The sequence below is a fragment of the Triturus cristatus genome, chromosome 5_1 (genome assembly GCF_964204655.1).
Source record: "Triturus cristatus chromosome 5_1, aTriCri1.1, whole genome shotgun sequence".
Lineage (NCBI taxonomy): Eukaryota > Metazoa > Chordata > Amphibia > Caudata > Salamandridae > Triturus > Triturus cristatus.
The window spans coordinates 648204224-649308317 of NC_140587.1; the positions used below are offsets into that span (position 1 = coordinate 648204224).

The 1104094-nt window shown below is 44.5% G+C and overlaps 1 protein-coding gene across 1 annotated transcript; it reads right to left on the minus strand.

Moving 5' to 3' along the window:
• Window positions 1-201441: 201441 nt before the first annotated feature.
• On the minus strand, window positions 201442-915342 carry XKR4 (XK related 4). Its single transcript, XM_085605610.1, has 3 exons — window positions 914618-915342; window positions 504935-505134; window positions 201442-207087 (listed from the first exon to the last, which is right to left on the minus strand). The coding sequence occupies exons 1-3, from the start codon at window positions 915340-915342 to the stop codon at window positions 206141-206143; spliced, it is 1872 nt and encodes a 623-aa protein (XP_085461736.1). The 3' UTR covers window positions 201442-206140.
• Between the last annotated feature and the right edge of the window lie 188752 nt (window positions 915343-1104094).

Here is a 1104094-nt window from a genome sequence, read left to right on the forward strand (position 1 = left end):
GAGTAGAGAGATCTCCATGTAGATGGGTAGGAGGAGTTGCACCTGGTACCTGAATAGGGCTGTGCTTTCACTCCACAATGCTGGCTCCATCTCCCGTGGTGCGTCTGATGTGCCAGCCCTGCACGGTGAAAGGAAAGAAGTAGTCATGTCAACAAAGTGCTCCAGGACTGACCAGAACTGGTTTGAACAAGGCAAAGGCCCCTCTGCCCTCAGAGGACAAAGGATTTTGGGGTACAAGTATTGGTACTCTGATCCCAAGAATTTAGATCACTTTGGGAAACAAGAAAAAACCTCTGCTGAGGAGAGGAACCAGGAAGAAACTGAGGAGAGACGATCCCTGAAACTGGGGATTGGCCTGCAGGGGTTGCCTACTGCCAAAGAGAGGAGAAAGGAACTTTGTGTGTACTTTTGCTCAACTTGTGAAGGATCTCCAATAGCTTGCCTCCTGCTGAAGTCTCAGGGTGAACCGACTTCAACCACCAGCTCCCCAGAGTTCTTTAGAAGTGCCTGCTGCTGTTTTTGGGTCTTCTGAGGGACTGCGTGTCGCAAGTAGCTGGAAGCGCGACTCACGGAAAAGAAGCGTGTAGCCGTCGCAGCCGCTGCCGTCGCATCACTGAACAAGGGTGTCGCCGATGTAGCTGTCGCATTGCACCGCATCATGATAAGCGCCCCGTAACACTGAAGAAGCGTGTCGCCGTCTCAGCCATCGTAGCTGTCGCATTGCACCACATCAAGAGAAGAGTCTTGTATCGAGGAAGAAGCGTGTCGCCGTCGCAGCCGCTGTCGTCGCATCTTGGATGACACCGCTGTAGCTGTTGCATTGCACCGCATCGAGAAAAGTGCCTCGCATCCATTGAGAAGTGTGCCGCCGTCGAAGCTGCCGCCGTCGCATCTCTGAACAAGGGTGTCGCCGCTGTAACTGTCGCATCAAGCGGAAGCATCTCGCATCGCTGGAGAAGTGTCACCGCCAAAGCCGGCTGTTGTCGCATCACTGGACAAGGGTGCTGACGCATCGAGCCGAGATCTCTCGCAACATCGTAGAAGCAGGCCGCATCAGGAAGATTTTCACGTCTTTATTTCTTTGCAACAAACTTTCATCGCATCAACATCATTGCAACACTTTCGTTGCCCTGTGGGTTGCATCTAAAGGTACATTGACTTAAAGTGTCGCATTTAAGAACTAAAGAGAACTAAGCTAAATACAACCATCTTGAAGTAACAGTATTGTGGATGTTTGTCGTTTATGGTCTTGTGGTAAATCTATATAAAGAATACTTATTTTTTATATAAAACTTGTGTGGTGTCCATCTGTAGTGTTGTCACTTGATTACTGTATGTGTTCACAAATGCTTTACTCACTGCCTCTGAGAAAAGGCTGTCTGCTCGTGCCAAGCTACCAAGGGGGTGAGCAGGGGTTATTTTAGGAGTGTAGCCCCTTACCCTGACTAGAGGCAAGGGTCCCTCTTTGTCACAATTGCATACCTGTGCCAACTAGAGAACCCCAAGTCTAAGACAATGGATTGATAGATGTGTGGATGGCTAGGAATGGGAATAAGTGTGAAGGAACTTGTGTGTCTTTGGCGGCCTCATTCTGGTCACATATTGATTATTGGCTTGCCTCCAGTAATGTGGATGCTTGGGAGACCGTTGTATCGTACCTACGAAGAACAATCTCTGTTCACTCCCAGGATTACGTGAGCTCACTATACCAGAATGCCAAGGTTGAGCTTTTACTTGGTGGCTCCCTTGGAGCCTTGAGAAACCAGGCATTTCAAAAGGCTATCCATGCTGCGCTTTTTTTTTTTCTTTTTCATAATGTCGGCAGTGTGGAATCCCTATCAGTGCTTGGGGAAGCCTGCAAGTTGGTGATAAGGGGAGAATGCATAGCTAAGCAGGCTGGCATTTGAAGGGCGCCCGCAGGGAATTGCAATGCTTAGAGGATGAAATATGTGCTCTTGAGAATGAATATTTTACTACTTGGCGCATGAAGGTGTTGGGTACAATACGCAGGAAACTTGATTACTTTGAGGAGGTCGCACTGCCTGAGACACGCTACCTGGGCAGTGAGGTGCAGGCGAGGAGATATTCGGAGGGGGGCAGAGCGAGTAAGGCACTTGCTGGCCTATTACAGAAGCCCTGGGCTAATGAGTATATGGCTGAACTCTCCTGCACTGGTGGGAATGGGTTGGCTATTGGGCAAGTGGCTGTGCAGAAGGTAATGGTGGCGTTTTACACTTCTCTGTATAGTAATTCACAAACTCGAACCCCCCCCCTCCCCCCGATCTCGCAGCATTTTTTTACTTGAATCAGCTGCTATGGCTCGAAGAGTTACACTGCCGCTTTCAAGACATGCTTTTACGGAGTAAGAAGTCATGCAGGTCATTAGAGCACTCCCAGCAGATAAAGCTCTGGGCCAGGACGGCCTGTCGGCTGCATTCTATAAGTAGTATGCTTCCCTTTTGGCCCCTCATCTCCTAAATATGTATAGTGAGTCTTTGGAGAGGGCCGAATTACCCCCATGGCTCAGAGAGGCAATAATTGTCACCATCTTGAAGCCGGATAAGGACCCAACGAGATGTGAGTCGTATAGGCCCTTGTCAGTGATCAATGTGGACTATACAATTCTGGCCGACCAAACTAATCGCATTGTGGGTCATCCCATTGCTTCCCCTTATAATCCGCCTGGACTAATTAGGTTTTGTTCCTGACAGAGCCATCACTCCTAATCTGCAAACTTTTTTTTGTGTGTTTTATTTTTTGCAATCCTCCAGGAGATAAAGCCTTAGATTGAAGTTGCACCAATTTTCCTTGGTGCCCCCAAGACTTTTGATCCTCGAGTGACCGTATCTGTTCGCCTTGTTGGAGCAATAGGGATTTAGCCCCAGGTTTCTCCAACTGATTGGTCTTCTTTACGCAAACCCCAAGGAACGAGTCTGAATCAATGGAGTGGTTTCAAACTCATTTTGAGTCTCTACATAGGGGGAACGCGACTGGAGTGCCCACTTTCCCCTATACTTTTTGCCATCACCATGGAGCCCTTGGCTGCACGCCTAAGACAGCACCATGCATGGCGTCGTCTTGCCTTTATCCGCCGCATTGTGCTAATCTCCATGTATGGTGACGACGTCACCCTATATGTCAAGCATCCTGCCAGAAATTTGAACCCACTGACCAGGAAAATCACTTGCTTTGGGGGGCTTTCTGGAATCTCTATTAATTGGGCCAAGTCGGTGGTGTTTCCGCTTACGGAGGTAACTAAGGAGTTCTCCTCGGAGTTTCCCATCTGCTGGGCAGCAGAGCCAATTACATATTTGGGCATCAAGCTGAGTTAGGATGTAGAGGTTCTATTGCTGTCCAACTATGGACGCTTGATGGAGTGGTTGGAGAGCAGAGTAGCCGCATGGCCATTGCCTAAATGATTATTCTGCTTAGATTTCTTTATTTGTTTTTGTATTTCCTCCTCTCGCTCACAAGTAGCTTTAGGCGGAAAATGAAATTGTGCGTGGTGACTTTGACATGGGCTAGTAAGCCACCCAGAATAGCATAGGAGATCCTTACCCTACCTTTTAGGCATGGTGGTCTGGGCGCACCGGATCTAGATCTATATTACAGCTGCGCACAGGCGCAGTTTGCGTTCCATTGGTTGTGTCCCACACAATTCATGGCGCGTACCGGGTTGGAGTCTGACCATGCAGTGCCTCATCCACTTTATATGGTCTTATACAGATTGCAGACTCGGCTGCGAGCGACTTTTGACACGATTGATTGCACCGTCTGGGCTTAGCATGAACTGCGCTGGCGAGCTCGCTTGGATGTCCTGTTTGCCCCCTCAGTGCCATTGGCCAGACACCCGACCCTTCCCTTCTCCCAGGATACAGGTGCATGTGATCAACCAAGGAGACTTTGGCTTACTACTATGGGAGCAGCGTTTCCCGATGGGTTATTCATATCCCCACAACAGGCCTTGATCGGCTCACATACTACCAGCTCAGGGCTTTTCTGCGCAACCTTTATTCTTCATTTACTGTGGCGCCCCCCACACTGCAGGTGCTTGAGACTTTTATTGGAATCCATCCCCGCGCAAGCTGATTACCAGACTGTATTCTGAGATGCAGCGTACGGGCCCTGTCTAGTTAATACCGCTCGTCCGGATTGGGAGACCTCACGTGGTGAGCCTATCTCCGAAGATAGGTGGAATTTCTGCTGAGCCCAGGCATGAGCGCTATCACCCAATTACAGATTGAGACTGATCTGTTTTAATTTCTGCATGAGTGACTGTACTGGTGGGGGCTTGTGGAGGAGGCGCGTTGTGTCCGATGCTCGGTTCCCTGCACAGAGTAAGCGATATTGGGAGACCCTTATGGATGCATAGATGCGATGACAAAGCTGTGTTTAGAACGAACTCTGCTTATGGCCCTGTTGGGGTATGTTGGGATGTCCCCCCAGAGATCCGCAAGCTTGTTGCACTGCTGTTTCTACTAGGTAAGTGGTGAGTAGAGATATGTTGGAGTCGCCATCCTAGTCCCCATCTGGATGACTCGTTAAAAGACGCTGCGTACTGTCAGAGCCAACTAGTGGCTTATTAGGATTTAATGACTCCTCAATCCCATCCCAGGTATGTCTGGGAACAATTTCAAGCATATATGTGCTCCCATGAGTCATGCTAAAATACTGCAGATTAGATCTGAGATGTGGGGGCAGGATGGCTCTCAAATTACGATTACTGCCTTTGGACTTGAGACTGCTGCCTGACTCTCCCTGGTTGAGATTTGCAGATGTTTCAGTGTTCTCATGTCTGCCTCCTTCCTCTTCTCTTCTTTCTCTTTTGTCTATTCCCGCATTTCACTATTGTTCTTTCTTCTATCTTAGATGTTTTTTGTACTGTACAGCTATCAGTTGCCTATGTAACGTACTTGTATGCAATTCTGTGCCTTGGTTTGTTAACTTGTATGGACCTTGAAGCTTTGGGTTACATAACCAATAAACAGATTACAAAAATATATATTATGCCAATAAGGACTTATGCTGTTTGGCAAAATATTTTTCTCTTTTTTTTTTTTTAACAAAGTCAGTAATAAAACGTCGGGCCACAGCTTTAAAGGTATCCCATAATAATTGGGGAGTTGTATCTGATCATGCTCTAAGTATGAAAAATTAATCAGCAGAGGAAGTGAATGAGCTGGGGCCTGGTCAGAAATAACAATAGGCTCAATAGTGGCAGTAATGAGATTTGTGATAGTGATTTACTGAGAAAAATATGATCTAAACGAGTCAGGGAACCATGTGCGGGGAATAAAAATAGAACTCTTTTACAGTAGGATTACACAGTCTCCATGCGTCTAGTTGGGGATTCTGGGAAATAACAGATTGAAATTGTTTGAGTTATGTGGTTAATAAAGAAAACTTGAGATTTCGGTCTATAAATGTGTCTATAACCTGGTTACAATCGCCACCTAGAATGAAAAATTAATCTGTATATGATAAGCATTTCTTAGTAATATTAGGCCAAAATAAGTAGTCCGGCTGATTCTGACTAAACTTTGAAACCAGTCAGCAATTTAACAATCCGCCATCTGCCTTCAGTGTCTATATCCTGAGTGATAACAGTACATTTACATATTTTATGACATAAAATAATTTTTCCGATTAGATGTCGGAGAGCCAAAAACCTAACCCACCCAGTTAAGCTTAGCTTTACGGCCTCTGCGAGGTGAGATTCTTGTAGGAGGACTAAGTCATGATACTAGAATTGAGGTATAAGTTTACTCAGGAGACCGAGGGGCATGCTGGATTGTAAGAAGTTTGTGCAGGTGTGGTGATCCTACTCAGAAAAGTGAAGAAAAAGGGTTTTTGTTTTCAGCTAAATTTTAGGTTTGCAGGGGATTCTGGGTAAGAAAACGATCCTCGCAAGCCACACGTCCCTGGATTCGACCCCCCCACCACCCCCCATGTGTCTATTTTTCAGACATGTATTGGTTTGGCAGGTTTCCCAAGATGGCCTCCAAGCCTGGGACCAAAAACGCAGGTGACTCCCTTGCAAAACCAGGTTGTTTTGTGATCGATAATTCTGATTCCTCCACAATACATTTTGGGTCCTTCCCTGTCGCGGGTACTTGGCCCACCCACACAAGTGTGGTAGTATTTTTATCAGGAGACCTGGGGGAACGCTGGGTGGTAGGAAATTTGTGCCGGACCGGTGATCTCACAACTTTCTTACATATAAATGTGAGAAAAACATGATTTATATTTTGCTACATTTGAAGTTTGCAGGGGATTCTGGGTATGAAAATTGGGGATTCACTCAAGCAACTCCTTCGTGGACTCCCCTGGGTGTCTAGTTTTCATAATTGTCTGGGTTTGGTAAGTTTCCCCACATGGCTGCCAAGCCAGGGACCATAAACGCAGGTTAACCCCTTGCAAAACCAGATTGTTTTGTGATTGCTGATTTTGATGTCTCTACAATACGTTTTGAGCCGTATCCTGTCTCGGACAATAGGCCTACCCACACAAGTAAAGTACCATTTTTATTGTGAGACTTTGGGGAATTCTGAGTGGAAGGAAATTTGTGACTCCCCTCAAATTCCAAAGCTTTCCAACACAGAAATGTGAGGGCAATGTGTTTTGTTAGAAGAATTTTGAGGTTTGCGTTGGACTCACGATAACAGAACCTGGTGTGAGCCACACCCCATCCTGGATTCCCATAGGTGTCTAGTTTTGAAAAATGTACAAGTTTGCTAGGTTTTCCTAGGTGCCGGCTGAGCTACGGCCCAAAATCCACAGCTAGGCACATTGCAAAAAAGGGTCAGTTTTCCCTAGATTGGATCTCTTTCTAGGTACAGCTGAACTATTACACCTTACGTCTATGGTTGAGATCCTCCCTGCTGCATTGTCAGATCACTCGGCGGTGCAACTGACTCTACATTCCCCCTGCTCACTACCTAGACGTTCGTGGGACACATTACTCTCGCATAAAGAGACGGTCCAACGAATAGAAAAATCTTATTACGGAGTACCTGTCTTTTGACAACACCCCAGATATTGCAACCTCAAAACAGTGACCCGCGGACAGTTTATAGAAATTTCAGCGGCCGACAAACTGCGCTCTGAGAAAAGGGAGCAATTGGCAAGGCAGGTCAGAGAATTGTAGTGCATACATCAACGCACCAGGGCCCCGTGGGTTTGGAGACAGCTGACCACTGCACGTGCTCAGTTGTCCTGTATAGATCTGGATAAAGCCGAATACGCTGCCTTGCGTCTCCAACACAACTACTACACAGGTGGCGGCAAGATCGGGCGCTTACTGGCGGCCCGCCTTAAGGCACGGCAACAGTGCCCTGCGGTCTGCTTGCTTCGGTCCCCGACCTACTCGATTGTCACTGAGAACGCAGCCATTGCAGACGAATTTCGACAATTTTACACAGAGTTGTATACTGATCAACCGATTTAGAAGCGAGTGACGCCTTTTTGAAGGAGGCACACACGTCCTCCCTCACAGCGGCCCAGGCTGATACACGAGAGCAGGACATTTGAATAGAGGACGTCATTTCTACAATCTCCAAGTTAAGCGCAGCTAAGTCTCCAAGCCCCGTTGGGCTTTCCCCCCTATCTTATCAAATATTGTGCACAAAATTTGCCCCTATCTTAACCCAGTTATTCCAAAGTTTCTTATTCTCTGTAGGAATCCCCCCCCCCCCCCCCAAACATGCTCACTGCCACCATCTCCGTTATTCCCAAACCTGATAAGGACAGGCACCTTTGCGGTTTGTACCGCTCCAGCTCGCTCCTTAACATCGATCTTAAATTATTTACTAACATTCTTGCCTCACAGTCAGGGCCTCAACTCCCTTATATTATAGACCTGGATTAAACCGTCTTCATCCCCCAGCGACAATACAAAGAGGGTGTTACACCTAATTGAGAAAGCCTCAAAATCCTAATCATTATATGCTTCTTGGGGTCGATGCAGAGAAAGCTTTCAACAGAGTGTACTGGCCTTTTCTCGAGCAGATGCTGGTCCACTTTGGGATCCCCGAGAGATTCTGCACCTGGGTCCTGAATTGCTACCGCTATCCCTCCGCATCGGTGATGGTAAATGGGCTCCTATCCACACCATTTCCTGTTTGTAGAGGGACCCGTCAAGGTTGCCCGATGTCCCCACTATTGTTGGCTCTAGTAAAGGAGCCATTTGCCCATAAGGTCTGTGATACTGTTGAGATACGAGGAACGGTCATTGGGGGTGAAGAACAGAAAATGAACCTCTACGCGGACCATATTTTGGAGTCCCTGGTTGATCCGCTGGTCTCTCCTCCCGCCTTTCTAGCTGAGATGGAGGCATTCGGTGCCGTGTCCAGTTTTAAAATCAATCTCTCTCCAAGTCACAGGCGCTGAGCCTTTTGCTTCCACGGACACGATCGATATCTTAGCAGTACAATTTCCAGTCGCCTGGGAATGGGACTCTTTACTTTATCTTGGCGTGCGGATAGCACCCTCTCTCCAAAATACCTCCCTCATTAATTATTGCGCCTTGTTTAAGCAAGTCACAGCAGAACTAGGGCAGTGGTCGCATTAGCCGATCTCCTGGCTAGGGAAAATTGCAGCCATGAAAATGACTATACTACCTCAGACACTAAACGTCTTTCAGGAACGCCCTCTAGCTCCCCCAGTGGGAATGATAAACAAACTACAATCCGAATTACACCGCTTCATTTGGGCTGGGAAGAAACCAAGGATGAGGAAAGAGCAGAGCTACCTCCCTACTTCTATGGACGGTCTCAGACTGCCAAATCTTCAACTCTACTACCAAGCCTCACAAATGAGATACCTAGTTGAATGGAATAAGGCAGAGTCTGAGCAGCGGTGGCTCTTCCAGGATAGAGCGGTGGCTTGAATCTCACTATGCAAGATTCCCTTTCTAAAGAAAGCTCACAGACCTGGGAGTCTCTACTGGTCACAGATCACTAAGCCTACTATGGCGGCGTGGGACTGTTGCGGAGTCCATCACGGCCTCACTTCTTTCCCATCTCCCATAGCACACCTATTTGATACCCCTGACTTCACTCCTTGGATGCCCCCGGAGCGTTTCCCAAATGGAGGAACTCCAGTTGTCGCTCGATGGGCCACATGATTGATAGCGACGGGATAATACCTTTCTCACAATTGCAATCCGACTTTAATCTAGGAGAGTCAGAAAGACTACAGTACATGCAGCTCAGACACTGGCTGTCCCACCCAGACAATAGAGCAAATACACAACGGCATCTCACAGCATATGAGAAATGGCTGGTTACAAACACATCTAGCAAAGGCCTGATCTCTACTCTATACTACCTTCTAGTGCAGTGCTCAGCTCATACATATAAAACCAATCAAGTTAGGTGGGAGGGAGAACTAGGAGGACATTACCGCACAAAGAATGGGAAACTATCTACTATAGATCACACAACACAACTCGACACACAGTCCAGACTGAAACGCCGGCGAAAATAATGTTGTACTGGTATCTCACCCCAGAACGATTACACAAGACTACTAATGCCCATATTGCTGGAGGGGTTGCCAGGAGACCAGATCACTTGTCCACCTATTATGGGAATGTCCGCAGATTAGCAACTTTTGGTCACACATTATAGGCTAGGTTGACCAACATTTTGAGACTCCGCTCCCAAGGTTCCCTGCTTATATTTTACTGGGTATGCCTACTCCTCTGACATACCCTTTGAAATCATTGAAAGGCAGGCAGATGGGCATCGCACTGGGGGCTGGAGTTGACGTGTCCCGCTACCTACGGGTACTGCGGCTCTCGAGTGGTTCAACTGACACAACATCAGACGAACATGGACAGTAGACGCTAAAAAACGCCATATGACATAGAAGAGGTATGGGAAAGGGAGGAGGGAGGGGGATGGGTTTGCAGTTTGTTTATGTTTTTTATTTATACTGTTGGGATTTTACAAAGTTGTCTCTGTACGGAATGAGCATTGATCTGTATCCCTGTGCTACATTAATATAAAATACCAATAAAACATTTAAACCATACAAAAGGGTCAGTTTTCAGTGGAAAAACGCGTTGTGTCCATGTTGCTTTTTGGGACGTTTCCTGTCGCAGGCACTAGGCTTACCCTCACCAGCGAGGTACCATTTTTTTGAGAGACTTAGGGGAACAAAGAACAGTAGAACAAGTGTTATTACCAATTGTCTTTCTTTGTATTTCTGCCTTCCAAATGTAGACGGTGAGTAAAGAAGTCATTTTAACAAATGCCCTCTAATTCACATGTTTGTATGGGTACCCACAAATAAAGAGATGTGCCAATAACCACTGCTTCTAAACTCTGTATCTTCACATTTTAGAAGTGCACAGGTTTCCTTGATACCTATTTTTCACTCTTTATATTTTACCCAATGAATTGCTGCATACCCGGTAATCAATGAAAAAACATTGCACGGTGCAGCTCAGTTATTTGTTCATTGGTTCTGGGTACCTTGTGTCCTTGGTGAACCTACAAGCCCTATATATCCCCACAAACAGAAAGGTCTAACGGATGTATTGGTATATTACTTTCAAAAATCTGCCATAGATGGAAGAAGTTATAGGTGAAAATGTAGGCACAGGTGGCTGTTTTTTTCAAGTTAAGTTCCATATTGTTTTATTTTACCTGTTACCTTCTATAGGAAAACCTTGAAGGATCTACGCAAATGACTACTTGTTGAATTCAGGATTTTGTCTTATTTTCAGAAATGTATAGCTTTCCGGGCTCCATTATTGGTATCACACCCATTTCTACCACTAATTGGAAGGAGGTTGAAAGCACAATAAATAGGTTAAATAGGCTATGTCCCAGGAAAATGGCAAAACTGTAGAAAATGTTGGTTTCCTGGCAAAAGTCTGCCTTTTCCTGAAAGCTGGGAAGATGGTGATTTTAGCACCCTTCGTTGATCTCATTTGCAGAGAAATAACCAGACATTTTCTTCTACAGCACTTTTTCCCCCCCCCAAAAAAACTAAACTCCGCGATCGTAATGGGGCCCAAAGTTTGGGGGAAGACCAAGGGGTAGATGGTTTTATTCTCCTCACCGAGCTCCTTGTTGCTTGGGCAATTTTGTTTAAGGCCCTAAGAAGGAGATCATTAAATGAAAAAAATATCTTTTTCCCATGTAGCTAACCTGGAAAGGGCATTAGAAAAATTGGCTTCTGAGACCTAGTGCTGATGTCTAGAGGGTATTTTTTGCTTGCAGTTGTGAACAGGGGAAATTATTCCTGAAAGGGAAAAAGGAACTAAGAAATTATCAGACGAGATCAAAGGTATAGGGCTGCTGCTCTCCAGCACTGTGCAGCTGGAGAAAATCAAGTTTAAAGTATGACCCAACTTATGTGTTGGGCCTTTGACTTTTTGTTTGAAGTTAAATCTACCCTTGTCTCCTTCAGTTGGCAGGACAGTGTGCGGTTACAATCTTCCATATGTACATTAAGGTTACCAAGGCCAGTAAAGTTCGCATATTCTATATAAAATGAGGAGATGGCATTAGATAACATTTATGGAAAGTTGGCTATGTTACCTGGAGGTCGATAAATCAACACCCCCGAAAAAAAGACATTTGTTGTGATTTTAATAACGCTGCACCATCAACCTCCCCTATGTCCTTCAATCTCCCTACTATACAAATATATTGTGAGCAGTAAATTACTGCTACTCCACCATCCACTCAAATTGAGCGGTCAGTGTTTCTAATCAAGTATTTCTCAGTGATAGCTAGGTCAGATGATTTTCGTTGCACCGGATTGGCCTTGGAGGGTGGTGTACTCTGATCTATTTCCCTTATCTTTGTGGCCCCCTCTTCCAGTGACAGCAGACCTAGTCTTGTAGCAGGGAGTGCCAGTCCTACACTTGAACCTCTGGGGCCTCCACCTTAATGCCTGGAGATTGAGCTTTGCAATTTGAGTTCCTTCGATCTGCCTTCAGATGTGGTCGATGGCATACGTCTGCTCTTCCCCCAGCCACTAAATCTAAGCATGCTGAGCTCTGGTCCCATTTAATTATCTGGCATGCTTGGACAAATGTTGATTCCCTTAAGTTGTGTTCAATTGAGTTTTTGTTTGAATCTCTTTTATTGAATTTTAAACAAAGGTAAGGGGTTAACAAAGCAGGACAATATACAGTGCCTTTCTAACAAGAGTACAGTATATAAAACATTGGCCAGCATTATTAGACTACGGAATGGGTAAGGGTAATATACGACATTACTATATGGAGTAGCTAAACAAGTATCCTGCAAACATGGCTAATACGTTGCACATGCATCTCGGCGCATGAATGCCTCTATTGACTGTGCATGTGGGGCCAACTGTAGAGTCCAGGACATACAATACAGGCAAAGGTATAAGTGTTACAAAATCAACAACTAAGGGCGACAATAACCTGAATAAATCTGCCCATACTAAACCTCCCAGCCCTTCCCTGTCCCAATCGATCCCCCATAGTAGTCAGTAGTGCCTGTGCAGTCAACAGTTGACCCAGCAAATCCTTAGTTAAGGTGAGTGGTGGACATCGACGTACCCATCAGTGCCTTGTGTGCTTGTTGTGAACTAAATGCACAGGTTCCTGCATCTGCCTCATCTGTCCTCCCCACCCCACCCACTAGGGCACCATGGAGAGCTGAATTAATGCACGATTCAGTCTGAAAATCATACAGTATGGTGTCCCAGTTGGTAGCTATAGGGATTTAGCGCTTATTAGGGATCATTTCTGCTCTGCGTACACACAAGAGCAACTGCCTCCAGGGGCTGGGGCTTTGGTGATCTCCAGCGTCTCGTGATGGGGCACTTAGCTGTCAACATGCCCAAATTGAGGAAATAGGAGGAGACCTTGTGCCTCTTACCTTTATGAAAAAGGCCCAAGATGCATGCTTCCCATGTGTACGCAATTGTACGCCCTGTGCAGGCGGCTAATTGTGTCATGACACCCCACCAGTAAATAGGTAGGGTTGGACAGACCCACAACATATGAAGGAGGTCAGTGTTGGGCAGGTGGCATTTAGGACAAACAGCACCGGTGCACTGAAAGTAACGCATGATTTTGGTAGGAGTGAGGTAAGCCCTTTGGACAATGTAATAGTGAATTAGGCGGAAGCATGCGTTGCGATGGAATCGGACCAGGCCCTCTAATATGGTAGCCCATTCTTTACTCGTACACGAATGAGTCAGATCTTTCTCCCAGTGGTGCCGCAAAGGTAGAATCAATGCCACAGTGTGGTGGCACAGCGAACCTGTAAACCAGTGTGAGAGGAGCCTGCATGTCCCCTTAACATGTAAGTATTGTATAGTCAGGTGCATTAACTGTTTCTGCAGCACGTCGGCCCATTTGGTGCCTAGAGCCACAAGCAATGAGTTGTACAAAAGAAATTGGCTTGGATGTAGGCCCTCCTCCTCCTCCACTAGTGCGTCGTAAGGCACTAGAGCGCCATCCCGGTATAGGTCACCCAGCCAGCCAGGCAGAGAGTTCCGCTGTTGTGGTGGTGGCGGTGCAGCCTCTAGGTGTGCCGAGAAGAGGTAATGCTGGCGTGCAGGGGATAACTGATCTGGTTAGATAGAAATTTCAGCAAAACCAATGATACGTGGATACTAAGGAGAAGTGGGTCAGGCGGCTTCCGAGGGATGCACAGGTGAAAGAGCCAAAGGATCGCTGGGAGAGTCCAGGCTGGCGAAAGATGACCAATGATGGGAACCGGGGTGTCAGACTGCATAAGAACCTTGCCCATTATTTTGTAGTCAGTAACGCCAAGGGTCGGTAGAAGCCCAGGATGATGAGACCCCTGTCTGGTTTGGGTAAGGAGATGAGGAAAGCCTGTCGCAGGGACTCAGGAAGACAGAAAGCAGATAGGGCCTCCTCGCAGAGAGCATGTCATTGAGGGGCCAATAAAGAAGCATGTGCTTTGTAATACTCAGCCAGCTGGCCGTCAGGACCTGGGGACTCGTCGCCAGGGCCCTTATGGCCTCTTGGATTTCAGTGAGAGCAATGGGTTTGTCAAGTTCCGACCGCTGTTAAGGTGTGCTGGTGGGCAATTGGACCACAGAAAAGAATGTGTCAATCCTGTCCTGGCTAGCGTCTGCATTGGTATAGAAAGTTGTAATGGCATGTTAGTTTGGTATGTATGTCGTGTTAGGTATAGAGGAGGCATTCCGTATAGTAGTACAGCAAAAGGATAGGGTGTCTGGGTTGGTCTTGACATATCAGCCATGCTGGTAGCCGGCCCAGGTGGTCTGAGGAGGCAAGGGTGCGAGAGGAGTGTGCCGCATAGTTAAGGCAGGGCATACGTTCCAGCAGTAAAGTATGTTTGAGGTGCGTTTCTGCTAAGGGGTGGGTGTGATCAGGGTCATGTATCGACCGGGTCTCGTGATGCAGAACTGTAAGCTCAATGCAGGAAATGTTGCTGCCAAGCTGTTTGCGGATATCACATTTCAAACCCAAACAATGCCTTCTGATGGACACCTTGAAGGATACCATTCTGTCAGTCTGTCTGAGGCAGAAATGCCATTAAACTCAAAGTAGTCTGCAATAGCAGTGCCTAGAGAGGTGTGAAATGCTGGGTCTTCCAGCACTGTGGGTTGGAGGCGGCACGTGGGGATGGCAGGTTTACCTGTCTCCCATGCAAGCTGCTGTAATTGGGGGTTGTGGTCCGAGTGTGTATGCCCTAGGTAGAATGTCCACAGGACAGGAGGGAGTAAGTTAGCCGACCCCACGAAGCGATCGATCCTAACGTGTAAGTTGTGCAGGGAAGAATAAAAGGAGTACATGCACATAACCGCATTGCGAGCGTGCCACACGTCTATGAGTTGCCAGTGCTGGAGTCAATCGCTTAGTGCCTGGGCATTGGACATGGCTAGTGTGAGAGGCAGGGGAGGGAAAAAGCGGTCCAGAGTTGTACAAAGGACAGAGTTAAAGTCTCCTCCATTGAGCCAAGGAGTTCTACTCCAGCAGGGCAGGCGACCAGATAGCACATACATGAACAAGGCCTGGTCTGTGTTGGGAGCATATATGGATCACAGCAAGAGGCGGCGAACATCCAAGTGGCCCTGTGTGAACACATATTGGCCTTCAGTATCCACCACAACTTCATCTGCCACAAAAGGAAGTCCCCGGGTTTACCCAGAACAATTCTCCCCTGGCATAAGAGAAATATTCATTGGCGAACACTCGGCCCCCATTGTTTTTAGAGTCTGCCGGCTTTGCCTAGTATAAATAGTGCGATGTTAGTGGATCTATGCTTAAGGTTCAAGTACGCGGCGTGAGAGCATGGGCATGCCCAGCATATTCCAGGTTGTAATGTTAATGTGGGAAGTGTACTATTGCCCTGCAGGGGGCTAGCCCAGTCGGGACTTGGGGTCTTGTTACACGTAGTGATATTAGTGGGTGAGGCCGATTAGAAGGGCTGGGTGCTCCCAGGCAACCAGTCATAAGCGGGGAGGGAAAAAAGAGAATGAAACAGGAAACCACTTAAAGCAGAAGAACAACAGGTATCCGCCCAAACATTGAACTAGCATAGGCCAGCTACTGGCCCTACAATCTGTACGAAAGTAAAGTGGGAGGAGGTGCAGAAGCCAATGATGTACTACCCCACATATGAAGGATATATATATATATATATATATATATACCAAGCACTGTAGTGGGTTGTGGGTCTAAAATGTTTGGGATACACAGAAGTATTGCCTGTTATTTCAATTTTGTCCGCCTTTTCCACCCTCCAGGGGCTAGGAGTAAAAGGATGGGAACTGATGTATGTGTGCTAGGTTGCCACCTATTTGGCTGGATTCCATGACATACCTGCGACAGAGCGTGCAGCTTTTGTGCCTCCTAGCTGTGCAGGAAAGCTGGTAAACTTTCCAGATCCAGTCTGGCAGGATTCAAGAGGTGAGGAATCTCCAGGTACACAGAGTATCTACTCGAAAAATAGTTACTGAAGGTACATAACTTCGTGGATATGTTCAGCGCCATGTCTTACAGGGAGATTCCAGGCAGGAGGGTCTGATGCTCTGAGCCTAAGGCATTATGACATAATTTCCATGTCCTGGATTTCCAAGCCTGTACTGGAATCGTGTGGCTATACTCCATGTCCTCATGTTCCTTATGTGGTGAAGTGGGTTGGAGGTGGGTAATGTCCGGATATGTACACAAGATCCTGTATGTGGATCAGCAGTGAGTGTGTTGTTATATGCTGTCATAAAAGCAATAAAGTCACTAGAGAGGGCTGTCCCCGTTGCTGTTCGCTCTCGCATTGGAGCCGCTGGCTCATTGTATTAGGAAAGACCCTATGATTTGGAGTATAGAGGCTCCAGGTGTCTGGGAGGAGCGTATTTCACTTTATGCGGACTGCATACTTTTATATCTGGCGAGACCGTATTATTCCCATGGCAAGCGTACTTCACATTTTCGAATTGTTTGGGAGCTACTCGGGATACACCATTAATTTGTCAAAATCAGTGGTTTTCCTGTTATCGGGCCCTCCAAGGTGTGGAGACCAAGTCATGATGGAGGGATTTAGGTAGCTTGGCATTCATGTCACCCAAAATTTCCTGAAGAGGAATCTCACACCCCAACTAGACCGGCTCAAAGCGGATGTGCTCCATTTGCGCACCCTGTCGCTGTCCCTCATGGGCAGGGTGGCCTTGTACAAAATGATGGCCTTGCTGCGCCTACTTTACGTTCTCCAGAACACCCCTTAACCAGTCCCCCGATAGTTTGTAGGCGCATGGCCCACAAAGTCAGGACACTGCTGTTGCAGGGAGGTACTCCCAGCATAGAGCTCCACAAACTACAAAAAGGAGTGTATAATGGTTGACTGGCTGTCCCAGATATTAAACTATACTACTGGGCCTCGCAGCTGTTGGTTATAAATGATTGGGTCTACGCAGACATCGAGTCAGCCTATAGAGTAGACAGGGCCGTCATGCCGAGAGGTGATTGCGAGCCACTCCTATCCTCCAGAAGGGCGCGCCCGGAGTGGCTGGCACATACTGAAGGGGTAGTAACGTGCTGGCGCGAGGTGTATAGACTTCTGGGATGGCAGGGGAAGCTGACCAGTCAGACCCTATTGTGGGTGGGGGGGCTCACTGTGAGAGGTAGACTCATTAAGTTGTTTCAGGGGTTGTTAGATGTTAGGTATCGTACACCTGAGGGACGTTTGGAGGGGCGGGGGCCCCCTCCCCTTTCAAGACTTACAACAAGAGTATACCTTGAATCCGGCGCAGAGGTACCCCTACTTGAGGCTGACACACACCCTACAGGGACACATCCGGCTAGGTAATTCTGCCCTCGACCATTCCCTTTGGAAGATAGACTGTTAATAGACCCCATTCCTGAAAAGGCGATCTCCAGGATATATCGCAAATTAATTAATAACATGCCAGACCCCTTGGCGGCCTTGCGCGTGACATGGATTGATGACCTCTCGGGAAAATAGAGGGACGAGGAGTGGCTGGAGGCCATACAGAGCTCCAGAGAAATTGCAATCCGGACAAGATTTTGTCGGGTTAAGCCTAAAATCCTCCATCACTCTTACTATCCCCACACACACCTACATAAATGGGGCAGGGCACAGACAGCGCTATATGTAATGGCATGCCAGAAAGAGGAGACTTTTTCCACATTATATGGGAGTGCCAGAAGGTGGCCCGGTTTTGGCAAAAAGTCACAGACGTAATGTCCAAAGTCTCTGTGGTGACAGTTTCAATGGATGCTAAATGGCTCCTTTTGATGATCAATGGAAATATTGACTGCCTCAGACACGTCGGTCTATGGTTGGTCCTTGCGACTGGTATCGTAAAGAGAAGCATCTCAAGGAAATGGGGGGGGGGCTGAAGAGGCAGTATATAAAAGCAGGGGGTGCACTAAAAATGGGAAAAGATATGGGCACCATGGTGCAGATACAGAATGACTGTGGGGGAAATGTGAATTACACCTGCCACATTGAGGTGAGATGGGGCAGGGATCCGATAAATTATATCAGCAATTTTATTTGGGAATTGTGTTCTGCTGTGATTCCGCACCCTTTTGAACTACGAGAGATGGATCGTCTCAAACCTCCCTCGAGTGCTATCAATGTGATGATGAAACTTAACAATGTACATGCATATGAGATCTTTGTATTGTATGGTCTTCTGAGCAAAGTTAATAAAAAGAGTTAAAAAAAAAAGCATTGAAGTGTTGTTTTAAAAAGAAAGGCTCTATAGAATTTGTCTGTGGTTCCTCTGTGCTGAGTTTTATTTTATGCTTCCTTCATTGCAGTTTGCAACAGCAATCCCTCTCTGCTGCCCAAGTTAACATTCAAGAGGAGGCATTTGGAGGAGGCTAGGAACTCATTGTAATCCCATAAGAGGCATAATCACAAACACGGCCACTGTGAACGCTCTCCAGCTACTCCTGAATATCTATTGCAGGTTCCTCTTGTGCATTTTGTAGGAAAGTGCCCCTTTTTACATGGTTACCCCCCACTTGTTGCCTAACACATGATGCACTTTGACTTGGTGTGCCCGGGGTCCCTGCCAATGGGTTCCAAGGGCACCATGACCAGGAAAGTCCTCAAGGGCCGTAGCACCTATTGATTGTGCCACTCTTAGAGGTCCTGTACCTTAACACCCACATACTGCCATGGCAAACTGCGTGTTTTGGTAGAGAAAAGTGTGTGCCAGGCTTTCAACCCACTGCCTGTGGCCTAGGTAAGCCACCCCTCTAGCATTGTGCACCGGACCACAGATGAGGGTACAGTTGCATGAGCACTGTACTCTTACAGTATCTACGTCTATTCTTAGACATTGTAAGTGCAGTGAAGCCATAAAGAGTATATGGCCTGGGAGTTGGTCATTACGACCTCCACAGCTCCATAATTGCTTCACTGAAAACTGGGAAGTTTGGTAGCAAGTTTCTCTGCACAATAAACCCGCACAGTTGCCAGTGTGGGATTTAATGCCAAATGCACACAGAGGGCATCTTAGAGATTCCCCCTAAAAACTAGCTGCCCTGGTGTGGTTCCTTAATGGCTGCCCGTCATTTGCCACCACCAGACAGGTTTCTGGACCTCTGAGTAGAGAGCCTCTGCTCTATGGGTCCAGAGACAAATCCCATCCAGGTGTCATGCCTCCTCCCCAGGATGGGTTGGGTCCACAAAGGGGAAGCTTCAAAGGCCTGCTACCTCTGTCAGCTGTCCCTGAATTTTGCTGCCCCAGCAACTGTCTCCCACCGGTTCTGACCCCCACTTTGGGTGGGAAAACCGAGGAGGAGAGGTGGGCCCACCTTTGCCAGCCTTGCGCCTCAGGTGGGGGAGGCGAGGTGAAGCACACATCTCAGTCCCCTCCATCTTGTAGATGACGGGGCCCAGCCAATTAGGAAGTGGCTCATGCCCCCTTCCCACTGGAGGATGGCATTATAGGGGGTGTACTCACCCCAAGGAAGGGACCTATTGGACCCGAACTGCACACCCCTATAACGCCCCTAAATTTAGTATTTAGGGGTGACCCTGAACCTTGCCTCCTTAGATTCGAGGAAGAAAGAAGGACCGAAGAGCCGTGCTGACCCAGGATGAAGAGTACACCTACTGCCTTAGCCCCAGCTCTGCCAGCCTGTCCTGACTTCGACCTGCCTACAGTGGAAACTCTGGCATGTCCAGCAGTCCCCCAGAGCCTGGCGGACCTGCTCTGCACTCAAGTTAAAGACTCTGTCTCCTGTGGCTCCACGGTTCTGCACCCGACGCCCATGGTCCGAGTTAGAGTGGACCAACACCACGAGGAGGTCTCCTCAGCGATCCTGACCTGCATCTGGTGGTCCCCGATCTCCCTCAAGCTTCAAGCCGACGCCTGCAGCCTCAACCTGAAGTGTCTCCCGTCCGCGACCAGAGCTGATAAGAAGACCCAATCCCAAAAGACACCCCTGCACCGATGCCCCACAGCCTTGGATGGCCCAACCAACGGTGTCTAGGCATCCCCTAAGAACCCTACTTACCTCTCCAGCTGGTGGTCTCCTCCAGGAAGCCTCCCTGACTGAGCCTGCAACATCTTTTCCTAACAAGAGATCTCCATTGAAATCCACAGAGACCCGACATCTTCTTGGCACTCTGCATCGGGCTGTCCTTGTGCCGCTAGTGTTAATGTTAATGTTAATTTGAATTTGTAAAGCGCTTAATACCATCAGGTCTCTAAGCGCTGCGAACAGAACTACGGAAATACCAGGGGGCGAGAGTATCACGAGTAGGCATTTAAGCCCAGGCTTCCGTGAATAAGAGAGTTTTTAGTTTCCTCCTGAAGGCTAGGAGACCGCTTTCAGAGCGCAATTCGCTTGGCAGTTTATTCCAGATTTGAGGCATGAGAGTGGAAAAGGCTCGGCCCCCTTTCGTGGAGTAATGGAAGTGTGGACATTTTAAAAGGCCCTCCGTGGAAGACCTAAGAGTACGACAGGGGGTGTAGGTTATCAGGCGTTCCTTGATATATTTGGGGGCTTGCCCAAACAGGGCTTTGTGTGTAATGCAGAGGCCTTTGAATTTGGCCCTCTGCTTGATGGGTAGCCAGTGTAGTTGTTGAAGTAAGGGCGAAGCACGATTGTGTCTGGGTAGTTTAAAGATCAGTCTGGCTGCATCGTTCATGATCACCTGTAGTCTGTGCAATAGTGAAGTTGGTAGGCTGATATACAGTGCGTTACCGTAATCGAGCCGAGCCAGGATCAGGGCAGACACAACAGTTCTCATTGATGAGAAGGAGAGGATGGGAGAGAGTCTTCTTAATCGCCTAAGTAAGCTCACGCAGGTCCCGAAGACGGAGGTGATCTGATTTGACAGGGAGAGATTAGCGTTGATTTTAATTCCCAGGCTTTTTACCATAGCGGCTGGAGCGGGGATCGCCCCCAGCTCGTTGGGCCAGAATTGAGAATTCCAAGGGTTGCTGTTATTTGTGATAGCAAGCACCTCCATTTTATCTGGGTTGATCTTGAGTGAGTTAGTGGTCATCCACCTGACCACGAATCTCAAGATGTTTTTTACCCGATCGTGTGCTTGCGTGCTGTTAATTATTTGGACAATAATTTGTGTGTCGTCCGCATAGTTAAAAACTTGGCAGTTCATCGAGGTGAGCTTCTTGATCAGGGGACCTAGGTAGATGTTAAACAGAAGGGGGGATAGAGCCGATCCTTGAGGAACACCACAGGGGATAGACCCCCCTCTCTGACGTCAGGTCCCCCATCTGAATTTTGTGGGTACGGTCTGATAAAAATGATTCAATCCAGTGGAGGATCGACCCTCCAATGCCTATGTCTCTTATTCTGTCCAGGAGTTGTGAGTGATTGACCGTGTCGAACGCTGCCGACAGGTCAAGGAGGACTAGGACACAGGGTTTTTTGTTATCTGCTTTGGTCCTGATTTCATCTAGGACGGACAGCATCACCAGTTCTGTACTGTGATGGGCCCTGAAACCGGCTTGCCTATCCTCAAGCACGCTGTGGGTCTCCATGAATCTGGAGAGGGTTTGGAGAACATATTGCTCCAGTATCTTAGCTAGGAATGGCAACTGAGATATGGGTCTAAAGTTTTTCATGTTGGAGACGTCGGCCCCAGTCTTTTTAAGGAGGGGGATAACTCTGGCTTCTTTTAGTCGAGGTGGAACTTTTCCTGATTCCAACGAGGAGTTCATCAGGGCTAGTATGTCTTCCTCAATTGCTGGGAAGGCCAGTTTAAAAATCTTTGGAGGGCAAGGGTCTGATGGTGAGCCGGATTTAGTTTTATTTACGATACTTCGCAGTGTCGCCAAGGGATTGAAAGCAGGAAATCAGCACAGGTCGTTTTTCTTGTGACTCCACTTCAATGTTGCGGGGGAGCTTAAAGAGGGAGTTATTAATATCTGTCAGAATGTCTTGGACTTTTTCCGAGAAGAAGGATAGGAATTTGTTGCATGATTCCTTACTAGATGGTGCGACTGGTGCCTGCCTATGGCTCAGTTCATTGAGGATGTTAAATGTTTCTTTTTGTTTATTAGAGGCCACCTGGATCCTGTTCTCATCGTGTTTGGCCTTGCAGCTAAGCAAGGTCTTTTTGTAAGCAGCGAGTTTTACCCTATATTCTGCACGAGCTTGTGGTTCATACGCTTTGCGCCAGCGTCTTTCGTAGTGGCGAAGAGTACTTTTCAGGACTCGAAGTTCTTCTGAGAACCAGGGGGAGCCTTTGCCCTTATTTCCTGTTTTTATTCTTCTAGTTGGGGCAAGTATGTTTATGGCAGAAGTAAGTTGATTGCCGATGGAAACTGTCCATTCTTCCAAATCCAGTGTGATTGGCCTCTTGACGGGATTACTCCAGCTTCCAGGTAGGAGGCTGACCGAGGTTATGTTTGATAGAGGGAAGTAGGAGGTTGATAAAGTAGTGGTCAGACCACCCACAGGGTGAGATGTCCATTAAATTCACGGAGGGGAGAGTGGTCCATGCTAGGTCAAGGGTGTGTCCTTTCACGTGGGTGGGGCCTGACACTAGCTGGATAAACCCGAGGGAGGTAAGCATTATCTCAATTTGTTGGGCCAGTGCCCCTCTAGGTGTCTGGTCCCAATGGTAGTTAAAGTCTCCTACTATCAGGATTTGTTGAAAACGTGATCGGAGGGTAGTAATACATTCGGTAAAAAGGTCAACGAAGGAGGGAGGGCAGCTAGGTGGGCGGTAAACAGTCATGATTACTATGTTAGAGGCGCTGTTGCAGACCTTGGTGACTAAAATGTCTGCTGCCTCCAAGTTTTCACCCGACAGCTTCTCGATAGTCAGGTGGTTTTTAAAGATTAGCGCTACCCCGCTTCCCTGCTGTCCTATTATGCCAAACGGCATCATAGCCATCGGGCAGGGATGCGATTAGCGTTGGTCCTGAGTCCTCGTCGAGCCAAGTTTCGGTCAGGGCGAGGATATCGGAGGCGTCTTCTTGTAGGAAGGTGAAGATTTCGGGTGCGTGTTTATGTAGTGATCTTGTGTTGAGTGTTGCGAGTTTCAGTGGGGTACAATGCTTTGAATGGGCGAGGTCCGGATTGTGTGGAGGTGAGGCGCGACTTATCTCCTTCACTTGTGGTCTGAGGATACCTTCTCTCTGGAGGGCGAGCGAAATATCTGGGTGTAGAGGGTGAGAGCCCGCGCCTAGTGTTTATAACTCAATGTCCGAGTATTTGTAAACATGGGCAGCGTTTTTGGTCCCTGGGCCCTTTCGGGCGTGGACGGGCTTGCCTTAGGCGCGCCCTTGGCGCGCCAGCGGCGCGCCCGCTGCGCGCGTCCGCTCCAGCGTGCTGCTTTTGTGCTCCTCGTGACCCCTGGCCCCTCCCCTCCAATCAGCCCTGCTGAGCAGCAGCTGAGGCCCCTAGACTCGTGGGGAAGGCGGGGAGGAGGTGCAGGACCGGTCAGGAGAGCCCTGAGAGCCAAGATTCAAGTGTGTGGCAAGCGTGAGAACAATTAGTTTTAAAAAGCACAACAAAGTAGGTACAGTTTTAAAAGTAGAACCAATTTTTAAAAGCAGGTTAAAAGCGAGTAAAAAGCAATACTGTCACTGCCTGGGCTAGCGCGTTCTGCTATCGATGCGCGTCCGCTCAAGCGTGCCGCTTTTGTGCTCCTCGTGACCCCTGGCCCCTCCCCTCCAATCAGCCCTGCTGAGCAGCAGCTGAGGCCCCTAGACTCGTGGGGAAGGCGGGTAGGAGGTGCAGGACCGGTTAGGAGAGCCCTGAGAGCCAAGATTCAAGTGTGTGGCAAGCGTGAGTACAATTAGTTTTAAAAAGCACAACAAAGTAGGTACAGTTTTAAAAGTAGAACCAATTTTTAAAAGCGAGTAAAAAGCAATACTGTCACTGCCTGGGCTAGCGCGTTCTGCTATAGTGGTGCAGCTCCTGTGCTGATTGTTGGGCCCTTCAGTACTCAACCTAACCCCAGGAGCTTTTCTCTCCCAACTTTGTGGTCTGCTTATAAGTAGCCCCTGACCGAAGGCCCCCTTAGCCCCATTTGCTAAGATTCGGCCCCTGCATTGTGCACCCACCGCCCCAGTGCCGCTGGTGGTGCAATTTGAGTGCCTACTCGGACCTTGGGGATCCTTAGTGCTAACACCCAAAAGCTATACTTGTAAGTTGTGTACTTACCAGTGAACTGTTAACACTCTTTTTCCCATAGGAACCAATGTTACGAGTTTTCTTTCCCTAAAAATGTTGACCTACTGTTATGTATGAGAAGAAAGTAACTATGCTTTAATTTAAGAACTGTCATACTTACCCGTAAGTGACAGTCTAGTGTATGTTATCTCAGCATATGGCCTCAAGTACTCAAAGTAACTGAAAAGTAATCCAAGAGTAATCACAAGTAATCTCACATTATTTTTAACTGTTTTAAAAGTAACACAAAACTGTAAAGGATCCCAATACAATCCACAATTGCATTTATGTGTATAGCCTTACATTTGAAAGTATTTCTTACTTGCCTGTGCTAAGTCCTGCCTGGTTCTACAAAATAAAATATAAGTTTAACTTTTTATACTTACCTAATTGGTCTGGATTCTGACTCTGGGTGTGTGCCATCAGCCTTGATTGAGTGAATACAATAAATGCTTAACACATGCTCCTAATAAGCCTAACTGCTCACCCACACTACCACAAAGAGAGTTGTCAGTACTTGTCTAATTTAGCCTCTGCTATACCTCTGGGGACTCCCTGGACTCTGTGCACACTATACCTTACTTTGGTATAATTTATATACAGAGCCAGCTTCCTGCACATTTGCCCACTAACGCTGCCCCTTTGCATTTTGATCTTGTAGCTTTAAGAGCGCGTATTGAATAGACTGCTATGTGTATTCGAGAAGTGTTTCCTAGTTATTCCTGGGTGGCAGGGCGAGACGGTCCAGTAACCGAGCGGCCCTGCTGAAGATTCCCTCGAGTGGGGCTCACACGCACCGGGTCGGTGCACACCTCGGGGCACGTTGCCAGTGCTCACAGCTGCCCCGCTTGTCAGTGGGCAGCTGCAACGAGGGGGCCATTTTATATTTAGCAGTCCCTGAGTGGGACTTGGGGGCATCTTTCGTTTAGAGTCCCAGAGAGGGGCTCAGGAGACACGCTAGTGCCCAGGTTCATCTTCACAGCTGCCCAGCTGTGGGCAGCTGCAACGTTTAGGTTGTGCCCCTGTGCGCCGGTGCTCACGCTGCGTTGGCAGCCCAGCCCTGACATTTTGGACAAAGGGCGTTTGAGCCCCTGAGAGGCCAAGTTGGCCTGGGGGACAGTTTTCCTGTGTTTTAGGTCTAATATGTTTTATGCCTAATGTGATTGCGATCGCATAGTGTGCTCCTAACTTTTTTTGTTTAAATCTGTTTTTATTGTTTTAAACAAGAACATTCTTTGGCATTTGACATGACCGGTAAGCCGGAATTCTTAAGCATGTGCAGGGGATCACCCCGTACCGGGGCCAGTAACTACTATATCATGATATGTATTCAAACCAAATTGTGATCGCTGCCCACTTCGGAGCCAGCTGCAGTCTCTTGGGCAGTTCCGGTGCAGTCACATAAGAAGTGGCAGTAGTAACCGTGCATCAACCAGGCTCTGTGCCTGTACGCGGATGCCGCCCGCCCCGTTCAGGTATTGAAAACAGGCAAATTACCCACAATCCCCAAAGGTCATACATAACAAGAACTTTAACAATGGCAGCATGAACTTATACATACATACGTGTTACCCCCCGGCCCACCATTAGTTCCCCACCACTCCATCCCGCCCGGGGAGCGCGTGTGTGTGCGTGTGTGCGCCTCAGCCGTGACCATCCCTATGCAAGTGTGGGCGCCGCGGCGCTGGGTGAAAGTAGGCAGGGGCAGGGGGCCTATCATCCCGGCAGTAGAGCAGCCCCCGGTCCGCCCCCACCCACGCCGGCACTGTCGGCCACCTCCTGTGGCCCCGCGCAACCTTCCCCGCCTAAGCGTCTAAGCTCCCCCAGTAACTGCCTCCAGCGGTCCGCCATGGGTTCCCTCCGCAGGCCCAGTGTTTCCTCCCTCCGGATAGCGGTCCCCTCTGCCCCGGCCCATGCCTGAAATGAGGCGCTCCAAGCCTCCACGTGCGGCGGTTCATGCGCTTTCCACCGCTTCGTGATGAGGCGTGCCGCTACTACTAGCCCTAGGTCTAGGAATCGGGACGTCACCTTATCCTTACGTGATCTTTTAAAGTGGTGCAATATGTGTTCAGGGCAGTCGAATGGGATAGTACGACCCACACTCCCCAGCAACAGCCCACTGACCGATCTCCAATAGATGGCCAACCTCGGACAGCTCCACAGCATATGCAAGAAACCCGCCCCCGGTTCTCTGCATCTAGGGCACACTGCGTCAGTGCGGTGGAAGTACCTGTTAATTAACTCTGGCGTGAGGTAAGCTCTGTGCACGATAAATAGCTGAATTTGGCGGAACAGCATGTTTCGGGGTATACGTACTGGACCCTTGAGTATCCTTTCCCACTCCTTGTCCGCCAGCGGTCTCCCCAGGTCCAGGTCCCATTTTGCTCGGAGTCGGTCTAAACTGATGGACGACAGCTCCCTCAGCGAAGCCGCAAACCAGCGGATCAGGTGTCCTCCCCTCCCCATGCAAATATTGCATGGTCAGATGCTGGCTGGGTTCCGCGGCCATATCCCCCCATTTGGCGGTCATGCTCGCTATCAGCGAGCGGTGTGTCAGGAACCCACCGGGCGGGAGCCCGTCCTCCGATACCAGTAAAGCTCTCGCAGTAGCGGCGTCAGGGACTCGCGGTATGCTTTATAGTACTCTGCAGGCAGGCCGTCCGGCCCCTGCGTCTTCCCAGATGCCATTGACTGAATTGCCTCCCCGATTTCCTCTAGGGAGAGAGGCCCGGCGAGCGCCTCATTGTGTGCCTCCGTGACCTCAGGGAGCTGGACGGAGGCCAGAAAGTCCCCAAGAAGATGCCGGGGGCCAGTCCCCTTTGCTTTGTACAGTTGCTTATAGTGGTCAACAAAGGCCGGGTGTATTTCGCGCTGTGTGTAGACTAGCGCTCCATCCTCTCTTCGAATCGCTCCTATAGGGGCGCGTCGGTCCTCCTGCCGTATTAGCCAGGCCAGGAGGCGGCCCGCCCTGTCCGCTCTAGCGTGCGTCCTGGCTGTATGCACAGCGTAATTGTGGCACCGGAGCCTCTCCAGGAGGTCCGCGTGCTTTCCCCGGAGGTCCTCCAGGTTGTGCGAGTGCCTACCCCCTCCTTCTCCCTCTCTCTCGTACCGCAGGAGTTCATCCTCCAGGCTCGTCAGGGAGTCCGAGAGGCCTCTGCATACGTTCCAGTTGGCCCCCTGGCAGTGGCCGCGAATGGTCGCCTTATGGGTATCCCACTCCACCAGTGCGCCACTCGCCGTCCCTTCGTTTGCTTCAAAGTATGCCAGAATGGCCGTACCAAGGGAGGAGCGAAACTCCGGGTCCTCCAGCGCGCTTGGTTGAAGCCGCCAGGTGGGCACCGGCGGCCGTTCCGCCACCCAGCTAATCTGGAACCACAAAGGGTTATGATCGGAGTGCGTTCGGCCCAGATATTCAGAGCGCACGATAAGCGGGAGCAGCGACTGTGAGCCCACCAACCTATCCAGCCGGACGTGCAGGTCGTGTACTGCCGAGTAGTAAGAATATATCCTGTCCCTCGGGTGAAGGGTGCGCCACAGGTCCTGCAGCGCCCAGTGCGCGAGCCATTCCCCCAGTGCCCGAGCGTTGGACTCCACCATCGCAGCACGCAGGGGAGGGAAGGATCTGTCCAACTGGACATCTAGTACCATATTAAAGTCCCCCCCCAACAGCCAGGAGAGCCCTGCATAAGGGTGTAGGAGCTGCGTCAGGCGCCCCAGGAAGGACGGCTGATCCACATTGGGCGCGTATATCGAACCCAGCAACATCTCTTGCCCGTTCAACTTCCCCCGTACCAGTGTGTACCTGCCCTTGCTGTCCACTACCACCTCCTCACACCTGAAAGGGACACCCGCTCGCACCCATATCAATGTGCCTCGCGCATGCGCCGAGTAAGTGGTGCCATATGTGTGCCCTCTCCATCTTCTGGAAAGCCTGCCCAGTTCTAGCTGCGACATATGTGTCTCCTGCAGGAGGGCAATCCCAACAGAGTGGCGTTGTAGGTAGGAGAAGATGGAGTAGCGCTTTGACGGTGTATGCATTCCCGTATATTCCAGGTCACAATGTTAGTGTGCGTCATCGTAAAGTCGGTGAAGCCAGCCTGGCGGGAAGTAGAGTGCTCGCACCCGGGGGCGGGGGGGGGGCGGTGTGGCCCAGGGGAACATATGAATGCGCTGCCGTGCGAACAGTGTAACTTCTGTGAACAGTTTAACAAAAGGGGCGTATTCCCAACGGGGCATCCGTCCAAACTTTAGAGTAGCTAATTAACGATGCGGTGTGTCAGTATAGTGCCTGATGGGGTGCGCGTGGGAGTATCGACAAGTTGGCACCATTCCCCCTCCCCAGTCTCCTCTAGGTGAAGGGAGTGCAGCATCTCATCTAGCATAGAACTGCCGCGCTGTCTGAGCGTGGGGCGCAGCAGCAGGAGCAGGAGCCCCCCGCTGTAACATCCAGCATTGCGCGCCACGAGCAAGCCGCCCCCGCATAGTCGGGCGCCTCCAGCACTAATCCTACGCCCTCTGCAAGATCCTTCAGGACCCCGCCCCTCCCCCCCTTACGCGGCTGCAGGGCAAGTGTGTGATCATGCCTAACATGCATGGTTCCCACCCCAGTGCGGCGCGGTAACATCCCATCACACAATCAAGTCAGCAGTCTGTGGGGTCACCACTGGTAAAGTCAGTTCCTCTGAGATCACCGTGGACGGGGACGAGTCACCACTGGTCCCCGGAGCACTGTGCGCTCCAATCTCTATGCAGTCGCCGCTGTGTGGCGTCCCCAGCGTCGCCACCGCGTCGAGTACCTCCTGCCGCTCCATTCTGATTCTCTCAGGGCTAGGCGCCACCAGCCCCGTCCGCGTCGGCTGTCGAGCTCCCCGCCTCTTGCGCTTCCTGGGCCCTCTCTCCGGGCGGCCGTCAGGGTCTGTGCCCGCGGGTCTCGTCCCCGTCCACTGCCCCGTCTTCTCCAGCCAGTCCCAGACGTCCGCCGGGGAGTCGAAGAAGCGGGTCCCTTCCTTTGCCACCACTCGCAGACGGGCCGGGAACAGCAGAGAGTAGGGCAGCTCCAATTCCCGAAGCTGCCTCTTCACCGCCAAGTAGTTGCTCCTGCGCCGCTGCACGGCCGCGGTGTAGTCCGGGAAGAACATAACGCGACTACTGCCAACTGTCGGGTCCCCAGATTTGCGTGTTTCACTCAGAACCGCATCCCTGTCGCGGTAGTTCAGGAGCCTGAAGAGGAACAGGCGGGGCCGGGCCCCGGGTCTAGGCTGTTGCGCCGGCACCCTGTCCGCTCTTTCCACCACAAAGTGTTGGGACAGCGCCCCCTGTGGCAAGAGATCCTGCAGCCAGCGCTCCACATACTGCTCCGGGTTCCTACCTTCCACGCCCTCTGGAAGTCCCATGACGCTTATATTATTGCGGCGGGAGCGCCCTTCTGCATCATCAATCCGGTCTTCAAGCGCATTAACCCTATCCAGCACATCTTGCAGCGCTGCGCTATGGCTCTGGGTAACTGGCTGGAGCTCCCGAAGTGTCTGGCTCTGTACCGCGACCTTCTCGGCCAGCTTGCGATGGTCCGCATGGAGGAGCGTAAAGTCGGAGGTGACCTTATCGATCCTGGTTTCTAAGGACTCTCTCGTCTGTTCCAGGCTGGCGCTGAGTCTCTCCACCGCCGCAAGCATGACGTCCATTTTGGCCGAGAGGGCCGCCGATTGCGGCTCCGCACCTCCCCCTGGGCGTCCCTGCGCGGTGTCCAGGCCCCCCACACGTGACTGACCCTGCTGCGTTTTGTCACGGAGCCGACCCATCGCGTATTGCTGAGCAGTCGGCATCCACAGGCTGTCTCCTGATGGCGCGGGTGCAGCCGGATGCCGGTACCTCTGCCCCTCTACGGTACGCCTCCCTGCGCGACTACCGGGGTCTCTGTCTCAGTCCCAGGGTGCAAGTGACCGACCCCAGGCAGGCGGGTGGGGAAACAGAAGGAGCCCCCCCCGGCTCGGGCAGGCAGCAGACCCCAAGGGGGAAGGCGTCGGTCCGTGCAGGGGTGGCGTCAACATGGGCTCCCGGATCGTTGTGTCTTGCGTCCCTCCCCAGGTCAGCACACCACTGCCTTTGTCTCCTTGATGTACCAGCCGGTGGGATCTCCTGCGGCCCCCCTCAGCAGCTCTGACTGCGACCAACCAGTCCCTCACCAGCCACACCGGGTATGCCCGACAGGCGCCCGCCGGGAACTCCAGTGTCTCCCCTCAGCAGCGCCGACAGTGCTTAGGCCAGTGCCACCCCAGTGTCGCCGAGTACACCCGACAGGTGCCCGCCGGCCATTTGCTGGGTCCCCGGACACACGAAACGTCACCAAGCCAACACCACGGCCACCGGAGGACTCCCGGGGGGGCCCCACACCCAGCGTGCAGCACCCAGTCGCAGAGAGGGTCTCCTACCTCCCTATCGCCGGGTCTTCACTGCTGACCACAGCGGTAGATGCACCGCTCTCAGGGGCTGCCGCCGTCGCTCCCAAGATGGCGTCCCCCGCGACATGGCGCCCGTCGCCGCTTGCACCAGTCCACAGGCTCCCAGCGGCGAGCGTCCCACAGCAGAGCCTCCGGGCCCTCCAGTCTGCCCAAGCGCACCTCCTCTCCGCCTCTGTGCCCCTAAGTGGCCGCTCCTCTCCGCCTCTCCCGGTGCGCTCCTGCCCCAGGGCGCCGCCGTCCGAGTACCTCTGCTCACATCCCACCGCAAGTGCAATCACAGCTCTCCCAGGCCTCCGCTCTCCCCGCAGCAGCAGCGCAGGCCGCTCCGCAGGCTCCACAGTCTCCAGCAGCTCACGATTCCCCCTGACACCTCAGTGCTCGTCGCTTCCGTGAGGCCCACGCAGTCCTGAGGCCCCCAGCTCTCCTTCCGCTGCTTCCCCAGCAAATGCCTCAACGGCGACGCCGTTCCCCTCAACTCCGGGTGACGAGCCTCACTGTATGCAGGCTGCACAGGCCTTCGGACCTCGCCGCTCCCCCAGGTCGCGGCTCCGCCTCACGCAGCCACCAGTCTCCTCGCAGGCCGCGACAGGCCACCACGGCGCGGCCCAAGTCGCCGCCGCTCCTCAGCGCTCCACCGCAGCTGGGCCCTCCGCCGCACCGCAGCCTCCGGCCGGGAGCCCCCCGACAGCCCCCGCGGTGATCTCACAGAGGCTCGCGGGTCTCTTGGCTCACCGCCCTCCGCTCGCCCGGCTCGTCCTCAGACCGGCTTCCGACATCGCGTCAGCTTCCAGTGGTCAGCTCTGCCGCACGGGCGGCCACACGCGTCCTCTCCTCGCGGGCCCCGCCTGGGAGCGGCTCCCCACAGCTCCCGGACCTCGGAGATCGCCCCTGCCGCTGCCCCACACCTGACCAGCATCCCACAGGCTAGGGCTGCCCCTCCACAGGAGAACTGGCAGGATTTGTCGGGGGTAACGGTCGGAGCCTCAAGTACTGGCGTCCGCCATGTTCGCCGGTTGGCCACGCCCCCCCTGAGGTACCCTAGTGTGCTCCTAACTTTGACCAGTAGTTACTGGTTGTGCGCTACATTTCTGATTTGTTCTACATTTAATGTGCATTGCCTTTATGCTAAGTCTATTTCTAAATGTGCCTATTCGTAGGAGAGGGTTTTTCCTAGTATAGGTTGTGCTAGTGAAGTTCATGGTTCCCTGCGTGATATATGCCTAAGGTGTTTAGGATTGCGTAGGGTGTACTTACCTTTTACCAGTAGTTACTGGTAGTGCTCTACAGTTATAATTTGTGTACAGTTTATGTTTTACATCATTAGTGATTTGCGCTAATTCTGCCAGTGGTCCATGTGGCCCTGTCTTGTGTAAATAGTCCCCTGTAAATTCTGCCAGTGCCAGTTGGCACCGTGTAAATTGTGTGAATATTATCTAATGTGTTTTGGTATAATACAAAGGCTATTTTTATATATAACCTTGTGTGGAGTTTCTTTTGTGGTGGGCCTAGGGTGTTGTTGCTGTGTGCGCGCGCAAACGCTTTACACATTGCCTCCGGGATAAGCCTGACTGCTCGTGCCAAGCTACCAAGGGGGTGAGCAGGCGTTATCTTTGGCGTGTAACTCCCCAGCCCTGACTTAGAGTGGTGGTTTCTGCCTGGCTTTGGCGCAAGCCCTAGCCAACCAGAAATCCCATTTCTAACACTCTTCCTACATATTTGAAATATCTTTGGGAGTTTCAGAATGTCAAGACCTTTTTCATAGACATTGATGTAAATCCTAGTAAGGAAGCTAATGGCAATTATATTAAGAAAGAGATCCTTAAGGAGATGGTGGCACGGCTTCACTTAAATATAGGGTTCACTGCTGCTGCTATCCCTTTCACTTTTGGGGATCCTGGGCAGAACCCTTTTGCAAGATTGCTGCTTCCAGTGTCACTGGATCTCCCTCTTTATAAGGATATTAAGTAGGTTCTCCTTCAGGAATGGAAGGACCCTGAAAGAGTTTTGCTTCTCAATAATTGGCAAAGATCTATCCCTTAGAGTTTGAGCAGGGTTTTCTGGACTCCCTAAAACTAATTTCCCATCCTAGCATAACACTGTGCACCGTTACTGCCGGAGGATTCTACACTCTCGCACTCCACTGATAAGAGGGTGAAATATAATTTAAAATGTGGTCATTCAGCGGCAACCTTTGTTAATAGAGCTCAAAACTATGCAGGATGTGCTGATCAGTTCTTAATGACAGGTTTTCATTCTTTGATTCCAGCTATTGAGGATGGTTCTGACTGTACTGCCCTTTTTAAGATTGAGAAACAGATTACATTGATCTTTGATATCGCTTCAGACTCTCTGTAATACGGAACTGACCACCCCCGGGGATTATAACATGGAGGCCTGTGCAGAGACAAAAGATGGGAAGGTTAGCGTAACAGCATATGCAGTGCGCTCTTCAGAAGACACCGATGACGTCCGGAGAGGAAGAGGGCGGAGCGAGGAACTGGAGACGCGGGAGCAGAAGAACGGAACGCCGGAGGCACCAGGAGTAGCAACCCAGAAGAGTGGAGAAGACCGAGAGCGAGACCCGGATGGTACCTGCACCGGCGTCGGCAAACAGACGTCACACCTGCTGAATGAGAGCCCCGCTGTAACCACTGGTGTCCTAGAAGAGGAAGCCATCGGTACACCCGCAGCCACGACCCAGGAGGTTTGTGGTCCCAGGCAAGTGTCATTCCTCAACCTCTTCGGAGTATTGCAATGGTGGGCGGGAGGCACACGCTAAAGCTGCACAAGAGGAGACTAGCTTCATCGTTGTGGTGAAGGGGATCACAAAGAAACCAAACCTGTGGACAGAGCGTTTTTTTCTCTCTCTCCTATGCGGAGGCGAACCCCCTAACCAGACCAGAGTGTTGATGACCACCCCAGTGAACAATCAGTACAGATTGCTGATGGACGTTTTCAAGCTCAAGGAAAAGAGTGTCCTCCATTATGCTTTCTTCAGCCTTTTGATTTAAGACTGTACAAGACTGCTCCAAGTATACCTATCCAGTTCCCAGTAAAATAAAAAAACAAAAACAAGCCTATATCCTCTTCCTCACGTGTTTTCTTTCCATCTCATCTTTTGGTTCAACCTCATGTGCAAGACGGATGAGGGAATAACAATAAAAAAAGGGGGAAGAAAGGGAGACGGAACGGCTAAACCCACAGTGGTGTCAGAAAGTCGATATTAGTGTCTAGTTTGTCATGGCACAACCCATCTCAATGGAGGCTATGATAGCGCAGCTGGCCGAAGGACAATGTCATCTGCAACTTGTCCTAAAGCAAAGGGCGAAAACAGCACAGGAAGAGAGAGTGGTTTTCCTAACAACCTTGAAAGAACAGGCTTCTTTACTTAGCACCAAACAACAGATACGGGATACCCCTATTCTTCATCTTACGGATGCCATCTCTAAAACCCGAATACTCCCAAACGTACCCAGCTCAGTCCTGCAAAAATTCCAAGAAGCAGATGACCTGGACTATTTCTTTGTAAATTTTGAGAGGGTCGTTTCTACCGCAGCCTGGCCACCAGAACACTGGGGGTCAATATATAGCCCCTCTCTTGTCCGGGGAGTTACAGGTGGCCTATCAGGTGGCTAACCCAGCGGGTATGACATCATACTCCAAGATAAAAAGGGCTATCTTGAAGCTGTTGGGCTGTGATGAAGAACATTACAGCACCAAATTCCGCAAGGAGAGGTGGATTCCAGGGCTTTTTATTACAGAAAAAAGGACCTGGGAAACTGGTGGTTAAAGCCCAACATGTCATCCGTCGATGAAGTCACTGAAAAAGTTGTGTTGGAACAATACTTGGAGGCGCATTACCCTGTACCAACCGTTCCTTGCTGAAACAACACCCTCATCTCGCGGCACAATCAGCCATAGAGCTGGCTTGTGCCTATCACCGTTCCCCTGAGTTTCGTAGCACCTCCCAAAAGTCCGCCGTAACAATGCCCAAAACAGCTCCCTGCCAACTAAATTGTAGTGGAGAGCCATGACCTTCTGGCAACATGAGAGCTATAGGCAGATCTGTGTCTGAAAGTCCAGGCCAAAACATGGGACCTCAGTGCTTTCGTTGCGGCGAATGGGGCATATCTCGAGAAATTGTCCCCACAAAGTGGAGGCAGCAGAACCAGTGGAAGTGGGTTATGCAAAGGGAAGAGTCCTGGTAATGAGGGGGGAGAAAGATCTATATTCGAGAACTGTCTACCTAAATGGCAGACCGGTCGAAGTTCTTCTCGACACAGGGTGTCGTCATTCAGTGGTCTCCCAGGAATTAGTACCAAGAGCCCAAATACAAGACAACAAAATAATATCAGTGTCCTGTGTCCATGGTGACATAAAAGCCTACCCCGTTGCAGAAGTGCTCCTGACTATAGAAGGGGAACCCCAACTACGCAAAATGGGAGCCGTGCCTCGATTACAAGAGAAACTGATAATGGGGACGAATTGCCCCATTTCAGTGACTACCTCACGAATGCGACCAAAGATGTCCAAACGGTAGAGTGATTGGGAGAAGCTCCTTTCTCCAGAGTAGACATAGAAACGCCCACAGTAAAAGTTCCAAAGACGAGAAGGTAAAAAGAAATGAGAAACGAACCTATCAACGTTCATTCCAACCCCCTGTTACCTCTATTCTTTCATCCCCAGGTGCTGACATGATCCCTTTCCGAAGCTTCAGAACCACACAAAAAGACAACAGTACCCTGAAGTATGCATGGGATAGGGAAGAAGAAGAGAACACCGAGCAGGTAGGCCCCTATTTTTGTGTAAAGCGGAGTCTGTTGTATCGGGTCTACCACACTTATAACCAATTGTCTGAACAACTCTTAGTACCTGTAGCCTTTAGGAAACAAGATACGTGTCTCGACCATAGCATGGCTGGCGGAGGTCATTACGGACAGGAGTACACTCCGAAATACGTCCTAAGGTGTTTCTACAAGCCTGGTGTCTACCGTAAAGTGGCTAGATTCTGCTCCTCTTGTCCCAGATGTCAACAAATAAATTCCCCATGTGTAAAAAATGCCCCATCATGACCACTCCCCATTATTGCGATCCCTTTTCAGAGAGTGGTGGATGGATCTTGTGGGGCCCCTCACACCTTCGGCTAGAGGGCATCAATACATATCAGTCATTGTAGACTATGCGACCCGTTACCCTGAATCCATCCCTCTGACGAGCATGACCTCCTTATCCGTTGCCCAGGCCATGATAACTTTTTTTTTTCAGCATATGCTTCCCGCTTGAGATCTTGACAGACCAGGGAACCCCTTTTGTCTCCCAACTGATTAAACAAGTATGTGCTCTTCTTGGGGTACGACAGATACGCACAGCTGTATATCATCCACAGACGGACGGTCTGGTGGAGAGATATAATAGAACCATCAAAACCAACCTAAGAAAGTTAGTAAATGACTCGGGTAAAGACTGGGATGAGAAGCTTCCTTTGGTGTTATTCGCTATCCGGTCCCATGAGCAAAAATCCACAGTTTTTTCTCCCTTCGAACTTGTGTTTGGACGGAAACCCCGGTTATTGCTGGATTTGGCTTTTGAACAGTGGGTAGAGGAAGAAGATGAAGGAAAACCACTGCTGGTCTATAGTGAATCCCTTAGAGACACTTTGTCTTCTTTATGGGAAACTGTGCCTCATAACATGGAGAAGGCAATGGAAAAGCAAAAGAGAGAATACGATAAAGGGGCAAAATTGAGGGAATTTGCCATAGACGAGAAGGTTCTTATTCTTCTACCCAGTACTGATAAAAAAACTCCTTAATATATGGCAAGGACCCTATACCATTCTCAGTAAGGTTACCCCTGTTACCTATAAGGTAGCCGTACCTCATAGAAACCAGAAGGGTCAGATATACCACGTAAATCTGTTCAAGAAGTGGGAGGAACCTCCAACAATGAAGAATCTGATGATAGGCACTATAACCCTCACCCATATTCCTTACCTTCCACCTGAACTACTGGGTGAGTCTTCTCCAGAGGAGGGTAACACAGGCGAAATGTTGACCCTTACTCAAAAACAGCAAGTAAAGTCCCTACTAGAGAAGTATCCCAAAGTCCTCTCCAAGATCCCAGGGCGAACCTCTCTCATAGAACACAATATAATCACGGAAGCGGGGAAACTCATAAGGCTAATGCCCTACCAAATTCCTGCACCTAGAAAGCAAGGCGTAGAAAAGGAAATTAAGGACCCTCTCAGAGCACCTGGTGTTCTCCTGTGGTCCTTATACCCAAACCGGATGTCAGGCTTTGTTTTTGTATCGATTTCTGACAGTCAAACACCATATCTAAATTCGACTCCTACCCTATGCCTAGGGTTGTTTAATTAATAGAAAGAGTAGGGAAAGCCAAAGTGATGTCTACCATTGATCTTACTAAAGGGTCCTGGCAGATCCCCCTTACTCAGGCTGCCCGAGAGAAAACTGCCTTCTCCACACCGTTGGGTCTATATCAGCTCAAAATTCTTCCATTTTGTCTCCATGGCGCACCAGCCACATTCCAAAGACTAATGGACATCATATTAAGACCTCATCAATGATATGCTGCCGCCTATTTAGATGATATTGCAGTGTTCAGCCCTGACTGGACTACCCATTTGGTCCACTTGGAGCAAATTCTGTCCACTCTCGCACAAGCAGGCCTTACCGTTAACCCAAAGAAAACCCTTCTTGCTACAGACCGCATAAATTATATGTTTTTGTTCATTTGAGGGTGGATAATTACAAATTATCCACCCTCAAATGAACAAAGTGGAAGCTATACGCAACATTTCCCTGACCAACCTCAAAGAAAGAAATACGGTCTTTAGTCGGTCTAGTGGGATATGATCGTCAGTTTATTCCCCACTTCTCCGAGCTGGCATGTCCTCTTACCGACCTACTCACTAATCGTCACCCCAGTATCAAAAGCAATTGGTCAGATGCCCAAAACAGCAGTTTCAATAAACTAAAGGAAGCCCAATGCCATAATCCTGTAATTGATTGTCCCGACTTTTCCAAAAACCTTTGTTCTTCAAACCGATGCCTCTGACTATGGGTTAGGAGCGGTACTTTCCTAAACTGATTATGAGGGATACCTATGTCCTATTCTTTACATTAGTCGAAAGCTCTTCCCTAGGGAACGCCATTATGCCACACTAGGAAAAGAATGCCTGGCTATTAAGTGGGCTGTTGAAGCCCTCCAATATTATTTACTGGGACAAATCTTTTTTTGTTGACTGACCACGCTCCACTTACCTGGTTAACTACCAATAAAAAGTCCAACCATAGAATACTACGTTGGTTCCTAGCACTGCAACCTTTTTCCTTCCAGACCTACCATGTTCCTGGACAACTCCAGGGGAATGTAGACTTCCTATCCAGATGTCCGGTATCAGTATGGCCCGAACATCCATACCCAGTGGGTGAGCAGTGTAATATTGCACCAACCACCCCGGGGACTATAACATGGGGGCCGGTTGCAGACACAAAAGAGGGGAAGGTTAGTGTACCAGCATACGCGGTGCGCTCTTCAGAAGACGCCGATGACGTCCAGAGTGGAGGAGGGCGGAACGAGGAACTAGACACGCGGGAGCAGAAGAACAGAACGCAGAGGCACCAGGAGAAGCAACCCAGAAGAGTGGAGAAGACCGAGAGCGAGACCCTGAGGGTACCTGCACCGGTGTCGGTGAACAGACGTCACGCCCGCTGAATGAGAGCACCGCTGTAACTGCTGGTGTCCTAGAAGAGGAAGCCATCGGTACACACGAAGCCACGGCCCAGGAGGGTCATGGTCCCAGGCAAGTATAATTCCTCAACCTCTTCGGAGTATTGCCATGGTGGGCGGGAGGCACACGCTAAAGCTGCACAAGAGGAGACTGGCTTCACGGGTGTGGTGAAGGGGATCACACAGAAACCAAACCTGTGGACAAACCGTTTATAGTTATATCCTTTTCATTTTTTTTTGTTTTCTTTCTTATGAGGAGGCGAACCCACTAACCAGACCAGAGGGTTGACGACCACCCCAGTGAACAATCAGTACAGATTGCTAATGTACGTTTTCAAGCTCAAGGAAAAGAGTGTCCTCCATTATGCTTTCTTCAGCTTTTTGATTTAAGACTGTACAAGACTGCTCCTAGTATACCTATCCAGTTCCCAGTAAAATAAAAAAACAAAAACAAGTCTTTATCCTCTTCCTCACGTGTTTTCTTTCCACCTTATCTTTTGGGTCAACCTCAGGTGCAAGACAGATGAGGGAATAACAATAAAAAAGGGGGAAGAAGGGGAGACAGAACAGCTAAACCCACACTTTCTTAAAGCTTAATGGTCTTTCATCCAAAAAAGTGATAACTCAAGATGGCGACTGAGAGAAACGCTGAAATTTGGAGCACTGCCTGACTGTCTCATCCACTGCTAGTCCTAACCTAATGTGCCCCTGGTGATCCTGACTCTGCCATGATATGAGCTCAGCAATGTCTGGGTTGACAGCAGTACGGCAGGCCCAATAGAGCTGCCTTTCTATTCTCTATGACTGGCCGGGTTGCCTGAGCACATAGACGATGGAGACGCTCACTCCAGCGAACCGCATGCTCTAGCCATGATGTTTGAGTCTGTAGCAGGAGGGTGCGATGGAAGCTCTGGATTGAAATCATGCACAGTTAGCATTGCGATTCTTCCCCTGCTCCTGTTTGGATTCCCTACAGAATATCAGGCAGCTCAGTTATTCAAGCACTGCTACAACCGACAAGGGAGGGATGGAGGTCCCCTCCAATAAGCTTGTGGTATCTGCTAAGTACACACGCATTGTCCAACTCGGACGCAATAACTTCTTGTAAAATTTGCTATCAACTCTGCTGTCACTCACTGATAAAAATTTTTACTTGGATGAACTCTTTGGATACTGTGTTTGTTCACTTATGTGTGCAACTGCTGCCTGACCGTGTGCTCTTGCCAGTGTCTGTGCTGGGCTGAAGTGGGGTAAGTTGATTGTTTCCAGCTATCTGGTATTGCTCCAATAGAAAATATAAGACTCACTGACCAGAGTCAATCTATCAACGTGTAGTAACGAGGTATGATATGTCTTGTGGCATTAAGGCAAATTTAAACTCAAACTACGGATATTTAATTTGCTGGTTAATTTTTTTTTCTGCCCACAATGGTATCCAAGTCGAGCAGGGAGCAGCCAGACAAGTCACTTGAATGTTGTTGGATGGAGGAGAGCCTGCACAGAGAGAGGATCTATCCCGCAAGGAGGTTTGGAGAAACATTTTCTGGGGCCCTCTCTGTTCAACCCTCACTAGTACCACCTTGACAGACCCCAAATCCCCAGCTACTGATCTGCCTCTGTCAGGCCTTAATGCGCACGACCCCTGCGATGCAATTCAGTAGCACTGTTGCTTGTGCCGCTAAAGAAGCGGTAGTCGATAACTTGGAGGGATCCAACTTCATTTCGCCCACCAAAATTAGACCGGATGGGCCCAATACCATGGATCCATTGACACCCCAATACATCTGCCTCTCAAGCTGAGCAATACTTTGCCTAATCCACTTAAATATGCTGAGTGTACTCTGAGGTCACTTAATGCAGCTCTTTCAGTCTCGTACAATGTTCCTTGCACTAATTTATATGTACCATTTATAGAATCTCAGCCAGAGATTTGGCTGAGGCTAAGTTATTCATCATCCAGATCTTACTATGGAACAGCTTCCAATACTTATATTAATCTGAAATCTGAGACTAACTCAGAATCAAAAAGCTTTCCCTCATCACTTGTACCACCAGGCAGATGCTTCAGAGCCTTATGAAATAAATTAAAGGGATTAAGAAAATGCAGGGAGCAAATCACCCAAGATTGGGAACTTAACAATGAATATGGATCAGAGTTTGTCCCCACAACAAGATGTGCTAAACATCATACAATTGTGGACAACTTCCAAGACTATAGGATCAAGGAGAAGGTTTTGGCTGGAGCCTGACAAAAGAGACACCTCACTGCTTGAAAAGGCTTTACTCTCTCTATTTGTCAAGATTTTTGTGGCTTTTGTGTTCTAATCCACAAATTTCGAGCACTTGCAATCCTGATTACACTTAGAGGCATGTGTCTCCAGATAAACTGGCAAGGTCAATATTTTTCTGATCCAAATGAGGCACGTCAATTTATCGCTCAATCGTCTAGTTAATGGATGATCATCCTGTACCGTGGACCTATTATCTCTTGGACTTCGGATAGATCAATAATGGATTTGTAGTGGATGCGGTGTGCTGAGTTCTGGAGTCACAGTCTTGCAGGATACAATCATCCGCATCAAGATCCACCAATTTACAAGACAGATCGGGGAGTTCGAAGTAGAAAGTAGGTTGGGGCGGTACGGAAGGGATCAAATGTAAAATAAAAAAATAAAAGCATAGGCAGGCAGTATGCTAATTTCTTTCATTATGCATTTGAAATATGACTCAGTAGATACCAACATTATTATAGTGACCCTAAATGTTAAAGGACTCAGTATCTGGAAATTGTGTGTTTATAAGAGACTGGAAGTGCCGCCAAGGATAGATCGCTGTATAGACAAATGGGGGCAATTTTGTATATGAGAGCTCTACTAATACTTGTGTTAGGGTACCGTAATTTCATTTTTCCGTACTCCTCAAATCCTGGGGAGCAAAGCAAACCTGGAGTTAAAAGGGCCTTGGTTAATATTAAATGCAATAATGTCATCCTCAATCTGTGTTCTATATATGAGCCCAATATAGATGATCCTGGGACAGCCGATGAAATTCATGATCTACTTGTACCTATTCTGGACTTCTCGTCCTTTTGGAGATTTTAACTGTATCCAATCACAGTTTTTAGATACCAGTATTCCTGCATTGCACGCTAGAATGAATAAAGTAGGACAAGCTATATTGGCCATTATGAATATCCTTGCTGTAGTAGATCCAGTGCTTAATGTGAGCGGTGGGGGCCTCAGACACTCATTTGTGGGGACCGGCACTCATTTATCCTCATCTGACATTTTTCTGAGAGGAAGAGAGGAAAGACATTCAAAGCAGGAAGACGAAGGAGGAGAAAGACAGAGAGCTATCAGAAAGGCAGAAAGCAGGAATGTGCAAGAGAGATAAACGGGCCAGTGTGTCTGGTGGATTAAAATGGCCTACGGTGGATTTAGTGCTAACACACAACTTGGACAGGGGACCTGTTACGAAAAGATCCAGCACCAATCAACAACAATTAATCCAATTAAATAAAAAAATTCTGGATTAACCCGTGTGCGAACTCCTGAATGTGCCCCCTGTAAAGAACCACACCCCTATTTTGACCCTAGAGGAACCATACAAATAAGCTAGATTAGGGCTGCACCACTCCAAAAAAACAAATCATTACATATAATTCTTAATCAAATAATCCTCTGGTTGAAAAATGTTTTTTTTCTTCTTTATTGTTTTGTTCTTTAAAAGCCACAGCCAAGGCGTTTCCTCCTGTTACACAGGACTTCTTCAGGGCATTCACTATTCACAATGGACGAGAGAGGAGGTTGGTAGTAACCATTTGGGATTATCTTCAATAAGCCTGGGCGGTAAATTCCGTTCCCCTCGCGGAATTTGGGTAATTTCGCGTTCCGCGGAGAACGCGGAATTGCCCAAAATTCTGCGTTCCCCGGCTTCGCGGAATTTTTTGCTTGTTCGCGTTCTCAAAATACGTGTTCGCAAGATATTTCCCCCCCGAGCACACAAATAGCATTCGCGAACAGGAAAAAAGCATCGCGAACAAGCAATTCCGCGTGTTCGCAGAATTTCTGCATGCTTGCGGAGATTTTTTACCGTTTCGCTGAGCTTTGCGGAGCGCAACTACGCAAATTCCGCCCACAGACGTCAATCTCATATATTTTAGGAACGTACATCCAAGGTTCAAGTCACTTCATACGTCCATCACAGTTTGAAAGTGGGATGCTAATCATATCTAAGGAAACACGTGGTATGATAATCACGGTATTGAGAGCCAAGTGCAGATAAACATCATTCCCCTGATACTTTCTATGTGAAATGTCAGTGTTCCTTCCATCTAATGTCATAATAAAGGCTTTTTCTAAAGAGCTCATTAAATAGGTTGGATTGTTTTAGTAAACATTAACACTATTTATGGACATATATGGTCTAAAATAATACTAAGCTATGTCCATTTCTTTTGCTTGTTGGTGTAAATTCACGCATTGCACTAGTGGTACTCTAGAAAGTATTAAATCATAGTTAGACTAACAATATCTAAAATGTGCTAGCGTATTTACAAATATAAGCAATATAATACATGTAACTTTGTATGACAATGGAATGTGATGGTAATTTACTTCTTCTGCTGCTGCTGACGGTAAGTGTGCAGACATAATAGTCTTTCGTGTCCATGGATTGTGTGTTTTCCTGCACTAATCTAGAATAAACATTTGTTGTGCAATCGTCTATTTTGGAGCTAGCAAATGATGCTTTTTTAATTGCTCCTCATCTGTTGTGTGTGCAAAAGTGAAAGTTGCATTATAAAACCTAACCTCTATACCAGGTGTGAGATCAAATCCTGTTAGTACTATTTCAATCATTAGCACTGTTATTGCACTGTTATTACAAAAATAGTACTCTTAATATTCTTGCATTTATTTCCAGAGGCAACACATATTTGTCTACAATCAGATTGTTTAAGCAAAGCGTACAGCAATAGCTCAATAGTTAACTCAAAGTTTCTACAGAGAATTGTTTGTGTCAATTTTTCTTTTCTTTTCTTTTTCAACAGCCTTACTTTTCACAAAATCTCTATACAATTCAATTCTTTGTATCGACAACCTTAACTCCACTCCCTGTTCTTCTAAAACGTTATCCATACTCTTCTGCAACCTTGGACCTAGGTAAATCTTCTTAAAACAAAAAAAGGAAATTTATATTTTGTTTCAGTCTTTTAGTTTTTTCAAACAGCTTTAGTCTTTTGAGTCTCTCAGTATTTCCAGAAATCTGTACCAACAGCTCTATCTGATTTTTATTGAAGTGATTTCATGGAGGTTCAAACAGTTCACATTTCACATCACACAATTCAGCACTTGATCCGCATAGTAAGTCCAGTCAGATGCGGAACACCTTCAACAAGACACTGTTGCTCTTTTCTCTCTTCTCAGTCCTCTGTGTCCCTTACACTGCTTGAGGGTCGGTAGTACTCGATCAACTAACATGCTTGCCCTCATTTCATTTGACTTTAGTTCTGTGGCCGTATAATGTGGCAGATGACTCTTCTTGTTTCTGCACTTGTTCCTTCACCTGGTTGCTCTATTTGTACTGACACTGCCTCAATATTCTTTACAATTTGAGGTCTCAGCTCTTCTTCTTCTTCAGAGTTCTCAATGGCACTCTGTGAAATAACAGGCACTTGATTCAGTGATCTTCACCCCTTTCTTCTCTTTGTTGTTGTTGTGACCTTACTGTGACATCAATAGTTGTTCAGCTTGTGGGAATACAGTCACTAGTGCTCTTCTTTCATGCTCAAAGACCACAATGTCTTCATAGGGAGTGTCCACTCCTCTGGTGTGTGACGCATGCACCCAATCTGAAACTCTACCACACTTACCAGCAGTGTTCGTTACCAAAATTACTTGGAAGGGGTCTTTCCATCTTGTTTCCAAACAAGTCTTCCACACGTGCTTCTTGCTCCCGAATTGAGGTCATGGCACTGTTCTCAATGTGGAATGGAATAATCTGTGACAAATGGAATATTTGCATTTGCATTCCATATAAACAAAGGACACAGGTATTTTAGTTATTAATATGTTTGGAAGCCTCATGTCTTTTAATGTTGTATGTATTCTTGATGATTTGCCAGGACCGTATGTCTGCTTGCAGACATTAAACTGTTTAGTCTTCCTTTAGAAATAACAGGTCTGGGGAATCCAAAGCAACACTTCATGTAATATTTCCTTTTTGCTCTGTATCTACGACTACAGTACCTTCCACAATTGTGGGACTAAAATCGCAACACTTGCTGTGTAACCATTTTATTCTGAGACTCTTTTGGAGTCTCACAAGTAAAGTACTGCTATGTAAATGACAAAACCAATGTATCACTGTCCTCTCTGAATTTTGGTGCACCTTTTTCCCACAGTAGCATGTTAATAAGTGAAACGTCCCTCAATTGGTAATTCGGTAATGTGAAGGAATTGGGGTTTTTTGCAGCTAAAGTGAAGTATGGCTTCAATCCTATGAAGTACCTATACACAATTGCTGGATCTGTGGAACACAATTCTCCTGGTTTCTTAAAATTGACATCAGCAATATTTGGATTAGCTTGCCTGGAAACTTGTGGAGATCATCCCAAGCATGCTCTGCCCAGTTGAGAGTTACAAACCAGGTAGGTGCACCTAAATTATGCAACGTGCACTTGAACGCAGCATACTGATGGAACCACATTCAGTTCACTTCTAAACTGAAGATGAAAAAGATATTATTTTCTACTTTTGAACATATTCTTACATTTTCCTAATTTACCAGGAACCATTCTTGATGTTGGTGCTACTAGTATCTCACTAACACCTCCTTTGCGAACATGTGTGTTTCCTACAATTCATTTTATTAAATGCTCAACTTGTTATACCCACTTTCCAATTTATTTGCTCACATTTAACTGAACATTTATCTGCTGTAGATTGAGTTCTTTCTTTATAAGTATCTTGAAAAGCTTTTCTTGTTTTCTGCACTTATTGGAATGTTCTCTGCTACTGTTGTACACCAACAGGAACAATGACAAGATAATAAAAAAAAGAAATATATAATATTTAAATGTGTAAATAAGCAATTATTTAATTGTGTAAATTCACAAGTAAAGAATATAACTTTTTTATTAAAAATACTCACAAAGTTATAGAAGAAAATGCATGTCAAATGGTAATAGTGCGAATAACATTATGTATTACACACATGTGAGACAGACAAACAGCAGTTTATGAAGCAGTAGATACATAAAACACAGAACACCACATTTAATTACTAACACAATTACAATCCAAATGTATTAGATATACAAAGCAGAGGTCATGGCACTGATTTGATGGGGTCAGAGACCCAGTACTTGTACGCAAATGTGCCTTTGAAGTAGGGGAAACTTCAAAGAGTAGTTTTGAAGTGCACCAGTATCCCTTTCAACCCAGTCCTGTCTGCCAGACTGTATGTGTGAGTCACTACCCCCTTCTGCCAAGGAAGACCCATCCGAATGCAAATTAGCTTGCCTGGAAACTTGTGGAGATCATCCCAAGCATGCTCTGCCCAGTTGAGAGTTACAAACCAGGTAGGTGCACCTAAATTATGCAACATGCACTTGAACGCAGCATACTGATGGAACCACATTCAGTTCACTTCTAAACTGAAGATGAAAAAGATATTATTTTCTACTTTTGAACATATTCTTACATTTTCCTAATTTACCTGGAACCATTCTTGATGTTGGTGCTACTAGTATCTCACTAACACCTCCTTTGCGAACATGTGTGTTTCCTACAATTCATTTTATTAAATGCTCAACTTGTTATACCCACTTTCCAATTTATTTGCTTACATTTAACTGAACATTTATCTGCTGTAGATTGAGTTCTTTCTTTATAAGTATCTTGAAAAGCTTTTCTTGTTTTCTGCACTTATTGGAATGTTCTCTGCTACTGTTGTACACCAACAGGAACAATGACAAGATAATAAAAAAAAGAAATATATAATATTTAAATGTGTAAATAAGCAATTATTTAATTGTGTAAATTCACAAGTAAAGAATATAACTTTTTTATTAAAAATACTCACAAAGTTATAGAAGAAAATGCATGTCAAATGGTAATAGTGCGAATAACATTATGTATTACACACATGTGAGACAGACAAACAGCAGTTTATGAAGCAGTAGATACATAAAACACAGAACACCACATTTAATTACTAACACAATTACAATCCAAATGTATTAGATATACAAAGCAGAGGTCATGGCACTGATTTGATGGGGTCAGAGACCCAGTACTTATACGCAAATGTGACTTTGAAGTAGGGGAAACTTCAAAGAGTAGTTTTGAAGTGCACCAGTATCCCTTTCAACCCAGTCCTGTCTGCCAGACTGTATGTGTGAGTCACTACCCCCTTCTGCCAAGGAAGACCCATCCGAATGCAAATGTGTGTGTGTATATATATATATATATATATATATATATATATATATATGTATGTGCTCAGCTACACCTAGCCCTCCTGTGTTTTTGGCTGTCTGGAGTGAATGCACAAACAGTAACTGTCACCCAGCCCACATGTGTATTGGGGACAGGCTGCAGGGCACACAGAGCAGTTAGAGCAAAGAAATGTCCTCTTTATAAAAATGGCATTTCTAAAATAGTAATGTTAGATTCAACCATACCAGTAAAGAAGATTTCTCATTGCCATTCCAAAGATATGAAACATGAAAAAGCTATTTCTTTCTGATCATTAATTAGAGATTAAAGATATTTTAAGGGATTCCCAATGGTATCCTATGGGAGGGGTAGGCCTCACAGCAGTGAAAAATAAATTTAGCAGTTTGTCACTACCAGGACATGTGAAACACAAATGTACATGTCCTATTATTTATTTACACAGACCCTGCCCTAGGGGTTACCTAGGGCCTACCTTATGGATGACTTATGTGTAATAAATGGGTAGTTTAAGGTTTGGCAAGTAGTTTTAAATGCCTAGTCGAAATGGCAGCAAACTGCACACACAGGCCCTGAAATGGCTGGCCTGAGACATGGTTAAGGGGCTACTTATGTGGATGGCACAATCAGTGCTGCAGGCCCACGAGTAGCATTTAATTTACAGGGCCTAGGCACAGAAAGTGCACTTTGGTAGGGACTTATAAGTAAATTAAATATGCCAATTCGGTATGAGCCAATGTTACCATGTTTTAGGGGAGAGAGCACAAGCACATAAGCACTAGTTAGCCGTGGTAAAGTGCACAGAGTTCTAAAGCTATCACAAACGAGTACAGAAAAATGGAGGGAAGCAAGCAAAACATTGGGGGAGGACATCCCTAAGGCTGTCATTTATAACAATTAGCTATCATGTCCCCCCTGCATTCCCAAATGATAAAGAACAGTTTCACAGAGCTCAAGCAGGATGGTGCTCATATTACCCACACTCAGAACTGTTGCTATGTAATCACACAGTACTAACTGACAAGGGAACACACAAGAAAAATAGAGACAGTTACTTAAATCTTGAAGGTGTGAGCGTTTGTGAATGCACTGAGTCTCCCAGAAGACTATTTTTAATGAGGAATTTTTATCATTATTAGGTGTATCTTGTAATATTCTAGATTGCCACCATTGCAGGATATACCAAACATTAATGGTAAGTTCATTTGTTAAAGGTTCTCGCGCTGAACTCGGACCTATAATTTTGGAGCAGTCCATTAATGGCCAGTATAACTTGGATTGGTGAGTTATAAGACTACAACTTACAGTGACATTCTACACTTTTTAAACAACAGGAGATATACTTAATAACTTTGCCTGTAGTGCCTACTATTTTGTTGCTATACAGTACATCCAGTTCAATGGTCTGTGTAGCAATATTATCATTGAACTTTCAGTACTGAAACCACCTTTTCTCATCCTTATTGCTCACCAATGCTCAATAGCACCTTCCTCATACTTACTTTTCTAAGAAATGACCAAAGAAATGGGTGAGTTGAAGATAGCGCACAAAAGCAAAGCTGAGCAACAAGGATAGATACCATTGTAAAATGGAATGGAAGGGTAAGTGGACATAAAAATAGAATGGACATAAGAAGAAAAGAGAGGAAAAAGAAAGTCATACATTTGGCATGAAATAGAATGAGGGGGTATATGGCAAAGAAAAGACACCCAAACAATGCACTTATGTAGGAGACCTTTTGCATCACTTTAGATTTATCACCTTCATAATGCTTTAGTTCTTAACTGTGCCAGATTCACTAAGATAATCACAAGGATTACATGTTATAAGTTGCACTGTAAGAAAATAATATGTAATATCACAGAACACTCTTTAACCACTGCATTCTTTTGATATCTGTTTATAATGCGGATAGAGCGTTGGCACTATAAAATTACTTGGCCTTATCGCTCTAGCTCACTATCGAAGCAACGCCTAATTTTCTCTAATGATTACAGTTTTCCATCCTGTCCAGCACCTTTTTATTTCTTACATTTTTTTTATTAACATCTGCTCAGCAATTAATACAATCAGAAGATAGTTACATCGAATTACAGTGTTTCTTATTCCAAGATCATGGACATGTTTAAATTTACAATAGCAACACAGTCATTTTTCCCCTTCCACTTCCCTTAAAAGCCTCTGTATCTCTGCCTGTCCAGCACCTTTTTAATACCTGCATTTTTGTGAAGGGACTGTAGAAATGGGTAATGTAAATAACGCTTAGGAAAGGAAATAACAGCAGAAAGGATGGGTGTAGAACTGGAAAGTACAGAAAACTCACTTCGGGAACAACAGGAAACAAGAGGGGATCAGCAGATAGAAAGTCACATGTGGATATGACTCCAAATGAGCGGATAACATACATAGGATAGACAAGACAGACAAAACCTGGACCTACAGTCGACAGCACCCATCTCCTTACATTTTACCTGCATTACAATTAGTGATGTATTAACTATGGAAGCCACAGAACACCACATAGCATTTATAATACTATACATAACTATTATGCAGTATCACTCTACACTAATTAACGAGAAGACATGCTTGATAGGCTTACCTATAATGCCTAGGTTCTTGGCACTAGAGAATAGCTTCTGTTGAAGGGTCTGTATAGCAATGGTATATAAGCATTCCGTTTTCACTAATAAAATCCCTTTTTCCCATCCTTATTATTTATGAGTAGTCAGTAGGACCGCCCACATACTTACTTTTAATTAAAACAGAACAAAGAAATCAGTGAGGTGAAGAAAGCGCAAAAAAGCATAACTGAGTAACGAGGATAGAGATAGTAGAAGAATGTAGGTATAATAATTTGACAAAGAAATGTAAAGAAGAGAAGAGAGGAGAGGGAAAATCATACATTCAGTTTAGAAGAGAAGGGGAGGGTGTAAGGCACAGAATATAGGACTGACCAAAAACGCGGACTTACATTTGGCTCCTTTTACCACTGTATAAATGTAGGGCCTTTTTGATGTATCACTTCTTAAGTGTGCAAGATACACTAAAATAATCAGAAACATTCAACATTATAAGTTATACTGTAAGTAAATGATATATACTGTTCCTGCACACTCTTAAATAATGTATCCATTTAATATATTTTTGTACAGCGCAGAATATCTTGGCACTATAAAATAGTTTGTATTGATCATATAAGTCAATATATTATTCAAGGATATACTTTCATATAACCACAGCACTTATTAACTTACACTCTCCTGCAACACTACTGAGCACCATAGTGTTAATTCTTACATTCTACACACAGAAGACAATACTAACAAACCTTTCAACTCTCCAACCTCACTATACTATGTTAATTATTATTATTACACTTAACCACAACCATCCTACTATAAGAATGTAATACGTTTACTACATGTGTGAGAATATAAAGTGCAGCTAATATTTTATGTAGACAACTACTCAAAATAAGCAAACTTTTCATTATAAAACTTCAGTATTTACTCAATAAAGTTCCAGCTTTGTATTAAATTATTTATGAACATTCCCTGTAACACAGTACTTCCACAGTAACATGGTAAAATCCTTCTTTTATGGGGTAGTTTCCTTCCCTGTACCACAGGAGTACTGCGGTACACATTACACTAAAAAACAAATACCTCCCCACCAAAACCCCCCTCTCCAGACTTAGCACCAGCCCCAGATATCTACAGTCAGGAGGTTGAGGACAGGGCATTATCTATTAGCACACCCTTGATGCAATTCGGCACACCGAATGCCCTCAGAGCCACCCTCCTGCACCCAATTCCCTGCTGCATGTATCCAAACCTCCACCTCACGATCGTAGAGTGAGGAGAAGGGGGATGGGTACAGGGACAGCAAGCTAACCACAGAGTGCAGGCCGGCATGGATACGGGGAGCAAGCTGATCACCAGCTTAGTCAGAAGTACCACAATGGACAACAGAGGGCAGGAGGGAGGTGGTAGAAATAGCACAACGGACCAAGGAAGACAGGAGGAAGTGGCCAGAGACATGCATGCTCACAGAGAATGGAGGGCAGAGTGGAGGGTGGAAGGGGGCTCACTGGCCTACATGAGAGGGCTATAAAGTTCCACAAGGCCATAATGAACCAAAACATTTTTTTTTGGGGGGGGGGGGGGGGGTTTGGCCGCACAAGACTAGGGGAGTCAGAGTACCCCAATCCTGGTACCCTTACATGTTTCTTTATTCATTTTTCAGAGCTTGGGGACTGTGTCCCAGAGTCCTGTAATGGTGATCGCAACACATTTCTATATGTTGCTGTTACCAATCACATTGCTCAGTCCTGCAGGACCAAAAAATGTGTTTGTTGTTTTTTCCCCATTTGTCTCCCACTAAAGTCCCACAGCAACAGATATCACACATTTTTAAACCTTTATTTCTCTAAAACGGCTACATAGATGTTCACCAAATCACAAAAAGCAGACTTTCTCAATCAATATCTAGCTTTTTGCTAAATTTGAGAAAGTTCTGTTCAGCCAATTTCTCTGTATCGTTGTTCAATTTTCCCTATGGAAATTGCATGTGGAAAATGAGTGTTTTGGAACTGCACCCCCTTTTTTCTCAGCCCCTGTTTGACAGATAACCCCGAAACTTTCCATGATGGAGTTGAGGTGGGTGAAAGTTTTTGGAACGTTTTGTGAAGATATGTCAGCGCCAAAGTTAATAATAAAAGAAAAAAAGCTTTTCCTATGGAAACTCCTAATGTGGTTACCACCGCTGTCTAATACATAGCAATGTTGCCATCGATGGTGGTCTATCGACATCATAAACTACGAGGCAGAATGCAGAGGGGTTCCTTATAAATGTCACCAGCTCCCAGAAATAGAAGCATAGGATAATATGACACATTACCAATTATGCATCTCTTTTATAATGCATGTTTATTTTGGGGGTAGTTAGCTTGATAAATGTGTACTTTAACCAGTGTTAGGAGTAAAATGTACCCAAATTATGGCTGTATCTTACTATCCAACCAGCACACAGGGCCATTTTCCTTTCTTGCACCAGGGTCCATACCACACTTGCTACTTTATTGGCCAATTGGGTGGCACGCACATTGAGGTGTGCCTGTTAGCCAATGAAATAAAAGTCTGTTTTGCTGACCTAGTCAGACTAATAAGGCGGGATCTTCACTGTCTAGTATATCCAGGGTGACAGTAATTTTGCTTTTCAGTGTACTCTTGTACTTGTAAGATGATTACTTTCTCAAGGAAAGGACTGACCGAAGTGGTGTATAAATGTGGTCAATTTACTTTAGTTGACAGTAAACCACAGAGAATGGTTTTGTGTTAGTGAACACGACCATGGACCCTAACCTGAGTAACCACTTAGGCCCTCTTCGTGGTAAAGTTCCATTTGGGATGTTATTATTACAACCTCTTTGCTGCAGCTCTTGTCCAAGTTGCTTAGTGCGGGTCAGAAAAGTATTTTTTCTTATCAGTATGCTGCACATCCACATATTTAAACAATAGTGGTGGGGACATATTAGTAAACAAAAAATGTATTAGAAATATTTTCTAAAGTATAATGATGCCTTTACTAATTTTGACCATTTGCCCTGACCCATTTATGGAGAAATTTGTAACCATTAAAGCCCACACTCAATCACTTCATGCAGGTTTCAAACAGATATATGCAGGGGTCGAAGAGCTATTGCTGACACAACTGCTTGATATTTGTCCCATAATTGCTGACATATGATTGATAGCAACTTTCTTCTGACCTCATTGGCCAGTAAGCCCAAAAAACGTCGACCAGATCTAATCTATATCACGAATCAATCAACAGCAGAAAACAAAAGGCAGTTTGAAAGATAATTAGCATTTTTAGAGCAGCACACGGCATTCTTTGTCATTAATAATACATGAAAGGCATTAAGTCTGAGATGAGTGCCATCCACATCTACGCCCTTCAGGTTGCATGGGCCCACATGTTTGATTTTATGGAGACATGCCCTCAGCAATTTTCCAGGTCCCTTTGCAACACTGCGGGCATGGGTGCCAGTTCACCAAAATGCTAGGTGTAGCGGAAGTGACATCACATACCCTACACCTTAATGACATTACAGGAAGTGACCCTTGACCCTGATGTTTTTCCAGGAAGTCATGTGACATGTCTTTATTAGTGAATACATCACAAAAATTGACATTGGTGAAGTTCCATTAGAACTGCATGATTAGTATAACAACACAGACAAATGTGTATTTAAGAGACTACCTATATTATGGTACTGACTTGATCTTTGAATGCGTTGGAATGTAATACTTGCCCACAATAGTAGTGAGAAAGGAAAGAAACAAAGCAGACCTCTAAAAAGGGGGTTTCTTCCTCCTAGAATTTTTTTTATAAGAATGTGGTCAAATTGTGTATTTTAAAGCACACGTTTCACATACATTTTCTGAAAAGTCATAGTCTTTGGAAGGGCACTTATTTAGGGGCATTTTTAACAAAAAATCACACCACACAGCCAGTCACCTTGCTGTGCCACGCGATAGGGAAAGGACAAGAATCCGCCGTACTTAACAATATGCGGAGCATTCCTGTAATTTCCTAACGCTGGTGCACAATCTGCTGCCTAGTGCCAACGCAGGCACCCTTGCGTCATTGTGCACGGTTGCCTGCGTTGTAAGCAGAATTGTTTTTGTGTAGGAAGGGACACAATTTCCTGCACAAAATCAATCCCCTGAGGCATTTTCCCCTTTGCAACACACATGGAAAGAGGAAGTAACGACGAGAAATAAAGATATTTCTCCTTGTTACGCCTAACCTGGGGGGGGGGGGGGGGACACAGCATTTTGACGCATTTAAAGGTCTTCCACTGATGGTAAATGCCCCTAAATCCAAGGGCGGATGCATTGGTAGACCCACACTCGACCCATGAAATGCCTCCCTGGGGCAGAGTAACGCAACGATTTGCGCTGTGTTGCGTTACTCTAGATTTTCTAAGCCACCCGAAGCCATGCGGCTCTCTTTAGACCATAACAACGCTGGATTGCCCAGGACTCGCAAGGATGCTTTTCATTATAAATAAACAAGCATTTCTGGGTTTAGTTAGAGAAGCGCTTTGTTGTCATTAGCGAGGTTTCGGCCCAACAGCTTGCTGATATCTCTGCGAAGAGTGTCCACCTTGTGACCAAGATGGGGGCGGGGTGGGCTTGCATTCTTTCCCTTCAGGTAACCATGATTCGATCATCCAGTACGGGGTTTCTTGGCAGAGCACACACACACACCCTAGACACTTAGGTTAGGGACTGCATAGTAGGAGTACATCAGATTTTCTATATTGTTTTAGATACGTTCATATATATATTGCTTTAGCACAATGGTGGAACATTTTATTCTATTCCCTGTCCTGGTACTTCTGCTTCTGTTTATTGATCATTGCAGCACATATGCTCTATGCAAGAATCATGTTGGTTTACTAACACATTGCAAATATCCCTCTGTGTATTCCTTTTAGATTTCTCTGAGAATAAGAGAGCACGAGTGTCTGAGCAAAAGGGTTCTATATCTGTTACCACGATTCCTGAGGGATCAGGGTTCTCATGTCCAGTGGTTGCCAGAACCATCTGCTACCCATCTAGGTTTATGGAACTCATGGTGGCACTGTGAGCTAGCTTGCCTATAGGGGGGTGCATAGAATCATTCTGACGCCAGCCGAATGGTTATGCCGTCCACAAACTTGCAGTTCCTACCATAGGGTGGAAACTACTCAACACTGCTTTTATTTTCAGACAAAAATGTTCTGATTCCTCTGTTCCTCATGCTGCCCATTCCAGCGTGAGCTCAGGGGGCAAAATAACTGTGTCAGGAGCTGCAGGGGGGCCAACCAGAAGTCGCAACTGTGACGTGACCCCTGGCAACCCCTAAATTACGTCCATGCCTGCGGGGTTACGTAGGTGCTTGAAAAACAAGCAGATACCTGAAAAGAGTGACAGTGCTCTCTCCTTTTGGGCACAGAATAAATCATTTACTTTTGATACTTCCTGGAGCCTGCTCTACTCCTGAGATATTTATCATTACTCAGAAAAAGACATGTTCTTCAGATCATCGCCAAGGGAGGTGGAAATGACACTCAGACACCTACACTGACCTTAGCATAAAAATTCTCAGTGTTTCCTTTGGAGAACAAATTCACCTGGCTGACTGGCCAGCAACAAACTTGACACAGTTCAAGGAAGGGCCACCAGCTTAATCTCCAACCCGAGTGGAGTCACTTACACGCGAGTGCTGGAACAAAGTCAAGTGCAAACTTTTGTGCAGTAGCATCTGTCATTAGCTGAGCCACATTTACACATGCTCACTTATTTTATGCAAACTACCAAAAGACTGCTGCTGGTAAAAGTAAACATCAATTGGTAAAGCCAATCAGTTCTACTTTGCCAATGCTTTTTGCTTGCCGCTGTTGGGTTTGCCAACACTTGTTTAATTGAGTTAGCAGTGGCAAACCCAACAGCAGCGGACAGCCTTTTTAGGAGTGTATTTTTATTTTCCAAGTTGGCAACGTGATGCAATGTGGTGTCCATTTTGGAGGTATAAAACGTTAGTCTTTCACTGTTTGGAGATTTGTTAGTCTTCTCGACGCAAATTAGAAGGAGGTCAATAAATTAATTAGCATTACATTGGGTAGTACTAATACCCGTTTTTTCCAGTGCATAGAAACAGCAAAGGTGGGGTATGAAGCCTTATATAAAACAGGTTATATTAACACAATACTTTCTAAAATAAAAAATATTGGCGCATCGCAAGGCCAACATTTCGATTTGACACCTCAATTCACACAAAACATAAAAAATCAACAAATAGCAATCACTCCATGAAATAAAATGGGACTGCAGCACATGCTGGGAATGCAGTCCCACAAGACTATTTATTCGGAAAACAACTAAAGTTTCCCTTCAATGGCTATTCAGCATCGAGTAAATCCAGTAGAAATCCCTGTGCAGCCATCACCAGTAATCTTAAACACAGATAATCATAATTGTTAGGATGAAAATGCCAAGAATTCATCTGCTGTGAAAAAAATGAATTATTTTCATGAAATGTATTTTTTACTAATTGTAGCATCAATTGTACTAAATCTTCCATTATAAAAATATCAAGCTCAAGAAAAAAGGCTATAAACTGCCTGACATAAGCCCTAAGCTTTGCCTGGGGAGCGACAAATCAGTTTTTATGTCTAGGAATTTCTTACAGTGGGTTTTATATCCTGCACTGTAAACGTAATGAGCTGTCAAAGTTTAATGTTTATATCCCTGAAGTTCTTTAATTTAAGTTGTATATTTATTTTACCACTGACCTTCGGTTAAAAGAGGCCTAAAAGTGCTTTATTGTGGAAAGGCATTCTGCAGAAGCTTTTTCATACACTACACGTCAAAGCGCATTAACAATATACAGGGATGGTTCCTAACGCAAGAACATTTTAAATTACTCCCGCACACTTACGCCTATAACTTGCGTGGATTTAAGCGTTTTTGGAGATTCACAAAAATTGGCAGGCCATACACCTGCAACTCAAGAACAAAGATACCTTTCTGGGCATTTGTACTGTGTGATGGGACATTTTATCTTCCGTTTACCCACAAATGGATAATGCATAGGTTTAGGAAAATTGTGCAATTTCACAATTGTATTTTTATTTTCTGCATGGAAAACACTTCTCTATGTGGAGAAATCCCATCCCATAATGCCCCAGAACATATGGGGGCGCTTGAGACACTTTCCCACCTTGCCTGCGTGCACTTACTTCAATCTTTTTTCAAGTAATTTTGGGTGTGCATTCGCAGTGGAGCATGCAAATGGAGCCTTGAGAGACGCGAACACCGGAAGCTCTGTCGCGGAGTGAGTGGCACGATCCAAGTATCGCCGCAGGTAGGGATTGGTGGGGGGGCTTCTTGGGTGTCTAGGCGACATGCTGGAGTGGGTACTCTTTTTGTAAAGTCTGGCAGCATGACGGTCTCCATAGCTGGCGTGGTGTAGTTTAGATCACATGTTGGTAAGACTAGTGGGCTACTGGCGGGTTCGTAGAGCTAGGTCACTATAGAAAGTTCTGGACATAATGTGGTGATAAAGTCCTCGGTGCCCAAGACTGGGAAGATATGATTGCCACTGGGATGTTGGACCACGCATGGATGCCTGAGGGAAGGGTTTGCCTCTGAGACAATCCGGGGATGGGGTGGTGGTCACGGTTCTGGCCTGTTCTCCTCTACAGCTTTTTAAACTGAGGAAGGCAAAGGAGACGCGTGCCTCTCTCAGTGGAGGGGCGGTGGGCCATTGCATGTGGCGGAACACATCACCAAGGAGCACAAGTAGCAGCCGGGGGAAGGGCAGCACTGAAGAAAGTTATTAGTGGGCTGCTGTAATGGATGCAGGCACCAGCTCTTTTAACAAAAAAAATATGTTTTAACTCTTTTTATTGAAAAGAAGGCATGTAACATATGTAAAGCAATAGTAAGCAGATTGTCATTCCTGGTCACATGGTTCTCCAGAGTGTACACATCACAACATGAGGTTGACAACATTCAACGCTCATGGTCATATCCCACCAGTGATAACCTCTCCGACTCTCGGTGGTTCACAAATCTTCCCCCTGTAAACGTTCCACTGCTCCCATATTTACATCCATTTGTTCGGGCACCCCCTGGCTTCATAAATGGATTTTTCCATCACCATGCACCAGTCCATATCATTGGCCCAGTCTACTATCTTCGGTGGGCTCTGAGCCCTCCACAATCGTGCAATATTCCTTTTAGCAACCATAAGTCCCAATGTGACCCATATTTGCTCCCTGGAGTTCAAGTCTGTAGGGTCCCAGATGTTCAACAATGCCAACTTAATGTTACAGTGGATCTGTTGCCCCAGCGCATCCTCCATCTGGCGCACCACCCTTTGCCAATACCTCTGGATCACTGTGCACTGCCAGAGAGTGTGAATGAAGGTGCCCTCTTGCCCACATTGTCGAACACAGGCACTATCCTGAGTGTAACCCATACTAACCAGCAAGGGCCCTGACAAGTAGGATCTATGGAGAAGCTTTAACTGGACCAGTTGGAGCCGAGAGGAGATGGCCACCTCACAAGGGGAGGCCACTGCCACCTGCCACTCCTCATCGTCTAAACTTGCAACATCATGATCCCATTTGTCTCTCAAGCGGGTCAGGGAATCCGCCATATTGTTGATAAGCTTTTTGTAGATAAGGGATATTTTTTTCCGGGTAGATCACCGTCCAGGATCCTGTCTTCAAGTGGGGAGGATTCAGGGAGAGCGCCACCCTTAGGGAGAACCGCGAGCAGGGCATGCCTAATTTGAAGATATCGAAAATATTCGGATTGGGCTAGTTCGTAGTCTTGCTGCAGTCGGGAAAAGGGAACTACCTCACCTGACTTCCATAGATCCCCCACCTTGGAAATGCCTATGAGGGCAGGCACTTTTAACGGCAGCAGATCGGGGCCCTGGGCAGGTAGGAGGGAGAGTGACTTACCCCCACTGGGAAGGTGGCTGTGCGCATAGCAGAATGTCAAGGGCTAGACGCTGGACTCACAATAGTTTCTTCTTCTGACGCGACTGCTACAGCTAATGGTAACTCTTTCCAGTAGCCACAGTGCCATCCAGTGTCTAGAAGGCAGAAAAACACTCAGGTAGTTTAAGAGACAGAAGACTCAAGATGGCGAAGCAGATAGTGAGGTCTTCTAGAAGGGCTTGAAAATTATGCTGGCTGATGTAATATTGTGAGCAGTCTAGCAGTTTGGTGGGCGGAGTCTCGGGGTGAGGGGAAGAGGAGGAGCGACGGAGAGAAGCGGCAGTTAGAGTAGGGACGAGAAACCAGTGAGCAGCTAGGACTAAAGCTCCCAGAAATACACGTCGTGTCTGTCGTTATTGTGGTCGCGACACGACAGCTGGCGACGAAGGTGGGATGAGCAGTCCGCTCTCCCCTGAACCCCGAAGGAACCGTGGTCAGTCCCTGGGCATCACGCAGAGTAAGTCGCCGTCGCGACACGTGAGCCCCTGATGAGACCGCCGTCTGCACCAAAGACCAGCGGTCATTAGTTGCGCTCCGCGATACCCAGATCGCGTGGAGCCCCGTGGTAAGAGCGCGGTCGAGCGCCGAAGGAAGTGATTTCAAAGGGAGCGCCGTTCGCGCCAAAAACAGCAAAACGGGCCCCGAGTGCGCCGAGGGCCGTGTGAGGCTGAGGGACTGAGAGGGAGCGATCGGGAGCCCAACCCCGGTCCTGCCGTGCTGCTCGAGTGTCAGCGACAGCGGGAACAAGAGGAGACTGTGAGCGCGCCATGAAAAGGACCGCTGTCTTGCTGTGAGTGAGCCCCCCCTCAAGCGTGAGGATTAGCGCTTGTGCCTGCCGAAGAACTACCTGGACGGTGAACTACCTGCCTACCTGGACGGTGGTTCTCAGAGGAGGGCTAGTGGAATGGTGATGTCCGTGGACAGTTGGTGAGTGAGCCCTCACTGCAGCCCTGAGGGTGGGGAAAGACGTGAGGGCAGCCAAGCCTCGTGGGAGCCAGTCCGGCAGCCATTTTAGAGTCAGGCAATCTCAAGAGGACATCCCTATAAGGTGAATGGGCGGCCATTTTAGAGTCAGGCACCCGAGAAGCACAAGCAATAATCAGCAAAGCATTGGCAAGTGAATGAGGATCTTGACAAACAAGCACGAGCAAGTGCAAGAAAAAAAAAGAGAGGTGAAGCAGAGTCATCAAGCACAAGCAACAAACAACAAGGAGAACAGCGCCCTGACAAACAAGCACGAGCAAGTGCAGGGACAAATAAAAGGTGAAGCAGAGTCATCAAGCACAAGCAACAAACAACAAGGATAGCAGAGTCGTGACAAACAAGCACAAGCAAGCGCAAGAAGACAATACATAAGAGCGTACAGGAGAAAGAAAGAACACAATGTCAAATCACGGGTCGCCCGTGCGGAATGAGGCCAAACCCATCGTGATGGGTGTATCACATCTGCGCCCCCCAGAACCCCTGGTACTGGTGGTCGGCGGGAGCATGAGCCCAAGATGGGAAGAATGGATTGAGGATTTTGAAGATTATATTAAGGGTTCCAAAGTAACCGAAAATGAAGACCAATTAATTGCATTACGCAATCTCGTAGGAAAAGACATCAGCAAAATCATCAAAGAACTTCCGGCGGCGGACTCGGGGACGTATGCCAAAGTGCGTGAAGCTTTGGACAAGAAGTTTCTGCACAAGAAAAACGTGGACTACGAGAGGTATATGTTCCAATTAGCTCGTCAGGGGAAGGAAGAAATGATGAGCGCATACATAACACGGTTACGCCGTTTGGCACGCCACTGCAATTTCGACGCGTTTTCAACAGAGGATGCCATCCGGCTGCGCATCATTGATGGGTGCCAGTCTGAGACACTCCGGAGGAAGCTGCTGAAGAAGAGTCACAACCTTGACGACATTGAAGAGATGACAAGGGTGCACGATCAGGCGGAGGAACAGGCAAAGAAAATGGAAACAGAACGTGGTGAACGAAGAGAGCAAATTTGCCGGGTGCAAGCCAGCCGCCCTCGCCGATGGTCCAGAGAGCGAGTGCGGTATTCCCGACCACCTTCGCGTCACCGGCACTCCGGACGTCGTCGGCCAGAGTCAGGAAGGCGAGACAAGAAACAGGAGCATCTGAGGAAGTGTTACAGGTGTGGATATGATTTTCCACATACAGGTGCGTGTCCCGCCATGGGCCAACAGTGCCGCAAGTGTGGTAGGAGCAACCATTTTGAAGCAATGTGTGGGGAATATCGTCGAGAGAAAGAGAAAAATCCACCCAGGTCATCTCGAGTGGACACGCGCCGGCACCACGCGAGAGCGGTGCAAGATCGTCCGAAGTCCTCGTCGAGATCATCACACTCCAGCAGAGAATCACAGACATCCAGGTGGTCGAGGAGGTCCCCCTCTAGAGAATCCAGGTCAACATCTTATGAACTCAGTTGAATATGCGAGTATGGTTGCTGACCCGGACCAACTCAAGAATTATTCCCGGCTGGACATCAGCGTAGGAGAGCATGCAACAAAATTTGTGTTGGACAGTGGGGTGTCATTGAATTACATTCCCGTGACAGAGTATAGGAAAATGAATCCTCTCCCACCACTGAGTCCTGCATATGTCCGGGTGTACACCTGGATGTCCAGGAAGCCACTTCCCTGTCTAGGGAAATTCTCAACTACACTGAGGCACGAAACAATGTCGGTACCCGCTGTTATCCACGTCATCGAAGGTCCCGAGGCTGACTGCCTACTCAGTCTGCCGACAGCCGAGCGACTGCGCTTGGTGGAAATCCTCTATCGTGTCAGCAACGTTACAGACATCATCCACAAGTTCCCGAAACTGTTCATGGGACTTGGTAAAATGAACAGGTGTCAGATTCGCCTACACATCAACGACAAAATTCAGCCTGTGGCTCAGCATCCTCGGCGAGTACCGTTCCATCTCCAGCAAGCCATGGAGGATGAACTCCAGGATCTGTTGGCGTCTGACATCATTGAGAGAACGGAAGGTCCCACGCCATGGGTGTCACCGGTGGTCATTGTTCCAAAGAAGGGGACTCCTGGAAAGGTCCGGTTGTGTGTCGACATGCGGCTACCCAACACCGCCATTGAAAGAGAACGACACCCAGGACCCCATCTGAGTGATATGATCGCTGCGTTGAATGGTGCCCGAGTGTTCTCAAAGCTGGACCTCAACAAAGGGTATCACCAGCTGGAGCTCCATGAAAGCTCTCGGTACATCACGACCTTTGCAACGTATCTGGGGCTGTATCGATACAAAAGGCTGAATTTCGGTATTTCTTCGGCCGCCGAAATCTTTCAGGAGGCCATACGCCAGTCCATTCACCACATCCCCAACACGCTGAACTACAGCGATGATATCCTTGTGTATGGGGCCAATGTCCAGGAACACGATACCGCTCTCGACCGAGTGTGTCACGCTCTCCTGGAAGCTAACATAACGCTTAACAAGGGCAAATGTGAATTCCATCAGTCTACGTTAAAATTCTTTGGGCACGATTTCTCGGGAGCTGGAAGGAAGCCCGACCCCGAAAAAGTGTGCGCTCTAAACGACACCAAGAGCCCCCGAGACGTCAGTGACATTCGGTCCTTTTTGGGAATGGCAAGCTATTGCTCAAGATACATCAAGGATTACGCCACCCTCAGTCATCCGCTCAGAACCCTGACCAAACAGGGACAACCTTTTGACTTGACTTCCGAGTGTGAGCAAGCTTTTCAGGAGATTAAACAAGCTGTGGAGACGGCTGGCAGTCTTGCATATTTCAGCCCCAACCGCAAGACGGAAATCACGGTGGATGCGAGCCCAGTGGGCTTAGGGGCCATCCTGGCTCAATACGACAACGACACAGATCAAAGACATATCTTGGCCTATGCCAGCCGAAGCTTATCTGACACTGAAAAGGCATATTCCCAGCACGAAAAAGAGAGCCTTGCAGTGGTATGGGCCTGTGAACATTTTCATGTGTTCATATACGGCAAACACTTCACCATGGTGACCGACCATCAGGCGCTTGTCGCCATCTTCGGAAATCCACGATCCAAAATGCCACCTCGTATAGAACGCTGGGGCCTGCGCCTGCAGGAGTACACCTATACTATTGTTCACAAGCCGGGAAAATCAGCCAACCCAGCTGATTACATGTCGCGACACCCCAGGGCATCCCACACATCTGGACCTTCCGTCGCGGAGGAATACATCCATTTTGTGGTGGACCAAGCTCGACCACCCGCCGTTCCTCTAGAGGCCATACAACAGGCCACCCTGCACGATGTGATGTTACAGAAGGTGATACGCCGAGTGCAGATCAACAGATGGAGGCAGGAAGAGCCCGATGAAGAGAGTGATCCGCAGATGCGCCAAGAAATGCAGGCTTTTAAAAACGTGAGTGAGGAGCTGTCTGTCACCACAGAGGGTTTGCTGCTAAGAGATCAGAGGATTGTCATCCCAAGTCAACTACGGCAAGGTGTCATCAACCTTGCCCATGAAGGCCATCGGGGAGTGGTCGCGACAAAAAGGGCTCTCAGGGAGCGTGTGTGGTTCCCACTTCTTGATCGAATGGTGGAAATCACCCTGCGGGACTGTCCGCAGTGTCAATTAGTAAGCCACGGTGATCCTCCAGCCCCGCTGCAGATGACCCCGCTACCGCAGGGAGTGTGGCATGAACTAGCCATGGACTTTTATGGCCCACTGCAATCAGGCAAATATGTCCTTGTGATAGTGGATGAATACTCCCGGTTTCCCATTGTCCAGTTTGTGCCGTCCACCAGTGCATCCGCCACCATTGCGGTTTTGGATGAAGTATTTGCGGCGTGGGGTGTTCCCAAGGAACTCAAAACGGACAATGGTCCCCCATTCAATGGGCGTGAATTTAGTGACTTTACAAAACTGATGAACGTCCAGCATCGTAAAATAACGCCCCTGTGGCCCCAGGCCAATGGCACCGTTGAGAGATTTATGGCCACGCTCAAAAAGACTTTCCAGCAAGCCACCCTTGACAAAAGAGACCTGCAAACAGCTCTTAATGAAGTGCTTCGTGCGTATAGAACAACGTCACATCCTACTACAGGTCAATGTCCGGCTACGCTCATGCTGGGGCGTCCCATCCGGACACGGATACCTACGTGGGAAGGTGCCTTGCGACCGGTGTCACCAGGTCGCGTTCATCGAGAGGTGGTGGCTGCTGACCTCGCCGGAAAGGCAAATATGAAATCTTATGCGGACAATAGAAGAAGAGCTAGATCCCTCTCCTTTCATGAAGGGGATTGTGTCGTGGTTAAACAAGAACAGAATAAGAAAACGGACTGTCGGTTCAGAGCGGAACCACTCACAATCACTCGCCAAAAAGGCACCATGCTGACTGCTGAGTCGGAGAACAGACGCATCACTCGGAATGTGTCTCACTTTCAAAAATGCAGTCCTGCCATGAGAGAAACACTCGCACAGGGGCCTGCGACCTCCATGACTGAACACAGTGAGAGACCTGATCAGGTTCCCAGAGATCGAGAACGGAACACTTTGGGAAGCAATGGGACTGTGTCTGAAGGTATGTCTCTCCGACCAAGAAGAGACATTCAACGGCCCAGACGTTTAATTGAAGAGATGTAAGCAGATGCAACAAGTTTTGTTAACAAAGGGGGAGATGTAATATTGTGAGCAGTCTAGCAGTTGGGTGGGCGGAGTCTCGGGGTGAGGGGAAGAGGAGGAGCGACGGAGAGAAGCGGCAGTTAGAGTAGGGACGAGAAACCAGTGAGCAGCTAGGAATAAAGCTCCCAGAAATACACATGTCGTGTCTGTCGTTATTGTGGTCGCGACACGACAGCTGAGAACTCCAGGAAAAGAATATTGCCGAAAAAAAGATTGGGACAAAAAGAGAAACAGCTGGGCGACAAGCACAATAAAAAAGACTCTGAAGGAGTTGCGTCATACCTTCCTTCCACTGGCTTCCCCTTTTGTACATTCCAAACAGGAAATGACTACATATTTCATTGTGTCATCCAACTGGATAGGAAAAACTCACAATGTAGCCATCTTGAATGGGTCTGAAAAGAGACTCCTTACCTAACTTCCCATGGAACATACTGGGAGAACAATGCCATGGAGGCTGCCAGGTAATTCCCAGAACATCAAAATAGAGGTTAGTGATGGAGTCTAAGGTCTGGATGGCTTTATCTGCATTTCACTGTGATCCCAAACTAGCAGCTGCTGAGTGTGTGTGTGCTTCAACAGTGTCTTTAAAAAAGCATGTAAAGGCAGCAGCTGCAGGGTGCAAGTTCACTAAGACAGGACCACTAGAAAAATATGTAGAGACAGCTGTGGAAGCAGTGGCCTGAATTGGGCTTGGTGAGACCTGCACAAATGTGTACTATAATTACTGGTGCCTCCAGTCTTAAGGGTGTATGCACTATGGCAGTCCTTGCGAGAGGGCACGACAAAGTGGGATGATGTGGTGCTTGCCTCTGGCTGCAAGGTGATGCAACCACTGCAACAGTTTGTCAGGCCAACTTGGTGCCGGTTAATAAGTAGATATCGTTGGAGCTCCCATGCATATTCAAGATGTGAAGCAGCAGGAAAGAAAAAAGGTGAATGGCACGATAGAGGTTTCTCCAATAGGAGTAACATTGTTCATCAGTTACATTGCCAAGACTTGTAAGGATTGCTGAGGTAGGAAAGGGCTTCATTAGTTCATAGGAGTACTGCCAGGTAATGAAGGAACTGGGAGAGATATTGGGAAGAAATACAAAGCCAGATAGGGGCAAAGGTAGCTTGTGAGGTGATAACAGAGAATAATATGGGATGGGGCAGGCAGAGGGCGGTTAGAAATGGAGAGATGGAGTAAGGGGCAAGGATGAAGAGTGCTTTGGTGTCAGAGGGGCAGGCAAGGGATTGCAGGCAGTTGGGTGGAGAGTTGGTAGAGAGGCTTGACAGAATGGAAACAGGTATAGGAGGAAGAATTTGACAAAGATGGCTTTCTGGGGTTTTCTGGTGAAAACATTATGAATATGCATGAGTTACCGGGGTCAGATAGGTGGGTATGGGTATGAGGATGAGCAGGAGGAGTGTGACTGGGAGATAGGGCTGGGGGAGGTCAGTGGCTGCATGCAGGGTGTACCAAGGCAAAGGAGCTAGGAGAATCGAGTGTGGCTCTGCGACATAGGTCGGAAGACAAGGTATGTCCAGTGCATCTGCCCATAGCTAGCGAAGGACCACATTAGAGCAGGCGGGAGGCTGCTGTGTGGCCACCCTGATGTATAACAATCAGTGAAATGTTACATTTGCAGTAGATGGTGGAGCGGGTGATTGTGAGAGGGATCAGAACAAATGAATTTGTTTAGGAGGTTGGGTATAGCAAGAAAGAGGGGAGCTGAAAACTGTGAGAAAATAAGGAATTAAGACATGAGGATTGACCCGTGAACCAGAAGATAAAGAGGAGGTTAAATCTAAGAAATTGCCATACATGGGATTTCCAGACACTTATGTCAGTCATGTCACAGGCTTCTAAGCACTAACAGGGCTGAGAAGAGATGGCGGAAAATCATTTTTTTTTTTGCGGGTTACCCGTTTGTGTATCCTGGAAGTCTGACGTCGACACCAAATCCGCTCCGACACGAGGGTGAGTGAAGCTAGCCCCTGTCCCGCTGCGGACCACTGCCCCGCTGGTGACCGCCTGTGCCCCACTCCTCCTGAAGGGCGTCCACTGGCAATCCGGCAAGGAAAAAAAACAGGCCCTGTGCAGCTTGCGGGTTCTGCCATGTTACACAAGCTGTGGAGCTGCTGCCCCGCCCTGTCCCGAGATGCCGGGGAGCTATCAGCCTTCCGGACTGTGTCTCCCCTCCCCACAGAGGCGGCCCAGCATGGAGAGGATTGGGTGCAGCTTGCGGGGGGCCCTGGGGCTGCTAAGCTGGGCTGAGCTCTACCTTCCCTTGCCTCAGGGACAGTTAACCAGCAGCAGCACCCACAGTGAGGCGACGGGAGGTGTGCGAGGAAGAAGCTGGCCCAGCCCCACTCTAAAGCGGTGGTTGTCCAAAAGTGGTAGCACAGGATTTCACGACCCCCTGCTTCATGGGAGCATTTTCTCCAGAGGAGACCTGGGAAGAAAGGACTGCGGGGCCTGAGGACTGTGAGAGTCTTGACGCTCTACCAGTAAAGAGTGGAGGGGGGGATCCACAAGATGAAATACCTTCTCACGGCCCCTGGTGAGAACCAGAGCCTGGAAGTCATTGCTGCAGCCTGAGGCCACATCCCTCAGTAGAGTTCTGAGCACTGCCTTAGTGTAAAGCAAGTTCATGGAGGTAGGAGACTTACACTGTCGTTACTGCCAGCTAGCAATTTCAGTCCTCCCCCATATAACGTGGATAAGTTCCCAAAAGCCAGACCCCCGAGATCCCTCAGGGAGTCACAAAAAAAGGTGCTCTGTGGAGCCCAAGATACCCTCCCCAACTGCAGGATGACCAAAAAGAAGCCCCCCAACATGGCCAGAATCTGCCTCTGAGGTGAAAACCTTTTTGACTTCAGACATATCCCGAAATCTTAGAAGTGCACGGAACGTAGCTCGGGCAACCGCCACTCTGAATTCACCTCAAAAGGTTCCAACAGCAGGACTTATTACACACTTTTTACAACAACCCATCCCTAATGGTGGCAAACCTCTTGCAATGACAGCCACACCAGCGTGTGCTACTGGCAGAATTGAGAAGGATCCCCTCTCAGGCAGTCTCACCACCAGCAAAACAGCTGTTGCACACAACCCACGAGTACACACAAGGAGACACAGACCTCAATCCTGCACAAGGTTGGGTAGTCCCCCAGAAAACAAACAAACGATCCCGTGGGCTCCACATACCGTCATCAACTCCCCTGCCCTAGAAAGATGAGAGCAAGTAGTTGCAGCCCAAATACATCATCATCAACAACTTTCCCTGTAGACTTCCACCCAGCTTAGATCCCCTGAGCTACTGACCGCTAGTTCGATCAAGATAGGAGCACCAGAGTTCAAACAAGACATGGTGAATCTCTCAACATTTCTACAAAACTTGGAGACAAAAATATAAAGAACACTGGAGCTTACCCCGAAGCTGTTTAGAACGACTGAAGAAATCAGGCACCCAAAATAGTGATACAACCAGTGACCCTCAACCAATTACAATCATCAAAGCAAATCACACCACCCCAAAAGCACTACTTTGGCAATCCAGCACAACATCTAGTGGCCCTGAGCACCAAGGCGGTTCTTAAAGAGAACAAGCTTTGCAGATACTAAGAAACCTGGTCTTGCACTTGCTCGTGCACAGCAATTATAGACAAATGGGCAACTCTCCCCAAAGTACTAACAGACCTGGTAGCTACAATTAAGGGGACAACTGAAAGCTCTGGGACCAGCAACTTGTCAACTTATTGCAATTTAAGCTCAACAACAAAGCCAGCTGGCTCCCAATTTAACCCGAATACAAATATCAGGCACCAATTTCCCCCTCAGCTCACCGGGGCAAAGCCTCAGCACCAGAACTTCATCTAGAGTAGAGGACACCAAGGACTATTCACTCATTCAGAAACAGCAAGAAGTGCCGCTCTTTATGAAGGCTAAGGTAAAACTAAGGAAACAGCATAAAAAGTCCAAAGCGTCCCAAAACGTTGCATCCTTGCTAACAATTCAGGACCACTCTGCACAAGCTAAAGACGACAAAGTCCAGACCTATCCGAGTTTCGTCGCAAAGCCCGCTGCAAAGAAATTAACAATAAAGGCAAATGAACAAGTGATCAACATTTTTCCCCATACAGAAATCATAACGGGGAAGCTGGACAAGCATAAAAGCCCGGTTCTTGAAATTCAACCAGCTCCTGTACCAATAACAGTGAAGCCTGACTCGACTACTCAACGTTTGGGGAAACTGGCCTAAACACTGGGGCATGTCTTATTTGGGGTTCCACACTCCTGGATACCCTGACATACTGCGAGTCAAATGCTGCACCATCCTCAAGCCCAACCCAAAAGCCAGACACAGAGAGGCAGGATTGGGCTCCAATTCAAGCATTTCTCAGCTGGGACACAGAGCCCTACCTAAGGAGAATTATATAAAAAAACACAGAAGGTAGTTCTAACCCCCAGCATCAAGGGACACTTTGATATCTTAAATAGGGGAAAAATACTTAATGTATTTGAGCACATCCCCACTCTGGCCCATTTACAATCGGACAACCTTGTTTCGGTCAAGTTTCTGAACCTACCAGGGGACACTACGCGAGTCCACTTCGATAGGGCTGAGCTACCATTCACATCAGGCGATAACGACAAACAAACAATCCCTTTTGGCGCAATGGGGGATAGATATCACAGCCCTGCACCAAAGAAATACCCACACATGCTCAAAGCAATCTCGCTAAAGAATGAAGTCTAAACCGTGCTGAGGGGTGCGAATGGCAACCAACAGGGGAATAATTTAACAACAAAGCCCAAGCCCTATAAGGCATACAGAATAATCTGCTCACACGACCAAAGGACAGTATTTCCCAGTGAGCGTGCATCAAACATCGAACCTGGAATCAGGGACTGACTGGACAGCCGCCTCTCACGACAGCACCATTAACATAACAAAGAGCAACAGCCAAAAGAACTCTATCAGGACTTTCTGATCCTACACATAACTGTAAATTACATCCTGGAACGTGGCAGGCCTTTAAAAACTTCTTGGGTTCACTTCTGCAATAGATTACCTTCATAAAAGTAACATTCTCTGCTTACAGGAGACCTGGGCTACTGAAACAACAACCTTCCCAGGATATTACAAGTTCCACACCCCAGATACAAAACGTAACAATTTTGTGTGGCCATCTGGCGGTGTATCCATTTTTATAAATCCCGCTTGCAGAATAGAGACCACTGTAATTCCAACCAACACGACAGTTCTGCAAGCCCTAATCACCAGAGGGCTAAAAAAGCAACAATTACTCAATCTGACTATTGTTAATCAACTGCTATGTCGACCCCTATGTCAACCCCTCCTTCCACCTGAAAAAACAGTCATTAAAATCACTGGTAACAATAATCGAAGAACTTTTAAACAAATATGTTTCATATCTCCCAAATATCGCGAGGGACTTAAACGCCCGCATTCTGGGGAAGTCTCAAAAATACCCCCCGGCTCTTAACAGTGGCAACCCCACGGCAGCGCCTTCTTGACAGTCACAGCTTAGCCTCTGTGCATGCCATGAAAGACGCCCAAGACACACAATGGACCTCACTCCCTTTGTTCAGGAATAAATCTACAATCAACTACATTTTCATCTCTGGTCAGCTGACCCCATATCTCAGTAACTTCAAAGTCGACAACAGGGAAGAAAGTGTCCATAGGGCAACTTTTCAACTAGATGGTATAGCCGTTCCACTACTCCAAACACTAGGGGATCCAACCGGGGAAGAGCACTACAAGGTCCTCAGCAGAATAAAATGGTCTGCAAATCTTGGTATAAAACTAAGCGAGTGGATAACGATCAAAGAGACAACCCCCCTCCCCCCATAGCATTAGGGATAGTCACTCTCCCAGAGCAATATGAGGTTCGTCTAGCAAATCTTCAACAGGCATTAGGGGGTGGATGCGGACCTCCCCCGATGCTGGCCATACACACCCGTCCATCCCCCATACACATCAATCCAAAGGAACTATACACAAGCAAACAGAGTCTTCTAAAGGCCCTGAAGGCAAGAAGGAGAAGATGAAACAAAATCCTCGAAAGTTAAACAATCCCCGCTCCTCGAGCGGCCCACAGAAAGAATGTCTGGCAGCAAAGAACAAAGATGATTGAAGCACAATGGCTAAAAGTCTTCACCCTCCTCAAAGAATGGGGACATATTCAACTTTGGAAGCACATCAACCAACTAAGCAACACTGGCCAGACAAAGGAGAATGGAGTGGCGGACCAAGAGTGGGTAAATTACGTCAAGCAGTTGTAGTCTAACCACCAGAGCACATTATACACTCCTCCCCACCAACCACCCTCTATACCTGACTTGGCCCCCTAAATAACTTGTATCTCAGTGGCCACAGTAATAGACACAATTAAAACAATGAGGAACGATGGAGCACCAGGTCACAACGGGGTCCCAGCTGTGGTATTCAAATCATCACAAGCTTATTGCACAGGACAGCTTACACCACTTTTCAGTTACGCTTATGCCACCTCAATAATTCCACCATCAACTAAACTGGAAAACTACTGGCTCATTGCTTTATTAGATCTTGAAGCAAAAGCATATGCCCAAAAATTAATGGAAGAACTGGAAGCCTGGGCAATAGACAACAGCATTCTCCCCTTTTTCCAAAAGCCCGAAAGCTCCACCGTGGATAACATTCTAGCACTGGGTCACATGTCAAGCCACGCCACACAGCAGATGCACCCACCTTTATTTTGCTGTTTTGTAGACTACAGTGCAGCTTTCGATCGGGTGGACCGAGGTATATTGTTGGAGAAACTAGTCACCTGGGGGATCCCTCAACAGCAACTCAAGGCTATAATTGCACTTTACCAGGGGATGTGGGTTCGAATAAAAACTACTCCAACAACCGCAACAGCAAAAGTGGCAACCAACAACTGCCTCAAACAATGTTCTCACCCCTCTTCTTTTCAACCTCTATACGGCAGATCTAGGCAAAGCTTACACCGAGAATGGGGAAAGTGCGGCTCCAAATCATTCAGTATGCAGATTACCTTGTAATAATGGATCATTCTCGCATTGGATTACAGAGAGCCCTCAATGCACTCTACAGGTACAACCAAAACAACAAACATTTGGTGAACCAGGGGAAGACTAAAATAGCCATCTTTGGCAAATATTCACAAAAGAAAACAGTTCAATGGCAACTCAGCGACTTGCAAATATAATCATGCAGAAGTTATAATTACCTAGGTGTCTGGCTCTCTGATAGGGCCAAACCACGGGCCCATTTAAAACATCCCAGAAGCAAGGGAGCCGGGATCATCCACAGGCTGAAATTACTAAGCCAACAGCTACACAGCCCAACTGCGGACCCCATATTAAAAGTCCTGAGAGCCAAATTAGTCCCCTCCCTCAACTACGGTCACCTAGTTTTCCCCGGAGCACTGAATAAGTATCTCACAAATTTTCAAATCTCCGCTTATAATTTTTATTTTATCCCTTCCCTGGCAGGCCACGAGAGCTAGGGTGAGGTTGGAGCTGGGACTCGCTTGTCCGTATCTTATATGTTCATGGGACCTAATAAAATATTACATCAGTACCTTGCGAGCCCCAGCTCCCTCACTCAAAGCACAAATTAAAACAATCTTTGAAGAGGTAGGCTATCCATGGCAGTCGCAGCTGGCAGTGGCCACAAGCCTCCTCGAAATTGAAGTCTGCAATCTGCATAATCGGGACATCCCGGTAATAGCTAGGGAAAAACAGAAACCTTACAGGTCAAGAAACTCTCATTCAAAAGAGACATTGAAAGTCTACGCCACAGAACTAACGTCACCATATTGGATGCCACCTATATCCTTGAGAAAGCCCAGCCGTACTTTGAGCAAGCATTGACAGCCCAGGCACAAACGAAAATCACCTACATGAGACTTCGCGGACTGCCCATGGCTGATATAAATCCATACTGAGAACGGTGGGATGATTCAGCCACTTGTTGTCTATGCAGTTATAAATGCGAATCCTGATTCCATCTGCTGTGCTGCTGCCCAAAGATGGCAAGTGAACGACGCCGCCTGCTAACCCTGCTATGCAGGACCTATTGCCTTAGACACTGCAGAGAAGCCTCCGATCTGTGCTTCTCCTCCAAAACAACACAGATCCCGGGCCAGGTTAGGGAAATGAATTGATGCAATTCGGGCTGCCCTGCCAAAACAATCAAATCACCAACTTCAACCAGCAAGCCTTAGGCCTCAACGGCAAAGTTGGAAGGAATAGTAAAGCACTATATCAATCTTGCTTCAGTATTTAAAGTCAACGTTTGAAGAGTTTTTGTTATCTTATTTTTTAATGTGTTTTAATATGATACATTGCCAAATCTGATTTTAGGTGTTTACATGTAATGATTTTAAGTAATCGATCATGAATAAAATTACATTACGTTATATACATGGGAATGACTAAGCCACTTGGAGCACATCCGATGACAGTCACCAAAGAAAAGGAAGGAAATGGGAAAAATGCTAAGTTTTTAAACTTGTACATGGGGATGTCAAAAGAAGGGTTCAAGGAAGAACTGTTGCAGTCAAGAAGGTCAAAGATTCTAGTGACTGTTGCTAATTTGGAGGATGGTTTTCCTAGTTCATTCTAGTGTGTATTTTGGAAAGTACCCAAAAAGAAGAGAGTATTGTAAATTCAGAAATGACTGCTCGAAGTGTGGTGTGAAGCATCCAGTCTTTTAGAGAGTCAGTCACCGGGACGCCGTGTTGTTGGTACATGGATATGGGGGCTGGGCTACACGCCCCGGCAGCACTTGCGGCTTCACCCGCCAACATCACCGCAGCTGTTCTGTACCCGGAGGCGCATACTTAACTGGGCTTGGGCTCCTGCTGCGCGGGATGCCATGTTGTTGGTACGTGGATGTGGGGGCTGGACTACATGCCCCGGAAGCACTTGCGGCTTCAGTCGCCAACGTCGCCACAGCTGTTCTGCTGCCGGAGGTGCATACTTAACCGGGCTTGTTGTCCCGCTGCGCGGGACACGCCCGGGTGCATGCCTGGGCTAAGACCGGGCCAAGAGCAGGCCCGTCTGCGCCCGTCAGAGCCCGAAAGATGCTGGGCCATCCCTTTTGGCCCGCAGAGTCGTGACCTGAGGTAGGAATCAGTGAGTCGGAGAGTGCTGGGAGCGGCATCGTGCTGTAAATTGTACAAGACAAGTTTCTCGCCCAACAGCCTCATGAATCCTATCACTGCTACCGAACCAGGTAGGAGGAGGATTATTACTGACCTAGGGCATATTGAGAGGGGGGGCGGTCCCGTCAAGACACTGGTGACCCTGTTGGTGACTTTGTGGTGCTCAGTATTGAGTAATCCTACACGATCCCTGGCGAGTGTATTCCTGCAGCTCGTGGAGGCAACAGGGGGGCAGACTATTGGTCCCACCCTTCAACACGGCTATTTTTGTGCCTGGAGGCGCTATCAAACTGGGGCAGGGTGCCAGCAGTAAGAATGGGGAAACAAGCCTGCAATGACAAAAAGCAAGTCCCCACCCCACCGCTCACTTCATCACTGCCCCCTACTTCTATTGATAAGATGCTACAGAGGGCCATATGTGTGATGGCCACAAAAATTGAACTAACCAAAAGGCAGATATCTCTAACCCCTGACTTACATCTCTCCCCAATGCACTTCCGTCCCCCTCTTCCAGCACACCGGCTACGGTGTGCTGAGCTTCAGCATGCAAAGCTTCAGTCAAGATGAAGAATATGGCCAAAGGGACCTGAGCCGGATTTAGCAACTACAGCCAGGCAAAAGGTAAGGGTGAACAGGCCCCATTGAGAAAAGGCTTGTCCGCCAATTAAATTTGTGCAATACATGTACCAGCAGTTGACAATTAAATTGTGGATGCTTATATCTCATTTGCAGTGGAGGAGGTTCCATGGTCTGGCATCGGAAGCAGATATCTGGAAGCCATTGAGACTGACTAAGTTGTGGCAGATAAAATGAGAGAGTGGGGCAATTGATTGAAATGATTGATTGAAATGTCCTTGGCACCATTGCCCAAGAGGGCATGGTTGGAATTTGTGACTGCTGGTCGTTTGGTGAAGGGTAATTTCAGTGAAGGAGAGATTATGCAGTGGCTTTCAAGGTAAAAATTGACAAATGATCGTTGCCAATAAACATTTCAGATAAGCTGGCTGGCATAGCTTTACTCTGTGGGTAAGAGCCCTTGGCAGAGGAGATGGTCAGGTGGATTGTGGAAGGGAGAGTAAGAAAATTATAGGGACCGCTCTGAGTGTTGCAGCTGAGTATAGTGTCATTGATGCATATTCTTGGCTTTATGCAGAGTTGATTTTAAGGGAAGTGAGGCAACATTGTTTGCTATGATTATGTCCTGGTTGTTTTTGGGACTTTTAGTGTAGCTGAGCCATTGAAATGAAAAAAAGGGCCTTGGACTTTTGAAGGAGGATGGTGGTGTATCTCTGGCCTTATGTGAATTCTTCCATGGAACTCTGTTGAATGTTAGGCTTCAACTATGGTCAGTTCTCTAGAAGCTGTGGTGGATGAGGGGCATTACAATGGGAGATGAACCTGTTACAATCCTTTCCATCTTTTTATTACATGAAATCCTACATTTATTACATGAAATCCTACCTTTATTACACTTGTGATGACCCAATGACTGCATTACATGGTGGTCTGTTACGAATGGAGCGGGGTCAAGACTGATTTGCATTTAGCTGGGTCAAAACTGAGGTGACATGGTGTGCAAAATAACGATGGATTGTGATGCGGCCGGAGTAATTACCAGTGACTGAGATTAATTCAAGCATTCCATCCCTCACTTTTTTGTACACTCTGAAATGAAGTAATGCAGCATGCTGAGAGACATTATAATAGGTATCGTAAGTCAGGAATTTAAATTGCCAGTCCAGGGTGGTACATTAGCTGTTCTCTTTCCAGATAAAAATCACCTTGAAGTGTAACGGAGAAGCTCCAGAAAACGTACAATTGTGTGTCTCATGCCAACGTTGGATGAGTCTGCACAGTTTAATATAGAAATGTTACAGTTAAAAAGGCGGGGAATTATTCAATAGACAAGATGGAGCATCAAAGGTTAAACTTACCAACCATGTAAAACAGTGGTGAAGAAACTTAATGATCTAGAAAACTCAGTTTTACATAAAGCTAGTTTTGATAAAAAACTGAGCCTTTATAAAACTTTAAGGATTATTTTGCACTGTATTTGAATATAGAGCAGTGCCTAGTGAACTGAACAATGGAAAATGTGGTAGACTTCAACACGTAGCTCCAAAGATTTAGTTTTGTGAGGTTTGACCATATAGAGGAACTGAAACAAATAGCTAGGTGCAATGTCTGATTCCTGTTATTGAAAGTTCTGTATGGGTGCAGAGAGTAATTTCCTCTGTGTTTAGCTTATGCTGCCACCATTCATGGAACTTAAGGATTCAGGGCCAGTTTACTTCGAATTTATGGATCACAGTGTGCAGCAAGGCAATTTGCTGAGCTGCATTGCGTGAATGGGATAGAACTGAAAAATTTAGTATCTACTTGTATATAACGCTCTTTACCTCTCTCCCTGCACTGGGGCACTTAACGGTGCCTAGTGCCAATGCAGGCACTCTTGCACCATTGGATACCTTGCTGCACAAAAGCAATCCTTAAACACATATTCCTCTAAATGTGTGCTGCAGAATGAAGCATGCATAGAAAGATCAAATAATGGAGGAAAATAATGATGTTTCTTCTTGTTATGCCTGCTTCAAGGAGGAGTAGTTTTTTTTTATGCATTCCCAATTTAAAAATTTTAATAAATCTGGAAATGCAATAAAATCCATTTGTAGCTGTATGGAAAGAAACATAAGGCGCTGCACTGGTTTACTTTTTATTTACTATTTATTTTTTATTATTTACTAAGCCATGCAAAGAGGCTATAAATCTATATTATTACATTCTATCTTAATTGGACATATAGCTTGTAGGCTTGTAGGCTATTGTGGCCATTATAGTGCCTTTACCGGCCTGTAGCAGCACAGAGCACTCCATTGTATTCAATGGAGTTCTCCACATTCCAATGTTCTAATATAGCCTTATAGCCCACTGTATCCAGCTATACCGGCTATTAAAGGCCCACTCCAGCGTTTGGCCTTTGGCTCGGACCTTTAACAAGGGAGCGGAACTTTAATAGCCGGAATAGCCCAGCTACGAAGGGATATATGGCTATTAGAACATTCTGCCACTAGAGGGCAGAATGTTCCAACAAATAAAACAAAGGCCTCTCGGAGTTCGAGGGGTTTAAATTCCCTCTGGCTCCATGAGGCCTTTGAAAACAACATTGGAATGTTGTGTTGCTGGCCTTTATGGCCCGTAAAAGCATGGAGCACTCCATTGTCTACAACGGAGCTCCCAACATTCCAATGTTCTAATCCCCATTATGTCAGGGCAATAAGCCTCTCACAGAGTGGATACACCTGGGAAGTCATTTTTAATCATATCACTAACCCTCCACCAGCTTTCCCCGATTACTCTGGGGGTTTGGCTTCAAAATTGTAAGAGGAAAATCCATTTAAATAAAACTTCTCCGTACCCCACTTTTCTTGGAACATGCAAACATCACACCCATCTATGTAGGACAACCAATCAGAATCGACCAACTTGGGCTTTATCCCGGCTAAATTCCAGGAGATCAGATTAAAACGAGGCTGTGAATCGTTACCATCCTTAAGTCCTAATGGTTTAAAGGCTTGCGGATTTCCCCCATTACCAAAGAAATTATGTTATGCAGCACAGCAGCTAAAGTTGCTGCCCTACGTTGAGTAAGAAGGTGGAATATGTCATATCTACTAAGATCTGGCACATTCCAGCTCTCTCCCAAGCAGTGGTTTAGAATCAGGTTGCCTATAACTATGCACACATCTTTGCACCATAGTGCAAGGGAGTCTAAGACATGTGCACCATACCTTTTGTACTGGAAGAGACTCATCCAGCACACAATACTATACATATTTTAGAGGTGTGAGAGGTTAGAAACCCCTTTGTCCCCTGAAACATCTTTGGGCTCAGTTTAGACTTTGGTGAATGGTTTAATCTCTGTCACACAAATGGAGTACTTTACACCCTAACACATATCTCATCCTAAAAATTTAGAAATGTCTCTTGACACTATGGACATCTGTGTATATTGTGATTAACTATTGTCATAGCAGTTCCTGTTAATTTTAGTAAAAATTTGGCAGGCAGTACTTTGAGACATGATGGTTAACCGTCAGTATTTTCCAACGTTTCTTGTACTTCAAAGGAGTTTTTTTCTTTTAAAATAATCAAATTGGCCCTCCCAGCCTAGAACCGTTCCCACAGGACATTAGGGTCATTAATGTTTTGTTCCTGTCCCTGACGCCAGACCCGACTCTATCTGCCCTACGTGGACCAAATTTCATCTGGTTATTAAAGGAAGAATTCTGTTTATAGAGCTTTTGGGAGTTTTGTTGATGGAATGCTAATATTCCACACAATTTCAAATGAGGTGGGTGCACCAAAGGTTTCCCAGAGAAGGTACTCTGTTCATTTTACAACAGAGTACCATGTCTGTTAAAATATAAATTACCCTCTTTGTTTTTAATTAGCATACTATCTCCTTATGGGGTAAAATGTTGTACTACCTATTAGAATATTAAAATGCTGGGAGCTCCTTTGAAGACACTGATGTGGCTCAGAGGAATAATGGTGGGTATTAGCCTTTTGCTTTAACAGTCTCATGCTTGCCTTTCTGCTTCTCCCTTTTTAATTTAGAATATTCTACTATTAACAAGTAGAATTTTCTAATAGCCTTACATCTCTTGTGACTAGGGCTATACCAGTAGTTAGACTCATTCCCTTTTAATAGGCACAATCTGCAGGCTCAGGCCAATAACTTGATTCAGAACCTCTAACAACTGGTGTAGCAGGCTACAAGGCTGGGTTAATTTGCTGTAGTAGATTATATTGGTCATTAAACTTCCATTCCCTTGTTAAAGTCCCACACATTTGGCTTGGGGGTATAACTCTGGAGCGGACTTTTAACAGGTACTAAAACGTGCTACAGTAGGTTATAAGGGTGCATTGGAAAGTTCTGCCCTCATGGGTTTGAATGCTCTAATAGCGTTCTAACCATCTGTAGGTGGATATTACAGCCATTTAAGTAACACTCACTGGTTACAGACAGACGTTTACTTTTGGCACAGGTTTATAACACTGGACTGGGCCTTTAATGGTTGGTATAGCTGGTATGACAGGCTAAATATCTATATTATATCATTCTATCTTCATTGCACATATAGCTTGTAGGCTATTGTGGCCATTATAGTGCTGCAACCTTATTATGGACTTCGCTAGGTTGGGCCTGTAAGAGTAGCCTGCACCTTAAATGGGGTCAGTATAATCTGCTACCTCAGCGACTCCAACTCCACTGCCCTTCTGGACAACCTCGCAAACATCGGACTGAAACAGCTCGTCACCACCCCAACCCACAAGACAGGACATGCCCTCGACCCCATATTCGCAGGTGAAAACATCTGTTTCAATCACACCAAGCAGCCCCTCTGGACGGACCACCACTGCGTACACTTCTCTTTCAACACCGCTACCAATTTTAAACCAACTCCTATCCATCGAAGGAACTGGAGCAGGGTCGCTGAGGAGCACCTCTACTCCACCCTCACCTGCTACTCCACCCCCCGCCTCGACTCTGCAGCCAAGGAACTACACCACTGGATCTCCAACTGCGCAGACAAGCTCGTACCCCTCCACACCACTGACAGACAATGCCCCCTGAAGGCCACCTGGTTCACCACCAACCTCCAAGAAGCTAGACGGTACTGCAGACCTCTTGAAAAGCGATGGAGAAACAGCAAAACCATGGAAGACCTGACCACCTACAAGAATGCCATGACAGACTACCACCAATGCATACGATCCACAAAAAAGACCCTAATCCGGAACAAAATCCTCACCAACTCCAGCAACTCAAAGGAACTCTTCAACATCATCCAGCAATTCACCAAGCCCTACAGCGAAGCCACAGACATCACTCCCTCCCAAGACCTCTGCAACAAGCTGGGGTCCTACTTCCACCTGAAAATCAAAGCCCACTATGACAACTTCAGCGAGCACACTCCAGAAACTACTCTTCCCTCCAGCAACAACAGCTGGTCCACCATCACCACCTGGACCCGGTCACCACCGAAGATACCACTACTACCATGAAGAGTACTCACTCAGGAGCCCCGCGGACCCATGCCCTCAGCACATTTTCCACAGGGGCGCTGCCGCCATTGTGCCCCAGCTACAGTGCACCATCAACGCCACTTTTGAATCTGGCACGTTCCCAGATGACTGGAAACACGCAGAAGTCAAGCCCCTCCTCAAGAAACCCTCCGCTCACCCGACGGAACTGAAGAACTACCGACCCATCTCTCTCCTTCCCTTCACAGCCAAAGTCACCAAGAAGATCGTCAACACCCAGCTGACTAACTTCATCGAAGAGAACTGCATACTCACTCCCTCCCAATCCGGATTCCGCAGCAACCACAGTACCGAGACAGCCCTCCTCGCAGACACTGACGACATCCGCACGCTCCTCGACCAAGGCCACACTGCAGCCCTCATCCTACTCGACCTCTCTGCAGCCTTCGACACTGACTCCCACCGCACCCTCGCAGCCAAGACTCCATGACACCAGAATACAGGGAACTGCTCTCGACTGTCTCCACTCCTTCCTCGCCGGCAGAACCCAAAGGATCAAACTCCCGCCTTTCCTCTCCGAACCCACAGAGATCAACTGCGGAGTACCACAAGAATCTTCTCTTAGTCCCACGTTCTTCAACATCTACATGGCCCCCCTCGCCGCCATTGTCAGACAGCATGGACTCAGCATTGTATCCTACGCCGACGACACCCAGCTCATCCTCTTCCTCACGAAGGATCCCAAAACCGCCAGACTCAGCTTGCAAGAACCAATGAAAGACGTTGCAGCTTGGATGAGCAGCACCTGTCTGAAATTCAACTCGGAGAAGACAGAAGTCCTAGTCCTTGGACCCTCCTCCTCCGTGTTGGACAACTCCTGGTGGCCTTCCGCCCTCGGCACCCCATCCACTCCCACGGACCCCATCTGAAACCTCAGCATCATACTCAACTCCTCCCTCACCATGCATGACCTGACAGATCAACGCCATCACCTCCACCTGCTTCTACACCCTCTGCATCCTCCGCAAGACTTTAAAGTGGATCCCCCCGAAGCCAGAAAGACCGTCGCCCATGCACTCATAATGAGTAGACTGAACTACGTAAACGCCCTCTACGCTCGAATCAACAAATCCCTCCTATGCAAACTCCAGACCATCCAGAACACCGCGTCCAGTTGTGCAGTTCTGCTTTGTTCGCCCTAAGTTGGCAGGGTATGCCGAGACTTGGGTCCCGTGCTCACTACGCCACCAGATTCAAGCTATCCTGGCTGATGAGGGGTCTTACCCCGAAACTGGTCCCAGGAATGCTTGTTTCTGGTCCATGGAAGACCTGGCCAGGCAGTTCGGGCTGGACTGTTCCCATGGAGAATAGGGTCAAGACTGATTTGCATATGGCTGGCTCTAAACTGGAGTAGCATGGCGTGCAAAAAAACAATGGATTTAACCCAGATCTGTTACTGGGGGTGAATGTTTGATTAATTCAGCATTCCAACCATCATCTGCTCTTTCTGCCTTTGTCACCCTAAGTGAGAAGGGTATGCCCAGACATGGGTCTCGTGCTCGTTACGCCACCAGATACAAGCTAGCCTGGCTGATGAGGGGTGTTACCCCGAAACCGGTCCCAGAATACTTGTATCTGGTTCAGGGAAGACCTGGCCTGGCAGTTCGGGCTGGACTGTTTCAATGGGGAACAGGGTCAGGACCAATTTGTATATGGCTGGGTCTAAACTGGAATTGTGTGGCAAGCAAAAAAACGATGGCTTTAACCCAGATCTGTGACTGGGGGTGAATATTTGATTAATTCAACATTCCTTCCATAATCTGTTCTTTTTGCATTTCTCGCCCTTAAGTGGGAAGGGTATGCCCAGATGTGGGTCCCCTGCTCACTACGCCACAAGATTCAAGCTAGCCTGGCTGATGAGGGGTGTACCACGAAACCGGTCATAGGATGCTTGTTTCTGGTCCAGGGAAGACCTGGCCTGCAGTTCCGGCTGGACTGTTCCCATGAGGAACAGGGCCAAGACTGATTTGCATATGGCTGGGTCTTAACTGTGGTGGCGAAGTGAGCCAAAGAACGATGATGGATTCAACCCAGATCTGTGACTGGGGGTGAGTGTCTGAAACATTTCAGCACTCCATCCTTCATCTCCTTATGTTTGCTTTGTTCACCCTAAGTTGACAGGGTATGCCCAGACATCGGTCCCTTGCTCCCTTTGCCACTCGATTCAAGCTCGCCTGGCTGATGAGAGGTATCACCCCGAAACCGGTCCGAGGATGCTTATTTCCTTTTCAGGGAAGACCTGGCTTGGCAGTTCCAGCTGGACTGTTTTCATGAGTAACAGGGTCAAGACTGATTTGTATATGGCTGTGTCTGAACTGAGGTGGCGAAGTGAGCTAAAGAACGATGATGGGTTTTAACCCATATCGGTGACTGGGGGTGAGTGTCTGAAAAGTTTCAGCGTTCCGTCCATCATCACCTTGTGTTTGCTTTCCCGGGCCTACCCTAGGGGTGACTTATGTGTATTAAAAAGGAAAGTTTGTCATCACAAAAGGTTTACCTTTCCCGGTAGAAATGGCAGTTTAAAGCTGCACACACGGGCTCTGCATTTGCAGCAATGAGTCATGTTTAAAGTGTTACTTAAGTGTGTGACATAGCTAGTGCTGCAGGCCCAGTATTAGCATTTAATTACCAGGCTCTGGGCACACGTACTTACTTAGACTTACCAATACCAGACTTACCAGTAAATTAATTATGCCAATTGGGTACAAGCCAATGTTACCATGTTTTAGGGAAAGAGCACAAGCACTTTAGCACTGGTTAACAGTGGTAAAGTGTGCAGAGTCCTAAGGGCAGCAAAAATGAAGTCAGCAAGCACAGGAGGTCTGAAGGCAAAAACGTTTTGTGGGAAACTACGCCAAGTATGGCAGGTCTAACAATGGGTTTCCCTGCTTAGGCAGTAGAACTTGGACAATGAGCCGTTTGTCAGTTGTGTGACCCTCTGAACTCAGATGGGCCCCTCTGTCACTACTCTCCTGAGCCACTGGACTGACCCAGGGTGAACTCTCACCTCACCTGTTGACCCCATCTGTGAAGTTCCTAACCTTGCTTTGCTCACAGATGCATCCCAGCAGACAGACAGTACCACTATGGCCAACAAAGTGATGCGGCCCATTCGGCACCTTGAGTCAGACTTCTGTCCCCAACCCATAGAAAACTCTGCGCATAAGGACAGAAACCAACTGAGGCCACTGACAGCTATCTGTGGCAAAAGCGCGACACCAAGCCATCCAGGGTTCTTTGATCTTTTAGGTTTCTCAGAGTAGGGGGCAATATCCCTGGGTGTTAGGCACCTTACTTCCACTCTCCATCCCACCAGTTCATGGTGGTATCCTGAGAATGGCCATTCACTCCAGGGGCTATACCCTGAGGCTGAACAGGTACCTGGAAAGCCAGGACCTCTAGGGGAGAACCACCACCTTCCTCAAGGTTGCCACACTCTGTCTGTGTCATACCTGTTGCAGGTCTCCATCCATATGTCTCTCTGACAGTGCAGGATGCACCTCTAGGTCCAAAATGGCATCACCAGAGACAGTCTTGGTGAGCTCTGTACTCAAAGCTGGCAACAGGTCCTCCCATTGTGGACTGACCCTACCTCCTGCCCCTCCATCTGGGCCTCCATACACACTCTCTCTGTAGGAGTAGCACACACATACACCTGAGGTTTCAGGGTGCCTTGGACACTTGCCCCTCCAAGATCAGCTAACACTGGTGGTAATTCATTACCCAGAATGCAGTAAATGGATTTCTAGGGACTAACTATGGCCCTCCTCTGGGTCACCTTCCCACCTCGTTCCAGGGACACCAGACCCATAAGCCGGAAGAAGTCATGCCTGAGTTACCCTACTCACCTGTCTGGTGTACTACTCTGGGGAAACCAGTCTAATCACCACCATGGTCTGACTGGCACAGATATCCCTTAGGTAAGTGACAAGTATCCCATTATGTGTTACCTGATGGAAGTGGTGACTCCCACCCTTGGGATCACAAGTTTTCCTTTGAAATCCACCTACCAGCTAAGGGACACCAGGGCATGCTCTACCCTCTGCTTCTGGGGGCTGCCTACCTCTGTGGTGCTCCAACCAGTGGATTGTCGCTTGGTATGGACCAGGTCCCCTTGCTTGTGCCCCAACTGAGAGCAAACAAAGTGCTGAGGTTGGACATGAGGCGTCCTGGGCAACCGCCCTCCACAACCTCCCCTCCTATTCTTAGAAGCAGCATGAGACACCACTTTACCCCCACACCATTCTGGGACCTGTCTGGATCACTTGGGACCCAACACCCCCATCACTCTGTTGGAGAGAACCTGAGCCACCCTCCTCAGGATCACTCCCGGGTACCTTCTCAAGGGAAGAGGTGTGGTGCAGCGGCCAGGGTGGCTGACTCCGGAACACGGGGCTCATGGTTCGATCCCGGCACCGGCGGCTGGTTAGCCCAGCACCTTGTGACTCTGGGCAATAGCTCGCTTATTCTTCCCGACGGCCCCCAGCGCCGGGACACCTCTCCGGAGGTAGCTGTGCGCTTTACAAAGGCTGGTATTGCAAACACTCTGGTACTATTCCAGAGGCCTGCCTCTTTTGAAACTCTCTGAGGTCAGCCAGCTTGTGGTCAATTAGGTGGTGGTGTAGCTCTGTAATACAATGAGAAAATTGAGAAACTCATATTAAATGTAATGAAATGATTTTAATTAAGATGCCACCTTTGCCTGTTCAGCCACTCAAAGGTTTGGTCAGGAGTGGTCATTTCCCCAAAATAGTTTGTAGAGTTAGAAGCTACAGTGGGTGCAGAATCAAAGTGATCTGCCCACTTTTGTTTCATACTGTATTTCCTCTGATAATGCCAATTTCCTGACCAGTCATCACTGGGAAAACGTGAAGTAAAATACACACCTCAGAAGGCACCACTCAAAAGGGTTATACAGATGTCTTTAAGGTGTAGAATTCCCACCGAAACACCTTACTTCTTATTTGGATGCTGGATATATTCAATGCCATTATGTAACTCACAGCTTTTTTGCAAACAAGCCCATTCTGCGCAACTTTTTGTGCCCTGTATTTAGTGACAAAAGTCTCTGCAGCCACCCTAAAAGACCTCCATGACCTGGGGGCACATTTACTAAACTTTCACACTATGGAAGGCAGCAAGCAAAGTTGCTGTGCTGTGTTGCATGAAAGAGAGAGGCAACAATGTTCTATATTTACAAAGATATGTGCAGCCTAGCGCCAGAGCAGGCACCCTTGGCTGATAGTGGAATGTTGCCTGTATTACAGGCAGGAGTGTTTTCATGTAGAAATGGACACTTCCTGCATGAAAACTATCCTTAGAAGTTTTTTCCCCTTTCTATGTCTGCTGCATAATGCACCACATGTGGAAAGAGAAACTAACAAAGAGAAATAAAGATTAAAGATTCTTCTCCTCGTTACACCTCACTTGGGAAAAAATAGCATGTTGATGCATTCTGAGGTTGACAAGGTCCATGCTCCACCAATGAAACGCCTCCCAAGTGGAAATGTAATGTAATACAGCACAAGTTGCAGTGTTGCATTATGTTTCTTTACAAAGTCACGCAAGGCCACACAAATCAGGCCTTGCATGGCTTTTTAAACATTACTAAAGCCTTTGCGCTGTCCTTGCATCACCTTGCGTGACACAAGGACAACACAAAGGCTTCATAAATATGGGTGTTGACTTTTACTTCACTCTGCAGCCATATCATAGAAGGATTCTTCACAAAATGGTGACCCTTCCTTACATTTGACTGTAGCCATCATGAATTCCATTTATTTAAAGTTTTGTATAGCACGAACAAGACCTTGAAGGGTATCAGAGCACTTCACAGTAATGGAGGGAGGAACAAAGTAAGGGGACGTTAAGGAGAGGGTAAGGGAGGCTAGCGTGATGAGCTAACAAAATTGTACTTAGATGAGAGCAAAACGTTACATAATAAGGTACGACAGAGAAACATTAAAATTGTTAGGAGAAAAAAAAAAACATTTTGCAAACAGGCAAGCCATGAAACCATTAAGGCAGGAACTTGTTCATTAGGATTGTTCTCACTTCATGTTTGAACGCCGCCGTGTAGGGGATTCTGCGAATTTCAGGTGGGAGAGAATTCCAGATCTTAGGAGCCGTGCCAGAGAAGGCTCTGAGTCGCGTATTCTTTTTTGCGAAAAGTCTGAGGTTTCAGTAGTAAAGAATTTGCACTTCTGGAAGGTCTGCCCCCTCCTGATAATTCCAGTTTTTGAGCCAGGTATCTAGGGGTTTTGAAATGGAGGGGTTTGTGCGTCAAACAAGCAATCTTTAAATGTATTCTTGCTTCGTTGGGTAACCACTTTAGAGATCTTAAGGCTGGGGAAATGATCAGTCTGGCGGTGGCATTCAATGAAGCCCTGAGCGGGGCCAAGGTATATTTGGGGAGGCCACAGCGAGTCGCACTCCCATAGTCTAGCCTCGGTAGGACAAGTGCTTGTACCACCTGCTTGAAGTCCTCTTGAGGGAGGAATGGTTTTAGGTTTCTAAGAATCCTTATTGGGTGATTCGCACCCTTGCACATCTTACTAATATTTTTCTTCATGTTCAAGTGTGAGTCTAGGGTGATTCCAAGAGATTTAGCTGAGTCGATGATAACCGGGGAGCAGTTAAAGGTCGAGAGGTGTTTCATCCAGAATTCAATCTTGAGAGGGGAAATTAGAAGGAATTCAGTTTTGGTGGTGTTCAGCAGGAGATGGTTTTCAGTTAGCCAGTTTTGGATAATCGTCAAGGAGGAGTTGAGTGAGATGAAGTCTTCAGAAGAGTTGATTTCCAGATAAAGTTGTGTGTCATCAGCAGACATATGAAAAAGAATGTTCATGGATGATAGAACGTTTGCTAGTGGTTCCAGGAAAATATTAAAGAGTATAGGAGAAAGGGCAGATCCTTGCGGAACCCCCATGGAAACTGCAGACGGATGGGATATTGTGAAGGAAGGAAGAGAACCATTGCAGAACCAAGCTGGAGAGGCCCATCCTGTGTTCCAGAATAGCTAAGAGCTTGTCGTGATTAACAGTGTCGAATGCAGATGAACGATCGAGGAGGATTAAGAGGCAGGATTAATTATAGTCTAACATGTTTAAAATGTCATCAGTGATGTGAATGAGTGTGGATTCAGTACTATGACCACTCCTAAAGGCAGATTGATATTGATCCAGGAGATTGAAAATCTCGATGTGCGAGCAAAGTTGCGATTGGACGCATTTTTCTAAGAGCTTAGCCGGAGTTGGGATGTTGGAGAAGGGACGGAAGTTGTTGAGATCAGATCTGTCCGCGTCAGTTTTTTTTAGAATGGGTGAGATGGGAGCTGCTTTTAGACATTTGAGGATCTTACCTTGAGATAAAGAGGCATTGACAATGTTAGTCCAGAGGGCTATGAGGGCCTCCTTGATTTTTTTGAAGACAGATGGTGGCAGTGTGTCGCTAAAGTGATTAGAGGGGTTGATGCTAAGAAGGGTTTTGTAGATGTCATTTTCACTAAGGGGCGAGAAGGAGTTCCAAATGGCCCTGTTCTTAGTGCTAGTACTGAGAGGCTTTTGACTCGCAGAGAGGACACGATTAGCCGTACTCTCAAGTGATGTAAGAAAGACCCTTTTAGCTTCAAGGTCAAGACTGATGGATTTCGTTTTCTCCATAAAAAAGATGGCCAGATCAGTGCAGGAAGGAGAATTGACTGGTGAATCGAGATGATTGGAAGCTAGCAATGATTGTTGTTTGACAATTTCCCCAAAAAATATTGGGGTGATTAGAGGCTTGTCTAAGTTGAGTTCTGAAGTAATCGGCCTTATTCGTGTTGATTTTTTTATTGTATGAGCTCCTAACCTATCTGAGGACTTTTAACTGATACTCGGATGGTTTTGATCTCCATAGACGTTCAGCTGCCCTTAAGTTGCGGCGATCAGAGTTCAGGTTGTCGTTGAACCATGGTTTGGAGAATTTGGAGGTGGCATTTAACTGTTGTAGCAGTGCTATTAAGTCCATGATGTCAGAGATAGTAGAGTTGTCGAAGTCCCTGAGATCATGAACATCAGTCAAGTTATCTTGGGGAGACAAGGCATTTTTACAATCGGTAGCCAGACAGCCCGTGTTGATATTCCTGAGGTCCCTTTTCCACTGTTTAATTTTCTTGGGTTGGATCATTTTCAGTATCACCTCCCTATTGATAAGGAAGAACATGCTGTAGTGGTCGGACCAATCGCAAGGAATGATCTCTTCCAATGTGATAGTATTACCTTTTGAAATATTGAGGTCCAGAATTTCTCCTTTGTTTTCTCCATGCCTACTTCACACTTGCTTTAGAGATTAGTGATGATTGGTACAATGGCGATGCGTTCAGCCGGGTGCCCAAAGTCCCCTAGATCTGGCAGCAGAGGTGTCCTTGGTCATGGCGCAAAAACCTGCCTCTACTATGTGTCAAACCAATTCACTCATTAAGCCTGGTAAAAGTGAAGCTGCAACAACCTCAAAAGTCTCTCTATCATATAACAAACTCTGGGGCAGATTTATCATTCTTTCTTGCAGCACAACATAGCTGCATGAAAGGACAGGAATGCACAGTATTTACCATTATATGGCGCATTTCTGTCCTTTCCTAACGCTGGCACACTTTTGAGTGCCTACCACCACTGAAGGCACCCTTGCGTCATGTTGCAAGGGTGCCTACGTTGTAGGCAGGATTGTTTTCCTGAGAGGCATTTTTAGGTCTCGCGCCTAGCGTTGCACTGCGTAGCAGTGCTCGCGCAGCGCGAGACATTTAGTAGGTGTAAAACGTGGATTCAGCACTGACCTAGGAATCGCACACGCTCGTACGTGTGCGATTCTTTTTGTGCTACCCCATTGGCCTTTTCGTGCGCCTTTTTATAAAAGACTGCACGCAATTGGCCAAAGGCGGACGCATTGCTCCGCCCATGGCCTATTGGTGTCTATTACGCGCTTGGTGCGCGTAATAGACACCAAGAGGCCATGTGGTTTCAATTCTCCTGCCCAGACACGGGCGTGATAATTGAAATCACATGCTTGGTTGTGGCGAGCGTGCGCGCACCACTTGTTTAAAAAAAATATCTGTCTCTGCTGATAACACCTGCAAATATTTCATAAAATAATGCTGACTGTGACACCTCTTGTCTGTCATCAACGGTACGCATTATATCCAATATCCACTGCTGCTGCACTCTAATAATACAACGGAGATGGCTTTGGTAATGCACAAACTGTAAAATCAGTCTACGGGTTATATCCGAAAGAGGTGCGACTGCGGGTTGCAAGACCTATCCTATTTTATTTGTGTTTTGTAGTTAATCATGCATATGTACAGCCTTTTCTAGCTCTGATGTACATCATTTTAGCCCTGATGTAAAACTTTGTTTTCTATCCACATGGGTTGCTCTCTACGGCTCCTTTCTCTCTGCCCCTCAGATTTCCCAGTCTGTAAAGTCGGGTGCAGTGCGTACGAGACCACCAGACCACCAGACCACTTATAACTGGTGTAACAGGACTGCAATCATGAATTCGATTCCTGCTCCGTACGAATTGGAATCGGGGGCAACGGGGTTTAACTTATGTGATACAGAACACCCTAAAGGCAGAATGGGCCTGCATGCTTCTCTAAGCGCTATTAATATCGCTCGGACAATGAGCGACTGGCAAATGTCCCCAAGTTTAGGAGGGTGCGTACTGGAGGCCGTCGCTTCTCCGTAAAGGCAGCCACACGCTGGAATTCGCTTCCCCGCAGTTTGCGGTTGGAACCCTGCTACTTGCGTTTTCGCAAGCAGCTCAAAACTCTGCTTTTCCCTAAATAAGTTTTTTCCTCCCCTCTTGACCAATTTCAAGCTCTCACAGCGCGGGGATGCCTCCGGGTCACCAGGCGCTTTACAAATCTTTAAATAAATAAAAATAATAAATAAATATCACACTTCTGAAACTCCTACGAATGCGCAACCTCACACGTGCACTTGGTTTAAGCAGTTCACGACTGCACATGTGCAGCAAGACAATTCCACACAGGCAACGACACACTCACACTCTGCCCATCTGTGCCCAGCTCCAGGGCTTGAGCGCCCAAACCCCACTGGTCTCCGCTGCACGCCTAGGCGCTGCACCTGAAACACAATCCGAGCACAACCCTGGTCACCACATGATAGCAAAACACGGCCCATCTAGGCGCCATGGTGGACACACACTCTTCAACTCACAGCACTCCCACCGTGTAGCTGATACTCCTCCGCAAATGCGCTTTATAAATGCAACCATAAAACAGCTACGAACCCAAGGGGTGCAAAGCCAAGGGTAGCAATGGACGTTGCTGACTCTGCCACAGCAATACCGCCTCTTTACCCATAAGTAGGGCCACTTGAATTATGAGGCATTGAAGGACCACATTATGTGGCAGGATTGACTAAATTATGCGGCAAGAAAACGCAAATATGTAGCATAATGCGGCGCACTTCGTTATAGTATTACCTCTTAATTTTGTGGTTTTTTCCCTCACATTAACACTGGACAAGGGATCAATTTGAGACCCAAAAACAGTAATACGAACAGAAAGGGAGGTGACGAGTCAACCTTTGAAAATGGCCTTTCACTGCACGGCAGCGCGCGCTATTGTGTTTTAGTAACCTCTTATAGGTTTGCGCAAAAATCACTTAATTCCAGCGCCCCGCGCTTAGGCCAGTCCACTCCAATGTGCATTAAACAAAAACCATCTTGCTAAATACCTTACCTTAAAGCGATATGCCGTTTAATCTTTTAGAATAAAGTTCAGGGGTGCGGAGGGGTGGCGGGGGGAGGGGGTGCGGGTGATTTCAGAAAGCAGATCTATGGGGGCAGATGTTTCGTTTCTGAAACTGAAATAGGAGAGGGCTGTGCTTATGGGTCAGATTGAGGGCGATGCGCGAGTAAGGTGCGATACATTACTACACTGTATGGCTTTTGATTGCACCATAAATTAAGTTTTCCTCAGGACTTTAGACCAGCTTGGTCGCTACAGATGTGCTACTAGAAGACAAGCGCTGCTCATCAAGACGTCATCGTGACAGGGGGAGGGGGTCCCTATTTCCACAGATTTTCTCCTAGGATTGTATGAAGATTACTCCAATGGGGCCCGGGGGGCCCGTAAACTTTACTCGCCCGTTAGATCCAGCAGTGGTCTGTGTTTCAATCATATAAATATGTTGTGAAAGCAGCACAGCGCATCTGGGTGTCTGCCTCAGGCTGTAAATCTTTATATCTGTGTTTTAGCACAGTTCATCTAATTCTGCTTTTGAGACGTGTGGACTCTGGTAGGGGAGTCTGATGATGACAAGTTTTGTGCTATGTCTGATGTTATTCCAAAATGGTTTTCATTTATTGTATGCTTTGTTTGTCAGCTGCTGTACACAACCCTGAGGAAACATTGTGACACTTACAGCAAAACAATACGTGGCTTATTTTAGAGCTAATCGAAGACTACTGGAGCGGACACACAAGAAACAAGCATTGAAAATGCAATAGGTCTCGCCTTTAAGTTAAAGCCATTTGCTTTGCTAATGGTATTGTATAGCAAAGCAAATGGCTTTAACTTAATGAAAGCTGAGACCTATTGCATTTTTAATGCTTGTTCTCTTTTATATGTGCTGCAGAATGAGGACGAAAATGAGGAAACATAAAAATATTTCTCCTTGTAACGCCTCACCTAGGGAGGTGTAGTATTTTGACGCATTCCAGGTTCTACCTCTAATGGTAAATTTCGGAATGCACCAAACTCCTTGCGTCTATGCATGAGAACACCCACGTTCCACCCATGGATCACCTCCCTGCTGCAAAGTAACGCAAGGCAGCGAATTGTGCTGCCTTGCATTACTCTAGATTTATCAAGCCATGCAGATAAATCTCACTTAGGTTTTACGTTTGCCCTTTCGCCACCTTGCGTGGCACAAGGGCAACACACAACCTTGATAAATATGGGCCCGATGCCTTTTGAGTATTCTTTGTTAACATCAACAACAACTTGGACCAAGTGCCTTTTTATGTTGGCGCCAAGGGTGATAAATACCTGCTGCCGGGTCCTTTGGTTTAAAGCAACCCTTCTTAATCTTAGGAAATCCTCATAATTTCATTCTGCCTGCTCAAGTCTCTCAGCCCCAGTAATATATTCAGTAGTAATGCACACTATAAGAAACTTATAAGAAAGCATAACATTTTCAAAACACTCTCTTTCTGATGCATTCCATTGGCCAGGGAGGGTACTCTGCCAGGAAGAGAGGCTGCCATCCTCGCCATTTATTTGTAGGTGTTGCAGTATCGTGCTGGACACGTTCTAGTGCCTCAGCATGCACTTGTTTTGCCAGCCACTCCCTCAAGGCTGGACAAACTGGCACCCTACACCCATCCACCACAAGAGTCACGATGGACGTGACCCTGCAAATAAAAGGGCCTGGGTGCATGTGCTTGTGGCCAATTTTAGTACCCTACTAATGGTGTCCGTGTCAGTCCTTTTAGTAGCATGTGGGCCTAGAGCCCACAACATGACAGGTGTCACCGGAAGGCATGTATAGCCAGCCTAAAAAACTGGCAGCGTTCTCCGATTATAATCTCTCTCATTTATATTTTCCGCAACTTTGTATCTGATGTTTGTATGAGGAAAGTTTAGTGCCCTGTTAGAAATTTTGGACTCTCTACTTCTTTTTGTCCTCAGACTGCCCTATGTAATCAGAAGCCCCGTTCCCTCTCCCGCCAGGGGTGGCGCGGGGTGACGCCCAAGCCTTCGGGGGTCCTAATCCTTCATGGGGGCCCCATTGATCCCAAGGCTAATTAATATCGGTGCGATATGGGGGACTCGGTAGCCCTCTTCACATTCTGCAGGTGCCCCCATCCTTTTGTGATATGCCAGTTTTTCCCAACACTGCTAGTTTCTTATTCCAAATGTACATTTGTGTATCTTCACTTTTGGAGGCTTCCTTTGTCTGCCCTCTGGGCATCTTCAGGCAAACATCTTAAGTGAGCTGATGCACAGGCCTTTCTGAGAATCTGTCCAGTCTCACACCCTCCTCATAAAATATTCCAGATTCTGTGAACATTCAGGACTTAAGACGGTAGAATCTCCAGTGGAAGGCTCTGCCTGGAAGCCTGTATGGTTTCCTGGAGAGAGAGTGGTGCGACATAGAAGGTCTCTTATAACATTTCTGAGAAAATAAACTCCTTTCAACTGCATCATTAAAGCTGCATTTGGAAAAAGTGAGTCTTTTACCAGAAACCCTCTCTGTTCAGGAAGTCCAAGCTCTTCGTTCGTGGCGTGGAGAACCCGAGACTGGAACACTTTGATCTCTTACTACAAGATAGGTGGTTCTTTAAAGTCTACATTTCTGCAAGTGTCAAATGTCCTGATGCTAAAGACGAAAAAACTATCCACATCAACAAACATTAACCACCTTCATTCCATGAGCAGGAAGAGAGGAATTGCTGCGGAAAGAACTGTGTCAGTCGGTGCTTAATTTATAAAATAAAAAAATTTAAAATAAGTGTCAGGGCCATCATCAGGAGGCCACTGCGGCTTGCACCTACTGGCACTGCCAATGACAGTATCAACACAACTGATAGTAATCACACACCTACAAGTGTGACAGTTCAGACTATTGAAGGCACTCAAAGCTATAAGAATTGCTTGGGTGGCAAGTATTAATTATTTTTAATGTGTATTGGTTTAAAAAACTATTGCTGTTGTGCTCGTCTCTGTATTAGGCAAACAGCAGCACCATGTGGCAGACTGTAGTAAGTGCCGGTATTGACAATTAAATGCCGGTGCGGAGCACTGGAAATCACCAGTCTCAAATTAAGCACTAGTGCATCTAGGCTTACCATATATTCCTCAGCAATAAATGGGATGCTTCTGAGTAATCGGTTATTGCAATGGGAACATTTTTGCTTGCATTTACTGCGAGTCAGTCTATGAGAACAAGCAAAAAATGTTGCAAGCTTGTGTAGCATGAGAGAATGATATAGCGAGGGAGTCCAAATATTGAGAGGAAGTTCATTTAGAAACTATGTAATATATGGGGGCCTGTATTGTCTTTATAAAAGCCCCTCTCTAATTTCCTTATTACAGGCGACTTGTGATGCACCTAGTCACCTGTAATAAAGAAATTACGTAGCTGCTCAACTGTAATAAATTATTACAATTGAGTTCTGATATCACAGCATCCTACTGACCCTATGGTTTTGCTGGTGGTGTGTAGCTGCCTATATGTTTTAATTCTTATTAAAGTTATAATTTGTGTGTCTATCTCTCATATAATTTCATCCATTTCACCGCCAGACGGTTGTATGATGGTACAATGCATGCCTGAACCATGCGGTCTCAACCATGACCGTGTCTTTATCATGTATGCCTTTACCATGCATGCCTTTACCAAACAATTTTGTGGTAAAGACATGATGGATAAAGGGACATGTACAAACGTGGAGCGGTGCACTCCCAAAATGTATTTTCCAATAAACAAGAATGACCAATTCCTTTACGTAAGGCAATCCTTGATTTCACACGTCATCAGAAAACATGAGCTCCAGCCAACGCGTTTCGTTCAATTGAGATTGAACTTCATCAGACTGGAAGATTATAATATAAATACCATAAATATACACATATACAAAGATTGACACAATGTTATACAGTGATACAACATGAATTCATGGTTCGACAAAGGACATATAAGACATCAGACAAGTACCAGATATCCATTCAATGGAGTGAGCACACTACAAAACCACCTCTACTGGACTAAACATAATCACTAACAAACATACTCTAACACCCATTGTGATGCCCATGTGTTAGTCACTCTATGTTGTGCTCAAGTATATGAGGTGCACTAGGACCTGTATTGAGCACACACTGCATAAAATGTACTGGGCATGAATCTAAGTGAAAAAACACATGTGTGATAGTGTACTGACACGTTCTAAGAGTCTAACATCCAAAGTGCAAGAATTAAACATTAAAAATCCTGAACTAGGTTCGGAATACCGTTAGAATTTAAAAGCGGTGGGATGGAAGGGTAACTAATTGGTAATTCAGTACATCTATAGTGAAAGGGGCCAAAAGGTCTCAGTGTAACCAATAACAAAGGGTGTGTTGAAAGGCTGGGTGAAAGGGACTGTTGCACACTAGAATCAGCATTTCGACAAATACGTACCACAAAGTAGCTGAAAACTAGTGGCGATCCAATATCCTTGTTCCCCCAAATTCTACGTATGTGGTTAAAGCACGGGATGCGTCGGTGTTCTGTGGTATCATCGACGTGGAAACGTAACAGTTAAAATCATAGGACTGCGTCATGTATGGGCCTCCTTGATAAGGACCCGGTTTATAAAATTGAATTAAACAGAAATACCACATAAAAATATAATAACACATGGAATCCATAAGGCAAAGGGCCACAGAGTTATGAATTTGAAGGTGAAGAGAAAGTATGTCGAAGGCATAAGATTTTTTAATTATATTTAAAATGGCCTGGACGGTTGATTTACGATGTTTAGAATGCACAAAATCATGGTAGGAGACAGTACAAATATTTTGCCCATGCGCAACTCCTCATAAGGCATAAGCCGACAACCACATGTGTGATCCGTGGTGTATTAATAATATTTAATATTAGGGAACTGTAACAGAGAACCAAGCGGGAGGAAACCACAACTCGAGACCGTTACACAACCGAAAGGTTTGAACGCCATGTGAGTAAGACGAATATCTTAACACCAAACTGGTATATATCCAGAGGAAAGTGGACTGCCATAAGGGCGAGGTCACATAAGAGTATAACTAGAATGGTACATAATAAGTCCCTGCGATGGCAAAGACATTAAGGTAAGCAATAATAAATTGAATGACTTGACATTCACATGAAAACATGAGGATCTCTGAAACACAAACCAATAACTAAAAGGAGAGACATGTAAGGCATGTCAGGGTGGTGTTTACCCTGAGCACAGTCTGTCGAGAACACTCCTTCCCAGATCCAAGGTCAGAACAGAATACCCGCCCTAGACGCCTCTTATAAGTCATAGGAAACCGCAGGAAAGTGGAAAAGAGGGGATGAATACAGACTGGCCAGGGCGGAGTGTGGCTAGCGGAAACCCTGATGTCTCAGCTGTTCGTCCTGCGTGTTCTACGCGCAGTGGTGTCAGCCTATATGGCTGCCCCCGCAGCACGTATGGTAGTCAAGGCAACCAGGATAAACAATAGCACAGAAAAGAGACTATTCACTTAAAGTCCTGCATTGTGACTTAACCGTGCAAAGTGCATGTTATCGAATAACACCAGCAAGTCCTTATTAAGAAGATTTGGACAGTGTAGAACGCATCAAGCCGAACCAGGAGCAAATAAGTCCAAAATACAAGATTTTGGCAACCACAAAGGATAAGGATGGGAGAGGCATATCACGTACGCAATGGTACTAAGTAAAAGAACCCCAACCATGTAAACTGTGGTATAGGTAATATGTGTATGATTATAAAAACGTGACCCGCAGTTGAGTCCATGCCACGTGGATTCACAATGTTATTTCCTCAAGATCCAAAATCATGATACAGGGCCTCGATGGGAATGGCCTAAAAGTAGAATAAAAAAGAAAGATTGCTGAAGGGCCCTTCGGCGACACGGAAACTCAGAGAGCTAAGGCTAAAGCGAGAAAGCTGTATATCCACATCGCAGGGTGAAAGTAACCTTCACCTCAATTGCAATATCATGCTACAGGACTTAGATGGAATAGGCCCCTGAAGATTATCTACTTACAACTCTAATGCATTACCTCTGTTTAAGGTATATATGTAACAAAAAAACATGACCTGCAGGTGTGTCCATACTGCGTAGTCAGAGAATACCGAACCGGAAATCAGATATCATGATGCAGGGCAGTCAGAGAATACTTAACCCGAAATCAGATATCATGATGCAGGGCCTGGGTGGAATAGGCCTCAAACGACCGTTAGCTGGAAACCATGGTGCAGTACCTCAGTATGTCAGCTTATGTCTGGAAATAATGAAGCTCATTGTCAGTGTTATGTCCTTTGAGGACTGACTGTAGTCTGCAAATCCATTTGGATTCTGTCTGTTGCAAAGTCAGTTCTCTGTCTCCTCCCCAGTTGTTGGACGGAATGTGGTCAGTGCCACTAAAACTAAAAGTGACATCACCTACATGTGCTGTACGATTATGCTCAGTCATGGGGTATCTGTTGTCACTGCTGATTAAAGCCTGATGATGCTCTTGTATTCTCATTTTCAGACCACGCACGGTACTGCCCACGTACACCATGCCACACGGGCATTCTAAAATGTAAACCACATACTGTGTGTTACAATTTATGAAATGCTTGATTCTGTGTACACAATTTGTGTTATAGCAAAATTCTTTGCTTTTGTTCTGGCCAAAGAGACAAATGCTGCAGTTGGTGCACGTGTAAAAACCCTCAGGGGCTGGCGGCAACCAAGTTGTCATAGTTGCTTTCTGGATTGTGATGTAACTGGGACAAAGGGACCTCCTTAATGTGTGTCCGCTTCTGTAAATTAAAGAGGGATTTTCATTAATAAAGGGGCAAAATGTGGGAATATCCAAAAGCAGGTGCCAATGTTTCCAAAAAGCCTTGAAGATTCTATCACTATGTGCTGTGTAATTAGTGAAAAACACTACCTTTTCTCTAGACTGGTCCCTGGCATGTTGTTTGCATGCCTTCCTAGATGTATTGTCCCTTAGTGTGTCAGACCTAGATAGGCTAAGTGCCCTTTGTTCTGCTCTGTCCAAGATTTTATGTTTACTTGAAACGTTGTTTGATGTTGGAGATATTCTCCTTAAAACCATTCTCCTCACTGCAGATACGTCGTGCCCGTACCATTGCGCCATGTGGGATATTGGACATGACGGAATTGGCATGAGCACTGGATGCGTGAAGTACACTGTTACATGCCGTTGACTTCCTAAACAGAGTGCTGTGAACCATCCCTTCTCTAACATAAAACTGGATGTCAAGGAAATCAATACGCTCCTTATGATGCAGCATAGTGAGCTGAACACTAAAGGGGTTATTGTTAAGATATGCCAGATATTCCTTGAACTGCATTTCCAAGCCAGACCAGAGGCAAATAATGTCGTCTAAGTACCTCCCCCAGAAAATGATGTTCTTGGTCCAGTGGGAGTCACATTTGTTCCAGGCATGCTCCCTCTCATACCAGCCCATGAAAAGGCCAGCATACGAAGGAGCGAACCTGGAACCCATTGCAGTCCCCTGCAGCTGGTGGTACCATCTTTCATTATGTTTAAAGAAGTTATTATTGAGGATGAGATCAATCATGTCCATGATCATGTTGTGGTATGAGTAATGGTCTGTCCCCTCTCTGTCCAGGTAGTAGCCGACTGCCAACATTCCAAAGTCTTTCCGGATGCATGTGTATAGTCCTACTACATCCAATGTGACAAATCTTAACTCATTGGACCATGGAAATCCCTCTAATTTTACCAGAATGTCTTTACTGTCTTTCAAGTAGGATGGTAAATTCATGACATGTTTCTGCTGTGATTAATCTACAAATTCAGACAGCCTTTCAGTGGGTGAGCCAACCCCAGAGATAATGGGTCTCCCCGAACAGAACTTGCCTCCCTTGTGCACCTTGGGCAAGATATAAATGCATGGGAATCGTGCATTATGGACATGCAAGTACCTAAACTTGACATCGGTTAACAAACATTGATCCCTCCATTCAGAGAATCTCTTGTTGATGGTGACCTGTAGTTCACCGATGGGATTATGATTGACTGGTTCATAACACTGGTGGTCGCTCAATTGTCGGGAGTTCTCACCCATATAATCCTGTACGTCCATCACCACAACATTGTCACCCTTACCTCCCTCTCTTATTACGATGTTTGTGTCATTTTGTAATCTTTGTAGAGCTTCCCTTTCCCTCCTAGATAAATTGAATAAGTGCAGTGGTGTGTATTTACCAGTGATCTCCAACTTCTGTACCTCATGTGTGATCCTATCACCGAATTTCTCAATGTTAGGATGATAGCCACTATGTGGGACAAACTTAGATTTGCATCTGAAGCCGGTTGCCTGATTACATTTCTCGCTAATATCCAGATCATTCAGGATAGCATGCATGTCAGTCATCTCATCATTCTCAATAGAGAATAATGTTTGTACCTCTCGTATCTCCCCAATCGTTCTGTGCACAAAAGGTGTGTCCAACACATTATCATCAGGCTTAGGTGTTTGCTGCGAAAAGAACTCTTTTATTTTGAGCGCACTTAGGAATGTGTACAAATCAATGTGAACATCCACAAGATCCCCAAACTGTGTGGGACAAAAACCAAGCCCCTTCTTTAAAACATTACATTCATGTTCATCCAATTCTCTGCCTGATAGATTAATAACCTGTAAGTCAAGTTGTACCTTTGGCATTTCAGTTAGACTCGTGGTACCCCACTGTGGTGGGAAGCCCTGTCTGCTTGGGAGTAGTGGTAAGGACTAGTTCTTTTTGGGGCGAAGCAGCATGGAATGACTGTCTGCTCTTCCTCCCTGGCCTCCCACCTCTCCTTGTCTTTTTGTGCCCTTTTTTGGTTGCCTGTTGCCTATGCGCAACCTCTCCAATTCCTTCTGGAAATTGGTGGATAAATGGACATGCATGCTAAAGATCCTACCCCTGCCCTGTAATCTCTCCCTTTTCCCCGTGTCCTGAGCCCTAAAAATGAACCCCATGCTCCAAAAACTACCACAACCCAGCCACCCTGCCCTTAGCCCTTACAATGTCACCTACTTCATCAAAGTACCCTGACAATACCCTGCCGCCCCGAGGCCTAAAACTGCCCCCAGCTCTTAAAACTGTCCTTTTCCCCCACCCCGCCCCGCCCTGAGCCCTAAAAACGACCCTGACCCCAGCCCCCCTGCCTTGAGCCCTAAAACTTCTATCTGCCCTATACACAACCCTAACCCCATCCTGAGCCTTAAAAGCTACCCCCATCTAGACCACGCATTGCCTTAACCACACATATGCGTTTTTAAGGCATATGGGTGGTTAAGGCAAGCGTGGGTCGGCTTGCGGGGAAACGGCACGTGTAACTGAACCCGCATTGCTAAGTCTGTTTCCCCCGCCAGGTGCTGTGTCCCATAAAATGGTAACTGTACCTTGTTGGTGATCACACACGACATGAAAATACTTCCCACTTTAGTTCAAAACCAAAACAACGCCCATCCATCCACACATCCTGCACCGTACTGTTTGCTATCCATGTGGGAACCTGCTTTAGTTCCCCACATAGGAGTACTAAGTGCTATGCAAATGCTACAAAATAACACAATACAACCCATTGATTCTGTTCATGAAATGTGATATAAATGTTTTCTACCATGATAATCCAGAAACGATAGCAACCTTAATTCTATCTCATTGCTACAAATACACAGCATACAATAGTCGCACTCAACCACTCAACAAAGTTATGTAAAATGATTAAAAAACCTGCACTCCATTAATTTCAGGTGGGACGAAGGGGATGCTGCAAGAAAAGATGTAAATCCCTACGTCAACCAAATAATTCCAACAAATTCAAGACCTCAAAGAGCTTGATCCATGCACATTGGCTCATCATTTACATATAACCCAATCTACTTCTGCCAAATACACGTCAGTATCTGGTGGCATGGATTCATCACTGCGATTTAACTTTGGGGCAGAGTTGGGGTTATACAACTAAAATTGTTGTTCTTTGTACTTTTATGGCTCATACTTTGTCTTCAAATTCAAGGACTACAGCACCTATTCCCGCCTCTTCTCCACAGCAATCCCCCCAGTCACCACAAGCACTATTTAATGCTTATGCTCTCTCTGTGAGCTCACTAGAAGACTGCAGGACCTGTTTACTGTCACCATAACAACTGGTGAAAGCAGGTTAATTGTCAGACCATTTCCCAGGCCACTGAAGGGAGGGCTGTCTATACGAGTTTGTGGATTAAAGTACTTTTCCGCTCTGCTTGCGCCTTCCATGTATGAAGTAAGAGTAAAGTTTATGGGGCAGATTTACAAGCCCCTTGCGCCACTTTTGCGTCATTTTTAACATGAGAAAAGTGACGCAAAAGTGGCGCAAGGGACTTGTAAATAAGCCCCTATGTTTTTCAGACGTTTCCACAATCACACCTACACTTTATTTACTTTCTGCAGTCATGGAGATTCAACTCAGACAAATGAGTGTCTGTCGCACCTGCGACAACGAAGGCACAAGCTCCCGCAGCCTGTTTTCTAATTAATTTGAGGATTACACAAAACAAGCCATTATTCTGGGTCCTGCTGAGCTCTCATTTGCAATCTGTTTTAGTTCACTGACGCCTCGCTTCGGTTGAACTCGTCATGAACTGAAGCCGCCAGTAAAACAGAGATGTAGTTTGACATACCCACTGCACAAAATGGCGCCCTTGAGATTGTTGGAGTATCTAAAGCTGAGGATTTCATTGAGCATAGAATGTTTACTCATTTGCCATTTCATGACTATACGACTTAAAGAATGAACCTCATCCTATACTGCACAACTGGGTCATTTGGACACCAGAAGCCAATGTATTGATCTAGCCTGGATTCAGCACGGTGCTGTATTTGAATCGCATTTACCAATGACCAGTCTGTGCATTTCCTCAAGAACATATCATTTAAATAGGCACTATGCAAATGAGTCATGCACAGCATGGCATACATGGCTATCACACTCATAATTATTAGGCGGGTGACAACAGAGCACCTCACTCTGCGCAGCTTCCATAGCGATTCACTCCTAACTCGCTAGGTTTTCGATCTAAGTCCTTTAAAGGAAGCATCTATCAGAGAGTTCTGTTTGCCCAGTCCTGCATCATTAACAGTCACCACCAATAGGCATTCTAGAATATTCCTTTGTTTGATGATGTCAGAATGTGAGATCTATTGTGAAATCATTCACCAAATGGTCCCATTTAAAGAGGTATGCCCAGAAAGGGGTAATGAGTTTGCTGCATCTAGGGCCTAAAGGAGCACTTCTCCGGTGAAGGCCAATAAGATTGAAGCCAATCTAGCGTTGATTGTGATCTCAGGCAAAGAAAACGTTATCTAGAGATTCAGTTTTAACTGCACCTTTAAGGTGGTATCAAGGGTTAACCCCTTGTGTGTCCATGACGAGCTGGACTCATCATGGAGCACAGTCGCGCTGTGCCCATGACGAGTCCCGCTCGTCATGAGGCATTCCCTGGGGAATCCCTCTGGTGCGGGCACCAGAGGGATTCCCTTTAATTAAAAATAGCCTCGGGAGCTGGGGAAGAGCTTCCCCAGCTCCCGAGGCCCCCCCCCCTCCCTTTCACTGTAATGACGATCGGCGCGCACGTCGCGCCAACGTCATTACAGTGAAAGTGAAACTGAAATGAGCCAAGAGGCTCATTTCAGGTTTCACTTTGTACGTGCTCAGGGGGCTATCTCAGCCCCCTGAGCACGTAGAAAGACGGGAGAGGTATCGTTGGAAAGGGGAGAATCTCCCCTTTTCAATGGTACTCCTCCCCAGTGGATCCCTGCTTGGGGATCGCCATAAGGAGGGCGATCCCCAAGCAGGGATCCACCCACTAGACACCAGGGAGGGGGGAGCGGCGCCTTGGGCAAGGGCCTTTGCTCCCCCCCAAATAATTTGGGCATTATTTAGTCTGTTTGCCCCCCTGGGTGGCAGATGGGGGCATTAGCCCCCAATCTGCCCACCCGGGGGGGCAAAAAGCCCACTAGACAGCAGGGAATTTTCAAAAAAATAAAAATAGGGTTGGGGGCTGCCCAAAACGGGCAGGCCCATGCCCCCACCCCAACCCCCAATAATCACAGTCTTTCTGCCCCCCCCGGGGGGCAGATTGGGCATTGGCCCTTAATCTGCCCCTTCGGGGGGGCAGAAAGCCCACTATACACCAGGGATTTGTTTCAGTTTTTTTTTAGGGTGGGGGTTGCCCGAAACGGGCACGCCAATGCCCCCACCCACCCGCCACCACTACAGCCTTTCTGCCTGGGCATTGGCCCCCAATCTGCCCCCCCGGGGAGGGCAAAAAGACCACTAGACACCAGGGAATTGTAAAAAAAACTTGGGCCTCCCACACGAGTGAGGCACCGTTTTTACCGGGAGACCCGGGGGAACGCTGGGTGGTAGGAAATTTGTGTCAGCCCGCTGATGCCACAACTTTCCCACACAAGAATGTGTGAAAAAGGGGATTTTTTCAGCTAAATTTGAGGTTTGCAGGGCATTCTGGGTAAGGAAACGTTGGGGGATCCATGCAAACCATACCTCCCTGGAATCCCCCGGGTTTCTAGTTTTCAGAAATGTGTGGGTTTGGTAGGATCCCCTAGGTGGCCGCCGAGCACCGGGCCAAAAACCCAGGTGACCCCCCTTGCAAAACCAGGTCGTTTTGAGGTAGGCAATTTTCATGTCTCCTCACTACGTTGTGGGCCCTTGCCTGTCGGGGGTACTCGGGCCTCCCACACGAGTGAGGCACCGTTTTTATCGGGAGACCCGGGGGAACGCTGGGTGGTAGGAAATTTGTGTCAGCCCGGTGATGCCACAACTTTCCCACACAAAAATGTGTGAAAAAGGTGATTTTTTCAGCTAAATTTGAGGTTTGCAGGGCATTCTGGGTAAGGAAACGTTGGGGGATCCACGCAAACCATACCTCCCTGGAATCCCCCGGGTGTCTAGTTTTCAGAACTGTGTGGGTTTGGTAGGTTACCTAGGTGGCCGCCGTGCACCGGGTCAAAAACCCAGGTGACCCCCCTTGCAAAACCAGGTCGTTTTGAGGTAGGCAATTTTCATGTCACCTCAATACGTTTTGGGCCCTTGCCTGTCGCGGATACTTGGGCCTCCCACACGAGTGAGGCACCGTTTTTATCAGGAGACATGGGGGAACGCTGGGTGGTAGGAAATTTGTGTCAGCCCGGTGATGCCACAACTTTCCCACACAAAAATCTGTGAAAAAGGTGATTTTTTTCAGCTAAATTTGAGGTTTGCAGGGCAGTCTGGGTAGGGAAACGTTGGGGGATCCACGCAAGCCATACCTCCCTGGAATCCCCCGGGTGTCTAGTTTTCAGACATGTGTGGGTTTGGTAGGTTCCCCTAGGTGGCCGCCGAGCACCGGGCCAAAAACCCAGGTGACCCCCCGTGCAAAACCAGGTCGTTTTGAGGTAGGCAATTTTTATGTCGCCTCACTACGTTGTGGGCCCTTGCCTGTCGTGGGTACTTGGGCCTCCCACACGAGTGAGGCACCATTTTTATCGGGAGACCCGGGGGAAGGCTGGGTGGTAGGAAATTTGTGTCAGCCCACTGATGCCACAACTTTCCCACACAAACATATGTGAAAAAGGTGCATTTTTTGCCTAAATTTGAGGTTTGCAGGGCATTCTGGGTAAGGAAACGTTGGGGGATCCATGCAAGCCATACCTCCCTGGAATCCCCCGGGTGTCTAGTTTGCAGAAATGTGTGGGTTTGGTAAGTTCCTCTAGGTGGCTACCGAGCACCGGGCTAAAAACCCAGGTGAACCCCTTGCAAAACCAGGTCGTTTTGATGTAGGCAATTTTCATGTCGCCTCAATACGTTTTGGGCCCTTGCCTGTCGCGGGTAATTGGGCCTCCCACACGAGTGAGGCACCGTTTTTATCAGGAGACCCGGGGGAACGCTGGGTGGTAGGAAATTTGTGTCAGCCCGGTGATGCCACAACTTTCCCACACAAACATGTGTGAAAAAGGTGATTTTTTCAGCTAAATTTGAGGTTTGCAGGGCATTCTGGGTAAGGAAACATTGGGGGATCCACGCAAGCCATACCTCCATGGAATCCCCCGGGTGTCTAGTTTTCAGAAATGTGTGGGTTTGGTAGGTTTCCCTAGGTGCCGGCAGAGCTAGGGTTCAAGAACGACAGCTAGGCACTTTGCCAAAAAAGGTTCATTTTTCACTGCGAAATTGAGGTGTGTCCACGATGCGTTTTGCGCCGTTTCGTGACGCGGGCACTAGGCCGACCCCCACAAGTGAGGTACCATTTTTATTGGAAGACTTTGGGGAACACGGGGTGGGTGGAAATTTGTGGATCCACGCAGATTCCAGAACTTTGCACCACAGAAATGTGGGGAAAATTTGTCTTTTTGGGCAATTTTTTAGGTTTGCAAGGGATTCTGGGTAGCGGAACCTGGTGGGAGGCAGTCAAGTCACCCCATCCTGGATTCCCCTGGGTGTCTAGTTTTCAGAAATGTATAGGTTTGCTAGGTTTCCCTAGGTGCCGGCAGAGCTATGGTTCAAAAACTAAAGCTAGGCACTTTGCCAAAAAAGGGTCATTTATCACAGCGAAATTGAGGTGTTTCCACATTGCGTTTTGCGCCGTTTCCTGTCGTAGGCACTAGGTCGACCCACACAAGTGAGGTACCATTTTTCTCTGAAGACTTTGGGGAACGCGGGGTGGGTGGAAATTTGTGGATCCACGCAGATTCCAGAACTTTCCACCAGAGAAATGTGGGGAAAATGCGTTTGTTTAGCAATTTTTTAGGTTTGCAAGGGATTCTGGGTAACAGAACCTGGTGGGAGGCAGTCAAGTCACCCCATCCTGGATTCCCCTGGGTGTCTAGTTTTCACAAATGTATAGGTTTGCTAGGTTTCCCTAGGTGCCGGCAGAGCTAGGGTTAAAAAACTACAGCTAGGCACTTTTCTAAAAAAAGGTAATTTTGCATTGTGAAAATGTGGTGTGTTCACATTGGGTTTTGAGCCTTTTCCTGTCGTGGGCACTATGCCTACCCCTACAAGTGAGGTACCATTTTTATCGGGAGACTTAGGGTAATTCAGATTTGTAAAGGAACTGTTATTACCTATTGACTTTCGATGCATTTCTGCCTTCCAAATGAAAGACATTGTGTAAAAAAGAAGTCATTCTAAAAAATGACTGATAATTCTCAGGCTAGTATGAGTATTCCCAAATTCGGAAATGTGCAAATATCTACTGTTTCTAAACTCTATATTTTGTTCCCATTTCAGAAATACATAGGTGTCTTTCATACCGATTTTTCCATGTACACATTTTTACAGAATAATTACTATATACCCGGTACATAATAAAAAACCATTGCAAGTTGCTGCTCAGTTTTTGGCTCTGGGTTCGTCGGGTTCTTGGTGAACCTACAAGTCCTACATATCCCCACAACCAGTAATGTCCTGCGGATGTAACGGTACATTGCTTTCAAAGAGCTGTCATGATTACAAAAAGTTACAGGTGAAAAGGTTGACACAAAAGGCGCTTTTTTTCAACAAATTTTCAATTTATCCGATATTTAACTGTTAGTTTCTATAGAGAAACCTTGATGGATCTACACAAATGACCCCTTGCTGAATTCAGAATTTTGTCTACTTCTCTAAAATGTATAGCTTTCCAGGATCCATTATTGCTTTTGTACCCATTTCTACCATTAACTGGAAGGAGGTCGAAAGCACAAAAAATAGCAAAAATAGGCTATGTCCCAGAAAAATGCCAAAACTGTGTAAAAAATGTTGGGTTTCTGACAAAAGTCTGGTATCCCCTAAAAGCTGGGAAAATGGTGATTTCAGCCCCACACACCCTTTTTTGATAACACTTGCAGGGAAAAACCCAGATGCTTTCATTTGCAGCCCGTTTTTCCCATTTCCCCCCCCAAAAACTAAATTTTGCTGTATTTTGGCTCATTTCTGTGACCCCTCCAGGGGAATCCACAAACCCTGAGTACCTTCAGAATCCCCATGATGTTGGAAGAAAAGGAAGCCAATTTGGCGTGGATACCTTATGTGGTCAAAAAGTTACAGGGGCCTCAGCGCGCACTACCCCAAATAGCCAAAAAAGGGCGTGGCACAGGAGGGGGAAAAGGCCTGGCAGCAAAGGGGTTAAACAACCCAAACAATGGAAAGGAAGGCTACCAACAGGAATTCCCAGGATACCCATCGAGTTTTTCAATAAGTGAACTATAAATTACCAGACTTCTGCGAGATACAGGTTTTACTCCTATTGAAAAAACATTAGCCACACATTGATCGCATCAAAATTCGTATACAATTAATATTGTGCAATTTGTATGCAAATCAGTTGAAGCATACGTTGCAGTTTATGTCAACAACTTCTCCCAGGTCCTACTTTATCTCATGTATATGAGCTAGTCTTTTATTGTCTGGGTTTAAGACACATTACCGCACAAATCATCGATAATTGCTTTTACATATGACTTAATGTGTTGTTAGCAGACAACAATGTTTTCTCAATCTCCTGTTTCCACTTATTATAACTGATCATAGGCCACCTGTTGAGGGTCTTGCATTGCATGCAACAATGTATGGTATGGTTCTGAAGTGATTCCCTCATTCTGATGTTAATATTTCACCGAAGAATCAGATACATTGGACGCCAAATCATCAGGCGGTGGAGGGTTCCAAAGTTTGTGTAGTCCTGACCACAGTTTGTCTGCCTGTGCTTGTGATAGGATTTCGCCATAACAATTATGCCATCTCCTTTCTCGCCTCCTATTGTTGGATGAAGGCACGCATATATCCAGCGATGAACTCACTTCACAATTTGCACAAGCTACAATGGTACCCAGCTAGTGGATCGAAAGATTTAATCATTTATTATATCTGTATTTTTTTACCAGACTTAAAGGAATCGTCTCTTTCCACAGTGAGACCAAAACACGGGTTGCACTTCAATGTCCAGGGACTGGGACCTGGGCCAGCAGAGGTAATCCAGAATGAGAGGCAGAGGTGAGTTTTCAAAGCTTATCCGTAGGAAAGAAGGATTGGGAAGGATCTAATGTACAGGAGGGCATTGTTTCAGAGTGAAATGAAAAGCCCTCTTGCTTCTACCCACGTACTGGAGAGGTGGGCAACATGGGAAAGGTTGTTGGCCAGACAATGTATCAAGTCCAACATAACCAAAGAAAGTAAAAACCTCCTGGTTGTCCATAATGTTGGCTGCTGAAAATTAGATGGGTGGAATAAAACACCATGGCACAGCTGATGCTGTACCACAGATGAACAGATTAAAGCTCACCCTTTCAGAAAATAATGTATATATGGATTTGCATATATGAGGCACTGTGTTACATTTAAACAGCTGTGTTCCAAAATATCACCTGAAAGACTGAACACATCTCCATCCATGACAGTAATGAAGAGTAATGTGTAGGTAGTCTTCTCTACACAGTTTCTAAAAACAACAAAAATATAAATAAGCAATGTGTGGTCTTCCAGCCAGGCAGAGAGGTGGTGGAGCTCCAGAGAGGTTTTAGTCCCATCACAGTCACCTGTTTGGCAGGAAGGCCTGTGCTAATGCGGCTAGAACTGATGTCTAAAGAAAGTCCTGGTGAATAGGTGGTTTAATAAGCATGTGGCATGCAACAGTACTCAAGGTGGCTTATTTTATCATCATATCTTCTGATGCCTTCTGGGCGAGAGACTACACAGTCATTTCAACTGATTTAAGTCACATGTACTGTGATATTATATTCTTTGATGACGTCATTACGATAGTTAGTAATCTTTAAGCTAGAAACAGTCTACTTCTTTTTGCTCACAGAGTGCTAGTGTCTCTCCGCCCGGTTTTTGCAGCTTTTTCTACCTCCGACACTTTCCTGTCAGACTGAGCAGTACCGGAAGCAGGGGTGAGTTCCAGTCCGAGCTCGGAGCAGGAGGGTAAGCAATCATTCAGCGGCTTGGTTTAAGCTGTAGATGATCAGGCAGTTCTAAATTATGCCCTCACCTTCGGCACCAAGTACCACCCGTCCGGTACTTACTTCTTTTGTAGTAATGCCAGCTATCACCCATGTACTACTTGATTTTGCATGAGTAGTAAATGGTGACATTTCAAGCTCTTGAACAGAGACTATATGTATAGTCATGTTTGCTTATTGTTTTTTGATATTCATTGGAATTAAAAAAGGTTCTAAAATCACTGAGCCGTTATTAAGTAAGTATTTGGTAAATCTCCCTATGATAAAGTATAGGATTTTTTTTTTAAGTATTTTAAACTTGAATCAAAATTTGAACTATATTTTTATGCTCAATATTACTGTGAATTAATTTTTTATATTCATTTTCAATATAGAATAACATAAGAAAATGCTACAGCATTAATAACTTAATTAACAAAGTAATTATATAGAATATACTAAATTAAATTAAAAGTATTAAAAGAATTGCAGCAAAAGTAAAAGGGTCTATTTTATATTACAGATTATTAAAAGTGATGTATATTAATAATTATAAATTATTTACTATTTTAATAAAAAGGTTACATTATTTTTTAAATATAAAAATATTTTTTAAATATGTTACATTCAAATAGACATGTTTTATTTATAGATACTTTTTTAAAACATCAAATACATGTATTTATATTCTTAACAAGTTTAAATATTTTAATTTAATTTAACATTATTTCTTATGGGATTTTATTTTAAGTCCCTATCTGCATTATTTTCTATGGGAGAGTGTAACACAGTACCAGTGGTTGGCCATTTGTGGTGATGGAGTTACTCCACCTCTGAGCTGGAGTACATTTAAGACAGTTTTGACTCCTTTTTGGTTATAGTAATTTTAGGAGTACAGTTTGAGAATAGCAATGGGCTTACTGTTTTGTGAATGGGTGTCTGTCCCTCCCTAAACTCATCCTGAAACTGAACGGAGATAAGACAGAGGTGCTCATTCTGGGCAAGCAAAAGCACCTCTGGGGCCCTGCACATTGGCCGGCAGAAATGGGCCCACTACCCCTTCCAGTGACCCAGGTTCACAATCTTGGCTTTGTCTTGGATGAATCGCTCTCCATGCAACATCAAGTGGCTAATGTAGCAGCCACTTGTTTTTCCATCCTGGGTTGACTCCGCAAACTTTTTTGGATGCTCCCGGTTTGGACAAGACGCCAGGTGGTCCAGGCTTTAGTCACCTCTCGCCTGGACTACGGCAATGTGCTCTACCTAGGTGCCACCCAGGAGCTCCAGAGGAGACTTCAGCTTGTACAGAATTCAGCCGCGCGCCTCCTCTGTAAGGTCCCGTGGAGATGTCCAATTTCTCCTTTTCTTAGAGACCTTCATTGGCTCTGCATTACAAACCGTGTTAAATTCAAGGCCCTCTGTTTTCTGCATAAAATCAAGCAAGGTTCGGCTCCAGGTTATCTTAAGGCCCTGGTTCAACCATACTTTCCTTCCCTCCCCCTCAGATCATCAGCTCAGGGCAACTTTTTGATTCCTCGCTTCAAACTGACGAGAATGGGCGGTTGCTCTTTTTCTTGCGCTGCCCCTAGACTGTGGAACTCTCTCCCGGCTACGCTGAAACTTGAACCATCTCTACTGAAATTCCGTAAAGACCTCAAAACCTGGCTTTTCTCTCATTAACAACTGCGATGTGTAATCACTAACTCTATCGGCGCCGGGAGACCCCTTGTGGGTAGCTGTGCGCCCTACAAATTCAACTACAAATACAAATCCTTAGCCTTCCCAAAACCTCTCTCTACTCCTCCCTACCTCTCCCATTTAGTAGTCATTATACCCTGTTTCCAGCCACACACCATGAGCCCTCCCACATGTGCTAGTAGTAAACCTACACCTGTGAGGATCTTCCGTAGAAAATATAGGAGAGGTGGGGGCAGTGGCAGCTGGCATGTAAGGAGGGTAGTGGGGTGGGAGGGAAAATAATAAAATGTATTAATAAATAAATAAATAAATACACTTACCTTCGATCCTGGCGCGACTTTCTCCTCGCTCGAGTCCAGGTAGGCTGCAACACGGGACCAGGAAGCTGCAGTCACAAATCCCAACGCTGCTTTTATGCAGCATGAAAGCAGCGCCACGATTGGAGGGAGCGGGCTCTCTCGCGGCTCCAAAGGGCACTAGAGCCCTATACAGTCTCTAACTCAGCTGTGCAAGACAGCTGAGTCAGAGAGGTTTAAACTGCGCATGTCTGGCTGGCTGTCACACGACGGCTGGTTAAAAAGACATGCACAGTTTAAACCTAAGTGCCCTGCCTATCACTGCTTTCTGCTACTGCCTGACTAGCAGCAACAGAAACCAGAAATCCCTGCCATCCCCCCACACCCACACTCCCACCCCCCGCCATCCCCGTCTTGACGCTCGGCTCAGGACGGGGTTTGGAAAAATAAAATGGTAATAATTTACGTTTATTACCATTTTATTTTTCCATAAATGTGGCCAATTTGGTTAGTGGGGCGATGCTCCTCCACCTTAGCGGAGGAGCTGCCCTTGGTGGATGGCGAGATTTACACTAATAGGTTTGTGAATTGAATTTTGTAGTAAGTAAGAAGTACACTTTTTTTAACTATCTGTTTATTAAGGTTTTAACAACATCTTGGCAGTATATTGTCATATAGAGCACAAGAAAATAATCAAAGCCATAGCTTTAAAGATATTTCATTTACAATAAGTCATGCTACAAGGAGAGAGTCCAGGTTTGCATGTCAGGGGGCACCCAACATGTAAACAAATATTGGTATTTTCTCATTCATTTAGCCAGTGGTAGGGCAATATGTTTCAATTATTCTTCATGATAGTTCATCAGTAATTGAGTTACCATAATACATTTTTGACCAAAGACGACTGGCTAATGCGTAATTTGTCACCCCAAGTGGGACAAGTATGCCCAGATGAGGGTCCCGTGCTCTCCATGCCACTGGAGTCAAGCTAGCCTGGTTGTTGAGGGGTATTACTCTGAAACAAGTCCCAGGATGCTTGTTTCCGGTCCAAGGAGGACCTGACCTGGCGTTTCGGGCTGCACTGTTGCCATGGGGAGCAGGGTCAAGACTGATTTGCATATGGCTGGGTGTAAACTGGAATGGCATGGGGAGCAATAAAAACGGAAGATTTAGGCCCAGAATTCTGTACTGGGGTTAATGTTTGATGTTGTTCAGTATTCTGTCCATAAATTGTTCTTTTTGCATAATGTGTAATATGGCCTAGTCTGTCCCCCGCCACCCCCCATATGTATGCAGTAAGATTACATATTAGCATCACTAGGTGGGGGGTATATGTACATTCGAGGTTTTTATCCACTGTGCACAGTGCTTAATTTGTGCCGGTGCTTTCCGGTGCTTAGCACCGACACCTAATTATCAGGGCCGGGTCTACACGCATTGCTGCATGTAATTGATTTGATTATAATTTACTTCGCTATGGGACTTGGCAGTGGCACAGAGTGTTACTGTTGAACTTGTGCAAAAACAACAGTTGATGGACAGAATGCAGAACAATGTCATACATTCACCCCAGTACAGAGATCTAGGTCTAAATCCATTGTTTTTTTGCTCACCATGCCGTTCCAGTTTGAACCCAGCCATGTGCAAATCAGTCTTGACCCGTGCCTCATGGGAACAGTCCAGCCCGAACTGCCAAGCCAGCTCCTCCCTGGACTGGAAACAAGCATCCTAGGACCTGTGCCACTGGATTCAAGCTAGCCCGGCTGAAGAAGGGTGACATACCCTGAAACCGGTCCCAGGATGCTTGTTTCTGGTCCAGGGAGGGCCTGGCCTGGCCTGGCAGTTCGGTCTGGACTGTTCCCATGAGGCACAGGGTCAAGACTGATTTGCATATGGCTGGGTCCAAACTGGGGTGGCATAGTGGGCAAAAGACCGATGGATTTAACCCAGATCTTTTGACTGGGGGAGAATGTTTGCAATGTCAGCATTCCGTCCATCATTTGTTTGCTGTAACATTTTTCACCCTAAGTGGGATGGGTATGCCCAGATGTGGGTCCCTTGCTCACTGTGCCACTGGATTCAAGCTAGCCTGGCTGAAGAAGGGTGACATACCCTGAAACCGGTCCCAGGATGTTTGTTTCTGGTCCAGGGAGGGCCTTGCCTGGCAGTTCGGTCTATACTGTTCCCATGAGGCACAGGGTCAAAACTGATTTGCATATGGCTGGGTCCAAACTGGGGTGGCGTAGTGGGCAAAAGAATGATGGATTTAACCCAGATCTTTTGACTGGGGGAGAATGTTTGCATTGTCAGCATTCGGTCCATCATTTGTTTGCTTTAACACTGTTGAACTTGTGTTCAACTACTTCTCCTCCACAGACTCCAAAGTACTGTCTTCTGCTGTTCATCGACGTTGTCCGTCTCCCGACCCGAGTTCCGAGTCAGTCTGTCTGACTTCTTCTCTATGATCTCTAAGTTGATATGTTGATGCAGTGGCACTGGCGGCCCAGCGGCCGCGGCCTTAGTTCAGTGTTGCTGGCCGGGCCCAGTGGGCGGGACACTGAGTGGGCTGGATTTTGGTTCTCTACAGGGGTTGGGGCTGTGCGCGGCAGCAGGCGCAGATTTTTTTGAGTTTGTGGATTGCGCACGCATTCGCCTCATTGCCACGCCCCAGCACGGCCGCATCCGGCCACTGAGTCATTGTGGTTCAATGGCCGTTCACTGTCTTCAATTAAGTTTGAGCGCGACCCGGCGGACATTGGCGTTGAGCCTTGAGTAGCAGCCAGTACTGGTAACAGCTGCACCAGGTGAAACAGGGCCGGGCAGGCCTAATCAGTTAAGTTAATAAGCGCAGCAGCCTAAGGCAGTGGACAGAGTCCCGAGTGAGTCAGTCCCACGTACCACTCAATGTACTTGTCCCATCCCACTCCCTGCGAAGTGTGTTGCGGGCACGCCTGTGAGCCTCAGCCTGGCCTGCCCTGGCTGAGCCAAGAGGAAACAGAGATTCATGAATGAATCTCAAATCTCAATATCTGACTATTCTGACTGATATGTTGATGACGTGGCAGCCGTTAGTTCGGTGTTGCCGGCCTGGGCTCAGGCTGGATTTGGTTCTACAAATCTGCGGGGGAGGGGGTCACTCTTAAGCCTAAACTAGAATCCAGAGGAGGCTCAAATTGGTTGCAGATGCTTCTGGAAGCGCACCGCTTGCACTTTCTTGGTGCAGCTGGCGGCATTCTAGGACCTCAAGCCTTTGGTAAAGAATTTCAGTCTCCAGTCTGTCCTAGGCCCACAAGCTGCGGCTGCCCCATAGTCATAAGTCTGGCTCAGGGTAAGTGTTTGCTGGTTCACTTGATGCTCTGCATTTTCTTATTTTTTTTTCATCATGCATTGTTTTCCTGCCTTTCAAATAATGTTAATCATAAAGTAGATTAAAGAATACTTTAGCGATTGTTGCAGGCTTGTCTCACTCTGTTTCGTCTGCCCTGACAAAGTAATTTTGTTTTTTAGCACCAACATGTTTATCGTTTATCATAAAGGCAGTGCTACCCTTTGCAAAGGTGACTCTCCAATCCAAGAACTTTTCATTTTGACGGGTACACGTACACCCAAACGTTTATTCGGGCACATAGATCGTATGGTAACCTGACTTGATATTCTTCCAGGGGTCAGTGAAGTGAAAGCCAAAAATTGCAGAACAGAAAAAGAGGGGAACACATAATCTGATTTTCAAAATGGTGTAATTCCGGTGGCGATAACCTTCCGAAACTCAGGGGTCAAATCGGTGGACATCAGAAGTCTTCACACAAGTGGGTGTGGCATAGAACTTTCTAGCGGTGACTCAGGCTGGGTTGGTAAATCGAGTGAGAGAGAGAGGTGATGGATGATCTATTTTTGGAGACACTGATGTGGATAGATGCGATGATGGAGCTTTATCGTTCAGTCAATTCTGAGGTTTGGAGGAATTACACATAGATTGATTACTGATGGACAAGCATTTGTTGTGGTTTGCTGTCCTACTCATCCACTAAGCTCCTCCTTTCCATTACACTGTTATTAGGAAGGGGGTATAGGTTGTTGATAATTGGAGGGACAGACCGGGGGGGGGGTTGGGTATTGAGTCAACTGACGCTGGACCTTGAAGGGCTTCTCATGGCCGCGTGACTGGTGCGGCGCCTACTCGGTTACCACTCGGAATACTTTGCAGTTTTCTCTCCCAGTGCCGCCTCTTCCATCAAACCCAGTAGCACGTGTCACGGCGCTCCTGATTTTGGACATGTGTGTCGTGTTAGAGGGTATCCAGGCCCTTGGGCAGGTGTGTAGGTGTGAGGTCCTTGAGGTGCTTATATGGAGAACTAGGTTTTCAGCTTCTTGCGGACCTCAAGACGTGAGGAGGTAGCTCTAATGTGTTTAGGCTTGTGGATGGGGCTGGAGCCAATAAAGGAAGTGGGTGGAGCCACTGGAGGTTGTGGCCGGAGCCGGGGAAGTGGGTGTGGCCTCCTAAAAAAAATGTGAGCACCTGCACTTCATATTTTACAAATTAAACACTGACTGTGCACACAAGCAGCAGATATTCCCTGAATAGACCCTATATATGTATTGGTCTGGCAGTTATAGGCTGGGATGCCACAAATGTTTCTGAAAGATCTCTTCATATCACCACACCTGTAAGCCAGTCTTTTATTTGGAGCTGCGGGCATCTCGTCCAAGCACTGGCAACCCCTCTTTTTGCCAAGACAGTCAAGAGAGCGGCTAGTCTTCTAGTGGGACTGGGCACATCTGTGACATAACCCAGCACCATCACCAGCGGTCTGCACTCTACGGAAAGGACGTAATGTCACTGAGTGTGCTTGCGACATCCACCAGGAATCAGTTAACAAGAATGCACAGCACACACGGCAGAAAAAGTCCGCAGGATCAGTGGAGCACCTAGGGTGATTAGATGTCTGGTGGGATCGATCCTGTGTAGCAATGGCTGGGGTGCAGTAAAGTCTATTTGGAAAATTTAAATGCCTGAGTTTGTGTCTATAATTGAAAGCCACCAACATAGTTTGCTTACAGCAAAATGGCCAAATAGTGGGGGAAATCACCTCACCCAGACCGCCCTCCCAGTGTGCTTTGGTGAGACACATAGGGGAGGCATTTGTCTCTTGAACAATTTGTAGAGTTTGGCAATTCACCCTCTAGCAGTCATTAGTGGTAAATTTCTGTTATCGGCTGGTACTCCTCTGGCTTTAGGGGGTGGGCATGCAAGCAGGACATGACAACTTATCGAAGTCAGAAATATGCAAATATTTCCAGGGTGTTGGTCAGGCCTGCAGAACAAAATTGTTCAATTGTTAGAAACCTGCCAATAGGAAATAGTCACCCTATTTTATGCAGTTGTAGTTTACTAAGCGTAGTCTTGATTGACATATCCGTTGATGGGAGCAGTGTAAGGTTAAGAGCCATAGGCATTTCTCTGGAGTACACCCTCTGCCCCCCCCCTTGTTGGATGTGTGCACTTGACTGTTTCTATGCGGTTCACCGGCCTAGGTATCCTAGATGCCAGCAGTGCATAGCGTCCCAACCTCCACCTTGTGTGGCAGAATAAGCAAGTGTGGTGCTGTATAATCAGGCCCAGTGCAGTGCATAGCAAGCTGCGATTGAGCTGCAAGAAAGTATTGCTCAGGTTTGGGCCTGGTAACTCTTCTACCTTCACATGGTTGGGTATGCATGTTCCGTGTAATCCTTGGGTTTTTGCCCCTCCATGCCAACTGTGTTATTCAAATTTTAGCAAATAGGGGCTTCCTAGAGAGGATGGGTATATTGGTAACCAAGCAGAGAAGTTAAGGTAATACTATCATTTTAGCCAGCACTGTTTACCAGCCAAAGACAGGGGGAGGACAATCCGTTGTTCAACCTGCAAAGCTAGCTGGTCAATTACCAGCTCATAGCTACCCTTACTGCACAGTCCCTGTTGATGAATATAGCCAAATATTTCAGCGAATCCTCCCCCCAGTTCAGAGAGAAGTATATCTCCAGTCTGGGGTGCTAGCCATAAGTGTATATAAGAATATTCCCCGAGCCTAACTACATCTCGTACAATGCACCCGAGGTTCTCTCTCGGGGATTAGACAAACAGGAGGATGTTGTCTGCATACAGTGATAAAATAAATCGAATCGCAGGAAGCGCTATGCCTTTCTCCATACACTTCCCCCATATTAGGTTGGCTAGGTAAAGCAAAATCAAATAAATAGGGTTACAGGGGGCACCCCTGTTGAGTGCCCTAAATACCCCGGAAGGGGCAATGAAGTACCCATTAATTCGAACCCTGGCGCTAGGTGAAGATTACAGTATGTCTACAAGGATGGAAACGTAAGTGCGTGAACCCATCATGCGGATTACCCCACCCATAAAAGGCCATTCAGGGAGTCTAACGCGGCGTTAAAAGGCGTTAGTAACGCCTTTTGGGCATCCCAAAAAATGCCCTAGTCGGAATTTCATGATGGATCCTGTGCATTACCTTAAATAATATATGCAGGGTATTTGAAATGGCCCTATAAGAAATATAGGTCCCCTAATCAGGCAAGAACAGTCTCCTATGGCCGGTGCGTCCTATTTGCAATCACTCCTGCAAGAACTTTATTGCCCATGTTCAATGAGTAGAGTGGCCTATATGCTGGGCCACTAGAATTACGTGACAGGGGAGGGTCAAATTATGCAGTCGGGGTGACTAAATTATGCGGCAAGAAAAGACAGTTTTTCTGTATTATTTTTGCTTTTTTACACATGTGCAAAGGTTCCATCTCATTAATAACAGTTTAACACTCAAATACAGCAATAGGCAATTGAAAGGCCACCAGTCGACTTTTGGAAAGGGTCTTGCCATGTGTTGCTGTGATTTTAGTAACTTTGGATCCGTTTGAGTTAGAAACAATTTTTGGGGATTTAATCGGCAATTATGCTTCAGATAATGAATTATGTGGCAAATGCTTAATTATGCTGGAACATGTCCCGGTCTCAGAATCGCATAGTTCAAGTGGCCCTGCCTACAAGAGCTAGTCTCTAGCGTCTTTGCCCAGTTTTAGAATGGTTGTGATGACAGCCTCCCTAGCAGAAGGGGGTAGGGCAACCTGAGCCCGGGATTCCTGGTACCACTCCAGCAATTGTGCTGCCAAAATGTATTTAAAGATTTTAAAGAACTCAACAATAAATCCATCCATGCCTGGGGCTTAATTACCAGTAAAACTCACTAGTGTACATTTAATTTTAGCCACTGATATAGGTTCTACCTTTTACTCTGGCATACCCCCTTTGATCCACGCTAACTCAATATCTACAAGATACTACTCAATTTGCTTCTCTGCAAGTGAAGATTTAGATTTATATGGATCGTTTTAGTACTCCACAAAGCTGCCGCAGAATTTCATCATAACCATAGGCTGTCTCTCCGAGCATAACGAGTGAACTATAGAGTGGGACTTAAGTAACAAGGACAGTGTTCTGCTAGGCCTTTCGTCCTCACTGTAGATTAAGAACCTTGCTCTGTTGCTGAGATAATCCGGGGCATATTTACAAGGGGATTGCACCACCGGAGTGTCACATTTTATGACGGGCCAGTGGCGCAATGCCCTGCTACATATTTACAAATCTGCATTAAGCCACTTTTACGCAGGTATGTGCATGAAAAAGGGGCATGCAAAGGGTGTTGCTGTGGGCGTTTCACCGCAACACACATTGCATTTTGACGCTGCCCCAGATTTACAAGGATGTGTAAATCTGAGGAAGCCCCAAAAACTAACGCTACTGGAAAGTAGACGTTAGATTTTTCCTAAACGATTTATTTCTCCTCGTTTTTGCTCTTTCTGCACATAGAAGGAGCAAATCACATTTAATAATTGTTTATGTGCAGGAAGGTGTCCCTTCCTGCACATAAACAATAATTCCCTGCAATGAAGGCATGCGTGCACCATGGCGCAAGGGTGCCTATGTTGTCGCTAGGCAGCTTTTTTAGCACCGGCTTGAGGGGAAACAACGCTGTGCGCTTTATTTTTGTGAATATGATGCATCCATGTGTTTTGAAATGTCGCGGCGCTGCTAAATTGCTTGCAGCACTGCACCAATTCTTTGTAAATGTGCCCCTCAGTCTGTTGCTCAGCCAACACCTTAAATTTCGGGTGTAGGTCAGTAAGGTCACTAAGAGCATTAGGGTTATATCCAGCGTCTTATTTTGCGTCAGCTTCCCCTGGGGAGTATTCAAGTTTATTTAGCTGAGTATGGATGGACTTGACTACCCCAGCTGCTTACTTTTTGACATGCCTTTTAACGCAAGCCTCAAAATTTACCAAACCATTTAGAAGGCAGGAACAGACTCCACATTTATGTAAAGAAATCATATTATTGCAGGTGTCATGTCAGCATGAAAATACGAGCCCATAGCGCCTCAGAGAGGAAGCACCACAGTCTCGGCTACATCCATGGGCCAGGCAGGTTCACCATACGAAAGACTGGGGAATGGTCCATCACAGTTAGTACCGTGGGTTGACACGATTGTCTATTCACATCGCCCTCTCTAGAAACCAGCCACAGGTCTAGATGGGAGTTGGTGTCGCGGACTAAAGAATACAAATAATAGGATTTAGTGTCAGACTTCAATTCATGCCCTACATCTGCCAACTGTCTGAATCCAGAACATGTTTAACAGCATTAGGGCATCCAGGTCTTCGATGGTTGGAACTGCCCAGGCTGAGGTCTATATCTAAGACCCCACCCAATGCAATGTCATCAGCATGATGTGCCCTGAATGACTTACATTGATATCAAAGAACTCCAGTGAGTCAATGTTAGGGGCATAGATATTTGGAAGTGTGATTGGGCAATCTCGCAGTGTCCCCATTGGTCCAGGAAAGTAGGCTGTTCGTGTCACCATGGGTCTCCTGCAGGAGTGCGACATCAATGTTATGGAGTCCTAGATACATAAGATCTGGCTCTTCTTCTTGGGATTGCGTTGCCAGTATGTTCCATGTCAACATGTTAATGATGCAGGTCACATTATTGACTATGTCTATGTTAACAAACACATGGTGGCTACGAGGTGTCCACACATCTGTAAGAACATCAGCATGAAGGGGTATAGTCAATGGATGAGATACATTCAGGGTTCAAAGGTGCTCACATGGTAAATACACCCTGCCAACCCAGGGTGCAATGATAGTCCTAGAAACAAAATCCTAGGGCTCAGAATTTTGCAATAATTTTTATCAAAGCACTCAAACAATGCAGTCCGCACAATAAAGATGGAGTCCAAGAACATGCAGTATGGATGCACTAATCCAAAGGCCATTTATTAGTGAAATCTTGCCAACAGCTTTCCGATTCTTACAGTGTAGGAACACTGGTGCATAAAAGGATCAATGCCGGTGGAATCATGTGTCCAGGTACTATAACCAGGGCATGTGTAGTGGGAATGTGTGGTCTGGATTTGAATAAAAACATGTTCCCAACCCAACTGACTCTGCTCATGAAGCTCTTCTATCCTTCCACCCACACTGAAACCCACAACATTTAGTGAATGAACTCCTAGAACTACCCATAGTAGAACAAATGGTGACTTGCACAAGGAGAAATGGCCAGTCACCAGGCACCCCGAGTCGCAAACAAGAGACATACATAGCATGCATCTTTCATATAAGAGCTGCAGTGTCAACTTGGGCAGATATATATATATAGAAGGACCATCAACAATCCTTTAATATCAGTGCTTCAATAAGTACAGGCACACGCATCCATTGGGGTTGTACAATATAGCCCCTATATTGGCAGGATCACTAGTTGTCCAGCACTGAAGAACTGTTCGCTATTGCAAGCTAGCATGCAGCATTTCCCTTCTTGGACATAACTGTTTAACCCATCACCTCATTATTACACCTTGCTTCTCCCTCCCAAGCCTCTTCATCAGGGTTGTCTCCACTGTGTGCAGCAGGCCAATGTTTATTGCAGGACTTCTTCAGTCTGCATTAGCGAATTTCATGGGCTCCTCAGGGCAGCCTCCATGAATGCTGACCTGGACTCTTGCACAGTAACAGTAAAAGCGGGGTATACTGACAAAGTAGCTCACCGGTATTCTAGGAGACTCTTTCTTCTAGCAAGTCTTAAGTCTGCATCCCTCTCTTTGTAAATTAGACGTTGTGTGATTATTGGGCACAGAGAGGCAACCAGCGGAAGCCTGAGTCCAAGCCATCTGTGGGCTTTCTCCATGACAAACATCGCTGAGAAGTTGGGTTGCCCAATCATATCACCAAATAGTTTCTCGACAAAGGTCTCTAAGCTTCTGGTCTCCAATGGTCTCCTTCAGGCCAATGATGCAAATATTGTTGCGCCATGAGCGCGATTCTAGGTCTTCATATTTAGCGGAAATGTTGACCATATCGGTAGCCAGGCAAGACAGTTTTCTTAAGGCATTCCATATCATCTCCTAGGCTAGCCTGTCACCATGTTTATCCAGCCTTTATTTCGTTTGGTCTAGCCGGCCCGGTGGATGATACTTTTTCCCACACATCTGCCAAATTTTCCGTAGCTCGATGCCACGGACACTTCTGTGCAGTACCTTACTCCAAGTACTGGGACCCCTTCATCTATAATGATTTTCTCTGACCACCTGCTTCAAAAGGTGATTTTGGTCTGTTTGGAGTCCGTTTTGCCCATGATGCAGTAACCAATAGGGATGCTCCTAACAAGGGGATCAGAGATGAAACCTAAGGTTATCCAGGGTCCAGTGTGTGGCAGCAGCAATGATCTGAAAGCTATTCACGCATATTGTCGCCCCAGACTCAAGGGGGCTGTGGTACCAGTTGCACAGACAGGAGTCAGCCGATCACTACTAACAGGGCAACTGAGAGTCAAGCAGCAACACCAGTCCTTGAAATGTCGCTTTGGGGAAGGTAGGTTGGCTTCGCCTGTCTCCCCCGCTGCCACCCTTGTCGGGGATCTGTCCTACAGTTCAGGCAAGCACCTGGCAGTTCGGCAGGCACAGTACTCCCACCCACCCACCTCACTCACAGTGCTGCAGCTCACCTCTCACGTCTCCTGGTGCTAAACAGTGTGTTTTTACTGGGCATAGGGGGATCCCAGCAGTATAGTGATTCTATGTGGGTTCCGCTTACCCTCAATCCTCTCAAAGTCTTAGTGCCATACGGACAAGCCCAATGTCCCCGTGCCCACTTCCCGGTCTGGCATGCTTCTCCCTTGTCGGCCGCTGTGTCTGTGGGCAGCGGTAGTCAAGGCAGTGCGCAGGGTGAGCCAGACCAAAGGAAGCCAGAGACACAGCGACATTTATAAGTAGTGTCAGGCCATCGGGATAAGTTGTAGAAGGGTAGACCCAGTGGGAGCACTGCTGTCGGAAAACATACTGCCCCCTGACTTATAATTGAGTAGGCAGACCAAGTCTTTGGTGTACAGGGTACACAGTAACATTTGTGACTGAGTAGTCCGTCCGCCAAACTGTAAACCAGGACCATAGTCATTTACCTGGAGGGCTGTAGAGCAAAATCTCCGAACCAGTAATGCTCCTACAAAATATGCAGTGTAACTGAGACTCCTGCATGCACAGATCCTAATCCTTCATGGGCTGCCTTAATCAAATTTTGCAAGTTCGATTGGTTATGTTTCACCGCCTAATTTTGGGATTGTGACTCTAGGAAGCCCATCTTGTCTCAGAAAGTAATTGCCAGGAGGAGGTTTTTTTCACTTGTGTGATGAATGGACTGTTTTTTTTTTTTTGCAAAGACAATTTTTATTGCTTTACACAGTTACAATTACCATCATTAAATAGCATCATGCAAGTGGTCATATCCAACATTTAAGAGCCAAAACAGAATACAAACTAATCCACTGCCATCTTGCATTTCACTGTCCATCAGCAGTGTGATGAATGGACTGTTGAGAGTATTTCTGGGTCTATCTTACTTTGCAACTGGCAGATTTTGGAGCCTAATCAGCAGCAAAAAGTATTTAGTGGGACATCGAGTGCTAAATGTCCACTAGTGGAAGGTGTCTTATGAAGCCCGAAATCTGTGCCCAGAGCTGTTTCACCTATTATTGTTTCCCTTCATGAGCCTTTGTAACCATTAGATTCCCAATGTTTTAAATCTATATTGTACCCTTGAACCCCAAATGAAGCTTAACGGAAATATTAATAATTCCACATTTGAAAAGTGAAACTTATCATCACTATGGGTATCCAGGCGCTGGGAGTGCTGTCGGGATTGAACCGCGAGCCCTGCGATCCGGAGTCAGCCGCTCTTGAGGCTGCGCCACACCTCACCCCGAATCGTAGGAACCAAAGCATTCATTTTTAGGTCTCGCCTGACCCAGATCATGCGCTGGTCTGGCGAGACTTTTTGAGAGGGCTCCAAAAAGTGCTACCAGGCCAGCCTAGATCCACGGTGCATGTGTGCGGGCGCGCGCGCCGCGTTTTTCCGCGATTACTTTCACCTTTGCAGCCGCACGGCCGCTTTGATGTTTGATCCCGATCACTTTCGCGGCCACATGGCCACTTGGCATAGCCAATAGGTCTCGCTTTTGGGACCTTATAAGTATTTAGTTATGCAGCTGTTGCATGGCTAAACACTTATAAGGTCCCAAAGGCGAGACCTTTTGGCTATGCCAATGTTTGTTGAGAAAGCTGAGAGGAAAGCATTTAGTTCTGCTATTGCATAGTTGAATCACCCAAGGGCTTCACATGTATAAGCTTTATTTTAAATTCTGAATTTTGAACACTCTGCACAGCAGGAAAACCTGTGGAGTACCGCTGTTTGGTGCCCACTGCAGTTTGTGCTGATCCATCAGTGTAAAAGGCATCACAATATGAATTTTTGATTCAATCTGTTCCTTGTTTTTTTGTTAAAGTAACATGTATAGGGTCAAGGGGACAACAGATCAGAATCAGAGACATTGCCAATTATGCAACAATTGCACATGTGGTGCAAAAGGAAACAAGATAAGAGTACAGCCTTCCCCGCAGAAAAGGGTCACATGTATCAATGAGCAGGCATGAAACCACAGTCAGAGGTCTAAAGGCACGGACAGCTCGAGACCGAGCCCTTGTGGATTTCTTACTGCGGGGCTGACCACATGTGGCGGTAACATGAGCGGAAGTTCGTCTCTAGATCATTAACAGTGGAATACATCAAAGTAATGAAAAAAGGAGAGAAAAATAAAGAACTAAGTGGAACAGTATTGCAAACCAGCCCAACATTGGTCTCCCTTGCCCCCTCCCATCCCCTAATTTCCCCAAATGAAACAAGAGTATATACGTTTCCCATCAATGAGCCCAGAAGGTGCTAATCAGTATAAGGGTCTGGCATAGCGCCAACATCTCACCAGGCCAATGGGGAGCTGCAGGTTAGGATTCCGTGTCTGTCCCATCTGTTTCTGCCACCAGGTTAATGTGTTCCAAGTCGGAGTTATGGTCATTTCGGCAGTCATGCAGTATAGTGTCCAGTTGGCGGCTATAGGTAGCTTATATAACCCTAAAGTGTCTTCTTTGTGTAGTGCAATACTCTCGGCTTGAGCCCACACTAGCAGCAACTGCTGCCAGGCTACCAGAGGGGAGGTTTTGCCACTACCAGTCCCAAATTTAGGAAGCAGGAAGTGACCTTTTGTCTCTTGACCCTGCGAAAGAAGCCCAAGATGCACGTCTCCCACAGAGGCAAGTATGTACGGCCTCTACAGGCAGTCAGTTCGGTGGTAACGTGCCGCCAGTAAGTTAGGTGTGGACATGCCCATAACATATGGAAACCGGCCTCTAGTAAATAACATCTGGGTCAGTGAGCTTCTGTTCGTTTGAAGTATCTGTTAATTTTAGCATGGGTGAGATAGGCCCGTTGGGTTATGTAGTATTGAATGAGGCCGAAGCGAGCATTCAGAGGTACACAGACCGGACCCTTCCAAAAACAGAAGCCCACTGCTTATCCATACAAGGTCGGGCCAGTTCCTCTTCCCAGTATTGCCTCAGGGGTGTGAGAGGCTCTGCTGTGTGCTGGCGGAGGGAGGCTGCAAACCATCTCGTGAGATGCCAACTCAATCCCATACATGAAGGTACTGCACCATAAGGTGCATGGAAGGTTCCCTCGACCTGTCCCCCCGTCTGCCAGCCAGCGCCGCAAACAACAAGGTATGTAGCAGAAAGTGACCCAGAGGTAGCCCCTTCTTGCCTGTCAATACATCATACGGTACCAGCACACCATCTCAGTAGAAGTCTCCCAGTGTGTGTATATCACTATCAAGCCAAGCGGCGAGTTCTGCAGGTAAGGGGGTGACATCGCCTCTGGGCATTCCCAACAAGGGAAAGCTGGTCCGTACAGGGTAGTGGATCTTGTAAGGTACAGGCTACATCAGTAGCACCCGTATGCAACTCTGAGCAGCAATAACTCTGGCAGCTTTACGTGCGTGCAGGGGTGAAAGAATCGGAGCATCACCGAAAGGGTCCAGGCTGGGAATAAGGTGGAAAAAAGGAGAACTGCACCCCTGCCATTAATTTAGCTGTCCACTGGAGTTGAGATTCAAGATAGTAAAGTTACATATTCGGTACTGGAAGCCAACCTTGTCTGTAGGCAGGGAATAATGTTGCCTGTGCCACCCTACGCCAAGACTTGTTCCAGATGAACTCTTGCAGGATTTCCTCAAAGAACCAGAAGTAGGGAGGTGCGACATATAGGGGCAGATTAGTGAAAAAATAGAGTAGCCGAGGCAGGACCACCATTTTGAGTAAGGCTACATGACCCATAACAGATTGCGGAATTGGGTGCCAGAATGACATCAGGGATCTAAGGGCGATTGTCACCTCGGTAAGATTACCAACCAATAAGTCAGCTGGTTGCTGGTATACTCTGACCCCTAGGTAACTAAACATATTGGGTTGCGACATTACTGGGACCCCACTAAGGGTGAATATGAGATCGGGGTGCCAAGTCGTAATTGATGTGGCTCAGTTCACTTGCAAGCCAAAGTTGGCAGCAAATTCAGTGAGCGTGCCGGCTAGTATAGGGGGTTTCAATCGCACATCTTGGATATAGAGGAAAACGTCACCAGCATACAAAGATATTGTATGGGTTTTGCCTCCCAGTGCAATGCCCCACTCCCTTTCCCCGGACAGCCATGATAAGTGGTTCTATGGCTAAAGACAAAAGTAGTGGGGATAGCGGGCACACCTGGCTGGTTCCCCTGTCTATGTAGATAGGGTCTGGAATATAGGAGCTTGTCATAACTCTGGCCAACGGTGCGGTGTAAAGCAATTTAATCAATTGGGGGAAGCAGCTCCCCAGTACATAGAGAGGTAGGGCGTTAAACAGAAATTCCCTTCCAGCGGTAATAAGCCGGGCTGACATCTACAACCGATGTGTAGAGCAAGGTATAGTGTTGCTTCAGTTTCGCATGTATTTCGTGTTGGGTGTGCAGGGGTGCTTCGTAGATGAGGCCAGCGAAAAATGGGCTGTCTAGGCTGATCCTGGCGTATCAGCAACACCAGAAGTCGGCCTATGTGGTCGGATGTTGCATGAGTGCATGAGGAGTGAGCCACATCATTTATACATTGGAGTCATTCCAATAAAGAATGTGCCTCTACCAGTTTTTGGGCATATGTCTGGTCAGTTACTGAAAGCGTTTCAAGGTGCAGGACAGTGCTCAATGCGTGTGATGTCACCATCTAATTGTTTACCAGTGTTCCTGGTCAGCCCCATGCAGTGTCCCCTGATGGTCACTTTAAAGGTATCCCACTCAATCAGCTTATCGGTTGCAGTGTCATTATTAAACTCAAAGTAGTCCACCGTGGCCACAACCAGGGATACACGGAAGGGTGTGTCCTCGAGTGCTGTGGGTTACAGGCGCCATGTGGGTATGGAAATGTAAGTTATCTCCCCACGTCCGCTGGAATAATTGTGGGTTATGGTCCAAGTGTGTGCGTCCTAAGTAGTCTATTTGTTTGATCGTGTGGAGTAGACTGGCTGACCCAACAAAGTGGTCAAGTCTAACATGTAGGTTGTGTGGTGAGGAGTAGAATGAATATATGAACGTATTAGGGTTGCGGATTCGACATATGTCAGTAAGCTGCCAGGGCAGGAGCCAGTCATTAAATGCCTATTCACTGAAAGGGTCCATAGTGCATGGTAGGGGAGGAAAAGAGCAATCCAGAACTATATCGAGAACAGAATTGAAGTCGTCCCCTAGGAGCCACGGAAGCCCACTCCAACAGGACAGTTTGCCAGATAGGGTATGCAAGAACGAGGTCTGGTCAGTGTTTGGGGCATTTATCGTCCCTGAGAGGAGGCGTCAGCGGCTATCTAAATGACTGTGTATTAACACAAACTAGCCATCCGCTCACTCTATAATGTCATCTGCTGTAAAGGGGACCCCTGTCTTCACCCAGACCAGTACCCCTCTTGCATAAGAGGAGTAGACAGTAGCAAACACATTTCCTCGCCACTGCAGCTGGAGTTTGCAAGCCTCAACCAGTGTCAAGCCTGTCTCTTGCAGGAGCGCAATGTGCCTACATCAGCGTTTGAGGTAAGAGTATATTGCGTAACGGCGAGAGGGCATATGCTTGCCCCTCAGGTTCCATGTAATGATGTCAGTGTGGAAGAGCGATGAAACCCCACATGTGACTATGTCACAAGGGGCAGGGCTCCTCATCGTGCATATTAATGCCTGTGAGTGAGGGTGGAAAGGGGGGCTGGAGATTCCCGGTCAATCAGTTATAACTGGGGAAAGAAGGAAAATCAAAACAGGTAACTTCACTGGAATGAAAGGACAACAGATATCCCCCTTAAACTACCAAACTATCAGAGGCAAATACTGGCCCTACAGGACGGCTAATGGAAGCACAAGGGGGAGATGCAAAAGCCAAGAGGGCAATGCCCCGTCTCGCAGGATGTAGAGGCATCAACTAAGTTGACAAATGTTTACAGAACAACCGTGTACCATGTTACAGGGTCTACCCGCATGTTATGATGGGTAGTGTGCCCTCCAGGGGTTGGGCCAGCGCCAGCTGTAATGTAAGAGAGATTAACGTACACATATGCAATACAATACAAGAATGAGAGAGTTAACAATAAATAAGATTGAATTGTATGAACGACAAACATCAATGAATCATATACTGTCATCCGCAGTCTGGGGAGTGACTGCAGGTGGGGACAACAATTCAGCTTCAGAAGGCCATGCAATGGAGGAGCCATCATCACTAAAGGATTTCATAGAGCTTGCATCAGGGTCTGGACTCTGTAAACGGTACCACATTTTGGACGCCATTTTTAAGGCCTGTCGTCGCTCTATGATTACCTGCTCTAGGTTTGATGCAGAGCCAGGCTGTGTGGAGAGGTGCTCCAGTGTCAGTGCTTTTGATGGCCACCTCTCGCTGTGCCCCTAGGACGTGTCATCGCATGAGGCAGAGAACATGTTGTTGTGAGGCCGGTGGACTCCATCCAATCCCATATCTTTTCAGCAGAGTCAAAGAAGTGCGTGGACCCATCTGCTGTCACATTTAGTTAAGCAGGGAATAAAAGCAAATAGAATTTGTCCAACTCACAGAGACACCACTTGACAGCAAGACAGGAGCTTCTTGACACTGCACAGCCATAGTATAGTCGGGAAAGATCATGACAGAGGCATTGCCCACTTGTATTTCTTGCAGCTTACGCACCTCATATAAGATGGAGTTACAGTCTTTGTAATTAAGCAGACAGAACAAAAAAGGCCTGGATGGTCTCCAGGTGACGGGCGGCAAACCAGCACATGGAGGGCTTGCTTGACAGTGAAAAAGGGGGGATGTTCTGAATCCGGGAGCAGGGCACGGATCCACATCTCAGGGTAAGCCAATGCATCAAGGCCATGCATACCCTCCGGCAGACCAACAAGGCATATATTATTTCTTCTGGATCTGCCCTCTACATCTTCCGCTCTGCATTCCAGTGTGTGAACACAGTCTAGCAAGCTCTGCAAGTGGGACGCCGATTCGTATGTTGTCAGTTGAAGTTCAGCTAACGTGTTTTTAACAACATGTACTTTGTCCACCAGTTTGCGATGGCCTGCATGTAATTAGGTGAAGTCTGCCGTGACCTTATCAATTCTGTTTCAAGCGAAAAGCATGTCTGTTTGAGAGTTGCTCCAATCTTCTCCACCGCCTGTAACACAATATCCAGTTTAGTGCCCAAGGACACATCTGAGTCCTATGGGCCTGCCGCCGCTGATTCTACTCGAAGCCGTTCCATAGCCGATGATTGTCTTCGTGTCGCAGGCTGGGTCCTGGAACGGAGGTGACCCATGGCTAACCAGTGTGCTCCAGAGACTGATGGGGGCCCGGATAAGATGAGTAACATACAGAGGCTCTTCTTCCCAGCCCACCACCCAAGGGCTGGCGGGGCCTTCGGCAGTGTGACGTAGGCTATTCCACAGCGCCGGAGGTAACGCTGGTAGAAGCGCCGTTACTGGAGCCACTGAGAGGCTGGGAGTGTGGGAAAGTCAGTCATAGACCAGTCAAACAAAGTCCACTTTTTATGCACCTCAGCGTGCAATGGAGCACTGCGCAACGAGCTGCCCAGGAAGGCACCGTGGTAGTGTGTTCATCAGTAGAGCGTAAAAAAAGCTGTTGCAGCAGGGGCCCGCTTGCGCACACCTGTTGTGGCAACGGTGCCGCAGCACGAGTCGCCCCGGACACATTGGTGTCAATGCCTGCGATGTGTGTTCTCAGAGTCTTCAACGTGGAACTCACTGTGGCATCCATTCTAGGGCAATGGCATCACCCTCAGGGGCCCACTTGCAGATATCTATTCATTCATCAGGGTGTCGCAGCATGAGCAGTAACGGCGCCGTGAGGATCCCTCAGAGTCTGGTATACAAAAGGAGGGGGCAGATAGAGGTGTCTCCTAGGGCATGTAGAGGTGAGTAGGCCTGGGTAGCAAGTGGTAGAAATGTGCAGCTACAAGGCACCAGGGCGGAGCAAGGAAGGTGGTTAGAGTATTTAATGGAGGGTGCTTTGGGGGCAGATATCAGATCCAGCTTAAGCCGTGACTTCGGTCTCCACTGATGGTCCACAGAAGGCCGCGGCGAAGTCAGTGCAGGTATAATAGGCAGTTAACTACCCTGGAGGCTCTCTCCAGTTTACCATAGCGCAGTAAGAAGGCCTCGTCCTGTCTCGCGCCCTGGGCTGCCTCAAACAGATCCCCCACCAGGTCACAAGCTAGCAGCTAACTGCAGCGTAAACACCGGTGAATCAGACAGTGTAGATCAGTGGCCGTTCTTCGAGGGCCTGGCCGTGGCACGCACAGCCCCGTCACGGTCAGAGCCCAACTTGGCAATGATACCTCATCAAGGCTGCATCATTCGAGGCCATCGGCGCAACAGCCGCATCGCACAGTAGGCTCCCCACACTGTGCAGGTCGTCAGTGGGAGCCCAGGATCTCTCCATGCATCCATGCCCACCCCGGGCCCACCACAATGCCCACTGAGTCTAATGAGGCTGTGGATGGCTTCCAAGTACTTGCGCTCCCGCTTGTGGTAACGGGTGTTTGGTAATAAGGGGAGGCTAATGTCATCTTGAGGCCGCAGCTAGATGCAGCGTAGGGGCAACAAGGTGGGTCAACAGCTCACTCACAGCACCCCAGAAGGTCGTGTACTGCAGCAGGCAGGGCCATCTATCCCGTTGGACCTGTGGGACCACCTCCCCACAGCGCCTGCGCTCACTGCACTCCTGCTCCATGGACACCCCTCCGGCAAGGCACGGCTCTGACCTGGGCTTGTATGTCTCTGCAGGTCATCCTATCTCCGCAGCACCGTTTCCATGCAGCACGGGGCCTCAGCCAGGCCCCAGCGGCACTCCTGTCACCATCCCTAAACGGTCCAGCAGGGACACCTGGCGAATGCAAGGCGACACCGGGAACACGACAGTTCGCATGATGACTGCGGATGAATAGTTGTGTGCAGGATGAACACCGGATAACTGGCCAGTTGCGGAGAGCTGCCCTAGGAAGCGTCCGCCATCTTGGCCCAGTTAGCCATACCGCCAAGGTATCATAATATTCATACACGGCTTTAACAATAATGTCTCGGAATTGTTTGTTGATATAAAAAAAAACCTGTGTTTTCTTTAATGTTCGATCGTACTCAAATTGTACATCTGTATTGGCCTGATTCCCTGCCAACTGTACACGGGCACACAAGCAAAGCACATTATGCTTCCACAGCATGCTTGCATTAGTGGCAGCACCCATAAACGATTTAGGCATCACCACATTTTCTTTTTTACCTTTTATGCGATGTGTGTCTCTTTAATGATTGCTGTTTGAAATGCTGTGAAAAAATCTCTATGGGAGCAAAACACTCTTCTGGTGCAGAATATAAATGTGATTTGTATGCATTTGGCTTATTCAGCCTTGATTGTACATGATATATCTGAATCCTGATTGACTTGCAATTATTTGTATTACTAGGTTATGCTTGTTGCCTCGTGTTTGTAAATGTGCAATCATGTACTTTTGCAAGACTTTGAGGCTTCGAGTCTGTTTTTCTTTCTAGTCTTTCCCTGTAAATGTTAGAGTACTTAACTGGTAAAATGATTTGTCTCTCTACATAATGTGAGAGATATGTTCACTCAAAATTCAGAAATTAGAATAATATTTGCAATTTCTTTAGGCATTTCAAGGGATCCAACATCCCACATTTCTCTAGCAACCCTTGTGCCAATCTCTTTTCTTCACTGAATACCTCATATCCCAGGTAAAATCACATTTAAGAAACATATTTTGGATTTTCTGCTAATCTGCTTATTCTGCTTCTAACCCACTTCAGCAATCTATATGCCCAATTTTGAGTAAAAATTAATTTTGAATATTAATGACTTTTATGATTATTTTAGACGTAACCGATGAACTAGTAACATTGCACTAAGAATGGATTTGTTATGTCATTTAGAAGTTTGTTTTTCATTGTGATTTGGTTGTGACACATTTTATTAATATGAATGCTTTTCTGAAGTTACATGCACACTGCTCCTGCTCATTCTCCCCCGTGTGTGTTCTCTCTCCCCATGGCCTTCACAGAGCAATGGACACTGTCATATCTAGTTATTTTCCTTACAGTGCATGTATTGTGAATGGTTTTTTTTCGTGTTCTGAAAGTAACTAAAGTTCAAGGTCCTTCCGCTGTATTACCTATGTGGCTCAGCAAAGAAACATTGTTGTAAGGGTAATTACTCAAGCTAATATATCATATTGTGTTGTGCATCTTCGGACAGCAACAACGTAGAGCCTGCTGGAGCCTTACCTAGAAGTGGGTTAGTGTTCTGTACTTTAGTTTTACATGTCGGTTTCCAATTTGCCCGAAATGTGTTCTCTTTAGTCAGGCCACTGTGAGACTGCAGATTTTTCTCATTAATTATTCTTAAAATGTATATAAAAATCTATGGTTTTGGCCGTCAGACAGAATCTTTCCCTGTTCCTCTAGAGACTCTCTCCAATTCTCTATTGATTCTACTGTTAGTTTAAATAATTTGTATTAGTTTCATTAAATAGACCTTAGTGCAATAGTGACAGGCATATAAATATACCACAGATCATAAATGATGTACACTACATATACAGTAATATGCTTTAAAAAAGGTACACAGATAATTATAGTAAATAGATTAACATATAGGTTAAAAAGGAGAAATACCCAGATAACTATAATTTGCAGATTAAAAGTGACATCAATATCTCTCATATGACACGCATCCACAAGCATTCAAGCATATTCCAGCTACTGTATGTTTCATACATATCTTAAGTCTACTAAAATTAGCACAATAAAACAATAACATCAATCCTTCCACCCACAGCTACCTCTAATCAAGAAAAGCAATCATAAATAAAGTGTCAAAATATTCCTCATGGACAAGTATATCACAGTAGTACCCATTATCACCCAATTTTTCAGTATTATACTAGATTTCCCTTCTATTACCCGCAAGGACTCAGGGAGCTATTCGATGAATTTGTGTCTGCTTTCGGGGCCAACAAACTATCCTCCAGGTGTTCCCACGCTTTAACCCTTTCAATTTTCCCTTGTTCTCTTTTTATCTCATGAAACAACACAGCACTCTCCAAATTTGCCCATTTAACCATTTCTTTATGCCATCTAGTAAATTGAGGACCATACGCTGATTTCCAGTGCATAGTCAATTCTTGTTTTGCCAAAATCAAACCTAAGTCAGTAAATCTAGTGGTAGTTTTCTTATTTTTAGAACAAGGGTATCCTCCTAGGAGGCAGACCAAGGGTGTACAAGGGATATCTGACACCGGAGGATAAGGCCACTTTAGACCGGGATCTAGAGGTGACAGAGATTGCGGAGTCCATACATCAACGTAAACGGGGGAAAACTCCAGGCCCCAGTGGCCTACCAGCAGATTTTTTCAAATGCATGGAGAGACAACTGGGGTATCTGCTTCTTCGAATATATCACAACAAGCTGGCCACAGGGAATTTCCCAACAGACATCCGAACGGCCCTAATTGCCATAATTCATAAGGTGGGGAAGTAGCCAGAGAATTGTGCCTCTTTCAAAGGCGCTATCCCGCCTATATGAGGTGAGTGACAGGTTGATTAACAGTGACCAGTCTGGGTTTATGCCACACAGAGCTACAAGACACAACATTAGATGCCTTTATGATGTACCTGAAAGAACAAGTGTTGATTTTATCAATAGAGGCCGAAAAGGCATTTGATTCGCTTGGATGGCCTTAGCTGATGGTGGTACTGAGGAAAATGGGATTTGATTTGATGTTTATGGACTGGGTCTGACTGCTTTACATGGCACCTCTGGCTAGGGTGAGTATTAATGGGAAATTATCGTGGGAGATTCAACTAGGAAAGGGAACCAGGCAGGGATGCCCGCCATCTCCCCTAGAGTTTGCGTTGGCAATCGAGCCCCCTAATGGAGTTGGTTGCAAAGGATGCCCTGCTGCGGGGTCTGTGATGGGACTCTGATTGGGAAGATGCGATTTCAATCTATGCTGATGATCTGTTATTGCATTTGGCGGTGAACCCACTGCGGCCCATCCCCCAGTGCTGAAAATCCTTAATATTTTTGCGAGATACTCTGGGAATAATATAAGCTGGCATAAGTTGGTGGCATACTTGCCTATGGGCTGGCGCCCACTGGAGGACTGCGACAGCCCCCTGCAATTATTAATGTCAGGCTTCCAATACTTCCGCATATTTAACACTTTCCTAAATTGTTTGCACACCAAACGGAGGAACATAGCACTGCCAGCGTGATACAGCGGCTCACCCTTCTACAACTCGGCGCACTTCCACCACTTGGCGCACCCGCTTCGCGGGTGCCCCTTCGCCTGTGCTGAGGAGGGGAACATACCTGACGTTTGTGAGGAGCACTGAGGTGGTAAGGAGGAAAAGCGGCATCAGGCGTGTGGCTGCAGCGGGGCTGCGAGCGTGCGGGGACTTCAATTCCCAGAAGTCCCTGCTAGACCGACGGAGAGCTTCCGGTCCGCTCTCCCTGCTGGCCCGCCCCCCGCCCTCCTGAGGCTTCATAACAACATCCTACTCCCGCAGCGCGGGACGCAGCCCGGGCGAAGACGGGGCAAAGACAGGGCCGTTAGAGACCGTTTAAGACCGGACCGGGCCATTCCTCTTGGCTTTTAATTTCTGTGTTACATTAGCTGGCCTTCCTGCACTACTCATATATAATTGTAATATCCCTTCCACACAATGTCCTCGCGCGAAACTAGGAGTAAGGCTACTAAGACCTCCAAAAAGGCTACAGGCACCTTAGATGATTTTATCACCAGGACCAGCCTCTCTATTGATAATGAAATAACTAAACTTCAGCACAAAGTCTCAATAGAACTTGAGTGTGCTAGGAGGCTCTCAACTGAATTTGCACTCAGAAAAAAATCTTCTCTAGGCAGCATTGCAACCTCCAAAACGCCTGAACGCATTACTGGCACAAAACCAATTATAACCTCGGCCGAGGTTTACCCAACAGTAGAAGAAACAACCCCTCCTATTAATCAAGAACCTCCTGGGCCTTCCGTTAGAGCCGAATCTGAAAGCCTATCACCGCTGAATCTTCCAAAGGAGAGTGCTGAGGATATCGCAAATGAGGTGCCCTGTCAGCTACCAGCTGAGACAGAGTCTAATAAAAGCAAGTCACCCGCCAAGGCACCATCAAAGCATAAAAAAAGCGCAAACACCTAACCGCTTTCGCTAGGAAAAAAGCAAAAGTAGCCCTTAGCCATAATATCACGGGGGGAACACCAAGTATGCCTACTGTAACAACTGATAACATTGTACACGATGTAGCCCCAGCAACTGTAGAAAATACTAATGCTAACATAGATGAACAAATCTCTATCGTCATGTCTGATCACTCAGCCAGTGAGGGGCAAAGAGTCTCGTCTGATATGGCAGAACAAGATGGTGGAAGGGAAGAATAGTGTGGGAGACGCTAAAGAGACTACTTAAACCACTAGAAATCAGGCTAACTGGCATTGAGAACCAGCTACTTGAAGTTGAGAAAAGTGTCATCACTTTGTCAAGTTTAAGCCTTAACTGTACTGAAGTGCCTAGAGCCACCCAGCAAGCTCCAGTCCCCGCCCCGGTCTTAACAATAAACACAAATTCATCGAATGTGCAGCAAAAAAAGGAGGGGATAGTAAGAAATACTAATGTTAAACAACCAATTAGCACTAAAGAAAAACCCAATCCAACTCCCTCAACTTCTACAGCTGTAAATATTACTAGTAAACCTTCACAGAAAAATCAGGTACATAGTAATACTTCTCAATTGCCAATTCTTCCCTCTACCCACTCTTCCAACCAGAGCGTATTAGTCCCAAATAAACCCCGATCCAATCCGCCTGCATATTCTCACATTACTTCTGCAAGCAATCAATCCTTGCCTGATAAATCTTTTATAAATACCACTCATAAGTCAAACCATCAGTCTAGCCACATGTACAGTAATTTTAGAGGAGGGTATATAGATCTGCCACCAGACGCTAGTCCATTTGTAGCTGTCCTCACAGGGGTGCCAGAATTGGATAGCCAATATGAAGAAAACTTCCAATCTTTAAAAAACAAAATGATTTTTTGGCTAGACAAATATAAACCCATTCCTAACCAGATGAAAAGTAAGATCCTTATGGTTAGGAGGGTACCATGGGTAGGGCCAACGGCCAAATCAACCACGGGTGACTGTATTGTCATATCCTTTGAAGAACCCCAAAGTGCTGAACTAATATGCAATTGGAAATCGTACGGTGCGAATCCTCCCATTGAAGCTAGACCCCTATCATTCTTTTACCCTTCACCTAGACCCATTCATCATGTCCCCAAGTGGAACCATGTCAACCATTATTATGGCAGTGCTCCCAATTCGGCTAGACATGGTGATTATAATATGTGGTCTGGCATCCCCACCTTCAATAGATTCAGTTGCCTTGACGCTGTCGATTGACTTGCCACTATGCCTGACTGTATCTCTAATTTATATGACACCTTCTGTAGCATGGACAAAGGTAATCCCAAACTAAAAAATGTCCTACAATTGCATGATGATGATCAGATCATTAAGGTTAGGATGCATAGGACCATTTCAAATCCCCAGAAAGTGGAATTATCTTATAAAGCCGGAAATGTATGCTATAGTAAAGCTAAGGGTGGTCCGGATGGGGGATCTAATACTGTAGTGAAAGAAAGAGCCAGGGATGCAGAGAAAGACATGCTAAACCCACAGCTAGGCAGTTTATCTAAACAGTGTGTAGTCAATCCCTCCCCTGACACTCAGAGCCTATCACCTCGCTTACTTATTCTATCGTGGAACATCGCAGGTGTTTGCAAGAACTTAAAAGACCCTGACTGGGCAGACTACATTGACATCTGTGACATTTGTCTGCTACAAGAAACCTGGGCTACAGAAGTTCCACATCGGGTAGGATATAAAACATATGGTATTGAGGCAGTCCAGTCCGACCGAGGAAGACCATCGGGGGGCCTAATAATTTGGCTAAAAATCACCTTGGTCATGCAGGTTGATCTTGTTGATACAGGCTCTCCTGATATTTTGGCCCTAAGGGTTACTCCACCCTGTGGAAACGAATGTTACATCGTTAATGTTTATAACAGACCGATCGGCCACTCCAAGGTTTCACCAACACTTGAAGCCCTGGATCTCCTCTTGAAAAACGTAGTTGGAGACACCCCGGTTATCTTGGGAGGAGACCTAAATTGTAATTACGAACCTGTTCCGGGCATCTCTGATGTGTTCGAAGATGAGGACCAAGCGTATAATATCCCCCAGCTTGATACCACAAAATCTGTTAAATACTCCACATTGGCCAGCCAATTATTAAGACTCACCGCAGATCACGGCCTTAGAGCAGGCAATGGCCGTCTCCCATCGGACTTGCAAAAACAACCAACCTTCTCTAAAGCTAAAAGCAATCTAGATTTTGTACTTGTTTCTCTTAGCATCTGGCATTTTTTGATTGATCTGAAAGTAATAAGTAGGGGGGAAAGCGATCACTATCCTCTGGAACTTTACATCAACATGAATATGGTTAGTGACACCATCACAACATCAACTGAGAATATCCATGTAAGCATGTGTGAGGACGTCCACACAAACAACAACAGACGTGCAGTAAGATGGCCACGTGTTCTGGCGGATGGTAAGGCCTTAGCGTTGGTGTACTCTCTTTTTGAGCAAATGTTTGCACATATAGTTGACCATGCCTTCTTACCTGAACATTTTGATCATTTCGTTGATCTTCACAAAGTCTTCTTTTCAGAACTAAAAACGTATCTATCAAAAATGCCGAGAAAAAAGCAACAAAACATAAGAGTGGCCAATCACGGAAAGTTATGGTATGACCACTCGTGCAGGATTGCTAAAAGAAACTTATTGCTTGCCATTAAAAACAAGGCAAAAGAAGAAGTTAAACTTGCAAGGGTGGAATATAAACGTATACTAAAAACATCCAAAAAACTATGGGAGGAATCAATTTGGGCTGAAATGTTAGCTGCTGCAAAAGTTAATGATAATGTTGGCTTCTGGAGGCTGGTGGCTAATGGGGGGCACGCTGGGAGAGCTGTGAAAGATGTATTCCTGGATGAGATGACCTGGGTAACTCACTTTACAAATCTTTATAAACAATACGATGGCGACAGTAAAGGGAGCTTATGGTGCCCCCCCCCTTATTGAATCCCCCATTATTGAACCCCTCAACTTTACACTGGATGAGACAGTAAGGGCGATCAACGAACTTAAAAACACCAAAGCCCCTGGCCCGGATAAAATACCGGGGGATCTTTACAAACACGAAGTTGACGTCTGGGCCCCATATGTGAACCGCCTGTTTAATGCTCTATCATCAAACTGCAACTTTCCTGATAGTTGGCGTGCAGCGGAGGTTGTGTTAATATTTAAAAAGGGGGATAGACTGATACCCTCTAACTACAGACCCATTAGTCTGATGGACACGCTCCAAAAATTATATGCTAAACACTTGCTATTCAGGATTAATGACTGGCTGGAAGATTCGAACATAATTTCCAAATTTCAAGCTGGTTTTAGGAGTAGGACCAGCACTATTGACCAAATTTTTCGATTTTGTTGTTTGATTTGGAAGTATGTGCACATTAAAAAAGGTCACCTGTATGTTGCCTTCGTTGACCTGAGGGCTGCATTCGATCTTGTCCCACGCAGTCTACTTTGGAAAACTTTAAGAGAAATAGGTCTACCGGGATGCCTCCTAGCCCAAATAGTTGAGCTGCATGCTGAAAACTTTGCAAACATCAGGTGGGGCCCTAATGGTGAGTTGACACGCAATATTCCTATTGAACGCGGGGTTCGCCAGGGATGTGTCCTGGCCCCTCCCTTGTTTTCTCTGTTTATTAATGATGTCCCCGAATATTTGAATGTTTGTGTTAATGATTCGCCGCAGCTCAATGGTGAAAGGGTGCCTGCGTTGCTCTTCGCAGATGACACAATACTTATATCTCAAACAAAAAAGGGCCTCCAGGCACTCCTTAATTCCTTCAGTTGCTATTGCCAGACAAAGGGCTTGGAAATTAATGCTGACAAAACAAAATGCATGTCATTAAATCCCAGTATGCCAGATAGAGGGTTCTTGACCCTGAATAGCCAAAAATTAGGTATTGTGGAAAACTTCTCCTATTTGGGTGTTGTGCTCGATTCCAAACTAAGTTGGAAAGCCCAAATCGAGAAAAGCAAGATAACATATGCCCAAAATGTCAAGCCAATTTTATGTAAAATGAATACTAGCACGAGCAAAAGTGTAACCCCGGTTTTAGAACTTTTTAAATTTAAAATACAATCTGCTGTGCTATATGGAGCAGAGATATGGGGCACATGGGCCAAGAATAGTTTTCAAAATCTGGACAACAAATTCATGCGTGCTTCTGTAAGGGTCCCTAATAGTACACCTCTTTTACCTCTCCAACTTGACCTCAACTTTAGGAGAACAGACCACCTAGCTATCTTAAGACCATTAATATTCTGGGTTAGGCTCTGGTCCACCCCGGAACTGATAGAATATAGAAATGGTCTACATGAATTGATGACTCTTGATTCTTTTAATTCCATCCAATGGCTAGTGCATATTAAAAAATGGTTTACACTCCTGGGCTTATATTCAATGTGGGAGACTCCCGACAAAATGTCCACCTCTTCCAAACTAATAGTTAAGCGAGCTTTTTGGATCCACATGAGCGGAAATTTAGTGGATGGAAGTAGTGTTGGCTCCGCAGTCCAGGTCTTTCTGTCATTTAAGGATGAGTTCCGTTTTGAACCATTCCTGGACGAGATAGAGCCACCCATTGCAAAAACCCTTTACTTAAAGTTCAGATACGGGATACTTATGCTTAATTACAACACCGAAAGATGGGCACAAAAAAGACTGGGAGAATTGAATGTTAAAACGGGGTGTTGCCCTATGTGTTCCAACGTCTGTTCTGAGAATGAGGTTCACATGTATTTTGTTTGTAGCGCCTACATGAATGCTAGAAAGAAATGGCTAAAACCAATGTGCAACCTCTTGGGAACTAGGTCCTGCGCAATAGCTTTTAGGATCATGAAAAGTAACTCAACCCAGTACATTGTATTTAGCATAAGTAAATTCCTATACTCTGCCTACATAACCCGTAAGAAACAAGGACAGGTACTCTGAGTTGGAAAGGTGTATATGTTTACATAACTCTTACATTTTTAATATTTTTATATATTTTTAAAATTGAAATGAAATGAATTGTAAAAGCTATTCTTTCTCCATGTACCATTTTCTTAAATTGCTGCCATGTTTACAGCTTGATTTTCTATGTATGTATGTGACTTTTATGGCCAAATTGGCCGAAATAAAGTAATAATAATAATAATAATAAAGGCACCCAGTGACTTCTATGCTCAGAACCTTGAAGTTTTGTTTGGTCATTACAAAGCAGACGTGGCAAGATAGAGGAAGCTGCCAATATCCTTGATGGGTAGGGCAGAGCTCTACAAAATGATGTTCCTATCAAAATTCCTCTATGTGTTACAAAATACGCCATACAAAATCCCTGATGAATTTTTCCATGCAGGATACTGTTATGAGATGGGGGCACTCCCAGAATAGCACTGTCCACTCTCATGAGAAACCTATATATGAGCTGTATCGCTCTGTCCAATCTTAAATTATACTACTGGGTGGTACAACTGAAGGTAATTAATGTCTGTGCATTTGAGGAGCAGCGGGATCTGGCCTTTATGGCAGAGAGGAGAGCTCTGCCCCAGAGAGGCTATCGAGGGCACTCTACTGTCGTGCCACGGTGTTGAGGTGTCAGACCTCCACGGCCACAGTAATCTAGACATGGAAGAACTCAACCAAAGCAACGGGATGGGAGGGGAAAATTATCCTAGGAATACCACTATGGGACTCAGACGCACTGGTGGATTTGAAACGGCTGGAGGGCTTAGGGCAATGGGATTTAATAGGATTCTTCAAGGTTTTGGACCTGTGGGTGGGAACTGGTATGTTGTCATTTGAGAGCCTCCAAGTGCAATATTAGCTTGCTGATTACCAGAGATTCCATTAATGACAGGTTAGGCATGTCCTTCACAGTCATGTTACACAGCATACTGTGGAAGAAACCCCTTTAGAATACAGACTCTTGGTTGCCCCCCTACACTGCCATGCGGTTTCTATAATTTATGCCACACTGGTCCAGAATTGCTTGCAACCCTTAGACATGTTGAAGGACAAATGAGAACTATACTTGGACACAATTGAGGAGGCAGACTGGGCAGAGTCATGCAGATTAGAGCTGGCTTTCACCTCATACAACTCAAGATATTGCACAGTGCATATTACACAAGAACTAGGCTCCATGCCATGGGCAGACTCCCTAATAACAAGATGCCTAAAAGTATGCAACCAGAGAGGTACCCTGATGCATACCTGTGTGACTGCCTGAGAGTGGGGGTCTTTTAGCAGGCCATACATGGGCATCTGGAGGAGGCAGTGGAAGATATGGTCAAACTATCGACACACAATGTGTGCCTGGGTATTTGAGGGGGAGCAGACACTAAAGAGGTACTCCCTTTAGTTCTGTAATGTTGCACTGATGGTGGCCAGAAGGGATATTATATAGGCATGGGGTAGCGAGAGGCCACCCAGCACGACCCAATGGACACGGAACATGGACTGGAGTATGCTAGAGGCACGGACGGTATATCAATCACGGGGATGCCCAAAGAATTTTCCCAAAATCTGGGGCCCGTGGAAGGAAGCGAGGGAGCAGGGGGACTAACCAGAGGGATACCTGGGGCCAATGCACGGTCACATACCTAGAATCTGTGGAGAGGTCACACAGGTTCACCGGTCGGGTTGACCTCAAACAACACCCAGTAACTGTTAATATCAAGCTACGTGCCTGAATATGATTTTTGCCTTGGGATGCCAAAGTTATACTTGTAATGATTTTAATTGTAATTTTGCTGAATATTGCTATGTTGTGAATAAAATGTTTTTTTGTAAATGGTTGTAGTTATTTGTGTTGCCATTGAGCAAAGGTAAGAAATTGTGATGACACATACTCTAATTGTCTATTTTCCACATTGAGTTGAAATTCATTCGACAAGAACGAGAACACAGCACATGAGTAGCAGCAGGCTGACAAGTTATGAGCAGATGAGAATATCTCTGTTAGGAGGTGTAATTCACTAAATCCAGAAACACTGTTTCCTGTTTCAGACAGAGAGTGTAAAGAGAGTGAAAATGAGGAAACTGACATTGGGCCAGAGCACAATAGTCTTGAGGTGAATGAGTCATGCACAAAACCAAGACCTGATATAAAATAAACTCCTATGAAATGGCTGACCTGACTTTATTTGCTGATTTTTCTTGTTTGAAAGTCCAATGTGGCACACTGAGAGCTGCCTGTGCAGTATGTACTGTTTCTGAGACCTTGGAAGCATCTTCTCTGCCAAATGTAACTACAGTGCAAGTGGCAGAGTTGGTTGTAAAGACGGTCCCCAAATCTTTCCCATTTTTTGGGCATCCCCTAGCTTTATATGTACATTTCCCGGCCCCCAAACACCAAGCTAGATCCTCTTTGATTTTTGATTATTGTTTGATCAAAATAGGAAGAAATCTACTATTGTTTTAAAGAAAGAGTTTGAACTTTTTGTCCTTCTGAGTTTCTAGTTTCACAATAAATGTTTCTGTCTCGTTTTATAGATGAGATGTAGCAGATGCTATATAGGGATAACAATGCTGATAACAATATTAGTAGTTTTAGTTGGACTGTTGGTGTGCTTACTATTTCCAGTGGGAAATGCTTCTCCAACTAATGAATTTACCACTGTTAATAATAAATTAGACAATTACGTTTCAAAACAAAGAGAGAAGCTTAATTGAGGTTTCAATGATAACATTTACACTATAATGATTCATGAGTATGTTCGAGTTATGACGGTGGGGGTTGTTATATTTGTACATTACTTCCTTCCTCTGTCGGTGAAGGGGTTACACAGACACAATTACTGTTGTCATATCCACTATCCTGTAGTGTGTTTGTATCTGTTTTCAATAATGACGATTCTCTTTCTACTTATTTGACTAATGTTAACTTTTCTATTGAAGATCTTTCAATTAAATTAGATAGCCCTAATATTAAGTATGGTAAGTATTTAAACATGATTCCACAAATTAAGCATGATTCTAAAAGGGCCAATGGGGGAATGTATATGGTTTGAATAAAGAAAAATAGTTTATTTGTGAATATAATGAGAGACACATTAAAATTGTTAGTAATTTGAATGTTGGATGAAGGAAAGCTGTGGATGAACACATAAAGAAAGAGGAGGAATTTAGAAGATCGAATTTACATCCTAGGTTGAGAATGGAGCATGAGAGAATGGGTGAGTTAAATTTGATTCGAAGGAGAATTCCAAAAGATTGTAAGGCTGAAACTGTGGTAGACAGTGAGTGTAAAAGAAGCTATGAAGTGAGTGGAGATTATTTGTTGGGTGGAGAACTGATCTTGAGAGGAATTTATTAAGTGTGTGGGAAGAATGCTATTTGAATTTGCTGAGAAATTGGGTTAGGTCATATTATATGGCTTTAGCGTTCTCTAGACTCTATCATTTGAGTGAAAATGATGAAACAATGTACTTAAGAAAAGTGAAAAAGAGCTTTGGTACGGTAGTCTTAGATATTTTAGGTTCTATAATTCCTTTATTAGGTGTTCCAATGAATGTTGTGAAAATTATATATTTGTCTACCTTCGTGGATTAAATGGCAGTGGATATAGCTTGCACAATGAAAATGATGAATGAAGAGATGATTGTGGTTAGAGCTATGGTTATGCTTATGCAGAACAGATTAGCATTAATCTGTTCTGCATAACAGATTAGCATTATCTATTCTTTTGGCAAAGGAATGAAGAGTCTGTAAGGTAACTAAGGCAAAGAGTTGTGTGCATATATTCCAGATAATAGTCAAATTGTACAATCTTACATTACACATTTTTTGTACAGTCTGGCTTGTGGGAAAGTGTAGGATCCTGGTTTAGTAAGCTAGGAAAGGATTTTAGTAAGGCTGGTGAATGATAGGGTGATTTGGGAGGTAATACCTTTAAGATAATACTAACCTCTGTAATAATGATTTGTGCAATTGTTTTGTTTCTTTTGTTGAAACTTTCTGAATATTTGATTAGAAGTTGCAAAGTGGGTTGAAGAATAGAAAAAGGGCAACTGAGATGGAAATGGAAGGTGTAAAGGATTGTGTATACATTGAAATGAAGATGGCAGAGGAGAATTCTCAAAGGCAACTGAAGATGATGATGACGTCTATGAACTAATGGCTGATCAATAAAGTTTTTGTAATGTGTTTAGTGATTTAGTTGTGAATCTTAGGGGTTGTGAACATTTTCTGTGCACCATTTTAAGTTTAAAACAACTTCGAATATTAATGACTTTTATGATTAATTTTAGAAGTAGACAATGAACTAGTAACATAGCACCTGGAATGATTTTGATTTGACATTTAGACGTGTGTTTACTACTGTGTTTACTAATGTGATTTAGTTGTGCCACAATCTTATGTAGTCACTATTTTTTGTTGATTTGGATGCTGTTCTGATGTTCCATGCAAACTGCCCCTGCTAATTCCCTCTCCCGCTGTGTGTCTTCCCTCCCATGATCTTTGCACAGCAAGAAACACCGTGATGTAATTGGTTGTTTTCCTTAGAGTGCATGTATTGTGACTTTTCTTCGTGTTCTGAAAGTAACTAAAGTCAAAGTTCCTTTTGCTGTATTTCCATTGCGGCTCTGCAAAGAAACATTGGTGTATGGGTAATTGTTGAAGCTAATTTATCATATTGTGTTGTGCATCTTCGGACAGCAACAATGTAGAAGCTGCTGGAGCCTTACTTAAAAGTGGGTTAGTGTTATGGGCTTTATCTTTTGTGTCATTTTTTGATTTGCCTGAAAGGGAAGAGGTGTGGTGCAGCGGCCAGGGCGATTGACGACGGACGCTGGGGATCACGGTTTGATCCTCGGCACCGGCAGCAGGTCAGCCCAGCACCATGTGACTCTGGGCAATAGCTCGCTTAATCTTCCCAACAGCCCCCAGCGCCGGGATGCCTACGGGTAGCTGTGCGCTTTACAAATACTGGATTTACATTTACATCTTTAGTCATACCACTGTGAGACTGCAGATTTTGCTCATTAAGTATTCTAACAATGTTCTAAAAAAAAGCAGGTTTGGGGGGTGAGCCAGAGACTTTCCATGTTCCTTAAAGGAATGATTCCTCCAAGGAATGATTCTCTATTGATTTTGCGATTCATTGGGACTTAGAAGTATTCTGATTTCTGTTTATATATACTGCTTTTAACAATAATTCTGTATTGCTTGATGTTGGTCCAAAATACTTATTTTAATACTTTGCTAATTAATGTTGGGCCTGAAGTTGAGGAGGGTGTTCTTTATTGCAAGATCAAGGGTGCTGGAGCAGAACTGCTGAAGATAAACATTTGGGTGTTGTACATGTTGGGGCATCTGAATTTTAGGGTTCAGGGTTCTGCTCCCATAAATGTCCTTAACATAAGAAATCACACTAAGTCAATTTCTAATAATTCAGTTATTCACTTATTCGGGCTGAGAAAATCCCTGGGATAATCTTATATCCTTAAGTAGTCTCATAAACCATATTGTGTCCCCCTGAATGTAAATGAGATTAGGTAATATAATTCAGGAGCTGGCTCTAGATGAAATGTCCATTTGCTATAAATATGAAATTATCATGTTTTGTGTGATGTAACCCCGAGAATTTTGCCCTGTCTGCTTTTCTGGTTTCAGAACACTGTGCATGTTACCCCTGCTAACTAATAGTAAAGGGCCTGTGCTCACCCATTAAACTCGGTTGAATTGCCTTATTCCTAATTGGCAGATTTAACATGCCTACAAGTCCCTACTATATGATGCAGAAAGCGCACCCAGGGCCTGGAAGTTAAATACCATTTTTGGTATGTAACACCTACTGTACACTCCACTACAGTGACAGGGAAAACATGACTTCAGGCCTACCCTGTGTAGCCTGACTACTTAAGTTTTTTTTTAAACAAGTTATATTGGTTTTATTGACTGAGAGTCAAAACATAACAATAATATAACTACTGCTCCCCTTTCTCGTCCCCATCCCTCCCCACCTGTTGCCAAGCACAATTGTAGGGCAACAGTTCAAGTCTTCAATCCCAATGTGGAATTTGACTATCTGTAATAATCCCACCATTTCCCCCAGATCATAATGAATTTCTGTGGACATCCCCGGGCCACATAGACTGGTTCCTCCTGTTTGGCACAGCAATCGATGCCGGGAGGCCATAGCTTCAGGGTTGTTGGGTTTGGTCGGTTCCAGGACAGTGCAATGTCTCTTTTAGCCACCGGGGTTGCCAATCCCACAAGAGTCCTGTCTCCTTGTATTTCCCCAAAATCATCTAGTATCCCCAACAGGGCCAGCTTTGGAGTCAATGCAACTGGAGTACCTAGAACCGCCAATAGAGCGGTAACTATACATGTCCAGTACTGGATAATCGCGTGACACTGCCTAACCTTGTGGTAAATGTCTGCCAGCAGATATTTATTTTTTTTGTAAATTCTTTTTATTAAACATCTTGCACGTTATGACAACAACTTTACATCTTTGCACCATACGAACTGCAGTGTTACATCTTCAATATTGGCATTCCCGTATTTCATGTCCTTCCCTTCTTTCCATTCCTTGTTAGGTAGTCTTACAGTCTGTTCATCCCCATCCCCTTACGTGCGACCCGTCTACTCTGCTGAGTCGCTATCCTCTGAGTCTAGGTCGTCAGACTGAGGGGGTTCACAAAAATTCCCTCGGTACTCATTCCATCCTCACCAGACCTTTTCCCACTTTTTGGGGCACCTCCGATGAATGTATACTGACTTTTCCGCCACCATTGCCATATCCATGTCTTTACACCATTGAGCCAATGTGGGGCAGATACTGGATCCTCACCGTTGGGCAATGTTGCGCTTAGCGATCGTCATGCCCAGCATCACCCAATCTTAAACCATCGCATACAAATCTGTAGGTTCCCATAGATTGAGCAGGCAACACCTCGGGCTTGGAAGTGTCCCAATATGCATGACCTGGGACATTGTACGCATTACCGCAGCCCAGAACCGCACTATCTTAGGGCATATCCAGACGGTGTGGTAAAATGTGCCTATCTCCCCGCACTGCCTGAGACAGAGCGGTGTGTCAGCCCTGTGTATTTTATGTAGAAGCTGTCTAGGGTAATAGGTACGATGCAGGATTTTTAGTTGGACTAGCCTCAATCTCGATGGGATTGCCGCCTCTCTAGGGGAGGCTAGCGCCTCCCTCCAGTCCGCCTCATCAATCTCCCCCAATTCGCGCTCCCATTTCACTTTGAGCGCAACCATAGGGTCCTTTCGGTTATTCTTTTTTTTTTTTAATTTTTTTTATTAGAAACCGTTATTACACAATAAAATACATACAAGAGCCTACAACCACCAAGGCCGGCCGCTATAGAGCCCGAGGGCTTGCAATGCGATGCCACACCTTCAAATGAACCAGAGGCAAAGCTCCCGGCAGTTCGTGAGCACATGTAACAGGCCGTGGCCATAGGCCAGGAGCAATCGGAAAAAACAGTTTCATTTTCTATTAAATACAAAACACACTCAAGGCAATGAGAGTCTGAAATAACAGCGTGCTCTTCCCAGGACGGGGAACAACGTACAGTGTCCAAAGCAGTTCTTGACTGGAAGCGGCAGTGGGGGGCAACGGGAAGACAAAGCATGGAACACACCTCACACAATCCCGTAGAATGCGTGGCTAGGGGGACAAAGCAATATCGACCTCTAATGGCAGAGGCGGGGTGCAGATACGTCCACGATGTAAATTCCATGGACCCCATACCTTAGTCCATTTCCCTGGCTTGCCTCTCGCCACATACACCGTCTTTTCCCTAAACATACACCAGTCCATATTCTCCTTCCATACCTCGATCGTGGGCGGCCTCGGGGAGCCCCACAGCTGTGCAATGTTACGCTTAGCCACCATGTACCCCAAAGTCACCCACTGCGTCTGTGCCGCATTATAATCATTCGGTTCCCAGACATTCAACAAACACCTCCTAGCCTCTGGCAACAGAGCAACGTGCGTGACCTCCTCCATTACGGTGTGGATACCGTTCCAAAATCGCACAACCTCCGAACATTCCCATAAGATATGAAGAAAGGTACCCGGCAGGCCACATCCACGCTTACACAGTCCATCCCTCGAGTAACCCATACGCAGCAAACCGGGCCCCGTGACGTACACTCTATGAAGGATCTTCAGCTGTACGAATCGTAAGCGGGCCGGGATCGCCACCTCTTTCGGGGAGGCCACCGCCGATACCCAGTCCTCATCGTCCAGTTCCAAGCCATCGCCCGTCCATGCCTCCCGCAGACGGAGCAGCAAGTCCGTGCGATCATTAATGAGTTTTTTATAAATCAGAGAAATAGTGCTGTCGGGCACGTAGCCATCCAACACTCTATCCTCCAGTGGGGAGTACTCGGGGATAGCAGCAACGTCCGGAAAAACCGAACACAGCGCATGGTAGACTTGTGCATACCGGAAGTACTCTCTATCATTTAATTTGTATTCAGTTTTAAGCATTTCAAACGTTTTGAAAGACCCCTTCACCCAAAGATCACCCACCTTACATATACCAATCATATCCCATTTCTCAAAACCTTTCGATCTCCACAAACAGCCCAGCCGCCCGGAGGCATACAACGGCGTCTCCCGGGTCAAGCGATCCCTCCACCCCATCGCCGCACTCGCCGCGTGCCACACACATACCGCAACCTGCGTGGGTCCCGTCAACCGCGTATCCGGGGTCACCGAGTACAGCGCCCTATTATAATCCCCACCCGGGAGCAGAAATGTATCCATCTCGAAGGCCGGATTCAAGGCAGGACCGTATATCCCGTGGTTCACCGCCGCCAACTGAGACGCCCAATAGTATCGTTTAATATCGGGGAGGGCGACCCCCCCGTCGTACCAAGGGAGCGTCAACTTGGCGAGAGCGATCCGCGGCCGCCCGTCCCAAAACAGTTGGCGCTGAAGACCCTCCACCTCCCGGAAATAACGGGCTGGCACGACATCCAGAGTATTTTGCAAAGCATACAAAAAGCGAGGTAGCGACATCATTTTAAACAATGCCGCTCATCCGAGCGGCGAGAGCGGAAGTCGCCGCCACCTCGCGACGTCGGCCTTCAATCGCTGGAGGGGAGGGAGAAGGTTTCTCTCATAGCGGACCGCGGGATCCAGAGAGATAAAGATTCCCAAATATTTGAACCCCAGGGTAGCAATCTGGATAGGGCAATCCCGTGGCAGGAGGGGGGCCTCACCCGAGAGGACGTAAACAAACGACTTGGCCCAGTTGATGACCAGGCCAGAGTTGCGACCAAAGGAATTCAGTACGTCCACCAATACAATTAGCGACTGTCGGGGAGAGGTGAGATACAGAAGGATGTCATCCGCGTAAAGGGAAACACGGTCTTCAAACTCCGGCGTCCATCTAATGCCTCGCAGCGACGGCTCCCAACGCAACCAGGCGGCGAGAGGCTCCAAAGAAAGTGCAAAGAGAAGGGGTGATAACGGACATCCCTGCCGCGTACCTCTCCCCAGTGCGAAGGGAGCCGACACCCTACCATTCACCACCACCTGAGCCAGTGGGTCAGCATATAGTAATTTTACCCAACCAATAAACTCGGGCCGAACCCAAATTTCGCCAACACGGCCCAAATATACGGCCACTCCAAAGTGTCGAACGCCATAGTAGCATCTAAAGATGCCAAGATGGCCGGCTCACGTATAAATTCCGCTCTAGCAAGCACGCCGTGCAACCGCCTCAAATTTAGAGCGGTATTCCGATGGGGTATAAAACCGGACTGATCCTGATGAATCAAGTCGCCCACGACCCGAACCAGTCGATTAGCCAATACCTTAGCCAGAATTTTGGGTTCTGCGTTCAACAGCGAAATGGGCCTATAGGAGGCGCAGCGATCTCGCGGCTTCCCCTCTTTGTGTATCACAACTATGTTGGCGAGGCGTTGGTCAGGGGGGAGGAAGCCCGCCGCACGTGCCGCGAAAAACATGTCCCGAAGATACGGCGCTATCTTATCGGGACGCAACTTATATAGTTCGATGGGAAGACCATTAGGACCCACAGCCTTACCCGATGCGATCGAGCGAGTGGCCAGAGCGATCTCATCTGACGACAACTTCGCCTCCATCAATACTGCATCAGCCTCCGATAGGTTTGGCAATGCAATGTCTCTAAGCAACAGATGAGAATCCTCCTCCGAACGCACAGAAACCGGAGAGTATACCCCGCGGAAATAATCCGCGAAGCAGTCAACGATCTCCACCGGGTCAGTCACACGCACTCCATCCATTCTCTCCACAACGGGCACCACCCTGCTCGCTCTCTCCTTCTTATCCAACCAAGCAATCAACTTTCCGGCCTTATCCCCCACATCATACAGTCGTCCTTGCTGCTCTCTACTCATCCCTTTAGCGGCTTCCGTGACTAGCGCTTTATAATCTGATTGTTTGAGGCTGAGAACATGCAATTTCTCATCAGTAACTCCCCGCTCCAAGTCCTCCTCCATTTCAGCTATTTCAGTTTCCAGGCGAACCACCTCTGCTCTCTCGCACCTCTTAGCATGGGAGATAAGGGACAAGGCCTGCCCCCTGATCACCACTTTATAAGCCTCCCATAGGGAGACGGCCGACGACACCGACCCCACGTTATCATTGAAGTAGTGATCAGTGGACTTGACCAGTTCCGCGCGGATCTTAGGGTTACGTAGATACCAGGGGCTAATGGGTGCCACTCTCCCCTCTGCCCCAGGGACAACCTTCAGTTGCAACCATATAGGGGAATGGTCAGAAATACCTCGGGCTAAATGACGCACCTCCCCAATCATCCCAGCTTGGATCGCCGGCATAAGCATGTAATCAAGTCTCGAGAGACTCCCATGGGCCCCCGAGTGAAAGGTATATTGCGCCTGTCCCGGGTGCATCAATCTCCAGCAATCTACAAGTCCCAAAGTGTCCAAAAAGCCACCCAACCAGGCCTGAGCCCTAGGGAGATCCCTGGGGGGGTGACGGTCCTCCAACCCGGAGACAACAGCATTAAAGTCACCCCCCAACACCAGAACCCCCCCAGGGAGTCCCAGGACCAAACGCCCCAAATCAGCAAATGTAGCCGTCTGTAACCCCGGAGGCACATACACAGCCACGAGCGAAACAGTCCTACCCTCCCATCTCCCCACCAGTGCCACATAGCGCCCCCTATCATCGTGAAGCACCTCGTCCACCTCCAATGGGAGAGAGGCCCTAACCAAAATGCCCACTCCCCTAGAGCCAGAAGTGAAACCAGAGTGAGCGGCAAGGCGATAGCCCCTCCTATTTAGGGCATGGAAGGAGTTCCTAATCAAATGTGTCTCCTGCAGGAAAACAATGTCGGGCGAAATCCGTTTCAAAAACTGCAACACAACCCCGCGCTTGATCCTGTCCCCCAGTCCATTCACATTCCACGAAAGGATTCTCAATCCCCTACCCCCCATCCCACTCCCATGCATAATACTCACATCCCGGAAAGCACAACCCGGATAAGTCAGCAAAGAACTTCACATTGCCTTGCGAAACAAACAAACAATCCCCAACAACCCCCCTCCCCCACAATCCCCAAACCACAACTCCCCCCTCCCTGCACCCCTGCTTGAGCCCAAACAGCCCCCCAACTCACAGTGTGCCTGTCGCCCTAACATATATCACAAAAAGAACCCCAGAAGGAGGAAAGGACCCCAATAAGCTCCCCACAACCCCCAGGCATTTGGAGGGCATATTGTGCCAAACTAGGGTCCAGTAGAGCCAAGGTACAAAACGTCACCAGTCCAGTCCATCACCAGGAACCAAGTTCTAGTCCTGCTCCACCAAATCCTGTCCGCTCTCCGCCATCCGACTGTCTCGGTCCTGTCCCCGAGGCAGGGCATCCAACCAGTCTCCAACCGCCTCCGGCCGGTCGAAAAAGTGGGAGCGACCCTGGAACTCAACCCGCAGCCTCGCCGGGAATAACATAGCATATTTCAGCTCCATGTCCCTCAAGCGCCGTTTGACACCCAAAAATCCCAGCCGTTGTTTCTGGACCGCTTGCGTGAAGTCCGGGTAAAAGCTGACATTAGAGTTCTCAAACTTCAGCGGCCCGGCCACCCTCGACGCCTGAAGGATAGCATCCCTATCCCGAAAGTTAAAGAGTCGGGCGATTATAGGCCGCGGGGGGGCACCCACCTTGGGCGCACCACCCGGAATCCTGTGGGCCCGCTCCACCGTAAAGAACTTGCTCAGTCCCTTGGGCGCGAGACGATTGGTCACCAGATCCTCCACAAAAAGATCCGCAGCAGATTCCTCCGATCTTTCCGGCACTCCAATGATACGAACATTGTTCCGTCTAGCCCTGCTTTCGGAGTCCTCAAGCCGACGGTCCGTCAGGTCACTGGCTAGCCGCAACCTACGGACCTCCGTCTGCAGGGCGGCCACGTCCACAGTTAGGCTCGACGCCGCTTGACTCAAGGAGTCGACCCGCTCGTTAGTTTTGGACAGGTCTGCCCTGACCAAATTCACATCGATCAGGACCGCGTCCAGTTTATGAGCCAGGGTATCAAACTGCTGACCCACAGCGGTCTTCATCTCCTCAATGGCGCCCATGACGTCCAGCAGAGTCAATTCTGACGATGGTCCTGAGACCTCCTTAGACCTCTCAGGCGATTTATGCGAGCCACCAGGGGATCCCTTTGCCTGCGCATATCGATCCATGTTATTGACCTGGGTATAGGCACCCCTCCGGGTTGACTTGGGTCTCGACTTGTCTCCGTCTAGTCTCGCCGCCATCGTCCGGAGGCCACCAAGGCTGGCACCCGCCCGCACCAGGAAAAAGGGACCAGGTAGCTAATTCAATTGAACACAGCCGTCGCCGACAGTAAGCCCATGTATAGTCCAAGAGTCAGGCCAGACACTCCGCCGTCCGCGCCCCTCTGAAACACCAAAGTCTCTCAGCCGATATCAGAGAACAAGCTTGAAAACTAAAGTGAAAGTGCGGGGTCCGTGGCAGGTCAAGCCCAGCCAGCCGCTGTTGTTCACTTCGTACCCGGGCACTTCACCAGCTCGAGATCGGGACCAAGGCAAGAGCAGGCCGCAAACTTCGGAGGGGAACCATTCCGGTTCCCAGCGTCCGATCTGAATTTGGAAAACGGGTGGCACCTCAGCGCAAGTTCATCTGCAAAAGCCCGTCAAATAAACCAGGATTAAGTCAGGATAGACGTGGGAGGTTGCGGAGGCCCTCGAGAGCTGTAAGCCTACGCGGCCATCTTGGTTGCGCGCTAGGCTCCTCCCCCCTTTCGGTTATTCACTATTTTCTTATATGTCAGTGAGATCGCTCTCCTATGAAGGTGGTCCGTCAAAAGTCTGTCTTCTAGTGGAGAGGCCTCTTCAGGCCTTGTGCCTTGCGGTAATCAGGCACTGTAACGCATGCCTAACCTGGAGGTATCGGTAAAATTCCGTCTTGGCCATACCATACGTCTCCTGAAGATGAGCAAAGGAGACCACCTCACCCTTTCGCCACAGGTCCCCCACTCTGGAGATGCCAATCAGATCCCAGCCACGGAATCCCTTCGTCCTTCCCAACCTCCCTAGTCTCTTGGTCTCCCATAATGGCATCGCCAGTGTGACAACCCCATCCCAGCCTAGTGTGTGTTGCGCCTCGTACCATATTTGCAGTGTGTGCCGTGTGGGCCCTGTACTATTCCTCTGTACCTTTTTATTATACAGGGCTGCCAGCAGATATTGACAACAAATGCATCTGGAATCAGTTGGAATAGCGGTTTGTCCTAACCGGTGGGAAGTCATGTAGGTTTGGTGGAGGGAGTGTAGCTGGACCAGGCGGAGCTGTGCTGAGATCGCCAGTTCCCTAGGGGCCATGCAGGACTCTCGCCACTCAGTCTCCTCCATTTCGTCCACCCATCCCCCCCATTTCTGTTTTAGTGGGACTATTGTCTCTGGGGCATTGCATACTCGTTATAGGTGGGAAATACCCTCCTACCCAACCCCCATCAACAATCAAGTCTCAAGGGGACTAAACTCAGGCACTTGCTGTAAATGAGTGCCGTAGTGACTCAGGGCATGACGCAGCTGTAAATACTTGTGGAACTAAGTGCAGGAAAGAGAGGTCTGTGAAGGAGTACATAGTAGATCCCCGCCACACATCTCCAAGCACTGTAATTCGGATGGAGTCCCAACGACGAAATCCCTCTAATCTTGCCACCTACTCCAACCAGTGCCCCTCCAAAGGAGAGTCTGTAGTGTCAGAGGTCTGTCCAAGCCTATGAACCTCGCGGCTCCCCTCCATGCCAACAAGACCACACTGGTAATCTCCGGATTGCTAAGAGGGATTGGACGGCCATACAAGTGGTGCATGACCCCATCAAGACTAGGGCTAAAGAGTTCCAGCGGATATGCCTGGTCATCCTAACCACTCGTCAGCCAGTCATTTACGACTAGTGGTTGAGAGGCAATGTAGTACAGATGAATATCCACTGCGTATGCCACCATCATACACCAAATGGCAACACTTGGCCTGGCCAATGCGAGGGGGACGGCCTCTCCAAAGAAGGGATCGAAACAATGCCGCCACTTCGATAAACAATGCATTAGGGAATTGAAGTGGAATGGATTGCATAAAATAAAGAAATGGGGCAAAATCATAATTTTTATCAACACAACCCTACTGAAAACATTAAGTGAGAGGTGTTGCCTTGCTGCCAAACTAGTTCTGATCCCCTTTGAAAGAAGAGTGGGTTTAGCGCATGTGTGAGCTCTGGCAATGTAGAAATATGTACTCAAGATACTTAAAACTGTGTCGACAGATGGGAATGCCAAGCCGCCGGTCGACCGGCGCAATATCCCCCTGCACAGGGACGAGTAACGACTTCCTCCTGTTTACCCAGAGGTCCGAAGCACCCTTTTATAATTTGTTTAACATTATGCAGCTCTCCTCGTACTGCCATGCTCGTGCTGTGGAGGATCTCAAAGGACCATGGGTCACAACTGGCCAGATCTGTAAGGAACAGGAGGATATCGTCTGCATGTAAGGCTGTCCTATCTTTGGTGGCTCCACTCCCTCTCCAGCCCCGCATCTGAGCATCACAATGAATTAAACAAGCCATAGGCTCAATAACAAGGGTGAAAAGGAGTAGAGTCAGGGTACATCCCTGATGTGTTCCACTGCCAATCGAACTTTCGCAGGACAATATGCCATTAACCATGACCTCGGCTTTTAGGTGAGAATAACGTAGTGCCACAATTTCCCGATATTTGCATCCAAAACCCATCCAGCTCAGCATTGATCCAAGATAGTCTCAGTCAACAGTATCAAATGCTTATTTAAAGTCGACAAGCAGCATGGCTGTTGACTCTTTGAATTCTCCTACATGGGCTAGGGCTACCTGCACCCACTGAATACAATGTCTGGTACTGTGGCCAGGTATGAGCGCCACATTGATTTGGGTGGTTTAAAGAGTAGATGACCGACTGAAGCCTGATTGCCAGAAACCTGGCGTATATTTTAACATCCGCATTTATTAAAGAAATGGGCCGATAGGACGCGCAATCTGACGATGACTGATCGGTCTTGGAGATGACAACAGTAGTCTCCATTCAAGTTCTGGAGGGAACGATACCTGTTTCATGGCTTCTATTAAAACCTGAGCAGTTGGGATGGGGTAGGACACGACATCCCATAGTTTAGAGTAGTACTCGAGAAGAAAGCCATCTGGGCTCAGGGTTTTCCCGGTCTACTGAAGTGTTTAACCTGCATTGAGACCTGTCAAAATAACCTTTTTTGACAGAAGAAAAACTTCCTTTTAAATAATAATAAGTCACTCCTATGTAGGTCTTGCAGCCCACTAGGCAGGGTTCAAGGTATTTAAAATAAGGACACATGGAAATTTAAAGAAAACATGTCATTATAGTGACTAGCACCCAAAAGCATATTCACTGTGAGAGGGCTCAGGTGGGCCTATAGGAAATAATGTGCAGCAGGATTAAGTTTTAGTTCTGGGTTGGGACTAATTAGAAATATGATTAAACAGCTCTTTTTAATATTAATTAGAAGCTCAACTTAATGGGGAAGTCAGATTGGAATACATATTATTGAAAAGAAACTTTAGAAAGTTACCTTTTCCCTGCCTGAAGCTCCTGGAGGTTAATCTGCATTAGCTCTCCAGCAGTAGCCCAGTGGGTTATTATCTCTGACGAGATCTGAAAACTGGTCCCAGAGCAGAGGCAATGGCTTGAGCGTGGGGAAATGTTTTTGTTTCCCCTGACAGGAAGACTAGATGGGCTGTAACCAGGAACTTAATTTACTTCAAAGGAGCCTTCCCTGACAGAAGCAACTGTTAGGTGAAACCTGGCAAGACCTCGACTTTTGCCCTCTCCGTCAGGAAGGTACCAAATCCAGTAGGGGGAGAGCTGCCCCCAGAAATGTTTTGAAGCAACGACAGAGGAGGGGACTGCTCATTTCCCTGGCCACACCTCTTAGGGGGCACACAGGCTCTGCACAACTAGAGAAGAATTTACCCTCTCTGTTTCAGACAGGCACTGCTTCAAAAGTGGGTAGGGAAACCCCTGGGTACTTTTAACCTATTGGTTAGAGAGGGACCAAGAGTCACCCCTGCTAACTAACTAGTGCCAGACATAAATGCAGCATCCCAATGCACCCTCCTCAGAACACTTTTGGTCCTGTGTAAGAACAGAAGAGGGCTAGACCTGCTGTTTGTGACCTTAGAGGAGCCGTGAAGGACTGTACCTGCTCTCATTTGTACCCAGGTCAAGAAAATCAAATCCAAAGATCGGTTGTCTGACCTCCAGTGTGCCTACAGGGCTGCCAAAAGCTGCAGGGGGCCTTTTCCCTACAGATCCCAGCTGACAAGTACCAACTGAGCCAGACCTGAACCCTGCCGGTGGCATCTGCTGGAGTCGGTCTTGAACCCCAAATGCTGTTCCTGCAGTCCTCGGACCCGTGGTTGTGTTTAACTGGGCTTCTTGTGCAACCCCTTAAAACCTGGTGCTTAAAATATTTTTGGACTTCCAGATCTCTAGAGGACTGGGACAAACCAGCCCTGCCTATCTGACCAAGTCACAACCTCCCTGGGCTAAGAAATCAGGTTTCGACCACTCAGGGCTTCTCAGCTGCAGCAAATCTGGTTCAGAAGACTCTCAGAAAGAGCGCATCTGGCTTTATGGAACTCAACGTCAAACACAGCTGCACCTGCTGAAGGATTCTAAGCTCCAAAAACAAGACTAAGTTTAAAGGTAAAAATCTTGGCCGAGTGAAGGCACCAAAAGTATCCCACCCAGAAGAGTACTTCCCTGGGTGCCACATATGAATTCTTCCTGCTTAGAGCTTTTTCTGCCACTACCTACGACTTCAGTGGTACTTTGCCCAATGCCTATCCGACTTCATGAAGACCTCCTCGCATATATCCTGCTGCCTTACCCTGCTGAAAGATTTTGACTTCCAGAAAAAAGGCTAGGGGCATGATATATATGTTGGTAGCGAGGGAACTCTCTCACAGTGGCAAAGGAATTCCCTCCCAGCCAACATAATGGTCTGCCCTCCCGATTTAGGCTTGGGCGGACGATAGGTTTGACAATGGTGGAGACTGCTCTTCCATGGTAAAACCCCTCCAACGGTCCAACAGAATAAGGTCTGCCAGAGGTTTGACTGTCTGTCCACCCACTGTATTTAGATGGGTGGACATACAGCTGATTTTCAACGCCCGTCACTGCCAAGCAAAACCTGGTGGTAAGGTGCGTTGAAAAGTGCTCAATGCCTCTCTCCCCATGAAAGTAAACGTCCATGGTGAGGGGAAGGGGCATTGTGTTTTATATTTTCAAAAATAAAATCCAGCTTTTGGGTTTTCTTTTTGAATATAAAATAATAGTTGAAAGTTTGCTGTCTGGCTCTGTCATGCTGACAGAGCCGCCTTTCAAACTTACAATACGTTTCCAGGACCGTCAGGACTGTGATGTGCACAGGGGCAGCAGACATCTCTAAATACAGCGGGCAGAGTAGGCTCACCATGGTGGGAGTAAAGTACTCTGCCAGTGGTGTAACGAAACTTGAGTGGGCCCCCCGTAAACTATATAGAGGTGATCCCCCATGCTCCGAACCCAGTCCAGAGCTCTTAAGCCATAGGCCCACCGCCCATGCACAGTGGAGGGGCCCCATGGAGAGCAGGCCCCCCGCACCATAGGGGCTATTGTTACCCCACTACACTCTGCGCTGGCGACTGTAATTACTCCATGGGCAAATATATACATCAGCTTCTAAGTCCCAAGGTACACCCTCCGACAGAGTCAAACCTGGTTGATGTATGTGACCAGGGCCCCATTGAGGGTGGCCTGAAATTGTGCTCTACACCCTGGTCTACTGCACCCATTGACTACCATGGCGCTTTGCACTTTTGGTGTTATTTTTACTTGAAACTTCTAAAAATTCATGCCTTTTGTTCCTTTTATAGAACTTTTCACATTTTGATGTAATTTTTTTTTGATAATCACATTTATTCGCATTTGGGATAGCAAAACAAACAAATACAGCATAAAAGTACACTTTATATCAAGCCCATCAACGACAGACAGCAGGAGACCTGGCCTAAATGTAAGGCCCTCGGACAAACCATCTTGTGCAAAAACAATATAACAATATGGGAGAAAAAGAAGTACAAAACTCAAAACAATAGATTGAGCCACGTGCCCCAAACCTTCTCAAATATTTCAGGACATCCCCAGGCCTCGAAGAGGGGTTCTTCCTGGGCCGCGTACCAGTCCACTCCCCGCCGCCACTTACGTATGGTAGGGGGTTTGGCTTGTGTCCAAGCTGCTGCAATATTCTGTTAGGCCACCGACATCGTAGTGCCCAAGAAGCATTTATTGGCTCTAGAGCTGTCCAAGCCATCAAATACTCCCAGGGGAAGGCGTAAAGGGTTGTGAGGGACCTGCCACCCCAGACTCTGTGTGAGCTCTGATTCCACACCCAACCAGAAAAGAGCGAGTCCAGGGCACAGCCAGACCATGCGGTAAAAATCATCGGGGACATGGCCACATCATGTACAATCTGGGGAGGGGCGTAATCCTGCTCTGTCTAAGCGCTTGGGGTGCGATATGCCGTGTGAAGGTAATAAAGTTGGATGAGACGTAGCTTAGAGGAGGTCGTCAGGGTTTTGGGAGCCATAAGGGCATCACGCCAGTCTGCTTCCTCTAGGGGGTCCAGCCATCCCTCCCAGCAGGTGCACAACGAGTCTAAGGTAGTAGGGCTATTGTTCACCGGGGAGCGGTAAATCCGCGACACCCCCCCCCTCTACCCAGGTTTCCCATCATGACCTGGGCCTCCAGCGGACTAAACTCAGGGAGTGAGGTGCCTGGTGGAATATGTGTAGTGAGGGTGTGACAGAGCTGCAGGTACTTGTAGAATTGGGTGGCGTGAAGGGAGTGGCGTTGCTGCAGGTCGGAGAAGGCCCTGACGTGGTCTCCCACCCAAATGTCCCCAAGGAGTGAAATCCCGACCCGGTCCCATTGCCGAAAGCCCTGAAGGGCCGATGTCTCACACAGCCATGTGCTGTACCACAGAGGCGTATGTTGGGTAAGCCTCTTGTCCCATCTCGAATAGCGCAGGGCAGAGCGCCAAGCCGTTAGGACCACCCTAGTGATAAGTGGAATAGTTTGCGAAGTGGGTGCACCGTACAAGTAGGGTTGAATTTGTGGGAATTCCATGGTTCTAAGTTCAGTTCGATAAGCCGGGTTGGACCAGCCTCCAGCGAACCAGTCATGGACGACAATGAGTCTAGTGGCCAAGTAGTAGAGGTGAAGGTTGGTCACACCCATGCCACCGTCAAAGGGAGGTATCCGGCAGCGAGTCAACGCCATGTGTGGCCTTCCGCCCCTCCAATAAGAACTTGGTAAGTACCCCATCAAATTCACGGAACCAACTACCTGGGAGGTGAAAGGTGATGTTTTGAAGGATATATAAAAAAACGGAGAAGGATCATCATTTTAAAAAGTGCCCCTCTTCCAAGGGGGTTCAGTGGGAGAGATTGCCAATGCTTAAGGTCGGCTTTGGCTTTCGTGACCAGGGGTGTCAGGTTGAGAGCCCACTCCAGCTCTCGAAGAAGGGCCACCCAGATCCAACGGTATTTAAACGATTGCCTCCGTAGGGGGATGTTGGATTGCCAGTCGAAGCAGGCTCTCGAGGGATGGAGGGGGATCAGAGTGGACTTCGCCGGATTGAGCCGCAGGCCCAAGACATTCTCAAAGACCTGAAGGACCTCCAGGCAGCGTGGGCCGGAGTTCTCCGGGTCGGCCAAGAAAAGGAGGAAGTCATCCGCGTATAGGGCAATTTTGTCAACCTGGTGTGAGTCCCAGGACCACCCTCGGATTTGGGGGTCATTACGTATGAGACAGGCCAGGGGCTCCATCGCCAGCGCGAATAAGAGCGGCGAGAGAGGGCACCCCTGACGGGTGCCTCTTCGGATGGGAAACGCCTCCGAGAAAGCACCGTTAGTCAAGACTCTTGCCGCGGGGTAGGAGTACAGGACATGGATGAGGCGTCTTAAATGGGGGCCAATCCCCATCGTGAGGAGAACGTCCTCCAAGTAACATCAGACAACCATATCAAAGGCCTTCTCAAACTCGATGAGCAACAGGGCCAGGTACAGGGTGAGTAGATGGCGATGGGCTAAGGCAAGGTGGAGGCGCCGTATACAGTGCCAAGTGCCGCGGGCAGGCATGAAGCCACATTGATCCGGGTGGATCAGTTGATGTCACAAGGGACAAAGACATTGAGCCAGGACAGTGGCATAGATCTTCATTTCGGTATTAATGAGAGAAATCGGGCGGTAGTTTGCACAAGAGAGAGAAGGTGGCTGGGTCTTTGGAATGACCACGATAGTAGCCACGTCAGTCTCCGAGGGGAAGGAGCCCATCTCGATCACATGTTGGAAGAGGTCAACCAAGTGGGGGACCAGTAAGTCTCGGTAAGTCACATAGTATTCCTGCGGGAAGCCGTCTGGCCCTGGTGTCTTCCCAGAGTGCAGTAGGGAGATCGCTCCATGTATCTCCTCAGAGTTAATGGGAAGGTCGAGGTCTGTCGATTCGGCCTGAGCAAGGCAGGGGAGCTGGGCCACCGCTCGGTCCAGCAAGTCAACCAAGGAGTCCCCAGGGGGGTGAGCTGAGTAAAGCTGGGCATAGTAGCCTGCGAAGGCTTGGGTAATAGCCCGCGAAGTACAGTGGTGATTACCCACGGCGTCACAGATTTCAGGGATAATTCTGTTGGCTTTGGGGTAGGAGACCAAATTATGAAGCAGCTTTCCATTTTTGTCACCCCACCCGTAGTCACGAGCCACAGAGAAGCGCCATAGCATCTTAGTGGAGTCTAGGGAGATCAGACAAATCTCATCCCGGAGCAGCACGAGTAGTCTAGCGGGATGGGCGTCATCCGTGTCTCCAAGAGTTAACTCTAGCCGTGTGGCCTGAACTTCAAGCTGGGTCAGGCGAGCTGTCTGCGCTGCCCGTTTCATGTGAACCAGACCTCTGGCCACACCACGTAAGGTAGCCTTACCAGCATCCCACAGTGTACCTGGAGATGGGACCGATCCTTTGTTGGCAAGAAAGTAATGCTTCAATTCTACTGCGAGCGCGTCTTTGATCTCCGTGTCATGCAAGAACCACACGTTCAACCGCCAAACTGTACGCACCCCATCAGTGGGCAGGGTAGGGGAGCGTCTGATGTTCACGGGGAGCTTGTTCCAGGTCTTGGCTGCGATGTAGGAGATGGCTGTCCTGCCCGTGCTGCTTCTGCGGATGCAGGGGATCTCCGCCAGGGCGAGGTCGGTGGAGCAGAGGTTCCTCATGGGTACGTGGAAAGCTACTCTCTCGTTAAGGTATTTGGGACCGCTGTCGTGGAGGGATTTGTAGGCGTGGGTGAGGAGCTTGAAAGTGACCCTCTTCTTGACAAGGAGCCAGTGGAGACTTCGTAGGTGTTGGGTCATGTGCTCGTGACGCTGGGTCCCGAGGATAAGTCTGGCTGCGGCGTTCTGGATGGTTTAAAGTTTGTGTAGACGGGTCTTGTTGATTCCGGCATAGAGGGCATTGCCGTAGTCCAGTCTGCTGGTTATGAGCGCGTGGGTGACGGTCCTTCTGCAGTCGGGGAGGATCCATTTGAAGGTCTTGCGGAGGATGCGCAGGCAGTTGAAGCTAGTGGAGGCCACAGCGTTGATCGGTCGGTTCATGGAGAGGGAGGAGTCGAGGATGATGCCAAGGTTTTGTGCGTGGTCCGTAGGGGTGGGTGGGTTCCCAAGGGCGGGCGGCCATCAGGTGTTGTCCCAGGCGGAGGAGCAGGATCCGAGGATGGGAACCTCAGTCTTCTCTGAGTTGAGCTTCAAGCCGCTGTCTTTCATCCATCCTGCCACGTTTTTCATTCCTTCCTGGAAGCAGAGTCTGGTGTCTTCAGGGTTTTTCGTGAGAGAGAGAATGAGCTGGATGTCGTCAATACAATGCTGAGCCAAATCTGCCGTTAGTCTTCAGAAGGGAGACAGAAGGGCAGGCAGGGGTCCGGCTGATGAAGTCGCAGCGGCAGCCCGGGCAGCAGCTAGGCGCAAGACCGGCCGGGGCAGCAGTCACGGGGGGAACAGGCCTCCAGGTAGGCCTCAGAGGTCAGGCACAGGGGCTCGGAAGCGTCAGAGGCATCCAGGACCCTCGGCGGTGGCCACATGAATCCCAGGGCACAGGGGACGGGTCAATCACAGGGGAAGCTGGGGCATCCAGACTTCGCCACCCGATCCAGTGGCCGATGTGTCGCTCAACCGCCCGCGCCTCCAGGAGCACTCCGCCGGCATTGTGGGTAGGGCCGGCGGTGTCAGCAGACCCGGTCAGGGAAGACGATCCGCTCCACAGGACCACAGCAGAGAGGCCGATAATTTGCTACACCAGCAGTTGGGAATTGTGCAGGGAGGACCTGGGCGGATCACCAAGGCCCACGAGTCTTGCTAGGTAGGCCGCAACGCCGGGCACCAGGGCATAGAGAAACCTCAGAGGACCGCCACCGCCATTTTGTGGTAAAGGTGCGTCTGCGCCTAGGACGGCAAAGGCAACTCTGCGGGAAGGTATGATGACATCAGGCACAGCGCAGGTCAAGGCGGAGGCCACAGCAGTAGATGGAATGGTAAGTGGCGAGCTGTTGGCGTTAGATCGTAGGGCGGATGACGGAGGGGTCCAGAGCACTCTTAGAGTGTGACCGCCATCATGACGCGCCAAGCTACGCCCCCATTTTGATGTAGTTTTAATCATTAAATTGCGTTCTATTTTTTAGGTCGGTTTGGAATTTTTATTGCCTGACCTTTTTTACTTTATTATTGCTTTGGAATTGCATGAATACTTTTTCACATTGCCCTTTGTTAAGCCTGTCTTGATCTGTGCCATAGCTACGAGACTTTAAGGGTTTACCCTGGCAAGAGTTGTGATTATTCCTTGAGGGGGGACATTGTCAACCTCACATAATAATCAAATTTCTTATAATATGTCTTTGGTTGTTTTGTACTTTTGTAATGTGAGCTGAACCACATAATCCAGTGCTGTATTCATTTTTTACAGCATGTGTTGTAGATTGTTGGCTCTTCTTGTGATAGTCCAGTACATATCTACTGGGAAAATCGAGGTCCATGGTTGATGGGTAGGAGATGATGATTCCCTGATACTGCAACTTAGCAAAGATTGAATTGGCCTCCGGTTTCATTGGCTTTGTTTTTTGGACTTGTAATTCATACTGTAACAGGGTCACTTGAGGAAATGCATTTTTATCCTAGTCCACTTGATTTTTAAATAGTGCATGAGCAATTTGTAATGCCCATTTCTTGGTGCATTGAGATTTAAGTGGCTGGGGCACTTAAGAAAAGGCTGTTATAATGTGTGAGGGCCAGTGGTCTTCTGTAAGTATTATACTTTAAGAATGACTTAATTGAGTCCAGAAAATCATTGAGATTATTGGCTTATTATCTCCTTCAATTTGAATCTGAATTTTGTAAATTGATTCCAGCATATTCAAATGCCCATCAGGTATTTCTACCCTCCACGCTCAGGAGGAACTTGAGCTTGAGGTGGACTATTGTTATTCCGCTGCACAATGTAGTATGGTTACTACCCATTCCCCACTGTTTAACAGGACCCTCTTCTCTCCTGGAAGCAACTAACTTCTTCTCTTGAAAGTGTGTCTTAGTTCGTTCCTACCACCAGCTGCTCCCTCTTCCCTGCTGTCCCTTGTTAGGTCCTTGGGAAGAGTGTGTCTTTCTACGTATACCCGCATCTTTTCTCCAGGATCATATGAAGAATGAGAATAATGCTCATCAGAAGATTGATATACCTGTGAATCCCTAATTCCTTCCCATCTCTCATGTTATACCCTTCTTGTTCTTCTTTCATTTGATAGAATTACGTTTTCTTTTTCTTAAATCCGCTCTAGATTTTTGTACTCTCCCCTTAGGATTGTTGCTTCTCGTAATCCTTTTCTTTTTTTTTCTTTTCTGCTTTGGATCCTAACTGTATTTTTGTGGCTTTCTACTGAGAGATATTGTTCCTTCTGGTCTTCTGCACTTGCAGCATATTTCTGGCAAATAACCAATAGAGCTGCATCACTATTTCTATTTCGGTACCAATATTACTTGTCAACTTCATACCCAAGTCCACTGCTGGGGATGCATCATGTTCTTGGATTTGCACCAGGCCTTCGGGCAATACAGCTATTGAGACTATTGCATGTGTGGTGATATATAAAGTAGCCAAAACTGCCCCACGCTGACATTGCTGTATATTGAGTACCTTTCCATTGGAAAGTACAAATTCATTATTTGGTGTTTATCAAAGGAGGATACACAGTGTCTAACTCATAAGTCTTTCTAGACACTCAAAATTGAATTTTGTTTTGTTTTGTTGCGCACACACAATTATTGCACTTCTAGTTTGTTGATTAATGGCAGTTGCTTGTGCTTCGGTATCTGAATAGTGGCTGTGACCTCAGCCTGATTTAGATCTCGGCGGACAGGTTACTCTATCACAACGGTGCTGGATATCCCATCCGCCGAAATATAAATCCCATTATATCCTATGGGATTTATATTTCGGCAGACGGGGGATCCATCACAGTTGTGATGGAGTAACCCGTCCGCCGAGATCTAAATCATACCCATACTGTCTTAATTGTCTTTAGATGTTATTTTTATCAGCATTCCTATAGTCTCTATTTGTTAAGTCTATTCCTTTCTGGCTGTGGTCTGAATGGGGCTAATGCAGACTATATCTGCCCTGGTATTGTCTGACAGACGACCTAAGGGTACATTCGGCAACACATGTGGTAATCTCTTTTGGAATAAGGTCACATGTTCAATGTCAGTTAAAGACACTTCAAGAAACACATGCGCATCACAGCGGTTTGGAGGATCTAATATTGCAGATTTTCTAAATTGCCCTGTTGCTTCTACGGACTCTATTTCAATTCTTGAATGAAATATTTCAGTTGTATATCCTGGGTCCACACTGGAGACTAGTGTAATTTTGCCTACTGGTAACGGGATGACAATGGAAAGGAACAGGAATGAATGCTGTCTCCAGCTCTACCTCCTCTGTTTCTCCTGCCTTAGCTTACAATTGTTACTCATGTTTTGGGGAGATCCTTTGTATCTGTTAACAGCATAAACAAACCTCAGTTGTGCAGGGGAGGGGGATGCCTTTCCTGTTACTAAGCAAGATTGTAAAATTCCTCTGGACCCAGACTTCTCAGATTGGGCTAGGGTGTGCAATGTATTTTTCAAGGGGTTCTGGGCCCTACGGAACCAGACTACACATTGGGCACAATGTGTGTTCCCTCCAGTATTATTGGGGGCATGCCCAGTAGGTCCTGTTAGCCTCAAAAGGAAATGTACTCTTGTAGGGGAAAAGTGGAACTGACAGGTGTCTCTCACTCCACCTCAGTGGGTTATATACTCTGTTGCACAGGGACTGTTAGGGGTCAGACATACCTGCCAGAGAATCTCTTACCCGTAGTCAACGATAGAAGCAGTCCCTTCCTGGTAGCCCATAATCAGTATGCACACACATTGGTTGGCATTTTAGATATATACGATCATTTATTTCATATCACTTATCTGTAAATGATGTGAATCTAAATTATCATAATTATTATAAATAACTCAGCAGATAATATGCAAATCAGAGCAAATGTTACCTAGGCCCCTTTCATATTTCATCACACACCCATAGCCTGTTATACTACTCCCTACCCAAAATGTGTGTACATTGTCAGCTGCCTAACTTAAATGAATTTATTTATTAAGCCTTAATCATGCCAAGCCATGTATAATTTCCCTGGATACCTTATGCTGTTGTCGGCTCAGCAGTCAGAATTCAGCCCTGCGGCACCCACCCATAGCAAGCATGTGTCTAATCCCACCCCTGCACTGGTATCTTAAGTACTTGTATCACTAATAATGTCTTATGGAGCAATGAGTAATCACATGTGCTAGGCTCGGGTTCTTGCTTTGCTACATAACTGTGCAAGCAATACCTCTTTTAGACGCTTACGGAAGCCTCGGACACTAATGCTACTCCTTTCTTCTTCATTTCAAGACATCTTCCCCTGGGCAATGGTTACAACACTAACACCTGAGAAATGGAAAGCTTTCCTTCTCTGTCCTGTTAGTTGCAATGGTATCAGAAACATAGAATTTTTAAACATAAAATATAGTGCTCGAGCACTCACTGTTAGCATTACCATTCAATATGTCTGCTTTTCTACTCCCTATTCCTATTGCACACATACCGTTAATATTAAATGCAATCACTGCAGCCAAATTTACATGTAATCAGGCTTGTCTTGCCTATAACATGGCGTATTATTCAATTTAATTCTATTTGTTGGACTTATAATATGATACTTTTCCTCGCATTAATCGATTTCAAAATAAATAGAGCAACATTATACCATATAAAAGAGTCCTCTAATGTTGCCAAAAATGTCATTGCTACTTTGTGTGGCCTAATTTTCTGTGGCTTATTCTTACATGAAAGGTTTTCCTATTACATGGCTTACTATTATATGCATTCTCTTTCCTATTACATGGCTTACTATTACATGAAAGGTCTTGCCTATTACATGGCCTATTACATGGCTTACTATTACAGGAAAGATCTTGCCTATTACATGGCTTACTATTACATGAAAGGTCTTGCCTATTACATGGCTTATTATTACAGGAAATGCCTGCCACACATGACACGAGGACTTGCCCTTCTAACATATCTGCACTCTGACGCAATTGAGCCATGATCCTGGGAAGGTACAGGTGTCAATGCAGCGGTGAAAAAGCTCCTGCAGGACATTTGAACAGTTTGTTCTGGAGAAGATAACGTTCATACACTGTTGTGTTTCACACCGGAAATTGCCCTCTTGATGTGTTTAACAGAAAAGACGTTTTTGAATTCCATTACATACTCGTCTGAAAAATGAATTTCAGAGGCTCCAAGACTTACACTGCTACGCCCACTTTTCTTTTGCTCCGGGATTCAACTGAGATTTCATTCTGGAAGACATGCCGACAGCGATATACAGGTGTGACTTGAAAGATTTTAAACTCCAGGAAGGCTATTTTTCTCAAGGTGCCCCAAGAAAGCATCTCCAAGAATCATTTTGTGCCATTGATCATTGCCACCTGGTTGAGTTCTTTCCGTTTAATATGGAACAATTCCATTTTATTTCTTTCGGTCGAGGTCATGTTCCTTTCTTCATCAGTTGTTTTGTTTTCCTTTTGGGCAAACTCTTGTTGAACCAAGTAATTGTCTCAAGTAAGAACTTTGTGTGCAGCATATTTACAGACATTGAACTTATTCTCTCCTAACACGTAGATCTTTTTCAAAGTGCTCGTCGTGCCCTTTTCTGTCCACTCCCGTCCACTCCCGTCACTAAAAGATTGTCTTGAAAAAAAAATCACACACCCTTTCTTACTGAACAGTTCAAACATGTCTTTGTAGAACTGCTGCAGAAGATTGAAAACAACTGTCAGTGATAAAATCAGTGAATTTTTGTTTTCAGGATGTAACTGACTTTGAAGATATGTGGGTGATAGATCTAAAGTGGGAATTCACTTCACTACTTTGGTCCATGGTTCCATTTTATTTATACTGGGCAATGAAAAGAGGTCCACCTATATATATTACTGCTAATGTACCTGAGGTTGACACATAATCTAATCTTTCGATTTTCCTGGCATGTAAGCACCAGAGGAGAAATCCACTCTGGTGATTCAAAAGACTCTTTAATATTAATCTCTTAATTCTAGGATAACTTCATCCTTGAACACAACAAACACACTTCTCCCCATGTGCACCTTTTTGATGCCTGTGTTCACCCTGTAAGCTACAACAAGCGCCTATTCTGCACTATTGGGGGTCTAAGATCATATCTAACAACCTTTGGTTTGTCCAATGCAGAACCAAAGGTCCTTTTTGTGACACATGGAGATTCGAAAGGCTAGCCAGCTCTTAAACTAGTCTTAAACTGTACAACTCAATACAAAAAGTACCTGTTCGGCCCCCTGTACAGCTTTCAGGGTTGTTATCAGAAGCTTCTACACTTGACCCTACCTGCTGACAAAGGTGCCTCTCCAACCTTTTCATCCACTGCTGTATATGGTGAACCACAACATGCAACATACATGCAACTGCACACCTGTATTGTCATTAAGCACGTAGGATTGGTTTCTCTGTTTGCCATTACAGTTGACATTTAAGATTATGTTATGTTTAGTATTCAGAACACTTCCTTTACCAACTACTTCATCACAACTAAATGGAAAAGCAGGAGTATTTAAATGGTGTTTACTACTCCTGAAGACAGGGGCGTAATGCAAGCTCCTGCAGCGCCTGCGGTGCGGGGGGTGAGGGGGGGACAGCCCTCCAAGGGACCCAACAACCCTTCTAGGGAGCCCCATTCAGCCAAGGCCAATTAATATCTGTGAGATATGGGAGTCTCAGGGGCCCCTCATCACATTCCGCAGGGGCTCCCCATCATTTTGCGTTATGCCACTGCCTGAAGAGGTACTGACACACATCACAAATGGGTAGAGTGCTACTGTACGAACCCGTTATTTCTGAAAGCAAAATGTGGAAGAACATCTTTTTCTTTCTTAGCCCCTAGTATTTGGAATTCTCTCACCCTGTATCTCAGTACTATTCCCAGCGAAGCCCTGGTTAGGGCTCAATTGAAGACCTTCCGGTTCCGGAAATGTAGATTCTGCCCTGACTTCCATGCTCTTTTAGCGCCAAGATGCTTCTTATGAAGCAGCCGTTACGCTCTAGAAGTCTCCATTCATTCATTCATTCATTCATTCATTCATTACTAGTGATATAGATACGGATACGGCTTGCAGTTTGTCATGCTGTTTACAAGTAGTGTTACTCATTTATAGTATTCTACTCATACAAACCTATTGTGCAATTCCCATCTGCGCATGCTATCATGTTATGTACCTCCTCACCACTAGTGACTTGGACCCCACAATTGTCATGCAGTTTGTGATTTAAATGTCCTGCTTTTCATATATAGTTCTTCCAGCAATTATTTATTAGACAGATGTGTAATATCAGAGCAGCGTTCATTGCTGGTTACATGCAGTTACAATGGAAATGTGTGTTTGGGAGAACACTCTTTCATGTGTGTATTTCCTTTGTAGTTCATGCTTAGACGGATGTGCTAGCAGGACAGCGTGTGCAGCCAGCACGCCAGGGCCATGCAGGCGTTCATTATGTAATGTGATTCACAATGTTTCAGAGGATTATTCATTTTTATATGAAGTGATAATGATCGTGAAGAGGTGACATTTGTCCTTTACATGTTTCTTTTATTTGCAGTTGGAGCCATTCCACTTGCATCTGCTGTTAATTACCCAGCCACTGAGATTGATGAATCATGTTGACTTTTATGTTCTGTGTATTAGATGATAAGTGGGTGACAGTTGGGCTGAGTCGTAAATGGTGTATGTTTCTGCTGGCCCTAAATAGGATGTTATTGGTCCCATCCAGTCCCTTTCGTAGGAAAATGATACTGTCCTTGTATTCTTTAAAAAAATATATTTTTATTAGTTTTACAAAGCAAGCAAAAGAACCCAAAATTCGTGGCATTCAATTGACATGTCATTTAACACACGGTAAATATTTAGGACATGTTGCTCTCAATAATCCGTGGCTAAGGCTGAGATGCTTTTCAGGAATGCAGAAATTGCTTTATTGTACCTCATGAGATATATTTATAATACTAGCCAAAACTTTGTACACCAAGAGACTTTCCTCAGACACATCCTGGCGAGACTCTCCTGGCCGCTGCGTTTAATTTAACCAACTTGTTCCTGTTTTGCCAAATGCCTCTTGTCTTTTCATTTCTTTAACATAAATTCATATCTGAGCAACAACAACTCTCTGGGTAATTTTTAGGACTGGGTAAAAATTGCAAATTCACAAATTTTGTGTTGAGCGAAATTCATGAAATTTCTCAAAATTCACAATACATGATTTGTTTTATTTTCGCTTGCAGGAGACTGGTATTCACACAGAAAATGTCTTGTGGAGAGACATTTGTTGTTATGGAAAGGAAAGGGGGACTTGCTGCTCACTGCTTCTCGTTTTTCTGTCTCAAACACCCTGGCGAGAGCATAAGCCCAGGGCCACAAACGATTCCCAGGCAAAAGCACACCCCACAGCAGCCCTTGAGGCTACCATCCACCCTGGTGGGACCACAAGTCCCAGGGTGCAACAGGAACCAACACCATCTCCGCCCCATTGCTACAGCTGCAACAGGTGAGGGGGAGGAGCAACCACTGCTCTACAAAGAGCAGTCTCACACACCGCGGCACGGGATGCGCTGAAAGGAAAGGGGGACTCGCTGCTCACTGCTTCTTGTTTTTCTGGCTCAAACACCCTGGCGGGAGCATAAACCCGGGGCCACGAACGACTCCCAGGCAAAAGCACACCCCACAGCAGCCCTTGGGGCTACTATCCACCCTGATGGGACCACAAGTCCCAGGGTGCAACAGGAACCAACAGCATCTCCGCCCCCATTGCTACAGCTGCAACAGGTGAGGGGGAGGAGCTACCACTGCTCTACAAAGAGCAGCCTCACTCACAGCGGCGCGGAACGTGCGCAGGCCATGCCCGGGCACAGCCCGGGCCAAGGGTGGGCCCGTCCTTGCCAGGAAGAGGCAGGGCAAGGCCATCCCCCTTGGCGTTTAAAATCTAGATGACTCCACCTGATAAGACTCTCTACACGGACCTTTAGACTCTGTTGACGACTTATTCCAGTTCATTATTCTGCTGTTTGGTGGTGACCATTTGATCCTTATTTGTTTGCGGCAATTGGTGGCATCATTTTAACTACAGCAGGAGGATTTTTTTTTCTTTTTTTCTGCCACTTCCCAAAGGAAAAGTTTTTATGTTATATTCTCTATGGGGCATTAGTGAAGTCGTTCTTTTTTCTTTTTTGGGGTGATTACCTCTTTATTGATTCTCACTTTTAATCATCACGGCGTGGCCTTGGGATATGATTTCGCTGATTTGTTTGCGCCCTCCTCCTGTTTTTATCTTTTTATCAAGTTTTGTTTAGAGGGGGAGTAACTGCTCTAGTTTTCAGTGATTTGATCATGGGAAAACATGCTTGTCTTCCTAAGAAACATCCTAAAGTCCCCTTTCCTCCACCTTTACCCCAAACCTCAATAGACAGGATGCTCCAGAGGGCTATAGGTGTGGTAACGACTGAAATTGAGTTGACGGAGCGTCGCCTGTCCTTAACTCCTGATATTTCTTGGACGGTGCCTGAGTCACTTCCCCCCAAGTTATAACATCTGGATCTGCACCTAGCTTAAAGGAAACTATGATAGGACCAATAGAGTCCCTTCCACGCTCACCCCCACCTCAAGCACTTCCATTGAACCTAGCATCTGGTGATGGTGGAATCTCTATTAGGTCATCCAGAAATAGAGGTGGTAAAGCAGGTGATGGGGTGGTGAAGTCAGCAAATGTTGGAAATGATAAGGGTGGTACAACTGCTACAGCACCTAAAAATGGGGGTCGCAAAACATGTCTAGGGGCTTTTGCCAAGAGAAAGAGAACATCTGAGCTTACTCCTAGCAGAGAGGAACCTCCTGCCTCTAGGAGAGCGATTGAACACCCCATTAATCACGTAAAGGCCCTAGATTGACCTATCTGGGTAAGGAAGATGATAGTGGACTTAGATGCACAATTGAGAGTAATTGTTAAGGAGGAGCTGGCCCACCTATTAAACCTTCTGGGTACTGGCCACCTAAGTGATCCCAGTAACCAGGCAACCTGCACTGCTAGTACCGCCTCCGCTATAGGGACAAGGGTTGATTGTAGTTCCCAGACGGACAACGTAAGGCACCCCTTTCCGGGAAATCTAGGTCCTATCGATGCGGCACACACTATTGGGCTAAGGGTTGTTGGTGGAGCTGCGAGTGGGATGGGTGTAATATTCACGATAAAACCACAGGAACACGCATTGGGTTATATCAGAGGTTTATTATTAACACCCCATCCATCAGCTCCATCAGGATAACTGACCACAAGTACAAGCTGAGTTCTAGGTTCTATGTTCTATAGAACCCAGAACTCATGGAACAGGAGAAGGGACATCACACATCTCCCTTCCAATAACAAGATAAATAATAAATCTTTTGAGAAATACAGACACAGTATAATCACTTAAAATGAAAAGCATCATGACAATTAAGTAACATAGTCTTTCATGTGAACAGGTACTGAGGTCTTTCGACCACTACATCTCAGATCATTTTTTAACAAGTCATCTGTATCATTTGACGAATTTTTACATAACATATCTAACTCAGAATTAGACTTTATAATTACAACTCGATTTAAATTCCAAATTTTCCCATTTTCAAGTTTGACAGCATTTCTTAAACACATTACCACCCTCATAGGAGCAGTAAACTTGGACCAGGATAATGCTCCGATTGGAGCCTTAACACGTACCCAATCACCTACCTTTACCTCTACTTGTTTAACTTTTTTCCTCATATCAAAGTGCATTTTATTTTTAAACTGTAGATTCTCCTCTCTTTTCCTCCAAAGACCAATGCTATTGTCTTTCACACCTTTACTCCAAGACATCCAACCAGGACACAATCTCGTGTTTGGAGCCCTCCCTTTAAATAATTCAAAAGGCGATTTACCTGTAGAGGTATGAGGAGTGAAACGATGTGCCAAAATACATTTTTGTAATTCATCTTTCCAATTTAAACAATTAATTCTAGAAAGTTGTATATTTTCTTTTATAACTCTATTAAATCTTTCTACTGTACCATTTCCTTCTGGATGATATACCGAACATCTCTTATGAATGATACCACATGATGAAAGATAATCATTCATTTGACTTGAACAAAACTGGGGACCATTATCCGATAAAAGAGTTTTCGGGAAACCCTCTCTCATAAATACATCTTGTAAAAATGAAATGACACAACTTGAGGTGATCTCTGAAACACATATAACCTCAACCCATCTCGAATAAAGATCAATCAAGACAATTAAATATGGAGTACGATGTTCTCCATTAAGAGGACCAACAATATCAATGGCAATGTCCTCCCAAGGACCATTGGGAAGCCTTCTACAAATCATGGGCACAGTGTGAGGGGTAAGAACCTTATCACTAACTTTGCATTGTAGACATTCTCGAACCTCCCGCTCAACCTCCAAATCCATAGCAGGCCACCAAAAACTAAGCCTCAACCTTTCCTTAGTTTTCACTATACCTAAATGCCCTTGATGTGCCTCTTCCATCAATCTTTTCCTTAAAGAAGAAGGAGGAACCAACTTATTCCCTCTCAACAATATTTCTTTATCTATCGATAACTCATCAGCCACCAAACGCCAAGCTTTTGATAACGAATTATCATTTGAACCTTTAGTTTGAATCATGTTCATAACTCTCACCAATTCACCATCTTTTCTTAATTCCTCTTTCCACTCATTTTCTTTTACAACACCTGAGGTAATTTCACACACACTGACATCTTCTTCTACAAAATCATCATCAATCCATTCCTCACCTACTTCACCAACCAAACGAGACAGACAATCAGCTGAAACATTATCAACTCCAGGAAGATGTTCTACACTGAAATTAAAATCTTGTAAGCCTACAACCCAACGTCTTATACGAGATGAAATTGAATCAAGTCCCTTTTTCATGAAAATTTCCTTTAGTGGTTTGTGGTCTGAACATACTTTGAAACACGTTCCCCATACAAAATTTCTAAACTTATTGAGAGCCCAGAATATAGCCAAAGCTTCTTTTTCAATTACTGAGTAATTTACTTCTGGTCCACGTAAACTCCTTGATGCACATGCAATCAATTCTTCTTTACCATCTCTTGTTTGCTTTAAAATGGCACCCAACCCTTTTGAACTCGCATCCGTCACTACAGTGGTCTCTCCCCCTGGAATGAATGCCTGCAAACTCGGTGCATTTTTTAAATTTTCTTTCAATTCTACAAACTCTCTTTGACACTCTTCCGTCCAAATAAATTCTTTGTTCTTCCCAAGCAATTGTCTCATGTTACTTGACTTACTTGCAAGATTGTTAATAAATTTCCCATAATACTCAATCATTCCCAAAAATGAGACCACTTCTTCTTTTGTCAGAGGAGTTGCTAAATTTATAATTGTTTCTACCAACTCTTTCTTTGGAATTATTCCAGACTCCGTAATGCAATGACCTAAATAATTCACCTGTTGTACTGAAAATTTGCATTTTTCAAATTTTAATGTCAAACCTGCTTTCTCAAGTTTACCAAGTACCATTCTCACATACATATCATGTTCTTTTTGATTTGAACCAAATATCAAAAGATCATCCTGATAACATTTCACGTTTTTTACACCTTTCAATACAGACGCCATGACCCTTTGAAACACCGACGCAGCAGATACAAGACCAAACGGCATTCTCCTATATTTAAAAGCTCCCATAGGAGTGATAAATGCCGTCAAGTCCTGAGAGTCCTGCGTCAGCTCTATTTGATGATAGGCCTGCGTTAGATCTAGAGTAGTAAAAACCTTTGCCCCACCCAAAGTAGACATTATTTCATCTATATTGGGCAACGGAAACTTGTCAACAACTACTTCCTTGTTAAGAGACCTCAAGTCCACACAAAGTCTGATATCGCCATTAGGTTTGTTCACGATAACAACCGGAGCCAACCACTCCGAAGCTTCTACAGGGGAAATTATTCCTTGTTTAAGCAACTTGTCTATTTCTTGTTCCACCTTCTCCTGTAGAGCCAATGGAATTCTTCTTACCTTTGCCACTGATGGTACAGCTCCATTCTTAAGTTTAATGCAATGCTTGTAACCTTTCAAACAACCTAAAATGTCTCTAAACAAATGTGGAAATTCCTGCACGAAGCGATTATCTGTACCTTCAACCTTTTGTATCTGAACTTGTGGTTCTGCATTGGGATTCAACATAACTCCCAATAACCGTTGATGTGGCCAGCCAAGTAAATTATCCCCTACCTTTGAAACCTAAATCTTTCCTACAATCATTTTCTTTTCCATCTCTATGCAAGCATCAAAATATCCCAACATACTAATGGGTTGACCTCCATACCCTCCTGGATTTACATCCATTCTTTTTAACTTGTTTTTAAATTGAAACCATTTGCAGAAAACATCTTTCGAAATTATAGTTAAGTGTGAGCACGAGTCAAATTTCATTTTCATGTCAATACCATCAACTTTTACACTTCCAACAGGATGTTTGTTATCCTCATTACCACTAATCTGACAAATAATTTCCTTTATCTCTTTACTTTGAAATTTCTTCTGTTTAGTTCTGCAAAATTTTATCAAATGTCCTTTCTTGCCACATCCATGACATACAAAATTCAAAGCTGGACATGATTTAGAATTAGCTTTGTGTCCAGACTTCCCACAACGAAAACATTCAAACGTTTCTTTTGTACCTTCCTCTTTAGTTAACTCTTTTGAATCCGCTTTTACATTTTTAATAAGATTTACACTTTCCTGTACTTCTTCTACTACAGATGTAATTTTATTTTTTTCCACTTTTAATTCATTTACACATTTTAACATGTGTTCAACCCTTTTTGCTATAATCACCACTTCTTCCAAGGGTGGCTCATCTTTAAGCCATAATTCTTCCCTTATTTTTTCTTCCCTACACTTCAACACAAATTGATCTCTTATTCTTTCCTCATTTGCCGCTCCGAACTTGCAAGTTGAAGCTAATTTCCTTAACCCAGTTAAAAAATCCTCTATAGTTTCTTCTTTCTTTTGTTCTCTTAAACCAAAATGATATCTTTCCATAATGGTGCTGACTCTGGGCAAATAATGTTTATCTAACTGCAGTATACATATCCCATCCTCGTCGCCAGTGTAATATTCAGGATAAAACCACAGGAACACGCATTGGGTTATATCAGAGGTTTATTATTAACACCCCATCCATCAGCTCCATCAGGATAACTGACCACAAGTACAAGCTGAGTTCTAGGTTCTATGTTCTATAGAACCCAGAACTCATGGAACAGGAGAAGGGACATCACAATGGGGAACTCCAATCCAGATCCAGTTGAGTCCCGAATGGGGCACCCAGAAGATTTAGGTATTCCATCGGCCCATGAGAGGAGGGCTGGAACTGGACCAGAGAGCTCCTCTAATACGAATGAGTTTCTTGATCTTGTTTTGAATAAGGAGTCTCTAACTAGAAGAAGACCTGCCCATTTAGAGTGTGGGGCGGGACGGGATAGGGTGGACTCTGTAGAAGTAGAAGGCAGTGGACAGGGATCACCAATACAACCAACCATTAACCTGGCCCCTGCTTCACTTCCTTATGTTGTCATACTGACTGGTGTACCCGAGCTAAAAAAAGGACAGAAGGAAACCCAGTTTGATCTTAGAAATAAGTGTCTTTTTTGGCTGGTTAGGCACAAGCAGTTTTCCTACAACAGGACAGGAGAAATATTAATGGTCCGTAGAGTGGGTTGGGTGGGCAAGAACCCTGAATCCATGCAAGGGGACTGTATAGTCATCAACTTTAACAACACTTCGACTGTACATACTTTAGTAGCCCAGTGGGCTGGTCCTTTTGCTCTAAATACCGGGATCAAAGCCCTTCCTTTGGACTTTTTTTACTCCCACTGTCAATCTTGGACCCCAAACAACAGGACCCCAGTAAACTGGCCCCAAGTGCATCCAATTGTACACCCTCCCCCTCTTTTATACAACATCCCAGTTGGTAATAGATTTGGGGTACTTGAGGAGGTTGACTGACTCTGGTTGACTGTTCCCTACGCTCTTGGTCATGGTTTCAGGCAGATGGATGGGGAACATGGGGACTGTTCTAGCGGGCAGAAGAGCCAGACCAACAATGGTGGAAGTGGGGAGGAGAAAGTGGTCTCCCAATTAGAAATTTAGCTTGGAGATATAGTCCATCTTGGGAGCCGTGGGCTGGTACTTAATCCACCACCCCCTTATCCTTCTGACTCCTTAACTTTCACTCTTGGAAGGTTTGAAGCCCCAGGGAGTAAACCTGGAACGGACATCTTGGCCCCATCGGCTCCAGTAAACCATAATCTCAATAATAGTAATCCCCAGTGCAGCAACCCAAACTCTGCCCAAAGGTTGAAGGTCCTATCTTGGAACATTGCTGGAATTAAAAACAAGCTTCATTCCCCTGACTGGGAGCAATTTTTGGGTGAATTTGAGGGTTGTATGTTCCAGGAAACCTGAGCAAGGGAAGATGTTGTGAGTATGGGTTTTGCAACTTATAATGTGATGGCCTCCTCAGGGGGAAGAGGTAGGCCCTCTAGGGGATTGTCTACCTGGGTTGCTACCCATTTGAATTGCACTGTTGAACAGCTTGACACTTTGCCCGATGACATTCAGTGCACGGTACTCACGTTTTCCCAGAATAATAGAATTGCTTTTATTAACATCTACTCTCGCCCGGTAAGCATCACCCAGGAATCCCCCACCATAGACGCATTAAACACATTTATAGATGCAGCCCCCCTGAATTTAAAATTGGTTATAGGGGGAAATTTTAACTGCCAATTTGAGCCTCTCGTTGCTTCCACGGATATTTCTTTTAGTGATGAGGATAGCTTGTGGTTAATTCCTGACCCCCAGATCCCCCCTGTTAAGGCGTGGACCCCGCTGGTACTCCAGATTAATGCGGTTCTCCTAGCACACTCTTTGAGAACATGCAATGGTCATACCAAGTCGGATCAGCCAGGGAAGTTAACTTTTAATAGAACAGGACAAACATCCCTTTTGGATTATATTCTAGTGGAGACTAGGCTATGGCAGTGGGTTGTTGACTTTGCTGTCATACCGAGACATGATAGTGACCATCATGCCTTGATGCTGGAGATGGAGCTCCCAGGCCTTTATAATCCCATGGCCTTTGATTCTTTTCCAGCTAATAACTTAAAACTCACTAACAATAGAAGGAGAATTAGATGGGGCACAATGAAGCAGTCTCCGGACAAGGTAGCGGCATTATATTTGTCAATTATCTTGCCACTTTCAGCTCTGGAGGAAACTGTTAGAGCTCCAGTTTCTCCTGAATCCACTGGTAGAATTGAGGCATTGTATGCTGAACTTACTAATAGCCTGACTAATACCTTCAACCCTCTGGTCCATACCAAGTCTAACAAGGGTGCCAAACTAACTTGGTTTGATGACACCTGCCGTAAGGCAACGGGAGGTCTTATAAAAGCCATTAAAAGCCAGGACCGACCCTTAATTAAACAACTGAGGGCCCACTACCGAGCTCGTGTTAAGACAGCAAAAAAGTACTGGAAACAGGATAGATGGGTTGCCATCAGAGCAACATTATCCAACAGTGACATGAAGTTATTCTGGTCCTTAGTGAGTGTAAGTAGCTGCGAGGGGAAGTCAGCCCTAGAGCCTAATATTGCTGGAGTTGCTTGGAAATCTCATTTTCAGGGCTTATACTCTATTGGGGCAGGCCCGGAATTAATTGTTGATCTATCAGATGCAGCTATAGAGATACGTTATGAAGTGGGCTGTGAGATCACATTACAAGAGGTTTTAAATGCAATTGGGAAGCTTCCCCTTGGGAAAGCCCCAGGATTAGATAAGATTCCGGGGAACTTATTTCGAGACGAGCCAAACATTTGGGGACCTTATCTGTGTGTCATTTTTAATGCCATTTTTAGGGGTATGAAGGTGCCGTATTCTTGGCTTGGGGCTGAAATTTTCCCTGTCTACAAGAAGGGTTCTCCCCTCTTGCCGATTAATTATAGACCAATTAGCCTGATAGACGTTACCCAGAAATTATTTGCCAGAATACTCCTTGAACGCCTCCATGTTTGGATGGAGGACAGTGGAATACTGACCACGTATCAGGCCGGTTTTCGGAAAAATATGTCGACCATTGATGAAATCCTTAGACTTCAGTTGTTATATTGTCGGTGTCAGGGGAGGGTGGCAGCCACTATCTGATATTCGTTAATCTGAAATCGGCTTTTGATCTGGTCCCCCATGCCAAAATTTGGGAGCTCCTTGAACAACTAGGAATCCCCCCTTACCTATTGTCTTTGATCATTCGCCTCCACACAGGTAACTTTGCCCAAGTTAGGCATGGGAAGCGTGGGGAATTGATCCCTCGTTTCCCAGTTGATAGAGGTGTAAGACAGGGGTGTGTGTTGGCACCAACCCTGTTTTGCCTCTTTGTTAATGCACTGGTAGCCCAACTTAATGAGGTAGTGGATAACGATGCCCCTAAGTTGGTGCATGGTAAGGTCCCAGCAATGATATTTGCTGATGGCACTTTGCTGTTGTCGAAGTTCCCTATGGGCATACAGCGGATATTAGACAGCTTTGCATTTTTCTGAAAAAACAGGGGGCTGGAGATCAACACAGCCAAAACTAAATTCATGGTATTTAATCCAGCAAAAACACTGTGCCAAAACCCCTCTTTAAACGGCACCCTACTAGAGAGGGTGTCAGTTTTTGATTATCTTGGCATTACGCTGTCTGAATCATTTGCATGGGGACCGCAATTAGCCAAGGCAGGTCTTAGGCTTGCCCAGACGGTGGGGGGACTTATAACACCCTATAGGAACTTCTCTCATGTACCGCCTAGTCCTGTGGTTGAGATTTACCAAGTACAAGTTAGGAGTGCCGTAATGTATAGGGCTGAACTTTGGGGTCATCGTCCCACTGCTGGTTTGTCAAGGATCGAAAACAGATTTATGAGACAGTTGTTGGGCCTACCGTTGAGTTCACCCCTTATACCACTACATCTAGATTTCGGCATTAGATCTATCGCAGATGAGGTTGGGTTAAGGCCACTAATTTTTTGGCGTAGACTGTGGGTGACCCCAGAGTTAGCAGATTACCAGTCAGAGCTAAAGGGGATAATGGGGCTCCCGGGGGTAGCTAATCTACCATGGTTTTCATACATAAAAAATGCATCACCAATAGTTTATGGCTGTTGCTGTAGAATGTTCAGATGTGCTCCATCGACCCCTGGTGTCCACTGGAGCCAGGCACGATGGCACACAAGACTCTGAGAGCATAGAAATGTGCATATTCCATAAGTGGCATTTCTAAGCAAATTATTCCATTATCACCTTTATCAATGGAGAGGGTTTGGCACCACAAATTCATTTTTAGAAAACACCATGAGGTTGGTCCACTGCAATCCACTTTTGCAGCCTGAAGCATTGTCAACCGCTTCCCCATATTAACCTATGGGAAGAGCAAGCCTCATCGGTAGTGAAAACACACACAGGTATTCCTCACTACATGGGCTCACATGCACTATTGGGCACACTTACCTGCAATGGCAGGTCGGACACGTAGTCTCCAGCACCACAGGTGCAAGTGTGCCCACACTAGTCTGCAATGTCGGACTGGACATTGGTTTAACAAGTAGGGGACTTCATGCGCACGCACAGCCTGCGATGGCAGGCTGCACTTGAGATCACGACGACTATAAGTGCGGGTGCGCACACACAGCGGCCTTCACCGACAGGCTGCTCATGAGTTTACTCAGTATTGATGCCAGTTTGCACACACTGGTCTGCTATGACATGCAGGGCACATGGGCTTACCAAGGCCCTAGCACCTTAGGTGCAAGTACGCGCAAACTACCTGGCCCGGCCAGCTGGACACGGGTTGACCCATGATGGATGTGATCGCACACACCCAGCCAGTGATAGCAGACCGGGCACCTCCCTACTAGCACCAGGGGTGCAAGTGGGCAAACTCAGGCCTTCCACAACAGGCCTGACCTGGGTATTAGAATACCGGGGATAGAGGTATGCACTCATCAAACCGCGTTGGCAGACTGGGCACCTATCCAACATGCCACAAGTGCTATGGCGCAACCTCAAGCCGGCGATGGCAGGCTGGACACATATTCGAAACAGCACAAGGGCTGGTGTGCAAACCCAAGCCTGTATGGCAGGCTGGGTGCTCATTTAATATCCCACAGGAGCAAGTACGTCTTCTCAAGTTTGCGTTGGCAGACCAGCCCATGTTCCAAAACACCATGTCAGTGCCTCTCGACCTGTTTAGGAAGGCACACTCACTTCCACGCTGACTCAACAGTGAAGACATGCTCAGAGCCCGGAGAACCCATGGGAGAATCGGCACCACCCCAGGAGTATCCTAATGGGAAGAGCCGAGCTCCAAGGGAGGGGAAGCCCCCCTGTGGGGGTTCCTCTCTACCTGAGCAGGGAATATCCATATGTACCCGCCCAGTCTTCAGCCTACCACACCCCCCTGCGGCCTTCAGGACTTCCCTGGGGGGTGGCCTTCTGGTACGGGATGATCCACTCAGGTTTGGCTGAGGCGTAAGTGATGCCAACCTAGGCAGGGGTGCAACGGCTTCCCACAGGCCTACTCTAATAGGCCCGATACTTGGCTGACAAGCTATTGGGTGGGTGGAAGACTCAGTGCTAAGTTCCGCCTACTAGCCAGTGCCATACCCACCCTGGGTAAGTGGTGCACCTGTTTACGGGGCATGACACCTGAACATATCGCGCACGCAGCCCCCTTCCCAATGAGGGCGAGGTTAGCATGCACACCTTCCCTCTGCAGTACAGTGAGATGGTGCCCGGATTCCTACGGTCATGTGGAGAGAGTCGGCAAAGACTAGGAGGTAAAAACAAAAAGTTTGGGGGTGATTTCCACTAGGAAGGGCCATGTCCAACATTTGGTCCTTGGACAAGATGGGTGAGTCCAAGGTTGCTGAGGATGTCGAGAAGGGCCGTGGAGTTAGACATTTTCAGCTAGAACCAGTCTCTTTCTGGTATTTCACAATGTTTAGGTCTCGCTGAGTCAGCGCGCATGCGCTGCTCGGAGAGACTTTAGTAGGTGAGTTTTCAAAGTGTTGCTGGCTGGCGACAAGCTTGCGTGCACGCGCGAACCGCCGGCCTTCAGCAGCACTTTGAAAACTCACCTACTAAAGTCTCTCCGAGCAGCGCATGCGTGCTGACTCAGCGAGATCTAAAAATACGCATTGCGCCGGTGATGCTTCCGTAAAGCAGGAGCATGTAGTACGCCTGGTAATTTGATGTTGCTTACCCTGACGTGTAGCATTTTGAATTATTTTTTTTTAGGTTTCCATGCACTTGGGATTAAGGTTTCTATCTTTGTTTCCTTAACGTGTGTATAATCACGTTTATTTCCTTTTTTGCATATTGGGTAATATTTTTACACACTTGTGGTTTTCCCCTATTTTTAAATATATGTTTTTGGCTTTCTTTTAAATGGACGCAATGATGTTGGTGCACACTTAGCCAAACGCTCACTTTTTGTGTAGTAACGTAACTTGAAAACGTTTGTCTATGCGGAAGTATTTCTTCCAGCCCTATGAGTTTTGTTTTGCATGTGACCTCACCCGGAAACATATCAGTTCACCGCCGGATGCTTTTTGAATGCTGCAGGTTCGGCGTTGCAGGGTTCTCTAAATAAGGAGAATCATGTTGATATACAGGAGAGTGTCCTAGCTGTTTTGTTTGTTTTTTGTTTTTTCCTCTTTTTTGAGGCTGTGGTGAGAATAAGCAAGGCTAGATTTTAGTAACCTTATTCTTCCTTGTATTGTTTCTTAGTGAGTACTATCATAGAAGTGGCGCGTTTTTTTACTTCCCGAATTACGGTCCTGAAAAGAATTCATAAGGTATTTTTGACCTTGCAGATGTTCCTTGCCTGAGAATTCACTTTGAATGTTGTCACGTTGGTGACCATTGACACTTTCTGTACCTTAGAAATAAGACTGGACCAGGATTCCAGTTCGACGATATGTTCTTTGATGTCAGGAGCGGCCGCTTTTGTAATACTCTCGGCCCCTAGACGTTATTTGTAAGTGAGTGCTGTCTATGGCTATTTTTATTTGCTTATGGTCACAGTTGGTTTACCACATGAGAATTTTCAACAGCATGAGCCATAAGTGGATAACTGGACACACAGCATACGTAATAAGGCAATCACACGTTTTGGTGATGGATTATACGAAGGTTTTAAAATACCCGAGTATTACTTTGTGGGTTTACGGACATGTGCAGATGTTTTTAGCTGATGTTTCACTTTCTTTAGATTTTCACTGACACTAGATGCACACCTCGGTGTAAGTTATGCAGCACAATATCCTTGGGGCAACAACATCATGGCTAAACACTTATAAGGTCCCAAAGGCGAGACCTATTGGCTATGCCAATGCTTGTTTTTTATTCGAAGTAAGGCATTGTGTGAAAAAAATTAAAGGAGATACTAGCAAACCACATTTTCTGCTAAAAGTGTAATTTCATGAAATGTAAAAAAAAATATTTTCACACACCCCTTAGTCAGTTTATTCCATACGATAGTGTAAAATCAGACGTAAAAACTATGCACCCATGCGAATAATGTTGCCTTTCAGGAGGTTTCTGTCTGTTGGTGGTATATACGTCCAAACGTCAGCACTAGCAGTAATGATGCATGCAAATCATATACACGTACTTTTTGCGCATGTTATTCCAATTTTTAAACCCTAATCTGTAACTCGGGTGCGAAGTACACCAATAGCACCTGATGCCAGTGTCTTGGCACTATGATTTTAAAGGACCCCCTGAACTTTGCATCTTTTTTGACTGTCAGGCATAAAAGTTCCTATGCAATGAGGATGATGTGTGCTCGCAAATGGGTATTCTAGAGCAGGGTATGACGTATTAATAATATTGCGCGTTCCTCTGCAACAATTACAAAGGCCCTCTGTTTTGTGATTTTTCGCCTCGCAGCTGAATTTCCACAGCACGATGTTTCAATGATTTAACGATTCGTTAAAGAAAACCCTCAGACCGCAGGTAAAATGGCCACAGTGTACTTTATTAATGATTTTGGTACCTTGTGTTGCAATAAAATAAAAAAAATGTACAAAATCCAAATATATAAAAAATTTCAAGTTTTCCTCGACGTTTTACAAGAAAATCATGTTGGCAAACTAAGGTAAGTTGTCATGAAGCACGACTTCCAATTTCATTTCATCACGAATTGCAACTTACTTAACAGACCAAAATAGCCATGGTACTGCATTACATCAAATACTTCACACACACACACGCACAGGTGTTCTTTACTACAGCACATGTAGCTACCGCCTCACGGGGGCAGCAGAGCCTAGCCAATAAAGACACGCTTCACAATCTGCACTCTAAGGAATGTATACATGGAATATGAATATATATATTTACAGGAAGGAGATTAGATTTATTCTTAGTCACTATATTCTCTGTTTTCCTATATTCATTTCAAATAAAATACCAAATACATTTTTGTACAATGTTTACAAGTAAAACACAAGAACTGCCAAGATAATGATTCCACTGTGCTTGTATTCATTGTAACGGTTACTGGGAAATCGGGTGTGGGCGCTATTATAAACGCAGAAACGGTATTTTTATTTTTCAATTGCACACTCAGTATAAATGCTATAATTTAAAACGGAAAGGAAAAACTATTGATCTGTTGTATGCCGTTCGTGAGTTGCCTGCCTCCGGTTAGACGTTTGCATTTTATTCTTCCGTTGTCTGTGCGATTGCAAAGTAAATAAACTGCTGAAACGGAAAATATTATTAACGTGTTTAAGGCAAATTAAGTGAAATGAAGTAGCTTCCAGGTGCACAGGCGTTATGTTTGCACGGAACGTCGCAACAATCAGACGTCACCAATGCAGAACCAATAAACAACGGGAAGCGCTCTAAAGCGGCGCTCGAGAACTTGCTTACTGATGACCCCGCGCGGCAAGTTCAAAGTTCACGATCAGAGAAAGCGCCACAAAGCAAAACAAACAAAACAAAAATGCAAGCGTGGGGAAACAATATAACATGAAGAGCTGAGGTAGTTCAATGAGAAAATTACGTCGGGTTGATGAACTCATAAAACAACCACAATTGAATTTCGGAGCTGTGAGTTTTGTAAAACTCGAGCCTAGACATGGTTGAAGTTGTTCAGCTGTGCAGAGAAACATTTATTTTTAGCAAGAGTGCAATGAGAACAAATATTGAAAGATCGTGACGTTCGTTACCTTGGCCGAACCAGATCTGCTAGAAACTGGGACAGGGTCTCTCTCCCTCCAGCCAGCCCCATCCGCGTGTTACTGGTTGGATTACAGCCCAGACTAGATAGTGTAAACATGTCAAATTTAGCAGCTTCATGCATTTTTTTGTGGCCGTGTCTGGGTAGTAAATTCAGTCCAGAACCCAGACACTCCCCTTTGCTGTACATGCCATTACTTGCTTGGTGAAGTTGGTTTTGTAAGGGTCTAACACAAGTAATCGTGTTAGACTTCAACACAGATTGGAAAAACATGCATCTTGTAGAGGTAATGTGGTTAACTTCTGGTTAAAAAAACATCTGACCTCTTTAAATCATGGTCTCTATTGGATCCAATCTCGGCATATAGTTTTTGAACTCCATATGTCCTGTGGGGGGAAACTAGACAGGTCTAATCCCATCTGAAGCAAATAAACACACTTTGTAGACACCCCTAGCCACTGCCAAGAAGCAAAATGTGATCTGCTGGATTTTGTTCATAGCAGCTCATTGGTGCTTAAAAAAATCAATATGGCAATGACTGCAAAACATATAACTGGTAAATGGTAATTTCCATCGTCGTGCTTTTGATAATATGTAGACCCTATAGGAAAAACAGTCCTCCCTCTGAACACTTTCTACAAAGTAATCCGCCACTCTAGACCCTCTTTTGAACTATGTGTATTGAAAGCTTGTTCTTAGCCATAAATCCCAGAATGTTTTGGAAAAATCCCAAATCTCCAGATAGTAGATTTACACCTATTATATGCGTAGACTCCTGGCATTTCTAGTTTCACAAAAATTCCCAGGACGGCAGTAGAAGTGCATGCAACCCATACATTTCAATGTGTACTCCTCCTCTCGTAAGCTTTTGTGGACTGAGTGCAGGCCATACAATCTTCTTGACTAAGCTTGGTAGATTTGTGTACTTCTAGACAAATATTTTATTTCTTTTTATCTACAAATGGAAAATATGTTCTGTATGTAAAAAACCTGTTACCTACGCTTTCCTGGAATATGTCTTTCATTTTCTTTTTCATACTGGAAACACATATATTCCTGCCTTTTTCAGAAGCAGGTTTACATGTTTTTATGATGGGAAAAGGTCTCAAAACGTTTGTTACTAGTCAAAATAGTTAAAAAGGCATAGGTTTGTCAATTTCACACCTTCTATATGGCTTTTACATTATGCCCTTATTCCTACACCTACCCCTGAATTTAGTGCATTGGGTAATCCGCTTCATTTGCAGATTATCTGCAGTGCTTGGCTACATCTCTGTGCATAAAGCCTTCAGATCCTCACCTTGTTATTCAGGATCTCAGATTTGCACCTAAGTTTTAAATTAGGCACACAAAAAAGTTTGTAAATAAAGTCCTAAATGTCTACTGGTAAACCAAAGAGCCGTTCTTAAATTACACTGTGATGTTTTGGAACACTGCAAGTGAACTTTAAAGGTCAACTGGGAACACTTCAAAATAATCCACTTTCTACTCAAGTAATAGGAAGCTCTATCTTGCCTCTTAGGCTGGGATTTTAACTTTTCGATGCAAAGGGTGAATCTGATGAGACAAAATGAAGACGTGGCAGAGCCTTTGAAAATGCGGATTTGTGCAATGGGCAGTGCTGTAGATTCCACACGTCAGTGTGGGATAACATAATGGATACCAAAGTCAACCTACTTAACAGGCCAGAATAGCAATGGATCTGCATAGTTTCAAATGGTTAATATGGTCTAACGCTTTTCTTCTGTTGGCGGATAGGTTTGGCTTGTTATTGGATGCTGATACCCCAGGCTGTGGCAGCCAATTTGTCTTTGACTTTCTGAGGTGTAGTTATCCCGGGGCTCCTTTAAGTTATGCACAAATGCCTACACTGATCTCAGTGCGTGCCAATAAAAGGTGTTCCCCATCTCTGTATCGACATTGCTGATCACGACTCACCTGTACGACACAGGCAAATTGAAGAGCGAAGGAGAAAGGCCAGGCATGACACGGGCATGGCGAGGAGCAGAGCAGCTGCAATTGCTGTGACTACCAACCACGGTTGTGCAGTAGAGGCCAGACATGGAAGTGCAACAGTGCATCTGCAAGGAGGCAGGGAAGGAAACAGAGAGGAACGAATGAAGGGGAGTTGATCGGGGGTCTCTCCCAAAAATAGGACAAGGAGAAGTTGTATAGTGACGAAAGGGATGTGAGGGTCACCATTGTCTCCACCGTGCAGTAAAACAACACTTTAACACAGAGAAGCACACCACAGTCAAATCTGCGATGATGCGACCAGTGAGTTGGTGGATTGCACAGTGATGAATTTTATATTGATGACTATTGTATTTAAAAGGTTGAAGTAAGTTAACTGGAGAAACCATGTCAAAGTAGACCTTCAAAGCAAATTTTTGTCTCAGTGTACTCATGTTTACTCGCCAGTCTTACTTTAGTGTAGAAAAGAAAATAATGTTGCTCAGCCTAAGGAAATACATTTGCCATGATACATGTTTTGATAAAAAGAATAATTGTTTTTATTTTTACATCACAATGTGCTCTACACTAATATCTCTAGAAGTGGAGGGATAGTAACAGTCTTCAAATCCAAGTTTGAAACTCTTGACTTTTGTTTCATAAAAAAAAGAAAAATCAAACCAAATTCACTTGTCAATGGACTACTTGTGTATTGTGACCTCCATGGGTAATGATACACATGGTGTTGAACGTGAACATTTTCCATCAATGAATAATTTGCAGAATATAATATTTTTGGGGAAAACATGATGTTACTGTATACTAGCTGATCTATACCACCCTTTATCCAATCTGCATGTCTACAAAAAAAAATAATCCTGGGTGGGTCGATTGAAAAGAAACTTCAAACGTTTGTTGAATCTCATCAGCTGTTACACAGTGCTCAATTAGGTGTTAGACTCTTAGAGAAGGATTTACACCATTTGAATCGCCATTGGAAAGGATCTCTTACCAGCTCTGGTTATTGACATTCAGCAGTCCTGACCCTACTAAAGTTGCAAGTGTATACGATGCACTAGATCATAAAAATGGTGAATCGTTTGGAACCTTGGCTTGCAGTAACAAGTAGAACCCTAGAATGGATCCAGTCGTTCTTCTATGACTATAGATCGTCTATGAACAAGTATCAGATCACTGGAGCTTCATCACTGATCCTTTTCAATGCATTCTTGAAACTGCCAGCTGAGGTTATTTTCATTACCCAAGTCTAACTTCATTTGTACACGGATGTTGTGCAGATTTCCAGTCTTTTGGGGAAAATCAAGAGAAGCAAAAGATTAGCCTCTAGTAACAAAGGAGCACCCTATCTTGGGTGAAAGAGAACCTCACTGGTGTGATGGATACACTTTGCGAAAAGCCCTAAAACCCTATCAAAAAGGTAGATTTAATGACCTCTCATTTCCCTTGTCAAAAATGCAAACTTTCAACTAACGATACTCAAGTGGGTCCTCCCCATCCTTTGTGCCTATCACTGAGTGGACGTACCAGAGCTCTGCATGAGTATCTAGATAGGCATTCTCCATAAAGAAAGCCAAAACCAGGTTGTTAAACCCGAACCTAAAAACAACTTGAGCACATAGCCCACGCTCTAAGATTGTTGTACTGATTTCTGGTGGAGCAGAGAATCAAGTTAAAAACTCACGCTCATTAGACATTGCCTACATGGGATCCTGCCCAGAATATCTGTGGAATCTATGGAAACGTATGCACTGCATCCCCTTCATTCTTTTAAAGTCCAGTGGCACCAGAATGACCCTGAGACAAGATGTTGAACACTGCACACTTGAGGCAAAACCATCACGCTACAGGTTTGCACTATTTGTAATTCGCCGAACCCTGGACTTAGAGAATTGCCACATCTGCCATAATTCAGGGAAAATATACTGCAGCCATCTTACAAGAGGCCTTTCCCTCTTGATCCAAACCCACCGCATCCAATCCCTCGCTCCCCATAGGGAAGACTTCACTGAATTAAGCATCCCATTGAGGCCAACTTATCCTCTAGATTCCATGCACTCCTCTTCTGCCAGTGTGCAAAGTGGTCTGCCATGAGGATGATTGGTGTAAGGTCTGCACTATACAAAACACAAAATAATATAATTTTTCGCACTATAATATATGTAATGTCATGTAATCACTTCATCAGTGTTCACACATGTCTATGAATTAACTATTTTTAAAATATGTTTACTATAAGTCTTTTTTCTTGCTCAAATATATATAAAAGTCAGTACACAGCTAATTTAGGCTATGCACAAACACAAGAGACGCTAAAGATCTTTTTTACCTTATTCACGCCTTCATGCTTCTGACTGCAAACTCGGTTTATAAAAAATCTAAAAATAATGAGCGGTCAGTTAAATGTAAATTGACTGCTTGTCGCCTCTGTCTCAAATATTTGGGCATTTTGTTGTGATGGTTTACAAGCCCTCCATAAGGTGTTAACAAAGGGGATACACTCTCCACTGTTGTTGCCCTTTAGATTGTATTCAAAAGATGCGTTAATATACTTGAACAAACTAGTATGTACTTTTACAAACCTAGCAGTGCAAGGAAATCCTTAGACTATATGTTGTTACAGATTAAGATAATACATGCACCCCTTCACCCTAATTTATCTGCTTTATTCTATTATGTATTTTTCCTTGTATGCGCTACAGTCAGACCATTTAAATCTGATCGAAATTTTATATTTAAATTTTAGAAATCAAATGTCATATCCCAGAAAGGCACACAAATTAAAATAAATTCTGAAACTCTACCTCACTGCAGAAACTCATCTAATATTACATTTGCAATCTTCTGGTGAGTCATTCAATTTTATTGCTAATAATTGATTTGTGTTTTTTTTGGATGCAGAGAGTGGCATGGTTGTCTGCATGCAATGGGCATGGTCTTAGACACCTGTTATATTGTACTACTTTCTTGATGTTGACTTGGTGTGCGTGGGTTTTTTAAACTTATGTCTGCGAATTCTTAAAAAAACAAATTGTGATAAAGATTACTGTTTCATTCTTGAATACTGACAGAGCGAGTGAATGGCAGTAAATACATGAAACCAGGCGATTTTATGCGCTGCAGAGACATGTTAGAGGATGTTTCCTGGAACTGCAATAATAGCGTTTTCGAGTATTCGTTCTAGGAATATTCACAGAAAGGCAATTTTCATATAGCTGGTTAGCTGTAGAACTCATACAATGAAATGATTGTGAATTGATCCTCGGCTACTATAAATTAAATATGCATACGTTGAAGCTATCTGCTGGCTCAGTTATTAGTGCATAACAGTTTAGTGGACAAGTCGTGATGACAAACCAACCTTGACTACAAAATCATAACTCAGTGGGTGGGATAATTCTGACCATTGTTCCAAATGACAGTTATGGCAAGACAAAGAATGTGATATTAGACAAAGGGCTTTCATAAAGGCACAGTGCTAAACTGACTGCAGAAAAACTTTTCCTACACTGTTTTTCAAATTTTGTTATTACTTATTTTAAAAGGAAATGGGGGCCTTGCACTGGAGGTTAAGAAGCTAGGACTAAAGGACTACGTTTTTTCTTTGCAGTGCTCTTTCACAGCCCTTCATATGAGCATCTCTTATGTTGTCACTGATGTTCCTACGGCTACTATTTCAAGCACTATTGGTGATTTAAGGGCTGATTTAGAGTTTGGTAGACGGGTTACTCCATCACAAACATCCGTCCGTTGTGAAAGAAGGGCCGAATGATATAATGCACTTGTAATACAGAGGAAGGTAGATGCGTTACATTTGTAATGGAATATCCCATCCACCCCACTCTAAATCGGATGATTAATTTCTAACGTTACTGAATGCATTACTGATGCCGCTACTGATATACTTCCTGACGTCAATACTGATGTCAATCACGAAATCTGCATTGCTTTACAGTGTATTGTAGTATTAAGTTATGGTTTCTGTGCTGCAGTGATTACGTGTGTATTTACTTCATTTCAGGTATTTATGTGAGCACTATATTCATATATGGTTATTTCTAATTTATGCACATAATGTTTCCAAAGTGCAGTACAAAAATAGCACAAATGCGACAATAGTGATAGTACATAAGATCAGCATAAAAGTAGTTTAGATGGAAAATGAAAAACAGAAAGCGACACAGAATGAATATAGCCTGGAGAAAAGGGCCCTGAAAGGCTTTCTCAAAGAGGAAGAGCTGGGAACAGTTCACAGAGAGAAAAAAGTCAGGAAGAACAAAGTACAGAGATTGAAAAGAACTTGGTAAGGCAAGGAAGTTTTAGCAGCAGTTGGAAGAGGATCAGCGGGAGAGGCTGTAGGTGAGACCTCAGAGAGATTCAGAAGTGAGAGTGACTGTTTAGACTAGCCTGCACATTGCCTACAAAGTCAGAAGGAAGAATAGGAGCAGCTAGGCAAAGAAGTACCAGACAGATCTAACTGCAGAACAGATATACGAATCAAAGTTAAGAAAGGAACAAATGATGTCTCAGGAAAAGAAAACACAAAGAGATCTTTGAGGCTTTGAAAACTTCAGTGCATGTGCAATAGTGTGCTACTCTGTTGCTATATTTTAACTTCTAGTATTCTGTCCTATCGAATATAATATTTAACATGCTCACATGTTTGACAGGAACAGTATCCATTCCTCTTCGTGTTTCAGTTAAAAACATACCTTTTAAGAAAAACAAACATCTATGCCCTTTGTGGAAATGGCTCCTCTCTGAGTCAAATGAAGTTGTATTGTTGCATTTATAGTTGGTACACCTTGGCCCTGGATGATCAGTGCCCTGTTGTTCTGGCCCACTCAGCAAATTTCCACAGAGAGAGAGAGAGAGAGAGAGAGAGAGAGAGAAAGAGAGAGAGAAAGAGAGAGAGAGAGAGAGAGAGAGTTTTTATATAAAACAAAACAAACAGTGGCCCTTATGTACAGGAAGCTTTCTTCTTGTGCATCAGGGGCCGTTGATTGTTCATTCTGCTGGCCCAGGGAGGACCCACAGCAGAACTCTCTCAATAGAGCGGACCACCTGATGTTTCACCAGTGGGGGGCTTGTGGTGGAGGAGCAGCAGCCATTGATTGACTGTTGGAGGTTAGTCTGTTGTTTCCCTGACTCGGGAGGGGCATGGAATCTGCCAATTTCCAGCCATTCTTTTATACGGCCAAAGTGATCCTCTTAGGTACAACTCTCGCCCGCTGCATTTTTATAAAAGCACAATATTAAATGAGGATAAGTACCTGCTTTCTATTTCAAAATGACTTCTACATGTTACCCTGTAGTATTTTTTTTACAACTGGACGGTCACAATAATCATGTGCTGCACTGAGATGCATTTTAGTTATTTTAAATCATGGGATTCACCCATGTGAGTCGGTGCCCCTGGTGAGCAGTCACTATTCAAGTGAGCTTATAGCATATACAGTATTTCTTTTTAGTTGATCTACAGTTGCTGAGAAAGTATTTGGAATGATTAACTACCAAAGTAACATGCTTCACTCTTGACTTCTGTCAGTAAACCATAGAACATCTGAATAGCATTGGTTGCCTATGAAGCATTCTCACTGGAGGATACCCACGTCCATGTACTCGTTCTGTGTGGCCTTCTACGAAAAACACACAGCAACGGTGATTTGTCTAACACTACAGAATGATGGGAGAGTTAGATGTTTAATATCTTGTCACACCTTATTGAGAATATGGGTCTAATTTAGATCTTGGCAGACGGATATCCCCTTCGCCTAAATATGAATCCCATTATATCCTAAGGGATTTATATTTCAGCAAATGGGATATCTGTCACCATTGTGATGGAGTACCCCGTCCGCCGAAATTTAAATCAGGCCCTTTGTGTTCTTGTATCATCTTTGGACCATCTTTTCCTGAATTATATTTTTGAATAACATATATTCTCACAATCATATCTTCTATAACACAACCATCTGTATATCATCTTTACACTACCTATCTTAGACCACAGATTATTTCGACCTAAAGTAGCCTATATCTAATCTTTTAAAGACCAGCTTCTCTTCTGGGGACAATATAAGCTGTAGACAATAGTTTCTGTGAAACATACCTTCTCTAGACCATCTCTACTTCTGTAGACCATATATTTCGTCGTGCATATCTTCTTTAGATAATATCTTCTTCAGACCATATAGTCTCTAGAACATGATATCCTAGAATATATCTCTCTTAGGCCATATATTCTGTAGGCAGTGTTTTATTTACAATATATCTTCTGTAGAATATATCTTTCTCATCTAATAGTAGACCATACCTTCACTACACAATACGTACCTTTAATCGTATCTTCAACAGGCTATGTCTTCTCTAAATAATATCGTCTTTAGAACAAATATTGCTCAATCATTCGAAATTGTCACACTGCATGCATGTAACTTTACGAACTCAGTTAACAAATGACCAAAAAAACCATTTAAAATAAATTACACTACAGACATTTTATTGTTGATTTGCGCTCTGCCTGCTACGAAATTGTAAGTGGGTTGTAATCGGGTAAAAATAAAAAGACTTGTGAATATAATTTGTGATGAGACACTATTTTGTAATTACGCTATAAAATGTATTATTCAGAACATTGTTTATTTGACCTCACAACCAATAATTCCAGTACGATTCAGCTAGGCTTTGGACTAAGCAGTTATGTCGCTATTGATGCTAACCTAACATGCTTGTGATTGTTTCATCAATGGCAGTCCACAGAAGTGCTTTGATCTGAGAAAACCAGGAATATTTCAATTCAGAACCCCAATAAATATATTTCACAATTTTTATGTTGCATACCCTTTCCGATGCTCCTTTTATAACCATTCATTATAGCAGTGATGTGCAGCTAGGTTGTATGAGGATTTCTTTTTTAAGACATATTTTCAGTTCTTTTATTTATTAGAATGTTCCATCTTACCATGTCCTCTAAAACCTCAATTTCGGATATCAGAATGATTTCATTCTTGGAGCTGCCATTGTTTAACACCAAAGTAAAAGTTGGAGTTAAGAGAGTTACAGATAATCAGGGCTTTAAGTGTGCCGGGTCCTGGCGGTGCTCAGAACTGGCAGATCTAAAAACCAGGTGCCGAGACAGGTCTGTATCCTGCCCTCTGTTTTTGCCCTCACCTTCAGTATGAAAAGAGTCTGGCCTTAGAAGCCGTACCACTCAACCCAGGCCTTTGAAGTAAAGTCGAAGACAGCGGCGGCTCCTCCGCAATGGCGGAGGAGCGTCTCCCCACTGCCTGGCTCAGAGCCAGCAATTGCAAAATAAAACGATGTTCTTGCATCGTTTCATTTTGCATTTGCAGGCTCTTAGCCAGCAGTGTTGGGAGGGGCGGGCCTAGGCATGGGAGGGGGAGGAGGAGTGTTACTTGCACTCCACTCCCTAAGTGCGCATATGTGTTTTGGCCTGGCCTCTCAAGCCGACTAAAACACACATGCGCACTTAGGTTTTCAACAGCCCAATTGCATTGAGCAGCCAGGCTGGAGAAACCCCAAAGACTCCCTGGTCTGAGCAGGGCGTCTTTCCTGCCTGGTCAGACCAATCCCCGGGCTGCTCTGCAGGACGGGGATTGGATGGGAGTCTGGGTCCCGGGGGCTGCTGGGACCCAGGAAGAGGAGAGGCGGCGAATGCGATGAAACGCTGGAAGGGGCCAGTGGCAAAAGATACGTTTAAAAAAAAACCAAACAATGTATTTCAGCCCCCCCAGCGCGCGCCCCCACCCGCCCCCACCACCCTTTGTTTATGGCGGCTGCCGCTGATCGGAGAGACCGCTTTGTTATATATACTGTCTCGATTAGCAGAAAATTCTAAGCTATGATCACCTTATAGTGATTTGGTAGTGCAGGCCACGAAATCTGCAGGGGGCACGAGAGGTGGGAGTGGTGGGCAGAACTCAGATTCTAATTGTGACATTTATACAAGGATTAGCTGCTGAAGGATGATAATAAAGCATTAACATCCCCAGCCTCTCACACTCTGCTCTCTTTCTCTGGCTGCTGTGCAGACTGGCTACTCCTTGTCATTGCTGCTCGTCCCTCGAGGAGTTTTTTTAGCAGTTTATACACTGACTGCAAATGAGTCAGTTGTCTAAAAATACACAATATCTTTCACAAAAATGTCTTTTTCAGGCCTAGTGCCGAAACATGTTTCTGTATTGTTGCTTGCGGTTTTCAGTTTATAGTTCTGTGAAAGAAGTGTATAAACTTGTACAGTGCAGCACTGTAGTCCACTCTGTTAGGCCACACCCCTTGTTGCAGAGGCCACGCCTCTTTTGCGTCCCCTACTTTTTCCATCCCACTTGAAGCACTGTAAATAATTCTTTACATCTTGCTTACAGCATAAGATGTATCAGTGGGGTTCAAACTCCTCAAATCTTGATCTTCAAGGCAATGCTGCAGTCTAGCAAGAAACACTGAACTAACGCTGCTGAGCACAGCACAACTAAGGCCTTTGTTCAGCATACACATCTGTGTTGTTGTTGTTTAAGACGACCAAAGGGTGGGAAGTAGCTGCTCACTTGTGGAATGTTACCAACTTTTATTGACCATCTAAGAAAACTTCAATAAAAATAATTATTAAAAAAAAGACATTGTGAATTTTAAAGTAAGGTAGACTTTCAGCACGTATGCGTGTCCACTCTCAACTCAGGAAGGTGCCTAAAACAGGTATAGCTATTTTTAGTGTAGCATGTGCATTGGCACTCGCACCAGGGGCCAGGCGCCCACTGCACGCCCGCACATAGCTGTCTTTTAGTGTTCCACCAGGGAGATAAACAGGCCATTGTTTTAGGGTCCATGCCCCTTTCTATGCTACTAGTCTAAAATGCCCACTCGTTTGCAATCTCATCTAAGTAAGGTGTTCAGAGCCTACACCTTGGTGTCTGCATTTCCTGCTGCTGAAGTTGCGTAGTATAGACATTTAGACTTGATTTGACCTCTAGAAATGTCTGTTGTACATGCATAGGTCCCAGATCGAGTTTATAAATTCGAAATCATAGCAGGAAACTATTTGGATGAATATAATAGCCCCAAAAACCTGTAAGAGTGAAGCGTGTGAAGCCACAATTAGAGGGAACTCAAAAGGATCAAACAGAACCGTCTCAATAATTGTAACAACCCACAAACTGCCTAGATCGCACATAAACATGTTTGAAACCTAAGTGATGTAAATTTGGCTGCCATATCATCCCCTCACATGTGTTAGTGCTTGTTAGGCTGAAGTAAAGGTACTCACCATCATAAAAAAGCGAGCACTGGGCATAATAAAACCTTTTATCAATTGCTTAAGAATGACTTTATGGCCTTCACTCCTTAGGCGGGGTAACCTAGCTAACAGACTGAATCCACCTTCTTCCGTGTGTAATTAAATCAATGTACCCAACTCCTAAAATGCTTCTATGGCATTTCAAGTTTGTGAATTCATTAAGTCGAGAAACTCAACTTGAAGAATGCGCAGATTGCCTACAGTGCAAACAAAACATGAACACAGACAAAAACAACAGCTAGTGATCGATCTGACACATTCAATTCTGTTTCATCAAAACAATCACATTGTTGTTATGCTTGGGGTTTGAGTTCAGCATATATACTTAGCAAACTCACATTTAGGATACCATAGATTTGTATTTTTTGGTTTTTTACAGCTAATGCACCTTTGTGTGCATAATATGTTTGCAGTCAATGTAAAATAAATATGATCTGCTTCTTGCACTCTATGACATGGTGCTTAGTAGATGGAGTGCAGTACAAGGTAGAGGGAGCGGCGATTCGGAATCGTGTAAACTGCCACTCTTTGCCAGCCGTGAATGAAGCTTGGCAAGCAGGGTTTAGGATGGCACTACTTTTTTGGCATTTAGAACTAAACATATTTGCTGCACCGCCTCCAAGTGGTGGCTTTTGGTTCAGATTGTGGGCATTGAGAGGACACTTGTAGCATCTATCGCCACAGAAAAGACAAATTATAGAGTCCATTGAAATGAATTAAGGAACAAAGGTACAATTTCCTAGAGCTTGCTTTTTAACAGTGGAGGCATGCCCACATTATTTTATTTTACTGAAAGTAATACAGTCTTATAATATTTTCTAAAAGTCTTTTATAAGTGTAGTGATTCACTCATTAGCAGCTTTGCATAGAGACTCAGGGAGTCAGACAAAGACGTTGTGCCCTACCAGACACCAAAGGCATTGTGCCCTACCACCACCAATGGCATTGTGCCCTACCACACACCGTAGGCTTTGTGTCCTACCACACACCGTAGGCTTTGTGTCCTGCCACCACCCACAGCTTTGTGCCTTACCGCCAGTGGTTAATTTGTAAAACAATAAGTGACAAGGCCCTTTTAAATTAATAAACAGCTGTTGGGCTCCTATCGACATCTGGCAAACAGCGCCACTATGTGGCAGACTCTCACAATCAGTGGTGCTAAGAATTAGGGGCAGGTTCTGAGCACCGGGAACCACCGGCCCAAATTAAGCACTACCTGGTAGGGCTTTGTGCCCTACCACCATCAAAGGCTTTGTGCCCTACCACCACCGAAGGCTTTGTGCCCTACCACACACCGACGGCTTTGTGCCCTACCACACACCGACGGCTTTGTGCGCTACCACCACCAAAGACTTTGTGTCCTTCCACCACATAAGCTTTGTGCCCTACCACACACCGAAGACTTTAGCCCTACCACACACCGACGGCTTTGTGCCCTACCACTATCAAAGTGATATTTCACAGCGTGCTTTGTCATGCAGCATGGCTCTCCTAACTCTGCTTAAACATTATTACTGCACACAGCTGGTAACTGACATTAAAGTATTGATGCAGAAGGCACTCAGCATTTCCGAGAGGAAGGCATTGATGGCCAATGAGAGGAGCCCTTGCATGCTGTGTTGGTCCCTCTTTTTCTAATTCGCTCCTGAAGCCTTCTGGTGTTCTTATTTATTTATTTATAACATTTATTGAGCGCTGCTGTTACCCGAGGGTGTCCTGGCGCTATGTGAAATCTACCAAAAACTCAGCATCGAAGAGGAGAATTATTCAGTAAACAGCCACGTTTTTAAAGCTTTGCGAAAAGCCGACAGATTGGTCAGTCCTCTAAGGTGTAATGGGAGATTGTTCCAGGCTTCAGCAGGGTGTCTTTCCTATGCAAGATGGAAGAATTTCTGTAGCTGATGACTTAAAGTAAGGGCTCTAAAATGCAGGTTCTCAGACGGGTTAACAATACAAATACGTCCAGATATCGACAGCTGAAGATATTGGTAGACCCACAGCAGAGCTGAAGGGGACTTGTGTGGTCTGAAGTTATTCACCTTGCATTCCACCTCGCTCGACTGTCTCCCTCCCCCCCCCCCCCCCCTCCACACACGGTGACATGAATATGCTTTTCATTTTGCCTAGCTGATTAATGCTAGCCAGCATCTCTTGATTGCAATTTTACAAGTCACTAAATGCATGATTAAAATGTCGGTTGAATTAATAAAATGCAAATCACTATTTGGAAAACCTCACACTCCCCAAATGTACTTTTTGGAGAGGGGAGTGCATGGCAGCTAAAGATAGTTAGCTTTGCGACCAGCATACTCGAGGGTGCGGGACTGCTGCTGAGAAATGCTGTCTGGCGCCATCATCTCAGTGGGCATCGCATTCAGGGGAATTCCAGGCTTTTGAGGTCAAAGAAGCATGCTTCTGAAAATGATTGAAAATGAGCAGCTGTTAAATATTCCTCGTCCCTCAGTGGCTGTCTGCTACGTTTTCCAGTGGACTTTCTGCTATTAGAGCGGGCTTTGTCTAAGGTTGCCTAATTGCCCTAATTAGCACAATTAACTGCTGCATTGTCTTTTTTACACAATTCCGCCCACATTCTGCACTGCCGTCCCACTGAAGGAGTAATTACTGTTCCGTGCAGGCTAATTCATGGGCTGTCGCCTGCTAATTCATGGGATGTTGTGCTTGTTCAAGCTAGGCCTTCCCTTGGGGGTGGCTGGAATCCAAGGGGGGTGGGAGTGGGGAGGCTGTTACACGGATGTCTAGTCCAGTCACCGAACTGCACATACCCAGCAGCCTTGGTGTGACGGCCAGCGCCGAGACGGATGAAGCCTGGTTCTGAACAGTGGCATAACTAAACATAGTTACATGGAAGGGCCCTCCTCCGGACTCACTCAGGAGCTCTCGGGCCAAGGTACTGTGCTGAGGGGATCTCCTGGAGCTAGAGGCTCCCACTGCAGGGGCTGCGGGGTCTTTGTTACGCCACTGGTTCTGAACAGGGGCGTAACATAGGTTCCGCATCCCCCGCAGTGCGGGGGCCCCCTCAGCACTGCACTTCGGCCGGGAGCTCCTGATAGAGTCCGGAGGGGGCCCCTCCACGTACCTTGCAGGGGGGCCCCCTCAATTATCGTTACGCCACTGGTTCTGAACGAAAGAGACACCCTTGCCATCACTTGTCTATTCCTCCTGTAGGAAGGAAACAGTGGGACTTCCTTGAGGTGGCGTGGTTTTAAGGGTGGTTACTAGGTTGAGTTGATGGACTACATGCTATTGGAGAGCAAAGGCTATATACAGAGCTCTTTGGTTGAACCTTCTGTATCCAATCCTTTTGTCGCAGTCTCAGATTCGATCTTGGTGGTTGGCAATAGTTCCAGTATCCAGTGGCATATCACAAAATTATGCCCCCAGAGAACATGACATGGGTTTCCTAAGTCTCCAATATTGAAGACTTTGGGCAGAACGGGGCCCTCCTGAACTTGGGGTTTCTGGTCCCACGGAAGGGTTGGCCATCCCTTCGCTGCATGGCCTGCAGGCAACTGTTTGACGCCCCTGCTAGCATAACGGTTATACATGATGCAACAGTGAAGAAGAAATAAAACTTCCTTTCCCATTAACCCATGAGATGAACGTCCTTGTCTTAACGAACTTACCGAATAGAGTGCTTTATGTCTTGTGCCACCGTATTTCATTCAAGGAAAACCTTTCCAGATATTTTTCTTCTGCTACATGTATGTTACTTTTAGTTTTCTCCTAAAGTTTATAATTAGTTTCCTCCGTATAACCTTACTGGAAACGTTATACCTTTTGCCTACATTTTAACATGGTAAAATCAGATCGTAGAGGTGTTGCCAAGACAGGAAGACTGTCTTGAGAAACATGGGTTTGCAGGCAAAATATAATTTGTACTTCATTATGTTTATTTATACCGAGATTATTAGTTGTCAAGAAATGAAAGGAGTTAAGGAACTTCCTAAAGCTAAACATAACTCTTTTGAAATTACATACTATTTAGCATTATTTCCAGTTGATGTAGCAATGATCAGTTGTTACTGAAAAAATGGTTTGCTATATTAGCTGTATTAACTGTATCAAGTATATGGTTTTGTTTTTTGTTTGGGTTTCTAATGTGAAAGAAGGAGAAGGTTTTTTTCTGTTTGAGTAAATAGCCGAATATTTCTCATGATCACAATCTGCGAACAGCTAACGTGGCGGTGTATAAAAGACCATCAATTATACTGTAGAAATCACATTGGGATCACAGTTGCTTTTTTCTTTTCAGAACACATTTGGTAGTTTATTCCCTTGATTTTGTAATATTGGTTTGATGTTGAGCAATTTGTAGGAATATATGCCATATAAATCTTGACCTTATTCCTGTAGACGATCCAAGACCATTTCGTCAAGGACCCATTTCAAGATGTTGGAAGTAAACAGTCTGAACAAGATATTCAGACTTCAGTCTGAAGATTTGTATTAAACACTAGAGAACGTTTCACGGTTGGTTACAAATGTTCCTTGATTTTGTAAAATCTCAGACTCTGTGTCTTGCTTTAGAAACCCACTTGACTTCATTCAAGAATTATGTTGGAGGTACTTTTGCACTGTTACCATAGCCCCTATTTCAGTTCATATGCCCGTCTGATGTCGAAAAATGGATTGAACAATCCACCTCAAAGAAAAAGAAAGATTATAATGAGTAACAATCTAACATAGACAAAACTGCACCCTTTTAGAGCCTGGTTTTTCAGAGGTAATATAAGTTTTTTTCTTTTAGGTGTTTTGCTTCTGTGTAGAGGAGGCCTTCACAGATGGCTGACAAATAAGATAAATACTAACGATTTGCCCTAGAATTAGGATTTTTCTTCATGTAGTCTACGGAAATCAGGATTTTAATGTGGCTGGGTTTGTTTGAGGATTCTCGGTCTACATTTATTAACATTTTCCACCCAATTTTTGTAATGGGTGCATTATAAGAAAATAAAGATGAGTTTATTGCTCCAGGCTTTAATTACCAAGTTGCACAGAAAATTCCGCAGAATTATTTGTCTGCAGGTTGAAATTGTGAGAGTTTTTTTATATTATATCAAGGCCGCTTGGACGGCCGAAACGCGTCCTGACACAGAGAAAATAAAATAATGCTGAACACAGTTGGTCTACGCTGGTGATTTCCGCGCGCAAGCGGGTGAATATCGCGAGTTGCTGATATATATATATATATATATATATATATATATACATATACATATACATATATATACACACATATATATATATAATGGCTTGGTAACTGCGGAACCTCTGATTGAACCTCTGATAATAAGATATTAAAAAATATTGACAAGACAGGGAGAAGTACATTTTCGTTTCAAAGTAATAGAACAAAGAATCATGAATTTCGGGAAAGTCATAATTGGTACTCCAACATCAAACATTTTGCTTCTCTACTCTGTGTTATGATCCACCACCTTGTTTTTCCTTGTGTATTTGTAGTCACGTGTTCTGGAGTGTGCTTGAAAACTGCTTAGCCTACTATCCATTCACCCTGTTTAGGTTGAAATTCCAAGCATCCTATGTCTGGGACTTAGCTACTTAGCTACAGCAGCATAAATCACTATTATTTCACGAGTTAGTGTTTTATCTATCTGTAAATTAAATCAAGGACTGGAACAGAATATTCAAACCACCTTATAATGGTTGAAACTCTGGTCTTCATGTTTAGCTTGAAATATTTCCATTTTCATTTCATGAGATGACTTTAACGCCAAAAGGTCAGTCCATATTTGGTATAATGCCTCCTCATGCATTTGAATGAATTGGTCCCTATCCTCAAAGCAGTTCTTAGGCATAGACCTGGGTTTGCGGTTGAAACGACTGCACTTTCTCACTTACCCACAAAGGAATACCTAGCAGGCACAAGTGTCTTTACTATAACGTAAATTTGTGACAAAACTGGCTACATCTACACAGTACTATACTCCGTCCAAGGAGTGGGGAGCGGTTTCCCTTGACAGTTTATGAACACTGACAAACCTGCGTGTTTGTGGGTATTCACAAGCTCTTCTCCAACCCTTTCCCTCCCAGGAAATGAAGCAAGGTTTGCTCCGCCAAAGAGCTGGAGTAAATTCCCTTCCATGGTGGGAAGGGTAATGGAACAGCCCCAAGCTTTGTGAGGATCTACGGAAATAGGTTTATCTGCGGGGAAAACTGTTTTCCCTTTAAAGAATGAAAAGGCCCAATTACACAGAATGGGTGCCTTTAATCAAAGTGGAACTGTACACTGGGCATAATTTTTCATTGCCGTAATAACTTGTATGAATGTCGCACTACATTGCCAGTAGTGCATGTTAAAACCAATGACTGGCACAGCTTTCTAGGTGTACTTCTGCCAATATTTTTGAATAACAAATAGTAGTAAACTGATACCCGTTCATAATAGTACTATAAGAACCACTAATTTGCTACTATTTTTTGGGAATCTGGTCCATTGTGTGTATGTTTTGACACCTCTTTGGAGTGTTTCTAAAAACTCTGGATATATTTTCAATGTTTCACCTTATCTTACTTCCAATAAATCCCACATGCTTGGGTAAGAAAGAAGGATGGAAATAGGAGACAACACTTATTTCCGATGATCCTCTATCATCGGTTAGCTGAACGAAATGAAACAATTATTATTTGAGTATATGCCCTCAGCCAAGCTGGTTTCCTACTCTATAACTTTCACTCTTATTACAAAATAATCGAGGTGTCATGCTCCAGAAATAAGGTACTTCTACTCCCACATTCTCTTTTCACTGGTTCTCCCATAGCAAATCTCTGTTATGACATTGTGCTGCTAATATCCATCCACTGGACTTTCTATGGAGATTGCCAGTCATTGGCAGGGGTGCTTGTAGTGTTAAGTGCAATTAGTGGCAAACAGATATTCAACACCAAACGCCATTCATCTACACCACCAAACAAATGCCTATTTGGTCAGTAATCCAAATTCTGTTTAAGCAGAAACACTCTTCTGCCTCAAACAACAGATCTACTATAACCATTACAGAAATGTAAATACATCTGACTTTGTAATCTAAGTTTAACACAAGGAGAGAACTTGGGTTTCAGAATGGTTACTGTTTAGAACATTATTTAGAGCACAGTATTCTCAAATGAATTCAGATATTGTACATTATTAAAATTTGTGAAATAGATTACCAGGTTAACTAGCAGCATATTATAATTAGCTAAACTTTGGGTCCTGGAAAGGTACGTGAAAAAGCCATACCCTTAAATATACCCCAAAATACAAGATAGTTTCAGTTGTGCTCTTTATAGTTAAAATGACATACATTATTTAGCACACAACTCTTTCTTAAAGGTCTCTGGTGTTTTTCTTTAAACTAGATGTGGATAATCAAAATGGAGGATCTTATTTAGACTATAATATGAATTACTAAAAAAGCAAACCTACGTTTTTAAAAATGTTTTGTCTTGTGGCATTCACCTTCAACAGTCATGGCATCAGTAAGAAGTTAGAGTTTCTTATAGTCATTACAACCAGTGTGTTGATTGTAATGGTAAATTGGCAACCAGGCTGGTGCTTCATGTAACAACATTTACTTTTAGAACTGGGAACGTGTGTTCTTTTATCCATTTTATATAAGCTCCATAATGAACTTCTTCAAATAGCAAAAGTAGAGAACATAACTTTTTGGGAATGGCTGCCCCAGAACGTTTGTGAGCCAATTTGCATCCATCAGTGAGGAAATTAAGATTCTTTCAGGTCTAGTTCGAAGGACAAAATGCACCTTCACAGGCTGGCATTATTACAGTATCTTCGCTGTCTATGGACTTTGGCGGTGAGGTTTTACTGACACATACAGCTACATTACCCTTTAATCTGTGCAAGTGAAATTTAAATTTAGTCCTTAGCATCATGCAGTCAGGCTCTGAGCCTATCGATTATGGATAGCAGATCCTGGCTAAAGTTGGTCAAGATGCCAGAGAAGGCATTCGATTGTCTGTGGCAGGGGCATCACGAGCCAGAGACCTAAAGACCTGATTTATAGAGAGTTAGATCTCTGGGTTTCATGTCATTTAGCTTATCTATCTATGGAACGTTTGGAAAATGTTTTATCCAGGACCTAGCGTTGAAATCATAAACTCTTTATTCTATTATAAAAGTGTCCAGGTTGGCTACCACAAAGCAGATACAGAGACACAAGGTTTTTCATGTGAAGTGTATGTTCTCTTCAGTTTGTAAGGTGTTGGCTGTACAGTGAGTTTTAAAGTATTCAGGCAAATGGGATGCTATATAGGATAGGATATCTATAAAAAGTAATACCTTTGTAAACCATATTTTACTGTACAAAAATATTAAAGTGATCCATGAGCTCATTCCACTCTGCATCGGCTTTAAAAAAAATTCGACCTACTCTGAACTTGCACCATTAATGCAAATGAAAGCACCATCAGGAGATACTTTGAACATATACCGGGATTACATTGACTAGATCTAATCAGGTACATATTTAACCCAGAACATTTGCAGCAAAATGACAAATCTTATACACGTGGCTCTTCGTTGCTTCTCAAAGCACTGGGAACAAATGATGGCCAGGATTAAATGATGGTTCTTAATCCACAGACTATGTTGTGTTCATACGGTGCATATACACTATATTGTCTATTGGATGGCTGCGGAGCTTCCGAGACACGAGTGAGCTCCATCTGTACATGTGGACTGACTGCTCGACTACTTGTTCATGTTTCCTGCCCTTCTGTAGGGCTCTTCATGCCACATATTTGACATATCACATAATGTTTGGCACTGGAAATAAATCACACCTTGCACCATCCTCATCGGTCATGTGGGACCATGCATCCCAAGTTCTGCAGTAGATTATATGCGCCTATCCGCAGGTGCAGTACATCTCCCGTTAACTTCTCCGGGTCGCGAAACTATATCCTGGACAATTTCTTTGCTGCTTTTTTTAACCTCTGAATTTCTCATCATGATTATCATTTCATTCAGATCCCTCGATAATGGAGAAATGTTTGCTGATAAATTTAGATGCTGTGGGTGATTTGAGACCTTCTGTTATCTATACGTTTCTTTAAATGAGAATGTACTCACCTGCATAGTAAAGTGTATCTCATGCATTTAATGTGTGCCTCTTCTGACTTGCTGTTTGCTGGGAATGTGTTATGCGAGGACAGTTCAGGCACACCACCACATCCCAACCGAGGCTTATAAGATACCCATTTTCCTAGTGCCTGTCCTACATACACAATAGGCAGACTGAAAAAGAAAAGCTTTTTTGGCTTCAAAGTTTGTTCTTGTAGTTACATTTTACGGTCTGAGCATACAACAGACTTTCGTCCAAAATGGTTTCTGCTTAAAAGAAACCCATATTTCCTATAACAGTAGCATTGCCTTTTGAGGAAAGTATATTTGTGACATACATGTGTACTTACTAGAGCAACTGCCCATGAAAATGCCCATCATCTTTGCGAATATATATATATATATATATATGTGTGTATGTTTCCCTGTGTGAAAAAGATTGACAATTACAAAAACTAAGATTGGTGGCAGTAAGGTAGACTGTTAGGTAGCAGCAGCCACAATGTAGGTTTGCTGTATTTTCTCTATTGCAATTTATATTTCACCTTTGAGGTTTAAAGTGAATGCTGTTCGTGCTGTGAAATGACCTTGAACTGTGGATCAAATGATAATCATGATTAAGATCCAGATCAAACATGTTAGCAAGACTCTATGACCCGTCATGGCTAGGATCGTCTCCACTTCAGATTCCACTCTGAAATGAAGCATAGTTATTGCCACATCCTTTCTGAAAACCTTTATTTCAGACTGGTACTTCGCGTGGCCGAGCCCGGACAGTCCCAATGCTTGAGCGGGTTGCTATTCTTTTATAATGTGGTTTCATATTCTAAGCGCTCCTGAATGAGAGCATCATCTTTATACTGTAGCCGCGGAGGAGCGGGAGAACATTCAAAGGTTAAAATGGCCTTCCGCAGGCTTCTGTCCAACACATGTCTCTCCCAGGCTGGGTACCTATTTCTAAACAGATCAATTTTTATAACCGACTCCTCAATCCGTGGTGGCCGGGATGATGGGGTGGAGGGAGCAGTTGGCCTCACCTGAAAGACCGGCACACAGCCATCCCTTTCAGTAAACTTCTGATCCCGGTCCCCGGCCATACTCCTATTGTTTGACATGGACCTCAAAGTGTTCGAGGCCACCTCTGTTGGCAAAGGGAAGGCGGAGATTGGGTCCTCACTAGCACAGCTTGGTGACTGCCCAAACCTTGGTCCATTGGGATGAAAGAAGGCATAGTACATCAGCATAAAAACAATGCCAGTTAGAAAGCTGCTGAAAACCACGCACAGTGCCGAGATGGCAAATGCATCGGCAATCTGAGGGTTCTTGTATAGATACCAGAGGGCACTCAAGGCAGTGTTCTCCAAAAGGATGACTAAATAGTAGATGAACAGTCGGCACCGTGTCCTTCCTTCTTTGACATTGAACCAGCTAAAGATGTAGATAATTCCAACAACCATGTCGAAAACAATCTCCTCCCACTTGGTGATGCAGAATTCCGTCTCGCAGTGAACAATACAGAAGGTCATGATGCACCAGTGGAGGACGATAAAGACTCCAAAGTAGAGCTGGAAAACTGAGGCAAAGAGAGCAAAGGTGATCACCCTGGCTGCAATAGTGAAGAAATGCCAGCAAAACTGGATAATGACCGCCATGTAACTGATGGGCTTCTTGTCATCTCGGGAGTCGCGGAGAGCTTTCTGGTAAGAGGCCAAAGCCCAGGCCAAGGACACAAGAGAGGCCGCTGCTGTAAGACCTGAAACAAAAGAGAGGGAAACAATAAGGTGCCAGGAAGAATCATACAGGACAGTCAATAACCAATCCTTAGAGCAATGGATTCTGCAAGAATGTATTTAACAACATGAAGAGATACACTAACATTAATTAAATGCCTTCTGACCGTATGGAAAATACTCTCCTACTGTCTCCAGCACATTTTAGGACAATAGTTCCAAATCCATGTTATTAATACTTTCAACAGTTTACTTCCCAGCACATAAAGCCATGTTTCGAATGTTGTGGTTTTAGTTTTCCACCACAAAGTGCACCTGCTCAACTCATTGACTGAATGTACACCTTTAAAGCTCTGAATCCAAATCACACTCACTCTTAGACATATTTCAGAAACCCTTATAACTTTATTTCCATCTCTCTACTGCACCAACCCTGTGATACTTCCATCCTTCACAGAAAACAGAAGTAGAAGAATACGTCTGGGGTCAGTAGTCTCCAGGAAAATGCCACTGTTTCGTGGCCCTGCCCACATTTTTAGACAGGATTTATAACCAGCATAGTTTGCTAAAGTCTGAAAGCCCTGGATAATTTATAGACTGCAATCATTAGTTTTAGCCCAGGCTGGCAGAGGTTTGTGATCATTCAGCACAAATGTATTAGTACAGCCTGATGCTGCTGCTGGGTTCTTCTGATGGGAGTGTTTTAATGATCTTTGGGCCATATAATTTGTTGGAAAGTTATACATTTCATTGAGAGCCTCACTCATGCTTTTGGGAAAAATAACTTGTATTGAAGTTGTAGGCTGCTGGCAGGATTTGTCCTTGAACATAGGGAAACCATGGCATTGCTGGAGAATGGTGGGCAAATGCCCCTGCCCCCCAAGCTTGAAAGGCATACTCCCGGGATCATCAAGGGAATCTCTGTGGATGGTCCAGGGCTCGGTGGTGGTGGCATTATGGCTTGGGTGAAGGCTGAGGCTATGCTGCATTCCAGTACGTTAAAGTGCCATGTCTGCAGCCATAGTTATAGAGACTTAATGCACTCTTCAAACAGAAGTCCAAAATATGAGGCATACCGTTCCACGCAATATGCCAAAGCATGACACTGAGTTTGTTAGAAATGAAATACAATAATAATTAACTAAACAAAAGGAGGTGCAATCTTATTTTCAGGAATGTTAAAATAATAGTTTATATATAATGATTTCAATGAGGAGATTGAGAAGGGAAGAAGAATAGCTTGAGTGTTCTTTTTTTTTTAAAAAAAAACTTTATTGTGCAGAAAACCAGCAGTACAAACATGGGCCTACAACCACCAGGGCCGGCCGCTAGCACATGCATGCCAATTACGTGACGTCACAAAGCAGCGACTGATCCCCAGAGGCGCAGCAGGGAATACAAAAGTTATGCTCGGCAACTCAGAAGTTAGACAGAATACCGATATTTTAAATTTGAAGATAAAAAAAAAAAAACGAACAAAAAAAAACTCAAGGCGAGAAACAGTCTAGACAGTGTCAAGCGCCGACGGGGGGACCCCACCCAGCCAGGTAAAGAAGCAGGAGGTCAATAAAGATGACCGGGGGGGGGAGGGGGAGGCAGCGGGGAAGCCAGAACAATCAGCGTAAAGAGTACAGTATTCAAGGAACCCCAGGATCAGGGGGACAGGGAAATATCAGAAGTGTCTTCAAAAGGGGGTGTACAAATGTCACCTCGGTAGGCGTTCCACTGACCCCAAATTCTACCCCACGCCCCAGGCTTGCCCCGAACCAGATATACCGTCTTCTCCCTGAACATACACCAGTCCATGTTCTCCTTCCACACTGACACGGCGGGAGGCCGCCGGGAGCCCCAAAGCTGCGCAATATCCCTCTTTGCAATCATGTACCCAAGTGCCGCCCACCGGGCCTGGGCAACGTTGTAATCATTCGGCTCCCATACATTCAGCAAACAGCGACGAGCTTGAGTGTTCTTGATGGTTCACTGAGCTCTAGTGACAATATGGCTTTACTGGCCCTGCTCCTGTTGCCACACGCAGAGCCTGTGGTGCAACCACAGGGGACAGTGGGGTCATCTGCCAATATTGGTAGTTTGTTCTAGAGGCTCGGCAGTAGACACATAACAATAACTTTCTGTTGCACTGAGTGGACACTTCACTACAAGCAGTACTTGGACAGATGAACATACCTGGTGTCCAATCAGGCTGAAGTCAACAAGACGATCAATAAAGAGACAAAACTGAAACCCTCCATCGATACGCAGTGATTGACCCTTTTATGTGAATATATCAACTTTGTCAGCAGCCAAACCAGTCTCAAGCCAAATCTATAAATCAGTACCCAAGAACCTGGATGTTTGACTGCATATGTAGTTCATACAAAATATCAAACATGAGAATTAATTACATTTGTTTTCATGTAGTTTCTAAACACTTTCCTTGAACACTAATGGGAGAACTTACTGAAACATGGCCATTCAATAACTAGTTGTGACTAGTAAATAGTGTATGAAGCAACAGCTCCTGTTTGTGTCCTTGCCTGCCGCCTGCGCCCCGTCCTGAGCTGCTGAACTTCAAATTTTCTACTGCAACCCTCCCTTCTCTAATTTATCAAGTGCTGAGCTCAGTTTTGTAACCGCAGATATTTCATCTCCCACCTTTCAGAAGTGAACCTCCATGAAACTCCTTCCACTGCAGAGCCCCCTGCTAGTTTGGCACTATGGCCATTCCTATTCCAAACTTTGAACTGCAGACCATTCACCTGCAGGCTTTTTGATCTTTGTTTCATTGACCAAAGGGTGTATTAAAGCAAAGATATTCATTCAGATTACCTTGTTTTAAGTTTCAGCAGTAAACTGCTACACGGTCTACGGTCAACGTTACATCACATTTTATTTAAAAAACATGTCTGTGATATAATACAACATTGAATCAAATATTAAATTTAAAGCTTGAAAATTAACCTAAATTGCACTTTCAGAGAATAATTTAGTATACAGTGTTTGCCTCAACACCAGTTCATAACAAGTTGTGTACCTACAGAAAAGCCTTCCAAATACCCTGCAAGCTTTTGGTGCCATCATGTTTCTTGTACAAGGTGTGCTAGGGCCAGTTGTAACATTTCAATAATCCAGGACTCTATCCTTCCAGTCGCTGCCCTTGGCCACTTTCTAGACACACCTTGACTATGAATGCTTTCGAACGCATGTCCCCCCTCCCACATTTTCAATACAAGCCTCTCCGTTTATCGATCAGTCGGCTCCGGTCAGCTTCTGTGAGATCTTTAACAAAGCAAGGATGGAGAAGGCACAGAGTGCAACAGTCCTCTCAACGTCAGAGCGGTGCATTCTTCAATGTCATGGTCATCTCCGGTGCTGCGGCATTCCCATACTGCACCACGCGTCATAAGCGACTCAACACCAGCTAACATCATGCAGAAATACCAACAACAAAGACTTCCATAGTGGATGCGTATCTGCAAATGTTCCTTTAGTGCCTAGGCTGTCGTGTGCTAAGGCTGCCGTGTGCTACTCATGCCATGACCAAACTTTGGATCAAATGGTCGGGCTGAGAACCGAATAAAAGTGATTGAAATAAAGGGTGTTTGGGACCAAGCAGGCTCAGCCTCAGGCGCGCAACACCCACTGGACTCACAGGGCTTCAGCCCCCCCCCCCCCCCCCCCCCCCCGTCGTGTGTGGCAGCCCGGGATGAGACAGCTTCCCGGGCAAAAAAGAAGCCGCACCCGAGCACTTCACAGGTCTTTAAAAGACCGTTTGCATGTTAATGAGGCCTTGCTGTTGTTTCACCCCCTCTAAGAGCCCCTGCAGCTCCACTCTGCCTATTGCTTAAAGTTCAGCCCCCCCGAAATTTTTGCTCAGCCCCCCCCCGAAATTTTTGCTCAGCCCCCCCCCGAAATTTGTCTCTAGTTGCGCCTCTGCTCAGCCTGATCCCACAAAAGCCCTTCCAAAGAGTAGCGATTTGACCGATTTCATGTGGGAATGTGTGGAAATGTATGCCCCCGCTCCTGCAAACCGGGAAAGTCTGCTTTAAGGAAGGTTACAAGGGCCAGTTTTTTCATCTCGTTGGACTTTAATGCCCCACATCATCACACACATCTGTAGTTAGACATGTTTACTTTTGTATCATCTGAATTCTTCCTTCTCACTTTCAATACTGCAATTTCCTGGTTTGCCTGGAGCGGTTTTCTTGTCTTATTAGCACTTGAGTAGAATCAGCTGCTACAAAACGCCATCTTGGAAGCAGGACTGGAAGAGAGTTAGCGGTATTTGCTTTCCCCTTCAAGTAAGGCGGCCTGCGTCATTTTAACTCATGTAATGAGCATCTCAGAAAAATGCAGCCGCACGCAGGTTTTTAGGCACGCTACATACTCCTGACAAGGGGCATTTACTTCAAAGCTGACTGGAAAGCTGCCTCCAATCAGGCTCTCTCCTTTTTCCTCTTCAAACTCCACGCGTTGGGGCCTGGTTGGATTTTTTTTGGCGTAGTAAATCATTCTAGATATTCGTGTTTGCGTCCGCAGTAGTCCCAGTTACTAAACCGCAGATTCAATTGTTTTCCCAGAATCTACCTTCATAAATTCGACCCCTCTAACCTTTTCAAGACCTTAAAGAATCTTGGTTTCAACTTCCATGTTAAGTCCCTTTCCCAAACTTTCAAGAGGCGCTGACAATCTCTAAAACGCCTTATGTAGCAGTTTAATGTGCGGATGTATTGACGATTAACATTTCGTGACCATGATTTTGTGACCTGCAGGTCGGGCTGGACTGATTTGCATATGGCTGCGTTCAAACTGGAATGGCATGGCGAGCAAAAAACGATGGATTTAGGCCCAGATTTCTGTACTGGGGTGAATGTATGACATCGTTCTGCATTCTGTCCTTCAACTGTTGTTTTTGCATTTGTCACCCTGAGAGGACGGGTATTCTCAGACGTGAGTCCAGTGCTCTCCATGCCACTGGAATTAAGCTATCCTGGCTGAAGAGGGGTGAACAGCTGCGGTCGGTAGTAGGAGTAACTGCAGGGCGGTGACGTGGGGAGGGGGAGGGGCAGGGTGGGGGGGTAGTAAACTACGGATTACGGAGGTTTACAGGTAAATTAACATATAAATTAATAAAACGAATTTCGTTGCGTGCACTGCATCCCCAAATGCGATGCAGTGCACGCAACGAAATTCGTTTTATTAATGTATATGTTAATTTACCTGTAAACCTACAGTAATCTGTAGTTTACTACCCCCCACCCTGCCCCTCCCCCTCCCCACGTCACCGCCCTGCAGTTACTCCTACTACCGACCGCGGCTGGGGGTGAAACCCTGAAACCGGTCCTAGGATGTTTGGTTCCAGTCCAGGGAGGACCTGGCTTGGCAGTTTGGTCTGGACTGTTCCCATGAGGCACAGGGTCAAGACTGATTTGCATATGGCTGGGCTCAAACTGGAATGGTGAGCAAAAAAACGATGGCTTTGGGTGAATGTATGACATCGTTCTGCATTCTGTCCATCAAGTGTTGGTTTTGGCATAATAAAACTGTAACATTGACAATGCCAACCTTATCATTTAAACATACAGAAAAATATAAATGAATTTATAAAAATCAAAATAAATCTATCATGGAGTTCAAGAAGGGGTGGCGCACACAGGTTCAGACTTTGAACCCAGTCTGAGGGGAGGGACTGCCATGCACTCCAGTACGTCTTGGTGACTTGGGAATGAATAGTAAAGCATGAACACAAAATGTTGTTGGCCATTCGTGATCTTTCTCTGCAAATGGCGGGCTTCATTTTAATCAAGGTCATGAGCTGCCTGGGCCCTTCATTAAAAATCAGCCTGCGTTACCAGATATATTATGTATGCAAAGCAAATTGCATGACAAAGAGATAATGCGTAATTTGTACTCTGCATTAATGTAGGTAAACATATTTATGATTTTCTGTGCCTTATGATTTTGGTGGAAAGGGCAATGTGTTTTGATCATAGCAGCAGGCAGTGGGAGGCACACTTTGGGTCATGGAGACTCTGCGGGCTCAGTTTTCTGTATTCGATGGAAGTGGCGGCATCTAAGTGAGGTGAGGGGGCGCACGCACCAAATATTATAAGATAAATAAAACGTACCTAATGCTACGTCCTCGCTTCGGACCTCTTCTTTGGAGGAACTGGAACCAGATGCTGGAACTCCCTTGCCCAATCCTGGCTCTGCTCACATGCAGCATGTGATCAAAACCCTGATTGGAGAGAGCAGCCTCACTCAGTGCTCCACACAGGAGGCCTGCACTTACTCTCAACCCAGCTGTCTTAAGACAGCTGGGTTGAGAGGTTTAAAGTGCACATGTGTGGCTGGCCGTCACAAGACAGCTGGCCGAAAAGACATGAACACTTTAAACAGCGCATTAGACAGCCCACCCTCCGCCCTGCTGCTGTTAGTCAGCAGCAGGCCCAGCCCCTGTCCTGACTCTCCACTAGGGACGGGGATGAAAAATAAAATGGTAATGAACTTCCATTTAATTTTTTAACTCTGGGGCTTTGAGGGGGATTTTAAGTGTGACAAAGCTTCTCTTCTCCAATGGAGGAGCAGCCCCTGGCCCATGGGGATTCAGAGGAACACAATGGGAGGAGACATATTGTATTGTATTGCAACATTTGTTTAGTGCTTAGTATCCCTATGTGAAGCACTGAATCACTTGCCTACACGGACAGCAAGCTAAACATGTAGGGTGTGTGCTTGAAAAGGTTTTGTCAGCGCTTAATTTGTAAAAGAATTAGTGCAGGTGCCCAATGCTCTTCTCCTGCGATGCTGTTAATAATCAGAGCACCGAATACCAGGCTGCACATTGTGGAATTCAACTCAGGCCTTTAAAATCTCAGTGTATTGACCAGACACTGCGGGCCCTTTATCTCACTCTTGCCAGTCACTGCTTTCTCCCTTTGTGCATGTTATTCTGTTTTTCTCGTCCACCTTCTTTTCCCTTTGTGTGTTTTTCTTTTTCTTGCTAGAGGTCAATATTTGATGTGGAATATTAAGTCCTGGTCACCAAAAATGAATGCTGGTGTGCCACATCTGCAACTACCGGCTACAGTTAAGCACTGGGTGTATTCTTTGATCCTACAAGGGAAGTGTTCCCATGTTATGTGTGATGTAACCTATGTGCGGTTATCGTGGTATAGGAAGCAGAGCTTAGCACTGTGGTGGTTTGAAAAGCGTGAGAGACACGCATACAGCTTATGGTTTAGTAAGCTGACAGATTTGGGCAGCACTGTAGGTCCGTTTATGGTAATTCTTAAGTTCATAGTTTGCTTAGTTGGTTACTGCACTGGGATGTCCCTCAAGATGTTTTGTTTAAAAGTTTATGGTCCTGCAAAGTACATGTATGTATGTATATAGTATTCATATAGCCTGAACCTAGCCAAAAGACAGTGAAGCACTGTACATGGTCAAAAACAAGCATAAGTTAATGAGTAATAGGAGAGGAATCTGGGTTGTGGAATGTGAATCCATTGTGATGCAGTGTTCTTTAAAGAGGTGACTCTTCAACTCTTTCCTAAATTGAAGCAGCATTTGGATGGTTCTGATGGATACTGGGATGTTGTTCCAAATCATAAGTGCTTACATTGAAAATGTTTTTTTACACTTCTTAGTCTGTAGTCTGATGGCGTTCTGGCTGTGTGTGTCTTGAGAACCATCAGGTATGGCGAGCTTGTTTGCATGGGTGGTTGTTGCAATGGCTTGTAAATTATGCAGTTGGTTTTGAAGATGACGCAGACTGGTAAGGAGAGCCAGTGGAGTTCCAACAGGTCAGAGGTCATGTGATCAGAGGTCCTCAGGCCCTGATTGAGACATGTTGCAGTATGTGGCATGCCTCTAAGGGGTGCCACTTTGGAGTCTGGAAGTCCATGGAATATGGCATTACTACCATCCAGATGTGAGAGTACAAGGGCTTGAACAGCAGTTTTGATGTTGCTTTCTGGAAGAAACTGTTTGACTTTCTTCAGAAGAGAGAGGTGATAACCGAACATCTTTGTGTTTTTTGGCAATGTGTTCCTTAAGGGGGAGATTGGTGACCAGGATGACTCAAAGTGACTTGACATTCAGTGAAAGTTAGGGTTCGAAGCACCAATGGTCATGTCACTGAGTCAGGTTTGTACTGTATCTTGTTTGTTATTCTTTACAAATAACAGGAATTCTGTTTTGGTTGGGTTGAGTTTCAGGTAGGCACTGGACATTCAAGTGTTGATGATGTGCACGCAATGTTTGAGGCACTGAAGCCCTAAAGCAGAGGAGACTTTCAAGGAGAGTTGTGTAGCCTCTGCATATTGGGGAACCTTGATGCAGTTATCTGTGAGTAGAGCACCAATCAATCAGCTTCATATAAGGGTTGAAAATGAATGGAGACAGTCTGTAACACTTTGGAACCCAATGGTTATAGGGATCTTTTGTAACTGGAGGTGCCCCAACGAACAAACTGGTGTCAGTTGGAAAGGTAGGAGGAGAACCCGTGCAAGACATTTCCAGTGACTCCCATTCAAGACACCAGGGTGTCTATGATGGTAGGAAGGCCGACTGTGTCAAAGGCACTGAAAGGTCCAGCATTATCAGGAGGGAGGGGACCATCTTCATCTGTGGTCAAGAGGGCATCATCTACGATGTGTAAGTTAGTGTTATCCATGCTGCAGCATGATTTGAAGCCAGACTTGTAGTCTCACAGGAATTGGCTAGCAAATATGTGATCTTGGATTTGAACATAGACTGCTTTTTCAATGATCTTGCCACTGAATGGTAGGTGGGTGATGGGCAGGTAGCTGGCAAGGTCATAAGGGTATAGTGTATGTTTCTTCAAGATTGGGAGGATCTGGCCTGTCTTGAGAGCTTCTGGAAAGATGCCCTGAGTGAGTGAGACATTGATAGTGGTAAGCATGGTTAAGAAAGTGTCCCTGTAGAGAGCTTTGATGAACGATGATGGTAAGACATCATCTTTATGTGAAGTGGCTTTGAGGAAGTTGAGCATATCAGCGAGAATTGGGAGAGGAAAGCTGACCATTGTGGGATTAAACAGGATGGATGGTGTAAGAGATGAAGCAGACTTGATGTTGTTCGGTTGCTGTTGCATCGTCTGTATTTTTTAACTGAAGAAGAGGTTGATGGCATTACACTTTTCTGTAGGTGGGTATGACAGGAGGTTCATACAGTGCTTGATTGTCTAGAACAGTGTTCTGCTTCTATTGGTGGCTTTATTGATTGTGTTAGTATAGTACTTTGCTTTGGCTGATGTGGTGAGCTGTCTTCATGTTGCACAGAGGGACTTCCATAACAAGAAGTCCTCAGGAGTTCTGTTTTTCTTCAATTTTCTTTCCTATCTGAAGGTGGGTCATTTATTGTCAGCAAGGTCTTCAGAGTACCAGGGTGCTTAAGGCTGTGGCTTGCACTGGCTTGTTGTAATTGGGGAGGGAATGTTTGCAAGGCTTTCCAAAAAGTACTGAAGTTGTTTAGAGGGGTGTTGACATTGGATGTGGCGTACATAGGGTGAGAGATGAGTTCAAACATTAGGTTGTCTCTGGAGAAGTCTTTGAAGGAGCTGAAGGTTTGGTCTTCTCTTAGCTGTTGACCTTGGTTTGATGGTATGACACTGAGCAGGGAGATAGGAATGACAAAGTGGTGGGTCCAGTCCACGAATATGGGTGGTTTGCATTTGATTTTTGGTGTTGCTGAGAAGACCAGATTGAGGATGAAGCCTATGGAGTGTGTTGGTTGTGTGGCATGCAGTGCCACATTAAGTGTATCAATGAGGCTGAAGAAGGTGTCTCTTGTTATTATTATTTTTTTAGCTTGAGTTTTCTAGGAGGTTGAAGTAACACAAGAAGGTGGTGTAGGCATGTTGAATGAACAAGGTGGTGAAGAGAACTGAGAATAATTCATCAATGAAGTCCTTCTTCCGCACTGGATGCCTATAGGTGATATGGAAGGTGGCGGTCTAAATTGCACAGAGAGGGAAGTGGCATGTCAGCAGTTGCATGAAGTGAAGTGTTACTTGCTTGCTTAGGGTGCAGGACCAGGAGAGCTTACTGATGATAGTAAAGACTCATTACTTCTTATGTGCATGATCCACATGATGGATGCTGTAACCTTTGGGAAGAAGGACATCTAGGATAAGTGAAGAGGTGGCCCTGGACCATGTGTCTGTGATGAAGAACACTTCAAGCTTGTGATAGGCATTGAGTCTATGATGGCTGGTGTGTGGAGTACTGCACAGCGAGTGCTAGAGAGCATGAGTTTGAATGTGTGTTCTTTAGTTTGAGGGTGTGTGGTAGTTACTGGCATGTGTCTGAGGTTGAGTGTATGTGTTGTGCATTTACTATCTGAGTGTCTGGGTCATTTGCGTTTGGGTGTGATTGTGGAGATTGGCAGTATTGGATGCATGATTTTACCTTACCTCGTAAGTTTCAGTAGAGGAGGAGGGTTCTGGGCCAAGGCCCTACAATGCCCTAACAGGCCCAAACAGATGGGTCCCTGGTCTGTGCCCGTCCTTTGCTGGGGATGCCCTGACGATGAGACACCTTGAAAAGTTGATTGAAGTGAGGAGAAAGGAGGATGTGATGTTACTTCCCTTGCAGATGGATGAAGGGAAATCCAGTGGAAAGGAAATCCAGTGATGTCACTTCCTGTGCAGATGGAAGATGGAAAAATGCAGTGATGTCACTTCCCGTACAGGTAGATGATGGGAAATTAAGTCCTCTTGCTTGTTTTTCTCTTTTAAAGACTGTTTTGGCAGAAAACCAATGATGCCACTTCCTGTGCAGATGAATGGTGGAAAATGCTGTGGTGTCACCTCTTGTGTAGATGCATAGTGGGAAAAATCAATGGATGATGGGAACTGTTGTACTTAAATACCTTTAAAAGTGAACCACCATGGTGACCTGTTTTATTTTGGTATCCTGTGTTATGTAATCGTTCTGCAAATCCTGTTGTCGCCGAGAACGGTTGGGCCGATACTTCGCAGTGGTGCTCCCCATGAGTGGTCGATTCTACAGCGCGAAGGGTCAGGTTGACAGAACTTTGCGTTGGCTGCCAATGTGAGCAACAAGGTTTTGGGTTCGGTTGTGAAGAGCCCAAAACTTCAATTCAGCTCCAATCAGTTGGTTGCGAGCCTGGGATGTCCCTGTGGCTCTGAATAGGAGTCCAGCAGACTAGTCCTTGTAGTCACTCTGGTAGTCATCGGTTCAGGTGCAGGTCTAATCCCTAGTCCATTCCCTATGAATCAGGCAGGGGCCAGCAGGGCAGCCATCCAGCAAGGCAGCAGTCTAGCAAGGCAGTAGTCCAGCACAGCACCAGTCCAGAAGAGTGTTAGTGCTTTCAGCAGCACAGCAGTTTATCTTCCTGGCAGAGTCTCCACAGGTCCAGAACTGTACTGAAGAGTTGGTGCATGAGGCCCAGTATTTATACCTGGTGCCTCCTTTGAAGTGGGAGAAGCTGGTTTCCTGCCTCCTCTGCCCTGGCTCTAGACTAACTACAGGCATTATGCAACCCTTTCTGTGGAGGCAGGACACAGCCTATTTAAATGTAAGTAGGACTGTGCCCAGCTCTGCCCACCCATCCTGCCAGTGATGGCCCATCCAATCACATCTAAGCTCTCTATTATGTGTGGCTGTCTTTGAGGAATACACAAAGCCCAACTGCCAGTTACACTCAGTCATTTGACCCAAAGACAGGCTGCAAACACTAAATGGCTAATGCAGGAAAACGCCACCTTTCTAAAAGTGTAATTTTCAAAATTATAATTTAAAATCCGAGTTTACCATAAGAGAGCATTTTTCATTACAATTCTAAAGATACCAAACATGAACTGCATACCTGACCCATTTGGAAGTTACATCTTATTCATGTTTGGAAGATACGTGTTATTAATGCTGTCCTGTGGGACAGATAGGCCTTGCAGTAGTGGATAACTAATTTAAGAGTTTTTCACTTTAAGGATATATAAAACCTAAAAGCACATGTCCAACTTTTTACATACACTGCACCCTGCCCTCCAGACGGGTCAGGGCCATACCTTAGGGGTGACAAATGAATTAAAAAGCAAGGTTTGAGCCTGGCAAAAGGTTTATTTTGCCAGGTCGAAATGGCAGTTTAAAACTGCGCACACAGGTTACAATGGCAGGCCTGAGTCATGTTTAAAGGGTTACTTTAACATGTAGCCCTTTAAACATGACTTTAAAGGGCATGTACTGCAGTGCTGCAGGCCCACTAGTAGCATTTAATTTACAGACCATGGGTACACATAGTACCACCTTACTAGGGACTTACAAGTAAATTAAATATGCCAATTGGTTATAAGCCAATTCTATCATGTTTTAAGGAGAGAGCACATGCATTTTAGCACTGGGTATCAGTGGTAAAGTGTGCACAGTCCTCAAAGCCCAAAACACATGTTCAGAACCCAGGGGAATGAAAGCAAAACATTTCAGGATGACCCTGTAGATAGGGTCAAGCCCAACAAGAGGGCTCCTCTTTTTAATGAGTTTGTTCTTATGATTTCCTTTGTCCAGAGATGGAGAAGTGACCAATTGTTTGTAGAGTTCCTTCTTTGAGTCAGATAATCATGCCCTCATGAGATGTGGTTCTTTGGACTAGAAGCCCTGGGAAGGTCCTATATCTAGGAAGTGTGTGTGAGTTTTCAGATGGTGGCTTTGTGGGGTATTATGGCAAGGGCCACTGGAATTATGCAATTCTGCCACTGCTGTTTTTTCACATAATTAAAAATATGCCACAGTTGCCACATAATCCATCATCTGCTGAATAATCTGTAGATTTTTACAAAAACATTTTGTTTTTAGCTGCAACGGATCAAATATTACTAAAAACGTGGTGATGTGTGTCTGCTAGTTGGAAGGCACTTCGCAACGGTTAACTCGCCATATATCAGTTGTTTATTTATGTATTTGGTTGTTAAACTGGCACTAATGAGGTGGAATCTTTGCCCAGACAGTATTGTCATGCGTAAAAATTTCAAAATAATGAAGTCATACTATAAAAAATGTGACACATTATGCCTCATAATTTGCCTTTTCGTGCTGCATAATTTAGTTAGGCCTGCCGCATAATTCGGTGCTCCCTTGCAGCATAATTCCAGTAGCCTGATTATGACAGTGGGTTGAAAGACTACAACCGTAAATTCACAAGACATCCCTTGTGAGTAGTAATTTTTTTTAACTTCAAGGCCATGCGGAGGCGTCAGAGCATTAAATAGTGTTTAATATGGGAAGGTCTGTTTATTTCATTTGCTCAATGCATAACCTAATACGTGGGGCCACAAACATGCTATTTAGTGACTAAAAGTTCCGACATTACCAAGAGATCTGAAAAGCTATGTATAGTCCTACGTGATACTTGAATTGTTTTGGGAATTATGGGGGCTGGAGACAATCCTAGAGTGTAATGGATCTGCAATCTCCCCTTTTGAATGTAACTTTTGCTGTGGATATAAGGTGAGGGCCGTTTGTGTACAGTTCTGAGGCATCAAGCGGAAGAAAAACACCTTGTGTTGAGGGGATCAGGCTGGCTATACAGTGGGTACTAAAGTAGTTCGAATGGCTCTGTGACTCAGGAAGTAAACTCTCATTTCCAAAAACGTCCTGGTGACTGTTGCCCTCTTGCAGCCTCCTAAAATAAGGACTAGTCAAAGACAATCTGTAGCAGAGGGTCCCCTCTGCTCTTCAGCAGGGTGGCTCACAGAGGGGGTGTGGCGAAGAGAGCAGTGCACGTGTCCCTCGAACCCACCTGATTCTTTTAAATGGCAGGCACCGATAGCAGGCAAGCTAAAATGTTAAGAGTATTTAGAACATTGAAAAAATATGTTAATGAAAATCTATAACCATGTTTTACAAACTTCCATAAAACCTATTCCGGCAAGTACTATGTCTGCAATATAGATCTTCATGCAGCTTTCGGCCACAGCTACACACACCTGTTGGTTGGCCAAGCCTTTCATCCTTCTGATGTTGATGTTGATTTTGTTGACTCTGATGACATCATAGAGGGAGTTTGATTTATAGTGTATACTTTATTCTTATATACATGTTTATTATTATAATACCTCAAAAAATGCTGTTCTGCTAATTACACTGACAGTGTAATAGAAATACTGGTCTTCTTGAAACACAACTCATAGGAGAGAGAACATTGTCAGTCCTGCAGAATAGCTTCCTACAAAAGGTTTCTATCACCGGTGCTTGTGGGAGGCAGCCATTTTGCACCGGGGGAGGAGCGCTGCCTAGATTTGGCTACAATCTCAGACCCATGTCTAGTCTCCCTTTTGTTGTAAAGCCCCTTCAAAATGTCATCAATGTCCAAGTCCAAGAAGCACTGGAATCCACTTGGCCTTCTGCCATTTTTACTAGCCTTGGCCACGTGATGTTTTGGATATTTTGTAGGATGTAATGAGTGTTGTGGTCCGGTTGTGGCAGGCTTCAACCACAGTTCAAAGTCCTGGGCTGTAGACCCACAGCTGACCTGCCCAGAAGCAGCTTTAAGTTTAGGGAGCATTACAGCCTCTATGCGTGGGGCTCCTAATACAATTGTTTGGTGTATGTTCTATGTTTTCTGGGTTTTTTTTTTAAACATTGACATTAAAAACAATAAACAAAGAATGTTGGACTGGAGGGGATGAATGGCTTGCTTGAAAACGTTTAGCAAATATTGTCACTGAGTAAAACACAACGCTCAGTGACCGTCGATGGGGACCAAATCTAGTAACTCAAGAAAATGCGTTTAATCCCACATTTCAAAGGATGATATTACGCCAACCAACATTTGTCCAAATTAAATATGGTGTTTTCAGTCTTCTAGTGTAAAGAGAATATGCAACTTGTGACTCGGTTTACAGGATACACACAACACAGTGATTATTAATATGCAGCAATTCGGATGAACTGCAGAAATTAATGTAAAGAAGATCACAGTACAGAGCAAAACAGATTTACCACTTTTGAAGACTGTTCTGGCCTGTGCCAGCCGAAATGCACACAAGTTTTAAGCTGCATAACGTAAAGGATGGCAGCCATTTTAAGTTATATCAACTTAATGATGGCAGCTATTGCTTTCTTCTGAGTGGGTCTCTCACCTGCCTCCTGTGCAGCTCAGGCCATGCCATGGCTTCTAAATGACCTGTGTCTGCGCAGTAATGGCTTAAGTCCCCCAGTGGTGATGGAACCGAGGATAATCTTATACTATGGCTTCAGGCTGAGGCCATCAGTGAAGTCTTCCCGGACCTAAATGTTTTTTCATCTGAGTTCAATGACGCTTGTTTTCTTTTCTCTGAGAGGCAAACTGCTCACAAGAGGAATCACCCATATCCAACAGCGAGGTTACCTGCACAAAGGCATACCTTACTTCTGAAAGTCTTTTCAACCACACGATAATAATCTAATATATAATATAAAAAATACATTGTTTATAACAGTGGTTCTCAAACCACGTTACCTGCAGGGGTGGCTTCTCCATTAGGGCAAAGGAGCGTCACCACACTGCTTTCTCGCAGTGGGAGAAAGCCAAAACATAAAATGGTAATAACTTCTAGTTATTCCAATTTTATCTTTGCTTTGCGCATTGCGGGCGGGCGCATATGCGGCGCTGCTCTGCATGTTGAGCAGGGCAGGGGAGGAGTAGTTTGCCCACTCCTGAGTGCGCAAAGACTGGTCGGCTCTCTCGGGCCGCCCAAAACAGTCATGCACACTCTGCCCTTCTCAATGCAGGCTGCATTGCCCACCCCATTACTCCCTGGCTGGGCACCGTCCTGGCCAATCCCAAAACTGCTTGCAGTGTTGTGTTTGGCTTAGGGGAGGGAGCCTGACTGCCTGATTCCTGTTCCTGTCGGATGCAGGAGAGCCGGAGCAGTGAAGACGTGGGACCCTGCGGAAAGGTAGTTTTAAAAAATAAATTGTGACCCCCGCACGACCCCCCTCCCCACGCGACACCCCTCCCCACGCGACACCCCCACCCCACACGACACCCCCACCCCATGCGACACCCCCTCCCCACGTGACACCCCCTCTCCACGCGACACCCCTGCGCCCGCCACCCCCCGCAATTCCCCCTGCGCCCGCCCGTGAGCCATGCCGGCAACTACTGGTTACCTGACCAAAAAGCGGATTCTGTTGCGCTGATGAACAAATCCCAAAAGAGAGCATAAAAACATAGTGTCAAATCTTGGTAAAAAAAGTTGTGAACTGAAGCAAAGCTAACCCCACTTTTACAAAAGAGCCAGATGCAGTATGTGAGAGAAGACAAAATCTCTTCTTTAAAAATTAAGTGATTTTTACATTTGGCAAGAGTGGCTCCTCCATTTGAGCAGAGGCGCGTTACCCCACACGACCCCGAACTGAAGATAAAATTGTAATAACATTTATTAATTACCATTTTTTTTCAGCTACCCATCCTGAACTATGTGTCAGGACCGGGTGTGGACAGCAGCAGCAGGGAGCTATGCTCTTTAAAATGCGCAAGTCTCTTTGGTCAGCCGTCTTGGGACGGCCAGCCACACATGCGCATTTTAAACTGGTCTAACCCAGAGAAAGCGCAGCCATCTCTTAGGAGCGCTGAGGGAGCTTGCTCTATCCAATCCTGGTGCTGCTCTCGTGTTGTAAGACCAGCGCCAGGATTGGGTAGTGCAGTTTCCCGCGTCCAGAGCTTCCAGTAGACACTCGAGGGAGGAGGATGTTGCGCTGCAAGTTACGAAGGTAAGTCTATTTTATTTATATATATTATTTTTGCGCCCCCGCTGCACCATCCTCTGTATATGCCAGCCGCCAATGATATTTGGTGACTAAGCACTGCATTGTATGCTGAGTTCCAGAAAGCACAAATGTGCAGTCAAAATTTACCCTATAACTGTCACCTGCGAAAATCGCTGAAAAGTAGCGCTAGCATTTTTATAACTTTTGACACAGCCACAAACGCTAGTCGGCAACACACTCTCTTCTGCATACTCCACAAACTGACGTAAGAGGCAAGAGAAAACTAATAACACTGTTACTGTGCAGACAATTCGTAGATTTAGCTGCAAAAAACATGCATTTTCCAAACAAGGATGCCAGTGAATCTGAAAGAAAGCGGACCATATTTTGAAAGAAAGTACAGCCGATTTTAGAAAAAAAGAAAATAACTTTGAGGCAGCAAGCAAGGAAGTCTTAAATAAAAGAAGTAAACTGGTAACCCTTCGTTGGACAAGAGACTACTCTAGTGGTCTTGGCCGCCCCACAACCACACCCGACTGACATCCACAGATGTGGAAATGATTGACCTCTAGCGCCTATTAGATCCAACAAAAAGGTATCCCTGTCTCAGGTGCTAAGCCGTGGACGGTTCCCTTGCTTGTAGCTTTTTATGTTCCTACTTTATAGAGAGGAGAAGGAGTTTGGTGCTTAAAGGCTGGTGATTTATTGCTAGAGGAGAGCGGCGGGTTCGGGAGGGGAGATTCAGTTGGGATTCATTTTTGTTCAATCATTTGCACTTTTCTAAAACTGCTAATACAGATTAATTTACAAAAAAGATGTAAACTGGCAGAAAAAAATACAATGGTAATAAGAGGAAGCATACTTGAATGTATTTGAACTTAAAAAGTAAGTAAATGTGTTGTTAACTTAAACCAGCATTGGTAAAGCCGGTAGGTATCGCGTTTGTAAGGTGTTAGCTGATCCTTTTTCCACTGCTTGCTGCTGATGCTAATCAGCATCATCAAATAGAAACAAGCCTTGGCAAAGCCAATAGGTCTTGCCTATGCAAGAGCTATTGGCTTTGACAATGTTGTTTAGCCATATTGTACATCACCGTAGCTGCTGTTTAATATGTCTACTGTTCAGCATGGCTAAACGTTCGTGGCATAGAGGAGAGTGGCGTGGAGTGTTGTAGAGTGCGATGGCGAAGAGTGGAGTAGAGTGTCGTAGAGTTGATTGTCTTGGAGTGTCGTACAGTGGAGCGGCATAGAGTTGTCAGGTGCAGAGTGCATTGACTTAGAGTGTTGCAGAGTGCAGCGGCATAGGATTCAGCGGTGTACAATGAAGCATCATGGAATGCAATGCAGTGTTGCATAGTAGAGTGCAGTGGTATAGAGTAGAGTGGCATATAGTACAGTGGCACGGAGTGCAGTGAAGTGGAGTGCTGGAGAGTGACGTGCCGTAGAGTGGAGTGGTGCTGAGTAGAGTGGCGTAGAGTGCATTGGCATAGATAACAGTAGTGCAGAGTAGAGTGGCATAGAGTGCAGTGTTGCAGAGTAGAGTGGTGTAGTGTGCATTGGCATAGAGGGCAGTGGAGTAGAATGCAGTGGCATTGAATAGAGTGCAGTGGCATAGAGTAGAGTGGGGTAGAGTAGAGTGCAGTGCCATACAGTGGTGTGGTGTAGAGTAGAGTGGACTGGTGTAGACTGCATTGGCGTAGAGAGTTGGAGAGAATAATGGGGCAGAGTGCCCAGGCATAAAAGCGGCGTAGAATGCAGTGGTGTAAATTATAGTGGTGCATAGTTGAGTACAGTGGCGTGGAGTGCAGTGGTGCAGAGTAGAGTGCAGTGGTGAAGAATGCAGTAGCATAGAGGGCAGTGGTGCAGAGTAGCGTAGAGTGATATATAGTGCAGTGGCGTAGAGTGATGCAGGGTAGAGAGGTGTAGAGTGAAGTGGCTTAGTGGTACAGAGAATAGTCGTGTAGAGTGGAATGGTGTAGAGTGGAGTGCTGCAGAGTGCAGTAATGCAGAGTAGAGTAGCAGAGAGTTCAGTGGCGGAGAGTGCCGTGTTGCAGAGTAGAGTGTCATAGACTGCATTGATGTAGAGTGTATAGGTAGACAGGTTACAGTGATGCAGGGTTGAGTGCAGTGGCGTAGAGTGCACTAGTTTAGAGTAGAATGGCGTAGAGTGCAGTGGTGTAGAGTAGATTGTTTCAGAGTAGAGAAAAGTGGTGTAGAGTGTAGTGGTGCAGGATAGATTGAAGTGGAGTGGAGTGGTGCTGTGGCGTAGAGTAGAGTGGCTTAGAGGAGTGGTGTAACATGGTGTAGAGTGCAGTGGCATAGAGTGCAGTTTGCTGAGTGGCACTGAGTGGTGTACAATGGAGTGGCCTTGACTAGAGTGGTGTAGAGTGCAGTGGCGAAGAGTGCAATGGTGTGGCGTAGAGTGCATTGGTATAGAGTAGAGTGGTGCAGATTAGAGAGGCATAGAGTGAAGTGGTGTTGAGTGGAGTGGTGCAGAGCGGAGTAGAGTGCAGTGGCGTAGTGTAAAGTGGAATGGTGCAGAGTAGAGTGCAGTGGTGCTAAGTAGGGTGGCATAGAGTATGCATGGTGTGGTAGCACATAGCCATTGCAGACAACCCATTTGCAATTGAAATGACCATTACATTTGCACAGACATACTGTTTTACTAATAAAACTATACAACAAACGATAATGTGTGGAAATGGCATCACCTAGTGTATTGATTTGGTTTGATCATATTAAAATATTTGTTTCCAATACATTTCAGAATTAACAAAAAATGCCCTTTATTTGTGCTTTGCTAATTCTGATATAGTCTGAAATACTTGCACAGTTCATTTAAATGTTGTGTGATAGAAAAAACGTTTTTCTCTATTCCCGGTATCCAGCAAGCTTATCACATAAATCCTCTCACTTTGAAGTCGGAGAAAGAAAAGTAAACACCAAGCTCTCTCGGAAGACAGAGCCTGACATTTGACCTCTGTGTTTGGATGAACAGCAAATGTGACAAGATAAGAACAAGATTTACAGGCCTGATTACAGAAAGGAGCACTCATGGAATAATACAGGGAGAAGTAGTCTGAAAAGGCTTTTCTCCATGGGAGGGACTAACTGAACCTAGAAAACCTAAAACAAATAAAGGCAGCATATAGAAAACCAGAACATTTGAATTACAAACCATAAAGCCAGTGGTAAGCAACGGGCGGAATGTATTCCCAGGGAAGCTTTCTGAATGACCCCACAATGTATTTAGCAAACCAGCCATCTTTGACCTAAAAATGCATATTTAGTGATGCTAAAAAGCATTTGAAAAAAAAGCCAAAAAGGCTGGCCTCATTGTGATGAAGTAGGCATGTGCATGCACCACTACACATGTCAAGACAATGCTGAAGGCACCTGAAAATGCATTTATGAGTAAGAAGTGGCCTAGTAGCAAATTGCAGCTGCAAACTCTTGAACAGGAAAAAAGAAAATATGAGAAAAAGACTGCACAGACAGTAATATAAAATATAAACCTGGTGACTATTGTGCAACAACTGCCTTAGAAACCAGAAATCTATCTTGTTTTTCTGCTTACTGTTCACCATTGTAAAAGATGAGATGTGGATACATGTCAACATAAAAGCTGCACATTGTATTTGTAGCCACTGATCTTTAACATTGTAAAGTGTCCAGGACCTCTAGGAACACAATGAATGAATGAATGAAAACGCACTTATATAGCGCATGGCTACCCGAGGGCATCCCAGCGCTTAATGTGGCGCCTCAGTCAACAAGCACAGCTCAAGAGTAAAGGAAGGGATTAAGTTGTTTCTTGAAACTAAAGTAGTTAGGTTCCAGGTGAATATGCTCAGGGATTCGGTTCCATAACTTGGCTGCATTGTATGAGAACCGCCGGCCTCCTGTACAAACTCGCTTAATCATGGGCACTATGAGTAAGCGTTTATGGTTAGATCTCAGCATCCTATTAGGCTGATAAAGTTGAACCATGGACTGGATCATTGGGGAGCCTTGTGCAGAGATGGCTTTGTGAACAATGCACATCGCCTTAAAGCTAATTCTGGCCTTAATGGGAAGCCAGTGCAGGCTGGTAAGGGCTGGTTTAGCTGAACTGCATTTAGGGATGTTCATTAATAGGCGGGCAGCACAGTTCTGAACAATTTGTAGTCTGTTGGTAGTTCCCTGGGGTGCTCCTAGATACACTGCATTTGCATAGTCCAGTTGCGAGAGTATCAGCGCTTGGACTAACACCCGTCTAGCATCAAAAGGAAGAAGAGCTAAGATCTTCCTTATCATCCTGATAAGTCCATAATAACTAGCTGCAACTTTACCAGCCTGTTCTTTTAAATCTAGCTTACAGTCAAGCCATATCCCCAGACTCTTAATCTGGTATTATGGTACTGGTGGGGGGCCCAGACAGCTGGGCCAAGATGCATCAATACTGGCAGGGACAGTATGCCCAAGGAGCATAAGTTCTGTTTTGGCTCCGTTCAGTTTCAAAAATGACTTATCCATCCATTCGTAGATCTTTCCCAAGCATGATGTGAGACCAGGCTCAAATTTGTCCTTCTGACTAAGGGATAACACTAATTGGTGTCGTCGGCGTAAGTGACAATCTGGATCCCCCAAGGATACACCAATTCAGCCAAAGAACTCATGTAAATGTTAAACATGGTGGGACCTAATGATGATCCTTGGGGAACTCCACACTGCAAAGGGATCTGCTCTGAGGCAGCTTCACCTTCATAGACGCAGAAGCAGCGATTTTCAAGGAAGGACTGGAGCCAGTTCAACGCAACTCCTGCCACACTCGCCTCCTTAAGTCTTTGAACCATAAGTTGGTGATTGACAGTGTCGAAGGCTGTGCTGAGATCTAACAATATAAGAGCAGCGCAGCCTCCGTCATCCATGATTTTCCTGGCCTCTTCTATCACAACAATAAGGGCAGTTTTGGTGCCCTGTTGGCATATAAAGCCTGTCTGAGAGGGGTGCAGACACTTATTGTTTTCCAAAAATGTTGACAGGACCAAATTGACATATTTTTCAGCTAACTTGCTGATTCCAGGCAGCAAGGAAATGGGCCTATAATTAGCACAATCCTCAGGGTCAAGATTTGTCTTTTTTAAGAGTGCCTTGACCCTAGCCTGTTTCCAAAGAGGGGGCACCACTCCGCTAAGGAGGGAGCAGTTTATCACATCCCGTATGACTGGGGAAACTATTTCGGGAATTAGATTTAGAATAGACGTAGGAGCAGGGTCTGAGGGAGAGCCCGATTTCAATTGTCTGAGGAGTTCCTGCGTAGATGATAAGGAAAGAGGGGACAACTCTTCCAACAAGGTTGGCTGTTTCGCAATAATGCAGTCATTAATGGGGTTAGGATTTTAAAAAGTCTTATAGATCTTTTGGACTTTGGCCGAATGAAGATTGTGTTCCTAGAGGTCCTGGACACAATGACGATTTTTGTTGTGCTATAGGCATTTATTTAGTGCACATGCTGCCACTTATAAGCTTTCAGATATTCCATCCATAAACCAATGTTGTTATTACAATCATAACTATTGCTGTTTGCCTGGTGATGACGTATGTGCAAATGAAATGAGAATGGCATTCGGTTATAAACTGCAGCCATTGCAAAGTTCAGTGTGCAGAACACGTTTAATACAGTGTTCCTCAGACTGGATGGGGCTTACTGGCGGTAAAATGGTAACCAAGCAAGGCAGCACAACATTTTACGAGTTGCTGTTTGACAAAGTCTACCAAATAACACTTCCTAAAGCCTCTCTGTCTCGGTTGCGGCCTCCAGCACTGTGACTGTCTTTGCAAGCAGAATCCGGCTCATGCAAAACAAAAGAATCTACTCGCAATAGCATTGCAAATCATTTTAAGAAACAAGAAGATGTAACACATCTTCCCCCTTACATGACCAAACATGAAAGCCAATAAAGGAACAATTTACTTAGATAAGAGATAACAAGAAACCTTGAATTAGAAGAATTGAATGTCTAGTAGTAAATCACGTAGTCACGCTTCCACTCTAGACACCTTTTCACTCTTTTTTTCCTATCTTGATCTCTAATTACCCTATTTCAACTTAACAGTTTCTTGTTCTGAACACCTATCCAAGCTTCATGAACAGTGAACTAACCTTCTAATATTCCATTAGTGGATGATCTTGTGCTGATAAGAGACCTGCATCCAGGAAGCAAATTCAGACTGACTTTCGAGCCCCTGTCATGGCGAAAGCCTTAAGTAATGGGTACCATGGTAACTGCCAGAGAGGAGGAGAGGAAGTAACAAGGAACGTATAGTTCTTTCAACACCTTGCATGCCTATCTCCGGAGCTAGAGAGGGAAAGAAGTGGGACAGGAGCCCGACGAGGCCCCTGAAAGGGCCCCGCTTGCCCTCTCGCAGAGTTAGAGGTCTGGAAAAACCCAAGCTGAACAACCACCAGAATGTGGAAGAAGAGCATCCAGAGAGGGGTCACCAGCTGCTGCGACTGGGCCCAAGCATCCAGGGCGAGGGACAAAAATCCCACCTGCCATCTTTGCACCAATCCAGCGCCATCTTAGCAATACCGAGACTATGTGTAAGTCACAGACTGTCATGTGGTAGTTAAGAGTGTTTTTTGTTTATTATTGTTGCACTCACGTTAGTAGGCATGGTCAGAGGTTCATGTCTTGTGTTAAAGGAGGAATGTAGCATTTTTTCTTGGCCAACATGTGTATGGTGGCCTGGAAGACGTGCTGTGAAATGGGACGCCTCCACACTCTTATGAGGACCATGAATGGAAATGGAGAGTGTGTATCTGTATCACCTTCCAGTACGCCGCTCAGGCCCGGTCGCGCATCCCTACGTGATCCAACGGGTACTTGGCAGGAATCTTGATAAGAATCTTTCTTCTCTTGATTGTCCCGGCTTGTGTCTCCATTCCTCTCACTTCCTTCAGGAAAAGTACCTTGCCATGCACAAGTAGCTCAAACAGAGAAAAAAGAACTGCACAGGTCTTAGATGTGGAGTGCCTGCCGAGCTGTTGAAGTCCTCTCCATGTCGAGTGCAGGCCTTCATTATTTGGCTGGCTGTCACTCTTAGGGTCTTAAGATGATCAGTGCTGCCTTCTTTAATAGACACCTACTCTGAAATTGATACTGGGCTTGACTTCACCTCAGAGAGCTACTTTGAAGGTACTGGAGAGCTACCAGTAGCTCCCGAGCTGCTCTTTGGAGACCCCTGGTCTACCGAAATCAAGTGGTCCTTTGTGAAGTGGTAGCCATGCTGAAATGGTATTATTTGTCAAGAAGGAGAATATAGAGCAGCATGCTTGTCTGGAGTGGGGCGGTTCTGTGTAATCCCATTGATATTTCAGGGCAGTTGTTTTGGATAGTACAAAGAGATCGAGTGTTTTGCATTATTGTAATACATCAGTCTAGTTACAGATTTAATCAGACAACTTAAGTATGGCGCATAACATAATATATACAAAGAAGATTATATGTCTTCCAAAGCTCATACAGAGAAAACTGAAAATGCGTGGTAATTATGCAGTAAAAGCAGATCAAATATATTTTTGTATAGAAGAGAAATAAAATGGATATACTCTTTCCAGTTCATAATGTCAGATTCAAATATTCCGTCACACTCACAATGCGTGCCGCTGTTCGTATTAGGAGATATGCATATGGTTATACTGGAAAGAGAGTGCTGAAAACCCCCTCCAGAGTGACTAGTCAAGGTATTGCTAGTAATATATGTGCATGTTGGGGTTTGTTCATAGATCCTTACAGTCAAATGGTAGATGATAAAGTGAGAAAGAAATAGGTTACTTCAGGGGGGAGAAGGCAGAAGTGGAAAGTGAGTATCTATGGCCAATGTTGTAAATCCACTACCTTGTTAAGGCCATAATTATCTGTGTCCAGTTCCAGAATCCAAAAGCTCCCAATCTGTCTGAGAGGTGGTCACAATTTCCTCCACAGCTTGTGTGAATGTGATTAGTACCAAAGTCCCACGGGCATTCATGGTATTTGTTGAAGTGTTTTACAGGGGGATTTTACTGTAATTCTTGTGAAAATGACTATAGTGTTCCTATATTCTTGTTTTCAGTGGTAGTACGGTACTGCTTATGTATGCTAGGTAGCAAGGGCAGTGTCTCAAGTATGCCAAGAAAGTGCTGTTACAGTTGAGCCACTGTACAATCCTTTAAACTTTATTTCCATGGTATCTGAACCCTGCATGATTCTGTTCACCCGGTTCACAGATCAAATAATATTAGCACTCATTGAAACCCTCTGGTTTGTGAAATTTTGGATTTGTCTTTTCTCTTTCATCTTTTAACTCCCTGTAACTTAATAGCATTTTGAAATTAGTACTTTCCTGAAATCACATCTGTGGTGTAGTTGATATGGTAGGAGCACACAACCTCACATCCCAACACTTGGTTTACCCCAGTACATCATGGTAAATGCAGTGCGTGATAACACTTAAGTGTTAGTCTTTAGTTTTTCAACCATGTTGATGCCGCCTCCGCTGTCTAACTTTAGATAAGTGTTTCTGGATTCATTCCTTCATTAGTAGAGAGCAAAAAGTCATTATGGGGGTGCTGGAAATGCTTTCCAAAGTTTTCTTAGGTCTCTGTACCACTCACTGGCCGAGGGTGCATCAACACAAGCTCGTCAGCTCAGTTGTTCAAGGGAGCCTTTTCAAACAGGAGGAGGGTGGGAGCACACTGGCTCACATCCCAGCACTCAATTTGCCCGAATGCATCATGGTAAATGCAGTGCATGATAACACTTACTTCTGCAGTAGTATTTATTTTTTTTACTCTTGTTGGTGCAGCCTGTGCTGTGTAACTCCAGGACATTTGTGGTTCTGTGGATCATGCTGCTTGGATTCTTCCAGAGGCCCAATTACAAACCCACCACCATAACAAGATAGGTGTCTACTCGATTACATCGGTTAGTACTGTGGGTTGGTTGAAGTCCCTTCTGACACTGAAGGACGCTTTACACCACCTTTTCTGGTATTCTAGTTCTTTGGTAGACACCACAGAATGTGGTCAGGATTCTCCAGGACTCTACTGCTTCTCGGTGCTTTGTCACTAATTAGAAATTCTCATAGTGTTCCATTTCACAACACCGTACAGTCCTGGTGTGTACTCCAGCCCACCCAACAGGGGGATATTTCAGGGCTTCCAGGCTATACCATCTAGTGTAAGATGCAAATCCTTTCCTTTGTCATATCGGGCAGCTTCAGTTCATCTTGGCATGGCTCCTGCGCTGTCCTTCTGTGCAGTGAATTCCTTATAAAACGGCACCAGAGAAACTCTTCCTGAGTGGCTGGTCTGCTCCCTTCTTCAAAACAGGGTCATGGCAGCCTCTCCTGGCAGCCTGCTAGAACACTCCAGGATTCTGGGCTGTAACTCTGCGGGAGAGATCGCGGCAAGTACCACAACTTGGGACCACAGACTTTTAGTTACGAGTGGTGTGGAGACTTTGGATTATGGAAGAGAAATCTTGGCACACTGGCTATAGTTTTCACACAGAACTTGCAGACAGTGTTTGTGTATTCCAGCAGCCAGCTTGTAGACCAGTTACTTCTCATCTTTATGCTAAAGTTGCAGACTGTGTTTTTTTATATTCCAGCAGCCAGCTCTAAGACTCATTTTGGGCAGTTCCTGCCTTTTAGCTATCCAGTCCTAGTCTTTGCTTTCAGGTATTAACAGGAAGGTGGGGTGGTGTTGGGAGTCTCTTGCCTGGAGAGATCAAAACAAGAAAAAGAGTCAGTTCCACTTGGCCACCCGTTGTGGGGGCAGCATTTATGGTGAATGAGCCAAGAAAAGGCAAGGGAAGCTCTCAAGTTTCTAAGGAGTCCTCTGTCTCCTGTCCTCCACACACAAATGTCTGAGCCACAAAAAGGATCCCTGTAATGTGCTGAAGGACCCCTGCAATTCTAGGTCTCATTCCACCCTCCATCTTAGGTACCTCTTGGATGTAGGAAAACAAAATGGATTCCAGTTTGGCTACAGCCACATGCAACACACATGCTCCACACACATTCTCTACATGCATTTGCACAAGTAAAGTATAGACATGTGTTATCCTTGTCTGACATGGATGGGTGAATCATTTGGTTGCAGAAGACTGGCAGACCGTTTCCTCCTTTAAAAAGCTCCCATTTGCAGTGCAGTAGAGGTCAGTAACTCTGACAGAGACAAAAAAAATCTCTGCCTTGCCAATACAATCTTATGACTGTCACTTCTGTCAGGCCTACACAAACGGTGATAGGAGGAATGCTTGCAAATAGTGGAAATCACTGGCAATCGCTCTGGATAGAATTCCAACTCATTGTCTTTTACTAAATGTGCCACTACAGCTAGAGGATTGCCTTATGCAAACCAGCACTTATTCTGCTCCTCATCTGAACCCAAAGTACCAGGTAAGGCCTTTTCCAGAAGTGAATACAAGCAACCCAAGACCAGTTTTGGTCTTATTGGGTTTAGTCAGTAAGGTATAGCAGGAATCTTGTGGCACCGTGAGCATGGATCCACAGCTGTTCAAATCTTTGACTACATAGGGCATTACATCAAACACCCAAAAGGTAATGGGAGGAATGCTGCCCAGTGTCAGTCTTCAACAGTCCGGTGAGCTGGAAAAAGCTGTGCTCGATAAGGTGTGTGCCTATGGTATGTTCTGCCAGACCACAGAGCCCCGCTGTGGGTCACATTTTGTTTCACATGAATATTTCAGGGCACATGGATGCTTGTCCTGCTTGCTGAGGTGGGGTGTCAACAATCTACAAAGCTTTCCATGACAAATTTAGGTCTGGGGCGCATTCTCTCCAGAGCCATGAAGGGACCTTTTGTCGACACAGCTGAAAGCTTTTATTTTCATATTGGAGGTTTAGTATCAGGTTGCGGATACTAGGGAGCAGACATAATTTTTATGAGAAAGATTGTATTCCCAATCGAGCCACCTTTCAATGGATTTGAGACTGTTATTGTACTGTTTACAAAATTAGCATAACTATTAAATTCAACTATTCTCTTACTTTTCTGTGATACTGGCTGACACACAAGGCTTGAGCTGGAACGCCATCAGGCATCATATTGATAAAGGTTTTCTTTTTGCTTGTGCTTGAAATGGATATCCGATGTTTTTATCTTTTTTCACTTGTGTCATTCTAAAAGACCATAAGTGGATAGATCATGTTTTAAGCAAAACTTAAGAGAAATGGATCCATAGGTACAGCCGACATTAAATCTGTTGTTAGACAGCCGGTGCATTTATATTATAACAGGAGTTACACTTCCCGCCTATTTTTATTGTGATCCATGTAAACCTCAAAGTCCCACCTGAGGACTTTGCTATATACTTCCACTAAGAGAACTACTTTATCAGGGCCGCCATTTCTACTTTGCTTACTGCTCCCACTGCTCCCCTTTTCACTCCTTGTCCTTAGTATCTGGCGTGGTCCGTCTGGCGTGGTCTGTCTTCCTTTTCCTCTGACACACTCCAAAATTAAATAATGAATGTAATAAATCCTGCAGCCCCTCTTCCAACAACTCTGATCCCTACTGTTCTCATATTAAAACTCCTGTTGCTTTTGCCTTGAACATTCAGATTTTATCTCTGAATTATTCAACCTGTCAGTAACAACTGCATGGTGTCTGTTCTGCCAACTGCATTTTTCTCCGTTCAGGCGTTAGCCAAACCTTTTGATTAAATAACAAATATATGGAGAATATATTGATGTAAAAGGGCTTGGAGCCATCTGTCTTTACCCATTGGTCTGTTGGTGTGTCATTCACATTTTGCTTCCGCCTACTACAGCATATAGCATAGGGCAGGGGGTCAGCCCACTTCAGCCACTGGATAACTTCACTTTGAGTATCTACATTTTGCTTTCACAAAGAGCACATCCACACAGAATGTAGTTCTCTTCCATGCCAGTTTTTATTTGTACTTTATTACTTTGGTGTTGCCTTTGTGTTTCGAGCTTGATGAGATAACCGGATGCTTTTACCAGCTCTCTGTGTTAATCAGAGGGCCCATTCCAGCGTTATCAGTTACTATTTCCTGGTGATGATGTTGTAAAGTCCCTTTGGAGTGGAGTTTTTATTATTTATCTGGCTACTGCTATTTCACAACATAATAAAATTATGTGCAATTGAAACTGTTCTTCATGAAGTTGTTAGCTTTTTTTAGTTCTGCAGCAATTAGGTGCATTTCTAATTGCACTCTTCTATGCCATGCTTGTATGTATTTTAACTGAGGACTAGAGTTATATTTGTAAACCAGTTTACTCTGTATGTCATTCTTGCATGGCTTTCTAGATTGCTTTCATTCTATCTATCTATCTATCTATCTATCTATCTATCTATCTATCTATCTATCTATCTATCTATCTATCTATCTATCTATCTATCTATCTATCTATCTATCTATCTATCTATCTATCTATCTATCTATCTATCTATCTATCTATCTATCTATCTATCTATCCTAACCTTTCTATGTATCTTGCATTCCATCTAGGCAAATATCTCTATCCATGCAACCTTGTCTATGAATGGATATCTATCTATCTATCTATCTATCTATCTATCTATCTATCTATCTATCTATCTATCTATCTATCTATCTATCTATCTATCTATCTATCTATCTATCTATCTATCTATCTATCTATCTATCTATCTATCTATCTATCTATCTATCTATCTATCTATCTATCTATCTATCTATCTTCCTAGCTTTGCAAAGCTTTTTATCTATTTGTAATAAAGAATTACAAAAACATTACAAAAAACATTAGTAAAGAGACAGCAGATCAACAGTCTTTTTCTTTTAGGTCTGGTGTTACCCAAGACCTTTTGATTTTACTAAAATTATGTGTGTATCATAGTTAGTTATAGGGCTTTTTAGACAGACTTCATCCATTATCTGTTGTGTCATTCACATTTTCTTCCACCCAGCCGCCATGCATCATGGGGCAGCAAGCCAATCACCTTCAACCATTGACTGACTTCACAGTGAGTTATATTAGGCCGCTCTTTCACAATGAGTACATCCACACGCAGAGTAGTTCTCTTGAGTGCCAGTGACTACTATGGTGTTGTGTTCTTTTTGCGGACCCAAAAATATTTTTGCATTCAACTATTTTTTTTCAATTGCTGAGGGACCAGCAGCTTCCCCCACAAAACATGTTTTGCTAAAACTATGAAAGAACAAAACAAAAATCACCGAACCTAAAAGGCTGACAGCCAGCATTATATCTCATGGCTTTGCCAATGCTTGTTAATCTTGGAATGCCTCCCTTTAAACACACTCATTCTTTATTTGATCACTAACAACTTATTTAACCCACTTCATTCTGGTTTTTGTGTTTTTCACTCCAACATGCCTGCTCTCGACTCGTTCTCTTGCTACAACTGGCTGTTAGCCTCACTCTTTGTCCGAGATCTATTTGCAGCCTTCGACCACTCATTCCTACTCAACACCTGCATTGTGTACACTGGCCTTGAATGCCTCTCCTCAGAAGAAACCCAACATTTATTCTCTATTTCCGAGTGCTTGGTCCCGTCCTCATCTGCTGGTCTGCTAGTGGACATCCTCAAAGGTTCACTCTTCCACCCTACATTTTTCTTGGTCCACGTTTCATCCCTAGGTGATGTACATTATAGAGGTCTGTGTGCAACTTGCCCGTCACTGTTTGCATCCTGACAGGTCCGCTCAGCATTTCTTCCTTCCAAGGTCTATAAAATGAGTACCATTAAGTCAGGGTATTAAAGAAAGAAATTCACTCCTTGAGATGTCTTAATTGCAGTGAATGATATTTGCTTATTTTGAACAGTTTGTGGAATAATTCTTGTAACATGATGCACCTTCATGTCATTTTCTTGGTGTTATTGGGACATATCGGAACTATTTAATGAAATTAAAGTAAGTTTACACACACAAGCAAATACTTGTTTGAGCGAGCACAGAACCTGGCATTGCAGTGTATGCCTGAGCAAAGGTGTCTGAGAGGGACTGCAATTCTGACATCATGAAACACAAAAGAAGGCTGGGAAGCAATGTGCTATGAGCACGGGCGTAGCTTAGTCTGTAAGATTGGGGGTTATCTTCAGATTTCCCAGCAATCATGCTTCGACACCCAAGACCCTGCAACTACATTTGCCACCACCACAAGCGACCACGCCTGACCCTAGCAGATCCTGCTCAACTGGACTCCGCTCGCCACAGACGAAACGCTCAAGACCATGAAGAGCAACACTCAGGAGCCCCATCGGATCCTTGCCCATAACGCATTTTCCATAGAGCAGCTGCCTCTATCGCCCTCCAGCTTCGCCACACCATCAACTGCTCCATCGAAGTACCTTTTTTCTTACCCACCTAGGTGGGAATCCTGCTTTCTTTCCTTGCCTCTCCTTTTGGTTATGTTCTTGGGTTTTTGTTAGCTAAAGATCGTTTCATTGTTTGGCTAAATTGAACTGACGTGGCGGAGTGAAGCCACATGACATGTGTATAAGCAACCTATCTGTGCATGTACTATATGTTCATACTGCATTGCAACCAGGACAAGCTGTTATGTAGAAAGAGTTTTCCCTGTGTATGTAATCTGGGGTATGTTATCTGCTGTTACAGATCTTAAATCGATGTCATCTGGCTCGTCTTATCTTTGCAATATTATGTTGGACACTATCTTGGACTGACTACTGGTTCTATATGACCATATTTATGCTGTTAATTGTACTATTCAATGTAAAAACGTAATAAACAGATCAAAAAAAAAATCAACTGCTAAATCGAAACCGCCACCTTCCGCGATGGCTGGAAACATGCCAGGTTCAACCCACTGCTGAAGAAACCATCCGCTAACCCGACAGACCTCAAGAACTTCAGACCCATCTCCCTCCTCCCCTTCCCAGCCAAGGTCATCGAGATGGTCATTAATGCCCAACTCTCTGATTTATTTGAAGAAAACCACGCCCTGGACATCTCCCAATCCAGTTTCTAAAGCAACCACAGCACCGAGACCGCACTCCTCGCTGCCAAGGACATCTGTTCCCTCCTGTACTGGGGTGAAACCACAGCCCTCATCCTACTGGACCTCTCAGCCACCTTCTACACCGTCTCTCTCCGCACCCTAATCATGAGACTCCACAACGCCGGCATCCACGACAAGGCACTGGACTGGAGCCGCTCCTTCCTCACTGGCCGATCACAGTGAGTCAGACTACCCTGTTTCTCTATGAGCGTACAGAGATCAGCTGCGGAGTACCCTAGGGCTCCTCCGTGAGATCCACCTTCTTCAACTTCTACAAGGCCCCCTCTCAGCCATCGTTAGAAGCCATGAACATTATCTCCAATGCCGACGACACTCAGCTGATCATCCCCCTCACCAACGAACCCACAGCCACCAGAATCAACTTTCACAATGGAGTGAAGGCCAACACTAACTGGATGAAAGACAGCTGCCTCAAGCTCAACTCGAGAAGTTTTGGATGGCTCCACTGGCTCCCAATCAACAAGAGAATCACCTTTAAGCTCCTCACACATGCATACAAGGCTCTCCATGACGTAGGACCAGAATAGCTGAACCACCGCCTCACTTTCCATACACCAGCTAGACAACTCTGCTCCGCCCAACTCGCCCTGGCCTCAGTCCCACGGATCGACAAGACCACAACCGCAGGAAGATCCTTCTGCTACCTCGCCACCAAGACCTGGAACACCCTGCCCCACCACCTCAGGCAATCCATGTCGTTGACCCAATTCAGGAAGGACCTCAAGACCTGACTCTTCGACTGAACCTCCGCACCCATATGGATCAGCAGCCCCCCCAACCCCTCCCCCTCGAGCGCCTTGAGACCCTCACAGGTGAGTAGCCACGCTTTACAAATCCCTGTTTGGCTGGTGCTGACATATCATATTAAAATATATTATAGGAGATGCAGGATATGAGGGGACATAAGAGGAAAGGAAGAGGGAGAGGAGTGCGAATTTTTTGTGACTTTACAACCCAATATTTAGCAAAATAAGCAAACCTTCAAAACAGAGACCAGGGAAAGAGTGCATGTCTGTGTGTGTATGTACAAATCCGAGGTGAAATCCAACATACACCTCACCATACCCGGTGGTGGGGGTGTAACACCTCAAACACCCCCCTGAAGCTACGCCCCTGCCTGTGAGGGCAGACTTCACTTCAACATAAGAACAAAGAGAAAGGGGTGGGTAGCGCCGGGTATGAGATGAAAAGTGGCGCCACCACATCATGACACAATGAGGCGGCTGTGGAACTTTGCATGAGATGGCAGACACCATGACATCAGGAACTAGACTAAGCTCTCTCAGAGCCCCCTCTGTCTACCTCAGGCTACAAGATTTGCCCCACAAACTGCTCAAAGTAAAAGTAAGCAGATATGATACACTGCAATTATGACTTCTCAAGAAACTACTTTCTCTCTTTAATTACCGTTTAGGAAAACGTACTTTATAGCCAGGTTTAACATCTCCCTTTTTTTATACACGGCATACTGCAGTTGCTGAGTCCTTTTACTATTGCAGTATGTATGTCATTTGTGCAAATTAATTAACAACCTCAAAGTGCAATTTTAATATTAATATTTTGTTAGATTATTGGGTGTTCTAATTGGTATAACAAAAATGTCATCGAGTGCTTCCGCATCTGTCGGATTCACTGTCTCTGGAGGTGTAAAAATCTGGACAAACGCTATTTTATTTATTTAACTTCTAATTAGCGTTGTTGCTGAAAAGCCACCTCTCTCGGGTTCCAAGAGGCTGGCAAACACTAATGTAGAAATGAATTATCAAAGAGTGGCAGCAGTGAAACATTTGAAGGGTTTATTGAGAATTTAGGACGAGGAAGTGGGAAAAGAGAGGAAGATAGGCTGCAGAAATCATAATAATTAGAGCACTGTAGGGGCTGATTTAGAGTTTGACGGAGAGGGTACTCCGTCGCAGCTGTGATGGAGTACACTCTATGCCAAACTGAAGTTCCGCCTGCCTGATTTACAGATGGAAGGACCTTAAAGAGGTCAATCATGGAGACTACTTCATCTCTGTCACTGACATACTCCTCCAACGGCCAGATGGGGGTAATGGCCATTGGAGTTTTGCGCATTCAACCGCTGCACGATTTAGATTTGGCGGTCGAATGGGAAGTTTTTACTCTCCCTTACCGCCATGAAAAAGTGGCAGTAAGGTACAGTAAAAACGTTTAAATGATCCCCCCTACCATGGAAGAAAAGTCAGATGGTGTGCAGGTAATTAGATTTTGTTTTTGAAAAAATAAACACATGTTAAATGTGGTACCGTCATTTTTATTGTACCATCCATCAAACTTTTAATACATTGAGAGGGGCTGCTGTGATGGTGGTTCCTGACAATGTTTAGAATTGTCCACAGGGATGGCGGACAATCCTTAATTTGGCAGGCGGAAGACCTTTGGTATGGCCGGAATAAAGTACTCCGCAATACCGAGGGACTTACCTCCATCTGCAAAAACTCTAAATCAACCCCTGATGTAACACACTTTATGATTTGGTCCATCTCTAGGAGCTGACAATAATTACTACCTAACTTAATGGCAGTCTTTTTATAGACCTTGGAAGGAAGGAATGCTGAGTAGTCCAGCCAGGATTCAACCTTTGACCTTTAGGTTGCACACAGAACTCTTCTATGTATGAATGACTCCACTGAGCTATAACACCAGCAGTAACAAAAGCAGGTGGATGACATAATATCACCTAAGAGTGATGGGTACAACAAGAAAAAGATAGGGTGTAGAAACATCGTCAGTTCCCAGAAAGACTCTGATAAACCCCCAAAAATAAGCGGCAAGGGCAACATTGGGGTTTCCAGATGATCATACAATCCTTTGACCAAGCAAATCATACTGCAATGAAAAAGAGAAGTAGCCACTGTAGGAACAGTAAAAGTGAAAATGTTTTAAAGGAAGTTTGAAAGGAAAACAAAAATAAAAAAACAACCTTAGGCCACCAGAAAAAGACCACTGGAGAAAGGAACTGCAAGTCTAAGCAAGCATTAAGGCCATATCATCTATAACTAAATTTTCATTTAGGTGATTATATTACATTACCTCTAAAGAGAATAATTGAAATATTCTAAATACATTGTTAGATCACAACATGACGCTTGGCATTAAATAACTAAGCAATGCTATATTGAAGAGTAAAATTGCGACATTCACTACTTGAATGTACACAGTGAAGTGGTAAATTAATGACAGTACTCCTCACCGTTTATTGTTCTCCAGAGCAGCGTGTATCATTTTCTCATGTCTCTTGGTACCCCTATTTCACATCACCCAACTTAGGCCTGCTCTCTCAATGCACCCCAACATCAAGCACCCACTCAATTTCTAGACAGTTTTTTTTCAGTCCAACAAATACCGAACATGAAACTCACAACAGTAAAGCCACATCAGAGCTGCTTGCAACCACATTACCACCTGCTCTACACTAGGCTACATCAGGGCCAACATAGCCTCAGATTCGTTCACAGCCACTGTTTCCATCTAATAAAGATTACCTTCCATGGATGATCTGTACCTACACCCATAACTAAACTAGTCAAGAAATACTCATTCATCTTGTGACATATCTCCTTAGTCACTAAATCATATGTTTCTCTCCTTCCCAACCACCTTAGTTCTAACAGTTCAGACACAAATGTCATTTGGAGCATTCACTATCATGTATACAATTTCATACTCTCTCTATATCTGCAAGGTCATAGCCTAGTTTTGAAAACATCATCATTCTTCAGTCCCTTCACCAGCTAATTGTTTAGATCATCATCATATTTTAATATCTAGGTCCTCTAGTCTCCTTCTGTTCATATTGGGAAGAATGCCAGGCACATCCATCTCTTTGATACCCCCTCTGTATCACGCCCAAATATTAATCATATTCCTAAACATCATCAGCTGGCCACATGCTGGTTCTTATGATCCTCAGTGTGTTCCCCCAGTTGACCAAACCTCAGGCAGTGTATACTGTCAGGCCATTTCTGAATTTATTTTTCTATTCAATACTGTTTCCAACTCAGATTGAATACTGTACCGCCTTCCCCCAGCCTGGGTACCTGACAATGACTATGAAACACATTGAGCTTAGTATTACACGCCTTTATTCTTCTACGTGTACCTGTAAACCCTACACACAGCTCCATGGAGTCCATCAGGAGCCAAAAGGGGTCAATCATTACTAACTCGCAAGACACTACACCTCCCCCTCTGTTACATGAAAAATTAAAATTGTCACAGATATATATATTATCTACTGGCGGTCGCCAGTAGATAGTTATAGTTAGGACCTATTTTCCATAGGAAATCCGCAACATTCTATTCCCAATAAGTCTTGCGCCGATTGACGAATTGTCCAGCTCCGCTCCGCTCCTACCCCGAAAGTTTTGTGGTGATTTGTCAAGCGGGGGCCGAGAAAAAAGGGGGGTCCCAAAACACGTTTTCCCAATGCAATTTCCCATAGGATCTGTTGTCGCAGCTACAGCCCGAACCGCTGAACGGAATAACACCAAATTTGGCAAAGAGGTAGTCCTCAGTTCAGACTCGTGCCTTTTGCATAAATGGTGTGAATCTGTTCAGTAGTTCCTGAGAAAATTAGGGTAAAAAAGTTAGTGATATCTATGGCCGGGGAGGATCCGCGGACCCTACCCGCACCGTAAGCGCACCCTCCCCGAACCGAGCACGCACCCTCCCGATCGCGTGCTGAATGCTAATTGGCTGTCAAGTGTCTCTCTACATTCGAAACCAGGAACTGTTGGCGGCCATTTTCTGCCTCGGCTGAAGAAGCAAGGGGAATAAGTGTGTAAAACATATAAAGGGGGCAGAGTGGAAATACTCTGACCCTTTAGAGGTGCTTAGGGGGTCCCAGAAGGACCTCCTGGGGCCCCCTTTTTAAAAAAAAAAAAAACGGCTAAATACGCGCACGGTGCGCGCATCCTAACGCATTGGGTGCACGGATTCTCATGCGTTGGGTGCGCGGATCCACGGTAATGTTTTTTGAAAAAAGACAAGAAATCATTGGCAGATTGGGGGAAGGGTTGAAATGTATTTCAGTTGGAAAGGGTTGAAATGTGTGTTTGCTTTTGAGTTTATGTGTTAAGGATTGTGATTTGATGTTTACATGTATATGTGTGGAAAATGAAAGGGAAATTTTCCATTCTTTGTTTTTGCTGAGAGGTGCACAGTGCAGAGATCCTGTAAACGAAAATATGGTGAGTGATTAATATACTTCTTAATCTACAAAAGAACTTGAAAGATGAGTTATTTAATTGTGAGGGGATTTATGTAGACTATTTTGATTTTAATCAGACTAATGTATTTCTCCTGCTAAAGTGTAGGGAGTACTTTTCTTCTCTACAATCTTATTGACAGTGTGTGTGCATGTAGAAACCATTCTGTGATAAGCATTTGTGTTTTTCATGTGTTTGTAGACAGATAACTGTGCGGTTTTTATATTTTGGTAGAATTAGAAACCAGTCATTGTTTATGAATTTGTGAAATGAGTTATGTTATGTTTCTATACTAAAATGTAGTACTACTTCTAGATGAAGAAATGTGTTTTGGTATAGTGCAAGGGATAGTGTTGTTTGTCTAGAATCACACAGTGAATCTGTGTGCATTTGGGAACCACTGTGAGAGAAGCATTTGGTAACATTGTGTATTTGCTGACAGATAACTGTTTTAACTTGTCATGTTGTGAAGTTTTAGTAGCATTAGAAGACAGTTATGGCTTATGATTTGATTAAATGAGTCGGGCTTTGACAGAAAAGTGCAGTCCTGAAATATGTAGATTGTGTGCAGTTCCCTTACCACTTGCACTGTAGTGAATGAGTTTTGGTAAACTCCTAGGGATAGTGGTGCATGTCTAGAATCACAGTGTGAGTTAGTGTGTATTTGGGATCAGTGTGAGAGACGCATTTGGTGACATCATGTATTTGCTTACAGATAACAGTTTTAAAACCTGTCATGTTGTGAAGTTTTAGTAGCATTAGAATCCAGTCTTTGCTTATGCGTTGATTAAATGAGTCATGCTTTGACACTGATGTGCTGTACTTAAATATGTAGATTGTGTTCAGTACCATTAACTCTTCTAGACTAGTGAATGAGTTTTGGTAAACTCCTAGGATAGTGTTGCTTGTCTAAAATCACACTGTGAGTCTGTGTGCATTTGGGTAAGGATTGTGAGAGAAGCATTTGGTAACATCGTGTATTTGCTGACAGATAACTGTTTTAAAACCGGTCATGTTGTCAAGTTTTAGTAGCATTAGAAGCCAGTCTTTGCTTATGCTTTGATTAAATGAGTCAGGCTTTGACACAAAAGTGCAGTCCTGAAATATGAAGATTGTGTGCAGTTCCCTTATCACTTCCACAGTAGTGAATGATTTTTGGTAAACTCCAAGGTATAGTGGTTGTTGTCTTGAATCACACTGTGAGTCTGTGTGCATTTGGGAACCACTGTGAGAGAAGCATTTGATAATATCGTGTATTTGCTGACAGATAACTAATTTAAAACCTGTCATGTTGTCAAGTTTTAGTAGCATTAGAAGCCAGTCATTGCTTATGCGTTGATTAAATGAGTGAGGCATTGACACTAACGTGCAGTCGTGAACAATGTAGATTGTGTGCAGTTCCCTTACCACTTCCACTGTAGTGAATGAGTTTTGGTAATCTGCTAGGGATAGTGTTGTTTGTCTAGAATCACACTGTGAGTCTGTGTGCATTTGGGAACCACTGTGAGAGAAGTGTTTGGTAACATTGTGTATTTGCTGACAGATAACAGTTTTAAAACATGTCATGTTGTCATGTTTTAGTAGCATTAGAAGACAGTTATGGCATATGCTTTCATTATATGAGTCAGGCATTGACAGTAAATTGCAGTTGTGAAATATGTAGATTGTGTGCAGTTCCCTTACCACTTGCAGTGTAGTGAATGAGTTTAGGTAAACTCATAGGGATAGTGGTGCTTGTCTAGAATCACACTGTGAGTTAGTGTGTATTTGGGATCACTGTGAGAGAAGCATTTGGTAACATCATGTATTTGCTGACAGATAACTGTTTTAAAACCTGTCATGTTGTGAAGTTTTAGTAGCATTAGAATCCAGTCTTTGCTTTTGCGTTGATTAAATGAGTCATGCTTTGACACTGATGTGGTGTACTTAAATATGTAGATTGTGTGCAGTACCATTAACTCTTCCAGACTAGTGAATGAGTTTTGGTAAACTCCTAGGATAGTGTTGCTTGTCTTAAAATCACACTGTGAGTCTGTGTGCATTTGGGTAAGGATTGTGAGAGAAGCATTTGGTAACATCGTGTATTTGCTGACAGATAACTGTTTTAAAACCGGTCATGTTGTCAAGTTTTAGTAGCATTAGAAGCCAGTCTTTGCTTATGCTTTGATTATATGAGTCAGGCTTTGACATAAAAGTGCAGTCCTGAAATATGAAGATTGTGTGCAGTTCCCTTACCACTTCCACAGTAGTGAATGATTTTTGGTAAACTCCTAGGTGTAGTGGTTGTTGTCTAGAATCACACTGTGAGTCTGTGTGCATTTGGGAACCACTGTGAGAGAAGCATTTGGTAACATCGTGCAATTGCTGACAGATAACTAATTTAAAACCTCATGTTGTCAAGTTTTAGTAGCATTAGAAGTTAGTCTTTGCTTATGCATTGATAAAATGAGTCAGGGTTTTACACTAAGGTGCAGTACCATGTACTATTCTGTTCACTGTGGCAGAACTGAAAATTTAAAAGTTTTACCTAAGCACTGTCCTAGAAGTAGTCTGATTATTTAGTCAGTTTCTAAGTACCAAATAGATTGCTTCAAATGTCTATGCAGTATGCATGTAGTGTTCTAACATACTATACACTTGTCTTTTACACCTTCAATTCCCTAGTCAGTATCCATACACTTCCAGGAAACATCCTGTCACTTCCTTTGCAGTCCTCTAGAGACCCATTCAACAGCATGTACTAATCCATTCACTGTGCCAAAACCCAAACACTCATAAATTCACCAAGACACTCTCTTTCCAGTACTCTAATGATTCAGTCACTGCCTAAGTATTCATGCACTGAGCCAGGTCTTAGCACATGGACTTCTTCAAACCCCTATCCACTATGCATACAGTCCTCTAACCACCTACACACTTGTCTTTCACACCTTCAATTCCCCAGTCAGTATCCGTTCACTTCCAGCAAACACCCGGTCACTGCCGTTGCACTCCTCTAGTGACCCATTCAGCATCATGTACTAATCCATTCACTGCTCCAAACCCTAATAAATTCACCCAGGCACTCTCCTTGCAGTACTCTAATCATTCAGTCAGTACCCAAGTACTCATCCAGTGACCCAGGCCTTAATATATGGACCGCTTCAAACCCTTATCCACTATGCATGCAGTCCTCTAACCACCTACTCAATTGTCTTTCACACCTTCAATTCCCTAGTCAGCATCCATACACTTCCAGGAAATACCCTGTCACTCCCTTTGCAGTCCTCTAGTGACCCATTCAGCACCATGTACTAATCCATTCACTGTGCTAAAACCCAAACACTTATAAATTCACCAAGATACTATCTTTGCAGTACTCTAATCATTCAGTCAGTGCCTAAGTATTCATACACTGAGCCAGGCCTTAGCACATGGACTGCTTCAAACCCCTATGCACTATGTATGCAGTCTTCTAACCACCTAGACACTTGTCTTTCACACTTTCAATTTCCTAGTCAGTATCCATACAGTCCAGCACTTGTCACTGCCTTTGCACTCCTCTAGTGACCCATTCAGTACCAAGTACTAATCCATTCCCTGTGCGAAAAGCCTAGCACTTATAAATTCACCTAGGCACTCTCCTTGCTGTACTCTAATCATTCAGTCAGTACCCAAGTAGTCATGCAGTGAGCCAGGCCCTAGCACATGGACTGCTTTAAATGCCTATGCAGTATGGATGCAGTCCTCTAATCACCTACACAGTTGTGTTTCACACCTTCTATTCCCTAGTTAGTATTCATACTCTTCTAGCAAACACCCTGTCGCTCACCCAGTGTGTCTCCTTATAGTACTGTAATCATTTAGGCAGTTAGCATGTAGTCTATTAGTGAGGTAGGCTTTAGGGCATGAACTGCTTCAAAGTAGTATGCACTATGCATGTAGTGTTTTAACAATCGTCACACTTGTGGTTCAGGGCTATAGTTTCTTAGTCAGTTTTTATATAAAATGTGTTTGTACAGTAGTGGAATAATATAAATTTGAAAGTTATTAATATACATTTATTTGTGATTCTTTTTTACAGATACAGAACAGGAGTGTTTCTCATCTGTTTGCAATCTTCTCGTGCAAGATTGTTTGGATGTAGGGTCCTTAGGTGTTTCATCATACTTGCTGTGCCGCACGAGTATTTTTTGTTAGGATCCCCTCGTAACAGAACTCTTTGGCAAATCTTGCGAGTGACGAAGGTGGCATTGGTCTTTGTTTGCCCTTTAGGAAAAGTAAAAAATTTCCTCACCACTGAAGAAAAACGTTGTGGGCGTGGTGCCTTCTGCAAAAAGAATTCCTCAGATTCGGTAAATATTTAAAAGTGGCAACATTTACAGTTTTTGTAAGTTAAACTTATAAAATTTTGTTAGCTGTATGCATTTTATATATCTGTGATTTGTTTCTTGTGGTATTTAGTTGAGAATACCATGTTGTTGTTTTTTTTAACAATCTTTCTGATTTTCCAGGTCTGTCGTCGACATCCATGGTCCCCACAGGAGTGTTCCACCTTGTTGTTTTGTATTATTGTTGTTACATTTTGTTTATTAGTTTATTGTTCATATATATGTTAATAAAAAAATAAAGTTTGAAAATAGTTTATCGTTTATATATTTATTATTATAAAAAATAAAGTTTGAAAAAAAAATGAATAACGTTTTTGGTTGTTCTCTTAACTGCTGTGTGACTCTTTCTTGTTCTTATTACTGTTATTTGATGGAGTCCACCATGGTGTTAAATTTTGGGGCACTTATCGCTGGAATACTGGTGATATCTGCAGTTTGCACTAACTTCTGAATAGTGTGTTAGATTTATCTCAACTTTACTTCCGTTAAAGTGCTGATAATGAAATGGAGAGTAGCCGTTCCCGTGCAAAAAGACACGAGGTGCACCTTTCCGATTTATTCTAAATACTAAAATCCTGTATTGAATTGCACTGAGGTATTGACTGCACTTACAGTGTACACACAAAATCTATTAAGAAATCTCATTGTATTTATATTGATTGGGAATAGTGCGTCAGGTGCTGGATCTTGACGAGATACACTGCTCAGTTCGTATATTGTTCTGCACACGAAAAAATCACATCACAACTTTCACACCAATTGCAATGCGAAACAAATTCCGGCGATAAGACACGTTGGCACCAGGGATTTTACACCTGCTTTCTGCTGGTGTTAAGCAGGACAACTACCTGCACCATGAAAGGGAACACAGCCAAGAGCCACACCAGAACACCGTGATGTTGTAGTTGGAATGTAGCAGGACATGCGCAAATAGGCATTACAATGGTGTGCCGTACGAGTGCACGAGATACAACAGCGTACCGTACAAAAGTGTGGGGGCTCGTGGGAGGGAGGAGCAGCCGTTTGGCAACATGACACACAGTCAACTCGACCATGTACCACATGCTGGGCATCTCATCCATGATGACCACGTCGCAGACATCCCACAACACCAACGACTGGCCTTTGTACACATCCTGTATGAATGCAGCGTGGTTTTCACTTCTATGCTCGTTCAGTGGTGTGATGTTGGCGGATTGTGTGACCTGTGCTCCTTGTTGGTGTGTTTCATTTTGGCCATTGTTAGTCTATATGTGTGTTGTACTTAATTGTGCATGTGTGCCATTCTGCCCATCTCCCCCCTCCCCCCACTCCCTGCTTCTTCCTCTTCCTAGTGCTGTTGTGTCTATAATTTTGTTGCTGCACACATAAATACATGTAAAGAATAAATTAGAATAGTTCCTTGATTCTTTTAGGTTTCAAAATTCTCTATTAGTTTCTTTTTAATTTTCCATATGAACCGTTTTTTAAATATTCAACAACACATAGAAGTCAGAAATGCAACGTATTCTATCAACACACTTTCTAGAACATTCTACAACACGTGCAGGTTAAAAGTTCATCAATTTTTTAAAACGTAACGATATTGTTTTGTAACATTTTCTTGAATATTTAACGACACGTGCAGGTTAAAAGTTGACGATTGTTTTAAGTTCGAACAGTGCCCTCCAAATGCAAGTAGCAGGTGTGGTTGAGCTGAGCAAATGTTATCCTATGATATGTACTCCACATTGAAACTGCGTTTTCTTAACCAATCACAAAGATGCTTTTCCACAAAACTAATGTGCACCCTACTTTTAAAAAAGAATGCTTTTCATGATATCTTTAGGGATAAGTTATAGATAGGAATTAGCATTTAAAAAACCTTTGAAATTCACTGAAAAAACCATAGGTTTCATGCACGTTATAGTTAGGAATTGGCATTTAAAAAAACTTTTGAAATTCACTGAATAAACCATAGGTTTCAGGGGCGTTATAGTTAGCTGGACATTTCCCTCGTACAAAACCCTAGAAATTCCCCTGTTATAGTTAGTTCAGCTAACTATAACTCGCGCCCCCGCAATGCACTGCTGATGACGTCACATATTACATCACTCATGACATGGTCAGTGACATCACTGATGACATCACTGATGACATCTCAAATGACCTCACTGATGACATCACTAATAATATGCTCAAACATGATATCCCACCTGCGAGGACGACCTTGAAAGAACAGGCGAACCCTGCACCTTGAAGCAGCATTCTTTAATCTTTAAAACCGGACATCTTAGCGCTCCTTAAAATACATAGCCCTACGCGTTTCGGAGCTCCTGCTCCTTGTTCACGGGCTCTCGCCGATGTCAGTAGGCAGAAGGCGTGGAAAAAGAGTCATTCTTTTCAAATCCTCTAATAGGTTACGCCCCCTGGTGGGCTTCAGTTAATTTCAGCATTCTGGGACTCGTAGTTTTTCCACAGCACTAATTAATATCCTCCAATGGATTCCGCCGTATTGAACACCCATTTTTGCACAAATTAAAGCTCTCCAGTGAGCTACAAGCACTAGACTCCGGGTTGCTTACTTTGTGCCTGTTCTGACCTGCAAACGCAAACACAGACAGTCTGTGTGCAGCAGCCCACTTCTTTCCGTGGTAGTTCAGTCCTCCTGACCGGGACTGGCCGGTTAATATGCTCAAACATGATATCCCACCTGCGAGGACGACCTTGAAAGAATAGGCGAACCCTGCACCTTGAATATATATATATATATATATATATATATATACACACACACACACACAATTAAATCTCTTCAATCGATTATTTTGCTGCTTTAATAGTGTAACCTTATCTGGGAACGGTCACCATCAATGTCCTGTGTCATCTCTGAGGCCCTGCAATGGATCGACCTCCTGATTGTCCTCGACAGTCTGTGGGACTGTGACCTCGTTCTTGGTCTCCATCGGAACCCTTCGATTTCTGGAGACCTCTGGAGTTGTTCTAGTCTGCCATCTGGTAGCTTTGGTGGTGTGCCACTTCAGGTAGTGGACAGCTCATTAAGCAGATCTCCTATGCTTCTTGTGTCTCCTCGCCCAGCACTTATCGAGGCTCTGGTAAGTGCAATGACAATATGCTTTCTTGTTGATTGTTCTGTCACCCAGTGCTTTTATATATATTTTGTTCATATTTGACTACTGCAGTGTTTAGCGCTTCTTATCAGTATCTGTATGTATCCACTTTTGGCAGTAATGCTCTGTATAATATATAACTTTATCTTCTGTGTCAGTGCGGTACCTTTATGTATGGTCTGACCAGCAGGCTCTCGGCCAACGATGTATAGATTTTCTGCAATGCTTTTGTTATCTTCAACTGCTTCACATTGGCTGGAGCTGCACTTTCCCTCCACATGCATTAAGCGTCGCTTACATACTTTGACCACAGCATATGTGGCACGCACAAGCAGTTAGCTTGGACCACGGAAAACTCTCTGGGAGAGTACTGTTGATCTTCGGGTTACTTATCCCCTACCTTGTCACAAGTTGTACCATCTTATCCACATACGGAGCTTAGTATTACATGTCTTTAGTCTTCTGCGTGTAACTGCGAAACACATTCTAAACCAGCCTTATGCTCAAACACTTAGAAAGACTCTACAGAGTTCATCAGGAGCCAAAAGGATTCAGTCATTGCTAACTCTAGAAGACACTATGAATACTAAACTACCTTCCCTCAGCATCTTGTCAACTTCAAAGTGCTGATTATTTAAAGATAAAGAAAGAAAGATTAAACTCATTCCTCAGACTAAGTGTCATAGTAGTAACATTTTAGCATAAGGAAATGGACAGAACATAATGTACAACGCCATCATAAATTTCACTATTCAATTCCTAGCATCCTAAAAAAGAGCAACTGAATATACCATCCCTTTCTACATCCATAACATGGGAAGCAAGTGGTGTGCCAGTCTCACTCAACAAAAGAACACTGCATCCGATTTACAACTCTCCATACAATGTGGCATCAAAGTAGCAAAATGCATTTTCTAACAATTTTCATTCAGTGATACAGATACATGCCTGTGTCTCATCCTTTAGCAAAATATTTGTAGCTCATGTGCTCCTGCCCAACCTACAAGTCAACTTACCCCAAATGAAGATACACAATTATTCCATAATATAGCATATAGACTCTTCATATCTCTGTCCTAAAATAAAACGCTTTGAACCTATCCAACTGCAAATACCAATGCCCACACTAACCCAGATTTTTGTTCCTTACCATTGCTCCCTAGCTCAAAATGCCCTCTTCCTGAACCATACACATATGCCTGTAGCCCCTATCACTGTTACAGTCAACAGCTGCTGCTCTAAAAAACATGTGGTTTCTAAACTAAATGCCCTCTATCTCACATGGTGTTCCCAAGTGCGTAAAAAGACACATCTTAACCTCCTCATAAACCTTTATTTGATCACAATTCACCTAAAAAAATACTAAAACATTTGAATAGCATCCCAATCAACCATCTCAATGCAAACAATATTTTCGACTTTTGTCAACTAGATATCAACTAGTCTATCAGCATAAAGGAAATCATCAGATGACTCAAACTCAATATAGTGCCTATGACTATGGCAATTCTAGTGTTTGCGTAGGAAGAACTGTTTAACAGGCTATTGGGACAGGAAGTTTCTCTGCATTTGAAATGTGTGTGAACCCTGTGCCCCGATTACCCAACTGTTGTGAAGCTGTTGTTTTAACTTTCTGTTTGGTATGCTGGCGTCTTCCTAATCTAGCACGTGCGGGGAGGCCTAGGCCTGTCCCTGGTACAATAGCATGCATGCTAACAGGACTCCTTGTGTGGTGAAAGGCTGAGTAGTAGCATCAATTGGATCATTTTGGATAGCTCCTGGTTTAGCATGTCATATGGGTGGATACCGCGTCCCCAGAGAGTGGAAGTGTGCTAACAGCATTCCTGTGGCTGGAGGGTAGAAACAGTGCCCCCCTTGGAAATGCTGTGAGAGTCTTGTTAGTAGAGTGCTGCTGATTAGTAGTTACTGAGCACTGCCACTTGTTAGACAGTAGAGGTAAGGTGTGGAACTACAATTTATGTTGTGGAAAGTTAGAAATGTTCTAGGCAGGGCCTGTCCTTTTGTCTGTCCTACATGATTGAACAGAACAGAATTCCACAGAAGAATTCTACTTAACTCATAATCGGGGCCTTAATTTGTTCCATTTCATGAAATTCAGATGATTGGTTCACCGTGCAAATTTTCAGGTAGAGAAAATCAGGGCATAGAGCAGGCATTGCAAAACCACTCACTTTCACCTTTCTGAACCTGGGGCTCAGAAACTGTGGAGTAAGCTTTATTTTTCAGCAAGGCTGATGACGTCCAGGGGCAGAGAGCTTACATTTCATTGTGCCCTCACCTTGGATACTTCTGCTTGGAGGCAGCATCATTGTTACCCGCTGTGAGAGTCTCACCTTACACAAAGGCTATGTTTGACAAACAGCGAGAAAATGACATTTCATTTTAAAGCGCGCCGACCCAATCTGGTTATGAGACCCTACAGAGTGGATCCTCATCCCCCATCTGAAAAATGTGTATTAAAGTGGGAACTAATCCACCCCATTTGGTTCTAGTACCAAGTTTTTTATGACTAAGGTAGGGAGTGCTCGGCATAGTACTCGAAGGGCTGCTTTGCAACCAGGGGACTGAGGAAGCAGACCAAGGTCAGTGGAACAAGCTAAAGCTTGTACCCGGTAACTGTTAGGAGTTGTAAGCGAACTGAGCTGTGGGTGCATCTATGCCTTGAGGGTGTTTTGAGTAAACAGCACCTGTGCTGAATGAGTGCCTTGTCTCGTATTATACACTAGGGTTTAAAGATTCTGGGGAACTTTGTTATCGAGGGGAGAGTACCAAATGATATAGCACCTCTGGTAGGTTTACAAACAGGATTACAACCCTGTTATAAATCCTCAAATTGTGCTGTGTTGTATCATATTATGCTGTGTATTAAAGTACTTTCTTTTAATTCATTAGATAAGCACTAGGCTGGACAATATGTTATTGTTTCACTTGGTTTATTATACCACCTCACTTAGACATCTTTGAATGCTCGCTTCGCTACCCGGAGAGTCAAGTGTGCAGAAAGGGTGCACTTGAGCCGGTTTGCAGAGCCTTAGTACAAAGGATCCAGGTCACCAATGGTAAATTAGCTCAACCACCACGGTTAGGGCCCAGCAGCCCCTTTCTGTCATGTGCCACCGCCTCCTCTGAGCAGAGTCTGACACAGGCTTAAGGCTGATGCACTACTTAGGGTTATTTAGACTAACCAGCTTTCACAGTGACACTTGTTTTCTTTATAGATTTGTATTTGACAGGGTCTTCTGTTGATTATTTGTAAGTAAGACCGGTGTAGGTCTGTGTATTGTTGTGCAGAATGTTGCAGTGCCAGTCTGAGTTGAACTGCGTGTGATGTTAGATCTGGTGTTGAGGTGAAGGAGAGTGTGAGAGAGTGGTGAACTGGAGCCCAGATCACTGTCAGGGGTTGAGCATAGGGTAGTGGGAACCACAAGTTTCAGGTTCCAGGGACCGTAAAAGAGGTTCAGTGAACCAAACCCCATTCCTCGGTAAAAGGGTTACTGGATGGAAGGTGGATCCTGATATAATTGGTACTCAGATGAGCTGCCAGACCTCCATGGATGAGCACCTCTAAGGTAACAGAGTCTCCTGTGTTTTGCCTGGGTGTTTCAGAGGACTATCATTAGGGACTGCTGGAATATGATGAATGAGGCACCAATGAGGAAGGATGTACAATGTTCTCTTTTTTCACAGATATAAACCTTACCAGATACAGGAGGTGGGCAGAACTGGGAGCCTATGGCCAAGCACCCGCTAACACCTTCAAAGACAGTAGTCATTGCAGCTCTAGGTAAAATGTTACTTTGGCCAAACAAATGGTTAGATTAATCCTTGAAGTAAATTATTATACTAAATACTCAATTGAGGTTTTCTTTGCATACCATATATTTGGAGTTCCAAACCAATGTTATCGCATACATGGTTAACATGTAGTTTCTCAGTACTAAGAAACAAAACAAAGGTTTATAAGTTGTGTCTAGAAGAGTCTTAATCCTTTACAACTCAATTGTCAGTTATATGTTGAAAACCAAAAAATGTTCTACATCCACAACGTAAAGGTGTGGACAGTAGTATATTAATTAAGAATACCTGTTGAGCAGTAATGTCTTGGCCCGTCTTACACAGAAAGTACTTAGACTAATAGATGGTTTATATTATTAAGCAAAGTCAAGGCAGTAAGAAGATGACAATTGAACGACTGCCCTGGCTATTTTATCTTGTTTATTATTATATATAGTAAACATAGCATAACCTATGCTATTATATGATATAAATAATGTTATGTGTATTGTAGATAGATTTCTCACACAAGCCTTGGAGTGCAGTACCGAGTAGGTACTTCCGCGGGGTGGATCTTTGATGAAAGTGTGACTAAAAGATCACCCCTGTGTCTGCACCCATGAGAAATGCGTAGCCCCCTACAATTGGGTGGGACATACTACGACTGGGATAAGTATATCCATAAGGCGTTATATGTCTTTTGAATGTTGCTCAAATAATTTTTGACTACTTTGATACTTCCAGGGAGGGAAAATATCTTCCATATATTCCTTGAAGAAAGCCGTAGACCCATAGAGCCGTTCATTGGCTGAAACATGTTGGCATTTCTAGGGTCATAGGACCATTGTATCCTGTGCACACCCTGTCTTTTTTCAATGTTAATAACTATCACCACTCCATATTAAAGGGATACCTGGAGTGTGTGGTTGTTTTTTAAATCTTTAACCCCCCTTGCCTTTTCTCACAAGAGCTCCCTGGGAAACGGTTGAGCTCACCAAGGCCTTTAGGAGCCAGGGTGACCTGATGATGAAGCATGACACTACTAGAATGTGTGAGGGTAATTATACAAAGAGGTATTGCTCCCAATAGTGGCAGTAGCAATTAATCACCCCTCAGATTGAGAAACGGACCCATAGCCCTTTAGCGATATGTTTCGGGTTGAATTACTTTTTGATGGTGGATAGATTTCTTACACGTTCCTTCACCCTTTTCTCTTTTCTTTTCCTTCCTTTCCTTTTCTTCATTATAAATAAGGCTCCCAGTTTTCAATTTTTACGTATTTTTGCAGATACATACAGAAAACAATATTTTTTCTATCAGCATTTATTTTAAAAAGTGGATAGATAACGAAAATTCATCTTCCTTAAAGTGACTTTCAGTTGTGTCTTTCGATAATTATAGGCCAACAGCTAACCAGATGGACAACATGGGAAATTAAAAAAAACAGGATGCTTTAAATATTGTCAACATACATTTATGGTATAATCCTAATATTTACCAATGGCTGTATTGTTATGTAATATTTGGCAGCATAAATAGCTAAAACACCACAGATATCAAAGTATGAGTGCCTGTCTATCAGTTAAATAAATATGGAAATGCACAGTATTACAACTTCTTCTCTCCGCAAAACACAAAATAAATATGGATAAATACAGATAAAATGGGCAAAAAATTAAAATGGATAAATACAGACGGAAAAGTAAAAAAAAGAAATTCCATAAAACTGGGAGCCCTATTTATAAATCATAAAATATAAAAAGCGATGTTTATAGGTAAAGAATTATAATGTTGTCATTGGTTTACAGTATATCTTGCATTATTTATGAACTCATTCTTTCTTGTATTTCTCTTATGGCATTATTTTCTCACACAATCTTGTATTTTTCATTTTACGAGGACACTCTGTACTTATGTAACTTATTTTAATGAAGCTTTTTTAAACTGAAAAAAGGCACTCATCTTTCCACTGCACATTTATGGACATGTATTCATTGTGCGTCGTGAGTGACGAACCTGGGACTGATTCTCCTGCAATTTGCTGCATGCGCTAGTTTAAAGCATCATTTATCAGACCGACTTTATATTAAATATGAATCATGTGTCTTTTAAATTAGGTGTGCTGTGAAACGAAAATGTATCACAAGTTAAAACACGCAGAAGCGTTTCAAGGACCAGCTGGATTTACAGAATACTATATAAAAAAACACGTAACACTGAAATGGGTAATGTTACAGGCTAAAGGTAGTCATCATCTATTTCACAGACCCAACCGCCATTTTCACAGTGTGAAGCGTCTTAAACAGCGGCTGAGCCGGGCCGTCCATCATCTTGAGTGGCAGCCAAGGGTGCTTTACCTATTGACTGACGGCCTACATGGAGTTTTCCGCTGCGGCAGAGAGGCTGAATCCAACCGTGGGGAGAGAGGGTGGGAGTGAACCCTGCTCCTCGACGCATTTACACTGTTTGCTTATCTTGAAGACAACAACTTTTGCCTCCTGAAGTGTGAGTGATGAGAAATCAGGGCCCGAGTGTTTGGCACTTGACATGCTTCCACTTACACAGTCTATAGCTTTATTGGCTCCAGAATGCATCTGTTTGCCGACCGTACACACACAAATCACAGTCTTCTGACACTCAGTGTTATCATACACACTGACACAATATGTCATTATCCGAGCCTGGCAATTTACGAGGACATTTTTTGACTCCTATTCAATAAATCACCAATGCTACAGGAGGCCTCAGCCATCCATGACAGACCTTGATGCCTCTAGAGAGACCTGGGCCACCGGAGTGGTGGTACCCAGGGATATCTCAGATTGGGTCCAACTAATGATTCTCTCTGAGGAAATATATTTGGTAGAGATAAAAAAAAAAAGTGAATTTAATTCTCAGGATCATAAAAAGGTTGTTATTTCATGCTAATGTGGTTTCATATATTGCACACAGCAAGTTTCCAGTTGATTTACTTCTGGACTGAGTGGTACATGCAGCGCGCTCAGTGAGATTGGGTCTCAGTAAAGACCTGCTTTGCAGTAAATATATTGGATGGAGAAACAAAAAGTACATTTAATTCTCCGGATGAGCAGAAGTTAGGCTGTGTTTTGCTAAGGCAGTTTTATATATTGCACACAGCAGGTATCTAGTTTGTTTGCGTCTGGACACATGGTTGAAAACTCTGGACCAGAGGTCAATATAGGAGGCTTTGAGGCAGTGTACGTGGCTAATCGGGATGCGTCCTCAAGGGTCTGTTAAAAAATTTAAGCCACAATTATGAGTTAGGATTAAGTATGTGCGGAGATTCTGGGCGGCAGTAATTTCAGTTTCTAACTGGTATCTCTGCATATATTTACTCAGAGTACTAGGTAAACCCCACAGAATGGGGGAACTTTTGAGGTCCATTTGACTGTGGTTTGAATTCCCCACAGAACTGCCAATTCTGTGTGGTTTAATGCTCACATTTAAGACCTTCTCTGGTTAGGTGGTAAATGTGTTGGAGTGGGCGTTTGTGGGGCAGGGAGGTGGGAACGATTAGGGAGGATGAGACGGGATGGGGTGGATGTTTCTCGGCAGGGTGGAGCATGTAATGTCCCACAATGCCTTGTAAGGGAGCAGGGATAACCTGCAGTCCATTACTAAGGTGATTTTGCAGGCCAGATTTTTTGCCTGGCAAAATTGGATCCATTGTTGCAGCACTGGGAAATCCAGATGTAGGAAGAACGGCCCACTCATGACTGAACAGAGCAGAATTCCACAGGGAATTCCACGTTATTCAAAATCAGGGCCTTTGGAGGTTTCATGAAATTCAGATGATTGGTTCAACATGCAAAACGTCAGGTAGAGAAATGTAGGGCTTAGTGCAGCCATCGTAAAACGCCTCAATTTCACCTTTCTGAATCTGGGGCTCAGAAACTGGGATGGGGTAGGCTGCAGCACAACAAATGGGAATGGATACATTGTGCATCTTCTCTCCCTGGCGGGCCAGGGCTTCGCTTGGTGTTGAAGGCTCCTGTACATGGTAGCTTTATTTCTTCCAAATAGAGTTGAGGCTTTTCTAATGTGCCTCATTGGAAGAAGAAGTAGGTAATCTTGCATTCTTTGCTTATCTTCATCTCCGATAACCCACTGGGTCCGGGTGTAAAAAGGTCTATCATGCTCATGTCTGGTAGGTCTACTGAGGCTTCTCATAAATAAGGCAGGATAGAAAACTTTCTTAGCATGGCAGAACTTTCGTCATCTCCTCACACAATCTCTGGGCCCAACAAAGGGTCCCTCGACATGTCTTCCAGCGATTATATGTAAATACAGATTCTCTGGGCTTTTAATGTACATTACATTACAAGAGTACCGCTTGTGGTTTCAATGCCTCTTTTCACAGCTGAAATTAACTATGATTTAATTAAATTTGCCTCGAGTCAGTAGGAGCGAATTTCATAGTGCCCTTCAGTATGACTGCAAACACTTCAATTGTCATGCATATTGCAGCACTCCAGTGATTCACGGACACGGAGATGATTGTGGTGATGTGTATGGTGTTGTGCAGCACTGTTGTACTGATGTGTGTGACTTAAGGTCTGCATATGCAAAAGTCTTTATTGTTGATATTATGTGTCCTATCCCCTCCTCCTCGAGGTATTGCCCATGATCAACTGCTCCTTTGTTAGATTGTAGTGTTAATTTCCTGCCCTGTGGGGCTATAGTTTGCTAATTTAGCTGTATGCTGTTGAACATCCGGTATATTATGGTGTATACATGCCATCATCTAAAATCCTGCCGGGGAGGCGAGAGGGTGCATGTGAATCTGCAGCATTACACACTACAAATAGATGCTTACAGAGTATGTAACATACTCCATTCGTAGCATGTGTTGGCTGCAGATAGAGATGTTCTGCATAAGCGTTAAAGCAGTACTCCTCTTGCGGCACCTTTAGGCTTGTACATTCACACAATAGTGCTTGGTAAATGTGGGTGTGGGTTTGACTATGTTGCAGCTTTGTAAGGGTCTGTTAGTGGGATGTTTTCTAAAAAAGCCATTGCTGCTGCTTTCTTTCCTGCAGAATGTGTCCTCGGTATTGTTAGTAATGTTTGTTTTGCTTTGATGTAGCAAATCTGTATGCATCTTACTATCCATCATGCAATTCCAGCTTTTGAGATTGGGGTTTGAAACCGCAACAAATAATTGTTGTGTTTTTCTCAGTGGTTTTGTCCTTTCTACATAGTACATTAGGGCTCTTTTAATATCTAATCTATGTAAGGACGTTTCTGTGACTGTGTCTGGATTTTGAAAAAAAAAACTGGTGAGTCTAAGGTTTGATTTAGGTGGAAAGGTGATACAACTTTTGGCAGAAACTTTGGGTTTATGCGTAGTAGAACTTTATCTTTAAATACTTGGAAGTAAGGTTCCTCTAAAGCGAGTGCATGTATTTCACTAACTCTGCATAGTGATGGTATTGCAATAAGAAATGCTTCTTTCCATATCAGAAATTGGATTTTGCATTTGTGCATGGGTTCAAAAGGTGTAGAAATTAACCTTGTTAGCATAGTGTTTCAGTTCCATGATGGTACAGGGGGTGTATGTGGTGGAATTACTCTTTTAAGGCCCTCCATAAAAGCCTTTATGACTGGAATACAAGAAATAGATTGATGCTTCCTATTTTGTAGGCAAGCAGGGATGGCTGCTGGATGTAGTCTAATAGATGTATATGCTAAATGTTCTTTTTGCAGTTGTAACAAATAGCATACTAATTGTATTTCTTTTGGTGAAGAAGGGTTTATGTTGTTTGCAGCACAGTAGTGAACAAAGCATTTCCATTTTGCTGCATAACATGACCTTGTGGTTAGTCTTCTGGCTTCTTTGAAAAGGTCCATACATTTTCCAGGTAATTGAAGGTATCCAAATTCTATGACCACAGGAGCCGGGGTGCAAAATTGAGCCATTGTACATTGGGGTGTCTGACTCTGCCCCCATTGTGTGTGAGAAGGTCTAGTATGTTGGGAAGCTTCTCGTGATGTACTAGGGATTACTCCAGTAGGGTTGTGTAACATGTTGGAGCTATACGTATCATTGTTAGTGATGTTTGTCTGAGTTTCCTGACCACATATGGTATGAGTGGGAGAGGTGGAAAGCATACGCAAATGTCCCTGATCAGTTCATCAATAGTGCATTGCCCTTGGATTGCGGGTGTGGTTGCCTGAATGCAAAGTTTTGGCATTTTGCATTTTCTGCTGTGGCGAAAAGAGAGATTGTTGGAGTCCCCCACCTTTGGAAGTATGTTTGTAGGACTTGTGTGTGGACTTCCCACTTGTGTACCTGTTGCTGCATTCTGCGTAGTAGATCCACTAAAGAATTGTCTACTCTTGGTATGTATTGTGCTAGGAGGTGAATTTTGTGTTTGGTGGCTCACTTCCATATCACTTGTACTAGTTGGGATAGGTGCAATGAGTGGGTCTCTCCTTATTTCTGTATGTAATACAATGCAGTCATATTGTCTGTGCGTAGAAGTACATTTTTTAGTGATATGTTGGGTTGAAAAGACTTGAGAGCTAGCAGTATCGCTATCAATTCTAGTGCGTTGATATGAAGTGTCTCTTGTTGTGCTGTCCAGTGACCCTGCACTGTGATGTCTTCCATGTGAGCACCCCAACCCATACGTGATGCATCTGTTGTCGTCACTTGTGGAATCGGGTCCTTGAAAGCTCTCCCCTGTTGTGTGTTTTGTGTTCCACCAATGTGGTGCTTGATGGACCTTGGGTCAAACCAACACTAGATCTTCCATGTTGCCCTCCACTTGTGATCATTCTGTTGCTAAGCACTCTTGAAGGGGTATCATATGTAGTCTGGCATGCAGTTCTATTTCAATGCAAGAAGCGATCATACCCAATAGACGCATCACCATTTTGACTGTTAGGTGACAATGTGGTTGAAAAAGACCCTGGTGGTTCTGGAGACAGAGAACCCTCTGGGGATTGGGTATGCTTTTGCTGTTATTGAATTGAGTATTACTCCGAGGTACGTTTGTATTTGGGGAAGTTGCAGATGGGATTTTGTTGCATTTATTGTGAATTCCAGTTTGTGTAAAAGTTGATTGTAGTTTGGGTGTCATGTAGTCTTTTTTGTTTGCTGGAACTCTTGATCAGCAAATCGTCTAGGTAAGGGAAGACATGTATGTTTTCCCTCCTTAGATGTGCAGTTACTACTGCTAGACATTGGGTAGTACTTTAAACTGATAGTGATATCCACTTACCACAAACCGTAGGTATCGGTGATGGGCCAGATGGATTGGAATATGAAAGAATACATTCTTCAGATCTAATGCAGTAATGATATGAAGTTGCCTTCCTTTAGTAGTTGGTATTACATCCTGTAATGTTACCAGGTGAAAATGGTTGGCTAGGATGCATTGGTTCAGTGAATTTAAGTCTAGGATGGGGCGTAGCATTTCCTCCTTTTTTGGAATTAGGAAATATAGGAAGTATACTCCTTTTCCTTGATTTTTAAGTGGAACTGGTTCTATAACCCATTTTTGTAATAATGCTTTTACTTCTTCTTTTAGCAGATGTAGATGCTGTGGACTGAGGTTGTGTTTTCTTGGTGGGATATTGGGTGGTTGTTTTTTTAGTTCTACACAATATCCCTGCCAGACAATTTCCAAGACCCATTGGCCTGTTGTTATTTTTGGCCACAGCTGATGGAATTGCTGTAGTCTTCCACCTCTGTAGTAGCCTATTCCTGACTGTTGGTGGTATTGCGGCTGCTGTCTTTGGTAGCTTGGGGTCTCCCAGGTGTTATTCTTGGATCGCCCCCTTTGGAAGCGGCGAAAAGGCTGTTTGTGAATAGTGGACTGCAAGGCTCCCATTGACTTAGTGGCTTCTGTGTCCTGTATTTTTATCTAGTTGAGTATCTACTTCAGGACCAAATAAGTGTTCGCCATCAAAAGGTATATTGCGAATGTATTGTTCTACCTCAGGTTGGAACCTGGATATGCGGAGCCATGCATGCCTAAGAAGCATAACTGAAGAGTTGCTTCCTTTGGTGTCTGCACTATCCAGTGCGCATCTTATTGTTGCATTTGAAATTTGATTTCCTCCTACAACAAGGTCTTCCCCTCTTTATTGTATTGTTCTGGAAGATTTTACAACAGATCTTCCATTTCATTCCAGGTGGCCCTATTGTATCTCGACAGGAGGCCTACTGAATTGGCGACGTGCCAATGATTGGGGAGAGAATGTGGCCTAACGGCTAGGGAGGTCGACCTGGAGAACCGGGTTTGAGGCAGGGACGCTCAACATTCTGTGATTCTGGGCAAATCACTAAATCTCCCCATGCCTAACAAAAATGAATGCGTCCGTATGTAATGTAACTGGTGCTCATGTAAAGCGCTCTGATACCTCCTGGTCTAGTTATCGCTATATAATACTCCACAAAAAAAATGTTTTGGCATGGCCAATTACCACCCTTTACCCTGCTGCATCAATTCTCATACTCTCCTTGTCAGGAAGTGGAACTTCCCCTTTGCCTTGTGATGCTGACCTTTTGTGTGCTGTTGTGACCACAAGGGACTCCTCAGTAGAGTGTCCTTTGATGTATATTGGGTCTGAGGGAGAAGACCTGTACTTTATTTCAATCCTTGGGGGTAAGCATCCTTGATTCTACTGAATCTCTAAAAATGTCTTTGGATGCTTTTAGCATTGATCCGATCATTGGTAAATATGGTACAGTCCTCTCTGTTTTAGAAAGTGTTTCCATTAAGAACTCTGTCTCCTTTTCTGTTGTGTGCATTTGTAGCTTTGTATCCCACTATGGTAGAAGGAGATATTTTCAGGTTAGAGCGCCTTACTGGGTATTGGTGGTTCTATGTCGGAGTCTATAAAGACAGCATCATAATCCTCCCATGGATCTGGACTATGTTGTGTATCTATTTGTGAGTCTGAGTAATAACCTTCTTGTTCATGTTCAGTGCTTTTTTCTCCTCCCTCATATTTTTGTGTTGGCGACCTTGCATGTGGGAACCTAGGTTGACTAATGGCCCTGGGGCTTAAGGCCCTATGCTCAGTTGCCACTGGTTTAGGTAGTGGCTGTGTGACATCCAACAGTTGCCCCAGTCTTTTAGTTGGTTCTTTTAATTTTCTTCTAATTACTTTTTGTAAGCCTTCAAAAAACATTTCCCTTCTCTTCAAGTTGAGGTTCTTTTTGTATTGTGTCTGCCATCTTCTCTGGCATCATTGACAATGTCGCTGAGGAAGAAGTCTTTGTTTTTGTTGTTAATATCTGCAAGGTTTTCTTCAGCGTTGAAGAATGTCCCTTGTTTTTTTGTTGGAGTTGCCTTTTGTTTGCAATACTCCGATTCTGATCGATGTTTTGGCTCCGATTGTCTGTCCAATGGCGAGATCTTGTGTTTCTGTTTTGGCGATGTGTGTGTTGAGGTTGATGTCTGGTTTGGCACCAATGGTTCCTTTGTGTTTGTTTCCTCTCTCTCTTTTGGCTTTTTTGCCCGATTGGGATCGAGAATGTTCTCGTTCCTTCTCTGCTTCGAGGCTCGTTCTTGGTGTCGACTAGAGAACGAGGGATGTGGCACGCCGTGGCGTGGAGGGAGATGCTTGTGTAAGAGTTTCTTACTTTGGGGTGGGGCGATAGTACTCACAGCCCTTGGCTTGGTGTTCATTTTTAGCCCCTGAAAGCGGAGTATGCTGCGCATTGTCACTGTCCTGCACGTCCAACTCTGCTTCGTTGCTGTTTATTATTGGAGGCCATGTAGTGGGGGCTGGCGATAATATACCCAAGTTGGACCGGTGCCTTGGCTTCTATCTCACCTTTGCTGTGGGATTAGTTGTGGGAGAATTCTGCCTCAGCTGCCATCTCCATCGTATGGGCTAGGCGTCGATCCCGTCTTCTTCATAGGGTCTTTATGTTTTTAAAGAGGTTGCACGCTGCGCAGTCCCGCTCCTTGTACTCCAGCGACAAAGACAGGTTACAGACCTTGTGGGTATCAGAATATGCATATTTCACCCCACATCAAGGGCACCTCCTGAATAGACCTTCCTTCTTCACATCTATTACCCAGAGACGAACATTCTCGAAAGGTACAGCTGTCCACGAAGTGGAAGTTTGGCTCTTTCACTTTGTTTAATACACAGTTCCAAGGTGTGCTGGAGCCGTGCGTTTGTTCTAGATCTTTGATCGCTGAATTCTTTTCATCCATAGGCAGAATGGGTGTTGAAACTATGGAGCTCTAATGCAGTGCGTCCGAGCCTGATGGCGGAAAAAGACAATGTAATAAAGGAGCCGTTGAACTTGCGTAGTACCTCAAGGATGAGGGGATACAACGCACAACATCGACCATAAAAACTTTCCTTGTGAACAGCAACTTGCAGAGTCTGGGCCCAACATCGGATGCAAGGGATGCCATAGCATGTGTAACTGCAGCCAACACATGGTACGAATATTATGTTCAAGGCCATAGGTCTGATCTGTTAATTATGAAGTGTTATGACAAAGGCTGTAGGCCTGGCTTATTTAATATGAAACGTATTTGTAAAGCCAGTAGGTCTTCAACGGTGGATTGTTATTATACTTTGTTACAGGCTAAAGACAGGTATTTTGTTACATGAAATCCCACAGATTAGCATAGAAGGCAAGGGGTTTGGTGTTGGGTATCTCCAATTGACAAACTGTAGGTTTAGAAGATTTTCAGTGTGATAAACCTGGTTAGGTCCTTTTAAAAGGAGCTGGGTATTATTTTGTCAACTGTAATTTTGTACATTCTTATAATTGTATATAACTGCATGCATGATGATTGCCACCTGGTGCACATGTCGGTTGTCCTATGGTTTTGGTGTCAAATCGGCTGTAATGGCTAATACACCTTATTGGTTAATTTGGAAAAGTTATGTCAAATTACATAGGTTTGATCTGTTTATTATGAAAAGTCATGACAAAGGCAGTAGGCCTGATTTACTGGTTGTGAAAATGTGTGTTAAAGGCAGTAGGCCTTTAGGATGGATTGTTTTTACACTGTTCTAAAGCATGTAGTCCGGTATTTTGTTCCGTGGAATCTTGCAGATTACAGTAGTAGGCAAGTGTGTTGGTGTTAGTGGCCCACTCAAACAAACCGTAGTTCTGGAAGATTGCACTATGATAATCCCTATTAGGCCCACTATGGAGGATATTGTAATTATTTCGACAACTGAAATTTTGTACATCTTTGTAATTTTATTATGATATAGCTGACGGTTGCCTTTTGGGAACGTTTATGCTTACTATACAGTAGGCCTGGGTAAGTTAGGTTGACAAACGAATGAAAAAGGCTACCATCATGTTTGGTTCATTGGGGGGAAAAAATTCAGAAGCCATAGGTCTGTTTATTATGAAAATGTATGACAAAAGCAGTATGCCTGATTTATTTATTATGAAAAGCATATGTTAAAACCACTAGGCTTTTAAGAGTAGATTGTTATTGCACCACATTAAAGCCTGAGACATGTATTTTGTTACCTGAAATCCCACAAATGGCCTTTCTAAGCAGGATTCTGGGGTTGATTACCCCCTTTGCAAAACCCTAGCATTTGCACTGTAATAAATCTTACTAGAATCAATTAGGAAGGCCGGACACTCTTTTTTGCCTGCCAGGTTATCATAATAAATCATTACAAAATACATACATAAATGTAAATTTGTATAACTAAATACATACAGGGTGTCTTTCTCTGCCATTGGTCTCTATGAGTGCCATTCACACTCTGCTTCCATACACGCAGCATACATTATGGAACAAAGGCTCAGCCCACTTCAACCATTGGCTCTTTTCCCCTATCAGGGCTAAATTTGTCTGATCACATGTACACATCTATCTGTGCACTTCAGTTCCACGACAGACTGGTGGGCTAGTCCTAAGCTTTCCATTTTCTCCTTTTGTAGATCCACTTTAATTTCTTATCTTCTTTTTTATTTTCATTTTTAGAAAACACTACAGCTTCCCACACAGTGCCAACAGGCTGCTTGCTTGCTGTTCATTTTCTCAAAATCAAACAGTCATCGTGAAATCGTATCATTACCATTCCAAGATGGCCAACATGTTGGTTCTAAACATTATTGCCATGCTGAAATCTTAAATGAAGGAAACCCTATCTACAATATCATTTCAAGATGGATACACGTTGTAATGTTAAATTGTATTTGCTTTTGCAGATATGACTATTGTGTTTATGTGATAGCATGAGTTCTTGCACATGTTGTTGAGTTTGTTCATGTTTTATTGTGGTTGTGTAAGTGGGTGAATGCTCAAATGAGTCAGTGGTTGGAGGAATGAATGCATGAGTGCAAGGATGAGTGACAAGTTATATGTATGATGATTTATTGAGTGCCTAAACACATTAATGACTAAAGAAGCACTTTCATTTATTATCTTAACCTACTGGCATTGCCAGTGCTTGTCACTCTCCTTTCCCTCTGACAAAAACAGTATTATAAAATATTTATCTGGGTGAGTGAGTTTTTGGTAATGAAGCCTCCACATGAGCCATAATATCAAGTGCAATGTTTGGCACCTAGTCGTGAATCTTTCTACAATGAGAGAAGAAAAAAAACACGTTGAGTTTATTATTTTGAAATTGTCCGCGCTTCAATTTTTATGGATTTCCAGGAGTATTTCTCAAGAGACCTTTGCAAGCGGCAGAAAAACAATTTTGGAAATGAAATAACTACCTAACAACGTAAGTATGCTTCTTCGTGCTGGCAGGATGGCTGGGTGAACTGTGTGCTTGCTGCTGCACCGTGCATTAGTGGCTGGTCACGAGTTGTAATCCTAGGGCCTACTCAGTTGTCTATCCTCCAGGAGGTTGGTAAATTGAGCACCATCAAACCCTTGTCTTTTTACAGTGCTTTAAAACTGCAGAAGCGTGGTATGAGGCGCTACATAAAAACTTTACACACTTCATTCCACACAATGAGTGATCCAGAGCAAATCCATGTGTCTGTCTCTGTGCTTCAGTTCCCTTTTGCTAAAAACCTCTGTGTGCTTATAATCAAGCCAGAGACCACATTGAAGCTTTGGAGACTTCCCGGGTCTGTGCATGAATCAATTAAAAATATGCTTAAAGATATTTAACACGATTCAAACGAAAAGGAACATCGCAATGATTCAATAACCACGATTTTCTGCTTTGTAAGGTTTTATAAAAGTAAGAAATAGGCCTAAAATGTGCAGAAAGGGACTACCCCCGGAGCTGTGTTATAGTTCGTAGCCTGGGGCCACAATAGGCACTTGCACCCGTTGTTTTCCACCACTGAGCCACAACGGGACTACAGAAGGAGTCACAGGTGCCTGTGCAGCCCCTTGTGTAATTTTGATTATGTCCAAGCACAGTCACAAAGGGACATTGCCTCATCTGTTATGCTATGTTATAAGAAACTTCTAAAGCGCTAGTTCACTGGAAGTTTCATGGCGCTGGGAGCACTAGCAGCAAGGCAAGGATGCAGAATAGTCATATGCTTGTCTGAAAAGCCATGTTTTTTGCATATTTCTGAACTGCTCATAAGAGGTTGCTGCTCTTATGTTGGACGAAAATGAGTTTTCCAAACACCGGGAGCCAGCGCAGCGAACCTGGCTCCACCAGCCTCTGCCTATAAAGTTTGGGAGCCTCTAGGAGATTGAGATGTGCGGATCTAAGGTTGCGCCTGGGAGTATAATTCCTTAGTCTAAAGGAAAACAAAAGTAGGGCTTTTACCCTGTCGGATTTTGCAGAATCGTGCATCCTGTTTCAAACAAGGTTCCTTGTACAATTGGAAGTCAGTGCGGTTTCTTTAGTAAGGGTGCAGTGTGGCGGTATCTGGAAGTCAGTGCAGTTTCTTTAGTAAGGGTGTAGTGTGGCGGTATCTGGAAGTCAGTGCGGTTTCTTTAGTAAGGGTGTAGTGTGGTGGTATCTGGAAGTCAGTGCAGTTTCTTTAGTAAGGGTGTAGTGTGGCGGTATCTGGAAGTCAGTGCGGTTTCTTTAGTAAGGGTGTAGTGTGGCGGTATCTGGAAGTCAGTACGGTTTCTTTAGTAAGGGTGTAGTGTGGCGGTATCTGGAAGTCAGTGCGGTTTCTTTAGTAAGGGTGTAGTGTGGCGGTATCTGGAAGTCAGTGCGGTTTCTTTAGTAAGGGTGTAGTGTGGCGGTATCTGGAAGTCAGTGCGGTTTCTTTAGTAAGGGTGTAGTGTGGCGGTATCTGGAAGTCAGTGCAGTTTCTTTAGAAAGGGTGTAGTGTGGCAGTATCTGGAAGTCAGTGCGGTTTCTTTAGTAAGGGTGTAGTGTGGCGGTATCTGGAAGTCAGTGCAGTTTCTTTAGTAAGGGTGTAGTGTGGCGGTATCTGGAAGTCAGTGCGGTTTCTTTAGTAAGGGTGTAGTGTGGCGGTATCTTGGATGTTGATAGACCAATCTAGCTGCATGATTCTGGACCAGCTGCAGTCTTTGGTCTCAGACCCTTTGGGAGGCTCAGGTAAAGGGCATTAGCATAGTCAATGCGGGACATCACAAGTGCGAGTACAATCCGGATGATGGCTTCAGCCGAGAGAAAAAATCAGATTCTTTTGTTATTTTACGGAGCTGAAGGTAAAAGGAGGAATTCACTGCTGCAATCTGGGGTTTCATTGAAAGATCTTCATTAACAACTATGCCGAGGCTCTTGACCACTTTTTAGGAGTAGGACGGGGACCTAACTCCTGAGACCAACAGGAGGGACTCCAACAGTGCAATTGGTTTTTGACAATCATCACCTCGGTTTTATTCAAATTCAACTTTAGTTGGTGACTGTTCACCCAGTCCAGAAATGTAATGTAATGTAATGTAATAGTGTCTTATAAAGCGCACTGCAACTCAACGAGCATCCATGGTGCTCTGGAAGAATATTGTAGAGTCAAGATTATCCACAAAGCTGAATACTAGCTGCATATCATCAGCATAGATGTATATATTTACTGTCTGCCTTCTGCATTGGAATGTGACCCCATGCAATCTAGGAAACCCTTTGTGGCCGGATCCAAGCATAAGTTAAAAAAGCTGTCAGGAGGTACGCTGCTTTTGAATCACATATGAGATGGCACACAGAGCATCTCCCGGGGGCCCCCTATTGTAGAGATGGCATAGCAGTGCCAGGGACCACACAGGCATTTTTTTATTGCAGGTGGGTGCAGACACTCTCTGTGGACAGCACAGTTTTTGAATTAGGCACACTGTCCGGTTTCCGCTGGTCGCACCTCTTGACACCCAGTCTTCTGTTCTTCTTTTCTATTCTCAAGCTTTACAGTCAGGAATCTAGTTTTTCCTGCAGGGTTTTGGTAGTAAAAGCAACTCCTCCCCTTTCCTAAGATGCGGGGCTGGTTCTTCTTGAGAATGCCACAGGCTATCCTTGATGCTCTATCGGGACATCTGTCCCATCTGATGCCTTCTTCTTTACAAAGCTGCACAGTGTTGATATTCTAGAATCCAAAAGTTCTGGAAAGGGCTTTATGTGTTTCTTGCCTATATAATAAACAGGAAGATTGCCTTGCCAGAACCTTTGTCATGGAACAGAGACTGCGTTGGCTCCCAGAGGAATCCCTTCCAGGGCTCTATGAAGGATGGACCCATCGCTTAACAAAGGTCACTTGGACGGGGTGGGGTGAGAGGGAGAACTTTGTGATGGGTAAGAAGATTAAAGAGTGGCTCAAGCAACTAGCACAAGCTAAGGTATATTTCTCTTTAAGAGATTACATTTCAGGTCACATTTTTCACAACATACCCGGTAGGTTTTGGGGTTCTGTTGTGTGGTATCTCCCTCAGAGACACCACGCTGCCTGCTCAAAATGAGAGGCCAGATACCCTCATGCTAAAGACAAGCAGTTTTATTTAATTCATTGCTAGCATTTGGTGCTTGGGTAAACCACTAATTAATATAATGCATAAACATCTCATCTTTCATGCAGAAAATCAAATTGTGCACATGAAAAATGCCACTTGAGGGGTCAGATGAAATTAGCATATTGTTTACCTTGCCAGTGAACCTAAAATGGCGCCTCCAATCACTGATGATCCAAAATAGAACAGAAAGAATCCGATACCAAACCAACAGAAGACACGTAATGTCACCGGCTGCAGTGTCAAGCATGTTGGCCTCACACGTATAATGTTCGCCAGGTAAAAGGTTGTATTTACATTAGTAAATTCTGAATTATGATTCACAGGATTTGGGGATTTTCTAATGAAAAGATCATTTGCTCATGTGCCAAGGTGCACCAACTTGGAAGTTTGTTTAAAGGGCATAATAATAGTATAATGAGTGCGGTGGTGATGCACATTCCTAAAACACCCACAAAGTTGGAACTTTGTGGATATTCCAAAATGTTTTTCATCAACCATACTACTCTGGAAGCACAAGAAAACCGTCTCCTCCCAGGGGAGTGGTTGTGTTTCCAGGATGTGAAAGGAAGGAGACCACTGACATAACGAAAGAAAGTGTTGGGAAAACTGTTCCTTACTGAGGGCAAATGTTTTATCAGTGGAGAAAGAACAGGTTTAATGGAAAAGTTCAAAATGCACTCTAAACCTAGCCTCAAAAGCAGTCGGCGTTCGGAGAGTTAGGAATCTGAGGCTAGGGACCTAAGTCTGGTAATGTAGCAGCGACACAGACGAACAAGCATCACTCAACAGATTACTGTGAACTCCCAAAAACAGAGCAAATGTGGAACATGTCGACATGTTTCCTCACTTAACTGTACTCTTTTTTTTGTGGATTGGGCCCCTTAACTATAACACACGAATAGAAAAGACTAGAGAACATCACTGCCAAAGAACAAGAGCTCCCTGTGTCAGCCAGCTCACAGCCTGTGCTGAAATGCACAACAGCTTGCTTTTGTCGCCCCCTGCAGGAAGTCAGTCTTTGTAGCAGCGCCCATCTTTTACCTGGAAGGACCTCTACCTACAGCAGCTACAACTTCCGGGGCTTCAGAAAACTGTCAATCAACTACCCCTGTAATCCATGCTAACATCTTACATATATTATGCAAATATTCATTACACATAACCCTTGAGTGACCAGAGAGTTTGTAATGCCATGTATGGCATTACAAAGTAGCATATGGTGTAATGAAACATAGGAATACGTTGACGCTTGACATTTTGTAACGTGACAGTGTAAGGGAAATAGCATCACATGACATCGAGAATTAATAAAATGTAACGAATCATGCATGTCCAAAATATAAAATAACCTGACGTAGCATAAAATGTGAAATGGAATGAGAAATATGACTTAACTATATATGTAACATAACACATGATGGTATGACAGAAAAAAACATTACAGAACATAACAGCATAACACAGTATAAGATAATATAACATGACGTGTTATGACCCAAAACATTATATTAAGAAGAAAGCTTTTTGCCAGTTGTTAACGAAACCTTGAAAAGACAGTGATAATTTAATTGTGTTGTTTTGCCTTTATATAGCGCTTACTACCTCTGACGGGGCTTGACGCGCTTTACGCCGGGCAAAACGCTGCCTTGCACCCCACGGTTGGTGGTTAGCCCAGTGTTATGGGTTATGATGTTTATAGCGATAAGGCAGAAGTTTAAGGTAATTATATAAAGACGATTCACCTCAGAGACTTTCACTCCTTTGGGTGTCTCGGAGCCAGTTCGGAAATCTCCCGGAGAGCGCGGTAAATTCTTTAATTGCCTCGCACTTAGTCACAGCTCCGCAGACCAGGAAAAGCTGCAAGGGTGTTTTTATTCGGCCTTTGAAAAACTGAAAAAACTGTATTTCTGGTAAATGCTATTCAAGTGACGTCGTTAGCTTTAATAATACATATATACATGGCCAGAGGTATGCCTGGTGGGTAGCGGCCTCCTCTCTGTGGTACCTGCTGGAGCACATAAGGAGTATTGAGAGATGGCAGTTGTGCCTCCGGTGAGATCCCACGGCTCTCTACGTGGTCGTGTGGTTTCTTTTCCTATGTCCTCTCCTGCCTCTCGGAAGTATCGCGAGATTATGCTGCCAGCTACCTGTGCACCAGATTGAGACCTTCTCAGAGGCTGTCTGCCTAGCTGTTATTGGTATTGTTTTGAATTCTCTCAGCACTGTATTTAAATAACTACCCTTTCTTTCTACCCCTCCCACCCACACGTCCAATTGGGCCTCTGTTCCTTTGAGGCTTGGCCAATGTTTCTTGGAGATTTATTCTAAGCTTGGCCCTGATGGGCCACTGTAAGTGACAAACATTTCCTTCTCTACCTTTCTAGTTTCCCTTTTTCAGGTAAAGTTATGAACTTTCCTCTGTGTTCCTGTGGGTCAGTCATAGCTGAAACCAAGCAAGGAGCCCTGGCCCAAGATCTGCTCTGCACTGGTCTAAAGCTCCCTCTTGCACACAAAATGATCACTTGCAAACACTTGCCCCTTCCACTTGAAATTTTGCATCTTTGAAAAATAGATAAAGTTCTTTTCAGGTCTTCAGAAGACTTTAAATAACTGCATCAGAGAGAGGAAAAACTGCATTTTACCTAGTCTGACTCGAACATCTAGATCCACCCTTCAGAGATGAAAGGCTTAAGGACCAGCCCTTTACCGGTCAGACTGCTGCTGCTGCTAAAACTGTGGCATATTTTGGGATCACATACAGGCTCCTTTTTCATGTCAAGCGGGTGTTCTGGATCCATTTGAGCACCACTGCAACTGAATCCTTCTCGGCTGGAGAAAACTCCCAGCTTTCCATAAGAAACTGTGGCCCCCAGAGAGAAACACCAGGCTGTGTATCCCGGAGGTGGTAGTACAAGAATAATGTCCACTTCAACTAGGAAAGACCCCCCATCATTGATCTTATCTAAATGCAAATCATCTTAGATTAATGTGGAGGTCGATAAAGAACGTCACTGCCTGTGTTGTGTGTTCCGGGAATGGGGCAAGCTGTTGAAGCGGTGCAGCAGTCGTCTGATGAGGGATCAATTCTGGTTTCGAATATTTTTGGTAGTGTTTCCTGAGCCATGGTAGCGGGGGAGTCTCAGATGACAACAGTGACCGAAGGCGAACATGCAGCTGCGGCTCCTCCACTAAGGCGGAGGAGCGTCGCCCCCACAGGAAAAATTAATTGATAATAGCACAATATTATGATCGTTTTATTTTCCCCCTACTGGACCAGTTGCGTTTTGTTTAAGGTGCAGGCGGGGCTGTCAGCCAGCAGGGGGAGGAGTGGTATGTGTACTTAAGTTTGCATGACGGTTAGCCGTCCGTCTTCAGTCGGCCAAACAGTCATGCGCACTTAGCATGTTCTCCACTGACAGTAATACACAGCCTGGGTGGAGAACATGTCCAGGCTCCCACTCCCTGTCTGAGTGCCAAACCACGGCGCTCAGACCAATCACAACGCTGCTATTAGCAACGTCGTGATTGGCTAGGGGGCCTGGGAGCCTGTGTGCTTCCTGTTCCTGCGTTGTCAACAGAAGAAGAATGGAGATAAGGCGACGGCCAGGAAACTGGAATTTTGTTTTAACACCCCTAACCGCCCTACTTAAACTACCCTGTATCAGCCGCCACTGTGAACATGGGGTCTGAGCTGGGGTTTCTGATGAGCTGGGATGAATTGCTCTGCAGCTTCCAATATTCTTTTTAACATATATCCGTCTGCTATAAATACACCCCCAGTGATCACTTTTTACTACATCACGTTTTTGCTTGAAGAAACGTATGTAATGGAAGAAGTAGCTAAGTGAACAATTGTTTTGCTCACATAAACATATGGGCCTGATCCACCCTAGTGATATTCCTAATAGTTGCAATCAGGATTTCTTCTTCATCTGGTACTTAAGCTTACGCTGTAGTCAAGAAGAAAAAAGGTTGGAATATATAGATACTGTAAATACTGTTCACTTCAGATTATAGTATTTCTGTTATGTCTGTAGGGCTACAGACATAATCGAAGGGCTATATTCTGCTTACAGAAGACAGTCCTTATGTTATGAGAGCTGGTGGCAGGAAGGATAAGGCAACAATGTGCTACGAATATGAGAGTGGAGAAGAGGGGGAAGCTGAATGGGGAGGTAAGCTTAAGCCTTGGAGGACTAGTCCTCTCACCCGAGGCATTACAAAAAGTTTAGTTTTGCCTGTAGGAATTTGGCCTCACTCCCAGAGCCTTTAAAGTAATATTAATAAAAAATGGCCCAATGAGCTCAGCCCAATACACTTCCGAAAAGTTCAGGAGTCCTGCATCACATAGAGTGCATTTCTGATACTTTACCTGTATTGTTGTTTGCTTATTCCTTTGTGCAATTGTCCCTGCATGTATGCTTGTACTGCTATCGGTACAGCGCATGTTCACACTATATAAAACTTAAAATAATAATAATAATGATAATGATAATGAGGTCTAATGATAGGATATCTTTTTAGGTTTCGCCTCCAGCGTGCATGAGCTGTAAGCGGAAGCTATTCATAAAACAAAAACTTAAATAGGACTTAGAGCCTGCCTATTACTTACCTTTGCTTACCATTGGTTGGCTCCCACGTCACTCTGGTTTCCTTGCTTCCTATTGGTCGATTCCTCCTCCTCGCCTTTGGCTTCCTCCTGGGCTTCAGTCTTCGTCCCTGCTGTGGAGCATGGACCAAGTTCTGCTTGTCCTTTAACTGGTAACAGGTTCCTTCAGGTACCCTTTTTAAACTTTTCAGCACCCCACCCTGTCGTTCTCTTAAACCTACTCACCCTGCCGCCTTTGCTTCCCATCCTCCTCACTCCTTTTGCTTTTTTTTATTTGCATGTTTATATAGCGCAAACTTGACCAGAAGGTATTGATGCGCTTTACTTGAACATGAGTTACATTACAAAAGGACACATTCGTTTTTATTTTCTAACACAAGGACTCATTTACTTTGTGTTTTTTAGGCACGGGGAGATTAAGTGATTTGTCCAGAATCAAAGGATGTTGAGCTGACACCAAGACTTGAACCTAGTTCCCCAGTTGCTTGCCACTCCCCAACTCCTCTCTGCATGCTGTTTTAAGGAATATTTCACAGTGGCACAGGCTACTGTGCAACATGTCTTAAAATAAATAGAAAGAAAGCGATATGATGAGATCAGTGGCCGCGACATAGCACTTTTTTTGATTTACTTTGAGTCATGTTGCACAGCAGCTCGTGCTGCTGTGCAACATCTTTAAAAACATTAACATAGCCAAATAGCTCCTGTCGAGCTATTAGGCTTTGTTAATGTTTTTAAAGATGATGCACAGCTGCACGGGCTGCTGTGCAGCATGGCTTAAAGTAAACAAAAGGATTGCTATGATGCGCCCAACGCTGGCCACGCCATAACACTTTTGTTTTTAATTTGCTTTGAGCCATGTTGCACATCAGCCCCCGCTGCTGTGCAACATCTTTGAAAAACCTTAACAAAGCCAAACGCCAATAGGTTTTGCATAGGTGAAACCTATTGGCTTTGCTAATGCTGGTTTGTTAAGGGATGCTCTGACATTAGTTAGCAGAAAGGGGTGATTTTTTCCAAGCCAATAGCAGATGATCGTTGCAGGCCATCTCCACATCAGAGACTAGTCAGCTAAATTAAATCTGTATTAAGCAGCACCCACCGGTTTCTGTGCTGTCTTGGGTGATACTGGTTAATACCTGATGATTGTAGCAGAGAGAACACCAACATTAGAGTTGAAAGGACAGTTCACTACTGAAATCTAATTTTTTGAAAAAGGTTTAGTCCAACACATTTAGTTTTTTTTTCAATAAACCAATTTCTCTAGCAAGGTTAACCTGCAATCAGATTACAAAGAATTGTGTGGCTACGCGCAAATAAAAAACAAGCATTGACAAAGCCGGTATGTCTCTCCTTTATGATACAAATTCTTAGCTATTGACTTTGTCAATGCTTGTTTGAAAAACCCAGTTACAATTAATTTTATTAACGTAAGTGAAAAAAACTCAAAATACTGGCGGGAAAGCAAACCCTTTTACCTCAAGGTATCCCGAAACTGAATATTGAATTCAGTATTTTTGATCTTTATAAACAGCTTAATTCTTTTTAAATTTCACACAGAAAGGTCTGAACAGTATTTAAAAAGCCAATTGCATGGGATTCAGCTTAAAAATAACACAGAAGGCTAGTGGATGTACTTAAAAGAATGTTACATATGACTGAAGAAAAGTCCGAATTTAATTGAAAATTCTTGCCATTTACTTTCCAAAAGATTAGGGAGTGGAGCGAATGGACTCTCGTCATTTGGTGCCTGCAGCAACTGATTTATGGACCTTTGGGAGACAAGACATTTTTGTAGACACTCTTCTACATCAAACACAGGCTGACAGAGGGCAGCAGCCTACCCTTTACCCAACCACTATAAACTGTGTCTTTGGGGCCAGATGTACGACGATGTTTTGCAGTCGCGAACGAGAAATCAGCCCGTTTGCGACTGCAAAAAAGGGTCCTGGCATGTAAAAATGCTGTGACTCGCAAAATAGCGTTTGCGGCTCTCGCTATTAGGAAGGGGCATCCCTTCCTAATAGCAAGTCACAATGGAATATACCATTGTTTTGCGACCGCAATTGCGGCCGCAAAATACTCGCAGTTTACCACCTTCTTAGGTGGTAAGCCACTCGCAAACGGGAAGGGGTCCCCAGGGAACCCCTTCCCCTTTGTGAATGGATGCGAAAATATTTTTTTAGAGCAGGACTGCCTGCCCTTAAAAAATTAAACAAACGTTTCATTTTTCTTTTTTAAATGTCCTGTAAGGAAAACAGGCTGCATTTAAAAAAAAAAAACTGCTCTATTTAAAAAGCAGTCACAGACATGGTGGTCTGCTGACCCCAGCAGGCCACCATCCCCAGGAGTGCTAGCCATTCCTAATGGGGTCGCAAATTGCACCTGCCTCATAAATATTAATGAGACATGCAATTTACGACCGCATTAGGAATCGCAAACAGTGTCTGAGACACTATTGTACATTCTAATTTGCGAGTCGCAAATTGCGCGTCGCAAAACGACGCAATTTTTAACTCGCAAATCGGTAGGGTCGTACCTCTGTCCCTTTGTGAGCTATGGACTGGCTTTCATGCAACATGTAGAATACATAAAATAAAAATAAAAATCATCATAAAGTCTGCCCAGTCAAACTTGGTAAAAGCATGCCTGCTGCTATGCTCTTACAGATGAGCTGCTGTGGATGGGAAGCAATGGTGGGAGTGCTGGGGGCAGAAACGTGAGGGGGAATAGAACATGGGAAGATTTGCAAGGACTAAAAGAAAACGATAGGAAAAAATAGTTCCCTATTATAGTCTGTAGAAGGATACAAGTCAACCAGTGAAAAGGATGGTAAATAAACTATGTTCCAAGGGAGAGACAACCACAAGAAAGCCATCAAATAAGAATCAAGCAAATAAGACTGACAAGAAATCCAACAAATGAGAAGCAATGGGCTGACCTTAAGCCCACTTTAAGTATTGGTATTGTACACAAAAGGTCTTTGATAACAAACAGGGAAGAGCTGTCTGTAGGTGAGACCTAACTAGTGCTCTGCTATTTCAACGTAAGTGCCCCCAGTGAGGTGCACGTGGCATGATCTTTTCTTTACATAATGTTTGGGTTGCCATTCTTAGTTTTGTGGTTTTGTGTTGGGAAATTAAAATCTCAACAAATTTGCTTATTTTTTTTATAAAAATGCATCCGAGGACCTTGGCAATTCCTGTCATTGTCGTTTATCTCAAAGTTTGGAGGCACTCTCAATCATTTTAAAAGGCTTGCTAGTCTGCAAAAGGAGAAACTACCTGCTTCTGGAAGCAAAATGTATGCTAAATACAGGGAAGAACACAACTTCACAGTGTAAACAGTGCTGTGGCCTCAACAGAATGTTTTAATCTATTGTATTGAAAAGACTTGCATAGGATATGGTCTAATAATTTGAGCGTTGCTCTGCTGGTGAGAGCCAGATTGTGTCACTGCAAAGAAAGTGTAGAACAGTCTAACAGTACCTTAAAGCCTAACTTACTTGAGCTATTCCCGGGAGGGAATGTTCATTATTTATTTATTTTGTACAGTGCAGTCACCAGAGCAGTATCATGGTGCTAGGAACCAGTAGAAAGAGCTGAAGACAGGACTGCGACTGAAGCGAAAGATACAAGTGGCAGAGGAGAAAGAGCCCTAGATACCAGCTCAGCAGAAAAAGAGGCTCTTCAGCACTTTTCTAAACAGGCAGTGGTTGGTGATGAGGCTAAGAAGAAAGAAGAGATCATTTGAGTGCAAAAGACGCCAGGACACGAACACTCAGCCCTTACCAATGACTGTCTTGAAATACAGGGCATGGTGCAGGACCGGAGAACTGTAGCGCAGGAGCCTCGCCGGAGTACTGGCCGCTAAACGTTCAAAGAGGAAGACTGGCTCAGATCTGTGGTGGGTCTAGCGGACCACGCAGCACCTTGAGCTGTATCGTCTGCATGGCGGATCGCCAGTGCAGGGATTGTCTCACATCAGCAGCATGTTCAAACTTTCAGAAGCCTCAAGTCAGCCTGACTGTCCTGGTTTGGACCCGCTGAAGCACGACCTTTATCTAGCCCAGGTAGATGGCATTTCTATAGTCCAAGCAGGAAAGAATGTAAGCTCTAACCACCTCGATCCTTCTCTGTGTTGGAATGAAAGACTGGATTTTCTGGATGAACTGGATTTGATAGGGAACACCTGGTCCAGATTTCGTTACTTATGACCCCGTAGAGATGTCGCATTAAAGGTAATGACAATGTTTTCTATCTGCCCGGCAGGTGCTGGTTTGAGGCCCAAATGGTCAGGGCACAACTCTAGGCCCTAACATGGGTCTCACCACCAATAATGAGAAACTCTGTCTTGCTCTCTATTCCTTTTCAAGAAAATTGCAGCCATGCACCCGTCAATGGTGGTTAGGCAGTCTCCAGATGACCAGTGGTGGTTGCTAAGGAATGGGGTAGAGGGCAGGAAGGTGGGGGGTGTTGAAAAAAAAATCACGTACCTAGTTACGGCCACAGCCTCTTCTCCGTCCTCTTCTCTTCCTCCTTACTCCTGGAAGCAGGAAGCTCACAGTCTCCCCTAAACCAATCACAGCGCTCCTGTCACAAGCATGACAGCAGCGTTGTGATTGACCCGAGCAGCCTGTTTAGCCGCTCAGGCAGTGCCTGGGAGCCTTGGGACACTTCTCCACCCAGCTGTGCAACACAGCCAGGTGGAGAAATCCTAAGTGCGCATGATGGTTTGGCCGGCCCAAGACGGCTGGCAAAATCGTCATGAGCACTTACTAGGGGTGCCCATACCACTCCTCCTCCTGTGAACCAAGCAAGCCCCACCCACCACAACCTTGCACTGTGCAGAAAAATAAAATGATAATAACAATGTGTTATTATAATTTAACTTTTTTATTTTTTGCACTGCTCTTAGAACAGTGGGTTGACGCTCCTCCGCCTTAGCAGACGAGACGCCACTACAGCTGACTGTTGGAATTTAAGGACGCTGCCGCACAACCAGAGAGTCATCGACTTAATGCAGAGCTCTGAAACAAAAAGAGCAGATCAGCTCTCTCAGAGGTGCCACATAGGGATAGCATCAGAAGGGCAGGATACCAGCCCCATGTGGCATTCCATAGGGCACAGGCTCCACTACTGAATGGGTCGGGGGCACAAAACCACCTGCGTGCAGTCGCTTAAAGAGAACTTATTCCACTTAGCAGCAGTGTTCAAGAACCCTCTGCAGAGACGTCTGACCAGAAATGAATGGCCAACCCAGCAGACAAGACCAACAGCAGCCAACTTTGTATCAAGGTCTTGCTTTCCTCAAATCACATTACCTAAGGGACTCTGAGGGGAAGAATTAATAGTACATGAATCAACAGGTAATTATGTCACTGCTGAAAATGTGGTGTTATAATCTTTGCTTAATGGCTCACTTATGAAAAATCAGCACCCATATTCGATTTTCATGGGCATTTCAGAAAGTGCCCAATCGATCAATATTTCAAAGTGTGTGTCATATGAGTATAACACTGCATAGGGTGCTGCTTATTCAATTCAACTGTGAGAAATAGTCACAGAAAGGAAAGAAAATAGAGCTCCTACTAATCTTACGGGATGTGGTTCCATTGGGAACACTAGCATATACTCCTGGCCATTGGAATTATAAGATTGTGCAGCTGCAGCGTTTTTCTGCATAATTATAGATTTACCACATTTGCCATGTATTCCATAAACTGCTGCATAATCTGTAGATTGTAACCGAAAAAATTGTTTATTGCTCAAACGGTTCAACAGTTGCTAAAGACGCAGCAACACTTGCTGCCGTGCAGTGGAAGGTCCTTTGCAAATATTGACTGGTCACCTTTTGTTTGCTTGTTGCTGTATTTAGGTGTTGTCCTGATGCTAATGACGTGCAACCAATGCCCAGAAAGTGTGAACAAGGTTAAAAATGACAAAATAATGCAGTAACACTGCCCCAAAAATGTGCAGCATAATTTACCTTTCCTTGCTGCATAATTTACTCAGCACTGCCGCATGATTTGACTCTCCGATGCCGCGTAACTCCAGTGGCCCTGCATAAACTCCAGATGCCCAAAAGTAAACAGTGAGTCACAGTTACTGTGGCAGCGCCCAGCATCAACGGGAAAGGACACTTAACAAGCATTGACATAGCCAATAGGTCTCGCCTTTGGGACGTTATAAGTGTTTTGCCAATGGGTTGAAGCTATGTTGTAGAGCAGTACGGCTGCTGTACAGCATGTTGAAAACTTATAGTAAAGTGTTATAAGCATTTTTGTTACCTTATATATAACCAAGTAAACATCATGTACAAATGAACAACCCTATTAAAAAAAGAATTAACATATACAATGTCTTCTAGTTTGTCTGTCCTGATGCTGAGGTGATGCTGTGCAGATGCTCCGGTGATGCTGAGTTATACTGAAATGGTGCTGAGGTGGTGGTGTGCTTGTGCAGAGGTGGTGCTCAGTGATGCATGGAGGTGGTGTTGAGTTGGTGCTGTGCTGGTGTTGCCCTAATGCTCAAGTGGTGCTGCACTGGTGCTGAGGTGGTGCTGTGCCGATGCTGTGATGGGGCTGCAGTAGTGCTGAATTGGTGCTTTGCTGGTGGTGCACTGATGCAGAGGTGGTGCTGTGCTGATATGGAGGTGGTGCTGTGGTGGTGTTGAGTGATGCTGAGGAGATTCTGCGCTGGTGCTTAGGTGGTGCTGAGTGATGCTGTGGTGGTGCTACACTGATGCTGAGGTGGTGATGCACTGGTAGTGAGGTGGTGCAGCACAGGTGCTGTGCTGATGTGGTGCTGTGCTGAGGTGGTGCTGTGCTGGTGCTGAGGTGGTGTTGCGCTGGCGCTCAGGTCATGCTGAGTTAAACTGATGTAGTGCTAAGGTTTTGGTGTGCTTGTGCGGAGGTGGTGCTGCGCTGGTGCTAAGGTGGTGCTGCGCTGGTGCTGGGGTGGTATTGCGCTGGTGCTGAGCTGGTATTGTGCTGTTACTCAGGTCATGCTGAGTTAAACTGACGTAGTGCTAAGGTGGTGGTGTGCTTGTGCGGAGGTGGTGCTCTGCTGGTGCTGAGTGATACTGAGGTGTTGTTCAGTGATGCTGAGATGGTGCTGAGATGGTGCTGAGTGATGCTTTGGTAGTGCTTCGGTAATGCTGTGATGGCTCTCAGGTGGTGCCAAGTGATGCTGAAGAGATGCTAGTGCTTAGTTGGTGCTGAGTGATGCACAGGAGTGGTCTGGCAGTAATCCCCGAAGGACGAGACAAAAGGTAGCAAACAGGCTCAATGAATAGAGACAGGGTGCCAAACAAGCACCTGGCACAGAAGTAATGAGTGGCATACAAGCAGAAAGCCCACACATGGAATTGGTGGAATGGGGAGAATATATCCAAAACAGGCAGGATGGGGAGGGAGATACCTAAAACAGACAGTGGGATGGAGGGTTTTAGCCACAGCAGAGGGTGAGATGGAGGGTTTTAGCCACAGCAGAGGGTGAGATGGAGGGTTTTAGCCACAGCAGTGGGTGGGATGAGGGCTGAAGCCACAGCAGAGGGTAGGGGAGTGGATATAGCACACCTCGTTTGGGGGGGATGGAGATGGCGTCACAGAAAAGTTTGTGATCAGCAATCACTGGACACATTAGCCTGCTAAACACACAAGAATTCAACTGCTGGACAAAGGCAAACATTGAATAACAGCGCGGCCCCCGCAGCGCAGATTAATGAATACTTAAAATAAAAGCGGTGGCGACATTCTGAACCAAAAAACAAATCACAATTAATGAAGCAACAAGGTTTCACTAGAAGGGGAGAAAGAAACAACTTGTAGGTATGAGGGCGGAAGGTTAGAGAATTTTGCAGGCCCCAGCCCCACCAAAATACAATGGCATCAACTAAAACTGAAACAATGAACATTCTGGGAGATAATAACGTGCCTTTTTATGCTCCGCTTGGCGCCCGAGAAGCCCCTGAGCTGGAATGCAGGGAGCTAAGCGTCCCCCTCCCCCCGCCCATGTTTCCGATTAAAGTCAGATGACCTCACGGGGGCCGGGCCTGCTGTGCGGATTATTGCAAACACGCAGGGCAGCATCAATAAATGCAGGAGAGGGGGAGCATTTCCAGTAGATCACACAGTGATAAATGGAGAGATATCAAACGACAAGCTGCCTGCAACAAGTGACGGAGAGCCGGCATCTCATGATCCTGGATATAACCTCACAGTCCCTTCACCTGCACGGCTGACCAATAAACCGATAAGTGAAGGGAAACAAGCAGGCTGCACGACCTGCCTTGCCCACATCAGACTTAAAAAGGGGTTCAAAGTCTCTCACTATCTGGGTGGGCAGGGGAGTGTTTACCTAATCACTGCTGATTGCACGCAGGCATCACACCATACGTCCACCACGAAGCAAGCACAACCCAAGATAGCAGATTACAGACTCTTATAATTCTGTGCAGCACTGTCATTTGGAAACTTTAGTATTTAGAAATGTATGCAGCAGGTCTATTAACGTCACGACCAGTGTTACATGCAGAGCACCAGATATGAAGCAGTCAGCGGGTTCAAAAGGCCACGAGTCTTAAATGCAGCCGGTGGAGAGCTTCTGCCTGTACGTATTTCAAATACAATGCAGCTCGCGACTTGAAAGAGCTTCTTTCTCATGCACTTGGTTTCACATAGCGCCGCAAACACAAATTTGATGCACAGAAGCTATCAACTAATGTTTACAGTTCTAAGCGATCCGTCCGGAGCACACCATGCTTGAACCTACCACGAGCTCCTATGAGAGGGAGTGAGTGGAGGTCAGCGGGCTGTCGTCGCTGCTGATAAATCACTGCTGATTGCATGCAGGCATCACACCACACGTCCACCACGAAGCAAGCACAACCCAAGATAGCAGATGACAGACTCTCTTATAATTCTGTGCAGCACTGTCATTTGGAAACTTTAGTCTTCAGAGATTTATGCAGCAGGTCAATTAACTTCACGACCAGTCTTACATGTAGAGCACCAGATATGAAGCAGTCAGCGGGTTAAAAAGGCCACAAGTCTTAAATGCAGCCGGTGGAGAACTTCTCCCTGTACGTATTTCAAATACAATGCAGCTCGCGACTTGAAAGCGCTTCATTCTCATGCACTTGGTTTCACATAGCACCGCAAACACAACTTTGATGCACAAATGCTATCAACTAAAGTTTACAGTTCAAAGCGATCCATCCGGAGCACACTCTTGAACCTACCTCAAGCTCCTTGGAGAGGGGGTGAGTGGGGGGCAGTGGGCTGTCTTCGCTGCTGATATTTGAGACACAGGGACACAAAGAGGAGTGGTGGAGGTGGGCACACGGAGACAAGGAGGCACTGCAGCTGCCGCCCTGCGCGACACTGCTCGCTTCCGCGGCAAAACGGCATGGGAGTGAACCTTTCAGAAGTGGTGGGACATGCACCCACCTTTAGCCATTTGCAGGCTTTAATTCTGAAAAGTAACAAGCAAAAGCCAATCTAATGCGTGGGACTAGTTAGACCCACACAGAGTAGCTACAAGAAGCCTTGCAGGGCAGCGCATGCATGCTGCGCTAGGCTCGACCTAAAAATGGAACAAAGTGTAGCCAGAACTGAGGAAGATTCACTGGAGCCATTTCAGCAAACTCACAGTCTACTAGAAGTACATCATGTGCTGTTTGGCTTGCAGTAAGTAACATCAAAGGACCTCGAACTCAGATAATTGGCTACTGAACATTTTAGAAATCTTTATAGGAAGCTCAAGGCTATAGGATGTAATTACACAGTGATTAATAACAAGCAGAATTAGTCAAACACTAAATATTTAAAGAAATAAAGGCATACCTACAGTATAAAATCAGTAATTCAAAAGGTGAAATAAGAGGGATTGTAAGGCAGTTCATGGGGGTTGCAAACAGCAACAATGGGACAGCAATAGCTACTCCTAATTACCAATGCCTAAGCACCTTCCAAAGAGTTAGTAGGAAAAGCCACAGAACTTGTTTTATTAATTGCACTTTTCACAATTACACCGGCCTAGAAGCAGCTGTAGACATAACACTGAAAGAGCAAACAAGAAAAACACAGCACTTAGCTTGAGAGCCGTAATTGCTTGAAAATTGGAGGAATCTTCATAATTAAAAATATTTTTTCTAAAGGTCACATTACTTTAATACGAATCCCTCCTTCGATCGCGTTCCAGAATAGTTCACGCTGGTTGCATTACACACCATACCTGCCAAGAGTCCTCCTCTGCTCAGTTCCTAGAATATATGGATGAGCCTTCTCGTACGTCAGTGAATTGACCTAAGTTCACTTTCTTACTGCTAACGAAGGAGCATTAAAAAGAAGAGCTGAATTTTAATTAAAATCTAACTTGCATTTGCAGACCACATCTCAGGGTTGTTGTTGCTTTCAGACTCTGTGCTGTATACTGTTTGAGTGTTACCGACCACATGATTAGTGACTTTGACATGCCATCACCAGTCACAACCAGGGAACCGCACCACTAGTCCAACCTACATACAGCTATGTTACCAAAAGAGGTATATTATATAGTGTCAAATATGCAGTAGGGGCCCGATTCACAAAAGTAATCTGAGATAAAATCCTAACTTTACGACTTTCTGAGGCATTTAGTAGTACTACTAAATGCCTTTTGTGAATACCGAAAGTCGTAAAGTTAGGATTTTTCTCAGTTTAGTAGTAGTAAAGTTAGGAATCCTAACTTTACTACTCGTAAATGCCTTTTGTGCATACCGAAAGTCGTAAAGTTAGGATTTTTCTCAGTTTAGTAGTAGTAAAGTTAGGAATCCTAACTTTACTACTCGTAAATGCCTTTTGTGAATACCGAAAGTCGTAAAGTTAGGATTTTTCTCAGTTTAGAAGTGGTAAACTTAGGAATCCTAACTTTACTACTCCTAAATGCCTTTTGTGAATACCGAAAGTCATAAAGTTATGATTTTGTCTCAGATTACTTTTGTGAATCGGGCCCTAGATCTTTTGGGATTTTGGGATCTGGTCAAATGAGAACATTTTGAAATCAGACTCCCTGCGGTAGGTCCCCATGCCCTCACAGAAACTGATATGTGCTACCTATATCCTTGGCGGGAAATCATTATCAAAATTGGTTATTCATATATATGCAGTACCAAAAGCCTCACACACGTTGCCTCACTACACCTTAACCATCGCACGTCTGCCTAGACATGGTGTACTAGCAAAAACACACCTGAATGCACAGTTTTGGCATTCATGCCATTGGCCATCAGCGCAATGAATCTCTCTAATACCTTTGGACTTCTGAGTTGGTTACATTTGGGCACATATTTCCGGGGTTGAATGTGATGCGATGAATTGGGCTCCAAAACAACCATATCCGAATATAATAATAATTCCATATTTGGAAAGCGCAAACGGGGAGATTAAGTGAGCTATTGTCCAGAGTCACATGATGGTGAGCTGCCTCCGGCACTAGGGATCAAACCGTGAGCCCCGTGCTCTGGAGTCAGCTGCTGCGCCACACCTCTCCTGGCAGGCCTTATAACAGATGTTCAAGGAGGAGACTCTCCTTAAAACTCATTTGTGTTGACTCTGAGCCTCAGCCTACTCCTGTTAATGAAGAAAAGCCCAAAGCCTTCTCATCTGTCATTCCGTCGCTCTTCCAGCACAGCACATCTAGGCTGGTATATGTTTGAGAGGGCAGATTTACTATTCGAAATCCAATCCCAGAAACATAGATGAAAGTGCATATTTTGGCACGGGTCAGATTGAATATGCTAAATTGAATCCAACGAACATTCAATATTTAATTTTTTAAGGGTGGGGGGTAGATTTACTATTCTAACTTCAAACACTGTGGAAAGCACATATATTATCATCAGATTATCATTATTATTTCAACCCATCCAGACTGGGGGAATAGGGGTGTTCAGATTTACTATTCTAACTCCATTGTAGAAAGTGTATATATTGGGAATTTCAGATTAAATATTGGAACTCCAATAGTATTTTTTTTTACATATTTGATATTAATAATACAATTTTCATATTAATTTAATTATATTTTGTCAACCAATATTTACTTTTATTTACACACTTTAGGTTTCTGTGCTATTATATTTCATAAATATTTTTTTATCAAATAAATTGTTATAAGAACCACAAATTAAAAACCTAAATGTATCTAAAATCTGAACCTAATAAATATTTGTTTCATTTTATTTATCTTTTCTATATAATTGATGAGTTAACTTTAATACTGAATCCCGGTATTTATTTTGTGAGTGATTTTCAGATTACTGAGTGACTTTAGAATAGGAGATTGGTTGATCAACTAAGGGGCTGAAGGCGAAGTGCTGCGTAGGTATTCTCAAATGACATGGAGTCAATAGTAATTAGAGTAAATACAGCTGGCATAACCTTAGGAGAGTGTGCATGAAAAGTGTATGATCAGATGTAGAATCAACAAAGATTGACTCTTACGAGTAGTCAATGGTCCAACGATCACACGTTAGTTCAGTGTATTAGTTTGTGATTCAGTGCTCAAAGGGCACTCTTCAAATATACCAAAGGTTCATCTCAAATAATCCAGGGGCTGGCTCTGGAGCCTCAATGTGCCACGGTGATGGTTAAAAGTGTGCCATATCACCAGGATCCTCTTCAAGTGTGCCAAGTGTAGTTCCCAACTCTGACTGTGGGTGATGCTCAAATATGCCATGTTCTGAACTCAACTATGCAAGAACAATGCTCAGATGGCACCAGAGTGTGGCTTATGTTGTCAGAGGGGCTGCTAAAACTGCCTCGTGTAGAGTACCAAGTGCCGAGGTTGCTGCTCAGATGTTCTAAGAGCGATGCTCAAATATATGGTCAAACTTGATCGGATTGCTGCTCAGGAATGACTGGCCTGATGATCAGACATTGCAAGGGTGCTGTTCCAGAGTGACTGGACTGTTGCAAAATAGGCCATGTCTGCCTGAACATATCATGGGAGCTTGACACATATGTAAGTGGGTATACTCATTGTCGCAAGGGCTCTACACAAATATCTTGTGTCTTTCTCAGTTGCAGAAGTTTGTGCTGCTTAATTATGAAAGTCATCCTGTTCAGTTGGCCCAAAGGCCCTGCTTAAATGTGCCTTGGGAGCTGCTGACGGTGCCAGGGATTCTGCTGAAGTAGGCCAAGGGTGCTGCCCAAATATGACACGGGTGACGTGCAGCTAATGAAATGTGCCAGGTTGCTACTGCCTTGTTCTCCCACTGCCTGCTCCTCCATCATGTAGCTGACATTAGAGATACCAGTGACACTGCGCTCTTCTGCCATGTTCATGCTCTGTCTCTTGTTGTGCAGTCTCGCCCTCTGCTGCCTTTCTCACCGAGGTCTCATGGTGGTTGCTTTGCAGGTCTATCGCTTGTTCCACATCAGACACCAGTGAAGATGACTGCTTGTGAGATATTGGGTGGGATCAGGACATGAATGTCTGAACAGAGAGCAGGATTGGTTCTTAAAACCTGCTGGACCGCACCAGATTCTTAGCCTCTGCTCCATTGGCCGACTTTCGGCTTTAATTAAAGTTAAATTGATGGAGGCTAGCCACAGTTAAAATGCATAAGTCAGATATACAGGTGACCCCACCACCAGGCAGACAATCCCTCTTGATCCAAACTGATTCCCAGCTTTGCTGGATACAACAAGGCTTTTTTAATTTCCTGTTTGGGTAAAGCTTGCTTCACGTTCAGAAAAGCTAATCTTCCCCCCAATAATACATGGGCCATATAATTTGGGAAAATGCACAGCGTACTATCTATGGGCCATGATCCCTAGTACTTGCAGGATGTACTCTCGTTCTCTGCAATTTAATATTCAGGCCACCATGGGCTTGAGAGCTGCCCAAGCGGCTGGTGGAAGTCATGTGACTCTGCATCCTGTCTACCATCAAGAGTTGTGTAATTGTCCTTTCACGTATGTTATCTGTCAGCCATTTCCCTCCCCTCCTCATCTTCCGGTGCATCCACCAGATTGATATTATTGCACATGGAGCACCCTTCCACGTCCACAGATCTGTGATGGAGCAATTCTACCTCCACCTTCAGTTCTTCCACTAGCTCCTGCAGACCTCTTACACTATTGTTTCTATTGTCTTCAATATATCCTCAGCATCAGCGCCACCGCTATTGAGTCCCCAGACTTGCCCATCAGGCCCTCCTTGACTCATTTGGGCTTCACCATTGTGTAGCCAAGCACTCCTGCAGCGAGTGTGTTAACCCATTTCAGTAGTGGACCTACAAGACCACACAGCCAAAAGGCAACCCCCCATCAATTGTGTCACAGTGTTGCTTTCCCTGCATCCTAAATGACAGTCAGTTTATTGATCTCTATACTCACCCTTGCATGGCTGTTCACCGGCCAAATACTCTTGCTGGAGGCTTACCTCTTCTGTGTATCACCACCCTTGCCAATCATTGCCTTACTGCCATAGGTGACGGGAGCCACATATGCTTTCCACCTGCCCCACTTATGCCTACACCTTGCTGATCTTCCAGTCTCTTCACATCACTCACTGCCTCGGGGAAAACATAATTTGTTCACCTTACACAACAGACATCTTGGCTCGTTAATATCGTGTAATGCCTCGCATGATCGCCTTATCACTTATTAGTGAGCCCTGACCCGCAGTTCTGGTCGCGGCTCTATGTGTAAGTTTCTGTACCGCAGTCGGCGTGCAGCCAGCCTGAGGGGCCCTCAGGTCCATTAAGCTTCGATGCCGGTGCGTAGAGTACTCGCAGCAATCAAGCTCAATTGGCCCCCCCAAGAATGTTTTCAATCACTCGGTGGTCCGTGTTCTCCAGACCTTAGCTAGGGAGGTTGCTCAAAGATTTGTGACCTTTCCCAGATAATAAATGCAGGATTCCTTTTGTGGCGGGGTGGCCGGGAGAGAGCAGCACAAGAGCATGTCTTGATCCAACGCACACCTGTTCAAGCCACCCTAATTTCTGAGACCCTTGCAGATCCCATTGGCTGCTATGTCTTCTGTTTTGCTTCCAGATTTGACAAACTAGGACATGAAGAATCCGCTTGGTTGCACAATCAATAAGTTGTGTCTTAAATTTTGTATGTGTCTCATTTTTGCAAATTCTTAAGGAACTGAAGAAGTAAAATTTCCAAAAAAGTGGAAGGATTTCTAAACTTTTATGCATGGAATTGTATAAGTTCCTTTCCCAAAGTTAAAATAAGATGTGCATTTGTATTTGATCAATTTACTTATACCAGCCAAGCGTTAAAAGTGAAACCGTGAGTGTATAAACTTTGACTGTACAGTAAGGGCATGTATGTGTGTGTATTCTGTATGTGTGTGTGCGCAGGTATCTGTATACATCTGTGAACGTTTGCCAATAAGTGCAACTTTGCATGCATGCCTGGACAGAGATTTGAGCCCAGCGCCTTCTTCTGAACACTCGCGCTCTCCAAGAGTAAAATTCAATCTTTTGGCAAACATCAATTTATCACATGGTTTATTTATGAAAAATGACTCTCTACCTCATTATTTTTTGAAGCACTGTAATTTAAACATGTGAGAGGCAGTGCTGAGGGCTGCTATGATAATGCAGATAATGATGTGATTAGCAAAGTTCTTTGTGGATATATTTAGACACGTAAGGACCGCAGCGAGCATCCGCGACCCCAAAGATGGCCCACTTCAGAGCAGTTCATTAACTTGAATGGGCTCCTCATCTAGGACAGCTTCCCTTCCATCACCCTTGAGCCACTCCTCTTCAACACATGTAGGACACTTGAAGCAGAGAGCTGTTGCAGCTCTGCTGTCTGTCGTATGAGGCCTTCTCGCTACAACCGGGGCTTGAGGGCTGAGGGGGAAGGACTTCATTCCCTTTACTCTCTCGGCCTCCTGGTGTTCATCTGTGTCTTTTTATTTCTCACACTCTCCACGTGGATTTTGTGTCAGTCGAATCTGAGAGTACAGCACCTGCAAGAAGGGCAGAGTGAAAGCCAACTCTCTATGATACAGACTGGAACAGTTTGTCACTCCTAGGGCTATGTAGGATTTGCCGGGTTACGACAGCAACCCCACAATCTTCCAAGAGAACCCGTGCCTCGAGCCCATCATGATAGCCCCTGTGATTCAAAGAGGGGGACAGAGACCCCCCACAAGTAGGTGCAGTGAGTGACTCTACACACCTGAATGGGGATGTCTGGGGGGTCCATGGGACCTCTTTTTCTACCTTTCAGAGAACGACCTTAATAGCATACTCACTGTACCCCTTATCTTAGTGGCGCACACTCAGTGCACCTTCTGGTGGCCTCTTCATCTCTGTGCCCACGTCTCCATAATACAACACGTGTCCAGTGGCAAAGTGTTTCCCTCATTTGCAAGGAGCCATACCCCCTTAAGACAACACCAGCACTTTATGTGCATAGGGGTATCTATATTACAGGAGGGGCCACACCCACACTGTAATACTGCAGTCCCCCGTTGGGGTGGAGGAATTCTTTTGAGCAGAAAACTCAGACACTTGTGCCCTGTAATATCGCCTATAGAGTTACATACTGCAGCCTTCCAGGCTTCCTCTTCTTCAAGGTCTGTCTATTAGATTCTCAGTTCATACAGGCACATGCATCAACGGTTTTTGCGAGCGCAAACGGTGCGATTCGCAAAAATCAGCCGTTTGCGCTCGCAAATTGCCCTTTAGCGATGCATGAAAGTGTCTGGCAAGCGCAATTTAAGAATTCTATATTTTTTGCGAGTTCCTAAATTTCGATTGCATTTAAGGAATCGCAATTTGTGATTCCTTAAATGCAATCGAAGAAGTACTTTGAAATAGCGATTTCGCTATTTGGGACTGCAAATTACAGTGAAATCAAACTGGTCTGTAATTTGCTAAAACTTTGAAAAATGCAATAAAATGTGTTTTTCAAAGTTTCAGGTTACACACACACATGCCCTTGGGGCATGTGTGTGCGCAACATGGGTGCCCATCACAATTTCAGGGGTACAACAGGGTGTCCTTTTGACACCTTTGCACCCTTGAAATTGCATGCGTAATTTGCGAGTACATATTGGTACTCGCAAATTGTGCATGCAATTTCCTATTCATTCCTATGAATGGGAAGCCATTCCTTAATTGCGACTCGCAATTTGCGACACGCAATTAAGGAATGTTTAGAAATCGCTATTTTAATAGCGATTCTTACATGCATAGGCTTTTGAGAGTCCCTAATTGTGATTCCTTAATAATCGCAATTAAGGACTCGCAAAAGCATTTCTTGATACATGTACCCCTAAGCCTTTTCATCTCATTTCTCTTAAAGCATTTTCAGTAAATGTGATCAAATTTCTCCATTACGACATACAATCGTGTATCTCATTTGCACGAGAATGACTAGACACTTAATGGAAGAGCCTGATGGCTTGCACTTTGGTGCATCTGCGACAGATTAGACTACAAGTAAGAATTGATGCGGATTTTGAAAATGGCTTCCAGGGTGAGTCTAGGGCACAGCGTTAATTAAAGAGTGCTATTCCTGGGGGTGTAGACAAGATGGCTGAACTTGTACCGTCCCATCTTGGAATTTAAATAGCAATAGACGCCATTCATTTTGCTTTAAATACAAGCGATCATGAGCGGCCTTTTAGCTAAGTCTGAATTCTTAGGGGAAATGTGAAAACAGATGGCTATTATGCGTTCCTGTGTCTGCCAGTATGGAACACTGTTACCAAGAGTGGCATGTGGGAGTACTTCAGGGAAATAGGGTCAGAGGAGCTCGGCACATCAGGGTTTACGTTTCAGGAAAAAAAGTCTGCTGCTATAATTCGTGAAGACATTTCTCCTTCTTGGTCCATGCTTTGTTTTATTAATACTACGTAGTTTAAAAAAGAAAAGGTGTTTTCACACAAATCTTTACCCACTCTAATCTTTAGTAACAGTGGAAAACAATGGTAAAAAATCAGGAGGGAGAAAGGAAAAATGTTTAATACATTAAGGCAATGTACACACCAGTCTCTTGTGCTACTCTTGGTTGGGTGTCTAAATGTTTTCTCCTGGAACCCTGACTTTCCAGGTTTGTGGAAAGCTTTCCTCCCTGGAAGCCCTTCTACCATGCTGTTTTGTTGGCCTTCACCTGCCTTTTGTCTGTTGTGAGCTGTGGCATGGGATGGCAATGGGTTCCACGGGCGAAGAACATGCCCAGGGCTTTAACCTGGCAGCTTAACCCCTTCGATGCTCATGACGGAACGGTTCCGTCATGAGCATCGGTTGGGCTGTGCTCATGACGGAACCGTTCCGTCATGAGGACAGCCCCCGGGGGAAGCGCTGGCGCTCCCCCCCTTGTCCCTCGATCTTGGCCCCCTTTACGGGGGTGGCAGCGGAAGAGCTTCCGCTGCCACCCCCGACCCCCCCCGAGCCCCCCCACGCTTTCTGATGACGTCAGCGCGCACAGCGCGCGCCGGCGTCATCAGGAAGCGTTGGACGCGCTGGAATCCATTTCTTCCAGCGCGTCCGAGGGGAGCAGAGGTAGGTGTTTGGCGTCTGGTGGGGGCCGCGGCGGTGAAATCTCTAGTATTGAGGCATCGGGGGAGAGGAAAGAGTATTTCCTCTCCCCCGATCTCTCAATACAGGGCATTCCTGCTCCACGATCGCGCACAGCGTCGCGATCGTGGAGTAGGGATGCCCCACTAGACACCAGGGATTTTGGATTTGGAGTTTGGGAAGCGACCCCTTAGGCAAGGGTCGCTTCCTTGGGGACGAAAATTTGGCAAAGTCTTTTCTGCCCCCCCTGGGGGCAGATCGGCCCGCTTTCTGCGCGTTTCTGCCCCCGGGGGGGGCAGAAAAGCCCACTAGTCACCAGGGATGCTGTTCCTACTATGTAGGAAGCGACCCCTTGGGCAAGGGTCGCTTCCTTGGGGGCAAATTTTGTTGAAGTCTTTTCTGCCCCCCCTGGGGGCAGATCGGTCCGCTTTCTGCGCGTTTCTGCCCCCGGGGGGGGCAGAAAAGCCCACTAGACACCAGGGATGTCTATTTCGTTATGTAGGAAGCGACCCCTTGGGCAAGGGTCGCTTCCTAGGGTGGTAAAGTGATTAGGAGACTTTTCTGCCCCCCCTGGGGGCAGATCGGTCGTCTTTCTGCCCGTTTCTGCCCCCAGGGGGGGCAGAAAAGCCCACTAGACACCAGGGATGTCTTTTTCTTTATGTAGGAAGCGACCCCTTGGGCAAGGGTCGCTTCCTTTGCGGCCTAATTTTTTAGAATACTTTTCTGCCCCCCCCTGGGGGCAGATTGGTCGTCTTTCTGTCCGTTTCTGCTCTTTGGGGGGGGGGCAGAAAAGCCCACTAGACACCAGGGATATAAATATTATTGTAGGAAGCGACCCCTTGGGCAAGGGTCGCTTCCTTGGGCCCCTAAATGTTTTGAAGACTTTTCTGCCCCCTCTGTGGGCAGATCGGTTTTATTTTTTTGCCGTTTCTGCTCCCATTGGAGGCAGAAAAGCCCACTAGACACCAGGGAATTAGTTCAATTAGAAATAGAAGTGACCCCTCGCTTCCAGGGTGCAATTTGTTATATGTATTTGGGTCACCTGCCCCGGGACTGAATAGCCTTTTTTTTCCTGCTGTTTTCTGCCTGACCTGGCACACAAACCGATTGACCATTTGGGTAGTGACATGGCATGTTATAATGTTTATTGTTATATGTTTTGTGATTTCCAATTGTAATGTTTTTTTTGTTTACTTTTTTGTTCTAGGTGAAGGCTTTTCTTCTGTTCACGGTGACATTTTGGTTCTGGTGGTTTTGCTGTTTGTGTAGTTTGGTAAGAGACTGTTTTTTTGTACAATGCAAATGTGTTTGATTTCTCTGCCTGTTTTTTTTTGCAAATGGTGTAATAATAGCAGTATGTTTGGTTTTTGAGTTTCAAAAACTTTTTGCATTGGTGCATGATGTGTATTTTGTTGTCTTGTGAGTAATTTTTTTTTTTTTCTTCTTTCTAGTTTGATATCGTTGGTCTTTGCTGTGTCACTGCAGAGTTTGTTTCTGGTGAGTGTAGCTGTCTCTTTTGATTTTGGATTGTATAGTTTTTGAGTACATTGATCTTATTGATATAAGGTACACATTTCTTTACTTACTTGGTTTGCACATTGTTGGTTGTTGTTGACTTGTTTGTGCAGTCTTCCATCTTAGTAGGTATAATGGCTAGCCGCAGGATGACTGCTCAGCAGGTTGTTGGTTTGCTGTTTGAGTCTTCCTCTGATATTGGGTCAGAGACTGACTCTGCTTCTGAGGGAGAGGGGGCAGGGGACGATTCTGGCAGTGAGTTTTCTCTCCGTATGGGGTCATCGGATGATGAAGATACTCTTAGCGCGGATGAAGTGCCTGTGTTAGAGGAGGAGACTGATGTGCCGATAGTGCGGCAAGAGGCATCTGGGCTGCAGGCTGGGACTGCAAGGCTTCCCGTTGGTGTAGTGCGGCAAGAGACATCTGGGCTGCAGGCTGGGACTGCAAGGCTTCCCGTTGGTGTAGTGCGGCAAGAGGCATCTGGGCTGCAGGCTGGGGCTGCAAGCCTTTCCGTTGGTGTAGTGCGGCAAGAGACATCTGGGCTGCAGGCTGGGGCTGCAAGTCTTCCCGTTGAAAGTGATGACCTCTGGGTTGCCCCTGGCATGGTGCAGCCGGAATTTCCTGAGTTTACTGGTGTTCCAGGGTCTAGAGTGAATACCGAGAACTTTTTGCCTGTAAATTTTTTTCAGTTGTTTATGGACGATGTGTTTTTGGCAGAGATTGTTGAGCAGACTAATTTGTATGCCGAACAGTTTTTGAGGGACAACAGTGCCAGTCTTAAGCCACACTCTAGAGCTACCCGGTGGACTCCCACAAATGTTGAAGAGATGAAGAAGTTCTTGGGTTTAACTTTTTTGATGGGCTTGCTAAGGAAGCCATCATTGGCTTCATATTGGTCTAGCAGTCCCTTGATGGCAACGTCTATTTTTCCTGCAGTCATGAGTCGTGACAGGTATTTGCTTCTGCTTCGGATGATGCACTTTGTAGATAATGGTTTAGCGTTGCCACGAGATCACCCTGATTGTGACCGTCTTTTTAAGATTAGGCCTGTCCTTGATCACTTTGTTGATCGATTTTCTGAGATTTATGCCCCTGGTAGAGAAATTGCAGTGGATGAGTCTTTGGTGTTGTTCAAGGGCCGCTTGGTTTTTAGGCAATACATTCCTAGTAAGAGGGCACGCTATGGAATAAAGCTGTATATGCTGTGTGACAGTAGGACTGGATATGTCTCTAATTTCAGGGTGTACACCGGTAAGGAATCTAGGTTTAACCTCCCTGGTTGTCCGTCCACTTTTGGAGTGACTGAGAAAATTGTTTGGGAACTTGGAAGAGGATTTTTTAACAAAGGCCACCATTTATATGTAGATAACTTCTACACTGGTGTACGGTTGTTCAGGGAATTGGCCAAAGTGGACACTTTTGCTTGTGGCACAGTTCGCTGTAACCGTAAAGGTTTTCCGAAAGAACTTGTTTGTCAAAAGCTTGTGCGGGGACAGTGCAGTGCGTTGCGTTGCCAGGAGCTTCTTGCTGTGAAGTTTACAGACAGGAGAGATGTCTACATGCTGACTTCCATCCATGATGAAAGCACTGCACCTGTGACTGTTTGGGGTCAGGTCGCTGAAGCGCGCAAACCTGTATGTGTTTTAGACTATAATAGGTACATGGGTGGTGTTGACAGAGTAGATCAGAGGTTGGAACCTTACACTGCTCTTCGTAAGGCTTACATTTGGTACAAGAAGTTGGCTATCCATCTTTTCCACTTGGCAATGTTTAATGCTTTTGTTGTGTTCCAGGATTCTTGCCCTGAGTCAAAGATGACTTTTGTTAAGTTTCAGGAGTCTGTAATAGGCAGCCTTGTTGTAGTGGAACAGGCAAGTGTTCCTAGAGTTGGACTGGTGGAGGATGTTGCTAGATTGAAAGAACGCCACTTTCCAGAACACATTCCTCCCACACCCGCAAAAGATTTTCCCAGTAGGAGATGTAGAGTCTGTTGGCGAAGAGGTTTGCGGAAGGAGAGTCGTATGTACTGCCCCGATTGTCCCTCTCATCCTGCACTGTGTCTCTCTGCTTGTTTTAGAGCGTACCACACGCGAAAAAAATTTTGGGAGGATTCTTGAGTGGTAAAGTGAACTGGCTGGTCTGTATTCTTTGGATAATTTGATTCTGTTTCAATGTTGGTGTTAGTGCAATGTATTTAGTTGCTGATTTTCTGTTAGAAGATTTGTATCTATTTGCAATTTGTTTGTGTTTTTATTTTTTTCTAAAAAAATCCAAAATGTGATGGCGGTGTGTGTAGGCTTGCGCTTGGCTGTTGGTGTGTGTGGACTGGCACTTGGTTGGTGGTGTGCGTGGAATGGTGCTTGGCTGACGGTGTGCGTGGACTGGCGGTGTGCATGGACTGGCGGTGTGCGTGGACTGGTGCGTGGCTGGTGGTGTGCGTGGAATGGTGCTTGGCTGGCGGTGTGCGTGGCTGGTGGTGTGCGTGGAATGGTGCTTGGCTGGCGGTGTGCGTGGAATGGTGCTTGGCTGGTGGTGTGCGTGGAATGGTGCTTGGCTGGCGCTGTGCGTGGACTGGTACTTGGCTGGCAGTGTGTGTGGACTGGTGGTGTGTGCGGACTGGTGTTTGGCTGGTGGTGTCCGTGGACTGGAGCTTGGCTGGTGGTGTCCGTGGACTGGAGCTTGTCTGGTGGTGTGTGTGGACTGGAGCTTGGCTGGCGGTGTGCGTGGAATGGTGCTTGTCTGGTGGTGTCCGTGGACTGGAGCTTGGCTGGCGGTGTAGGTGGATTGGCGATTGGCTGCCGGTGTGCCTGGACTGGCGATTGGATGGCGGTGTGCCTGGACTGGCGCTTGGCTAGCGGTGTGCGTGGACTGGCGTTTGGCTAGCGGTGTGTGTCGACCGGTGCTTGGCTGGCTGTGTGCGAGTAGTGACTTTCTGCTGGTCACTACACACACTGCTAGCTGAGTGCCACTCCACGCAATCCTTCTGCCTGTGTAGTTGCTGTGTCTGGATTGTGGGCGTGTGAAAGTGATGGGCCCTTGAATGGCGCTGTGTGCCGGTGTGAGTTTTGTTATGTGATGGGCCCGCGGCTGGCGGTGTGAATGGTTTTGTATGTCTCACACGTATGAAAGGTGTATGAATGGCCTGTAAAGAGGTTGGTGCCTTGTCGTGGCTTTACAGCTCACGAGCTGTGAGTCAATGGTTCAGTTTCTTGCCCTTTCAATTATTACCAGTGCATTTCATTTTTTGTGAAATCACTTGGTAATACAATTTTATCTACTGAACCATCACTCACCCTCGTGCCAAATCCAACCAGTATGTGCGTGTGCTTGCGGGTTAGATGACTGTGCAGTAATATTTGTTTTTTTGAAGCAGGGTGTACCTTGTCCCTTTTTGGTGATTTTTGTACTGTGTTGCTTTTGTACCTGGTGGTGCGAATGGTCTTGTTTGTATCACGTATGAAAGGTGTGTGAATGGCCTGTAAAGCGGTTGGTGCCTTGACGTGGCTTTACAGCTCACGAGCTGCAAGTCATTGGTTTGGTTTTTTGTGAATTTAATTATTGACAGTGCATTTCATATTTGTGAAATCTCTTGTTAATAAAATTTAATACACTGAACCATGACTTGCCCTCGTGCCAAATCCAACCAGTATGTGTGTGTGTTTGAGGAATAGATGGTTGTGCAGGAATCTTTTTTTTTTGTTTCTCTGCCAAGGTACACTTTCCATGTAAGAATAACCCACCAACTGTAGATATTGTCGAAAACCTTTGGGAGTTTATGGTGATGTCTCTCTAGTGATTTGAAAAATATTTTTTATCCCCATTGTCCTGTAAACCTCAAATTGTCTGCCACATTTTCTTTGCAGTATTATTCCTAAATTCTCACGCTGTAGTAACAATAGGTAATCTGGTTATGCAAGGGGGGTTACTTTTGTTTTTTGCCCAGGGATCGGCGGGCATCTAGGGAAACCTTTCCAACCCACGCATTTCTGAAAAGTAGACACTCGGCGGCTTCCAGGGAGGTATGGCTTGCGTGGATCCCCCAACGTTTCCTTACCTAGAATCCCCTGCAAACCTCAATTTTTGCCCAAATAATCACTTTTTTCACACATTTTGGGGTGGGAAAGTAGTGGCATCACCGGGCTCACACAAATTTACCACCACCCAGCGTTCCCCCAGGTCTCCCGGTAAAAATGGTGCCTCACTTGTGTGGGAGGCCCAAGTACCCGCGGCAGGCAAGGGCCCCAAAGGTAGTGAGGACACCTCTAGATGGCCTATCGCCAAACCACCTGGTTTTGCAAGGGGGGTCACTTTGGTTTTTGGCCCGGTGCGCGGCGGCCATCTAGGGAAACCTACCAAACCCAGGCATTTTTGAAAACTAGACACCCGGCGGCTTCCAGGGAGGTATGGCTTGCGTGGATCCCCCAACGTTTCCTTACCCAGAATCCCCTGCAAACCTCAATTTTTGCTCAAAAAATCACTTTTTTCACACATTTTGGGGTGGGAAAGTAGTGGCATCACCGGGCTCACACAAATTTACCACCACCCAGCGTTCCCCCAGGTCTCCCGGTAAAAATGGTGCCTCACTTGTGTGGGAGGCCCAAGTACCCGCGGCAGGCAAGGGCCCCAAAGGTAGTGAGGCCACCTCAAGATGGCCTATCGCCAAACCACCTGGTTTTGCAAGGGGGGTCACTTTGGTTTTTGGCCCGGTGCGCGGCGGCCATCTAGGGAAACCTACCAAACCCAGGCATTTTTGAAAACTAGACACCCGGCGGCTTCCAGGGAGGTATGGCTTGCGTGGATCCCCCAACGTTTCCTTACCCAGAATCCCCTGCAAACCTCAATTTTTGCTCAAAAAATCACTTTTTTCACACATTTTGGGGTGGGAAAGTAGTGGCATCACCGGGCTCACACAAATTTACCACCACCCAGCGTTCCCCCAGGTCTCCCGGTAAAAATGGTGCCTCACTTGTGTGGGAGGCCCAAGTACCCGCGGCAGGCAAGGGCCCCAAAGGTAGTGAGGCCACCTCAAGATGGCCTATCGCCAAACCACCTGGTTTTGCAAGGGGGGTCACTTTGGTTTTTGGCCCGGTGCGCGGCGGCCATCTAGGGAAACCTACCAAACCCAGGCATTTTTGAAAACTAGACACCCGGCGGCTTCCAGGGAGGTATGGCTTTTGTGGATCCCCCAACGTTTCCTTACCCAGAATCCCCTGCAAACCTCAATTTTTGCTCAAAAAATCACTTTTTTCACACATTTTGGGGTGGGAAAGTAGTGGCATCACCGGGCTCACACAAATTTACCACCACCCAGCGTTCCCCCAGGTCTCCCGGTAAAAATGGTGCCTCACTTGTGTGGGAGGCCCAAGTACCCGCGGCAGGCAAGGGCCCCAAAGGTAGTGAGGCCACCTCAAGATGGCCTATCGCCAAACCACCTGGTTTTGCAAGGGGGGTCACTTTGGTTTTTGGCCCGGTGCGCGGCGGCCATCTAGGGAAACCTACCAAACCCAGGCATTTTTGAAAACTAGACACCCGGCGGCTTCCAGGGAGGTATGGCTTGCGTGGATCCCCCAACGTTTCCTTACCCAGAATCCCCTGCAAACCTCAATTTTTGCTCAAAAAATCACTTTTTTCACACATTTTGGGGTGGGAAAGTAGTGGCATCACCGGGCTCACACAAATTTACCACCACCCAGCGTTCCCCCAGGTCTCCCGGTAAAAATGGTGCCTCACTTGTGTGGGAGGCCCAAGTACCCGCGGCAGGCAAGGGCCCCAAAGGTAGTGAGGCCACCTCAAGATGGCCTATTGCCAAACCACCTGGTTTTGCAAGGGGGGTCACTTTGGTTTTTGGCCCGGTGCGCGGCGGCCATCTAGGGAAACCTACCAAACCCAGGCATTTTTGAAAACTAGACACCCGGCGGCTTCCAGGGAGGTATGGCTTGCGTGGATCCCCCAACGTTTCCTTACCCAGAATCCCCTGCAAACCTCAATTTTTGCTCAAAAAATCACTTTTTTCACACATTTTTGGGTGGGAAAGTAGTGGCATCACCGGGCTCACACAAATTTACCACCACCCAGCGTTCCCCCAGGTCTCCCGGTAAAAATGGTGCCTCACTTGTGTGGGAGGCCCAAGTACCCGCGGCAGGCAAGGGCCCCAAAGGTAGTGAGGCCACCTCAAGATGGCCTATCGCCAAACCACCTGGTTTTGCAAGGGGGGTCACTTTGGTTTTTGGCCCGGTGCGCGGCGGCCATCTAGGGAAACCTACCAAACCCAGGCATTTTTGAAAACTAGACACCCGGCGGCTTCCAGGGAGGTATGGCTTGCGTGGATCCCCCAACGTTTCCTTACCCAGAATCCCCTGCAAACCTCAATTTTTGCTCAAAAAATCACTTTTTTCACACATTTTGGGGTGGGAAAGTAGTGGCATCACCGGGCTCACACAAATTTACCACCACCCAGCGTTCCCCCAGGTCTCCCGGTAAAAATGGTGCCTCACTTGTGTGGGAGGCCCAAGTACCCGCGGCAGGCAAGGGCCCCAAAGGTAGTGAGGCCACCTCAAGATGGCCTATTGCCAAACCACCTGGTTTTGCAAGGGGGGTCACTTTGGTTTTTGGCCCGGTGCGCGGCGGCCATCTAGGGAAACCTACCAAACCCAGGCATTTTTGAAAACTAGACACCCGGCGGCTTCCAGGGAGGTATGGCTTGCGTGGATCCCCCAACGTTTCCTTACCCAGAATCCCCTGCAAACCTCAATTTTTGCTCAAAAAATCACTTTTTTCACACATTTTGGGGTGGGAAAGTAGTGGCATCACCGGGCTCACACAAATTTACCACCACCCAGCGTTCCCCCAGGTCTCCCGGTAAAAATGGTGCCTCACTTGTGTGGGAGGCCCAAGTACCCGCGGCAGGCAAGGGCCCCAAAGGTAGTGAGGCCACCTCAAGATGGCCTATCGCCAAACCACCTGGTTTTGCAAGGGGGGTCACTTTGGTTTTTGGCCCGGTGCGCGGCGGCCATCTAGGGAAACCTACCAAACCCAGGCATTTTTGAAAACTAGACACCCGGCGGCTTCCAGGGAGGTATGGCTTGCGTGGATCCCCCAACGTTTCCTTACCCAGAATCCCCTGCAAACCTCAATTTTTGCTCAAAAAATCACTTTTTTCACACATTTTGGGGTGGGAAAGTAGTGGCATCACCGGGCTCACACAAATTTACCACCACCCAGCGTTCCCCCAGGTCTCCCGGTAAAAATGGTGCCTCACTTGTGTGGGAGGCCCAAGTACCCGCGGCAGGCAAGGGCCCCAAACGTAGTGAGGCGACCTTTGGGATAGGCAATGTTGATGTTGCCTCACTACGTTTGGGGCCCTTGCCTGCCGCGGGTACTTGGGCCTCCCACACAAGTGAGGCACCATTTTTACCGGGAGACCTGGGGGAACGCTGGGTGGTGGTAAATTTGTGTGAGCCCGGTGATGCCACTACTTTCCCACCCCAAAATGTGTGAAAAAAGTGATTTTTTGAGCAAAAATTGAGGTTTGCAGGGGATTCTGGGTAAGGAAACGTTGGGGGATCCACGCAAGCCATACCTCCCTGGAAGCCGCCGGGTGTCTAGTTTTCAAAAATGCCTGGGTTTGGTAGGTTTCCCTAGATGGCCGCCGCGCACCGGGCCAAAAACCAAAGTGACCCCCCTTGCAAAACCAGGTGGTTTGGCGATAGGCCATCTTGAGGTGGCCTCACTACCTTTGGGGCCCTTGCCTGCCGCGGGTACTTGGGCCTCCCACACAAGTGAGGCACCATTTTTACCGGGAGACCTGGGGGAACGCTGGGTGGTGGTAAATTTGTGTGAGCCCGGTGATGCCACTACTTTCCCACCCCAAAATGTGTGAAAAAAGTGATTTTTTGAGCAAAAATTGAGGTTTGCAGGGGATTCTGGGTAAGGAAACGTTGGGGGATCCACGCAAGCCATACCTCCCTGGAAGCCGCCGGGTGTCTAGTTTTCAAAAATGCCTGGGTTTGGTAGGTTTCCCTAGATGGCCGCCGCGCACCGGGCCAAAAACCAAAGTGACCCCCCTTGCAAAACCAGGTGGTTTGGCGATAGGCCATCTTGAGGTGGCCTCACTACCTTTGGGGCCCTTGCCTGCTGCGGGTACTTGGGCCTCCCACACAAGTGAGGCACCATTTTTACCGGGAGACCTGGGGGAACGCTGGGTGGTGGTAAATTTGTGTGAGCCCGGTGATGCCACTACTTTCCCACCCCAAAATGTGTGAAAAAAGTGATTTTTTGAGCAAAAATTGAGGTTTGCAGGGGATTCTGGGTAAGGAAACGTTGGGGGATCCACGCAAGCCATACCTCCCTGGAAGCCGCCGGGTGTCTAGTTTTCAAAAATGCCTGGGTTTGGTAGGTTTCCCTAGATGGCCGCTGCGCACCGGGCCAAAAACCAAAGTGACCCCCCTTGCAAAACCAGGTGGTTTGGCGATAGGCCATCTTGAGGTGGCCTCACTACCTTTGGGGCCCTTGCCTGCCGCGGGTACTTGGGCCTCCCACACAAGTGAGGCACCATTTTTACCGGGAGACCTGGGGGAACGCTGGGTGGTGGTAAATTTGTGTGAGCCCGGTGATGCCACTACTTTCCCACCCCAAAATGTGTGAAAAAAGTGATTTTTTGAGCAAAAATTGAGGTTTGCTGGGGATTCTGGGTAAGGAAACGTTGGGGGATCCACGCAAGCCATACCTCCCTGGAAGCCGCCGGGTGTCTAGTTTTCAAAAATGCCTGGGTTTGGTAGGTTTCCCTAGATGGCCGCCGCGCACCGGGCCAAAAACCAAAGTGACCCCCCTTGCAAAACCAGGTGGTTTGGCGATAGGCCATCTTGAGGTGGCCTCACTACCTTTGGGGCCCTTGCCTGCCGCGGGTACTTGGGCCTCCCACACAAGTGAGGCACCATTTTTACTGGGAGACCTGGGGGAACGCTGGGTGGTGGTAAATTTGTGTGAGCCCGGTGATGCCACTACTTTCCCACCCCAAAATGTGTGAAAAAAGTGATTTTTTGAGCAAAAATTGAGGTTTGCAGGGGATTCTGGGTAAGGAAACGTTGGGGGATCCACGCAAGCCATACCTCCCTGGAAGCCGCCGGGTGTCTAGTTTTCAAAAATGCCTGGGTTTGGTAGGTTTCCCTAGATGGCCGCCGCGCACCGGGCCAAAAACCAAAGTGACCCCCCTTGCAAAACCAGGTGGTTTGGCGATAGGCCATCTTGAGGTGGCCTCACTACCTTTGGGGCCCTTGCCTGCCGCGGGTACTTGGGACTCCCACACAAGTGAGGCACCATTTTTACCGGGAGACCTGGGGGAACGCTGGGTGGTGGTAAATTTGTGTGAGCCCGGTGATGCCACTACTTTCCCACCCCAAAATGTGTGAAAAAAGTGATTTTTTGAGCAAAAATTGAGGTTTGCAGGGGATTCTGGGTAAGGAAACGTTGGGGGATCCACGCAAGCCATACCTCCCTGGAAGCCGCCGGGTGTCTAGTTTTCAAAAATGCCTGGGTTTGGTAGGTTTCCCTAGATGGCCGCCGCGCACCGGGCCAAAAACCAAAGTGACCCCCCTTGCAAAACCAGGTGATTTGGCGATAGGCCATCTTGAGGTCGCCTCACTACGTTTGGGGCCCTTGCCTGCCGCGGGTACTTGGGCCTCCCACACAAGTGAGGCACCATTTTTACCGGGAGACCTGGGGGAACGCTGGGTGGTGGTAAATTTGTGTGAGCCCGGTGATGCCACTACTTTCCCACCCCAAAATGTGTGAAAAAAGTGATTTTTTGAGCAAAAATTGAGGTTTGCAGGGGATTCTGGGTAAGGAAACGTTGGGGGATCCACGCAAGCCATACCTCCCTGGAAACCGCCGGGTGTCTAGTTTTCAGAAATGTATAGGTTTGCTAGGTTTCCCTAGGTGCCGGCAGGGCTAGGGTACAAAATCTACAGCTAGTCACTTTGCCAAAAAAAGGGTCATTTTTCACTCCAAAACCATGTTGCGTTTTGCGCCGTTTCCTGTCGCGGGCACTAGGCCGACCCGCACAAGTGAGGTACCATTTTTCTCGTAGGACTTTGGGGAACGCGGGGTGGGTGGAAATTTGTGGATCCACGCAGATTCCAGAACTTTCCATCACAGAAATGTGGGGAAAATGTGTTTTTTTTGTCAATTTTTTACGTTTGCAAGGGATTCTGGGTAACAGACCATGGTGGGAGGCAGTCAAGTCACCCCATCCTGGATTCCCCTGGGTGTCTAGTTTTCAGAAATGTATAGGTTTGCTAGGTTTCCCTAGGTGCCGGCAGGGCTAGGGTACAAAATCTACAGCTAGTCACTTTGCCAAAAAAAGGGTCATTTTTCACTCCAAAACCACGTTGCGTTTTGCGCCGTTTCCTGTCGCGGGCACTAGGCCGACCCGCACAAGTGAGGTACCATTTTTCTCGTAGGACTTTGGGGAACGCGGGGTGGGTGGAAATTTGTGGATCCACGCAGATTCCAGAACTTTCCATCACAGAAATGTGGGGAAAATGTGTTTTTTTTGTCAATTTTTTACGTTTGCAAGGGATTCTGGGTAACAGACCATGGTGGGAGGCAGTCAAGTCACCCCATCCTGGATTCCCCTGGGTGTCTAGTTTTCAGAAATGTATAGGTTTGCTAGGTTTCCCTAGGTGCCGGCAGGGCTAGGGTACAAAATCTACAGCTAGTCACTTTGCCAAAAAAAGGGTCATTTTTCACTCCAAAACCACGTTGCGTTTTGCGCCGTTTCCTGTCGCGGGCACTAGGCCAACCCGCACAAGTGAGGTACCATTTTTCTCGTAGGACTTTGGGGAACGCGGGGTGGGTGGAAATTTGTGGATCCACGCAGATTCCAGAACTTCCCATCACAGAAATGTGGGGAAAATGTGTTTTTTTTGTCAATTTTTTACGTTTGCAAGGGATTCTGGGTAACAGACCATGGTGGGAGGCAGTCAAGTCACCCCATCCTGGATTCCCCTGGGTGTCTAGTTTTCAGAAATGTATAGGTTTGCTAGGTTTCCCTAGGTGCCGGCAGGGCTAGGGTACAAAATCTACAGCTAGTCACTTTGCCAAAAAAAGGGTCATTTTTCACTCCAAAACCATGTTGCGTTTTGCGCCGTTTCCTGTCGCGGGCACTAGGCCGACCCGCACAAGTGAGGTACCATTTTTCTCGTAGGACTTTGGGGAACGCGGGGTGGGTGGAAATTTGTGGATCCACGCAGATTCCAGAACTTTCCATCACAGAAATGTGGGGAAAATGTGTTTTTTTTGTCAATTTTTTACGTTTGCAAGGGATTCTGGGTAACAGACCATGGTGGGAGGCAGTCAAGTCACCCCATCCTGGATTCCCCTGGGTGTCTAGTTTTCAGAAATGTATAGGTTTGCTAGGTTTCCCTAGGTGCCGGCAGGGCTAGGGTACAAAATCTACAGCTAGTCACTTTGCCAAAAAAAGGGTCATTTTTCACTCCAAAACCACGTTGCGTTTTGCGCCGTTTCCTGTCGCGGGCACTAGGCCGACCCGCACAAGTGAGGTACCATTTTTCTCGTAGGACTTTGGGGAACGCGGGGTGGGTGGAAATTTGTGGATCCACGAAGATTCCAGAACTTTCCATCACAGAAATGTGGGGAAAATGTGTTTTTTTTGTCAATTTTTTACGTTTGCAAGGGATTCTGGGTAACAGACCATGGTGGGAGGCAGTCAAGTCACCCCATCCTGGATTCCCCTGGGTGTCTAGTTTTCAGAAATGTATAGGTTTGCTAGGTTTCCCTAGGTGCCGGCAGGGCTAGGGTACAAAATCTACAGCTAGTCACTTTGCCAAAAAAAGGGTCATTTTTCACTCCAAAACCATGTTGCGTTTTGCGCCGTTTCCTGTCGCGGGCACTAGGCCGACCCGCACAAGTGAGGTACCATTTTTCTCGTAGGACTTTGGGGAACGCGGGGTGGGTGGAAATTTGTGGATCCACGCAGATTCTAGAACTTTCCATCACAGAAATGTGGGGAAAATGTGTTTTTTTTGTCAATTTTTTACGTTTGCAAGGGATTCTGGGTAACAGACCATGGTGGGAGGCAGTCAAGTCACCCCATCCTGGATTCCCCTGGGTGTCTAGTTTTCAGAAATGTATAGGTTTGCTAGGTTTCCCTAGGTGCCGGCAGGGCTAGGGTACAAAATCTACAGCTAGTCACTTTGCCAAAAAAAGGGTCATTTTTCACTCCAAAACCACGTTGCGTTTTGCGCCGTTTCCTGTCGCGGGCACTAGGCCGACCCGCACAAGTGAGGTACCATTTTTCTCGTAGGACTTTGGGGAACGCGGGGTGGGTGGAAATTTGTGGATCCACGCAGATTCCAGAACTTTCCATCACAGAAATGTGGGGAAAATGTGTTTTTTTTGTCAATTTTTTACGTTTGCAAGGGATTCTGGGTAACAGACCATGGTGGGAGGCAGTCAAGTCACCCCATCCTGGATTCCCCTGGGTGTCTAGTTTTCAGAAATGTATAGGTTTGCTAGGTTTCCCTAGGTGCCGGCAGGGCTAGGGTACAAAATCTACAGCTAGTCACTTTGCCAAAAAAAGGGTCATTTTTCACTCCAAAACCATGTTGCGTTTTGCGCCGTTTCCTGTCGCGGGCACTAGGCCGACCCGCACAAGTGAGGTACCATTTTTCTCGTAGGACTTTGGGGAACGCGGGGTGGGTGGAAATTTGTGGATCCACGCAGATTCCAGAACTTTCCATCACAGAAATGTGGGGAAAATGTGTTTTTTTTGTCAATTTTTTACGTTTGCAAGGGATTCTGGGTAACAGACCATGGTGGGAGGCAGTCAAGTCACCCCATCCTGGATTCCCCTGGGTGTCTAGTTTTCAGAAATGTATAGGTTTGCTAGGTTTCCCTAGGTGCCGGCAGGGCTAGGGTACAAAATCTACAGCTAGTCACTTTGCCAAAAAAAGGGTCATTTTTCACTCCAAAACCACGTTGCGTTTTGCGCCGTTTCCTGTCGCGGGCACTAGGCCGACCCGCACAAGTGAGGTACCATTTTTCTCGTAGGACTTTGGGGAACGCGGGGTGGGTGGAAATTTGTGGATCCACGCAGATTCCAGAACTTTCCATCACAGAAATGTGGGGAAAATGTGTTTTTTTTGTCAATTTTTTACGTTTGCAAGGGATTCTGGGTAACAGACCATGGTGGGAGGCAGTCAAGTCACCCCATCCTGGATTCCCCTGGGTGTCTAGTTTTCAGAAATGTATAGGTTTGCTAGGTTTCCCTAGGTGCCGGCAGGGCTAGGGTACAAAATCTACAGCTAGTCACTTTGCCAAAAAAAGGGTCATTTTTCACTCCAAAACCACGTTGCGTTTTGCGCCGTTTCCTGTCGCGGGCACTAGGCTGACCCGCACAAGTGAGGTACCATTTTTCTCGTAGGACTTTGGGGAACGCGGGGTGGGTGGAAATTTGTGGATCCACGCAGATTCCAGAACTTTCCATCACAGAAATGTGGGGAAAATGTGTTTTTTTTGTCAATTTTTTACGTTTGCAAGGGATTCTGGGTAACAGACCATGGTGGGAGGCAGTCAAGTCACCCCATCCTGGATTCCCCTGGGTGTCTAGTTTTCAGAAATGTATAGGTTTGCTAGGTTTCCCTAGGTGCCGGCAGGGCTAGGGTACAAAATCTACAGCTAGTCACTTTGCCAAAAAAAGGGTCATTTTTCACTCCAAAACCATGTTGCGTTTTGCGCCGTTTCCTGTCGCGGGCACTAGGCCGACCCGCACAAGTGAGGTACCATTTTTCTCGTAGGACTTTGGGGAACGCGGGGTGGGTGGAAATTTGTGGATCCACGCAGATTCCAGAACTTTCCATCACAGAAATGTGGGGAAAATGTGTTTTTTTTGTCAATTTTTTACGTTTGCAAGGGATTCTGGGTAACAGACCATGGTGGGAGGCAGTCAAGTCACCCCATCCTGGATTCCCCTGGGTGTCTAGTTTTCAGAAATGTATAGGTTTGCTAGGTTTCCCTAGGTGCCGGCAGGGCTAGGGTACAAAATCTACAGCTAGTCACTTTGCCAAAAAAAGGGTCATTTTTCACTCCAAAACCACGTTGCGTTTTGCGCCGTTTCCTGTCGCGGGCACTAGGCCGACCCGCACAAGTGAGGTACCATTTTTCTCGTAGGACTTTGGGGAACGCGGGGTGGGTGGAAATTTGTGGATCCACGCAGATTCCAGAACTTTCCATCACAGAAATGTGGGGAAAATGTGTTTTTTTTGTCAATTTTTTACGTTTGCAAGGGATTCTGGGTAACAGACCATGGTGGGAGGCAGTCAAGTCACCCCATCCTGGATTCCCCTGGGTGTCTAGTTTTCAGAAATGTATAGGTTTGCTAGGTTTCCCTAGGTGCTGGCAGGGCTAGGGTACAAAATCTACAGCTAGTCACTTTGCCAAAAAAAGGGTCATTTTTCACTCCAAAACCACGTTGCGTTTTGCGCCGTTTCCTGTCGCGGGCACTAGGCCGACCCGCACAAGTGAGGTACCATTTTTCTCGTAGGACTTTGGGGAACGCGGGGTGGGTGGAAATTTGTGGATCCACGCAGATTCCAGAACTTTGCATCACAGAAATGTGGGGAAAATGTGGTTTTTTTTTCAATTTTTTACGTTTGCAAGGGATTCTGGGTAACAGACCATGGTGGGAGGCAGTCAAGTCACCCCATCCTGGATTCCCCTGGGTGTCTAGTTTTCAGAAATGTATAGGTTTGCTAGGTTTCCCTAGGTGCCGGCAGGGCTAGGGTACAAAATCTACAGCTAGTCACTTTGCCAAAAAAAGGGTCATTTTTCACTCCAAAACCACGTTGCGTTTTGCGCCGTTTCCTGTCGCGGGCACTAGGCCGACCCGCACAAGTGAGGTACCATTTTTCTCGTAGGACTTTGGGGAACGCGGGGTGGGTGGAAATTTGTGGATCCACGCAGATTCCAGAACTTTGCATCACAGAAATGTGGGGAAAATGTGGTTTTTTTTTCAATTTTTGACGTTTGCAAGGGATTCTGGGTAACAGACCATGGTGGGAGGCAGTCAAGTCACCCCATCCTGGATTCCCCTGGGTGTCTAGTTTTCAAAAATGTATAGGTTTGCTAGGTTTCCCTAGGTGCCGGCAGGGCTAGGGTTCAAAAACTACAGCTAGACTCTTTGCAAAAAAAGTGTAAATTTTCAGTGTGAAAATGTGGTGTGTTCACCTTAGGTTTTGAGCCACTTCCTGTCGTGGGCACTATGCCTACCCACACAAGTGAGGTACCATTTTTCTCGGGAGACTTAGGGTAGTTCAAATTTGTAAAGCAACTGTTATTACCTGTTGATTTTTGATGCATTTCTCCCTTCCAAATGAAAGACATTGTGTAAAAAAAAAGTCATTTTGAAAAATGACCAATAATTGTCATGCAAATATGAGTATTCCCAATTTCGAAAATGTGCAAATATGCACTGTTTCTGAACTCTGTAATTTGTTCCCATTTCAGAAATACATAGGTGACTTTCATACCGATTTTTCCAAGTATACATTTTCCCACAATAATTGCTATATACCCGGACCAAAAAAAAAAAACATTACAAAATGCTGCTCATTTTTCTACTCTGGGTTCGTTGGGCTCTTGATGAACCTACAAGTCCTATATGTCCACACAACCAGGAAGGTCTACCGGATGTAACGGTACATTGCTTTCAAAGAGATGTCATAATTCGAAGAAGTTACAGGTAAAAACGTTGACTCAAGAGGCTGCTTTTTTCAACAAATTTTTAATTTCTCCTATATTTGCCTGTAAATTTCTATAAAGAAACCTTGATGGATCTACGCAAATGACCCCTTGCTGAATTCAGAATTTTGTCTACTTTTCAAAAATGTATAGCTTTCCAGGATCCATTATTGTTTTGTTACCCTTTTCTACCGTTAACTGGAAGGAGGTTGAAAGCACAAAAAATAGCAAAAATAGGGTATGTCCCAGAAAAATGCCAAAACTGTGTAAAACATGTTGGTTTTCTAACAAAAGTCTGTCATTCCCTAAAAGCTGGAGAAATTGTGATTTCAGCCCCACAAACCCTTTTTTGATACCATTTGCAGAGAAAAACCCAGAAGCTTTCATTTGCAGCCCGTTTTTCACATTTTTCACAAAAAAAAAAAAAATTGCTGTATTTTGACTAATTTCTGTGACCCCTCTAGGAGAATCCACAAACCCTGGGTACCTTTAGAATCCCCAAGATGTTGGAAGAAAAGGACGCAAATTTGGCGTGGATACCTAATGTGGTCAAAAAGTTACAGGGGCCTAAGCGCGCACTACCTCAAATAGCCCAAAAAGGGCTTAGCACAGGAGGGGAAAAGGCCTAGCAGCGAAGGGGTTAAGGGTGCAATTTATTGTTATTGTTTTTACAGACAGAATATCGACAACAAACCGCCTTCCAGAAAATAAGTATTGTTTTCCAAACATAATTTACAAAAGTATTGCGCCGGTGGGTGTAGATTTTCTTTTATTCAGTGCAGTCTTTTTGGTGAACAATATTTAGTACACTATAATTTTTACACAGTATTTTTGTCAGACTATATTTAGTCCACACTATTCTGATACCATGATGGTGCTTCACTAATTGTGTGGAGTCTTGCTGTTTATGGCAGCCATGAGCAATGGTAAGTGGGAACCTCATCACCAGAACTTTGGAGCTATTTTATTTTTAGATACTTACAGCACTATGCAAATTCTAGACACTCTTTGGTGTAGCACAGTCCTGTAAGATGATGGAGTCTAGGAACTGTTGCAGTTGTGTATTTCCAATCTTATTGGTACTATAGGAATCAAGTTCAATGGCACCACAGTACCTACTGCCCCCTGGCAGAAGATATGTTTGGTTGTTGTGTTTCTACAGGGTACCATACTTACAGCAGAACCCAGAAACTTGCTTAGTGGTGCATAATAAGCTAGTCATATGCAGAACCACATTGGTCCTAGGCTCAGATCCATTCACATAGTGCTAGTGATGCATAATAAGCTAGTCATATGCAGAACCACATTGGTCCTAGACTCAGATCCATTCACATAGTGCTAGTGATGCATAATAAGCTAGTCATATGCAGAACCACATTGGTCCTAGACTCAGATCCATTCACATAGTGCTTACATACAATTGTATGGCTACATATCAAGACCACTAACTGTGCCTAAGCACTGATAAGGCCATCATAAACATTCTTGGCGCCCCAGGCCAGATGTACTCTAACTTCATTACTCATTTTCTGATAGCCGGAGCCCTTGATACCACCAAGCTATACTGAATTACATGTTAAAGTTTCAGAAATGGGGACCTACATAAAATGCCAAAAACAACACTAGCTGCCATGCAGCTGCGAGTCAAATAGCACCAACAGAACGTTTGAACAAACATTGGTAAAGCATTGTTTTTGTGCTTACTTCTAGTTTTTTTGTCGTAAGATAGAATTTACCTGAAATTATGTTTCTATCCAGTTGTTCCTTTAATTGTAGGGATGCTATAGTAATGTTGACTGATGGAGGTTTGATGCACTAGTGCATTATGTCAAAATAGGATTTAACTCTTGGCAATATTTGATAGATATTCATTATCTTAAATGAATCCCCCTTTATAACTGACATCCTGATGGCAACAGGGAAAATTAGTGCACTGCTTGGAGAATTTTCACCATTCCATCGGGAAAAATGTGGTATTTTTCTCCTGTATTCTTTTCCCCTGACCAGGGCCTCCGTCTCTGCTGAGTAGGTGAAATGTGAGGGGGCAAGACACAGGAGGACTGAGAGGTAAATAGAATGCTGTAGCAAGAGAGGTGAAGTACTGGGAGAATGGAGATAGACATGAGGTTGAGAGAGAGGTAAAGTTGGGAAAGTTTTAAGGCCAAGAGATAAAGGTGAGGTAGGTAGTGAAAAAGAGGAAGAGTAGCAATGGTGGAAAATGCAGCTAACTGTCAACTGTTTTTCTTTAGAACACTTATTTCTGTCCAGTGCTTAATTTGGAGAAAAAAAGTGCTAGGGCCCTCATCTGGAGGCCACTGCATGTTGCGCCACCTATTGCCCCAGGCAGCGCTTCCAATGACTGTACTAACCCAATTGCTAACCATCACACTCCTACAAGAGTGACAATTCAGACTATTCCAGGCCCCCAAGGCTAGTAGAATGCCTTGGGCGACAGGAATCAGTCATTTCTAATGTATATTGAATTAAGAAACAACTGTTCTGCTCATCTCTAAAGTAGACCACTATCGCCACCATGTGGCAGACTGTCATAAGTGGCAATGTTGACAATCAAGTGCTGGTGCTAAGCACCTGAAACCACTGTCTCAAATTAAGCACTGATTTTGTCTACAGTGCCAGTATCATTTTACATCTTGTCATTTAGGTGGTTTATGTTGAAAACTCTCGTTTCTAATCAGATCTTTCAACATAATTAATGGTCGATCCAGCTGTTATTCGGCTCTTTGGCCTTCGGTTCGAGGTGACCCTTTGCGTGACGCAGGATTCAGCTGTTCTTCTATGTAACCATTAATGATTGTGGTATTCTGCAATGATAATGGTGTTTAACAGTTCGAGATCTTGAATTAGGGATTGTAGACACATGGCGTGGAATGCTCCACAGAGGAGAACTGTAATCGTTGATTCATCATAACCTCAAAAGAAGTCAACAAGCAACATCAATTATAAAATAACAACTGCTAAACTACTCAGCACTATAGCAATAAAACAACAAACGAATCAATAGATGTAGAGCACAAATTCAGTACAAATGTTTAAAGGAGCAAGTGAGTTGCAGTAGTGTCACAAGTAGGCCTGAGACATTTGTGGGGCAGTGACAATATATATTGAGGCAGGTGCTGTTTCATGGACAGTAGGCTCAAGGGGATAGCAGGATGGACTATATAACTGTTATGGTTGATGTATTATCACAGAATTGGAGATCATAGACTAGGATCTAAATGACACCTGCAATGACATGTGTGCTACTTCATCACTGGGAATCGTACCTTTCAGTGCAATATGGAATCCTACTCCAAGAAAAGATTCACCCAAGGTGGCAGCATCACAGAGACATCGAGCTAGGAGATAAGAGCGGTGTATGGGGATTGTGCTAATGGTGGCCAGGCTCCTCGGTGGGGCAAAGGTGTATTTCCTGCAGACAAAATGGGTGGTTGCTCTCTTTACACTCAACTTGTGTCCTCTGAGGCACCTTGTCCGTACCATGCATTGTAATGTAAATACCTGTATTTTTGTGAGAGTGCATGCTATAGATGGTCAACAACAAGAGTCAGCCCTCAGGAAAGGAAGCAGGGGGCTGGGAAACCAGGACACTGGATCTAGTAGGGAAGGAATCCAAAGAGGACATTGACTAGTCTCAAATCAGCATCAGATGTCGACTGTTGTCTACATTTCATGTAACTGTCAACATAAGCTCTTTCAGGAAGGGAAATTGTGATAGTTATCAGACTGTTCAAATCCAGTCTTCAGGATACTGGCTTCTTTTACATCACCAAATCTGCTCTCAGTGCTTGACAGAGAAACTGTTGATGATTTATTACTAGCCATGGAATTGGCAATTCTTCTTCTGCATTCATCAGTGCTGTTGGATGTGTGATTGTCTAGCATTGAAAGACTCTTACTGCAGAGGGGTGCCTCCTTACGGAAGGTCTTGTGGTCCCTGCCATAGGTTGTTTACGATGACGATGGCTTCCCAAGGATTGCTGGGTGTGCTGACCACATTGTGGATCCACATTGCTCCATGCTGTGTCTCATACAGTTAGCTCATTGTTTATTTGAGGGTCCTACTGGATCCAATCTACCATCTGAAACTAGGATGCATTCTGTGTTTTGGAATAGCAAGATGTAACAATATTGGCTCTGGTGGCTCCTTTATAAGCGTGTGTGAAAATATTAGACATTACAGACAAGGGCAAAGCAACTCGGTCTGCTGTTGGCTGCTGGCCTTTTACCTTTGTCATTGCTTGCTTAGTTTTGTCATTTGTTTGCGTAAAAAACTGTATTCTTTATTATTGGGAGAGCTGTCACACTCTCACCAATCTAAAATCTAAATAAAAAAATATTGGCCGAAATCAAAATGTTTTTCTGTTAAAAAAACACGCATTACTATAGCAGTCCCTGTCGCTGAAGGGAACTGCTTTCTACTTTGTGTATGGATGTGCTCCTCGTAAAAGAGCAGAATGTGGTTACTCACTTTGAAGTGAGTCAATGACTGAACTACTCTGACCAACTGCTCTATGCTGTATGCTGTTGTGGGTGGAAGAAAAATGTGAAATGTGAAATACACAGCACACCACCAGAGAATGAGAAGGGCTGGCTGGTTTTGGATAGCGCCAGTCTTAAAAAACAATAATTCCAACAATACCCAACGTGAGAGCAGAGAATGTACGACGTTAATCCGCCGCCTTTTGCCCCGCTTGGAATCACAACACGGTCGTTACAATGACCGCGTTGTGATTCCGCATACCATTACTCCGCATGTCGGAACGACGACTTGCGGAGGGGGGGCGCTGGATGTTGGAATAGTATAATTTACTATTCCAACTCCAGTGTGTGCGGACACCAGGGAAGGTGTTCGATTTTAAATCCAACACCAATTTGAAGTAGGTGGTAAAATGCAAATGTTTTGGGAGCGCATTTCAGTCGCAAAAGATTCACACATACCACTGCGAGTCACTATTATGAAGGGAAGCCCTTGACACGATCCTTCCTAATACCGAATCGCTAACCCATTTTGGGATTCAGTAATAGGTTACTGAATCGCAAAATAAGGTTTGGTACATTGAAAAATGCCTTTTTCAGGTCGCAAACAGCCCGATTCTGCAAATTGGGCCATTTGTAACGTGAAAAAAGCTAGGTACAGCTGGCTCCAAGTGCCAAAACTCTGGGGTCCAACCCTTTTGGTCGATACCGCAGCATCTGGACCCCTTTTCTGCCTGAAAGGAACAATGCTTAAATGCCTGGATCTTCCATTATTCATGTTAGTATCAGTTTTCACTTTCTCCGTTTCAATTTTCGTGCTTTGAATAAATAATGTAATTGTTTTAGTAATTTCGGTGGTGGTGTACATTAATTTCAACTGTGCCTTTCTGCTGCAGTGACGCTAGCACACACAATAGAAATTAATGAGCATGTAGACGGGGAAACTATTTTAAAACTACAACAGGAAAACTTGGCAAACTAATTTATATCACAGAAAATAGTTAATTGAAGCATGAACTATTCAATAATGAGAAACAATTTATAGCAAGTGTTTTTAAATAATCTTTTATATCAACACTTACTAAAATGATAGGGGAACTTAACAATTCATGTAAAGTGAAATTTATTATGTGACAAGGCAACATTTTACCGTAGAACTTATTCAATATTAAAAATGATGACTTGAACAGTAAATAATTTTAAACAGGGACAACGGTATGGATTCAGTCACTTTTTTCTACAAAATTATGGTTCAAATCGTTTTATTCAAATGTGCAGGCAATGTATAGCAACACAGAAGCGTTGCAGTGCTCTATATGAACAATTATTAGGAAGAACAGCTCTACTGAGTTGACTTCGTCCCATACTCTCTCTATTTTCCAGATTTCCCAGTCGCACTGCAGCGCCAGCCCGGATAGCTAAGGAACCTTTAGGAGACGGGCATGTGTTTGAGATATTAAGCATCATTGAGTTCTTTGGACCAAATTACATCTAATGTTGTTAACCTGGACTTTAGGAAGTCCATAGACTGAGCGGGTCAGAGAGGTTTATTACCGAGCTCTATTGAACTTCTTGTATCTTTGAGCCTAGATGGGGGCTAAAGGAGGTTCCAGAGGGTAGATCCTTGGGTGTTAAGGGATCTTCTCCTAAGTCACGTGCAGGGCGGTTTGTGGAGGGACAACAGATTTGGGTCGTGTTGAGCAGAGCCAACTTGGACACCAAAATCAAGCCGGGCGCAAATGTTTAAATCAGACCCAGACCGCAGGAAGCTGGAGTTTGAAAGGGGCCACATGGGCATGGTTGAGTTATGGTAGCCCATCCGGCTCTGAAAGCAGCCTTCTGCCTTGCAGGCTACCAGGGACATGACAGAATGGTCATTCCAGCCCATGTATTGAGGATCCTAGCTGCTGGTTCAGAATGTTTGGAGCTGAAGATTGGCCTCACTCCAAAGTTTTTTGGCTTTATTGAATTGTGATGATATTTTGAGTTATGGATCCCATGCAGACATTCTTGCAGTAGTTCAAGTGGTACATTATTACCACTGGGACCAAGAACAAACATTGTCGTGGTGGGATATTTCCCTGTACAACCTGCAAGAAATAGAGGATGTAGTAAGCAAAAGCATTGACATTATCCAAATGAGGGGCCGTATTACAATAAGTGCCCCGGGAGCGCAACAGGCATTTGCGCCCGCTTTGGTGCACAGGGCACTTTGGTATTATAGAAGGGGGCGCAGACTCTTGTGCGTCCCCTCCTATAATACTGATAGCGCTGGCACACATAAAGCGCCAACGCTACCTTCAGAGGGTGTTGCCTCATTTGCATAGGGGCATGCCCTATGCAAATTAGGGAATACCTTTGACTCTGCGCCCGTGCCATATTTTAGAAGCAGGTGCAGAGTCAAAGAAGCCCTCAGAAGGCGCACTGACAGTGTGCCATTAAAATGGTGGCACACTGTCAGTGCGCTCCCTGACAGCCGCCCTCTGCAGGGGTAAAGGGGGTCCCATGGACCCCCCAGACATCCCCTTGCAGGTGGGTGCAGTCACTGACTGCACCCGCCTGCAAGGAGATCTCTATTACCCTGTAAAAGTGCAGGCGGGTGCCGCCTGCACTGTGAAAACACGGAGCAGCTGCTACGTGTTTTCACATGAATGCGCTGCCCTGGGAGCAGAGCGAGTTCGCGGCTGCCCTTGGGGTAGCGCAAACAACATAATAGGGCGCCTTGTGATTGTTTGCGCCCGGCGCACCTTTTAAAAGGTGCGCTGGGCGCAAACAATCACAATGCATAATACTGCCCGAGGTTGGCATTGACGAGAACTCCCAGGTAGTGGACGTTCTATTTTTGGGCAGAAGGATTCACTGGGTTTAGTATGAGGATCTCCTTCTTTGAAGGATTGAAGCACAGGTAGTTCAGTGTTGCATTCAAACCGTTATCTGTCTAGTGGACAGTGCCAGGAGCTCACCTGAAACTGCCTGAGTCCTGGAGGGGAAGAAGGGTTCCATATGTTCCCCATTGACACAGTTCCAGATGCTGTGCCAAGACTGCTTACAAGGGTCATTCTGATGCTTCTAGACTCATGGTGACATTGGGGTAGCGTACAGCAAAGAGTGCAAAGGGCGGCAGCGGGACCTGAAAATTCTACACAGCATGCATTGTGTCAAATTGGGCGGTTTTCTCATAGTGGAAGGAGGAGCATGAGCTGCTGGCAAGGGGTATAAACAAACCTTATAAGTAGCCCATTCCAAGATGGTTGCCTGTCAAATAGAGAATATCTGAGTCTCTCAATCCAAGATGCTGTAGCGACTTTTAATGTGTTCAACGCCTTTTCGTGTTCAAAGCATATAGGAAGGAGGCTTTCTGAGTGTAACATGTTTAGCAGTATATTTTGTTTCCTGATTTTTCATCACGATCTTCACCCCTTGCTACCATTTCTGTCCCTGATTTTTGCTTCAGGCAGATAGGATTGATTTATTTTGGAATCTTGTCTTGGCTCTTTTATACTTCGTGATGTCAGGAGGTGTTTGGTGCCTTGGTGATTTTTCTATTGCAACCTTCGTCTTCAATCAAGAATTACAAGATTGCAAATAAAGTTGTTTTCTCTCTTTTATGGGGTTTCCTCCTAACTGTGAACTCCTAAAGGAGACACATGACACCTTTTGCATATATTATCATGGGCAGCATGGGACTGTGTGGCTACTGGGAGCAGTCACACTATCATCGAGAAATGTAAAAGGATAGTCAACAAACCCTCTCAGCTTCCAGTTGTTGAAATTCAGAAACATCCAGTTCTACATATGGACAAGGCAGTTTGAGTTTGTGAGCTGGTCTTAGCCTCTTACATCCTCTTGTAACTTGATGCAAAGGTGTGTGTCATCCAGACACAATCAATAGAACATGTGCAACTTTCAAGCAGGAGCACTGAAGTGAAGTAGAACATCAGTGGGATCAATAACTTGACTCTAGCAATCCTTGATAGCGGTGTAAGAGGAAAGCAATATGATATCAAGAGAATGTACAGAACAAAGAATGTGGTATCACAATAATCAACACAACGACAAACATCCTTCCAACAAAAACAAGGAGTGAAGCATGGATGCTACCTCAACCTACCTCCATTAAGCCTATGCAAAGGGGCAATATGATACCTGCTGAACACATATGACTTGGTCTGCCTGTCACCAACAGAACAAAGACTACACCCAAACCACAACACACTAGACATTTACTGTCAACATTTTAAACAACACACCAAAAATCCCAAATTATGTTTTTTCAGAACAAGCCTAAAGTAAAACCTAACATATTGTGGTATTAGAAAAATGAGGACAGCATTGACCACACAGGTAAGTATTGAGGATAATTCACTGAAGTCCTGAAGTTCCACCAAGAAAAGGGTATGTAGGCTTTCTATGTCATGAAGGCAAACAGGGAAAGTTTGAAGAATGCTGCCAGAAACACTCTGAATGTGAACATTCAATTGAGTTGTAAAACCAACACTTCTCTATGACAATGTGGACTTGGGTCTAACACAAAACTAGGACTTGCTGGTCTGTAAACAAGTACTACAGCCCCTTGTAACTGCCCTTAACAACACTTACCAGGTAGAAGCAAAAAGACATGCACTACTCAACATACAAAAACGCTCAGCAACGTTCTCCATAGATCTCTAGAAAAGCAAAAACAAACCTTTAGACTTAAAAGCCATGCAAAATTAAAAAACTAACCACAGACTTTCCAGTGGCCAGAGAATATTTCAACATGTGAAAGAGCGCAATTCTCACAAAAACAAGAGTTCCCCGGAAAACACACAACCTGAATTTGCCACTGAAGAAACTGATCAAAGATATAGAACCCTCTGTAACACAGATACAGACATAATATAGCCTTATAGTCCACTGCCGAGGGCTATACCAGTTGTTAAAGGCCCAGAATCCGACCAGCGTGGGCCTATATCGAGGGAGAGAGCCTTTAACGGCAGGCATAGGCCGAGCCTAGAAGGGCTATAAGGCTATTAGAATATTTCACCCAATAAGGGTAGAATGTTCTGAATTAAAAAGGGAGAAACATGAAGACAAACTTTGGAATGTTAGAGTCCAGGTTTTTACCAGACATTTTAAGCCCGGAGCTACTCCATTTTCTTTAATGGAGCTCTCAACATTCCAATGTTATAACTCAACAGCATAGTAGATAGGAGGCACATTCTGGCAATGAGGAACCCCAAAATCGGATAAATGAGGATAATGTCCAGGGTTAGCAATGACAGACAGGACGTCCTGAAAAGCAGGCCGAATGTGGATTTGCTGACAATGCAACCCGGACCTTGAGAAAAACAAAAATACGTGGAAGCCACTACTATCTGCTAATATAAGAGTTCCTATTGATGCTCACTGGCCTTACCAGGATTTAAGATGACCACAGAATACGTGGAAAAAAGCAGCAAAGCACTTGTCAGCTTGTGACTCCATGGCACACTTAAAACAAGCATTGCAAAGCCAATTGTTCTGGCTTGGGCTGCCAACCTTAAGGCTTTGTCAATGGTTATTTTTGTTGGTCATGGTAATTGTAAAACTTTATTGTCAGGCAAGCTGCTGGGCTCTTGTCAATCTAAAAAAAACATTGGTTAAAATCAGTGCATTAAGCTGTGCATATTGCCATGCAAACACTACAGGGGTGGCTCCTCCACTAAGACGGAGGAGCGTCGCCCCACTGCATTTTGAGCAGTGGATAAAAGAAAAATAAAATGATACGCTATGTTAATATAATTTTATTTTTCTGGTTTACAGGCTGGGGCGCGGTGGGGCTTGGCTGTGTCACAGCCAGCAAGGGGAGAAGTGGTGGGCACTTAAGTGGGCATGACTGCTTGGCCGGCCAGCTATGCCCGGCCAAACAGTCAGGCGCACTTTGCATGTTCCCACCAAGCTGTACTGCACAGCCTGGTGAGGAACATGCACAGGCTTCCTGCCAGTCTGAGCGCCAAACCACGGCACTCAGACCAATCACAATGCTGCATTGCAGCGTTGTGATTGGCTGGGGGAGCCTGTTTGTGCTTCCTGGTTCAAGCAGAAACAGAAGAGGACGACGGGAGACAACGCGGCAGTCCAGGTGCAAGCTAAGTCATTTTTTTATCATACCCCTCCTGCCCCTAACCCTGCCCTACCCGTGCTACTTGGTGGCAGCCGCCACTAAATCCCTACCAATGAAAGGAACGACTTTGTGTGTGGACGTGCTTCTTGTTAAAGCGTTACAACAAACAATTGATGGACGGAATGCTGATAATGCAGACATTCTCCCCCAGTCAAGAGATCTGGGTTAAATCCATTGTTCTTTTGCCCACTACACCACCCCAGTTTAGACATGGCCATATGCAAATCAGTCTTGACCCTGTGCCTCATGGGAACAGTCCAGCCCGAACTGCCAAGCCATGTCTTCCCTGGACCGGAATCAAGCATCCTAGGACCGGTTTCTGGCTATCAGCCGTCATCAGCCAGGATAGCTTGACTCCAGTGGCGTAGTGAGCACGGGTCCCACGTCTGGGAATACCCATCCCACTTAGGGCGAAAAGCGTTACAACAAACAATTGATGGAGTGGGGCTCCCACTCCTCAAGGTTGGCAAATGCGGCAGAACCTACACAAATGCAGGGTGGGCTCCCGCCACTAGGAGCACACAATGCGAGATAGGCTCCCGCTACTACGAGCACATGAATGTGGGGTAGGCTCCCGCTGCTAGGAGCACACAATGCGGGGTAGGATCCCGCCGGTCAGCTGTACAAACGCGGGGTGGGCTCCTGCTTCTCAGGCATCAATGAGGGGGAATCCCCACGTCGGGATTTCCGCCAAATAAGTCGCAGCTTGGCGCTGCAGAGCTCCAGCACTCTCCTGGAAAAGTAAATAGAGCGCCAACGAGGCACTATGGCCCCCACAGTTCCAGGGCAAAGGCTGGGCTCAGGCAGGCCAGCTCACAGGGCCCTCTAGCAGGGAGGCAGTCCCTCATGGCGGTTCCTCCTGAGGCCCAGCAGCAGCAAGTCACAAGGAAGCACAAAAAGCAAAACATTTTCATGGGGTCACAGCCCCAATACTTATACACCCTTTTCCTTTGTCTGCCCTTGGCACAGGGCTCGGGGGAACCAGCCTGAACTGGTTCTGGGGGGGTTTGAAGCACTCTGTTTACAGGGCTCCTCTTTCCCATTGTCAGGTGGGGGCTCGGTCATCAGTCCACCACAGGGGGGCGGAGCCAGCATTCACCCAGGCAGGCACAGACCTATTCAGGGTCAGGGGACTACTCCTCCCACTACTCCAAATGCAGATCTCCCATTCAGCCTAGCGCTGACTCATCCTGCCCTCCCTGGAGCCATACACACCTCACCAGCCCCTGCCACTCCAAAGCAAGACAGGCAATCCACATCAGGCAGGCAGACACATAGCACACAGAAATGCCAACTTCTAGAAGTGGCTTTCTAAAATAGTGATAATAAATCTGCGCACACCATTGCGCAGCATTTATTATTACTATTCCAACCATACCAAACTTGACCATGCTGCTCCTCCCATATCAGGAATTACCACTGTAATACTTATCAGGGAATCCCCAATGCATTCCTATGGGAGGGCAGCCCCATAGCAGTTAAAAACCAAAAGGGCAAGCGAGGGCCTACCTTAGGGGTGACTGACATGCAGTAAAAGGGGGGTCACAGACAGGGCACACACTTTAGGTGCCACGTCACAGCGGCAGTAACACTGTGCGCAAAGGCCTTGCAATGTCCTAGAACCCCCAACACCATGTCAGAAAAAAGGCTGGGAGGAAGGCAAAAAGTTCAGGGATGACCCTGCAAAAAAGGTCCAAGTCCAACAAGTACCTATCCTTTTCTGCAATGCTGAAGTATAGTTTGAGTGCCTCTAATGTTTTGATCCCTATCTCATTGAACCAGTCTCAAGCTTGGTGCACCCCTCAACAAACACCTACTCCTGATTGGGTGTGGAGAAGTCTGGCTTGTTTATAATAGAGATGGGCAGCGACAGGATGGTTGTAAGTGACACCTTCAATACTACTTTATATTATGGCTCTGAAATAGCGCTCATACTCAGAGACAAATACAGCCCCCATGACCTACAACCCTTTACGCAAGGGGTGGTTACCAGGAATCACCTGATCAATGTAGCACCATTATTTCTCTGTTTCCATCTTCCTCCATTCCATCGTATATTGCAGTTGTGTAACTGGAAGTATCTTAACCTATAGATCTCTCATAGCTATACAGGAGTCCCTCCTTCAGATGATGATTCTTCCCAGCCCATACATCTAGCAATCTTTGAAATTTCTAACTATATGGGTTTTGGCAGTATATATATATATTTTTTTTTTGCTGAGTTTTATATAGCTTATCAGAGCGCTTTACATAACACCAGTTACGTTACATGAGGACACACATTCATTTTTGGTAGGCACGGGGAGATTAAGGGATTTGCCCAGAATCGCAGGATGTTCAGCGTCATTGCCGAGACTCAAACCCAGTTCCCCAGGTTTGAGGTCGACCGCCCTAGCTGTTAGGCCAACTCCTCTCCCCAGATTTATTTTCCCAGCTCTTCTTCTTCCAAATCATTAAATTTCCCAAAGATGCACCTCTTTCCTGAAATTGCTCAGGAGTTGCCCATGGTTCAGCTCTAGCATTTCCAACAGTGAGGGGTATTTTGGACCCGAGTTATGTGAGCAGTTTATCAGCCTGTTGGAACAGAAAGGCTGTCCTGAGTTATTGTGTTTCTTGTGCTGGGATCATGATATTTGAGATTCGTGATTTTTGGAATTTTACCTTAAATCCTGACTCCCTGCCAAAGTCTTAAAGTCCTTTAGTCAAATGTAACTATGAGCTACTTGGGTCCACTATAGTGGCATCATCTGCATACATTGAGATTTTGAACATACCTTTACCTAACTGGATCACCCTTATCATTTCACTCTTATGAACGTGTTCCACAAAGGGCTTCATCACCAGGGCAAACAAACAGGGCATCCCTGTCTCATTTCCCTTAGAATATCAAAATCATTCAGTGAGCAGCCATTGACTCACTGTGGCTCTTGGTGTTATACCTTGGCAGGGTTCACGTATTAAAGTTAGTGTCAATGCCACAGGTGTCAAAAGTGAGATGTAAAGCACCAGTCCACCTCATGGTATGCTTTTTCAGTGTCAACAGAAATGTTATGCGTATGCTATGAATGTTATCTAGCAAGTGCACAACTACATGTTTTTAGCATTGTCCCCACATTTTCTACTTTGTATAGTCCATACTAATCAAAGTTTATCAGAACTGGTCAAATCGGGCTGAGATGGGTTGATAAGCAGCACACTGAGAGGGATCTTTTCTTAGCTTCCGGGTCGATATCACTAGGGCTTCTCTCATAGTGGCCATAACAATACTAGTTACCTCTAAGGAGTTATATACCTCAGTTAATGACGGAAGCAATATGTGTGCAGAAAGTCTAATAAAACATGACTGTATGTAGGAATGTATTGGTGTTTATGGAGCACAAAACCTCACTAGTAGGGAATGGATCACTTTACATTACATTGGGGCTGGGAGATGATCTTGTGATTGTGTACTTCAAGTGAGGCTTATACAGATACATATCACATTTCTAGTTACAAGGAGATTAAGGGGGTTATTACCAGTATTGCGGTCCTAGACTGCCTTACGTGCGGTGGCTGTCTGACCACTGCCACCCCTGCGGGTCCACCCACCATATTCCTAGTGTGGCAGTCGCACCACCACAGGACCACCACCGCCGCCTCTGGATCCAGGATCCCGCAGCGGTGACGGTGTGTAAAGAGGCAGGAGTATGCTGGCGGTGCCGATGCCGGCATAGTCCGATGCCGGCATATTCTGAGTTGCATTTTCACCGCCCATTTCATGGTGGTGAGCCCACCATGAAAAGGGTGGCACACATGCAAGTAAGAGGCCCTAACAGGGCCCCTGGGTGAATTTTCTGATGGGGGTGGGTGTGGTGCGGGGTACATGTTGTGCCTGCTATATTTGCACCTTTGTTCCTGCACTGTGTGGCATGTGCCACATGGTGCATGCCACACCGTGCAGGAACGTGTAGTAGGCGCTGTCACTGAGGTGGTCTGCTTTTGTTAGGCACTCCTTTTTTTTTTTTTTTAATCTTTATTGAGCTTTTATGACTTATTTTACATAACCCAAGCCCCCCCACCCCCACCCAGCAGGTTACAGGCATTACAGTTGGTTTGTATATATATACATTTAAGAGAAATAAAACAAAAAGAAAATTATAGCATAGCTTCATTTAATCTTAGTTATTCAATACCTTCTATCCATGTTCTTAGTGGATCCCAGATAGCTAGACCTTTCTTTTTCTTGATCAAACCCTTACATCTATAAATTGCGATTTCGAAGCTATAAGTAGCAAGTAGACGTGCCCGCCATTGTTGAAATGAAGGTGGTTGTGGATCTAACCATGCTGATGCTAGACAGATTCTCAGTATTGACATTGAGATAAATATAAATCCCCTTGTTTGAGTTGGTCGGGAATTCCCCTCAACGCCTAAAACTATTTCTGCGGTTGTTATTTCAATATCTTTTTTGATAATTTTTGAGAGAAAGATCGAGATATCCCGTCTAATAGCAGAGAGTTCATTACAGGTAGCAAACATGTGTATTACGTCCGCTTCGATGAGAGCACATCTTGGACATTTCGTCCCCTTTCCATAACTCCATTTTGCTATTTTTTTAGGGGTATAATATAGCTGGAAAAAGGTCTTGTAATATTGTGCTAGTAGTTTAGTTGAAATTAAGATTGATTGCGAAAGTTTAAATGCAGTTTGAATTGAATTGTTGGTTATGTCTAATTTATCCTGCCATATCTGAAAATGTTTCTCGAGATCATCAGGTAAATTGGTGATTAAGTTGTTGTAGATTTCGCCAATTTTAATTACATTATTCTTTATAATCATATCTATAATCTGTATTGTCTGAAAAGCTGAGTTACCACCCCCTTTTTTCAACAGAAAGTCTCTGACTTGCAGATATTTGTAAAAATCTCGATGTTCTAGTAAAAATGTATTCTTTAATACTTCAAAGGTATTAAGCCCAGATATGTTAAAAAATAAACCAAGTTTTGTAATTCCTGACGTAACCCAGCGTTTCATACATGAATCTGTGAAAATAGCGGGGAGATTTTGGTTGCCGTAAATAGTTGTATAGTATGAAAATCTACCGATCCCTAATAATTTGCGTACATTACTCCAAACAGAATAGATTCCTTTAAGGGTTTTGAACTGAACCTTTTTAAAGTGACAGTCGTAGGTCAAACGCCAAAGATGGTCTCCCGTAGCGGCCCCTAAAATAAGTTCTTGTGGGGTTGGAATTCTACCTGCAGAATTTAGAGTGGGATTTGGAATTAGAAGCATTCTGCTGTATTTAAGTGTACTAGCCCACCAGTACACTTTAGAGTTAGGCAAGGCGAGACCGCCTCTATCTTTAGGTAAATTGATAAATTCCATTGCTCTTCACGGTCTACTATATCCCCAGACAAAGCTGGAGAAGATATGATCCATTTCTGTAAAAATATGTCGGTCAAAAATTAAACAGATGCTTCTAAAAAAATATAAGAATTTAGGAAAAAATACAATTTTTAATAAATTACTCCTTCCGAAAATTGTTAAATGTAAATTGTGTAGTCTCCTCAGTGATAAACTTGTTTGTTTCAAAAGTGGTTTCATATTTAAGCGGACTAAATTGTTGAGATTAGCTGTGATATTTACCCCTAAGAAGGTCGCGTTTTCAACAATCCTTTCATCAGCACAATTAATTTTATTATTGATGACTATTTGAGTTTTGTTTTGATTTAATTTATAGCCTGAAATTTCACCGAAGTATTTAGCCTTTATTTCGATTAAATTTATTGCATTAGTAGGATTGGTTGTGGTTAGGGCAATATCATCAGCATAGGCTAATGTTTTGGTGTCTCCATGAGGCGTCCTCACCGGTGTTATTGCTAGGTTTAATTCTAACCTCCGAATGAAAGGGTCTATAAATATAGCAAAAAGCAATGGGGAGCAGGGACAACCCTGCCTCGTTCCTTTAAAATTTTCAGATATGTCCCCGTTAATCGCCACTGCTGCTTCTGGGTTAAGATACATCATACGAATTGCATTGATAAAGTTTTCCCCAATTCCACTCTTTGACATGGCTGTCCATAGATATTGCCAGGAGACCCTATCGAACGCTTTTTCAGCATCAAGTAATATTAATGCCATAGGGTCTCCTGCCACCTCGGTCATGTCAAAGAGTGTAATAACTCTCTGTATGTGATCGATGGTAGATCTGCCAGGAACAAATCCATGTTGCCGAACCGATATAATTTTATGTATAAGTGGGGCAATCCGGCTGGCAAGCATTTTAGAGTAGATTTTGGAATCATTGTTAATTAAGGTAATTGGACGATAAGCCCCTAGTTCGGTTGGATCTTTATTTTTCTTTGGAAATACAACTATTTTCGCTTGTGCCCAGGATCCTGGTGGCTGTCCACCATTAAAGACCTGGGACATCAACATTGTAAGTATCTCTTTTAGCTGTTTGCTAAATCTGATATAAAATTCAGAGGGAATTCCATCAAACCCGCTTGCTTTGCCCGGGGGAAGACTATTAATGGATAGTAATATTTCGATCCATTGCGGAGCCTCAACCAGGCTATCTCTGTCGGGTTGGGAAAGCTGAGTCCATAAAACCGTATCCAGGTAATCATCAATTTTGGATTGATTTTTGCAAGTTTCTGTGTAAAGATCTGAATAGTATCTTTTAAAGCAATCTCTTATTTCTCTGGGATCTTGGGTGAGGCCTTTAATAGGATCGTTAATTTCTTTAATATTGCTATCCGTTTGTTCCTGTCTGGCCCGGATTGCGAGATGATGACCAATGTTTTCCCCCATCTCATACATTTTTTGCTTGTGTTGGGTGGCTTTCCTAGTTGCTTTATTAGAGAATACTTCTACAATTAGATTTTTTGAGATGGCTACATCCCTGATTGCCTCTTCAATATTAATGTTATCCCGGATTGCCGTAATAAGCTCTTCCTCTTTTTCAGCTAATTCATTTTGTAGGTTTTTTAATTTAAATTTTTCTTCCAAGTTATTTTTGATAGAAAATCTCAGAGTTTCTCCTCTGATTCCCGCCTTGAGGGTATCCCAAACGATTTCAAGTGATGCGCTGCCAAGATATTTTCTAGAAATTCGGGGATCCATTTCTCTATAGCTTTACAATATTCTGCATTCAACAAAAGTGCCCTTTCAAAAGTCCACCTATTGTGTTTTGATTCTGTTTTACAGGTGTCAAAACATATGATTAAAGGGTTATGATCGGACAGTACTTTAGGTAATCGATCCATGGAGCTATGTATGGCTATATCGTGTGAAGCAAATATGTAGTCCAACCTTGCAAATTTAAGATGTGGGTTTGAGAAAAAAGTATATCCTGGATTATTTGGGTGCTTCAATTGCCAGCAATCAGATAAACCATGTGTGTGACATAGTTCTTCAAGCGCTCTGAAAACTTTCGGTTTTCGACCTAGATACTTAAATTTATTATACCCCAATGCCCAGTTTAAAGGAAGATTTAAGTTGAAATCGCCGCATATAATCAATGGTAATGGCCAATGGGCCAGTTCGTTAGATAAAAATTCTAAAGGGCCTGGCTCGTCGTCAACGCACCCATATACTGAACAGATGGTTACATTATTACATAATTACATTCGGTGATTGCCCAACGCCCAGATTTGTCTGCGGCTGATTTACCAAATTGGAGACCCCCGCTACGAGCTAAAATTGCAACTCCCCGTGTTTTATTGCTCTGAGTTGTCGCAGTGATCACTTTATATCCAATAGTTTTTAAAACTGCAATTTGCGACCTTTCGATATGAGTTTCCTGGAGACAGACGATGTCTGCCCCGATTGAATTGAGACCTACAGCTGTTCCCTGTCTTTTATTTGGGTCATTTAGGCCACATATATTAATGGTTAAAATTTTAATTTGACTCATTTTGAAGCTTTAAGAATACTAGTTTACCTAACCAAATCATTACGCCTGTAATCCCTCCCTGTCCCGCTTCCCCCCAACCCCCATAAAACAAATGGAAACTGAATGTGTAAGTGTAGAAAAAAAAGCCCGTGGCCCATTCCCCACCCCCGGATCCCACCCCCCAATTCCCCTAAGGGAGGCTACCCGGTTCAGATTGAGCCGGGTTGTGGGCATCATTGCAATCGGGGGGCAGCAGACAGCGGCTGACCTGATTTATTTAACATTCCTGTGTATATATGTGCTCCCCTCCCACTTTGTCATTTATATCATACTTTTATTAACAATCCCCTTATATCTAACTAAGTTCGGATTGGATAGTTTTGAAAAGTTGCAGTTATTTGTTAGGTTTATTTTTAGCTGGAATTGATATTTCTCTTAAATAAGCTTCGGCTTGAATCTCGCTGGTGAAGCTTCTTGTATTACCTTTAAAGATAATCTTTAACCGTGCAGGGTTCTGCAGGTAAACAGTAGCCCCGATGTTTTCAAACGGTGTAAATAATTGTCTCATCCTCCACCTTCTTTCGACCGTAGTGTGGGCAAAGTCTGGTCTGCAAAAGAACGCAAAGTCTTTGAATTCTCTTTTTTTTCTCGGGCGTGCAAGATCAAAAATGGCTTTGCATAGCAGGAAATTTCCGAAGTTAACAAGGAACGCACGAGGGTATTGTGTTGAATTCTGCGTCCGTTTGGGGGCTATCAAAGGAAAGCGATGGGCCCGATGTATTTCCTTGTTAAAGTCCCACATTTGTAACTCCGGGAACGATTCTTTTAATAATGTGATTATGAAGCCCCTTGGATCATGTGCCTCAGAGTTCTCAGGGATCCCAAGAAAGCGTAAGTTATTACATCTGGCTCTATTTTCTTGATCTTCAACCTTCGCCATTAGATCTTTAATTATACCATCTTGTTCTTTCCCAAGCGTTTGCAGATTAGAGACGTCTTTTTCCAGGTTTTCCGTACGTGTTTCCACGGAGGCCATTCTGTCCGAGATCTCTAGACAAGTTTCTCCAACTTTTTGTATTGCACCTTGTAGTTGCTGGATGGCTACGTGATTTTTCTTGTTATCGTGTTTGACCTCTTCGTGAAAGTTCTTAATTGATTTCAGGATATCGCGCAGGGAAAGTTCTGATTGATCTCGGTTGTCGTCGCTTATCTCGGTTTGAGATATCTTAGGTTTTCGCAAGGCCTTCCCCATGGGACTTAGATTGGTATCATAATCTTGTGGTAAGATATTCCTTGCTTTAAAATTTGTTTGTTCGGTGTTACTCCCTTGGTCTGTGGTATCTTCAAGCATTAGTTTAGTTTGTCTCCTTTGTCGCTTTTGTCTTTCCCTTTTTATTTCCCCCTGTTTCTTTTTTATAAGGCTAGCGCTAGCGCTGAAGGGGGTGTTTTGTTTCTTTGTGTCGGGTTCTGGTGTTTCTGGGTCTGACATAATAGAATCGGAGCTTGTCTGTTCCAATTTCCGTTGCTCACTTGAAGTTGAGGTTGAGGCGCCAGTTTCGTAGACTTCAGATTCTGAGCTGGAATCGAGATCGAGCTCTTGTGACACAAAGTGGGGTTTGTTCTGTTTATTCTGCTCATTATTCCGATCGGAGTTTTGAGAGTAGCTGGTATGATCCAAGCCCTGAGTGACCTTGGTGTTAAAACGGTCAGAGCGGTCAGAACGGAGACTAGTTCCGGAGCTTGGTTTTTTAAAAGTTGCGGTGACCGTTGCGATGACTGTTGCTATTGATGAGGTGGTTTCTATTCCCTGTGCCCCGGTTTGTGCGGGTATGGTCTTGTGTTGTTCGTCAGGTCCGTTTGATCCGTTTGGTTCTTGTGTTTCATTTGATTCTATGTGTGCGGTATTCAGCGCTTTGCTCATACAAGACAGATTCTTTGCGCACACACTATTTGCGCCCCTTCCCCCTAGCCCTGTACTGTTAGATTTCAGATCATGACTGGGCTGGAGATGTCCCTGCACAGGGCTAGAAGGTATTTTGGCCACAGTGTTGAAGATGTTTGCTATCCGGGGTTGGGCAGTATCTAGTTGCCCACTACTTCTTGCGGCAGTTTTTAGATTCTTAATTGTCTGCAGTCGTTTCGCTTTTTTTTCTAGCAGATCTCTGCATTCATGATCTCTACTTTCATGATCGTCACCAATCTTATCCATGTCCTTTTCTTTATCCTTGTCCTTGTTTTTGTCTTTGTCTTTGTCTTTCTCTTTTCCTTTCAATTTAACTTTGATTTTGGCCTTATCCTTCTCCATTTCCATATCTTTCTCCTTCTCCCTCCCCATCTTGACCTTCAGCCCTCTGGTTTCTGGTCAGTTATAACCACTGTGAACCTCCAGGGCGGGTTGAGTGGGGGCATCCTTACACACCAATGAATCCACATCGATATTAGTGTCGTTTCCCGAGCCTGGGTCAGTCATTTGCTCCCTCAGCTCCTGGCCCTGCTCCATATTTCTAGGTGGTTTTGTGTATAGGCACTCCTATGAGCCTAATAGACTGCCACCATGACACCATGACATGACTCAACTCGGAATCCAGAAGGCGGGTGCACCACAGGCTTTGCAGTCCTCCTTATAGTGCAGCAGTGGCGGTCCTACAGAAGGACCGTCAAACTCAGAATAAAGCCCTAAGTGATTTGTCCAGAATCAGACACTTTTAAACAAAGTGCTGAGGCTAAGATTCATATCTGGGTCCCCAGGTTCCAAGTCCCTGCTGTAGTCACTAAACCACTTCTCATTCTGTCATCCCATAATAGTTGTAGCACCAACCAGCCCTGGTGCATTCCCTGTCTTCAGTTCCACAATGGCACATCCCACGTCTTCTGCTTCTATGGGTATATTTAGTGAGGTTTCCTGTTCCTTAGAAATTTTCTGAACTTGTCTGTGCTATAGGTATGATTCTGCCCTCCCCCCAACGTGAGAATGTTCTTTCTTGTATGGGGTATTATAAACGGTGGTAAAGGATTTTTTTATAGCTTGATCGCCTGTCCACAATGTTCATTTGTCATCTTTATTCAGTTGACTTTGTCTTTTACCACTGTGACCTTAAGTTTGAATGCCAGCAAGTGACCGGCCTTGTTCCTTCTCACTATAGAACAATTGTTTGTTTCATAACATAGCGTATTCTGCTTTTTCTATCTCTAGAGCTTACACACGGGCTGTAACATTCATCCAAAGTTTCCTCAAACCCCATCCTCTTACGTGCTTTGTGCTAAAACGCTGAATTAGCAAGTGGTTTGCTGCAATCCAATGAGGCTGCAGTATTTACTTCTTATGTGAATGAACGTTGCTATATTCGCCAATCCTAATGGAGAGGGGATTGCTTGATATGATGATATGCAATCTGATGTGACATACCATGCCATCCCACAATGCCACACAACACTATACCATACCGCATCACACCAAGGACCCCGTGGCTCACCTTGTTGATTCAGTAACACACTCAGTTTTCAATATGAAATCAAGTCTGCAGTGCGTGCCCAAAGCTGATAGGATCTGTGCATTATTAACTGCCCTTCTTTGGGGTGTGGTGATTGGTGGACAGCCCAGTTGTTCTTCATTCATGTAAAGTAACAGTTCTACCTTCTGACTGCTGAGTATGAAGTAAAAAGAACTGATATGATGCCCTTTATCTCTATTAATCTGTTGTTCAATCTAATAATCCTAACAGCGAGCTCCGAAAACATAATAGGTATTATTACAAAATGCAGTTTGTAACATATTAAATAAGATATGTTGCAATGTTTTGGTGCTGAGATAGAATTGTTAGCAATATAAAAATGTCGAAAGGCCCGGTTTGCTTTCTCTTCCGGAGCATGTTGTTAATGCTATTTACTACACAGTAATTCATGAACACAAGACGCGCAGATGAAATGGGAGGTAGTTACTGCGCAATCATTAAACTGTTTCCGAAGAGGCAGCCTGCTGTAATTGCTTTTGTACTTATGAGATTTCTTCGGTAATGTCTTTAAATTAAATGTGAGTGGTTAAGAGTAACCCCCACCTACTTTGTGTTGCGCTGGCGCATTTGATTAACATGCGCATAGGATGATGATAGGCAGGCGCGCAACGCCCATTGGGCTCAGAGGGCTTCAGCCCCCCCCCCCAATCGTGTGTGTCAGCCCGGCTGAGACAGCTTCCTGGGCACACACACAGCCTCACCCGAGTACCTCACAGGTCTTTAAAATACCATTTAATGCTAACGAGGCTATGTTGTGTTTTCACCCCTTCTTTAGAGCCACTGCATCTCCACTCTGCATATTGCTGGAAGAATCACCCCCCCCCCTTTACCCCCGAAATTTTTAGTAGCCCCCCGAAATTTGCCTATAGTTGCTCCTCTGATTATAGGGCTTCGGATATTATTTTTCTAACAGAGTATCAACATTTCACCTCATGTGACGGGAAACTGCCAGTAGGTGACATCATGCTGTTATCATGTCAGAAGTGGCCGTATGCTCAAGTCTGGGGATGCCAGACGAGGCGAGATGCAAAGCCGTGGTACTGGGTTTGTAACTGAGCACGGCGGAGTAGAGTAGTACCTGGCGAGTAATCTTGTAGGGAATGTTCAATGCTTTGTTTCCCTTCTCAGTGCTAGAGTTCTTGTGTTTGGAAGGTTAACTGAAGTCATATGTATATGAATAAGACCTGGTGTGATGCACTAGCCCATTTCAGAGCCTCTGGCCCAACTCAGTTTTTCTGGCCGTGGGGAAGACCTTAAGAGTGAGGGATGGAAGAGCAGTCCTACTCCTCCCACCCTCCCTTCTACCACTTCTTCCTCACAACAAGAGAAGAAATTAACTTGGAAGTGAATATTGGAAGGAGAGTGGCTCCACTTTGTGTGTCAGCCCTTATTGTTTTCCACCACTGTGGCTGTGAAAGGACGTCGAACGACACATAGGCGGTTGCTTCTCATACGCAGGCTAGTTTTCTGATGCGCGCTCCACGCGTGGCTTCCCGCTACAATGTTTATATCACCTTGCTGCAAGCTGAAGGGAGTCTCTGACAGTTTCCATGTCTTTCCCTGTAGGTTGCTCCCTTTCACTGTCCTGATGAAGACCCCATGTAACTCAGTTTAAGGGGTCAAAATGTCGACTATTTGGGTTCCACCCAAATCATTTCATTGATTGCTGGAATATTTGAACCAGAATGTATATATCAATGGGTTTTCTAAAAATCATGATGTGTCCTATAGGCAGAGACCTTTTTGTATTTACTGTAAATGTCGTCGATTGGATATGTGTTTGTAAGACTCACCTTTTTGCACTTACAGTGAGCCGTCACTTGAAGCACCTGCATTGATTTGACTATTTTTTGATTATCCATTGGACTTATGTTATGATATTTTAATACAAAGCACCGATCATCATTGATGTTGAATGGATTTATTATGTATTTATGATGTCTTGGACCAATTATATCATGCACTAGCCATGGATTGAACGATTCCTAGGGGAACACTGTTCTATATGAATTTATTACCCTTGTTCCTTGGAGTACTGGGCGCCCCTTTTTTGATGAATTAGGTAACTAAAACCAACATTTCACTTTCATTTGCCTTCAAAATGTGCCAGATGCAGTGAACCCAGTTTATTGCTTGCACCCCAAAACTCATAAGAACTAGAGCTCCACACATGAGGGTCAGGCTTTGGCAGGGATATGTTCATGCAAGAGGGAGACTAAAGGGAATTGCCATGATTTGTAAAATTACAAACAATGTAACAAAAGAAAAGTTCAGCTCCTTATCCCTGCCTGCCAATCAAGGCAAGGGAGGTCTAGAACCCAGGAATAGAAACATAAGGATGTGTAGATGTTAAAAATGTATAGTTAGAGAATGTCTATATATAATCTGGGAGTGATGTCTGCTGCTAATAGAAAAGAAAGAAAGGTACCCTGAACCAGCATGTCAATTTTAGCTGCTTTTGTAATTTCCTAAATACATTGCACCCCGTTTATCCCCAGTGGGCACCAAACTCATAGAAAACATACACGTCTGGTAACACATCTTATCAGGAGTCCCTAGGAGAGCACATATGTGGATCACACCTTGGCAGCGATATGTTCCTACTCAATGAAGCCTTAAGGAAATGAAGCATGTCTTGGAGAAAAGAAAATTGTAAAATATGACAAAAGTAATCATCGACGCATTATCCCAGCCAGACTTTTAGACCTAGGGAAATCTGGCTTGCACCTAGAGATTCCTTATGTAACACTGAATTAGAAAATATATACGTTCTTTACTTTCCATTTAGTCCTAAATCTGATACATCATCATAACAGTTATTCTTCCACAATTTAGGGATCTAGGTTTATATTACATAATTGGTAGTGCAGACTACATTCCCTACGAAAGCTACTTATATTTGGTGTTGCCAGGCTACAGATTTTAGGGCAACATTTCCTTCATTAGGGACAACTGATGTTACTCCATTTGAGAAATGCAATAAATATTGGGCAAATTTATCTACAAAAAATGAAAATATCTCCACATTTCCATTATGATTTCAGGCCTTGATTTAATATTGATAAGGGGTTTACATAAACACATAGGTCAGCACAGGTTGAAAAAACATGGGGCCTTATTTATGAGGCCATGCAACACTTTTACGCCGCCGTTTTGTCACTTTTTGTGACGCACCAGTGGCGTAAAAAATGCACCACATTGCGCCATATTTACAAAATGACGCATCTAAGCAGATGTGTCACTTTGTAAAGCTCTGAGCTACATTATACCTTCGTCAGATATAATGTATGCAGGGTGGGCATTCCCCCGCAAACAGACTCCTAGAAGTGACACAGATTTCACTGTGCCACTTCTAGGACGCTACTGCGTCAACATCTTACGCCTGCCTCACAGCAGGTGTAAGACTGACGCAGGTACTTTCACATTGGGCTTGTCCCATGTGAAAGGACACATTGCTGGAGTTGCGTCTGTTGTCAGACACACCCCAGCAATGTGTCACTTTTGCGCCAACAGATACATCAGTAATACTGGCGTATCTGTCATTCCTTGCAACATGATGCGTCATACAATACATATGATGCATCCATCATGTCTCAAGGAGAGCGCATTGAAAAATGTCACAACGCTGTTTTCACACAGCAATGCAACAGTTTTAATAAATGAGGCCTATAATGTGTATGGGTGCACAAAAACAAAGAGCTGCATGAATTTGAACAACCTAATACTGATTTTGTGATAAAACTCTGGCACAGAGAAGCACAAACACCCCAACAATGAAAGAGTCAAGCCTTAGTCAGCAACATTGGCATGCTTTCTGCTTTTTCAAGTTACAGTTTCTAGTAGTCCCTAGCCAGTGTAGCGCGATTTTTAGCCCGAGAGGTACTGCTGAAACAAAAATCCATTGGATTAATGTCACCAACGAAAACTGAAAGAGACGAAACCACTTGAGGAAATTGACCTCAGTAATATACATGAGGACTGATAGCGTGAAGTCACGTGAGGCAACTAGCAATGAGAAAGTCGACAAAAAAAAAAATTCCATGAGACCAATATCAGTTGTGATACTAGTGAAATTTTCTATGCTGATGTCACACATGAAAACCGACAACAGTAACGTAATATATTAAGTGGCATGAAAAGGAGGACAAGGAAACAGATCAATTGTGTAACACAAGTTAACTACCAGTAGTGCTGTCACACTGGAGAACTGACCAGTGTGAACCAAAGCCACACAGGAAAGTGACAGCACTGCGGTCTTTCTAGGGACAGTACTGAGTGACATCATGTACAAAAACTAAGGGAAGGGAGGATACAGCTGTGATATCCCATGACCAGACTGGAGAAGTTTGAAGGGAAGTGCATTCTTTTTGTAGAAATCAGACATTTTGTGTTTTTAATGACTAGATTTGTAGGAAATATAACGTGCTAGCAACTAACACACAACAATCAATCCACCGCATTATATGCTGAGACCTGCCAAGCATCCCCCACAGAAAGGACAATAGTAAAACAAAACTACAAATATACCATAAATACTGACTGTATCTTGGGTCAGATGGGATGCGCAGTGCCAAAAACAGTCCTGTTCGCTTCTCTAATATGGTTGTGGTTATGCTGGTACTTTAAGATATATGCTGTCAAATTCCTTTCACACCAGCCAAGATACCTGCATAAGCTAGACAGGAGGAGGTAGCAACGGACCAACATTTGATTGTGTACAAGTCTAGTGGGTTGCTGTCTGCATGCACATACAATGAATGCAGCAGGCACTGGTCTGTACCGCACAGCTGCCATCAGCAAACAATAGAAGCAGCGTCGAGGAACTTCAACGCCGCGTCTCAAGTCAGTCACATTGTCTCTGCTGGTTAGAACTCTGACTCTTACTTTTTTTTATTTAGCCCGAGCACGCTGTCGGCTAGTTGCGGAACTGTCATTCTATGACGTGCACGCGTCTCAAGTGTAGCATTGCTAAAATGTAAGTAAAGAATTATTGTCAAAGGCATTCTGGTGAGGTGGCTAGTGTGGGCGGGTGTTGACAGGAGGGTTTTTGGGAATTAAAATTGAAAGCATCGGCAGAAGGGTGGCGTCGAATTGAAAATAGCGACGGGTGCGGGGAGTTGAAAACAACAACGGGAGGATAGGTGGTTGCACTGAAAACAACAATGGGAGAAGGGGAAGGTTTGAAAGCCACCACACCAAAATATAGCTTGAGTCTGCCATAACTTTGCCAGAAATGACGGGTGAGAGGGACTGTGTGCAATGTAACTGGTGCTCATGTAAAGCGGATCGAATTGCCGCTATATAAAGCTGCAAAAAAATTAAAATAAAAGCATTGCCAAAGCTTTTTGTTTCTGGTGAGGTATGAGGGGGAGGTGGAAGGGCTATAAGAAATGAGGTACAATGAAAAAGGTAGTGATGGTATTACAGGAATGCACATCAGTCATAAAAAGTTGGTTACTTCCATTAGTCAATATAATCTTATAGTATTGGTGCCACTCAAGGTATTCAAATAGAGACACCCCACTACCATAGATGTCACAACACAAACAGTTCCTAGTAACTCCCATGTAAAGCCTATACAAACCCCTATACCTCGGCACTCTAAAAATACCTTCTAGTCGTCATGAATTATCATACAATTACAATTGTATATCCAGCTCACAGGAAACAAATCCATACATTTAGATAGTTGCACATTCTTTTTAATATCAAATTTAACGTTACATACAAAGAGTGTGAAACCAATAGCTAGGGTGAAATACAGAATACAACCAATAGTTTCTTGACATATGTTCTATTGTCATTCGTAAATACGTGGAAGTTGAGACCATATGGCCCGCTGTTGAAAATGATGGGAAAAAACAGCCGACAACAAGCAAAAGACCAAAATAGTGATCTTTGGCTGTTACAAGAACAAGGAATTCTTTTCATGGAGCATGGGGCCCAAGACCATCACCACGGCACCGAAATATAACTATTTGGAGGAATGGTTTACAGAGCCCTCCCAATCTTTGGCTCACAGAGGCTTGTTAAATAAGAAATCAACTGCCATTACTTAGACTTAGCCAGCATCAAGAAACTTAACAGCCCTTCTGCTGCTTCAATAATCAAAGTTATACAGGTCTCTCTTCTCCCAGTGCTACAATATGGACACCAGGCTTTCCCCGCTGCCCAGGCAACTCCCAGATCAAGAACTTGGTTAGAACTTGTCCTCATGAATCAGATGCTAACTAAAAGTCTGACACTCTGAAATATTATATACTTACATTGAAAGCATCAGAGAATCCACTCAAGGCCTGTTGCAGAGTTATATTTGAGAGCCCAGGGAGCCCATGGCACAGGCAACTACAGAGGGCAATTACATCCTTCCAAATTGGAGCAACAGCACTTACTTCTCACACCATCTCCTTTCTGACGTGGAAAAAGGTAATCGACAACAGTTACAGTTAGCCTCATTCCAGCTAGATTCCACTTCTCTAAGGTCCTCAGAGATTTTACTCATATTTAGTTAGGAGACCTCAACTATGCCTTATAGGCCCATCAACAGGCAAGTGTGCAGCGACATTATGTATATTGAACTGCTTGGCCATCCTATAGCAGACTTCAAACAAGCATGGGCCAACCCACACAAGGAAGGGGCATGTAGACTATGTAACAATAAGCAGGAATCATGGCTACACTTTCTGTGTTGCTGCCCCGCTCTCAAAGTCGCTAGGAGGGTTGTATTAAAAACAATCTTCCTGACGAAGTGTGCCCACACTTACATGGCGGCATCTTTGATATGTTTTTCCTAATCCGATGCAATGTCCCTATCAAAATGCGGGAAATCCATCAAGGTTCTTAAAGGCCTCCTCTTGTCTGCTACCTTTTAACCACTCTCAAAAACTCCTAGAATGACTACTGCATTAAGATACCCGGAAACATCATATAGTCTGGCTATAAGGGGACCACTCTAATGCAAAATCGTCAAACTTTTACTGCACTGCAGTCCAGTATCCACCACTATTGCATTTTTTTTGCCCCGCTTTTAGTTTCAGACCTTAACTGATTTTATAAATAATATTTCTACTCCCTGGATGTCTTTGTTGCACTACAAACCTTCCAGAAATAATTCTACTGGTGTCAGAATGTTCTCCGCACTCAAATTGAATTTTTGACGGCAACTCTCATAATTGAAGTATGTAAAAAATTATCACAGCTTTTAATAATCAAATAAGACTAAAGTGCATCTAGTCTACTCATTTGAGGAGCTTACGCATTAGCACTTTACAATGTGAACATCTGAACAACTTGGACTTTTATTGATGTGATTTCAGATTCAGAATGTCCTTATTTTTTTAACTGATTAATTTTCCAATTGTAGACGGGCTCATGCACTAGCACTTTATTACGCAAACACTTCAGTAATCAAGACTTTTTTGAAGTGACCTTATTTTAAGACTATTCTTACTCTTTTAACTGATAGTGCACAAACTAAACAGTATTTTCCTATATCATGTAATGTTTTCAGTTAATGAAATTCATAACGAATAAACTTCAACTTTGACCTAATAGATCTTCAATCATTTCGTGCACCTAAATCTGCTTTAAGAATTCAGCGCGTACATTAGGGAAATTAAAAAATAATTTGTTCTTATTATTTATTTTCTCAATATTAAACAATGAGCCTGATTTAAAGTTTGGTGAATGGGTATTCCGCCATAAATGTGACAGATATCTCGTCCTCCTTATTACAAGTGCATTATGCCTGCCAGCGTCAGGCCCAAAATCTCTTGCATGGTACTGTTTTCTGCACACATCTTTTAAAAATTCTAGATCTGGTGACTTCATGTTATGCATGAAATAGTATACGTTCATGCCCTTAGGGTGTAAATGCCTTTTCAAAAAATTTGAATAACCACAAAGTTACTGCTTTGTTGAGGTTCCCCAAGAGCTTCACTTTAAGAGGGGTAGGACTCAGAAAGGAGCCATTACTGCAGGAAGGCAAGTGTAAGCGGGTTTCCGTGACTGGAAAGGTAAACACCCATCTGCCCTGGGAGGCCATAGTAAGGGGGGGTATTCTCCAGAGGGAAAACATCTAACCTGTGCAGAGTAAAACAAACTCAAATTCACCAGAAGTTTAGAGGAACAACTGTTAAGTGGCTCATCTGTTTGAAAAATGCATGATTGAACAGAGATACACAGGGAAATCTGCACTTTGTCTATATTTCCATGCACACGGAAGGACAATTTTGGGAACCCTCTAAACAGAAGGACTATATACAATTCTTATATGTAACTTTATGATTTCTGACGTTTCCTCTGCCTTTCAATTCGCATTCGTGCTGCCACTGTTCTGTCTGTTTGCGTACCCATTACATTACTGTGTTGTGCCTTCGATCAGCAGCCGCACCCTGGATTTCTAACCACCACCTCTTCAAATGATAGTAAAATGGAGTAAAAAGCCTCTAAGCTCTAGATCCTAAACTTTGCAATATCCTAGACCAGTAGTTCTTCACCTGTGGTCCGCGGACTATTAGGCGTCAGCAGCAGCAGCCATTCAGGGGATCAGCAGATCCATATGACTTCTAACAATTATTTTCTGTCAATATTCATAAGCATTTTGAGCTAAATACCTATATGAAGGTGGTTCCTTCTACAAGAATAGTTTCATCAAGCAACAATAGTACTTACTTGAGTCTAAAATATTACATTCCCAATGTATCTTGATATATGTATTAATAAAATCAATAAAGAAATGCTTCAAAAATTCCAAGCCTTTTTAAAACATCTTTGGACAGAAGCTATTTGCTAGCTCTGGACAGAGCATGTGTTAGTGCGCACAGTCACTATTTGCATTCAAACACCTGAACTAGCAATCAGCTTCCGACTAAAACACTTTTGAATTGCTTATGATTTTCTAGAGAATCATACACACCTGCACACTTACAGCGCTTCTCTTCTAACTAGTGCTTAATTTGTAAAAGAATGATTGTCGGGACCCAAAGGTGATTCAGAAGCCTGGCTCTGGTGCAGCTAAACGTTGAGGTTGCCGAACACCAAGGGAATTCCAGTCTTGATGTCACCTCATGCCTCTCTCATCCACCGCCATACACTACCTTCCTGTTTATCTCACACTTCCAGGTTCTATTTTCTCCCTGCTTTCTCCTTCTTCTCCTTTTATCAGCCTTTCTCTCTCTTGTTTCTAGCCATAAACATCTGATGATGAAATATATGTCCTGGTCCCCAAAAATCAACGGCTCATGTTAAACACTGGTTCTAATTGCTCAGTGATCTATGCATGTATACACAGGTAGACTGCCCAAAAGGCCCTTCCAAACTGCATGTTCTCCCACTGGTTTGCATGGGTAGGAACTTACAGACTCCAAGCACCTACAATTCTTGTACTGTAAAGATGCGTGCCTGCTTTTTCCAGCAGACTTAAAATGCAATAGGCCCCTTCCTAGTACGCAGCCTATGCTCTGGCATAATGAGCACCTTGTCTTCTAGCTTCTATGCAATCTCTTTCTCCCCTTTGTCCCCTTTTGACTCGCAGACAGTGCGAGGTCTCCAGGTTTGTCCATATCAAGGTCGACTGCTACCCTGTGTCTGTTCAATGCCAGTGCCAATCCAGTTATGTCTTCTGTCCCACCATTCTTGCGGAGATCCCTGATTTCCCATGATTGCCCTACTGATTTGAGAATATGACCATTGTTAGTTGCTCTCATATTTAAGCATTCAGTTGCAGAGTAAAGTAGATGTGATGAGGTCATATAGTTTGTACTTGTTCTGGTATTTTTTGTATATTAATGTTCAAACTCTAAAAAATTACTTGGGGGTTCCTGGCTTCCAGTTGTGATTCATTTGGGTCCAAGGAAGTCAAAAGGTTAAGAACCACTGTCCTGAATCCCAATCTAACTACCACCAGCTCAGGAAAAGCTTGAAATCTAAGCTCTTCAAATATGACCGCGTTCTGCAATCAAAGAATATGTCAAATTATGCACATTCACACCTGAATGCACTCTTAATAACCAAGCTTTTACCTCTGTTGTGTTGCTTATGTAAAAATGTGTTTCATTTTAGCTATCAGTAATGTCAGCACTCCTAAGTATCCATCAGATGACAATCAGCACTTTAAAAAACAGAATTCAATTAATAACTTTGAAAGTTATTTGTGATTTATTTATATTACAAATAACCACAAATGAGGAAGAGAGGGCAAATACATAATGTCACACACTGCATATCCTCCCTTATTTGTCTAAATAACACCAAAGATACAGAGGCCTGTTCGTTCCGGACCTTACTGTTGTCCTGGAGCATCCAAAGATTTTGGAGAAGGAAACCTCAACTGCTATTGTGGTCTCCGCACCTTTGGTGTTATTTTGTTTACATTACAGACATATACAGACCATGCTTATGCACACAGTCTGTATCTACACAGCAATATCAATCTTGCAAAGTGTCTGAAATGATCAGTGTTAACAGGTGTAAATTAAGCCCTTAACAAGCTTTGTCAACCGGCCTCTAAAGCAGACCAGTAGCAGGCGCGCAACACCCATTGGACTCAAAGGGCTTCAGCCCCCCCCCCCGTGTGTGGCAGCCCAGGATGACACAGCTTCCCTGGCACACACACAGCCGCACCCGAGCACTTCACAGGCCTTTAAAAGACCATTTGCATGTTAATGAGGCCTTGCTGTTGTTTCACCCCTTCTCAGAGCCCCTGCAGCGCCACTCTACCTATTGCTTAAAGATTCAGCCCCCCCCCCGAAATCAGCTCCACTCTGCCTATTGCTTAAACATTCTGCCCCCCCCCCCAAAAAAAAAATCTTAGCCCCCCCCTTGAAATTTGGCTCTAGTTGCACCTCTGACCAGTAGTAAATACTTCTAAGATTTGCAGATGGATTGAATACTTTGATTATCTTAAGAGGTTCCAGTCAGCAATGAGTTGTTTCAGTTAATGCAGCAGTTTGAGGTTCAAAGAAATCCCATGGACTTAGAAAAAAACATAAAGGTAGAAACAGTTCTATTCACTGCTGACACAAACAACCATGTGTGGCTTGATGCGCAGGCTAGCTTTGGGCCCACCTTCATTTGATGCATGTACTGTACAGGTATTCTTAGATTTGCTTTTTGATTTGAAATGACGCTTTCCATATTGTTTGGTCAAGGAAAAACGTATTACTCCATGAGGAGGCCCAGTATCATAGAGACTTAATAGCATAGTCACTAGGCAGGGAATAATCTGTCGTCAGCCTTGCAGGAGAATCAATAACTAGCAGCATGCAAGCATGTTTCAAAGCCTAGACTCAGTTAGAAAGATGGTGCATGTCTGCCAATAGAGAGCTTTTACTTTCACTACCTCATTTAGGGTGACCGCCTCACTCCTACTTATTGCGAACACTGTCTCGAGCCCTCAACATTTGACTTCCACGTCATTGCTTTCAGGTGTGTCAGCCTAGGACTTGAAACAGTGGTGGAAGGACTTAGAGCATGGGTACTCACAAACATTTGCCTAGGGGCCACAAAGTACAGTCTGTGGTGTGACCGAGGGTCGCACCGATGCCAGCAGGGTGGTGGTAGGGGGTCTGGGTGGGTCAGGGATTGTATAAGGAGGTCTAAAAACATGTTAAATAAACGAGCAAGTGTTTATTTGCAGTTTAATAAATGCTTGTCCGTTTATTTGACAGTTTTTTTCTGAATATTAGTGCTCAGCAACTAGTGCTGCTGTTCACCAGGAGGGCCGCATGTAAAGGTCACGAGGGCCACTCTTTGAGGATCACTGACTTAGAGGGAGGTGGCCCTCCTAATCTCCTTCATGCTGATCAAAGTGCCCCCTCAGCCCCACCACAGAACACTCTCTTTCTTCTTACCAGTGGCTTCATAGTTCTTTGATGAACTAAGGATTTTGCCTACATTTTGTTTGGGAGGGTATGGAAGTTTGGCATGTTAAAGCACTTTAGCCAAGAACTGTGACATGCCCTTCAGAATAACTTTAAGCAATTGAAATATTTCCTTTCAATGTGCATCATTCTGTGGCTTTCGGACCCTCCCATTGTCGCCACACTCAATGAATTTCAGATTGAGAACAAAAAGAATACACGTGCACATTGTGGGGCATGGAAAACAGTGCTGTGCACTTCTGCCAGTGTATTTTTAGTAAGTCTGGGTGGTGAACTCAGCTTCGCTCGTGGAGTTTGCGGAGTTTTCTGCACTCCGCGTTAACCGGAGCTTGGGGAGCTCTGAAAAACTTTTTTCCCTCACTCACGTTCATCAACGTCAAGTTGGCGAGCAAGGAAAATCCACCTCCCAGCGAGATTTTTCCTCATTCGCGATCGTCAACATCAAGTTGGCGAGCGCGAGGGTTGAAAATCAACCACCCAGTGGGATTTCTCAACACGGGCTGTCAGATTTCTCATTGTGAGTGGTTGCGTATGCGCGTGACCACTCGTGTTGAGAAAAATCTACTCTAGCGGCAGAAAGGAAGCAGCGCCCGCTTGCACTGTTCATGGTGCAGTTTGCGATGATTTCACAGTGCGAACAAGCACACAGCACTGAAAATCATTGCGAACTGCATTTATCTAAATAAACTCCACCGCTTGGGGAGCTCTGCGTAGCGTGGCGGAGTTTTTTTGCTCCGTGAACTCTGCCCAGACTTAATTTTTAGAGGGGTTTGAGAAAAGTCCAAAAATGAACAAGGACACTGATTGATCCATTTTATCTGTTGCAATGATCATTTATATGTTGATGTATACTTTGTGTTTTTGGCCAGGTCTTAAATATTGTACCAAGAAAATGTTTTAATACTCTGTTTGTTTCCTGATGATCTGTGATTCTTGTGATCCTAGTTCGGTTGGAATCTTTTTTTAAATGAAATCCGAATCAATAACATTGCTTGAGTAATGCTGGTCTGCCTCCACTTCCATTATTACCTATTTGAGCATGTATTACAGAATACCTCTCAAGTCTAAATTTGAAAGCACTCTCTTCGCGTGACTCTGCATCTCCAGATTTAGATGCTTGAGGCTATGTCATTGAGAATAAGGAAGATACTGTTATTCAGCAGACTCCTGTTTCACCACCAACACACCCAGCTTTTGGAGTCCGTCACAATTGGTATTTTTGTATTCGTTGATCATGAATTCTAATGTAAAGAAATGCATAAGTTGCAAAACAGAGCAGACACAAAGAAGGATGGGGAAGAAGGAGCAAGCTTCTTTGAATGATGTCAACGATAAAGGTACACGAGATCCGAGTCAAGCAGCTCATTACCCTTCTAGGATTTACACAAAAATGAAGTTCATCCGAAAAGAATGCTCTGGCGTAATTCTAAGCCTAAATTCTTTATTTCGTTTCTCGGGCCTGTACTATTATACTTATTATACCAGAATATGTCCTGGTTGCAACCTGTGAATGTGACCTTACTATAATAATCCACCATTTTGTGGCTGTGTGTATTTATGTTAAGGAGCTCAACATGGAGCATCTTGGGTCAATCTCCAAGCGACATCCAGCTATTGAGTCTCCTCATTGGAATTTGTATTGCGCAAGTACAGATTGCAGCAACATCTGGTACTGGTTCAGCATCCTTACCTGTCACCTATCTCACTGGATTACACAGGTGACCTGTGCACACGTAATCTGTGTCAACAGTGTGAATTACTGCAAGTAACAAATAAACAACTATCACAGTAGTCCGATTGGCGTTTTCTTTCTTTGTTGTCTAATTGGTGATCAGATGCCCAGCCAACACGTGTTTCGTCAGGGTATGCACCCACGACTTCTTCAGGGCTATTGGACAGATGGCCTGGAAGGAGAAATTCTCTCCGCCGCTTGTACTTCTGTCCCAGCTGTTAGGGTGAGCAAATCCAATGAAGGACATAAAATAATGTTCAGGTGCGTGCTACTCGAGTGCGAAGAAAGCGAGTATGCTTGCGAATCGAAACTTGTGGGAATTATCTCACTCATGCGCTCGCGACCATTGTTAAGAGTGCCCATGATGTCTGGCTTGGGCTCATACTGTACAAATACTGTACAAATATCAACACATAATACAAGCATCTCATTATTTTTATTCCGAAATTAAAGGGTTTTGGTGGCACCAGGTATAAAGTAGTTTGCAGCACGAATGCATATTTAATTTACACCGCACGTTTGTACAGCGGCTGTTTACTATAGAAGTAATTAAAAATGTTTAAATGTGTTTATTCATTTATCAAGACAATACGAAACAAAGAGTGCAGCATAACGTTTTAAAGCGCATGCACATCATTGACGCGGTGGTAAACGCAGACTCAGGGGTGCCCCAAGCTGGAGCAAGGAAACAGGGGAGACAGAATAGAAGTAATTACAGTGCGACTGGATTAGTAGGCAATTGATGTCTAGGTCCCCCAGTAAATTCCTGAAAAACCAGCAAGGCATGCCAAATCCGCGCGCCTGGTAAAATGACTTGTAACTTTGCATTACGGCGCGTGCGGGTCTGGGAATGTCACCGCAATTACCGGGGGCGAATGTACTTTTAGCACATCCATCTCTTGATTACTGTCCTTCAGCGCTGGGGCCATTATGGCAGATTACCTTGTTATCTGACTCAAACACGAGGCAAGCTCCGCCTGAGACTTTAATTATTTCCTCATCAAAGCCACGCGGGTCCCACACGCGTCCGCTCCGAGGGCACCCGAAAGGACGAATGATTTTTGCATCGCGCGCATCAAAAACGGCAGGAAAGCTTTCGGTTCAGCCGATGAATAGCGGCACGCTGGGCGTACTTTTTTGCTCTGGTAAAACGAGATCCCTTTCTTAAAGTAGGTGCCTTTGACAGACAAGCTCTGCCTTTTGAGGTGCGCATACCCACCCCGGTCCAAGAAGGCTTATTACATTCGTGTCAAAGCGCTCACCGAGCCCTGTTGGACTGCAATGTCACGCGACGCTTTCTTTGAGGATTGAAAAGGTCAGAACATCTGCAGAGCGTGTCACGCCTTACCGTGCAGCTGCTCCGTGCTTAATTACCGACCGCGAGACAAAGCGTGGAGTTCGACATGCAGACAGAATTTAACACTATTGGATAATTTGAAGATTCACTGCAGACAGTGGGTGTAGATGAATTCTATTTTGTTAATAAATGCGCAGACGCCCAGAGACAGTTGGAAGTGAGATATCAAAATGAACATATGGGCCCCATTCATTAAGTAAAGTGTAAAAGTACCACGGACTACGTCTAAAAGTACTTTTACATGTGTTTCCAAATTCGCAAAAAATGCATAATAGGACATCTAGAAAGCAACACCCCGGGCCGGCTTTAGTACTGGTGGCGCCCAGTGCGACAATGTTTGTTGGTGCCCCCAATGACCCTCCGCCCCCAATGACCACCTCCACCATGAATTCCATCACTACCACTCTTCACCAGTGCCCCTTCAGTCTCCATAACCCCCTCTCTCTCAGATGCGTTTAATTAGTATGATAGCGCCACTCACACCAGTGTAGGGTGTCAGAGCACTTTACATCACACACACTACACAGAGACAATCAATCATACGTGTGCAAATCAGTGTATAGGAAATGTTACATATGGCAGAGGACTACAAGGTGTAGGAGTCACATCACATGTCATCCATACCGGTAGACAGTATAGTTTAACAGTGCTTGGTCGAGAGAAGCAGAAACTCAGAATTTAAAACTTAACACCCTTGTTGGACTTGGCCCTTCTGGCAGGTTCACCCCTGGACTTTTTGGCTTTTTATTGGTGACTGGGTATGGTGATTGTTTGGTCTCTGCGCACTTTCCCTGTGTCCCAGGGTAAAGTGCGTGCGTGCTCTGAGTGCATGTGGTGAGATAGGCCTGCCCTCCCATAGGAATGCATGGGGAATGTATGTGTCCCTAGTAGTTCCTGATGCGTGGGGTGTGCAGGCCCGAGTTTGGTATGTGCGGACTCGTGGGAGTGAATGCTGCGCGATGATGTGTGCGGCGTGCATGTACCTAGTGTGGAAGTGCCACTTCTAGAAGTGGGCACTTCTGTGTGCAGTGTGTCTGTCGCGTGATTGGCTGGTCGTGTCATGTGACGGGCTAGGGATTCCCCAGTGTCAGGATGAGTCACCCAGTGGTGAATGGGGAGATCAGCAGCTAGATGGGTGGGAGGAGTCCACCTGGGTCCTGAATAGGACAGGGTTTTCCAAACACAATGCTGGCCCCGCCCCCTGTGGTGCGACTGACGACCCTAGCCCTGCCAGTGAATAGAGTGAGGGGCTGAGCACATCAAGGGTGCTCCCCAACCAGCTGCGACTGGTTTTCCCCCTCACCCTGAACCCAGAACAAAGGGTTTGCCTGTATAAAAATGGGGCTGTGTCCCCACAGAAACTGTTCTCTGCCAGGATCTTACCTGAGGGGGGCTGCTGCTGCTGCTGGACCAGAGGACCGCCACTTGGACTACCTCCCTGCCTGGAGGCCCAGTGAGCTGGCTCTGGGTCCAGCCTTGCCCCCCTGCTCTTGAAGGACCATTTGTTGCTGGACTTTATTATCATTCTTAAAGCGCTGGGAGCGCTTTTTGCAGCCCTAAGCGCCTGGGAGCGCTTTTATTCGACTGGTAGCGCTGGGAGCGCTTTCATTGGCTTCATAGCGCTAGGAGCGCTTTATTTTTGGAAGCCGGTGCCCACCCGGCGTTTGCCCTGGCTTTGCCGATTCCGACGTCCACTGGCAGGTGCCCACCCTGCCAGGGACATTGCCGAGCGTGTTAGCGGGTGCCCACCCCGCTTTATTGAAAATTAATATCCCTAGCGGGTGCCCACCCCGCCAGGGACTTTGCCGCGTTTGGATTCTCGCCCCCCTAGCGGGTGCCCACCCCACATTACCGCGATCCAAAAGTCACCGCTGCAGCCCGGCTCCGGACGACAGGAAGTCAGGCAGAGTTCGTGGTGACGTGGGCGGGGCCTCGGCCGGAGGCCGGAAGTCTACGGGAGCCCACCCCGTGCTCCGGCGAGCGAGAGGAGACCGCGAGAGCTGAGCCGACGGAGCCGTGCAGGCTCCGTGTCCGTCCCGTGCCGGCCGCTGCCCAGAAGCCCGACGCGGCCGCGGGAGCATCCTGGAAGCCAGGTGAGGCGTCCGTGGATGTAAGAGTCCCCGTGGGGCTGAGGGGGGGGCCTGTGTGAGCGAGAGCCTGCGAGGCTCCAATGCTGTAGGGGGCAGTTCAGTAGTTTCTTGAGCCCCGAGAGGGCTCCACCGGCAGGTACCGGGGCAGTGCAGGTGTCGGGCGGCCCCGGAAGGCAGCGGGCCGCCCCAACGTGTACTCGAGCCCACGAGGCTCCAACGAAGCAGTGATTGCTCAGAGCGCCCAGAGCGCTCCAACGTTACCGGGGCATTTCTTCAGCGTTTGAGTGGCCCCAGATGGCAGCGGGCCACTCCCACCTTGCCCCACATTAGTTTACAGAGCCACAGAGGCTCTAGGGGGCTTTTGTTGTTGTTTTGAGCCCCGAGGCTCCACGGGAGCGACAAGAGTTGTTTCCCAGGCACAGTGGTGCCCACGTTTGCTTTCTCCAGCTGCCCAGCACTTAGTGGGCAGCTGCATCGTTTAGGTTGGGGCCCTCGGAGCTTTGGACTGCGCCTCCTGCGCAGCCTTGCCCCTGACTTTTCTGGACGCAGGGCGTCCTTGCCCCTTCACGGCCAGTTGGCCCAGGGACTGCCACAGATAGTGGCTAATGTGAGTTTTTGCGCCATTGTACCTTTCCTGCACCTCTGAATGTGGTTATGCGTCATGTGCTTTGCTTTACACCTCTGAATGTTATGCATCATGTGTTTATGTGCTTAGACCCCTACAGGTATTGTGATACTTAGGTGGTTGTTTTCTCCCTAGTACAGGTGGTGCTAGTGAGGTCCTGATTCCCTGCGCAATATTGTCCTAAGGTGGTTAGGGTTGCGTAGGTGGTACTTTCTGGTGACCAGTAGTTACTGGTGGTGTGCTACCTTTGCTATTTTGTACTACAGTATTATTCCTATGTTCTAAAAAGTGCTAATTCCGGACAGTGGTCCATGTGGCCCTGTCCCCTGTATATATAATCCCTTGTAAATTCTGCCCGTGCCTGTTGGCACATTGTAAAGTGTGTGTTTTTATCTAATGTGTTGTGTATAATACAAAGGTTATTTTTATATAATACCTTGTGTGGAGTTTCCTTTGTGGTGGGCCTTGGGTGTTGTTGCTGGGTGCGTGCGCAAACGCTTTACACATCGCCTCAGGGATAAGCCTGTCTGCTCGTGCCAAGCTACCAAGGGGGTGAGCAGGGGTTATCTTTGGCGTGTAACTTCCTTGCCCTGACTAGAGTGGTGGTTTCTGCCTGACTTTGGCGCAAGCCTTAGCCAACCAGAAATCCCATTTCTAACATTGGTGATCAGCGGTGGGATTTGGACTTGCGTTTGCGCTGTACCGCAGCGGCAACTGGCCGCACTACAAAACTCTGCATTTAGATAAATCACATGGTATAGGGATTATTGTTCTAAGTTTGTTTTTAATTGTCATTTCTTTGGAAATGTGTTTTTGTGCACTGTGAGTTAGGTGTCCCTAGCTCGGGAGGGTAGATCATCCCCCTTAGTGCATTGTGTTTCTGGATTCACCAGAGGGTGGGATCCAGTGGTGGCAGCGTAATAGTGTCCAGTACATTTGTCCCCCGTCCTGCGCCCAGAGTTGGTACCTGTGTCACGTGGTGGTCAGGTTGAGGAATCAGGGGTGGTAGAAACTGCCTTACCAGTCCGAGGGGAGGGTTGTGTGTGGATGAAGGGTGTGTGGCACTAGGCAAGTGAGTGTGAGTTCTCTGGGTTAGAGAGCTTGCTGAATGTTTTTGTGAATTGTGTGCTCCTGTGTGAAACTCAGACCCCTAGGTTCCCTGTATAATTGTTACCATAACGTCCGCCAGAATGGAGCCTGCTTGTGATCCCTATGAGCTAGCTTGGCGCCAGAGGCAGGAGTTAGAAAGGTACTGTACAGAGGAAGAGTCAGAAGAGGAGGTAGAGGATGACAATACCTGGACGCCAGTAGAGAGTGAGGACCCCATAGGTAGGGCGTCCCGTGCTGGGTCCAGCGTAGGAGGCAGCGCCTCATCCCTTTCCCTGTCCCCAGAGGAGTGGGAAGATAGGAGGAAAGAAAGGGAGCACCAGCTGGCGTTAGAGAAGCTCAGGTTAGAGCATGCTCAGGCGATGGCGCAGCTGGAGGCCAGGAAGCAACAGCGAGAGACTGAGTGGGTCTTGGCGCGGGAGAGGGTAGAGGAGGCTGAGAGGGCCTCCACCAGAGGCAAAGTAGCTCTGGAGGGTAGACTATCCCCTGCGCGCAGTTTTAATTTTCTGGGCTCCCCAGGGAGGGTTGAGTCCAGTGGTAGTAGCGATGTAGATTCCAGTGTAGGAAATCCCAGTCCCAGTTCCCCCAGTCTGGTACCTGTTCCCCAGGAGGAGGAGTTAAGGTTGAAATTCAGGGGCAGTAGGAAACTGTCTCACCAGACTTGGGAGGAGTTTGTGGATGGATGTGAGGATGCAATGTTTGATTGGATTTCCACAGCAAGTGATTTTGACATACTGTGTAATCTGGTTCTCAAAGAACACCTGCTCAGTTGTTGTGTGCCAGGGTTGCGCCAACACCTGTTGGGGTGTGGATTGTCTGAGCCCCTTGAGCTTGCGGATGAAGCAGAGCGCTGGGAAAGGGCTAGAGGTTCTCTAGAGTCATTAGGGAGTGACTCCAAAAGTAGTGGGTCAGGTATCTTCCAGCCCAGCGTGGTGGAAGAGGCTCAGTGTAGCCCAGCTAGGTCCCAGGATAGCGAGGAGGGTGTAGGGGCTCACTGCCTGGCTCAGTGGAGCAGGAGTGAGAGGGTGACCGAGGGTCCCCTAACGTACGAAACCCTGCCTCAGGACTTGGATGGTTCCATGAGGGAACACCAAGTTGGGGACCTAGGCTGTCCTGTTAGCCCATTTGAGGGAGATCTCCTGGTGAGTAGAGGACCTGGAGCACCTGTAACCAGGGCTCCTGTGGTTCTAGAGTCTGGCAGTACCGCTCCGGTAGGGAGGGTACAGGAGTCCAGTGTGAGGAGTGATTGGGGGATGAGTTTCCCAGTGGAAGAGCCTGTGGGTCAGGGACTACCCAGTTGGGCTAGGATCCCGTGTAGTGACCAGGGTGGCACCACTTCTGTTCTGGGGGATCTCCGCGCACTGTCAGGTGGACAGGGGACGGGAGATCAGCGCCAGACAGACAGTCGCTTGACGTATGTGTCCTTTGATAGCCTCAGGGGGATGGAGTGGAAATCCCCAGAAGTCCTGGAGTGCCAGGCAATTATTCCACCAAAGGTTCTAGGCCGGAGGTTGGGAGGCCAGGTTCAGGATCAGCCTGACCTGACGGGTGGGACGTCTGTAATCAGCGTCCCGACCAGTTCTTCTTCCAGAGGTACCGCCCCAGTTGGTAGGGAGCAGGGTTCTGGAAGGGGGTGCAGAGGGTGGGAGAGCCCACCTCTGCCCCCGGTACAACCTGAGGGGTTAAACCCTGGGTTGGGATGGCGTTCTAGGTGTACCCCTCGCCAGAGGAGGAGGAACCCTAGGAGAAGAGGTAGGGGGAGGAGAGCCTTCCCTGAGACTCCTGGTCCGCCTGAGGGTGTAGACCCTAGGCTGGAGAACCAGTGGCAGTCTAGTCCTGTCTTTCAGAGAGGAAGAGTGGAGAATGGCCGCTATGTGCCAGGGGTTACTACCCCCCACTCTATGGTTAGGCAAAGACCAGTGGCACCTGGGTGGCCTAGGGCCTGGTCTTGGCCGCGGACAGCTTGGGAGTACCCGTGGGGTAGCCCAGTTGGTCCAGACAGTGGTGTTAAAAAGAATTCCATGGGTTCACCGTGGCGTAGAACCGGAGGGTGTCCATGCAGTTGCGGGCCCGCGTCCGTGTTCTATCGCCCCAAGCAGGGAAGTCCATCACGGTGGTGATTGGTCTGCCCTGCGTTTTGGCTGGAAGGGGGTTGTGTTGGACTTGGCCCTTCTGGCAGGTTCACCCCTGGACTTTTTGGCTTTTTATTGGTGACTGGGTATGGTGATTGTTTGGTCTCTGCGCACTTTCCCTGTGTCCCAGGGTAAAGTGCGTGCGTGCTCTGAGTGCATGTGGTGAGATAGGCCTGCCCTCCCATAGGAATGCATGGGGAATGTATGTGTCCCTAGTAGTTCCTGATGCGTGGGGTGTGCAGGCCCGAGTTTGGTATGTGCGGACTCGTGGGAGTGAATGCTGCGCGATGATGTGTGCGGCGTGCATGTACCTAGTGTGGAAGTGCCACTTCTAGAAGTGGGCACTTCTGTGTGCAGTGTGTCTGTCGCGTGATTGGCTGGTCGTGTCATGTGACGGGCTAGGGATTCCCCAGTGTCAGGATGAGTCACCCAGTGGTGAATGGGGAGATCAGCAGCTAGATGGGTGGGAGGAGTCCACCTGGGTCCTGAATAGGACAGGGTTTTCCAAACACAATGCTGGCCCCGCCCCCTGTGGTGCGACTGACGACCCTAGCCCTGCCAGTGAATAGAGTGAGGGGCTGAGCACATCAAGGGTGCTCCCCAACCAGCTGCGACTGGTTTTCCCCCTCACCCTGAACCCAGAACAAAGGGTTTGCCTGTATAAAAATGGGGCTGTGTCCCCACAGAAACTGTTCTCTGCCAGGATCTTACCTGAGGGGGGCTGCTGCTGCTGCTGGACCAGAGGACCGCCACTTGGACTACCTCCCTGCCTGGAGGCCCAGTGAGCTGGCTCTGGGTCCAGCCTTGCCCCCCTGCTCTTGAAGGACCATTTGTTGCTGGACTTTATTATCATTCTTAAAGCGCTGGGAGCGCTTTTTGCAGCCCTAAGCGCCTGGGAGCGCTTTTATTCGACTGGTAGCGCTGGGAGCGCTTTCATTGGCTTCATAGCGCTAGGAGCGCTTTATTTTTGGAAGCCGGTGCCCACCCGGCGTTTGCCCTGGCTTTGCCGATTCCGACGTCCACTGGCAGGTGCCCACCCTGCCAGGGACATTGCCGAGCGTGTTAGCGGGTGCCCACCCCGCTTTATTGAAAATTAATATCCCTAGCGGGTGCCCACCCCGCCAGGGACTTTGCCGCGTTTGGATTCTCGCCCCCCTAGCGGGTGCCCACCCCACATTACCGCGATCCAAAAGTCACCGCTGCAGCCCGGCTCCGGACGACAGGAAGTCAGGCAGAGTTCGTGGTGACGTGGGCGGGGCCTCGGCCGGAGGCCGGAAGTCTACGGGAGCCCACCCCGTGCTCCGGCGAGCGAGAGGAGACCGCGAGAGCTGAGCCGACGGAGCCGTGCAGGCTCCGTGTCCGTCCCGTGCCGGCCGCTGCCCAGAAGCCCGACGCGGCCGCGGGAGCATCCTGGAAGCCAGGTGAGGCGTCCGTGGATGTAAGAGTCCCCGTGGGGCTGAGGGGGGGGCCTGTGTGAGCGAGAGCCTGCGAGGCTCCAATGCTGTAGGGGGCAGTTCAGTAGTTTCTTGAGCCCCGAGAGGGCTCCACCGGCAGGTACCGGGGCAGTGCAGGTGTCGGGCGGCCCCGGAAGGCAGCGGGCCGCCCCAACGTGTACTCGAGCCCACGAGGCTCCAACGAAGCAGTGATTGCTCAGAGCGCCCAGAGCGCTCCAACGTTACCGGGGCATTTCTTCAGCGTTTGAGTGGCCCCAGATGGCAGCGGGCCACTCCCACCTTGCCCCACATTAGTTTACAGAGCCACAGAGGCTCTAGGGGGCTTTTGTTGTTGTTTTGAGCCCCGAGGCTCCACGGGAGCGACAAGAGTTGTTTCCCAGGCACAGTGGTGCCCACGTTTGCTTTCTCCAGCTGCCCAGCACTTAGTGGGCAGCTGCATCGTTTAGGTTGGGGCCCTCGGAGCTTTGGACTGCGCCTCCTGCGCAGCCTTGCCCCTGACTTTTCTGGACGCAGGGCGTCCTTGCCCCTTCACGGCCAGTTGGCCCAGGGACTGCCACAGATAGTGGCTAATGTGAGTTTTTGCGCCATTGTACCTTTCCTGCACCTCTGAATGTGGTTATGCGTCATGTGCTTTGCTTTACACCTCTGAATGTTATGCATCATGTGTTTATGTGCTTAGACCCCTACAGGTATTGTGATACTTAGGTGGTTGTTTTCTCCCTAGTACAGGTGGTGCTAGTGAGGTCCTGATTCCCTGCGCAATATTGTCCTAAGGTGGTTAGGGTTGCGTAGGTGGTACTTTCTGGTGACCAGTAGTTACTGGTGGTGTGCTACCTTTGCTATTTTGTACTACAGTATTATTCCTATGTTCTAAAAAGTGCTAATTCCGGACAGTGGTCCATGTGGCCCTGTCCCCTGTATATATAATCCCTTGTAAATTCTGCCCGTGCCTGTTGGCACATTGTAAAGTGTGTGTTTTTATCTAATGTGTTGTGTATAATACAAAGGTTATTTTTATATAATACCTTGTGTGGAGTTTCCTTTGTGGTGGGCCTTGGGTGTTGTTGCTGGGTGCGTGCGCAAACGCTTTACACATCGCCTCAGGGATAAGCCTGTCTGCTCGTGCCAAGCTACCAAGGGGGTGAGCAGGGGTTATCTTTGGCGTGTAACTTCCTTGCCCTGACTAGAGTGGTGGTTTCTGCCTGACTTTGGCGCAAGCCTTAGCCAACCAGAAATCCCATTTCTAACAACCCTGTTTGGGGGTTCTCTTAAATTATCAGAACTGATTTCTATCCAAATGAACCCTTTTTGCAACATTAGGCTAATGACAGATTGGGGAAAAAAATCATAACGCTCTAAACTATACCTTGCAGTTTGCATGCAGCTCTTTGATGGCATTTAATAGCTCACTGTTCAATGTTAGGATTAAAATGTACAAACTGAAAGTAACAAAAGGATATCTCAGATAAAAGAAGTAACCCACTGACCTATTCAAATTATATGCACTTTTTTCTCTGCAGCAGGCATATTTACATTCTGAGCTACCATTGGAAGAGTCAAAACTTCCACTAGACAAAACTCATCTTGCTCCAGGAAGAACATTAATCATGGAAGTTATCTTGACATTTATATAGTTGCCTTAAAAAGTCTGGAGGCCAGGAACGTGGCAGCAGGTGATTATACAACAATAATATACTTGCAAATAAGGCGCCCCACCCAAGTCAGCCCCCGGTGTGGTGGCACCAGTCGCACCATCCTAGATCCGGCCCTGGCAAAATCTGTAAAGACTGTTCCGCACACAGTTCATTAGAATTTGTCTTTATTCTATCCAACACACTAAGTGCTAAACACAACACCACCCGCAAGGTGAATGCTTCCAAGTGTGTGAATGCTTCAGGTATGTGACATTTTTTAGCAGCCCATTCACCCACCCTAAACCCGTACTACAGCACAGAGGGAAGAGCGGCTGAAAAGGTATTTATTTTCTTATTTGTTTACTCCAGAGGAAGACATTTTTACCCATGGAGGATGCCCTTAGCCTACACCCCACCAACTCTGGGAGTGCCACTTCCCCCTTTCTGTTCTGGAGGGGGAGGGTGCGTTAATCTAGCCCATGGCTAGAGTAAATCTATGACAATTCTCTGGGTGGAAAGGGATAGGAGTTCAGTTTGTTAATGCCTACAAATGTACATGTCAATGGGTGTTGCTACACTTACAGGCCATGCCTTATTCCAGCAGATTTCTCTGCGCTTATGGCAGAAATTCGGCAGCAAACAAGCCTTGGCAACGCCGATAGGTCTTGTCTATGAGAGCTATTGGCTTTGGCAAAGTTTTGTAGCCATGCTGTGCAGCAGCATGGAAGCTTTACAGTGTGGCAAAATCTAATTTCAGAAAATGCTATGACGCAGCCAGGGTGAATGCGGTTTAAAAAAAAATGCTTAGTGTTGGATGCATCATAGTTTTTAAAAATTATTATTTATAGCCATGCTGCACAGCAGTCACGCTGCTATACAGCAAGGTTAAAAATCACTGCCAAAGTCAGAAATGCCCATGGAATACAGTATGAACAAAAGGTAATGGCAGAGACAATAGCCTCAAAGGCGAGACCTGCCGGATTTTCCAATACTTATTAGGTCTCGGTACAACACCCCAGTGATTCTGACCAAATCAGTTAATCTTCCCATGCATGAAAAAGAAACAAAATATGACATTTGGCAAAAGAATTCTATCACATACAGAAAGCAGTTGCACCCATGTCTTCATGAAAATACATTTGAAAGCAGATAACATCTGTTGTCACATTTAAAACAGACAACATCTGTTCTCACACAAACACCTACTTCAAATGAGAAAATGACTTTTTTGGAGAGTGTCTAGTACAGTAAGACAGCTACAAATAGCAAGAGGTTCAACATGGAAAGCAGGGAAGAAGAAAAAATAAAGGTAGAACCTTGTTCACAGCACGATGAGCGGAAAGACAGCAATCAAGTTGAAGCAATCAGTAGTTAGTCCATGCTCCAGCCGAAAGAAGAGGAAGTGAAGCTAGCCTGTGCTGGCCAATTAGAAGGCAGCAAATAAGAGTGACAGTGAAGCCAATTTATGTTAAGTAATATGAGGGCTGCAAGCCCCTTGTATACAGTATCTCTTGCAAGAGAGAGCACATGCTGCGCATGCGCTGTTGCAGACAAGACCTAAAAATTGTACACAGCAGTGAGGAATCTTTTTGACATTGGCATCACAGACAGGCGAACTTATAAGAGGTATACAAAGCCTTTTTAGTTATAATACACATCATAAGAAAACATCAGTCTTATTGGTAACCTGAAGACCTAGTATAAACACGAAAGAATGACAAAAAAATGATAAAGGATGGAAAGACAAAAGCATTGACAAGGTAAAGTAATGGCACTTCCTTCCCACATACCCGCACTCACCACTGTGGCAACTCCTAAAAGATCTCCGCTAGAGAGCCCCTAGGGGCCCGTGAGGGACTGCAGCGCCACCCCCACGAGGAGCAACCTTGCCCGATGATGATGCTATACACTCGAAAGGGTGTGTGAGGGCACTACGTACCAAACTAAGCAGTACCTTCCTCTTTCTTTGCACACTCACCTATCCCAGGAGACTACCCCTCTTCTTGTTACAGCACATAATTATTGGCTGTATCCCCCTCCACCTATAGGAACTGAAACCATCCATTGTGATTTAAAGTAATGGCCTACCAGTCCTGGAACTCAAGTGCACTTCCTTGGAAGTGAATGTACAAATCCAGTTGGGCAAAATGCCACCACTCACAGTGCAGGAGAGCCAGTGACTGAAGGAAGATAAACAATTGCTGCGGAGGGCAGAAGGGAAATGTGAATAACAGATGAACAAACCAATGGATGAAGAGGGCTGGCCAAAAGCCCTTTCATATATATATGTATTTTTCATTTGTAACTTTTTCTTCATTACCTGAGGCTGGTGAGACAGCTGGAGCTGTTTTTGGCCACTCCTTAATTCTTAGCTACCACTTTAAGTCCTGTCTGCCTGTTTTGTTGAAGCAATTGGTTGCCTCCCTCAGCCCCGACACAGGTTTGGGTGTTACCATGTTCTCCAATAAAATCCAAGTTGTCCTCTAAGATTTATCTGCTAGCTCAATAATGGCAGGTGCACATGCTGGGCAAACCTGACTTACACACCAAGATTACATGTTGTTCGTATGCTCGGTTCTGAAGCAGGTTCCACTTCTTGTCTGATATCACACTATGCTCAATCTCACCACCAATATATTAATTGTGCCTCAGAGAGCAGGGTGCATTGCACCTCAGCACTCTCTAAAAGTTTACACAGATGTTCCTACTACCACACAGTGGCAGCCGGCATGGATCGGGGGCGAAATGACGGGGTGAGGGAGTGTATAAAAAAAGAAAGAAAAAAAGGACCTGATTGCGACGTCTCTTCTCCGTAGTCCCTCCGGCTAAAACAGGAAGCAGGAAGCAACAGGCTCCCCATAGCCAATCACAACTCTGCAATGTAGCGTTGTGATTGGTCTGAGCGCTGTGGTTTAGCGCTCAGACAGGCAGTGGGAGCCTGGGCATGTTTTACACCCAGGCTGTAATGCAGCCTGGGTGGAGAGCATGCAAAGTGTGCAATGACTGTTTGGCCGACACGAGACGGCTGGGCAAAACATTCATGCGCACTTGGAGTGGGCAAACCACTCCTCCCCCTGCATGAGCAGCCTAGCCCCACAGACCCCGCCCGCAAAGCTGCCACAGCAGTAACACATAAAATAATAATAACATTGAGGTATTATCATTTTATGTTTCCTTTATTTCACTGCTGCAAAGCAGTGGGGCGAAGCTCCTCCGCCTTGGAGTAGCCACCACTGCTACCACATGCTCTGTCATTGTATCAGCATCTGTGATTTCCATTGCTGAATTTGTTGACATGCAGCTGCACACCAACACAAAGGCCGCGATGTTCCGGCGGGTGCAACTCGTAGCATCTCCTAAACCCAGCTTTGTTCAACACACAATCACTTGACCCTAACAGTACAAATTCCCAATAGGTAACGAAACCAATATATATATTTATACCTACACTAATTGTGAAACAAAGTAGTGTGTATCCCACCCCAAATGATGCAGCTTTTCAATTACATATTTTCATGACAAATATTATGGGTGCAGAACATCTTGCCCTTTATAGTACTCCGAGAGCATGTCTCCTACAACACCAGTCTCTGCTCCTATTGGACAAAAAAGATTGGACAACATATCTAGCTCTCTAAAGAGCATACACAATCCCAAAGGCAAATATGTCAGCAGAAATTAAAATATCGTGTCGGCCAGCAACTTGGGGGTGCATATGTAGCTTGGACATCGATTTTCACCTTGTAGAAAGGAGGCAGTAGCCTCCCTCCCCATGGTTCCACCACCGCCACCTGGTTGTGCTTCGTCCGATGATATAAGAGGTGAAGAGAGTGCCAATTAGATGGTGGTATCCCTGTTTCACTCTCTGATAGTGACCATCCAATCCTCTTTCATGTAAGAATCAGGGGCAATATCACTGCCCAATGTGGCGGGGAGTAACAAAGATGGTGGGCTGCCATGAATGGTAATGGAAACAAAATGCACAGGACTCCTGTTTTTTTAGGGATCGCGTGCGCTAGGGTGCATGTGCAATCACGCAGGAGGAGAATTACGGGGGTATGCACCAGTCTCAATTTATGGTAGGCAAAACAAGTACATCGTCCATGCTATCGACTGTAGCCCCACAATTCTCTGCATCACACTGCACATGTAGTCAAGGGCAGTTGCTTCCACCCAAGGGTAAGCGAGGTCCATACTGCCTGGCTGTGTAGCACGCTGTATTACAAATCGTTAATAATACCGTAGAGTTTATTTCAGTAACACGCCGGGAATGTTCCGTATTTCTCAGAATCCTGCTTGGGTACCTTCCTCTAATTACCACCCTACAGCTTGGTGTCCCCTGTCAATTATATTGCATCAAGGAAGAGTAGTATATTTTAGGATGACAATACAAAGACTTTCTGTCTCTGTACGTTTCTTGTTCGCCCTAGATGAGTCTTGTTAGGTTTAATGGGCCTGATAGCTTTAGTAAGAAAGATTGTTATTTTGAAAAATCAGGGTCATATCTTTAAATCATGTCAGTGTGTAACACATTGACATGAGACAGGCTTGCAAGAAAGCAGACACAATATCATTGATGTACAGTCTTAAGGCACACTACATTCCTAGAATATTAAAGAAGAAAAGGAACATATTCTTCCAAACTGCAAGTCAACGAGTTGAAAAATACAGACCTATCTTTACAGAGTCAAAGAAATAAGATGTTTCTCCCATGGCAAGACACGGTTAATTAGGAGAAGTCCCTGCATGTTGTATGGAATAAAAAAAGAATGCACCTAAAACTTACATTTGAATGCTATGGTTAAAAAAAAAAAAGATGCGCATCCGTGTCAAATTTATGAAGTGTTCAAAGAGACTCTCCCTGCTTTGAAAGTAAAGTTGGTCAGAAAAATTAAACCCTCCAGTGCCCCTCTGATCAAACAAAACTGTTAAATAAAACTTTAATGAGAAAATAAAAAAACATTGCTGTAGATGGATTCGAGCATTTATTTCGATATATTAAAATAGATTGCTAGAAAAACAGAAATATGCCGCAAGAAAGCTGAAGAACACTGCATTATCATTAAGATCTCACAGCTGTAATTTCGAAACTTGACAACTACTTGTTAATCCACGCCTGACATCAAACACTCATACCCGATCACAAATGGGTATTTTCTACATCCGTAACCATGCGTTACATACTTCAAGTTGAAAGAGTAGGGAAAAAGAGGCTGGCATGTTCTTTTTTCTCGTGTCAAGTTTGCAGTAAATGTGCAAAGTAGGTAACTGTTTAGCAAACTGCATTGTAATTCGCAATTTGCACTTTCCCTTTCTCTGCGAGTGTGCATTGCACATTTAAGTCCTTTCTCCGAACTGACTTGACAATTTCTTCACCATGCCCCGGGAATGATGCATGAAGTGATTAAACACAGGGCCCAACGCAGAAAGCCTTCTGCACAGCAAATGAAGTATGCCAGTAACTGCACTGAGAAGGAAAACAACAATTCAAGGTCAAAGACTCAGGAATGCTGGGGTGCTGTCCTCGCAAATAGGTTTTTCTCACAAAGAAATGCAGCCAGTAGGTTGGAATTTGCATTTGGGAACATGTGCTTCTATTCTGGGTTTGTGTTTTTTCCTGGGTGGGTCAACTAGCAAAACTTAATTGGCGCCCGAAGTCTCAGACGTTTGTGGGTATTCTCCAAATCTTTGCAGTAGTTCCCCGCTCTGAAAATTCTCACATATTTATAACTATAAAATGCAGTAGCAAATATACTTTTTGGAGTGGAATGTTATCGTAGGTAACATTAGGGTTGTTTTACTTTATTTTTTTATCATTTAAAAGGCATAGTAAACTTTTGGTTCATTATTTTATTACATGAGATGTAGGCATCGTACATTTGTCAATAGGATCTGTACATTTGTAAATGGCATTGATGTAAAATACATGTATATATAGAAGTAACAATTAATATAGCGGAAAGATCTCTTGTTAGTTTAAATTGTGAAGTCTCATTTTATAATAAGAAACTTGAGTATTATCATTCTTAACTTTATTTACTCAGCAAGAATTGTACCTAGAAACCCCGGAATAAACCATAGTTCTTACTAAAAATGTAAGTCTATTCACATTCCAACACACTCCTTCTACTGCGACTTCATATTATTATTCCACCTCTTTCTTGCTGCTCTTTCCAGGGAAAGTACTTTTTAACTTTTTTTAAAGTTTTTGATTCATGTGTCATTGGGAAGGATCATGAAAAACAGTTCACCTGGTAATAGGGGCATTTAGTTATAAAAAAAACTGACTCCATACTTTATACAGCAATCTGAGGTCAAGGTCAGGGTTTAGATCTGAGTTAGTGATATGGCAGGTTCAGATGGGCCTCGTGTAATGCTCATGAATACCCAGAAAGTTTCAACTTTATGATCCTTCCATGTGTGCATTGTGCTACACCAATGGATTGTCTGCAGTCAGTAATTCCACCTGTGAGCAAATATTCCCCATAGATTCTAAGTTTGTAAACCAGTGGCTTTAAAGTAATGGTCAAACATGCAAATTTGTGAACATGTGTGTGATGGGTACTCTAAGATGCGACAACTGTGCCCTTGGGCCAATCCATATGTAAAGTACCGAGATGCGTTGTAGTGTTTAACAGAATATATGCCTGTACTGTGTATCTGTTGAAGATAACAAATAAAACCTTAAAAGAATGAAAAAAAGTACTGGCCATACATTAGCTTTGGCATACCTGGGTTGAACTTATGTGCAAATACCATTTATGGATTGGGGCTTTCGAGTACTCATCACCTTGCAGAGAGATTGGCCCTGTTGACAAAACGTGTAAACCATTTCCCATGAGCAACAAACTCACTTGAAAGGTTTTGTGAACTGAGACCAATACGTTATCCTCTTGATACTTGGAAGTTGCTAATTCATCTCGTCAGTTTCATCAAAACATAATTCAGGCCAGCTAGTTCTTTGAAATATGTACATCAAAGTGTGTAGGAATTAAAGTGCTTTTACTGAGAGTACCCTTTTTAGGTCGAGCCTAGCACCACACTTGCGATGCTCTGCAAGGCATGCTGTATCCAGTGTATGCTACTTAATGTGCTTTAAAAAAATTCTTTGTTTTCATTGGTTTATAGCTTACATTTGTTCCTCCTTTTTTCTCGATTGGTCACGCCCTGGAGACTACCCCTGTTACATGCATTATTTCACGATGGGCTATATAGGTTAGTGTCGCGCACTACTTGTTTTGTTAATTTCCTGCTCGGCAGAGCACACTCCTTGCAGCCTTGCCGTGAAGCATCCGTGCCTCAGACAAGCTGTTAATTACCAAAAAGCTGTGCTAATGCGTTGAGCTGTGCTAATGCGTTGAAGGTGGAGGGGAGGCTTATATCGCAGCTTACAGCTGATGTTCCTTTCTGTTTGCAAAGCTTCCCTATCCCTAATCTTGTCAACGGTGCCTAGTACGTCGCAGCTGGTGGGACAGGAGAAGCCTCTATTGTCTCTACCCACAGGTTTCGGATGATGTCAACAGCCAGCTGTTGGTTCCTGTCTCTTCAGCCTCCTACAAGTTTCTTCTTGGTTTGTGTCACATGCCTCTATAATGCCATCCCGGGTCCTAGCTTTCCCAGTTCCCCTACTTCTTCTAGTTGGACCTGGATTGCATCGCCTGCCATAGCTGGCTGTTCCCAGTCCTAGCTCCAACGACTGCTCCTTTTGTTATTATACCTTTTTGTGCAGTACTGCTAGCTACTTCTCTGTTCCCATCGGAAATTCCTCATTCTTAGTCCTGTAGGCAGTGCTGCTAGCTGCTCCTCTGGTCCCAGTGATAATTCATCTATCTAAATCCTCTAGACAGTGCTGCTAGCTGCTACTCTGGCTCAGTCTGTACTTTCTCATTCTAAGTCCTCTAAGCAGTGCTGCATGTGTGACTCTGGTCACAGTGGTAATTCCTCATTTTTTGACCTGTAGACAGTGCTGCTAGCTGCCTCTCTGGTACCAGTGGCAATTCCGCATTCTTAGTCCTCTAGATAGTGCCGCAGCTTCTTCTCTGGTCCCAGTGGTAATTCCTCATTCTAAGTCATCTAGACAGTGCTGCAGCTGCTTTTCTGGTCCCAGTGGTAATTCCTCATTCTAAGCCCTCTAGGCAGACACCCCAGGATATAGAGGCATAAATTAGTACATTTAGCGGCGCAAAACATGAATTTAGCGGCACAAAAATTGAAAGTTTGCTGCATTTTAGCGCCAAATAATGTTTGTTTCTTTTGAAAAGCAAAACAAAAATTGACCCCAGCACACCGAATTTTTTCCTTTAAAAAAGATTAAAAAAACAACCCCTCTCTCCCTCTCCACTCATTCTATCTCTAGTTCACTCTTCCTCACCTGCTGACAACTCTGAGTACAAGAAACGGCGCTTACCCTCTTTTTTAACTTCATTGGTTCCCCTGTGAAATGGGTCCAAAAAAGACAAAGGAAAACACATTGCTTAAAATGTTTGTCTTTTTTGGACATGCAGCCCCGGCTCAGATACAAAAAAAAAAGGTAAAAATCACTAGCTAAGGCTTCCATACTCGAGCGCAGTTAGCGCGAGCTGTTCTTTTGAGAGTGATCGACTTCAATGGGATTCGTGATCTTGTTACTGTTGATTCATAAGTTAGTAGTTTGACTTGCAGTAGAACTAGTTTAACGTTTTTGAATCTCAATTCGTGATCATCTCATAAGCTGGAGTGCCCTTCCCCGGGAAGCAGGCAAGCGCACTTCCGCGTTGTAGGAAGCCTTCCCTGAAAAAGGACAGAGGCCAGACTTTCCCTGACAGAGTGATCTCTTGCTGAACCAACAGGTAAGCCCTGTAAGCCCCTTCTAAATCTTGCTCCTCTAAAGCTTTTTTTGCACCAGTAGTACACAGTTTTTATCTTTTATGGGTGGGGGGGCGCGTGTGTTGGTATAGGGGCGGCGCCATGCTTCTGTTCTCTCCATATCTCATAGAAGAGGCCGAGTGGCAGGTTCAACATCGGCAGACCCCAGCGAGTTATAGGCTCCAGAGCAGACAACCACAAAGGGTTCCTGGAGCGATGTCTCGATAAGGAAGCGAGCCTTGCTCAATGCCTTTGCTGACTGCACAGGCTGCGGTTACAGCCAGGTGTGACAGTGTTACATGACAGTATGTGCCCTTTAAATTGTTATACAAAGTTTTTATGCACATATATTAACTGAAACCTTTCGCTGTTGTATCTCAAGTTAGTATTTCTACCCTGAGACTCAGACCATGGCCCAGATTTCGCGACCACTTTTGTAAAAAGCGCAGCCTTTTTACAAAAGCGTTGATTTCATGATTTTTTTGCAAATCGCGAAATCCTGGAGGGTCTGTCTTGGTAGTGCTGCTAGCTGCTTCTCTGGTCCGGTCAGTAATTCCTCATTCTAAGTCCTCTAGACAGTGCTGCAGCTGTGTCTCTGGACGCAGTGGTAATTCCTCATTCTAAGTCCTCTAGGCAGTGCTGCTAGCTGCTTCTCTAGTCCCGACAGTAATTCCTCTTTCTAAGTCTTCCAGACAGTGCTGCTAGCTGCTACTGTGGTCCCATCGAAAATTCCTCATTCTAGATCTTCCAGACACTGATGCTAGCTGCTACTCTGGTCTCATCAGTAATTCCTCATTCTAAGTCTTATAGGCAGCGCTGCAGCTGTGTCTCTGGTCACAGTGGTAATTCCTCATTCTTAGTCATCTAGGCAGTGCTGCTAGCTGCTTCTCTGGTCACACCGGTAATTTCTCAATTTAAGTCCTCTAGGCAGTGCTGTAGCTGTGTCTTTGGTCACAGTAGCAATTCCCCATTCTTAGTCCTCTAGGCAGTGCTTCAGATGTGCCTCTTTTCCCAGTGGTAATTCCTCATTCTTAGTCCTCTAGCTAGTGCTGCTAGCTGCTTCTCTGGTCCCGTCAGTAATTCCTCATTCTAAGTCTTCCAGACAGTGCTGCCGCTGGTGCTCTACTCCCAGTGGTAATTCCTCATTCTAAGTACACAAGACAGTGCTGCTAGCGGCTTCTCTGGTCCCGTCAGTAAGTCCCCCATTCTAAGTCCTATAGGCAGTGCTGCAGCTGTGTCTCTGTTTCCAATGGTAATTCCTCATTATTAGTCCCCTGGACAGTCCTGCAGCTGCTGCTCTGGTCCCGTTGGTAACTCCTCCATTCTAAGTCCTCTAGGCAGTGCTGCAGCTATGTCTCTGTTCCCAGTGGTAATTTCCCCATTGTTAGTCTTGTAGACAGTGCTGCAGCTACGTCTCTGTTCATGCATCCACTACACTCCAAACCAAAACACATAGGTAAAAGAGATTGTCATTTACAACACCAATAGCTCTAACTCTCAAAAATGCGATATCTATTGCATTACAAATGATTGTTAATTTTCTGGCTGACCCTGTACATTTCCCCCAGTGGAATAAACTTCGCTGAAGCATCTGAAGCTGCTCCCCATGTGCATGTGTGCTACCCAGAAAATCACAAGTGCCTGCAGAACATGGATGCCCTCAAAGAGAATCCAGTCCCATAGTTAAGGGTTGCTATTGGCCCATAACTAGGCGATGGGGATATAGGAAGCTTGTGACAGCTAAATGGCGGCCCTTCACTTCCTTAAGAGTGACACACTGCATGTTGTAGAGATGCTGATTCCATGCAACAGGATGAAGCTTATTCCAGGTTCTGTGTCCCAGTAGCAATCCCTCGAGTCTGTACCTCCAGATCCATGTATATGTTTAATCTTTGTCTGATTTTTTAAAAACTGTTAACCACACTCTCTAACACCAATTTCGCTGCCTAGGTGATCTGCTTGGCACCAACTTAGGATATTTCAAATGTGACACTCACATACAAGTGACGATTTGCTGCCTGTTCCCATCAGTGTTGAAACTGAGGAAGAACCAGCAGAGAGACCTTCTGTCTGTGTGACTGAAAACTTGATATTTGAAGCTAGCCCACTTTTTACATAGGTCCTGGCTTCCTGCCAGTGTCCCACTTGGTACTCATACTGTCCCTCTTGAGTCAGTGTCTTACAATTGTCTTGATTTCAGATTGTAACTCTGCAGCACCAGCAGAGAGGAGGGTGATCAGCCAGGCCCGGATCACCTCCTGTTGTCGCCCTACCAAAAAGCAGAACAGAAGCGAGGATAATTTCCTGGACAAAAGATCTACACCAAATACTGTGGAACTGAGACCTATGTAGAGGATACCTTAGTAGAGTACTTGCCTTGGATCTCTAAAGTCCTGCAGACTAGCTGACCTCAACCAAGCAAGACTTGTGTCTACACCTTTAGAGGGTCAAGGACATCCCAAAGAACTGCCCCTACCCCATGACATCTGCCCAGGTGGTCAGCAGTGAGCGTGTGGGCATGTGACAACAGCAGAACCCCTGATGACTTTGTGAAGGTCTGTGTTGGCTCCGGTCACCTTGCCTGTGAATTTACCTATTCAGACACAAACCTCCAGCATCAGAACTGGTTCTGCATAGCATGAAACTCTTCGGCAGTCACCACCATGGTGACTGTATACACATAATAAGAAGAATGTTCTGAAACTTATGAAGAGTAAATCCTACTACACTAAGCAATGCTTTGAAATGACACACTGACATTGTAAAGAATTCCTGTTTTCTACAAAGGGTGTGCCATGTTGATGTTACAGAATACAGCATGCCTCGAGATTTTCACGCTTGATGGCAACAGGGTGGGCCTGATTTTGCACATATAATACTAGCAGCATCTCCAATATATTGTAACTTTTATAGAACTGCTGGGAGGTGCGCACAAAGGAAGTCCACAGTTGCCTGTACTGTGAACCATACCATGATATACTACTGCTTCTGTGTTTAGACTTACTACAGCTCAGGGTGCAATCCTCGCCTGCTTACCCAAGCTGCAGTTGGAGAGTCAGGAGAATGAAGGGTGCACATGCTTATTAGGGGTGCAAACATATCTATGGCCCTGGGACGCCTGGGGTACATCACGCTTCCACAAACGCTGCACACTAACCACTGACTGCCTAAGGACTAGACCTGGGCTGTAAACTCCACTCCGTTTGCGAAATTTGAGGAGCTTTCCGCGCTCCCACTGGCAATTCGGCAAGGGCAGTACTGTAGAAAGACTTTGATGAATATGAAAACTACAACTACATATGGACAGAGCACCTTTTGAAATAAACATCCCAAACTGTGGCTCATTTCTGTCCTAGCTCCTTCCTAATAAGTCAAAGACCAGTCAAACTTCTGAAAGCACACTTATATTCACGGAATAAATGTAAGCTTTTTATTTCCTTCTTCATTTGAATGTGAGAAAGAACTTTGTACAGTCTCAGGATAATCAAACGTTGCTACTTTTCAGTTCATGGGCGGGTGTTTTTCAATTACAGCCTTCAAATATTATCTTCAGTATGTAAGCAACCCTACATGTTTCTGGTTGATACAATAGATGTTAGAGACACCTATAATAATGTTCTCAGTTAACAGCTAGAGACCTGGAGCTCAAGAATTGCAGATATAACTTATTATCTCTCCGTCACTCAGGAGAGTTGCGTGTCTGCTGTTCACCTTATTGGGTTTCAGAAGTCAGGCTTCTTTGTTTCTCCTCGGCAGGATGGTGTGCTGATGTATGAGGGGTGAACCCACTTGCTTTGAGGAAAATGATATTCAAAAGAAAAAGAAAGAATTGCTTGATACCTTTTAAATAAGTATGAGAAGTATAGCATTTACATTGGTTACATCGTGAAACGCATATCAAATAATGTTGCAACGCATATCAAATGACATTGGAACACAGATTAAAGCAAAACAACTACCATTAAATGCTTTGCAACAGACCTTTCTTTTATATCAATTAAAGTTTAAATCAATATTTGCAAGTAATTAGAAGGCTGTCAATACAAGAAATACTGACAAAAGTGACATGCGGTACAGTGACATTAAGTGCTCAGTGATGGTGGTGCAGTGCATATATACAAGGTATATATTATGTACAATTTATTTACACAGGGAACTAGAATGAGGTCAGAACGATGGTAGGCAATAACTCTGGTGAACAGCAAGTTTGCTTATTGATTTGACACACAGGGATTTGATGGATCTGAACCATATATATTCGTCGACGTTTCAACCCTGACAGAGCGTTATTGGAATGTCATGGCGGGTATTCTTCAGGACAAGTGGGAGTGTTGACAGCCCAAAAAGTGGATTACTCACGGAGGCGTCCCTTGCTGGGTGGAAGCCGTCATAGGATCTGCACGTATCAGGTAAGCGCAGGGAGTGAAGATTGCTTCATGAAGTGAAAACCCTAACACGTTGTGGTATTTAATTCCAGAGTGTGGAGGACACAGAGTAAATGAGGTCCATCAGGGGGGCCAGGCAACACTCCTGGATTAAGGCACTCAAGTTCACAGTGCTAGGCTGCAGTCTGCTTCAGCTTTTACGAAGGACAATGACACCAGCCAATTAAAAATATGGGAGGAGAGTGGGCGGGGCTTTCACGGCATTCTCTATTACAGCATGCCTCGCAGAGCGAGCAGTGCATGCGCGCTGCCGCTAAACACAACCTAAAAATAAGTCATTATATCTGGAATAGAAAAAGACAGTAGCCCTGATTTGACAAATGCTGAATGGTAATTTTGGAATGAACAGGAGCCTGGCTTGGATAAGAGGAGGGAGAATTAGGTGAAGAGGGCCTTGAGGAGCAAGGTTTAGACAGGATGTGTGAATGAGAGGCTTAGCAGTCAGAACCCAGCAGCAGAACAATGGCTTCCCAAGCAGTAACAGCCCTGAAAATCTGGATTATTAGTATTGAAGTGAGGCCATCTACAGTTGGCATCCTTCTAGTAAGTGGGGTGCCCCTCAGAACACACACACTGCTTTTTTGGCAGGCCCTGAGCTGGCATCTTGTCCGTCCCGCTTCACATGCACGGGCGTAGCTTAGTCACTAAGATTGGTGGGGGGGGGGGGGGAGTGATCTTTAGATTTTCCAGCAATGATGCAGGCATATCATATTAAAATTTATTAAATGAGATGAGGGCATGAGAGGGCGTAAGAGCCAGTGTAGAGGAAGAGGAGTGTGGATTGTTAGGGGTATTTAAAACACAATATTGTACAAAATAAGCAATATTTTTAAGACCTTCAACACAGAGAGGAGAGAAAAAGAACACATGTGTGTGTCTGTGTGTGCATGTACAAATCCCAGCTGAAATCTGACAGACACCTCACCGAACCCAGCTGAAGGCATGTACCCCCAACGAAATTCTAGATAATACATTTATTGGGGGGTGCAACACCCCCCCCCCCCATCCCCGAAGCTACGCCCCTGCTCACATAGCATTGGTTCAACCTTGATAAGATGAAAATACAGACCAAGGAAATATTTAATATCAGGTGGAGAGAGAATACTTTGCAGTAAATCTCAAATTTCTTTGAAGTTATAAAATCTCTTTGAACCCATGTCTTTGCAGGAAGCGGCTTGATTAGGGAGGAGCATTTATAATGACTTAAGGCTAGAGATAGTGGAATGGCAGGCTAGAATATTGTCGGGTTTTTATTCTTGAGGAAACATGAATAGGCCGCAGCCAAAAATGATGGACCAGCTTTGATGCCTCAAACTGGATGGGAGGTCTCACAATAAATAAGTGGCTCTCAGGGATTGGTCAAGAGCGGAATGGAACCAGAGAGCATTCTGAGATGAGCCCTCATTAAAGACCAGTGCTGTCTGCCAGGGGTGACACTGCTGCCACTTTGATGAGCGCTAATAACCGAGCAGCCCTGGATCACACAAACTGACGACTTTCCGCACAGGCAGCAGGAAAAATAGGGCTGGATGGAATTTTTACTGCCCGCCCAGAGCTTTCCACTTGGGGCTCCCCATCAGCACAGATCAAAAACACCTCGACCGATGAAGGGGAAAGTGCCTCTCTTTCAAAATAGAAGGCCAGTGTGACCTTCTCTATCAGGGTGTATGGGTCCCTGGAAACCTCATCTTGGAGAGCCCTTCTGGCACTACTTGCAGACACTAACACAATTTAGACCAGCAACAATCTGTTGTCATCATGTGCAGTGTGTGATCAGAGCGCTGGCAGCTTAAAGCTGACCCGGCATTCATTGCTGGCTCTGACCGGGGCTGCGGCCTTAGTTACATTGAGATGTCTGCCACCTAGGCTTTTACATCAACCGGAGTTTGCTCAACTGACCTTCTGAACTACATCATTCTGTGGCAGCTCCACACAGCAGTGGCCCTGCCAAGCACCAGGCAGGAGCTACGACCCCTTACACGGAGAGGGCCAGAGACTAGCTCGGGTCTGGTGGCTCCAAGTATTAATGCATTTGAGACAGTCTGCCGCCTGAAGATATAAAGCACACCCCATTCGTATGAAACCTCAAAAAACATGTCTACAGAACAGTTGGAGGGTGTTGGAGGCTGAACCGCATGTCTATTGGTTTACGGTGCTGTGTATGTGAGTACTATCGCTTGGCCACGAGCCTGCCAATGATGTAATACTGTACTTGTCATAACTTGAAAAAATTTATAAAACCAACTTCTCAAAAAGCATGTCAAGAGCAATCAGCAGAAAATCAGATTTAATTTTTTTTCTGTGATAATCTCATCACAAATTAGTATTCACAATTAGTAGCTCTCAACAACCTGCAAGCAAAGCTCTCTTTTGTATGCTTGTTTGTGAGTAAGTTGCAACACTTCTGGGGAGGCTGTTTATGGACCTTGTGAAACATTCCTAGGAGTTTCATGGTGGTGGCAATTAGAATTTGAAGTCCAAGTGACGTACCTTGATCAGTTGTCAAAGTGCTCCCACACAATAACCATCATTTTCCAAAAGATTAAGAATGACAGGCGGATGGCTGTATCAAGGCATATGCCTTTTTTCCTCTATTGAACTGCAAAGTTTTAGCTGCCTTTGTAGTTATTTCTGCCTCTTAGCCTACTCCTCCAATTTATTAACGTTCCCGCCATTTCTCCGTCCGCTCAGAGCTGTATCGAGCCGGCACCGTTTCATGTACGGCTTTATATGGGCTGAAAGGGGTGCTTGGCATGCAGCTGCACGTCAAACGAGCCTAACAAAGCATTTTTTTAGGATTCGTGACTAGGCTCCTGAACCTTTAAAAAATGGTCCAGCTCTTTAAAGAAAAACACCAAAGGGATCCGCCATGTAAAAAGAGGCCGTCCAATTGTGAGCTAAAGATTCCAGCCAGCAGGTCTTCCAAGCTAGGCGGAGGCGGCTTTATCACCAGCTCCAGCAGAATCACAATAGATGGGCGAAAAAATGATCTGTGCAGTTTGCCTAACAGAATCAGCAGAGGATATTCAATGAGGGCTTTACAATGCCGTCCTCTTTTCTGCGACAAGCGCTTTAGTGTCGGTGACTGTGGCTCATTCTCATCTTCGTGTTTCAGTGACTGGATCCTTTGATTTAGGCCCCAAGGGATTAACATTGAACCATCATCTAAAGCAGCTCCAGGGAAAGAGGTCTCACATGTACATCGCCTATTGAGCACTATCTATGGTCTTTCTAACATAGGCATTGACGGTGATGAAGTAACATGTCCATGTGGCATTTGTCCTCTTATTCACCAGTCCAGGTGGGGTCTCACTACCATGCATGCTCCACGCTGCATTACCCTAAATGTTAAATGCTGTTTAAAATCGGATTGCAGCTTGGGCATACTGGGCACAGAAGATCTTTACATCCTGCAGCTAATGGATGAAGGGAGTACGACTGTCATCGCTGCTCCCAACATCAGGGATGCTGAACACGAAGGAGCACATTTTCTTCTTTTGTGGTGATTTGTTGATGAACCTAACAAATTAAGCACTGCTTATTCTTATCCAAACAATCAGAAAAACATTAAATACAGTTGAATACAGGCAAGGCAATTGTAAACAGGATGAAAATAATTGTATCCTGCTTTTGTTTTGGATTCCCTACCTCCCCTCCCTATTTTATTGGGTGTTTTACCAGTTGTATATCAGGATATCGAGCTGACAATATATTTTAACCAGAATATCATGAAATTAAGAATATATAGGTAAGTATAGATGTATTATTCCAATATTCCCATTCTACCAATATACATATATGTTACGTAGTGTCCATGGCCACAGTGTTGTTAGTGAATCAGGGCCCGATTCAAAGAATGAACTTAAGACTAAATCCTAAACTTACTACTTTGTGGTATTCACAGAATGCACTTACTACTTTTGGTATTCACAGACTGCACTTACTACTTTTGGTATTCACAGAATAGATTTACGACTACTAACTTTACGCCCGCACTCGGGCCGGAAACTCCGGCCCGGAGGCAGAGCTTCCGGGCCGGAGGCGGAGATTTAGCCATGGCCGAAATCTCCACCTCCGGCCCAGAAGCCCCGCCTCCGGCCCGGAAGCTCCGCCTCCGGCCCGGAATTTCCGGCCCGAGTGCGGACGTAAAGTTAGTAGTCGTAAATCCATTCTGTGAATACCAAAAGTAGTAAGTGTAGTCTGTGAATACCAAAAGTAGTAAGTGCAGTCTGTGAATACCAAAAGTAGTAAGTGCATTCTGTGAATACCACAAAGTAGTAAGTTTAGGATTTAGTCTTAAGTTCATTCTGTGAATCGGGCCCTTAGAGTTTTAATAGGAAGGGCGTTTATTTTTTTTGCTAATAACTTTGGCGCCGTTAGACGTGGTGCAAGTTATCCTTATATCAGATACATATAACTTGAATTTCAGTGGTTGTTTTTGTTTTTTAAACATTTGTTTTTTCTTATTAGACGACCTATGTATGACTCCACTTAAACTTTGTTTTTTTCAGTGAATTTCTAAATTAGTTTTTTACTCCAAGTTAAGATCTTGCTACCTTACCTACGAATAACCCCTTTTTAACCTTTGTTTTTTTCAGTGAAAAACAAAATATATATACAGATATTATATATTACCTACTGGCGATAGCCAGTAGGTAGTTATAGTTAGGACCACGTTTCCATAGGAAAACCTCAACATTCTATTTTGAATAACTTTGGCGCCGGTCGACGAATCCTCGCAAATTTTTCAAAATAGGTGGGGCGCTACGCTCCGCTCCTACCCTGAAAGTCTCGGGGGGATCCGTCAAGCGGGGGCTGAGATAAAAGGGGGGTCCCAAAACGCGTTTTTCCCATGCATTTTTCCATAGGACCTTTAGAACGAGCTACAGCCCGAACGGCTGAACAGAATTACTCAAAATTTGGCAGAGAGGTAGTCCCTAGGTCAAGGAAGTGCCTTTTGTAGGTTTGGTGTAAATCTGTTCAGTAGATTCTGAGAAAATAGCCTTTAAATCAATATATATATCTGAGCCAGCTTACGGTACGCTTACCGTACGCTTACGGTAAGCGTACGGTGGCGTGCGCGAGCGCGATTCTGATTGGCTCTTAGATCTTAGTAAACATTCGAATCGGCCGAAACCAGGAAGCGGCGGCCGCCATTTTGTCTCTCGCACTGAGAGTGATTTTTAAAATATCAAGCCCAAAAACATGTAAAGGGGCTGTTTTGACAACTCCCTCCCACATAGTCATGTTGAGGGAGTCCCCAAACATCCCCCAAGTGCAAAAACGGTTTTATTTTTTTTTCGGCAATTTCGCGGGGTACGCTTACCGTACGCTTACCGTAAGCGTACGGTAAAAAAATAAAAATAAAAAAAACACTATCCACACTTACCCCACCCCCTGTGCTTTTGGTGGCCGAAGGCCACCAAATGTACAGGGCTTATGTTAAGGGCAAAAAACACTATCCACACTTACCCCACCCCCTGTGCTTTTGGTGGCCGAAGGCCACCAAATGTACAGGGCTTATTATAAGGGAAAAAAACTTAGCATTTAAAAAACCGTACTAATTCACTGAAAAAACCATAGGTTTCACACACGTTATAGTTAGGAATTAGCATTTAAAAAACCTTGCAAATTCACTGAAAAAACCATAGGTTTCACACATGTTATAGTTAGCGGAAATTTTACTGATAAAAAACCAGTGAAATTCCCTCGTTATAGTTAGCGCAGGCAACTATAACTCACGCGACTGCAATCTTCTGCTGATGACATATGTGTCTTTATGAAAAAAAAATATTTGTAATATATGTATAGCTAAAAATGTATGGAAGAAGACATGGGCAAATAAGTGTCTAAATACAGTATTAGCATCAGCAGAGGATTGCGGTCGCGTGAGTTATAGTTGCCTGCGCTAACTATAACGGGGGAATTTCACTGGTTTTTTATCAGTAAAATTTCCGCTAACTATAACATGTGTGAAACCTATGGTTTTTTCAGTGAATATATATATATATACACACATATTTGTTGAGTTAACAATAGTAAATCTGCACTAACCTATATATGCTTATCCTGACAATATTTTGGCAGTCTATATTCTGTTTGCCGTATTTTTGGAGCATCAGATTTAAAACTCAATATTCTGGTATTTTATAATTGTAGCAATCACAATAAGCTATTGTTTCAGTCTCCTTTATATCAGTGCCATATTCCCTTCTGAGGAGCACAAGTGTATTACTTATGTCTAGGCTTGGACCAATACAGATGGAAGAACAGGCCATACATACTTCATGCCAGTTCATATATTGTTCACTGGTGGAGTGCAAACCTACAATTTTACTAACCACGGTGGAGCAGAGCTCTCTGCATCTTCTCTTGATCCATTAATCGTGGCCACAATAAACAGCTACCTGGCAGCGACCTCTCCCATGGACAATATTGGTTAAAGATTATGGGAATTATTCCAAGAAAAAGAGAAACTATAGAAGTTCCTGGCTTATACCTACGATTTTCATAAAGTTCTTCTTTTCTGAGATTTAAAAAGTACTCCAAAGGTCTAATTCTGGGAAAAGTACAGAGGTTTGTGTTTATCTGAAAACAAACCTGTGTATGTTCAGCTGACAGAAAATCCCCTATTTTATACTTCTGTGTCAATTCCAAATATTTCTTAACTTTTTCTTCTATTTTTCTCTACCTGGAAATCCTTTTTCAATTGGAGTGGAGATCCTTTCCTATACATCCCCATGAAATATATGGGTATCTTTCACAACCAGTTTGCACACTTTTCCCAGCATAAGTGTAGGGCCACAAACCATATATGAAAATCCATGGAGAAGACAGTGGCGGCTGCTGCAATACTAAAGTGGGGAGGCTGTTGCAATACTAAAGTGGGGAGGCGGGACGGAGGATTAGGGGGGAACAATAATTTTTAAAAAGTCTGCCTTGATCCGCTTCTCCGGCTCTCCTCCCAGCATGCACTGGGGCACAGGCTCCCCACCTGATCCTGGCGCTGCTCTCATGCTAAAGCTAAAATGAGTGCAGTGCGAGGATTGGTCTGGGCAGCGTGGTTTGCCACTCAGACAGGAGCTTGTGATGTTTCTCCAATCCAGTTGTGCAACACAGCCGGTTTGGGGAAATCTAAGTGTTCATGTCTGTTTGGCCGGCCAAACAGACGTGCACTTACAGTGCGCCTACCACTCCTACCTGCTATGCCCGGCCCTGCCACTCCCTACACTGCTTGTATCGGCTCATTCACTTAGCGGTCATTTTATTTGACAGCTGAGTGACTGACTGGTGGGGTGACGCTCCTCCACCATTACGGAGGAACCGTCCCTGGGGTAAAAGTTATGAATAACCCACAAAGATTCCATGTCCGTTAGTCATCTACTATTCTTCCACTGTGAACATTCTTTTTCCATCCCTTCTGGAAACCTAAAACTGTCAAAATGTCTGGATAGTTCTAAGTGTCAGTATAATGCCTCATTTGGATCCCAATATATTTTGTATCTCATTTCCCCTTACCACATCCCCTTACCACATCTGAACCTTCACTTATTTTCATACAGCTGATGATCCCCCATATTCGAAAAATGACCGCAGACTCTTTTTGTATTTTGAGTGTTAGCTGCATTTTCTTTTATATTTTTTGGAAGGCCCGGCTAGCGGAGGCATCTGATTCCCTGCATGGCTATTTGCAGTGCTTGCTTAATAAGTAAGCCAGATAGAGCAAAGGTTTCTGAGCCAGGCAGACTTTGGCCTCCTTTCTTCTCCCAACACACAAACGGAGATGTGATAACCTAAGCATTGGCAACTCCAGGGGCGGAAATACGCCCTTCTGGAAGATTCCAGTGAATAAAATGCAGGAATCAGTATTTCTACTCTGGTTTCTGCATGTTGTTTTCTCTGGTATTTCACTTGGAGATTTCAGCTGCTGTCAACTTGTAATTCAGTTACTGGCCCCATTGGGATTCCTGGGAGCATCTCTTACGAGGCCATGAATTAGGTAACGGGGGAGGGAATGTGTCGTGGGAGATCCTGACAAGGAGAGGTGGTCTGTACAGTAGAGGGGCCATTTTCTTTTTCTGAAAGCAATGCAACCCTTCAATTCTATCACAGAAAACGTGCAATTGTAGTTTAAGCAGCAGTGGCGGCTCCTTCATGTGGGCGGAGGAGCGTCGCCCTACTGGAGAAAGCAGAAGAAGGGTTCGGTTGGGGGCGGGCGGATGGGCGGGTCGGGGAGGAGTGGCTAGCCCAATGTTGAGGGCATTTACTGTTTGGTCGGCCCCAGGGCCGACCAAACCAGTCATGCTCTCTCTCCCGTTTTCTCCATGTAGGCTGCATGCAGAAAACAGCCTCCCCATGGACGCCTGTGTGGTCGGCGTCCCAAATTACCCCCAATCCCCGAGTGACCCCAGCCGCGAGTCATGCCGGCCGCGACTGTTATGCAGCCTAAAGTTCACCAACTCTGTCCTACGTTAAAGCTTTGCAGAAGAACAAATGCCCGTTTTCGACGTTTCGTGAGCAGCAACAGCGCAGGAGTGGTTCAGCGGTGATTTACTCTACCCACTGCCCATCAAAGCTCATCTCCAAATGCATAAAGAGACTTTAATTCAGTGCCCGTAGCAAGCTAGCTCTTTCGACCCGAATCGTAGGCTTAATTAGAGATTAGAGACTTCGCTTCCATTTATCTGCTCCCTTTGCCCAGTGTGTGCTCATCTTCACAGGCAGCCATTAGCGTGGTCCTGCTATCAGGGTTTGCCGTCTTCACATATTTCAGTGCAATAATCATTTCTCTTCTTTTCTTTGGCTTCCTTTAAATCAGCGGATCTGGGTGGGGAGCACTCCTAATTTTCTGAGACTTAAACCCTGATGCCCTTGGCTCCATCTACTGACCTGACAGCCAAACCAAAATATAGAAAAGGTGCTGTATCCTTGCATAGATTAGAAATGACTCTATTTACCTACAATCACTTGGCTTTCTGTGTGCAAAGGACTTTTCACATATTTGCTTTCAGACCCCATCAGTTTGATGTGTGTGCTTTCAAAACGGCATAGTCTTGTTACAACATAAAAGAGCACCAATTTGTCATTTTTTATAGGTTTCTTGTTTTTCTCTAGCAATTCGTGTCCTAAGTGGCCTTTGACTTAAAGAGGCATGTTGGGACAGACAAAACATCAGCAAAACAATACATCTTAGGTTAAAAAGATCAGGACACAAACATGATTTTTTTAAAAGATGTGCAAAGGGTGCAAGAGTTATGTTTTGGGTAGTAGTGAGGTTTAGGTAAGATATAGATATAGCTCGCAAGTGAAGCTCAACCCAGTACATCATTCAGAAGGTTTATGCATATTAAAGAAGACAGCACTGCTCATCTCAAGAGCGCTAAAGATGCAGCCAGCTAAACCAATGGAAGGGCTTCATGCTAAGTTACAAACACACACTGTAAGGGCTTGCAGGGCCTGAAACATGATTATATGTGAGATTGTATCCACTCTCAATCTAGGAAAGTCCCAAGGAGATCGAGCATCTTGTAGGCCCCACTCTATGTGGGCGAACATTGGGCCAGGAAAGTAGAGGGCCCACAGTAGCCAGTACTGAGTCACTTAAGTGTGGGCCTGCCGGAGCCACAGAAAAAGTGTGTGAGTGGGTGCATGATCAGCTCACTACAAATTCATATTTTGTGTGCATGCCTGTGTGTGTCTGTGTGTTTTGCATTGTGTTTCTCCCTGATAAACAGTGTTGCTCCCTGGAAGCTATGCCTGATGTCAAATACCATTAAAAGTATGTGCTGAGTCCCATCCTACCGAGTCCATCTCACACACAATCCTGTCATTTTCTAGGTTAATAGTGGCCAGGCATAATAATTGGCATCCTTGATCCATTTTGGGTATTTTTGGTGTAGTGCGCCACTGTCATACTGTAAGCATGACAGACCTAATGTTGCCCACTCTTTGACATAATGGAAGCTTCCTCTGGCAGAATAATGGCTATGGCTGAAGTATTCTGAGCATTCAAGCTCTTCTAGTGTCCGGCCCTTGCCCAGTGGTGACTCTGGTATAATGGTGGGACTTATCTGCATACTCTAGGCATCCTTGGTATTATGGTGAGCCAACACAGCATGTGATCATAAAGCCAGGGCATTTGAAGCAAATATGAAGCATTTTTACATGTGAATTTTGATGAAATTGACAAACTAATGTTTGGGAACCACGTAGTTACTAAAAATGGAAATTTGTATTTTGAAGGCAAAAAATGTGTATTTCAGAAAATAAATTTGAAAACAATTAGTTTGCTTGCCCAAAACGGTTGTATTTGATAGAAAAATATGTTATTTTCTCAGAAACTGATATGCTGTTGAAGACAAAACGGTTAAATTTCCAAAACCTACTTAAAGCTGATAGTTGAATGGTATTTAAGTTGAGCTAGGGAGACTAATTGCTCTCATTATATTCCTGGTGCCAGAGGGCACATGCTGCTTCAACTGTTATTTCATTAGTCATGTGGAGGCACTGCATATTGATGACGCTTTTCCTGACTTTTCTGCCGATAAACTTGCCGGAAATGTATGAGCGGTCACTAGTGTGTTGTTAACTGATGTGGTCAATATGGTATAGTGATAAGATTTGTTAGCAGTACATGGATGATTTTCCTTGAGCAGGAGTAGCTCTCATTATAGAAAAGGTTAGAGACTCTCGGCATGGTGTGAGGTACAGGGTTATAGCTAGCTTTAGGTTCAGTGATGAAATTAGGGTTGGCCTAGGTTTAGAATTGAGAAAGAATTTAACATGGATCTGAATGAAGGTCCAGAATGACAATAATAATTAAGATAAGAATTAGGGCTAGAGGGATGAAGTTCTAGAGAAAGTTTGAGTGAAGATGAATGTGGGGATTAAAACTAGGTTGAGGTTAGAGTGAAAAAGGGTAGGAGTAAGGTTTCGGAAATGTAGGTCTGCCCCTCCCTTAAAAAAAATATGTGGTTGGAGATTTTTACAAAACCAAAAAAAGAGAATGCAGGAATTTCTACACCCAAGATGAATCACCTGAAATTATTCTAAAAGTGATTTTGTTTTCACAATAATACATCACATGGAACTCTATTCCGCTTTTCATTCTGTGTTCAGCCCTAACCTAACTCTTGCAACTTTAATCATTTTTGCCTTGGCACTGCTTAAATTTTACACTAAGTTTCCATGTCCAATACATGCATATTCAATGCATGAAGGAAGCATCATGCTCATTCTCAAATTTGAGCAGAATTGCACTTTTCATGGCAGACACAAATACATGTCGCATGAATGGTGCCGGGGAAAGGTTATGTACGTTTCAACAGTGCTGGGCATTTTTTTGCTCCTGAGCAGTGTAATAATTTTGTGGGAAAAAGAGAAAGTAAAAGAGAGGCTGTTACAGTGCAAGATTAAAGGCGAAGGCCAATGCACTTAAAAAAAATAATAAACTCTGCAACACAGGTAGCTCTTTGACACTTTATTCATGATTTTTGTAAGTCCTGGCGAGTTAAAAAAATACCCTTGTAGGTGATTTTTGCCAGACCGTCAAAGTTTTTCTTCAATAAAGAATTTTTAGCCACTATCAAACCTCTCCCTCACTTTCTCGTTAAGCTTCTCTCATGTGTATAAAGCAAGGGGAGGAGGAAATATGTGCACTTAAGTGCGCATGATGGTTTGGCCAGCGTCTTGGGCCGGGCAAACAGTCATGCGCAATTAGCATGTTCTCCACCTGGCTGTATTGCACAGCCTGGGTGGAGAACATGCACAGGCTCCCACTCCCTGTCTGAGCGCCGAACCAGGTCACTCAGACCAATCACAACGCTGCTGTCACGCTGAGAAACCAGCACACGTCTGCAAGCCCTATACACCGCTCTCAATGCTTAACATTGCTTATAAAATTCTTGGTAAAATACTGGCCTCCAGACTTCTTCCCCTTATTCTTTCTTCTCAAGCTTGCATGAACTTCATATATGATTGGACACATTTCTCTGCACCCCAGATGTTCACAACCTAGTATACGATGTAGAATATCTGGCCTTCAGTATATTGGATCACAATCCGATGTTGTTACAACTGAGATGGGAGCACCCCATCCCATGTATCCCTATCTGGCGACTGATGCCTGAGTCACTGGAGGATCCCTTGTGCCGAGAAGTGATAGGGGATCACATTAGGCGATGCTTTGAAAATAAAGTGGCACAGCTTCTTTCCTAGCAGTGTGGGATGCCTTCAAGACTTTGATTAGGGGTCAGTGCACCGCAGAGTCAGTGGGGGTCAGGGGAACATTACTGCAGGAGGTCCTACAAGCGGAACAGGAACTAAGAGCGGTGGAGAACACCAGACCAGGGCGCCCAGAAGCCCAACAGACTCTACTAGATGCTAAAGAGAAAGTAGCTGCCCTTGTGGAAAGGCTCTGCTGCATTGACTATAAACAATGCATGGTGCGAGCTCATGCAGAATGGGATAGGACTGGTTCTCTACTGGCCTGGCTTGCTAATCGTGAAAGATAGACTTGATCATTGTAGAGCTCACTACAGACGAGGCAAGAGGAGATTCATAATCACTTCTTGCAATACTACACGGGCTCTACATGAGTGTCACACGCCAAAGGAGCATTACACGCTTTTCTTGCACCACTACCTCTCACCACCCTCACACAGGATGAAGCAGAGGAACTGGGGAGTGCAATAACTTTTCAGGAGATCAGAGCGGCATAAAGGAGTTAGCACGATGTAAGATACCAGGATCAGATGGACTCCCCAGCAGAGTTCTATGTGACATATGCCAGCGTACTAGCCCCCAAATTAGAGGTGGTCATCAAAACGACTAGGAACATGGGCCGCTAGCCAGACTCCACATGAGAGGCACTGTTAGTGCCTCTATTAAAACTAGAGAAACCAGCACGGTGTATAGAGCAATTCCTAGACACCGCTCTCAATGCTTAACATTGCTTATAAAATTCTTAGTAAAATACTGGCCTCCAGACTTCTTCCCCTTATGCCTCAGTTAGAGCACTCTAACCAGGCAGGATTTATACCTGGCTGGAACACGTCACTGAATGTCCTACATCTCCTAACAATATTAGAGGCCTTTACCTATTACCGTTGAAGGGCGGCAGTGTTCATTGTTGACACAGAAAAGGCGTATGACAGGCTGGAATGGAGGTTAGGATGCACTTGGACAGGGCTTTTTGGCGTGGACCCGACTATTGTACAGACCAGACCAGAGTTCGCAAGGGACATGCCATCTCAGAGTGCTATAGTGTAGGGCGTGGAACCCGACAGGGTTGCCCATTATCGCCAGTGCAGTTCGCTTCGGCAATGGAGCCATTGGCCAGCCTTGCAAGAGAGGGGGACAGGTATCGGGGAATCCAGATTGGCGACCATCATCATTGTATAGAACTGTATGCAGACAACCTCATACTGTTCCTTAGGGACATGGAGGTAGATCTGGAAGGAGTTAGAACCATGCTGGAAGAATTTGGTTCCTTGTCTGGCCTATGGGTGAACTGGCAGAAATCACAGCTATATCCCTTAGGAGCAAATCGCACACCGCCAGAGGGACGGGGGAACTAAGATGGGAACCACGCTGTCTAACCTATCTGTGGGTAAAAATGTTCTGACAGACAAGATCTGCTAGACAGAAATGTGGGACTCGTCATCAGATCCCTACAATCGAGTAATGAGTTCTGGAAAACACTCCCATTATCAGTCGAGGGAAGGGTGGCATAGCTTAAAATGGTGGCACTCCTCCAACTATTGTACTTTTTCACAGTACTTCCAGTGTGGATCCCTAGAGCAATCTTCAGAGATCTAGACTACCTGATGATAACATTCTTATGGGGATCAGGCCGACAAAGACTGGCGCTCTCTAAACTGCAGCGCCCGTGGGGAAACAGAGGCCTGGCAGTGCCGGAGTTGGAGACCTCCTATCTAGCAGCTCACCTCCAGTGGTACACACAATGGCTAGCAGGTAGACAGGCATGAACCAAGTGCTGGGACTGTTTGTCTCTGAGCTCCCTAGATTGACAGGAGCATTGCTGAGAATGGAATAGCCCTGGAAGTGGACACTCGGGAATTTAAAGTCATACAAGGCTGCTGGGTCCACTGCTTACAAAAAACATGTGCATGAGTTCCATACTCCCCGGACCTGCTCCCGACAACTTCCGATCAGAATTTGACCTCCCACAGGGCCACTTCCTACTATACAGTGCGAGTAATAATGGCATTTCGCACTCACTCGAAAACTGGAAGAATTGAGCCACAACACCACAAAACCTGTTAATACATGGCGCTGGTCACCATCAAACCGGTTAGATCTCTATATATGGCCATACGAGAAGACGCATTACAGTCATTAGAAACCCTGAGGACACGGTGGGAGGAAGACTTGGGGATCCCCATACCAGAATAAGACTGGAAAAGCATACTAGAAAGATTACCAAAGGTTTAAAGAAATGCCAGATTCAAATGGATTAATTATTATTATGCACAAAGAGCATACCTGATCTCAGGCCATATCAACAAATACTTTAAAACAACAGAGGTGGCATGCCTGAGATGAAGGAAATAGGAGCGGAACTTAAACACATGTTACAGGACTGCCCTCACCTAGTGGCTCATTGGGAAGAAATCATGAAGTGATAGTGGATCCTATCTCCAGAGAGGTTCCCTGTTCACCCGGGCATTGCATATTAAATTGGTTCCCCCATACCTCCAAAACGGAAGTTCTGAGCAGGTTCCGAGACCTAGCATTCATCCTGGCAAAAAGGGAAATCATGAGGAATTGGAAAGCCTTTAGGGGACCCTGAATTGCCATATGGCATAAGGAGCTCGAGAAATTAGCTGGGCACTCTATTCTACATCAGTCTGCTCCACTCTATGTCACTCTACTCTACAATACTCTACACCACTCAATGCAACACCCTCTACGCAACGCCCTTCTGCTCTATGCTACTCCATGACACAGTATGCCACCTCACTCAACAACACTCTATTCCACTCTGACACTCTACTCCACTCAACATTACTCCACATCCTTCCACTCTGACACTCTACTCCCCCCACAACACTCTACACCACTCCACTCTTTCACTCTGTAACTCCACTCCACTTCACACCACACCACGCCACTCAACTCTACTCTATGCCACTCTATAATCCTCTACGTGCACTCATAACACTCCACTGTACTCTCCTTTACCCCACTAACGTTTAGCTAAACTGAAAAGCAGCCACGCTGGTGTACAATGTGGCTAAAACATATTGGCAAAGCCAATAGCTCTTGAATGGATGAGACCTATTTGCTTTGCCAATGCTTGTTTTTTATATGACCTGTCGGCACATCATGGTTTTGTATGCTTTCCACAGTAAGAACCTTGAGTCTTTGCCTTCATTTTCTTTAAAGCAGAGGATCGTTTCTGCTGGGCTTCATTTAACGAGGGAAATGTCCTGCAGTTCCAGTGCGTCCAGTCTCCACATCTTCTGCGTCTCTGGTACACTGTTCTAGTTACAGTTGCATAGCCGAGTGGCCCAAACAGCAATAAGTCAAGTATTCCACTCATTTAACCTGTCTATGAGGCAGGCACGCAACACCCATTGGGCTCACCGGGCTTCAGCCCCCCCGTCATGTATGTCAGCCTGGCTGAGACAGCCTCGCGGGCTGGCGTCCGTCTAATTGCAGCCGCACCCAAGTACTTCACAGGTCTTTAAAAGACCATTTACTCGTTAATGAGGCTTTTGTTGTGTTTTCACCTCTTCTTACAGCCACTCTGCCTATGGCTGGAAGACTTAGCTCCCCCCGAAATCTTTTTCAGCCCCCCCCCCGAAATTTGGCTCTAGTTGCCCGCCTGCTATGAGGGCATACACACATAGGGCCCCAGCTGCCCGGGACTGTTGCAAAGCATCCTTTGGGATCAATGTGTCTTGTGTGATACTAAGAGGTATGGGTTTGTGGGTGAACAGATCTGCCCCTTTGGACCCTGTTGTGTGTCATGCATGCTCTTCCCACGAACTGACATTCATTCCTCAGGAGGTGGGCTTATGAAAAAGGACCAGGTCTGGTTTGGGTCTGCAGGAATTGGGTGACAACTCCCCATGTAATCTCACCTCGCAGACAATTTGTGTTACACAAGATGATTCTCGTGTGGAGTGAGTTTTCGCTCAGAGTCATCGGCCATGTTTCTGTTGCGGGGTTGCTGGTAAATCTGGAGCTAAACAACAGTCATTGCCATAAACTCCCCCTCCTTTTATTTCCATACTGTGGGTTCGGAACTACCCACCCTCTAATTGCACGACATGCCTGCCTTCCATTAACCTATCAAACAATAAAACAGCATCTTACGTGATATAAATATCATAAAAGAAAAGTTTGTCTTCCTCAGCCGAGAAAGATATTGATCCGCGGGGGGAGGTCATGGAATCCGTTCCCATCTAGTCCGTCTTTTGTAATGTGGAGAGAAAGCTATGGACAGCATCTGGGCAGTACCTGCAGTGGTGTGGACTGGGCCTTGTGGAGTTCCAGAATTTATTTATTTATTTGAGGACTTTTATATAGCGCGACCATGACCGGACAGGGTATCAGAGCGCTGTACAAAATAGTAGACAAGTTATACATGCAGGGAAAATTCAAAAAGCAAGCAGCGAAACTGATACAATAAAACACTGGGCCCAGTAGATTTAGGATCGGGAGGTGCCCACAGGAAAATAGACAAGCTGAGAGGCTTCAGGGCTACTATTAAAAGAATCTTTTCAGCGGAAGAGATTTTACTACTTTTTTGAAAGAGGTATGTCTTCCTCTGGACACCATGCTGTGGCTGTCTTCTACTGTTCTAGGCAGTGATTATGTCAGGCATGGGAAGAGTTCGCGACTTCATGGAGACTCTTTGCTTGATGAACTGCAGATCAGGTAGGCCTTGCTGTCCTTCTGCCATCTGTCCCACGTAGCATCACCTCTTGTGCACCCTGGTAGTGCAGTACCATAATCAAACTCTCTCACTCTGCCTTGGTGGTGGCCACAAGGCCTTTTCAGGATGGAAGGCAAGGAGAGTAGCAGCACACTGCCACCTCCACCCTGCAGTCTTATTTTCTAACACAGACGTTTTTCAACTTCTGAAAGGGTCTCCTGTACCATGGTTGATCACTGCTCTAGGCAATGTGCTTTTTGATGGATGAGGGGTGATGCTCCGAAACCGGACCCAGGATGCTTGTTTCCTGTCCAGGGACGACCTGGCTTGGCAGCTTGGGTTGGACTGTTCCCATGAGGAACAGGGTCAAGACTGATTTGCATGTGGCTGGGTCCAAACTGGGGTGGTGTGTTGAGCAAAAGAACGGTGGATTAAACCCAGATCCTTGTGACTGGGGGGGGAATGTTTGCATTGTCCAGCATTCTGTCCATCAATTGTTTCTTTTGTTTTTTGCTGGCATTTATTAGGCCAGGTTTAAAGTGTCTTTCTTTTTTTTTATTTTTTTTTTATTGTTTCCAAGACGGATTCACAAAGTAAACATACATAAATTGATGTAGCAGAGAGCGGCAAAAAAAAAAATAAAGAAAAAGAGCGGAAAAAAAAGAACAAATCACCCATACTACAATATACCCATATCGTCGGACAAAAAATTCATGAGGGTTCCCCAAATTAGAATACCTAAACGTTTCTTCCTGATTCCTTTTAGGGCATATAAATGCATTTCAATTTCGTACATACGATACAACTTAGCTCTCCAAAATTCAAACGTCGGAGCCTCAGGTGATAACCACTCTGTTGCAATACATAACCGGGCAACAGTCATTGCAAGAAAAAGAAAATAAGAATGTTCTTTTAAAACCTGATGGCTGTATATACTTTGACATCTTCCCAAAATCATCAGTGATGGAGAAATCTTTAACGGACAACCAAGTACCAATGAAATAAATCTTTCAACCTCAGCAGTAAAATGCGCCAGTTTTGTACAATTATAAAAGATATGTACCATGTCTGCTTCTTGTTCTCCACACCGAAAGCATTTACCATCATATTTTTCGCCCCAAGTCGCCATGCGTTTAGGAGTATAGTATAACCTAAAAATAGTTTTATAGACTTGGGCTTTTAAATTAGCTGCCAAACAGATTTTCTTAGCGAGACATAACGATTCCCCTATGTCAATTTGAGGGTCTTCCAATTGTATAGTCCAGTACTGGTTGTATTTTTGCATGTCATCATTTTTATATTCGTTTAAAATCGCATATAATGGACCAATCCTTTTCTGAAGCCGGATTCCCTCAATTAAGTCATTAGGAAGAGCCTCAATATGGTTTTTTAAACAAAAATCGCGGACTTGAAGATATTTAAAAAAAAAACGCCGGTGAGAGCCGGAATTTGTCTGATAATTCTGCATATGTTGCAAATATAGCATTTTTATGATATAAATCCCCAATTCTTGAAATCCCTTTTTTAAGCCATATCTTAGCAATATCATCCCAAAACACCGAGGGGAGTAATTTGTAGGCTTCGAAAGGAGTGTAATAAGTAATTTTACCAAGTTTAATTATTCTCTTGACATTTCTCCACACTTTAAATGCTGATGCAAGTGTCTTAAATCGTGTATGTTTGTAATAGTTGCCCTCTAGTTCTTTTAATAAGCAACCTTTTGCTTGTGCTCCTAAAAGTAAAAAGAAAATAGATGGGCTATCCGCCTCATTCTTTGGAGGTTCCCCTGTCAGTATATATCCCATTTTTTGTAAAAAACAGATATAATAATAAAAAAGAAAATCAGGTATACCACGTCCTCCTCTTTCTTCCGGCAATGTAAGCCATTTCATGGATCTACGCGGTTTACCGGGGGCCCAAACAAATTTCCCACAGATGTTTTGTAAATACTGTATATGTTTAAGTGGAAATTCCAAGGGTATACTACGAAATAAATACAATATTTTGGCTAAAATATTCATCTTGATGATATTCCCCCTTCCGATTATGGATAATTGAAGTCTGCTCCATTTATCTAATGAGTGTTTAATCTGGGCTATACTCGCTTCCCAATTACTATCGACAATTTCTTGCATTTGGGTTTTAATTTGAATGCCTAAATAGGTTACTTCGTTAGTAACCCGACAATCATTAAATTGTATATTCTTTGTACAAAGAATTTGGGTTTTTTCCGCGTTTAATTTGTATCCTGACATACTTCCAAAATCTTTGGCCAATGATTCGATCTCCACTATTGCCTCCCTGGGATCAGTAGTCACTATGGCTATATCATCTGCATATGCAAATACTGTAAATAAAATGTCAGCAACTGGAAAGGGTTTGATGCATAAAGAATTCTGTAGGCTTATGATGAAAGGATGGATATATAAGGCGAACAGTAAAGGGGAGCAAGGGCACCCTTGTCTTGTTCCTCTAGTAATTTTGATTTCCTCTGACTTTAAGCCCATAGCTGAGATTCTGGCAATTGGTGCACTATATAATACCTGAATTGCCTTTAAAAAAGCACTTCCAAAACCCATCCGTTTCATCACCTCCCACAGATAAACCCATTCCACGCGATCAAAAGCTTTCTCAGCATCGAGAAGTATCAGAGCTAAGTCCTTTTTTTTCACATCAGCATAATCAAATAAAGTAATAACTTTATTGATATGAGAGACCGTTCCTCTTTTAGGTATAAAGCCATGCTGATTTATAGTAACTAATGATGATATAACCTTAGATATACGATTAGCTAACATTTTAGAATATAATTTACTGTCACAATTAAGTAAAGATATTGGACGATATGATCCAGGTAATTCAGGAGGTTTCCCTTTTTTACTAAAAACGATTATAGAGGCGTCGTTCCAAGTAACAGGTGCTATTCCCTTTTGTGCCATCCTAAATGTTGCTAACAATACATTCTTTAGTGGTTCAAAGAAGCATTTATAGACCTCCCCCGGAATAAAGTCAGGGCCAGCAGCCTTCCCATTAGGTAACTGCCTTCTCTAGTTCCTCCATAGTAAAGGGGCTATCTAAAATATCAGCTTCAATCTTATTTAGTTGTTTTAACACTGCACAATCAGGGATCTGAGCCGTGGTGGAGTTTGATTGCTGAGTATAAAGTTCCGAATAAAATTGATGAAATACTTCTAGGATCTCCGAGGGGGCTTCACGAACCACCCCGGCTTGATCCTGAACTCTTGAAATCACCCGAGAGGTGGACTTCATTTTTAATCTCAAAGCTAGAGAGCGGCCGATGGCTTCCCCATATTCATAGATATGTCTTCTATTTGTTAAATATTTGCGCGCTATCTCTTCGGCCCATACTCCTGTAATAGTAGCCTTACATTGTGCAATTTCCTCTTCCATAAGCAATATCTGATTTAAGTTATCTTTTTTTGTCAAAGCTGTAGCCAAACCCACTTCAGCGGCCTCTAATCGCTGATAAAACCCTCTCATTTGTGCTCGTATCTTATTTTGATTGTATAATCCAAATTTTGTCGTTTCTCCTCTAAAGCAGGCTTTAAATGTATCCCAGACTATCGGGATATTAGCCGATCCTAGATTAATACTGAAAAATTCTGTCATCCATTCAATTATGTGATTTCTAAATTGTCTATCAAGACAAAGCTTCCTATCAAATGAGAAGTTTTTTACAGTATTCATCTCAGCCAAAATTGAGCAATCAATCATAAGGGGAGAATGATCTGAAGTGACTCTGGGGTAAATCTGTATCTTTGTCAATGTATGAATACTAGAGGATATAAAAAAATAGTCTAGTCTAACTAATTTCTTATGTGGTGCTGAGTAATACGAGTATCCAGGAAGAGAAGGGTATTTTTTGCTCCAGATATCCACTAGGCCATGATCCTTAACTAAGTTGTATAAAGCTTTAAAAACCCGTGGTTTACGTCCCTGATAATGAACTGAGCCTCTCATTAGTTCCGTGGTACTTAAGTTTATATTCAAATCTCCGCATAGGATTAGCGGTGTTCCCCAATTAGCTAACTCTATATTTAGAAACTCAAGGACTTCAGCCTCATCCATATTAGAACCATATATGGAGCATATGGTAAAAATCTTACCCCGCACTATGAACTCTGCAATCACCCATCTACCCCATTTGTCAGCTAATTTACGACCAACTGTACAATATCCAGGTCTCGATAAAATCATAACCCCTCTAGTATTATTGGCTTGTTGGGAAGCTACATTCAACGTATAACCAAGATCAGCTATCAAAAGCCTATTATCCCAAGAAAGATGTGTTTCCTGCAAGCAGAGAATATCAGGTTGAATAAATCGAACTTCTGCAGCTATTTGGCGTCTTTTATTGCTGGAGTTAAGCCCGGATACATTAAACGAGCAGATTTTTATACTACGAGACATTACGGATTCTTCTTAATATCCACAATACAGTATCATTCCGATCAAACTGGGGATTAAACAAACATAAGCTCTTGATACATGTAAATCTTTCCAGACTATCCGCTACTAAACTATCATTTGAAACCGCCAAGGACTTTTTTCCCCTTATTCCCCAACCACCCCCACCACCATCCCCTACCCCACCCCACCCTCTGCTCCTCCCCAACCCCAGTGACCCCTGCCCCTCTCCCTTAATCGAGGCTAAAGGACCCAGTCCTAAGGATGGGAGTGAGTGTCAGCCCCTCTGTTGGCCCCCACAGCTCTACCTGCTCTATTGTGAAAGAGAAAGAAAATCAACTCTGGGGAAACAACCCCCTACCTGCTATGGCCCCCCCGCAATCTTGTCTAATCTAGTCTTGCCCGCCTTTCTTGGCAAGTGCTTAACCACCCAAGACATTACTAAACAATGCTAAACATCACAAAATATGGTTATCTAATACACCAAACACACCACAATAGATCTGGTAAACCCCATACATTCATAAATTATAATCAGGATATAACTAGTACATTTAAGGGTTCTTCAAAGAATGTAAATACTCTTTTGCTAAAGCGACATTGGTGAAAAATCTTGATCTCTCTTTATAAGTCACTTTAAGTTTTGCGGGATTCATAATGTAAGCCTGCGCACCCTCCTTTTGAAATGAATCCACCAATTGTCGCAGTTGCCAACGAATATCCATGGTGTACTTCGAATAGTCAGGTACCGCAAAAAAGGTGTACCCGTCTGCCATAGATTTGCTATTCAATCGAGTTTGTAAGTAAATATCTTCTCTTGCTCGAAAGCTGTTGAAGGCAACAAGGATCGGCCTCGGTCTGGATCTTGTGCTTTGCCCGGGTCGAGACTGAACATTAAAAGGGAATCGGTGGGCCCTTTCAATTTCTCTATCCCAATCCCATTTATTTAAACCAGGGAAAGCCTTCTGAAACAAATCCACCACAAACTTCCGTGGATCTTGCCCTTCATCACCTTCCGAGATCTGCATTATCCTTAGATTATTGCGTCGTGATCGATTTTCCAAATCTGCCATTCGCCAAAGGACATCGTCTCTGTTGCTACCCAGGAGCTCAGTAGTTTTTTTTTGTTTGGACATTTCATCTTCTATATTAGATATACGTGTTTCAACTTCTGTGAATCGTTCACCGAAGTCTGATTGAGCCTTCACGAGCCGCCTGATTGAGCCTTGTAATTTCCGACATGAATTTTGTATCTTCTGGCTATCTAATGCAGTCTTGTCCATGTGGCTCAAAATTGTTTGATAGATTGTAGTAAGAGTGATATCAGCCGTTTGGGCTGCTTGAAAATCGGCAACAGCAAGAATACCAGCCACTGAAGGTGTATCACGGCCTCTTACTGTAATGGGGGTGTCTTCTTCCCCAGGCTCGCCACTGGCATTCACCTCGTCTTCAAAAGACTCACGTTCCCCTTCAAAAGACATCTGACTCATACCTTGTATTACCAAGTCCTCACACGATGATGCTGAATTCTCTGAGACAGAATAGAAATCTCCGGATTCAGCCTCTATTGGCATAGGTCTAACAGGCTCTTCAAGGGGTAAATTATCCGTTACAGTTAAGACTTCAAGAGGGATTAAACAGTTAGATTCTTTCTCTGCAGTTACATTATTGCCCGCACAAAGTGTCTTTCTTGATGCGTGGTTGGCCTTGCCTTCCCCCGTTATCTGAATTTGATCATTTTAGGTTTCTTTTTGCTCCTTAGACTTTTCTCTATTTTCAACATTGCTTTGGAAATGTTCTTTTGTTGTTTCCTTGTTTTTTATAATTGTTGTTCCTGCTTGAACCTAACACGCATTTCTCTGGGAAATTGTCTGCTTCGTGTGCCACAGATACCAAGATTCAGACAGTGTTTCACTGAGAACTGTGTTAAGATCTATTCAGGGTGTGTTTATTAAGTTAGCAAGGTACTGTGACATTAATAACTCATCTCCTGACAGAAAGGTATTAATCACTGCAGCCTGCCAGCTGAAAGTAATCACATGAGATATCCGTCAGCAAACAGAAATGTTATGCTGTGCTGTAGGTAATTTCGCACCCCACTGGAGAATGTCGGCTTCCAACACTGCTCCCCTACTGAGTGCCCGCTATGTTGCAAAGCCGGACCCTGCTGGGCATGGGGATCGCACCTCAAGCCTCTGTGACAGAGCCCCTGCAGTTAGAAAGCAGACCTCTAGTATCGCTCTCATCAGTCACTGAGCGACTCTGAACCCCATCTCTCACCTTTTGGAGATTCGGATCATATAATGCCATTAGGGCCTTTCAAGACCCAGAAGCGTGCCTCTTTGCTCCCTGCTCTGCAGTGCAGTCGCTGTCTCTGATATTGGACCAGCCTTCTGCTGAAACATGGGGTCCTACAGTGTCCACTGGAAAGGGGTCTCTGCGCATCACTGTGCTGTTCCGCCCCCCCTCCATAGGGGCTGCCTCTCACTCTGGTTTTGTTGGTAGCCATCACCTTATTTACAGCACTCCAGTCGGTCACACTGTCTCTTCCACTACTTCTAGTCTTCCACTCACTCCTCTGAAGCTGCTAGCGGTATCTCCGAGCATTCAATGGGACATGAGTCAGTCGGCATGCTAGAATGCCAGGTTACGACCAGGCCGAGTGGTGAGTTGAGGTGAGTTGAGGCGAGAGGCTGCTCTGAAAATCAGTGATTCCTTCAACAGCAGATAGACAGCATCAAGAGACGCAGCATAAAGGGCAGAACATCTTCCCTTTAGTAGTCTTGGCGCTGCCTAGCCCAGGCAGATCAATGATGTGGAATTTTCAGGGCATTCACATTGTCAGAGCAGAGAGCTTGTTCACCCTACAGCCATCTTTGTTGTCATCCAGCCATGACCTCCTCACAAGCAACTAAGTAAGAAGGAATTCAACAGGATTCTACAAGACACTAGTATTGTGCACCTCATTAAGGACAGCCTGCAGCCCTCTGCATACACTGTCTATGGCTTTGCCAGATGGACTTCCAGGTGGTCATTTAGACCAGTGCATTAGAGACCAAAACAACAAATATCCTCTGCAACTGGACAGCAGCACATAGCCTAACAACAAGACTGACATCCAGACTCACTAATGCCTTGCAGATGATCAAAAGAACTTACACATCCATAAGATCAAATTTGTCCATGTGTAGTCACTCAGAAAAGTGCCCATTGCATATTTGCCCAAGTGCAAATGTGTACAGTTTGTGAAGTCTGCGACCTAATACTAAATATAAGGCTGTTTCTAAGCCCACCAGTGTTAACACATTAAAACTGGGGCACTCGAAGACAAACTGAATTAAAAAGCATCAAACAAGCTAATAATATGGGGAGACAGGGTTTAAAACCCGAGTTTCCAAGTTCTTAAGACAACACCTTCACCACTGGACCACAGAAGAGTGTGGAAAATGTACTGTGAGTATTTTTAAATGGTGAGCTTATTTGAGAAATAGTGAAAAATGTATCTGCACTTCTAATAATTTAGTATTCTTGCATTATTAAAATAGCATACATGGTTAACTGTTTAAATTGCATACTGTTGGTGGGAGACTTGCATTATAGCGGAGTTTGTTAATAATAGACACGGCTACTGCAAACAAAAGCAGCAACAAAACCCCAATGCATTTTTATATAAAGGGTTGTCACAGCTCAAGTGTAGTCAAATATTGAAACTTCAGTTGGGAAGCAGATCTGTTCAAAGCACAATGTCTGCCTCAGTGGACATATATATGAGGCTTGTGAGAGCCAGCTGTCTTGGGGCTGATGGACCGAAAGCCGGCTTTGATGCCACTGAGTGCCGGCATTTATACAAAGGTTCAAGGTGTGAGTTACTGACAGAGGGCGGGCTCCCCAGGGGTTGCGCTCACTCCCCTACGAGTAATACACATGAACAACTTGAGTCAAGGCCTGGTCTGCAATAAGAGAACTCATCGAGGGGCTCTTACCTCTTCCCACTCCTTTTAAACGCAAGTGTATGATCTCTAGCTGAGAGCGCAAAAACACTACACCCTTCCCTTTAAAATGGACACTGATGGCATCCAGCTGGAAGGTCACTTGAAGGATGGGCTTCGAAGCACACTACTGGACAGCTATTCATGACAGCTTTTGCTTTATCTGTAAATTGAAGCTGGTGAACTGGGCCTGAGTAGGGCCAACACAAATCACAGGAAAGGTTTCCTTTTCAATGGCGAAACTCCACCAGTGATCATCATTTTCATGATGTTATGCCATGTTATGTTATTTTATTTAATGTTATGTTATGGTACATTAGAGGCGTCTTAACACCCTGCCACACAGGGTATCTTAGGGCTGAAGAGGTAAAGCGCGGAGAGTCTCTGGAGCCAGCAATTAGTGCAATAAAAGTGAAAGTGTAAGCAGTTTCTCTACACCCCTTTTGGACGTTCAGGTGGTGAGACTCTGGCCTGAAAGTACCAGAGAGCAAACTGCAGAGCATGGCCGCCTGGACTCTGAAAGATGGAAGGAACCTTCAGAATTTTAGCGCTGAGAACGTTGAGCCCAATGAAGATTGGAGGCCATACCGGGGAAGGTATTTCTGGAATATTTATCACACCAAATATTGGCCAGTATTTTGGTAGGATCTGTATCCAAGACACACACCAACTTGCATAGTTTTGAGATAAAAAGCCACAGTCGAGTCTACTAAATGCAAGTCTTTGGGTGAGTTTTCAAATTATTGCTTCTCTGCAAATTGTTTCCCCACACACTGCCCTTCACTAAGGTGCCCCCAGTTCCTCAGAGCCCCCTGGTCTGGGCTAGTGGTACTTGATCATACGAAAGCCCTGGGACAGTCTTGTGATCCTCCCAATCATTTCACAGTAATTGAGACTCATTTAGATACTCGGACTCAAAATCTCCTATTGGATAAGTTCTCACTCTAAATCTCAAATCTCCTGGGATTTCCACTCTTCGCGGGGTTTGACCCCCATTGTGGGAATGCAGTCCTGTACAAACTCCTCCAACTGCTGACTGAATTTTCACGATAATGCAGCCTATGTTTCTCTAAGGGTAAGATTAATTTTCAAGGGCCTTTCAGAATCTGTGTCCTCAAACCCTACAGTAAGGACAGTACAACCATGCTACAAAAATCTGTACTTCTAAACAAAGGCATGGGGCAGGGTCGATTCACGGAGCTCACTACACCAATGCTGTCCAACTTGTTTTAGCACCCAAAACAGTCTTGGCGCTAGCCAATACGTGGTAGTACCAATGCCTTAGTGCACGTTTCTCAGGTTTGTCACCGTCTTCCAGGACCACCACAGAGGCCTTCACGACCACGCACTTGCACCCTTGAGTGTCATTATTTCACCATTGTGCTCCAGCAACCAAAGATAATGCCACCACGGTACGTCATTGCCTGTGTGCAACCAAGAGAAACTTCTTCACCATGCTTGGCACCTTGATTATGAAAAAAGATGAACAAACCCAAAAAAACACAATACTATTGATTATAACTCCACTAGCACAGTGAACCTAGGAACCACTGGCACTCTTGAACATCCTGCCGCAGCTCAATGCAGTCACTTGAGTTGATGGACTTAGCCAATTGCTAAGTTGAATTAGCAAATTAAGGAATACATATCTGTGTGCTTAATTCCCAACACATTAATTATGCAGACTGAGATCTGACTTAGCAAATAACATTCTAGGAAACATTGTGTGCAAGTTCTCTTTTGAATGTAGCAATAGTGACCTTTCTTAGTAACTCTTCTCATTGTTACTTCTCCATCATGGCCATTGAGTCAAATGCTCCTTACTTCCACCTTTCCAAATTAAATCAACCCACTCATTTCCCTGTACCACTGGAGGATATGAGTAACAGGTTATTGTGTGATTGTGCTACTCTTGTGCCACTTTGGGGCCAGACCTGACAGGGACATGGTGATAAATGGTTAAGCTCTCTGAGACCAAGTAGAAGAATTACACCACAGTCATGAATATTTTGAAGCCATTCAATAGATGTACTTGATACATTACAGTACATGATGGCTCTGTGTCCAAGAAGAGATGGAGTGAATTAATGTGCAACTGATGTGTGAATGCTAGATATGATCATCTTCTATTTCGTCTAACTGCAAGTAATAACTTCAAAAGACAGAAATGATCTAGGGTCAACATTCACCAAAAGATGTAGTTTTTTGACAATAATGGTTGTGTAAACTACGACTTTGGCGTAGTTCTACAGGTTTTCCTTTCCCACTCACTGGCGACACAAGTGAACTTAGTTTCGTGCACCAGCACTGAATGTGAAAAACAGGTTATTGTAGCCCCGCACAATACAATAGAGTTAATGCTTTTGAGTTATTAACAATCCCCATGAGTGGATCAGGGACACTGTGGTAACAGAAACAAACCTATTTTGTGGTTCACAATATCCCACTCACGCACTGCACTCAAAAAAATAGACAATTTTAAATAAAAGTATCTATTACATTGGGAATAACCTGCTTCTCAGTACGTCTAAAACAACTTACACATGATATCATCAAACAGCATGTTGTAAGCAACGAGAATAAAATGAAAATTTCTAACATATTTAGAATGCCATTTAAAACCTATCACCCTAAAACCTACTTCTATGCGCTGTACTTAGAGAGAGCATGGAAAGCAGAGCAATTTGCAGTCTAGGCTTTCTTAACCCCTTCAGCGCGGCGCGGATTACCGCGCCGTGCTGAAGGTTCGTTGCGCGGGCGGGGCCGTGATGGAGCGGTTCCGTCATCCGCACAGCACGACCGATGCGCATGACGGAACCGCTCCGTCATGCGCATCAAAAGGGTTAAGGAGAAGAGATGTTTAGCATACCTTGTTGACAGCAAGGGCTGTTGTCAGTGGAGGCATGAGGGCAGTTCTCCCTGTGAAGGGCAAACACATGCTGTGGTAGCAGCTTTACTCTGGCACTCAGCTTTATCGGTACTGAGTGAGATGAAGCATCTTCAAAGTGTGCAGGAAGTAGGTGAGAGCATCTTTCGGCAGAATCTCGGGCGATAATCTGGGTTAAGGACCTCTCGCTTAAGTGGTCAAATGGCAGTCCTTCTATACTAAATTTTATCACAGATTGGAATTTCTGACATAAGACACCTGATCCAGACTGATGTTGCATCAGATATTATATCTATGTCATCAGTCGAATGACCTGACGCTTTCACAGTTTTTAGAAAGATAAGGCCAGATGACATCTACGTCAAAAGGCAGAAATGACTATGACACTTCACAGGTCTTAAAAAGATAAGAAGGTCAGACGACATCTGGGTCAAATGGCTGACAATACAAGGATTCTGCATAAGTGGAGAAAGATGCCAAATTTCCATGATCTAAAATGACAACATTTATTGTCTAAAATGGCAACAGGGCCTACCTACCATAAAGTCAGATGAGTAGTACTTTAGGGGCTTTACACCACAGGGCATTGGCCCTTAGAGTGAAAGTCTGATTTAGTGGCATTTAGAATCAGGTGCTTACCATTATCCATCAAAAGATGTTTTTGGGAACTGACTGACGCTAAGAGGAGATTTCATAATCTTGTTGAAGTTCGTAATCTTTTTTGGCATGGTCAGAAAAAAATTAAAACTGTGATGCACACAGATGAAGAGTTTTAGGGGGATGGATACAATTAACAAGAAGAGGGAGGAAGCCCAATTCCTGTGGACAGCCCCAGTTCACCTGTTGTAGTGATTTAGCAAACAGATGCAAAGCAACAGGTTGTCTCTAGTTTGTCAACAGAGATTGACATTGGCTCTGCCTTATTTTGGATGAAAACCAAAATGTAATAACCTTTTAAAAAACAACACTTGAGAAAGCAGGCTTGGGCAATTAAAACATGGCACAAGAAATCAGTTAAAAAAAAAAAGGGGCAGAACTTAAGGAGAGGTGGAATAGAAAGAGGTACTAGGGCAATGCAACGGGTAGATGTCAAAAAGATATCAGCAGTTATAAAGGTACAAAAGTAAAGGTGGCTGCAGAAGTAAAAGGGCATAGAAGTTAGATAAAGGTAGAGTTACTAAGGTATTGGTGGGGTTAAAGGTGCTATGACATAAGCAGGTCTAGGCAAAGGTTCTAGACTAAAGATGGGTTCTATGTAGGGGTACTAGGGTAGAAGTAGGGTAGGGTAAGAGTAAGAGTTAGTAGGGTATAATTAGGCAGGCAGAGTTAGAAGCACTAGGGTATATATGGTTAGCGTTACGTGGAAATATGCAGGACTTGTAGTATTAGGGCACAGGGAAGGCAAAGAGCGAGGTAGTAGAGAAAGTTAGTGAGCCTAGGGTATAGGGAGAGGTAAATTAACTTGTGCATTGTGGGTCAGGTACTAGGGTTTTGGTAGCAGTATTAGGATATATGTAGAGTTTGTTGGGTATTGGCAGGGTTAAGGTAGTTGAGTACACATAGTGGTATAAGTAAGGGGAGAGGTACTAGGACGTGTCCTGCCTTATGTGTGGGGCTGGACACGATGGGGCCGATTCACAGAACTAACTTAAGACAAAATCCTAAACTTACTGCTCTTGGTATTCACAGAAGTTAGGATTTTTTCTTAAGTTTGTCTTAAGACAGACTTAAGACAAACTTAAGACAAAATCCTAACTTAAGTCTGTCTTAAGTCTGCCTTAAGTCTGTCTTTAATTTGTCTTAAGACAAACTTAAGACAAAATCCTAACTTCTGTGAATACCAAAAGTAGTAAGTTTAGGATTTTGTCTTAAGTTAGTTCTGTGAATCAGGCCCTATCTGTTTAAGCCCCAGTGATTCCAGATCTCCTAAGAGTTGAATCACACCTGGGTTGTTGCAGTTTTTGCAATTATAGTCGAAATCACCCAATAGAAGAAACTTTGCAGAGGCCAAGGCATAGGGTGCAATAAAATCTATTACAGCCTGAGTGAACTCCTGTTTCGTGCCTGGAGGGCGGTATAATAGCGCCCCTTTCCAAGTTTCTGTGACAGGCAAAACTATCTTAAAAATGCATATCTCTAACCAGCCAGTGCTAAGTGTGTCAATTAACACATTTGCCTGGTTGCACGACTTTAGATTCTATGTAGTGGCATAGAATTGGATTTTATCTTGTAGAATTCTGGGGCTGTGATGATGTAGGGCTTTGTGTGCATGGCCCAGGAGTTTGAATCTGGCCCTTTGGCGAACAGGCAGTCAATGGAGCTCCTTCATGCATTCTGATGCCGAGCTATACTTGCTTTTGTTGCACACCAACTTGGCGGCCTCATTTTGGATTACCTGCAGACGAGAGAAGAGGTTGTCTGCCATGCCCACTAAGAGTGCATTCCCGTAATCCAGTTTGCTTATGAGCAAGGCCTCTGTGATGGTTTTCCTACATTGCAGGGGGATCCATAAGAAGAGCCTTTTTAGAATTTTTAATGTAGCAAAGCTTTTCCTAAACAGTGCACGGACATGGTCCTGCATGGTTAGAGCATTGTCGATAAGAATGCCCACGTTTTTTGCGACCTGTTTGGGTGCAGGTGCAGATTCTAATAATAGGGGCCACCAAGTTGCATCCCAGATTAGGTGGGCTCCTCCAAAGAGTTGGATCGCTGACTTATCAGCGTTCAATTTCAGACAATGGTCCGACGTCCAAGCCGACATTTCTGAGAGACAGTTATTCGGTTTACTCCTGGTGTCCTCGTGCCTTTCTTCAAAGGCTAAAGGAAGTTGTGTGTCGTCCACATAAGAGCAGATACTGAATCCCCATTTCTTCTGCTGATTTTAGCCTCAAGGCACTGGAAATGATTACAGACAGTCGGGGTGTGATACTAAGAAAGGCAGATTATTCACTGGCTCAGACACTACTGAGGGGGAGGAACACACAAATGAATATTACCTGCAGGAAGCAGCCCCCTCAAGTGATGGAAAATTCTGGCTACAACTCCAAAAGGAGTCATAGGCTGAGGCGCTAACCAACCCCATATGCTTGAATTCCCAAGAAGAATATTTCTTTGCCATAGGGAAAGAAATAAGATAGGGGCTCGAAAATCAGAAAGTAAAATTGGAAACTAGCAGAGGTCCTGGCGTCTGGTGTCTTCCAGGTGCAGACGGGCGCAGACGGGCTTGTCTTTGGCATGCCAGCAGCACTCTCGCTGCACACGACCATGCCCTACGGTTGCCTTTATGCTTGCTGGTACAAATGAGCCCTGAGTCTAGACCGCTAACCTGTCCAAGATGGCAGCAGTCCAGTGGCTCACTGAGAGAAAGAACAGCCCTACACCCAAAACTCTCTCTGAAACAAATGGCACGCAGCCGAAGCGGAACAGAGAGCGGTGAGGGCAAGTAGGAGAAAAATTAAAGGAGGAGCTTGAGCAGAACCTCACTATACACTATCACAAAAATAAGGGAAGGAATGGTTAAGAGGAAACCTTAAAAGCATTAAAAACACGGCCCACCCCCAAAGAACAAACAGATGTTCCCATCCCCGTGTGACACAAGACAGCCAGGTAAGGTATAAACAGTCATAGGTAAGGGAGTAAGTTAAAAACTATACCCTCGAGTAGCACTGCGCGTCCGCGCCCTACGGCTGCATTTATGCTTGCCAGCACAAATGAGCCCTGAGTCTAGACAGCCGAACTGTACAAGATGGCGGCGGTCAAGTGGCTCACTGAGAGAAGGAACAACCCTACACCCAAGACTCTCTCCGCAACAAATGGCACACAGCCGCAGTGGAACAGAGAGCAGTGAGGGCAAGTAGGACAAAAATGAAAGGAGGCGCTTGAGCAGAACCCCACTATACGCTATCACAAAAATAAAGGAAGGAATGGTTAAGAGGAAACCTTAAAAGCATTAATAACACGGCCCACCCGCAAAGAACAAACAGATGTCCCCATCCCCATGTGACACAAGACAGCTAGGTAAGGTATAAACAATTGTAGAGAAGGGAGTAAGTTAAAAACCATACCCTCGCGTAGCACTGCGTGTCCGTGCCCTATGGCTGCCTTTGAGCTTGCCGGCACAAATGAGCCCTGAGTCAAGACCGCTGACCTGTCCAAGATGGCGTGGGTCCAGTGGCTCACTGAGAGAAAGACCAGCCCTACACCCAAAACTCTCTCCGCAACAAACAGTCACAGCCTCACAGAGAGCAGTTAGGGCAAGTAGGACAAAAATGAAATTGTGCTTTTGTGCTGCATGTGAAGCTCTTGTCCGGTACCATATGCCTTTTTTGTGTTTTTTTTTTAAATAAGTAGGATGGGTAAATAAGTTCCAGGCTGCATGCTTCTCTATAAATATGCTTGACGCTTTTTTTACTGAACGATTGGTTGCCTTTCAGGTAGTTTTAATGGACAAGATCGCCAATGAGAACCGTAACATAGACAACACTGAGGGGTTTCTGAGTATTTTTTGTAAATCCATGCAAAATTGGAGTTTGAAATTGGGGTAAACTAGGCATAGTCTGACTTTTTGCTATTGGTGTCAGTGGTATAATTAGGTATCAGGCATAGTCAGACTTTTTGGCATTGGTATAATTGGTATAAATTGGCCACTAGGTACAGATTGACTTTATTATCTCAACTGAGTAGTCATTTCACTGGCCATAACAAAACCTGTCTGTCAAGAGACAGCTGCACTCATCAGTTCCGCTAAAGGCGAGAGGCTTATCTCATGTGATGGTGCTAGTACTGTAGAGGAGAATGAGACATGCTATGGTAATCTTGCAGAAACGTCAGAACACAGTCTATCAAAGGCTTCCTCTTTAATAAGAAATGACACATCTTAGCTCATTGTTGCCTGCTGCACGGTAGCCGCAGGATTAATGATGATATCTCGCAGAAGAGTTCTCTTTTGGAGTACAAATTGAACATCCTTTCTACATGAATTGCAGATAAATGTAATTAAAGAAATAATTATAGTCCTGCAGGGCTGGAGAAAGCCGACATGCAATGATTTTTGCCAGCGTGGTCGTGATGAAGAAACAGAAGCCCGCACCAGCATCTGAGACGGGCAGGACTTGGGTGATCATTATTCGTTGAATGGATGCAAGTGTAGGAATAAACCAGTTGGTGCTCCTATCTCGTTGACTTGAAATGCCCAGCAAAAATAATTAAAGTGACAGGTTCTGTGGACCTGACCGCCTTTACTATTAGAGTTCTATTGAGATAGCATCTACATGGCACAGACCGACTAGAGAAATGGGATGGGAAAAGAGGTTTATGCCTAGATCTCCCTCTTGGCTACAAGATAAGTAGCTCTCTGAAGGGCTTGGATGTGGATTACAAAAATAAATGTTTGAACCATTCCCAAAGTAGACCTCATTATTTCCTCACAGACGTTGTGCTTAGCAAGGCGTTGCAGAGATTTACATGACACGGTCAGCTGTGGTGGCGAGAGTGAGAAGCAATGATTGTCTTCATGGTTCATGCCAGCAAGAGCCACCTGGCAGAGTTCATCACTCCATGGGAATAGTGGTCTACAAAGGACAAACTGCGCTTAAACATCAGCATTCTGGCTGTCCTTCCAATTGGAACATTTTCAGTTGTTTGAGTTTATGCAGCTCCCTGAATACTTTAAACTATATATTGGAAGGTAAGTTGGGCTTCAGCAACTCTCAAATATCTGGCGGAGTAGTCCCTGAAAATAAGACTGAGTATCCAGGGCCGGCCACAGGAAAGTGGAGTTTGCTCTCGTCTTCTCTTGTGTACCCTCAAGACAAAGTGGGGAAGGAGAGAAGAAAGGATATGGAGGCGAGTAGTGGACCATTGGACAGACAGAAAACAGTGGACCAGAGGGCAGAGAAAAAGTAGTGGGCTGATGGGCAGAGACAGAGGAGTGGTCGGAGGGCAAAAACAGTGAGGAGTGGTCCAGTGGAAGGTGAGCTTCAGCAGCCAAACAGAGAGCGAAATGAAGGGAAATAGTAAATTATGTATTTTACGTATGTGATAGCCAGGAGAGATCCTAGTTTTCCTTGCTGCTTTTCTTTACCCTCTTTTTTGTACCTCACTCTCTTTTATGGAAATTTAATTTATTAAGTCAGGCTAACTGTCTAGAGGTTCTTGGGCTCGTCACCGCATTTAAGGATTCACACAGAAAATCATATCTTCTGCACCGCAGACACTGTAATGACATCCATGATCATATTCTGTTACCTATAGTACGTTTAATAAATAAATAATATACAAATAATGAACTTAAAAAATCTATTCAGCCCTGGCTGTGAGCTAAGGTGATTGATGCCCTAAATGCTTCAGGGTTCTCTAAAGGTTGTCTTGCCCTGAGATCATGTACAACATTAATGTCCATCACCTCTGTTTCTTCGCTGATTGTTCCTTGTGATCTAGCCTTATGTTACCTGACTTTCAGATCTGATTAGATTGCCCATGAGGCTCCCTGAAATTGTTTGGGACATTATTCACATGGGCCACTCACTGGGCAGGTAGAGGAGAGCTCTCAAAGACTATGGAACCGAATAAAGTCTATTTGATTTGATTTTACTATGCAACCAGACCATATTCTGGTCATTGTTTCAGAGCAGAACTGATTTCTATCCATATAATCAAAACGCTGTTTTGTAGTTGTACTGCCCAGCAGCCACTGACAGTTTGTAAGGTAGTCTCTCCCCGCCCCCCCCCCCCCACCACAGTTTAACTTTGTTGTCTGTTTGGTGCAGCCCTGCTGGAGTTAGGATCCCAGCTCCCAGTATCTCCCAGTAGGATGTAGCTGCAGGACCCTGTGGCATCTGCTCCTCTTAGCTATTCTGTTATGCTTTTCCTCCTCTTACGTATCGCTACCCACCAAACTCAGGACCATCAGATACAGACTAGCGTAGACTTCCGCTTCTGTGGGATTCCCACACGTTTACATTCTTCTACCCTTCTAAATTAGTTCTGGTACTGAACAGGTGCTTGCTAAAGTTATCCCTTGTGATTTCCTCTCACCCCATCACTTCAACAGATACTCTCAGAACCCATTTATAGAGCTGTTCTCCGTCAGTGTCCACTTTCATCACCTGCACAATACCAGAAAAACATTAATGATCAGATCCCTCAACATTATTGCCAGGTCCCACTACATTAAGAAGAAAACAGTCCTCCATTATCTTAACATTAAGGGCACACCATTGCCCTTCTACTGAAAACACACGTATCAGATTCAGTCGGAATCCCACAAACTGAAAATACATTGGTGGGAGTAGTGATCAATAGTAGTGTTGCCCAGGGTGGAGTTCTAGCGTATGTAGCGGTTTAGTGAAATGTGGTGTGGCCATATTGATTAGAAAATCATGACCTCATAAAATCCTTGAAACATGGCTTGGTTTAGAGAGAGCGCGTTTGTAAACCTGAAAATACTGGATAAGACTCTGGTAATTGTGGTAGCACACACAACCAATGTTCATAAACAGCCCTTTGTGTTTCAGCTGTCTAGAGTGGTGATTACTGAGTTGGGTGCAGACTGAAGCCTAGCCCTTGACCCTGTAGCATACAACTTCAGACCAGCAGACAAGCATATTGGTATGGACAAGGCAAGGCTGCAAGATTTACTAGGGGACAATGGACTAATCGATGAATGGCAACTCTAACACCCGACAGAGACTACACTTTTATAGTCTGTGTACATGCTACGTCCTTGTGTATAGACTACTTCCTGATCCATGGCCCCTAAGTAAAGGACATTATCTCCTGTGATATACTACAAGGCTCGATAAATTATCACACACTGGTACAACTGGGATTTAACATAATCCACATTAGCCCTTACGTTGATGAACGCCACGCCAGCGACCAGCTACAGAATTCACCACAAGAATAATATATTCCAGTCACATATTCTTACATATGCATAAGAGAACCTGGGCTCTGTTTTGATAGCGTGGGGAGGGCCAACTGTCACTGACTCGCGCTCTTAAGTGCACGTAACTTCCCGCAGCGTGGGCCATTCTTGCAGCGGTTCCCTGCCCGCACTCACCACATCTTTGGCTGCTCTTGCTAATGGCTCTGAGGTTGGGCTACGTCCCCCAGTGTGCATCAAGGCCGTGGGCAAGGCCAACTGTCACTGACTCATGGTCTTAAGCGCACGTAACTTCCTGCAGCATGGGCCATTCCTGCAGCGGTTCTTACCAGCACTCACTGCATCTTTGGCTGCTCCTGCGGATGGCGCTGTGGTGGTACTATGTTCCCTGGTCCGCATCAAGGCCGTGGACGGGCCTACTGTCACTGACACATGCTCTTAAATGCACGCAACTTCCTGCAGCTCGCGCCATTCTTGCAGCCGTTCCCTGCCCATACTCACTGCATCTTTGGCTGCTCCTGCTGATGGCGCTGGGGTGGGACTATGTCACCGGCCCTGGGCGGGGCTAACAGTCACTGAGACGAGCTCTTAATTGCATGTATCTTGCCACAGCACGAGCCATTGTTTCAGTGGTTCCCTGCCCACACACATCATATCTATGACTGCTCCTGCTGTAAGCGCTGGGGTGGGATTACATCCTCGAGCGTGCATCAAGAACGTCAGTGGGGCCAACTGCCACTGACTCCCGCTCTTATGTACACATATCTTCCAGCAGTATGGGCCATTCTTGCAGCAGTGTCCTGCCCGCACTCACCTCATTTTTGGATGCACCTGGTGATGGCTCTGGGGTGGGACTATGTCCCCCAGCGTGCATCAAGGCCGTGGCTCGTGCTCTTAAGCGCATGTAACTTCCCACAGCCCGGGACGTGCCCAGGCGAAGACCAGGCCAAGACACGCCCATCATCCCCCCCCTTGAAGAAGCTGGGCCCTGCCTCTTTCGCCTATGTTTTAAGGTATCAAGGTATTTCCCTTTTTTATTCTCTTAGATTTTGGGAGTTTCCTGTGGATTTATTATCGTGAAAGGTAAAGCAACTCCCCCGGCTCCTGCTCCTGGTACAACCTTGCACAGTTTCTTGCAGTGGGTGGTGGGGTTGATTAGTAAGGAAATCGAGCTGGCTGAGAGGCACCTATCCCTGCCATCCCACCTTCCTTACCGCCTCCAGGAGCCATATGATGTCAATGCGGTCAATAAAGGCCCAACACAGACTACGATAGAAAAGAATCAGAATCCTGTACATACTTAAATTTCTTCTGAAACTACTCCTGATACAGAGCATATTGATCATATGGAAGGGCTGCCTCACTAGTCGAGGAGATCTCCAAGTCTGTCCTAACATCTCTTACGGTTGCGTTGAGCCCTATCTAACACATTTAGCCAAAATTGAAGAAAACATGTCTAATCTGAATCTTGTCTTTGCGGATGGGCGGGCGGCTGGTCTTTCGCTTCCCGGACTGGTGGGACCTGTTTCAAACTCAATGCCATTAGGTGGACCACAAGCTCCAGGGGAATCTGCTGAAGCTTCTCCCAGGTGGATCAATCATCCTTTAAGTGGGGCACAGAGTGAACCTATGGAAAAAGATCACAGAGTACAAAGAACCTTAAATGGGAGATGTGGGGCGCAGGAGCAAGCAAATGAACCTCGTGGTCTGTTAAGTAACAGACCTAATTGTCCTCAAGAGTTTTCAAGGCTCCCTGTACTGCAACTACCCCCCCCCAAGCAAGCCCTGGTGTGATGGTGTTGAAAGGTCCCACCCTGCCCCTGCCAAGTCAGAATATGAAGGAGGAGTATGGCCAACTGATTAATAAAGTGGTCCATTGTGTAAAAAGCAGGCTGGAGGGGGGGGGGCATTGCCAGATCATTCACTTCCGTAGAGTTTCATGGATGAGTAACACTCCAAAATCAGACAATAGCGTTTGTTTCATTGTCAACTTTAAAGATAAGGCAGTGACAAACAACATTTTGTCTAGACTTCATTTCTCTGGGCTACCATCTAAGCCAATTGAAGCACTCCCGCTGGGCTGCTTTTACAGATTATAGAGCAGAATAATTCCAGCCCCTATGATTCCCTCCCATCCTCTGACTATGTTCAATGGATTTTCGCCCATTGCACAGTTGGATTGACTTCCTGACCAAACTCCTACGCCTAGTCAATGTTCCTTACCAAATGCTGGCTCCAGGGTGGAGAGCCCCAGCCCTGCTTTAGTAAACGATGGTTGGGGTCTTTTTTACTGGAACATTGTAGGTGCCCACTCAAAGACTCATAATCCCGACTGTTTGACTTTGTGCGCTCAGCAGACATTTTATGTTGGCAAGAAACATGGATGACTGAGCACTTTTATTCAGATGAGTATTACGCCCTCTTCAAGCCAGCCCATGCTTCCCCAGCAGGAAGGGCTAAGGGTGTCCTCGCAACGTTTAAAAGTGTAAATTCCAGCATCTAAGGTCACAAACGTTTTGTCCTCCTCTTCTTTTTGGTACGCTGCCAGCCTTCCCAATTGACTTTGATATCCTGTTGGTACATTTTTATTAGAATAATTTTAATCAGTATTTTGTTGTCACCATAGAGAAATTTGAATATTTGTTGGACTCTTTTCATTTTTTAGCCAAACGTAAGACAGTTTCAATTTGAGTGGGTGACTTCAATATCACAATATGTTGTCATAGTGGGCAAAGGGTATGTGGTTTCATGTACCAAAATAAGGACAATCTCACCCACTTTAAGCATATGGGATGGCTCGAAACACTCTTATTGTAAAGCAGGATCTTATTTTAATGTGTAACATGGTTGACAAAGAGAAAGGCAAACTTGCAACAAGTGTTAGAGGGAGCACCATAGATTTAATCTTTTTGACATCTGATTTGATTTCATGCTTTGATTTCAATATTGTTGCAAAGTGTGCGAGTGATCACAACCCTTTCAACTCCGGTATTTGCGAAGCGCGAACTAATCACCCCTAGGGGTCTCAAGGCACTGGGGGCTATTAGGGATAAAAATTGAGCTATTTCCCAGAGTCACAGGGTGCTGAGCTAAGCTACTGCCAGTGTCAGGGATGGAACCATGAGCCCTCTGCTCCGGAGTCAGCCGCTATGGCCGCTACACCACACCTCTCCACGAAACCCTTTAATTTTATTGTTAAACCATCAGATAAAAAAACTCACATAGAATAAATGTTGACACATAGAGGACTCTATGAAAAAGGGCATTAAATGGCCTGAGGTGGACCCGGAGGCCTTGAGCACCCAGATGTGTCCCAGAATTTGGTTGCTGTCTTAAATTGCCTTTCAGATAATGCAGCGACTCACTCTATCTTAGAGGACTTTGATATCATATGTAGAGCCATCTCAGAAAAATTGACCTCAAATAAACTCACAATTGAGGGGCCACCACATAGATGGTTTAATCCCCCCTGCATGTTGGCACACCAGCAGTTAAAGGCAACATTTGTTTTTAAATCACCCTCGGTCTCTGGATGATGTTAGTGCTGCCAGAAGGCTTTACAAATGCACAGAGGAGGAAAGAAAGAAAGAAAGAAAGAAAGAAAGAAAGAAAGAGAGAGAGAGAAAGAAAGAAAGAAAGAAAGAAAGAAAGAAAGAAAGAAAGAAAGAAAGAAAGAAAGAAAGAAAGAAAGAAAGAAAGAAAGAAAGAAAGAAAGAAAGAAAGAAAGAAAGAAAGATCGATCAGAGTCAAAGCATGGGAGAATATTTCTGTAGTAGTCAGGTTGAGAGACAGAACCTCGTTTTGGGAAATAATTAATCACCCATTTTTTGCAGAGCAAGATGCCCCGAGGATTGAAATATTCATTAGAGCAGATTTATGGGTGGCCCATTTTACAGAGATCTTTCACTCTGGATCTAGCAAATCATCTTCGACCCCTCTAGTAAATGATATTAATTTGCCTGATCCAGGTTATCAGCCCCTCCCATTGGTAATTGAGATTAATGAAGTAGTTAGTGCCATTGGGAAATGCGACTTGAGAAAGTGCCAGGCCCTCATGGTGTCCCTGCAGATATCTTTAAATCCAATGTTGATCTTTGGACACCCTTGCTTACCAACTGTTTTGAAGCGCTGTGATGGACCAAATTCCTGATTGCTGGAGGACAGCTACAATTGTCCCGATTTATAAAAAATAAAAAAAAGGGGGGGTTGGGGGGTAGGCACTTACCATCATGCTACAAACCAATTTCGTTGCTAGATTTTAGCATGAAGATCTTAGGTAGAGTGCTCCTGTCCCACCTGGAATCATGAGCTGTAGAGAATAAGATCTTATCCATTGTGCACTTTGGTTTTAGATCAGGTATCGGGACGATAGACCTGTGTCTAAACCTTGATATGATTGCAGGGAAATATGTAATGCCAAAAAAAGGAACCCTGCACCTGGCGTTTTCAACCTGGTCATTGATTCTAAACTTTGAGCCCTGATGGAAAATATGGCGGTGGAGCCGAAACGCCTTACCCAAGTTAAATGCCTACATCAGGACCTAACTGTCAGGGTTCGATATGGCTCGCAGGGCGAAACTGCCACCGAAATTAGATCTACAAGGGGTGTAAGACAAGGCTGCATCCTAGAGCCTTTTCTTTTTCTCCTTTATAACAACAAGATTTCTAAACATCTATGCAAGGCGGGAAAGCACGCCCCATGAATTAGTGGGCAGTCATCACAATCTTGCTATGTGCAGATAATGCTGTGTTGATTGCCCGCACAGCAAATGGCCTACAGGTCTTATTGGACTCTGTCTCCTTATGCATGGAAAAACTGGATCTAAAATGTAATCTTTCCAAATCATTTATAATGATCCCGTGGGCCCCCCAATACGAGACCAAAATCCTTTGTCATGGGGAAATCAAGCTCTCAAGAGGGTCAAAGTTTCAAATTACCTAGGGATCCCTTTTAGCTCCTCTTTCACATGGAATTCACTTTTAACTGCAAAGGCACAAAAACTTAGTAGGTGTATAGAGGTTATTTTTAGGTCTCGCCTGACCCAGCGCATGCGCTGGTCTGGCGAGACTTATTGAGAGGGCTCCAAAAAGTGCTACCAGGCCAGCCTAGAGCTACGGTGCATGTGCATGGGCGCGCGCGCTGCGCTTGGCCGCAATTACGTTCACTTTTGCGGCCGCACGGCCGCTTTGATGTTTGATCGTGATCGCGATCACTTTCACTTTCACGGCCGCTTTGCATAGCCAATAGGTCTCGCTTTTGGGACCTTATAAGTATTTAGTTATGCAACTGTTGCATGGCTAAACACTTATAAGGTCCCAAAGGCGAGACCTATTGGCTATGCTAATGCTTGTTAGATTTGCCTACAGGTTGGGACAGAAACCCATCAGAGAAATTATTAAATAGTATAAAACTAAATGTATTTCTGTGGAGCGTTATGGAGCTGGTTTGTGGGGGCACACAAAAACGACAATCCTCCAAAGGGTAGAAAACTATTTTATATGGAGGTTACTTGCGGTTCCCTCATGAACGCCACTCTGATTTGCTAGGAGGAATTAGGCCTCCTTTTTTTGGAGTATCACATAAACCTTGCCCCACTTTTGCTGTGGGTTAGAATCTGGAGTAATCCGGAGGCAGCCTTGGTTAGATTCTACATTGCTGATTGTTTATCTCTGAATGGGGTTGCCCAGATTCCTTTGATATGCAATCAAAGGAATGGAACCTGAAGAAATCCTTTGAGATAATAGGCTTGAAAACTTTTCGATAATCCTTAGGTGATAACTTCAAAAAGTAAAATGGAAGTTAAACAACGTTTCCTTAAGAGTTGTTTGGACCAGAGGCCGCGGAGGGCTCAGTTGGTGTCAGGTGTTAGATATGTACCGATATCAACCACAAACAGCCTAGAACCTTATTTATTTTGGATTTTAAACGCCACCCATCGCTGCTATCTCTTTTTATATTTAGTTTGATGCATTCTAAGGTTGCCTTACCTCTACAATGTGTATGGTCACATGATCTACCCACATGTTGCTGTAATAATTCTGTTTAGCAAAGCACTTCTCACTTTATATTGTTTTGTCCTCTATATGCGGAACCTAGACACTCATTTTTGATCCCCATTTTAAGCTGATCAAAACTGAGAGTACACAAGGTAGGCCTCATGTTTTTACAGAATCTTTGCACTAGAGAAACTTGCTATGCAGTGCTGAATTTTATAAGAAGGGCTCTAGCTATTAGCAAAAGGTATGAGGTCCTTGTGGTATGATTTTACCTATTGATCTCGTTATTATGCAGCTTTGCCCTTTTTATGAAATGTGTATCTCTTATATTAGCTGGAAAATGTCACGTATTTATTTATTCATGTGTGTTATGACTTTTATGGATCTTTGCCGACTAAAGTTTGATTGATTGATTGACTGCAAAAACATCATTGGCAGCGGTTATGACTACTTGGAGAGGATTCATGATGCAAGACACTGCCACACAAAGAAACAATCTGAACAGACATGATAAAAAACCCAGTTCAGGAACTGACCGTTTTATGTAGCATAAGTCCCTCCCTGTCTCCAAACATAGATTGGAATCTGCTAAAATGACTCCCAAGTTAATCCTTACACACAAAGTAGAAAAGCAGAAGGGCCACTCATCAAACGAAAATGAAAACACAATGAGCATGGGGAGGTGGCGTGTAGACTCCAACCGGCAAAGCTGCGCCTGTTCCAGTTGTTCTTACCCTTTTCAGTTTAGAAATAAATTGTCAGAAATGTGAGGCGCTGCCAATGTTCTGCAACCACTAAAGCATAGGGTGACCAACTGGCATGAGTGCAAATTCAGGACAGTGAGTGTAAAAATTCAGGACAAAGGGTCAAAATTCAGGACAACAATTCAGGACAGGAGGTCAAAATTCAGGACAAAACTTCGGGACAAAAGGTACGTTTTACAGACACATCAGAGGAGGTCGCGCAATAGTATATAAATAATACCATCTATATCCAAACATATTCATCCATTTGAAAACCTATCCATCATGTATCCTTCCAGCCATCATTTTACTCATCCATCCCTCATCCACACTTTCACTCATCCATCCATCAACCCTTTCACCCTATCCATCCGTACACTTATCCATCCACTCTTCCACCCGCGATCCACTCATCCATCCAGCCATTTACCCATTCACCCATCCAGCCATCCTTTCACTTACTCATCCATCCACCCAGTCACTCATCCTTCCACCCATTCGCCTTTACAGTCATCCATCCATCCTCCCTTTCTCTCTCCATTGACCCTTTCACTTAGCCATCCTTCCTTCCATCCATTAATCCATCCATCCTTCTACTCATCCACTCACTCATCCATCCATTGACCCTATCACTCATCCATCCTTTCACTCATCCATCCACCATTCACTCGCCCATCATCCACCCTTTCACTCATCCATCCATCCTTTTACCCATCCATCTACCCTTCCATCCATCTATTTTCCTTTTCTCTCATCCATCCACTCGCTCATCCATCCATCCTTTCACTCATTATCTATCCATTCACCCTTTCACTAATCCATCCAGCCATCCACCCATCCCTTCACTTACTCACTCCCCCACCCTTTCATATTAATTATGAGCTGAGCCTTTATCTGCAGAGTTGTATACAGAAGAGGCCCATCAAGAATGTCACCCTTGCTGTAGTTCCTAAAGCAAGGGATGGGGTGGGGGTAGAATTCACTGTGCCCCTGCACATAGGCAGTCTGAAAAAGTGGAAGTCATGAGTCATGCATGATGCACAGTGCCATGCCATGATGTGACTGTGACATGGTTTTGTTTCCATGGCTTTAAGCGGAATGAAAAAAGGGGGGTTCTCTCCAAAGGGGGTGTTTGATGTAATTAAGGGCGTGGCTTAAAACACCTAAGCTAAAAATCTGTGCCAAGCATAGTGTGCCGCTGGACTGGCATTTTGCCTCTTCTGTCATTGCATCCAGATATATAACACAACAAGTAACGTTACACCTACAACAAGCCAGAACTATTGGCTTTGTCAATGGTTGTTAGTTGCATAAAATAAAAATGCACCAACCATGGCTTCGTTGAATATAATATTGAAAATGCACTTCTCTAAAATGATGAGACTGAAAGAACTCAAGCTCCTTCTTTTTAACTTGTTTCACCAGCTTCCTTGAATGAGCTGGGTTCTCATGTAGCAGCATTGGCGTTTTTTCACATTCCTTCCATCTGAATGCGCTGCCCGAGACCTTGGCAGGAGGAGGCCGCCGCATGCAGTAACACCCCACACTGGCCCATGGTCATTCTGTATGTGGCAATCAGCCGCAGACAGAATGACAATGGGCGGAGTGGGGCTGCTCTTGTGCTCCCAGGAAGAGTGCGAGGCAGTCCCATTAGGGTGCCGAGGCTTCATGCAGGGAACAGTGCTGTTCCCTGCAATGCCCAAAATTACGGACAAAAGGCGTCCGCAAAAGGGATCCTCTCAGACAATGGACGTGAGGTCCAAATTACGGACGGTCCATGAAATTTACGGACGCTTGGTCACCCTACTGAAGCGAGCCCCTGTGAATAGGATATGACTTGGATCCCCAGTGTACTCAAACACCTGGGCATACTTAAACAGGTCTGGAGAAAATGGTCAAAATGTACTTGGTCCCACTCATCGCTTGCACTGAAAATGACTGTACGATAGTCACACCTTATTTATCTATGTTAGGTAGTATTCAAATGGTGGAAATGACAGTGGTCGCTAGATATAATAAAATCTTTGGAATGTTACCAATACTGATTCATGAATAGTTAATAGCCAAGACTCACTCGAACATAAAACAATACATTTATGGAAGGATGGGAACCAGACAGAAATCATCCAAGCTATGGGTACACCCAATACCCAATGGGTTAAGATTACTATATGTGAAAACGAGTTACTTAGCTCACTATCTCTCAAGTATTGCATTTCTTTCTACAGAAGGGCGAACCACAGTGGGTGAATACTGGGCATGTGATACTTAAGGGATTACCTGCCGGAACCAACTAGTACAGGTTGGACAACCCTCCCACTTCCTCCAAACTGAGTTTAGGCTAGAAAATACCTATTGATGGCAATATTTCCAAATTTCACATTGTTTGAGATGTTGCCTTGGGCTTACACTGTCCGCCTCACCCATTTGCCATCCAAAGATACCTTTAGATATGGAGACACTTCTGTGATGTTGTCTCTGGATTATACTGTGCACTCCTCAATGAAAGTATCCTCTGAACCTACCGATTATTCCTCAAGACTACAATAGAAATTAATACAAAGGATGAGAATATCCCCCCAGGACTGGTCAGCACTGTTATTGGTCAGCCAATGAGGGAAGGCAGCAGTCCCAAGCCTTCTTGGACCTCCGCGGCAGAGCTGCAGGTAAACTGTGATATCTTTTTTTTAATTAATGTTTGGTCTGTGTATGTTTGAATATTTGGTAATGAGTGTTGTAAATGGACATGTGTGTAAATGCATGGGTGTGACTGTGTATGTGTGCGTCCCGTCTGCCTCTCCCTCCTAAAATTACCAGCCGCCACTGCCACCCACCCCTCTTTTGTGGAGTAGTATAAAATTAATTCCACTCACAATAGTTTGTCACATGCCATTGGATTACAGGCCTGCTTTACCGTATTGTTTTGCCCATAGGTGGTGGTGTTTGATTACTCCGTTATTAACATTTTTTTTATTTTTTGATGATTCTCATTATTGAGGCGGCAGCTTTTATTATAACTTGCCCTGCTGTTTATGTGATGTGCGCTTGAATGTTCGATAAGCAAATGTTGCAAAAAAATCAATTCAGCTTCTGGAACACACTGGTTCCGTATACATTTTCATTTCCACAACATGACAAAGTACAACTTCAATTTGCTTTTAGTTCTAAAATATAAAGAAAACCCTAATCAAAACAACTTTGGAGCTTTGCTTTTCAAAACAGATGTTTCGAAATACTGCACATTGTAAAACAGCAAAATGCCTTTTCAATTCAAACCTCATTTGAGATTCATACACAAGAATGCTTATTTATGATTCAGAAATACCCATAATTTCGAACAAAATGCCCTTCTCGTTGCATGAACAATGCGCTGTTACCGAGAACGCGCTAGTTTGGGTTGAAGGTGACCTTGCGTAATCACGGGTGCATTGTTCAGCTGGTCCCCGCTTAAGGACATGCAACAACAAAAAAAGAATCCACATTTATTTAACATGAAGCTGTTTGGGCTGTTCACGCCGCCTCACTTACAGTTTTATCAAACTTAAGCAACACCGTGTAAAATAAATCCCTTGAGGTAATGCAAATAAGCCAAACAATATATTTTTGTCAAAGCATAAACACTTAATCGGGTATGAGTTTACTAATTTCAGAACCATAGTAGAGCATAAATAAAAGGGAGTGTTGTATTAAGCCTGGTGCATCACCCAAAGGAATATCGAATGCAAAATATTGTGATCGACAACCAAAATATTTTACATATATAGGTAAGTATAGTTTATTATTAACAACTGCAGATATATACCTTGATGATATATATATATATATATATTCCCCCGTTATAGTTACTGTAGGCAACTATAACTCACGCGACCGTAATCCTCTGCTGATGCTAATACTGTATTTAGACACTTATTTGCCCATGTCTTCTTCCATTAAATTTTAGCTATACATATATTACAAATATTTTTTTTTCATAAAGACAGATATGTCATCAGCAGAGGATTACGGTCGCGTGAGTTATAGTTGCCTACAGTAACTATAACGGGGGAATTTCATTGGTTTTTTATCAGTAAAATGTCCAGCTAACTATAACATGTGTGAAACCTATGGTTTTTTCAGTGAATTTGCAAGGTTTTTTAAATGCTAATTCCTAACTATAACGTGTGTGAAACCTATGGTTTTTTCAGTGAATTTGTACGGTTTTTTAAATGCTAAGTTACTTTACGCCATTTGTGGCGTGCGCGCCCACTTAACGCAGTTCGTTCCGTGCACGCACGGTGCGCTTCGCGCACCGCGTGCCCACGTTACGCTAGATGGGCCATGAACGCACGATGCGCTTCGCGCACCGTGCGCACATGGAGGACATTTGATGAGCATCGTTGTGACAGGTAAAATATATGTTTTGTTTAGCTCTATTAAGCCATGCACAAAAGGTGCCCTTCGGGCACCTTTGGCACACGGGGTGGGGAGAATGTGGATATTTTTTTTTTATTTTTATTATTTCTTACCGTACGCGTACGGTAAGCGTAATCGGCGAAATTTTCGAAAAAATTAAAATTGCCTTTTTTCACTTGGGGGATCGTTGGGGACTCCCTCGACATGGCTAGGTGCTTGGGAGCTGTGTAAACAGCCCCTTTACATGTTTTTGCACTTGGTTTTTCAACCCCCTGTCAGAGTGCGAGAGAGAAAATGGCGGCCGCCGCTTCCTGGTTTCGACCGATTCGAATGTTTGCTAAGATCTAAGGGCCAATCAGCCTTTATATGTTGATTTAAAGGCTATTTTCTCAGAATCTACTGAACAGATTTACACCAAACCTACAAAAGGCACTTCCTTGACCTGAGGACTACCTCTCTGCCAAATTTCAAGTAATTCTGTTAAGCCGTTCGGGCTGTAGCTGTGTCTAAAGGTCCTATGGAAAAATGCATGGGAAAAACGCGTTTTGGGACCCCCCTTTTATCTCAGCCCCCGCTTGACGAATCCCCCCGAGACTTTCAGGGTAGGAGCGGAGCGTAGCGCCCCACCTATTTTGAAAAATTCGCGAGGATTCGTCAACCGGCGCCAAAGTTATTCAAAATAGAATGTTGCGGATTTCCTATGGAAACGTGGTCCTAACTATAACTACCTACTGGCGACCGCCAGTAGGTAATATATATATATATATATATATATATATATATATATATTTAGTTGGACATTTCGCTCGTACAAAACCAGAGAAATTCGGCCATTATACTTAGTTGAGCAAACTATAACTCGTGCCTGCAATGCACTGCTGATGACGTCACATATTACATCATATTGCTAACTATAACTCGCGCGACCGCCAATCCATCACAAGGATGATGTCATCAGTGATGTCATCAGTGATGTCATGATGGATGTCACTGACCATGTCATGAGTGATGTAATATGTGACGTCATCAGCAGTGGATTGCGGTCACGCGAGTTATAGTTAGCTGAACTAACTATAACGGGGGAATTTCAATGGTTTTTTACGAGTGAAATGTCCAGCTAACTATAACATGTGTGAAACCTATGGTTTTTTCAGTGAATTTGCAAGGTTTTTTAAATGCTAATTCCTAACTATAACGTGTGTGAAACCTATGGTTTTTTAAGTGAATTTGCAAGGTTTTTTAAATGCTAATTTCTAACTATAACGTGTGTGAAACCTATGTTTTTTTTAGTGAATTTGTAAGGTTTTTTAAATGCTAATTCCTAACTATAACGTGTGTGAAACCTATGGTTTTTTAAGTGAATTTGCAAGGTTTTTTAAATGCTAATTTCTAACTATAACGTGTGTGAAACCTATGTTTTTTTTTTGTGAATTTGTAAGGTTTTTTAAATGCTAATTTATGTATGTATTATTATATTTTTTATATATTTATTTTACAATAAACTACCTATGTATATAGTTATAGATTGACTGTTTCCTGTAAAATGGAATGGCACAGCTCTTTATTTTTGAATTTGGATAAAGTTGAACAGCATAGTTAATATCTTAAACTTATAAACAGTTTAAAATGTTTTTTTTTAAGGGTTTTTCACGGTGCGCGCACCCCGCGATTTTTTGAAAAAAATTCACACTTCGGGGTCCTTCAGGGACCCCCTGACAAAGGCTAGGGGGTCAGGAACTCTCTACCCTGTCCCCTTTTCACGTTCTCCACCTTTCTTTTTCACTGTCACACACAAAATGGCGTCCGACACTTCCTGATTCGAATGTTGACTGACATCTAACCACCAATCAGAATTACGCTCGCGGACATTTGGTGCGCGCACGGTGCGCGCATATAGATATTTATGTACTTTTAACTGCAATTAGACCTCATGAAATTTTCAAAACTAATGGGGCGCTCCGTTCAGCTCCTACCCTGAAAGTCTCGGGGTGATTCGTCAAGCAGGGGCTGAGAAAAAAGGGGGGTCCCAAAACACGTTTTTCCCATGCATTTTTCCATAGGACCTTTAGTCGAAGGTACAGCCCGAACGGCTGAACAGAATTACTTGAAATTTGGCAGAGAGGTAGTCCTCAGGTCAGGGAAGTGCCTTTTGCAGGTCTGGTGTCAATCTGTTCAGTAGTTCCTGAGAAAATAGTGCGCGAGCGTAATTCTGATTGGTGGTTACATGTTAATCAACGTTCGAATCGGTCGAAATCAGGAAGTGTCGGCCGCCATTTTGTTTGTTTTCAGTGCGGGAGTGAAAAAGGAAGGTGGCGAACGTGAAAAGGGGGCAGGGTAGAGAGTTCCTGACCCCCTAGCCTTTGTCAGGGGCTCCCTGAAGGACCCCGAAGGCAGAATTCTTTTTTTAAAAATTTTTTTTAAAAAAAATCGGGGGGGTGCGCGCACCGTGCGCGCACAGTGAAAAACCAAAAAAAAGTTAAAAAAAAAATTCATACGTAGTTTACTATAAAACAAATATATAAAAAAAATAATAATACATAAATAAATTAGCATTTAAAAAACCGTACAAATTCACTGAAAAAACCATAGGTTTCACACACGTCATAGTTAGGAATTAGCATTTAAAAGACCTTGCAAATTCACTTAAAAAACCATAGGTTTCACACATGTTATAGTTAGGTGGATATTTCACTCGTAAAAAACCAATGAAATTCCCCCGTTATAGTTAGTTCAGATAACTATAACTCGCGCGACCGCCACTCTATCACAAGGATGATGTCATCAGTGATGTCATGAGTGATGACACTGACCATGTCATGAGTGATGTAATATGTGACATCATGAGCAGTGGATTGCGGGCATGCGAGTTATAGTTATCTGAACTAACTATAACAGGGGAATTTCATTGGTTTTTTACGAGTGAAATATCCACTTAACTATAACATGTGTGAAACCTATGGTTTTTTAAGTGAATATATATATATATATACGCCTAGGTGTATTGAAGAATGAGTGGGTGTATGAGTTTCTGAATTGATGATTTAGTGGGTAAGTGACTGACCGTATAAGTGAGTGATTAAACGTGTCTTAGTGAATGCATGGGTGAATGACTAATCTGTGTAAATGTCTGTATCAGTCTGTCAGTTGGTATGTAAGTAACTGCATGGGATGGTGAGTAGCTACACAAATGTCTACATGGGTTAATGATTGGTTTTCACAGTACATGTATGGGTGCCTGAGTGTCTGTGTGGGTGGGTGGGGAGTGTAACTCTCCACATGGATGTGTGAGTGGGTTATTCAGTGGGTGTATGGGTTCATGAGTGCATCTGCGAAGGGCTGTATGGTTGAGTGAGTGTGCGTATGGCTATGTTGGTGAGTGAATGGATGTCTCAGTGGTATATGTGTGAGTAACTACATATGTGAAAGACAGTATATGTGAGTGTTGGAGTATATAGCTGACTATGTGTGAGAGTGGCTGTATGGATGAGTGTGTGCTTGTGTCAGAGAGTAAGTATGTGTTAGTATCTGTATGAATAAGTGAGGTGGTGTGTGTATAAATGTATTGGTGAGAAAATGGCAGTGTGATTGAGTCTTTGGGTGACTGACTAGGTGTGTGAGTATCTGTGGATGAGTGGCAGTATGTGAGTGTCTGTATGGGTGTATGAGTGCATATATCAGAGGCTGTATTGATGAGTGACTGCATGTATGAGTGACTGTATCAGTGAGTGAGTGGATGTGTGTAGACCTATGAATCAGTGAGTGGGTATGTACCAACTGGCATTGGTGTGTCTATGGTTTCGAGAATGGTAGTCTGTATTTCAGAGTGGGTGTATGAAAGGTTATATTAGGGTGTGAGGAGTTGCATCAGATATTAAGCAGATGATGTCATCAGTGATGTCATTTGAGATGTAATCAGTGATGTCACTGACCATGTTTTGAGTGATGTAATATGTGACGCCATCAGCAGTGCATTGCTGGGCTGCGAGTTATAATTAGCTCAACTAACTATAACGGCCGAATTTCTCTGGTTTTGTACGAGTGAAATGTCCAACTAACTATAACGTCCCTGAAACCTGTGTTTTTTTCTGTGAATTTCTAAGGTTTTTTAAATGCTAATTACTAACTATAACGTCCCTGAAACCTATGGTTTTTTCAGTGAATTTTTAAGGTTTTTTAAATGCTAATTACTGACTATAACGTCCCTGAAACCTATGTTTTTTTCAGTGAATTTCTAAGATATTTTAAAGGCTAATTTATACCTATAACATAGTAGTTGCGTTTGCAGAGAGGTGCAGAAATTGAGCTGGGCCTCAGACCAGTGCTCAGGAATTCCACTGTGTAGGACTTACAGGAGGTATCAGAAGGGGTTATTGACCCCAATGTCCCTCAGGAGTAAAGTGGACTTCATCCCCCAATCCACAGTGTTTGAGGAGGCGCATTTGCAGAGTGGTGGAGAAAGGGGGGCATGGCCTTTGAAGACCTCTTAGCAATACCACTGTGTGGGACTTACTGGATGTAACAGGAGGGGTAGTTGCCCCCAAGACCATCTTTGGGGGCCAACGACACCTCTTAATACCTCCAGTAAGTCCCACACAGCAGCATTAATAAGTTCTCATAGTAGGCCACGCCCCCTTTGCCAACTATTCTGCAAACGCGCCTCCTGGTGCACTCTTGGATGGGGATTAAAGTCCCCTTCAATGCTGGGGGTCCTCAGGGGCCAACTATCCTACCTGACACCTCCAGTAAGCCCCAGATAGTGGGATTGCTGAGAGGTGCATACAGGCCACACCCCCTTTCTTAACCACTCTGCAAACGCACCTCCTGGCTCGCTCTTGGTTGGGGGATGAAGTCCCCTTGCATCCTGAGGGTCCCTGGGGGCCAACTAGCCCTCCTGCTATCTCTGGTAAGCCCCAATCAGCTGGATTGCTGAAAGTGGTCTGAGGCCACGCCAACTTTTTACACCACTCTGCAAACACACCTCCTGGCGCACTGCTGCTCGGGAGATGAAGTCCACTTTAATCCAGAGGTCCTCAGGACACATGTGGACCTCGTGGCCCCACGAGCAGTGTGCCAAGAGGGGCGTTTGCAGAGTGGTGTAAAAAGGAGCGTGCCCTCGTACCACCTTTCAGCAATTCCAGTGTGTGGGGCTTACTGGAGGTACCTGGTAGGCTATTTGGCCCCTAAGGTCCCTTGAGATTCTAGGCGACTTAATCCCTCAACCCAGAACGTGCCAGGAGGTGCGTTTGCAGAGTTGTGAAGGGAGGGGACAGGGTCTCCGACGATATGCCATTTTTTTCCTGGTTTTTTTCTTAGAAGGAGGCTGTGTGCCCCCCCCCCCCTTCCCATAATATTTTGTGGGCCCTGGGGCCCCCCTCCCCCAGTGCCTTTGACACATTTTATGGTTAAAAAAGCAAACGTGTTAGGGGCCGTGCGTCCCCCCTCCTGAGGCCGTTTTTGGCCCAGGGTCCCCATCCCCCTTTGCCTCTTTTTATTAATTTTAAAATTTTATTTTAACAGGAGGGGGCCATGTGGCCCCCTTTCCCGGGGTCACTTTTGGCCCCGGGGACCCCATCCCCCGGGGCCTGGCCTCATGTTGGGGACCAAGGGGAGCCAAAATGCAACCGCAGTCCCAGCAGGCTCCCCGCCTCCTGCGGGAGCCGGCATTGCTTTTGGACAAGGGGAGCTGCTGACATGCAGCTCTCCTTGTCCAAAAGCAATTCTGCTTTCCTTTGTGAAAGTGAGAGCAGGTTTCCTGCTCTCGATTCCGCGAAGCAAAGCAGTGTGTGCCATGGCAGGGTGGGAGCAGCCCTGCCATAGCAAACTACAATGTCCCGGGGGTGGGCACCTCGGGACATTGCTAGAGCCGGCCCAGTGGGGTGGCGGTCCCTAGGGCCATGGAGGGCTCTAGGAGGGGGGCCCGGTGTCCCCCTCCCAACGTGAAAATAGCCCCGGGAGGTGGTGGTCCCTGGGGCCGGGGGTCCGCAACAGACCACCACCTTCAATTTAAAATTGTCCCGGGGAGGTGGTGGTCCCCAGAGCAGTGTGGGGAGGGGCAGGAGCCCCCATCCACACTTTTTTATTTTAATTTTAACTCCAGGGAGGTAGCAATCCCCGGGGCTTGGGAGGCCCGCGAGGCCCCGCTGCCCATTATCAGAAATACCCCAGGGAGGTGACGGTCCCTGGGGCAGCATGGGGGGGCAGGTGTCCCCCATGCAGTTTTTTTTTAAAAAGCCCTGAGGAGGGGGTGGTCCCCACTTATATTAACAACATTGCTCCCGGGACCTGGCCCACCTGGGGGCTTATTAAAACGAAGCGCGAGAGCCCGTGCTTCATTTTTTGTAAAAAGTTTTGGCAGGATTCGCGAATCCCACCGAAAAAAAAAAATCATTTTTTGGGGCCCTAGGGATCCCTGTGGGACCACCTGAGCAGGCCTAGGGGGTCAGGGCGTTTCTACCCTGTCCCCTTTTCTTTTTTATCGTTTTTTTCCTGTTTTCTTGTGTCTTGGTTCAACCAAGTCACAGGATGGCTGCCAACACTTTTAGGTTTGGAGTGTTGGCAGCAAATCAGAATCAAGCTCATGATTGGGCGGGTTCGCAGATCCTCTGTGGCAGCCAGATATCAAAGTGTTTTATTTTTTTAATCTCTCAGGAATTACTGAACGATTTACACCATTTAATAAAAAGGTCACTTTCTAAACCAAGAGCTACCTTTTTGCCAAATTTGGTGTACCTCCGTGCAGGGCTGTAGCCTATTCCAAAATTTCCTATGGAAAGGAACATGGAGAAAACGTGTTTTTTAGGCCCCCTTTTTTCTCGGCCCCTGCTTGATGAATCACCCCGAAACTTTCAAGACAGGAGCTGACCGGAGCGCCCCATTACTTTTGAAAATTTTGTGTAGATTCGTCAAATGGCGCCAAAGATATTGGCAAATCAAAAAACACTTTTCTTATGGAAACTAGGTCGTAACTATAACTACCTACTGGCAACCGCCAGCATATATACATATATATATATATATATATATATATATATATATATATATATATATATATATATATATATATATATTCACTGAAAAAACCATAGGTTTCACACATGTTATAGTTAGCTGGACATTTCACTCATAAAAAACCAATGAAATTCCCCCGTTATAGTTAGTGCAGGCAACTATAACTCACGCGACCGCAATCCTCTGCTGATGACGTCAGATATTACATCACTGTATTTAGACACTTAATTACCCATGTCTTCTTCCATTAATCTTTAGCTATACATATATTACAAATATTTATTTTTCATAAAGACACATATGTCATCAGTGATGTAATATCTGACATCATCAGCAGAGGATTGCGGTCGCGTGAGTTATAGTTGCCTGCACTAACTATAACGGGGGAATTTCATTGGTTTTTTATGAGTGAAATGTCCAGCTAACTATAACATGTGTGAAACCTATGGTTTTTTCAGTGAATTTGCAAGGTTTTTTAAATGCTAATTCCTAACTATAACGTGTGTGAAACCTATGGTTTTTTCAGTGAATTTGGACGGTTTTTTAAATGCAAATTTTTTTTGAGATTTTTGGTAAACCTATGTATAAAATAATATATGTACTATATCCTGCATTATGGAATGGTTAATTTTTTTTTTTATGCATTTTTTTCCGTGCGCGTACGGTAAGCATACGCTACGCACTCCGTACGTCATAAGTACGGTGCGCTTACGTGATACGATGCGCGTACGGTAAGCTGACGCTACGCGCTCCGCACGTCATAAGTACAGCGCGCTTACGTGATACGTACGTGACGTACGCGTACACGCGGAAGCAACGTCGCGGTTACGCAGGGGCGTGTAATGCGCATGCACGAGTGCGTCTTACGTACGCGCTCCGTAAGCATCACGTTCGCGCATGCGTACTTTTTTCCGAGCGCGTACCGTAAGCTTACGGAGCGCGCACGGTAGGTCATGTGATCCACAAAGAACACTTTTCATTGGTTGAAACTACTTTCAGTTCCAGAAACTTCCCACACCACACCCATTCCCCTCATTACTGCTTGAGATCCCCTAGGAGAAGGAGCTGAATTGACATTGAGATACAATGGCAGAACAGCAGACCTCTTCTGAGAGTGAGGCTAGCAGCACCACCATCATCCAGAGAAGGAGGAAACAGAAGAGTTCTTTTGTATGGGAGTATTTTACTTTTCCAGAGGGGGAGAAAAAGGTCAATGCTCCATTGGTCACTTGCACACTTTGAATCCCCTCGCTCTCCCTGAAGGCTTTGTTTTATTTGTTAGAACATTCTGCCCTCTAGTGGCAGAATGTTCTAATAGCCTTATAGCCCTACGTAGCAGGGCTATACCGGCTATTAAAGTCCCGCTGCTTTGTTAAAGTCCCTCGCCTTCGGCTCGGGCCTTTAACGCTACAGCGGGCTATAAGGCTATATTCACTGGCAATGTCCATTATCGGGGAATGTTCTATTCCAAATCACCGTACAATATAATGGCTGTTTTGCAGAGAAATATTTTAGCTCTGGAATACTCACGTATGTCCTAGACAGTTAACCGTATTTGTGTTTATATTACATAGTAGGGAGGAAGATCGAGTAATGGATTGGAGATGCCTGTTTTCTTTGCTTCACATGGGACTTTCCCTTGTTTTTGAATCAGTTTTATGAACATGCGGTTTTAGACTTTAATATTTATATAATTGATAATTGGTGCCATATTAAAGGCTATTTGTCGCTGGACAGATTTTAGGCAAATTGTAATGAGCCCTCACCTTCTGAAAGTAATTTGTCCTCTGTAACAACTGGAGAAAACCAATTCAAGCAATTTCTTTTATGAGGGGTTCCACAGGATGTGTGAGGTTCTGAAATCTCAGATCCCAAATGAGGCCTTAATCTTTACAAGTAATTCCATATGCCATAGTTAGAGGTAGCATTCAGGTTCAATTCAGAAATGATCATTTGTGACACTTTCTACCGCTAGTAATTCATGGGGGGTAATTCTGAACGTGACTTTTTGACTCGGCAAACTGTTCACAGCTCAGGAATCATTTACTGTCATTGATTATCGAACAGAAACACTAAATACTTTTACTAATGCTGTTGGGATTAACTCAGAAATTTTTGTTTTTAGTCTTTTTGTGGCCAGGGTTAGAAGATGACTCCTTGCCAATACCACAGGGACACAACTTTTTCACTTTTGGGCTTTCGTTTCCTTTTACCAATTTTTGTTTTCGGGTTTTGTTTGTCAAACTGGTTCCAGTGAACTGAAATAAAACTGCACTTTGGGGCATATCGTTAGTGCAGCAGGTGCAGTTGCACCAGGGCCAACGGTGTGAGAGGTCCACTGCACTCAGTTATGGTTGTCTTATATTTTACTACCCAATCCACGGGCATTGGTCCTAATTTTCTGTGCAAGCTTTAGGACCTGTGGCATCCTTGTTACACCGCTGGATACTTTTTTAAAGCATGCACTAATATGTTGATTAGACAGGACAGCAAGGACAGAATCGAATCTAGCCGGCCACCCATTCAGATGCAATGGGTGTATCTATTTTGTCAGAATTATAGCCTAGTAGGACTTGCAGGCTTACTTTAGCTGAAACCTGTGTTACGTTTGGTCTAAATGATGTCTTGAGTCCTTTCAGCATATCCATTTCCACTGGGTCAGATGGTACATGAAGCAAATAATCCAAAACCTCTTATTTATACCTATAATTTTGTTGAGAACAGATCAACATAATATCCCCACGAGTTTTCTTGGAATTAGAGCTATCCTACGATCAGCTAGTGTTACACCTTGTGCAATTCCCACATAGCTCGAGAGAGAGGCCATTCTACTGTTACATTACACCAGCAGCTGAAGTCTTTTTATTGTTAAAGCATCCAGTACAGAAAGTTTTTTCTGACCACATCGCCTTCCCCTCTCTGCACAAAACTTTGCCTTTGAGTGGGAACTTTCTCAGGGATGAGGAGGCAGTGAGGTGTGCAACATAGTTTGTTAGTAATGCAGGGTCAGATGAGCTCCACTATGAGGCAGGGTGGATACTGGAGGGTGACGGCGACCTCATACATCCATTCTGCAGACTGCGATGTCTGTTCTGTGGGGTCTGGTGCTCTTCAGGTGAGGCTAGGGGACATCACCTTCTGACGCACTTCCGAAATGAGAAATGTGTTGCTATAATGAGTTGGTCGGATATACATGCACGGAATTTACTAATAATGATTGCTGGGACGTGTTTATCAACTGCCTTAATATAGCCTTATAGCCCGCCGTAGTGGGCTATACTGGCTATTAAAGGCCCGCTGCAGCGTTAAAAGCCCGGGCCGAAGGCGAGGGACTTTAACAAAGCAGCGGGACTTTAATAGCCGGTATAGCCCTGCTACGAAGGGCTATAAGGCTATTAGAACATTCTGCAGAATTTAATACAGATTATTTTTATAGGGTTTACAACCCTGCTATATTCCGAAAACGCTGCGTGAAAATGTACCTTGGCTTAAACGTGTCATTTTTCCCTCCAATATTTATTTTGAATACATCGCTCCTTCCCTTCTACCTTTTTCACACCTTTTGTGTTTATAGACTATGCATGCCTGTTTGCCTTAATCTCTCTTTCTTTGAAACTATACCCCTGCAACCTATCTATTAATTCCAGTAACCATTTGCTTCTCACATAGCCCTTTCTAATGATCAAACCCAAGTTATTAATGTACAACAAAGAAACTGGAGGTAGTGCATGGAGTGGTTTCTTCTCAAGCTCAAGGCAAATCCCAATAACCAACTTTAGGCTCCCAAGTAGCATGCTACTCGCCGTAGAGCATTACAGCGCCTCATCAGGGGTAGTAAGCGCTATATGAAATAGCATATGTTTCACATACTGAATCATGCCTTGGCCTAAGTTGGGGGGGGGGGGGGTCTGTAGAAAAAAACTAGAAGCAAAAACACAGAGATAAAGCAAAGCTTATCAAAGCTAGCATGTGCACTTGACAGTTCCTTGGATCTTATGCCAGAATATTGACAAAAAAATATCATCTGACCTAAAAGTTGTGGCTTAAATATTGTTCACAAAAATATTGCTCCATTATTGTTGCTTTTTTCTATTAAATCCAAAGGGGCGAGATGTGCTAAAAAGAGGTCCACTGTGATGGGAGAGTGCCTGGCATGAGGGACAAAGGAAGGGCCCTGCCCTACACAAGTGTCAGCTAACATTTGCCAGTGACAGGGTAGGCCCCTTTGACGTACGTCCCGAGTGCTATAGGAAAACCCCTCACAGATCTGTCACGCGGGATTTGACACTTTCATGTCAAAAAGGATGCTCACAACACCCCATCCTGCATATTCTGTCAGGTTCAGAGGGGTCATCTCGGCCAATTCTATTACAGACCGGAGGCTTCGGATTATGCTTTCTCTCACTTTACTGCAAACCAACAGCAGCCAATAAAAACATTTTTTATATTTCTCAAAAAAAAGTACATTCCCAGAATGCTTAGCGTAACAACAACAATTACCATAGAGACTAGCCCTATAAATGACTCTTCTCCCATGAGCACTTCTTTCTTTGCTGCTCGCAGCCGAGTTAAGTGCTTACCTTTCATCATTTCTTGATCGCTGTGTATTATGATGCTTAAATACTTTGCATGATTATTTGGTGACCGTTTTTGACTATACAGTATTGTGTGTGGTATTCATCTGTGTGTTCTTGTGGAACAGCTGTCTCCGCAGTAGCGGCCGATACCGCACTTGGTGTGCCTAGCGCTATTGTGCCTGGCGCTCGAACTGTGGCGGGCGTTTTCACTGAGCACGACCCGCCCCCGTCCGAGAGCCTTTTTACCCCTGTGTCACTCTTACCGCTAACTTGTATGGCGGTACATGGTGCCTTCCCTGATACGGGTCCGTAGTTGCTCCGTGAGCCTCGCATAGCCCAATTGGGCTGGATTTGGGCTTCATTTGGGCTACGCGACGCCCAATCTCGTTTCCTCCTCATTTGCGCTTGTTTTTGAATGAAGACCCGAGCGCTGGTTGTCTTTCCTTGGTTCCCGGTACTGACGCCTGCACTAGGCTGCATAATCAGGGAGGCCCAAGCCGCGTGCAGGATTATTATTAACATCGGCTCTTGACGCCCTCTGGTGGGTTGCTTTACACGTGACTACAGCTTTGCTGAGGAGCAGGATGAGTTTAAAGTTTTTTCTTTGCACAAAGGGTTGCTTCCTCTTGACAGATTCTTTGGAATCCTTGCCTTGGCATTATTTTGTCTCTCTCGCATTGTATCATATTGCGATGGTAGACTGGGCCTATTTCGAGGAGGATGAGTATGGGTACTATGAGGAGAGACATGCAGCTCCTCTGGAAGACAACCTTGTTGATGCCTTAGACGCATCTGTGCAGCAGTCCGTTTCCAAAGCGGTTGAGGTGGCAGTCCCTCAGATGGTGAACAAAGCACTGGCAGCCGCCCTGAAACATATCACCGTGCAGCTTGAGAGGTTTGCATAGAGACATGGGATGCTTCATCAGGAGCCGGCGACTACGGTCTCGGGCTCTTCAGGGGCAAATCCAAGGCGGCGAGCTGGCCTCACTCACAGGCCTTGACCAAATGACCTCCGCCTGCTGCAGAGGATCATCTGTATTCTGGGACCCCAGACCCTGTCCTATAGTCTTCTAAGGCAGTCTACAACACCGATACGGATACCGATACGGATTAGACAGGGCACACCGCGTCTCCCAAAAAGGAGAAGGCCAAGAAGGTCTCTATTAATGTCCAACCCGCAACTCCCTTTGATTTCGATCCGCAAGACATTATCCATCCACGGTCCTCAGATTGGGCCCCTCCCCCAGAGGTGGCGGATTATTTGCACCAGAACTGAAGGCGTAGTTTTGATAGGGAAGTTCGCAGCAGGTTGCGGTCCGAATGCCCCCGTCCATACGTCCCCGACAGAGTGGCGGATATGCCAGACATAGATCCAAACATGCTGGCATTTTTAAAGAAATTTGCGAGGGATCCCAAGAAGGGCATCCACTGGGCCTGGCGCGGGTGCCAAAATAAACTCTTGGATACTGCTGGCCCCTTCGCAAAGATTCTGGAGATGGCCTTGGTATCCAAAGTAACCGGTGCGCCTATTGATCCGCATATTCTTGCGGGATGGACACAACGCGCAATCTGTTTCTTAGGAAACGCGAATTGTGCCATCTCCTCCGAACGCAGAAAGTCTCTCCTTATGCGAATGGACAACAACTTGACGGAATTGGTGTCAGCAGAGCCAGGCCTCTTGGCAGCAGGAATGCTATTTGGAGATATGTTCGTCAAGGACGTCTCCAAATACGTGGGGACTTTCACCTCCTTGGATAAGGCCCAAGCTAATATAAAGCGCGTTTTCCAAGCTGGCCTTTTTGGTCGGGCCAGGCGAGGCAGGGGCCACTCACCAGGCCGCCAGTATCACCAGGGCCCTCCCAGAGGTGGTTACGGCCGGTGGAGAGGAGACTTTCAGGATCCCACCAGAGGCGGCACGTTCTACCCTACCAGACGCTTCAGCCGTCATAGATTCCACCGGGGTGGACAGAGGGGGAATTTCCAACCCCAAATTACAGCAGGTAAGACCAATGTCCTTATTACTATATCCTCTGGGGGGTCGGGTTCGACACTTCCTACACAATTGGTCACTCATCACTGAGGATGCATGGGTACTACAGACAGTGCAGGGTTTCCGCATAGATTTCTCTCAAACACCTACACAAAGTGTTTTTCCTCTCCCTCTATTTTTTTCCCAACCAGACAGACTTTTTATAGATCACGAAATAGACGACTTGTTGCAGAAACACTTGGTGGCCTACTGTGACGACAGACCGCTGGGGTTCTGCAGCAACATCTTCCTAATCCAGAAGAGAGGCGGGGGGGTTACAGACTGGTCCTAAATCTGAAGGACTTTAACATTTTTGTCCTGTACAGACATTTCAAATTGGAAGGAATCCATCTGCTGATGGATATTCTGAGACAAGGGGACTGGATGGTCTGCCTAGACCTCAAAGACGCTTACTTGACGGTTCCAATTTTTCCCCCTCACTAGAGGTTCTTGCAGTTCCAATGGCGAGGCAGGCAGCTAGACTATTTGGTCCTGCCTTTCGGTCTTTCCTCGGCTCCTTGGTGTTTCACCAAGTTAATGAAGCCAGTAGTCGCACGTCTCCAGGGACAGGGTATTCGTCTGATAATTTACCTCGACGATATCCTGATAATGGCGCCATCTGTTCTCCTAGCAAACCAACATCTACAGATGACAATGTCACTGCTGTAGAACCTGGGGTTTGTAATAAACAAGACCAAATGTGTACTGGTCCCAGCGCAATCACTGGAGTTCTTAGGTTTTGTCATCAATTCTCAGACGGCCCAACTCCAGTTGCCCAAGCAGAAGCTGAGAGATCTCAAGAGGGAATTGCGGAAGACGCTGGACACACAACTGATGTCTTTACGGGCGATTGTGCGGCTAGTAGGCCTGTTAGCATCATCCATAGAGGCAATATTCCCATGGCTGTTGCATTACCGTGCCCTTAACGTGTCAAGATCCAGCATCTCCAGAAGGGGCTCTCCTATTCAGACCAGGTTCCACTCACGGACGAAGTCCGGGAAGAGATCAAGTGGTGGTTAGTCCATGTAGATGCCTGGAACGGTCGAGCAATCTTTGGATCTCGCCCGGATATAGTCATAGAATCCGACGTCAGCCGGTCGGGTTGGGGTGCCCGTTGCAGGGAGATTACCACGGGGGGCAGATGTCCCTCCAGGAGTTGAGGTTACACATCAATTGTCTTGAGCTCCTGGCGGGATCATTTGCAATTAGCACTCTCTCTCCCAGGAAGGTATCTTGTTGTATACTCTTAGGGATGGACAGCATATCCACAATGAGATACATAAACAAACTGGGGGGCACCAGATACCCGATGCTGGCGGAGATCGCCAAGGACTTTGGCATTAATGCCTTGCACACCAGATAACGGTGACAGCGGAAAACCTTCCAGGTCGAGACAATGCAATAGCGGATTGGAACTCCTGTCATTTGAAAGACTACAGCGATTGGAAACTCCATCCGTCGCTCTTCCAAATGACCAGTTTGGGGTACGTGTCAAATAGATCTATTTGAATCCAGACTGAACCATCAATTGGAATCATTCTTCAGTTGGAGACCAGATCCGCTGGCGAGAGCAATGGATGCCTTCACGCAGGACTGGTCGGAGAACCTCAATTATGCGTTCCCCCCATTTGTTTTGATACCCAGGGTGGCGAACCACATTGTTCTGCAGTCAGCGGAGATTGTGCTGATCACTCCGGTCTGGAGGTCCCATCCTTCGTTTCCAGTCATGCTGGAGCTAACGTGCGATTTCCCTCTCCTTCTGCTGAGTAAATCCTCAAAGCCCCACAGTTCAGCGCCATATAATATTGAGGTACTGATTTTAGAGTTGTAAATCTTAAGGGCGGGGACAATGGGTTTGGTCTGGGAAAGCCTCTGTTCTTTTATCAGTACACCAGCTAATGTGCATGTTTTAAGGCCAGCATATCGATCTGGGGCTTCCAGTTTAGTTTCCTACCTAGTGTTATACCAAGATAGGTAAAAACATCAGTCTGTTCCAAGGGGACATTATTCATATACACTCTCCCGGTTATGGCTTTGGATTTGAGAAGCATCATAAATTTTGTTTTCTCCACATTTACCACTAATTCATGGTCGTGGCAGAACACCTTGAAGCTGGAGAGAGCGGCCTGCAGGCCCTACAAGTCTTATGATATTATCAAGGTGTCGTCCGCGAACATGAGCAGGGGTATCTTCATGCTGGCTAACACTGGAGCATCTGTGGGATGAGTAGAAAAATACTGAACAACCCTGTTTATAAACAAAGAAAACAGGGTTGGGGCTAGAACACACCCCTGGCGAACCCCCTTGGAAACCGGAAACCTCTCAGTAACATTTCCCTGCTTTCGCCAGTGGACCTGTGTGTGCAGTTTTACTAAAATAGCCAACAGTTCCGATGGCATCCCCATGTTCACAAAGGCACTCCACATTTTCGTACGGGGGACTAAGTCAAATGCAGATTTTAGGTCAATAAAAGCTGCATAGATTGCACCCCCTCCAATGATAACCACCCGCCAGTAGATGAGCACAAATCTAAAGACCTGATCTAAGGGGCTTGTGTGTGGTCGAAACCCCGCCTGGAGAGATGTCAGGATATCTGTCTTGTCTATCCAGGCCTGGATTCTGCCAAGAACTAGCCTGGAAACAATCTTCTGGATGGAATCAATAAGGTTGATTGGCTGGTAGTTACCTGGTAGTGAGCGGTCACCCTTTTTATATATAGGTAAGGATTTCGGCACCTGACCACGTGTCGGGAATGGAAGCACCGCTAGCTATAGCATTGGCCAATAACTTTATATAAGATACCCAATGGTCTTTATCGTATACAAACAAATCTGCGGGTCTACAGTCGGGGCCTGGGGCCCTACCTCTCAGAATTGATTTTAGCACTGATTCGACCTCTAAACTGGTGAAGCACAGGGTGGTGGTGGGGATAGGCCATAGGGGTATATCATCACTGCCATTAGTGGCAGTGAACTGAGCCTCATAATGTAAAACCCATTGTTCTGGGGCAACATAATTAATAGGTGTCTGATTTAATTCTCCACTGCCCCATTTAACAAGCTTCCAGAATTGGATCATATTTTTCTCCTTGCTGGCTGAGACCAGGGCTTGCCAGCGGTTCTCATCCCATTCCTTCTTCGCTTGTTGCTGGGGTTTCTTATACCTTACTCTAGCCTTTTTGATATCACCCACTACTTTGGATCTAGTAGCCCTAGATAAAATCTTGTAGGCCTGTCTGCAAAAACTATTATACCAAGAAGCCGCCTTTACACAAACGTTTTTCCTTGGTTTGCTACTTTTAATTAAAAAATGTTTCAGTTGCTTGAACATGTCATTGTGAACCTGGGGGATAATAGAATTAATGTCCTTCTGGGAATCACAGTTAAGAAGGGTAGTGGTCGAACAAGCAACCAGTTCCTTCATTTGTTCCAGAGCACCCACATTTTCAATAACCCTAGCCCATTGAACTCTCCTCATATCATTAGTAAGCATGGTCTCTGCTGTTACGTATTCAACTGCCCTGTTATTTGGATTTAAAAAGCCAGAAGCTTGCAATTGTAAGACCAATGGGTTATGGTCGCTTTCGGTCCTCTCCTGCACCTTCATATCCAAGAGGATGGCCAGAATTCTACACTGAGGAAGATGTAGTCTATGCGGTTGCTACTAAAACCATTATCGAAAGTATGAGCACATTTCCTATCTGACTGCGTCCGCCCATTGACAGCCCTCAACCCGCTTTCCAGACACAGCCCTTTTAACTGTAGTGCAGCCTCTGTCCATTTTTTAACCCCTTCGCCGCGGGGGTGATTCCCCCGCGATGCGGGGGGGGGGGGGGGGGGCGGCGGCGACGGCGCTGTGCTCGTGACGAGTCCAGCTCGTCATGCTGCACAGTGGAGCTGTGTTCATTACGAGCTGGGCTCGTCACGACTCCGCCCACTAATTGATTCTCCCACACAGGCGGGGAATCAATTACGTGTGGGAGTGGCGCGACCGTTATGCCGAACCCAGCTCGTCATGAGCACAGCTCCACTGTGCCTCATGACGAGCTGGGCTTGTCATGAGCATACAACGGGTTAATGGGGCATAGTTCTAATTGCGGAATGTTCCCCTGTGCGTCCTCCTCTGCACTAAGGTTTCCGTCATCATAGTCCAGAGGCTCGAAGCAACAATTAAAGTCGTCTGCGATTATCAAATTACAACTGCCCCTTGAACTTTCCAGATAGCTATCGAGGGCAGTAACCACACTTGATCCCCTGCCACCCGGCTGCCCTCTTGCATAAACATTGATAATCAAAACATCAGGTCCATGCTCCATACTGGTCCGTATGGTCATGATGTCCAAACTATCGATGAATACTTCCTCCACCGAAATGCCCGCTTGCTGTCGGACCCAACAGGTCAACCCGCCTATAGGTCTCCCTCGCTGCCCTCCCAAAGCAGCCTTTGAAAAATGGAATAAGCCAGAGTGGTAAATTTTATCCAATTACCAAGTCTCCTGGAATATCCAGACATCATAACTATCAATATATGTTGACCACTCAGTTGAGGTGGTTTTGGAACATAAACCTGCGATGTTCCAGGAGGCTATAGACATATGTGTTTTTGAGTGCCCTTGGGTTGCATTACTAGTATTTGCTTGGGAGCTAGATACATGATCATTTTCCACAGTTACCAGACTGGGAATACTGGATGAAGTGTGAGATCTTGCGAAAAGTGTGTGGGATTAAATGTTCTCACCCGTCCCAATTTTTCGTTTCAGCTGGGATTGGCGCACACCCCCTGCAATGTCAGAACTATTGGCATATGTAACCTTCCATCCGGCCACAGATTCAGATGTTACAGCAGGGTCAGGAATACGCGGTCCTGAATCAGGCCCTGTCTGGCCCATAGATGCTGATGCTCCGATTAGAGGGGGATTAACTATTGTTCCCAGTCAATCTATGTCCTCTAAAGAAGAGAAGATCTCAAATCGATTGCTGGTGGTAACCGGGAAGTCAAGTTGACTGTGTTCTGGATAACCCCCACATCTCGCTGCACCTGAGGGTGCTGGTTGGTTGATAAAAAAAAAACAGTGGAAAGATGTTTATGTCATCCTCCTTGATGAAACAGTTCCCAGCCCTCTCTAATATGTGCTGTACCAGGCTTGGCAACCTGAAACTTAGGACTACACAGTCACCTGGTAAAGACTTGTGAGATTTCCCAACCCAGGGAACTCTACAGACCATTTTAAATTCGGGAAAAGATGTTCTTTTAAGCCAATCTTATTACCCAGCAAGTGTAGGGCCTTATTTCTTAATGTTGACCAGTGCTCTCATGCATTGGATGGGAGCATTGGAACGTTGGCCAAAACAACTGTATAGGGAGTAGCTTCCGGGGGGAGATAAAGGAAGGTATGATGATTCTGGGCACTAGCAGCATAGAGCTCAAAAGGCCGTCCCCTAAGACTGCTCTTCGTTAGCTGCGAAGTTGATGTCGGCAGCGTTTCACCCTGAGCAACGTTATCGGGTTGAGTGGCCTCCGAAGTTATTGCTGTTGCTATTGATAATAGGGGGCAGCGTGCATTTTCTGGGGGTCTCTTTGGTACTGTTACATTTCCCCTCACCAATTGGGTCGTAGTCCCAGCACCCCTCTGCCCATTAACGTTATCGGGGGGCTACTAAAAATGCCCTGCTCTATTTTATTAAGCCTATCTTCAATCGCGGTCAGCTTCTTGAGTAGGGAATCAATCGGAGCTAGCAATTTCAATTCTATCTGTGAACAAAGCTCATCCACATTAAACGAGGGCGGTAAATGGGCAGCACTAGTAAGGGGGTATGTAGCAGTAGTTGGCTTTTCTTTAGGCTGTTGGCTACCATTATTTCCACTGCCGTTTGTGACTGCCTTACGTTTAGCTACTCTAGTAGGTAGGGGGATTGGCTTCGATGGACCTCGACCTTTCCTTTTTTTTTAAGGCGGTTCACTACCTGCAACCCCAGTAAGCTTCTTGCCCCTAGTAGTGACCATAGACATGTTAGTAGAGCAGTCCGAATTAGATGGAATGGGTGAAGTAACTAGCACTGGTTCCGGTTGTATCGTAGAAGACTGGCTGGGATGCAATGCTATATCATTGGTACAATTTGTCAACAATTGGGAGGGAAGAGCTATAGAGCTGTGGGTGCCAAGGGACGTTTGGGGTTCAAGTGATAACCTGCACTCAGTGATTTGGATCTCATGCATTAGCGCTGATTCTGCCCTAGAGAGAAAAGCATCAAGCGTACCCACAACCCCTACTCCCACCTTCCGTTTACTGATATTGCTAGACCCTAACCTCCAAATAACACACTTCTGTGATTTGTCCGTTGTATACAACAAAGGCTTACTGTTCAGGCGTTAGAGAGGTGGCTCAGCCCAGCCTCTTCCTGTCACTGACGGGCTCGGATGGGCCCGCCCTTGGCCCGGGCTTCGCCCGGGTGTCCGTGATGGCTTGTGAGGCGCCTCCTGGCGCTTCCGGATGACGGGAATGGCCGTGCGCCTCGGGGGGAATGCTGGGATTTGTAGTCCCCTTATGGCGAGAGGGCCGTGGGCAGGAGCACAGGACAGGCGTTGCGGTCCCCCTTGGACCGATCAAGCAGCAGGTAGGTAACTCGTGTGACTGCAGCAAAGAAATGGGACCCGCACCACGGGAGCCCGCAATGGCTTTTGAGGCACCTCCTGGCACTTCAGGATGACGGGAATGGCCGTGCGCCTCGAGGGGAATGCTGGGTTGTGTAGTCCCCTCATGGCGAGAGAGCCGTGGGCAGGAGCATAGGACAGGAGTTGTGGTCCCCCTTGGACCGATCAGGCAGCAGGTAGGTGACTTGTGTGACGGAATACAGCTACAATGACCAACCCTCAAGGTATAAGAGGAATGTACCCGACCTATTAGACCGGTCAGTTGTTCAAGATTGCTGATTGCATTGCAAAAACCTTTTAAGCCTGTTACTTCTGCTACAATTGCCAGGTGGCTCAATTGCAAGAAGGCCTTCTAAGACGCTTACAGGTGGTACCGAATGCCTCAGCCAGGGCGATCCTTCGCTTAAAAACAAGTCCACATGGCACCGCATCTTAAATTCCTTCACTGGCTCCCTATGAGAGAGAGGATACTATTTAAGGCGCTAGTAATATTTTTTAAGGCCCTCCATGGCAGGGGTCCCATCTACCTTAAAAGACGAGTCGACTGGTACATTCCTAAAAGGGCTTTAAGATCAACTTTGGGGGCCTATGTATGTGTCCCCAAGGTGTGGTTAGCACGCAGAGGTGGCAAGTCTTTTAGCCAATTAGGGGCACAGGCTTTGAACAAGCTGCCGTTGCCACTCAGACTTGCCCAGGACCTTTTGAGTTTCAAGAAGATTTAAAAGACTTGGCTTTTTGGCAACCTGTAATCTCTATAATCTCTGCTAAGCAGTCTGTGAATCTGTAGGGCCTGGACACTGCTTCGGGAGTAGCTGTGCGCTCTATAAACTTTGTCATTCATTCATTCATTCATTCATATGTAATGTCAGAGGCAGGCATTGACAGACTTATTTGGAGCGCATTCTGTGAGAGGTGCGATGGCATCAAAATCTTTTATGTTGGGTACCAGTATACATGATATAATGAGAGCAGCGGACTAGTCGTCTAGCTCTACCTTTAAACAATTTTATTATAAACCTGTTGGCGATGTTGCTTCTGTGGATTTAGATAAGCGTTAAACTAGCATAATCCGAACCCTCTGGTCCTGTAATAGAATAAAAAATTTGCTAGCATTCGCGCCAAGAATTTTCAATTCTATTAAGGACATGGAGGTGAGGATTATCCCACCCACATTGCAATTATTATGATAACTGTCATGTTTACCCTCCCTGAGACAAAGTTTATTCCAGAGATTACAAGTCTCACTTCTATTCTAGGGGCTGAGCAGAAGGACAAATTAACATTTGCTTTGGGTGTCGCATCAGATGTATCCTACGGCCTTCGTCAACGAGACCGGCAGTTCGATTTACAACTTTCTTGTTGCTGTTTGAGAAAAAATGGGAGCCTTGTTTGGACAATGGACACTTGAGTTTTTTGGACACTGCTCGTTGGGCAAAGAAAGAGGAAGTGATCATGGGAGAAGAGTCATTTATAGGGCTAGTCTCTATAGTTAGTGTTGTTGTTACGCTAAGCATTCTGGGAATGTACTTTTGTTTTTAGAAATGTAAAAAACGTTTTTATTGGCTGCTGTTGATTTGCAGTAAAGAGAGAGAAAGCATAATACTTACCTCCGTGTCCTTAATAGAATTGAAAATTCTTGGCGCGAATGCTAGCAAATTTTTTATTCAGATCAACCTATTGTTTGCTCCTTGGAGGCATTTTATGCCCATTCACACATATTCAAATGCTCATTACTGGCAGGTGGAAGAGCAAAGTGCAGATTAGACTCTAGGAACTTTACGCAGGGAAAAGGTGACTTTTAAAAAGTTACTGTTCGCTGATACTTAGTACAAATCCAACATCACCATTGATTCAGATTTGTAATAACTTTTAAAACTAACAGTTTCATTATTTTTCTAGCTTGTGCCATTCCAGAGTTACAGTATTAGTATTTTATACTGCATCCCAGTATTTTCCTATCAAACAGCCAGCCTTGCTGCTGCGAAAATAGCTTTTGGTGCCTTTTCACTGTAAGGACGTGTCACAATAAACTTTTACGTGCCCTACCTTTAATGCATCCTGCCTTATGGGCAATAAGGCCTATTTAGGGTGACTTACAGATACTGAAAAGGAAGGTGTAGGCCTGTCAAAATGGGTATTTCGACCGATCAAATTTATAAATAGTGGGTCTGCAGTCCTGTTTGCACTGTCACTGTACCAGATGACACAATGGGTGTTGCAGTCCACTAGTGGCATTTAACTTACAGGCTCTGGGTACACTTTGTACTATATGCTAGGGGCTTAGAGGTAAGTTTAATATGCCAATTAGAAGTATCCTAATTTTACCATGTTGAAAGGAGGAGCACAATCACTTTGTCTCTGGTTAGCAGGAGTAAAGTGCAGAGCTCTGAAGCCAGCCAAAATATAGGGGCGAGCAAAAGGTGAGAAATCCAGGGTAACCATGCAGAAAAGGCAGAATTCCTACAGTTTCTCTTCTATAAAAAAAACATGAAGTGGTGGCAACTTCTGCGATAGTGAAAGGCTCCTGAAATGCTGGACCAGACACACAAGACAGCACAAGATTGGAAAATTGATTCAGGAAGATCATTGGAGAGAAGAATATTGACTAATTTTCATAAAGTATTTAACACAGACCGTGTTTCCTTTGGTCCATATGTATATATCCATTTAAAGGTGACTGGGGCCATTTAGCTATTCCAGTGAATTTTGTGAAGCTTTAGTTTTTTTGATCCTGGAAATCTGATGCAATTTTCATGCATTTCAGGGAGATTCAGGAACAAACTAATCATCAGTAAGATGATCAGTCAGTCAAGTTCTTGTATTCAGTGGTACGTGGACTGCTTCATTTTAGGGGTTCATGGGATGTTGATGTCTTTTTAGAGGTAATACTTTGGAAATATGAATCAATGTAGATTAAGAATTCACCAGAAATGCCTTGTGCGTTTTTATGCCAAATAGCAAACACTATCTATGTTACATGTAATTTCCTGTCGATATGAAAAAAGCAACTTCACCTGTGGATTTCCTGAAAAATTACAAATTGCTACCAAACTGTATATCACAAAAAATGGCATGCTGCATTTTACAAAAGTGGCCACACCTTTTTTTCTAACTGGCTTAATTTATTTGTCCCAATCTGAACCATTTAATGTATGCAACATTTCTGAAATGTAAGCTCCAAATATATGAAAACACTCTTCATAAATAATGGTGGCTAATTGTACACTTTCTTTTTGCAACCAGTCTTTAATAATGCGATACGACCTGCATAGTAATAGATCACATTGCAAAATGTCCAGGTTGTAGAATGACCTGCCTAATGAATATTGAATGGCTATTTGCAGCACTTAGTAGTTGGCTACTAAAACATGGATGGTAGGTTGCAAAGAATAGCACACCACCATCCCTGTGTTAGCTTACCCAAACAGGAAAACATTTTTAGGTCTCGCCTATGCAGCGCGCATGCGCTGCATAGGAGGGGACCTCTTGGAATCGATTCTCTTTTTCACCCAAAACGTGCACGCTTTGCATTGCTTTCAATTGCAACGCGTGCACGTTTGGCGTTTCCCTTGCGGGAGCGAGCAGTGGCGCCATGTGTTAGCAATTATCGTGCTCGCTCCCGCAAGGTAAACGCTGCGTGTCCCTGGTCTTGGCCGCACTACCCCCACCCCTCCCACTTGTCTCGGCCACGCTCGCTTGTTTTCCCATGTTAATGTTGTTGAACTGTGCTGATAAACGGTAATCTGACCTTCCCACTGTTGTATTAATCTGTGAATGTGTGTTGATTTGTCCAATTGCTCTCAATAGCATGCATTATTGGGTGACGTTTATTTCAACGGCCGCGGCGCGCGCAGGGGTGAAATGCGTGACGGTGGTGGTTTTGACGTATATAGTCGCTCTTCACAGACACCTTTGTCTGTAATTACTGTTTTGCGTATGTCTTCTCTTGTACAAACACACCGGGCTCCTTCTTCTAGGAATGCGTTCTCAGCAGCTCATGTATGCTAACAGCCGCAGCAGATGCAGAGGTGAGATGTTTAGATTGTTTTTCAGGCGGGGCAGGGCCAGGTAAACCCCCAGGGCAGTGGTAATTCCTTTATGGGGTGTCTCTTTTGCTTTCAGTTACAATTTACGTTTTTTTTTGTGTGTGACAGCATGTAAGTGCCTGGCCACAGTCTGCACATGAAAGGAGGACATTTGGAAAAGAGGCCCAGCCATGCACCCTCCCCAGGGCCCACCAGCCACAGGGCAAGCGGGGTTGGAATGCAGCTCCAGCAACGACCCCCTGCGTCTCACAAACACAGGCGCAGTACTGGTATCATCAGTGCACGCTTTCACCAGGCACACACACCACCAGCCGTCAGTGCACGCTTCCACCAGGCACACACACCACCAGCAGTCAGTGCAGCAGGCAGGCTCTACTCAGAGTTTCTAGGTAAATATGTGTTTGATGCCTGGGAGGGAGTAGGTCGAGTTTCCTTAAAACATGCAGAGTATGCAGGTGCAGTGCGTGAACTCCTGTGTGAGTGAGTCACGCTGCCTGGGGCTCACTCACTCCACACTTGCAAATTGTGTCTGCACCTGGCATTTTCTAATGTGAAACGTTCTGCGCATGCGCACAGCTAGGCCTCCCCCACCCCCCGGGAATGACTGCTTCCTACAACCAGAATGGAAACAACATTCAGAGCTATGAAAACAAGTTCATTTGATGCAAAGAACTGTTAACAAAAATAATGCCCAGCTATTGTAGATCTGACAACTTAAACAAAACAGCAACAAAAACAAACAAGCATTGGCATAGCCAATAGGTCTCGCCTTTGGGACCTTACAAGTGTTTAGCCATGCAACAGTTGATGTTGTTGCACCAAGGATATTGTGCTACATAACTAAATACTTATAAGGTCCCAAAAGTGAGACCTATTGGCTATGCCAATGATTGTTTAAAGGGGCAAGTGTTCCTTAAATTAACCAGAACCTGTTAACCAGCGACAGCTTTCTCCTTGTGACTCTGTTACCACCTCCTTTGAAGAGTCAGTAACCTTTCGATGGTTTGTAATCACAATTGCGGTTGTAAACCATTGATAAATGCCATTCTGAGTCACAATTAGAAAGAGATGCCCCTTTCTTGCCCCTTTCTAACTGTGATTCAGAATGGGTCAGTAAACTCATTTTGTGGGTTGGAAATGCTTCTTGGACTTGCAAAAGGGGTTTTCTACATAGCAAAATAATATTTTGCAGTCCCAAAACCTGTGATTTTGCGAATAGCAGGATTTGCAACAACAAAATGGCTTTTAACATCGGGGCCTTAGTCCATTTTTGCTACATCTAGATTTTTTGTAACAGTTGTGCTACTAACTTCCCCAGAAATTCAACTTTTTGTTTGAAAAATGTCGTCCCCTGTGCTACTCCTGTTTATGTTGCCATGGGTAACAAAACCAGAAGAATAAGCTATTTAAGATTGTGCAATGATTTGCCTTGGAAAAATCCGAAAATAATTTTATTTAGAAGCTAGGAAAAAGTTATTTTTTATAAATGTCAGCATATAAGAAAATATTTCCTAAATTAAGAAAAGTTTTGAAATAATAATTTAAGAGTGCAAATGTTTTCTTTGGGACAACAATCTTAACTTTATTTTGAAATCATCACAAAATGTAATTTTTAGATGCGTAAATAAAGTTTAAATTGTTGAATAAATGAAAATACATCCTTCGGACCTCATAAAATATGCATGAGGTGTCTCCCTTAACACGAGAGGGGGCAGGACTCCATGAAAATGAGAAGGGGTGGGTCTTCCTGATTTGGAAACATCTTTTTGACTGACACGCTTCACTGCATAGCTCTTTAAAATGAATGCAAATCAAATGTATCAAGTATTCCTGAAATCACCCTGAAACCACTGCAGTGACTCCATCCCTTTTTGTACAAAGATTAGAAATATCAAGCACATGAAATGCTCAGTGTGTTAAATATATATTTTTTAAACTGAGGTACTTAACCTTCTCTGAAATTGATTCAATGAAATCAGTTGATCAGTTCTGAGTTGTCTGCTGCGATAAGTAGCACACTCAGTTGCACAGCACGCAGCAAGCCAGTGCGCATGACTGGACAAAATTTAAACAGCCCTCTGTCTTCCAAAAATAGCAGCAAGCTCACCTGCTTTTCATGAGACAAATGTGACACTCTAGCCAAAACGTGTTGCTGGAATCAAAAGATTAATTTTTCAATCAACTGATCCGATTAGTGACTCACGAGGCAATTCAAACAGTAGGCAATCTATGCTGAATTACAAATTGTATATTGGCGCCTTTCGTGTGCTTTATATTTACGGACAGGGTCAGTTCGGCATCTGGAAGAATTTTGATTTTATGAAAATCTTTCAAGGTGTGTAGTTATGTTATCCTCCTATTCAGTGAAACGTTGTCCATTGTTCCTCCTGTGACCTCCAATGAGGTTTAATGCGTTGTGGGGTGATGTCCTTTATACTGTTGGCAGGTTCAGGCCTGAAATACTGGACCACTTTGTGACGTCTGATACTTTATTTTGAGGTTTGTGCCTTCATGCTATGGACCTTCAATGCTTTTCTTCTGTGTTAATGGAGACTGAGTCTGTGCTCTAGTTTGGTGGCGTTAGGTATGTATCTTTCATCCTCCTCTCCTAGGGACAGATCTCAATGATTAAGTGTCATGGGTTTCTGGCTGTAACAAGAGTGACAGATTTTGTGTTGTTGAGAAATGTAGTCAAGAACTGGAAGGTAACAATCCCCCCCTCCCCACTTCAGAGCAGTGACAAAAATTAAACCCACGCAACATGTACACTGCATGCTAAAACATGTCAGACATTGAGACATGTCAATAGCGATTCTGCGTGTCTGGTGCTGGTGTTCCATGCATTCCGATGTATATGGTGGGAGGCTACCAGGAAAATACTGCTCCCTACTAGGAACAGTTTGGCTCTGTGCAGGACAGGCAAGTCTAATGCCCAAGCCTGCTCCCGTAAAATGTTGCCTGGACTAAACAAGGTGCTGGAGTTGTTCTGAGTCGAGGTGGGCATATGTGATTTGATAAATGTTGATTGCGGGTCTATTTTAAATTTTGCCTCAGATTTGCAGATTCACCCCTGAGTCAGCGGCAACATTTTAAAACAAAAATGCAGCAGGATCCCTGTGTGACCCCATATATACCATATATCGGGTGTCAGGGTATTCCTTCCCTGACCCCTTTTCTTTACTTTTTTGAAGCTGAGTCCCAAGATGGCTGCCAACACTTCCTGATTGAAGTTTTGGCAGCCAATCAAATTTTAGTAGGGTTCGCGAGTCCACTACAAGGACTTGCGTCCCCAGATATCTATATTTTTTAGACTTTAATTTGTCTGAAACTACTGAATGGATTTACACTGAATCACAAAAACCATGCTTTCTGAACCAAAATCTAGCTTTCTGCCAAATTTGGTGTAATTCCGTTCAGCAGTTCGGGCTGTAGTGGTGTTCAAAAAATGAAAAATCCCCACAGAGTTAACAAAGAGAAAACGCATTTTGGGACCCCCCTTTTTATTCGGCCCTCGCTTGATGGATCACCCCGAAACTTTCAACACAGCAGCTGAACCAAAAAGGGAAAGTTTTGTGAAACTTTCGTGGAGATTCGTCAAGCAGGGCCGCGCAAAAATGCCAGATTCCGAGGCAGTGTAGCGTCTTACTGGTAGCGGATCGCAGTATGTAATTTCACAGAATTTTCCCAACAATGCTCAGTAAAGGACACCGACTCAGGGAACAGTTGCGCAATGCAAGTTAGAAAGCAGACTCTTCTTTTTTAAAACAACAGCACCATCTTAACGGAAGTAAGCATCACCTTACCAGAAACAATAAGAAAAGTATGCTTTCTAGGTTTATGAATTTAGCATTATATACAGTCTGTAGAAAATCTATGACATTATGCAAATAAGTTTGGAGGCTGAACTGGATCAGGGGGAGAAGTAAATAAACTCACACTGCACCGCTGTTCCCTGAGTGAACATCCTCTTCAGAATATTGTTTGGAAAAATCTGTGTATGTGTATATATATATATATATATATATTATCTACTGGCGGTCGCCAGTAGATAGTTATAGTTAGGACCATGTTTCCATAGGAAATCTCAAAATTCTATTTTGAATAACTTTGGCGCCGGTTGACGAATCCTCGCGAAATTTTCAAAACTAATGGGGCGCTCCGTTCAGCTCCTACCCTGAAAGTCTCGGGGTGATTCGTCAAGCGGGGGCCGAGAAAAAAGGGGGGTCCCAAAACGCGTTTTCCCCATGCATTTTTCCATAGGACCTTTAGACACAGCTACAGCCCGAACGGCTGAACAGACTTACTTGAAATTTGGCAGAGAGGTAGCCATAAGGTCAAGGAAGTGCCTTTTGCAGGTCTGGTGTAAATCTGTTCAGTATTTCCTGAGAAAATAGCATTTAAAAGCATATCAATATCTATACGCGCGCAGGGTGCGCGCACCTTGCGAGCACCGTGCGAGCACCCTAACAGGCGCAAGCGTAATTCTGATTGGTGGTTACATGTTAGTCAACGTTCGAATCGGTCGAAATCAGGAAGTGTCGGCCGCCATTTTGTTTGTTTTCAGTGCGAGAGTGAAAAAGGAAGGTAGCGAACGTGAAAAGGGGGCAGGGTAGAGAGTTCCTGACCCCCTAGCCTTTGCCTCTGAAGGACCCCGAAGGCAGAATTTTTTTTTTTTTTAAATCGCGGGGGTGCGCGCACCGTGCGCGCACGGTGAAAAACCAAAAAAAAAAATGTTGTTTTTTTTTGTAATCGCGGGGGTGCGCGCACCGTGCGCGCACGGTGAAAACCAAATAAAAAAAAAAAAAATTTAATACGTAGTTTATTGTAAAATAAATATATAAAAAAATAATAATAAATAAATAAATTAGCATTTAAAAAAACGTAAAAATTCACTGAAAAAACCATAGGTTTCACACACGTTATAGTTAGGAATTAGCATTTAAAAAACCTTGCAAATTCACTTAAAAAACCATAGGTTTCACACATGTTATAGTTAGGTGGATATTTCACTCGTACAAAACCAATGAAATTCCCCCGTTATAGTTAGTTCAGATAACTATAACTCGCGCGACCGCCACTCTATCACAAGGATGATGTCATCAGTGATGTCATGAGTGATGCCACTGGCCATGTCATGAGTGATGTAATATGTGACGTCATGAGCAGTGGATTGCGGGGGTGTGAGTTATAGTTATCTGAACTAACTATAACGGGGGAATTTCATTGGTTTTTTACGAGTGAAATATCCACCTAACTATAACATATGTGAAACCTATGGTTTTTAAGTGAATATATATATATATATATATATACACATACACATACACACACACACACACACACTCACACACACACACACATAAGATGCTACACACATGTGCCTACGCTCACACACTGCAGGTGCCCCCACCAATTTATGTGTATCCTCTCCCCCCCTAAAAATACCCTCTAGAGACGCATCTGTGGTGGAGCGATCAGACGCCTAAACAGATTTGGGTAACTGGGGCTATAAGCATTGTAATGTGCATTTTCCACTGTGATGGAAATATGTTTTGCATGATCGACTCTTCCCTCTATCCTGCCTCAGCTGTTTGCAGTGCAGGAAACAACACTGCTACAGGGCCCTTTTGGCAATCCTACAATCCTAAGGGAAGTCACAGTGTAACTATCCTCCTTTTCCTTCCGGCTAATAAAAACTCTTCACTTCAAATCTTTGCCTAGGGAAGCATCATGGCATGGTTTTTCAAACGCAAAGGGTTGTTTGTAAATGACATAAGAGGTAAATCTATTCGAAACCTTGATTATGATCTGTTATCAAACCAGCAATTAGGGCATATCACCTGGAGCCTGTATCAAGCCTACAAGCATCAGATCATTAATTAAGCACAGGTACTCTCAGTTTAAAGGCGTCCTGCACATTAGCCGGAGCAGTCGGACAAAGAAGGTTGTAATCGGTGCTTTCTGAGGTGTGGTAATTATCTGGCAGGGAAGAGCAGCTGCACCGCAAGATCACTGCTGACGCTCCCTTCTCTGGGGCTGCCGAGCAGCTTCCGCCCGCCGCGTGCGGCGCTTTTAGCAGGTGCCTCGCGGGAGGCCCTGGAGTGCACGCGCGTGGCGACTGGTGAACCGTGTAATGAAGCAGAGATGCCACGCGGTTCACTGCTTCCAGGGGAGCCTCCCCAGCCATTTGGACATGGCAAAATTTGACATGCTAAAGCAGATAGACATGCCTTGGTGATACACGCATCCAGGGTTTGTGCTGTAACATGGATGCACCAATATTATCAAATAGGTGGTCTATTAACACTCGAACCTAAATGGTTTCACAGTTTATGTGGCATTACTACTGCTGTTAGGGGCATTAACACCCTGCTCTTGCAAAAATGATGCATCAACAGGAGCACCTATTTTATATATATTGTGTAGGACTTAAGCAAATTTAGAATTCCATCCATATTCGCTGTATTCTCCCTAGCCTTTCTAGTATGAACTGCAGTCGCTGAGCTGTTTTACAAGCTTATTATTTCCCTTTTTGTACTTCTAACAGACAGCTTCTTCCATGGTGACCCAAAGTATTAACCAGTGAAGTGAAGTGAAGAGTAAGCAGGAGGAAAGAAAGAGGCGGCGTCTCAAGAATATGGGTGGATGTGGAGTTAGCTACATGGGGCTTGAAACCTTGTAGGTGTAAAGTTAGATAGGAGGAGGCTTAGGGTATGCATCGACTTGCACACTTAGGAGCCAACACAATTGATGCTTCTGGGTAGGAGTGGGCATACTTTGAAAAAGTTGATCCATTAATGGGTGACTCATAAGTATGCAAGAGCCGTAACGTGACTCATCTCATCAAATTGTGAATGGAAATGTCGTCTTTTTGTTGTTCAATGAAAAGATTCCCAAAAAATATATATGCAAGAGCCAATTGGGCCTCCAAATATTTAGAGGTGCCCCTTAACTCCCCCAAATATTTGAAAAAGCCCCCTCCCTTCCGATTACTTTGTAACCCTCCACTTGGTGTTAATGCAGGGTAGTAGCTCATCTTGCCTTGCACAACACCAAAACCTATATTGACAATGAAAACATAAATGTGCACTTTGCACATGTCTAGACAAATGACACTGTAACTGAGAAGAGTTGATGTACCAGCACCGCAAAAGTTTGCTTGATAAGGTAGAAACAGTAGGATTAATTAAATAGTGATTTTAAGATGTTTAAGTAACTGATTACCATACATTATTAAAAGAGATGTCATGAAAACTAATGATAAAACTTTGAATTTCTATTGGTTTCATTGCAGAGTGTCATAACAAACTCAACATTTGGTGCAATTCATATACGCAAAGAGGTACATGTCTTAATCTTTCAGTATAGGTGCCTAACAATATAAAGATCATTCATTAATCAAAGCAATTTTATTTTAGTTATGTTTAGAAATAGTTTTCCTGTTGCTACTTTTTTAAACTGTGGTAGTGGGCCATGGTTAAAGTTGAACATTTCTGTGTAACCATCACTGACAACCTTATGAAATGCTTACATATGATAAGTGTGATTTATTTTGCTATGGTTGAATATAATTAGGAGTTTTATTTTATTGAACAAGAAATGCTAATCAAAATACGTTTAAGATATATTTTTCTAGTTAAGATGCATTATTTCCTAGCGATGCTCAGTGGAGTTTGAAACGTTTCTTTAATGTTGCTTTATTTGTTCTTGTACATGCGACATTCCTTTGGACAACAAAGCCTTTCTTACACCCCTTTGTGCATGAATAGTGGGAACTTGAACTTTGGACTACATCCGTGGAGAGCAACAAACCAAATAATCTGTTTGTCAACTAACCTGTGAGGAAGGAATGGACAGTCGTTTCACATGATGTGGATGAGAAAATATGCTGACGTATTAATTTGTACCTGAAAAATGGAGGGATAATCACATGACGATCAGACCATTGTGGACCGACCATTGATGTCATAATGACACATATGAACTAGAAAAACTGCATTACTTAGGAGGAGGCAAAGTTTATGCACAAGTCCAAGCGATCCCATTTCACTTTCGTTGCCTTCTGCTTGCCTGCCGGACTTATCTTTTATGCCCTTTGCCTTTTTCCCTTGCTGACGAACTTGCCTGTTGGATGATTTAGAGCAGTTTGGTGAGCGACCAGAATTGAACTTTTGTGATTTATGTTCCATTACCACTTTCCCTTTACCATGGACTTTTTTCACTAGTGAACTTTAACTTTATTCTCTTGCGCATGCTAAGGAAACCTTTGTGAACCAACCTCTGATTGTTTTTTTTAGGGATAGATTATTTCAACTAGCTGTGTGGTTTTATATTTCAAACTTTTAGATTTATGACCGAGCTTCTTACAATGTTACTTAGATGCATTGATTTTGGATCTTTAATACAATAACCAAATTATCTAAAGTTGTCTGAGTCTTATTGCGTCTAATTTTCTTTTCACAGAAACTGTGCTGATTTTAAATGTATAACAGAGATAATTATAGATTATTTTCAGAACATCAGGTTCTTTTGCTCTTGTTCAGTGTAGCCCCAGCAGAGCGCTTGGTTTGTATGATTCTTGTCAGACTAAACCTCTTTAGGAGGTTTGGTGTACCAATAGCAATACATTATTTTTACAGCATGGTTTTGAGAGTAATATATTTGATTCTGATCACTAATTTTTGAGTTGGCTACCGATGAATGGTCCTCATTGGGTTGCCGCCAGTGGACATCCTGATTTCTCACCCCTCACTATGACAGCGAAAGGTCCATCGGAGTAAAAATCCTACCAGTATGGGCTCAGTAGGAGTGGTAAGGTTAGAGTCAAAATTTTATGGCTTCCGCTGCAACAGTGTATTTAATACACCTTTCTATGTTGCAGATGAGGGGAGAACATTCTAGGGTTAAAGATTATTTCCCTCTCCCTCCCGGTGGCTCAACTCACTGCTACCAGTTTCAATCCTGCTGCCCCAATCCAGTAGTTATAAGTACTAGGACTATTTTTTGTAGTCAAGAAAAGAGCCCTTATGTCTGTATTGCTGCAGGCATAATAGAAAGATTATTCTTTGTATTGTAGAAGACACTCCTTTTATTTTGTCCTCGTCATATATATTTGAAGAAGGTACAAGTATTTCTTTCATGTCAATAGAGCAATTATATTTTTTTAATTTTTTTGCAGAGTTTTATATAGCGCGAACTTGACCCGAATCCAATCAGGTATCAGAGCGCTTTACATAGCACCAGTTACGTTACATGAGGACACACATTCATTTTTTGTTAGGCACGGGGAGATTAAGTGATTTGCCCAGAATCAATTTGGGGAGGATTAGAGAAATAATATTGAGCCCTACAGGGATCTTCCCTCACTTGCAAGACAATAAACAGTTTCACAATTTCTCACACTACCTTGTAGGAATCTGTTAAAAATGATTACAAATCCAACAGTGGAAATGTTAAAGAGGTGTAACTACCCTGAACTGTTTGAAATTTTAGGCCTACCTTCTAGGGCCGGTTGGAGGGGTGAAAAGTGTGAGTGAAATGGAACTGAGATTGCTAGCATCTACATTGGCTAGATTATTATATACTGTGTAGTTCGTGTCTATGTAAAGGACAAAATAACATTTATTAATTTGAATGTGCATACTACCTCAATAATAAATTAAACATTGCACGGTGCAAATTATTTTCCTTAGGTGTTTTTCCTCAATTATGTTTTTATTTTCTTTAAAACAGGGTTCACTCCATACTGCCTTTAATTCACTTTCTCATATATCCTACGCTTTTAACCGTCACTCCCTTCCACCCATGACCCGGTCAACAGAGTTAGAAAAGGTATTGCTTCCTTAGGTTCTACCAACACTTTTGGTAGGTTGAGGAATTTGGTGAATTGAATTATGGCAAACAGAAGTATACTGGGTTGGATAGTTGCTGCAGAGGACCTACACGACAAAAATCAATACATTTCTTGTTTATAAATCAAATCGTCTCTTTGATGATTTATGATTCAGTCATCAATAATAAGGAGCCTGATGCTCTTAAACCGTAGATTCAAACTGATGAATAGGTTTGAAGATCGTGGCGTTCTCAATGAGTGGCTGCTACCCAGATGGTATCCTATGCACGTTTTTGTCTTGTACTGTTATTGTCCATTTATGATGTCTGTTTAAAAAGATTAGTGTGCAACAAGAGTGAATGATGGCATGGTGCTGGTTTGCTTGTGGATTGTTTTATATGTGACTCGTATACAAATTTATTACGTCTTTTTTCAATAAAAACTAATTTTGTTTTTTACATTAGATATATCTGTCTTGACCCTCCTTATATTGGAAATTGAGTATTGTTATATATTATGTTTGAGTTGCCCTAGGAACTTGCATTGTGCATTATTTCCCTGCCTAGAGGAACTCTCCATTAGTAGCAGGGGGCCCTATTTATTTACAATGATATATGAAAAATGTTCATGGATTCTAGCTGAATCTGCCATTTGGTTGTGCACCATGATTATCGTAATGGGCCTAATTAAGGCAATCGTTTATCTAACCAGCCACTTTGAGAACTGTTTCCTCTCCATAGCAATTGGTTTATAGTGTGGGTAGCTGGGGGTGGGCTGAAAAAGGAAGGAAATCAGCTAAAACAGGGGTACATTTTAGCACCCTTTTATTTAGTATATTTTTGGTTAATCTCCCTAATGGCCTCAGTCTCCAAAGGTGTTTTGCTCCACAATTCATATGAGCGGAAGCAAGTCTAATCATTTATACAGACTGTTATGTTTGGAGACAGTCCCAGTGCTATCTGACAAGAAAAGTATCACCTTACATAAAGGGTGTAGACAGTGTATCCAGATACCTTCTCTAGAAAATGTCTATTAAAGTGGGACTTAAACCTCCCCACTTGGTTTCAGTTCCAAGTTCTTCATAGACAAAGATGAGAGTGTTCTGCAGAGTACTCAAAGAACTGCTCTGTGACCAGGTCTGGTGTCTGTCTCCAGCCAGTCAGTCCCCCATTGGTAAGGGGACATCACCTGAAGGCTGGAATGTAAGCTGGGAGCAGATGGTCTTTCTAGTGCCTAGAACCCTACCTGCCTGCTTGCTGCGAGGGTGAAGGGATCTGATTGGCCCTGCAGGAGGAGAGACTGTCCAGGAAGTGAAGCCTAACAAGTTACTGGTCGGTAGAACATCCAATGAAAGTGGACTGCCCTAAAGCAAAGCCAGGAGCAACCCCGCTGCACGCGGTCTCCCGGTCTCTCCACAGTTCCCAGTGAGAACTGCAAAATGCCTAACTACTTGTGCAAATCAGTTGAGTCGCCTGCAACTGCCTTGGTGTTTGCATTGCCCCAGTCAGGCCTATAACTTTGTGGTGTAGGCATTGGCCCATTTGGGGCTAAATCTATAGGTTTACATCGTCCCAGTCTGGGCTGAATCTCCCTCTACGATCTCACAGGTGTAGGGCCACAGCTGCTAAACCAACATCTGTACAGTGGTGCAAACACTGTCAATCAGCACTCAACCAATTTGGGCAGCCCTGAACGGACAGATGCAGATGGCACTCCTCAGCAGCTTCCGATTATCTGCATCCGATAACCATAAGCCTCTGCTGCAGTGGGCTCAAGCTGCTATGCTCACTCTTAGCGGAAAGTACTAAAAAAACTGAATTCCTACCTGCTACACCACCAGGGGAACGAACTTGGGCAGAAGAGTGAAGTGATTTAATTTTTAACTTGTGGGGCACTAAAATTAGCACGTGAGCCTTTTTATGCTTCTAACATACATTGCTGGCATCAGTTTCATCTAGGGTTAGCCGAGTGGGAGACAACATCGGAAATAAGGAGTGGAGCATCACAGGTGAGTCGTGACCAGGATCGCTACTGTATTTGCTGGATTGAGTTGTGTAGTACTGACTACTGCTGTGAGATTAAAAGTAATTTGTTTTCTGAAAAGACAGACACTGGGCTGGAAATCAAGGTCGTTGCGTCTGTCGGTTGGTTGTTGAGTTCTGAGCTCATGCGCCCCACAGAACCTCACTGAGAAGTCTGCGACACCCCCTCCTGAGAGAGACAAGTGTGGGAAGGTTGCACGTTGCTCACTTTGCAGAGCCATAATAGAAAGGGCCCCAGGACACCAGTGGCAAATGACCCAAACCACCAGTTTGGGGCCCCATAGGCCATGTCTGCCCTGGGGCCTTCTAAGCAACTCTGACAATACCCTATTTTCAACTGATCCTTGCAGGTATCTATGTTTGAAATGAAGGGCTGATGGGTCTGCACAAGTAAAAAGAACAAGATACACAGGGCAATTCTTTGAAGTCACGTATAATGGCTTATGAGAATAAAGTTGCGCCCGGGGTTATTTTTGGCCCTGGTGTCTAGGGATGCTCATATGAGACACTGCTTGTTATTATGCTGAATACATGCCCCATCACTGCAGAATGGGAATTAAATGCAATTAACCTCAATTAAGCATTTACTGAATAGATTACTTTTGAACTTTTTTTGAACTCTGCTTGAAAACTGGCTTTGAAGGCAAACGTCGTCTAGCAGCGAAGGCATTAAAAAGCGATGGCGAGAGCCGCTGCCCACAGTGTTGATAAAGGGAAGTCACTCACTCTGGATTTTAACTCTGCTATGACCCATATGCTCTTTCAAATGTATGGTACAAGAATTTGGCAGGCTAAATATAATCTGGCACCTATATTGTTATCTAATTATTGTTTGCAAAATTCTGCCCCCTTGAAGTTAATCATTTGAAATCTGCACCTAATGGGACGAGATGTTTGTAAATAACAGTCTGCCATGAAACCATTTAACCGACTGCGCGCTACTGAGAAGCAGCTAAGAATTCAGAATGTGATTTAATATTGCTTAAGCAAACTTCCATCAAACTTTTTTTAAATTTGTTTATTTATAAAGTGATACAGTTTACCAGAAGAGAATCTAGTGTCACATGAAGAAGGTTACTGAACTCTAGAAATATTGAAAAAATGCACCTATATTTAAAAAACACGCCGCTATACCAGCACACCAGCCCTCAGGGACTCCCAGATCCAAGCTGCAAGGCGCGCCAGGAGGCGTGACGTCTTTCCCGCGCCAGAGGCGCAACAAAGCTCCAGCGCGGCTCCCGCAGTGCGGGGTGCGCGGGCTTGCCAGGACAAAGCCCGGGCCAAGGGCGGGCCCGTCCATGCCCGGAGGAGGCTGGGCTGGGCCGGGTCCCTTGGTTTTTTGGATCCGGCTATCAAACTGACCTCAACTGACTTCATTATTCGTCACACAACAAGGGGCAGTTTGACAGGAACTGCTCTGCCTAGGTAAGTTGATCTACTTTTCTACTACTCCTCTACCTGAAATGGCAGCCAAATTGAAACCACTGGGGGGGGGAGTGGGTACCCCAAAAGCATTGATAAATGCCACACTAGACTGTATAGGAAGGTGGAATCTGACTGCATGGTTGCCCCCACTTTTTTCCTGGTATTTTGCTGGTTTTCGACTTAGTTTGGCTGGGATCCTGCTATTCAGGACCCCAGCCTATCTGCTTTCCCCTTTAAATTGATTACCAGTACTTTAGGTACACTCCAGATTGGATTCTGGGGTACCCTTATACGTCCCTAGTATATGGTATACTATGTACCCGGGGCATAGGTACCCCAGAGGCCTACCAGGGGCTGCAGCATGTATTATGCCACCCCTGGGAAGCCTTCCAAAATGACACCACAGGTCTGCTACTGCAGCATGGGTAAGGTGGTGTATGCACCTCTTACTGAGATATAGGTTTACTATATCTCTCCATAGCACTGCACATGTAAACCTATCAGTCACCCCTATGGCAGGCCTTACCAATCCTGAAGGCAGGGTGCTGGGTTTCATGTGAGAGGGTGCCCATGCATGAGCAGAGCCCCTCTGCAGCTTTTGCAACCTTTATTCTGTGGTTGTGTGTGATGCAGCCAAACCATATACTCTTAAGTGCATTATAACCAAATGGTAAATGATAACTTTGGAATGGCTGCATGGAAACATGTCATGTCAAACACCTTTGAATCATACCTCCACACCAGTAACTGGTGTGGGAGTATGATCCCACCCTTCTAGAGGGAGAGACATGACAGCACCGGTATACCCGGCACCAGCTTAACAGACCCTGGCATCACAAAATGGATGCTGCCAGCCACAGACACGAGTCTGCCCTCCTGCTGCTGGACGAAACTCCGGCAGGGGAGACCTGGACAATAGGTTTCCTGTAACAGGGAGATGTCACCACCTCCCAGACAGGCTTTAGTGTATTGGGGCTGGGTGGGTGCACTCCAAGAGTGCTTTGAAGTCTGCACGGGGGGCACATTTGGTGTCCCTGTGCATAGTCCAGCTCAAACCGGTTGCAGGGGCTCCCAGCCCCTGCTCTGGTGCGAAACTGGACAAAGGAAATGGGTGTAGCCACCCCTCTTTCCTCACCCTGCCATAGGTGGGTCCATAGAGTTTGTTCCACCCCTTCCTTGGGTATAAGATAGGAACCCCTGGCTACAGGACTTTAGATTTACCTGGACGAAACTCTGATACATAATCCAGGAACTTCAACGATCTACAAGGTGCTAGATAACTGAAGAGTCTCCCTTAGAGTAAAGGAGTTACTCCCCTGCAAGGCTGGCACCTAAGACGCATCTGACCGGTTTGCATCTCCGAAGCTCCCGCCGGACTCCGAAGATTTTTCAACACAGGAGGTGGGTTCTCAGACTTCCCAGAGGCTGACCCGAGCTCCCAGCAAAGCTGAGACCCGTAGCCCTCGTGGGGACCGTGGAACTGGAACCCCTGGACACCGTACACATTTGCAAGTGCATATGCTTCTCGTCGATCCTTGAGGCTGTGTTTTAGGCTACTTGTAGTCCATACCCCGAGCAGTGCCTCCACCCAAGATTATTGGCCTACACTCACCGAGTGTCCCGTGGGCCGGTATTGTGTGATTTCTCTCGAGGTCCCTTTGCGATCCCTGGTTCGTCGACTGGTGGGTCCCTGTGAAGGCAACCCTAACTTTAATTGGGCTTCTCTGGTTGCCCCAAATGTGCCCTGACTCTCCATTGCTTGGGGAGTCCCCAGGACCTTGCTGGTCCGTACCGGAGCATCTTTTCTCTTCCTGCATGGGTTGCTGTTGCCAAGGCTTGTTGGGTTCAATTCGAGCACCGACACCGCAGCACTCAACATCCTTTGTGGGACAGCTTAAATCCAGCTCCTGGTTGTCGTCGACACCTCCTGGTCCTCGTGGCTGCAGAGTCAAGCTTCACCTCTTCGCAACTGAAACACCCAACATCGGTGGGCATTCGTCTATCGTGCCCCTGGTCACTGGCAAGTGGCCCAGACTCTGTCCCCTCTGCTTTCAGGTCCTTCTGATCTTCGATCCAGGCTTGGATCACACCGGACACTTTTCTTCTTCCCGGCAGCAGCACTTTGCAGCAGATCACCATTGAAATCAACGACAATTCCTGACACCATTTGACACCTATGCACCCGGCTTCCCTGGGTGAGGTAACTTGAGTACTCCGGTGCTCCCATGGGTGTTGGCCCTAGAACCCCCTAAGTCTAAAGGGGTTTGCTCAAAATCCTCTCTTAAGTGTCCTTAACTTCTAAAATTCCAACCGCGACTTTCCTATAGAATAGTATGGGACTCGCGCCTGTGTTTTCACACTGCACGCGTCCCCCGTGGGTCTCCTGTGTCTTGGGTGGTTCCTTGGGGTCCCAGCGATTCTACGTGCTCTAGGCACTGTTCCTAATCAAGTCGTGGTTCTTATACCACTTTCTTAATATATGGTTTGATCCGCCCCTGGGGCCCATTGTATATTGTGCTATTTACTGTCATTTTAGAACTGTATTATTGTGTATCTTGGACTCTGATCTCATAAAGAGATTAGTAGTGAGTGTTTAGAAATAAATACATATATTTTATATTTACCTTTTGTGGTTCTCCTTTCATTTAATATTTCAAGAGGTTATAATCAGGTAAACCAAGCTGCTTTACACTCCTTCAAGACTTAGCCTGAAGGCTGCCCTCCATAGCTACCACTAGGATAGCATTCAATAAAGGTTGTCTTTAAACCTATTCATCAATAAGGGTTGTTTGGACTGGTACAAGGTGCCCACTATAACCAGTGGACAGCATATACCAAGCCAACTTCTCACAGACTGCTTCCTCTTACGGGCCGCTAAGGCTATTGATAAGGAGATACAGGTTGCTGAGCGACGTTTGTCAGTGGAGGGGGTTCAGCTGGCCACAATGCAGAGGGTATCATACATGTTTCCCCCACAAGTGACTCTACATTAATAAATCAAGTATGTACTAGAAGCCCATCAACCACACCCACCGCTCAGTGCCCCTCCCCATACTACTATTCCTGTACATGAAATCCCAGCAAAAAAGAAAAAGAAGGTCAAACACTCGGAATCTCTGAGGGCCATCCATACAGACTAGATCCAAGAGAAAGACTCAAGTCTTGGCCCCAGAAGCCATAGCTGACAATTTGCATAGTCCACTTCCTCTGATTGACTCTAACACTAACTCAGCTTTCCAACACAAAGGATTATCCTCGCAAATTATTACAACACTAATATCATGGATCGAAAGTACTATTGCCAATTTTTGTTTTACCAATCCTGGCTAGAATCGAAAAACTGGAATCAAGTGTGGAACTAATGCATAAAATGGTTGTGGATATATTATCTGGGACAGGGGCAATTACGAAATTACACGAAGAGGGGGTTGATTCTCACTGGGTTACAAATCCTGGTGAGGGGCCCTCTGGTAGAAATGTAGTTGCCCAAACCTGTATCCCACATACAGGAATCACCATGAAGGCTACCAGGGCTGCACCCCTTAAACAGACAGCTACTCCAGCAACAGAGATGAGGGGGCCTACAAATAAGGGGACTCCATTAATCCCCAAATCTTATAAGAATGAAGAGGGCAGAACTCCCAACCCTCCCTCTGCAGCAAGGGATATATTAGATTTGCCATCAGACGCTACCCCTTATGTGGTCATTTTGGCTAACGTTCCACCCACAGAGTCCCCACAGTATAAACCTTGGGAGTCACTAAGGAACAAATCCCTCAACTGGCTTAATCCTAAACTGGGGCTGGGGGGGGGCTGGGGGGCATACTTTTTGCTGACCTTAAAATGGCTGGACGGATAGGCTGGATCAGCAGAGACCCTAAGGCGTTTGCGGGTGACTGTATAGTTCTATCATTTAAATCTCCAAGACTAGTCAATGACATATTATGCAGATTTAAATCCCTACGTTTAAATGAAGAGCAAATTATGGTTCTCCAGCGTGGCTTTTTTTACAAACCCCGATGCAATGTAATAGTCAACCGAATGCATTGACCCCACTTTGCCCACAAACACTAGGCACACAGTGCCATCCACCTCAAATTGTTGGAGCAAACTATGCAAATTTCCCCCCATTTTCTATCCCCACTTCGAATAGATTTGACACCCTTTCTAATCTCGCTGGGGTAGACTGACTAAATGATAACTTATCTACAATCATTCCAATGCGAAGATCTGGCACCCCGTCTTTTGATACAAACTTGCAGCTATGTCCTAGCCCTGGAGATACAACAACCTTGTCACCTTTTGAGCAAACTAAAGAGCTCTCGAGTGACCCCACGCTTCTAGACCCTGCTAATATTAAGACAATTACCTGGAATGTAGCGGGTTGCGCAGTAAGCTTAATCTACCAGAGTGGCTAAAACTAATAAGTACATTTTGTATGGTCTGCTTACAAGAAACATGGGTTATAGATTCTTGGCATCTAAATGGATTTAAAACCTATAACCTGCCGGCTATTCCATCTAGGCATGGTGGAAATAGGGGTAGACTTTGTACGTATGTATCAAATAAATATTCCTCTTTTCCTGTAAAACTTAGGGCTAGTAGTTTCTTTGACCAAATTGTTAGCATTGTTCTTTCGGGACGGCTCATGGTTTGCTTACTAAACTTTTATAACAATGCTTGCGGCTCTGATATTTTGGCCACATTGTCCTCCCTTGAAAGTGACCTGGATGCCATTCACCTACAGGGGGATGGGGAGAAAATAATACTCTGGGTGGGGGATTTCCACCTGAGGTGCATGGTAACTTTGACAGCACTATGGGCAAAAGTGTTATCGACTTCATGCTCTTCCCAAACCGCTACTCATCTTACATAGACAATTTCACCTTACATTATTGTGCCTTAAGTGATCACTACCTCCAGAGCCTTTCGTTAAATCTAGGATTAGTAAATGAGGGGAGGGATTCTTGCCGTACCTGTACCGCGGAGAATTTAGAGCTCACTTGTAACAACGGATATGCACTACGCTGGTCGATGGTTAATCCAATTGTCTTTTTAGAGAACTTAATTCAGAAACATAAAAGCGCCTTTAATGTTTGTCTGGATAACACAAAGGAGGCTATCGATATTACAAAATCCTTCGAACAAATAACTGGCGCCATTAAGGCAGGGTTATTATAACGGCAGAAGGCAGGTTCAGAACACAGGAAGGGATGGTTCGATCATGCATATAGCAAGACCCATAAAAAACTTATAGGAGCACTAAAAAAACACCCTAGAAACACAGAGGAGATTCAGTACTGGAGGCGGGAATATAGGCTCATTTAAAAAAAACGATAGAAAACATTAAAAGAGGATATGTGGGAGAAATTGCACGAGGCTAGCAGTTGTAATGATAGCACGGCATTTTGGGGTGTGGTTAACTCCCCTTTCCTCATGAACTATGATACACCCAAAATTGAGATTGCTGTAACCGAGGAAGAGTGGGTAACACACTTCTCTGCCCTTTATTCGTTTAATGCAACTAGTGCACCTTCTCTTCCGATATCAAGTGACGGGGCTGCCATACAGGTGTCTGCCCCTGCACCTGACTGGGCCGCTCTAAACTTTACTTTGGAAAAAGTTTCCCTTGCTATTAGACCTAGTAGGGGAAACAAAGCTCCTGGGCCAGATGGTGTCGCAATCGATCTATTCAAAGCTAATATCGATCCCTGGGCTTCCCTTCTTACTAATGTTTTTAGATCTTACCAACGTACGGGGCTACCTTTGACTTGGGCAGAGTCTCAAATTGTACCTATATTCAAAAAAGGTGACCGTAACTGCCCATTGCATTACAGACCGGTCTCCTTACTTGACTCATTAGTAAGGTGGTGGGTCGGATAATTTTAGTCAGGTTACAAAGCTGGGCTGACAGCAACAGCAGGATCTCTGACCTACAATACGGATTCTGCCAGGGCATTGGCACTACTGAGCAAGCAATTAACTTGAACTTGAACTGGCAAGTATACAAGCATTAAAGATAGCAATCTGTACACGGTATTAGTTGACTTATCGTCAGCTTTTGACTGCGTTATCCATGAGAAACTGTGGTCAGTGATGAGCTCAATGGGTATCGATGGTGCAATTATTGCTCTCTTAAGACAACTGTACTCGAATAGCCACGCTAGGGTACGGTTTGGCATTAAAGGAGACTTATCCGACCATTCAGAATAGAAAAAGGGGTCCGTCAGGGGTGTGTGCTCGCCCCCTTTTCTACTCAATCTATATATAAACGATCTGGGTAACACTCTGGCTAGTTTGTGTGCGGATATGCCACAAGTAAAACAGTGACCAATTCCGGTGTTACTTTACGCGGACGATGCCGTTCTCATGGCAAGCACTCCTGTATCTCTGCAACGTCTTCTTGACAAATTTACCCTGTTCATGGAAAATCTAGGGCTGCGAATTAACACAAGCAAGACATTTGTTATGAAAATGGGTTGCGGGGACGAAATGCCAGAATATACATTTAGGAAAGGAAATTTTACCCCAAACGCGAACATTTTCCTATCTGGGTATTTTACTTGATAGCGAAGGTACATGGAAAAGTGCAATTGAATCCAGAAGATTGCAATTTTTAAGATCGATTGCGGCACTTCACAATTTTGCTAGAAAATTGGGGAACATAAAACTTAAAGAAATGTTCTCTATCTACTATGCAAAGTGTAGAACTATTGCAATGTATGTCTGGGACATCCGGGGTTATGCTAACGATGAACCATTACAGGCGGTGGAAAATTTGTTTTTTGAAAACCTTTTAGCACTTCCCTCGAGCTGCTCAAACTATGTATGTCACTCGGAGCTGGGGACTAATTACCTAATAGACTTGGTAGGGATTCAACCACTCTTGCTATGGCACAAAATATGGACCTCGGAACATATGGGCTTGAATCGGGCCATAGTCAAGGACTGCTATGACTCCGAAATGGCCCTAAAGATCCCTTGGGTAAAGTTTATTAAGAATTCCTTGACAGATATGGGCCGTTTAGAATTCTACGAGTATCCAGAATCCCTGTTAAACACCTCGAGGAAAGGATTAAAAACAGAGTCTCTAAACCATCTGGCGGATCTGCGATTATGCGTGGAATCGGGCAAAACAACTGTGAAACACAACCAAACGGTCCTGACTACTTTCTCCATGCAACCATACCTTTTTAATGTTCTTAATGCACAACATCGATTTGTTTTAACTCGTTTTAGACTAAACATCTTCCACCGCTTGATAAGTTTCCCAAACCCCAATGACTGGTCAAAAGATTTACAACGTTGCCCATGTGATAATGTATCAAACCAATCAACCATGCACATCACACTTTTTTGTAAATTCTATAAGGATCTGAGAAGTCTTTTTATTGTACCTTTATTGAAATCACTACATTTTAAACAATGCAGGCCGGCCTTTTCATACCTACAATTGCTCCCCAGTCTGTACACATTAGTGGTACTTGCAAGATTTCTTAGGGTGACTCAAGCAAGAAGGAAAACAATAGTAGCAAAGTGTTGATTTATGATTTCTTGGCTGAAATGTGAACTGCACTTTTTCATTCTTGATACCAATGAATTTTGTATGTATTTGTTTTAATAAATTTTAAATGCATGCACTCTTTTATGATTCACTTTGTCTGAATCGAATAAAGATATTTGATTTGATTTGAAAAAACACAGAGGCTGCGTATGAAGACATACCTTGGTCAAAAAGTAAATTCATTTTTATTGGGTATATTACGTGGCTTTGTTTTTATAGCCTCGTCCCTGGATACCCAGGAAGATGTCTTTATTTTTATTTAAGTACCAGATACTGGACGGTATCATTGTAATATATTTTAAGGTCCCATATTCCATTGATTTATGTAGATTTGAGACGTGAGTTACAAACTTAAAATGTATTTTAAAACTTTTTTAATATGTTTTCACATTGCACAGTTTGGAAAAACAGTACAGGTGGTAAAAAATAAATGACTTAAATTCAGCATTTATGCACTTTTTCAGCTGCTGTGAGCCATTTTATGAGGTTTTAAAACAAATAAGGGAGCTGTAAACATGGGAATGCTGTCCACAGGTTACACCGCTTGTCGCAGAAGCTCTACAAAAGGCAAGGCGGGAGAGGAAACGCAAAGGAGGCAGGAGGCACTTTTAATACAGCGGTTCTGCACTTGTAGCACGCCCCACACAGTGGCTGGGACTACAGTAGCTGCAGCGAGCGGACAGGCAACGAAGGCAAGAGTCGGTGATACTTCCAATTATAAGCGAGCTCAATCTATTTGTCTTAATGGAGGACTAAAGACCATTCCTAATGAAAACACTTTCACACATTTCAAAACCATCATCGACACGACATTGTGCAAGAAAACTCCTTCTGTGCAACTCTGTTCAATTTCAAATGTGTTTTTACAAATATTAAACTGTAAATAAAATCAATAGTGAGGCATATGGGCGATCTTTGTTTTTATTCACTCCTTCTAATGCTGTTTACTAATGATACTAATAAACACTTTTTCTATTACCCAACACGGTGGTACATTTTTAATCACACTAAATGAAGTAAATAAAAATGAGGAGGCACATCAGAGATGCAAACCACTGAGTGATGTGGGGGCTGCACACAGATCTCTGCAGTGGGCTTTAACTCACTGAGTTATCTTGCAATAGGTTAAAAGACTGCTGAGCAAAGTTGAGGCTTCAGTTGAGAGCCTGTAACAGAACGGAAAATGATGAAGTGTACATGCAAAATCTGATGTTTGCCCCATGACCAGCCTGCTTAAACGCTAGTGGCTACAGATCCAAAATAAAACAAGCTTGGCAAAGTCAGTAGACCTGGCTGTTTGTCAATGGAAGCATTTGGTAATAGTTGGGTGACTTTGTGTGTGTTTCCCCCCAGCTGTCCTATAAAGTAAATCCCATGATGAAGCAACATTCTATTCTAGAACCACATGGAGGCGCGGAGCACGCGCCTCTGCTGAAAAGCCTGCATTAGCAGAGTTAAGCTGTTCCATTAAGAAGAGTGCTATGAAAACAATTCCGAAGATATAGCTTGCATTTTAAGTGGTGACCTTAAAAGGCATTATTGCACAATAGATACACTTGATAGAAGGCCAGCATTTTTTGAACGTTTAAAAATAGCCATGGGTGAGCACACCTTTATTTTGTGAGCCAAAAAGATTTCAATCAGCAACATGTTCTTATGACTGCAAAGTAAAACAAATGAACACGGAAGAGTGATTAGTGAATGGCACTTTGTCTTCATGACAATTCTCAAGCATCACCGCCCTTTTTCAATTGCACTGTTTTGTTGCATTTATCTAGCATTTCCTACCTTATTGAGAGGTGCGGATTGGCGTTATCGGGAGGGTAGCAAGATACTGCATTGGAACCTCCATGGTTGGAAGAGTGAAGTATTTGATGTGCACTGATGAGGGAAGCCATTTGGTGTTGGGGCAAGAGTAACCAGAGGTACTCTTACCTTGTCTTTGGGTACACTGCTTAACAGTTAGACGGATGAGGATTTGTGAAGCCCGGGTAATTAGCTTGCAACGATGCTTTGCACTGTTCACTAGCACCGTGTTCAGCTGCTAGTGTGACTAAAAAAGCTCAGCATGCGAAGGAAACAAACTAAAATGGATACTGTGCTATTGTAGAGACAAAAAAGCCTAGTAATGATGCCACGCACAAGGCTCAATCATTTGCCTCTCTTTTTAACTTCTATCTCACCCCCTTACCAGACCCAATCAGATCATTCAACCTCACCCTATGGACCTAACTACGTCTAGGCATGACTAGTGCCTCCATGCCATTGATGAATGGATGATGACCAAAAATCTAAAGTTCAATGCCGCAAAATCTGTGATCCGCGATCATGAACTGTGGACAATGGTACAACTGCCAGCCTACAGCATATGGCCCAATAAACTATCATTGACAACATCAAGGTAAATAAGGAAATGGACGAAAAGATTTCGAAACTCCCACATGCTATTGCAATTACAAGGAGGACCTTCTACGCAATACAGCTGTAAGGTGCGTCTTCTTTACCTAGGGGAACGATGGAAACTACAAGCCATTCTCACCCTCATAATATTGGGCTGATCATGGAAACAGCCTGTATCCATGATTCAAAATACCACATCGAGACTACTATTGCACCTTAACTAAATGGAACACATGGCACTGTGTTTCAAGCTACCAATAGACAGACACTGTGCATTTCAGGCACTTTAAATCGTCCACACAGAAACCCAAGGGAAAGGTCCATGGTACTTACAAGTGAAATTCCATCTACAGCCCTAGTGTAGGTCACTACACTCAAGGCTAGCACCTTAACTCATAATTCATGCGTAGATCCTCATTCTTGGCACAGGCAGCAAAACTTTGGACCTCCTTCTTGTCAACCACGATAAGAAATATACAAGATTACTTAAAACTCAGGAAAGATGTTAAACCTGCCTGATCTCAAGTTATTGATCCAGATCAACTGGATCCTCAGACTCAAGCACAGAACAACATTTGGGATGAGTAGAGAACAATCTGTGCACGAAAGACACGTCAGGCCTTTGTTTTACAAACTAGAACATTCTGCTCTCTGGTGGGGGGAATGTTCTAATAGCCTTAGAGTCCTCTGTAGCAGGCCTTTAACAAGGGAGCGGGCCTTTAATGGCCAATAGAGCCTGCTACGGCAGGCTCTAAGACTATATTACAATTTGCTGCTGCAGACTATCCGATATATGACTTTAACGAACAGCAGGAGGGGCAAAAGAAGGAAGAGGGAAGTCGCTGTAGGGCCTAAACTCCCACAGCTCCCACACCCCCTGCCCCCTGCAAAACTCCTCATATTCAGAATAGAGGAAGAGGATGTGCGCTTAAATTATGAATTTGTTGTTATTGTAATTCCACTTTGCAAATATTAACAGATTTTTGTTTCATGGTCATTTGCTACCGATCATTCATTTTAAATAATCGCTATTTTATGTATCTGTCATCGACAATATAATGAGTATTGATTGATTAATTAAAATAAAAACAAACTTTTATAATCAAGTTTACCTAAATGTACGAGGGTGTTTTCAAAAACATAACAAAATATGAAGGGAGCTTTGTTTTTACAGTACTGAAATGCTTTCGGGGCTAAGGGTACACGTTTTCCAGTAAATTATTTTTTGTCAGTCACTCGTTCAATATAAAAACTAGCAAGGTTTGGTTGTTTCAATGTTATTTTGACTTTGTATTTTTACAATGTTTCCATATGCTTTTAATGTGGCTCTTTATACGGTAAATGAATTGTAAATGCTGAGCGAGCATGCCAAAGATATCATCAGGCTAGCAGGTGACAAAATAATGCTGATATAAAAATCAGAAAAAATAACGACAATGAGAAAAACACTCATTACATATATTTGAATGCACAAGAAACTAACAATAATTGTGAAAGAAGCTACTTTGATCATCTAAGAACTGAATCTAGTCTAGAATGCTGTTCTGATGACCTCATGAAGGCATGTTGATAACGTGAAGATGGGCCTCTCGTTCCGCCACACCTTCAGGTGAAACAGCCCGAATGGGCATTATGACAAGTAATAACTGGTGTTAGGCTGTAACTTTCATACAAGCGCCAAGATACCGTTGGTAATTAGGCGCTATACAAGTGACATTTAACATAACATAAATAATGCACTTACTGATGTGTGGTTTACTGTGTTTTCTGATGAAGGATTGGGGGTAATTTATAGTATGTTTATAGTTTTATAATCCGTCTATTATTGTCTATTCATGTTTTAACATAATGAATAACCACTGCTTTCCAGTGGCATAACTATTAATAATGCAGCAGGTGCAGTGGCACCGGGCCAGGGGTGCAAGGTGACACTTCACCCCAATTAGTGCCCGCTTCTCACTACCAAATCATTGGTTGGGGCCAGATTTCCATGACTGCATTAGGGTGCCTGGTGCCCTTGCTTCACACTGCTGCCTTCCCATAAACTGTAAGAGAGCATTATGTCAGAAAGGGCCAATTGCTGCTTCAGTACCTTCCAGTGTAGGTCAAGTGAGGTTGGACAGAGCCCTTGGTTACTCACTCGAAGCAAACACAACTATGTGACAAATTCTCTTTTGTTATAAAAAGTATTTAACTGGAACTTCATCAATAAACAATCATGGGCAGTAGCTTGATTCAGCTGCAAGCGCCTGCCTTGTCATAAATGATTTGTTTCCCTGATAAAGCTGCAAAAGTGATGGGTGCCATGGCAACCTGTTGCCCGGGGCGCCGGAGCTCTCAGAGCTAAACACGCTTCTCCTTTTAGCCGCGTTGGGCGGTGTGTGATCTGCTCCCAGAACTCGCAAAGTGCAGCGTCGAGGGAAAGCCGAAGCCTTAATTAGCCGCGCCAGGAAGGGCCTCAAAGCGTCAGCTCGCGCAGACCTATCGCGAGGTCACGATGTGTGAGGGAAGGTTACCGCATCTGGACGGATAGCAGCCAAGGTGCCTCCCGTGTGACAAAGAGAGCCCCGCGCGCCTCTCTCCTCTGGTCCCTGCGCAAGGGAAGATTGGGACGTAGCTGTCAAAGCGTTACGCGCTGACGGCAGAGGGGACGCGAGGCGCGCTGGCACTGTGGAAGGGGCACTTGACGGCTCCATTCTCGGTTCGACTGATGAGTACCAGCCGGTCCCATTCATTCTTTTCTTTTAAACGATGGCATCTGCAGTACTTAATTTGCAATTAAATAAGTGCCAGGGTTCTCCTCAGGAGACCACTGTAGCTTGCACCACACATTGCCCCTGCCATGCTGCCAGTGATAGTATCAAACACAACTCCTAACCATCACACTCCTACAAAAAGTGACGGCTCGCACAGGTAACGCTGTGGGGCGGGTAGTGGAGTGTGACATACGACGTGAAAGTTGAGAGTAAGGAAATAAATAATTAAAACACTTTTACTTTGCACTCACAGCATCGCCGACTTGGTGATGCTGCGAGCGCAAAGTAAGTGGTTTTATTTATTTATTTCCTTACTCTCGACTTTCCCGTCATATGTCACACTCCACTAACCCCCTGCCCCACAGTGTTACCTGTGCGAGCCGCCACTGCCTACAAGTGTGACGGTTCAGAGTATTCCAGGCCCCCAAAGCTATAAGAATGGCTTGGGCGTCAGGTATTGGTCATTTTTAATGTATATTGAAGTAATAATTGACTATTGTGGTCATCTGAAACAGCACCACCTACTGGCAGACTGTCTAAAAGCGCTGGTGTTGACAATTAAGTGCTGGTGCTGAACACTGGAAACCACAGGCTCAAATTAAGCACTGGCTATAACCCATTGCCATCTTGAAGTCTTTAGATGCTTACGCATTCTAAAGCTTGGTGAAAATGTTGCAGATGTCACTACAACGCCCCCTTCCGCAGTAAGATATTAATTATGCAAATAAAAATTAACTGAATTCCTTTCTGTGAATGCAGAATGCACATTTAGTGTCCTTGAAAAGTAGTGTATAGAGAGAATGGAAAATTGAAGCATTCTGTGACAGTGCAAAAATTCTCACACATAGTGGCCTAATGGAAAAAGATGGGGCCCCTCAGCAGAGTGTAACGAGGGGCCCAGGACTCTCCCGTATGTCACCGATATTCATTGACCTTGGCCTGAATGTCCCACCCTGAATGGGTGGGGCCACCTGCGCCACAGTGATTTGTGTTATGCACCTGCACCACAGTGATTTGTGTTATGCACCTGCACCACAGTGATTTGTGTTATGCACCTGCACCACAGTGATTTGTGTTATGCCCTTGCTTGCACAGGTTCAGTCTGCAACAGTCCTGCTCTGCAGAGTCAGGGTATTTCAGACACACTGCACAATGAATCCTTCATTCCTCTACTGGCATCGCCAGCAAGATATTGTAATTGTATTTATATAGTGCTTACTATCCCTGACGAGGCATCAAAGCGCTTTTCCGCGAGTAGCACGCTACTCCAGAACCCAGAAAAGTATTAGTGGTGGATTAGTATAGTGAAATTTGAGTTCATTTGAGATGTGAACATGTATTAAGCTATCAGCATTTTTAAAGTGCCGGGAATCAGCACAGTTGACATTGTAGCTTTAGTATCCGGGGACCTTTTTATATGGTTTACGGCTCGAAGCAATTTGTTATACGCCTATTTAGTAATAGTTTGTGTAGGTTAATGTGAAAGTAAAATGAGTTTATTCCTGCTCAGTATCTTTGTGATGTTTAAGGTGCACGGATGGGCGCAATGAAACTCTGACATTGTTTGTTGAGCTGGGTGTTGTTGTTACTGACAGGGCCAGACGAGATGAGCGATCACTAGCTCGCTTGCCTGGTTTTCTCCATTGGGTGTGGGTAGAACGAGTCCTTCCACCACCACTGAAAATTGTTCAAAAATGTGTTACAAACGATGCAGTTATGACACAGTTTCTCAAATTAATAAGCTAAGTGCTTTTAGAACTCTGTTGCTGCAGCTGCCCAGTCGCTAAAACAGCCCCAAGCTTGCAGTTGACTGGGGAAATGACAACTTGCTCAAATGGTCACTCTGGCCATGGCCCCTTCCTAGATTAATTTTTTTCTGGACAGAATAACTTGCCAGGAAAATAGCTATAATGCGATGTTGTGAACATGAAGTGAGGTACATTTTAAACTATTTTGATCTAAATTGTTTAAAATGTTTATTGATGTGGTATAGGGGAGCACGATTGTGTTGGCAGCCCTTTGCTAACTATTTTGTGCCGTATACAATAGCAGTTTCATCTGAAATGGCCACTTTGCCACTGGACTAAGGGTTTCATCTCTGTTGAGACAGGCATTTGAACAAGTCTGTGTCACCATTGACTTGGGCCTGATACAGATTGGTGGCCTTTTTAGGTGTCGCCTGAGACAGCGCTTTAGCGCTGCTCTTGCGAGAGCTTTTCTATATGGGGCATCTGGAAGTGCAAATGAGTGCTTTCAGGCCTCCAAATACAGTGCATGTGCGCCGTGCGCGCGCACCATTTGGCAGCCTGCACACCATTTGCTTTCACTTTCGCGGCCGCACGGCCGCTTTGATGTGTGATCGCGATCACTTTCACACAGTGCATGTGCGACGGGCGCGCGCACCATTTGGCAGCCTGCGTGTACATTTCGCGGGCGCTTTGATGTTCTCAGTGAGCCGCGCGGCCACTGCGAACATCAAAGCGCCCGCGAAATGTACACGCCATTTGCCACCCCCTCCCTTATCCCACTTCTTGCTTGTCTTGTTTTTTTTCTTTCCACTGCTTGTCTTGGGGCCACTTGCAGATCTGTAATTGAGCGAGTACTTTAAAGTTAACTTCTAACACCAAAAAAACGCTTAAAAAAATATGATTTTGGCAATGTATGCTGCCTCTGTGAGGTCTCACTGTACTCCATGCTTTCCGCACTCCCTGTCCCCCCCTGCCCTCGCGCGCTTCTGCTTCGCTGCTCTCCCCTCCTCTACCCAGCCCACCCTTGGTTTCAAGCGCAGCGCCCGTGTTTATCAGGAAAAGCACAAACGTCAGTGACTGGGCAGGCTTTCTCCTCCAATATTTTCACAACACCACTAAGGCACTATGGGACATGTAGTCCCGGCCTGCAGAACTGGAGACTGTTAGTAGTATCAATATGACCCAAATTGCTTATTTAGGGCATTGTCAATATGCGAGCCCTGTCACGTTTATTTGCTGCAGCTCAAATGCGGCGCGCAATTAGTCTTGTTTGCTGTTCAAGGCATGTTGCTAATCCCGACAGTGCATATGAGCACATTATACTTTTGCCCTCTAACATTAGCCATACGTGATTTCACAAGTATTCCCCCATGGTGCTTTCAAAGGAGATATAATAACAACGTAACACAGTGTGTCTCCTTTGCCTTTCATTTTTTCAAGCAGCACGTTTCCAATAGATGTTTTTTACCACTGTTCTGTGCCGCCTGGCTGCCGTGCACACCACACGTGAGGCACTGTTCTCATAGCCATAGGATGACAGCACTGCACTCGCTGCAACACATGCCTGCACAACTCACAATGACTGGCCTCTCTGAGATCCAGTGACATCTACACCACCCTGTACATATGGAGGAAGGTGCCACTCTTACATTTCTGCAGGTCCAGCTAAGATTTCATGACTGCATGCACTCCACTGTACACCCGAAGTAGCACTGGTCTCACCATGTCACGTAAAAGGCAAGCCCTAATCTTAAACAGACACACACTGACACATACTTTGGGGCATGCACTTCCATCACCAGCACATCGAATTAATGGTTGCTGGCTATACCACTACCATGCAGACTCTGGAGGGACGGCTTTTGAACAACAAGCATTTGCAATGCAATAGGTCTCGCATTTACGCTTGTTTGAGCTATTGACATTGCAAATAATAATGCCTTTTATTTTTGTTTTAAAAACATAAATACAAGGCATTGTTATTTACAATGCCAATAGCTGTAACTCTCGTAACTGCGAGACCTATTGCATTGCAAATGCTTGTTGTGAAAGTGTCTGTAACTTGTCTCACATGACTGATCCACCCAGTCCCTCTTGCTACCGGTTGCTGCTGCCCTCAGGGCCATCAGAAGGGAGAAGTAGTGGTGGCATTGCTTCCCAGGCCCCAAGCTCTTTCAGGGCTCGCACCCCGTGGCTACATTTATAGATTTTAAATTCAATCTACCCTATTCAATAATGACAAGGCTGTTAATACCACCAGATGGAGTCAGATGGTTTTTCTGTGGTTTTGTCTCTTTTCCTGCAAGTGATATTTTGTTACTTACTAACTTAGAAACAAGTTATTTTCCTATGGAAAGCCCCTCTGAAGTTGCTGACCCTGGCCCTGCAAACGTTCTTGACTGCCCCGCTAATGCTGGTGTTAGTTGAACCTGGATTTTCATGTCTAAAAAAAGTAACAATGCATAGAACTTGAATCATACAGGAAAAGGTACACTCAGTCTTCAAAGATTGGCTCATATGAAATGACAGGACGCCACCATAGTCTACACACACCTCTAAAAGCAAGGAATCAAACAAACCTAGACTGGGCATGTATTTTGTTTTAGTTATCGGAGTAATGAGCATTTAGCATCCCAATGACCACTCAGCATGTTTATTGTATGTTGGGGTGCACAGTATGAGCCTCGCAGCCTTTTGAGGGTCTTTCCGCTTAACTATTCGATGTTGAATCCTAAATGAAAATGAACAATTATTTACCTATGAGGCCGGATTTTCAAGCTTACAATTTACTGGTCAGCACTCCGAGCAAATGCACTTGGTAGCTGGGGACAGGAAGTCAGCAGTTTCTGGTAATAAATTGGTGATGTTTTGATTCAATTGATTCAATTATTTTGAATGTGAAAATGTGTGCCTGCAAAATGTACACATGGGATGGTTTAAGCATCGTCTTTTAGTTGGCTAGCCTACTGAAGTTGGGTAAGTGAGTGCAAGACAATGTTGGTTACTCGTTGACCGGCTTTGCTCATTAGAAAAACAGAGCATGCTGGTTGTGATGGCCATCAGACTAGATCACTCCAGGTGTAAATTTTGTTAATTGGGATAACTTTTATCCCTGGTGACAATGCCCAAATAGCGTAATGCTGCAGGGCCTCTCAATTGCCCGCGATGCAATAGAGAAAACTCAGATTTTGCACGTGCTCTTGCCTTGCGCAGCTTTAACTAAATATTGGAAGGTCAATGTGAATCTCGTCCCCAAGACAGAGGGTAGGCCTGACATAGTTAGCCCAAAGACTAGCGTCCTGGGCCCAATGACAAGACCCAAAAAGGCAAAACTCGAGAGTAGATTTATTTGTTGTGTACCATTGCTTAGCCTTGTTCAGGAGATCACTCGCACCACCACAGACGGATGAGTGGGGGAAGGAATTGCTAAAATGGACTGAAGCGAAGAACACAGAGCAAAAGCAGGCGACAGGGCACACGATGGCAACAGCCTGGGACGAATGATTAACTCCACGCATGCTCGAATTTAGTATTTGTCTGTCCTTAAGAGTGTTCCTTCGTCTTGGAGAAAAAAGGTTGACATGTTTCAAACCCAGACTTTTGTAAGGGTTATCCTCAGGACACCCTGATACTCCTTGTGAGGGTTGCCGCCCTGATCTCTAAGTCACTCTCCCCAGACCTTTTCCTGAGGAGAACTCTTCAAAATAATACTGCGTATGAAACGCGTCGACCCTTTCTTCTACAAAGGAAACGTTCATGCTGAAGGACAGACAAAAACTAAATGCATATTCCTTAACCTTGGTAGCAATGTTTAGTGGTGGAATAAATAGTATATATCTCCTGAATAATGAGATGTAATATTATTCCCACTTTTTATCTAAAGAAATGTACTAGTGGGTACTGCCCTTTCCAAACTAAGAAATAACTTTATCCTTACCTTGTTAGAATAATTTCTTGTTTAGAAATTCTTATTTGTTTAATTAAAAAAAAACATTATTTGTTCAATGTTATCCGCACACAAGACACATTTTTTTCTCCTGGTGATGGGTTATTGTCACTGTAACTATCTGTGCACAATTCTATGAAGCTAAGATGCATTGTTGTTATTGGCCAAATGTTAAATTAATATAATTGAAGATTGCTCACTCTACATGGGCGGCTCCATTGTTGTGAGTGATAAAGGAACTCTAGGTTGCAATATAAATAAATAGCTGTGATGATTCATACATCATGTGCATTCAAAGCTCAGACCGTGCATAACACATTATACTGATTTAAAACAGGTGTGGCTTATTGTTGATGTACATTAATGTTTGAGGCACAGCGGCCTCTCTTCTACTTTATATAGGCCCACCCCGTCACTTAGAACAAAATTAGGTTGATATCTGGCACAATGCCCCGCCTCCAAACACTGCTCGGGCTGGGAGCAGTAAAAAATAACATGATAATTCATTTTATTACTGTTTTATTTTTGAGTTTTGCTGCACTGACAGCAGGGGGGCGACGCTCCTCCACCCTAATGTGTGTGTAGGCGGGGCGCCGCTGCCCCTTCTGAATTTCCAGGCCCACATTCGTAGTCCATTTTAAAGTAAAGCATCTTATGGCTACTACAAAACCCAATTTCATCCCTTTATTCATGGCCTTCGAATTCCTTTTCTCGGTACTATGCATAGTAGGCCGTGTCTAATTGTATCCTGTATCGCGTGGCCCGTCAACACACTCAATCGATTAATCCCCACTCTCCAAATACTTTGCATCCATTGGGCACCAAACGCGTGAGGAAGTCCCTGTTTCGGTCTGACATCCAGGACAGTTAGGGGCCTACTCTGGATTCATTCTGTGTAGCACTTGTGGCATCATGTATACTGTGCGTACAGATTTATAGTGAATCAGTTTGGCATTATGGGCTACCCTACTGCAGTTTTGAATACGGACCGCCAGCATATCTTCTACCATTCCTCCCCCGTATCCTTTTCCCATTTTACTCTCAGTTCATCTATCCGCTTATCTTTCCCTGTCAGCGCTGCTCGGTATGAACTGGAAATCAGTGGTCGGCCCTTCTCTATCTCCATCATGTTTTGGTTCACCTTATGGATATCTGGTTCTCACTTGGCACACAGCTGATCTGGTACCCACTGCTAGCCTTTTACCCTAAACCGAGAAGATTTAGTGAGCAGTTTTATTCTTTTTGTAAAGACTGACTGTGAATACTATGACGGGTATGACTGCGGTACCCATGCCCAGGACAATGATGTGGCAACCCCTTTTCACAGCAGAATGTAGTTTTTAACTTCACTGAGCTGGGTACATTAATAATGATTTCTTAAATGAATTATATCATAATGTGTTGTGAATTCTTGTACACGTAGGAGGGCGGCATCCAACAACAATCCTTCCACAGCCTTCATATGGATAAATACAGATAAAAGTTGCAAAAAATAAATATGGATAAATACAGACGGAAATGTCAAAAAAATAAATACCATAAAACCGGGAGCCCTATTTATATCATATGGCAGTACAGAAGCTTTCAGTTATAGCCGTTGCGGGCCGTTGGGTCTCCAGGGTCCCACTGTGTCCCATCTGCTCATTGGCTTATCAAACCATCCGAGGGAGTAGCCACAATACCCCCCACTTGAACAATACCTCTACTCATGCGATCATGAGAAAAGAACAATTCTAGCCTTCCTTAGAACAGTAGCCCCCAGCCTTTCATCCTACTTCAATCTATATATACATGATTATTTTCATTTTCATTTGTATGCCCGCCTCTCCATGACTTCATCTTTCCAGCTATCCATTTTTCTATCCCTACATCCAATCTTTTTCTGTCCTTACATCCATTTACTCTCCCTTCCTCCATCCTTTCACCCATCGATCTATTCTTTTATGCTTCCTTCTATGAATTATTTCACCTAATGATCCTTTCACCCTTTGCTTCATTCTTTCACGTTTTATCAATTCTTCATTTCCCCATTCCATCCTTACATGAACTCTTTCTTTCAACATTCCTTCTACAGGTCACCTTTTCTTTTTCCTTTCTTTTCACCCTTCCAAACTCCCCCTGTCCTTTTCTCCTTTCTACCTCTCCGGCTTTATTTGTCATGCTTATTTTTTCTTTCTCGCTTTTCTCTCTCGTGCTCACTTCCTCTATTTGTAATTCGTTATTTTTTCCCTATTTCATCATTTTTCTTCTTCCATTTCCTAAAATGTACATATCAGCCATAGCCCGCAGCCCTCTGTCAAAGTGTTATTAATGAACATTTTCTCTGAGACAGAAGAGGCCCATAAATAACGAATTCATGCTTTAGTTGGGCCAAGTTCATCAACGTGTCACGGCCCCCGCTTAAGCTGCGACCCTACCACACTGAAACCATCCCTAAGAAGTCACTTTACAAAGACAGGTCTCCAGGAGCCACCAAAGTGCTGTGGTGCCATGCTGGTTGACTGCATTGATGTCACAGGGAGTTCAGCCGCATAGCCCCACTTCCATAAGCTTCCAGTCCCCACCAGGGATGTGGGAAAGGCTGATGCTGCTAGTGTCAAAAACTCAAGAATCTTTCCTCTGTCTATAAAGAAACCTAAGAGAACCTGGGGACAGATAGGTGCTGCGGAGCAGTCTCCCGCTGCTGCCATCTCTCGACTCTACAGAGACATGCGAGAAGGACCGCAGAGGCCGAGCGTGTTGAGGTCTTGAAGAAGGGGTGAGATCAGATGTGTCCACGCTTGCCTGTCCTTCTGCCACTTTGACAAAGTTGATGCGAACTCATTTGATCCTCCTACTCTGAGTGAGCAGGAGTGCCCAGTTCTAGTGACTTGTGGAAAAACCTGTGATTTGTATGTGTTTCAGAGAGGTAGGACCATACGGGGGAAGGCAGCAACTCTAGGAACTTGGCTAGTATGTTTTTATCGGAAGGGTCCACGCAGTATACGGCTACCGAACAACACCTGTGATCAAAGGGATCAGGAGAGGTGTTGAGGAAAGACAAGGAGCCAATCAAAAATAATTATTATTCTTTAATTACCCAATACTTAGTGGATCTGAAATTTCATGATGTGTGCGTGGCAATCCGAGTCTGCGTCCCTTTACATAATTATGTAGTATTTATTCATTTTAAGGACTCGGATGAAGTTCATTTAAATAGTTTGGTCTTCAAATGCAATGTGAATCTCTGGAGTCAGAGCCTCTCACAATATAGACAAGCATTGTAAATGCAATAGGTCTCGCCTTTGATTAAGTTAAAGCCATTTGCTTTGCTAATGGTATTGTATAGCAAAGCAAATGGCTTTAACTTAATGAAAGGCGAGACCTATTGCATTTTTAATGCTTGTTCCTATTGGTCGCGGTTACAGTATCCAGGTCCTGAACGCAGATTCTACACGATATATGGGACACACAACTTAGTTTTCAAATACAAGTCAGGAACGTGAGACGCAAACAACGAGGTCGAAAAGAGAAACAATAAATAAAAAAAGTCTTGGGGAGACTAAGTTGCGCACTGATGATCTAAAACTGTGGCATGAAGGTCCCAAATTGAGGCACGTCCCATGCTGTTCATGTCTGAGAATTAGAGGGGATTCCACTGTCACGAAGAGGAGATGAGGTCTCCAAAGGAGTTAGGGGCGGCGCCATACATAAAAAAAAACACCGTGCCAGCCTGCCTCAAGCGCTCCTCCCGAGCAGCCCTGCCTGCCGATCACATATTCTCACCGTGCCTGAATGTGCCCTTGTGTAACATAACCGGAGCACATGTAAAGCGCTCCATTACCTTCAGGTAGAGTTCGCGCTATAGAATTCTGCATAAAATAAAACAAACACAGTGCTAGCCTGCCTCAAGCACTCCTCCCGAGCAGCCCTGCCTGCCGATCACATAATCTCCCCGTGCCTGAATGTGCCTTTGTGCAACGTAACCGGAGCTCATGTAAAGCGCTCCAATACCTTCAGGTAGAGTTCGCACTATAGATATCTGCATAAAATCAAGCACTCGTCATCTGTTTTCACTCAGCCCCGTGTTTACTGGGCTGAGTGAAAACATATGGTTCCCACAAAGATAAGAAATACCTTCACGACAGAAGGAAAGCAGACGAGCCAGTCTGGGTGGGCCGGACAAAAAAGCCAAAGGGAGGCAACCCAGAAAGCTCATTTCCAATGGCAGGCCTCCGTTTAGCATAAACAAAGACGCCAGCCAATGGAAATGAGGGACGGGGCTTCAAGCACTTTTCTAAAAGTCCTCATTAACAATAAATCTCGCTGAGCGAGCTGCGCATGTGCGCAACGCTAGGCGAGACCTAGAAAAGTAATACGGTGTTTAAACAGACATTTGAAAACATACGCCTCCACCGTATGATGCACGCGTGTTTAGTAAGTCAAGAAGCTGTTCCTTTAACATGGTGAAGAAGGGAAACATTTAATGCTTCCCGCGCACGTGCAGCGAGTCCCAGGTTTGCCACTGAAGTATTGCACACTACACATAGCGTCGGATTGAGTGGCCTTTCTGGAGGCAGATGGGCGTCCATTACCTCCCTTTTACCAACGGGCAGAGGTGTCACTCCTTTTCTCTCACTGGGCCAACCTGTTAGTGTATGCAGATTGAACGGGGGCACGGGGCCTGAGCTGAAGTGGCCTCACTTGTTTTTAGGTGTGTTTCACCAGTGTATACGAATTTGTGCTTATTATTTTAAACCCCGCTGCCTTTTTTTATAAAATTTCGCCGAAGCAATGTTTTGCGGAAAGGCAATATGCAAATGTGGGCCACTTTTTTTTAGCGTGCCCGGGCCGATTTTAATCCCAATCCAACCTTGCATACACAGCACGTGCAGTGAGTCCCTAGTCTGCTACTTAACCATCGCACACACACCCAGCTCTTGCAGCAAGTCCCTGGTTTGCCCTTTAAGCATCTCACACACACACACCTAGCACGTGAAGCGAGTTCCTGGTTCGGAATTTAAGCATCACACACACCCAGCACGTGCAGCGAGTTCCTAGTTTGACATGTAAGCAACACACACGCACCCAGCACGTGCAGAGAGTCCCTGGTTTGCCATTTAAGCATCGCGCACGCACCCAGCACGTGCAGAGAGTCCCTGGTTTGCCATTTAAGCTTCGTGCACACACCCAGCACGTGCAGCGAGTCCCTAGTTTGCCACTTAAGCATCGCTTAGACTTACCAAGCACGTGCAGCGAGTCCCTGGTTTGCCACTTAAGCATCACACACACAACTAGCACGGGCAGCAAGTCCCTAGTTTGACATTTAAGCATTGACCACACACCCAGCACGTGCAGAGTCCCTAGTTCTCCATTTAAGCATCGCACACAAACCCCGCACGTGCAGCGAATCCCTGGTTTGACATTTAAGCATTGCACACACAACCAGCACGTGCAGCGAGTCCTGGTTAGACATTTAAGCAACACACACACAACTTGTATGTGCAGTGAGTCCCTGGTTTGACATTTAAGCATTGCACACACAACCAGCACGTGCAGCGAGTCCTGAGTAGACATTTAAGCATCGCACACACAACCTGCATGTGCATCGAGCCCCTGGTTTGACATTTAAGCATCACTCACACAACCAGCAATGGCAGCAAGTCCCTGGTTTGACTTTTAAGCATTGCACACACACCTAGCACGTGCAGCTAGTCCCTGGTTTGACATTTTAAGCATCGCACACACACCCAGCACGTGCAGCGAGTCCCTAGAATGGCATTTAAGCATCGCACACACCCAGCACATACCGCGAGTCCCTAGTTTGATATTTAAGCAATGCACACACACCCAGCACGTGCAGCGAGTCCCTAGTTCGACACTTAAGCATCGCACACATACCCATCATGTGCAGCGAGTCCTGGTTAGACATTTAAGCATCGCACACACAACCAGCACATGCAGCGAGTCCCTAGTTTGACATTGAAGCCTCACACACACACCCAGCACATGCAGCGAGTCCTGGTCAGACATTTAAGCATTGCACACACAACCAGCACGTGCAGCGAGTCCTGGTTAGACATTTAAGCATCGCACACACAACCTGCATGTGCAGCAAGTCCCTGGTTTGACATTTAAGCATCGCACACACACTCAGCACGTGCAGCGAGTCCCTAGTTTGACATTTAAGCATTACACACACACCCTGCACGTGCAGCGAGTCCTGGTTAGACATTTAAGCATCGCACACACAACCAGCACATGCAGCAAGTCCTGGTTAGACATTTAAGCATCGCACACACAACCTGCACATGCATCGTGCCCCTGGTTTGACATTTAAGCATCGCACACACAACCAGCAATGGCAGCGAGTCCCTGGTTTGACATTTAAGCATCGCACACACAACCAGCACGTGCAGCGAGTCCTGGTTTGACATTTAAGCATTGCACACACAACCTGCATGTGCAGCAAGTCCTGGTTAGACATTTAAGCATCGCACACACAACCATCACGTGCAGCAAGTCCCTAGTTTGACATTTAAGCATCACACACACAACCAGCACATGCAGCGAGTCCCTAGTTTGACATTTAAGCATGGCACACACACCCAGCACATGCAGCGAGTCCTGGTTAGACATTTAAGCATTGCACACACAACCAGCACTTGCAGCGAGTCCTGGTTAGACATTTAAGCATCGGACACAGAACCAGCACGTACAGCGAGTCCTGGTTAGACATTTAAGCATCACACACACAACTAGAACGTGCAGCAAGTCCCTAGTTTGACATTTAAGCGTGGCACACACACCCAGCACGTGCAGCGAGTCCCTGGTCAGACATTTAAGCAACGCACACACACCCAGCACGTGCAGCGAGTCCTGGTTAGACATTTAAACATCACACACACAACTAGCACATGCAGCAGGTCCCTGGTTTGACATTTAAGCATCGCACACACAACCAGCACGTGCAGCGAGTCCTGGTTTGACATTTAAGCATTGCACACAAAACCAGCATGTGCAGCAAGTCCTGGTTAGACATTTAAGCATCGCACACACAACCAGCACATGCAGCGAGTCCCTAGTTTGACATTTAAGCATCACACACACAACCAGCACATGCAGCGAGTCCCTAGTTTGACATTTAAGCATCGCACACACACCCAGCACGTGCAGCAAGTCCTGGTTAGACATTTAAGCATTGCACACACAACCAGCACTTGCAGCGAGTCCTGGTTAGACATTTAAGCATCGCACACAGAACCAGCACGTACAGCGAGTCCTGGTTAGACATTTAAGCATCACACACACAACTAGAACGTGCAGCAAGTCCCTAGTTTGACATTTAAGCGTGGCACACACACCCAGCACGTGCAGCGAGTCCCTGGTCAGACATTTAAGCATCACACACACACCCAACACGTGCAGCGAGTCCTGGTTAGACATTTAAACATTACACACACAACTAGCACATGCAGCAGGTCCCTAGTTTGACATTTAAGCATGGCACACACACCCAGCACGTGCAGCGAGTCCTGGTTAGACATTTAAACATCACACACACAACTAGCACATGCAGCAGGTCCCTGTTTTGACATTTAAGCATGGCACACACACCCAGCACGTGCAGCGAGTCCCTGGTTTGACATTTAAGCATCACACACAACTAGCACGTGCAGTGAGTTCCTGGTTTGGCGTTAAAGCATCGCACACACACTGCCAGCCAGTGCTGCTTCTCAGCATGTTATCACAATTGAACAACTTAAATGCGTTTTACATATGCATTTTTAAGCAAATTCAACCAGCCACTAAAGCTTTACACAATAAGTTGCGGCTTCTGAGTTAGTAACCTCTGTCGTGTACTAGACAGAAATGAAATAGCGGCCTCCTACGGACAGTCACTTATGGTAATTTCCTCTGGAAAGCAATATGTCTGCGGTCACCTCTCTATGGGGAGGAAGAATTGAGATGTCATTTAGCACGAGTCGAGAGAAAATATCTCTGTCCTCCAGAGGAAACCAGCATGGAATGCGCTGTGACTTGCTGCCAACGCAGCAGTGAAGGGGATTATACCAATATGCAGGGGGAGGCGGGGGTGCGTCCACGCAGTGCTCATTCTGATGCCCCAATTTCCACCAGCAGGTCTGGTTTCCCTGCTCACCGTGTGCCTGCCTTTTAAGGTGAGCAAAAAGAGAAACCTGTAAACGCAATAAAGTCATACCTCAAGAGTGCCGAAATAATATGCAAATATATAGCGACCCCTGTTTTTAGTGATCTACCTGCGACCCACGATGCGCCCATCAATCAACTAATCAAGCCCCCTGCAAGAATCCTACAGGGTTTCCAAAGTCGGTCCTGGAGGGTCGGATCCATGCCAGATTTTTAATATAACTACATTTATTTAAATGGGGATATGCTAAACATCTGACATGGATCCGGCCCTCCAGGACCGACTTTTGAGAGAGGAGGGGAAAGAAACTGTGGATCTGAAATAGAGATACATAATTTTTCCTCTGCATGAGAGCGTACCTCAACACATCTGTACGGAAGGTGCAGAGATAAGATGCAGGGCTGTATCATGATGACATTGTTTGTGCAGTGCCCAGTGCTTGAAATGGGAAAATAGAAGTGCAGGTACTCTGTACCAGAGTACCTGCTTGTTTCTGCGAAGTGCCGGTACTCTCCAATTAAAAGTATACCATTTCTCTTGAGAAGTGCCGGTACTCTCCCCCTCAAAATAAAAAAGTGCCGGTACTCCGTACCAGACAGTACCGGCCCATTTAAAGCAGTGGCAGTGCCACCACAGAAAGTATCTGTGCGCTTCATTTTGACATCTCAAGCCACACATTTCTCGGAGTTATTGCAACAACTCAAAAGAAGCTGATAACAGCGAGAGTTAATCTCTGCTCACTGTTTCTGAGTTGTACTGTCTTCATTGTATGCATTAACTCTGAGAACGTTTGCATTATGTAAATAAATTTGAATGCCATCTCTAGAAATAATTTGTAATGAGAGCATAGAAAAGGCCACCTGTAAAACTAGTAGGGTCACTTACAAGGGACAAACATGAAAATGTTCTGTGTGTGTGTGTGTGGGTGTATATATATATATATATATCTATATATATAGAGAGAGAGAGAGAGAGAGAGAGAGAGAGAGTCCAATAATCACTCACTACTCGGAATGAGCCCGACACATGCAGGGATTAGAACAATTGGATTACTTCAGCAAGTCACTTACAGCATGTAGGGATCAAAGTTCAAGAAACGCTGTGGCAGACGTGTTTCAGCCGCAAGGCTTTCATCAGTGCCCGGTTTCAAGCAGTTCCTTACACCTGGGGCTGGTTTAAATCTTCTGGCGTTACTGTAGCCACTCTCAGTAGCTGGATGTTTCAGCTCTTCCTCTGCTTTATGCTGTAATGTGCCTCACGCTGAATTTGGGGAGGCCGGATTGTGGGTATGGAGTCTTGAAACGTGAGCGTCACCTATAACGCGTACTGAAATATACCATATCACACTCATCTTTCCTTGTCTATTATTGGATGACCTTCATTCTGGATATTATTAGTAAAACTTTATTGAAATAGTTACTTCACTATGCCCTGATGAAGTTCCATTAAAAGGAACGAAACGTGTTGGCTGTTGTCCTGTGTGTTGCCATGTTTTATATGAAGAAGAATAAAAGGATTATTTTTTAATGAGTTCACGTTTACGGATTCGTGATTTCTTTCCTGATGCTGCCTCCATTTGTCTTCAAAATTTCTCAGATATACAACTGGGGACGCTGAGGATCCGTGAACCCTTCCGATCTTGTGCCTGCAATGTGATTGGCTGCGAACACTTCAAACCAGGAAGTGCTGGCAGCCAACTTGTGACTCGGTTGAACCGAGTCACAAGAATAAAGGTAAAACAAAATTTGAGAAAACAAGAAAAGGGGTCAGGGTAGAAAAGGTAGAAACACCCTTCCCCCCTAGGCCTGCTCAGGGGGTCCCACAGGGCCCAAAAAAGCATTTATTAAACATTTTTGGCGGGTTTTGCGGTGGATCTGCAAATCCATCCGAATTATTTTTTTTAAAACCAAGCTTGGGCTCCTGAGCTTTGTTTCCTTTAAGCCCCCGGGTGGGCCAGGTCCTGGGGGCACTGAAAAAATGAGATGCGGGGAACGCCACCTTCACAAGGCTTATACAGTCAATGCGGGGGTCTACGAGGCCCGCCGCAGTCCCGGGGACCGCCACCTCCCCAGGGCTATAATTACAAAAGAAAAAGCGTTGGAGGGCTTCTGCCCCCCTGCAGCCCCGGGGACTGCCACCTCCCTGAGGCTATCTAGATAATTAGGCATGGGGGACTCTTGCCTCCCCACGCAGCCCCGGGCACCGCCACCTCCCAGGGGCTATGTTTAGAATAATGTGTGGGGGGGCTCAAGACCCTCCACACAGCCCCAGGGATCACCACCTCCCCGGGGCTACTTTTCAAATGGGAGGGGGCCACACAACCCTCTCCTGGAGCCGTAAATGGGCCTGGGGACCGCCACCCACCAGGGCCAGCTCCAGCAATGTCCTGGGGTGCCCACCTCTGGGACATTGCAGTTTGCTATGGGGTGGTGGGAGCACTGCTCATTCCCCAACCAAGAGTGCGCCAGGAGCAGCCGCAGTCCGTGCAGATAACATCGGTAGGGGGGATTCCGACGGACGATATAGAGGGAACATTAATTGTGTACTGAAGGTCTGAGCTGACAGGAGCGTTTTAACAGAGCGCGTCGTTTCTCATGACAGATTGGTGGCGTGGCAACTAGCCCTTCTCCTACCCTGGCTCTGGTTCCCGGGTTGCCACGCCGCTTATCTGTCGTGAGTAACAACGCGCTTTGTTAAAACGCTCCCCTCAGACCTTCAGTACATGGGGTTGCAGAATACTAGGTATATCGGACCTGGAATTTACTTGCAAAGCTGGTAACTATAGTATTCCTTATATTCTAAGCACCAGCTTTGCAGACTTGCAGTGTAAGACTATGAAAATTTCCTCAACTCACCGGTCCTGATGAATTGCCATAAGAGCCGTTAGTGGCTAACAGAGGGAAGAAACATGTCAACCTTTTACAACACACATGCCCTTTAGGACCATTGTATCCAGTTAGGGCCACACTGTTTTTAGTTAGGTTAGTGAGTCCCAGAAATAAAATTTTAGACAGTAGGTCCTCCCAAAACCTATTTTAAAGCACCACTCTGCACCCACTACACTACCCTTTCCACACACCCCCACGCACCAAACGGCTCCACCAAAAAGATCTCTGTTTAAGAGCTACTACGCGGGTGCCTGTCGGGCAATTGCAGCGCCGGCCCGACGAGGAGCAAGCCGATATGATGAAGCATGACAACCTTCTGCGTGTGTGAGGGCACTTTTTCTCAGACTTGAACACTCTCATTCGCATCAAGGAACTGCACACCAACTTGAAATATTTAATTTCGTTAAGGAGTATGTGTGCTGGACCTGCTTAGAAAAGCTCCCGGTTCCTCTAATTTTGAGAGTCTACCCTAGTGATGCCACTCTTGGTTCATGCCTCAGTAAACTTTAGACCTCTCAAACGCCCACAAAATGGGTGCTCGGCTCTGCGCTGAGCCAGCACAACATTTTACGAATCGTCCCTGGCCCACTGTGCATTTACCACATCTGACAGAAGGACACTCTTCTACAGCTAAGGGGCATATGTTTCGAAGATGATGCATACCACAGTATCAATGAAAAACTCCACTGGCTTTATTTACAGATTTTTCATAAATTCTTATTATGATGTCGCCACTATTTGAACAACAAAAGGCTGACAAAGACTATCTGCCAGAAATAAGAGCGGGAAATGAAGAACTCCCACAACTGTCTGAGTAATCATGCCTCTTTGTTGTGCGCATGTTGATGTTCGTTACAAGGCAGGCAAATGTTTCATTGGCAGCAGCTGGGGTTCTTTCAGCCTTTTTGATATCCTTTTACGTCACGCACCTGGCATCAAAGGCCTTGCATGTGCTGTGCTTCTCAGAGACTGAGAGGGCACGAAGAGGTGAAGGCTGCTGTGTGAGCCAGCCCTGCCAGTCAAAAACTGAAGTGCAAACAATGGCGGCTGGTCAACTTTCACATTAGTGGGGTCCATACTGCACTCCATATTGGACTGTGGCAGCAATGAGGTGTGCAGGCCCATCCCTTCCGGTTTGTCTCGCGAGGTTACTCACGCAGAGGAAACACGTTAAAGTTGCATCCCATGGATGCAAATGGGTCCTTTTACAAAAAGAACTAATGTTGGAACAAAGTGGTTAAAAAAATATGCTTCAAAGGCGGTTCACCCAGGTCAGTTATGAAATATTCCAACTCAGTTTGATAGCTTGTATGGTTTTAAGAACAGATTTCCAGGCCCTGGACATCTGATTGAAAAGTGACAACCCGTGCTTAAGTTTATGAAACAAGGAATAACAAGTAATGCTTGGGTTGATGAAGGTAGCCAATAACCCAGAAAAACAGTTTAAGTGGGAATTCTCTACGAAAAGAGTTGTTGGTGTCAGTGCAGGTTGTAACGAGGAGCCATGATATATCAATTTCAGTTTAGGAAAACAAAGATTTTCCTAACAGTAATATGTGAACCTTGCTATAAAGCAGTCTGCAGCTTAGACAGCAGTTTGGGTCTGCGTTGTATTAAGTTATTAGTGCTTTATGCTATTGTAGGCTTGCCTCAAAGCACCAAGTAGACAAAGGAAAGATGGAGACATGGAAGTGGGAAGGGAGGGGGGCAGGAAGAAGGAGACATGGTAAAGGGAAGGTGATTCAAGCCTTAATGGATGTAATGGCCTTCCTCCAAACTCATGCATCTCACCGGACATAGCAGTAGGGAATTATGCGAGCCGTCCTTGCTAGCAGCTAGGCATGGAGGAGAATGGGAAGGAAACAGATCTGCAGGACTTGTGCCTTATGGTGAGCCGAATGCTGGCGCAATAGGAGGGTGCACAAAATTTCCAAACCAAAAATACACCAAAAACCCCAATACAGCTCTTCACGTCTACTTGTGCTATCCTCACTCGCTTCAGTCCTTGCCGTTGGTGTCTTGTGTAGATAAGCAGCCGTGGCTACGTGCAGGTAAGAGTGGTGGGGCCGGTTGGAGGGGATTTCGACAGACGACCACGAGGGAAAATTAATTATTTATTTAATTTTCCCTCGTAGGCGTCTATCGAAATTCCCCCACTTGGCCACACCGCCCAACCGCTCTTACCTGCATGGGCCCCGGCTGAAGATAAGCAGTGAAATCAAACGCCTCCAGGCTCGTCAGGGGGCACATAATGGGCACAGTCAGGCAACGAGTTTTGCTTTAAAGGGATTTTTTGTGAATTGCGCCATTGGAACAGCATGTGAGGCGAGGGCATTGTGTGGCTCTGAGAAGGAAGCACAGTGATGAAAGTGACAGGCATGTTAAGGGATACAACACACTAAGGGCCAGTTAGCCTGGTGAAGGCACTCAAAACACCCTAGGGCCAGTCAAGAGACACGTACTGACTCCTCTTGCAAAAACAGAGATTTCAGGAAATGGTGGGGCTTCCGAGAGTCAGACACATGCAGGTTTATAGAGAGGACGAGCTTCATGGGGCACAATAGGGGCTTCTAATTGGTGACCAGAGCAGAGTCAGAAGCTTGGGAGTACTGGAAGGTATCCGGTCATAATGGACTTCGGGCAGGACGGGATTGCGGCGCACCCTCACACACAAGTAACCAGTAGGTACATTGAGAGATTTCAGGACTTGCTAATCTTTCTGACAGACTGGAATGATCAGGGTGAAGGGACACAGACTTAGCCATATAGGGAACTGGAATAATTTCATGACATGATTTCGATTCTGAGAGGCTGCATGGGCTGTGACAGTGCCAAATTCATGTAGGCCTATCAAACGCAGAGACAATAGTACATTAGGAAACAACTGACACATGATATGGCGGGGCCTCTGCTTGAGGTGAGGCTGGAGCAGTGAGATACAACTAGGTCTGTAGGGAAACAAACAGACTTTAGGACATGTTGGGACTTTTAAATGCCATGATAGCTGCGACAAAGTCAATCCATGGTAAATTATGTTTTGTTAATTATATGTGAAGCACTTTATGCCACCCTAGGGTTATCTCCGAGTACAAAAGGGAGGGATGCAATTAGGGAATTAGAGAAAGGAATGCTAGAAAGTGACGTAGGCGAATAATCTTCCCCAAAAATGTTGTCTTTTATGTGTGTATAGATCTGGAAGCAAATTAGAGCTGCGGTCACGCTCAGTCTACCCGCCTCTTCTATCATACAGCAAACAGCACTTATTTTCCATGTCTATCCTTGCTTTTATTTCAGCACCATGACTTTCTTGTGTCCGCCCAGATCTTCCTAAACTAACCTGCTCATTTTTCTAACGGCACTGCTCTGATGTCTTGCAATTAACTAATGAACACTTGTCCTTTTTTTAACATATATTTTGGGTAAAGGAAGTTGATGTACATCTTAATTTTTACATAATGATGATAGTTTTGTAAAAAAAAGTATTGTTCAGCCCGTGCAATAACCAGTTGTACTCTAAGTATGAGGCAGGGTCAAGGGGCAGGGGGTGGTATAAGTGACCAGCCATGTTCCAGTCATACATGAATTCTCACTTGTCTTCTGCACTGTGAACAAGGTTCTTCCAGCCTCTTGTGCTAAGTAAGCAGGGACTCTGCCCTCTTCTGCTGTTGGCCGATGTCAATGGACAACACCGTATCCGCATGAATCACCGCGGATTTCAAGACACTGAATCAAGCCGAAGAGAATGGACCAGCGACCATACCTCTAATCACCAATGCCGCAGCCCGCAGCACACACAGTCAATCCCCATCGCAGGAAATGCAAAGAGATCAATATTTCCATTACTTTCGAGGTCTCTCCTGCCATGGCTGCTGCTCTTTAATACAGCGCAGTGCAGAGCTGAGCAGGCGGCAATGTGAGTTGTGCTCAAAATTGTAAGACTGCGGTAAGCTTGGAAAGTTTCTCTCCAAGTGATTAGGCATAAGAAGCTCTCGGAGCGGTTTTCATCATGTCGGCTGATTAGATCTGGGTCCAAATCGTCCATCTTGATTCTGCATGCTGGCAAATGCAAGTGTCCTTCAGTAGATGTAGATAAGGGAGACAATATCCTAAATTCTCTACCTGAATACTGGTATTAAGTAGTGGAGCATTACTCCAAAGGATGGGTATATCAGACGTGACATCCTACACCTTTGAAACCCCATATCATCACAGGGCAGGACATAGTTTAAATCTTGACTAAGACGGCAACTGGAAACCGAAAAGAAGTACACTGGCAACTTGAGACTGTATTGTGTTGAAAAACAGTCATGGCTAGCACACAACCTTAACTACAGAACGCCAGAAGATCTGCTTCCGCAGTACTGTGCATTACACATTTATTTATTTTGTTAACACAATTTTATTAGAGTTCTTGGCCATAAAAACAGAATACAGTATGTATCTACATTTTTGGTTATGTTTAAGCATTCAATTCCTTTGCATATGTAGTCATGCGTCTTTATGACAATACATTGCTGATTAGAGTCGCTTGGTATGTAAACTGACATTTGATAAAACCATTCATATCCACAGTTATTTGTTTAGAACAATATTTCCGATGCATTGATAGATCATCATTTTCTTCCCATAACACCCACCCTCGTCGTCCCACCCGCAACTCTACCCTCCCTACTAACTATTAACTATAAACTTAGCCGCTTTATCCCAATCGTCTCCGCCGGGGAAGGGACACCAGGGGACCAATATGCTGATGTTAAGCCAATGAGCCCCACGGCGGGGGGGGGAAGGAGGAGCCGAATGGTATCAAAGAAATTAGCCAAGTTGGGGGGAGGGGGACAGAGAGGGGGGAGAGGTACTAAGCATTACACATAAGGCCATCAATGGATGGGGTCCAGACTCCCTACTTGTGAAGGTCAAAATACACTCTGAGCAATGAACATTGGGATCCAGAATGGTACAACAAAGAGTCATCCCTCCTTTGAAAAAGAAAGCGTTATGTGGTATGTCTTTCTCCATTCAAGCTGCTGAACTCTGGAACTCACTTCACGAGGGAATGAGAACCACTGAAAACCACCTGGAATTTAGGGGGGTGGGAGAGATCTGGCTCTTCCCTAGATGAGACCACAAACAGTAGTCCTGGCCACAAATTCTCATTTGGTCATAGCAAGAGCTAAAGAATTAAACTGTGGAGTAGTGTGGCTCACTGGTTAGAGGCAGCAGACCCGGAAGCAGAGGATGGCCCGGGACCAGGGTTCAATTCCTGACGCGGCAGGGTCTTGGACCAGGGCCTGCGGACTCGATAATTCTCGCCTCGGTGCCTACTCTAACCAGGGATCACACTCTGCAACTCTGGGCATTAGCTTGCCACATCTCCACAACGGCCCCCCACATTCGCCGGGGATGCCTGGTTTCACCTTGGAGATACCCATGAGGGACCATCTCACAGGGATAGCCAGGACGGGTTCCCCAGCGGTCTACAGCGCCACGACGCCTCAGCAGCAGTGCGCTTTACAAAAAACACATACATACATACATACATACATACATACAATATAGTGTTTCTGTATACGGGCTGCAACATGCATCATACATACAACAACTGCATGGAAAGCATGAAATGAACAGGAAAGGAAAAGGCTGCAGGTCAGTGCCAGGTACCGTCACGCACAAAGGCCCTTCAGGCAGCAGCTATGGATATCATTGAATGAGTGTCCACATTGGAAGGGCCTCTGAATGATATAGAACAATGCCTATTATTATTCTGAAATGCAATAAAACATTTTACATAAAGTAGTTCACTGGGAAATCTGAGAACTATTACTACTTGTTCCCTGCTTACAGGCGCGACCCTTCCGTGATCTCTTGCATATATTCATGTGTGTGCTGGCCTCACCACAGGCATGACTCCTGGCATGGTCACATGAATGGCCACTATTTGACAGCCCGTGCAATCACCGAAATGAACACCAGCATGACAGAATATATTTGCTCTTCATAAAATATTGCTTGATATTGTACATGGTAGCGCCTGCCTCTCATGATTGCTTGCATTGTTTTTTAGGCATACATAGCCAGTCCCTAGCATTCAAGCCAAATTGTGTAATCAACTCAATGAACAATGGCATAGCAGACTGCAAAACCAGATAAGGACATATATTGCATGACAGGCTTTTTACAGACTGCACATAGATGCCTGACAGCCTTACATAACAGATTGCATGAGAAACTGCATGGTAGACTACTAACTAATTGCCTGATCACTGCTAATAAACAGCTAGATAATCTAAACCCAATATGTATGAGTAAAAAAGTAGCATGCAAGAGCGGCCCGTGCAGTTAAGAGCAGTGGGGCGGGGTAAGGGGACTCGACAGCGAATGAGCGTTAATTAAATAAATAATTCATTTTCCCTCGTCGTCATCTTTCGTAGCATGCTGCCCGTCCGAAAATCACTTTAGAGCCTTGTCAGGTGTTGAAAGCGCTATATAAATGCCACTACCATACAACACAATACAATTAATGGGTTGCACAACATTCTACAGGTATGACAAGCAGTAAGATAGGGATAGCAGATGCTACCCCATGGGTTTCCCAATACGTCACATCTCTATACGTAGTTCCTAATAAGTAAAACCCCAAATAATACTCCACAAAAAGGAACCTAAACATCTACGCTTAGTAGGCACATGTCAAAACTCGGTATTGCCACTGTGGGGAACTCATTACCAAAGCCAGTGCACAAATACCCAAAGCATCTCAGACTCCAAAGGACAGAAATTAAATGGCTCCATCCACACTGGTTAAACTTGCAGGACTTTGGATTCCCTTATCCAGAGAGGCAAGAGGCACACTAGCAGTGCTTAATTTGAGCTGGTGGTATCCAGTGTTCGGCACCGGCACTTATTTGCCAACACTGGTACTTATGACAGTCTGCCACATGGCGGCGCTGCTTGTTTAAATTAAAGCTGAGCACCCAACAGTTGTTTATTAATTAAAAAAAAATGTAAAGGACTAACACCTGAGTCATTCTCATAGCTTTGGGGGCCTGGAATAGTCTGAATTGTCACTCTTGTAGTAGTGTGATGGTTAGCAGTTGTGTTGGTACTGTCCCTAGCAGGGTTGGCTGGGGCAATTGATGTTTCAAGCTACAGTCAGAGCCGGACTGGCCATAGCGGGCATTGGGAGTTTCCCTGGTGGTCCGCCACAGTGGGGACCGATTTTGGGACCCTGGGGGCCGTTTTTGTTACAGGAGCGTTTTTGCAGCATAGCCCCTTTAACAAAATCGTCTGAAACCGGAACTGGCAAACAGCTCGGCTGCACCCCAAACCCCCGGTTGCCACGGCCGGTTTTTGTTTCCAGTCCAGCCCTGGCTGCAGAGGCCTCCTTTCCAGTACGCACTACACACCGGTCTAAGTTACACTTTACAAAGCCCAGTACAAACAAAATATATGTTTGAAGAATATAAGTGAGTGGGACATGCTGAGGAGTTACAATTAGAAGATCCCCCAAATGAACCTTATCGTTCACCAAAAACTTATTTGAGTTCTTGGCCCATTATAATGAAACTAATTGTGCTTATCATTATTAAAAGGGAAAATACATATTGACACAAAAAAATCGAAAGATGCGTGCCCAAGTAACAGAAGTTGCCAAACCTTGTGTACGCGTTATGTAATTTTAAATTAAATTATTAATGTTTCGTTGAAAGAGGTAGTAACCTCCAAATATCCTGGAGTCCAAAAGTGAAGTCTAGTCAGAGGAGGCTGTCTCTTCCATCGCACTATTCAACGTTGACATTTCTGTTACGCAGGATATCTGGAGGGAAATTAGAATGGTTAAGTCAAATGACTGACCCAAAACAATTTAATTGGAAGTTGTACGTCTCACTGCTTTCAAATAAAGACATCAAAAATGTATTATTTTCTGCCTTCAAATATTTTCTGAGTATAAGCAATGGAGGTATGCACCGAAATATCAAGTTTTAAATATTGTAATTTCCTTGCAGAAGTACCAACAACCAAAATATCGAGAGGGTACGTTTATATAGGTAAGTATAGCTTTACTATATGTTCACTATACTTCGGGTTTCAATAATTTTGCTGGATTTTCTTGTAGCATAATAATGCTGTAGTCTATATTCAGACAACCAACGACTATGGATCTGTGACAACCCTTCGCTCAATTTTGGTTGCCCCTGACAGCTTTTGCTTAGGGGCTTAGCTGTGTTAACACTAACATCAAGTCTTGCTGGGAAACATGAAGGTAAAAATGAACTGTCATTATGCAAAGAGGGCCGCGTTATTTTCCCAGTTAAAATGGTGGTAATGCCTTGATGACTTAAAAATACAATCTTTTAATATGATACATAGCAGTAAAACCTAAATGGCACTCCTGTTACAACAATGATGTTAGCTTAGAATTCAATTATATTATGAAAACTTCTACAAATGGGATGAGGTAGTATCCACAGATATACGTACATTTTTTAATAAGACCGCTATCTACCAAGTATACTTTTTCAAGAACTGGATTCATGAATTAAGCAATAGATTTCCCCGAAAATGAGTAAGTCATTAAACCACTTTTGAAAGTCAATCCCCCTGGCCTTTATTTCCTTCCTGAGGAATTTTATTAGCAATTTTCAAATATTCAAATACCCATTCTGCTGGAAGACCATAATAAAGACATTGATATAATACTGCCAATGTGTCATTCTCTTCTGGAATGAAACCATTTGTCATAATTTTAGTTATTCTTAAGCCATACACAGGAATGAGAAAGCCTTGAGACATATATTAGCTACTCTGCCATCTTGACATGAACGCCGATTTAAAAATTCTCTCCAACCGAGTTCATTAAAGGGCAACATGAGATAGCAATATGAACAGCTGCAAGATGGTATCCACCTTTCAAGCCAAAGATGCCAACCAGGGCTTTAAGTGGGCCGGGTCTCACCGGGTCTGAGCACCGGCAGTTTTTTAAAGGGGGCCTCGAAACGGTCTATTGGGCTCTGTTTTGTCTGGGTTTTTTTTTCCGGACTGCAGTGACAGCAGGCACATCGATGTGCGCATGGTGAGCGTTGTAGAGGAAGGGAAATCCTTAAAGAGTAATTTTCTCTCTGGATTTTCCTTCTCTTTTTGAAACGCAGGCGCGGCAACATTGTCATGGTGTCACCAGGGCTTTAAGTGGAAGTTTTTTCAATATTATATACATATAGATATATTTATCTTTTGCAACTAATAACCATTGACAAAGCCAATAGTCCTGACGTTTGTAGGTATGATGTTACTTGTTGTATCATATATCTGGACGCAATGACAGGAACAGTAAAATACAAGTCGGGCTAAAAACAGATTTTTAGCTTACGTGTTTTTAAGCCATGCCCTTAATTACATTGACCACGCCCCTTTGAGAGACCCCCCAGTTTTTTCATCCCACTTAAAGCCCTGAAGCCAACACACGGGTCCCTTGAATCGGGAGACTTAGAACAGTTCTGAGGGTACAGAATGGTCGTTTCCATTTAACGATCTAAAACACACGAGTCAGTGCTATATTGAGGTAAGGTCTGAAAGCAGTGGTCGGGGATCAGTGTTACAGACCATAACAAAAAGTGTCCTGCCCCCTAATCTCTCCATAGATTGAGGCAGGAAGCATGGTTTACATGTTACCTGCACTTCTTTAGAACAGAGCAGTTGAAACATTTGCCTTAACCTTGAGGTAAAAATATTGAAAACTTTGAAATAGTGGTAAGATGAGTGATTGAAATGAAAAAGGTTGTTCTGCCAAGGATTTTCTAAGTCATAAATAATGTATTAACTTATACCTTTCTTCCTCTGCTATGTGAAAAAATCGAAAAGTTGGTGTAGCAATTTCTTGTGTCCCAGAAGCACATTCCTTTTTCCAATAGTCTTAGAAGGGTTCTTTTTCTCTGAAAACAGGGGATACTGTGAGTGTTTCCTAGCCCTGCAAATGAGCTGAATATTTAACCCAAGCACTGCTCAGACACCTAACTGGATTCTTCTTGAAAGTAATTCTGACAGACTATATCTTTAGAAGGCACTTTAAAGCTGATTAGACTAGTATCGAGGAGGCATTAATGACCATTGAAAACTTTTGCTGTGCCCTGCACAATGAATTTGGAAAAATCAGGAAGTGAATGAGCCTGATTACAAAGGGATTTGTCTTATATAGCGCGAACTAGACCCGAAGATATCGGGTATCAGAGCGCTTAACATAGCACCAGTTTTTTTACACAAGGACAGTCATTTTAAAAAAAAATGTGGGTAGGCACAGGGAGATTAAGCAATTTGCCCAGAATCACAGGATGTTGAGCGTCGTTGCCGAGACTCAAACCCAGTTCCTCAGCTTCGAGGTCGACCGCTCTAGCCGTAAGGCTACATCCTCGCCCCTATTAGTAAAGCCATGCAGCCTGAGGTTTGGGGAAAAATATATATTTAATAGGATTGTACTGTGAATCTGTAAGTATGCTCTTGTAGGGGTTTGGTATGTCTTTACAAATATTCGTGAGCAGTGTACAGTAGACTCTGCTGACCAAATTCGAATGTCTAGATATTCTGAAATGTAAGTTTTCCTAAATAAAACCTCCTTAACACACTTATGCATGATGTTTCTTTTTACTATGTTGTTTTTTGTCTAGACTGTTGGAGGGATGCATCACTGGCCTTTCCTTCACCCCCAGGTGTTCCTCCATCTCTCTCTGCTCCCCCTAAACCCCAGATCCTACCCTTGATGACAAACACTGGGCCTAGATTCGCCCTGACCAGTGAGGTGGGTAAAGATGGAACTAGAGATGACCAAGGATACCGTTAAAACAGTTTGTGACCGGGCTTTTCCGAAGTGACACCAACAACCTCTTACCCTGTCTGCCTGAGAGTGCGATCCATTTTGCTGCCAAGTGCCACATTCCGCTGCAGATGGTTTTTGTTAGCATCACCAAGCTCACCAGGTTCCAGGTCGGGACTTTGTTTCTACTCTGCAGTGGAAGATCACTTTGCCATTTGTATGTACCGGTTTTCCTACCCTTCCAGGTTATTCACGTTTTCTCTTTAAACCTTACCTTGAGAGATTTAATCTATATTATTTTTCCTTGAACTGGCTGTTGCTCTTCAGAAATAGAGCTGTAAGTCAATGTCAGTTGGCCTTTGTAAGAATTTCAAAACGTTGCCACTGTCCAATTGTTATAGCTAAAAGACTATATTCAGCAGGCTGAATGATTACGCCATACTCCGATAAAATACAAAACTGCCTTTGTCCATCTGCCAGGTACAACTGGTTCCCTCACCCACCCTACTGCATTTGGGAAGATTTATGAAGCAGTAGGTCTACTCCTTCGGACTTTTTCAGAAGTATGCCATGAGTAACTTGCACGATCAGAAACACTTCCAGCACCTCGGTTTAATTTTTAGTCAATCAAATCCATAGACTGAGTGAGACTCAAATAAAAAGAGATCTGCGTGAAATCGTAAAAAAAATAAGTTTTAAAACACTCTCTTAATATTAATGACCTAGTTTGAAGAGAGTGCTTTTAACCACAGCACTTCGCAAAAAAACGCTATCTTAAATTGGTATTTCCCAATTACTATTGGCACTCGGTTCACCAACCTCAAGGGCGTGAAAGGGTCAGTCAACCCCACTGGGAGGATCCGGTTCTTTCATATTATACCTTCAGCGCATTAATCCACTGACCTACCCCAAAGGCTTCTTTGTCCACTTTAACAACCAGGCCTTAAATTCATATTTTTGGAGCAGACCTCACTGAGTAGATAGAAAATGTTTGAATCAGGGAAACAAGATTTCTTGTCACCACACCAGGCAAGGCAAACAACGTTTCAGGCAGCTCTGCCCTCATTGACAAGCTCTGAAGAATAAGACAAGGCAACACCTCAAGATTGTGTTACATGTAGAACTCAAAGTATGGTTACATCTTTCCAGGTTAGGGACTTCACACGTGTCCTGTCAGCATAAGCGCTACCTGTAAACCTGTGACGCCCATTCCATCAGGGCATCATGAAGTCTAACCTTTGCAGTCTGAGGGGGAGGTGGTGCCGCTGAGCAGTGTGTGCAACATAATATCTTTTAAATGTTGTCATTGCCTCCTTTGACTTTGATTGGCACACGGGTATTCAAACCAGAATTTATGAGATGTAGTAGTATGGTGAGGGAAAGGACTTGTACTCTAGACTTGGCGAACTGTCTCCATGGTTGCCGCACCATCTGCCCGACAACTTTCTAGGGCCATAGGAGGGTGGAGCTGCTTGAGAACCTGACGGAGGAAGTCTCCTGTACTTCTGCTCTGGCCTGTTGCAGATGCCCTTGGAATGAACAGTGTAGACGCTGGTGTTGCAGACATTCAATAAATGACAAAGGACTAGGTAGCAGAGCAGCTTGGGCAAGTAGAATGGTCTGCCATGGAGGATCTCAGGGAATGCTGCAAAAAAGACCCCCTGTTAATGAGAACACCACGACCAGACAGGAGGGAACATCCAGGTACCCGATGCTAAATTGTTGCTAAGGAGGAGAATGCATTATTGTCAGATGCTTCCAGGAAGGCTGCAGGAAGTCCTTGTGAAAATATCTGTATTGGAAGGCTCCTGGATATTGATTCTGCAGGCCTAGTTTTTTGCTTGTGAATATCTCTTTCAAAGCCAGTAGGTATACCTTCTAATAGTGAAAAGCCATATTTGTTTTCTGTATTAGGCACATGTTTGGTTGCTACTGCTTTTAGTGTTATGGGCCACCTGGTGAACAAATTCTCACAGGGTACCTGTCAGATAACAGGAATAGACGAAATTTAGAAAGTTGTTTGACCCCTGTGACATTTTTTAGGATTTGTGTCTGCCATCCTGGTTAGTCTATGATGCCCATTTAGGAGGAATTCCAATTGATATTCCTACCTGAGAGCTTGTAAATATTTGAAATGTTTGTGTGTAATACCTATTTGTGTACATATCAGCAATTTTCCTCTTCAAAGAAAAAACACTACCTGAACAATTATTCAGTGAGTGTTATTTTGTTGATTGCTGAGTTCTGAGCTCTAGACTAGAGCGCCTCCTCGGGTCAGCTTATTTTCGCTACCATGGAAGTCAAGTACTAAAGGGCACTTTGTCCCCAGTTAGCGGATCTACAGTAGGGAAGGCCCTGGACCCCAGCGGTAAAAGACATCTATTGACACAACATGGGCCCAGTACTGATTGATGGGGGAATGCCTGAACTGAATTTCTCACAGACATGTTGCATGTGCGGACAGGCTTTCCTAGGGGTCAACCACTGTATAGGTTTTTATACCAATATGCTCACAGTAAGAATGAAACAGCTCCTTCTGGGCAAGGTCAGTGTCCACAACACCGTATTTCTTAGGTTGATATTAGATGTAGACATGGGCTAGGCCTCGGCTTGATGCAGTGAGAGCCCAGTTGTGCCCTGTGAACATTAAATACTTAATTGACAAGGTCAGTCCTCAGTTATTCCCTGAATTTGTTGTAGATGGGTTGGGCTTTGTTGCAATGTTGGTTGTAAGGGTCTTAATGGTTTTGCTCCCCTGTTTATCACCCAGTTGCCTCTGTTGCATGGCCTGGTACCTGGCTAGCATGCTGGAAATCCTCTGGGTCTGTTTAAGTTCAATTGGTAATTATTTACTTTAATACTCCTGTCTTATCTTCACAGGTTCTACTTTTGTGTACAAATTAGAATTAATTGTCCAAATAAATCCAATTCATAAGATATTATGTATTTGTTAAATGTTGCTTTTACTCATCCATGTTTAGAGCATTGAAGCATGCTGCTTTTTATTGGCTTACACCCACACATTCCGCAATTCTTAGCACAATATGCAGTTTCATTAAGCTTAGGAACATCTGCGGCAAAAACACTAACTCTGTAAGAGTGAGAAAAATCAAATTAAAAGACCTGAGAACAGCTATTCCTGTCTGAGAGAAGCAGGTGCTCGCTAATGTGCCCCGTATTAGAAAACTGAATTAGTATGTTTGTTCTAGTCTGTTCTTTAATGTGATGTGATATTATGATATGCTGTGTGATGTTATATTAAATTATGTTAAAGATTTGTATTGCCATTAGAATGGCCTCGGAGCACTACCGTGTTCAGGTACCTTCAAGCCCAAAAGTCACCCTTAGATAATTAATAACAAAAATATTGCAAAGGAAGATAAACCGAATGTTATGTTATGTTATGTTATGTTATCCGGATTTGTAGAGCGCACAGCTGCTCCAGCAAAGCGGCGTCCCGGCTGGAGCCATGTTATTAGCAGAGTACAAACTATTTGAAGACACATTGCTCTCTCTTAGCCTCACACTTTATCCACATTGAGCACTAACTCCTCAGCTTAGTGATTAAAAAAATATGCAATGACTGATGAAGCACTTTACTGCAAGAGTAAGCTTTGAGCCAAGAAAGGGCATGAAACTGAGGAGGAAACTTCCCAAGGAAAGACGTCATTCAAATAGTATTTTTGAAATGAACATCCGGACTCTATGCAGGGCGGAATGGCACATTCCATTGTATCAGTATATGTGCTCTTAAAATCTAAATAAATATGAACAAGCATTTGCAATGCAATAGGTCTCGCATTTACGAGAGTTTAAGATATTGTCATTTACAATGTCAATAGCTCAAACTCTTGTAAATGCGAGACATATTTCACTTCGAAGAAGAAGCCGCCATTGTCCGGGACTGCTTGAAAGTGAAAGCGCACACAGCAAGGAAAGCACGTCGTGCCTGCAGTAGGAGAAACTCATTACAGAAAGTAGTGCTTACAGACTAAATAAGACATACAGTGTCACAACAGAAGTAAAAGGGCCAGTCCTCATGGGAGATTTCAAATGAAGACAAGGCGGTACCAAGGAGGGACTAAGAAGCCTAATAACCACTCGAAAGCCAGCGTTTACAAAGGACAATGACACAAGCCAATTAAAAATATAGGCGGAGAGTGGGAGGGGTTTCGAAGCCATACTCCAATACTGCATGCCTCGCAGCAGCGCATGCGCCGCCCAGGCTCGACCTAAAATGCCACAGAAAATTACTGAAAAATATTTAATTTCCACTGGGAGCTTATAGTAAACAAATATTTGTCTGTGACTGGTATGCAATGATAAAATATTTGCCTCCAGTACGGTTTCAAAGAAGAAGTAAGCAGAGAATCTATGTTGTTGTTGGAAACAAACGATAACCAAGTGGGAATGATTGAAAAGATGCAGTGAAAAGCCAGGGCATGGCAGGGATGAATAATTCTACCCTGGTGGTGGTTTGTGAGGACACAGCACAGCTATCTTCCTCTCATGCCTCCAAGGAGCACAGGCACTGTCTCATGGCTGCTGGCACAGCAGGAAAACAACCCCTCTTTGGTCAGAAGGGACCATCATTTGTGAAATCCTTCTCAAGCTCCAGTTTGGCGGTTAGATTTGTTTGGCGTGCAGAATGAGCGGTGCCCTCCACGGAGACGCGAGGACGCATGCACTACGTGCGCCTGCTCCGCGGCTGTAAACTCCACGGTGCCACTAATGGCCTTCTGGGTTTTGAGTCACAATAGAGGCCTGCTGAATGTTCTGCAGCCTTTCAGAGAGACCTCGTTTTCACCTGCTAAATGGAAACATTTCATGTGATGCAGGCAGCAGGCATTGCCAGTGCACTTCACAGCTACAGACTCCATCCCCTCCCCGCAGTTCCCCAGAGGGTTTCGGCTGTACACACACATAGATGCAATGTTTTGGAAATGCAGCATTTACACATCTGTCTGCCAGCTTACTCTATTACACGTCTGCTCCATTTACTTCTCTCAATAAATGTGTGGTTTTGTGTCTCTCTCACACGTTCTCTCTCACACTCATACAGGCACATTCTCTCTCTCTCTCTGTCTGTCTCTCTCTTCTGCCCCGCTGGAGCGATCACAGAAGCAGGTAAAAAGAGTGCCTGAAGGGATGAAAATTGACAACATCTTCTGCTCCACTTCATGCTCCAGATGTTGTGGCGTCTCCCTGAACAATGATTTGAATCCCCAGGTTCAGTGACGCATGAGCTTTCCCCCGTCCCTGATTCATTCGAGCAAGCAGTGAAATTCCTTAGATCCCCCCTACATCTTAAAGCCTTTGTAATTCTAAGAAGAGGCTGAAGATATCCCTGCATTACGGAATCTTTCATCCCCTTGCTATATCCAGACCAGGATCACCCCGCTAGATTCTGGATGGGGCTTTTGATCCTTCTCTTTCGATCCTGGATGATAAAATGATCGACAGACCACAGTATCATCAAAGCCTCTTGACCTGAGTGCTGGATACCTTCTTAGCAATGACTGGTAGTGCATAGGTGCTCTAGAAATGGCTGCAATGTGGCATGTGCCTCTCAACAAAGCACCTACAAAATAAGTAATTAAGTCATTCAAATTAAATGCCAGAGGTGTTCACTAAGAACTGTGATATTGTGCCCCTGGGATACTTTGGCTGCCCTGGCGAGGAGATTAGTTGCCCGACTCAGAAGGCTAGCTCAGCTCTCTGTCGCAGCATGCGACAGGCCTGTCACCATGTGTCATACAATATAGGCTGTATTCCCACTGTCCCCTGAAGAGACGTCAATCTCACATGGTGGAAAACACAAAGTGAACAAAAAATCCCTGCATAGAGTGGGTTTCCACCTTATGTCTGTGCACTGTGAATGTCTATCAGGTATTTTGAAAGCTTCCTGGAGCATGCGTGGCAGTATCGGAAAACTCTGTATTGCAATAGTGCGAGTAGGAGTGGTTCCTCAGGCCATGCTGGCTTGCAATCCTTCTCCCGCCAAACCCCCACTAGGGCTGAAAAAGCAGTGATGGGCTCACAGCTGTACTAATCTCCAGACCCCGCCCCTCCAAAGCCCTCCCCTTCTTATCTTACATTTAAAAATATATATTTTCAAGGTTGTCAGATCTAATGCAGGGTGAGTTAATAACTGCGTATACCTTGGAGCCCAAAAACTCAGGGCTGACGTGCTATGATACATATAGCCAATGTGTTAAAAAAAACACAAAGGATGCCCTGTATGCCAAGTCACAACCATGGGCAATCAACTGAGATATAGTGAACAGGATTCACAGAGCACTCATTTCTAATAATAATTAACAAGTTTGGTGGATGTAAACAGTAACTAGAAGCATTCATAAGCATGGCCACAGAGTTGTGATCAATACATGTAAGCAGTTACAATTCTAGAGATTATTTACTCATTTCTCAAGGACAATTGATTGCTCAACAAAGTGATCACACAGAGCAAGAAACGTGGTACGGTGACAGTTGTGTACACAAGTGAGAACAAATGACTCAGGACAATTCCAATTCCAGGACAAGTAGGGTTTTGCGGGACGGCGGCAGTGTTTCAGACTCTGTGCAAATGCTGAGGTAATCATCAAGACAATTAACAATTTAGGAGAGCAATCTACATTTGGCCTGGAGGTCCAGTAGGGAAATTACTTAGAGTAACCAGTACTCAGTGGAAACCCAAAAATGGAGTAATCAAACAGAGTATTGACTGGGAGCGGACTTGTGAATGGTGGAGTCACTATGGAGATATGAGATATGGCAATGCTCCAGTTTATGGTCAAACAGAGGACATGGTCTCAGATTTCAACCTTATCCCTTTGCAGTGACATAGGCCTTCCCTGAAGCTTGGATCATTAAGCCCGGCAATGCTGTGAAATCCCCCCAGATCATCGTAGGATGACCCACACAGTTTTTTGCCAGAGACAGATATAAACAAGCATTGGCATAGCCAATAGGTCTTGCCTTTGGGACCTTATAAGTGTTTAGCCATGCAACAGTTGCATAACTAAATACTCATAAGTTCCCAAAAGCGAGACCTATTGGCTATGCCAAGCAGCCGTGCGGCCGCAAAAGTGAAAGTGATCGCGATCACGATCAAACATCAAAGCGGCCGTGCGGCTGCGAAAGTGAAAGTAATCGTGGTAAAGCGCGGTGTGCGCGCCCGCGCACATGCACTGTAGCTCTAGGCTGGCCTGGTAGCACTTTTTGGAGCCCTCTCAATAAGTCTCGCTAGACCAGCGCATGCGCTGGGTCAGGCGAGACCTAAAAAGGGTTTCCCCTTCCACATAAAATCATTGGGGTGATTCCTGTTAGCTGGCCATACTAATACTGTAACATATGAACCATTCATTCATTGAGAATGATATAGCGTGGTTTAAAGGTGTGTTATTCATCTAACCAGGGTTCCATTTGTCAAAGGCCACCAACCGATCCAGTGGATGCCGCAGAACTGAGAGTACACCTACCCCCTTAAAAGGTTGACTGTAGTCATGAATTTGTGACATATGAGCTTGTAACTTTCGTACTCAACGGGTACTTGGTACCCCGAGGGACCATTTTAAATGTTTTCCCAGCTCCAGCACCAGTAGCTCCTCATGTTTGAAAATTGTGTCCAGTAGCTGTGGTCACTGACAAATCAATCCCTGGTGGCCTTCTAAAGTGGATGAGGGAATATTCAAGTTTAAACTACTTTCTTTTGACTACTAGAAATCAACCCTTTTTGATTGCCTGGAAATATCAGTTCAGTTTTGGATAGTGGATTTTGAATTTTTTAAACATATTCCAGCAGTCTAGTTTCAAAGCCCCTGAACAGATCAAATAGGATAAAGAGAAGACATATCATAGTTTTCCTGATACATTTGTAACATTACCTCTGTTGCCTGAGCTACTCTTGGAGAGTCAACTGTAAAAAGAATGTAATCTGTTTTTGCATTTGCAATGCAGTAGCGCCACGAGCCCTGCGGCACCAGTGCTAAACAACAGCACCTACCACAAATACTTCCCAACGTTTACTGCCTGCTGCAGAACATAAAAAAGGCCATACGCATAGGCTTGCTTCAAATGTTGTCAACAATAGTATTGACATATGGGAAGCCACTATAGTATGAAAAACAGTCCTCATCTGTCTTATTAGTCATAAGCTGTGCCCAACTTATTGTGAATTCCTTCACAAATTATGCCCAACTCCTTAGCACCGCTGCCACGAATGCGCCGTCAGCAGTGTCAGTCACCAAACCATATATGGGACTTTGGGAGGTGGGTTTGTATGTATATCTTCCCAAGAAAATAAGAAAAAAACATATGTTCATTGTTTATCATATGAGCACATTCAACATTTAATTCACTGAAATTATGTTTAGCTGTCCCTTTAAGAAATACATTTTTCCAAGAACACTTGTAAAATATAGTTTGCTTTTCTGAGATACTTGTGAAATGTCTGAAGGAGATTCATGCAACGTTCTTGCCACAACGTTACACCACCATGTATATCACCTCACGACCCAATGGGGTGGGAGGATTGTCAGTACCAGTGACACTGTCTTATACAGCTTAATTACTAGCGTTGGAAAGATCATACTGTTGTGTTATGTACTACAGTGTACGCTTGTTTCAACGATTAACACCTTGTTTTATGAGGATCATTCAGTTCATTGTGAAAAATGACTGGCCATTAGCTTCTGAGACCAACAGAACATTCGAACTCAATGTTTGACGCTAACACCAAATATTACTGAAATATAGCAACAAAAGACTCTATATTAAATCCTATTGAAAGTACCTTTGCATCAAAGCTATAGCTGTGAAAAATACTTAAGTGTATACCCTTACCTTGGAGGGGCTGTATGCTGTGAGTCTGTACAACAATGCACAGCTGGAGGACCAGCTGAGGAGCACTTTCCAGAAATGTGGCCAGCAAATGCAGCATGCTGACGTCCGCGTACTCGTACACCATTTTCCAATAGAACCGCCATCTGTCGCTCTCCGCACTCCGTCTGCTTCGGATGCCCAAGTAAATTGTATGGAAATATCTAGGAAACAAGAGAGTATTCTTAAAATGTGGTTGAGTTATTTTCTACAGCTCTGAAAAAGTGAACAACTTGGGAAGGAGACATATGACTGTTTTCAAGAGATGGCATATGGTCATAACTTCTGTTAAAGAGCCCCTTTGAACAGTGTTTGAGAGTGAACTTGTGAGATTTCAAGTCCCATTAAGCGCCCTAGCACCTGGCCTCAGTTTTGGTTACTGTTTTGTACAAGCACCTATAATACAATTCACGCTATTTAGTCAATGCAGTTTTATTATGTGCTCCCTCCATCCTTGTGGAATTGTCTTCCCACTCAACATTGATTCACAATGAGCTGTATTATCCTTCAGAGGCACTTTCATATTCGGGCATGATTTAAAGTTGGGTGGTAGTCCTCAGATTTCTTGATGAAGTGCTAAATACTTTGAGAATCCACCAGTGGAATTTCATCCACCATAGGAACAGCATGAAGCGGAAAAATCCACAGGTTGATTATTTTCATGAGTAATCCCTTCCTTCAGAAATGTTAGAATTTATCATCACTCCACCCACTCTGGTCTCTAAATTAGGCAATTTATTGTTTTCTTCCTGCTTCTCAGAACAGGAATTTGGATCAAGACACCATCCACTTGGGATTAAAAGACATTATAAAATAGAAAAGCCTACTCAACTTCAACGTATCCTAGACTAACCTAACCAGCCGTTCCCTTTCTAACCTAATCTAACCAATCCAATTTTCATGAGAAAGTTGTGTTTGTGGAAGTCTCTGATGTGGCGGCATTAACATAGGCCTATTCCAGGAAGGTTGAGGAGGAACAAAGTCGTGCCCAATAAATGGACACACATTATTTGACTGGGTCTTGCTTTGAAAATGTAAAAATGTGAGAGATGTGATTGATATTTCTTTTTTATAGGTTAGACCCCTTCTAGGCCTTGTTAGAGGCAGCTCTCTGTAAAGAGGTAACTTTTAAAGATAGACACTGGTATGAAAAATATTAATACAATGGCCTTATGATAATTATAACAACAAAACCAGTAACAATAATCAAAATTCAAATTTTCAACACAGTCTCATAGAAAACCTTCACAACATTAGAAGAATTATTGAAAGCTAGTCTCTGCTCTGGAGCAAGTCATTGTTGGCCATACTTCACCATGTTTGGTTCACTCAGCAGAAAAAGAAATGAATCATAAATTTATAATAATTAAATAAGCTATTACATCACAATACCAAGTTTTATACATTGTCCTGTCAAAATAATGTGTCTAGAATATCGACTTACTATTTTTAACTCCATGTTTACAGACCTTGGGGTTATGATAGATAGATAGATAGATAGATAGATAGATAGATAGATAGATAGATAGATAGATAGATAGATAGATAGATAGATAGATAGATAGATAGATAGATGGATGGATGGATGGATGGATGGATGGATGGATGGATGGATGGATGGATGGATGGATGGATGGATGGATGGATGGATGGATGGATGGATGGATGGTAGATAGATAGATAGATAGATAGATAGATAGATAGATAGATAGATAGATAGATAGATAGATAGATAGATAGATGAGGAGCTGCTGTCTTCACCTAAAATTTAGTAACTACCCAGAGTTCCCTACTTCTTTGTTTGCATAATTTACGTGCCACTCTGAAAGGGGATTGCTTTGACCTTTACTGGGTGCTCCCTTGTGTCTGGGCAAAGCTGTGTCTCGCTGACGAGCTCTAATAGGAGTGAAATACGTGTCAGGGATGGCTTTTATTCATTCCAGGTTGTCTTGGATGGTATTTAACCAATTCAATGCTGTAATACTGTGCCTGCAGTGGTAAATGGCATTTGCCATTTTTCAGCCCAGCTTGGTTGGCACTAGTTAATCCTATGTTTAAAGACTTTGCTGCAAAAATGGCAAAGGACTTTTTCACTTTTCCAGCTCGGCGTAGATGGCACTGTGCTAATATTATGCTCAGGGTCACTGGATTTATGTGATTGTGTGACCGTGGAAATTTCCGCATAATTATAGATTTGCTGCATTTGCCACTTAATCCATCATTTTTTGCATAATCTGCAGATTTTAACCCAAAACAAATTTGTAGCTCAAACGGTTCAAAAGTTACTAAAGATGCAGGGACACGTTGCAGCGCAGTGGAAGGCCCTTTGCAAAGCTGAACTGGTCACCTTCCTGTTGCCTATTGCTATATTTAGGAGTTAAGAGATAGAGCTCACCAGCAGTGGGGAGACCCACCTGTTCATGGGGTGTGCCGTACGCCAACGCAGCCTGCCCCTTTCCACCTTTATTACTGTATAAAATGCTGTTATTATAATGCCAGCTAATAGGAAACACTACCACGATTGAGACAAGCATTGTCCTAGTATCAAACTTGGTGGAGTTTTGGCAGAGAAGGCAAGAGGCCTACCACTGTGTCATGTTGCTAATTGGATGAGAGGCTCCTGCAGCCAGGATCATCCATGGTCCATGGATGGATACTGGGCATCCCTTCCTGACACAGAGCTGAACAGGAAGTTGTGGGAAGGGAAGATGGGGTGTGGACATTCCAGGTCATGTCAGAGGAAGGACCACATAGGTGGAGATAAACTCTTACAGGAATAGAGGAATACGTGTGAAAAGGGGAATCAAAATTAAACTCTGGAGAGTAGGAGGTACAAGGCTCAGTGTTTTCAAGTTATCGCTCTTTATTTTTGCAACACAGTGTGCTGGGGCTGAGGGGTCACCGGTGTCCCCTCTCTCAATCATAGGAAGGGGCCAAGAATCAGCACACAGCTATGCACACCTGATACTCATGACACACACAGGTATTTTGATGCTCAGATTTGCGCAATGGGGATTATACATGTAATCACTTCCTGCCTGCCATCACCCCTAGGGGAGAAAAAAAATACCACAATCTCCAGTGGGCGGGATTTCTGTAGTGATCAAAACCCATCTGATTGACAAAATACGCAGCAAACTAGTGTGCAAATAACACAACTCCTGCATTAGCAAAACGCATATAGTTGTTCACTGGGCTAGATATCCACCATGTAAAACACAAAATCACAAATTGGTGAGTTTTACAAGGTTTCATGTTCTTAATTTGATGATCTGCTTCATGCGAAAAAGCCACCTCAAGGCATTAAATGTGTGTGAATTCATGTTTTTTAGAAAGATTTGGTCTTTTTTTGCAGCCACATCTACGATTTAATTAATATTTACATTAATAGAAGAGCCAGAAGAAAAGGAAAGATAAAGTAATTATTTTTCAAAATTCAAGTACGTGTATTTTACAGACTCCTTAACATACTGCTCAAATGTATGAGAGTAAACGTGTCGCCCTTTAACCAACCACTCTGTGACACTCGGCTCGCGCTTGCCTGCACAGCACCACACTGAATTACACATCCGCGTGCAGACGCCCGCTCAGTGACATACGTCACCAGCGCGTGACTCAGCCAGTTAAGCACGTTCCTCGTTTAAGCAAATAATTCTGCTCATGTTATAGTATGTCCGCCAAATGAATCTTCAAATTAATAGCGTGCAAATTAAATTAAGTTTTCCATCCGTCACAGCTCCAGACAGAAGTTACTTCTTCATTGTTCAGCGTCTAATTTTGCTGGCGGTACGTGCCAGTCAGACATGGCAGCTCCTTTGTAACATGTCTGCTGGAGGACGGCTCGGGAGCCAGGGGATGCGCGCTAGCCGGGCTATTACTGACACAACATGGCATTTAAATAGCCGACAGGAAAGTGCGGGGTTCTGAATGCCTTTCAGATGCATATATTCCCGTACACTTAGCTAAGTGTTGAAGCGGTGGGTGATTGCTTGGCGGAGCTGGGAATCAAGACTCAGGCACGCGACCGTTCAGCAATATGACACGGTGGCCGACCGGCGCGGGGCAGCACTGCAGGCCTGGGTAAGAGGAATATACGTATTTAGCCCCTTTTAAAACAGGCCGACTTAACGGCTTGCATGATGGCAGACCGAGGCAAGTTTACGCCTTTATTATCGCAGTGAGTTCATGCAAAGGGGGGTATTTCAGCTCAGTTTTCTACCCCCTGACTATCACTAGGTAATAAATAGGTAATGGGATCTGTTGTTATAAATTCGGGCCTTAATCAGCAGTAAAACCAAAGCGATACAAAGTGACTTTATCTGTCAGCGCCATAAAGGGACACCCAGAGATGCTACCGAGGCCTACGTGACATTTAGCAGCGTTATCCTCCCCTCCAGGGGCGCTGTTGTGTTTACTACTTGTTAATGGCTTGACGGCAGCTTGGTTGGTCTGAGCTCTCTAGGGGGTGAGGGGGGGAGTGAGGGGGGGAGGTGAAGGGGGCGGTGCTCTAAAGAGGGCAGGAAGCCAAGAGGGCTTTGAATACCAGGCATGGCATATGAAGAACAGTTGGTGTGATCCTTAAAAAAATCAACCTTTCTGAAGAACTTATCCTATTCAAGAAAAAATGAGATATGAAAAAGAACTCTGCCCACCCCTAATTTACCACCTTTTTGTTGTGCATTCAGAAGCACTGGAGCCAGGGTAGTGCTAGCGTCACACCATAGCTCACGGTCAGCGTGTTTATGTTGTCTGGATCCAGATTCCAGAACAAGTGACAGGGCCCTCTCACAGCCAGGCTCCCTCTACTATATTTTGCCTTGCAAGATTTTTGATGATAAAAATGCATGCGTTTGCTAATTCCGTTCATCTTTACAAGAGGAAAGGTATAGGCAGGGCCACTGGAATTATGAAACAGGAGTGGGTCAAGTTATGCGGCAGGGTTGAGTAAATTATGCGTCAAGAAAAGGCAAATTATGTGGCACAATGCAGCATATTCTGCAATAGTATTACTTCATTATTTCGACATTTTTAGACTTGGTACCACTGTCTGGGCGTTGGTTGCACATCATTAGTACCAGTTTAACACCCAAATATTGCAAAAGAAAGATGGCCAGTATAGCTTTGCAAAGGGCCTTCCAATGCGCGGCAACATGATTTGCAGCATCTTTAGTAACTTTTGAATTGTTTGAGCTAAGAACTATTTTAAAAAAGTCTGCAGATTATTTGACCGATGATGGATTAAGTGACAATTGCGGCAAATGTATAATTATGCAGGCCGCAGCCACACAATCCCATAATTCCAGTGGTCCTAGGTATAGTGAGGTTCCAAAAGTGTTGGTCCAATTAAAAGTAAGATCACCCCCACAAACTCTTCACTGTTGTTTCCTCAATGACCCTAGTATTAGAAACGTTCTTCTGTCAGCAACTACATTTGATACAAAAGGGAGTAATAAGGAGGATTTCCTGTGAAATGATTCTCAACTTCATTCAGCTTTTCTCTGATTGCACAGGGTATGCATCTGGTCTCAAACTTGACCCTCGCATGTTCGTGTTGTGACACAAACAGGATCAGAAACCTTTCGAGAGTTGCCTATTTGCGAGGTGTGAACTGCATGTGGAGATCATTTACCTCGTGGCATATCCTGGCATAACGTTACAGGGAAAATCAAATTCATCGTCATTTTCTTTTTTTCAATGTATTATGGAATCGTGATAAAACAATTCAAGCTTTAAACTTCTACAAGGCGAACCGGGGTGTAGACAATATAGAGATTTACTGCAATCACTACATTCTGCAGCAGTCACATGATTGGACAGGCTACGTGGGCCTGTTTGTCTTTGTCTGTCATCTCTTTCTATGAATCCATATTACATTCCAGCTGCTGTGATCAATAATCAAGCTGTGCAGTCTAGGAGTCAGTGAGTGTTTATCAACCAAGGAAAGGCTTTCATAGATCTAGCTACATTATTTCCTGCTTATCCTATCTTCTTTGTTTGCTTGGCACTGAAAATTGGGCCGTGCACTCCAAAAATGTGTCTCAAAATTGTGTTTTGAAACCTTTCACAAGATATTGCTTAGTACTCAGGAACTCGTTTTTAGAGATATCTTTGGTATATTAAGTGTTACGAAACTGGAAGCCAGTTTCATTGGTTAAGACGGAAAATACCATCATTCTACTGGATCCACTAGGGTATGTTTGGCCGCAGGCATAAAGGAGCATAGTATGCGTATTCTGGCCTAGGCAGTGACACTAGTCCAGATTGGTGCACAAAATGACCACATTAAATGTGCACGCCTATAACTTTCAAGCAATGTGTCTGGTGTGTGCAGAAAGGAGTCGATTGTCTGCATTCAGATCTAAGCCCTGAAATTAGAGCTGGAATGCTGGACAAAGGGTTCCATTTTTGTTGCAGAAAAAATAATCTGCAAAATTGATAAAAGCGTTGTTTCATACCTGTTCCTAGTTGCTTCACAGCGAGAGATAATCAATCTATCAACTCCCTGGAACCATAAGTGCCACAATGAATGAAAGGTAGCTAGCCCACCTGCAGTTAGGAGATCTGGTAGTTGCTCTTACAGTGGCCTAGCTTCTGTGTAGTGTCCTCTTTTGATGGGCCAGTGAGCCTGGTGGGGGTGGTGGCCAGGATGCAAGGCCTGGGTGAAACGTTGACCCACATGGAAGCTGTATTAGGCATTGTACAGGATTTCCTGATCTACAGGATAGACGAGAGCTGGATGCCTGGTTTGCTTGCTGTAGTGAGCCTGCAGAGGGGCCCTTGGCTAAATGGGGCCTGGGTGGCTGGCAGCACCTTGGCCCAATAGAATGTAAAGTGGAAGTGATGAGCCCCTATAGTTGTGCTACCTCCCTACCTTCCTCTAGAACAGTGAAGAGGCTGGATCGTGTCTCTGAATACAGAGGCGGGAATTAAAACCCTGCCTTCGGCCTGGCACCCGGCTTCTGCCAGGACCTCAGTGGGGAGAGGCTGGTGCTCGATGGAGCCATTGAAAATCTAAGCCTTTTGCCTCAGGCCTGCACTGGGCTGGAGAAAGATAGTCCTCCAGATGGAGGGACGACTCTCTGAAACCAGCAATTTCTGTTGTTCTGCAACTTACTTGGTTGCCCAAACGGACCTAGTGGTGGAACTAGTTGCCATCCATGCAGTTATAAACTTAAGACTGTAAATATACATTGCTGGATCAAGATGCCTGTATTTCAGCTCTTTTCTCTGTATCTTGACACTACAGATATCTTTTAGAAACAAAAAAGGGCAGTAATAGATTACAGTAAAGAAAGAAAAGACCTGCAGGAAAGACTGCAAATGCATCACTTGAGGGGAAATTAGTAATTGACATTGTCAGCAAATGTGTCTTCAGGTGGTGTTAAACATAACAAAGTACAATGCCACGCCTTGTCTCCTTCGCCCTAGTTAGGCCGCTGATTCATAATCACAAATCAAATAGACCTTTATCCAAAATATTGGATGAGCTGGGAAGTTAGCCCTATTTCGCTGCAAGTTAGCTCATTGAACAAACTGACATCTATGAATTTAGAATAGGGAAATAATACCCCCAGTAGTGCTTCTTAGCCCCCCAATATAAGTCTGTGCTTCATTTTGCCTTACAGATGCATGTCAGTTCAATCTTTATTTCGTAAAGGCCCCTTAGACCAACAGTTTTGGGGGCTGATTTAGATGTTGGTGGATGGATTTTACTCCATCAGGGCGACAGAGACGATTGCTCTGTTGCCCTGATGGGGTAACTGCCTGCCAAATTTAGAAATGTCCTTCAGCCCGATGGGCATTTCTAGCATTCACAGGAATGGCCGTCAAGTAGGTTCCTGTGAATACATTGTAAATTTAACTTATGGTTCTGTTAAACGTGCCAGAGTCATATGGCAAAGTTACAAAGTTTCTTTTATTTTTAAAAACAAAATCACAAAGTGGGATTTTGTTTTTGTTTTTTAAATAAAAAAAAACAATGCCACTCTCATCATGGGAGTCATCTTCCATGGCGAGAGTGGCATTTTTTGAGTTTTACTGCCTCTTACTGCCAGGCTTTTCATGGTGGAGATGGGCCATAAAAACTGCTATATGTCTGCCCATCTAAATTTAGTCAGTTCTCCTAAGGCCCTCACTCCGTCAGGCTGTCGGAGAAGTTTGACCATGGCGGACCAGGAGTAGTCTCCATAGTTCCCAAATTATGGTCCGCCTGCTTTTAAATTTGTGGGGCATACCATTATGTTGGCAAGAAGGGTAGTCCATTGCCATTGCAATGGTATACCTTTTCAGCAAACTTATAATTCTTGCTCTTTATTTGGATTCATATTAAAGCAGTGAGCCAGTTTTAGAAATAAATCATCCCAACAGGCCATCATTTGGAAATATTCTGCCATAACGTTGCTCTAGAGACAAACCAACAAGACAGAGTGCAAGTTATTCAAGCGCTGTAAAAATAAAAAGAATTTCTAAAGAAAATATGTGTGATGACACCAGAAGAGCAAAAGAATAAAGACAGACCGTAGAAATTACTTGCTGCAAGATATATTGCATCCAGCTTTCAATAAACGCAGAAAAATTAACATATGTATTCAATGCAATGTAATGTGATTATTGAATTTAATGTAGCATACAATATAAGTGCAGGGGTTTGTCAATAATGATAGCAATAATTATCATTTACCACCACAAAATGCAAGCTGAATTATTTTTGGCACTTAATTGGTGTAAATTATTGCGAAATTAAATGCCACTCATTTAAGAGCCCTCTGGAGAAGGAAAATGTGAAATATACTTGCAAAGGTTCAAACATGCCAATGTGCTACCATGTAGATGTTTACAACAGGCACAAATCTAACAGAATTGCGTATCAGGATTAGAGGTGGTGACTAGAGAATCTCTGAAAAAGCGCTACATTCCACTGCGATCTATTATTAGGACTCAAACACATGTCCGGCAGGTTACGCACATTGTTCTGCAGCATAAGAGATTTTAGAATAATTCAAACTTGTGACCAGCTGCTTACACCTTTTACATTTATTTGTCGAGGAAGCATTCTAACCAGGACACCTAGCTCAACAATATTGTACCCTGAGACTTGCTGAATAGACCTTTCTCTGAAGCACATGACGTAATAATCTTAGGTACTTTATGTCTAGTTACTTTGGGCCAGTAGCGGTCCGTGAAGGGAGTTCTGTGGGGCGGTGAGGCGGGGCAGGGGAGGGGCAGGGTGGGGGAATGTAAACAACGGAATATGGATGAACAGAGGTAAGTACACATTTAAATAAATAAAACGAATTCTTTTGCGCGCACTGCATCGCAAAATGCCATTTTCTTAAGAATGACCATCCTGTCATGCCAGTAATCTATTTCATAACTAAAATTCATAAGGATGTCCTAACTCCACCGGGCAGGCCAATAATATCGGCTCACAACAGTATCATGGAGAATGCTAGCAAATATGGTGACTTTTTTCTCCAAGAATTTGTGAGAACATTACCCTCCTTCATTCTTGACACAGGGGACCTCCTACGCAAATTGAGTGATGTTGTCTGGCACGATGACTATTTACTCATCTCTCTTGATGTCTCGTCACTATATACGAGTATTCACCATAGAGACGGACTCAAGGCAGTTGAATACTATCTGAGTAAACGATCCATTTGTTTCTTTGAGCACAACAAAATGCTAATGTCGATTATATCTATGTGTCTAGAAAATAATTTCTTCTTATTTCAAAAACAAGTCTATCAGCAGATCAGGGGTGTGGCTATGGGGGCCTGTTTTTCCCCAAGTTATGCCTGTCTGCACATGGGACTTTGGGAAGAGCAGGTCCTGAGGCCAACATTTGAAGAAATTTTATCTAACCATATAGTACGTTGGTATAGATACATCTTTGACTTGCTTATTATTTGGAAGGGCTCGGAGATTGGGGCTCTCCAATTTATTGACAATATCAATGAGAATAATTTGAATTTGAAGTTCTCAGGTCAGGTCAGTCGTGACAGTATCTGGTTTTTGGATGTCGAAATACTCATAAAAAACAATCATTTGCATACAAAACTACATAGGAAGGCGACTGCCGGTAATTCACTATTACACGCATCAAGTCATCATCCTGCACACTTGATCCACAGCATCCCCTTTGGGGAGATGTTGCGGATCAGAAGAATTTGTACCACTGACTCTGACTGTTTCAGAGCTCAGTTTGAATGCCGGGCTAGATTTTTGAGACGAGGATACACCGCCAGAGTGGTAGACCAAGCCATGTCTAAAGCTAATGAGCATGGTAGAACACGGGCATTGGCCATTAAACCATCCATTGACACTGCCAACAAGTTAGGGACGTCACAGCCACCCAGATTGATTTTAACTTATAGTAACCAACATCAAACTATAAGAAGAATAATTAACAAGAACTGGGCGTTGGTCAGAAATGATCTGGTGTTGGGCAGCACCCTCTCTCGGTCACCCAACTTGACCTTTAGAAAGGCACGCTCGATGAGTGATTTCCTTGTTAAGAGCAGCCCTGAGGTGGTTCAAAATACAATGTGGCTTACAGCCAGCAAAGGCTTCATTAAGTGCGCGAGCTGTAAAGCGTGTAAACATGGAGTCAACAAAACAGAATACACAACTCCATTCAGCAGCCGGATCATCAAAATTGACAAAAAACTCATGTGTAAAACGGAGTTTGCAATTTATGTGCTGGAGTGTCCTTGTGGGCTACGCTACGTGGGTAGCACAAGACTCCAGGCGCACAAAAGGATACTCCAGCACATCCGGGCCATCAACCATGGTGATCCAGCATACCCAGTAGCCTGTCATTTTGATGAATTTCATGCAAGAAGATCTAGTGAGTTGCGTTACTATGTGATTGACTCAGTTCCCCTGCCAAGAAGAGGTGGTAACCGAGACGCTCTGTTGAGGAAATTGGAAACTAGATATATATTGGAAATGTATAGTAAAATTCCAAATGGATTGAATTCTAGTGAGGACTTTTTTACCCATCTATAAATTGTCAGTTCCTCGACATCTGATCCTGATATATCCAACTACGTAAGCTGCTAGTTTTTTAACCATTCTTTGACATTACATATATATTTATTTAGCACAATTTTGCACATTAGGTTGGTAGGCCATTTTATGTGACATCCGGTAGACAACAAATTATAGAATCATGACTTGGTTTGTTACAATATTAGCCCACTTGGGCTTTATTGTTTTTGTGTTTGACAGAGTGGTAACGGGTTATACTCGCAAAGTGCATAACATGATATTTAATGTAGAGAGTACCGATGTTGTCATTTTTTTCAGGATGTTAACATTAGAATTTTGTATTTTATTCTGATGGTTTTTTTTCTTGATCTTTTTGCACACTTTATTAACTGTTGACATATTGAATTTATTTATATGGATTACAGTGGTTGCAAACTGCCCTTTTTAACATTGTATTTTGACAACGATTCCTCTAACCTCTTGGCTTTTAAATTGTAGTTATTTATTTATTAGTTAAGTCAGGAACAAATTTTGGTATTCATATCAATATTTTGCGTTACTTTGCACACTGATGGTTTATGTATTGCACAATGGGGAAAGAAAGTTACCTTGTGAACTACTCTGTCAGCTTTCTTCCATTTTCATGATGAGTAATCGGAAGCGACTGTTGGTTCTTCCTGAGCACTGTCACTTTAAATTGTGAGAATTGAGACATGTGATGTATCATGTGATCAAGGCCCCTAGAGGGCTGAAACGCGTAATGGCGGCGGTGCTGGGCACGGAATAAATTTTTTAAGCACAGAATTTTGGGTTTGCTTCGTCCTTTCTGGAACGGGAAGTGTTGGACGAGATTCGGACATATATATATATATATTACCTACTGGCGGTCGCCAGTAGGTAGTTATAGTTAGGACCACGTTTCCATAGGAAATCCGCAACATTCTATTTTGAATAACTTTGGCACCGGTCGACGAATCCTCGCGACTTTTTCAAAATAGGTGGGGCGCTACGCTCCGCTCCTACCCTGAAAGTCTCGGGGGGATTCGTCAAGCGGGGGCTGAGATAAAAGGGGGGTCCCAAAACGCGTTTTTCCCATGCATTTTTCCATAGGACCTTTAGACACAGCTACAGCCCGAACGGCTGAACAGAATTACTTGAAATTTGGCAGAGAGGTAGTCCTCAGGTCAAGGAAGTGCCTTTTGTAGGTTTGGTGTAAATCTGTTCAGTAGATCCTGAGAAAATAGCATTTAAAAGCATATATATATGTGGGCGGAGCCTAACCACACATCTCATCCTGAGATCTGATTGGCTGTCAGCACTTCATCCAAGAAGTGTTGGCAGCCATCTTGGGACCAATATACATGATAGCACCTCATTAAAAAGCATTGCAGTTAATAGAAGGTTTTAAGACTTTAGTTACATTATAAATCATTTGTTGATGGTACCATACTCATTTTAGGAATTGTGGTATGTTCTAAGGTGATTTCACCATGTGAAAAAGCCTTCTGCTGGGATATCATGATTGAGAGAAAAATATTTTCTCATGCTTTTACCACAGAGGTTTGGAAGGTGATCTATAGGCTAAACTGAGAGCTTATTTTCTGTAAATTCACATTATCTTTCTCAGTCATGTGAGAATGAAGTCTGACATTCTCAGTAAAACATGTACATCCAACAAGGGCAGAGACTGTCAGTTGATTCCTTTGTGTTCTACTGCAGCTTCCCAGAGTGTTCCAAAGAACTACTAGAGCGCTAACAGTCCTACTTATGATAAACGTATGGCACACCTGAAGCCATCTTGCTTGGATTAAAGTGGTAACTCTTAAAACATTTAATTTAAAAAGGAACAAAATGAGGGGGTTCATTTTTCAATAAAAAGTATGATTAGTGCTGCAGAAAGAAAAATTAGGGCACATTTTGAGTGACTTCTCAAATCCTCTTCTATTTCATTAAAAAATTCTGACATGCAGACTGAAACATGCACTTTCAATACCAGCAGCAGTTTTCCCTGGTGAGCAGTAGCTTTACTACAGTGATCTAATGAGCAAAAAGAGTGCTAACATTCTGAATTTATGGCAAATGTGTGACACATCTGAATGCCTTCTTGATGGAATCAAAGTAAAAAACTGAAAGTATTTCCTACTGAGGAGACTGCAGTAAATGAGGAAATTAGGAAACTTCATAACAAATAAGTCTCCCAAGATGGCCACCAAAGACAAAAGAGCCCAAATGTAGCCCAAATATCACCCAGATGTAGCCCAAGTATAGCCCAATGACAGAATGTCCCAGAATGTTCTTAAAAACAACTAGAGCGCTTACTGTCTTCATTATGACAAAAGTATGGCACACCTGAAGCCATCTTGATTGGAATAAACTGGTAACACTTAAAACATTTAATTTAAAAAGGAACACAATGAGGAGGTTCATTTTGCCATAGAAATTATGATTAATGCTGAAGAAAGAAAATGAGGGCACATTTTGAGTGACTTCTCAAATCCTCTTCTATTTCATTAAAAAATTCTGACATGCAGGCTGAAACATGCACTTTTAATACCAGGAGCAGACTTCCATGGTGCAGTAGTTTTACTACAGTGATCTAATGAGCAACTAGAGTGCTAACATTCAGAATTTTTGGCAAATGTGTGACATATCTGAATACCTTCATGATGGAATCAAAGTAAAAAACTGAAAGCATTTCCTACTGAGGAGACTGCAGTACATGAGGAAATTAGGAAACTTCATAACAAATAAATCTCCCAAGATGGCCACCGGAGACAAAAGAGCCCAAATGTAGCCCAAAATCACCCAGATGTAGCCCAAATATAGCCCAATGACAGAAGTGTGCAAAACACTTATTATTTTGTGTTTTTGCAGTGTTATATAGTGCAGACTTGTCAGGTATTGGAGTGCTTTACATGAGCATTGGGTACATCACACAAGAACACATTCATTTTGGTTGTAGACATGGGGAGACTAAGTGATTTGACCAGAATCACAGAATGTCGAGCTGAAGCAGAAACTTCAACCTGGTTCCCCAGTTGCAAAGTCTGCAGTTCTGGAAGTAACACCACATCATCTCCCTTAAGTGCAACATTTAATCAAGTGGTCAACTGGATAAAAAAACATAAAGATAACAAATAATTTAAAAGTGCTTTGTCGCTATTTGAAAACTCAGAAAATATGTCCTTATTTTAGCCTTTTAGAGCACTAACCATAATTTTGATGCCAATAAGACCCTCTCATATATGTAATTTCTAAAGGAAATGCTCTAGGTATTACAGTTTTGATTACATCAAGATGATGTCAGGCGTTCCACACTTTTGTAATAAATATAGAATGTTAGCAATCTAGTTGTTCATTAGGATACTGTTGAGAGGCAGAGGCCAGGGGCACGGACTCTGAAAATTGAAGGCAGGTAGGAGGGTGCAAAGGCAACAATTTAACCACACTGAGCAGGCAGGAAGGGCCGTGGAAGCACAACAGACTATGAAGGGCAGTGGAAAGGGGGGCAGGGGCAACAAACCAACAATACAGGACTTGCAAGAGAGGCTGTTGGAGGCAAGATCTATTACGGGTCAAGGAAGCTAGGGGCGGTCCCCAGATCCCCGGGAGCCACCACAGAACTGAGCAGGAGAGTGAGTCAGGGACAAAAGGGGCACCTTAATTTGAGCCGGGGTGCCTAGGAACGCTTGCTCCAAAAATGAAGAAAACAGACATATGAGACATGGAATTGGAGGCAGAATACAATGGCAGTTTAATGAGAAGATGCAACTTCAAAGAAACCGCAGAATAGAGACATAAAGTACAAAATACAGAATCCAGATAATCATACAGCTGTCATGATATTCTCTGTATCTCAATTATTGAACTGACAGAGAGAGAGAGAAAACACATCTATAAATGCATCATGAGAAACAAGTTACACCAAGGAAAATGTTACCTAGGAACACTCACGTTTACTCTTAGAGCAAGCATTCCTTCAATTACAATACAAAATCTTTTAAATGCAAAAGTAAAGAGAACAATGGTTAAACATAACATGACATTTCATATAGGTAAAATAGAATAAGATATTTCAAGCAAAGCAGAGCAAGACATTTTAAGCAAAGGAAGACAAGAGCTCCCAGCTCTTGGGGAAAACCTGCACTGTCTGTTAACCTACATACAGACGGCGAGGTAGTCCGTCGATATCTGTGGGTGCTCCCTTTTTATATCATTTTGTGGGCTCCTTTGCACGCTACATCTACCTACGTATGCTACCCAAAAGCTTCGTCTGCAGATTTTACCAGACATTTCGTCATTTACCCACTTAATGCTGACAATGGACTGGGTGAAAAGGTCAGTCTCTCAGGCCAATCGCTTATCGTAAGTTCCATAGAGCAAGCAGAAAATAATGGGTATTGTATGGGAATTCAATATATTCATGTATAAAATCTCCTCAGTTCTCCTAACTTGACGCTCTGCGGTTGCCACTTCCTTAAAAGCGGGAAACCTGCCCAGGAAGCAAGTACCAGTCCAGGATGCAGCCTACTGTATGTCGACAGCTTCAGGGGGATGTTGAACTTTGATACCGAGCACGGAGCACTCGGGTAGGGTGGGGGCTACTGGTTTGGAGCAGAAGGCCTCGCAGACCTGCCTTCAGACTGCTATACACTAAAATTGCAGAGCTATGGTCAATTTAACAAAGAGGCCTACATATTGAACAGAAGGGCCTACACAGGGGTTTTATACTGGCTGAGTGGTAAGGATGTCTCAGGATAATTATATAGCAACACAGGACCCGCTGGTCAATTTAATACGGCCTACAAATGCAGCTGGCAGGGCAAGGACAAGGGTCTCATACTTCAGGTGTGGACAGAACGGGCCAGGGGCCCCCTGTGATACAAAATTTACCCTCCTTCAAGCTTGTGGCAATGTAATAGACCATTGTGGGCAGAAGGAAGAGGCAATGGTAGTACAACCATACATGCCAACAGACCCGATTCAGCCAGGAAACGTCCAATGTTTTTAAGCTCAAATGGGCTTTATTTGATCTGTCTCCTGTCTACAATATCCTCTTTTTCAATGTAACTCAAAGGGGAAAATCAATACCCCAGTTTTTTTTCAAAATCTCCCTCTTACCAAGTTCAAAATGTTCGCAAGTATGGTACATTGGATCATGGAAGGAAATGGGATAGGGACATGGACTTGGATAACAGAGGACAGGAGGGACATGGAGAGGTGCACCAAACTGACCCTGCAGGGCAGGATATCAGGGTTTGCAGCAGCACAATACACCACACAGGGCATGCAGGACGGGAGTGCAGCACAACAATCCATAGAAAGCAAGAGGGAGGGGACTGGACCATGCACATGGACAACAGAGAACAGAGGGGCAAGAGGCAATGGTAGCTAGCTGACCATAATGGACAGACAGGAGAGAAAGCTGCAGCATAACAGACCATAAAGGGCAGGAGGGACGGATCAGGGGCATTACAATGGAACAGACAAGCCAGGAGGGAGGGAGTAGGGCTGGGGGCAAGGGGGCAGGGCAGGAGCAGCAAGATAGCCATGGAGGTCAGGCAGGATGGGCACTAGAAGCAAGACACACCATGAAGAGCAACAGTGAGACTGTGATGGCATACACACAGACCATGGAGGGAAGGTGGGAGGGGGTCAGGGGCAGCTAACTGACCACACAGGGAAGGTGGGAGGGGCCATGCCAGCACAGAAGACCATGCATGGCAAGTGGGAGGGTTAGTGGCAGCACAATGGCTATGATGGGCAAGAAGGAGGGTGGAGGGGCATGCACAAAGGACGATGGAGGATAGAAGGGAGGGTCAGGACCTGTGCACAGACAAGAAAGTTCAGGGGAAGGGACCTCACAACAGACCACACGGGGCAGGCAGGAGGAGCAGCTGCAGCACAACAGACCAGGGAGGGCAGAAGGGTGTGGCAGTACAATGGACCATGTAGGACAGGAGGAAGAGGATAGGGGCATGGCATGTGGACAGGCAGGGTGGAGGTGGCAGGGACAGGTTACAGTCATCTGACAATGCTAGGCAGGTGGGAGGGGAGTGGCAGCTCAACAGAACACTCAGAGTAGATAGGAGTGGCAGGTCCATGGGACATGGTGGGCAAAAAGGATGGAGCAGGGGCATGCACAAAGACATCGGAGGGCAGGGGGAAGGAGAATAGGGGCAGCAAGCTAAGCACATAGTTTAAGCAGGAGGTCAATGATGGGGCATAGAATTGGGCAATGGAGGGCAGGAGGAGTGGACTGGTACATCATACTGAGGGCAGTGGCAGCACATCAGACCATGCATGGCAGGAGGGAGGAGGCTAGTCCATGGATTCACACAACAGAGGATAGGGAGGAAGGGGATGGGGCAGCAAGCTAACTGTTCAGAGAAGGCGGGTATTAGGAACTTTATTGTTTTTAAAACATTGTGTCTGTGCGAACTACTTAAAATATGAACAAGTATGCAGCATAATCTCACTTTTATTCAGGAAGAAGAGGACGTTTGTGACTGTGACTCCGGGCTCACTTGGCAGAAACACCCCCTGACCCTCCACCCCCTATCGCAAAATGTAATGCCCGTGAAAAGGGTAGGTGAACACAGTGTTATATAGAACATAGTCCTGAGAGCACGATTGAAAATGAAAACTAGATATAGTGTATGGTATAAACTATGCACCAAAAAGTGTGATATAAGATGAACCGGGCGTGAAATATAATATGCAATACATTGTGCGCAATGACAGATTCATTGGAGAGCGCGAGATAGCACAGGCACTAGCGCGTGCTATGCGATATGCGCCTTGGAGTGTAATATGCACAGGGCAGTGTTGTGTAACCTAACTAGTCTCTAAAGTTGTAATATAAAATATGTGCTGGGGAGTGTAAGGTTGCATATGCACTGTGACAAAGATATGGATCCCAGATTGTAATATGTATGGCATAGCACTGTGCGTTATAACATAGGCATCGAGAAAGGCACGTTAGATGGGGCAATATAACCCGTGCGAAGACAAGTGTGGCATGACATATTCACGGGGTGGTGTTACGGTGCACATGGGCTAGAGAGTGTCATAGCATATGCACTAGCTAGTGGAATACAACACAGAGGTGTGTGGCACACGGCAGGCAATGGTGGGTGTAACACAGCATTGGGCTCTGTCAGGAGCGCGCTGTGACTCTCAAGTGATGTTCGTCCCCTTTCCAGAGAGTAAAATAAAAAGTATTACACATCCGGCAGTGGATGTGTGTTTTATTAACCGTGAGGGGGGTTTCTTGCATAGTTTTGGTCGAATTTTTGCCGAATCCCCTTTGAATGGCTTGGTGTGCATGTGTATTAAATGTGCCCGTCAATAGCTACCCATGTTTGTATAAATAAACGACAAGGGTGTCTACGGGGATTAGGCACGGTAGGGCATCAGACATGTCAGAGCTTCACTAGTGGTGTAAATACATTCCACGTGGATTCATTGCATGCATAGTCGCCTTTTAATGAATATCACGCAAATCGTCATGGTGATAGGTACGTACGGTTTGTCCAGCATGTCCTAGGTGTGTCTATAAATATATATTTTTTAAAAATAATAAACAGTGGCCGGCCCTGGGGATTGGGGTCAAAAAAATATAATTAGGAGACTGGCCCTGGGGGATGGGGTCATCAGGGCCAATAAATTAGAATAGGAAGGGGAACCAAACAGCCCCCCTTCTTAAAAAACTAAAATAAATAAAAGACTGGCATCGTGCTGGAGGCCATGCCCCCTCCGTGCAGCACTCTGCAAACGCGCCCCCAACAGGTATCTCCAGTATGTGCCAGGGAGCTGCGCTGCAGCCAGGTGTTCTGAGGCCAAGCCCCTTTTTACACCTCTCTGCAACGCAGCTCTGTGGCGCTTACTGGAGGTACCTAGTGGTCTAGTTTGACCCTAGGGACCCTTAGGATTCAAGGGGACTTAATCTCTCAACTTAGAACAGCCACAGGGCGCGTTTACACAGTGGTGAAGGGAGGGGACGGGGCCTGAGGTGACGTGTGCAAACACGCACTATGGCACGTTTTAAATTGGGGATATAATTTCCCTTCAATACTGAGGGCCCCTGGGGGCTAACTAGCCCACCAAGTGCTTCCAGTAAGCGCCACTGAGCTGCATTGCAGAGAGGTGGTCCAGGCCGTGCCACTTTTTACACCTCTCTGCAACGCAGCTCTGTGGCACTTACTGGAGGTACCTAGTGGGCTAGTTGGACCCCAGGGACCCTCAGGATTCAAATGAACTTAATCTCCCAACTAAAAATGGACACAGGGCGTGTTTACACAGTGGTGAAGGGAGGGGACGGGGCCTGAGTAAACGTGTGCAAAAACGCCCTGTGGCCTGTTTTAAGAGGTAGTTTTAATCCCCATGCCCTCTTATATACTAGGGGCTTACAGAGGAGGTCATGCTAATCACAGGGGGACCCCAACGCATAATGTTCCCTAGTGTATGTAGGTGTTTTCACTGTATTCTAAGTGTCTTTTAACATAGCACTGGCTCTAGGACTGGTTAGTCAGGCTCAGTTACCACCAGTATCCGTCTGAAAAAGTTGAGGGTACAGGATGATTTTGCAACAAGGCTTCTTTCTGCTCTTCTTTTTGTTCTTTCTGCACGTTATCCTTCTTCCTGCACTTATCTTCGTATTTGAGGACTTCTGTTGCTTCTTTCTGCACTTCTTTTGTTTCTTTCTGTGCATTTTTTCTTCTTTCTTCACATGTCCTATCTCTGTAGGCATAGTTAGAAATTAGCATTTAAAAAACCTTTGAAATTCACAGAAAAAACCATAGGTTTCAGGCACGTTATAGTTAGGAATTAGCATTTAAAAAACCTCAGAAATTCACTGAAAAAACCATAGGTTTCAGGGGTGTTATAGTTAGCTGGACTTTTCACTTGTACAAAACCATTGAAATTCCCCCGTTATAGTTAGTTCAGCTAACTATAACTCGGGCGCCCGCAATGCACTGCTGATGACGTCACATATTACATCACTCATGACATGGTCAGTGACATCACTCATGACATCACTGATGACATCTCAAATGACATCACTGATGACATCACTGATGACATCATCCTTGTGATAGAGTGGCAGACCTCCTCTCACCCTAATATAACCTTTGATACACACATTCAAAAATAGAGACTAAACATTTCAAAACAATTGACATACCAATACCAGTTACAACAACCTCTTCAGTAATTCTAAGATCCACATACACATCCACTCATTCACCAACAGTCCTATACAGTCACTCATACATGTACTCACTCATCATATGTACTCATACACCTATACATCCTGTTACACAATGCCACTCATCCATAGAGTTACTCACACACATAGTCACTCATGCTAATAAAGAATCAAACATACATTTACTTGCATATACAGTTATACACACACCACCATACTTACTTCTACGGAAACTTACACATACTTAGTCTTTTAAACAATCACTTATAGAAACACATACTTATTCATACAGGAACTCTTTCAATCTCTCACTCTCACATATACTCACATATATACACCAATAGTCACATATACTAGTTTAAAACATATGTAGTTACTCATAAATACACTATTGAGACAGTCATTCACTCACTAACACACCCATACACACACTCATCCACCCATACAGTCCTGCACACATGCTGTGTTCAACACATACAAACAGTGAGTCACTCATTCATGCACCTATGCACTACGTAATACCCCCCACCGAACCATGCAGACACTCAGACTGATACTCAAAAAACCAACTAATAACCTATATAGACACCCATGTAGCTACTCACCAACCCATGCAGCCACTTATACACAAAGTGAGAGACTGATACAGATATTTACATATTTAAACATTACTCACTAAGCCATGTATTCACTATGATACACTTAATCAGTCAGTTACACAATCAATTTTTCAAAAACAAATCATCCATTTAGACACTTATATACCCATTTATTCTTCCATCGACCTTGAGATATACATATATAAAACATATTTAATTTTCAGAAAAACACACATTCACTGGATGATGTCATCAGTGATGTCATCAGTGATGTCATTTGAGATGTCATCAGTGATGTCATGAGTGATGTCACTGACCATGTCATGAGTGATGTAATATGTGACGTCATCAGCAGTGCATTGCGGGCGCCCGAGTTATAGTTAGCTGAACTAACTATAACGGGGGAATTTCAATGGTTTTGTACAAGTGAAAAGTCCAGCTAACTATAACACCCCTGAAACCTATGGTTTTTTCAGTGAATATATATATATATATATATATATATATATATATATATATATATATATATATATATATATATACCCAATCAAATTCAAATCTTTGTTCAACACTTAAAAAAGCCATAGAAGAGTACTTTGATAAAATACGCGCATACATATGACAAATCCAATAATTTAAAACATCTCATTTAAATTTTAAAAACAGAGCAATAGAATCTGACGCATATAGGTAGAAGGATATGTTTTCAAAGAGTAGCTGTTCATAACGGCGTCTTATCTTCAAGGCGCCCTTAATAAAATTCAATATTCCAGTGCTCACTTCTAAAGAGGATAGCCTTTTTGAAAATTCCATAGGGGGCATATAATTTTTAAAAACCACCTTGGTGCAGCAAAGGTTTTAGGAACAGCAAAGCAGAGCCGCATCACTGCGTAGAAGAGTATGGTTATTGAAAGGTCACCTACCCTTGGTACATCCACCCCAGCTTTTGATAGATGATCTGTTATACCATTTATGTAAATCAAGAATAATAAGGCTAAAATGCAGGCTTGTTTTACCCCTCCCTCTATGAGATTAAATTAATTTGGTTAGTTCTCCGGGGGGGCCAAAGCATACTGCATTTTTTACATCAAAATGTAGACGTTTTATCAGGGTATGAGGTACAATTCAAAACCCATTTTCTGCATTATTATCCATAGTAATAGTACCATAGTATTGATCAGGTCAAATGTGCATGAAAGATCAATAAAAGCCATGTAATTGCCCTCTTTTTTGGCCTTAACATATTTGTTAATAATAAGGTGCATATTTAGTACTTGTTCAGTAGTTCCAGTATCGGGACAGAACCCATATTGTACATTGTTTAAGATCTTGTTGTCATTTGCCCATGATTCTAAGCGCGCCAGGATTACCCACCCCAGGGTTTTAGCAGTAGTATCTTGTAATAAGTCCAGTAGTCGAGGTGTAGAATAAAGATGAAAGGTTTATTGATGAAGCTGCACTGGAAACTAGATACAACGCATCTTCCCCTTATAAAACAGCAACAAAATGACAATACAAGAAGTTAGGGTAGCAATAGCAAAAGTAACATAAATGTGAACATGCTGCAGACTACATAATGGAAACTTACAAAGCAAGAGCACAAAGCATTTCATGGAATGGCATGTAATAAATACATAAGATGAAATTCAAATGAAACACTACAATAGGGAAGGAGAAGACATTGCAAATATAAGAAGAGTGACACACACATCTGTTAACTAGATTGGTCCGTAACAGGGGATGATGTATCCTCTTTTTTTTTAAATGGGGACCAAAATTGCCCGTCTCCATGATTTAGGGATTCCGCCCTCCACAGCGCTTCTCAAAACATTTGTTAAAATTGGGGCCCACAGGTTGATGATGTCTATTTTAAATAAATTTACTGGAACCCCGTCTGGACCGGGAGCTTTCCATGGTGCTGATATTTTTAAAGCATAGACCCAGTAGAAAGGCCCACTAAGCGCTGCAGGACTGTCGGAGTAAACCTGCAGTCTGTTCGACTCGCCACTTCTGCACCAGGTTATACAATTGACAGCCAATATAGGCTTGACGTCATTTTTCTATCGCCATTTCCTAATAATCCTAACAAGCTTTTAGTCACTCATTCCTGCTGAATATGTTGAAACGGACTGCTTTTTTCTTGGCCACGACAAAAATACAAGGTTTTTTCAAAATAAATAACTAATAATGGGAAAACGTCTACCTACGTGCAAATTGAAAATATGGACTGGGTCTCGATGTATCTTCAACACGCCATTCACTGAAACAGTGTGCACACAACGTTTAGAGAGTACGTGCTTTAACAACACTTATTCATTGGACCTCAAAGCCTTCCCTAGAGCGGGCTCTCCACAAAGGGCTCAGTTCGAAACCATCCAACTGTGTGTGTTGGATACGAGGAGGAGAGAAACGTCACGTGCCGACAGCGAGAGCTGCTGCCTTGGGTGACGTGTCTGGTGGCACGATGGCTTCTCGCCTTCCGTCCAGACCCAACGGATGGCTGGCGCAGTGGACACTGTCTGAATGCTAAAATGGAACGCTTTTTTATGAATTCACTCACTTTTGACACGCATGTCCATCTTCTTTGCGTCAATGTCATTGACAAATAGGAGCAGCGTAAATTACTTTATGTTTATAAACACCTTCGAATTTTACATGCATGAATGGCATTTTGCTCCAGCCACGTATTCTTTGGAAACTAATGGAATTTTAATGTAAAGAATTCATCGTTTTGTGAGAATAATTTTTTTATTTTATTTGAAAACAAGCTTTTGTAGAGATGAATACATTAACTGATAAGTCCAGCTGACTGTTTATGAATGAATGACTTTTTCATGGACGAATGTTTTTATGAAACCGTTTATTTGCATGCATGATGCTTTTTTCAAGAATGATTGGCTCCATATTTATTAATCCGTGACTCTATGTCAACGACTTGTTCTATGAAGAAATTGATTATGTAGGAAGATATTCTATTTAACATGAATCACTGTATAGATACAATTAAATAATTTACATGTCCCTGGTATTATATTTTCATTATTTTTATGGATTCAGAATGTTTCCCTGGAGTGTTATCATGTTTGTGCAACGATACTTGGATGCCAACAAGGTAGTTCTTCCAGTAGTTTTGTGTTAGGTGCAAGGGGGAGGCCTGCTTGTGCCCCCAGGAAGCAAAGAACCATGTATTACTCCATCGTTGACTAGGAGGTGATAGCCTGTTGCTGGGTGTGACAGGCGTATAGGGTGTATTTATGAGGATACATTTATCACAAACTTCGAGTTCATATCATGACAAAGTTTAGTGCTGTCGGTGGCACACCCAGAACAGTACATAGATTTTTGGAACAGTTTTAGTACCACTTATTGGTGGTGCAAGCAGTAGGGAGGAAACTATTGTGGCTAATTGTTTTTTTCCCACACGCTCTGCGATGGTGGTGATGATGGGACACATCTGATGGAAGAAGGTTGTTTAAGTTGTTGGTGGTAGAGTGGCTGTCAGAGTGGATGAAGACTGTTCAAATAGATTTGTTGAGAGAAGTAGGTGAGGTTGCCCACAAGGAGGCTGATCAGTGCACCCAGAAGGCATAAACAAGTATGAATTGGTTCCAGATGAATTCATGTGGGTTTGTGGGATGTGTGGCACAGCAGCAGGTTAGTTTTCCAGGAGTGTAAAGTCCAACAAATCAGTACAATTACATGTCATATTTGTTTCTCGTTTCCTGCAGCTTGCTTTGCGTGAAATGCTGTGATTCGAGGATGTGTAGGTGGGGTCTCTCCAATACAGAATGTTAGCACTCTAGGTCTTCATTAGAACTCAGTTGTGGCACTACAGCCAAACGTTGTGGGAGCAGTTGAGATGCTGGTGCCCTGAAAGCACATTTCTTGTCCCAAAATGTGAGCTGGGTTTTGTGAGATGTGTGAGGTATCAAATGCATTTACAGAAAATATAACATTTCAGAACTCTGGCACGCTATTCATAATTTTCATGTATCAATCATGACAGAAAACATGATTTCTCTTCGATAGAATGCATCAAACCCCAGAAGCAGATAAGCATTCTAAACATGATGAAAATAGGCTTGAAATTCAATACCATGTCTGAATTCAGAATAGCGTCACCAATAAGTGCTTAAAATTGTAATTAAAGGTCAGTCATTTTTTTTTCTTACGGGCGCCTTATTTATGAACCAGTTAACCACACCAATTGACTTTGATTGAAAGGCTATTTTGCAGCAGAAAAAACAAGCATTAGTTAAGCCAGTTGGTCGGGCAATGGCTGCTAGCCTTTTAGATTTATCATTGCTTGTTTTGTTTTCCACAGTTTTTTTATAAGGTATACAAAAAAGTAATGGATGGAATGCATGATTTAATCTCATCCACTGGTAAGCACTTGGAACGCACCCCAGTTCATCATTATTTTGCACACCATGCCACCTCAGTTTGGACCCAGCTGCATGCAAATCATTCTTGACCCTGCTGCAATGGGAAAAGTCCAGCCTGCACAGCTAGGCCAGGTCCTCCCTGAACCAGAACACAAGCAACCCAGGACCAGTTACGCCCTAGTTAGGGCTCATCAGAGAGGTGTAATTTGGTTCCAGTGACTGTGTGAACAGGACCCATGTCTGTCCATACCCGTCCCACATAGAGTGGAACACTAAAGGATACAAAAACGTGATGGATGGAATGCTTGAATTAATGTCAGCCACTGGCAATCACTCAGGCCGCGTCTCAGTCCATTGTTTTTTTTGCATCATGCTGCCTAACTAGGGTGAAATCAGTCCTGGGTTGCCTATGTTCAAGTTCAGAAGGAACCTGGCCTGGCTGGTCGGGCTGAACTGTCCCACTGGAGGAGGCTCAAGACTGAGGTGGCATGGTATATTTCTTAGAGATTATGTAGGGGATCTTTACATAATGATGGAAGAAAGGAAGAAGACTTCAAGAAAGAGGAAACAAGGGAATTGACACCCTGTGTGGCAATAGTGTTTCTAGGTGTCATAGTGTGCAATGCACAGCAACAAAAGATGAACAGATTGGAAAAGCAGTTACCAGCTCAGGTCCTTTAGTCCTCCCAACACCCCATGGCCTGGAGAGCATACTGCGACTATGTCAGTGATTGGAAACGGAGGGTCTGAAGTACTGGTAATTTGCACCACTGACCCATGTAAAGTATATGTCTGGCAGCGTCAGAACGTCTGCCACCTCTTCTTGCCACCATGCACCTACTTTCCTTCTGCTGCCTACTGGTGCCAGTGCCTCATGCACTGCAAACTTTGAACACATCAGGGAGATGCTTTGGCATGGAGACTACAGTCTCTGACAGTAACACTCATTTCTTTGTCACATCATTAACACTCTGCCGCTATACATTTAAACCCCCCCCCCCTTTTTTTCTTCTTCTTTTACAATTCTTGGCCATTTTAATCATCTTTTTTGTACATGTGTGGTGTGTATGTTCTGCTTTTATGATTATATTTTTTTAAATCAAATAAAGTATTTCAAGAGACTAGAGTGTGTATGACCCTAAAGAAACTCAGCCTCCCATTTCTCAGTATCTCTTCTGAACTTGGAGCACTGATACCTGGGTCTTGCACAGCTCTGACTGACTCACAACGCACCATCCTTTAATTGCCATATACATTTCTTAGTCAACCTGAGCCTCAAATAGCTGCTGCATAGGACGAGAGCCTGGTCCTAAAACATTTTTTGGATCGGTAACCTACTTTACAGACCAGAACAAATCCCCCAAATGCTGTCAGTGGAACAGTGATATGCTGGGTTGTGCTGGAATAAATTACCTAATAAGGCGTGGTACCAACATATTGACTTTTAAGTTTTGAGCTGCAATAATATTGACTCCAAGATATTTACCGATTTGCACAATTTCACCAATGGAAGAAGATGTGGAGGTACACAAAGTAAATTCATACTCCCTTATGTATGTTTACCATAGCAACACTGTGCATGTTTGCGTGCCGATATTTTGCCTTCTGTATTGTTGCAGGTTGATATTTGTCCAATCTTTATTTTGGATTACAGCTGCTGCCAATCATGTCAAAAATCATACTTAAGTTTCTCTCGGGAATCTGTAATTTCACCATGGATGTGCTGATGTCTGAACTATTAAAACCTACGGTGATATCCCATGATCTCAACAGTCCTACACAACATTTTCTAGCACCATTTTGTTTAACATACACGTCTCTCATCATTTCTCAAGTATCTAAGCTTTCTAATCTTATAGCTCATAAGAGCTCACGAATGCCACAATTAACCAATATTTTAGGCTGTTGAAATGTTTGCTTTTAGAGGTTTAACATTGTTAAATATTTAATTGATTGGAAAAGTTGTAAAAATCATTTATTTGCCTATTTATTTTATGCTTTTGAAGAAATTTACAGCATAGTCTTTCTTTTACTATTTCTATTTCTTCAAGATGTGTAAATTGTAGAAAGCACTGGAGGTCTTTGGGGACCCCAGGATTTCCTATGTTGTGATTTAAGGTCCCATTATTGGCTCATATTTGCAGTTTATTAGCAGATGAAGATGGAGCTGTTTGATTCCTTGGTTTACACTTAATTTTATGTTTGTATATGTATCATAGTAGTAGGGCTTGGAGTAGGTACAATCTGCTTAACATTCCATGTACACTTTTAAAAAGTACCACAGAGTATAATGAGGCACTCCTCACAGTAGGCTGCCACAGCCTTTATCAGTTGACAAACACTTTTTAATCATTTCTAAATGCCAATGTCGTGAGTATGTTTGGAATATCCACTCTAGCCACTGTTGAAATCCTGCCTCTAAAATCCAGAACATAAAGAAGCGCATGCTGAGCGGGAAACAAGATGGCTGCATCTCACTGGCTGCTTTGGCATCTGGATTACAGAGCAATTCACCATGAATGGCGGTTCATGTTTTCACTGACTTTTCCGGTCATTTGTTTTCCATTTGAGGCACCATGAATGACCCTCTGGGGGGCTGCCACTTTTTTTTTTTAGGGACGGTGCTCTTCTTATATTTCAATGAAATTCTGAGGTGCTTATATAAAAATATTAGCCCACTTTATTGTTGGACCAGTGTTTTCCACATATGTTGGTCCTCTTACATCAAGATAATCTGCATTGCTTGATACGATATTCTAAGTCAGCTGCCATTTTTGGTCAGTGGTATGATGTATCATCCCATGTGTTTCTCTGACAGTAATGAGTTATTCGACATCAATGACTCTCAGTTTTATTTAACCACTAGTAGCAGCATGTTCACTTAGACTCACAAATTAGTAGTGCTTTACTGCAGTTTAGTTTCTTGCCGTCAATGCTAATTCTGTTCTACTGGCTGTGGCTTATATTATAGGTATTTCTTTTCATTTATATTCAGTTTATTGGTTTGGGATTTTATTCACTAGACCTCTGTATGGGACTCCTGGTCCTGTGAAAGATACCCATACCAAAGCAATCCCTAAGAGGTCTAAAATAATGCTCTTTCTCCTATTGCTTCAACCATCAACCCTGCTAGTGACAAGCTTATTGATGAAATTGAAGCATTGCACATTTTTAGGTCTCGCCTTACCCAGCGCATGCGCTGGTCTGGCGAGACTTATTGAGAGGGCTCTAAAAAGTGCTACCAGGCCAGCCTAGAGCTACAGTGCATGTGCGCGGGCGCGCGCGCCGCACTTTACCGCGATTACTTTCACTTTCGCGGCCCCAAGGCCGCTTTGATGTTTGATCGCGATCGCGATCACTTTCACTTTCGCGGCCAATTGCATAGCCAATAGGTCTAGCTTTTGGGACCTTATAAGTACTTAGTTATGCAACTGTTGCATGGCTAAACACTTATAAGGTCCCAAAGGCGAGACCTATTGGCTATGCCAATGCTTGTTATGATTACTGTGAATGCTAAGATACAGCAGATTGAAAACCGAAGGATGGCTATGGAGAAAAGGCTTAGAACAGCTTGTCAGCGATGTTCAGGATACGTCTTCAAAAATTGTAAGGATGGAACATAAACTATAAATGCTTCAAACACATACAGAGATTTGGAGAATAGAAACAAATGTAACAACTTATGGTTTTCTTGAGGGGGTTGAGGGTGAAGATCTCTTTCTTAAGAAATTCATCCTAGAATTGGTCAGTATTTGTAAATCACCACCTCTGAACTTACAAAAAGGTCATCAACTCCGAAGAAGAACCTCTACTTCTTCAAAACCTCAAGAGATCATAATATTGCTCTAAAAAATATTGATCTTTTAAACGTCCTTAGGGCCGCAAAAGCAGTGGCGGCTCCTCCGTACTGGCTGAGAAGCATCGCCCTACTGTGAGCCAGCAAAAATAAAATGATAATAGAAGAGTTTTATTATCATTTTGTTTTACTGACTGAGCCGATGCCAGTCTAGAGTGGGGCCGGGCTATAGCAGGGAGGAAGAGTGGTGAGCACTTATAAGTGTGCATGTCTGTTTGGCCGGCCATTTTAGGCCGGCCAAACAGACATGCGGTCTTAGGTTCCTCCAGCCCAGCTGTATTTTACAACTAGGTGGAGAAACAGCACAGACTCTATACCTGAGCGAACATCAAACCAGCCCGCTCAGATTAATCCCAGCACTTCTCCTTAATGCTTGGTACAGCATGAGAGCAGTGTCGGGATTGGGTGGGGGAGTCTGCGAGCCTGTTCTGTGTGCTGGGTGGCAGAGGAGCACTGAGTCGGCCAGCTGTGGAGCACCGTGGCCAGTAGCAGAGTCAGGTAAGTCTTTTTAATTCTTATTACCCCCCCCACACTTTATATAGCAGCAGCCACCACTGCGCTAGTGACGAGAAAAAGCTGACATGTTCTCGTCACAATATTTATATTTCTCAAGACTTGTCGAATGCCGCAAATGCCAGGAAGAAAAAGTTCATAGCTTTTAGACCACTGCTTGATTTAACATAAACCATGGCATATTGCATCCTTATATATGTAAAATAACCCTCTAATGGTCTCGTTAGACTAAGGGAATATCTCCAGAGTCTTTCTTCAAAACACATGGACAAACCCCTGATGAAGTCCTATTTTTTGTTAAAATGTTTTGTTTTTAAGAATGTTATATATTATTATTGCTTTTATTGCTCTGCTGATTATCTTGTTATGTTATTGTCAAACACAATTTTCTCATTCTTGCTTGCTCTCTTCGGATCTGGGTTCTTTTCCTTGATCTATAATGCTATTGCTATTATTCTTATTCCCCTGTCTTTTTTATTTTCTTTATTCTTATGTCTTCATCTTAATCTATACTGTTTTTTTTCTCAGCATGAAACTTCTTTTGCTTTTCCTTTATTTACTTCCTTGTTCTATGGTTGTCAATATTATATGTTTTAGTTATCACTATAGATTAACATGTTTGTTCCCAATTTTCTGTCTGTCTGCTTGCCCCCTGGTTAACATCATTCCTGGAATGTCCGAGGCCGGTATAATCCTGGCAAAAGGCAAAAGGTACTGTCTTTTCTTTCTATATTAAATGCTCAAATTGATCTTTACAATAAACAGACTGCCATTAAGCTGAATCTATAAAACTTAATGGAAATTGGTTAGGAATGTTTTCTTCTCGCCTGCTGTTGGTCAAAAGGGGTAGTTGCTATTATTTGTCACAAATCTTCAAAGTTTGATATTTTGTCCCACGAATGTGATTAAGAAATTTGTTGAGTATTGATCAACATAAATTTAGACAACATTTCTTTGACTTTATTTAATATTTATCAACAGGTTTAATCTGAATCTTTTTCTGGAATCATATCAAGACTACTCTAGTTAACATCTCAAATTCTAATATTATGTTAGAAGGAGATTTTAACTAAATACTCAAATCGCATAAAACTTTTAAAGCAAAAATTGCATCTCGGCCATTATCTGACATGTGGAGTACCGGTAACCCAGAATCTATTACATTTTCCTTTTACTCTAAAACGGATGCTTCCTGTTCTAGGATCAACTATATTTTATATATATATGTTTCTAAACCTCTATTACAATGTTTGCAATCTGGTGAAATGGGTACTATCCTTTTTTCTGTTCATGCTCTTGTTTTATCTTTTGACATCAATGTTATTAATGGCAAGTTAAACAGATGGAGATGTAGTAATTATCTTCTCTCCAATTACAACTTTGTTACTAGTTTTAATTATTTTTTTAAAGTTATTTTTCATTTTAATAGACCTACTGATAACTCTTTAGCTAATAACTGGGAAGCATTTAAAGCTCCTCTCAGAGCCTTTGTTATATCATTTGTTGCTCCATTGAAAAAGAAGTAAATGCCAAGCATAAACGCTTATTTGAACCTACAAAAGTGCTTGAGCATAATTATTTGACCTCAAAAACAAAAGACATGTTGCAAGACCTTGTCAAAATTTAATTTGAGTTAAATATAATTGCAGCCACAGATAAATGTAATGCCTTAGTGTGCATTAACCCTAAATTAATGGTGGACAAAATAAACTAGTAAAACGTTAGCTAATTTAAGGTTTAGATTAAGTGTAAATTAATAGACAGTGCCATTAAGGAACTTAAAAATGCACTGCCTTTTCTAACACTGATATCCCTGCCTCATATGAAAATGTTTGCAAGCAACTTTATACATAGGATGTAAATTCATCATTCCAGCACTTTAGTAAAATATTTTCAGACATCCCCAAACTAGTTTGGCGAGACCTGGATTACGAAGATCTCTAAATAGATATTTCTCTATAGGAAGTCTTGCAAGCAGTCATATTTTGAAGAAGAGCTAAGGCAAATAGTCCCAATGATATTTCCACTGAGCTCATTTCACATAGTTTTTTGCCCCTATTAGACTTATACACTTCATTCCTTTATAATTCATGTGCCATTTGTAGCTTTTTGGATACACTCATCACTATGATTCCAAAACAAGATAAAGATCCAGAGTTTTGCAAAAATGATGAGCCCATTATATTAATTAATTGTGATTGCAAATTTAATGCGAAAATCATGGTCATTTATTGCAACTCTTTTACAGAGTATCTTAAAAAAACTGATCAATCAGGATTTATAAAGGGGGAGTGGCTCCTGACAAAGCACTCGTTTTCTCCAATGTTGTTTCACTAGCTTCCAAATTCAAGATCCCAATAGTAGCCTTATTGATAGATGCTGAGAAAGCAGTTGACCAAATTAATTGGCAGTCTGTGTTAAAAACTATTCAGTGGTTTGGTTTTCGTCCTCTTTTTATTTCATGGGTTACATTATTGTATTTCTCTCCAGAAACTTTGTAAGCAATTGTTTTGTCTCTTATTTTAGTTTGACACATGGAATGGGTCCCCTTTGTTGTTTCTACTATGTTTAGAATCTTTCCTTGAATGTTTAAGATGTAATTCTTCTGTTACTAGTTTTAATTGCGAAGAATTTGATATTCACATGCTGATGATATTCTATCCGTATACCTAATCCCTCTGCCTTGTTGAAACCTTTCTTAGATGAGGTTACATTTCCCCCCAAAATTTCTAGTTATAAGTTGAACATAAATAAGAAATAAGTCTTACCTTTGAATGCATTGTTTATGTGTTATGCTTAGTGACTATAACGTCATGTGTAACCCAGCCAACATTATATATTTGGGTATTTGGTTTTCACCGACTGTTAACAAAGCCATTTAATTTAAAATCTCTTCCCTTAAAACCAAGTAAAGTGGCCTACTATCAATTTGGTCCCTCTTTCACTTTTATGGTGGGGCAGACTAGATACCATAAAAATTATTATCATTCTTCATACCCTTTTCATATTTTCAATGTTACCTTTTAATGTTCTAAATTTTGAGTTTAAGCAATTTGACAGCATATGCTAAAAGTTTTTATGGAATACCAAAACACGCGGACTTGCCCAATAGAATCTTAAGAAACTAAAAATTGAAGGCAGTGTGAAATTTATTGATTTCAAATTTTTCATTATCAGATATAATTGTGGATTATTTTTCATTATGTTAATGCTCCTGCACTGGTATAGGTTATTCTTCAATGCACCTCATTTTCTGATTTCTTTTTAAAGAAAATTATATGCCAATAGGAAAGGCCTACATAAATCTCATATTAATATAGACACATCATAAACGTTTCCCTTTAAGAGGGTTCTTTTTATCTGCAACTTGGAACAATACATTCTTGAAAATCCAAATTTGTGGCAAATCTTGCATGGAAGAAAAGTGTAAAAAGTTTCCTGGGTAAAGCAGGGTACAGGGGTAACCTTCGAGAAACTACAAGATATTTATTTGCAAACTAATATGTTTGTTAAAGGATATATATTTTATAACATGCTTCTCTCTCCGCTATTTTTCTGAGTCCTTAAATTTACTACCACTCATTGATATACCCCCAACAATCTGATTTGGAATGGTAGTATGTCAAAGCTGCTGACATTTAAAGATCGCTTCACCAACCAACTGCAATGCAAACTAAATTCCCAGTTGAAATAATTTCACAACACACTATGCAACATGAATTTACCATACAATCTTGGAACATAATATGGCTTAAGTTATTCAAAACATCGAAGTCAGCAATTACCTTTCAATTGCTGTTGTTTATTTATAATAGAATACTTTTTTTTCAATTCTGGTTCATATTTCCAAGTTGGATAATTATGTTTCTAATTTATACTGGTTTTTAAAAGTAGAGAAGGTCCAATGCGTCATATTCTATTTTATTGTAAATATTTTAATTCATTCTGAAAATTAGTATTATCTAAGTTTCCAAGATTATTTCATTTATTGTTCCCAGTTTCATTTATGCTATATTCTTTGATTCATTATCACCCTCCTCTTATGATTGTACTTATAAAGTTCAGTTTTTGGCCCTTCTTATTGTCATTGCCTTTAAACAAAAACATCTGGTTGGAAACATTTTACACAAAATGATTTCAGTCTTGGTGAAACCATACATGAGGTAATCGTAGACTTGAAACTGTATGTGCTGTACCTATTGAAAGCAGAATTAGGAATGATTTGATATGTTTGCTTTTTACAACATTTCTATGTACTCTTTCAGTTACTTAACCTTGCTTGTTTATCTGTCTTTTGCTTTGTTTTCTTCTTTCTAGTTCCTCTGTTCCTTTTTTAAATTCTAATATCCTTAAGACATAGTTATTTTGTTGTATGAGCTAATCTGTGTAATTATGTTTTATTGCTTTAATAAAAAAAACGTAAGCTTAAAACAAATACCAGAATATCGACTAATAATCAGTGGTAAAATTATACCAGCACACAAAATGCTTCAAGTCCAACAGATGTGGACATGATAGCAATCCATTTGTACATTTGACTACACAAGTAGGACACTGTGTGAAATAACCAAGGCATAGGGTATTGCCAGTTTCTTGTAAATATCAGCATGCAGTGACAACAATGAACTAAAATATTCCAAATGTGGCATGCCATGCTTTTGAATAACATGATGCACATATCTGTGAGCATCACTGAATATGTGTGAATAGATAACAGCATAACGAACATTGCCTTATACTTCTTTTCCCCTAAACATCTGTTTTGATCACACTGAAGTACTGATGGCCTTAAAAGACAGCCCCTCCGGGAAGGCCCCAGGCCCAGATTGCGTCCCAATAGACGTTTTTAAGTCTCAGCTTGACCTATGGGCCCCACTGCTAACCAATGTGTTGAATTCTTTGAACACCACCGGCTTTATCTCCACCTGGCCAGAGGCAATTGTTGTCCCGATTTTTAAAAAAGGCGCAAGAGATAATCCCGCCAATTATCGCCCAATCTCACTTTTAGATTCCCTTATGAAGGTAGCCGGGCGAATCATTTTAAACAGAATACATGATTGGCTAAGCACTCAGGATATTATTTCTGACATGCAATACGGCTTCAGAAAAGGCAAGGGTACCATTGAACAGGGCCTTAATTTGACTTTAATAATAGCCAAATACACTCAGGCAAAAAAAGGTAACCTCTTTATAACCTTTGTAGACCTTAGCTCCGCATTTGACTGCGTTGATCACTGGCAGTTATGGGAATCCCTCACAGAGATTGGCTTAGACCCTTTCATCCTATCATTTATTAAAGAGCTATACAGGGATGCATCGGCCCGTGTGAGATACGGCAAAAATGGAGAATGTTCTGACAGGTTCTTTATCAGACGAGGTGTCAGACAGGGTTGTATTTTAGCTCCTTTACTTTTTACTCTTTATATCAACTCTGTCAGCCACCATCTGACTAGAACTTTCCACGACTACCCTACGATCAATGGTAAGCCTATTCCCATTTTGCTCTACGCAGACGATGCGGCAATTATGTCCCAGACTCGCATTGGCCTACAAAGGGCAGTAACTGAATTTACTGACTTCATGTCAAAGAGAGGCTTAAAAGTTAATACCTCTAAAACATACACCATGTCCTGTGGCCTCGGGATTGGAAAAAAACCATGTACCATTTTCCTGAACGGCAAAAAACTAACCAATATTGATAGTTTTCCTTATTTGGGCATTACTTTCAACAAGAGAGGCACTTGGCGAACAGCCGCCCAAGCTAGAGGCCTAGCACTGTCCAAAGCTATAGGTGCACTGACCAACTTCTCTAAAAAATTAGGGGGTCGCCCAATAGGCCCATTAGTTCAGATCTATCGGGCGAAGTGCATTTCAACTGGTACCTATGGATCTGGGATATGGGGGATTGACCCCGTAGAACAAATCCAGCGACATGAGAACGCCTTCCTACGCTACCTTTTGGCGGTCCCTCCAGGTACTTCTACCTATATGGTGCACACTGAACTGGCTCTCACTTACATTGCGGACACGATTAATTCCTCCCCTCTTCTTTTATGGCATAAAGTCTGGACCAACGAAGAAACTCCATTTAATAGGGAAATTATTAGAGATTGTCTAAAACTGAAAGAGGTCAGGAACATTAAATGGTTGAATTACATAAAAAAATTGTGCACTGAAATGGGGCACCCTGAATTTTTTGCTGACCCTTCAACCCTATCTAACACAGCCAAACCCGAGTTAAAGCGACTTGTGTTAAATCACCTGTGCTCCAAACGATGGTCTTTAGAAAAACAGAAGAGCACAATTGTAGATTACCAAAATACGATTACGGCAGGTAGTATACAGCAATACTTACTTTTAGAACCATCACCGTTTACTCGTATGCTCCTGACCCGCTTTCGTACTAACACTTTTTTTAGACTCCTAACTTTTCCCGATCCAAACTGCTGGTCCAATGACCTACAGAAATGCCCTTGCGATGGCCTGTCGATTCAATCCAACATCCATTGCATTTTATTTTGTAGATTTTATCACTTGCCAAGGACCCTCTTTTTGAAACCTTTGCTTAAATCATGGGGATTACGTTCTTGTAAATTGGCTTATCAAAAATTAAAATCCCTGGAAACTCCCTTAGCCCTGGCAGCAATTTCAACCTATCTGAAGCTGACGATGAGGTTTAGGACATCTATGCAGACCTAAACGTCCTAACCCCTTGACTCTTGATCGTATTTGCCTTTCTGTTTTCCGTGATTTTAAATCATGTTACAAAATGAATGTAATTTTTATTGTTTTTATTGGTTTTTTATATGTATGCACTTTTCTGATACTGTTTTTATACATATCGAATAAAGTTAAAAAAAAAAAAAAAAAAAAACATTGCCTTATATCATAACAAATACACAATTAAGAATCATAAATAGTTTTAAAAACAATTATTACATTTTACTTGATATGAACCCAAAGTTCCTTTAGCCTGGAAGCCCAATTCAAATGAATGCCTCCAGGTAAAATATGGAACAAAAACATTTTAGTATTCTCACATCTATCCTAACTTAAAATCAGAAATAGATCACACATTTATGTATTACATATTTGTCAAATACATTTCAGGTTTTACGAATAGATTATGTGCTAGTTCTTGGCATTAGAAAGAAAGGAAAATAAAAAAGAATGAGAGAAAAAAGATAGAATTTCTGAACCAAGGATAGAAGAAAGGTAGAAGAAAGAAAAAGGGCAAGTTGTCAAGAATAAAAAAAGGATAAAAAAGGAAGACAGGCAGGCAAAAGCAAAGTAAGAAAGAACAAGAGAAAGAATTAAAGGGTTCAAGTGAAAGAAACAGAAACAATGAACATAAGAAAGGAAAGAAAGAAGGAATGAAATGGACCAGGAGAGAAGAAGAATAAGAAATAATGAAAAAATGATCAAGGCAAAAATTGTGAACAATAGTGACGGAAAGATAGCAAAAAGGAAATGCAGGAAAGAGACCTGCAGCAAGACTAAAAAGAACAAGAAGAAGAAATGAATGAAAAGGAGAAACAAAAGACCGAAACGAAAGAAATGCTTTTATTTCCATCTCTGTTTCAGTGAGATGATTTCTGTGAGCCTGCGGCACCTACTGTCCTAAAAGGTAGCAGCCTCCATTTCCCTAGCTAAGCTGCACACCTGAACGCCACATAGATTCAATTATTTGCAAGAACAACAATTACGCCCAGGGGCCCTGGGGCTGGCGCCGCACATTGCTCCGCTCTCCCTGGTTAGCTCTCGCCTCTTCTCCACGAGATGCTTTATACATGTCCTACCTCCCACCCCACCGAAAAGGATCCATCTCGCACCGGTCATAACGAAGGCAACAGCCACCTCCGGGCACATGCACACTCCTCTCAACTTATTCTCACTGGAGGTTTTTCTAAACCTTCTGCTTCTCCAGCAGGGAATAAAAGTGTTTATTAAAATCACTCAGGTCACCAGTCATTTAAGAAAAGAAACATCCCCTAAAGATTTGATATGTATGAGAATTCCCTGAGGAATAATTGCAGCACTGAACTGCTTATTCAATTTTCACGAGAGGCAATAATTAGTAATGTACAGCATACACTTTCTCCTGGGCTCGGTTCCTTTTCATTCTGTCAAAACTGCCATTGCCCGCAGCTAGCAGTGCTGGCGCTTCCAAATATAGCATGCATGCTGTTTATGAAAAAGTGAACTCTTTATTTATGCATGTATGTATGTATGTGGTATATCTATGGCGTGAACATAGCCAAAAAGCAGTGGCGCTCTGTACACGGTTGTGGACGGTTAATGCATTGTGATGTAGTGTTCTTTAAAGAGGTGAGTCTTCAACTCTTTCCTAAATTGGAACAGCTGTTTGGGCTCTTTCCTCAAGATTACTCCCTAGAACAATATGCACTAATAGCCACCTTACACACATGTTATCCTTAATTAAAAAATCCACTTCCAGCAACATTTTGAAATGCACGCTTGAGCACCTTCAAATCTACTTCGTCCTTCTGTCAGTCTTTAATTATTTGCAGCTAGGCTCACTCTCTATAAATGACCACACACACACACATACACCCACCCACCCACCCATACACACACACCACACAGATACACCCACCCACCCACACCCACAGCCACCCACACACACACACCCACACCAAACACACACACACACTCTCTCTCTCTTTTTCTTTCTTTTATATGATTGTAACAATGTACAGTTATTTTGACTTCATTATGAAAATCTTCAGGGAGGGTCTAAGTAGATGAACATCCACAGACATGCACGTTTATGAGAATTATTAAAATTTTAAGGCACATTGACACCATAGATACAGTTGGAGATTTACTCTTGACAAGGGGAGGAGCAAGTCCACATCATGGTGGAAATGGGGAGGGTCCAGTCCCAAAATTGACAGAGGTGAAGAAGATCCTCTAGGATGGACTAGTATTTTCCACTGTAGAAACAAAACAATTAACGTAATTGTTGATGAACATATGTTGTGTATGTGAAAATCAATGTATATATGCTACATTTACATGTTGACTATCCCATGAAAGCTGAGATAGTTACAACTTTCCATAAGTACTCCTAAAATTCTTTGAGTATCCTAAAAAGTATGAAAATTACCCAATACAGGGGTCTAATTGTACTGGAGTAAAATTCACACTTTCTTGTGAATCAGCCTCAACATTTTAGAAAGAAGCCCATATATTTCTACTTTTTCCACGTGCAGAGATGTTTGAAAATGTAGTTATTTGTCACCACTCATAATATTTATGACTGATTAAATGTCAAAATTAAGCAGATATTGAAACTATATTTTAATTAAAATAACAAATGCTGAGCATCAGTCACAGAGTGAGCAAGTGATTTGCTTCTTTTTAAAAAAGCTCTGGATAAAGCCATTTTCCAGGGAGGGATGCCAAATCAGTGCTGGGGTATCTGGGTGGACAAAGAGCTATGGTAGCAGAGGAAGCAAAGGCAAACTAAAGGCAAGCACACAGAGCTAAAGTAGGATGAACTAACAGCATGAAGAGTGTGGCTGGAGGGAGGGGATCTGAACTGAATTGGCAATGTGGGAAAGGAGGGGGAGGAAGCAGAGAGAGAGGACAGAGCTGCGGCCAATAAGGCCACGACGGCGTATGGCATGGAGAACAAATGCAGGTATGTTTGACACCTAAAATATATGAACAGGTGGACACATTTGGTGTCGCTGTATAAACCCACTGTGTCCTATTTAACCTGAACCTTAGTGTATACCTCAGCTCACTGGCCAATAAGATTTGTGTGAGGATTACACACATAATCTTAATATCTGGAATAGTTCCTTAAGCCGCTTAACACCTTTTGTAATATGGCTGCAGCTAGTGCCAGTGAATGGGAAATGGCGTTTCCTAAGTATGTTAGCCACAAAGGGGCCCCAGGTTACCACGGTGGTCTGTAGTAAGTCCACTAAAGTGTATCAAAAATAAGCTCTCCTGCCCTAGTACTGTAGAATTTACAGTTGAAGTTACAGTGGTGCGTTCTTAACATTCTATTACTGTGCCTACTATTGTGTCCCTTCTTTGTAAAATACTTCCCTCGGTTTGCATATTATTAGGAAGGGAAATGGGCAGATCATCCAATCTAAACCTGTTGGTGATTATCCATTACCAGTACCTGACATTTTACATGCGGTACAAGGTCAGCACAGTGCTCGGGAAGGAGGCTTCTATGTGCCCCTCAGTGGCGTAACGAAACTTGAGGGGGCCCCCCTGCAAGGTACGTGGAGGGGCCCACTCCGAGCTCAATCAGGAGCTCTCCGGCCGAAGTGCTGTGCTGAGGGGGCCCCCTGGAGCTTGGGGCCTCCCCCGCACTGCAGGGTCTGCGGGGGCCTGTGTTACGCCCCTGGTGCCCCTCCTCGTAGATTGATTGATATGGAAAACAGACTTTTCACCCAGATAATGATTGACATGGAAAAGAGACTTTTCACTCAGAGATGATGAGGGCTGTTTCCAGACCGGCATTCAGCTTTGAAGTCTGCAGAAGTCCCACCGTAAAGTAAGATGAAGCTGTCTTCTTCTGGATTTGTGCTTACTACTCACTAGATTTGTCTACACAGTATAGTTTGGAATTCTTTTACCATACTGCTCGTCCACTTACGCAAACCTGACATACTGCCCGGACATGTGGCTCCTCATTACTAGGGGCACTTTTGCTGTGCTAAATGCACACATGTTGTATGGATGTGTGATTAATTGTTCACTTCATGGCGCCACCCTGGAGACACAATTCCTGTCTAGAGCCAAACAGTCCAGGGAGGACCTGGCTTGGCAGTTTGGGCTGGACTGTTCCCATGAGGCACAGGGTCAAGACTGATTTGCATATGGCTGGGTTCAAACTGGAATGGCATGGTGAGCAAAAAAACGATGGATATAGACCCAGATCTCTGTACGAGGGTGAATGTATGACATTGTTCTGCATTCTGTTCATCAACTGTTGTTTTTGCATAGAGCCAAACAGTGCTACTTTGACTTATAATGAACCTGCTGAACCTACCAAGACACCGGGTTCAGATAAACCGATCTTGGCAATTACTCCAAATCCCCATGTAGCTGTTTGTGTCAACTTGACCAATTGGTTCTATCATTTCTGTTAGAACTCGTAAGTTGAAGCTCTATTTCATGCTTGCATACAGTATGTCTTGTGGGAGCGGCTTAACTCCTCTAAATTATGCGCACGCTTCCTAGTCGTCGGGAATCTGCAGTGAAGTGTGTGCCATATGCAAAATCCACTGACATTACTCCTGGCCTGGCCTTCTCATCTGAATTCCCATTTTTGTTCTGGAGGACTACAGCTGACCTTATCCGGTGGTAGCCGAGTCTGCAGAGCCATCACTGGAAGTGCTGCTTCTGCCTTTTCATCTCATCAGGAGCTCAGCTGCGACCTTTTACTTATGCATCCCTTTTTCATTATCGTTCATTAACTACGTGAGAGTTCGCTCAATGTCCCCACCAAATGCGGCGCTCTCTGCGGCATATCTTCCAGGCCTCTTTTCGAAGGAGATCTTTAAGCAGCGCATGGAGAACAGAAGCCTGTTTAACAAAGCTGTCTGCACTGTGCTGAACACATTGTATTATATTTAGATTTTTTTACCGCTCTTCAGCGATCGGCAAGCCAGGCTGGCATTGGTTGTGCTCTATCAAAATTAACGAATAAATAAATGAATATTGACAAAGTAAGGAACTGCTGTTGTGAAAAAGACTGAATCTGTGTCTTATTTTCTTTTTTTTTTTTTATAAACAAAGTATTCCTCATCACCCAGGAGTTTTCTCTTTCCCCCTCCCAATTTACAGGATATCGAACGGCTTCTTCCCAACGTTATACGCAGTATTGCATAGTTCTCCAGGCAGCTGTGCACTAACACCAATGTTAAAGTATTCTGCAGTTTGGGCAATGGTTCTCTCCAGTTTTAATCTTATTCTAAGGATGCGCAAATGGCTGCCCAGAATTTTAATACAACTAACATAATTGTTTTGGGGTTTTTTGCAGACATTATCCAAACGAATCAAAAGCAGAATTTAGCAAGGCACTAGGAACTGAATTGTTAATCCTTCATGGACAGATGAAAGCTTCTTATTATACATACTATGTGTCTGAGTTCACAACAAGCCTCAACTATCTAATTCCTGTTGGGCAAACCGGTTTCTGTCAAGTATACATGGCTTTCTTCAGGAAGAGACAGATGTAGTATATATGGAACAACACACAAACGATATATCAGTTATAAAATGAATTATGAAAACTCTCCAAATCCTTTTAGCAAAAAAGGGAAAGGATTGATAGCTAATATTACACAAAAGTGAGACAGGGATTAGGAGTTATTGTAAAACCAAATATTTTCATAGAAAATAGTGGAAATTCAAATATCATTGTAATTAGCCGGAACATGGAAGCCCATCCTTGTTAGAGTTTATGATTTGTCCTGGTCATATGTGTTACTTTTGTATTAAGAATATTTATTGAGGTCAACATGTCATCAGCCACACAGAAGGCCCAGGGCAGATGAGGAGTGAAAAGGGACAAGCAGATGCTACCCACAATTGGTCTGAGAGGGCAAGTGAAGAATCTTTTACTGAACACCATGGTTAAGTGACAAGCAGGCAAAATGTCAAACTGTGAAAAAGATAATTTGTATAGACAATTAAAATTAATTGATTCGACTGATATCGCCATATTTACTATGCATATGCTACGCATTTGACAGTTGTAATATGTTCTTATCAGAAGTTAGCGTTTTAACTTGTTTTGTCCACTTCACATTGTAGACAAAAGTATCCCAGTCTGCTGCAAAAAACAGGCTTTTAAGCAAATGATACCTTTTCTAAATGGAAATGGGGATACTGGCTCTTGTATCCTAGAAGAACGTTGTGCAACTGGACACAACAATTGCACATTCATTATGACTTACCAACGTGTACAATTCAAAAACAAAAACGGTTCTGTTTTTAAGTGCAGATCACATGTAGCTGAAGGCTAATTAAAAGGCCGAGTCTACCTTGAGGTCAAATTCCAAATTACCAGAATTCACAATCGAGAAAGGCACAGCAAACAAACCCAATTGAAAAAGTTCACTCATCCTAAGGAAGCCAGAAGTTTAAGGAAGTAGCTCTAGCGAAAATGAAGGAAATGCGACAAGTTGAAGAACATTACAGGACAGGAGAAGCCATAAAAGTCACTGAAGAAGAAAATACAGACTGTGGGTGCAGATGTAACTTTGATAACACTCAGCGTCCTCAATCAGACTTTCCTTTCTTAGCAAAGTCGAAGATTTGTTTCAGCAACGTATTGTTACGTGCACGGCGTTCCAGCGTGTACGTTTGGGACAGAAGGGAGAGTAGAATACTCCTGTTTGAAGTTTGCGCTTCAGGGGCTTTTTCACCCTAGGCAAGACGAGTGTCTTGGGAATCTGAGTAGAGACCATGGTCTGACGCCCCGCTGATAGTTGTTTGCCTGATCCCGTACTGACACAGTGGTTGGAACTTCGGTTCCAGTATCAAGATTATTTGTCGTAGGATTTTGGCCGACAGCAGACCTCAGGTACAGATTCATAGTGACGTCTGTGTCCGCTAATGTAAAGTGGCCTTTGCTCTACCAAAGGAACATTTGTGTTGAATTGTTTTACCCTTGTCCTGAGGAGGCCCGACTCAGTGGGCTGAAACGCGTCGATACATGAAGAGGAGGAATCCATCTAAATGAAATGCGATTGTTGAATAATGATTTTACACGCTGTATAAGTTATTGAATAGAGAGGGAACCTCTCTCCGTTTAGATAGTGTGTAAAAAGGATTACCTCCCCCTGGATTGCTCTGATATTTGCATCGGTGTGCAACAGGGTCAAAATGGATGGATACTACTAAAGATTCTGAACAACTGATGGTTGTGATTTTGTGTTTATGTATATATACTGTTTGTTAGTTTATATAAGTTTTGTAATCGTGCAGATATACATATCTAAAATAAAGGAAAAGTTATGGTAAAATAATTAGGAACGCCCTTGTGAGGTTTGAAATAGTTTACAAGTTGTGAGTTGGGTATATGGTGTCCTTGCATGAGACCCATTAGTTTGTCTCTCTGCGATAGTTGCTTGTGCATATTCATCCCTGGACATCCATTCCTTGTTTCTGTGCATTGCTTCTGCCCGGATGTTTTCATGGGGGATTGGGCATAACCCGTTTTTTGCCATATCAGGAACAGGGGATGCTACTCGCACAATCTCAAAATTAATTTAGAAAAAACAGCATTTGGAAATCAGAGGTAAGGATGTGGAATTAATCCTGGTGAAGCAATCTGTGAGAGTGGGAATATTGGAAAATATGGGGACACCGCAATAATAGGCGAGGAAATGTTATATGATGCCAACCAAAAAAAGCCCCCAGGGAACTGATTGTCAGGATACCTAATTACAAACACATATTGGCAATAACGGCACACTATGAAAACACAAAGCTGTGTTCCTTCCCAAGTAATCTTTTTTCTTGGAAAAATGTTGCTAAAAGGAGTAAAATATTGACAAAGAGGGTTCAGTATTCCAGCGTAATATCTCAAACATCGAAGAGACAATTGACACCAATGATAAGAAGTTTTTAAAACTTTTTCTTTCTACTGTATCCTTTTTTTTAAATAACAGACCACACATATACATCGTTGGACTCCCAGTAAATTGGGAGTGACATTGAAGGTATAATGGCGTCATACAGAACACAGTGGAGAGCACCATAAGCAGTACATACATAACACCCATGTCAGTTGGGAATGGCAGGAGGTACTATGGTGTGGAATACACAGAGGTTACATGAGCAGATAATGCTAATGTGAGTAGGGGACAGTGCTGGGGTCTGGCCGATATCCGAAGTCGCCTGGAAGTTAAGGATGGCGGATGCTTTTTAAACTTAAGATATAGTCAGCATGGCATTCTAACTGGAGAAGCGAGCTATCCTCTGCTGTGTATGTCTATGTTCTTGTTTGCTTCTGTTCCTCATTCCAGTAAGGGTGTGTGTAATTCCACTTCTTTAATCAACACTGATGATAGGGTAGAGTAACTCTCCCACACATAAAATGTAACTTACGTCACTAAGAACTGATACTGTATTACCCAACAGCAATACATTACCATCAACCCACAGGCAAGGTCTGAAGCACTGCGAGCGTCTCTGTAAAAAGACAGGGGTTTCACCAGTTCACCTAAATTATTTCATCATTACACCCTCCTCAAATGATGCTGTGCGCCCGGTGAGAGAATCCTTGGTCCTGGTTGGTGCAGTCTTCAGAGTTAACCTCTTAGACAACAGATATGTCTCTACTGAATCCATGAAAATATATATCTTAGGGAAACATTGTTTTTAAAGTGCACGTGCTGCACTGGTGTGACAAAGCACTGATGTGACGTAAATACTCCTTCAAAACAAAATGCTGCAGGTTTGTCAAACCTGGCTGAGGCAGTAAATTTCACCACAGACACATTAAAGTGATAGAACAGTGCACCGAGAATGTGTGGTAGTGCCAGCACGGCTTAAGTACTGTAGCCTGTAATGCATGGACCTGCCACACTACAGCTGACGCAGCAGCAGATGACCCACAACTAGCAGTCAGGGCCGTTTACAGCTTCCGTTAAGCCTGGTAAGTGTGGCCTTCAAGGACGCGCCAAACATGAATGGAGGGATTTAAAAATACCAGTAAGACCTTTTGGCCCTGATCTGGGTGGGCCAGGATACCTGGCTATAAAGACGTGTTAGGCAGCAGCGGCTCCTCCATAGGGGCGTTTGGGTGTCGCCCCACTGCTTTCTCGCAGTGCGAGAAGCAGAAACATAAAATGGTAAAAACTACCATTTTATGTTTCTGCTCCTCGCACTGCGAGAAAGCAGAAGTGCCTGGTTGGGGGCGGGAGGGAGGGCGGCCATGCTCGAGAGCAGGGGGGGAGTGGCTTGCCCACTGTTGTGGGTACTGACTGTTTGGTCGGCCCCTGGAGCCGACCGAACAGTCAGTACCCACAGCAGTGGGCAAGCCACTCCCCCCCTGCTCTTGAGCACGACCACCCACTCTCCCTTTTTAGGTCTCGCCTGACCCAGCGCATGCGCTGGTCTGGCAAGACTTATTGAGAGGGCTCCAAAAAGTGCTACCAGGCCTGCCTAGAGCTACAGTGCATGTGCGCAGGCGCGCGCGCCGCGCTTTACCGCAATTACTTTCACTTTCGCGGCCGCCATTGCAGCATTGTGATTGGCGGAGGGGAGGGACGGTGGGTGCCTTTCCGGCTGGTGGAAGAATTGGCGCTGGACGGCAGGAGTTGGACTCGGACCTATCCCCATCCTGAAGCTGAGTAAGTTTAATTTTATATTTTTATTTAATTAAACCCCTCCCGCGGGGAGCCTATTTACAATGATTCCATATATGAAAAGTGACGTCGGTGCAAGGGGCTTGTCAACAGACAAAATAATCTCACAACTCTTACTTTGTCATAATATACGTAAATAAGCAATTTAGTGCACAGCAACCCTCAAACAGTCACAAACTCACTGAACGCTTATCCATTGTTGAGGAACACTCCGGCAGTGAACACTGAGCGAGTTCATCGGTGCAATCAGACAGCACAAATGAGCATCCAATCAGTGCACGTGGACGCTCAGATAGTCAAGGTGGTGCTCTAAGTACAAAGGAATCTCCAGAAAAGGGTGTGAAAACTCACAGAGAGCGAGAGGTCACTCAGACAGCGTACATGCCACCTCAGTGCACAGGCACCCTCAGACAGGCACCGGAACACCAGGACAGAGTACAGGAACCAATGTATGGGAACACTGGGTGTACATATACCCTGACAATTCTCCGGAGTACTCCGTGCGCAGGAACTCTCATCAGACCTTGCACAGGAGGACTCCGACAGCGCACGTGCGCAGGTGGCGCCTGTGGATACTCAATCCTGCCTTCCCCCCGGACGACCCCATTTCCACCCTCCTGCCCCCACCCGCCCGTAATGCCGGCCGTGACGTCTACGTAAATAGTTTTCTGTCTGCTATGTTTTCACTTGTTTAATGTTTCCCTTCCACCTTTGCGTTCAAATTTCTTTCCCGCTTTTCCTCGGAGCATTGCGTTTCCCCCGCTTTGCTTTTTACTTTATTTACAGTGTGTGCTTCACTATCACCACCCTGTCTTATTGTGGACCATGTATCCCCCTTCGTAGTTAATTTTTGGTTCCGTTTTGCTTTGGTGCTTCTTACTTCTTCCCTTTTTCGTTTATCATTGCTATAATTTCTTGACTTCCAGTTCTCTCTCATACTATTTATTTTCCTCTCAATTTTCCTACTCTGTTCCGTATTTTTCTTAAACCTATCCACCCTATTTGGCTCCCTTTCTTTTGCTCATATTTTGGTATGTTGCTTCTTTTTTGTTCATATGGTGTTATTTGCTCTCTTTCTTTTGTTCATATTTTGGTTTGTTCACTTCGTTCTTCCTTTTTTCTTTCAAACGTTGCATGTCCAGCCGGTCTCTTATTTCATAATCGGTTTCGTTTTTGTCCGTTTTTTACTCGTATAATTTTAGTCTGTGAGAACCCTTCTCTCTTCCTTTTGTTGTTACTTTCATGCACACCCGGCCGTGTTCTTCGGATTTTATCTTTCTGTCTTCAGGCGGTTCCTTTACTCCCCCCAACCCAAGTGTATACGCTCTTTTATCGCTAGTTAGTGTGTTTACCTTTAGTGTTTTATAGTTTTGGTACATGTTATTATTTTGCTCTTATTCCCCCTTCCCCACTGTCGGATTAATATAGAGTTTTTGTTTCATCCTTTCTCCCCGCAGTTCGTTCTCAGATTTTACAACCGTGAATTTAGAAGTGAAACAAATCTGGCAGGACAGGCAGGGGAGGAGGAGGGTGCAACGGGGGGTGGGGGGGGGGCGGTCTCTGTAATTGGGTGTGTATCGATTGCATCCAACAGTGAATGGTGAGTCTGTGTGAGCGCAGAGTGAGTTGTGTGGCTGTATGAGTACACTGGATGAGCTGTATGCCCTCATGAGTGAGGGTTGAGTGGTGTGAATACACTGGATGACTGGTGTGCCCTTCTAAGTGCAGGGTGAGCAGTCTACTTTTGTGAGTGTTGGGAAGGCGAAACAGTGTGCATCTTTGAGTGCAGTGCAGCGAAGGGTGAGTGATGTCTGTGTGAGTGTAGGTTGAGCAGTGTGCCTGCTGTGTGAGTCCAGGGTGAGTGATGTGGATGGGTGAATGCAGGCTTAGTGATATGTCAGGGAAGGGTGAGTAATGGGTCTATGAGTGCAGGGTGAATAGTGTGCCTATGTGAATGCAGGGAGAGTGATGTATCTGTGCAAGTGCAAAGAGACTTGTCTGGCTACTTCCAGAGATGTGTTCGGCAAGCCACCACTTTCTCAAATGTGTTTGAAAATGCACCATTTGCCCACTCTTTTTTAAAAAAATTATCGGGCGAGAACCCCCCCCGAACCCCTTGTAGTTGGTTCGGGCTGGCTCGCTGCGCTCGCTCGCCACAGTGCAGTATATATGCCACAACACTTTCAAATGTCACCAGCTGCCACTGGGGAAAACCCAAACAGGAAGTCACCTCCACCGCACCAGAATCAACCAACTGGCTGTGCTTTGTTATTGCAAAATGTATGCTTCGGTGGCCAGAGCATCCTTGCACACGCCCCCTTGCTGCAGTACGCGCTTCCATTAAATGTACAGTGAAGAAGCGGTCCTCTGAATTTCAGAACAGAAGGGAGGTTGCAGCATTATATGGTACTGCCCACAGGATGAACATTTTACTTCGGAACAGAGGGGAGGGTGCAGCATTGTATGGTACTGCCCATAGGATGAACATTGTACTTCAGAACAGAGGGGAGGGTGCAGCATTGTATGGTACTGCCCACAGGATGAACATTTTACTTCAGAACAGAGGGGAGGGTGCAGCATTGTATGGTACTGCCCACAGGATGAACATTTTACTTCAGAACAGAGGGGAGGGTGCAGCATTGTATGGTACTGTCCACAGGACGAACATTTTACTTCAGAACAGAGGGGAGGGTGCAGCATTGTATGGTACTGCGTACTGGATGAACATTTTACTTCAGAACAGAGGGGAGGGTGCAGCATTGTATGGTACTGCGCACAGGATGAACATTTTACTTCAGAACAGAGGGGAGGGTGCAGCATTGTATGGTACTGCCCACAGAATGAACATTGTACTTCAGAACAGAGGGGAGGGTGCAGCATTGTATGGTACTGCCCACAGGACGAACATTTTACTTCAGAACCGTGGGGAGGGTGCAGCATTGTATGGTACTGCGCACAGGATGAACATTTTACTTCAGAACAGAGGGGAGGGTGCAGCATTGTGTGGTACTGCCCACAGGATGAACATTGTACTTCAGAACAGAGGGGGGGGGTGCAGCATTGTATGGTACTGCCCACAGGATGAACATTTTACCTCAGAACAGAGGGGCGATGGGAGCATTGTATGGTACTGCGCACAGGACGAACATTTGACTTCAGAACAGAGGGGAGGGTGCAGCATTGTATGTACTGCCCACAGGATGAACATTTTACTTCAGAACAGAAGGGAGGTGGCAGCATTGTATGGTACTGCCCACAGGATGAACATTTTACTTTAGGACAGAGGGGAGGGTGTAGCATTGTATGGTACTGCCCACAGGATGAACATTGTACTTCAGAACAGAGGGGGGGAGGGGTTGCAGCAGTGTGTGGTACTGCCCACAGGATGAACAGTGTAGAGTCATATGTTTTCATGAGGCCTACCGCTGTACGTTGTTGTGCTGCAAGGACCAATACACATCAGCCGCATATAACATGTACACAACTCTGTTTTATACTCTTAGCTGGAAATAAAGGCTACTCATACCTTCTACATTAATGCACAGAACTCTCTCTGTGCACAAACATACAGATTAGACCACAGGAGGGCGCATGACTAGTACAATGAACTAGACTAGACGAACCCCAGTGTGAGTGACCATGGATATAAAGATGTCTCTTAAATTGCAAAAACTGACCTGGGTATTTTATAATTAAATCACAGCGGATTTCTAACCTGCAAAGCACTAGAATCTGCAGCAAAGAGGGGCGTCGTGTTCCCCCTGCCTCCCCTCCCCACCTTGCTTTAGCAGCTACATCGGGGTGGAGTTCTCGATGGGCCTGTTCTGTCTACAACTCGGCAGACAAAGGCTTATAAATACCGTGAAAGGGTGGGCGGATAGATGGATGGATGAATAAATGAAACTATAGATCTAAGAATGGGCGAGTGAAAGAATGGCTGAATGAGTGAAAGTTGATGGATTGATGGATAAAAGGATGGATAGATGGATAAGTGAAAGAATGGATGGATAAAGGAAAGCAAGGGTGGATGGATGGGTGACAGGGTGGATAGCTGGATAAGTGAAAGGATGGGTGGAGTAAAAGGGTGGATGGATGTTCGAAGTAAAAAAGTAGATGGATGAGTGGATGGATGGGTGTGAGAGTGAAAGGATGGGTGGGTGAGTATAAGAGTGGATGGGTAGATGGAAAGATGAATGAGTGAAAGGATACATGCAAGGATGGATGAGTGAGAGAGGGTAGATAGATACATGAGTGAAAGCGTGGATGGATGGGTGGAGTAACAGGATGGAAAGATGGACAATGTGAAAGGGTGAATAAATGGATGAGCGAAAGCATGGATTAGTAAAAGGATGGATGCTGGGGAGTCATGAACCCCCAACTTTAGCAGCTGCAGCGGGGTGAAGTTCTTGATGGCAGACAAAGGTAAGTGAGTGATAGGATGGATAGATGTGCGTGAAAAGGTGGATGGATGGGTGAGTGAAAGGATGGATGGGTGGATGAATAAATGAATAAAAGTATGGATGTAAGAATGGATGAGTAAAAGGGAGGGAGGGTGGATGGATGAATGAATGGATGAGACAAAGAATGGATGGATGAATGAAAGGAAGGGTGGATGATGGATGGATGGATGGATGAGAGAAAGAAAAGATGTATGGATGAAAGGGAGGGTGGATGGATGGATGAAAGGATGCATGGTATGAATGAAAGGGAGGATGGACGGATGATTGGAGTGAAAAGGTGGATGGATGGATGAAAGGATGGATGGATGAGTGAAATGATGGATAGATGAGGAAAGAATGGATTGATGAGTGAAAGGGTGAATGGATGGAATGGAGAAAAGGTTGGATGGGTGAGTGAAATAATGGATTGGTGAGTGAAAGGGTGGATGGATGGCAATGGATAAAAGGTTGGAAGGATGTGTGAAAAAATGTATGGATGAGTGAAAGGCAGGGTGAATGGATGCACACTTGAGTGAAAGTATGGATGGATGAGTGAGTGGATGGATGGATGAGCAAAAGGGTAAAAGAATGGGTGGAAGGGTGGATGGATTAGTGAAAGGGAGGATGGAATAATGACTGAAATGATGAATAGACGGGTGAAAGGATGGATGAATGGATCGATGAATAAGTATAATGGATAGGTTTGGAGATGGATAAAACAGGTTTGCATATGGATGGGCTTGTAGACTGAATAATGGATAAAAGAATGAATGGATGACAGAATGTAAAGGTGAAATGATAGATATCAGCAGGTGGATGGAAGGATGAATCGATAGATGTTTGGATAAAAGTGCGGGGTATTTTAATTTTCTGGCTGCTCCCTTGACAGCAAACCTGTCATAGACTGTTGTGACATTTAAAAAACATGGAGACAGAAAGAGACTTGCATTAATCAAGACCTTATGACAGGCTTAAAACTCTTTGGCACTAACGAGCCTTACAGCCTGTTTTTCTCACAGTAAATTGTTTGCCAGACATTCGCTGGAGTTGCCCCCTTCCTTCTGTAGAGAGGGATTAGCATTGAAATTTCGCAGCTGGAGTGGTTGACCTGTGAGCAGGGAGCAGAGCACTGTGGACCAGGAGACTCACGTGTTTGCCTTAATTAGGCTAACAAAATAGTTTATTTGCAAGCTTTTAGGAAAATACGTCACTTCTGCAGGTAGTGTCCATTGGAGGCTTTACAAAAACAGACGCAGCAATTTGTTAGACATGTACACTGTTTGTTAATCCCACCCCTCATAAAGAATATTGAGAATTTCAGCCCATTAGGTCTGGTTTAGTGTTACACTGTGTAGTCAGGTTATATAGTGTAACATTAATCCTGACCACACCAATGAAAAGATATGTGGCCCAATACCACGTCATTTAGAGCACAGTAAACACAGATTCGCTTATTTATTACCAAAGGGCAAAGGTCAAATCCGATGCTATTGCCATAATAGATCTTAATTTACCTGAGAAAACACTACTTAAAGCTTATCGATTCCATCACTTTCCATGCAGAAAGAACTGGGACTACAGCCACAGGGACTGCTCTCAGTGATTTTATCTCATTGCACAAATGTAACCCCTTGTGCTATGGTTAGGAGTAAACAATCTTGCCAAGATTGGCGGCAAATAAAAAATTCTGACATAAACCATACATACACACTGAACCGCTGGGTGGAATATGATGTTTATTATCATTGAAGGGGGAGGGTGAGGCCCTCATGACGAACACGAGGCTTTGCCCCCCATGAGGCACGGTCCTTTCGCATACTCAACAATGTTAATACACAGCTTGTCACGCCCTTTGCTCCTGTATATGCACTATAGTGACTACGCGTATGCATGCGCTCACCGTATCCCCTTTAAGATGTACGTATGCGTTGGCGTTGAGGCAGTGCGTGCACTCCAGACCACATCCTTTTGTTTTGTGTTGTCTTTCTTCTATGTCCATATAAGTCTGGGTATTTTTAATCTTATAAGACTTAAAAGCTATATAACTAATATACAACCACAACCAATCTATGACGACTGTCCCAATCTAAGCGCGGTATCTGAGCATGGGTACTGAACTGAGTGCTCAACGGATGGCCATATGGATTTGCAGTTTCACATGATGGATGTGACAGCCAGGCCCACTTGCATCAGTTTTTGCCTGATATGAGCTCGAAGGTATGTGGTATTCACTGCAGTTAAGTTAGTGCCTGGGAATGTGACACAGCATGTTCCATGCTGAGCGTTACCAGTACAACTGCAGGTAGGCCATTTGGAATGCTGATATGTGGCCATGGGGATGAGGTGGTGGAAGCAGAGATGCGGAGGGCGGTGGGTGCCACCCCATGAGTAAATAAACCAAGACACAACATACTGCTCGGTCCAAGAAAAGGAGAGAAAATGGGACGGCGAGGGCAGATGGACTGGAGCACTGCAGGAAAGTACATGGAGACGGGCCCCAGCCAATGGCGTAATGAAAGTTGAGGAGGCCCCCCTGCCACGCACACGGAGGGGCCCCGGCTCCGGAATTTAATCCAGAGCTATTGGGCCTGAGTACTATGCTAAGGGGCACCCCTGCAGCTCGGGAGCCCCCACCGCACCTCAGGGGCTGCGGGTGCCTGTGTTACGCCCCTGGCCCCAGCCGGGAAAGGAAAGCGGGTTACACCGTGGTCTGCAGCTTCACATGACGACACATGGAAGCGGATGGGCATCATGTGTAGACAACATACACGCAGGTGGGCTGTGAGATGGAAATGCAGAGAGAAATACCCTGCAGGGACAGGGCCGCCTTAACAGCATTTTAGGCAGCAGCGGCCCGTGCAGATAAGAGCAGTGGGGTGGTGGGCCGGGTGGGGGGATTTCGAGAGACTGCGACGAGGGAAAATTCATTATTTATTATGGTCATCTGTCAAATCTTCCCCCAACCCGCCCCACCGCCCACTGCTCTTACCTGCATGGGCCGCTGCTGATTTTAGGTCCTCCGGCAAAGCAGTGCACTGGGCCCTGCCTACACAACCACTCACAGGAATACAAATGTTTAACGGAAAATTAGTGTTAAATTCTGGTCTGCATGGGCCCCTTTGCTCATAGGGCCCCTGGGCAACCACCCAGCGAGCCCATGCATTAAAACAGCACTGTGCACGGAGCGGGAGGTCACAAGCTGGGGCAACATAAACAGTTTGTAAAATAGGAACTTCACTGTGGGTCTTCCTACTGTGCATTCACACACAACGGCCCTGGATGTCCCATTGCAAAAAACCCACGCACACACTCAAGGCTCGCCTCTCTAACTCTGAGACAGCATCCAGCTACACCCCCCGGCCTACTTTCCATCTCTGTTATGGCTCACACCTTAAACAGAACATTTTATGCTATGTAATTATGCTTCAATTGTGGTGGCTTCAACTCTTTCTACTTCCCCCTCATTGATCAACATTGCATCGCTATTGTTTGATTATTGTAAACCATCTCACTTCCGGAACTCATGGAAGGCGTGTTGCTAAGTATATCACACGTTAAAAATGGGTCCTCAAGCAAGCAAGTGAGTCTATCAAGGAATATAAATATGAATGTATCTTCAGTGAGGTCACTACAGTCTGGAACTCTTTGCCTCCCATCCTTAGAGCCTTGCCCTGCTGTCCATCGTCTGCAGCGAGCTCCAGGCTCTCCTTTTCAGGAAAGTCCTGGACTATGCTTCTAGAGGGTACCTGGACACTCAGCCTGTGTGCATCTGATGACAGATTGAGAGGATGTGGTGTAACGGCCAGAGCTACCGACTTCGGAACTGGGGAACGAGGTTCGAGTCCCGGCATCGGGTCAACATCCTGTGATTCTAAGTAAATCATTTAATCTCCCAGTGCCTATAATAAAATGAACGTGACATTGTGTAATGTAACTGGTGCTCTTGTAATGCGCCCCAACATCGGCGGGTCAAGTTTGGCAGTATAAAACTGCAAAAACAAAAATATATATATATATTTGGTTAAACCCTCTCCCCATCTTGATGTAATCCTGCTTATGTCAACTTTGTTTCACTGTAAAGTGATAGACCCAGGTGAGTTTTATAAATGGATAAATAAATAATGTCCTCAAGATGACTATGAATAAAGCACTGCGCTCACCTCCCTGCAGCGCACACTCAAGCCGAAGGGCGACGGGCTCTAGTCCGCACTCCACAACCCCACACATAGAAATACATAAAAAAGCGTGGCTGGTTCAAATCAACTTGCTATTAAGCCCTTCAACCTGGTAATTGGGAAACCCTTTTAATATATCACAAGCCTGGCTGAACTGTGATGGCTTTGGGATTAGCTAAATGAAATAAAAGTCCTAAAGGTTTTCTGCTGTTGTGTACACTGCTGATTGTTGATAAATGCCACCCTGTGCTCCTGGGCAGCTCTGGGAAATGCCATTTAAAAATATAATTGACTGCCCAGAGGCAGACTGTGTTTTTCAGCGGTCTTGTAAATTGCGTAGTGTTGGGCAGTCTCATGTATCACATCTTGGCGCAAGAGAGACCATGGAAGGGTGAAAAGGAGTAAACAAAGGTATGTGAATAGCGCATAAAACACGCACAGAGAAGGTTTTCAGTGCTTGTCTCTACTTGGAAGGCTATCTCTTTCTGTATAAGCGGTACACCTCTGGATCTAGACCCTCGGCTTGAATTTATGTGATCTTTCTCATAAATAGGTCACAATATTTATATTCCATAACATGCTACAAAGAGTAATGTTTCCAGTGGAGTACCACCCATTGAAATCACAGGCATAGATTTCCCATCTGTCTAAGACATGGGCCTTAAATCAAATGTGTACCTCCATTTCGAGGCCATACAGAGTTTTTGTTTGGGCATAGCTTCTGGTGGATGTTCATAGTTTGAAGTCTTTTGCTCTCCTTTCCCACCTACACTGCTCAAGTCATCCATACACAGGGTTATTCTCATTGACTTCCATTTAAAATGTTGAGCCATAGATAGGTAACATTAAAAATGAGCCATGTATCTGGCCTTTATGTAGCTGTCCTCTGCTTTTGATATGAATGAATGAATGAATTATAAAGCGCCAGAATCACCCCCTAAGGGTATCTCCGCACTAAAGGCAGTGGAACACCAGACTAGTGGATTCAATTACAAAAGAGTTAAACGTTGAGGAGTTTCTTAAAAAGGAGGAGATCCGTGCACTTTCAGAAGTACAAGGACAGGAGATTCCAATAGAGAGGCGCTAGAGATAAAAGAAAAAAGCTTTACCTCCCATACGGGACTTCCTAAAACCGGGGTGATAAGGAGGGATTTCACCCCAGAGCGTAAGGCTCTGCCGGGCTGATAGGGGATGAGTTTGTCAGTTATATAGCTAGGTCCTTTGCCATTGAATGCTTTATGTACAATGCAACAGATCTTAAACTTGATTCTCTGGTGTATGGGAAGCCAGTGTAGTTGACGCACAATATGGTAAACTGGTCCAAAATATTGGGGTTAAGGTGCTCTGTGGGGGCACCTCCAGAATTAGCATACCCCCTAAAACTCAGGAGCGGCTTAAAGGTCTCAGTGAAGTTTAAAGTTTACCAGTTGTGTCACAGAGATACTTTTGTTAGCGTGCAGTTCATAAGTTCCAGTCGAAATCCAGGTTAAAAAGTTATGTTTTTTTCCCAGTCTTTCATTATCCTAATTTTGCTAAAAAGGGTACGTTTCGGTAGAAATAAATTCTTATTGGTAAATTGAACCCTAATCACTGTGTTCTGTTCTGAATCCTGAGGTTTTGCATCCCAATACCAAGAACTCTTTAAAAAAAATGCCTACCAGTATGGCCCACATGTTAATCCTACTCCTTGTAGTCCCCTTTCTGTATCATTTTCTATACACTGATTTACACACGTTTGATTTATGTCTTCGTGTGTGTGTGATGTAAAATGCTCCAACTTCCTACACTGGATTGAGAAGCACTATAAAACAAATGAAATACATGTGAGAGAGGGGCTATGGAGGGTTGAGAGGCACTGTTGCAGAGTGAGAGTGAGGCAATCAATAAAAGATTTCTGTATCCCGGTGCACTGTAAGGTCATCGTTTATTATGCTTTAAAAACAAATACAATGGAATATATAATGAAAAATGAGTCATAGAAAGCACAATTTTTGCCATTTTTCCCCAAATTTTCTTGGGAGGGGGGAGAAACCCCCCAAGCCACCTTGTAGCGGTCAGGCTCGCTCGGAGGCTCTCGCATTCCCCTTATTGGACTGGTTTGACAAAATTTGCCCGGGCTGCTTTGGGTTCTGGTCCTTGCTCTCCAGCCCATTGTACGTGGATGAAGTGGTTCAAACATCGCCCTCTGCTATTGGCTCGGAAAGACTAGTTGTCATTTATGAGGAACCCTAATTTTACCATCAATGTAACAAAATCAAGGAATATGACTTCGGGCCTTACGAATATGAAAATCAAGCCAGTCCATGTCAACAATATCATGCTAGAATGGGCAACATGATTCCAATACTTAGGTATTACCTTAGACTAAAGGTTGAATCGAACCGTATAATTACAACTATGTGCACCATGTTTCCAAGATTGAAAGGGATATCTTTAGTTTCACTACCACAGATGGTGGTACTGACGTGACCTCTATGATAAAAAGGATACCGAGGCATAAGTGCTCCTGTTGTGCGTTATCGGGTGAGCCTCTGGTGGTACTAAACACTAAAGTTATACAGGTGAAAGGATCTACAAGTGAAGAGTAATCAATTTGCTAACAGAATCCTTGTTTTTGCCTCCTCAATTTTCAAACCCTGTATCGCATAAAGAGATTTCAATTCCTTTTCTCCAGGACAACATCAAATGATTTCTGTTTGATTGGTGCACTTCTGTTTAGAAGAGCACCAATTAGAAATAGAATTATAGTACAAGAAATAGAATTATAGAAATAGAAGTATAGTACAATACTCATTACTTACACTCGGCTGACTTTATCTCTAAAACAGCAAGCAGGGTGAGTTCTGACATTGTTTTTAAAGCTCCTGCCGGCTTGTCTAATGTCGAATGGGAAGTGGTGAGAGACTTTATGTTAAGAAATTGTAAACTTGGAGCCTGAGGTAATGGAATTATCCTTAAAACAACTTTTATACCCATTAAAACTTCTTTTATCATGGAACCTTCTCTTGAGGTAGTGTCTTGAGAGATTCAGGACTAGTTATGCAGAAGCCCTCCTTTTTTCCCCCAAACTTTGTTGAAACTATTTTTTGATACTGTGACATTATCAATATCTGTTAGATTTAGAATGAGATACACGTTTCAGCAATGTATATGAGTAATATTGAATATGTTTGTTATACAGTAATTCGTAACTTTTGTCATATATTTTTCCTCCCATTGGCTTCTTGCATTACAATAGACTGTACATTGAATTGTCACCTTTTGCTTCTTCGGTTTTAGTTAACCACTTTTATCTTCATCTGTTTGCAAAGTTCAGAAGGTGAGCTAGGTGTACATATTCCTGACCTATGTTTAATTGTAGACCTGTGGCCCGGGCCGAACCTGTGGCGTCCTCGATTCTTTTCATTTGAGCAGAAAGGAGACCAGACTCTCTCGAATTTTGTCCACTTTATCATGGATTATTTCCCTGACCTTTTCCATCACATATATTGAGCATAATTTAGTCCACCACATATTTCCTGAAGGGGGTAGGAGGTTTCTACAAGTGGGTTTTTTGTAATTCTGGCTGTGAGATGCACATATGTAAGGCGTTTACCTGTAATGGTAGTGAATAGGTTTTTAAAGTATTCTCCTATGTCACCAATGAGTAAAATTAATGGGGTTAATTTTTCTTCAATAGCTGTTGTTGCTTTAATTTGTACACGAGTCTCTTCCCAAACAATTGAGCTACATTGCAGAACCACCATGTATGTGCCATAGTGCCTTTATTTCCAGATCCCTGCCAACAGACGTCAGGAGTTCCAAATATTTCGTGGAACCTGACAAGAGTCAGATACCAGCTTGTTAGTTTCGTGTAGCTGCTTTCCTTGTGTTGGCTACACGACGACTAAGAGCCCGCTGTGCTCCATGCATTCACACAGGATTCATTGATTTCCAGACCTAGTTCAGTTTCCCATTTTGCAACATGTCAGTTTAGACACAGGTTGTAAGTTAGTTAACCACTAGCCCTGTGATACTTTTTTGTGGTGTGGTATTTGAATAGAGGTTCAGTAGCTGTCAAGTCTCTAGTCGCCAATATTTTTCGGTCCTTCTGCCCCACCCAGTAAATAATTTGATGGTATCTAAATGGATCGCTATGTTGCAGCCGCCATTTTTGCAACTAGGAGATTGAGGTTCTTGGATGTCCTTTGTCACATGGATCCCCCAGTGTTGCTTCAGTTCTCCCTAATCATCGTGTCTCGGTATCCTGGAACATACGGGATTATGCACCGTTGGTGACATTGGTGTGATAAAGGACATCGCTCCCAGTTGTTATATTGGAAATTGTGTGGAGTGGCGTAACGAAACTCAAGGGGGCCCCCCTGCAAAGTACATAGAGGGCAGACTCCCGGGAGCTCGGGTCCTCCCTATGCGGGCCTTTGTTATGCCACTGTTTGTGTGGCGTATAGGAGGTTGCTTTTTCTCCTCCTGGTGACCACCGTAAGATATATAAAGTTTTAGCTGAGTATTCCCTCTCTGCTTGGACTGCAGAAGGCATTCTAAGGTTCCATAAAACCACGGTGTCAGAGACTTTGCCTACACTCTTCCCTTGTGAAGATGAATTTGTACAGACATTGAGTGCATCTCTTGTTTTGTAAGCTGTACAGTGGCCTCGGGAAGTGCTTGCTTTGCCGAACAGCTTTCTTAAACCTGTTGATGCTCCTTACATTAGCAATATTTTTTGTCAACCTGTTTATAAAAGTGGTAGTATTTGTAAGGCAATGATTGGGTAGTGTAGGGTCAAGTCCATATCGTCATCTAAAGGTTGCAATGCATGACTGCGACCTATTCGCTCTTTTGTCCTATTGGTGCTTCATGATGAATTGAAGCGGCCATGGCTTAGTCTTTGCACTTAAAGCTTGTCTTGCACGCTACACATCATTTTATAAAGTTTAAACGCTGATTGTGTTAATGAACTGTACTTATGTACATTGCATATGTCTCTTAACTGGTAAAGTCAAAATGAACTGTTCATTGCTTGACTGATGAAAATGATATTACTTAGTTGTATCTTTTCACTTAGTACATGTTTAGGTGTGAGCACAGCTGCCTGCTGAGACACTCTCAATGATAATTTAAAGTATACATTGAGAGGGCTTCAGCTCCACTCAGGGTAGTACTCTCACACCATGCAATGGCTATTTGGTGTTTCACCTTGCAGGAGCTGCTTCCATTAGATCGTCCCACTGTTTGTCATATTCATTTCTCCTATATGCACCCTCCTTTATCATTTCTACACAGAACCCAGTGGAGTCTCAGCACTGGCAGGCTTTAATGAGATAAACAGCATGTGTGCATGCAATACACAAGGATTGGCAAAACTAACAGGGCAGGCTTTAATGAGATAAACAGCATTTCCGCACTGGCAAAACGAATACAGCAGTTTTTATTGAGATAAACAGAATTTGTGCATGCAATGCCTGGGCACTGGCAAAAACGAATAGGGCAGGCCTTAATGAGATAAACAGCATGTGTGCATGCAATACACAAGGATTGGCAAAACTAACAGGGCAGGCTTTAATGAGATACAAAGAATTTGTGCATGCAATACACAAGGATTGGCAAAACTAACAGGGCAGGCTTTAATGAGATATACAGCATTTGTGCATGCAATGCCTCTGCACAGGCACCACAACTAACAGGGCAGGCTTTAATGAGATAAACCGCATGTGTGCATGCAATGCCTCAGCCCTGGCAAAACTAATAGGGCAGGCTTTAATGAGATACATAGCATTTGTGCATGCAATGCCTCAGCACAGGCAAAAGTAACAGGGCAGGCTTTAATGAGATAAACGCATGTATGCATGCAATGCCTCAGCACAGGCAAAACTAACAGGGCAGGTTTTAATGAGATAAACCGCATGTGTGCATGCAATACACAATGATTGGCAAAACTAACAGGGCAGGCTTTAAAGAGATAAATAGCATCAGTGCATGCAATGCCTCAGCACAAGCAAAAGTAACAGGGCATGCTTTAATGAGATAAACACCATGTATGCATGCAATGCCTCAGCACAGGCAAAACTAACAGGGCAGGTTTTAATGAGATAAACCGCATGTGTGCATGCAATACACAATGATTGGCAAAACTAACAGGGCAGGCTTTAAAGAGATAAATAGCATCAGTGCATGCAATGCCTCAGGACAAGCAAAAGTAACAGGGCATGCTTTAATGAGATAAACACCATGTATGCATGCAATGCCTCAGCACAGGCAAAACTAACAGGGCAGGTTTTAATGAGATAAACCGCATGTGTGCATGCAATACACAATGATTGGCAAAACTAACAGGGCAGGCTTTAAAGAGATAAATAGCATCAGTGCATGCAATGCCTCAGCACAAGCAAAAGTAACAGGGCATGCTTTAATGAGATAAACACCATGTATGCATGCAATGCCTCAGCACAGGCAAAGCTAACAGGGCATGCTTTAATGAGATAAACCGCTTGTGTGCAGGCAATACACAATGATTGGCAAAACTAACGGGGCAGGCCTTAATGAGATAAACAGCAATTGCCCATGCAGTGCCTGTAAATAGCTTTTGTGAATGCCTGTGCTTCCATCTGCTGGTACATTATAGTGAGACCGAATGGCTTTGATAACGCTAGTTTATATTTTGTAGACACTTGATTTGGGACTTTATTCAATCTCTTAGCTGTGTTGCTTCTGTAATTGTTGATCCCTGTACCTGCTAGCCCCCTTCTGAGAAGAGCTGGGCTTCGACACTAAATATTGAATGAAGGGGAGGTAAGGGAGACTTTTAACTGATCTCTGTTTAGATTTCCTCACAAGGGTGTTGGTAGAGCTTACCTAAGACACATCTGATGGTCTCCCTATGCCCACCAACCTTTGCCCTGCCAAGTGAATGTTTTACAAGCCTCCCCAGTAAAATTGAAAATGAGGACGAAATGCAGGTTTCGCGGACAGATCATCCATGACTTAGTAGAAAGCATCGTCAGTGAAGGGACCCAAGTCACAGGCCATTCCCACCATCCCCAACGTCTTGCCTTTGTCCTTAAACTACCCATACATCGATTCTTTTTAGCCAACAGTCTGTGTGGCACATAATCCTGAGGAAACATTCATACTGCAGGTCTGGTGCTCATAAGGGACACCACAGCACTCTTTGAGGAGGCGGGGGAAGGCACAGCCTTACAAGATTTAGAGTGCAGCATCTGTAAATAGAAGGTCAGTGACCTTGGATAAGTAGGGCTCCTTTTGTGCTTATTTGCATTTTTTAGTGCAGCTATTCATTCGTGACGTTGTGAGCATAGGTTTTACTCCGATTATTGTGAAAATCAGACATTGTGTGAAGTACAACACAGACAGGGCATGCCTCACTTTCTCTTTCTCCCTTGCTTTCTTTTTCTCCCGGGCATGTGTGAGGGAAACACAAAAGGTTTCCTAACAGAGCTGACCCTTGAAGGTTACATCTGGCCAGCTGCACATAGGCAATGGCCCCTGCAGTGAATTCATGAAGGAGGCTGAGGTGTGTCCTTCCTGCAGCCTCTCCGAGGAAGGAAACTCTGCTTCAAGCTGGGTCGTTATATTTCTAAAATTGCAAAGGATGCTCTAACTCAGATTGGCTTTAGGCCACTCACAGTCTGTCTGGACATGGGCAAAAAAAACACAGTCACACTTCAGCTCAAAGAATATTGCATCGACAGAGAACTACATTGACCTTTCTGTGGTATTTTTTGAGCCTGAGCTCACTATAGCCTGTTTACTCTTGGCTGGAATCAAGCCTGAAGACCCTGCTGAAGCTTAGCTGGTCTGCCCTGATGCTACTAACTGCATGTAATCTATCAGCCACCCCTGATAGTGCAGCCAAGTAGACGCAGCGTATAGAAGCCCATCTTCTTATCACCAGACACTAGAAGTGACTTACTGTGCCTGGCAAGTTCACTCCCACCCCCAACATGTATTGCTTTGTTATCCTCTGACCTAGCTTTTGTGGCAGGTGTCCAGAACCTTGATGGTGGGTGCTAGCAGGATCAAGATGGACCTCAAAGGTCCTTGTGTGAGTCGTTGGTTTACTGTGTTCTTCTGTGCCCTTTCAGCATGCCTTCTGCCATGTCTGTAGTGGGGAAAACAGCGTTTACAATGCTGGTAGTACCATGCGGGTAGGTTACATCGTCCGCGTTGTTACCACGCATGGCATTACATCGCAAGTCGTTTCTACGACTTGCGATAGATGGCACGCAACACCAGGGAATGTGTTGGATTGTAGATCCAACACATTCCCTGCTGTTGCACTAACTGGAGTAGGAATAGTAATTTATACTATTCCTAAGTCCAGCACGCCATCTAGCGCAAGTCGTAGAAACGACTTGCGATGTAAAGCCAAGCGTGGTAACAACGCGGACGATGTAACGTCCGCGTTGTAACCTACTGTGGGGTAATGGATGGCGTAGTAACGTCATACATTCCAAAAGTGGTGGTCGGTCCTTGTGTGAAGCTCCTCACATGGGTCACACGAATATATAACAACAGAATACAGACTAAAGAGAATAAAAATGCCAAGCACATCCAGAAGAAAGAAAGTTTGTAGAGCAAAGCCACAAAAGACACAGCATGTAATGAAAACTAAAGACAAAGACATGACTAAACCAGTATGACAATGGAGCTGTCCGTGGCTTGCTTAAAGCGGTGGCGTTCTGGTGACATGCAGGCAATAGGCCTTGACTAGGCTGCGCTTGTTAACTGATACACCGGAGCGCCAGAGCTTCTGATGCATGTGTGTGGTTGATATTACAAGCTGGACAATAGTCCTGCACTGCACAATGGGAAACACATTACCCGAGGTCAAGCTCTCAACACAGTAACAGTGGATTGAGTGCATCTTTGGTGACCTTTTATGAACAATGAGTGCAACGACATAGATAATAGCAACATGGCACCACTGTAATGGAAGGAACTGGACCCAGGTGAACAATATGTGCCCCTTTAGATCTTTGCAGTAAGAGGAATACCTTCAGTGTTCGATGGAGGAGGAAGGAAGACTGAATTTTCACTGCTCACTGTCCCTCATCATCCAATCATAAAGATGTTAATACCGAAAAAGTTGATGCTATTATGAAAAACGATACATTCATGTACAAGAACAAAATTGCATCTTTATTGGGGAATTCACCTGTTATGAACTCCACATCAAAACCATCTAGCAAATACATAGTCAGGCAGGCCCGAGGTCACTGATTGCTAGGTAACAGGTGGGGTGGCATGTAGCTGGTACACAAACGCACAAACAGGAAATCCCAGATCAATCCCATAGATAGGCGCAGCAACACCACAATGATCCAGGGCGGCTGGCCCCAGTAAACACACATGGTTGGAGTGGTAGGCGCATTTCCAACAAAGCCATAAAGTCAGATGCCACACGAGTTAGGAACATATAGCCAATCAGGACACAGCACACTCAGTGATCACGTGCTCACCATGCTGGACACCTGGACACCTTACCAACTGGCCACATTGTATCCACACAAGGTTGAGGCCCACCTGTACTTTCCATTAGACAATCAATTTATGACTCCAAAGGCAGCAACTACATTGCTTACCTTACATGGACCGCCAGACATACTTTATTGCATACAATGAACTGTATTAGAAGAGGCCGTAGACCGACTGCAAATTGAGACAGTCCACCCGGCTGCAATGTTTAATTAAACAAACCGTTCCTATTTCGTCAAAGGCCTCTTGTCTCTTGTTTTTTCCACGATATTTCATGTTCAAGCAACAAAGACATAGAAAATAATGGGGCCATATTTTTTCTTTGCAGTTTTTTTATTTAGTGCAAACTTGAAACGGAGACATTGAAGCTCTTTACATGAGCACTAGTTACATTACACAAGGACACATTTGGTAGGCACGCGGAGATTACGTGATCTGCCCAGAATCACAGGCTGTTGATCCAACGCCGAACGCGACATCCTCTCCCCTATGAGAGATGAAGAGCATTACTGTTCATTGTCCACTGTCAAAGTCATGATGGTCCAGAAAAGAAACTATACAAAAATGTTCTGCGTATAATACCATGCACATGTGAAAATACCCTATTGAACGTTTAAGTGTGCCTTGTGTCACCTGGCAACTTCGCCACACCATCCATACCATTACTTGAACATCTCCTCACTCCAGCAACTTATTTTGTGGCTGGCTTTACATTTGTAAAGTATATGCCATTCCTCTCTTTGATAAACCTAGCAAGTTCAGACCCATCAGCTTGTCTCTAGTTTTGTGAAAGTAAGTACTAGTGAAGTTAACTAGTCTCCTTATCCAACTAGTTTACTGTCTTCTCTTTTCAAGAATACTGCAATGAATGCAAAGAACCCGATTCTAAAACGTTTGGGCACCTGTGTACCGTTTATGTAACTTATCTAGGTAGAACCCCACGGTAGTGCTTCGCGCTTGCACATTGGATTCACTCACAATGGCATTCCTCCAGAATAGAGGGATTTCTATGTAATCAAGTTTGCTCTTAAACAAGGATTTCTGGTTGGAACCACCACCAAAATTTGGCGAGCACCCACCCAAGTTTGTCAATAGTCACCAAATTTCTCAAGTTAAATTCCCATTCTCAAAATATTTGTAAACGTACTCCTGTCAAGGAAGGAGTAAGTGTCATTTTAGGGCTTGCATGGTGGGCATTGTGAGGGAACATGCAATCAATTTTCAGTTTTGGGACAAATATTTTCTTTAAGGAGAAATAAAAGACAAGTTTACAAATGCAAGTGTGCTTGTGCGTTACATTTCCATGCATGGAAGTGTATATGTTACTGTTCCTCATACGTCAAAAGCTGTGCATTTGTGCGCTCATGGATACCCACGATTTGCAAATTTGTAACAAAGAAGAAAATATACTCCGAATGTAGTAGTAAGCCTAACTGAATTCATTTGGGACCTTTTCTCTAGGGATTTTGTGAATAGGACTAAAAAACCACTAAGGTCTTGTTTATGAGTGCATCAGTATTTATATAATCTTTATTACATCCGAAAAAAAAAAACAGGGTCATTATTTGTTATATGCAATAAATAGTGACAATTATGAGCGTCCTTGTTCAAATGAGGAATAACATGCATATTTAGTTTTCGTTCGCACCAAAACCCACAAGTCCAGATTTTCCAGGCATTTTTCAGCAAGTGAATTTCAGCAGCTTAGAATTCCACCACACATACAAACAGGGGGTTGCATGGGTGTTGGAAATTCACGAGGCACTCTTAATCAAAGCCTAAGGGTTCCTATTAGAATACTGGACTACTACCATCCGCAGTCCTAGAGGTGTGCAAATACTAGTGAAATCTACAGGTTACTGCTTATACCATGCCAACATATGCGGCATAACATGCAGGTAAATAGGTAGTAATGCTTCACCGGTTTAATACATATTCAAACTAATTTGTTTGCGTGTCTAGCTTGCTAATCTGTAATTGCAATTTGTCAATAACAACAGAGCGCAAGAATTTACTTGCATTGGGAGGAAATTATGATGCAAAGGCTTTTCCTTGGGATCTTGATTAACATTTCTATGAAGTGACATTTTAGTGCATGATTACATTGATAGCAATACAGGCGTGACCTAATATCCCTCGAAACCTCAGTAATTTGATACAAAAATCACAGTGGTTCTGTGGTTGCTACCCGCCGAAAAGCCCTTCAACACCTCATCAGATGTAGCAAGCGCTATATAAATGCAAACCCTTCCCTCTTCTATCCCTCCGCTATCCTTTTTCAATTCAAATAACAAACTCACATGTCCACCGCTCAAAATAATTTCATATTTCCCTATACTAATTCACTGCCAATCCTCTTTGGGTTCCGGAGTAGCGTGCTACTTGCCAAAAGAGCACCTCAACGACTCGTCAAGGGTAGTAAACGCTATATAAATGCAATTAGAATAGAATTTGAGGTAGAGTGGTGCTATTGGGGCAAAGTGAAACATGGCCCAGGAGAAAAAATCACATTAGAAAAATTCATTAAATAAAGCAAACACCACCAACAATGTTGTCAATACATATATTACCAACAGCAGACAAAATAACCAATGGCTGATAAACATGTGACCATATACCATGCGATGACATAGAAAGTTGGTGAAAAAAGAAGACAGTTGCTGTCAATATTATTTAAATCTAAAGGGTGGTACGGGGCTTGTTGAGGATTAACCATTTGTCTGCTTGCTAGATCCAATCTTTTGAGGTGGTTAAATGACACACTGTACTAGTCAACGTTTCAGCCCCACAGAGTCAGTCACAGCCGCACTGGGAACAGCAACCAGCCCTGGCAGATTGCTGCTAGACCGGCACAGGTGCTTTGGGGCGGTGGGGTTGTCCTAGTGAGAAGCACCGCTCCCGCTTTTGTTACAGGGGGGCGATATTGTAGCGCTGCTGCAAAGCCAACCCCCACAGGTACAAAACCGGCCCAACCCCTCAGGCCCACCGGGGAAACGCTCAGTGCCCAATATGGCCAGTCTGGCCCTGGAGTCAGTGTACACGGTCATCAGGACCGAGAAAGGTGTGCCGTAGCATCCCTGCAGGAAAATTCAAAGGAGTTTCCCAAGTAAGGATGAGCCGCGGCCTGTGCAGGTAAGAGCGGTGGGGCCTGGTGGGGTAGGATTTCGAGGGACGATGAAGAGGGAAAATTAAATAAAGAATTCATTTTTCCTCGTCAAAATCCCCCCCACTGGGCCCCACCTCTCCACTGCTCTTACCAGCACCAGACACGGCTTGTTAGGAGGCAGTGTTTGTGAAGGGGAAAGACTAGATGGAAAATGGCTTACCTGAGGAAAAAGCTATAGGGTAAATACAAATGTGGTCGTTTACCAAGAACCTCCGCAAAAAAGAGCGAGCGCATGACTTAGGAACCATCCCAAGAGTGATAAGTTCAAAGCTGGTAAGAGTGTACCTAAAACATGCGTAGGGAGTTCATCAATAATCATTCACACATATAGAGCTACCAGCACGATCACATACAGAAATATACCGATGTTGCCATATTACCTAATACCATCTTTAGCACCAGTTGTGATATACAATGTCGACGGCCTATTGAAGTGCACAATCAGCCATTGGCATGGCAAAGCAGAACTGCCATAATCCAGAGTTGATTTTATGGTAGAGTTGGAGTTTTCTGTGGCAGCCCGCTGTCTGATTCTTTTTAGCCCAGATGGGGCTAAACGCTGCGAAAAGGAGGTATAGAAATGTTAGTGTGTTTTAGCTTTTGAAGAATGTGAAATAGTGATGAGAGTTAGGTATTGTGGCTCTAAAATAGTAGTGATATTACAGAGGGGTGACCAAAAATGCATTCACACCACAGCATATCTTTTGTTTTTACAAATAAAGTGTAATTGTGCATAGTTAAGCAAATTCTAGCCCAGCAATTACTTTTAAGCCATGTAGCATAACGCCATGCATTCTTTTATAAATATTGGAATGTTAGAAATGTCTCAAGACAGTTAAGAGGTATCATCGAGGAAATTGGACAACGCAACCCTTCCACTCTCTTCACAACCACCCCCTCTCCAAACGCAGATCTTTGCAGGTAGAACTGATGACCCTGTCCCCCATTTGTCGTCTATTTTGAGTTAACAGGATGTAGTTCTCTTGATGGAGGCCATTTCCAAACTTCTCTATGACTAAGCAGTAATTGAGAATTAAATAGGTTTTTATAAGTTTAATAAAATACATGGAACGTTTTATTGCAAGGAAAATAATATTTTAGTAGCATTTCAATATGACAATATCTAAGAGGGGCAAAACACATTTTATTGGAAGAAGAGAGGTCATATTTCTGTCATAAGAAGGAAACATTTGAACTTTTTACATATTGATGTATATTTTGATAAAAAAATATATGCCTTGATATCACTCTAACCATTCGTGGATGACAATAAAATGGTAAGTATGGGGAACTGGAAGAAATCATTACTTGGTTTCAGCTCCTCCACTTGACTATCGCAATAAATTTTCTTGAAATATTTCTGCTTAGTAAATTGAACCGCTAGACATGGTCGGAGGAAGAGGACAGCACAATGTCTCATTCCCGCTGTGGTCAGCATTTAGCAGTATATCAAAGTCATCAATGAAGTGAATACAAGAGGTTGCTTGAAGTACATTGACGGTGCAGTACTATATAGATTAAGAGTCTTGAACGTCAATAGGTAAAAAAAAAGAAGCCTCATGGCAGTTCCACGATTTACGCTCGTTCAATTTACTTGTCACGCAATTCCTAACAATATTTCAATGCTTTGTAAACAGATAGTTTTTGACATGAGGAGTTGTAGAAGCCCGTGTATCCATAGCTAAACATGGAAGGATACTGGCGGCATTTTTGAGACCACTATAGCATTAAAAAATCCCAAGAAAGGTGATTCCCCCCTTTTCACCCAGCAGCAAAAGCTGTGTTTGAGACTCTGAACCTGCTTAGCTACTGAACCAAGGATTAATGTACGCTTGTTAAGGGAATTAGTATGGAGGATCTAAGCCTGTCTCTTATTCATTGTTTCATGTATCCTTTGGAATTTATGTTATACTTTTAACAGAGTATCAGACACAGATTAGTGGACTGAGTGGAAAGACGACTGGTGTGGGGTAAAATTCTGACAAGAGGGGCACATTACAAGCAAGAGAAAGAAAGGATGGCTCCCTACAGCGGGGATGACATAGCGTACATTGGTGGTTTATTACAGCACTTGTTAGAAGTTCTATGAAAATATATTTTGCTGACTTCAACCTCTAGGGACTACACTGTGATTTAACCAATCTGACTACTCTTCTAATAGGAAGTATATGCCTTAGTTATTGTTAGCTTTTATTGCTGGTGGTTTGTGTGTGTCACCATCACTAGTACATGTATACTAGATGATGGAGGTGTTTTTATAAACTTCCATGATGTCACTTCCTATAGTTTCATCAGAGACAAAGGCTGTGTTTCACTGAATGCCTAATCACTTGAAACCCCCCCTCCCCCGGTAAGCAACCTCACCCATAACGAACACAATGGCAAAAGGATGTAGCATAACGGCCAGAGCCGCCGACTTTGCTGAGGTACCAGGTTCGTGTCTCTGCGTCCCCTCAACATCCTGCTATTAAGGGGAACTCACGTAATCTCCCCCTGCCTACCAAAAGATGAATGTGTCCTTGTGTAATGTAACTGGTGCTCGTGTAAAGCGCCCAAATACCTTCGGGTCGAGTTTGCGCTATATAAAACTGAAAAAAAATACCCAAAACACAGGCATCTTTGTTTCTGATCCCTCTTCTAAAATAAAAGTGAACCTATTTCTTGCAGAAAGCAACTTCAGAACTGCTGCTCAGGCGCCCTTGCTCTTAGGGAAAAATATTGCATTCACAATTGTTGTCGAAATACGATGTGCCCTGAAAATTTGTAAAACAAAAATTGCTCAGAATGCATTTTGTTTCATAGAAAGAAAAGCTGCCTCTGAGTTTCTCCAAGAGAAGCAGCTACCAGGCATCAGTAGTCGCTCTGGTAAAACTAAAGCCACATAATTGATTGAACATCGACATTTGTTTTCAGAAAGAAAATGTAATGTGGCTAGTAGCTACAAATTTCTTTCTATAAGAATAGTAGTATGTACAATAGAAATATAGGATGTGAAAATAATTTGTGCTTGCGTTTATAAAGCATCCACCAGATTATAGTCTGTGAACCTTTCTGTATTCCTATCTGCATAACTGTGTCACCGGGTATGGCTTCAATATGGAAACAGCATATGTGTAAGCATTTCGTTGCAAATGTTAGTTAGACTAAACCTCACCTATTGGCTTTGTCCAATTTCTTATGTGAAAAATAGATTATGAAGAACAAATAGTCAAGAGACAGATGGAGAAAACAATGAGAACATTTATACTGGGAAAGCAATGGAATGTAAAAATGAATGGCAAGTCAATAGGAAAGACAGGGTAAAACAAACAATGGGGTGAACAGACAACGAAAAGCTAGTCTAAAATATTTTTTAAAGTCTGCTACAGTGACAACACAAAAAGAATTGCTTTTTTATATATGTAAAATGTGTGCTGGAAATGAAAAATATAATGTTACAATTCAGTGTGCTTTTGAGATGTATATAAGTCCCTCGTGCTTTGCAAGGCAAGCGCTCATGGAAGGTGGAATGATACTGCAGCAAACAGCCAATAAAAGGAGGTGAGAGCAAAGCCCACTCAGTAGAATTTAAGAATTGGTAACGATAGGGTCTAAAGATGGCTGCACTGCCAAGCCAGAACGAAACATGGGAATCCCCATTGTTAAAAAAGAAACATTGAAACATTGACTCCCTCATCTGCATTCTTTGCTTTTTTAACCTCTTTGCATTTCTCAAATGAGGTTTATACAAAAGTGTGAGCCCTGAGCTTGATGCAGCTTATGACCCACAGAGCATCAACATGTTTGACTGTGTTCAAATGTAGAGGGCACACTGCCTGCAACCCAAAGTGAACTGCCCCATACGGCGTGGGCAAAGCTAACTTCAGCAAGTTCAAGCGGATACAGGAACTGCCACCCAGAAGACTTTCTAGTAGTTACAAAGCACTAGAATATGCATTCCAACCTGAACGTTTTGATGACTGACAAATATTTGCCTCTCAATAATATTCACATCCTTACAAAGTTCAAAACTGCTGAAAATTGTTTGTTTGGAATGTCCTACAAACGTGGTTACCCCTTTTTTTAATAGAAGGTTTTAATTAGATTATCTCAGATACAAAATGCAAATGCTCAGATTTTGTATGATCATGGTTGGGATAAATGTAAGAACAACAAAGAAGTAGTCTGAATGCAGTTTTGAAATGTTCACATTCAAGTGTATCTGACAGGCAGATAAGGCAGAGGTAGATTCTGTCACGTGTGGAGTGTGTGGCTCAGTCTCTTAGTATTTTGAGGCTGCCAAGAGCGGAATACTAAGATGTGAAACATTGAAACTAGTATTGGCAAAGCCAATAGCTCTGTCTTTTTGTCCTGGAAACTGTTTGGTACCTGCTGGGTGAATTATATGTATTTCCCCAAAGTGTCCTAGAAAGAAAGCTGCACAATGGATTACAGTGGGGATGTCTTTGCTGAACAGACTGCATTGCCAGAGTTAAGCTGTAACCTCAAAGAGTGTTATGAAAAGGAGCTAGAAAATGAGGTTTGTATTGTAAGTGGTGAAGTAATAAGCTGTACACAGCAAAACATTGCATTGTGGATGCTCCTGACAAGTGACCTGGAGTGCACTGTGCGTGCACATCCTTACTTCATGAAGAATAAAAGCAGCAAATCCAATAAAATGTGATCACAACAGTAAAGTGAAACAATTGATAATGCAGTGATGTGTCTTTAAGACGAGCCAAGACATCCAAAGCATCCACACAGCAGCACGCCCACTTTCAAAATGTGACAGCAAAGTAAATACATGAAAGAACAAACACTGACTTTTAATGACAAGCTACACAACATGTCCTACCTGCAGTGTAACATAAGATCCACTTGATGCCTCATGAATAATACTAACAAGAACACAAATGGGACAGTGTGACTGTCCTCAAAATACCACGGTCTTCATGGACAGCCCATCCAATACATGGCAAACCACAACAAACACATGAACACCAAGGGCTGCATAGGTTGACCTAAATCCTTCTCTGTACTTCTTCCTATTGTACTTTGTTTTAAAGTATTGATGTATGATGTTTCTAGAAAGCTAACGCTGTCTGTAGCCAGACCTAAAAAGCGAGTGTTCAGCAGGTGCTTCGACAATGTAAGGTCAATAGAAATTGGAAAGATGTAGTGACACAATGGTGATTTGTCACACGGGAAGGGATGAGATATGAGAAGATTTAATTTAAATTTAATTATTTGCTTCAGGAGGAACTAAGGTCAGGGCAAAGTTGATCCCACGTGAAGCGAGAATGAATGAGCCTTTTATTCATTTGGGGTTAATAATATGAGTACTCTCAAGATGTAAACACAAACAATTGCCTTTTTTAATGGCAAATAGAGCGCGGTTTGTTACTTCTGAGTCACGCCTTTCATCTTTGGAATGGAGTGCTTAACCGTACCATTCCTCTTGGGAACACTAAATGGGTTTGGACAAAGGCGGTGATACGTGAAACTGTCAAAGGAAAGGGCATGTGAGACTAGCAAGATTTATAAGGCTCGTTTTTTCAGCTTGTAGAAGTCAACAAGCACTGGCAAAGCCAATAGCCACTCCCTATGGAACCTACTGGTATTGACAGTGCCTTTTGGCAATGCTGTACAGTATTGGAAAAAAGCATGTTTTGTGATGATGTGGAGTGTGTTCAAAAGGAAGAAAAAAGAGATGCAGTGACGCAGCCACCAGTGGCTGTGTCGTCATGCAATCACTCGCCCATGAAATTATGTGATGCCATTTATTTTAATTCACCTGCTTTTTTTATTTTTAAAGAGGATGGTCCTTCTGAAAAAGAATTATTAAAAATACCGCACGGGTTGGGGGGACAACAGAGGAGTGGGTTCGGGGAATGGGAGGGGGGTACGTAAAAATGAAAGCACTGGGGGAGGGGAGAAGGAAAACACCAGTAAGGGAGCACCGTGGAGGGCGCAGAGAGAAGCACATGAGGGAGTTACAACAGATGGGTGAAAGGAGAAGCGCACGAGGGAGAGCACGGCACAGAGCAGGGGTCAGGGGAGAAGCACACAGGCAGGAGGGAGAGCAACTCGGAGCGCAGGGAAGGAGCATCCCACACAGGAATCAGCTGGAAAACATATGCACTCCACTGGCGTAACAATAACCCCAGTGATGCGGGGGCCCAAGCTCCAGGGGGCCCCCTTCGGGACTGGGCACGGACCCCCGGCCTGAGAGATCCTTACTGTGTCTGGAGGGTGGGGGCCCCCTCTATGTAGTTTGCAGGGGGCCCCCTCAAGTTTCATTATGCCACTACTGCACTCTAATGTAGAGTTTAGCCAAAAAGAAAAAAGTAGTTCCAATAAAGAGAGTAGTGTGCGTCCATAAGACAGCCAGTCATGAAAATCGTAAAGACGTCCTGGCCCAGGGGCATGACATAGACAAGATGGAACAACATGGACGTTGAAAACCATGGATTAAGAAGAAAAGACATGAGAGTGACAATGAAGCCAATCAATGGTAAGCAAAGGTTGGGCTTTAAGCCTACTATAAATTCTTTGTAAGCCCACGATATGTCTTTCACAACCAGACAAATTGCGCTGTTGATAGGTGAGACCTAATAAAGTTACCTCAGAAGCATGACTGACTTTACCCTAACCACAACCGTCTCCTAAGTCACCTCCCTGTATCCAGATGTGGTAGAGTGAGGGTAGGGATCTTGCTAGTTGCCTGCCACCCTTTCCCTCTGAGCAATGACGTGCTCTGCCTTCCCTGTAAAGCTGTAGGCTCCTATACTGGGGGTCTATATTACCCCAGTATAAGTCTACTAGGGTATCACTCTACCACGTCTGGATATCATACCACATATAGGGAACCAGACCTATGGTAGTGCACCACTCACTTTTTGGTCCTGATGAAGTGCCACATGACCCGCTAGGGGCAGAACGGGTACAAAACATGTTGATCCACTACACCGTTATAGCCCTTTAGGAACATTGCATCCACTTAGGGCTTCAACACATTTTAACTAAGCTGGGACTACCTTAGAGAATAAATTAGATTTGAATAGGACTGCTTCATACTTATTTTAAACCCACCCACTTGTGCACTACCCAGCCCTCACACCCGCACGCACCCTACGGCTTCTTCAAAAGATCTCCGCCAAAGAGCCCCGTTTACGGGAGCCCGTCGGGCATTGCAGCGCCGGCCCGACGAGGAGCATGGCCCAATGATGAAGCTTGACATCCCTCAGGGTGTGTGAGGGCATCACGAAGAAAGACCTCCCTTTCCCCTGCACTCCCTGCTGGGAACTGCACATCCTTTGATACACAGTCCCATTTTGGAGCTAGTGTGCAGGACCGTTTAAATACAGCTCCCGGTCCCTCCTCTTCCTTGATACTGCTCTGTGTAATCACATCCTCTCAGAAGCACTGTCATTGGCACAATTACGTGAACAGGTCCAGGAAGTATCTGATATGATCTTTTGACGTGTTAAGCCTGTCCCAACTGTTACCCCAGTTTTTGTCCAGATTATATACCTTGTGGTTTGCAGCGGGATTGGGCAAACATGGAACTACCTTACTGTGCAGTTTTGTTCAATCTCTTCCACATAACAAAATATGATGTTTATGTTTATGGGATTTGTAAAGCGCAATCTATCACCTATATTGAGGTACCTTGGCACTAAAGCCTCAAAAAGGCAGTACATGTGCTCCATAAGACCACATGTACTGTGATATGTGTTGTTAAAATACACTGGTAGGCAATCCTTATTGGTCCCGCATAACCCTAATTACTTAAGAATCAACAATTGATAATCCACATGAGAAAATGTCATTAGAGTAACATGTAAGTTATGTCTGACATCAGTAATCATGGCGCAAATCGTCTTGCTGTTATCCAAGTTTATGAATAGTCTTCACTTGAAAATGGCTAAGCTAAGGCCAACTGGGCGGATTTATAGTCCCAATGATGGAATCAATGCTGGAGCCTACATTTGATTCACCAACAAGCACATTCTCTACTGAGACTACTGTGTCCCCTGTCTTTCTCCCATCTGAGATCAAAAGGGCCCAGTCTTTCAGGGATAGGCAGAAGTCTATCAGGTCGGTTGCCGGGCTGCTATCCACTCTGTGAAGCACAGACCTCTTGTTGACTCAGTCTCCAGCTCAGTCCTTTCGCCCCCTAAAGCTACGCAATTCAGTATCCCTGTTGACAAATAGATTGATGTAGAGTACCACAAGCTACCTCTTGAGCGTGCTAGACAAGATATGAGGGACCTGGAGTTGTCAAGTCTTTCGAATCTTAAAGGTTTTTTTTTAATCCAGAGGTGAAGGGGGGTGGGGTGGTTAGGAGCCAGACCACTCAAGGTCTACATTCTCTGCAATAGCCATGAGGAGAGCTGAGTCTGGTGGAGCCCTGACCGAACCACCAAGTAGTGCACAACCTGGACGTATACCCTTTACTGAGTGTGAAGAGCACAAATAATCATCTGTTGGATCAACAAGGGGGACTAATGATTATAAGCATGAACTAACAAATGAGATTTATTCCCTGGGAAATGCTTCTGACTTTTCCCAAGACTTGTCAATGTTGAACCTCCTTTCCCTAATGCAAGTAACCTTTCGGGGAATGCTAAAGGTGCCGGTTTTGAATAAAACTCATAGTGTTAAGCTTATCCAACTGCTCGAAACTATTAGCAAATCACTAAAGGATGGGTCTAGGGATGTGACCTTGGGAGGAGGGTCAAAAGAGGTTATTTCTGACTCTGGTCCTTCCTCCGCCCCACTAAGAGGGGACCCATCTAACTACTTGCACTGTAAATTATGGGACATAAGTTTCAGGATTTCTATACCTAGTCCTGATAAGGGAGAGTGTATTTGGGGAAAAAAGGGTACTAATTAAGTTCAGTCTCACCATGTTGTTGAGATCGGGGGAGAAAGAAAGTCCAAGAAAGGGAGGTAGAAAGCACATAGGTTGATTAAAGTTGTGTGGTGGGGATCCCCTTAGCCAACCACCCAAGTCTCTAATTCCAACAGAATACCCTATGATGGTAAAAAACCAATCACTTAGGTGAAGCCTGGTAAGAAAGACATAGGGATGTTAAGGAGACTTCCAAAGAAAGGGAGAGGGAAAATCAAGGAATGATCAACAGTGGTATGAGAGGCCTCTGGGTGCACAAATACAAAAAATTGTAAAGGGAGATTCCCACACAACTCTGCATATCGGAGTCATGATTGAAGTAAAAGAAAACCCTTGGCTGGTTCAAACAATACTTCCTTAGTCCATGCAGGAGGTGCTCTTAAGCCAATGGCACCTCTGCTGTTATTCCTAAAGCTGCAATCCAAAAGGAAATTGTGACATTCAGTTAGTCGACCCCTTAAATGATCCAGACTGTTAACTGTATTTGCCAACATTGAAAGATTAACAATATTTCCTCAGTACCTGGCACTGGTTGGTTTCAGGAAGGTTGTAGGGGAAGAACTAACCAGTGTACTGTTTGTTTCTGAGGAGGTGAAAAACTTAATGTAAGCTTCTGGTTCAGTCTTGGCGGCAAATGGCATTAGCCTCTTAAGGAAGTGAGACAACGCTTGAAACGGTTGGCAAACCAGGGCAACTAGAAAACCCCATTTTTATGTGACAATGGAGGGTTAAAACCTAATCAGGATTTCCGTGCTACGGTCCTGGGTGTAGGAGAGAGAACAGGTGTTGGAAGAAGATGGTGGGAGCGAGATGGGTCCCAAGAATGAATAGTTACTATAACGTTCCATAATGACAGAGCCCTAAACTTGAGGAATCAAAATCTGTCTCACCCCCCGGAGTTTGGTGACACCAGGAGGAAACGTGGCCATGGTTGTCAGGGATACATCCCCAGAGAATGGAAAGTCATCCATGATCGCTATATTCCTCCCTGGAGTGGTGGAGGTGCTGAGGAAATTAATTGATTGATTGGAGTCAGGGCATCTACTGCCAGGTTGTGTCCTGGCATGGAACATGCATGGTTTTAAATCACTAATAGAATTGGAAAACCATAGAGAGGTCTTATTGAATTACCCAGAACTGTTCCTCCCAAAATCTGATTGTTGGAGTGCCCTCTAGTGGAGGGGTTTGTTGCTATAGTCCAAAATGCCAAGGCCTCGTTATCAGCAAAAGTGAATGACCTGAAAAGGCTTGATCATAAATATGGCAGCTATACCTTTAATCCACTAAGTAAAGTCATACAGGGCAAAGTAATCCACCAGGCTCTTTATGGAGCAGAGGTGCTGGCATTGGATAGACAAGTCTCATGGGAAGTCTTAGAAGGTAAGTCCTTGAAATTGCTCTTTGATTCACCTAAAAATGGGATGATCCAAGCTGTAAGGTGGGATTTGAGAACCGTAGCCTGGAGAACGCTGGCCGATGTCAGATCCTTAATTTTTTTTAATTAAAAATGGGCGATAAACTGTTGGTGCTAATTTTATCTGCGATATTGTCAATTCTCCCAAGTAAGAGGAACCCCGTGACAGTAATGTTAAAGCGCCTGGGAGTCCCTGACATGCACCTTGAAGTAGGTGAAGCAGCTCAATTCAGTCAAATAAAGAACATCCTCAGGCAATGTGCAATCAAAACTAGCTGGGGTGAGGACCTTCAGTATCTCACGGTTAAGAGTTCAGTTACCCCCACCTAGCTTCCCAGGAGAGTATGTAACTCTTCCCATACTTATATGAAATCACAGATAATTTTCTACGAAACGAAATTCTGAGGGTGGGAATTGACCCTTGTTGGTGAATACCAGGGCTAAAAACTTAAATAGCCGAGAACCATGGTCAATACCCCAGTAAACAGGGTAGGAAATATTCAGTGAGCCAACCCATGCAAAGACTGAGTATTCTTCCTTGAGAAAAGGAAGAAGATTCTCTGGCCTGTTTTTAAAAAGTATGTGATACAGTCAGCAGAAAAGGGTCTACACTTTATATGTGGCCTCATATATCAGGATGTAGCCATTGCCACTGGTCAGTACCTGGGTAAAATCACAACATCCCAAGATAAGCTTCCCTCCTCTTAGTGTTTTAAGAACTAGGTTGGCACTCCCCTGAGGTCGACAGTGTTGTGTCTTTAGCTGATAAGAGATGTTGACCACACAAAGAGGATGCCCTGAGAAGGACGGGTCTGGGGATGGGAAATTTGACCTTGTCAGTAAGTCTGATTAAGAGAGCCCCTTGTGATTGCGGTCTGTTGCTATGCACACTGCACTTTATAAAGTTTTCTTTGAGCAAAACGAGTTGCATGCTGCTGGTTAATTTGTCACTTTCTTTTTTAAACTGTGGGATTCTGGGCTGTTGACCTTCTATTGAGTTTTAGTGTGGAGAAATGTAAAATTCTCATATTGCTATATCCCTTATAAAGCAAAGCCATGTGCTGGTTGAACTGATCCAAATGTGTGCTGCGCACAGCTGAGTTTATGATACTCGTTACTGTTTATATTAATGAAATGGGTAATGTGCAATATTTCTGTAAGAATTTCTTTCTTGGAAATAAAGTATTTGGTTTGACTTGACTAGAGAGGGGATAACTGCACGTGATAATCTTGCATGAAAAGCAATTATCTGCTGTTGCAGCCTCATCAGTGATGAACATGCTGTTCGCGGTGACACGTCCAATATCAGCCCTTCCACTAAGCAAGAGCAGATTGCGCGGTTCATCCTGCGCTGTGTTTCTCTCCATTCACTACAGACCTGCCAAGTCCATAATGCACTTCCTACAATGATGGTAAAATCGATAGAACTGTAAACAATTTCAGCTATGGGTTTCTGTAATTATAGATCGTGCATCCGTTGATGAGAGCAGCATCTGGTGCGGGTCAGAGCACAGGGACTTCCCATCAACCACTCCCCAGGCTGCTCACATGAAGGGCTCAGTGGTGTCCAAGCCTCGGGCTGAGGGAGGGGCAGAGAGAGGGAGCGCCCCAGAGGCTGGTCCTGGGAAATACAGAGGACACAGCTCTGATGATCTCGAGAAAATTGGAAACAGGACAGCCTGCGAAGGGCAGATAGAAATTGTATCCTGCAGGAGATCTTGAGAAGGGTGGGGGAGGGTTGGACAAACTTGTGGCTTAGATTTGCTAAAAGGTGGCTTTATAATGGAGGTAGGACAAAGCTTGCAATGAAAATGAAATGAAAATTAATTTATAACGCGCAACTTAGCCCAATGGGCGTCAAGGCGCCTAACCAAATATAGGATCTTCAGTCACAGTTGCTTACTGGTAGGCCTTAGAGAAATACCAGGTTTTGAGTGCTTTTTTGAACATGGTCATAGAGGGTTGAACCTTGATATCAAAGGGGAGAGCATTCCACAGCCGTGGGGCCACAACAGAAAAAGCCCTACTTCCCCATCTGACTTTCTTAAAACGAGGAATTACTAACAAGTGCATATTTGCAGAACGAAGAGCCCTGCTAGGAGCGTAGCAAGTCAAGAGAGAGCCCAGAGCATTAGGAGGATCTGCCCTTAAGGCTCCAAAAACCAGAGTCAGAAGTTTAAAAGAAATCCTGTATTGGATGGGGAGCCAGTGGAGGCTTTTCCTGGCTAAGGTGGCCGAAGATGCAGCAGGAGCAGATAGAACAAATCGCGCTGCCGCATTTTGTATCACCTGAAGGCGATGGATCAAGCCCCTATTAATTTCAGCATATAAGGAGTTGCAGTAATCTAGTCTTGATCCAACCAATGCCACCACAATCTGCATACGTGATTGAGGAGAGAGATAGTGAACAATTCTCCTCAGAATCTTAATGATCCCCCAGCAAGTAGAAACCGTTCTGTTAACCTGGAGGGTCATTGACAGTGAAGTGTCAAATATGACGCCCAGGTTCCTGGCGGACTGAGATGGAATAGGACAAGAACCCAGAGAAGGGGGCCACCACTCATCAGACCAACAATCCTGATTGTTCCCAAAAATCAGGACTTCGGTCTTATCACCGTTCAACTTCAGAGAGTTTAAAATCATCCATTCGGAGACTGCCTGCATGCAGCTCCTAAAGTTGAACGCTGAGATATTCTTCGAGTGGGTCAGGGACACCATAATTTGGGTGTCATCGGCGTATGACACAACCTCCATCCCCTGCGATTTCACAAGCCTTGCCAGAGGGGCTATATAGATATTAAACAGGGTCGGGCTAAGAGCCGAACCCTGTGGGACCCCGCATTGCAAGGCTTTAGCAGGGGAGAGAAACTCGCCGAGCTTAACCCTTTGTTCTCTTTGCTCTAAGAAGGAGGACAAAAGACTCAAGGCAGTACCCGTCACTCCTAACTCCCTCAGACGAGATGTTAACGTCGAGGGAGAAAGAGTATCAAATGCTGTAGTGAGGTCTAAGAGGACCAAAAGAGTGGTCTGACCCTGATCCACCTTTCCTCGAATATAGTCCGTCACCATAGTGAGTGCTGACTCAGTGCTGTGACACTTCCTAAAACCATGCTGGGAGTCATCCAGAAAGATCTAGAAAGGCCGACAAATGCACATTAAGATGGAGTTCTAGCATTTTCGCCGGTGCTGGAAGCAAAGATATCGGACGAAAGTTCTTAAGCGTTTCCGGATCCAGGGTGGGCTTTTTAAGCAAGGGCTTCACAATTGCCTTTTTCCAGACCGCCGGAAAGACTCCCTGTGTTAACGCACTATTCATCACCTCCATCAAAGGGGGTGCCAAGGTATCCTTACATGCTTTCAGCACTTTCAAAGGACAGGGATCCAAAGGAGAGGCCGATTTTATTCTATTTAAGAGAAGATCCATCTCCTCAGAGGATAGTAGCGGAAAACAGGAGAGAGTCTTAGAAGGATCTCTCGTCCAGGCTTCAGAGCTTAAATGGGCCGAAGGAGGTTGGAGACCCAAAGTGCTCCTCTGAACTTCCAGGGCAGTGAATATGTCCTCAATTTTATTATGAAAGAAGTCTGAGATGTTATTACAGAGCTCCTGAGATCCAACCACCGGATCAGGCATTTGTAGAGAACAAAGGGAGTCCACAATTTTAAAAAGCTCCCTAGATGAAGTAAGGGAGGCAGTGAGGTTGGTGAAAAACTCCTGCTTTTCACTTATTAGCCTAGCCTTATAATCTCGTAGCAAACGCTTATGAGCCTCGCCTTCAGAAGGATCCCATGTCTTTCGCCATCTTCTCTCCTGCCTCCTACAGGACTGCCTCAGGAGTCTTAGTGTGTCAGTGTACCAGGGGGCCGAGGGGCTGCGCCTTGCTATGTACCGGAAAGAAGCAGGTGCCAATGCTTCTACTGCTCTAGAAATAGAGTTAGCAAGTACTTGTGCAGCTTCCTCAGCTTCCCCACAAGAGGAAGACGGCCCAGCCCTTATAAAAGGGGATAAGGATTCATTAGTAATATTCTTGAAATTCCTTTTAAGTTGTTTGTTACAGGTATTCCGTAAAGCTACACATGCTAGAGGGGCTTTCAACTCCAGGGGTACTGCCAGATGATCAGACCAGGCCAGGCGAATAGGTAGATCGACCGACAGTCTCAGATCACTGGTAAATACTCCATCAAGAATATGACCGGCCTGATGAGTAGGGCTACTGACCATTTGGGAGAAGCCACATGCGTTAAGCGAATCCATGAGAATGAGACATCTCTGGCACGTTTGCTGTCTAAAGTAATTTGACTCTAGGAGGGTAATTTAGAATTTGGCAGAAGGGGAACCCTCTGGACTCCGGCATGGCCAAACTCAGTTACCCTCACCTCATTTAGAGTTGGGGGGCTCTCCAGTTTTCTCGGGATGAGCCTTGTTGACTTTGCAATCAGAAACCTTTTACCAACAGACCACCTACAGCAGGTTCTTGTGTCAGAAGGCTTCTATTTAGGACAGAATTTTTGATGTACTTTTTTTCTGCCCAGGGTCACCCTGCGAGGCATGGCAGTCACTAGCAAGAAAAGTAACCAATGGCCCCCATACCAAGGGAGAAAACTCGCTGAGCATCAGGGCCATTGGTATTTTCTTTCTCAGAAACAACCCCACGCTTTGGGTGCTTGTTTCTGAGAAACACAAATAATTCCCAGCTTGATGCCATGATATGGTGGCCTGCCTTACATTAAATTTGTACCAAAAGTGTTCCCACCGTGTTCGCAGAAGACCTTTCATCAGAAGTTTTCTGCTGGAACAGTGAGAGGCTTAAATTTGACAAACGGCCTGCCATGGTGTGCGCATTGGGCTCCCCTAGTAGGATTGCCGACTGCTCGTCCTACCTTAAATAACCTGTTTAAATCTTAAACTAATTCGCTGTTCATACTAAAGTGTTCCTGCTCACTAAACAAATTACCCATCTCTCTGTTTGGCTGTATCGCTGCATCAGGCTGTATCAGCCACTTTAGCCAAGAGCCGCCAGGTGCGATACGTGTACTTACCTTCCATGTCTTCGCGGTCCATTGTTAGGCTTAAGGAACCCCTGCCAGGCCTTCAAGAAGCCGTGCCTTCATCTGGAACCGGACTTCTGTATCTCCATGATTATCTTTATAAGAAATCTGCCTCTCTACATGAAATCTAACTTTCAGACATACAATTTAAATAAAATCTCTGTTATCCTGGCAAATAACATGACCTCACCTTACTTCTGTGACATAAAATGTGCCCTGCCGTCTGCATATTTTCTGCCTAGAATGGAATTTGTGATTTCTTGCGAGAAACTACATATGAATATTTTTGGACACTTGCATAAAACCTTGATTCAGTACTTCATGGTGACAAGGGGCAATCCCTGCCCTGGATGAGGTTAGTTCCCTGTGTACAGGCCAATGTTACATATGTGTGCAACTAAACGGTTAAAGAGCTGGGTCCTCAGTCCTCTGTGTAGTGTGCAGCAGGTCATGGTTACAAAGAGGGGCCGTGGGAGTCAGCCTTTCATCGGTTTTTTTACATTTTTTATTTAATTTTTTAGGATGCACAATATACAAGGTCATGACAACCAATGCATATAGAAGTTTTTAAAGGAGTAGTCATGAGTATAGTAACACATACCATTAATTCTCAGTGCCAATGAATAGGCCTAAATAGTGGCAGGAAGCACTATGGAAACATCACACGCTTTTGATGTTACTGGATTTACTGCACCATAAATCCGCACGTGCTTTCAGTACTTATCACTTTTATTAGTAGTTATTTAATCAGATTCATTGTTATTGTCATTATTACATAGGTATTTAATGCTGAAGATGCAGGTTCAGGATTGCAATATGGACGAACTGAAAGTTTCTCGTTTCAAGCAAGGTTCTACAAGTATATTCAAGGATCTTTGAGTCTATCCTGGTTGAATGCCAGCAGCTGCAGCCCAGTGTTGTCACTTCACAGAAAAGTTACAGTTTTTTAATAACATTTAAGAGTAACCATGTATTTTTCTTTGTTCTCCTGTTCTTGGTGCCCTCTACCAAACTTGCTAAGTGAGCTAAGAGAGGAAGAGATTTGTTATTGGCGGCAGTATCTGAGGCAGGTGCGCCTGCATGTGGCTTGGTGGGCCTGCATGTGGGTGGCAGTATCTGAGGCAGGTGCACCTGCATGTGGCTTGGTGTGCCTGCTTGTGGGCGGCAGTATCTGAGGCAGGTGCACCTGCATGTGGCTTGGTGTGCCTGCATGTGGGCGGCAGTATCTGAGGCAGGTGCACCTGCATGTGGCTTGGTCGGCCTGCATGTGGGTGGCAGTATCTGAGGCTGGTGTGCCTGCATGTGGCTTGGTGTGCCTGTATATGGGTGGCAGTAATTGAGGCTGATGTGCCAGCATGTGGGCGGCAGTATCTGAGGCTGGTGTGCCTGCATGGGGGGCAGTATCAGAGGCTGGTGTGCCTGCATGTGGGCGACAGTATCTGAGGCAGGTGTGCCTGCATGTGGGGGGCAGTATCAGAGGCTGGTGCACCAGCATGTGGAGGGCAGTATCAGAGTATGGTGTGCCTGCATGGGGGGGCAGTAGCAGAGGCTGGTGTGCCTGCATGTGGGCGGCAGTATCAGAGGCTGGTGTGCCTGCATGTGGGCGGCAGTATCTGAGGCAGGTGCGCCTGCATGTGGGGGGCAGTATCAGAGGCAGGTGCGCCTGCATGTGGGGGGCAGTATCAGAGGCTGGTGTGCCTGCATGTGGGGGGCAGTATCAGAGGCTGGTGTGCCTGCATGTGGGCGGCAGTATCTGAGGCTGGTGTGTCTGCATGTGGGGGCAGTATCAGAGGCTGGTGTGCCTGCATGTGGGCGGCGGCAGTATCTGAGGCTGGTGTGCCTGTATGTGGGGGGCAGTGTCTGAGGCTGGTGTGCCTGCATGTGGGCGGCAGTATCAGAGGCTGGTGTGCCTACATGAGGACAGCAGTATCAGAGGCTGGTGTGCCTGCATGTGGGCGGCAGTATCTGAGGCTGGTGTGCCTGCATGTGGGCGGCGGCAGTATCTGAGGCTGGTGTGCCTGTATGTGGGGGGCAGTATCTGAGGCTGGTGTGCCTGCATGTGGGGGATAGTATCAGAGGCTGGTGTGCCTACATGAGGACGGCAGTATCTGAGGCAGGTGCGCCTGCATGTGAGCGGCAGTATCTGATGCTGGTGTGCCTGAATGTGGGAGGCAGTATCACAGGCTGGTGTGCCTGCATGCGTCCCTCGCTTGGCATTATGGTCCCGGCAGGAGCACGCAGGAGAGGAGGCAAGGCTGCTGTCTTCTCTGGTCCTAGACAGACTTCTGCCACGAATTTCCCTTTTAATCTAAACTTTTGGCTGCAGCTATCGAAGCTTACTCCTGATATCTGACTGAGTACGCTGGTCTCTCAAGCCGACTTGCCATGCTGTTTTGACTGGTTACAGTGTGTGGCTTGCCTAGCTGAACCACTGGCCTACCCAACTTTACCATAACATCTGTATATATCAATAGTTCATCAGAAATGAGGCTGGTGTGCTCTAGTGCAAACAGTAATTAAACTCAATCAACATACAAAAAAGCATGCTCTGGCCATTACAAGGGTTAGGGGCAGATAGCTATGAGTAGGGCATCAAAGCCTGCAAACCTTCAAACCTACCACTGGAGAGGGTACCTCACTAATCTACACTTAAATTTGTGAGGACAAGGATTTCCACCCCTCAACATACATTTATTCTTTTAGTGCTCGCAGGGCCTGACCAGGGTCGGATTGGGATCACAATTTGGCTCGGGCACTGACGAAAAAAGTGGCCCACAGTCGCGGAGTGTGGCCCACATTCTCGGGGCTTGGCCCACATTCGCGGGGCGTGGCCCACATTTGCGGGGCGTGGCCCACATTCACGGGGCGTGGCCCACATTTGCGGGCGTGCCCTTTCATGAAACACACAAGGAATGTAAGTGGGAGGATATTGTTCTTGGGAAGGACACATCCCCCAAGGATACAATATCTCCAGGAAGGACCGCCCCGCCCGCCCGGGAGGAGGAATCGCCATCGTCCACAAATCCACCCTCCGCCTGAGCACACTCCCCGACGAGCCCACAGAACTGATGGAACACCTTCACTTCAAGATACTGGCCATTTTCACCGCCACCCTCCGAGGAACCCTCATCTACTGAGCCCCTGGACCTCGCGGACCCTTCGCCAACTCCATCACGGACATCATCTCCCCACCCTCCGCCTCCTCCGTAAGACCTTCAAATGGATCCCTCTTGAACACCGAAAGACAGTCACTCACGACCTGGTCACCAGCAGACTCGACTACGGCAGCGCACTCTACGCCGGAATAAACAAAAACCTCACCCGCAAGCTACAGAACATCCAGAACTCCACCGCAAGACTGGTCCTCAACCTGCCAAAACACTGCCACATCTCCCAGCACCTGCGCACACTCCACTGGCTCCCCATCGAGGAGAGAATCACCTTCAAGATACTCACCCACACACACAAGGCCCTCCATGGCACCGGACCAGCATACCTAAACAGCCGACTCAAATTCCACGCACCCAAAAAGGACCCTACGATCAGCCCAGCTCTCTTACGCCGTGGTCCCCCGCACCAGAAAGACCAGATCGGGAGGCCCCTCCCTCTCCTTCCTCACGGCCAAAGCAAGGAACGCCCTTCCGCTCCACCTCAGACAGACAACATCGCTCCCCACCTTCGCAAGAAACCTCAAAACCTGGCTCTTCGACAAACCCCCTCCTTGGTGGAATGGAAACTGCACCCCCCCTACCCCTAGGGCCTTGAGACCCTTACGGGTGAGTAGTCGTGCTTTAACAAACCCCTGATTGATTGATTGATTGATTGGCAGGGCCAAGGTGACAATGTTCTACAAGCTGAGCATCTGAAAACAGCGAGCCCCCTTTCTATTACAAAATTATTCCCCAGTTCTCCAGCGCAAGAGCATCTGAAAACAGTGAGGCCCCTTTCTATTACAAAATGATTCCCCAGCCCTCCAGCGCAGGAGCATCTGAAAACAACGAGGCCCCTTTCTATTACAAAATTATTCCCCAGCCCTCCAGCGCAGGAACATATGAAAACAGCAAGAACCCTTTCGATTACAAAATTATTCCCCAGCCCTCCAGTGCAGGAGCATCTGATAACAGCGAGGCCCCTTTCTATTACAAAATTATTCCCCAGCCCTCCAGCGCAGGAGCATCTGAAAACAGCGAGGCCCCTTTCTATTACAAAATTATTCCCCAGCCCCCCAGCACAGGAACATATGAAAACAGCGAGGCCCCTTTCGATTACAAAATTATTCCCCAGTTCTCCAGCGCAGGAGCATCTAAAACAGCGAGGCCCCTTTCTATTACACAATTATTCCCCAGCCCTCCAGCGCAGGAGCACCTGAAAACAGCGAGGCCCCTTTCTATTACAAAATTATTCCAAAGCCCTCCAGCGCAGGAACATATGAAAACAGCTAGGCCCCTTTCTATTACAAAATTATTCCCCAGCCCTCCAGCGCAGGAGCATCTGAAAACAGCGAGGCCCCTTTCTATTACAAAATGATTCCCCAGCCCTGCAGTGCAGGAGCATCTGAAAACAGCGAGGCCCCTTTCTATTACACAATTATTCCCCAGCCCTCCAGCGCAGGAGCACCTGAAAACAGCGAGGCCCCTTTCTATTACAAAATTATTCCAAAGCCCTCCAGCGCAGGAGCATCTGAAAACAGCGAGGCCCCTTTCTATTACAAAATTATTCCCCAGCCCTCCAGCGCAGGAGCACCTGAAAACAGCGAGGCCCCTTTCTATTACAAAATGATTCCCCAGCCCTCCAGTGCAGGAGCACCTGAAAACAGCGAGGCCCCTTTCTATTACAAAATGATTCCCCAGCCCTCCAGCGCAGGAGCATCTGAAAACAGCGAGGCCCCTTTCTATTACACAATTATTCCCCAGCCCTCCAGCGCAGGAGCACCTGAAAACAGCGAGGCCCCTTTCTATTACAAAATTATTCCCCAGCCCTCCAGTGCAGGAGCACCTGAAAACAGCGAGGCCCCTTTCTATTACAAAATTATTCCCCAGCCCTCCAGTGCAGGAGCACCTGAAAACAGCGAGGCCCCTTTCTATTACAAAATTATTCCCCAGCCCTCCAGTGCAGGAGCATCTGAAAACAGCGAGGCCCCTTTCTATTACAAAATTATTCCCCAGCCCTCCAGCGCAGGAGCACCTGAAAACAGCGAGGCCCCTTTCTATTACAAAATTATTCCCCAGCCCTCCAGCGCAGGAGCATCTGAAAACAGCGAGGCCCCTTTCTATTACAAAATTATTCCCCAGCCCTCCAGCGCAGGAGCATCTGAAAACAGCGAGGCCCCTTTCTATTACAAAATGATTCCCCAGCCCTCCAGCGCAGGAGCACCTGAAAACAGCGAGGCCCCTTTCTATTACAAAATTATTCCAAAGCCCTCCAGCGCAGGAACATATGAAAACAGCTAGGCCCCTTTCTATTACAAAATTATTCCCCAGCACTCCAGCGCAGGAGCATCTGAAAACAGCGAGGCCCCTTTCTATTACAAAATTATTCCCCAGCCCTCCAGCGCAGGAGCACCTGAAAACAGCGAGGCCCCTTTCTATTACAAAATGATTCCCCAGCCCTCCAGTGCAGGAGCACCTGAAAACAGCGAGGCCCCTTTCTATTACAAAATGATTCCCCAGCCCTCCAGTGCAGGAGCATCTGAAAACAGCGAGGCCCCTTTCTATTACAAAATTATTCCCCAGCCCTCCAGCGCAGGAGCACCTGAAAACAGCGAGGCCCCTTTCTATTACAAAATGATTCCCCAGCCCTCCAGTGCAGGAGCACCTGAAAACAGCGAGGCCCCTTTCTATTACAAAATGATTCCCCAGCCCTCCAGCGCAGGAGCATCTGAAAACAGCGAGGCCCCTTTCTATTACACAATTATTCCCCAGCCCTCCAGCGCAGGAGCACCTGAAAACAGCGAGGCCCCTTTCTATTACAAAATTATTCCCCAGCCCTCCAGCGCAGGAACATATGAAAACAGCTAGGCCCCTTTCTATTACAAAATTATTCCCCAGCCCTCCAGTGCAGGAGCACCTGAAAACAGCGAGGCCCCTTTCTATTACAAAATTATTCCCCAGCCCTCCAGTGCAGGAGCACCTGAAAACAGCGAGGCCCCTTTCTATTACAAAATTATTCCCCAGCCCTCCAGTGCAGGAGCACCTGAAAACAGCGAGGCCCCTTTCTATTACAAAATTATTCCCCAGCCCTCCAGCGCAGGAGCACCTGAAAACAGCGAGGCCCCTTTCTATTACAAAATGATTCCCCAGCCCTCCAGTGCAGGAGCACCTGAAAACAGCGAGGCCCCTTTCTATTACAAAATGATTCCCCAGCCCTCCAGCGCAGGAGCATCTGAAAACAGCGAGGCCCCTTTCTATTACAAAATTATTCCCCAGCCCTCCAGCGCAGGAGCACCTGAAAACAGCGAGGCCCCTTCGTATTACAAAATTATTCCCCAGCCCTCCAGTGCAGGAGCATCTGAAAACAGCGAGGCCCCTGCTATTACTAACCTACTCAGCCCTCCCCAGCCTTCCTGTGCAGGAGCACATGAACAGCAGTGAGGCCCCTGCTATTAGTAAATTAATCAGCCCTCCACAGCCTCAGGGCAATGTCCTGACATGGGAGCACAAAACACAGCTGCTGGGTCATCCATGGTAGCCAGGGGAGGCTGAGGTGAAGATGGTGCGAGTTCCAAACATCACCTGGCCCCCACAGGGAGACCCATTCTTCCTTGCCCACTATGCCCTGAATGTGAAGGGCTGTGGGCGAGGTGTTAAGACAAACACTATTTCTGGGCTGCGTGGGCCCCAGGGGGGCGAGGTGAAAATGGCTCAAAGGCCTGAGCAACACCTGGCCCCCAGGGAGGCCGATTCTTGCACACAATCACCCCTCCCCACCCTCAGCATTATTGCTTTGCAGGGCAGGGGGTGAAGGAGAGTCCACAGCCGATAATCGCTGTACGGCTGCCCAGCGAAGCTGCTTTCCTTTCTCTGTCTCGGACAATGCCGTCTGTGGGACGTTTTTTTTCTCCCCTTTCCCAGTCCGCAGAGAGCACTGGGAAAGGGGTGAAAAAAAAACGTCCCACAGAGGGCACTGAGACACCAGCCCTTCGGCCAATGCCCGAGTGCCCACAGTGCCAATCCGCCCCTGGGCCTGACACCCAAGTATCCTGTATTTGTTTTCCCTTTCACTAGCCTGGTGTGTTTTCTTTAGGCTCAGAGTACCAAACTTAACTGCCCAAAAACACCACCTGTGTTATGGCAAGTGCAGCTTATGTTAGTGTATAAGTGAGTAAAAATCATAAGACCTACTGAACCAGATTACATGGATCCTAATAGTGGAATGGGAATCCACCGCTTATGATAATCAGTGTGAAAAATAGAATACAGAAAAGATAACATTTGAAGGCAGTCTGATGGATGTTAAATTTACACAGCATTATGGATGAGTTCCAAAAATAGATTCCAAGTGGTATACGTGCCGAAGCTTTTATTGATCATGTATATAAAATAACAACCACCCCTGGGCTGAGTGAGTGAGAACACTGCAAACACACCCACACACAGGAATAAACTGTCATGCTTCTAGTGCACATGTTCCTACAAGGCTGCCTTTCTTAGCCCTAAATTGGTCTGAACAGGTATTTTTGTAGAAGTGGAAAAAGAGAATCTCAGTTACTTTAAATACTGTATGTATGTAGTAGTATGAATATAGCACAAACAAGCTTGATGTTTGCACCGTTGCCAGGGTCAAACTCTGATCAACCCTGGCAAGGGTGCAAACGTCAAGCTACTAGGGTACATTATACCCCATTATTTGCACCAACCTATTTTTGTTGTTTTTTTGTGCAAATTTGTTTATTGGCATTTCAAAATGGGCGATACATAGTATAAATCAGGATTGCTCAGATATATAGCATGAACAATTACATTTAAATAACACAACAATCCAAAACAGAGGCATCTGATCGATTACGGAAAATGCAAGCACCTAAATCGCAGAAAGAGTCAATCCATGGGGCAGTTATGTACAGGACTGTGTATTGAAATTGTGAAATGTACCAGTGGTGCAGTGATGCGTCATATGGACAGTCGGTGGCGCGTGTCCAGCAGGAAGGTATGAGTTGGGAGGTTGTTAGTGGGTTGCGTAGGGGATTTCTGAGTTTGGCGCAGTGTCTGCATTACGAGAGGATAGCCAAGCAAGGAAGGGACTCCAGACATCTTTAGGTCGAGATGCCTGGGGCAGGAGCGCCCAATATGTATTCAGCTGTTCTTGGTAAAATGTGACATCCAGAACCCAGAGTTTGGCGGTAGGTAGGCCCCGTCTACCCCAGTGCATGGCAATCCGGCGTTTGGCCAGTAGGAGCAGCATGGCTAAAAGCCTACGACGCCCCGGTATAACGTCCTGTACGTAGCCTAAAAGACATCATTTAGGGGATGGGGACAGCTGTGTATCAAGGATTTCATTGATAACGCTGAGAATCTTGGTCCAGTAGAGCTCAACCCCGGGACAACTCCAAGCCATATGTAAGAAGGAGGCATCTGGCGCTACACATCTCCAACAATTCGCCTCAGGACGGAGACCCATCAGCTTAAGCTGCATGGGTGTTCTATATATACGATGCAGGTATTTAAAATGTATAAGGCGGAGCCTATAGTTGGGAGACAACATCTCCAGTTGTCCGCAGCTAAATTTCTATTGGGCCTCTGCAAGGCCTGTGGGTGTACGATCGGTGAGGAATGCTGCATACTACTGTAAAGTTTGGTGATTAGCTTGTCTGGGGACGTGTTCGTCAATATCAGCTCCAGGGCTGGGAGTAAGGGGGTGAGCTTGGGAATGTGTCGTGTAATGTGCGGCATGCGCCCCTAATGGAGTAATATAGTAGCATAGTGGAAACGTTAGTGGTGCCGCCTGGCGAAGATGAAGGGGGAGTTGAGAAAGGGTCTCCTGGATACAGGTCACCAAACGTTTCCCATCTTAGGGCCCATGCACGTGCAGAACTACTACTATCTTCCATTACGGGAATCTGTGGATTTTGTGCCAATATGATTGATGGAGCATATAGAACTGACATCTGCGCTTGTGCTCGGAGTTGATCCCATGCCCATCGGAGCGTTTCATGCGTGTGTATAATGGTCTGGCATCATTTATAGTGTTGATACAGGGCAACTGTCAGTGGTAATGGGGCAATATATCGGTTTCTACAGCTACATGTGGTTGAAATGGGGTGGGAAACATCCACTAGTGTAGGAATTGTGCTTGTGCGCAATATGCGTAAAGAGCCAGATCTGGGGATCTGAGCCCGCCCTGTGCTAGTGGCAATCAAAGTATTTTCCACGCTATGCGAGGCTGCCTCCCAGCCAAAAGCAGGGAGATCATTAAGGAACGTAATGTATTCAAGAATGATCGCATGAGCTGTAGAGGTATATTAATGAAAAGGTATAGGAATTTAGGAAGCACAATCATCTTAGCTATTGCTATGCGGCCTGCTAGGGATATGGGCAGCTTAGACCAGAGTGCTATCTTCCTTCCAGCTAGGTCACCATGCGGCCAAAGTTGGCGTTCCAGAGTTCTTGAGTGTCAGTGCTGAGCCAGATCCCCAAATACCTTACGGGCCATCTGCCCATTGGATAGGGTAGTCTGGCTCAAACAAGGGAAAATTAGGAGTGAGAGGGAGTAAACTGGACTTGGACCAGTTGCTGTGTACCCCTGGGAGCCCTCCGAATCTAGTGAGCTCACGTAGAACCAGATTGAGATTGTCCTGGGGGTCTCAAATATAAAGGGCAATATCATCGGCATATTGTGATATAATGATGTCTCTCATTGGAATGTCAATTCCTCTTGTCTTGTGATGTTGTCTGATTCTGGCCGCCAGGGGTTCCATGGCAATGGCGAACAATAAGGGTGAAAGGGAGCATCCCTGCCGAGTGCCACGTGTAATTGCAAATGGAGCTGAGATCATTCCATTCGCTCAAAGTCTCACGGTCGGCTGTGAATACAATAACTTGACTTGACCAACAAAAAGGGGGCTAAGGCCCATCCAGTTTAGGATGGCGAAAAGATAGGGCCATTCGAATGCCTTGGTGGCATCCAAAAAGGCAGCTAACACTGGAGTGTAGGGGTCCAATTGATGCAGGAGGGAGAACAATGTTCGCAGATTGTGGGAGGGGGAGCAACCCGGGGTAAAGCCAGATTGATCCGGCCGAGCGATAAGGGGAAGCAAGGGCTGAAGCCGATTCGCAAGGAGTTTAGTGTAAATATGGTTATCTATATTAAGAAGGGAGAGGGGCCAGTAAGAATCACATTTATTGGGAGGTTTGCCAGGTTTGAGCAGTGTGGAGGTAACAGCTTCTCTCGTTGGGGGAAGCGATCCGTTCTCCAGTGATTCCGAATACATCTCCGCTAGGTGTGGTGCTAGTATAGTGGCGTATAATTTGTAGAACGCGGTGGTGAGGCCATCAATACCTGGGGCTTCCTCTAGTGGGAGACTCCTAATAACCCATATTTTGTCCTCTACAGAGAAGGGTTTGTCTGGGTATTCCCTATGAGCGTTTCCGAGCCATAAAAGTTCTATTGAGTCTGGGTAGGGAATGAGATTGGGATCCGCTTGTGGGGCGGAGGAGGTGTATAAAGAGGAGTAGAATTCAGTGAGGTGCTCATTTACCTCCGTGGGACTTCTGATTAATGTGCCGTCGTCGTTTATTATCTCTGTGACAAATGGGGAACAATGAGAAGGTTGAACAGGTTTGCAAGAGTCCTCCCAGGGCGGTCTCCTTCCCCGTATCTCCTGGCAGTAGCACACTTCCCTAGAAATTTGAGCTCCCTGGCAGCCTCTTCATTAAAGTCGGAGAGTTTCTCACGTATAACGGTCAGAATAGAGGGATCATTATGTTGGAAGTATTGCGATTCTAGGGTCTTGAGTTCAGTCTCTAACTTGCTCAGTGTGCCTCTTAGTGATTTCAAGATCCCTGATTGACGCATAATGCACATCCCTCTGATGAATACTTTAAATGTTTCCCACAATTTTGATGTGGAAGATACTGAACCAGTGTTTAGGGTAAAGTACTCGGTAATATAATTTTTAATTTCAGCTTGAAAAGCTGACTCTAGAAGGGCATAAGGGGGCAGTCTCCATGTAAACTCCCGTTGTACAGAGGTCGGAAAGGCCACTTTGCAGGTACAAGGAGAGTGATCAGACAGTGTCTTCGGAAGAATGTGTGTGTCTACAGTCCAAGCTGCCACGTCTCCCGATACTAGCCACCAATCTAGTCTGAACCCAGGAGCCATGCTGTGTGGAAATGTATGTGCCCTCTCGTTTCTGTGGATTGAAAACTCTCCAAACATCCACTTATTGAGAGTGTACCAAAATCGAATTGAGTGCCTGGCTAGATCTGGGATGTAGGGTACAGGAAGCTCCAGAATAGTCGTCGCGGTCATCGCACAAAATGGCATTAAAGTCTCCCCCTCCCAAATAATGGTGTCACAGCTCATGCCCGCAATTTTTGCTGCAACTTCGTGAAAAATCAGGGCTATCTGTGTTGGGTCTGTATATGGCAGCAAGGACCAGCTGGGTCCCACTCAGAGAGCCTTTTAATAGTAATAGTACTCACTAAGATGGACAAATGCTCCGCCGCTGTCTCTTTCTTCTGTGCTGCCTGCTGGGGCCCCGGTGCATGCCTGCTTGCATTGAGGGGTCACATCCATTGGCACGTGCACATGGAGGCACTCAGGGCCCTGTTCTGTGATAAGCGCCGATTCTGCTCCCCAGTTTATGATCCTGCGAGCAAGTTCTTGTTGGTGCCAGTGATCTCTGTGGGGGTGAGGGCCCCCAAGTCACAGTTTTGGCAACACACTGAAGGCCTGCAGTTGAAGTCAGCGTCAGCTCCACCTCATTTACAACACAGCAGAGAGAGCCCCCGAGCGCGCCTGTAGGCTTCAATGGCGCACAATGGTCACCATGCGTCTGGCCTACGGTGACAGCAGCTCCAGGTAAGCGTGACCGCCGGACCTATGCATCCCAGCATTCCTCGGCGGGTTACGGGATGCCCACAGCCAGCGGTATCATGTGCGGCCTGCGCGTAGCCTCGCTAGGCTCAGCGTGTACTGTTTTCCAGGCGTTTTCAGGCTATGGCCAGTCGTGAGACTCCCCTAAGGCGATTGAGCTGACCCGGCCTGCCGACCTTTCACAGCGTCTCCCGGTCACAAGTCTGGGGCTTCTCCCGTTTCGCTGCTGGGCCCCCCACCTCTTAAGGGGCGATCTCTTCGGTGTCGGAGCTCGTGTTCTCAAGGTGACGCCCTCAGTTGCATGTCGCGGGGACGGCGTTCGATTCCAGGCCACAGTTCGCCATACTTGCCCCGGGTGCTCTACATCCGTGCGTCTTGCTCTCACTATGGGCGTCCTCAGGGCGTTGGGCTGGAAGCAAATGGTGCCGCCTGGTCTGATAAGTGTGTCTGCAGTCGTTTCGATGCAGGAATGTATCGCTGTGAGGAGGATGTTGAAGGATAGAACGCCCAGCTGGCAGAGCTTGCTCAAGAAGCGGCCGTCTCGCTGCTCGGCTAAGCCACGCCCCCCACCTATGAAGGTTTTTTTAATCTGACAGGGGAATCAAGGTGTTAAAAGTTTCGGTGATATCCCCAATGAGATTTAACTCACATCACAGCACACCCAACACCACCTCATTTAGACATTACTTGCACTCATCAAACGTCAATAAAACAAAAGATCTCAGCTAAAGCGACCCTTCGGGGGACCCGTATCGGATTGCAGCCCTGGCCCAACGAGGAGCAACCACCCTATGATAAAGCATGACATCCCTTGGGATGTGTGAGGGCAACATGAAACAATCTTGATGACTGTTCCTCTCAATCTTGTTAACCTTGATAGAACTCTTCTTTCCCTTTCATCTCTAGGAACAGTGACACCTAGTTTTTGCATTTATCATAGGTGTAACAGCCACATGTGTTCTGGAGTTAGTGGATTATTGCTGACAAGAGTACCATTTGTAAAGTAGGGCGCAATACATATTGTGAAGGTGGTTGGGTCTTTGTTTAAAGGCATCATTTTCAAGTGGACATAATCCTAGATACAGGTGCTCATCCTAATTTATCGTGGCTATTTCACATTTTTTGACTAGGATAGTTGGTCTAAAACTTTTCAGACAAAAACCAACCACTAATTCACAAAGGCATTCATTTGTAGGAGTACTCCAGTAATAGTACTTCACATGCTCTTACATGCAGTTGTAATTGCTACGAGTGTAGATCCACACCTATGCTGGTCCCATTACTTATGTTCTCCACCGAGAATGTGTAGAACTCAACACACAATCCCACGTTTTAGGTATAAACGTCAGAATAGCAAGGGAAAATAGCTGGAAAATGGGAATTATCAGCTACAAAGCAGGAGGAAAGAAAAAATTAGGCTGGGGCACCGGGAGGAACATATAAAGACACACAAACTGGTATGTTAGTTGCGATTCATAAACGTTACTCCCACACCTTCTTCTGTAGTTTTACATCCCAAATAGGTTCAGACCTACTCCAGCCAATCCTTGGCCTATGTCACATCCCAGACATGGCTACTAACAGGTACTGCAAACATACAAATTAAGGGATGCAAGGAATAACATTACAAGCACAAAGACCTAACCTAAACAAAGAAAAATGTATAAAAGAAATATGTAACTTTATACATTGAAGACACCAAAACAAATCACTTTGTAATTTTTTTTTTTAAATAATTAGATAAAATTAATTTTAAATGGTCAATTAACTTTAGACATTGCATACACCCATACAAATTGCATTCTGAGCTCCTTTTAAGTATCCTAGGGGTGATGTGTGTTAGGTGTGTATTATTTTCTTCAGGTGATGCTTGCTTCTATTAGCCTAGATTCAAGCACTGTAAACATACATGCATGCTTTTCCCTCATAATACTAGGGCAAAACTTCTCTAAGAAGTAAACATGGTGTTTCAGGAAACTCATGAAAACAATGTTATGAAGACAGACTTACTTTTTGAATAAGGGACTATTGTCATATACTTCAAAAACCTCCAACAATTACCATTCGCATGGAATAAACACCATCTACTAATTTCTTCCACTCAATCAACTACTCTCAAGTACCAAACTCAGTCACAAGAGAACTCATAGAACTAAAATTGGCATTTTCAGTCAATGGCTGTCTTGAAAAGGGTCCTTCCACAATACATGCTACATCAGTGATCAAAGAAGGCTAGAAGAAGGCTGACATTACTTGAGGGCCACAGTGCACTGCTCACTCCTAGATGGATCTTTCATGACATATATTCTCCCTTAGGCCCAACAGGAATAACAAATGTTTGCCTGATTCTCATTCAGACTTATAACTAGTGCTGATACTTTTTCTAGGTTGGTGTTCTCTCAATTTCCCATTCGCCCTCACTTGGTATCTATACCATGAGGAGTTACCAGCTTCATAGCAGAACGCTCGGAAGGAACTAGAAAGTAGCACACCAGTGCTACATAAACCTTTTCAATGAGTACATAATTAAAGTGCCCTTTTTATGATATAAGTGTTCAGTTGTACTGCTGTAGAAACTTTAGCATAGCAATAACATTACTGATATATTATACTACTGTAAGTGTTCTGGTACACTACTGTTAATTTTCTAGTATACATCTATTGTATTACTGTCAGTGTTTTAGTGCAGTGGTATTGCCATTCCAGCACACCACTATGACTGTTCTAGTATAGTATTATATGTGCTCGGGCATAGTGTTATTAGTATTCTAGTATACTACCCCAAGTGTTCTGTTATACTACGTTTAGTTTTCTGATATAGTGTATTACTAACAGTGTTTTATCCCAGTGGTATTAGCATTCCGATACACTGGTATAACTGTTCTAGTACAGGATTATATAGGTTGTGGCATAGTGTTATTAGTATTCCAGAATACTAATATATGTATTCTGTTATATTACTGTTAGTTTTCTAGTATACATCTATTGCATCAGTGTTTTAGCACAGTGGTTCTGACATTCCACAACACCACTATGACTGTTCTAGTAAAGTATTATATGTGCTCTGGTTAATGTTATTAGTATTCTAGCATATTACTGTAAGTGTTCTGTTATACTACTGTTAGTTTTCTAGTATACATCTATTGTATTACTATCAGTGTCCTAGCACAGTTGTATTGCCATTCCAGCACACCACTATGACTGTTCTAGTATAGCATTATATGTGCTCGGGCATAGTGCTATTAGTATTCTAGTATGCTACTGTAAGTGATCTGTTATACTACTGTTAGTTTTCTAGTATACTGCATTACTACCACTATTTTAGCCCAGTGTTATTGACATTCCAGCACACTTCTATAACTGTCCTAGTACAGTATTACATGTGCTCTGGTTTAGTGTTATTAGTATTCTAGCATACTACTGTAAGTGTTCTGTTATACTACTGTTAGTTTTCTAGTATACATCTATTGTATTACCATCAGTGTTCTAGAGCAGTTGTGTTGCCATTCCAGCACACCGCTATGACTGTTCTAGTATAGCATTATATGTACTCGGGCATAGTGTTATCAGTATTCTAGTATACTGCTGCAAGTGTTCTGTTATACTACTGTTAGTTTTCTTGTATATTGCATTATTATCAGTGTTTTAGCCCAGTGTTATTGATATTCCAGCACACTTCTATAATATAACTGTCCTAGTTCAGTATTACATGTGCTCCGGCGTAGTGTTATTCGTATTCTAGTACACTACTGTAAGTGTTCTGTTATATTAGTCTTTGTTTGCTAGTATACATCTATTATATTACTATCGGTGTTTTAGCACAGTGGTTCTGACATTCCAGCACACTACTATAACTGTTCTAATATAGTATTATATGTGCCCTGGCATAGAGTTATTAGTATTCTAGTACACTACTGTAAGTGTTCTGTTATATTACTGTTAGTTTTCTAATATACATCTATTATTTTACTATCTGTGTTTTAGTCCAGTGGTATTGACATTCCAGCACGCCCCTATAACTGTTCTAGTACAGTATTATATGTACTCTGGCATAGTGTTATTAGTATTCTAGTTTCCTACTCTAAGAGTTCAGGTACAATATTGTGAGTTTTCTAATGTTGCAGTATTGGCATTCCAGCATGCTACTATAACTGTTCTAAAAATGCACTATATGTATTCTGGCATGGCGTTATTAGCATTCTAATGTACTACTGTACATGTTACGGTGGTTTACTGTGAGTTTTCTGGTGTTGCAGTATACGCAACACTACTATCCGTGTTCTACGGTAGTGATATTTGAATTCCACCATTCTACTATACCCGTTCATATATAGTATTATATGTGTTCTGACATAGTGTTATTAGTATTCTAATGTACTACTGTACATGTTCCGGTGCTCTACTGTGAGTTTTCTGGTGTTGCAGTATACACAACACTATTATCCGTGTTCCACTGTAGTGATATTGGTATTCCAACATGCTATTGTACCTGTTCATATATAGTATTTTTTGTATTCTGGCATGGTGTTATTAGTATTCTAATGTACTACTGTACATGTTCTGGTGCTCTACTGTGTGTTTTCTGGTGTTACAGTATACACAACACTACTATCCGTGTTCTACAGTAGTGATCTTGGAATTCCACCATTCTACTATACCCGTTCATATATAGTATGGTATGTGTTCTGGCATAGTGTTCGTATTCTAATGAACTACTGCAAGTATCCTGCTGTACTAGAGTAAGTTTACATCTGTTCGTTTTCCCTGTTTCTGTAGTAAATGTGTTTGCACCACTCACCATAAATAGTGAACTGTAGTAGTGCTTTTTAGGTTTTAGCCTATAACCATACCATATTTTCAAATATTTTTTTATCAGGAAACATTCTCATGCTTTTAACTTACCATAACATGTTTTTTTCATTAAATAAAGATCTCTGTGTTCTAGTATACTACTTTTGTATTCTAGGTTAATAGTACAAGTTTCCTACCATGGTTCTACTTATGAGGTATTCTAATGCATGTGTTCTAGTACACCACTTCAGGTTGTGTTTTCACCTTATTATGATTATTGCCCGCATCAGAAAAGGAGAGGACTCTTTAACGCAGCCTTTGAAATATCACAGCACATCAATGCAGATTTCTGCCGCAGCTCTGCTGTGCTCTAGGACGCCTTCCCAGACACTGCAGGATGTTTTTCCTTTCAAGTCTAGTACTATTATTGATCAGCCGTGGTCCAGACTATGAAATGTTGCTTCCGGTCTTTTGACAGCTGATCGGCTCCTTGCTATGTTTGCCAGAAGGCTAATGTAACCTGGAGCATCAATATGACCTCGACTTCCGGGAACAGGTTTGTAGGCAGTGACGCTTTTACATTTTGCTCTCTATGCCCATGGGTCCTATTTCCAAGCGGTTTTCCGCCATTGAGACAGAGGGCAAGAAGTCACTTGGAGAAGAGAACCCATCCACCTGCTAGAATGTGCAAACTGGCATTGATTATTTACTGCACACCAGAATTCTACATGATTAACAGTGATACAGTAGCGGCTGAGCACCGCTCTAGCTTTCAAGGCCGAATGCTCCGTCATCCAGTGGCGTAACATAAGCCCCCGCGGTGCGGGAGGGGGTGGAGCAATCTCCAGGGGGTCCTCAGCACAGTATCCTGGCCGGAGAGTTTCTTATTGAGTCCAGAGGGCGCCCCTCCACGTACCTTACAGGAGGGGCCTTCAAGTTTTGTTACGCCACTTGTCCTCATCCAAGTTCGCCACCCAGAACATAGTTATATCAGGGCCATCCTCACGACCGTGCAGTGTAGGCGTGGCGGAAGTGACATTCTTCATCATATGACCCCCAATGACATCACAGGATTCTCCCTCGCCCCACCCTTCGTGCCTCATCAGCCTCTTAGTTTGTGCACATAAGTTAGGGGATAAGGGCAAGAAGAGGAGACTACAGAAAGGCCTTTGAGCCCTGCTTGCTTTCTGTTCTTGCTGCTGCCTTCTTTAACCCTGAGACCAGGAATAGCAAGTCAATGGCAGGCGCACCAGAGGGCACGGGTTTAGCAGCTCGTTATCTCTTGTCGTGCTACTAGAGTTTACAAAAACTTTGATAGAGACAATAAGCGTGGAATTCTGTTTAAATTGGAATACTTTTGCACGTCGAGCACAAAGGGGTGCTTTATGCATGGTTTGTGTACGTTTTTTCAGTGCACCAGGTAATTATTTACAAAGTACAGTGCTGTAAAATAGGTCGTGTGAGTGATATAATGAAACATGCATTGACAAAGCCAATAGGTCTAGCCTTTGGGATATATTGGCTCTGCTAACTGCTTTTGGTGATGCTGTGCAGTGCCTGAATACTGTGCAGCATAGTCAAAATAAATAATAAAGGCACAATGGTGGTCACGTCATTCCACTGATGCGTGCATGGGTCAGAGGAATGATATACAAGCCACTTGCTTCAATTATTTATTTACTGATCCAAGATGGCAGATGCCACTTGGATCTGTAAACAAAAAAATAAGATTTTTAAGCACATAAGTGGCATGAAAAACATGACCACAGATGTTTTAACGGAGGAACGGATGGGTTGGGGGAAGAGTGGTAAAAGCAGCACTTGGAGTACAGAGGGGAGAAGCACAAGCAGGAGAGAATGCCACAGAAGTACACAGTCGAGAGAGCAGTAAGGGGCATAGGGTGGGGCAGAGAAGCACACAAGGGCGAGAGATAACAATATGGAGTGGGAGAGAAGCACACTAAAGGGATAGCTGGACAGCCTGCACTTGCAGAGTTTTTGAGCAAAAAGAAACGAGATAGAGCAATGGGGTGAGAAAAGCAAATGGAAGCAGGAGAGCAACACGGAGTGATGGGGAAAGACACACGTAAGGGGGACAGCTGTATAACACATGAATTTTCGTAGAGTGCTTAAGCAGAAAAATAGCTCCTTAAAAGTAAGCAGTGGAAGAATGTAAGGAAGATATCGTCCAAAGAAGGAATAAACACAAGATGACAAGCTAAGCCATCAAATAAGAAACAAGCAAATTAGAGAGACAATGAGGCCAACCAATGGTAAGAAATGGGTGGGCATTAAGCCCATTAAGAGCTCATGGTAAGTTGAGAATAGGTATTTTGCAACCAGAAAGCGTGTGCTGTCTTGTATCCTCGACCCAAAAAATGACTGAATTAATGCACATGGTTCTAGCACTTTGCCATTATGAGGCTGGCCAGCATGGGCTCTAATGCCGAGGGGAATATCAGTGTGGTGACTTGCTAAAGTTTGCAAAGTAGGTATACTGTCCTGGTTCCTTGACAGGGGTGGCATGAGAGGTTGGCAGAATCTCTGCTCCATCTCTCCAGTTGTGCCACTGTATTAATCAGAACATTAAGGGCATATTGTCGTGCATGCCACTGTAGCATATTTTGGTGTGCTTTTGATAACCAGTTGTGCCTAAATCCACAAATTGACACAGTTGTCCAGTAGGTTTGCATAGCTGCCAACGTTTCAGATTACTTATGTGTGACCTTTTCAGAATTTCAGTGTAATTATGAGGGACATTTAACGACTACGATTGAAACTTTCTCACAAGCAAAATCAAGCAACAGAGATGAAGGAAACATATAAATATCAGAAATTATACCCATTTGAGCAACAAGAAACTCTCAGATCATCTTAAAACTGCTGCAAAGTACCAGAAATGGAAGGGGAGTCCTCCTCAGCATGTGCCAAAAGCAATACCACATCCTTCTTCGGCTTTCTCTCATGCACATACTCCTTCAAAACACCAACTCTTTTCTTTAAAACTCTTGCATACACTTGCATAATCTCCTCTCATCCTACACTTTACAACTGCTTGCAGCACACCGCAGAACCGCAGATAACTGACACCGCTCTCTCCAGTATAAAATTGCCATTCCATGCTACAAAACCTTACCAGAGTGATCATTAAATCCAAACTTCTTCCTGTAAACTACTGCTTTAACTGGGAAGATGGTGTCCGGCCCTGAGTACCTGCACTACTTTCATTTAAAAGGGAGAGCATCTGCACTTCTCAGCACTGCTGTAATACATTTAGTGGGAGAGCAGCGGCACTTTGGAGGAGCGAATGGGTACTGTGGATAATAATTACCAGCACTTTTTTTATGTTTCTGTTTAAAGTACAGCCTGTGACGTTTCACAGGTATAGGTCACCCCTCCAAACGTATACATCACTCTATCAGCACTGATTGCTTACCCCTTCTGGACAGGCCACTTACCACCTTTCTGAACTGCGGGTTCTGCTAAATTGCCGATCACCTGAACTGGTGCTGGTGTTGCGCTGATAGCAGGTCTCTCTTGACTTTGGGGGCTCAGTGCTGCATTAAAGATTTGACAGTCTGCAGAATTCTTAGTCTCAGCTTCCAGTTCACGTTATCGACAAGTCACGGGCTCTGGTATGATGTGCCTTTTTATGTCTCGCGCCTAGCGTTGCAGTGCGCAGCCCTGCTCGCGCAGTGAGAGACCTCATGTAGGGGATTCTGGAAGCTTGTGTGTGTGCTTTTGTTTCTGTCAGCTGCTATTGGCTTTTGCGTGCGTCTTTGTAAAAAAGGCAGCACGTCATTGGTGAAAAGCGTGTGCATGTCCCAGCTTGTTTAGAAATTTAACTGCCCATTTCCCAGTGATGTATGTTACGCGCAGCAGCGGTATCTGAGACCTAATACTAAACATGTGTTTCTAATTAGCGCGCGTTCGCTTTGCTGCCGCACTCCCTCGCCCCTGCTCCTCTGTGGTGCGCATGCACTACTGGTTGTTATGTGTGCTGCTGCTCGTGTTTTTTTTTTTTTTTTAGTAAGCGGCGTGTGGTTACTTCTCTACAACTCTCTAGCCACGCACTGATAATGTATTCGCAGTTCTGTTGATACAAGTACAACCAACCTAACATGGACGATACCTGAGTTTGGAGCTCTTGTTTTGCATTCTAGCAGTTAGTCATCGGGTCATACGTTCTCCTTGTGACGTAATCACGCCCCGTAACAGCTGGAACGATCAGTTCTCTTAAAGAGATAGTGTGCTCTTTGTGTGGCTGTCAGAGCTCCAGTGACACAATGTGGTGTGTTGTCCTTTTAACTCTCCCCTCCTAGTCCTGATCGCTACAGTTCTGGGCTCCAGGCATCGGGATCATTGTATTCCTCCTTCTTGGAGGCGGCTGGGGTGGCGGCTGCTGCGTCACTGCCCATCCCTCTCTCTTAGCACTGCTACTGGCAGCCAGACCGTCTGCCTGCCATATGCGGGGGGTGGAGGAGCGACCGCCGGGCTTGCTCCCCAAGCTCTGTCGCAGCCATGATCCGCAGCATAGTAACTGGGCTGACCAGTGGCAACAGCAGCACAAGCAGCCTGAGCGCCACGACCCAAGGCGCCCCTGCCAACCGAGGATGCGGTAACGGAGCCCTGTTGGACGAATTTGGTATATTCCTGCAGGGGCTCCTGGCCGTGGTGGCCTTCAGCACCCTCATGTGTAAGTATCTCACGGGTGTGAGTAAATGCTGGGAGCATGGGAAATGCCTGCTGGAAGGTAAATTACCCCATGACAGTATTGAGTGTTTGCCATGGTGGCCAACACAATACACTTCATTGGCATGACAAGTCTACTTTATTGGCATGGCAAGTCTTGTCATATTGACTATGTAACAATGTATTAAGTCACATAGCATACCCACCCCTCTAATATGAAAGCGGAGCACACAAGAAGAAGCTCAGCATCCTTGTGGGAACACCGGGTACATTTGAGTTTTATTGAATACATATGCTAACAGAAATGCTTCACACCTTGACATTCAATACACTGCCACGTGAACAGTTTGGGTGGTTGCCTTTGTAGTAGTTTATCTAAATGTGCCTCGGCGATTGTAACAACAAGGCGTACATAAAAAAGCTGTGTTATGCAAATGACATACTTGTATGCTGCTTAATCTCTGATGAGCAAAATGAGCATGATTGATTGCCAGAGAAAGTAAATAGAAGGAAATGGTCAGTTGTGGGGTCTGATCATCATTGTGTCTGATTTCTTAGCTAACTTGAAAGGAGAGAAGTGGTGTTGTGGCAGGCAGTAAGGGAGGAAGATCTAACGAAACTACCCCAGCAAACCGATTTAGCGTACACTGGTATGACGCAAAATCATGTTTAGATTGGATGATTGTAACCTTAAGTTACTCTCTTAGACGGAGTAAGCGGGAAAAAGAATCCTTAGAGAAAAAGATAAATCTAGTAGCAAAGCTAGAGGAAGAACTGGTAAGAAGTATAAGAGAAAAAGAGGATGTGACAAAAGTAATGCAAAAACTAGCCTTGGCTAAAGCAGCAGTGGGTGAAGTATATGCTGAAAAGGCAGCTGGTAAATATTTGGCCAGGAGGGAAGAGCAGCATGAATATAGCGAACAGGTAGGACGAATCCTAGCGATTAGAACCCGGCAGGCGGCCACTCAGGGGCAGATAACAGAAATGACTACGGAGGCAGGGACAATAGTAAAAACACCAAAGGAAATCTGTGCTGTATTTCAGAATTTTTATAAGAAATTATACAGTCAGAATAATGGGGATCCAGATCTAGCGAAAATTGACGAATATTTAAACTCTGCTTCCCTAGATAAGCTTACAGAGGAGGATAATAACTCCCTCGAGATCAACTTTACCCCAGAAGAAGTACAAAGAGCTTTTAAGGATCTCCCATCAGGAAAAGCAGTGGGACCCGATTTTATACCGTTAGAATTCTATAAAAAGTTCTATTTAATCTTAGAAGCAGACATTAACCGACTCATGGTTTTAATACAGAATGGTGCTGCACCTCCGGAGTCTTGGGGAGAAGCTTTAATGGTAGTGTTTCTAAAAAAGAATAAATGCCCTACGGATCCTGGGTCATATAGACCAATTAGCTTAATGAATAGTGACACTAAGGCCTATTCTAAAATCTTGGCAAACAGGCTGAGCTTGGTAATTGGTAAGATAGTCTCACCCTGGCAGCACGGGTTTATACCAGGGAGGGGCACTGCCGACCACATCAGAAGGGTCTTCGCGCTGCTGGATGGTACTAATGTCTCACGAGACCCTATGTCCTTAATATTGCTGGACGCTGAAAAAGCTTTCGATAGGGTCTCGTGGGGCTTTCTTTGGGCAACAATGTATAAATATAATTTTGGGAAATTATGTGTAGGAGCATTAAAAGCCCTTTATAGAAGTCCGAGCATCAGTCTGAGAGTGGGAGGGGAGCTGAGCGAGGCAATAAAAATCGAGCGTGGAACTAGGCAAGGATGCCCCTGTTCCCCTCTACTATTTGCCTGCTATATAGACTCATTTATTAGACACATAGAAAAAAATAAAAACATTTGTCCAATAGTGCTGAATGGATATGAGACTAAAATATTGGGATACGCAGATGACTTAGCAATTACATCATCAATACCAATAATAGCGATAGGGGAAATCGAGAATGAGGCAAAAAAATATGGACTTCTATCAGGGTATAAATTAAATCAAGGAAAAACACAAATAGTTGTAAATCAATTTGCTCCGATTAACGATGAGAGAGTTGTAGAATCCGCGGTTTATTTGGGAGTTACTATAACATCTGACCTATCTAAGGTTGTGGAGGAAAATCTGACCCCAGTAATCAAAAAGGCAAAATTAGACTTAGATAGGATGGACAATTTACGTTTAACACTCATCAGTCGCTGCAATGTTATAAAGATGGTGTTTTTGCCTAAAATTCTATATTTATTCCGTACAATTCCTTTATCATTTTCTAACAATTGGTTTAAGGAAATAGAGGGGATTTGTAATCGCTTTATATGGGCTAAGGGCAGAACTCGTAGAGCCATAAAGAGGTTGGCACTCTCTAAAGACCGGGGGGGCCTTGCAGTACCTGACTTTAAGGCATATTATTTTGCGTCAGTCCTTCAGTATTGTAAAGGACTAATCGGCGGGAATACGAAAGACATCTGGAGGGGTAGGGTTGGCATTCCGGATATATATGAGCTCTTGGTTTTGGACTCTAATAAGGGACTTCTCACATTCAAGGAACTAAACTACTATAAAAGAACAACATTTAAGCTGTTGGGGGCGGTCATATCGGTTTGGTCAATGATCCGGAAGAAAATTAAATTAGGGAGAATGAACTTCTATACCCCTTTATATATGAATGAACTCCTCCCAGAAGTATTCCATGATCAAGTGATGAGGCGCTGGGATAATCTTGGGGTTAGTACAATCGGCGATATCACGGATCAGTCAGGGTTAATTTCATTTGAGAGGGCGCAACAGCTATATAACTTGGATCGGAGAGATTTTTTTAAATACTTACAGATAAGATCAGTATTGCAGAGGAAACAGGCAGGTAACTGTAAGTATGCTAGGGTAGATCTGATGGAAATTGTTCAAGATGATGAGGGATGTTCAATCTCTCAACCCTATGGAGCATTGTGGAAGTATAATGAGGATGATAGAGGAAAGGTATTTGATAAATGGAGAACTAAACTAGATTTAGCCAGGAATGAGGGCGAAAAATCACTTCGGCTTGGAAATTCTATCCTGAAGGTTGCAAACCTGCAAGCACAATACTTTAAGACTTTACATGAACTATATTATACACCACATAGAATAGCTCGTTGGGGTGGTACTATTGGGATCTTCTGCCCAAGATGTCAGAGTTTGGAGGCAGACACGATCCATATGTTTGCAGCATGCCCTAATTTAGATCCCTTTAAACTAGCTATGGAAAACTTCTTTAAAGATGAATTGGAGATTTCAATTAAATTAACTAATGAGATAATGGTTCTTGGAGTGGCAAAGGAGGGACAGGAGATACCCCATCAAGAATTTTTGTTTATTGCTATGACGCTGAGCCGGCTTTGTATCGCAACTGTATGGAAAGACTCTAATCCCCCTTCGTTTCAACAATGGCTCTCAAAATTATTAGCTATTTACACCTTAGAGAAATCTTTATATGAAAAAAAAGGAGCGAATGCAAGACAGCTTGGGAAACGGGTATGGGCCCCAGTTGAAAAATGGAAACTTAAACTAGATGGTTAATCTAAAGGGTGATAAGTTCATGCTTACTCTGTTAGGTCTAAAGCTGTTTTTTTTTTCCTTTTTTTTTTTTCTTTTTTTCAGATTTATCAATTTTTTCTTCTTTCAAGTAATTATAATTAAATTATGTATTGCATCATGTTGTTAAATTTAAGTGATTAAGCTGTAATTGAAGGATTTCTGTTGTATTAGATATATATGTCAAAGCAATTAATTGTTTATACTTTATTTTTCTGATGATGAACAATAAAAATATTTTTTAAAAAAAAAGCTGTGTTATGCAAATGACATACTTGTATGCTGCTTAATCTCTGATGAGCAAAATGAGCATGATTGATTGCCAGAGAAAGTAAATAGAAGGAAATGGTCAGTTGTGGGGTCTGATCATCATTGTGTCTGATTTCTTAGCTAACTTGAAAGGAGAGAAGTGGTGTTGTGGCAGGCAGTAAGGGAGGAAGATCTAACGAAACTACCCCAGCAAACCGATTTAGCGTACACTGGTATGACGCAAAATCATGTTTAGATTGGATGATTGCAAATTGAAATTAATCTTGCCAGTGTTTTTGATATGTATATGAGGCAGCCACGTGCATTATGCTAAATATTGAGTTTAGAACTTTGTAATGCCACTACATAGCTAGCAGTTTTCTTAATGGGAATGACATGTACGAGTGTGGATAAAGAGATTGAAATTGGCTAGCCTAACATAACTGCAATAGGTCTCGCATTTACGCCAGTTTGAACTATTGACATTGTAAATGACAATGCCTTTAATTTTGTTTTATTTTTTGAAAACTTAAATAAAACGCAGTGTCATTTACAATGCTGATAGCTTAAACTTGCGCAAATGTGAGACCTATTGCATTGCAAATGTTTGTTAAGATAGTATACCACAGCATTCGCCTGGACGGACACAAGTGCCCCACCATTCCCGCAACACACATGGAGCCAGGGCAGGTGTAGAATGCTTTACATCACAGGCCCGCCCACACGGCAGGATTCTATGGCTGGGGCCCAGGGCTGGTGAGGCTCAGGCAGCAGGGGGGCACAGCAGGAGTTAAAAACACTCCTGCCTGCTGCCAGTGTGAGCGCGGTCTCCTGCACAGTACAGTAACACTGAGAGGTCACGCATGGATGGGTGACCCTCAGTCAGGACCCGAAATTAAATTTAAAGTCTAATCAGTGCTTTAAATCAATAAACCAAGAGTCACCTGAATAGAGCCCAGCCCGTTGCGGCGGCACCATGAGCCTGGAGAGCAGTAAGCAGAGCTACAGGCTCAGTGTGTGTTAGGCTGTAAAGTTTTAAAACTATTAATACCTCAGTCAGCTATGCAGCAGCCTCTCTGTGATGAGAGTCTATGCGACCTCTCGTCTCTGACCTGGTACGGTCGCAGGGCAGCAGCATGATGAGGCACCGTGACCAATTAGGCACAGACAGCGGTGCAAGCAGTGGCTGCCGCTCAAGCTAAAGAACCAAATTTATAACTACCGCCTGTTCGCACCGTGACCCCGCCCGCATCAGGAGCAGGCCCGGCTCCAGGAATTTTTATTTGGGTGGGCCAAGGGTGCATTTGGGTGGGCCACTGCGGGCTCGATTTGCGCATATATGTCTGGGCAGGCCTGCTTCAGGGCCCTCCTTTATCTCTTCTTAGTCTTACAAGGCCCAGTAAAACGCACTCTTTTCCAAATCTCTTTCTAAATATTATCACTCTCAAAAAGTGTTTTTTTCCATGTAATGTTCCTTTGATGGGAAGAGGAGGTTTCTGAGGTGGTAGGTATCAGGCAAGTGACACTTCTAGGGCTCCCTATGTGCGAGCCCCAGGGAGAAACCCTCTTCAATACTACCTCCACCTGACCCCAGACTCTGCAACGCACTCCCTTACAGGCTTGATTATCCACTACTCCACTCCAGTGCACCTTATCTCACAGCTGACCTTGGGCCCTAGCCCCATAACAGGCACCATCGGGCTCCACTTTCATTTTTCCCGGTAAAAACCTTAGTAAAATCACCTTCAAACTTAAAACATTGAATATAGCAGTAAATATAATTAGCACACACTTTAAAGTATGTTCCACAGTAGCCCTTATGACCCGACTACTAATTATATAAACAAAAACAGAAAGGCCATGTCGGGGCCAGCTTTAGCGCTGATGTGAAAGTATTTTTTGGCGCCGCACTAAAAACCCTCTTTCTCCGTAAATACCTTTATACCACCTTCTAACAGTGCCCCTCATCCCTCCATGGCCCACCCTATGGACCTCCTCCTCGGATTCCCTCACTGACACACACCACAAGTGCCCCTCATCTCACCATAGCCCCTCCCCCATCATGACCTCCTCCTCAGATTCCCTCACTGCCACACGCCACAGGTGCCCCTCATCTAGCCATAGCCCCTCCCCCTCATGACTTCCTCGGATTCCCTCGCTGCCGCCCTCCACCAGTGCCCCTCATCTCTCTGTAGCCCCTCTCCCTCATGACCTCCTCCTCAGACTCCCTCACTACCACCCTCCACCAGTGCCCCTCATCTCTCCCTAGCTCCCCCTCCACCCCATGACCTCTTCCTCGGATTCCCTCACTGTCACCCTCCAACAGCACCCCTCATCGCTCCATAGCCCCTCCCACTACCTCCTCCTCGGATTCGATCACTGCCACCCTCCAACAGTGCCCCTCATCTTTACGTAGCCCCTCTCTCATATGCATTTCATTTGTTGTATAGCGCTACTCACATCATTGTAGTGTGTGTCAGTACTTTACACCACGCACATATTATACAGAGACAATGAATCATACAAGTATGTAAATCAGTCTACATTGAATGTCACATAAGCCAATGAGGATTACAAGGTGTAGGTATCACATGTCATCCATACTGGTGGGCAGTATATTTGAAGAGGGTTTGGTCTGGGGAAACACAACCTTTTAAAGAGTATTCCATGGGGGTCAGCTTTACCGGTAAAAATGTATATCTGCCCAAACATACTCATTTTAGCAACATTAGAATAGTGAAAGACTGAGGAAGTTCTAACTATATCACAAAACAAAAAAAGCGAAGTTCTAACTATACCAATCATGTTTGTATGCAGCTCTTTGATGACAGTTCATTGGTCACTGTCCTATGTTAGGATTGTAACTACTGAACTGCAAGTAACACAAGGATCTCTGTGACAAAGGCAGTAACCCACTGAGCTTCCACATAAAATACAGTTCATCTGCATTTAAAAACTACTAACAGACAAATGATTGCTCTCCAGCAGGATCATTAATCACCAGCGTTATCTGGGCATTTTGTATTGTCTTATTGTTGTCCTGCATCGGCCATGATAATGATAAAAACTGTTTAAATGAAGCACACACGAAGTATGTGTCCTGCTGGGCCTGTGCAGATTTTAAAAAGAAAAACAAATAGTGACACATTCTCCTACCTACTCCATTAGTCAAACTTTGTGTCATAGCCTGGTGTGATAAGCAGCTGCAGAGGTCAGGAAAGGTGAATAGGAATAAACAAACATTTCTCCTGCGCTGCATAGAAAAAGAAATATCCACGCAGCAAAGAGGACAGTAGGCAAAGGTTACCAGTGCCAACGAAAGGATTTGTTGCCTTTCGCCATGTGGAGATGAAGGGGTGAAAAATAAACAAAGCCGCGTTAACATGTCAATGGTCTTTTAAAGACCTGTGAAGTACTCGGGTGCGGCTGCGATAATCTCTAAAAGAGGAAGGCGGGGCCAGCATCGGCCCCGCCGCCATTATGGTGGTCGGCCGTGCCCCCACCGGAACTGTGCCACCCAGTCCTGGTCTCTCGCTGGCGGTCATGCCCCGGAAGTGATTGAATCACTTCCGGTTAACGTGAGGCTCCCCTGCGCCCCGGAAGTGATCTGATCACTTCCGGGGGCGTGGGCGACCCTCGGGTCTTTAAAACCGGGGGGAGCTCAGGAATCGTTCTCTTTTTCTCCCCCTGGTAGCACATCGGGTGCTTGTGCGTTACCTCCCTCGGGAGGCTCTTTAACCGCTTTTTTTTTTTATTACAGGTTCCCGTTGCGGTGTGGAGTTCGTAGAGCGACGGGACCCAGTTGGCGGCGGCTTGTGGGGGATTGCGGGACGCCCGAAGCAGTCTTTGGCCGTTTTTTCAACTTTTCGGCGACGGACACGCTGCTGCCAGACACGTGTGGGGGACACAGGCGGGAATAACCTTTCTTCGGTGGTATTTTTCCTCTTGTGCGAGGTACGGTGTTGGGAGCGCGGGCGGTGTGGCGTGTGGCTTCCGGGGTCGGCGCGTGTAAATCTCATTGTCGGCCCCCGGAGGCTGCGCGGCGCCGCTCCCGTTTCCCCTGCCCGAGTGCGGGTGATTGTAAGCCCCGCTGGTTCGCGAGCGCGCCTTGCCTCCTTGGTTTGTAGCGCGGGGGGGGGGTTTCGGAACGCGCTCTCGGACGGTGCATTAGGAGCAGACCTTGAGGGCGGGGTGCAATATTAACAGCATCTTGCCCCCGTCTTTCCACCTTGTTTGTTGTGCCTATTGCGATCTTGTTCACCGTTGCTGGGAGTTTGGTAGCAGTGAGTGTGGGGTGCAATTTAAGCAGCGTTTTTGCCCGTTCTACCAGGGGGTTGTGTCTAATTTAATATTACTGTCGGCTGGGGGACATGTAGGGTGGCATCAGGTCGCCTGAAATTTGGTTGCTTTTGCATAAAGTCTATACAGTCTTGGATGCCATCAGGCGCTTAATAATATTGCATTATAGCAAGCATTTATTAATCACTTTGTTCTTTTCCTACATCATAGGAAGGCACGCTGTTACACGCACTACGCAGATCGGGTAAAGGCAGCTCCAGGCGCAGGAAGGTGCCTTCTCATCGGTGGGACGCGGCAGTAACATCAGAGGGTGCCTGAGGACACGGTCAGAGGACTGCACCCCGGCGCTGCTGGCAGCCAAGCGGGTTGGAGCCTTTTGCCCACCTGCCCTGCTGGGTTAGCCAGTAGTGAGGCTCCGGTAGCGAGGGTGAAGTGGCCCGCGTGTTTCCTCCATCAAATATTTGGTAAAGTCTGGTGCAGGTAGTAGTGTAGCCATGCCCCCAAAGGCTAAGCGCGGCGAGCGGCGCCCAGGTATAGCGACTGTTTTAGACGCGCTCATGAGGAAGATTGGGGAGATGGATAGTACCATGGCACAGCTGGCAGAAAGGCTGGATGCGCAGGAGGGGCCATCTGGGAGATCGCGCAGGGACGCTTTACCTCCAAGGGAAGCGTTTCCTCCCTTGCCAAAGAGGAGTAGAGTAAAGAAAGGCCCGCGGGTTGTCCCCGGTAGTGGTGGGGCCCCAGTTTTGCCTATACTTCCCGCATTGCCTAACGCACCGGCGGGCGAGCCCCTGCCTGTTGACCCGGTAGGGGGGCCTGTTCCTTTGCTCTCCGCGACGCCTCTTGTCCCACCAACACCCCCTATCCCCATTCCCGCGCCAGCGGTGCCAATACCAGCGGTTCCGGTGCCAGCAATGCCAGATCCTTCTCTACCTGTTCCCCCTGCACCTGCAAATCCTACCCCGGCGCCAACGCTGCCAGTCCCGGCGCTGCCTGTGCTTTCGGTACCTCTTCCCCCCGCACCTGGGGGGGTGCCAACGCTGCCTCACGATTTTGTTTCCAGTTTAGCAGCTGTGCTTCCCTGGCTGGGGGGCATGGGTTTGAACGTGAGTGCGGCGGGTGTTGTCGGGGCGGACGCGTTGGAAAGGGCGAAGCAGCTTGTCGAACTAGCAAAGCCTAAAGACGTGCCGGCGGTTGGGGCCCCCAAGGAAATCCCGGGACCTTCGCAGGGTAAGCCACAGACGTTGCCAATGTTGGGCATGGGTGAGGCAAGCACGTCTTACGAATCACTCTCGCGCCACCTGTCGCAGGAGGTGAAGGAACGCATTTGGAAAGGGACCTATATCGATATTTTTTCACTCCTGATAGATGATGTGGAGAGGGAGGAGATGAGGAGAAAAAAGGGTTATATGCCTGCGTGGGAGTGGGCTAATGAAATGTCAAAGTATAGGGTTGAGGAGAACATTAGGCATTGGATGCTGGCATATAACATCTACATGGCGGTGGTGACAGAGCGTTTTCCTGAGGAGGCACCGGCGATGGCATGCTACATGTCTAGGATTTCAACGGCGCAGGCAACAAAAGGGTCTCGGGGTGGTTGGAGTATGATAAGAAGTTCAGGCGTATCAGGGCTTCTGATCCTACGTTAAGTGGAATCAGGTAGAGGGGATCTCATGGTTGGATCATGTGGGCGGCCTTTCAGCGGAGGCTGTCAGTGACTCGCCAAAACCTCAGCCCTTTCGGGCGTTCCCCCCAGCTGCACAGGGCGGGGGGGCGGAAAGAAGGGATGTTGCTGGGATTACAACAGACGCTCCTGCGTTAGGGCACCAGGGACATGCAGGTTTAGACATGCATGCAGTTTCTGTGGTAACGCAGGGCATGGCGAGGCAAAGTGTCTTAAGAAGCAGAAAGATAGGGGGGGGAAGAAACCAGACGGTAGGGGTTTCCACCAGAGCTAGGACTCCCATCCTCCTCCACGCCATGATGCCCTGGTTAAATCGATATAGGTGCGCAACCTCTGCAAAAACCTTAATTGGGGGTTTCAGAGATGGTTTTAGAATTCCGGTGGTGAATTTTGTGGGTCCCTCGTTCTGCAGGAATCAAGTATCGGTCACCCAAAATGCCGGGGTGGCAGAGGCCAAGATTTCAAAGGAATGTCGATTGGGTAGAGTAGCAGGGCCTTTTGACAGCATTCCAGTGCATTACTTCGTGTGTTCCCCCCTGGGGGTAGTCCCGAAGAAGGAACCTGGAGAGTTCAGGCTGATTCATAATTTGTCGGCGCCACGGGGGCAGTCTGTGAACGACTCCATTGATGATGATTGCTGCTCGGTGCGTTATGCATCTATTGATCAGGCGATTGAGATGCTGAGGGGTCTGGGGCCGGGCGCACTGATGGCGAAATCAGACATAGAGTCTGCTTTCAGGCTCCTGCCCGTACACCCGAGCGATTTTCACCTCCTGGGCTTTCAGTTTGGGGGCAAGTTTTTCATGGACATGTGCATGCCAATGGGGTGTTCGGTGTCATGTGCCTACTTTGAAATGTTTAGTACGTTCTTGGAGTGGGTTTTTAGACAGGTGACAGGTCATGGGCATGTGCTGCATTACCTTGATGACTTTCTCTTCCTGGGGCCTCCAGGGGGCGCAGGGTGTGGGCAGGCACTGGAGCAGTTCTGCGCATTAATGAAGAGCTTTGGGGTACCCCTGGCGCAGGGAAAAACCGTGGGCCCCTCCCCGGTCATTGAGTTCTTAGGGATTGAACTGGACTCAGTCGCGGGATGCTCACGGCTTCCCGCTGACAAAGTGGCTAGGTTTGGGGAGACACTGAGGCAATGTTTGGAAGCAAAAAGGGTAACGTTGCACCAGCTACAACAGATGGTGGGCCAGTTGAACTTTGCGCTACGTATTATACCTATGGCACGCCCCTTTTCCAGGTCCATTGCACAGGCAATGTCAGGCCTTAAACACAAACACCACCACACCAGATTGAGCGGCGAGGTCCAGCAGGATATGCGGATTTGGCTAGCATTCCTGCGGGACTTCAATGGCTCTGTCCTGTGGCCCGGCCCTGTCACTTCCTGCAAGGAGTTGGGTTTAATGACGGACTCCGCGGGTAGTGAGGGGTTTGGCGCCATTCTGGGCGTTCAGTGGGTGGCGCAGCGTTGGCCAACATGGTGGGTGGACAATGGACTAACGTCTAACATTGGTTTCCTGGAATTATTCCCCATTTGGGTTGCATTGTGTGTCTGGCCTGAACAACTACGCAATAAAGCAGTGGTGTTCTGGTCTGATAACATGACAGTAGTGGAGTGTATAAATAACCAGGCGGCAAAATGTAAAATGATCTTGCGTTTGATTAAGGAAATAGTGTTGAGATGTCTCCAGCTGAATTTACTTTTTAGAGCGAAACATGTCCCGGGGGTGTTGAATCATGCTGCTGACGCTCTGTCTCGTTTCAAGATGCAGGTGTTCAGAGCACCACTCCCGGGAGCAGCACCATGCCCAACACCGTTTCCCGAGCAGCTCTGGCAGATTGGTGCCCACACTTACCAGACTTGGTGGCAGCGAGTCTAGCACCAGGAACGCGCAAGGCATACGAAGGGGCGTTTGGTGCATATTGTAATTTCCTACAGAGTCAGGGGGGCACACATTGGGAGGATTCGGGCGGGGTTTGCTGCTTCTTGCAAGCCCTGCGGGACAATGGGAAGTTGGTTGGGGTAGCTAGGAGACACATAGCTGCAATTTCATTCTTTGCACAGCTGGGCGGCGGGCGGGACCCTACGCAATCATTCATAGTGCGTAAGGCATTGAAGGGCTGGCAGCGTTTGCAGGGGAATGCGCCGGATACTAGACGCCCTATAGGTTTGAATACCCTGACTGCAGTCTTGACAGCGCTAGAACAGATCTGCAACGGCGTTTTTGAATGCTTATTGTTCAGGGCAGCCTTTACGTTGGCTTTCTATGGGGCCTTTAGAATAGGGGAACTAGTGGCTAACAACAAAAGGGACCTGGAGGGTGGTTTACAGGTGGGTGACATTCATTTCCACAACGGTGCTTTGCAAGTTACAATCCGGCGTTCAAAGACTGATCAGCAGGGAAGAGGTCAGGTAGTGTTTCTCATCCGGGCGCCTGGCAATCCCTGCTGCCCGGTTTATCATGTGGAGGCTTTCCTGTCACACAGGCCGAGTGATAGGGGGGGGGCATTGCTGATACACATGGGGGGGGATCCGCTGACAAGGTTCCAGTTTAGGCGGGTTTTAGACAAGGCAATAGGCAGGGAGGGTCTGGACCCAGGTAGTTTTGGGACACATTCGTTCAGGATTGGTGCCGCCACCGAGGCGGTTGCGCAGGGTCTCGGGGAAGAGGCGGCGCGCAGGATTGGGCGGTGGGCTTCCAATTGCTTCAGGCGTTATGTGCGTGTGGATATGTTGTGACTCCATATGTTAACGGTACTGACGGCATTCTTTTCTTGTCTACCACCAGTTCCCTCTGCCTGCCACGCGGGTAGAGTGACGGCGACGCCCCACCAAGACAGCAACACAGTCAAGTCCACAAGGATTTCCCCGAAGGCACAGCGGGAGCGTCATGCATGTGTTTTTGGCCATTCTTATGTGTCCCGGTTGGGCAGTTTTTTCAGGGCAAGCAATGGGGCAGCACGTGCACAGCGTTTAGGCTTCAGGGTTTCCTTTTTCGGCCATGGGGGCTTACGTTTTGACAGGTTCAGGGAACGGGTAGGTCACATGCTTACCTCTTTGGATGCCCCTCCCGACGCCATAATTTTGCATCTGGGAGGCAATGATTTGGTACACCTCAACAGGAGGGTCCTGATAGAGACGGTGCTGTCGGAGTCGGCATGGCTGGCAAAGCAGCGCCCTGAGACGGTTATCGTGTGGTCACACATGATACCACGACTTGAATGGCGTGGGGGGGTATCAGTGAAGGCGCTCAACCGCTCGGTGCAGAGGGTCAATAACAAAATAGACAGGCTGTTTAGGACCCCTAGATTACAGGTGATTGCTCATGGTTGCATTAAGGGGGACGTATGCTACGTGCAAGACGGAGTCCACCTCTCTCGGTTGGGTAACGAGTTCTTCCTGGGCAATATTTTAGCTTGGTTGGAGGGTTTCCAGTGGTAAGTATGACCTTGGGTTTGGGGGGGGGGCCTGATAGTCGGTCTACTATGCAGGCTTGTGCGGTAAGGTCATAGGTTGGACAGACTAAATTGACTCATCTTTTGGGGCGTCTCATTACGTGGGCCGCCCAGAGGGGAGGGACATTTGGTTCTCACCAGACTCCAGGGGCAGTTACAACCGGTTGGTTGGAACGGTGCGGGGACAAAGGGGGGGGTTACGCTTTCCATTGGCTGGTTAGCCACCCCGCACGCGGGCGTAAGTAAGCTGCGCTGTCTGCATGGCCCCTTTATGGAGTAAGTCCTAAACGTTTGGGGGTTGCCTGGGGGTAAGTACTTCCGGGTCAGCTGGGCCTCCGGCGCATGAGCATCCCGGTTGGGGTGCGCGGGACAGTTTCGGAGTAAGGAGGAGGGGCCAGCGTTTTGACCTTGCCGTAGGCTCAGAGGAATACGCAGAAATGTGAACAGCAATGTGTTAGACTAGGATAGGAACATTTATGTATTAGAGTTTTGTTAAAGCTAGGATCTAAGCAAATGTACCGAATCCTGTCTTGTCATTTCTGCGTTATGGTATTTTATGAATATAACTTGTTTTGTATGTTAATAAATACGATCGGGGGTCAACGACCCCCTATTCCAAAAACAAGAACGTTTTCTTGGTTTTTTGTCACCATCAGGGGAGGAGGGGGCGTTAGGCCGTACCAGACCATACAGCCTGGGCGTGCATACACGACGTGTGCTTTGCGCGCCTGCCTTCAAGCCCTCACTGCGAGGGCCAAGGCTCGTGTTTGGGTGGGCCTGGCCCACCCGGCCCACCCGCTAGAACCGGGCCTGATCAGGAGTAACTTAACTTACTGTCTCCCCTCTCAGGAAATGGACACAATAATGCAGTCTTGATGCCATGTCACCCATGTCACGTGAACGCAACCGCTGCAGTGAATTCAACACCCAGCTAACGCTCAGCAGCTGTACTCCCCAGGCAGCGTGGCAGGCGCGTTCCTGCATAATGTAACTTGAACAGGGCAGAACTGTGCAGTTTTTCAGAGTAGTTCAGTGTCAGTCCATAGTCGGTCCAGTGCTTAATTTGAGCCGGCTCTGCCACAGCAGCGCGAGCATGTGGCAGCGCTCCTGCTGCTTGCTCAAATGGCTGCTACTTTAACTTAATGTACTATAGCCCGGTGCTCACGAGGAAGAAACAGCAGCGTTATAATGCATGACTTTGCATTTTAGCGCTGGGATGCGGATCACCACACTAAAATGCAGTAGTCTAACACCTGATGTGTGGTACTTGGCTGGGCTGAGTTTGACCTTTGGTATACTGTCTTGAGGAAAATATGGCACAGTGTCATCCTGACAGATACGGGGCCAAATTTCATTCCAAGTGAAAATCGATAACTATTGTTCTCCAGAAAAAGCTGTCCCTAAAACACTCATAGTATTTTGTTGCCTCCATGGCAAATGCAAAGGCTGTCATTGATAGTAAGAATTACATGTCGAATGTTACTCTAGGCAGTGGCACACAAACAAAAACCTACTACCGTCAGTTTTGCAATTTTCGTTCCCTCAATCATGTTTGTTTCCAAGACCTATGCAAGTTGCCATTGCTAGTCAACTTTTTACATATGGGGGCCCCTTCAATGGAGTCCAATTGCTCTAACTGGATTTCTTGCCTTCCAGCCGAAAATTGACGTTGACCTTTTTCCGCATTATTAGGGAGTACTGTTATGCAGAGCAGATACAAAGCGACAACAAACTCCACATAGGCCCTCAGTGCCAGCAGTATCTCTTGGGGGGTAGCGCTCTGGCCAGTTCGGAGTGCCTGAAATCACCAGGTGTGGGAATACTAGGTACAGTTTTTCTGGGGCCATTTCTGGCGGTAATAGTGCAAGGAGGAACCGCCATTTGTAGAGTGGCACCTATAATGCTATTCCTGTCTTCAGACAGCAGTATCTCTTGGGGGGGTAGCGCTCTGGCCAGTTCGGAGTGCCTGAAATCACCAGGTGGGGGAATACTAGGTACAGTTTTCCTGGGGCCATTTCTGGCGGTAATAGTGCAAGGAGGAACCGCCATTTGTCGAGTGGCACCTATAATGCTATTCCTGTCTTCAGACAGCAGTATCTCTTGGGGGGGGGGGGTAGCGCTCTGGCCAGTTCGGAGTGCCTGAAATCACCAGGTGTGGGAATACTAGGTACAGTTTTTCTGGGGCCATTTCTGGCGGTAATAGTGCAAGGAGGAACTGCCATTTGTAGAGTGGCACCTATAATGCTATTCCTGTCTTCAGCAAGGGGTTTCCCGGCGACAGACCCAGAAGCAACTCTGCTGCCGGGAAAACAACCTGTCCACACTCACTGCAACTGAGACAAGCACTGACAGGACGTCCACGGTCCACCATTTCCTGGATGATGTATTGTTACCGCCCTCTTCTCGGTGACACAGTGACCTTGGTATTCTCTGGGGTTAATGTGGCTTTGTCAACGCTCAGTCATAGATCACAAAAATGGATGCTTTCTTGGTAAAAGCCCCGCTCAGGAGTAGTGTTCTGTCATGACACTGCGACATATTAACGAACATGAGTTGTGCTACTAACATTATTTATACAATATTTTCTTAAGGTTTGATTTTAGTATACCAGTGTAACAAGAGCTGCTATCTATATGTACACAATGTTAGATAGGGCGCCACCTAACTGTAGACTAAGAGGATATTGCAAGTCTGCTTGTTTCCAAATTTCAAAAATGTTCTCACCGTTTATTCTCCTGTTTTGTATTTTCAGCATTTTGATGGGTTTTTTGTTTTCGCCACCTTTCCTCTGAACCTGTCTTTCTTTTCTTGCTCGGACTATTAAAAAAAAATAAAAAAATTCTGCCCCATCTCTTTTCACTTTCCTGTTCATATGTATTTGGCTCATTTACCCCCACCGACTCCCTCTCCCCCCGCCTCCCTCCTTTGGGCCACTGGCGCATGCGCAATTCTGCATGAGCTGGGCAGAGATGTGAGTTGTTGTCAGCTCTCACAAGAGAATGGATGAGTGGGTTCCTACCTCTCCACTGTGATTCCGTCCTGTGGAAGAAGGCAGACAGGTACTGTGATTTGCGCTGAAGACACACTTACATGCACAAAACACCTGCTACGCTTTCAATTAATTGTAACAGGCAAATACTGGCATGCCGTTCTACTGCAACCAAGTTCCTGTCACAAAATTAATCTTTTACCACCTCATCCCGTTTTCCTTCAAGGAAAACTGGTTGCATTAAAAAAAAATGCTAAACGCTTTTCAAGATGCATAATTTTCTTCAACATTGCACCCTCGTAACTTAAGATGACCAAAGGCCGCGCCCTGCTCCGGACTGAGTCTTACTGCAAAAGTGCATAATGGGCATAAGTGCATGTGGGCCACCGTCCGATGCCACTGCCAGGAGCTTCGCACGTCACTCAGTGGGTGGCAAACTCTGCTTGTCCTCGTGCCCACTTAACTAAATCATTCTCCCCGGGCGAAGATCTGCGCCTGCTATATATACCCCCTCCTCGCGCCTTGCTGTTTTATTGCACTACGTGAGGTAAGCCGTCCTTTGTGACAGAGTGAAAGCGTTACATTAAGCGTGCACTGATTCCAGCGCCGTCCTGGCAGCTTTAGGAAACCAATCCGCGGGGGTTCGGATTCCGCCAGCTCGAGAATCGGCCAGCCATTCATGTCACTTGCTATTTCAATTAATCTACCAGAGCTGCACAGCGCAGCTGGATTTGTCATTGAATATTAAAAGTACAAAAGGCAAACCCGGAGCTGCAATGGAGCAAACTCAGCACACTGGGGCTCTGAGTAACACCGCTAGCACGCTGAAGCCGGCGACACGCCGGAGCGGCACATTATATAACAACTGGCGACCAAGGACGTAGCGACTAGTGGTGCATCAGGTGCAGTGACACCGGACACAGAGACCTGAGGGGCCCACTGAACCCTGGTTATTGTTGTAATTTAAAATTCAAACAGCATGGAGGGGTCCCTTCCTTGTACACACTGGCAGCGCCACTGCTGCTGACCTTATTGTTATTACCAAGGGCAGGCATCCCGTGCACTCGTCTACAGGTTGCCGAATTCAAGTCACATGTTGCTTTGTCTTAAAATCGGAAGTTATACCGCAGGCTGTTGTGGAAAAAACATGCTGGTAGCATCGACGTCATCAGATGATCGTGATGATGTTGGGGCCCGGCTTCATTTCAGCCGAGCTAGTTTCAAACAAATCGATATTTACAGCGCTTAGAAGTGTGGCGTGACACTTTCTTATAAATGGCAGGGTAAACAGGGCAGAAGTCCTAAAAAAAAAGAAGTCGGAAGACTAACCAAGTTACGTAGTATCATAGTTTGTGACATCACAGGAAGTGGCATCACAACCCATGAGCTCACAGGAAGGGATATCACAAGACGGGACATCATATCTTAACACCTCACAGCTGGTCTATCATGAGTACATTTGAGCGCTTTATGAGATTGAACAAATATGAATTTGTGTCAGTGGTATGCCAAAGAAATGATGCAACCTCAGACACAATCTGGGCCTCAGCCACAAAGACATTGGGAACAATGAGAAACATGGCAGTACATCTGTCCTGCTTATTTGGTTCCAAAGCCTGCATTTTAAAGTATCTTTTGGGGTTAAGGCACCTAGTGCAGAGGTTTTTGAGTGGCCAGTGAATGTCAGGGAATGATAAGAATGGCAAGATCGCTCTGGAGGTTAATGTGCTTGCTGGAGAGATCTCTGTTTTGTTTAGAACAAGTTTTGAATTGAAGTAGCATAGTAGGCAAATGTGTCTCCTGCAAAGCAAGTCATGTAACATGCAGGTGACAGATTTTTATTTTATGTAACTAGGTAAGTGGGTCACTGCGTTTACCACAGAGATCCTTTTTAGGTCTCGGGACCATCCGGTCGGCAGACCGGAAGTCCGGAGATTTAATGTCTTTGAGAAGAGGGGCTTGCACCCGCCCCTCTTCTCTCCTGTTCTCCATTGGCTGGCCTCTTAAATGCTGGCCAGCCACTGGAGAAGAGGTCCAGTCACTCCGATTATGCCCCGTCCTTTTCGGATCGGGGGGCGTGTTTTTTAAAGAAAGTCTCATTCTCTCCTCCAGCCAATGGCTGGAGGAGAGAAAAGACAAACACGCCCCCGAATCCGAATCCGCCACTGCCTTTCTCCGAGGCATTTCTTCTTGACCTCGGAGAAAGGCGGTGGTGTGCTTGTCCTCTCCCCCTGTGTTTAAATGCTGGTTCTGCAGCCTTCACGTAGCTCTGCTGGTCGGTTTCAGCACCTTTCACCGAGATCTGCTTTATGCGCCGGTTCTGGCGCTCAGCTGCTGGTTCTGCAGCCTTCACGGAGCTCTGCACCTTTCATTGGGATGTGCTCTGCGGGCAGGAGAGGTAGCGGGACTTTGTCCGGGGGAGCTTTGCCGCCATATAGCACCCGCTGCCCTGCGCGTGTTTGTGTGCCAAAGGGCTCTGAGAGGGAAGGTTACTCAGCTGTTTTGGGTAGCTGGCAGGGGGCGGGCAGGCAGCCCTGTGTGGCTGGACATCAGGGTGTGGGGTGGGCGGGTCGCACACCGAGGCCTTTGTGGATTCTGGACGGCCTAATTCAAACAACAGACCGAGTTCTTAGAAATGCAGGCCCCACAGGAGGTCGACCCTAATCCCTGCACTCAGAGAGCTCGGTCACAGCCTGTGTGTTTATCAGACTGTTCTGCCAACCTGCCCCTCCTCTCTGTTTTCTCTGCTCGGCGAAGTAAACAACCCCTCGTTCGCTTGGATGCTAACACACACACTACCACGTAGGAGTGTGAAACGTACCAGGAAGATACCTCAGTGGGTAATGCGGCTGTTGCAGAGATGTCTGTAAAACTGCAGGTTTGAATCACGGTTAGGTTGAAAACTGTGCTTAGCGCCTACTGAGGAGAGTGTTTGCGTGACTCGTGAGTCACAGGTTCCAATCCCAGCAGGCCTTTCCTCCGGCCGAGGCCAGGAGAAGCAGTGGTGTTTCTCTTCCCCTCAGCGCTCACCCGGGCACCGCAGGGCTGAGCTGGGCACTGCCCTCTGGGATACGCGGGAAGGACTCAAGGCAGGCACCGAGGCCTTCACAGCCCAACTCTCCCTGAGTCCGCCGGGTCTTCCTGCTAGTGCTGTACCCCCCAGATGCTGGTGATATAGTTCCGCAGGATAAAGCGCTTGCTGGGTGCTGAGAACGATATTTTTCATCAGCACATGTACACGGTATTAATTAAGCAATAACAAAAAGATTCAGGTCTGAGTGCAGGGGTTTGAGCCTGGGAGCTTCAAAATCTAAACAGACCCCGCCATTAGGTGCATTGACCCACAGAGGTATCTCCATTTGAATTTAACACGTGTCTTGTAAATTGCAGTGTTCAAAGGCTCCCGTGACAGCTACACAAAACTAATTCGCTAGCTCACTGGGATGGGTCCCTCTTCCTGTACATTAAACAAGTCTCGGCAGCAAGCACATTATCCCTCCGGGCTATATTAGAAGTGTCAATAGCAATTAAACATGGATTTTCCTAACTGGTGACTTTATCATTTGTGGACAATACATGACATAGAGGGCAGGAGGGTGGCGCAGCAGAGCAGCAGGCTGGGCAGGGGGCCCCGGGGCCACATGGTCGCCGGTCGTGAGCTGCCTGTCCGGGATTCCCGGTCCGGGCTCTGTCCCCGGGGTCCGCTGGAGGGTAGCCGGTGAATGCATTCCAGCGGGGGGCGCCCGGCCAGGGTCCGGGGGCTGCTGTGGGCTCCGCGGTGCCGGACACCTCTGGGACCCCGGATGCTGCAGAGCCGTGGGGCAGCACCTCCGCCGCAGTCAGGCAGGCAGCAAGCTGTCCACCTCAGCGCACTCCTGTCTCCTTCTCTCTCACCCCTCCCATCCACTCTCTCCTGCCCACTCACTCGCTGTTCATCTCATGCTCCCTCTCCTGGAGTCTGTGCCCCCTCTCTGCTCCCACCTCTCTACTCCTCCCCCCACCCCCTTTACTTCCTCATCTCCGTCCCCAGGGACCGGGCGCGCAACACCAATTGGACTCAAAGGGCTTCATCCCCCCCTCCCCACCCCGTGTGTGGCAGCCCGGGATGAGACAGCTTCCCAGTGCCCACACAGCCGCACCCGAGCACTTCACAGGTCTTTAAAAGACCATTTGCATGTTAATGAGGCCTCGCTGGTGTTTCACCCCTTCTAAGAGCCCCTGCAGCTCCACTCTGCCTATTGCTTCAAGATTCAGGCCAGCACCCCCCCCCCCCCCCCCCCCGAAAAAATGTCTTAGGCCCCCCCCTCGAAATTGGGCTCTAGTTGCGCCTCTGTGTGCAACCAGACCTCTTGCACGGTCTGGGAGACACAACCTAACACATTGCTTTTATAAGTGTTCCCCTTAACTTAATTGTTTTGTTCGGTGTTGATTTTTTCTTCTCCCTGTCACATAATAATAAAATGCACGATACAACTGAAATGCTTGTGACAAAACATCACCAGTAAAACAGTCCGATGTTATTATTTTTAATTTCACAATATTTAGTGCAAGCATATAGTGGATTGGTCAGGTAGCTGCCTGTTTTCTCCTTTTGTTTTTGTGCCGCTTGCAAAATATCCATTGCAACAGCTTGCCAAGTCCAGATACATTGGGTTTGCCAATGCTTGTTTGTAGTTACTGTGACATGCGCACAAAGCACTGCATAACAAGCATTTACAATGCAACGGTCTCGGCATTGTTAAAGTTAGAGCTATTGGCATTGCTCATGACATTATTTTTGTTTGTTTTTGTTTTTAACAATGCCGTTTCTTTAAATGTTTTAAAAACAAACACATAAACAAAAATAATGTCATGAGCAATGCTAATAGCTCTAACTTTACAAATGCCGAGACCATTGCATTGTAAATGCTTGTTTTACTTGCAATTCATAAATTGTAATCCTTCTAATATAGCACAGTGAGCTATGAAGAGCATGTGACTCCTACACCTTGTAACCTTCACTGTCGTATGTAACACATCTTGTACATTGATTTACAAGCATTTGTGAATGTGTAATATTGACGTGTGATGTAAAACAGTCTCACACAGCATTGGGATGAGAAAGACTGTAAAAGAAATAAAACAAAATACTGGTATTTAAATTGTTATTTGTGTACATACTGGGACAGACCAACACATACAACATTCTAACTGTGAATCCATATCTCTATACACAGGGAAGGAACAACGTCAAAACCATACCTTTCTTAGGTATGTGTGAAGTGACAATATGCTGGGTGCCTTTATTTCCCTTCGATTGCATTTGCATTTAGGTGTGAGACTTCAGATAGCTCACAGTCAGGATAATGGACAAAAAGAAGGCCTGATGGCCCCTTACTTCAGCTTTTGTTTTTTGCTCTGCTGGAATTTAAAATAACAAAACCCCTGCTGCCTGCACGTTGCTGCACTAAAGGAAAGCAGAAAACGCACAGGCTGATGTGTCCTGGTTTCAGAAAATTACACCGGGACTAGCTCATATTTTAGTAGGGAGTTAAGATGAATTAACGTGGAGTACGGTCTTAAAATATTTGTGCATGGTTGGTATACAATTTTGGCTTTGGCTGATAGCTGTCCCCAAATAAATATGGGCAGGAGAATTTAGTATTTCAAACTCTAGTTTAAAATAGGATAGAAGTCAGTATCAATTTGTTTTTGATTTGCAATGTAGCCATTTGGTTGAACGTGGTTTGGCTGCGTTTGGTGTAGCTGAATTAGGGTTGGCTGAGTTTGACTTAATTGACTGCATTTGCTTTGGCTGAGTTATGTATGGCTGAGTTTGTTTGTCTGGGTTTGGCTACATGTGCTTTGGCTGAGTTATGTTTGGCTGAGTTTGTTTGTCTGGGTTTGGCTACACTTGCTTTGGCTGAGTTAGGTTAGAGTGAGTTTGGGTTGCCTGAGTGAGGTTTAGATAAGTGTGATTTGGCTGAGATTAGTGTTGATGAGGTTGGTTTGGCTACATTTGCCTAGACTGAGTTTAGTGTAGCTGAAGTTGATTTGGCTTCATTTTCTTCGACTGGGTTTGGTGTCTCTGAGGCTGGATTGGCTTAATTTGCTTCAGGTGAGTTAGGTTTGGCTGGGTTTAAGTTGGCCAAGTTAGGTGCAGTTGAATAAGGTTTGGCTGTTTTAGGTTTGGCTGAGTGTGGTTTGATAGAGTTTGGTTTGGCAGAATTTGGTTTGACCGAGTTTGATTTGACAGAGGTTGGTGCAGCTGAGATTGGTTTGGAAACATTTGATTTGGCTGAGTTTGGTGTAACCGAGGTTGAATTGGCTACATTTGCTTTGGCTCAGTTAGGTTTGGCTGCATTTGGGCTGACCGGGTTAGGTGCGGCTGAGTTCGGATTGACCAAGTTAGGTTTAGCTGAGTTAGGTCTGGCAATTTTGCAGTTCGCATAGAGTTCAAGAGCAGACAATTTTCTCGCTTCCGGATTCATGACACTTCTTCAGCAGTAACTAAATAACCCATCTTCAATAACAACACCAAGCCAATGAGATTTACTTGCTAGACCTTGTGAACAGCTTTCATTTAGTTAGTATTTACTGCATGATAGTAATATTAACATCTGCCGGGGAAATTGCCCACCTGAATGTATTCAAGCACTGGTAGTAATCGTAGAATACATTTGCTCATGAGAAGCATCACCAAGACGGCTGTCAGCCTCTCCAAGTCATGAAGCTCTGTGTTTTGATTGTTATATAGTGTTATTTCTTGAAATGGTATCACATCATTTTGCACAAAAGAACACAAACTGCATTGTAACTCTGACCCTAGTTTCCTGCCAGGGCCCAGTGCAGGACTTCCAGATTCACTCTGCTGATCCCCAAGGTCTTTTTGCTTTTGCTTCCTGTGTCTTGTTTTGAACAACTGAAAAGGATGCAGGACTGTGCACTATTACCAGAATCTTCAGTAGTTCACCCATTTGTAACCCAGCATTCTAACTACCAAGATAAGAGATTGTCTGCACTGCCTCTGCCAAGCTACCATGAATCTCCATAGTTTGCAACAGTTTCAAAACAAGTCCTGCGCTTTGGTACCAGCAGCAGACTCAACACAATCCTACCAGTCCCCAATATGTTTAACACCTGAAACTGAGCTAACAAATCATGGTAAAAAGGTGATATATCAGCACAAAATGGGGAGCATGAAGATGTGGGTGGCATGGAGAACAGGCATGATACTTAATCCATTATTTAGAGGGATTGCTGTGCTGTCTCAATTAGTAAATATCACAGGGTGGCAAGGAAAACAAGCTGAAAACCACTGTAAACAATGGACTCCCAGTTCGTTTTGAGGCTCTGAACTGCCATCGTCAATTAAGGGGTGTGAAAACACCCCAGAACATCAGCAGCAGTCTCTGAACGCTCCTTTTCTTCATTTTAGAGGAGAGGGTTTGGGACAGGGCCAGACTGGGAACATAAACCAGCCCTGCCATTTCTGCCGGACCGGCCTCTGGGGGTGGGGGCTAGTGAGAAGCAGCACTGCTGTCGCTTTAGCACTGCTGTCGCTTTTGTTACAGGGGGCCGACATTGCACCACTGCCGCAAAACCAGCCCCACCCATTTGGCCCACCGGGGAAACGCCTGGTGCCTGCTACGGCCTGGTTTGGGGCAGGCGGGGGCAAAAGTGCCTGTTAAGTTCTTCTCAGCACAAGTTGTCCCCGCCCCTCCTCACACAGTAAATGTTTTGTTTTCGTTGGCAGGTATAGGGTTGGATAATCTCAAATGCAGGCTAGGGAACCACCTTCCTATCTATGTACGGCAAAACTGCCTCTTGCATATGAGGGAAAGCTGCCTGCTGCGGTGAAGTCACGCAGAGCAGAGTGCTTTGCCGGTGAGCAAAATCCACTCAACTGCCGCAGTGTTCTTAGAGGGAGCTGGGCTCTCAGTGGCCTTATTTATGCGGCTAATCATTTGGTGCTGTAAAACTGTCACTGGAATGGATTGTGGCACGATAATGGCATCCCTCTTTGAAAATAAACATCTTGCCTTCACCTTACAATTTACTTCCCTGGCTTCCACTTGGCATTTATATTGTTGCAGAAAGTGCTAAGATGCGAGAGCCGCCTAGTCACTTGACAATAAATCCCAATTATATTGTACGATATAAACAGAATAATCATTCACCCTATTATCATATATTATGCTTATAAGTAGCTACAAAAAAAAATTCTGTACCAGAGCTGCGGGGCGTGAACTTTCCAAGCGGTTCCAGTGTGTAATTTACTGGTGTTTATTTTCAGTATCATGAAGAAGAATGCACAAATTGGCAGCGGAGACTGCATAGAAAATATTGTTGTGTAAAACTTGTTACTGCTACAGTTCAACTACTTACTGGCTGCTCTCTGGGCTGCAGTTCAGACATCACTGAAAGGCGGTAACAGCAGTACATACCCACATGGGACTTGATTACAAGTCAGGCGGAAGCGTGTGAGCCGATGTGGCCCGAACGTCCGTTTCTGGCTACTATCTCTACATATACGCACCATGGAATGGGGAATAACCACAGACCTGAATTTCCTGCGGAGTTCAATGCTCTCAGCAGGTAGTAAACGTGTGCGGGGGAGCAGTGCTTCAGGGAAGGGGAGGATGTGGCCTTGCAGGGGAGTTGCATTATGTGCTTCCCCCATGCCTTCGGAAGGGGTGGTGCTTGGGATGTAAGCAGCCACGGCCCATGCAGGTAAGAGCGGTGGGGCCGGGTGGGGTGGATTTCGGCAGACGACGGGGGAAAATTAATTATGTAGGACTGGATAGGACGGGCAATGTTACTAGCTTATATTTCCGACCAGTAAAATCACGCCTGATGATTCCGCACCCAGGAAATCTGGACTTGAAAACACCAGGGCACTTATAATTCAAGATACTGGTGTCCCACCTGAGTATACCGCTCCATCCAACTTATAATCAAGGACTAAGAGGGCCAGAGAGTAAAAAATCAGAATATGTGTGCTATTAACTTGACCGCTGGTCCAATTTTTAAATTACAGAAGAGACACTTAAACTCCTATGTTTTGCTTTATTTTGGCATATGACTGTCTTCAAGTGTAGGAGGCATAAAAACCCATGGCCCAGGATGCACGGGTAAGACTCACCCCACCAGGAAGAGTGCAGCTTTAGATCACCTAAGACATAAAAACTGTGACTCGTCCTCCCTTCGCACGTGGACGTGGGTGGGTTAAGGACCCCATTTGACCCTTTTAGTTAGGGAGTACAGACGCTTGGGATCTCCATGGCAGAAAATATGTAATACCGCATAAAGCACACAAGTGTAATGTGTTCAGTGGACTGTAAGCAAAACATTACTGTGTATTGATCTTGAATTAACAGAGTTGGTTGTAGTATGATCATGCTTCCGGGGGTTACAGAAGACGCGGGGAAGAGAACGTCATGGGTGCAGAAAGGAAGATAACACTGGATGCCTGAATAGGTGTTCTTCTCGCCGTTTGGGGTCACGTATTTAAGCACCTAAAAGGAAGCATAAAGATGGGTGTACAGTTGCGGAGAAGGTGGGTTGAATAAACCTGAGATTAATCACGTGGGGAATTAGATCCGGGCACACAATTAAACACACTGCAGGAATACGCAGTGGCTGTCGATGCAGTCTATTGTTATGGATTACGCACCTATTGCATATGGATTAGATTAATTTTTGTAGTGATTGATGTTTCTTTGTTTTGAGAATTTGGATTATCCAAGACCTAACATTTGCCCTGAAGAAGTCCCGTGAGGTTGGGACGAAACGATAGGCTGTGCTTTGGCTGTGCCTTGATATATATGTACAACTATGTGAAGATATACAAATAAAAGAAGATAAAAGTAAGGACACAAAGAGTATTGTTTTCATAAGGAAAAAGTGGCTGTGTTGTCTCCTAGTTAAAAGAAACTCCCACTATGAATGCATGATATATGCTCCATGCCTTAAATAATTGAGACTCTTTTGATGTAAGCTAGTAACACCTATGATTACTGTGCTCCTCTACCCCTGCTATTGTTCAATATGATCATAGCAACACTGGTTCCTTGCAACTGTGTTAGATTTTTTTAGAGTGTGACGGATACAATGCTAACAATAAAATGATATGTATGGGTTTACATAACCTTGATGTAGGGAATGTGAGGGGCAGCCTATATGAGCGAGAAGCCCTGATGTGACCAAGGGCTAATCCCCCACACTGCTTAATTGTCGTAAGGCTATTCAGAGCTCAAATGTAGTAGCGAGGTCTTAGCAGCAAGTCAACCTTCAGAGAAATGTACATGAGGTATCATTAACCTACCCTCATAATCTCCTATTTCTGAAGCCCTTTGTTGTTGAAATGATTGGCATTTTGAGAAAAGTTTGGAAATGTTTTGAAAATGGAGTGTTGTTGACCTGGTGTGGTCAGGCTGGTGTTCTCCATTTTCCTTTTCCTCTGAAAACAGTTAGAACCCCCATGACAGCAGCCGGCCGGCACAAGGGAAGGGGAGTGTCCCCTACTGAACAAACTGTATGATCTAATGAATGCTGCTCAGTGAGTATGATGAAAAATGCTTCAATAATGACCGAGTGCCATTGTGGCACTTGAGATGGACCCAGGGCAAAGTGAAGCCAAATAGTGGGCTGCAAAGTTGGAGCAGACTAATGTATTATTTAGAGGTGGAATATATTGGATAGTGCCTGGCCAAGATTTAGCGTGGGACTGTGGGGCATTATGTGCATGAATGCGTGTGCCCGAGAACATTGTCTCTTGTTTCATTCCACTGGGATGTACCGTCGTCCATTGCTTGACTTCAGGTGTTTACTAAACCACTCACATAGGACACCACGGGATTTACCCATCATAACTGGACTGCACGGTACAAAAAATGCTGTCTTTATTAACACCCATGATGTATTTGTGATCTGCTATCATGTCTGTTTTGTTTTGACATTAAGTTCTATAGCATTCAACCACGTACTCCTGTCTAGGAATGATATGCATTGTAATGATCATCTTGTACTGTGACCCGGGTAGGACGGTAGCATACGGTATACAGCTGATCATTTAAAATCAATACAAATTGATTCAAAAAATAAAAACGAGGACCTTAGCCACATCACAATATCACTAATAGCCTTGGCTGCTCCATTGGAGGACAAAATAAAGAGAAATGCTTTTCTGGAACTCCGAGCTCTCTCAAACTTCGTCGCAGCATACACACCCACCTTGTGTCCTCCTCACAAGTATCACAGCCTCTCACAAGAGTATCATTCCTTCCAAGGCACATGCCTAGATTTCTGCATCCCAGCATCCATTCGCAAGTTTCAACATCTGCTGTGCTTGAACCCCAAAAGCCTGTATGCAGTGATTTGAAGTGGGTGGTTGCGCAACCCGGTGTTTGGAGGCGGCACTGAGGATCCGACAATGAACGAATTACAGAACTATCCACCTTCAGCGACACGGCGTAATACAAGAATGCTAAATACATAAACAAATTGATGCATAATTCATGCAGCTGTATGCTAGTATTTCCAGCTCGGAGCCCCCACTTCAGTCTCTTCCTCTCGCTCACTTTGTCTACATTTCTGGGCCTTATTTTGTGTACCTGAAGGTCTCACAGCTGTTCCTATGCTCACAACCACTGAAGCAGACAGCAGCACCCTCTATGCACTACTGCTGCAGTAACCTTATATTCAGGGACCACAGCTAGAAAAACCACAGCACACACAAGGGTTCATGCCCAGTGTCGCGAGACCGGTCCAAACGTCTGACACCAGGATGTGCATGGCCCTGACAGCCAATTTTAGGATATCTAGCCAAAGAGCATAATCTTACACCAAGACCAGAGGGATCCCTGTGTGTGAAAAGATGCCTTAAAGTTGTTTAAAGGTCAATAAAGTGAATGAGCAGTAAAATATTTGAGGGATACATGAGCACAAGAAAGTTCCTCTGCGTGTTTAGCCTTCCAAGACAGCTTTGTCGCTTGCTTTTAATCTTGAAGTCTATGGAATATACATGGGAATGGTGTAAATTGCCAAGTTGATTGCCTGTGTTTGGTAGATAGCCTGTTTGAAAATGCAGCATTTTTTGTGTGTGTTTTTTTGAAAATGTTGAATGACCAGCACATACAAGCAATGTAACCTGAAATCCATTGCATGTACATTTGTCTGCTGTATACTGAGTGCGCATATTTGGAGCACCTGCTTGAATTTTTCAATTGTATGGATCGACCATCTTAGCTTAAAACTGACATGTGAGAATGACTTCTCTCCACTATTGATATTCTTATGATCAGTTACACATCACAGTCTTGAAATCTGCTGCCTCGCGTGCACAGCTAGCCACCCGTCTGGCCAGCGTGCGTACAATTTCTGGAGGACCAGGTCTCCGGAGTAGGACCTTGTTTTATCTAGATACACCAAGATTCTCAACCTCCCAGGCACTGAATCAGACATTCACAAGCGTGCTCCAAACATATGGAAATCTCGGTCTGTCGCTTTACATCAGAAGACTGGCAAAAGCCTTCTTTCCCACCTACATTAGAGTTATTTTGTGTTCACTAATAACAGCCTGATTCAATTTTGCTATAGAAAACATCACATATATCAATAAAAGATATAAATAAATGCCTCAATGACCTAAAGTTAATTATATTGAATAAATGAAGTAGTATTATGTCCAATTATGGTTCTCGGATGCTGCAATTCAAACAGGCTTTTAGATATCCACAAATGATTATTGTACAATTAATTTATAGGGATATCAGTCACATAGCTGATAGTTGTCCTGAAAATCCATAGAATTTTACCAATGGCTTGATGAAGGATGATCTCGATAACAAAATAAATGTGAGAAGCAAATTACACATGCATTCACCAAGAAAGTGTTACTCTCTGCAAACTGCCATAAAGGCCAGCAAACTAAACGGCATAAACCCCTGTTAATTTGCACACAAAAAACTCAGGTTGTGCGACAGATCCTTCTCTACTGTGATGAGAGTTGAGTGAGATTATTCGTATTTCATAAAAGCCCATTTTGTGTGCATGTTTTAAGACACAGGGTAAGATTAGGAGTATTTCTGAGGAGTGGCATTAAGACATTTAGGGCCTCATGTAGGTGGCATACACTTTACCGATTCTAAAATACCGAATCATACCGATTCGGTATTTAAGAATCGGTAAAGTGTATGTAGGTAAAAATTCGGTAAATGTCACCGAATCGGAGTGAGTCGGTAATTACCGAATCGGTATTTACCGATTCGGTAATGAGGCATACCTTCCCATTGATGGGAAGGTATGCCTCATTACCGAATTGGTAAATACCGATTCGGTAATGGGGGGAACACATGCAAGGGTGGCAGGGTGTCACATTGACACCCTGTTGCACCCCTGATTCGGCCATGTGTGCACATGTGGCACACATACATGCCCTAAGGGCATGTATGTCTGCCACATTGCACACTTCTAAGCGCTATTAAATGCGTTTACACATCCATACTTTATTTACCACCAACTATTAGTTGGTGGTAAATACCGACTCCAAACAACACACACACACACACACTCCCCCTACATCTCATTTCTGTATTCGGAATTTACCGAATCGGTAAAATTACCGATTCGGTAATTTTACCGATTCGGTAAATTACCGAATACAGAAATGAGCCCCCTACATGTCACAAGCCTAAATACCGGTCGGTAACGGTATAATTACCGAAAATCGGCCGTTACCGACCGGTATTCGGCTACGTACATGAGGCCCTTAATAATCTTGGATCAGTTTCACAACATCCAGTCACAGTGCGGGTACCGATGACGTTTATCACACATTATACAGGATAATGCAGGGTGACAATGTGAAGATTTCACTGGGCATTTGCATTAAACATGGGTTGCATGGAAACCCCTCAAATATTTACACAATAGATACAGCGACAGCTCCTATTCATTGAGGTATGAATGTATGGACTGAACACAAGGGTGAGGGTGTTATGGCTGACAGGAGTGACTGTTGCTGGGCTGACAGGAGTGACTGTTGCTGGGCTGACAGGAGTGACTGTTGCTAGGCCGTGCTTGCCATAGATTTCATTAATTGAAAATTAAACATCAAAAACTACACATTGTCATAAAGTGAAAGTCCATTCTAAGCATGCCCACGCCTCTCTGCTGTCAATCATAAACTCGACAACCTCTTGGAAACCGGGACCCACGACAACTGGAAAGCAATTACTCTGTTTCTCTGTGTTCTCTGACTGGTGTGGAAGAAAACACAAAGCGTTGTGCTGCCCCCGCTCTCCCTGCTATGGAGACAGGACCACTGATGAAAGGAAACTCAAGAGACCAGAGGAGGGCTGAGGGCATAAATGGACCCCAATCACAGGCGCGCGGAAAATAACAGCACCGCCACCGCCATGCATTAGAGAACAAAATGACACAATGTCCCGTCATTTCCAAGTCTTCACTGCACACGGAATGGGCTTATTTATTTACCCTATTCAACACATACAATAATACCCTTAAGTGCGGTCAAATCAGAGGCACCCGAAAAGATGGAAGTGCATGTTGGTATATTTGTGCTCTGACGAGCAATAACAATTTTGCAAGGCAAACAAACTATTTAAAAGTCAGCACGACCTCTAAAGTTTAGTGAACCGACTTTCGAGAAGGGCCAGTGCTTTGACAAATAAGCAGTGTTTTGCCGCGGACACAGACTGAGATACGCGTGCGGAGTAAGATATTGATGCGAGGCTCGTGCCTGCTGCTGCTTACGTACACCAGTGACGTCTGTGATCTCATCCTCGAGCCTTCAAAACACGGAAGAAAGTTTCCGAGATCAAGACAGTCGCACACTACAGACACCCACAGGCGGGTATACAAGGCACCAGCCTTCCATTTTGAGCAGTAACATTTAAACAACGCAACAAGCAAGCTCTTTCTACATCCAGTAAGTGAAGTAAATATCCGCCATATGTCTTTGCCAGTGATGAAATGCCACATGATATTAATTTTTCTTTTTCTCGTGCTTATAGGATGTGCTGGCAGCTTGCTAATTAAAGGAAAATGTGCATGTATTAAAGGGGACATCCGGTGAAGAGAAAAAACTGTTCTCTTTACACAGTGTTCACAAAAAATAGGCATTCTAGAAAGTTCCTTTGAGTGATGACGTCTGTTTGCAGGGTTGGATTGGAATAAAAAATCTGCCCGAGCACGCCCAAAATAAAGAGGCCCACATTTGCATATTGCCTTTCCTCAAAACACTGCTTCGGTGAAATTTTATTTAAATAATGGGGTGGGGTAAAGATAAATGCACGGATTACTTTACACTGGTGAAACACACCTGAAAACAAGTGAGGCCACTTCTGCTCAGGCCCCCTGCCCCGCTCAGTATGCACACATTAATGGGCCGGCCCAGAGAAAGGGAGTGACACCTCTGCCTGTTGCTAAACGGGAGGTAATGAGTGCCCATCTGCCCCCAGAAAGGCCACTCAGACACCCACTGGGCCGCTGGCTGTATCCGAACAACAGCGACACAGACAAAATCGTCCGACCAGACTGTTCAAAAAAGCAGAATTCAGATTCAGAATTTTGAAAAGATTGTGGTCACTAATGAGCTGATCCAAACAGAAAATGGTTTCCCATTCCAGGGGCAAGAATTAGCAAGCTTTTTCAGATCACTGTGAGTAAAGCATCGAAATATCACACATTAGTGGCCCAAAGCAAATGGTGATGCCAAAAGGTTCATGGGCACTCTGTTGAAAGTCAGTTGCATAGCCCAGGCCAACAACCAGAATATGGAGTCGGCCATTCAATGCTTTTTGAGAGAATACAAAGAGACGACAACCTTAGACTCGCCTACATGGGGCATTAGTTAGTAGGCATGATCCCACACCATCCGGACGGAGTAGTGCCCGAAACAGCCACCAGGTGACAAGGCCTACTAATACAGCCAGCTTGAGAATGCTCATGCCAGCAGGCGTCGAAAAACAAGTGGTATAAACATGCAAGTGGGAGGCCTAGTGTTAACCAAAGACTGGTACCAGGGAATCAAGTTCAGGCTCCCTTTTGAACAAACCCCTTGGGTATAGGGCATCATGGTGAAAACCCAGAGAAGGTTTAAGGACATCACCCAGAACAGATCTTTCTTTAAAAGATTTGGGGTCAAAAGCACTGATCCTTCAAGGCCAGAGAAGACTGACAACCCTTTGGGAACTGAGGGGTTGCCTGCTGGAGGGACATCCTGAGAGGTTACCCAAGGGTTTGAGAGACTAGCTTCTCTACCCTTTGCAGATGTAAAGACAGAGCTGATTTCTCAGAGTCTGGATGTGTCAACCCAGAAGGAGGTCTTTCACGAAGAACCCGTTCCTGTGTCCTATAGTCAGAGAGAGGGTCACTCTCAATGCAACATTTGAACCGATCCCACCATCTCTCGAGGACGCTGTGATTTTGTGAAATTAACAATGGATGTGTGGGAGTTTGTGAAATTGGTATCTTGTTTGCAAACATATCTCGTTATTAGTTTCTTTGCATTTTGGGGAAGTATGTAGTATTGCACAACCGCATTGCATATTATTTTGACATGGGTCTAGTTGGCCTCTTCTGTGGAGTTGATTGTGGTTTAGCCCAGGTGACACAAGGGAAATAATAAAAAGGCTTTACCCGCCACTCATGCGTGCAGTAATGACTCACCTCATCAACTATGTCCTAATTTGTTACTGCATACGACACAATACCACTCTGCCAACAGCAACTTCACAAAATGAGTTTGCTCTCCAGCGCCTGATCCTGTCTTTTCTTTCACTTACCTCAATCCCTGTTAGACAGGAAATACCTGCCTGGAAGCATAGGATAAGAGTTGGTGAGAGAGTACATAGTACTGCTGCCATCCAAACAGTGTTAATGAAATAGGGAGAGAAGGGCCTCATGTAGTAAGAGTTTTAGCATTCGCAAACCCTCTGATTTGGCAAATCAGAGGGTTTCCAAACACTAAATGGCTGAGTAAATGGAAATGTAAGAGTATGAATGGATGGGTGAGTGAAAGGATGATAGAGTGAATGGAAAACTCAGAGGATGTATGGATGGCAAAGTAAATGGAAATCAGAGAGGATGGATGGATGGATATCGGTGAAGGATGGCAAAGTAAATAGACATTTGAGAGGATGGATAGTTGAATGAATGGGTGGTTGTGTGAAAAGATGGTAGGGTAAATGGAAATCTAAGAAGATGGATGGATACATGGAAATCTGAGAGGATGGATGGATGAAAGCATGGCAGAGTAAATAGAAATATGAAATAATGGGTGGGTGAGAGGATGGCAGAGTGAATGGAACTCTGAGAGTATGGATGGGTGGGTGGGTGAAAGGACAGCAGAGTTCAATGGAATTCTGAGAGGATAGGTGAATGGATGGATGGCATAGTAAATGGAAATCTGAGAGTATGGATGGATGGTAAAGTAAATGGAACTCTTAGAGGATGGAGAAATGGATGGATGGACAAAAGGATCAATTGATGGATAACATTCTTTCAGGACTCAAATATCAGCATTTTAGGGAGACGGTTTTAAAATAAATCACTGTAAGTCTGAAAAGGCAGTCACAGTATAATTCCCGGGTGAAGGGCAAGGAAGGTCGGCCTCCCTCACCTCATGCTAAACTCAAGTCTGAAGGCCGCATTTAAAATATGATGCAAATTACGGATCTGGTTATTGGACACATCAGGCAAAAAGGCGTTTTCATGATTCATGCTGGAGAAGCCAGTGCACTACAATAGCCAGGCTTGAAAGAACCTGTATTAATATATGTACTTGAAATAAAGCTTGTCTCACAATAGCTTCAATCCATGGAAGAAGGAAGGTCAGAGGTTAAATGTGATTATAGATATAAATGAGGTTTTAGGAATACACTGTCTGTGCAGTTTGTTATCATTAAGGACAATAATGGTATAGTCAATAGACTCCTTGTGTAGTACTGCTGACTTGGCATAAATGAATGCCCAGCTCCCAGGAGGGGGATAACCACACGCGAGCCAGAGGCTTCGAAATCGATTCCGAATATAAAGTCACAATTATGCAACAGATGAAAAAGAACCATCTAGTTCCTTGAGGGTAAAACCTCCTTTTGTGATAGCTGTAGTTGCTGCACGGTAGACGTATATGTTCGAAATTGTTTTGATTTGAATGAAACCGATGGGGAAAAAAGCTTTAAATAGGGCTAATGCATTCAGTTAAATTTTTTAGTTTATGTCTAGCAAGGTCTTGATTCTCAACCTACGCAAGAAAAAAAAAATGTGAAAAAAATGCAGTGGTGTAAAAACCCATATTTGATCATAACCTGTAAAGTATGAAAAATATTTCATGGATCCTGGTGAAATGTGGGTTTCATCATTATAATGACAGCCTCACATCACCCAGTGGAGCTTTACTATTACCCATTGTTTAAGTAGAATTCTATTTATGAAAAATGAAAAAATAACCATAGTAAGTGCTAAGGTCCCTGATACTTCTTTTTGGGTTTGGCTTAATGAATGAATCAGTCATGCCATGTCTGTTGCCAAATCTATTGGAGCTATAATAAGGAGAAGGAATGGAGGTGTATTATATGAATCGGGAGAAGAACGCTGGTTTGTTGCCTCAAGAATGGAGAGTACCAAAGTATTTATTTTACTTGTTACTAAGCACCAGCAGCTCGCGTCTAGGCTTCGGTCAAGAGAGAGATCATGGACCATAACAGGAAAAGTTATCTCACCCAAACATTTTCGGTGATAGCACAGCATCCAGCAAAGATGTGTTTTAGACCTCACGGCTTTCCGTAGGTGGAGGGGTTTGAGACGTTGCAATAAGAACGGCAGTATTGCATCACACACAACCTACTATTCTAGACGGAGGACTGTAAACCGTACCCTGGATATCACAGGTATTCATTGAAAAGTTCTCAACAAAGAAAATGTTATTATATGTTCTTGCCGTGGAAATCAGAAAGACATCCATGTTTTCAACGGTATATAGTCTTGCCATAGTATAACCTTTATTTGACAATGACAACCACCATTATCTTAAGGCCTTCGGGGGCAAAATAAGACACAATACACCAAATAAATTTACGTTGAAGCAGGTGCTGTAAACTTGTAGCTGATTTGAGAATGGTCACGTTCATCCCAAATTAATATTTCTGACTTTTTCCAAAGATCTGTGCATGACCGTAGGCTAATGTGTTTAGACCCACATACTCTTAGTTATAGCTGTCACCAACATATCCATATTTTTTATGATCATTGTCAAGTAGTTACTTCCCATCGAAAGTAACTATTATGAGTAAGAATTCAAAGGCTACCCCTTTTGTTCAGCCTTTGTTTAGCACCTTAAGTGGTCCTGGTGCCCCAAGAGACATCCCTTGGCACCCCGGTTTGAACAGACAGATATGTCCAGGCCCTTATTAACCATCACACTCTCACTGCACATTTTCTGGATCATCTGTGAGACTGTATCATGACATCTACAGTGGCAAATTGGAGAATGTCCATCTCCCTGAAGCATCTACAGGATCCAGCTTCATCCACAAGCACTTATCTTCTCTGCAGTCTTCCATTCTCCCCCACTCCACTGCCCTCAGAGGCAGCACCAGCTATGTGACACGCTTTATAAATGTAATAAATACATATTTACATCACTCCCTCAACCCAGGATATCAGTTCCACAGAACCACAATTGATTATGATTTTACCAAGAGTTCCTCCCCAAAACAGACCAAACAAAGAAATTTGATTCAATGAAATACAGGACAAGGCACAGCCTGCAGACAGATATCAGAAATTGTATATTCATTGACAATGTATGGGGGTAGTGTCAAACCAAGACCTGGGCATTGCATAGTCTTTACTTTGGGAAATGTTTTTCTCATATGGGATCTTTTCTTCTATATTAACTTTAGAGGCATGTCTAATGGCCAAATACTGTCAGACACACTGTTGACTTTGACCACTTGGGCGGCCATTCCAATATTTATTCCAAGTGCTTAATTCTTTGAGAAACAGCACAGAAGGTTGAGTTCGCTGTACCTCTCAGCACTGTCTCCACTCATAACTGATTCGTTCTTCTGTCATCTCTAGAAAAAAATTATAGACATGCTCAGGACATGTTCAATAGCCAAATGTTTGCTCATAACATACCTGTAAATAATGAGACCCTTTGTCAATATAATAATGTAGAGCCACTATGATTTTAAATATCATGCAAGAAAGAATTTACAGGTAATTTCCTGGAACATAGCAAGGTTGAGGAGCACTCTGGAAAATCCTGCGTGGGAAGCATTCACAAGACAGTTAAATATTGCTTTATTTCTGGAGACATGGATGAAAGAATCTTATTTCCTAGGTGGTTTTCAAAGTTTTTATTGCTCAGCCTTACCATCTACTTCATGTCTTCCCAAAGGCGGCATAACAATTTGGATCCCAGTGTCTTTGAAACCTTGAAACTGAAAGTAATAAAGTCCAAGCAATAGTGCTAAGGTTCAAAAAGGGAAACAGGTTGTTAATTATTACATTCTATAATAATCATTTTGGTACAAGGAGAATTTTTTCTTCAAGATTACACTCTTTTTTAACAAGGCCTTGGCTATGAGATATAGACAGCCTAGTTTTCTTCCCACGGTTCTGTTGGCTGGTGACTTTAATACAAGATTGCACATAAGGAATGTGGTATTGAATATGTTCGCACTAGCAACATAGGTTAGGTGTGATCGCATGTCTTATTCTCAAGGGTGTCAAAGGCTGGCCATGTTGAAGTTAATGGCCACATTTAATTTGAATATTGTGAACGAAAGAACATCCTGCAAGACAAAGGTGGTACCAATTTCCTCTGCAAGATGAGACTGTATCACAATCTTCAAAATGGTGTCAGGGAATCTGTTACAAATGTTTTTGTATTTTAATGCTGTTTGTGTATTTTATGTTGTTTTATGATTATTTCTGTTAATCAAAATAAACACATTTTATTGATCAGTTATGGAAAGTGTATGTGTAAATTAATAGTAAGAGGACAAAGAGTAGACCCCTTAAGTGTCTCAAGTTGATGACCTTCAAGGAGGAAGAAAAACAGCTTGAGTGCTTGAGAGCTGCTGGTCAGAGAATATTGAGGAAGCGACTGGAACCTTCAGCCAGTGGGGCAGCTGAGCTCACTGGTTCTGCATGCAGTGTAAGGGGAAAGTCTGGGCTGTCACCATTACAAATGAGAACAGATTGGGATCCACAATTAGCGGAACTGGAAAGAGCACAAATACCCTGCAGCCAAGTTGGGAGGGCAGAGACTCACTACACTGCCAGTAGAACATCAAACGGACTCAGCAGCCATCAAACCATGGCAGGGGCTATAATGGTCTAGTTGTCTTTTAGGAAACAACTGAAAATGTGGCTGTTCCAACAGTAACTATGGGCGAGGGGAGTATGTGCTGAGGTCTTCCGTCACGAGATTAGCGCCGGGACACTCCGTGTGAGTATCTGCGTGCTTTATAAATATGTTATTTAATGTCATTATTTCATGGTCTAGCAATATAAGAAGGGAAGGACCCAGATCATTTGGGGTTTGTAGCCTATGAAACAGGGGAGAGGCTGGATCAAGGAGGATCAGCAGAGAAAATAGACCCGGGCACTAAAACAACCCCCATTATTAAATTAGATAGTTACAAAATTGCCTATGTTTGCAAATTGGGGCAGTTTTGAACTTGTAAAGACATACTGTCCAAGTGTTGTGTTAGGTATGGAAAGGTGCATGGATTTGAACTTGTAATAGGCAATGCTTGTTTTGATATCAGGGAAATCAACAGTAAAAACCGGCCCAGCAGACCCTAAGTCAGGCCGACAAGCAGCTAAAACAACAGCCCACACACTGACCTTTGAGACCGGCCCGTCGGGCACTGTCTGATTTCCCTATAGCACGTACTGTTTGTACAGGCTAGCCCTGCGTTTCTCAGACTCTGGGACAATACATTAAATCAACCAAATAGTGGTTCTGCATAATATTTGGGTAATTTGTAAAGGGTAAAAATAAATTGAAAATCCCCGTGCAGACATCAGTAAATTAGCTTGATTGAATAAAAAACACACATAGATCGATTAAAATAGAATATATGTGTATTGTCTCAGAGTAGTTGCATTTCACTACGTCATCAATACACCATAGTAGTGTGCTCCATGTGCAGTGCACAAGTGCTTGTGCTAATGGTGCGTGCACGTGTAAAATATATACAATGTTTAGTCAAATTATCAACAATTTCTTAAGTCTGTCCATCTTCAAGATCATTGCTTTTTTGGCTAGGCAGGTTTCCACTGGTCCTAACACTGATAGCCAGCTGAGTGGAATGGTACAGACACTTATGCGTCGACTTTTCAACCTTGGCACCACAGGGAGAGATCTGCTCATCAAAATAGTTTTTTCCTCAGGATAAAGTGTGGAAACACCCAAGCCTCTATAATTGAGTATGTGACGGTTGAGCCACCACTATTAATCTACCACGGCTTCCATGGGTCACCCATGCCAAGTAGGCCATTGTGGTCTAGCTTATTGGTTGTGACACAAATTGGCTGGTGGTCACCAAAGTCACCTCAGATGCTATGCGAGGTGCATTACAATTCCAACACTAATGTGCATCCATTTGCAACATTTGCTTATTTTCTCAGTGCGCCCAAAGCAGCTTGGGAATATTAATTATTTATTCATTCATGCCAACTGATTGATGTCTGCACAGTGAGATTTGTTTTACTTCTACTCTCTACCAATTCAAATGATACAGAGAGTAATTCAGGTAGAACAACTATTTGATTGATTTAATGATTGCCCAATAGGACAGTCTGGCCCTGTGCTGGATACCCTGCACAGTGTTACATGGAAGACAAAGAGAGAGGAGATTAACATCTTGTATGTGTTCAAAATGCAAAAAATCCTTTGTGTTAAATGTGAGTTCTGCAAATACACGTATGTTATAGACAGAAGATTTCGCAGTCATGTAAGAGACAGGCGCTGTACCTAATGTTACAGCGGTAGGAATAAGTGCCTGATTACCAGTGCACCACATGTTGGTGCCGCTGCAGTACTGCCATGCATATTATGAGTTTCTCTACCGCCAGCCTTTTTATGGAGGTGAGCCTGCCATGAAAAGGCTGGTGGTGGGGAAACAAGGGGGGCCCTACAGGGACCCTGTTGCTTCTGTGCATGGGAGTGCATGCAGCGGGACACATGCTGTGCCTTTCTATGTGAATGCACCTCTGTTTCTGCATGGCATGGACTGTTCAGTCCCGCTGCGATGCCGTTATAAGGCTCACTATGACTTTTCAAACTACAATGCTGCAGGACCACCATGCCACAAAGCCAGACAACGAAATTACTCGTAATCTGGCGGGTGGGCCGTGGTCGAGTTTGGCGGTCAGAGAGCGGGGCACTGGTTTGGCGGCCAGTTCTAGGACCTTGTTCTGCTTGGGTTTTCGGATCAGATAGAACCCGCTCATCAGAGCCTCACTAACCCAGCCAGAACGTTACCCCCTCCCTAGACCCTATTTACAATCCTGCAACCACATATATCTATCACCTAAGGACAGGGGATTCCTACTATGCATACCAAGACCTCACAATCGGCGGCCTCGCGATCCCATACGGATCCAGACCTTTCTGCCCATACGACAGTATCACAAGTGGCGGCCTCACGGTCCCATACGAACCCAGACCTCTCTACCCAGACGGCAGTCTCAGCACAATCGGCGGCCTCGCGATCCCATACGGATCCAGACCTCTCTGCCCATACGACAGTATCACAGGTGGCGGCCTCGCGGTCCCATACGAACCCAGACCTCTCTGCCCATACGACAGTATCACAAGTGGCGGCCTCGCGGTCCCATACGAACCCAGACCTCTCTGCCCATACGACAGTATCACAAGTGGCGGCCTCGCGGTCCCATACGAACCCAGACCTCTCTGCCCATACGACAGTATCAACACAATCGGCGGCCTCGCGATTCCCTACGAATCCAGACCTTTCTGCCCATACGACAGTATCACAAGTGGCGGCCTCACGGTCCCATACGAACCCAGACCTCTCTACCCAGACGGCAGTCTCAGCACAATCGGCGGCCTCGCGATCCCATACGGATCCAGACCTCTCTGCCCATACGACAGTATCACAGGTGGCGGCCTCGCGGTCCCATACGAACCCAGACCTCTCTGCCCATACGACAGTATCACAAGTGGCGGTCTCGCGGTTCCATACGAACCCAGACCTCTCTGCCCATACGACAGTATCAGCACAATCGGCGGCCTCGCGATCCCCTACGAATCCAGACCTCTCTACCTAGACGGCAGTCTCATACGACAGTTCATCCTATGATCACCATAACATACAAAAAGGGAATCAGTCTCACTATTCATTAGATCACACAAGGATTGCCAGTTCGGGCATAGCCTGTTCTCAGGTTCGAGGGGCTCCTCTTTCCTTTGTTCAGTTACCACTTACCTGATCAGGGTTAACATCTGTTCATGTAGCCACAGCTGACTAGAAGAATAGGCTACCCTCTTATACAAGAACACGCATCACATGTTGGTTCACTACAAACTGGATACTTTATTACTCATTACATACACAATCACATAACATTACGATATAACACATAACCTGCAAAGAAAAGTGAAAGATTAAGTTGTACACTCTAATAAGAAAGGGTCGACATCACCTTAGTAGTATGTAGCCCGCACTCAGTGGTCATCTAGGCTCCCCTCTCGTCTGTGCCTCGGCTCGCCTGGAATCACCCTTCTCCGAGTCACTGGGACCTCTTCCTTATCGGCTACTCTCTCTCCTCTCTGGCTATTCTGTTAGGAAAGCATCTGTCTCTCAGTTCTTCTCCGCCTTCAAGATGGCGTCTGTCTTCCCTGGAATAAGTAGTAGCTTTACTGCTAACGGCTAGATGCCGCCTACGGACTGAACATGTAACTGCCTCAGACTTTCACTAATATAGAGGTGCATTTCCTCATGGAAAATTCCGGCCCGTAACCTGCCGCCCACCAAATTCTTGTACCTCCCCGTACCAAGGACACGTTCCCAGCCGGCCGGCCTGATGTAGTGTCTTCGGCATGAAGAAAAATACAATCCTTCGATAAGGGCCGGCCTGAACCGGTTCTCTCCAAGCGAATAACACCTCATAACTAAAACATTACTCTTGACCTAGAAGAATCCCAAGCTGCCGGAGCAGAAAGAAAGATGGAGTCTCTCCCGTTTGAGGCCTACCAGGCCTGAATTCAGCACAGCTCCATGAAATACCCTCACTACAGGACAGGTTATCCCTAATACTAACGAATCTATCCCGTAGGCTATGTGTGCAAGCCCTGATCTATGGGGAAGAGCACAGAATCATGTCGAAGTGCCTAGTAAATAGGCTCCATTCACTACTCTAACCCTTAGGCTTGAATGGTAAGAGACTGAAGTCACATTCAATCACTTGTTAACACAAGAAGGCCGGGAAAATCGAGCAGAACAGACCTCCAAACTCGTAATCAGGCCCTAAGTCACATAGCCTGTGTACCAGTAGTACCTAGAGAGCCTAGCCTTGGCATCTAGAATAACTAAAGGGGAGACCTGGCGCTGCAGTCGGCGTAACAGGGAAAGGTACAGATGGAGCAGGCAGTAGTCAGTGCAACACCGATACAACAAATATAGACTGACTGCAGAATGCTGGAGCAGGAATCAATTTAAATAAAACGGTTTATCATCTCTATCTCATTCAAACAAGATTGATCCCTGCTCGGTGTGGAGTTTGCGCTTCTCTCTGCGACAGACCTTTTTTGTCGTGTATGAAAAGATCAGCACATAAATTAAAATCACAACGGCTATGGTAAGTTCAGTCTATAATGAGAGTTAAGTATGCGTTTTAAGGGTTTTATTTTCATTAAGTGTTTAGTAAATTCTCTTTATTCAGTTAGCTCAATTATATCAATCAATTAACCGAAGTGATAATAAAAAGAGAACAAATCATAATCAATAATGCATCAAGCTCGTTCCATAAAGGATAGAATCCCTATTCTAAGAATGGGACAAAAATGGTGTTAGCAGGAACCCATAAAGAGTTCAGTTCACGAGGAAAGAGCAAGATAGAGCATGAAGCTCATATTCAATCAGCCAATTTCAGCAGAACTTCCCATAAAGAGAGGATCTCGAGACTCAGTAAAGTCTCAAGCAATACGGCAAAATAATCATGCACTGGCAAACCTACATTAGCAATGGGTTTGGAAAAGGAGGGCAAATCAGTGTTCAGGATAAAGCTGTTAGCATTCAGCTTTAGAGGGGAAAAATGGGAATCGTATGGAGTAAGGGTCTAAAATTGGCATTCATCTATTCTAGGAACACACACTATTATGAACAGTCGAAAAGAAATGTTGCAGTCCAAGTTGTATCTTCTCCTCTCGTCCAGTCAGCTTTCGGTGTTCTTTCGGTGTTCTTCTGAGAACAGACTGGCCTCTTCCTTTGCCACGAGCTCACACAGTAGGCCACAGAAGGTTATTATAAAGTGTGACACAATATTAGAATTGTGTCTACATATGAGGGCTTTCGATTCTAGACCTCCTTTCACATGAGCATGACTACATTTTTTAATCTTCTAATGAAGCAAATTGTATATTAGCTGCCAATAGACTGTGAAACAGAAATGTTGGTTGAAGCAAAATATTATTCAGCACCACAATTTTCATTTTAAAATGAGAAAATATGTTGAAAGGGTCAACATTTCTTATTCATGCATTGTATTTTTGGTGAAACATTTTACTTAATGATAAAGTGTTTCTAGCAAACATTTTCAAAACGTTACTGTTCATCAGAAACATTCTGCAGTGTTAAGTGAAGCTTTCATTAAAGACATGTCGTGGTACTGTCAATTTTTAAACATTTTATGCATGTCTTAGCACGTTTGGTTAAGCCACTAGTAAAGTAAAGTTGTTTTAGGCATTCTGGGGCCTAGTGCTAATAGGTATAGCTACCTACTGCATTTTGCACATTTTAAATGTCCTATCAGTTCAATATAAATTGCACTTTAGCATATCACATGACGTAAACTATTTTATTTTTGAAATGTAATAAAACTCCCTTTCCAGAGTAACAGGAGAACATACCAGGCTCTGTGACTAGAAACATTTCCGCAGCCACGTTACAGAAAGGGAGACTATAGTGTCAGAGTAGGAGAATAGCGGACTATGCAGCCAGAATACCAAATAAGAAACATGGACTTGAGGCTAATGCAATGGAGGAGACACAAGGGGTCAGGGGAGGACGATGGCTCTTCAGCCACAGTTACAGGAGGGGGCATCAGGCTTTGCAGTCAGAGCAATAAGGCACTGCAGCCAGGGAAGACACGCTTCATGGGGCAGGCACATTTGGCAGGAGGTGAGCTCAGGCTTTGAGCCCTGCTTAAAAGGAGACAAGACCCAACAGCCGGTGTAACATCTTTTGTCACTTCTATCATGGCTGAGAGAAGGTGTCTCCAAATATTCTTCAAACCCCACCCCCATTTCTAATAATCACACCGTGGATACTTTTACACATTAGAAAGGCCTGCCTGACCAGAATGGTATGTTTGGCAATCATGTATCTGATTGCACTTATAAAACCGTAACAGAAATTAACTGCACTGTTTAAATAAGTTAATATATATTTAAACATTGCCAGATTAATAGAATAATTGTGAAAAATGGAGGGGGGACCCTGGTGATTTTTCCCCCCAGGGGGGATGGGGGTGGGGGGTTGGGGCGGGGGGGGGGGTGGAATTAAAAAGTTTGAAGATCACTGAACAGAGACGCGAGGAGAACCCAAGTCTGTATTCAAAAGTTACTTTGTTGTAAATTCTGACATTATAGTGGAGCATTCCACAGACCATTGATTAACCCTCTCCAACATATTAATATATTGGACTCTATTTATTTTTTCAACTGTATGTTTCTGACAAATTACTTTTTTATTTAAGCTGGCCTGCACACAGGAGAGCTACTTACAAATAGCTGGTGAGTTACAAGTAGCTCACCAGCTACTCGTTGGAGAAGCCTGCTCTATACAAAATATTCCAATACAATACGATACCTGCTCCCCAACCAATCAGGGCTTTCAAACTGTTCACTGGTTTAGGCTGGTTGCCTAACGTCAGGTGGCGCTATCCAAAGCGGGAAACACCTTTATTCTGTTTGGTTAATCATAGAGAATACTTACTCTATGCGACAAGGAAACTGGGAATTAAACACACATGAAGATTTTGGTAAGTACTTCTTAGATATCTAAAGCACTCAGGCCCATGACACATGAACGCAAAGGGTCATGCCCTTGAGGACTCCTTGTTTTCAGATGTACGGAGACAGAACCTTAATTCGGGCTCATCTGCATGTGAAAATGTGTGCACTTCGCATCCTTCACAGCAGTTAATTAAAGCAACAGGGCGGAATGATAATCAGGCTTATTTTTGGAAAATTAAAGAAATGCTAATCCGTATATATTTTTATATTAGTTTTCCTTCCCAGTTCCACCAAGTCTGCCGTAATCAGGGAAGCAGAAGCCACCTCTGGCTGGCTGCGGCAGTGTTCGAAGCCGCCGCACCGCGGTGTGCGGAGCAGTGATGTCATCGTTCCGACAGCGCGGTTTTTAAAGGTTGTGTGTGGGGGGAGGGGGAGAGCCATCCTGCATTCTCATAGGCGTTGCGTTACTTATGCTGTAAATCAGAGAATGTGAGGGACGCGTTATTAACTATTTTGTGGACTGCTGGCAGCTCTGGTTAGCTTTGCAGGTCCTGTTATTCTGGTTATGGCGTGTTTTTTAGGTTCTCAAACCAGTGTCCCTTGCTGAACTTGGCAAAGTCAGGGGAGAGGATGTGGCCTCACAGCCAGGGCTGCCGACTTTGGAGCTGGGGAACCAGATTCGATCCTCACTTAATCTCCCTGTACCTACCAAAAATGAATGTGTCCCTCTGTAATGCAAGCAGTGCTCCTTTGGATTGAGTTCGCACTATATAAATATGCAGAAAAAAAAGTCCAGTGTCATCTATCTTACTTAAACGGCGTTTGCAGAGTCCTGTATTATCCATTTTACTTAAATTCTGTTTGTAGCTATTGTAGTCTTTTTACTTGGGAAGAACTGATGGTGGATCATGACTTAAGGGGCTGCTGATGGGTCCAGAAGAGGTAGGGCAGACACTGTTCTTGCCCAGCAGGCATTTCAGGTCATCCTATGTAGATACAAGGGTTTGTTTAGGGCCACTGCATTTTATTTTAACCCAGACCTTTGATCTAATATCAGGATATTTTCCTCAATAAAGTTGGAGAGTTGAATAAAATGTTTTCTTTTGAATAGTTTTCAAGGGCTATGCCGTTAGCCGTATGTCTGTAGTTTGCTGGGTTGGATGGCTCCAGATGTTTCTACTTGAGGATTGGTCTGTAGTACAAAGTTTTCAGCTCCTGAGAGAAAGATTCTAGTTCCAAAGACTTGGTCAACATGTTTCTGGCTGAAACTCCTGCACAAGTATTTGAAAGGATATCTTTGAAGAATTTGGGCGTTCTGGTTCTGAATGTGATGCTGGTGGTTTGTATTCTCAGATGATGCAGTAGAATTCTATTTACAGAGAAGGTGAGTTGAAGGTGACGAGGAATGGCAGGTTGGTGGTTCTCCATTTTTGCAGGGATTATGTTGCGTGAGTTAGCAATAAAGGTACTTGAGAGGGTTATCTGTACTAGTGTAATAAATGAATTAGATTGTTGTGTAGCATTCCCTGGTGCATGTGTGCTCCTTTAAGGGTGAGGGAACCAATAAGTTGTCAATGTGCTTTATGTGCATCAGGGGCTGTATTACATGTAATGTGTTGCCCTCAGAGCTGCTGCAAACTCGCAGCCCTAAGGGCATCACATTAGTGAAAGGAGGAGCGGCTGTTTGAAGGAGCCACCTGATCTATTACATTACAAGCGGCACCCAGTCTGTATACCAAGTAGGGTACTGAGACTCCTGCAGGCAGTGCAGTGAATGGCTGCACCTGACTGCAGTGGGATGTTGAGTGGGTCCATAGGATTCCCTTTTCCCCTCATTTATAGGATGCCTTCAGGGGTGCAGATTGTGTGCCCCTCCTTTGTGGTGCACAGCGTGCCTCCTGATGGCCTCTTTCCCTCTGTCCCCAGGTCCATAGTATGGCGCAGGCGCACAGGCAAAGTGTTTCCCTCATTTGCATGCGACCACACTCCCGTGTAAATGAGGGTAGGCACGCTTGAGAGAGAACTGATGTTTTCTGTAATACTACAGTGCCCCAGGGATGCAGAAAATGGGTGCACATGCCTTTTGCACCCACTGGACTCCATATGCAATACAACCCAAGTGTCTATTGTAGAGAGGCAGGTTGTCTCTGTGGACTTGCTCTGGTTTACCTCATCCAGTAATGGTTGGAACGTGAATGAGCAGCTAATGTTTCCATTACTGGAGGCCATTTTTTCATTGTAACAATGATTGCATTACTTCTGACCTCCAGGACTGTTCCTGAGCAGAATCTACTAGTTTAGATGGCTGACAATAAAAGTTGCATTCTAGGTAGGTGGAGGGGGATGAACAAAGGCGTTTTGTTGAATAATGGACTTGGATGTCGGATATAACTGGTAAAAGTTGGAAAATTAAACCAGCTCTCTTGACTCTCTCCATCAGTGCTATCCACAGTATGCAAAGAGGAATCAAGGGCATTGCTGTAAAATCCCCTTGTCTTCTAATATTCTAGGCTCATTACCTGCTCCTTCTAGATTTGCCTGTGGCATCACTAGTGAGATTCAGAAGTCATTTTAAGGTGTTCTGAAACTTGGGGGGTAGCAGTGGCATCTCTAGAGGGGCCCAAATGGGGCTTGTGCCCATTTCTATTTGCCCTCGCAACCCTTGTGCTCCACCACCACAGCTTCCTAATGTGCTGGAAGGTGATGCAAAAAAAGCATCTTGTCACTCACATATTGTCGTCCAAGCATTCAATTCCCGTGTTTATTTGTTTAAAATGTTTAAATCCGACTTTGTATGTATGAGTGTAACTACTAGGCCAAGGAGCCCGGGGTGCTCGGTTGTATACTTCGTCTTCTAGTCTTGGTGCTCATCATGTCCATGGTCTGAAACTCCCCTTACTCGGGTACATTTACGCTAATGACATGAAATGTCAATGGCTTGAACGATCGCATCAAGCAGGGAGCATTGCTTCGCTTTGCGAAACGGCACGCCCCACTGTCCTGCTTCTGCAGGAAAGATATCTGGTAGGTTATAACTTTCCCCTCCTCGCCCATTATTAGTACAATCAAGTGTACAATACCAGTCACGCAAGGGGCTCCAGAGGAGTTGCACTATTCCTCCACAAAACATTCCCCGTTTGTCTCTTTGGTGGTCCTGGACCCACTGGGGTGATAGCTTGGGGTAGAAGATACCCTTGAATGTTGCCTTCATAACTATATCACTATCTATGCCTCTCCACTCCTGGCTAATTGCACTTTAGAAGACTTGAGGACATTGACGCTCTGCCTTTCCCACAGGCTTACTTTTATTGGAGGTGAATTTAACGACATCATGGACTCAGAACTTGACTCCACCGGTCTTGGGACACTGGTGGGTAGACTGTGAAAATGGACCATGGGAAATGACACATGGCGACTTTGGAACCCAAACTATCGGGCCTATACCCATCTCTTGACAGCACACAAAATGCTCTCTTGTATTAATACTACTCCCGGCCTCTGATGCAGCCCACACATCAAGCTCCAGCATTCTACCCTCTGGTATCTGTGACCATGCAGTGGTATTTTTGACCATGCACTGGTGATGTTGAGCTTTCGTTTTTGGTACCGGTAACCCCGTCCCGCCTGGAGGCTCAATGCATGGTGTCATACTGATCGGCAATTCACATACTTTTTTGCTCAGGAAATAAAATCATATCATGACCTCAATGCTAACACAGTTGACTCTCCAGGGTTGCCGTGGGCAGCCGGAAAGGCTACACTTCGGGGAGTGGCTCGATCATATGTGAGAGGTAAGGAGTAGGAAAAACATCGGCAGATAGCCTCCCTTGAGGCCAGTATCCTAGCCTTGGAGCATCGCAACAAGAGCAACCTGTTGGAGCAGGAACAGCACCACCTCGCCCTTGAGAGAGAATCTCTTAGATCGCTCTCGTTTGATGAAGTTCGCAGCTGCTGAGAGGCATTCACAAGGGGGGTGTATGAGTGGGTTGACAAGTCGGGCAAGCTGCTATATTGGCTGGCGATGAGAGATATTGCTTCCTGGGATCGTTTGAATGACCAAGGTGTGGAGGTGACAGCAGCAACGGAGATTGCAGAAGCGTTTGCCGATTATTACTGAGCACTCTATGCACCTCGTGATCAGCCCCTGCAAGAGGTCTCCGCCCCATTGATCGCAGACCTCCTAATGCAATGGGTATGGGATACTGACCGTCCACAAGGGGAAACTACCTCTGCTATCCCAGACATGAACTCCGGTAAAACCCCATGCCAGGACAGGTTTCTGATGGAATACTATCACTGCTTCCAGACCCTCTTGCACCCCTGCCTTCTGGAAATGTTCCAGAAATGAATTGCAAAATTGTATTTTACTCCAGAAGTGGAGCAGGCAGCCAGTGGTTTTACGTAAACCTGACCGTCCTACGATTGATGTGTGTGGTACAAAACAATTTCTCTTATCAATACTAAGTTTAAAATGTGCGCTGAAGTCCTGGCCAATAGGCTCCCTAAAACACATTCACCGTGTCCAATGGCCCTGGCACGCCTTGCCGAGTTGGAAGACCCTAAGGCTTTCCTGCTCATAGATTTTGAAAAGGCATTCAACTCTGTGAATTGGGCTCTTCTTGATGGAGGGTTGGCAAAAAGAGGAATTGGACCTAAATTCCAATTATATATCCAGACACTATGTTCCAGTCCACCGGCCCCGGTGCGTGTTAATGGCACTCTTTCTACTCAGTTCTTGATAGGATGAGGTACCCGACAAGACTGCCCATTGTATCCCCTTCTCTTCACCTTGGCCATAGAGTCCCTGGCTACCTGGATTAGATGTGATGCAAAAATATAGAGCCTTAACTGGGGAATGGAATTGGAAGACTGAACTGGACTAATTGCGGATGATGTCCCCTTGTTTATTTTCTGGCCTTAACGCACGGGCCCACATTTATTTCTGATGCTGACCCTTTACAAAGAGGCATCGGGTCTGTAGGTTAACTGGTCTAAATCACTGTTGGTCCAGACTGGCAATTACAAGTGACGATCCACAGACTTAGTTTCTAGTACCTGGGAATCCGCAGAGCACTGGTGCCTAACCTAACCTAGACCCTCAATCTCAAACCTATGCCAGACAAGCTCACCGTTGATCTTGACAAGTGGGCAAGGCTCCATCTCAATATTTTCGGCAGGGTAGCACTGTTTAAAATAATAGGACTGCTCCCAATAGTGCATGTCCTTCAAAATTTCCCATTCCCTATACTCCGTGCCTAATTCCAACACATAATGGCCAATGTATGTTCATTCCTGTGGCTGGCCTTTGGCAAGTGTGTTCACGCACCCTACAATGGGGGGATGCAGATATTCACACATACTACTGGTACTGGGTACTGGTAATTAATGACTGCCTGTGTGGAGGATGGCATGACCCCACGTTTAAATTGATAGCACTGCTCCAAATAGTGTATGTCATTCAAATTATCCCATTCCCTATACCCCACACCTGGTTCCAACACACAATGGCCAAGGAATGTTCATTCCTGTGGCATAACAGCACCCCCCCCCACCCCCCTTGTAGCCTTCGGCAAGTGTGTTCGCTCAACCTACAATGGGGGGATGTGGATGGCTGTTATTCGCTTATACTACTGGCCAGCCATATACTGGTAATTAATAACTGGCTGTGTGGAGGATGGCATGAAACTGCATATATGGGCCGTAACAACATCCTGGGTATGCTCTATTGGGACCCCATCTCCACAATCTCCCTAATCTCCCTGACCTCACTAGAGTGGCCCTGTTAGCATGGTGTGCCAGGTTGGTCAAAAGAATCATGTTAGACCTACCTTTGTGGAGTGGCTGAAGGCGGCAACACTTAGCCTCTCTTTATGGGGTTCGACAGATGGAACAATATTGGCATTTCTACAGTTGGCGATTGTAGGAGAGTAGGGTCTGCTATCCTATGGTCACCCCAAATTTTTGCTTTTTGCTTCACTGGTTTTTGACATATTGAGGCTGTGGGCCTGCCAATCAGACCCCCAGCCTGCTGTTCTCTCTACTAAATTAAAACTATGCACCCTAGGTGCATAACCAATTGGAAGTGGATCACCCTGTCAGCCCCTGTACCAGTGTACACTAGGTACCCAGGGCATTGGTGTACCCAAGGCCTGCCAAGGGCTGAAGCATGTATTATGCCACCCCAGGCTTGGCCTAACAATTTGACACAACTGGCTGATCACTCAGCTGGGGTAAGTTGGTGTAATCACCTCTTACTTAGGTGTAGTATACCTATACCTAACCTTAAATGGGACACCTGGTAACCTATAAGTCACTCCTATGGCAGGCCCTAACAATCCTGAAGGCAGAGTGCTTGGTTCCATGTGAGATGGTGCTCTGGCATGAGCTGAGCCTGTCTGCAGTGGTCGGAACAACTTCCTTCTACTGTTTCCAGATATCGTCATACCATATACTCTTAAGTGCATTATGAACCTCGCGGTTAAATGCTATCTTTGGTTTGGCTTTATCAAAACATGTCGAGTAAGGTGTCATACGAATTGGAATACTAACCCCTCGCCAATTCTGGCGACGGGGTTAGCATTCCACCCTTCTAGAGGGACACGACATGTACAGTACCTGAAACCCGGGTAAAATCAGACATAGCCTCAGCTCCACAAAATGGATGCTGCCACCACAGACACAAGTCTGCCCTCCTGCTGCTGGGAGTCCTTCCAGCTTGGGAGGTGTGGACAAAGGGTTTCCTGCCAGGGGAGGTGCGTGCACCACCCCAGACAGGATTTTGTGTATTGGTCAGGTAGGGCTTGAAAGAAACCAGACATGCCTGTGGCTCACAAGGAGCCTCGGTGCATATGCCAGTTCAAACCGGTCCTGGGGCACACCAGTCCCGGGCCTGGGGCGAGCTGGACAAAGGATTGGGGGTGTAACCACCCCCCTTCCTGGTCCCACCCATAGGGAGGGACCTAGCAGGTAGTCCGGCCCCTAGAATCCGCTTAAAGGTAGGAGCTGTGTCCTAAGACTTCAGACATCCTGGAATCAACTTAACACTAAGAAGAAGACGGGAACTTCGACGCTCTGCTGCACAGAGGACTGAAGCCAATCTCCCCTGTGGTCAGGGAGTGACCACCTTGCTAACGCAAGCACCATCCAGCGAATCAACGTCTGCTTTGCCGCCGCCTCCCGCCGGAGCCCGAGCCCAGAGACCGACAAGACCTGGACCTCCAGACCTCTCACCGCCCGATCCACAGTCCCTGAAAAGAGGAGACCCGTGGAGGCACCGAGACACGTGGAGCCAGCCATCTTGGAACGACTACGACAAGCTGACAAGCGCAACAACCGAGGCTCCCTCCAAGTTGTGCTTTGGGATCTGAGAAGCCCAACACCCGAGCAGCATCTGCACCAAAGGTGGGCCCTCCAGCATCTCCACGATCTGCGTGGGGCCCTTCTGCATTTTGCCACTCGACGCGCCTAACCGGTTGCTGGCCCGCTGGCTAGTAGCCATCTTGGCGACGAACTTCAAGAAATACACCGCTGGTCTGGTTGCTCCAGACTGGCCCTTGCTCCCCTCCAAAGGAGCAGTCCTTCTGACCTTGCTGGTCAGAACCATCAGCTTATTTCATCTCCTACAACAATTGCTTTTGCCAAGGCTTGTTTGCTTCGATCAGACCGCCGACAGCGAGAGCCTGCGTGGGACAGCTCGTGAACCGACTCCTGGACGTCGTCGACCTCCAGGGACCACGTGGCTGCAGAGACAAGCTACACCTTTCTTCCTGTTTGCACCCGACATTGCCTGGTACCCACCTGGTGCCACGCTGGTCACTGGCTAGTGACTGTGAACACTGTCCCCTCTGCTTACAGGTCTTCAACATCTCCGATCCACTCTTGGATCCACTGCATCTCTCCCGGACCGACCGCCTGCAGCATCTTTGTCTTCAGGCTCCACGGAACAGATAGAAGAAACCCGACGCACTTCGAGGCCTATGCACCCGCTTCCTGTGGGTGAAGTAAAGCTGGCACACCTGTGCCCAAGTGTAGTATTACATCTCTAGTGCCTGTGTTCCAAATCTTGAGTCCCTAGTCCATCCGGAAGATCCTCTTTGCAGTAACTTTGTACTTTTTACGCACCCATTGAAACCTATGGGAGCACGCGTGTGACTATTTGCTCTGCACACGCCACCCGTGGACCTCCTGGTCACTAACTGACGTTAGCTCCTTGTAGGCCCAGCGATTCTAGAGGCCCTAGGCCTTTTCCCTTTTCTGTTCGTGGTACTTATACCACTATTTTAGTATATGGTTCGAGTGGCCACCAGGGCCTATCCATATAAAGTGCAACTTCTGTGTATTCTGTGATAATCTTGTTTGACGATTTGTGCTCCTGTGCTCATAAAGAGACTAGGGGTTACTTTGAGAAATAAATACATATATATTTTGAATATATATCTGTGTGGTGTCCTTTCATTGGTATAAAAGGGGGTTGCATTTGGTAAAACAGCTGGCTTAACACGTTTCACGAGTTTAGCCTCAAAGACTGCTTAGCCTACGCTACCACTAGGGCAGCTAGTCCGAAAAGGTTGACTTACAACCACACCATAAGGGTTGCTTGGCATGGTACAAGGTGATCACTTTAACTAGTGAGCATCATATACCAGGCCAACTTCTCACATTGGTGAGCAGCGGTTGGATTTGAGCTTGCTGTGTTTTACCATTGTAATCTCTTGGTTACCAATTGAAAGATCACATAGGTACCTGTAGGTACATATAAAACAAGATTAGATATACTTAAGTTCTACTGAACTTAGTTGTTGTAGAGCAAAGGGAGTAGCACACCCTGACTACAACTACTAGATAGGTTTAGTAGGTAAACCCAAGTGTAGGTAGGTTGCAACACATCCACCCACACTTAAGAGCAATGGCCGGGGCAGAGGGGTCCACTGTACCCATCTCTGTTGAGAGTGACCCCCAGAGGGCACCATCCAGCTTTGCTACCCTTAATCAGAATGAGCTCAGGCATTTGGCAACTCTTAGAGGCCTTAAACAGCCCAAGAACCCTACCTCTGCTGAGCTCAGAGAACTCTTACAGAATGATGAGAATCAGAGAGAACTCAAGAAAGCTTCCCAGTTAGCCCCCTTAGGGTCAGGAACAGGAGGCCCCCCTTCTGAAGATGCTACAGAGGTACCCAGTTCCAATAGCCATCCCTTAGATGAGAATCATACTACAGGGGAGGAAAGTGGTGAGGATACAGAAAGTAGTGATGATGAAGGGAGAACTAGCCCAGTGCCAAGTGTTATACTTGGCCCAGCTAAACTAAGGCTATTGGGGACTGACAATGGGTTTACCCCATTGGATCTCCCCAGTGGACTTAACACAGGGCTTGGGAGGCAAAGGAATCGCTCAGGTGACTCCAATGCTTCTCATGGCTCTAGAGGCTCTCGAGGTCACTCCAGGAAAAGGATGACCACCCCTCAGAGGAGGGAACATGAGGCCAGAATGCAGGAAGCCCAGCTGAGGATCAGGAAGCAGGAGCTAGAAGTAGCCCTGATGGAAGAAAAACTGAACAAGGCTAGGCAACCTAGAGAGAGTGGGTCTATACCCACTGGTGGCAGCATTGTCCCTAAGGACAAAGATAGGATCTTTGATAATAGGAACCTGTCTAAGGTTGTGCCCCCCTACAAAAGTGGGGATGACATCCACAAATGGATAACTGCTCTTGAGAGAGCCTGCAAAGTACAGCAGGTTCCTGAAGACCAGTGGGCAGCAATCCTCTGGCTCTCCTTTGAAGGAAGAGGCAGAGACAGACTCCTCACTGTTAGAGAAGAGGATGTCAGAAATTACAGAGTCCTGAAGAGTGTTCTGGTAGATGGGTTAGGCTTAACCACTGAACAGTACAGGTTAATGTTCAGAGACACCCAAAAGACACAGACTCAGGACTGGTCTGAATATGTTGAATGTGCCACTAAGGCTTTGGAGGGTTGGTTGCTGGGAAGTAAGGTATCTGATTTTACAGGATTGTATAATTTGATGATGAGAGAACAGATTTTAAATAACTGTCAAAACCAGCAACTGCATCAACACTTGGTTGACTCTGATCTGACCTCTCCCCAAGAATTGGGAAAGAAGGCAGACAAATGGGTCAGAACCAGGGTTAAGCAAAAGAACCAGAACCAGGGCCAAGGGGGTGATCAGAAGAAAACAGACCAAAAGGGTGGAGATCAGAAATCTAAAGACCAGAAGTCTTCAACAGGGCCCCAAACTACTGCTAAGGAGGGTGGGTCCCAACAACAGTCCAAAAAGAAGAAAGAAGGTCAAAAGAAACCCTGGTGCAATCATTGCAAGAATACAACTCACTGGACTAGTGATTGCAAAAATGGTGGAGCCCCCAACACTGTTGCCCCTAAGGCACCTGCTCCCAGTACTACTGTTAGCAGTGTTGGTCCCCAGACAAAGGGTGTAGTGGGAATCACTATGGGAACTGAAGGAGATTCTGACTTAGACAGAACCCTGACACAGGCAGTCTTGATCTGTGATGGGGACATTGATTTGTCCCTGACTGTGAGCCCCAGTAACCTGGGCAAGTACAGACAGACTCCTTTAATTAATGACAAAGTGGCTCAAGCCTACAGGGACACATGTGCCAGTGTCACTATGGTGACACCAGGCTTTGTGGACCCTGGACAGTACATACCAGGTGAGAACTACCTGGTGACCAATGCCAGCAATGCCACTACTTCACATAGTGTGGCAGTTGTTAACTTCTCATGGGGAGGGGTAACTGGCCTCAAAAGGGTTGTGGTTAGTGCAGACCTCCCAGTAGAATGTTTGTTGGGCAATGACCTAGAGAGTTCTCTATGGTCAGAAGTGGAGTACAGGACTCATGCAGAGATGTTAGGTATATCATCACATGTCCTTGCTGTGACCAGGTCACAGGCCAAAAAGTGCCTCACTGAACCTCAGGTCTTGGATCCTGGAACAATGGACCAAGCACCTACCAAGAAGAAGAACAGGAGGGTCAAGGCTGTGCCTTCCCCCCTGCCTCAGAGTGATGATCAGCCTTCCCAGGAAGCTGATCTAGAGGACCCTGAAGGAACTGTCCCTGAAGAGCTTGAACCTGATCAGGTTGAGTTTCTGGGGACAGGGGGACCTTCAAGGGCTGACTTGAGGCAGGCTCAGTTATCCTGTCCCTCTCTTGAACCCCTCAGACAGCTGGCTGCTGCTGAGGCTGCTGGGAATGCTCAAGGTACCCATAAAGTGTATTGGGATGAAGGGCTCCTTTATTCAGAGGCTAGAGACCCCAAGCCTGGTGCTACCAGGAGGTTGGTTATACCTCTGCAATTTAGGGGCTTCCTTCTTACCTTGGCCCATGACATTCCTTTAGCAGGACACTTAGGCCAGAACAAGACTTGGGACAGACTTGTCCCTCACTTTCACTGGCCTCACATGAATGAAGATACAAAGGAGTTTTGTCGCTCCTGTGTTACCTGCCAAGCCAGTGGCAAATCAGGTGGCACAACAAAGGCCCCCCTAATACCACTACCTGTGGTGGGGGTCCCCTTTGAAAGAGTGGGAATAGACATAGTGGGTCCCATGGATCCTCCCACTGCATCTGGGCACAGATTTATACTGGTGGTAGTGGATCATGCCACCAGGTATCCAGAGGCAATTCCCCTTAGGACCACTACAGCTCCTGTTGTGGCCAGGGCCCTGCTGGGAGTATTCTCCAGAGTGGGGTTTCCTAAGGAGGTAGTATCTGACAGAGGTACCAACTTTATGTCAGGATACTTGACAGCTATGTGGAAGGAATGTGGTGTCAACTACAAGTTCACCACCCCTTATCACCCACAATGCAATGGGCTTGTTGAGAGATTCAACAAGACCCTAAAGGGTATGATCAAAGGATTACCTGAAAAGCTCAGGCGAAGATGGGACATCCTTCTACCCTGCCTTCTGTTTGCTTACAGAGAGGTCCCACAAAAAGGAGTTGGCTACAGCCCCTTTAAATTGTTGTTTGGGCACCCTGTGAGAGGCCCACTGTGTTTGGTGAAGGAAGGATGGGAGTTACCTCTCAAAAAGCCTAAGCTAGACATAGTGGACTATGTACTTGGTCTCCGCTCCAGGATGGCTGAGTATATGGAGAAGGCATCCAAAAACCTTGAGGCAAGCCAGGCCTTACAGAAAGCTTGGCATGACCAAAAGGCTGTCTTGGTTGAGTTTCAGCCAGGACAGAAGGTATGGGTGTTGGAGCCAGTGGCCCCAGCAGCACTCCAAGACAAATGGTCTGGACCCCATACAATCCTGGAAAAGAAGGGAGAGGTCACCTACCTGGTCGACCTAGGAACTCCCAGGAGTCCCCACAGGGTACTCCATGTTAACAGGCTTAAAGCATATGTTGACAGGGCAGACATGGGCTTGCTCATGGCTACAGATGAGGGACAGGAGGAAGAGAGTGACCCTCTCCCAGACCTGTTGTCTCAGAACCCTGAAGATGGCTCAGTTGAAGGAGTGACCCTTGGAGGCAACCTCACTACCCATCAGCAGACTGAATGTAGACAGGTTCTACAATCATTTTCACATATGTTTTCCTTGATACCTAGTCAAACTGACTGGTGTACCCATGTGGTGGACACTGGTGACAGTCTGCCTGTAAAGAACAAGCTTTACAGACAACCTGACCACGTCAGGGACTGTATAAAGGCTGAGGTACATAAAATGCTGGAATTAGGTGTCATTGAACCCTCAGAGAGCCCCTGGGCTAGCCCAGTGGTTCTGGTCCCCAAACCTCACACCAAAGATGGCAAGAGAGAGATGAGGTTCTGTGTGGATTACAGAGGACTCAATGCTGTCACCAGGACAGATGCACACCCTATTCCAAGGGCAGATGAGCTCATAGACAAACTAGCTTCTGCAAAGTTTTTGAGCACATTTGACTTAACAGCTGGCTATTGGCAAATCAGATTAGCTGAGGAGTCTAAGGCCAAAACAGCATTCTCAACCCCAGGTGGGCACTACCAGTTTGTGGTGATGCCCTTTGGTCTGAAGAATGCACCTGCCACCTTCCAAAGGCTGGTGAACCAAGTCCTTACTGGGTTGGATGACTTTTGCGCAGCATATCTTGATGACATTGCTGTCTTTAGCTCCACCTGGGAGGATCACCTGATCCACCTGAAGAAGGCTCTTGAGGCTCTGCAAAGGGCAGGCCTCACTATCAAGGCTACAAAGTGCCAGATAGGGCAGAGTAAGGTTGTATATTTGGGCCACCTTGTAGGTGGAGGCCAAGTTCAACCACTGGAGAGTAAGGTACAATCCATCAAGGACTGGTCCCCTCCAACCACCCAGACTCAAGTTCGAGCTTTCTTGGGCTTGACTGGGTACTACAGGAAGTTTGTTAAGAACTATGGGTCCATTGTGACTCCTCTTAATGATCTGACATCCAAGAAGATGCCCAAAAAGGTTCAGTGGACAGTAAGCTGTCAAAAGGCATTTGATGACCTGAAGGAGGCCATGTGCTCTGCACCTATCCTGAAAAGTCCTGACTACTCCAAAGAGTTTATTGTCCAAACAGATGCTTCTGAGTTGGGTGTGGGAGCTGTGCTGTCACAACTTAATGTAGATGGTCAAGACCAACCCATTGCTTTTATTAGCAGAAGGTTGACCCCCAGAGAGAAGAATTGGTCAGCTATTGAGAGGGAGGCCTTTGCTGTGGTGTGGGCCCTGAAGAAGCTGAGGCCATACTTGTTTGGCACTCACTTCAAGATTCAGACCGACCATAAGCCCCTCTTGTGGCTAAATCAGATGAAGGGTGAAAACCCCAAACTGCTTAGGTGGTCCATTTCCCTACAGGGGATGGACTTTACAGTGGAGCACCGGCCAGGTACTGACCATGGGAATGCAGATGGTCTCTCCAGGTACTTCCACTTAGGACATGAAGACGAGACTGGTCAAGGCTAGTTTAATGTCCCAGCGTTTGTGGGGGGGGGGGTTGTGTAGGAGAGTAGGGTCTGCTATCCTATGGTCACCCCAAATTTTTGCTTTTTGCTTCACTGGTTTTTGACATATTGAGGCTGTGGGCCTGCCAATCAGACCCCCAGCCTGCTGTTCTCTCTACTAAATTAAAACTATGCACCCTAGGTGCATAACCAATTGGAAGTGGATCACCCTGTCAGCCCCTGTACCAGTGTACACTAGGTACCCAGGGCATTGGTGTACCCAAGGCCTGCCAAGGGCTGAAGCATGTATTATGCCACCCCAGGCTTGGCCTAACAATTTGACACAACTGGCTGATCACTCAGCTGGGGTAAGTTGGTGTAATCACCTCTTACTTAGGTGTAGTATACCTATACCTAACCTTAAATGGGACACCTGGTAACCTATAAGTCACTCCTATGGCAGGCCCTAACAATCCTGAAGGCAGAGTGCTTGGTTCCATGTGAGATGGTGCTCTGGCATGAGCTGAGCCTGTCTGCAGTGGTCGGAACAACTTCCTTCTACTGTTTCCAGATATCGTCATACCATATACTCTTAAGTGCATTATGAACCTCGCGGTTAAATGCTATCTTTGGTTTGGCTTTATCAAAACATGTCGAGTAAGGTGTCATACGAATTGGAATACTAACCCCTCGCCAATTCTGGCGACGGGGTTAGCATTCCACCCTTCTAGAGGGACACGACATGTACAGTACCTGAAACCCGGGTAAAATCAGACATAGCCTCAGCTCCACAAAATGGATGCTGCCACCACAGACACAAGTCTGCCCTCCTGCTGCTGGGAGTCCTTCCAGCTTGGGAGGTGTGGACAAAGGGTTTCCTGCCAGGGGAGGTGCGTGCACCACCCCAGACAGGATTTTGTGTATTGGTCAGGTAGGGCTTGAAAGAAACCAGACATGCCTGTGGCTCACAAGGAGCCTCGGTGCATATGCCAGTTCAAACCGGTCCTGGGGCACACCAGTCCCGGGCCTGGGGCGAGCTGGACAAAGGATTGGGGGTGTAACCACCCCCCTTCCTGGTCCCACCCATAGGGAGGGACCTAGCAGGTAGTCCGGCCCCTAGAATCCGCTTAAAGGTAGGAGCTGTGTCCTAAGACTTCAGACATCCTGGAATCAACATAACACTGCACAGAGGACTGAAGCCAATCTCCCCTGTGGTCAGGGAGTGACCACCTTGCTAACGCAAGCACCATCCAGCGAATCAACGTCTGCTTTGCCGCCGCCTCCCGCCGGAGCCCGAGCCCAGAGACCGACAAGACCTGGACCTCCAGACCTCTCACCGCCCGATCCACAGTCCCTGAAAAGAGGAGACCCGTGGAGGCACCGAGACACGTGGAGCCAGCCATCTTGGAACGACTACGACAAGCTGACAAGCGCAACAACCGAGGCTCCCTCCAAGTTGTGCTTTGGGATCTGAGAAGCCCAACACCCGAGCAGCATCTGCACCAAAGGTGAGCCCTCCAGCATCTCCACGATCTGCGTGGGGCCCTTCTGCATTTTGCCACTCGACGCGCCTAACCGGTTGCTGGCCCGCTGGCTAGTAGCCATCTTGGCGACGAACTTCAAGAAATACACCGCTGGTCTGGTTGCTCCAGACTGGCCCTTGCTCCCCTCCAAAGGAGCAGTCCACTGCATCTCTCCCGGACCGACCGCCTGCAGCATCTTTGTCTTCAGGCTCCACGGAACAGATAGAAGAAACCCGACGCACTTCGAGGCCTATGCACCCGCTTCCTGTGGGTGAGGTAAAGCTGGCACACCTGTGCCCAAGTGTAGTATTACATCTCTAGTGCCTGTGTTCCAAATCTTGAGTCCCTAGTCCATCCGGAAGATCCTCTTTGCAGTAACTTTGTACTTTTTACGCACCCATTGAAACCTATGGGAGCACGCGTGTGACTATTTGCTCTGCACACGCCACCCGTGGACCTCCTGGTCACTAACTGACGTTAGCTCCTTGTAGGCCCAGCGATTCTAGAGGCCCTAGGCCTTTTCCCTTTTCTGTTCGTGGTACTTATACCACTATTTTAGTATATGGTTCGAGTGGCCACCAGGGCCTATCCATATAAAGTGCAACTTCTGTGTATTCTGTGATAATCTTGTTTGACGATTTGTGCTCCTGTGCTCATAAAGAGACTAGGGGTTACTTTGAGAAATAAATACATATATATTTTGAATATATATCTGTGTGGTGTCCTTTCATTGGTATAAAAGGGGGTTGCATTTGGTAAAACAGCTGGCTTAACACGTTTCACGAGTTTAGCCTCAAAGACTGCTTAGCCTACGCTACCACTAGGGCAGCTAGTCCGAAAAGGTTGACTTACAACCACACCATAAGGGTTGCTTGGCATGGTACAAGGTGATCACTTTAACTAGTGAGCATCATATACCAGGCCAACTTCTCACAGCGATGACTGGCAAGGGTCCCACTTGAAATCCTTTTGAACACTTCAAACAGAATATGCCTTACACAGATCCCAATTCTTTCTATACTTGCAACTACACCATGCTCTTGACTAACCTTGAGATGCCCTTGGCAAGGTCCCATAGTTTAACCCCTTGGAGGCCATGATCCTTATGGGTCCCATCGGGGTGGGTGCGATATCACAACTATTTAAGATTCTAATAAACAATTCCACAGTTTCCCTTTCAGGCTTACGTGCCCGATGGGAGGGTTTGCTGGGAACGCTGGATGATTCAGACTGGAGAGATCCATGCATGTCCCCTAGGGTGCTGGTCATTTCCTTGAGATTTCAACTTAATCAACTTAAATACCTACATAAGGCCTACCCCATATCGCTCCAAATGTGTCATGGCTGGGGTCTAACACCACAAGCATGTTTCCATTGTTGGAAACCCCATGCTCATGTTTTTGTCATGTGGTGTGGGAATGTCCCCCCATCGAACATTATTGGAGGGCTGTGTATGCTTCTCTTTCACGTGTGCTGGTGATATCTTTGGATCCTTCCCCTTAAGTGGTGTTGATGGGTATTATAGAGGATGGAAGGAACTAGAGAAGATACCACCTTTATTGGGATTGGCACAGCATTGGCCAAAAGGGACATTGGCAAATTCTGGACTTCCCCATCCTCTCCTCCCATGGTCCGCTGGAAAACGGTGATGGACTGGTGTGGCATACAGGAAGAACCTAGTTACAGCTCCAGCGGGGTCCCCAGAAATATAAAAAAGATATGGGGGAGGTGGCTGGCTTACCATAGGTTGAACTAATGCCTAATTGCATTGACTTCATCCATAGCATTGGCTTGATTTGTGATCTATGTAATGTAACTGTACTTCAAGTGATCTGGGCCTGTCTCTAAATCTTAAATACTAGTGTACATATATATCGAAGAGAAGTGTACCGTCATAATTGCACTGTCTGCAGTGTATGCAACTGGTGTGTTAACACATGCAATGCACCCAGTAGATCATGGAAACATAGAGTGGCGTTTTTCTTGCTGTGCGCAATGATAAGTATGCCCTAACTCACAGAGTTGGCGCAACAGCACATAGGGTGTCAATGGCATAGTTTCTTTACAAACAGACCGCACCTTGACCTTCGGTGCATATGATCAAATGAAGGCCCTAGGCAAACAGTCTGTCAATTTCTCTCTTCACTCTTACTCCTCAGGCTGTACACTGAAAGTTGGAGGAAGGGATGATAGCTAAGAACTCTACAACAAGTATGATGATGACAAGCGACACGCGACAGTTGTTTGCTCAAGACCAATCAGGGTGCATTGAAGCACATTTCCTAGCGGTACAAATTAGGAATCTCAGATGTTTCTCTTTTCATGCTATTCAGTTGACACTGCAATACACTGATTCTCAAAGCTCAATTTTATCTTAAGTATAATGGCCTAACATTAACTAATTCCAATGTTCAAGCAAGAATTTCCTGTCGCATGATTGATGACATCATTGTGTGCAGCAGGTGCACTGATGCTAAAGAGGACATCTAATTAGAGAGCCATTCGCTAGGAAACAATATGGTTTGATTTGTCATACGGAGGAGCCGCCCACTGTAGCGGGATTTATGCGAATTGAAAAGGCCTACACGACTGGCGTGGATTTACAAAGTAACATCTGTCAGTCTTGCACCATCACGTCAGAGTTTTCAAGAACTCCTTGAACTGCTGATGAGAGACTAAAGCCTTGAAATGAGACTGACAGACTGTTGGGCTCTAGGCTTTGCTTGATTGTGGTGGATTGAACTGCGGGCCCACAGCTTGCGAGGGCAGATGACATTCACATTGACACTTGTCACTCACCGAAGGTGAGCGAGGAAGACTGTCCTCAGAAGCAAACTCAGCCTATGGAGTGTAAACAGCCCGTATTGGTTCCTGTATGGTTGACTGGTAATGATAGAGGAACTTGATACCAAGTCACTGTGATGGCTGAAAGGAGTAATACGTACCACCAAAAGTACTGCCATCCAAAACAAACTTTAAAAACTGATTGCTGACTTCATTCCTGCTTTTTCTCTAACAGATAACTGGCTCTACAGAGAGTAGGAAGCGTTCAGTTCGGCTCTGCTTTAAAATAAAAGAACCCATAGCTAACTGCAAACACTTCACATCCAAAAGTAGTTTTTTTCTCATTTTAAAAACTCTTTTACTTCACTAATCAGGCCGGATGGCATGCTCTGCTTTGCTGGCACTGCAGACACTGCCAGGGACTGACGGAGCTCCCCTTAGTGGAAAAAGAACATCAGGCAGCAATTTACACCCTTTGACAGAAAAGGAGAAAAGTCTGCATAGAAGACAGACTTGAGAAGTAGTCAGTTCAGCAGCAGAGAGAGCTAGAACTCTACTGACCATGACCCTGCTCAGCTAGGCCTGCCGTCGGACTGACCATTATTATATCAGTATATGACCCCACCTGAGCCTGAGTAAAGGAGCATGAGGCTCAGTTTGAGGCTATGCCCTCTGCCATGACTTCAATTTCCATTGGCTTCCAGAGGTTCCGGTATCGCCTATTTCTTATTTACAGATGCTCACTCCAAACCCATATTATTGGAGAGAGTGAACTAGGCAATTGTTTTCTATTGAAAAGTATTCTGTCTGCAGTTCGGCTGTGATCAAAATGTTGTTGATACTCCAGTCTTGGGGGAAAGCCTGGCCAGTCGGGGAACCACCCAGGCCTGTGGCGGGGAAGGAGTCATGTTTGGTCACAAATCAGGTGGACAACCTTGGCATCAGCAATTAAAGTGCAGGCGAATTCTGAATTAGGAAGCCTTTGGCTTAAAACTGGGGCTGGGGGTTGCCGTGGAGGTGTAGGGAAGGGGTTGGAACTCCCGCTACAACGATTGTCCCTAGCCTCTCACAGTACTCCTTAACATGGCCCCGCAGAATGTCGGGGGATGGCGTCTTCGCCAGGGGACCAAGGTATGGCCGGTTGCCCAGGCCCTTCCCATTGGGTGCCAGAGGGAATCCCTTCTTGGGTTGGCTCTGGACTGGTATGTTGGGGGTCCAGTTTTCATGCTGGCCCACACTCCCTCTATTTTGAGGGGGCAGGTGAGTTCGCCTTGTGACATGCAACTTGCAGTATGGGGTCCACAGTCCCGAATCCTTTGGAATAGTCAATGCCATGGTGCCTGGGGCTGGCCAGCCATGACCTTTTTGAGGATCTGTTGCTAGGAGATGACATGTATTAGTTCCTCTAATCAAAGCATTCTTGATGTAAATAGTGTAAATGTCATGTGAAAGTTTGGATAATTGAATAATTCTGTTGATATAAAATGTCATCTTTATGTTGATTGCAATAAATACGACCTGAGAATTGTATATTCTCTAACACAGTGATGGTGTCTGTGTGTCTCTGTCTCCCTTAAAGGAATCCCTATTTGGGGGAGGGATGATTTGGGTAGGTCTCGGCCCGGTCCCCCACCTGTTTCCTGAAGCTGTTCATACAGCACTGGGTTTCTTTTCTCTCCCTGTCCCCAGCCGCCCCTGTCTTAGGGACACCGCACCATTTAAAACACTTATAAAAAATAAATGATGTTGCATATTTTATACGTCATTTAAATATTATTCTGCTGTAAGTGTTCAAAATGGAGCGAAAAGAGGATACATTTTGCCCATTTCTTTCTGCGTCTGAAGTAAAGACACACCGTTTGGTGTAACCAAGGGCTCTATAAATGGATAAAACTAAACTAAACTAAACTAAACATCCGACATTAGCAGGGTGGTTTACATAAAGGAAACTAACAAAGCCATTTTCTGTGGTTTCCTTCTCAGGAGCTGTATGAGAGGCAGTGCAGCGGGTCTCCAGTAGGGCCTACTACTAGAAACCAACAGGACAAAGTCTGCCCGTTTCTTATTTATAAAGAAATGTGCTGCCTGCTGTGGGTTGAAGGACGCTGTCTATTGTAACAGGGCAGAGCACTGTACCGCCTATTCATATCTTGCGCTTAGTTCTGCAGAGTCATACCGCCTTCTAGTATAGAGTCACAGCAGCTTCTGGACTCCATAGATACTTACCTTACTGCTTTAAGAGCTAACGCCTTCTACTAACACATGGAAGCACGGCATCATCTGTTCCACCTGCCTCCACCCCACCGCTCATAAATGAAAACACCTTTCTAGAAAGTAAACAATAAAAGGATCTACCTATAATCCATCCTTTCAACTTATTATTGATAATGTGTTTTTTTGCCAGAGGGAGGTACAAAAAAATCATATTGACATACTTGAAAGGGTCTGATGTAGTGCTTTATTTGAGCCGGTGGTTTCTGTGCTGGGCATCAGCACTTCAATGTCAATACAGGCACTTATGACAGACTGCCACATGGTGGAGATATCTAGCTAATTTAGAGATGAGCACAACAACAGTTGTTGATTAATTTAATATACAATAAAAATGCCTAATACCTGCCACCCTAGTCATCCTTATAGCTTTTGGAGACCTTAAATAGTCTGATGGTTAGTGGTACTGTCATTAGGAGCGCTGGAAGGGGCAATGGGTGGTGCAAGCTACAGTGGCTTCCTGACGAGAGCCCAGGCACTTATTGTTTTACAAGTTAAGCACTGGTCTGATGCACTGAACTAAAACACCTCTGTTTCGTCTCCTTTTCAATTAGATTTCATTACACACTCAGGGCCTAATTCACAATGATTTTCCTGTGACTTCCTCTCGTAAGTAGCCCCGGCTTGCTCTCGCAGATCAGTAGTAACTTATTACTGCAAGATTAAGTGATACCTACTCATAGCAAAGTCTTTGTGAATCAGGCCATGAGGATTTCATTCACAGTGTAGCTTTTGTACATAAGGTCTCATTTCAGGTACCAGCAGCTTCATTTATGGGCAGATTCACTTTTGTAATTCACAAACACGGCTTTACGTTAACAAAGGGATTTACTCATGCATAAGATTGCCCTTCGTGAATGGGATATTACGTATCCATTGCTACTCACCCAGAGGTGGTAATTGGGTGTCACGGATCGGCCCACAAACTCACAAGTGTATAGCTAGTCACAATCTTTTGCATAAACCATTCCAGCCCTGGACTAGTTAGAGATTTACTCCTGTCAAAGCAAGGGGGAAATCCCATGTCAAACTTGAAAGGATAACCAAATGTTCCCCTTTCCCCGTGATGTTCCCCTCCTATGTCAAATTGTAATTTTCCTCCCCTATATGCCTTTGCAACATGTCATTTGGTTGTGTCTTCTGCATTCATTATTTGTACCGTTGTCTGTTTCAATAAAAAGATTCATAAAAATAAAAAAAAACTTGAAAGGAGAAGGGAATGCTCTAAGATTGGTATGTTGTGGACAAAGGGAGAAGAAACATTGTAGGATTTGGTATGTTGGGGGGGAATGATTTTCTCCATGGGGAAAAATGTTTTCCAATGGAGAAAAACATAAAAGTGCAGTTGCTCAAATTTAAAGCCATTTTTGGATGTGCAGCACTACACTATGACAAAATGGACATGAATGACTGCTATCGTATGCACAAAATTGAGATTTTTCAAATTCTTTCTGGAATTACTTGTGGACAACTGCAACAGTTGCTGCTCTCCTAAAGAACTCCTGAAAACGTCCTGGGGCCCAAATCTTAATTTAATTTCTAAATGCGCACCTGTATGTTTATTTCCTCACTTGTATGTGCTTTTAAGAATGATTGGAATTCACAAAGTTTCTAAGAATCATCCAAACACACTCATACTTGTATATTTCAATGTGGTAGCCACCTTGCTCATAGCTACCGACCTCATCACATACTTGCACTTACAACAAATGATTTTGAGGCAACATTGCTTACTGCTGGAGAAAACTCAATTTTATGGCATTTTTCAGTTATCATTATAGTGGGGTAGTGGTTGTGGTGAGAAAAAGGCGGTACAGTGACCCAATGTGAGGAGCAGGCAACGAGGCCTGTGAGAATATGGCGAACACTAAGAGCCCGCTTAAATACTCCCCTAAAACGCGATCAGCATTGATGGGAGACACTTAAAATCTGCTTGTGGGGACGGAATCTCTGCCTAAACCTTGGACAGGCACTAATATTTGGGCCTATCCCACCTCTGCAGATTGGAAAATGGTCAGAAATGTGTGGCCTCTCCATGGCTTTTCTGAATGGCTGTCAGCTCTAAATCAGAATGAGCCAACCACAGAGCTCCTCTGTTAGTGAGGGCAGCCATTCTAGTTGGCTGAAACAGTTGCCATTTTAGCAGCTCTTGGGTAGCTGCTCTCAGCTGTTTAGAACTGGTCTCTCTCTAGCTACCGAGGTCAGTTCTGGTTCCCTGAGGGCAGCCAATCAGCACTTTTCTCAGCAATTAGATGACTCTCTTTTGACTGCTGGAAATGTCGCGGTCCAAGCTCGCCGGCTCTGTCATAGACTGTCTGTGATGGGATGGAAGGCTGGCATTTTCACATCAGTTGATGTCCCACAGCAAGTCATTATCCAATAATTCGAGTCAGTATTCGGAGGATTTACAAAAGACGTGACCCACCACTAGTGAACAGGCACAGCTTGTAACTTTGTATCTGTTCACAAATATTACTAATGTTTTCCAAATTGTGAAATAAAGTGCCAAGAAAAATGTGCACATGCGCATTTCCGTTCTGTTTACTGCTGTACATTATTTGCAGTCGGTAAGTGGGACCGTGTCTGGAAATGTATGACTTGCCTACATTTCTGATACATTTTGCTACATTTTGAATTCACTACATTAAAACAGGCATTCACATCGCCCACTTGGCCTGTTCGAGCGCCTTGTGTTATTCATTAATGTGTCTAATTAGAGCTGCAGAGCAGTCACAGGGCACACTGCAGCCTGCTTCTGTCTGACATTGGTGGTGTCCCCTTCTGTAAAGATCAGGCCGCATTTTTTAAAGCACCAGATAGGCAGTGATTTCGGCATAATCAGGGTCACATTTATTTTCCTCCCTACAGCTTTCTCTGCCATCACATCTCTCACATCTTCTATTGACTCTTCAACAATATCCCTTTGTTATGTTTCCCTACATCCTCATCCATGGCACATTTTAAGATCTTTGTAATTCCCCGTGGGCAGAAGTAAAGTCAGAGACAGGTAGGGCTGGATGGGAGTCAGTCACATGCCCGGTTTACTTTACATGTAGGTCTATAAATGGCTCACCCGTCCCAGGGAGAGGAAGAGCCTCTTGCCCTTAAACATCTGGCGCTGGGGGGGGGGGGGGGGGAGTCTTCTGAGAATCCACACCTCCCTGTTGATACTTACTTCCGCATTATTGTACAATTGTTTCCACAGAAGTTGTCTCCTGACACAGGCTGAGCTCAACAAAGGATGGAACCCCCATCTGTCTGCTTGCTATTGTATTCAATTGTCAAGCACAACCAGGGGTGGCTTACACCGCATGTGTATATGTTCATGAAGATCTGTCGACACCTATAAAAGAAATTTGTGGTGTTGGGCAGGAAAAACATAATATGATAGGCGTGTTGTTATTCAACTGTCTGCAGTCATTATCAACACTGTACATGTTATGTTATGTTAATTTGGATTTGTTGAGCGCTTAATACCAAAAGGTCTCTAAGCGCTGAAGTTATACTGAGAACCAGGGTCCTAGATACACTCATCCACATAGCCCACACCCCCTACATTTCTAAATGCAACCAATAATAAATGAAAGTTTAATAATTATTGGAACCACCAGACGTAAGACGTTCATGGCCGCACCTACCCTTGGCTCACGTTTGATTGGCGTTCTTGCGTGCTGCGTGTGCCATTGGCTTGGAATCCAATAAACTATTGGAACAAGCATTTGCAATACAAAAGGTCTTGCATTAGCGATAGTTTAAGCTATTGGCATTGTAAATGACCATGCCTTTTATTTATATGTTTTGATAATTAACACATAAATATAAGGCATTGTCATTTACAATGCCAATAGCTCAAACTCTTGTAAATCCGAGACCTATTGAAAGAAGCAGCCACCATTGTCTTGGGCTGCTTAGAAAGTGGAAGAGTTCATGGTGCGTGGAATGTTGCAAGACAGCATGTGGTGCCTGCAGTAGAAGAAACTATTTAAAGAAAATAGTGCTGATTGAGTAAAAAAAGACTCACCGTGTAACAACGAAGTAAAAGGACCATTCCTCATGGGAGGTTACCAATGAAGACAAGGCGTTATTAGGGATGGACTAACAAGTCTATTAATGAATCAGAAGCCAGTCTTTACGAAGGACAATGACACAAACCAATGACATATATAGGCGGAGAGTGGGCGGGGCTTCTATTTCCAACTGCCCAGGCTCGACCTTAAAAACCCTTCCCTGGTGCTCCCGTTATTTGAATCCATCCTGCCCTTGCCCAAGAAACACTTAAATTAACAGGCTCTTATTTAAAAATAAATGACATCTATGATAAAGGTACAGTGAAGTGTGAATTAAATAGTTATTCTTGTGTCGGGCCAGATGTTCCCCATTAGCGATAAAGAGATGTTATTGAGTTCTGTAGGTAGTTAAGAATGTATTACCATGTCCTTTTCAAATTTATGACGTCTCCACATTTAGGCAACGAAAGTTAAATAAAGGCCCAAATGAATATTAAACTTATCGGAGATACACAAGTCCTTCTTTGATGTCTTGCTTTCTCCATCAGCGGACTGTCGCTCTGCACAGACAGAGCCGGATACTGTTTTGTGTTCCGCGTGCTGATGAGTGTGGCTTTGCATTCGCGTGTTTTATTTCTCCATGTTGTTTGTTGTGTGTCAGTCGTACGTCTGTGTTGTTTCTCTCACGCGCTCTGAACTGTCACTGCCGTTTTGCTTGATAGCATGCATTTGGAATGTGCTTTTAAGGTATATGCTTTTAAACTGTTTTGGGGCAATGACTCCTTTTCAAAACGTGCATGGCTACATTTCGTTATTTCACTTACAATTAGTTATTGTACCAGTTTGTAATCGCACACATTTAAAGCGTGTTGGCAAGCTGAATACTTTTATCTACCAAGTCAACAAAAGGGGGACACTGTTCCAGAGTGAGTTACGTCAGAAGTCAGACACTCACTGTAGGAAAGGTAGAAAGAGGGAACAGAGTGCTAGGTCAAGGACTCAGTAGAAGTGGGGGCGGGGGGAGACAAATCTTGTCTCTTGTAGCCCTCACACACCCCGAAGGATGTCATGCTTCACCATTGGGCAGTTACTTCTCGTCGGGCCGGCGGTGCAATGCCCTACGGGTCCCCCAAAGGGTCACTTTGGCAGAGATCTTTTGAGAACTGCCGTTTGGTGCATGTGGGTGTGTGAACAGAGTCCTAAGTGAAGGGTGATGTTCGTGCGTGCAAAGCGTTAAAACTGTCTAAGGGTTACCGAAAAAGGGAATTTAATGAAAAGGTACCCTTGGCAGAGTAAAAAAACAGTAGGTTGAGGGTTACCAACAAAGGTGTAATGTGCCTGGGTAACTGTCAGGTCGACATGTTTCATGCCTCAAGCGGTCATAAAGATCCCTGGCGTTTCATCAGGACCATAAAGAACTGTGATATTGTGCACGAAAGTAGAAAAGAGTAGAGGGGTAACATTAGCCCTCTAACCGATCAGTGGGTGCCACCACCTTATGTACTGTTGGTTGTGGTTTAGACTAATTAGTTGAGAGGTGCCCTCATGATCGTGACCTAAAAGGGAGGAGAACACTGCTCCATAGGCTAAAGGCGTAGGGTGCCCACACCTTACTGGGTTATTTGCTCGGATGTCGGCTCCTGAAGACCTGCCCCATCCTGAAGCCTGCCTGAAGGTACATTTATCTACCAACAGCAAAACCTATTTAATTGCGACATTATTTGGTTTACACGACACATTTATTATTACGTTGGGCTTTTTAGCAATTATTTTGAAACGCCATGTATTAGATCTGGGATTGGACTTCTTTTAACAAAGCTTTCCGTAGTATGGAGAATGCATTAAAAAAATATTATGGTGGTGGCAAGCAGGAGAGATTTGTTTGTTTAGAGGACCTAGTCTGTGTTAGCTGTTGTGATGTAGTCTGTGGTTTGTGGGCATGTCAGTTATTTGGCTTCATGCTAGGGCATATCCATTTTCATTTCAGAGAAATTGATTGTGCAAGGGGTCCTAGTGAGATAGCGAGGTGTGCAGCAGGCTGCACTGGTATTACTTTTCCATAGCAGAAGTTGATATTAAAAGGAAGATAAGCAGAACAAAGGCATTGAGTTGGCTGAAGTGAATTTAGACACATTTTACAGTCTATACATAAAACACAGTCAGACAACAGGCAGGTTGGCTAGGCCCGGTGCATACCTTGGTAGTGTAATACATTACAGAGATTGTAAGCCATGCTACACCCACAACCTAATTGTCTGTTAGAGCTGTGTGACCCAATATAGCCACTACACAAACTAAATTGCCGATGCTGATAAGTATCGCCCTTGGAATGATAAGAGGTTGCTCGACCCTACGTGGATAACAAACAATGACATGTATGTTTATATAAAGATCAGCCTCTGCGGTGGGGGATTAAACCACTAAACTGTCTGAGTGGGATTGAAACACAAATGCGTGGTCTTCAGGCTACACAAAAGTCTCCATACATAAGTCTGTGATCTACCATGTTAGGATCAAGAGTTGTGATTTGAGGGTACTACTTAGTACTCTTCAACAGACTTTCAAAATACTGATGCCACCTTTTCTCGGTTTATTTTAAACATTTTAGAGATTTTTATTTCCTTTTATATATACACTGTAAAGGTTAGGCTGATTTACACAGATTATCTCTTTTTGAATTCAGAATGTATCTACATCTCACAAATAAAAGCTTTATCATTTAACTTTTCACAATCTACCTGGATTCATGTGAAAACTGTGATCTAATATGGATGTGTTCACCTTTTTAAGGAATTATGGTATAATTATGGCAAATTCGTATTTTTAATTTAGCATTGCTGGTGTCTTGGAAACATCATAAAATAGCAATTTAATGAAAATTCTTTTTACACAATATTTGATTGACATGTTATGACTAGCTCACAGTTTGTCACATCTCTTCTATTTTTGGAAACCAGACAAAGGAAAACCACTTATCATGTATGTTTTTATAAAAACACCAAATCATAAAAAATATATGAAAGAGTTTAGAAGGGCTCCGCCTAGGCAGTGTGGAACCTCTAAGCAGTACAAGATGTTTCAGATATTAGCAGCAAGCAATGCTTACAAGCCACATATCTCATGGGATAGAGTTATAGAGGAGTATTACCTACATGCAAAGCCCATCAATTCCATCCCCCAGATAATGGCGGCAACCAATCCTTCTTCTACATTAGGCATCATACAGCACACAGATTGCTTCACAGTGATCAATTATCAGGAGAAATAAACATGACCAAGCCCCTGAGAGAATACTGCTCCACACACCATCTTTCTTATGAACTCCCAACCTACTCAACTGATCAGAATCAATCTGATCAATGTTGTTAACTATCTGGCTAATGATGTTGACCGGGGTCGAAGCTGATGCGGTGCATAAAGTAGTCCCTGCTTCCTCGCAAGGGCTTCAGAGCGGGGTTAATGACACCGCTGGAACTCCAGCATCATGTGGTTTTAGTGGCCCATGCCATTAAAGTTCCTTTGCTCCAAGAACTCCATTAGACAGGCAAGAAAATGTTTCAAGGTTTCATTTTGTGACAAATCACTCAGGAACCAGTGCGGCTCTCTACATGATACGAACATTCGTTATTTGGATCCTAGAGCTGAAATGACACCTTTTGTTCCCTCATTAGATTTGCATTAGACAGCAAGTAATTGGGAGTCGGAGTATTGCAGCCCAGGCATTAATTTATTAAACAGAAGCCTTCCAATTATGGCATGAAAAATGAGGCTAGGAGAAAAGTAATTTTCTGGTAGCATCTGCATCTCTTCGAATCTTCCTCCTGGAGATGATATCTAGCGAGGGAGGTGAGAGGTAGTCATTCACATGTTTCCTCCTCAGTGAATTTAATATTCGCCATCTGATAGCATGACTCACCTGCCGGTGATCTGATTCCGCAGCATTTTTTTTTAAAAGGCTACTTTATATTTCACCTCCTACGTTACAAGACAAGTACTTGTTTGACTTGAAAATTGATTGTTTGCAGCTCTTTTTGCTCCCAAGAGTTATCCTCATTGGCACTTTGAAATCTGCGATTTCCACTTTGGTGTTCTTCAGTGCCTGAGCTCCCGCAGGTACTAGGGGAGTCCAGGCTGAATTTCTGTGCCGAAGGCGTTAAATGAGTGGAGCCAAATTCTCCTCTGTTAAAGTCCTGCATTTTGTACACTTTTGTCAACAAAAATTGGAAACAAATGAATGGTTGATGCCACTGTGATGCAGTGCTATGGACAGATGCTGTTTTTGCACTGCCATTTCAAAAGTGTCAAGCAACACAAAGGACCACTGGTTTTGTCCTCCAGTCCCATACCAAAAATGGGGACTTTCATTCACCTTGTCTGATCAGGATATATCAAATATAAGAACATCTTGTGATGGCTAGCATATTGTAATTATATTTCTTTATTTAGGTAGCGCTTGCTACCCCATACCAGGTGTTTCACAGGGAGGTGAACACACACAAACTGGGGAGCTTGTCACTATTCACATACCCCTTCTGTCGGGATAGAAAAGTCCTTTGCATAATGATGGACTCCTAACGTGAGTGCCTCAACAGTAATGATCCCTAGATCCTAAAGCTGATTTTTGTTGTCATGGGCGAACAAGAATCATGCACGTGTGCCATGACATAGGCCTGTCTCAAGGATTGTAGTCTTTTTGGGCTAGGAGGTGCACCCAAAGCACTACCCTCATAGTGGTGAAAGGCTACTGCCTTTGCCAGGAGTTAAGCAGCACAAATGCAGTGGTGGCGGCATACCGCATAGTGATCAGTGAGGGTGAACAGGTCCTTTTTACCTGTGTCACTGGAGTGAGGCCTACAGGCTCACTCATTTAAAGTTACACTGCTGTGTGCTTAACTCACCTTTGGCCTACATCCATTTGGTTTGTAGTGCAGCACAGTGCATGTGTGGTATACATGTGCTGGGTGTATATGTGCCTGTGAATCGTACAATACAGGATAATGCAGTGCTGTGCAGTGCGTGTATATTATATGTGTGTGCTGGGTATATATGCACCTGTGAATGATACAATACATTAAGGATGTAGTGCTGTGCTGCACGAGTATGCTATATGCATGTTCTGGGTGGATGTGGGCCTGTGAATGGCACTTGACATGGGAGGCTCTTTGTTCCATTTTGAAAGACCCAGGTTTGACTGAAGGAACATGAGGAAAGGAGGTTGAATAATCTCCCAAGACAGGTTTGTGTATAGCTGCATTCCTGTATGCTGGGTGGGACACGCTGGAGTAAGAGTCAGGCTCTTCATGCACTTCAATGGGTGCTCTTGGTTTCAGAGAGATGTCACTGGTAAGGGGCCTGGGCACATCTCAGGAAAGAGATAAGGCTGATATGTTAATCATAAAGAGAAGGGCTGAGGCCCTGGGATAAGCTTTTGAGACACATATCACTGTGGCTGACATCCAGGTGTGAGTCTCTAGTCACTCTCATGGCCTGTGTTGTTGGGCTATTAGATTTGGAGTCACTCCTGCTGTTCCAGACTTTTTTCTGGAGGAAGAGAGAGCAGAGGAGAGATGCTTCAAAGGAAGCAGACCCCCATCATAAACTTCAAAGACTCAGACTCTAAATCACATTTGGCATCTGGAAATGGACAATAAGGTGTGCCTGTGACCACTGACAGCCAGTCGGGATGTGCGAGGATGAGAAGCTCTGTATGACTTCTGCCTGTGACCACGATGTGGCGCCAGGGCCTATAATTCTTCCAGCAGGGAACAGAAGACATCACCTAGGGAATCCAAGACCATCTGCCTTTGGAGCCTAAAGCACCAGAGCCTGCCTGCTTGCCAAGACCAATGAGTCCTGCGAAGGAGAGGTTGAGCATTGGAGGGAGCGAAGGTGTGAGGAGATGACTGCTGAACAGATCGGGTCATTGCCCAAGGGCAGGGAAAAGTCAGCGACCCCGTATGCCAGAGGAGGGCTGCTGTAAAGTGAGCCGTAACTGCTGCAGCACCAAATGGGCCATCTCCTACGTGCTGTCCAAAGTCTACAACCCTATGTGCCAGGTGGGGTCACCGTGAGGATTGATGCCATGCCGTTCAGGCCACAGCCCATGTGTGTTATCAAGTTGACAACGTGGTATGCCAGTTGGGGCCACTGTGAAGATCTCTGACATGCTGATCAGGCAGTAGCCTGTGTGAAGTATCAAGTGAGCTACTAGAGCTCTTACGTCAAGAGACTGTGTGTATTGTTTGTGAATGTCATATTTTACTATGTGGCAGTATATAAATACTGCTTTTTTCATAAAAGCAAGTGTTTAACTGATCAATCATTTATTGCTGCAGCTGCGTGTATTTTGAGTTGTGAGCCTGTTTTCACCCCCTGTGTCTACCTCCCCACCCGAGAAGCCTTGGACTGCTCTACCTGCACTACGACTGAGAGTCAAGCAATGAAGGGGTACATGGCCCAGTTGCTTCAGATTCATAGTTGGTTGGGCCCCATGGCATCAGGAGCAAAAGACCTCAACCTCCACGTTTGGGTACAGCAACTCCTGCTTGCCCTGTGGCCATTAGAGCAGGGTTCTGGCACCATCCAAGTGGTTTCCCAGCTTTCTAAATAACTGCAAATATATTACTGCAAGGACAGGGGGAAGTGCATTTCCACTGTGTGAATGGGGCGGGAGCAGCCCCAAAATGAATAAGGCCCAGGTCTCGGAAAAGGATCACTTTGGGAGAATAATATTTTCCCTATGGAGAAGAAAAACATTTTAAATGGGAAAATGCACATTTGTGTAACGTTTTCCACCTGGTGGGAATTCTCCACAAACAAATGTAATGTAAGTCCGTACCGCTGGAACACTATGACCTTTGTAGCTTCCTAGTCGTACTTCAGGAATTCTTCAAGAATGTCATAAAAAGTCAGAAATTTGCTGCAAATGTAGAAATAATCTAACAGAGCAAATTCTAAACTTCTGCATCCTGTCCTTTGATCATTGGCCCCATTGTAGTTTTCTGGTTAGGTCGTTCCAAATATCATGTCTTTATCTTGGTTTCATTCCCTTGGACATAGAAGGTACCAGGTATAAATGGAGTGTTTTTCTCTCAAAATGACTACAGTGTTGTTCATGTAGTCCAGTTAGGGTGTTGCTGTACTGGGCCATGGTTGGATATTTTGTTAGAGGCCAAACAGCACTACAACATACATCACTTACCAGTATGTTTATACAATATCACAGCTGGGCTTAGTGGGAAAACAGTTTAGCTATTTTCAGTTACATTTAATTTTAATACTATTTCATGACAGCAGTTCAGCCCAGTGGTTCTTAACCTTTTGACTTCTGTGGACCCCGACTGCATCATTACGGGAATCCCGGGACCCCCACTGGATTAAAATTGAAATCTGGGGCCCCTCTGGGTCAATATTGGAATCTGGGTACCCTGGGCCAAATTTTTTTTGATGGTTTGAATTTAGAAAAATACACAAAAATACGGAAACAAGCATTCATTAAATAACACAAGATGAAATATTTAATTTATAATATAAATAATACAAATTTAAATGGGAATGTTGAAGCTTTTCTAAATTCAATTTAGGCCACTTATTGACCATATTATAGTCAATTTGATGCACTTGCACTGCTCCCACAAATCAATCTGAGGATACCAACTTAATTTTAGCCCCCAGTTTCAAATTCCCTCACATTTATAAAACATTTTTAAAAAAATCATCTTTACATGTTGGTTCTTTATTCATATGCAGCTTATTACTCTGTTATTATTTAATTCTCTAAGCAGTTGCGGACCCCCAGGGTTCCCCGGACCACAGGTGAAGTGCCACTTGTTTAGCCATTACATAAAACAAAATGTTGATATATCATCTTATTCAACCTTTGGACCTTGCCCTGCAGCTACGTGCCACATTCAACAAAATGTAGACGTCTACAATATGTGGGCTTAAAATGTACCAGATGTAGGCTTGCGCTTAGGACTTGCATGTGTTCACTTATTTGATGAGATTCCCAAAGCCCCAAGAGGTATACCATGAAAATAAATTTGCAGAAGCCCTAGAGTTCCATATACACTCCTAACTCTCATCTGACAGATTAGCTGCATGTGCACACTGTGCCATTTTTTGTTTAGGGTTAACTTGCAAATCATCACACTTGTAAAACTATTCCTCCATTTTACTAGTCGCTTTCCTTACACCCAGTTTATACACGTATCCCAGCATTTTTGACACAGAAGAATAAATGCCAAAAAAGCCATTGTGAATGTTGGTGAATACTCACAAGGGTGCAGCCTTCCCAATGTCACCCTCATGACCCATGTACCTACCCATAATCCTGCACTTACCTCTTCAGAAAATCCACAGAGTAGCAGCCTTCAGTGGGCTATGTGGCTGAATTACACTACGAGTCTCTCAAAGACAACGCTTTGAATGGTTGGCAAAGTCTAGCAGGTTCTTCTGCCTTTGTTCTAATATTCACCAGCAAAATGATGTGTTTGGCTGTAAATGTAGTTACTGTAGTCCTTCTTGGTCCAAAGGAAGGTAACATCCTGCTGGTGAATCTGATTCTTGGTGACATATGAGTAAGACGGCGAAATCAAACCTTTGACAATTTGTGCAGATGAAATTTGAATTTTCTGTCAGGACTGGGAGTCTTCAAGTTGGAATATATCTTCATTTGGAGAAACAACCATTGCCAGGGGTGAATATTAGGAAACGTGGACATCTCTATGGAGTTAATGAACTTTGGAGCGTGGAAGCCACATGAATGCGTTGCACATATGAGGACCAGAGGAGAAGGGAATCTCTATGGTTTTGCCAGGGTAAGATCTAAAGATCTAAAGTGAGTGTCAGATATCTGCGGTCATCCAAACAGTCATCATGTACTGTAAAAAGTAGTTATAAGTCTGGATTTGTGGGAGAAGACCTGCATTTCCTGAACAATGAATACATTGTGCCGAATGAGCTACCAGTCACATTCAAATGAGTAAAGAACACAGAGCACCACAGCAATGGAGTGGAAACCTCAAAAGCTCTGATTGTGCATGTTCTGCCTCTAGTGTTGCCAATTTGCAGCACAACATTGTTTTCACTCTTCCCTGTCTGTGATCAAGGGACTAGACATGTTTTTTCATGTTCCCTCGATAAAGAGTCCCTCTCATTTGTGGCAACGACCTAGGTGAGCCCGGTGGTCACCTAACATGAGATTGGATATTTCATGCCTACAGCCTGCGACAGACTGATATTGTCTCTACATATTCTTGAGCCTCCCGGCGTTCTCGTTGGATAACAAAGCGTTCTTCACTTTTTAGGAAACATGCCAATATTAAAACAAGCCATGTTGTCACCCTGATGATGATATGTTTGGGCAATTGAGCTGGAGTGTTGACATCTGTTTTACTGACCTGAATCATGTAAACAGACATCCCAATTAATTAATGCTTTTGAGTATGCTTTATTTTGTTTAATATATATAATGCAGAGAATGTTTGACTGTACTTGGCCAAATTGATGCGTTTAATATTGTGATGTGTGCTAAATGAAATCTGTCTTGACACTTATTTTCAAGGGTTCCACTTTAAGATTACAATACAATTGTTTTAACAAATTATGTCTGTACATATTGGCGCTGTGAATAACACACTTATTAACAATATGTTTTCGTAAAAAAACAGGATTAAGAGGTATTGTTGAATGTACAACTGATTTTTTCTTTGTAGGATGTAATAAGGCCTATATTTGTTGAAATATTGCGGGACAATCATTCCATATGCTAGTGTACACGTATCCAAGTTCCAAAGTGGATATGGTGCCCCCCGCCATTTTGAGAAGTGTTCGCCACGACAGCCGCCATAAGGATATCATGGTCCTAACAATATCTGTGTTTTGTATCCTTCTAGAGTGTGGCCGGAAGGAGAGCCTTATCCCTCCACCTAAAAAATTGAGGTTTTTTTTGGTAAAATAAACACCTATGGTAGTATTCCAATAATTCAGGGGCATGGCCGTCATCAGTAGTGCTTCGGGTGCAGTAGCACTGGGGCCCAAGATTGTGAGGGTTTACTGCGGACCAGCTAGCGTCTACTATTTACTACCAAACTAGGGAATGGGGCCCCAATGTACTTTCTTGTATTGGGGTCCACAATACCCTTTATCATGTCATTTCATTCATTCACCATTGCTTGACGTAACTGCAGTCCGGTGCCTTTGGTTTGCATTGCACTTTACGGAGCTGCCACTTATAGTTTAGCGAGGCCTTGCCCTTAACTAGGGATAGTTCGTTTCTTATTCTACCAAAGACACGTATAACACAACATTCAGGAGTAAAGGATCAGAACACTAGTCTATGCATTGGATTTAAAGGTTGGGGCAAAAGTGAGTTGCATGAAGACTTCCGGGCACACTCACCAAACATCACTAACCAGTGCAACCGGCATACGACCAATCACATACACGGAAACTGGTGCAGAGTCGCATCCACAAACTGATGACCGAATTCAAACAGAAAACAGACTCTGGTCTGTGACGAATCTACGAGTTCGCTGCAAAGCTACCTGCACTACAAAAAACAACACTGTAAAGCCATAACTAAGGCCGTAATGGGCTGTTCAAAACTGAATCATACAACACAAAATACAAGGTAACGTAACATAAATTATATCCGAACATAACATAATCAAACTTACATTTATAGATGTATTCTGTTATGACTCGTGTACTTGTGTCCCCTTGCAGACACCGTACCCCCACTGCTTTCTGTTGTCCCTGCGCGGACACTGTACTGCCAGTGAGGTCACCAGCTGTGAACTGTCACATATGACAGTTGACAGCTGATCACCGACATGAACTGACGTTCATGTGCTCCCATCCTTGTAGGAGCCTGTGTTGGCGTATTTGAATAAAAGGACTTTCTTCAGCTTGAAACGTGTGTATTGGAGTCCTTACAAAGTGGCGACGAACGCCAACACGAGAACCCACAATTTAAAATAATTCAGCAGTTTGGAGTAAAAGTTATGAAGTAAAACGAGATCAGCATTTACAAGGAACTGAAAGGAAGACTTTCAGCGAGTCTATATTTAAAGACGAAAGACTGAAAATTGAACCAAGGTCAGTCAAAATTTAAACTGAGGAAATAATTCTGAAAATAATTCAGTAAAAAAATGTATAAGAGAAGAACTACGACTGAAGCTTAATAATACTAAAAAGGACTATGTAAATAACCGCATAAAAAAAAAAAGAACAGCATCTAAGGAGCTAATTGATGCCTAAGCTGAGGAGTACTAACATCGCCTGTAGAAAAACTCATCAAATCAATTTGTGAGGAGAATTTAATTGAAGCATCTCGAGAAACATCGACGTAATGCAAGGCACAAGGACAGAAGAAATGTAGGGACTCTTCACCTCACGCTGGTGTGTATAGTAAGGAAGAAGTTATCAAAAGAAAACTGGACGTGACGGTTCAACGGTTAACTTCGCCACAAGTTCCAATCAGAGGAAACAGCTGCTGCCTTCGTCACAGCCATCTCATGAGTCACGTCACTACGTCGACACTCCTCAATAGCGCAGCGGCCATTTTGAAGTAACACAAAGCAGCAGTCTAGTTTACGCGCACACGCGCACCAACGCCACCTTTAGGCATTGTTTACTCTACAAAGACACAGCGGCGGAGAAGTCAGGCACCGGATTAACACTTGAAAATCGCGCTTGGAGGAACAAGAAAAAGGAAAAAGTAAGGCTTGTTAAAGTTTCAAATTTAAGCTAATGAGGTGAACTAATAACTATTAGAACACTCCTTTTGCGCAAAAAGTACAAGCCAGTATAGGGAGTTAAATAGGAAAAAATATATACAGTCCCAGTGCTTTTTGCAAATCAGTCCACGTGAACAACTTCAGGTGGAATTGTATAAACAGTCCTGTTTTCAGCACTCCTTCATATAAAACTAGATAAAAAATACAAAGGATAATAAAATAAAATTGACAAATATAACAATTAGACACTCTACCACTGACATGATCCTCTGGTTCAGTACGGAACCTTTCACCACCTGAAACATTTCTACGTGCTGGGGGTGAACCAACACTCAAGTGGGAAGAATGGAGGGAGTATTTCCTCAATTACATTTCAACTTTAGAGGAAGATGAAGAAGTCAAAGCAGAGAAGAAGTACAAATTGCTAATGCATTGTTTAGGCGCAGGAAGAATAAAGGTATACAATGCAATTAATAAAAAAATCAGAGCAGAAAATGAGGGAGATGTCTTTACTAACGCTATAGATGATCTCAACTCTTATTACAAACCTACAGTTTGCGTAGGGGTCGATAGATACAAATTCTTCCATAGGAAGCAAGGTAAAGAAGAATCTATTGATGACTATGTCTTTGCACTCAAAAATCTGGCAATAATTTGTTGTTTCGGTGGGCTCCATGACGAATTTATAAGGGACCAAATAGTGATGCAGGGATCAAACTCTAACATACAAGACAATTTGTGGGCCAAGGGTGAATACCCACTGCAAAACATAATTGATATTGCAAGGAAAGCGGAGCTCACTGGCCGTTGTGCCAAGGCAGTACTGTCAGAGAATAAAGAGAAGAAAGAGGCAGAGACAGTAAGCAAAGTGAATGATCAGAGATACAACACCAAGCAGAGCTGGAACAGAAAAAACACCAGACCAACTTACAAAAAATACGAAACAAAGAACTGGGGACATTGTTACAGGTGTTTGAGCACATCACACATGGCTAATGACCTCAAATGCCCCGCACGAGAAGTAAAGTGTTCACATTGTGGTAACAAAGGACATTTCCTCAAAGCTTGCAATAAGCGGAAACCACAACAAGTAAGAATGGTTGATGAAGCAGAAGAAGGCGACCAGCATACTTCGGATGTGTACGTGCTGAACATCGAGGAAGACCAAGTCGACGAAGTAAATGAAACAAGCACAACAAAGACTAGGAAACCCATATGCAGAATGACAATTGGGGGTGTGGAGATCAGCATAGTTGCAGACTCAGGGTCACCGTATACTATAGTCAACGAAAGAGTCTGGGAGGAAAAGTTTAAACACAACATTGGTAAACTACTCAAAAAAGCTGACATAATAATTAAATCATTCACTGGGGAGCCCATTGACGTATGTGGCTACAGAAAACTAAGATTTGTATACAAAGGAAGAGAGTCTGATGGTAAACTCTACGTGTCAAGGGTAAGACCATCTGTACTAGGATGGATGGATCAAGGAAATCTGGGCATAATCCTGGATCCAAGCAAAGCAGACCCCATGGTGGGAGTATCTGACAACAAGGACTATGCCAAGTCTTTACTCAACAAATACCCCAATGTGTTTAGTGGGGCTGTGGGGGTTCTAAAAGGGTACCAACACAGAATCAAACTAAAACCCATCACCGCACCTGTAGTACATAAAGCAAGAAACATCCCCTTCGCCATAAGGGACGAAGTAAAGACTCAATTGGGTAAACTACTGAACGATGGAATAATAGAAAGAGTAGAAGCATCAGAATGGGTGGCCCCCTGGTGGTCGCTAAACGAGCCAATGGCAAATTGAGACTTTGTGTTGACCTGAGAGACCTCAACCAGAACATTGTGGTGGAGCAGTACCCCCTCCCTAAGATAAACGAGATGCTAGCTACCACCAAAGGCATTAAGTGGTTCTCCACCGTTGACCTAAAATCGGCCTATCACCAGGTGCCTCTACATCGTGAAAGTAAGAAGCTTACAACGTTCATCACGCCTTTTGGTTGTTTTAGGTTTACACGTGTACCATTCGGTTTGGCCTCGGCGGCCGCAATGTTTCAAAGACTTATGCACAACATCTTTGAAGGGGTTTCAGACATATTACTCTTCCAGGACGACATCCTGGTGATGGGCAAGACGAAGGATGAGCACGACAACAAAGTTAAACAAGTAATGGATATCCTGGACAAGAAAGGTTTGACTGCAGAGCACCTCAAATGCAAGTTTGCATGCAACTCTGTAAACTATCTTGACCCCCAGATTACTGGTGATGGAATCAGCCCAAAAAAAGAACTCATCCAGGCCATAAAGGACTCGCTAGTACCCAAAAACAAGGATGAACTGCGATCTTTCCTGGGATTGGTGGAGTTCTATGCCAAAATCATTAAAAACTTCTCGCACAAAACGTATATCTTGAGACAACAGCTAAAACTTAAGAACAAATTCGAATGGACAGAGGAGTGCAATGAAACCTTTCAGAACATAAACAAGCATTTACAATGCAACGGTCTCGGCATTGTTAAAGTTAGAGCTATTAACATTGCTCATGACAATGCCGTTTCTTTAAATGTTTTAAAAACAAAAACATAAACAAAAATAATGTCATGAGCAATGCCAATAGCTCTAACTTTACCAATGCCGAGACCATTGCATTGTAAATGCTTGTTGCCTGTGGAGATGGTTCCTTTATTACCTGTATTTATAAATCGGTGAGAAGCAGCAGGAGGCCAGGTACCTCACTCCTCTTCAGAGCACCCCTGCCAGGCCCAGTGTGGTGGTGGGGGTCTTCCTGGCGCCTGGCAGCAGTGTCTGCTATCTACACAGCAGATCTCTTGATGGGCCCAAGTGACAACTTTCACATCTTCCATTCCTGTGTTGTGTCCTTAAAGAGTCACTCAGCCCTCCCCAGTTAGACTCCCCTCCCCACTAGACTTCCACCAGGCCTGTTGTTGTGCAGATCTTTCCTGTCTCCAGGCAAGGTGTCAGTCTGCGTGGAGCTGTAGTGAGGCCCACTCTAGGGCCCCACTGGCAGGAGGCGAGAAAGGCCAGCTGGAGCCTGGAGGCCAGCAGACCGCAGTCAACAGAAACACGCATTTACAATGCAATAGGTCTCGCAATGACATTATTTTGAGCTATTGACATTGTAAATAGCAATGTCTTTAAAAAAAATTAAAAGGCATTGTTATTTACAATACCAAAAGCAACACCTATTGCATTGCATAGCGCGGTGTCCGTGAAGAGCCACGCTTATTAAAGTAAAAAATAAAATAAAAGAGTGTGTTGGGGGGGGGGCGCAGAGCCCAGTGGTGACTCACTGGAGAGGGCCTTGAGTGCCGCGCCCAGCTCGGCAGTGCCAATGCTGCCCTGCCAGGGGCTCCCCACACTTCATCCGGAACCAACAACGCTACACTTAGCAGCTTGGCACCTAAATACCTAGAATTTGATCACCTAAACGTGCTTCAGCTAACAATGAATCTCAGTGAGACCCCTGTCTGTCTCTTTACACTGCCCGTGACAATCTCAGTGAGACCCTAGTCTGTGTCTTTACTTTACTGCCTGGGCCCTTGTCGGTGAGACCCCAGTCTGTCTCTTAAGACTGCCGGAGACAAAGTTGACAAGAGGGGTCAGTGTATTACAAGCTGCTGCTTGATGTCCCATCTCGTGACCTTCCCTGGGCTCCTGCGGTGGTCTTTGGGACAGGCCATCTCTTCCCTGGCAGTGCGCACAGAGACAGGGCAGTCCCCCCCCCCCCCCTTCCTGCGCCGTGTTTCACTTAAATGAAGATCTGCGGCCCACACCTCGACACCTCGGCTGATGGTCTGGGTACAGGCCCCTGTCCGGAGCAGCTTACAAACTCGACATGTTTAAAGTGACGCATCCGAGGAGCCCTCCTCTGTCTCACCAGGGCGTCACTGCGTGTAAATTCACGTTCACTCAAAGAGCCGCTGTTTCAAGAGGGGGGGGGGGGTAGGCTCAGACAGACCCTGAACACTTCGTACTTTGTTCTTTTTGATTTATCAGGCTTCCTTCTCCTTCATCCTCTGTAATTTCCTCCTGGCACTGGGTTGAGATCTGCCCTTCTTGGCTATTTGCAGTGTGACTTTTACCTCCAAGCCAGGGGCGCCCCCACGCACTGCCTTCCTTATCACAATTCGAGGTCGGCCGGCCGGAAGTCTCAAATCTTCTTCCAAGGCTTGATGCCAGAGCCACGCTTCTTCAGGTTGGAAGCAAAATATTACACCGTGGTACACCCATGACGCCCAGAAACGCCGCAGGCTACATACACCGCATGGTTTTCAAGCCACACCGCATGAGGCAGAGAACACGCATGTATTCACTTCTTATAACGCAGTATACTTATGTGCAGCTCAACTCAAGTAGGGTGACCTGGCGTCCCGGATTTTTGTCAATTCAGCATGGGAAGGTGGCAGTTGCATGATGCATGTTTCATATGTAGTGCGTCGTGCCGCACTTATGCCGTTTCTAGGCGCTGTAATTAACAGGTTTAATGATACTCATTAACAGGTTTAATGATACTCAGTTTACTAACCTCAGAACGACAGACTGACTGCTCAGTTGGCCTTTTTTTTTTGGCATGCGGACTTGTGACTTGCACATCAATTCACGTACGCAGCAATTGTCTGTTACATTTCTACACTGGCAGCAGAGCCGCTAAGGGTCTAACACAACAGCCCTAACAACAAGGCAGAGCAAAAGGCAAGCACACCACTGCCTTTCTCCGAGCAGAAATGCCTCGGAGAAACGCAGTGTCCTTTTCGGATTCGGGGGTGTGTTTGTCTTTTCTCTCCTCCAGCCATTGGCTGGAGGAGAGAATGAGACTTTCTTTAAAAAACACGCCCCCCGATCCGAAAAGGACGGGGCCTAATCGGAGTGACTGACCTCTTCTCCAGTGGCTGGCCAGCATTTACGAGGCCAGCCAATGGAGAACAGGGGAGAAGAGGGGCAGGTTCAAGCCCCTCTTCTCCAAGTCATTAAATCTCCGACTTCCGGTTCTGCCTTTCGGCAGACCGGTAGTCCTCGACCTAAAAAGGACATGTGCAGCGTGTTACCTCTGCAAGGATTTGACCCATCACTGCAAAACTTCGTAACCACTGATGCAAGTAAAGGATTGGGCGCAGTACTCACCCAGAAAGACTCCAAAGGCACAAAGTACACTATAGCTTTAGCCTCACAATCATTGACTTCAGCAGAAGAAAAGTTCTCCGTAATAGAACATGAGGCACTGGCATGTGTGTAGGCTCTAGAATACTTCAGGCAATTTGTTTGGGGCAGAAGAGTCACTTTGTGCACAAACACAAGCCATTATCAAAGGTATTCACCACGAAGGGCCTGTACACGGCTTCACCCAGGTTGGCCAGGTTATTGGTGCGTCTGTTCGACTACATGTACAACATCCAATACGTGCCTGGAGTGAAGAATGTGGTGGCAGATTTTCTAAGCAGGATGCCTATCGGAACATCTAACAATGATGACACCACCGAAACTGATGAGTCTAGCATCGCAAATGTACTGGAAGAATCTAGCGGAATCTCTAAAGAGGAATGGCTCAAGGAGCAAAATGAGGACAATACCATTTGTCAAGCAATACAAATGCTAAATGAAGGATGGATTTGCAAAAGTAGACTTGCAGAACCACTAAAACCGTTCTGGGAAGTGAAAAACGAATTGTCACACGAGAACGGATTTCTATTAAGAAGCGGAAGATTTGTACCACCTAAAAACATCAGAACAAGGATACTTAAGTTATGTCACGAGGGACACTTGGGAATTGCAAAAACCAAGAACAGAGTCAAAAGCATGTACTTGTGGCCAGGCCTTAGCTTAGATGAAGAGAGAACAGTAAGGGATTGTACCCACTGCATGGACTCAGACAAAATGCAAGTGACATATAGACCACCCCTACACCCCATTCCCTGCCCATCCATGCCGTGGGAGAGAATAGGGATTGACATAATGGGACCAATATCCGATGGCCAAGAACAACGATATATATTAGTCATCATTGATCACTTCTCCAAGTGGCCAGAGGTAAGAACCATCAACAAGCCAGATGCTTTAAACGTTGTCAAGTTCATGGATGACACTTTTACACATGAGGGTCTCTCTAAACGAATAGTAAGTGACAATGGGGCCCAATTTACATAAGAAACATTCAAAGATTATATTCAGAAGCACAAAATTGAACACAAAACGACTTCAGTTTATCACCCGTCTGGAAACGGAGCCGTAGAAAGATTCAACCGAGTCATAAAAGGCATAATCCAGCTAGCAAATAGCAACAACCACAACTGGAAACAGGAAATACTCAAGACTGTATGGTCCTACAGAATAACACCATGCGAAACAACAGGACACAGCCCGTTTGAACTTATGCGGGGTAGGACTCCCCTGTCAAAGGACAATGTGGGTTGGATAGCGGCAGCAAAAAGAGTAGACTGGTCAACCCAGCTGGTCAGAGCGAAACTTATGCAGGCTCAATCCAGAGGTAAGGTGAGGTATGACAGCAAGCACGGATGCAAACCGGTGGAGCTCAATGTAGGAGACGTCGTCAAGGTAAAAAGAAGTCGTCACGTAGGGAAGGGACAAGACCGATACACCCCTCCCCTATCTGTACGTGAAGTATACTGTAACTCCGCACTCTTGAGTGACGGCAGAGTGTGGCACTTCTCTGCCTTATCTGCCTACAGACATCCAATGAGGAGCTCTGAAGCTAGTTTGCCCACTGAGCTTACAAGGGAATCCCCCGTGGCAAAGAAAACCAACATGGCACAACCTTGTTCATCGGACTATGAATCTGACTACGATTTTCCTGTACTACCTACCGCGGCAGGAAGTGGCGTCTCGCCGTCCATCTCTGCACCTATGGACACTTCACCTAATCAGGTTGTCACCGGAAGAGTCAGGCGTAGGTTACCTTCAACGCCCTTGTGTGATACCACACTGCCTATTAGTAGGAGCAGAGCTGGGAGACTGTTAGGACCACCTGCGTAATTTAAAGATTATATTTGGGATTAGCTAGCCTTGTTCCCCCCCCACCTTCTTATTCGTCCTTCTTCTATAAGAGGGAAGATGTGTTATGACTCGTGTACTTGTGTCCCCTTGCAGACACCGTACCCCCACTGCTTTCTGTTGTCCCTGTGTGGACATTGTACTGCCAGCGAGGTCACCAGCTGTGAACTGTCACATATGACAGTTGACAGCTGATCACCTTACTGAACTGACGTTCATGTGCTCCAATCCTTGTAGGAGCCTGTGTTGGCGAATTTGAATAAAAGGACTTTCTTCAGCTTGAAACGTGTGTATTGGAGTCCTTACATATTCAAAGACCAGTTTGTTTTCCACTTTGTGCGATAATTAAAAAACGCAACAGTTGTAACTTCCTCCGACTGGATAAATCCCTTCGTTATGAAAAAAAGGACAAAACTGCCAGGCTGGAAATGCACAACTTGTTAGTACTATCACCTCTTAAGCTGCTTAGAATCAAATCACGGGCGTGGCCATGTGTTTCCCGCGTGCCCGTACGTGTGTGGCGCACAGTTTTTCTACGTACAGGATATATAACTGTTTTTGTGCTTTTCTGTATGTCTTTAACCTCCTGAAGCAGCTGGTGTGTTTCCATATTAAACCCTACACGCCAGCGCTACAGTTGCAGTTAGGGGTTGCCACCTTTTCAAAAGAAAAATATCGGTCAATTGTTGTACTTTTAAGGGTGTGCAAAAGCCTGGACAGGAAACTAAATAGGATTTGAAAGAAATTCATATGTATTTATTAACTTGTAACGACCTTCCTGCGGCGCTTATTATGAGTCAGGGATCGTTAACGCAGCTCCAGAACACATTTAAAAATGTTCCCTGTTTATATTTTCTGTTTGCAGTATATAGATAAGGCCATTAGGTGATTTTGCTCATTTTTGTACCGGCGAGACATTAATATACCAGTGGTGCCGTTAGAGAACCGGCGGCTGGCCACCCTGGCTGCAGGTTTTGGGAGCCTCCTCGCTGTATGTAGGCGCAGTGGTGGTCACGTTCAGTATGTAAAGCTGACGTTGTTGCGTTCGGTTATGAAAAGGCTACGGAATGCAGAAGAGGTTGCCTCCCTATAAGAGAAACAAAATCTAGGACGTGGTTTTCTGTGGAGGGGGCTCCAGGATTCAACATTAACGAAGAAGTATTTCGAACAACCCAAAATGCGCATTCCAGCGGTGCCTGCCAGTGCTTGTTTATGAGTGCGCGGGGGTTTAAGGCTGAGCAGGAAGACCTGGTGCAGCCGCCTCCCCTGGCAGAACACGGCACAGCGGAAGGAATCTATTTTTGCATTTTCTTTGCGGCTTTCAATGGATGATGTCATCTGATGGAATTGTAAGTGCCTCGTGGGTCGCCACCTGCCACAGTCTCGCTTCCAACCGACTGTCACGCGCTGTCAACGGGACGCGAAAGCAAATCTTTCCGTGAGAGCGTAACGGGATGTTCATTTGTTTACCGCGCGGGAATCATGTCATTGTTTTCAACGTACGGTGGCAAACGTAGCTGCGCCTAACTGTTGCTTCGTTAAGGGGTTAAATGAGCCTTTCTGTGATCGGGTGCACTTAGTGTCTATTGCTATACCAACAATAACGCCTGTTCATAAGGTAAGTGCTGCTGCCAAGGCGTGGCCCCTACGCAGCACTCTGGGTTCTAAACTTGTCCCTGGGGCCCTTTCTGCTGCCGAGCGGTGTGATTCCTGCCTCCACCTCAGGGAGATTCTGTCAGAAATCTCTTGACCGGTTAGAGGGGCGGCAAATGTGGTCCCTCCCTCTCTGGGTGTTGTGAGGTCACACCCATGATACCCGGATGCAGGGGTTGACTGCAGGGCCAGAGTGGAATCCAAAGTCAGCCCTGGCAAAACTAGCTCACACGAGATCCACATGCAGGAGGCCGCAAATAAAGAAGGATGGGGTGTAGTGGGAGGGGACATGGCTGTGTCATGGAAGCTCGTAACTGCTCCCCGTGTAGATGCTAGAAAGGGAGGGGGGGGGGTTAGATCAAGGCAGCTCATGGTGCTCTGAATGCAGTCTCCTAGTTAATTTATTTTTATTTTTGCAATTTTATATAACGTGGACGTGGTTTATTACAAGTAGGAGATAAGCGAGTCACATTAATAGCAATTAAACTCAGATGATACATTGGTGGGTAAGTGCAGGAGTAATCACAAGAACAGTTACAGCAATTGGGCAGTGGAAATACTCAGTTAAAGCATTGATTTACCTGGTGGGGTCAGAGGCGCAACTAGAGCCAAATTTCAGGGGGGGGCTAAGAAAACATTTTGGGGGGGGGGTGGGCTGAATCTTTTAAGCCATAGGCAGAGTGGAGCTGCAGGGGCTTTTAGAAGGGGTGAAACAACAGCGAGGCCTCATTAACATGCAAATGGTCTTTTAAAGACCTGTGAAGTGCTCGGGTGCGGCTGTGTGTGCGCCGGGAAGCTGTCTCATCCCGGGCTGCCACACGCGACGGGGGGGCTGAAGCCCTGTGAGTCCAATGGGTGTTGCGCGCCTGGGTGGGGTCATGTAGTGGGTCGGATCTCAATCAGAGAGAGTACTTAAGTCTGGTCGGGGGTAAATTCACCAAGATGTCTGTCAAAAAGCAGGAGCTTGACTGCAGTCCATCAAGGGAAATAGCAGAGTGGCAGAACTCGTCCAGTCCTGGCAGACTGGGAAGGCTGGTGCAGTTCGCTGGGACGGCCTTGCACTCCTGAACACTGTGAACATTAGGTGAGAAGAGGTGTTTATGATGGACAAGCTTCTCATTACATGGTAAGTGGGAGTGAGGCGCAGTAGCACAGAAGGTGTCCTGCTTTAGTGACACATTCTTACCTTTAAAGACATTAAGGAGGAATGTGAAAAGATACCGTGACTTGGCCCTGAACCAGCAGTGGCGCGGGAAACAACCTTTACAATGCAGTCATTACATCGCACTAGCTTTACAACGCAATCATTACAACGCAACATCCTTTACATCGCATGCCATTACTACGCAGCCATTACATTGCATGTCACTACAACACATGTCCTTACAACGCATGTCACTACAATGCATACCATTACAACGCATTATAAGGTAAGTAATGGGGAATAGTAGTTTTTACCTCTCCCCTATCCAACACTTACCCTACTGTTGCACTCACTGGGGTGGGAATAGTAATTTTTACCCCTACACTATCTAACACTTACCCTACTGTTGCACTCACTGGAGTGAGAATAGTAATTCTTACCCCTACACTATCCAACACTTACCCTACTGTTGCCCTAAAAGTAATATGCGTTGTAATGGTATGCGTTGTAATGGTATGCGTTGTAATGGAATGTGTTGTAAATGTTTCAAAAAATGCGTTGTGATGGCATGCGATGTAAAAACATGCATTGTAATGGATGTTGCGATGTAAAAACTGCGTTGTAAAGGCATGCATTGTAAATGTTTTCATTGTATCGTCATACATCCCAGTGGCGCGCACCTAACCAGTGAGAACTGGGTCTGATGCTTGTCATACTCAGGACCCATCTGGTAATAGCCTTACTTAGGTAATGGTCAGTCCACTCCTGCACTGATTACTTCAACACACCCGGATATGTCTGTAGGAGACCCACCTCTGTACACGATTGTATGTTAGAATTACGCATGCGTTTAGAACGCATGCCTTTATAACGCTGTCATTAGTACGAACGTGTCGTCCCAACGTGTTTCTTTTGCATGCGAGTCGTTACAATGACGCTCCCTAGGGGCTGCTGGACTTTTGGATTAGTAAAATTTACTAATCCAACTCCAGTCTGTGCATCAGTAGGGAAGGTGTTGGATTGTAAATCCAAAACCTCTGCCTCAATGCACCCCACTAAAGCAAGTCGTTGCAATGATTTGGGTGCTAAACGAATGCATGTTAATGACACGTTCATTTGATTGCCGTCACTGTAAAGGCACAGCCTGATTCCGGTATCGTGCTAAGGCTGTTTCCCATATGCACTACTATACGTATCATGAGCTCATAGTTCAGTTGAATGCTGTGCCTGTTTTGTAAGGAAGCTCGTGTATTACGATTCCTTGATCATAAGTACTTTTTCAGGATTGATGTTTATATTCCATTTTTGCATTTCACTAGGTGAACATGCAATATTTGTCAAGCACCTCCAGGTGCCTGCATTTGCAATTACCTTCTTTATTTTCTTAATTAAGGGAAAGGTACATTTTAAGCAACAGTGCACTATTGTCAGAACACATAATTTAGCAGCTTCTGAAGTAAAGGTATTTATGTTATTGATAAATAACTGCAAATTCATGATTACCTGGCAAATTCCAACAACATGGACGTCAATTACGTATACCCATAGGTATCTGCAACTACCCCTTGCTTGCCCTTTTGTTAACTCTGATATGGCGCCTCCTATCCAAGGTCATGAAAGCTGTTTCAGGAAGAGAAATAGGACCTGTCTCGCTCTATCAGCCCTCTTTACTTTCAGTAAGTTCCACTCTTTGATGCTCCTGAGGTGCACAACATTGTGTGGATGGCTCTTGAGGCAACATTTGAGGCACAAGGGGTTAACTGTGTGATGTCATTGGGATGTATTATTAAAGCGTTGTGCTCATCATGTACATGCTATGGAGCGGTGTATATAAGATTGGCTGATTCAAGCTAGCTGTAAGTCCCTTGTTGTGGGTTAAGACCTATACCAGAGTCATGTATCTCGAATGTGCCTCTGTGGGCCTGCTGTACTGGTTGTGCCATCCACAAAGGTAGCTCATCGATTGTGACACAGGTTTGCCCTGTGTGCAAGGGTTACTGATGCTCGACTTGGCATTTACAAAGCTGTGTGCTAAGGATCTGCATGTCTCCTGCTATATCAGAGTTCTCTCTGGTATGGGGTGTGGTGTTGGGAAGAGGTTGGGCATGTGTGTGTATGTGTTACCTGCAAGAGTCGTGAATTACACTGGGTGGTGTGTTCGGTATGATGAGTCCTGTTTCTCTCATTGGGTTAGCATGAGGGGATGTAGGGAAAGGCTGTCTAGCATTATTTCCTGTAGGCAGAATAGCAACCGTATGATGTTTGGTATTGATGAGTTCGCAATGGCGAATCCTCTCCGGTAGAGGCAGTGGGTTTGCCATTATGGTGGTGGATATGTCACTTTGAGAATGTGGAATTTTAATGTGTGTGGCTCTGTGTGCTTTGCAGTCTGAATGTAAGGGGGATAGCCACATCTGTGCAGTCCTGTTAGAGAACCATAAACAAGGGGTTCACAGGAAACTGTGGACCTCTGACTCTGAAGGGTCTTTCTGGGATGGTAACATGGGGGTGGAATTGGGACCTGCTTTGCAAGGGGTAGGGTCTTGGCCCCACTAAAGATTGTGATCAACCCTCCCGGGGTAGGATGGCAGACAGGACAACATTTAGAGAGGGCCTGAGCATTTCAAAGGTGGTCTTCTGAACTGATCATATCTTCAAAGGCCATGGTAGATATAACTACTGGGGCTTCGGCCTCTGAAAGTAGACACAATTTTGGATTTGTAACCATACTACTTTGGTTCAATACTGGGACATTGACACAAGGAATCATTAGAGCAGGAGGGACTGCAACTGGACCATCCGCAGACTTGTGGTGGCTTGGAGCTTGTTGTGCTCCAAGAAGGGGACTATCACTTGGTGGATTTTGCCTGGATGTTGCTGGCCTGCAGCTAGGGCCAACTGTTGTAGCCTTGGTCTCGAAGTACTCTCCGAGGGCCGGTGAGCTAACCTCCTGTCCATGAGATCCCAGGGACACAAAGGATCCCACTGTCTACACAAGATTGTAAGGACCGCACTGGGTGTAGTGGAGACAGGTCTAAGTGATTGTGGTTGGGACAAGGACCGTCCTGACATACACGATTATCTCGCTGTGCAAGAGGAATGTGTGCGCAAACATCAGCAGCCATCTCAGATGCCAGGACGTGGGGAGTTCGAGGAGTGCGGGTGAAGCTTGTAGAGTCTGAGGAACCCTTTCTTGCAACCAAGGGGACCTGTGCTCGCTTGTGCTTCAGAAAGTGTGATGTCCGTGGGGTGTTGGGGAAACCTAAGCCGGGAGCTGAGACTGTATTTGGACTCCAGATTGGGAGGACAACAGTGCCTGACATCATGGCCTCTGTCCGAGGTCGTTGGCGCCCTTGCCCTGGACCCTTGCCACAGATTGCTTTGTTTTGGAAAACATTGTGATGAGACATGAAGGATTTCCTGCAGCTCACTGCCACAAGTCTACGGCAGGTCACACCTTTGCTTGAGGGGAAAACATTTCACCAGATGGGCAGTGTGCAGCTTCCTGGGTCTCAACCATTTGTCTACGGAGGGATAGCAATCCTGCCCTTCAGTAGGTGCCATCGGGCACCTGGAGGTCTTATCCAGATGGACAAAACTAAGTCACAGTTTCTTTCCACATTAGGAAGTTCCAACTGTCTAGACAACACAGCGCCAGCAGGTGCAACGTGTATTGTTCGCTGGTAGAGTTGAGAGACTTAGGGGCTGGGTAACGACGCATAGAGACTAGTGACTGCTTGACCTTCATGCACTGGGAAAGTCCGACAATTGCATATAACTGTAAAGTGTATGAACAATGTGTATTTTGTTGGGATTTCAATAGAGAAGTTTGACAATTGCGTATAACGTAAAGTGTATAATTACATGTGTGTATCTTGTTTTAAATTCAGTGCGTGTGTGTAATATAAAGGCAAGTGTTTTTATACATACGGTGTGGAATCTTTTTGTGGCAAACTTAGTGTGTGGCGAGGGGGTTGTTGTACCAACGCTTTACACTTTAGCCCTGAGGATAAGCCTGACTGCTCGATGCCAAGCTACCTGAGGGTGAGCACAGGTTATTTGACAAGAGTATTGTACTCATCCTATTCGGAACGATGGGTTCTGACGGGCTTCAATATGTCTTAGCCAGCCCGAAACTGCAGGGGCTAACAGGGGCCCATCATTTTTCATTGTACCAGTGAAATGTTTGGTCAGTTTGTATTGAGATGGAACCAATCTGTTTCTTTTCTGTCTCAAGCTTCACACTAAACTGAGTTACCTTACCATTTCGAACACTGTCTTTCAAATGGCATGATACTGTGGCAAACGATTTTGTGAGAGCATATTTTTATATTTAAAATATTGCGCCTAATTTATGTGGGCTTTTGTAGTATGATAGGGCTGCAGCATTTAAAAGACTGTTTTATTTATGTGCACGATCCCCGCACGTTCATTTTCAGAAAATCATTTCAATTCAGCTGCAGTTTATTGCGTCTTTTTCTCTGCTTTGAAATCTAACATCTTTGTAGCTTCTCTAATGCGTGGATTTATTATCCAATAAAAATCACAATGAAGTAGGGGCTAAATAAATTAATAGTTTGATTAGTTGCTATGCAAGTAACATTTCAGTACAACCCATTTACTTAATGTCATGCTACGAACAAATTGTGCTTTCTTTGTCTAAAACATTATAAAAGACATGCTACTTGGGGAACAGCCAAGATATTTTATACATTTTACTTTTAGTTTTAGAGAAGTGAGGATTGAAGTTTAGATGCGTTGGGTTCTTGCTTTAGCCTCTGAGACAGACTTTAAGTCAGTGAGACGGAGAACGAGCTTATGCTTTTGCTTATGGTTTTATTATGCCAATTCACTTGAGTGGTTAACTAACCTTTTAGCTTCTGTAATGATTATTTTGGTATTTGAAAAAAAATAACAGAATGGAGATTAGTGTCAAAAGTTGTATCCCTAATGTTATTGGTAAGATATATGACACTAGAATTCTCCCTTTCCTGCAACTTAACTCCCCTAAAATGAATTGTGTTTGCGCATCAGCAGTTCCCTGCTTTGTTTTTGTTATCATTACTCATCTTGTCATTGACTGATGCACATCGAAGGATGTAAGACATTTCAGTCTGTTTTTTGGGGGGAACATATCCTAACCATGTTTGTATATAGTTGTTCCACCTTCCAGAGTCCACTGTCGTTATTGGTATTACAAGCCTTTTTGAGTGACGTAAGAATATCTAATCAAATAAATCACCCACAAAAAGTGGAAAAAAATTAGTCACAATCTTAATAAGTTGAGTCCAAAAGCATAGTGGTATGTTCATATCAGAAAACCTTGTAGAAACAAAAGGAACAAATGCACATGTAAACATGGTCGCCATGCTAGTGAAAGGAGGGAGGGGCTGACAGAAGCCTAGAACTGCTAGAAAAGCATAGATGAAGGTCTAGTGGCTCTTGGAGAGGACAGCAGCTTAGGGCTCTGGATCATTAAAAAACACACCTAGAAAGTTTTACATGCAATCTCTCCACCGAGGCTTTCACAACAGAGGGCATCAAAATGTGTCAATGTCCGTGATATTTTTAAAAGGAAAAATATTTGTTCTTAATAGTTGCAAAGATTCACGGCAAAATATCACAGGTCGGGACATTTTGATTGCATGTTTTGTTATCGACAGGCATTATTTACAAATTTTAAATCCTCCAAGATTTTGTGGCATTTCATTTATTTTCCAACCATTTTTCACGTTAACCATTAATGGCCCTCCTACATACAAACACACACATCAAGGGCTTTTCGTACTAGTCATAGAAGAGGGTGTGAGTTTTGTGCTCAGAAAGTGCGGGCATTCCATGGCAAGACATTTTTGGATGGGGCCTCAAAGGTTACTAGCTTGTATACTAGCTTGTGTAGACATGAATCAAGTCCACTCAATTATTGGCAGGGCCCAGGTCATTTGAGCAGTTTTGCGGTGGGGGAGATTTGAGATGGGAAGTGTTCCTTGAAGATGCCCTTAGTCACATGCATGATGGTCCATGGAAAAGATCCTTGGATGAAAACAACCCACCCTACATCTAAAACAACAAATAAGTAAATTATTTATTCATTTTGTGTAGCACCAACTACGATACACAGTGCACATGCTCATATATAAAACATTAATCGCGTCATTCCAAGCTTCAATGTATTCCATTCACACAGCATCATTTGCGCGGACACACAGGGATGGCTCCTGTAGTTGTTACAGTGCACTACTCTGGTGATCAAGATAGAAGTGATCTAAGTAAGGAACAACAGTGTTTGGAATTTATTGGGTGTGATCACCTATTACGGGAGTTACAACACATACTAGAATTTAACGGTTATTTGTAATAAGGTCCTTTTAAATAACGCAGCAGTACAACATATGTGCTTCACTGACAACATAGGCGCTATTTGCACGACGAAAAGATTTCAAGCCCAAAAGCAAGAAATCAAGTGGTTTAAAGCTTAGGCAGTATGGCTCTGTAAGAAAATCTAATTTCATTCAGGTTACGCTTAACATAATAAAGAAAACGTTTGTAAATAGGTTCTAAAGACTATTTCATCGGGCCTGCTTTCCACATTAGCTTGCTTTATCCAGGAAAATGCTAATTAGAAATCTATTATCCACATTCCTGTTAAATATTTTACAGTAATTACCATCACGTGGTTCTGCATTGTATCACATAATAGAGGAAAAAGAATAGACTGTATCTCAACCTAACTTAGTATTCACAGTTAATTATTAGACTGTTCAGAAATAGTTGTCAGGTGCTGGGGAAAATTATAGGCCCAATGAATGGAAGGGAGTGTACTCGCTTTACTGCAGTCGCCGCCTCAATCCCTGGCCAGAACTCATCCGCGCCTGTTCAAGGAGTTAGACGCGTAACTGCCCTGCTGTCTCTCTGACCTGGGCATGGGCTCTCGCAGTGCCATCTGTTGTGGCAGAGTTCCCCTTCTCTTCCCTTCATTTCTACCTCCTATCATGCTTGAGTGGTTGGCACTTGTCTCAGTTTCATGTCCCAAATTAACCACTTTCTGTTGGTTCAACATAGAGTGTGGACTGTGCCAGAGTCATTCAATTATATGTGCAATGAAATTTGAAGCTCTAAAAATCATACAGAACACGAATAGAGTTGGGAAAGATGTGCCACCAATAGAACGGATGCTCCCTCCCCTTCTCCTGGTGGTTACTTCCAACCGCAGATTCCTCACACTGTGGCACAAAATCTGTCTGGATACAGAACCTCAAAAAGCAATGCTAACGTGCACTGGTAGGTGTCATTGTGCCTCTCCGCACTAACCCTGTTACACTTTGGAACTGGTGAGCAGAGCCGCATACAAGTGCCACCCATGCACGCTGGCGGCCGTTCCTTTCTCTCTGCCTTGCTTCCCACAAAGTACTATGACTAGAGGTCCTTATTTTTTCCTAATTTAAAACTTTTCATACAGAGGAAAATCAATGGTTGAGTTTGAGCATGTATGAGTGTTTTCTCTTTATTCGGTTTAGAGAGGTTGCTCTGAGAAGGCACAGTAGTATTTTCTTTGGAAAATGCTATTTGACTCTGGTTTTATCTGTATAATAGAGCACGCAATGTGGTATGTGAAACGCATCGATATGATTATCTAAAATGGCCAAATATATAAAGAATGCATATACACTGAACGCGGATTTCTGGCTGGATGGAACGCCTAATAAAATATTAATTAGTGTTGTAAGATGACAGACAGATTGCAAAATTTGAGTTAGACTTTAGCTGGTCATTGACATATCTTTAGCCCAGATTAAGACTGCTTTCTATAGCTCAGTCTCAGATGAGGGTCTCACTCACTCATTAGAATGTAGGCAGTGTCTAGCAGGTTTGGTCACTGCCCATAACTACATTTGAGGTATTTATAAAGAGGTTAACACAGTTTGAAAAGTGATTGAAGACATTTCTGAATGCAGATGCTGAGAAAAAGTATGATGGTGTGCTGTGGGTAAACAACATGAGGTGTGTGGCCATAGCCCATTAAAATGTAATTAAAATAAGATTAAATTATAGCTTGCATTAGCATCCTAGAGTCCTCAATAGTTACGGACTCTAGATGTATAGGTATTTCATGAAGAGATCTTCCTTCCAAACACATGAGGAATGTGAGGGGCTTATATATTTAATATAGCAGACAATAATAGGTAAATATTGTTAGGTTGCCAGTATAAGAAACTGAAATAAAATATATGGTATATTTTGATGTTTATTACTTAATGGACAATTTGTCCCAATGTCTAAATGCTGGGGGTGGCTTTCATATCAGGTGGTAAATTACACATGTGGATGTAACGTGTGTTTGATACAACCAATGTGGAATAGCATGTAACCGCTGGGTTACATGTGTAAATTGTCATAATATAGGTATTCTCAAAAGTATCTGTGTCAGTAGGACAGCATAGAGTCTTGTGTGATTGGTTTATTGTGGAAGGCCATGACTAAATAGAGGCAAAGAGAAGGTAAAGATTTCTATACAGCATAAGGGCTCGCAAAATCCACTCATCCACTCGCTATAGCGAGCCAGATTTAATCAGGACAAGCTATTTTTAGGGCTGACTTGTCAGTTCTGGCCAGCTGACAACAGGTGTTCTGCTTGCTCACAAAGTGAATGAGCAATAAAGATGCCTTTAAATCTTGTTATCTTGTCACATTTCTCTGCTTTCAGAGACAGAGGTCAAAAGTCACTTTGTCTTCCTACATTTACTTTTCTTTCTGTCACTGAAGTTAGAGGAATTTGTAAAGTAAACTGTGTAACAATCGGGATGAGAACAGTTCACGGGTCAAGTACATTACAGTTAGGTTGAGTAGTGTATTCAAGTTACTAGACCTGCAAGTCTAGTAACATTTTAATGATTTTTCAAGCCCTTTATTCGAGTTCTTCCACCAAATACCTCGTTGTTAACAAAAAGAGGTGAGTCAAGTGTGTTAGACCTGGTATCCTAGACATGGCTTCCCCTGTCTTTTTGCCTCTACCGCCTGTATTTTTGACTGTATGCTGGCCTTCGTTTTTGCTGGTTTATGTACTCCGGGCACTTCACCCCTGCTGATCAGTGCTAAAGTGCAAGTGCTCCCTGTGTAAATTGTAAAGGTGATTAGTTTTTCCATGATTGCCATATTTGATTTACTGGTAAGTCCCTAGTGAAGTGCACTGTGTGTGCCCAGGGCCCGTAAACCAATTGCTACTAGTGGGCCTGCAGCACTGATTAGGCCACCCACATAAGTAGCCCTGCAAACATGTCTCAGGCCTGCCATTGCATTGTCTGTGAGGCCATGTCAACCTGGCAAGTGCACCCACTTGCCAGGCCATAAAGCTTCCCCTTTTCTACATGTAAGGCACCCCTAATATAGGCCCACGGTAGCCCCATGGGCAGGGTGCAGTTTATGTGAAAGGTAGGACATGTGCTGGTGTGTTTTGCATGTCCTGGTAGTGAAATGCTACCAATTTCGCTTTTCGCTATTGCAAAGGCTATCTCTCCCATAGGTTATCATTGGGGCTGCCTTGTAACATCTTACAAGTGTAGCTTTCAATCGGGAAAAGATAGAGTTTTGGAGTTTGGGCTCTCTGAACTCAGGATTTAAAAATACATTCTTTAGTGAAGTTGTTTTTTAAATTGTGTGTTTGAAAATGGCACTTTTATAAAGTAGGTGTTTTCTTGCTTTACCATTCTGTGTCTCTGCCTGTCTGTGGAATCAACGTCTGGTTTAGACTGACAGTAGGGCTGTTTGTGCATTCACTCTAGACAGTCACATAAAGGGAGCTGAGGTGTGCCCTGGATGTCCTGATGGCCCACCCCCAGGCTGATAGGCCTTCCTGAGCTAAAGTCGTGGGAGGAGTTGGCACTGACAAATGAATTGGGCTGTGCCTGTCCTTTCACAATGCTGTCTCCACCCCGTAGTGTGTCTGGAGCCAAGGAAGGACAAGGCGGGATCTTTTGGACAACAAAGGCTTTCCTTTGAAGTATGTCTACATCAAAGGCCAAAAAGGGCACAAGTTTTGGACCTGTAACCCCTCATTTTTAGAACACTTCTGTCCTGAGGACTCTGCCAAGAAGAGCTGTCAGGAGGAGTACTGTCCCTTTGCTGCATGTTGCTTTGCTATGTTGGCCTGCAGTTGCTGCTTCTGTCTGTGGGCAGTGAAATAACTGGACTTTGCTTTCTTGTATCCTGCTTTTCCAACATTCTCCAATGGCTTGTGTGTGCTTGCCTCCTGTTGAAAATCTGAGGGCCATTACTTCATCTGCAGCCCCTCTAAACTCCACTGCTAGGAGTTCTGACCTGCCATGTGGTGGCATTTTCAGCTCTGGGCCCTTGGAGGTGGTTCTGCTGCTTCAAGACTTGAAAGCCCACTCATTGCCTTTCCAGTGCAGTTTTTCCCCCAAAAAGCTAACCCCCGCTCTGACTCCGACACAGGCTGAAAGAATCGACACATCACCGGTACGCGACTGAAATAATCGATGCAGCACCTGTTTCGCTGCCACCGCTTTGACCCCAGCGTGTCCGAATTTCCACGCATTGCCCCTGTGTGCCAAGTTTCCAACGCATTGCCCTGTTAAAAGGAGTCGCCTACGGATATTGACTCATTGCTTTTCCTCGCAGTAAGGAATCAACACAACACTTCTCCAGCGTGCAGCAGAACTGATGCCTCCATTCTTGTGGGACTCAAGAACCGACATATCGCTGTATTTTCTGAAGCTTTCCGCCTTTGCAGCCGTTTTTTGTCTTGGATTTTGATGCATCAAAGGTACTTTATGCTCAAATCAACGCAGCCATAGAGTTCTATGGACAGATTTCCTGAAACCTTTTCAAAATTGATAATTTGAGTTATGTGTGCTGGATTTTTGGTATTTTTTTTTTTAGATAAAGATTGGTTATTTTTGCTAAACTGTTGTGATGTTCATTTGTAGCATTTTCGCTGTGTTACTCTGTGTATTATGTACAAATACTTTACATATTGCATCTTAGATAAGCCTGACTGGTCACACCAAGCTACCAAGGGGGTGAGCAAGGAATCTCTTGGGTTTGTAACTCCCTTGCCCTGACTAGACAAAAGGGTCCCTACTTGGACAGGGTGCAAGCCACTGCGAACTAGAGACCCTCATTTATAAGTATAATCATCATCTAATTACTAGAAGAAGTGCTAAATCCAGAGGAGAATACACCAGTAGAATTTCCCCCATGATAGGCATAGCATTGTGAAGGGCAAATTCCACTAGCTGGATCACATCTGGTTTTAGCACCACCCAACTCCAAATCAAACACACAATGTTCAGTCAATGGGTTTTTAAAAATTATAAAAAATTATTATCCTAAAATCACTGAAATATTAAATTGCACAAAAAACGCGTTAACCAAAGCATTACAATATTTTAATAAAGAACAGTATTAGGGGCTATTTCTATTATTTTGTAGTGAAAAGGCGTGGTACCAAAATATTATGTTTTAAATATCTACCTTCTCATATATTGACTCCAAGATATCTACTTGCACTATATCATTGACGTAAGCGGATGCAGAGTTAGAATAATAAATCTATACTTTCCTATGTATGTTTACCTTGAGGATATAGTGGTACTTGACATTTTGAAGCAGATTTTTGTACACATCATTATTTCTGTAGTCTCTATTTTGACAAACAAGCGTAAAACAAAGTACAATACAACCAATAAAGGTCTTCTAGGTTGATTGATGAAATAGTTAGGGTATAGAGGTCACCTATTCATTGTTTAGGAGAGAGTCCTTTGTCCGAGCATAGCCAGGAGCAAGAAGTGTGCAAAGCCCCGCACTGAACAAATAATTACAGGAGGACTACAAAAGGAGAGCTTTAAAATAAAAATACGTCCCTGTCTGAGAAAGCCGGGAGTCAGACGCATGTAAAGCCTCATACTCAATACACACATTTTAAAATAATGCCAGTATGAGGAGTAACTAAGCTAACCAAACTGGACCAATAATATCATATTAACCAGAAGTAGCAAAACTCCTACACAGTATTAGGAGCTGGACACCATTGTACCTCTAATCAATTCTACCTCAGAATAATAAGGAGCTATTTGACTCGCAACACATGACACACAGAAAAAGTGTCGCCGCATCTGTTTTTGAGGCATAGCCATAGGAGTGAGGATTTAAGACGTACACCTCCTTACCATAAGAGAACCACAGTCCAATCACCTACAAGTTCCCTATTACGAGTGGTCCTGATGAAGGAGGTAGTAACATACATCCACCGAAATGTACGTTGACCAGTTTTGGGACACTTCGCAAAGACAACACAATAGTGGGACATTAGGAGATTGAGTCAACCCACTAGGTCATCTACAGTGTATGTCATATAATTGGACAGAAGTTTCCCTAGGATTGTTGTCTGAGTGTGAGTGTGTCGCCTGTGAAAGAGAGTTCTAGTTGGTGAGATTGAATGTTTGATGGTGTGTTTTTGGGGCAGTTGTATGAATGATCAAAAGGTTTTTCATGTATTTCCTTGTATCTTATTTGTAAATAATATATTTGTGGCGATGTTAATCATGAAATATTTCCTATGAACTCTGATGTATGTCTATAAATTGATATTTTAAAATGATTGTATATGTTTGTATTGATATTGTTAACAAAAAACATAAAATTGTTATAAAAAAATGAGAAAATACTGAACATATATAAAATGTTTTAATAAATAATATGAGCCTTGGGGAGGCCACCAGTAAAAGTATATAGGTCTGACAAGAGTTCTCAATAGAGTATATATTTTGTTTTACCAGGGGGTACAGTCTTTGATATTTAAGAGATATTTAGGAGAGAGTCGTTACACTATAGTAAGCTAACCTTTTTTCCTAGACATTTTTTCTTAGCAATTTTCGCTGAAGCAAGATGTGGTTACAGGCTGTATCCAATCAGGAAATTATCCTAGGTTTAGGAATGCACCTTATTACTCTCAAGAAGGCATACAAAAGAGGAAAATACATCATATAGGAGCTGCCTGGGACTAATCAGAATGCAATATACTCAGATTAGAAATGTTGCTAGAGCGATTTTAATAAAAAAATCAATGCAGTTAACACGTAGAAATCGACCTTCCCATAGTGATATTTAAAAAAAATACAATAATGTATTACATTTCCGTTAAATGAATTCACAAGTTAGAATGTGTGAAAAAGGCATGATTTAATTTGTGCAATGAGAGACCTATCCATGATCTGTTTTATCTTGTAGTAAAATGAGCAGTGGGAACCAAACCTCGACTTGAACAATGTTAATAAAATGTATCTGTACGTTTTTTGTCCTGAAACCGCATAGACGACGGAAGCTTCGCTGTTGCCATGATGACACCGTACGCTGATTTGCTGAGAAGACAGAAGAATATAACATTTGTTTTAATGATAGATATCGAAAAAGTTATATTCTAGCGTGTGTCTCTAGAGTAGAGATTCCTCATGAGAGATCCTTCACATCCTATTCAGACTCTCTGCAGAGCCCTTTGCTCTGATCCTCTCAGAGAGACCTGTTCATTTCCCAAATCTGAATTTATGCTACTCTGAGAATCTATTGAGATTCTTTAACCTCTCTTCATGGGAAGTGCTGTTTGATTTAGGATTGCTTAAAGCTTTATGCTTTCACCTCTCGATTTGGAACTTTGTATGGGTTCTAATAGATACCTTTCCCTCATTTCCTAGGCTTAGAATACAGATTTAGTTACATGGAGTGCACTTTAATCAATTGCTCTGTATTGTTTACTGATGAATTGATTATCTATTTTGAGAACTTGTAAATAAAGAAATACTTACAAAAACATTTAATAAAACTTTTAAACTCACACCAAATCTCATAATTGATTCCCATGTGATAAATTGATATTGTGATGAGTACGTTGATTTTGATTAGCAGTTTCTGATTAATCTCACCTATGAGAAAGGTCTAATCGACCAAAGGGCCCAGTAGGAGTAGGGATTTTTTCCTCTGAACGATTTGAACAGATTTATACTGTAAACTGATTTATTTAAGTAGAACCCCACGCTCCACCAAAGTCATTATATTCTGTGGGTACCTTTTAATGCAGCAGACAGTCTTGGAATGGTTGGTGGTGCAGAGGTACATCGAATGAAGTCACAATGTCAGATGAAATCTCGGTACATAAGTCTAGGCTTAATGAGGTGCCGTAGGTTAACGCTATGGAACTTGGAGATTTTCCAACTTAGAAAGATGGTTTAGCTTTTTCAAGATACTGACTAAACTACTCTGCCCACGCCAACCTTAGGAAGTTTCTTATGTGCTAGTGTTCAGTGCTTTCCATGGCATCGGGGTAATAGACCTTATCCTCAAATCTTGCGATGGAGGTGCTTGCTCCATCAGCACTGGTCAGGGAGCGATCATCCTACCATTATATAGAGGGGATTATTAAGCAAAGGAGTCCATGAATGTGCACAGAGGAGATCCAGCCTCAACTCTCAGAAAGTACAGCACTCCTGTGGTTGATGTAGAGATAACTGTCTGACTTTACAGAATACCCACTGTCCAGGCAACGTGGGCTCTTCCACTCCCTTTCTTGTCATTCTCAAAATCATAGCATACATTTAATTGCATGGCTGGTGGCAAAAATGTAATTGTGTTGAATCACTTCTTAAGCAGAGAACGGAGTATTTAAGACAACAAAAGGCATAATCAGTTGTAGAATATTGTGTGCAATTTGATGTTGTACACAATAAACAGTCATCTGAACGTAGATAACATCACAACATTCTCTTCGAATCAGCTACAGGTGAAAGCTCACATCTTCTTCAGGTAGAAAGGTCTTGCCAAGTAGCTGAAGAAGCTGAGAGGAGTGGGCCACAAAAATATAAAGCGGAGATGGAATCATGATTGACAGAACCTGGAAGAGTGTGATTTTATCAAAGGAAATGTTCTCAAGTGAAAGCTCTGTATGAAGGGTGGAACACCCATGGGACCAAATCTGTTTATAGCAGTCGTATTGTGACCACTTGAAAGTAGTTCCCCCTGCCAAGATCAGTGAATATGCACAAAATCTCAAGCACTTTGTTGTTGACAACCATGTTTAAGATACTTTCCCCACATGAAAACATTTCGAAATGTACTCCTGAAATTTGCATGCGTTGATTTGTTTCCTGGTCAAGATTAGGAGGGTGGACACATAAAGACATGGGAATAGCAGGGGTGTAGTCAGTCCCCTGATTTAGTAGCTGCAGCAGGTGGGGCTCTTGATGGGCCTATTCTGTCTACAGCTCGGCAGACAAAGGCACATAATTAACGTTGAAGGGTGGGAGGGTGAGCGAGTGAATGGATGGATGGATAGATGCATGGATGAATGAAAGGATGGATGCAAGGATGGATGAATGAAAGGAAGGATAGATGGATGAATGGATAGATGACTGAAAGGGTGGATGGATAATGTGAGAAAGGATGGATGAATGAGTGAGTGAAAGGGTAAATGGATGGGTGGATGAGTGAATGGATGGATGGAGTGAAGGGATGGATGAGCAAAAGGATGGATGGATAGATGAGTGAAAGAATGGATGTATAAGTGAAAGCGAGGGTAGATGGATGGCTGAATGAAGGGGTGGTTGGATGAGTGAAAGGGTGAATTGATGGGCGGATGCCTGAAAGGATAGATGGATGAGTGAGTGAAAGGATGGATGGATGAGTAAAACGGTAAATGCATGGAGTGAAAGGATGGATAGATGGAGTGAAGGTGGATGGATGATTAAATGGATGGGTGTATGGATGAAAGGATGGATGAAAGGGGAATAAATAAGTTAAAGGATGGATGACTGTATGGATGAAAGGATGGATGAAAGGGGAATTGATAAATGAAAGGATGGATGGCTAGGTGAAATGATGGTTGGATGGATAGGTTTAATGGATACGTTTCAAGATGGATGGACAAGTTTGGCTATGGAGTGACAGGCGGATGGACGGAATGGTGACAGACTGAATGGATTGAATAGATGACAGAATGTAAAGGTGGAACTGTGGGTATCAGCAGTGGATGGAAGGATGATAGGTTGAGTGGATTGATACTTGGGTAGAAGATCAAGCAAGCTCTTCTAGGGAGTGTCGCAATCACCTGCTTTGCTCGCTTGGTGCCATAAAAGCTTTGGTTCACTGTGGGAGGTGTTTTAATTTTAAGGCTACTCCCTTAAGAAACAGGTTCCCTACATGGAAACATTTTATTCTATGGAAAAAACAAACGAGCTACATACTTCAACTGCACTTTAGCATTTAATTTCTGCATCGAGAAAGTATGTTTGTTTTCATACATGTATTTGGCTTTTCATTTGAGTAGCCCTGTCACGGTTTCCCAGGAATCCTCTTGTAAATCATTGCTCAAAATGCAGTCCTAAGCCTGTGACTACATTTCAACCACCTAACCAGGGAGAGTTTTGAATCCTCATATTGTTCCTTTTTGAGTTATAATGAAACTTTCCCAAATACACTACCAACTGTGACTCTGTGTAGAAATATTATAGCATGTTAGATACTTAACCTATTCTCAGTACCCACCCTAACATTTATTGTCAAACATAAGTTGAAGATGTACAAATGCTTCTTGCCAATTGCACTGACTACAAATACAGAATTGCAAATGGAGTTGGATTTAGGCTTGTTGGTATGATGATATTAGTCATATATACATACCAATTACATTCTCTGAGCAAATGCATAACTATTTGCTTGTTTATACACAATATGCCAAAATCATTGTGCACGTATACTACAAACCATGAAGAATTTTTAGGACAACATTTTCTTGGAGGCAGTGGGTAAGATAGTATCAAGAATAAAAGTCTGATTTTGGTTTTTAAAGCTGAAATTTGGGTTGACTATGAATTTTAGCTGAAAACAATAATATAGAATCCATGCATAAATGCATAGGTGCATTAAAATCCAGTACAGAGGATCCCCAATATTAATACAACTTCAATGAGTATATCACGTATGATTATTAAACATTTCTGAAGAGGTTATATGCTGTATAATTTTATACTACGAAATTCACATTACTTTAGTGTGTGCTGCAAATGAGGGCACAGCACATTAAGTGTATTATACCATATTTACTTATTTAATGTTAATACGGATATAAGTACTTGTTCTGAGATTAAACTGCCTTGTTGCATGTCTGCATAATTTAATATCCCGCTTTTGTCCATAAGCTTGCTGATTTTTTCATTCGAAGCAACTGCACACCAGTTAAGGGTGCCCAGACATCCCAGATTTGCCCTGTTTTTCAAGGAGTGTCGGGGCGTCTCAACACTTTTTCCTGCAACAAAGACATGTCCCAGTTTTTGAGAGTGAGTTGGGATAGCACGCACGTTAATTGAAGTATGATGCAGGCTCACGTTTCCTCCGACCCTCTCTTTACACCGGTAACACAAGTCCAAGTGGAGCCTTTTGAAGAGCTCTCTCTTCACATCACTGAATCAAGTTGTTTGAAAAGCCGCCTGCTGCGCTGACTCACTCAGGCAGCACAGCAGAATGCAATGAGGGATGAATATGTGTCCCAACATCCTAAACCACGGACGGCAAACGACATAGTAATAGGACTACGTTTTGGCTGGGGCGGATCATGGTCACAGAAGGACTTTACAAAAAATATTTAGGGATGGTTTTCTGTAATGTAATATATATATATATATGTATATATGTATATATATATATATATATATATGTATATATGTATGTATATATGTAAGTATATATATATATATTCCAACGAAGTCAATAACGTACGCTCTCAGTAGCAATAGACTCCACAAGACCAAATGAATTCAAAATAAATTTCACGTGATCAAGGCCTTACAGCCGAAACGCGTAGTGAATAAACACCTTTTGGATTCATTTGGTCTTGTGGAGTCTATTGCTACTGAGAGCGTACGTTATGGACTTTGTTGAAGGATTACGTTCCGGTGTGCCCCGCCGGAGTGTGCGCCACTTCCCGAGGGTCCTGAAGCAGTCGGAAGGGGCGTTACTCTGCAAGTTGTTATATATATATATATATATATATAAATAAATATATATATATATATATATGAAAGGCTCCACATGGCACTCACGGAGTGAATGGATACATTACTTATGCAGACACTTTTCAGAAAAACATCCTTCTTCAGTGCAAAAATGTAATCACAAGCGCATGACGTTCACTCCATTAAATACTGCAAGCGCCTGACTCATTGATGCGTCGCAGTTCATGGAAAGCAAAAAAGGGGAATTGCATTATTCGTTTTGGGCCGCCATGTTGACAGGGCAATGTTCTCCGTGATGTGATTACATTTTAGCACTGAAGAAGGAAGTTTTTCTGAAATGCGTCTGTATAATTAATGTATCCATTCACCCCGTGAGTGCCATGTGGAGCCTTTGATATTGTGTGTGATACCTACCGTCACGTTGAACGACACCCGCCTTCAAGAGTTCGGCAGATGGGTGGAAACCGAAGCTGTGATTTATATATATATATATATATATATATAAATATATATATTTTTATTCACCAAACTGCCCAGCTTTGAAAGGGCACTCAACAGCTCCCCTGGCCCTCCGGCATTATCCAACCTCGCTGTCGCCTGCCTCTCCTGTGCCATATGGTGTCCTCATGCCGACGCGTTTCGAGGCTTCAACGCCTCTTCTTCATGGGCTTTCAAAAATCAGGCATTCAAAAAACACTTCCTGTGCAATGCGCTTTTAAATGCCCCCAGTGGGCTTGGCTTAGTGCAACTTTATTTCCAAAGCATTATGGGATTTGTTGTCCCTGGAAGTGCATATCATTATAACCTTAGTAGGTTGAATGTCCCGTTTTGAAAATTAAAAGCATTTTTATGTCCTATAGTAGGTAGGCAGAGTCAAAGCAGGTAACTATTTGCAAAAGGGGCGCTGTGCTTCAAAGAGAGAACGTATTTCTCTCTGCAGCCTTTCATTCCTCATGAAATGGTGCTCCTTTCCACGGCGGACCACCGTGTAGTAATTTTATTCACCAAACTGCCCAGCTTTGAAAGGGCACTCAACAGCTCCCCTGGCCCTCCGGCATTATCTAACCTCGCTGTCGCCTACCACTGTGCCATATGGTGTCCTCATGCTGACGCGTTTCGAGGCTTCAACGCCTCTCCTTCATGGGCTTTCAAAAATCAGGCATTCAAAAAACACTTCCTGTGCAATGCGCTTTTAAACGCCCCCAGTGGGCTTGGCTTAGTGCAACTTTATTTCCAAAGCATTATGGGGTTTGTTGTCCCTGGAAGTGCATATCATTATAACCTTAGTAGGTTGAATGTCCCGTTTTGAAAATTAAAAGCATTTTTATGTCCTATAGTAGGTAGGCAGAGTCAAAGCAGGTAACTATTTGCAAAAGGGGCGCTGTGCTTCAATATATAAATATATATATATAAAACTCATGACATGGTCAGTGACATCACTGATGATATCATTGATGACAGCACTGATGACACCATCCACAGAACCACTCACACCAAAATACAACCTATCTTGCATGGTTAACAGCATTTACATCACATGCTTTACATCGCATGCCATTACAACGCAGTTGTTACAACTACCGCGTTGTTACATCGTGAACCATTACATCGCAAGTCGGTCCGACTTGCTGTAGGGGGCCCAAGGTGTTGGATCTACAATCCAACACCTTCCCTGCTGTTGCACAAACTGGAGTAGGAATAGTAAATTATACTATTCCTCAATTCAGCGTGCCCCCTACAGCAAGTCGTTGTAACAACCACGTTATAATGGCATATGATGTAAAACATGCATAGTAAAGACACATATTCCTCCTACATCCACACAACCACTCACATACCCATTCATAGAGGCATACAACTACTGACACACACTCAGTGATATATATATATATTTGGGAATGGATGTGAGAGTCTTTGTATGGTTTTGTGAATGGGTGTATCAGTGTCTGTAGGATATCTATATGGGTGTGACAGCGACTATATAGGTTACTAAATGGATGTGACTGTGTTTTCATGGATGTACCAGTGGATGTGAGAGTGTCTGCATAGATATGTGAGTGGGTGTGAGAGTATCTGTATGTATATGTGAGTGAGAGTGTTTTATAGGTGTAAGTATTGGTGTGTGACCCTCTGTATAGGTTTTTGAATGGGTATGAACATATCTGTATGGGTTTGTGAATGGAATGTCACTGTCTTTATGAGTGTAACACTGGGTCTGAGAGGTACTCTGTGGGTATCTGAGTTGGTGTCATAGTGTCTGTAAGAGTGTAACTATGGGTGTGAGAGTCTGTGTATGGGTTTGTGAATGGGTGTAACAGTGCCTGCAGAATATATGAATGGTGTAACAGTGCCTGTATGGGTATATCAGTGGGTGTGAGAGTAAATCTATATGTATAAGTATGGGTGTAAGAGTCTGTATAGGCTTGTGAATAGGTGTGACACTGTATGGATTTTTGAATGAGTGTGAGAGCATCAGTATGGGTGCAAGTGTGGGTGTGAGAGTCTCTGTATGGGTTCATGAATGGGTGTAACATTGTCTGTAGAGTATGTGAATGGATGTAACAGTTCATGTATGGGTATATGATCGGATGCAAGAGTATGTATATATGTATGAGTGTGTGTGTGAGAGTCTCTGTATAGGTTTATGAATGGGTGTGACAGTGTCTATGGGTTGCTAAATGGATGTAACAGTGTCTGCATGGGTGTAACAGTTGATGTGAGAGTGTCTGCATAAATATGTAAGTGGGTGTGAGAGTATCTGTATGTATATGTGAGTGAGTGTTTTTATAGATGTGAGTATGGGTGTGAGTCTCTATAGGTTTGTGAATGGGTATGATAATGTCTGTATGGGTTTGTGAATGAGTGAGTCACTGTCTGTATGGATGTAACACTGGGTCTGAGAGGATATTTATGGGTATGTGAGTGGGTGTCAAAGTGTCTAGGAGTGTAAGTATGGGTGTGAGAGTCTGTGTGTGGGTTTGTGAATCAGTGTAAGAGTGTCAATAGACTGTATGAATGGGTGTAACAGTGTCTGTATGGTTACATGAGTGTGTGTGAAAGTATGTCTGTATGTGTAAGTGTGGGTGTGAGTGTCCCTGTATAGGTTTCTGAAAGAGAATGACAGTGTATGTATGGGTTTGTGAATGGGTGTGAGAGTGTCTCAATGGGCATGTCAGTGGGTGTGAGAGTGTGTGTGTATAGGTGTAAGTATGGGTATAAGAGTGTCTGTATTGGTTTGCCAATGGGTATGACCATGTCTCTATGGGTTTGTGAATGGGTGTGACAGTGTCTATATGGGTGTAACACTGGGTCTGAGAGGGTTGTATTGGTATGTGAGTGTCTGTATGGGTGTAAGTGTGGGTGTGAGTCTCTGTATGGGTTTGTGAATGGGTGTAACAGTGTCTAGAGCATGGGTCTTCAACCACTATCTTGTGAGCTACTGTAGCTCTCCAGCTACCTCTGAGTATCTCACATGTTCGCAGCCCAGCTTATTAAATTAGATAGATTTTACTTGGTTGATTTAGAAATATAAAAAATAAAATGAATTATTCAACAATAATAATATTAGTAGCTCTCAATTGGTTTGATTGAACATAGGCAGCTCTCAGTACAGAAAAGGTTGGAGACCGCTGCTGTAGAGAATGTGAATGGGTGTAACAATGCCTGTATGGGTATATGAGTGGGTGTGAGAGTATGCATATACATGTAAGTGGAACTGTAAGAGTCTGTATAGGTTTGTGAATAGGTATAACAGTGTTTCTTGGGTATCTGAATGGGTGTGGCAGTGTCTTTATGGGTTTGTGAATGGGTGTGACAGTGTATGGATGGGTATGTGTGTAAGAGTATCTGTCTGCTTGTGACACTGGATGTTAGAGTGTGTCACTGTCTGGGACAGTGTGTGTGAGTGTGTCTGGCTGGCTGTAACAATGGATGTGAGAGTGTTTCTCTGGGTGTGAGAGTCACTGTGAGAGTTTTTGCTGCCTGTTTGAGTGTGTGTGTGGGGCCACGCGGAGCCCAGCGGGCTGATCAGCAGGTATGGGAAAATGTACAAATAATAAATACATGTATTTTAACTTAACAACTTATACTTACAGCCTACATATATAACCCCATGTAGTTAAGGACTCTCTACCCAGACCCTTTATAAACATTACAGCCAAAATCTGAGCCCCGGGAACCGTTTCCCGATAAAAGAAAATGTGGGTCAACCTATCAGGACTTTACTCTGGCATGTGAATCCGCGGAGGATCAGCGTCCATATATATCTATATTTTTGATCTTTAATATCTTTAAAACTACTGAACAGATTTAACACGAATCACAAAAATCATGATCTGGGTAACCAAATCTACATATCTCCCAAATTTACCTTAATTCCATCTAAGAGTTTGGTTGCAGGTGTATTCAAAGGTCCTATGGCTACCTTTTTCTTGGTCCCGGCTTGAAATATCACCTCAAAACTTTCAACACAGCAGCTGAACCGACTAAAGTATAAGGTTTGAAAATTTTGTGAAGATTTGTCGTGGGGCACCAAAGTTATTAGAAAAATAAATAACGCTCTTCATATGGAAACTAGGTCCTAATTATAAGAACCTAGTGGCGACTGCTGGTAGGTTATATACACAAACATGACTATATATAAATGCACACAGAGACACAAACACACATGGTGCAATAAACTAGTTTGGCTTCTGGATTGTAGATATATTGAAGTATCGGTTAAGAAAATTCTTATTTGATGGACTTGACTCTTGAATGCATGAGGATTCAATTACAATTAATTTTCAAGCTACACTAGGGAATATTGCTCTGGTAATATGCTGTTGGAAGTCAGTGTTTCCTTTGTTATTAAATGTTTCCTTTGTTATTAAATTCAATAGTATGGTTAGTTGTGGGTTTTCACCCATTGTATATAGTTGTAGGTTTTCAGCCATATTTTAAAAACCCAACAACTAACAAAAATTCATATTCGCTATATATTACCCATAAAATAAGAGAAATACATAACAGCAGGTCACACTGTAGAGCCCTCTTGAATGGCTTCCCAACAGGAGGTTCTCAGGTGGGAAACCATTCAAGGTGAAGCATAGTGTCCATATCAGTGCACTGAACGTCTTTCCAGCCACTTTGCAACCAAGAGTTTGGCCAGGCAGAAGAGGCACTTGTGTGTGTCCTCTCGGTAGACAATGTGTCTGATGTTGTGGTATGTCAACAAACGTGTGGGTACAAGATAGAAGGCCTTCATGGATTTCTCCAGGAATGTCTGGGAGCGATATCAGCACAACAGCCATTTGATCATTATAGATTACCACCTGGGCCTGTCCAACTCAAGAGAAAGCTCATCATCCCACTGTCCCCAACACATAACAAACGGATCTAACCCCTTAGATCTTTGAGTCAATTGGTTCGAGAAACTTAAGGCTGACCCCTTAGCTCTTTGAGTCTCTTTCAGACCTCGAGGGCCATCTGAACTTCAACATTTTGCCATCTTGCCAGAAACGCCAGCTTTCAAAGTCACCAGCTGACAACTGGACTTGAAGGCAGGGGCTACAGATGCCCTTCCATAGTAGTGGCCAGAGTATCACATCTATGTCTGTCACCTTTTCCCCCGCCTGTGAAAGTATATTCACTGGCAGAATCATCCTGGCCATGCTTGATTCCAGGCAGGTTTCCCGCTACTGCTGGAAGTAGCAATGAACTATACTTTCCACACAGTCTCTCTCCATTGCCCGACCTCCTAGACAGCTTTTGGATACAGGACAATAACGTTCTACCAATTGGCAGTGGCTGCACACCTACCCTTGGAGAATCAATTTCCGCTGGAATGGGTCTACTTGCCGGCATATGAAACACTTAAGTGGCTTCTATTTCCACAAACCCTTCCACTTCGGGCATTTATCTGATTCTCTCCCTATTCAGATGCTCTCCTAATGCGTCTCTCTCCTTTAAAGCTCCCTCCTTTAATCTTGCATCTCTCCTCTATCTTGTCAATTACAGAACGGATTTCTGACCTGGATCTGACATTTTCCAGTTTACACCTTTTCCAGATGGAACTATATTCTACATATTCCTGACCAAGATGGCCTCCAGCTCAGTCCTGTTATGTTTATGTTATGTTATTAATTCCTTACTTCCCTTCCTCTCACTCCTTGTATGTTGTGGTCTGCGAGGAATAGATTTTTTAGGACGTGCTCCATTTGTACCCCCTCTTCTCATTGATTTTCCATTGACATCTCTAGCAACTGAAGTATTGGATTATGTACCTTGTTGTACTTTATGATCTGGTACGAGCTGTTAAAACGCCTAGTGCACACTGAATTATGCCTTATTCACAGCCTTAACTTCTTGAGAAGAAGATCCCTTGCAGAGGCCAGCCTATGAGGTCAGCCGAACATAATGAGCTTTCTGAATACTGCAAGACTAGGCAAGAACATCATGTGATGAGGCAGCTCATTTCAGAGTAAGGTAGTTGGTCTATAAAGCATCGGCTTACTTGGACTATGACGCTTGTGGGGTTGTTTTGAAGTATTTATATAGTGTGGCAGAGCTGGCTTGAATTACAGATCAGACCGAAGGTCAGGCACATATGCTTGTAACTAGAAGACAAATAATACACGGTCCACACGGAGTTGATGCAGACACAGGTCTTTTTACTTTAGCCCACTTTTAAGGGGGATACATCATTTTGTCCTTTTGGCAGGTAGTCCAGTTGGCAGGCAGGTAGTGTATCCTTGGAACAGGACCTGGGGAGAGTTATCTGATTTGAAAGATGGATCTTTATATGAGTGAACTTACTTGCAAGTTTATATTGGGGAAAATTCAAACAATATATACAGGCGCGGACTGTGCAGGTATGAGAGGTGGGGTGGGGTGGGCAGGAATCGACAGACACCGGTGAGGGAAAATGTATTATTTATTTAATTTTCCGTAGGAAGGTGGAATCTGACTATATGGTTGCCCCCAACTTTTTGCCTGGTATTTGAATGGTTTTTGACTAGTCTGGCTGGGATCCTGCTATCCAGGACCCCAGCCTATCTGCTTCCTCTCTAAACTGATGTGAGTACCCAAGGTACATACCCATTGGATACTGAGGACACCCTATCAGCCCCTTGTAGATGGTACCCTAGGTACCCAGGGCATGGGTCCCTCAGAGGCCTACCATGGGCTGCAGCACTTATTGTGCCACCCCCGGGACAGCCATACAAACTGACACCACCAGACCACTACTGTAGTCTGGGTAAGGTGGTGCTTGCACCCCTTACAGGGATATAGGTATCCTGTATCCCACTTAATACAACACATATATCCTCATAGGTCACCCCTAAGGCAGGCCTTGCTAATCCTACAAGGCAGGGTGCTGAGATATGTGTGAGGGGGAACCCCTAATTTAGTAGGGCCCCTCTGCAACCTCCGTATAACTATTGCTGGGTTGTTTGTAGTGCAGCCATACCATATACTCTTAACCGCATTATAAGTAATCGCGATAGCGTGATAACTTGAGAGTGGCTGCACAGAACCATGTCGTATTTGGTGTCAAACATGTAGGAATCATACCCCCAATCCAACCATGGGAGTGAGGGCATGATTCCCCCCTGCTATGGTAAAAGCGGCAGATTTTAGACACCAATTTAAAAGTGCACACGTAGTACAAAATGGATGCTACCCGCCACCCACACGACTCTGGCTGCCTGTTCCTGGGCAGAACTCCAGCCACGGCAGCTGGACAATAGGGATATTGTTGCAGGGAGGTGCTCCCACCTCCCCAGACAGACTATGTGGATTGGAACTGGGTGGGTGCACCAGAGGATGTCTGTCAGACTTGCACGTAGGCTTCTCCAGTGCCTACTTCTGCACACACCGCCTCAAACCGGTTCAGGGGCATCCTGTCCCCTGCCCAGGTGGGAAAACACACAAAGGGGAGAGGGTGTAGCCACCCTTTCCCGCCTGAACTCTCATTGGTGGGCTCTCATCTAGACACTCCCCTAATCCTTGGATAACGGTGAATACAGGGTCCCCAGAGTCTCAGATTATTATTGGACTTTACAGACTTGAACTTCGACTTGCTGCCGCACAGCTGAATGAAGAAATCTCCCTTGGGGTAAAGGAGTTACCCCCCTGCTTGGCAGGCACCTGAAACACTGCAAGTGACCCGGTTGGAGCTTCGCTGCTCCTACGGACATCGACGACTCCTACCTATCTTGAGGTGGGTTTCCAAGCATCCCAGAGGCCAGTGAGTGTGCACAGCAAAGCTCAGCACCGTGGACCCCGTGGGTGCCGAGATCCCCAATACCCCAGGACACCGGCCACCTCTTGCACAGCACACGAACCCAACAAGTGGGGAAGTTGTGCTTTGGCCCATTATTGAGCCAACCTCTTGGCATCATCTGTGCCAAAGATCGATGCCCTAGCCTGCTCCAACGACCCGTGGGTGCATCTTTACGCACGCCAAATTGCTGCCTCCTGCGGTCCCTTGTCTCTCGACTGGTGGGCCCTGGCGGAGGTCAATCTTTACTTCCAAGAGTTCCCCTGGTTGCTCCAGGCCTGCTCTTCAGTCTCCTCACTGGAGACCTCGCTCAGACCTTGTGGGTCTGCACCAGTAGCTGTTTTGTGATTCTTGTGTGGGTTGCGGTTGCCAAGGCTTAGTGGATCCAATCCGGACACTAACACCGCAGCGACCCTCATCCTTTGTGGGACAGTCGCCCCCCAGAAGCTGGCCTTCCTTGAAGCCTCCTGGACCCCGTGGCTGACGATCCAAGCTACCCATCTTCCACCTGGAAGCACCTGACATTGAAGGGCTCTTTCTGCTGAGCCCCCTGGTCACAGTGCCGTGACCCAGACTCTGTCCCCTCTGCTTTCAGGTCCTTCTCTTCAAGATCTACATCTTCAATCTTCACGACATCGACGACGCTTCTTGCTAGCAGCAGTTCTTCACATTTTTCCATTGAAAATCAGCCCGCGACCCGACATCGAAAACGACCTATGCACCCGGCTTCCCTGGGGCAGGTAACAGTGGTACCTCGGTACTCTCGTGGGTGTGGGTCCTTCAAAATCTTAACTCTAAACTCTTGAACGTGAACTCCTGCTAGAAGTGTTTTTAATCTTGTAAATTTCAACCGCGACATTCTCCATAGGCTTTAATAGAGATCTCGACAGTAGCTTATACCACTGCACACGTCTCCCGTGGGTCCCCTTCCTCACTACCTTGGGTGGTTTCACAAGGGGCCAGCGACCCTAAATGCCCTAGGCATTGTCTGTAGAATTGTCGTGGTTCTTATACCACTTTTTTAATATATGGTTTGATCCCCCCTCTGGGCCCTATGATTCCAGTGCTATTTATTGTAACTATCAATGCTTGTTTGAATTGTATCTTTACCTCCAGCCTCATAAAGAGACTAGTGGGATTATTCTTAGAATAAATACATATATGTTATATATATACCTGTGTGGACTACTCTTTCATTTGGTTATTCAAGAGGTTATCTATGGTAAAACAATAAGCTTAACACTCCTTCAAGACTTAGCCTGAAGGATGCTCTCCACAGCTACCACTAGGATGGCTTTCTTTAAAGGTTGTCTTTTAACCTATCACCATAAGAGTCGAATTGGACTGGTGCAAGGTGTCCCCTATAACCAGTGGACAGTATATGCCAGGCCAACTTCTCACATTTACCCTCTGCAGTGTCTGTTAAATCCCCCCCACCCCGCCCCACAGACCCACCACTCTCACCTGTTAGGGCCGCTCCTGAATATATACGTTTTTCACTTATTTCAAAAATGACAATATATGTCCAATAAACAGAGTGGGTATGTGTTAGTGGGGGCAGTGGCGGCTGCTACCAATCGGGGGTGTTTTTTGGCGGGAGGAGGGAAGGGGGGTTGAAGGTGGGAAGGAATTTAAGAAAAAATAAAGAACACCTACATCGGCTGGCCAGCTTCCACCTCTCCTCTGTCCTTTTCTTCCTCTCTCCACCGGCAGCAGGAAGCAACATGAAGCACCCTGCTCCCAGGCTTCCCATAGCCAATCACAACAATGCAATACACCGTTCTGATTGGTCTGTGCGCCAAACCAGTGTGCTCAGAGGGGAACTGGGAGGCTTTGCATGTTTCTCACCAGGCTCTGTAAAGCAAGCCTGGAAGGTGCAAAGTGTGCAGGACTGTTTGCTGGCCAAGCAGTCATGCGCACTTAGGGAGTGCAAACCACTCCTCTCCCTGCGCTGCCCAAACTCACCCCATCCCACGAGCCACTGACTCAATAGAAAAAATACATTGCTAATAACAATACATTATTATTGTATTTTTCCTTTTGAGTCAGTGGGGATACGCTTGCCCACCTTAGCAGAGGAGTCGCCACTGAGTGGGGGTCCGTCAGCATGTAGTCTTTCATTCTACAAAGAACTGAATATCATCGACAAATTGTTTTCGGCAGAGATACAGTGTGCTTAGAAGAGCACAGGCGTTGAATAAGGAACCCTTGCGAGATCCCTGTGGATAGCCATCGCAATTGGTGTTGAGAAACATGGACTACCTCAAAAAGAATACATTATTAGCATTAGGCACAGCAGAGGGTCGTTTCTTTTACTGTCACAAAATCATGTAGGCGTAAATATGATTGTGAAGTGCAGCTGAATCAAGCTGAGTATCAGTGGTGAAATGTCATAACCAAGGGAAACATCGTTTCACCTTTTCTCAGTTGAACATTTCACACTTATGAAGCCACTTAGCTGCGGTTGTAAATATAAACAGGTGTTAAAACAGATGTTGTGATCTTTGCATGTGCCCTGAAGGCACAGCACACGCTCTTTTGAGTGGACAGCTAGCTGTTATTCACTCTTAAAGGATGTTCTCCACAAGAGGCTTCTCCTACCACGTGTGAGCACAAGTGCATGCACACACCAGATAAATACACCATTAATCGTGGACACAACTGTGCTCTTAAATGATATTAAGAAAGGCAGAGTTTCTCCTCCTGTGCAATAATTGTGTTTTATAATGATGGTGAGTGTGTCAGAAGGAAAAAAAACACAAGAAAGCAATTCCTATTTAATGCTAAAAATAATAAGATGGCTAACAACAATATAGAGAACAGATGGGAAGAGAAGATGTTGGTGGAGTGCTTTATCCCAGAAAGGACAGCTTCGCAATTAAATTAGTCAGGTCACAAGGATAGCAGAATGCAGATGAGACACCTCATTATCACTTCTCAGTATTAATAGTGGCATCAATGGTAATATATGCCTGCTCATGCAGCAAAACCGCCACTGGATGTTCTCATCCTGGTGTTATTTCACTGTAAAAAATAGCTTTGAGCCTTTTTTGGAAGAATGAGAGAGCTTCATTGATCAAGAACCCTGCTCTGCCTCTGACAGAGGACCTAGCACCGTCTCGCTAAATCTTTCTCTTCATGAGGAATGTTGGGGCTGTCTCTGCCACTGTCTTCTCCCCTTCAGGCACCTGGAGAGGACAGGGGACAGGTTATTCCCGCACGTCTGTTGAGTACTGTCACTGTTTCCTAAGTCATAGGCATCCCTTAGATCAACTCAAATCTCCCAAAGTGGATTCAGACAAGGATAACAGCTTCTTCTGCCCTCATGACGTCATCTAACCTATGTCCCATAGTTGGTTGATCGTTTGTTATGACACATATGAGATGAAGGCTTAAAGGTTCGAACTCGTTGATGGTATTCTGTTTGTTATGACTGATTGTCTATATATAAAAAAATAATCTTAAAACAAAAAACCTATGTCCCACAGGATAAGAAAAGAGGTCAATGGGTTCCACCCACGCTCGCTTACTGTGAGTCAGACCCTATTTGGATGAACAATAATATGGGAGCAAGTGGTTGCAGAGAACATCTGGGAATACAATGGAGAGCTGTACCAATAAAATGCTAGCTTTAAGGGGAAAGGTTTATATACATGCTTATTTTTGATCAATGATAAATACAGTTTTGTGAAATTCCTGAGCAAAGATTTAAAGATGTGCCTTTTGTGGGTTGTATGACGTTACTACGCATTCCGTTGCAACGCATGCCTTTACAACGCATGCGTTACAACGCGAATGCCACTACACGCATAACCTTTAGCGGGAATATGCCTTCACCACGCATACCTTTACAACTAATTTCGTTGTAAAACCATGCATGGTAAGGGCACATTCATGCAAAAGGTTATCTTAGACCCCTGCCCCAATTCCATTTACTGCTCCCTTGCACCCTCCCCCCTCCTGCCCTCATATATATATATATTTTTTAAATACCCCTACGCGACCCCCCAATCCTTCTAATAAATACCCCGCCCTCAACCCTAACAAGCATTTGCAATGCAATAGGTCTCGCATTTACGTGAGTTTGACCTATTGGCATTGTAAATGACAATGCCTTTTATTTATGTTTTGGTTTTTAAAACATAAATAAAAGGCTTTGTCATTTACAATGCCAATAACTTAAACTCGCATAAATGCGAGACCTATTGCATTGTAAATGCTTGTTAAAATATTGAAGTCACGACTCAAAACGCAAGCCACACCTGTAAGCTTTGCCAATCCTTGTTCAATCCGGTGCCAATGTACCATGGCAGGGCTTGTGGGTCATGACCTATATTGCCCACTCTGGGAGCATGTGGGGGCAGTGTTCTGAATTCACCATAGTAGATTAAGAAGATTTAGCCACATTCTCGGGTATGTGGCATTGGTGTAGCCAAGGCTTATGTAAACACTTGCTATAAATAAGAGATACCTGTTTCGGTGCCTCCTTTAATAGTTTGAGGTGAACAAATCTGGATTTTGTAACCTGCATTTCCTGTGGAATCTTGGTTAACTGGCTGTCTAAAATAAGTCCGAGACCTCTTAATTGTTTGAGCTGGGACAGGACACTGGCCATGAAATCAGATCAGAGGGGATGTTTTCAGAGTTCCTCTCTCAACCCAAACACTCACTCAATTTTACAAACGTTTTATAGTCTATGGCACCTGTCATACAGCAGTAGGGATATCCGTTGTGTTTGTGATAGAGTAATCCATCCTACAACAACTAAATCAGGCCCTTAACCCCTTTACTGCCCTATATACGTATACATACATCATAAAAGGGTGCTCCCAATAAGCCACAGTGATGTACATATGCATATTATGGTCACGTGCCTCGTATGCTATAGGAATTCACCCTGAACCTGTTGCACACTATTGGTGCACACCTTGGAAAGACGTCTATTGTAACAATCTGTGCAGAGCTGGGCCATGTCATATGCCACCTGGATAAAAACAAGTGAAGCCAGTTACGAATTCTGTAAGCCCTCTGGTGTGTAAGCCGGTCGTATCATTCATCTGGGCAACATATAACTAACAAGACTAGGCCCTACAGATTTGGCTTTCAGGAAGCTAAGGCATATTTTACTCTCAAATGCGCTGAAAGTGATAAAGGACTCAACATGCTATTATTTACTTGTTGTCTAAAACCACTTAGTAATGCACTTAATAATGTCACAGTTTTGAAATATATTTTTAAACAGAAAATTCTAAGAGCCATCATCACTGTTTTTAAACATGCTTCTTTATTTATACAGTTCAGCTGTTTATTAAATTGACACATTGGTTGTACCTAAACGTATAAGTAACTTGTTTCTAAATAGTTCGTCATACTAGAGTTTTTTCATTCCTATTCTGCTCAATTTATTGAACTCTGGAGGATGAAAGTCTCCGTTCGTGTTGTGAGGACTGAAATTCATGACTTTCCTGGCACATCAGATGTCAAAAGCAAGCACTTCAGAAGCACGATTGTAGCTGACCCTGGGTGAAATGTTGCTTACACTGGCGTAATCTCATGTGATTTTCAGCATTTTACATTTTGATTGTTAAATGAAAAGCCAGAGATTACGCTACTATGCCATTTTGCGTAATTTAGCTTCATTACGGTAAAAATCCCTTCCCTTTGTCGCTCTGTTTTATTGATAGAGTTGCTGCAGCCTCTGGTTTCATTGTATATATGCACGTCAGGTATCTTCAGTTTTCGAGCTAAGTTGTCTCTAGGCTACTATAGGCAGTTTACCACACAAGAATCAACCCAACATTGTAAACAAGCTGTCGCCATTGTGAGGGAAGTGGGATAAGGGAGGGGGTGGCAAATGGTGAGCACTTTCGGCAGCTTTGATGTTCTCATCAAAGCGGCCGCGAAATGAGCTTTTGTAACCGGGGGATTTGAAAGTGCAAACTAGTGCTTTCAGGCTGCCAAATGGTGCGCGCGCCTGGCGCACATGCACTGTATTTGGAGGCCTGAAAAGCACTAGTTTGCACTTCCAGATCCCCCTTTTACAAAAGCTCTCGCGAGAGCAGCGCTAAAGCGCTGGCTCACGCGAGACCTAAAAATGTTGTCCTGTGCGATTCCCCCACCCCCAAACGCTTCTAAGAAAGCCCCCGTCCATGAGCCGACAGAACCCCCTAAGCTCTTCATTTTTTTTTTTTTTTAAACTAAAATTCCCCTTACCTCTCCACGACATCTCCTCACCAAGCTCTTCCGATGTGCGGTGCACGCCGTATAGAGGAAGCGGAAGTGTCTTTCTCGTTTCCTCTAACGACGCCGATAGCCTTGACATCTTCTACCAATATATGTTTTGTGTCTGTGCATGCGACCAATAAAAACGCAGCTCACCAGCATTCTAGATGGATCCATTTTGTGTACCCTACATGAGAGGTTTTGAATCGAAAATAGAATGCTGGTGATCTCCGTCTTTTTTATGCAAACTGATCATTTCGAAGCGAATGAAATTGCGTGTTGGTTAAATGTCACAGTATTATAATAATATCATAATAATATTACAATAATTATTTTTTATAAGTATATAGAAACGAAACGAGAGCTTTTTTATGTGAACTTCTGTGTTTTCGACCTGAATATAACTGATTTTCACCTTTAACACAAAAATACCTTTACTACGCATCTCGTTGTACAGATATGCGTGGTAAAGGCTATGCGTGGTAACCACGCATGCGTTGTCATGCATGCGTGGTTAAGGGTATGCGTGGAAACAGCCGCGTTGTAGTGGCTGTTTCCCAGTTAGAGTAAGCCCTTTTATGATTTGTGAGAGTGGTGGGTCATGGCACTCATTATTGAGAACCGGGACTCACTTGTCACCATCAGGCTTCAACACGGAGCAAAAGTGAGAAGGGTAGAAAGGAAGAAAGAATGATGAAATTAAATTTATGAGGCAGAGGTATGGGGTTAAATGAGGACTAGGCAACCAGGGCATTAGGCAACTGTGGCATTTGGCAGTGCCCGCAGTGGGTTCTCGAAACAACTTGGGGCCCTCCATTTATATTTTTTACAATACCAACTAGGCGCACAGTAGCAAAGTAGATTGGACGAAACAATGTACACCTAAAGACAGGTAAAACTGACATTCTGTTTATGGGCTAGTTTAGTTGGGAAAAACACAATTTGCTCTCTTTCTTTTCCCCCCAAATACCCTCGCAGTTAACATCAAGGTTGAAAATCTAGAAGTTGGTAGGGTCAACATCTTTCTTTGAATGATCAATGAGATAACAGGCTTAAAGCAATCTTTTATCAGCTCGGCCTCATATTATCAACAATCAAAAATGGTGAACACGGACCTGATGACGCCCAAGCTGGTGAATCTCCAGTTTGGAGAAAAAGCATAACTCATTTCCGTCAAAGTCTCACATTTCCGTGGAAAATACAATTCCAGACTCAAAATGGGATTTAAGATTCTAAACTAAAAAAACTAAATCTTTAAATCAGTAAAATGTTAGAAAATCTCAGACTAAACAATTAGAAATAAAAAAAAGAGGTAAGTGGAAAAAGAGGAAATTAAGCAATAAGTCACTGTAATCTGTTCTTCATGTTTTCTTAGATTCGGACAGTGAGGAGCAGCAGAGGATGGCATGGAAAAGCAAGTAAGAAAAAGCCAAAAATGTTTGTGGAAAAGAGAGGAAGGGGTGGTGGAAAAAGGAGGTGGGTCATGGAGGCACAAAACAGTTGGGGTAAAGAGAAGAGGTTGGATGATGAAGCGAGAAGGTTAGCTGGCAGAGCTCTACGTGCTCCCCTGTGCCTTGTCTGAGGGTCACGCAGGCGCCAAGAGGTGAGTCTGGGATGCAATGCAGCGCTATTCCAAGGCGAATGTTCCACCCGGATATTCAAACCATTAAAATTGGGATTGTTGTTCTCGCAGCTGGTGCTGGATCACTGGACCCCTTGTCATTCTGAGCAGCAGATTTCTACACGGAAATCCTGCTCGGCACAGGTCATAACCAGACCCATAGCTTAAAAGTGTGATGTGTGAACAAAGATCGGCTTGATGCATGCTGGACTGTAAAAGCTAGAAATGAATACAGCAGATATGTTTCTGAGAATTGGGTGGAAATCAAACCTGACCAACATGATTTTCCACCCTTAAGGGCATTCACCAGCTTTGTTTTTTCAGCCAGATGAATGCCATTGATTGTAAAAAAAATCTGAAGGCATTTTTTTTGCCAATGGGTCATTAACACTGGTTTGCTCCAAGTTCACATACAACCCTTTTATCAGCTAAAGGAACTTGAGCCTATTCAGAGACGGCTGGTGGCATAGAATGATGCGGGCAGAGTAATGTAAAGGCCGAGGCGCAGGTACCATGTCTTTTAAGTAAAATACCATTTGTACTGCCCACCAGTGGGCTACAGAATTACACTGAAGCTGCCTGTATAGCGCATAAAGAGTTGTGTGAAAAAAACTGGAATATTATAGGAATACGATTTATAATATATTGTTATGCACACATTTTATGCATCCTGTCCATCTCACATCCAAGGAAAACCAGTATATGTAATAAAGAAATCAGAGTTCTGGGAATGTTGTTGTGGAACTCCTTGTTATGGATCCTGGGGCAGAAGCAGAACTTCCTCACCTGTAGAGATAAGCATTGACAGACCAATCGGTCTTGGCTCAGCAGAGCTATTGGCTTTGTAAATACCCATTAAGGGAGCAGGACAGGCAGTATTGGAGAGTGGGAATGGAGAGAGAAAGCGCAGGGAATGGGAAACAAGGGGGAGAGGGCAAAGAAACAAATACACTCTGATGGAGTGCTGAAAAGAAAATTAAAAAGAGACCTCTCAGGTAAGCAGTTGAACAATACAATTAATCTAATCAGAACATAGTGAGATGGAAATGTTCCTGGGCGGGAAAAACACAGGAATAGGGAAGAAATCCTTTTAGGTAAGAGGAAACAACTGAGATACACAACAAAGCCCTCCAGTTTTGAGCACAAGACTAACCCAAAGTCCACTCTAACTATATGTTATGTATTGGAAACAATAGGTCTGCCTACAGACCATCCATTTGCTTGGGGCTCACAGGAAAATAATTGAGCATTTTAGATGTAAATCAGGTATTCTGGTGTTTCCCAGTGGGTTGCAAGCTTTGGGACTCTGTTTTGGGCTCTGTGGGCTACCATGAGTACTGGGGCTGCCAAATACAAAGGATGTCCAGTCTTCATGCCTCTTTCCTTCTGCATCAAACACTTCTTGCCTCTTTATCTCCCTCTTGCAGGTTCTTTTTCAACCCTGCTTTCTCCCCTTATCACTGTTTTTCCATGTTTCTACTCCTCCTCTTTTCCTGCTTGTCTCTCTCTTGTTCTGAGTCAAAGTCTGATAATTAAAAATAAGTCCTGATCTCCAAAATTAATTGCTGGTGGGCTCCATCTGCACCAGCAGCTCAAATTAAGCGCTGGCTATATGATCTTAGAAGAAGATGGCCACCGAGTAGGAGCCCTGCCCTAGGGCTCTGAGTTTGTGATTACCTTATAGGTAGATATCCCCGCATAACCCAGCCATCCAACATCTACGTTCACCCCTTTACTTCAATCAACACTTCAATCATCACGAAACCCACTGTGATTCCGATTTTCCATCGCGGACCTATACAGAACGGATCTCCCAACGACTTCAGCCGATCTCTCCTAGCTCCGAAGTGCACCCCTTCTGCACTTTCCCAAATTACGGGCTGTGATGGTCCTGCTGGTTTAGAGCCATGAGGAGTGACGGCCCCTCTTTCCACATATGCTACTGCTTGACTCCCGCCTGTGAGCCGCTGACTGATCGAGACGCATCTGTTGTGGCCACATACAGACCCGTTTTAGGCTCCCACGAGACTGGGGCTCACTGCCATGGATGGGGTGAGTGTTCTTCTGGTACAGGGCTGCCTTCCAGTTGTTTAAGGAGGTCTGCCTATTTTACATCCCGCTTAGGCTCCTGGTCGCCCTACCACCCACCACGGGTTGGGCACCGCATAGAACGACTCCAACGCACGTCCCTGTGAGCGGGACGTGGACTTCCCATGAGACGGTGATTCCACTTCCACTGAGCAAATAAAGTGTCTCCAGGTCGCACTCCCACCATCCTCGGGACAGTTCACCGTGGAAAGTGACTCCTTTCACTTGTCCCTCTGAGCGGGACACAGGCCACCCACGACTCGGAGACACCACTTCCATTGAGCCAGCACTTCGCTTTCACCCCACGAAGCCATCTCTTCGGCCTCTCCCGTCGGATTTCTGACCCCGCTTCCCACCTCCACGACATGGCTGTAGAAGCTTTCCAGGGGATAAGGGTTTGATTTCCGCCCTCATTCTTGGCTTGGTTCCTGGTCCTCCTTATAATTATTCAAGAGCCTGCCACTGCCGAAAACGAGATCGCCTCGCTTCACCTTACATCAGAGTTGGTCCTCGACTGGCGCCTCATTGAGGGTGCTGTCTGGCGGCCAGACCCCCCACGAGGCAACATATTGTGCGTAACTATGGTGCCTTTGCGCTGCTTCTCACTGGTCACATTCCCATGGGCTCGGCTCTTTGTTTCTATCGCGGCCAGCTGGTCTGGTGATGAAGCTCTCTGGTAACCGCTGAGCCCTCCTGCCCCCGCGTTACCTGCTGACATTGAGAGGGATTGCGCTGCACGGGCATTGGAGCTACAGCATTTGCGCCTGCTGCCACTCCCGCTTTTCCCCCGGGAATGGATACTATCTACCGAGCGCACGCTCCCGGCCTTCTCTAATCCCCGCTTGCCTCAGACAGACAGATCTCCCTTGGGGATGTGCCCGCTCCGGCAAGACAGCATGGCCTCACTCATTTGATTGTTATGGTTTTTGCCCTAGCTCTGTTGTTTACATCAATGGCCACCCATTTTGTGTATCTTCATTATTAATATTGTTCTATAGCATCCATTTTGTCGGCTGGGCTGTGCTCGGCTGGGAACAGAAAGAGAAAAGGGATGGTTAAACCCTCTTCTTTTGGTGGCAATCTTTGAGTGCGCTTTCTTTCATTATCCCACACACCTGGGCTGGAAAGAGACAAGGGCCGGACATAGAAAGAGAAATGGGCTGGGTACACCCCCTGCCTGTTGTGGCCATCTTGGAATGGGCAAATTGATATTATCCCTCACACGTGGTGCAGGAACTCTCCCTTTAATACCATTCTTTTTACATTGATAAGACATCACCATCGACAAATAGACACGCTCTCAAAATGGATTTAAGTCCCTCAGGATCCAAGGCTTTCATTATCAACTACCCACCCAACCTATCGAAAAACGTCACCAAGAAGCAGAAGCATCACCTACTCAGTGCTAGGCCCGAAACTTTAATCTCTGATGTCTACTTTTGTACAAACATAGGTATTAGAGATAATGACCTTATTTTCTACACCAGGAAAAGAGCATGCTAGCGAAAAGTCTTCTACTCCATGCTCCGAATAGCAGGCACCAGGAAAACACCTCACGGTCTCAAACTAACAACAGCACCCTCGTCTACGCTCAACGCCAATGCCACTATCACCCTCTACAACAATGATATCTTCCTAATCCAAGCTTACTACGTCAATCTAGTTAAAATAACCACTATGTTCCCGTTACTCAAAAACGCGGTCTTGGTGAAACCCAACGACATCTACACTCACACGACCAGCACTCAGGACACTGCTAGTCCCCCCCACCACTTTGGGAGGCCATCACCCCATATAAATCACTCTTCGACCTTAGATGTTCATAGAGCGGCTCTGTCCCCGGAAGCCATGCCCCAACCCCCTAGACCCTTGATTTTGACTGGGAGAGACCCCTCTGGCTCACTTGGCGCACAGCTTACTAGTCCAATTCCACCTCTTCTGCGAGTGGAGAGATCCCTGTGTGAACTACTGTCTTTGCCGTCAACGAATGATCCCTCTTCCATCATCCCTCTCCCTTCGCCTCATATTATGCTGGAGTCCAGGCAAATGCCCTTTTCCGACCTTGATTGGTCAAACCCACTCATTCCGGTTTTGACAATACCTAACCTTCAGCCCATTGGTCACACCACCCTCGCTAATGCCCCAACCTCCATATTAAAGATCTTGAAACTCCGCTAGTCCCAAATGATCAACTGGTTCCTCAGGAATTACTCATCATCACCACGGACCCCACGGGCCTACTCCGAGGCTCCCCTTCACCGCTCGATTTTCCAATACACCCTATACCCCTACCCCAACACTAAGACTTGGCTGTGTGCTTGGATGATATATCTCACCAGTTGCACCTTATCACTATGGAGCTACTTGACCTGAAAGCCCTCTCAAATGATCTTCTCCCAGTGATCAGCTCCTTCCTCACCTCTGTGAATTTGCCCAGATCCTCCTCTATGGATAGTGATCGTATGAGCCAGCCTTTAGCCCCTTCAACTGGAAAACCACTCCCCTACCTAACGCCCCCTCCCGCCCCAGAAGATTTGAGACCCACATGGCGCCCAACGATCTCTATGACCTTCACAACTCCTACTCTACCAGGCCCAATACCAACATGATCCCGCCGAGACAAATACAATCAATCCACTCTAACCCGAACAGAGAACCTCCGCGAAATCTTAGAGTAATCAATAATGACAACCTCACAAGGGTGAGCATCTCCCTGACTCCTTCCCCCCTCAATCCGTCATGACTTAAATGTGTACTACTTAATTGCAGATCAGCCAGTAAACACGCCTCCGAAATCTTCGACCTCATCCAACACAATGAATTAGACATCATCATCCTCACTGAAACTTGACTAAATCCCGCCTCTTGTCATATCTTAGACCACCTAGTACCTCCTACTCACGACATAATTAGGTTAGACAGAGCACGGACCTTGGGTGGTGGCTTAGCCTGTATTCACAGTAACACACTCTCGATTTCTCACTTGGAGTCCTCTACGCCTTTCTCCTGTGAATACCTTTGCCTCAGCATCTCAAGCAAGAACCTACCGGTCTGCAAGCTTCACACTTTCTACCACCCCCGGGAGACAATCTCCCCTTTCTCTAGCAACTAAAGGAAATCATTTCTGTCAATGTCGACGCAGCTGTGTCACAAATCTTCCTCAGTGATTTACAACCTTCACTGGTCTAACCCCAACGACCTCGCTGTATCTTGCCTTAAATCATTCCTAAATGATTAAGAACTGATTTAGAACTGTGACCAACCAACTCATAATAAAGGAGAAACTCTAGACCTCATTATCTCGAAAGGGCAGAACATCACATTAGATTCTATTACTCCTTGTGATTGGTCCGACCACCACTGGATCGTCTTTTATATTAACAGTGAGGTGTCGATGAGGAAGGTTCAACCAACGAAAACAAAGATATGGAAAAGGGACCTCAGATCTATAAACTTAGGTGAACTAGCTGCCCAATGTAAATCTGCCCTCTCCTCCCAAGCTGACTTAGTCGAGGTTCAGTCACTAACCGACTCCCACAATTCGACCATCTCCAACATCATGGATGACATTGCACCACTACAACAAAAAATTGCCTCAACAAAAATATCCAAACCATGGTACAACGATAATTTAAACTCGGAACGCCGTAACCTTAGGGCAGTTGAACGTTCCTGGAAATCCAATCCCTCCTCGGATCAACTAAAACTCCTTAGAGATGTTAGGAGCCGCTACAACAAACAAATCAAGAGCGCTAAAGCAGATTATTTCAGAAGCCAACTTGATCAAGCTGCAAACCGCCCAAAGAAACTTTTCGAATTGGTCAAACAGCAATCAGTGGTAGGTTCAAATCACCCTGACTCTGAAGGCTGCCCACCCTCATGCGACAAACTTGCTGCTTTCTTCACTGAGAAATCAAGACTCATCACCATTGACCTCGCCGCTAAGATGACCCTATTGCCATCCTCCAGGGCGGCACATTGAGAATTTCCATCTCTTAGACCAGCATCAATCCGGGTTTCAGAAGGGACACAGCACCGAATCTGCTCTCACTCACATTATGGATGACATTTTAAAAATGCTTCACCAAAACAAATCCTGCCTCCTGATCCTCCTTGACTTTTCCTCCGCATTCGACATAGTCAATCACGACAACCTCCTATCCATTCTGAAGAACAGGATGGGTTTCTCGGGTCAGGTGCTACAATGGTTCTCGTCTTTCCTCCACCAAAGATCACTAAGAGTCAAGGCTAACCACTCTCTCTCCAGTACTCATGGGTGTCCCCCAAGGGTCCGCCCTATCTCCTATCCTCTTCAACCTTTCCTTGGAGCCATTAGCTAACTCACTAAACTCCACAAACATTCTCTTCCATATGTACGCTGATGATACGCAACTTTATCTGAAAATCTCATCCCTGGAAAACATCAGCTCACTTAACACGACCCTAACGTCAACTCAACACTGGTTAACCGAGAACCATCTCCTGCTCAACACTTCCAAAACAGAATTCCTACTCATCTCTCCTCCGAACCACATCCCCTTTGGCTGAATCACCTCACTGCTTTCAACTACACCCCTCTCATCATAGACTCAGCCAAATCTCTTGGAATCAATATGGACAAGTACCCGAATATGAAAAATCATATCAGAAATGTGAGTAAGGGAAGTAACCACTTGATGAGGACACTTAGAAACATCAAACCTTTCAAACCTTTCCTCCCACAAACTGATTTCAAGCAGGTGGTCCAAGCACTTGTCTTGCCGAGGTTAGACTACGGCAGCGCTACGCTCTGTGGCCTTCCCAAATACACCCTGGCTCCACTTAGGGCATCACTGAACGCTGCGGCTAGATTGGTTACAGGCACCAAATGTAATAAGCACATATCCCCAGTCTTAAAATCTCTTAAATGGTTGCCTTACGAAGCGTAAATCCAATTAAAGATTGCTGTTCTGGCTCACAAAGCCCTTCATCTCAAAACCCCTAGGTACCTAGCCCAAAAGCTTGAACTATCTTGAGGTAGAGCCTCAAGAAGCGCTAACACCTTCCTCTTGAAACCACTCATCCTTAACAAAAAGATAGCTTGTCACCGAGCCTTCTCCGGTGCTGCCTCTTCCACCGGAAGTACGCAGAATCTCCTCAACAACGGCTTTCAAAGTGGAAGCTAAAAGATTCTTCATGAATAAATTCCTACCTTAATTGGGCTAGGTTCACCTATTTGAAGTCACTGATCCTACAACCATTGTACCATGATTTGATACTGCTCTTCTTTACAGCATATTGTGATCTCCTGTGTAGCTCGCTATATACTTGATTATTGTATTATCATCATTTTAGTTTAGCATTACTCCCCTGATGTCATTTGTCCTGTAATTGCGATCATTCCTGTTTCTTACTCTACTCGATGTCGATATTGCATTTATGTCCTTCCTTCTATCCTAATGTAAGGCGCTCTGATATCCTGTATAGAGTGGGTTTATTAACATGATTTAGTTATGGTGAAAAGTCCATTTTGGATAAAATGGATACAGCTGTTGTCTCTGTTTTCACTCCTGTATTCACCTCCTCCCATCAGGTTCACCTGCACGTCTTATCTTCCCACAGCTCTGCAGAAAGAAGACAAGTTGATGTAATTTACCTGTTCTGCTCTGAATGAACTTTCTAGTGTTGCTAATTGTAATATTTTTCCAAGGCCCTTCCACTTTCATTCCATTGTTGAGCCTAGTTTTCATTCATCAGTGTAAAGGTTTGCTGTCTGAATCTTTCATATTAGTTGGAACCTCTCAAGATGACAGTGACACAGATAAGAAGAATGCTTTCTTAGAAATGGGATAGTGTTATCATATAATGTTACTGACGTGAATTATTATGATTTGATAAAGAAGGGTTACATGAGATCATGCCAGGCTGAAGCTATGGTTTTAGCTAATCTTCTCTGCAAGAATTGTGTATAACAAACCCTTGATTCTGGGAGTGAGCCAGAATTTAGATTATGCAAATTTGGCAAAGACTTCTGTTGTGATGTGCTTATTCTCTATACACTCTCCCTACTCTGGCTCTCTGCCTGCCTGCTCAGCCTTTGATGAGGTATGTTAGAATGTTGAGGGTGGTTGGGATTCTAGTGGGTTCAGTTGGTGAGAAGGGGCTGAGCAGGGAGGACGCTGCTCCTGGTGGGGCATTAAGAAGGAACAGAACATCTCCTTATAACCTGTAACTAATGATTTGGACTGAAGAATAAATCATCATATCATTAATACAAGACCTTGCCTGCGCCCATTCATTCCTTTTAACACTGGCGACGATTCAAAGAACCTGCGTGTATTTTTGGACTTGTGAAACTGAAGGGCCTACCTTGGATGAATTTGGATGGACTGAAGAAGCGCATTAAAGAAAAAAAGAAGTAATCTTGCACTCCACAAGCCCCACCAGTGACCTAAAGACCGGTCAGCCCTGTCGTGGATGTGCTAGATCATGGACTTGGGTGAGTGATTCCCCAAAAGACTAGTTTGGCTGTGGTTTTGGACATTTCTGACTATCTGGAACGGTCAGCTCTAGCCTCGGCCTGCTGATTCCTGCAGTTTTTTTTTCAGTGAAGCCTGCTTCTGTTCTGGGGTATGTGGATTTTGCCCTGTAAAGGAAGCTGGCATGATTTTATATTGGCGGCGCACAAAATTTTACTTTTGAGCTGGTTGATCTTGGGCATAATTTTCAGTTTCACTGGATGATCCTCATCAATTGGATTTCTTCGCTAAATTCGAAGAACTGTGGGGCATCGTTGTTCTTTTGGCACAAATCGAGTCCCGGTGTATGACTCTCTGTCAGAGTCTAAAGAGAAGATCAACTGTCAGTTATTGGTTAGTTAATCAACAGTGTGCCAAGTAAAGATGTTTGACAGCGCCTGAACCGAAGAGTGTTTTGGTGGAATATACACTCTGGGACAAAATGGAGTGAAATTGTTTTTTTTTCTCAATTTCATGTGGGTTTTATTTTAAGTGACCGTTTAACCGTGTGTGGGAGTTTCAAAATGAAGCGCGTGTTGGTGCCTAGCGCGCGCAGTCTTACCTTCTTCACTGCGAGTTGTGGTGTTGCCATGGTTCCTCTTCAACATTCTGGACTGGGTGCGCTGGTTTCCTTTTCCGCAAGCTGCATGCAGCGACGTGCCGTGAGCCACCCGTTGCGTCGTTGCCTACGTACTGCCATTGTGAGATTGGTGGGCGAGTTTGGTTGACTTTCCTGCTACGTGCATTACGTTATGTTGCTGTTGTCTGTGGAACTAATCGATGGCGTTTTCAGCAATGCTGATATCGAAGGAACTGTCAGAGCCTTTTGGGAGTCGTGGTAATTATCTACATTACCAGGGGACAGAGACACTTGGAAGATGTTTTTTTTTTTCTTTTCCGTGTCATAAGGACTGGTGAGCCTCGCATTAAGAAGTGTTTTTTTTCCCACCGGTTATTTTGATATTTTGACTGTTTTCCCAATTGTTTCGTGTGTGACATTCTTTATTGCCTTTTGCCTTATTTCACGATTTTAGTTGTCTTCATGCTTATGTAGCATTTGGGTTTGGGTGAGAGATCGTTACCAAAACGAAAGTTTTCATTTTGTTATATGACATTTCTACTTATACTGTTATTTATATTTGAGTTGCGCCGTTTTCAAGGGGGTGTTACGGTTCTTTGAAATTCCAATATATTATGGGGTGATGTGTTTCTGTCAAGTCAGTGGGATGTCCACTTTGGGATTGTGTGGGTTGGTCATGGTTACTGTTTTTTTGGGGGGGGTTTGTTACTAGTATTGTTTCATTTGTTAGTGTTAGTTACCCATAAGATATTTTTTTTTTTGGGTGTTTTGGGGTTAAGATTACCCTGTGTTTGTATAGGGTTAAAGGATACCCTAGATGGTCTAGAGTCACCCACGTGAGGGTTTTTGGGTGTGTTTTGGGTTATAGGGATACCCTAAATTTTGACATGGGTTGTAAATTCCCATAGTGTATATTGAGTGTGTTTAGGGTTAAGGGATACCCTAAAATTCGTCGTGGGGTATAATTACCCATAGTCTTTTGCGAGTGTGTTTTTGGGTTAAAGGGATACCCTAGATTTGACATGAGTTATGGTTACTCATAGTTATCGCAAGTGTGTTTTAGGGTTAAGGGATACCCTGATTTCTCAGTTTTAGTTACCTATAAAGCATTTGGAGTTTTAAGGTACCCTATGTTTGGTTAGGGTTAAGGGATTTTGTCTTAGATCTGTCTTATTGGTAGATCTGTTTTGTCTTAGGTTGTGCAGCTTAGGGTTGTAGATCCCTTTTCTGCCGCAGTCTTGTGCCTTTTTATGAGGCATAATGGGTACGTTGTGGGGTGTAGTGTAGTGCCTTGTACCCATAGTTGTAGTCTGAGTTTTCATGCTTGTTTTGCAATTTTGTTTTTGATCATTATCAGGGGAAGGATGGTGTTTAATGTGTTGGTTATTCATCTTTCCTTTCTACTAAATGTGTGTTAAATTTTATCTTCATGCATTTTACTGTTATGATCATTATCGCTGGGGGGGTGATGTTTAATTAGTTGTCATTAATGCATCCTCCTATGCTCAGTGAGTGTTGTATTATCTTACACTTGTTGATTGTTTTCAAATATTATAAGGGGGGAGATGTGTTGTGATGTGCTTATTCTCTATACACTCTCCCTACTCTGGCTCTCTGCCTGCCTGCTCAGCCTTTGATGAGGTATGTTAGAATGTTGAGGGTGGTTGGGATTCTAGTGGGTTCAGTTGGTGAGAAGGGGCTGAGCAGGGAGGACGCTGCTCCTGGTGGGGCATTAAGAAGGAACAGAACATCTCCTTATAACCTGTAACTAATGATTTGGACTGAAGAATAAATCATCATATCATTAATACAAGACCTTGCCTGCGCCCATTCATTCCTTTTAACAACTTCCTTTTCCTTTAGGGGTACTCCCCCTTTCTTTCTGATTTTGATGCTCACTTGGGACTTGAACTGATCTGATTTTTGACAACTATGTAATAACTTTGCTTTTGAGCCTCCATGAATGAGATTTCTGTAATAAAACCCTTTATTTCTCCTCCTGATCTAGAATTCACTTATTTAGTTGTCCCAGTTACTTATTTTATTACTCTGATAAATTGATTTTGGGGCTGGTGCCTTTTTACCGAAGATCAACCAGGAGCAGAGCTGCTTGCGGTGTATTTAGGGGTGATCTGAATTTTGGAGTGTCCTAAATATTGGGGTACAGGGTTCTGCCTCCACAGCTCCCAACGTGGGTTATTTATTTTTATTTGTTTTTTGCTAATTTTTATTGTGCGAACTAGACCAAGTGGTATCAGAACGCTTTACATGAGGTCAGTTATCACTGTGTGAAAGAAATGTGCATGGGGACAGTTACTCGTTTTATTTACAAATTAACTGGAGGCCGTTTCAAAGGTTCTAACATATAAGAATAAAAAGAGACATAGAGGCATTTAGGAGACCACAGATTTAAGAATAAGGGCAGCAAATATTCATTTGAGGCCATCACCATTTAATAGTAACTGCAGCTACCTCAGCCGAAGCCCCATGTTCCTGTTGCATTCCAATAACGTAAGCATACATACCTCCAATCTGATGAGGCCGGTGAGAACAAAGAACAAACTTAGATGAAGAGAATCTATCTAACAAGATGGCGACCTCCATGTTGGCTCAACAGACTCCCATTTACTGCAAAAATGGAGACTATAAAGAATACGGAAGACTTCTCCCAGTGTGGTGGAGTGACGGAGCCATCGCGATGTGCAGTGGCCACCAGCCCCACAATGTGCCAGCCCTCAGCTACTTTATTGAACCCCGAGTTCACTTATAAACATTTGACTGCAAATAGTCATTGGATTGGTGATGGGTACAGTACTAAAGTATACAGTTGAATTGATTAGTTATTTGTGAATTAGATCTATGTACTATAGCTAAATATATTTGAGACTGTTTGCATTTCTGTAAAGCTCACCTAGTTGGGTATCACGCTGTACATGTGTATATCATTTGGTGATTTACACCACAACGTTACCTATACATATTTACAGTTGCATTTCTTTCTAAGTACATTTACAGATTTAGGCACAGGAGAGTAAGAGATTTGCCCAGAATCACACGATTTCCAATTATGCTAGAGCCTGGATTGTAACGTAGGTTCCAAATTTAGCAGCTTAGAAACTAGGTCACATGCAGTCCCCTAAATATTTATGTGCAGATCTTGCTGCAGTGACGCCATCTACACAAAAAAGTTCAGCTGAGTCTACGGATCCCTGTCACTTTAAATAAAGCTCTAATGTACTTGATTGTTGCTGGAGTCACCAGTTTACTGTAAATGCAGGAGTTGAATAAATTATGCAAGGTACAAACTCTAATTGTATCTGAAATCAATGAGACAATGTGTTAGTCAACACAGAGTTCAGTATTAAATAATGGGAAACCACAGCACAATAGATTTATAGAATTGACTGCGAAAACTGTTATGCTGGCTTACTTTGACTTCGTGGCAGCGATAGACGTCGAGCCATTAACACAAAAATTGTAGGATTAAGAAGGAGGCGTCTGTGTTTCTGTTGTGTATGGCTGCCATAAGAAGCCTTTATATTGAACAACGGGGTTGAAACGCTGTTATTCCCTGCTTTAGTTGACCATTGTTGTGATGTCATTTGGAGAAGTGCTCTCTGCGCCTCTCCGGGGTCTCCACAAACCTGGGGGATACGAGAGAATGCCGACAGAGCTGAGCTTGCGCCAACCACTCTCCCCTCTGTGAGCACCAGTCTCTGCTGACCCATGCTGGGAGGGAACCGACGCCACGCAGGCATGCGTATATGTTGGAAGCAGAGGCAGGCAATTTGTGGGGACCATATACAACTTACATTTATGGATAAGTAAATTGTGAACAATGAGGAGATTTTTCACATCAGATTTCTGAATTACATCAAAGAAAGCTCGAACTTCACTCGCATTGTCCACTTGAAGTCACTCAGGACTCCTCAATGAAAAGCACCCCTATTATTCACAGTTACCCATCTATAATTCTATATGTATGATTAAGGGATGAGATGGAGTCCTACTGACCCATAGATTTCTATATATGAGCATAATTCAGGAGAGAATAACAAAGTAGATAATTAATCAAACTGAGATTTGGTTGTGACAAGACAGTTTTGAAACTGAATTGTTTAAGTTACGTGGTTCATAGATAAGATAGAGGAAAAAATAATTCCTTTTTTTGTGTCAGAAAAATACAATATTTTGTATCTATACAAAACCCCAAGCATCCAACATTTATAAAATTACAAAGTCCATTTGCAAAGGTTTCTTTGCTCATTTATTCTATATATCAAGGATTGTTCTAAGTACATTTCATACTCTCTCCAATAGCTTCTGTATCTGACACTTTTCGTTAGTTTGGTATGTTATCACCTCTGACTTCATCAGGGCTTTTGCCATCAGTTAATATAATTAAGCGCAAAAAGTAAAACTATTTGGTTCCTCAGTCATCCTATGAAACGTTATTGATCCACTCCACCTTATATTATGAGGTGAGTTCAAATTACAAGAGTATATTGCCTATATTTAGTTACGTCATCCCAAAGAGAGTACTCCAACCAAGTGTGCAAAACCTTTCAGTCAAATATATTTTATTAGCAGTGACTGACAGAAGGAATTGGCAGGCCATTGCATTACATTTTAAGAGAGCTAGTGCCTTAAAGCTGTTATAAAACAAGAGCAAGCACTGGCAAAGCCAATAGGTATCAGCCATAAAATCAGTTGGATTTGCCAATTCTTTTTTGTTCTAGGTATCTGCTATGAATGCATAAGCTGTAGTTATCTTGAAATCTGTTTGTAAAATATATCAAAGTGAATTAAAAAATGGCCATCACGGATATGTGTGCTGCCACAGCATCCAACTTTGAATGCATTTTGTTGCGTTTTAACAAATGTTGTTCATAGATGGCCTCTTTGGTTGCACGAATATTCATGGTGACCATCTTTGAATACATTTTGTTTTATTGAATAATTCCTGTTCAAAGATGGGCATTGTGCTATGCGCACATCTGTGGTGGCCATCTTTGAATGGGATTAGTTGTAATTAATCAAAACCCATTGATAGATGCCAAGCACTGATACAAGCAGGTGTGTGGGTTAGTACCTTGGAATAGTAACAAAACGATTTTAAACTTGCTGCCTGGTGACAGTGCGGTGGACAGCAGAATTTGTTTTTAATTAGTGGTATTGGGGGCAAGGGTGTTTTGGGTGGGGGATGGCAAGGGGAAAAGAGAGGTTAATGGGGGAGTATTAGCAGGAAGTGGGAAGGAGTGGAAATAGTCCCTCCCATTTGTTGCAAACCAGAATGGTCTGATGTTAGCAGTAGAAGGATGAATCTATGGGATCTAAATGCTCCTGGGCAGAAAAAAACACACAAAAACATCTGATGTCTTAACCTTTTACAACTTGAGTAAAGAATAATACAGCTTTCAAGATGGAACGCTGCATTCATTTAGGCTTATTACACCAGTTTACTACCTGTAGATGCTTAGATTTGTACATAATGTTTAAGATTACTAAATATCTTTTTGATCTGACAGCCATATCATCCTCAATACCTCCTTCCAAGAATCTCTGTTCATCTTTATTTTATTTGCTTGAAGACAGGATTTTGAAGATTAATCATTACTTTGTTCTACAGAAGCTTCATTTTCTGTTATCCATAAGACTGTCCTGGAGACACAGCCATTTCCTTCTTTTTTGTCCCTCTCTTACTAGGCGAAGCCTTGTATCTGCTACATTCCACCAAATTTATTTCTCATGCCCTGCTTCATAAGGAAATAAGCCAGCTTGAGTACCAGTCCTGTTCTTACCACACTCTGTAATCTATGTATTCCAATGGCAATGTTACGATTGCTCAGACAAAGTACAGGTTTACCCCAATATTATTAGAACCTTTGGTGGATCCTACGGTCCTCTGCAATTTAACGCCTATTTACTGTTGCCCCTTTCTTCCAGGATCTTAGTAAAAAAAGTTCAATTAACAACATACATCAAGGCGGCGGTAGCAAAGGCAGCAACCACCTGGATTCAAAACACGTGCATGAAGGTGAATGGAGCTAAAACCAAGTTCATCAATCTAGGTAGACCTTTATCCATCTGCTTACCTGACTAGTATGCCCAAGAGCCAGGAAAAGCTCCTTTGTCAATAATTTCAGCCAAAAACCTTGGCGTACTCATCGATAACAGTCTAACTTTTCTACAGCAAATCAACTTCCACCTCTTCTTACTGATACTCCCGCAGGCCGTTTGGTTAAATTCTTCCCTTCCTGTCCACTGACTGTGACAAAACTATCATGCAAGCTTTAAACTTCTCTGGTAATGAATATTGCAATTCCCTTTATTTAGGAATACCTAAACAGCTTTTTCAGCAGTTTCAAATTACCCAGAATTGTACTGCTAGGTTTCTTCTGGCACTTCCATCCCGGGCATCGACCACCTTCCTCTCCGTCCTTGTCTTCCTGTACCCAAAAGAGACATCTTCAAAGTCATGTGTATTTGCCACAAAACCCTTCACAGTGCAAGGTCGATTTTTCTATAACAGAAATCCTACCTTTACTTTACTCTCTTAGCAGAAAGTCCTGCTCTGCCAGGGTCCTAAAAATCCAGACGCTGAGAACTGGTGGCCGGTTCTTTTCCCTTTTAACGGTGAAATATTGGATCGCTCTCCCATTTATTATTCACAGTCAGTAAAATTGCACTTTTTTCATAAACCATGACCAAACCTGGCTCTTTCAATCCTCTAGGAATTGATGTCCACCTTTTCTGCTGTACCCTCGCCTTGTAGGGGCAGGACACCCCTTGGGGTTTCAGTAAGCTCTATAAATGTTGTTCCTTCATTCATAATGGCATTGTATTGGGCCAAACGATGGACCCACCTACTCTGTTGTGCCCTGACCAGGCATTGACCCACTAATCTAAATACTTCAGAATAAAAACACAGCTAACAGCAGAGTCATATGCATTATACCTGAAAAGGTCATTGTTTGAATATTATAGTGATCGCGACTCTCAATATAATTGAATAGTAAATTTTATTTAGGTACAGGGCTGGCTTAAGCACTGGTGGCGCCCTGTGCAACAATGTTTGTTGGCGCCCCCCACGGACACCCCCACGGATTCCCTCAATACCACCCTTTAACAGTGCCCCCTCAAGTCTCCATAACCACTCTCACTCAGATGTATTTAATTATATAGCACCGCCTATGCCAGTGTAGGGTGTCAGAGCACTTTTCATCAAACACACATTACTCAGAGACAATCAACCATATGTATGTAAATCAGTATATAGGAAATGTTACATAAGCCAGAAGACTACAAGGCGAGTCACATGTCATCCATATTGGTAGAGAGTATAGTTTGAGTGCTTGGTCTGTAGAAGCACAAACTCAGAATATAAAACATAACCTCATGGTTGAGGTTACATTTTATAATAAGGTTTTTTTTTTACCGGAATGAACCCTTTTTGAAACATTAGAATAAGGAAAGATGGAGGAAAAAATCATAATGCTTCAATACATACCTTGCAGTTTGCATGCAGCTCTTTGATGACAGTCATTAGCTCACTGTTCCATGTTAGGATTTTAACTTATACACTGCTAGTAACAAACGGATCTCTCTGACAAAAGCCATGACCTATTTAAACTATATGCACTTTGTGATCTGCATGGTACATATTCTTTGCAGCAAGCATATTAACCCTCTGTGCTACCATAAAATGAGTTAAAACTTCCTCTAGACAAAACTCCCTCTCCCTCCAGGAAGAACATTAATCACTGGAGTTATCTGGACAGTTTTATTGTTGTGTGTAAATTGCCCAAGGCCAGCCATGCAGCAGCAGGTGCTTTTTAACCCATAGAATACTTCCAAACAGGGTGTCCCTGGAAGAGTGAGCACCCGGGTGCGGTGGCACCGGTCGCACCGCCCTGTTTAGGTACGCTGAGGAAGGATTTCGATCCAGAAGCACACTCATCAACCTATTGTTTCCTTATTTTTTGTAGTCTTGTAAGCAGGGACTCGACCCGAAGGTACTGGAAGACTTCACATGAGCACCATTACACAAGCTAACATTTATTATTTTATTATATGGGGCTGCCCTTAATTGATTATGGCAGTTTGTTGGTATTTGGGTGTGTGAGGTTAGTAAAGAGTGTGTTTTATGTTCGTTTTAGAAATGGTTTGTGTGGCTGGCTCTGAAGGTGAGTTAAGGTCATGTTGGCCTCCAGCGGATATGACGCTGTAGTACGCCTTCGCGGCGTCTTTAATGCCCTGCTGCACTACGATAGACGTCTCTGGATCTTCCGGTTTGGAAACATCAATCCAGACAGCTGTATCCCGCGCCCCTTCTGCCTTTTTTTCTCATAAATAAACAAACTAGGAGGCTTGCACAAGGGGGTAAAATGCCAGAGGACAGCAAAAAGTTCACCTTGAATGCTGGCAGGAATCCCGTAGGACAGGAGGCCTTCAGTTTGCATTTATTTCACTTTTAGTGAAGGGTATTTCTGAAATCATATTCAAAGGGGCGCAAACGTTCCTTCCTTGAACGCATAAATGGCGCGCCTTTGGTGTGGCGGGAAGCCAGCGGTAAGGGCTGGCCAGCGGCCTCAGGGCCAGGCACTCTCCTGACAGATTCTGTGCACGGTCTGGAGCACAGAATGAGCAGGAAAGCGAGGGCTGTTCGAAAATGTCACTGCTTTCATCTGCCAAGGTTTGTTATTGGATTTAATTATGCCTTCTTTTTTTCATGTCAGTTATAACTGAAATACTGAAATGAATTTTTCCAACATATGAGCACATTTCAGCTGAACGGCAGCTCGAGGTACACGCCCAGATAGCAGTAGCTTAGCCAGGATTGTCTTAGAAAGGGACTTCCGGACAGGACCGGAAAAGGAACGGTCAAAATGACACAAGGCTATTTTTAAGGGGGGAGGAGGGGCATTTTGAGAAATCATTGTGGTTTTTATATTTTCAAAATAGAGCACACACTTCATAATTCCAATGCAATAAAGTGTATCAAACATCTATCATTGTCATCCCGGAAGCAAACATGATATTAATCAAAGCAAAGTCTACTTTGTGCCTTTTCTCATTTATTCTCCCACCTTCAACCTCTCACACAACGTGCCCTCATATCTTATTGTATGTCCCTTCTAGTGCACTTCAGTGCACCTCGCTGTATTCCTCCCCGTGCCATACTGGTTTAACATTTGTGTAGGCACTGGTTGTACCTTACTGTGCAAATTGAGGACAGACAGTCCAGAGCTGTCACCACCTGAGGAGGCGCGCAGATTCCCATGGAAAAACATATGAAGGTAGAAGAATTGGTGGAGTGGGGTGCTGGGTGCTGGAGTTTGTAGTAGAAGGAAGCTTGGTTGAGTGGGTGGAATGTGCAGGGTGCTGTAGTGTGGTGGAGTGTTAAAGAATATGGAGGAATAGCGTAGTGGGTGTTAAGCTTGATGGTGTGTGAAGGGTGATGGGGATGCTGAACTGCATGAGTGGACTCTGGTGAGTTTTAAATGAGGTGGAATGTGATACAGGGTGCACAATGGTGAGTGTGATGAGGGAAGGGCTGCTGAGTATCCTAGGTGATAAAATGTGGAGGTGTATGGGCAGCAGTGTGAAATGGAGTAGAGTGAGATGTCTGAAGTGTGGCGGAATGAGGTGTATGGTGGAAGGTGAGGAGTCATTCATTTTGCGGTTTATTTTGGCTTGTGGTGGAAATATTAGTTGGGGATCAGAACCACGCACCTGAAAAGAATGCCCACCCTTAGCCCAAACTGTACAGTTTTGGCATCAACAATCCAATTTAATATTTAAAAATGTAACTATCGTTATACTGTTAGATGGTTATGACAGTATGTAATTACACTTAGCAAGACGTTGATGACTGTCCACCTTCAATTGTTCATTCAGAAACTCCAATAGCAAAATCCCTAGCTGCCTCAAGAACATATACGAATGGATGGCACAAAGGTTTCTGAAACCAATAGGGTCAAAACAGAAGCCATGTTTCTAGAACCAGAAAAAAACTTTCAGAGACCCTTTCTCAAGGCCAGCGGATCCCGATAGCTGCTTACGGATCCACTATCTGACCAGAAGATAAAAGAAGAAATCTAGAATTCATCATCATTATAATGAAAAAAGCGCAGTGTAGGTAAATGATGTAGGGTTCAACAACTAGCCATTTAAAGAGCCGTCTAAAGTACTCCTGACAAAGAATGAAAGATGCTGGTGGGAACAAGCATTAGTGGTTAGCTTGACTATCTTAATTGGCAAAGCCTTGGAGAATTCCAAAGAAAAAAGGGCAGCAGCTTTAATGTGCATGTAAATTTATATATTTAGAGCTGCCAATAGTAACTCTGCACTCATGATTAAGGTGGGTAGTCCATAGTATATATGTTTGTAATCCTTAATACTTTTGGCCCCATTTTACTCACCTGAAGAAATGTTTCTATAAAGAAGGAACATACATTGAGTTTTGATTCTAGAGAGATATGTTCGGATTTGTCAAGTGGGTAATTGAAAAAGAGGGGGGTCCAAAGGAGGTGATTCCTAAATAGAATTTTATATGAGGTTTCTGCTGAAATTGAGCTCAAAAACTGTCAGATGGAATGAAACCAAAGTTGTAATGAAGTACAAACACTGGCAAAGTCAATAGGCCTGGCTTGCATTTTGAGCCCTGATCAATAGATTAAAAACCCTTGCACTGAAAGCCCAAAGCAACAAATGAGTTCTCTCTGTATAGAATACATCTATGTGACGAAGAATTTAATGTGTGATAATTTGGTGTACTTTTGAGATGTAAAAAAGTCCCTCATGCACGGCAAAGCAAGCACTCCTTAGAAGTTGCAATGATGCACCAAACAACAACTAGCATGAGATGCGAGGGTAATACTTCTCTGGGTGGAGTCAAATCGCTGCTCTGTGAATATTTTAAAGGATTAGTAGCAAAAGATCAGTAGACAACTGCACTGTCAAGCCAGACCTAAAAACGACTTTGACATTCAAGTGGGTATTATTTCCTGTTAATCAGCCCATTGTTTTTTTTTAAATATCCCCACGGAAATAGTCCATAACAATTAGTAGATATTTAACAGTTTGGTACCGGAGTCATATTTCAAACATTAATCTGGTAATATCATTGATCTATAAGGATACATAATACCAGCTGGAAAATCATTCACACACACCACCCCTTACAAAAAAAGATATAGAGATACATGGCTGCTGCATGGCCACAAACCACCCAAATGGGTCTAGTGCATGTCCAGAAGGATAGTATATTTCCTACAGTTTGAGCAAAAATGTTTGCTAAAAATAGAGGCCGTGACCCACAAGTTAGGACAGCCAACTCAAAAGCCAATACGCAAATTTGACATTTTAATGCACACATTTAACTTAGAGTCGCTAAAATTGCATTTCGACTTGAGTTGAAATAACCAGTTTGAGAGTCAGAAGAAATTACTAGGTATGGCTTATGTCTCAACGGTGTCGACTGTGGCTATGCAATGTAAAAAAAGCAATGGCAACACCAATAGAGATGGTGGTAGTAGCCAGCCGTTTGTCTTTGTCAATGCTTGTTTTGGCATGGCTTTTACAAAACGTTATTGTCATTATAAAAATAAAAAAAATGTCAAAAACATTTTTGGGTCACAGAAAGCACACATTGAGAGGATCTACTTTGTGTGTGTGTGTGCTCCTTGTGAAATAGAATAAAGTCACTCTTAGCAATGACTAAAGTAGGCTGACCCACTGTCTCATGTAGTATGCTGTAGTGGGCAGAAGAAAAATGTGAATGACACAATGACAGCACAATAGATGAAGAGGGTTGGCAGGCTGAAAGGCCCTGTGAAATAAAACGTCTTGGCTAACCCCAGACCTACAAATGGGGTAGGGGCAAGTGTTAATTGAGTAAGGGGGACCCAGCGTGTGGGTTTTCAAAGAGGCGCATTGCGTGACCAAAGATTATGCTCTGCACCCAGGTGGCTCTAGAATCAGGACATCTGAAGGAATCACGTGGTCAAACGCTACATGTATGATGAATTTGGAAAACATGTGGAAGAAATTAGCCTCTGTGTTCCTGACAAATGTGGTGTCATTGTGTTTGTCAGTTTATTTTTGTAGCCCATCCCATATCTAACCTCTATAGTGGGGCTAAAATGGAGAAATCCATTTTTAGGACTACCCCCATTCTCGGACTAATCTGCATTACATTTTCAGTGATTGAATAAACATAAAATACAACTTGTTTGTGCTGAATTGGTCAACAGTGAGTACACGCACACATACATATATATATATATGTATATATACACAGACATATATATATATATGCACACACACACACACAAACACGCACACACAGACACATGTATATACATTTTTTGCTCTTTTAATTATCTCTTGCATGCCACAGTAATGTAGTAATGCAATAAATACTAAGTAGTTCCTGTAACCAAGGTAACCAGACACCTTCTCTGAGAACAATGAAATGTTCAGCAATAAGTGTACTGATATTTGGCTGTGCATTTGGTACTTGCTGGTATGGGGAAATATGACTATTATCTTATCGATGGGACCTTTTCAAATGGACTGATTAATACACAGTGGAATACAACAGGAATATTGATGTGAAACCTAGGCACAGTTTTTTTTTTTTACGAGGGCCTAGCAACAGTAAAGTGCTACTGGCCGCTCGGCTAACATGTAAGCACTGTTGAGTACTTTCTTTATAACTTTTAATTAGTTACCATTCTACAGTGGCCGTCAGCCATGTTGAAATGGAAAAAAAAAAAAATGCCAAAATGGCCACCAGTGTATTATAACACATACGGATGCATGTGTCATGACGCATGAGCACTCATCGGCGCCAATGTTATAATGGCTTTTCTTTAATAGAAAACTTATTCAAAGACGGCCACCCATACGTACTCAAGCATGTGCATATATCATGACGCATGTGTGCTGGTGGGAAACGTCCTTTAGGATTAAGCCAGAATCACACTGTGCCTTCACAGCGCCGGCAAAAAAACGAACGAGTCTTTAGCACGCATTCGTTCAGCACGCAAGTCTATACAGCTACTTGCTTTAGGAGGGCCCATTGTTGGAATGGTGTTGGATTTAAAGTTCAACACCTTCCCTACTGTTGCACAGCCTGGAGTTGAAATAGTAAATGAAACTATTCCAAAATCCAGTGCCTCCCCTAAGGCAAGTCTTTATGGGGACTTGCGTGCTGAACGAATAAGTGCTAAAGATGCATTTGTTCTAATGACCGCGTTCAGAAGGCATGTGTGCTAAATGCATGCAGAATACGGCCAGTCATTCATCCTGGGGCACTAGCTGCCATGTTTTCATTCACTAATAGCACTGCAAAGAAGCGCGGCACAACTAATAGGGTAGCTTTTTATGGTAGAAACGTATTGGCTTCCCTAAAGCTTATGTCCCTTGCTATTCTGTCATACATCTGTTTGACACAGTGATTTTGATGCTATTAAATCTGATGGGTTGAAACTGAAAAGTGGAAAACCTGCACAGAAGGCATTTTGAGACCCCTGTGAGACCCACTCATAGTACCTACCTCTAAATTCACCCACCCTACCTGACATTTCGGGTTCCTTGCCTATTCCTCATTTCATTGTTCACATCTGGCCCCTTTGCCATCACTGTTCTCTCCTTACCCGACTACCTCCTCTGTTTCTTCTCTTCCACTCTCTTTATGTCTGGCTCCTTCCCTGTTCATGGTCACGGTGCCCTATCCCCTCACTTACTTGACCCCATTTCTGATTTCCTCTACAATGTAGTTAATCTGTTTCCCCCCTAATACTGCTCTTCTTTTTGTTACCCCTCCCATTCTCCACTAGTCCCAAATATATATTTTCTGTTCTGTTTCTTATTTCAGTGTTTCCTTTCTTACCACATTTCTGGTCTCCTTTACCCTCCGTGTCATGATCACTGTATTAGTAAGCATCCCAGATTAATCTCTGTTATCCTGTATGTTTCGTCCCCCATGGCTGCTTCCCAAGCACCTGACAATTCAGTGGTAAAAGCCATTGTAAAAGGCTCCCTGCCCTCCGAATCCATGGCTAACTTTATCCAGCAGCTCTCTAACATCACATACTCATGTGCCATCCCACAATACATTTGCAGTTGTTCACTTTCGCTCTTACTTGTTATGAGCTGTAGAACGTACACTCTTCCAACTTAATATGCCGGCTTCGTATCATTGCACCACCGTGCTTCATTATTGACACATTGTTATCACATTGCACCAGTAATTGTCAACACTAGTTTGTCACAACTGTTGTGAAAATGAAAGTGACCCCTTAACGCTGTAGATAATGAGATGTGTTACTATTACCCTACTCAGTGCTACTTACTTACCGACCATGGAAGGAAGGGAACGTGAATATTGGGCCATCAACTTGTGAGATATCCGAGAACACAATCAATGTATCAGTGGGGAACAGGACAGCCAGAATCAATTCTGCTTTTTGAGAAAAATCCTTCCAGGGACGGATCACAGATGTGTCCTGTGGTGGGACGTGCACTTCTGCATTATCGAAAGGGCCGGAGAGGATTGCCAGCCCCTTCTGTAACACCAGTGCACGGGTCCACATTTTGCGCACATTAAATGTGAAGAGCGCATTGTGTCATTTACATGGGCTCGTGGACTTCACTGCAAGTACCATACATGCCAACTTGAACAAATATCTCACAGTGTGAGGAGGGGCACGGGGCCTTGGAGGGACGGGACTTCACGCCAAGAAGTACCTAGGAGGCACTTTTGAACCCCACCTGCCCCAAGCCCCCTCTCCCCCCCCCCCAAAAAAAAAGCTTGCTGAGGCTGGTGCCGATGCCCTGGGGAGTATTCACACCCCTTAATGGACTTTGAAAGTTCAAAGCCTCAGAAAACGAGCAGGAAACCCCTATTTACAGTGGTTTTCAGCTCGTTTGCCCTGCCATCGTGCGACATCGGCTCCTCACCGGGTGACCGTGTGATGGGAGCCGATATTGTGTGTCACACTGTAGCACCGTGTGAGTTGGCAGGTATGCTGTATTCAAGTCATATCATTGATGTGTGCACATGGGCACAGTGGGCCTCAAGGGGGGCCAGCACCGGTGTCCAGTTGTACATTTGATTGCTTGTTTATTATTTATAGAGCACATACAGTGCTTTAAGATGCAGGTTGAATAGTGTCGCTGAAGACGCTATTGGAGAGGAGGCCCTTGGGGCCCACCTCTGTGGGTGTCCCCACTCCCCGGTGGTGGGCTCTGTCCTCTCCAGTGTGACACGCAGCACAGCCACACACTCAGAGTTCACATCCATGCTGGAGAGAGCAGAATTCATGGTCCCAAACTGTACCGAGCACACCCAGTGAGGATGAGCACAGACCGCACCCTGCACCCAATATCCAGGCGGGCACCCGGCAGTCCGATTTCAAAATTTACACATCGAGAGCTTTGATGCCAAATTACTTACATCAATTTTAATGCTGTTTTTTTTATACTTTGTTTTTTTTTATCGCAGTTGTCCCTTCCAAATTTACCAGGTGGGGAAAAAAGCCTGTCCTAACTCTCCACGTGAGGTTTCTTCTGCCCATGAGGCCCCTCTCCCTTGATTACAGATATGACTATATATTGTTTACCAATGTACTGCGGTATCGAAGGAGGCAAAACAATTTATTTTGTTGGAAATTTGAAAAGAAATAAAAACTATTTGGAATCAAGAAAGATGCACGGCTTAGCTCGATTTCATCACGCATAATGTGAATTGAATTTTCAACACAGTTGTTACTTATGAATGCACTCAGGCGGAGAGTCCTTCGGCTGCCGCTGGAAACGGGCAAGAGAAAACCATTAATTTCTGACTGAACAATGAGATCTATTGTTGTCAACATGTCTCGAACGTATACAAATAACCGCTAATTATGTCTCAGGAAAACGTATATATTTGTTTGCTTCGGGGGAATAAGCTGCAGCCGGCTTCGTTTGCCCTGCAGTGCTGTGTGCGGGTCACGTGGCACACAGAGGCCGTTGGAAGCAGCTCCATTGGTTGGCAGGAACGGACAGGCCATCACGAGAGCCACAGGGGCACGAAGTTGTCGTTTGCAGTTACAGTGATTGCATTCTCGGGCCAGTAGTAGTGATCGTGCTGCCTCAGGGAGGAGGGGGGGGGGCTTCTCACCTTGCTCTCGCGGCTGGACGGCTGCTCCACGTGCCTTATCCAGCGCCATCCGAAAGGCAGCTTCTGAACATGACTCATGGCTGGGGCTAGAACACTTATTCATTTAAATGTACTCTGATGTGGCAAAGGAGTAGAAGGTAAGCTTCTGATTTAAAGCTAACAAGGTGAAGGTTTGAGGTTCGTTATCTCTTTAGTAAGTTTCTCATTGGGTTTGAGGTCAGAGTCCACGGATGATTTCCTCTTGAAGGCAGCTTTTAACATTTATTCCACAAGGTGGTATGAGAGTGAGCATATTCTGCAGCTACAGGTGTGTGGCGCAGGCTAGGTGTGTTCTCACATGGTGCTGATTAATAAATAATGTATGTTGAATATGGGGGTGGTCTGGTCGGAATTGTTATAGTTTGGGGGCATTTCCTTGTGACCTTTGCCAGCAGGACTTACCAGGCGCACTCCTCTGAACCCAACACGGGACGCTGACGCTGTGTGTCCCCCCGCCGCCACTCCTCATCGTTGGCCGCAGTTGGAGGGGACTACAGCTCCCGTCATCCTTTACAGCAGCATCCCGCCTCCCTTCCGGCCAGTAGCGCGCCCGGAGGCGCTTCTTAAACAGCGGCTCCACCGCGTCGCGGGACGCGCGCGGGCGGCGCCGGGCTGAGCCCGGGCAGAGGGCGGGCCATCTGTGGCCGTCCGGGGCAGGAGGAGGCAGGGCTGGGCCACATCTCTTTCGTTTGCGTACTGTAAGTAGCCCGATCATGTGAAGTTGTGTGTTGCTGGGACCGAGTATACCAACTTTTGTGACAGCTAAAAAACAATTTACAAACTCCCGTGTGAGCTTCAGAAACTGCTATTCACACCCATATACCGTTGTACAGCTGAAAGTTTTCGGGACTGAGTAATTTGAAGTGTATAGTGCCTTGGTCTGAGGATGGGGAAACGGGCTTGCACTGTGAGACAACACGATCTTACCCCTTCAACGAGCATGTCCAAACCCACATCCATAGATAGAATGCTGGAGAAAGCCTTAGGTGTAGTGGCCACTGAAATAGAACGCACTGAACGGCGTCTCTCTATTACTCCAAATCTAGAGCAGATCACTCAAGCTTCTGATTCTTTAATCACCACACGATCACTAGAAACAGAGCCACCCAAAGAAGATTCCCTAATTGAGGTGATCCAAACCTTAGATTGTCCAAGAGAGGAGGCTCCCCGCTGCTTTGGTCGTAAATGTAAAGAAAAAACCAAACACATTACGAAACCATCCACAAAAAAAAGCAAGGGACAGGCCGTGTCCTTGGAGAAGGGGTACCAAGGTAGGCTTATTGAGGCTGATATTGCAATTGCAAATGTTCAACCTGAGTGGGTCACTGCTCTGATGACAAATCTGCAATTGCAGATAAGACTCATCATTAAAGAAGAACTAACCCCTGTATTAGCAAGGTTGGATAGCCTGTTATTAACGTGGAATGCACGGGCACAAAATCAAGAAACGTCAATCAATATAAATAATGAAAGGAGTATGGCGAATGTCCCGGCCCCAACGAGTAATAAGCAATCTGGGTCGACCTTAGCAACTAAAGCCCCTTCCAATATGACCCCACAGAGAATAACTGTTGACGACAGGGTGGGTTCTGTCCTTAATGCGGGTTGTAGTCTGGCCCCAGCCAACTTGGCGCCCCAGGTTCGACCGACAGCGCCATTAGAGGTCACACGTAGACGGGGGGCGGTCGAAACTCTTCCAAATCAAGATTACAACGATTTTGTTCCAAACACTCAAACACAGGGTCCCCCAACTATCAATCCCCTTATGTTCTGATTTTAGCAGGAACCCCTGCTTTAAGGGAGGGTACATTCGAATCTCATGAAGAGCTAAAATATAAAACCATCCATTGGCTTGCTAATCACAGTAATTTTAGCTATGAGTTTACCCATGAGATCTTGACCACAAGAAGAGTAGGATGGATTGGTAAACACCAAAAGGACATACAAGGAGACTGTGTAATAATTAATTTTAGGAATTAATGCATCATTGAGCACATTCTAGCGACAGAGCACGGAAAAAACAGGGGGTCCATTATTTTACTTCCTCTGGGATATTTCTACCCCCCGATAAGGCCTCTCCACCAAAAACATCTATTCCAGTTAAAAAGGAGAGCTCCTTTTACAAAGATGGATCCTCCCAAACCGGCTCAATTGTTTTATAATTATCTAATTTTTAACATCCCCACCAGTAATAGGTATAGTTCCCTTGAAGGCGTGGATTGACATGGGGACCCAGACACTATCACCAATGTGGGAACAGATACGACAACACCCGATTTTGAGCCCCTGGATAGGATAATAGGGATGATTTCTATGACTAGGGAAGAACAAGTTTTTTTTTTTTAAAATTTTTTTTTTAAATTTTTTATTGAACAATAATTCGGTTACAAGTATGGGCCTACAACCACCCGGGCCGGCCGCTAGGTACATAAGGAAATATATACATATCAAGGCTGCAGTCCGTTCCCAGGGCACTGCCCCGCAGCGGCTCAAGATAGTTCTCGAAGAACAGCAAGCATCAGTCCAACAGTAACAGAAACAAAAGGAAAAACAATAAAAACAAAAGGCGAGTTACGAGGGATACCGGTGCGGTTCAGGCTCCCCCCGGGAAACTCCAGTCAGAACCTTCGAGCAATCCGCTAAAGAGAGGAGTACCGGGAGGCCGGGGACGGAGGGGGGGGGGAAGGGGATCAAGGGAGATGAACGTCCATATGGAGTTGTTACAAAAAGCGCCAGGAGCCGTCAAGGGTCAGGGGGACATGGCGATATCAGTGTCTACCAGGGGGGGCGTACAGATGCCTCCGCGATACGCATTCCACTGACCCCAAATTCTACCCCATGCCCCCGGCTTGCCACGGGCCACATACACTGTCTTCTCCCGAAACATACACCAGTCCATGTTCTCCTTCCATACTGACACGGTGGGCGGCCGTTGAGCGCCCCAAAGTTGCGCTATATCCCTCTTGGCAATCATGTTCCCTAGGGCCGCCCACCGAGTCTGAGCCGCATTGTAGTCATTGGGCTCCCACACATTCAGGACACAGCGACGCACCTCCGGCAGCAGCACAACCCCGGTGACCTGTCCCATAACCGTGTGGACCCGGCGCCAGTAGTCCGCCACCTCGCGACACTCCCAAAGGACATGAAGAAAGGTGGCGCTGAGCCCGCAGCCTCGTTTACAGAGCCCGTCGTCGGAAAATCCCATCGCGACCAAGCGCGGACCCGTAACATACACCCGGTGGAGAATCTTGAGCTGTACCAACCGGAGACGAGCCGGAATGGCAACCTCCTTGGGGGACGACAGTGCAGACTGCCAGTCTTCGTCATCCAATTCGACCCCATCCCCAGTCCAAGCCTCCCGAAGGCGCACCAGGAGATCCGCCCGGTGATTAATCAATTTTTTATAAATTAAAGAAATAGTACTATCAGGGACATGTCCGTCAAGTACGCGGTCCTCGAGGGGCGAGGAAACAGGGATCTTGGTCCCCTCCCCGAAGACCGAGAGCAGGGCGTGTCGAACCTGGGCGTAGCGGAAGAACTCCCTGTCGGTCAGCTCGTATTCGGCCTGGAGCACCGCGAAAGTCTTGACCGTGCCCTTGTGCCACAGGTCTCCCACTTTGCTGATACCAATCGTGTCCCACTGGTCAAACCCCTTGGTGGTCCACAAGCTGCCCAGGCGGTCGGAGGCAAACAAGGGAGTAGCACATGTCATTCGCTCACTCCAGCCCATGGCCGCAGTGGCAGCCCTCCAGGTCCGCACAGCAATCTTAGTAGGACCCGTAAGGGTCCGGTCAGCCAGGCGGGAATAAAGTGCCCTGTTGTAGTTCCCGCCGGGAAGCAGGAACTTGTCCATCTCATACGCCGGATTCAAGCCGGGCGCATACGTGGCGTGGTTAATGGCAGATAGCTGCGAGGCCCAATAGTACCTGCGAATGTCAGGAAGCGCGATGCCCCCGTCATACCAGGGGAGAGTGAGCTTGGCAAGAGCGATACGCGCCCGGCCGTTCCACACCAGTCTCCTCTGCAGGCTCTCCACCTCCCGAAAGTAGGCCACTGGGATAACGTCGAAGGAGTTCTGGAGTGCATAGAGGAACCTGGGAAGGGACATCATTTTAAACAGCGCGGACCGACCCAGCGGGGACAGGGGCAGCCTGCACCACCGGGCCGTGTCCTCACGCAGTCGCCGAAGTGGACGCAGAAGATTCTGCTCGTAACGAGCCACCGGGTCCAGCGAAACGTATATCCCCAGGTACTTAAAGCCGCTCAGAGATATTTGAATCGGGAGCCGAGGCGGCAAGAGAGGAGGACCACCAGCGATGGGATAAACGCAGGATTTAGACCAATTGATCGTGAGACCCGAATTGTTCCCAAAGGAGGTCAGAACGTCAAAGAGGACGTTGAGTGACTGCCGCGGTGAGGTGAGATACAGGAGAATGTCGTCCGCATACAGCGAGACCCGATCTTCAAAGCCCGGGCCCCACCGGATCCCTCTAAGCGAGGGCTCCCAACGGAGCCAGGCAGCGAGTGGCTCCAGGGCGAGAGCAAAAAGCAACGGGGACAACGGGCACCCCTGCCTCGTGCCCCTGCCGAGGGCAAAGGGCCGAGAGACCCGCCCATTCACCACCACTTGAGCCATGGGTCCCGTGTAAAGGAGCCTCACCCAGCCAATAAATCCCTCTCCAAAACCGAATTTATCCAAGACGGCCCAGAGGAATGGCCACTCAATAGTGTCAAATGCCATCGTGGCATCCAAAGAAACCAGCACGGCCGGTTCGGTGAGGAGCTCCGCCCTGGCGAGGACCCCATGCAGACGCCGCAAGTTAAGAGCGGTGTTGCGGTGCGGGATAAAGCCGCATTGGTCCGGATGAATAAGGTCGCACACGACACTCAGCAATCGATTGGCCAGGACTTTCGCCAGGATTTTAGGCTCCGCATTGAGCAGTGAAATAGGCCGGTAAGAGGTACAGCGGTCACGCGGCTTGCCCTCCTTGGGGAGAACGACTATAGTGGCCAAGCGCTGGTCGGCCGGAAGGGAACCCGCCACAAGAGAGTCGCGGAACATGCGGCTGAGGAAGGGCGCAAGCTTATCAGGACGCAATTTGTATAGTTCAATGGGCAGACCGTTAGGACCCATAGCCTTGCCCGAGCGAAGGGAACGAATCGCGGTCGCTATTTCATCCGACGATAAAGGGGCGTCCAGCCGCTCCCGGTCCTCAACGGACAGGCCGGGCAGAGCAATATCTCTCAGTAGGAGGCGAGAGTCATCCTCGTCCCTGTCAGTCACCGGGGAGTACACCGCCCGGAGGTGGTCAGCGAAGCATTCCACAATCTCATCCGGCTCAGTCACACACACACCATCCGCAGCACGCAACTCGGGGACCACACGATTCACTCTCTCCTTTTTGTCCAGCCACGCAATCAACTTTCCCGCCTTGTCCCCCGCGTCATACAATCGGCCCTGCTGTTCCCTATACATAGTTTTGGCCGCGTCAGTGACCAGGGACCTATATTCGAACTGTTTCAGGCTAAGGGCATGTAGCCCGTCCGGAGTAACATTCGCCTCCAAGGCCGACTCCAGCCCCGAGACGTCAGTCTCCAGCTTCACCACCGCCTCGCTCCTAACCTTCTTGGCCACCACTATCTGGGCGAGGGCGTGTCCGCGTATAACAGTTTTAAAGGCATCCCAAAGGGACAATGCAGACGACACCGACCCCTCGTTTTCACTGAAGTATTGGTCCATGGCCTTAACCAGGCTGTCACGAGTCACAGGGTCCCGCAGGTACCAGGGGTTAATGGGAGCTATCCGCCCCGCGGACCGCGACCCGGTGTCAAAGAGAAGCCACAGCGGAGAATGGTCTGAGATACCACGCGCCAGGTGTCTGACCTCTCGAATCCGACCAGTCTGCGCCGCGGGCATAAGGAAGTAGTCTAACCTGGAGAGACTCCCATGCGCCCCCGAATGAAAGGTGAACTGGCACTGGGTCGGATGCATTAGTCTCCAACTATCCACCAAGCCGAAGGTCTCCAACATCCCACCCAGCCATGACTGGGCAGCGGGGAGGGTCCTCGGTGGGTGACGATCCAGTTCACCCGAAACCACAGAATTAAAGTCCCCGCCCATGAGCAGGAGGCCGTCCGGGAGGTCAAGCAGCATTCGACCCAAATCCGTAAAGGTGGAGTTCTGGAGGCCCGGGGGGACGTAGACTGAAACCAGGATAAGGGGCTGCCCCTCCCACCTCCCAATCAGACACACATAGCGCCCTCTGTCATCCGAGACTATCCTCGTGATCTCCACCGGAAGGGAGGTTCGCAGGAGAATGCCCACCCCCCTGGAGCCAGTTGTGAAACCAGAATGGGCTACGAGGCGGTATCCCCCCCTGTTCATCGCATGGCAGACATTGCCGACCAAATGCGTCTCCTGGAGAAACACCACATCAGGAGTCAAACGACGCAAATATTGCAGTACAACACCCCGCTTAATACGGTCCCCCAACCCATTGACGTTCCAAGACATAAGCCTCAACCCGTCTCCCCCCATCCCCTCCAATAGAGCAAGAGGCCCCCAGCCCGCAGCACCGCTCCCAAATATGGATAAAAATCAATACCCCGCCCTGTAAACAAAAAACACACAACTAAACAACCCCTCTTCCCCCCCAACCCCACCCCAAGTCCAACGCCCCCCACCCTGCACCCCTGCGGGCCAAAGACCCCCCCCAACTTGCAGTGTGCCTGTCGCCCCACTAACCCCATTCTACAAAAAGACCCCGGAGGAGGAAAGGGACCCGAACCCGCCCGCACCCCTCACGGGTCCTGGTAAAACACAGTATGCAAAAGAAGTAAGACCCAACTGTACAGTGCAAAACCGCAAAAGCAAGGACCAAAAGTCAGTCTAAGGGGACCCGTCACCTGCGGTGCCCCCAGAGGGCCCGGGCCGGCCACCCCCGTCCGGCAGCGAGTCCAGCCAGTCACTTGCGGCCACAGGAGTGTCAAAAAAGACTGTCCGCTCTCCATGCTCCACTCGAAGTTTCGCCGGGTAGAGCATCGAATACTTCAGGCCTAGCTCGCGGAGACGGCGCTTCACCCCTTGGAATCCCATCCGCTGTTTCTGGACCAGTTGCGTGAAGTCCGGGTAAAAGTTGATGGTCGAGTTCTCGTAGCGGACCGGGCCACGGGTCCGTGAAGCCTGCAGAATAGCATCGCGGTCCCTGTAGTGGAACAGTTTAGCCACGATAGGCCTCGGGGGGGCCCCCGGCCGCGGCCGGCCGCCAGGAACTCGATGGGCCCGCTCCACAGCGAAGAATTTGCTTAGGCCAACCGGGGACAGCTGCTGCAGGATAAGTTCCTCGACCACGAGGTCCACCGGGCGGCTGTCGGAGGACTCCGGTACCCCAATGATGCGGATATTGTTGCGTCGGGCCCGTCCCTCGAAGTCCTCAAGCCGCCGGGCCATATGGTCGTTGACCACTCTAATGTCCCCAAGCGCGGCCCGCAGATCCGACACCTCCGCACCCAGGGTGGAGGTCCGTGTGTCAAGGGCCTGGACCTTTTCGTTGGTTTTAGAGAGGTCGGCCCGAATCAGGGTGACGTCGATCGCGACAGTGTCGATCTTACGGGCCAGGGCCTCATATTGCGTCGCGATAGTTTCCCTGATGCCCTCGATGGCGCCCATAATGTCCTGTAGGGAAGGTTCCGCAGCGACGGTCGTGCCTCCCCCCGCAGCATCCGGGGAGAGGCCAGCAGCGCCAGGGGACCCCCTGCCCTGGGTATAGCGGTCCATGTTGTTGCTCTGGACCGCTCCCCCGCGTAGTGAAGCCTTGGTCTTGCGCCCCTCCGGACCCCCTTTGCCCGCCATGTGAGCGCAGTCACTCAATGGGACCTCCGATCAAGGGGCGCGCGGGTGCCAGCGAAAGGACCACAAACTGCCGGTGTAGGGGTCGGAGGCGTCAGACCCGCCAGTAGGTGGAAGCAAACCTCGGGCAGAGGCCCAGGAGGCACCTCGCCACCTTAAGCACGCACGCCAGCCGATCTCCTGAAGGCCAAAACCGAAACCGAAAGTGCAGAATCGGTAACTGGCACCGCGCTGAGGCCGCTGTTGTTCAATTGCAGCCCGGCCCCACGGGTCACCTTCACCCCGGCCACCTCCGTCGGGTGGGTCCCAAAAGTTCCGGCGACGATAACTCAGGATTCCCAGGTCCGATTAGAGTTTCGAAAAGAGATATATGATCAGCTGGTCTTCATCTCCCAGATTCCATACACCAAATCAGGATAGTCTCAGGATTTATTCCGAGGAGCAGAAAGGGTCCGGGGAGCCCTGTGCTCACGCGACCATCTTGGATGCGCGCTAGGCTCCTCCGGAAGAACAAGTTAAAGTGAGTCAGAGCGGCTCCAGTAACTTAAGTTTTTCTTCTCTGTGTTGCGAACTTTCTGAACCCATAGATCACCTGAGTCACCTTGTTTGTAACCCTATTGCCAGTGTAGAACCATTAAATGTTCCCCCATATAAAATAGCTATGTTACCGTATAAGAACTCTTCTATAGCCGAAATCACTAGGGTTTTATCTTGGAACATAGCGGGATTGACCAGTAAACTTGATGATCCTGAGTGGGGCACGTTCATTGATGGGTTTGAAATCTGCATGTTCCAAGAAACCTGGGCAAGAAAAGAGGTTTTCAAACTAGGATATGCCAGTTTTAACATCCTGGCATCCTCGAGGGGAACAGGAAGACCCTCTGGGGGTCTTATTATTTGGGTACGTTCCCATCTGGGGTGTTCTGCAACCGTAATAGACACAGGCTCTAATGATATTTTATGTGTCAGGTTACAGCTTCCGGCTAGGCCCCCTGTTGTTTTAATAAATGTATATTCACGTCCGTCTCCAAAAGGCATTGAATCCAATACTTTGGAGGAATTAACTACCTTCCTTGGTACCATTGATACTAACCAGTTGATTATATTAGGTGGGGATTTTAATTGTCAATTTGAACCGCTGGAAGGTTTGCCACTGGATGGTCTGTATGAGGAGGACCAGTTTTTAAAAATCCCAGAGTCAGGGTGCCCCAAAGTTAAAATTTGGTCCCCTTTGGCGATCCAGATGAGTTGTCTCACTATGAGGCATAGTTTTCGTGCCTGTAATGGGAGAGCAACATCTGTGACATCGAATAGCTATACATTCTATAGCAAGAACAAGGGGTCTATACTAGATTATATCTTAATCAACTCATATTTTTGGGACATGATGCTGGATTTTAAGACAAAAATGGCCACTTTATACGATGCCTTGCTCCCAGTTTTTATAGATGCGTCCAACCTGTCGAACTTGACTAAAGAGAGTTTAGACCTTCAGCAGGCCCAATTAAACTTTGATAAACTAGGCAAAATTACTTATGATTTCTTTTTCCCGTCAAAAAAACGGAAAAAAGATAAGCAGCCTATCCATCCTTGGTATAATAGCTCCTGCCGTAAGGCAAAAAAGGTATTGGTATCAGCTATTAAAAATAAAGATCGTTCTTCAATAAGGATGGCTAGAGCACGCTACAAAATAGTTATAAATCAAACAAAACAAAGCTGGGAAGTAGAAAACTGGGCTACTATGAAAATCGCTTTGGGTGATAGAGACATGAGGACCTTCTGGGGAATAGCCAATTCAGGCACAACTACTTTACGCAGTGCGGTCGAACCAAATTTAGATGAACAGACCTGGCGGACCCACTTCGAAACCTTGTATGCCAAGGAACCTGAAGTTATCCACGCTCTTGGCTGTGATCCACCAACCTCTGGCCCAGCGATTAACGAAGATTTAAATCCTTTATTTGAAGATGATCTGATATTGACCATCTCTATAAAGGAAATAAATACCGCATTAGCTAGTATAGCTCCGGGCAAAGCCCCAGGGTTGGACAAGATACCCGGTGATCTATTTAAAAGCAAATCTGTTATTTGGGCTCCTTATCTTTGGATGCTTTTTAATTCAATTATGCAAGGCATGAAGATTCCTAAAAGTTGGTTAGGTGCGGAAATAATTCCGATTTTTAAAAAGGGTTCCCCACTTCTCCCCACCAATTACAGACCCATAAGTTTAATAGACATCCCCCAAAACATTTTTGCGAAAGTTCTCCTCCTCAGACTACAGTCCTGGATGGAGGAGAGGGACATCTTGTCTATCCTCCAGGCTGGGTTCAGAGAAAAATTATCAACTCTGGACCAAGTCTTAAGACTGCAATTATTATACTGGAAAACTGTGTGCCTGCAGGGGGGTAGTCTCTTTTTAATATTTGTTGATCTAAGATCAGCATTTGACCTGGTCCCAAGGGAGAAATTATGGTCTGTTTTAGGTAGGATGGAGGTTCCTGTTTATTTAATAGATCTTTTTAAACGTTTGCATGAATGTAATTACGCCCAAATTAGGTATGGGAAGGATGGAAATCTCACGGCTCCTATTCCAATCAATCGTGGAGTTAGACAGGGTTGTGTTCTTGCACCAACCCTGTTTAGTCTCTACATTAATGGCCTAATTGATACCCTGTCAGCAGCAAAAGACCTAGATGCCCCCAAGCTAGCCACTCGTAGAATTTCGGCCATGATGTTTGCCGACGACACCCTTTTGGTTGCCAAATCATCCATGGGGATTCAAAAGGTTTTGGATAAATTTGAGGAGTTCTGTAGGGATCGTGGTTTAGAAATAAACCTTCAAAAAACCACATTTATGGCATTTAATTGCCCAAAAAGTACACGTCCCAATCCATGCCTAAATGGTAAACCCCTTGAAAGGGTGTCATCTTTTGTGTATCTGGGACTTACAATAACCGAGTCTATGGACTGGGGGGCACACATTACAAAATCTACGTTAAGACTAGCACAATCTTCAGGAGGGATCATGAAGGTTTTCAATAAGTCCAGCAAAAGAAATGTTAGTCCAGCTGTGGAAATTTATAGGGCTCAGGCAAGGGGTGGAGCATTGTATGGTGCAGAGTTATGGGGCCACCTAAACACGCCAAAATTATTGCAGGTGGAGAACCAATATTTAAGACAGCTATTTAAACTGCCCCGTAGTACCCCTCTGGTCCCGCTTCGCCTGGACACAGGCATAACGCCAATAGATGAAGTAGTGGGACTTAAACCCATTATGTATTGGCGACGCCTGTTGACAACCCCCGAGCTTACATCATACAGGGAGGAGCTCTCTGAGGTACTAAGGTCATGTGGTTCCTTGAAAATTCCATGGTTTGACCATATAAGACTTCTCCTAACTAGCCTGGGCCTTGGAGATTGTTGGCTTCATCCCGAGTCTGCTTGTTTGTTAATATCAAAGGATCAAATGAAGGCTTGTTATACTGATTATAAACTAGCACAACTCAATAATTCCTCTGGGACAGGGAAATGTACTAGTGCCTTCTTAGAAATCAAAGCCTTTTCACGCTTTGAACCGGCAATTGATCTCATTACTCCACCTGCAGCCAGGAAGCTCTTTTTACAATTTAGATACGGGGTACTCCCGCTACGTTGTTTTACATCTAAATGGAGTAAACAAAACCCGACCCATTGTCCAATGTGCGATCACCCTGAGGAAACAGAGCTCCACGTTTTTTTCTGTTGCTCTGGGCACCAGAAGGCAAGGAGTCGCTGGTTGGCCCAGATCTGCAGGAATCTTGGCACCAGGTCTAGTTTTGAAGCATTTAGGATACTGAAATCTGATACAAGTATCCCAATAGTTTATTCGGTGGCCTGTTTTTTATTTTCGGTATGGTGCACCAGAAGGGCCCATTTGAGAACCCAGAATGTAAATTGATTGCGTTAGCAATTGCTGTATTTTCATCTCTTACCTATCTATTCATGCATTAGTTTTAATTATAGGAATCTTTCTTCCTATTTTTATTGGAAAATTGTTTCTAGTTTAATTTATATATTTATTGCTCCATGAACTCTCTAACTAAAACCGTGATACCTCTGTCCAAATTTTATGATGCAATGTTTCGATGATTCTCTAAATTTGGAATTGTATGCATAACTGTATTGTTTTTATTTATTTACATGTACTTTCTAGGACATTTTGTCCGAAATAAAGTTTTTTTTGACTGATTGTTATAGTTTTTCAGTTTTTTCCTTGCAGGATGCATATTGAATTGCACAAATATTCTGTTTAAACTAAAATAACATGTCTCTCTCTAATAATTTCATTTGATGTTTTGGGTGTGGGCACACTGGCTGATAGCTATTTGGAGTGCTGTTTCAATAGCTTTTCTTGCTTCTGACTATTAAGACTCCTCTTTGTATAGATTTGATAACATAATTGGTTAAGGTGTAATCTTTTTCTCCTTTTATTCCCCACCTTTACAATTCTATATTTATTTGTATTGCCATTTATCTGTGACTCTTTTTAGTTTTCCTTTTCTTGTAGTTTATGCCTTCCTAAATATTTTTTCATAAAGTGTTGCTTTCCGAAAAATGTGATTGAAAATGTGTTTCTGAAAACCACTTGTTTAGGTGTAGATATGATGTTTATGGTTTTTGCTGTTACTTTATTAATTTGGTTTCATGTTGGTCTGATCTAGGACTATGCTCCTAGTTTGGGATTTGGAAGACGGAGTACATGCATACAGGGTGGTGGAGGACTTTTACTCCGCCTGCCAAATTTAGAGATTCCCGCTGGTTCTGTGGACATCTCTGCACATTGGGGCAACCGCCATTATGGTGGTTCCTGTCAATGTAGGATAAGTTTGACCGATAACTCTGCCTAAAAGCCGTCAAACTTTTTCAAAGTTTATTTTTCTTTTTCAAGAACAAACTCTCAAAGCCGGAGCTTGTGTTTTTTTAAAATAAAAAACTAATGACCCCCCTCCCCCCCACATCATAGGACTTATCTCCCATGGTGTGGTGGCCATTTTTCTATTTTTACTATCCATATCCTGACGGTGACGGACAGTGAAAAAAAAGTCATATGACCGTCCACTCTAAGTAGGGTGCACGGTTCAATGACCTACCTCTGACAGCCTCTATTTCCTCGGGCTGTTGGAGGAAGGTTTACACTGATGGAGTACATTTTATTCTGTCAGGGTAAACCTTGTAGTTCCAGCCTCTAAACTGGGCAGGCGGACTGAGTTTTGCAGAGAGAGTACTCTGTTGCTTTTGCAATAAAGAACCCTCTCCACCACACTCCAAATCAGCCCGCACGTCATCTGTAGCATGAGTGGTGGCAATGCAATGCTGTATGTGATTGTAATGCTGGATTTCCCTCAGTTCTAAGTATTGTATGTGCTTATAAATCTGACATATAGATTTTCCCTGCAACTATAGACATTTTGGTTCTTGGTAGCTGAGGTGAATGCTGTTTCAATGATTTAGAGATCAGGGTGAGCATTATATCCAGTGAGTCCACTGATTTCTGTCTTTGGCCCATAGTTTGCGCACCCAGATATGATGCACAATGATTAAAGTGATCACTGCTGGATCATAAAGTGGTCGTAACCTTATTTGAGAAGTAAGGGAAAGCATGGCTAACTTTAACACATGCATAATAACTTGGGTGAAAGCAATTCTTGAGTAACAAATGGTAACCGTCTGTGCAAGTGGCACAAATGATGAACAACATGTACAGTGCAGCATAGTATGTGTGTATATGTATATAGATATATCTATATATCTATATACATATATACATCTACATACATATATATATACATATATATATATAAACACACATATATATGTTTATTTGCGTCAATTAATTTAAATTGATACACGTGCACACAATAAATCATAAAATTACAGTAAATAAAAGTGTCGTTCCTAAAATGTCCCAGCATTAAAACTTCACTTTGTAAAGCAGGCAATTTGCTTCAAAACAGTTAATGTTACAACAGTGGGAGTAGTCAACACAATCAGGTCCTTTGCTTTCGAATTGCAATAAACATCTTATTAACAAATTTGCCAAAGCGAGCCAAGTGCAAGGGAACAGGGGTTATGATACAAAATTCCAGTGCGTCCTTACAGGTAGAAACACCATTTGCCCTAAACATCGGCTTTAGTAAAGTACAGCATATTTTTAATTCTTGCAACATCATTGACAAATTATAAACACTCTGTGGCATATTGTCTTAAATCCTATACTCTGGCACGACCTAGAAGTATAAATATCTCACCAAATTAAGACTCCATGATGTGCGCAACTGCGGGAACGAGCTAACAGGCTACCTTTCGGATGGCACCTTTGCAAAAACCATATCAACGTCATTTTACAACAGAACACAGAAAACACCAAGGGTTTGTTTCTAATGCTCAGTTTTCTGACTTTCCCCACCTACACTCAGATTACAGGGAAGAATGCATGGGAAACGGTGACACAGCAATGGCGATGGACAAGGAGCAAGGACAAAAAGTGCTGGCAAGGAGTTGTGCTTGGATTTAAAGCGTCTCACAATCTCTACCCTGGTGCAATGCTCTGTGTGCAACCATGTACCATGTACTATGAATGTCCATCTTCTTCCCAAACTAGCAAAAGGCCTCCTTTGCAGCGGGATTAAAGAATACCATTCATACTAGGAGGAGATAAGCCCCATTGAAAGGTAGTGAAGAGCCCTTACACATTAACCCTTCCCTATGTCTCCAAGGGGGCTCTTGCATCAGTACTGACTAAGCCCCTGTCCATGGTATTTGCTGTGGTGCAGGCGACGTTATCAGCGTGTGGTAGACACCGATGGTGGTGTCATTTCAGAATTCATTTTGTTGGGAGAATTCAGCATCGTCCATCCTTATAATAGCGTGTGGTGCAATGAGGGCTTTTATAGTAAGCGTGAACCTTGGCGAGGCGCACATTGTCTTCATGAAACATGTCCCAGGTTTATAATGGGAAGAAAACTGCTCCTAAGGTTAATGTTCAGCTTTGGGGACGAGTGCTGTTGTTGTTATGGCTTTGAAAGAGTAGCATCGATCGACTGAGGTTTCAGTGATGAGTATTGATTCTTTCTGTTGTATAACTAGGCCACCTCCTTTTTCTTAGCGTCATTTTATCAGGATTGTGCAGGTTTCAGACTGGCCTAAAGCAACCAACATGGGTCGCACAGCTGTGTGTCTGATATACGCTGATCTTCTTAGTAGCTTCTTGTATAAAACTTTGAAGTTGTTGTCTGTGTCTTTCTTTCTTGATGTCATGTTAACCTATGCTGTGGTTGTTTGGTGACTTTTGTTTTTAAATTTGATCAGTTTTGATGTGCTGCGTTTGTTTTTTATTCTTTAGAACAGTTTTCCCTCCCACTTCATCATGTGTCTCCTACCTGTTTGCAAGAAGCGTGTTTTCTTGTCTGACTGGCAGCATTGGGATAGTGTTGCCTTTTATGCCACCCTGTGTGGTTGGGTCTCATTTGGCTTGAGATAAGTACACAAAGTACCCCATGGACTACTTTGTCAACATGTGCCTTCTTTAACTACTCACGCCATTGATATGGAAGATCCAGAGCTTGATGTAGCAGGGAAAGCAGTTAACGAACACGGTGCAAGGTGGTTTTCCTTTAATGATGTGAGTGAATGTAATGGGCCACCTTATGTAATAATTCATGTGCAAAGCTACCCGTTGAATTTATGAGACGTGAATGGAAGGCCTTCCTAGGGGCAGGTGTCAAGATGGTAATGACTAGATAATATGAAAAACGGGTTTAACACTACATGTGTTTTGCTATATATAAGAGTTTTAGTTGCAGACAATCTAATACCCATGGTTAAGTATGGATAAAGACATGGTGCATTCTCTCTTCTACTACTGGATCAGCCAGAGTAAATTCTACTTAAACTGGGGCTTGATATGTGACGTTCCAGTAAAATGGCGTCCCTCTAAAAGGTGTAACACTTCGATTATCCATGACGCGCTGCCAATTGTATATATTTTTTGGAATCGAAATTACCATCATCACTTAATGAGTTTTATGGGGTAATGGCAAGATTGTGTGAACAAATGCGGTAAACAACATGCTAAAGATCATGAATTACTACCAGCCAAAAAGATGAAAAAGGTGTAATTTAAAGTGATGTGGACAGCAGCTTGTTAGGAACGAAGGCACTGAACAGCAAACCGGCGAAGGGTGCCAAGGCAGATTGAAAATATGGAGCCCAATAAGGTGTTTCTCTTACTGGTGCATACCAGTGAACCAGTAGTCCCTTTTCTATTGTGGTGAACAGAAATAGAAAGGGGATTTTTAAGACTTATCTTAACAGCAGGCTTGGAGCCTGATACCAAACAAAATGGTACAAAGGTAAGGGAAGGAAGCAGGGGCGGCTCGCAGTGGGAGTGCTGTGGGCGGTCAGGTGGGCGGGGGAGGGGCAAGGTGGTGGGGTAGGGGAGTAGACGTCCATGAGTAAAGCAAGTTAATAAATAAATAAAATGATTTACCTTGCGCTTGCTGCTTCGCCAACTCTGCGATGCAGCGAGCGCAAGGTAAATAGTTTTATTTATTTATTTACTTGCTTTACTCGTGGACGTTGTATGTCCGACTCTACTACCCCCCCCATCCTGCCCCTCGCCCGCCCCTCCACCCCAGAGCACTCCCACTGTGAGCCGCACTGGAAGGAAGTGATGCAGAGGTATAATAAAGGAGTTCTGCCCCCATAAACAACAACAAATGTGACTTTGTCAAGCAGATACCCTTCATGGCTCTCCTTATTGACCCAGAAGGAACACATGGTTGTGAGGGCCACTGGTTTCTGTCTATATAAGTACATTTACAGCCTTGTGGATCTGCGGATTTGCAGGATGGGGAAAATAGACTGTCCCATCTGGATTTCCGGCTGTCCAGTTAATTTATTTGGGACTGGTTTTTGGGGTTCTTTTAGTGGAGAATCATAATTTTGCTCAGCCTTTGCAGGACATGCCAATGGGCAAATGTGAGGCGTTATGGTGGTCTGATTTTGGCATTAAGTCTACATCAGTGGGACTTTTCCTGGTCTGTTGCCCAGGACGGACATCAGGATGTCTTTTCATTATCCAAAGGGCAGGTATTTAGAGGAGCATGGTGTTCCAGCAGTGGTATGGGAGTGCTGGCATGTCTGTGGTCTGCACTGCCTTCCTTTTCTGATGAGAGGGTAGAAAGAAAAATATGTATTTAACGGCGTGAGAGAGGCAGCTCAGATAAGAAATATTTCTCCTACAGCCCTCCAATGACAGCTACCTTGGATTCTCACACTTTTGGACCGAGATGTAGTTGACGATCGAAATAGGCAACTACAGAATGGTGACATTTCCAGAAGACAAGGTTATAGGGCACCTTGGTGCTGCAGGTTGGTTTGAAATGTGCGCTTTTATTAACATGAGTTTGGTGCAACAATAAATAAATACCTTTTCAGAAATCTGTTCTTTTGCCTATATCCATATTGGAATAGCTAAAATTTTGAAACACATTGCATGCACATCATAGCACAGTGGTAAATATCTGAGTAACATATGGGTTATGAATCACAGCAGAAGTGGAAGATTACATCTGAAAAGATATAGACGTGTAATGCTACACTTTAACTCTTTCCTGGTCCCCAGTCATTCTTCACTACCATTTTTGATGTATCTCCCAGATTTTTGTTTCTCTCCTAATCTAACTTTCACTTCACTATTACCCTTTTTAGGTCTTGCCTGGGACAGCACATGCACTGTCGCTGGTGATACATTTGGTTTACTTGCAGGGGTCTTAGAGCCCGCCTATTGCTTATCATTTATTGGCTTCATAGTCACTCTAATTTACTTGCTCCTCTTTTTTTCAGGGTGGACAGGCTTTACTTCCTCTTCACATGATTGTTCCACCCTTTGAGCATGACCCAACTACTTCTTCTGTGCTCAGTAAATGTTCTTATACTGCTTGTGCTTTTGGAGGTTCTTTTTTTAATTTGAGTTGCATTTTAAAGCACTCCATAACAGTGCACAGTTTAACTTGCCCTGTCTTTGTTTCTTGCCGCCCCATCCTTGTTCCTTGCCACCTCATGTTGCTTTCTGCCCGTGTTGCTTACAGCCATGCCCTTGTTGCTTAAAGCACTGTCCTTAATTCCCTTCCCTCGTGGCTTGCTGTCCCAACCTTGTTGCTTGCCACTCTGTCTCAAAGCACCCCTCCCACGTTTGTGTTGATTGCCCTGTTACCCCATCCCCTCCTGTGTTGTGTTGCTTGCCCAGCCCCACCTGCCAGAAAAAAAGGGGCATGACATGGCCAGAGATAGCCACATCCGTGAGATTTTATTCTCTAATTTTTAGCCATACTGCCCAGCAGCCACGCTGCTGGTTACAATTTCTAAAAAGACATTGACAAAGCAAATAGCTCTCATATAGGCAAAACCTACTAGCTTTGCCAATGCTTGCTCTTGTATACCTTACTTCAATGTTCCTGTCTTTTAGTTACACAGGTTTCCTGCCTTATGATCCTTGTAAGTAACCATTTTGTCTACTCCTTACTGAATCATGCCTAATTCCATTGCATCTTTCCCCACTTGTCTTCGTCCATTGACCTAAATTCTTGCTTGCCATATCTATTTTTCCTTTTGTCTTCAAATCAATTGCTTTTCCCACCATTCTTTCCTTCTTGCCCTCCCTCTGCTCTGCCTTCTCCCTGTACCTTCTCTGCTAATCTTTTTTCAGCTGCTGTTATAGCCTTTCTTTTTCCGCTTATGGACTTATTCCCTATTCTCATTCCCATGTCCCCCATACCTTCTCCTGGTCGCATTTTATCTCTCAGCAGCCTCGCCTATCCATTCTCACCTCGCCTACCTCCCCTGTTAGATTAGCAAGACCAAAAGAGTGAAAAGAGAAACATAAAGACAAACAGCAAAGACCAAACAATTGGATAAATGTACTGAATTCATCTGCGACTATGAGGTACCTCTCTAGAAGTACCCAAGAGGTTCTAGTAAGCTGAGCATGGATTGATGGATAATAGTCAAGGCAGGAGGCAAAAATATGAGGTTCGATGATTGTGGTGTGGATGAGGTGGAATAGAGACCACCACTCAAATCCTTTTTTCTAGAGGGTACATTTTGAGGAATGTGGCATATTGCTGTTAAAATGGGCACATTAGGTTTAAAGAGAGATGCTTTAAAGTAGTATAATCAACATTTCAATAATGATAAGTACTTGTTGAAAATACACTTGAGGGGGGACATTTTAGCGTGGGGAAGGCAACAAGGCAACTTTCAACACTGTGAAGTCGGATGTTTTGATCTCACTGCCAAGGTCTTCATCTCAGTCACAAACCTGAGAGATGGCCATCTCACACAATATGAGTTTAGAAAAGTGAATAGTATTAGTACCTGTGGATTATTAGCAGAGCTTATATGTCCTCCTCATTCTTCTCCACTTTTCATATTGCCGTCACCCTCCACCACGCAACCCTTCATCTCTCCCTTTTCTCAGTTGCGGCAGGCTTGACTCGCGGGAGGGGGGAGGGAGGTCACGCAAGGGGTCACGTGGGGGGGATTTTTTTTTTTGTTGATTTAATTCACTTACCTTAGCTGGCCGGTCCAGTCCCGCGTCTCACTGCTTCTCTGCTCCTGACAGGAAGCATGCAGCCCCCTCCCTCAGCCAATCACAACGCTGCAACGGCAGTGTTGTGATTGGCTGCGACGCCGACCACACAGGCATCTATGGGAAGGCCATTTTCTCCATGTAAGCTGCATGCAGCCTACATGGAGAAAATGCAGAGTGCGTATGGTTGGTATGGTCAGCCCCGGGGCCGACCAAACAGTCAGCGCACTCAGAATGGGCAAGCCACTCCTCCCCTGCACTAGAGTAGACCCGTCCACCCTCCCGCCCCCAGCCAAACACTTCTGCTTTCTCGCAGTGCGAGAAGCAGAAACATAAAATGGTATTAACTATACCATTTTTTGTTTCTGCTTCTCGCACTGTGAGAAAACAGTGGGGCGATACTCCTCCACCCACATGGAGGAGCCGCCCCTGCTTTTTCTCCATTTAACCTCACTCTCGCATCATTCTCGTTTGTTATTCTTCCTTTGGCCCTTTTCCCACTTTGTCCTTCAGTCAGCCCTTCCTCTTCCAGAAAGAGAGGCATCTCTTTCCCATGTGCACTTGTGCACACAAGCCCCTGTAAAAATGCACACACAAAACTACTACTGTATACAAATGTATTTTGAACCATGGAAGCATTATGTCACTATGACTAATAATAACTGCATATCTCACACTAGATGTTACAGACATTTTCCCTCTCTTTTCTAATCCCTCGTGGTTTTTCCCTCCACCTTGCGCTGACGCTCCCTGTTTTTCTCATTTAAGACCTCTGGGGGAATGTGTTTCAGAAATGCATCCCATTTTCCCTAGGGGCGATGAGCTCACAGTATTGTCTTATTCTTTTCAAGAAACATCACGCTGATCCAATGTTCAGAGAAAAAGCATCACTGTTCAGAAAACAAATAGCTGAGACTTACCCGAGCTGTGTGGGTTACAAAGAAAGATCCGTCTGTGGGCTGTATAGATCGTACACCACCTACAGTACAGTCTCTCTAGAAACCACACATAACACACTCCATGGCTGTGTCAACAAGGATAGGCACCACACGCTCCCGCCAGTGGGCTTGCAGAGGTTAAAACTTTTAAATTGACAGAGGGTCCTGGAATCCTTTTAAGGCTAAGATTTCTTCCTCTACTGGCTGCCTTTAAGTGAAGCTCATGCGTATTATGGCCATTTTAAGAACCATCACTCAATCAATCACATAATTTGTAAAGCACACTACATACCCGTGAGGGTTTCAAGGCGCTGGGGGGTGGGGGGTGCTGCTGCTTTTGGTCAAAGAGCCAGGTCTTGAGTTGTCTCCTGAAGGTCAGCAGGTCTTCGGTTTGTCGCAGGTAGAGGGTTCCAGGTCCTGGCGGCGCGATGGGAGACGGATCTGCCTCCGGAAGTAGTTCTCCAGATGCGTGGGACCGTGGCCAGGGCGTGGTCAGCGGAGCGGAGTTTCCTGTTGGGTGCGTAGAAGGAGAGTTGACTGTTGAGATAGGCTGGGCCGGTTTTGTGGAGTGCCTTGTGTGCATGGATCAGGTGCTTGAAGGACATTCTTTTGTCGACGGGGAGCCAGTGCAGGTTCTTCGGGTGGGGGGTGATGTGGTCGCGGCGTGGGACAACATGCTTTACCCTGTTCTCTTTTAGTTCAGAATTTAAAGTAAGTGGGTTGGCTCGATGCTCTCTTACCTTATGCTTGAGTATTTTACATAACAGTTTAGTTAGAATTGCTAAAATGCAGTCTCTCCTCATGTTGAGAGAAAATTATTTAGAGTTGCCCTTCACCTGACTAACAACAGATATGTTTTTGGGCATGGTTCCTAACCAACCTGCAGCACATGCACTAAGTTGGTAAATTCACGAATGACGGACTATTGGGTGATTAGATAATTCTGCATCTGTTATCCAAATGATACCTCTGAGAGAAATTATAAATATTGAAGTGCCACCAGGAGTGCAGATATGGATGTCAGACCCTAATTTATCATAGTATCAGTACCTCACGCTAGTCTAAAGGCTCCACTATGGTGGTATGATGCTTGGATGCAGCTTTCGACGATTGAGTATATAATATAGTATTTATTTGCTCTTTTTCAGTTAAGCACTACAGACTTACAGTATTAACGTCCACTCAAATGATAAGGCCTGCACAGATCACCACCAATCCATGAAGGGTCTCCTGTGAAACAGACCACCTGTGTGCAGATACCAGGCTGAGTTAGACGACATTCCCACACACTCAGCATGCACGCATATGTATGCACATATGTATTTGCACATGTTCCCATGCAGCCGACCCAGACCCTCTTACCCCAGCTGCACAGCAGTAGACCATATTTTCAAAAGTAGACACTGATGGCTGGCACTCTCAGTCCACTACAATATAGTTTACAGTGAGTTAGGCTGAGGTGGTGAGACCAGGGCCGGACTGCCTACCGGGCGTTTTGGCATGCTGCCGAGCTGGGGGCTGATGTCACTGCGGTGGGGGCTAATTTTTTTGATGCAGACCTGCGTGTGCTTCGAAATAAACAAAGCAAAACAGACTTCGTTCATCACACGCAGGTCCCCTTCAACGAAATCAGACCCAGCCCGGTAGGCAGTCCGGCCCTGGGTGAGACTCCTTACATCAGAAGTCCATGAACCCTGTGGTCCTAAAAGCAAAATATTCAGGACAGTAATATGTGGTGGAACCATCTCTCACAGTAACGATACATAATTATGCCCCACACTAGAACACTCAGGCTTCACAAAAACAGTCCAAGGAAGAATGGAAGGTGCACTCTAAAGAGTCAAACTGGAAACACATTTGAAGTTCAAATCAAGTAGTGTTGTTAAAACGAGGCACACAGCCAACGCGTTTCGTTCCCCAGTGCCACGGGAACTTCGTCATGGCTTGCTAAGAAAATTGAAACGAAATCGAAAAGGACATCAAAAAATAGGTTCAGTGCTTGTAATATATTCAAACACTGCTACGGACAATTCAATTCAATCAATCCGTATATCTCTTAATAGAGGGAGAATGAGATACCAAAAAAATCACCAAAGTAGAGGTAGAAATATCACACATGTGGTATTAAAACGAGAATCATTAGGTCCCGTTATCAGTATTCTAGTCAGCAAAAAGAGAAATCGACAGCCTGGTAACTGTTGAGGGCGCAAATAGGTGTAATTTTATACCTATTTGCGCCCCTCGTTTTAATACCACATGCGTGATATTTCTACCTCTACTTTGGTGATTTTTTTGGGTATCTAATTCTCCCTCTATTAAGAGACATATTGAATTGAATTATCCGTAGCAGTGTTTGAATATATTACAAGCACTGAACCTATTTCTTGATGTCCTTTTCGATTTCGTTTAAATTTTCTTAGCAAGCCCTGACGAAGTTCCCGTGGCAACTGTGTTTCCAGTTTGACTCTTTAGAGTGCACCTTCCATTCTTCCTTGGACTGATTTACTGATTGGCATCTTTCAACAGTGGATGCGGGGAGTTGCTGCACTTGACTTTTGATATATGCAAAAAAAACATTTTGAATTGAGGTGCTTGACCTTGGTCAACTGTTGTGTATCTTATTGTTTTGCTTCACAAAAACAGCCTGGTGCAAACATCATCTCACTTCACCAGACACCCCACTGGTAGGTTTAACTGTATTTCACAGTTAATTTAGTTTTTCAAGGCACTACTTAAATATACTTCTCACTACTAATCATATTTCAGGTAAATAAAGTTTAAAAAAATATATTATTGACATCCATCAAGATCACGCTTTAAAATGTTGTTTTACTGTTTTTGTTCTTTCTGTTTATCAGAGGCCAATACAGATGAATGACTTGATAAAGTTTGAATTGCAGGATGGTAGCACTTCACACAGGGTTTCCGCAAACCATTTGTGGAAATGCTACGTGAAGTGTTGCCATCCTTAATTTCGGTCCTTATCATGGGTACTTGTGTCTAATGAAATATAGAATTGATTTTCTGTATGCTTTAAACTTTCAACACGATCCTTGATAAGATGGTGCACCCACGAAACATATATCAGCGATATATGCAACTAATGAGCTGAACATCTGGTATTTTGCCCTTGTTATAAGGAAAGCACAAAATACTGTAAAAGTAAAAGAGCATTTTAAAGAGTTAACTTTAAGGATGACAATAATTAAAACTATTTTTTAACTATAGTCTTTATACGAAGTAGCATCAATAGTGGGACCTATATTTAAGAAGTTTGTAAAAACATATAAATGCTAGACTATCTCAAATTCTCTAGCAGACAGAATCATTACATTTAAGGAACAAATCCACTATTGAACTTGGATGAAAAGAGAAGTATAAACATTAGGCCCGATTCACAAAGGTAAACTGAGACAAAAGTCTAACTTTACGACTTTCGTTACTCACAAAGGGCATTTATGAGTAGTAAATGGTCTTTGTGAATACCAAAATTCGTAAAGTTAGACTTTTGTCTCATTTTACCTTTGTGAATCGGGCCCATCATTGATATGTACATTGTGCTTATTATTTGCAGCAGTATACATTTACGTTAGGAAAACAACATGGAGATGTGAAAGCTCACTAATTTCTAGATTTATAACTAATATCTCCATTCCTCACTTCTGTATAAAATGTTCAGTATTTCTTTGCATCCCGAAAAGACAAGCTTCCAGCCAGGGTGCGTTAGAAGTAAAGTCTTATCGTCATTCCATAGCAGTGATTCAGTAACGCATAGTCTCAGAAGACTTGAGGTGACCTAATAGGTGGATTTGCAGGCAAGCGGTGTGCATAAGAGACAAACTCGGTACTGCATTTCTTAATGCCATTTTCTCTTGGCTCAAACGTTAAAAAAATCCCAGAATGGGATTTGAAAACGATGCCATTTCATTTCCCCCGTTATTATAATGCAGAACGTGTTCTTCTCTCTACTTCAAAGAAAACGCAGCTCTAAAAACCGAGATCGCTAACACAACCGGCAGCTTGGTCTTGTGAAACACTGACCTTTAAAATATTTGTGGATCAGAGAAAATGGCGGCCCTGTTACATCTGGAGCATAAATCAGAATCTGTCTTAAGTGCCTTCCATAATGAATGTTAATCACTGCCGAGAACATAAAACACGCCGCAGCAGGCATAAAACACCAAAGGCACAGGTTGGGGCTGAGGTTACCGGTGGCAGGTCCCCTATTCCAAGACTGAAGTGCCTGCCTCCAGGTAATGCGAGGTCAGCATTACCACTGTTGAGATTTATTGATCGGGGCGGGGGCCAGGGAGAAGGAGGAGGAAAAAGGGGTGTGAATCCCCCAAGTGAGAAAAAATAAAAAAAACATAACCACTGTAACTAGCTGCTGGGGTACTTAAGCGCTGGGTTTTATTTCTGAAGACTTGTTTCACCGCGGAAGGATCCCTGCTTCTCTTTTGTTCAGGCCCTTGGTACATTGCCACAGAAGCGCTCTCCCGCCCTTTTGTTCCCAGCGCATCGACCGTGACAGATGCTGCTGCTGCTTGTTGGCGCCCGGGCGCGCAGGATGCACCAGAAGCGCGCCCAGCTGCGCAGCGTTCCCGGCGTCCTCTGCGCGAAAAAGCAGCGGCCCTCGGTTAGACAGCGCAGGGTGGGCTCGTGCCATAGTACGGAACTCCGCTCAGCTTCCTATTCCTATGTCTTCAGAAACGCCCTGTGAAAAAAAGACTCCCTGGCCATCATTTCATGAGATTAGAGTTGTCCACTTGGACGCTTTAAATAACAATCCCTTACTAATGCTAAATATTTAAACATATACTTTGAAAATACTCACGTGTCCATTTGATTACACATTTAACAGCCAATGGTGAACAGTGTTAAGGCGAGCACATTTATGCCGAATGTTATCGCTTGTTGTAGCAAATTCAAGGCTATATGGGTTATTCATATTTCGTTTAATATTCTCTTTTCAAAATAACCACTTTTCAAATGACTGTGTTTCTTTTACATTTACATGTTTTTATTGCGCCTCCACCGGTGACTGCTGTGAAAATCGAAGCCCTAGACAAGCAGGCGTGCATCGAATTTACTACGGTCTTGTGCTGATAAGAGGAAGACATAAACACTGCACAGGAAGGAACACGTCACACCCAGCCATCTAAACACTCATTCAATACATTGGTACAAAAGGTCGATAGCCATATAGCTGAAAACAAATAAACTCTCTCTGAAATATTCAAGACAGTCATCTGTCTGGTCACACGGACAGAATGAAAGCCATCACAACATCTCAGGCGTTTTGCCTATGACGGGTAATCACGGCAACCCTCTTTCCTCTTACATATATTTTTCATCAGTTGACTATTGCTTTAACAGTTAAAATAAAAAAGTTATAAATTACATACATCCATTCGAAACCCATCCAGTTACTTGAGCGTCATCCTGGTGCAGAATTGGACTGGCATATAGGGCAGCAGTAGTGTAACGAAACTTGAGCCCCCCCTTGCAAAGTATACGGAGGGGCCCCCCCACTGGACACACTCCGGGGCTCTCAGGCCAGGGTACTCTGCTGAGGGGGTCCCCTGGAGCTCGGGGACCACCACCACTGCAGTGGCTGCGTGGGTCTTTGTTACGCCAGTGTAAGCAGCCTTGCCAAGTATCACTCATTAGGCGTTAGAGTAGCGCATTTTAGTGTGGTGGTACGCATCACTGCACTGAAATGCAGTGTCACGCATTATAGCGCCTCAGCTGTCAAGCGCCGGAGGCTGCTATAATGCACCATACTGTAGTAGCAGTGGCAGCACGTGCTGCTCCCTGCAGGCTTGGAGGCTCATGCTCAGCTGGTATAGCTCACCCACCACAGTGCTGCTACAATGTAACACTCTCTGCACCCAATACTGGCGCGGCATTAGCAATGCCAATCACTGACGTCAGGATGGTCAGAGAGTCAGAGGCCAAGGGCAACACAGACTTCTGAGTCACATGATTAATAGGCGGGCCTTTCCGCTCTTGCTGCGGTGCCAACAGGCGGGCAGCGGCAGTTTTTAAAAGTTTGGCTGCTTAGAAATAGTGCAGCTGGTGGACAAATGGCAGCACAGGTCTCCACTTACGCAGCTATCATGATCCCGGCGATTCTCCAACCGCCACCGTGACCGCCGGCTCCCCACGGCTTGTTGTGAACGTGGCTGCCACCAGAGGACCCAACCCCAGCCAGCGCTAGCGTCTGAGGCAGTGTGCATGTGCAGCTGAGAGGTCAGGGGCCCGGCTGAGCCAGAATTGCCTCAGGAGTGAGATGGTCCACGGAGCCAATGCGGCTACAGGGCCCGCCAATTGCCGACCTGGCTCAGACTCGCTTGCTGTTTACCGAAATAAGTAAGTGTGTCTGATGTTGGTAACTTGCTATGGCTGCTAAATTGATTCATTCCTAGCTGCCTTCCGTGCCCTTATATGTTTCCCCTGTCTTCAATGCTTGATTTTTGCTCGTGTCACTCATAGTTGTTAAAACGTCACATAATTTCACTGATATTATGAAAATGTCACACACGGCAATCTGAAACCTAAGTTAATTAATGTAAATACAATTTTATATAATAGTTCTTAAATCACATCGAAGGCTATCTCGGTGCTGCAAGTATTTAACAAACACAGCCCAGGAACCCCAGTCCAGATGAGCCTTGCCCGGTGTTAATGGCCCTCTTCCAGTGCGGCCCAGAGATCGGCACGGGCACACATGAAAGCTCCAGCCGACTGCCCACATTAGTACACAATAGCTTCAAAATGAAAACGTGGCAGACTGGACCAAGGCCATCAAAGTACCTTAACAAGAGGGAGCCGCTTAGCGCGGTGGCAGTGCGTGTCACTGCACCAACCAGGCAAGCCAACCATCTCAACAGCACAGACAGCCACCTTCAGTCAGTCTACAGCACAACGGCCTGCAGCTTGAGTGACTCTCTTCCCAGGAACCTGGTGAAAGACGTTCTGGCTCACCCTGGCACTACAGGAGGACACATCATTGTGGCACTGGTGAGAGAGCACTGAAGTAGTGCAATTGGATGTCTGTGAGAGTGTCAGTTTGGGGATAATTATGGTTTAATGGGCAAAATATTCTGTATTGTTCAGGTACACATATCAGGGATTTATGGGTCATGGAAGCATGCTGGAAACTGGGTACAAGGGAGTGAGTGGGGGCAGCGGACAGTCTGTCACTGCAAGAGGCCCTGAACCTGCAGAGGAATGGAATGCAATAGGTCTTATTCGATTTAAATGAGTTGAACTGTCATATCGAATAAAGATTTATTTGTAAAATGAGATTGGGAAAACCCACAGAAAGGAGATTTCTGGAACACTGGTAAACTTATTGGTTTGAACCACGTAGTTTGGATGTTTCTGAATTAAACCAAACCTCTTAGTTTTATGTCTTGTTTAGTCTTGTTTTCTTCTGGTTCTGTGCTTGTATAAAAAGCGCTCGCTTGAAAATCCTCATTGCCCTCACTTTGAAAAGTCCTGTGGACTCAGATCTCTGCAGTACATTCTCTGACTGAGGAATTCAGTTTTCTTCTCAGCCCCAAACCCGTGCCTTTCACTTTGATTTTGGGGACCTTTCTATCCTCCTGTTCTTAAGATGACAATGCTTCATTTGGTGACCTGGGGTGCACTCACTTACTGTGCCCTTGTTGTTAAACCAGTTTTGGACTAATTCCAAGAGTAGGACACCATGTACTTGATCCCCCCCACCCTGCCACTGCAAGGGGGCTGGAAGGTTTATAGAGGTCTCTCTGGCACACACCTTCTCCAACATGAACCAGGCATATTCGCAAAATGTGTATTTTATGAGGATTATTTGTGAGTTACTACTTTTTACTAGGTTAGTGCTCTTCCATTTCTGGTGCTTTACAGCAGTATTAAGATCTACTTAGATTTTCTCGTTGTTCAAATGGGTGTAATATCTGATATTTACATATTTTCCCTCGTCTTCATTGCTTGATTTTGCTTGCAAGAAAGTGTCACTCATAGTCATTGAATGTCACTCATAATTTCACTGAAATTATGAAACTGTCACACATAAGGAATCTGAAACCTTGGCAGCTATGTGTAGGGCAGTCTAGCAGTGTCAGAGGGGCTGCTATGACAGGTCATTTCGTAGGTCTGGCGTGAAACCGCAGCTGTCGCTAGAAGTAAAGTGATAAACTTATAAAGAGCGTTTAAGAGTACTGCAGAGAGAGGTTTAGCTCTGCCCGCATGTTGGTAGTCAGGAAAACATGTTTTGATTGTTCAGAAATTGTGTACTTCCACAGAAAACAAACATTGTCATAGCCAATAGGTCTCGCCTTTGGGGCCTTATAAGTGTTTAGAAAGAGCAATTGGCTTTGGTAAAATTTTTAATATGTGTTGTAGAGCATTGCGAAAGTTGTGCAGCATGTTTAAAAGTTATAAGTTATAATAAAAAAAGGGTTATAACCATGTTTGTTACCTTATATGTAACCTAGAAAACATTATATACAACTGAAGTACCCTAATAAAAACCAGAATTAACACCAAAAAATGTGTTCTAGTTTTTTTGTTTATGCAGTGCTGTCAATTTTTCCCTGCCTGTTCTAATGCTTTTTTGTTATAGTTTTTATTTTTAGGTTGGGGCAGTTCATCATAGTAACATACCATAACGTGTATTTGTAAAGCGCCCTTTCACCCGCAAAGGGGCATCTTGGCGCTAAATAACAGACTTCTATTGGTTACCCTACTCAATAGTACTCATTTTCTTGATCTCAGAAAGGATAAAAAAGGCTGAGTGAATTTGCCGGGATTTGGACCTGTGACCATGAGGTCGAACACAGTCCCCTGCAGTGAGCACAAATAAATGTAAAGTTGAGCAGAGTGAATGTGTGTATAGCACAGAGTAAGTGTAGAACACAGAATATACACCACATATGGAGCACATGGCAATATGTTGTAAAATATATGCATAGCAGAGTTCACAGTAGGGCCCTGTTGTGGCAATACATACTTAGAGCTTAGTGTACGCACAGTGCGGGGTAGAAAGGGTGCATGTAAAACACAGGTAAGAGGGCGGTAGATGTACAGCACCAAGACCACAGAACAAGGCAGGCCACAAAACACAAGGTAGTAGTATATTGCACAGAAAACATGCCGAGCACAAAGCACACGCACAAAACTGCCACACAGCCCAGAGTACACGTACAGCTTGCAAGGTCAATATGGAAGTCATTCAGGTGGTGGTAGCACGTTTAAAAAGGGTGAAAAGACATAGAAACATCTGAGTACACGTAAATCAAGTACCAGTAGAAGAGAGTACACAGAGTTAAGCACACAATACAAGGTAAACGCGGAGCACATGCTACACGTACAACACCGAGGACACAGAATGAGTGAAGGAATGAGTGGGCGTGGAGTAAGTTAGTACGATGGGGGAGAAAGGGATGAGTGGATCTTAGTGGAAGAGAGCTGGGGATGAACGAGGGCAAGAAGGGGTGATTGATGGCTGGTGGAACAGGGAATGGAGAGTAAAGAGGGTGAAGGTGAGTGAAGGAATGGGCGTGGCTATGAAGGATGTGGGGAGGTGGTAAAGGAGGAGATGAGGAATGAGGGAGGCAAAGTAGGGTGGTGAGGATGGGGCGAATGGTAAAAGGAGGGGGTAAATGCATGAGGGGAGGGGTGTGGGAGTGAGATGGGGATCCAGTGAGGATTGTGGAGGCAAGATAGGACTCAAGCAAAGAATTGGAGTGTCATAGGGCAAATGAGTATGGGAGGGCAGCGAAAGGGAGTGTGCGAGGGAATGTGTGGAAGGGAGTTAGAATACATTTTCAGGGTGAGGGGTAAAAGGGTAGTGCGGAGTGGTTTCGTAGAAGCGACGTGGGAGGGGAAGTAAGGGGTTGTGAAGTGGGCTAGGAAAGCATCTACGGCTGTGGGGGTGAGAGCGATCTTAGGGGGATAGAGGGAAGCCAAGGGGCGGGCAAGGCAGAGCCGATGTAGGAATTTGTGAGCGGAAGTAAAGACTGAGTTAACATGAGTGGGCAGGGGGAATGAGGGTGAGGGGAAAGCGTATGGGGCATTAATTGAAGATGTAAAGGGAAATCAAACCAAGAAGAGAGGTTTAAGTGAGAGAATACGGATCTGAAACTGCTGGAAAAGGTCGAGAGGCTGCGGGGGCTGAAGGAGAGGAGGATGGGATGGTCAGAGAGGAGAGGTGGGGAGTGAAAAAAACATGCGCAGCTGCTAAACTGAAAGCGACCGCGCTGTGTTTAATGATCGACGACGAGGAATGCAGCTGGCACCCTGCGCGCCGCTGCTCACTCCCGACAGCTGTATGCCGTGGGAGTGAGGTAGGGAGTGAAAAAAACAAGTGCGGCCGCTAAACTGAAAGTGACCGCGCTGTGTTTAATGATTCACGACAAGGAATGCAGCTGGCACCCTGCGTGCCGCTGCTTGCTGTGGACAGCTGGATGCCGTGGGAGTGAACATTTACAGGAAAGGTGGGACATGTACCCTCCTTTGGCCAATTGCATGCTTTCATTTTTGAAAGCCACACGGAAAGGCCAATAGAATGTGTGGAAGCTAAAAAACCACACGGACAAGTTTCGAGAAAGTCTGGAGTGATTCCAAGAGGCCTCCCCATAGGGCAGCGCATGCGTGCTGCGCTAGGCTCGACCTAAAAAAGGGTTTCCCTTCCACACAGCTGTGATTATTTTGTTTATTTATTACAATAAAGGCAATAGGCCTGACAAATTGATTGTAAAAAGCATATGGTAAAGTCAATAGGTGTTTAACAGTAGGCTCTTATTACTATGTATTAAAGGCCTCAATAGGTATTTTTGTATATGGCATCTGACAGATTACCAGAGTAGGTAAGGGCTTCGGGTGCTTGTAACCCCTGACAAACTGTGGGTATAGAAGGTTTGCACTCTGAGAATCCTTGTTAGGCCATCTTAGAAAGTATTTTGCTTTGCCAACTGTAATTGTGTATACTGTGAAATTTCATGACAGCATGCCACATGGTGGTCTTGTGGGAAAGCTTCCACTCAGTACAGGAGACCTCAGTTGGTTTTGGTGACAAGCTAATAATAACAGCTAGAGGCTGATTCGTTCATAAAGAACAAATATTCCCAATTCCATGGGTCTGCTCTGTTGATTTTGAAAAGTTAAAACAAAGGCTGTAGGCCTGATTCATTTATTATTTTACACATATGTCAAAGCCATTAGGCCTTAAAGGTTGGGTTGTTTTTCTTCTGTACTAAAACCTACAGATGGATATTTTGCTACATGGAATATCACAGATTAGCTTTGTAGGGAAGCATGACAAACCATGGGGGGAAAAGATTTGTACTGTAATAATTCTTGCTAGAATCTCTTTCTGCCAGTATCTTGTAGTAAATAGATGTTAAATATATATCGATATGGAGACATAGAGGATCTTTGGGTCAGCTCTGTTCTTCCGCCGTTCTGTCTGAGTGTCCTTTACAGTCTGCTTCCATTCATGACCGCCTACTGCATGGTGTAATGCTTCAGTCCACATCAGCCAGTGACTCATGCCCTGTGAATAAAGGCTATTACTAATTATCTGTGCACATTCACCTGAAAATGAGTGTGCTTCAGTGTTAGGGCCGGTTGACCAGTCCTTTAGTTTTACACTTACTCCTTTTGTAGTTCCCAATTCAATTCTTTGCTTCTCCTCTTTTTATTTTAATGTTTCTTAAGATACACACTACAGCTCTCCAGGCAGTGCTAATGGGTTGCCTGTTTGCCGCTCATTTCATTTGCTGTCAGCCCCATTCCACTTGGCCTCTTCCTCTAAACCAGGAGACCATTATAGAACACTGCTTTCCAGAGTGTAACATAGCTTTACCATTCCAAGATGGCCAGCACTTTGCTTTTAAACTTGACAGCCATGCTGCATCTTTAAAACAACAATAGGATATTTACAATGCCTCCTTAAGACAGACAGCAACAATTATGTTTAGTTTCATTATTGCAAGCATATGCCTGCTATGTTTAGACGGCAGCATGTTTTCTTTTTTTTCTACTTGTATTCCTTTTTTTGTCTTGTATATGTTGTTGAGTTTGTGTGTGTTTTATTAGAGTTGTGTCAGAGGATGGATGCTAGAACGAATCAGTGGATGGATGAATGGCTGCTTGAGTGGAAGATGAGTGATCGATTGCATATACGATGACTTATCGAGTGCCTAAACCCAGCAATGACACAAAAGGCACTTTCATTCATAAACCAGACCTACTGATAGTGCGAATGCTGGTTTTATTCTTTGTGGGCCTGACTTGTGGTCTAGTGGGCTGGGTGTTATTGCTGAGTTACTTGATATTACCACAAACATTGCCTGCAGCAAACAGAAATGCATGAAGTCTTCCACACATTTCAATAAACGTATACAGTGTGTCAATACTAGTTGAAAAATACACCGGTTTTAAAATGTGGACCACTTTTTTAGTCATCAAATTCGCTAATGGGGCTTCTTTTGTTTTGGTGCTTTGGTCTAATTCCTGTCCCAATAGAATGTGGTATGATGGCTCAGTTGAATATTGTATTTTCTGCTGAAATCTGTTTGACCGCATGGTCAAATTTTCAAATCCCAGGGTTCCATTCAATCTCTCATCTTTACGAGGGTGATACGATGAGCTAATGAAAAATAAACATTTGTTATTCTGTGCCATAATGGTCCCCAGGGTTAATCAACATTATGTTGTTAAATTGGATCCAAAAATTGCACACGTCTTTAATTAAATGAATCAGTTTGACTCCAAAAATTGCATACTTGATTACATCTTTGTCATTATAATTGAATAATAGTTTAGCAGCTGTACTCAAATCCACCATAATCAAGAACCCCATACCTTTGTAAAACTGCTAATGTAAGTACATACATACAAATGTGTATTCTACTATTATGTGCAGAATGACTCAACTGCACAATAGCGCAGTAACTGCAGAATTGTTGTTCACAAGTTATGTCTTTCCAGGCTTCTGTACGCTCTGATGGGTTCATGTGTCCAAAACCAATCTTTTCACATTGCCTTTGGCGTTGTGGGTTAATAGGAGTGTGTAAGTGAGTTGGAAGACCCATGCTATGAGATTGGTTGCCTGATACTGAGAGCTCATCAGTGGCTCAATTTAAGACTAGCATCTGTTGTTTAATACTAGTTTGAAACTGCTACAAGGTTACAGATGCATCATTAAATAGCTTTTTTTCACTTCAGCGTCTCAAGCCATTCACTGTAGCGTGGTAAATGAATATGGCCAGATGGTGTGACTTGTTTACACAATTCAGAATACATTATACCTCATCTAAATGTCCTATATCTTTCACAAATGTCACATACGTTTATAAACCTAGTTAATCTAGCAGCACTATTCTTTTATAGAGAATGTAATTTCTATTGTCTGTTGTAGCTTATTTTATTAGGCCTTATTGACATTATGTAATTCTTTTAATTATGTGGTGTGAGTGCTCTGAACAAAAGAACAGAAAGAGAGGCATCTATCAGTGAGTCAGACCTTTCCAGTCTTACAAGTGAAACAAGTGAGGCGAGAAGTGAGAATGCTTCAGACAGAGGGTCAGTAGAGAACAACCCCTCAGGTTCATCTTTTTTATCGGAACTGGAGAGGTACAGAAAGGGCACGAGACTGGGGTACAACAAGAAGAACCCAGGAGAAAGAGAAAAAGGAGGGGGGGGGGCAGAAAGAACAGATACAGAGCCAAACAAAAGAGTCACAATGTCGGTGACACGCATACAAAAGAACTAAGGGTTCTGAAATGCACAAACCCCTCAGACAATGATTTGTCTGGAATGGATGCTAATCAAGATAACGATCCAAGTGTCATCAACTTATCAAACAAAGTACTTAGTGCTGTTGAAAGTAATGTTCTCAAAAGGGGCTTAGGTGTTTGTCCTATGGCAAGACCTAACTTTACACAAATTCATGTGGATCTTTTTCGGTTTATCCGTAAATTGAAATTAAAGAAATTTTTTGACAACAATGAAAAATCGTGTCCAATTCCCATATATACAACTGGTCCGTGTGGACAAACAATTAAAGACATTGAAAATATAAGAATGCTACTGTCAATGGACGACAGTATTGAGTGTGTACATAGCATGAATGAACTACTGCAGGACTTGAATATAGATACAAACACAGCTACTGATAGTGGATTGAGGTTGAAATCCACTTTCACTCCGGTATTGACACCTAACAACATGATTGATTGTTTTTATAAAGCTGTCACCAGAGATTTATACAAACTGGAAGATAGGGTATCCAGTGTGCCATACAAGTTTAAGGATAATTTAAGTAGGGATGAAAGGAAAGCACTACGAGATCTGTCTGATTGCCCCGACCTTGTCATAAAAGAAGCTGACAAGGGGGGCAACATTGTCCTAATGACACAGGAATACTACATTGGGGAAATTGACAAACAACTAGCTGACACTAATTCATATACACAAATACCCACTTGTCCGATGAAGGACGTCAACAAACTCATTGAAAAAACGCTTGGGTATTGGCAGAGTGTGGGCATTCTTTCGGATATTGAGGTTAAATACTTGTACAACCCAACACCTAAGGCAGCATATATCTACACGCTGCCTAAAATTCATAAGAATTCCAGAACTCCCCCTGGTAGGCCCATCATATCAGGGATAGGGGGGCCACTGAACGCATTTCTGAATTTATTGATATTTACCTACAGCCAATAGTAAGGAATCTCCCTGCCTTTATTGAAGATACCAAGGACCTCCTTAACAAACTGGAGGATGTATTATGGTCAAGTGATTTGACTTTTGTTACATTGGATGTGAGTGCTTTATACACCAGTATCCCCTTTACTAAAGGTATGGAAGCTCTTACCTACTTTTTATCTAAACGTGATGCTACCTTGTATGAACACACTGTTATGCTCCTTGAACTCACACGTCTCACATTAGATAATAATTATTTCATGCATAACAATCAGTGGTACAAACAACACTCTGGGGTGGCAATGGGCGCTAAATTTTCACCATCATTCGCCAACATTTACATGGGCTTCTGTGAGGAACATCACATTTTGAAACAGTGTCCCCCTGAACTTACTAACTGTATTGTCTACTGGGGCAGATTCATCGATGATGTCATAATGATATGGGGTGGGAATAGAGAGACATTGGAACGCTTCATTCATCACCTTAATATCAATGAATACAATCTAAGCTTCACACATGAGATTGACACCAAGCAGATTAACTTTTTAGATGTTACACTCTATATCGAGGATCGCAAATTAGAGAGTAAACTGTTTCGTAAAAACACTGCATGTAATTCCGTGCTCCATGCCAGTAGTGCCCACCCCCAATCACAAATCTGCGCCATACCATTTGGCGAGATGACTCGGCTCAAACGAAATTGTAGCAGAGAGGATATACTCCAGAGAGAGGTCAAGAACCTAAAGCATCGTTTCCTGAGTAGGGGATATGATCATGACACACTTGATAAAGCACATACTAGAATTAATCACACTGAACGGAACAAACTCTTGAAATTTCAGTCTAAAGTTAAGAACAAGAAAAGTGAGACACGATCTCAACAGATGGCACTCATAACAGAATATATCTCACACAGCAATTTGATTTTCAAGTTAATCTTCAAGCATTGGCATATACTCAAGCTGGACTCTGATCTAGTGCCTTATATTCAGCTAAACCGAAAATCACTTACAAAAGGGGCAGAACTCTACGCAACTGGCTTAGTCCTTATATTGTTAAGAACAGTAAGGTAGAATCCAAACACACTTGGCTACCGGAAAAACCTAAGGGCTTTTACAAATGCACCATGTGTAGCGTTTGCCAATTTGCAGAGAACAAATTGAAGAGTTTCAGCTATAATACTGGGCAGACACATACACTATACCAGTTTATGAATTGCAATACCAAGTTTATAGTGTATTGCATTATCTGCCAATGTAAACTCATCTAAGTGGGAAGCACCATTAGGCCGCTCAAGGAGCGAATTCAGGAACACATTAGAGCTATCCGCAACAACAACAGGGACTACCCGCTAGCAGCACATTATAACACCACACACAAGGATTCTGAAGTTCTAGGAATTAGATTCCATGGGATTGCGGCATTAAAAGAGGATCCCAGAGGTGGTGATAAAACTTTGGCCCTGAGGAAACTGGAGGCCGAATGGTTGATAAAATTACAAACTGTTGACTTGGGTCTAAATATAGATAGGGAGCTCCATGTATTCCTGAAAGACTAAAGAATTCTTTTCACTGTGATTTCATCTAGAATCAATATATGAATGGTTGATACATATTCCCATGTATGAATTGTGTCAACTTTTGTCAACTGCTCAAGAGGCCTACTCTGTTGATGATTCATGTCATATCAGAATTCTACTTACATTGCACTGTATGTAAATTTATTCTATGACAGGTTGATTCCTGATTTGCCAAATGGATTTATTGAATAGGAGTCTAATTAATGTGGAGGGTGTAGTTAGTGCACAATATTCAATAACTGATGTACAATTATATTTTTGTTATACATTGATTTATGCATATGATTAACACTAAGTTACCTGGCATGATAACCAATTGCGATAATAACACTCTGGCGATTATGGTCACCTATGTCCTCATTTGACACATTTATCTCTGTTATTCACTTTTCTCCCATCTTTTGCCATCTGCGATATTTTTAATTAATGATTGGTTGAGATATAGAAGCAATGCATTCTGTGCTTGTTGTGTGATTGCGTTGGAGTGACTATTCTCTTTCGGAGTCTGACTCTTTGAATAAATTGATAGGGGTTAGAGTAGTAATACATTCTTTGTACGGGGAGATACCAAATCCTCTATTTACAACCTCGATATTGTCTGATTTGTGCTTTGAGGATGGACACTCGGTGTACGCTTTTCTTGATTTGTCCACACTTATACAATTACACTTTTTGGACACTAGGTAGTGGACCTCTCTGTGTTCTCTATCAGGTTGGTTTTTAGCAGACGTGCACTTTTCAATTATTATTGTGATGCAAATTTTTTAGAGTCTGGTCATGTGCTGGCATTTTTTTGACTTATCTTTTGTAACATCCAGTTTCTCTTTTGGTGTTACACTTAGCTTATACAGAGGATAGAAGACCATTGAAATACGGCGTTCGTGAGACCTGATAACCACAAAATCTTTATGGGCCAATGAATCACATGGGATGTGACATTGTTAGCTTTGCTCGATTTGTTTTAATGGAATTCAAATAGTAGTATACGGGCAGAGGAGGATTTATTATCTTGATTTTATCTCAATTGTCGACCCCTAAGCAAATAGGATTTTTCTCAAGATTTATCTTGTATTTATTTTAACTTAACATTTTGGAAGTTCTTTTGTTTATTCTGTATTGTGCAACGCTACTTTTGCACTATTTTAGGACGTTTCTTATGCATAACATACTGGGCAAGTGACTATTCCAACATGGCGGCGAAGTTTGCATGCCTTTCTGACTTTGCATTTAAAGTTCTGAGATCATGGGATTCCATATGACATCACGTGATACTGACGTTTTGATATACTTGACGTGTGAGTCTCGCGCCGTTCACTTGTCAGCTGGACGGTGCGGGTTGCGGTTATATTCTTTTTTCGGTGGAGACAGGTAAGAACCACAGGCCATTTAGCCACACTTACTGGTGATATTTCACCTTCAACTAAAACTTATCGGATGATTATGGTCTTTTTTCTTTTTTTCTTTTTTTTGACTTTAGGCAGTGAGTGCACTCGTATCAAGGAGATAGCACGTCACTAACTCCAAGAATTTTATTGAAAAGCTTCTATGTGTCCAAATTGGAAGGGACTACTGCTTACTCTTAATGGTACGTTTGCTTATTTGAGGGGGTTAACTTTAATGCGATTCTCCTTTGTTTGGTTGTTCATGTAACCTTATTAAGCAGTCATGTATGGATGTTAAGGTGTATATATTTAGTATGTAGGGTTACAGTTTCTGGCGGTAGATGAAAAGGACACGGCTTGCCTTATGTCCGCCTTAGAGAGCCTCTTTAGTTGGGACTGTGTTGTTATTAATCTGATTGCCAATAGTCGAGCCTTAAGATATTACTCTTCGCCAATGGTGAACAGTGATCAGATGTTGTTATGTCCATCCCTTAGATGGTGTGACTTATCACATGACATATTGACTTTGGACTTCGTGTATATGAACTACGTGTTCCGGAATATTATGAACAACACTAATTCATCTTACAATTTGTGGTGGGTTGTTACTTTTTTATCTAATATATAGTACATTTTAATCGTATAATGCATTAACAGTGTTTTTGACCGTTTTCGTGTTTACATAAATTTTCTTTTAGTGTTTGGAAACTCTGTAGTTTTAGTGGTGTAATATATCTATTCCATTATATGTTTCTTATCTTCTGCTTGGCTTCAACACTTCTAATAGATCTTGGGAATTTTGATATCTATTTGCACATTTATTTCAGATCATCACCAATGTGGGTGAGCACTTAGTTGTTAGTATTTTACATTGATTTTCTATATTGTTTTTTAATTTTGTATTGTAGGTGGATGTATTTAGTTCTTGTGTTTATTTTTCCAGCCTTGAAAAAGTCTTTGTAAGACGAAACACGTGTCAGCTGGTCCGTGTATTGGAACTTGCAATCCTGTTTTAAAAAATAAAGATGACAAGCAACTAATACCTAAGGGGTTTCGGATTTGTTATCAGACAATACAACTAATCAATGGAACTGATCCCATCATCTCCTTTATTGACAAGCATATGTGACTTGAATAGAGCTGACAATCTATATCAGTGGGGTATTTAACCCATATACCGTGTGGGAGTGCCATTTAAGTCTTCTCGTTTGTAATTATCAATGTAATTCTTTTAATTGTAAGATGTTTGTCTTTTATCTTCGCTAAAAGTAACATTTTCTATAATAAGCGTCCTTTCTCCTAGATTAAATATCATGGATTATTTTTTGCTTACCCTATTTTTTCTTTTTGTTTCTTATTCATTGTTTTTTCCTTCTTAATTCAAAATTGGCCTTTTACGTTTGTAATTATTTGCCTGTCTCTATAAATATATGTTCTCTAGTGATTGAGCATATATATTCAAAATTATTATTTACTACAGTTGGTTTCCATTTTTTAGTATCTAACCTGTGAATTATTAAAGTTAAAATGTGATCACATGACTGATACAGGGATCTCTTAATATATTTTTATCATCTTAATAAAAACTAGTAAATGGAAAAAGAATAGATCATACCTAACATGGATTCTTCAGTAACCAGAGAAGCGATGAAGAATTGTACCATGACCTGTAATAGTAAATGGTACTATGTAGAAGTTACTTTTATCTCTATCCTGAAAACTTGAACTGGGGTCACTTTGTGCATGTGTTAAAATAACACAATATAGTTGCTGTTGATGAAGAGAAAGCTTTTTTATTTTTTTAAAGGAGCCATGCGACAGCCTCTTCAACCAAAGAAAAACAACCTTTAGTTTATGGATTTTCAACAAAGGCCTTGTGGAGATTCTGACACACTGAGGGTGAAATCCACTGAAAGCTTTACCAGCAACATTAACATTCTTTTCCATAGCCTGATGGTGCAAGGGCCAACTCTGTCATTTTACAAGACCCCCAAATACCTGGAATGCTTCACATGCTGAAGATTTTCTCACTTAAATCTCAGCTTGCTTGTTTAGCGGCTTTGCCAACAAGCATTGGCATAACCAGTAGGTCTCACCTTTAGGAACTTTTAAGTGTTTAGCCATGCACCATTCATGCAGTTCTGTGCAATTGAAATGTGAAATTGTTGAAAGAGAAAGGGTAACATCCTTCCTTAGTAGTATTTAGTATGGCAATTGCAGGGCCAGCCTTAGCTTTAGCATTTTCTGAATGTCATTATAGACAGAGCCGGGGACTGTGGAGCTGGGTAATTATGTTCGATTCCCAGCGTTTCCACAACACCCTCTGATTCTGTGCAAATCAATTACTCTGCCCATGCATAAAACATAAAGCTGACCTCTCGCATGACATTTAAAGTCAAATGAGCAAGAGGAGCAGGTTTTGTTAACTTACGTTTGAAATTGTACTCCTGGGCCAAGGTTGGACACCCATGACGTAAAGCAAGTGGAGGTCTTCCATGTAATTGGTTGCACGAATTTAAGAGCATGTGTGATTTATAAATCAGTAATTACTTTGCCTTTCCTAAGCTTCAACAAAAGTTTCTGTTGTTGTCACAGTTAAATAATTTATGGTGTAACACTAACTTTAATATCTTGTGGAACATTTGAAAGTTAGGAAGTATATTATTAATGCTACATTTGTTCATATCGGAACGCGGAAGTGAAGACATAAAGAAACGTCTCGCAAAAGCGACAAAAGTGTACATAAAGGGAACTGATTTGCTTAAAAAACATACAACGTGAAATACTATTTCTTTCCCAAAATAATGCATACAGCAGAAGCACTTAAAGGAATGGTATGTGTAAAAATAAATAAAAGAAATCGTTAGCCTATAGTAAATAGCTCAATTTACAAACTAAGAATAATCCTGAGTACATGTGTGATTATAAAAGCACAGCAGGCACTTGCTGTGAATTTTTCCCGAGAATCAAAGTTTCCTCTACGAAAAGAATCCAGAAAGAATACTAAAATGAAATGTAGAGTAGGAAACTTTATTAGTGCGGGCAATCCTTAAAGCCAACCAAAAGTCCTATTTTTTTTAAACCCAAGACACTTAGGGAGGTTGAAGCACTCCACACCAAAAATGTGTAATTGTTTGTCACGGACTTGAAGGTGCGCATTAAAAAGTGTCCTGCATCCAGGTACATAAACATTGTGTAACGCAAGAAAAGGGTTTGAGTTCTGGTGTATGAAGCAAACAGGAACGAAAATGTAATTAGTTTAATAGAAATGACACCACACGTTCCATCCTTTTTAATAATATGTCCTTTCAGCTGAGCAACTGAGGCATCTGCAAAAATTAGAAGTCACTCAAACAAAACCAGAAGTGATGGAAGGTAGACGCGAAAATAGGTTTATAATGAAAGGGATTACGGCAAATTCCTTAAATAGAAACTCCCAAAATCTCTGAATTATTTCCTCAAACAGACTTATTAAAGAAATTGATAATGAGGCACATATTTGTGTCCCCCTGTTCATCCCTAAGTACCGGCTAACCTTAAACGAATGTATATGTCACATACAAAATGATTGAAAGAGTTAATTACAAGACCTTAAAGAAGGATTGGGATACTAGGTAACAAAATAACGCAACATCTGCAGGGCAGGTTAACTTTACTAGAAATGTAAAACAACATGTTTAGTGAAAAACATGGGGCTTTGTGAGCTACTGAATTCAGCAAAATGCATGGAGCCTCCCGAGCTCTCAAACTGCAGGAAAACATGTCAAAGGCTTTCCACACGACACACGATGTAACAGAAACTGCAGGATAAGCAGACAGGTATTTAACTTAGCACCCTAAAGAACAGGCAGATTAAAAAGGCTTTGCAGCACGCACAGAATAATGAGTTAATGAGAAGACATAGAAAACCCTGAGAGCCGTGAAAAGTGATCTGGGCTGAGCAGGTGACCAGGCCTCTTGCTGCCCCATTCACTGCACACAGAAAGGGAGGGGTGGAGGAGGGAAATGCTGCATTTGTGCTAGGAATGTGAGGGGAGGGCTCCTAATGCGAAGTGAGTGGGGGAATGCAAAAAATAAAGGAGCGACTAAAAACATCATGGCACAGGGAGATTAATTGAACTGGAAGCAGTGCCATGGCCAAAGGTGAAACTGAAGCTGAAAACTCACAGAGCACATGAGCAGCTGGGAGCAGCGATGGACACCGAACCAGGAGGAAACAATAACAAAAATGGATTACATGAAGCGTGTGCCGCAAGCCAAACAAAACAAAAAAAAATGCTCGCAAAGTTTAGTAAATGACCTATAGAGCAAGAGCACATGTAACAAGGGCAGGCTCATGGGAGGATACAAAAGTCCAAAAGGAGAGACTACTAAGCGTATTCACCAAACAAAAGCCGGCATTTACAGAGGATAGTAGGAGAAACCAATGAAAAAGATGGGCGGGTCTTGAAGCTCATACTGTAGATACACCATCTCGCGAAGAGACAGCGTGCATGGTTTACCTAGGCAAGACCTAAAAAGCACTCTTTTTTTGCTTGAATCCTATTGACAAACAGTGAGTTGCACACTGCATGGGTCAAGATGCTATTTAGGCCATGTTAAAGACTGAAAGATATTCTATCAAGAATGCCAATTTTCTTGGCATATGCCATATTCTTTCATGGCTGGGGTAGGCGTAAAAGCCTGAAGGAAAAAGACGTCCCTGAGACAAATTATAATTGAAATCGCAACTATAAGGATTAAGTACATGGCTGCAAGAACACATCTTTGACTCAAGCCACTCTTGCATTTTATTTTGCAGTTAAATTGGTTGTTTTCTAGTATATTTGTATCCCAGTCTTCTGCATATGGTTCTTGAATGATTGAAACCAAATCTACAGGGACAACTATCAATAGCATCTTCCTGTAGAAGAAAGATCTAATCACTGAACATAAGGTCATTGAGTAGTGAATGAACGCACAGTGTAGATGTTCCTACACACCAACAAGATGTTACCATGCTAGGATGGTCAATGTCATGAAGCCATGCACATTGGAATTCCCCTGCAAAATCGAATGTAGTTGTACTGTAATATACCAGATTCTTTTGCCACTCGCCCAGTTTACTAAACAAAATGCCCCCAAATATCTTGGCAGGGAGCTGAACACGGTTAAAATAAGAAACGTTACCAGAAGTATTTTAAGGCTCTTTAATGGATCTGGGGGGGGGGGGGGCAGGATCACACCATCCATATGTCAGGATATTTACCTTTAATTCAAAGTTTTTATATGCATATAGATGAGATGCATGATTGACTGTGACCACGTGTACTAACTCTCCCATTGATTCTTAAATAACTACTTGATTTTGGTTAATATTATTAAATAACACCTAAAGCAATGTTCTACTGCATGTAGAGAGTAATTCTCATTGCAAACAAGGTGTGCTAATCTAATCTCACAATTCTGTCTAATTCAACCTTTAAATTAAAGGTTGCCTGGCTGTCTGAAAATAATTAATTAATTACTTTTTTCACTCCTGATGATGAACCTGTGATTGTTCAGTTTGGATTGAAACAGGCATTAAAAAAATTGACCACACAAACCTGTTGAGAATGTTTCATATTGGACTTTTTTTAAAAACATTTCTTGGCCACTGATCTTTCTATGTCAACCTATAATAGTATTGTAATTCGTCTTCTTTGTGCGGGTGATAACATGAGCATTGATAAATGCGCTGAATGGCTCCCAACTGCTTAGATTTTAGAACAGGGTTCATTTTATTCATATTTGAAAATAAATATTTCTACTACTGATTTTGATCTGGTTTGGATAGACTGATACCTGTTATGTAAATAATAACGAATAGCTAAACAAGCCCATAGGGACCAGAGGTTTCCCTTAAACAAACGTACACAAGTCCCTCTTGGCATATGCGTTAATCTTATTTTTTTCTTTAGTAATGTGCTCTTGTGAGTCCCAGCATGGAGAACATGCCTCAGACGATGATTGTGTAAGCTGATGGGGTTTCATTGGTAGGTCAATATTTTGAGACACAATGAATTCCCTATCCGGGATCATGATTATGTTCACACTTTTTCAAACAAAGCAAAATATCTTCATGGGCATCAGACATATCAGAGTACAAGTATTTCCCTTTTCCTTTGCAGCTGCATAACCTTGACACTTTGATCCTGATTACAAGTCTGGTGGTTTGAGAACTGCCAGACTGGTGGGGGTGTGGCGGTGGTGGCCCAGCCACCGCCGCACCAGCACTCTGACCACCCTATTACAACTAAGGCGGTCAGGCCACCATCAGAGATCCCTATTGGTAGTGCAGCAATCTTGAGACCGCAATATGCTTGGCGGGTCCACCGCGGTCCCACCAAGCATATTACCAGTTTCTTCTCCGCCACGGTTTTCATGGCAGTTCCTACTCCATAAAAACCATGGCAGAGAGGAAACAAAGGGGGCCCTGCAGGGACTCCAGTTGCCTCAGGGCCATGGGGTGCATGCAGGGGGGCACATGTTGTACCCCCCCGTGTGCATGCACCCCAGTACATGTAAGGCATGGACTGCACCAGTCCATGCCGTGCAGGTACTGTTATTGAGGTTCTCATTGCGGTGCCTATTTCATAGGCACTGATGTGGGAGCACCAAAGAACCGCCCACTAGTGACAAAAAAAAGTCATAATCTGGCCGGCGGTGCACACAAGGGTTTGGCATTGCGGGAGCACCACCAAACTCCCGCACCACCAAACTCATATTCAGGCCCTTGAAGTCCACAGCCTGTGGTTTCTGGGGCCAGATGAAGAAATTATTTGTAAAACAAATACACACGTTACAGAGTAAATTTGTGATTCACAAAATGCAAACTGTTGGTCACCGATGTGCCCATTTAGCGAGTGGGCTTCTGCCTCTTTCACAATCGAAAGTGCAAAATGCATGTACAATTCTTGCAGTCAATAATGTCACTAAGCAATTAGTAAGCATTCCCATACTAAAAGCTGTACAATGCAGACCAATTTATCTTTGTCTGCAGAGGCAGTTGGTATGAGGGGAGCAGGCAGGGATCCCCGAGACTGCTGTCCACTCTTTGTGCTTTACATATACCTCATTTATCGCAGTTCTTGCCTGCTTTCTTCAAGAGCTAGGAATCATAAAAGAAAGGCACAAGTAAGGAATGCATGAAGAGCCAGAGATCGACAGAGCTTTGTCCAGTGAGTCTTATAGCCACTATCAATATATATTAATCATATGGGCTGTTAGATCACTTGTTCCCCAGCACTTGACGCGCTCATCCAGCCTCAGGAAAAAGGGACCGGACATTTAAACAACACTTCTTGCTCACAGCTTTGCACTACTACCTAAGTCCTATTCCAGCTTACCTAAGAGTTATTGCAGTATAAGACATTGTCATTGTAATTAAGGACCTGTTCAACTCCTCCTTTTGTTGATCATGGTCATTCAGTATCAGATTATTTTCAATTAAATTGTTAATGTTTTCCTCAGTTTCTATCCTGCACCTCAAGCTGAGGAGTGATTTTCTTTATAATCTTGTACTAGCCCTCTTAATCACTTAAACCACTCTGTCAGCACTCCTCTCAATTTTAACTTACTTTAGTCATATTTCTCTCTAAAGCTGGCATCTAAGTTCCTCAAGAAGCATGTCACATGCAACTTTCTCAAAATATTGAATCAAATAATCTAATTCCAGTTTTATTCTATTTTCAGTCACTTCACAGTATGAGGTCTGCAGTGTTAAAGTTACTGGATGAGTTCAGGCTGACGATGGACTATGGCACCATAGCATCTATGGTCCTCCTGCGCCTACCTTGAGCACTCAGTGTCATATCTCGACTTATTACTTGGGTAGCTGAGTCTGACATCATTGCAAAAGCTTTAACTAAGCGGAAATCTATTTTGGTAGACCACTCTCAAGCAGGTCGTCTTCCTCCTTTCATTTCTATTTTGAAATATGTTGCATGTGGGGTTCTCCCAAGCACCTTATGGAGTCCAACTTCTTATAATTTCTACATCTCTCCTTTGGCACATTTCACTCTTCCTACATCCTATCCCTAACAACATAGGCGGACAGCACCCAGATTGCTATCAGTCTTGAAGACTGTCCGGTAGAGGCACAAACCACCATCCACACTTGTCTGTCGGAAGGAGCAACCTAAATGCAAACAAATTTGCTGAAGCTCAGTTCCACAAAAAGGGGATGGTACTTACGGCCGCACCTCCTTTCATCTGTTTTTTCCTATCGTTGCTGTATGAGCTTGTCGGCGTCTGACTCTTTCCAACTGCTTCAAAATCTTGTTTTTTTACTATGATCCGTTATTTTCACTCACAACTGATAACTCGTATTTCAGCTGCTTCTTCAATAGCTGAACGTGTTCAGAAAATAATTTCCCTGCTTTCGTCTAACTGCAATAAATCATTCTTTTTGACTGTATTATGGCAATATTTAGGTCTTCCTTTTTACCTTATATCCTGTTTCTAACTTAGTATAATTTTGATTCCTACCTACCTAATGGACATTTATGTCATTCGTCTGTGTCTCATAATCTTACCATTATACATTGGTTTCCTATTGTAAAACAGTACATTTTCAATGCCCACTGTATTTGCCACTATGTTGAGTAAAGGTGCATCGGTTTCCAACATTGAATGAGTCCCTTTTCCCCTTTTCAGTCATTTTGTTTACTAATGCCAAGGTGTTAAGGCTTCCTAAGGAAATCCTGGATTTGGTGTATGATATGTTATGTTATGTGGCTCTTAAATATTGTAACTTCTCCTTTCTTCATCATCAGACTGATCATCTACTTTTCAGCAAGGATTTGGAGACTTAAGGGTCACATCGCGAAATGTGGATTTTCAGGAGGTTGCAAAACCTCCTACCTACGGGGCATTACGTAGACAGGACGCACCCTGTGACCTCCAGAATCCAGTGACCACAGGAATGGAGGCATGTGAAGGGCAGCAGACCTGAATTCCAGGGTTCACATTTCTAGCTGGAATTTTGTTAAATTAACTTTAGCCCCTCATACTGATAGGTGCTGCTTTTGTTAAAGGTTTTTCTACAAGGACTAACATCAGGGACAGCATGCAGCTGTCACCTAGACCCCTCTCTTTCCGCCATGATGCATGCAGCTACAATTTGTGAATCAGTTACTACCCCAACTCAGATGTCGTTAACTGATCAATGGTTTGCAACTGCAGTTGGAGTTACAAACTACCGATACATTTCTTTGCAACTCACAGAGGGGAGAGGGAAGCTTCTTTCATGCCGCATCCTATTTACGATCCCAGTAGTCCTTGCAAAAAAGTGTTTTGATGCTTTTAAAATAGTGTTTTTTGGCACAAACCTTTTCTGAACTACAGGCTTTGTGACCACAAAACATCTTTGCACATCAGGCTCTTGATCGTTCGCTTCTGTGGCTTGATTTTATATCTTTTCAGTCAGTGATGTCATTCTCAGTGCCAGGAGTGAACGTTTTTATAAATTTCAGTCAATAATCAATAATAAATAAAAAATCAATCAGTTTCCCTACCATTTGTTTATTTCTTACTTATTAAATATTATACAAGGCATGTTTCCTCTTTCATCCTGGCGGCTCCTCCGCTATGGCGGAAGAGCATCGCCCCACTGCTTTTAAACAGTGCGAAGAAGAAGCATACAATTATAACTTTAAGTTATTATCATTTTATGCTTCCTGCTGCTTTGTGGGCGGGACTGCTCTGCTGTCGGAGCAGGGGAGGAGTGGTTTGCCCACTCCTAAGTGCGCAATGACTATTTAGTCTGCCCTCTTAGGCCGCCCAAACTAGTCATGCGCACTTTACACATTCTCCCTGCAGTCTGCATCCCTGGTTGAGTGACCAACCAAGACACTCACAACCAAGCACAAAGCTGCACTGCAGCATTGTGATTGGTCAGGGGAGCCTGGGTGCCCACCAATAACAACGCTGCAGCGTTGTGACTGGTCAGTGGGACATGGCTGTGCTTCAGTCTGAGACGGAGAAGAGCAGGAGCGGACACGCGGGACCCAGAGCAAAGGTACATTTCTTTTATGTTTTTTTTTTTTTTTTAAATATGCGCAAACCCCCCCCCCCCCCGTGCGACCCGCCTGCCCTGCCACCCGCGAGCCATGCCAGCCGCCGCTGGTATGCGTAATACTTTCAAGAAGTGCTAGAAGCATGCAAAGGAGCCCAGCCTGAAATGCAAGGATAATACTCTTTTCACTAATTGTTTGGGAAAAGTTAGTGCCCATCTAACAGCCTGAAGAGAATCCTTTGGTAGTTTATACAATAACGTTTTCCTTCCCCAACACCCCTCCGTATAAAGACATCTTCCCAAGGTTTTTGCTGGGATCTTCTTCTTTAGAAGGCTTCTAACACTTCGGTCAGAAAAAGGTAGAGAAATTAATGAAGCATTGAACACCTCCATTTTATGAGTCTGCCAGGCCTGTGAATGCCAGCCATGCCCACGGAAGTCACAGCAGACATTCTGCGTGAGTAGAAAAGGTGAATGTTTGTGTCAGAGGTGCAATAATGGACATGTTTCTGGTTTTACAACGCAGGTTTGGTAGAGCATGTTCCTATTTGAAACAAGTTCAAACTGAGGAGTTTGATGGATTACTCCTCTGTTAGCTGTACCAACAATACACCAGGGCATTGGATATGGCTTTGAATGTGCCAACTGGGGGCTCACATGATAACTAATGTGGGTACCACACAAATGGCAAATCCAGATTAGGTGTCTCTAGTAATTTGGGGTTCTCAATGCTTGATACCTTGCTTTCTGGAATGGATGGGCTACTCGACGATTGAGAAGTGGACTGCTAGGTTGCTTCACCTGCCTACGTGAAATCAGTAGATGTCCTCTACATCTGCAAGCGGGTGTTTCTGACTACTGGCATCAACTAGATATCCTGCATTTCGTCAGCCGCTATTGTTTTACAACAGGCGTATCTGCTATATCTAGTGTTCTCAAAGGACTACCAGCTAGTGCATGTTAGAAAATACGCTATCTCTCTCGTTAAGTGACTCTGAAGTCAATCGTAGTCATAGGTTGCTTACTATTTAGTGTGCCAGCCACATTCCAGGACACTGAAAAATATGGGAAGGGTGGCTGTGGTACTCACACCAGGCCATCAATACACCCAGGTCTGTCACCTTGTAAAGTGTGCCATGACTTTCCTCTATTTACTTTATATTCTCACCCTAGACGCTGCATTAAGGGAATCATTGAAGTCAAAGATTTTTTTTAATGAATTTGAGGGGAAAAGTTTATCTTATGTTATCTGTGTAATGTAATATATATGTTGAGAAATCGCTTCCCCCTACCAAATGCTATTGAATTCAATTTTGGATATTGCCTTATTTAAAAATACCAACTAGATCAGAGTTTCCTAAACTGCGGGTTGCGTCGTGACCCACATTAGTGAGACGATTTTTGGTGGTGGAAAGTCCAAGCAATAAATAAAATTGCCTTTAAATTCTGTATTTTTCGTGTCAGATTTGCTGCGCTTCAAAGACAGAGGTCAAATATCGCACTACGTCTTCTGAGAAATTGCTGTTAAGTTTTGAACATGGGGATTGATGTCTACAAACTCCTCTGGCTTTGCAGTCAGGGAAAGTAAAGTGAATTATGTGTCAAATCATTCACTTTTCTTGTGTGAAAGGCCAGCCTGTAGAATGTCACTTTTTTGTAACACACAAGAAAAGGTAAATACCTGTAAATGATCTTTACACATTCAGCAGTTATAAAAGCAAAAATGAAGCACATTTTCAGTATTTCTGAAGTGTGATTGAAACAAAGATTTTAATAGGATCAAAACAAATCAAGACACCTGGTGAAACACAAATACTATTAACTGAAACCCAATCTCCACACATTATCATATGTATCCAAAACTGTTTTACCAGTAAAACTATGCCTGTGCAAATTTAGTGGCCATTTCAATGGAAAATTTGATGTTTGCAAATAACACACGATGCATTAGTTGCATAAAAAAATCACCCGCTTCATGTCCATTAAAGGCAGGTGGGTCTCAAAAGGTTGTTGTGATAAAAATTGGGTCATGATTCTAGAAAGTTTGGGAAGTAGCGATCTCGGTACTTGCACTGCAGCAGATCAGACATGACCACGATTAACATCATATTTAAGACTGCAGTGTTCTACCTACATAGTTAAGACTACAGTTTCTGCCTTGTACAAAACACCAGTTTCTCAACGCTTTCCATTAGTGGCACAAAGGCTTCAGGAGTTCTGACATTTTGTCCTTCTAAGCCTGAAGCAATATTAACTAATAATCCAATAAATGCATGATTGTTAAAGTACTTATCTTGCAGCGAAACAAAATTTCATAATTTGATTAAGTTAGTATGCAATCTTTTACTAGGCTGTTTAGCTAATATTATGTGGGATTATGGAAATATGTACTTAGTGCTTTGTGTCATTTGAACTCCTCTTTTAATTCACAAACCAAAGAAGCCAGGTAAAGAGAGTACATGGGCCAATAATAACAAATAACAATAATAACAATAACAATAATAACAAATGGGTCCCAGTTACCCACGATCCCTACTGTATCACTAGAGTGCAGTTGTTTTATCACTGCTTTGCATTTTTACTATTAGTTTATTTGAAGGGAAGTCTTAAGACAAAGGATTGTAAATTAAAGTCTCCATTTATGCACTGGACAAGTTTTGAGATTGTCAAAAAACCTCCACCTTAGAGAGTTAAAGATTTTCAACTGTAAATTGTGAGTATTTGGACAAACAGTTGGACCGGGATTAGGCTTATTATTTTTAATCATTCTTATATTAAATCTAACGGTTTTGGAAGTTAGGAATAAAATGGCTGTTTTTACTTAGGACATATGTTTTGGTAGATGCTCTGTTTTTTTGTTATTGCCGTTGATTTTTGTCAGTTGCTGTTTTTGTCCTACTCCGGTTTCACTATTGGCTCCAACTAGAAAGTTAGTGTAGTGTCAGACCGTTGCGTAGTCATACATCACCAATCTTCTTGCTCCTGTGAGGTTCTGGCTGGCTCAGATGCCCTGGCAATACTAATGATAGAGCAGAGATTACATCAAATGATTTTATTGATAAAAGAAATTATTATGACAATTTCTGTGTAAACCATAGAAAAAGTGTGCAAATTTTCACGTTCTGAAAGTGGACATAAATATTAATTTTAGTTACTGCATCGTAAAACCATGCAGAAGAAAAGATAGATTTGAGGTAAACTATTCATTCAATTAATATAGATGTGACTATTAATCATGAAACACTATTTTCACTCATTTATATGTGTTAGAATAATGTAGAAGAAAAATCTCACATAATGGATTTTTTTGCTAATGGATTTCATTTTTATGTAAAGAATGTGAACATTGATAAGACTAAAAGAATATAGTATGATTTAATTTGGTTTCCATGCGAAAATTAACTATAATGTCCTTTCATGTAATAACGTGGGCACCAAAAATGAAAAAAAAAACGTAGTTGCTACACAACTATATTTAGATGTGTTCTCATGAAACTTCTTTAGAATATATTTCACATATGTATTAGTTGAATAATACATAAATGACAAGGATTTATATGCATTTTCTTATATGATTAACGTTGAGATAACAAGAATATTTATATAGGCTTCATTTCCCTTTTCAGTGAAGTTATGGACTGAGTTTTTCAAGGAGTATGGGAACGTCTTGCAATATTTCAAGTTGTATTGAAATGATAACTTTTTCCTTTGATATCTCCCGGACTGAACAGTGTACTTGCAAAACATGTTGATACACTCTGGAACAGCTGCTTGGGAAAGAGCCCTCATGGTTTTTTTAAATGTCCTATTGTTCAATGTGTCCTATGCTTACATGACTTAAGGAACTGTGTAATCGATTCACGAAATGTTTTTGGATTTGTGTCTTCTTTATTGCCGCATTGCTTTCACCCTATTGTGGATTAACCGATAAACTGAATGGTCTGACAAATTGAGGTGATATCAAGGGGTGTCACCCGAGAAAGTGTTCCAGTATAATTAGTATTTTTTGGAAAAATTTGAGAGCTTCTTTAGGTTATTAAACTACTGGTTTCTGAGACTGCTAGGATTTGGGCTCTTTACTGCTGACTGTGTCCTGATGCATATTGAACCTTTTCAGATGAAGGGTTTTAGCTACATTGCTGTGACTCTTGCTGTTACAGCCTCAAACGGAGACAGATTACTGTCTTTACAACTGGGCTGGCAGCTTTGAACTTTGCTGAACTCTCCTGAGAGTCTTTACAAAGGCTCACCTGGCTACCTATCCCTAATCAATACATACTATGTATGTATTCAGAATCTGCCTCGGCTGAGGAAGATTTCCTCATCCACTCATCTTATTACCCTGTAATCGCAGAGGCTTGGTATATTTCATTAAATCCTTTACTACTTGATTATTAGTGCCGTATGTCACTTTATTGAATGCAAATGGTTTTTACCTTTTAGACTGAACAACTAAAGTTTAACATTTAATCTGATGCTGCTGTTCTGTCTCGTCATTCCTTGAGAGTGAACATCAATTGTATTATCAATATATTGAGAAAACCGAATCTATGAGATTTTTATTGGGTTTAGTTTCAGTTATCGTATTCCTGGTCCTCATTGGGTAACTGTCCATTCTCCGAATATTGAACCCCTTTCAGCGCAGAGCAAGATGCATTGGAGGACCAACTAAAAAAATGAGTAGCGTAAGATGAAGTAAGTAAACATTTCCTTTAAGGGCCCGTAAACACTACAGCACTAACAATTGGAGGACACCCCTCGTAGACATTTAGGAGGCCGATACATCCTAGCAAAAATAATAAATGTCTTAATATCTTTTTTTTTTTACCAGAATGATATCCTGTCCAGAACATATGGTGCTTGTTCTCTATCATTCCCATCATAAACATAGTGTCAGCTATCAACTGTTATATCCATTATATAATTTACAACATTTTCTGGTTATATTCATTTCCCCTATTAAATCTTCATTGAATCATTGTGCAAACTAATGGTAAACAAAAGAAAGGTTGTCGACAACATCATATTTATTATTTAAATAAATACAAATTATCCTTGCTAGCTAGAAACTACTAACAAATATAATTGCAATAATTTCAGGAAAGAATTATAAGCAAGTAAGTAGGACTCTTAGAGGGTCATTAGGATGGCGGGTGGACTTTGTCTGCCCGACATCCTCTCGGAGAATGGGACTGCCCGCCATCGGTGCGGGGGTCCCGTTGCAGACATTAGGATGCGTCCGCCACACTGGCTGGCGCATCCTGCATACTTGACATTACAGCGGGCGGTGCTCTCAGCACCACCCGCCACAATGCCAAGAAGGCATGTTGTGCATGGAACTGCAGGGGGGTACCACAGGTACCCCCCCATGTGCTCCCCCCACCCCCCAGGATCCCTGGGGGCCCGCTATGGGCCCCCAATGGCAAAAACCGCCTGCCTGCATAATAATATGGATAGCGGTGTCTACCAGACACCGCCACCATATAAAATGCTTTTCTGCCCGGCAGGCAATCGGGCGGATTGCCTACCGGCGGAAAACCAGCGAACGGTCTTCCCGTCTGCCGGGGTCCCCCCGCCATGGCAGGGGGGAGGGGAATCTGCAGCTGGCTGAGGTTTTTGGCGGGCGGATCTCCACCGCCATACGGGCGGTGGTGATCCGCTCGTTATCCTAATGGACCTCATAATTAGGAAACGAAGCAATGCACCAAAGGCCGTAGATGCTGGAGGGGGGTTTGGGAAGGTGGGGAAATGTGCCAAATTCATTGTAAACTGAGCTAACCCAGAATATTCGGAACACGCATTGCTGCCCATTTGGGCCACTGTAAAACCCGTTTCTTCCTCTCTGGGGTTCCTTAAGCAAGTTTCAGTATCTAATGAGAACTTGTATTTTTCGCTCAAGGTCTTCTTCTGTCTTTTTGTCAAAAGCCTTGTTATCTGGACAGCACGTGAGTCCTCTGTGAAACTGTGATTATGAGATCGAACATTAGGTCTTTTCATTCTCCCAGCCACTATTTTTTAAAAGCTTTGTTTTTGCAAGTTAAGGATTGCTATCCGATCCTTCCAGGCATACTCATAACTCACCCCCGGTATCTCTAATCTTTGCTGCACTATTTCAGCTTCTAATTATAACTCCATTTGTATGGGCTTAGGGTTCTTTCCTGGTTTGCCATTCTCGAGAATCTTTGATGAAATTATAGAAATTCTATTATGTTTGTTAGACGTTTCTAGGTTGTCAGGATAAATCATATTTTTTTAAATAATGTAGTATTATGTTGGAAGTATATTTTTTTTATTCATTATGATTCTACACAGTGATTCAATGATAATATATTGGGACAAATACATATAAAGTAAAACATCTTCCCAATGATATAATGTTTAATAGTAGAGTGCTGATATTATGTTTATGTTTGCAATTGACGTACATTGAATGTTTGTCAAATTGTGAAGAAATGGCAGTATTTTACTATCAAATACAAATAAAAGAATGTCTAAAAAAATTAAAGTGAATAAGTATAATATGTTGTGAACATAAGATTGTGGTGAAAATAAGGAATTAACATTTGTTGTTTTTGCTGCAGATGCCATGGTGCATACATGGCAACATTATAGAAGAGGAAATATATTTCTCCCATTGCCCTGAATAGGGTCTATTGTCATGTATGGGACTTGCAAGTGTGCTGCTGCAGGATCAGATATAAGAATTGCAAATATATGTTTTTTTTCCCTTTCCTCTCAAGAGCACGGAGAAAGTGCTATGGCAGGCAGAGAGAGCTTGACAAAAAGGCTGTGCACTGGCCTGCATGAGCAGGTTACTGACATTAAATACTCTGAGTCACTCAAGACCGCTGCCTGTCGGCATTGGGAGGTGGGAGACTAGCCTTGAAATTGGTAGTCTCCCACCTGGATCGGGAGGGTTGCCATGTATGCTGGTGAAAGAGGTGCCTAGCAATTGCTGCCATAAAGTAAGCCTGTGAGTTCAGATGCAGCAGTAAGGGGGGGTTGACCTTGTTATACATCTTCTGTAGCCTCCGCTGTGTAAGGCATAAAATAGTGTCAGCATCCTTACTGGTGAGTGGCAAACCACAGCATGTGAATGAGAGAACAATGGAGCTAGATTTTGCATGGCCCCCCTTTTAATTTTATCTTCATTGTGCTTCTTCCCATGTATCTGATGTAATGTGCTGTACTAGGAATTATAAGACGCCAATAGTTCAGAGACCAAAAATAGGGTGAAAATAACCACGGATAACTATTTTTACCCATATTTCGTTGCTAGAGACAAATATAATCTCAATTACACAATGTATGCTATTTGTTTGTTAATTGGTATCAATACTTTGTGAGTATACATTATTACACGCTGCTTTGAGAGCATAATGCCAGCTGTTTTAGCACTTGGCACTGCATTACCGAGGCTGAAGGGACATCGCATCATATATATCTGTTGCAATATTTATTTTAACTTCCAAACCTATAGAGGGATTTGTAACAATTGAACAAGACTTTCTTTCATTGGTTTTCTATTACATGCCTATTACTCGTCAACAAACAGTTCTAGACAGCTAAGGAAGAAAGGTTTCCATTAAAGGATCAATTACTCGTTTTCTTCTTTTCAATACCATACTCCAAACCCCTGCTGAATGCAGCTACCATCTGGTCGCACCATGTGTTAAAGCCTGCTGCTGACCTCTCGGGTGATCTGCAGGTCCTGAGCTTTAATTCCAGCAAGACAAACTCAGGGGCACCTCTGAATGAAGTCTTGAAGAAGGTCTTAAGTAAAAGCTAAGCTAATAGGGTGATCGAGGCTGTCCCCCACTTGGTGCAGAAAGAGCTAACCAGTTTTATTCTCAGACGGTTCCCTGCAGCAAATACATATTTACAGAAATGATGAAGGAAGTTCCTCTTTGTGCTCCTATTTATTTATTTATTTATTTTTAAGCTGGAAAGTGCTTCGAGCTAGGGAACCGGGAATACTTGTTTGACTGCATTGTAATATGTGAGTTTTTTCCCAGAACATCAGGCTGTTATGATTTCTATATCTTGTTGCTACTTTGATTTTTTAAGGCAATCTATTGGGTTGTATCAAAATCGACCATGACACCAGGCAAGGGTGTTTGACCTTCCCTACCTTTTTTGCGCTTTATCTAGAGCCAATCGCTCTGAAGATCCTGAGTAACATGTATCCTAGCGTGACACTGATGCCACAGGTGGGTCTGATTTTAATCTTAAGCAGACAATGGTGTCCTTATTCTTCATCCTGCAAGAGAAGTTATGTCCAGGACATTTGCAGTCATAGAAACACTTTCTAGAAGTGCTTAATATGGAATAAACCCACAGAAAATACAAGACATGTTGTTTAACCTGGAAGAATCAGTAAGTTTAGATTTTCTTCATGGGCACAATTATTCCCAGCAGGTCAGGCAAGTGAAGGTCTGGTCGAACAACACTGTGGAGGAGCTATACAAACTTCTATACCCTGCTTTGTTTACAAAATTCAGTCAGATGGAAGACTCCTTCATCTGTCCACGGAAAAGTAGACAGATTCGTTTGAAGAACTTAATGTGTGCGTCTGATTCTGGGGCATGGGCTCTTGAATATTAGGAGGATTATTATTTCAATGCACACAATAAATATTTAAATAGACTAATAAATAGAGTTCAGTCTGAGACACTGCCCGTTTTGATTGAATACCGGATGACACCAGGGTTTGGCCCATTTTGTTTCGCTGTTTATGTTAAAGAGCCTTACATTTTTAAGACGATCCTGCTACGAATTCTTTTAGACTTCCTGGATGTATATGCCAGAAATGAAAACTGAAGATGTTGAAGATTTAGGGCCGCTGTGGAACAACCCTAGTTGGTTAAGTCAGATTACAGATAATGGTTTTAAATCCTGGATAGAGCAAGGGATTGTGGAATTTAGTCAATTAAAGGACAGAGTAATCTATTATGTTTTCCTACCTCTCGAGCATAATGAGATCCCTCTTCAAGGCTATGCATGCAAATATTTGCAGCTTCAAGCTTTTTTCACCCCTCCTGAAGATACTGGGGAGAACATGAGATGATATGATCAGTTGTCAAAATGAGGGTGTCTAAAGGTCACATCATTGAGGGCTTGAAGTAGTTATTTTCTGTCAATAAAAAGGAATCTCAATGGAAGAAGTGCATGATATTAAGTTCAGTCAAGATGAGTGGCAGTGAGTGCCTAATGACCATCATAAAATCCCTATACCTTTTAATTTCAGAAGGATGCCTTTTTTATGTCAACCTTATTTCATCCAGAACGTGTAAATAAGATAAATTGAGCAACCGCCCTGATTTGCACCAGTGTAAATCACATATTGGAACTTTGGAAAATTTAATTTGCACTTTGCGAGTTTACCTTTTTTTCTGATTGCAGGTGTTTCAATAACTCAGACACATTGAAGGGGAGGTCCTCATTTCCAGATGAAAAGAGTCTCTGTCATGGGTATTGGGAGATGCCAGGGGGAGATCAGGAAATTCATGGTCTGATCTTCCGGGTCATTCTATTGGCTCGATCTCTAATTGCCACTTCTACACCAAGGGGAGAGTGGGAGGAAACAACATCTACATACAGCCTCCCAGCCTACACTATAAACAATGTAGGTACGTAATTCCTAGATGACAAGTTCCTGCCTTTGATGTCTGACCCGCATACCCAGCTATTTCTAGCAATTGGAAGGAGACAGCTCAGTCACAATATCATGGCTTGCTTCATCATAGGTGTCCATTTCCCTCGAGGTAGCACTTTGGGGAACTCGACCAGTTGTGGGAGTTCTAAATAAAACATTTTCTGGATAAAAGCTAGGATCCGCTGACTGAAAAATAACTTAAAGGTGTACCCTGAATGTTTTCCTTTTTATTATTGGGTCCCTGTGGTATGATTAAAAACAATTATTTTGAGATGTATCCTGAATACAATGATTCAAACATCTATGTTTTGGCCTGTTCAAGTGCCAGTGGGTTCAGAGGCCTTCTTCAGGGCGATATCTAGCTACAGAACCCTAGCTATCTAATGTAAGTGTTGGGTGATTTGTGAATCAACATAAGTGTTTATAATGATGCCTACCTCTGTCATACCGTGATGAGGAAATAGGAAAATCTCGATTAGAAAGAAATTATTTCAAGGTATGTCTAAAAATGTCATATATATATATATTTTTTTAAATGCACATTGATATAACCTCAATCAACACACCCTTAATGTGAGCATTTCACAAAGCATACAAAATAGTGGCGTACCCAATGGTGCGGAAACAGTGGGTGACACGCACGCTAGTATTTCAAAAACTTGATGTTGTGAATATGTTATTGTGACCTAGCATGACTTACCCTACTTGGGTTTCTTACCGCTTCATGATCCCCAAGAGGGGAACCTACCTGTAGTCACACATTGGTAGAATGTATTGATAGCTGCTATGTTGGCTAATAATGGATCAGCATTCTTCATGTTATGTCACACAAGGGGCTTTTTCACTGCTACCCTGGTATCTGATAGGGGATTAATCCCAAATTTCCTCTGATTTATTATATATTGCTTTCGAAAGGTTTTCTTATTAAAATACCAGTCGCTGACATTTAACAATAATAAAGGGCATGCATGGATGGCGCACTGGTACAGAACAATTATACGGTGACAGCATGCATCTAGCTGTTATCATACTCATGGCAGTGGTATACATTAACGCTGTCTGCATTGCTCAACATCCTTGTGATTCTCTGTTGAAAGGACTCTATTGTACCAGTAGTGGATATTTAACTACATTCAAAAGCATGTGTACGCGGCATACCAGTACAACACAAAGATACGCTTAAAGCATTCTTCTATCTGCTACGATTCCACTGCTCAACACAAATGCTGTCTATATTTCCCACATGTCCTTGTGATGGTGTGTGACCATTTTCATTCTTCATCATAATTGAACGACATATGAGTGCTTACGCATCATGAGCCTCAGTGTCTTGGCTGTGTCAGAGTAGAGGATGCCATCTATTTCCTATTTGACCCATGTGCTGCCATCTATCATTCATTCATTATCAATCTCTAATTGCACAGTTGTGGAAGTGTCCAGACACCCCCAGTGTGGAGAATAAGGGTTTCAAAATGAAATACATTATACACAGAGCACGCGGTTGAGCACGCCCAAGAATATTTTGAGAAAATGGGTGACACACTTTATCTGTCTCCTTCCATTCTGACATATTTATGGTTCTCATCTACTTAGAAGGAAAGCACCTGGGAGGGCATTGTCACACACAGCACAACCCAATACATTTTGTAATGCATTTTTTTGCACTTTGAACAGTAATGAACTTTACCTGACTCTTTTCTCCTCCTGAAGCACACATCTGTTACGCTTATTAATAAGGAATTTGATAAATGATGTATCTCAGTTCTTTTTTATTTATGATATTTTTGTTAGTTTTTTTTTATCTTGAGATAATAGTTGATTACTGTGATAATTTTGGAGAAAGTGTGAATTGTGATGTTATTTCTGCTTGCAAAAAAAGAACAATTCAGCAGTCCGTCCCTTTATGGTTGGCAAATTGCGTATCACTGAATTTGATAATAGTAACTCCAGCTATTTATAGCGTCTACACACAACAGAAGTAAAACAAGCTACTTTTATTAAATAGCGCTGCCTTAAATTGTTCTCGAAGTCTTTGTTTTTGGGAAACCGACGTTTTCTGCTTTTTACCGTGGTTTGGTTGTCTAGTCTTGAAAACATAGAACGTTTGAAGATTCTAGAGAAAATGGGTCTAAAACCATGAGCAGATCATCTCTATTTTTCAGCCAATGGTTTTCCATTTTTCACTTGTTATAACATTGACATAACTTGGTATACGAGTCCCATGAGAACCCTCAATATCGGTTAACGCTGCCTTAAGAATAGGGCGCTGGCCTTATTGCCACAGGAACGTCAAAAAAAGTGATGTTCCCGTGGCGATAGGGGCTTGAGAATATGCCCCTGTGACTCTATAAGTGTGGGTTTCTTATTTAGAATGTGCACACTCAAACCATATCCTTGAGTCTTCTCAGAGTGAAATGCCTCTATGGAGGACTGCTAGTGAAAGTCTCTGTGGAGATTATAATAGTGCAGGCAAATCGCCTTCTGCTATTATCCTGGGGGGCTCACGTCTATTTTTGGACTTTCCATAACATAGAATGGCTTGCTACATAAAACTTTTATTGCACACAGATGAACTATTTTCATGCTGTATAAAACCTTTACTGCGCACAGATGAACTATTTTCATGCTACATAAAAGTTTTACTGCACACAGATGAACTATTTTAATGTTTTTAGGGTAGCAGTGTGTCTTTTCAGCTATCAATGTGAAAAGGCAAATATTCAAGCACATTCATCATCCAGACTCTCGTTAAATATTGTTAAAAAACCATTGGAAATGTCCCAATTGCACAGGGAAAGGGTGAAATATGGACATAAACCGAACTTTAAACAGGACTCTGGATCAACCCTCTTTCCTCTTACAAGTATCTCTCACTTGGCGCGCAGCTGGGCGGGTCGGCCATACTAATGGAGCGGGAGTCAAATGGGGTTTTTGTTATGAGCCAACATAGCGTGGGAGGAATGGGCATCGATACGGCAGGGGGCAACCAGCGCATGGTCTGACAATGAAGCCAGTCATTGGATCCCTAGTAGAGACGTCACTCTTTCACCCCGACGTAGAGACAGTAGGCCATGCACCCAGACAAAAGGCGGTCACACAAGCGTGCAGTGAGTTTTATAATTTCATGGTAATTTCCTGACAGCGAATAGCAAATGTGATAACCCAATTTAACTTTATATTTACATATTTGGCCTTAGCCTTTACTGAAGTCAGAACATCTTTTTAACACCTCTTCAAGCTTTGCCTAGGTTCTTTCCTTTTCTTAGTCTCTCTTTCACAATGTCCCTGAGCTAGGTCATCACTACTGAACTTTTATCTGGGAATCTGCCGCTATAGTGGAGCATGGTTTCTACTAGTGACAGCCTCCTCTTTGCGCCTGAGCTGGGGCAGGATTCATGCAATGGTGAACTCCAGTTTAGTTTTCTGGATGTTCAGGGGAGATAGATTCTAATATGTCTCCAAGCCCACTAATATGAGTCAAGATTCAGTAGGGTACTAAACCCAACGGCCTGTCGCCGCCATGATATTTTGTTTATTTTGTTTTCTTGTTGTGCATTTCTTTGCATGAATCACTCCATAGGAATTGTACAGCACATTCTACTCGAAAACATGTGATTTGAGCTGTTAACCATGGGCCGATATTCTGGGCTACTCCTGGAGCCGTTACGGGGACCGGGGTGGCACTCTGACGTGTGTGATGGTATGGACATTCTAGCAGACCATCCCCACAGAAAGATTTTTCATTGTCCCTTTCTTTATCTCTTCCTATCTGTTTTGTTTCTAAGAGGTTGACAGCCAAGGGGGAATGTGGCCATTGACGGATTGGCCGTAGCGGGCACCGGGTATTTCCCCGGTGGGCTGCTAGGATGGGGGCCGGTTTCGGGCCCCTGGGGGCCGTTTTTGTTACCAGGGGTCGGCAATATCAGCCCCCTGTAACAAAATCGTCCGAAACCGGCCCTACCAAACAGCTCGGCTGCACCCCCCCCACCCCAGGGGGGGGCGTCCGAGCTGTTTGCCAGGGCCGGTTTCAATTCCCAATCCGGCCCTGAATGTGGCTTTATGTGACCGACAATACTCTGTCTCGGTGAAGGCACTTTCAAGAGCGGTGCCTGCCTTCTCAAATCCCGTCAATTCCCTAACATTGTAGGACACTAAATCCCACTATTGCTTCTGTTGACAGCAGGCAGTTCTGAAAAGACCAAACATGTCCATATCCATTTGAGGATGTTCTACTTCTGCCTGAAGTTTTTCTTTCAGTCTTCTCTAGTTGGGATTCACACTTTTCCCAGCTGCGCTCCGTTGTCAGATTATGTTTGCTGAAAATGTGTCTTCTGATTACATAGAACATCACAGAACATTTTGCTTTCCCTTCTACACTCTTAAACGCCATATTTGCTTCCAACAGAGACACCCCAGGGGATGTTTCAGGGAGGTCTTCAGCAGCGACGTAGCAAGGTTGCCAAGGGCCCTAAAGCAAGACTTGAAAATGGGTCCTCTCCACCTAGCGATTGCAAAGCGGGCAAGCCCAGCCTCTCCTTTGGGATTTTTTAATTGATGTAAATGGGGTGTTTTAGGTCTCAGTTTCCAAATTAAATTGACTGACAGTAATGATTAAAAGTAATGGCTTTTTCAGGTAGGTTAGAAGGGACGCAGATATGAATATAAAGGCCTAGAAAGTGAGCATCATGCTCCTCTCTGATCTTCACCTCTCCAGCCCCCAACCCAAAAATCACTTTTTAAAAACGGGGCCAACCAGGGCCGGACTGGCCGTAGCAGTCACCGATCATTTCCCCAGTGGGCCGCCAGGGTGGGGGCCGGTTTTTGACTCCTGGGGGCCGTTTTTGTTAACGGGGGTCAGCAATATCGGCACCCTGTAACAAAATCAGCCAAAACTAGCCTTAGAAAAATCTCGGTCGCAAACCCCCCTCCCCTCCCAGGGTGGCCGGCCAAGCAGTTTGCTAGGGCGGTTTCTGTTCCTTGTCCGGCCCTGGGGCCAACTGGTGCTTATTACAGAATAACATTTCTAAAATGTTAACAAAAAATAAATATACCTTTTGCAGACAGTTCAACTTAATATGAAGTATTTGCTATCATGTTTCAAAAAGTATGATGACTCTCTGTTCATTATACCTTCCATTTCCATCCATTTTCTCACTCTGAACTTCCGTGTAGATGTTCACTCATATTGTGACTGAGAATCTACATGGGAGGCTTGCCGCACCTACTCTGCTCCTCCGCTCTCCCGAAAGGTTCAAATAGGGGAATCCACATATTAAAGGTTTAAGCGAGGGGCAATTGCCCTATGATGAAGCATGACATCCTTTGGGATGTGTAAGGGTAACATGAAACAGTCTCGCTGACTGTCCCTTACAAATCTGCCCAACTATTGGGTATTCCCTCTTTCCTTCGTCTTTAGGAACAGTGACCCCTATCTCTGCATTTATTTCAACACCAGGGGCACGGGCACTGGACCTTTATTAGCTCCTAGCCCCCCCCTACTTCAATTTATTGATAGGTTTTCAAACTTTGCCTGACTAATGAGTCAGATAAAACTATAAGCTTTACATATATTTTGGAAATGTAGTCAATTTGTTACCAGCTATCATCTTGTCATTTTCTGTAAATACACACCCATTTTTACCCCAATTAATCTCATTCCCCTAAATAAAAGATAGCAAATTCCCAAATATCAGATTGTTCCTTTTAATATGACAAATTTAGTAAACACAATAATTTTTCTACAGCATTTAGCTTATCCTTTTCAACAAGTGCCTTCATTTATGACTGCCCAACATGGAGAGGTACAACCTCACAGTCCCACGTACGGCTGTACATGCTGCTGCACCGATTTAAATGACCCTCTAACTTGTTTACACGCCAGGCATAAACAACTCATCCAGTCAATTTTATTTTATTTCACTGCATTCTGGGACATTTAGTCCTGTATGTATCATTTACAAACACCAAAACGGTAATATGAAACCAGTGGTAGATGAACTACTGATACAGCCAAGGGTACCATTGAGCGCTCTTTGCAGGTCGCTCTGTGTCAGTGTTTCACACATAAAGGTACGCGTCACAAAGCGAGGCGGTTGGTGAGGTGAGGGCTGGCCTGTGGCTAAATACTAAAAGGGATACTGTAGTCTTTATTAGCAGCCATGCACAGCGAGTCAGCGGCGTCACAACCGCTATGGCAGGGGAACTTTGCCCCCCTAGCTGAGAGCCAGCGGAGGGAAACGGGAAAAATAAAATGATAATAAAACTATTTTATTATCAGTATATTTTTCTTTCTGCCTAGAGCCAGCCAAGTCTGGGCGGGCGGGGTCATGATTACAGCAGGGGAGGAGCACTGAACACTGTAAATGTGCATGACGGTTTGGCCGGCTGTCTAAACTGACAGTTTTTCTGTCTGAGCTGTGCTGCACAGCCGGGTGAAGAAGAGGCACAGGCTCTGAGGATCTGAGGAAGCATCAAACCAGCCCGCTCAGGCCAATCATGGCGCTGCTCTTTTACCAGTATGAGAGCAGCGTCTTGATTGGCATCTACAAGCATGCGCAGTGTGCAGCAGCCGCTGGGGAATCGAAGTCAGGACCAGAACAGAAGAATCCAGAGAGAGAGGCCGGCCAGCAGCGGCAGGTAAGTGCTTTTTTATTTACCCGCACCCCCACACCTCCCCACTCCCCTCCCTACCACTTGTTATGAAGAGCAGCCGCTACTGAAGCAAGAGTATCTGCAATCTGTGGGAGCAAGAGGTATCATGCAGGTTTACTTTTCACACTTTTCTTGGTGACTTTCCCTCTTGTACAGCACCGGACCCACTGTGTTTGCCCCAGTAATCAACATGCGGGAACAGATGCTACAACACTCTTTAGCACCGCAGCCTTCATGCACAGATAGGGAGGATTGTGCAGTTTGTTTCCCAAACTTAAACAAATAAGGTACATTATGGGTAGCCATATGGCAGCATTCCTCAGGTAATAAAAGAGAGATGCTGTTAGGCAGACCGCAGAAAAAGCTTCAGTCATACAATGATAAAATGAAGCAGCGCTTCCTCACTCTTAAGTCATCATGGACATTGTGTCCAGACTTCAACTTTTGTGTGACAAAATAATGTATTCTGGGTATTTTAGTCCAGGTTTGCTTTAATTGAACTAATTACACAAAGGCACTAGATAGAAATTATTTATAGGTTACAGTTTTAGGAATGGATGCAGTGCAAGTGAAGTCACGGAGTGGATTGGCTGCATTAATGGATGCAATCAGTGCTTAATTTGAGCCTGTGGTTTCCGGTGCTCGGCACCCACGCTTTATTGTCAACACCGGCTTTTATACCAGCCTACCATGTGATGGTGCTGTTTGTATGGTTTTGTGAGGAACACAACAACAGTTCAGTAATTAAATATACAATAAAATCACTAATCCCTGCCACCCAAAGCTATAGCGTGGACGGCATGCATTGGTCATTTTTTATGTTTATTTAAAGGCTGAGTTATCACATTTGTATGGACAATTGGTGGTGCAAGCTGCAGTGGGATCATGACAAGGGACCCGGCACTTAAGTTTTTGCAAATTAAGTAATGGATGCAATACAAGTGGCAGTACAGCATGCTCACCGTACACAGGGGACAGGTTTTACAGTCACACACAATAGCCATAGCCTAGGCAGTAGCACAAGCGACCTCATTTAGAGCACACTCGGACATGGGCAACTGCACTGAGGCTTCCCTCATATACAGCACAACAGGTGGAACACTAGTATCACCAATGAAGCTTTCCTAACTCAGAACAGGTACAAGCAGCAGGAGTACAACATTTCATCAGAAACAAATCCGTTTAGCCTGCAGGTTACATTTAGATGTCTGCAGTTTGTGGATTAACCCACTGAGTAACTCACATTATACGAGAAAACGAATTGATTTCCGCCAGGTTATTGCTTCATTGAAACAATCATGCTGATTGGGATTAGAACCCCCAACTCTTATGAACAAAAAAACAAAAAGTAAAAGTGTATGTGAAATTTGGGACTACACCCTTGGGGTCATTGCAAAGTAATTAACAGATGCTCCATTACCTAAACCAGATGAACTCATTGAAGTACCTGAAGCAGTTCTCCTACAAAGTACAACTGCCCCAAATCTCACCAGAAATATATTAAACATTGATTGCAAAAAAATAAGTTTTCTGAATGAGTTTTCTATAGCAATGAGGGAATATCTCTCATCACTTCTGACTCCTCTCTTCCAAATGGCTGCATAGAAGAGTCTCATTCCACCAATCTCACTGTGCATTTGAACCTGAATGGTATCTCACCCTTGTACCACCATTTGCCCTATAAACGTGAATAGGTTCATACCCTTGTACCCCCGTAGACTTGAGTGGAGTCTCACTCCTGCACTCTCACTTGCCCTGTGGACACAAATGGAATCTCACCTTTGCACCTTTACTGACACTAGGGACTCAACGTCTCATTAGTTCAGTGGCACAGTGCCTTTTAGTACTGGAATTCTAATAACTTTTGGTTCAAAAATACATTTGTGCTTTTGGCAGATGCTATCATTTGAAGCGCTTATGGTCGCATAGCGCCACCTTGCCTCGTGCACACGCCAACACAACATTTTACTAACTCTAGGCCAGAAGAAGGTGTAATTGGACCGGTAAATATAGGGCCTTATGATTTAAAAAACAGCTTTAGATAAATACTCAAAATCAAACAAAGGTCTTTACCAAGCATCCATTGAATGTCCATTTCCTGGGTTTTCAATGCTCATTGTCCAGCATGATCAAGGCAAACTTTTGAGTCGGACTTATCAAGATTTTGCACCCCTGTAAATTCATGCAAAGTCACGTAAACCAGAGCAAATTCTTAATAAAGTCTTTATCTTGCAGGTCAAAACATTTTGGTCTGGAAAGGTTGCCTTTGTTTTGTGCAAATAGCTTTTTGCTTTATATTGCATTAAGGGGGAGTGGTAGTTGGATGTTACATTTCTACTGCCTTTGTTTTTTAACACAACGCCAGATCTACAAAGATTGTCCTAACTAGCCTTGCATCAACAAATAACGCCTCTTTTGTGGCAGGTGCTAAGTCAGAGAAATGTTTTAATTTCTCTTAATTTCTCAATCATTGCATGTGTGCTGCACCATGAAGCCCACACCCAATCAATCAATCAATCTATCCAAAAGTATTTGTTAAGCGCGACTACTCACCTGTGAGGGTCTCAAGGCGATGGGGGGGGGGGGGGCTGCAGGTCCCATTGAGCGCTGAGGCTCCGTCGAAGAGCCAGGTCTTGAGATCCTTCCTGAATTAGGTTTGCGTGAGGTGGAGAGCAGGGTTTTCCAGGTTTTGGCGGCGACGTAGGAGAAGGATCTTCCTCCGGTCCTGGTCTTGTGGATCCGAGGGACGGATGAGTAATATTACAATAGCTGAAGCATAGGGTACTCTTCCAGTAGAAAATCTATGCTGAAAATAACTGTACACCTTGGCACTACTGCGCAAATATTGTGTGTGTGCGGCATTCGGCAGACCTAAAGATCGTCAGCACAGGGGAAGAGAGCAGCAGCAGGCAATATTCAGCTCCATGTTGCTCTCTCTACCCCTCGCACAACACAGCACAACACAGCACAACAACTTTGGTAGCTGGTTTTTGTTTAGCACCTATTCTAATCTGAATTCCATCAAAGTGCTCCCAGATCTAACACTCAGTCAAAATGAGGCACAGTGAAGTAAAATAATTTCACCACATTTAGTCAAGGATGAATTGGAACCTAGTGTTTCTTGTTTACATATTACCGAACAGCCACTTGGTGAATATATCCTTTTTTTCACCCTTTTACCACCAAAGGAGAAGTTTTGTATTTAATTATTTCATGACCTAAATTACTACAGTATGTTCCATAAATGCAAGGATCGCATGTTAATTCAACCTGACACCATATGTATACAATTTCAAAATGGCGCCCTTTAAAAGAAAGTACAAAGTTAAGGTAAGGAAGTCTGTTAATCTTACTGCTGTCCCCTAACTCAACAAAGAGTAATGAGGGAGAAGGTCACACTTCATTTACAGCTATCACATTAATTAAAAAACAAAGAAGATTCTGGCACATCTGTCTCAGTTACAAGTCAGCTGTTGATAAACCCCCACATTGCACATTTTTAGATGGCATGTGCTCAGCTGTTCTGCGTTCAGCGCGTTTTGTGCTGGGTTGGAAAAGGGCAGATCCTGTGATGTTTTGTTCAGCTTTGCTTTTGTGCACGAGTCCCCACGGGACAAGAAACCAGCCAGTGCCAGACTCTGTATTTGAAGCAGGCTGGAGTCCGGCTTGGCTTGCCTGCTTTTACCAACAGACCTAACAAGGAGAGAAACGATGAAAGCGCTGAAGTGGCGAAGAGAAAGCTGTCGAGATGGCATGATCACTCAATAGGACAAATAAGTGATGAAGTATGTGAGGTCATAGGCAATGCATGATGGATACGCATTAGTTCAAGTAAACTATATCCGGCGGATTTTAGTGTTTTTTTTTTTACCTTTATCTCATTTCTCATTGCAACGCCTGACTATACCATCACTTTAACTGTTTTTTTGCAGTGAATATATATGTATGCAGGTATTTCTGTAAAAAAGGTTCATTTGAAGCAAAAGAGAAGGTAGGGCACTTGTTAATTTTGCTGCCTTTCCCTGACTTGACAGAAAGGGATGGATATTAGGTGTGGCTCAGCACTTCAATAGCATCAATTAAGCAGATCAGCAAAAGAAAGTGCCTTGGTGCTCCTGCAGAGGGTGTTCTGGGCTGCAGGTCTTCACGCGACATACATGAATGGCAGCTGACTCCAAAGAAACATTCATTTACATGTTGTGCTTTTAGTTAGCGCAGAAAAGCACATTTCGTACATCCTTCAGCTGTCCTGCGTTTAAAACCTTTTTGTGCTTCACAATTTGCACTAGGAAGGGAACGCGGCAGTGCCTGAGGAGCTTGTGCTGGCTCTATGTTGGAAGTAGCCCTCAGGGGACATGGGCGGAGCCCAGGTCGGACATTTTGCTCACGCCTTGCTTAGCTTGTCCACCGGGGGAGCCATGGGTGTAACACAGGGCCCTGCAGTGCCGAGGAGAACTGTTCAGGGCCCCTCAACCTTTCGGGTGGTGGGCACCATTTAGCCCAAGACCAATGGATATCTGTGAGATATGGGAGACCAAGGGGCCACTTTTCACATTCTGCAGGGGGGGGTCTCGTCATTTTGTGCTGCGCCGCTGGAGGTAACCGGAGATCAAGACCTGGTAGCAAGAAAGTCGTATTCCTCTCAGGGAGAGTTTTGCTTTTTGAGTCCTGAGTAAACAAGTGAATGTGTGATCAATTTGAACACCCGGGGCTTTTTTCTGACGCACTTCACATGTCAGAGCACAGCCAAGAAGGGCCTATTGCAGAGGGAGTTAAATGAGTGGATTTTCCCTCTTCTGGTACTGTGAGAAGTCGTGCGGCACCATGCTGAACTGATAACAGCTTTTACTACCATCTTTCAATGTGTGCACTTCACACCTTTGAAGCAGTTCACAATTTCTCTTCAGTTTTTCTCTGAACATTTATTCAGTTCTGTGACTCATTTTCATCAAAGATGCAATACTGGAGGCACTTGAAGCTGATATCTCCTTCACATTATTTAGAGGATGCTTAGAGAAAAAAGGTCTCGACCATTGATGTACACATGCTTACATGTTGCATCAGGAAGCACATATTCATTCTGTCTACTACATAAATGTAATTTTCGAATAAGATTGTGCAAAATAATGCATTTGTGTTTCCGATCATCATAATACATATTGTGGCAGAAGTGTGACGCTGTAATCCTGTTGCCGCAAAAGCTGACAAACCTTTCCTTGACAAAATGAAAACATTTAACATGCCCATTTCAAGGTTGGCGAATTCAACGCGCCTTTTGCAATATCTTACTTTGATTCCAATGGTTCCTGTTTAGTAAATTGGGTACTTTGCCCGTGAGACCCCCTTCTTAAGCCTTGCTCTCCTGGCCGACAGGGCAATCAGGCAGTGCCCGATGGGCTGGTCTGACAGACCAGTGTGTAGGCTAATTCTTCAGCAGTTCGTGGGCCTGTTTTACGGCCAGGTGGGCCTGTTTTTACTGTTCATTTCCTTGATGTTATCATAAGCATTGCCTGTAGCAAACACAAATGCATGCAGTTTCCCATACCTTGCAATGTACCCCTAAAGCGGGTCTTTACAAATTCAAAACTGTCCCGATTTGCAAATGTGAGCCACTTTTTAGCTATCTAATTTACTAATGGGGGTCACTTTCATTTTGATGCCCATCACACAATGACGGTGGTATGCAAAATTACAGTTTATTGCAGAATCCATATTGTCCCCGCCTCTTAGGGACTAGTCCATTGGCTATTACCTTGCACCCCAGGCACCAAGTTACAGAGGTTCTGTGATCTAGACTGTAAAATACTCATGGTAGCAACACACCATGTACCAGACTGTGATAAACATACAGGTTCTAGCATACGTAATAACAATATCAAAACATACATTGTTATCTGGCACGATAAATTTTATACAAATTACTACATTACTTTCTGCTTCTCTTCTTTCATATATGATCCTCTTTCCTTGATAGAGGAGTCACCTCCTATAGCTCCATTGTACTTTATAAATTAAGTGTCTACAATCCATGCACCTTTCAGTGTGCTCATGTTCACTTTTTAAAAAAGTTTTTGTTAAAATGTGGTTATTTTTCTCTCCCCAGTGTCCCACTCCCTGTCATGTTTGTCTATTACTCCTCTCCGTGAAACGTCACTACTTCATTGCCATGCTTAGGTGTGGAGGGTAACAATCAGTTATCAAGTCCCTTGTTTATATTAACTTTCAATTTCTGTCATTTTAGGAACTGAAACTTTTAAAGACTTTTTATTAACTTTGGCTTTTACATCTGGACCTAGGTTTCTACACCTAACGTATTCATCATTTCGTCAGGTTTACACTAACTTGACCATCTGTCATCTTGACTTTTGTCGGTGTGGTTTCTTTACTCAATATTGCAAGTGGAAAACAATCTGGAGAATGACAATGTGTATTGGGATGAATACAACCATAGTAAGTAAATATAAACATAGTAAGTAATAAATATTAAATAAATATATGTATAGTAGCCACTGGGTACTGATAGGTCAGCGTTTTCCATAAGAAATTTGTTTTTTGTGTTGCTAATAAATTTGGCCCCAATTGACGAATCTCTATGAAACTTTCCAAACAAGTGCTACTTTTTGACTAGTTTGTGCATGGAAAGTTTCGGGCTGATCCATCATGCAGGGCTAAGAAAAAACACGGGTTTCCAAAGCGCAAAATCCCTACGCATTTTCCATAGACTTCTTTAAGAAGCACTGCTGAACAGAATTACACCAAATTTGGTAGGAAGCTAGATCTTGGTCCACAGATTGTGCTTTTTCTGATTTGGTGTAAATCCACTCAGGAGCTTTTGAGAAATTAAAGGTTCAAAAATATTTTTATAACTGGATGGGTGGGTTCTAGGAACTCTCGCAAGAGTCCCTTGAACCCAATTAAAACAAATAGAGCATTACGATTGGCCCAAGAAACTTTTTTTGCCACAGGAGTCAGACTGGTGAGACTTTGCTAATAAAGAAAGTCGAACTTGCTTTTGTGAGCATGCATTGTTTTGCACGCGATACCAGGTACCACAATGGAATACATCCACTGTGGAGGAAAGCCAAAGGGGATTGGTGAGGAAACAAATATATCAATATGTGTATATATATATATTTTTCAAAGAGGAGAAAGGAAACTATATCTGATTCGCTTCGCTGACTACCACACTTTTTGGTTAGCCTGAAAAAGTAGATTTCCATATCTCATAAATGGAGAAGGAGTAAAGGACGTCAATTCTCAAATGCTTGTGATGTTTTAACTCTGGCTAAAGAAGTATTTGCAGCATTTCATGAATTAACTCCATGTGGCTGTGGTATAAGAAACATGTCAAGGATCTATCCCGATTAAATCAAAGTCTGTATACATGACTGGTAAAGGATATGATCTGCACATTCTAACTATCGTATGCTCTTTAGTGGTGGGAGATAAGTCAGATACTTACATCTTGTGCCTCCATTCTGCCACATTTTAGACAGGCTGTTTAAGATGTGGTTGAAAGCTATGATCACATTATTTGCAAGGACAGATTTACATGTTCCAAGGACCCAATGCAAGCACTGCAGGAAAATGTGTACTCTTTAGGGAACTAATCATCACCTGTCCAGGTAGAATGCATATTCTTGTGAAAGTTTGCATACAGCAGGGAATGATGTCTCAGAGGGCAGATGAGTGCCTTGTGGCTGTCTCATTACAAACCTGTTGATACCTTTAGATAGTACCAGAGAGGCCATCAAAGTGGTTTTGACCAACAAATATTTGTGGAAAGACTTGACCTCCAACCACATTAGAGCTCCCTAAGCCCACACCAGGTTCGATATCAATGAGCTATGGAAGGCTTAAAACAAGCTTACCAGGGGATCCTAGTTTTGTTCCATGAAGCTGAAAAACATCAGAAAAATAAAATAACTCCAGCATCATATTACTTTTCCCTTAAATCACTTTTAATAACAATGAAATTAAAACCAGGTTCACCAAATCTAAAAAAAACACAGTCTGCTTCTCAGGTTGGAGTTTATGGTACTCAGGTGGACAATAAATGAATTCTGGCGATCTGCTTACCACTGGACATTAGTGGCCAGCTAACCTATATTTTAATACAGGTTTTATATTGAGCGGTACCCAACCAATCATTGCTGCCAGAAATTCTGCTTACTCTGTCTTCTTAATGGAATGGGTGAATGGGAGGTGAACACAGAGGTTTTGAAAAGAAGGTATTGCTTATTGGCCAATTTGCAGGTTTACCAACACAGAAAAAAGTGTTCCAATTGCAGCTTCAGCAACGTATCAAATAAATATCATTTGATTATGGACAAATCACTTTATCTTTATGTCTTTCCAGGGAGTTTGTGTAAATTTGCACAATATCATACAATATCCCATTGCACATAGGTTATGTAGAAATGTCCATGTTATGTCGGTTCCCCTCCCTATTTTGTGTTTCCAGCACAGAACGTGGGATATTATGCAGTAGAGGAATTTATGCACCAAATTACCTCAAAATTCCCCTCTGTACAGCTATGTTTCCATGAAAGTATCAAGTTTTTTCTAGCTAAATCTGCATGGGAAAAATTATTTCTCATCCTATAATTTCACACATTTTGTAACCCTGAGGCGAATTCCCAACATGCTATTTCCAGGACATATGTTGTGTCCTCTTCATCTAAAATGTCCTTGTATTGCTTTTTGACAATTTTTTATTACTTGTCGCTTTTTAAAATCTATTTTAATCAAATATAGAACTCAGCCCCCATCAAACTAAAACATTAAAGAACTGACATTAATTGATGTTATAAGACCCCGTGAATAATTTGTAATAACCGTCCAAAAAGAATGTCTCTTATGGTTTTGAGATATTGTGGCATGACGAATGTTTAAATAATTTTACATGTAATTTTAATTGTGTTTTAATTAAAATGTTCCTTCCTGCATGTCAAGCATTTTTCTGAAATGAATGAGGAAGGTATTTGAGAAATCATAGATAAAGTATCTGCATTTTAGCCTTCTAAAGCAGTGTGTCCCTAACTTTTTAGAACCACAGCCCACTTTTTAGTATGAAAAACATTTTTGACCCACCTCGCTTTAATTGACATGAGGTGGGCAATTTTTAAATGTAATAAATCATCATGTGGAAGCACATTGTTATTTGCAGACAGCACATTTTCCATTAAAATAGTCCCTACATTTGCGCAGTCATACAGTTTTATAGATAAAACGATACTACACACAAGTGATAATGAGTAGAAATCAGGTCTCAATAGTGTCTTGATTTGTTCTGATCATACTAAAGCCTAAATGTTTCCATCACACTTTAAAATTACAAAAGAAATGAGCTTCATTTTGCTTTCTTAACTGCTGAATATGTGCACTTCATTTACTGGCATTTATGATGTATTTTGTGTTTGGAAGAAATGACATCCTCCAGTTTTCCTTGCACACTTCATGTATCCCAGCAGGATTGTCCTATAATTTGTTTTGCTTTTTCTGATTGTAAAGTGAGAGGAGTTTGTAAACACCAGTCCCCATCTTATAAAGCAGCAGAAGACATAGCTTGATATTTGATCTCAGTCTTTGAAACACAGCAAATGTGACAGAATACATACAGAATTTACAGGCATCTTTATTTATTGCCTGGAATCGGCTCACGACCAACATTTTGTAAAACAGTGTTTTAGAGCACTAACCATGATTTTATGACCAAAAAACCCCTCATTTCATTCATTTACTGCAATCTCCTCTGTAGGAAATGGTTTGTGCTGAGCAACTCTAGTTCCATTAAGATGGCATTCAGGCGTGCCAAACTTTTTTCATGAATACCAAATGTTAGCATTCCAGATATGAAGTAGAACACTGGGGAATCAATTGATACACTGTTGCTGCGGTTGAAAGTACATGTTTTACTCATAATATCAGACTTTATTCACTCATGGCTAAGGAAGATTGTGTGATCTTATAAAAACTGTGTTTTAATTTTATTTTCTGGTGAACCTTCCATAACCTCTGTGAGAAAATCATGAGAAAAGATAGTTTGGTCTCAAACATGGTTCACAACATTCCAGCACATGGTCAACAATTTTCACACAGTACAATCAATGGAAGACTATCCAGAATTACTAAAATGAGCATAACCCCACCACCAAATTATTTATATTGTGACTAAAACTGTTATCACCCTTTATATGTGCGCGTTTTTGTGACTCTCAAAACTTGACATTGACTACAATGCATTTAATTGAGAACCTTGTCCCCAAGTTCTGTAATTGCTGCTACAACATGCTATTGATGTTGTGGCCAAATAATCAGGATTGGCCTCCCTTTTAAACTGGCATTTCAAAACATAACTGGACACAAGTGGTCCAGATATCTCCAGGAGATTAACCTAGCCATGACCAACTCATGCACCTTTTTAAATGCCAATTTCTTGAAAACTCCTGAAAAGATTTATGCCAAACACACTTTTTGAGTAAAATTCTATCTTCAAGGGAATTAAAATTGGAAATCGATGTTTTGGGACCCCCCCACTTTTTTTGGCCCAGCTTGATGGATCATCACATAATTTCTCAAAAAAGATTAACCTTTTTTTGGAATGTTTGGTGCAGATTTGTTGAATAGCGCCAAAGTTATTAATACATTAATATATTCCTCTGCGGAAACTCTGACCTAAATAAACGACTCTATCGCCACCAGAGAACTTTAGATATACTAGAGCTTTTTAAGAAATTGGGTTAGTGGTTGAGGAAGGTGAAATCTTACCTACTCGAGCAGCAACCACACTACTTATCAAGGTGGGTCACAAGCAAACCTGAAATTAACCTGCGATCAAACCTCAGGTAGCTTGGCACAGAGCAGTCAGGCTTAACTGAGAGGCAATGTGTAATGTAGTTATGCAGCAGTTCAAACAGTAATAAAGTGAAAACACAACATAAGAAAAATCCCACATCTATTTTGAAAAATAGAGTAATTTATAATAAATTAAACACGATAAAACCAACTAAAAACCAATCAGTAAAACCAGAGATATGCAAGTTTAAAGATTTTTGTGAAAATAGTGCCAAAATAAACAGATTGCCAACTATGGATATCTGGTTGGGGTGGACCGTGACAAAGTCACAAGTTCAGGCCAACCACGATGGAGCGTGGGCCGTTTACAGGGACCCAGTTAGGCCTGCTGAACGAGAGTACCATAGGTCCTGGTTGCGAAGTGTTGCGAGGTCCCGTGCAGAGGAAGTGTTGTGCAGCCGATGTGATGCATCAGTTCCCAGAAGCTGTGGAGCTGTGATGCGAGGTCCTGCATCGTCATTGAGGATGCCATTGACTAAGGCTTGCATGCGAAGTCCAGCGTCGAGGATAAATTATGCAATCGAGTTGATGCGTCGATTCCTAAGTGTTGCGAGGTTGTGATGCAAGAACCTGCGTCATTTTCGAAGCTGCTGTCGATGAGAGATTTGTGATGCAAGGACCTGTGTTGGTAAAGCTTCACACAGCAGCAGTTCTAATGGGAGCTGCGAGGTAGATGATGATTCCTTGCGCAGGGAGAACCCTTGTAGCAGAGGTGATGACGAAGTTCTTCTTTTGCGCCACACAGCAGAGGAAAGGAGTCAGTTCTGCAGGATCCACAGATGGGCTGGCAGAGCACCTTCAGGCCCACTTTCAAGGGTCCAGGACTGGGGTGGGTAGCATGGTAGGACTCACAGATAGCAGAGTCCAGTTGCTAGTTTGAAGGTTGATGGATCCTACTGTCCCTGCGTCTCCAGTCAGGAGGCCAGCCAAATAACCCTTGGAGTCACTTTGGGGTCCTGGGTTCAACAAATGCAAGTCCAATCCTTCTCACGCAGGCAAGAAGGCAGCAGACAGCAAGTCAGCACAGCAGGGCAGCAGACCTTCAGAGCAGCAGTCCAGCACAGTGGCATCCCTTCCTGCAGCACACCAGTCCTATAAGGGTTTGACTAGAGACAACGCCAAATACCCTTTTCCCTTGCCAAATGTCAGAAGATGTCGTTGTATAGGTCACCCAAGACCAAGCAGAGCCCCTGCAATCCAGCCAACAATTACTATCATTATTATTTACAGGAGAACAAATTATCAGCCAATCGATGTATCAGCAATACACTGGATATATATATATATATATATATATATATATATATATATATATATATATATATATATATATATATATATATATATATATATATATATATATGCAAATGTACCTAGGTTTACAAAGGGCACCTGGTAATTCTAAATTAATTGTCCATTTTCTCTTTATAAATTTGATATAGCATTTAACCTAAGCAATCATAATTTGAGTGGCATGTTTGATTTGCTGGGGTTGTAGAACCTACAATGTTTATTGCCTAGTGAGATGTTCAAAGCGATTCAAATTATTCTGAGGTTAAGTGACAGTCAATACAGAGTGTAAAGTGCTGGGAATATATAGCACTTTCGTAGAGCAGAAGTCTGGCTCCAGTGTTTTGTACTGTTCATAGCCGTTAACTAAGGTGGCCTCGATGCTGAGATATGAAGAGTTGGAGCAGTCCATTTTGGACTTCACTATAGAAGGGATTAACATAGTTCATGTATTTTCAGGTGACAGAAGTGAGTTTTGATTGTCAAGTTTATTTAAGGATTAAGAATAAGTTTATTATTTATCATGATTGGTAGTTGAGAGGCTGAATCCCAACGACTATATCCAGAGGAGGGGGAATGATATAAAAGATGTGTTAAAACTACCATTGTTTCTGTTTTATCTTGATTGACCTGGCAATAGTTGATGGCCATCCATTGATCTATTTCAGCCATTCAGATATGTAAACAGTCAGAGTTACAGTTAACCCCTTTGCCGCGGGGGTAATTCCCCCACGGCGCAGGGGGGGGCGCGCGGCACCGCGGTGCTCGTGACGAGCCCAGCTCGTCATGAGCCACAGTGGAGCTGTGCTCATGACGAGCTGAGCTCGTCACGACCCCGCCCACTGATTGATTCTCCCGCACAGGCGGGGAATCAATCGCGCGTGGGCGGAGCACAGTCGATATGACGAGCCCAGCTCGTCATGAGCACAGCTCCACTGTGCCTCATGACGAGCTGGGCTCATCATGAGCATGCAAGCGGTTAACGGCTTTATTTATTTTAGTTAGTGCCATCAGCATTTCTATAGCTTACATTTTGATCTCATGCTGGCTTCAGTACGGTCTGAACCCCACATGAGCAGGATATAGTTGCTACTTAAAGAAGGTTTGTTGCTTCAGCCTAACGGGCCAAGGGAGCCATTTTGAGTAGATGCTTGACAAAAGCAGAATTGGGTTCACGTGAAACTACCGAGGATTTTAATTGGTGACATAAGGGGTGGTACAGCAGGACGGACACAATGTCTCTAAGGATTTGAGAAAGACTTGTGTTTTATTCTTGCTTTTTTTGTTTTTTTTTTTTTGTTTGAATCCGTTTATTGCAATCTCAAATATATACAAGTATGGGCCTACAACCTTCCGGCCGGCCGCTAGAGTGACAGGAGCATATGACATACATACAAAAAAAGGGCTCTTGGCGTTACAGAGAGGTAAATCAGGAGGTATCAACGACGTGAGCCACATGACTCCGCGCCCGCAATACGGTTTCATTTTATAAGAACACAACAACATAAAAAAAAAAAAAAACCACACCCGCAAGGCAACCCGCAATCCGAAGTGACAGCACGTGCTCCTTATGTGGGGGACCCCAACCATCCACAAGAATCCAAAGATGGGAACGGGAAGAGAACAAGGACTGGGGGACCCTGTGCCCGGGGCCGGGGGAGGGGGTCAACTAGGGGGACGGAGCTGGCGAAGCAGCCGGCAGCAGTGGTGGCTCACAAATACCCCCGCGGTAGGCGTTCCAGGGGCCCCAAACTTTCACCCACGCCCCAGGCTTACCTCTCGCCACGTACACCACCTTTTCTCGGAACATGCACCAATCCATGTGTTCTTTCCAGGCCGACACCGCCGTCTTGCTTTTTTTTTAATCAGTTGCGGACGTTGATGGGTGACATGGTGTCTGAGGAAGAGGACCTGAGAAGTGATCATGGTAAAAACCGGAATATGCCGCGGCGCTGTATTTTGAGCTTTCAAGTTTTGTTTTGTTTCCATATGTTTTTATGTGTTTGATATTTTGAGTAAAATGCGATTGACTAGGGTGTCACATGGCTCTCCAGAAAACTGAGTAGTGGAGGCCCACGCTGAAGGAATTCTTTTCTCAGAAACTGTCTAAGGGGCACGCTCAGCTGGGTTTCATGTCTCGTTTACAGCAGTTCTGCTGTGGGTGTTTACATGGAACTGTTTTTTTCTGTGTATTTGTCAAGTAGAGTGACCTTGTTGTATGAAATGTCTACACAAGGATCGGATATGTGGATCTCTGGTATTTGTCTAAAAACGGATTTCATAATATCTTAAGCCTCGTTGAAGGTGCCAGATTATTTTATGTGAAATTGGATGAATACTGTTTATTTGTCAACACCTGTATGTATCCATGGTTCTCCTACAAAGGGAAGACCTATATATCCGTTTTGTTTTAGGAATACAATTTTGTCCATAAAGTGTATTGTGATTATTCCTGCATGATGTTATTAGGACATAGTTAATGCAGGTAGGTCTTCAAGCAAACATCACCCATGCAGAAGTAACCTTCAATTAAAAATGGCCGCTGTTTCAGATGTTGGCTCGATTGGCTGATCACATACAAACTGTCCTTCCTCTTTGCTACCAGAAAGCCTAACAGTTCAAACAGCAGCTCACCTTGGCCCTGACAAAAGTTGTTTTTCTAGACAATCATAAATATGTTTTGTTGGACTACACTGTATACCTAAAGGAACCTTCAGGCAATTGTGACACCATCTCTGATAGCACTTTATTAGGCGAGGTAAGGCACCACCTAAATGTGGTGTCAAATTACTGAAAACAACTTGAATTTTTCCCTTGGGCAGTGCATGCATGAGGAGCGTTCCAGGACAGCCTGTACCAGTGGGTAGACAGCATTTACAACGCAGTCATCACATCGCAGTTCCTTTATAACGCGGTCGATACAACGACCGTGTTGTTAGAACGCGATGCCTTTACAACGCAAGTCATTAGATCGACTTGTTGTAGGGGGCGCTCTAACATAAGGAATAGTATAATTTACCATTCCAACACCTTCCCTACTGTTGCGCAGGCTGGAGTTGGAATAGTAAATTATACTATTCCTATGTCCAGCGCGCCCCCTACAGCAAGTCAATCTAATGACTTGCGTTGTAAAGGTATTGCTTTCTAACAATGCGGTCATTGTAACGACCGCGTTGTAAAGAAACGCAACATGAAAGCATACGTAGGAACATGCCATATTTGTACCAGTGTGGATCGCAGATCAACAAATACATGGAGGCTTTGAGGGAACTTTTTAACTCTTGCCAATTATCCAGGACCCCAACACTATACAATAACAATGCTAGAAGGATGAGGATGCAAATGGATGTCTTCACTGTGCACGGCTGCCTGAATCCCAAGCGCTAGACACAATCTCCAGAATAGTCCGGTGGGAGTTCTTCAATCCTGGCGTAATGATCGCTGTCATAGATAAAGCTAAAGTGCCCAACATACCATTACCTTGTTAATCGGCTTTATGCATTTGACAGAGGGAATGATGTGCTTTTTTACCTTACATACAATAAGTGTTTTTGACAGTAAAATTGCCTTCCTGCGTTAAGGTAAAGAGATGATGCTATTTAAGGCTCTACAGAGTGTTTTTAATATAATAAGTGAAATGCTTCACAGCTGGCAGCCAATGTGTAGTGTAACAATCTTATACATGCAAAATCACTTCTTCGCCTCAGTTAACAAGTCTACGATTAGCGAATAGCTAAGGAGAGCTTAAAAAGGAACTATGATTCATACTGCTGCAGGAGTGTGAAACAAAGACCTTAATTCTTTCTTCTGAGCAGAATCTTATCTTAACTAGGTTCTGAGACAGTCACTTTACCCTAGAGACAAGAAAGTTCAATACCTGCTGTGTGCAACCACCATTGCCGGTGGAATGCCACCAGTCTTTCTAAAGACACATTCATGGACCTAAAGGGAAATGTTCCAGGGTGCAAGGGCGGAGAAACTGCATTCAAAAGCTACTATCTTTCTTAAACTCAACCTTCACCCTCACACTCAGATTCTGTCTAGACTGGGCAAAGACGACAGAATTTAGGTTTTTCACCCACTCTCTTCAAATTCCGCACAGGATATATATATATATATATATATTTATATATATATATATATATATATATATATATATATATATATATATATATATATATATATAACGGTTTATAGAGAGAGAGGTTACAAAGCCAATATCGTTGATATAGCCAGAGACAAAGCAAATTCATTGAACAGACAAGTATTACTAGCAAAGAAAGTCAAAGAACCCAAGAATCAGGACAAGGAGAAAAAGGATTAAACGAGGCTCATATTAACATATAGCCAACAGCATAACTCGCTGCGCAAGATTGTGAAAATAAATTGGTCAATAGTGCGCAGTGATCCGGTAATTGGTAGGATGATGCCAAAACATCCTAGCATCACCTTCAGAAAATCACAATCCATGAAAGATTCTATAGTGAGCAGCAGTTCTGAAATTAAATCATCTGCAAATTGGGTAACTGCTCGCAAAGGGTTTGTGAAGTGCAACAATTGCCATGCATGTAAATGTGGGATTAATAAGACTGTGTACAATACACCATTTTCACAGCATTCCATCAAGATATCTATATTCATGACTTGTTGTACGGAGTATGTGGTGTACGTGTTGGGTTGCCCTTGTGGGCTGCAGTATGTGGGCAGTACTAAATTACAGGCCCACAAACGTATACTGCAGCACATGAGGGCAATTACCAACAGTGACCCCACATACCCGGTGGCACCACATTTTAAAGAGATTGACAACCAATTGGACTTATTAACGTACTTTTTAATTGACTGTATTCCAATGTCCAGACGAGGAGGGAACCGAGAGGCTAAACTCTGTCTCTTGGAGACTAAATATATATTAGATTTAGATACAAAAACTCCAAATAGACACAACTCCAGTGAAGACTTTCATACATGCTTATAAATAAATCAAAGTGGGCAGTATGATATAAAATATATATATATGATAAGTACTATATATAAAATATTTTTCAAGCTTTTTTCGCCACCATGACATTAGGTCATAAAAACAGTAAAGGAAACATTTTGAGAGCACACGCTTTTTATAAACACCATAATTTATTGGTAGCACTAATTATTTATTTTTAGCACTTGCACTTTATTTCAGGACGTTTAACATATAGAGAAATGCAAGTACGTGGTGAAAGCAGAAATTAGTATCAATGAGCACATCTTTAATAAAAATGTCAAAGAAATCTGTTAAGCAATGTACAATGCAACAGAATCAATATGTAGGTCCAGTTGAGTGAAACAAATGAGGGATGGTTAGTTAAACATTCTTGAGTTGACGGTCGGGTAAAAATAAGAGACCCAACTGAGCAATGAAAGGCAAAGAAATAATAACACAACCCGTGGAAAGCTTGAAAGGATATTAATCCCAAAATTAGGGTATACAGCGAGTTGAGTAGTTATATGCCATTTTTGCACACAATATGTATGTATACAATCAATGGAGGCCAATAGTTGCGAGGTCTTCTTAATATGTTGTATGTACGAAATATAATTGTTTTTTAAGAACGATTTTTAGTATAATGAAGTTGGTATCTGTTTTTAAATAAGTCAAATTCTTATTTATAGCAGTATGTTGCACATTGAAAATGCGAAATTGCACAAACATTAAGAAGCATTCAAAATATGTTGTTTATGTCTATGAAAGTACGACATCACGTGTGGTTACACTGTCACTAAAAACAGCATGGTAACTCCTTAGCGCGTTATGTGAACAAGGCCGAGAGGCCGAAACGCGTCATGATGGACCAGGTGGCTGAATAAAATTAAAATTGCAGCATGAAGTTGTGGTTTCGCCGTCCGTTTTTCCCGGAGGAAGGGAAGTGCAAGGAGCGGCGCTGTGCGATATATATATATATATATATATAACATCAACTCCTCTCGTATTGCAGTTTTAACGGCGAAGAACAGGAGCCCGGACCACAATTTTGTGCGATGCAGTGAGTAGTTTATTGCAGTTCAGAAAACCTCAGCCATGACACGTTTCGGGCCGGTAGGCCCTTGATCACATGATGAGTTTCAAAGTAATTGGGCAGCTTTTGAACCATTTTTTTGCATTTTACTTAAAGTGACAAGTGCAGGATATACGCAAGGAATATAGACATAAACAAGTTACTGATGTAGAGGCATCTATCTGTCAAGTATGAAGGTATAAATACCTTAATTAAAACCATAATTGTTATAGATACAATTTATAAACCAATTTGTTATGTTTTTAAGTTTCTGAACTTGACAGTCGCTATTACAAAAATTCTTAAGTAGGTTGGTGTAAGATTTGTCATATTCTACTTTCTAAAATAATTAGATAAAAAGCAAAGCTAATTTATAAAACATATATATACATATACATATATATATATATATATATAAAGTCACAAAGTTGCTCCTTCTGGAGATCAGGGACCCTAGAAGGGTGGCGTACACGCCAGCAGAGCAATCCGGCTCGTCAATATCATTTGTATTTTATCATATGTATTTTACATTTGCTGACTTCTGTATTAGTTTACCTACACTAAGTACTGATATTTCCTCTCGCTGGCTGATATAATACTGTTTTATACTTTTGAATAACACTACAATTTGGCCGCCATGCTTTAAGACGATTCTTGTAGTCCTTCTTTCAATTTATGTACCTGTTGAAAGTTTATTAGCCGCTGGTGGTGATGTACACTTGACACGTGATCAAGACTGCTTTCAGTCGAAACGCGTCGTGCAATAAACTTGGACTTGGATTTTGTGTTGTGCCTTCTATCCTGAGAGCGTACAAAACGGACTTTGTTTCTTGTGATATATATATATATATATATATATATATGAAAGCTCCTTTTGCCATTCCCCCACGATTGAGCGCACTCGAAAACAGACCAAGGTGGCCTTTTATTCCAGGGTATAAGCAAGACGCAGCAGAAGTTTCAATCAGACAGTCATGCACGCGGTACGCCTGACGCGTTTCGAGGATCATCCCTCTTTTTCAAAGGTAGTCGCCTTTATGAATCTGTGCTCCGGTCTCAGTCCATAAAAGCCTGTTTACGCCCCCAGATGGGCGGGTCAGTTGGACCAAGGCATCATGGTACTCGTAGTCCCGTAATTAAACCATGTATGGTGCACTAATTTCTGTCCCAATAAAAGCCCATGGATGGGCCACTATCCACTGTATCAGCTTTCATCCCAGGTCTGTAATCCACAAAGATCGGCTCCAGGCATATCGCCCGCCATGTGGCCCCCTCACTTAGCAGGGTGGTGCTGCTCGACGGCCGGGTCGCCGCCAAATATGAAAGCTCCTTTTGCCATTCCCCCACGATTGAGCGCACTCGAAAACAGACCAAGGTGGCAAGCCTTTTATTCCAGGGTATAAGCAAGACGCAGCAGGCAGTTTCAATCAGACAGTCATGCATGCGGTACGCCTGACGCGTTTCGAGGATCATCCCTCTTTTTCAAAGGCAGTCGCGTTTATGAATCCGTGCTCCGGTCTCAGTCCATAAAAGCCTGTTTACACCCCCAGATGGGCGGGACAGTTGGCCCAAGGCATCATGGTACTCGTAGTCCCGTAATTAAACCATGTATGGTGCACTCATTTCTGTCCCAATAAAAGCCCATGGATGGGCCACTATCCACTGTATCTGCTTTCATCCCAGGTCTGTAATCCACAAAGATCGGCTCCAGGCATATCGCCCGCCATGTGGCCCCCTCACTTAGCGGGGTGGTGCTGCTCGACGGCCAGGTCGCTGCCAAATATGAAAGCTCCTTTTGCCATTCCCCCACGATTGAGCGCACTCGAAAACAGACCAAGGTGGGAAGCCTTTTATTCCAGGGTATAAGCAAGACGCAGCAGGCAGTTTCAATCAGACAGTCATGCACGCGGTACGCCTGACGCGTTTCGAGGATCATCCCTCTTTTTAACTATAACTATAACTCACGCGACCGCCACTCTATCACAAGGATGATGTCATCAGTGATGTTATGAGTGATGCCATTGACCATGTCATGAGTGATGTAATATGTAACGTCATGAGCAGAGGATTGCGGGCGCGCGAGTTATAGTTATCTCAACTAACTATAACGGGGGAATTTCATTGTTTTTTTACGAGTGAAATATCCACCTAACTATAACATGTGTGAAACCTATGGTTTTTTAAGTGAATATATATATATATATACACATACATACACATACACACATGCTCCCCTCCAATTGCTCTCTTTATAGTTTGAGATGCCACCATACCATTCGCCTCAAAACTATCCATCCCTGAATAATTAACACAAGTCCTTGTATCGAACACAGTTTGAAGTCAGTGGGAACCATGCAAAAATCATAGCAAATGCCTGCTATACCTTGAAAGTGAATGCATGCATAAATAAGTAAGCCCTTTTAAATAGAGAGTTTACTTTCTTCAAACTTGGCTGAGAGTTGTTTAACGTATTCTAGGGTCAACAAGACAAGGCAACAATTCATTCCAACAAAAGGCACTGACTAAAACTAATTGCTCAGACACACATCACCCGTTTTAACGAGTATTCAGTAGCATTTGCGTTTCTCATTGTTATGCTCCATATAGACAAACCATGCTCCTTCGATAAAAGACAGACCACTGGAGCAGGTTTTCCTGATACACATTTCTCTTCCTTCAGTCTGTTGTATTAATCTAATGTGGCTTGAAGTTAGATATAAAAGAAGGATCGTAATATAATTCCAGAAAATGGCACTTGCACAGCAACAAGCTTTTGCCTATGGAACGATTGTAAGCTCGGTCATAGACTAGTTGCAAGCATGTGTGGCCTCATTTAGATTTTGGAGGAAGGCAAAGTCTGTTATGCCGTCCCCCATATTACAAGTGCCCTAGGCTATAATGCACTTGTAGTATAGCTGACAGAAAATCCATCACGTGTAAAATGGCAGGCATGACAGTCATTCACAGCACAACAGCCTGTTTGGTATTATTTAGGGTCACCAGAAAATTTGATGCAAGGTTTTTCAGATCCCCAGACTAAATTACATTTTACTTCTTTGGTGCTTATTCTCCCCCAGGAACAGAGCTATTTTTGAGGTCTACAATTGCAATATGGACCCTGCTTGTATGGCAGTAACGTACAATATCTTTAAAGCAGATAGGTCCAGAGCATACTCAGATACTGAGCATATTCATAGTTGGGGACTGGACTAGAGGGTAAGGTATATATAACCCTTTCTAAGATGCTACCCTGCAGTCTGTCACCGGAGATGTTCATTTTCCAGATGAACACTATCCTGTATCGTTTCTCACCCTATTGCGCTGCTACTTTTCGGCTAGGTTTGCGCTATCCAAATACGACATTCGTACATACGTGCATACTGTGCATGTATGTATGATTTTTGCACAGTTGGTTTTACCCTCACTACCACACCAGGTGGGAAAGTTACATGTTGAGTTTTAACAGAATGGGAAGATCGCTTTGCTATTTAAACGAGGGGGAAGCTTTAATTCTCCACAAAAAGTATGCAAAATGGAGTAATGTCATTTACACAAGTGTTTCAAAATTCAGCTCTGTTGCTGCTTTTTCAAAAGAGACATGTACATACTGAGGCAAACATCATTGCATATTATGAGAAGCTGGCCTGGTATATGATGTACACTTATGTAAGTGGACACCTTGCACCAGTCCAGACATCCATTATGGTGATTAAAGAGGTCTTAGACAACCTTAGAAAGCTCTCTATGTAGTAACTGTGGAGAACAGCCTTCAGAGTTAGTCCAGAGGAGTATGAAGCAGCTTGTTTTACAAGAATGCATTCTTATATTATTGATTAAGTGAAAAAGAACCACACAAAGTAGTTATAAAGATATGTACTTCTTATATAACACTCTCTAACACATAGAAATATCTCCTACCCGGGGATATGCACAATGCACACAATACTTTAGCAAAGAAACACATTAAATAGCACAGAATACACAGTGGCCCCCAGGGGGGACCAAACAATATACTAAGAAAGTGGTATAAGAACCACAACTGGAGTCAAGACAGTGTCGAGAGGACGTGGAAGTGCTGGGGACCCACGGAAGCACCCAAGGTAAGTAAATAGGGACCCCCACTGAGAGCGTGTGCAGTGTGAGTACACAACCGCGTGCTCCGTGCAACTCTACTTGTAAGTCGCTGTTGGATTTTTAAAGATTAAGGACCCTTCCCAGTGGACCCTGAAGAAACCCCCGTGGTAGAAAGAAGGTTGAAGAGCTACCCCACCCGTGGATACTCTAGTACCCACGTTACCTACACCAGGGAAGCCGGGTGCATACGTGTGAAGTGGTGTCGGAAACCACCGTCAAACCCAATGGAGGACTTCAGGAAAGTGTCTGGTGTAATCTGAAGAGAGATTCTTGATGAGCGGTACCTGCAAGCAGAGGAGGCAGAGTTTATGTCACTCCGGAGTGACCAGGAGACTTGGAAGACGAATGTCCCCCGATGTCGGGTGTTGCAGGATGGATGACGATAACCTTCACTCAGCAGCTGTGAGGACCAGGCAGTGCTGAGCAGGACCAGGAGCCATGCACAAGCTGTTCCACAAAGGATGGCGAGTGCTGAGGGGTTGGTGTCCGGCGGGAGCACCAAGAAGCCTTGGCAAACACAAGCCATGCAGGAACAAAAGAAGGAGCAACGTCGGGACCAGCAAGGTCAAGGGGACTCACCAAAGGCAGGGAAGTCAGGGCAGGCCCTGAGCCAACAGGGGAGCCCAAGAAAAGGAAATGTGACCCTCAAATAGACCCATAGACCAGAGGCACTGGAGTCGTGAGAGGACCTCAAGCAGCTCACCAAAAGATGCAGGCCAGGATGCACACGATGTGCTGTGACTGAAGTTTCTGGTCCCAGGAAATGCTCGAGGTTAGGGCTTCTTGGAGCCCGAAGATCTTCTTGGAAAGAAGTCAACAAGCCTTTGCTACTGCAAGTTGACGCAGTACACAGGGGTCTGGTTATTGCAACCCCCCCCATGAGGAAAACTGGCCTCAAATTTGGTGAGAAGGTAGAGCAGACCTCAGGAGCTGTGGAAAACCACCACCTGTGTTGCAGAGCCATTCAGAGTCTGGTGGTGCTCAGGATCAGCAGACCGGTTTAGGTGCCTGCGAATGCAGGGAGTGACTCCATCATTCTAAGGGAGATTTCTTCAGGTGTTTTTGATGCTTCACAGGCCTTGGAAGGTTCCTGTATGATGCACAAGCACAGACGATGCAGCAGACTGGAAGGGAGATGAATTCAGGCCCAAACAAAGTCCAGCGAAGTCCAGAGTGCTCAGACAGTTGAAGTTCAGTGGTTTCTGATCTGAATCTTATCCAATGACGAATCTAGGGACCTACACCCAGGTTAGCCCTTAAGTACCCTAGGGAAAGGGTTGGGAAGATTTGGGACACCCTCCCAGGGAAGGGTCTGGACAGGGGGAGGTTACTTCCATGTCCTTTGTCCAGTTTTGCACCAGAGCGGGAGCCAACATCTCCTAGAACTGCTTTGAGCTGGACTATGCATGGGGACACCAAATGTGCCCCTCATGCAGACTGGGTGGCACTGGCAAGCGCACCCACCCTACCGCCAATACACTAAATCCTGTCTGGGAGGTGGTCACACCTCCCTGTGACAGGATCCCTATTGTTCTGACTTCCCCTGCTCAAGCTTGGCTCAGCTGCAGGAGGGCAGAATCCTGTCTCTGGTCAACAGAAACCATTTTGTGCTGTCCGGGTCAAGAAGACCGGTACCGGGAACACTGAGAGCCTAACAGAGGGCTCTTCCAGTGCTTGGAATCATACCTCCCACACCGTTTATGGTGTGGAAGGTGTGATTCCAACATGGTTGATACCAAACATGATAGGATTCGTTGCAGCTGTTCTCGAGATGGTCATCGTGTAATTATGCCATTCCCCTCTATATGGCTGTTTGACTGACAACCCGGGAGTATGGACTCCGTAGGCTGCAGGGGTGTCCTGCTCATGCAGGCGTACCCTCTCACTTAGAACCCAGCCCCCTGACTTCAGGATTGCAAAGGCCTGCTATAGGTGTGACTTATAGGTTTTAAGTGCAGTGATCCTTAGATATAACCTATATCTTTAGTAAGTGGTGCTAGCACCAACTTACACAGGCTGCAATGGCAGGCCTGTAGTTCTCTTTTGCATCATCTCCCATGGGTGGCATAATGCATGCTTCAGCCCATGAGGGGCCTCTGGGGTACCTATGCCCTGGGTACCTTAGTACCATATACTTGGGACATGTAAGGGTACCTCAGTATCCAATCTGGGATGTACCTAAGTACTCAACACAACGATTTAAGGGAGAAAGCATAGAGACCGGGGTCCTGATTAGCAGGATCCCAGTCAGACTAGTCCAATAACAGCTTAGCACCAGGCAAAAAGTGGAGGTATCCACGCAGAAGGATCCTACCTTTCTACACATGTGCATTACAACTGCCACTTATTCCCAAAGAGGTGGGGTTGACGGTTCACCTCATCGAGGCATGTGGGTAGCACTGTGAGTCTCCTGCTAATTGGTTCGCAAAGAAAACTTGCACATTATTAATAAGGCACGTCTGTCAATTTTAACACTATTTTCTCTCAAATAAGTATTGTTTTTGTCCCCACTCCTCATTATGGGAAATAAATTAAGAATGTGTGGTAAATTCCTAATATTATTAAGGGGCCAGGCTGAATAGGCACTATGTATTGGGCCTGTAAAATGTTTACTTAACAGCTCATCCACTTCTCTGTTAGTCTTTCTAGTTCTTCTTCTCCCTTCCACTGAGACAATGCTAAAGTCTTGACAGCCATGGGCAAAAATGATGAATAAATGAAATAATCTCAAGGACCATGCCAAGAGAGAAGAGAGCTATAGGAAACCAGATTGTTAAACTATAAGGGAGAAAATCCTCCTGGTACTGGTTTGAGATTGAACTTCTTGGCTCACCAATGACAATTTGTTCAGTCAGCCGGGCTATTCTCAGAGAAATGCAAGTGATGCTGTGCAACAACATCACAACTACAATGCTGGTAAAAATAATTGAACATTTTCAGACCAACTTATTAAAATAAGAAAAAAGTAATAAGATAAAAGACAAAAGACTTTGGATGTAGGCATGAGATTACTGCAAAACCTCTTCCATAAAAAACAATGGTAAATTCAACGTAAGGGTTACATTATGGGGTGTAATCAACCAAGACCTGTGCAGTCTTCAGGGACAACTAACAATGCTAACAGTTGAGTGCAGTGAAGTGAAAGTTAACAGTCCAAAAGGTTCAGCAGGGCAATGCCTGAAGCTATAGTTATAAAGGGCACCACAGGGCTGCATACTTTTGTTTTACACAACTGCCATATGTAGACCTGAACTTCAAGCTCAAAAGCTTCAAGAGTGCTACAGCAGAGATTTACTTTGATCATTAGTGCAAGTAACCGGGTTGGCTTAGGGTGATGTTTAGAAAAGAGGAGAGTCGAGCCCAAAAGAACACATTTTCTGTGGTGAAATGGAATATTGAAAGATTATACCTGAACCTAGTGGCGGCTCTTCCGCTAAGGTTCTTGCTGCAGCAGCATGGGGGTGGGGCTGCTCTGCTCATAGAGCAGGGCAGGGGAGGAGTGGTGGCCGGACAAACTGTCATGCGCAATTAGCCTGTTCTTCACCCAGGCTGCATTACAGCCGGGGTGGAGAACATGCCCAGGGTCCCAGTCTCCGTCCGAGCCCTGAATTATGGTGCTCAGACCAATCATAATCACAATGAGCAGCATTATGATTGGCTTAGGAGAGCCATTCACAATGCTGCTGATTTTTCTTTTTCTACACTCCCTTACCCCCTCGCCCAGAGATCCGTGCTGGCCGCAACTCCCTGAACCCATGTCCCAAGAGCACGAATTAAGTCACTTTCCTGCAAAACGTGGAACGTAAGCGCCTGGAAATTGGAGCCATAGTTGCTTAGGCCTCATCAAAAAATCACTGACTGGGATTACCCTTTAAAATGCCCCCATCATCCACTTCCAGGAGGCAATGGCTTAGAACAGAAGGAGAAAAAACCCTTTACAGCTTTTTATACTGAAGAATTCCTATGTGGTTGAGACCAAAGCTAGCCTAAGCCCACCACAAGGATACAACGATACTGCTCGAGCGTAGTCCTGGTCCTGCCAGCAAAACCTCCTTGCCCCATGGGTCTTCTTTCCTATAGCTGGGAAATGCCGCGATTCCCTGCAATAGAGGAAGTTGTGCTTGCTTGGAAAAAGCCAGTGAACCAATTGCAACTGGACATATATGCTTGTTGTCCCTGTAGAGTTCGTCTGAGCCTATGGAGTGCAGGTTTTGTTCTAGACACAGGTAGCTGGCCCTGCTTCATTGAACTTCCAATGACCACCTGAAACTGGACATTTTGCAGTGGAGTTTTACCAGGCATGCAGGGAATCTTGTGCATCTGAACACCAGAGATTGGTGATCTAAGACTCACTGCTGAAGAATTGGACACATTATCAGGACACTTTGTATCAGACATTTTTTCTCCTGTCCCTTTAGGAGAATTCCTTCCTTTCAATGGTAAAAACGAATGCACTGCTACCTCCTTCTGAACAATTTGTTTAATTTATAATTAAGCTAAAAATTGACTTTTACCTATAGAAATTACAGTTCATTTTTGCCTTAACTTTTGAACCCTTAATCAGATTGCCTTAATTTTGTGGCATTTTGCTTAATACCTTTTAATCAGTACAACCGACATGTTTTTTATTTATGAAGGTTTTTTATTTTTGTAACTGTATTGTTTTTTTATTATTTGTTCCACAATGTTCCAAATGGATTTCTCTGAGGAAAGCTTTACTGCATGAGCCAAGCTACTGAGCCAGGAATTTGGCGCGAAAACAGTTTAGCCTTTAAGGTCGGATTTCTAGGCCTTGTGGGAACACAGTCATTAGCCAGGACCACAGGAAGTATATGATTCTGATTATCTGTGTTTGCCACATAATCCACCATCTCTTCCATAATTTGCAGATTTCACAAAAAATAGCTCAAACGGATCAAACGTTACTGAAAAAACAAACCCGAGCACGGTTTCTGTGCAATGGCAGACTCTTTCCAAACGTTAACAGATAATTCCAGTGGCCTTGGCGATGACTCCCAACAACATTGTGGCCTCCATTCCCCACAGTTTAACAATCCATCTCCTAGTATCTCTCCATTGGAATCAGAGCTTCCCACATCCATACCCAGGCCCTCTCCTCTCCACATGTTCTTGTGCATGCAATGATAGATTATCCCACATGCCAACAATTCTGCATTCGGCATTCGCACCACAGATGAAAGGAAACATTGGCGCAGCACAACAGCAGGTCTAAGCATGGAGTTGTGTAATAAACATCTCAAAATTGCGTGAGACATGAAAGGGATGTTTTGATTGGAATGGAATGGTACTACTAAGATTAAATGTTTTTTTTTTGTGCGCAGTTTTTCATTTTCATTTCAAAATGCTTTCTCTTATCTTCTCCTGCTGTTTATATTTGAGGAAAGCTTTCCAGTGCACCTGTGTTTCAATTTCTTCTGTAATATTATTGCAGCCAGAGATGTTCAGCTCTAGTCTGACAGGCTTCTACAAACAAAACATCAAATTAAAATGCTGAGAAGATGAAAGATACGGGTATTAGCAACGGCACAATAGGAACATGCTCGCCATGTTTGCTGACAGAAAGAAGCACGGCCGTGACAGTGTGCAGAGGGCTGCCTGCCGTTTACACTGTCTTAATTCTGCTTACCCGTCCTAATAACCGACCGGAGACTGCTAAGCATACCGGAAGCAGGGCAAGAGCGGATCTCAGCAAAAATGAATACAAATGATGCACTGTAAGCAGTGGCGGCTTGCATAGGTAATGCTGTGGGGGCGGTGAGGCGGGTTGGGGGGTAGTGGAGTACGACATACGACGGGAAAGCTTAAAGTAAAGAAGTAAATAAACAAAACCTTGCTCTGCCGCATCGCCCAGTCGGCCATGCAGCGAGCGCAAGGTAAGTGGTTTTATTTATTTATTTATTTACTTTCACCTTTCCCGTCGTATGTCGAACTCCACTACCATCCCATCCCGACCCCGTCCCACCGCTCCACAGAGTTACTTGTGCGAGACGCCACTGAGTATAAGGCAAAGTTTGTCTCAGTGTCAGTTTCAGGGAAGAGCTGTGAGGGTTTGTGGAGGGAGTAAAAATGATCAGTCCAAGGTAAGAAGACACTGTAGAGAATCTTTTTCTGCCTCCTTAATTGGCTTCATGATAACCCTACTTAGACTGGCTGCTCTGATGTTGAGCATCTGGATGTAACTCATATGATTTCCATCAGAGGTGGGCAACTTTGCACTGGCCTTGGGCAATTTTGCACCAGTCTGCAACCTACATATGCAAAAACCGACCCCCCAAAAATAAGTTTTTGTACCAGTGAATCAGCGCAAATATGATTTCTGCACTGATTGGCGAAAATGTCATTGCTCTGTTCATATTCCAAGCAATTTAGTGATCGTGAACCTTGGCTACCTTTAGGGAACGACAATGGATAGTCAGCTGCAAGGATCCCTTGTGCCCTCAAAATGGAGTCATGAACGCTGCTGCCACGCGTACCATTCCATGCAAGCACAGGTCCTAAATAATGCCAGCTCATTTCCTCTTAAAAACATGAATTGTGTTCTCAATATATCAGCACCAAAGATCCCCAGATGGGGTTCCTTGAGTTGCTAGTAACAAAAATGCTAAAATGCATTTGGTTCTAGTTTAGAAACCCTTAATTCGTGTTCATTGTGGAAGTATGAAAACAGAGTGAATGCCATGCAGGGACTTTTTAGAGAATGTTTGCTCAGGTTCTTATTTTGGAAGTGAAAACTGTGGCCCATAGGAGGCTTCATTATGGACCTCTAATGAGTTCGTAGTATGTTTTAATTCGTTTGCTGTTCCATTGACCTGGGGCCATGAATGGTCCACCAGAACAGCCTTCACGCTGACACGATAAGATATAGAGCCGCTTGTGTCTGATCTTCATATGCTCTCCCTCTCAGACACAGTTCCCTCCATTAACCCACACCAAAGGCAACTTTCTCCGTTTCAGGCTCCCACTGAAGTCTGGTTCCTTCCATCAGGCCTTTGGTATGCTCCCTTCATGAAATCAAGACCTCTGGCATTAACAGTTTTGTCCTGACTCACAGCTGCCTTTTTTATCTCTGTACCCTGGTTCTCCTTCTGCCTTATGCACTCTAAAGGGATCTGCCCATCGCCCTAGCACTTTTTAAATCAAATTAGTTCATAAATCTTAAATGAATAATTCGATCACGAGGGGCTGAACAAATAGGATACTGCATACAAGGATTGATCTTGTGCCTTAGTTCCGTAATTCCATTCTAACTTAAAATTGAATTAAACCAGTCGACCTGTACGGTGTAGTTTAATATTTCATTGTAGATCAAAAAAGAGTGGGCTTTAAAAAAATAGGAACATTGAACCCATAAGAAATATGCATGATGGGTCTGCTTAAACAATAGAGAGGCAGTAGGTTCGCCAAAAAGATACCAGGGGACATATTAAGGATAAGGCACACTGTCCATCCCATCCTGTGCAGAGGAGCACACTTAAGTTGTTATGTTTCATACAGGTACCTCGATATAGGCTCAGGTAGTAGCCAGACCTTTCACCTATATTGCCCCTGCCATTGCACTACATAACGGTTCTTGGTACTGACCTTTTACCTAGTTACGGTACTGTTTATATGACGTGGGGTTTTCTCTGAAACCTAGCCTCATTCATTATGCATAAGGTTTCTTGGAATCTCAGCAGGACTAACATCGCCTGAATAATAACTATGTATAAGGGTCACTCCTTTCGTCATCCTAGACTGACATGACACAGCAAGGTAGATCCCCTGAGGGTACCACTTTGGGTATATAAACACCATATCTTTGCTGAGGCAGAGAGAGGAGAAAAAAGGACTTCCATGCTGACACACTGACGCAAGACGCTGAGGTTCCTGCATGCAGACACTCCAGCTCGCAGTGGTCTGACATCCCTCGCGGGGTGTCCATCTCGAGACCAAGACCGGGTCCCACAGTCTCTAACTTCAGGTAATGGGGGTGACTTTATCCTAGAGGGATTCTTGGCTCCACACCTACATACATGCCAGGTATACTTAGGTACATCTACTTAGGGTCACATCATAGGAGCACGCATTATTACTGTCATGTATTTATATACCTGCCTGTAGTCATTGTTTTAGCACTATGGTAGGATTCTACCATCCTTTTACTCTCTTGGTGCTTATAATCATTTATATCTGTTTCTGTCTTATGGTTGTCTCTGCACACCTATTTTACACTAGAATGAAGCTGGTTCAATAAATACTTATTGAAAACGCCCCCACCGTTTATTCAGTGTATCTCTCTAAGGCAAAGTGAGCACGAGTGAGTGAGCGAAAAGTAGTGTGTTTCCACGATCCCTGATGGGACAGAGTTGTCATGTTCGATAGTTGCCAAGAACTATTCTCTCCTTGGAAAGAGGAGTTTACAGTGACACTGTGAGCTAGCTGGCATACAGGTGAACATACCTGGTGGGGGTGTCTGGAATCAGTTTGGACACCAATCCCACAGTCTATGTTGACTGAATGCAAAGATCCTATATAGGATTATAGGAACTACACGACAAAGTTTGTGCATCGGGTGTAAATTGGAAGAGTTTTGCAACAAATGCACAGATCCCAGTGCAGGCGTCAACCCGCGCCTGTACTGGGAACAGCACATTAGTGAAAGATGGACTGTTGTTTGAAGCTGCCGGTCCAAATGTAAAAGTTGGACAGACATCCCCCTGGGGGCATGTGCAGTGAGTGACTATACCCACCTGCAGAGGGATTCCTGGTGTCAGTCCTTAATTTGTTAAAGAATAAGTGCCGGGACCCAAAGATTTGCTCAGAATTCCATTGACGGCACTATTGTATGTTGGTGTGCTGAAAAGACTGCCTTGTCTTGAATCCATCTCCCTTTTAATCCAGAACCAGAAACTCCTTGGCTCTGTATTGTACTCTTGCAGGTTCCTGCTTTCATCCATTGTCACTTTTTTCATTGTGCTCTTCCTTCTTCTTTTCCCCTTTTTTAAATCTGTTTCATTACATTTTAAACAAAGGGTAAGGAGTTGACATCTCAGGACAAATGATATTGCCAATCATACAGAAGTACAGCATGGTAAACATTGGTCAGCGGCATTGTTCTTCAAAATGCGTAGCACTCAAACTTCCTCTTCCCCCTTGTTGTTTTTCTCTGTTATGTTTTGTGTGAAAGTGTGGCCCTGGGTGCCCCACCCGCAACCACATGCTCAAATTAAGCACTGCCTTGGGTTCCCCGGAACACCTTTGACCACTTCTAAGGGCCACCATGAAGTAACACAATAGGCCTAAAAGCTCCTTTGGCTCTGGGTCCGATCTGTAATACAGCACAGGGTCAGAGACAAAGTGCTTACTCATTTGTCTGGTGCCACACCTCTATGCAAATAAGGGAACACCCCCTTGATATTGTGCTGGCACAACATACGTTGGGTACGATTTGTATTACAGAAGGGGCTGCGGAGAATTTGCCGCCTCTTCTATAAAAAAAGTCTACCAGGGGTACAGAAAGCAGGCGCATACGCCTGTTTCCCCCCAGGTCACTTAGCATAATGCAACCCCCGTAGTGTATGACTGTATTGTTGTGCTGAATATGAGTGCCTTAGCTTACATTTGACCAGTCTTTCTTTATTTCTGCAATTTCGTGAGAAAAGAGAAATCCCTACACTATTTATTTCACCAATAACAATACAATACTCGTAAGTCTACAGATTAAACTTGGAGACAACAGCAATGTTTTTGTAAAAAAAGAATTTAAAACAAAAAAGGTGAAACAAATTTGATGCTAAGTCTAACTTAGCTTCTATGTGTACACAATGTGATGACGTGTTTTCCCAGGACAGCTGAATGGGTAAGAAATTTCAAGACATCATTTAATGACTTATTTCTTAAAATATTGTTTAAAAAGTCCTAAAACTGGCATACAGATGATAACATCAATTTTCATCTCCTAAGCACCAATAGCAACAAAGACAAACATGGATAATCTGATTTGTTCAAGACACTGTTTTGATTGTGTTATGTGCTACCCTGTAGCCTCTTCGGAGCTCTTGTCCATCTAAAGATGCAAATTTGGCTCTCCAGTTTCAAATTGTGTGGTCGGTCCTTCGTGAGAGGGTTGGATAGTGCCGATTCAGTTACCTTAAATTAGTAGCATCTACTTCACACTTTGGAAATGCATGCATATTTACCCCTGTGATAAGTAGTTGTAAGTGCCCTTGAAAGGTGGAAAAAGAGGGAGATCATCACCATATTTAAAAGGGCTGAAGGGGTGGGGTTTTATCCTCCATAAAACAATTTCCCCTTGTGAAAAAAAAAATAGCTAATCTACCTGATCACATTTCGATTATTAAAAAACTCCTAGAAACCAGCTACAGACACAATTTGCCAGGAGTCCTTCTGAGATTCTTTGTGAATCCCAGAAAGGTCATAAATCTATTCCAAATGCAGGAGTAATCCATAATGCATAGATTTCCCAATATTAATGGTGATGATTTCTGAAGTAGGAGCCATATTAGAAACTTAAAACGAGTAACTTGGGAGCTACAAAGAAGAATATGTTCCACGGGATTGGTAAATGTTGCAGTGGAGAAACATACTTAGAAAAGTACCGGTCATAGGCCTTAAAATGTACAACGTCCTTCCAAAAAGACAATTAAAGGGTTCAACTCAGCATTAGGCACGTGGCTAGATCTCGTTTTCAGCTGCACAGTTTTACCCAAGCTTCCAATTTTCAACTTTCACAATCACATTGGCATCAATCCAGTTTGGTCAAATGATACATTGAAAAGGGAACTAATGTATCCAGATGGTAGATGCACATGCAGGATTGGTATGAAATGCAATTGCTTACATATTTTAATAGACCGCCAAAAACTGATAGACCAACGAAAAATGTTTTTACGACCGATTTTCTTAAAATATGATACCAGGTCCTGTGCGCAAGCAATTGAGCTCCTTATGGACATGCATTACTCTTATATTCCAATAGCTGTGGCAAAGTTTGTTCAGACTGTCAAAAGGTTGTTTTTGGAAGAGGGAACTGAGGGATAGACTGAATAAAGAAGAATTGAGATTTTAAGCTTTATCTTTTTAATGTTTTAAAAATAGGATTTTAGTATATTTGGATCAAATAGTAGATACCGACTGAGTTTAATACTCTCGGTTGGACGCATTTTTAACAAATTATTATGGCCGCTATGAAAAATTGTGATTTATAATGGAATAAGAGGCTTTTTTAAGAATTCATATCATTTAAAAAAATAAAAAATGTGTATGTTGTATGTGATTTATAGACCTAAGGTCTAAATACACGTTACTTTTGATTTGAAACAATCATATTGCACAAAAACACACAAAGGACCTCATTCTGTGTGCTGTAGGAATGCTGTGCAGTAAATTTGCTCTGGGCATAATCTGTTACTGGACCTTGTGATTTTTCCTTGTGAATTTGCGCCACTGTTCTGAGTGTGACAGGTCAGAATAGGAAATAAAGGGCAGTTTTACCAAAACGGAAATCTGCAGTCACACCTTCTCCTCACAAATTTTTCAAGGACCAGTAATTTTCCACAATTCAGAATCCAAAATTGGAAGACAACACAAGTTTACAGTTGATACCTTACTCCCCGCAGGGCTCCGAATAAGAGTCAAATCTTTTCTGTGAATTACATCTCGGCAAAATCTTTTTTTTTTTTAAATTAAACAAGAATAAGTGTGGCGTAAATTATCACATACACACAACTTTTATTTGATTGCCGCAACGCAAAAGCATAAAAGATTGTGTAAATTTGTGAAGGTTTCCTTAGACCTTCCGAAAAGATGTTAAAATAAATCTCAGATGCCTACCATTGCTCATGCAAAAGAAATGTTCCAATATCGCAACCTTTTGACGCATAATCTTTGCTGCCAGAATTATTGCTTTGCAGGTTATATAGCGGGGTCCTCTGTTGATAGCATGGGCGAATTTGTAAGATAAATAATTCCTCTCTAGTGAAAGTTTCGATCCGCACCTTAATTAATTCTAATGGACAGCCATTATCGACTAGTGAAAAAGAGGAAGCAGAAAAGGATTATTTTCTGAAGCGGACACTGCCGCCCAGACACTGTATTAATGAACCCTCTGTTTGGTGGTTTGAAGCAGGCGAGAAGATTTGTGGCGCAGGCTGTCGATACTACAGTACGCAGCGGCCAATCCCTTGAGGTAAGCCATCAAACAGGGAGCTTTTTGCACATTTAGCAGCAGTCAGTTGTTGGCTTGAGTCCAGGGTCGTAATGCACAGTCATTTTGTCTGGTAGGTTACCTTGAGGCTCTGTGATAGGAGAGCAGGCCTGGAAGAGCAGCTGTAGCGCAGGTGTTTGACGCTCATCATTTTGATAGGAATATTGGTCTGTACCATCAAGCAGAAAGTGCAAAGGACACCCCGGGCCAGATTCACAGAACTAACTTAAGACAAAATCCTAAACTTACTACCATTTTGGTATTCACAGAAGGCACTTACTCATTTCGGTATTCACAGAAGTTAGGAGTCCTAACTTTAGGACTCCTAAATGAATTCTATGAATACCGAAAGTCTGAAAGTTAGGATTTTTCTCAGTTTAGGAGTAGTATCCTTACTTTAAGACTTTCGGTATTCACAGAAGGCATTTAGGAGTCCTAAAGTTAGGACTCCTAACTTCTGTGAATACTGAAATGAGTAAGTGCCTTCTGTGAATACCAAAATGAGTAAGTGCCTTCTGTGAATACCAAAATGATAGTAAGTTTAGGATTTTGTCTTAAGTTAGTTCTGTGAATCGGGCCCCCGATCTTTCATCAATGCACCAATGTAGAGTTATCAACCTCCATTGTAATGCATATACCACCATAAATGCTGGGAATAGAAGAGCAACTACTGTTGGGACCCTCCCAAAGGTTGACAGGTATCCAAGTATTCAGTAGTATTTCTTCCATCCCCTGGCATTTATGGTGGTAGACACCCCAATCTTTCAAGTGTCTGAATTACAATTGTTACTTTCCTCGTTAGTTGGATCCCCCTTTCTGGAATCCTTTACTTAGGACAATATAATCTCATTAAAGAAATACAGAGAAACAATTAACTTCATTCTGCAAAGACAATCTGAGAAAGTTACTGACTGATGATGGGAAATTCACTCTTTTTAGAGACGCAGGTGGTGTTTGAATACAAACCCCACCCACCACCGCGACTGAGTGCCATTGAAAGGGGTGATATTTGCAGGATCCTCCTGAACTATCCAGGCGTTCACCAAAGCCCGCAAAGTTTAGGGAGGTGGATGGGTTGTAATGACTGGGACGGGGAGGAGTAGGATTAGCCAGAATGAAAGTTAACACTAAGTAATCAGGGCACTTCCCTTTCCACCGGTGGAATCCAACCTGTGAAATTCAACACAGAATGAGGCAAAATGACCAGAACAAGCGATAACGCCTCAAGACCCTTGTGTTAGACTTCCTCCATCTTTTTGGTCTTTTGGAACAAGCTAAATAAACCACAATTCAAATGAATACTGTGAAGATCTCTGAATCACTCTGTGTTGCAAAAAAATACTTTCACCATCTTTGTATGATCAGGAGGCTTGATGAAGTAGGTAACAAAATAAACATTACAATTCCTCACTAAACCGCAAAATAGGATAGCTTAAAGAAATGTTTCATAACAAACAGATGAAAAACATTTATAATGCTGTTTTCAAAACTAAAGCTACTGTAAGATACGTGGGCTGTTAAGGGTAAAGGAAAATATGTTGTTGAGACAATGAAAGTTTGTTCTCTACAATCTTAGAGCAGGACATTTGCTTGAAATGAATAATATATACATTTATTTTTATTCTCCTCCTATCTGTTTACAGAATTGAGTATTCTGTCCCACTGACGTGAAACCTCAGGTTGAGAAAATGGAATCTGGTATTTTAATTGTCCCACAAAGAAATACTCGTTACTTGTTAGTCATTGCATTAAATTTTAGTGTATCTTACTCAGCACCCACAATAATGTACACTGCAAGCTAATTTACCTTTTCATACCCAAATACACTCCATTGCTTTCCAGCTCACTTCACGCCACAGTAAGCATGATGTCAATATTAATAACGAGGCAAGAAGAGCTTTCCAAAGAACCATCTACACCAATCGCCCAGTGGCATAACTGGGGCCCCTGACACTCCCATATCTCACAGATGTTTATAGACCTCTGGCTGAATGGGGACACTCAGGAAAGATGCAGCAGGCCTGCGTTGTGCCCCTTCATTAGCTGACAAACGGGGATCCTTAATATGGGAGGCCCAGGGAATCCAAACTTCAGGGTTTTTGTTGCGTATACTGGTTCTATTCTGCAACTATATTTAATGCAAACTTCATAACTGAGGAAGAAGTGATTTGAGAATTTTTTGTTGAAAGAGAGTCAAAATCACGCATTATTGAATTTAGGAAGGTGCTTCAAAATCTTCCCGGGGACTCCTGCAAATAACAAGGAAGATCCAATTTCTTGATTCTAAAAAAAGGATGTAAAATTGAAAATTGACATCAAGGTATGGCGATTTCTAGGAGCAAAGGGAGAGAGTATTTACAGAGAAATACATTCAGCCATTCAGCTCTGACTTACACCACATTTAATATTTTTATTTGTAGAAATTAAATCTCACTCCGGAACGAATAAATAGAATTCGATCAGAACGCACAAGGTGCCACACTGAGATCAGAAGCAATTGTATCAAAATGAGATATTTCTGGGATTCACCCTTTAACTGGCTGGGTGAAAGGATGGGGAGTAGTTCTGATCCAGAGCCATGCTTGGCCATGTTGAGCAGAAGCCATGAAACCACCAAAAGGCACAGCATGGAGATGATCTTTTATTTTTGGATCATCAGTAACAAGATTCTATGAGCGCAAAAATCCTGACAATGGGAGAGTGGATCTCGTAAATGAAAAAATAATCTTACTCTAGAAGAAATATATCATGAAAGGAGTGGACTTCAGAAGATATTTCAAAAGAGATGGGAACAACTCAAAAAGTGGCTAGGAAATCAATACTGGCTTGTTTGATAACTGTTTGAATACCTTGGACAATTGTTAATTTTTTTTCTTTTAAAAATGGAAACTGTCCTCTTAATGAAATGAAGTTTAGTGATGATTGACTTTCTAATAAAAAAATATTTATCACACAGATGGTTAAACCACATGTTCACTGTCCTAAATAAGTGTTTTTAATTATTCAGCTATGGGTAAGTTACTGAAGTCAAACAAACAAATTATTACTGAAAGAAAATTCCCATGTCATGTGGACATTTTCATCTTTTTTTGAAGTTCTAAGCAGTGACAATTTTCGAGAAGGCCTTGTCTTGCTAGAACATGGATAAGGAAGTCCTAGCTACAGGAGAGCAACATGCATCAATAGAGATATTGGTGAACACTTCACAAGTAGACTGAGAGACAATTACAGCATGAAAATAAATCACAACATTTAATAGCGCCATTTTATTTCTGCTGTAGACTTATCAGAGACTAATTTCAGATACTGCAGGCATTTCATTCTCATCTGAATACAAACCAAAAAGTAAAAATATAGTTTTGGATTGACATATACAATAAGTCTATTTACTTCAACTGGCAAGAGGACACAGCAATTCAATTAGCATTAACGCTGGCACTACCAGCAGCAACAAAATCTTTGCCATCATGCAAGATTTTACTCCACCTCCTGCTTCCTTCAGCAACATTACTCCTCACAAGACATTTGCAACAAGCTCTCTGAATTCTTCTGTACCAAAATCACATCCATATACAGCAACTTTGATCCTCAACTGTACTCCTTCACTGCTCAACTTCCCATCTTGGCCAAAGAAAGAATCCTGACCTTGTGGCCCTCCGTAACCACCATCAAAATCCCTGCTACCATAAGAATCACCCACTCGGGGCTCATCTGACTCTTGCCAGCACCACACCTTTACCAAAGGACTCCAACTGAGCAGCGTACCACTAACACCCATCCTCAACGCCTCCATCTATTAAGTCACATTACTGGACACCTGGAAGCATGCTACCATCATGCTCCTGCTCAAGAAACCATCTACTGACCCATGCATACTATCCATCTACTTACCCATCTCCCTCCTACCATACCCGGCAAAGGTCTTATAGAGACTAATCAACTGATGTGTCACTGATCACCTTAGCAGCCAACAGCTCCTCAACATCATGCAGTCCAGATTCAGACCCAGCCACAGTACAGAAACAGCACTCGTCTCTGCCACAGATGACATCTGCATGATCCTTGATAGAGCAGACTTGGCAGCCCTCATTCCCCTGGACCTCTCTGCAGCATTTGACAGATCTCACACCCATTCTCCTCAGGCACTTGAATGAGATTGGCATCCAAGTATCCGCTCTCCGCTAGATCTGCTTCTTCTTAACAGATAAAAAGCAAGCTGTCAGCCTGGACCCTTAATCCTTTCAAGCCCACAAATTCATCTGAGGAGTGCCTTAAGGTTCATTCCTCAGCCCTACCCTCTGCAATGCATACATGATTCCTCTGTCAAACGTCATCCACACACACAACAAAAACAGGCTCTCTGAAAACAAACAAATTATACTCTCTCTCTCGCGCAAGACAACCAACACAAGATACAAGTTCACTGCCTGCATGACTGAAGTCACTAACTGGGTCTCAAGCTCAACACTGACAAGACAGAAGCATTGATCTTCGGCAAGAATGCCTCACTATGGGACTCCAACTGGTGGGTGGCCGAACTCGAACCGACACCCAGCACCCATGCCAGAGTAATAATCATCAGTTGCAAACTGAACATGACCGCACAGGTGAACGCTGTCACTGCATCTTGCTTTTACACCCTGAAGATGCTGAGAAAGATCCTCAAATGTCTCCAGAGCAACTCTAGAAAAACTGTCATTCATACACTAGTCATTATCAAGTTGGATTACAGGAACACTCTCTACCCCAGGATCACCAAGCAACTCACTAGAACAAACCATCCAGAACTCGGCAGCCAGACTCATGCTCATCTCTTACACGGAACTCACACCACACCCCAGGGAGGTCCACTGACTTCAGATACACACATGCGCTCATTTCAAAATCCTCACACACACATTAAAGGCACTACACAACTTAAACCCCACCTATCTGAAGTTGCATCTTCTTACATAAACCACCCAGACACTTCCGCTCAGCAGGACTCCTACTTGCACACATCCCAAGCATACAAAAAACCAGATCAGGGGGATGGGCATTCTCTTACATTGCTACTAGAGTGTCAGACTGCCTCACTCTCGAAATCACAGTCTCTTCCTCTATTCTTGAATACTACAAGAAGCTGAAGACCTAGTTATTTAATTAACCAAGCTAGCATAGGCAGGGCTAGGAACACACACCTGCTCAGCGCCAGGATTAAGTACACATAACAATTAAAAAAGAACTAGATTTCATCCCCTGCACTGGCACATATACTGCCTAGTGCAACGCACAGCCTTTTACTATGGTGGTGTTCCTGGAAGCATACCTTTCCAATACAAATTCCAATTCGTAGACAAACTCAGTGTTCTCATGCACTGGATGTGTGCTCTCCTGTGTTGGTTTTTGGAAGAAAGGAACACATTTCGCCTTGTTTGTGCCTGCTTCAAGTATACCTACTTTTGTGACACAGAGCCCAGTCTGGCTTCCTTAGCAGTGGGTGTTTGTGTTGCTCTGCTCCAGTAATGCTTCCTTGAAGCAATACCTTGTAAAGCTTTTTTTGTGCTGTGAAAGGTTTACCTCTACCATTTAAAACACCTTTGCACTGGATAGTAAATAGCATACTCCTCTTTGCAAAAACTTGGGGGCATATTTTCAAGAAACGGCCTTAAAATTATCGCCGCTTTATCGGCAGAAATCTGCCTCTAAAACTGTGATAATGGGCTTGATAATTTGCCGCAGAGAATTCCCATAGAAGTCCATGTTCTGGTGTCAACATGGGCTTCTATGGGAATTCTCTGCTGCATATTATCAAGCCCATTATCGCCGCTTTAGCAGCAGTTTCCTGCTGCTAAAGCGGCGATAATTTTAACGCCCTGCTTGATAATATGCCCCTTAGTAAGTCTGGGCCATGTTTAAAAAAAACGAAATTATTGCTGAAAATATATTTTTTACAGAAAATAAACAAGTGTTTGCCTAGACTGCGGAACAGATAATCAGTGAAGCTTTACTGAGCATAGGTGAGCTGGTTTATAATTTTTTATCTTACTGCCTCCTGATTCTTGCTGAGACTGACAGGCAAGCCTAGGCGGGAAGGGTTTGCGTGCGCCTGTCAGGTCGGTTTAAGCCTAGTGCAAGTCTGGCTGCCATATTAAGTTCTGCCTGGGAGGGCTGAATGAGGCAGGAGGGTGTCCCAAGGGGGAAGCTGCTAATGTATATTGACAAGTTCTTTTTCTGCTGAAAAGTAACAGTAACAAGGTTCCCCTCCTCCCATCTCCACTGCCTGTCCCACTGCTAAATGGAATGGTTTATTGGAACTTTAGTAACGAGCAACAGCAGAGGGTTGGCAAAAATATCCTTCATATCGCTCCCTGAACATCTCCAGCTACATTTCTCCCAAGCTTTTTGTCTGGAAAAGGTTAGCTTTTTATTCAGTGAATAAACTATAACTTTACCAAACGCTTTCAAGCCACATTATTGAAAGTTTCTGTCCAGATTTAACATGGTCTGCATTTTTTTGCTTACATTGGTGATATCAAATACTATTTTCTATGTGCAGTAGTGACTGCTCTTCTTTAACAGGTGGTGGGGAGGCATAGGGGGAGGGTTTAAATAACAAAAAAGAAAAAAAAGCACTTACCTGCCACTGTCATCCAGCAGTTCTTCTGCTCTGGCTGGACTCCGATTCCCCAGGGGCTGGGCCACACTGCAAGGCTCCTAGACACCAATCACGGCACTTCTCACATACTGGTAATACAGCATGAGACAGCAGCGCTGTGAGTGGCCTGAGCAGGCTTGTTTAATGCTCGCTCAGATCCTAGGAGCTTGTGCCTCTACTCTACCCGGCTGTACAACACAGCTAGGGTGGAGATAGATCAAAGTGCACATGGCGGTTTGGCCGGCCTTAGAGAGCCGGCAAAAACCGTCATGTGCACTTACAGTGTGAACTGCTCCGGCCCCATGTCTCATCATGGCCCCGCCCCACCCAGACTTGGCTTGATGTTCTAAGAGCGGAAAGAAAAATAAAATGATAGTAAAATGGTTTGATTCTCATTTTATTTTTCCCTCTCTCAGATGGCTCTCAGCAGGGGAGCTGCTGCTGCTCCGTCATAGCGGAGGAGCCGCCGTTGCCTCAGAGATCAGCAAAAGCCATTCAGCACGGCACTGCAACACAAAAATCATACACTCACAACTTATCATACTGCTTATTGCAGTGACGGCTCCTCCGCTTTGAGTTATTATCATTTTATTTTTCTGTGCTGCTTTGCGGGTGGGCCGGGCTGCTCTGCTCTAAGCAGCACAGGGAAGTAGTGGTTTGCAAACTCCTAAGTGCACATGACTGTTTGGCCGGCCCTCTGGGGCCAGCCAAACAGTCATGTGCACTTTCCCTGTTCTCCACGCAGACTACATTACAACCTGTGTGGAGAACATGCCCAGGCCCCAATTCCATGGCTGAGCGTCGAACCATGACGCTCAGACAATTACAACGCTGCATTGCCTCGTTGTGATTGGTCAGGTGAGCCTGGGTGCTTACCAATCACAAGGGGAGCCGATCTGTTCTTCCTGTTCCTGGAGTCCAACGGAGGAAAGCTGGAGCAGAGATGTGGGACCTGGCGGTAATGTAAGTGTTCATTCAAAAAAAAAATATTAACATTGCGCACCGTGCCGGCTGGCAGCCAAATGCTGTTTCCTAACCCCGATATCAAACACTATAGAAGCCATTCACAGAAACAAGTTATGCAGGTAAGTTATTATGGTATCATCAATCGCGATATAAAATATATAAATATATAAATATAGCATAAATATAACATGTAGAAGAACATCAGGAAGGGGTTCAAATTGGTAGCAGATTTTACAATCCCTGACACAACTAGTTCAAAGGGTAACCCTTAAATCGCGATGCACATAGTATCATATGTGACACAATAAAATCTTTTATGAATTGAGGGAGCAGAATGAGCCGACCTCAGCCTTCTGAAAGATCTCTAAAGGGAAAACATGGTCTGCTAAGCACACAAACTTTGATAAATATGCCCTGTGAGAAACACCAGACCCAGTACAGTGAAGAACACTGATCAATTACCAAGAAGCATAGTGAGCATGTGCCATGAACAACAGTTAACACCCAGCATGAAAAACAATGAGAAATTCTCTGAAGACCTTTGAACCTGTACCATGGAGAATGGTAAACTCATACCATGGAGAAAAGCAAACCCGTACTATTAAGAACAACAAACCCATACCATGAAGAACAGCGAACGCCTACCATGAAGAACAGAGAAGATGTACCATAAAGAACAGTGAACCCATACCATGAAGAATAGTGAACCCGTACCATAAAGAACAGAGAACCCTTACCATGAAGAACAGAGAACCCGTACCATAAAGAACAGTTAACCCATACCATGAAGAACAGAGAACCCATACCATGAAGAACAGTGAACCAGTACCATGAACAAGAGTGAACCGCCACCATGAAGAACAACAAACCCGTACCATGAAGAACAGTGAACCCATAACATGAAGAATAGAGAACCTGTATAAAGAACAGAGAACCCATACAATGAAGAACAAGGAACCTGAACCATGAAGTATAGGGAACCCATACCATGAAGAACAGTGAACCTGTACCATGAAGAACAGAGAACAGGAAAACCATACCATGAAGAACAGAGAACCCATACCATGAAAAACAGGAAACCTGTACCATGAAGAACAGAGAACCCCTACCATGAAGAACAGTGAACCCTTCCCATATAGAACAGCAAACCCCTACTATGAAGAACAGTGAACCCCTACCATGAAGAATAGAGAACCTGTACCATGATAAAGAGTGAACCAGTACTATGAATAACCGTGAACCCGTACCCTGTAGAACAGTGAACCTGTACAATGAAACTTAACTCCTTCCTCTGTTTCTTGCCTTCTGCAGGTGACGTATTAATGTATCTGGCAAGGTCAAAGAAAGAGAAACAGTGCGCCTGCTATATGATGTATTTAGGCCGGAAGATGCCTAAGCAGGGGTTTGAAAAAAGGCCAAAATTTGTTTAGCAAATTGTACCAGGAGTAAGAATGTCACACCGGTGGTAAAATTGTCACTAAATAAACAATACCACATTTTCCATCTAGCTAACAAATCCCTAAATAGTTGGCAGGCCCTTTTCTTGTTTTACTCTTTACAAGGGTTATTTTAATCAACAATGGGGCGCCATTTTACCTCCCCATAGTTATGATAATGTACATTTTGTTTCTGATTAAAAAACCCAGGCTCAGCAAGATTACTTCTTGTTTTAAGACACTATTAAAAATATTTTGAAATGTTATAATTCATAAGGTACAGATGCATTTCTTCCTAGAATATAGATAATATGTACCTAGCCACAAAGTATGTAAATTGCAACTTTTTCTTTAACCATTATATACGTGCAAGTCCAACGAGAATATGTTAGGAAGAACCGCTCTTTGCGTCTCAGAAGATGCAGTAATTGTGGCTTTCTTTATAATTTGCTCAGTTGTGATATCTATTAAGTATACTATAAGTATATTCTCAATAACTGTGGTAACCTTGACATTTCTAGCATTTTCCTTTCATAGCGACCATGATTAATATCTGACAGCCTATCATTCTGTATTTCCTCACAGTCCTCCATTACTAAGGACTTCCAGCTAAACTGTCTCAATGCGATTATGGAAGCAAATGCAAGGGCAGTTGTTTTCATAACACTTCACATTACAAATCTACGGTTACTGTTTTCAGGGCTAAACCTATTTATCGTTGTAGTATGGTGATTAAGAATTTTGAAAAACAATATTTCTTGCTAGAGTTGATAGTTTTAATACGAAAAGACTGTGAAAGTACTGCTTTGTCTTCATCAGTCCTCTAGGAAAGGCTCATGGTAGAGTGCTGTGTTGGCCTTCATCAATTGTGTTTACATACATAAATTCTGAAAAAGAATATCGTCTTTGAAAAGAAAATGTAAAATAAAGTTTAACAAGCAAATTCATTATATGATCCATTCATGACTATAAATGATGGTGTCTGAAAAGTTGTTCTTTCTAACCTACACTTTCTTGGATCATCATCAGTGTGACTGTCGAGGGTTCAAACAGCTGGGGTATGAATTTTAAACAAATGAAGGTGCACCGAAAAGAGCAATTCAGTCTTTGTAGGTTTTCTTCAAATTCTTTTTTTATTCCAATTTTTTCATAAAAAACAGCCAACACGTTTCGTTCCCAAATCACCGTTATTGGAACTTCATCAGGGCTGCAACAAATAACATAAACAAATGTATAATACGAAACACAAAACAACTTGAAGGACATAACCCAATAACAAAAATAATCACACAGACAAAAAGAAATAAACACATTTTCTTAGTGTTTGACGGGGTGCCAATCAACCCTTCTTAGACTTTATCTCATTTACAAGAAATACAATAAGTGAAAATTTCTACTTACAAACATTTCATTTAAAAGAATATCATTGAAAGAAGAAATCTATTTACAGGTATTAAATAAATACAGAAAGTAATTTGAGAATGTGGTGCGTTCATCCGATGACGAAACCACAGTAGTTCGAAACTCAGAGAGAGGTGGTGGAGAAAGGGTGAAAGGCAAGAAAAAGAGGACGAAGGAGGAAAAGTTTTAGGAGCATGTTTCATCAGTTGGCTTGAAAACAGACGCAACCAGCGCAGTCGTATGGTCCCTAGTAACAGTTATCGTTACTATGGTATTAATGTTGAAACACCAAATAAATCGAATTGGTGTAATCAAGATTGGCATTACTCCTGTTTTAGGTGGCAAGTCTTCACTTTGGAGTCCCCCTGCAGCTTTGGGATTTCATTTGTTATCTTCTACTCATCCGTTACGGTGCAGCATTATATTTACTTTAAAAGGTGAGATGGCATACTTCTCTAGCCTTCACATTTTCTTCCCCCCTTCTTTTCCTCCTTTGTCCTCTTTTTCTCCCCTTTCCCTCGTTCCTTTCACCGCCACCTCTCTCTGAGTTTCGAACTAGTGTGGTTTTGTCATCGTATTAACATACCACATTCTCAAATTACTTTCTGTATTTATTTAATACCTGTAAATAGATTACTTGTTTCAATGATATTCTTTTAAATGAAATGTTTGAAAATAGAATTTTTCACTTATTGTATTTCTTTAAATTAGTTAAGTTCTAAGAAGGGTTTATTGGCACCCTGTCAAACACTAAGAAAATGCGTTTATATCTTTTTGTTTGTGTGACTATTTTTGTTATTGAGTTATGTCCGTCAAGTTGTTTTGTGTTTCGTATTATAAGTTTGTTTATGTTATTTGTTGCAGCCCTGATGAAGTTCCACAAACTGTGATTTGCGAACTAAACACGTTGGCTGTTTTTTATTAAAAAATTGGAATAAAGAAAGAATTTGAAAAAACCTACAAAGTCTAAATTGCTCTTTTTGGTGCACCTTCATTTGTTTAAAACTGCTGTATAATCTGTAAAACAGTGACACTGAAGGGTGACAGGTGTCGAAGTGTGCACGACAAAGAAACAATTATAGTGGCAATGTTCTAGTGAGGTGCTATTCTCTAGGTCCGTCATACTGTTTGCTTCTGTATTTAGATTGGGTATGAATACCCGACTCAAACTGCAGCGTGAATGAGTCACGTGAACAAGCTTGAATACCACAGGCAGGCAAACTGTACAAAATATTCCTCTGAAATTGATTAAACAGCCTTGGGTATAACTGAGGGTTTGAAGGGTAGTTCAAAAAATATTTATAAAATACTTGTTTTGCCAGTGAAGGAGTGTTTTTTGAAAAAGTGGGCATAATAGTAATTTTTACAGTAATTTATCTAAGAAATTAGCTAAAAATAAATAGTTTCTAAAGAGATATGCACAGAGCGTGCAATTTGACATGTCCTCATATTTTTTTAAAACATTATAAATCTTCTCCCTTAACTTCTATCTACTATTGTTTCATCTATCCACCCTGTCTCATCAAACAAGGTACTAAATCTTACAAAACAACCACGAATCCACTAGAAGAGGGGGGCGGGGGGAGGAAAACATAAAGTTAAAAGGATCTCACAACCTCTTGCCTAAAACAGTAAAAATAAACCATAAGTAGGACAGACATTGCAGACAAGGAGAACTGACCAATCAGGTAGCAAAAACTCTCCGTAACTACCACAGCACGAAAGCCCCTCAGACCACAAAAATGATACCTTCATCAACAGGTGACAACCTAACTCGGACAGAATTATCACTCAAATGACAGCTTGAAATATTTTTTTACTATTTTTACTGCAATATTTTGCTGCGAAATACTAGCTGGGCAACATTGTTCTTAGCACAGACATTAGGTTGTCATTTTCAGCTGACTATGTGCCCGTTATTTCCAAGGCATGCCTTATCCCTCTCTCTCTCTCTCTTTCATACACAAACATAAATCACCTGTTCATACACAGACACATGCACCTATGCTGCAACCCACAGGGGCACTGACTTAATATCACAGTAAAGACAACTCAGTGACAACATGAAGGAAACTCAGTGAGCTCATAGTTCACAACCAACGCTTGCTGTGATCTGCAAGACAAATTTCAAATTGTGGCAAGGCTAACTCAGCCATCCATGGTTTTGAGGCAGGTTGATTGAGCATCCTTAAACTGAGTACTAGTAACAACCCATTGCCAGCACATACAAAAAGCAGAAATGTGGTAAGTGATACATTAAGAAAAAATATTTGTAATAATATTAGTGCAAGTACTAACATACACCCATGAAAAACATCTGTTACCTGCTCACTTCCCACCTCCCTTACTATACTGATGGCATTTGCTTTTTCTCTACTTCAGGTCTTCTTATCAGGTAGGGTCTAGGCTCTGGGCCACGCTGCGCTATCACTGCGGCAGTCTGAGGTGCCACAAAGCAAAAAGCCACCAAGCAGGGCCAGCACAGGGTGGTCCGAGGGTCAGGGAGCTGCAGGTGCAAGGCAAAAGCAGCAGCTGAAATTCAGCTTCCACCCTGTCCTAATTAGGTTTTTGTCCATTTCCTCATTGGCTGGATTGGCAACTGCGTCTTTCATACTCAGCCAATGAGAAGCGATCTCATATTGTCTGTCATACTCTGTGAATGGAGGAGGTCAGAGCATGAGGGGGGCATTGCCAGTGCCTTACTTGAGGATGATCATTACCCATACCACTTTGTTTCAGTGCTTGAATTGAGCGGGTGGGTTCCGGTGCTTGGCACAGGCACTTTCTTTGTGGTGGCACTGTTTGTATAATTTCGTGAGGAATACAACAGTTGTTCAATAATTAAATATACATTAAAATCACTAATACCTGCCACCCAAAGCCATAAGAATAGCATGGGCGGCATGGATTCGTCATTTTTAATGTATATTTAAAGGTTTAGTTGTCACACTTTTTTGAGTGTGATATTAGTTGTTATGATCGTGTTATTGGTAGTGCTGGCAACTGCCCTATATTTGTTTACAAATGATGTACTGCTTTGTTTGCAACTAAGCTACTCGCCTGAATTTAGGTCATATCAACAGCCTTTTACTGACAATGAGGTCAGTGGTGGCATGGCTCTGCCCTTCCTGTCCTCAGGGGTCACCTATTACTGACCACATTTGACCTGTAGGCTTGTCTCTGGTGTCTGTGCCAAGAACAATTTTGACAAGTTAATATATGCAGCGAAAATATTGGAATACAAATATTTACAAAATATTTCAAGCCAACATTTGAATGATTATTTGGACTGCGTTGGGTTGTCACCGGTTGATAAAATGAGGTATTTTGTTGTTCAGAGAGGGTGCTTTCTTGCTGTTGTGGTAGTTACTGAGCGATTTTGCAGCCAGAATATCCCAATATATGACTGTTTTCCAAAGCGTGAGCATGCGCGGTTGGTTCGTCTGGTGAAGCTGAGCCTTTTCCCAGTTTGCAATGGTTACTCATGCGCCCTGCTGCTGTTGCATCGTCTTTACATTTAAAAACATCTGCTCAATAAAACACAAACGTCAGTGTTATCCTTGACACCAAACCACCTTCGGCAGCATCCCATCTTTCTTAACCTCAACTGTTAAAATGTTTTCTAACTTTGCCCTTAAATGACTTTCTCTAACATCCCAGCTGTCACAAGCTGCCTGTCAGTATATGTTGTAACCTTGCTAGATTCCTGCATTTATCCACAATGGGTTTCTCCAGCTAGGCGTCGCTCCTTGACACTGCAAAGAACACCCCACAGAATACACTGTTGAAATAGCTCATTCGAAGCCAAGCATGTGAGGCAATCACAGGCCCACACCAGCTTCCGAGTAATTTTGGATATTGTGTCAATGAATTGCAGAGCACTGACGCTAAAGCCATTGTATCTTCAGTACTGAAAGCCGAGCACTTGACAAATTCTTCAAATCCGCTAATATATCGGGCTCTCCGCTTTATGCAGCGGCCTCTTTTCACAGTCCCTGCCGCTTGTATTGCATTGACACAACCGTTTGTTCTTTGTGGAGAGATCGGTGGAGGATGCTACGTGACTCTGCTGGTATTCCCCGCGAGAGATGACGTCATTACGTACGCCACACTGGAAAGGGACACTCTAGAAAACAGAATTAAAATCTCTAATGGTGCTTTGTGTGGACTTGTTCTGCTCTAAATCCTGCTGGGATTTCCCTCAAATCAGAACAATTACCACAGCAAGTGTATGAAAGACTTAGGTGTCTGCAAAGTCAACATTTCAGCTCTCTGTAATCTCATTATTTCACTTGTAGAAAGAATTACCTTTGAATAATTAAGAACATGTTGAGCAGTCAAATGCATTTGAAGTGCAGCAAAAACACAGTGCTCCTTTTGTGGCATTGTATGTGTGTGCAACTGAGGGTACAATAGCAATGCAAATATGTATGTCCTGTGCAAATATGTCAAAACCTGGAACTGTAGAGGTCACATCTTGAATTCTAGGTTGAATTGTGTCAATGTTCTTGGTCGCTATAGTAACCACGGGAAAATCAATGAGATTCCTGTCGCTGCTCCTCTTTATGTCAACATAGGAGGTTCACACTAAGCACGACAGATAAAGCAAGGATCTGGTAAAAATTAACAAAACTTTTATGATTACCGAAGGTCTCATTTAACGGGAAACTGAACTTTGGTGAACACAAAGTTTAAGATTGCAAATGGTTTAACTTAAAAAGCCAACAGATCTTTTTGTGCATTATAGTCTATAGCTTCTCCAACAAGCAGCTTATGAGCCTCGGATAGCTCTCCAGCTACCTGTAAGTAGCTCTCCTGAGTTGAGTCCAGCGTAATAAATCAGAAGCTATTGCTTGGATCAATTGATATCTGCTTACCAAAATTGAAGAGTGTATTTGAGACGAAAACGTGTGCATTTTCAGAACTCATACGCAGATCTTAGGAGAAAGTTTGTTGATTTTTCAAAATATACATAAATCTGATATTAGTTGATAAATAATGTGGCCTTGGAGAGGCTTTTTACTAACAATATTACCCAGCGGCAGCTGGTCAGGAACTGTGGTGGGGGGCAGGGAGGTGGTGTGGGGTAAAAAAAAGAAAATAGAAAATAAATGTACTGGCTGGTCATGCCTGTTGCCAGCCGCCGCCTTTCCTCCTTACAGGAACCAGGAAGCAAGCACCCAGGCTCCTATCCATTCACAATGCTGCAATGCAGCGTTGTGATTGGTCTGAGCGCTGTCGTTCAGTGCTCACACGGAGAATGGGAGCCTAGGCATGTTCTCCACCCAGGCTGTAATGTAGCCTGGGTGGAGAACATGCATAATGGCCTTGTGATGGGGCATCAGGATATGCAGGGCAAACCTCAACTCCCTTTGTGTGACTGTCTAGAGTGAATGCACAAACAGCCCAACTGTCACTCTAAACCAGAGGTTGATTCCAAAGGCAAAGGCAAAGGCAGGATAGGTAAACAAGAAAATGCCCAATTTCTAAAAGTGGAATTTTCAAACATACAATTTAAAAACCATCTTTACTAAAATATGTGATTTTAAATTCTGAGCTCAGGGAGCTTAAATTGCAAATCTCTAGGTGTTCCCAATTGAAATGTAACACAGCAGTTCCAATAGCATATAGGAGAGCTAGTCCTTGCAATAGTGAAAAACAAATTGGCACTATTTCACTATCAGGACATGCAAAATACACAAGTACATGTCCTACCTTTCACAGATACTTCACCCGGCCCAGGGGTGTACCTTGGCCCTACCTTAGGGGTGCCACACTTGTAGTAAAGGGAAGGTTAGGGCCTGGCAAACGGGTGCATTTGCCAGGTCGATTTGGCAGTTTAAAACTGCAATCACAGACACTGCAATGCCAGGTCTGAGAGAAGAATATAGGGCTACTCATGTGGGTGGCCCAACCAGTGCTGTATGCCCACTAGTAGCATTTGGTTTACAGGCCCTGGGCACACACAGTGCACTTTATTAGGGACTTATCAGCAAATGAAATATACAAATCATGGAGAATCAATCTGAATTACAATGTACACAGGGAGCACTTGCACTTTAGCACTGATCAGCAGTGGTAAAGTGCCCAGAGTACGTAAACCAGCAAAAACGAAGTCTAGCATAACAGTCAAAAATACAGTAGGTAGAGGCAAAAAGACAGCGAAAACCACGCCAAGAATGCCAGGTCTAACATTTATAATTATGAGAGGCAAAATGTCATAGAAATGGTAAAAATACGACGTGATCACATCATCTCAAAGCTGTTAGTTTGCATTGAGTTAGCCGCATGAAAGCAAAGTGCAAGAGAAAAATTCAGTGCCTTGTATAAAGTAGAGGCAAAAATACGTTATTATGCATTTGAAAACGTGACTTGCGTATGAAGGAGTTTGGCTAAGAAGGCAGAGTGGCAATGCGTGCGAACTGTCAGAATCCATGTCGAGAGGAGAGTCTTACTGACAGGATTTCCTCTCTCTGGAACCCCATGGGTCATAACAACACCAGAAGGCAAAGCATCAGACGGGCTGTCTCCCACAATGGGCTGCATGTAAATTAGACATGATATCTGAAAGCAATAATAGTTGTTAAAATATTTAACCAGAAAAGCAATTCAATGCAATTACAAAAATGACATAATAGGAACAAGCACTTGATATTACAGGGATATCACGCAGCATCACCACGCTGAGGCCTGTTCGTTCAGTCAGTAGGCTGGATGTGCAGACCAGAAATAAGATGTCACGTTAATACAGGTGAAGTAATGCAGGAAAATGATGCTAAAATGGGTCTGTGGAAGAAAATCAGCAGCTCCTGGAAACTATGCTAACACTAACTCTGGGACAAGGAGGCGTTTAATCTCACATTTTGAGCTACGTAAATAGAGACAAAATCAACTGGGACATTTGGAGCAATTCTGTTTATTAACCCGTTGCATGCTTCTGTCGGCCAACGGCCTTCGGGAGCACTACCTCCATAGTGCTGCGCACGTCCGTTGGCCGACGAGGCCCTGCCCACTCTTCAAAGGCGCCGCACCGCGGCGGATTTTCGGCCGCGGTAAACGGGTTAAAATGTCTCATGAAAGGGACACCTTGTTGTGCACTCCCAGTCCATACATCCAAGCACAGTTCAGTTTAACTTTATTAATGTTTAGACACTTGTTTTTAAAACATACATTTTAAAACAGAATACAATTTTAATTTAAATGACCCCCACCTCTCCCTCTCCCTGCTTGTTAACCAGATTAGTGCGCAATTACGTCTGAGCACAAATAGATGTGGGAGAGCCAGCAAATTAACAAGGAGAGCCAAGCCATAATATGAGCTGAGCCTTAAACATATTAGACATATTAATTGTGCAACATCAGGTAAAAATATAAGAAAGAGATTTCAAAATTCAAAAATATGTAGTTCTTTAACTTGCAGAAGTATTTCACTTTAGAGCAGGTGTCTCCAACCAGTCGATTGTGAGCTACCAGTAGTTCCCAGACACCTTCAGAGTAGCTCACAGACTTGAGTTAATTTTTAAAATAGCACAATGTCATATTTTTCTCTCAAAGTTAATGAGAGGCTTTGTTAATGTTATATTATATAGCACAGCCTGATAATGAGCAGTGTGCATTCAGATGCATGCCACAGCCTGGGGCTGGGCCACAGAGGTGAACAATTGGAGCACTGTGGTATGTAACTCTGAAATAAAAGTCCTGGCCAACTCAGTATTGGAGCTGTCATCAAGATGATGTTTTCAAATGCAAGCTTTTAAATGGGAGACACTGAAAATAGAAATGTACCTTAATTAGCAAGTTTATTCTTCATTTCTGGGTTGGAGCCGGCTAGAGGACTTGGGCCCCTGTTCTTGTGACAGTTTCTCAAGTCAAGACACCATGCATTTTGTAATGTTTTGCGATCACTACTTGCAGTTACGGAAGCGTTTTATTTTCCCAATTTTAAAAAATAAGGGCTTCCAGCAGGTTTCGACCAGCCCTGGTGTACCTGCAGATGCTGAACAGCCCATGGGAAATTTTTAATATTGCCAGTTTTTTAGTTGCAGCAGTTAGAGTAAGAAGCAAAAGAAAATAACCTCTTATGTGGCTGTTCTAATATGTGTCATATTCTTGTCTCCCTAATGACTGTTGCTGTTAAGACTGTTTTATTTATTTGTGTAGCAGATTCTCCTGTTACGCTGTACATTTTTAACATGAAATATTTAGCCCTGTATTTTATTACTAATGGCCTATGGAATGTTATAGATATGATCTTTTTGGAACACTGCGTATTTTTGTATGCTTTTATGATTTTAATTGATCGAATAAAGCAATTTTGACTGACTGACTTCTTTTCTAATTTCTCCCATTTTAAAGTGTTGCATTTACAATCAGGCCAATAGACACTGTGCCATAAGAATAATGGAAAATGCAGCCTTTTCTTTCAATAACAGAGAAATTTAAAGTGCAGAAATCTTTTCCAAATGATGAACTTTTTGGCAGATAGTTTTTCTGATCTTTAAATTTTTCCCATTAAAGAAAAAGAAAAATTGTATGTTTGTGTTTTTCATGTAACCGTGCTACATATGGCAAAAGGTATATCCTGTGCTGCAAGTACATACAACACAGGCTCTCAGTCACCCGTACATATAGGTCCCATTCATACACGCACATGTTCATACAACTAAGCGTTCTCGCTGACACACAAGCCAGCCCTTTCATAGTGCCCCTAGTCATAGGAGCAGCTCCAACTGCAACTCCCACAGACCACGCACGCAACCTAGGGTTCGTTCTCGACTCCTCCCTCTCCATGTCGAAATAGGTCAACGTCATCTCCTCCTCCTGCTACAACACCCTCCGCATGCTTCGCAGGATATACAAGTGGTTCCCAATCGAAACAAGAAAAACAGTGACCCAAGCCCTCGTCAGCAGCAGGCTGGACTACGGCAACGCACTCTATGCAGGAATCTCGGCCAAACACCGGCAACGACTACAACGCATCCAGAACGCCTCAGCCCAACTGATCCTCAACGTTCCCCACCGCAGCCACATCACCTCCCACCTCAGAGACCTGCACTGGCTCCCCGTCAACAAGAGGATCACATTCAAACTCCTCACCCATGCACAAAAAGCTCTCCACAACACCGGACCAGCCTACCTGAACAACAGACGCAACTTCTACACCCCCGCCCGCCAGCTACGCTCCGCCAACCTCGCCCTTGCCACTGTATCGCGCATCCAACGAACAACCTCTGGCGGCAGATCTTTTTCTTTCCTCGCCGCCAAGACCTGGAACACCCTCCCCACCCATCTACGACAGACCCAAGACCTGCTCACCTTCAGAAGGCTCCTCAAGACTTGGCTCTTCGAGCAGTGGCAGCACCCCCCCCCCCCCCGCGCCTTGAGACCCTCACGGGTAAGTAGCGCGCTTTACAAGTTCACTGATTGATTGATTGATAGTATCTTTTTCAAACCATAGTATGTGGCTCAATAGACAATAGCCTTAAAGTAAATAGAGCCGGGCATGGGGGTATCTGGTAACGGTGCGCAAGTTGCTTAGCCTTCAGTAGTTCATAATGTGTTTCAATGATCAGAAGTCGCTCTTATTACAGAAAATGTTGTAGACCCCTTCTTTGGAGTATTCGACTGTATCACTGCACGGAGATGCATTTTTTGAAGTTATAGTTTCTAAACATGAACTTGGAAATAAGCACTCCCCGCCTCATCCTGAAGATGTTGCGATTAGTGAACCAAGAGTATAGTCAGTTGTCTTGTGCATCCTAAATAGCCTAGGTTATTGTAGATAAAGTTATAGGAAAGTTTATTAAAACATTTGCGAGAGGTTATTATCCAACACACATCCTGAACTGGTGTATTTCCCAGATGTGATGATAAAGGGAAGGAGACACAGCACATTAAGGGATGTGCATAAGATCACACAATTTGGACAAACAGGGAAGCCAGAAATGATCCCAGGTTCCCTGGTAGTGCAATTCAGTGACTAGATTAGTATCGACTGGGTACCTCGAGCTGAGCACACTGAGGCATTTGGCTCGATCCATCAGTAGCTTGACCACTTTTAAGCACAATTATCCTTCTGTTGCGCCCATTATTCAGTACACATTATGCCCACATAGCTGAAACCCTCAGAATGGCTATAATAAAATCAAAATAGCCAACTATATTTTTCTCTGCTTTAAACCAAGACTAGAGAGTGGTGGAGGGTTAAATATTATATGTGGCTCCCTTTTAGCTGGATCTCTGAAATTGTTGTGAGGCATTTGTACATACTGCATGAGGAGATACAAAGATAGGCGGGCCAGCATTTTATTTGAAGGGCTACAGTGGAGTAGGGTAGAATGATCTTCCAGTAGGTGGGCCTGTCTCCCTCTGTGGATATCTGTGACACAAGACTTTCTGACTTCCAGTGCCGCACATCCTGGATCACAGAAATCGTTCTTGATAGCTGACTTCATCTTCTGTTGTGAGTGGGTGGGTGTTTGGGTCTGCTTAGCTGAATGCTTCTCGGTCACAGCTTCAGAGTGAGTGATATAAATGTACTCTCCCTTTCGACCTGATGAATATTTCTTAGCAGCTCCAAGAATGAGGATATCCCTGGAAGGTTACAGAAAGATTGGCAAGAACTGCAGAGACTTAACTAATGGTGCACTCAAGTGGTTATATAAGATTTATTTGGGCATCCTGGCAGCCCCTATTATTCTTTTATATCAACATGTTTGACTTTTTTGAGGTAATAGTAAATTCAACAAAGGAAAAATGGATCTTCTAAGTTTCATTTTTTTTCTCATTTGGAAGTTGTTGTACCTTCAGATCTGTTGTGCTGTTTTAAACAATTTATTGTTGTGTGTACTATTACATGTTTGTGTTCAGATGTCCATTTTCATTATTAAATTGTATTTGCTGGTTTACATTTTAACCAAGCACTGGATTTCTGTTCATTACACAGCCAATAGAAACATATGAACTCGAAAATCTATGGATAAGACCAAAGAGGAAAAACTCTATAAGTACCCATTGAATGGTAGCCATGATAATAAAATACCAATGTAGTTAATCGCTAACATTATGGATTATACAGACGGACATTTGGGTAAATATTAAACCTTTAAATTGTAAAATCAATACTGCATTCTCTAAATTAACTAAAATACTAATTTACAGGCAGACCCCTGGGACTGTTCCCAGATCTATTAATATAGCTGTGTTTAGCATGGATGCAATCTTGTTTACTTCACGCAGGACCCTTGTCAAATAATTCAAAAGAGATACTGCAAGACCGTGCCATACAGACAATAGAAGGTGGTGTGAGAGTGACCCTCATTTAGATCCATAAAGTGGGGATACTAACCCATACTCCCACCACATCCAGCACAGGTTGAAACCCAATTTTAAGAAGAATATAATTCCATCACTCCTCCATTTTAAGCAGTCTTCCTCAGCAGCACTGAATGTCCCTATATGCAACAACAGCTGCTCCTCCGCTAAGGTGGAGGAGTGTCACCCCACTGCTCTGTGAACCGTTTAGATTTAGAAAGGAAAAATAAATTGAAAATAATGCATTGTTATTATCATTGTATTTTTCCGTTCCTGCTTAGGTGCGGGCGGGGCTGGGCTTGCCAGAGCAGGGGGCAGGGGGAGGAGTGGTAAGCACACTCTAAGTGCGCATAACGGTTTGGCCGGCCAAACAGTCATGTGCACTTTGCATGTTCTCCCCTGGCTGTATTGCACAGCCTGGGTGGAGAACATGCACAGCCTCCCAGCCCCTCTCTGTGAGCCAAAACCATGGTGCTCAGACAAATCACAATGCTGCTGTAAGGCAGCATCGTGATTGGCTAGGGGAGTCTGGGAGCCTGTGTGCTTCCTGGTTCCTGCTCCTGGAGTGGACTGAGGAGCCGAAGAGGACCAGGAGGCGGTAGCTGGCCTGCAGGTAGGTGTTTTAAATTTTTTTTTTTAAATTTACCTTCTAACCCCCTGCCCCGCCAACCCTGTTAAGTAGCGGCCGCCACTGATAGGCAAACAGACTAATCAACAAAACTATCACACACTGCAATGCTAGATAAAGTTTGTTTTCTAAAACTGGAATACCAAGAACAGAAATAAATAAAAAAGTCAGCTAGTGCAGTTAATTTAGTTATGTAGCTAGGCCTATACAGCAAAAACTTCACTATCATTATAGGTAAAATAGACGCTTACTCATAAAGGCACTTGACACCCTTCGTTGGAATACCACTGTGCCCATTCTTCCACATTTCGACTTTGGCCCGTGTCATCCGATATATCAGCTTATTGTACTCCCGCCCCATGGCACATGTGTTGGAGGACTCATCTCCTCTTCCTTCGGCAGGGGGAAAGGCAGGTTTGCCTCTCGTCCCCCATGCTATTTGCCCCTACCATTGAGCCTCTAGCAGCGCTCCTCAGGGCGGCAGGGGTGGCCTGGGGAGTAGCCTGAGGGCCCCCACTTAGAGATATGCCTCACTCCGTGTCCCTTTACACAGACAACCTCCTGATATACCTCAGTGACCTCCACTGTGATACCACTAAATTGGATCGGATCCTCGAGGGCTTTGCAACTGTATCCAGCATGCGTGTTTATTGGGTAAAATCCTGCATTTTCCCTTCTTTCTCCAGCTGTTCCAGCAGTTGACTTTGCATGAGGAGAGACTCCACTCCTTTGTGAGGGTACCTCCTTTCGATATTTAGGGATCAGGATCTACCACTCAAACCGGGGTTGCTTAGATGGCGACCTTACAAGGGCTATTACTGCCTTGACTTCCCAGGTGGCATTCTGGTAGACTCTGCCACTGGCCCCGATTGGGTGAATCACCCTCTCTAAAATGATAATTCTGTCCAGCCTCTTATAATATTTTACCAGCTTACCTATTGCACTCATGAAAATTCTTCACAACCCTGGATAAGCTCCTTGTAGAGCTGCCCCGGCACAGAGGTCATTGTAGGGTCGTGCTTCTCAAATTGCCCCTCCCTGTGGATAGGGGTGAACTAGGTGCAACAGACTTTGAGCTCAATTTACTCTCTCCGCTTAGCTACAGTGATTGAGTCGATGGTCTTGAGTAGACATGTGCAGAAGGCCCCCTGCTCCAGCCCAGCTATCTTAGCGGGGTTCCAATTTCTGGCACCTATGCTCCCTCCCCTGTCTTCTTCACGTGGCCCTAAGGTCCTATGCTCGGGCTGTGTATCGCACCAGTGGCACGTTTCCCTATGCTCCAGCCATCCCTCTTTAAGGTCTCCCCAACCTCCGTACCACCATCACCAGCAGTGATTTGACACATTAGCACTATTCCATCCTTGGCAGCTATGTTAGGGCTACTGCCGGCGCTTAGCTCTCAGCTTAGGCAACATACCAGCGCCGTTTCACAGTATGAGGCATAGCTGTAGATAGTGAGTTATTTTGCTCACTCAGATCATCATCACAAGAGACAGGCACCAACGATGAGGCTGGGGGTCCAAGGTAAGCTTTCGATCCACACTCCCAGGGCGTCTTCTTGTGGTACCTTTACTTTTACATGCGCACACTTACAACTGCCTCTCCCTTGGTTTTTGCCCTTCTAATCCTGTGCTGGCTTACATGCTCCTCCATGTTCACAACCTCAATCTGACAATGTCGCAGTCTGTGTTACTAGTAACACAATAATGCAAAAAGCTTGATTTTAGGAACATTGAGGTCTACACATCGATATATAGAGCGTGTTACAGTAATTCATTCATTTGGTTGCCTAATCGTTCTAAACTGCTTTTGTCAATGCAGTGATCAATAGCACTTGTCCATCCTTTGTTCTGCTGCTGTTATTTGCTGGTCTCTTGAATTAACAATCACCACGAGTGAGGGTGGCTGCACTGTATTTATAGGTTTCTGTCTGTTCGCCTTTCCTAATGGTCCTAAAATGCTGACAGGTTTCCGCATTCTTTGCGTATGTGTTTTCACACCCATTTCAACAAGTACGGGGTAGAAAGCAGATCTTGTCCTTTTGATCAGTTGGTTTTGTTAATGTTTTATGCCAATGCTGTGTGCAGCATCACTGGAAATAAACAAAAGAAAATGGAAAAAGGAGCATGAAGATGTCTACACACACGCATGCATCCAAACGTGTGTTTTTGACGATTTGGTGGGCAAATGTGGCGATTACATCATTTAGCTGCCATTTTATTTGGTATTTAAAGTTCCAAGATGGTGGATGCCACTTGAAGTCATAAATAAAAAATAATTAAACAAGTGTGAAAGTGCTTTTGCAAATGAGGCAGTCTGGCAGAATACTGCAGCAGCCCAGCCTCCCCAACATATAAAAATTGAAAAAAAAGAGCTTTTAAGGACCACGATGGTAGGGGTGGAAAGCAACTGAGTTGTTGGTGGGAGTGACGTCAACGGGTTGTGGGAAGGACAGAAAAACTGTAGCTTGAGGAAGGGGGAGCAATAAAAAAATTAATATTAAAACCAAACAAATCTGGGGTATGAGAATCAATGGATGGGGAAGAGGGAGCGACATGGAGGGTGCAAGAGGAGGTATTTGAAGGGGGAAACAAACCATATCGAGGGAGAAGAAAACACATGCATCTCATTGAGTGCCGAAGGAAAAGAAAAAGGTAGCTCTTTTAATGTGTACAGTAGAAGGATTAAAGTCATCCAATCAAAAGGATGGTAAAAAAAGCTATGCTCCAGGACAGGAACAAGGACATCACTTCTGCAAGGGGAAGGAAACCCCATTGGAGGAGAAGCAAGAAAGCGAGAGTGACTAGAAAGCCAACTAATGGAAAGCAGTGGACTTTCTCTAAGCCCACTGTAAGTGTTGGTATGGTCCACAAGATGTCTTTTCACAACAGACAGGTGAAAGCTGTCTGTAGACAAGACCTGAAAATGTGCAATTGCTCTGTAACTACACTTTTTATTTGTGAGTCCGCTTTATGGGCCTTGGGTTTTCTAGATTCTCCTAATCCTCACAGTTATGTAGGATGGATTTTTTGCTGCTTTTCTTTTGAATTATTGTATTGTGAGATTATTAGATATTTCTTCTTTGTATTTTTATTAGAATTTCATAAGCATGCTTTTAGTGTTTAATTATGTACTTTGTTATGTATTGACGCCACAGCCTTTTTAATTTTAAACAACTTATCCATGTTCCTTTGGACTCGATCAGTTCTTTATTATGGTCCTTATTTATGAAGGGCTTAGGCCGCCGTTGCATCACTTTTTTTGTGTTGCGGAAGTGGTGTAATCAATGTGCCGCACTCCGCCCTATTTACAAAGTGACTCATCTAGGCAGATGCGTCCCTTTGTAAAGCCCTGTGCTACATTATACCTGCGTCAGGTTTGATGTATGTAGGGTGGGCAGCGCCACTTCTATGACTTCACTGTGTCAAATCGTTGCGCCTGCTTCAAGCAGGCATAAGGACTGATGCAGGGCCTTTCACGTGGGACTCGCCCCATGCGTAATGACACATTGTTGGAATTGCATCGGTTTTCCGACACACTCCAGCAATGCGTCATTACTGCACCAGCAGGTACGTCAGGATTACTGATGTATCTGTTCAATCCTTGCGACATGGAGCGCCGTTATTTAAATACGGCACATCCATGGTGTCGCAAGTAAGGCACAATGAAAAGTGTTGCATCGCTGTTTACAACCAGCGATGCAACACTTTTCATAAATGAGGCCCTATGTATCCAAATTAAATAAACAGATTCATGTTTTTTTACTTCACAAACAAGTATTAGGAACACTCCGTGTTTCTGCTTTTGCACCATTGTAGGTGGACTGTAACAAGAGGATTAAAAATTATGTTGCAATTTATTTACTGGTATTCAACGCCTTCAGCACCAGCAGTTATATCCCTATATTTAGTACCGGCTAAAGAGAGAAGCGCTGTGAAGACCTTGCTCCTTGTTCATAATTCTGTGCTTTGAAATGTTCCTTAAAATCCAGGAATAAAAGTAAAATAAATTGATAACGGATCTTTTGCACCTTGCTATCTCGCTTCTGATCAAAGACTAGATAACAGAAAGCAGTAAAATCTTTAAATAGTGCATCAAACCACACCTGCTGCTTCTATGCGCTATGAACATTAGGTGCTACTATTATCCAAAGTAAGGGTGCTCAGTTTACCAACCGCTGAAGGATGCAAGGCTTAGTAGGTCTGGGACGGACTCAAAATTGGGACTTGCTGATTACCACATGTTTTTAAGAATTAATGTTCAACTCGCTGAATCATCCGTTAGTATATTATCATGTCCCACAGAATGGCACTCATTTTATCATCTGAAGATAGATGTAAGGATGGGTTGGCTCTATTGGGATTTCAGTCTTTGATGTGTGGGATATCCACCCTATTTTCTATAGCAATTTCATGATCTCATTACCTGTCCTTCTGACAACCTATGGAGAGGCGCCTCCTTGCAAATGTTATGTACTTTTCAGAAGGGAAATAGAGACTAAACTATACACATTGAAAAGATAAAACACTGAGGGGCAGATTTATGACGACTGGCGCATCCCTGCATATCAGCAGGGATGCGCCAGTTATTATGCGCCACAGCTGCGCCACCATGGATGCGCCGCATTTATAATGCGGCGCACCATGGGGCAAAAACGGCACAGATGCGTGACGCATCTGTGCCGAAAAGTGGCGCATTGCTGGAGTTGCGTCGCAAGCGCGACGCCTATCTTGGCTCTAAGGCTTGGAACGTACTCCCGTCTGACCTACGTATGCAACAATCAGAGACGTCGTTCAGGAAAGCACTTAAAACCTGGGTTTACAAATGTCCAGATGACCTCTGCTTTGCACTAATCTAGTTTTCCCTGGTATTCTTCCCATTTCAGTTTCTTCACTCAGTCCTTTTAGCGCCAGGAGGCTCCTTGCGGAGTGACAGTTTGCGCTCTACAAATGCTCTTTTACATTTTTACATCTGGGGGGCCCTATATGTACAATGCTGCGTCAATCCTTACGCCTGCTTCAAGCAGGCGCAGGGTTTTGACGCAGCATGGGCCTAAAAGTGACTGAGTGAAATCTTGTAGATTTCACTCAGCCACTTTTAGGAGGCGTTCCTGCGCCGGAACGCCCCCACCTGCCCTGGAACGCCTACATGTGGCGCAGGGCTTTCCAACGTGACGCATCTGGGAGATGCGTCACGTTTGTAAATACCCCGCACCATGGCGCAGGATTTGCGCCGCTGCTGCATCACAAAAGTGACGCAACGGCGGCGTAAATGAGGCGCAAGTGCAACATAAATCTGCCCCTAAATAGGTAGCCAATAATAGAGCAGAGGTCTACAAACCTTGTAGTCCGTGATGGAATTTCCTGGGGGGCGCAAATGCCTCAGTAATTACTTGTAAATGAAGATGACATGGAAGCATGACTCTGTTTACTTTTCATGTTTTCAGGCCATCTTTATTTACATGAAGCAGGTGAAGTGCATAAAAAGGAATGGTAGCGGTGATCGTGAGGTCTGTGGTAGCAGGGTCAAAGAGATATCTAAAAACATTGAAAATATTCTAAAGTATTTTGTTCTGTTTTGCATCTTCACAACAACTGCATCTGAAATACTGCACACACCTTAAATGAAAACTAAATGCAAATTAAACAAATTAGTGGGAAATGCACTCTTTTACATTATGAAACGTCAGTTGGTTAATGTGATCACTGCATATGTCTGTTTGTGAGACCAGAGAGTCACAATATTGAATCCTGGTTGGTGCACTACAGAATAGTAACTTGTGCATTTATAAATTAAGGCCCCTCCCCGTTTCACTTTCACATAGGTACCTCCAGGTCTCCATTACCAATTCGGGGATGGTTGTTTTTAACGAAAATTATGGCCACTGTCTTTGTAAAGTTAAATACACATGGATATGTTGGTTCCTGTGCAGCCGGTCAACTCCGACCTCGGTTTACATAAAAACGTATTGTTAGGTGGGTCGAAGAAGTGGCAGGGAGGAGACAAAAGGGTCATATTCTGAGCCCTGGTCATCTGGACCCCTGGGGCCTCAGAGTAATGGCCCAGGAGAAAGCAGAAAGGAGCGAAATCCATGGATAGCATCATGGGATTTAATTTGTTTGTTTACAAATGGAGACTGCTTTCTCACTTCCACAGAGAGATACCCTGAAGATAGTGATGAGAAATGTGAGCTCATATTGTTTTCAAAATGGCCATCACTACCATTATTGCAACAGGTGCGTCAGCACTCGGGCAATAGTGTGGCGACGCTCTGCACCCCAATTATGGATCTGTTATTAAGACAAAGAGGAGTGGGGACATATTTACCTTGTTAGCAATGGGGTGCAGAACAGTGTTGCTGTTTATGGAACAGATCCCACGCAACAAAGGGGTGAGATGTGGGTATTCGTCTCCTTTGTTTGGCACAGCCAGGCAGATAGTGTGCTTTTGGCCTCAGGCCAGAAGCGATGGCCCAGTGAAAAGTGGGTAGAGGAGTAGGTGTCATTTGTGTTGCAGGTGCAGTAGCACTGGGGATCATGGGTGTGAGGCCCCAATTAAACCTCTTTTAAGGCAGTTGTACTATCATTTCTTGCTTTTTATTACAGCTGTGCTAGCGTTGCTTTGGGCATTGATCCAATGACCCAAGAGAGCAGAAAATCAAAGCAGAAGAAACACCTTAGCTTAAGCCTCAGAGAGATGACAGAAAGGAGGATGGGGTAATTTAACCAGGGAGAGAGGAGACTGCCTGCTTCGCAAGGCAGTAGCCATCATTAGGGAGGCAGATGCAGTGGCACTGGGACCCAGGAGTGTGAAGCGCCCCCTGCATCACAACTATGATTGTCTTACTTTACAATTGAGGCATGGGAAGAGCATTAGGCTCAACCCTTGCTGCAAAGAGGCAGTCAACACGTTAGAGCTCATTTTTTCTGAAAAGGGCAGATAGCCAGGAATGGTGGGAAAGGGGTAAAAGAGGCAGAGGGGATAGCCTGCTACTTAGAGTCACATGTCTCAATAGTGCAGTTGCATTGGAGCCACAGGAGACCGAAGGGGTCACAAGACCCCAATTCGCGGGAGCAGTGTTTTTGTCTATTTCAGTTCCTCTTTTATAACCCTCACATTTAGCGTGGATATTTATGAGCTACTCAAAACGTACCCCTGAAATTATCTCAAAAGTCTCTCCGTAAAGTTTTGGAGGGGGCCGACTTCAAAATATTTTGGCCAGGGGGACTCAGAGCAAAAACGTTTTAAGACGTTTTTATAAAAGAATGTTAATGTGTTTGCTGCAAATAACTGTTTGTAGTCTCTATGTCAAAGGTGCAAACTGTAGTAAACAGGGAAGAGGAAGGTAAGAAATTTGTCATCAGCAGCAATATCAATTTTGCGTCAATCTTTGAGGGACAGATTAAATCAGAAACAAATGAGTCAATGAAGCTCTTTAGGATGGTATGAGATGTCTCCAATCCATTATCCCTAAAGGATCCCTCACGCAATTGAGAAATGCTGTGAATTTTAGGGAATTTTGGGGAGATACTTAACAAAATCAAACTTAAAAGTGAAGCAACCTACTCCTCCGAACTGGTTCCAGCACCCACTAGCAATACACTGCATGTTGGAAGGAATTAGTACCCTTATGAGTGGAACCTCAAAAAAACAATTGCACAATAATCATCTTGCTACGTAGATGACTCAATACCAGGCAAGCTGGTGGAAAAGATCATCTCAGTACTAAGTGCAGTTTCCCTCATTTTTTGAAGAAAGGACATGATAGTCTATTATTAAAGAAGTCATTAGATGACCCACCGTGACTTGAGAAGCTCTTTGCTTATCCCAGAAAAGCCATTCCTATTGAAATCTACTGAACATTGCTTGGCCACTCTGCTGGATTCCTTGATTTGAGGAAGCTACTAGTGGAAGTTCACTTACATTTCAGACATGTCCTCAGCACTGAAGCAGCTACCCTCCAGAGAGTTGAATAAACACTTTACATTCTTGATGACGGAGATGCTCGCCTGCTCATTTTACTGGACTTTGTAGCAGCATTTGCTAATGTGCAACAGACGTTTCTTCTACCTATCTACATGTTTCTTTTCAACATTGATGGAACCATTCTTGATGGCTCACCTCATTTCTCAACTACTGTGCTCAGACAATAAACATAAATAAAGTACTCTCTAATTACCTCATTGTATAGAGACGGAGAAGGCCCTTTACTCTCACTGCTGTGGGTTGGCTTATACATAAAGACCTTAGGTAAGCTGATGCATGGCCCTAACCACCTTTCACTACGCTAATTATACCCTCTTCTATCCCAAGGTGAGAGGAGAATGACATGTCACTCAATTTCCCTTAGCAAAATACCCAGCTGAAATTTCTCATTATCTGAAACTAAACCCTCAGAAAACCTCTCATTAAACATGTCCTTGTCATCTAATCTGCCCATTCTGGAAAGGATGATGGCTCTTACAGACATTGATATTTCTTTAACCATAGTTAATGGTGCATTTTGTTTATTTTATAGAAGGCTGCACATTGACTTCCACTTCAAAGATGAGGTAAATTTTGCTAATTTCCAACTTTTCCAGTTTTTAACCATTAGCCATTTAAATACAGTCTCAGACCTGTCAGTACAGGCCCTGGTAACTTGCAGGTGGTGTTACGGTAGTGCCCATCATATGGCCTTCAGAAAATCTTTTTTTGCAGCATGTTAGGAACTTTCAAATTGATCACGCCACCTCAGCCCTCTTTTCACTGCATTGCCAATCGATGGAAGCTCTTGTAAATTTAAGCTGGCTTGGCCACCTTGAAGGCCTTAAATTCTCAGAAACACTTGGCCGACAAACGCACAGTTTTAGGAGTTGGCAGGATTCTCCCCAAAAAGACAAATTGGTACCTGGAAATTCTTTCATCTGGAAATTCTTTGACGAAAGAGGCAACAAACACCAGGCCAATCCTTTTGATACAGCACCCAAGGATCCCTCTGGCCTGTGTTGTACCACTTTTCTATTTTCGACAGTGAAACCAGGCAGTACCTAATTCTGGTCATTAATGTCTGCCCATCCTTCTGTCCTCTGTTGCAGATTCCCCTGATAGGCACATCCACTCCTTTCATTGACGGTAGACTGTATGCTTCTCTCTCCTGCACTTCAGTCTTCTTCGCTGCCCTTACTGTTGATTTTGACTCTTTTCAGGTGTCTCTTAATCATCTTTAACTCATTTTGTTAAATGTCCATCTGGAATTCTGTGATGTTTATGTCTTGCTGGTACCACTACTCCCCATCCTTTACTGCTTGCATCTTTTTCATTCTTGCTAAAGTTTTATGGCTTGCATTCTCGCCCCTATCTTTACTGGGATGAAGGTTTACTGGACCGGTGAATCTTATGACTTACTAAGAGCATCTGTACATACTCTTCTCATCCCTATTTCCACAAACTCCAGATAATTCTCTTTCAGCTGACGTGAGGCATGTTCCTCTCCATCCTCACTGTCTACCTACAGCTTGCATCACATGGCTGGTGCCTTAACTGCTTGTGGTACCACCGCATGACCTGTCCACCTACTATCTTGTTTGGGTATCTTTTAATGTTTATGTCTTAACAGCTATTAAAGTGCCCTACTTGCACTGTCTGTCTTTTGCTATTACTTTACAGCTTGGAAGCCACTTACAATCAATAATGCTGATGTCTCAAGTAGCAGCTCCCTCTGCTCTTCATGGTCTCACTGGATGCTGTCATTTCTTAGCAGTTTCTTCTGACTGCTCCCTTTCTTCCTCTTCGTCTCTCTTCTTACCAGCTCATCTATGAAATTATCTAAGCGGAAGCATCTCCTGCTACCTACAGACAATACTCCATTCAAAGGCTGCCAACTCCACTCGTAGTTGTTTTTGGTCACAGGAAGCCCCAAATTGGGTGCAATCACTTTTGACATTTCAATTTCCCCCATTGACTCCTACACTTAGGCACTTTCTACACTCTGTAGGTGATATATGCCCCACCAAAGGCCCGCTATTACACCCCTTTTCTCTACTCGCTTTGGAGTATTACTTTCTTTCACCTCTCCTTGTCCTTTCAGCATCTAGCTAGAGTTCTTCTTTACATACTTCTACCATCACTCTCTCTTGACTAGGTAGCCAAGACCAGTGCCATTGATGGAATTGATTGCTCGAAATGCTCTGAGCAGTCGGTAAAGCAACGAAAGGGATGTTGAATTAGGAGAAAGCTCGAGAGACTAGAAGAAAGCTGGGAGCATCTAATGGTACTTTGGGAATCCAGCAGTGCGCGGACAGTTGTAGGGTAGAGGAAATGCATAAATTCAAGAAGAGACTGCCATTATCACCATAATGATCTAGAAAAAACACAACCTGGCATGTATGCAATTTTGAGTAGGCTACACGTCTGCTGCTGCACATCTGTAACTAGGCTGTGACACATCTGCAAAGGCATTGTGGGATAATGAAATACCTCCATAAAATCCTTGGAAACCTTTGTAGCGAACTATATTTTGTTCGAAAACAAAGGTTACGGCAATTAAATGTGCGTCCTCAGTGGGTGTATGAGCGCTCATTTACTATTATTGAATGGAAAGTTCATGCCATGTGCTTTACATTTATGCTGCGAGCTGCGGTCCTCTGCTGCCTACACCTACTCATATAATGTATGTTCACATAGCTCATTTCCTTGGCTTTCGGGCTCACAGGTCGCTCCATATGTCTAGTCTTTTAGAGTCATCCTGTTCCAATGTGCTTTGCCACACAGCTCACAGCCCAGTGAAACACTATCCGGGTTACCGCCTGCAGTAAGAGGTTGAACAGCTGCTTCAAAAAGCTGCTTCGCCTTTCACTAGTGAGCGGTTCATATTGAACGCACAAGCTTGCTCCTGCACTCTAAACAGTACATTCATCATAATGGGGCGCATTGTGCACCCAGTTTAGGGTTTGCCGTGTTGCAGACTGGGGCCATATGGTACAACACCCCATTGTATCCACAAATGCTTACATCACCGAGCTGACTTCCATATTACAACTGCTTCCTCTGCATATGAAGTATTTGAATACTATCGCAATCTTGCCCCATAACACCAAGCTGTGCACCTCAACTCATAAAGCACAGCTTCCCACTGCCCTCTTTACACTGGGACAGGAGCATACATTAACAAAAACCTATATGGTATCCTCCTCTCTAGGTGGCAAAGTGGTAAGGAGATTGGACAACACCTATACTCCACCGCACTCGGTGGTGGGAAAAGAAAAAACCTATTTTATAAAACCCTCACCAACTCTAGTAGTGGCATGCTTAATCATCAGGTTCACCCTGACTCCTAAGGGTCAGGGTGGGCTTGACCATATTACAGGGAGCTCTTTAAAGAAGTGTTTATTTTTTGGTGGGGTTCTATACAATTAGATAAAAATTCCTCATCCTCCCCAAGGTGTCCCTTTATTAGTGGGGTGAATGGGAAAGAATAAAACTGTAACTATGCGGGGCAAGCAGGATATTGTGGTCCTATGACCGTAATATAACATCGCTGACAGGTTTCTGCCCTACTCTATTGGCCTAACATAGGTCATGGGCATTTCTCAGGGCAACAACAGAGAAAGTGATTCCCCCAGTGGCACACTGGTGAAATTTTACAGACAAATGTGTAGCATGCAAAAGGTAAGCGTGTGCAAGAACAATAAATGTGATGTACTTGCCTTATATTGGAAGTACCACAGCATCAAGTAAGTTATACTTATCAGGTAGTGGTGAGGGTAGACCCTTTATTCAAACTAGCATCAAGGGTCCCTGCCCTCTGCAAACCTGTTTGGTGCACCACTCTTCCTGGCTTCTGTGGTGTCACCCTGAGGAATGCCCAGGACCTATGTTAGGCGAATAGAGTAGGGCAGAAACATGTCGGTGTTTTTACATTAGGGTCATAGGACCACAATATCCTGCTTGCCCCGCGTAGTTACAGTTTTAATCTGTCCCATTCACCCCGCGAATAATGGGACACCTTGGGGTGGATGAGGACTTTGTGTCTAATAGTATATAACCTCCCAAAAAACTAAAACTTCTTCAAAGAGCTCCCTGGAATATGGCAGAGCCCACCCTGACCGTTAGGAGTCAGGGTTAAATCCGATGAAAAAGCATGCTACTACTAGAGTGGGTGAGGGTTGTATAAAAAAGGTTTGAACTTTTCCCACCACCAGGTACGGTGGAATATAGATGTAGTCCAATCTCCTTACCACATTGCCACCTACAGAGGATACCATATAGGTTATTGGTTATTGTTTAAGAGTATGAATCCCCTCTCATTCCATTTATGAGAGGATCTCTCTACCCTTCTGCATCCAGGAGTAGCCCTCATGCTCCTATTTTTTCTAGACAACCCTGACTCTACTGGCACTCAATCCTCTTTAGATCACTACTGGACTGTGTGCACAGTGCATTGTGTCAATCTATCTATGTGTTTTTTCCGTGGGTCTACAGAAAACCAAGTGTATACTATGTAACATCCTCCCCAGCCTGAGAGCATGTAACAGACCACACCACACATGGAGCTCTTGTTTGCATGTCTTTATTCATCAGCACCAGGGGCGGCTCCTCCGCTAAGGCGGACGAGCGTTGCCCCGCTGCTCTCAGAGTAGTGAAAAAAGGAAAAATAAAATTATAATTACAATGTTATATAGATTTTATTTTTCTTAGCTATGAGTCTAGGTTAGGCCAAGGTGGGGCTGCGGTCACAGATGTAGGAGTGGGGGGCACACTCTAAGTGCGCATGATGGTATGGCCTGCCATCTTGAGCCGGCCAAACAGTCTTGCGCACTTTGCATGTTCCCCACCAGGCTGTAATACACAGCTGGTGGGGAACATGCACAAGTTCATAGTCTCCATTGAAGCACTGAAACATGGCTCTCAGATCAATCATAACGCTGCACTGCAGCTTTGTGATTGGCTTAGGGGAGCTTGTTTGCTTCCTGATACCTTTCCAGAACTCATCAGAAGGGAAACGGAGGAGAGAAGCTGCCGGCCAAAGAGCTTACTGTTTTTTTTGTTTTCCCCTCCTCCCCACGCCTCGCCATTGCCTGCCAGCCACCACTGGTCAGCATGCAACCATTAACTGAACGCACTGCACCACAAACTTCATTAACCACACCTAGCCACACCCATAAGATCATCTAGTACTTGTTAGGAGTCTACTAAGGGCCACTAGAGTCTCCGTCCACATTAACACAGGACACGACATGCTACAGAAGGCTTTATTCCTTTTTACATCGCACTTATTTACTATTAAAATTCTTCCCTAAGAGCTCGATGTACTAAAGGCTTTGTACTTGCAAAGCCGAAGGAGAACAAAATGAAAGGACAGGGCTGCAGTCATGGCATTTTGCAAATGCCAGCGCAGTGCTGGAGGCGCGCAGACCCCTCTCACTGTGTTTGCGGCAATTTGGTAATATTGACAGAGGCAATGCTGCCTCATTAATATTCATGAGAAACGATTTCTGCAAATGGCCATTTTACGCTGCGATTGATTACTGCACACGTCATAGTGCAAAACACAAATGACGTCGCTGTGTAGCGCTTTGCAAAGACAGCAATTGCTTTGAGACCCTATCTATCCAAACTATGATACATCAGGTCAGTCCTAAACCTGACCAATGTCTCCATTAGTGGCAAGGATTATCTGCATTTCATTGGTACCTTTTCTCCTGTAATGAATTCACGAAGAAGACCCAATCATTTGCATGTTATCTTCGAAGATAAAAAGGACGATTCATTTCACAATAAGCTAAAGAAAATGCAGATTCTTAATGTTCTTCCTTAGAAATACTCTCTGATGAGCAGTGATCATGAGAAAGTATGAGCATCTAAGGTACACAGTATTAATTGCGATGGCGCCCGGTTCCCTGGAGAAAACAGATTGCATGCATATTGGTAACTCGAACAGCTTCACTGAAGTATGGTGAGTTGTGAGCTCTGTATATCCACTTTAAAAGAAATAGCACGCCCTCCCCAGTGTGGGCAGCACCTGCTCGGCAGGGTTTGAAAAAGGAGTTTCCACTTGGCAATTAATTCTCTGATTTTGACTCTAAAACGCTGCTACGATTCTGGCCTGCAAAAGGTTGGATGAAATACGTTTCCTTTGCAAAGCTGAATGATGACAGCTCTTCCCTCTCTGAGTGGCACATCATCTAGAGGCCCTTCAGGAAGTTATCAGGAACTTATTTTTACGAGTAAGACTCGTCAGAAAGGTACCTCGAGAACATGTCGGAGCTTAAACCCCACTTCAGTCATGCACAATTAAGTGAATACCATTTAGGCGTGGCTCAGTAGGGAGAAAAGAGGCCCGCTAGACCCATATCCTACAGATATCCATAGCCATTTTGGATTGAATGAGGGCCCCCGACGGGATGGGGCAGTATCATGTTAAGGATTATGGGGGCCTAAGCAACAAATATTTTGATATTTTGGGGGGCCCTGATTGGAACAACTTTGCAATTTATCACCCATTTCCAGCTAATTAAAGCCTCATGATGCCAGATAATATTGAATTATATGCTAAAGGATGGGATAGAGAAATAGAGAGACGTAAGAAAAAGCAACCCTCCACTTCCCTGTGGCCCGTTAAATGGTAGGGGCCCTGGGCCAGTGCCCACTTTGCCCATGCCTTAAAACGTCTCTGGAATGGGGCCCTCCTGTGCTGCAGGAACCTGCATTACGCCTCTGGCAGGCTGGCAAGCTCTTTCTGGTCTCTGACTCAAGCACAGGCTCTTGATCCAATAGGATCCTGTAATGGCTCTGACAGAAGTGTGGCCCAGAACAGAGCAATTGTTGGCAACCCTTTTACCATTTAAGGAATCTTTACCAACCTAGGTAGGTTCCTTCCAGGGATATACAGATGATGTCCTTCTAGAGTTCACCCTATGGCCTGATGATTTTCCTCTGTGGACGTTATTGGAGGATACTGACAGGTAGCCTCTGCTGTCCCTCTTTTCTAGAGCACAGCCCTAGAAAAAGTACCAATCTGATTGCTAACCAATGGCAGCTGACATGAAACGGGGGTGGCGAGGCGGGGAGGGGGGTGTAGAGAAATAAGAAAAGAAAAAAAGTACCTGCCACCGTGCCTCTCCTCCGTCGTCTCTGCGTCTGGCCGGAACGGAAGCATACAGGCTCCCCTAAGCCAATCACAATGGTGCCATAAGCAGGTTCATGATTGGTCTGAGCACCGTGCTTCGGCGCTCAGAATGGGACTGGGAGCCTGGGTATGTTCTGCACCCAGGCTGTAATACAGCCTGGGTGGAGTATGTGCTAAGTGACGATGACTGTTTGGCTGGGCCAAGACGGCCTGCCAAACCATCATGCGCACATACAGAGTGCCCACCACTCCCCCCCCTGCCCTCAGAGCAGCCCAGCCTGGCCATGCAACCTGCCTCAGCAGGGAAAAATAAAATGAAATTAACATCGAGTTATTATTTTATTTTTCCTTTTTTTACACTGTTGAAAAGTAATGGGGCGACGCTCCCCCACCTTAGCAGAGGTGCCGCCACTGTTTCTAACACGCACCCCCCCTGGCCTGGACTCAGGTTGATGTCTGAGGAGTTGTTCTGTAGGCCAGGATGATTTGGTAAAAGTGCAGTCAGCTCTTTCTGACTAGCCGATCCAACATGATGGCTGTGACGTCAGTACACTGATGGAGGGTATTGGTGTGTCGGTAACGTCACCATTTTGCGTGCCCCATTGACGATACGGCCCTCAGTCTCAGTGTACGTGCACAAGGATACTGCAGAAATATACTGGAGGAGGGGCAGCTGACCACATACTGGGCCAGCCTTTATCAGCTTTGGGAGGTAAGGAGTTAGGTAGCACTACAATGAGGCTCGAAATCCCCTCACCCATCTGGGGCCGGGACCGTGACGCCCTCTTATCATGGAACAAACCAGATACAGGTACTGGACGGCTGCACTCCTCCTGCTCTCATGTTTGAAATAATTGGGCTATTGGTGTCCTTTACAATCAGGTGTTTCAAATGCTTCTGTAAATATTAAGCACAGTTGCAGCTGTTTAATTCCTACTGTACAGTCTTCAATATTCAAGGATGGGTGGGTGCTGCAGTATGTAGAGTATGGTTGCTGAGCGTACGTATTCTCCCAAGTGCTTGGTAGACAGCCAGCTGAAGGGGGATAGGGAGCTCCAGTCCCCCACCTCATCACAATATTACAATTATTAAAATTAATTGGGACTAATCTTACTTTTAGGCCTTGATTACTAGAGACTGCGTAATTAATGACCCCTGTGCAAGTGGCATGCAGAAACATCTGTTTCCACAGGCATCGCAACTACAAGCGGGTCTGTGTTTACTGACCCTTCCTCCCCCCTACCCAAATACATTTTTGTCAGGTAAACCTTGACGGTGGAAATAGGGAAAACGAATAGTAATTGGTATTTCCAGCATCTATTACATTCTGAACTCTGAGGTGGTAGATCTTCACAGGTGCGATAAACACCGCGTCCTCCACTAACAGCACTGGTAATTGAGGACATAACAGCAGGGTGTTAATGACTTTTTTCATTCATTGTCTATTAAGAGACTGCATCTGGAAGATTTTTTTTTTTTTTTACAAATTGTGATTAAACCAGAATACATAATACCCCATCATTGATATCAAGGATCACATAATATCCCCTTTGGGGATATTATTTTGAGGTAATGCAAGGTTGGTGGTTTACCTGTGATTTTGGTGAAATGACACCATTGTTTTTATCCTCCTATTTAAACAAGTAAAATAAGTCCCTTTATTTGTTTTGTAGGACATTCTATCGAATTGTTGTGATATCTGAGATTTGTATTTAGAAAAGGTGCATAAAACACCATGAAATAAAACGGAATTGAAGAACAATAGCCCTAAATGGTAAAAGATTTAATTCCGAAATAATTACAGAATTCTGCCTTTTTCATTTGTACATTCCAAGTGTTTCTCCTTTAAATGAGAATTGGTCCTTTTTATTCTTCAGAATTCCAGGCTTTTTTTTGACACCCCGAAGCATTTTAAAGTCCGCCAAACAAAAAACTTATTGTCCCTTTGCCCACTGTGACATCATTATTTTGGAGGGGGATTCCATCCTGGCCCAGCCATATCCCTGCGGAATTCTCTCTGTATAATTCTCCAGTTCCAGCTTGGCTACAGAATGTGTTAGAAAGGCCTTAACATGTGCTTCTTCTGACAGCAGTTTGGCAAGGAGCCAGGCTATCCCTTTTTGAGTCTGACAAACTGTCTCAGTTGATGTATACGTCCTCCGGTCTTTCCTACTCCACTCTGTGGCCCAATTACAAGGCAGACAGATATATGTGTGAGTCTGTGTCCATTACTGCCAGGTGTCTCCGCACAGAGAGGCACCTGCTACTTGTTAAACCCCAAGGAATGTGGAATAACTGTTCAGACCCAGATTTACCCAGGGGGGCTCCTCCTTTGAGTGGAGGTGGGTCGCCGCAGTTAAAACTCCCAAAAGATGAAAAATAAAATGGTAATTAATTACCATTCTATTTTTCACCCCCCTTTCCTGAGCCGAGCGTCAGGACGGGGGCGGGGCCACTGCAAAGTGACAGCAGGAGGGTGGTGGGTGGGCGGTATGGCACTGTTTAAAGTGTGCATCTCTTTTTGTCCTGCCGACTTTCAACAGCGAGGCACACATGCGCACTTTAAACAGCTCTATTTCAGCTGTCTTAAGACAGCTAGGTTAGAGAAAGCCAAAGCCTCCAGAGTGCTGTGGAGCGCCGAGTGAGGCCACTCCCATCGGTGCTAGGGCTGCTCTCATGCTGGTGAGTAACAAAAAGGTACCTGGTTATCAATTTTGAATCGCTATTTACTTAAGTGAGAAAAACAAAGACCGATAGGTTCTTGTGTTTTCAGTGTATAATTCACATTTTTTTTGTGCTAAGCTCAAAGCAAACTTAGTGAAAACATTTCATTCATGTCCGAGATACAATACATTACAAATACATGACACATAGTTGACATCCATCAACATTGTGATAATAAACAAATATCAATGTGCAATAATATTTACAAAATAATAATGAATTGCGAAAATTCATAAAATTACACCAGCAATACACTCCTATTAACAATTCCTCACACACCAAACTTGAGGCGAACATTTTTTGGGAACTGAAACCACATGAGAAAATTCATACTCTATGGGGTTAATTTCACATTGCACACCCTCTCTAGAGATATAGAGTTTTTTGGTTGCCCTATGTGTAAAAAGATGAAAATTGCAGACGCGTTTCTAATCCCTGGGGTTATTCACGGGATTTTCATCAGGGCATGAAGGCACTGTGTAACCTGAAGATGTATATATCACACCATTAGGGGTTACGTTTTTATAGAGCCTCTCGCATAACAGGGCGTTTAAGGACAGCGGGAGGCAACCGGGAAGTTATTTTCGGGTTGCATTCACCGATCGAAGAGAGTGTCAATAAAGTTGTTTTATCGTTTTTCAAACAAGTTCCTAGCGCGAGTCGACTGTTGAGAACCAGCAGGTTCAAAAGCCGTGAATCATAAAATGCTGCATTGTTTGTCTGCACGCACCGTGTTTTAGGAACTGTTTTCTCCGTTCTCACGAGGGATCGTCCCGCAGTGAAATGATGACGTCATTTTTAGGTCTCGCCTTGCTATCGCGTAAGCGATCGCAAAGCGAGACTATAGAGAGCGGGCTTGAAAAGTGCTCCCAAAAAGCGGATTGCCTTGCTAGCACGCGCACAATCACGCGCATCGTGCCGCCATACAATCCGCCTTTTGGGAGCACTTCAAAAGGTCCGCTCCCCCGCCCCCAAGCACGCGCGCGCCACGCTCCGCCGGGCTTGTTCTGAAACTACCATGGGATCAAACTTACTGGCTAAAAAAGAAATCCATGCGAGACCATTGGTTAACAGGTAGCCGGTTGGGCCAATCAGAAATGACTATTCATTGAGTGTTTGCTGATTGTTCCTTACTTCCAGGTGTGCTCCATCTTAAAACAAGAACGAGTGGGTGTTTTTGTTTTTCTTTTTATGTGAAAAGAGGACAGGATACCTTCCGAGCAGCACATTTGTTTTAGCGGTGGTTTGCTTTCAAGATGGAGATTTTTCAACTCATGGGTAGGTGCTCAAGTGGAAGAGGCGGTCGAAGTGATAAGCAAAGTAATGTATTGTATTTGGTTCAGGAACATTGCACCACCCTTCTCGCAAGTCCTCCCTGTCCCAACTTTCAGGATTGTGTGTGGCCGCCCTAAAACGTTTTCTTGGAATGCTTCGTCGACGTGCAAAGGGCTTAGTCTGTCTGAACCGCAGGTGCTAACCTTCGCGTGAAACGAAATGAATTCTGGGAGTTGTCGTCTTCTTTCTTTCGATTCCATCAAACTAGCACCCCTTACTGAGGCCTTTTGTGTATAAAAAAATGCAGCTCTTTCCCAGTCCTGCATCTCGAACAATCCTCGACAACGGGCTTTTTGCTTTCTTTAAAGACGTTTTTCGGATGTGGTGCCGTTCATCCGATGGCTTCTGTAAAATAATGACTTGCAGACGAAAAGGTCAGGACCGGTTACGGTGCAGTAATGGTGTGGAGTGAGGGGGAGGCTTGAATTTTGGGTATATGTATTGGTGACAAACCGTTTAGCACTTGATTGATAGAAAGCATTCTTTCTATCTTCTAGAGGCGTCTGACGACGAAATGAGTTCTATGAAAAGGGATGCAATGTGTGTCTTGCCCTCTTCGTCATAGAGTTTCTAACGGTCAATACATGTGATTTTTAGGTCTCGCCTTGCTTTCGCGTAAGCGATCGCAAAGCGAGACTATAGGGGCTTTTGAAAGTGCTCCCAAAAAGCGGATTGCATGGCTAGCATGCGCACAATCACGCGCATCGTGCCGCCATGCAATCCCCTTTTTGGGAGCACTTCAAAGGGTCCGCTCCCCTGCCCCCAAGCGCGCGCGCGCCACGCTCTGCCGGGCTTGTCTTGTTTTCCTCTTGATTGAAATCATCTGGTTTCACTTCCCTGACAAATGTATTGGGATACCCCACCCACCCCACCTTCCATAGCCCTCCCTCCGACCCCACTCTGCTTTTGTGCTCAGGCAGCTTAGCGAGGTTGTGAAGGAAGGAACTGGTTAACAATGACTGGTTGCGTAATTCTGTGCAATGAATTGCTGAAAAAAGATCACAACGTTGTAGTTCCTTGGGTCTCAACCAGGCAGTGCACGCTGCCTCCACAACGCGGAACCGAAGCACCGCCCATCCTTCCAACCAGCTACCTCCACTGTTCCCTGCAAATGCTCACTCCTCCCCGGCCAACAGCACGCCCTCATCCCTCCTTCTCCACTCCGCAATCCCCCGACGAGGACCGCCCCAGCACTTGCGCTCCCCCTCCCCACGCCATCCACCACACCAGTGAGTACTCACTCCCCACCGGACCCAACGCAGCTCACCCCCGATCCTCGACAGCAACGCACCCCCAACCACATTGAACGCAGCCTACCCCGCACCCTCCAGCCGCCTGTCCCCGACCACATAAACTTCTTGGCCCGCTTCTCCTCCCTGCCTTCCCCCCACCAAGCGGCGTTCAGTTGCAGCACCTCGCACCAACCCTCAGCCGGGAGCCTCCGGTCTCCACGCTCAGGCAATGGAATTAAGGAACTACTTAAAAAAATATAAAGTCTCCCATTCAGTTTCAACAAGAAAATGATAACATACTACCTGGCAGCTCAAAGTTGTTTTTTTCATAGCAACATAGTTTGATTAAATAAAACGCTATTTGCATTTGTTTAAGGCAATTTAATAAATAACATTCCGAGCTTACAAATAAAAAATTGGGAGCTCTAAGGGGCGTGGCCAATGTAATTAAGGGCGTGGCTTCAAACGCGTGATTAAAACACGTAAACTAAAAATCTGTGTTTCGCATAGTGTGCGATACTACTGGTATTTTGCTATTTCTGCTAGGCAGCCAGATATATAATACAACTACTAACATTACACCTACAATAAACTAGGACTATTAACTTTGTCAATCGTTCTTAGATGCACATGCTAAATAAACAACCACTTTGGCTTCCTTATATATAATATTGCAAATGCTTCAGTTGTGAATTTATGAGACAGTGAAAGAACTAAAACGAGTCCCAGGAACATTGATCCTCACGCAAGATTGCTACCAAGCGTTGCTTTTTATTTTATTTTTTATTAATGTAAGTGAGTGAAAGGGAGCACTGGACACGGTTTAACCTGGGAGCACATGACTCGCAGTGGCCCAAGCTTCCCACTTAAAGCACCAGTACCTGCAAAAACCCACCCAGGAAAAATAAGCATTGGCAGTGCCAATAGGTCTCACCTGTGGGAGAGCTATAGGCTATGTACATTTACTTTATCAGTTTTGTACACCTGATTAGCTGTTGTGCAGCATGGCTGAAAGTTAGAAAAACAACAAGCATTTGCAATGCAATAGGTCTCGCAATCATGCAAGTTTGAGCTAGTGGCACTGTAAATGACAATGCCTCTTATTTATGTTTTTGTTTGTAAAACATAAATAAAACGCATTGTCAATTACAATGCCAATAGCTCAAACTCCCGTAAATGCGAGACCTATTGCATTGCAAATGCTTGTTAATTATACACTGAAAACACAAGAACCTATCGGTCTTTGTTTTTCTCGCTTAAGTAAATAGCGATTCAAAATTGATACCCAGGTAGCTTGTTTTTGTTACTTGATTTATACGTCCATACCTGGCTATTACAGGACGAAAAACCCCCCATTGTTCATATATCTCATGCTGGTGAGAGCAGCCCTAGGATTGGCCAAGGGAGTTGCTGTATACGGTTCCTGTGCAGAATGAAGAGAGCGTCGCCGAAATCAGGTAACTTTTATTCTTTATTTTTTAAATATTATTTTAAGCCTGCATGGGAGCCCGCCCTCACCCTTCCCATAGATGCTCTACCGCCACTGGTTTTACCCAGGAGAATTCTACATGGAACTCCCATCACAGGGTTTAAAGCAGACATTTACTAACCGCTGTGAGCAGGTTGTTAATGTGAGTGAGCCGGCTGGTGCGGGATGGGTGCTGTGGAGCTGGGGAATGTGGGTGAGGGAAGAGAAGGATGTTGTCTTGCAGGGTAGCAGGGCTGGGCTCTACTGGAGCCCATTCTTAATGCAATTTACCAGCTAGATTTCATCAACTGGTAAAATAAGTGTTGGTGTTCTCATACCTAGAAAATCTGGGAACAGAACCACTTGTCCACTCATAATCAAGCTTAGCAGAATCGCATTCAGTGATTTTGCTCCATTCAACTTTTAATGAGGGCCAGTGACTGCCAGCATTCTGAAGCTGGCAGCAGGCAGCACGGGCGTCATATTTAGGCAATGACTAATATAAAATGCAATTAATGTATCTATGCATGAATGCCACTTTTTCAAGATATTGCAGTTGCTGTTACAAAACAAAATTCAAAATAAATGTTTTGCTTTTGCCTTTCCCATGCCAATGTGAATTACACCGGTGGCAAATTGCAACCTGCCTAATGAATATTAATTAGGCAGGTAATTCAATGACCCTCTGTTATTTTCTTAAACGGCCTATTAGTACATAGGTTGGTTTACAAAATAAAATAGTGGTTACAAAAGTAGGTAAGCAATTTATGACCACTTTTTGCCACCACTTTCACAGTACATCTGGCTGTTTATGTCTTATCCTTCACTCATTCTGCACCATTGGGCAGTCAACAGGTAACCAAACATTGCTTGTTTCCTAAGATACTGTTTTGTTGATTTACTATTTACCTCTAATTACGTATTTTAACTTAAATTGGAGTAATGTAGCCTTGGGCACAATTGTCTGTGGAACAAAAACTTTGCACAAGAAACTCTATAAGTTAGATAATTAAAGGCCAGATGAGCAGCCATTTCATTTTGTGAGTCTCCAATTGCGATTTTTTGCAACTCACAATTAGGCACTCGGAAAATGCAATGTACTAATGTGTCTCAGACACATTTAGCGATTCCAAATGGTGTCGCAAAAGACCTACCTAATCAATATTCATAAGTAGGGCTCCCAGCTTTCCATTTTTACTGGTTTTTACAGATAAATACAGACAGAAAACTATTTATTTTACTGTCTGTATTAATTTTTAAATACAGAAAAATATGGAAACTATGCCTTCTTTGGATAATTTTTTCTACTGTCAAATATGAGTGTCAGGTCAGTAGGTGTACAGATTGAGAGGTAAGGGAGATTAAAATAGACAATAGAATTCCTAATTAAGCTTAGTTAAGTGCAGATCTACAGTTATTTATGCTCTTCTACAATGCTAGTGTTTTCAGATAATGGCTATTGTACTAAATACTGCTGAAACCTTTTGGACATTGAAATGGGAGAATGCATTTATCAGTGAAATAAATGTGGAAAAATACCCATTGCAGCTTTATTTATACAGAAAATGCAAGATAAAATGGATAAATACAGAAAAAATTAGCAAAAAAATAAATATGGATAAATACAGATGGAAATGTCGAAAAAATAAATACCATAAAACCGGGAGCCCTATTCATAAGGCAGGTCACAATTTGTGACCCATTGGGAATCACCTGTAATCACAGGGATGGTGGCCTGCTGGAGTCAGCAAACCACCGTCTCTGTGACTGCTTCTTAAATAAAGCCTTTTTTTTAATGCAGCCTGTTTTCCTTAAAGGAAAATGGGAAGAATTTAAAACAGAAAAATGAAAAGTTTCCTTTTCATACTTTAAGAGTTTGTAGTGATCCGTGGGACCACTGCCTGCTCTTAAAAAATGTTGGCGCCCACATACACAAAGAGGAAGGTATCACATAGGCACCCCTTCCCGTTTGCGAAAGAGTTACCACCCACCTCCTTCACAGAGTCAGTAAAGTATGAATGTTTTGCAACCGCATTGCGGTCGCAAATCATTCATGGATGCTCCTGCGACTCGCTATTAGAAGGGGACGCCCTTGACATTCCCCTTCCCAATACCGACTCGCAGACCCTATTTTGTGAGTCGGTAATAGGTTACCAACTCGCAAAATAGGGTGAGTACATGCTAAAACCCATTTTACTGGTTGCAAACGCCAGATTCGCCATTTGCGACTGCAGAAAACGGCCGTACATCTGGCCTTAAATTAGGTGCTAGACCACTGCGAAACATTTTACGTTATGTTAGGCTTTGCAACATTGGGGCTATAACCTCATTTATTGCTAGATGTGGCACTTATAACTCCTGATTGGGACTGATTCAGAATGCTTTTTATCCATCATTAAATATGTCGAATTTAAGAGTACTTCAGGAGTAAGTCGCACAAACTCTCAGAAATGTATGTAAATCTGGGTGTTTAAGAGAAGAGGGTGGAGGTGGAAGAGACGTCAGAGAGTGAGAGTGGAGAAGAAGTGGCGTAACATAACATGAGGCCCCCCGTAGAATGTGAAGCGGGCCCCTGATTCTCTCATACGTCACAGATATGCATTGGCCTTGGGCGGAACGGGGGCCCCTCTGAAGTGGTTGGGGGGCCCTTAAGGGTTGGGGGCTCCCCTGCACCACAGGGTTTGCAGGGTCTCAAATACGCCCCTCAATAAAGTTTCAGCTGTGAGTTAGAAACCTGGAAGTGACAGTAGAAGGAATCGATCCAGAGGGTTGGAGGTAGGGGGAGCAGTGAAATAGGCTTCATGGCCTGGCCCACTTGTGCCCCAGGGCGTCTGCAGACAGGCACTTCCTGGTCACTCCTTGTAACCTGCAGATGCCAACGCTGAATGGAAAGATTAAGAGATGGACAGCTGTGGGAGGGATGGGACCAGACTGAAGGTTTCGAAGCGCACACCCCTCTTTCTGTAATCCCATGGGGTTTCCAGCAGCACAGAGACATTAGCATTGAGTGGTCCCTTTACTGTGCTGTGTAAATTCACTCCTTCATTCAGTGGCTAGAACTCATCCATATTATTGCCATTATATTTGAGTAACAATGTTGGAATAATAATTATCCTTTCTCTTTTATCATCACATCACATTTGACTAAAACTTATGATAAAATAATATTTGAGAGGGTAGTGGGCACATGAAAAGTATATTTTAAGGGATGAAATTCAGGAGCAATAACAAAAACCATAGTTAAAGAAAGGTGATGGTAAATTGGAGAATGCAAATATTCAAAAAAGGGTTAGCTGGAGATGTTTGAATAATCTTGATAATTTGGAGTCTTCTGGGTAGCATTCCATTCCATATATGTACCTCATCTACGCGATCACAGAATGGACCAATAATGTACAAATGAGTCTTGGTCCCATTGCAGAAAGGGAGGGACGACCAAACTGCTGGGTCACGAACACTCTGAAAAGAAACACAAGGACCCATGTTTCGACCTTGGTCGACCTCACCAGGGAGATGTAGCCTCTTACCACCTAATGCCGTTCACTAGGGATCCACTCTGGACAGGCCCATCTCACAGAAGGAGACCAACAAGTGATGCGTGGGGATGCTTATATTTAACATAAATACTGAAATATCAACAGGTAGCACTCTGTGCCCTTGTTCTTTCAGCTTGCCTTCGCCAATACAGAAGAGAACAACTACACGACAGTCAGTTTTGATCACGCCCCAGAAGGGGGTTTCCAGCCCAAACCGCCGGTGGCGTAGCTAGGGACGGTGGGCGGTCTGCCCGAGCAGCCCTTTTTTTGAAGGCGGTGGAGGTGAGAAAGTCATCTGTTGACTATAATCTTCCCCCATCCCCCCCGAGAACAAGTCATCTGTCGACCATTCCTCCCCCCGGAACAAGCCATCTGTCGACCACCACAACCCCCCTCTCTTACCTGCTCCGGGTGGCAAACTCAGGGCCCGCCCCTGGTGGCAATAGGTGTAGCTATGCCACTACAAACCGCTGAGCCATCCCCACTCTGAAAAAGCAAATCTCTTCTGTAATTATGCCCGAAAGCTAAACAATGGAATGGAATGGTCCTCAGATGAATCCTCAGTAGTTATGATTCATGCAGGCATCAACATGCATCAGTGTGCTGTTCAATAATATGAGAGAACTCATCTGAAAGCATTAAACATGGTGAGGAAATATACTGAGGTGGTGGAGACTGCAGACACAGAACTGTAGAAGCAACAAGGGTCTTATCTTTTTTACATCATGCAGTAAAGGGACATGTCTAAAGCTGCATACATGAAATGAGTACGGACAACAACTGGAAGTGAAAGAGAATGTAAACCAGCTCAGACTGACTCAAAGCAACCGCTTAACTTTGCTGTATACTGTTTTTGCCTCAACACAATTACAATGAACTCAAGGAATCCACACTAACTTATGATCCACTTTTCAAAGAAAATGTATAGGGAATCCATTGGGGGCATCCTGGAAGATTAAGCATCCATACATCATGAGGGTCGAATACCACAGATGCCAGCTGCCTCAAGGCCTAGGCAATGACGAGTGTACAAGAGAAGTATAAATACCATATTCATGTTATCAATTGGCCAAACAAGTGTTCGGCTTAGCACCTGTCAAAATAGTGTATTATATTACTGAAAATTAAAAAGAAAGACCTAGAGGAAGATCATTTATTAAACATATATCAACATTGTCAGATTCAATAAATGACACTGGGGAGAAGAAATGCTGCTATTGTGAAATACCTTAACTTTAATAAAGCATTTCGTGAGGTGCCACGCGACCCCCTAATGCACACACTGGTTCAAATAGTCTCCATGTGAGATTGTTGAATAGATCAATAAAATGACCGCTTGCAGTGGTAGGCGATATTCACAACACTACTACCAGTAGGGGAAGTGGGACTCAGTTGTGTACAAAGCCATGCGTCTGTGAATCAGTCGAAACATCCAACTCCTTTAAGGAAAAGTACAAAGAGGCAACAGTCCTTTCTATTTTCTCTAATTAAAAAGAAACATTTCCTGAATATTCCTAGTTCATTCCCATTTTAGTTGTTTTGGCATGTAAGAGGGCATCAAATGGTACCATAAGAGCACTACTTTATGCACTCAGGAATGCCGTTGTGACTAGGCCTCCAAGAAACATGGCTTGGAATCCCCTCCATGTGAATGTTCACCATTAGGCTTGCTGTGCACAATGTTGAGAGAAAGCGGTGACAGTAGAACAGCTCCTTGGGAGGGGACTTGCTGAAAACCTTCTGAACTTGCCTCCTGCAGTCCTAATGCACTCCTTCTGAATTACTGTAAAGGTCACGAGAAGGGTCGGTGGCTGTTTTCAATGCAATTCTATGTGCAAACAACTAAGGGGCCGATTACGATGTTGGACAGACCGGAGTCTGTCTGACATCGTTTGGGAACTGGAACTGAACAACCTTGTATCATCGGTTCCAGCCCAGGAATTAGGATGCGACCGAACACTGTTTTCGGTCGCATTCTTATTCTTTACACTGGGAGCATGCATTCCGACCAGAATGCATGCTATCAGTGTAAAGTGAAGAGGTGCAGTTTAACCTGATCAACAGTGGGGCACCATAGATATCCCCTAGGCCCCCATCCGGAGGCCTTGTCACCCATGGGAGCCTTGCTGGGGGTCTTGAAAGTCGGATTCCCAAAGGCTTTCTGTGTCGGAAAGGCCGGCACAGAAAGGCTGTGGGAATCTTCTATCGTAATCCCTTGGCCGGAAAGAGCCGCCCGAGGGATTGATGGAGAATTTCTGAATGGCAGCATGGCTCACCGAGCCCATCGGAGGCCATTCGGAAATCCAGTTCGGATTCCTTTCCGACAACCCCATCAAAATGGATCAGTTGGAAAGGAATCCGAGCAGCTGATTCCGATGTGGTCGGAACGGCTCTGACTGAACAGCATCGGAATCGGCCCCTATGTTTCATAAGACGTTGGATATTTTCCATAATGCTGAACCAATCAGTTTTAATCTGGAGTAGAAAGATTTTTAAAAATCACATGGTGTTGCAAAAAACACAAATGGAATAATAAATCAATGAGGAAAAAGGTATAGGGAAATATTTAAAAAGGAAATTCTGGTGGAATGCTGGCAGTCAGCAACACACTTCAGCACAGCAAACTCACTATTACAGTGCATTAAAACTGCTTCAGTACCTTTCAATTACAAGTTAAACCCCATGGAATGGGGAATAACTGTGCAGATCCATAGTCATAAAATCAGAGTTCCCATTTACCTGCCTTTTGCTTCATACACATACCACCTGTTCTGAGCAGGTGGTAAATGTATGCTATGGCCTGAGTGTGGAATGGGGTGGAGGGAGTGAGTGTGAGGAGAAGGGTGCGGAAGAGGAAGCTAGGTTCTGGCAGGTGCCTCTGCCAGAAAGAAATGGGAGAGAGGCCTGGCTGTTGTAGCAGCCAAAGCTTCATGTGATTTTCCCAGGCTGAATTACCACCAGGTAAAATCGTGTCCGGTGTTCCAGTACCAGAGAAACCGGGTGCACGAACACCAGCCCACTCGGACCCAGGCACAGCGGAATGCCAGCAGGCATAACTCCACGTTTGATGCATAGTTAGGGCTTAAAAGAGAGAATGCTGTCATTCCTCTTTTGGCGATGAGTGAGACCAGGAGCTACACCAGTGAAATGCTAGCAAGAGCTCCTTCTGAACAAAAGGGAAGGCACTGACAGATGGCTGGAGGAACAAACGTGTGCTAGATTGCAAGGCTTACAAGAAGTTACTTACAGAGAGTAGTGTTAAGGGTTTTTTAAAGTAGCCAGGACTCATTTCATTCTTATGGTAAGAGGCAGATTGTCCTAGGTTGCGGGCACTTGGACAGAACATTTTCAGCACCCATCGCTGAAAGTTAGAAATTCAGGCGGCAAGAAACTTGACAGAACTGCTTCTGCGGTTTTGTACATTATGTGATTTCAATTTGCTGCCTCAGTAAGTTGGAACAGTGCTGCAGATGTTCTATATATTGATAATAAAAGGGGCTGCACAGTATGAAAGCCATGCAGATGCTGTCCCTGGAAAGGGCAGAGGACACTTCTAGATGTTCTCTACAGGGCTATTCTTGCAGTGTGAGAGCCTGAATCACTTGTCTTCCTATATGTAATGTCTTCAGCAATGCACTATGGGTGGGCGCGCATGCATTGCTGAATACCCTGCAATCCACCGTTCATTTTACTTCCTATACTGTGAATCTTTGGTGTGAATTCAAGAACATTTAAATTAATTTCACAGCTTTTTAAATTACTTAAAACTTGAGCAACACTTCCAACCTTGACTCTACAATAAAAGAAGTTTCTTCAATTGATTTTTCAGTGATCAACTATGATATTTAAGCAACATACATTTTAGTGGGAAGAAGAACATGTTAAAGCTTCCGCCAAAACAGCCTGGCAGGTGAAGTTCCCAAGACAAAATGTCTGCGCATTGCTCTGCACAGATCTTAGCAGTTGGTAGGGTTGCCTCTACTTGCTTCTTCCTTCTGAAGCACCTCAGGAAGATCTTACCTTTTCTCCCCAAGAAAGTCCATTCCCCTTTGTCTAGGCTATCATACTGAGTCATCTAGGCTAGTGTAATTCTCTCTTTTTGGGTATGGACATTAGTCTGATGAACAAGCTGCAAAAGGTTTAAAATGCAGCGGCCAGACTGGCTGTTTGAGTCCAACCGGTCTCTTCTGCAGCTTTAAAGACACTTCACTGGATTTCGGTGGAAAAAAAGAGTTGCTTTAAGTCTCTGTGCCATGCCTTTAAAGCTGTTCACCATAAAGGTACGGACAATTTGTGGAAAAAAATGATCACCTATGTACCTGCACACTGTTTGCAATCCTCAGAAGCATCGATCGTCACCATGCCGAGAATTTAGCGGGCTCACTCTGGTGGGAAAGAATTCCCTGTTAGGGCTGCTATACTTTAGATCGCGCTTCTTTGCACCCTCTCCTCAAGGTTCCCTTTTTAATAGACTTCAGGAGAGCCTTGAAGACCTGGATCTTCGGAAATGCGGTCTTCCCTCATACCTGTGCTGCCATTTGATGCTCTGTTTAGTTCCACAACACCTCTCGATGTATTTGCTGCACCTTGAAAATTCCATAATGTAACATACTGTAGAGTATCTAAATGGGCGGAATTTACATAGTTGCCCTACGCAAATTATCGCGAAATTGCTCTACATCTCCGTGAGCATGCAGAACTTTCGCAAAGACGCGGAGATTGCTATTCCCGCCCATTAGCAGTTTTTTTTGCATGCTCGCGAGGAAATATATCTCTAACTTGCCCATGCGGTGGCTAATGGGCGTGGCCATCTTGCTCGCGGTACTTATTTCCTGTTCCGGGTCGAATTATGTGTTTGTGATCGCAAACTCTCGCGGGATAGCAACAATCCAACATCTCGTGGCGCACGCGAATGGATAGGAAAACTTATCGGCGAATGCAGGGATCCGGTAAGTAGCTACCGCGCGCGCGAGAATGCATTTTTAAAGCGCGAACAAGAAAATACTTCCGCTTTCGCAGCGGATCGCAGAAGTTTCGACATCTCCGCGTTCTCCGCGGAATGCGTAAATGCCAAAACTTTGCAACTTCCGCGAGCGGAACGGAAATTTTCACCCAGGCCTAATCTAAACATTACAGCATTGAAACATTTACGCTCTGGCTACGGACCGATTTGGCTACTGGACTCCTTATATCGTCAATTCTTTGAAAAGCTATAATTATGTGTGCAGAGAGACAGTCATTTTTTAGTCCACCCCTTCAGCCAGTTTTTATGGTTTGTGATTGTGTGAATAGGTTGTCAATCAAGGCTGTCGCATTTGAGGATAGTTCCATTATACCTCATGGAGTCGCATTTGATTTTGGCAACGGGGCTCATGTAGTCCTTTCGTTAGACTAAAGTCAGTGTATAAGCTTTGATGTATTTACTTTACTGACAAAGTAACATTTTAATTGTTGGTTATGGCTTTTTTGTTTGGGAGGCTTGCGGTTTGAATGTCTTAGCCTGTTGAAAAGGCACAGTGCTATTAACTGATTGTGCGTGAGTGTACTTTTGTGTTACATCGCTGTTATGACAACGTTGTTCAATTTACTGGGACTTTTTCTGTTTACAAAGTGTTGATGTGAACCATATAGGCTTTCTTAAAAGTGCAATAAAATACTGGCCCATTGTTAAAAGTATCAACTATGTGACATATTGTTGTGAATATCTCTTTTGTGTAACTGCTTACAACACAAACTTCATCTTCTTGCTCCTTTTCATAATACTTTTCTGTGAGGGCACAGCTTAAATCTGATGTACACGTTATGTATATTTCTGTAATCCAATATTTTGCCTCTTTATGGTATTTTCTTTCCAGTACTTATGAGGGCAACATATACAAAGTAGTCAAACTATTATCAAACACTACGAAAAACCCAGAACCATTGGCCTTGTTCAAGCATGTATATATCTAAATGCAGTGTTTAGGAATGCTTTACTTTTAACATTGATTTAGGAAAGTGAAGTTGTTGGGGTTCCTTCAATAAAAGAGTATCATGTTTTCTCCTTTTTGATAGCCAGAACCTGCGGAACAGTTTAAGTTTAATTAAACAAATGCATTGTGAGCATTCTCCCAGGCTGCACAAAAGTAACTTTATCCATAAGCCAAGCCATTGTCGTTTCAAGTCTAAAGGCAATTCAAGGGCCTTTCAAATACAAAGTGCTTTTAGATCTTGCTACTTTCATGGAGTGTAGAACACATATGCCAGACTTACTGGGACTTCCCCAAAAACTTGCTTTGACTACATTTCAAGAATGGGTATTTTTCCCCAGAACTAAAAGTCAAACAAATAGCGGAAAACAACTCTATTCAAGTCTGTGTGGAATATGGAAATCAAAATTGATTTATGCTGCAGTTCCCTATGTGGAACACTGCTTCTGGGAACCGTAACTGGATCTACTAGGTTGACTCAGAGAAATATTCTGAGCCAATAACAGTGATTGGACAAATCCACAGTCCGTGCTGTGGCTCTGATAGAGGGTCCGGTCACTTGAACTGACAAGATGTGGCCAGTATTCCCCTTGTGCTTTCTTCGCCTGATTCCCGTCCCACTTGCATACTATTATCTGGTTTGGACATAAGGCGCGCATTAGGGCTTTTCTGTATTGGGGTCTGCCTCTAGTCTTAATATTAAAATACAGAGAGGGCATGATTCAAAAATAGGTCTGAAATCTGACCACAACTGTACTACCACACATGAATTCCAGAAATTCACTAAAACTTTCAAGAGTCACACGTTTCCAGAACTCAGGAAAAAGTTTGTGAATTATAACCCACAACAATGTGAAGGATTTTCTGTGTGCATTATTTTACAGAGTTTACCAGTGCCCTTGTGGGAAGCCCTTCTCACGAGAGCGATTTTACTTTTTAGTCTATTTTTCCCACACTTTCCAGGCAACCCCACCACGGAACACCCACTATCCTACTGTGGAGTAGAATTTACAGGCACCTAATACTGCACCATCGTGTAATATTACACATTATGAGTGGAAGAGTACCTTTTGTGAATTTCTTGCACTCATAAATGAAGCCGATGATTAAGTTGAACTTACACATGCAAAGTCTTTGTGATTCAGCATAAATTGCACATGCACACAAAACTCATTTTTTAATTTTTTGTAAAACAGGACACCATCACAACAGCAAACTCCTTTTCTGCTAAAGCCCGGGTTTTTAAAATGTGGCACTAAGTGGTGTGAGGTTTATTTTACAAGAATCATGAGCAGATTCCCTCCAACAAGATATACCCCCGCCCATGCCTGAACCCATCCATCAACTGTATTATTGTATAAGAACATTATTGCACAAAGGGGAATTTCTGCCAAAGCTGTAGGTTAATCAGAAGTAGAATTGGAACAAATATGACCTCATCCTTATAGTCTGCGAACATGTGAATACTATAAACACAAAGTGAGAGGAGAGGGAAAGGAATGTGTGCAGAAGTGATGGGTTATGTTCCTATTTTAGGGAGACGCAGATATCGTTCCAGAGAGCTGGTTGCCTCGGATGCTCCCGGTCTTAACACAAGATTGTGTTAGCATCTGTTTTAAATATGTTAAGAACTGTATTGGGAAGCAGCATGCTTCCTCTGCATAAAAACACTCATTCAGAGAGACAACCGATTACCCACACTCCGCCAGCACAGCAAGGCTGCGTTTCAGTCAAGAGCCTCTGCTTGGAAGGAGAGCGAGGACAAGAGAAGGGTTTGACTCCCGAGAACTGAGGGTAAACTCCCGTCAAGTATGTTTGTTCTCAACCATAACCTATCTATCACAGACCGTGACGCATTTATTACTACAGTGCAAAGGTCAAATTCCACACAATAAGCCTAGTCCAGCCTGGTTTATAACATCACACCATCCTGTCTCCCAGAATCCATGCCACGGCCACTCTACAGAGGAAAACAGTTGGGTGCTTCCTCACTAGAGGTATTTACGGAGATTTCACCTCACTGCACGTACTGAATCCCTCGTGCGCTCATTAAATACTTTTGGTTGGTTCTCCACATGAAAAATGAGCATGCCATGCACCGCATGTGCGCATCTGCTGACTGAAATGTGCAACGTAATGCCATTGTGAAGTGGGGGCGGGGCTTCCTGGCCGACTCGAAGCAAGGCTCCACCTTTTGTGAATGATGAACCCCCCCCCCCACCCCCCACACTGAACAATGACAATAAACCGCAGCTTAGTCTCGACGCATGGGGGTATCTGCATATACTATGAAGGTAAATGTAGGATGGCATTCCACGGTACTGTCAAACACAAACCAGATAGGGCAGTGGCACGAGAGCCCGTGCAATGCAACCTAACTTACTCTGCGAGGCGGGAAAGGGTCGCTACTACAGCTGTACGTGCATACTTTTTGGCAAAGAGAGCATCGACGCAAATACAGCAGACAACCCCGCTGACTACTTTTTAGGTTCCATGAAGTACAGTGCAGTACTATTCACTATATTGCAGCTGATGCCAGAGCCGTCGGGCACACAATTCACAGCTATATCACACATCCTGAAAAAGCGCTCATGGCACAGTAGGCACGAGTGGGCACATTAAAGAGCACCCAGCACATATGAGGCCATCCACCAAAAGACGTGCACTGACATGTTATGCGATATACACATCATTTGGAACACAGGGTGCCAGAGGCACGGTTCATACATGTGTCGCACAGTGGACACGGCCAGAGAGTACCAGGGCAGGGCACCTGGATGGGGAGCTTACCTCCAAAGCTGGCCCAGCTGCAGGATGTGGACGAGTGATTGCACCAGCCAGATGCAGAAGGCGCAGGAGGTGGAGCGCCCCTGGGCGGTGGTGGCGACCCCGGCCCCTCCCTGGGCAGCAGGGGCGCTCTTGCTGGCCGTGGATGCCTGCCTCTGCGGGGTGGCCGGCCGCACGGGCTCCTCCCCGGCCGCCGCCTTGCCCGCTTCCCCCGGCTGGGGTTGCTGTGCCGGCTGCTGGCCGCTGTCCTCGGTGCTGAAGTCGCTGGCGAACCATCGGAAGCTGAAGAGCTGCACAGACAGCGAGCCTAGCGCCACGAAGAAGAGCGTCAGCCCGAACCACCAGCGCTGCCCGCGCCGGTAGTAGTCCAGCGAGAGCCACACGTCCGTGCCCACGTCGGCCAGGTAGACCAGGGCGGCGGCCAGCACCCAGAGACAGTCCCAGGGCGAGTAGCGCCGCTGCCTCCGGCCGCCCGGCCGTAGGCAGAGCGAGGCGGAGGGTGCCGGGCCCCGGATCTCTCGCCCGGCTCCGCTGCTGCCCCCGCCGCAGCAGCCGCCGCCGGCCTCCGAGCAGCCCGGGCTGGCCCTGGCCGCGCCCGCCTCCTCGTCGCCGGGCAGCGTGGCGCCCACCAGGCCCTGCACCGAGCCCGAGTGCTCCGAATTCTGCAGGGGCGTGAAAGCCACGTCGCTCTTCTTCATCTTCAGCAGCCCGTCTGACTTCGCGGCCATGATGAATCCTCTGCCCCCCTCCCTCCCCCCGAGCACGCGGAGAGAGCCTCCTCTAGCTGACACCTTTCCCTCCCAGCGCCCTCCCTCCGATCAGCATCCCCCCGTGCTGCCCCCTCTGCTGCCGCCGCTGCCGCCGGAGGCTGGCTGCTGCCGCCAGCTGGAGCGCCGCCCGCCCGACTGCAGAGCGCCCAGCACCCTCCTCCCCGGACCACATCCCTCCCCGCGCTCCGCGCCGGCGGACGGGAGAAGGGATGACCTCATCCTTTCACTCCCTCTCCCGGTGCAGGGAGGGAGGGGCGCGCAATCGCTGCTCTGGGAGGAGAGCCGGCTCCCCACCACTGGGTACCGGCGGCAGGGACCGCAGACAGCGGGGACCGTGAGCTCGCATCCACCGCTGCCTGAGCGAGAGGACCGCTCCACGGGGAACTACCCGGGCCGAACCTCCCCTGCAGCTGAGAACCTCAAGCGTGGTTTAAATGCCCCAGTGCGCTGCAACACTTTAAAAGAAAATCATTTCCTGAAACGCTGGCTAAACATATTCAAAAGCAATGATATGTAGAAAAGGCAAAAAAACGTCGAAGTCTTGGAGAAGAGAGCACTGAGGTATCGGTGCTGCGCGCGAGGCAGGCTGTGCCGTTTGTAGTGCTGCCTGCACACTGCCATGGTGTGTGGTGCTTTTTCATTGCCCGCTGATCAGTCCATTCATATGCTAAGAGTGCCGGGATCGTGCACAGTTCTATTTTAGTTATTTGCACTCACGAGGGAGCGGGGAAGCAATAATGTGAAAATAAGCTTCATTGGTAGTTTTGATTTCCCGTTACTTCTAGTGCTTGGGTGTCAGTAGCAGTCGGCATCTGATTCCTGCGATTTAATGCTAAACGTAAGCGTAAAGCCTTGAAGCAACGTTTTAGGAATGCCCCCGACCGTTTCTGGGTTCAGCTGTAGCTGTGCGGCAGAGAGCGCCCTCAATTGTGAGGTAGGTAATGCTTTTGGTCAGTGATTGATGGCTACATATTGCGCCCTGGCTGCTGATGCAGTACTTGGCAGCTGCATTTTGTGCACTTCACCACCCCAAGCTGGCAGATGTGCTGCAAACACCCACAGCAGCATGAGCTTGGACCTTTACTGGTCAATGCTGGCAAATATCATTTGCTTAATTTTTGCAGGTGTCTGCAAGTGGAAGCCACTGGTACACAATTTTCGAGGACCAGACCATATATATATTTCATCATCAGAGCAATACAAGGAAAGGCAGAAAAGGGAGAAAGGAGGTAGACAAAGATAGAATAACAGCGATAACGGGAGAGAAAGATAGGATAAAAAGAACCTGCCAGATTGAGAGAAAGAGACCAGGAGTGTAGAGTGGTGGAAGAAAGAGTCATGAGGTGGAATCGAAACTAGACAACTTGAGCATTCAGCAACGCAGCACACTCATTACGTAAAAGTTTCTCACTTCTACTTTATTTATTTATTAATTACTTGTCTCTTTACAATGATTTATGCTTACAATTAAAAACTGCCTTAAGCCTTTATGTATGTGCCTTTCCAGGCATGTTCTGTACCTAGAGTAAAGACTCACTTTGATACACATGAGCCACACATTGTCTTTCACTTCCTTTGCAGGTTTTCTTTGAGAGATGATCAGAAGTATAGAATGTCGCTCCCTGATGCCCTTGGGTAGACTCCTCGGGGACCATGCCATGACTGGTTGGATAATGCCCTTGATATGGGTTGCTCCTCAAAATAATCTGGCTGATGAGCGGTGATACAGCGAAACTGGTTCCAGGATGCTTGTTTCTGGTCCAGGGAGGACCTGACTTGACATTTCAGGCTGGACTGCTCGAGAGGGGAGCAGGGTCAAGACTGTTTTGCATATGAGTGGGTCCACACTGGGGTGGCATGGTGAACAAATGACCAATGGATTCAACCCTGATCTTTTGACTGGAGGTGAGTGGTTGAAAAGTTTCAGCACTCCGTCCATCATCTTGTGTTTGCTATGTTTGCCCTAAGTGGCCAAGGTTATGCCCAGACATGGGTCCTTTACTCGCTGTTCCACTGGATTCAAGCTAGCCTGGCTGATGAGTGGTTATACCATGGTGAGCAAAAGAACAAGGGATTTAACCCAGATCTGTTGACTGGGGGTGAATGTTTGATTTGCTCTACATTCCATTCATAAATTGTGTGTCTTTTGCTTTCTCGCCCTAAGTGCGCCGGGTATGCCCAGACGTGGGTCCCGGGCTCACAGTGCCACAAGATTCAAGTTAGCCTGGCTGATGAAGGGTAATACCCCGAAACCGGTCCCAGGATGCTGGTTCCCGGTCCAGGAAGGCCTGGCCTGGCAGTTCGGGCTGGACTGTTCCCATGAGGAGCAGGGTCAAGACTGATTTGCATATGGCTGGGTCCAAACTGGGGTGGCATAGTGAGCAAAAGAACAATGGATTAAACCCAGATCTTTTGACTGGGGGTGAGTGGTTGAATAGTTTCAGCGCTCCGTCCATCATCTTGTGTTTGTTAAAATTGTATGATACAGACCACTGAAGGATAGCAGGAATCCAACCACATGCAAAACAGCATAAATTTGCACTGTTTTCATTGATGTTCTTGCCTGCGTGAAGCTATATGTTCACAGGGACATTGTATGGCCAATTTCTCTCATATATGCACAGACTTCACTCATAGACCACGTTGCACTTACTAACTTTCTATCCGTTTACACACTAAGATCTAACACAGAAGTGCAGTATCTCTCATTCCTTTTTACTCCAATATGCGCTAAGGAGCAGTGACAGAAGTTTCAGCGCACCACTTTGGTCCTCATGCATGACATCAAAAGACACTGGGTCATATTTATGACTTTTGTGGTGCAGGGCAGTGCATCAAGACACAGGGAAAGAGCAGGAATGTGAAATATTTATCCACTATGGTGCATTCCTGTCCTTTTCCTTTGTGCTTACACCCGTTTTAGCAGCCTAGCGCCAACTCAGACACCCTTGCACCATTGTGCAAGGGGGCCTGTGTTGAAGGCAGGATTATTTTTGTGCAGGGAGGGTCACCATCCTGCACAAAACAACCTGAGAGGCTTTTTCCTCTTTCTATGTGTGCTGCAGAATGCCTCACATATAGAAAGAGAAAGTAACGAGGATAAATAAAGATGTTGCGCCCTGTTACGCCTCACCTGGGGAGGCTGGTGCATTCCTAAGTTAACAAGGTCTTGTAAATCTGGAAATGCTTGAAAAACCATGGGATTTGAGTGGGAACACGCACGCAACACCCATGAAACACCTACCCATGTCAAAGTAACACAACACAGTGATTTGCGCTACGTTGGGTTACTCCAGATTTTTGGAGCCACGCAAAGCCACTTTGCGTGGCTTAAAAAGACAGACTTAAGGTTTGCGTCACTCTTGCACCACGTTGCGTGGTGCAAGAGCGATGCAAACCGGGTCATACATATGGCCCTAACAGTATAGGCCACTGTACAGATATAAAGACTTGCTTCCAATTTCTCCAATGAAGGAGCGTGAAACCATTCCACAAACAGACTTCTGGACCCCCTCAGGGCACGAAGCACTACACAACTACAGTACAATATTTACAAAAACGCAATGTCCTTAAAAGCTTTAGAAATATGTTTTTTTAATGGAGAATACTGATGGAAAGAGCTAAAGCATTAGACATGGCCACTGCACAGCTGGCCTATGATTCAGGGTGTTTTAACCAACTCAAAAGTACACAATTACTTCTCTGTATCACTAAGAAGAGAGTGCAAATAGTGCTCTTGACCCAAAGAGCAGACACAAATTACTATCTTGGTGTAGGCCTATGAAAACTGCGTTTTCAGCCCGGCAGAAAGTCTCTCGACTACCAAGGTAGCAACATCAGAGGAATATTCAGTCATTTTCACTGCCTTTGATCAAGACTGACACATTTTACGCATCAAGATTCATACAAATTGCTCAGGGGTCTAAGGCCTTTTGGCCAATGACTTCTCTTTAATTTGTGCTGCTGTTAGTCTGCCCACAAGTCATCCGTGTGCCCTCTGAATGTATATATACTACAATCCTAGCTGGGAATCTGTGAAACTTGGAGGCTCACGCCCTGATTATGAGTTTGGCTGTCTTCCCGTAGGACTGGCACCGCAGTGGTCCCAGGAAGCCCGCCAAGCCCATGGTGAACCCTCCCACCAGATTCCGAGTTAAATCCGTGGCTGGCTATGCAGCGATATCACAGCAGCGGGTATATTTGGCTCATAGGAGAGCCTAAACAGCATACCACCGCTGTGACAGTACCTCCAGTACATCCATGCACTCTATGGCATGCACCATGTCATGCATGCCACACAGTGCAAGCATGACCGTGCACTTTTGGGGGCACCTCATGTGCCCCGCACGCAGCCCAATGGGCAGATTTGCCTGGGGCCCCCTTTCCATGCCTTTCTGCCAAGCACTTCGTGGCAGGGTCACCACCATGAGATGCTTGGTGGAAAGGCAGGTCAGAATCTGCTCGGTGGTGCCTGCATTGGCACAGCCGCAATTCCCCCCTGCTTTCCCCACCGCTGTGGAATCCTGGCGGTGGTGGCAGTCTTGTTGTGGTCCCACCCCCACCATCTTAACATGGCGGTTGGACTGCCGGAGTCGTGGCGGTCGGACCACCACCATAAGTACGACTGTCTCAGGACCGCCAAACTCGTATTAAGGTGCTCTGTCATACTTTGAATGGAGTACTGAAGGTGGCAGCAGATCTGCAGTCGCAAAACAATCACGTTTTCCATTAAATTGGGAGTTGAAATAAATATCATTCTGTTCATGCTGGACTCTGTGGAGTTGCCGAGAGCTTTAGAATGGCCTCTATGCACTTGCAGGAAAGCTGCATCGAAGCGAAAAGGACTAGGTCCTGCTACTTAGACTTAAATATCAACACAGGATCTGCAGTGAGAGCACCCGTCATTATTAGATCCAATTTAATAATTATGTGGAATAATTAAATAAATCAAATGGAGTTTGTACCTCTAGTCCATAAGTCAGTTTGTTTAACCTTCACTGTCTTCGCCCTGCCTCTATGTTATTGAGTTCTGTTCATCAAAAATTGAAATGTATGCATCGTTGTCTTAGGCACATGAAATGTGTGCATTTTCATAACTGTGTAGGTCTACAATAATTCTCAAAACTACATCCAAAAGGCTATGCAAGCAAATGATTTCCAGGTAAAATCCTGTTCTTCTATATTCACTACTGTGGATTGTGCAGAGTGTGATCATCTGCAACAGCAGGGGCCAGATGTACAACGTATTTTTGCATGCGCAAACTAATTTGCGACCAGTTTGCGCATGCAAAAATACGTAAGGGCCATGTACAAACCCTAATTAGCAAGTCAGAATTTATTTGCAACTCGCTAATTAGGATTTGCGACTCGCTATTAGGAAGGGGCGTTTCAAGGGCGTCCCTTCCTAATAGCGAGTCTGAGCCCAATGTATGACTGTTTTGCGACCGTAACAGTCGCTATGTACCACCTACTTCAAGTAGGTGGTAAAGCATTCGCAAATGGGAATGCATGTGAATATATTTTTTAAAGGTAGGCAGTGGTCCCAGGGATGTTTCATTTTGTTTTTTAAATGCAGCCCATTATCTTTTAAGGAAAACGGGCTGCATTAAAAAAAAACTGCTTTACTTAAAAGCAATCCCAGACATGGAGGTCTGCTGAGCCCAGCAGGCCACCATTCCTGGGAGGGCCAGCCATTCCCAATGGGGTTGCAAATTGCGAGTGGCTCATTATTATTCATGAGCCTCGCATTTTGCGACCCCATCGGGAATCGCTAAGTGTCTCTGACACTGTTGTGCATTTGCTTTTGTGACTCGCAAATTGCGACTTGCAATTTTCCACAATTTGCGAGTTGCAAAAGCAAATGGTCTCACATCTGGCCCTAAGTATTTTGAAAATGCTCCCTTTCACATCTTTTTCTCAACATGGGAAACATGTTTCACTGTGGAGTAATACCTTCCATACATCACCTGAAAATTCACAGATGGAACTTATTTAATATTTTCACACCTTTTTTTAAGTCTAAAGTTACAGTCCTGTTGGAGAACATTGGGAATGTTGGTAAATATACAGAGTCAATACTTTGTGGGTTCTACAACACTCCCAATAGCTAGCTGTATGTTCCTCTCCTAGATGCACTCATGTTCCCATTCCTAACCTTAATGTCACATTTGCTCAAAACCAACCACACTTCACCAGGAAGATATCTCAGAGTAAGGTGGCGTATGGCAGACCTACATTATAGTAATGTGGGAAAAGACCCACAATCCCGCCTGTGACCTCTAAGCCCTGTGCACAAAACTGTTGCAGGTAGCATGATCTAGCGCAGTCCACCCCCAATAAAGCTTAGCAATACAGACAGCCAAAAGGTGAGAGAGATATGCTGGCAGAGACCCCATGAAGGGAAGCGATGTAAAGATAGCTCACCCCGAAAAACAAGATCGCAACCTAGAGAGATAGTCTCACATGGATATTTAGAAAAGAGGAATTCCTAAAAAGAAATAAAAGGACAATGCAGAATATCTTGGAATACTAGCACCCCTTCCTTGAGAAATTATATGCAGAAGCCAGGCTGCTTGGTTCGCTCCCAGAGTCCACCAGGGATGCGGTAGTCATACCCCTACCAAAAAGCAAGGAGCAGGGTGCGAGTGCCGCAGATTAGTGCCCCCTATCCATGCTGAACCTAGACTTTAACATTTTGAGTAAACTGCTGGCCCTTAGGCTCCTCCCACACATGCAGGAATTAGTACATACAGATCAGAATGGGTTCATCCCCACTCGCAGCACCTCACACAACCTTAGAAGACTACCATGTCATCTATCACCCAGTAACACAAACTGATCACAAAGCGATGTTGATGTCGGTGGACTTGGAGAAAGCCTTCGACACAGTATGCTGGGACTTCATGTTCGCGGACATGAAACAGATGGGTCTGGGAGAAGACTGGATTAAATGGGTCATGCTACTGTATAGGGCCCGATGGCAAAAGTTAGAATGGGAACCATACTTTCACCACAATATGGAGTGCATAGAGGCACCAGGCAGGGATGCCCTCTTTCCCCGCTCCTGTTTGCTTTAGCATTTTAACCCTTAGCTGCACAGCTTAGACAAGTGGGTAGGGGATGGGGCCTGGAAGTAGAAGGTCAAGAACATATTATTTCATTGTACGCCGATGACATACTCATCTATTTTAGAGATGGACTGATGGGTATCCCCCAAGCCGTGACACAGCTAACACACTAATAATCCGTTTCAGGCTTGCGGGTAAACAAATCCAAAATGCATATATTCCCACTTTGCCAGGGACCGGAGAAACCTACAGGACTCCCACCTGACCTGACCTGACCTGGTCCCCAATATCCTTCAAATATCTTGGAATGCAGGTATTCCACACGTTAGAAGATTTACAAGACATTAATCTGGGAGGAGCCTTGGGATCCCTTAAAATGTGTATACCCTTTTGGAGTTCGCTGAAACTGCCCATCCTGGAACGGATAGCGATCTTCAAGATAGTGATGCTACCAAGGCTTCTCTATTACTTTGCCAACATGCCTAATATACATAGGGACCTCCTGGTTTAAACAATTAGACACCCTACTACGGGATCTAATATGGGATGGGAGCAGACGCACAGTATCCCTGGCGACACTTAGATGCCTAACCGAAGAGGAGGGTTCCAAACTTTGAGTTATACTTTCTAGCTTCTCGCACTACAGTGGCTCATGCAGTGGTTAGATGGAGCCAACCAAGACGAAATACAGCAATTAGGAAAGATGGTGCAAATAGACCTTCTATTAGCTAAGCTACTAACACCTCAGTTAAGATCCCCAAGCTGGGAATACTGCTGGCCACGGCTTTAAAATGTTGGCATAGGTGCGCAACCAAAACCAAGGGGGTAGCTCTGTATGCTCAATCATTGCCCCTAGCAGGACTGCCACATGGGGACCCTCTTACATACTTCGCCCAAAGGCAATTAACAGCCTGGAGAGATGTGGGAATACTCGCAGTTGGCGACTGCTACCAGCAGGGAATGTTAATCCCAATGGAGGACTTAATGGACTCCTATCAACTGCCTCCTGGTCAGTTTCTCAGATATGAAGCTCTGATACGTGCATTCCAAGACCTATGGAACGAATAGGGAATGGAACTTGCGACGCATAGTACACTACAACTACTGGTGTCCATGGGGGTCACAAAACACTTAGTGACTTGCTTTTATAGATCCCTTGCAGACATGACCAGAGGCCCATTAACTGCACTAAGAAACAGATGGAAAAAGATCTAAAACAGGAACTAACTGACCCGGAATGGTGACAAATACTAGCCTCACCAAAGAAAATTTCTAGAAATACCAGACTCAAGTACACTTAATATAACTATGTACACATGACCTATATGACAGGTTACAGGATACATACGGTGGAAAATTGTTTTAACTCTGCTAGTTCAAAAATTGTATTATTGCACTGATTTGCACTGTGTGGGAATTGAGGGGGGAACTTTTGCCCGCATTAATTGGCCACCATTCTGTAGGTCAGCGCTCTAGTCGCTGAGCCTACCAGGGCTATATTAAGCCCAATGACGCGACCACGCAGCGGGGGCGCTGTTGGCGCACCACTGGCAAGCCCGTCTGTGCCCGTCTGCGCACATCCGGGACCAGGGGCCAGAACTCCTGCCATTCTCCCACTAGAAAAATACCGGTACAGCGCAAACAAACTCAGACAACTGAACTTAATCCCAGACCCCGCCTGCCTTCACACTATTGCCCCTGACTGCTAGAAATATAATTGTAAGCATTGCTCATATAGTTTCCAGCACTTCACTCCCATCAATCCACAGGCTACTATACCAGATAAAGTTTTTAAGCTATTTTTTTTAAATTGTCGGTCCCTACCAAAACACACGGAGGAAGTGTCCATGCTGCTCATGGAGGAAAGTCCAGATGCTCTATTCCTCACGGAAACCTGGCTAAACACAGCCTCTGATCCAGACATAGTCCAAGCTCTTCCTCCCGGCTACATAATTCATAGGCTAGATCGAACTAGTGGTAAAGGGGGTGGAAATGCTATCATTTAAAAAAAACACCTCATCTGCAGAACCTTTGGGAGCCCGCTTCTAGAATGTGAAAACCTTCATTTCTCAATAGGATTCACACCTATGCTAACTCTATCTGGAATCCTGATTTATCGTCCCCCAGGATCCATAGGCCAATTCTGTAACTCACTTGCAGAAATGGTTCCTAAACTAGCAAGCTCTACTACAAATTTCACCATTCTTGGAGATTTTAATATTCACTTCGATGATTCAACCTCAAAAACTGCAACCGAATTGATCTCAGATCTAGCGGCCTTACAGCTTACTCAAAAATTACTGTCCGCAACACACTCAAAAGGACACCTCCTAGACCCCATTTTCTCGGGTCTGAAGGAGCTATCCTACCAAGCCCCAACACCTATCCCCTGGTCAGATCACTTTCTCATCCCCTTTTCCTGGTCTCCTACCCAGTCCTCTCCCCCAACCCGACTCGTACAAACTAAGTCCCGATGCTGGTCAAAACTTCCACTAGATACCTGGATATCAACACTCGAGAGATCTAGGCCTGTTCCAGACTCCGATCCAGTAGCAGCCAATGAGAAATTTGGCAACTGGATTAACAGCACACTAGATTTAGTCCTTCCCAAAACAACAATCCAGTTGCATAAAGGACCTAATAAAGCAGCATGGTATACTCCTAAACTTTGAGAATTAAAACAAATCTGTAAAAAGACAGAGAGAGGCTGGAGAAGGAATTTCTCCCCAGACAAGAAGAAGGAATATAAGGATGCTATTAACATTTATAAAACTGAAATTAGAAATGCCCAAGCTCTCTACTACGAGGAGGTCATAGCTTCTTCGGCCAACTCCCCCGCGAAATATTCCAAATTGTCAAGAAACTAATGAATGTTCCCTCTCTCTCCGACTCCCCTGCAATCTCAGACCAACGCTGTAATGAAATGGCAGAATTTTGTCATAACAAAATCAAGACTATTTACGGATCCTTCTCTTCCACCAAAAACCCCAATCTCACCCACTGCGATAGGGCCTACATAGAGGCCAAGGAAACGCGCTTAGTAGCATTTCCTACAATGGATTATGATTGTCTGCTAGCCACTGCTGACTGAGTAAAAAGCGGGTCACCTAACGACCCAGCTCCACTTAGTATTCTTAAACAAGTAACAGAGACAATTGACCCGGTCATCCTAGACCTGATTAATTCATCCATTTCGTCCGGAGTAGTCCCCCCCTCCTAGAAAAATCCATGGTCAAAGCTCTCCTGAAGAAATCCACCTTTGACCCTGACTGTTGGGCCAATTATCGTCCTATTTCCCTTCTCCCGGGAATTAGTAAAATCCTGGAGAAACATGTAAATACCACACTCTCCGCCTATCTAGAATCTAATCACCTCTTCCACCCAACTCAAACAGGATTCCGCCCCAGTCACGGCACAGAGACGGCTCTCCTGGCTGTCATGGAAGAATCAAGAAAAATTCTCGATTTAGGAGGATCATCTGCCGTGATCCTTCTGGACCTGAGTGCAGCCTTCGATACGGTCAATCACCGTATCTTAATCGAAAGATTCAGAAATCTGGGTGTGTCTGGATTAGCCCTAACCTGGCTGATGTAATTTCTGGATGGGCGATCCATCCAGGTATTTGAGGGTGAAACCACCTCCAAACCTTGGCCCCTTCTTTGTGGAGTCCCACAGGGACTTTAAGCCCAAGCCTTTAAGCCCAACGCTCTTTAATGCCTATATGGCTCCACTGGCAGAGATCATACAGCCCTATGGAGTGAATATAGTAACATACGCTGATGATACTCAACTAGTGGTCTAACTCAACCACTTAGATACATCTTCCTCCTGCCTCCGTACTTGCCTTGAAGAAGTGGCCAAATGGATGAACCACTCATACCTGAAGCTAAATGGCGACAAGACCGAGCTTATGCTCCTTGGTAACCCATCGCTTTTTAGACCTAATGCGATGTGGCCGACTGCAATGGGATCAGCACCCATCCCTAAGTCAAACATAAAAAGCCTGGGGTTCTCGCTGGACTCAGACTTTAGTCTCAAAGTCCAAACCAGAAAGGTAGTCGCCTCCTGCTTCGGCATTCTAAGAATGCTACGTAAAGTACTTTCACTGCTTCCCTTTCAAGCTAAGAAACGCGCAGTCCAAGCGCTTATTGTATCACGCTTGGACTTTAGCAATGCACTTTACCTAGGCGCCCCAGAAGCAGTACTCTCCAAACTTCAAATGATCCAGAATGGCGCAGCAAGAATTCTCATGGGAATTCCCTACCGACAGTCAGCCAAACCTGCCATAAAAGCTCTACACTGGCTGCCCATTTGGGGGAGAGTCCATTTCAAAGTCCTTTGTATCACCCACAAATTGCTTGGAGGGAATGGACCCAAGATCATCTCCCCCCTGGTCAAATCTTATCGAGCCAACAGACCTTTAAGCTCAGATGAACTGCACTTGGCTTTTGTACCAAGGATCAAAAGAGCCAGAAGCGGAGGTCGGCTCTTTTCTTATAATGCCACCAAGCTTTGGAACTCTCTCCCCCTTCAGCTGCGAAAAAAAACTAACCACCTGATCTTTCACAGGCTGCTGAAAACCTGGCTCTTCTCCAGATGAGTCTCAGAAGCTTCTCCCACTTCTCAGCGCTCGGATGCCCAAGGGTAGCCATGCGCTTTACAAATGCTGCCTCATTCATTCATTCATCCCGACCCTGCCCTAGATGTGGACACGTAGACGCTAGGTTTGTACACATGGTATGGAACTGCCCGCAACTGCAGTCCCATATCAGAAATCCTGGAGGCCCTAGACCTCATGCAGGGGTGAACCCCCACTTGTATGCTGGAGACTTGCATTTTGGGGTTATACCCAAGACCGAGCTCCAAGAAAGTTGGAACTAGATTCCTAGATTTAGCACTAGGATTGGCCAAGAGGAGAATTGCCTTAGACTGGAAATCAGCGTTAGGGCCAACAGCCAAGACATGGAAAACAGATGTGACACAGTGGGCTAGAGCTGAAGAATGCGCACTGATAAGAGAAGAAGCTAGGAGGATTAGACTCCGTCCAATAGCAGATCTGTAGACAGAAATTCTAGCAATGTGGGAACACCCAGAACAGAGTAGCGATTATGAGCCACAAGTGAGCACGGATACAACAGATGATAAAGAGAATGGGCCAACCCTCCCTATTGTAGAAGAACTGCGAAACAACTGAAATGCTGACCAGCCACCGAGACACCAAGTCAGATGATACAGGGAAATAGCCAGACATATCGCATACACCCCACCAGCTAAACTACTTTGGATATAGGCTGCACAATCTGATGAACACAGGGAAATACCAGATACCCCAGATGCCCCCCCATATATCAGAGAACACAGCAATTAACTGAAGCTCCTCTCTCTTCATCCTTCTTTTTTCCACCCCTCCATTGTTATGTAGAATTAGATTTATGGTGTATGCGATTTGACGAACTGAAACTAGATGCGTATACCTAATGTCACTGTCTCTGTGCACATAGAATGTACTCCCGGAGCTTTCAAGACATGACACATTGTACACTTGAATATTGTGATATAACACCCCTTGCAAGTAATATATGAAAGGTATAAGTAGAAAACATAGTAGTAAATAACCAGATGTATCTTAATCTATGTTGTAATGAGAATAACAAAATGAGGATTGCGAGTTGTTGATAAATAACAAGGCGCTAATGTTTATGATTGATGCATAAAAAAACCCAATAAAAAGATATTTAAAAATAAATAAATAAATAAAAGGACATCTAGACTGAGTTTCAGAAACGTTGTGAGCCAATTCGAGGAACTGAAGCAGAAAGGCTGAAATGAGATATAATTGGGCCTACCCAATTATATCACATTTCAGTCATTCTGCTTCAGTTCTTGGAATTGAGGGGCTAATCCTACAATACATAACTCTGAAGGTGTAAGAAAGAACCAAGATAAAAGCAGACAGGCTCACTGGGATACATCCACTTTGGTGTTCAGCAGCCAGTACTCTGATCCAGTCCCCTGCTAGCCCAACTGTACCTCCATCAATAATAGCCAAACTGCTTGCCAGAATCAACTTTAATAGACACACATATTACATTTAGCCCAGACACATAGTGAAACTACTGTATCCGAACAGGGAGGATCCCACTGACGTGATCATCGATTGTGACAGAGGGAAATAAGCATAACAAAACAAGATGGATAGCTATACTGTAATGTGCCATGGAAAATGGCCATTGCCAAACCAAGAGAGAGTTACATGAAACTGACGACAATGCAGAGACGAGTGGTAACATGGAGCCAACATTAAAAGATGTACTGTCAGAATTTATATTGACACAGTGTCATTTGAAGTCAATTTGTTTCAGACCGTATTCATGAAGAAGAACAGTAAAGGCACACACAATGAACAGGAACTAAACACAATGAAAGTGGTAGTGAAGGCTCTACCTAACAGTGTAGAGTGTAGACAGACTGCAGAAAGAAACATAATAATACATGCCTGGCTAAAAGATGCAGAATGCAGGTCAAGAAACAGTAATATATATATTGTGGAAGTTCCAGAATGAGTGAAAGGACCTCACAAGGACCTATTCATAAAAGACTGGATACTTATTTTTCTTAAACCCAGGGCCTATCCAACTTATTCTCAGTCAAAAGAGCACACAGGGCTCTAGTGCGGACCCCAAAACCAGGGGCACCTCCATGAACAATTATTGCTCATATTTTTATTTATCATAACACTGATGTGATCCTTCAAGTAGCTCAGAGACTAGGGCAGCTACAATATGAAAATGCTATACTAAGAATCTTCCTGGACTTCACCCTTGGGATGCAAAGATGAGGTCAAAGAAGAAAAGAAAGAAAATATAAGATGTTGCTTCCAGAAAGGCTGTGTTTTCAAGCTAAATGTGAATTATGAAACTTTATGATGGCTGATTAAGTGTGCATTGGGTAGAGGGCTGGTGCCCTGTCTGCAAAAAACAAAACCACAGAAACATTCTGAACAGGAAAAATCTTTACAGAAGGAAGGTAATTCTTGATATAGATGGAAAGCAGGAGAGGAGCTAGGGGAGGCAACACAACCCCCTACCTACCGCTCAGAGAGAGATCAACAAAAAGAAACAGCTAAAAGAGCCAATATGCAAATTTCATAAAAGCAGAGTACAGTTAACCCAGAAACAGATCCAAGGACCAAGGAGTGCAATTTGATGAGTGATATGACTGGGAGTAACATGTTATAACACCACAAACACCAGAAAAACGGTTAAAATGTAATACCCCAAGTAACGAGGAGGTGGGGGTCACCATTCAGTAAAAACCGTTGTCACGATACTAGCCAGTCTACATAGACCGGTCAGTAGAACAGACAGCCTAAAAATGAAAAAGGGGAAATAAATGGCCCATCTGGACATGAGTACAAATTGATAAGCACAAGTGCTGGGGCCTTCGCGCAGAAAGAACCATCTCCCACTCTGACTCTCCAAACACAAGGAAGAAAGGCCAAATTACTATCAGCTGAAATCGGTGCCCAAGAAGGCTTGACTGGGAACACTAGGTCAGAAAGGATGCAGGCCCTGGGAATAAAAGATCTTATGGATGGTGATAGAAATGGGGGTCTCTAGTTGGGAATGGTTGGCACCTTTGTCCAAGTAGGGACCTTTCTTCCTAGTCAGGGTAAGGGCGATACACTTCTAAAATAAACCCTGCTCACCCTCTTGGAAGCTTGACATGAGCAGACAGGCTTATCTCAGAGGCAGTGTGTAAATCATTTGTGCACATACACAGTATTACAGTAAAAAAACTACAAATGGACACCATACCAGTTTAGAAAATTGATAATCTTTATCTAAACCAAACAAGACCAAAACAACAAAAATCCACAATACAATAATCAAAATATCCTAAAAAAGAAGTTATTCTCAAAAAGAAAGTTTGTAGCAACAAATAACTCCCCTGGAGTTATCACAACGTCGTACGGAGTCGACCATGAAGTGCGCGGCATAAGGCACGGAGTCGTATGGACCCCCAAGGAACTGTACCTTGAAAACGATGAAAGCAAAGACGGTGCATGGCGTCGGAGAGGTGATGCTTCATTGGCTCCGAGCGGTTTCGGTTTCTTATGACCACAATGGAGGTGGTGCGTCGGTTCCTTACGACCCCTGGGGAGGTGAGGCCTTGGTTCCTTACTGCGATGCAAGGGAGATGAGGCCTTGGTTCCTGACTGTTGTCGGGGAGGTGAGGTGTCGGTTCCTTACTTGTGCGGGGGAGGGGAGGTCACGGTGGCGGCGAGGTGTTGGTTCCTTACAATGGTGCGGTGTCGATGGATTCGGGAGTCACCAACATTCAGTATCAGCTCCGCGTTGATAAAACACCAGAGTCTGTAAATTTGGGGCTGTGGTGCGAGTGGGGACGGTGCGTTGTGAGCATCACGAGCGGTATCCTTAGCTCCACTGCAGGCAGCAGCCTCGGCGATAGCTTTGGAGTCGATGTGGCGCGGTATCAGCAGACGTTGGGCCTATGGTGCAAGTTGGGACGGTGCATTATGCTCTTCACGAGTGGTGCCCACGGCTTCGATGCAGGTTACAGTGTCACTCACCAGCGGCGGTGTTCCAATTTCCCTCTGTAGCAGCAGAAACAGCAGTTCCAGTTGCAGGACACCAGAGGAGATGAAGTATTTGTGTCCCTGAGACTTCAGAACAGGAGGCAAGCTCTACTTCAATCCCTTGGATATCTTCCTCAAGCAGGGGACACAGCACACAGCAAAGTCTTTGTCCTTTAACTGTCAGACTAGTAACAAGCACTCTTACCTGTAGGGTGCTTGTTGAAGTTTGCAGAGACGTTATGAGCCAAACTCCCAATCCCCTGACGAACAACCCGTGATTTATAGTACCCACTAAAGCTATGCGATAGAAGTTAGGGAGGAGGGGTGGATTCAGACGCTACCGTGCTCCTGTTGTCGACCTGCGAGGCAACAAGATGAAAGTAGTTTCAATATGTGTGTAGTCTGTTATGCCTTTTTACTCTACTCAGCTCTCTAGAAAACTCCTGTATGCTTTATCTAATTATTTCCTACCTGCGATCTACAGGTGTGTTGCATCGCGTCTGTGATGTCTTCCAAAGGTCATGATGATGTTGTCTGGTGGTTGGTTGTGCTGCGTACTCACAAGAAGAGATGGTGTAGTATCGACTTGCAATGAGTTGTCTAAAAAAGTACACACAAAGGAATCTAATAATTATCCACACAATGGCTTCTAGCTACAAACTTAAAACCCATCAATACTGTTACACCACTGTGTCAATGTACTTGTACTTCTTTGTTCCAGCGTATTCACACCAACATGAACTCCGCAAAAAATAGAGGAAATACACACAAGTCTAAAATAACATTCTTCTTTCCCAATAACATAAAAAGCTTCTCCTTCGTGAAAGTTTAGCCTTTCGCAGTCTTTATTTTGATACAGTCCTCCTTGAAATGCTTCCTTACATCAAGAAGCAAAAGTTCCAAAAATTATGTTTTTTCCAATCTTTAACAGGTAAGTTGCTGCTGCTTTCTTGCGTGGGGCGCCATGCATACAAACAAGTAAAAGTACTTAACTTTCTATTGTCTTTTTCCTTTTGCAGACGAGTTCTGAAACTGCAGTCTCACCAAGAAGAACCGCTGAGGAAAAGGACCAAAAACACGAAGACTCCAACTGTTGCTGCGACGAGGAGCCGGAATCAGCTGTGTCCACGGTAACTAGCGGAAGGCTAAGCGCCTTCTAGAACTTGGGTGTGGCTATTTATAGCCATGCCACACCCAAAATGGCCGCCCTACATCTAGCGCAACGTGAAGAACGTGCTTGATGTTGCCGGACCGGCAATCCGAGAGCCGTTCTTCTGATGCGCTCGCATTTGTCCCATGCATGAAAGAAAGATGTTTCTTGAAATGCGGACACATTTGTCTACTTCCTTGAATACGCTCGCATTTCACCAGCGCATCAGAGCGTGTATATGATCTCTATTGTCCAAGCAGAATAAACGTCAGTACAATGAACAACCTTACATGACGTGAGAGCAAAGGAGTATCAAACAAGCATTGACATAAGCCACAATACAACAAAAGCATTGCAGCATCACAAACAAGCATTGCCACAGTCAAAGTATGAATGTATATGACACATGTAAATAATCATGAAACACTACAAACATATAAGGGCATGCTGGTTGCACGGGACAGGGGTGGGTTTCAAGTGGGGAATGAAGGCGTCACAAATGAGAGTGCTGCCCACGCGTCTCTCATGATAATGATGGGGACACTTCAGTAACGGAGGTGGGATAATTATGACAGTCCCCCCCCCGCAAAATCCCCCCAAGACCAGAGGTATGGGTCTTGGCTTGTCCGGATAACGGGAATGGAACCATTTTACTAAACATGGAGCATTCTGTAAATTAGCAAGAGGCTCCCATGTACGCTCTTCAGGACCATATCCTTTTCAGTCCACTAAGTAATATAGTTTACCGCGCACCCTTTTAGAATCTAATATGGATTTGAACTCGAATTCAGGAACTTCATCAATCTCAACAGCAGGTGGGGGTTGTGTAATTTGTGTCTTGGGAATAAATGGTTTTACCAAGGAGACATGGAACACTGGGTGAAAATGGAACTTTGATGGAAGTGTTAATCTAACACTGACTGGATTTATGATTTTCTCTATTTGGAAAGGTCAAATAAAACGAGGACAGAATTTCTTGTTACTTCGTATGTTTAAATGTTTGGTGGATAACCACACTTTGTATCCTATAGCGTAAGCGAGTTGTGTGGTGCGATGTGTATCCGCTCTTTGTTTTTACTCTCTTTTTCTTTTGCCAGATGAAATTGGGTCTGTTGTTGAATCAACACCAGGTTCTTAACATAGTCACATACAGAAGGTATATTAGAAGGGGCCACTTTTTGACTGGGAACATGCTTTAGGTGATATCCATATGCACAAAAGAATGAAGACATATTTTGATTGGTACGCTCGGTCAAACCATCTGTTTGTGGGTGATAACTAGAGGAGGTGCGAACATCCATGTTTAACAACTTTCCTAATTGTTGCCAAAAATGAGAAATAAATTGGGAACCCCTATCTGAAATGACCACAGTTGGTATCCCATATACTCGTACAACTTCTTTTAGAAAGACATGAGATCATTCTAAAGCTAAAGGGAGCGTTTTGAGGGGTATAAAATGGGCCATACGAGTGAAATGGTTGACTACAGTTAACATGGTATTGAATCCTTGTTTCGTTTGTGGCAGATCTACTATAAAATCGAGGGACACTGTGTGCCATGGTTGCGGGGGCAATGGCAACGGTTTTAATAACCCACTCGGAGCGTGATGAATTGGTTTATTTTGTATACATATTGCACAAGTGACTACGTAAGTTTGTATGTCGTTAAACATGGAAGGCCACCAGTATTGTCGTTTTACAGATTGATAGGTCTTTGTGACTCCAGGATGTGCAGATAGTAAAGCATCATGGTGTCGTTGAATAACTTGTTTCTGCAAAGTACTAGATGGTAATAAAAGTTGTTCATTCATGAATAATAAATCGTCTCTCCACTGAAGCATGGGATACAATTCCTGCCATTCATGTTTCTTTTTTAAGCCTAGTTCTTTTTGAATGTTCGGGAGGATATCCGTAACAGCAATGCCCACCTGAAAACAATGTGTTGGCAAAATATGCTGTACATTGTCTCATGTTGTGCATAACTCATCGTTAATTCCTATTCGCATCAGCTTTCTTGTTTTCTTTCCCTGGACGATAAGTGATAACGAAATTGTAATCGTTAAAAAACAGAGTCCAGCTTAACTGACAACGAGACAGAGCTTTTACAGAACGTAAGATTTGTAAATTACGGTGATCCGTATAAATTATAACAGGATGACGCCATTCTTCGAAGACAGCTTTCATCGCTAATAATTCTCTATCAGCTGTGGCGTAGTTTTGTTCTGTAGCTGACAATTTCCTTGAATAATATGCTATAGGATGCATTTGTCCTGTGTCTTTGTCTCCTTGCAATAAAATGCCCCCTACAGCTAATTGAGAGGCATCAGCCTCTTTGATAAAAGGAATAGAAGGATCAGGGTGCATTAGAGTTGGTGCTGAGGTAAATTGTCTTTTTAGATCCCCAAAAGCTTGTTCTGCTGCTTCACTCCAGTCAAATTTGGTATTCCTGCGCAACAACTTAGTGATTGGGGTCATAGCGTGGGAAAAGTTACGTTTAAATCGCCTATAAAAATTGGCGAACCCCAAAAAACTCTGTACCTGTTTGACGGAGGATTGGCTGGGCCAATTCAGGACTGCTTGAATCTATTTTGGATCCATTTCGAATCCTGCGGGACTTATTACGTAGCCTAAAAATTCTACCTTGGTTGTGTGAAACAAACTTTTTTCTAACTTTACATACAAGGAATGGCTTAACAGCTGTCGTAGAATGGCGCATACTTGTTGCACATGCTCGTCCACAGTTTTAGAATATATGAAAATGTCGTCAATCTACTCTACACAGCATATATCTAAAAAATCTCGTAATACCTCATTTATAAAAAACTGGAATGCTGCTTTAGCATTACATAGTCCGAAGGGCATCACTTGATATTCCTACAGACCAAATTTGGTCCGAAAAGCTGTTTTCCATTGATCACCCTCTTGGACTCTAACAAGGTGATAAGCTCCGCGCAAATCCAGTTTTGTATAAATAGCAGAGTCTTCGATTTGGTCTAACAGTGTTGGTATTAACGGAAGAGGGTACCGTTTTTTTTTACGGTTACATTGTTCAAGGCGCGATAATCGATGCACGGGCGTAACTGCCCCATTTTTTGGTATGAAGAACAAAGGGGAAGAAACAGGGGATTTGGAATGTCCGATAAATCCATTGGCTAGATATTCATCCAAGTATTCGCGCAAGTGTTCATTTTCTTTTTCTGTAAGGGCGCAAATGTGACTGCATGGTAGTGTTGCCCCAGGTATCAAATCAATGCGGCAGTCAAAGTCCCTGTGCGGGGGTAGAGTATTCACTTTCTTTTTGTCAAATACATCCAGTAAATCAGAATAGTCAGGAGGTACACCATCCAAAAGCAATACGCTTTTTACATTTCTAGGAAAATCATAACCTTGTACTTTGTGTTCGAATACCGACGGTGAAAGGCACGTCTGCTGACAATAACCTGAATGGAATACTATGGTCTTTTGTACCCAGTCTATTCTCGGATTGTGTTGAACCAACCATGGTATACCTAATATGAGGTGAAACTGTGGTGCATCTATAACATCAAAAGTGATTTATACGGTATGTTTTGTAGGACAAATCATACTAAGAGGTTCTGTGTGTTGGTGAATTAGACCTGATGTGAGTTCTTTGCTGTCCACTGCGCTGACAATTTCTGGTCTATCCTTCTGTTTTGTCTTTAAGCCTAAGTCATGTAGTAATTGGGTATCAATGAAATTGCCTGTAGCTCCGGAGTCAATTAGAGCTCCACAGACCAGGATTGGGTTTCATCACTTAATGACCTTAATAAGATCCTAATACTCAGGTGATGAGCAGAGAGTTCAGGGGAAGTGGAGGCCAAACTAGTGTGTTCACTTGACAAGCTGACCACATTGATTGTCGAGTTTTCTAGTTTTCCGACTGTTGGGTAATTGCGACCTCACTAGTTTTAGGTTTGATTTTGTTAGGACGATTAGGGCATTCCTTAACAAAATTTCCGGCCTTACCGCGAAAGAGACATTGATTTAATTTCGGCCTTTTCTCTTTTTCTTCTCTAGTAAGGGGCCCTCTAATTGTTCCAATCTGCATTGGTTCCCCCAAATCTAACTTGGGTACTGGTTCACTTTTCGGGGTTGCCTTTTCTTTAAACAAAAACAGTTTATGGTCTGTTCGTCCTTTCTCACCCTTTTTTTCAGCTAAACGATGATTTAGTTTAACTACTAAATCAATGAATTCTTCAAAATCTTCAGGAGGATCCTAGATTTGAATCATCCCCAAAGACACTATTTTTTCCTCTGGCCAATTGGCCTCAATTACTAATCTATTGAAGAGGAACATATAATGTAATAAGTCTGAAGAGCCTTGTTTTACACTCAGTAGTTTGTGGTCTGCACTCTGCACAAATACATTTTTTGCAAACAGTTTTCTCCTGGTGTTTTTAAATCGACGAAGATCATAGAGAATCGAGTCATCGCGCTCCATGAAGGGAACTGACCAAAGTGCAGCGTCCCCTCCTAAATAGGACAGAATAAACACTATTTTGGAGGAATCATCTGGAAATGCAGTTTGCTTAGCAACGAAATGGAGATGGCATTGGTTCATGAAAATAGTATATTTAGCACTGTCTCCTTAAAACCGTTCTGGGGGTGCCAATGGAACCATAATCGGGGTTACCACTTGTATTTGTGTTGATGACGAAGGAGTACTACTATGCAATGTTTGCATAGTAGGCTGAAAAACAGCGGGTTTCAGTATCGTTTCTTCCGGAGAAAAACCCCCAAGTTGTGGAACTTATAGGTGCAGAAGCTCGCATGTTAACTTGTAGCTCAGAGATATCTTTACGTAATGCAGCATTTTCTGCTTTAATATCAGCCAGGATGGAAGCTATGTCATTCAACGAAACTGAAGGAGTTGGATTCATAGCGTCAGGGCGAACTATTATCCGTGGGCTTAGCCTTTTGTCAGACTAGTAACAAGCACTCTTACCTGTAGGGCACTTGTTGAAGTTCGCAGAGACGTGATGAGCCAAACTTCCAATCCCCTACCGAACAACCCGTGATTTATAGTACCCACTAAGGCTATGCAATAGAAGTTTGGGAGGAGGGCCGGATTCAGACGCTACCGTGCTCCTGTTGTCGACCTCTGAGGCAACAGGAGGAAAGTAGTTTCAATATGTGTGTAGTCTGTTATGCCTTTTTACTCTACTCAGCTCTCTAGAAAACTCCTGTGTGCTTTATCTAATTATTTCCTACCTGCGATCTACAGGTGTGTTGCGTCGCGTCTGATGTCTTCTGAAGGTCGTGATGATGTTGTCTGGTGGTTGGTTGTGGTTGTGCTGCTTACTCACAAGAAGAGATGGTGTGGTATCGACTTGCGATGAGTTGTCTAAAAAAATACACACAATAATTATCCACGCAATGGCTTCTAGCTACAGACTTAAAACCCATCAATACTTTTACACCACTGTGTCAACGTACTTGTACTTCTTTGTTCCAGGGTATTCACACCAAATACACACAAGTCTAAAATAACATTCTTCTTTCCCAATAACATATAAAGCTTCTCCTTCGTGAAAGTTTAGCATTTCGCAGTCATTTTTTTGATAAAGTCCTCCTTGAAATTCTTCCTTACATCAAGAAGCAAAAGTTCCAAAAATTATGATTGTTCCAATCTTTAACAGGTAAGTTGCTGTTGCTTTCTTGCGTGGGGCGCCATGCATACAAACAAGTAAAAGTACTTAACTTTCTGTTGTCTTTTTCCTTTTGCAGACGAGTTCTGAAACTGCAGTCTCACCAAGAAGAACCGCTGAGGAAAAGGACCAAAAACACAAAGACTCCAACTGTTGCTGCAACGAGCAGCCGAAATCAGCTGTGTCTACGGTAACTAGCGGAAGGCTAAGCGCCTTCTAGAACTTGGGTGTGGCTATTTATAGCCTTGCCACACCAAAAATGGCCGCCCTACGTCTAGCGCGACGTTTTTCCCATGCATGAAAGAAAGACGTTTCTTGAAATGCGCACGCATTTGTCCACTGCCTTGAATACACTCGCATTTCACCATTTCATGAGAGCGTGTATATGATCTCTATTTTCCAAGCAGAATAAACGTCAGTACAATGAACAATCTTACATGACGTGAGAGCAAAGTAGTATTAAACAAGCATTGACATAAGCCACAATACAACAAAAGCATTGCAGCATCACAAACAAGCATTGCCACAGTCAAAGTATGAATGTATATGACACATGTAAATAATCATAAAACAGTACAAATATATAAGGGCGTGCTGGTTGCACGGGACAGGGGTGGGTTTCAAGTGGGGAATGAAGGCCTCACGAATGAGAGTGCCGCCAACGCGTCTCTCATGATAATGATGGGGACACTTCAGTAATGGAGGTGGGATCATCATGACATTAACTGGCAGAAACAGCCACTGCAGGCCAACCCCAGACAGCACACAGCAAAGGGGAAGTACTTTTACTTCAGTTTTTCCAGTTCTTCTCCTTGGCAAAGGTTCCTCTTGAATCCCAGAAGTGATCAAAAAGTCTGGGGTCTTGGCCCCACTTTTTACAGTCCATTTCGCTTTGTTCTCTGGTGTCAGAGAAGCTCTTTGCTCAGCCAACACCAGCTCTGTCCTCCCTGGTGCAGCTGCCCAGCAGGAGGTTAAGACAGCATTGTGGAAGGCAGGCCAGGCCCATTCAGGTGAAAGAAAATCTCCTCCCCCTACTCTAAATTCAGCCCAGTCCTGGCTCACCCTGGAAAGGTAGGATACACCTCACCCCCCAAGTGGGTATCTGACAGAATTCCATCCCCAGCCATTCCAAAGTTAGACAGTCAATAAACAAACCTAGCAGAGGCACTCTAGACGACTAAGCAAGGAAATACCCACTTTCTAAAAGTGGTATTTTCAAACCTAGCATAAAAAAATCATCCATACTAAAAGATGCATCTTCATATTCTGAGTTCAGGCATACCAAATTCCACTTATCTATCTTGTTCCCATGGGCAGCTAAACTTATAAGATGTTATAAGTTACTCCCCATTCTATCCCATGGGACAGATAGTCTTTCAATAGTGAAAAACAAAATTGGCAGTTTTTCACTATCAGGACATGACACACACATTAAGACATGTCCTACCTTTCACATACGCTGCACCCTGCCCTCAGGGGTACATTGGGCCTAATTTAGGGGTGACTCTCATGTAAGAAAAGGGAAGGTTAGGGCCTGGCAAGTGGGTGCACTTGCCAGGTTGATATGGAAGTACCAAACTGCGTACAGAAACTGCAGTGGCAGGCCTGAGACCCTTTTGCAAGGCTGCTTGTGTGGGTGGCACAATCAGTGCCGCAAGCCCACTAGCAGCATTTGATTTACAGGCCCTTGGCACACACAGTGCACTGTACTAGGGACTCAACAGTAAACCAAATAAGCCAATTATGGAATCACTAATCCATGACAACAATTTACAGAGGGAGAACTTGCACTTTGGCACTGAACAGCAGTGGGAAAGTGGCCAAAGCATCTAGACCAGCAAAAGCGAAGTCCAACACACAGTAAAAACACAGGAGGCAAAGGCAAATATACTGGGGAAACCCAAGCCAAGGATGCCAGGCCTAACAGGTGGTGCACAAGGTTTTAAAATGCATGCGCTTCTCAACAGGGAGCCAATACAATTTGTGAGTCAACATACCCCGTGAATTGGGGTTAGCGGTGGTTAGTCACCAGCAGCACAGGGTGGTGGTGTGGAGGGTTGATGGAATGTGATGTTTCAAAACTACCCAATACCATTTTGAAAGATTGGTCACAAAGCTACAGATAGCCACAACTAATGCAAACACGAAAAGGAAGAAACTTTTGACATGGAGGTGCTACCCAAAATAGGATGACATCAGGAATGACAGCCTCATAGAACAAGGAATTAGTCTTTTATTTTGAAATAATAATAGAATGGGCAATAAAATATAAAGGGAATAGTCGATCATTTTTTTCCTCAGGCATAACCTGGATCTGATCCTTTTTCAAGAGGCACCCTGAAGGGATCTGACTGTAAACTACTGGGAAGGAGGAGGGGGGCAACAGGTACTGGCCCAATTAGACTTTACATCTGAATCCAGAGAAGTGGCCATTCATAAAAAACCTCTCATAATCGAAAAGAAGTGGCTGAACCTCCATGGCTACGAAAGCTGGAGCCTTATCAGGTTCCACAAGCCAGGATGCACAGCATTTAGACAGTCCAATGGATTTAATATATTTTCTTCATTTTAAAATCCAATGTATGCCAAGTAATCAATAGTAATCTATGTATTCAACAAAATATTTTCAAGCTTCAGTTTTTCCAAAAGTTCAACGAGTGACTGTACATGCTTTAGTCATAGACACATAGAGGTTCAAGAGTCCTCAGAATCCAATGTGGAATTGTAATCCCAATGCATTTCGGTCACAAAACTGCCCTTCTTCAGGGGTAACTGTGCTGGAAAAAACCAACATGAGAACCAGGTGTTACCGGCACAACCTTAAAATATGTTTTACCTATTTATAATTCTGCAACTATGTGCACCTACTGAAACTACATGTGAATGTGCCATGCTCCAATCAGTGCAACCATTCAACTGACCAAACTCTCCCCTAAAAACAATATCACTAACCTCAAACAACTCTACCCCCGCTTGCAACCAGTGCTCACTAACTGTGCTCCGTGCTCCATGCATCATCACTCCTAAATCACCCAATGTGCAAATCAAACAGTTAACATGCAGCTCCACTGTGCTGTAAGTCTTAACTATGTGACACAACAAAATCACCAAATTAAGTTAAATTAAACCCACTACATAGCACGTACCTACAAAAAGTGCATAAACTGAACATTCCAAACCATTCGTGCATGCTCAAAAGCAACCACAGCAAGTGAAACAAATATTTGTAAGGGGTGTCACATGATAAACCATACCACGTGACATGGCATCCAATAAACAAAATACTCTCCTTCTCGTGCTCACCGTATCATAACACTTTAACTGAACTAAGTGTGATTCATGAATTGTTGAAGAATGACATCCAATTTTTAAATGCTGAATGAATTAATCTGTAAACCATGAAGTATAAATACAAACATTTGACAATGTAAATAAATAATTGAGGTACTAATTGTCAAAAATATTGCTGAAGAATTGACTATTTATAAATCCTGAAAATATAAAAAAAAAATGTGCCAATATGAATGACCAATGAATGTGACAATGATGAAAACCTATTGCTGGGAAATTGAAACACAACAGTATAACCTGCTGCTTTTCTCAATGTGATGAACTATGTCCTAAAGATGAACCTCCAGGGTCCTATGTCCAGTTGTCTCATGTTTTATCTCAAAAGATCAGGCAGGAAGGTGAAAACTCATCGTTATACAGAAAGGGGTAAGTCCAACGCTAATTTAAATTCAAGGCCCTCTGCATCGCCTATAAGGCAGTGCATGGCGTCGGTCCAAAGTTTCTGATTGAAGTGTTCCAGTTGTATAGCCCCAAGAGACAGCTGAGATCCGCCAACACCTGCCTGCTTCCGGTACCTCGCACGAGAACGGCAACCTGGGGAGACAGGCGCTTCTTGGTTGCCACACCCAAACTTTGGAACCTTCTGCCACTCACCATAAAAACTGCCCCCAATCTGATGAGCTTTCGTAGGCTCTTAAAGACATGGTTGTTCAACCAGTAAGCCTGCTGCTCGGTCTCTCTATCCGCCACATGCGCCGAGACACCTTCGGGTATTTGTTTGCGCAATAAAAATCTCGAAAATAAATAAATAAATAAATAAATAATAGATCCAAATCTAAAGTGGTAGAATGCACACTAACATGTGATGTTGTTTAATCTTTTAATGAGTGCTCAGGGTAATGATAAGAGAGTGCTACCCTGGAACGCAGTCTGTCTGTGTGCACGAGTATGAATACAAAAGTTGGAGCATCATCAGGTTTCACAACCCAGCATGCACAACATTTAGAAAATCCAATGAATTTCAAACATTTGCTTCCATTTTAAATCCAATTTTTTCCAAGTGATTAATAGTTATCCATGTATTTATCCAAACATTTTCAAACTCTAGTCTTTCGAAAAGTTCAACTAGTGCCTGTACAGGCTTTACTCATAGACAAATAGAGGTTCAAGATTCCTCATAAACCAATGTGGAAATTGTAGTCCCAATGCATTTCGGGCAAAAACTGCCCTTCTTCAGGGGTAATGTGTTGAAAAACCATCATGAGAACCACGTGTTACCAGCACAACCTTAAAAGATTTTTTACCTATGTATAAACATGCAACTATGTGCAAAAACTGAATCCTAATGTGAATGTTCCATGCTCCAATCATTGCAATCATTCTACTGAACAAACTTTCCCCTAAAAATCAATATAGCTAAACTCAAATAACACTACCCCCCTCTTGCAATCAGTGCTCAATAACGGTGCTCTATGTGCATCATCACTCTTAAATCACCCGTGCGTAAAACAGTGAACATGCAGCTCCACTGTGCTATGAATCTTAACTGTGTGACAAAACCAAACCACCAAATTAAGTTAATTTAACACACTACATAGAAGGTCCCTCCACTTAGTGCATAAACTATACATTCCAAACCGTCCGTGCATACTCAAAAGCAACCACCGCAAGTCAAACAAATATTTGTAAGTGGTGTCATGAGATAAAGCATACCATGTGAAACAGCATCCAATAAAAAATTAGTTTGCAGCTTCCTAAAAGAATTATTGATAACATAGTTTTGTTAAAAGATGAGAAAAATGAACATTGGACACTGGAGGTTCATCTATAGGACATAGTTCAACACATTGAGAAAAGCAGCAGGTTATACTGCTGTGTTTCAATTTCTCTGCAATATGTTTTCATCATTACCACATTCATTGTTCATTCATATTGGCAAATTTCCTTATGATATTTTCATGATTTATAGATATTAAATTTTTCTGCAATATTTTTTCACAATTATTACATTCATTTTTTATTTGTATTGTCACATTTTTGTATTTTTACTTCATGGTTTACAGATATTCAATTGAATGTGTATTTTCAAATAGGATGTCATTCTTCATCAATTCATGAAACACACTTGGTTCAGTTGAATTTTTATTACACAGTGAGCACGAAAAGGAGAGTATTTCAAGTCAAGTCAAAATAAACTTTATTTTAAATCACGTAGTGAATCATAAAAGCTACAAAGTACATACATAACAAAGTTTAAAAACCAGTATAAAAGTTAAAAACAGAAAGCTAAAAACTACTGTATATAAAAACAGTCATTGACTGCACAATCAATTACATTTTACCACTGTTTCCTGCAATTAATAACAGCCAGCAAAAACCGGGACATTACAGCGCAAATATATATATTCAGTAGCATTTGCAGGTACATCAAAGCCGGTCAACATTGTACAAAACCCAGCTGCAAAACCAAAGGTTTAATATTTGTCTTCCTCATCCCAGAGAAATATTTACAAATAAGAACAGTGTGCATGGTACTCTGCAATGAGATATCACGCCAAAGGGCATTTCATCAGGTCGGATGACCAGTTGTTAATAGTTGGAAAACTAATTAGGTGATGGAAAATATTGAACCGAAACCGGGTCAACACAAACCTGTGGAGTGGGTTGTGCAAATGGGCTAAATAAAACTGCATGTTATAACTAGTCAGTATCATCTGGTTCCTCAGAACAGAAGGTTTCATAATTTCAGAAGATAGTCTAGTTTCCTCTAGTAATGATATACACTTCAGTTTCAGGGCTTTTCTTTGAACAGTGAACAGGCTGTCGGGATGGTCAAAATACTCGGGATGGCCAATGTCTACTAAAAAATTGTACACAAATTTGAGCCAGGGGATTATGAGAGCAGACGTAGATCTAAAGCAGTCAATAATAATGGATCAGTTGAGCATAGTGTGGTCGGATGATCAGATTTTATGTCAGAGTAATACTGGCTGGGTCCCAATCAAGTCTGCTATATAAGGGGCTCCTAATTCCGAGTGGCAGACATAGGTTGAACTGCTTTTCGGAAGGGCAAGGAGATTCCTTAAAAATGCATTTTCTTCCAGTTGGAGAGTGTTGATCTGCCCATATCCTCAACGCTCAGACCCATATATGGCAGTAGGTCTACATTTGGCCTTGTAGATGGTCATCAATTACCTTGAGTGTTTAAAACCTAGTTTTCTGGCAAAATTCAACAAGGCCTTTGTTGTTTTAACAAAATGGAGCCACCTTGATTTAATTGCCCGTGGCCAGTTCCCAGCACGGTTAAACACAATCCCCAAGTATGAGAATATGGCTGTGAATTGAATTTGAGAGCCCTCAATAAAAAATCACAGCACAGAAAGGCCTTATTTTCATTGCAAAAGTTTGCTGATGTTAATTTTTAGACCATGGTTCTACATGAACTGTGTAAATTCGTCGACTAGACGCAGGAGGCCAAGTGGGGTTTGGGCCATTAATACAGCATCATCAGCGTAGAAGAGTGCCGGGATTTGAAGAGGACCCACTTGAGGTAAATCTGAGCACTTGTTTGCCAATATGTCGCCTACACTATTAAGGTAGAGATTAAACAGAAAGGGGGCAAGTAGGCAACCTAGAGTATTTCATTTATTGGATGCCGTATCACATTGTATGGTTTATTACGCAACACCACTTACAAATATTTGTTTCACTTGCGGCGGTTAGTTTTGAGCATGCACGGAAGTTTTGGAATGTGCAGTTTATGCACTAAGTAGAGGTACGTTCTATGTAGTGCGTTTAATTGAATTTAAATTGGTGGTTTTGTTTTGTCACACAATCGAGATTCACAGCGCAGTGGAGCTGCATGTTCACTGTTTGATTTGTGCACGGGTGATTTAGGAGTGAGGATGCATGGAGCACGGAGCACAGTTAGTGAGCACTGGTTGCAAGTGGGGGTAGAGTTGTTTGAGTACAGTGATATTATTTTTTAGGGGAGAGTTTGATCGGCCGAATTGATGCACTGATTGGAGCATGGCGCATTCACATGAGGTTCCAGTATTTGCACATAGTTGCAGGTTAATGCATAGGTGCAAAATCTTTTAATGTTGTGCTGGTAACACGTGGTTCTCATGTTGTTTTTTTTAAACACAGTTACCCCTGAAGAAGGACAGTTTTTCGCCCGAAATGCATTGGGTTTACATTTTCCACATTGGATTATGAGGAATTTTGAACCTCTATGTGTCTATGAGTAAAGCCTGTAAAGCCATTCTTTGAACTTTTGGAAAGACTGGACTTTGGAAATGTTTGGATGAATACATGGATTACCATTGACTACTTGGAATAAATTGGATTTAAAATGGAAGAACATTTTTGACATTCATTGGACTGTCTAAATGCTGTGTATCCTGGGTTGTGGAACCGGACGAGGCTCCAGCTTTTGTATTCAGACTCATGTGCATGGACGAAGAGCGTTCCAGGCTAGCATGCTCTTATCAATGCCCTAAGAAGTCAAATCGTTGAAGGACATCATATGTTTGTGTGCATTCGACCACTTTTGATATGAATCTCCATGGCTGCAATGTCAAAACATATTGAGCCGTAGTGGAGAAGACAGCCTGAGCACTGTGTGGTATGTGTCACTTGGTTTAGTATATTGTGTTATGTATTGCTTTCTCTTCCTTGTGTATGTGGGGAATTTTATCTGGAATTGAAATGTTATAACGTCAATGGCAGGCTGTTAGATCAGACCAGGGACCTGACTGAAGTGAATGGAGTTTCCCTTATTCTTAATAAAGTACTGTAACATCTCTTTTGAGTCTAGAACTTATTGAAGAATAACCATGACTTCACATTGGCAATGAGGATGGGATGTGCCTCTGCGTGATTAGTTTGAACAAGAGAAACTTCAACACCTGAAATTCATGGAAGTGTTGACTAAAGGACTTTTAAGTTGGTATTAATCTTTGCTAGGATCTGGTTTAAGGTACTGTGTTTTTGTGGGATGTTAGGGTTCGAAAACTGTCTTTCCCCTTACTTCACAATCTTTTGGGGATTGGTGCTGTTGCGTGGACTATTGCCACCTATTTCTGGAGCTCAGGCTGTCCAGCCTCATGTAATGGAGCACGTGCTAAGGTGTATGCCATCTCTGGAGCATGATGCTTGCAGTACCTGCGCAGTATTACATGCCAATCTACAAGCACGAGAGCTCTGCCAACTATGGGATCCTGAACGCAGTACTCGTGCACAGCGCTCGTGTGCGCTAGTTCGTTTCTGCCTACATGCAGCCGCAAAAGGTTTTTTTCTTTGCAGCTGTTAAGCAGCGAGCATTCAAACGGGTGGAGGTCTCCTGGAACGCTTCATCAGTATCTCTGAATAAGTGCATATTTATTTCTTCATTTCACTCGGGAGGGGGTTTCTCTTGAGTCTACTTGTGGTGTATAGCTTATCCTTCCACAATTCTGTTTGTCAGAAAGAAGAGATAGAAAGTGGACTTTCATTTCAGCTTGTTAAAGTAATGGATGTAGAAAAATGGACTTACACTTCTAAATTAAATGTTCAAGTGTGAAATATTTCTTGGTTTTACTGTTGCTTTCTACTCTGTTTCGTTTGTAAATTAAATGTTATTACTTAAGTGACTGGATTGTATTTATTCTCACAGTTTGTACTTTGCTTGTTCATTAAGTGTGTTCTGTAAAATGTGTCACCACCCTCAGTTTTCTTACCTCAGTGGGAGATCGCCTGCTTCCATGGTCTCAATGAGTGATGGTATTTATTAATTATTTAAATGTATGTGTCCCCACCATGTGTCCTGACAAAAACAATCTCTATGTTACACCATTGTCTGGGGGCCAAAAGGCAGGAGATTTTAGAAAATATTTCACAGGTTGAGATTTCTGATGATGGTGATGATTCTTCTAGTGCACTAAATAAATTCAAGAAGGCTATTAAGCACTCAGATGACCATTACTTACCAAAAAAGTCTATTGAACTGCAAAGATTTTATTTTGGCAAGAGGAAACAGGGAGACGGAGAGTCAGTTGAGGACCTTTTCACCGCTCTACGTACGTTAGCTGCTACTTGTAACATTGGTCTTAACACTGAGGAGAGGATAAGGGACCAATTTATGCTGAAGTTGCAGCTGTGACAAAGTTTGTGAATTACCCTATATTATCTGAAGTTCTCAATCTTGTGAAAAGGATAGAACATTCCAAGCAATGTTTCCGAAAGTTGCAAAAAACTAAGGAGAAGACTTCAACAACTTCGAGATTACAAATTGTCTCAACATCATTCGCCTAGAAAAAGAATTCTGGTGGTAGTTTTAAGCCCAAAAACCTCTCTTTCAGGGCCTGATGCCCCAACCATTATGCTGATTCCAAAGACTGTACTGCAGTAAAAGAGGTGTGCAGAAAGTGTGGAAAGAGTGGTAATTTCGCCAAGTCTGACTCTGCGAAAGGAAAATTACATGAAATAGGAAGTGATTCTCCTGAGATTGTTTTGCAGATAGTTAATGATGTTAATTGCATAAAAACACTAATTGTTTACATCCATATGATGCGCTATCCCTCAACGGAATACCGGTTACCATGATGATGGACTCAGTGGCAAAACATTCTTTAATTTCTGATTCTGATTTTGCAAAACAAATTCATTGCAAGGTTGAGTTGAAGGATTCAGATGTCTCTCCATATAGTTATGGGGATAAACCTATTGAGTTGTTGTCTTTTCTTATTGCAAAAATTCAGCTTTGTGGTAATAGCATTGAGGGTAAGATCTATGTACCTGTGAAAGGGGATACATCAGAAACCTTTTGGGATTTATTTGGATCCTAATGCTTCTCCTCAGGTTCAAATGAGAAAGGTTAATGCATGCATAGTGACATCTGATGATCCCAAGTTCAACTTCTTGCAGGACTTCCCTGGCGTTTTTTCAGAGAAGGTAGGATGTGTGAAAAGGTATGTACAGGGTTTGTATGCCCTAAGAAGGATGCCACTCCAGTAGTGTGTAACGTCTTCACGAGGCAGGTAAGCATGAATTGGATAATTTGATGTCTAAAGGTATTATTAAGATCGTGGATGCTTCAGAATGGCTTGCTCCAATTATCATTGCTACCAAGAGTTCAGGGGAGATTAGATTATGTGTTGACCTCAGACATAAACAAACAAATAGTGAGGGACATGTTTCGGTAGCCCAACAATATAGAAATGGTGGTATTTTTGGGAGGGGCAAGAATTTACTGTACACATAATCTCACCTATGCTTACCACCAGGTACATTTAAGTGAAGACTCCAAAGATTATGCTGCACTTGTAACCACTGTTCCCAATAAGGTGCGCACCTCTCCTTCCGTGAGCGCGCACTCCCATGTGTGGAGCGCGCACACACCAGGACTGGATGAACAAGAGAGTTTGGGCCGCCGCTTTAAAAAGCGAGCGGCACGCAAAACATGCACTTCCTGCGGTTTTGTCAGCGTATCAGGAGCGCAGGTAAGGCTGGCTTGGGGCGTGGGGCTTGGGGCTTAAGGAACTTGCTGTATTTTGCGGTGCGGGGCAGATTGTAGGATTTTGTTTAAGTATTCATGTTAATCACAGCTCCTTCGCGAGCTGTGATTAACATGAATACTTAAACAAAAGCCCACCATCTTCCCCGCACCGCGCTTTACTAACAAAAGAATAGAGCAAGTTTAAAAACGCAGCGTGTACTTCCCGCTGTGATTTAAACTTGCTCTACTCTTTTGTTAGTAAAGCTCGGCTGCAAGAGAGATTGTGGGCTTTTGTTTAAGTATTCATGTTAATCACAGCTCGTGAAGGGGCTGTGATTAACATGAATACTTAAACAAAAGCCCACAATCTTCACCGCACCACGCAGAGTTCCATAACCTGAAAAGGGAACTCCCCTGTGACTTGAGTTATCCTTGTGGTGTGTGGCAGATGGTACTTTATTCCATATATTGCTCCAATCTCAGATATTCAGATTTTATAATGTCTTCATTCACGCAACTTGATCCAAAAGCAAGATAATAAAATGTCAACAGACTAGTCTTATTAAAGTTTAAAAATCCATTTTAGAATTGTGTTTCTAAAGTTAGAAATCACTAAAAGTTGCTATGTCATTGTTTTAAAAGCAGCAACAACTTCGAGGTTTGTACTAAATACAACATAAATTGCCCTCAACTGTTTTGAGTGCAGTGTGTAGTGAGCATGCGTTTTAGTGTAGAGTGCTAAAATTTATAATATAATCAGAAGATAGTGGTGCTCTATAGAGGTATTTATTTTCTTTTAGTAAAATGTGTCTATTTGCTGGCTGTGCCCTTCACCTTTTTGAACTTGACATTTTGACACATTGCAACACATGAGAGTTGTACTCCATACAGGGCGAAGCTATCAGTAGTGCAGCAAGTGCAGTTGCACCGAGTGCCCGTGATCTTAGAGGTCCAATGGACCCAAATTATGGCTGCACTTTACAGTCCAGCCAGTTGACTTTCCATCCCATTTACGTTGCTGGGGCAGAAACCATTGGCTTTTATAAACTGTTCCACAGTTCTTACCTTAGATCAGCCTTGTCCTAGGTGCCTCTGAGTTTGGATGGGCGCTATGTTCTTCCAGGTTCCAACACTGCCACTGGTGTTTATCATTTATTATTCTCTGCATGCCGATGGGCCTCCTGCTCTGGCTTTGTAATATCTTCTGTAGCCTTTGTCACCTTTGACCGTGTGATCCTGAGTGCCAGGCCCTTAGATATCGATTTTATTAGTACTGTCTCTGCATCAATAGATGCTTGGTCAGCATTGGGATGGGAAGCCATTTCCTGAGGTCAGGCAATGAGAAAACTGAGAAAATGGCAGAAGAGCTCACAAGAATCTGGTGCGCAGATCTCTGCCCTGAACCAGTACAGTTGACGTATAAATTCCAAGTCAATTCCCTGCTGTCTCTCTCGGTCTGACATCATTCATCATACCATTGTAAACTGCTTGGGAAGGCCTGGCCCTACCTAACTACTGAAGGTTGTAGTAATGCAGTTACTGCTTGAGAAGGGTCCCTTAATGTAGGGGATCTCTGCATACCTAGGTTTTATGGTGGAGGAGGTGTGGCGCAGCGGCCAGGGCAACTGATGCTGGAACCCGGGGGCTCACGGTTCGATCCCCGGTGCCAGCGGCAGATCAGCCCAGCACCATGTGACTCTGGGCAATAGCTCACTTAATCTTCCCGAGGGCCACCAGCGCCTTGACAACTTCGGGTAATTGTTTGCGCTTTGCAAATACTGGACATGAATGGGAGCAGAGTCACATAGAGGTGAGTTTTTGCACGGTGCTTCGAAGTATCCTTTGTAACACACTCACTAGTTTGAAACATGAATCATGGTGATCAAGGCACATGAGAAATTATCAAGATATCGTCTCTGAAGTGCTACCACTCATTCCTTTAAGGCATAAAAATACTTCTTTGTTTTTTGCATTTCAGTTCAATTCAGCGCAATAGACTTCTTTACTGCATCAAGTGACTTTCAAACAATTCATAATCTCTATGCAGGCATAGAACGACTACTGAAAAAAGAATTCCCTGACGATGTTGCCAGGAGAAGATTACATTTTTCGTTCACTGCACAAACGACTAATAATAATATTGAATATGGAGACAGTTTGTGGTCTATTAAACTATGCATGAATGAGTTTGATTCCATTGTGCTCACTCATGGTTTCAGATTGCACCCAAACTTGGCACTTAAGCAGTATAAGGCACAATGGCGCACCTGCTGAACTTCTTCCTTTAGCTGCACTGACACTGACGGACTGCCTGGCAATAGTAAACTTCATTGTGTTTGCAGGCCACATGGCTGCACACATGTGTGCACTACTATTGACCTTTTGGTGCCGGAGGAGATAGCCAGGTCAGCCTGCGTTACGCAACACAAACAAAAGACAGTCCAATAACCAGTCCGGTCCCAGCAAAGCATAACAGCACTCGCATTGACTGCTGTGCACCACCTACAACCTCACAAAATATTCGACTCTACAAAGCACAGGTAATACACTCAGCTTTTTAGTAAGCTGATTTGCATGACAATCTTTTTACATGCGGTAATGTGACTTAAAATGTGTTAGTGTAACGCGAGATGTGTGACACTTGGCAGGGCTGTAAGCGCGGCTGCGAGAGCAATTGTGGGCTTTTGTTTAAGTATTAATTTTAATCACAGCCCCTTCACGAGCTGTGATTAACATGAATACTTAAACAAAAGCCCACATGCCTTTGTAAATCTTTACTACTCACCTTTTTAATTTTGCAACATTCTTGTAAAATTTCATCATGGATAGTCTGGAAAAACAATGTAAAAGCTTTTTTCAGCATAAACATGATAGGGCCACATTCTTCGATATCTATGCTTATGGAAAATGCGCCACATTAGTGCAAATCTGCGTTAAACGTTAAGCCCCTTAACGTGAGTTGTATGTGTGGAAATGCAGCATCTTTTCAGTTTTTTTAAGCAAAAGTTTGGAGTGATATTTGGTGCTGCACATAAGCGCGGTCTGGTTCCTGGCGCACATATCCATGGTTGCAGCACACAGAGATCCTACACAGCCGCACACAGAGGAAAAAAATTAGAGGGAACATTACTTGTAACACTATTTTTGGTATATCAGTTCAGTAGAATGCCATGTGGCTTATGCTTTGCTGCCTCAGTGTTTCAGAGGATAATGAGTGGCATTCTGGGGAACCTTTCATGGGTGAAATTTTTCCAAGAAGATGTTCTTATCTTCAGTGAAAATGTGTCTTCTCACTTAGAGAAAATTAGAGATGTGTTAAATTTTTTAGCTCCAAATGTATCACTCTCAAAATTAACAAATTTAAATTTTGGTTTCCTTAGATAGTTTATATTGGTCACAAAAGGTTTTGTGTAATGTGTTAAACCAAAGGTAGATCTAATTAAGTCCATAAATGATCTCTTCTCCAGAAAAGAAAGATGTACAAGTGTTCTCGTGAATGCTATAAGAAAGTTGTTGAAGAAAGGAGTGTAGTTTGAATGGAGTTAGGATTGTGAAAGAGAATTTAAGGACACAAAGGAGAGATTAGTGAAAGCACATCTTAAGAGTTTCCTACCTGGTTTACCATGCATTGTGATTACTGGCACCAGTGGTAATGGTCTAGGAATGGTGCTCAAACAAAGGCGATGACGATATCATCATTGTGTTTAGCACCAGGTCATTTAACGGTGCAGAATACAACTACTCTACCATAGAGAAAGAAGCTTTGGCTGTGTTTTGGGGAGTAAAGACATTTCTCTTGTGGTTCTAAGTTTGTAATTAGGACATACAACTAACCTTTACAAGAAGTGTTTCAGAAGAAAGGTCTTGAATGCATTTCTTCCTGCATTACTAAGTGGCTGGTAGCTCTGCAAGATTTTGATTTTCTGGTTGAATATATTCTTGGGATCAGGAACGAAACGGCAGATTGTCTCTCTCGCCTTGTTAGTATTCCTCCAACCTCTGACTGTGTTGAAGATAAATGTTAGAAAGATGATGAATGTAAAGTCTGTGTGTCACCAAAGGATGTGTTTCAGAAAAGGAGTAGATGGAGGAAGTGCAAAAGAACGAAGATGTAAAAGATGTAATGAAAGTCATGCAAGATTGTGGTAGCTGGTCTAAGCAAAACCTGGGACGGTTTGAAAAAGTAAAAACTGAGCTTTCAGTGCTCAATGGATTGTAGATGTGCCGAGGCAGGCTGGTGCCCCCCATAGGGATGAGGAGAAACTTGATGGCTCAGGCCCATTTTGGCCATCAAGGCATGTGCAATACCAAAGAGCATTTGAGTGGCGCATGTTGGTGGCTGTGGATTGGATGCACAAATTGAAAGAATGGCAAGAGATTGTTGTGAATGTAACTTAAGTGGCAAAGGTTAGAAGGTGAGGACAGCTCCGATGGTAAGCAGGCAAATATTCCAGGAGAAGTGTGGGAAAAAATTGCATTAGATATTTTGGGTTCGGTAGACATCAGAGTAGGTGCTAATAGATTTGTTGTGGTTTTGATGGACCTGCTGTCTAGGTTGCCTGTTGTTAAGGTGGTACAGAATGTGACAACACGTACGGTCTGTACATTTGTGAAAGATGTGTTTTCAGGAGAAGGAAATCCTGGGAGTATTCTCACCAACAATGGAGTACAATTTACTTCAGCAGAAATTGAGAAATTCTTATCTGAGAGAGGCATTTTGCACGAGTAATGTTCTCTCTATCATCCAGAAACAAATCGCATGGTGGAGAGGTTTAACTGGACATTGAAGGAGACAATTCAGATTTCCAGACTTAATAGTCTGGACTCGATCAAGCTAGTGGAGGAAATGATAGAAGAGTATTGTTTCATTCCACATTCTACAACAGGTTTAACCCCTTTTGAAATGTTTCACAAATGTTAACCCAGCACTAAAGTGTGTTCCCCATGGGTCAAAACATACAGCAAACAGACTGTTGCTGTGAAAAAGAATTGGAGGCTAGTAGATACAGGGAGGAACATTTGCCCTTAGACAGAAAGAAATGTTATGATTCTTATAAGGCTGTTAAGGACCGGTATGTTGGTGTTGGAGGTATGATAATGGGAAAATTGCCTAAGAGAAGATGAGGAGGGTCTCAATTAAGTGAAAAGTGGTTTTCAAATAGGCGGCTAAGCTGGAGGATGGTAGGATAATACATTTTAAAGGACTGTCTTTGTATAAGTAGTTCTTGTTTCTTTAGGTTTCTTATTTGCTTTTTAGCAGGGAGAGTGTGGTTGATTTGGGTGGTTTGTGTTTGGGGATGATGGGGTGTGGTATGTGTTACTTGGGTTTAGTATATTGTGTTATGTATTGCTTTCTCTTCATTGTGTATGCAGGGGATTCTGTGTGATATTGGAATTTTATGACTTCAGCGCCAGGCTGTTAGATCAGACTGAAGTGGATGGAGTTTCTCTTGCACTGAATAAACTACCTTAAAATACCTTAACATCTCTTTTGAGTCTGGAACTTAGTGAACAATAACCAAAACTTCTCTCACTGGTAATCTTCCAACCAGATTTCAGACAAAGACACTGGACAGAATTGGACATCTACTGGTGCAGAAGCCAGGTGGAATATTAGTGATGGTGGAGACATTCAACACAAAAATGGCAAGGGCAGAGATGCACAATGATGCTAATTTACACAAGCTCTTGGGCTGGACGATGTTTGACAAATATAACTCTCAAGGGATAGGCAGTAGTCCTTTTACTCTAGAGCCTATAGCACTTTCTCCTAAATTGAGTATCTCAATATGTGAGGGATGCATATACTGAGATTTCCGCATGCAAGATATTTTAAGCCAGGCATATTTCAGATCATGCATGGCTGTGGGTAGAAATATCTAGCCAGAATCAAAATCTCTCACTGGTTGGAAGTTAGATACTTGGATCCTGCCAAACAGGGAGGGGATGAAGGAAATATATAAGGACCCTATTACTTTATAGAAAAGAAAAACGTTGGTGAGTCAGGTATAACACTGTGGTAGGTCTGCAAGACAGTGACTGAAGGACAAGTGATATCACTGTCACAAACACTAGCTAAACACACATTCCATTTACAGACTCATTAAAAGCAAGAATATTAAGCAGTACTAAATAACAAAGCAACACATAATTTCTTATCCATTCAAAAGAGGCTATATGAAGTGGGAAATAAATCAGCAAAACTATTCGCGATTAGCATGGCCTAGAAAAGGGATGAAATCAACAGATGGAGGAGTTAGAAATCTTCATGCCACAATGGAACATTGCATTTTCAAGCCTAAAGCCTGTGTTAAATATTATTGGTCCCTAGATGCCTCACAAATCAATTTGAGGAGGATGAAGTGCAGACATACTTAGCACTCTCAAATCTCCTCAGTCTATTGACTTCAATAAAGAAGGCGTTGAAGGCAAAATAACCATACAGACTAGAAAATCCATTGAAGGACTTAAGATGCACTAAGCCCTTGAGGGATTTAGGAAAATCTCCAAAGCAAATTATTTTTGCCTCAAAAATGTTGGACATATCACTAAAGTTTTAGAATTGACCATAAAGCTTTACAAGAGTAAAATTCACATATAATTTTTATTAAACATGAAATATATTGAATTGTATTTTCTCTTTTATTGGCTTATGTTCTTTATATCTTTTTATAGTCCATGATTTTATAGAAAACAATAAATAGTTCACTCATTCACTCAGTGTCTGTGACCTCAGTGTTCCATATTAGGAATTTCAAGATCGGCTCCATAGGCATTACTATGGTCATGATTTGGAGAGGGATCGTTATGAGTGCTAATCATTACGGATGCAATGGGAAGATCAGTTGTTGATATTTATTATTTTTCAGAGATATTTACAAGTGCCAAGACTCCAAATATTTTTAGATAGTTGGTTTTGCAGAAATAATTTACTCATACTTTAGCTGAGTATGTCTGATATGACCTTATACTCAGTCAAGATGGATGCAGTACAGAGTGGTAAAAGGAGAGAGTTATCCAGATTCACCAGGGCAAGTGCATTCTCATTATGTTTCCTGTGACTTTGTAAGAAATCGGGTGACTGGTTGAGGGTGGTGAAACCCCTCTCAAGCAGTAACCACAATTCTTCTCAGGTTGAGGTCAGAAGCACACCCTAAATTATCCTGTGCTCTACCCCCTGGTAGCTTGGCACAAATCAATCAGGCTTAACTTAGAGGCAATTTGTAAAATATTTGTGCAACACTTCAAATATTAACACTGTGAAAACACACCACAAATGGAGCCCACAATCAACCTAGAAAAATAGAGTATTTTTTCATGAATAAAACAAGACCACATGGACAAAAATCCAATTAGTAGAACTGAAGCTATTCAATTTTAGTGAAAATAGCACCATGAGGCGTAAAGCGTCTACTGTGGATATCTGGTCGTGATGGACCAGGACAAAGTCACAAGTTCAGTTTAACCACGATGAAGCAAGGGTCAGTGACGGGGACCCTATTAAGGACCAATGGACCTGGTTTGCAGAGCGTTTTGAGGATCTGCGTCAAAGATGTGTACCGCAGCCGAACAGATGCATCGGTTCCGAGATGCAACGAGGGTGCAGTGTGAGGTCTGCTGTGTCCTCATCGAATATCCTATTGGCCGGGGCTTGCAATGCAAAGTCAGAGGGCCAAAGAGGCGTTGCACAGTTGAGGCAATGTGTCAGTTCCGAGGGGCTGCGATGTGGAGTCCAATGTCCTAGTTGAGGCTGTCATTGACGAAAGAAGTGAGGGCCTTCACCAAGTATGCGTTGCGCAGTGGTGGTTCTGATGCAGCGACGGACTGCAATGCGATGTAGGCATTTGCAGTGGTAATGCATCAGTTCTGCTTGAAGTTATGCCTCACAACAGAGGAGATGTGTTGGTTCCGCTGGATCCACAGAGGCTGGCAGAGCACCTTATGTGCTCTGCAGACTTTGTGTAGAGGCAGGACACAGCCTATTCATGATTAAATAGGGCTGTGCCCAGATTCTCCCTCTCATCCTGCCAGTGATGGCCCATCCAAGCACACCTAAGCTCACTATTGTGTGTGGCTGTCTAGGGGAAATACTCAAAGCTCAACTGTCAGCTACACCCAATCATGTGACCCAGGTACAGGCTACAAGCCCTAAAGGGCCAAGGGAGGAAGATGCAAATTTTCAAAATTATAATTTCAAATCCAACTTCACCAAATGTTAGGATTTTTCATTACAATTCCAAAGACAACAAACAAGAGCTAGTTACCTGTTGCCAAATGGAAATTACAACATGTTAAATGCAATAAGGTAACTCCAATGTTAGTCCATGGGAGAGGTAGGCAATGCAGTAGTGAAAAACTAGCTTTAGAGCTTTCCACTTCCAGGACAGGTAGAACTTACACTTAGACTTGTATGTCCCACTATTTGAATACACTGCACCCTGCCCTCTGGGCTGTCCAGGACCTACCCTAGGGGAGACGTATGTGTATTAAAAATGAAGGTTTGGGCCTGGCAAAAAGGGTTATTTTGCCAGGCCGAAATGGCAGTTTTAAAACTGCACAACTAGACTGTAATGGCAGGCCTGTGAAATTTTGAAAGGGCTACTTAAGTGGGTGGCTCAATTAGTGCTGCAGGCCTGCTAGTAGCATTTATTTCACAGGTCTTCGGCACATGCAATGCCACTTTCCTAAGGATTTACAAGAAAAACAAATATTACAATTGGGTATAAGCCACCGTAATGTTACCATGTTTTAAGGAAGGAGCACATGTACTTTAGCTGTGGTTAGCAGTGGTAAAATGCGTAATGTCCTAAGGCAAGCAAAAATGAAATCAGCAAAAATGGCTGAGGAGGGCAAAACGTTTACCAGAAGGCCATCTTAAGGCTGAGAGGTCTAACAGAAGTTATGGAACTTGAATGATGAAAGCCATTTCAGGAGTATTTAGTGCAAAATGTGTCCCGTTTCTTTCATTTCTTGTTCTGCATCTAGCCATTTCGAGCCTGCTTAAATGAAGCTTTCAGAACTCTGTTCCCGCTAGAGTCTCGAATGGGTGGCTGTACCAATATCGTCATGTGCGTATCATTGAACTCCATGACTTTGAAACTTTGCATATTTTGTTGTCTGTGTACTACTGAGAACTATCAGAGGAAATAACATTTGTTTGTCTAATTATCTCGATCTGATTAGGGAATTGTGGTGCAACAAATTCTTGTAGAACCTTTTTCTGAATGGAGCTCCTACACTCTGAACACTAAAAGTTCCAGTGCTGCAATACCCTTTTATATATGAGTATTGGATTTATGTTTATGTGTTTAGAAAGGAAGTTGAGAGTTTGCGTATTATTATTTACTGATCGTAGTTATGTGCATTATAATACAGAGAAAAACACTGGTTGGAGAAAGGCAGAGCTAGACAGAGGTATAATATAACCACAGTTGTATCTTAATCTTTATATGCTACCTAGATTTGTTCCGAAAGAAATAGCAGTAATTCTAAATCTTGTCACCTAACTTTTAGGATAAGATGCCGATATATTGAGCAGCAGTCAAACCCTGATTGGTTTAAGCAGGAGGCAGCTATCCCAGCTGATGCTTCTCTTCCCAGTTTCCCTCCCCCCAGTGTTCTCAAGTGTTCATATTATGGAAACCTTAGAGGGTAATATGGGCGAGGCGGAAGAGCTTATGACTCTTGACCTCTTGACCTTCATGTGGACTTGGTGGGTCATCGCACCAAGCAGTTGTATTACTTTATATTACATTTTTTGCTATTTTTTTTGTAGCGATCCATTTTTTATTTTGTGTTTTCTGTATAAATGAAGCTGCAATGGATATTTTTCCAGTATAAAGTGTAATAGAGTGATCTGAAAACACCTGCATTGTACATTAGCATAAATAACTGTAGATCTGCACGTAAGTAAGCTTAATTATCTTTTTCAATTTCCCCAACCTCTCAATCTGTTCACCTACTGACCTGGCACTCATGATTGGCAGTAGAAAAAACATCCAAAGAAGGCCTATTTTCCATATTTTTCTGTATTTAAAAATAAATACAGACAGGAAAATAGTTTTCTGTCTGTATTTATCTGTAAAAATGAGTAAAAACGGAAAACTTGGAACCCTAATTAAAAATTACCTCAGTTGTCCATATATTACAATTGCCTCAGTCAGCATTTCCGTACTGCCTCCTATGGTCATGTGATCCTTTTCTGGGAAAGGTGTTCATGCAACTAAGGTGGGCCATGTCTGCCCTGGCTAGGATAAGGGCCTTCTTGCAGTGCATATGTTACATGTGGTAGCCTCCCTTGAAAAAACATCATGTGCTGTAAATTGGTTAACGCGGTACAAAAGGGGGTGGTGATGGACGGAGCATCAGAACCAATCAAACACTCACACCCAGTCAACAGATCTGGGTTTGATCCATCACCGTTCTTTAGCCCACTCTGCCACCCCAGTTCAGACATGGCCATATGCAAATCAGTCTGACCCTGTGCCTCATGGGAACAGTCCAGCCCGAACTGCCAAGCCATGCCTTCCCTGGACCGGAAACAAGCTTCCTAGGACCGGTTTCTGGCATTTCAGCCGTCTTCAGCCAGGCTTGCTTGAATCCAGTGGCAAAGTGAGCAAGGGACTCACGTCTGAGCATACCCTGCCAACTTATGGCGAACAAAGCGGTACAAAAGGGGGTGGTGATGGACGGAGCATCAGAACCAATCAAACACTCACACCCAGTCAACAGATCTGGGTTTGATCCCTCATCGTTCTTTAGCCCACTCTGCCACCCCAGTTCAGACATGGCCATATGCAAATCAGTCTGACCCTGTGCCTCATGGGAACAGTCCAGCCCGAACTGCCAAGCCATGCCTTCCCTGGACCGGAAACAAGCTTCCTAGGACCGGTTTCTGGCATTTCAGCCGTCTTCAGCCAGGCTTGCTTGAATCCAGTGGCAAAGTGAGCAAGGGACTCACGTCTGAGCATACCCTGCCAACTTATGGCGAACAAAGCGGTACAAAAGGGGGTGGTGATGGACGGAGCATCAGAACCAATCATACACTCACACCCAGTCAACAGATCTGGGTTTGATCCATCACCGTTCTTTAGCCCACTCTGCCACCCCAGTTCAGACATGGCCATATGCAAATCAGTCTGACCCTGTGCCTCATGGGAACAGTCCAGCCCGAACTGCCAAGCCATGCCTTCCCTGGACCAGAAACAACAAGCTTCCTAGGACCGGTTTCTGGCATTTCAGCCGTCTTCAGCCAGGCTTGCTTGAATCCAGTGGCAAAGTGAGCAAGGGACTCACATCTGAGCATACCCTGCCAACTTATGGCGAACAAAGCGGTACAAAAGGGGGTGGTGATGGACGGAGCATCAGAACCAATCAAACACTCACACCCAGTCAACAGATCTGGGTTTGATCCATCACCGTTCTTTAGCCCACTCTGCCACCCCAGTTCAGACATGGCCATATGCAAATCAGTCTGACCCTGTGCCTCATGGGAACAGTCCAGCCCGAACTGTCAAGCCATGCCTTCCCTGGACCGGAAACAAGCTTCCTAGGACCGGTTTCTGGCATTTCAGCCGTCTTCAGCCAGGCTTGCTTGAATCCAGTGGCAAAGTGAGCAAGGGACTCACGTCTGAGCATACCCTGCCAACTTATGGCGAACAAAGCGGTACAAAAGGGGGTGGTGATGGACGGAGCATCAGAACCAATCAAACACTCACACCCAGTCAACAGATCTGGGTTTGATCCCTCACCGTTCTTTAGCCCACTCTGCCACCCCAGTTCAGACATGGCCATATGCAAATCAGTCTGACCCTGTGCCTCATGGGAACAGTCCAGCCCGAACTGCCAAGCCATGCCTTCCCTGGACCAGAAACAAGCTTCCTAGGACCGGTTTCTGGCATTTCAGCCGTCTTCAGCCAGGCTTGCTTGAATCCAGTGGCAAAGTGAGCAAGGGACTCACGTCTGAGCATACCCTGCCAACTTATGGCGAACAAAGCGGTACAAAAGGGGTGGTGATGGACGGAGCATCAGAACCAATCAAACACTCACACCCAGTCAACAGATCTGGGTTTGATCCATCACCGTTCTTTAGCCCACTCTGCCACCCCAGTTCAGACATGGCCATATGCAAATCAGTCTGACCCTGTGCCTCATGGGAATAGTCCAGCCCGAACTGCCAAGCCATGCCTTCCCTGGACCGGAAACAAGCTTCCTAGGACCGGTTTCTGGCATTTCAGCCGTCTTCAGCCAGGCTTGCTTGAATCCAGTGGCAAAGTGAGCAAGGGACTCAACGTCTGAGCATACCCTGCCAACTTATGGCGAACAAATTGGTTAACCGCACTTCAATTAATCTATATGGGGCATGGCATGCTGGAGGACCTATTACTGAATAATGTATGGATAGTCATACTGCATCCTCATCTTCTGTTTTAATCCATGCATAGAATTCCTCAGTGGTAGACATTGGGACAGTGTCAACCTCCAATGTTGTTTCTCTCATGGTCAATAGCAGTCTCCTTGCTGTCAGATGGCAGTAGGGGTGTGGCACCCATTCTCTGGTAAATCAACAGTTTCTAGCTCTGCTTCTCCTACCATTGCTTACAAATGCTCAAAACCAGTACTAGCAATATGGATAGATCTTTTATAACTATTAAGCACTCCTCAAGCCTCAGCTGGGCAAGCGGACGCCTTCCCTAGTACTCTGGTGGATTGTAAAACACTTCTGGACGTCTCCAGTAAACTTCATGCGTGTGCCTTATTTTTTTGAGTCACCAGGCCCTTGGGGCCAAGCCCCATGTTGGGTGCCATGTCGTGTTACCTTCAATTTATTGGAATTACACCAAATAGACCCACTGTACCTTAAAAGATGAATACGGAATTTTCTGAGAAAAGTTGTACTGTCCGTTGTTTTTTACCCTACCTCCACTGATTAAGATTTGAGTGGTTGCAATTAATAGCCAGACACATCTGTCAGAGGATTTGCCATAAATAAGTTGCATACATGAACCACATCCCCCGGAAGTCAATATGCACATAGTATTTGATATTTTACTAAAGGGTTATTGATTAATCATTCTTTGTCTAAATGTGAATTAGAATGATTGTATTCTAAACATCTCAGCAATGATTAATGTGAATCAGGACAACGGTGAAATATGCCCCAATCCTATTTCTGCAAGCAAACAAATAAAACGGATGAGGGGCAACCCGATATTCCTGAGAACATAGGAACAAAATTAGAATACAAGTATCATGCCTTCCTCGGCATGTTTCTTGCTTTCAGAGCAATGGATGATAAACAACCATATGTAATGGAACAATAGTCTTTTAATCCAAAATGTACAATATTAAGCCAATGCATAACTAAGCAAGTAGGTGATCTATAGAAGGGTGCAGTAGTAGTGCATGGTAAAAAAAGAAAAAATACGTGCACTGTGATTATAAAGGAAACATTTTCACAAGTACACATTAATTCATACATCTCAGACCCCCATTAGAGTTTATATTTATGTTTTATACCTATTGTTTGCACAGTCAATATACAAATATATCAATGTTTTGACCGCTTACAATATCTGTGGTGTCTTCTTCAGCACACAAGGGAGTTAAGAGACTTACAAAAAACAGAAACAAAGAATTACCCTATTGCGTGGCCTAGAGAACCGGGGCGCAACAGAGCGTAAGGGAGGGTTTCTTACATCTCAGTCAATAACGTCAATCATAGGACCCTATCAATACCAATCTATAAACAATACATCTTTTTTTATTTTGTTTTATTTATTAGCATGTTAATCCACATACGCATCCTTATGTTATATTAATTAGGGTATGGTGTTCAATGGCAGAAGGTAAAACATACATGGGAGATTCGATTAAAATGACCATCATTAACCACTATGTCACATCCTGCTGGTTAGTATATCTGGAAAACATCACATATCGGTGTGCATTGCCAAATGACTTCAGAAAACACACAACATGTAACTTGTTTGTACGTGCAATAAACAGGATACAAAAAAATGATGTCATCGAGGAGTACGAGTAACTAGTTTCCACCACATCACGTTTGTCATTTCATGTGGGAAATGTGAAATGCAGCATCTGGTTTCTGTCTGAAAACAAGAGTGCATTTATGGAAAGGTGAGCAGCTAAACAAATAAAGAACTGCAAGACAGCCAAACAATTGTTTTAAAACTCACCCGTTCTGGTAAGGCTCCCAGGCTCCCCATAGCCAATCACAATGCTGCAATTCAGTGTTGTGATTGGTCTGAGCTCCGTGTTTCGGTGCTCAGCCAGGGACTGGGGGCCTGGGCATGTTCTCCACCCAGGCTGTATTGCAGCCTGGGTGGAAAACATGCAAAGTGCGCATGACTGTATGGTCGGCCAGAGACGGCCAACCAAGCATTCATGCGCACTTGCAGTGGGCAAACCACTCCACCGCTGCCCTGCTCTGTGAGCAGAGCATTCCCGTCCCACTCACCCACAGAGCTGCTGCAGCAGGGAAACATGAAATGATAATAACGAGTTATTATCATTTTATGTTTCCTTTATTTACACTGCTAAAAAGCAGTGGGGCGAAGCCAGTCAGTCAGTCAAAGGCTTTATTTCGATAAAAACATATCATAAAAGCTTTACAATTAAAAAAGAGTTTAAATTCATTTAGGTTAAAATCCAAATATTACAATAAGAATAAGACATATCATAAATAGATGTTAAGAACGGATTAAACAATTTCTTTAAGCCTTTTGCTTCTAATGCGCCATGCCCAAGATAGAAATTTTGATAGGGCGCAAGCATACAGAGGGCGGGAGTCAGACATTAAAATACGTAACGCCTCAATGTAGTGCCTAGTGCCTAAGGAACGGCACAATTGCTTGAGCCATCTTCTTCTTGGGTAAACATACTGTGGGCATTCAAATAAAAAGTGGGCCACAGACTCTTGTCTGGATATACAAAAAGGACAAAATTCAGTGGTCTGGGCAGGGGGATTCCACCGGGAAGTAAAAACATAAAGTGGGAGAGTCCCGGTCCTAAATTTGAAGTAAAGAGATCTATCATGAGGTCTCTCAATAATGTCGAGGTACAGTTCCCGGATCGGCTGTTCCTTGAATTCCAGAAAGTCCTCCGTAAGTCTACCCAATGTACAGTTCGTTTTTCTTTGGGTCGCAATCCAATTCCAATATAGAGACTTAAGCGTAGCTTTCGGGGGGGAAGACCTGTTTTCCCATGCTGCGCTTAGCCCAAGATTGCACAAGAGGATTTTCATGTCGCTCAGCCACTTTATCTTGTGCCATCCCGGGAGTGACATAACTTCTGAAAGGCCTTTGGCATATTTAGCTAGTTCCGGGACACGCCATAGTCGGGCCCATAGCAGTAGAGGGCGAAGTTTCGCCAGGTCATCAATAGGACGACAACCTAGGTCGAGCATCAGTGGGGTCGTTGGAGTACCTTGAGGGAGTGACATGATGGCCCTACAAAACTTTCTCTCAGCTCTTGACAACTCACTAGTATTGCATGAACCCCACAGCTCAGCCCCGTAAAGAGCAGAGCTGACTGCCCTTGCTGCATAAATTTCCATAACAGGGGCTATAGGTCTAATAGCACAGGAGCGCTGTTCCTTCAGTAGGGCCCCTGTTACTCTCTTGTGGGCTAGCAACATCTTGCATAAGTGGGGGGCCCATTGCATATTATGAGATAAGCGAATCCCTAGGTAATCAAACACATCCACCCTCCCCAAAGGTACGGCATTTAATTTCAAAGGGCGCACAAGTTTTTTGGGGGGGTTCATCACAAGATATTTCGTTTTGTCAGTGTTGATTACCAGGCCCCGTTTAGCGCAAAAGAGTTGGAAGTTATTTAATAGTTTTTGGAGGCCCATAGGGGATTTGGAGAGTAAAAGAGTGTCGTCCGCGAAGAGGAGGGTAGGGATACGTTCCCCTGCCAGGGATGGTTCATCTGAAGGATCGTTCAGCAGATGCTCAACCACACCGTTCACATATAAAGAAAAAAGGGTGGGGGCTAGAACACATCCCTGGCGGACCCCTCTCTCTACCGGGATTCTACTAGTTCTCTCTCCATCCCTGCCCCATCTAATCTGGGCAAAGTTGTTTTCATGCAACCTTGCAATTAACAAGAGTAAGTAGTGGGGCACCCCCATGTCAGCAAGAACTCTCCAGAGGGTCTCCCTGGGTACCAAATCAAAGGCAGTCTTTAAATCGATAAATGCGAGATAAAGACTGCCCTTGCCTAGGACCACCACCTTCCAATACACTAGTAGCAATCTAAATGTCTGTTCAATAGTACCAGTGCCTGTTCTAAATCCTGCCTGGTAGTCGGAAAGGATATTGGTTTCGTCAATCCATTGTGATAATCTGACCAACAACACCTTCCCGACTACCTTTTGGGTTATATCCAGCAGGCTTATAGGTCTATAGTTAGACGGGTCGTCCCTGGCCCCCTTTTTAAAAATAGGGACGACCTCCGCCCCTTTCCACGATTCCGGAATAGGAGCTCCCCTACTAATGGCATTGATCAAACAGCAAATAAATTTGCCCCAATTCGGAATATCCAAACGCAGCAGATCCCCGGGGATACCGTCTAAGCCGGCTGCTTTTTGGGGCCTAATGTTGCCAATTGCATACTCGACTTCTTTGATCGTAAAAGCAGAATCTGCCGAATTTACCCCCCAGTCATTGAGTGTCGTGATTGTGCCTAACGTGTCGATTTCATAGTCTACGCTTCTTATTGGGAGGTCGGGAGTTGCTGACGCCACCCCCCGCACCACATCATCATTAGAGGTGGCTATGGGGGAAGCTTCAAGAATGTCCCCAGTGTGGCTAGCATACAATTTAGTAAAATGATCGACCCAAGCTTGACTTGTGATATTGCATGTGATGAGTTCGCTGTCGGGTCTTGTTTTAGCTCTAATTGCATCCCAAAAACGCCTTGAATCTTTCCCCAAGCTGGCCTCTTTTAAGGAGCACCAGTATTCAAGCTCCCACTCCTTTCTAGCGCTTGCGAGGGTTTTCTTATATGATGTCCTAGCTCCCTGAATTGCTCCTTGATTTTTGCTTTTGATGGCCTTAATCAAGAGTGATTTTGCATGTCTACAGGCAGATGTATACCAGTCATGTTTCCCCCTAGGGTTCCTAGTGACCTTGTTCTTGACCAGATGTTCCTCTTTAGAAAACACATCCCCAATAGACCTAAGGGTTTCCACAAAGATGGAAGTGACCCGGCCAGGGGTCGAGAAGGCCGGGTCACTGTTGTCCAACTCCATTTGTGAGGCAATAAGCAATGTGTGTATAGTGTTGAGTTTGGTTTCATCCTTGGAGACCAAACTCCACTTCAGACGTCTCCCACAAGAGGAGACAAAGATTTTGTTAGCTGCCTTAGGAGATGTTTTGATCCTATCGTTGGGCCAGGGATTCCTAAGGGACAAGGAAAGTGAATTATGGTCGCTTTCAACGGTGGACAAAACAACCATATCCTGGACAAAACCCCAGAGAAAGTGATCTAACATGATATAGTCGATCCTTGAGGTGCAATTAGGTCTGTTAAAAGTGGCCGCGCCCATAGGATCTGAGCGTGTGCGGCCATTGGCAGCTCTCAAGCCGAACTCCAGCGTTAGAGCATTCAACTGGATCGCAGTTGCAGACCATCTTTTAACCGGGGGGATGGCCAAAGACGGGATGCCCCATCTTTCGTCATCCTCAGCCGGGTCAGAAGCGTCATCCTGAATCAGGGGCTCGTAGGTACAATTAAAGTCGCCCGCGACCAGAACTTTGGCTTGGACTGTATTTTCTCTCAATATCATGTCAAGAATGGAAACTGTCTGAGACGTAGAGCCACACTTAGCACCTCTGGCATATACATTAAATACATCAAGAATAAATCCCCTTTGGGGACCTCTCAGGGAGATTCCTAGGATGTCTGGACAATTAATTTGTTTTGCATCTATACGAAGATTTAGAGCAATACTTATCCAAATGAGTAGGCCTCCAGAGGGACGGCCTATCCCATTTCTAGCAAGAACTGCAGGGACAAAATAGGTGACATAACCTACCCGGTGTGAAGGTTCTAAACTCCAGGTCTCTTGGAATAAACAGATCGAGTGTGCCTCTACTAAGGCATTCCACTCCGGAAGGCATAATTTCCTGTGGATACCAGCAAGATTCCAACTTAGAATTTTTAGAGTACCAAGAGGATCGTGGACAACATTTTTTTGGGCACTTTGGTGGACAATAGAGGGCGTGAATAGAACGGGGGGCACAAGCTCAGTGGAGAGCTTAGGCGGTATGCTCCCATGCCCTGTGGTCACAGTGGAGCATGGGCTTAGAGCAGAGGCCTGCGGAGTTTCTTGAGCAATTAATTTTGGGGATGAGCCAGTCTTGGTGGAATCAATACTGTTTTCAGAGACAAAACTATCTAGGGGCTGGGATAATTTAGGGCTATCGAGTTCAATGACCTCAGGGCCATTTACTGAACCCAGTGATGGTCAATCCACTTCCTCTAAACAGCTAAATCTGTTAGTGAGTGGTAAGCCTCTCCAGCCAACAGAGAGAGCTGCGTCTCTGCCCTCGTAATCCGGCCAATCGCTCCGCTCCCTTCTTAAATTCCAGTTGTTTATTTGTGGCATGTTCCTATCAGGGATGTCGGCCCAATAGTTTGTGGGAGGATAAAAGGAAGAGAGCCTTCTCACCTTTATTCCATCGTACTTAGGCCACATGCCACGACGGCAAATGTAATCCGCCGTACGTGGATTGTCAAAATTAACTATGATGCAGTCCCCTTGGCTTGTTTTCTTCTCGCTTCCCACCCAAGGGGCCCTACGCACCATTAGGATCCTACTACCACAGGAGGGTGGGAGCGGTCTGTTGGTATTGAGCCAATACTGGACCTTGTTTTTTAGGGCCCACGTTGGTTCCTCGGTTTTTGGCCTTAACTCGGGAACACCGGTCAGGATCACAACATATGGATCTGCATCTGCTGGTAAATGTATGTGGTGCCCGTGCTCCCCCCTGGTATTATCGTTAGGGTGTATTGGCCCTGGGGATTTAGGTAGTGTGTTTTCCGAGATTTTGGCAGGGCCTAGGGGTTTAGGGGGCTCCACAACTTTCTTTAATTGAGCTGGCAGTGGCTTTGATCTTGTATTTAATACATGAGAGGGTGCATTTGCCACTGGCCGCTCCGTTCTCAAAGTTGTGGGGGTTGGTTGCGGTTCCTCATGAGTAGCCAGCCCAACGCCCAACTGGACCCTGGGAGAAACATTCAATGAGGATAACTGTTTTTCAATGTTAGAAAGGGATAGTGCAATGGGTTGCATAAAGTCTTTGATAAGCTCTTCTAATCTAGATAAAAATAAGTTTTTGGCCTCGCAGACTTTGCAACCCTCGCCCAAACTACCAAGGTCACCAAGAGTTGTTATGTTTGTGGGCGGAGCAGTTATATCAGTGGCTGAATTGGGTAGGTTACTCTGCTTAAGTATGCTTTTGCTTTGCACCCGAATAGGCGGGATTTTTTTCTTGGGTTTACCATTGCATTTTTCCACCTCCCTAGGCTTCTTCCGTTTTGGAATGGCGCCCTCCCTCTTCCCCCTTGAGTGGTTAACAGTGGGAAGCTCCTGCCTTGGACTGATGAAAAGATCGGGCGTCTTCTCAAGAGCTTCGCTTGAGTGCATGTCCGAAAGAGCCAATGAGGCCGAGAGATCCACCGTGTTTGGCACGCCATGAGTTTCAGCCTGGATTTCGATAAGAGGTCTAAGGTCCCTAGGGCTAGTGGGTGTCTTGGCTAAAGCCAAAGGGCCTATAGAGGAACGCCTTGCTAGGGCCAAATCCTGAGATACCCTCCGCTCCAAGAGCGATATGCCTTGGTTGATGGCTTCATTTGCCCTGGTGATGTACTGATCAATTGGGCCAGATGTATGTACATCCCCATGTGCAGTTTTACTCCTAGAAGCCCTCGGCATCCTATCACAACTACTAAAAATGTACACTATACAAACTAGAGCTAGTCAACTAGGCAAAAAACGATAGTATGGTACTTAGTGTGTATATTAAAGATGGCAGAGCAAAAACGCCTGTCTAAAATGTAAGAGGGGGGGCCCAGTCCAGTCTGACCCGGTCTTTAACGGGCTTAAACGGGCCCGCCCTTGGCCCGGGCTTCGCCCGGCGTCCCGCTCGCGTCCCGCGACGCGGGGAGTAGCGCTGACTTTAATGCGCCTCCGGGCGCCAGGTGGATGACGCTGTGTCCGGTGAAGGCCCCCGAGGAGTCTGGGAAATGGAGTCCGCACTCGCCCTCCCTCCGCACTGCGGCCGCGAGATCCAAAACGCGGCGGCGGGAGGGGGGGGGGGGGACTGTGCAGAGGCTGGAAAGATGCTGGAGAGTTGCAGAAAGTCAGGGCCAGCAGGTAGGACCAGTGAATGTAAGGGAAACGGCAAATACAACACCCGCTCCACCGGGAGTAGCGCTGACTTTAATGCGCCTCCGGGCGCCAGGTGGATGACGCTGTGTCCGGTGAAGGCCCCCGAGGAGTCTGGGAAATGGAGTCCGCACTCGCCCTCCCTCCGCACTGCGGCCGCGAGATCCAAAACGCGGTGGCGGGAGGGGGGGGGGGGACTGTGCAGAGGCTGGAAAGATGCTGGAGAGTTGCAGAAAGTCAGGGCCAGCAGGTAGGACCAGTGAATGTAAGGGAAACGGCAAATGTAACAGTTGCGCATTCAAGGATGGTATTGATTGTTCAATAAAGTTTTTTAGAAAATAAAAAAAAAAAAAAAAAAATGAAACACCACCATCCGGTCGTAAGTTTCTGTTAGTGGCCACCTGGCTCGTGTGGATTTGTACAATTAAATGCGGAGTACAGTATGGGCTATATTGATTCTTTAGATTGTCTCAATGAAGCCGTCAAATAAGCAAACAGGGTGCACGCGCGCAGCGCGTGTGACATACCAGAAACGCCGTGATCGTTTTCAGGGAGCGGTTGGTAATTCCTGTTGCTGCCAATGACTTCTCTCGTCGCAGGCGTAATGTAGTGATTCTGCGATATGTGGGGGACGAGTGAATGGAATCTCAAAACCCCGTAGGCATAGCGGGGAAGAAGAAATGAATCCAAGTATTTTGCCAACGAGCGTTGAGGATTGGCTCGGTGGACCGTAACAAGGGAGCGGATACAAAGTGTCGTTGTTGAACCACGGCTCCAGGTAAGCGATGATTCCAGGGAGGATCGACGTGCAGGGAAGTATCCACAAACAAATCTAGGCGGCGGCTTCGGTGCAGCAGAGTTCCGATGTCGTAGAGAACACCAAATCAGGATAATGTCTAATATCCCATTTGCAAGAGTGCACAAGGGTCAGAGGCGAACGCTGGAGGCAAATAGGGATGGAAGGATGGGGCGAAGCTCCTCCGCCTTCGCAGAGGAGCCACCACTGAATGTGGCTGCCTAATGTTCTATTTCCCGGTGGAGGGAGATTGCTTCATCTTCTGTCCTATCAACTTTCCCAGAGAAAGCAGAAATCAAAATATTTTCGGCATACAGCCCTGGGAGGGTGAATTCCTACTTGTGGATCAGGGTGCATCCACCATCCACGAGCAGGAATCTGTTTGACAGAGGCATCACAGGGAATGGGAAACTCTCCCCTTTCCAGTAATGCTTCCCTCAAGCTGAAGGGTGTTCAGCTTGCGGAAACTCCGGAAAGCAATTCCCACTTGACACACATAGAGCCTCCTTACCTGCTCCAAGTGGTGCCTTCTGGTGGGATCAGTGATGTCATTCCCTCTTACAGCGCCCTGATGTCATTGATGGGCAGGGGGAGGGTCAGAAGCTGACACAGAGGCGATTCTGTGTTGATCCTCGTATATATTTCCATTGGGGAAGCCACTTCTGCAGACACTGAAGGTTCCAGCATCCCCTCCAGTGGAGGACCAGTTGATGTCCTCCGAACTATGAAAATAGTGCTGTGGTATCAACGGGTTGTCTGCGCTGATGGGTTTAAGACCTAATATTTGACCATGCCTCCAGAAGGTGAGACTAAATATTTCTTCCAGAGCCTTAGGCCCTCCACTGTCTGTGAGTACCTTGTATTATCTCTCTTCCATGTTTACTTTGCCGGTGACTCCTTCACAACGTGTATCTATGAAGAGTTTGTAAAATGCAGGCTTTGTGTCAACGTTTCATATCCTTGTTCCATGATAAATGTACATATATATTTATATAATATACGCAGTTGCACAGAATTTAATTTGCCATTAATTAAAATTGTTGAATGTGTGGAGTGGACATGACTTACAGTGGTTTCATAAAGAGAGAATGCTATTTTATGGATATGACATAATTCTTCTGAAATATGCTTGTCGTCTAAAAGAAAGCTCAAATTCGGGGGTATTTTCTTCCTTTTTAGCTAATTAGTTTCTAAACATGACAACACATTTAGATAATGACAGCCCCAAACCCCTCTACTAAGCTTTACCTTTGCCTATTGGTTAATCAGATACCTGTTAATAAAAGCTAAGGACAATCTGCATATTCTAATTGCTATCACAGCCATTATTTGCTTAAGATTTCAGGAAAAGTTTAAAATAATCACTGAACTTAACCACTTCCACTGTTTAATTATCAGTCTATTCATAAAAGCTAAGCAGAATCTGAACATTACAATTGTTAATAATCAGGCCTTTATTAGTCGGGAGTAGCTTCAAAACTCTCTGCTGTTTTACAGATAGGATGTGCTACTTAACAAAAGAAAACATGTTTTTATCAAGAACCATATAGTCTTAACTAAATATTAAATATTTACTCTTCTTTTTTTACCACAGTCAGTCAAACAGTATAGTCCATTATTTCACTTACTGTTTTCCATAAATATTTCCCTGCTTGAAAAAAGCACATTTTCCAGACTGACTGTACCAAAATAAAGATGCAAAATAAGAAATACATACCAGATACTTTTCTATGTTGTCTTCTGCCTCGTAGTTTATGATGTCACCAAATTCCCTCAACAGCAATATGGTAGTCTATTACATGGTCACCCATTATGTGTCCTTTGAAAAAATATATATTAACTGAAAAATAATGAATGGTAAATTATGGTTTGTTCTACTCATACGACATTAACGAATGTAAAAATACACCCCCTGAAAACCCAGTTTATAGGAAGGTATGCTTACTAAATATAAATGAAGGACAGCTGAAATTGGGCTGTGAACAGCTCAGCAAAGGAGAATCTGTGCTTCCTCCATGCAAACCATAATTTGCAACCACCATAATACTTAATTTTAAAAGTGACAAGGGAAACTGAGATTATGATGTATGCTAATTTAATAATCCATATTTCTGACCCTCTTCAGCTTGATACTTTGCTTTGGTAAGGTAGCTACTTTTGTTTATGTAGGTGTGTGTGTGTGTTTCCTTCTACTGTAATATGTGTGTCCTTAACTGTGACAATATTAACACTGTTTATTAAATGAGCCAAGAGGAAGTCATTTTTCGAAGGCCACCACATACATTGCCATATTCTCACATCTTTCTCCCTATTACAATCGTTTTTTTAAAGATAACTCAGTGAGTTGTAATGCCATTTTGCAGAAATCCTTGTGTAACCTGGGGGTCACATGTTTGAATCGGAGAGAATTTGGCCTACGGCTAGGGCAGTCGAACTTGGAGCTGGGAAAGCCGGTACGAGGCTCGGCAGGGACGCTCAACATTCTGTGATGGATGGATGTCATTACATCGCATAGTAATACCACGCATGCCATTACAACGCGGGTATTACTACGCGATGTCAATGACATCGCATGCCATTACATCGCAAACTATTACCACGAATATGCCTTTACCACGCATGCCATTACAACGCAAAGGCATGCGTGGTAAAGCTATATTCGTGGTTAGTTTGCAAGGTAAGTGACTACCCTACCCCTACACAACCCTCCCCCCCCATCCTCACCCTACAATTACATTACACTACCCTACATGACCCCGACACTACCCTAAAACACAACACTACACACTCACACTACAGCACTACCCTAATCCCTAACACACTTCACTACTCAAACTCTACTACACTACCCTAAACCACTACACTACACAAACTCTACAACATTACCCTGAACCCTAAAACACTACTACACTACCCTAAACCCTAAAACACTACACTACCCTACACCCTAAAACGCTACACTACACAAACACTACAACACTACCCTAAACTGTAAAACACTACACAAACACTACTACTATACCCTAAACCCTAAAAACTACACTATCCTTTACCCCTAAAATGCTACACTACACAAACACTACTACACTACCCTAAACCCTAAAACACTACACTACCCTAAACCCTACAACACTACACTTCGGAAACACTACTACTCTACCCTAAACTCTAAAAAACTACACTAGCCTAAATCCTAAAACACTACACTACACAAACACTACTACACTACCCTAAACCCAAAAACACTAAATCACGACACTACACAAACTCTACAACACTACCCTAAACCCTAAATCACTACAACACTACTCTAAACCCTAATACACTACACTACACTACAAAAAAACACACTAAAACGTTAAAAAAAATACACACAGAACACTACTTTTACACTACCCTAAACCCAAAAAAGTTACCCCACCCCAAGCACAAACCCCCTTACCTCTCTCCTCTCCAGCATCGCCATCGGATCCTGCTTCCTCCTTCCTGCTTGCTTCACGTGGTTGTGAGGAAACAGCCTGAGTTTCCTCACAACGACTTGGATAGCCGCCGCCGCCACATTACATCGCATGTGTTGTAAAAGCGCATGCGATGTAATGGTATGCGTGGTTTTACCACGCGTTGTAACATCGCATGCGTTGTAACACATGCGATGTAATAGCAACGCGTGGTAAAACCCGCGGTGTAATGGCTGTTCCCCTCTGTGATTCTGGGCAAATCACTTAATCTCCCCATACCTAACAAAAATAAATGTGTCCCTCTGTAAGGTAACTGGTGCTCATGTAAAGAATCACGCCCTAGCATGTGGTCAGTCTGTACTCCCTGCTTCAACTACCACGGTCCTTTATACCCTGCACGGACTGCCAGGGTCCCATGCAGGCGCGCAACACCCATTGGGCTCACCGGGCTTCAGCCCCCCCGTCATGTGTGTCAGCCCGGCTGAGACAGCCTCGCGGGCTGGCGTCCGTCTAATTGCAGCCGGACCCGAGTACTTCACAGGTCTTTAAAAGACCATTTTCTCGTTAATGAGGCTTTTGTTGTGTTTTCACTCCTTTTTACAGCCACTCTGCCTATGGCTGGAAGACTTAGACCCCCCCCCCCCCCAAATCTTTTTCAGCCCCCCCGTCGAAATTTGGCTCTAGTTGCCCGCCTGGTCCCATGTGCCCTTCTCAAGTATTACAACCCATCGAGCAAGGGAGGGTCCCTCATGCCTCGATCATGCTTTTGTTACATAGGTTGGAAGCAATGTTTTTGTTGGTGTTCTAATCACATGCAAACTAAACTATCTTTTAGCTCCTTGTGGAATATCGACCTCCAAGCAGATTTGTAGCTACGTGAAGCAGAGAATGGAAAAATCCTTCTCGGACTTTCATAAAACACAGAAGTAACACGTGCATAAGTAATGCTTTACAATTTACTACATCTAAAGCCTGTTAGCCTGCATAAGAAACGAAGTAAAGAAGCTCACATTAATAGAGGCCTGCTTCAGGCATACCAGATCCAGATGTATTACATCCCGCTCTTAAATCCTACATAGTACACACACGATTATGTTATAATGGTCAAGATCTGTGACACATACCGATGTCACACATACAGAAAAGTTGTTCATACTAAAGACCGATCAGCATGTGTTGTATGTTCTTTTTTTCAATATGAACACTTGGATATTGCGTCTGCTGCAGAGATCCATGTTTACCCTCCATGTCACAAGTTTGAAATAAAGATTGGACGCCCTTAGGCTTCACATCAAGCTGTGACGCCTGCATCTTTGCCCACCACTCTGTGGTCCATGGCACCATCTCACTCCCTCTGCTCTTCACCTGCACTGTGCCATAAATGTAAGACCCCACATTCTGAAACAGGCACAAGACCCTGTATTTCGGTGCCTCTTCAGATGGCGGGAGGTGCTTGTGATCCATCACTTGTCCTCTGGCCTCCTTGCTACTGCATCAGCAACGCAAAACTTGTAATTTACCTCCTGCACTTTAACCGTACTGTGACCAGCACTCAAGGGTCATAACTACTGTGCGACTAAAGTAACTCTTTCAGTTGTCACCTAAACTCTTCTTTATATCCACCTTCGGCTGCTGCATGAGCGCCTTGAAATATTTCGATTTGCAGTGTGCACTGTACAAAACAAACAAAGCATCCCACCCTCAATAAATAGACAAAGGCAGTGACATAAAATTGTAGTCACCAAAAGACAATTCTGTTTGTGGTGTGTACTTTATAAATTATCAAACAAATTTAGACTCTCTTTTGTTAGGATAACTGAAGGGGTGAATGCGCCTGATGAAGCGATCTCTGTATAATGATCAAGTCATTGTTTTCAGTTCAGTAAAAGTAAACTTTGTTACAGCCTTGTACCCTAGAAATTATTTTTCGCTTTAAGTCACAGACAGAAAATCCCATCACCTCTTTTCTTGACCCAGCAGCCTAGGCGGGTATTATGGAATCTCTGCTCTTTTCAACTCTATTCCCAACCATGTTTTTCACAATCAACAGTTTGAAATAGGAGTTCAGTTCATTCAATTCTCTTCAACTACGAGGTGAAGCTCGTACATGTTTGTTGGACTTGGTCCTCTTTGCAGGGTCATCCTCAAACGTTAAGCCTTCCCCCTAATGTCTCTGACCGGTTTGTGTTGGCTTTTAGAACTTTGCACATGTTAACACTGCTAACCAGTGCTTAAGTGCTTATGCTCGCTCCTCTAAACATGATGAAATTGGCTTACATCCAATTGGCACATTTAATTGACTTGTAAGTCCCTAGTAAAGTGGTCTTAGATGTACTTAGGTCTTGTAAATTAGATTAAATTAAAATAAAATGCTTGCAGCACCTATTGTGCCACCCACTTCACTAGCTTTTTTAAACATGTCTCAGGCCTGCCTTTGCAGCCTGAATGTGCAGTTTAAACTGCAATTTCGACTTGGCGAAACAAACCTTTAGTGAGGCCTAAACCTTCCTTTTTAATACTTATATGTCACCCCTATGGTAGGCCTTAGCCAGCCTGTAGGGCACACACGTCTAACTTTGACACGTCTTGAATAAGCCTGGGTGGAGTTCGCGGATTTCCAAGTGAAAATAAAACTCGGCACGCTACGCCGAGGTCCACAAGCGGTGGAGTACTTTCAATAAATGCCATTCGCAGTGATTTTCAGTGCCGGGTGCTTGTATGCACTGGGCAATCATCGCGAACAGCACCATGCACCGCGCAAGCGGGAGTTGCTTCCTTTCTGCCGCTCGAGTAGATTTGTTAGTAGAGCGGCAGCTTTCTCAACGTAAAAGGACGGTTTCTCAATCTGAGCGGTCGCGAGCATACACAACCACTTGCAATTAGAAATTTGACCACCCACATTGAGAAATCTCACCTGGAGGTTGATGTTCCACCCTCACGCTCCCCAACCTGACATTGACAAGCGTAAACAAGGAAAAAATCTCAGCTGAGTGGAGTTTTTCGGAACTCCGTGAGCTTCGCGTAACGTGTAGTGAGGAAAACTCCACAAACTCCACGAGCAGAGCGGTGTTCACCGCCCAGACTTACTCTTGGATTCATTTTTCACTAATGCAAGGTCTGCCTCTCCCATAGGATAACATGGACCTAGTTTATTGCATTTAATAAGTGATAACATTCAGTTGGGAGCAGGCAGGAATGTTGAGTTTGGTATCTAAGGAATTGTAGTTTAAATCCCTCTTTAATGGTAAAGTTGGATTTCATGTCACAATTCTGAAAGTGTCGCTTTCAGAAAGTTGTCATTTTCTTGGTCCAGCCATGGGTGCCTGCAGCCTGTATTTTGGGTCACATGACTTGATGTAGCTGGCAGTTAGTCTTTGTGTATTAATCCCAATGAGGCAAAGGGGGAAGAGGTGTTGGCAGGATGGGCCATCTCTGGCTTGATGAGTGGGTGGAGCTGTCACCTATCACATCACAAAGACTCTGCCTAAACACACTCAAAAAGGGGTTCACACCAGTCATTTGTGCCACTAAGCAAGCTGGGCCCAAGGCAGGGACAAAGGAAATTCCAAATACAAATGTGGGGGAACCCTATAGAAACATCTTCTACTTCAAAGCTGGCACCAAGTATAAGTATTGGACCCAGAAACCTAACTCTTCAGTACACCCCTAAACATAAGCGATGGATTCAACCCACTTCTTTTGACTGGGGGTGAGTGTTTGAAAAGCTTCAGCACTCAGTCCATCATCTTGTTGTGTTTGCTATGTTCGCCCTAAGTGGCCAAGGGTATGCCAGACATGGGTCCCTTGCTCGCTGTGCTACTGGATTCAAGTTAGTCTGGCTAATGAGGGGTGATACACCGAAACTGGTCCCAGGATGGTTGTGTCCAGTTCGGGGAGGACCTCGTCTGGCAGTTCGAGCTGTACTGTTCCCATGGGGAGCAGGGTCAAGACTGATTTGCATATGGCTGGGTCCAAATTGGGGATGGCATGGTGAACAAATGAACCATGAATTCAACCCAAAGCTTTTGGCTGGGGGTGCTTGTTTGAAAAGTTTCAGCACTTCGTCCATCATCTTGTTGTGTTTGCTATGTTCGCCCTAAGTGGTCAAGGGCATGCTCAGACGTGGGTCCCTTGCTTGTTGTGCCACTGGATTCAAGCTTGTCTGGCTGATGAGGTGATACCCCGAAACTGGTCCCAGGATGCTTGTTCTGGTCCAGCGAGGACCTGGCCTGGCAGTTCGGTTTAGACTGTTCCCATGGGGAGCAGGGTCAAGACTGATTTGCATTTGGCTAAGTCCAAATTAGGGTGACCTTGTGAACAAAAGAACAATGGGTTCAACCCAGATCTATTGACTTGGGGTGAGTGTTTAAAAAGTTTCAACACTCCGTCCATCATCTTGTGTTTGATACCTACCACACTTGCACATCACAAAGACTCTGCCTCGGCACACTCACAAAGGGTTTTACACTAGTCTTTTGTGCTACCAAATAAGCTGGGGCCAAGACAGGGAGAAAGGAAATTCCAAAAACTTCTGGGCGTGGAACCCTGTAGAAATGCCTCCTACTTCAATGTTAGCACCAAGTATACATATCGGACCCTCAAACCCAACTCTTCAGTACATCTCTGGACATGTAGAATACTCAGAAGCACTGGTCTGCTGCAAGAAGGTATGCTATTCCTTTGCTGCCCTGCTGCCCTGCTTCTCTGCTGTCTGAGTACGAAGGACTGGACCAGTTCCTTGAGCCCAGGATCACCAGAGTGACTCCAAGGAGTAGTTGACACTACTTAATTCAGTAACCATGTTACATTTTGGAGTGCAAAACATGTGTATAGCATATAATGTAAACCCAGCCAACACTGGACAAGTGCACTGTCATTATTCAGCAAAAACCTTCTAACATCCTTCGGTGTATTGGGTATTTGACCATCAAACCATGTCTGGTGTTCTTGATGTCCTGAATGGACTTCTGCTTCTAACTAGGGTACATGTTTACATATTTACCTAAATCTGTGTAGGCCTGCATGGGTAAAAGTTCCAAATATCAGGATATATAGCACCAAACTCCGACCTATAAGTAAAGTAATCCAAAGAGGTATGAGGTGTGTGCATTTACCCCTCTTTTCCTATTAAATACACATCTAGCAAAGATATGTGTTTATGCCTTGAAATTAACCCCTATCACCATAGAAGTTACTTGCACCATTTTAACAAAGAGATTCAATTAAATGAGGTTCAAACCTCGGAAATCAAATATGGACTCACTTTCTATAAGTCAAGTGCTTGACAAACTTACTGTAAACGGGGTTTCATATTTAACCTGTAGGACGTAGCCAGTATTAGGACAGATGGTCTGGCCGTCACTTTTTAAGCACAATAATTGGTCTTTTGTATGTGTAGTCAGAAACTACTAAATGGTCAGGAAAATTTCAAGCCCAACATTAGATTGCACATCCTGGGGCTCTGGCCCAGGTCTTCAGCGTTTGGATTCCCAACCCACGGGTACAGGGACTAGGTCAGTACACCATTACTGAAGCAAGGAAGTCCAGGTAACTGTATTTCCACTAAGCATTCCTGCAGGCGTTTGTGCTTTCTGGGATACTAGCTGTCCCTTAAAGGGTTCAGGGATACAGTGGTAAACCAAACGATTTTTCATTCCTGAGTTACAAACTCATGGATCACTTGAATCAGGATATGCATTTCAACATATTTATTTTAAAATAGTTATTTTAAAACTCCTGAATCTAGGGCACACAATATTGGTTGGTAATATCACAGAAGATAATAGGAAGAAGCAGCTAAGCATTTAATAAACAGTGAAAATAACAGGGATTCATTATCACAATCTGTATCCCTTGACACCCTCACTGTGGGTACTGTAGACACTATGCTAGTTTTAGCAGATCAATAAATGATTAACCTACTTGTCGAGTATTAGAGGTGGTGCTCCCACCTGGGACAACATGGTTTGTTGTTTATTTAGAATAGCTTGCCGACTATTTCGATCACAAGGGCAAGAAGGTTGTGTCTGTGCAAGAACACAATCCTGGCAACAGTCTTTGCAGAGGCTCAAGGAGTCTTTTTGTAGCCTTCTTTGGTAAAGGTGAAATCTGGTGCTGTGCCCATATGGATCTATGTCTAGATCTGCTCCCCCTGTGACGTTTTTCTCTGCTCAGCAGTCAGTGCTGGGGGCTCATATATTGGACTGACCACCCACTTTTAGCCCGCAGCACAGAATTACATGGGGATTCAAAAACACTTGATCTAACCGGACTAAACCAGTGGGATGCATGTTATGTCACCTATGTACAGCTCCAAAGTATTTGCATCATCTTTAGCTCATGTTTACATTAACCCTTGTGCGAAGCGCGAATTTTCCCGCTGTGCGGGTGAATTAAAGAGTGGGCTGGGTTCAGACGGCCCCCGGCTGTCCTCCGCACATGCCCACCGTGACGTCGGACGGCTGTCTGCAGCACGCAAGGGGTTAAGTGTCTTCCTCTAAAACCTTGAGATGTAGATATTGAAGGGAATTGCTAGACTTGTGGTGCCTGATAGTGTAACTATTCAGGAGAAAGGGCATTTAGACATAAATACCACTTCCGCAATTTCTCAAAAGATGACAAAAATGCTGACTGTGAACTAAAGCAAAGACGGGCTAGCTCAAATGGAAACTGTAGCTAAAATTTAACCTGTCCTGCATGCATTAAGAACCTCAAACCATCTACTGAAACTAAAGTAAAGAAGCCTAAAATCAAGGGCCATATGTATCAAAAAAGAGTTTTGCGATTCTCAAATTGCGATTTTTAGTGAATCGCAATTAGATAATCGCAAAATGCAGTGTATGTAGGATTTGCTAAACATTTTGCAAATCCTACATATTCCTTATTTGCGAATCGCAAATTGAGATTTGCAAATAAGGAATACCTTCCCATTCATTCCTATGGGCTAGGAGGCCCATAGGAATGAATGGGAAGACATTCTCAATTTGCGATTACCTATTAGAGAATCGCAAATTGAGAATGCAATTTCAAGGTTGCAAGGGTGCCAAAAGGACACCCTGTTGCACCCCTGAAATATGTATGTGTGTACATTTTGTGCACATACATGCCCTAAGGGCATGTATGTGCGACATATGGCACTTTAAAAAAATTTAAAAAGTGCTTTTTTAAAGAAAATCGCAAATTACCACCAACTTGAAGCTTGTGGTAATTTGCAATTCCTTAAGGCCCATTAGCAAATTTCTGGTGCTTCCAGAATTGCATTTAAGGAATCTCAATTTGCAATTCCTCAATTGCGTTCGCAAAATAGAGAATCGCAAATCTGAGAATCTGCCCGTTTGCAAACAGGAAAAAGGCTTGATACATATGGCCCCTAGTGATTAAAATAAATAAAATATTCAAATTATAAAGGGGGACATTCATAGTTTTTATTACATCCCTGGAATAACTTCTAAACGAAACTATCACTGAATGTGTTTTTGCACAAGCTCGGATTATCATAACTTCATGATGAATTTACAGAACTGAAGACTATACTAGAAAGGGGCATATGATAGATTCACAGTTCATCACTTGTTGCATGTTCAATAAAACATGTCCATACTGAAATAAAATGGGAAGACATGAGTTTAGACATCATAGTTGCATTGATGTACTGACGCATGGAATCATAGAAGTTGATTGCTTGCTTAATTACTTTTTTGATTTCAAACCAGCATCCTCTCTCTGGGCATTGGTGTCAGATCCGCTGTTCCACTCCAGGGATGCCTGGAGTTCAATTCTGCTCTGCCCCTCCCACCTTGTACTCAAGGGAGGCTAAAAGCTACTCCTTAAAACACAGGGAAAAAGGGAATTGAGGAAAAACTTAATTGCATGGTACCTTCTCATAGACCTGGTACTGATTTATCTCATGAATCCTGAATAGAGAAACCAAACAACATTACTGTTTAGCTTCCTGAACTGAGCTATCTAACACATTATATATTATATATGTTTTAGAATTGGGTAACACTCTGCCGCTATGTGCGCTTGTGAATAAAAACTGCAACCAAGTGGAAATATTAGTCTAAGGTCTAACTCCTCTTAGTGTAACAACGTATGTATACAAAACTAATTCTTCAACTACCTTAAAAAATAGCAAATGCAGTTCACAATATATTCGGGAATCCAATATGTTATTCAAAGTATTTAGAAGAAATGAGAGACTGCCATTCACAGCCAATAATGTAACCATAGTTCAGTAAAGTCTATCATGGACGAAACTCCTTTGAGAAACATTTCCAAGTCCATCCAAAGGCTGATGGCAGTCCTCCAAGAGGAGGATTCCACGGGATAGTCATAGCATGATCCAGTCTTCAAACTCAGCGAGATGCAAGCAAACAACAATGGAGCCATTGGGAAGTGAGGGTCTTCCAGGTAAGCACCTTGGTATAGTAGGTTGCAGAGATGGCCTCATACTGTAGTTCACATTAATTCTTGTTTGACATGAGATCTTAACTGAGCGCGATCTTGGTTTGAGAAAGATATATCCGGCACTCGCCATTTCTGCTTCCATGTTAAAGTATAGAACGTTACTTAAATCTGCCTTCAATATTAATTGCAAGAAATCAAGATTCAAGATATAATGTTCTTAATAACTAAAATATTAGAAATTATCAATGGACCTAATGTCTATAGCCATATATTTTTAGAAGCCCCTGTGCCAAATCTTTGGTGCATACTGTGTTCCTGACAGTTTCTCCCTGTGCCGGGCTTCTCTGGTTAGGAATCATTACATTTATTTATTAGTATAGGTGCATGAATATGTCTAGTTGGCTCCCAAGATCTTTCTTGCTTGCCATATGTGCCCTTTCCAACCCACTAAATAATGTAGTGTACCTCAATACAATCGGACATCTAAAAATATTCTTTACTTTCTATTTTTGATTGAAACTCACTGAAATTGTTGAAGGGGGCTGCACCAGACTAGTATTGTTCTTCACTGGTATCAAAAGACCAACATTAAAGACTTGATAAATCTTCATGGTTGTTGGTAAAGCCACTTTCACAGTTGCTTCGTGTATTACTTTTGTAATAGGAAATGGGCCAATAAAATACATTTCCCATGCACATGGTGAGTAGAAGGTCAAATGGCATCTCCAGGCTGATAACTTGAAGTTTTATATCATTGTTTATCTGCTCAATTCTTTTACAGTTCTGTGACTTTCAACTATGTTATCTTTTTTTCTATAGGTACCATATTTTATTGAGTTTTGCGCAAGAGAAAAAGAAACGTAGAACGTGTAAACCATACATATTAAGCGCTATACCCTAAGCCCTCCCTGGTTCTACGTATGGATGCGTGCATCGCATCTAGATTGCAGCCCCAGTCTCGTGTATGGCTGGATTTCAGCGTCCATGCCTGGGGAGTTAGGCAGTCTGTTCGCAATGATGATTCCTCTGTTTTCTGCCCATGTACCACATATTTGTATGTCTCTGGCGGCATTCTGTGGCCTCGTATACTGGCTGCTGTCTGATCATGCACCAGTCCATGCCATCTTCCACTCTGTGAGTGAAGGTGGAACCTCCGCCTTCCAGTGGTGCACAATGTATAATTTCGACACTGTGAGCCGCATCCAGAACAGGGTAAAACTTGTTCCCAGAATTGGCGCAGTTTTGAACACCCCCACGTAGTATGTACAAAATACCCTGCCTGTGTTTACCATTGGAAGTAGTGGAGGGAGGCTGTTACACGCATTTGTTTGAGCCGGATTTGTGCGAGGTAGGTCCTATGTGTGTATTTCAATTGGAAAAAGCCGAAAGCGCGTTGTTATCACTACATGTCACGGGGATGCCCTTGCTTCTACCCATTCATCATTGTCCAAGGCACCTAAGTATTGTTGTTATTTATCAAAAAAGAGAGAGAGGATTTAAGGACTAGTCCTGACCCCCGGGGTAATATGTATTTATCAAAGAGAACTAGTCTGTATAGACGTGATGGAAGTCACAAGGGTGTTTGATTGATGATGTATGTGTAAGGAAAAGTGTGGTTCGTTTTTATAAAGCCCTCACCCACCAACCTAGTTGGTGGAATGCTTCATCATTGGGCCCACCCGATGACACCGAGTGTGTCCCGGGTGTGCTTCTATGCCTGTTTACAGCGGAGCAGGTATTTTTCTGAGTGTGCAGTGTTAGTGACGCGAGAAGTGAAAGGTTTAAAAACTGTCTAGTGGTCCCATATACCCAAAAGGCTTTACTTTATTGTTTGGGCGTATGGCAGTGGTAAAAACAATGCTTTGAATGTAGGTGGAGTCGTATTTAGGGTACTCCTGCATCCAGTGGGTGGTCTACATGTTTCAGCCAGGCCTTATATTGCAAACTGGCTTTCCTCAGGACCTATGTGAATAGTGATTAAAGGAGCTATGCTACAAGTTGTGACATAGAGACAAATAATGTGTTGCACGCGCTAAGGTGCATGATGTGTAAGAGGGGGTTTCCCTCTCAGGACATTACTGTACATACAACATACAGGACATAAAAAACATACAGAAATGCTAGTTAGCATGAATTGCATAATCACGTCAGGTCATATGAGCCGTTGCGTTCATGTGATAGCGTAACTAGCGGCGGAGTGAGGGTATTTACTGTGAAAACCCGGTATATGCGGTAAAGTGAGTGGCGATAATATCGTGTACAGAGATAGTGAGCAATAATGGCTTTTATTCTCACACAAGCGTTTTGCTGTTGGTGCCCCATGAGTATCCGACAGGGGTACTGGCTATGAAAAGAAAGAAAAAACGGGGAATGGGATTGGCATGCTGGCCAGTGGTTCAGATCTGAAAAGGAAAGGTCTTACCGGTCAGTAGCGGCGTGGTAGTGCCTCATGGTCGACTTACTGCGTGTGAGTCCAGGACCCTCCTTACAACCTGTTGTTGCTGCCACGGATCTCCGACGGTACTGGCGCCGGGTTCACGTGTGCGCTTAAGTACCCTCTATGGTTGGCCCGGTGTTGTCAATTGGAGTCCTTCGTGTGTAGCGTCTGCTAAGAGAAGAGGAAACATAGACAACGGGCCTGCTCTGGTGGCTCTGCCTGCTCCAATGACGTGTGAGCTATGAGCAAACGGTGCGCGGTTACTCTCTCGAGTCAGTGATACGTGTAAAGGCGCACGGCACCTAACGCTAGTGTTGGTTGTCATGGGGAGAAAATATACCTGCTCTGTGATAGGACCAACATGTGATCGGCTTTCGTGGCCGTAGTCGGTGTATAAACATTGCCGGCAAAAGCATTTAGAAACCATTAAGAGTTTAGGGAATAGAGGAAATATATGGTGGTGGCCTCTCTTTCGTTAGATGGCTATGATGGGGTAATGTGAACATTATGCTAAATTGTAAGTGTGGTGTATACGGGCACCATGCTCACTTGGGTTAGGTATTCACGCTACCTAGCAGGTTTGGTAAGACGAGCACCACGCTCACTTGGTGTTTGGGTACTAGGCATGTATCTCGGTATGTGTCCCGGTGTAGATTGGGATACATAGCACGGCGGCATGCATATGCTCACTGGCGAGTGTGGGGTAACGGACACCGAGCTCAATTGGGAGTGTGTGTCAGACATCCATGTGCTGGAGTGGTAGGTGTAAGTTAGAGGTGTCTGGCGCGGCGGCACGCATTTATGATACTGAGAAGGCCCAACTGTAAAGTTGTGCAGGACAAGTGGGGACATCTCAGGACTAGTGATAATGAACGGGTGATTCAGCAATTTAAGCTATGCCATGGGATAGAGTCATTGAGCCCATTAATATGGGTGGACAACCGATAAATCCAACGTTGTTCTTTAGTAAGCAGGAATTTATCATTGTTTTGTGGTGTCTGGCGGAAATGCTCAATCACAGTCCAGGACATATCGTTTGGGGTGTGTCCCGATTGAACGTAGTGGTCAGTGAGGCGGCTGATGTTTTTCTTGCAACTTATTGTGCTCCTGTGTTCGACAATTCTGGTGCGCACCTTGCGGGTGGTCATGCCCACGTATCGTAAGCCTCATGGGCATTCAATGAGATACACTACGTTGGTGGAGTTGCAGTTTGTATGATGAAGTTGTTTCTAGGTTTTCCCTGGTTCCAACAGGAGGGTCTTGGATGCTCGTGTTAGGTGGCAGACACTGCAATCGTTGCATGGGTAATGTCCGTTTATTGGGGGAAGGCCCCATGTGGAAAGCACTGTGTTAGGCAGAGGACCGGCTTGTGTCCTTGGTCTTGTGGTAACCAGGCGGTCCGTTAGACTGCTGTTCCTTTTGTAGGCGAATAGCGGGAGTTCCCAATTTCTGGTTCCTGAGTTGATGATGTGCCAGTGTTTCCGGATGATGTTTGATACTCTGTTGGATGCTACGTTGTAGGTTGTAACGCAGGTCATCGGAGGGTTTGGTATTTCCCGTGTGTTGTCCTCCAGTAGTGCGTTACGGTTTTGATTGCGTGCACGTTTTTTGTTTTTTTTGATGATTTTATTGGGATAGCCACGATCCTGTAGTTTTTGTGCCAGGATATTTGATTGTTCGTTGTAATCCCTGGTCTCACTGCAATTCCTGCAGATACGCCGGAACTGCCCAAACGGGAGATTTTCTCTCAGTGGCCTGGGGTGGAAGCTCTCAAACCGGAGAAGGGAGTTCCTGGCTGTGGATTTGTAAAACGTTTTAGTTTTGAGTGTGCCTGCCTCAGCTGTTATGTTCAGATCCAGAAATGCCAGTGTTTGAGAACTGTTGGTACTGGTGAATCTGAGCCAAGGGTCTCTCGTGTTGAGCCACTCGAGGAACTCTGACAAAGAACTGGGGGTTCCTTCCCAGATCATAAAGATGTCATCAATGTAATGGCGCCATATTCGGATTCTGGAGAAGTAAGGGTTGGTCTGTGTGGTTATGTTGGTTTGTTCGAAGTGGTGGACATAAAGTCCTGCCACGCTGGGGGCGAAGACGCTCCCCATTGAAGTGCCATTGGTTTGTAAGAAGTATTCTCCTTCGTATTCAAAGTAATTTTCTTTGAGAGCAAGTTTGGCGCAGTCCAGGATGAATTCCCTAGGTGTGTGGTATTGCCAAGGGGTGTTCATCAGGATGTCATGGAGAACCTTTAGGGTGGCGTCCTGGGGTAGACTGGTGTAGAGACTCTCTAAATCGGGTCCTACCATCAGTTGACTTGTGGGGTCGAAATCCAAGTCTTTGATGATGTTGAGTAAGTGCTTGGTGTCTTTGATGTATGTCAGTGTTTGTTGCACCAAGGGGTGGAGGAAGAAATCGCAGTATCTGGAAAGTGGTTCCAGAAGTGAGTTGATGCCAGACACGATGGGTCGCCCAGGTGGGGGCCTAGTTTCTTTGTCGATTTTGGGCAACGTGTAGAAGTATGGTACCCTGATGTTTTTAGTGCATAGAAAGTCTGCCTCTTGTTTGGAGATGAGGTGTTCAGTCTCCGCTAGTCCCACTAGGTTTTTGATGGATGCTTGGAGGGTCTGGGTTGGGTCACTTCCAAGGCGTCTGTAGTTTCGTTCGTCACTAAGGAGCCAACGGTATTCCTTGTCGTAGTCTGTTCTGTCTTGTATAGGACAATACCACCGCCCTTGTCGGCGGGTTTGATAATGAGAGTGGGATTGTCTTGTAGACTCTTGATGTCTTCTCTGTCCATTTTGGATAGATTGTTGAAGGTTTCTGTGCTTCCCATTTGTTCCACTTCATGGTAAACGGCCTTTTCAAAGGCCGATATTTCAACAGGGATAGTAGCTGGTTGGGGTCTGAAGGTGGATTTCAATTTGAGCCCTGTTTCGTTGGGGTTGGTAGTGTCTTCCTTTGTCTGTTATCTCTCAAAGAAAGCCTTGAGCTTTAGTTTCCTGAAAAAATCTGTGGAATTTGTCCAGTCTAGTTGTGGGGACAAATGAAAGTCCCTTGTTGAGTACGTTTTCCTCTTTGGGGGTGAGGGGGGGTACTGGAGAGATTGAATACTAGAGTGGGTGTCATGTTCGGTCCACTTGGAGGTTGTTCTTCTTGAGGCTCTACTGGTGTCCGCTTGGCCCCGGTTGTGGTTCCCTTGTTCTGTTCCGAGTGTTGGCACTGACTGATTCCTTTTCTGGCACCCAGTGTACCTGTTTGTTGTTTCGTCTGCGGCCCCTGGATTTTCGGCCCTGTCCTAAAAAAGGCGGTCTGGGGTTACCTTGGAAAAACATGGGTGGTCCAAATTGGTACATTGGGGGCAAACCAAAGTATGGATTTTGGGGAGGCGGTGCATACAGCTGTGGTCCAAAGTTCTGTCCTTGTTGGCGTCCTTGCCAGGGTTGCTGCCAACGTTGTTGTCTTCCCCTTTCTTTGGTCTTGAACCCTGTGCTGGAGTCGCTGGAGATTGAGTTGGTGTCCCCTTTCACTTCTCACGTCACTAACACTGCACACTCTGAAAAATACCTGCTCTGCTGTAAATAGGCATAGAAGCACACCCGGGACACACTCGGTGTCATCGGGTGGGCCCGATGATGAAGCATGCCACCAACTAGGTTGGTGGGTGAGGGCTTTATAAAAAGGAAACACACTTTTCCTTACATGTACATCATCAATCATACACCCTTGTGACTTCCATCATGTCTATACAGACTAGTTCTCTTTGATTAATACACCTAAGTATTGTTCCCATGCAGCGCTCAGCACCGCAAAATTGTCAGGTGTGTTATATATCACATAGTGATACATTTGGGATATCTTATGGTTGCCTAGTTCCCTCAGAAGCAGCTTAGCTTGCAAGGGGTTGAATTCAAGGAGAACTTCTAATTCTGCGATGTCTAGCGTAAGGGTGTGTCTCAATTGCAAGTAAGAAAAGAATTAGCTGCGATGAAGCACATACTTATCTTGTAGCGTCTGATATGATTTGAGTATTGTGCCATCCATCTGGTCCCCCAAAAGTGGAGATCCCAATGATGTCCCATTTATGAAAAATTTCTAGGGCTACCACTTGAGGTACCGCCGTTCCCTCCTACGGTGGCGTCTGGCCTGTGAGTTTATTATTCCAGGCCATGGTTTTTAAAGCAGCTCTCCAGGTTTGGAAAACTACCACTGTTGCAGGTGGGAGCATCAGTGGTACTTTCCCCCCATAAAGTAGGTGCTGTATTAATGTGCCATGGAAGGCCTATATCCATAAGCGTAAGCTGGATCTCCCTGAGTGTCATACCACCATTCATTAATAACTACTAGCTCAGAGGCTCTATAGTATGTTTCTACATCTGCAGCTGCTACGCCCCATCGTGCGTTGACTTAACACATTTTGTGAGGACTATGCGAGGTGCATGCTGATTCAATAGGAAGCTCCTAAGCATAGAGTGGAATTGCAGGAAGAAAGTTGTAGGCAGTATGTAGGGACAGTTTTGCAACAGATAGAGAAAGTGATCGCTTCCTGTTTTCCCTGCCAGCACCCACCTGCTGCCAGTGGCTGGGGTGGGACTACATCCCCCAGTTTCCCAGGCTCCAGAGGAAGGGCTTCAGTGTCAAGATTTTCCCACAGCACGAGACACGATTGCTTTCCGTTTTTCCTGCCCACACTCACCTGCTGCCTGTGGCTGGGGTAGGGCCACATCTCCCATGTTCCTCGGGGCAAAGGAGAGGCTGGATTGCGCTCTTAAGCTCCAGGACTTTCCCACTGCATGGGACACCATTGTTTCCTGTTTTCCCTGCCCGCACTCACCTACTGCCAATGTCTTGGGTGGGACTACATCCCCCAGCTTTCCCGGGGCTGAACAAGGGACTGCACTGCGCTTTTCAGCACCAGGACTTTTCCACAGCATGGGACATAATTGCTTCCTGTTTTCCCTGCCTGCACTCACCTGTTGCCCGTGACTTGGTTTGGACTACGTTCCCCAGTTTCCTCATGGCCAAAGATGGGGGTGCATCGTGCTCTTAATCGCCAGGATTTTCCTGCAGTGTGGAACGTGCCCCAGTGTGTGCCCGGGCAAAGACCTGACCAAGAGCATGCCCGTCTGTGCCCGTCAGAGCCCAGATAAGGCTGGGCTGGGTCACTTCTCTTTCGTCTACTTATTCGTTTCAAATGGGTGACCGAAAATCTGCGTGCCCTAACGGCTCTGTTTTACAGAACGGCTCCCGTAACTGTCCATCTATCGTTTTGTTTCTTACTTCCACAGTAGGGGCTTTGAATGAAGAAATTCAGAGCGTGGAGGAAAAACTGGGCCTGGGACTAGATACAATTACCCCCAGCTTGACTCCCCAGACAAAGGCGATCAGGACAAGGGAGGGCAAAAGCTCAAACAAAAGGGGCTCACCACTGCAAAGAGAGCTCGAATCAAAGGGGCTCACGTTAGTTGAGATCCACTAAGACCCTGGTACAGCTTCCTTTGAACAAGCTCCACCTGCAAAGAAAAAGAAGGAAAGAAGAATCTAGGGACTAGATCTAGAGCCAACAGGGGGAAGTCCAGCTCCAAGAAGAATACTAATGAAATCTTTTGGACCCTCTTACTATTTCCCCTAATGGGGACCTAATCCACACTCACTTTAATTCAGCCTCAATCTTCCCAATCGCCCTCTACATTAAGGGGCTGATTACGATGACGGTGAACCCACCACCGGCAGGTTGTTTCACTGCCATCGCAAGGCCAATTACCGCCTGCCAGATTAGGATGGCGGGCAGTGTGCCTGGCGGGCATAAAGTCTGTCTGCCACAGGTCCGACAGAGGCAATCGTTACGATTGCCTGTTGGACCACGCCGCATCCACAGAATGGTGGCGGTGCCTAGCAGGCACCGTCTGCCAGATCAGGATGCTGAATCCCTGCCAGCCTTTCCATGGTGGTTCAACCGCCATGGAAAGGCTGGCAGAGATGTACTTTGGGGGCCCGTTGTGGGTCCCCCTTGTGCAGGGGTGTGTACTTGTGGGGCCCATTTCCTGCACCATGTGACAGGCACCACATGTCTGCCACGTAGTGCAGGGAAATGTAAACAGTATTTTTTTAACATTGCAGCGGGTGCTGCAGCCAGCAGCACCCGCAGCAATGTTAAACATGCCATTTGCAGCCGCCGTGCTGGCGGTCGCATCCTAATTTAATTTGCGGGACTGTCGCCTTATAGTCGGGCGGTCCCCATCCCCAGGACGATGGCGGACAGATTAAAGCCTGTCCGCCATCGTAATGACCCCCTAAGTCTCAACGCACGTTACATGGTCGATTGTCTACCTTCCCCCAACTCAACTGGAGTAGCAGATATTAAACCTAGGCTACATCTTCCCCTAGAATCTACCCCACAGATGGCCCTTTTAGCAGTTCCACCACTGAGATTAGGAGCCTCTGAATCAACTCTCCAACTCTAACGCAAAGTTGTACATTCATACAACAGGCAACTGGGAGAGGGAAACCATCTGACAACCCACATTAACAAGGTCAGGAGAGTAGCATGTAAGAAAACCTGGGAGACGGACTAGGGGGCATATGTATCAAGCCCTTTTCCCATTCGTAAACTGGCCGATTCTCAGACGGGAAAAGGCCTTTTGGGATGTATCATCATCAAATCATCAAATTTGCGATTCTCTATTTTGCGATTGCATTTAAGGAATCGTAAATTGCGATTCCTTAAATGCAATGTATGAAGCACAGAAAAAGTGTGATTTGGCCTTAAGGAGTCACAAATTACCACCAACTTCAAGTTGCGATTCTCTAATTGCGAATCGCAAATTGAGAATGTCTTCCCAGTTAATTCCTATGGGCCTCCTAGACCATAGGAATGAATGGGAAGGTATTCCTTAATTGCGATTCGCAATTTGCTAATCGCAATTAAGGAATGCCAAAGAATTGCAAAATATTTGTGAATTTTTTATTACATCCCGTTATGCGATTCTCAAATAGCGATTCTATAAAAATCGCTATTTGAGAATCGCAATAACTGTATTTGATACATATGCCCCTGCATCAATGTCATCATTGTCAATTTTGACCCAATTGGTATAGCAGGGAATTGAATTTCACAGACCCATTATTTTAGTTCTTCCGCAGTGGGGATAAAAGTACTCTTAATAGGCTTATTTTAGCCACCTGGAGCCACATACAGTGGCAGGGATTCCGGGTCTTCACTAGGGATCCATAGAGAGCAGGGGGTGAGGGGTGGGAAATACCCATTCAGTTAACAAATAGATTCAAACTCTTGAGCTCCCTGGATAGTAACGATTGACTGGCCATCTTGGCCCCTAACCCCACAACCCCATCAGAGGTGGGGAATGTGTGAGGGCTATTTACCCAAGCTGGGCTCTTGCCTGGAGTTAATGAGTTGGAATATCGCTGGGATAAGTAACAAGAGGTCCGATGCTAGGTGGTCAACATTTTTTATGGGATATCATATAGTGTGCCTACAAGATACTTGGGATACAGAAAGCACTTTCCATATGAATGGGTGCACCTCATATTTTTCTCCCATCTTACCTTCAATATGGGGCAGAGATAGAGGTGGCCTTGCTCATGCTGGTATCCTTAAACATTACTTGTAAAATATCGCAGGTAGTGACTGGTTTGTGCTATTTGCTCTCGGTAAGGCTAGACTTCAAGAGTCAACCTAATATGTTGGTCCTTAACTTTTATAATTATATTTCGCAGAACAAAGCCTTGAAGCATTTACTGGAGCTGAGAAAGTTTTTAGAGGCTTATGCAGAAGAGCAAAATCCCATTATTCAGTGGCCCTACTGTGTCCAGTTAGTGAAGAAGTTTTCATGGGTGAACACTATTAAGGGGATTTTGAGCACACCAACCAAGGATATCTGTTGAACAGTGTTCTAAAAGATCATAATCTGGTACAGCTAGCTGAGAGAAACAAAAGCGAAGACATGCCTTAGATTATTCCCACATTTGTTGGGAGGAATTCAAATCCGCGAACATGACCACCAAGGGTATCAGAGCGCTTTACAGTTTATACATCAAGAAGGATACACAATGTAAAAAGCAGAACAACCAAACAAAGAACAACGTTAACAGTCTTGTAGAGCTGGGTGCCCTTGGGAGCCTTGGGAGCTAGGACTCAAACCTGTGAGGGTGTTCTCAGTCTCCTTGGAAGCACTCCTTCTAAGGTAGAAATTTCTTCATCAATAACACTTTAACTTCCTTTTTGAAAAGGACAGTAGAGGGATTCAGCCTAACTTCAGGGGGCAATGAGTTTCAAATTCTCGGGGCGATACCTGAGATGGCTCGATTGTAGGTTTTCTTTTCTTGGAATTTTGTGGTTTGAGCAGTAGAGTGCTGACACTTCTAGAGGCTCTCGATCCATCTGTGAGCTCCAGTTTTTTAACAAGGTACATGGGGGTATTCAAATGAATGGCTTTATGTGCCATGCATGCAATTTATAGTTGTATCCGAGATTCACATGGGAGCCAGTTCAGGGATATCAGATCTGAGGAGATATGATTGTATCTTTGATCAACTGTTAAGAGCCTTGCAACAGAATTGAGGGCAACCCTAAGAGGAGCCTTCTTTGACATTGGAAGGCCGCAAAGGGCTGCGCAGCCATAATCCAGCTTTGAGATCACAAAGGCTTGCACCGCAACCTTTAGTTAATGTGAAGGGAGAAAAGGTTTTATTTTCCTTAAGATGCTGAGTTGGAAGTTAGCTCCTTTGGTGAGTGTACTAATGTGCTTCTGCATGTTCAGACTCTTGTCGAGCATTATTCCCAAAGAGGTAACGGAATCAACGATGTGTGGCGTACAATTAAGAGCTGTTAGCTGATTCATCCATTGTTCTATGACTGGAGATTGCTTGTGTGGTGTGAGTAAGAGGAATTCCATTTTGGAGGCGTTTAACTTCAAGTGGTTATGTGTCAACCAGCTTTGTGTTTTCAGTAGATGTTGAGGGACCTGATGTCCTCATGGGAGGAGATCTTCAGGTAAAGTTGGGTACCATCTGCATACATGTGATAGTGAATGCTGGATGATTTCAGAATTCCTGTTAAAGGCTCCATAAACAGGTTAAAGAGCGTGGGTGAGAGCGCAGATCCTTGTGGAACCCCCAGAGTGACTGGAGAAGGATGAGATTGGGACTGGTTCACCTTGAAGCTTTGGGTTCTATTGGCGAGGAATGAGAATAACCAGTTTAGTACAGGCCCAGAAAGCCCCATCCTGTGCTCCAAGGTCAATTAGGTAGTTGTGTTTAACAGTATCAAACGCTGAGGAAAAGTCGAGGAGGATCAGTAGGCAAGATTAGTTTTGATCAAGCAATCTTAGCGCATCATCTACAATGTGAGTGAGAGCGGATTCTGTGCTATGACCCTGGCGGAAACTGGATTGAAATTGGTCCAGGAGTTGGAATTGATCAATGTGGTTATAAAGTTGGACATGCACACATTTCTATAGGAGTTTTGTCAATGTGGGGATGTTAGAAATTGGGCAGAAGTTGTGTAGGTCCGTGGGATCTGCGGATGTAATAGGGGTAACTCGCCCAGATTTTAGGCATTGACAATCTTAGTCCAAAGTGGGAGTATGGAGGTTTGATGGCAGGGGGTCGTTGAAATGATTAGATGATTTCAGAGTAGCCAGCGTTTTGCTTATAGTGCTTTCATCCAAGGTCTGAATAAGCTCCGAGATGCGTTGTTTTTGGGGGGGGGGGGGGGGAAGCTGGGCAGGCAGGGTGACATTCGACCAAGGAAGAAGGAGGGTGTTAGGCGGAGTGATCGTCAGGTGCTCCAAGGCTGAATTAATTTGGGTAATTGATGAATTTTTTTGTGTGTGGGTTTTGGTTTTATAGGGGTAAAGGGTGGGGAGTCCATATTTTATTACGTTATAATTTGTTGTTAAATACTATTAGTTTTTTTAATTGAAAATACATTTTAATTGTGTAATTAATGTTTTTACAGTTGAATTTAGCTGTGGGTTGTGGGGATTATAGGGGTAAAGGGTGGGACATGTTTTAATTTATTTTTCAATTAATAATATTTCTTCAATTGATAATTAGTTATGTTAAATATGGAAGTACATTTAAAAAAAATTAGATGTGGGTTGTGAATTGTGAGGTGTTATAGGGTAGTAAGTAAATAAACAATATTTATTTAATATTTAATGTTTTTGTCTCTAAATCGTTTCTAACGAAAAATATTTATTTGCTTGAAAATTTTTATTTTATTTTATTTAATATAATATGTTTAGGTATTTGTCAAATGTATTTAACATTGTAATTTTTAATTTCTTTTAATTTTTAATATTAAATATATTTATATTTTAATTTTTAATATATTGATATACTTTTTAATTTATTTTGTTGTTTAAATATTCTTTTGTTGTTGTTAATATTTTGTTTGTTTCAATTTTGAACTGACTGTAGTGGGAATACTAATTTTTACCACTCCACAATCCAAAACTTTCCCTACTGTTGCTCTGACTTGACTGGGAATAGTACATTTTATCTCTCCGCTATCCAACACTTTCCCTACTGTTGCACTCACTGGAGTGTGAATAATAATTTTTACCTCTAAGCTATCCAACACTTTCCCTACTGTTGCACTGACTCACGTGGGAAATTAAGTTTAAAGATTTTTAAATAGTTAAATGATTTAATTTCCAATAGGATTATTTTTAAATAGATTTTATGTTATTGGTATATGTATATATATTTATTTGTTAAATTTGTATATAATGTTAAAAGTATAATTCATTAAAAATTAATGGTTTTAAAGTAAATATATATATATTAATTATTAAATATGTGTGTTTCATTTTTTTATTACATTTATTTGTTATAGTTGTTAAAATGTATGTTAAATCAAATTTATTATGTAACTTAATATATATATATATATATAAAACGATATTTTGTAAAACTACATTTTTTACATCAATTTTTCCTCCCCGATATTTTTGTACTTACCATTATAAATATAGGTTGTTGATATTTTTGACTTTGATATTTAAAACTCGATATTGTGGCATGGGGATATTTTAGATGTCGATATTCTGTCAGTGAATGGATCAGGGGGCGTAGATTAAAATGGAACATGGTACCATCTGACTTCTTTTTGGGTAATCTATATCACAAATGTAGTCAGGATATTAGTCTATGTTTAGGATCCCATGCAGCCCAAAGCTTTGCTTAAAGCATTTGATATAATTTGTAATCATGTCTCTAGGAACTTAGCCAGAGTAGATGGAAGACGTAAGACCTTGGGCAAAAGATGGTTTGATCAGAATTGTTCCCAGGCACAACAAAACCTGCTTGTAGCCCTGACAAAAACTCTTAGGAAATCGACTGAAGTTGATTCATGCAGAACGATATACAAAACAGCTGTAACTGAGCGTAAGAAAGACATTAGACATGAAGCATGGGATCAGCTACTTCAGGCCAATATTCTAAGAAAAGCTTCAGATTTTGGGAAATTGTCAATCACCCTTACTTCACTGGCAAGCCTAATAGCATAGTTGATTGTAACATAACACCGGATGGTTGGGTGCAAAACTTTCAGAGTATTTATGTTGGTTGCCTCTGATGAATCTTTGTGCAGCAATAGCAAAGGATTGAGTGGGAATTGTACTTCAGCTTTTCTTGAAGAAAAACTACTTAAGGCCATTGGCAATATGTTAAAGAACAAAGTCCCATGCCCTGATGGAGTTCTGGCTGATCTTTATACAGTGAACCCCAAGAATGGGCTTGGATCTTAACTAATGTCCTAATGTAATGCTGTATGCATAGAGGGCATACCCCCTTGCTGGTCAAGATCCATAATCAGACCAGTGTTTAAAAAGGGGGAGAGAAAGGATCAACGATGCTACAGACCCATTTCTCTTACAGACACTGTCATCAAGGTGATGGGTCGAGTTATTCTTTCTAGGTTATCCACGTGATTAGCTCAAAATAATGCGGTGTCTAACCTTCAATATTGTTTCAGGTCAGGAAGGAGCACATTAGATCATGCACAAACCTCCAGATGGTCATTTGGAAATCCACTTTAGCGAAAGAGGGCACGTTACATATAGCCTTCATGGATCTGACATCAGCTTTTAATAGAGTTAACAAATCTAAACTGTGGCGGATTCTCATCAATATGGGCATGGGTAGAAATATAGTAAACCACTTGCATGACCTTCGCAAAGACTTGTCAATAGCGAGATATGACCACACCTGGAACCTATCCTCCCCTTTAAGAGTTCACAGGGGGGTGAGACAGGGTTGTATCCTAGCCCAACTATTGTTTATGCTATACATAAATAATCTGGTTTTAACCCTAAGCACTGCCCCCAAAGACATCCCCCTGGGTGTGATGTCAGACAATTCCTCAATTCCTGCACTTTTGTATGCAGGCAATGTGGAATTGTTAGCAAGAACAGCTGTAGGTCTGCAGAAACTGTTGAATTATTTTGTAGGTTTTATGAATAGCCTTGTTCTGCGCAGTTATTACAGCAAATCTCACATAATGGTTATGGACCCTAGAAATAAGAGCCACATGAAATGTGTTTAGAGGGTAGTGAAATAACCAAAGTGAACACTTTCTCCTATCTCGTGGTCATGTTTGATGATAAGGGCTCCTGGGCCCCAGTATTGCGGTCTGAAACAAATGCCATGGCTAGAGCAGTGGCATCTGTTCTTGATTTCTCCAACCGCCTGTGGGCAAAGCTAGTAAAGGTGCTTGTCAAAATCTATCAATCAAAATGCATTTCTTTGGCAATCTATGAAAGTGAGGTCTGTGGTCACAAGGGGTACAAGCACAAGCAGTAGATAAAACATTTATGAGACGTTTATTATCAGTCCCCCAATTGACGTCCTCCTGTATTGTCCATGAAGAGCTAGGTCTTGTTTACATTTCATATCTTCTGGCACTCCAACTGATTTTAAGGTGGATCATGATATGGATGAACCCAGACTTGGTATTGAATTACACTATATTGAAAAACTGTATGTCCCTATAAAGGGACAATAGGATCCCCAGACTTAGCAATGTTAGATCCTCATTGGCGCACCTAGAACGTCTTGATTTATACACAACTCCAGAGAAGATTGCATGTAAGGATTTGATTTGGGTCAAACAACACTTCCTATCCGCAGCTCGTGCAGACAGAGAAGGGAGAGAAATGGGCAAACCTTCAGTTCGAGTATACAATATATTAAAATCAAGTATCTCAATAGAGCCATATCTTACAAATGTGCAACACCGCTATTTACAAACGAGATTCAGATTGAAATTATTGCACTGGTGTTAGACCTGGCATCTTTTAGCGTATATTCCCAGTCTTTTTGCTTTCTGACCTCCTGGTTTCGACTTTGTATTTGCTGGTTTACTGTCTCTGCGCACCTTCTCACTGTTGTTCAGGGTTAAAGTACTCCGATGGTAAATTATATTAGGATTGGGGTTTCCATGATTGGCAAATTTGATTTACTGGTAAGTCCCAAGTAAAGTGCAATGAGAGTGCCAGGGCCTGTAAATCAAATGCTGCTTGTGGGATTCCAGCACTGGTTGTGCCACCCACACAAGCAGCCTTTCAAAGGGTTCTCAGGTCTGTCACTGCAGTGTCTGCACACAGTTTTTACTGCCATGTCGACTTGGAAAGTGCACCCATTCGCCAAGCCATAACCTTCCCTTTTATTACATGTGAGTCACCCCAAAGGTAGGTCCAAGGTACCCCTATGGGCAGGGTGCAGTGTATGTGAGAGGCAGGACATGTACTGGTGTGTTTAACATGTCCTGATAGTGAAATACAGTAATTAGTTTTTCACTATTGAAAGACTGTCTGTCTCGTAGGATAGAATGGAGAATACTTTGTAAGATCTAACAAGTATATCTTCCTTTGGGACAAGATCGAGAAATGGAGTTTGGTATGCCTGAACTCAGAATGTAGAAATGCATCTTTTGGTAAAAATGATTTATATATTTTGTGTTTGAAAATACCACTTTTAGAAAGTAGGTATTTTTTTGCTTAGCCATCCTGTGTGCCTCTGCTGGGTTGTGGATTGACTGTCTGGCTTTTGAGTGATAGGGGCTGGGGATGTGCATTCTCTTCAGACAGCCACTGGGGGGGTCGAGGTGTGTCCTGCATTTCCTGTCCTGGATGAGTCAGGGTTGGGCTGAATAGACCTGGGCTGCATTTAGAGTAGCAGGAGATTTCCTTGCATCTGAATGGGCCTGGTCTGCCTTGGACAATGCTATCTCCACCTCCTGCCAGGAAGCTAGACCAGAGAGGACCAAACAAGTTTCGACTGACCCAGAGAACAAAGAGAAATGCAGCATAAATATTGGGGCCCTGATACCAGAAATTTAGAACTCGCTTGGATCAAGGAACCTCCCAAGAAGAAGAGCTGGGAGAACTGCCAGGAGGAGTATTGTCCCTTTGCTGTGTTGTTGTTTTGCTGGGTTGGCCTGCAGTTGCTGCTTCTTCCTTGGGCAGTGAAAGAACTGGAATGAACTTTCTTTACTTGTTGCTTTGTATCTCCAAGGGCTTGAAATAGAGCTTGCCTCCTGTTCAAGAAGTCTCAAGGACAGCAAAGACTTCACCGAGCTCTGAGTATCGCCTCTGGAACCATCGGTTTCAGTTTCCACAGAGGGGGACACCGTCATTGACACCGCTGCGGACTTCGTGTCCTGAAGGCACCGCAGGGGGCACCACCCCACTTAGCATCGCAACTCTGGTCTGACCAATGACAACGACCGCCGCCGCCACTGAGCTGCTGCTTGCACCATGACTTGTGGGCACTGCACTCCACACTGCCTCGCTTTACTCCACCGCCCTGGTCTCAACTACGATGTTGCTGCCCGCTGACCATGACACCCGTGACTGCTCTGTGGTTATGTGCAAATGCTTTACACACCGTCTCTGAGATAAGCCTGACTGCTTGTGCCAAGCTACCAAGGGAGTGAGCAGGGGTTATTTTAGGAGTGTATCCCCCTTATCCTGAGTAGAAGAAAGGGTCCCTATTTGGACAAAGGTGCAAACCATTGGCAACTAGAGCAGACACCCGTTTCTACCAACTGGCTTTAGGGCAGAACCGTGGAGATGAAATATAGTCTCAAAAATGGGTCCTTGTAGCTATGATTCTTTCTCAGCATAAGATACAATGCAATTTTTCTAATGTTTTGTGAATATTACACTACCCTGAGACAAGAGTACATCTTACCTTTGCTCAGAGGGAAGCAATTTACATAAGTTAGACCAGCTTTAACCTTTTTACAGATGCTGCCTGAGGAATTTACATGTTTTAATGTTGTCAGTTTTTAACAGGGCTGTGAAAAGTAGACAAAAAGAAAGTCTTTTGCCTCTCACTCTGAGCTTTAATACTATTGTAATATATTGACATAAGTCCCGTGCAGGCCCATTGTTGTTTTCCCTAAGTTAGCATGAGCACGTTGCAGACTGTCCTCTGCTTTGCACATGTTACTCTACAAACACATTTTGCTTTGTGCAACACTAAACTTTCACACAGAACACACTGTTGTTTTATGTGCTGTTCTTTCCTGGGATTTAGTCAGAACATTTAGACAAGGTCAAACAACAATGCCCCTTATTATTCTGTTCCGGTCAGGCCCTAGCACCTAGACAAAACACACAAATGCAGCTGTTGTTTTGGGAATACGTACTTTTGTCATTTAGGTATGCACAGATAGGTAACACACACTTGGAGAGGGAGCTTTCCAGGGAGAAGATTGTGACCGCCTTTGAGATGTAGAACTTTCATCTGTGTATACTAAGGTACGGGGCCTGCTGCTAACACCCAGAGATCTTCTGATATATAATCATTTTGCTCCTGTAGAAGGGGGGGAGGTTAGACTACACTGTCGTATATACTGACAGCTCAGTTTATGATTTATCGATTACTTGCTATGCTGACCGTATTTGTATTAGGCATTTTCTTACTTTTTGTGGTAAGTATACTGCATACTATAGAACAATAGTTAAAATAAACATTTGAAACTCTCCTCATGTCTCTGTCAGAACTTATTGAGGACTAGTACGAGAGTGAAAGCGAAAGGGTGCTTCCTGTAACCGTGATTCCTGAGAGGGTCTGGAGTGTTGTGTTCTGGGGTGTCTAATCACGTGTTCCTCCTTGAGTGAGTAGGATGGCAGGTGCGACACTGTAGCTTGTTGGTCCCAGGCACATGGGTACTCATGTGGTAGGATGACTCAGTCTCTGCTTATCAAGGTCCCAAGCATAGTTCTGTGACTCCACAGAATCCCTGGAACAATATGATGCTATTTGTAATGAATTTTTTATTTGGATTTTAATTGAGCGTGATTTTATATGGATTACTGTTTTAAATTTTGATTGAATGTATATCTGATGGTTTTAAGTAACTGAATAAAGATTTTTTGACTTACTTAGATACAGAAAGTGGGGGAGTGACACCATTTTAAAAATGGCTGATCTCCCCATGAGAGATAACGGTAGTGTGGACTAGGATTTATTGTCTGCCGCTAGTCTGTCTTGTAGTGGTTGGATGTTTTTATGTCCAGGCAAGAGTGGTGCAAGGTGTGATATATGTTCCTTGGCATTTAAAGCCTTGAGAAGCTATTTGTATGTCAGACACTCATCGTAAGTCTTGTGTGCGTGGGGAGACCAGGAACATTGTAGATTTGTTCAGGTTGATAACTAAGTCAAATGTTTCTTCAAATTCCCAGAGGATCTGGAGTACCAGGGGTCCCGAGTTCACAGGGTCAGCTAAACAGATCAGGGCGTCATCTGCATAAAGAGCAATTCTTTCAGAGAATCTGGGTTCCCATTCAAACCCCGTAATCCTGTGCGTCAACCCTGAGCTATTGTGATAATAGTTCTATTGGAATATCAAACAGGGGAGACCATGTCGCTTGCCCCTCTTCACAAGGAACGACTCGGACGTCGCAACCCCTACTTTAACATGTGTTGTCAGATCTGTGTATAAGAGTTTAACATAAGTAAGGAATTCAGGCTCAAAGTTGAGGCACCGCAAATGAAGGAATAAGTATGCCCAGTTGACCGAGTCAAATGTTTCTCAATGTCTGCTGGCAGTATTGCTGTGGGTTGGTTCAACATGTCTGCTAGGGCTAAGGCATTATTTAGTCATCTAATGTTATGTTGAGTGGCTCTTTTAGGCACAAATCCTGCTTGGTCTGGATGGACCAATGAGGGGACCACTGTAACTAATCAACTGCCAGTGCCTTAACCATGATTTTAACATCTGTATTCAGAAGGAAAAAGTGGCTCTAGGAGAAGTATATATTTGGGGATTTTCCCGGCTTGGGGATCAGCACAATCTCAGCCCCATGGAAGTTATGGGGGTGTTTGTCATGTTTGGGCACGTAGTTGATGACATCTGCCAAAGGTGCATTCCGTTTATGTGTGAATGGCTTGAAAAATGCACTGTGGAATACATTGGGACCAGGAGTCCTACCGGACTGAAGTTGGCTCAAGGCCACAGCAAGTTCTTTGCCCATCAGTTCGTCTTCTAGTGATTGTCTCTAGGAGTCAGAGAGTGTCCGAAGGGGGAAATCAGTTAGGAAGTTATACATTAAGGTTGTGGGTAAAATGTGTGTGTATATCCCTTTATAGTACTGTGGGAAGTGATGTGCAATAGCTGCGCCCCCAGTGATTCTTTTTCCAGGCGTGGTTTTAAGATATGGGATGGGGCTGTTGTGGTGATATTGGAGCAGAGATAGTGTAAAAGCTTGCTGACCTTGTCTCACCATTGGTAGATGCATGATTGTGATCCTAGCCAGACCATCATGGCTTCGTAAACCAGAGTCTTGTGCAGTTGTGCTTGGGCAAGGTCAATGTCGCAGCGCAGACTTTGGTGGGGGATGTCCACATGATGTTTTCCCAGTTGTTGAATTTGCATTTCCAACTCCCGAATTGCCTGCTTTCCCTGTGCATTTTTGCAGACAAGTAACTAATAATCTCACCCCTGTAGGATGCCAATAAGGCTTCCCACAAGGTGTCCGGGGACTCCACTGAGCTGCTGTTGTCTGTGAAGTTGTAATTTATCGTGTCTTCTATGCATGAGGTGTGCTCAGTACCACAGAGGGACCAAGATGACAAGTGCCATCTGAGAGGAGCCCTGCACTGACCGATTCACAGGTTAGGGGTAATAGGGGAGGGATTGGAGAAGCTCCACAAAGGATTTGTGTGTCAAGCACTTAATGCATTTCTGTATTGGGAACAGAGAAGTAGTCGAGGTGAGATGATGTACTGTGGGCCCTGGAATGAAAGGTGTATTCCTTCTCTTATTGATGAAACAAGCCCCAAGCATCTGAGAGGCCCAATACCTCCAGAAATTGCTTCAGTAAGGAGCAGCTGATGCCCGTTCCCTAATGAGTCCGAAGTCTGTCTATCTCATCGTCTACCACACTATTCCAATCTTCTCTCAGTATCAAGAGCCACAACGGGAATTTGCATACAAGCCTTGGGATCATTTCTAAAAACGATATTTATAGAGAAGGTAGGGCATAAATGTTTAGCAGCAAAAGAGGGTTGCTGTGAAGGTGACCCTTAATTGCCACGTATCTTCTCAGGGGGGCAGACCAGGATTTTGTCACATCATATTGGGGTAGGCCCTTCAGTAGTATTGCACTCACTGTAGAACCTCTCACCAACCCAGAGGGAAAGCCCTGCCTGCAACCGTATCGAGCAAGGAAGGGTGCTTTGTGCCCCAGCATATGCATTTCATGGAGAAAAAGGATGTCAGCCTGCAGACTCTTAGTGGTGCGGAAAACTGCAGATCGTTTTATTTTATCCAACAGGACATTGACATTCCATGACATAAGATATATCTGAGTGTCTAAGGCCACATTCTCGCTAGTGGCCATCAAGAAGGGGTGAGTTTGTGGAGATGGTGAGTGCTGTATTAATCGCTGAGGATGTTTGTGGCACCACAAACAGATGTGCAAACTGAAACTTTAACCAACAACGTTCCCCCTTCCCTCCTTATACTTCGGAGCAATGAAGCATCTGTCACAGAGCAAAGTAGCCAGTGACACCAACGGGGTGCCACTGCCATCATGTTCCAATGTATCTCCTCTCAACAGAACTAGTGCCAATGACCAAGTGCCAGTGAGGTTCTGTTGGCTGCGCAGGAGCTGTGGGATCCCCACACCGAGGGGGAGTGCAATGCCAAATCGCTGCTGGCATGTCAGCCTGCCTCGTGTCTAGGTTGTATACATGTCTATCCGGTGCTTTTATGTTGTGGTCGATGTCTTCATGCCTTTTCTGGGCCCCAGGTACCACCTCCGGATCCTCCCTCCTCCTGTGGGGGAAGGGATCATTTGGAGCTGCAGAGAGGGAGGATGAGGAAGAATTACGGGTAAGCAATGCAGAGCCTACTTTTCTTGCAACCGCCATCTTAGGCAGCCAGGTCATGCCCTCCTCAACAATGCTATCTTAGTCTCTTTCAAACACATTAAAAATTATACTCAACCATTCTTCCACTGACAATAGAGATGTTACTACTTGATGTGTATCTAAGATAAATCGAGTGCGATACCCATGATGACAGAAAAATGGACTATGATTCAGTGAAGAATGAACTGAATTATTATGACATTTTGGCAACCACAAATTTTGCACCTGAGCTATCTGTTTTTGCAGATCTTGCTCAACTCTTTCAGTTTGACCATCAGTTTGTAGATTTTATGCAGAAGAGAGACAGAATTCTGATCTTATCATCTTGTAAATGCCCCCTCCCAGATGAATTGAGATCCCCAATTTCAAACTATCTCTGAAGGTATCCCATAGAGGCGCGCAATATTTTATGGAAGCAACTCAGTTGTTTCTGCTGCTGTCCGTTTGCCTTTTACTGGTATAAAATGTGCCATATTTGGGAATACATCCACAAACACTATATTAGTAGTGAATCCATTTTCAGAAGGGAGATTTTACACACACAAACCATAGCAATTCAGCAGTTATAGTTATACTTATCTAAAAACAACTATAACTCGTGCCCCGTTATGCACTCCTAATTACCCCACATATTACATCAGTCATGACAACTTCTGTGACATCATTGATATTATCACAACAACATTTGCAATAATTTATTTTTTTTTTTTGTAATTTTTTTTATTAGAAACCGTTATTACACGATAAAATACAGACAAGGGCCTACAACCACCAAGGCCGGCCGCTATAGAGCCCGAGGGCCCGCAATGTGACGCCGCACATTCAAATGAATCAGAGGCAAAGCTCCCGGCAGTTCGGAAGCACATATAACAGGCCGTGGCCATAGGCCAGGAGCAATCGGAAAAAACAGTTTCATTTTCTATTAAATACAAAACACACTCAAGGCAATGAGAGTCCGAAATAGCAGCGTGCTATTCCCAGGGCGGGGAACAACATACAGTGTCCAAAGCAGTTCTTGTCTGGAAGCGGTAGTAGGGGGCAACGGGAAGACAAAACATGGAACACACCTCACACAATCCCGCAGAATGTGTGGCTAGGGGGACAAAGCAATATCGACCTCTAATGGCAGAGGCGGGGTGCAGATACGTCCACAATATAAATTCCATGGACCCCATACCTTAGTCCATTTCCCTGGCTTGCCTCTCGCCACATACACCGTCTTTTCCCTAAACATACACCAGTCCATATTCTCCTTCCATACCTCGATCGTGGGCGGCCTCGGGGAGCCCCATAGCTGTGCAATCTTACGCTTAGCCACCATGTACCCCAGAGTCACCCACTGCGTCTGTGCCGCATTATAATCATTTGGTTCCCAGACATTCAACAGACACCTCCTAGCCTCTGGCAACAGAGCGACGTGCGTGACCTCCTCCATTACGGTGTGGATACCATTCCAGAATCGCACAACCTCCGAACACTCCCATAAGATATGAAGAAAGGTACCCGGCAGGCCACATCCACGCTTACACAGCCCATCCATCGAGTAACCCATACGCAGCAAACCGGGCCCCGTGACATACACTCTATGAAGGATCTTCAGCTGTACGAATCGTAAGCGGGCTGGGATCGCCACCTCTTTCGGGGAGGCCACCGCCGATACCCAGTCCTCATCGTCCAGTTCCAAGCCATCGCCCGTCCATGCCTCCTTCAGACGGAGCAGCAAGTCCGCGCGATCATTAATGAGTTTCTTATACATCAGAGAAATAGTGCTGTCGGGCACGTAGCCATCCAACACTCTATCCTCCAGTGGGGAATACTCGGGGAGAGCAGCAACGTCCGGAAAAACCGAACACAGCGCATGGTAGACTTGCGCATACCGGAAGTTCTCTCTATCGTTTAATTTATATTCAGTTTTAAGCATTTCAAACGTTTTGAAAGACCCCTTCGCCCAAAGATCACCCACCTTACATATACCAATCATATCCCATTTCTCAAAGCCTTTCGATCTCCACAAACAACCCAGCCGCCCGGAGGCATACAACGGCGTCGCCCGAGTCAAGCGATCCCTCCACCCCATTGCAGCATTCGCCGTGTGCCACACACGTACCGCAACCTGCGTGGGTCCTGTCAACCGCGTGTCTGGGGTCACCGAGTACAGCGCCCTATTATAATCCCCACCCGGGAGCAGAAATTTATCCATCTCGAAGGCCGGATTCAAGGCAGGACCGTATATCCCGTGGTTCACCGCCACCAACTGAGACGCCCAATAGTATCGTTTAATATCGGGGATGGCGACCCCCCCATCGTACCAAGGAAGCGTCAACTTGGCGAGAGCAATCCGCGGCCGCCCGTCCCAAAACAGTTGGCGCTGAAGACCCTCCACCTCCCCGAAATAACGGGCCGGCACGACATCTAGAGTATTTTGCAAAGCATACAAGAAGCGAGGTAGCAACATCATTTTAAACAATGCCGCCCGTCCGAGCGGCGAGAGCGGAAGTCGTTGCCACCTCGCGACGTCGGCCTTTAATCGCTGGAGGGGAGGGAGAAGGTTTCGCTCATAGCGGACCGCGGGATCCAGAGAGATAAAGATTCCCAAATATTTGAACCCCAGTGTAGCAATCTGGATGGGGCAATCCCGTGGCAGGGGGGGGGGCCTCGCCCGAGAGGACGTAAACACAGGACTTGGCCCAGTTGATGACCAGGCCAGAGTTGCGACCAAAGGAATTCAGTACGTCCACCAATACAATTAGCGACTGTCGGGGAGAGGTGAGATACAGAAGGATGTCATCCGCGTAAAGGGAGACACGGTCTTCAAACTCCGGCGTCCATCTAATGCCTCGCAGCGACGGCTCCCAACGCAACCAGGCGGCGAGAGGCTCCAAAGAAAGTGCAAATAGAAGGGGTGACAACGGACATCCCTGCCGCGTACCTCTCCCCAGTGCGAAGGGAGCCGACACCCTACCATTCACCACCACCTGAGCCAGTGGGTCAGCATATAGTAATTTTACCCAACCAATAAACTCAGGGCCGAACCCAAATTTCGCCAACACTGCCCAAATATAGGTCACTCCAAGGTGTCAAACGCCATAGTAGCATCTAAAGATGCCAAGATGGCCGGCTCACGTATAAACTCCGCTCTAGCAAGCACGCCGTGCAACCGCCTCAAATTCAGAGCGGTATTCCTATGGGGTATGAAACCGGACTGATCCTGATGAATCAAGTCGCCCACGACCCGAACCAGTCAATTAGCCAGTACCTTAGCCAGAATTTTGGGTTCTGCGTTCAACAGCGAAATGGGCCTATAGGAGGCGCAGCGATCTCGCGGCTTCCCCTCTTTGTGTATCACAACTATGTTGGCGAGGCGTTGGTCAGGGGGGAGGAAGCCCGCCGCACGTGCCGCGAAAAACATGTCCCGAAGATACGGTGCTATCGTATCGGGACGCAACTTTTATAGTTCGATGGGAAGACCATTAGGACCCACAGCCTTACCCGATGCGATCGAGCGAATGGCCAGGGCGATCTCATCTGACGACAACTTCGCCTCCATCAACACTGCATCAGCCTCCGATAGGGTTGGCAATGCAATGTCTCTAAGCAACAGATGAGAGTCCTCCTCCGAACGCACAGAAACCGGAGAGTATACCCCGCGGAAATAATCCGCGAAGCATTCAACGATCTCCACCGGGTCAGTCACACGCACTCCATCCATTCTCTCCACAACGGGCACCACCCTGCTCGCTCTCTCCTTCTTATCCAACCAAGCAATCAACTTTCCGGCCTTATCCCCCACATCATACAGTCGTCCTTGCTGCTCTCTACTCATCCCTTTAGCGGCTTCCGTGACTAGCGCTCTATAATCTGATTGTTTGAGGCTGAAAACGTGCAATTTCCATCAGTAACTCCCCGCTCCAAGTCCTCCTCCATTTCAGCTATTTCAGTTTCCAGGCGAACCACTTCTGCTCTCTCGCACCTCTTAGCTTGGGAGATAAGGGACAAGGCCTGCCCCCTGATCACCACTTTATAAGCCTCCCATAGGGAGACGGCCGACGACACCGACCCCACATTATCATTGAAGTAGTGATCAGTGGACTTGACCAGTTCCGCGCGGATCTTAGGGTTACGTATATACCAGGGGCTAATGGGTGCCACTCTCCCCTCTGCCCCAGGGACAACCTTCAATTGCAACCATATAGGGGAATGGTCAGAAATACCTCGGGCCAAATGACGCACCTCCCCAATCATACCAGCTTGGATCGCCGGCATAAGCATGTAATCAAGTCTCGAGAGACTCCCATGGGCCCCCGAGTGAAAGGTATATTGCGCCTGTCCCGGGTGCATCAATCTCCAGCAATCTACAAGTCCCAAAGTGTCCAAAAAGCCACCCAACCAGGCCTGAGCCCTAGGGAGATCCCTGGGGGGGTGACGGTCCTCCAACCCGGAGACAACAGCGTTAAAGTCACCCCCCAACACCAGAACCCCCCCAGGGAGTCCCAGGACCAAACACCCCAAATCAGCAAATGTAGCCGTCTGTAACCCCGGAGGCACATACACAGCAACGAGCGAAACAGTCCTACCCTCCCATCTCCCCACCAGTGCCACATAGCGCCCCCTATCATCGTGGAGCACCTCGTCCACCTCCAAGGGGAGAGAGGCCCTAACCAAAATGCCCATGCCCCTAGAGCCAGAAGTGAAACCAGAGTGAGCGGCAAGGCGATAGCCCCTCCTATTTAGGGCATGGAAGGAGTTCCCAATCAAATGTGTCTCCTGCAGGAAAACAATGTCGGGCGAGATCCGTTTCAAAACTGCAACACCACCCCGCGCATGATCCTGTCCCCCAGTCCATTCACATTCCACAAAAGGATTCTCAATCCCCTACCCCCCATCCCACTCCCATGCATGATACCCACATCCCAGAAAGCACAAACCGGATAAGTCAGCAGAGAACTTCACATTGCCTTGCGAAACAAACAAACAATCCCCAACAACCCCCCTCCCCCACAATCCCCAAACCACAACTCCCCCCTCCCTGCACCCCTGCATGAGCCCAAACAGCCCCCCCAACTCGCAGTGTGCCTGTCGCCCTAACATATAACACAAAAAGAACCCCAGAAGGAGGAAAGGGCCCCAATGAGCTCCCCACAACCCCCGGGCATTTGGAGGGCATATTGTGCCAAACTAGGGTCCAGTTGAGCCAAGGTACAAAACGTCACCAGTCGAGTCCTTCACCAGGAACCAAGTTCTAGTCCTGCTCCACCAAATCCCGTCCGCTCTCCGTCGTCCGACAGTCTCGATCTTGTCCCCGAGGCAGGGCATCCAACCAGTCTCCAACCGCCTCCGGCCGGTCGAAAAAGTGTGAGCGACCCCGGAACTCAACCCGCAGCCTAGCCGGGAATAACATCGCATATTTCAGCTCCATGTCTCTCAAGCGCCGTTTGACGCCCAGAAATCCCAGCCGTTGTTTTTGGACCGCTTGCGTGAAGTCCGGCTAAAAGCTGACATTAGAGTTCTCAAACTTCAGCGGCCCGGCCACCCTCGACGCCTGAAGGATAGCATCCCTATCCCGAAAATTAAAGAGCCGGGCGTTTATAGGCCGCGGGGGAGCACCCACTTTGGGCGCACCACCCGGAATCCTGTGGGCCCGCTCCACCGCAAAGAACTTGCTCAGTCCCTTGGGCGCGAGACGATTGGTCACCAGGTCCTCCACAAAAAGATCCGCAGCAGATTCCTCCGATCTTTCCGGCACTCCAATGATACGAACGTTGTTCCGTCTAGCCCTGCTTTCGGAGTCCTCAAGTCGCTGGTCCGTCAGGTCACTGGCTAGCCGCAACCTACGGACCTCCGTCTGCAGGGCGGCCACGTCCACAGTTAAGCTCGACGCCGCTTGACTCAAGGAGTCGACCCGCTCGTTAGTCTTGGACAGGTCTGCCCTGACCAAATTCACATCGATCAGGACCGCATCCAATTTATGAGCCAGGGTATCAAACTGCTGACCCACAGCGGTCTTCATCTCCTCAATGGCGCCCATGATGTCCAGCAAAGTCAATTCTGACGATGGGTCTGAGACCTCTTTAGACCTCTCAGGCGATTTATGCGAGCCACTAGGTGATCCCTTTGCCTGCGCATATCGATCCATATTATTGACCTGGGTATAGGCACCCCTCCGGGTTGACTTGGGTTTCGACTTGTCTCCGTCTAGTCTCGCCGCCATCGTCCGGAGGCCACCTAGGTTGGCACCCGCCCGCACCAGGAAAAAGGGAACCAGGTGGCTAATTCAATTAAACACAGCCGTCGCCGACGGTAAGCCCATGTAGAGTCCGAGAGTCAGGCCAGACACTCCGCCGTCCGCACCCCTCTGAAACACCAAAGTCTATCAGCCGATATCAGAAAACAAGCTTGAAAACGAAAGTGAAAGTGCGGGGTCCGTGAAAGGTCAAGCCCAGCCAGCCGCTGTTGTTCACTTCGTACCCGGGCACTTCACCAGCTCGAGATCGGGACCAAGGCAAGAGCAGGCCGCAAACTTTGGAGTGCAACCATTCCGGCTCCCGGCGTCCGATCTGAATTTGGAAAACGGGTGGCACCTCAGCGCAAGTTCATCTGCAAAAGCCCGTCAAATAAACCAGGATTAAGTCAGGATAGACGTGGGAGGTTGCGGAGGCCCTCGAGAGCCGTAGGCCTACGCGGCCATCTTGGTTGCGCGCTAGGCTCCTCCTCCTGCAATAAAATTATTGATGAGAAAACTATGCATGGCAGGGACGCGAGTTATAGTTACCTTAGGGCACAAGTTATAGATTCTTTTCGATAAGTAACCTTTGTTTTTTTAGTGAATATGTGTGTGTGTGTGTGTGTGTATATTTATATATATATATATATATATATATATATATATATATATATATATATATATATATATTACCTACTGGCGGTCGCCAGTAGGTAGTTATAGTTAGGACATAGTTTCCATAGGAAAAGCGTTTTTTCTTTTCCTAAGAACTTTGGCGCTGGTTGACGAATCTTCGCGAAATTTCAAAACTAGTGGCCCGCTCCGGTCAGCTCCTGTCTTGAAAGTTTCGGGGTGATTTGACAAGCGGGGGCTGAAAAAAAAGGGGGTCCCAAAATGCATTTTCCCCATGTTATTTTCCATAGGAAACTTTAGACAAAGCTACAGCCCGAACTGCTGAACGGAATTACACCAAATTTGGCAAAAAGGTAGCCCTTGGTTAAGAAGGAGTCCTTTTTGCTAAATGGTATAAATCCGTTCGGTAGTTCCTGAGAAAGAAAATGTTTCGATATCTAGGGCAGTGGAACCCTCCCGAGCACGAGCTTCACTGTGATTGGCTGCCAACACTCCAAACCAGGAAATGTTGGCAGCCTTCTTGTGACTAGAACCGAGTCACAAGAAAACAGTGAAACAAAGATAAAAAATAAGAAAAGGGGGCAGTGTAGAAACATACTGACCCCCTAGGCCTGCTCAGGGGTTCCGACAAGGACCCATAGGGCCAAAAAAAGCATTATGTTGGCGGAATTCGCGCTGGGGTCGCGAATCCCGCCGAAATTATTTTAAAAAATGAAGCGCGGGCTCCCACGCTTCATTTAAATGAGGCCCCCAGGTGGGCCAGGTCCCGGGGGCATTGCCCAATTCAAAATTTATAATTGCGGGGGCCTCCGCAGCCCTGGAGACCGCAACCTCCCCGGGGCTATGTGAGTAATATGCGGGAGGGCAGTTCAAAACTCCTTCTCAGGGTTAAACTAACAAAAAAAGAAACTGAAATATAAAAGAACATCTTTATTAAACTCAAAATGAGTGTGACTACGTCACCCATAAGCCGCAGCAGCTGAATGAGGCAGTCCAAAGAGAGCAGAACACTGGGGCCTTATATATGTGAGGGTTACATACTCAGCATAAAAGAAAGGGGCAGTCCTGGCTCATGCAAGCATGCAAAATGCCAATATGGACATACAAGATCTGCCAAATATTAGCCAATAGGAAAACATTCAAAACAAGGCATCATGTAACCAGAACGTCCCCCTTGAGTCGTGTTTTTGCCCAACCCCATAAGTCAATCAATGACAGCACCTATAGGTCAATCAGTAACGGCAGGACATGTTTGTGTGCTTCAAAGGACAACTTGCAAAATAGGATAATGCGGAGAAAGAATACTGAAGGCCAACAAATAGTTGGGACACGGATTAGTCAGTATAGGCAGGGATTTAGTCAGTCTGGCTAGTTCCTGGAATTGGCTTCACAACAAGGAAGGGAAGATTATTTGACACGTGGCAGTACAAAGGGCAAAAACACTTGGTTTACCAAGCTGCCTGAGTGAGGGCAACAAAATGGCGACAGAATACAGAATGGAGTTAAAACTGAATTACCTCACCTCCTGCAGCGCTGGGGACTGCCACCTCCCTGGGCTTCTTTTTTATTAATCAGTGGGGGGGCCTCCAAGGCCCCCCCAAACCCCGGGGACAGCCACCCCCAGGGGCTTTTCTTAAATATTCATGGGGGGCACATGGCCCCCCCAATGCCCCGGGGTCCACCACCCCAATGGCTTGTTTTTTTAATAATTAAACCCGTGAGGGATGGCTCGAGCCCTCCATACACCCCGGGGACCGCCACCTCCCCGGACCACCAGTACTGTAAATGCGGGGGTCCGTAACGGACATCCGAGCCCCAGGGACCACCACCTCCCCGGGGCTATGTAAATAAAGGGAGGGGTGGTGCGCGGCCACCCTCTTGGAGCACTGAATGGCCCTGGGAATCGCCACCCCCCAGGGCCGGCTCCTGCAGTGTCCCGGGGTGCCCACCCCCGGGACACTGCTGTTTGCTATTGCAGGGCGGGAACCGTGCGGCTCCCACCCTGCCATAGCAAACTCTGCTTTGGATTTTGGAAGCGAGAGCAGGTTTCCTGCTCTCGCTTCCAAAGTAGATTGATTTTCCACAAGGGGAGCTGCATGTTAGCAGCTCCCCGTGTGGCAAAGCAATGCCGGCTCCTGCCGGAGACGGGGAGCCGGCAGGACCGTGGGGGCATTGGGGCTCCCCCCACGGTCCCCAACGGAGTGGCCAGGCCCCGGGGGATGGGTCCCCGGGGCCAGGAGTGGCCTGGGAGGGGGGCCACGTGGCTCCTCTCCCCTTTAAAACAATTGTTTTTTTAAAAGGCAGGCCGTCCCCGGGGGATGGGGTCTCTGGGGCCAATAGTGGCCCAGGGAAGCGGGCCATGCAGCCCCCGTCCCTATAATAAAAAAAGGAGAAGGCTGGGCAGGGGGGATGGGGTACCCGGGGCCAAAATTGACCTGAGCGGGGGGCCACGCGCCCCCCCTCCAAATATGAATTAAGAAAAATGCAGGCCAGGCCCCGTGGATGGGGTCCCTGAGGCCAAAAGTAGCCCAGGGAAGGGAGGCCACGCAGCCCCTCTCTTAGAAAACAGAATTGAAAAAAGAAAAAAAAACGGCAACTCGATGAAGGGCCCCGCCTCCTCCCTGCAGCACTCTGCAAACGCACCCCCAGGCGCGTTATAAGTTGGGTAATTAATTCCCCTTTAATACTGAGGGTCCCTGGGGGCCAACTAGCCCACCAGGTACCTCCAGTAAGCACCAGGTAGCTGCGTTGCAGAGAGGTGGTCCAAGGCCATGCCCCCTTTTTTACACCACTCTGCAGCGCAGCTCTGTGGCACTTGCTGGAGGTAACTGGTGGGCTAGTTGGCCCCCGGTGACCCTCAGGACTCAAGGGGATTTAATCCCCCAATTTACAACACACCAGGGGGCGCGTTTGCACAGTGGTGCATGGAGGGGGCGTGGCCTGATTTGACAAGTGTGCAAACGCGCCCTGTGGCGCGTTTTAAGTTGGGGGATTAAGTCCCCTTGAATCCGGAGGGTCCCTGGAGGCCAACTAGCCCTAGATTCAAGGGGACTTAATCGCGCAACTTAAAACGCGCCACAGGGCGCTTTTGCACACTTGTCACATCAGGCCATGCCCCCTATCTGCACCACTGCATTTAGATTAAACAAACAGCTCCTGAGGCGGAAGCCGGGAGATAGCTTAGCGGTTTTTAACAATTATCGTCCTTTTATCTTGTGGCATTACTTGCTGAAGCATTCTCCCCTGGGCACTCCCCCTCCCTGGAAAGCTCGCTCCGGATCCCACCGCGCAGCCGATTAAACGCTGCCGCGGGCAAAACCTTTCTTTTGCCGCCATAGCCTGAAGCGAGGCCACGCCCACCACTCCGAGGCCACGCCCCCTCAGGAAAGCATTTTAGGCGCGCGATACACCCACCTGAAGCACTTAGATTAAACAAACAGCTCCTGAGGCGGAAGCCGGGAGATAGCTTAGCGGTTTTTAACAATTATCGTTCTCTTATCTTGTGGCATTACTTGCTGAAGCATTCTCCCCTGGGCACTCCCCCTCCCTGGAAAGCTCGCTCCGGATCCCACCGCGCAGCCGATTAAACGCTGCCGCGGGCAAAACCTTTCTTTCGCCGCCATAGCCTGAAGCGAGGCCACGCCCACCACTCCGAGGCCACGCCCCCTCAGGAAAGCATTTTAGGCGCGCGATACACCCACCTGAAGCACTTAGATTAAACAAACAGCTCCAGAGGCGGAAGCCGGGAGATAGCTTAGCGGTTTTTAACAATTATTGTTCTTTTATCTTGTGGCATTACTTGCTGAAGCATTCTCCCCTGGGCACTCCCCCTCCCTGGAAAGCTCGCTCCGGATCCCACCGCGCAGCCGATTAAACGCTGCCACGGGCAAAACCTTTCTTTCGCCGCCATAGCCTGAAGCGAGGCCACGCCCACCACTCCGAGGCCACGCCCCCTCGCTTCGTCATTAAAGGATGTGCCTCAGTCGGACGCGCAGCGGACGAGCGCAGCGGGCGCGACGTTTGCGCGCCGAAGGCGCGCCTAAGGCAAGCTCGTCTGCGCCCGTCCGCGGCCGGCCTGGGCACGGGGCATGTCCCCCTTCCGGTTCAATTCAATACACCTCCTCAGATCTGGTTCGACTACATCCATACAGGTCTACCCCCCCCTTGACTCTGTTGGACTCTGAGCCACTGGGATTTCGTTGCATCAGAGACACATTCCCCGAGATAGCAACAGGCTCACTCCCAGCTCTCCCTTCAACTACCACTCTCCTATCCAATAATCATACTCCACTCCTCAAGCTGACAGTGATCTATCTCAACACACGATCGTTGGTAAAACACCAGCTGGAAATCTTTGCCCTGTTAGACTCTGAGCAGCCGGATATACTGCTGTTAACGGAGACTTGGCTGAACGAGGATTCTGCTCCTGATATACTTGCTGCAATCCCTACTGGTTACTACATCCTCCAGGTAAATAGAGCCTCCGGGAGGCGGGGTAGCAGCAATTATCAAAAACCCTATTCGGTTCTCCGCCTTGACCTTAGTCGGCATCCCCTCGGTCGACTATCTCGCGGTGAGACTGGAATACTCTACCACCCCACTTATTTGTGTGTTAGTTTACCGCCTCCCCCAACCTATGCCGAATTTTCCTCTGCTGTTTGGCGATATGCTATCTCAACTTATCATCAACAATTCTAAAATCCTGGTTCTAGGCGATTTTAATTATTGGCCTTCAGACGCAAAGGAGAATGCCTGTTCCATATCATTTACTGATCTCCTGTCCAGTATGAATTGTATATCACATATAAAGGCAGCTACCCACATTAAGGGTCACATTCTGGATCAGGTTTGGACATCCAACCTGGACATCTCTACCCCTCTCACTTCACCCTGCCTCTGGTCAGACCATTTTATAATTTCCTTCTCTATTACGGTTATCCCCAGCCTTAGCAGACCCAAGGAAGGTAACCTCTCGGCCCGGAATTGGAACAAGGCTAATCTCAATGACTTTGCCACCTTACTCAAAACCTCCATCCCTTCCAGTCTGGGGTCTATTGACACCCAAGCCTCTGCTCTCACACACTGGCTGGAGTCAGCTAGTGACATCGTGGCTCCACTCAGACAAATAAAACTTAGACGTCCGCATGACGCCCAAAAATGGTTTACGGATGACCTTAAAGCCTTGAAGTTGGGCCTTAGGCAGGCTGAGCGCCAGTGGCGATGTGGCTATGCCCCCGACATGAAACTACGCTTCGCTACCTTGCTTAAAGATTATAAATTGGCAGTCCTGCGAACTAAATCCACCTATTTCTCAAATAAGATTGCCAGCTCTGCCACTAAAACCAAGACGTGGGACCCGTGCTCACTACGCCACTGGAGTCAAGCTATCCTGGCTGATGACGGCTGATAGCCAGAAACCGGTCCTAGGATGCTTGATTCCGGTCCAGGGAAGACATGGCTTGGCAGTTCGGGCTGGACTGTTCCCATGAGGCACAGGGTCAAGACTGATTTGCATATGGCCATGTCTAAACTGGGGTGGTGTAGTGGGCAAAAGAACGATGGATTTAACCCAGATCTCTTGACTGGGGGAGAATGTCTGCATTGTCAGCATTCCGTCCATCATTTGTTTGTTGTAACGCTTTTCGCCCTAAGTGGGATGGGTATTCCCAGACGTGGGACCCGTGCTCACTACGCCACTGGAGTCAAGCTATCCTGGCTGATGACGGCTGATAGCCAGAAACCGGTCCTAGGATGCTTGATTCCGGTCCAGGGAAGACATGGCTTGGCAGTTCGGGCTGGACTGTTCCCATGAGGCACAGGGTCAAGACTGATTTGCATATGGCCATGTCTAAACTGGGGTGGTGTAGTGGGCAAAAGAACGATGGATTTAACCCAGATCTCTTGACTGGGGGAGAATGTCTGCATTGTCAGCATTCCGTCCATCATTTGTTTGTTGTAACGCTTTTCGCCCTAAGTGGGATGGGTATTCCCAGACGTGGGACCCGTGCTCACTACGCCACTGGAGTCAAGCTATCCTGGCTGATGACGGCTGATAGCCAGAAACCGGTCCTAGGATGCTTGATTCCGGTCCAGGGAAGACATGGCTTGGCAGTTCGGGCTGGACTGTTCCCATGAGGCACAGGGTCAAGACTGATTTGCATATGGCCATGTCTATACTGGGGTGGTGTAGTGGGCAAAAGAATGATGGATTTAACCCAGATCTCTTGACTGGGGGAGAATGTCTGCATTGTCAGCATTCCGTCCATCATTTGTTTGTTGTAACGCTTTTCGCCCTAAGTGGGATGGGTATTCCCAGACGTGGGACCCGTGCTCACTACGCCACTGGAGTCAAGCTATCCTGGCTGATGACGGCTGATAGCCAGAAACCGGTCCTAGGATGCTTGATTCCGGTCCAGGGAAGACATGGCTTGGCAGTTCGGGCTGGACTGTTCCCATGAGGCACAGGGTCAAGACTGATTTGCATATGGCCATGTCTAAACTGGGGTGGTGTAGTGGGCAAAAGAATGATGGATTTAACCCAGATCTGTCGACTGGGGGAGAATGTCTGCATTGTCAGCATTCCGTCCATCATTTGTTTGTTGTAACGCTTTTCGCCCTAAGTGGGGTGGGTATTCCCAGACGTGGGACCCGTGCTCATTACGCCACTGGAGTCAAGCTATCCTGGCTGATGACGGCTGATAGCCAGAAACCGGTCCTAGGATGCTTGATTCCGGTCCAGGGAAGACATGGCTTGGCAGTTCGGGCTGGACTGTTCCCATGAGGCACAGGGTCAAGACTGATTTGCATATGGCCATGTCTAAACTGGGGTGGTGTAGTGGGCAAAAGAACAATGGATTTAACCCAGATCTCTTAACTGGGGGAGAATGTCTGCATTGTCAGCATTCCGTCCATCATTTGTTTGTTGTAACGCTTTTCGCCCTAAGTGGGATGGGTATTCCCAGACGTGGGACCCGTGCTCACTACGCCACTGGAGTCAAGCTATCCTGGCTGATGACGGCTGATAGCCAGAAACCGGTCCTAGGATGCTTGATTCCGGTCCAGGGAAGACATGGCTTGGCAGTTCGGGCTGGACTATTCCCATGAGGCACAGGGTCAAGACTGATTTGCATATGGCCATGTCTAAACTGGGGTGGTGTAGTGGGCAAAAGAACGATGGATTTAACCCAGATCTCTTGACTGGGGGAGAATGTCTGCATTGTCAGCATTCCGTCCATCATTTGTTTGTTGTAACGCTTTTCACCCTAAGTGGGATGGGTATTCCCAGACGTGGGACCCATGCTCACTACGCCACTGGAGTCAAGCTATCCTGGCTGATGACGGCTGATAGCCAGAAACCGGTCCTAGGATGCTTGATTCCGGTCCAGGGAAGACATGGCTTGGCAGTTCGGGCTGGACTGTTCCCATGAGGCACAGGGTCAAGAATGATTTGCATATGGCCATGTCTAAACTGGGGTGGTGTAGTGGGCAAAAGAACGATGGATTTAACCCAGATCTCTTGACTGGGGGTGAATGTCTGCATTGTCAGCATTCCGTCCATCCTCTGTTTGTTGTAACACTAAAACCAAGGACATCTTTTCTATTGTAGAGGAGTTGTCAAACCCAGACAGGATTACCCCTAAACCCCTTCCCTCCCGGGCACTCTGCGACTCCCTAAATCTTTTTTTTGTGGAGAAGATAGTCAACATTAAGAACAGTATTCTATCTTCAGCCCCTTCTCACCACCATGGGCCCGAATCCACCCTGCCTTTCCTCAATCCTAGGCAGTTGACCCAGATCCCTTTAATCTCGGAGTCAGAGTTCCCAGCCCTCCTTAAGAAGGTTGCCTCTGGATCCCCTACTGACTGTTGCCCCCCTTAGTCCTCTGCGAGGCCTTCACAGTCTGCCCCTCTCCCCCTCTGGCACTGTTGAACAACTCTCTTTCCTCTGGCACTGTTCCCGGGTCATTCAAACGTGCCGAGGTCACGCCCATTCTTAAAAAACCCACAGCAGACCCCACAATTATGAGTAATTTCCGCCCCATTTCCCTCCTTCCTTACCTTAGCAAAGTCCTTGAGGCCCACGTGACTAATACTTTGAGTACCTTTATCGAGGACTCCCAGTTCCTCAACTCTCAACAGGCTGGTTTCAGATCCAATCACTCCACGGAATCTGTTATACTTTCAGTCATGGAGGAACTGCGGAGAGGAGCGGACTCTAACATCAGCCAGGTCTTGGTTCTCCTGGATTTGTCGGCCGCCTTTGACACGGTCGACTATGATATTCTGGTCGGCCGTGTCGAGGAGGCCGGCATCCAGGGCTCTGCCTTGGCCTGGATCCGCTCCTTCTTGAGCAACCGCCATCAGGCAGTTCGGCTCTCTCAGTTTTCCGCGGACGAGGTTGAGCTAACCTGTGGCGTCCCGCAGGGCTCCTCCTTATCTCCCCTTCTTTTTAATTTATACCTTACCCCCCTTATTCGCTCTTTACGAGGCAGCTGTGTCACCGCATTTAATTATGCGGATGACATTCAGCTGGTCTTCGATATTAACTCCACGGCCCAGTCTATTGACAGTTTTCAAACTACTCTTTGTCACATCAGTGACTGGATGGGGGCGAATCATTTGAAACTTAATCCCCGACAAGACAGAACTTCTGCTTGTCGGGGGTACAATCAACCCCTGGAACTCCACCTTTTGGCCCACAAGGTTGGGCACCCCCCCTAATCCCGTCAGCTCAGTGAAGAGCCTTGGGATCATCATTAGTAATGATCTCTCAATGAAATCCCAGATTAGTGCGGTGGTGTCCTCCAGCTTTTTCCAGTTGAGAAAAATCCGTAAGATTGCCCGCTTCCTGACCACCGAAGCCCTCACCCTGGCATTACTGGCGTTAGTCATCTCCAGGATAGACTATGCCAACTCTCTCTATGTTGGCATACCGGCATACCAATCAAAGAAGCTTCAACTGGTCCAGAACCAGGCAGCATGGCTCATTCATCACCAACCCAAACACCAACACATACGCCCCCTTTTAAAATCTCTCCACTGGCTCCCTGTCACTGAGCGGTGTAAATTCAAACTGGGCTGCGTTATTTTTAAGTCCCTTGTTGGTACAGGACCCTTGTTCATTGCTTCACTTTTGCACCCATATGTTCCTTCTCGCAACCTCCGTTCCGCCCACCTGGCTCTACTCCAGATCCCAACCTTCAAACGTAAAAAACAGGGAGGACTAAGGTTCTCATTCCTTGCCCCTTCCTTTTGGAACGCCCTTCCACTAAGTTTAAGACTGGCCTCCCCCCTAACCCACTTTAGGTCTCTCCTAAAAACCCACCTGTTTCGCATAGCCTATAACTAATCTCCTTAGCCCCTTGGACTGTTTGTTTTCTTCTCTCTTTGCTTCCAGCGCCAAGAAACCGTCTGGTGTTAGCCGCGCTTTATAAATTCTTTTTACATTACATTACATTACACTGTGCAAACGTGCCCCTTTGGCAGGTTGAACCGACTCACAAAAAAAGGTGAAAAAAACGATAACTAATAAGAAAAGGGGGCAGGGTAGAAACACCTTGAACACCTAGGACTGCTCAGGGGGTCCCACAAGAACCCCAGGGCCTCAAAAAGCATTTTTGTTTCAATTTTTGGTGGGATTCATGTAGGGTCCACGAATCCCGCAGAAAAAAAGGAAGCATGGTCTCCCATGTGTGGGGGCCCTTGCAGCCTTGGGGACCGCCACCTCCCTGGGGCTTTTTTAATAATGTACGGGTACATGTGGCCCCCCGCAGCCCTGGGGACCGCCACCACCCTAGGGCTTTTTAGAAAAAATGGGTGGGGGCTCCTGCCCCCATGCTGTCCCGGGGACTGCCACCTCCCTGGAGCATTCCTTTATTATGTGTGGGGGGCATCGTAGCACCCGAGCCCCAGGGAGCACCACCTCCCCAAGTCTTCAATTTTTAAAACCGGTGTGGAGGGGGCTCCTGCCCCCCACACTGCCCCAGGGACCCACCACCTCCCTGGGGCTTCAAACTTGATGAGAGGGGGGCCACGCTCCAGGATCCCAGGTTCTAGCAATGTCCCGGGGTGCCCACTCCCGGGTCATTGTAGTTTGCTATGGCAGGCGGGAGCACTGTTCCTGCCCTGCCATGGCAAACTCTGCTTCGCTTCATGGAAGCAAGAGCAGCAAAACTGCTCTTGCTTCCATGAAGCAAAGCAGAATTGCTTTTGGGCAAAGGGAGCCACATGTTAGCAGCTCCCTTTGCCCAAAAGCAATGCCGGCTCCCGCATGAGGCGGAGAGCCGGCAGGGACCGCGAGGCATTGGGGCTCCCCCATGGTCGGTCCCCAACGTGAGGCCAGGCCCCAGGGATGGGGTTCCCGGGGGCTAAAAATGACCTGGTAGGGGGGCCTCTACGCCCTCCCCCCTTTTTTTTAAACATAAGGCTGGCCCTCTAGGAATGGGGTCCTCGAGGCCCTAATTGGCCTCAGGAGGTGGGCCACGTGGCCCCCCTCCAAAATGTATTAAAAGACAAAAGGCTGGGCATGACCTGGGGGATGGGGTCCTCGGGGCCAAAAGAGGCCCGGGGAATGGGGTCCCCAGGGCCGAAATCGTATAATGGAACTGGGGGGCATTAATTATTATATTTTTATCTCTCATCGTAGGAGTTGCGACCCCATCGCGGCTCCCAGTGTAGTACATTGAATTTGTGCTTTTGTTTTGCGGTTTTGCGATGGAATCGCACACCCACAAAAAAGTTTTAAAAGTGTTTGCATGTTTTAAAAAATAAGATTGACTGTTGGATTATAGGGTGGCTTTAAAAAGAACCCTTGTTTTCATTATGATTTTGTTGGAGCTACATGTAAGTGCGGATTCACATCTTAAGGTTGTTGAGAAATACTCTGTTTCCTTCATCTGTGAAGTGAATTCCATCAGTTCTATATATGTCATCCATATCAAAACAAACATTGTTGTTATAGATGGAGCCCATCCTACGGTCTCTGAGGTAAGCAGAAATAGCTTTATTGACATTCTTCCTATCTTTCTCAAACTGTGGACAGAATTGATTTGACCACTTCCATTTCTGTCTTTGGCATATATTAGAGTATACAAAGGCAGTTTGAGGCAAACGCAACATTATTTGTGCAAAGGTATCCCTCATTAGCATTTCCAGACCTACCACAGTCAATGTGCCTAGGTCCTTGCCACCACAGTGCACAATCATGAGGTCAGGGGGTTGGAGATGCAAAAGGCGTGAATTGGTGCAACTTTAATCCTCTCTGTGCAATCCATTTAACATCCACATTTTGCAAATCTAGGTCTTTGTCAATACATCTGTGTTCAGCATACTTTTTGCACCAGAAAACATGGCTGTGCCCTACAATCCATACTGTAAGCATCTTGAAGGGATGTCTGGAAGGAATGAAAAGATGTCTGTAGCTCAGGTAGTCAGTTGGAAGAATGAGAGGTATCTAAAATGGTGGAGAAGATACTGTTTTAGAGAAAGGCGATAAATGATTGGTTGTTCATTAACATTGTGCACTCAAAAATAGGTTGCATGTTATTTTCCTGAAGAAGCATGTTTCTTATTGGTTATTAAAAAATGTTTGAAAGGTACAGCAGATAGGATAAGGTAATATTTTGCCAAAGTCAACCACACCCGCTATTTGCATTTGTAAGCTACTGTGCTAAACTTGAACATTTAGTGAACTTGATACCTGCCAGTACAGTTGAATGTTGCAGAAACTGTTATGATGGAAACTGGGATTAACCAGAATGGGGGAAGGGTTGAAAGTTAACTGTGGATTTAAAATGTGAAATGGTAACTTTTATATAAGTGATATGTCACTAAATTAAGTCAATAGTATGTGTTGAAGTAAACTAGTATTATTAGAAAAAGGTTTTTTTAACTACTGTTTGGATACTCAGCTCCATCGCGACATTACACTGCGGCACCGCGGTGGAGTCGTGACTTCAGAAAATTACAGAACCAGTTTGGGCACTTTTAGAAGACATTTAGAAAGGGTTCATATGTCTAACCAATAGAAATATGTTTCACAATTTGAAATGATGTAGAAAGCAATTTGAATTGTTACTTACATTTATTTGTGTGCAGAAAGAGAGGGAAAGTTTGCCATTACTGGTTTTACCTTGTTGAGAGTGGTGCATTACATTTATATTTTAGGAGTTTGTGACATTTCATTTTCTGCAATACTATTTGAAAGGTGAGTTACAAATTTGTAGGTTGTGTTATATATTATGTGGTAGTGCTTCACTCTTTGTGGTGATATTTCTATATTTGAAGAGCATTTTTTTCAAAGTTTTGAAATTATTAGAGAAGAGTGATGTTTGATATATGTTAGGAAATGTACAGCTGTGTATTAGACTTTCTTTTATTGTGCTGAAATGATGATTGAAATAGTTTGTGCATAGTAATATGTGTACATTGGTAGATGGATTAGTGATTATGGTAGTTTGTATGAGTCGGTGGAAAGGTACAGTTGAAGTTTGCCGCATAATTGTAGATGTCCCTTTCAAATTGGAAGTGCAGTCTGTCAAGTTTAAAGGTCTGCATGGACTTGTGAGTGCGGTATGTTTGTACTTGCACATGTATTTTCATACGTGTTATGCATCTGAAGATGCTAGATGTATAAAACAAATTAATACATCTATTTGTATGTTTCTTTTACATATGATGCCACAAGAAAAAAGGTGCAGACACATACATGCATGCTTTCAGGAATGTGGTGAGACTTACAACAGAGATATGCAAAGGGTTACTGCTTTATATTTGTCTAGGCCCAACACCTTGAGTACTTGCGGAATAGTGAAGCTGAAGTACAAAAGTGAGGTTTAAGACATGTTGGCAGAGGGATTAGTGATTAGGCTACTTTGTAGATGTCTGTGGAAAGGTACACTTGAAAAACGCCGCAAAATTTTAGGTGTCTGTTGAAATGGGAAGCGCAGTCTGTGAAGTTTTAAGGTCTGCATGGTCTTGTGACTGAGGTATTTTTCTACTTCGACATGTATTCTCATACGTGTGATGTATCTGAAAATGCTAGAGGTATAAAACACAGGTGTACGTCTATTTGTATATTTCTTTTATATATGATACCACTAGCAAAAAGATACAGACACATGCATGCATGCTTTCAGGAATATGGTAAGGGTTACCACAAACATATGCAAAGGGTTGCTGCTTTATATTTGGCTAGGTTTTTTAAATGCCAATTCCTAACTGTAACGTGCATGAAACCTATGGTTTTTTCAGTGAATTTCAAAGGTTTTTTAAATGCTAATTCCTATCTATAACTTATCTCTGAAGATATCATGTTTAATGATTTTGATTGGATTTGTATATTTTTCAAATTCAGTGTGTCAATTTTATTAATTACATTTTTTTTAAAAATACTTTTTTATCATAATTTTTTTAACTTATTTTTTCAATTAATTCTTTTAAAAATTAAAAAATATTATTTGAACTTAATGGGTTTTTCAAACATATTTTTTTATATTTTTCAAAATATTTTTTTAACTATATGTGCAAAACTTTATTTTATATATTTCTTTCAATGTTTTTGGATCTGCGCACCCTAAGCGCACCGTTCCCGATTCCTACGCGATCGCATCCACGCATGGTATGCGTTGGGTACGTGTTTAGTGCGCGATCGCAATGCGACCGGTACGCGACTCCCAGCCTATACGCGACACGTTCGATGTATGTAACATGACATTAACGCGCTTCCGCAATGCGTCATCTGCGTCTATGACGCGGTAGGTGCGCAGATCCCGCGAAGTATTTAACATTTAAAAAAACATATATATGTATTTCATGGGAATATTAATTGAAGACAAACTCTAAACTAGTCTTAAAACTAATATATTTTTACGTCTAATCCTATAATTTTTTATTATTTAATTTCGCGGATGCGCGCTGGGTGCGTGCTGCGTAAGCGCAGGGTGCGCGGATCCCATGTGACCTGCAAAAAAAGAGATTTGATTGGTTCATTACACTTCCTCTTCTAACTATTGAAAGACCCCACCCATTTCAATCATTATTCTTTGACCTTCTTTAGAGCACCATCTCTTTGGAGAGAAGAAGATTTTTTAGACTAAGTTTACACTTAGCTCTAACTTTTTTCAACCAAAAATGGCTTCAGGGCAGCAGGCATCACCTGCATCACCTCATACTTCTGAGGATGAATTTTTGGCGGAGGCACCATCCAATAAACGTTTTTCTTCAGTGGTGTGGAAATTTTTTACTTTTCCCGAGGGGCAGAATAAGACCAATGCCACCTTGGTCACGTGCAAGATTTACAAAAGAGTCCTGGCGCAAGGGGATCCTAACAAGAAATACTCTTGCGGCACGGCAAGTATGATGAAGCACATGAGGACCCTTCATCCGAACAATCTTGCACGAGAAGAGTGCCGACGGATGAGAAACACTCCTGCTCCTGCGCCATCCACCTCATCACAGCCGAACACATCAAGAGTGCATCCATCAGCCCAAACCTTGGACATCCGTCCTCAATTTCAATTTTTAAAAGTGCTCTGCACTAAGTGCAATGCAACTTTGTGCTGTGGTGAGCAGTCGATCGATCTGATCTGCTGCCGCCAAGAAAGTCACATTTGCTAGTTTAAAAAAAAAAAAAATTATTGTTCCCTGAAGTTCATAAGTTCATTGTATGGTTTCTCCTGTTTTTTTTGTGTGTTCTTTGCAGAAAAACCGAAAAAATATAAAAATTGTTCAGAAAACCCAAAAAAAATTATAAAAGAAAAAAGAAGAATAAAAAAAGTTCTTGTAAGAACTAACTTTCCTGGTTTAAAAAAAGAGCTAAATTTCTTTGTTAGTGTTAGTTTAGATGAATGTATGTGTAGTACGTAATTGACTGAATGAATGCATTAGTAGCGTATGGTGAATGTATAAGTGCAGAAGTATGAGGAAGTGCTGCAGCATCACACAGTAACCTCTTTGACTGCAGTGTGCTGTAGTACTTCCGAAGCACAGGGATGCAACATATGTACATACATATGTTGCAAATCTATGCTTCTGTCTGCACGGCTGCTTAAACTGCAGCCATGTGGTGACACAGGCACCCTTGCACCATAGTGCAAGGATATCTGTGTCATGTGCTGTTTGTTTTTCTGCAGGAAGACACATCTTCCTGCACAAAAACAATGAGAAAATGCATTTTTCTCCTTCAATGTATGCTGAACATTTCAGCATGCATTGAAGATATAAAATTTGGAAGAAATGAAAACAATTCTCCTTGTTGTGCTTTCCTACACCAATTTTAGAATGGTGCACCATTCACACACATATCGAGATTTATGATTTCTGATAAATCTAGACATGTGTCTTGTTCTATGAGTATTCAGTGCAATCATGCACAACAACACTTATAGAACACCCTTTCAAAACAAAGTGGTCTGCATGATGAGGTTGTATTTACATGGAGTATAAAAAGTGCACAGTGTGCCTTTTCCTCTCTTTGTAAATATGAAAGAGTATCTTACACAATAACTATGTTACAAAAAGTGACATATTTCCGTTTTTAAAATTCCTTGCGAATGATAAAAGGTAAGCACAGAGTTTTGTCTGCAAAGATGTTCAAAGAAGAATGATTGAAATAATTGTGGTCCTTCAATAGCTAAAACAGGAAATATTATGAAACCCTCAAATCTCTTTTTTTGCAGGTCACATGATATCTGATTATGGTCAGATTTCAAAACTACATAGGTATAAACATAGTGTTTTTAGAAACATGTTTCCACTTTGTAGCTTCTTGCAGACCTCCTCATTCTGCATATTGAGACTTAGTTAAACTTACCTTCACAGTAATAGGAATAAAAAATGGTACACATTTTTTTCACATTTTCATTCCAATCTAAATTCTTAAAAATTGCTTATTTTAAAATTTGGATCTGTGAAAGAAAAGGAAACAAAATTATAACATGTAATAATACATTTTTTACAACACAGCAAGTAATTGTTTTGCCTTTTTGCTGTTCTCAGAATATATTATATTTCACTAAAAATAGTGATTTCAATCCTACTCATCACTTAACAGCGGGCAAAAAAAACCAACCACAAAGATTGTTAAAAAAAAACAACATGCTATTCTCAACAAAATGCCACAAGATACAAATCACAGATATATAAAATGCTTGCAGCTAACAAAATTTTATAAGTTTAACTTACAAAAACTGTAAATGTTGTCGCTTTAAATTATTCACCGAATCTAAGGATGAACTTTTGGAGGACGCACCACGCCCACAACGTTTTCCTTCAGTGATGTGGAAATTTTCTATTGTTCTTGAGGGGTAAACAAAGACCCATGCCACCTTTGTCACGCGCAAGATTTGCAAAAGAGTTCTGTTACGAGGGGATCCTAACAAAAAATACTCGTGCGGCACGGCAAGTATGATGAAACACCTAAGGACCCTTCATCCAAACAATCTTGCATGAGAAGAGTGCAAACAGATGAGAAACACTCCTGTTCTGTACCTGTAAAAAAGAATCACAAATAAATGTATATTAATAACTTTCAAATTTATACTATTCCATTACTGTACAAACACATTTTATATAAAAGCTGACTAAGAAACTAAAGCCCTGAACCACAAGTGTGACGATGGTTAAATCACTAAATGCATAGTGCATACTACTTTGAAGCAGTTCATGCCCTAAAGCCTACCTCACTAAAACACTACATGCTAACTGACCAAATGATTACAGTACTATAAGGAGACACACTGGGTGAGTGACAGGGTGTTTGCTAGAAGTGTTTGAATACTAACTAGGGAATTGAAGGTGTGAAACACAACTGTGTAGGTGATTAAAGGCCTGCATGCATAGTGAATAGGAATTTAAAGCAGTCCATGTGGTAAGGCCTGGCTCACTGCATGACTACTTGGGTACTGACTGAATGATTAGAGTACAGCAAGGAGAGGGCCTAGGTGAATTTATAAGTGGTAGGCTTTTCGCACAGGGAATGGATTAGTACTTGGTACTGAATGGGTCACTAGAGAAGTGCAAAGGCAGTGACAGGATGTTTGCTGGACTGTACGGATACTGACTAGGGAATTGAAAGTGTGAAAGACAAGTATCTAGGTCAGTGGTTCCCAAACCTTTGACTCCTGAGGACCCCCATTGAGTCACCACTGGAAGCCGGGGACCCCCAAGCAATTTGTAGGATTTAAATTTCAAACATTAAAACAGTAATTCGAAAAAAATAAACAAACGTGTGCACTCAAAACAAATACTCAAATTACTAAGGATTTTAGGGGCATATTTACAAGTCCCTATCGCCATGGGAACGTCACTTTTTGCGATGTTCCTGTGGCAATAGGGGCTTTGCCTTATTTACAAGGCAGCGTTAAGTCACTTATTGTGGCTTAACGCTGCCTTGTAAATAAGGCCCCCTTTCACGCAATGCTTAGCGTGAAAAAGGTGGGCAGTGGGAGTTGCAGTTCACTCCAACACCCATTGATTTTGACACTGCCCTCTATTTACAAGGCCAGCTTAAATAGGAGACAGCACCAAAATTAAGACCATGAAAAACCTTTTCTTAACTTGGCGAAATGAGAAGTGCCTTATTTCTCATCGTTTTTGCTTTTTCCAACAGAAAAAGCAAAACACCTTTGATTGTTTATGTTCAGGATGGTGACCCTTCCTGCACATAAACAATCTTTATTAAAAATGAAGTTTTGTAACTTCCATGTGTGCTGCATTAGGCAGCACACATAGAAGTGACAAAAAGGCATTACAAAATTGTTCATGTGCAGGAAGTGGGAACATAGCAGCATCAGGATAAAGATAGACTGGGAATAAACATATGTTGCTAACTTTTACCATGCAGTTTGCAAGCAGCTCTTTGACAGTTTATAGGACACTGCTAGATTACGATTTTCCCTTATGAATTGCACAGTGACAAAATAATCTGTGACAAAATCAGTAGCCCACTGATCTATGCACATAAAATACTGTTTTTAAAACGCATTGTACACATTCTTTGCAGTAGGCATATTAACCCTCTGTGTCACATTAGATAAGTCAAAGCTGCCACTAGACAAAACTTTCCTCTCTCTCCAGCAGGTACATTAATCACTGGCATTTTCTTGACACTTTTATAGTTGCTCGAAAACTGCTAATTTTACATGGAACTTTGCAGTGCTTTTAAAACTGCTGCCTGTGGACCCCCTGGGAATGTGCCACGGACCCCTGGGGGTCCTCGGACCCCAGTTTGGGAAACACTGGTCTAGGTGGTTAGAAGACTGCATACATAGTGGATAGGGGTTTGAAGCAGTCCATGTGTTAACGCCTGGCTCAGTGCATGAATACTTATGCACTGACTGAATGATTAGAGTACTGCAAAGATAGTATCTTGGTGAATTTATAAGTATTTGAGTTTTCGCACAGTGAATGGATTAGTACATGATGCTGAATAGGTCACTAGAGGACTGCAAAGGGAGTTACAGGGTGTTTCCTGGAAGTGTATGGATACTGACTAGCGAATTGAAAATGTGAATGACAAGTGTATAGTATGTTAGAAGACTGCATGCATACTGCATAGACATTTGAAACAATCTATGTGATAATGTATGTTTCACAACATGAGGACTTGGAAACTGACTAAATCATCAGACTACTACTAGGTTAGTTCCTGGGTAAAACTTTAAAATTTTCAGTTCTGGCACAGTGAATAGAATAGTACATGGTACTGCACTTTAGTGTCAAACCCTGACTCATTTTATCAATGCATAAGCAAAGAATAGCTTCTAAAGCTACTAAAACTTGACAGCATGACCGATTTTAAAACAGTTATTTGTCATCAAATACACTATGTTACCAAATGCTTCTCTCACAATCCTTACCCAAATGTACACAGACTCACAGTGTGATTTTAGACAAGCAACACTAATCCCTAGCAGTTTACCAAAACTCATTCACTAGTCTAGAAGAGTTAATGGTACTGCACACAATCTACATATTTCAGGACTGCACTTTTGTGTCAAAGCCTAACTCATTTAATCAACGCATAAGCAAAGACTGGCTTCTAATCCTACTAAAACTTGACAACATGACAGGTTTTAAAACAGTTATCTGTCAGCAAATACATGATGTTACCAAATGCTTCTCTCACAGTGATCCCAAATACACACTAACTCACAGTGTGATTCTAGACAAGCACCACTATCCCTAGCAGTTTACCAAAACTCATTCACTACAGTGCAAGTGGTAAGGGAACTGCACACAATCTACATATTTCAGGACTGCACTTTTCTGTCAAAGCCTGACTCATTTAATCAAAGCACAAGCCATAACTGTCTTCTAATGCTACTAAAACTTCACAACATGACAGGTTAAAACAGTTATCTGTCAGTAAATACACGATGTTACCAAATGCTTCTCTCACAGTGGTTCCCAAATGCACACAGACTCACAGTGTGATTCTAGACAACAACCACTATCCCTAGGAGTTTACCAAAACCTATTCACTACTATGGAAGTGGTAAGGGAACTGAACACAATCTATATATTTCAGGACTGCACTTTTCTGTCAAAGCCTGACTCATTTAATCAAAGCATAAGCCATAACTGTCTTCTAATGCTACTAAAACTTCACAACATGGCAGGTTAAAACAGTTATCTGTCAGCAAATACACGATGTTACCAAATGCTTCGCTCACAGTGGTTCCCAAATACACACAGACTCACAGTGTGATTGTAGACAAGAACCACTATTCCTTGGAGTTTATCAAAACGTATTCACTACTGTGGAAGGGGTAAGGGGACTGCACACAAGCTACATATTTCAGGACTGCACTTTTGTGTCAAAGCCTGACTCATTTAATCAAAGCATAAGCAAAAACTGCCTTCGAATGCTACTAAAACTTGACAACATGACAGGTTTTAAAACAGGCATCTGTCAGCAAATACACAATGTTACCAAATGCTTCTCTCAAAGTGGTTCCCAAATGCACACAGACTCACAGTGTGATTCTAGACAACAACCACTATCCCTAGGAGTTTACCAAAACTTATTCACTACTATGGAAGTGGTAAGGGAACTGCACACAATCTACATATTTTAGGACTGCACTTTTCTGTCAAAGCCTGACTCATTTAATCAAAGCATAAGCCATAACTGTCTTCTAATGCTACTAAAACTTCACAGCATGACAGGTTAAAACAGTTATCTGTCAGCAAATACACGATGTTACCAAATGCTTCTCTCACAGTGGTTCCCAAATACACACAGACTCACAATGTGATTCTAGACAAGCACCACTATCCCTAGGAGTTTACCAAAACTCATTCACTACAGTGCAAGTGGTAAGGCAACTGCACACAATCTACATATTTCAGTACTGCACTTTAGTGTCAAAGCAAGAATCATTTTATCAATGCATAACCAAAGACTGGCTTCTAATGCTACTAAAACTTGACAACATGACACGTTTTAAAAGAGTTAGCTGCTAAAAAATACACAATATTACCAAATGCTTCTCTCACAGTGGTTCCCAAATGCACAGACTCACAGTGTGATTCTAGACAAGCACCACTATCCCTAGGAGTTTACCAAAAATCATTCACTACTGTGGAACTGATAAGGGAACTGCACACAATCTACATATTTCAGGACTGCACTTTTCTGTCAAAGGCGGACTCATTTAATCAAAGCATAAGCCATAACCGTCTTCTAAAGCTATTAAAACTTCACAACATGGCAGGTTAAAACAGTTATCTGTCAGCAAATACACGATGTTACCAAATGCTTCTCTCACAGTGATCCCAAATACACACTAACTCACAGTGTGATTCTAGACAAGCACCACTATCCCTAGGAGTTTACCAAAACTCATTCACTACAGTGCAAGTCAAGTGGTAAGGGAACTGCACACAATCTACATATTTCAGGACTGCACTTTTGTGTCAAAGCCTGACTCATTTAATCAAAGCACAAGCCATAACTGTCTTCTAATGCTACTAAAACTTCACAGCATGACAGGTTAAAACAGTTATCTGTCAGTAAATACACGATGTTACCAAATGCTTCTCTCACAGTGGTTCCCAAATGCACAGACTCACAGTGTGATTCTAGACAAGCACCACTATCCCTAGGAGTTTACCAAAAATCATTCACTACTGTGGAACTGATAAGGGAACTGCACACAATCTACATATTTCAGGACTGCACTTTTCTGTCAAAGGCGGACTCATTTAATCAAAGCATAAGCCATAACCGTCTTCTAAAGCTATTAAAACTTCACAACATGGCAGGTTAAAACAGTTATCTGTCAGCAAATACACAATGTTACCAAATGCTTCTCTCACAGTGATCCCAAATACACACTAACTTACAGTGTGATTCTAGACAAGCACCACTATCCCTAGGAGTTTACCAAAACTCATTCACTACAGTGCAAGTCAAGTGGTAAGGGAACTGCACACAATCTACATATTTCAGGACTGCACTTTTGTGTCAAAGCCTGACTCATTTAATCAAAGCACGAGCCATAACTGTCTTCTAATGCTACTAAAACTTCACAGCATGACAGGTTAAAACAATTATCTGTCAGCAAATACACGATGTTACCAAATGCTTCTCTCACAGTGGTTCCCAAATACACACAGACTCACAGTGTGATTCTAGACAAGCACCACTATCCCTAGGAGTTTACCAAAACTCATTCACTACAGTGCAAGTGGTAAGGCAACTGCACACAATCTACATATTTCAGTACTGCACTTTAGTGTCAAAGCAAGAATCATTTTATCAATGCATAACCAAAGACTGGCTTCTAATGCTACTAAAACTTGACAACATGACACGTTTTAAAAGAGTTAGCTGCTAAAAAATACACAATATTACCAAATGCTTCTCTCACAGTGGTTCCCAAATGCACAGACTCACAGTGTGATTCTAGACAAGCACCACTATCCCTAGGAGTTTACCAAAAATCATTCACTACTGTGGAACTGATAAGGGAACTGCACACAATCTACATATTTCAGGACTGCACTTTTCTGTCAAAGGCGGACTCATTTAATCAAAGCATAAGCCATAACTGTCTTCTAAATCTACTAAAACTTCACAACATGGCAGGTTAAAACAGTTATCTGTCAGCAAATACACGATGTTACCAAATGCTTCTCTCACAGTGATCCCAAATACACACTAACTCACAGTGTGATTCTAGACAAGCACCACTATCCCTAGGAGTTTACCAAAACTCATTCACTACAGTGCAAGTGGTAAGGGAACTGCACACAATCTACATATGTCAGTACTGCACTTTAGTGTCAAAGCAAGAATCATTTTATCAATGCATAACCAAAGACTGGCTTCTAATGCTACTAAAACTTGACAACATGACACGTTTTAAAAGAGTTAGCTGCTACAAAATACACAATATTACCAAATGCTTCTCTCACAGTGATCCCAAATACACATTAACTCACAGTGTGATTCTAGACAAGCGCCACTATCCCTAGGAGTTTACCAAAACTCATTCACTACAGTGCAAGTCAAGTGGTAAGGGAACTGCACACAATCTACATATTTCAGGACTGCACTTTTGTGTCAAAGCCTGACTCATTTAATCAAAGCATAAGCAAAAACTGCCTTCTAATGCTACTAAAACTTGACAACAAGACAGCTTTTAAAACATTTATCTGTGAGCAAGTACACAATGTTACTAAATGCTTCTCTCACAGTGGTTCCCAAATGCACACATACTCACTGTGTGATTCTAGACAAACAAAACTATCCCTTGCACTATACCACAACACATTTCTTCATCTAGAAGAAGTACTACATTTTAGTATAGAAACATACCATAACTCATTTCACAAATTCATAAACAATGACTGGTTTCTAATTCTACCAAAAGATAAAAACTGCACAGTTATCTGTCTGCAAACACATGAAAAACACAAATGCTTATCACAGAATGGTTTCTACATGCATACACACTGTCAATAAGATTGTAGAGAAAAAAAAGTACTCCCTACACTTTAGCAGGAGAAAATCATTAGTCTGATTAAAATCAAAATAGTCTACATACATCCCCTCAAAATTAAATAACTCATCTTTCAAGTTGTTTTGTAGATTAAGAAGTATATCAGTCACTCACCATATTTTCTTTTACAGAATCTCTACACTGTGCACCTCTCAGCAAAAACAAAGAATGGAAAAGTTTCCCTTTCATTTACCACACATATACATGTAAACATCAAATCACAAACCTTTTCTCATAAACTCAAAATCAAACACACATTTCTAGTGGTTAAACATTTCAACCCTTTCCAACTGAAATACATTTCAACCCTTCCCCCAATCTGCCTTCTGCCTGTTACCATAGAAACAGGTCATGGAACACTGCACTGAGCACACAGGTCAGAAGTTCAACACACAATGTTGCTAAACAAGAGAGGAAGTGTGCTTTGTTAACCAATAAGAATCATACCTTTAAAAAACAGAAATATACACCCTACCTTTCAGTGTACAAAGTAGTCACACAACCAATGATTTCTTGTCTTTTTAAAAAAAAAACATTTCCGTGGATCCGCGCACCCAACGCGATAGGATGCGCGCACCGTGCACGCATTTCGCCATTTTTTTTTTTAAAAGGGGACCCCCTAAGCACCTCTAGAGGGTCAGAGTATTTCCGCCCTGCCCCCTTTATATGTTTTACACACTTATTCCCCTTGCTTCTTCAGCCTCGCTTCTACCGAGGCAGAAAATGTCCGCCAACAGTTCCTGGTTTTGAATGTAGACAGACACTCGATAGCCAATTAACACTCAGCGCACGATCGGGAGGGTGCGCGCTCGGTTCGGGGAGGGTGCGCTTACGGTGCGGGTAGGGTCCGCGGATCCTCCCCGGCCATAGATATATATGTACTTTTAACTCTAATTTTATCAAGAACTACTGAACGGATTCACACCATTTATGCAAAAGGCACGAGTCTGAATTGAGGACTTCCTCCTTGCCAAATTTGGTGGCATTCCGTTCAGCTGTTCGGGCTGTAACTGTGACAACAGATCCTATGAGAAATTGCATGGGGAAAATGTGTTTTGGGACCCCCCTTTTTTCTTGGCCCCCGCTTGACGAATCACCATGAAACTTTCAGGGTAGGAGCGGAGCGGAGCTGGCCAAATGTTTGGAAAATTTTGCGAGGATTCATCAACCGGCGCCAGACTTATTGGGAATAGAATGTTGCGGATTTCCTATGGAACTTGGTCCTAACTATAACTATCTACTGGCGACCGCCAGTAGATAATATATATATATATTATAATCAACGCCCGGGTCAAACACCACAGGAAGATGCTAACTCAGAGTTACGTGGAAAACTTTGCTTTACTTCCAACAAGACATATTTAGGTCATCCCTGTGGTCTTGATCCCATGTACATGTTAGATGAATCTCAGTGCTTATCTCACCCGTTAATGAAAACCAACAGTGGACTATGAGTATAGAAACAGAAGATACTGCATACAAAACAAAATTCATACACCACAAAATTACATCTGTTAGTCAATAAACATGATATTGTGGAAAGATAAATAAATCATGATACTCTGCTCTGTGAAATAATGATTGGTCAATAATCATAGTAATGAAATAGAACATGCCCTGAAACCCACAGTCAGCGGGCTAGTTGTTGAAATGGTCATAATACAACACATCAGTAGTGAAGGAAACATTAGAAAAACATTAGAAAAAACATTAGAAAAATAGACGTCCCAATGCTGATCCCCACGTCTTGCATGTGAGGGCTGCGGGTGGGGTGCCTGAAAATAGAAAGTGTATACTGTCTGTGGTCGGGACCCGTTCATAGCACAGGTACCCAAGGGAACTCGGCACAATGCATGCTTGGAACTGGAGTGCGACCAAGTTCAACTGAGAGCGCAGACGTATCAAAGTAGCTAGATACCAGTGTGCATCTGTCTTGGTGACTAAACTACTAAAGGTATCAGTCAACACAACCTTTAAGGTTTTTATCAATGTGGTCAGTGTAAAGCATTCAGAGGGAGCAACATCATCAAGATCTGCACCACTTGTAACGGGAACATACGCAACATTGATCAGTTTCTAACGTGCAGCTTAAGATACATGGGCAGGACTGTGTTTGCAGCAAAAAGAGAGTCTTGGAACACCTCAGGGCCATTGAGCAGAATGACACCAGATACCCCGTGACTAGACATTTTCAGAACAAACACTGTGGCGACCGTAATTTACTCACTTTCTTCATCCTTGAACAAATTCCAATGTGCCCAAAAGGTGAGGATCATGTTCTGAGGATGAGAAAGAGGAAGTCACAGTTGATCATTGATCTTAACACACTCCACGCTGACGGGCTCAACCAGGACGACAAATTAAATGTCCACTTATATAAAGACTGATGCTATGCAACACAATGCCTCTCATGTGCATTTCTGTGGCAGGGTGTTCAGTGCACTCCTCTGTACTAATCATTGTTCATTGTATGTTTTTTACAGGAGAAAAGAAAGACACACTTGAGGGCATGGCATACACCTTCGCTGAATAAGTGCCCTGCCCATTTTCTTCATCAACTGTCATGATGGTCTCTCACGTCTCAGATGACGTTGGTTGCACTTTTGAGTTTTTTTACACGTTGTGTTTGCATAATGTTTCTGAATAGAGTTGTACACATGTGACCATACATTTTAGTGAATCCGTAGTCATAGTATCATTATGCTACATGGCAGTTGCTCTACCCAAGACTTTATCACTGGATTTACATTTGGGTCACTGTGCCCACCTTTGCGCCTTATGAAGAGTTTCGCTGTACCATTTTGCTCCCACAGGGTTTCTGACATGCAGCATTTTTGTTTGTCATTCCTGGGACACATCATTAAACACTACATGGCCATTGGTGTGTTTCACATGGTATCAATCATGAATGAATGAATGAATGAAATTATATTTGTATAGCGCTTAGCTACCCTGAGACCTCCTCGCGCTTGCGGAGCGGAGAGAACTAAGGAGAGAGAGATTCACGCTAGTGTGCTGAGAGAAAGAGGTGTGTTTTAAGCAGTTTCCGGAAAATCGACAGATCAGGTTCTCCTCGGAGGGTGGGGAGGAGGGCATTCCAAAGGTTGGAGGCATTCAGAGAGAATGAGCGTCCACCCCACCTAGATCTTCGGACTTTCAGGGGCGTGGCAAGAAAAGCAGAACTGGAGCGAAGAGTCCTGGGGGTTGATAGGGGGTGACCAAGGACTGAATAATGTGAGAGCCGGTTTTCCAAATAGCTTTGTGGGATAAGCACATAGCTTTGAAATGGATCCTTGCTCGGATGGGCAGCCAGTGGAGATTCCTTAAAGCAGGCTTTGCTGTTTGTCTATGGGGAATCTGGAGCAATTGGCGCGCTGCACAGTTTTGGATTACTTGAAGTCTATGGAGAGGGGCACCCAGATATAGTGCGTTCCCATAATCCAGGCGGGACAGTATCAGGGCCTGTACCATAATTCTCCTAGCCTGAAAAGGGAGCAGGGGAAGAATTGTCCTGAGCATCCGCATCAGACCAAAGCAAGTAGCAGAGAGCTTGGTGGCCTGATGGTTGAAGCAGAGGGAGCTGTCGAGCCATATGCCAAGGCTTTTGATCTGTTGCTTAGGGATGGGCATGGGGCCAAGACAAGTCGGCCAGATGAGTGACAAGGTGGGTGATGGAATTTTACCCAAGAACATAAGTTCGGTCTTGTCCCCATTTAGTTTGAGATGGGAACGGTTCATCCATTGGGCTACCGCCTCTAGGCAGGACCCTAGAGCGCAGGATGAGCCCTCAGGGTGGTTTAGTGCCACCACCAGGTGGGTGTCGTCTGCGTAGGTAATGATTTTTATGCCGAATGGGAGGACTATCTCAGCTAATGGGGTCATATAGGAATTAAAAAGCGTGGGGCTCAGGGACGAACCCTGTGGAACCCCAAAGCTAAGTGGCCATTGATTGGATGTGGAGGTCCCCTCAAAGACTTGGAAGAATCGATCCTTTAAAAAGGACTGAAGCCAAGTGAGGGCCATCTTTACCACTCCCATGTCTTCCAGCCGCTGGAGTAGGATGTTATGGTTAACAGTGTCAAAGGCGGCACTGAGGTCTAAAAGGATGATAGCTGCCGAGCCGCCCTGATCCAGAAGTCTTCTGGCTTCTTCAGTCACTGCTAGCAGGGCCGTCTATGTGCCTAACTGAGGGTGGAACCCTGTTTGAGAGACATGAAGCAAGTTGTTAGATTGCAGGTAGTGGACTAATGTGGAATTAATATGTCTTTCAATTAGTTTGCTCAGCCAAGGGAGGAGAGAGATGGGGCGATAGTTGGCCATATTAGAACGATCGAGGTTGGATTTTTTTAGGAGGGCTCTGACCTGAGCACATTTCCAAGTCCGAGGCACTATGCTGAAGGAGATGGAGGAGTTTAATACGTCTAGGATGACTGGGCCAATAGTATTGTAAACAAGTGAAAGGTGTTGTGGAGGGGCGGGGTCCGTTGGACAACCAGAAGTTACCCTGGATAGAAGAATGTCCAGGGATTTTGCGTCGAGTAGAGGGAATTCTCCTAGAAAGCTCTTTGTTTTGGCTCCAGTGCTAGGAACGGTAGGCTCAGGCACAGAAGGAGAAAAAGGCAAACATATCAACTGAATTTTATGATGGAAATATTCAGCTAGATCATTGCAGTTCTGTGGGGCTTCCTCCTCTTTGGGGGGTTCCTGCGGTAGGGAGGACAGAGATTTGGCAATTCGAAAAATCTCTTTAGGAGCATTGGCAGCTGCATTGATCTTTTCCTCATAGAAGTTTATTTGTGCCATTTTGGTCTCTGCTTTTTAGGTCCTTATTGCTTCTCTATAATCAATTTTCCTATCTTCCTCATAATTCTGTCTCCATCTCCTTTCCAATTGTCTGCAGGACTGTTTGAGTTTCCTTAACTTAGGAGTAAACCATGGAGCAGATTTTTCCCTGATTCTTTTGTGGGATGTTTTTTTTGGCAAGAGCGTATCCAGTGAGGTAAGGATCCATGAGTTGAAATTATTATTTGCCAACTCAGGGTTAGGGTCGTAGTGAGGTCTAGTGGCATTAAGGACATTGGACCATTGGCTAGCAGAGAGATTCGACCATTTCCTCTCAAGAATCAAAGTGATCTTCTGAGGGGGGTTAGGGGCCCAGGTCTCCCAGATCAGGGGAACTAGCGAATGGTCGGTCCAAGGGAGGGGGATAGGGGCTCCAACCGATAGCTTCTGAACATTGCTAAACACTGGGTCAAGGAGATGGCCTTTATCATGAGTCGGGGCAAAGCCTTTCTGTTTGATTTGAAGAGCAGTTAGGCAGGTTGATAACTCAATGGCCAGTTGGTTGGAGAGATCATCCAGGTGGATGTTGAGGTCACCGAGAATTGTGAAGTTTGCTGAGGACAGAGCTAGATCTGCCACAAATATGGGGAGAGAATTGAGAAATTGGCCAATGGGTCCTAGGGGACGGTAAAGTAAAAGACCTGAGAAGGTGCAGGTCGGTGAGATTTCTAGAGAGAAATGCATGCTTTCGCAATCAAGTGGGCCATCCAAAGAGGACCGGCAGCTAAGATTGTCTATATATATTATAGCTAGTCCCCCACCTCTTATGTATAAGATAGCCAGGATATAGGGTTTGGATGATGACTGGATTGGATTCGTCGTGTAACCAGGTTTCCGTCAGGAATAAGACGTCTGGTTTAAGGTCATCTAACAAAAGTTGAAGTTCCGTAGAATGTCTAGGGAGGGAACGAAAGTTCAGGAGGAACAGTTTCAAGGGAGGGCCAGGTGTGGGAGCATCCTTCCAGCATGGCTGAAGTTTATAGCTACAAAAGGAGCAGCCGGAGGGCTTGTTGGCGATTTTCATAGAATGTAAGCAGTTAATTCCGGTGGCTCCCCTCAGAGCCGTGAGTGACTGGGCACTGTAGCAGAGAATATTATGAGAGCATGTCAGGGGTCGTGGCCCTAGGTCCCGGCAGGGCGCGGACGGGCGCAGATGGGCTTGCCTTTGGCACGCCTTTGGCGCGCCCACTGCGCGCGTCCGCTGCGCGAAGGAATCTGCATCCGGTTAAGTAGCCAGGCAGCGCGAAGGCTAGAGCGCTACCTGTACCGGAAGTGACCCGCCCTGGGAGGGTCTCCGAGCAGCCCTCCGCTCAACGGCACTTGCCGAGTCGGACCGGGGCTAAGGAGCACTCAGTGATGGAAGATTAGGCTGGTAAGTGTGCAAAATAGCAAGTGGCACTTAGGCAGCAGCGTGTGAAGAAGGTTATAACAATAAGATGTGGGCACAACACAAAGGCTAAAACGATAAAAACAGGAGCTTTAGGCAGCTGGCGGCATTACCTCTCGATCAGGCTCTGCGCGCATCCGCTGCGCGAAGGAATCTGCATCCGGTTAAGTAGCCAGGCAGCGCGAAGGCTAGAGCGCTACCTGTACCGGAAGTGACCCGCCCTGGGAGTGTCTCCGAGCAGCCCTCCGCTCAATGGGACTTGCCGAGTCGGACCGGGGCTAAGGAGCACTCAGTGATGGAAGATTAGGCCGGTAAGTGTGCAAAATAGCAAGTGGCACTTAGGCAGCAGCGTGTGAAGAAGGTTATAACAATAAGATGTGGGTACAACACAAATGCTAAAACGATAAAAACAGGAGCTTTAGGCAGCCAGCGGCATTACCTCTCGATCAGGGTCTGCGCGCGTCCGCTGCGCGAAGGAATCTGCATCTGGTTAAGTAGCCAGGCAGCGGGAAGGCTAGAGCGCTACCTGTACCGGAAGTGACCCGCCCTGGGAGTGTCTCCGAGCAGCCCTCCGCTCAACGGCACTTGCCGAGTCGGACCGGGGCTAAGGAGCACTCAGTGATGGAAGATTGGGCCGGTAAGTGTGCAAAATAGCAAGTGGCACTTAGGCAGCAGCGTGTGAAGAAGGTTATAACAATAAGATGTGGGCACAACACAAATGCTAAAACAATAAAAACAGGAGCTTTAGGCAGCTAGCGGCATTACCTCTCGATCAGGTTTCTGCGCACGTCCGCCGCGCAAAGGAATCTGCATCCGGTTAAGTAGCAAGGCAGCGCGAAGGCTAGAGCGCTACCTGTACCGGAAGTGACCCGCCCTGGGAGTGTCTCCGAGCAGCCCTCCGCTCAATGGGACTTGCCGAGTCGGACCGGGGCTAAGGAGCACTCAGTGATGGAAGATTAGGCCGGTAAGTGTGCAAACTAGCAAGTGACACTTAGGCAGCAGCGTGTGAAGAAGGTTATAACAATAAGATGTGGGCACAACACAAATGCTAAAACGATAAAAACAGGAGCTTTAGTCAGCTAGCGGCATTACCTCTCGATCAGGCTCTGCGCGCGTCCGCTGCGCGAAGGAATCTGCATCCGGTTAAGTAGCCAGGCAGCGCGAATGCTAGAGCGCTACCTGTACCAGAAGTGACCCGCCCTGGGAGTGTCTCCGAGCAGCCCTCTGCTCAACGGCACTTGCCGAGTCGGACCGGGGCTAAGGAGCACTCAGTGATGGAAGATTAGGCCGGTAAGTGTGCAAAATAGCAAGTGGCATTTAGGCAGCAGCGTGTGAAGAAGGTTATAACAATAAGATGTGGGTACAACACAAATGCTAAAACGATAAAAACAGGAGCTTTTGGCAGCTAGCGGCATTACCTCTCGATCAGGCTCTGCGCGCGTCAGCTGCACGAAGGAATCTGCATCTGGTTAAGTAGCCAGGCAGCGCGAAGGCTAGAGCGCTACCTGTACCGGAAGTGACCCGCCCTGGGAGTGTCTCCGAGCAGCCCTCCGCTCAATGGGACTTGCCGAGTCGGATCGGGGCTAAGGAGCACTCAGTGATTGAAGATTAGGCCGGTAAGTGTGCAAACTAGCAAGTGGCACTTAGGCAGCAGCGTTTGAAGAAGGTTATAACAATAAGATGTGGGCCCAACACAAATGCTAAAACGATAAAAACAGGAGCTTTAGGCAGCTAGCGGCATTACCTCTCGATCAGGCTCTGCGCGCGTCCGCTGCGCGAAGGAATCTGCATCCGGTTAAGTAGCCAGGCAGCGCGAAGGCTAGAGCGCTACCTGTACCGGAAGTGACCCGTCCTGGGAGTGTCTCCGAGCAGCCCTCCGCTCAACGGCACTTGCAGAGTCGGACCGGGGCTAAGGAGCACTCAGTGATAGAAGATTAGGCCGATAAGTGTGCAAAATAGCAAGTGCCTCTTAGGTAGCAGCATGTGAAGAAGGTTATAACAATAAGATGTGGGCCCAACACAAATGTTAAAACGATAAAAACAGGAGCTTTAGGCAGCTAGCGGCATTACCTCTCGATCAGGCTCTGCGCGCGTCCGCTGCACGAAGGAATCTGCATCCGGTTAAGTAGCCTGGCAGCGTGAAGGCTAGAGCGCTACCTGTACCGGAAGTGACCCGTCCTGGGAGTGTCTCCGTGCAGCCCTCCGCTCAACGGCACTTGCAGAGTCGGACCGGGGCTAAGGAGCACTCAGTGATAGAAGATTAGGCCGGTAAGTGTGCAAAATAGCAAGTGGCACTTAGGTAGCAGCGTGTGAAGAAGGTTATAACAATAAGATGTGGGCCCAACACAAATGCTAAAACGATAAAAACAGGAGCTTTAGGCAGCTAGCGGCATTACCTCTCGATCAGGCTCTGCGCGCGTCCGCTGCACGAAGGAATCTGCATCCGGTTAAGTAGCCTGGCAGCGTGAAGGCTAGAGCGCTACCTGTACCGGAAGTGACCCGCCCTGGGAGTGTCTCCGAGCAGCCCTCCGCTCAACGGCACTTGCCGAGTCGGACCGGGGCTAAGGAGCACTCAGTGATGGAAGATTGGGCCGGTAAGTGTGCAAAATAGCAAGTGGCACTTAGGCAGCAGCGTGTGAAGAAGGTTATAACAATAAGATGTGGGCACAACACAAATGCTAAAACAATAAAAACAGGAGCTTTAGGCAGCTAGCGGCATTACCTCTCGATCAGGTTTCTGCGCACGTCCGCCGCGCAAAGGAATCTGCATCCGGTTAAGTAGCAAGGCAGCGCGAAGGCTAGAGCGCTACCTGTACCGGAAGTGACCCGCCCTGGGAGTGTCTCCGAGCAGCCCTCCGCTCAATGGGACTTGCCGAGTCGGACCGGGGCTAAGGAGCACTCAGTGATGGAAGATTAGGCCGGTAAGTGTGCAAACTAGCAAGTGGCACTTAGGCAGCAGCGTGTGAAGAAGGTTATAACAATAAGATGTGGGCACAACACAAATGCTAAAACGATAAAAACAGGAGCTTTAGTCAGCTAGCGGCATTACCTCTCGATCAGGCTCTGCGCGCGTCCGCTGCGCGAAGGAATCTGCATCCGGTTAAGTAGCCAGGCAGCGCGAATGCTAGAGCGCTACCTGTACCAGAAGTGACCCGCCATGGGAGTGTCTCCGAGCAGCCCTCTGCTCAACGGCACTTGCCGAGTCGGACCGGGGCTAAGGAGCACTCAGTGATGGAAGATTAGGCCGGTAAGTGTGCAAAATAGCAAGTGGCATTTAGGCAGCAGCGTGTGAAGAAGGTTATAACAATAAGATGTGGGTACAACACAAATGCTAAAACGATAAAAACAGGAGCTTTTGGCAGCTAGCGGCATTACCTCTCGATCAGGCTCTGCGCGCGTCAGCTGCACGAAGGAATCTGCATCTGGTTAAGTAGCCAGGCAGCGCGAAGGCTAGAGCGCTACCTGTACCGGAAGTGACCCGCCCTGGGAGTGTCTCCGAGCAGCCCTCCGCTCAATGGGACTTGCCGAGTCGGATCGGGGCTAAGGAGCACTCAGTGATTGAAGATTAGGCCGGTAAGTGTGCAAACTAGCAAGTGGCACTTAGGCAGCAGCGTTTGAAGAAGGTTATAACAATAAGATGTGGGCCCAACACAAATGCTAAAACGATAAAAACAGGAGCTTTAGGCAGCTAGCGGCATTACCTCTCGATCAGGCTCTGCGCGCGTCCGCTGCGCGAAGGAATCTGCATCCGGTTAAGTAGCCAGGCAGCGCGAAGGCTAGAGCGCTACCTGTACCGGAAGTGACCCGTCCTGGGAGTGTCTCCGAGCAGCCCTCCGCTCAACGGCACTTGCAGAGTCGGACCGGGGCTAAGGAGCACTCAGTGATAGAAGATTAGGCCGATAAGTGTGCAAAATAGCAAGTGGCACTTAGGTAGCAGCATGTGAAGAAGGTTATAACAATAAGATGTGGGCCCAACACAAATGCTAAAACGATAAAAACAGGAGCTTTAGGCAGCTAGCGGCATTACCTCTCGATCAGGCTCTGCGCGCGTCCGCTGCACGAAGGAATCTGCATCCGGTTAAGTAGCCTGGCAGCGTGAAGGCTAGAGCGCTACCTGTACCGGAAGTGACCCGCCCTGGGAGTGTCTCCGAGCAGCCCTCCGCTCAACGGCACTTGCCGAGTCGGACCGGGGCTAAGGAGCACTCAGTGATGGAAGATTAGGCCGGTAAGTGTGCAAAATAGCAAGTGGCACTTAGGCAGCAGCGTGTGAAGAAGGTTATAACAATAAGATGTGGGCACAACACAAATGCTAAAACAATAAAAACAGGAGCTTTAGGCAGCTAGCGGCATTACCTCTCGATCAGGTTTCTGCGCACGTCCGCCGCGCAAAGGAATCTGCATCCGGTTAAGTAGCAAGGCAGCGCGAAGGCTAGAGCGCTACCTGTACCGGAAGTGACCCGCCCTGGGAGTGTCTCCGAGCAGCCCTCCGCTCAATGGGACTTGCCGAGTCGGACCGGGGCTAAGGAGCACTCAGTGATGGAAGATTAGGCCGGTAAGTGTGCAAACTAGCAAGTGGTACTTAGGCAGCAGCGTGTGAAGAAGGTTATAACAATAAGATGTGGGCACAACACAAATGCTAAAACGATAAAAACAGGAGCTTTAGTCAGCTAGCGGCATTACCTCTCGATCAGGCTCTGCGCGCGTCCGCTGCGCGAAGGAATCTGCATCCGGTTAAGTAGCCAGGCAGCGCGAATGCTAGAGCTCTACCTGTACCAGAAGTGACCCGCCCTGGGAGTGTCTCCGAGCAGCCCTCTGCTCAACGGCACTTGCCGAGTCGGACCGGGGCTAAGGAGCACTCAGTGATGGAAGATTAGGCCGGTAAGTGTGCAAAATAGCAAGTGGCATTTAGGCAGCAGCGTGTGAAGAAGGATATAACAATAAGATGTGGGTACAACACAAATGCTAAAACGATAAAAACAGGAGCTTTTGGCAGCTAGCGGCATTACCTCTCGATCAGGCTCTGCGCGCGTCAGCTGCATGAAGGAATCTGCATCTGGTTAAGTAGCCAGGCAGCGCGAAGGCTAGAGCGCTACCTGTACCGGAAGTGACCCGCCCTGGGAGTGTCTCCGAGCAGCCCTCCGCTCAATGGGACTTGCCGAGTCGGATCGGGGCTAAGGAGCACTCAGTGATTGAAGATTAGGCCGGTAAGTGTGCAAACTAGCAAGTGGCACTTAGGCAGCAGCGTTTGAAGAAGGTTATAACAATAAGATGTGGGCACAACACAAATGTTAAAACGATAAAAACAGGAGCTTTAGTCAGCTAGCGGCATTACCTCTCGAAGAGGCTCTGTGCGCGTCCGCTGCGCAATGGAATCTGCATCCGGTTAAGAAGCCAGGCAGTGTGAAGGCTAGAGCGCTACCTGTACCGGAAGTGACCCGCCCTGGGAGTGTCTCCGAGCAGCCCTCCGCTCAACGGCACTTGCCGAGTCAGACCGGGGCTAAGGAGCACTCAGTGATGGAAGATTAGCCTGGTAAGTGTGCAAAATAGCAAGTGGCACTTAGGCAGCAGCGTGTGAAGAAGGTTATAACAATAAGATGTGGGCACAACACAAAGGCTAAAACGATAAAAACAGGAGCTTTACGCAGCTAGCGGCATTACCTCTCGATCAGGCTCTGCGCGCGTCCGCTGCGCGAAGGAATCTGCATCCGGTTAAGTAGCCAGGCAGCACGAAGGCTAGAGCGCTACCTGTACCGGAAGTGACCCGCCCTGGGAGTGTCTCCGAGCAGCCCTCCGCTCAATGGGACTTGCCGAGTCGGACCGGGGTTAAGGAGCACTCAGTGATGGAAGATTAGGCCGGTAAGTGTGCAAAATAGCAAGTGGCACTTAGGCAGCAGCGTGTGAAGAAGGTTATAACAATAAGATTAGGGTACAACACAAATGCTAAAACGATAAAAACAGGAGCTTTTGGCAGCTAGCGGCATTACCTCTCGATCAGGCTCTGCGCGCGTCCGCTGCACGAAGGAATCTGCATCTGGTTAAGTAGCCAGGCAGCACGAAGGCTAGAGCGCTACCTGTACCGGAAGTGACCCGCCCTGGGAGTGTCTCCGAGCAGCCCTCCGCTCAACGGCACTTGCCGAGTCGGACCGGGGCTAAGGAGCACTCAGTGATGAAATATTAGGCCGGTAAGTGTGCAAACTAGCAAGTGGCACTTAGGCAGCAGCGTGTGAAGAAGGTTATAACAATAAGATGTGGGCACAACACAAATGCTAAAACGATAAAAACAGGAGCTTTAGGCAGCTAGCGGCATTACCTCTCGATAAGGCTCTGCGCGCGTCCGCTGCGCGAAGGAATCTGCATCCGGTTAAGTAGCCAGGCAGCGCGAAGGCTAGAGCGCTACCTGTACCGGAAGTGACCCGTCCTGGGAGTGTCTCCGAGCAGCCCTCCGCTCAATGGCACTTGCAGAGTCGGACCGGGGCTAAGGAGCACTCAGTGATAGAAGATTAGGCCGGTAAGTGTGCAAAATAGCAAGTGGCACTTAGGTAGCAGCGTGTGAAGAAGGTTATAACAATAAGATGTGGGCACAACACAAATGCTAAAACGATAAAAACAGGAGCTTTAGGCAGCTAGCGGCATTACCTCTCGATCAGGCTCTGCGCGCGTCCGCTGCGCGAAGGAATCTGCATCCGGTTAAGTAGCCTGGCAGCGTGAAGGCTAGAGCGCTACCTGTACCAGAAGTGACCCACCCTGGGAGTGTCTCCGAGCAGCCCTCCGCTCAACGGCACTTGCCGAGTCGGACCGGGGCTAAGGAGCACTCAGTGATGGAAGATTAGGCCGGTAAGTGTGCAAAATAGCAAGTGGCACTTAGGCAGCAGCGTGTGAAGAAGGTTATAACAATAAGATGTGGGCACAACACAAATGCTAAAACAATAAAAACAGGAGCTTTAGGCAGCTAGCGGCATTACCTCTCGATCAGGTTTCTGCGCGCGTCCGCTGCGCGAAGGAATCTGCATCCGGTTAAGTAGCCTGGCAGCGTGAAGGCTAGAGCGCTACCTGTACCGGAAGTGACCCGCCCTGGGAGTGTCTCCGAGCAGCCCTCCGCTCAATGGGACTTGCCGAGTCGGACCGGGGCTAAGGAGCACTCAGTGATGGAAGATTAGGCCGGTAAGTGTGCAAACTAGCAAGTGGCACTTAGGCTGCAGCGTGTGAAGAAGGTTATAACAATAAGATGTGGGCACAACATAAATGCTAAAACGATAAAAACAGGAGCTTTAGTCAGCTAGCGGCATTACCTCTCGATCAGGCTCTGCGCGCGTCCGCTGCGCGAAGGAATCTGCATCCGGTTAAGTAGCCAGGCAGCGCGAATGCTAGAGCGCTACCTGTACCAGAAGTGACCCGCCCTGGGAGTGTCTCCGAGCAGCCCTCCGTTCAATGGGACTTGCCGAGTCGGATCGGGGCTAAGCAGCACTCAGTGATGGAAGATTAGGCCGGTAAGTGTGCAAACTAGCAAGTGGCACTTAGGCAGCAGCGTTTGAAGAAGGTTATAACAATAAGATGTGGGCACAACACAAATGCTAAAACGATAAAAACAGGAGCTTTAGTCAGCTAGCGGCATTACCTCTCGATGAGGCTCTGTGCGCGTCCGCTGCTCAAAGGAATCTGCATCCGGTTAAGTAGCCAGGCAGTGTGAAGGCTAGAGCGCTACCTGTACCGGAAGTGACCTGCCCTGGGAGTGTCTCCGAGCAGCCCTCCGCTCAACGGCACTTGCCGAGTCAGACCGGGGCTAAGGAGCACTCAGTGATGAAAGATTAGGCTGGTAAGTGTGCAAAATAGCAAGTGGCACTTAGGCAGCAGCGTGTGAAGAAGGTTATAACAATAAGATTAGGGCACAACACAAAGGCTAAAACGATAAAAACAGGAGCTTTAGGCAGCTAGCGGCATTACCTCTCGATCACGCTCTGCGCGCGTCCGCTGCGCGAAGGAATCTGCATCCGGTTAAGTAGCCAGGCAGCGCGAAGGCTAGAGCGCTACCTGTACCGGAAGTGACCCGCCCTGGGAGTGTCTCCGAGCAGCCCTCCTCTCAATGGGACTTGCCGAGTCGGATCGGGGCTAAGGAGCACTCAGTGATGGAAGATTTGGCCGGTAAGTGTGCCAAATAGCAAGTGCCTCTTAGGCAGCAGCGTGTGAAGAAGGTTATAACAATAAGATGTGGGCACAGCACAAATGCTAAAACGATAAAAACAGGAGCTTTAGGCAGCTAGCGGCATTACCTCTCGATCAGGCTCTGCGCGCGTCCGCTGCGCAAAGGAATCTGCATCCTGTTAAGTAGCCTGGCAGCGTGAAGGCTAGAGCGCTACCTGTACCGGAAGTGACCCACCCTGGGAGTGTCCCAGAGCAGCCCTCCGCTCAACGGCACTTGCCGAGTCGGACCGGGGCTAAGGAGCACTCAGTGATAGAAGATTAGGCCGGTAAGTGTGCAAAATAGCAAGTGGCACTTAGGCAGCAGCGTGTGAAGAAGGTTATAACAATAAGATGTGGGCAAAACACAAATGCTAAAACAATAAAAACAGGAGCTTTAGGCAGCTAGCGGCATTACCTCTCGCTCAGGTTTGTGCGCGTGTCCGCTGCGCGAAGGAATCTGCATCTGGTTAAGTAGCCTGGCAGCGTGAAGGCTAGAGCGCTACCTGTACCGGAAGTGACCCGCCCTGGGAGTGTCTCCGAGCAGCCCTCCGCTCAATGGGACTTGCCGAGTCGGACCGGGGCTAAGGAGCACTCAGTGATGGAAGATTAGGCCGGTAAGTGTGCAAACTAGCAAGTGGCACTTAGGCAGCAGCGTGTGAAGAAGGTTATAACAATAAGATGTGGGCACAACACAAATGCTAAAACGATAAAAACAGGAGCTTTAGTCAGCTAGCGGCAATACCTCTCGATCAGGCTCTGCGCGCGTCCGCTGCGCGAAGGAATCTGCATCCGGTTAAGTAGCCAGGCAGCGCGAATGCTAGAGCGCTACTTGTACCAGAAGTGACCCGCCCTGGGAGTGTCTCCGAGCAGCCCTCCGCTCAACGGCACTTGCCGAGTCGGACCGGGGCTAAGGAGCACTCAGTGATGGAAGATTAGGCCGGTAAGTGTGCAAAATAGCAAGTGGCACTTAGGCAGCAGCGTGTGAAGAAGGTTATAACAATAAGATGTGGGCACAACACAAATGCTAAAACGATGAAAACAGGAGCTTTAGGCAGCTAGCGGCATTACCACTCCATCAGGCTCTGCGCGCGTCCGCTGCGCGAAGGAATCTGCATCCGGTTAAGTAGCCTGGCAGCGCGAAGGCTAGAGCACTACCTGTACCGGAAGTGACCCGCCCTGGGAGTGTCTCCGAGCAGCCCTCCGCTTAATTGGACTTGCCGAGTCGGACCGGGGCTAAGGAGCACTCAGTGATGGAAGATTTGGCCGGTAAGTGTGCCAAATAGCAAGTGGCTCGTAGGCAGCAGCGTGTGAAGAAGGTTATAACAATAAGATGTGGGCACAACACAAATGCTAAAACGATAAAAACAGGAGCTTTAGGCAGCTAGCGGCATTACCTCTCGATCAGGCTCTGCGCGCGTCCGCGGCGCGAAGGAATCTGCATCCGGTTAAGTTGCCAGGCAGCGCGAATGCTAGAGCGCTACCTGTACCGGAAGTGACCCGCCCTGGGAGTGTCTCCGAGCAGCCCTCCGCTCAACGGCACTTGCCGAGTGGGACCGGGACTAAGGAGCACTCAGTGATGAAATATTAGGCTGGTAAGTGTGCAAAATAGCAAGTGGCACTTAGGCAGCAGCGTGTGAAGAAGGTTATAACAATAAGATTAGGGCACAACACAAAGGCTAAAACGATAAAAACAGGAGCTTTAGTCAGCTAGCGGCATTACCTCTCGATCAGGCTCTGTGCGCGTCCGCTGCTCAAAGGAATCTGCATCCGGTTAAGTAGCCAGGCAGTGTGAAGGCTAGAGCGCTACCTGTACCGGAAGTGACCTGCCCTGGGAGTGTCTCCGAGCAGCCCTCCGCTCAAAGGGACTTGCCGAGTCGGATCGGGGCTAAGGAGCACTCAGTGATTGAAGATTAGGCCGGTAAGTGTGCAAACTAGCAAGTGGCACTTAGGCAGCAGCGTTTGAAGAAGGTTATAACAATAAGATGTGGGCACAACACAAATGTTAAAACGATAAAAACAGGAGCTTTAGTCAGCTAGCGGCATTACCTCTCGATGAGGCTCTGTGCGCGTCCGCTGCGCAATGGAATCTGCATCCGGTTAAGAAGCCAGGCAGTGTGAAGGCTAGAGCGCTACCTGTACCGGAAGTGACCCGCCCTGGGAGTGTCTCCGAGCAGCCCTCCGCTTAACGGCACTTGCCGAGTCAGACCGGGGCTAAGGAGCACTCAGTGATGGAAGATTAGCCTGGTAAGTGTGCAAAATAGCAAGTGGCACTTAGGCAGCAGCGTGTGAAGAAGGTTATAACAATAAGATGTGGGCACAACACAAAGGCTAAAACGATAAAAACAGGAGCTTTACGCAGCTAGCGGCATTACCTCTCGATCAGGCTCTGCGCGCGTCCGCTGCGCGAAGGAATCTGCATCCGGTTAAGTAGCCAGGCAGCACGAAGGCTAGAGCGCTACCTGTACCGGAAGTGACCCGCCCTGGGAGTGTCTCCGAGCAGCCCTCCGCTCAATGGGACTTGCCGAGTCGGACCGGGGTTAAGGAGCACTCAGTGATGGAAGATTAGGCCGGTAAGTGTGCAAAATAGCAAGTGGCACTTAGGCAGCAGCGTGTGAAGAAGGTTATAACAATAAGATTAGGGTACAACACAAATGCTAAAACGATAAAAACAGGAGCTTTTGGCAGCTAGCGGCATTACCTCTCGATCAGGCTCTGCGCGCGTCCGCTGCACGAAGGAATCTGCATCTGGTTAAGTAGCCAGGCAGCGCGAAGGCTAGAGCGCTACCTGTACCGGAAGTGACCCGCCCTGGGAGTGTCTCCGAGCAGCCCTCCGCTCAACGGCACTTGCCGAGTCGGACCGGGGCTAAGGAGCACTCAGTGATGAAATATTAGGCCGGTAAGTGTGCAAACTAGCAAGTGGCACTTAGGCAGCAGCGTGTGAAGAAGGTTATAACAATAAGATGTGGGCACAACACAAATGCTAAAACGATAAAAACAGGAGCTTTAGGCAGCTAGCGGCATTACCTCTCGATAAGGCTCTGCGCGCGTCCGCTGCGCGAAGGAATCTGCATCCGGTTAAGTAGCCAGGCAGCGCGAAGGCTAGAGCGCTACCTGTACCGGAAGTGACCCGTCCTGGGAGTGTCTCCGAGCAGCCCTCCGCTCAATGGCACTTGCAGAGTCGGACCGGGGCTAAGGAGCACTCAGTGATAGAAGATTAGGCCGGTAAGTGTGCAAAATAGCAAGTGGCACTTAGGTAGCAGCGTGTGAAGAAGGTTATAACAATAAGATGTGGGCACAACACAAATGCTAAAACGATAAAAACAGGAGCTTTAGGCAGCTAGCGGCATTACCTCTCGATCAGGCTCTGCGCGCGTCCGCTGCGCGAAGGAATCTGCATCCGGTTAAGTAGCCTGGCAGCGTGAAGGCTAGAGCGCTACCTGTACCAGAAGTGACCCACCCTGGGAGTGTCTCCGAGCAGCCCTCCGCTCAACGGCACTTGCCGAGTCGGACCGGGGCTAAGGAGCACTCAGTGATGGAAGATTAGGCCGGTAAGTGTGCAAAATAGCAAGTGGCACTTAGGCAGCAGCGTGTGAAGAAGGTTATAACAATAAGATGTGGGCACAACACAAATGCTAAAACAATAAAAACAGGAGCTTTAGGCAGCTAGCGGCATTACCTCTCGATCAGGTTTCTGCGCGCGTCCGCTGCGCGAAGGAATCTGCATCCGGTTAAGTAGCCTGGCAGCGTGAAGGCTAGAGCGCTACCTGTACCGGAAGTGACCCGCCCTGGGAGTGTCTCCGAGCAGCCCTCCGCTCAATGGGACTTGCCGAGTCGGACCGGGGCTAAGGAGCACTCAGTGATGGAAGATTAGGCCGGTAAGTGTGCAAACTAGCAAGTGGCACTTAGGCAGCAGCGTGTGAAGAAGGTTATAACAATAAGATGTGGGCACAACATAAATGCTAAAACGATAAAAACAGGAGCTTTAGTCAGCTAGCGGCATTACCTCTCGATCAGGCTCTGCGCGCGTCCGCTGCGCGAAGGAATCTGCATCCGGTTAAGTAGCCAGGCAGCGCGAATGCTAGAGCGCTACCTGTACCAGAAGTGACCCGCCCTGGGAGTGTCTCCGAGCAGCCCTCCGTTCAATGGGACTTGCCGAGTCGGATCGGGGCTAAGGAGCACTCAGTGATGGAAGATTAGGCCGGTAAGTGTGCAAACTAGCAAGTGGCACTTAGGCAGCAGCGTTTGAAGAAGGTTATAACAATAAGATGTGGGCACAACACAAATGCTAAAACGATAAAAACAGGAGCTTTAGTCAGCTAGCGGCATTACCTCTCGATGAGGCTCTGTGCGCGTCCGCTGCTCAAAGGAATCTGCATCCGGTTAAGTAGCCAGGCAGTGTGAAGGCTAGAGCGCTACCTGTACCGGAAGTGACCTGCCCTGGGAGTGTCTCCGAGCAGCCCTCCACTCAACGGCACTTGCCGAGTCAGACCGGGGCTAAGGAGCACTCAGTGATGAAAGATTAGGCTGGTAAGTGTGCAAAATAGCAAGTGGCACTTAGGCAGCAGCGTGTGAAGAAGGTTATAACAATAAGATTAGGGCACAACACAAAGGCTAAAACGATAAAAACAGGAGCTTTAGGCAGCTAGCGGCATTACCTCTCGATCAGGCTCTGCGCGCGTCCGCTGCGCTGTGGTAAATAAAAATTCCTTTACCGGGACTGAATTTGATACAGGAACATAGTAAAATAGCTCAGTAAAATGAGAGGCAGAATCCGTGATATTAGAGTTTCGGAATGGGCTTTATTCCAAAATGGCCGACTCGAGTCGCGGCCTTCAGGTTCCGTCACCACGGGGGTTCGGGAAGTGAAGTACATACTTTATTGACAAGAAGTAACTTTTATAGTCCATACATTATAATGAAGTGAATACAGTAGGCGTAACAATTGATAAGGAAATTGACGTGTGGTCCGCGTAACCGAAAATGGGTGTAATAATGAGTAAAAAGGAACATGATTGGTTGTGATGTCATGTATAGGTGGATCTATAAGATAATGCTTGGCATGGATGCGCGCGCAGCAGTATGACGTGTAATTGACATGTAACTAGGGGGTGACGGGGACTTGACATTTAGCTCTACATGTGGAGACGAGAAGTCTGGGGGGTCAAGTCAACCTAATCCCAAATCATATCTAACATCCTATGTTTAAAGAACTATGTTATCCATAAAAGAAGGACTCTCGGACAGAATCTATTCTATACTGACTGTGCGTGCGTGTACAAGCGTCTAAGTGTCTACACTGAATGCGAGGGGGTAGGAATATTCCATGGTAACAGGGCTATGAATTACTTGCATGAGGACAGAGAAGTTGGGCCTTTTTGCTTGGTAACTGGAGGAATGTTTACTTAAACTACTAGGCAGGAATGCATCGGCTGAGGGGGAAGCAGATAATTCGAAGGTGAAATACAGTTCTTGGCAGAGAGTAGGCTGATGTCAGGCTTCGTGAGCCGCGCAGAGAATGAGACAAAGTTCATGGTCACAGATGCAGGCTCGGACTGGAGCTTTCAGAGGCAGAAGGCAAGAGGAGTTTTGATGACAGAATCAGGGCCTACTTGCCTGGACTGTAAAGTGGTATAAGTGAACCATATAAAGCCGGTGGCCTTTCATATTTAAGAATGGAATATCCGGCCTATTCATGGCGGATCTGGCAGAGGACATGTTGACGGTGGGCATACATGTATTTGCGTCTTCATAACTGGAACTGGAGGGAACATACATGTACTTGTGACATGCACATAGAACCGTTGGGGTCCAAGATAGGGGACATAACTGACCAGAGAAATCCACATTTCCACATTCCCTCCTTGTCCCCTCCTTGCCCTTCAAGAGATATCAATCTTCATCAATCCATTGATCTGTTCATATAGCATCATTTGTTCTTCTTTCTTCTTCCCGAATCTTGAATGAAATCTCGGTGGTGGAATACATGATGTGGCACACAGACCACAAATCGCTGGTCCACATTGCAGACATAGACAGCAACTGAATAGTATGAGAAGGCCAATACCTAGGAAGGATAGAACTCTCCATCCCCAGGCTGATACCGCATTCCAAAACCAACTGGACCAAGTCCAAGTGCCTGGGTTCTGGTGTATCTGGCTTACAATCTTATGAAGGCGAGTGATGGCTTTATATACAGATGGCGAATTTTCTGGTATGAATACGCAACAGCTTGATCCGATGACCCTACAAGCTCCGCCCCTATCAGCCAGGATGACGTCAAGGACAAGACGATTTTGAAGCACAACAATCCGCATAGCAGACTGCTCTTCCGTTAAATTGCCTAGGGCGGAAGTAGTCTCATTCACTACTGCTTCAAGGGTTCTAGTTAATCTACGTATCAGCTTACTATTAGTAACAGTACCTATATAGGGAAAGATGCCTTTATTAAAATCTACATACTTATCCCATGCCGTCTCAGTGTAATCGACAATGGGGAGATCTCTCCGTTCTCTGTTGTGTACTAAATGAATATTTCTGTAATAATCAGGAGGAGCTAGGAAAACAGGTGGCAAAAGGAATGCTATGTAGCAGGTACCATCCCAATCTAGAGGTAGACGCATATATGCAGTCTGACCACATATAAAGTAGGAGTGGCGAGAAGCTCTAAATGAAGATTTTCCTTGATCACTGAATTCTACTATAGTAGTGCATTTACTATGGCCCATATGTATGGAACCAACCTTTCTTACACACAATTCACCTTTTGCTGGGAATACTGACATGGTGGGTAAGACTAGCTCAACTTCGGATACGACATTTAGAATCATGAGATTAGGTGTAAAATTACCTAATCCATACACTTCATTTTCTAGATCAGTTCCTGTTCTTTTGGGGCGACCCTCCTTGTCAGGGTAGCAGACTTCGAGTAAAACTAGGTTCAGGTTTCCCCATATCCAATGATCTTGGTAAACTGCTGTGTCTGAGTCTATGGAATTGATTAAACTGAACCATGCTCCACAGGAGCCATTATGTGTGAATGGATGTGGAAAGAAAGGCAGGACTCCTTCATAATTCTGATAGGGAGGGAGTCGGCCACACACCCAACAATTGGTAGCATTACTAGTCTGATGGGAATGATGTAACATACTAATGAAAGTGTTATTGCGCAGCGCAAGTCTATAAGACAATTCATGCGGAGGTAAGTCACTAAAAGAATGTTCAGCAGCAACATTATAAACATGTCTAGAAATAGGGTAATATATGTGCAACAACATACTTGTAATAATTATTAAAAGACTCAATAAAAACAAAATTAATAATGTCACTATGCAGTGGCTACGCAGTGATTTACAATACGCCTGTCGTTTCAACATTTTTCGGGTATTTTCTCTACTCAGGTCCAAGGGATACATGTCAGAGACAATTCAACCGCTTCACCTTGGAGAGGACTTAAACAATCAAATTGCTCGACTGGTTGGGCCTAAGCTTTAGTTTGTAATTTTCAGATTTGTTAGGTTCAACAAAAGGGAGTTTTGTATCAGTCTGTGAGGGAGTGCAGGGCACAATGTCTATATCCGAAGATAGTCCATGAAATTTCTTGATGTGGCTTGAATGAATCCAGCCCTTGCGGCCCTCGATCTTCACGGCTGTTCTTGTGGTCAGCAGGACCAACTTGGGTGCTTTCCACCTGGGCTCCAGCTGAGTCTTTCGGTCGAAATTCCTCACAAAGACAAGATTACCCGGAACAACGTCATGGGGTTTCACCTCAGTGTTGTCGGGAAAGGCTGCAGCTACCTGTGAACGAGAAGATTGTAGTGCAGACATCAAGGAAGCCAAGTAATCTGTCAGCATATTACAGTCAATATCAGTTATTTTGCGTGGTACGGGCGTCCCCCACATATTTGGTGGTCTACCAAAGATCACCTCATACGGGGATAGCCCTGTTCGTGAATGTGCTACCATTCTCATGTAAAAGAGTGCAACTGGTAACGCTACTACCCAGTCGACACCTTTCTCTCTGCATATTTTGGACATTCTAATTTTCAGTATCTGGTTATGTCTTTCTACGAGACCTGCTGCCTCGGGGTGTCGGACACAGTGGAATTTCCACTGATATCCTAACAGAAGTGAAACGTGTTTCATTAATTCGGATGAGAACGGCTGGCCGTTATCTGAGTAAACAGCACGTGGTAAACCGTATCGTGGGAAGAATTCTCGAACCAACTGTTTGGCAGTAGTCGGGGCAGTGTAATCTGAAACCGGGTATGCCTCCGTCCAACGGGACAGAGCGCAAACAACTACGAGAACATATTTGAATCCTCGACATCGTTCCATCTGGATATAGTCCATCTGGAGTACTTCAAAAGGATGATTAGGAGTATGAAATCCACCCTGTTCTACGGGAACGCTTTTTCCTGGGTTGAACTGACAACAGATCATACAGGTACGAACCTTTTGTTTTGCTGCTGCTCGTAAATGTTTATTGAACCAAATGTGTTGAATGCTGTCTAGCATAGCTTTTTCTCCTAAATGTGCTGGACTATGTATAGTGTTAATTATGACTTGGACCATTGAATCAGGAAGGAACCATACAGACTTTTCCTTCATCATCCATCCTTGGTCCGTTTGGATCCCTCCTAATTCAGTCCATTTCTTTATTTCGTCTGGTGTAGCATGTGTCTGTATGTCAATTACGTCAAGAGTAGGATCTTTAACTGTCATACAATGTGTCGGTGTCGGGACTATTGTCTTTGTCATATCGGGGGTTTGAGTTTGAGCAGTCAGTTTAGCTGTTCTGTCGGCTAGGTCATTGCCTTGGGAAATGATATCAGTAACCTTTGTATGGGCCTTACATTTCATAATTGATATTTTAGTGGGTAGATGTATTGCATCTAATAATGCATGAATGAGGGGTCCGTGCTGAATGTGGGCACCGTGGGAAGTTAAATAACCTCTCTCTCGCCACAGCACGCCGAAGTCGTGTACAACTCCGAATGCATAACGTGAGTCAGTGTATATGTTGACTTTTTTATTCATGGCTTGAATACAGGCTTGTGTCAGAGCGATAAGTTCTGCGGCTTGAGCTGACAAAGTGTTTATGCGATTAGTTTCAATGACTTCAGTATCTGTTGTGACTGCGTAAGCGGCTACTAACTCTCCTGTACTTGTTCTCATGCATGAACCATCTACATACAAGGTCAGGTCTGGATCTGGCAATGGGACATCGGTTAAGTCTTGTCTGGGTTTTGTTGTTATTGTAATAACTTCAATACAGTCATGGGCTAGTGGGTCTGTTCCGATTACAGGTAGAAGTGTGGCAGGATTCAATGTGTTACAGCGTCTGATTTCTATATGTGGCTGAAACAATGTAAGTTCATATCCTGTAAGTCGCGCTATAGTCAAGTGTTGTGTTTGCGTTCTATTTACAAGAACCTCTACTGCGTGTGGTACTTGAACTGTCAATGGACGTCCTAACACTATGGCATCGCTTTGTCTGATTGCTAAAGCTGTCGCTGCTACTGATTTCAGGCACGCAGGCAAAGCCTGAGCTACGGGATCTAATGTACTAGAGAAATAGGCACATGGTTTGTGTGCTCCTGCTTGATCCTGTGTGAGTACTGACAAAGCAGTACCTTCGCGTTCTGTAACAAAGAGTGTAAACTGTTTTCTGTAACATGGCGTTGCTAAAACGGGTGCTTGACATAAAGCTTTCTTTAGGCTTTCAAAAGCTTGTGTGTGTTCCTGAGTCCAAGGGAGAACAGTCGATGTGGCTGCCTCCTGTGTGGTTAACTGAATGAGGGGTTTTGCTAGAAATGCATACTGAGGGATCCACTGCCTACAATATGAAGTGAGGCCTATGAAAGCCCGTACTTCCTTTTGTGTCTTGGGTATTGGCATGTTAGCTATTAACTGAATGCGGTCGGGTGTAAGCTGCCTTCCCTCCTTGGACAGCGAGTGACCAAGATAAATAACTCGCTGGACACAGAATTGCAGCTTAGAAGGGGGCACCTTGTGCCCCTTTTCGGCTAGAAATTGTAAAACTGTCAGTGATGCTTTCTCACATTCGGGTTCGCTTCTAGCGGTGATCAGCAGATCATCGACATATTGAAGCAGGGCAGTGTTAGCTGGCATGTGTATACTGTCAAGTTCTCGTTTCAGTGCTTGGCTATAGATGCTGGGGCTTTCTGTAAATCCTTGAGGTGCGCGGGAGAATTTAAAGCTACGCCCATTTAAACTAAATCCGAACAAATATTGGCTTTCCGGATCTATTGGGACGCTGAAGAAGGCATTCTTGAGATCAATTACAGTAAAGAATGTTGCTTCGGAATCAATAGCTGTCAATAATGACGAGATATCTGGAACCACAGGAAATTGTGGCACAATGCATTTGTTTAATTCGCGTAAATCAATAACCAATCGATACACTGGCGGGGCTGTAGGATCTGTTCGTTTAAGAATCGGAATTATTGGTGAATTACATACATTGGAGTCTGTTTCTACAACTACTCCTTGGGCAATAAGCTCTTCAATGATTTGTAGTAAAGCCACTACAGCATCTGGTGGTAACTTGTATTGTCGCATTCGTGGTAGCACCACTCCTGCCTTTAGTGTGACTCGATATGGTGTAATACTCATGCAACCAACATCAGTAGGGCCTTGTGCCCATAGATGTGTAGGTAAAGTCTGCAGTCGGGGATCCATGTCTCTAGATACATAGTGACCTTTAAAATCACGTAAAAACAACCTTACTCCTTCCGGAGAACAACATATTATGGCTCCTAGAGCTTTCAACGTTTTTATTCCTAACAGATTTTCTGGGCATGATTTAGTAAGCAATAAATCTGTAGTTCGGGTCAGAGGTCCTATCGTAAGTGGAAGAGGCTGTGACACTTCATTAACAATAGGTTTTCCTGAAAAACCAAGGGAAATATTCTGTGAGCCTGAGAGGGGTGCCCCTGGAACTTCACTACGTTTTATGGTCGTTCGACTTGCCCCTGTATCGAGTAGAAATTTTCTATCTTGGCCTAATAATTCACTATGTACATAAGGTCCTTCTTGGTCTACTGGGATTTCAATAAGGGGTAAGTCAACTTCCCTCTCTAGGCTGGTTCATGCGTAACGCTGATACTCGGGATATTCATACTGTGCGGTCTGATACATTTGTCGTGTTGTTGTCTGTGTGGCAGCAGCAGGCAACGGTGGTGCAGCTGGCACAAACTGTATTGGCTGTTGTGCGGCTGGCATGGCCTGGGCATGCTGCGTAGCTCCTTGTTCATTCTGATCTTGTCTAAGTGGCCGTGATCTTTCTTGTGTTTTACCTATGGCGATATTATGTTTTAAAACTGGACAATCGTGTACGTAATGGCCTGGCTTTTTACAATAATTGCATGTCCCTTTTACAGGTCCTGCTGAATCGGAATGTGTCATACCCTTTTTATGTCCTTCAGCTGGAACTGTCTGGGAAACTAGCATTTTCATTTTCGTGTCTTTCATGCGTCTGTGTTCATGTTCTTGTTCCTCTCTAATTCTATTGTGGTGGTACTGTAACATTTGTAACATTTGTGTTGGAGTGTTACCTTGCCAGGTACTCTCGAATTTTAATACTCTATTCTTTACTGGGGGCAGGGCATTTTCCACTAATTTTGTTACAAACAGATGCGGGTATGATTCGCTACTTGCTTTTATGCCACTATTTATGCCAAAACATTTTTCAAATCGGGCATAGTAATCGCTAGTGTCTTCATCTTGCTTCTGTTTACAGGCTGAAATTGTACCCCAATCTTCCTTTTTCGTAGTTAATAAACGTGGCAGTACCTGTACTAGTAGACCTGGTAGTGCTTTAGTTTTGTCCCCAAGCCCCGAACCTGGACTTCGGGCCCTTTCTTCTGCTTCTAATGCTGACCATTCTATCTTTTGGTCACCTACCTCCCACTCTTTTTCCTTGAGTTTCTCATAAATGCCAGCAGGCATCAATACCTTTAATATTGTCATAATGTCGGGGTAGGTATACTCTCCCATGAGTAACATGTCTTTAATTTCTCGGTGAAAACCCGCTGGGTCTTTGTCATGACTGGGTACTACTTTCTTCATTTCCAACAATTCTATTTTCGATATAGGCGTATATACAAATACACGTTTAAACTCATTGTCCTCGCCTTTTATTGGGTGTACTTCTCGTAAGGGATTCTGTCTATCCAGGTGATACGTCGTTCTTTCCTTGACAGGCAATGAGACATGCTCTGAGCATACAAAAAGAATATACTGCTTTCTAGATACTAGAATTTCTTTAATTAATTTGGTACCTGGACCTCTCCATTTCTTCATAAGCAATTCAGTCAATATGTCAGGTAAGGGACCAGGGTCCGAATGCTGACTCTGATATAGTATAATGAGTTGTTGAATCATATAAATCCCAGCTAACCTCTGCTCATCTGGGGTGAGATTCAAAAATGTGCGTACTACTGTCTCATCACTATATTTTCCGGGACTGTCCACCCAGTGGACAGCTGCCCTTGCTAAATCTTGTTCATCCATAGAATCGAGAAAATGATAACCCCTTCGTTCTCGGAGTAGTTTGTCGGCGGTTTGGAACGAATGCTCGTTAGACCTTATATTAATTATAGGTATTTGAAAATTCCTGTTATTATCTGGACATATCGGATGTATTGAGTCAGCATGATATCTAGTCTGATTCCTATTACAAGATCTTCCTTTACCTACATAGGCTATGGTGTCCGACTGTCCTGTGGGCAGTCCTGACCCTTCTTCCTCGTTTAGTTCGAACTCGTCTACCTCTAATCGCTCTTCGTGTAGGCGTTCTATTTCTTTACGGATCTTTCGGCACATGGCTATTATACAGTTTTGTTTATCATGTCTCCCTTCCGATATATTCTGGCCCCATTTTGTAAGAAATTTCATTGCTTCCGGATCTACCCCCGGTCGGTCTTGATTTCTGATCACACAGTTTATGAGGAAACGTAACAGTTCCCCCTGTATCTCTACTTTCTGGTATTCCATAGCTCTGTTAATACATTCTGGATCTCGCCCTGTTTGAACAAAATGGTATATTTTATCTAGATGCGTAGTCATTCCTGGTAGCTTCGCTAAATACCCTGCGGCTCGTCTGATACGTAATGATGCCAGGATCATTTCGTCCTCTTTGCCGAGCACCGGGTCATATCTACAATCTATAAGAAGTTCCTTAAGCGTACGATCACTTACGAATTTGGGTGTACGTGAATGCGCTGACTCTTGAAAAATAAGTTTATTTATTCTAGGTGGCGTAGAAAAAATATTGGTAGCACCTCCCGTGGCCCCGTCTGGGGCGTCGGGTGTGAAAGGATTCGTCGAACGTGACACAGCAACTATAGGTGTGGACTCAGCTATAGAAGTACTTGTAGGAACAGATGCAGAAACAGATGTGCTTGCCGGAACTTGTGACTCGATTTGTTGCTGCAGGGATACGGGTGCTGGATCTTGGTGTTGGACCTCCCTGGTATGCGGTCTACGTGGGGCGGAATTAGCATACTCGGGTGCTGCGTCATCTAAATATGAGGAAAGAAAAACATCTTCTGCGGTTCTAGGATGCCCCTTAGGATGTACCTTGATTGGGAATAATGGGGGTGGCAAGTCTTTCGGTATCTCTGGAGTAGCCTTAGGTAATCCTTCGGCCAGAAGGGGATACATACCATTCATAAGGGCATTTCTTTGTCTGTCTACTTGTTCTGATTTTACTCGGATACCTTCCTCAATTAATAGATTCTCTCGAACTTTATTGGAATTCTCTTTACTCTTCTCTTCCTGTCTACGTGCTTTTTCTGTTCGTCTATGTGATTCTTTACGCCATAATTCAACGGCGTCTTTCTGTGACTGTCTGACTTTCCTTTTCCATAACTCTTCCTCGACTTTCATGATGCACTCTGCATCCCAGGTTCCCGCTGTGGGCCACCTCTGACTTTCTGGTAATCCCTTGGTATAGTCTACCCATAAATCAAGAAATAATATAGCGTCTAAGCCATGTTTGTGATACATAAAGTGCCCTGGAGTGTCCCTAGGAGGAATAGGGACGGCTTCTTCGAGAACCCCTTTTCTGGTAGTGATCTGTCTTAATTTCGAAAAGAGCGGCATATTGAGAACTGACCTTATACTTGATTTTGACCTGATACTTGAATTTGAACAGACTTAATACAATAAACACGATAATGAACAGTCATTCATACCACGATATACAGAACATACTTAAACACTTTAAACATTAAACCTTAAACCTTTAACTGAGACAACAATGATGATCGTCTGCATAACTAAATCACCATGCTTAATTCTTGACACTAACTAGACAATAACTAGATACTTCGGAATACTTCGGAATACTTGATATACTGCTAAACAGTACAGATACACTGCTAAAACAGTGCGGACCGGATTTGTGTACCCAAACCCGTCTTGACCGGCACAACCTATGTGCACGTCAGAAATGCCTCCCCAGCAATGGTACTCACCGGGTAGCTTCGGAAACGGAAGGCCTCAGTAACTTGAACTTGAACCGGACCGGACTCGACTCGACTCGACTCGTCGGACACTGGGCTTGGCTTCGGACTGGTGGGTCTCTGTATACCTCGGATCTTGCTCTCTCAGCTAGGCTCTGGTCGGGATACTTCGCACTTCTCACCGCCTCGTCTGGGTGTTGATCGCAGTCTCAGTCGCCCCCGCTTGACCGGAGGGAGATACAGGAAATCCTGCTGGTACGCGTTATTGTCCGTCCAGCTGTGGCAGGAGACCGGGCCTGCAACGCACCGCCGGCGCGTGAGATGAGAAAGTGTCCCTATTCGGGCGCCATCATGTGGTAAATAAAAATTCCTTTACCGGGACTGAATTTGATACAGGAACATAGTAAAATAGCTCAGTAAAATGAGAGGCAGAATCCGTGATATTAGAGTTTCGGAATGGGCTTTATTCCAAAATGGCCGACTCGAGTCGCGGCCTTCAGGTTCCGTCACCACGGGGGTTCGGGAAGTGAAGTACATACTTTATTGACAAGAAGTAACTTTTATAGTCCATACATTATAATGAAGTGAATACAGTAGGCGTAACAATTGATAAGGAAATTGACGTGTGGTCCGCGTAACCGAAAATGGGTGTAATAATGAGTAAAAAGGAACATGATTGGTTGTGATGTCATGTATAGGTGGATCTATAAGATAATGCTTGGCATGGATGCGCGCGCAGCAGTATGACGTGTAATTGACATGTAACTAGGGGGTGACGGGGACTTGACATTTAGCTCTACATGTGGAGACGAGAAGTCTGGGGGGTCAAGTCAACCTAATCCCAAATCATATCTAACATCCTATGTTTAAAGAACTATGTTATCCATAAAAGAAGGACTCTCGGACAGAATCTATTCTATACTGACTGTGCGTGCGTGTACAAGCGTCTAAGTGTCTACACTGAATGCGAGGGGGTAGGAATATTCCATGGTAACAGGGCTATGAATTACTTGCATGAGGACAGAGAAGTTGGGCCTTTTTGCTTGGTAACTGGAGGAATGTTTACTTAAACTACTAGGCAGGAATGCATCGGCTGAGGGGGAAGCAGATAATTCGAAGGTGAAATACAGTTCTTGGCAGAGAGTAGGCTGATGTCAGGCTTCGTGAGCCGCGCAGAGAATGAGACAAAGTTCATGGTCACAGATGCAGGCTCGGACTGGAGCTTTCAGAGGCAGAAGGCAAGAGGAGTTTTGATGACAGAATCAGGGCCTACTTGCCTGGACTGTAAAGTGGTATAAGTGAACCATATAAAGCCGGTGGCCTTTCATATTTAAGAATGGAATATCCGGCCTATTCATGGCGGATCTGGCAGAGGACATGTTGACGGTGGGCATACATGTATTTGCGTCTTCATAACTGGAACTGGAGGGAACATACATGTACTTGTGACATGCACATAGAACCGTTGGGGTCCAAGATAGGGGACATAACTGACCAGAGAAATCCACATTTCCACAGCGCGAAGGAATCTGCATCCGGTTAAGTAGCCAGGCAGCGCGAAGGCTAGAGCGCTACCTGTACCGGAAGTGACCCGCCCTGGGAGTGTCTCCGAGCAGCCCTCCTCTCAATGGGACTTGCCGAGTCGGATCGGGGCTAAGGAGCACTCAGTGATGGAAGATTTGGCCGGTAAGTGTGCCAAATAGCAAGTGCCTCTTAGGCAGCAGCGTGTGAAGAAGGTTATAACAATAAGATGTGGGCACAGCACAAATGCTAAAACGATAAAAACAGGAGCTTTAGGCAGCTAGCGGCATTACCTCTCGATCAGGCTCTGCGCGCGTCCGCTGCGCAAAGGAATCTGCATCCTGTTAAGTAGCCTGGCAGCGTGAAGGCTAGAGCGCTCCCTGTACCGGAAGTGACCCACCCTGGGAGTGTCCCAGAGCAGCCCTCCGCTCAACGGCACTTGCCGAGTCGGACCGGGGCTAAGGAGCACTCAGTGATAGAAGATTAGGCCGGTAAGTGTGCAAAATAGCAAGTGGCACTTAGGCAGCAGCGTGTGAAGAAGGTTATAACAATAAGATGTGGGCACAACACAAAGGCTAAAACAATAAAAACAGGAGCTTTAGGCAGCTAGCGGCATTACCTCTCGCTCAGGTTTGTGCGCGTGTCCGCTGCGCGAAGGAATCTGCATCTGGTTAAGTAGCCTGGCAGCGTGAAGGCTAGAGCGCTACCTGTACCGGAAGTGACCCGCCCTGGGAGTGTCTCCGAGCAGCCCTCCGCTCAATGGGACTTGCCGAGTCGGACCGGGGCTAAGGAGCACTCAGTGATGGAAGATTAGGCCGGTAAGTGTGCAAACTAGCAAGTGGCACTTAGGCAGCAGCGTGTGAAGAAGGTTATAACAATAAGATGTGGGCACAACACAAATGCTAAAACGATAAAAACAGGAGCTTTAGTCAGCTAGCGGCATTACCTCTCGATCAGGCTCTGCGCGCGTCCGCTGCGCGAAGGAATCTGCATCCGGTTAAGTAGCCAGGCAGCGCGAATGCTAGAGCGCTACTTGTACCAGAAGTGACCCGCCCTGGGAGTGTCTCCGAGCAGCCCTCCGCTCAACGGCACTTGCCGAGTCGGACCGGGGCTAAGGAGCACTCAGTGATGGAAGATTAGGCCGGTAAGTGTGCAAAATAGCAAGTGGCACTTAGGCAGCAGCGTGTGAAGAAGGTTATAACAATAAGATGTGGGCACAACACAAATGCTAAAACGATGAAAACAGGAGCTTTAGGCAGCTAGCGGCATTACCACTCCATCAGGCTCTGCGCGCGTCCGCTGCGCGAAGGAATCTGCATCCGGTTAAGTAGCCTGGCAGCGCGAAGGCTAGAGCACTACCTGTACCGGAAGTGACCCGCCCTGGGAGTGTCTCCGAGCAGCCCTCCGCTTAATTGGACTTGCCGAGTCGGACCGGGGCTAAGGAGCACTCAGTGATGGAAGATTTGGCCGGTAAGTGTGCCAAATAGCAAGTGGCTCGTAGGCAGCAGCGTGTGAAGAAGGTTATAACAATAAGATGTGGGCACAACACAAATGCTAAAACGATAAAAACAGGAGCTTTAGGCAGCTAGCGGCATTACCTCTCGATCAGGCTCTGCGCGCGTCCGCGGCGCGAAGGAATCTGCATCCGGTTAAGTTGCCAGGCAGCGCGAATGCTAGAGCGCTACCTGTACCGGAAGTGACCCGCCCTGGGAGTGTCTCCGAGCAGCCCTCCGCTCAACGGCACTTGCCGAGTCGGACCGGGACTAAGGAGCACTCAGTGATGAAATATTAGGCTGGTAAGTGTGCAAAATAGCAAGTGGCACTTAGGCAGCAGCGTGTGAAGAAGGTTATAACAATAAGATTAGGGCACAACACAAAGGCTAAAACGATAAAAACAGGAGCTTTAGTCAGCTAGCGGCATTACCTCTCGATCAGGCTCTGTGCGCGTCCGCTGCTCAAAGGAATCTGCATCCGGTTAAGTAGCCAGGCAGTGTGAAGGCTAGAGCGCTACCTGTACCGGAAGTGACCTGCCCTGGGAGTGTCTCCGAGCAGCCCTCCGCTCAACGGCACTTGCCGAGTCAGACCGGGGCTAAGGAGCACTCAGTGATGAAAGATTAGGCTGGTAAGTGTGCAAAATAGCAAGTGGCACTTAGGCAGCAGCGTGTGAAGAAGGTTATAACAATAAGATTAGGGCACAACACAAAGGCTAAAACGATAAAAACAGGAGCTTTAGGCAGCTAGCGGCATTACCTCTCGATCAGGCTCTGCGCGCGTCCGCTGCGCGAAGGAATCTGCATCCGGTTAAGTAGCCAGGCAGCGCGAAGGCTAGAGCGCTACCTGTACCGGAAGTGACCCGCCCTGGGAGTGTCTCCGAGCAGCCCTCCTCTCAATGGGACTTGCCGAGTCGGATCGGGGCTAAGGAGCACTCAGTGATGGAAGATTTGGCCGGTAAGTGTGCCAAATAGCAAGTGCCTCTTAGGCAGCAGCGTGTGAAGAAGGTTATAACAATAAGATGTGGGCACAACACAAATGCTAAAATGATAAAAACAGGAGCTTTAGGCAGCTAGCGGCATTACCTCTCGATCAGGCTCTGCGCGCGTCCGCTGCGCGAAGGAATCTGCATCCGGTTAAGTAGCCAGGCAGCGCGAAGGCTAGAGAGCTACCTGTACCGGAAGTGACCCGTCCTGGGAGTGTCTCCGAGCAGCCCTCCGCTCAACGGCACTTGCAGAGTCGGACCGGGGCTAAGGAGCACTCAGTGATAGAAGATTAGGCCGGTAAGTGTGCAAAATAGCAAGTGGCACTGAAGTAGCAGCGTGTGAAGAAGGTTACAACAATAAGATGTGGGCACAGCACAAATGCTAAAACGATAAAAACAGGAGCTTTAGGCAGCTAGCGGCATTACCTCTCGATCAGGCTCTGCGCGCGTCCGCTGCGCAAAGGAATCTGCATCCTGTTAAGTAGCCTGGCAGCGTGAAGGCTAGAGCGCTACCTGTACCGGAAGTGACCCACCCTGGGAGTGTCCCAGAGCAGCCCTCCGCTCAACGGCACTTGCCGAGTCGGACCGGGGCTAAGGAGCACTCAGTGATGGAAGATTAGGCCGGTAAGTGTGCAAAATAGCAAGTGGCACTTAGGCAGCAGCGTGTGAAGAAGGTTATAACAATAAGATGTGGGCACAACACAAATGCTAAAACAATAAAAACAGGAGCTTTAGGCAGCTAGCGGCATTACCTCTCGCTCAGGTTTGTGCGCGTGTCCGCTGCGCGAAGGAATCTGCATCTGGTTAAGTAGCCTGGCAGCGTGAAGGCTAGAGCGCTACCTGTACCGGAAGTGACCCACCCTGGGAGTGTCTCCGAGCAGCCCTCCGCTCAATGGGACTTGCCGAGTCGGACCGGGGCTAAGGAGCACTCAGTGATGGAAGATTAGGCCGGTAAGTGTGCAAACTAGCAAGTGGCACTTAGGCAGCAGCGTGTGAAGAAGGTTATAACAATAAGATGTGGGCACAACACAAATGCTAAAACGATAAAAACAGGAGCTTTAGTCAGCTAGCGGCATTACCTCTCGATCAGGCTCTGCGCGCGTCCGCTGCGCGAAGGAATCTGCATCCGGTTAAGTAGCCAGGCAGCGCGAATGCTAGAGCGCTACTTGTACCAGAAGTGACCCGCCCTGGGAGTGTCTCCGAGCAGCCCTCCGCTCAACGGCACTTGCCGAGTCGGACCGGGGCTAAGGAGCACTCAGTGATGGAAGATTAGGCCGGTAAGTGTGCAAAATAGCAAGTGGCACTTAGGCAGCAGCGTGTGAAGAAGGTTATAACAATAAGATGTGGGCACAACACAAATGCTAAAACGATAAAAACAGGAGCTTTAGGCAGCTAGCGGCATTACCACTCCATCAGGCTCTGCGCGCGTCCGCTGCGCGAAGGAATCTGCATCCGGTTAAGTAGCCTGGCAGCGCGAAGGCTAGAGCACTACCTGTACCGGAAGTGACCCGCCCTGGGAGTGTCTCCGAGCAGCCCTCCGCTTAATTGGACTTGCCGAGTCGGACCGGGGCTAAGGAGCACTCAGTGGTGGAAGATTTGGCCGGTAAGTGTGCCAAATAGCAAGTGGCTCTTAGGCAGCAGCGTGTGAAGAAGGTTATAACAATAAGATGTGGGCACAACACAAATGCTAAAACGATAAAAACAGGAGCTTTAGGCAGCTAGCGGCATTACCTCTCGATCAGGCTCTGCGCGCGTCCGCGGCGCGAAGGAATCTGCATCCGGTTAAGTAGCCAGGCAGCGCGAATGCTAGAGCGCTACCTGTACCGGAAGTGACCCGCCCTGGGAGTGTCTCCGAGCAGCCCTCCGCTCAACGGCACTTGCCGAGTCGGACCGGGACTAAGGAGCACTCAGTGATGAAATATTAGGCCGGTAAGTGTGCAAACTAGCAAGTGGCACTTAGGCAGCAGCGTGTGAAGAAGGTTATAACAATAAGATGTGGGCACAACACAAATGCTAAAACGATAAAAACAGGAGCTTTAGGCAGCTAGCGGCATTACCTCTCGATCAGGCTCTGCGTGCGTCCGCTGCGCGAAGTAATCTGCATCCGGTTAAGTAGCCAGGCAGCGCGAAGGCTAGAGCGCTACCTGTACCGGAAGTGACCCGTCCTGGGAGTGTCTCCGAGCAGCCCTCCGCTCAACGGCACTTGCAGAGTCAGGCCGGGGCTAAGGAGCACTCAGTGATGGAAGATTAGGCCGGTAAGTGTGCAAAATAGCAAGTGGCACTTAGGCAGCAGCGTGTGAAGAAGGTTATAACAATAAGATGTGGGCACAACACAAATGCTAAAACAATAAAAACAGGAGCTTTAGGCAGCTAGCGGCATTACCTCTCGATCAGGTTTCTGCGCGCGTCCGCTGCGCGAAGGAATCTGCATCCGGTTAAGTAGCCAGGCAGCGCGAAGGCTAGAGCGCTACCTGTACCGGAAGTGACCCGCCCTGGGAGTGTCTCCGAGCAGCCCTCCGCTCAATGGGACTTGCCGAGTCGGATCGGGCTAAGGAGCACTCAGTGATGGAAGATTAGGCCGGTAAGTTTGCAAACTAGCAAGTGGCACTTAGGCAGCAGCGTGTGAAGAAGGTTATAACAATAAGATGTGGGCACAACACAAATGCTAAAACGATAAAAACAGGAGCTTTAGTCAGCTAGCGGCATTGCCTCTCGATCAGGCTCTGCGCGCGTCCGCTGCGCGAAGGAATCTGCATCCGGTTAAGTAGCCAGGCAGCGCGAATGCTAGAGCACTACCTGTACGAGAAGTGACCCGCCCTGGGAGTGTCTCCAAGCAGCCCTCCGCTCAACGGCACTTGCTGAGTCGGACCGGGGCTAAGGAGCACTCAGTGATGGAAGATTAGGCCGGTAAGTGTGCAAAATTGCAAGTGGCACTTAGGCAGCAGCGTGTGAAGAAGGTTATAACAATAAGATGTGGGCACAACACAAATGCTAAAATGATAAAAACAGGAGCTTTAGGCAGCTAGCGGCATTACCTCTCGATCAGGCTCTGCGCGCGTCCGCTGCGCGAAGGAATCTGCATCCGGTTAAGTAGCCAGGCAGCGCGAAGGCTAGAGCGCTATCTGTACCGGAAGTGACCCGTCCTGGGAGTGTCTCCGAGCAGCCCTCCGCTCAACGGCACTTGCAGAGTCGGACCGGGGCTAAGGAGCACTCAGTGATAGAAGATTAGGCCGGTAAGTGTGCAAAATAGCAAGTGGCACTGAGGTAGCAGCGTGTGAAGAAGGTTACAACAATAAGATGTGGGCACAGCACAAATGCTAAAACGATAAAAACAGGAGCTTTAGGCAGCTAGCGGCATTACCTCTCGATCAGGCTCTGCGCGCGTCCGCTGCGCAAAGGAATCTGCATCCTGTTAAGTAGCCTGGCAGCGTGAAGGCTAGAGCGCTACCTGTACCGGAAGTGACCCACCCTGGGAGTGTCCCAGAGCAGCCCTCCGCTCAACGGCACTTGCCGAGTCGGACCGGGGCTAAGGAGCACTCAGTGATGGAAGATTAGGCCGGTAAGTGTGCAAAATAGCAAGTGGCACTTAGGCAGCAGCGTGTGAAGAAGGTTATAACAATAAGATGTGGGCACAACACAAATGCTAAAACAATAAAAACAGGAGCTTTAGGCAGCTAGCGGCATTACCTCTCGCTCAGGTTTGTGCGCGTGTCCGCTGCGCGAAGGAATCTGCATCTGGTTAAGTAGCCTGGCAGCGTGAAGGCTAGAGCGCTACCTGTACCGGAAGTGACCCGCCCTGGGAGTGTCTCCGAGCAGCCCTCCGCTCAACGGCACTTGCAGAGTCAGGCCGGGGCTAAGGAGCACTCAGTGATGGAAGATTAGGCCGGTAAGTGTGCAAAATAGCAAGTGGCACTTAGGCAGCAGCGTGTGAAGAAGGTTATAACAATAAGATGTGGGCACAACACAAATGCTAAAACAATAAAAACAGGAGCTTTAGGCAGCTAGCGGCATTACCTCTCGATCAGGTTTCTGCGCGCGTCCGCTGCGCGAAGGAATCTGCATCCGGTTAAGTAGCCAGGCAGCGCGAAGGCTAGAGCGCTACCTGTACCGGAAGTGACCCGCCCTGGGAGTGTCTCCGAGCAGCCCTCCGCTCAATGGGACTTGCCGAGTCGGATCGGGCTAAGGAGCACTCAGTGATGGAAGATTAGGCCGGTAAGTTTGCAAACTAGCAAGTGGCACTTAGGCAGCAGCGTGTGAAGAAGGTTATAACAATAAGATGTGGGCACAACACAAATGCTAAAACGATAAAAACAGGAGCTTTAGTCAGCTAGCGGCATTGCCTCTCGATCAGGCTCTGCGCGCGTCCGCTGCGCGAAGGAATCTGCATCCGGTTAAGTAGCCAGGCAGCGCGAATGCTAGAGCACTACCTGTACGAGAAGTGACCCGCCCTGGGAGTGTCTCCAAGCAGCCCTCCGCTCAACGGCACTTGCTGAGTCGGACCGGGGCTAAGGAGCACTCAGTGATGGAAGATTAGGCCGGTAAGTGTGCAAAATTGCAAGTGGCACTTAGGCAGCAGCGTGTGAAGAAGGTTATAACAATAAGATGTGGGCACAACACAAATGCTAAAATGATAAAAACAGGAGCTTTAGGCAGCTAGCGGCATTACCTCTCGATCAGGCTCTGCGCGCGTCCGCTGCGCGAAGGAATCTGCATCCGGTTAAGTAGCCAGGCAGCGCGAAGGCTAGAGCGCTATCTGTACCGGAAGTGACCCGTCCTGGGAGTGTCTCCGAGCAGCCCTCCGCTCAACGGCACTTGCAGAGTCGGACCGGGGCTAAGGAGCACTCAGTGATAGAAGATTAGGCCGGTAAGTGTGCAAAATAGCAAGTGGCACTGAGGTAGCAGCGTGTGAAGAAGGTTACAACAATAAGATGTGGGCACAGCACAAATGCTAAAACGATAAAAACAGGAGCTTTAGGCAGCTAGCGGCATTACCTCTCGATCAGGCTCTGCGCGCGTCCGCTGCGCAAAGGAATCTGCATCCTGTTAAGTAGCCTGGCAGCGTGAAGGCTAGAGCGCTACCTGTACCGGAAGTGACCCACCCTGGGAGTGTCCCAGAGCAGCCCTCCGCTCAACGGCACTTGCCGAGTCGGACCGGGGCTAAGGAGCACTCAGTGATGGAAGATTAGGCCGGTAAGTGTGCAAAATAGCAAGTGGCACTTAGGCAGCAGCGTGTGAAGAAGGTTATAACAATAAGATGTGGGCACAACACAAATGCTAAAACAATAAAAACAGGAGCTTTAGGCAGCTAGCGGCATTACCTCTCGCTCAGGTTTGTGCGCGTGTCCGCTGCGCGAAGGAATCTGCATCTGGTTAAGTAGCCTGGCAGCGTGAAGGCTAGAGCGCTACCTGTACCGGAAGTGACCCGCCCTGGGAGTGTCTCCGAGCAGCCCTCCGCTCAATGGGACTTGCCGAGTCGGACCGGGGCTAAGGAGCACTCAGTGATGGAAGATTAGGCCGGTAAGTGTGCAAAATAGCAAGTGGCACTTAGGCAGCAGCGTGTGAAGAAGGTTATAACAATAAGATGTGGGCACAACACAAATGCTAAAACAATAAAAACAGGAGCTTTAGGCAGCTAGCGGCATTACCTCTCGCTCAGGTTTGTGCGCGTGTCCGCTGCGCGAAGGAATCTGCATCTGGTTAAGTAGCCTGGCAGCGTGAAGGCTAGAGCGCTACCTGTACCGGAAGTGACCCGCCCTGGGAGTGTCTCCGAGCAGCCCTCCGCTCAATGGGACTTGCCGAGTCGGACCGGGGCTAAGGAGCACTCAGTGATGGAAGATTAGGCCGGTAAGTGTGCAAACTAGCAAGTGGCACTTAGGCAGCAGCGTGTGAAGAAGGTTATAACAATAAGATGTGGGCACAACACAAATGCTAAAACGATAAAAACAGGAGCTTTAGTCAGCTAGCGGCATTACCTCTCGATCAGGCTCTGCGCGCGTCCGCTGCGCGAAGGAATCTGCATCCGGTTAAGTAGCCAGGCAGCGCGAATGCTAGAGCGCTACTTGTACCAGAAGTGACCCGCCCTGGGAGTGTCTCCGAGCAGCCCTCCGCTCAACGGCACTTGCCGAGTCGGACCGGGGCTAAGGAGCACTCAGTGATGGAAGATTAGGCCGGTAAGTGTGCAAAATAGCAAGTGGCACTTAGGCAGCAGCGTGTGAAGAAGGTTATAACAATAAGATGTGGGCACAACACAAATGCTAAAACGATAAAAACAGGAGCTTTAGGCAGCTAGCGGCATTACCACTCCATCAGGCTCTGCGCGCGTCCGCTGCGCGAAGGAATCTGCATCCGGTTAAGTAGCCTGGCAGCGCGAAGGCTAGAGCACTACCTGTACCGGAAGTGACCCGCCCTGGGAGTGTCTCCGAGCAGCCCTCCGCTTAATTGGACTTGCCGAGTCGGACCGGGGCTAAGGAGCACACAGTGATGGAAGATTTGGCCGGTAAGTGTGCCAAATAGCAAGTGGCTCTTAGGCAGCAGCGTGTGAAGAAGTTTATAACAATAAGATGTGGGCACAACACAAATGCTAAAACGATAAAAACAGGAGCTTTAGGCAGCTAGCGGCATTACCTCTCGATCAGGCTCTGCGCGTGTCCGCGGCGCGAAGGAATCTGCATCCGGTTAAGTAGCCAGGCAGCGCGAATGCTAGAGCGCTACCTGTACCGGAAGTGACCCGCCCTGGGAGTGTCTCCGAGCAGCCCTCCGCTCAACGGCACTTGCCGAGTCGGACCGGGACTAAGGAGCACTCAGTGATGAAATATTAGGCTGGTAAGTGTGCAAAATAGCAAGTGGCACTTAGGCAGCAGCGTGTGAAGAAGGTTATAACAATAAGATTAGGGCACAACACAAAGGCTAAAACGATAAAAACAGGAGCTTTAGTCAGCTAGCGGCATTACCTCTCGATCAGGCTCTGTGCGCGTCCGCTGCTCAAAGGAATCTGCATCCGGTTAAGTAGCCAGGCAGTGTGAAGGCTAGAGCGCTACCTGTACCGGAAGTGACCTGCCCTGGGAGTGTCTCCGAGCAGCCCTCCGCTCAACGGCACTTGCCGAGTCAGACCGGGGCTAAGGAGCACTCAGTGATGAAAGATTAGGCTCGTAAGTGTGCAAAATAGCAAGTGGCACTTAGGCAGCAGCGTGTGAAGAAGGTTATAACAATAAGATTAGGGCACAACACAAAGGCTAAAACGATAAAAACAGGAGCTTTAGGCAGCTAGCGGCATTACCTCTCGATCAGGCTCTGCGCGCGTCCGCTGCGCGAAGGAATCTGCATCCGGTTAAGTAGCCAGGCAGCGCGAAGGCTAGAGCGCTACCTGTACCGGAAGTGACACGCCCTGGGAGTGTCTCCGAGCAGCCCTCCTCTCAATGGGACTTGCCGAGTCGGATCGGGGCTAAGGAGCACTCAGTGATGGAAGATTTGGCCGGTAAGTGTGCCAAATAGCAAGTGCCTCTTAGGCAGCAGCGTGTGAAGAAGGTTATAACAATAAGATGTGGGCACAACACAAATGCTAAAATGATAAAAACAGGAGCTTTAGGCAGCTAGCGGCATTACCTCTCGATCAGGCTCTGCGCGCGTCCGCTGCGCGAAGGAATCTGCATCCGGTTATGTAGCCAGGCAGCGCGAAGGCTAGAGCGCTACCTGTACCGGAAGTGACCCGTCCTGGGAGTGTCTCCGAGCAGCCCTCCGCTCAACGGCACTTGCAGAGTCGGACCGGGGCTAAGGAGCACTCAGTGATAGAAGATTAGGCCGGTAAGTGTGCAAAATAGCAAGTGGCACTGAGGTAGCAGCGTGTGAAGAAGGTTACAACAATAAGATGTGGGCACAGCACAAATGCTAAAACGATAAAAACAGGAGCTTTAGGCAGCTAGCGGCATTACCTCTCGATCAGGCTCTGCGCGCGTCCGCTGCGCAAAGGAATCTGCATCCTGTTAAGTAGCCTGGCAGCGTGAAGGCTAGAGCGCTACCTGTACCGGAAGTGACCCACCCTGGGAGTGTCCCAGAGCAGCCCTCCGCTCAACGGCACTTGCCGAGTCGGACCGGGGCTAAGGAGCACTCAGTGATGGAAGATTAGGCCGGTAAGTGTGCAAAATAGCAAGTGGCACTTAGGCAGCAGCATGTGAAGAAGGTTATAACAATAAGATGTGGGCACAACACAAATGCTAAAACAATAAAAACAGGAGCTTTAGGCAGCTAGCGGCATTACCTCTCGCTCAGGTTTGTGCGCGTGTCCGCTGCGCGAAGGAATCTGCATCTGGTTAAGTAGCCTGGCAGCGTGAAGGCTAGAGCGCTACCTGTACCGGAAGTGACCCGCCCTGGGAGTGTCTCCGAGCAGCCCTCCGCTCAATGGGACTTGCCGAGTCGGACCGGGGCTAAGGAGCACTCAGTGATGGAAGATTAGGCCGGTAAGTGTGCAAACTAGCAAGTGGCACTTAGGCAGCAGCGTGTGAAGAAGGTTATAACAATAAGATGTGGGCACAACACAAATGCTAAAACGATAAAAACAGGAGCTTTAGTCAGCTAGCGGCATTACCTCTCGATCAGGCTCTGCGCGCGTCCGCTGCGCGAAGGAATCTGCATCCGGTTAAGTAGCCAGGCAGCGCGAATGCTAGAGCGCTACTTGTACCAGAAGTGACCCGCCCTGGGAGTGTCTCCGAGCAGCCCTCCGCTCAACGGCACTTGCCGAGTCGGACCGGGGCTAAGGAGCACTCAGTGATGGAAGATTAGGCCGGTAAGTGTGCAAAATAGCAAGTGGCACTTAGGCAGCAGCGTGTGAAGAAGGTTATAACAATAAGATGTGGGCACAACACAAATGCTAAAACGATAAAAACAGGAGCTTTAGGCAGCTAGCGGCATTACCACTCCATCAGGCTCTGCGCGCGTCCGCTGCGCGAAGGAATCTGCATCCGGTTAAGTAGCCTGGCAGCGCGAAGGCTAGAGCACTACCTGTACCGGAAGTGACCCGCCCTGGGAGTGTCTCCGAGCAGCCCTCCGCTTAATTGGACTTGCCGAGTCGGACCGGGGCTAAGGAGCACTCAGTGATGGAAGATTTGGCCGGTAAGTGTGCCAAATAGCAAGTGGCTCTTAGGCAGCAGCGTGTGAAGAAGGTTATAACAATAAGATGTGGGCACAACACAAATGCTAAAACGATAAAAACAGGAGCTTTAGGCAGCTAGCGGCATTACCTCTCGATCAGGCTCTGCGCGCGTCCGCGGCGCGAAGGAATCTGCATCCGGTTAAGTAGCCAGGCAGCGCGAATGCTAGAGCGCTACCTGTACCGGAAGTGACCCGCCCTGCGAGTGTCTCCGAGCAGCCCTCCGCTCAACGGCACTTGCCGAGTCGGACCGGGACTAAGGAGCACTCAGTGATGAAATATTAGGCCGGTAAGTGTGCAAACTAGCAAGTGGCACTTAGGCAGCAGCGTGTGAAGAAGGTTATAACAATAAGATGTGGGCACAACACAAATGCTAAAACGATAAAATCAGGAGCTTTAGGCAGCTAGCGGCATTACCTCTCGATCAGGCTCTGCGCGCGTCCGCTGCGCGAAGTAATCTGCATCCGGTTAAGTAGCCAGGCAGCGCGAAGGCTAGAGCGCTACCTGTACCGGAAGTGACCCGTCCTGGGAGTGTCTCCGAGCAGCCCTCCGCTCAACGGCACTTGCAGAGTCGGACCGGGGCTAAGGAGCACTCAGTGATGGAAGATTAGGCCGGTAAGTGTGCAAAATAGCAAGTGGCACTTAGGCAGCAGCGTGTGAAGAAGGTTATAACAATAAGATGTGGGCACAACACAAATGCTAAAACAATAAAAACAGGAGCTTTAGGCAGCTAGCGGCATTACCTCTCGATCAGGTTTCTGCGCGCGTCCGCTGCGCGAAGGAATCTGCATCCGGTTAAGTAGCCAGGCAGCGCGAAGGCTAGAGCGCTACCTGTACCGGAAGTGACCCGCCCTGGGAGTGTCTCCGAGCAGCCCTCCGCTCAATGGGACTTGCCGAGTTGGATCGGGCTAAGGAGCACTCAGTGATGGAAGATTAGGCCGGTAAGTTTGCAAACTAGCAAGTGGCACTTAGGCAGCAGCGTGTGAAGAAGGTTATAACAATAAGATGTGGGCACAACACAAATGCTAAAACGATAAAAACAGGAGCTTTAGTCAGCTAGCGGCATTGCCTCTCGATCAGGCTCTGCGCGCGTCCGCTGCGCGAAGGAATCTGCATCCGGTTAAGTAGCCAGGCAGCGCGAATGCTAGAGCACTACCTGTACCAGAAGTGACCCGCCCTGGGAGTGTCTCCGAGCAGCCCTCCGCTCAACGGCACTTGCTGAGTCGGACCGGGGCTAAGGAGCACTCAGTGATGGAAGATTAGGCCGGTAAGTGTGCAAAATAGCAAGTGGCACTTAGGCAGCAGCGTGTGAAGAAGGTAATAACAATAAGATGTGGGCACAACACAAATGCTAAAACGATAAAAACAGGAGCTTTAGGCAGCTAGCGGCATTACCTCTCGATCAGGCTCTGCGCGCGTCATGATGTACGATACTTAGTTGGCATCCATGCAGGGTCCTACATGGTCCTGGTTCCCCTGAGGCTCCTTCTCTTGCTTTTCCATCGCCACCACGCATCTTCCACTTGTCATTTATGACCCAGCACATCATCTGGTACACTATCACTGAGCGCTTTGTGATATTGGCTGCATCTGCTCACTTTAGCATTTATGGGGCATCTCTTGTCCCAGTTCTTGTCTACCCTGTGACTCGCATTTGCTACCTTATGGTTCCTATTCAACCAGCACGTGTCTTCTTTACGGCAGTGCGACTGCAGTCATCCTTTATGACATGGTTCCTTTATCTGACTGCAACTTACGCCCCTTATTCCAGGACAGATTCACACTGGTATATAGCAACTTTGATAAGTCTGCGCTCCCAATTTCGGAGCATGGACTGTCATGAGTTCCCTTGGGTACCCGCACTACTGACGTGTTGCGTTGCGACCATTTTAGTAACTATACTGCTGACTGTGGGTCTCAGGGCATGTTCTATTACTATGATTAATGACCAATTATTATTTCACAGAGCAGAGTAACATGATTCATTTATCATTCAACAATATCACGTTGGTCGATTAACATGCATATTTGTGGTGTATGAATTTTGTTTTGACCCCAGACTTGATAGTTTACACCCAGTAAGCTTGTCCTGTGTCTGTGCTCCACACCTCATGGGCTCCAGGTCTTTATTTTTAGCAGTTGGTGTCCATATATATGTGTATATATGGACACCTCAGGCAGTTTCAATTCTTTATTGGTCATCCTACATTATGCATTATAACTTACTGGTGCGGCCTGGGCCATATGACGTGCATGTATACTGACAATACTTTTAAGTGGTCTAATTCATAGAAATGGAGACAAGACTTGCGTCTCAATTCAATGTGAGAGTGAGTAAATTTAGTAAAACATAAGCAAAACATAATTACAATTGTTGTGGATCTGTGTCACTTTGGCATGACCTACTGCCTTAATTTATATGGTCACTCTATAAGCACCATTGAAATTACTACCAATTCTAATATATAATGGCAGTTTCTACCATACTGCACTTTACCCAGGTGGCCTAACTGCCCAGTATCGTCCTAACGGCACATCCTTAATATATTTTCATTTGAAATACACTGCTTGTGCTTCAAAATACAATGCGAAGTTCTTAAAGATTCTATTGCCACTTTCATTGATGGGCTAAATATACACAATGTAAAGGCTCCAGACAGTGTGTTGGTTCAATATAAAGCCCAAATGGCAATCATTCAGTTGTAATCAAATATTGGCATGTTCTGATGCCCAATATTTAAATTTCAAAATTTAGGGTGCAAAGCTGTGTTATCACAACAATTGAACCTAAGTCATAACTCAATATTCACTCTAGTGCATCTTAGTTCATACACTTTAACACATGTGATATTTGTCAAATGTCACACACTGCTGTGGCAGTAAAACTCCATTTTAGTGGTGGAGAAAGAGAAAAGAAAAAAAAATGTGGCCCGAGTGGGCATTTGCTCAGTCAACATAATTCACCTGATAGGAGGCGGGAATGCAACTCCTCATTACAGTTAAGTCCATTTGGTACCTTACAATTAAGACTTATTATATCCTTCATCTTGAGTTCTCTCGGTGCTCGAACACGGTCCCCACCTTTCCTGTTTGGGGGCCCTGCCTCAATCACAAAATACCTCATTTGATTAGGGTCATTGTGGAGATGTGCTGCACAGCGTCTTGCAACTGGGTAAGCTTGTTAGTGATGGTATACATGTGTTGTAATACCCTTTTGTAAACTTATAGTGTAGTACTGCCTATATAGCGCAAATTACAAATGCAGGTGAGCACATAAACTGCAAACTCAGGACTACAATTGTAAGCCCCTTTAATTTTGAACAGTTTGACTCTGAAAGGTGACGTGTAGGTACCTGTGTTCTGGCCTATTATACAAACCTGCCCGGTGTCATAGCCAGCTCACATGGCTTGCCATTTCTGGGCCGCTTTGTACAAGGGCATTCCTTAGTGAATGTGCTCATTTGTACGTAATCTGAGGGCTCTTGGATATCATTGTGCCAATTACAGGGTCAGCCTTCACTACGCACCAGTTCTTCATTAGTAAGGCCCTCAATTTCTTCTCTTGGCTATTGTAAGGGTTTATGAATCTTAAACCCTGCACTGCTCTCACAGAGCAGAGTATCAGGATTCATTTATGTTTCCACAATATCATGTTGATCGATTAACTGATGCAATTTTGTGGTGTATTAATTTTATTGTGTATGCAATATCTTCTATGTTTTTACTTATAGTCCACTGTTTGTTTTCACTAATGGATGATATAAGCCCTGTGATTCACCTAACATGTACATGAGATCAAGGCCACAGGGATGGCCGAAACTCGACTTGATGGAAGTAAAGTAAAGTTTGCCACGTAACTCCCAGTGAGCATCTTTCTGTGGTGTCGGACCCGGACTTGATACTTAATGATTTACAGCCGGTGAGCTTGTCTTGCGCTCCACCCTCATGGGCCCCAGGTCTTTATTTCAAGCAGTTGGATATATATAGATATGTATATATATATATATATTATATATATATATATTATCTACTGGCGGTCGCCAGTAGATAGTTATAGTTACAACCTAGTTTCCATAGGAAATCTCAAAAAAGAAGGAAGATGGCGTCAGCGTGAGCAGTCGCGGCAGCAGTGTCCTGTGAGCTGAGCTGCTCCTCTAAGAATACCCCACGAAAGAAGGAAGATGGCGTCAGCGTGAGCAGTCGCGGCAGCAGTGTCCTGTGAGCTGAGCTGCTCCTCTAAGAATACCCCACGATATATGACTGATAATATGATCGAGTGACCGAGTGGTCTAGTTCCGTCTCAACCTCCGTATCCTCTGCAACCTCTTACATCTGATGATCTACTACCATTATACTTGTACCCTTCTACAATGTTTTGGCGCTCCAGTGCAGTGTTATCTATCGAGAGCGGCATTGGGAAAGCGGCAGAGCCCGGAGCCCTGGGAGGGCTTTGCTGACGACCAAAGAATAGAGCGGTGCGGTACGGAATCTCGGCGCGACTTGGATTAAGAACCCAGCCGTAAGTTGGAGTTAGAGTCAGAGTCAGAGTGTTTGCTTATATTGCCCGTACTATTTGATTTGACTTGATTATTTCGATTGTTTGACTGTTCCTGATTACCTTGCTGCCGTCGCTGGCTGGATATAATGGATATAATGGATATAATGACACAGCGATAGTCCATTTTCTACAGCTCTGCTACTCTGCTCTCTGAGCTCTGTTAGAAAAAATAATAAGGATTGATCGATTGCCTGACAACAACGTGCCTGCCGCTAGTGTGAAAATATACACCTTCATTTGGAAAGTAATGCCAGATTTATCGGCTGCCTGTAACGTGCCTGCCTGCCTGTCGTATTCTTACCATCTCTGCCTCTGCCTCTGCCTCTCTCGTGCTGGCTCATGCCGGCTCTCTTACCCGGTCTGCCTCCTCGGGTCTTGGATGTCATCTGCGGACAAGTGAAGACTGTCTTTTTAGTTCTCAAGCCCTACGCACTGCGCATCAACGCGCCCTACGTGATTTGTTAATTTGTTGTCAAGGAAACACTCAGACCTCTAACCTAAAAAAAAAAAAAAACTTATAAAGGGGAAAGCCAAGAGCCGAGAGAGTTAACACAGATGCTGCCTGGGAGAAACAACCTCAGACATAGACACAGACACAGAACGAAGAGGCTGTGTATTTTTCTTTCTGCGGTTGAGAAGGGAACTGAGAAGGGAACCGATGCTCAAGACTCCCCATCTATTATATATATTACACGTACATCTACCTTACCAGCTTCATTGGCTTTTTTCAAGACTGTGGCAGCGATCAAAACTGTCTCTATACTGGTGTCTCTGTCTGCAATTTTATCTGGAGTCTTGAATAAGAAACAACTACAGGGACGAGATCGGTGGGGTACACCGATGCTAGGAATCTGCCAGATTTTTCATGAACGGATTCTGACGCCCCCTAACCCCACTAAATCCTATAAAGCCTATAAACCTTCAGATATGGAAAAAAATATGGAAAAAAATATCGGAGAGAGCCGGAACAGAGGCGACAGAGGGCTAGAGCCCAACCTGGAGAAAGAACAAATAAGCCAGAAAGCACATACAGGGGTAGCAAGCAATGTCACCCTTAACAAGGAAGAAGGGGGTGAGGCAGCTGAACTCATACGGGGGGAGACCTCGAATGCGTCCAACCTGGAGAGTGCTGAATTTGAGCGGACACTTGCTCAACATACGACCAACAGACACAAAGGCCCGGAAACCAGAGGAGTTAAAGCAAAAGAGAAAGAGAAAGAGAAAGACCTGGAAAAAGACTCGGCTAACGACCTGGTTAAAAACGAGGCTCAGGAAAAAAGTAAAATTAAAGATAAAAATATGGAAAAAAAATTGGAGAAAGAAAGAGAAAAGACCAGAAGAAAGGAGAGAGAGAAAGAGAAAGAGAAAGAGAAAGAGAAAGAAGTTGGTAACACTGAAGAGAAAGGGTTAACAACAGAGGAAGATATCAAACTGGAATTAATGGCTAAAAAAGCTCAGAGACTACAGACTATAAAAAACTTAAAAGCAGCTGCAAAGAACACCTGCCTAATAGAATCATCGCAACCAAGAATCTCTAACATATTTAGCCCTTTGCATAAGGATTGCCAGAGTGTTATAATGTTGAATGCTGACCCTAACATAAACCATGAAAAGACAACGACACCCATAGAGATAGACACAGAAAACCGCAGAGAGGAAATGGAGCAATGGGAACAAAAAAAGCAACTTCTGAACCAGGACAGAAAGGAGTTAATACCCTTTCCCAACTCTTTTAATTTACAAGATCCTCCAGCGGGGGAAAAAGTACATTCTCTCTCGAATGAAGACTCCGACTCAGATTTATATGAAACAGGAATGTCTATCTCTAGTGACTCTAGTCAACTAAGCAAATCAAGAGAATCGAGCCCAAGTACACAAAGGGGAGCCGTATCGCTGGAGATCTCTGACACTAATGATTCAAGAGTGTTTAGCGAAATCAACATAAGGAAAAAAAAAAGTGGGGGGGGGGGAAAAAAGGCCAAAACACAAAAGAGAACTAGACGTGCTGAACGAGGAAACTACAGATACTGGGAATAATACGGACTACGCTAATGATAGATCTAATCCTCCTCGAAGAGGTCCAAGGACTAAATTAGCAGAGGAAACACCATGTCAAAATTCAGATATGCAGGAAAATCAAGAAATATATCAAGCTAAAACCCCCGAACCCTCGCTGAGTCAGGTGCTTTGCTCAATAAAAAACTTCCACGAGGATGTAAAAAAAGAGAGTCAAAAGAATCGTATAGCAATTGAAAAACTACAAGGTGCTGTTAAAAAAGTGGGTAGTATTTGCTCTGAGATCTCGGAAAGAATGGTTATGGTAGAAACTCGCACGGAGAATCTTGAAACTGATGTGGCGACGCTTCAAAAAAAGGAAACAGAACAAGACGGAATAATAAGAGATCTCATGGCCAAAGTGGAGGATCATGAAAACAGATCCAGAAGAAACAATTTAAGGTTTCTTGGAATCCCGGAAAATTTTGAAGGAAATGATGCCAGAGCGGCCATGGTTACCTTACTAAAAACATCATTTCCAGAACTGGATACATGGGACATGGAAAGGGAAGTCCAGCGAGCCCATCGCTTCCCCTTAATGCTACCAAGAAACTCTAACAAACAAAATAAATTTCCAAGGGCAATGTTGGTCTACTTTGGGAACTTTCTCCTTCGTGAAAAAATTTACGATCTTGCAAGACCTACTACCCAAAGAGAACATAAGGGGTTTAAGTTTTTTGTCAGACCAGACCTCGCTCATGCCACTGTGGAGCGAAGGTGGAGAATGCGCCAGCTATTTGAACCATTTGAAAAAGCTGGAGCAAAAATATTCCTTCAAAATCCAGCACGATTGAAAATTATATTTAAAGGTGTTACAAGAAATTTTAATAGTGAAATACTGGCAGAGAACTATCTTCGGGAAATCTCAGAGACAGCCTCCCGACACTCAGGGAAATAATCTAAATCAAGCATATATCTTGTAGCAAAAAAGAAGATATCTAAGATTAATTAATTATTATAATTCTTATTTTGTAGTAGATACACTTTGGGGAACTTGTGGAACTTAGCTTGATTGGCTCGGGGAATCTAAATGTCTTAGGATGTGGATCATCCATAAAAGTAAGCATCTTATTTACCTCAAAATAGCCTAGTTCACAGGGCCTGCTTGCGCAGATGTCACACCCCTGGACCAGACTGGCCCAGGTAACCTTCAAAGGTGGTGGTGGGTGGGGGGAGGGCAAAGGGGAGGGGGGAAATCCGGACAGGTTAGACATAAAGGGTAGTAAATTTATGTGAAAAAGGAATAAGGAAACGGTTTTAGGGATCACAGGAAATCAGAACACATGTGAAATAAAATACGGCACGCTTGCTTTATCAGCATGGCTGCGATAAAGGTATTATCCTTGAACATAGGTGGTTTAAACGACTTTAAAAAAAGGCAAATGGTTGCTATCGGGCTACAAAACTGGGGAGCTAATGTCGTGTGCATGCAGGAAACGCATATTGAAGGATCCCAGAGACAGTTGTTAAACACACTAGGTTATAAATTGGTGTGCGCTACTTCACAAGGGGTTAAAAATCGCGGTGTGGCTATTCTGGCTAAAGGGAGTGGATTGGTGTTTAATAATTCTAAAACCGATAAGTTTGGCCGTTGGGCTATCACCGATTGTAATCATCAAACAGGGCAAAAAATAACAATTTGTGCTATTTATGGGAGCAATATAGATGACCCCGCGGTCTTTGATGAGGTCTCCAATGAATTAACACACTGGCCTCTTCCGGCCCTGATATGTGGGGACTTCAATATAAACCTTCCCATTAATTGGTCCTTAAATGATGACTGGGTCTATAAAGGGCGAAAACCCAAAGTATTCCGCTCTCTTAAAGATCTATGTCTTGTACATGGACTTGTGGATAGCTGGCAGACTGCTAATTTTAACACTGGCGACCCTGGATATACCTTTTATTCAAATCCACATCGTACACATACCAGAATCGACTACATTTTACTCTCAAGCTCATTAATTAGGACCTCCCAAACTGTCAAACTGCCCCGGATATTATCTGACCACAACCCCCTTTTTTGCACATTGACTACTAGCTTAGCTAAATCAGAGCCTAACCTGTGGTCATTTGAAAAAGCATTATTATATGATCCTCAGTATCTTACCCACATGAAAGATTGGATACCAAAATTCCTAACAGAAAATATTAATAGCTCATCAATAGAGGTTGTGTGGGATACGTTGAAAGCAGGGGTCCGGGGCGAGACTATGTCATATTCGCTTCGAATAAATAAAAGAGAGAAAGAGGAATTAAGGAGGTTACAGGATGAACTTATATCAGCAGAAATCGGACTCATTAGTGCTACTAGCAATGTAGATATGACCAGGGATATCTCTAGTACCTTAGCCCAAGTAGCAGTTGCCAAGGCAGCTATTACTAATATTTTTACAGATAAAGCAATCCGGAAAGCCACGGCACGAAAAGAACTAGTTTATGAAGTTAACGAGCTAGTGGGACATCAACTGGCAATGCAACTACGACAACAGGCCAATGCTAATTTAATAAGGGAGATTGTAGATCCAGTGGAAGGACTGTTAAAGGACCCAGAGCTGATCAAGCAAGCATTTTGGAGGCTCTATAAAGAATTATACAATGACAGCAGCCATGGAGACACCATAGAAATAGAAAGATACCTAGAGAATTGTGAAACCATAAAACTCGAGGTAAATATACAGATGGCTCTGGAGAAAACACCAAACATGGAAGAGGTCCTGACAGCTGTTAAGAGCCTCCCTAAAGGAAAGGCAACAGGGCTGGACTGCATCCCATCAGAATTTTATAGAATATTTTTGGACGAAATAAAGCATACATTTAGTGATCTAATTACACATATCTTTTCTGGGGGGGAACCTCCCGGCTCTTGGTCTAAGGCAAGAATTGTTATTTTTGCTAAAAAAGGGAAACCCCCAGAACAATTAGGATCATATCGCCCAATAACCCTTATAAACGCTGACTCTAAAATATACTCTAAAATTCTGGCAAATAGAATTGCGCCTATAATACACAAAGTTATCGTCAAAAGCCAACATGGTTTCGTCCCTGGAAGGTCAACTATAAATCACATTCAGAGGGTTATTACACTTTTCGATGGAACAGAAATTACCGGAGACCCTATGGCCCTGATACTTTTGGATGCAGAGAAGGCTTTTGATAGGGTCTCCTGGCCGTTTCTCTGGAAAGCAATGGCGATGATGGGATTTCGAACCAAGTTTACTCAAGCGATACAAAAAATGTATAATAATCCTAGAGCCGTCGTATCTGTTAATGGAAGTCTAACTAAGGAAATCGTTGTTTCGAGAGGAACTCGCCAGGGATGCCCTTGCTCGCCATTGCTTTTCGCTATATATATAGATTTTTTCATCCGCTACTTAGAGAAAAACAATCATATAATCCCTATTGTATCACAGAGATATGTAACAAAAACACTAGCATATGCGGACGATATTGCTATAGTTACTGCAGACCCTAAGGTAGCAATGCCGGCCATTGAGACCGAGGCCAGGAAATTTGGACTGGTCTCTGGCTATGCGCTAAACCAAGGAAAGACACAAATTGTCTTAAACCAAAAAATTTTGATGGACGATCCTAGGGTCGTGCTGGGAGTGACATACCTGGGGGTGACAATCTCTTCAAAACTAGAGGAAGTGGTGGATTTAAATCTTAATCCATTACTCAACACAATACAAAAAGATTTACGACGAGTAAATAATCTCCACCTTTCCATTATTGGAAGAACTAATGCAATTAAAATGGTGTACTTTCCAAAGATTTTGTATGTATTCAGGGCAATCTGCCTAGAAATTCCAAATCAGTGGTTTAAAGTAATGGAACGTATCTTTTCTAGATTTATATGGTCATACGCACAACCCCGGCGAGCATATACATTTCTTACTCTTCCTAAGGATAGAGGTGGGTTAGCGCTCCCTAATTTACGGAGATATTACTGGTCTTGTGTACTACTATACAGCAAGGAATTATTACAAGGATGCAATAATACAGAGGAATACACCGCCTCAATCTTTCAGTTATTGGTCGGGGAATCCTGCTATGGCTATTTCTGGATACACACACATGATAGCTACTATAAAAAGGTTAAATTTAAGACTCTCTATAGCTGCTTTAAGGTATGGAAGGCTGTAAAAAAAGGACGATTTTCATACTACACCCCAGTATTAAATAACCCAATGCTTCCATCAACTATCTTCAAAGATAACTGTGTTAAAAAATGGTACAACCTGGGAATAACACAACTAGGGGATTTTTATACTAATCAGGGGATTAAATCTTTTGAAGTCTTGAAAGGAGAATTTGGCCTAGATTGGTGGGATTTTTTTAAATTTCTTCAGATTAGAACCTTTCTAACTCATAATTTTGGATTAGGAAACATCTGGGAAAAATCTATGATTATAGAGATAATTATACATTCCAAGAAACAGTCGATTGGTGGAGTGTATGAGTCGTTGCTGGATAAACTTCCGGATGATTTAGATAAAATGGCAATGAATTGGCAAAACAAACTCAGTATTTCTAAAGAAGGATCTCTAGACTCCTATAAATTAGCACAAACGCTTCTTATCTCCACCAAACTTCAGACACAATTTTATAAAACCTTCTTTTGTCTCTACTATACACCGAATAAGATTGCAAAATGGGGAACTGGCAATGGGACTTGCTGCCCGAGGTGTAATCTATTTAAAGCAGACTCTATCCATATCTTTGCCACCTGCCCAGTGTTAATACCTCTGATACAAAACATAGAGAGGTTTTTAACTTCTGTCCTTCATAGAAAGGTTGTTTTGCCTCCAGAGGCAATGGTACTTGGGGTTGTTGATACAGAAAAACTTGAGGATGGCTATGATCTAGTATTTGTGGCCATGGCCGTCTGGCGGCTATGCCTAGCATCGGCCTGGCTAGACCCGATACCACCTACCTTTCAACAATGGTTAGCTAGGCTCTTAGCGCTGCACAATATCGAGATAGCTATTTATAAACGGAAAAGCAGAAGGCGACGGGAAAGGGGCATGAATATCTGGACTCCTCTTACACTTTGGTGAGATTTACAAATTTGATTTATTACCAATGCTGCAATATGTTTATGTTATCTCTCCTAGCTGTATTCTCTCCCTTTCTTCCCTTTTTTTTTATTTATCTATTTATTTACTTATTTATTTATTTCTTGTTTATTTTATTTTATTTACTTTTGTCTTTGGAATATTTCCTGTAAGATTTCCTATAATAGTTATGTAAATATGATAAACATAAAAATGTATGATGTAAAAGTACAAAATGTCTACCTGTCGGGGGGGGGGGAATAAAAATATGTTAAAACCAATAAAAATATTAAAATAAAAAAGGAAATCTCAAAATTCTATTTTGAATAACTTTGGCGCCGGTTGATGAATCCTCGCGAAATTTTCAAAACTAATGGGGTGCTCCGTTCAGCTCCTACCCTGAAAGGCTCGGGGTGATTCGTCAAGCGGACACCGAAAAAAAGGGGGGGTCCCAAAACGCGTTTTCCCCATGCATTTTTCCATAGGACCTTTAGTCGCAGCTAAAGCCCGAACAGCTGAACAGAATTACGTGGAATTTGGCAGAGAGGTAGCCATAAGGTCAAGGAAGTGCCTTTTGCAGGTCTGGTGTAAATCTGTTCAGTATTTCCTGAGTAAATAGCATTTAAAAGCATATCAATATCTATACGCGCGCACCGTGCGCGCACTGTGCGCTCACCCAGCCGTGCGCGAGCGCAATTCTGATTGGTTGTTAGATGTCGGTAAACATTCTAATCGGTCGAAACCAGGAAGTGTCGGCCGCCATTTTGTCTCTCGCAGTCTGAGGGGGTGAAAAACAAAGGCGGAGAACGTGAAAAGGGGGCAGAGTGGACAGTTCCTGACCCCCTAGCCTTGGTCAGGGGGTCACAGAAGGACCCCCAAGGGAGAAAAAAAACAATTATTTTTTTTGTAAAAAGTCGCGAGGTGCGCGCACCCTGCGCGCACTGCGAACCGTGGGCGCTCGGTGCTCGAAGCGCACCGAGTGCCCACAGAGCGCGCACGGTGTAAAACCTGAAAAAAACAAATAAAAAAAAAACATAACTTAGCATTTAAAAAACCGTACAAATTACAAATTCACTGAAAAAACCATAGGTTTCACACATGTTATAGTTAGCTGGACATTTCACTCGTAAAAAACCAATGAAATTCCCCCGTTATAGTTACTGCAGGCAACTATAACTCCCGCGACCGCAATCCTCTGCTGATGACGTCAGATATTACATCACTGATGACATATGTGTCTTTCTGAAAAAAAAATATTTGTAATATATGTATAGCTAAAGATTAATGGAAGAAGACATGGGTAAATAAGTGTCTAAATACAGTGATGTAATATCTGACGTCATCAGCAGAGGATTGCGGTCGCGTGAGTTATAGTTGCCTGCAGTAACTATAACGGGGGAATTTCATTGGTTTTTTACGAGTGAAATGTCCAGCTAACTATAACATGTGTGAAACCTATGGTTTTTTAAGTGAATTTGTAAGGTTTTTTAAATGCTAATTCGTACCTATAACGTGTGTGAAACCCATGGTTTTTTCAGTGATATATATATATATATATTCACTTAAAAAACCATAGGTTTCACACAAGTTATAGTTAGCTGTACATTTCACTCGTAAAAAACCAATGAAATTCCACGTTATAGTTAGATCAGGTAACTATAACTCGCGCGCCCGCAATGCACTGCTGATGACATCACATATTACATCACTTATGACATGGTCAGTGACATCACTCATGACATCAATGATGACATCTGAAATGACACATTGTGCATTGCGGTCGCGCAAGTTACCTGATCTAACTATAACGTGGAATTTCATTGGTTTTTTACGAGTGAAATGTACAGCTAACTATAACTTGTGTGAAACCTATGGTTTTTTAAGTGAATTTGCAAGGTTTTTTAAATGCTAATTCCTAACTATAACGTGTGTGAAACCTATGGTTTTTTCAGTGAATTTGTACGGTTTTTTAAATGCTAAGTTATGTATTTATTTTTAATTTTTGTACCATGCACGCCTCTCCATTTTTTACAAAATATCAATTGTTTTTTTCTGCCTTGGGGGTCCTTAGATTTATATATTAAATGTGATTGCTAATTCTATTTTATTTTTTTATTTTTTTTTACCGTATGCGTACGGTAAGCTTACCGTACGCGAACTCCGCGATTTTTTTTTTAATTATTAAATTTATTTTTCATACTTTTTGGTCCTTCGTGAACCCCCTGACGAACCCTAGGGGGTCTGCAACTCTCTTCGTTGCCCCCTTTTCATGTTATCAACCTTTGTTTTTCAGTGCGAGAGACAGAAAATGGCGGCCGATACTTTCTGATTTCGACCGATTCGAATGTTTACAGTCATGTAACCACCAATCAGAATTGAGCTGGCGCACGGCACCGTACGCGTACGATAAGCTTACCGTAAGCGCACGGAGCGCGCTTACAGATATATATATTGATTTAAATGCTATTTTCTCAGGACCTACTGAACAGATTTACACCAGACCTGCAAAAGGCACATCCCTGACCTGAGGACTACCTCTCTGCCCAATTTCAAGTAATTCTGTTCAGCCGTTCGGGCTGTAGCTCGGACTAAAGGTCCTATGGGAAAATGCATGGGGAAAACGCGTTTTGGGACCCCCCTTTTTTCTCAGCCCCGCTTGACGAATCCCCCCGAGACTTTCAGGGTAGGAGCGGAGCGTAGCGCCCCATTAGTTTTGAAAAATTCGCGAGGATTCGTCAACCGGCGCCAAAGTTATTCCAAATAGAATGTTGCGGATTTCCTATGGAAACACGGTCCTAACTATAACTATCTACTGGCGACCGCCAGTAGATAATATATATATATATATCATTCAACAAAGTTGCCTGCTAAGAGAAGTTTCCACACGGGTAAGTGAAGTTCAGCCTCAATTTTATTGAAGAAACAGCGGTGTCATCACAGCGGACTGTCTCGCCATAGTTCCATGTCCTGCCCAACGCGTTTCGTGCACTGGAGCACTTTGTCAAGGGCTGCGGGCATCTCCCAAGCGAACAACAGCATGGCGGTTTCTTAGAGCACTTTTAATTCTATTAACTCCGCCCAGGTGGGCGTGGCCGTCAACGCGGCCCGCTGGTTCTTGTAGTGCCTCTCTCTTACTGCTGTGAGTCGCCAGCCATTGTGCTCAAATAAAAGTCTTTAAACACCCAAGTGGGTTGCGGTGAACACTCACGATGTGAGTCCTGCACATTACTTCCTCCAAAGGGCTTTACTCGTCCTTTCAGCTGCGCTGCCGTCAGGCGTCACAAAAGGGCTGCATCGCTGCAACGGGAAACTTCTCGCGGCTCAGGCTGGGCCGCTAAATACCATTCAACAAAGTTCCCTGCTAAGAGAAGTTTCCACACGGGTAAGTGAAATTCAGCCTCAATTTTATTGAAGAAACAGCGGTGTCATCACAGCGGACTGTTTCGCCATAGTTCCATGTCCTGCCCAACGCGTTTCGTGCACTGGAGCACTTTGTCAAGGGCTGCGGGCATCTCCCAAGCGAACAACAGCATGGCGGTTTCTTAGAGCACTTTTAATTCTATTAACTCCGCCCAGGTGGGCGTGGCCGTCAACGCGGCCCGCTGGTTCTTGTAGTGCCTCTCTCTTACTGCTGTGAGTCGCCAGCCATTGTGCTCAAATAAAAGTCTTTAAACACCCAAGTGGGTTGCGGTGAACACTCACGATGTGAGTCCTGCACATTACTTCCTCAAAAGGGCTTTACTCGTCCTTTCAGCTGCGCTGCCGTCAGGCGTCACAAAAGGGCTGCATCGCTGCAACGGGAAACTTCTCGCGGCTCAGGCTGGGCCGCTAAATACCATTCAACAAAGTTGCCTGCTAAGAAAAGTTTCCACACGGGTAAGTGAAGTTCAGCCTCAATTTTATTGAAGAAACAGCGGTGTCATCACAGCGGACTGTCTCGCCATAGTTCCATGTCCTGCCCAACGCGTTTCATGCACTGGAGCACTTTGTCAAGGGCTGCGGGCATCTCCCAAGCGAACAACAGCATGGCGGTTTCTTAGAGCACTTTTAATTCTATTAACTCCGCCCAGGTGGGCGTGGCCGTCAACGCGGCCCGCTGGTTCTTGTAGTGCCTCTCTCTTACTGCTGTGAGTCGCCAGCCATTGTGCTCAAATAAAAGTCTTTAAACACCCAAGTGGGTTGCGGTGAACACTCACGATGTGAGTCCTGCACATTACTTCCTCCAAAGGGCTTTACTCGTCCTTTCAGCTGCGCTGCCGTCAGGCGTCACAAAAGGGCTGCATCGCTGCAACGGGAAACTTCTCGCGGCTCAGGCTGGGCCGCTAAATACCATTCAACAGAGCCCCGGTGTTGTTTCCCAGCACTCCTGCAACGACGCCAATCGACGCCGCTGCCGAAGGGACAGGTGCCAGTTCATTGGAGTTACGAAGTGGCAGCGATGTGTTGAGCCTTTCTTCACTACCCACTGGGGATTCTTTGAACATTGTGAATGCTAAGGCATACCAGCTAACATTAGAAATACAGGGCACTACAACTACCATGATGCCACGGGAGTGGCCACGCCCATGGAGGCGGGACTGTCAATATAAATGGTGGTGCCTGAAAATTGCTATGCCTCTGCATCACGACTCCGTTGCCTTTGAAGAAGTGGTTGGGTCCACGAAACGCGTCAGGCTGTTTGGAATTCATTTTGTGATTGCAAGTCCTCATGCTCGCTGTTCCCTCCAATAAAAGATTGTGGCTGATACCTACCTGTCGTGGGTTCTTTCTACAACAGGCACCTCGACGGTTGATGTTTTGCGGCCTCGCCTGAGCCGCAGAGAGAGCCCCGGTGTTGTTTCCCAGCACTCCTGCAACGACGCCAATCGACGCCGCTGCCGAAGGGACAGGTGCCAGTTCATTGGAGTTACGAAGTGGCAGCGATGTGTTGAGCCTTTCTTCACTACCCACTGGGGATTCATTGAACATTGTGAATGCTAAGGCATACCAGCTAACATTAGAAATACAGGGCACTACAACTACCATGATGCCACGGGAGTGGCCACGCCCATGGAGGCGGGACTGTCAATATAAATGGTGGTGCCTGAAAATTGCTATGCCTCTGCATCACGACTCCGTTGCCTTTGAAGAAGTGGTTGGGTCCACGAAACGCGTCAGGCTGTTTGGAATTCATTTTGTGATTGCAAGTCCTCATGCTCGCTGTTCCCTCCAATAAAAGATTGTGGCTGATACCTACCTGTCGTGGGTTCTTTCTACAACAGGCACCTCGACGGTTGATGTTTTGCGGCCTCGCCTGAGCCGCAGAGAGAGCCCCGGTGTTGTTTCCCAGCACTCCTGCAACGACGCCAATCGACGCCGCTGCCGAAGGGACAGGTGCCAGTTCATTGGAGTTACGAAGTGGCAGCGATGTGTTGAGCCTTTCTTCACTACCCACTGGGGATTCATTGAACATTGTGAATGCTAAGGCATACCAGCTAACATTAGAAATACAGGGCACTACAACTACCATGATGCCACGGGAGTGGCCACGCCCATGGAGGCGGGACTGTCAATATAAATGGTGGTGCCTGAAAATTGCTATGCCTCTGCATCATGACTCCGTTGCCTTTGAAGAAGTGGTTGGGTCCACGAAACGCGTCAGGCTGTTTGGAATTCATTTTGTGATTGCAAGTCCTCATGCTCGCTGTTCCCTCCAATAAAAGATTGTGGCTGATACCTACCTGTCGTGGGTTCTTTCTACAACAGGCACCTCGATGGTTGATGTTTTGCGGCCTCGCCTGAGCCGCAGAGAGAGCCCCGGTGTTGTTTCCCAGCACTCCTGCAACGACGCCAATCGACGCCGCTGCCGAAGGGACAGGTGCCAGTTCATTGGAGTTACGAAGTGGCAGCGATGTGTTGAGCCTTTCTTCACTACCCACTGGGGATTCATTGAACATTGTGAATGCTAAGGCATACCAGCTAACATTAGAAATACAGGGCACTACAACTACCATGATGCCACAGGAGTGGCCACGCCCATGGAGGCGGGACTGTCAATATAAATGGTGGTGCCTGAAAATTGCTATGCCTCTGCATCACGACTCCGTTGCCTTTGAAGAAGTGGTTGGGTCCACGAAACGCGTCAGGCTGTTTGGAATTCATTTTGTGATTGCAAGTCCTCATGCTCGCTGTTCCCTCCAATAAAAGATTGTGGCTGATACCTACCTGTCGTGGGTTCTTTCTACAACAGGCACCTCGACGGTTGATGTTTTGCGGCCTCGCCTGAGCCGCAGAGAGAGCCCCGGTGTTGTTTCCCAGCACTCCTGCAACGACGCCAATCGACGCCGCTGCCGAAGGGACAGGTGCCAGTTCATTGGAGTTACGAAGTGGCAGCGATGTGTTGAGCCTTTCTTCACTACCCACTGGGGATTCATTGAACATTGTGAATGCTAAGGCATACCAGCTAACATTAGAAATACAGGGCACTACAACTACCATGATGCCACGGGAGTGGCCACGCCCATGGAGGCGGGACTGTCAATATAAATGGTGGTGCCTGAAAATTGCTATGCCTCTGCATCACGACTCCGTTGCCTTTGAAGAAGTGGTTGGGTCCACGAAACGCGTCAGGCTGTTTGGAATTCATTTTGTGATTGCAAGTCCTCATGCTCGCTGTTCCCTCCAATAAAAGATTGTGGCTGATACCTACCTGTCGTGGGTTCTTTCTACAACAGGCACCTCGACGGTTGATATATATATATATATATATATATATATATTGACTGAAAAAACCATAGGTTTCACACACGTTATAGTTAGGAATTAGCATTTAAAAAACCTTGCAAATTCACTGAAAAAACCATAGGTTTCACACACGTTATAGTTAGGAGTTAGCATTTAAAAAACCTTACAAATTCACTGAAAAAAACATAGGTTTCACACATGTTATAGTTAGCTGGACATTTCACTCGTACAAAACCATTGAAATTCCCCTGTTATAGTTAGTTCAGCTAACTATAACTTGCGCACCCGCAATCCACTGCTGATGACGTCACATATTACATCACTCATGACATGGTCAGAGACATCACTCATGACATCACTGATGACATCTCAAATGACATCACTCATGACATCACTGATGACATCATCCATTGAGTATGTGTTTCTGAACAATTTTAATATGTTTAATATATATAGGGAAAGGCCTGTTGAAGAATAAGTGGGTGTACAAGTGTGTAAATTTATGATTTTCTGTGGTGCTAACTGACTCTATAAGTGAGTCATTAAATGTATCTTACTGCGGACTACTGACTAAACTGTGTAAATGTCTGTATGTGTCTGTATGTTGGTGTATAAGTGGCTGCATGGTTTTGTGAATAGCTATATGAGTGTCTATATGAGTTATTGATTGCTTGTCTGAGTATCTGTATGGGTTCCTGAGTGTTTGTGTGGGTAGGGTGTGTGTGACTCTATGCATAGATGTGTGAGTGGGTGATTCTATGGGTGCATGGTTTTAAGAGTGCATCTGTGATGGACTGTATGTTTGAGTGAGTGTATGTATGGGTGTGTTAGGGATTGAATGTATATTTCAGTGGTACATTTGTGACTAACTACATATGTGATAGGCAGTATATATGCGTGTCAGAGTATATAAGTGGGTAGATGTGAGAGTGTGTGATTGTGACAGTGACTGTATGGATGATTGTGTGCTTGTATCAATGATTCTATGAGAGTGTAAGAATGTGATACTATTTTTATGAGTAAGTGAACTTGATTGTGTTTAACTGTATAGGTGAGTAAATTGGACTGTGTTTAATTACTTGCACGACTGACTAGGTGTGTCAGTACCTCAATGGATGATTGGCGGTGTGTGAGTATCTATATAGGTGTATAAATGCATATGATAGTCTTGTACAGAGTGACTGTAAGTATGAGTGACTGTACAGGTGAGTGAGTGGAGATGTAAGTAGACCTAAAAGTCAATGAGTGGGTGAGTAGTTATTGGTATTGGAGTATCTATGGTTGTCAAAATGGCCTTCTGAAATTTTGAGTCGGTGTATCAAAGGTTATATTAGGGTGTGAGAAGATGCACTAATTTATCACAAGGATGACATCATCAGTGATGTCATCAGTGATGTCATTTGAGATGTCATCAGTGATGTCATCAGTGATGTCACTGACCATGTCATGAGTGATGTAATATGTGACGTCATCAGCAGTGCATTGCGGGGGCGCGAGTTATAGTTAGCTGAACTAACTATAACAGGGGAATTTGGTTTTTTCAGTGAATTTCAAAGGTTTTTTAAATGCCAATTCCTAACTATAACGTGCATGAAACCTATGGTTTTTTCAGTGAATTTCAAAGGTTTTTTAAATGCTAATTCCTAACTATATCAGGCCTGAAACCTATGTTTTTTTCAGTGAATTTCAAAGGTTTTTTAAATGCTAATTCCTATCTATAACTTATCTCTGAAGATATCATGTTTAATGATTTTGATTGGATTTCTATATTTTTCAAATTCAGTGTGTCATTTCATTAATTACATTTTTTTTAAATACTTTTTTATCACCATTTTTTAAACTTATTTTTTCAATTAATACTTTTAAAAATTAAAAAATATTATTTGAACTTAATGGGTTTTTCAAACATAGTTTTTTATATTTTTCAAAATATTTTTTTAACTATATGTGCATAACTTTATTTTATATATTTTTTTTCCATGTTTTTGGATCCGCGCACCCACCGCGAGAGGATCCGTGCATCCAAGGCGATAGGATGCGCGCACCGTGCGCGCATTTTGCCGCTTTTTTTTTAAAAAAAAAGGGGGGCCCCAGGGGTTCCTTCTGGGACCCCCAAGCACCTCTAGAGGGTCAGAGTATTTCCACTCTGCCCCCTTTATATGTTTTACGCACTTATTCCCCTTGCTTCTTCAGCCTCGCTTCTACCGAGGCAGAAAATGGCCGCCAACAGTTCCTGGTTTCGAATGTAGAGAGACACTCTACAGCCAATTAGCAATCAGCGCGCGATCGGGAGGGTGCACGCTCGGTTCGGGGAGGGTTCGCGTACGGTGCGGGTAGGGTCCGCGGATCCTCCGCGGCCATAGATATCACTAACTTTTTTACCCTAATTTTCTCAGGAACTACTGATTCCCACCAAATATGCGAAAGGCACGAGTCCAAACTGAGGACTACCTCTTTGCCAAATTTGGTGTCATTCCGTTCAGCGGTTCGGGCTGTAGCTGCGACAACAGATCCTATGGGAAATTGCATGGGGAAAACGCGTTTTGGGACCCCCCTTTTTTCTCGGTCCCCGCTTGACGAATCACCATGAAACTTTCAGGGTAGGAGCGGAGCGGAGCTGGCCAAACATTTGGAGAATTTCGTGAGGATTCGTCAACCGGTGCCAAAGATATTCCCAATAGAATGTTGCGGATTTCCTATGGAAAATAGGTCCTAACTATAACTATCTACTGGCGACCGCCAGTAGATAATATATTAACATAAAATTATCGCGTTTAGCAATGATTTTCCAGCACTCCAAGAGGTAGAGGTCATTCGACGTGTGTGATCAAGACACTTTCAGTGTCGAAATGCGTAGCGGTTTACAGGATCAAACCTTGGTGTTCAACAATTGACTTCTGAGTGTGCATCTCAGAAATGCTTTTAGTTTTTTACTTTGATTCCATCAAAAAGGCATTCAGATGTGTCACACATTTGCCATAAATTCAGAATGTTAGCACTCTAGTTGTTCATTAGATCACTGTAGTAAAGCTACTGCTCACCAGGGAGTTAACTGGAAGTCTACTGCTGGTATTGAAATTGATTGTTTCAGTCTGCATGTCAGAATTTTCTAATGAAATAGAAGAGGATTTGAGATCTCACTTAAAACATGCCTTAAATTTTCTTTCTGCAGCACTAACCATAATTTCTATGACAAAATGAACCCCCTCATTTTTTAAATTAAATGTTTTAAGAGTTACCAGTTTATTCCAATCAAGATGGGTTCAGGTGTGCCATCATTTTGTCATAAGTAAGACTGTTAGCGCTCTAGTTGTTCTTTAGAACACTCTGGGAAGCAGCAGTAGAACACAAAGGCATCAACTGACAGGCTGTTCCTGTTGAAATATAACAGGAAGATATTTGAGATCTCACTTAAAACATGTCATAAATTTTGTCATAAGTAAGACTGTTAGCTCTCTAGTTGTTCTTTTGAACACTCTGGGAAGCGGCAGTAGAACACAAAGGCATCAACTGACAGGATGCTCCTGTTGAAATATAACAGGAAGATATTTGAGATCTCACTTAAAACGTGTCCTAATTTTTCTTTCTACAGCACTAACCATAAATTCTATGGCTAAATGACCCCCCTCATTTTGTTCCCTTTTACATTAAATGTTTTAAGTGTTACCAGTTTATTCCAATCAAGATGACTTCAGGTGTGCCATAATTGTGTCATAAGTAAGACGGTTAGCTCTCTAGTTGTTCTTTAGAACACTCTGGGAAGCTGCAGTAGAACACAAAGGCATTAACTGACAGGCTGCTCCTGTTGAAATATAACAGGATGATATTTGAGATGACACTTGAAACATCCTAATCTTTCTTTCTACAGCACTAACCATAATTTCTATGACAAAATGAACCCCCTCATTTTTTAAATTAAATGTTTTAAGAGTTACCAGTTTATTCCAATCAAGATGGCTTCAGGTGTGCCATCATTTTGTCATAAGTAAGACTGTTAGCGCTCTAGTTGTTCTTTAGAACACTCTGGGAAGCAGCAGTAGAACACAAAGGCATCAACTGACAGGCTGCACCTGTTGAAATATAACAGGAAGATATTTGAGATCTCAATTAAAACATGTCCTAAATTTTCTTTCTACAGCACTAACCATAATTTCTATGACAAAATGAACCTCCTCATTTTATTCCTTTTTAAATTAAATATTTTAAGAGTTACCAGTTTACTCCAATCAAGATGGCTTCAGGTGTGCCATAATTGTGTCATAAGTAAGACTGCTAGCACTCTAGTTGTTCTTTAGAACACTCTGGGAAGCTGCAGTAGAACACAAAGGCATCAACTGACAGGCTGCTCCTGTTGAAATATAACAGGATGATATTTGAGATGACACTTGAAACATCCTAATTTTTCTTTCTACAGCACTAACCATAATTTCTATGACAAAATGAGCCCCCTCATTTTGTTCCTTTTTTAAATTAAATGTTTTAAGAGTTACCAGTTTATTCCAATCAAGATGGCTTCAGGTGTGCCATCATTTTTGTCATAAGTAAGACTGTTAGCGCTCTAGTTGTTCTTTAGAACACTCTGGGAAGCTGCAGTAGAACACAAAGGCATCAACTGACAGGCTGCTCCTGTTGAAATATAACAGGAAGAAATTTGAGATCACACTTGAAACATGTCCTAATTTTTCTTTCTACAGCACTAACCATAATTTCTATGACAAAATGAACCCCATCATTGTGTTCCTTTTTAAATTAAATGTTTTAAGTGTTACCAGTTTATTCCAATCAAGATGGCTTCAGGTGTGCCATACTTTTGTCATAAGTAAGGCTGTTAGCGCTCTAGTTGTTCTTTAAAACACTCTGGGAAGCTGCAGTAGAACACAAAGGAATCAACTGACAGTCTCTGCCCTTGTTGGATGTACATGATTTACTGAGAATGACAGACTTCATTCTCACATGACTGAGAAAGATAATGTGAATTTACAGAAAATATGCTCTCATTTTAGCTTCGGTTTTCTCTCAAACATGATTCATGATATCCCAGCAGAAGGTTTTTCAATGGGTAAAATCACCTTGGAACACACCACAATTCCTGAAATTAGTATGGTACCATCAATAAATGAATTCTAATGTAACTAAAGTCTGTTATCACCCTTTATAGTTCTCCTTTTGGTAACCCTCAAAATCTTCAATTCACTACAATGCATTTCAATGGGGTACTACCATGTATATTGGTCCCAAGATGGCTGCCAGCAATTCCAGGATGAAGTGCTGACAGCCAATCAGATCTCATGTTGAGATGTGTCGTTAGGCTCTGCCCAGATATTGAAACTTTTTCTTTTTCTAATTTCTGATGAACTACTGAACGGATTTACACCATTTAAAAAAAAGGGATCTTTCTGAACCAAGGGCTACCTTTTCACCAAATTTGGTGTAATTCCGTTCAGCAGTTCGGGCTGTTGCCATGTCTAAAGTTTCCTATGGGAATTAACATTGAGAAAAAACATTTTGGGACTCCCCTTTTTTCTCGGCCCCCGCTTGCCGAATCACCCAGAATTCGTCAACCGACGCCAAAGTTATTGGGAAAAGAATGTTACGATTTTCCTATGGATAATAGGTCCTAACTATAACTACCTACTGGCAACCGCCAGTAGGTAATATATATATATATATATATATATATATATATATATATATATATATATATATTACCTACTGGCGGTCGCCAGTAGGTAGTTATAGTTAGGACCCTGTTTCCATAGGAAAACCGCAACATTCTATTTGGAATAACTTTGGCGCTGGTCGACGAATCCTCGCGAAATTTTCAAAACTAATGGGGCGCTACGCTCCGCTCCTACCCTGAAAGTCTCGTGGGGATTCGTCAAGCGGGGGCTGAGAAAAAAGGGGGGTCCCAAAACGCATTTTTCCCATGCATTTTTCCATAGGGCCTTTAGACACAGCTACAGCCCGAACGGCTGAACAGAGTTACTTGAAATTTGGCAGAGAGGTAGTCTACAGGTCAAGGAAGTGCCTTTTGTAGGTCTGGTGTAAATCTGTTCAGTAGTTCCTGAGAAAATAGCATTTAAATCAATATATATATCTGTGGCAGCTTACGGTGCGCTTACCGTGCGCTTACGGTAAGCTTACCGTACGCGTACGGTGCCGTGCGCGAGCTCGATTCTGATTGGCTCTTAGATCTTAGTAAACATTCGAATCGGTCGAAACCAGGAAGCGGCGGCCGCCATTTTCTCTCTCGCACTCTGAGGGGGGGAGGAAAAACAAAGGGTGAAAACATGTAAAGGGGCAGGTTAGACAGCTCCCAACCACCTAGCCTTGTTCAAGGTGTCCCAAAAGAACCCCCAAGGCCAAAAATTCAATTTTATTTTTTTTCGAAAAAACGCTGATTACGCTTACCGTACGCGTACGGTAAAAATAATTTATAAAAAAATTACTATCCACACTTTACCACCCCCGTGTGCAAAAGGTGCCCGTATGGCACCTTTTGAGCATGGCATATCATTCCATCCAACATTTAATAGATTCCCTTTAACAACGAAGCGCATAATATGTCCTCCGTGAGCGGACGGTGCGCGAAGCGCATCGTGCGTACATGGCCCATCCAGCGTAACGTGGGCACGCGGTGCGCGGCACTAACTGCGCAAAGTGGGCACGTGGTGCGCGAAGCGCACCGCATGCTCACTGTGCGCGCACGGTGCGCGCATGGAACGAACTGCGTTAAGTGGGCGCGCACGCCACGAACGGCGTAAAGTAACTTAGCATTTAAAAAAACGTACAAATTCACTGAAAAAACCATAGGTTTCACACACGTTATAGTTAGGAATTAGCATTTAAAAAACCTTGCAAATTCACTGAAAAAACCATAGGTTTCACACATGTTATAGTTAGCTGGACATTTTACTCATAAAAAACCAATGAAATTCCCCCGTTATAGTTAGTGCAGGCAACTATAACTCACGCGACCGCAATCCTCTGCTGATGACATATGTGTCTTTATGAAAAAAAAATATTTGTAATATATGTATAGCTAAAATTTAATGGAAGAAGACATGGGCAAATAAGTGTCTAAATACAGTATTAGCATCAGCAGAGGATTGCGGTCGCGCGAGTTATAGTTGCCTGCACTAACTATAACGGGGGAATTTCATTGGTTTTTTATGAGTAAAATGTCCAGCTAACTATAACATGTGTGAAACCTATGGTTTTTTCAGTGAATATATATATATATATATATTCCACGTTATAGTTAGATCAGGTAACTATAACTTGCGCGCCCACAATAAACTGCTGATGACGTCACATATTACATCACTCATGACATGGTCAGTGACATCACTCATGACATCAATGATGACATCTGAAATTACACATTGTGGATTGCGGTCGCGCAAGTTATAGTTACCTGATCTAACTATAACGTGGAATTTCATTGGTTTTTTACGAGTGAAATGTACAGCTAACTATAACATGTGTGAAACCTATGGTTTTTTCAGTGAATTTGTACGGTTTTTTAAATGCCAAGTTATATATTTTTTTTTTATTTTTTTTTCTGGTTTTTCACTGTGCACACACCCGCACGGAGCGCGCTTACAGATATATATATTGATTTAAATGCTATTTTCTCAGGACCTACTGAACAGATTTACACCAGACCTACAAAAGGCACATCCTTGACCTGAGGACTACCTCTCTGCCAAATTTCAAGTAATTCTGTTTAGCCGTTCGGGCTGTAGCTCGGACTAAAGGTCCTATGGGAAAATGCATGGGGAAAATGCGTTTTGGGACCCCCTTTTTTCTCAGCCCCCGCTTGACGAATCCCCCCGAGACTTTCAGGGTAGGAGCGGAGCGTAGCGCCCCATTAGTTTTGAAAATTTCGCGAGGATTCGTCGACCGGCGCCAAAGTTATTCCAAATAGAATGTTGCGGATTTCCTATGGAAACACGGTCCTAACTATAACTATCTACTGGCGACCGCCAGTAGATAATATATATATATACACATATATATATATATATATTTATATATTTACTGTAAAAAACAAAACAAAGGTTTCAGGGACGTTATAGTTAGGAAATTGAAGTTATGGTTAGCTCAGCTAACTGTAACTGCTGAATTTCTCTGGTTTTGTAGAAGGGAAACCCAAGCCTAACTATAATGTCTCTGTAACTTTAGTTTTTTTCAGTGAACTTCTAATGTTTTTTAAAAGCTAATTCCTAACTATAACTTCCCTGTAACCTTTATTTTTTTCAGTGAATTACTACAGCTTTTTAACTAGTAGTTGCGTTAGCAGAGTGGTGGAGAAAGGGGGCTGGGACTCCGACTAGCTCTCAGGAATTCCATTGCATCAGACTTACAGGAGGTACGAGGAGGACTTTTTGGCCCCCAAGGTCCCTCAGGATTAAAGTGGACGTTATTCCCCAACCAGTAGTGCACCACAAGCCGCTTTTGGAGAGTGGTGGAGAAGGGGGGCGTGGCCTCTGAAGACCTCTTTGCAATCCTGCTGTGTGGGAGTTAGTGGAGATAACAGCAGGGGGTAGTTGGCCCCGATGGACGTCCTTGAGGGCCAACTACCCCTCTTATTACCTCCAGTAAGTCCCATACAGCAGGATTGCTGAGCCATGATAGCAGCGCACACCCCTCTCTCCACCACTCTTCAAAAGCACCTCCTGGCTCACTACTAGTAGGGGAATTAATTTCCCTTGGCTAAGGAGGATTCTTGGTGGCCAACTACCCCTCTTGTTACCTCAAGCAATTCCCATACAATGGGTTTGCTAAGAGGTTTTTCAGAGGCCATGCCCCTTTCCTCCACCACTCTGCAAACACATCTCCTGGTGCACTACTATTTGGGGTTGAAGTCCCCTTGGCTCTTGAGGGTCCTTCGGGGCCAACTTGTCCTTCTGTTACCTCCAATAACACTCACACAGGTAGATTGCTGAGAGGTCATAGAAGGCCATGCCCACTTCTCCACCGCTCTGCAAACGTGCCTCCTGCTGCACTACTTGTTGAGGGAAGTCCTTAGGCCCTAAGGAGGCAAGGGGACCTCATCCCCCCACCAGCAGTGCACTGAGAGGTACGTTTGAAGAGTGGTGGAGAAAGGGTACATCCACCCCTTGGACCACCTCTCAGCAATACCACTGTGTGGGGCTTACTGGAGGTAACAGGAGGCCTTGCTGGCTCCTAAGGACCCTCTGCAGCCAAGGGGACTTCATCCCCCAACCAGGAGCATGCAGGAGGCATGTTTGGAGAGTAGTGGAAAAAGGGGGCAGGGCCTCCGGCAAGTTGCTGGCTTTTTTTTCTTTCTTTTTTAGGAAGGGGGCCATGTGGCCCCCATTCCCTGGACCATTTTGGACCACGGGGACCCCATCACCCAGGTCCTGACTCTTTTTTAATTTTTAATTTAAAAAACAGGAGGGGGCTGAGCGACCCCCCTCCTGGGCCCTATTTCGGCACCAGTGACCACATTCCCCGGGGCCAGGCCTTAACATATTTTTATTTAATGGGTAGGGGGGCCATTCGGCCCCCTCCCCAGGCCAATATTGGCCATGGGGATCCCTTCCCCTGGGGGCCCAGCCAGTTCATTGGGGACTGCGAGGGGAGCATGAAGGCCCCCGCAGTCCATGCCAGCTCCCCGCCTCCTGCATTTCTTTGAGACCCAGGGAACTGCTGCATATGGATCCTAAAGCAATGTCTGTTTCCGGCTCGCTTCACAGTGGGTAGGGAAACAGACATGCTCTGCTTTCAGCAAGCAAGAGCACTTGTTTGCTATGGCTTCATGGGAGCGGTTCTCCCTCCAAGCCAGAGCAAACTACAATGTCCCAGGTATGGGCACCTCTAGACATTGCTAGAGCTGGCCTTGGGTGGTAGCGGCCCCCAGGCCAATGTAGGGTTCCTGGAGGGAGGCCGCACGGCCCCACTCCTCTGTTCAAATTTGCCCCCAGGGAGGTGGTGGTTCCTGTGGCTGTGGGTCCGCAACAAACCCCATAATTATTGTATTTGTGCCCCGGGGAGGTGGCGGTCCCCGGGGCACAAATGTAATAATTAAGGGGGATCATTGCAGACCCCCAACCATCGGGTAACATATTTATATATATATATATATATAAAATCTAATATATATTTTAGAAAAAATAATTATTTTACATTATATTAATATTTGGTAATATTTTACATTTATTAGTATGAATATATATAGATAGATATTTTCATATCAATAAATATAAAATGGTAGAA

What these genes read in the sequence shown, in the direction of transcription:
- XKR4 (XM_085605610.1), bottom strand. Translation starts at nt 915,342, where the DNA reads ATGGCCGCGAAGTCAGACGGGCTGCTGAAGATGAAGAAGAGCGACGTG. An exon ending in CAGCTGGGCCAGCTTTGGAG is followed by an intron (nt 505,135 to 914,617) that starts GTAAGCTCCCCA and finishes CTTGTTTCCTAG; the next exon opens with ATATTTCCATACAATTTACT. An exon ending in CAGCATACAGCCCCTCCAAG is followed by an intron (nt 207,088 to 504,934) that starts GTAAGGGTATAC and finishes CTTTTGTTTCAG; the next exon opens with GTCTTACAGCAGCGGCCTCT.